The sequence below is a fragment of the Chlorocebus sabaeus genome, chromosome 22 (genome assembly GCF_047675955.1).
Source record: "Chlorocebus sabaeus isolate Y175 chromosome 22, mChlSab1.0.hap1, whole genome shotgun sequence".
Lineage (NCBI taxonomy): Eukaryota > Metazoa > Chordata > Mammalia > Primates > Cercopithecidae > Chlorocebus > Chlorocebus sabaeus.
The window spans coordinates 73,635,705-74,789,137 of NC_132925.1; the positions used below are offsets into that span (position 1 = coordinate 73,635,705).

The following is a 1,153,433-nucleotide window of genomic DNA, read 5'->3' on the forward strand; positions in this document are numbered from 1 at the left end:
AATGTGACCTTATTTGGAAATCGGTTCCTTGTAGATGTAATCAGTTAAGATGAGGTCCCTAGGGTGGGCCTCTCATCCATTATGACTGGTGTCCTCATAAAAAGGGGAAATTTGGACACAGAGCCAAGCATCCAGGAAGAGCACCATGTGAACATGAAGGCAGAACTTAGAGGATGCTACATCCGAGGGAACACCAAAAATTGCCAGCAAACTACCAGAACGAAAATTATCAGCAGACTACTAAAGCCAGGCCGAGAAGCAAAAACAGACTATCCCTTACAGCTTCGAAAGAAACCAACCCTGGTGACACTTGATCTCTGGACTCTAGAACTTTGAGACAATACATTTCTGTTGTTTAAGCCAGCCAGGCTGTGGCTATGGCACTTTGCTACGGCAGCCCCAGCACACTAATATACAGTCCCGACCAGTCTTGCCTGAAGGCTTACTCTAGAATTTTTAGTTTCCTGAACTGATAATTTAGTTTTTTTTCCTCTCTCTCTTTCTGCCTCTCTCTTTTCCTTTTTTTTTTTTTTTTTTTTTTTTTGTTGTTGTTGCTGTTGTTGTTCTTGACAGGTGTCACTCTGTGGCCCAGGCTGGAGTGCAATGGTGCAAACATGGCTCACTGCAGCCTCAACCTCCTGGACCCAAGCAAGCCTTCCACCTCAGCCTCTTGAATAGCTGGGACTATAGGTGCATGACATCACACCTGGCTAATTTTTGTGTTTTTTGTAGAGACGGGGTTTTGTCATGTTGCCCAGGCTGGTCTTGAACTTCTGGGCTCAAATGATCCTCCTGCCTCCACCTCCCAAAGTGATAAGATTACAGGTGTGAGCCACTGTGCCCAACATTTTTTTTAAACTTAATCCAATTTGATTGAGTTTCTAGCACTTGCTACATAAGATTCCTCACAAATGCTCCATTAACCTACAAGAATCAGAGTAGGGGAGCGCAGGATGTTGATGGAATAAGACTGTGTCACCTAGGAAAGGTTGGGGGAGCTGGGAATATTTAACCAACAAAAAAGACAACTTTACAGGAAAGGGGATAAGGAAGAGTAGCACTATCTTCACATAGGCTCCATAAGAGAAGGGATGTGTTCTGTGTGATTACTTGCTGTATTTCTGGTTCCTGGCACATAGTAAGCTGCTCTACAAACATTTAAAGAATAATGTAAATGAACATCTCAGGGCCGGGCGCAGTAGCTCACGCCTGTAATACCAGCACTTTGGGAGGCTGAGGCAGGCAGATCACTTGAGGCCAGGAGTTTGAGACCAGCCTGGGCAACATGGTGAAACCCCGTCTCTACTAAAAATACAGAAAGTAGCCAGGCATGGTGGTGTGTGCCTATAGTCCTAGCTACTCGGGAAGCTGAGGCATGAGAATTGCTTACGCCTGGGAGGCCGAGGTTGCAGTGAGCAAAGATCACACCACTGCACCAAAATTCTGGGCGACAGAGCAAGACTCTGTCTCAAAAACAGAAAAAAAAAGAAAAATCTCAGAGTCCTTCATTGCAAACAATAGAACATGTTTAAGAAAACAAAAAAAATGTAGGGGAAGGTTTATTAAAAGGTTATTGTCGAAGAGACCAAATAACTATTAGGGAAGGCTGGAGAACCTATTGTAGCCGCTTTATATATACTAACTCAATTTTAATATAATCCTCCTAAGAATCTATGAGGTACAACGAGCAGCCAGCATCATAACCAAAATCATGCCACAAAACCAGATGTGAGGACTCTAGTCACATTTGTCGCTGTCACCAAGGACTAAGAGAATTTTTTTACAAAAATGTTACATTCCAATCTCAGTTTACGCATGCTACATTCTGGTCCACAAAAGTAAAATATTCATAGTGTCTTTCAGGGATTAGACCATGTTGGGGACAGCTCTGCTGCCAACTATTCTAACACAAAGTAATGTTTTCAATGAAAAAATAATCACATCTATTAAATGCTTGCTGTGTTGTGAGCTTCAGGCACTACACGTGTCAGGTACTGTGGGATTATAGATGGATGGAATAGCAGAGTTCTGCAGGGATATATAAGAGCTGTGTGTCTTTAGTCAAGTGACTGAACTCCTCAGTACCTCAGTTTCTCAATTTATAAAATGGCAATGATTCTTAGATGACATACCTCATAGATTCTCAGGAGGATTATATTAAAATTGAGTTAGTATATAGAAAGTGGCTACAACAGTGCTTGGCGTATAGTACCATGTGCTCTTCATCACAATTCTCTAAGTGTGGTGTGACATTTTATGATGCTGAAACTAAGGTCCAGTGAGGATTAGTGGCCTGTGCATAGTAACACAAAGTGGTTGGTCCTAGATTCGAATAAATATCTATTTGATTCCAGACTCTGATATCTTAGGCGTCTACAGGATTGACATTAGAAGCAAATTATGTTGAAGTGCCTCAATCATACCTGAGATGTAAAACCATGGACAGTTTTGGACAACAGAGAAATTAGCACAGTTTTCAAAATATATTTCCTGCTCCATTTTTGCATATCTTACACAAACTGCTTAGGCACCTAAGTAGTTTCAAATATTTATTTAATAGATTAGTAAAACCACAAAGGCAATACAAGTGCTTAATTTGGAACTTGCTTGGAACCTGAATGCAGGGTGCCTGAGCTTGCAAGGCAAAAATACTGGTCGCCCAAGTGTGTGATTTTGTGCAGCAGAATCTCGGGTTAGAATCAGTCTAGATTAGCCTTAGCCAGTGCCACCCATCCCATTGGAAGTATGAGGAATATTATTGCTCTTCTCCCCAGAAAAATATACATATAATTTCAGAGGGTTCATGGACATCTAAAGATATCTATAAATTCCAAGTGAACAACCCCTCTTCTTGATTAGTGACTCTAAAATAGTTTTTTAAATCTGCAATCATTTTTTGGTTCAGCATCACACCATAGTTCCTCCTAACATTCAGTAAAAAAACTAATATCTGCATGCTAGTATGTGAAGTTGCATAGAAGCCAGATTTTTTCATCCAACAAAGATTTACTGAGTGCCTAGTATACATTTGACATTGTTTCTAGGCACTGGTGACATAGAAACAAACAAGAAAACTAGGCCCTTATCATGGAGCTGAAATTCTAAGGGCGAAACCAACAATAAACATGAAAAAGCAACATACGAAATAAAACAGGGTAAGGTAACCAAGAGTGGCTGGTGGCTATTTTAGATGGGGTGGGGCAAGGAAGGCATCCCTGGGGAGTCAGCTGAGCTGATATCTAAGTGAGGGGACGGAGCCAACTGTGTGAAGCACTCAGAAATGGCACTTCAAGGCAGAGGAAATGGCAAGTGCAAAGCCCTAACAGGTAAGGGATTGGTTTAACTGAGAAACTGAGACAGGACCAGTGTAGTAAATTAATACTGAATTTAAGGCTTCAGTAAATCTAATACTGCACTAAGTTTAGTTTCTGGATATTTAATTTGAGCAAGTACTAATTACTACTTAGTAAGTACTTAACGGATTTTTAAGAACACTCTGGTCATGCATAATAATGAAAATCTAGGAAGCCGAAAGTAAGATGTCAAGAAAGAACCAGGATTTTCTTTTCTTTTAGATACAGGGTCTTGCTCTGTCACCCAGACTGGATAGCAGTAATGCGATCATAGCTCACTGCAGCCTCGAACACCTGGGCTCCAGGGATTCTCCTGCCTCAGCCTCCCAAGTAGCTGGGACTACAGGCACACACCACCATGCCAAGCTAATTTTTAAAAAATGTTTTGTGTAGACCAGGTCTTGCTATGTTGCTCAAGTGGGTCTTGAACTCCTAGGCTCAAGCCATCCTCCCTCCTTGGCCTTCCAAAGGGCTGGGATTACAGGTGTAAGCCACTATATCTGGCCATTTTTTCCAATTATTAAATACCCTATCAGGAAAACCTGCATGGCTATCGATCAATTTTTAGGAATTGCTGAACTAAATGGTTCCTTGAGGGATAGCCCCAAACTACCTTCATGAGCTGGAAGCTTACATGCACCCAACTTTTAGATCATGCCTTAGCCCCTGCTTTTACTTAAAGCAGTAAATCTTCAACATCTCTACATTATATTCCAAACACAAGCTTACTTTTGGAAGAAAGACAAAGTCTCATGTTTCTAGTAGGCATATTTCAAGTTTGGGGAAAAAAATAAAAGTAATTACAGTTCTGACCATAAGTCAAACCTCCAAGACTTTCTGAAAATGCCTTACAAAGGCAAGACTTTCTAAAGAACCAAAAAAGAAGGAAAACATTAATTTAAAAACTGCAAAAGTTTTTATCCTGCCTCAGAATTTCAGGAATGTTGCTATAATGGATTCATCGTAGCACAGATGAAGTCGAGGACAGCAATAACCCACAACAACTGCAGCCATTTCACTGCCATTTAACAAAACATCACCAGAGTAGTGGTTCCCCGAAGGTTCTTCCTATAAAGTAATGCAAAAAGCTGGTGGCATTCAACTTTGAGTGTGTGTGTGTCCGTGTGTGTGTGTCTGTGTGTGTGTATATATATATATATATATATATAGAGAGAGAGAGAGAGAGAGAGAGAGACACTGAGTTTCACTCTTGTTGCCCAGGATGAAGTGCAATGGCATGATCTCGGCTCACTGCAACCTTCGCCTCCCGGGTTCAAGTGATTCTTCTGCCTCAGCCTCCTGAGTAGCTGGGATTACAGGCATGTGCCACCATGCCCGGCTAATTTTGTATTTTTAGTAGAGACAGGGTTTCTATATGTTGGTCAGGCTGGTCTCGAACTCCTGACCTCAGGTGATCTGCCTGCCTCAGCCTCCTAAAGTGCTGGGATTACAGGTGTGAGCCATTGCACCCAGCCAAAGTAGCTACATATTTTTAACCTATACTGAGATAACACAGAGATCTTTCAGTTTATTATTTAGTTTATTGAGAAATTTACTAGATGAAATGCATTAGTTTAATGTCAAAGGAAAGAAAATTGAAGGTTTTCCCCACCATCAGAGCATTAAGGCTGCAGGACAGAATTGAATGAAATAATATTTATTAAGCACTTAGAGACATGTGGAAAGATTAAAGTGTTAGCTCCCAGAGAACATTACTGCAGCTTTTGTATAGAGCTTTCAAAAATTTTATTTCAATTGGTCCTTATAGTAACTCTTATAGTTATCATATTAGTCTTTGTGGTTGTGAGTGAAAGAAGCATGTCTTAAACATGCATAAGCATAAAAGGGAATTTATTGGCTTATATAAAGTGTTCTGCATTCAGGTCTGTCTAGATCCAGAAGCCAAACTACTTCTCTCTTATTATTCTCTCTCATTCTCCCTTGTTCCTTTCCCTGTGTCTTGGCTTCACTTTTTCTGTTAAATTCAACATGTTAGTGTCATTTTCTCCTGTTGCAGAATACTTCCCACAGGCAGCTAAAGCTTACATCATCCTTGCAGACTGCAAGTCCAGATGAAGTGGACATCAGATCGTGTGGAAAGAGTCTAAGTGGCCCTGTTTTGGTCACGTGCCTTTTCGTCTAACCAATCTCTATGAACAGTGGAACCATTTACCATCTGTATTGCTCCATTTTCACACTGGTGATAAATAGACTAATACCTGAGCCTGAGTAATTTATAAGGAAAAAGAGATTTAATGGACTCACAGTTCCACATGGCTGGGGAGGCCTCACAATCATGGCAGAAGGTGAAAGGCACATCTCACATGGTGGCAGACAAGAGAAGAGAACTTGTGTAGGGAAACTCTCCTTTATAAAACCATCAGATCTCATAAGACTTATTCAGTATCATGAGAACAGCACAGGAAATACCTGCCCCCATTACTTAATTACCTCCGACCAAGTCCCTCTCATAACACATGGGAATTGTGGGAGCTACCATTCAAGATGAGATTTGGGTGGGGACACAGCCAAACCATATCATCATTGACCAGGCTCAGGTCTATGGCCATTCCAGTGACCAGGCACTGGATATGATTGACAGTCCAACCACAACCATATGGAATTAGGGTTGGGGGTACTCTTTCAGCAATGGAAAAGGGAGTGCTAAGCTGACAAAAGCTACAAATAGGCAGTGCCAATATTGTTAGCCCTATTTTGCAGATGAAGAAACTTTAATGGTGAACTTGACCAAATTAAAAAAAAAAATCTGTTAATGCCTCAAATCTCTATCAGAAGATTAAGACTTCCATTCCAAAAGACAGATAAGGTGTAAATTGTACACTAATACAATGACTTAAATTCACATCAAAGTAAAACTATCTGTTACAAGATCCTCTGAGAGTCTGTCTTATTTAGGGGACAAATACAGTGCCTAGCTAAAGGAGGAAAAAGAAAAGCAGCAAGGAGAGTTGTTTGAGTCTTTGTCATTCTTTCTGTAGACTGCAAACTTTCTGAAGGAAAAAGCTGCTACTTCCTCTCCTTTATCTCCTGCAGAGCTTGGCAAATGGTAGCACACAGCAGTAAAGGGAGCCAAATAAAAAGGAATAAATTAGCACCCTTTGCTTGTCTTCTTTCCCTAGTAAACTGATGTCAGATCAGTATATCACCTTCGATTCTATGTTCATCTGATAGACAGGACTGACCTTCCACATTGCAGAAACTGAAGGCGTTTGATAGGGATTTGAGAGCAGAGCAAATGACCCAGAATCATGAATTTACATAATATTAAAGCTGAGTTTTAAACACAATAAAATTCAACTCTTCTAATTTTATATATCAGAGAATATACTTCTAGATACCAGAAAGTGTATACCAAGCCCAAAATTGTCTATGGGGTGGGGATGGGGTTGGTGGGGAGAGGTGGAGTGGTTGGGGGAGGGAATTGGGTTGCTGTCCTTGGTCCTGAATTACCACTCCTTGCACGTTGTTTTTCCTAACGTTGGACACTTGGACTCCTGTCTAATCTCTCCAGGCACTATGGATTTTTCTGTATTTTGCCTTTCAAGATTGATGGGGTGAGGGAGGCAAATTATATATTACTTCAGAGAACACAGAATTGAGCCTTATATCACAGTATATAGGTTATTCCATATGCTTTTGATAGTTTTCATTTTTCTGACAGTTATTTATCCTCTTATTCCCAGGATTTGCTTATGATGTCCAAAGAAGTGAGTTAGTTTGTTTCATGTTCACGAATGAACTAGAAGTTCCAGGCTTCCTAAATCCTAGCCAGCTGTTTCCCTCATCACCCCCACCCCTACACCTCACCATCTCACTAGTATCTAAAGATGCCATTCTGAGAGCCTGGAGACTAAGGCACTCCCACCCTCTTAGAAACCTCTGTATTCATTATCTATGGCTGCATTAAAAATCACCCTTAAAACTAAGGAGCTTAACATAATAGATATGTATTATCTCATAGCTCCTGTGAGTCAATAATTAAAAAGCAGCTTAGCTGAGTAGTTCAGGCTCGAAGTTTCTCATGAGGTTGCAGTCAAGGTATCAGCCAGCATTGCAGTCAACTGAAAGCTTGCCTAGGGCTAGAGAATCTACTTCCAGGGTGGCTCACTCACACTACTGGCAAGTTGAAGCTAAGTGTTGGTGAAAAGCCTTAGTTTCTCACTGTGTGGCCTGTGGAGAGGCCACTTAAGTGTCATCACAATATGATGGCCACCTTCCCCTAGAATGGGCAATCCACAAGACTGAGGTGGAGGTAGCAACGTTTTTTAGGATATAGTCTCTGAGGTAACATACTGTCACTTCTATTGGTCCAAGAAACCAACCTGCTTCAAAGGCATGAATGCTAGAGGCATGGATCACTGGGGGCATCTTGAAGGCTGGCTACCACAACTTCTTCCATGCATCCTTGTCATCATACTTGTCTCACTGCGTTATAATTACCTTTCACTTGTGCACCCTTCTGTGGCAGATCCAGTTACCACCATGATAACTGGGTTGTGAAGAGAACCCTGATTTTGTGCAGGTGCTAGAAAGCCCTTTCTCCAGGGGTCAGTAAACCATGGCCCATGACCTGTTTTTATATAGCCCATTAGCTAAGAATAGTTTTTACATTTTTAAAGGTTGTAAAAATTGATAGAAGAAGAATGTGCAACACAGATCATATATTGCATACAAGGCCTAAAATATTTGCTATGTGGCCCTTTACAGAAAATGTTTGCTGATCCCTAGTCCAAGTCATTGATGGTAATCCTACTCTAAACTTGCCCTTAATGGTTTAAGAATGGGCAGGTATCCCAAGTCTGGCCTGTAGAATATAAGAGAAAGCCTACTGGGCATTGAGGGGCTTCTGGAAAGGATTTTTCTCCCTCATTAAAAAAAATCACTATATCAGAAGAGATCCCTTATGCCTTTCATCCATCCTGCTTTGGGAGTTATTTGTGAGAATGGAGCTATGGCAGCTATTTTGTAACCATGAGGGAAAAGCAAAATATATTCTGGGGAAGCTGAATACCTTCCCCAGATACCTGACCTTGTTGAGTTGTCCAATTAAACAATCCTAAAATAACTTCCAGATGTTTGTTACATGAGAAAATTTCAGGTATCTTTAGGAAATTCTTTGAGTTTCTTGTTAATTGCAGCTGGAAAACTTCTAAATGATATATGCTCCCTCTAGATAATAAAGTTTTAGAGAGCAAAGGTCCTGTTTATTACAAAATCTTCTATTTCTATGATAAGGACTGGAATATAATTAAGTTTTAAGTATTAGTTTTTTAAATCGGGGTTTCTCAACCCCAACATTATTGACATTTGGGGCCAGATAATTTTTTTTACTATGGGGGCCTCCCTGTGCATTAAAGGATGTTCAGCAGCATCCCTGGCCTCTACCCACTAGATGTTACCAACATCTCTTTCCCACAGATGTAACAAACAAAATGTTTCCAGGTATTTCCAAATATCCCCTGGGGCACAAAATCACCCCCAGGTGAGAATCACTGGTCTAAATGAATGATTATTAGGATATTAATTTCTACCATAAATTTTTATGCAAAATTTCAGATTCATCATGGGGCTCAATCAGACTTTGGTCAAGGCAGAGAGGACTTGGAGACAGTGGGTTGAGAAGTGAGATAGAATTATAAAAACAGTGAAGAGGATGCAGGCACTGTAGCAATCTGAGCTCTGTCTCAGGCTGGCCGGGCCTAGAGAGAATCACTACCATCTCCTCTTCTGGTCCTAGTTGACATGTAGAAGTCATGAGAGCATAATGACAATGATTTCTTGATCTGTCTTAGACAAAACAGTTCTGGGGACCACAAAGGTACAGACAACAGAGATGAAAGAAATGTGATCTTGCTAATGGTATCCAGAGTCCAGACAGCTCCTAGCCCTTTGGGGGAAAGGTTATGACAAAGGACCGGGGAAAAAAGATGAGAAGATAGCACATGAAAGTGGTTGGAAAAACAACCCAATAATGAGAAAAATATATCAGTGTTTCAGAGTGGTTCCCTGCAACATGTCTATCTCCTGAAATGACAACAGAAAAGTTTCCATCAAACTGTTTCCTGTCAAATGCTGACCCCTGACAGATTGTGGCATATGAAACGTGGTTTGTCTTTTAAGTCATTGGGGTTTTCTCATTCAACTTCACCAAATGATGGCTGTAATTATGGCAGTAAATGCCTCTCAAATAGCAGCTTTTTTCCTCTTTAAAAGAGTGGACATTTAAACAAGGATGTCGAGGACGCCACAAAGAAATATGCACTGCAGGACTTCTTGGAAGACAAGCTAGAGATGCGGTTCACTCCTCAGAAAGGGGGCTGATTTCCTAGAAAGAGCCAGGGTGAAAGGTGAAAAAAGGCCAGAGTTCCAATCCAGGCTGACCCTTTGCTGGCTCTGTGGCCTTAATGAAGCAAGTCCCTTTAGCTCTCTGAACCTAAGCTTTCTCAGCTGTGAACTGGGGTTAATTTGTGAGGATGAAATGGGAGCAACTATACGAAAGAGTTTTCACAACTTCACCTCCATGTGCAGTGAATCTTATTATCCTCACCACCTCCACAATTCATGTCCCTCTATGAGTAATGACAGCCAAGAGACTGCTTCTGCAGGGCTCGTGCTAGGCATTCATGCACCCAGCAGTGGTCTTTAGATATTATGTTAATTTAAGTATGATCCTGTTGCCTAAAATTCTTCCATGTGCCTGTTGTCCCATCTTTAACTCAGATGACAAGGACCTACATGATCCAGCTCTTCTCAGAGCTCTAGTCTCAAGTCTTCTTGCTTTCCGCATTACATCTAGACTCTAGCCATTTCAAAATACTTGCAGTTTGCTGCATGGACCACTTTTTCTCACTTCTAGGCCTTGATACATGGGTGCCTTTGGAACACTAAATTCTGCTTTTTTTCAATGCCCCAGCATAGAAGTCACTTCTCCTGTGTTTTTGGCTCAGTTGTGCACCCCCCTGCCCAACCACAAAAAAAAAGAAAAAAAAAATCGATGTTGAAGTCCTCTCCCCCAGGACCTCAGAATGTGACTCTATTTGGAGACAGGGACTTTAAAGAGGTAAGGAAGGTAAAATGAGGTCGTATGTGTGGTCCCTAATCCCATGTGATTGGTGTCCTGACAATAAGAGGAGATTTGGATGAACACAGACATTCACAGGGGGAAGACCATGTGAAGACACAGGGAGAAGATGGCCATCTGCAAGCCAAGGAGAGAGGCCTAAGGAGAAACCAGTCCTGCTGATGTCTTGATCTCAGACTTCTAGGCTCCAGAACTGTGAGAAAATCAATTCTGTTGTTGAAGCCACCCGGTCTGCAGTACTTTGTTATGGCAGCCCAAGCATACTAACATGCTCTGGAAGTGTTCCAGCATTCCCCAAGACCAGCCGTGACACTCTCACACCATCGTTCATTTTTCTTTTCAAAACAGCTATCATATGGAATCGTCTCATTTTTGGGTCTGTCTTCATCTTAGTGTGTGGGTTGGTGAGCTGGCTTGAGGGGTAAACAATGGAGGGTCCTGAAGTCAGGGATTGTGTGTCTCTCTGCACCATGAATATTTACCTGAATACCTGGGATATCAAAGGCAAATGTATGTTGCTCATAGATGAATGCATAGATATGAATGAAAAAATATTATGTCAGTCATCCAGATAATTCAGGCAAACAAAAACTCTCTCACTGAAGAAAAGACATGAATTTGGAGTCGCATTTTCCTAGTTGACCTGAACTCTCTAACTTCTAAAAAAAGTATCTACATCTCCCAAGACCTATGCAGTCACAGATTCAAACATTTCCCATACTTGACCCTAGATTTATTAGTAGTCAGAGAAACATTTCTTGTGGGTTTCCCATTATTTCTCTTGCTTCTGTGGCTCACCATTTCTAGATCACATTTCCCAGGGGACTCAGGGTCAAGGTTGGTGGGAGGGAAAGAAGGAAGAAAAAAAGGAAGAAGATTATTTATATAAGGTAGCAGTCTGCAATCACAAAAATTTCAGATATCTAACCTTGGCTCTCCCGCTATAGCTCAAATCCAATTTATGCTGATTCCATGGGGAAAAAGTTGGTCACCACTTTCCAGGCAACCATCAGTCATAGAGCAAATTGGCAGTTTTAAGAAACAAGTCCAAGATTAAAGAAGTTTTTTTTTTTTTTTAAAACAACAACCACCAAAAAATGGAATCCTTATCTATCCTTTTGGTAATTGCAACTGCCCAATAATACCTAGACTGAATCAGCTTATTTAATATATGGATGACAAACCATTAAAAGTTGTGACAGTCAGAGGGAACAATTAGGAGGGGAAAGAAAATGAAGAACTCTTGAATACATTCATTTTGTCAACTCTGTCAGCTAAGTGTTCCTTTTAATAACTTTTTTTTTTTTTTTGGAGACAGAGTCTTGCTCTGTTGCCCAGGCTGGAATGCAGTGGCATGATCTCAGTTGACTGCAACTTCCATCAACCGGGTTCTAGCAATTCTCCTGCCTCAGCCTCTTGAGTAGCTGAGATTGCAGGTATGCACCACCACACCCAGCTAATTTTTGTGTTTTTAATAGAGATGGGGTTTCATCATGTTGGCCAGGCTGGTCTCTATCTCCTGACATTCATTGATCCACCTGCCTCAGCCTCCAAAAGTGCTGAGATTACAGGCATGAGCCATCATCCCCAGACCCTTTAATTACTAGCAATTTTCATAATTGTGTATTAAGCCAATATGTCAATTAAAGTTTTGTCACAGATTATTGTGCACATAGAATAATACATTTTGCAATATTGTAGGAGAGGAAAGGCCAGGTGTATCGGGAATAGATGCCTCCCCTTCACACATTCACATCTGACTTTTAAAACTGCTTTCCTTGAGCAGAACTTTATTTTAACGGAATTGATCAGTCATCTTGACAGTGTTTTGGCTCTGAGCATCAGCTTCTGAAACAGTATTTTTACCCACTGGCTGTTTGGAGTGGTGGTGAAAGGGGGAGCAGAACTGATTTGACGAATCAAGTCAATAAAGCCATCTGACAAGATTCATTATTAGGCTGGGCGTGGTGGCTCACACCTAATCCCAGCACTTTGGCACGCTGAGGCAGGCAGATCACCTGAGGTCAGGTGCTTGAGACCAGCCTGGCCAATATGGTGAAACCCCGTAAAACAATTAACCAGGCATGGTGGCACGTGACTGTAATCCCAGCTACTTGGGAGGCTGAGGCACGAGAATCACTTGAGCCTGAGAGGCAGGGGTTGCAGTGAGCCCAGATTGCACCACTGCACTCCAGCCTGGATGACAAAGCAAGACTGTCTCAAAAAAGAAAAAAAAAAAAAGATTCATTATTAATATTTTATGAATGCAGCGCAGGTCTTGCTTAGAGTTGAGCGAATCAGGGCCGAGACCCATTTTTTCATCACTTACTGCCCTTCTCAAGTTTCAGCTTCCTCATGTAGTTACAGTGCGGTGTCATGAAAGATAGCTGCCTAGTCCTACTTTTCAGGGTTGCCATGGGACCTGAATGAGATAGTGGCAGGGCTTCTATATGAAACCAAAAAGTTACTATATGCTTTGCTGTTCACTGGAAGCTATCATTACCTTACAAACACTAAAAGACCTATCAGGCTTTTCGAGTACATGCCTGGAACCAGTATCTCCAAAGATTTACTAATCTGGCTAATAAAATAGAAATTAAACAGCAATCAGCATAGGAGGAAAGTCAGATGAATGTAGTGGTGCTTTATCTGAAAATTAATGATGAATTAGGAGGTTCCATTCCAAGACTGTGGCAGGGCACGCTTTATTGGTTCCTCAATAAGGAGCTCATGCAAATGGACTGGCATAAAACATCCTCTGAGGAATCAGCCCTGGCTTTCCCACCAGAAACCATAAACTCAACATAATTTACATGGCACAAAATCTATTTTCTTCCAGTCTGTAAAACAGTAATGAAAAACACCAGGCTTGGTGGAAAAATGAGGATTTAATAGGTCATGGATGAGTATATCACCCCTTTCTTCATCAGGGTCAAAGTTCCATGTAATTGTGAGGCCTAGCATCCCCTAGAAGGAAAAAATAAAATTAAAACATTGGTTTGCACGGGGCCTTTGAGATAAGGTTTAGGTACACTGTCCCAGTGTTTGCCAGCCTGTGAGTCAGAGGTTCACGCCCCTCGCCTACTGACCCAGCTCCTAAAGCGGGACACGGGCCCCACCGTGTCACCATATGTTCTTGTGTCCTGGCCTCTTCTTGGAAGCCACTGCCTGGTAGCTATTTGATTAGAGGTCACAGACTCTACATCCTCCCCATGCTTCTGTGGGCACGTGGCAATGCTGTCCCTGATGTGCTGATGTCCCTTAGCACCTCCCCCTGCATGCTGTCCCACAGTATGGGGGAAGGTCCCTTACGTTGTTGAACCTGGTCACTTGGATCCCAGTGCATCCTGCTGGTGTGCAGAGTCTTAGCAGGCTCCAGGAACTTCTTGGGCTTAACTATATCTCCTCTCTTCTCTGAGACTCAAGACCAATTCCTTAAACAAGGTTGGACGACAACACTCATGACTGTCCTCATGTCTCGCTTCTTCCCTCTGCCCCTCTACAAACAAATAGATTAATAAATCCTATTTTCCTTCAGCCAATAAAATGAAAGCCACTTTGCATAACAATCTATGAACTCAATGCCTGTGTGAATTACCAGCCCATAACCAAAAAGAGGGACAATACCAAGTGTTGGCGAGGCTATAGAGAAACTGGAACTCTCCTACACTGCTGCAAATGTAAAATGGTGCAGCCACTTTGGAAAACAAAGTGGCAGTTTCTCAAAATATTCAACATAGAGTTAATGTATGACCCAGTAATTCAATTCCTGCATACGTACCCAAGAAAATTCAAAACATAACATCCACACTAAAACTTGTACAACATGTTTATAGCAGCATTATTCATAATAGCCAAAAAATGAAAGAACCCAAATTTCCATCAATTGATGAACAGATAAATAAAATGGTGTATATGCATACAACGGAATATTATTAAGCTGTAAAAAAGAATGATACATGCTACAACATAGATGAAACTTAAACATATTATGCTAAGTTAAAGAAGCCAGGCATAAAGGCCACATATTGTGCATTAAACATTATTGAAGCCTCAGAAAGCCTGCGGTACTCTCAAATACTTCCCACCTACTTGCTGATGCCTGAAATTCCACTGTGGAGTTGGATTTTTGGCTAAGTAGTTTAATAGCTTTTACTCTCACCTTCCACATTCAAGGGGTACTCTCTGGGACTAATCTTGTCTCTAAATGAAGACTAGTATAACACAACACATACTCCCTTCAATAGGTGTCAGACTATAATGGTTTGATGGAAGAGTTGCAAAAATAAAACAAAAACAAATTTTGCATTTGACCTGAAATCAGAGGTTGTTCACTCTCCTTTTCTGAATTTGAATAGAAAGTTTGAAAGACAACAGACATGTTACACCACTGCACTCCAGCCTGGGCAAGAGAGCAAGACCCTGTCTCAAAAAAATTTTTTTTAAATAAATGTTTAAAATGAAAGATACCAGGTATGCATATGGCATGTAGTAGAAAATTCAATGGAACTTGTAAGTGTGATGTAGTCATTTAATTGTTCAATACTTACTTTTATGGAAGCCTCTATGTACAAGAGATAGGGCTCAGAGTCACCTAGGAAAAGGCATTATTGATAAGAAAAAAAAATGGATTTTGGAACTGAAATGCCTACATTTGAAGTCCACTTCTGCTACATGACTTTGAGCAAGTTATAAAAGTTTTATGTGTGATTTCTTCACTTGTAAAATGGGGATAACAATAGTACATACTTCGTAGTATAATTGTAGAAGTTCAGTGAATTAATGCATGCAAAGCTTTGTTTTTTTCTTTTTTAATAGAGATGGAGTCTCACTGTGTTGCCCAGACTGGTCTCGAACTCTCGAGCTCAAGGGATCCTCTCGCATTGGCCTCCCAAACTGCTAGGATTACAGACATGAGCCACTACCCCCAGTCTGCAAGCAAAGCTTTTAGAACATTGCCTAGCATATGTTAAGCATTAGTTGTTGTTGTCTTGTTTTTTCTTTTTTCTTTTCTTTTGAGACAGGGTCTCGCTCTGTCACCTAAAATGGAGTGCAGTGGCACCATCATGGCTCACTGCAGCCTCGACCTCCCAGGCCCAAGTGATCCTCCCACATCAGTTCCCAAGTAGCTGGGGCTGCAGTTGTATGCCACCACACTTGGCTAATTTTTCTTTATTTTTTGTGGAGATGGAGTTTCACTATGTTGCCCAAACTGGTCTTGAACTCCTGAGCTCAAGCAACCTTCCTGCCTCAGCATCCCAAAGTGCTGGGATTACAGATGTGAGCTACCATGCCTGGCCAGTTGTTGTTTCTGAGGATGGTGATGGAACTGCCCTGAAGTGAGTTGCACCCTTTCCATGGAAGCCTGTTGGGAAAAGTCTAAGAGGCCTAAAGTTGAAGTGAACAGGTGAGCTCTCTTCACCCACTACACTCCCTCTACTTTCCCCGAAGCCTGTGTTAGGCAGGCCCCAACCCAATCAGAGGCAGGTGGCTCTTGGAGTGTGGCATGTTCTGAGCCACTCAGAGCTTTTTTGACAGGTTCCAAAAAAAGAGTTAGAAAGGGTGGCCCCAGAGCCTGGTTGTCTCTTCTCCAGTCCCAAGATAGATACTTTGCCTCCAATTATCCCCCACATCATGACAAGCATAAGAAGAATTGGAGTCCCTGGAGACCTGGCTGTACTTCCAGACTTGGCTATTTCTTTCAGTTCAGTTTCAGGCAAGGAACATTCTGGACTCTACTCTTATGCCCTTCTTTGTAAACAGAAGAACCAAATCTTGGCACTGTTTTTAGTACTTTTGGCCAGTAGGACAGAACAGGACACTAAGTGGCAATCAAAATTACCCTTCCCACCCATGGCCCTATCACCCTATATCATATTGCTAATTTCCATGCATTGAAGAAAATCTTCATTGGAGAAATGAAGTTCTGTTGCTCATATACTTGTTTGTTGGAATGCGGAATTGTTTGCATCATAGAATAAGAGCTCCAGGAGGGCAGGATCCTTGTCATCTTCTATGTTACTGCTGTATCCCCAGCATCTGGAGCAGTGCCTGTTACACAGTAGGCATCCAGTGAACATTTCTGGAATAAATGAATGGTACCCCAGTGCTCAGCACTGTGCCCGTGCTGTTGATGGGCCTTTGCCAATAATCACCTCTCAGCCTCCAATCCTCCCTCTTGGAATATGTATCCAGACTTTACCTCTGAGCCCCTGCTTCTGGAGCCCCTGAACAGTGAGCGGCAGATCAGAGGACCTCCCTATCTCCCCAACATCATCTACTTGTACCTGGAATTGACTCTTCCCCTAAGCTAAGGCATTCATCATTTTTTAGAAATCTGGGTTTGGGACTCAGAGACTCTGGTTCCTAAATAGAAGTCAGTGCTTAAAATGAGAGACTGGAGTGGTCTGGTCTCATGTATGATCAAAGCAGAGGAACCTGTATGCAGCTGAAGAGAAGAATAAAACTAACTGCAGAGAGGATGTGAGGAGATGAGAGAAGAAGAGGGAAGTAGGGAGAGAGTGAGGGAGGCTGGGCAAGTGAACTTGTGGATTTGAGTGTGCTTTTTCAGTTTTTCACCTAGTCCCTGGAGACCTGTGTGTACTTCCAGACTTGGCTATTTCTTTCAGTCCACATTAGTTTGATTGGTTTCTATTTCTTGCAAACAAATAATTTCTAATCACAAAATCCTACCACATAGGAGCCATCCTCAAAATCTTTGTTGACTTGAATGCATTTTTCTTTTCTTTTTTTTTTTGGAGACAAGGTCTTGCTCAGTCATCCAGGCTGGAGTGCAGTGGCTAAATCACAGTGGTTCCCTGTAGCCTCAACCTCCTGGGCTCAAGTGATCCTCCCACCTCAGCCTCCTGAGTAGCTGGGACTACAGGCACACATCACCACATCTGGCTAATTTTTCATTTTTTAATGTAGAGACAGGGTCTCACTACAATGCCCAGGCTGGTTTCGAACTCCTGGCTCAAGTGATCCTCCTGCTTTGGCCTTCCAGAGTGTTGGGATTACAGGCATGAGCCACCACACCTGGCCACACATTTCATTCATTCATTTGTTCACTTAACAAGTATTTATTGAGCTTGTCTCTGGGCTAAAAGGTAAAGGCACACAGATATGCAAAAGGTAGACACTGTCCTGCCCTTGTGGAATTCTAACAGGAAAGACAGCTATTCATCAAAGACAAGAAGAGACATAATGAATCTAACTTTGTAGCACATGCTGCTTAATGTGTTCCAGGAATGGTACTGGGTTAAACAAAGACACCTAAGCCATAATTGAGATGAAGGACAGCATGAGGTCTGCTCAGAATAGGGAATACTCATAATATTGTTTACTGAAGAGCTGATACACACTTTATCTGATTTTACCTTCAAAATGGTTCCATGAGATTGGTCTTAGAATATGCCCATTTTATAGGCAAACTGGTAAAAGTAGTCCTCGCCAGTGTTAAGTGACTTGTCCAAAGTAAACAGGGCTGGGCACGGTGGCTCTTGCCTGTAATCCCAGCACTTTGGGAGGCTGTGGTGGGCGGATCGCTTGAGCCAGGAGTTTGAGACCAGCCTGGGCAACATGATGAAACCCCATCTCTACTAAAAATAACAAAAACTAGCCAGGCATGGTGGTGTGCACCTGTAGTCCCAGCTACTCTGGAAGCAGAGGTGAGAGGATCACGCTACAGCCTGGGAAGTTGAGGGTGCAGTGAGCTGTGATGGCGCCACTGCACTCAGTCTGGGTGACAGAGCAAGACTCTGCCACCAAAAAAAAAGAAAAACGAAAAAAAAAAAAAGAAAATGAGGTTGGACAGAGGCAGAGCCAGAATTGAAAGGCAGTCTTCTGTCTCCAAAGCCCAGGTTTTTTCATTTTCCTCCTCCACAAAATGTTGCCTCTTCCATAAGACAGTAAGTGTGGAAGAATGATACACATCGTACAACCCTGCAGAAATGAGGCAGAAGGCATCCAGGCAGGACTGGGCTGTGCTATTTTTAGGATAATCTCTGCCAAAACAATGCAAGCAGCAAAGGAAAGAGGCATTTAGTCAGCTCCCTGTGCTGAAGCCGCACAGTGTGGGTCTCAGCGGGTCTATCTGCAGTGCTGTATAAAGGCCCGGGGTCTCGCAGGGAGACAGGGTGGATGGCTGAAGTTTGTGAGGTCCGCAGTCCCATATCCAAATTGCCCAGACAGCCAGGGTCTGGTGCCCGAGTTTTATATTCATGCACTGCAGTGAAAAGATAAACAGCCTGGTCACAGAGCTTCCCAGAGGCTCAGACCAGACTCGACCAAGCTCATCACAGCTCACGATTACGTGAAAGGACTCGGCTAAACCATGCACTCCTGACGGAATCTCATTTTCCTCCCCTATCATCTCACATTATGGACAGAAAGGATAGAAATAACCTTCTCAGAGCTGTGAAAACAAATGTCAATAAAACCCCTAGAGCTCCCTTGGTGCTTTGGAAGCAGTAACACTGTCTTCAGACAGATCTTTCCTCGGAAGAAAACAAGATCTGGGGTTTTCATTTGGCTTTACAAGACCAAGCCCAGCAAGGAGCAAGGGGAAGAGCTGCCAGGGCTTTAGCAGCCCGAAATATCTCCACACCCACTGCTGGTGCCTGAAATTCCACCAGGAGACTTGCATTCCTGGCTCAAGATGTTGCCTTTCATGATGCTATTTCTGGACTTTGCCTGGGTTCACACCTGAAAGCACACATTGAAAGAAATTCTGCGCATTCTGCGGCTGTGTTTCTCAAAGCATGGTCTACGGAGCCACCTGCATCAGCAGCGACTTTATTAGAATAAACATCTAGATGACTGGACCCCACTCCACGCTGGAAGAATCTATACTTCAGGGAGTCAAGCTTCAGGAACCTTCGTTTCAAACAGGCACTCCTGTTAATTCTTAAGGACAATAAAGCTCGAAAACCACGGTTCTATACTATATGTTTTCCTATCAGTATGCCTGAATATATTGCAAATAAATAACTGGTTCTAACATCTTGTCCCTCTAGATCAAGTGTTCTCAATCTCAATGCTATCAACATTTTAAGCCAAGTAATTATCTGTGTAGGGGAAAAGAGATTTTTCTGTGCATTATAAGATGTTTAGCACCATCCCACTAGATATCAGTAGTAACACCAAAAGTTATCAGTAGTAATTTTTGGTGGTGACAACCAAAAATAGCTGCAAGCATTGATAAGCGTCCCTGGGGAACAGAAAATCCCCTCCCCTTATACACCCTGCCCAGTGAGAAGTACTGCTTTAGGTAAATGGCTCCTACCCTAACTACACATTAGAAACCCTCAACGGTCTTTTAAAAGCTTGGATTGTTGGGGTCCTGCCCCAGGAAACTTATTTTACAAATCTAGACATCTATATTTGTAAAAGTTTCCCAGGTAATTCTAATGTGCCAGAGTTGAGAACCACCACCCTAGGTAGATGCTTGAAGGCAACGGTCCATGTATGTATTTGTGATTTCATGGAATGTACAAACACCCAAGGCACAAGATGGGATTCCCTGAGCACCTTGAGTACCATCAGGACCCAGCTAGTACAATACAAGCTACCACTTCCGAAGCTAGCAAATAGACAACGTCAGCCAAATAAATTATAAATTCCCTCCCACCCCACCCCAGATATAACCTCAGATGGTCAAATTCTAGTTAAGACTAGACCTTTTCTTGATGGCTGGGGGAATAGGCAATTTTCTTTCTACTAGATGATACCATATGGAGATGCGACAGCTGAAAAAGTTGATATCATTTTGCCACCATCAAGGAAGTCAGCCAAAAAATGAAAAGGACACTCCAAGGAGGGCAGCACCAAGAGAAATACAGAGAAACAGAGCTGGAGCGTTGGTGAAATTGTGCCTGAATTCCAATCTGTCACAGGCCTCTTCAGTTGCAAAATAAATCACCTTTATTTTTTAAGTAAGTCATTTTGATCTGGGGTTTCTCTTACTTGCATCCAAAAGCATCCTCACTGATGTATCGCTCTAAGCTAATATCCTCTTGCAACTGTGTTACATTGCTAAGAGTCTTGCTACTCAAAGTGTAGTCCTTGAGCCAGCAACCTCAAAATCACCTGGTAGCAGTTTAAAATGAACAATCTCAGGCTCCTCTCCAGATCTACTGAATCAGAAGCTGCATTGTAACAAGATTTTCCAGGACTGGTACAAACATCAAAATTTTAGAAGTACCTGCTTAGATAATGGATCTCTCAAGCACTGGGCTAGGTGATAGGGAGACAATGATAAGCAAAAGCCAGACATGGTTACTGGCTTCCCTAATTCGATTAGATGCCCTGTTATATACTCAGTAACACCTCAATTTCATCCATCCATTCATTCTTCCACTCATTCTACAAAGATATATTTAGCACTACATTTATAAATTTAAAATATTTAAAAGTGAGCAAAAAAAGAGAGATGGGAATAGGCCCTACTCTTAAAAAGTATTTTTGAGGAGACAGTCATTACTCATTCACATAAACAAATGTTAAGTGCCAGTTATGTCAGTTCTGCACTGGAGAGGTACACGAGGCCATGTAGGAGATTTGGCCTGATCATGGTGGTCAGGCACAGTTGCCCCAGGAAGACCAGAAGGTTGTGTTGGAAGGATGGGAGTGGTAAAGAGGAAAGTACTCAAGTCAGAAGGAGAGGATGATGTGTAAGGCTCTCCATGGAGGAAGGAGCAGGGTGAACCCAGTGAGCCACAAGAACAGAGAGCATGGGGTGCAGAGAGTTGGGCATGGAACTTCATGATGAGCTTAAAGGGGTGGCTAAGTGTCAGGCTGTGTAACACATTACAACCCAAGTTAGAGTTATTTTTTCCCTTGAACCACAAGCTAATAGAAAGCAAGTGATGCATTTAAATACAATGCTTGCTAGCATGGCCCAGCTCGTTGCTTGATAGTGAGACACAACCTGAGCTGGGCTCCCAATGCCTTTTGTTTCTATTTCCCCCACTCCCTGTCCCCTGCTTCCCTCATAACCCAGCAGAGTAGACCAGCTTTGCTTAGCATGTCCACAGTCCACTTGTTATTGGAGGTGGTAGGCAGAATGGAGCAGTGCAGTAAGGCTGACTTGGCATGTACCTTCTTTGCTGTGAGTGCCACAATGGCAGGAATTATGTGTAACATCGTCATCACTCTGCACTCAGCACTCCACAGCATTCCCTGGCCCAGAGGAGGATGTGAAAAATGTGTGTTGGATGAATAGCCTAGCCTAGGTTCCTTAACTTTAGTGAGGCTCAGCTTCCTTGCCTGTAGAATAGTATAAGGACAGTACCAGCTTCCTGGGGTGGCATTAGCATGTGACTGTGTAAGTACACAGCACAGGGCTACGCACATGCCCCATGTGTCCCCCACTCCATACATGCACACACACCCAAAAGGGATCCCAAAGGAAAGACAGTAAGAGCAGCTTGGTTCCCACTACCAGCCTCTGCAATCTAAAACAGAGGGTCTATCAAATATCCCGTAAGTCCTGAAAAATCTAGATGGTTTTGTGAATGAATGAAGAGATGTCTTCATTCACTACTTCTCGTACTTCTAATGTCCAGCTGGTCCAGGGGACCAGCTACTTCATTTACTACTATCTCATAGTTTCTAACACAGTTCAAACTCATCCTGTTAATTACTGCTCCTCCAAGTGCCATGTTATATCTATATAGATATATAGATATAGATATAATGTTTTTTCAGATAAAGTCTTGCTCTGTTGCCCAGGCAGGAATGCATTGGGGTAATCTCGGCTTACTGCAACCTCAGCCTCCCAGGTTCAAACCATTCTCGTGCCTCAGCCTCCTGAGTACCTGGGATTACAGGCACCTGCTAGCACGCCCAGCTAATTTTTGTATTTTTAGCAGAGACAGGATTTCATCATGTTGGCCAGGCCGGTCTTGAACTCCTGACCTCAAGTGATCTGCCCTCCTTGGCCTCCCAAAGTGCTGGAATTTTTTTTTTTTTTTTTTTTTTGAGATGGAGTTTTGCTCTTGTTGCCCAGGCTGGAGTGCAATGGCATGACGTCTGCTCACCGCAACCTCCGCCTCCTAGGTTCAAGCAATTCTCCTGACTCAGCCTCCCGAGTAGCTGGGATTACAGGCATGTACCACTATGCCCGGCTAATTTTGTATTCTTAGTAGAGACAGGATTTCTCCATGTTTGTCAGGCTGGTCTTGAACTCCCGACCTCAAGTGATCTGCCCGCCTCGATCTCCCAAAGTCCTGGGATTACAGGCGTAAGCCACCGCACCCGGCTCCAAAGTGCTGGGATTAAAGGTGTGTGCCACCGTGCCTGGCCTATGTTATATATATTTTAAAGTTAATGCTTTTGTTATTCTAGTGGCTCAATCACTATCTTTTAATAAAGTCACATTTGTACCTCGAGATCTTCCGGTTTGGGAGCTTTGAGACAGGATTTTGAGAACTTCCATCTTCTGTGTCTTTGTATTGATCCATGCATTAGGAGCCAATGAACCTTGAAAAGCCCCATGTTTGGTCACAGAATAAACATAGGTCGGCCAAGCAGCACCTTCCCTAATCTTTCTCCTCCCCATCCATGGACAATGTCATATGACCTTGGATAAATTATTTAACCTGTCCATATCTCAGTTTCCTCAATAGGAAAACAGGGATCACAAGAGTCATGATGGAATGGTGAAGAGCTAAGTGACTTGCAGTGTGCCTGAGACAGTCCAAACTGTGCCTATTATCCCGGGGTCATTATCAGATTTTCCCAATCTAGAGGATAAATAGTTATCTTATTAGGAGTATACATTTTACAGTTGAGCAAAGGTTTGATTTGAATGACAATTTAGTCCCTTAGTGTCATTACTTGACCTCTCTGTAACTCAGTTTATTTACCTGGACAATGGCAATAATCATATGTTATTTTCTTCTAAGGGTTATGATAAGAATAAATGAAAACAATACAGGTAAGAGCACAATGAACCGTAGCTGCTATTACCCTCAGCCTCCACATGGGAGGCTCTATTAGTCAGGACTGTCAGTTTCAATTGTGAGAAATATACCTCAAAGTAACATATGCGGCAAAGAAAATTTGTTGGCACATAAAACAGATGTCCGGGGGTTTGGCTAGCTTCTGGCTGCTAGGGTCAAGTGCTTGAATTATGTCATCCCAAATCTGTGCTCTTCTTCCATCTTTCAGTTCTTTTTTCCTCCATGCTGGCAACATTCACCAAAAGGCTATCCAGGGTGAATAAGTTAGGCACTCCAAACCTGCCTAACTCCAGCTCCTGAGAGCTCCAGACTTACATAATCCGTACAGTTCCTGATACATAAAAAGACACTTTATTTTCCAGAGTCCATGTCACTCCTTGGAAAGAAAAACTCTGAGTGGCCCCAATGGGTCATGGACCCACCTATCCCCATGCCCACGGAGATGAGGCATGCTGATTGTCCAGTCTGAGTCACACTCTGCCCCAAAGCAAAGGAAGCAGGTGCCCTTGATTACATCTTACAGAGTTGGGGAGAGAAGGTTCCCCAGAAGGAAGAAAGGATAGATTTTTAAAAACTAGCAGATGACCACCATGTCTATCCTTAACAAATGATTGTTAAGCTGCATTCAAACCCTAATGCTCCTATATTGACAAAGTGGTCTCCGGTAGACATGTAAAGTTTATTTTGGCCAGGCACAGTGCTTCACACTTGTAATCCTAACACTTTGTGAGACTGACACAGGAGGATCACTTAAGCCCAGGAGTTCGAGACCAGCCTGGGCAACATCTCTACATTTTAAAAAATCAATTCTGTGAAGAACCAGGAAGAAGAAAATGAAGGATAATAAAAGGAAACTAATTCCTTTTTCAAAATGATAGAAAGGTATGAGAGGTAACCCACAGCTGAGAATGTATCTTCACAACGTGCTGCCAGCACAGCTTATTCTCCATCTATCCAACACATTCGTTGTCCTCTGCTCTTCACCACGCCTGGTGACTCAAGGCCAGCGTTTTAGGAGGGCCTAACTTGGCTTCCACTGGGTTGAGATTAGGAGGGAGAAAGCAAGGCTACGGCACTTCCCCTCCGTCCTCAGCCCTCCGTCTTCCCCACTGTCCTGTCGGCCCCAAGCTTTCTCCAGGCTCTGGAAACGTGTTCCCATCCCTTTTGCCTCTGTGTGTAAGGGTGGTAACAGCTTCACAGTTTGCTAGGCCTTGGGTACCTTATCGTGTCCTGATGCTTCCTTAACCCTGCTCACTTCTCTCCACAAATGTTAAACTCGATTTGACTCTCCTTTTTTAAAAATCTTGAGTGTTCCCATCAAAAAGTGGGCAAAGGACATGAATAGAAATTTCTCAAAAGAAGATATACAAACGGACAACAAGCATATGAAAAAATGCTCAACATCATTAATCATCAGAGAAATGGAAATTAAAACCACAGTAACATACCACCTCACTCCTGCAAGAATGGCCATAATTTAAAAGTCAAAAAACAGCCGGGCACGGTGGCTCATGTCTGTAATCCCAACACTTTGGGAGGCTGAGGTGGGCGGATCACAAGGTCAGGAGTTCCAGACCAGCCTGGCCAACATGGTGTAACCCCATCTCTACTAAAAATACAAAAATTAGCTGGGCATGGTGGTGCACACCTGTAATCCCAGCTACTGGGGAGGCTGAGGCAGGAGAATGGCTTGAACCCAGGAGACGGAGGTTGCAGTGAGCTGAGATTGTGTCACTGCATTCCAGCCTGGGTGACTGAGCAAAACTCCGTCTCAAAAAAAAAGTCAAAAAACAGTAGATGTTGGTGTGGATGTGGTGAAAGGGGAATGCTTTTACATTGCTGGTGGGAATGTAAATTAGTACAACCTCTATGGAAAACAGTATGGAGATTCCTCAAAGAACTAAAAGTAGATCTATCATTCAGTCCAGCAATCCCACTACTAGGTATCTACTCAAATGAAAAAGATATCATTATATAAAAAAGACACATGTACACACATGTTTATAGCAGCACAATCCACAAGTGCAAAGATATAAAACCAACCTAAGTGTCCACCAACCAACGCGTGAATAAAGAAAATGTGGGTTGAGCATGGTGCCTCACGCCCATAATCCCAGCACTTTGGGAGGCTGAGGTGAGTGGGTCACTCAAAGCCAGGAATTGGAGACCAGCCTGGCCAACATAGTAAAACCCCATCTCTACAAAAAATACAAAATTATCTGGACATGGTGGTGAGTGCCTGTAGTCCCAGCTACTTGGGAGGATGAGGCTGGAGGATCACTTGAACCTGGGAGGTGGAGGTTGCAATGAGCCGAGATCATGCCACTGTACTCTAGCCTGGGAGACAGAGTGAGACTTTGTCTCAAGAAAAAAGAAAAAAAGAAAAGAAAAAGAAAAGAGAAAATAAAAGAGGGGAGAGGAGGGAAGGGGAGAGGAGGGGAGGGAAGGGAAGGGAAGGGAAGGGAAGGGAAGGGAAGGGAAGGGAAGGGAATATACACTGTAGAATACTACTCAGCCATAAAAGGAATGAAACAGTGTCATTTACAGCAACTTGGATGGAGCTGGAAGCCATTATTCTAAGTGAAGTAACTCAAGAATGGAAAACCAAATACTGTGTGTTCTCACTTATAAGTGGGAGCTAAGCTACTAGGACACAAAGGCATAAGACTGATGTAATGGACTGTGGTGGGGAGAGTGGGAGGTGAGTGAGGGATAAAAGACTACATATTGAGTACAATGTACACTGCTTGGGTGATGAGTGCACTAAAATCTCAGAATTCGCCACTGTAGAATTCATCCATGTAACCAAAAACCATTATAACCCAAAGCTATCGAAATTTAAAAAAAATTTCTGAGCGTGCCATCGATTTATAGCCAAGACTTTGACCTATTAATCAGAACTAATGTAATTTATTAGAATGTGAAATAATGTAATTAGAGTTACATTAGAAAACTAATGCTTTGCTTATATTAGTTTTCTCTTTTCCCCCCATGTGTATAAATAATACATATTCATATAGAAAAAATATGAAAATACAAAATGCAGAATCTTACTACCTAGATTTTGGGATATAACCTTCCATATTATATTCTTTGTGTGTAAATACATATACACACAGGTGTCTTTTTTCTTTTTTTTTTTTTTAGCAAAAGTGGAATAATTATTAGATTTTTATCTTTTTTTTTTTTTTTTTTTTGAGACTTAATCTCACTCTGTCGCCTAGAGTGCAGTGGAGCGACCTTGGCACACTGCAGCCTCTGTCTCCAGGATTCAAGCAATTCTCCTGCCTCAGCCTCCTGAGTAGCTGAAGTTACAGTTGCCCGCTGCCACACCTGGCTAATTTCTGTATTTTTGGTAAAGGCGAGGTTTCACTATTTTGGCCAGGCTGGTCTCGAACTCCTCACCTCAGGTGATCCACCTGCCTCAGCCTCCCAAAGTGCTGGGATTACACAGGCATGAGCCACTGTGCCTGGCCAATTATTAGATTTTTAAATGGAAATTTATCAAAAATAAAAAAATGTGTAAAAATGGTCTACTTTCATGTTAAACAGGTAATAGAAAGTTAATGTTTTTAGATTAAACTTTAATCACACAAAAGTTAACTTTATGTTTGTAGAATGTTATTATTAGTTATTTGCTTTTTTTCAAAACAATTAAAAAATAATTATTTTTAAAGTTTCATTTGTAAACAAACAACTCAGAGATTTTCCTCAGGCCAGGAAAAATAAATGTGAGGAATATTTTTGGATTTGACTAGTTTTCAGTGATTCTCTTTAACTGTCATAATAGTGGGGGAAAAAAGAAAATTGAAATAAGATGGAACACATTCTAATTTATATTTCCATCTGTTTATTTAGCTTTAAACGAGAATACAACATTTTCCCTAAGCACTTCACTTTTAAAAAATTTAAAAATTTGCCAATACTGATTAGTATTTTAAAAAAACACAAAAGTTATATATTGTACAATCTGAATAAAGTTATATATTGTACAATCTGAATGAAATGCTGATTCAGCAATGCCTTTTAAACAAGGCAGAAGGATTTGGGACTCTGTCTCCTACCAAGAATTATCTCGTAACTAGACTCCCTTGCATGGCTGAAACCAATCACAAATGTTTTTCTCACCTGTTGGTAGTTCCACCAATGCAATAAATTTGAAGGCCACTTTAGAACCTGATATAGTGTCCTTTGAAATAAGTATGATTGCCTCTATGGGCCCAGGTTACTCAGAGTGATCTAGGATAACAAAGTGTTTATCCACCAAAACGACTGGGAACATTCACTCATGCAAACCTTATGAGCCGTTCAGATTCCAGGTAATCATTTATGTGATCTGGTGTCTTCACTTTCTCCTTTCACATGACATTCATTGCTCCTCTCTCATAGCTTCCAATATTGCTTAGAGAAGACAGGGGGAATATAGATTTTTTTTTCATTGTTAACAAACAGTCCCCAGCCCCATTAATTCAGTTTTCCAATCCATTGATTTTACAGTAATTCTTAAGGGATTTCTCCTGGCATGCATCATTTCTCTGACTCACCCACCACTCCCTCGTGGCTCTGAAAAAGTCTCGGCCTGGATGTAAACTTTACTTCTTTGGCATGACCTTCCTCAGTTGCAAAGAGAACTCCAGGGTCCGCCAGACATCTGACTCGTTCACCTATGCAGTTCTTGTAAATGTTGTCTAGAGACATGATCTCCACATTTTCCCAGAACTTTATGATTATTAGAGCTTTTGAAGGCATGCTTAAAAAGATGAAAAGACACTCAACGAGTCAGTGATGATTGCAATGCACTGTCTACTCCAGTCAGTCTAACGTCTGGTGGGGCCCATGAAAGTGTGCACTATCACCACTCTATTCTCTCAGCCTCAGTGCAACCTCCTTTTCTTCCAGGACTTGGCTCTCAGAAACCCCACATTCTGCATACATCTCAGTAGACAACCTTTGGCATTACGGTATGCTTCTTATCACTGGTTAGTACCAAATTGTACTCTACACTCACCACATGCAGCTAATCCTCAGCTCAGCATTCTGACAGGTACTCTGTGTTCTCAGTTGATGCAAAATAAATTGTACCCAGTGGGCAAAACCTAAGCCCTAACTGGGAAGTGCTTGGGGAACACCAGTGTGCTATGTCATGCTCACTGACAACCGCAGGTCTAGAGTTTCATGTTGCCTAGACTGATTTTCACTGTCTTTATTACAAAAAAGAGGCCGAAATCTTACTCCAGGATTGTGGTGTTAGAAACTGTCCTTACACCCAGGCTAAAGATAACCCGGTTCCAGCCACAGAACTTGTTTTGGTTCCTGAACTTGCAGGCTTGGTTCAATCTCTTCCCTCTGCTTGGATATGCTGCCCTGAGCTCTTAATACAGTTGGTTCCTTGTTATCATTCAGGTCTCAGCTTGAATGTAAGCTTCTCAGAGAGGCCTTTCCCAACTATTGAAAGTAGCTCACCCACTTCTATTTGTTCTCTATCATATTACCCCACTTAGTGTATTCGTGTGTGATTAACATCCGAAATTACTATATTTTATTGTCAGTGTTAGCTAGACAGGCCAATAATGTGTACAGTCTCTCAGGACACTGTGCCTACTTAGAAGGACTCCCCACTTGGTTTAAGGCTTTGCTGTTCTCATCTTAAAATTATTAATTTTGTTTTTGAGACAGGGTCTTACTCTGTTGCCCAGGCTGGAGTGCACTGGCGCGATCTCAGCTCACTGCAACCTCTGCCTCCCAAACTCAAGCAATCCTCCTACATCGGCCTGAATAGCTGGGACTACAGGTATGTACCACCACCCCCAGCCAATTTTTGTATTTTTTGTAGACATGAAGTTTTGCTATGTTGTCCAGACTGGTCTTGAACTCCTGGTCTCAAGCAATCTGCCCACCTTGGCCTCCCAAAGTCCTGGGATTACAGGTGTGAACCACTGTGCCCAGCCAATAATTTTTTTTTAAAAAAGGACCTCATTTGCATTTTGCATCACAAATTAGGTACCATTCCTGTTTATTGTTTATTGCCTTTCTTCTTTGCTATTAGAAATTAAGTTCCAGAAGAGCAGGGATCTGACCTTTTGGCTCAATATTGTGTTGCCAGCACGTACAGCACTACAGGGAACACTGTAGTTGCTCAGTAAGTATTTGTTAAATTCAACAGAATTGTCATATGACCCCGCAATTTCACTCGTATGTATACACCCAAAAGAATTGGAAACAGGTGGTCAAACCCATACCTGTACACAAATGTTACACCAGCACTATTCACAATAGCCAAAATTAGAAACAACTTAAATGTCCATCGACAAATGAATGGATAGAGAAATTGTGTTATATTCATACAATGGATATAATGGATAATGGCAATTTTTTTATTATTCAGCCATAAAAGAAAATTGTAGAAGAGGAGAGATTTATTTTCTAACCCATTGCTAGGTTCATAGCTGAGGCACTTGCAATAAAGGCAACTTAGGCTGGGCACCGTGGCTCACATCTTCATCCCAGCACTTTGGGAGGCTGAGGCAGGAGGATTGCCTGAGGCCAGGAGTTCATGACTGGCCTGGTCAACATAACAAGAGCCCATCTCTACAAAAAATAAAAAGAAAGATTGGCCAGACCTAGTGGTGCTGCCTGTAATCCCAGCTACTCAGGAGGCCGAGGTGGGAGGACTGCTAGAGCCCAGGAGTTTGAGGTTACAGTGACCTAAGATCTCACCACTGTACTCCAGCCTGGGTGACACAGGCAGACCCTGTCAAAAAAAAAAAAAAAAGAAAGAAAAAGAAAAAACAGCTTAACAAGAGAATAGCATACAAATTTTATGTGATATGGGAGCCTTTTTAAATGAAAAACCAAAAAAACAGAGAAACCTATGCATTTTTATGCTTAGGTTTGATGATAGTCAGGCAGCAGTACGATTGGACAAAAGGGGTGAAAACTGATGGTAATAAACCAGGGAGAATTTAGCAAGGCCTGTTTGTTCAGGTTCTTCTCTGAGTTTCTGTGTCCTTAGAGACAAGGGCATTTTTCTTTGAGTATAATGTGGCCATCTGTGGAATGAGGGCCTTATGCCCTACTTCAGGAGAAGATAAAAAAAAAAATTCTCTTATAGTCTACTTCAAAAGAGAAGGGTGGGAGGAAGGTCAGAGAGAACGTCCTGCTTCTCCAGTGTTCTCAAATGCCAAAGTGCCATATTTTAGGGTAGTGGGTCCTGAACACCATCAGAATGAAGTACTGATACTGATATATGTGATGGCCTGGATGAACCTCAAAAACATTAAGCTAAGTGAAAGAAGCCAGACACAAAAGATCATATCTTTCATGATTTTATTTACATGAAGTGTGCAGAATAGGTAAATCTAGAGAAACAGAAAGCAGCTTGGGAGTCACCCAGAGGCTGGAGTGGGATTAGGAGTAACTGCCAAATGGGTATGGGGTTTTATTTTGAAGTGATGAAAATGTTTCAGAACTGAAGACAGTGGTCGCACAATATTGTAAATGCACTAAATGCTACTGACTTGTTCACTTTTAAATGGTTAATTTATGTTATGCAAGTTTCATCCCGATTTAAACAAAGGAAAGTGAAAATAAATATTTGTTGAACTATATATTGATAGAACTTGTTTCAGAACTCTTTGCCATGACTAAATCTAGAGTATTCTTAACCCAGCCTAGGGCTTCAAAAACTTCCATCCAAAGCTTTGAGTGTGCAGAAAGATAAGAACACATTCAAACCCGGCGCAGTGGCTCACGCCTGTAATCCCAGGACTTTGGGGGGCCAAGGTGGGCAGATCGAGTTGAGATCAGGAGTTTGAGACCAGCCTGACCAACATGGTGAAACCCCATCTCTATTAAAAATACAAAAATTAGCTGGGTGTGGTGGCACATGCCTGTAATCCCAGCTACTCGGGTGGCTGAGGTAGGAGAATCACTTGAATCCGGGAAACAGAGTCTGCAGGGAGCCGAGACCATGCCACTGCATTCTAGCCTGGGCAACAGAGTGAGACTCTGTCTCCAAAAAAAAAAAAAAAAAAAATTCACACAATTTCAAAGATTTGCTTTCATCAAGATGACACAGGACACCATTATCATTCTCATGACAATCCTACTTCTATTAATTTTTTGTCTTATGCAATTTTTTGAAAACTTTATTTGGTAGGAGCTGAGTGTGATGGTACATGCTTGTAGTCTCAGCTACTCGGGAGGCTAAGGCAGACAGATCCCTTGAGCCCTCAAGGCCAGACCACATATGCAGCAAGACCCCAACTCAAGAAAATTAGAAAAAAAAGTATTTGGTGATTATTGAAGATGTACATGTAATTATAAAGAATTATACAGAGAGATCTTGAGTGTCCTTCACCCGGTTTCCCCCAATGCTAACAACTTGCAACACTATAGAATATAGTGAAATTGACATAAATACAATCTGTCTACCTCATTTGGATTTCACTGTTTTACATGTGCTCATTTGTGTGTGTGTGTGTATCCTGTTTCTATACTGAAGTGTAACAATAGCTCCTTTCAGTATTGTAGTCTGTTGACTAGTAAGAAATTTCAGAGAGCTGGTGGCCCCACCACAGTAACCACAAGTAAGTGACCCAGAGCAAAAGTTAAAAGAAAGAAACATTTCTAAAGTCTTGCAAGGGACTTGGCAGTCCGGATCCTGTTAGTTCAATCATGCCTTTGACATTCACTTGACCCTTTTACTGCTGCAATTCTTAAAAGGACTGGCATGCGTTTTGTTTAATTCAACAGATGGAGGGATGTGATACAGTAAGAATTTCTTCTGTCATTTGAGAAACTGGGAAACGTGAAAGTGTAAACTTAGAGTGGTAGCATTAAAAAGACAGGTGCCAATAAGGTAGTTTTACTTATGAAGAATACTTGCTAGTTCTGCCTGCTAATAGATTTAACTTGGAACGGAAACCTCAGGTGAATGAACAGATTTAAGGACATTTTCTAGTTTTTACCTCAGCGTGCATCCTGTATGTTAGAAGAATTCATTCGAAGGTTCTAGTGAATGATCCTTTCTAAAGTGCGCTGGTTGAAGGATTAGAAATCCCATTTTGCCTACTTGGCTTCCACGCCACCTTCCTGTGTTAGTAGCATGTGGATTTTCCTTTGAGGAGCCACTCTCTCCTAGTCAAGCTGTCTTGATGATGCTATCCACAAACCCCACCAACCCCTGCCCCACACTCAGGGCTCACAGGATGGGCACATGACTCAATGGAATACACATTCCACTCTTCCACATGTAATCATTGGTTCAGAAAATGCACATATCCAAAACTGGTCAAGAGATGTAATTCCTGATCTTTTGCTAGAATAACAAAGAACCTCCTTCCATCGGACTAGCAAGTGTTAATACATAGGCATGGAGCATCTGAACACCAGTAATGAGAGCATGCTGCAAATGAAGCCACCATGCAAGAGAACAGACCTGACAGCCATTCTGAGCACCTAGAACCAGCCATACCTGAAGCTCTGATCTTCTCAGTTCCATAAGCCAATAAGTTAGTAAGTTAATTACCTTTCTTCATGTGCTTAAACAAATGAGTTTTTTGTTTCTTTTTCTGTCACTTACAACACCATGAGAAGGATCAATAGCAAATAACATCTATTAGGTTAAGTTTGAGGCCATAAATCCTTAAGCTAATTTAGTGTTTATGCGCTTATCATTCAATAATTCCCTTATCTTTTCATCTGTCTGCATTACTGCCTGCAATAATTTGCCTGACTCATGGCTTTAGTGCTTAGTGTGAAAGAAGTAACTCAAGTAGAGTAAACAAACGGCACTGTGAGTACATTAATGCTTTTGGCCCTATAATGTCATCTTTTAAATAGGTTATGCATGTGTAACACTGCAGTGGACCATCTGTACTGCTTATTTAAGTTCTGTAATGAAATGGCCAGGGCCTTCATTGTTTATTTATGTGATACAGGCAGCCTCCCTCTAAATCTAATTCAATCTTCAGTCACTGTTTTGTAGGCTAGGAGCTCTAATGACTGCAAAAGAAATGTGTGCTGCTTCAGAAGATGCTATTAAAAGAAAATTGTTCCCAAAGAAATTTTTATCTCCTGATGGGGGGAGCTAAATCACTATAAATTATGGAAAAGGAAAGTGTAAATGTGTCTTCCTTTCTTTTTATTGGAGGCATTGTTTTATCACAACTGTCAAGTAGAGCATACACCTATTTTGAAAAGCTTTTTACAACTTCGAATTAAGCAAAAATGGAGAAATAAGAGGCTGCATAATTAGAGGAGCTTTGCAAAGCAGGGTTTCACCATTCCTTTTTTATTCACAAATGGCACCAGCAAGGAGGGGGGCGCGGTGGCACAGAAGGTGAAACAGAGAAAAACAACAGGAAAATACAGGAAAGAGAAGTGAGATCATCAGGAGAATCATAAGAATCTTGAAAGGAAAAGCTGAGAACTTCAGAATTTCATTCTCCTGGGGCAGAGGAAAAGAGGATCGGGAGGTGGGGAGGTCAGGAGGGCTGGGGCAGGAATTTGAAGTCTTTTCAACTGAATAAGTAATCAATCAATCTACTCCTATTGAGGTGAACTTGGATCTTATCAAAAAAATCTCAAAAAGAATGACTGTCTTCCCTGTCCATCATGGGGGATTTCAAAGGACTCAGGTCCATTGTAGTTACTATTCACGTTAATCACACAGCGGCTGTGCTCATCAAAGCCAGCAGAGGGAGCACAAGATTAATGGGTGGGTTCCAAGCTTTGCCAAGGAACCAATGCCCTTATCCAGGACTTCCCAGTATGGTTTGTGAAGGTAAACATTTGGCTTTCTCCCATGCCTCCTTCCTTACCTGCCTCCCTTCATCTCCCTCTTTCCCTACCCCAGTACATCCCTACCCACCCTCCCCCGGCATCAATCCTCCCACCCAAATTGTCTGATTTGTCATTTGGAAACATTTTACCAGAGTTCACAGGTTGACATTCTGTTGGCCAACCCCATGACAGATGGGAAAGAAAGGCCCCAATGTAGGTCAAACAACAAAAATCATGCTGGATGAATTTTGAGTGCCAAGCAAAATCTAACGTTAGGAGAAAATAACAGGTTGCAAAATTGCATATATACTAGGATCTCGAGTGTATAATATTTTTTAATGATAGAAAAAAGAGAAATTTATCAAATTAAGAGTGATTGCTCTGGAGTGTGATGTGTCTGAAGGGGGCTGAGAGTTGGTGGATGGTTTTTTCTTCCTTCATTGCATATTTCCATACTTCAGATGTATACATTGTATACGATGTATACATGGAACAGCTTTGATCACCATAAGAAAAATAAAACATTCTAAATGCTCATGTTTATTTTACATGTTCACATGCAATACTCTCTGTTTAATAATGCCATAGAAAATGTTCATGTGGGCCGAGCATGGTGGTTCATGCCTGTAATCCCAGCACTTTGGGAGGCCGAGGTGGGTGGATCACTCGAGATCAGGAGTTCAAGACCAGCCTGACCAACATAGTAGAATCTCCGTCTCTACTAAAAATACAAAAATGAGCTGGGTGTGGTAATGCATGCCTGTAATACCAGCTGCTCCAGAGGCTGAGGTGGGAGAATCGCTTGCACCCGGGAGGCAGAGGTGGCAGCGAGCCAAGATTGTGCTACTGTACTCCAGCCTGGGTGACAGAGCGACACTCTGTCTCAAAAAAAAAAAAAAAGAAAAAGAAAAAGAAAAAAGAAAATGTTCATGTGACCATACTAATTAGCTTTGCAAGGGAAAGAAGAAAACAAGCTCTTACGGAATCCCAGGTGCTAGGCACTGTATTAGCAGCTGGGGGATAACAAGACGAGTTAGACACAGTCTGACCTCAGGAAGCTCACAGTCACACAGAGTATCTTATTCCCTTCTCACAATGACTCTATGAGTGTCTTAGTCCATTCCTGCTGGTCTCACAAAATACCACCAACTGGGTAATTCATAAACTACAGAAATGTATTTCTCAGAGTTCTGCAGGTTGGGACGTTCAAGATCATAGTGTGAGGCTGGGTGTGCTGGTTCATGCCTGTACTCCCAGCACTTTCGGAGGCCGAGGAGGGAGGATCACCTGTGGTCAGGAGTTTGAGACCATCCTGGCCAACATGGTGAAACCCTGTCTCTACTAAAAATACAAAAAAAATTAGCCAGCGTGGTGGCAGGCCCCTGTAATCCCAGCTACTCGGGAGGCTGAGACAGAAGAATTGCTTGAACCTGGGATGCAGAGGTTGCAGTGAGCCGAGATCATGCCATTGCACTCCAGCCTGGGCGAAGAGAGCGAAACTCCATCTCGAAAAAAAAAAAGAAAATCACAGTGTAGGTTGACTTGGTGTTTTTGTGAAGGTCTGTTCCATAGATGGTGATTTCTCATGGCATCCTCACATGGTGGAAAAGGTGGCAAGGAAGAGCTCACATCTATTAGTCAAGCTATTTAATTAACGCTTTCCTTTATCTCAGCTGATTTTTAACTGAAATTTATTTTAAAGGAAGCTTTGTGCTACTATCATAAATGCAAATCAGAATTATTTTCCATAAATAAGAGATAACCATAAAATAAGCAAAATAAAAACAAAAATTTATATACTATTGTTGAGGAAGCTCAAGCTCTCTCTTTGTTATGAAAGGGAGACTAGCAAGTATGAGAGGGACATATCACCTCACTGAGGCTTTCTTCTGGAAATAAACAGAAGGTCTTAACAAGTCCTGAAAGGGAAAAGCTTTGTATACAATTTAATGCATACTGTAAATGACATGGAGGCTTTGAAAACACAGTACTACTTGATGCAAAGCCAAGAGAAATATCCCAGTCAAAGCAGAAGAGAGAAACCTAGCAGCTGAAAGCCAGGGCTTAGGTGAAAGAATATATAAATCAAATTTCACTACCATGATTGTTTTGGAAATATAAGCATCGACTGGAACATGAAACTGAAAGCCATCTTTTAAAATACAAAAATGTTATTTCTTGGCCGGGCGCGGTGGCTCAAGCCTGTAGTCCCAGCACTTTGGGAGGCCGAAACGGGCAGATCACGAGGTCAGGAGATCGTGACCATCCTGGCTAACACGGTGAAACCCCATCTCTACTAAAAAATACAAAAAACTAGCCGGGCGCGGTGGCGGGCGCCTGTAGTCCCAGCCACTCCTGAGGCTGAGGCAGGAGAATGGCGTGAACCCAGGAGGCGGAGCTTGCAGTGAGCTGAGATCTGGCCACTGCACTCCAGCCTGGGCGACAGAGCGAGACTCCGTCTCAAAAAAAAAAAAAAAAAAAGGACAGTGAGGAGGCAGTGCAATGAGTCAGATACCAGTTTATAAATGAAATAGACATGGATTCAAATCCAGCTAAGCTATTTATTACATGCTTACCCTGTTTTTCTCCAAGCTTCAATGTTTTCATCTATAGGCCAATGGAGAGCGATAAGTAGTTTTTAATTATAAAATGGTCATTTGTATATCTTAGCTTAAAGGTTAATTTTCCCAAAAAGTTAAAATCATGACTATCATATAGACATACAATGAACACCTGGAATACATTTTATTTAACTCATTACTAATGAGTGAACCAGTGAAATGTTATCATTCATTCAAAGGAGAAGTCCAACGGCAGATACATATGTAGATGGGAATACTGAAATAAATTTGCAAGTGGACACAAAACTGTTTATTTCCACAATAAGAGAGGAAAATCAATTGACCGTCCATAGGACAGAATTTCCTTGCATGACTATGAACAAGAAACGTTTGCATGACTATTATTTTTATCATCAATTTCTGAATTATTGTGATCAATACAGAAATCTATAGTAAAACACTTTTCAAGTTAACTTTTATCTCAACTGACTTGTAAAATAGCTTAGCCCAAGACCAAGATGTATATCCCTGTAGGATTACATGGTCTCTAAAGACAGATATTTCACTGAAAGAATATCCAGTTTGAATATTCCAAAACAAATCTCTTCTATTTATTCAAAAGTCTTAAATTTTGCCTTATACCCTTATACTTATGCTAAGATTGGATCTGTAAACGTTACCTTTTTTTTTTTTTTTTTTTTAATTGAGACAGGGTTTTGCTCTGTTACCCAGGCTGGAGTGCAGTGGTGCATCATGGCTCACTGCAGCCTTAACCTCCCAGGCTCAAGAGAGATCCTCCCACCTCAGCCTCCCAAGTAGGTGGGACTACAAGCACATGCCACCATGCCCGCCTAATTTTTTATTTTTTTATAGACAAGAGGTCTCACTTTGTCACCCAGGCTGGTCTCAAACTCCTGAGCTCAAGCAATCCACTTGGCTTGGCCTCCCAAAGTGCTTACAATACAGGCATAAGCCACTGTACCCGGCCTGTACCCAGCCAATTGTTCACAATTAACAATTGTTCACATTAAAATGTTGCCAACATTAATGATTCTGTAGTACTGTAATTAACTAGTTGGAGAGATGGAATACATGAACTTTAAGACCTCTTCAAATTCTACAATTGTAGGATTTGATCATGTAACATATTACAATGTTTATATTTTACTAAAGCTGTTTCAGAAAGATTACGAGGAAATTGAAAATCACCCTGAAATAAAGTTAAAAACATTTCTGAAATTCAAATGTAAGTTAATTAAAAATAAAAGTTGATAATAGAAAAACAATATTAAAAACAATTTTCAGTAAAATTTGAATTATATAAAGCCAGGCTTTTCCTTATTTAAGAAACATTGACAGGCTGGGCACGGTGGCTCACTCCTGTAATCCCAGCACTTTGGGAGGCCGAAGTGGGTGGATCGCCTGAGGTCAGGAGTTCGAGACCAGCCTGACCAATATGGTGAAACACCATCTCTACTAAAAATACAAAAATTACCCCAGCATTGTGGCAGGTGCCTATAATCCCAGCTACTCGGGAGGCTGAGGCAGGAGGCAGGAGAATCGCTTGAACCCGGGAGGCAGAAGTTGCAGTGAGTTGAGATCACGCCATTGCACTCCAGCCTGGGCAACAAGAGCGAAACTCCATCTCAAAAAAAAAAAAAAAAAAAAAAAAAAAGGAGGAAAGAAAATAAATATTGACAAAGGATGATAACTGTCAAAGAAGAAAAATGACAAAATCTCCAACTCTGTGTCCTGATCAACATGGAGATTGATGACAAATCATTTCTAAGACTTTTTCCAAAGACATGGACATGATTTTTAGTGATTTTTAAGTCATTCCGTTTCAAGTCCTTACACACTATTTCTATAACAAAAAGTACTGTTTTATAGTGAGAAAGGTAACTAAAGATACATTCTCTGAGCAATTAAGGTAACTTGAGGGTGTCTGGAAGTTGATTTCTTAATTTCATCGTGACTCAAACTCAGATTTCCAATGAAGTTCTGCAAGTCTGTTAACATTTTCCCACTGGCCCCAGATTGGCTGGTTCTTATTTTTGGTGCTGGGGCACTTCTCTGTGACAAACACGCAACTCAATGATTCTCTCTTCGCCGTTTAAACCACCCAAACCCTCACATAAACTTAGTGAACCCAGCAAAGGAATTCAAATAACATTTCCTTCTATTCACAAAAACTTCAACTTTTATGTTCAGTAATTAATGGCGCTGTGTAACCAGGGCTAACATTACAAAATAAGGGCAGTTATTATTTACTGCGGCCATAGTAATAAAGTGTCAAAGGTTATCACAACAGGATATCTGTGTTTAAATGGAAAGAGATAAAAAGACCGAGTCAAACTAGTTATCCCTGTTTTGTTTTTCCACTGGAGGGAAGTCTGCTAAAATAACTTCTAAATAGCTAAGGTGCAGTCTCAGCACAAATGGAAACTTTAATGTTCTAGCCCTTCTTTCCTTCCAATTGTGGGTGGTGGTGAGTATTAGAAATAAATCTAATTGAGTAACTGCAATGTGGAGATGCATTTTCTTTGCATCTTTTCATGATCTGTATGTAGTACGCATTGTCATTCCATCTTACAGAACGAGGGTAGCTAAGTTCTAGAAGCAATCTGGAAACAGGCGTGATGAGCCGTGTTGATGGCTGGGCAACCAAGAGCATGAACCTCATCAGGGCTCCACTCGAACCGCCTTCTCTCTGCTTTCATCTCATGGCCTTGCTTTCTCAGATGCCTCTACCATTTCTCAATACAATTCTAACAACTATCATCTCAGCCCTTCATCCTTATATTTATGGAAAAAGGTACAGCTTTTGGAGAACCGCTGATTCCTCTCCCTGGGCAATAGATGAAGACAGGGAAGCTCTGAGAGCTTTAGGTTACATATATAATCATGTGTTACTTAACCACCAGGATACTCTTCTGAGAAATGCATCATTAGGTGATTTCATCCTTGTGCAAGCAACATGGAGTGTAAGTTACACAAACGTAGCTGGTATAGCCTGCTACACGCCCAAGCTATATGGTGTAGCCTATTGCTCCTAGGTACCAAACCTGTACAGCACGTGACTGTCCCGAATACTGTAGGCAACTGCAACATAGTGGTAAATATTTATGGATCTAAACATGAAAACAGAAAAGCTACAGTAAAAATATGGCAAGGAAGGTCAAAATGGTCCACCTGTACAGGGTATTTACCATGAACAAAGCTTGCAGAACTGGAAGTTGTTTTGGGTGAGTCAGTGAGTGAGTGGTGAGTGAATGTGAAGGCCTAGAATGTGACTGTACACTACTGTAGACTTTATAAACATTGTACACTTAGGCTACACTAAATTCACTTTAAAAATTTTCAGGGTGGAGAATAAGAAGAGGGTGAGGATAAAAACCCACCTATCAGGTACTATGCTCATTATCTGAGCGACAAAATAAACTGTATACTGAACTCCTGAGACATGCAATTTACCCATGTAACAAACCTGTACATATACCTTCTGAATTTAGAAGTTGGAAAGAAAAAAAAAAGGAACTGAACAGATGTGAGTTTAAATCCAATTAACCATTTATTATACAGTCAGGCACCCCATAATGATGTTTTGGTCAATGATACCACATAAAACAGTGGTCCCATAAAGATGATAAAGGAGTATAAAGAAAACCTATTCTGTTTTCTTTCTTCGATAATAAATTAACCTTAGCTTACTGTAACTTTTTCGCTTTCGAAACTTTTTAATTTTTTAAACTTTTGACTCTTTTGTAAAAACACTTAGCTTAAAATACAAACACATTGTATAGCTATACAAATTTTTTTCTTTATAACTTTACTCTGTATTTTTTTCTACTTTTGAAAAGTTAAAATGTTTTATTTTTTTGAATTTTGTTTAAAACTAAGACAAACACACACATTAGCCTAGGTCTACACAGTCAGGATCATCAGTATCACTGCCTTCCACCTTCACATCTTGTCCCAGTGGCAGATCTTCAGCAGCAACAATAAGCATGGAACTGTCACCTCCTACAGGGACAATGCCTTCCTCTGGAATACTTCCTGAAGGACCTGCCTGAGACTGTTTTACAGTTGACATTTTTTTTTTTTTTTTTGAGATGGAGTCTTGCTCTGTTGCCCAGGCTGGAGTGCAGTAGCACAATCTCTAGGGTCACTGCAGCCTCTGCCTCCTGGGTTCAAGTGATTCTCCTGCCTCAGACTTCCAAGTTGCTGGGACTACAGGCATGCACCACAATACCCGACTAATTTTTTTGTGTTTTTAGTACAGACTGGGTTTCACCATGTTAGCCAGGCTGGTCTCAAACTCCTGACCTCAAGTGATCCAACTGCCTTGGCCTCTCAAAGTGCTGGGATAACAGGCGTGAGCCACCGCGCCAGGCCAACATTTTTTATATATAAGTAAAAGAATGAAGCGGGCACAGTGGTTCATGCCTGTAATCTCAGCACTTTGGGAGGCTGAGGTGGGCAGAGCACTCGAGGTCAGGAGTTTGAGACCAGCCTGGCCCACATGGTGAAACCTGTCTCTACTAAAAATACAAAAATTAGCCAGGAGTGCTGGTGCACGCTTACAATCCCAGCTACTTGGGAGGCTGAGGCAGAAGGATTGTCTGAACCCGGGAGGAGAAGGTTGCAGTGAACCGAGATCACACCACTGCATTCCTGCCTGGGTGACAGAGCAAGACTCCAAAAAATAAAAACTTATCCTATCCTGTAAATATCTAAACCAGGAATGTAGTCGTTTATTATCAAGTATTATGTACTTTACATAATTGTATGTACTGAACTTTTATACAACTAACAGTGCAGTAGGTTTGTTTACACCAGCATTACCATAAACTTGGGAGTAATGCATTGTGCCATGGATGTTAAAGGCTAGTCACTAGGCAATAGGAATTTTTCATCTCCTTTATAATCTTTACGGAACCACTGTTTTATATGCTATCTTTCGTTTATCAAAACATCATTATGAGGTTCATGACCGTATAATCAATGCTTAATTGGATTTAAACCCACATCTATTCAGTTTCTAAGCTGATGCCTTCTTCCTCACGCATTACCTCCTTATTGAAAAATAAGCTTGTATTTTTTTTTTAAATTGACTACGGTCAGGCGCAGTGGCTCACACCTGTAATCTCAGCACTTTGGGAGACTGAGACAGGCAGATCACCTGAGGTCAGGAGTTTGAGATCAGCCTGGCCAACATGGTGAAATCCTGTCTCTACTAAAAAATACAAAAATTAGCCGGGTGTGGTGGTGCACACCTGTAATCCCAGCTACTCAGGAGGCTGGGGGGGGCGGGGGGAATCGCTTGAACTCAGGAGGCGGAGGTTGCAGTGAGCCAAGATTGCACCACTGTACTCCAGCCTGAGTGACAGAGCGAGATTCTTTCTCAAAAAAACAAAACAAAACAAAACAAAACAAAAAAAAACGGCTTTACCTGTTCATTTTAAAAATAAAAATAATTCCAACTATGTAAGAAAATACACAATAAGAAAGTAAAAACTACTCCAATTCCCACTATGCAGTGGTTAATACTTGAATATATTATTTTCAAGGTTGTTTTGATTGCTGTTGTTTTTGTTTTTGAGATGAGTTCTCACTCTGTCACCCAGGCTGGAGTACAGTGGCGCAATCTTGGCTCACTGCAACCTCTGCTCATAGTTCACTGCACCCTCAAGCTGCTGGCTTCAAACAGTTCTCTCACCTCAGCCTCCCAAGTAGCTGGGACTACAGGCACATGCCACCACGCCTGGCTGTTTTCCAGTTTTTAAAATACATCTTACAAAACTGAAATCATCTAGTAATAACGTTCTATAGCCTCTTTATTTTCACTCAACAGGATATCAGTACATTTTTTTGTTAAATATTTTAAGAACATGGTTGCTAATCATTGTAAATAACACCTTCATATTAATGTACTAATTTATTTAAATGATTTCAGTAACATTTTAAAACAATTTTGGTTATCAAAATCTTTCATCTTAGATGTTTATTCTATAAGTGGAGTTATTGCCTGAATAACTCATAGAAATCAGAAATTAACACTATAGGATTTCCAGCCTGGGCAACATGGCAAAACCCCACCTCTACAAAAAACTTAGTTGGGCATGGTGGTGCACGCCTGTAGTCCTCACTATACAGGAGGCTGAGGTGGGAGGACTGCTTGAGCCTGGGAGGTCGAGGCTGCAGTGAGTAGAGATCGTACCACTCCACATCAGCCTGGACAACAGAGTAAGACCCTGTCTCAAAAAAAAAAAAAAAAAAAAAAAAAAGACTATATGGTTTTCTTATCAACAGTTGCCAGTAAATGGGCTAAAGAACAGGGACTTCCACAAAAAAGAAAAAAAGAGTTATGTATAATAAAGTATAATAAAGATAGTAACACATCTGAACCCTTTATAACACATATTTCTTAAAATTAAAAAGAAAAAACTTTCCATTTAGGCAGCACTTACACAATACCAAAAGATTCAGGTCAAGAATGAAAAATGATAAAGATGGAAAATTATCAGGCAGTTTTTGTCTAAGTGCTGAATCATCTGTATGATTTTGGTAATGTCTGGGATGAAAGCGTACTTAGTCTTTAAAGTACAAGGGGAAAAACAATGCAACCATGCCGCAATCTAAAAACGAAATGCAGTGGGATATGTTTTGAACATTTCTACATGAAGCATAGTCACTGGGAAATGTGAAGTAAGGTTCTATTACAACCACAATGTTCACTGACATTTTTCTGCCCTTCTCCCTGTTGAGTCTCTTGCAAGTAGACTTGAACACACCTGCTGAGTTGGGTCTAGCCAGAATTTTATAGGAGCTATAGTTCTCAACACACACAAAGGGGTTTGCTTGCATCTGTAACCTATATTAGGTAAAGGATAAAGGATAACTATAGCATAAAAATATTGGGAGAAAAGAGCTGGCAGCAAGAAACCATACAGCAACAGTCTCAAAAAGAAATAAGTGGCCGGGTGCGGTGGCTATGTGGATTAGAATGTGACATATCAAGAGTTTCACCCAATGCTACAGAGATCCTCTTCTTTGATGGACTGGCTGATGGGTTAAACAGAATTTTCCTAGAATTACTCCCTCTCTTATAAATTACCCATGTCTGGCTTATTTCCCTGAAAAAAATTTTTTTTTCTGGCATTTAGTTTTTGGTTTTTTTTTTTGAGATGGAGTCTCGCTTTGTCATCCAGGCTGGAATGCAGTGGCCTGCTCTTGGCTTGCTGCGGCCTCCACCTCCTGCCTCCCAGGTTCAAGACATTCTCCTGCCTCAGCCTCCTGAGTAACTGGAATTACAAGCGTGAGCCACCATGCCCGGCTAATTTTTCTAGTTTTAGTAGAGACAGGGTTTTACCATGTTGGCCAGGCTGGTCTCGAACTCCTGGCCACAAGTGATCTGCCCACCCCGGCCTCCCAAAGTGCTGGGATTACAGGCATGAGCCACCTCACCCCAGCCACATTAAGCTTTGTTAGGCTTTAAAAGCAAAAAGGCTGGGTGCAGTGGCTCATGCCTGTAATCCCAACACTTTGGGAGGCTGAGGCGGGTGGATCACCAGAGGTTGGGAGTTCAAGATCAGCCTGGCCAACAGGGAGAAACACTGTCTCTACTAAAAATACAAAATTAGCTGGGCGTGGTGGTGCATACCTATAATCCCAGCTACTCAGGAGGTTGAGGCAGAAGAATCTGGGAGGTGGAGGTTGTGATGAGCTGAGATCGTGCCATTGCACTCCAGCCTGGGCAGTAAGAGGGAAGAAACTCCATCTCAAAAACAAACAAACAAACAAACAAAAACAACAACAACAAACAAAAACTCCCTCTCATGCTCCATTCTGTGATCATTTACCATTATTGTCAAGGAACCACCCCAATTTTTGCTATCTGTGAGAGAGAAGAGGGAGGGAAGGGAAGGGGAGAGAGAAGCACCAGAAGGAGAAAAAAAACCTCATCACAGCTCTGAGAGAATGTTTAGGAAAAATAAGGATGATTTATCCCACATCTTGAAGGCTGGGTTTTAGAGAACTAGGCAGACATGATTATACTTCTTTCTTGTCTGGGATTAAATTAAAACCAACAAAGGATCGGTAAAACCACAGTTGATTTTGGCAAAGTCGCCTCTGCCTCATCATTCAGAATTCAGCTCCGATGTCACTTCCTTGGAGAGCTGTTCCTCTGTCTCCCAGGTATGATATAGAACCTGAGTCACCTTCTAACTCCCCCTTATTGTTAAGGACCCTGCACAGCACTTGTGGCTATTACATTTGGAATTTTTTACAAGTTGGTGTGTGTTTGTTTCCTTGTTGTTGGCTTGCCTGCACTATAGTGACAGCTTCAACAGAACATGATGATTAGTCTTATGGCAGGTATTGCTAGTCACCTACTCAAGATGTATTTAATTGTACCCTACTTCCCAAATGTGTTTACAGAAAACAAGGAGCCCATCAAGGAAAACAAAAGCTAACAAATGCTACATGTCTTAGCTCCCCTGCTGCTAGGGGTAGCCATGAGATGTGCAAAGAGATAGACCAGTAATTGTTGGGTAGAGCTTTTCAGGAAAGCATCCTGGAGGGAGGAATCCTCTGGAACACATATTCTCCCCTTCCGTTCCCCCTTCCTTATCGGAATGCAGACACTGCTGGAGGGAGAGCAGCAAGCTGGGACCACATAGAGAAGGTAGAGGCAGGCATGGTCCCCAGTGGCCCCTTGGAGCCACTGTGCAGGCACTGGACTGTCTGTGTCTAGACTTCTAATTACAGGAGAAAAATAAAACCCTTATTTGGTATAAGCCATTGCTGTCGGTGTTTCTGTCATTTCCTGCCAAAAGTCATTCCCAGTTGATATATCGCAGTATTCCTAGTACTTTGAACAGTGTCTGGCACATGGTAGATGTTCAAAATTTGTGGAGGGGGCTGAGATTGAAGGCTATTCACCATCAGGCCCTAATACAAAATAATAGATACATATTGGAGTTTGAAGACGTCAATTAACCATATTCCTCATTCCTAAGGATTCCAAGTCAATTGACAATAGACACAGGAGACAAATAGAGGTTTTTTAAAATGACCTTTCATTCATGCATTCATTCAAAATTTATTGAACTCCTATTATGTACCACACACCATACCAAGTATTGGGGATAAAGCAGCAGATGTAACAGACCAAAATGCCTGCCCAGTGGTGCCTCTATTTAGTGGTAGAAGAAAGACCATAAACAAGATACACGTGTGTGCTAGGAGTTGGGGGACAATTTGGAGAAGAAGATCACAAAAGGTCTCTCTAAAGAGTCATTTGAATATAGTTCTAAAGGAGCAATATGGTATTATCCGAGGGAAGAATATTCTAGGCAGACAGTACAGTAAATCTGTGGGCCTACCGTGGACATTTCCAAGGTCTTGACCGTATGCCTCAAACTTTCCCATTTTAGTGCCAGCCTGATGTCAAATTACCAGTATCAGCATCCCTTTTGCCTGAAGGAGGCCTTCTCTGGGCACTGGACCCTGCCTTACCCCAGGCCTGAGACAGGCCCCTCTGGAGGGCTAACGTTGTTCACCCCTGACGTGCAAGCTCTACACCGGCTCCCAAACCTTGCCAGTGGAATTGAGATCAGTTGCCCACAGGGGTAGCTGGCTGAGTGGCACACCCTTTCACTTCCATCTCCTTTCCCAATTTCCTTACTTTCCAAATAAACAATTTACACTCAAATCCTTGTCTCCAACTCTGTTCCTGGTGGATGACACAGTGAGACAGACCCTGAACTTAGTTATGTAAGGAGACTGGGATTCCTGTACCTGAGGGAGGGAATGGGGAGAGTGACATAGAGTCATGGCACAAGGTCTTGTAGGACCCCGCACACTCCAGCTTTTATGCCAAGATAAGAAGCCTTTGGAGGGTTTGGGGTAGGGCCGTGACTTACGTTTTAAATGTTTACGCCAGGCACAGTGGCTCACACCTGGAATCCTAGCACTTGGGGAGGCTGAGGTGGGCGGATTGCTTGAACCCAGGAGTTTGAGGCCAGCCTGGGAAATATGATGAAACCCTGTCTCTACTAAAAATACAGAAATTAGTGCAGTGTAGTGGCACACATCTGTTATCCCAGCTACTTAGGGGACTGAGGCAGGAGGATTGCTTGAACCTGGGAGGTCAAGGCTGCAGTGAGCCAAGATGGTGTCACTGCACTTCAGCCTGGGTGACAAAGTGCAACCCTGTCTCAATCAATCAGTCAATCAATCAATCAATCAATCAATAAATGCTCACTCTAGCTGTTGTGCTGAGAAGGGGTGATAGGAGACAATGTTGGAAGCAGGGAAACTTTTTTTTTTCAATAGAGATAGGGTCTCACTATGTTGCCCAGGCTGATCTTGAACTCCTGAGCTCAAGTGATCCTCCTGCCTCAGCCCTGCAAAGTGCTAGGATTAGAGGCAAGAGCCACCACACCCGGCCTGGAAGCAGGGAAACTTCTATTAAGGAACCTATTACAACTAGTGCAGGTGAATGATCAGAACTAGGGCCAGAGTGGTAGCTTCGTGGCTGTCAAAGCTGGAGTGAAGAACACTGCCTAGACACAATGCCAGCACGATCTTCCCATCCCTGGTCACCTCAGCTGAATTCATCCTCCAGTAGAGCAGCTGGAAAACCTCAGGCCTCCAGGTGCTGAGCAGATTCAGCATTCACGAAGCCACACACTCAGGTCTAAGTCCTGGCTTCATCACTTACTACCAATGTACCTTTGCACAAGGCGCCTAATGTCTCTAAGGCTAAAATATATTACCTACCGTATAGGACTGCTGTGAAGAATTAAATTAAATGAGAGAATGTTTGTAAATTGCTGAGCACAATGCCTGGATCAATAAATTACAGCTTTAATATGATCATTCTGATTATCATATTTCATCAGTTATAAGACATCATAGCTACTAAATGCCTTGTTATTTATCTACCTCCAAGGAAGAATAAAAATTGGGCCACTTAAATATGACGCAAGGTCTTAATAACAGTCCTGCATTACACATGAATGAGACACATCAGCTCTTCACTGCTTTGAAGTATCTTTTTTTCCTTTTTTTTTTTTTTTTTTTTTTTTTTTTGAGACGGAGTCTCGCTCTGTCGCCCAGGCTGGAGTGCAGTGGCGCGATCTCTCTCGGCTCACTGCAAGCTCCTCCTCCCGGGTTCCCGCCATTCTCCTGCCTCAGCCTCCCGAGTAGCTGGGACTACAGGCGCCCGCCACCGCGCCCGGCTAATTTTTTGTATTTTTAGTAGAGACGGGGTTTCACCGTGGTCTCGATCTCCTGACCTTGTGATCCGCCTGCCTCGGCCTCCCAAAGTGCTGCGATTACAGGCGTGAGCCACCGTGCCCGGCCCTTTTTTTTCCTTTTTTTTTTTTGAGACGGAGTCTTGCTCTGTCACCAAGGCTGGAGTGCAGTGCCATGATCTCAGTTCACTGCAACTTTGCCTCCTGGGTTCAAGCCATTCTACTGCCTCAGCCTCCCCAGTAGCTGGGATTACAGGTATGCACCACCATGCCCAGCTAATTTTTGTATCTTTAGTAGAGATGGGGTTTCACCATGTTGGCCAGGCTGATCTCAAAGTCCTGACCTCATGATCTGTCCATCGTGGCCTCCCAAAGTGCTGGCATTACAGGCATGAGCCACTGCGCCCGGCTGAAGTATCATCTATTCCAAGGAATTTGGCCATTTCTCCTGCCTTCAGTTGCATGATGTGTCATGGGAAATGCTTTTGCATATATCTGAGAAACAGCATGAACTCAGTATAACTGGCGGCTTCAGCTCCTTGAGGGTGTCTGTCTTCTTAGGTTCCTTCCACAAAACACTTGGAGGAATTGATGTCATTCCTCCTTTGACAAATATTTGTTTCAATAACATCATTTGCACCCTGCTACTTTACTTCTGTAGCCTCAAAAACTGTGAAAACCATGGATATAATAACTTTTCTTTTTAGTGCTGAATCACTGTGTATTCTTTCATAAAGTATATAAATGTCCATGAAACTGAACATGTGTAGTTCCAACCATGGGCAAAATGTCATCGAAGCAACAATTTTGATGTATATGACTAAGTTAACAGATTCATAAGCAAGAACAACTACATCACGACCCAACAGAAACGGATACACATGTGTGCTAACACTCACATACTATGATGTTCTTAGCAGCACTAGGGGAGAAAAAGTGAAACCTTTTCCTCACCCATCACAAGGTTCATGGCTGAGGCCCCTATAACAAAAGGCGAACTAACAAGAGAAAAGCATACAGATTTATTTCATGTAAGTTTTACATGACATGGGAGCCTTTAGAAAAGAGGACCCGAAGAATCATGTCAAAGTATGATTGGAGGACAAAGAGGTAGGATCTAATGGGAATAAGCTGGAGGGAACTTACAAAGTCTATTCAGATTCTTCTTGGCATCTCTGTGTCTTCGTTTCTTTCCTCTAGGTATAGGGAGGACCTCTCTGGAAGGAGAATCTAATCACCTGCTTTCAGGGGAAGGTCAGCTCGTTTTTATGGACTACATCAGGGGAGAAGGGTGAGACAGGTCAGAGAGACCTTCTTACTTCTGTGGTTTTCTCGAATGCCAAGGTTCCATATTTGCGATGTAGCATGTCCTGAACCCCATTCACAGCCCTATTCATAAAAGCCTCAAACTGGAAACTTCCCAAATATCCATCAATGGTGGAATAGAGAAATGTTGGTATATGCATATCATGAAATACACAGCAATGAGAATGAATAAAAAACTATTAGCAACAACATATGTAAACCTGACAGATACAATAGGGAGGAAAAGAAACCAGATAGCAAAATACAATTCCGTTTCGATGAAGTTCAAAAACAATCAAAATTCATCTATGCTGTTAGAAGTCAGGAGAGTTGTTACTTGGGGTGGGGGTGGAGTTGAGTAATGACTGCTTTTGTATAAGAGAGGAGCATCTAAGAGGCTGATAATGTTCTGTTTCCGGAGCTAGGTGCTGACTACCTGGGTGTGAATGACTTATGAAAATTACAATTCACTGAGTTGTGAACTCACAACTTTTTCTGAAGTTATTTTCATTTTTTTGAGACAGGGTCTCACTCTGTCACTGGCGCTGGAGTGCAGTGGTGTAATCATAGCTCACTGTAGCCTCAGATTCCTGCGCTCAAGCAATCCTCAACTCTCAGCTTTCTCAGTAGCTGGGACTACAGACACGTGACACCACACTTGGCTAATTTTTAAATATTTTGTAGAGATGGGGTCTTGCTATGCTGTCCAGTCTGGTCTTAAACTCTGTGCCCCAAGCAGTCCTCCTGCCTCAGCCTTCCAAAGTGCTAGTATTACAGGCATGAGCCACTGCACCTAGCCATTTTTCTCTAAGTATACTACAGATCAAAAAAGTTAAAAATATTGAAGACCTAGAGTGTGTTTACATATTTATGTGTGTATGTGTGTGTATAGATATATATACACACATATAAATATACACCCACATATATACACATACACATACATAGATATGTGTACATGAGTGTATATAAATACAAAACTGATCTTTATTAGGATGGAAAAGTGACACTTGAGTGAAGGATGACTTGTCACATCTTATAAAATTTTACTGATTGAAAAAAATGTATGTTTTATGTAAAACATACTCAGAAGGCTGAAGCAGGAAGATTGCTTGAGGCCAGGAGTTCAAGACCATCCTGGGCAACATAGCAAGATTGTGTATCTTAAAAATATATATGTATATATTTTTTTATTTAGATAGAGTCTCACTCTGTGGCCCAGACTGGAGTGCAGTGGCGTGATCTCAGCTCCACTTCCCAGGTTAAAGCAATTCTCCTGCCTCAGCCTCCCAAGCAGCTGGGACAACAGGGGCACACTACCACACTCAGTTTTTAAATTTTTTTGTAGAGAAAAGGTCTCACTATATTGAAAAACAACTTTTTTAAACTTCTATTCAAAACAAAACAATCAATACTTATTTCATTCTTTGCCTCTTGCATGTAGTTGCAATCAGAAACAACACTTTATTGAATAAGAAAAATAACTTTCTTTTTATAATTTTATTTTTGTTTCTTTTCAAGGAAAATTTCCATTGAATCTGTGTGCACCCTGAACACACACCTATGCTATGTACTGAAGTTTGCTCCTCGCTTAAAATGTTTTTATCTAGTGGTAGTTTTCCTCAGATAATTAGGACTTCCTGTGAGTGAAAATCGCTGCAGAAACAAATATTTCTTCCTTGGAAAAGCCTAGAAAGTATTCCTGGAGAAATGTGTAAAACTGTGGCTTCTGACACAAGAATCCTCAGCTCAGAAGGTCAAGGCTCAATTATTCGATGAGACTGATGAACTAGAGGAATGCCCAGGATTCAATGGCATTGTTTTCTCTGCACACTAGAAAATTGTCTCTTGTTATTTAGGCTGCAATTAACCAAACTTCCGGTCATTTCCCTCCACTTCTGTAATAACCATGGAGGAGAAGAAGACTGAAATCTCCCCAGGAATATCCAACCTTTTCTGCCTACACACTATAGTGTAATTACTTTTCATATGTTCTTACATGCTTGGCTGCATGATTCAGTTCACATTGCTCCTCCATGAGTAGATTAATTTATCAACCAGTTGAGTACTATCAACAGACTTCCAGCTACTCCAACTAGATTAGAAGAATCACCCAGCCCAGCTGAGCCCACTCTCTGCACCTGCAAAATCATGACATACAAGAAAACGGGGGCTAGGCATGGTGGCTAATGCCTGTAATCCTAGCACTTTGGGAGGCCAACATGGGTGGATCACCTGAGGTCAGGAGTTCAAGTCCAGCCTGGACAACATGGCAAAACCCTGTCTCTACTAAAAATACAAAAATTAACTGAGTGTGGTGGTGCCTGCATGTAGTCCCAGCTACTCCGGAGGCTGAGGCAGGAGAATTGATTGAACCCAGGATATAAAGGTTGCAGTGAGCCGAGATCAAGCCACTGCACTTGAGTCCAGATGATAAAGCGAGATTCTGTCTCAAAAAAATAAAATAAAAAATCAAAATTGGAGGGGAGATGCTAATGGCATCCAGGTAGAGGCCAAGGATACTGCTAAACATTCTACAATTCACAGGGCAGCCATCCAGACAATTATCTGGCCCCAAATGTCAACAGTGCTGAGATTTAAAAACCCTGGGCTGAGGACAAGTCCCTTCTCTTGCCTGTCCCCTCCACCCTCCCATTCCATCCTGCTTTGGAGCTCTCATCCCTTCAATGACATTCTAATTTAAATACTTAAGACTCTATCAGTTTAGACAACTACTTTTCACAGTCTGGGTCTCAGTTTCTATAGGAGCTAATCAGCAAAGATTGCCTCCCATAAAACATACCTCTTGTATTTATGCCCTCAGATAGTCCTCTGTCCTTAAATCTGACTCATTTTAACCAAAGGGACGTCACAGATGTTATACAAAGCTGGATCTGGGCCTAAGTCTTAGGAAGGCCTGGTGGCTTCTGCTTTTGGGGGTGTGAAGTTGCCATGTAGGAAGTCCACATGGAGAGGCCACATAGACAGGGAGAAGCTCTGAAACTGCATGAGGAGAGAGAAAGGACCTGTGTTCCAGCTGAGCCCAACCTTCTGACTATTCCTGTCAAGGCATTAGACAAATGAGCCCATTGAGCCTACTGGTAACTCTAGGCAATGCAGACATCACAAGGCGCAGAAGAACTGCCCAGCTGAACCCAGTCAGCTCACAGAATTCTAAGAGGTAACAAAACAGTTGTTGTTTTAAGCCAGGGAGTTTTGAGATAGTTTGTAATGCAGCAGCAGACAACTGAAACTGTTACCTTATCTCTCTACAATGAAAAGATGGGATGAGGTCATATTTCAAATTCTTTTTAGCCTCAGAATCCTAGATCTAAACAAAATCTTATCTGGAAGCACAATATACGTATATCTGTGAGGAATGCTTTTTGAGACTCAAGTGACAGAAAACCTTTACACTGGTTTAGACAATAATGGCTTCTTCCTCACATGGCAAGAAGTCTGGAGCCAGGTGGTTGCCGGAATTGGTTCAGTGACTCACGGAGGTCAGAGCCAATGTTTCTGAGATTCCAGGCGTTCCTGTGCTTACAGCCACATGGTCACAAGATTGCTGTTGTAGTGGCAGACATGATGTTAGCATGGAAGGGAGGAGGAATAAAGGAAAGGACCATATCAGCCACATATGTCCCTTTTTAGTAAGAAAATAAAAGCTTCCTAAACACTTTAGCAGCAGTTCTCACATTTCATGGGCTAAAACTGGGTCATACACCAATCCATAGCTTCCAGGGATACTGAGAAATTGAGGAACAGGATTGTCATGAATGACCTTGATCACACTCCATGGCTTGAAGTTGAGTCCATTTCTCTGCACACAAAATCACAGTCAGGAAGAATGAGTGAGGAATGGGATTCTGAACAATAAATAACTAGCTTCTGAAACAATGTGAAAAAAAAAAAAGCATTAAAATGCAATTAATCTGATTGACTTAGGGGAGATGGGGCATGTATTTCTATCAGCTCAGCTCCTCCTCTTTCCTGGCTATTTCCCACTACATCCTAGATCCTGGGGGGGCTCCAACAAAACTCCAGTACTCCAGAGAGCCAAGTCTAAAAATCACTCAACTGTATCTTAACAAATCTTCCTGCTCTAACATTCTAGAATCTGTAGAGTCAATTGATGTAATTTCTTGTGGGTATCAATTTCCATACTTTCTATTTGGGGGGCTAAGCATCTTAAATTTTACCACCTGTCTCAGATTGTGAGTTTCCCTTTCAGTATCATGAGATTTCATTGTCATTCTTTCATTTATCAAGGTCCGTTAGGAACCCCTCATATCTCTCCCAAGTGTAAAACCAGTAACAGAATAAAAAATATTTTATCAGCCAGGCGTGGTGGCTCACGCCTGCAATCCCAGCACTTTGGGAGGCTGAGGCAAGTGGATTGCTTAAGCCCAGGAGTTTGAGAACAGCAAGCCATGATCAAGCCATTGCACTCCAACCTGGGCTACAGAGGAAGACCCTGTCTCAAAAAATATATGTATATATTTTTTTCTTGATCATTGTTCCAATGATCTTCACAAGTACTCTGTGAGGTAGGTATTATTACTCCCATTCTACAGATGAGGAAATGAAACTTAGGAAGAGAGGAAACTGGACCACATTTACACAGTTCTGGAACTGCCACCCAAATCATCTGAGCCCATATCAAGAGCTCTTTGTACTTACTAAATTCTATAGTCTCAGACAAGTGTCACGCCTGTAATCTCAGCACTTTGGGAGGCTGAGGCAGGTGGATTGCTAGAGCTCAGGAGTTCGACACCAGCCTGGGCAACATCAGAAAAACCTGTCTCTACCAAAAATACAAAGCAATAGCCCAGCATGGTGGCACATGCCTGTAGTCCCAGCTATGTGGGAGACTGAGGTGGGAGGATCGCTTGAGCCTGGGAGGTGGAGGTTGCAGTGAGCTGAGATCGTGCCACTGCACTCCAGGCTGGGCGACGGGTGGGGGACCCTGTCTCAGAAAAAAGAAAGAAAGAAAGAAAGAGAAAGAAAGAAAGAAAGGAAGGAAGGAAGGAAGGAAGGAAGGAAGGAAGGAAGGAAGGAAGGAAGGAAGGAAGGAGAAAAGAAAAAAGAAAAGAAAGAAAGAAAGAAAGAAAGAAAGAAAGAAAGAAAGAAAGAAAGAGAGAGAGAGAAAGAAAGGAAGGAAGGAAGGAGGAATGGAAGGAAGGAAGGAAGGGAGAAAGAAAGAAAGAGGGCTTAAGTTAATATTTTAAAATTTAAAAATATATTAAAAACGGAGAAAAAAATAAATTCTAGAATTCCTTTCCAGTACCTTGGAGTAGAGAAAAAGTCAAATGAGGTTTTTGCTCTCATGGGATTTATGTTTTAGATGAGAAAAACACTAAAAAGCACAAACTGGGGCAAGTAAATAAAGCCATAACTCCAGCTAGTACATTAAGGAAAAGATACAACAGGGCAAAGTGTTAAAAGAGTACTGTCAGGATAGGGTGAGAGCTCCTCTCAGCCGGGTTACTGGGGAAGCTTCTCCAAGAAAGTGGTCATTTGTGCTGAGAAAGTGTCAGCTGTGAGATCGGGGCAACAGTTTCAGGTCATCATGAAGAACTTGCGTATTTGAGACATTTTAAGGAGTCCACTGAGGTTGGACTGGAGGAAGGTCGGGGGGGAATCAAGGCCAGAGAAGAGGTCAGAGAGGAAAGCAGGAGCCAGCTTGTTCATTTGTCCACAACTGGTTACTTCTCAAAGTCCACCTTCCCCAGGATGCTTTTCAGAAGATGCACTCTGCTTTCACTTTTATCTCCTTCGAGGATCAAGAACTAGAAAGTTCAGACCCCATGATGCAGATTCTGCAACCTAGTGGTTTTATAAAAGTAGGCTTGGTAGAGAAACGGAGAGAGAGAGTCAAAGGATGAATCTTCCTAATCATCTTTCTTTCTTTTTTTTCTCATTTAGAAGCTGGCACTGACCAGATGAATCATTGTCTTTGCGGCTAAGAATTGCTGCGTCAAGGAAATATGACACTTTATTTTATGGGGCACACACTCCATCTGTAATACATCTCTCCTGGGGGTAGGGAGCCAGTGCAATGATATATGCTCCAAAATAGGAAGGAAGAGTCCTAATGTTCCTAGTTCCACAGCTGCAGAATTTATGGGATAAGCCCTGACTTTCTATTAGAAATCAATGAACAGAATTGATAACTGTAAAATCACTCTAGGCTGAGGTTAAACAAATGGATCGATGTGTCTGCCAGCAATTAGCAATACCACAACATTATTGCCCTAATAAACTTAACAGAAGGTGTTTGGGTGTTGTTTTTTTTCAAATTAAGATAAAGACTGGAATTAGAAAGTTAGATGTGCTCCTTTTAAGCTACAGCACCAGAGAGCTTCCATGGACAAGAAGAATCTTTTAGTGTGTAGGTGAGACCTGGAACCTCCACAGGGATTTCAACAAACCCTGAACATGATTTACAAGTTTTCTTTTTTTTTTGAGGTGGAGTCTTGCTCTGTTGCCTGGAGTGGAGTGGTGCAATCTCAGCTCACTGCAACCCCGTCTCCTGTGTTCAAGCGATTCTCCCACCTCAGCCTCCCAAGTTGCTGGGATTACAGGTACCTGGCACCACACCTGGCTAAGTTTTGTATTTTCAGTAGAGATGGGGGTTTCACCGTGTTGGCCAGGCTGGTCTCGAACTTCTGACTTCAGGTGATCTGCCCGCCATGGCCTTCCAAAGTGCTGGGATTACAGGCATGAGCCACCGTGCCCAGCACAAGTTTTCATAAGAAGACACTGGGAAAGAAACTGGAGGTAATCACCCTTGCCCTTTGATGGAAGGGCTAAGATACTTTTTAAAAAAGTTCAACATGATGGTGGTATAACCTGTAACAAACCAACGACTGGGGGATTGATACTGTGCAAGCACCATCCTCACGTGCCTGCATGCTTGACCATAATTGCTAGTGTCCCTTTACTGAAATGAAGGGTCACTAAAGACCCTCAAATGTTAAATACCTTGAGCAGTGTCAATATTTTATTCTACAATCCTCAGTGGAACAATAGTAAGCCATACAATAAGATGATGATGATGATGACGACGACTACTACCATGAAAACAATAGCTTCTGCCATTCACTGAGCATGTATTATGTGCCAGGAACCTGACATGTTTTATCTCATTTAGCCCTTACAACACTCATGTAAGGTAGATAGTAGTATAACAGATATTATTATTATGATTTTTGAGATGAGGTTTCACTTTTGTTGCCCATACTGGAGTGCAATGGCATGATCTCAGCTCACTGCAACCTCTGCCTCCCGAGTTCAAGTGATTCTCCTGCCTTCTGCTTCAACCCCCCGAGTAGCTGGGATTATAGGCACACACCACCACGCCTGGCTAATTTTGTGTAACAGATACTATTATAATACTGCATGGTATTATAATCCCCATTATACTGAAAATAAAACTGAGTCCAAGTGTTCAGTAACATCCCTAAGTTCACTGAGATACTTAGACGAAGATTTAGAATTAGATGCTTTTGAATCTAGAGGACGTGAGCTTAATCACTAAGCATTCAGACTCTCAAACAGCAGTTGTGCCAATATGATCAATTTTCTGTTTTTAAAGATCACTGGAGAGCAGCCAGATGCTTCCACTGAAGCCACTTCTCATTTTGGGTGGAGGGTCTTTTGCTTATCTGTTGCCCAGTGGCATAATCACAACTCACTGCAGCCTCTACCTTCTACCTTCCTGGATTCAAACAGTCCTCCCATCTCAGCCTCTCAAATAGCTGGGGGCTACAGGCACATCCCACCAAGCCTCGCTTTTACATTTTTTTGTAGACATGTGCTCTCATTTTGTCTTCCAGGCTGATCTTGAACTGGCCTCGAGCTATCCTCTCACCCCGGTCTCCCAATGTGCTGGGATTGCAGGTGTGAGCACCACGCCCAACCTGATTCAGTTGCATTTCTAAGTTCACAGATTCACAGTAAAGAAATTTGTCACGCCCAGACAAAGGCAGCCTAAAGTATATTCTAACTTGGTTGGCTAGTAGTCCATATTCTATGCCATATGGAAAGGCCACTTTGCACATTGCTTGTTTTCTAGGACAAATGCCATAAGGAGTTCATGCTTCTTAACAAAACAAAGGTAATCACTGTCAAATTTCCCTTTTGGAAGGAAGGAAAGAAGGAAAGGGGAGAGGAGAGGAAGAGAGGAAAGGGAAGAGGAAGAAAAAATGAAGAAAGGAAGGGAGGGAGGGAACACTTTCTGCAGCATCCTAATGGACATCCATGGGTTGGGGAGGGCAGGGAGAAGAAACCCTCCTTTAGGTCTCTGCAATGTCTGACAAAAACATTCTTTGACTAGAAGAACTCTTGGTCAAAGATCAAGGGAGATGCCCTTCTCCCTATCAGTCTCTGATCAATTAGTTCTTTTTGCAAGGTACTGAGAAACCAATTCAGGACTCCAAAAGATGGACATCAATTAGAAAAGTTTTCATCAAAGCCCTTTTTATTTTCAACTCAAAATGCCATTAAGTAATATATTGGAACACAGACCTGGTAAACCTTCTCAGGTGCTTCCCCTCTCCTGGTCCGTGCCCCTCATTCATGTGGGTTACCCTTCCACTCCCAGGGCATGGGATCTCCTTCCTGAGCCGTTGCCAAGGGGATGGGTTACACAACAGGAAGAGAGGAGGTGTCGCTCCTTACGGGTGTAAGCCTCGGCCAGCAGGAACAAACCAACAGGAAATACGAGATAGGAACAGATGAATCTCCCCTCTTTTTCCTCTCCCAGGGACTATTTCCAGTCATAGTTCCCCTCTGCAACCCTTGCAGAAAGAACTGTGTGCAAACCAAGCGAGCCTGCTGAGCAGCCCACGTGTCTCCTCATGACTGGCTCCAGATACAAAGCATCACCTTGCTTCATATCTTTCCTTGCCTGGTTTGTCTTTTGCCCTCACCACCTCCCTGGGTTTGAAACTCCCAGATCAAAATTTTAGTGCCTTCCTCATGACTGCACAGATACAGAACAAACTCTTTGAACTGAGTGGCTATTTGACCAAGTTCTTGCTTGTCGGATGTGAGTGGAAGTGGTATATGCAAATTCCAGAAATTGCGCCTGAAAACAAGCAAGTTTACACCTCTCCCTCAACACCCCTTCTCTCTCTATCATCTTCCTCCTCCCTTTCCTCTCTCTTTCTCTCTCTTCATCTACCCCCACCCCACACAATGGCTGAGAATTGGCAACAGTTGAAACAACCTTGGATGCTACATATCAGTGACATAATGAACCAGTCAATACTGTGTTTTTAAGTGAAAGAGACACAAACTTTTATATTTAAAATAAAATTGGGCTGGGTGCAGTAGTTCATGCCTGTAATCCCAGCACTTTGGGAGGCTGAGACAGGAGAATTGCTTAAGCCTAGGAGTTCAAGACTAGCCTGGGCAACACAGCAAGACCCCATCTCTATAGAAAAACAAAACAAAATGAGGGGCCGGGCGTGGTGGCTCAAGCCTGTAGTCCCAGCACTTTGGGAGGCCGAAACGGGTGGATCACGAGGTCAGGAGATCAAGACCATCCTGGCTAACACGGTGAAACCCCATCTCTACTAAAAAATACAAAAAACTAGCCGGGTGAGGTGGCGGGCGCCTGTAGTCCCAGCTACTCGGGAGGCTGAGGCAGGAGAATGGCGTGAACCTGGGAGGCGGAGCTTGCAGTGAGCTGAGATTCGGCCACTGCACTCCAGCCTGGGCCACAGAGCAAGACTCTGTCTCAAAAAAACCAAAAAAAACAAAACAAAATGAATAATAATAATAATAATAAAATTCCATTAGGCACCTTAAGCTTTGCCCCAGGCTCTACTTTCTAAAGAAGTCAAGCCAAAGCCAGTCATAATTGGTATTTTGTTTGCCAGCTCTCTTCTGGTGAGGAAACTTTTTTGTTTTTTGGTTTTTGTTGAGATGGGGTCTCCCTCTGTTGCCCAGGTTGGAGTGCAGTGGCACAATCATGGCTCACTGCAGCCTCAACCTCATGGGCTCAAGTGATCCTCCCATCTCAGCCTCCAAGAGGCTGGGACTACAGGTGTGTACCGCCGCACCCAGCTAATTTTTGTTTTTATTTATTTTTTTGGTAAGGACAGGGTCTCACCATTTGCCCAGGCAGGTCTCAAACTCCTGGGCTCAAGCAATCCGCTCGCCTTGGTTTCTCAAAGTGCTGGGATTATAGGCATGAACCAACACACTCAACTGAGGACACTTTTCTGAATTCTACCAGAAGTCCCAGCTAAACTAGAAGTGTTGCTCTGATTTAGGAGGGCAAGTACATCTGAAAATAAATTATTCTATGGTCAAGCATGAAGACATAACTTGGACCCAGCATTTCTCTCTGCAGGGTGACTTTCTTTTATGTCTGAGATGATGGACAGATGACATCCGAATGCAACTTCTTTCTTTCTCTTTGGAGTATTGAGCAGTTGGTTGCCTCTATTCTCAAATAGAAATATGACAAAGACAGAAAGTACGCTCCAATTCTCATGATGTAGTGAAAGACAGAAGTCTTAAGAACTTCCCAGGCTTCCCTTCTCTCCCTGGTAAAAATTATTAAATTAACTGTTAGGAATGAGATAGCCCAGGCCTGGCAGTGCTATGGTCTTTAGTGTTCAACTCTTGCAACATGAAAGAAAGACCCCTACAGGGCAAATGGCCAAGGCCTTGGCCAGCTGAGGCAGGATCAACCAGAAGTCCCCTGGCAAAATATCTAAATCTAAGGGCAATATATCTGGAAGTAGAAATTAGGTGGATTATGAAGATGATATGAGAAAAAAAAAGCCCCAAACATTTCCCTTTGATCCAGCAATTCTACTTTTAGGATTTGCCTTAAGGAAATTATTAAACAGTTAATCAGGATTGATACAAAATGATACTTATGATAGAGTTGTTCATGTTAATGTAATAATACAAAAAAATCCCCACAAAATAACTGAATATGCTATTAGAAACAGTGATATAAATTCTAGTATATCCACATAATGCAATACTAGGTAGTTATTCAAAATGATGATAAAGATTTCTATTTTTTGGCCGGGCGCGGTGGCTCAGGCCTATAATCCTAGCACTTTGGGAGGCTGAGGTGGGTGGATCACCTGAGGTCAGGAGTTCAACATCAGCCTGGCCAAGATGGTGAAACCCCATCTCTACTAAAAATACAAAAATTAGCTGGGTTTGGTAGTGCGTGCTTGTAGTACCAGCTACTCAGAAGGCTGAGGTAGGAGAATTGCTTGAACTCGAGAGGCAGAGATTGCAGTGAGCCAAGATCGCACCACTGCAGTCCAGCCTGCACCACAGAGTGAGACTCTGTCTCAAAATAAATAAATAAATAAATAAATAAATAAATAAATAAATAAATATATATATATATATATCTCAACATGAAAAAGAAGCCCATGCCCATGATATATATTATCTGACTTTTTAAAAAAACATATTACTAAATGCAGTAAGATGGTGTCTGTATTCTAGAATAATCACTCTTGAAGTGTGGTCCCTGGACCAGCAGCCTCAGAGTCACTTAGGAACTTGCTAAAAATGCAAATTCTTGACCTCATCTCAAACCCACTGAATCAGAAACTCTGACAGCTAAGTCCACCAAGCTGTTTTAATCAACTCTCCAGGTAATTTTGAGGCACGCTAAAGATTGAAAACCACTGGTTTAGAACAAAGGAGAGGTTGCTAAAACATATTTGCAGGGGATAAGAAAGAGCCTTGTCTCCCCTTTGTTATTCTACGTTATTCTAACAAAGCCCAGTACTAGCGGTATTAGGTGGAATGGTCAGTAATAGAAAATCCCAGCTCAAATGGTTTTAAACAATCGGTGGATTTGTTACTTCACATAAACTTGGATAGGGTAGGTTCCAGATCCTGTATTTAAGGCTCCATCTCCATTTGTTCTGATTCTTTCATGGATTTGCTTCATTTTCGGCTGGCAGCCAGATGGCTGTTGTAGTTCCAGGCATCACATCCAGACATACCACATCCGGAGGCAAAAAGGGGCCGTCTCTGCTGGAGTTTCTTTAGCAGTAAAAAGCTGCCTTTCCCAGGAGCCCTCCTCTCCAGAGCTATGCCACTGTTCCTCATACCTCATATTTTATTAGCCAGGCTGGGTCACATGCTCATTCCTAAACTAACTGCTGGTGAGAGGAATAAGAAAGCCCTGATTAGGGCTGGGCACCACGGTTCACACCTGTAATCCCAGCACGTCGGGAGGTTGTGGCTGGAGGATCACTGGAGGTCAGGAGTTTGAGACTAGCCTGGCCAACATGGTGAAACCCCATCTCTACTCAAAAATACAAAAATTAGCCAGGTGTGGTGGCTCATGCCTGTAATCCCAGCTACTCAGGAGGCTGAGGCAGGAGAATTACTTGAGCTCAGGAGGTGGAGGCTGCAGTGAGCTGAGATCGCACCACTGCAGTCCAGCCTGAGTGACAGAGACTGTCTCAACAAAAAGAGAAAGCCTTGATTAGCTTAGGTGTATCAAGATTCGCTCCTAAGCTAGGGATAAGATCACCTTCCCTGCTGAACATGCTGAACAAAACTGCTAGAAAGACGAAAAGGAAGAAAATGGCCTTTTTTTTTTTTTTTTTTTTTTTGAGACAGAGTTTCGCTCTTGTTGCCCAGGCTGGAGTGCAGTGGCGCAATCTTGGCTTACTGCAACCTCTGCCTCCCAGGTTCAAGCGATTCTCCTGCCTCAGCCTCCCAAGTAGCAGGGACTACAGGCATGTGCTATCACGCCTGGCTGATTTTTCTATTTTTAGTGGAGACAGGGTTTCACCATGTTGGTCAGGCTAGTCTCGAGCTCCTGACCTCAGTTAATCCACCTGCCTTGGCCTCCCAAAGTGCTGAGATTACACTTGTGAGTCACTGTCCCAGCCTGAAAATGGCTTTGGGGTAAACAAACTGCCTGCTACATTTGATCTAGGCTCAAACAGCTTTTCTACATTTTTCTATAAAACCGATGACTGCCATAAGTAACTTGTTAGGTGTGTTTTTAAAAATGGGGCTTGCTGGGTTTGTTTTGTTTTGTTTCTAGCCATTTCCTGTTTAGGAAATGACTCTTGAGCTTCAAGAGGAAGAAGAATTATGTCATACAAGGTATTCTTTCTTTTCTTTTCTTTTAAGGCAGCTTCAAAGACTGACAATACTCCCGGCCTCCCCACCGTCTGGGCCGCTGTGAACCTCCCAAGTGTGAAGTGACAGCCTTGTGTGTGATCTTTCTGCCTTCCCCAAGTTTGCATCTTCGACATCAAAGTTTACTTTTTAGTTTAAAAAAAAAAAAAACAGACTGACAATACCGAGTGCTAGCAAGGCTATGCAACACCTGAAAACCTTATACATGGCTGGTGGGACTACAAAGTGGTACAGACACTTTGAACAACTGCTTGGTATTGTCTACCAAAGCTAAATATTCATTTATCCTATGACCAAGCAATTTCACTCCTAGGAATTCCAAGAGACATGTGTGCATGAGTGTGCCAAAAAAAAAAAAAAAAGTTCATAATAGCTCTCTTTACAACAGCACCCAACTGGAAACAATTTACATATGTATCAACAAAAGAACGGATTGATAAGTTGTGGTAGAGGCATACAAAGAAATACAACACAACACTGAAAATGAACAAGGTGTCACTACTTCCAACAGCATGAATGTATCTCACAGATACAAGATCAAATGAAAGAAGTCAGACATAAAATAACAGATACCATATGATTCTATTTACATGAAGTTCAAAAACAGGCAAATTCAATCTAAGGGGATAGAAGTCAGGATAGTTGTTACCCACACTGAAAAAGAAAAACTTCAAAGGTGGTCTTGCTTCACCAGACCAATAGACTTTATAATCAAAGCAGTGTAACAGGTGCAAAAAAAAAAAAAAAAAAAAAAAAAAAAAAAAAAAAAAAAAAAAAAAGACAGACTTGTGGAATAAAACACCCAAATATAGATTCAAGTTGAAATGAACACATTTAGCATAAGATAAAGATGGCACTTCAAATCACTGGGTCAAAGATAGATTTTTACTAAACAGGGCTGAGATAAATGAATAGCCACTTGTAAAAGATAAAATTAAACTCATATCTCCCATCACACACAAGAATGAACTCCAAATGGACCAGGAAGCTAAATGAAAAAGGAAAAAATAAATAAAACTGTACATATACTAAAAGAAAACATGGGTGAATTCCTCATTAACCTTAATGTAGGGAAAGACTTTATAATGACTCAAAAATCCTGAGGCAATAAAAGAGGGATAAATTTGACTGCATAATGTGTATTTTGTCATACACATTAACAATTGTGTATGACAAAAAGACAACTGGACAAACCTAAAGAAAATATTTGCAATACGTATATATATATAAAAAGACTAATACCTCTACCTGGGTGTGGTGGCTCACGCCTGTAATCCTAGCACTTTGGGAGGCTGAGGTCAACAGATTGCCTGAACTCAGGAGTTCAAGACCAGCCTGGGCAACATGGTGAAACACTGTGTCTATGAAAATAAAATAATAAAAAAAAAATTAGTCCGGCATGGTGGTGCACACCTGTAGTCCCACCTCCTCAGGAGGCTGAGACACGAGAATCACTTGAACCCAGGAGGCGGAGGTTGTAGTGAGCAGAGATCACACCACTGCACTCCAGCCTGGGCAACAGAGCAAGACTCTGTTTCCAAAAAAGAGAGAGAGAACATTTTAAAATGAGATTAAAACTAATAAAAGAAGGGGAAAGACACATGGACAGACAATTCAGCACAAAAAATACAGATGTACAGATGGTCCTTAAACTTATGACAAGACGTGCAAACTGCCCCCAATTAGATAAATGTAAATTAAAACAATATTGAAATACCATTCCCCACCTGCTAGATTTGTAAAAATCCAAAGGTATGATAGCCTGGGCATGGTGGCTTACTCTGGTAATCCTAGCACTTTGGGAGGCCAGGGTGAGCAGATCGCTTGAGCCCAGGAGTTCGAGAGCAGCCTGAGCAACATGGTGAAACCCCACTCTTTATAAACAATATAAAAATCAGCCAGGCATGGCGGCATTCACCTGTAGTCCCAGCTACTCAGGAAGCTGAGGTGGGAGGATCAGTTGGGCCTGGGTGGTCGAGGCTGCAGTGAGTCATGATCAAGTCACTGCACTGCAGCAGGGGTGACAGAGCGAGATCCTGTCTCAAAAACATAAAAAATAAAAAAATAAAGTATGGCAAATCATTCTGATAGCAAGATCACAGGGAAATAGGCGCTGTCACACACTGCTGATGGAAATACATGATGGTACAATCCCTACAGAGGGGAATTTGGAAGTACCTGACAAAATTACCCCCTAACCTGTTGAGCCAGCAATTCCCTTTCTAGGACTTCATAGTGGAGATACATTTCCAACATTACAAAAATACACACAAATAATTATAGCATTGTTTGTCATTGTAAAATACTGGAAACCACCTATATGCCCACAGATGGGATACTGGATGAATAAACTGAATCACACTCACACAATGGAGTATTGTGTTGCTGTAAAAAGAGAAAAAGAGAATGAGGAAGTTCTCAGTGAACTGGTATAAAGTAATTTCCAATAGCATGTTTCAAGTGAGAAAACAGAGTATCTGTAGTGGGCTACCTCTGTGTAAGAAAGAAGGAGATGAAAGGAGATACACAAAGGATGGACACCATGGAAACTAATGAGACTGATTAACAACAGAAAAGTGGAAATGGGGTGGAAAGAATGGGGAAATAGGAAAGGGGTGGAACATATGAAAGGAGAATGATATACTTCTGAGTATAGTTCTAGATTCCAGAATCATGGTAATGTTTTACATCCTAAAGAAATAAATACATAATTGAAACCAACCAGGATGTAGGGAGAAAAGAAACAGAATACAAACATTAACAAATAAAACTGAGATACTACTGACAATAATCACTGGGCGTAGGGGTTGAACAAACTAACCTAAGTAAATTTAGAACACAATATTTTTTTTTGCTATACATTACAAGACTAAAAACTGTACACAAATATTGTATTCTAGTTAAATTTTATCTTCAGAGGTGTATGGATTAGCAACTCTGAAGGTATGTTATGTGTGCTCATGTGCCACCACACCCAGCTAATTATTAAATTTTTTGTAGAGACAAGATCTCACCATGCTGCCCATGATGATCTTGAACTTCTGAGCTCAAGCGATCCTCCTGCCTCATCCTTCCAAAGTGCTAGGATCACAGTCATGAGCCACCACGCCCAGCCAGAACCACAGTTTTATAGACATAGCTACACAGCTATACAGACAGACGTAGAAATAGAAGTAGATGTGTGTGTATGTTAGTATATACATGTATGTGTCCAAGTGCTTTCTACTCAAAGGACCTAGAAGCAATGAAAGCAATGACACCTCAGAAGCAATGAGCCCAGATCTCTGTCTCTATGCCATTCCCCAGTGAAAATAATAAGGGTCTCTTGGCCGGGCACAGTGGCTCTGCCTGTAATCCCAGCTCTTTGGGAGGCTGAGATGGGAGGATTGCTTGAGGCCAGAAGTTTGAGACCAGCCTGATCAATGTAGCAAGATCCCATCTCTAGTCTTTTATTATTAAAATAAATAAATAAATAAATAAATAAATAAGAAAAGAATAAGAGCTTCTTAAAGAAATGATTGATTCCAGCACTGGGGCAGGAAAAGCATGAGATAAGCCTGGAACATCTTATGATTCCAGAAAGTAGACACAGGAGCAAGCATGAAGACAATCCCAATGACCAAAGCTGGGACAATGTGAGCAATAAACACTGACGGTGATGGGTTATAACACAAAAAATAAGAGAAAATAGCCATGAGTACAGGCTGACACTAAATGAATAGTGGGTAAATAAATATACAAGATATATAATTATAAAACAATTTTAAATGTACTTATTACAATATAGTATATAAAATTTAATTAATACATTTAAATAAGTAAATAACTGAATAAAAAAGTAAATGGGGGCTGGGCGCGGTAGGTCACGTCTGCAATCCCAGCACTCTAGGATGCCAAGGCGAGCAGATCATTTGAGGCCAGGAGCTGAAGACCAGCCTGGCCAACGTGGCAAAACCCCATCCTAAAAATACAAAAGATTAGCCAGGAGTGGTGGCTCATACCTGTAGTCCCAGCTACTCAGGAGGGTGAGGGATGAGAATCACTTGAACCTGAAAGGCAGAGGTTGCAGTGAGCTGAGATCGCACCACTGCACTCCAGTCTGGGTGACAGAACAAGACTGCCTCGGGGAAAAAAACAAAAAAAAGTAGGCCTGGTGCTCACACCTGTAATCCCAACACCTTGGGAGGCAGAGGTGGGTGGATCACTTGAGGTCAGGAGTTCAACATCAGCCTGGCCAACATGGTGAAACCCCGTCTTCACTAAAAATACAAAAATTACCCAGGGATGGTGGCAGGTGCCTGTAATCCCAGCTACTCGGGAGGCTGAGGCAGGAGAATCATTTGAACCTGGGAGGCAAAGGTTGCAGTGAGCCGAGATCACGTCACTGCACTCCAGCCTGGGCAATAGAGCAAGACTCAGTCTCCAAAAAAAAAGTAAATGGGGAGAAGGGATATCTCTTTCTTACAATAGAATTCCAATTCATAAATGTAGAAGGAATGGTCAAAGTAGAGAACCACTATTTGGCAAACAGCAATGGGTGCTAAAATTAGTAGGTAAATGTATGATGAGTAACAATACATTTGCATCATTTCAAAATGTCTCCCAACAAGATATTTATTAATTAGAAAAGCAGAAATAATAACTTTAAAGTTGAGAGATCTTGTAGATACCGCCTTTATCATGTGATCAAGGCTAATATCACTACCAGTGAGCCATTATCATGTACCTCCAGACAGTAAGCACTAAGAAGGGCATAAGATCTCTGTCACAGCATTGCCAAAAATGCAAAGCCTGAATTTAATCATGAGAAAACATCACACAAACTTAAATTGAGGGATATTATATAAAATAACTGACCAGCCTCTTTCAAACTATCATAAAAGACAGGAAGGACAGAGGAACTGTCCCAGATTGCAGTGGGCTAAAGAAACATAACAACAGGATACAATGTGTGAACCTGGCATCAATCCTGGACCAGAAAAAAAGACATTCGTGGAAAATTGGTGAAAGGTGAATAAGGTCTATGGAATTCTATTGATGTTAATTTCCTGGTTTTTATAAGTATTTCATGACTTGGGAAAGGTGAGTAAAGGGTAGGCGGGGATAATTTATACTACTTTGCAATTTTTTTGTAAGGCTGAAATTATTTCAAAATGAAAAGTTACAAAAAAATTAAATATGAGTTATCATTGGAGGAAGTACCAATTAGGAAGAGTATGAGGAAACCTGGGTGCTGGAAATATTCTCCATCTTGATCTGGGTTGGAGGTATGTGGTTGTTTAATTTACTTACTTACCGATATTTTTATTCTTATTTTTTGAGACAGTCTCAATCTGTCGTCCAGGCTAGAGTGCAATGGTGCCGTTATGGCTCCCTGCAGCGTCCACCTCCTAGGCTCAAGCGATCCTCCCACCTCAGCCTCCTACGAAGCTGGGGATACAGGTACATGTCACCATGCCCAACTAATTTTTTTTTTTTTTTTTTTTTTTTTTGAGAAACAAGGTCTCATTATGTTGTCCAGGCGCTGGTCTCAAACTCCTGAGCTCAAGCAATCCTCCCTCCTCAGCCTCCCAGAGTGTTGGGATTACAGGCATGACCACTGCATACTGCCTGTGTACATATTTAAATTACACAGAGCAGTGAACACTTAAGATTTATGCACTTTGCTATAGGTACGGTATTCCTGAAATTTTTTTAAGTGTTGGAAAAAACCTACACAGATTTACTTCAGCCAAGTAAAGTTAAAGAGTAAGACTGGGCGCAATGACTCACGCCTGTAATCCCAGCACTTTGAGGTGCCGAGGTGGGCAGATCACCTGAGGTCAAGAGTTTGAGACCAGCCTGGCCAACATGGCAAAACCCTATCTCAACTAATAATATAAAAATTAGCTGGGCATGGTGGCGGGCGCCTGTAATTCCAGCTACTCAGTAGGTTGAGGCAGGAGAATTTTTGAACCTAGGAGACAGAGGTTGCAGTGAGCTGAGATTGCGCCACTGTACTCCATCCAGCCTGGGTGACAGAGCGAGACTTCATCTCAAAAAAAAAAAAAAAAAAAAAGGTTGAGGAGTAAGCTCAGTGATTTACATTGAGCTAGGCTCCTAATAAAAGTCCAGAAAACTGGATGCAGCCGCTCATGCCTGTAATCCCAGCATGTTGGGAGGTCAAGGGAGGCAGATCACTTGAGGTCAGGAGTTCGAGACCAGCCTGGTCAACATGGTGAAACCTCGTTTCTACTAAACATACAAAATTAGACGGGTGTAGCGGCATTGATCCTTCATGACATAATAGCAGAGGAAATTACAGTATCATTCTAATTTTTTTAAAAGATGAGGAAACCAAGTCTCAGAGAAATGAGAAGACATTGGCCACCCAGCCAGAAACTGGCAAAGCAAGCATTGCCAAGCTGGCTGTGTCTGACTTCCAAGTCCGGAATGTTGCCTGCATCCCACACTGCCTCAAACAGGAAGATTTTGACTTTTTTTTTTTTAATGAATTCTGAGTTATTTTCTATAGCTATAATTGTTAAAACCTGAACTCTGGTCATATTTAGCTGCATGCTATTTTTAACAAGGCATACAAAGGAACGAGATCATGTCCTTTGCAGGAACATGGATAGAGCTGGATGCCATGATCCTCAGCAAACTAATGCAGGAACAGAAACTGAAATACTCCATGTTCTCACTTATAAGTGGGAGCTGAAAGATGAGAACACATGGACACATGAGGGGAAACAACACACACTGAGGCTTGAAGGGGGCCGTGGGGAGGGAGAGCATCAGGAAGAAGAACTAATGGATGCTGGGCTTAATACCTAGGTGATGGGATGATCTGTGCAGCAAACCACCATGGCACACGTTTACCTATGTAATAAACCTGCCCATGTACCTGGGAAATTAAAATAAAAGTTGAGAGAAAAAATGCCTAATTAAATAAAATTTTGGACATTTAGGTCTTTTTTATTAAAAAACAAAATGAGACTTCAAATATTGGAAGAAAAACTTCAAGTCCAGCTTTTAAGGATCAACTTGACTTTTTTTTCTCCTTTGGCTAACTTTTGGGTTTCACTTCATTAACTTTCCCTTGAATTTAAGTTGACCATCTATCACTAATCACAACAACACAATAGAACAAGTTCAGATAGACTCGTTGTCAAGTCAATGGACAATGACTAATTTCTTAGCAAAGTGCTTCTTTGTATTACTTTGCCACACATATTAGAGACTGGTCTATTGCACCTCAAACATCTTTTATTGCAATTAGTCCAGGAATCCTGAAATCATCTCAATGGATTCACATGGTTTAGCAGTCTCCTCTGTGGGCTGCCTATTGTTTAAGACCACTGGCCTTAAAATCTGATATACCTAGTGCAAGTCCTGGCTCTCTTTTTTTTTCCAATCGGATACCTTGGGCAAGTTATTTAACTTCCCTGAAATCTAATTTTCTTATCATTAAGGTGAGATAACTATTACTCCTTACTGTCCTTGGGTTACTGAAGGAGTCAATGAGATAAAGCATGTAAAACACTGCATATCCCTTGGCATGTAATCATTGTTAACTATTATTATCTGACACTAATCCAAGCTGACTGATACTATGTTCATTGTTCAATTGCTCACTCCAGGTGGTTTCACTGAGGACCTACTACGCACAAAGCACTTTGAAGGATATCCTTGTATTATGTCAAAGCAAAATAATTTTACTCTGGAATTCATTCTAAAGAAGGCGAACATCACAGAAACAGAAAACCAAATACTGCATGTTCTCACGGGTAAGTGGGAGCTAAACACTGGGTACTTACCAACATAAAGATGGCAACAATAGACACTGGGGACTACTGGATAGTGGAGGGAGGGAGTCGGGGCAAGGGCTGAAAAACTAACTGTTGGGTACTGTGCTTAGTACCTGAGTGACAGGATCATTCATAACCCAAACCTCAGGATCACATAATATACCCAAGTAACACACCTGCACATGTACTCCCTGAATCTAAAATAAAAGTAGAGAGAAGGGAAGGGGAGGGGAGAGGAGGAAGGAAATAAGGAAAGATGTTGAGTGTGTGTCTACAATGTACCAGCCATTGTATCAGATGTGGGGGAAACAGTGGTAAATAAGACAAAGTGCCCGAGCTCCTGATGCTTATATTCTATTGGGAAGAAACAGACAATAAACAAGTAAACAAAAACACAAGATGACTGCAGTCAATGGAGAAGGGAAAACAGGTTTATGTGATGGAGAGTGCCTGAGGGAGCCACTGGTTGTCTATAGAAGCCTCTCATTTTCTGCCCTTTCTGCCCTGACCTCTCTGATTGCTTAACTGCTTGAGGAGCTGGAGCAGACACATGGGAATGGAAGTAGGAAACACAGATGGAAGGGGCTTTGATCCAGCGCACCATTCTTTCTACACCAGCTTCTCTTGTCTAAGCCACTGTTATTATGTGGTTTTGGCTCCCATCATCTAGCTTAATAATAACCAAAACAGTTACTTTCTTCTGAGGACATTTCAGCTCCCAACATAAACAAATATGAAAGTCTGGAAGAAACTGAGAATTTGATTCACAAAAGTAGAATGTCGGAAATTACAAAGTATAGTAGTAACAATTTAGGTATATTTTGTGAGTATCTTTAATTAGCATTTATTGATTACTAACTTGTAAAGCATCATTCATATTCTTTTAGACACCACAGTAACTTTATGAATTATCTACCTTGAGCTTCATTTGAAAGACAGACAAACATAATCCCAGCAATCAAAAACTTCTTAAATAAGTGACTCAGCCAAGATTTGAACTCAGGTTTGAGTGAGCTTTGGGTTCAAATGCCTAACTCCTTCCTCCTACCGTCTCTAGAGTTAACAGGAAAGTAGAAGTGAATTGAAATGATAGAGGCACATGACAGGGATAAAGGAAGTATCAAATAAATGACATGCATAAAAGGAGGCGAGAGCAAGAAGGACGAGGAAAATAAAGAAATGGTGAAGGCCATGGTCCTCTCGCTGGTGACTTGTTCTAAAATTGTGTGGCTGGAGACAATCATACACATTACAAATGAAAGCATTGTCTTACAATCTAAGGGTACTACCCAGTGCAGGATTTCCTACCTAGGAAAGAAAGCACTCAAGCTTTGTTCTATGGCAAGGTATGGCTTCCAGGCCAAGATCTGCCTACAGTCTATTTTTATAAAGTTGTATTGACACAAAGCCATACCCATTCATTTATGTGTTGTCTTTGACTCTTTCACACTATAACGGCAGAGTTGAATAACTGCAACAAAGACCTTATGAACCTCAAAGCCTTAAATATTTACTATCTGGCCTGATACAGGAAAAGTTTGCCAACCCTTGATCGATGATATAGCTGGCAATCCAAAGATCTCCCTGGTTATACTATTGCAAGCTCTCCTAACACATCAGGCTGAAGCATTGGGATCTATTTCCTCTACTTTTCCCACTTTTGAACATATACTATTCAGGGGAAATGCTGAACTTCTATATCCTAATGAAAACTTTAATTAAATTCTCAGAAAAACCAAATCTATTCTGACTCCCCTCCTATGTGTGAGTGATCCGTTTAATTCCTAGTATCTCTGAGACTATACCAGGAGACACTTCCTGAATCTTGTTAGCATATGCCTTCATATATACCTGCTACCTTGCTTAAAAACATTACAGTAGCTTTAATTAAGCTTAAATCCACTGATTCAATTTTTATTAAATCATAATAAACTAAAGCAAAAGAAAATGGGAAAACTTGCTACAAGGAAGATGGCTTTTAGAATGTAATTGGTAAATACAGTGAAAAAGGGCATCTTGGCTATATTTTTGAACTGGCAGAAAACTGCAGTGATTACATTATTCAGGAGTAATATAATACTCTCACACATTCCCGGAGGGCAGAACCTGGGGTTTTAATCATTTAGTAATGTACTTGCATTGAATCTTGCAGATTTGTCAAATGCCATAAATGAACCATGATTTCATCTATTTTGCTCTTTTGGGGCCAGTTCAATTTTTTATCCACAGCATGAGCATAGAAAGTTGGGAAGAGAAAGCATCTTTCCCAAGAACTCCTAAATTTCCAGGTGCTGGCCAAACTGCTTGAGGAAGAAGTTGGTGATGGACTTCAGAAACCTCCTATAATCCAGGTTTCCCAGAAGCCTCTGAAACCGCCTTTGCAGAGATTATGACAGTGAGAAAGTCTACCATGGCTGACTCCTTGCTTCTAGCCTCACAGGCTGGCTGTCCTCGCTTATTCCCAGGCACAAGCCAAGCTAACCATGGGAGGAATTTAGTTTATGGTTTAACATTAAAGAAAGGATAATAATAGTCCTTCCCTAAAACTGACACCCTCCTTGTTCAGGGACTGAAACTGCCTTTGTAAGACTAATGAAAAGCCACAAGGCTGGGCAAAGTGGCTCATGCCTGTAATCCCAGTACTTTGAGAGGCCAAGGCGGGAGGATTGCTTGAGCTCAGGAGTTCAAGACCAGCCTGGACAACAAAACAAGACTCCATCTCTACAAAAAATTTAAAAACTAGCTGGGTATGGTAGTAAGCACCTGTAGTCCTGACTAGTCAGGAGATTGAGGCAGGAGGATCACTTGTGCCCAGGAGTTCGAGATTGCAGTGAGCTATGATCGCACCACTGCACTCCAGCCTGGGTGACAGAGCAAGACTCTGCCTCAAACAAAACAAAACGAAACAAAAGGCCTTGAGATTAGAATTGTAGGAGTGACTTGAATTTTGCTAAAAATGTAAGTGTAGCTTGCCCTTCTATAATTGGTTACTGTGCGGGAGGTCACACTTCCCCAAATGCTTCTACAGATAACATCACTATTCTAGAACCTACAGTAAGTCTTTTGAGATGTTTTTCAAACTTCTGCATTCTAGTGACCAACTGACTTCACTCGGACCCATGACTCATGATAGGGGTCCTGTGGTCCCCACCCAGAGGCCAATTCTGTGCAAGAGGATCATTTTCCACATTCCTATAATTTCATCCCCAATAAATCAGCAGCACGCATTCCCTATCCCCCGCCAGCCAAAGCATCCATAAAAACCCTAGCCTTTGAATTCTCAGAGACTAATTTGAGTAATAAACTTCCCATCCTTCTGTTTGGCTAGCTCTAAGTTAATTAAAATCTTTCTCTATTATAACACCACTGTGTCAGTGAATTGGTTTTTTCTGCACAGTGGGCAAGATGAGCTCATTCAGTGATTACACCTCCTTTAAGGCAGGAGAAGCAGAAATAACTGCAACATTTAAAATTTTTCTGGGCCCCTAATGGGAACTACTTTTGGTGATGTTTGATTGACATGCTTGGTTCACAGTGGCCATGTGCCTCTTATGACGTTTGCCTCGATGTGATCCTTTCCCTGTGTAATTTCAGCCATGTGTCATTTCTGTTTCTTCTTGGCTTTAGTCACACTATCATAGGCTTTCCGGGGTAGGGCGAGTGTACAATCAATCTCCCTGGGGATTATTCACTGGGTGGATTGTACAAGGCGTGTTTCTTATCCCAGCTGGAGTCTCACATACCACCCAACATGAGTTCAGCAACACACTCCTCCATCATCTTGTGTGTTTGGAAAACAAAAACCAGTTTGAATGAGTTAACTCCGGCCTCCATCTAAGAAAAACAGTAATGCTGGGCAATTAAGAGGATAGAATTTAGCAGTAAGACCAACTTGATTCCAGACATCAGTTTTGCCTCTGCCTGGCTGTATGGCCTGAAGTCACTTAACTATTCTGAACCTCTGTTTCCTCATTTTTAAAATAGTCTGGCAATACTCAGTTCCCAGGCTTGCTGAGGGTTAAGCAAGTACACACATAAGGAGAATTTAGCTTAGACTAGAGAGGTGAAGGAGAAGGATTGCTTGAGCGCAGGAGTGTGAGTTCAGCCTAGGCAACATAGCAAGACTCATCTCACAAAAAAAGAAAAAAGAGAAAAAGATCTTTAGAATAAATGTTCATGAAGAAGACCAATTTTCCTTTGAGAAATTATGAAAAAAAATCAACAAAGCAATAGCAATATGACCAAAGAACATTGATAACTCACAAAAAAAGAAATATAAGGGTCTCTTAACCATATAAAAAGACATTTAATCTCATTTTTGTTTTGTTTTGTTTTTGAGACAGGGTCTCACTTTGTTTCCCAGGCTGGAGTGCAGTGGTGCAATCATGGCTCACTGCAGTCTTGACCTCCCTGGACTCAGGTGATCCTCCCACCTTAGCCTCCTGAGTTTCTGGGACAACAGGCACATACCACCACACCTGGTTATTTTTTCTATTTTTTGCAGAGACAGGGTTTCACCACGTTGCCTAGGTTGGTCTCAAACTCCCCGGCTCAAGCAGTGCACCCATCCCAGCCTTTCAAAGTGCTGAGATTACAGGTGGGAGCCAACACACCTGGCCTAACCTCACTTTTAATTAGAAAAATCCATGTCAAAGCTATGCAGGGATATCATTTTTTCCCTATCAAATTGGCAAAAATCCAATCCAAAAGTTTTACAACATATTTTATAATCAATAGTAGAATTAAGCACTCTCATCCATTGCTGGTGAGAGTCCAAAATGGTACAACGCTTTGGGGAGCTAATTGGCAATCCCTATCAAAATTACAAATGCATTTACTTTTTTACTCAGCAATTTCACTCCTGGGAATTTGTTTTACAGCTAAACCTAAACCAGCACTACATGAAATTTCAGATACACCCTTGTATCGATTGTAGAGTTGTGCATGAGCCAGAGGCTGGGAATGCCCAAATGTTCATCTAGAGGTGAGTGGGTGAATAAGCCACAGTACTTCTATGCAATATTCACAGCTATGAAAAAGAGAATGACATTCTCTATGCCCCATGAAATGTCACAGGAAACAATTAAGTGAAAAAGGTAGCATGTAAAACAGTAATATAGGGCCCGAACTTCTATGTAAAAGGAGGGAAAATAAGAATATATTTATATCTGCACAAAAATAAATACCAGAAGGCTATGCAGAAAATTAATAAGAGTGGTTACATATAGGAGGCCAAAGGGTAGGGAATTAGGGAGGTTGGGTCAGGAATTAGAGTAAGACTTCTTTTGATTTCACTTTTATTTTTGAACCATGTAACTAAATTATCAACTCAAAAAATTAAATCAAACTAAAGAAAATGATTAATGTCTTCTAAAATGAAAAAAGACTTCCAAAATCAGTTAGAACTCATATTTGAATTATCTGTCACTTTAGATATACTGTATTTATGGCCCCTTGCTGGGTTGTAAACCTTGAAGATGGAGCATGTCTTATATAAACATCACTATAACCCGAGTGGCCAGCCACATGTCTTCCTCTCCGTCAGAGTTAAATGAATACTTTTCACTAAACCAATGAATACGTGAATGAACTTGGGGCTTTCAGGTGCAGAGAGAATGATCATTAGCTGACTATCAGAAAACTATCAAACAGTCAAGAAATGACATGAAAACAATGAAATTTTCTCTTTCTTTCTCTCTCTCTCTTTCTTTCCCTCTTTCTTTATCCCCTCCCCTTCCCCTTCCTTCCTTCCTTCCTTTTTTTTTTTTTTTTTGACAAAAGACAGAGTCTTGCTGTGTCACCCAGGCTGAAGTGCAGTGGCACAATCACTGCTCACTGCAGCCTCCACTCGCAAATCCAAGCAATCCTCCTACCTCAGCCTCCTGAGTAGCTGGGACCACAGGTGTGTACCACCACATCCAGCTAATTTTTAAATTTTTCATAAAGACAGTATCTCCCTATGATTCCCAGGCTGGTCTCAAACCCCTGGGCTCAAGCAATCCACCTACCTCAGCCTCCTGAGTAGCTGGGACTATAGGCTGTGCACCACCACACCTGGCACCTGGCTAATATTGTTTATTTTTTTGTAGAGACGGGGTCTTGCTATGTTGCCAGGGCTGGTCTCAATCTCCTAGTATCAAGTGATCCTCCCTCCTCAGCCTCCCAAAGTGCTGCAATTAGAGACATGAACCACCATGCCCAGCCAAAATATTCATTTTTATCATGGAAAGTAGGAAGTAGACCCACTGAAGAGCTCAATGACAGAAAAGGAAAAAACCCAACAACCATAAATGCGTTCCTTCTCTGAACTCTACAAACTACTCTAATCCAGTTTCCTTTGGGGGACTACATTTGAAACTGAAACCCAAATGCAACAGCAGTGCTTTCTCAACAAAGCTGGAAAAGTCCACAATTCTGCCCCTGTTCCTGTCAAACCTGAGGAGGGCCTTGTTAGGTCAGAGAACAAGTTTCTAGACAGAAGTTTCAACTCTTTCCTCATCACCAATCCCCTTAATAAGCATTGGGGGGAAGATTGTCCCAAACAGATGATTGATAAGATGATGCCTGTGCCCAGAAGACAATAAAAATTTGTTCATCCACACTTTTCCTTCCTGGATCCACAATAATTTATTTTAAAATGTCATCTCCCTTACTGCAGGGTGGCTGATTTATAGATTAGGCATCTGTTTCATATAAAGGTCCCCAAATGGAACAACAATCTTATGTTTTAACAAAACAGAGAACTCATTTCATAAATCACTTCCAGCCTATCCGGTATCTCACACTGAATTTCTTTTGAATCCAAGCAGATTTCCTTCTCTTCAGAGTTTGTCCTGTGTGTTGCTATCAAGAACGGAAAAACACACACACACTTCAAGCTGTTACAAGACTCCAAAGAAGCGTGGTGGCTCATACCTGTAATGCCAGCACTTTTGGAGGCCAAGGCAAGCAGCTTGCTTGAGCCCAGGAGTTCAAGACTAGCCTGGGCAACCTAGTGAAACTCCATCTCTACAAAAAATACAGAAATCAGCCGGAGATGGTGGTGTGCACCTATAGAGTTCAGCTACTTGGGAGGCTGAGGCGGGAGGATCCTTTGAGCCAGGGAGGTGGGAGTTGCAGTGAGCTGTGATCACGCCACTGCACAACAGCCTGGGTGAGAGTGAGACCCTGACTCAAAACAAAAACAGTGACAAAAACAAAGAAGCAATAGTAAATCTAGAAATCAGTCTATCTCTATTTTTATCCTATAATAAAACCCTTTTGAAATATTTTCAGGATGAAAACACTTAAAATAGTCAATGTCCTCAGAAAGCTCCTAACCCAGAAATTTGCAAACAGATGGAATTACTGGGTCACTCCCTACTGCCTCACCCATAGCAGACATGACTAATTCATTGATCCTTTCCCACTGAGCTTGCTGAGGCCCTGCTGTACTCCTCAACCCAAAGTTCCAGGCAACTTCTGTCATGAACAGCAATTAATATGCAGGATGGAATAATCCAATTCAATCGCTTTTATTGTAGCAGAACTGAAAAATAGAAGAGGTAAAGGACTTTGCCAACATCACACAGTGAGTCAGCGATGCACCTGAAATACACTCTTAAGTACTGGCTCTAGAATTCTTCTTTGTCTACACCACCACATGACTTGCATTCTGGAGGTCAAATTTGAGTTTGTTCTATGTCTGTGTGTGATTTTTATTTTACGACAAAGCAATTCTTCTTTCCCCCCCCCCCCCAAAAAAAACTCCTTACACATCAAAAAAACATATGCTGTTTTCCAAATAAAGAATTTACTTGGCTGAGCACAGTGGCTCACGCCTACAATTCCAGTACTTTCGGAGGCCAAGGTGGGTGGATCACCTGAGGTCAGAAGTTCGAGACCAGCCTGGCCAACATGGCAGAACCCTGTCTCTACTAAAAATACAAAAAAATTAGCTGGCCATGGTGGTAGGCGCCTGTAATCCCAGCTACTTGGGAGGCTGAGGCAGGAAAATTGCTTGAACCCGGGAGGTGGAGGTTGCAGTGAGCTGAGATCATACCATTGCACTCCAGCCTGGGCGAAAGAGCGAGACTCTGTCTCAAAAAAAAAAAAAAAGAATTTACTAATCATTCCAATACAAATGATTTGGAAGCTGCTGGCAGCCCGCCACTCTAAATATCATTTTGTTTGAGCAATAATCTTCTTTTCTTATCAAATATGCTTCTTCCTCAATACAGGAGAAATAATTGTTATTAAACAGGAAATGACTGTTCATTTGGGCTAACAAAGGACGACGTGATGAGCAGGGATGCATGGACAATACCTTCCATCCCAGTTGCACAGTGACAGGGTGAAACTGTAGCGGCTCTTTCATCAAATTGTTACCAGGTTTATTAAATTTTAGCTGGGCTTTATTTTTTCTTTTGCTTCAACCAAAATTTCTTAGAATTACACAATGTCACAGCCAGATGGGACCTTATAATTCATCTGATGAAACAACTACAAAAAAGTAGGAGGAGAGTCCAAGAAATGATTCAACCAGTGTAACACAGGTAGGGCCCAGATCTCATGATTCTGAGCTCCTTCCAATTCAGGGTCCCAAAATACTGAGATCAAAATGAGGATTTTCCTGTCTAGGGGATAATATAAAACGTACTGAGTTCTCGAATCAATGCTTTTCAAACTCTAATGTGCATATGGATCACCTGGGGGATCTTGTTAAGATACAGATGACGTAAGTCTGGGATAGGGCCTGGGATTCTGCATTTCTAGCAGCTCCCAGATGATACTGATGCTGCAGACCCATGGACCAGTGTTCTGTTTAGTCCCAAGAGAACCATCTGGTTCTAGCAAAGAATCTTCATTGGATTTCTAACTAATGAGTCACACACAATCACTGTCAATCAGGTTATCTCACGTTGCATATAACTGAAACACAGTTTACATGGTAATGGGGGTTTACTGGAAGAAACTGGCTAATTAAATGAGTTGGGTTTGATAAGGTACAGAAGGAAGCAAATTCGCCTCCCCCATTGCTATCTTCAAATTTTCTCTGTTGTGTTTTCCTTCCCTACCCCAAGTGAATGTCCAGGGCAGATTCCCTGGCGTCTCCAAAAACATTCAAGTAATAACAACCATTTTCAGGACTACAAATGTCCATTGTAGCGTAATAGCAAAACTTCAGTTTCTCATCCAAGTCAAGCTTTTCTCTCTAGCAACTCAGACCTAACCCCAGATGAGAAAGCAAGAGGGATTTGTTGTTTCTTTCCTTGTTCTGCCTTCTCTCTCTCTCTCTCTCTCTCTTTTTAGCCTGAGTCTCACTCTGTCGTCCAGGCTAGAGTTCATTGGCATGATCTCGGCTCACCACAACCTCTGCCTCCTAGGTTCAAGCAATTCTCCTGCCTCAGCCTTCCAAGTAGTTGGGATTACACGTGTGTGCCACCACTCCCAGCTAATTTTTGTGATTTTAGTAGAGATGGAATTTCACCCTGTTGGCCAGGCTGGTCTTGAACTCCTGACCTCAGGTGATCTGCCTGCCTCAGCCTCCCAAAGTGCTGGGATTACAGGTGTGACCCACTGTGCCTGGCCTTTTTGCCTTCTTTTTAAACCACTCTCTGCTACTCTTGAACCCCACAGGATTGGGATTGGGAGTGGGAGAGGAATTTATGAAGGGGAATAGTATGTTCTCACTGAACAGGTGATGTATCTCAAACATTGCTTCTTTTCCTACTGGGGCAGTTTTATCAGTTCTTTGGAGACTTACCACTCCCCACACCCCCAAACTAGGGATTTCTTTTTTTTTTTTTTTTGAGCCAGAATCTTGCTGTGTCACCCAGGCTGGAGTGCAGTGACACGATCTCGGCTCACTGCAACCTCTGCCTCCCGGGTTCAAGCAATCTCCTGCCTCAGCCTCCCAAGTAGCTGGAATTACAGGCATGCACCACTGTGCCCGACTAATTTTTGTATTTTTAGTAGAGTTGGTGTTTCACCATGTTGGCCAGACTGGTCTTGAACTCCTGTCTTCAAGTGATCAGCCTGTCTCAGCCTCCCAAAGTGCGGGGATTACAGGCATGAGCCACTGTGCCCAGCCCAAATTAAGGACTTCTTATGGTGCACAATTTCCTTAGTAAATGCATTATTTTGCTGACTGCTTATGTGGCCCTTCCTGGCCTGCTCTAGTGGTAAAGCCCATACTGCCACATTCTGCTACACTCTTCTGCAGAGTGGGGTTCTTTCAAGAGATTAAAACAAGGCTACCATGCCAACAGGGCATCCACACTCTTGGTTCAAAGCCCACCCTATAGGCTTTGCCACCACAATGGTCCCATCAGCCTCTCACTTTCAGGCTTTTCCGTATAAGTCAGGTTCTGGGCCCTCCAGAGTCCGGGAGAAACTATTCAAGCCCTTCTAAGAACATTTCCATTATGCTCTAGTGGATGCCATTTTGCCAGTTTAAAAAAAAAAAATCTCGACTGGGCACGGTGGCTTACGCCTGTAATCCCCGCATTTTGGGACACTGAGGCAGGCAGATCACTTAAGCTCAGGAGTTCAAGACCAGCCTGGCCAACATGGTGAAACCCCCGTCTCTACTAAAACAAAAAAATACAAAAATTAGCTGGGCATGGTGGTAGCCGCCTGTACTCTCAGCTACTTGGGAGGCTGAGGCAGGAGCATCACTTGAACCCAGGAGGCAGAGATTGCAGTGAGTGGAGATGGCACCACTGCACTCCAGCCTGGTGACAGAGCAAGACTGCCTCAAAAAAAAAAAAAAAAAAAAAAAAAAATCATGAAAATCTGTACAGAATGTTAACCTATGGGGTTTTAATTTCTAGAGATATATATCTGTCATCCAAGAAAAGGTTTCCAGAATGCAGAATAGTTTTATATTTTTAATAAACTGACACATTCTACTAGCATAATAATTGGGTACATGGCATTCATTTCAGTTAATTAGAGCAATTGAGCATGTACTAATTTCCAGGCACTCCTTGAAGCAGCAACACAGTAAGATTGCTATGAATTGATGATAAAAGTACTATTAGAACTCTGGTAGCTGACATTTTCATTTTTCCCCATGAAAAAAGTATATCATATAGACCATTAATCTTGTGGTTTTCAATCCTAGAATTGTTCAATGGTAGGACTGAAGCACATTTCTAGAATGTGATATGACTATCTATCCTACATGATGGTTCCTGATCCTACCAGCGCTAGGGCTAGTTGACCTTTTTTTTTTTTTTTTTGAGACAGGGTCTCACTGTGTCTCCCAGGCTGGAGTGCAGTGGCTCAATCTCTGCCCACTGTAACCTCTGCCTCCAGGGTTCAAACCATCCCCCAACCTCGGCCTCCTGAGTAGCTGGGACTGAAGGTGCGAGTAACCACCCCTGGCTAATTTTTTGTATTTTTTGTAGAGCCGGGGTTTCACCATGTTGGTCACCTGGTTTCACCAGGCTGGTCTCAACCTCCTGAGCTCAAAGGGATCCTCCCGCCTCAGCCTCCCAATGTGCTGGAATTATAGACATGAGCCACTGTGCCTGACTAGTTGATATTTATTATTTCTTCATAGTCAATTCAACATAGTAACATTTCTAGAGTAGACACCAAGCCCCAAGTACTTGGCAAGGAGGTTGAAACTATCTGTGTTGCAATGAGATATGTCTTGCACCAAACATTTATTAACATTCACAGATTCATCCACAGTGAAAATGATCATGGCACCCCATTAATAATTTGCTTTATATGGTCGTAATCAAAGGGACTTAACCAAACAAGCTAGTGTCAGTGCTTGCCTTGCCCGCAGCCCCCTTCTAAAGGTGTCCTTACACTTAGGTTGCACTCTTTTTTGTTTGAGATGAAGTCTTGCTCTGTTACCCAGGCTGGAGTGCAATGGCACAATCTCAGCTCACTGCAACCTCCACCTCCAGGATTCAAGCAATTCTTCTGCCTCAGTCTCCTGAGTAGCTTCGATTATAGGCACCCACCACCACGCCAGGCTAATTTTTATATTTTTAGTAGAAACAGGGTTTTACCATGTTGGCCAAGCTGGTCTCAAACTCTTGACCTCAGGTGATCTGTCCACCTCAGTCTCCCAAAGTACTGGGATTACAGGCATGAGCCACCACACCTGGCCATAGGTTGCACTCTTGAGCCATGTGGGACTCCACTACTCAGCTCAAAACTGATTGAAACTGACAGCAGCACTTGAGCCCTAGTGCCCTAGATGATGGTTGAGTACCAAGAATTAGAAAAGTTCGTGGTCATTTCAATTACATTCTTCCCTAAGGATACCAACCAACTTCTTTTCTAAAGAATCAAAACCTGGGCCAGGCATGGTGGCTCATGCCTGTAATCCCAGCATTTTGGGAGGCCGAGGCGGGTGGATCACCTGAGGTCGGGAGTTCGAGACCAGCTTGACCAACATGGAGAAACCCTATCTCTACTAAACATACAAAATTAGCCAGGCATAGTGGTGCATGCCTATAATCCTAGCCACTCGGGAGGCCGAGGCAAGAGAATTGCTTGAACCTGGGAGGCAGAAGTTACAGGTGAGCTGAGATTGTGCCATTGCACTCTAGCCTGGGAAAAAAGAGTGAAACTCTGCTCGAAAAAAAAAAAAGAGAGAGAATCAAAACCGGAACCATCTTTTAGCCTCAACTTGTTCAAAAGCTGAAAAGGGTATGGAAGCCAGGAGTGAGAGGGGAACCCATAAGAGATGATCCCTGCCCACAACCATGCAGGGCACAATACACCAAAAATAAATAGTCCCTAAGCCTGAGGGCTTATTGTTAAGAGTAAAACACAAACTCACAAACAAGGCACTGTAGGAATCTAAAATTTGCCATCTCGGTTTTTTGACCCAAGAATGCTACTTTTAGGAATGTATTCTAAGGAAATAACTGAACAAGTACCAAAAGATGTATGCATGGGATCATCAGTAGCAGTGGCAGTTTTCGTAAAAAAGAAAAAACTCAACCTAAATCAATAAGAGCTTGGGTAAATAAATACATTTATATAGTGAACTATCTACCTATGTATTATTCCTAGAAAGAACTCCATGATAGATTTAGCCAAAATAATGTTTATATAATGAATCATATACAGTATGTTGTTATATTTTTTTATAAGAATATAGGCTATAATGTTAATTAAAATGATTCAGCTTAAAGGAGAGATTTTGCTTTATAATTTATGCTTTTCTGTGTTTCCAATCTTTTTTTTACTATGTTATGATACATTTGTAATCAGAAAAAAGATAATTTAAAAAATAAGTAATGAGGCCGGCATGGCAGCTCATGCCTATAATCCCAGCATTTTGGGAGGCTGAGACAGGAGGACTGCTTGAGCTCAGGAGTTCGAGACCAGCTGGGCAACATGGTGAAACCCTGACTCTACAAAAAATACAAAAATTAGCCTGGTGTGGTGGCTTACACCTGTAGTTCCAGCTATACGGGTACCTAAGGTGGGAGGATTGCTTGAGCTTGGGGGCTTGAGGCTGCAGTGAGCCATGCTGGCACCACTGCACTCCTGCCTGGGTGACAAAGCAAGACCCTGCCTCAAAAACAAACAAATGAAAACATCAACAATAAACAAACAAATAATGGGCTAGGTCCAGGGGTTCACACCTGTAATCCTTTGGGAGGAGGAGAAGGGAGGATGGCTTGAGCCCTGGAGTTTGAAGTGGCAGTGAGCTATGACTGTGCCACTGTACTCCAGTCTGGGTGACATAGGGAGACTCTATCTCTTAAAACAACCATAAACAAAACCACACTAATAATGATGCCATAAAATTAAAGCCTTAGCCCGGGCACAGTGGCTCACACCTGTAATCCCGGCATTTTGGGAGGCCAAGGTGGGTGGATCACCTGAGGTCAAGAGCTCGAGATCAGCATGGCCAACATGGTGAAATTCCATCTCTACTAAAAACACAAAATTAGCTGGGCATGGTGGTGCATGCCTGTAATCCCAGCTACTCAGGAGACTGAGGCAGGAGAATTGCTTCAACTCAGGAGGCGGAAGTTGCAGTGAGGCGAGATCACATCATTGCACTCCAGCCTGGGCAAGAAAAGCAAAACTCCGTCTCAAAAAAAAAAAAAAAATTTAAGCCCTAGATTTTTTCCTTTGTATATGTCTTTTGTGAAGAACCTACAATATACTAGATTAATGCATTCAAAAGGAAATGTAATATGAGTCAGATGAAATTTTGTATAGTCTAGTTCCTAATATCTTATGTAGCCCAATGTCTAAAAATTATGATTTTAACATATAATCAATATAATGCCACTGAAATATTTACATTCTTTTTTTCCTAAGTATTTGAAATCCTCTGTGTATTTACATAGCACATTTCAATTTAGAACATCTTTCAAGTGGTCAATATCCACACTTGGTTATTGTATGGGATAGTGTAGTTTTCTGTTTTTGTGGGGTTTTTTGTTTGTTTGTTTGTTTTTTGAGATGGAGTTTCACTCTTGTTGCCCAGACTGGAGTGCAATGGTGTCATCTTGGCTCACTGCAACCTCTGCCTCCCGGGTTCAAGCAATTCTGCCTCAGCCTTCTGAGTAGCTGGGACTGCAGGCATGCACCACCACGCCTGGCTAATTTTGTACTTTTAGTAGAGACAGGGTTTCTCCATGTTGGTCGGGCTGATCTCGAACTCCCAACTTCAGCTGATCTGCCTGCCTCAGCCTCCCAAACTGCTGGGATTACAGGTGTGAGCCACTGTGCCCAGCAGTAGTTGTTATTTTTAAGGAGGATAATTTTTAAACTTTTAGGTTGTTAATTTCTGAAGTTGTTTGATTGTGCTTAAATGATTGTTTATGAATATTATTTTGGTAATCTTTGAAAGACGACTGTTGCTAGGTTTTTGGTTTGTTGCATTTTTTTAAAGAGAGTGCTGGTGTAATCAATACTTTTTCCTGAACAAACACACCTTGGGTGAACTCTTACCTCTCTATCTCTCCTTTCCTTCTTAGTTGTCGACAGGCAGGGTCAAAAGTCAGAATCTTTAGTAGATACATTTGTTGCCGGTCCCTGGAAGGAGGAGGGGCAATGGACAGCAATAAAAGGTCACATTTATCAGAGGTCCCTTACTGCACCACTAGAAAATGACTGCAATTATTATCAGGGCTCCCGGAATAATCAAAATGACATATATCAAAGGTCTGACTTATTCTAAAGAGTTACTCCCTCCCCTTTTTGTTTTTTTAGTGTTTTACCAAGAGGAGCACCACCGAGGGGATATTTATATTATCTGACCATCAACAAGAGGGATAGGCTACAATACAGACCACAGAGCACGGTGGGTTCAGGCAGGTCTGGGCTTGGGTGTCTCTGGGCTTCCATATCCTCAACTATAGAGCAGAGATTATAATACACAACCTAGTTCCAAAGATTCATTTTTTAACAACTTCGTATCAAGTGTATAATACATAGAGAAAAGTGTACACATCCTAAGTGTAAAATACAAACTTCACAAATTAAATATACTCGTGTGACCATCATCTAGATCAAGAAACAGAACACTCTGAATACCCAGTAGCCTCCTTCTCATCCCTACCCCTCTGTGTTACGTTTCTACTGCAATCTAACCTGCTACTACAAAGTGAGTAGCTTAAAACAACATAGATTTATTATCTCGGTTTCCATGGGTCAGGAGGGCAGGCACAGCTTAGATAGATCTCAGGTCTCACGAGTTAGTAATCAAGGTGTCGGCCAAGGCTTGGGTTCTCATTCAGGACTTGAGCTCGTTGCAGTTGCTGGCAGAATCACTTCCTGATGGCTGTGTAACAGAGGTCCAGCTCCCTTGCTAGCTGTTGGCAGGGGCCCACTCTTAGCTCCTACAGGCTGCCCAGTTCCTTGCCATGGGGTTCCTGCCCCCATAAACAGCTCACAACTGTGGCTCCCTTCCAGGCCAGAAGCAGCTTGTCACTCTGACTTCTGTCTCTGACCTCTAACTGCTCATTTTAAGAGCTTTCCTGATTAGGACAGGCCAACCCATGACAGTCTCCTCAGTGATTAGGGACCTTAATAACAGGAGTGATACCCCACCAAGTCACAGGTTGTACCTGTACTCAAGGGACAGGGATTATATGAGGGAACAACCTATGGGGCAGATATCATGTCCCCCACCTTAGAATTCTGCCTGCCTCACCATCCCCCAAGACTAACCACTATCCAATGTCTAACAGTATTTTTACCTGTCTTCAAACTTTATAAAAAAATGGAATGTTTGTGAAATCCACTCATCTTTTGTATGTAATTGCAGAGGATTCATTTGCATTGCTGCATAGTGTTCCACTGTGTGAATATACCACAATACCATAATTTACCCTTTTAAAGGCTGATAGTTAAACTAATAATTAAAACATAATGTATAGAATATTTTAATGAGTAGGAAAGACAAGGAAATAACTACCTCTCAATTAGGAGTTGCAGAATAAAAATCATTTAAGCATATGCAAAGAATTTGAAACATGAAAGAGTTTTACATATCATCTTAGAGAAAAAGGTGGTGTTTGGTAAGTTTTCAGTTTTTTTGTTTTTGTTTTTGTTTTGAGACAGAGTCTCGCTATGTCACCCAGGCTGGAGGACAATGGCATGATCTTGGCTCACTGCAATCACCACCTCCCAGGTTCAAGCAATTCTCCTCCCTCAACCTCCCAAATAGCTGGGATTATAGGCACCTGCCACTACGTCATAAAAAATGCCTGGCTTGGCTAAATTTTTCTTTTTTTTTGAGATGGGGTCTTACTCTGTCGCACAGGCTTGAGTGCAGTGGCATGATCTTGGCTTACTGTAACCTCTGCCTCCCAGGTTCAAGCAATTCTCCTGCCTCAGCCTCCTGAGTAGCTGGAATTAGAGGCACCCACCACTACGTCCAGCTAATTTTTGTATTTTTAGTAGAGACGGGTTTCACCATAATGGCTAGGCTGGTCTCAAACTCCTGACCACAGGTGATCTGCCCGCCTCGCCCTCCCAAAGTGCTGGGATTACAAGTGTGAGCCACCGTGCCTGGCCTAATTTTTTGTATTTTTTTAATTTTATTTTTTTGTAAAGACAGGGTTTTCCCATGTTGCTTAGGCTGGTCTTGAACTCTTGACCTTAGGTGATCCACCCACCTCAGCTTTCCAAAGTGTTGGGATTACAGGTGTGAACCACTGTACCCAGCCAACATTAATTGATCATCTCAGTTTTAGCAGGTCGAAGTCTGGGCCTGGCTTACCTGGATTCTTTGCTCAGGGTTCTCATAAGGCTGAATTCAAGGGGTCAGCCAGGCTGCATCCTCATGTGGAGTTTGGGGTCTTCTTCCAAGCTTGTACAGATGCTTGCAGAATTTGATTCCTTGTGTTCCTAAGTCTGAGGTTCCCACTTCTTTGCTGACTATCAGCTAACGTTTGTTCTCGGCTGCTAAAGGGCCCCACAGTTCCTTGCTGAGTGCTCCTCTCCATAGGCGGTTTGCATCACCACTTCAGAGGAGCAGGGAAATCCCTCTATGTGAAGTTACTGGCCCTTTTGAAAGGGCTCCTGCCTGATGAATTTAGGCCCACTCAGAATACTCAGAATAATGTGGCTTTTAATTAACTCACAATCAACTAAAATCAATCAATTGGCCAGGTGCAGTGGCTCATGCCTGTAATCCCAGCACTTTGGGAGGCCAAGGCAGGTGGGTCACAAGGTCAGGAGATCAAGACCATCCTAGCCAACATGGTGAAACCCAGTCTCTACTAAAAATACAAATATTAGCTGGGCGTGGTGGTGCGGGCTTGTAATCCCAGTTACTTGGGAGGCTATGGCAGGAGAATCCCTTGAACCCAGGAGGTGGAGTTGGCAGTGAACCAAGATCACACCACTGCACTCCAGCCTGGTGACAGAACGAGAATCCGTCGCAAAAAAAAAAAAAAAATATGTATATATATATATATATATATATATATATATAAATCAATCAATCAAGGTTGACGGGCATTTGGGTAGTTCCTATTTTGGGGCTATTACTAGCAGTGCTGCTATGAACATTCTAGAACATGTCTTTTGGTGAACACATGTATCATGTATTCATTTCTGCTCAGTACATACGGAAGAATAGAATTGCTGGGTCATAGGGTTTGCATACACCCAGCTTGGAAGGTACCGCCAAACAGTTTTCCAAAGTGGCATTACCAAGCTGCGTCCCCACCAGCAGTGTTAGAGCAGCCCACAAGACTGTTTGGACAGTTAAAAGATGAAATCGTTATAAAGAACTTAGGACAGAACCTGGAATATAGTAATGACTAAATAAAAGGATTTGCAATAGAAATTAATACTAACTGTTATTTTCTGCTACTCTGTTAAAGTCTATGGGGTGTGTATACCCCGCTTATTCATATATCTCTAGTGGGGCACCGAAATTTATTAAGTAGCCAAAGGAACATGTCAATTTTGGCCTCTCGTCCAAAAACAGTTTCTTCAGACTTGCATGTACTTTCCTTTTCCTTGGCCCTTGCACCAAGGCACACAATAAGGGGGTACTGAGGGATCTCCAATGTTAATATCTGAAATTAGTCTGCCTAGGCCTCACTGAGAAGCTGGTTTCTTTGAGCCTAGGAGCAACAGGCTATTAGGCTATACCACCCAGCCTATGTGTGTAGTAGACTATACAATCTAGGTTTGTATAAGTACTCCCTATGATGTTTGAACAATGAGGAAATACTCTAATGCATTTCTCAGAAGGTATCCCCATTATAAAGCAATGTTTGACTTATTTACATAGCATTTACATTGGATAGGTATTATAAATAATATAAAGATAATTTAAAGTACACAGGAGGATGTGGCTGAGTGTGGTGTCTCATGCAATCGCAACACTTTACAGGGGCTGAGGCAAGAGGATTGCTTGAGCCCAAGCGTTCATGCCCAGCTTGGACAACATAGTGAGACTCCATCTCAATAAAAAATAAAAAAATAAAAGAAAAAAGTGTACAGGAGGATGTGCATAAGTTATATGCAAATAATACTCTATTTAATTAAAGGGACTGAGCATCCTTGCATTTTACTCCCCACCAGGGTCCTAGAACCAATCCCCCATGAATACTGAATGACGACTGGCCCTTGCTTTGAAACCTCATCTAGGGAAATATTCTGTGTCTGTTTGCAGGGAATTAAGTGAAACTCAGGCCACATAGCAGCAATGAAATGTTAATCTTCTGTACTTAGTTATTTTTTTTAATCCAAGGGCTCAGACATGTTAATCAATTCTTCCTAATTGCTTATTAGCCATTATTTCTAATAGAGGCAATGAGTCACAAGCTTCAGCTGCTTGATTCAAACTCTTTGAAGGCCAACTCAAATCAAGAGAAGTAGTAATCAAGAACTAGGAACTCTGCAGACTAATTCTCAGATAAATCAGAGTTATTGCCTAGGCCCAAAGATCTTCGGCAGTTGGCCTGGTTTCAAAGAAGAAGGAGGAGAATGAAGAGGAGAAGGAGGGGAAGGAGAGGAAGGAGAAGAAGGAGAAGGAGAGGAAGGAGAGGAAGGAGAGGAAGGAGAGGAAGGAGAGGAGGAAGAGAAGGAAGAGGAAGCCTGATTTTAATCAGGTGGTCACTGAGCCTAACTTCTGATTCCTTGTTTGTGTAATAAGGCAACTGATAGTATCTACATTATAGGGTATCAATCATCCACTGATTTAACAAATATTTAATTTCTACTTTATACCGGGCTCTGTGCCAGGCAATTAATAAGTATTTCTTAAATGTTAATCGTGTATCAGCTATTATCACTGTCAACACTTACTTATTTGCATATCAACTATCAACCTTGTGGGAAAATATCTGAAAAATGTGGTCTTAAGCTGGCTTTACACTCCCCCTCAGACTCACCCTATTCACATACATAATTTTCTTTTTCATTTCGCATACATAATTATATGCCCACTGTCTACCACTGGTGTGGAGCCAACTCCTCAAGCCTAAATCCTCAATTACTGTGGTCAGAGAATGCAAACTAATTTTATTATCAGCCTAAGTGCTTCATAATTTAAAAGGCAAACATGCCACACTTCAAAGTCACAGGGGAAAGTTTTGGGGATTAACTGTCATTTTGATTATCTGCCCCACATTTCCCCTTCCATTAGCTAAGAAACATTAGGAGGCAGATCACTAGACACATCTGAAAGTGGACAGGTTCACTTTTACAGGAGAGATTCCATTTCCTCCTACGCCCCCAGGCCCCCACACCCCAGCTCCCAGGACTCTACATGAAACTATCAGTGGGAAAACATTTCCAAAATGCTTTTTATCCCCATCCCCATAGAGAAAACCTCAAATTTGCTTTCAGCCTTATTCATGGTTCAGGAGCAAATATTAAATTAACATCAGCAGAGGAACAAAAGAAGGTCGCAAAAGCAAAAGAACAGTACTGAATAGAATATTCATCTCTGGAGCTAAAATACTTGGGTTCAAATCCTGGCTGAGGATTGCCTGGCTTAGGGTTGCCAGATAAAATACAGGACACCCAGTTAAATTTGAATTTCAGATAAACAACAAATAGTTTTTTAGTATAAATATATCTCATATACAGATTTAAGACACATTTCTGCTAAAAATTTATTTGTTGTTTATCTGAAATTTGAATTTAACTGGGTGTCTTGTGTTTTGATTTGCTAAGCCTGGTAACCTGACTCTGTTTACTAGTTTTGTGATCTAGGATAAGTTACATAAACTCTCTGTGTTTGTTTTCTCATCTGTAAAATAGAAACAGTAAAAGCATATTCTTCATAAAATGGTTTCAGTAGTCATTCTTGCTATTCAACAGATATGTCTGGTTCTCTTCCTTCCAGAAACATGGTGGGATAGCACTTCCCCATCTTCGAAGTTAAAGGAAGACTGCGACTTGCTTTAGCCAGTGAAAAGTGAGCACAAAGGAAATGTCATTTCCAGGTAAAAGGGTCCCCTATCCTACCTTCCCCTACCAGATCCAAGGAAGAGACAAGTGTGAGGGAGAAATATACACATCTGGTTCTAAACATTGAAACCCGGGAGTTGTCACTGCAGCATAACTTAGCTTATCTTGGCTGAGAGTTGATGTGAAGATTGCATGAGTTAATAATTGTTAAGGATTTAGAACATGCCTGGCACATAGTAGGCACTATATATGTATTTATTAGGTTAATACGAAATCTGCAACCCTTTTCTGGTACTAAAAAAGGAGTGAGATAGGCCTTGCTTGCTAGCTGTCATTCAGCTCAGGCTGCCATAGTAAAACACTGTAGACCGGGTGGCTTAAACAACAGACCTGTATTTTCTCACAGTTCTAGAGGCTGGAAGATGAGGTTATAGTGAGGGCTGTCTCCCAGGCTTGCAGATGACCACCTCACTATGTGCTGGTCTTTCCTCAGGTGCGTGCATTGCACATGTGGAAAAGGAGCAAGATCTTTCTCTTTTCCTGTTCTTAGGAGGCCACCAATTTTATTGCATTAGGACCCCACCCTTATGACCTCCTATGACCTTAATTGCCTCTTCAAAGCCTTCCCTCCAAGTACAATCATATTAGGGGTTAGCGCTTCAATATATGCATTTGAGGAGGAAACAATTCAGCTGACAGCATCATACAAGCTTTGTAATAAACGCTTATTGTCCAATTTTCCTTCTTCAGGCTTAAGAAATCAAATCTACCCCTTTTCCATAGTGATTGGTAATAAACGCTCTAAAGAGCAGCATTTAGCTTAGGGAGTCCCTTTAATCATTAGACAGAATGTTTATGCCTAAAACACTTCTGATATGGGTCCACCCAAATTGCAGCATGGGTTATAACAGAGCAGTGGACTCGATTGCCGATGACCAGGGCTGAGCAATCTACGGAAGCCAGCCATGTGCACAGTAATTCAGAAAGGGCAGAGAAACCGGATCCAGGGGGAAAATCACAGGCAGTTAATGAGAATCAGATGCAATGTAATTCAGACCACAGTGCACATCCTGATCTCTGGGCACAGGGAATTACATCCATAAACAGACCAGACTTGATTTTATGCAGCACTTTCATCCCCCAAAGAATCCCAAAAGCCTTCCAAAAGCACACTCTAGTTACTGGTAGCTCAGTGATGTGGAAGACAAACAGAAAAATGTTGTGTTCATAACTCAGGCACAGAAACTTTGTTAGAATCCAGGCCATCCACGTGGGTTAGCCTGACTGGAATGCCAGGTGACCCTTTACTGGTACGAAAAATATACATTTTTTTTCTTCCTTTTAGATGAAAACATCCTCATAAAGGAAATCCAAGTATGCACTAAAGAAGCTTTCAAGCTTAGCCAGTGAACCACAGTTTAAAAGTATGGAATACATATCAGACTCATTCCATGGATATCTACATATATGTGCATATATATTTATTTTTATATACCATGGAAACAAATTTTATAAAATATTACTTATCCTTATTATTTGTGATGTATTCTGCACTAGATCAGCCAAAAGGCCAAGAAGCGATGCATGATGTGTTCTGATTCTATCGATCCTATTTTACTTTTTTTTAAGTTGATCATTATTTGGTAATTGACATGTTGATTTTACAACCCACTTCTGTGTAGAATATTAGATTTTGAAACCCATTTCACTAAAAGATAATGAAAGAGAGTAGAAGTCTCTGATACCATGACACTTCAATCATAATACAACATATGGCCCTGGGACAGTTACTTTGCCTTTTTAGATCACAAGTCACTGGGATTCTTTCACTTTTAACTTGCTAAATTTTTTAAAATTTATTTATTAGAGACAAGGTCTCCCTCTGTCAACCAAGCTGGAGTGCAGTGTCATCATCATAGCCCACTGCAGCCTTAAACTCCCGGGCTCAAGTGATCCTCCCACCTCAGCCTCCTGAGGAGCTAGGACTAGGAGGCACAACCCACCATGCCTGGCTAATTTTTTTTAATTTGATTGTAGAGATGCGGTCTTGCTGTGTTGCCCAGGCTAATCTCAAACTCCTGGGCTCAAGCGATCCTCTCGTCTTGGCCTCCCAAAGTGCTAGGATTATAGGTGTGAATAAAAATCCTGCTGAGATTTTTACATATGGTACCTGTATACAGGTAAAGCAAAAACATCCTGAAACCAACTTCATATGATGAGATTATTTTGGAATTCCTATGTTGATTAAAAGTTGGGGGTTATGGCCTGTGGAGGTTGCAGTGAGCGGAGATCACGTCACTGCACTCTGGACTGGGCAACAGAGTAAGACTCCATCCCGAAAAAACAAAAAACAAGCAAACAAACAAAAATAAAGTTGGGGGTTAAAAATAGGGAGAAAATCCATTTTCTTCTGGCACTAAACCGAGTTTTGGGTGGCCCCTAAATTGGTCAGAATTTTTTTGGTTGCATGTAACAGAACTTCCTCCTAACCAAACAACTCAGAAGAAATTACTGGCTTAAAGTCAAATGGTTCAAGGACTGTATAGGTGACAGCATAGTTGGCTCCTGATTCTGAGATGATGCTACTATTCTTCTCCATCTCTGCATCCTGCTTTCCTCTCTGTTGGCTCTATTCTCTCCCATTATAGACAGGGCACCCCCTTGCACCAGAGAAGATGTTTAGTAGCAGCCTGACAACCCACAGAAAAGAGGGTACCTCTCCTGACTCTTTCAGCAAAAGCTCAGGCTTCTCATGATCCCAGCTTGGGCCACATGCCCATTTCTGAGTCAATCACTGTGAACAGGGACATGCCTTTCTTCAATTATTCACATCTGTGTCATGTGCCTACCCATGGTGCATAGTAGTGGAGTCAGATCAACCAAATCAAACAAACTTGAGAATGTCATTATTACATAAAGGAAAACCAACAGGCCATTTCTAAAAGCCAGGGGCAAGAATTTTTAGTAGATGACGAAAACAATGGCCACTATTGTCCTCTAAGCAGATGTCTTTGTCCATTTTGTGTTGCTATAAAGGAATACCTGAGGTTGGGTAATTTATAAAGATGAGGTTTATTTAGCTCACAGTTCTGCAGGCTGCATAAGCAGCACAGGGCTGGTGTCTGCCTAGTTTCTAGTAAGGCCTTTTGTTTTGGTTTGTCTTTTGAGACAGAGTCTCTGCCGCCCAGGCTGGAGTGCAGTGGTGTGATCTCACTCACTGCAACCTCCGCCTCCCAGGTTCAAGTGATTCTTCCACCTCAACCTCTGGAGTAGCTGGGATTACAGGCACCCACCACCATGCCCGGCTAACTTTTTTGCATTTTTAGTAGAGCTGGGGTTTCACCATGTTGGCCAGGCTGTTCTCGAACTCCTGACCTTAGGTGATCCACCCACCTCAGCTCCCAAAGTGCTGGGATTCCAGGCATGAGCCACAGCTCCCGGCCTAGTAAGGGCTTTTGAGTTGCATCAAAACATGGTGGAGAAAGTCAGATGGGCATCGGACACGTGTGAAGATGGATCAAACCTGGAGGCATCCTGGCTTTATAACAACCACTCTGGTGAGAATGAATCCATTCCTGAGGACGCAAGAACTGTTATATCTGTCTCCATGATCTAAACACCTCCCACGAGGCCCCACCTCCCCACACTACCTCATTGGAGATCCAAATTCAACATGAAATTTGTTGGAGACAAACACACCACATCCAAACCATAACCCCAGATATACCACCAATCCCTCCCTCTCATTTATTTATTTATTTATTTAGTATCTTTTTTTGAGATGGAGTCTTGCTCTCTTGCCCAGGTTGGAGTGCAGTGGTGTGATCTCAGCTCACTGCAACCTCTGCTTCCCGGGTTCAAGGGATTCTTCTGCCTCAGACTCCTGAGTAGCTGGGATTACAGGCGCCCACCATCACCCCCAGCTAATTTTTGTATTTTTGTAGAGATGGGGTTTCACCATGTTGGCCACGCTGGTCTCCAACTCCTGACCTCAGGTGATTCACGTCAGCCTCCCAAAGTGCTGGGATTACAGGCATGAGCCACTGCACCTGGCCTCCCTCCCTCTTATTTGATCTTAAAAGTACAGAGAAGAAGCTGGAATTTTATCACTATACTTGGAGAATACTTTCCATCCAGAGAAATCCTGACATTTTCTCTCTGCAATCTCTTAGAAGTTAGAAGCTGTGACAAGGGATTCTCCTAGCTTTCAGATGGAAAACTTAATGTGCCATGAATTTCTGGTCATAAGCCTAAGAAGTAAAAACTCTCTTTGGAGCCTTTTAGAAATCATCTCTCTAACTTTACGCTCATGGCTTATAATGTGGTAATTGCCTGGTGGTTGTACTGCAGCTGCCTTTGCAAACGGAGTTTCAACCCGCAGGTCACCTTGGATTAACCAATGTATTGTGTACTCAACTGATGGGCTGAACTGCCGGAGTCATGAATACTCGCTCTGTCTCACACTGAAAAGCACATAGAAAGGGAAAACACATACATACATACAAAACCTTCACACAATTTGACAAAAAGGGGGAAAGGATATTGGAAAAACATGGCTTGAGCATGATTATTTTCCTCCATTTCACTGAACACCATTTGTCTTCTGGGAAGCAATGCAAATAGAGCTGAGGCTTTCAGATTGCAAAAATATTATTGCTCTGCATTGAGGTGATAAACTTGCTGAAACACAGAAGAAGACAGAACAGAAGGAATAGTCATGGACATTTTAGCATATAACCCTCTATGTAAGACTAACAGGGCCAGAGTTTGGGGTTTTGCTCATTTACTTGCTTTGTCTTGTTTTTAAAATTAGTTTGGATTTTGTTTTTGTAACAATTTCTCATAGAATATTTCAATTCACATTGGGGAAAGGCTACCTGGCTGTGATGTAGGCACATTTATCATCATAAGAAATGGACAGATTTCCTTTGATAACACTATTTTGCCTCGGGTTCTAGATACAATAATTATTTCCTTGTAGATACCACATATGAAACACGGAAACTAGTGCTTTTCTCACTGCTTGGAACATTTTCCCTCCCTTTACCCTCGTCTTTTCTCAGCCTTCAGATCTTGGCTTAAATGTCAGGCCATAGTTTCTTAAACATTAAACAGAAACAAAAGTAAACAAAATAACCATACCATCAAGCAATTCCATTTCTAAGAATCTATTCCAAGAGAAATAAAAACATACATCCACAAAAAATCTTGTACATGAATATTCATAGCAACATTATTCATGATAGCCAAAAAGTGGAAACCACCCAAATAATCATCAGTTGGTGAATGGGTAAACAAAATGTGGTAGAGCTGCGCAATGGAATATTATTCAGCCATAAAGAGGAAAGAAGGCAAGGCATACTGGCTCATGCCTGTAATCCCAGCACTTTGGGAGGCCAATATCGACAGATTACTTGAACTCAGGAGTTCAAGGCCAGCCTAGGTAACATGGCAAAACCCCATCTCCACAAAAAAAAAAAAAAAAAATTATCTAGGTATGGTGGTGTGCACCTGTAGTCCCACCTACTCAAGAGGCTGAGGTGGAAGGATCAATTGATCCCAGAAGGTGGAGGTTGCAGTGAGCTGTGATCATGCCACTGCACTCTAGCCTGGGAAATAGAGTGAGACCCTGTCCCAAAATAAAATAAAATAAAATAAAATAAAATAAAATAAAATAAAATAAAATAAAATAAAATAAAATAAGAATACATGCTACAACATGGATGAGTCTATAAAATATGCTAAATGAAAGAAGCTGACGCAAAAGAGCACATATTGTATGATTCCATTTACATGAAATGTATTGGAAAAGCACATCTATAGAGACAGAAGGTAGATTAGTGATGTCCTATGACTGGAGGTGGGAAGAGGGATTAACCTAATCAGGCATGTGGCTTCTTACTGGGGTAACGACAGTGTTCTCATTTGTTATGGTGATAGTTATACAACTCAGCATATTTACTTTCTCTTGTCACCTAATTTAGAACTAGGCTGCCCAGGTTTGAATCCACTCCCTAGCTTTGTGACCATGAGTAAATTATTTCACTACATTATTTCATCATTGGAAAATGGAATTTTCATGAGATATTAAGGTTCTTATAAAAATTAAGTGAGATGATACAGATACACGTTAATACATGTGCAGTGCTTATGTGCCTGGCACATAGTGTTTCTCAGGTGTTTGCTATTATCTGTATACCCCATATCTAGACAGATACAAAATAATGTACATCTGCTTGGCTTTTCACTGCCTAGAAGTGTTTGTGTTCACTTTAGGCTTGCATCATAGGTATTTGTACACTCTTCAACAGCAAACGCTCACAGGGTCTCACTCTGCCACTCAGGCTGGAGTGCAATGGTATAATCTTGGCTCACTGCAACCTCCACCTCCTGGGTTCAGACAATTCTCCTGCCTCAGCCTCTCAAGTAGCTGGGATTACAGGTACCTGCCACCATGCCCAGCTAATTTTTTTTATTTTAGTAGAGACAGGGTTTCACCATATTGGCCAGGTTGGTCTCGAACTTCTGACCTCAAGCAATCCACCCACCTTGGTCTCCAAAGTGCTGGGATTACAGGTGTAAGCCACTATACCCCGTCAACAAACTCTTTTGTACTAGCATTTATTCCATTTGTTCATCGATTAATTGAACATTTATTGAATATACATTAATTGAATGCCAATGATGTACCAAACAGTGTCCTAGGTGCTGGGGATTAAATATAGAATGAGATACAATCTCTGTCCTTAATAAGTTTACAGTCAGAATCAGAGGTCCCCAAAACTAACTGGGCATGAGAAAAACAATAGGATAATAAGGTGGGATGTGGAGCAGGAAGGTTTTAGCCTTCTCCCTCTCCTCTCACTAACCTGCATCGATCCCTGAAAGCTACTTCTAATTTAAAACACAATTGTTTTAAAACTATGTAATATATGAATAAAAACACCTTAGAAATAGAAAACTTTGCTATTTTTATTGATCTGTAAGAGGCAATGTAAAAGCAGTGTGCTTGTTATGCAGACAATTTTATCGTAATTCTCCTATGGGTCACTCTCTCAAATTCCCATCCTGAGTTTCTTCTCTATAGAAATTCTGTAGCTTTCAACGTACTATAAAGTTTTGCTTATTCATTTACTTTATTTTTTTGAGACGGCCTCTGACTCTGTTGCCCAGGATGGTCAATAGGTGATCCTCCCACCTCAGCCTCCTGGGTAGCTAGGACTACAGGTGTGCACCACCATGCCTGGCTGATTTTTTTGTAGAGACAGCGTTTTGCTGTGCTGCCCGGGGTGGTCTCAAACTCCTGGGCTTAAGCAATGCTCCCACCTTGGCCTCCCAAAGTGCTGGGATTACAGGCGTGAGCCACTGCGCCTGGCCAGATGGTAATTTATAAAGCATAGATCCACTAGACTTTCTGAATCAGAATCTATAGGGGTACAGCCCAGTCACCTGTTTTTTTTTTAACATAAAAATGTTTATATTGGTCACATATGCAGAAGCAAAACAGAAGATTATGCGGGGTATTAATGAACAGAAATCATGTGATTAGTTTTGTTTTTTCTGCTAGGTGATTTTTTTTTTTTTAATTTCAATAGCTTTAGGGGTACAAGTGGTTTTGGGTTACACGGATAAACTGTATAGTGGTGAAGTCCGAGCTTTCAGTATACCCCTCACCAGAGCAATGTACACTGTACCCAAGAGGTAATTTTTAATCCCTCACCCCTTCACACCCTCCCCTGGCACCTATATTATTAACAACCTTCCTATGAGTTCAGTTTCTGGACCTGCTTTTGGGAATCACTGCTGTAAATGATGGGTGGGGAAGGGAAGATGAATTAAACTAAAGGTAGAAAGGCTGGCTAGGAAGTGAGAGATCAGGACACAGTGAACCAGGCTAGGAGGTTGTAGAAGGGTGAAAAATAACCCCCATGGATGGCCATGTCTTAACCCTTGAACCTATGAATGTTACTTTACATGGCAAAAGGACTTTACAGATGTGATTAAGTTAAGGCTCTTGAGAGGGGGAAATTATCCTGAATTATCTAGGTGGGTCCCAGATATAATTACAATTGCCCTTATAATATAGACAGAAGTAGAGCAAGATTTAACTATAGGAGAGGAAGTAGGTCATGTGACTATGGAAGCAAGGATAGAAAAAGTGATGTGGTAGAAGGAAGGGGTCACAAGCCAAGGAATGTAGGTGACTTCCAGGAACTAGAAAAGACATGAGGGCCGGGTGCAGTGGCTCATGCCTGTAATCCCAGCGCTTTGGGAGGCTGAGGTGGGTGGATCTTTGGGAGGCTGAGGCGGTTGGATCACAAGGTCAGGAGTTTGACATCAGTCTGACCAACGTGGTGAAACCCCGTCTGTACTAAAAATACAAAAATTAGCTGGGCATGGTGGTATACACACCTGTAATCCCAGCTACCCAGGAGGCTGAGGCAGGAGAATTGCTTGGGCCAGGAGGCGGAAGTTGCAGTGGGCCGAAATCATGCCATTGTACTCTAGCCTGGCGACAGAGTGAGACTCGGTCTCAAAAAAAGAAAAAAAAAAGACACAGAAATGGATTCTCCCTTAGAGCCCCCAGAAGGAATCAGCTTTGCTGACACCTTGATGTTAGGCCTGTAAGACTCATTTCAGATTTTTGGTCACCCAAACTGTAGGAGGATACATTTGTGTTGTGTTAAACCACTAAGTTTGTGGTTATTTTTTATAGCAGCCATAGTAAACTAATTCAAAGGGAAAACCAAAAAACCTAAGACAGAGGTAGCAGGAGTAAAGCCATTAAAATTTAGTAATTGATAGGATCTATTTAGGTTAAGAGAGAGAGAAGGAATCAAGAATGAGTCTAGATTTCTAATCATAGATGGCTGCGGTCATATCAACAACAGGAGGAGGTAAAGAATATAATTAGTTGTTTAGCCAGGTGTGGTGGCTCACACCTGTAATCCCAGCACTTTGGGAGGCTGAGGTGGGCAGATCATTTGAGGCCCGGAGTTCAAGACCAGCCCGGCCAACATAGTGAAACCCTGTCTCTACTAAAAATACAAAAATTAGCCAGCGTAGTGGCGCATGCCTGTAATCCCAGCTACTCAGGAGGCTAAGGCAGGGGAATCACTTAAACTGGGAGGGGGAGGTTGCAGCGAGCTGAGATCGTGTCACTGCACTCCAGTCTGGGTGACAGAGTGAGACTCCATCTCAAAATATATATATATATATATATATATATATATATAATTAGTTGTTTGGTTGGTTGCTTGTATGACGTACAGGTAAAGAGGGCCAGCAGACAGTTGGATATGCAGGGCTGAAGTTTTGATTCTCTCATTTGCAAAATGGAAAATATAAAATATTCCTTGTCTAATGGTTGTGAAGACTAAAGGTAATATATTCAGAAGCCTAGCATGAATAGGTATTCAAGTGTTAGGGGAAATATCTCTACCACTATGTGGTTCCGTGATCTGGGATTTGTTGTCCATCCCAAGGCATGGGATGAGACTCTGCCCCTAATCCCCACCCTCTTCCCATCAGCCTATTTGGCAGAACGCAAAATAGTAGCTGGAGCAGTCATTGAAACGATCATGAACACCAGCTAAGACTTTGTGGATTGCAGATTCAGTGCCTGTGGGAAGTAATTCTATTGACCATAGATGAAGACACGGGCTAATGCAGCTGGTCAATGTTTTCTAATCAAGTAAAGCCTCATTGAGACAGAGGCTCAGCTGAAGTTTATCTTTTCCTCTTTTTAAAGAGAAAGAGTTTGGGAAGCAAATGAGTTTAACAAGGTTTCCAAAGGGAATATTTAAACGGCTTAGAAAACAAACTGCTTTTAATCACCTTCAAACACTTGAGAAGCACCATTTGCTGTCCAACTGATATTTGAATTGCACACCATTTCTAGCTCTTTATTGCGCAAGTGCTCAGGGCAGACCTGGAAATCATTTTATAGCCCGGTTCTTTTTCCTGAAAATCATGAAACTGTTTCCTTTAAAATGCGTCTTCATTCCTTACCTTCCACTAATTCTGACTGACTTTTCTCTGATAAGGAAATCAGGCTAAGTTTTGATGGATGTTTTTCTTCCACCATGTCAAACGAAAACCCAGTTCTCAATAACATCCTCTCCCTTATGTCTGTATCAAAGCCATCACTGAGACCTAACCATTTCCCTCCATTTCCTTATACTTTAACCTTCGAAATTCTAGTCCCAGTTTCCGTCATCTCTTAGCTAGACAACTGCAACAGGTCCTTCTCTGGTTTCCTGAATCCTTTCTAGTGCCTTTCCAATTCTCCATCCTGACAGCAGGGACTGATCCCAAACAAAGTGTAGCATCTGAAGTCAGACTGAATGGGATTGCTAGCTGTGGGGGCTTTAGCTCACAAGTAATCTTAATGAGGCTCATTGTCTTCATCTACAAAACCGGATAATCAATAGCAGTAACTGCCTCTGAGGTTTCAGGTAAGGATTACATGAGTGAAGTGCTTCTCATAGTGCCCACAGATAGCAACTGCTCAGCAAATATTCGCTGTGGTTACTGCCACCAGCCTATCAGGACAATCTCACTCATTATTATAAACATGCACATGTTTATTATAAAACACTCATTCATCTGTTTATATAGGTGAAGTGCAAAACAGCTCAGGACTTTTCTTTCCCGTAATTTTTGAGGCAAGCATAATTAGAAAATGCATATGATTTAAATGAAACCAATCATACTTCTGAACAGTAAATTATATATATTATATAAAAGGAATATATAATATATGGGTAGATGGACAGTTTTATGGTTTTCCCCTTAAATAAGTTAACAAAATTCCTTTCATGCTCTTCCCAGTCTCTTCTCCCTCCCGAAAAAAACGGACTTTTTTTTTTTTTTTTTGAGATGGAGTCTCGCCCTGTTGCCCAGGCTGGAGTGCAGTGGCGTGATCTTGGCCCAGTGCAACCTCTGCCTCCTGGGTTCAAGTGATTTTCCTGCCTCAGCTTCCTGAGTAGCTAGGATTACAGGCACCCACCACCATGCCCGGCTAATTTTTGTATTTTTGGTAGAGTTTGGGTTTTGCCATATTGGCCAGGCTGGTCTCAAACTCCTGACCTCAGGTGATCCAGCCATCTCAGCCTCCCAAAGGGCTGGGATTACAGGTGTGAGCCACCCCACTCAGCCAAAAAAATAAATAAATAAAAGGATTTTTAAAGAAATAAAAATCAAGTATCCACAGTGGGCTATTAAGTATTCAGAAGGGCACTTTATCTGAATATGAAGAAATAATTAAATCCTCAGCTGATCAAATATAAACCATGAAAAGTCAGAAAGTAACGCTGCCCCCAAATCTCCTCCATTCGCAACTCTTCCTAAGCACTAGAGTCTGTTTTCTATCAGGTGATTCCTTTTATCTTAGGAGCCCCTCTAATCACTCAGAATGTACTCTGCATTGGGTAATTCAAAAGCAAAATCTCTCACAACTGAATTTTTCAGGAAAAGCTCATTAACTCAATGTGAGGGAAGCGTTCTCTGAAGCAATGAAAAGAATATTTTTAAATGAAATGCCGTTTCCTTACTTTTAGAGGACCCAGAGCTGGAGTTAGAACTTCAAGAGGCTCTAAAGACCGAGGTTCTGATGGCCACACCCATACATTACTTTCTGTTTCAAAATAAAATCTCCCTCATGGCCGGGCTCCGTGGGATTATGAGTGGCTCACACCTGTAATTCCAGCACTTTGGGAGACCAAGAAGTGTGGATCACTTGAGGTCAGACCAGCCTGGCCAACATGGTGAAACCCTCGTCTCTACTAAAAATACAAATATTAGCTGGGCATGGTGGTGCATGCCAGTAGTCCCAGCTACTAGGGAGACTGAGGCAGGAGAATCACTTCAACCTGGTAGGTGGAGGTTGCAGTGAGCTGAGATGGCACCACTGCACTCCAGCCTGGCCGACTGAGTAAGGCTCCGTCTCAAAAAAAAAAAAAACAAAAAACTAAAGTAAAAGTAAAATAAAAACTGCTGAAAAGAAGCCCAAAGTTGTAGTTTTCCCACCAATACTACATCATTGATTTTCTTGAAACAGCATATATTTAATTCTTTTTTTTTTTTTTTTTTTTTTGCTGAGGTACCTTCAGGAAAGTGTGTGTGTCTGTGTGTGTGTGTGTGTGTCTGTGTGTGTGTGTGTGTGTGAAATTGCTTTGCTGGTAACTAAGCATGTTCAATGTGCCTACCAAGAAGGCAGAACTGTAAGGACAAGGACCTGCATATTCACATCAAACTAGTCTGGCACAGAGTGGTCTAGCCAAAGTGGAATTTAGAGGCTTGGGTTCAAATCCCAGTTGAGCCACTTACCAGCTGTCTGATCTTGGGTGAGTTACTCTCTGAGCATCAACTGCCTTGTTTGTTGTTGAAACATTGATGTGTGGAGATGACAGCAGGTACACAGAAACACAGTAAGTGTCCCCTAAATGGTAACTAAATAACAGTAGACAGTGATTTGCCATTAACCCACCGCTTATATGTAAATAAAGCCTAAGCAAAGCACTATGGATTTCCTTAAGTAGACTAGCCCGGCACCCTTACAAATGCTTAGTTTTTCAAAATTCTCTTAGCACGTTTAGAGGACAAAGAATTGTTCAAAAACTCCACAAATTTTAATTTAGCAGAATCGAAGTTAATGAGTTTTCGGTATCCTAAAATGTAGAGAGAAGGAATGAAAAGAGAAGGGAAGAAAATTATATTTAAAATGACCTAAGGAAAAAAGATAACAATACATATGATATCAGAGGATTTAAGCATTTGGGGAGTAAACAGAATGTTATTTCCTGGAGTTTGTTTATTTTATTTTATTTTATTTTGAGACGGAGTCTCGCTCTGTTGCCAGGCTGGAGTGCAATGGCGCCATCTCGGCTCACTGCAACCTCCACCTCTCGTGTTCAAGCGATTCTCCTGCCTCAGCTTCCCGAGAAGCTAGGATTACAGGTGTGCCACCACGCCCAGCTAATATTTTGTGTTTTTTTGTTTTTTTTTTTTTTGGTAGAGACAGGGTTTCACTGTGTTGGCCAGGCTGGTCTCAAACTCCTGGCCTCAAGTGCTCTGCCTGCCTCGGCCTCCCAAAGTGCTGGGATTACAGGCATGAGCTACCGTGCCCCGCCTGCAGGAGAATGTTTAATGTCTGCTGGGCAAACCTACTTTTCTGAGAATATGAAGGCTTTCAATACTTGCTCAATTATTTTATGTCTTGTCACAAGACACAAAGGATATCCTTGTTCTTAGGAAATACATAGTAAAAATAATAATATTTAATAATGAGGATGAATTTTTTTTTTAAAAAAGGAACCTGGGTGCAGTGGTTTATGCCTATAATCCCAACACTATGTGAGATCAAGCTTCCAGGAAGAATGATTGAGCCCAGGAGTTTGAGACCAGCCTGAGCAACATAGCAAGACCCCGGTGCTTCCAAAAAATTTAAAAATTAGGGAGGCGTGGTGGTGCATGTGCCTATAGTCCCAGTCACTCAGGAGGCTGAGGCAGGAGGGTCGCTTGAGCCCAGGAGTTACAGCAAGCTATGATGGTGCTACTGCACTCTAGCCTGGGAAAAAGTCTCTTTAAAACAAAAACAAAAACAAAAACAAAACCCTCCTATAAATCAGTAATCAAAGGACAAATAATCCAGTAAGAAAATGTCAAAGACTTAATGAATGCTAGAAAATACACAAAAAGTAAATAACCATTTCAAAAAGATTGGACCTTGTCTCTAAAAGAAAGGAAAAAGAGAGATGCTGTCATTTAACACATCTGGGGATACTTCCTCACCCCTGTGGTAGTCATTCATTCAACAATCTACTGTCAGCCTTTGTATTAGAAACTGAGGATAAAATGACCAAGATTCATGCGTGCCCCTCACTCACAGGGAACAGAGTTGCGGATAGGAGGGAGAAAAAGTATACCCTTGAGGACATTTATTGAGTAGTACCTATATGCCACGCACTGCTTTAAAACATTATATATGTGGCCTGGCATGGTGGTTCATGCCTGTAATCTCAGCACTTTGGGAGGCAGAGTCAGGTGGATCACTTGAACTCAGGAGTTCAAGACCAGCCTGGCCAACATGGTGAAACCCTGTCTCTACTAAAAATATAAAAATTAGCCAGGCGTGGTGGTGGCAGGTACCTGTAATCCCAGCTACACGGAAGACTGAGGCAAGAGAATCACTTGAACCCAGGAGGAGGAGGTTGTAGTTAGCCAAGATCGCACCATTGCACTCCAGCCCAGGCAACAAGATTGAAACTCCGCCTCAAAAAAAAAAAAAGAAAAAAATCATATATACAAACGGATTTATTATGGACTTCAGTGACAGTACTGAGTCAAAAGCTATGTAATTCTCATCTCTCCTTTTCTTACAAAGTTATCAATGAAAGCTGTTAACTGAAAAATGGCAACAACCATAAAATTTAGGTTTCTTGAAAAAAAGTCTATGTAAGCCGTTTTAAAATAGGCGTGTATTCTTCAGAAATGTCATTATCACGAAAGACAAAGGCTGAGGAACTGATCAAAATAAAAGGAGGCATAATTATTAAATGTAACATGCAAACTTGGTCTGGATTCTGTACTGGAGGAAAAAGTGCAACAAAAGTCCTTTTTGGTCAATTGACAAAATTGGATGATAGTACATTCAATAAAAATATTGATCAATATTTAATTACTTGCAGCCGGGCACGGTAGCTCACGCCTGTAATCCCAGCACTTTGGGAGGCCTAGGTAGGCGGATCACGAGGTCAAGAGATTGAGACCATCCTGACTAACACGGTGAAAAATGCAAAAATTAGTTGGGCGTGGTGGCACATGCCTATAGTCCCAGCTATTCGGGAGGCTGACGCAGGAGAATCGCTTGAACCCAGGAATCGGAGTTGCAGTGAGCCGAGATTACGCCACTGTTCTCCAGCCTGGCGACAGAACGAGATAATGGCAGTGTGGTTATGTAAGAGGGTATCCTTGTTCTTAGGAGATACATACTAAGGAATATAAGCATAAGGCAGAATGATGACTGCAACTTAATCACAAACTGTTTTTAAAAAATGTTTACAGGCAGGGCGCAGTGGTTCACGCCTGTAATCCCAGCACTTTGGGAGGCCAAGGCAGGCAGATCACCTGAGGTCAGGCATTCGAGACCAGCCTGGCCAACATGGCGAAACCCTGTCTCTACTAAAACTACAAAAATTAGGCAAGCATAGTGGCACGTGCCTGTAATCCCAGCTACTCGGGAGGCTGAGGCAGGAGAATTGCTTAAACCCAGGAGGCGGAGGTTGTGGTGAGACAAGATTATGCCATTGCACTCCAGCCTGGGTGACAAGAGTGAAACTCCATCTCAAAAAAAAAAGTTTGCATATGACAAATGACAAAGAAAATGGGCAAATGTTAACAGTTTGTGAATCTAGGAAGAAGGGATGTGAGAGTTTTTTAATACTAGTCTTATAATTTCTCTTGACACTTGTAATGATTTATGAATAAAAGTTTAAAAATTATGTACATATAAAAAACAGCATTCCTAATAGCACAAAGGTAGGAATGAAAATTCCAAGCACACACTCTCTGCAGCTGGGTATCATTAAGAATGATGTCCCGTTGTGACCAAATATTAAAAGTTTGATCCGCCATGGTGAATTTCCATGGATTTGGGCAATAAAATGAAACATTCTCCCAGTCTAGGATTTTATTATCATTCCCCTGGGAATGTATACTTAGTCAGATATTCTTTATTTTGGCACCAGGTCACCCGCCATTCCAGAATGTGTTTTGAAGTCAATTCATCTCTTAGGCCATCCAAATATTGAAAATGTCATTAAAATATAAGGTAAAACTGAACAGATTTTTATCTTGAAATTCCCCCAGTCCATTCCTATTTCTATTCATCATTGGGGAACTGTTACTTGTAATCTGAAGTCCCTAATGAGCTTAGACTCTTGATTGGCCAAACATAACTTTACCCCGATTTAAAGTTTTTTCCTCATTTAACAATGTGATTTATGTGCTAACTTACACATATCTCAGGAGGCGAAGGATTCAAATACCAGCCGTGACTTGGGACTTTAAGAGAAATAACTTTATGTAGGCTTAGTTATAAATGGAGAGAAAATTCTTACCTCATGGAGATGATGTAAGAGACAATTATCATTTGCAAAATGTCTCAAGGTCTTAAGATGGAAGGGGTCATTTGGGTGTATCAGACTGTCATTTGTATTATGGGTTCTCTCACATTCCTTTGATATTATATAGAGCACAATCATTTTAGTCTGTTTTCTCAGAAGTCTATGAAGGTGGTTGCCTCATTTTGCCCATTAAACAAATGAATTTATTTTCCCTTGGCTGCAGGAAATGTTCCTATCAATGGAATAAAAAATAAAGAAACTCATAGGCCTAGCCATGTTGCTTCTCCTTTATTTGACTGGTTGACTAAATTAGCTATTTTATTTTCAATTGTTGATTGGCTTTATTTTTTGTAAGAGATGTGGTCTCGCTGTGTTCCCAGGCTGGTGCACAGTGGCTATTCAGAGGCACAATCATGGCACACTACAGCCTTGAACTCTTGGGTTCTAATGATCCTCCTGCCTCAGCCTCCCAAGTAGCTGGGTCTACAGGGGTGCACCCCCATGCCTGGCTTGTTTTACTTAATTTTTTTCGTGTTATTGTTTTAGTTTAATTTCATTAAACAAACTACTTTTACCTTAGTATGTTTGAATCATAAGCATATGGCCAAATAAATTCCACCAAGTTATTTAGCACCTACTATGTGTTAGGCACAGAGAGAAAACAGATAGACAAACAGACTCAGTCACTGATCTTATGAAGCTCAGAGTCCAGTTGAAGAGAAACAAGAGAAACAATCACAGGATTAAGTATTTCATTTTATTTTTCTATTTTTATTTTTTAATTTTTTTAGATGGAGTCTTGCTCTCTTGCCCAAGCTGGAGTGCAGTGGCCCGATCTCAGTTCACTGCAACCTCCACCTCCTGAGTTCAAACTATTCTCCTGCCTCAGCCTCCCAAGTAACTGGGATTATAGGCGAGTGTCACCATCCCTGCCTAATTTTTTTGTATTTTTAGTAGAGATGGGGTTTCACCATGCCGGCCACACTGGTCTTGAACTCCTGACCTCAAGTGATTTGCCTGCCTTGGCCTCCCAAAATGCTGGGATTACAGGCATGAACCACTGCACCCAGCCAAATACTTCATTTTAAGTTTGGCAAAGGCATAAACAGAAAGTAAAGAATGAGACGTGGAATTATAAAGATGCACTTGATGTAAATCAATTTCTAATAGATCTTTCCAGTTCTGCTTGTAATGAATGTGATCACAGATTTTTCTCATAGGTCAGTTATTTTAATAACACATTAATTTGTCAGAAACCATGCATCTAGGCCACAGGAAGAGTTCAGCATTATTTTCTTAGCGACACATCTTATTTTCTCAGAGTTTTAATATTTTTGAGGATTACATGATGAAATGGAATATTGCAACTGTAGAAAAAAATGGCAAATACTGAGCCAAAATTGGTTCTTACATACTTGATGGTAAAAATCAAGAGGAAATTAAATATTTTTTAAAAGCACAAAATAAACAATATTGTAGCAATGAATTAAGGAACAAACTGTAGGACTCATTGCCATTCCTGAGATAACATCTAGTTAGTTATTAAATGCTTTCTATCTTTATAAAGGCTCAATAAATGATACATTCGTTGGACTCATACTGTAGCCTTTTTCACTTAAAAGTATTGAATAATCTTGCATAGAAATGACCCCCTTCTGGTACAGGTCCAAGATTGAGTTGGTTTGTACTGAAATAACTGTAAAGCTCTTATAGGCAGTCTCTTAAGTACAGTTACACATCGCTTAATGAGGGGATCACGTTCTGAGAAATGTGTAGGTACAGGTTTCCTCATTTTTTGCACATCATAGAGTACACGCACACAAACCTAAATGGGACAGCCTACTACACACCTAGGTTCCCAGGCTGCGAACCTGTGCACCGTGTTACCGTGCTGAACACTCTGGGCAATTGCAACAGAATGGTAAGTATCTGTGTATCCAAACATGTCTAAATATAGAAAAAGGGCCAGGCCCGGTAGCTCACGCCTGTAACCCCAGTACTTTGGGAGACCAAGAGAGGAAGATCCCTTGAGCCCAGGAGTTTGAGACCAGACTAAGCAACATAATGAAATTCTTGATGAATTTTTTTAAAAAACCAGCTGGGCATGGAGGTGCACACCTGTGGTTCCAACTACTTGGGAGGCTGAGGTAGGAGGATTGCTTGAGCCCGTGAAGTGGAGGCTGCAGTGAGCCATGATCAAACCACTGCACTCCAGTATAGGAAACAGTAAGACCCTGTCTCTAAATAAAGAAAGAAAATGTATAGTAAAAATCCAGTATTAAAATCGAATGGGACCAATGTTTTATATGCGATTTGTCACTGACTGAAACATTGTTATGTGTTGCATGGCTTGCATTCACATGTCTAAATAACCACAGAGGACTAGACATTCATTGGACCTATCACCTGCTTCTTTTTTTTTTTTTTGAGATGGAGTCTTGCTCTGTCACCCAGGCTGGAGTGCAGTGGTACGATCTCAGCTCACTACAAGCTATGCCTACAAGGTTCACGTCATTTTCCCACCTCAGCCTCCCAAGTAGCTGAGACTACAGGTACCCGCTGCCACGCCAGGCTAATTTTTTTGTATTTTTAATAGAGATGGGGCTTCACCATGTTGGCCAGGATGGTCTCGATCTCCTGACCTCGTGATCCGCCCGCCTCGGCCTCCCAAAGTGCTGGGATTACAGGCGTGAACCACCACGCCCAGCCTCATCTGCTTCTTAAATGAGCATGTGGTATTAGGCCCTGGAGGTAATGATCAGCACTTAAAATACTCCCTGGCACATACTGAGTGCCCCAAAATATTTGTTGATAAATGAATGGATGGATCAATGAATGAGAAAAAGAATTCTATTTGTAGGAGAAAAGAGGATTATATGCCAAAAACTAAGCAACCAAACCCAGTTTTTGAATTCTTTTACTCAGCATCTCAAATTTAAAACTTTTGGTTCAACAGCCTATATTTACATAGGCTATTGTTTAGAACAGTTGATACAGCTTTCAAACAAAGCAGCATGTACAACATTTGTTGCAGCTCTGTATATGGTCGCTAAAGGTTACAGCCTGTAATCCCAGCACTTTGTGAGGCCCAAATGGGAGGACTGTTTGAGGCTAGGAGTTCAAGACCAGCCTGGGCAACACAGCAAGACCCCGTCTCTATAAAAAGTTTTCAAAATTAGCTGGGTGTGCTGGTGCGTGTCTGTAGTCCTAGCTACTTGGTAGGCTGAGGCAGGAGGATCTCTTGAGCCCAGGAGTTCCTCTTGGTGAGCTGTGATTGCACCATTGCACTCCAGCCTGTATTATAGAGCAAGACCCTATCTCAAAAAAAATAAATAAATAAATAAATAAGTTAACAACCTAAATGACTCTCTGTAGGAGCTTGGTTAGATAAATTACAGAACCAAAAAATGAAATAGTTTGCAGCTGTTCAATAGTTTTAAATACGCTTCCTCAGACAACTGTGAAGGTATTTGTTGCTGTTGCTTCATTTCACTGATTAAACAAATTCTCCCCACCTCCCAATTACAGGTAGGGTTCATAGCAATAAGATGAAGAATGAAAAATTTCTAGTCATGTTGCCGTATTTAAGAAGCAGCTTAAATATTTTCTGATGTGGAACAACCTCTAAGGTATATTTCTGAGCAAAAACAGCAACGGTAATATGGTATCATTTGTGTAAATTAAAGGGAAGATCTATACACAGAATATCTTAGAAAGTACACACAAGGAAAAGTGCAACAACAGTTGCCTTTGGAGAGAGGAACTGAGATGAGTAGGATGGATACCCTCTTCTCACTGTATACCTCTTTGTATGGTTGGCATTTTTCTAAAAAAAAACATATTTTTACTTATTCAAAATTTCATTTTTATATTTAAGGGATGAACTCTTGGAAGATTTCACTTAAAAACAAAACAACTTAAAAGAAGATGGATCTTGGAGCAATTCCACCCTCGTTCTGATTTTCTATACATGCTGCTGTATTTTTAGAGTGTACAAAACTGTTTCTGGATTTCTATCACCCTTACCAGCTAGGACAATTTGGCTACCAATTACAGAAGTTCCAATTTAAACAATAAATAGAATCTAGGGCATTTAATAGCAGAAAAGTCTAGAAGCAGAGTATGCTTCACATGCGATTTGATTCCAGGTTCAACCACTGTTTCTCTTCTATTCTCTCAATTCTGGCCTCCTCTAAATTAACACTGTCCCCAGGCTTGGATCCCCTCTTGGTGGCAAAAAAAAAAAAAAAAAAAAAAAAAAGGTCACCCCCCCCGCCGACCATTTCCAGGCCCTGTATCTACACCATCACCACCAAACTGTGCAGAGTGAAGGATGCCTCTGTCCCTGCATTCCAAGTACAACCAACCATCGTATTTTATTTATTTTTCATTTTTTATTTTTATTTTGTGAGACAGTCTCACTCTGATGCCCAGGCTGGAGTGCAGTGGTGTGATCTCAGCTCACTGCAACCTCCAACTCCTGGATTAAAGTGATTCTCCTGCCTCAGCCTCCTGAGTAGCTGGGACTACAGGCGTGCACTACCACACCCAGCTTATTTTCATATTTTTGTAGAGATGGGATTTTATCATGTTGACCAAGCTGGTCTCAAACTTCTGGCCTCAAGGGGTCCACCAGCCTTGGCCCCCCAAAGTATTGGGACTACTTCCCTGTAGTCGCAGCTACTTGGGAGGCTGAGGCAGAAGAATCTCTTGAACCCGGAAGGCAGAGGTTGCAGTGAGCTGAGATCATGCCACTGTACTCCAGCCTGGGTGACAGTGAGACACCGTCTCAAAAAAAAAAAAAAAAAAAAAAAAAAAAGAATACTGTTTTTCTATGTGGTCATTTTACTTATTAATACAAAGTATTAAATGAGCAAAGGAGTGCCCATCTAAGGTATGCACAATCACCAAGTCAAGATAGAAACCCTGCCCCAACTCAATATCATGAATATCATTTGGATTCCTTTCCCCCATGGAAGGAGCTCCCCATGGTCATGGTCAGCTTCTATCTGTGGTTTTGAAATAGAAATCACAGCTTTGAATACTGCTGAATCTGCTGGCCTTTTCTAAACCTGGAATCTGGCAGAACCAACTACTCCCAAAACGCAAGCTGCATTTGCACTATTGAGGCTTTCAGATGGTTATGTCAGATTGCTTGAGTTGTTAGACAGCCAGTCAGTCAGTCAATAAATACAAACTGTGCCCTTTCTGTGTGCCACATTCTGGGTAGGTACTTAGCATGCAGTATTTAACAAGACAGGGTCCCAGCTGCCCCCCTACCCCGTGCCCAGCTTGGTCCAACAGGGAAGGCAGACGGCAAACATATTTATTTAAACAGCTACATACGAACTGCAAGAAACCCTGTGTGATTTGTCCCTTGCTCCTTTCAGCTCCTCAAGGATGCCTCCCCCCTCATTCTCTGCAAGCCAGACGCTGGATCTTTTATTTCCTAAAGCTAGAGCTGTTTCTTTTCACCCCTTTGAACACAGACTGTTCCCTCTATAAGGGAAACACCCTTCCAGTACCATATTCTTTTTTTTTTTTTGGAGACAATCTAGCTCTGTCAACCAGTTTGGAGTGCGGTGGTAGGATCTTGGCTGACTGCAACCTCTGCCTCCTGAGTTTAGGTGATTCTCGTGCCTCAGCCTCCCTGCTAGCTGGGATTACAGGTGCACACCCCATGCCCAGCTAATTTTTGTATTTTTAGTAGGGATGGGGTTCACCATGTTGGTCAGGCTGGTCCCGAAATCCTGGCCTCAAGTGCTCCTCCTACCTCAGCCTCCCAAAGTGCTGGGATTACAGGCTTGAGCCACTGCGCCTGGCCTGCAGAAGTATGTTTAATGTCTGCTGGGAAAACCTACTTTTCTGAGAATATGAAGCCTTTCAATGCCTGCTCAAATATTTTGTTCCTTGTCACAAGACACAAAGGATATCCTTGTTCTTACGAAATACATACTAAAAATAATATTTAATATTGAGGATGATTGGGAAAAAAAAGGAAGCTGGGTGCAGTGGCTTATGCCTGTAATCCCAACACTATGGGAGTCCTGGCCTCTTCCAATACCATATTAACCTCTTCTTCTTCTCTGGATTTCAGTTGAAATTACATTTCCTAAGGGAATCCTTCCCTCAGATTCGATTAGGTGTCTTTATAGCATCTTCCAGCCCTATCTGTGTTTTCCTCTTGGCACATAGTCCCTTTAGAATTAGACATTTATTAGACAGATATTTGATTACTATCTGTCTCCCCAACCAGACTCTATGCCCCATGAGGGTAAGAGTATTTGCATATTGTTTTCCACTTTGCTTTTCCATGCCACACTAAGCAGACTCCCATCTCAGGGCCTTGGTCCTTGCTGATCCCACTGCCCAGAACACTGTCTCCCAGATAGCTACTTGGTCCACACTCTCACTGTCTTCAAACCTCTGCTCAGATCTGAACTTAGCCACAAGGCTTCCCCTTGTCACCTTGTACATAACAACAATCCTAACCTTGGGCATCAAAAGTTCCCCCTTCCCCCTCCATAGCACCTATCTTCAGAGACTCTATTTTCTATTTTGTGTATTGCCACAGTAGAATGTAAGCTCCACGAGAAGAACGCCTTTGCCCAACTAGTTAAGGGCTTTTCCCCCACTAGTTCAAAAGTGCCTGATATGTCTTAGGTGCTCGATAAATATTTATTGAATTAAAGGACAAATCATAAGCACTTGTAAATATTTTGGGAATGCCTGCATGAGGAAGTACAGGTGCTACTAAAACAAATACAAGGCATTTAACCTAGTTGGATGAGTCACGTAAGGTAGAATGGAATAAGAAAGACGGGGCTGGGCACAGTGGCTCAAGCCTATAATCTCAGCACTTTGGGAGGCTGAGGGGGGTGGATCACTTGAGACCAAGAGTGCAAGACCAGCCTGACCAACATGGTGAAACCCCATCTCCACTAAAAATACAAAAATTAGCCAGGCGTGGTGGTGTGTGCCTGTAAACTCAGCTACTCCAGAGGCTGAAGTGGGAGTATCACTTGAGCCCAGGAGGTGGAGGTTGCAGTGAGCTGAGATCATGCCACTGCACTCCAACCTACAACAGAGTAAGATCCTGTTTCAAAAATGAAAAATATAAAAAGTAAAAAAATAAAAAGAAAGAGGGCTTCAGCCCTTTTGATGGTGTTAATTCAGTATGTCAAATGTCAGTCAAACTTTCTTACAGTTGGTGGTTAGACTAGAATGTACAAACAGGAATGGGAACAGTGTTAAACCCTTCACTCCCCAGATTTCCATCTCTCCCATCCCCCTTGCTCTTCAACATATTTTCATTCAGCTGGCAGTTTTTGTAGTTCTGCAGTTTCTTGCCAAGAACAGAGATTGAAAATGTCCCATAGAGAAATCAGCATCAGGGTTAACCAACTGGAAGCCAAACCCTGCAGCTATTTTCCAGCGTTCCTCAACTCCCAGGAGAATCAGAGCAAAAAAAAAAAAAAAGGAGCAGAGGTTAGAGGGCAGGGTTCTAGAAGTGTCATTCTTTTACGATGTCTGAGTTGTGTGGGCGGAGGGACTGTAGAGGGTATGGAACAGATAGCCTTGTGCCTGAATCTTTCGGGAGATGAATTTCCTCTCCCTCTTTAAATGTTCTGGTCTTTTAGTTACTAATGATACTAAAGGAGCTATATGGTTTCTCCTGGAGCTGTGTCAGGATTTGCTCCATAAATTACCTGGGAGGATGCCATATGCAAATACAAGAAGAAATAGCAGTCTTGGTATTCATGGTGATAGCTTAGTTATCCTCAAGGGGAAGGGAAGGAGAAGTAGGTATCTTTTTTCTTAATAAAGTTTTTCCTATCACCTCCGAATCCCATGGCTGTTCTTAGAAACAGGTTGGAATCAGCCTAGAAATTTTAGTAACAGCAATTTTGCCTAAATTTCAACATAATGCCATATAATAGTTATAGTGCATTGCTATACTCCTTTGGAAACTGCTTTAAAGATCTATTCACACAATACTTTTCTGGGATGTAGGAATCCTCTCAAGAAGATAAAAACCATTCAAAATACGATTGTTATTTCCCTAAACCCAGATCAGTTTGCTTTTAATGTAGTGATTACTAAGAAGATTAGCAACACTCAAGTCATACACAAAGAAAGAAAGAAAGGAACAAACTATATATCAACCATCAACATCATTATTGTTAGGCTAAATGACACCTCATGTAAAAAGTATTTCATAATAATAGCAATGATACACATTTTATGATTGAGGACAGTGGAGCTGATAGAGGTTATAAGACTTGTCTGAGGGCTGGGCTCATGCCTGTAATCCTAGCATTTTGGGAGGCTGCAGTGGGCAGATCACCTGAGGTCAGGAGTTCCTGGTTCAAGCGATTCTCCTGCTTCAGCCTCACAAGAAGCTGGGATTACAGGTGCCTGCCACCACGCCTAGCTATTTTTGTATTTTTAGTAGAGACAGGCTTTCACTGTGTTGCCCAGGCTGGTCTTAAACTCCTGACCTCAGGTGATCCACCTGCCTTGGCCTCCCAAAGTGCTGGGATTACAGGCGTGAGCCACTGTGCCTGGCTTTTATAACTGGCAGAATCAAAGCCCTGTGCTTTCACACAATGTCTAGACATCCTCAGGCAAGTCTTTTTTTTTTTTTTTTTGAGACATGGTTTCGCTCTCTCGCCCAGGCTAGAGTGCAATGGCGTGATCTCGGCTCACTGCAACCTCTGCCTTCCAGGTTCAAGAGATTCTCTGAGATCGCATCATTGCACCCCAGCCTGGGTGACAGAGAGAGACTCCGTCTCAAAAAAAAAAAAAAAGCCCATGTTTTAAATCAAGATGTTCTGAGCACTATAATATTTTTATTCTCTGTAAGTTATATGGTTATATTGTTTACCACATTATATATTATTTTAGCATGTCACAACTTTGTAATGTTGCCAGAGTGGTTTTTTAAAAATTATTTTAGGCCAGGCACAGTGAGCAGCACTTTGAGAGGCCGAGGCAGGTGGATCACTTGAGGTCAGGAGTTTGATACTAGCCTGGCCAACATGGTGAAACCCTGTCTCTACTAAAAACTACAAAAATTAGCCAGGCGTGGTGGCGGGCAACTTTAATCCCAGCTTCTTGGGAGGCTGAGGCAGGAGAATCACTTGAATCTGGGATGCAGAGGTAGCAGCGAACCAAGATTGTGCCACTATACTCCAGCCTGGGCAACAGAGGAAGACTCCATCTTAAAAAAAAAAAAATATATATATATATATATATATGTAATAAAATATATATATATAAAATATATATTTTTAAAAAGAAACACACAGGTCTCACTATATTGCCCAGGCTGGTCTTGAACTTCTGGACTCAAGCAATCCTCCTGCTTCAGCCTCCCAAAGTGCTGGGATTGCAGACGTGAGCCACTGTGACTGGCCATTTTTTAAAAAAATTAAGGTAAAATTCATATAAAATAAAGTTCCCCGTTTTAACCATTGTAAAGTATATGACTCAGTAGCATTTAGTAAATTCATAATGTTGTGCAATCATCACCACTGTCTAGTTCCAGAACCTTTTCATCCCCTCCCAAAATAAATCCATAACCCTTAAGCAGCACCGTCCTCACTCCTCCTGTCCTCAGCTCTTGACAACTACTAATGTATTTCCCGTTTCTATGGATTTGCCTATTCTGGACATTTCACATCATACAATATGTGGTCTTTTTTGTTTTCCTTCTTCACTCACCAATATTTTGAAGGTTGTTTTATGTTTGAGCATGTATCAGTACTTTCCTTCTTTTTATGGTGGAATAATATTTCATTGCATGGCTATACCACATATGTTTCTCCGTTAATCCATTGAGGGACATTTGGGTGTTTCTGAATTTGGCTGTTGTGAATGTTACTTCTATGAACATTTGTGTACAAGTGGTTTGTTCACACACCTGTTTTCAGTTCTGTTGGGTATATATATATACCTAGGAGTGGAATGGCTAGGTCATACAGTAATCCTGTTTGACTTATTGAGGAATTCCCCACTGTTTTCCACAGCAACTACACCATTCTACAGTCTCCCCAGCAATGTATGAGAGTTTCAATTTCTTTGCCTTCTCACCAACATTTGTTATTCTCATTTAAAAAAAAAATTACTCATCCTAGTGGATGTATAGTGGTATCTCCTTGTGGTTTTGATTTGCATATCTATAATGACTAATGATGTTGAACATATTTTTCATGGGCTTCAGAGTGTTTTAAGATAAATTTTAATTTTAGAAAAGTTTTAGATTTATGGAAAATCTGCAAAGATTATATAACAGTATGTTAGTAACACAATCCTCATATGAAATGTACTGGAAGGTATCTCTATGCTTCCTCCACTTCTTCTGTCTTAGGCTTTAAATTTTTTGATAGAGAAATATGTCATTGGAGCACACTATAGTTATTTATTTATTTAGAGATGGTGTCTTATTCTGTCACCTAGGCTGGAGTGCAGTGGTGTGATCATAGCTCAATACATTCTTCAACTCCTGGGCTCTAGGGATCTTCCAACTGCAGCCTCTTGAGTAACTAGTACTACAGGCACATGCCACCATGCTTGGTTAATTTTTATTTTTGTAGAGACAGAGTTTCCTTTTGTTGCCCAGGCTGGTCTCAAACTCCTGGCCTCAAGGGATCCTCCCACCTCGGCTTCCTGAGTAGCTGGGATTACAGGCATGAGCCATTGTACCTGGCTCACACTATAGTTACTAATGAAGGCTCTAGCACATTGCTTATTTTGCCTTTAAAACCATAGGGTAGATATTACAGGGATGTTAGAAAATAATAAATGGAACTGTATAGCACAGTGGTTAAGAACATGGTCTTGGTCCTAGTCTCAGTGACACCACATCTGAATACTGGTTATGTCATCTTTGGCAAGGTACTTAATCTCTCTGAACTTCAGTCTACATTTTCAAAACAGGGATAGCATCTACCGTATAGTGTCACGAGGATGAAGTGAGAAAACGCATTGAAAGCACTTACGTGTAATGTTGGGCACATGGTAAACACTCAACGAATGAGATGTTTACTTTGTTTGCTTGCATTTATTTCATTTTATTTTTGAGACAGACTTGCTCTGTTGCCCAGGCTGGAGTGCAGTGGCACAAACACGGCTCACTGCAGCCTCAACCTCCCGGGCTCAAGCAATCTGCCTCCCTCGGCCTCCCAAAGTGCTGGGATTACAGGTATGAGCCATCATGCTCAGCCTACATTTGAAAACACAGAACAATCACCTAATTTGTTTGTGTTCTCATAGTTGGTGAGGATCCATGGAAGACCATCATTCTGTCTCAAGGTCCTTCATTCATTCATGTCTATATTCATTCATCCTTCAAATATACATTGAGTCTGTGTTGTGGGTCAAGTTGGCAAGGAGCTACCGAGGTAAATAGTAGTCGAAATCATTGACCCAGAAGCAGAAAAACCTAGACTCAAACCCCAACTGCCATTTCCTACGTGTGTGTTGCTCTGCAAGTTACATAGCCTTATCAGGCCTCTGTTTCCTCACCTGTAAAATGGGAATGCTAATACTCCCTGCCTTGTATGGTGGAAAGGATTAAATACATGTATCACATAATGCATTTACCAAAATGCTCAGCACTATAAGCACTCCCTCAAAAAACGTTAGCCGTTATTGCTATTGTGGTCATGATTTTTATTAAGACAAAGACAAACTATTGTAAAGATTTAATATGACAGTAAATGCAAAGATTTGTAGCAGTGCATGCCATGTTGTAAATTTGTCTCTATATCAATGTTATTCTTCTTTTGATTTGTTTTTCATTAATTTAAAAATGTAAAGCCATTCTTAGCTCATGAGTCAGACAGACAGGTATAGGTTAAGGAATGGATTGACTGTGGGTTGTAACCCCTGGCATAGGGCACTGTAGGCAGAAAGGATACTTTTTTTTTTTTTTTTTTTTTTTGATACAGAGTCTCACTCTGTTGCCCAGGCTGGAGTGTAGTGGCACTATCTAGGTTCACTACAACCTCTGCCTTCCGAGTTCAAGTGATTCTCCTGCCTCAGCCTCCTGAGTAGACGGGATTACAGGTATGCATCATCATGCCTGGCTAATTTTTGTATTTTTAGTAGACATGGGGTTTCACCATGTTAGCCAGGCTGGTCTCCAACTCTTGGCCTCAAGTGATCCACCTGCCTCAGCCTTCCAAAGTGCTGGGATTACAGGTGTGAGCCACTGTGCCTGGCCCAGAAAGGATAATTATGGTTTCATGAAACGTTTGTTTCAACCATATTTGTATATGTGTATGTGTGTGTGCGCTACTGATAAAAATACATCTCCTATTGCAAACAGCAATCAGAAAAGTTTGAAAAACATGACTAGAGAAGGTTCTCAGCTATCTGGATAGCAGTATCAGGAAATGCCAGCTTGTCTTAGCAAGTAGATTGCATAGCTTTAGTAGTTTCAGGCTTTAGTGGTATCATTTCAAAAAGTGAAGTCATACTGAGATTATATAATAAAATTAATAACTTAAGGAAGGTGAGTCTAGTCTAAAACAGTCTAGTCTCAATCCAGGTGACTCTGTATTTTAAGTGAGTTAAAAAAGAAAAAAAGAAAAAAAAAGATTGTTATCTGTCTAGTTTTTGCTCCCATCACTCAGCTGTGAGTATTCCCAGCACTCTCAGAGTTCTAGAGGCAAGGTCACAAGATCAAGGTCAAACATCTGAAAAATGTAGATGCTGCGGGTTTGGAAGCAGAAGCATTCCCAAGCATATGCCCGCTTATGCATTCAGTAAAGCAGAGGGCTAACTTAATAATTAAAATTGCAGGATCTTCCAACACTTGGCTTAATTCAGCAGTTCTCAGCTGCATCTAAAATCCTTGGGGTACTCCAACTCGGGCAGGCTGAATTTCCAAGCCAGCAGTGTCAGAAATGTTCAGGACACAAGGACTCCAAATTTGGGCACTGACTCCCTCGGGGATGTTGCTCATAACCACTCTGGGTTTGTCTAAGCCTCCCCTCAGTCAGGCAACACTCCATAAAAATGAGTTTAAAATTCTAGGAACGTGCTAAATCTGGAAAGTGAGTAATACATTATCTTTTTGAGTCCTCATTCATCTGGCTATACAGTTTGGTGGAGGCCAATTTTCCAAAGATGGCACAGTTCAAGGAGCAAGGTTGCTCAGACTCCGGATTGCTTCATTATCCTGAGTCATTTTTCAAAACCCCACCTAGTGTTTGTTGGATCAGCTTTGTGGCAAGATAGCATTGTCCTTTATGGAATCATATATTCACACCGTGGGCAACTTTAACCACCTGAGAACTCTGTGAATGCCTCCATAAAACATATCTTTGAGTATCATAATGTAATCATAAAGCTGGACTTTGTATTTCACTTCTCAAAATACTTTTAAAATAAATTAGAGGGGAGGAGGCAAGAAATTCTTCTAACAATGACACTTGTAATTTCTAATTCCATGTTTATAAATTAAATTCCTCCCTAATGAGATGTCTTCCACAGTAACCTGGGTTTCCCTGTCATTGATCTTACCAAATACTGATCTTTTTTCTTGTTTCAATATTAAATTAGAAGGTAGGCTTCCTCCAGCAGGGGGAGTGGGGGGAGTGTCTTTTAGTGTGTGCCATGAGTCCCTACAAGGAATTGACAAAATAAGTGTTTAGTCAATAATTGTTAAAAACAAAACAAAACAAAACAAAACAAAAACCCAGCCATGGCCGGGCATGGTGGCTCACGCCTGTAATCTCAGCAGTTTGGGAGACTGAAGTGGGTGGATCACTTGAGGTCAGGAGTTCGAGACCAGCCTGGCCAACATGGTGAAACCCCGTCCCTACTAAAAATACAAAAAATCAGCTGGGCATGGTGGCAGGCGCCTATAATCCCAGCTACTCAGGAGGCAGGAGAACTGCTTGGAGGAAAAAAAAAGCCAGATACGGTGGCTCATACCTATAATCTCAGTACTTTGGGAGGATGAGGCGGGGGAATGGCTTGAAGCCAGGAGTTCAAGAACAGCCTGGGCAACATAGTGAGACTCAGTCTCTGCAAAAAATAAAAAAATTAGACAGGTTGGGTAGTGCCTGTGGTTGAGCTATGTGGGAGGCTGAGGCAGGAGGATCGTTTGAGCCCAGGAGTTGGAGGCTATAGTGAGCCACGATTGTGTCACTGCACTCCAATCTGGGTGATAGTGTGAGACACTATCTCAAAACAAACAAAAATTGCTGGGCTGGGCACGGTGGCTCATGCCTGTAATCCCAGGACTTTGAGAGGCAGAGATGGGCAGATTGCTGGAGCCCAGGAATTCAAGACCATTCAAGACCAGCCTGGGCAACATGGCAAAACCCTGTCTCTACAAAAAATATGAAAACTAGCCAGGCATGGTGGTGTGTACTTGTAGTCTCAGCTACTAGGGAGGCTGAGGTGGGAGGATGGCTTGAGCCTAAGAGGCAGAGGTTGCAGTGAGCTGAGATTGCGCCACTGCACTCCAGTCTGGATGACAGACAGAGCCAGACTCTGTCTCAAGAAAAAAAAAATTGTTAATGAATGAATGAATGAATACAAACAATCTACCAACTGTCATGTGCCATCATGGGATATTTAATTGTTATTTTCAGCTTAGCCTCAGAGAAACTCAAGACTCATTTTGGAACATTTGAAATCAATGTTATGTAGTTTAACGATCCATCTGTATCAAACAAGTATAATACTTGACTGGCTTCCATTGTAAGGGGTTCAATCCTGCAGTGTTGCCAGCTTTAGAATATCTTCAAAACATCTATAAAAATATGGGCCAACCACTGCAGCTTTGATTGAAATCAAACTCCCACTATACTTGAATTCTTGGAACCTTTAGGTAACTGCAGAAAAGGAGACCATGATAAGAGTCTGCAGAAGAACCCACCGCGATGAAGTTTCCCTAAGAAGCCCCGAGTCTACACACACTCTGCCAGGCTTGATTAGGCAGCCGATGAGGTGTTTGAATCACTTGTGTTATTGTGAAAGTCACTGCAAAGTAGGCAGACTCTACCCTCAACAACTGAAACTGCTTTATTAGAGACCGAAGTTTCTGTATTCCGTTTCCCTCCTGTTAGTGAAAATCTCCTTTTGGTTGGGATTGCTAAACCTGGATCATGTAGGCTGCTTGTAGCTAACTATCTTTCCTGGTTGGCTGGAGAAGACCCATCTGTATATAGTGGGAGAGGATGAGGGCAACAGACAGCAAAGGAGAATCAAGATACAGAGAGAGAGAGAAAGCTGAGGATGTCAGTTGAACCTCTTCATCCAGACATTGAAAACTAGTTTCACCCCTGGTCTTGCCAATTACATGGAGCAATATATTTCATTTTTTGCTTAAGGTAGTTCAACTGGGTTTCTGTCCCTGACAATCAAAAGCATCCTAATACAAATTGTTATTTTAGCTTTCTTCAGAATCCTGAATGATCATCAATGGACTATTCATTAAATAAATTTGGAAACATTCAGAGAATAAAATATTATTCGATTATTGAAAGTAATAAATGCAGGTTTATGTAGGTCCAGTACAAGATTCACCCAAATATACAAACTGGTTAATTATTGGTGGTAAGACCACAGATGATTTAACTTAATGTGCCTATTTACTTATCTGTTTTAAAAATTTCTTGCAAAAATTTATATTAGTATGGTATTTTTAAAAATATGGGCATTTTACCCTTAGTTTCAATGTATATTTTCCTTTTTCTCCCTCTCAGTTCTATTTGGGTACAGCAAATTGCTAAAGATATACAATAAAGAAGAGGAAGGTTGGGTGCCGTGGCTCACACTTGTAGTCCCAACTACTCAGGAGGCTGAGATGGGAGGATCACTTGAGCCTGGGAGGTGGAGGCTGCAGTCAGCTGTGATCTTGCATTCCAATCTGGGCAACAGAATGAGATCCTGTCTCAAAAAAAAAAAAAAAAAAAAAGGGGGAAGAAAAGAAATATTATAGAGTAAGCCATGTTCTAATTACCATATTTTGACAGAGTTGATGGGAGACAATATAAAAGAAGTATACACATCTGTTCTTGAGAAAATGAGAGCTTCCTGTTCTCAAGGAAATTAGTAAACCATGAGGTATAGTTTCAGTGGAATTATGGAGGACGATAGGCTACTTTGAGATACTTAGTATTTTACATAGCTGAACCATTTGGGAAATTTTAGGAGAGATACTCATGATATATTTTTTGATTTCCCTTGGTTCCTCAGACCAAAAGTCTAACCAAATATTCCAGTTCCCCTTATTCATTTTTTTTTTTTTTTTTGCACATAAGTGAAACAGAACATTAACCAGGATTAAAACCCTTCCTGGAGTTACTTCCTGTACTATTAAAATAATAGTTCATATATGATATATTGAATGGTCACACAATTGTCACACAATTTAATATTTTATTTACTTATTTATTTATTTATTTATTTATTTTTTGAAATGGAGTCTTGCGCTGTCACCCAGGCTGGAGTACAGTGGCATGATCTTTGCTCACTGTAACCTCTACCTCCTGGGCTCAAGCGATTCTCTTGCCTCAGCCTCCCTAGTAGCTGGGATTACAGGTGTGCGCCACCATGCCTGGCTAATTTTTGTAATTTTAGTAGAGATGGGGTTTCACCACATTGGCCAGGCTGGTCTTGAACTCCTGAGCTCAAGTGATCTGCCTGTCTTGGCCTCCCGAAGTGCTGGGATTACAGGTGTGAGCCATTGCGCCCAGCCTTATTTTATTTTTTATTTTTATTTTTTGAGACAGGGTCCTGCTCTGTTGCCCAGGCTGGAGTACAGTGGTGCAATGATAGCTCACGGCAGCCTTGATTTTCTGGGTTCAAGCAATCCTCCTTCCTTAGCCTCCTGAGTAGCTGGGACCACAGGTGGATCTCACCACACTTGGCACATTTTCTGTATGTGTTATAGAGATGGGGTTTCACCATGTTGCCTAGGCTGAGTTCAAGTGATCATGTACCTTGGTTTGCCAAAGGACAACATTTTATTTTTTCTTGCTCGGTTGAAAGTACTGAAGGGAGGAATACTATGGTCAGAGGAAACTACCCATCTGCCTCCCTGGCAAAGAAAAGAAGTTATCGAGTGAGCCATAAACACCCTCCATGAGATGACTAGGAACATGGCCCTCACTGCCCTTTGCCATCTATCTGTCCTAATGGCTTCAATCTCCCCTACTCTTCTTCTGCTCTAAGTTACCCGTTTGGAGTCAGTTACCCTACCATATACAATCTATTTATATTGACACCTCTAATGTATGCCTCCTGACAGCTTTCTTCAGAAATTAAAAAATAACCAATTTATATGTCCTCCTTTGCCCCTGCAACTGACCAACTTATTTCCCATCCTCATGTTTTCAGAAAAAGGAGGAAAATTACCACTTTAAACTGCAATGACACATTTCTTTAATCACAACTGGAAAACTTTAGAAAGAAATATATTTGGGAGAAGGAAAAGAAATGAACATTTCATATTCATGGTTTTTTTCTTCCCCCTAGTAGAACTAGCTACATACAAATAAGACCTTAATTTGTCTAGAGTTTATTGTGTTACAGTTTATTTCTCAGCTGAATCTACCCTCTGTATTAGGAGTTCATTGTTGAAATGCTTATGCAATAATATAAGGCTGTTTGGCATGTCACCTGTATTGCAGCCTGAACACTGTAGAAATGTTTGCAAATTCATTCTCTTTACATTCCTGAATTATTTGAATCTTCAGAGCCCACAGATGGAGAACGGGAGATTGAGTTCTGGAGTGAAACACTGTATCCTTTAGATTAAAGTGAAGAGACAGAAAGGAGGGGGACTTAATTACTGTGTACACACCATATAGCAGATTCAAGAGTCCAGAGCATGCTGTCACCCAAATATGCTAAATGGCCACATCCTATCCTCTTAGACTACAGTGGTTGGGAACATGGGTTTTGGGTCATGCCTCCAGGGTCACTTCCTGGTTTTGTTACTTTTAAGCTCTGGGGCAAGTTTCTTTACTTTCTTAGCTTCATTTTCCTCAGTTACAAAATCAAGGTCATTCCTGATAGTTCCTACCTTACACAGTTGTGGTGATTGTATAAAATAACTCACATCAGCTGGGCGCCATGGCTCATGCCTGTGATCCGAACACTTTGGGAGGCTGAGGTAGGCGGATCACCTAAGGTCAGGAGTTCGAGACCAGCCTGGCCAACATGACAAAACCCTGTCTCTACTAAAAAGACAAAAATTAGCTGGGCATGGTGGTGCGCTCCTGTAATCCCAGCTACTTGGGAGGTTGAGGCATGAGAATCGCTTAAACCCAGGAGGCGGAGGTTGCAGTGAGCCTAGATAGCACCACTGCATTCCAGCCTGGGAGAGACAGTGAGAGTTTGTCTCAAAAACACACACACACAAACAAAAACCAAACAAACCAAAAAAACCCAACTCACATCACTATGCTGACATACACGGTAAGCTTGAAAGGTATTTTATAGCAGTATTTCTCCCATCAGAATGTATTGCCAAATTCATAGCTAAAGTGAGATAAGCCAGAACACTAGGATCTTAGATCTACTCAGGAAAAATCTACTTCACAATGACATAACTACAAGCTCTTTCCATTGAAAGTAATGGCAAAAACTGCAATTACTCTTGCACCAACCTAATATAAATACCCCTGTTTTGGCCACCAAATCTAAATTGGCTTTTGATCAAAGGTCACATATTACACAATTTCATATCACACTTCATCCATTTATTCAACAACTGTGTATGGTACACACTCCACACAAGGCATGGTTCATGGTTTTTGGTACTGAGGTTTCAAAAGTTGGATAGGAGAGAGAGATGATCTCTGCGTTGAAGCTCTCCAGTCTGGGACACAGGAACTAGACCAGGTGAAACAGCAGCCAGGAAGATGCAGAGGGAGCATCCCGGAAACTGGCAGCCTTGGCTACTTTGAAGGTTCAAATTATTTTTCATTTTCCTGGATTAGAATAATATGTATTCTCTCCATATTGCTCTCTGTGCCCACAGGTACTACTTCTTCTCTTGGGGCTTTTCCACATCTAAAACCTGACGTATGCTAAATTCCAAGTTCTTTCCTTTCTCAGCTGCTGTGGGGACACCTGGAATCCTGGCAAGAGGGGGATGTTGTTGCATTGGGAAGAATCACAAAACACCTAGTCTTGTCCAGCCCTTGGACTCCCCCAGGCGGAGGTGAGAGTTGAGTGGAGAGGTAGGGGACTCCTAATTTAAGGTTGGTTGCAGGTATTCTTAGCAAACACTTACACTTTACTAGAATATGAAGTGGCACAGTGGGGAAACGCACAAAGTTAAGCTTACTAAACTTACTAATGATTTGCAGGGGAATCTGTGACTCCCCAATTACATGGAAAGCAAACATGTACATTTTTGTGGAAAGAGTCATTTGACAAATATTGGAGCATTTACTAGTACCAGGCATCACTGTAGGAACTGGGAATAATACATCAGTAAACCAAACTGTCAAAATGTCCTGCCCTCCTTGAGTTTTTATTTTGCACAGAGATGTGGATCACAGGTTTATTCGACAAAAAGGTCTGGGACCCAAACAATGCTTTGGAATCAAGATAATAAACCCATGGTGCTCAGCGTTGTGTACCAACACCACATAAGGGGAACCTTAAAAGTCCAAATGACTTAGCCCTTCCTTGAGATTCTGATTGGCTGGATCTGTGTTTGGATTTGAGAATTTATGTTTTGAAGTGCTGTTCATATTGACCTAGATTGCTTCTGAAAAAAAGCTGGAGACGAAGTTCCTCTCACCAAGCAAAGTCATGGAAAATTGGTCACCTCCTTTTTTCAGAAGCACAATAATGCAATGGGATTTTCAGTTCTGGATATCCCAGGAGAGAAGCATCAATATCACTCCTTATTTTTATTAGCTTAGAATGCACCCTACAAACAATGCTTTAAAAGGATGTTTAAACGTATGCCTAAACCGGGTGTGGTGGCTCACATCTATAACCCCAGCACTTTGGGAAGCAGAGGCAGGAGGTGGCTTGAGTCCAGGAGTTTGGGACCAGCCTGGGCAACTAACATAGGGAGACCCCCCCATGTCTACAAAAAATTAAAAAAACAAAAAACTACCTGGGCATGGTAGTATATGCCTGTAATTCCAGATACTCAGGAGACTGAGGTGGTAGGATTGCTTGAGTCCAGAAGTTTGAGGTTACAATCAGCTAGTCGAGCTACTGCACTCCAGCTTGGGGACAAAGCAAGACTATGTCTCTAACAACAATAACAACAAAACCAAAAAACAAACACACAAAGTATGCCCATATTTTTTAAGTTCTAGAAAGGAGAGGATAAATGATCATACTACCTAACTTGAATCCCCAAATGATTTCCTAATTCTCTTCCCAAATACTAATACTACTATTAATAATATAATGAGTTTTTATTATATGCCCCTTTATAAGTGTTTTCCCATTTAACACTTCCAACAACCCTGTGAGGTCTTGTTCTACTTATTTGATCAGCGAGAAACGGAGGCGCGGAGGTCACCAAGTTTGCTCAAGGTCACACAAGGGTGGACCCCTAAGCCTACGTCTTAATCTCGAACCACTGTGGCATTCCATCCTTTCTCCATCGTTTCAATGTACCCCCCTCATTTCTTGGACTCTCTCCTGCGACCAAAGATGAACAAAAGTTATATATCACTAAAAAGGAAAAAAAACTGCTGGGGAGACTACCAAGCAGGCCGATTTGAGAAGTATTTGGGAAGGGCAGCCTTTCTGCGGTACTGGAGTCTTTTCTGTACGCCACCTCGCCGGGACAGAAGTCACTCCACCCGCACCCCGGGCGACCTCCGGAGGCCGCAGCTACCCCCGGGCTGCGAATTCCGAGAGGTGGCGGCCGCGCCCACGCCCCCGCGGGCACCAGGACGCAGGGCACGTCCACGCCCGGCGGGGATCCTTATCTCCTGGCCCCGGAGTAGGTCCGCAGGCTTCCAGGCTCTGCGAGGAACTTGAGGCCGGGGCAGATGACTGGGTCGCTGGAAGGACAGTTGAAAAGCTAGAGGGATCGCTTTTTTGGTTGAAGACCTGAACCCACACTAGCCCCATGGCTTCTCTCTCGCCTGTAGTTTCCCGTGTCCTAAAAAGTTGGTCTCAAAGTTTAAGGATGCGGGAGTGTGTGCGGGCGCGTGTGACCCGCACAGGGATCCCAGTTGCGGGACCAGGGGACCGGGGGATCCCACCGTCCCTCTCCCCCGGGTCGCAGAGACCCTGGCAGACCCCGCGCCAGGACCCGAACCCGCGAGCGCAGGACAGGCGGGGAGGCGGCGAGCGCCCCGGGGAGGGTCTCAGGGGTTTCAGTGGGACCTGCGGCGGGGGACGGCGAACCAGCTGGGCTGGGTGACCGACAGCCTGGCCAGCCACTGGCCGAGGGCGGTTAGGAGGCTTAGGGCCGGCGCGAGTGCGTGCGCGTGTGCGTGAGTGTGAGCCCCAGGGTGAGTGTGGCAGCCTCCCCAACCCCCACCTGTTTGAAATGTTTTTCAAATGCCAAAGCCATATTGCCCGGGTTTCAAAAGTTGCAAACACTTGGAGTAAAACAAGTGCGCGGCCCCCCAGTCCCAAAGGAATCCGCGGAGTCCAGGGCACTGAAAGAAAAGGAGGCAGGAGAGGGGTTCAGGAACGTTGTGGGGGAGTTGGCCTCTCCCGGCAGGTCGGTTTTAGGACCCATCGGGAAGCACATTGGAATCTCTCCCTTTGGGGAGGAGGGGAGGGGTGGGCCGGCCGGCTGGCGGCCGCGGGGCGCATGCGCGCGCGTCTCCTGTCGCCGGCCGCTGCGCTCCGCGGCGCGGAATAGAATGAACTGTAACAAAACAAGCCGAGCCTTTGTATCTGCTTAAAGGGGCCGCGGGCACTTACCTCCCGTCCCGCTCCCACCCAGCCCCGCCACCGCGTCTTCAGGGCTCCCGGCAAGTGGCTGGAAGGGCTTCCTTCACCCTCAGGAACAGCCCGCCCGCGAGGAGAGGCGAGCCGGGCGGGAGGCAAAGAGGAGGCACCGCATTTGTAAAAGGCAAGAGAGAAAGGAAGGAAGGAAAAAAAAAATAACCCGAGCGGCGCACAGTGGACTCTGGTCCGGGAGAGCACGGGCGGGCGCTGGAACGTGGACCCAGAGGCACCGGAATGCAAACAAAGCTCGCGGGCGCCTGTGCGGGGCTCGCGGGGAAGCCCAGAAAGTTTGTTTTATGATGGCTTGAGTGCGCGAGCGTGTGCAGGGGAGCGAGGCTGCCAAGTTTCTCTCTCCTGTTTTGTGATTTGGGGAGAGATGTTTCTCCCATGAACCAGCGGAGGCTTGGGGGCTCGTGCTGTGGGGGGCACCTGTCTCTCGTTTTATTTTATTTTTTTCGGAGGAGGGGTGTAACTCATCATGTCCAAAGTGATCCAGAAGAAGAACCACTGGACTAGCAGGGTTCACGAATGCACCGTGAAGCGGGGACCCCAGGGCGAGCTGGGGGTGACGGTGCTGGGAGGCGCAGAGCACGGGGAGTTTCCGTACGTCGGAGCGGTGGCGGCGGCCGAGGCAGCGGGGCTTCTCCGCGGTGGCGAGGGCCCGAGGCTGGGCGAAGGGGAGCTGCTTCTGGAGGTGCAGGGGGTCCGGGTGTCCGGCTTGCCCCGCTATGACGTGCTGGGGGTCATCGACAGCTGCAAGGAGGCCGTCACCTTCAAAGCCGTCAGACAAGGTAAGGCGGGGCGCGCCTTTGGGGGGCGCCCCGAGAAAAGGAGGGCGGTCTGTGGGCTGCCCCTCATTCTCGATTTCCCGCTTCCCTCCTCGGAGCACAGTGAAGAGAAGTTGAGGCCGTGCGCCTTGTGGTGGCGGTGAAATACACAAAGTTGTTGCGAGGTTGTGGGGTTGTTTGGCCACCTGCGTTTTGAAGAGGGGGCTGGGTTTGCGCAAGGTAGCTCGGGGACGTTTCCCAGGCCTGGCTGGCCAACCTGTTATCTCCGCCACCAAGTGCAGTGCAGTCTCGCCTGCACCCGAGGGAGAGTTGGGGAACTGAGTCAGGGGCATGGTGGACGCTGTCCTGCCTCCTTGGGGGAGGGATGCAGCTGGCGTTCTTTGGCCACGAGTCAAAGTATACAGAAAGAGAGGGTCTGTAGTTTATTGGACCTCCCGCATCAGAAAATCTGCTTCACCTCGCGACCCCTCCAGGTGAGCTAGGACACGACTGCCTGGCCTTTCCTGAGCCCGCCGCCAGAAGAGCCTGCATTCACCCCTCAGCGAGATGACGCATGTGTCTCCACCGTGTGGCCCAGCCAGAGACTTGGGAGGGGGAGAGGGGGAGGGGGTGTTTGCTTTTAGCTCGAATCAGGTCCAAGTTTACCCTGCCACCACCACCATCATCGTCATTATTGATGATGAAAATGAAGGTAGTATTCATTGTTGGCTTACTACATGCCGGGCTCTGTGTAAAATACTTTTTATTTGCGCTATCTCACTCGGATACACAACAGTTCTATGAACGAGTTGTTCTTATATACCCCATATTAGAGATAAGGAAACTGGGATTGACATTGGTTAAGTGACTTGCGCAAGGTCACACAGTTGCCAAAACCGAGGGTTTGAGCTCTTGTTGCAGAGCCTTAAGTACGGAGGAGGAAGGAGTAGGGGGATGACCCTACAGGATAGGAGGGGCTGATTCCTGAGGAGGGAGTGGAAGCAAATTCCTCTCTCAAAAATCTGTAGAGGCCTTAAAGATGCATTTGGTGGCTGCTGGTGATGTAGGTCCGTTACATCTCACTTTGGTACCGACAAGGGACTGTCCCCATGTCAACCCAATGGAGAACAACTGAGGTTCTTAAAGGGCTCCCTTGTGCAGTCAGGTGCCATGACGCAGGTTCTCCCTAGTGAAAGCACCAAAGGAGGTGGTGAAGTTGAACGTGGTGAAAAGTTCCCATGTGTTTCCATAAGGACAGGCAGCAGCTGGAGGAATGTGTCAAAGGAAGGGCTGGGCTGAGCTGGTCCTCTCTTGGAAACAGGCGTGTTCCACATGAAATGGAGGAGGGGGCAGGGGGACTAACCTGGCCTTTTAGCAGCTTTGGATGCTGAGGAGCTGACACTTAGCTATGGAAAGCTCCTTGCATTTATGACTTCGTTCTCCACCGGAATACCTCCTGCAAGAAACCCTCCAGAATCCTGCTAGGATGAACAAATTCTTCCTCCTTTTGGTTCCTTTAATGTCTATCTTGTGGTTTTTTACTTACTGTGAACTGAGTTAGGTCCTCATTTCCATACAAGGTAGTGAGCTCATTAAAGGGAGAGATTGTGCCTCATTCCTGGCATATCTCTCCAGGTTTTGCTTGAGGTTCAAAACCTTTCCTGCCTGACAATGCGTCTTCCTCACACTGGCTTTCCTGTGGGTATTGCATAAGCTAACACATGGAAAGTGCACCCAACAGTGCCTGTACATAGTATGTGCTCCATAAAGATTAGCTATTTATGCTTGAATTGATTTTGAGCAGCTATTTATTTCTGAAACTAGTTTTTAGTGTCAGGAACCTGGATAATTATGACTTGACAGAGCTGTAGAGAAAATACTGTGTGAAGGCATATGATGGGAGCAGCTGCAGGTCTCAGTTGAGGACCATTTTGGAGAAAGGGTGGAGGAAGGACAGGCAAGGGTACCTGCCCAACTAGTGGGATGTCTCGGAGTGTCTAACGGGTCCTGAATAGGGGCTGGTTTGCAGTGTTTGCAGTGTGCAAGATGCTGCATGGGCTTGTGTCTCTTCCTTCCACTACTTGCCAAATTTCTGGGAGATGATGTCCCAGGGCTCCCTCATCATGGAGTTTAAGAAGGCTTGGTGAGATGAATCAAGTGGGTTTGGAATCAGACACCTCTGAGTTCAAAGGAAACTGTAGTGTCTCAAAGTGTTAGCTCTCTTCACCCTGTGTGCACAGATTGTTCATGGCAGGGGCGAGTGTGTGTTTATGTTTGTGTGTGTGTGTATGTATGTGTGTGTGTGTGTGTGTGTGTATGTATGTATGTGAATGTACTTGTAATGGGATAGAAATATACTGACTAGGAAACCTGAATGGCCTGGAATTCATTACAATCTGAAAGTGACTATTTCATGTAATAATTACACAGGCACAGTTGGATCTTCTGACGTCTTCATTACCAGTAAAGATGGCCCTAGAAACTGTTTCACCAGTTTTCTGCTCCCTCTTCCATGTTGAGAATATGATTTAGACTGTATGACAGAATTGCTCTTAATGTGTCTTCATGACTATGCCTTTTAAAATCATATCGAGTAGGCTCATACTTGGTATATGGTAAAGAAAAATACTACTTTTGTGTTGTTTGCATCCCAAGTTAGCCACTCCCAGGGACACAGGTCACTTTGGATACTGTCTACGTGGTGGGAGAAAATTCTGTTTCTACTTCATGGCAGTTCTCTGGAAAGATACATGGACCAAAACTGTCTGCGGCAGGACTAGATTGTGCAGGAATCAAGCTCAGTGGATCTGCCAGGTTGGAGTTAGTTCATTTTAAATGGAGAAGGCAGTCCTCTGTCATAAAATGCCTTTACCAAGTTATATATAATTATGTGTATTCAGGTATCATTTACCTATAGTAAAATGCATATCTTAGATACATAATTTGATGAGTTTTAAGAAATGTATGCCCTCAGGTTAATCACTCAAATCAAGATAAAGAACATTTTCATTACCCCAGAAATTTTTCTCATGTTCCTGTCCGTTTAATGTCCCCCTCCCCCTGCACCATAGATTTACCATAGAATAGTTTTGTCTTAAACTTCATAAAAATGAACTAACGCAGTATATACTCTTTTGTGTTTGGCTTTTGTTATTCAACAAAATATTTTGGAGGTTTCATGTTGTTGCATGTATACTTCATTTGGTTCTTTTTTTTTATTGTTTAGTAATATTCTGTTGTATACATATACCAGTTTGTCCTTTTGCTTGTTTATGGACATTTGGAGTATTTACCATTTTTTACTATTATGAGTAAAGCTGTTATTAATGTTTTAGTTGCTCTACATCTTTGCCAATCTTTGATTTTGTTTGTCTTTTGAATTTTAGTGGTTCTAGTATATGCTTGGGAAAAGTGATACAGAATATAGGATGTCACTAATATTTATTAGGGTCTTGCCTTAGAATATAACAGGCGCTTGGCTAAGCTGATGCTTCGTGGGCATTCTCTTTTTCAATCCTTACAACTGGACTCAGATGTTAGAAGCTGAGGTTCAGAGAATTTGGATAACTTTTCCAAGGGTCATACCACAGTGGCAGAAGTAGAGCTGCAATTCAGTTGTGTCTGATTCCAAAGCCTGTACTCCCAATTCCTGGGACAGTAGGTCTCCAGGTGAGGTCCTCAGACCAGTGGCATTAGTATTACCTGGGAACTGGTTAAAAATCCAGATTCCTGGGCCTCACCTTAGTTCTACCAATTCAGAACATTTGCGGGGGATGGGGTTGGGGTTGGGTGGGGTAACATCCATGGGGTGTTTTAATAAGCCATCAAGGGATTCTGATGTTCACTCAGTTTTAAGAACTACTGTACTAGGGTATAGACCAAAATTGAGAAGATGACATCAGATGAGGCACGTGACCTGGGTTCTAGAATAAGCTCTGCCAGTCACATTCTTAGAGCCTAAATTTCTCTATGCCGAAAATAAGTGGGTGCGCCTCTTCAGGTTATTTGTGCTCATGAAATCCTGTGTTTCCATGAATCACCCAGACTCTAAAGGTTTAAAATGGTATGATTGTAGTTTCCCAAAGTGGTGTATTACAGGTCATGCTTACATATTTTTGCAGGTGAATTTTGTGGGTTTTCAAATTACCCAGGAGCTATAATTATCCCTCTACTTTTTTTGTGTGTATGGCAGTATGGAGATAATAAAAGAGATACAATTTAAAAGCCAAATCAAACCACCACTAGACCCTTCCCCTCACTGTATTGAGGGAAATTGTGATCACATATTGTTGAATATAGTTCTTTGTGTGGCTTTTTGTTTTGGTGTTGTTTTGATTCATTGGAATTTATGACAATAACTCTCATTTTAAAACACAGGGCCTTGTCTTTCAGAGTTGTTTGGTTTCTCATGAGTCTCTGGGCTTTCTTCTTTCTCCTCAGTGACCTCCTTCTGGTGCGCTGCTAAATGCTTAACAACCAGTTCTGGTAGGGGGTAGACCCTGATTTATAGCATAGCTGGAGTTGGGAAGAGACGCATATACTTGCCATTCCCAAGCCAATGTGAGCTGGCCCCTGCACACCACTGACCACATATAAGGTAGTGCCCTTGCGGTGACTCACCTGTAATTCCAGCATCGTGGGAGGCCAAGGTGGGTGGATCACTTGAGCTCAGGAGTTTTAAGACCAGCCTGGGCAACATGGCGAAGTCTCTACCAAAAAATACATAAACTAGCTGGGCGTGGTGGCGAACTTCTGTAGTCCCAGCTACTCGGGAGGCAGAGTGGGAGAATCACTTGAGATCTGGAGGTAGAGGTTGCAGTGAGCCAAGATCGTACCACTGCGCTCCAGCCTGGGTGACAGAGTGAGACCTCCATCTCACATACACACATACAAAAGATAGCTCCCTGAGTAAAGTGCCATTCCCTCACCCTGTTTGGTACTTTCATAACCTCGACACCATCTCATATTATCTTCTTTTTTTTTTTTTGAGATGGAGTTTCCCTCTGTCGCCCTGGCTGGGGTGCAGTGTGATGCGATCTTGGCTAACTGCAACCTTCACCTCCCGGGTTCAAGCAATTCTGGTGCCTCAGCCTCCCGAGTAGCTGGGATTATAGGCACATACCACCATGCCTGGCTAATTTTTTTGTATTTTAGTACAGATGGGGTTTGGCCATGTTGCCCAGGCTGGTCTCTTGAGCTCAGGCAATCCGCCAACCTTGGCCTCCCAAAGTGTTAGGATTACAGGTGTGAGCCACCGCACTGGGCCCTGTTTCTTCTTTATTGTCTGTTTCTCCTCCCATGAGAATAGAAGTTCCATGAAAACAAGAAGCTTATCTCTCTTGTTCACCGCTGTATTTCTCAGTGCCTAAAAAAGACCCAGCAAATAATAGGTGCTCACTAAAATTGGTTGGATGTGTGAGTGATTATTCCATTGTTTTAGAAGGTAAGTGCAACTAGGCCACTTGCAACATCTTTCCTCCCTTTCTCTCGATTTGTCTTTTACTTCTCGTTTAGGATCCAGAGGTCTTCACTTTCTCATCACCAGATCTTCCAGTTAGCTGGCTTTCTGTGTCTGATAATTTATACTGGGCTATAAATGACTGACAAGGATTAATGAATCCTATTCAAGTCTTTCTGCCTGTTGAATCTAACTGAAGTTTAACAAGTGAGCCTCTAAATGTGGAATTTCAGATGTTCAGCAGGCAGGATGATGAGGATTTTTTTTGCTGTTGATGTGGGACCTGTGTCATCATCCCTAAAAATGACTCTTTCCCTCCGTTTTCTTGCAGCATTGTCCCTGTGTACTATTTTTTTTTTTTGGCTAATAGCAAATCAGATCTTTGTTGCAGAATACAATCCAATTTTAGCCCTCTCACTCTTAAATTGTACTTTGTGTTTATGTCTTTTTTTTTTTTTAACTTAAACTTTCAAAAATCAATCTGTTTTTGTTCTTGGTGCCAAAAGAGCACTCTTGGAGGGATATTTTTAGGTTACACTGTGGAACACTGCACAGCTTTTACAAAAAATGAAGCAAGGGCAGACAACCCAACTTGTCCATTGTTTCCAGTGGGCACCCCTTGCCATTGGCTGTGTTATTTAAAAATAGATTAACTTGACCTTCTGTGGCGATGGCATACAGTTGGCTCGCCGTGTTTCTTGGCATTCGTTACCCAGCTGGTTTTAGATGGCAGAACTGATGATATCCACCAAGGGTAATTAAGTGGTTTATAAGAGAAAACATTCTGACATCTCCTTACCGCAAGGGTTTATGTGAAGGATGTTGCTTTGTAAACGAGGGTTATTTAATGTAAAACACCACTCTCGGTGTTAGTGGCCCTTTCCTTGAGTTTGTATATACATGTAACAGGATATACTGATTTTGTGTACACTGAGAATAAAGGCTGTCAAATTCATTAAGGGCTGATATTCACATCCTAAAAAAGTAGGTTACTGCATGCCTGCCTGTGTTTTTGCAGCTCATATGTGAAATCTGTAACCTTGAAAAATCCCTAGTACACACTGGTACATTACTAGACTGCACCCCTGTGGGGGTCGGCATCGATATAGTATTTCTTTTTTTTTTTTTTTGAGACGGAGTCTCGCTCTGTCACCCAGCCTGGAGTGCAGTGGCACGATCTCGGCTCACTGCAAGCTCCGCCTCCCGGTTTTACGCCATTCTCCTGCCTCACCCTCCCGAGTAGCAGGGACTACAGGCGCCCGCCACCTCGCCCGGCTAGTTTTTCCATATTTTTTAGTAGAGACGGGGTTTCACCGTGTTAGCCAGGATGATTTCGATCTCCTGACCTCGTGATCCGCCCGTCTCGGCCTCCCAAAGTGCTGGGATTACAGGCTTGAGCCACCGCGCCCAGCCTCGATATAGTATTTCTTATGAACTCATTTTCTTGCTTCCACGGATGTCAAGGATTGGCCTATCATATTGACTCTGCTTTCTAGTAAAGTGTCCTATGGAGGGTCTAATGTGTTCTGGATGTCAACTTTTCTGAAGGCATGTAGCAAAATTAGAAAATGTAATTTGGACAGTGTCTTTTATGATTAAATAGTAATCTTCTCTTTTTATGGCTTAGTAATTACATAATGGAATAATCCATTATTTATCCTTTCTGTAGTCTCTGTATCTGAGTGAAAGCCAAAGTCCTTGTAGTGACTTCCAAGGCTGCCCGTGACCTGCCCTGTGGATTTTACTTCTTTCTTTCTGTCCTGCCTGCTAGTGCCCACCTAATCATCTTACAGGCTTGCTATCTCTTGAGCTTTAAGTCTTTCTCAAATGTCACCTGCCCAGTGAGGCCTCTTGTGAGCACATTATTGAAAACCATAACTCCACTGCCACGTGTCATTCCCTGTTCCCCTTCTTTCAGCTTTATTTTACTCCATAGTATGTAGATCACTTCACCATAAGTAAATTTCTTATTTTACCTTCTTCTCTAGAATGTAAGCTGTGAGACGGCAGGAATGTTGTCTTGTTCTCCCACGGTAGCCCCAGTAGCAAAAACAGTGCATGGTGCCTAGTACTTGCTTGGGTATTTGTTAAATGTTTATGGTCAAATTTAGAACTAGAATAAATCTCTCCTGAGGTCTATTACCTTTGAAAATGTAAATATATAGAAGTGTCGGAAAATTTAGGTGATTCATGATGGATCACATTAAAGTTGGTAAGAATTTAACATTTACAGTCAATGGCTGGGGCTAAAATAGAGCTTAGCTGATTGATCCAGGAATATTCTTAAAGACGGTGAACATTGCTGGCCTGCTTCAGTTGGCCTTAATATTATGGGTTTACAAGCAAGAACATGTGGGTCCTTGGTCTCTTGTCAAGAAGGGGAGGGAAGAGTCCAATTTTAGGTTTCCCTGCATGGAAGAGGTCCTTGACTTTAAAATTAGTTGAGTGACCTGATTTTCAGAGGTTACTTTGATTTGGGAAATGACGGTAACAAGAGTTACCAGGTGGTTGATGCAAACAGGAGAACTGAGGCTACTAGAGTCACCATGATGATCTTGTCGAGTTGGGGATAGGTCTGTGCACAGCATCCCTTACTTAGCCAAGTCACTGGCCCCAGTCCACTTTGAGTCCTGTGTGCCCCCCACCAACATGAATCCCTAGCAGCCGACTCATTGGCCCCAGTCTACTTTGAGTCCTGTGTGCCCCCCACCAACATGAATCCCTAGCAGCCCACTCTAGATCAGGATTTGAATGCACAGGGCTTACTGGGAGGTGCTCCCAGGAAGTTCCAGTAGGGGAAGGAAGAAGTGAGACCAGTGAGTCAAGGAGGCCAATGGGGGTGCTTTAAAGAGCAGGTCAGCACTGCGTGTCTAAGGCAGCCCCATGCTGAGTATGTCAGGGAACTTTGCAGACTCTCTCACCTCTAAACAGACTGAGAGGTTCTTCTGGCTGTGTGTATAGACTTTCTGTGTTACTATCTCCAGTGTCATGAGAATGAGTGAGAGGTTCTTCTGGCTGTGTGTATAGACTTTCTGTGTTACCATCTCCAGTGTCATGAGAATGAGTTACACATTCTCATGGCTAAGGTATCAACCCCATTACTGCGGACAGAGGCATTTGTGTGTCCCTTTAATGGGCCACAGTTATGCTTCTTACAATAAGGCTAATCTTTTAGTCCGTTATGAGACAAGACTCGAGGCTCTCTTTATGGACAGGGGCATGATGGTGCAATTAAAAGGCGATCATGCCCTGATTATAAGCCATGTTTCAAAATTACTGCTATATATAGTGTCAACAGGACCACAGTACCGCTCATAAAATGATCCACACATAGCAATTTACTGATGTGTCATGGAGTCAGATTTTGGACACAAGATTGGCTTGGGTGAAGAGGCAGACTTTACACTTTACTAGCTGGGTGTTCTGGGGTAAGATACTGAACCTCTTTGAGCCAGGTTTCCCCCTCTGAAAATGGGGATAATAATGATACCTACTTTCTAGGGTTGATGGAAAAGTAGAAAGTAAACCACATGACACAGGGCTTGGCACATAGTGAGTGCTCAATAAATGTTGGCTTCTGTAATTGTTTGAATGTTCCCCCATTTGAAAGCCCTTGGGAGAGAAGAAAGACTCTCTTGAGAGATGGAGATAGTAGTGCACAGTTCTCTGGAGAGCTTTTCAAGTCTAGAAAAAAAAAACAACACTCTTTTTTTCTGCTTGATTCAGATGCTGTCTTTTTGAAAGGCTGAGACTGGATTAGTTCAGACAAGTAGGAAGGAAGCCTCTGGACCTCACGGAGGTTTGAGCTGCCTGAGCTTCTCCCACATTGTCCCCATTGATGAATTGCTTTTAATGATTGTCCACAGGTTGCAGGTTGTGGTAGTATGGAGGGAGGGCGAGTTCTTGGGCATTCCAGGCAGGCTTTTACCATCAACGATGATTCTTGAGAATGGGACTCTGTGGTCCTCTCATCTTCCTGGTACCACGTCTGGGCTCCTACATCAGGAATGGCTGGGCAAGCAGTGGGGCTTAGTGGTCATAAGGGTTTGGAGTCAGACTGCCTGGGTTCAAATGCAGGCCCTCCCACTTCCCAGCTGAGAGACCAGGGACAGGTTAGCCTCCCAGAACATCAGTTCTCCCAGTTGAAAATGAGACTGTTATCTGTGTCATAAGGTGGTTGTAAGGATTAAATGAGATGATATATGTAAAACTTGTAGTATCCTGTGTGGCTCTTAAGTGGTGCTCATTGAAATGCCTACCCTACTAGCAGCTGTGATCTTTTCTTTTCTTGATCTCAGCTCCCTGCAATACCCCCCTCCTGGGCTCAAGTGATCCTCCTACCTCAGCCTCCTGAGTGGCTGGGACTACAGGCTTGCACTCACCACACCTGGCTGTTTGTTTGTTTGTTTGTTTGTTTGTATAGATGGGGTTTCACTACATTGCTCAGGCTGGTCTCGAGCTCCTGGGCTCAAGCGATCTGCCTGCGTTGGCCTCCCGAAGTGCTGGGATTACAGGCATGAGCCATCGTGCCTGGCCAGCTGTGATATTTTCAGCTGAGAAATGGAGGTATGTCAGTGAGTGCCTCTGAATCAGTGGTTCTCAGCTGGGGGCAAGTTTGCTCCCCAGGGGACATTTGGCGACGTCTGGAGCCATTTTTGGTTGTCACAATTAAGGAGAGGCTTGCTTCTGGCATCTAGAGAGGGATGCTCTCTAGGGACGCTGCTGAACACCCCACAGTGTACACAACAGCCCCACAAGGGAGAATTATCCAACTCAAAATGTCGGTAAGGCTGAGGTTGAGAAAGCCCCTCTACAGGCATGACTCCATGCTTGATTCTGGGAATCTGAGTTAGGAGGGATACGCTAGTAATTGTAACTATTATTTATTGTTCCTCTGATATATCACTTAAACCCAGGTTAAGGGTTTGCCTGGGTAGATGAGCTTATTCTCATTTCATCTGTAAGAAAATTAGCTTGAGAGGTCAGGTTCTCCTGGTTCCCTGACTGCTGACCTAGGTGAGATTGAAACTCAGGTCGACCTGATTCCAATAATCTTACTCTAGGTTTCCACGTTAGAAATGTCTTGACAGCAGGGGCATGGTGGTTCACGCCTGTAGTCCCAGCTACTAGGGAGGGAGGCTGCGGTGGGAGGATTGCTTAAGCCAAGGAGTTTGAGGCTGCAGTGAGCTATGATGGCACCACTGCACTCCACCCTGGGTGACAGAGAAAGACCCTCTCTTTTTTTAAAAAAAAGAAGATTAAAAAAAAAAAAAAGAAAAAAGAAAGCAATGTGTCTACCCCATAGCCTGGAGCCCCCATGTCAATGTAGAGACACCGGTCTTAGGCTGGCCCTTTTGCTGCCAGAGAGACAGTACAACATGCCTGGTGACCCCACAGAAAATAGTCTTACAAATGAAAAATGGGTTCCCAAAGTGTTTCCTGCCAAAAAACAGTGTGTTGCTATATATTTTCAAGCAATTCTGCTTAGTTGCTGCCATCTCCTGTTCTCTCTGATCCCCACCAACGCTGTCCATTCTTTCCTCCCGTGTGCCCTCTCTCTATCCTCCATGCACTTTGTTATTTCAAAGACTCACAATGGTGCCTTGTAACTATAGTTTTGCCCAACTGTCTCCCATACTAGATTATGTGTTTCTTGAAGACAACATCCTTGTTTTATGGATCTTTGTAATCTCTGCCCTCCGTGGGTACTCAGGAATATCTGTTGAATTGAATTCTTTTTGAGGGTAATGAGTAGGCAAAATTAAAAAAAAAATTGTCTAAGATCTTGTTGGCTTGAAAATCCGTGTCTTATTTTTAAGGCATATTAAATATACTTAGCCATATGTCTGACTTTTCCGTGATGATTTAAGATGGTTGTCTGCCAGTTGTTGTAGCATTTTGAACTATAGAGAAAAATATTGAATTAATTATATTGAAGGTCTTAGAGGGCCTTTATTCTGGCCAGATGTGTGCATCTGCTTGCGCCTATTGCTTATGTAATGTGGCCGTGGAAGGTACCACCCTGGCCTGGTTTACATAGTATTTTACCACCTGGATTCTTGGCCAAGTGTTCGAATTTACATCTGATAGGGAGAGCATGTTCATTTCCTCCTCCATCTATCAGCCTGTTTAAGTCTGTGTGAGTTGATTAAGAATTCAAAACTCAAGATCAAGTTGTTAAAAAAAAAACTTTCTCTGGTATTGCAGCATGTGTTTTTTTTTTTTTAAATTTTATTTTATAAAAAGCGTAGGCATCTAGATTTTGGTTTCTAATCTTTTAAAAACTTAAATAGTATCGTGACCTTATATGACTATCAATCACTATCTAAAATTGGTCTGTGATTCTACAGCTTATGTATTTTCCTGGTGAAATTTAAATTTTCTCTCATTTAAACAATGTATACAGTACAGAAATATGTTAATATGGCAGAAAAATATGTCTGCATTGTCCATAATCCCACCCCAGAGAAATACATGTGTTAACACTATTTTTATCCAGATGTACACACACACATACACACACACACACACACAAACACAAACATATACTTTTGAAGATAGGGGGCTTTTTCTTATGAAAATAAGACTGTACAGTACATGCTGTTTGGGTGGGGAGTTTTCTTCGTGCCTAACAGCGTATCATGGCTTTTTTTTTTTTTTTTTGGAGACAGAGCCTTATTTCTCTGTCTCCTAGGCTGGAGTGCAGTGGCATGGTGTTGGCTCACCTCTGTCTCCTGGGCTCAAGCGATCTTCCCATCCCAGCCTACTGACTAGCTGGGATCACAGGTGGGTGCCACCGTGCCCAGATAATTAATTTTTTTTTTTTTTTTATTTGGTTAGAGGCAGGGTTTTGCTCTCTTGCCCAGGCTGGTCTCAGAATCCTGGGCTCAAGCAGTCCACCCACCTTGGCTTCCCGAAGTGCTGAGATTACAGGCGTGGGCCACCGTGTCTGGCCAATCATGGACTTTAAAAAAATACTACATATAGATCAAGTTGACTATTTCAGTGACTGCAGCATTTATTTTTGGTTACTTTATAATATAATAAGCCATACTTTGAGGATGAACATTTAGAGTGTTTTCAGTTCTCTTTAACATATTGATGACTATCCTCATACATACATTATAGCGAACATCTTCAGATATTTTCTTTGGATAGTTATCTAGAAATAAAGCTGTTGGCTCACATGAATTATTTCTTTTTAAGGCTTTCGGTATCCATCATCATTTTACGGCCCCCCTTCGCCCCCCGAGAATATATTAACGTATATCCCTGCTGGCTGTATATTGAGAGTCCTGTAGTTTTTCACTTATCTCACTTGTAAAGATAATACCTTGTACTGGAATTGTTTATTTATGGTGGTCATCGCAAGTCAGATACTGAGTAGTAAGTTTTTTTTGTTTGTTTGAGATGGAGTCTCTCTCACTCTTGTTGCCCAGGCTGGAGTGCAGTGGTACAATCTCAGCTCACTGCAACCTCCACCTCCTGGTTTCAGCCTCCCAAGTAGCTGGGATTACAGGCATGCACCACCACACCCAGATAATTTTGTATTTTTAGTAGAGACGGGGTTTCACCATGTTGGCCAGGCTGGTCTCGATCTCCCAACCTCAGGTGATCCACCTGCCTTGGCCTCCCAAAGTGCTGGGATTACAGATGTGTAATCCCAATATCCAGCTGGATACTGAGTAGTATTTTGAAGGACAATTAGGGAGTGGTGGGGACTAGGATTACCTGGAAGGGCTTATCCTGTTCAATGGGAAAAACTGCCGTTCTGCTTTGGCCTGTTGCTGCCAGGTAGGAACATTGGCCCAGTGTTTGTAGTCTAGATTTTTCAGGTTTTCAAGAGAACCTAGAAGCCTGTTTTTTGTTTTTGTTTTTTTTTTTTAAATGAACTTTGTTAGTTTTAAAGTGCTGGTTCAAAGTTTTCTTTTTTTAAAAAAAGGGTGAACCAAACAAAACACATCTGGGAGCCATATTTGGTCCTCAGATGACAAGCTTGCAATGCCTTGTTTATATATTTGTCTCTCACTTGGTTTCTCTCATACTTCATCTCTTCAAAAACAGTAATTGCATTACTCCTCTCTGTGTTCTGAGGGCCCAGGATACTGACCAACTCACAAAAAGGGTCAAAAAATGTGTGTTGAAATGATTAGTACATTCTGGAAGTGGTCTGCTTTGGCACTATAGTCCATGTAGGTTTATTTGAGGCCCAGCTGGTGACAGCTTTCCAATTCAAGTTATTAAGAGCTGGGGAGAGAGTATATTTTGACAGCTGATCATAATTCTTGGAATATTTTGTCCCAGGACCCCGGTCTGCTGTGTCTTAGAACTGGGTGCAGTCACATCTTGAAATTGATGTTCACATGAATTTGAGTTCTTAGTACAGAAATAGAATCTATTCTCTGCCCTGAAGTGATTTTGTTGTGAAATGTGTAGCCTTACCAACAAGAATGAATGAAGTTTATGTATACCATCTAGAGAGGTTTTAAATTTGGCAGGAAAGTTCCTAATCATACAACTTGTTTGGACTTATTGGGACCCTAACCTTTACCCCAGGAGTAGACACTGTCGGAACACGATTAACCTCTAAGACGGGTAGGCATCTGTTTTTCAGTGCCAGCATTACATGGTAGAATTTGGTTTTTTTGTTTTTTGCAAACCAGTGCAGCCCTTCTTGCTTTCCTGCTTGCATAATAGATTGTTCTGCATTGCATATTCATGCCGGGCACCAGGTTTGCTGCACTAGGGTAAGGAAAGGGATTCAGGTGATTCAGATGAGAAATTTAGTCAGTGCATTTTTTTTTTTCTATCAAGGAGCCAAGAAAGGTCCTCTATTAAATTAAAACTATAAAATTGTCAGCAAAAGTCCAATGCAAGGTTAAAATCTTACTTTGTTTGGATTTATATTGTGTGTCTTTTCTCTCCTTCTCTAGTCCCCTTTCCCCCTCCATTCCCATATCAGAATGGAACATTCCAATAGACTGTCTAGGAATTCAAATTTTAGATAGGATATTCTATATGTAATACAGAACTTCTGACGTGAGATGCAACTTTGGAGAGTTTTCAAGTTTAGACTACTGTATGCCCCGATCCACTTCCTTCATTGTGGTCACTGCTTTTGGAGCACCCAGAAGCCCCCTCGCTTGGCGTGAAGTTTGACTTCTGTCTGCTACTATAAAATGCTCAAGGATAATGTGGCACAAAAAGCTTATATTCCATGGTGTTTCAGGCTGGGTGATCCCAGGTTCAATTTCTGTGCTTTGGTCTTTGTTAAAGAGTCTAGCCGTGTCACAGTGCACTTGCACAGTTAAGTACCTCCACAGTGTTTGTGAAACCTGTTTTATTTCAGTTAAGATTGGCAGAGCACTATAGCTGACCCTAAGTGAACTCTAGGTGCATATGTGATAAATGCATATTGCTGTATGCCACTGAGGTTTCATGATTGTTTATTATGTGGCATTATAATGGCAATAGGTAACAGAGACAATGAGATTTCATGTTCAAATGGCTGACACGTGTCCAAAAGCTATGGGTTAATTTGGGACATTGAATCTTGAGTTTAGGCAAAGATGGAAAAAACCCCCAGTAATTGTTCATTACAGTGTAAGGACAGCAGATGAGACTGTTGTTTTGGATACCTACATCCAAGGAAATGCCCTGGCTTCTGCCTATGTGAATCTACGAGCCACATTTATTAATCCCATAAATTTATTTTTCTTTTAAAATTAAAAATTGAAAACTTTTGAAGGCACAAAGTGTTACCTCAATATTGATGTATTATACACATATCATTATTTACAAGGGAAAAATTGGGAAAATAGGATGCCCAGCAAAGGAAAAATTCATGTAGCTGTTGCCTATTTATGTCTCTTCAACTCCGTGGGAAAATACTGCCATACGGAAGAAAGGCCCTGGCTTTCTTAAGCAATGTGAATTTGTTTCTGTGACATTTTAGCTAAAAATGTAAGCTCAAGATATTCTGTGTGAAATAAATTATCCCAAAGAAAGATAATTGTGAGAAGAAGCCATTAATGGGAATAAGATAGCTGGTTGTAATGATTGGAGGCTTTTTTTGGTGGAAGGAGCTTATCCATGGGGTTTAATAAAACATGGTGAGTCACCCTGTTGCCTGAATTCCAGAGGGGAAAGAGACATTCAGGAAAAGGCTGCAGGGGAAATTTGCGGTCCTGTGCACCTGTTACCAGGCACTTACATTCACCTGATGCCTGCTAACAGATTGCAGGCACAGCTTCTTGAAGCAAATCATCAACTTTGAACACAGTACCCCACACATTGAATTTGGGTGAACGGAAAGTATATCACAATTACCTGGGAGAATTTTCAAGTTATGGTCACCGGGGCGTGGCTTTATTAGTGATTCTGACTCATGTCTCCCTGCTCAGCACAGTCCTGATACTCCAACTCCAAAGAGTAGTCCACAGAACAGCCACTTACATAGAATCAGGCAGGGATGTTTGTTAAACATGGGGATTACTAGACCCCAGCCCAGACCTATGGGATTAGAATCCTGGGGGTGTGGGCTCTGTGAATCCACAGTGTTCAGAGGTGCTCTGGCTGAATGTGGCAAGTCCACCGTGTGATGCTCCAGGCTCTAAAATACTGGCCATTTCAATTCCAGTTATCTAATAAGTGATGGTAACAGACCCCACTGTACACTCGAATGAACTTTGATTGTGGGAGGCGGTCAAGAATAGAATGACAAATTGAGTTATCTGAGCTGCAAGTTATTCAAGGGAGCAAATGCTAGGTGTGTGCATGTGTGTTTGTGGAAGGTCATTTTCTTGTTTCAGGGTCTTAGCATCAGTCTTGCAATTTAGAGGGAACTTTTCCTCTGTACCACACTTGCCCTTTTAAGGCAAAAAGGGAACTCCGGTGGAAAGACAGCTTTGACCAATAGAACTTTCTGTGATGATGGAATATTCTGTATCTACACTGTGCAATATTTTATTCCCTAGCCACATATGGCAATTGTGTACCTGAAATGTGACTGAGGAACTGAATTTTACATTGTATTGACACACAATTTAAATTAAAATCTATCTGCTTGTGGCTAGTGTCTACCATATTGAATGGCACAGAAGACAGTGCCACCACAAATAGTGAGGACAGTTACACACCTTTGGTGTCACATCCAGCTGCTCCAAGACAAGGTTGGAGTGATACTTTGGGTTGATGCTTCTTAACTTTGAAAGCTTGGGGTAGATCATGTTTTAGTGTCCTTTGGCGTTTTTCTTTTTAATCAGTACATTTACCGATGACATTTTTCTTAAGGAAGCTCAGCATATGTAGTGTGCTAATTGTCCCAGGTGAAGTAGGTTAGGTGTGATGTTTTCTCCTGTTGACTGCTCTGTCTCCAGCACGTGTAATGAGGGAATATAATGGATGGCTGAAAAGTGATTTCAACTTGAGTATTTTATGCAGGGTGGGAGACTCTTACCCCGAGGTTACATAGTTAAACTGTTGTATCACTTGATGCTTTTGGTTATAATTAATTTAAAAAATGCAACTCAAATGGCTTAGGTAGCTAAGGAGGATGAACTGATGCATATAACTTAGAATTTCAGAAGGATGGAGCTTCAGGTATGGCTCAGTTGGGGTATGGGTCCAGTTTCTCCGTAATTTGCTTCAGAGTTGCCGATAGTCTGTATTCACTACCTGTGAAGATACAACCTACATGTCTATAATGGACAGCCTTGATTCTCTCAGAGTTGCTGTTTTCACTGTCCTCCTGTCTTGAGCCTCAAGATGGCTCTTCTTTTTGAGATACCCCACTCTGTCACCCAGGCTGGAATGTAATGATGTGATCTTGGCTCACTGCAACCTCCAGGTTCAAGCGATTCTCCTACCTCTGCCTCCCAAGTAGCTGGGATTATAGGCATGCACCACCATGCCCGGCTAATTTTTGTATTTTTAGTAGAGATGGAGTTTCACCATGTTGGCTAGGCTGGTCTCAAACTGAGCTCAAGTGCTCCGCCTGCCTCGGCCTCACAAAGTGCTGGAATTATAGGTGTGAGTCACTGTGCCTGGCCAAGATGGCTTTTATTTGCAGATGGATAACAGTGGCAGACAGGGGTGATATGCCTTGTTACTCACAGCCAGGGATAGAGAGACCCAGAGGAATGTCATGTACTGTGTGCTGAATGCCTTAGTTCTGTAATCCCTTATCATTGATGCTTATGCACATTGGTGCCCACTCGCAGTAACGGGTGGGGTCAGTCCTTATTTGGGCCTTTAGACTTGCACAGGGAGCAAAACGTGGTTCCCTAAGGAAGAGGGAGGTGCTGTTGAGAGAAGCCATGGAATAGATACCAGGTCAAGTAATCAACTGATCCCCACTTCTGACAGCTACCTCCAATGGGATGGTGGATTTAGAGAGAGGTCAAATTGGACAGGTGCCATGGGAAATTTAATTGCAATTGAGTATCGATGAGGCAAGAGTGGACTCCTTGGATATGAGTTTTAACTTGACCTGATGAGTTAAAAAATACAGCTCCCATTTATTGATCCGTTGTTACCTGAGCTCTTGTCAAACTCTCCACAGACACTATCTTGTTATTTTTTTTTGCAACAACTTTGCAAGTAGATAAAATTTAACCCATTTTAGTGATGAAGAAACCAAGTCTTAGAGAGGTGAAGTAATTTGCTTTAACTTCACAACTAGTAAACTGCCATTCTAATCTGGTTCTAATTCCAGAGCCTGTGCTGTTAAATAGTATTCAAGACCAGCAGTTTTCAACTGAGGTAATGTTTCCTTTCCAGGGAACATTTGGCAATGTCTGAAGACAGTTTTTATTGTTACATCTGGGAAGTGCCACTGGTATATGGAGGGGTAGGGTTCGGGGTACTATAAACATCCTGTAATGCACTGGACAGCCCACTGCCAACAAAGAGTTATCTGGCCCAAATGCTGGTAGCAGCAAGACTGGGAAACCCTGCCTTCTAGTTCTGACAGAACTCCCCATAGGTTCACTCACCATCTCCTGAGCTCACTTTATTTTATTCTTAGCTCTCATCACCATCTGAAGTCAGCCTGCCTATCATCTGTTCCAGTGGAGTGTAATCACTTGAGAGCAGGAAGCTGATCCATAATCCATATATTCTACTCTGCTTATGGCCAGGCAGTACCTGGCAGCTGAGCAGCATAAACATTTGTGGAATGAATGAGTGAGTGAATGAACCAATCAAGATGGCATCCTTCTTGGGGTGGGTAGGTGCCTTCCGATTGGATATGGCTCAGGGAAGATATGAGAATTAACCGGAAGCCTTGAACAGTGCTGGGGAACAATGGAGACACACTGTGGCTTCCCAAAGGGAAGAGCAAGAGGTGATCAGACAACCAGTTCTCAGTCTTGCAAAACTCGACAAGCAATGACTTGAAAGAGGAGAATGGGAGGTAAGTAATGAGACCAAGCCATACTGTGCTGAGTGAGGCAAGAGTCAGAACTCAAGTGACTGATTAAGACCCTGAGCACTCAGAATTCAGAAGGCTGCAAAGAGGGTCACCAGTCCATCAGTGACCACCAAAGGCTGTACCAGGTCCACCTGGAACCTCGCCACAAGGGGCCGTGATCATGATCCATTGTGAGGCAAGATAGCTTAGTGGTTACAGTGGTCATTGCTGTATTTTCTATTCCATCACCGCCCCTTACTGGCTGTGTGACCTTGATCACTTGCTTAGCCTCTCTGTGCCTCAGTTTCTGCATCTATCTATATATATATATATATATATATAAAAGTTGGCTCTTTGTGCCTGGCTGGAGGCCACTTAGCCTAGTACTTAAGAATTTTGGAATCTCAGGGTTTAACTCCTGGCCCTGAATACCCTGGTTGGAAGGTAGAGAATGGGATGTCACCTCTGGCGGACTGGAGCATGGCCAAATGCTGTTAACCAGGCCGTCAGTCTTTGGAAGAAAATAGTCTGCTTTTACATCCCCTGGTGGTAGCAGAAAGTTACATGTGTGAAAATATGCAGGGGCTGCTCGTGTGTGTGTTGGGGTGAGGGTGTAGTGGAGGTTAAAGATATCTTGTTCCAGCAAGGCTTGTAAAAGAAAACAACGTTAAATGGGCATGTGCAGACACAGACCCCCTCCCCACACCAAAGTGTCCTTCCTTATCTTTGTCTCCTGGTTGTGTGTGCGTGAAGCACAACCAGCAAAAATTGTGGACCCCATCTCTGACCAAGATCAAAGGAGGAAAAATAAATGAGTCTAAGACAAAGCAATTTACAGATATTAATTCCCAAAGAAGAGTAAAGATGTTTGCCTTTTCTCTCAGCGTGTTGGTTCTCGGCATTCTCATTGTTTGACTACTCTAATGTCAAACATTCCTCCTTTTTCCTCCTCCTTCCTTGTGTTTGCCTAAGAGTCCCTTCTTTTCAAAGTTGGGATGGCTTCCAGCTCTCACCTGCCCACTCTGTCCTGTCACCTGGCTGTTGGGCTTCATGTATGAGAGTGAAAACCGAGGAGAGTAGAGTCATACAGATGATGATTTGGTGCCTCTCTGCTCAGGCTTTGCACTGAGGGCCACACGTGCACCATCCTTCATCCCTCAGCACGTGCTGTGAAGTGTGGGCACCATCCTCCCCAGTTTAGCGGTCAGAACCCTGAGCCTTGGAAGTTGTTACTTGCCTGAGATTTCACAGCAGATTAAATGACAGTGGTGGGTTTCTTCCAGCTTGGTGTTTGCCAGGAGGCTGCATTTTTGCCTGGTGGCAAGTGGCGGGATCCCCTTCAGGCTGTGATGTACCATTGTGTGAATTAAGGGTAGGTGACCTCCTGGAGTTTATTCTGAAGAAAGCTGAGGCCAGGCACCCTTCCTTGCACCCTCCGTTGGAAGGGAGACGTCTGTGTCTTGCCGTGAGCCTGGCTCGTTGCAGCGCAGAGCTTCCCTGTTTCTCCATCTGCTGCCGCGCCCTGCGCGTGTCTAGACACAGGTGCTTGCGTCTTCCCGCACTGACTAACTCCTACTTTCTCCCTGGGGTTCCTGGCAGTGCAACTTGGCACTTCATGAACGTAGCAAGGTTCTGTGAGACTTAAACAAAATTGTGGTAAAATATACATAACATAAAATTAACTGTTTTAATTATACAATTAAGTGGCATTAAGTATATTCAGGTTATTATGCAATTATTACCACTATCCATTTCCAGAACTTTTTCATCTTCTCCTACTGTACCCATTAACAATCCCCCATTCCTCTTTCCCCTGGTGACCTCTAAATTTCTTTCTCTGTGAATTTGACTACTCTAGATACCTCATATAAGTGGAATCGTACAGTGTTTACCCTTTTGCAACTGGCTTATCTCACTTAGCATAATGTCCTCAAGGTTCATCCACGCTGCAGCGTGTCAGAATTTCCTTCCTTCTAAAGTCTGAATACTATTCCATTGTGTGTGTACCACATTTTGCTTACCCCTTCATCTGTTGATGGAGATTGAGTTGTTTCCATCTTTTCCTATTTGACTTTTATCTTCCCACTCCCCTTGGAAGCAGGTGGAGTCAGATTTTCTTGATGTCGTGGCCTCCTCCATTCTGCTTTTCTTTCTTGCTCAGCTTTGCCTGACTTTCCCTGGGTCTCTCCGGAGCACCACTTACCCAACGTCTCCAGCTCCGGTGCTGGGGCACATATTGCCAGGGGAGAGCCTTGCCAGCAACATGTCCTCATTGCTTCTTTTCAAAGGGTGTGTGTATTGGTCAGCTGTTCTTTAGTCCCACCATCAGCTTTGACCCAGTCAACCCTTCCACTTTTCTGGCTTGGAGGCTATATGCTTAGTAATTACGTGCACAGGATTTGAATTTCGTATAGTCTGGGTTCAAATCTGGTCCTACTGCTTCCTTGCTATGTGGCCTTGGGTACATGTTTTTACCTCTGTGAAGTAGCAGTAATAAGAGCACATATCTTATATGATTGCTACAAGGATTCAACGAAATGATGCAGTCAACCCTTGGCATGGAACACAGAGCAAAGGCAACGCTGAATAACTGATAGTTATTACCATATTAAGTTTGTCAGTTTTCCTCCTTTGAATCTGATCACTTGATTCTAGGCTTGTGGAGGCGCTGAATAGACTTCGTAATTGACTCAAAACACTTCTGTTTAACACTTTGGGTTTTTATCTTCTTTCCTGGCACTGCTACCTCCTTTGAGATTTTATAGAGCTGAATTTGTTGGACCAAATTATGTGGAGCATATTTGATAGAAACACATTCTAAGTATACTGTCTTTATGTCCTCATGTTATTTCCTTTCGATTTCTTGAAGTCTCAATTTAGTCACCACTCTGTAGGAAGCTACAAATGATGATAGAGCAATTAAATGATCCCTGAGTCTTTAGTGTTCTAGAATGATTGATGTACAGATAGAAAGAAAATGCGTATAAACATTTTCCAATAAACTTTATGTCAGGGTAGTTGCATGGTTTGGTCAATTTTTCTTTCTATTGATTATTCCATTGTGAATGAGATAAAAATTAAGCCACTAGACATTTATTGCTTATAAACTTTTTGGCATATTGTAAAAATCTCGTCTAATTAGTATTTTAAGGCAATAGCTATAGAATATCTAGCATATATGTAGCCCTTACTGTATGCCATCCTTTGCTAGAAGTGCTTTTTATCAACTCATTTACTTCTCAATCATCTCTATGAAATGTGTTATAATCATTCCCATTTTTGAGAGGAAGAAATTGAGGAACAGAGGAGTTAAGATTTTTTTTCCCACTGCTGTTAATGGTAGGCAAAATTGGGAAACAAACTAGGTTCTTAGGTCCAGGCTGGGAGGGGGTTGGCTGTGTCCACAGTTATCAATGAGGAAATGGACGCCTGCAGGACGTAAGGTCCTTTTCTGGGCTCAGCAGAGCCAGGGCTTTATATCCAGGTCTTTTATATATCCAAAGCTTACTTTGATTTACCATAGCTGTCTTAATTTATCAATTAGTACGTGTGTATTATGTCTTTGCATTTCTATTTTTTTTTGTAGAGACAGGGTCTCACTATATTGACTAGGCTGGTCTTGAACTCCTGGGCTCAAGCAATCCTTCTGCCTCAGTGTCCCAAAGTGCAGGGATTACAGGCATGAGCCACCGTGTCTGGTCTGGGAGAGGATGCAGGGTGAGGGGATGGTGGTGGCACAGGATTAAACAGTGCTGCGGGCATTCCCAGAAGGAAAAGATCACGTAAAGATGATTTGTTGTCAGTTAGAGTTAGAACTGGCCTTAAAGGGGAGGTAGTATTTGTCTGTAGGATATTTATAGAGATGGGGTGGAATGTTATTCTAAGTGGAGGAAACAGTGGGAGCAAAGGCCTGGAGCAGGAAAATTCCAAATGTACCATGGACCCAGAGTGTCTTGAGTTGAGTGAACATGTAAGAAAATGATGGAATGAGATAGCATGTGTCCTTTACCAGCCTGGCAGAATTTCAAAAGTGTTAACTCTTGGTTTTGAAATGATTTGATAAGGCCTCTTTGGAGAGTATGGAGAAGAACCTGTTAAAAATGGTAACATTTTGACCTAGGCTTTCTACTACTAGAAACCTATTCTCTGGAAATACTCAAACTCATAAAAGATATATGTGGGGCTGTGTTCTCTATATAGCATTGCTTGTAAAGACAAAAATTTAAAGTTGGCTTATATGTGTTGTGGGTGGTTGGAAAATTGTATGGTATCTCCCTACAGTGGCTTATTCTGTAGTCAGTTAAAAAAGTGAGGTGGATCTCTGTCCTGACGTGTAAACAGATGATGATATATTAAATGAAAAAAGTAAGAGACAGCAGCTATAGGATGATCCCATTCTCATATCACAGCTACAACTGACCTGGTTGGGTGTGCTTGTGTGTGCCTTAAAATAAAAAAAGGTCTGGAATAACAAGGACCTGTTACCTGTGGCTACCTCTCAGAAGGGTTTGTTTGGGAAATATCTGGTTTACACCTGTTCTGGTGTAATTATTAATAGTGCCCTCTTTCAGTGTTTGGTGAACTGCTTTGGATGGTGAACTATGTGGTTACCCTACCTTCCTCTGAGGATTAGAATTGGGGCAAGAGAAATGGGAAACGGGCTGTGACACAGATGACTCCTTGGTGTAGTTTACAGCAAGTAGGTATTATTTTTATGAGGGAAATTGAGGAAGATGGCCCTGATACATTATGTAGTGGTTCACTGTGGAGCCGCCATTGCATGGTCATTATCAGGGGAGAAATTACCTTTTTTCTTTTCATCAGGTGTATGAGTATCTCCTTCATTCTACTTAAATAAGTCTTCAGTCAAATCATTGAAGATTTTTTCATTGTCTGAGAAAAGTGGGTAATATTGGCCTTAACACGCTTTTTCAAATACCTAGTGGGGATTTTTGCAATGGTGCAATCTTTGCTCACTGCAACCTCTGCCGCCCGGGTTCAAGTGATTCTCCTGCCTCAACCTCCCGAGTAGTTGGGATTACAGGCATTTGCCACCACGCCCAGCTAATTTTGTGTTTTTAGTAGAGATGGGGTTTCTCCACGTTGGTCAGGCTAGTCTCAAACTCCCGACCTCAGGTGATCCACCCGCCTTGGCCTCCCAAATTGCTGGGATTACAGGCATGAGCCACCATGCCCGGCCAGAATGGAAGTTCTTCTTTGGGAAAACAACACACCTTTTTTAAAAATGTAAAACTGTGACCTTCCCCACCCCTGGGTTCCTCAAACATAAATTTAGACACAATAGGAGTTAAAATTATTAAATGAGTTACATGCAAACTATTGACCTAGAGTGGGCTTCAGAATTGGCTAGGTTCCTCTTTTCTTTGCTTCCCAGTAAAACCCTAGAGGAAATGGGGATGGGTGGGAAAGAGCTGCAGTTAAAAAATAGCAGTGATTCAGATTTACCGGACATTACAGGGGCACTTCTGATGTGCCAGGCACTGTGCTAGATGATTTCACATCTGTCCCCTTATTTATTCTTTCTTTCTTTCTTTTTTTTTTTGAGATGGAGTGTTGCCCTGTTGCCCAGGCTGGAGTGCAATGGCACAATCTTGGCTTATCGTAGCCTCTGCCTTCCAGGTTCAAGCTATTCTCCTGCCTCAGCCTCCCATGTAGCTGGGATTACAGATGTGTGCCACCATCTGTACACATGTTAGCCAGGCTGGTCTCAAACTCTTGGTCTCAAGTGATCTCGCCTCAACCTCCCAAATGGTTGTTTTTATCACTCATCCATTTCCACCTCTGCTTTTCTGAAATTAGCTACTTATTACTGAGCCTTAATATTTTTTTGTGTGTTTCAAGGTAAGACTGGTGATATGGAAATTTTAATGCTACCTCTTCTCATATTTGTATTGATAGGAAAATCTTGGAATGAATGTTTACTGCATAAAGTATAGTTTGTATTATTCAAGTTGAGTGGATCATGGTGTAATTCCTTTTTGTTTGCCCTCTGCTAAAAAAATAATTTCTAAGATGTTACTTGATAACTTGTCCAAGAAAAGTTTACTTAAAAGTTTGACAGATTAAAACCTGTATGCATTTGAAAGTTTGGTGTTTTGGGTTAACTGAGTATAGAATGTTTCAGTGGCTGTCATTCTTTTGAATTTGAAGGATGTAAACTTTGAAATACCATTTTGTTGCCCATCCTAACTAAAGCAAAAGCAAATCTGATATAGACAAGGTTGTGTGATGTAGGGGGAGTTACAGCTAAGGAAAAAGGAAATATTGGACATCTGTTGGGTATCCTATTGCCCTTTAAAAAAGTTAACTCATTTTTTCCCCCAGATTTGCATTTTACTTGACCTTGAAAAAAGGACAATCCAAATAATACTGTTACCTGGCCATACTTCACTATCTCTCATTCCAGTTTTTTTTTTGTTTTGTTTTTGTTCAGCATATTGTCTGGCTTCCTGGAAAGCAAACTCAAGAGATGATTACCGTATCGGACATTGGTTAGGGAATGCTTTTGGGATCAACTCCTGTTGGAGGAATTGGGCTGCAGGAGAAGTTAGGCTGTGAGGTTGTCTCAACCAAGGCCCAGCTGACCTGCAGGAAGCTCTGACATGGAGATGGTTCTTCAGTATTGTCCTGTGTTGGGATGACAGGGTGAGGCTTGTATTACCCTCAAGTCAACCAGGATGGGAGGCGGCTGTTCTGGGAAGGCTATGTGACCTCAGGGAAGGTGACTCTCTGCAGCCAACACAAGTCTTGGAGGGGGATCCTGGAGGCGGGTGGCATGGTACAGCATAGCGTTCACTGCATGTGGGCATGTGACATAGAGGTATATATTTGTGTGTGTGTAATTGGCTTAATAAGCACCACTTTCTTCAGTAACATGACCAAGAACACACATCTGGGACGTGGGTGTGCTTGGATTTGAGCTCATGTTTGACTAGTTCTCAAACCGATCTTTTTGTCTTTCTAGGACTGTTGCAGTGTTAGTTGCTGAGAAAAGAATACTTGGGCCATTCCCTTTCATTTTCCCTTTGGCGCATTTATGTGTGCTGCCATGTGGGGACACCCTTGAAGTTAGCTGAATTGGCTTCCTCCCGGTATCTCCAACCTTTTGTCACAGAGAGTTGAAAGGAAAGGTAAATTCTTTTGTCCTAAATGAATCATCAGCTGGAAGAAAAGTCTGAACTCTAGCCCTCTATTATGTTCCCCAGCGAGGGATGACTTTGGGCAAATTGGTGCCCCTCCAGTTCCCAGGGAAGGCACTTGACTCAACAGGCCTCTTTCCATTTAAATACCACAGGTAACACTTGGCTTCCTCTGAGAAAGCTTTCAAGTCCTGCCCCTTTGCTTACAGCCGGCTGGCATTCTGTGTACCCCCTACGGCACTAGGATGAGACCAGCTATAACATATTTGCTCTATGCTTTTATCACTGCCTGGAAATCCTGAGGGCAAAGGTGCTTTGTAAACACCAAGTTGGTAGTGAGTGGTATGCAGACAATTTGAAAATAAACACAGTTCAGTTCATGTAGGGGTTATGGGACTTCTCCAAATACTACAAACTGCAAATTCTGAAAAGAAAGTTAGATTTTATCAAAATTTAGGTGTTTGGGATTTTCGGAGAGCTGTCCTACTAATGACATCAGAGTCCCACCTAGCCAGAGAAAGCTTCTTTTCATTATAATGGTGTAAGTGAGGAACACGTAGAAGGGTACTTGTTTTCAGCCTCTTATCATCTGCCGGCCTGCACCCAGGTCAGAGGATCAGATTCTTTCAGGAGGCAGCTTCTTTCCTTCAGCCTTTTACTTGAGTGAAGCAGGCTTGTTGGGCATCAGTGAATATCATGCTAAGAGTTCCGTGGTTCCAGGAGACCTAGAATAAGGGGGAAAGCACTTTGTGAATTGCCCAAGTTGTTTCCTAGGGATATGCATATTGGGAGCCCTGAGGAGTGGCCAAGGTGAGTTCTACCATGGAATGTAGACTCACACTCAGTACCTGAGCAGGCTCCTTACTTTCTGTATACTTTTTGTTGTAAAATGGAGTTAATAGTAGCACCCATTTCATAGCGTTATTGTAATGACTTACTAATACATGTGATGCTTAGCATTGCTTAAAATTGTGGCTAAGCATTTTCTATATGTCAATTCTTATTATTTTTTAAAATAAACAATGATTTTTTTTTTTTTTTTTTTTTTTGAGATGGACTATTGGTTTGTCACCCAGGCTGGAATACACTGGGACAATCTCAGCTCACTGCAATTTCCCCCTCCCGGGTTCAAGCGATTCTCCTATCTCAGCCTGCTGAGTAGCTGGGATTATAGGCACACCAGCATACCTGTCTAATTTTTGTATTTTTAGTAGAGACAGTGTTTTACCATGTTAACCATGTTGGTCTGGAACTCCTGACCTCAAGCAATCCACCTACCTCACCTACCTTGGCCTCCCAAAGTGCTAGGATTATGGATGTGAGCCACTGCACCCGGCCAACAATGATTCTTTTAGCTTAAAGAGTATATGTGCTCATGAGGGCAGGTTGAAAACCACAGTGCTGTGTAAAGATATACATTTTTTATTGAACACCTGCTATGTGTTGAGTTTCATACTTAGGGCTTTGTAGACACTACTGTTTAATTCTCTCAGTACCATTATTATGTAGGCATTGTTGGGCATTCTTAATAGGTGGAGACTTGGAAAGTTTACCTTGTCCAGGTAGTCAGTGGTAGAACCAGGTCTTGAATTCAGATATTCCTTACTTTTTTTATTTTGAGGTGGAGTTTTGCTCTTGTCACCCAGGCTGGAGTGCAGTGGTGCGATCTTGGCTTACTGCAACCTCTGTCTCTGGGGTTTAAGTGATTCCCCTGCCTCAGCCTCCTGAGTAGCTGGGATTACAAGCGCCTGCCACAATGCCCGGCCAATTTTTGTATTTTTAGTAGAGACGGGGTTTCTCCATATTGGCCAGGCTTGTCTTGAACTCTTGACCTCAGGTGATCCGCCTGCCTCGGCCTCCCAAAGAGCTGGGATTACAGGTGTGAGCCACCGTGCCTGGCAGATACTCCTTACTTTTAAGAGTCTGAAGTACTATACATCACTCACTCCAATGTCCTGGGGCAGCCACCAGGCGTATTCATCTGTGTGTGTGTGTTTCTTTTGCTTTAGCATTGGGGCACTTCTTGCCTATTTCTTTGATAGGAAAGGGGCTCAGTTTGTCTTGTGGGGTTGGTGGCAGGCAGGCCATCTTACCCCTGATACGGCCCTGGGTTAGAAGGGAAGGGAAGATAAGCTTTTATACAAATAGGGCTAGCTGGGGTCTGAGTCCTGCTTCCTCAGTAAAATTCCTGGGATCTGCCTACACCTACTTTTCTCTAACCTGGCATACCCTGCTTAAAGCCTCTCAGGGGTTCCCTCTGTTCTTAGGATCAAAGTATTCAGAGCTACAAGAGCCTGCATAGTCTGGCCCCTGCCTCCCTGGGCAGCTTCATTGTACATGTGGTGTTCTCTTGTAGTTCCGGTAATGTGGTATGCCATGGGGTCTTCGCATATGCCTTTCCTCTTTGCTTAGACACTGTTCCCTCCCCTCCATACTCATCCTACTTAATGTCTAGTCATCCTGCAGATCTCAATTCTAACATCATTTTCTCCAGGGAGCCTGGCCTGACAGAGTCTCATCTTGTTTTATGCTCTCATAAGACCATGTGTTTCTCTTTTGCAGCGCTCGCCACTCAGTTGTATCTTTGTGTATATTTGTGGTTGTATGGGTTGTGTCTGTTCCCCAGAATGCCCAGCTCTGAGCTGCATGAGGGTCCAGGGCATCACTGTGCCTGCCGGGTATAGTGCCTACATGTGGTGGGTGCTCACGTTTTAGAGACTAAATGGAGGAGGAGATGAGGAAAAGATTGAAATCTCTGGGTTCACCAGATGGTGTAGGGCCCAGCATTGTAGATCCACAGGTTGACTGTGCTTGTGAATTATCTGGGGATGCAGGTCCTGATTCAGTAGGCCCAGGTTGGGCATCTCTAACAAACTCCCACGTGATACCAATGCTGATCCTGTGAACTATACTAAATAGTAAGAATCTATGGAGCCAGGCTGGGCACGGTGGCTCACACCTATAATCCCAGCACTTTGGGAGGCTGAGGCAGGCTGATCACCTAGAGTCGGGGTTTCAAGACCAGCCTGGCCAACATGGTGGAACCCCTTCTCTATTAAAAATACACAGATTAGCTGGGCATGGTGGCACATTCCTGTAGTCTCAGCTACTTGGGAGGCTGAAGCAGGAGAATCGTTTGAACCTGGGAGGCAGTGAGCCGAGATCAGGACACTGCACTCCAGCCAGGGTGACAGAGTGAGACTCTGTGTCCAAAAAAAAGAAAAAAGAAAAAATCTGTGGAGCCAGATAAGCTCCAGAGGATCCAGAGGACTAGTGTGTGAGGCACACATTCTCCCCTCCTCCAATTTAGTATCTTTCCTTCTCTTCTGCCCTAAGGAAAGTATAGCAAATACACTGAAATGGTTATTACTATACTAGGGCTCATCTCACTTACGAGCTATGTTCCTTTTTGTCTGCAGTATATTTTCTTGCTTGAGTCAAGCCCATCCATATTACTACTACCAGTTCCCTTGATAAATGGTCCTGAAATGTTTCCTCTGAAGCACCAGCAGCAGACCTACTGACAACAGCTGCTTAGGATGCAGTTAAGGAATTGCTCTTCAGCCTTGCACCATTTCCCTTATCCCGCACATTTATGCTCTTGAGTTTCCTCTTCCTCACTCTCCTCCTCCTCCTCACTAGAGTTGGACTGTGTTGGTGACATGCTGTGTCCGAGGGTTTAGAGTCAGTTCCTGATTTCTCAGGCACCGATTAGATTTTGAGCGTGTTGCTCAGCTTTCCTGCTTTTTGGCTTCCTAATTCTTCTGTTTGCAACTTGATTCTTACCTGTTAATGATATAGGAAAAGAGACAGTGTATCATTGGGAAGATAGGATCGCTGTGGTGATGTGGGGCTTAAAAGAGACAATGAGATAGAACTGATAAAGTTCTCCCAAGGCAGGGCCAGGGACTCCTTCCCTCTTGAGCGCCATGGGACCCATCATCTGCACTGCACCCTGAGTGTAGTCGAGCTTAATAGACTTTATGTGACATACATGATCTTCAGGCCAGGCGTGGTGGCTCACACCTGTAATCTCAGCACTTTGGGAGGTCGAGGTGGGAGAATTGCTTGAAGCCAGGAGTTTGAGAACAGTCTAGGCAACGAAGTGGGACTCTGTTTCTACATACATACATACATACATACATAAATAGCTGGGCATGGTGGCATGCACCTGTAGTTCTAGCTACTTGGGGGGCTGAGGTGGGAAGATCACTTGAGCCTAGAAATTTGAGGTTGCAGTGAGCTATAATTGACGTACTACATTCAAGCCTGGGTGACAGTGTGAGACTCCACCTCTAATAAACAAAACAAAACCACGTTCTTCAAAGAGAGGACCGCTAAACCAAGAACAAAGTGAAACAAAATTTTAAAACTCATAATCCCATTCTCCCGTTTTATGTATGTGTCTGTGTGTTCAGATATTTTTATGTCATACTTTCTTTAAACAACAGTAAATGTGACATCATTAGAAACCTTGAAGTTCTGGTACCATAGGATGGTCAGAGTCTAAACAAATGAAAAAGCTTTACTTCAGCATTGCCTAGGGTTTGACATATGCTGAAAATAAATCATTCTAGTTTGTCTTACTCATACGTATATGTATAGACACATATACATACACATATGCATATATATATAGCTACACATAAACACATATACATATATACCTATATGTGTGTATATATGTGTCACAAGTGAAAAACTACTTGTTTGACTTTATGAGAAGCTTTTAAGACTTTAACATTCCAAATAAAATCCTGGGCAACTTTCTGTCTTTAGAAGGTGGGATTTCATTTTGTGTCTTATCCATCACTGGCAGTAATAGTTTTTCAGCCTCTCATGAGTTAATTCTCATTCGCTGACATTATTCATGTAGCAGCCAGCCACACAAATGCTTCCATCCTGGTTGCTGGTTCCTGCCTGGTGAACAGCTAAATCCTCGTGAGAAATAGACGATAAGGGCTAAATGAATGTGATAGATTTCTGTTTACCTGGCTGTGTCTGGTAGTGGTAGTCACAAATTTCAGTGATGGGAAGAATTGAGTTGTCACTTAACAAATTACTGATCTCTCTAAATGTCATTTTTTATCAGCTCAACATAACCCAAGTAAATCCAGAGATTCAAAGTGACTGACTCTTGGCCCAGTGTGTCATTCAAAGAAATCCAGTCCAGGAACCAACCCTAGAAGTGATTGCAATCTTATGGGAAGTCAGGTGATCCCCTTTTGCAGCCCTTCCTAAGTGCCCTTTCCCTCTCTGCTTATTTGTCATCATTCCAATTCTAGATTCCTGGTAGATCCATGGGAGATGCGTGGAAGATCTCTTTGTGGTATGTTTCTTGTCCTCTACCAGATCTCTCCCTGGCATGATGCTGCCATTCCTCTTTGTGTCATCTTCTCTCCTTGTCTTTGTCCTTCAGCTATTTTCTTCTCTCCCTTTGATTTCCCCCCTTCCACTCACACACACCGATGGCCTCAATATGTATAGTAAGACACAAGGGGAAGGCGTGGGAGATTTAGGAATGGGGTTAGTGCTGAGTGGGAAGTGCTAAAGATTTTCTTAGTGGATGAGGAGAGGCGAAGAGGCTGTGAATATTGATTTTTGAACAGCTGAGGATGAGGCTGTTACTTATAAAATGAGGATATTATCCTGATGGGGAAGGCGTTCCTGCTTAGTGATGTAACCAGAAGTCTGAAAGGTGGGCCTATTCTGTCCTTAAAACAGAAGAAGAGCCTGGAGTATCACTTTTAGGTTGGGACAAAAGAAAATCAAGGTATGGGCCACTCACTGCAGATGATCTTCTCTGCCTCTCCGTCTCCTGCTTGCCCCAAAAGCAACCTGCTGGGAGATGCAGCATTATTTAAGGCTGTGGTCTCCCTTGTTGCAACACATTGAAAGATCTGTAGGTCACATTGGCTCTGAGTTAAACCTAACCCACAGCTTTGCATATGGGACTGCTTTAAAAACAGCTGCCTTCTGTGTTCCATTAAAAATAAAAAAGCAATTTAACATGGCAAATTCATAGTTTCATAGATTTTGTCTTGATTTCATCTGAACTTTGGAGTTATAATTCAGCAGATGTTTTAATACTCTTGTACATTTAAATCAGATGTCAGTGGGATACAGAAGGAACCAAGCTGCAATAAAACAGCAAAGCTATATGCAATAATATATGTTGAGGACCCTTCTAATTGTTGCCAGGAGTAGTGTTTGTAATCATGGCTTCAAAGGCACCTTGGTGGGCTTCTATGGCTAAAATCCCATTCTTCTAGCTCTCTCCTGTGATCTTGTGCCTGTCAAAGTGTTTGCTTTAAATCTGCAATAGGCAAAGATGCCTGAGACTCAGAATTTTTGGACTTATCTTATTCACGGGATTTCATCTGTCAGTGGTTTGTCTGCAATGGCAGATTGCATTTTTTTCCCAAAGATGGTGGCAAAAATACCTCCCATGCCAGATACAATGTGAACTTGACTGTCCTTCCATGGGGGTGGGGAAGGTGATGTCTATATACCATCCTTTTAAACCTGGACAGACTTTTGTGATTATCTGGACCGACAGAATATGACAAAGTCACACCATGTGACTCTTGAGGCAAGACCGTGAAAATGCCATGTGCTTCTGCCTTGCTATCTTGGGATGCTTGTTCCTGGATCCCAGCCACTATGCTGTGAGGAAGCCCAAACTAAGCCCACACAGAGAGACCACGCAGAGAGGCCACGTGTAGGTGTTTCGGCCGACAGCCAGTGTCAACCTCTAGACATGTTAGTGAAGATGCCTCCAGACACTCCAGCCTTTAGCCATCAAGTCACCCCCAACTGAAGCCCCAGACACTGTGGAGTCAGACTGTTCCCGTTTCTATCTGACTTCCTGAACCACAGAACCGTGAGCATAATGAAAGGGTTGTTTTAGGCCACAAAGTTGAGGTGGCTTATTTTGGAGCATTAGGAACCAGAGAGAGGAAAGTCCTTACCTTCTAATGAAATCTGAGCAGGATTGTTTTCCCCACATCTGTTTTGGCGAACAGGAGCGTCAGCTTCTTTGATAGTCTCACAGGTATAAAGGAAGTAGCATTGTTAGTTTACAAAGGGGGTGGGAGTAGATTATTGTGATGTCCCCCCCGTCCCGCATTACTGCTATTATAAACAAATAAACAGCTTGTCTGAGTGCAGTGATGTTTATAACTGGTTGATCACAACTGGTTACAGATTTCTTTGTTCTTTTTCTCCTCTCACTACTTTACTAACCATAAACCAAACAAACAAAACTGAGAATTTGCTCTACACAGTTACCAAGTTACCCTTAAAAACAGGTGAAGCTGGCTAGGGGCAGTGGCTCACACCTGTAATCCCAGCACTTTGGGAGGCCGAGGTAAGTGGATCACTTGAGGTCGGGAGTTCGACAGCAGCCTGGCCAACATGGTGAAACCCCATCTCTACTGAAAATACAAAAATTAGCTGGGCGTGGTGGCATGTGCCTGTAACCCCAGCTACTCAGGAGGCTGAGGCCAGAGAATCACTTGAACCTGGGAGGTGGAGGTTGCAGTGAACCGAGATCGCACCATTGCATTCCAGTCTAGGCAACAGAGTGAGACGAGGTTTCACCATGTTGGGCCAGGCTGGTCTCGAACTCCTGATCTCATGATCCACCCACCTCGGCTTCCCAAAGTGTTGGGATTACAGGCATAAGCCACCGTGCATGGCCTGCCTCTCCTCTTTAACCTTGAATCAACAAGCCAAATCTTCACTCTCCGTTACTCTGTGGCTGAATTGCAGTTGCTATGGTGTGTCCTTGTCTCCACATGGGAAGGTGGTGGCGAATGGCTGGTGAGAAGGAGAGGGAAGGAGGGAGGAGTTTGTGTTAGGGTTTATGGCTGCCCCTGTGACTCTGCTCTTCAAGGGGAAAGGGCTTTGTAGTTTTGCACCAACTGCCTTGTTCATCTTCACAGTTTTATAGGTAAGTTATCTCTTCTTTCATATGTTCAGGGCAGATGGATCAAAGCAGTTCAAAGGGAAGTTTTGCCTAAATATATGAATATAGACCTAATACTGCCTGGGGCTGTGTGTGTGTGTGTGTGTGTGTGTGTGTGTGTATTGTAGTGGTTGTTGTTAATTCCAGCTCTGTACTATTAATAATTCTCCGGTTAGTATCAATCAATAGGTGTAATTTACCTGTCTGGACAAATGGCCCTTCCTATGCTTGTTGTACCTGAAAATACCAGGAAGGCCATCTTTGAAGTACAGTGAATCAGAATCACTATTTTTGAAAAATAGGCCAGGCACAGTGGCTCATGCCTGTAATCCCAGCACTTTGGGAGGCTGAGGTGGGCAGATCACCTGAGGTCCGGAGCTCGAGACCAGCCTGACCAACATGGAGAAACCCTGTCTCTACCAAAAATACAAAAAATTAGCCAGGTGCAGTGGTGGGCGCCTGTGATCCCAGCTACTCAGGAGGCTGAGGCAGGAGAATTGCTCCACCCGGGAGGTGGAGGCTGCAGTGAGCCGAGATCACGCCACTGCACTCCAGCCTGGGAACAGAGTGAGAGTCTGTCTCCAAAAAACAAAAAAAGAAAAGAGAAATAGTCTATGTGGGACAGGTGAGTTTTAAGCAGCATCGAGTCATTTCAGAAAAGACAGAGATCTTCAACACCACCCTCTGCCCCACCAGATGTCCCTAATTCCTACCTGAGAGCTAGATCCTTACAAATGAAATTGGAGATGGTAGTATTGTCTTCTGTATATTTTCATTAAAAGGAAGCAAAATGTCAAGTGATTAAAATTGGTACCTCAGGGAATTATTTATTATAGAAACATTTAATGTAGTGAGATCTCCCCTCCCCATCCAGATGTATTTTTTTTCTTTTCTGCAAATTTGCCCAGTGTTTCTGAAAATGTGAATTTAAAATGCCTTATTTCTAAGCTAAATATTGAAGTTACTCCTTTATCTGAGGAGAACTAATGCAAGCCCTTTTATTGGCGAGAGGTTTTTGTGCTGGGCATTTGTTTTTGTTTGTGAGACTCAATCTAGAAATTGAGGCAGGAATCTTGTCAAGTGGCTTCAGAAGGTCTGGGCACACTGGGGCTTGTAAGACTTGAGGGCAGGAAGTGGTTGATCAAAGCTGAGCTTGCTTTGGGAACAAGTACTGAGGCAAGGGGAAGGTTTGGACCTTGCCAGTGATCATATAGGGTCGCTTTTGTTTTATATATGTGAGAGCTTTCAGCTTCCGTGTTTTTCTAAAGGCTTTAACAGCTTGGCCTGTGGACAAGCAATTATTTAATTAAAATTGGCACAGATGTCCAGAATTTTCCATTGTTCTTCAGACTACTTGCTTTTTGTTAGGTAGACACATTGTTATGAACTGGACAGGAAGCAAAATTGGAAGGGCAGGTAGGAGCAACTGTTAAGGCCATGGACGTGTAAGTGTCTGCATTATATAGGCTTGGGGTCTGTTTAATTGTCATGTGATTTTAAGCCACGTTATGTAGCCTCTCTGAGCCTCAGTTTCCCCCTGTATAAAACAGGGATAATTATAGGACCTGCCTCCTCCAGTTGTTGTGAGGATTCAGAGGGATCTTGTCTGTCAGGTGTTTATGTTTTAGATTTTTATTGAGTCCTGTGAGGCTGATATTCTTTTCTTTCTAGCATGACATTGCAATCGTTAAATAAATCTTGGCAAATCTGAACTTTGGTCTGTGGATAAGTTGGTGGAGGTTTTAGTGGTTTGGATCTAGCATAATCATAATAATTTTTAGATATTATATATCTTTTTTGAATATTCAAAGTTTATTTCAAAATTTTCTTTTCAAAAACCTCATGGAGGTGAGTTTTTTACTCCTGAAAGGTCTTCATCCCCCTTCACCTATTCCATCCTAATCAAACCAATTTCTACTTATTTTTCAAGACTGAGCTCAAATACCATGGCCTTGAGATCCTCCACCCCAAATACTTGGGAGCCTTCTCTGGGTACCCTGAATTTGTTTCTTCTAACTACATTCTGTTGTTTTCTAAAGACTTTTCTGTCTCCCCTATTTGATAGCAGGTCCCTTGAAGAGAATAATTTCATCTTTTCCATTTTGCTATCCATCTCCAGCACCAGAACAAGACATCTTCATAATATCTAATACATGCCGACTGCAACTCTTGGAGCCTCAATTTCCTAATTGTTCACTGGGCCATTGGGATGACTAAATGAAATAATGGCTGTGAAGCACTTTAGACAGGGCCTGGCCTGCCATGGTTTTTCATTAAAATTGGTGGGCTGAGAGGATAATAATTGCTGCCTTTCTGTAAAAGCCTGATATGAAAGGTTTAGCCCATGATGCAGGATGTTGCCCTGTCATGGACGGACATAAACACCCATTAAGCGCCCATGTTGGGCCAAGCTCCTTGTGCTGAGTCCTGCCCCACCATGGGGGCTAAGCAGAGCTCTCGGCCCACCTGCTTCTGGATTGAAATACTCCAGTGTGGAATACCTTTCATCATGTCTGGTGCCTTTGGACGGTTTTAGCTTTTATTTCCCCACAAGGCCCATCCTGTGCCATTATTTACCCTTGGTAAGTAATCAAGGTGGAAGCATCACAGTCTGTGTGTTGGGATTATTTTTGCCTTAGTCATATTAGGTTTTTAAAATTTTTTAAAAAAAACCCTGCATTTATTTCAATAAGAAAATTTAATTGGGGTAGGAAGATAGAGATGGAGAAATAGGGATTAAAACAAGAAACCCAGCCTGGTTTCTTGAGCCCATTTGGAGGCCTTAAAAGGCATCTGGGGAAGGAATTTCAAGCTATTTTATCATTGAAAGGGAACAAGGGCTGGGCACAGTGGCTCAGGCCTGTAATCCCAGCACTTTGGGAGGCCGAGGCAGGTGGATCATGAGGTCGGGAGATCGAGACCATCCTGAGTAACACGGTGAAACCCCGTCTCTACTAAAAATACAAAAAAAAAAAAAAAAAAAAAAAAAAAAAGGCCGGGTGTGGTGGAGGGTGCCTGTACTCCCAGCTACTCGGGAGGCTGAGGCAGGAGAATGGCGTGGACCCAGGAGGCGGAGCTTGCAGTGAGCCGGGATCGTGCCACTGCAATCCAACCAGAGCGACAGAGTGAGACTCTATTTCAAAAAAAAACAAAAAAAAAAAAACAAAAAAAGAGACCAAGACCTGATTAACAAGAGTATATTTTCTCAAGATATGGTTACCTAGTTTAACTAAAATGTCAAGTTTCTTTACTCTTAGGTGGAGTAAGGTTACACTGGCTATCTCGGGGGCAGATAGGTTACTTATTAGTTCGTAAGCACAGTTGGGGAACACAGACTTCTCAAACTGGGCTGTATTTGCAAAACATGATGCAATTAGTTCTTGATGGCAAAACGATTTTGGAGCATTGGTGTATCCTATTGTGGCTTAAAAGGGAACTTAGCAACCAGATAATAAAGAAAGGAATAAACCAACATTAATACCATGTGTGGAGAGTGATTTGAGATGGAGAAAACAATAAACTTCCCAAGGTGGGCTGGAGGTATGTGTTAAAATAGACTTGTTTTATTCACGGAGTATTTCACCATATATTTGCCATAAGGCCTGAAGACTCTGTTAGGTGCTTTTCCCATTTTTTTCCCCTCACTCTTGAGTTTTTATTGATTCTCTTAGATTTAAATAAAATTGCTCTTAGATTTTATTGATTCTTTCTCATTTCTGTCTGTCCTCTCCTTATCCCCGTAAATTGTAATTTCATTGAAAAGGGCTTCTTTTCAACACACACTGGTTCCTGTCAGGGGAGTACGGGAGTGCAGGGGTGTAGGGAGGAGAGCATCAGGAAAAACAGCTAATGCATGCTGGGCTTAATACCTAGGGGAAGGTTGATAGGTGCAGCAAACTACCATGGCACACGTTACTACCTACCTAACAAACCTGCACATCCTGCACATGTACCCTAGAACTTAAAGTAAATTTTTTTTTTGAAAAAAGGGATTCTTTTATAGCCCTTACCTTGAGTGATAAAGGGTCAGAATGAAAAGATACTTATAAAATGTAATGGGATTTTATCCCCATTTAGATGTGATTCTATTCTCTGTTAAGAAATGAAATAACTGTAAACACAATATGTAAGTGAACTGTAAAACTACTTCCATTAAATGTTTCAAGTAATGGAAATACATCAACACTAACCCTACAAGCTATGTGCCTTAAAAGTTTATAGCCTCATTTTTATGAGCTTCAAGGCCTTTTGCATTAGATGAAAGGAACAGTACCCTGTAAAAAAGTGGTATCTTATGGGCTTGAAGCTTTCACCAGAATTTTAGGAAAGGAAAGGGTAAAAAACAAAAGAAAGCACACATTCAAATGGTTTCAGAGTATAATCTACAAATGGGATAAGTGATCATTATCTTTTGGCTCTAGTCAAATAAGAAAGGCCTAACAGGTTAGTCTTGGTCTCTTAAATCTTAATCTCTAAATATGTAGTTTTTATTAAAGGAGTATATTCTAGAGCAAAAGCTAGGCTTAATACTTGATTTGTTGCACAATTGTCACAATTAATGGGTTTTTGCAAGTGCTAACAAGTTGAGTCTTTTCATTTGTTACTTCAGCAAGTTTGCGAGCTTGCTGTATCACTCATCTCTTGGCAGGAAAATGCCATGTAACAAACTGCCCAAAACTGTGTGGCATTCAGCATTAAGTATTCTCACACTCATGGGTCTGCAAGTTGACTGGGAAACTCTGCTGTATGTGTCTCATTCTGCAGCCTGGTCCTGGGACTGACATGACACACTGTCATTTCAGCACATACCCAAAGCAAGTCAGGGAAGTATAGTCTTCCCATGGAGGTTGGGGGAGGAGGAGGGAGAGAATATTTGTCAAAAAAATAATGGAATCCACCACAACTACTATTTTTTTTTTTCTTTCTGAGACAGAGTCTTGCTCTGTCACCCAGGCTGGAGTAAAATGGCGTGATCTTGGTTCACTGCAACCTCTGCCTCCTGGGTTCAAGCAATTTCTCCAGCCTCATCCTCCTGAGTAGCTTGGGTGTCGCCATGTTGATCAGGCTGGTCTCGAACTCCTGACCTCAAGTGATGTACCCACCTTGGCCTCTCAAACTGCTGGGATTACGGGCAGGAGCCACCACGCCTGGCCCACAACTACTATTTTGCCTAGTCTTGTGAGACTAGAGTTGACAAACAGCCCTTGCTCTTATGGTCTTAGGTTCCTGGTGTCTGGGGGGTCGGAGGTGTGTATGGAGGGAAAAGACAGGAAACACAAAAGCAAATAGTTGAACAAGAGACTTTTAGATGGTGGGTAGGATGACTTGGTACCGAACTCCATGAAATTTCATCATGTATATAATTTCTTATTTTTATTGAGTTCTATGAGGCTGATATTCTTTTCTTTCTAGCATGACATTGCAATCGTTTTATAAATCTTGGCAAATCTGAATTTTGGTCTGTGGATAAGTTGGTGGAGGTTTTAGTGGTTTGGATCTTACATAAGGTCTTGCCCAGTGCTGATGGTCAGTGTATGTGAGGAGGTGCTGCCAGACTACTTCCATTGAGGTAGGGTGTGTATATAGATGCATTTTTAAGTACTTCCTACAACAAAAACCATTCCCTGGGGAATGTAGCGTGCTGGAGGCAACATAATCTGCAGAAGAGAATCTAGAGAACCATATAGATACCAATTAAATTTCTGCCTCTGCTAAGCAAATTGAGAAAATCAGCAGTCTGGTTCCTTTTCAGCTGTGAGAAAATTGGGAATAGAATACCTGACAAGGTGTGTGTTGCAGATGATGTCATTCGTGTATGACAACCACAAGGGTTGCTTGTTAAGATGCAAGTATGCCAGTCATTTGATGACTTAAATCTTTTACCTTGGCCGCCCGGGGCCCTCAGTTCTGGGTGCTGATATCATCAGAACTAACCTAGAAAGAATGATATGAAGCTTCCTGAGTGTCCGGCCCTCCGATGGTCCCAGCTGTCCCAGCACAAGCTGGAGTGTCTATTGCTTTACCTGGCAGAGAGCTCCCGGCTCAGAACAGGAAATGTGGGAGTTCTCCACCCAACTTTGACAGACGGGACTGGAGAGGAGTGAAGCGAGCGGAAGTCTGACTTCATTTTTGGTTTTCAGACTGTCAGACTGGAAGGGTAACTTTAAGTGGGGGCTCGCTTTTTTTCCCCCCTTAGTTTTTCATTTATAGTTATCACTAAATATATTCCAATGATGGAAAATTACGGCTTTTTACTTGCCATTTGGCAGCTGTGCCTGTATCTCTTTTTTAGTTTTTGGTGTGTATTTTAAATTTAGTTAGGATTGAATGGGGTGGAATTGTGAGACTTAAAAAAAAATGAAGTGTTGCACTGTTAATTTGGGGTTAGGTGCAGTATAAAAAGACAAGTTATAATAGCTGGCAATTATTGAGAGCTTATTGTGTTCTGTGTTGTGGGTGAAGAACTCGACATACATGGTATCATTTTTTTTATCCTCCTTACCATTCTAGGAGTGGGTGCTATAATTCTTTCCATATTCTAGATGAGGAAACTGAGGCTCAGAGAAATTCAATAGTTGCCCAGTTGCGAAGTTCAGTAGTGTTACCTAACTGATGAATGGTGGGTCCTAGATTCCAATTTACATTTGTAGGTTCTGGGACCCAAATTCTTAGAACTCTGGCTATTTTTTAGAAAGCTGAAAAAGATCTCGCTTTTGTTTTGTTTTTAAAGAAAGGGCCTTTCTCTGTCACCTAGCCTAGAATGCAGTGACAGGATCATAGCTCACTACAACCTCAAACTCCTGGGCTCAAGAGATCTCCCGCCTCAGCCTCCTGAGTAGCTAGGACTACAGGTGCATGCTACCACACCCAGCTAGGATCCTTTTTAATTGCTGCACAATTTTTTGTCTGAAAGTATTCCCAGGATTCCCAGAGAACAGACTTAGGTAACTGTTGAGGAGGATAGAAATGAATACACCTGAATAATTACAAAAAGGAATAGAAGGGCCCGGTGGAGCAGCGCATGCTCAGCTGGAAGAGATTATGGGAGGTTGTTAAATTTGCTGCGTCAGGAATGTACTTGCTGGTCTGTCATTTCCTCTCCTTCCCTGACAATAGTTTGAATAGGATTTGAATTTACCATTTGGGGCCTAGTGATACATTTAGGATCTGACCTCTTTCTCAAAAAAAAAAAAAAAACTTTAAGGGAGCCATACATCCTTATGGGGAAATGGAAGAAAAGAATGTGTCCTCTTGTCTGTATCACCTCTACTCTGAAAAATATTTAAATCTCTTATTAACTTGAGCTTTCAGTGGGATTGAATTGACCTGTCTTATTATTTCTTGGCTCTCCTGCGTTGGGATGGTGTGAGCCGCTCACCTACTAATGACTCATTGTAATTATTGGCTATTGCTGAACCCCTCTGGACAGCACCATTGTGTAACAAGTCCATCTCTAGACCATACTGCATTTGTTATTTATGTTTTTGCTTATCTCAGCACCTTTATGGAAATGTGTTTCTTGTTGTCTGTCTTCACCAGGGAGAAGCCAAGGCTGAGTGACTCATCAGAGGATCACAGTTCCTTCCGGGTTTGTCTAGGGCCTGCAGTATGGGTGAGAGTTGAGGGTCAGTGGGGAACAGACAATGTTCTTGTCCCCGAGAAACTTATATGTGGATGGAGGAACTTTCTAAGAACTCCATGCCCCTCCGGTTTAGCACCTGGCCACTTAACCTTTGTTTCTTTCCCATGGTTAAGGGAAACGATGAGTTAATTTCCTCTCTGTGCAAATGACTCGTCTTTGTGGAGGACAGAGGAAAGAGGAATGGAGCCAGTGATTGAAGTTTGTTTATTCATTCATGTGTATAAGTTACAGTCCACTGTTGGCTAGATAGCACCAATGAAACCCACTTCATGTGCTTAGAGAGTCCCCTCCTATTGAAGGTAGGCAGGGCTTGTGCACCACTTTAAGAGTGTGGTAGAAGTGATGATACTGTGATTCCAGCTAAGCAATTTGAGCCAGCACCCAGCTGTCTGAGCCATTCTAACTGGGACCCCAGATGGTTCACCCCAGCAGATAGCTCAGGGAGCTGAGACAGAAGATACTGCATTCCCTGTTCACATTCTGAATGCACAGAGTTGTGAGAGAGATGAAATGGTGGTTAGTTGTTCTAAGCCACTAAGTTTTGGGTAGTCTAATATAAAACAGTAGATAATTGAAACAAATACATTCAAGAAGCCTTTAGTCAGCACCCAGGGTGGACCGACTGAGTTGGCCTGTCTCAGGGGTGCTTAGCATATGAGTAGGAGGGGAGATATTAATAAGCATTTCTAAGTTGAAAGTATTTTGAAAAGGGCACTGAGTTTCTCACTCTGTGCTGTGTTTTCAAGCATTGCGTCTTGGAACCACTCACTTTCATGCTTTAGTCATTTACCAGTGTTTGTTTTGTTTTGTTTTGTTTTTTGAGATGGAGTCTCTCTTTGTTGCCCAGGCTGGAGTGCAGTGGTGCGATCTCGGCTCACTGCAATCTCTGCTTCTCAGGTTCAAGTGATTCTCGTGCCTCAGTCTTCCAGGTAGCTAGGATTATAGGCACCCGCCACCACGCCTGGCTAATTTTTATATTTTTAGTAGAGACGGGGGGTTTCACCATGTTGGCCAGGCTGGTCTCCAACTCCTGACCTCTAGTGATCTGCCCATCTTGGCCTCCCAAAGTGCTGGGATTACAGGTGTGAGCCACTGCGCCTAGCCTACCATGTTTGTTTTAGTGCCTCCTGGCTGTGGGTTATCCTTTCTTTTTTACGAGATGGTAAACTTCTTGAGGGCAGGCAGGGAATTACTTTTCTTTGGGGAGGGAGCACAGACTAGAGGTTATGGGCATGAACCTTGCAATCAGATAGAATTTTGTTCCATTTCCAGGGTTAGCTAATTGTGTTACCTGGGAGAAGTTGACTTACTGACCCCAAGCTATGTGTGTGTGTGAGTGATTTATTAACTACAGGTAATGCTTACTTCACAGACTCTGAAAATGATGTAAGATGATGTCCCACAGTGGATGATGATGAGAGGTGACAATGTGCTAGCAACCCTCACTCTCAGCACCTCCTCAGCCTCGGCGTCCACTCTGGCGGCGCTTGAGGAGCCCTTCAGCCGGTCACGGCACCATGGGAGCCCCTCTCTGGGCTGGCTGAGGCGGGAGCCTCCTCCCTCTGCTTGTGGGGACGTGTGGAGGGAGAGGTGCAGGCGGGAACTGGGGCTGTGCTCGCGGGCCGGTGTGAGTTCCCGCGGGCACGGGCACGGGCAGGCCCTGCACACAGAGCGGCCGGCCGGCACCGCAGGCCCACAGCATCGAGGGACTTAGCACCCAGGCCAGCAACTGCGGAGGTTGCGCCAGGTCCCCCAGCAGTGCTGGCCCGCCGGCGCCGCGCTCAAATTCTTGCAGGGCCTTAGCTGTTTCCCGGCGGGGCAGGGTTTAGGACCTGAAACCCGCTATGTCTGAGCTCCCCACCTGCGGTGGGCTCCCACATGGCTGAGCCTCCCCGACGGGTGCCACCCCCACCCCCGCTCTGTGGAGCCTGGTCCCATAGACAGCCCTCAAGAGCTGAGGAGTGCAGGTGCGCCTCAGGACTGGTGGGCAGCTCAGCCTGCAGTCCTAGTGCAGGATCTACTGGGTGAAGCCAGCTGGGCTCCTGAACTGGATGGGGACTTGGAGAACTTTTATATCTAGCCAGAGGATTGTATGTGCACCAATCAGCACTCTGTGTCTAGCTCAGGGTTTGTGAATACACCAGTTGGAACTCTGTATCTAGCTAACCTAGTGGAGACTTGGAGGACTAGCACTCTGTGACTCTGTGTCTATCTCAAGGATTGTAAATGTACCAGTCAGCACTCAGTGTCTAGCTCAGGGGTTTGTAAATGCACCAATCGGCACTCTGTGTCAAGCTCAAGGTTTGTAAATACACCAATTGGTACTGTGTATCTAGCTAACTCTGTATCTAGCTAACTAGCACTCTGTGACTCTGTGTCTAGCTCAAGGATTGTAAATGCACCAATCAGCACTCTGTGTCTAGCTCAGGGTTTGTAAATACACCAATCAGCACGCTGTGTCTAGCTCAAGGTTTGTAAATACACCAATTGGTACTCTGTATCTAGCTAATTCTGTATCTAGCTAACTAGCACTCTGTGACTCTGTGTCTAGCTCATGGTGTGTAAACGCACCAATCAGCACTCTGTCAAAACAGACCAATCAGCTCTCTGTAAAATAGACCAATCAGCTCTGTAAAATGGACCAATCAGCAGGATGTGGGTGGGGCCAGATAAGGGAATAAAAGCAGGCTGCCCAAGCCAGCCAGTGGCAACCACTCGGGTCATCTTTCAAACGGTGGTAGCTTAGTTCTTTTGCTCTTTGCAATGAATCTTGCTGCTGCTTACTGTTTGGGTCCAGGCTGCCTTTATGAGCTGTTACACTCACTGTGAAGGTTTGTAGCTTCACTCCTGAAGCCAGCGAGACCACGAACCCACTGGTAAGAATGAACGTCTCCAGACATGCTGCGTTTAAGAGCTGTAACACTCACCACGAAGGTCTGCAGCTTCACTCCTGACAGCGAGACCATGAACCCACGAGAAGGAAGAAGTTCCAGACACATCTGAACGTCTGAAGGAACAAAGTCTGGACACACCATCTTTAAGAACTGTAACACTCACTGCGAGGGTCCGCGGCTTCGTTCTTGAAGTCAGTGAGACCCCAATTCCGGACACAATGAGATCACACTTGAACTGCCTAACTCACAGGCTTGCTGTGATCAAGTTTCATTCAATTTGATTAAAAGAAAATTAAGTATACCCAGGGTGTAAAGGCTACAATGGTGAACAAGTTTTTGGGTTCAGTCCATGGAGCCTAGAACAGTGCTGGGCACCCAATTAGTGCCCTATAACTATTTGTTGAATGAAAGATTAATGTGTGAAGTGTGTTTCTCTGTGAGTTATTCTTGTTTGGTAGGTGTTCAGTAAGGGCTTGCTGGTTCTTCTAATTGTCTGTGGGTTCGTAATGCAAATCACCCGCCTCTAGCTACATGGGTTCTTGTTCTGCCAACATAGGTCCACACCCTGTGGAATAAGTGAGGCAGAGGTGTCATTTTGAAGCCTGAGTGGGAAAACTGGCATCAGGTGGGTTGATGATAAAACCGTGTAAAGCAAAAAAAAGGAGTAATCTGTCCTTTATAACCAGCACCATGTGGCCTGCTGTGATGGCTCTCAGTTAAATGGGATTCTCAGACTTTTCATTTCTATATTATAAGCATCTGGAAATAAAAGCTGTAATGAAGCCAGGTGCATGTAGTCCCAGCACTTTGGGAGGCAGAGGTGAGAGGATTGCTTGAACCCAGGAGTTCTAGACCACCCTGGGCAATATAGTGAGCCCTGCCTCTGCGAAAAATAATTGAAAAACATAGCCAGGCATGATGGCATGTGCTTGTAGTCCCATCCACTCAGGAGGCTGAGGCAGGAGGATCTATCGACCCAGGAGGTTGAGTCTGCAGTGAGCCATGATCATGCCACTTCACTCCAGCCTAGATGAGAGAGTGAAACCATATCACAACAACAACAACAATAAAGCTGAAATGATGCCCAGACTCTTGGAAAGAGAAAGGAATTTCTGACAAAGTCTCTGCCCCTTGTCCCCTTGTTCTCTTTCCTGGATCTGGTGGTGTTGAGGGTTTTATTACTCAAAATGTGGTCCCTTTGCCAACTAGCAGCTTCCACATCTCCCGAGAGCTTGTTAAATACAGAATTTTGGTTGCCCTCCCAGATGTATTAGATGACAATCTGCATTTTAACAAGATCCCCTTGGAAGGATCCTTGGAAAGCTTTGGTTATTAGATAGTCCTGGTATTGATGGGAAGCAGAGTGATGGAAATCAAGGGAAAGGTACTACTTTCTGGCAGGCAAGACATAACTACCACAGTTGTTCACTGTTTTTTGCTCAGGTTTTCTTCAATGCAAACTGCACTCAATCCATATTATTTCACCACAGAGAATAAAGGCTAGTACTCAAGGATCTGGAGGAGTAGAGGAAATACTTGTACTAAATAATCTATGCAAAGACTGTCTTTGTCAAGATACAGGTGAGCCACTGTTTCCTTAGATGTGCAACTGTGTGGGTTTTTCAAGAAAGGGAGAGCTGACATTTATGAAGTGCCTATTACATGCCAGTATAATTTCAATTAGATAGAAAAAATGAGGTATGTTTTTTTTCTCTGATTCTCCTACAGCTTCTTGAGGATGTTATGGTTTTGTGAAGTTAACTTACCCATGACCAAACTCCTGCTTTCTCTGGCACCCAGACCCTTCCATGCCATCATCCTGCATGCCTATTTGTCATGGCATTTGGATTTATGTATTCTTCATTTTTATTTATTTATTTATTTATTTATTTATTTATTTATTTATTTATTTATTTTGAGATGGAGTTCTGCTTGTCACCCAGGCTGGAGTGCAGTGGTGTGATCTTGGCTCACTGAAACCTCTGCCTCCTGGGTTCAGGTAATTCTCCTGCCTCAGCCTCAGGAGTAGCTGGGATTACAGGCGCCTGCCGTCACACCCAGCTAACTTTCATATTTTTAGTAGAGATGGGGCTTTACCATGTTGGCCAGGCTGGTCTCAAACTCCTGATGTCAGGTGATCCACCTGCCTTGGCCTCTCAAAGTGCTGGGATTACAATCATGAGCCACTGCGCCTGGCCTGGATTTATTTTTTAAACTGATACCACCATGTGATTTAGGAAAGAGTCTAAGCAAGAAAGATGTCTAGACCAAAACTCCTATTTGGTCAGTCAGAGCAAAGTCTTAAAATGTTGTAGTGTTGTTAAGTATTAGAATTTCATTGCATCAGAAACAGGCCAGGAGATAGTCTGCTTGCATTAGCTCACCCACGCTATTTCCTCAGTTTCCTGGGAACAAGAACAAGCGACGTCTGGTTCTGTCACCGAGGTTTCATAAGTACACTGACACTGGAGAGGAACACTTTCATAATACCATTGAGGAAGGACACTCAGAAATGGTATCAGAGGCAGAAGTCTTCAAATGTAAGTCACTTGGAAACCACCTTCATGAGTTCTGCCATATTCACATGTTATTACAGTATCATTAACTTTCATTTACTTACTTTTTTTTTTAAGACAGAGTCTCTCGCTTTGTCACCCAGACTGGGGTGCAGTGGCGGATCTCAGCTCACTGCAGCCTCCACCTTCTGGGTTCAAGCAATTCTCCTGCCTCAGCTTCCTGAATAGTTGGGATTATAGGCATGTGCTACCACACCCGGCTGATTTTTGCATTTTTAGTAGAAATGTAGTTTCACCCCGTTGGCCAGGCTGGTCTCCAACTCCTGACCTCAAGTGATCCACCCGCCTTGGCCTCCCAAAGTGCTGAGATTACAGGTGTGAGCCACCGCACCCGGCCTCATTTACTTCTATTTTTTAGAGACAGGGTCTCACTCCATCACCCAGGCTAGAGTGCAATGATATAATCATAGGTCACTACCGACTCAAACTCCTATGTTCAAGTGATTCTTTTGTCTCAGCCTCTCAAATATCTAGGACTACAGGCATGCGCCACCACCTCCAGCTGAGATTTGAGATTCAAAATCAGAAGGTTCGAAAGAGAATTAGAAAGGAAATAATTTTCTCAAAATGCAATTTACCATTGTTTATTTTTGTATCTGTAGTTATACTACCTAAATTCTTCTGCACAATGGCATATATATTTGAAGATGACTAAGTTTTTATAGTCAGCATTCTCTTTCTGAGCAGGTCCAGTTTACAACACTTGGCTTTAGGAGTGTTACGTTATACTGGGTTCATGCTCATCATCGTTACTCTGTGTTAAGAGGCAAACCGGCTCAAAGGAACATCATGCCATAGCAGGAGCTGAAATCTGAAGAATGAATCTTGAAGCATGTGCTTGAAAATGGCCTGACAGCTATGCTTATCTGGTGTTAGAAGCTTCAGCTAAACAAGGAGAGTCTCCCTTACCAGACGGTCATTCTTTGGTAGACAGCCAAGGTAGGCAGTACCCATCCTAAGAGACTTGCAGATCTTTCCTTAGGGAACAAGCCTGAGCGGTTGATTTAGATGTTGGTCTTCCCTCAGCAACCTCCCTAATCTTTAACTTTTCTGTTTTTGCCAATGGTGGAATGCTGACTGAGAACCTGCCTGGTATTTGTAGTACTTGGAGCAAAATACTGAACTTGACTTCATGATCTCACGCCTTGCTGTGGTGACTTGTATTAACTCTTTCTTTCCCTCCCCTGCCTCAGGTTAGTCTCACTCAGGTCCTGCCAGCTCTTCTTCCTGTGTCTGCTACTTCCTGTTTATTTCCTCTCGAGATAATACTCTTCATCATCATCATCATCATCATCATCATCAGATCTCTAGACTTTAGTCATTCTTGAACCACTTTCTTAATTTCTTCATATCTATGTACCACCTGAACCAGTTTTTATTTATATTTTTCTTTCAATCAAATTACTTTTTAAACTTTAGTCTGTAAAAACTGTAAAATCATAGTTTTTATATGACAGCCAACTTTCCCCAAATATTCAGTAAAATGAACACAACAACTGTATAACATTAAAAAATTATGTCTAGGTCGGGTGCAGTGGCTCATGGCTGTTAATCCCAGCACTTTGGGAAGCTGAGGTGGGCGGATCACTTGAGGCCAGCAGTTCGAGGCCAGGAATTGGAGACCAGCAGCCAACATGGCGAAACCCTGTCTCTACCAAAAATACAAAAATTAGCCGGGCATGGTGGTAGATGCCTGTAATCCCAGCTACTTGGGAGGCTGAGGCAGGAGGATCACTTGAACCCAGGAGGTGGAGTTTGCAGTGAGCTGAGAACATGCCACTGCACTCCAGCCTGGGTGACAAAGCTAGACTCCATCTCAAAATAAATAAATAAAAATAAAAAATTTATGTTTGATACTACATATTCATCTCATGTACCACTCCTGGCTCATGTACTGTTTATACTAATCTTTGACTTATATGGCAGTGGTTCTCCACAGTAGCATTACATTAGATTCATGTGGGAAGATAAAAAAACCAATGCCTCATGTTTCGCTGATTAAATCAAAATTTATGGGAATGGGGTACAGAACTTCTAAAAAGTTCATTGGACAAGTCTAGTGTGCAGCCAGGATTGAAAAACACTGAGCTGAGAATGTGGTCAAATATCCTTCCCATCTTCACTCTCTACCTGTTTGAATCTATGTTTTACATTATTTCAATATAAATCCTCTTAAAATCTTCCATGTTTGAGGCTTACTGCTTATATAAAAGCAGTGACAGTGCTTTGAATAGTGTCTGCATAGGAAGCATTTTAAATGTGTAATTTTGTGATGGAGCATTGGAATAAAAGTGAGCAAACCTAGGTTCTAGGCTCTGTCCTTCGACTTATTAACTTGAGGATTACAGGCAGTTGTCTGCATCTTTCTGAGCCTTAGTTAAGTCAGCTGTCAGATGGGGAGACTAATCCTTACCAGGCATATCTCCCAGAATTGAGTGAGGGTCAAATGAGAAAATATATTTTTAAAATGCTCTGTTAACTGTCTTCAGGGAATCAGGGCATTAAAATATTATTAATTAACAAGTCGGTGGGTGGGGGTGGTGATAAAAAATAGAATAGGAAAAGTTTGAGGACAAAATGTGGCACATTAGGGGTGATAATTCTTAAAAATGAGTTCTTTCTAATTATAATGATAGAAGCTGTGCCATGTTTTTGCTCTTGGACGGTTGATTGTCCTCAGAATGAGACAGCTGGGCTCATCTTAATGCTTGAACTGAATAACAGCTGCTAATTACAACTCAAGCAAAAACTACAGGCTGATCTGATTATGGTGTCTAGAGGTTAGACTCCTTTTCACTGTATATCATTGTGTTCTTTATTGTGTTTCTGCTGTGGTAGGTTAACTCTGGTTTTGCCCTCATTTGTGGGTAGATTCCTGGAAGTGGCACATCTCTACGTTGTTAGTAAAATCTTTTCTTGCAGCCGCTGATGGCTCATCTGGAGTGATATGACTGAGGAGAGACCTCCACCCTCCCAGTCTGCCACTGTACTTAGGGGTACTATCTGCATAACCCCCTTCACTGGGGCCAGTTGCCAACATTGTCAACAACACAGTTATGCCTGCTTTAATCTTCAGCTCAAAAATAGCTGACCACTCTGGCTTCTGTGTTGAATGAAAAAAAAAAAAAAGGATGTCACCAACACAAATGGATATCCTGAATTTCGGGACAAGTGTAGATTTGAATAACTTGTTAGAGGTTCATGAATGTTTCCTGTTACTTACTGACTTTGTTTTCTTACTTGATTGGAATGTCATGAGCCCCAAATAGGCTGTGAAAAGCTGAGAGGTTTTTTGTTTTGTTTCATTTTTTAAGCTTTTAACAATGTGTCCAGATAATAACTTACACATGTCTTATATCTTCAACCCATTTTCAGATTCATGGTCTTATTTTATCCTTATAACACTAGGAGGCAGGGGCATGCAAGTGCAGGGGCAGTCCCTGAATTTATTTACAATTTTGATATGTAGTTCATACTGGACTTTACCACACTAATTTTTATTTTTAAAAGTACTGTGGTCGGGAGCAGTGGCTCATGACTGTAATCTCAATACATTGGGAGGCCAATGCAGACAGATTGCTTGAGCCCAAGAGTTTGAGACTAGCCTGGGCAACGTGGGGAAACTCCATCGCTACAAAAAATGCAAAATTAGCTGGCCATGGTAGTGCTCACCTGTAGTCCCAGCTACTGGGGAGGCTGAAGTGGGAGAATTGCTTGGGCCCAGGAGGCAGTGGTTGCAGTGTGTAGGGATCATGCCATTGCACTCCAGCCTGGGTGACAGAGTAAGACTCTGCCTTAAAAAAGAAAGAAGAAAGAAAAGCAGGCAGGCAGGAAGAAAGAAATGAAAGTATTGCATTAACTCTTAATTCTTGAGGGTTTAGGTTCCTCTTAAATTTTGCATCCAAGGTAAGTGGCTTGCCTGCCTTACCCTAGTTCCCACCCTGGCCTCCCATCTCTAATGAGCAATTACCTACATCTTAGGCTTCATATGCCAAGCACTCTGTCGGTTGACTAACAAATGTCTGTTATATCTTTGATTTAATCCTCATAACAACCCTAAGGGGTTAGTACTGATGCCATCTCCATTTCCTCTAGGATACTAGAGCACATGACAGGGTGCATGCCTTGCCCAAGGATGCACATTAGGAATTTAGGAATAGCAGAGTTCAAGCTCTTCCCTCCCAAAGTCACCTGAGTGAAATCTGTAGCTATACTGGTATCCTTTGAGAGGTAGGCTTAAAATCTCTTCTTTAGGCCAGGCGCGGTAGCTCACGCCTGTAATCCCAGCACTTTGGGAGGTTGAGGCAGGTGGATCACTTGAGGTCAGGAGTTCAAGACTAGCCTGGCCAACGTGGCAAAACCCCATCTCTACTAAAAATGTAAAAAGTTAGCCGAACATGGTGGTGCACACCTGTAGTCCCAGCTACTCTGGAAACAGGCAGGAGAATCGCTTGAACCCGGGAGGTGGAGGTTGCAGTGAGCTGAGATCGCGCCACGCACTCCAACCTGGGCATCAGACTCTGTCTCAAAATAAAATAAAATAAAAATCCCTTCCTTAACTGCACTATTTACCTTCATTGTGAAGAATGGACAGCTGATAAAAATTACATTGTTTTCAAAATACCAGTCCAGAAACAGCTTGTAAGAAGACCATTGGACTATCACAAGCTAAACATAAATAATGTGACACCTATCTTAAAGAATATTTATGCAAAAAGCTTCTAAGGTGCCAGATGACATTTCAAACACGAATAACATCCCACAGGAGAAAACAATCTCAGCTCCCCAACCTGAGACAGAACCAAGTATTTGGAAATCCTGGTAAGACCTGCACACATCTTGAAAAGGAAATCAAGTGCATCCAGAACGAAAGGACCAAAGACTGTGTGCACTTGCACCTGGGGAACATCAAGGCAAGAGCTAATTTTAGGATTGGCTGGCCTGCTCCCACCCTTTATCTTAATTACATACTTCTGTTAATAGAGCTTAGCAGTTGGCCCTGATTCAGAGGCAAGAGACAAATTCAGGTGCACATCTCAACTCATCTATGGATAAAATTAGCATATAGGTTGTAACAGTATTTATAGACTCTATTTCTTCAGCTGAGCTTAGAAATTTCTACTAAGATAAGACAATCTTTTTTTTTTTAAGTTAATATGGGTAAAATCTGGATTACATCAACAGAAAAATACAATGTCATTTATCAAGGATGGTGTACAAGTTTCATGTGCCAATTCCAATAGAGAATGATGTTGCAAACACATCTGTGTTTGGTGGGAAGAGGCACCATGATCAATCAGCTGTGTCTGGCTGGAAATGGAAGGAGATGACCACAAACGTCTAGCCCATTTGCTCCTTCTATCCTATACCCTTTTACCCTTGAGCTGATTCTCCAAAAGCCAATGAAGGGGCAGAGAATCTATCAACTAGGGAAGACATCTTTACAAATACAGCATTTAATACATTCTTCTTGACTAACAGTTCTAAGCCAAGTCACTGAGCATGTTCAAATGGGGCACTATTTTAATTGCTTTAGTTTCAACATTGCCATTTTCTACTTCCAGTTTTCTTGGGATTTCTGCAATGACACTCACTATCCTTTTCACCTAAACTCAGAGATGCAAAAAATATGAGCCAAACTGGGTCTATCCCAACTGACTACTTGAACACCACCCCCTCTCCTTGCTCTCTTGTGACCACAGCTCCCATTGTTCTGAGACAATATGACATTTCTTCCAAACAGGTAGTTAGTAAATAAACAATCAGATACTGGAAATGATGTTTATTTTAAGTTTTGGAAGTACCAGGGGAAAAAAGAGGAGAGATTTCCACTTAAGAAAGACTATTAGTCCTGTCCTTATTTCAAAAATGTTCAATTCCATGTAATCTTTTGGAATATGATACCCAAAATAATTTTCAATGAGACTTGAGACAAATGCATTTCCAACTTTTCTCAGTTGCTTGGCGTGTACATTTCCAAGGAGGAGCGCGTGTACCAACTAATTCCAACTCTCAAAGTCCATTGAGAACATTTCTGCGTATGACCAAAGTGATCAGGCTATCAGACTGGCCACTATGATCATTCTAGCTGTTCTTATAAAAGATTAAATTCATGAACAAGGTATCAGCGTGAATGCTTCTCTTGCAGGAAGCCTTACTTGACCTGCCACCTCCCATTCATACAATGTTAACAATAACTTGCCATGTGTTTCTGAAACACTTTGAACTTCTCCATCCAATATTCAGTATGTTTCCAGTCACATGGTCAGGGTAAAGTCATGGCTATCTTGCTCTTCACAGAAATCAAGAGACTAACAGAGCCTTTTGGAAGTCACACATGCTCAGTAAATGAGGAAACACTGGGGTTGACATCAGTACCAAAGGTGGGGTAGGAAGGGTTACTGCAGAGAACTGGATGGAGAGTTAGAAGTCCTAGGCCCTCTGCCCCACTTTAAATGAACCTGACAAGACCTCCAAATATCTGTTCTCAAGTTGCTTCATCTGCAAAGAAAAGGGAAAACTTCCCCTTGTCTCTATGGTACAAAATTAATTTGAGAGTAAAAGGGTACTTTATGCCAGGCATGGTGGTTCATACCTGTAAATCCCAACATGTTTGGGACACTGAGGCTGGAGAATCACTTGACCCAGAAGTTCAAGACCACCCTGGGCAACATAGAGACTCCTATCTCTAAAATTAAAAAAAAAAAAAAAAATTAGCAAGGCATGGTGGTGTATGCCTGTGGTCCCAGCTGCTCCGGAGACTAAGGCTGAGGTGGGAGGATCACTTGAGCTGGGGAGGCTGAAGCTGCAGTGAGTGATGATCACAGAACTGTACTCCAGCCTGGGCGACAGAGTCAGACCTTGTCTCTCTCTCACACACACACCAACACACACACACACACACACACACACAAAAGTATTTTATTTTGAAAATATTATTTTAAATGTTTTAAAAGAGGGGGAGGAGAAATATGAACACGCAGATTGGTCATCGCAGTTCCATGAAGCACTTACATCCCAGTATAAACAGAATTTTTAAACAATAAATAAATGCTGTGTTTGAGGATCCATGAATGCAAAACTACATCTGTTCTATTAACCACCAGATTCCTAGTACCCAGCACAGTATTTATTTTTTTAGACGGAGTCTCACTCTGTCACCCAGACTGGAGTGCAATGGCATGATCTCGGCTCACTGCAACCTCTGCCTCGCAGGTTCAAGCGATTTTCCGGTCTCAGCCTCCCAAGTAACTGGGATTACAGGTGCCCGCCACCACACTCAGCTAATTTTTGTGTTTTTAGTAGAGATGGGGTTTTGCCACCTTGGCAAAGCTGGTCTTGAACTCCTGACTTCAGGTGATCCACCCGCCTTAGCCTCCCGAAGTGTTGGGAATTACAGGCGTGAGCCATCGTGCCCGGCCTACACTATCTTTTAAGAAGGCACTCAATTACTATTTGATGAGTAAAATATGACAACATGAGTACTTCCTGGGTGCTAGGTATGACTTTAAGTACTTTAGATGCAAACTCATTCAAACCAACTTATAAACTGTACTATTATAATCACCTTACAGGATGAGTACCATCACTGTTCCCATTTTACAAATACAAAAAACTGAAACATAAAGAAGTTAAGTAATTTCGCAAAGTTACCCACCCTGGAAGTGGCCACTCTCAACTAATGTTCCCTTTGGGAGGAGTGCTGAGTGGCTGTGTTAGCCAGGGCATCAGTGAATAAGTGACAGAATAATTGGGAGGGAGAGAGAGATAAGGAGGGGTGGGGAAATGACTTATTTAAAAGACTGCTATCAAACTCTTAATTTCATTTTTAAAAAATTTTAAAACATGATATTCACCTAAAAAGAAACTGTATTTGGAGAAAAGCACCGAAACTTAGAATCAGGCTATCTAAATCTCATTGTCTTTTCAAATTCTTTTTGTCCAAACTATGTGAGTGAATTTTAAAAGACAGAAAAGTCCAGAGTTGAAATGCCCACCAGTGGTTTTAAAGTCATTTCACAAAGAGGCCTCGAAGAATCTCATTGTACTCCACATTATTCACATAAAAGAACTTCACTTAATTTTCCCTAGCTTCAAAGGAGAGCACTACTAAACAATGGTTCATAAATCAGTAACTACTGAAGCAGAAAGCAAGACCAGAGAAATAAATTATATGCCCACATAAAGAAAAGCAAATATTTATGTCAGAAGGCAAACAAGTTTTACTTTATGATGTGTATTGAACTTTTCCTCTCTTTTAAGAAACCCCGTGCATTAAAATATTCATTTTCCCAGCCTGGGCAACAAAGCAAGACCCCATTTCAACAAAAACAAAAATAACCTGGGCATGGTAGCATGAGCCTGTGCTCCCAGCTGCTCAGAAGGCTGAGGCAGGAAGATCCCTTGAGCCCAGGACTTGGAGGTTGCAGTGAGCCATGATTGTGCCACTGCAGTGTAGCCTAGGTGATGGAGGGAGAGCTTGTCTTTAAAAAAAAAAAAAAAAAAAATCATTTTCCTTACTGTTAAGAAACAATAAATAATACATATATATTTTTAAAAGTAAGCCAGAGCTTGTGCTCTCAGGACCTCTCATGAGAGTTTTTAGTACCTGGGATGCATCAGTCACAAAGGGCTTCAAATGTAGATTTCTGGCACTGGTGCCTACTGAGCTTAGATATACAGTCACTATAATGGTGACTGAAATGACAATACAATCATTACAATGTTACACATGAGCCCTATTACCAGACCACACACTCTATAAGACGCTGATAATATTTTTTATGAGACCATAATTGTCTCATAATGGCAGTCATTCCACATGGCATATTATGTAGGCATTAAAAACATTGATTTATTAGGTATTGATATTTAAAATATACCATCATTTTTATAGCTGTATTCTGGCATTTCTTCCCTTTTTAAATGCACCGTGGAAGTTGCCCAGGTGTCTCTGGACTTCTCAAGTGGATGGCATGAAGCATTTCCCTGGTGAGACGGAGAAAGGTCAAGAACAGGACTCTGCCTTTTTTTCTGCAAAATGCACCTTGCAGATGATAGACCTTGCACCAAAGAAGGGGCATGTGGCATGCCCAAATGTCGGCCAAGAAATAAGCAGAGGGTGGGAATTAAAACCCCAGGCCAGTCTCAAGGGATCATGGAAGCCTTCTTCCTAAGTCAAGGTCTCTTCCCAGAACCACTAGGAGAGGGCCGGATGCCCAGGGAACTTGGCTAAGAGGTGCAGGCACTTGTTAGAGTAAATCCAGCTCTGGTCAGAATGGCACTGTGGGAAAACTATTCCTTCCTTGTTTTATTTTAAGTTACATAATTGAAGTCTCCAACCCTGCAAGGGGAGAAAGTGTTTTAAGAGATTGGCCTCTGGAGGCAGACAGATACCTTGACTTACGAGACCTGATACAAGTGATAAACTCTATGTAAAATACATACATACTGTCTCTTGAGCATTTAATACTGTATTAGTCTGTTCTCACACTGCTGATAAGGACATACCTGAGACTGGGTAATTTATAAAGAAAAAGAGGTTTAATGGACTCACAGTTCCACGTGGCTGGGGAGGCTGCACACTCATGGTGGAAGGTAAAAAACGTGTCTTACATGGCAGCAGGCAAAAGGAAAAAATGAGAACCGAGCAAAAGGGGTTTCTCCTTATAAAACCATCAGATCTCGTGAGACTTATTCACTACCACCAGAACAATATGGGAGAAACCGCCCCCATGATTCATTTATCTCCCACTGAGTCCCTCCCACAACACATGGGAATTATGGGAGCTACAATTCAGGATGAGAAGAGTGAGGACACAGCCAAACCATATGAAGTACTAACCACATATATCTAATACAATATCTTACATAATATTTTATAAGTCTGTGAGGGGCTGTTATTATCTCAATTTTACAGATGATGAAACTGAAGGCAAGTTGTTTGTTCAATGTCAGGCAGGATTTGAGAAACCAGAATCAGAATCCGAAGTCAGCATAACTCCAAAAACCAACCTCTTAATGGTCATATTTTACGAACTCCTCAAAAAAGCCGAAGTGGGAGCCAAAAGGTTCACCTACTTGCAGTGATGTTTAAAACGTTCCACAGCAGAGCTATCCAATATAGAAGCCAAAAGCCACACATGGCTACTGAGCTCTTGAAATGTGACTAGTGTGACTAGGAAATTAAATTTCTTTTCTTTCTTTCTTTCTTTCTTTCTTTTTTTTTTTTTTGAGATGGAGTCTCACTCTGTCACCCAGGCTGGAGTGCAGTGGTGTGATCTGCAACCTCCACCTCCCAGGTTCAAGCGATTCTCCTACCTCTGCCTCCCAAGTAGCTGGGATTACAGGCACACGCCTTGACACCCAGCTAATTTTCTTTGTATTATTAGTAGAGACTGGGTTTCACCATGCTGGCCAGCCTGGTCTCGAACCCCTGACCTCAAGTGATCTGCCTGCCTTGGTCTCCCAAAGTGCTGGGATTACAGGCATGGGCCACTTTTGCCTGGCCAGGAAATTAAATTTCTAATTCTATTTTATTATAATTCATTTAATTGTAATTATTTAGATTGAAGTTGAATAAACATTGGACAGGGTAAGCTCTAGAGCACATATATAATCTGTGGCTGTGCTTGCACTAATAAGTGAGCATTCCAACTCTCAGGCCAGGGCCTGTTCCACAATACCAACCATTAGGGGACCTGTGTACTAACTAGCTCTCTTATACATACCCATCATTTAACCAGTCTGCACCTCAGCCACTCTTTAGCAACTCTGTGCTAAGTCACAATGACTTCTGTATCTTACCTTTTTGTTTTGTTTTGCTTTGTTTTTTTTTTTTTTTTTTTTTTTTTTTTTTTGAGACGGAGTCTCACTCTGTTGCCCAGTCTGGAGTACAGTAGCGTGATCTTGGCTCACTGCAACCTTTGCCTCCTGGGTTCAAGCGATTCTTCTGCCTCAGCCTCTCGAGTAGCTGGGATTATAGGTGTGCACCACCATGCCTCGCTAATTTTTGTATTTGTAATAGAGACGGTGTTTCACCATGTTGGCCAGGCTGGTCTTGAACTCCTGACCTCAGGTAATCTGCTCACCTCGGCCTCCCAAAGTGCTGGGATTATAGGCTTGAGCCACCACACCCAGCCATTACCCATTTATTTTTCGTATACCTGTGTGCTACATTCCAAATGATCTCCAAAAGTATGGCTTAGAGAGGCTAAGTAATTTGCCCAATGTCACACAGCTAATAAGGGGCATGACCCAGAATTTAAAAACACCTAACTTTTTGGCTCCGGCTTTTTAAAAGCTGGACCTTGAAGCCACTACTGTTCGCTTGTATCATTAATACACTGTACACTTGCCCCACCCTCATCCAGATGTGTTGGTTGCCCAGGGACAAGGCCATGTGCTGAAGGCCATGTGCTCAGCAGCTTTTCCAGGAATGGTGATCTGTTTGTAGTGACCCACTCTAGAGGCCAGTTCCTCTTGAATCACCCGCACATACTTTCAAGATGACTCTCTGGAGTCCAGGGTGCCGCTTAATACTGGAATATTGCTGAGCTCACAGTTTATTAAGAAGACTATTCTGTATTTTTGGTCTCATGGCCTGGTGCTGGAACCATCTGAGCTATGCAGCCCAACACTGGAGTAATTGGCATGTCCTATTAACACATAAGCTTTTTCCTTATGAGCACCCTTTGGATCGCAAACCATCAAGTTTATCGCCCTATCGGCTCTTTGCAGAGGTGTCAGGTAGTTCCCAGTTTCTGATCCTGACCTGCATTCTGAAAACAAAATTGAGGAACAAAGAAAGAGAAAGGATATTCATTTCTTTGGGTACTTCCAGGTTCTAATGAATGAAACAGAAGTGCTACCATTAAAATTCCCTGAAGCAAGAGAGCAGTGAGTTTTACTAGCACATCACCAAAGAAGTTAATCGGGTTTCCTTGGGGTTGCTGGGCTAGGTTGCTTTGAAGAAAAATAGCACTTCCCTGAAGAGTAAGAATAGCTGAAACCACATGTCCCAGTGAGCTTTCAGCCAACTGCTCCTGAAGGAAACGGAATTTAACTGCGAGAATGGTTTTTGTTGGATGACGTTTTGATTAAGCAACAGGCTACTTCTCCACCCCGGGAATGTGATCATTTGAAGATAGAAATAGTATGACCCAAATAGAAGCTGGAGTAGAAGGAAGGGCTTGTAGTCTGAGGTTGTGCTTTGTTTGATAAATTACTATAAGAAAATTGAACTGGGTGGGTTTAATATTCAGTCCTTATTTTTTGTTCCAGAGATCTTGATATCTTTGTGAGTAGCTGTGGGGGGGCGGGGGGGGGGGGCGGGGAAGAGAAAGAAAGAAAGGAAGAAAACAAAAAAACCTCGGCTGTTCTTTCTAACTTGACTCCTTTTTCTAGAATTTAAAAAAAGCATAAGTGAGATAGATAGTTGGGCTCACTGAATGAAGGAATGCTTTCTGAGTCCTCGAAATTATTGCTTTGTGAACAAAGAAATTAAGAGCTGAGCCAGGCGTGGTGGCTCACACCTGTATTCCTAGCGCTTTGGTAGACTGAGGAGGGCAGATCACTTGAGGTCAGGAGTTTGAGACCAGCCTGGCCAACATGGTGAGACCCCATCTATACTAAAAATACAAAATTAACTGGGTGTGGTGGCACATGTCTGTAATCCCAGCCACTCAGGAGGCAAGGCTGGAAAATTGCTTGAACCTGGGAGGTGGAGGTTGCAGTGAGCTGAGATTGCACCATTGCACTCCAGCCTGGGCAACAAGAGTGAAACTCCGTCTCAAAAAAAAAAAAAAAAAAAAAAAGAAGAAATTTGGAGCTGAGTCACCCCATTGTAGGATTTCAGATGACATTTGCAGTGATGGAACTAAGGATACTGCTAGGAGTGGGGGATAGGATCCCTGGATTGGAAGTATTTTGGGTATGATAGGAGAGAAGAAGGAAGTCCACCTAGGCTAGGAGACAGTCAGCTCCCTCTCCTAGCCTTCTCTTCCAAACATTCTAGGCTCCTGGAGATTCAGCAGTGAGCAAGACAGAGCAGGTCTCTGCTCTTGTGGGAAGGAGGCAGAATGTCCTACTTATCCGTGTGGATTCTAGAGCCACACACTTCCAGACTTGGATCCCAGCTTTACCATTTCGTGGGTGTGTGTCTTGGACAAGTTACTTAACCTCTCTGTGCTTTCGTTTTCTCATTTGTAAGATGAGGATAATGTTTTTACTTGCCTTATAGGCTTGCAGTGAGAAACTGAAGTGCTTAGAACTGAGCCTGGCACATAGTAAATCTTCCATACAGTGTAAGCTTTAGTTTTGATCAGCTACGATTATTATAAAGCTTACCATCGTATGTGCACACATATGGCACGTAATACGCATGCGAATGAATAAATGTGGAAAAAATAACAGCTAGTTTTGAGAGATAATGGGTAATGCAGTAGGTGTTAGATGGACTGGTCAGGGAAGGCCTCTCTGGGAATTAGAAACTTGAGACAGGACCTGGATTTTGAGTGGGAGCTGGTCTCCTGGTGATCTGGGGGCAGAGGACAGTGGGCAGAGGGAGCAGTGCCAACAATTCACTGAGGCGGCAAAGAATGTGGCAGGTTTGAGGAAGAACTAGAAGATGAATGTGGCTCAAGTCAGGCACAAACAGGAGATAAAGGCCTGCAGGGCCTTGCAGGTCATGGAGATGAGTTTGTTTGTTTGTTTGTTTGTTTGTTTTTTTGGTAGTAGCAGGAGGATGGAGTCTCTATCGCCCGGACTGGAGTGCAGTGGCGCAATCTCGGCTCACTGCAACCTCCGCCTCCCAGGTTCAAGTGATTCTTGTGCCTCAGCCTCCTGAGTGGCTGCGACTACAGATGCGCACCACCATGCCCAGCTCATTTTTGTATTTTTAGTAGAGACGGGGTTTCACTATGTTGGCCAGGTTGGTGGTGAACTCGTGACCTCAGGTGATCCACCCGCCTTGGCCTCCCAAAGTGCTGGAATTACAGGCATGAGCCACCGCGCCTGGCTGAGTTTGGATTTTAGCAGGTCCAGCTGAGCAGTGGCATTATCTGGTTTCGTATAGGCTGTTCTGGGACACTGAAAGCATACTTACCTGTACCTAAGTGTGCTTTCAGGATGAAGTCAGGTGGAGTCCTCATAGGTTGTGGGTGACAGTGACAACAAAATGATGATGTTGACAACCTTTCACATACGCTACTGCAGGATGGTGGTGGGGCCAAAGGATTAGACTCCGTGATGACCTATGGTCTCCTTTCCAATGCTGAGATGCCTAAAGCACAAATTAGATGGAAAGAAACCCTATAACATCACCATCATTTATAAATAGGTATTGAGCATCACTAAAAAGCCCAGGGTGCTTTAATTGGCACTTTGGTTTCCTGGAATTGGGATTTGAAAGATTACCTGCTGAAATGGTTTCCATTTCTTGTTAACTTATAATATGCACACAATTTCTGCTTGAAAATACCTGTAAGAGACACCACTGAGAATGAAGATGTCATTTGAGGATGCCTTCTACCTGTTGCACCTTTTGAATAAAGCAAGTGTGAAAGCATGTAATTTGAATTAGGGCAGGTAATAAAGCTTCTGGTAATTTACGATGACACAGCACAACTTCTAAGGCTTCTTCATGGTTTACTTGTGCTTTAAGCTAAGGGTGTTTTGATTAATTCGTGTATGTAATTGAGTTTGGTTCAAAGTCAAATGTGAGGGTAATTAACTCCAGAACATGATCAGAACATTTTTTAACCATCAATAAACTCATTAGTGAGAAAGGTCTTTTTTTTTTTTTTTTTTTAAGACAGAGTCCGTGTCTGTCACCCAGGCTGAAGTGCAGTGGTACCATCTTGCTTACTGCAGCCTCTGCCTCCCGGGTTCAAGTGATTCTTGTGCCGCAGCCTCCTGGGTAGCTGGGATTACAGGAGCGCGCCACCACACCTGGTTAATTTTTTGTATTTTTAGTAGAGACAGGGTTTCGCCATGTTGGCCAGGGTGGTCTCAAACTCTTGTCCTCAAGTGAGCCACCCTCCTCCGTCTCCCACAGTGCTGGGATTACAGGCGTGAGCCACCATGCCCGGCCCAAGAAAGATCTTTTAAATAAATTTTGTTGGCCTACATCTTAGCATCCTTCGTCCCACTCTGTTTAAAAAATGGCTGTATACAAGTAATTACATCATTTAAGGTGTTGGTGATGGTTTGCTTAATTTGTGAATATCTTATGACTTTTACAATATTATCTTATGTCACATACGGGTTGTCTAGGGAGGAGCAGCAAAAAGTTACCACCGGTGCGAAGAGACATAGCCGAGTTCACCAAATGTTCCTGGCTTCTTGGCATTCAGAGTAGAACTGGGATGAAACACTTGCAAAGGCAACTTTGAAGGCATCAAGCTAGGATGAAGCCATAAATAAAGACTGTCCTTTGGAATGGTGGTTCTCCATCATTCAGTGGCAACTGACTTCAGCCTGATGTTTGTTTCTCTTTAATTTCCAGCTCAAAAATATAATTTGAAGTATTTTGTATACATGTCAACCACTGCCACCATCCCTCAGAAGCATCTTACATAAGGAAGAATGTGCAAAATAAGGATACTCAGGCTTGATACGGTCAGAGAAGAGCTTGAGAGAGTCAACAGCTGTCAGTTATGACTTAATCTTAGTCCAAGTCTGAGTAACATTTCATTCCAAAGGAAAAACTAGAGAGAAATCAGTGCAAATATTTGGTGAGGCAAAAATCATCTTTCTTATTTTATTTTTAATTTTTATCTATTTATTATTTTGAGACTGGATTGTGAGATTGTCTAATTTTTGTATTTTTGGTAGAGAGGGGATTTTGCCATGTTGCCCAGGCTGGTCTCAAACTCCTGGGCTCAAACGATCCTCCCACCTCTGCTTTCCAGTGTGCTGGGATTACAGGCTTGAGCCACTGTGCCTGGCCTAAAAACCATCTTTCAGTTCAGACTTGGGTAATAAGGCATTCTAGAAAGTATTTTTTTATATTTTATGCCTTACATAAAATGTCGAAGACCCCACCATTTCAATATTCTGGTATGAGGGCTAGAAATGACAGATCATTTTGTGATTTAAACTCTTTTTCCTTTAAGATTGGCCTGTGCTCCATAAAGAGACAGACATAATTTTGGAAATTTGCTTTCTTGGCACTGATGTGTTTGCTGAGTCAAGTCCTGAATTTTTAGAATGAAACTCTTGCCATGAGTTGAAAGTTGGGCAGGAAGAACATTTCAATCATTTTTGGGTTAGGAAGAAAATCCAAGTTGACATTTCTCATGGATATTTACTTTTTTTTTTTTTTTTTTTTTTTTTTAAATAGCTATTTCCCTTTTAATCTTTGCAACATAATATGAATGATTTGAATACATTTTTGCAGCTGTACAAAAATAACCCTGCCTATGGTACTATGTTAATTTGTTACTGGCTTTGCGATTTAGAAGATTTGATTATTTCAAACTCCACAGCCTCTATGATGTCCTCCAATGATCCCTGCCTCCTGGTATTCACACCTTTGTGCAGTCCTTTCCCAGGTCTGTGTGACCAATAGCCTAATGCCGGCGTGTCACTTCCAGGATAAGGTTATAAAAGTCCACCTTCGGTCCTAGTCATCCTTTCTATCCTCTCTCTTGGATCTCTTGCTCTGGGCGAAGCTATGCTGCGAGCAGTACTGTGGAGAGGCACACACAGTGAGGAACTGAAGCCCCCTGCTGACAGGCATGTGAATGAGCTTGGAAGAGTATCCTCTGGACCACTCAAGCTGTAGATGACTGCAGACCCACTAACACTTTGCAGAGGTGTGAGAGATCGTGAGCCAGAACCACCCAGCTAGGCCACTCTTGGATTCCTGACCCACAGAAACTGTCAGATAATAAATGCTTATTGTTTGACGCCAATAAGACTGGGGTTACTTGTTACACAGCAATAAATAACTGATGCAAACTGGCATCATAAGGTTGGTTCATCCATCCATCCACCCACCCACCCACCCACACATCCACCCACCCATCCACCCACCCATCCACCCATCCACCCACCCATCCACCTACCCATCCACCCATCCACCCACCCATCCACAGATCCATTCCTCCCTCCCTCCCTTCATCCCTCCCGCTCTCCCATTTGCTCACTCTTTATGCTTCCAACAAATGTTTGAGGGCCTACTATATGCCAGGAACAGTACTTGATGATTAGGATGCTGAGGTGATTGCCACAATCCATGCTTTGAAGGAGCAAAATATCTAGTTGTCTTCAGCAAAACAATAGTTGAATTCTACTTTGTCACTTTCCTAGTATTAAATTTGAATTCTAGAAGTAAATATCTAAGAAAGATTTTATTTTTCTGTACCTTTCCTTTTTTATATTCCTCATGCTAATTCTAAAAAAGAAACAATCAACATCCGTTTAAACTATATTTGATCTATATTAGAAAACTGAATTTTAGATGAAATTAATGCAAAGCATATTTTATGGCATCAGCATTTATAAATTATGTAATACTTTAAGTGGATTATTTGTCTTCACTGTTTACATTTTTTTCCCTGATTATATGAATTTTTCTGACAACAAAAAGGTACTAAGGAATTTAAGAAAGAAAATGAGACTTGAGCCAAATAAATAATAATATTGATAGATTGCTTTCTCTATGCCATACTCTGTGCTAAGCAATTTATGTACATTTCTTTTATTAATCCTCACAAGGAATTGTAAGTATTATCCCTATTTTATGGATAATGAAACTAAGATTTAGAATAGTTAATTAGGAACGAAGTCCAAAAATCAGTAAGAATTGGAGGTGAATTTCAAATGCAGATCTCAAGCTCTTAGCTGCTCTGTTGTGCATATGTTTATATATGACTGTGTACTGACATGCAGTACCATGCTTCGGGAGTATATAGTTTGGCTAGGAGACATTTACTTACGTGTGTACACAGAGCCCTTAAGTGTGGTTTGGCCAAATTTGTATCAGAGTATCATGGGAGCTGCAATTGTCAGAACTTTAAATGGTGTATCTTATTAAATCTTATTAAATCCTGTACAACCCAAAGGAAATTTTTTCTACTTCCCTTACAAAGGTACTGAAGATGAAGAAAAAAGAATAGAAAATACCAGATTAGAGAACTTAACACAAATTTACTTTATCTCATAACATTTTGATTACTGTTAGGAAAGGGGGCTGAGATGAGTGAGAACAGGGGCACCTGTTCTGCTGAGAGGAGAACAAATTGCCTTTTATTTTGTTTTATTATTTTTTGAGACAGGGTCTCACTGTGTCACCCAGCTGGAGTGTAGTGGCATGATCATAGCTCACTGCAGCCTCCAACTCCTGGGCCCAAGTGATCATCCCATCTCAGTCTCCCAAGTAGCTGGGACTACAGGTGTGCGCCACCACACCTAGGCTGCCTTATTTTTAATCTTCATAAAAGTGTAGTTGGTACCCACTGGGGGTGGGGGGGGTAGTATACTAGTGAAGTGGGTTGGAGTACAAGACTTAATTGATTGGCTCTGGCTTTCGTAGGGGCACCGCTGTCTTTCATATGTTTAACTTTGGTCAAGTTGCCGGAACTCATTTGAGCTTATTTTCCCTATATAAAATAAGAATAAAATAAACATGTTTTTGTGTTTTTCTGAGGATTAAGTGTATGCGTATATGTGTCTAATAAATGTTGACGTTGAATAGCTGAGTATCTGACTGGGCTTCTCTTGATATTTTTCCCCTTGTTGTTCTTCATCATTATTCCTATTGTGAGCAGCTGATCTCACCCAGTCCTAACCCTTCAGGGGAATCATAATGATCATAATGATTCTGGCAAAAATACATGATATTTTGGACTGACTAGAAACTGCAAATAAAAGTTAGGAAGCGAAATGGGAAGATCATGCAGTGCCTACTGCCCAGAAGAAGTTTACGTAATAGAAACAAAGTTAAAAGGAATACCTAATTAATTAATTAATTATTATTTAAATAAAGGAAGAAGCATGTGTATGCCACAGGTGTATGTCTTAGACATAGGAACCTGACTGCATCAGAAAATATTTAAAATTACCAAGACGTAGTCAGTTAAGCAGCAAAATTTCTTCTGCTGAACGTTTTCTAAAACATATTCTCTGCTCCTTTCTCGCAATAGTTAACAATTTGAATTAACAATGGCTTTGCGTCATAAACCTCTTTCCATGGTCTTCTCTCCTTCACCTTCTTTTCTGCTGCTAGTGTGTGCGGACTTCCTGTCTGCTGTCCTCTGTCTCTGTCAGTTTTTCAAATGAGAGATAAGAACTGCTTTGCAATGTGAGGTGGCAGAATTAGGGACCAGTTAGGCTGCCAGGCTGGAGAAAGGTGGGCCTGAGCAAGCCTTGCCTGAGCACCTCCTTTCTTATTTCCTAGAGTAGTCTGTTCCCCTTTGCTAGCTCTCTCGTCCCTGGCTAAGAGCCTGTCCCATTTGCCTTTGGATGTTATCATCTGCTCCTTCTTGCTGAGGTACAACATCATTATTACATGTGCCCAAGAGGAAACTCTATTGAGTTCTTGGGGTGAAGCGGCGTAAGAAGTTTGCTCCTTAGGAAAAATAAAAATCTTAACTAGTTCTGGTCCTTGGCCACTGGTACAGAGGTGGAGGGAAGTAGAGCTGGTTAAAGTCCAGGGAAGTGTGTCAGGCAGGAAGCTGGGAGGGCTTCTCCCAGCGAGATGTAGGAAGGCTTCTGTGTCTTATGGAAGTGATGATGTGCCCGAGTCTGCTTCATGAGTCTTTGTAGATGGTAACAGGGCTCCTGTGAGCCCTCAGGTTGTTCATGGTTTGGTTTCTTTGAGTTGCATGAAAATATGTGCTTGACTTGGATGTAGATTTTATTTCCTTTCAGGGTGGAGGGTTGCAGACAGTAGAGTATGTTGGCTGCCAGCTTGGAGTGACTGCCAGGGACAGCTGAAAGGGGAAATTTAACGAGAATGCTGAGGCCTGAAGTGCTTCAGGGAGCATTTCAAATTGCATCTCTTTAGAATCAGATGGTCTCCAGAGATGATAATGAGTTATGAGAGGTGCCAGTGTTTGTTTTCTTCAGGCTCAACATCATTTAAGACCATAAGCCATAGACCCTTAAGGAATGAAGCACAGTTCTACATTGGACCCACCTTCTTTAAGATCTGAGGCTTAGTGGGCCTTTTAAATAGTGATTCATTGAATTTCGTAGTTCATGGTTTTATTTATTTATGTTTGAGACGGAGTCTCGCTCTGTTGCCAGGCCGGAGTGCAGTGGCGTGATTTTGGCTAACTGTAACCTCCGCCTCCTGGGTTCAAGTCATTCTCCTGCCTCAGCCTCCCGAGTAGCTGGGACTACAGGTGTGCACCACCACGCCTGGCTAATTTTTATGTTTTTAGTAGAGACGGGGTTTCACCATGTTGGCCAGGATGGTCTCAATCTCTTGACCCTGTGATCCACCCACCTCTGCCTCCCAAAGTGCTGGGATTACAGGCGTGAGCCACTGCACCGGGCCTATTTGTTTATTTATTTTAAACTGATCTATCTGTAGTTTTAGAATGCAGCTGATCCTTAACCACACTGTGGCAAGTATTCATTATTCTTTGAATGTTCTCTTGGTGGCAAACATGACCAATGAGACTTAAGGTATCTGACTCTTGCTATAAACATGCTGTGTAACAAATTTCCCTGGAACCCATAACCTACAACAATAAGGATCTCGTTCTCTCAGTCACAGCTTTGTAGGGTGGCTTTACTTAGGGTGTGGGTTGGCTGATGTCAGCTCCAGAGTGTAGGGTTGGATTCAGATTTGTTCCATTTATTTCTGGAGTATAGGGATGTTGTAAAGAATTGTGAGCAATGGTTCAGTCCACCATACCATATTAAGCTTTCCTGATTCTTTTTTTTTTTTTTTAAATAAAACTGTAAAGTATACCTCACACAAAATTTACCACTTTTGCCACTTTTGTGTGTATACTTCTGTGGCATTAGTTATGTTTACATTGTTGTGCAGCCATCACCACCATTCCTCTCCACAACTTTTTCATCTTCCCAAACTGAAAGTCTTTATCTATTACATATTAAGTCCCCTCTTGCTGGTACCCCCAACCCCTGGCAACCACCATTGTACTCTCTAGCTCTATGAATTTAATTATTCTTGGTACCTCATATAAGTGGACTCATACAATATTTGTCCATTTGTGATCGGCATAGTTCACTTAGAAAATGTCTTCAAGGTCATTCACATTGTAGCATATGTCAAAATAGTCTTCTTTTTTAGAGCTTAATAAATATTCTACCATGTGTGTGCACCTCGTTTTGTTCATTCATTCATCTGTTGATGGACAGTGAGTTGCTTCTGTTTCTGATCCTTTGTCACTGATTCCCATTTATCCTATGGGTGGAACCATCTGAGTTGGATTAATGATTTTCACCAACCAAGACCCTGAGCGCAATCACATTCATTCCTTTATTCAACAAATACTTATTAAGCCCCCACTGTATGCTGGAAACTGTTCTAAAGGAGCTCGAATGCTCTCAGCACTTAGAGCTGTGCTATTCTATTAGGTGGCTGAGGGTTACATGTGCCTATTTAAATTGAATTGATGAAAGTCAAATACAAATTTTTAAAATGCAGTTCTTCGATAATAGGAGCAGTATTTCAGGTGCTTAATTGCCACATATGGCTAGTGGCTGCTGTTTTGGACAGCACATGATGGATATATTCTTGCAGAAAGTTCTGTTGGACAGCACTGACTTCGAGGGTTTAGGGAAAGCCCTATAGCAGTAGTAAAGAGCAACAACTGTCTCCTTAAACCATAAGCTTATGAAAGTCACCTTGTGAGTGCAAGCGTGCTGTAGATATTCAGCTACATTTGAGCCAAAAGCTAGGCAGTTAGAGTCCTTCCTCAGCACTTAGGAAGGTGAATGAGCAAGCAGTTCAGTTTCTCCCAGGTCAGTGGCAATTTTATCCCCATAGGGAGCGCTTGGCAATATCTGGAGATATTTTTGGTTACTGCAACTAGGAGGAGGGAGAGTGGAGGAGAGGGATACTGATAAACATTCTACAATGCACAGGACAGCCACCTCCAGTCCCTAACACAGAACCATACCAGCCAAAATGCCAGTAATTCCAAGCTTGAGAAATACCTCCACTCCCGGTGAAATGGTTGTAGATAACAGCTAGGAACTGTGAGAGCAATGTTTTGTGGCATGTGGAAGAAGCTACTGTACAGTGAGAGGAGATGAAGCCATGAAGATGGAGAGAGACTCCCCACAGTGTTCAAGTCGTCTCTTCCCTTGTTCTCCAGGCCAGCCTCAGTTCTTCCCTTGGGTTCTGTGAAGGACCTCAGTGTGATAATAACTTTACTCTTTCTCTTGAATTACTTTGAGCTGGGTGTTAGTCTTTTGCTAAATGTTCCTGATATAGCAAATTATGTAGCAAGTCCTTCTTTTAATTGTATCCCATGTAAAACTTGGTCTACAAATATGCTCTCTGACTACCTTGGATTTAAGGTAGTCTCATCAAATGTTTAGCACAAGTTTAGCATTTAATTGCATCAAACTTACAGGGATGTTATGACTAAATTTCAAACAAACCATTATATTTCCTATGAATAAAAGGTTATTTTAAATGGTCTGATGTAGAATATTTGTATATATTTAATTTAAAGTGAGAAAATTGTAGAATTAAAAAATTCAATCAGTATAAAAAAGAGTATAGAGTGAAAAGTGTCTGATGTCCTCCAGGTTCTTGTTCTAGAATTGTTTATACATATACAAGTATACTTTTTCCCCTCCTTTCTCTCACTGTCCTTTAAAAAATATAGCCTGTATATATTATATAGCAAATGTGCATGCATACACACACACACTTTATTTTAAAAATGATATGTGTATATGACTTTCTTCTCCTTTTTTTCACTTCATGTTTACAGCTCCATTTTAGAGCTCTTTTTCCATCAGCACCAAGATGGATTCCATTCTTTTCAGTGACTTGGAGTTTACCTTTGAATCAGTGTTCCATATGTAATTCATTTAGCCAGTCCTCTGCTAATGAGCGTTAAGGTTCTTTCCAGCCTTTTGTTTTTGTAAATAATTCTGGAATGAGTAATATATCCTTGTATTTTGATCTTTATGCACATATAATTGTATTTGTAAAATAAAATCCCAGTAGTGGACTTTTCTAGTTCAAAAGGTGGACACATTTCATGTTTCTGTTAGATATTGCCAAATTGCCCTTTCAAAAAGATGCATCATTTTTCACTTTGCCAACTGTATATGAACATGCCTAAAATTTAATCCCCTTTCTTACCATATTTTTCTTTCCACTTCTCTCTCCAACTTACTTGCTTCCCTTAGACCTAGTCTAGAAACTGTCAGGCTTTCAGTTCAAGGGTTTATCTCATTACATTCCATACAGCACCAGTCATAGGAGCATTTGTGAAAGACACAACCTGTCTCCTTTGAGAGCACTGCGTCAGTTTCCTCCTTGACTCCTGGTGGTGGGGGCAGTGCCGCTGCAGACTTACCCCTTCTCCCCTTTAATCGCTGGCTCAGCTTCACCTGGATGAAATCCACTTCCTCACTCTTCCTTCCCTTCCATCCCCTGGGAGGCCTTTAAGAGCTGGTACTCATCTATAGAGCCTGAGAAGTTGAAATCTGTTAACTTGCCTTGGGTGCTTGCCAGTACTTAAAGACAGGCCTGGTTGGACCACTGCATTCTTTGTCTCTGTAGGAGAAGCCATATCTGTTTGCATGTACAGTGTCAAGAAATGTTTCCTGTCGACTGCTTTGGCCTGGCATTTCCATTAACACTTTCAATTGGGAGGTGGTTTCTGTAGCTTAACTGGCAGAAGACCCAGTTTTACAGCCCATCTGCTTCTCTCTCTTTCTCAGCCATTGGCCCCTGCTGGGGCAACCTATAACTTGAATCTGTGGCCTATAGAGTTTAACTGGGATACATTTTGGAGGGGAGGCAGGTGGGGGTGGGGAAATCCTTTCACTGTGACATTATTGGCCTAACCCTTTTTTTCAGTACACTTCCATTTTTGAGGAGAAAATGACATTCTGGGCTCTTCCTTGCTGTCTTCCCAATGTTTTCTTACAAAAAATTGTAAACACACAGCAACGTTGAAAGAATTTTGTAGCAAACAACTGTATGTCCGCTACTTAGATTCTGCCACTGACATTTTACTGTGCTGTTTTATCACATAGCTGTCCATCTGTCTGTCACTGTCTACCTTTTTGGGCTTTTTCGGTGATGTTTCTCCAGCATTTCAAAGGCACCATGGTATGGGTAGTTAGGAATATGTGCTATGGTGCCAGATTGCCTGGGTTTGAATCCTGGCTCTACTGTCCACTAACCCTGTGACTCTGGGCAATTTGCTGAGCCTCTTTGTGCCTCAGTGTTGTCATCTGTATAATGGAAATCGTGCCAACTTCATAGAGTTTTGTGAGATTAAATGTATTAATACATGTACGGCATTTAAAACAAAGGTTACTGTATATTAACCATTTGGTATATGAAAGAGAGTAACTGCTAAAGTAATGTTCATTTCATGGATTAAAAAAACTAATTTAATAGGTTTCATGGATTTTAGGGAGAAGCAACTGTGTGCCTGGTACTGTGCCAGACATTTTATGTACACTGCCTCATTTCATCTTCAAAACCACCTTAAGCAGATTATCCTCACTTGCAGATGAGCAAGCTGATGCCTTGTAATTAGCAGCAATGGGGTTTGATCACAAATCTATTTTATTTCAATGGCTATAATCTCTAGGCTTTGGCCGCGCCCCCCACTCTCCCTGCCTCCCACCACCGCCCACCTATCCTGGAGTGCAGTGTTGCCCTTGAACTTCTAGGCTCAAGCAACTCCTCCTGCCTCAGCCTCCCGATAGTTGTTCTTTCTCTTTTTGTCAGTCACAAGATGCAGAAATTTCAGGATTCTGTAAGGTGGCAGAGATTTCTGTGACTGAATAAAACAAATAGGTAGATACACCTAATTATTATTTATTATTATTATTGTGGTGCAACTTTTAGCTATTGAAAAGTCAATCCTGCAGAAGAGAGAACACCTTGCTGTTATATGGAGCTTGGTAAAATACTCTCTCTTCCATTAGTATTTCCAATTCAGAGAGCTTTTGCTGTATGGGCTCTAACTGACTTAGCTGAATAGGAATTACCATGGGGTGTTTTGGCAGTGCCATCATTGGTCACTGTTTAGCTTCTGAGATGCTGGCAAATTACTCTTAGTTTGCTGTCCAAAATATTTTGTGGGAAGAAGGTTAGAAAATAGAAATAAGTATACTACTGATGCTATCTTATACATGGAAGTTTTGAGGAGAAGCCACACTCCAGTTGGTCATTTACACTAGGTTATGACATTGATACCATCTTCTATCTCTGAGAAGCAGCCCATAGTAAGCAGTATAAAGAGGAGGATGAGTGGTGGAGCGTGGTGGCTCACGTCTGTAATCCCAGCACTTTGGGAGGCGGAGGCAGGCAGCTCACTTGAGGTCAGAGTTCAAGATCAGCCTGGCCAACCTGGCAAACCCTGTCTCTTAAAAATACAAAATATTAGCTGGGCATGGTGGCGCATTCCTGTAATCCCAGCTACTAGGCAGTCTGAAGCAGGAATATTGCTTGAACTTGGGAGACAGATATTGCAGGGAGCCACTGCACTCCAGGCTGGGCGACAGATTGAGACTCCATCTCAAAAACAAACAAACAAAACCAAAACCAAACCAAAACAAAACAACCAAAACCAGGGTGAAACAGCCCTCAGATTTTGTCTTCTCACTTGAATTCCTGCTTTAGTTCAAATTTATTCCTTTCCTCCTCTCCCATTTATCCTTTCTCAGTTCTTGAGATTACATCAAATAAGTCTCTATTAGGTGTTAATATGACTTCAGCACCCCTTAACATTTGCTAATTTTCCTTCCTAATTGAGAGACCATACCTTTTAATGGCAAGATTTTGCTTTCATTGTATTTTCTTTTAGTTACTTTATTTTTACGGCGGCTGGTTCTGCATGTCTATTCCTAGAGGTGATATAAAGGTTCCATTTAAAATATATTTAATTACATGAAAAGAAAGTGGTTTTAAAAGGGCTAAAGTGGAATAGTAGAAGTGGTACCCATATGTGGCAAAAGTCATGAGGCTGGGATGCAAATGATGGAAGTTCTTTTGAACACTGAATTAAATGATCCTCAGAGTTTGTATGTCTGGTCTCCATTGATAATGGATGCTCTGGGCAGATGGAACATTTAACAGATAGTTGCATCTGTTTTGAAGGCACTCAGTGGAAAGTCATTTATACTCTACATCCGTTTCTTGGCTAAGACAAATATATGCAGTAGATTCTGACCACTTAGGAAAGTTTTAGAGCAAGGCTAATTATGCCTTGGGGCTTTGGCCAATGTGCTTGTCTTTATGAAAGAGTCCTTGGTATCATCAGCACCTAGAAGTAGATATGCATATGCATATAGTTTCCAGAAGAGTTTCTTATTGAAATTCTTTCCGTTTCTTGTGTGGCCTGGTCGTCCACAAAAAGGGGACTGTGTATCTCTTGGACTTGAGGGTGGCTTCCTAAGGCTGATGAACATAAAAACGGGGCATCCTCAGGGAGTCCCCTGAAAGTGAACCCAGGATATGCTTGAGGATTTGCATTATTTTTAGGGATTCTGGTCAGGGAGACAAAGGTGTGCAGCTGCTCAAAAAGTCTGAGTGGAGTTAGTGCTAAACAACTTGAAGTTTGGAGAGGAGTGGAAGTTAAGGGCGAGAGCCCTGCCTTGAAAAGAGAATCACATACTCACCAGTGATAACTTGTGGACAATTCATGGAGCTATGAGAGTGGGAGCAAATGAAAGAGATGGTGGTCCCCCCCCACCACCCCCAAGATATATAAAAGGATATACCTTTCTTTCTGTCTCTGTAAGGAAGGAACCAGTGACTCACACCCTGTGCTATGAAGAGTTCTTCTCTCTCTGATTCATTCACTCTCTGACCCACAGATGTAAGTCCCTGTTTGGAGTGTCAAGGTGATCTCAGATGACCTTTCTTTCTCCTTTGTAGGGCCTGATTTTGATATTTAGGGCTGCCATACTTCAGCAGGTGAGTGGTTTGGCTTCTCTCAAGTCTTAATATTCTTTTTGTTTGTGGATCTCTGACGCTAAGGTAATTACTGGGGGCAGAGGTACACTGTGAATGAGACAGGGACAGGATATTGAAATACCGGGCAGGGCAGTTGCTATGCTTAATGGGTTAAAATTGTGTTGGTTTCTCAGTCTTCAGGATGGTGGCTCAAAGCTTCCTTGCAGAAATGTGATGCAGTAAAGATTAATGTTAACACCCTTAACAATTATATTAGATGGACTAGGCTCACAGAGTCTAGTCCTGGCAGGACTCAGGAATCTGACTCACTGCCCTTCATTGGAAGCTTGGCTTAGTCATTTCCCAGCCTTGTGGTCGCAGACAAATTTCTTAATCATTATGAGATATATTTGTCTAACATATGAAAAAGTTCAGTCCACAGATATCATTAAGTACCACTCTATCCCTGGTATTGTACCAAATCTTGAGATAAATAAGTGTATAAAACAAGCAAAGCTCTCTGCCTTTATGAAGTTTCTCTCCTGTTTTTGGAGCGTTGTGTGATTTCAAGCAAAATAGTGCATATTAAAGGAGTTGGCATAGGGCCCTTTTAGAATCATATAAGAATTACTATTGAAAAGTTACAAACTGCCCATACTACATTAGATTGTCATTTTATTTACTTATTTATTTAGAAACTGAGTCTTGCTTTGTCACCCAGGCTGGAGTACAGTGGCGTGATCTTGGCTCACTGCAATCTCTGCCTCCTGGGTTCAAGTGATTCTCCTGCCTCAGCCTCCTGAGTAGCTGGGACTATAGGCATGTGCCATCATGCCCAACTAATTTTTGTGTTTTTAGTAGAGACAGGGTTTCACCATGTTGGCCAGGATGGTCTGGATCTCTTGACCTTGTCATCCACCCACCTTGGTCTCCCAAAGTGATGGGATTACAGGCGTGAGCCACTGCACCTGGCTGAGCTACAATTTTTTTTTTTTTTTTTTTGAGACAGAGTCTCGCTCTGTTGACCAGGCTGGAGTGCAGTGGTGTAATCTCGACTCACTGCAACCTCCACCTCCTGGGTTCAAGCAATTCTCCTGCTTCAGCTTCCCGAGTAGCTGGGACTACAAACGCCACTCCCAGCTAATTTTTTTTTTTTTTTTTTGTATTTTATCAGAGAGGGATTTCACTGTGTTGGCCAGGCTGTTCTCAAACTCTTGAGCTCAGGCAATCCGTCTGCCTTGGCCTCCCAAGCTGCTAGGATTACAGACGTGAGCCACTACGCCTGGCCAGATTGTCATTATTTTAACAGCAGAACTCTCTGAACAAATTATTTCATTGTTTTATATGCAGTGTTTACAAAAAAAACTCATCTTGTTTTAACTTTTTTTTCCTGTTTTTTTTTTTTACCGACTCTTGAGATAAAACCTAATTTCTCTGCTCATTTTGCTATGACTTTCTTTTCCTTTTCTTTTCTTTTTTCTCTTCTTCTTCTTCTTCTTCTTTTTTTTTTTTTTTTTGAGACAGAGTCTTGCTCTGTTGCCCAGGCTGGAATGTAGTAGCATGATCTCTGCTCACTGTAACCTCCGCCTCCTGTGTTCAAGTGATTCTCGTGTCTCAACCTCCTGAGTAGCTGGGATTACAGACGTGCGCCACCACACCCAGCGTTTTTAGTAGATATGGAGTTTCACCATGTTGGCCAGGCTGGTATTGAACTCCTGACCTCAAGCAATCCACCCACCTCGGCCTCCCAAAGTGCTGGGATTACAGGAGTGAACCACCACACCTGGCCTGTGTCATGACTTTCTAATGGACGTTTTGATGTAACAAAGCTGATCTTCCTAAATAACCAAGTTGTAAAGTACGTTCATTGTGTGTGGAGGAACTGTAGTACACTTGAAAACTACAATTCAGAGTAATGTCCATGAGAACAAACAGTCCAAATATGCTTTCTTCTTGTCTTGAAACTACTGATATGACAAAGATAGGAGGAGACAAACCACCTCTTCATGAAGACTGTGCCCAGTCACTTCATGGAAACTGTCCCAATTTGGAAGTAGCTTTTTCCAAAGCACTTAGCTGATTTGCTCAGGTGGCTCCCAGACTTTTAGCTCTAACCAAGCAATTTGCTGTAAATTTCTTTCTTCTCAGCACAATGGAACATTCATGATGTTTATCTGGCAGAAATTTTATTAAGGGAAGCCTGACAGGAAGGTCGGGGGAAGAGGAATGGAATCTGTCTTTATTGGAAAGTTTGTGTCTTGAAACGTGTAAAATGACACGAATGGATGTGGTTCTGTGATACCAGTTCACCTCCTGACTGCGTTGAATGCAAGGAATCCTGTTTTCTGTGGAATGCCTTGGTAAGGCACTATCTAGGCACTCACTAGACCTTTAAAAATAAATCATTAGTTTCTCCAAGTGGGCTTCATTTTAGTATTATTTTCTAAGATACCCCGCATATCATGTACTTAAGGGTCTTCCTATGTTGAATGCACCAATGATTTTTCAGTGGATTTTTGGGGGGTTTTTACATATTTTCCTTAATTTACATGAGGACTCTTCATTATACTGATCATCTATCCAGTTAACAGTGTACAGTTCAGTTGTGCATGTTCAATGTTGCATAAAGAACTGGAGTTGAAAATAACAGTTGTAGTTACCACCTAGGAAGGGAGGGGATGAATAACTGAATGAATTCAAAGAGGTGAGGGGAAGTGCATTATGGGTAAGTAGTACCAAGCTCAAGGTGACTTACTTCTCTAGATTTGTGTTAACTAATTCTTTGACTGGACAACCTAGGAAGGGAGGGGATGAATAACTGAATGAATTCAAAGAGGTGAGGGGAAATGCATTATGGATTAGTAGTACCAAGCTCAAGGTGACTTATTTCTTAGGTTTGTGTTGACTAATTCTTTGACTGGACAGAGACCAGTTCGTTTCCTGGCTGTTTGTCCTATCTTTAATGCATTGCAGTAAGTAGGAATAGCCTGTTGCAGGGGTACACCAGATGGACACACGAATGTCCCCTTCTGCTTTCCCCTCTTACCCCTAGATGAATGGTGTCATGGAAATTCAAAGGTTATTCTGGGATTTCATGTTAGTTGAAAGCAAGTTTACTTATTTTTCATTTGGCATGTCAATATTTGCAGGCCTGCCATTTCAGGCTGGCTTGTGCTCTGTATTGCCTATAGCATAGAAAAGACAGATGAACTTATAGCTTAGAGCCAAGGTACAGAAAGTTATTAAGAGTGATGTCTTGTTAATAGACAAGGAAGGAATCTATTTAACTGGGGTATTTCAACTCATTTCTGAGGATTTCTTTTCTTTGTGGCCATATAGGAGCAAGGATGGTGAAATTATATGGAAACAAATGAGGGGAAATTACAGACAGAAATGGAAGAGTTGAAAGGAAGGAAGGGTAACAAGAGCCCACCTCCCTGCAGTCTGCTCAAGGGAAATCTTGTGCAATTTGTGTGGACAATGAGATTTATAATTTTGGCTTTCATTGTGTGTGAAGGAACTGGGTGACTTTCTCCTCTCTGATTATAGGAAAAAATATTATAATTAAATTAGGATTAGGCACTTTTTCACCTCTTCAGTGTCCTTCCATAGGACAGACATCCTTTTTGTTTGTTGACCACAGGTACTAGTGACATCCTAGTTTTCTTGGAATTGTTTGTACTTATTGCTTTATTAGAAATCACTCTATAGTCAGATGTCTGCCCACCCTTCTTCAGTTCTTTCCCCCTAAGATGTCAAAACCCTGGTGAGGAATCTGTGAAATGTGAACTATGACTTGGTTGTATGAGGTTCAGTGAAACAGCTGGAGGTTTTCCCAGCAGAAGGCTAAAGCAGAATTGTCTAGACATCACTTTTTTCTTATCTAGTCAAGCTTTTCTGGGAGCTTTTCCACATGAGGAATCCAGGCTCAAAGGAAAATCAGTTTGACTGGCTAAAAGCTCATCTGGCAAGTTTAAATCACTCCTGAAACGTACAGAGCTGCAGTCTTTGGTTTGACACGAACAGAAAGATGCTTGTCTCTGTTGTTGCTAGTATTAAGAGAGAATTTATTGGCTGGGTGCAGTGGCTCATGCCTGTAATCCCAGCACTTTGGGAGGCCGAGGTGGGCGCATCATGAGGTCAGGAGATTGAGACCATCCTGGCTAACACAGTGAAACCCCATCTCTACTAAAAAATACAAAAACATTAGTCGGGTGTGATAGCGGGCGGGGTGCCTGTAGTCCCAGCTACTCGGGAGGCTAAGGCAGGAGAATGGCGTGAACCCGGGAGGCAGAGCTTGCAGTAAGCCGAGTTCGTGCCACTGCACTCCAGCTGGGCGACACAGCAAAACTCTGTCTCAAAAAAAAAAAAAAAAAAAAAAAAAAGAGAATTTATTCATTTGTCCATTAAGACATTAGGATGGGCGTGGTGCCTTATACCTGAAATTCCAGCACTTTGGGAGGCTGAGATGGGAGGATTACTTGAGTCCAGGAGTTTGAGACCAGCCTAGGAAACATAGGGAGACCTTGTTTCAATAATAATAAATCTCCTCCTCCTCCTCCTCCTCCTCCTCCTCCTCCTCCTCCTCCTAATAGATTGCCGGGATGGTGGTCCATGTCTGTAGTCCCAGCTACTCAGTAGGCTAAGGTGGGAGGATCTTGAACCCAGGAGGCAGAGGCTACAATGAGCTAAGATCACGCCACTGCACTCCAGCCTGGGTGACAGAGCAAGACCCTGTCTCAAAAAAGGAAAAACCAAGATAACAAAAAAGAGCATCACTCACTTACTGTGCACAGACATAGTGCCTTGCCCTGGGGAATCAGTGATAGGTAGAAAAATGATGTTCTTTGTACTGAATTAAATCATTGTATAGCTAAGAGGATAAAGACAACTTGAGTAAAAGATAAGTAGGAAAGGAATAATGTCCTAAGGGTATAGAAGACAAAGGATGCAACAGAGAGGAAGTAGAAATCAGAGAACGTTTGAACGAAGTAACCTTGAGATGAGCCTGAGATATTTTTGAAATTTAACCAAATGAAGGGGCTGTCAAGCGAAGCTAGTTCAGAGTCCCAGGATTTGTATCTTTTGGAGTGACTATGCCCCTCAGAAACTTCCAGAGAGTTGTAGAGCTCATTCAGGCTTTGGCTTTGGCAGTTGTAAGAAGCACTAGAATTCTTTCTACCCTGGACAAGGGGCAAAATGTGCGTTTTTGTTTTTTTTTTTTTAAGATACAGTCTTGGTCTGTTGCCCAAGCTGGAGTGCAGTGGCATGATCTCAGCTCACTGCATCCTCTGCCTTCAAGGTTCAAACAATTCTTGTGCCTCAACCTCCCGAGCAGCTGGGACTACAGGCACACACCACTGTGCCCAGCTAATTTTTGTATTAATAGAGACAGGGTTTCATTATGTTGGTTAGACTAGTCGCAAACTCCTGGCCTCAAGTGATCCTCCTGCTTTGGCCTCCCAAAGTGCTGGGATTACAGGCCTGAGTTCCCCCGCCCGGCTAAACGTGTATTTTTGCTCACGAGCACCATGGGCATCAGCTTTTAACCTCTGATATATGGGCCATATTACCCGGAACTCTGTTATCTTCTGTACGACTGTTGGAAGTTAAGTCTACCCATGCGGATAAGGACATTTAATCACACAGTAACCCCGGTTTCTCTTAGGAACCACTGCAGAGAATGCCCAGTTTTTACCCAGTCTCAGGCTATTTTCGGTCAAGACATGAAGTGACTTTGTCACTGCAGTAAACCCTAGGCACTGTGCAGGTAAGCCTCTTCTTGAGATGGATTGCATGCATACCTTTTTGATGACACAATAAGCAGGTCTTTATTTTTGTGAACAGAGTTTAAAATGCTGCTGAGTTGAACATTGGAGGGTGAAGGGATTTCCCTGTAGAGTTGTTCCTGCATGTTAAGAATATTGAGCTAAATTTAGAATGTCTTATACTGTACCTATTTTTTCCTGTGTAAGTCTCAAAAACTTGATTTAGACTTTACAGCTTTATGAATGTTCCTACGGTTTTAAGAGGGAGGAAAAGGGAAGGAGAGGGAGGTCATTTGATTGAGAAGGGCATAAATCACAGTGGATGAGTTATCACAGCCCACTTGGATAACACCAGCTCAGTCAAGAACTAGGCCAGGCATGGTGGCTCACGCCTGTAATCCCAGCACTTTGGGAGGCTGAGGCGGGTGGATCACCTGAGGTCAGGAGTTCGAGACCAGCCTGAACAACATGGCGAAACCCTGCTTCTACAAAATTAGCTGCATGTGGTGCCGCGTGCCTGTCATCTCAGCTACCTGGGAGGCTGAGGCAGGAGAATCATTTGAATCTGGGAGGCAGAGGTTGCAATAAGCCAAGATCACACTACTGTACTCCAGCCTGGGCAATAAGAGCAAAACTCCATCTCAGGAAAAAAAAAAAGAAAAAGAAACTAAAACATAATAGCAACCAGGAAGCCCCCTGGTAGACTCACTCCCTGGTAATCATTGTCCTGACCTCTATTCCCATTTGCTCGTTTTGGAACTTCGTACAGATAGATTCACTCAGTATGGATTCCTTTAAGCCTGACTTCATTTCCTCAACATTGTATTGAGATTTGTCCATGTCGCATGATGTAGCTGTAGTTCATTCCTTTTTATTTTTTATTTTTATTTTTATTTTTAGTTTTTTTGAGATGAGGTCTTGCTCTGTTGCTGAGGCTAGAGGCTAGAGTGCATTGGTGCAATCACGGCTCATTGCAGCCTCCACTCCTAGGCTCAAGCGATCTTCCCATCTCAGCCCCCCGTGTAGCTGGGACTATAGGCGTGTGCCACCATTCTCGGCTAATTTTTGTGTGCTTTTTTTTTTTTTTTTTTTTTTTTTGTAGAGACATGGTTTTGCCATGTTATCCAGGCTGGTCTTGAACTCCTGGCCTCAAGTGATCTGCCCGTCGAGGCCTCCCAAAGTACTGTATTATAGATGTGAGCTAGTGTGCCCAGCCCATTTTGATTTCTGTGTAATATTATAGCATGCATATATCTACATTTACTCATGTGCCCTACTTTTGATGAGATTTGTGTTGCTTGTAGTTTGGACTATTACAAATTATGAGACTTTATGGTATATATTATGCCTTTTGGTATATATGTATTTTCATTTCTCTAGGGTATGCCTCAGAGTGGAATTGTAGGATTGGGTTAGACTATGCATTTTTCTAATCCCAATAACATAATTTTTTTTTTTTGAGAAGGATTCTCACTCTGTTGCCCAGGCTGGAGTGCAGTGGCGCGATCTCGACTCACTGCAGCTTCTCCCTCCAAGGTTCAAGCGATTCCCCTGCCTCAGCCACCCGAGTAGCTGGGATTACAGGTGTGTGCCACCATGCCCAGCTAATTTTTTGTGTATTTTTAAAATAGAGATGGGGTCTCATCATGTTGGCCAGGCTGTTCTTGAATTTCTGACCTCAAGTGATCCTCCCACCTTAGCCTCCCGAAGTGCTGGGATTGCAGGTGTGAGCCACCATGCCCTGCCTTCAATAGATAATTTTAAACAGTGTTCCAGCTCTTCCAGTTTATGTTACCATGAGTAGTCTATGGGTTTCCATTATTTAATGTCCTTGCCAGCACTTGGTATTGATGATCTTTTAATTTTAGCCACCTGAAAGTATGCCTACTTTGAGTTTTTAAAATTACTGTGTTTCATTGTAAAGAAATATGAGTGAGGTTTAGAGCCAGAAACCATGAATGAGTTTAGCTTAAACCCCGGTTGAAGTAAACCTAGGTGATCATTTGAATCCTCAACTGAAGGTGGGGCCATTTTGTTCGACCTCACCCTACAGAATCTCACACACCAGGGTCCAAATCCTGGTGGCAAGCTATGCAAACCTACACAGTTATTTACCTCTTTGAGACTCAGTCTCCTGATCTGCAAAGGGATGTCATTTTAAATTCCTCACCGAGTTGGTATGAAGAGTCCATCAGTCATTCCACCAAAAAGCACTTAGTTCCCGGCCCATAGTTATTATCAAAAAGAAGTTACGAGGTTGCTCTGAGTCACAGGAAGAAGTGGCTGGCTACATTGCTGTAGAATACTCGTATATTTATTTTAGTTTATCTATTTTTAGGGGAAACAAAGTTATTTCACCCAGAGCATTAGACGTCAAAAGTCGATATATCCTTTCTGGAACTGCCTTGTTTGTTTGATGTCCGGGCATCTCTGTATGTTTTGAAGGCTGGCATGTTAATGGCTGAGCAGAACCATAAACACTCCTTGGGCCCAGGGCTGCTCTGGATTTGTGTATATTTGATACACGGGCAGTGGAGAAGGAAATCGTCTTCAGCTTGTGTTTTGACACAGAGAAGTTTTGCTTTTCCTTTATCTGCTCTCTGCATCCTCCACCGAAAACAAACAGAACACCCCGGCATGGGTAAATATTGTTACTGGCAGCCTCGGTGGTGGTGTTTTCCCCTTTGCTACAATTGCAGAGAGACTGAAAGTGGCATCGTAGAAGATCCATGGTTGTCATTCTGATACTTCAACCAGAACTATAGCAGTTCTGGAAATGAAAAAGTGAAGTAAAGAAAAATAAGAATTACAAGATAATTTTTTTTTTCCCCAAGGGAAATTGTAAGGCATTTCAAGGACGAAAAGGCAAAAATGTTATATGGTTTTGCATTTCTTCTCCTAGCACCCATATTTATCATGCCACCACTCCTGAGCCTTAGAATAGATAGACTATTCAAAGACAACTGAGCTTCATTTCACGTGGGTTATTTGGCACCTTCCCTCTGAGCCTTCTCCTGCTTCATTTGCCCTGCTCAGTGAAACTCGTTAGAATCGAGGTACAACTGGTCTAGGAGGCTCGGAGAGGTGTAACCATTTATTATGTAGCCACTGAGACTTTGGCCTGGTGGAATTTCATTTGAAATTACTTACATTTATTTATTTATTCAGTTTTAAGAGGCGGTGTTGTCCAGGCTGGCCCTGAACTCCTGGGCTCAAGTGATCCTCCTGCTTTGGCCTCCCAAAGTGTTGGGATTGCAGGCCTGAGCCACTATACCTGGCCAAGGTTATTTTTTATTAGCTTAAAAAGTTATTTTCCTCTAATGTGTTTTCTTCACTTCCTGCCTCCTCCTTGTCTCTGTCTTTCTCCCCATCTCTCATTCTCTCCTTCTGTCTCTGTCTCTCTCTTTCTTTCGGGAGGTAAGTAAGGGAAGAAAGACCAGATGAGAGAGGTTAAAACTGCCGGGCTCTGATTTCACCAACAGGACTGGATTCCTCCGTGTAGTCTCTTACTAACTGCATGATTTTGAGCAAATTCCTTCATTTTTCTGAGTCTCAATTCTTTCATCTCTCAGTGGAGGTAACAATTGTATCTGATTTGTTATGAGGGTTATATCGAGAAGGACAAATGTCAGAATTTGCACAAATACCAACAGCTGCCCTTACCTGGCACTTACTTCCTCAGTGCCAGGCACTGTTCTGAGTACTTGCTTGGTATATATCCCAACAGCCCTGGGGGTTGGGGCCAGTGGTTTATAGGTGAAGAAGCTGAGCAAAGAGTGTTTAAGAAACTTGACTAAGATTCCTCCAGCAACAAGTGGCAGAGCTGAGACTGGAGTGCAAGGTGGTGTAGTCCCGAGTTGAGGTCCTCTGTCGCAGCACTGCCATTTCCCCACTGTGCCTCCTGATAACACACCCTGCCCCTCCTCCTCTTCTCTGTAGGTAACTGTTTCACAGTTTGGCATAACTTCCTATGTAATTTGAAGCAACAAACCTGGGGTCAGACACTCCACTGCCTGTGTATCTTGCCTGTTTCCGGATCCACCGTGTCACAGACATTTTCCATGTCAGTGCCTTCAGCTGTACCCAGGTAAAAAATTAACCACCTTGGTGAGCGCTGCCCATGCCGCTCTGGCTTGCCGGGGGCTGGCTTTCTTTCAGAACAACCCCGTTCTAGCTGGCCTGCTGCCTAGGCCCTGGCTTTCTTTCCCACAAAGTAGCTTCTGAGAAAAACTGTGGGAAACAAATGACTTCAGAGGTTTTTAGAGACAGAAGTGCAAACTCTAACAAATTTCATCTGGCCCAAAAATGTTATTACCCAAAATCTCGAAAATGTTTTCTTATAGGATTATTCCCCCAAGGTTGTTAATCTGAGAACGATCCAGGCCTAATAGGCCTGACTTTTTGCCCCCTGATGTTGGAGTCTTGAGTAGTTGAGTGCCAGAGTATGGGGGGTTGAGGTAAAAATATTTCTCTGGAGGAAATGAAGTCATTTGATTTCACATTATAGCTACCACTGGGACTCCATCATTTTAGAAAGGGAATGCCAGTTCACACAGCCAAAAAGAAGCTTTTAAATTGGTCCAAGAAACCGTTTAATAGGTAGCAGTAGGTTTTCAGATCCACAAACATTTATTGAGTCCTATCTGTCCTGAAGATTCTTGCTGTAGTTAAATTTTACCTAATGAGCATTGCCTTTCTAGATAAATGTTACTGTAACATTATCTGCCTCTCTTTTAGTGGTTGACGTTTTACTTTCGGTGCTACAGAGTGGCAGCAAGCCGCACTGTTTCTGTGCTGAGGTTGTTGTCTGAGAGAGGCTTATCTGGCCCTGTGAGCCCCGCACAGCAGGAAGACAAACCTTCATTTGTTCAGTGGAGGAAAGAATGTGGCCTTGTACACCTGCCTCCCTGGATACACCTGTAGGGCTGGTTTCCCTGCTGAAACCTCCCTGCGGAGCTCTTGACACTGGTGCAATTGGCTCAGCCCTGGCAACAGTGTCAACAGAGACTGGACTCAGAGGGACCCAGGTTTCTGTGTCCTCCTCTTGCTGGTTAAATCCCAAGTATGTGTGTAATCACTCTCAAGCTGGGGAGGTGAAGTTGAAACCTGGCTTATCACTGGGCCTAGATTCTCCTGCAGCATATTTTAGATAAAAGTGGAAAAAATGCCAGGCCCAGCATTAGCTGCCCTGAGACTGAGGAGCTTTGTTTTTCCTCATGAAGGCCTTTGGTTTTGTCTGGAAATCTGCCTGTGAATAGGCCAGAAGGTATAAAGGCAGCCGTCCTTATTTATCTCGTTTTAATTTTTCAGTGAGTGATTTGGAAGCAAGGATGAAGATTTGAACAGAACCTTAGCTCACTTGCAGTGAGTGGAGAGTCTCGTTGCTTGTTTTTGTTTGGCATTGCCCTCCCCTTGAGAACACCATAGGCAGCTGCTCTCTGTTGGAATTCCAGTTCTGTGACCTTGGGCAAATTACTTAACCTTTCCCTGAGCCTCAGTTGTCTCATCTGTAAAAGGGGGATAGTAATAGTACTCGACTCATAGGTTGTATTAGGGATTACAGAGTTAGTGTTTGTAGTCCTTAGAACGATATCTGCACATGGTAAGTGTTATGAAAGTGTCTGTCAAGACAAACAACGGCAAATACTTTGTACTCTTAATTATATGAAGTGCCACTGATATTTATGTGCATTTTTTGTTTTTTGTTTTTTGTTTTTTTTGAGATGGAGTCTTGTTGTGTCACCCAGGCTGGCGTGTAGTGCCGTGATCTCGACTCACTGCAAGCTCTGCCTCCTGGGTTTGCACCGTTCTCTTGCCTAAGCCTCCCAAGTAGCTGGGACTACAGGTGCCCACCACCGCGCTCAGCTAATTTTGTGCATTTTTAGTAGAGATGGGGTTTCACCATGTTAGCCAGGATGGTGTCTATGTCCTGACCTCGTGATCCGCCCGTCTCAGCCTCCCAAAGTGCTGGGATTACAGGCGTGAGCCACCGCGCCCGGCCTTATGTGGTCTTTCTGGTTAGTAAATATTCTAACACACACCAATTAATCATTAGATCAAAAGAATTGTGTTTTGGTACATAGTTAAGGTGCTCTTTTCTTTTACATATGCACTTCTTGCTGTTCTTCCTGTTCCCTTTGCAGAGCAAAAGTATCGGAAAAAAACAAGGGCAAGCACTTCCTTCTAATATTGGTTTAGTTGTGGTCAAAAACAGGAATTATGAGTCATGAAGACCAAATTAACAGGAATGAGCCAAGGCAAAATTACATCCTAAGGATCCTAAGGATGGGGGTCATCTTTGAGAAACAGATACACAGATTCATCAGGCATTAAAACAGCATTGTTAACCTTGGAATCAACAGGTCCCCAAAAAGTCTGTCAGAGAAATCAGGGGATCTGCAAATTTGGGTGGGCTAAAATTATCTATCTACACTTTCACTAACCCCTAACTTAACTTGAGCATTTCCTTGAATTATGAGTGTAGGCAACAAACCACAGTGACAGAAGCAATACTTACAACTTTGTCGTCAGTAGAAATCTCAGATATTTTAATATCACATTACAATCTCATTTACACTTATCACTGCGGTAGCTAATAGATTCACCATTATTTATTTATTGTCCTTCAGTGCCTTAAGAAAAATTATCATTATTTATTTTAAGAATATTTTGCTCACTATAATTCAGTATAATTAGTTTCCTTTGGACTCTTACACATTTTATTTTATTCATTTATAAACATTATTTTGAGGTAATAATAGTCATCACCAGACTGCCAAAGAACTCCATGCTTAAAAATGATTAAGGAGTTTTAAAGCTGAAGGCTTAAGCTGATTGGAATCTCTAGAGCTGTTCTGTCCAATAGAAATATAATGCAAACCCCCTGTAATTTAAAATTGGTAGCTACTTTAAAAAGAGTAAAAAAAAAGTGAAATTAATTTTAATAATACATTTTATTCAATTGGATATATTAAAAATATTTCAACAGGTAGTCAATAATAAAAGTTACTTGTGAGATATATTTGATGTGTTTTTCATACTAAGTCTTTGAATCAGATGTGTAATTTATACTTCAGAGTGTATCTCCATTTCGATGCAACAGTTTCTTTGGAAACATTTGATCTGTTTTTACATTTAACAAAATTTCACTGAAAAAGTAGATTCAGGTGGTTCCAAACACAATGAAATGTTTTCCACTAATAGCATTGAGTATTTTCAATTTAAATAATTGAAGATGAAATAAAACGAGAAATTCAGTTCTTCAGTCACGTGAGCTATATGACAAGTCCTCAGAGTCTGCCAGGGATTACCATTTTGGACTATGCAGCTCCAGAGCCTGACTCCACACAGAATTCTTTGGGAGGAGAAAACAGTGATTGAATGGATGCTTTGAATGCGGCCCAACATAAATTCATAAATTTGTAAACTTTCTTAAAACACTATGAGATTCTCTCTCTTTCCCTCTCTCTTTTCTTTTCTCTTGTTTTCTTTCTCTTTTTCTCATTCTCTCTTTCTGTCTCCCTCTGTCCCCTTCCTCCCTCCCTCCCTCCCTCCCTCCCTCCCTCCCTCCCTCCCTTCCTTCCTTCCTTCCTTCCTTCCTTCCTTCCTTCCTTCCTTCCTTCCTTCCTTCCTTCCTTCCTTCCTTTTCTTTCTTCCTTCCTTTTCTTTCTTTTTTCCTTTTCTTTCTTCCTTTTCTTACTTCTCACCAACTATCATTGTTGCTGATGTATTTTATGTGTGGTCCAAGACAATTTTTCTTTTAATGTGGCCCAGGGAAGCTAAAAGAGTGGACACCCCTGCCCTGAAGTATCCCCACAATCAGGGTCCTCATGTTGGTAGTGACAGTGCACAGTGCAGAGCTCTGTTTGGGACTTTGTGTGACTCAAGGGAAGCATTTCCATTTAAATGGTGGCTTTTGCAGACCAGTGGGGGGGGGGTAGCCTTTTGTAATTTCCATTCCAACCAGTTGAAGAGGGATTTACAAATTCTTGGAAAGGAAAGATGATAATTTTTTTTCTTTGAACAATCTTTGGTATAACAATAGAGTTTAATTTACATAGGGATTTTTAGTACTTTGCTTATATTCTTTGTTTGTTTTTCTCCTGTAGTGTCTTCCAGAGAGGGTGAGCTGCAGGACACGTTTTAATCTTTTAAATTGGTTTTTCATGGATTCGCAACATACTTTCTCTGACTGTCATTCAACAGCCAGGGCAGGGTATAAGCCTGGGCTTTTAGTCTTTTGGGGCCATGGGAGAATATGCAGATCTATGCAGAGTACCCTTACCAGGAGGGTTCTTTGAGGCTTCACGCTCCCAGACCTTTGGCTAAAGTTGTTAGAAATGTCTTTTCCTTTCCAGGAGTGGTCTCTGAACTAAAGCTAGGTAATTTCAGACAATGCTAAGTTATCCACTTGGGTGGTCTTATGTTCTGGTCTACTTTCATCTTCTAACTTGTTTGTTTAACTTTAATACTGAATGTGGCTTTTTCATTTCTTTTGATTAAAATTGATAAGCTATAAAAAAAAAAAAAAAAAAAAGGCCAGTAATATTACTAGTCCTGAGTTTTTTGTTTTGTTTTGTTTTTTGAGATGGTCTGGGTCTGTTGCCCAGGCTGGAGTGCAGTGGTGCCATCTCTGCTCACTGCAGCCTCCCCATCCTGGGTTCAAGCCATTCTCCCACCTCATCCTCCTGAGTAGCTGGGAATATAGGCACACGCCACTCTGCCTGGCTAATTTACGTATTTTTTGTGGAGGCAAGGTTTTGCCATGTTGCGCAGGCTGGTCTCAAACTCTTAAGTTGGGATTACAGGCATGTGCCACCGTGCCCAGCCCCAATCTAGTTTAAATATAAAACTGGAACCTAGATATAAAAGTAGAAGAAACTTTTTTCCCTAGATAGAAAAGTTTAAAAACTTGGGAATTTAGGTAGATGTGGGGGTTTAGGTTTAGATCCTGCCAGTAAGTGGACTCTCCTCATGTATCACTTGTGGTGTATCTTAGCGCTTTGGAGAGAAAGTTGGACTCTTTTGAGCCGTAGAAACTTGGAGGCATGTCTCATACTTCAGCTGAATGCTGGACATTGTTGAATATTATACTGTGCTAGGGCTTGTGACCGACAATAAAAAGCACATTTCCTTCTTCTGAGGGATTGTAGTCTTGGTAAAATGTAGCAGTAAACTTGGTCAGGTCTAAATGATGATTGAGACAGAAGATAACATTTGTCAGTGAATTCTGTTTTTTTTCTTGAGTCTGCACCTAACAGGAACTTAGCAATTTCCAGCCAGTTAGTAGTCACAACAACAGAAATAGCAATTGACCTTTAACACCTCATCCAACAATGTTTAGTGGGTACTTACTCTGTGTTAAGCATTATTCTAGAATATAGGGACACAAATGTTGGAAACAGAGCTTGCATAGGTTTATTAGGCAGGTGATGGGAAGGTATCTGACATGACACGTGCTGTGGACCAAGGGCCTTGCATTTTAATAAGTGGAGTGAATAAAAATTTATAGCCAAATGTCATGATGGCAGCAATGGAAGTGTGCTCCGGAGGTGGCAAATGCTTTGAGGAATATAGAATATCTGACAGCACAATGTGAAGAAATGACAGCTGCCATCTTTGCCTGTCTTTTCTCTGTGCTACATTCGCTTTGCTCTTGTCAACCTTCTTAGGCTGGTTACTGGGCAGTTGGAAGAGACTGTGGAGAATTCAATTCATTTATTTGGCTTTGGGACATAAAATTGAACTGCATAATTCATGGATAAGTATCTGTAGCATCATCTTTGTGCCCTGTAGAATGTGTTGACTGCCAAAGGATTTTACGATTCTAAAATCCTAACAGATTTTAACAGTTGCTTAAATATTATTTCTTGGCATATATAGCTTTTTAAATCTGTGGGTCAAAGATAGATGTCCTCATTTGAGACTTAGTGATTTGTTTTATAAGTGTATTGAATAAGTTGAGCCAGTTTGAATTGTGTCCTTCTCTTTTAAAGAAAAGATTTCCCACATTTAAACCGGGATTTAGATATTTTTTGGGTTAACCCTACTGAACTTTACAAAATTTTCAGGCTTCTGGGCCTAACTCAAATTGTAATTTTGTGAGGCTGGCCAAGTGATTTTTAATCTCATTTAAAAGTTGCTATAAGCTCTACTTTAACAATTTGGGTTTTAGTATAATAAAAGGGCACATGTAGTAGGCTTTTTATTTAGGCTATTACTATAAGGAGAACTTTCATTAACGAGGAAAGTCTCAAAGAAAAGGCAGAAAATTTGGGGCTTTGTAAAACAAGGGAGTCATTTAGGAAGGCTGGAGATATATCTTATAATATGCCAGGGCAGAGTGTCCGTTGCTGCTAGCAGCAATTATTTTTAAAAAGATATTGCTAGGCCGGGCGCAGTGGCTCATGCCTGTAATCCCAGCACTTTGGGAGGCTGAGGCGGGCTGCTCACTTGAGGTTAGGAGTTCAAGAGCAGCCTGGCCAACATGATGAAACCCCATCTCTACTAAAAACACAAAAAATTAGCCCAGTGTGGTGGCACGTGCCTGTAATCCCAGCTACTCAGGAGGCTGAGGCAGGAGAATTGCTTGAACCCGGGAGGCCGAGGTTGCAGCGAGCCAAGATCGCACCACTGTACTCCAGCCTGGGTGACAGAGTGAGACTCTGTCTCAAACAAAACAAAACAAAACAAAACAAAAAATAAGAAAAGACAAAGATATTGCTGATTGCTGGGCACAGCTGTTGCTCAATGCCTGTGATCTCAGCACTTTGGGAGGCTGAGGCAGGAAGATTGCTTGAGCTCAGGGTTTGGGACCAGCCTGGGTAACATAGTGAGATCTCATCAATACTAAAAATAAATTAGCTAGGCATGATGGTGCATGCCTGTGGTCCCAGGTACTCAGGAGGCTGAGGTGGGAGGCTCGCTTGAGCCTAGGAGATCCAAGCTGCAGTGAGCTGGGATTACACTTCTGTACTCCAGTCTGGGTAACAGAGTGAGACGCTGTCTCAAAAAAAAAGCCCCAAAAACTGATATTGCTGGTTAAAGTTTTCACTTGAAAGCCTCCATAGTTAATCAGAAACATGTAATTTATAATTAGTGTAAATCGAGCATAATAATTTCATTGTAGCTTATCTCAGTGTGTTCATTTGATGATTTAAAAATATAAATATAGAAGTTTTCATCCTTTAAATTTATGTCAGAATTTAGAGACATGTTATATTATTCTCTGTGTTCCTCCATTTTAGGTTGATTGTATAATTTTTCCAGGTTTTAAATATATTTAGGGGATATTTATACCTTACATATGCGGTTTGGGATATTATGCATTCTAATCCCAGAATTACTATAGATAAAACCATAAATACAAAACTGCAGAGGCCTATTATCTTAGCATTTTGTTGGTCTGCTTTTAGGAACTGTTTGCTATGGCTTACCAATACAATTTTCTTTCAACATTAGGATCCTCTTTCCTTTAAGAACTGCAGGAAACACAAACTGGGGAGTTATTTTACATAACAATAAGGATGAGATGTTATTTGTTTATAAGTTATTCAGTGTCTAAAGGCCTTAGGGTACCAAACATAACACAAGATAGAAAAGAAACGAATTCGCCTTGACATTCAGCTGTAAATTGAAATTAATTCATATAAAATACTGAGATGAAGCACTTTAGTTGTAGAGTTTTGCATACTGCTTAGCTTTCATGATTTTGTCACTTTAGATTTCAGTTCAAAAGTGTGCTTTTAAACTGTGTAAACTCATTAGCTGGATAAAATTCTCTAGCTATCCACTTTTTCCTGTATTTTCTTACTCTGCAGGTGAAAACAGCATTGTTAATATTTAACATTCTTAAGTAATCTGTTTCATGTGGATTATTTTCCGTTTTCTTGTCCCTGGCCCTGCCTCTTCTGGGGTTAGCGCAGGCTGGTGGGTGCACTGCCAGATCTGGGTGTGCGTGTGTGGTGTCAGGATACCATTATTGGGAAATGGATGACTGCAAAACAGCAAGGTCTACTTGTAGGCAGATGACATAACCAGCAGCTCACCGAATGCCGTTGCCAAGACAAATAGGTTTGAGCTCTCCCCTCTTGGTGGCTGTCCTTGTCCATACTGAAATTCATTGCCACCCTTGGCTCTGCTTTTCTCTAACCTGGAGGAGCTTGCTGAAATTTCTGCCCAAAGGAAAAAAAAAACAAAGGGACCAAAACAGGATGTAAGTGAAGTTTTAATATTCCAAACCAGGAAATAAATGATGAAATGCAGACAAGGCAGGGAGGAAATTTGAACTGGCACCAAGTTGGGAGGTCAGCGTCAATAGCCCATAAGACGCAGATGAGGTCTTGTAGTTCCCAAAAGTTCTTTAACTTGTGTTTCTTGTGAGTTGAAGTAACACATTTTTTGTTCCTTCTCTATCACCACCCTTTCTAATTCTCAGTCATCACCCTTAGTGCCCGGAGTGGGCATGCAGGAATGGCAGGAGGTGCCAGGACCTCACTTGGACAGACACCCTAGGTGCCACCCCCTTCCAGTGTCCATGCTGTAGGCGGACCCTAGTGCCAGGCCCAGAGAGCTTTCTAAGGTGCATTTCCTCTTAAGTAAAACCTAAATTAGAGAGCAGGAAAATGTTGGCTCTTGATTTTTTTTGAGATAATTTATTTAATAAATACTATTTTAATACTACAGAATTTTAAAATAATGATGACTACTTTATTGCTTGCCTCTCAAGTGTGACTTTCTCCAATGCTCTGTCTCTAGCACCTGGAACAGGGCTTGGCAGTGTTAAAAGAAAAACTTCAGCCGAATTAAATTTAAAGAAGTTTTATTGAGCAGTGAATGATTCACAAATTGGGCAGTCCCCAGAATCACAGCAGATTCACAGAGACTCCAGGGATGCCCTGTGGTTAGAATAAATTTATAGGCAAGAAAAGAGAAGTGACATACAGAATCGGAAGTGAGGTACAGAAATAGCTGGATTGATTACATGTTGGCATATGCCTTATTTGCACAAGGTTTGAACACTCAGCAGTGTATGACTGGTTGAAGCATGGCTACTGGGATTGGCCAAGACTCAGCTATTGTTACAGGCGCATACTCCTAAATTAGGTTTTCAGTCTTGTCTACCTATTAAGTTAGGTTATGGTTGGTCCACAAGGACTCAAATATAAAAGTACGGAGTTCTTCTCAGGCCATATTTAATTTGCTTTCACAGTAGATACTACATACCCATTACGTTTTCATGAAATGAATGTGTGGTCTATAGATCATCAGCCTTAGAATCTCCTAGGTGATCATTACACCATCTCCTAGGTGGTCATTACAAAATAACTATTGGGTACTAAGTTTAGTACCTGGGTGACAAAATAATCTGTACATCAAACCCTCATGACACAAGTTTATCCGTATAACAAACCTGCACATGTAGCCCTGAACCTAAAGTAAAAGTTAGAAACAATAACAAAAAAACCAAATGCAGATTCTTGAGCACACCCTAGGCCTTCAAAATCAGAATGTCTGGGAGAGAGCTCACAGACTCTGCATTTTAAAAAGGGCTTCCCTCGCAGATCCGTTGGTGCTCCCAGATTTGAGCACTCTTACCCTACGAACACACCACTTGTTTCCAATATCCTTGTTGCTTTTCATATATATTGTTGTAACATGATGGATGAATTTGGTTCCCATCCTCTATTTCAGTATGTAATGAATATCCTCAGTATAATGAATGAATGCTAATATTATATAATGAATATTTGCCTGGATGTTATATTTTAATGCTGTCGGACAAAATTGACACTCTCTTTATTACCTATTTCCCTATTGTTGGATTTCCTACCTCTCTACTGCAGCTATCTTCCCTTATTCTGTTATGCTGCAATGAATATGAAATTTAGACATATTCTTTGTTTTATTTTTGAGCTGTTTCCTTGGTGAGCTGGGCATTCTTCTAGAAGTTTCTTGCACACAGGAGATCTAATATCCAAAGGGCTCCATTCATGGTTCCCTCCCTCCATCTCTTCCTTTGCCTTCCTTCTGTTCTTTCTTTCTTTTGCTCTTCCTTTCCTTAGTTCTTTTTCTAAAAAAAGAAAGGCATTGGAAAGCTATTAGCATTTACATAGCACTTTATTTATTTTTTTCCCTTGAGATAGGGTCTTGCTCTGTTGCCCAGGCTGGAGTGTGGTGCTATGAGCATGTCTTATTGCATCTTCAACTTCCTGGGCTCAAGCTATCCTCCATCTATCTTGAGCAGCTGGGACTACAGGCACATACGCCACATGCATCTCATTTTTTTAATTTTTATTTTTTGTAGAGATAGGGTCTCGCCGTGTTGCCCAGGCTGGTCTTGAACTCCTGGGCTCAAGCTGTCCTCCTGCCTCTGCTTTCTGAAGTGCTGGGATTACAGGCCTGAGCCGTTGCACCTGGCTGAGCACTTTCAATCTCTGCTATCTTACCTGCTTAACAAGTAACATTCCCTTTTAAGGGAAAAATAATCCAGGGTCACTTTTTATTAAATTTTACTAAGAAATGGCAAAACCACTTAATGGAGTTGAACCGGGATTCTTAAACAGCTGCTTGAGTTTAAGCACAGAGTTAGGCACTTTTAGATTCAATCAGAAAGAATGTTTTTTTCCTGGAACTCAACTGTTTTCATTTGAGAAATATGAAAATTGGCCCACAAGCTATGTGATGCTGCCCTGTCACAGTGGAAGAAAACAGTGCCCAGTTCACAAATAAGTTTTGAGTTCTATAGAATGAATATATTTCTTAATTGCAGGATTTCTAATGACTTGTACTATTGTTAGGGTATACAAAGTAAGGCTTTCTCAAACTTTCTTGAACATGAAACGCTTTCTTTAATATGTTGTGTTACTGCTTCTCTACAGAATACTCTTTGTGGAATACTCATCTAAAGCAGTGTTTTTCAATTGTAGGACAAGATTAGTCACTGTAGTGAAATCTATACTGTGGATTACAAACCAGAATCTATATACATATATATATACACACACGCAATCACACACACAATTAGTGCAGCACATATAGTGGGGTATTGTTTCCTGATGTATTTTTCTTTCTTTTCTTTTTTCTTTTTTCTTGAGATGGAGTCTCGCACTGTCACCCAGGCTGGAGTGCAGTGATGATCTCGGCTCACTGCAACTCCGCCTCCCAGGTTCAAGTGAGTCTCCTGCCTCAGCCTCCCGAGTAGCCGAGATTACAGGTGCCCACCACCACGCCCAGCTAATTTTTTGTATTTTTAGTAGAGATGGGGTTTCACTATGTTGGCCAGGCTGGTCTCAAACTCCTGACCTCGTGATCTGCCCACCTTGGCCTCCCAAAGTGCTGGGATTACAGGCATGAGCCACCATGCCTGGCCCTGAGATGATTTTGTTTTTCCTAGGGCATGAGTGAAGGTTCAGAGAGAAAAAGAGACATTTTCAAAGAATGTTTCTCCATCTTCTCCCAGCAAAAGCAACACAGAACAAAACAAAAATGCAGCCAATCTGACATGAAGAATGCAACTGTAAACATTATAATTTCTCCATCAAATGACAGAGTTTTATAGATTGTATTTGTTTAACAAGCACTTACATACCACTTGCTATATGTCAACAGTATTGTGAGCATTTTACAAATTTGTTTTCTTTTGAGACAGAGTCTCCCTCTGCCACCCAGGCTGGAGTGCAGTGGCATGATCTCGGCTCACTGCAACCTCCACCTCCCGGATTCAAGGGATTCTCTTGCCTCAGCCTCCCAAGTAGCTGGGATTACTGGCGCATACCACCACGCCCAGCTCATTTTTGTATTTTTAGTAGAGATGGAGTTTCACCATGTTGGCCAGGCTGGTCTTGAACTCCCGACCTCTTGTTATCTGTCTGGCTTGGCCTCCTACTAAAGTGTTGGGATTATAGGCGTGAGCCACCGCACCTGGCTGCATTTTATAAATACTGATCCGCAAAACAAAATTTGATCTGCATAACAACCCTCTAGGGTGTAGGTGCCGTTATCTCCATTTATGGCTGAGGAGAGTGAGGCACTTGCTAGCATTCTGTATGATATACTTAACTGTAAAATCAGAAAGTGACAGTAATCATTACAACTTTGACCTCATATTCAACAGTGGTAGTTAGAAACCAAAAAGGGAGCCAACCCTTTGATGTTAGAGTCGGGATCATGCCAAATGTTTTTTCTGGCCCCAGGGTAATGGGGCTGGGAGACCAAGCAAATTATGTTCAAATCCCAGAATTATCAACTGTCTGTCTGAGGCTATTTAAAGATGGTAGTTCTCTAGAGCACAGATAAAACTTCTTCAGATATCTTTTGCTCATTTCTGGGCAAAGCTTGTGAAAGCCAATCACTCTCAGTAAGGAATTCTTTCAGTTTACAACTGAATATTTCACTAGATTTTTTTTTTTTTTTTTCCTGCAAATGGTATTATATTAGCCATTAGTTAAAGTAACACTTCTCATAGACTGTACTGTGCATATAGCAACATGCTGTGTGGTAAAGCTCCTGGTCACAAGTGAGGAAGGAAAGTGGCATTTTCTAAGAAACCTAAGGCTGGTTATGGTGGCTCATGCCTATAATCCCACCATTTTTGGAGGCCAAGGCGGTTGGATCACTTGAGCCCAGGAGTTCAAGACCAGCCTGGGCAACATGGTGAAACCCCGTCTCTAAAAAAAATAAAAATAGTTAGGCATGATGGCATATGCCTGTAGTCCCAGCTGCAGGAGGCTGAGGTGGCAGGATTACTGGAGCCCAGGAGGCAGAGGCTGCAGTGAGCCAAGATCACACCACTGCACTCCAGCCTGGTCAACAGAGTGAAACCCTGTCCTAAACAACAGCAACAACAACAACAACAACAACAAGTTAATACTTTTCCTTTAATGTCTGAAAGCCATTGGGAAACACTTCTTATTTCTGAGGATGCTATTTTATTCATTTATGAGAGAAACCAAACTCAAGAGCTTTAGACTTTAAAGTTGGGGTTCATATAGCAGTGGTTCTTAAGGGGAGGTGGAGGTGGGGGTAGGGGTGGGGATGTTGTCCCCCTAGGGGACAGTTTGCAATCTAGACTCATTTTTGATTGTCAAAACTGGGAGAGTGCTACTGCACCTAGAGGGTAGAGTCCAGGGATAATACTGCTTAAACATCCTACAATGCACAGAAGCAATAACTACCCCGAAATGTCATAGTACCAAGGCTGAGGAAACCTACTTTGGAGCAATCTGATGCCATTTTGTATTAGTGAACTGTCTTGGTTTTAACTAGGGGCAATATAATTCTTTTTTTTTTTTTTTGAGACGGAGTCTTGCACTGTCACCTAGGCTAGAGTGTAATGGTGCAATCTCGGCTCACTGCAACCTCCACCTCTGGGGTTCAAGCTATTCTCCTGCCTCAGCCTCCCAAGTAGCTGGAATTACAGGCACCTGCTACCACGCTCGGCTAATTTTTGTAGTTTTTAGAAGAGATGGGGTTTCACCATATTGACCAGGCTGGTCTCGAACTCCTGACCTCAGGTAATCTGCCCACCTCAGCCTCCCAAAGTGCTGAGATTACAGGCATGAGCCACCGTGCTGGGCGGGGGCAATATAATTCTAATTCTTTGTACCTTGATTCCATTTACAGTTTTTTTGTTGAATACTGTTTCACGTGAAATTATAAATTTTGAGGGTGGAAGCAGTGGAGGGAAGAGGTGACAGATGGTGTCAGTTGCCAGGAAAACTATAATACCTCTTAGAGTTTCCCTAATTGTTGAATACGAGGGGATGGTTTAAGGTTTGGGGTTTGTGAGGAGTTGAGAGATCTTCCATGGAAACTTGCTGTGAACAAAGTGAATCATGGTTCATACCTTGTGGGTTGCCTCTGAGTTGCGCAGTGTGATAGGCACTTTGCTTACGTTTATTTTGTTTACTCCTTGTAATAGTTCCATAAAATTCAGAATGTTACCAATATTAAAGTTGAGGAAACAGTCTCAGTAGAAAAGTCATGGGACCTGTGTAACAGACTGAATGTGAATCTCCCCAAAATTTATATGTTGAAATCATAACCCTCAATGTGATGGTGTTAGGAAGTGGGACTGTTGGAAGCTTTAGGAGGTATTTAGATCATAGGGGTGGAGCCCTCATGAATGGGATTAGTGCTCTTATAAAACAGGTCCCAGAGAGTTTTCTCACTTCCTTTTCTGCCACGTGAAGATACAATGAGAAGATGGCAGTCTACATCCCAGAAGCGGGTCCTCAGCAGATTCTGACTGTGCTGGAACCCTGATCTTGGACTTCAGCCTCCAGAGCTCTGAGAAATACATTTCTGTTATTTAAAAGTGACTCAGTCTGTGATATTTCATTATAGCAACCTGAATGGACTAAAACATCCCCTAATTTCTTTTGGGAGTGTGGCATACAGAGTAAATTCTTTGAGCAACCATTCCTAGTATTGCCTTCCCTAAGCGCTTTCTGCTTTGCTTGGAATAAGAAGTAGGAGGGTTTGGAGAACACTCCCCTGGGTGTTACTCTAGTGCTTCACTGCTTTCCCTTTTAAAGGGTGGCGTAGCCCAGCTCCTGGCACATGTTTGCCAGTGATGTAGAAATTCTGTTTCTAAGAGTTAAAGAGGTAGGGCTGACAATAATTAGGCAACTTGCAGCCTCTGCCATACTCATATTTCAAGATTCTTCTTTGATTTTTTTCATTTTAGTCACTTAATGATTTTTCCTTCTTGTTTTATTCTTCCTTGATCTCCAGGGACTGTAAAGCAATCCAGAAACTTAGTAATATTATGAACAAGCATTTATCAACTGGCCACAATGTGCTTATTAATGTTCAAACAATATGAGGAATGTCAGCTTTGCTCCCCATACCTTGTTAGACTCAAACCCTCATGAGACTTGATACCATGACTACTTATGTCCTTTTATTCCCCAAATCGATTTCCCTTTCCTTTCTTACTGGGTTTTAGATGCAGATGACACATTCCAGGGAAGATCAGAGGGCCTGTCTGAGTATGGAGAAGTACGAGTTGGTATTTTATATAGCCTATGACACTCCTACTTAATGGTTTAGGTGGGCTCATAATTTCACATTCACCACTGAAATATTTTCTCTGAAGTTAGAAAATGAACCATCGTTAGGACTATTTGACAATGTTTCTTTAGGATACTTTTTCTCATTCAGTTTGTTTATGAGTAATTTAAGATCCACTGTCGTCATCTACATTTAGCTGTTTGTAATTTGTGCGGAGTTCACATTGAGTTATTGATCTTACCCCCTACAGTGTAAACATGAAAGACTATGAAATAATGATCTTGCTCGTAAAATGTAGTTTGTATATTTTTAAATAATAAGGACTAAACATTTGGCTGTATTAGTCTTCCTGCCCATAGGAATAGAAATGTGGAAACCTGCAGGAGATACAAAAGGCATTTTTTTTAAAAAAGGGAAATAAAAAGAAAGACTCTTCATGTACAACTGTAGGGCCACAATAAATTCAAAAGAATATATTTCATTGATGACTTAGTAGCCCATTTAATGCATAATCCATGTTAGTTTAAAGTCAAAGTAAATTAGTTTATGTATTTTTCTTTAGCAATATAATTATAATAAATTGATATTGGGATGGGGGCACAAGATAATTACTAGTGCTAGTGTTTTACTCTAGTGGCTGAGGGTCTTCTAAATTAATGAGTTAAACAGGACAGGATGTAGCATCAGAAGAGAGTTCCTGCTGTTTACCTACAGTGGTTGCATCCTCACTAAAAAAATATGCACTGCCCTCTGCCACAAAGACACCCGCCAGAACCTTGTTCTTTTGTCTTTGAGGACTGTTTCCCCTTGTGCTCTGCCAGCCTGTCACAATAAAATGATTTCAGTGATGTGGTCTCATTGCAGGAAATGTTTAATGAGTCTCAGGAAAACTATAAATAAATCTTAGGTCATTGTTACACCAAAGAACATCTTCAGGCCTTAGATAATTAGGATGACCCACCTAGGTTTATTACGAGAAGTCTTCATTCAAAGAGGTGCATGCTTGATACTTTATTTTAATTTATTTTATTCTGGGCTTTAAATTGTCCTGTCTCAGTGCAGAAAAGGAAGAAGTGTCAAGTCTCTTGACGAGTAGGGAGGTTGTCATTTTTAACAATGTTCTCATAAGACGGAGGGGACATTCAGAGGTTGGTCATCTTGTCCATCTCCAGCCTGCAAATATTAATAGTACTCAAATCACCTTGAACAGATAAGTGAGAACAGAGCTTGTTGTTAACTGGGTTTTAGATGCAGATGACGATCTGTTTAACGATCTTTATTTATATTTAATATATTGATATTACTTTAATATATTTATATATTAATTTATTTAGTATACTTATATTAATATAATATTCATATTAATTTAATATAATATTTATATTAAAGCACATTTCAAAATTTTCCCCCCAAGTAACATATTAATTAACTTAAATGGAAAGAAATTGTTCCTATCCACTCACCTAATTCTTTATTTCTCATGGAAGCTCTATTTTTATTTGTAGCTTAGGTAATTGAAGAATGTTGTTAGTAGCTTGAAGTTTGTCTTCCTTGTATGCATTTGGATTTGATAGGAAGAATGATCATATTGACCTATAATATGGAATATACTTTTTAAGGTCAAGTTATCTCGTCAACCATTTATTTCCTAATAGAGTATTGCTTGGTCCGTATCTGCTGATTCTGATGACTTCTCTTGTTCTTTTTTATAAAAGTGCATTAAAAAATAAATGCCATGTTTTATTTTCCAACAAACGGAATGATAGCCTGATTTATACTTAATTTGGGCTGGAGTAATCATCTAGCACAACAATGTCCCTTAGGCAAAATCTTACTTAATTTGGGTGTAATTTCATTACTTATCTCTTTCCCCTTTTTTATTTTTTTATATATCAAACCTTACTGTCTGCAGTGGCTCTTCTGCTTGTCAGAAGTTAATTAAGTTGTATCTAAACAAACAAACAAACAAAAAACCCCACGAAATAAAATATGTGGCTTAAAAATTCTCTTTAGCAGGTTAGCCATAGCCGCTTGTGCTTGTGCTTATCCAAAGCAAGCCACCTAGCAAACACACATGCACCCTGATGGCTTCATACTGCAGAGGCTGCCGGTGGCCTGTGGTCAGACCATCATCTGCAAATTGGCTCACCAGGGGAGTGCTCTCAGCCCCTGACACAACCTCTTTCTTTCCCTGTGGGCCTGCGGGCCACCTCCAGGAAAAAGCTGACTTCTAAACAATTTCCTGGTGAGCCAGCTGGGGAAGGAGAGGATTTCCTTAGCTGAACACTGAGCACTGCCATTCAAAACAGACAAAGCTAGCAAGCGTTGGAAATCTCAGGCAAAAGGGCAAGGGAGAAGCATTGGGGAGGGGCTGGCCGAGGTCTGCAAATAGGTTGCAAGAGTTTTCAAGGTGTTTGTCAGGCTGCCATTCTTTTGACAGCTTCGAAATCTCAAACAGTAATAACTTGCTATTGGAATTCAGATTTCAGAATATAGGCCGCCTTGTCTATTGCTAGTTTACTTCCCTGATGAGATTCTCTCCCTGGTACAGTGGGTATGGTGTAGGCTTTGCTCTCAGTAAGCTGTACAAAATTGTTAATCATCAGGAGGAGATACTGTCTGTGGAGAAAATTAGGTAGAGATTAAAACCAACAACAACAACAACAACTTTGAAGCTGAGCTCAGTGGCGCACACCTGTAGCCCCAGCTACTCAGGAGGCTGAGGCAGGAGGATTGCTTGAGCCCAGGAATTTGCGATTGCAGTGAGCTGTGATTGTGCCACTGTACTCCAGCCTTGATGGCAGAGTGAGACCCTGTCTACCCACACACCACACACACACCACATAGACATACACACACACACACACACACACACACATGCACACACACGAGACTTTGAAAGTGCAAGGTATTTTGGAGATTGCGCTCCTCTATAACTAATATATTAAAATGTACCCACTTTCCTGGTGAAATGTAATATATATATCTACATAGGATTTTTTTTTTTTTTTTTTTTTTTGAGAGGGAGTCTCGCTCTGTCACCCAGGCTGGAGTGCACTGGTGCGATCTTGGCTCACTGCCTGAATAGCTGGGATTACAGGCATGTACCAACCACACCTGGCTAATTTTTGTATTTTTAGTAGAGACAGGGTTTCACTATGTTGGCCAGGCTGGTCTCAAACTCCTGCCCTCAGGTCATCTGTATGCCTCGGCATCCCAATGTGCTGGGATTACAGACGTGAGCCACTGCATCTGGTCACTACCTAGGAATTTTTGATTTGCAGTTGACTTGCTGTGGATTACACTTAGGAATTTTGATTCTGCTGTTTCTCTTTGTATTTTGCAGTCAGTTCCCTTCCTCCCACCATATTCCTGGTATTTCTAGAGCCTTGGGAGGTTTGTTGGCCTAGGTACTGTGTCTGTGGTACTAACAGATTATGTTACTCTGTTCTTAAAACCCGTCCATGGCTTTCCATTGATTTTAGGATGGTCAGTCGAAGTCCTTAACCTGGTCCTGTGTGTTCTGGCTTTTTTCTGTCTGCTGCCTAACAAAGCCCCCAGGCTTAGTAGCTTTAAAGAAAACCAACGATTTGTTATTGCTCATCATTTTGAATTGGCCAGATAGTTCTTAGGATGGTTTCCCCTGGGCTCACTCATCTGCTGAGTTCACCTGGGTGGTGGCTGAGCTGGAAGTTTTGATGTGACTTCTTTTACATGTCTCTGGCCTTGGTACTGGCTGTCCTCTGAGGCACCTTTGTGTCTCTTCCACAATGGTTTATTTTCCTCCCATAGGCTAGACTGGCTTCCTTGCTTGGCAGTTTTAGGGCAGCATTTCAAAAGTGGGAAGGTGGAAGTGTCACGGCGCCTTGAGGCCCTTTCTTCAGAGCTCAGACAGTGTCACTTTTACCACATTCTATTGGTCAAAGCAACTTCCAGGCCAGCCACAATTCAAAGAGTGAGATAGTAGACTCCACCCTTTTTTTTTTTTTTTTTTTTTTTGAGACAAAATCTCGCTCTATTGCCCAGTCTGGAGTGCAGTAGCATCCTCATGGCTCACTGCAGCCTCAACCTCCTGGGCTCAAGTGATCCTTCCATCTCAGCCTCCCGAGTAGCTAGGACCACAGGCACATACCACCATACTCAGCTAATGAAAACAATTTTTTGGCCAGGCGCGGTGGCTCACACCTGTAATCCCAGCACTTTGGGAGGCTGAGACAGGCGGATCACGAGGTCAGGAGATCGAGACCATCCTGGCTAACGCAGTGAAACCCCGTCTCTACTAAAAATACAAAAAATTAGCCGGGTGCGGTGGCGGGCGCCTGTAGTCCCAGCTACTCTGGGGGCTGAGGCAGAAGAATGGTGTGAACCCGGGAGGCGGAGCTTGCAGTGAGCTGAGATCGCGCCACCGCACTCCAGCCTGGGCGACAGAACGAGACAACGTCTCAAAAAAAAAAAAAAAATTATTTTTTTGGTAGAGATGGGTTCCCACTTTTTTACCCAGGCTGGTCATGAACTCCTACCCACCTCGGCCTCTCAAAGTGAACCACCATGCCTGACCTCTACCTCTTGATGGAGTTTGCTGCAGAGAATTCTGTCTATAAAACCATTCTTCTTACTCTTTCCACATGCCCGCTTTTGTTCAACGTTGTAATCACTAGACCTCTTTCAGTTCTTTAAACTCACCTTGTTCTCCAGCTTTTGGCCTGAAAACCTGTGCTTCTCTCCACCTGAAATATTCTTTCTTGCCTGTTTTTTCCAGCTGACTGCTATACGTAGTTTAGGTTTTAACTTCAATGTCATTTACTGAGAGTGTTCTTCCTTTCCAAACATCCTAGATTTGGGGAACTGTAACCTCTCTTCTGTGATCGAATAGTTCCCTATGCTTTCTTTGTCATAATAGCATTAATCATTCCTTTACTGAAATGTTTACTTTTTGTTTTTGTTTTGTCTTTCCTGATAAACTGCATACTGTAGAAAGGCAGGACTGGTATCTGTCTTGTTCTTTACTGTGTACCACCCACAGTGGCTTACTATAGATAGGACTAAATAAATACTTGTGGAATGCAGATTAAATTGGTGCAGATTACTTATTGATGTTTGCTCACAAGAAAATTTCAATGTCCCTTTTGGAATATCCTACCACAACCTCCCCTTTAAAAAAAAAAAAAAAACCTTTTTCTTCTCAGCCTACAATCTAGCATCAAGGAAATAGCCCAATATAAGAGGGACTCAGTTTTATAATTAGGTTGGGAGCCTTTTTCTTAGATGTACTGCACCATTAGTCCTGTTAAATTACTTGCCAACATCAAATCAATGTTTGGAAAAAGTCCTACCTGTAGTCTATAAAATAGATGGTTAAAGATGCCACCTTAAGCTAAGCCTTTATTTGTAAAGAACAGAGAAAGACTTTTCCCTGCTTCATCCAACCTATTGTTTCTTCTTTTTCTGAACCTCTGTTGTATTTAGAATCATGCTTATAATCCTGGCATTTTGGGAGGCTGAGACAGGAAGATCCCTGGACGTCAGGAGTTTGAGCCCAGCCTGGGCAACACAGCAAGATCCTGTCTCTATCTTAAAAAAAAAAAAAAGTGGTAAAATATATTAAAAAAAAAAAGAATCAGTTCATTACCCTAATTGCCCTCTAATTATTCTTATGTACATCTTGGTGTCTCACGTAGATTCAGCTCTTTGAAGGCATAGGGATTATTTTTTGTTTTTGTTATTTTTTTGAGACAGTCTTGCTCTGTTGTGCCCAGGCTGGAGTGCAGTGGCGTGATCTCAGCTCACTGCAACCTCTGCCTCCCAGGTTCGAGTGATTCTCCTGCTTTAGCCTCCCGAGTAGCTGGGATTACAGACGCCCCCCCACCACGCCCAGCTAATTGTTTGTATTTCTAGTAGAGATGGGGTTTCACCATGTTGGTCGGGCTGGTCTCGAAGTCTTGACCTCAGGTCATCTGCCCACCTTGGCCTCCCAGAGTGCTGGGATTACAGGTGTGAGCCACCGCACCTGGCCGGAATAGGGATATATTTATACTACATTTATTTTCTGCTGTGCATACATACTATGATAAACAATTAATAAAACAGGCTCATTTAAGATATCTTTCTTCTTTCTTCTTTTACTCCGAATACTATATTTAGTGTAACTTAGGAGTTTCAAGGAGTATCTATCCTAATCTAGCCAATTGTAACTAGCCTCCAAGACTCCTCCCCTTCTCCCAATAATTTTCACCTCCATATGTTCATGGCCTTGTACAGACTCCGCCTAAGCTGAGTAAGACTGACATTCAAGCCAACAGTATGTGGTAGAAATGACACAGTATTGTTCCCAAGGCTAGGTCATAACAGAATTGTGGCTTCTGCCTTGCTTTCTTGGATCTGTCACTCTGGGGTAGGCTAACTGCTATAGTATGAGGACAGACAAGCAACCAATGGGGAAGGTCCCCGTAGTGTGGAACCAGGGTCTCTCATCAGCAGCCATATTAGTGAACTATTTTAGAAGCAGAAGCACATCCCTCAGCCCAAGTTAAGCCTTCAGATGAGTGCAGCCCTGACCAATATTTTGACTGCAACCACATGAGATCATGAGCCACGAACTAAACTGTTCCTGACTTGTAGAAACTCTGTGAGATAATAAATGCTTATTGTTTTAGGCCACTACACTTCAGCCATTTTCATTCTCTCTGGACTCCAAGGATAAGATAAGGCTTTAGTTTTCAAGTGGATTAATATTGAGTTTAGTCCTGGAACAGATTCTTTCAGCCATACACACTTAAACAAAATACTTACTGAAACAAGTATAAGTATAAGCTTCCCTAAATGCTGAATTTTCAATGGAGCATTTGGTTAGGTGCTACCTAGAGGCAGATGGTATTGTTTTCTCTTTCATATCAAGATTTAAACTTTGAGAAGATAGAACTGTTAAGTAAATGTAGTCTGGTATAGGGTAATACAGCATCATACTTTATTTAAACATAATTATGAATCAGCTTTGGTTGCAAGTAATAGCCTAAGCAGGAAGGATAATTTATTACCTAGAGAAGGCAAAGTCTCATGGAACCCAAAGGGAAGGATGGAGAGGGCCTTATGAAGGATCTTTCCTCTGATTATATTTCTTTCTAGGTGGGCTTTCTCGGATTTTCCATCTACAAGGTGGAATTTGGAAGCCCCTTTGGTTCTCTTATTGTATGATAGCTTTAGTCACAGAGAGTTTCTGTGATTTAGCTTCCTCAGAAGAGAGAATTTCATAGGTAGAGCTTCAAGTAGGTGCCCATGCCTAAGGCAATCAGCCATTGCTGGGGTGGGTGGAACTATAGGGCTGCGAGGAGCGTTTTTCTGTTGATGGTATGTGTATGTTGGGGGTGGTGGGAATGCTGAAGGGGATTGTGTTCCAAAGAAGAAACCTGGGGGGCAGACACATACCTCAAAGTTACCTGCTATGGGAGAGAGCAGTTTTAGAAAACATAGTACCTAATCTTTCTTGTTTATTTTTGTTTCTTGCAACTGAGTTTCACTCTGTCGCTTAGGCTGGAGTGCAGTAGTGTGATCTCAGTTCACTGCAACCCCTGCCTCCCGGGTTCAAGCGATTCAAGTAATTTGAAAAGAACATAATCCACAGGTCTTCAAACAGACCTTCTTTGCCTTATTTTGTACTGATTGGGTGAGAAAATGAGCAAGAAAATCATCTATAAATCAGATCAGAAGAATGCAAGTTCAAGGCATTCTGTCTTAACAAATCAAATAGTTTAGTGAAATATTTTGAAATATTTGTAAGCATTTGTGTCCACGAAAGTTAGAAAACTTGATATGATTTTTTCCCCTATTTCCATGGGCTTGGATTTTCAATCTCTTGACTTCTCTGTGTGGTTGATTTTCTGGACTATTTGGTAACTCCCAAGTTTCAGTAAAGTATTTAAACATGTGATAGTATTATAATGGAGAGCAGGTATTTTTAAACACGTAGTTGAGTGCCATCAAGCTTTTCTACGAGTTCGCATATACACTTACCCTACTCTAGTCACGGTGCAATGAAAAATCATTTGTACAATATAGGTAGTGATTTTCATTGTGTTTCAAATGATGTGTTTCATTTGAACCCACAATTGGGTTCAAATCCACATGTAATGGCAGGGTTTTATATGCCATGGAGAAGAAAAATGGCAGAACTGTTTTTTACTCTATAATATAAGTTGAAGAGAGCACAAGAATGCAAGTGGACTTCTGTTTTTGTTGTTGTTGAGACCGGGTCTTGCTCTGTCACCTGGGCTAGAGTGCAGTGGCACAGTCTCGGCTCACTGCAACCTTGACTTGTGGGCTCAAACGATCCTCCCACTTCAGCCTCCCAAGTAGCTGGGACTACAGTGTGTGCCACCACACCTAGCTAATTTTTGTCTTTTTTATAGACACGGGGCTTTGCCATGTTGCCCTGGCTGGTCTGGAACTCCTGTGCTCAAGCTGTTACTGGAAAGGGGTCTCGATCCAGACCCCAAGAGAGGGTTCTTGGATCTCACATAAGAATTTGAGGCGAATCCATAAAGTGAAAGCATGTTTATTAAGAAAACAATGGAACCGGGCGTGGTGGCTCACACCTGTAATCCCAGCACTTTGGGAAGCCGAGACAGGCGGATCGCAGGTCAGGAGATCGAGACCATCCTGGCTAACACGGTGAAACCCCGTCTGCACTAAAAAAATACAAAAAAATGAGCTGGGTGTGGTGGCGGGTGCCTATAGTTCCAGCTACTCGGAAGGTTTTGAGGCAGGAGAATCGCTTGAACCCGGGTGGCGGAGGTTGCAGTGAGCCGAGATTGTGCCACTGCACTCCAGCCTAGTGACAGAGCGAGACTCCATCTCAAAAAACAAACAAACAAAAAACAAAAAACATCCTTGATATCTGCCTGCGTGATGACTGAGTTTTTGTCAATTTTAGCCTATGTATGAGATGAATTTGAGTTAGATTGAGGAGAAAGGGTGAAAGGATGAATGAGGTATATAGATAGGTTGTGGGACAGATGCTCTACAAACAGGTTCATTGTCACAGGTTTTTTTCTTTTTTTTTTTTGAGACAGTGTCTCCCTTTGTCACCCAGGCTAGGGTGCACCGGCAGGATCATGGCTCACTGCAGCCTCGACCTCCTGAGCTTGAGTGATCCTTTCCGCTTCGGCTTCCCCAACTGGTGGGATTACAGGTGTGAGTCACTGGGGTGCTGGGCCTGCTTTTTTCATTAAATACACTGAAAGCATCAGTGATAGCCTCTTATGTCCTGCCCAATTATTATCATTGTATCTCAGAAAACTCATGCTAATTGCATTTTTAATTAAAACTGTTTCAGTCATCTTCGGGGTCCTTTTGAAGTACAGAGAAGATTTCATTATTTTGCCTAGAGACTGAAATAATGGGCACCCTGCAAGGTGTGGTTTTCCTTGTGTAACAGCTCTCATTGTGGTTGCATTTTTAGTTGAAAAATAGGTTTTAAAAGGAAACTACACCTTTCATATTTAAAAGAAGGCATTGACCCATTTTCTCTAGTGATTAGAACCGTGGAAATTAGACTTAATGTAGTTTGACATGTACTATAGAATTTTAGTCTTTTGACTGAAAGGAAACAATTGAATATAGCAAGTAACACAAAGATACTTGCTTGCCACTGTGGCAGTGTTGAGAGATGCAGTTCAGATTCCTGCCCTCACAGAGCAGTTGAGGCCAGTGGAAAAGCAATACATTGATTTCATCTCATGTGCTCTTGACAAATGAGGTCATCCAGTTTCTATTGAAACAATGGTACTAGTTCAATATCTGAAAAACTCTCTTGCTTTTAAGTTCATTCTTATATTCTTGTTGCCCCAAGTTCTCAGAGCAAGTGTAATCAGTGCTAGCTAAGGGTTAAGAACCAGCTCTGGGCAGGGGGCACTGATTGTAGTGTTTGCCAGTTTCCTTTGTGTAAATGCTCCCACCACGGCCAGTATTAAGTGACCAGTGTAACCTCACTGAACATAGTATTGGGAGGAGTTGCACACAGTTGGCTCTCTGGTGTTAATACGTATCAGTCATTGCTCTACACACCAGGGGTGCATCCGTGGACACTGCTGTAAAAAAATCCTTGTCTTCATGGAGTGGGGCAGAAAATAAATTCATGTAAAAGCAACTTGTGTTGCATATTAGGAGGGGAAAATTCTAAGAAAATAAAGAACAGAGTAAGGGGGATTATGTATACTGAAGGGACTTGGGCTGCAATTTTAAGTAGGGTGATCGTATTCCTCAAGTGGCTTAATTTTCAGATACTCATCATTCTTGATTGCTTTTTCTGAAAAGGACATGCTGTGTTAAGTAGCTGAGTTTCCTGAGCGCCAGGTGTGGTCTACTTGGCTCACTGTGAGGGCAGGATCTCCCTTCCCTTGATTCAATCCCTAACAGGTTAGAAATGAGCCTAAGACTCCCTTCTCTCACCTCAGAACCCTGTCACACCCTTGGCTGATGTTGATCTTGTGGTCAGCCCAAACCGCAGTCCCTTTTCCACAGGAACTGCCAGCCTAGCCAGGTTTTCCTCATTATATCATTTTACCAATGATTGATTAAACCTAAAAGCAGTACTTTACATTGATCTCTGTGGTTTCTCATTATGTAAAAATACTACAGAAGCAGCCTGATTTATTGGCAAATAAATCTGCATTTGTGACATCCTGAGTTGTTAATGCTGCTTGAAGCAATGTGTTCCAAAGTGTGGGGCCACCTGTGATGGGTGAGGGCATTGGGAGCAGTTCACACTTGTGGCGTTAAATGGCTTTGGATCCTACAATGAGACAGATGCTTTGCAGGTCACATTCAGTGGGTGTGGTTATGTGAAGGAGAAAAGTGTTAGTTTGGTGCCAGTGAGTCTTTAATATCTTCTTGTACTAGCAAATCTACCTTTTCAGGAGATGAAAAGGCAGTGGTGTTACTGGAAAGGGGTCCCCATCCAGACCCCAAGAGAGGGTTCTTGGATCTTGCACAAGAAAGAATTTGAGGTGAATCCATAAAGTGAAAGCAAGTTTATTAAGAAAGTAAAGAAATAAAAGAATGGCTACTCCATAGGCAGAGCAGCCCTGAGGACTGCCGCTTGCCCATGTTTATGGTTATTTCTTGATTATATACTACATAAGGGGTGGATTAATCATGAGTTTTCCAGGGAAGGGGTGGGCAATTCTTGGAACTGAGGGTTCATCCCTATTTATTTATTTATTTATTTGAGACAGAGTTTTCACTCTCGATGCCCAGGCTGGTGTGCAATGGTGCAATCTCGGCTCACTGCAAACTCTGCCTCCTGGGTTCAGGTGATTCTCCTGCCTCAGCCTCCTGAGTAGCTGGGGTTACAGGTGTGCACCACCATGCCCAGCTAATTTTGTACTTTTAGTAGAGATGGGGTTTTACCATGTTGGCCAGGCTGGTCTTGAACTCCTGACCTCAGGTGATCCACCCACCTCAGCCTCCCAAAGTGTTGGGACTACAGGTGTAAGCCACCACACCCGACCCCCATTTTAGACTATATAGGCTTTCTGATGTTGCCATGGCATTTGTAAACTGTCATGTTACTGGTGGGAGTGTAGCAGTGAGGACAATCAGAGGTCACTCTCATCAACAGACTGGCTTCTTTACTGCAACCTGTTTTATCAGCAAGGTCTTTATGACCTGTATCTTGTGCTGACCTCCTGTCTCATCCTGTGACTAAGAATGCCTTAATTTACTGGTATTACAGCCCAGCAGGTCTTAGTCTTACTTTATCTAACCCCTTTTCAAGATGGAGTTGCTCTGGTTCAAATCCCTCTGACAAGAGGGAGGTGTAGGGAGGGAGAGAGAGAGAAAAGAAGACTTCAGTCTTGGATGTTCTGCAGATGACAGTTTTTAGGTAAAAATTAGTAACGTTCTTTTATTTACATTGTATTTATTTTTCAGACTACCTTTTATTTAGAGTAGGTGATAACACACAATAATGTAGTAAAATTTCCTTTCAGGTTAAATCTATTGAAGTTAAAAAATGAATTCATTGAAATAAATACTAAATAATATAAATGGTTTTGATTTGAATTTTTCTTTTACTAGTTGTGTGATCTTGAGTAAGGTACTTAGTACTTGCTACCTCAGTTTACTCATCTGCAAAATGGGGACAAAAGCATTTACCTCAAAGGGTAGTTGTGAGGATTGTATGAGTTAATATGACCAGGGATTACAGCTCACACCTGTAATCCCAGCACTTTGGGAGGCTGAGGCAGGTGGATCGCTTGAGCCCAGGAGTTCAAGACCAACCTGGGCAAGATGGTGAAACTGTCTCTACAAAAATACAAAAATGGGCAGAGTGTGGTGGCTTGTGCCTGTAGTCCTAGCTACTCAGGAGGCTGAGGTGAGAGGATGGCTTGAGCCCAGGAGATGGAGATTGCAGTGGGCCAACGTCGCCCCATTGCACTCCAGCCTGGGCAACAGAGGGAGATCCTGTCTAAAAAAAAAGTCCATTAAGGATGGCTAAGATTATATGAAAGAGCTTTTTTTGAGAGGTTGGGGTTATTTTTTATCAGTCTAACAAACATATTCTAATTGTTGAAGGAGTATTTAGTATTCTAGGTTATAGAAATAGAAAGAGGAATAACTAGTATTGTGTGAATATAGTGAACACAGTTCCCATTGTCTTTCTCCCAACTCTGCATCAGGGAATTATGTGGTCACTGGCCTTGGGTTGTTTACAGTTGTCCTTATTGGGTCAAGGTGAGCCTTTTTACATCAAATCTGGGCAAGGTGCCCTTTATTGTCATTCTGTTTGGCCTTTCAGAATACAAACAAAAACAAAAACACTACCTGCACTGAGGCCTTTTATTACCTTGGAATTTATTTCCAAAGGAAATATCAAGGACAATTCAGTGCAAGAAGAAGTGGAAATTTAAAGGTAACTTAAACAGGCATCTGGTTTTTTCTTCCTCTGCCATCTCATGGCTTAAATGATAAATAAAGTCTTCTCAATTCCTGGATGAGCAGTGGAAGTAGACGAGGCAGAGACACAGTCATGGAGCAGCCTATCCCATGGTGAACTCTACAGGACTTGTGCTCCCCCAGTGATATAAAATGTTTTATGGGGAGATCAAAGGATCTTGTGATCAAATTTGGCTAAGACTGGCATACGTAAAGCTCAACAGACCTACTTATTTTCATGACTTCTCTCAGAGGGTTTTTATGGACAGAAATTCATCAAGATGCACTACAAAAGAAAATAATAATAACAATTGCCTTTTATTTAGCACTTACTATGTGCCAGGCATGAGTATGAGTACTTTACATGCATTAACTTGTAAATTCCCACAACAGTCTTATGAGGTAGGCATGGCTGTTTATTCTCATTTGTTATATGAGAAAACTGAAGCATGGAACAGCAAGGGGCAGTGTGTGGGATGTGGGGTTTCCTTAACCGAATCTGACCAGAGACGGGTTTAAATGCTGGACCTTCGGTAATTAAGAGCCCACCAAACCAATCTGGGAAACCTGTTCTAATACTCTAAGCAAGCTGTGACTTACAGGTAGATAATTTGGGGACGTGGGATGGCCTCGCTCTTGCCTCATGTTGTTTGAGCATTCTGATTTCTGCCCCAGAAATGATGACTTCTCCTAGAATCCTTGTGTTATATCAGTTCATCTCCCAATGATATTCTTGCTTGGTTTGATGCTAGAAATTCTTGAAATGGGACTCATATATCTTAAAGTGACAGGCTTAATTTTCTTTCTTTTTTTTTTTTTTGAGATGGAGTCTCGCTCTGTCGCCCAGGCTAGAGTGCAGAATCTTGGTTCACTGCAAGCTCTGCCTCCTGGGTTCACTCTCTTTCTCCTGCCTCAGCCTCCTGAGTAGCTAGGACTACAGGCGCCTGTCACCACGCCCGGCTAATTTTTTGTGTTTTTTAGTAGAGACGGGGTTTCACCATGTTAGCCAGGATGGTCTCGATCTCCTGACCTCATGATCTGCCCGCCTCAGCCTCCCAAAGTGCTGGGATTACAGGTGTGAGCCACTGCACCCAGCCGACAGGCTTAATTTTCTAATTTTACAATCTTCTGGAGAGGGAGATGTATTCCCACTGCTGTAGACCAACCCTTCTTAATTTGGGCATTTTAGTAGCTTCTTTGGAAGGCAAGAATTTGATATGTGGAAAGGGAAGACAGGTTTGAATAGGGCTGTGATCCTACTTTAGTCCAGTGAAAGAGCACTTGATTAATAAATCATTTAAATCCTCCTAAAGTTAAAAGCATGGAAAATGCTACTTTTTAAATCAAGGTTTTAAATGCATGTCGTCAACTGGTAAAGAGCTGTAATGGCATTTTTTTACAGATAGTCTTAGCTTCAATTATTCATACATCTCCTTGAATTATTTTAGTATTACCCAAGTGATGAAATAATATTGGATAAATTACTGTTTTTGCTCTTGCGGACAGCTGAGTCTAATACTTAAAAAACACTTTAATTATTTTCTATTAATATTACTCTTAATGTAAAATTCAGGTTCATTGATGCTGCAAGATTAGGTGCTTATCGTCTATGGTTTCAGAGCTGATGCTACTTGTAATTGCTTCTTTGTAGTAATGAGGAAACAGTGCTCTTTTGTGCAAATGGAGAGAGCTTTATTTTAGACCCAGCATGTTACTTGGCCAAATATGCTTGTGCAGTGCACCCCCTGTGCAGCTGTATGTGATTGGCCAGCTTTATCTCATATCTCCCATAGCACCCTTAATGTCTCCTTGTTAATTCTCATCTCACTTAAAGTTACTTGTTGAATGTCTCTCATTCTTGCTAGAGGGTAGACTCCCTCAGGTATGGGCGTGTATTTGTCATATTTATTCTAAGGACAAACACAGTGCCAGGTACCTAGTAGGCTCTTTATGATGTTTATTATTTAAGATGTTTATTGAGACCAGGCACAGTGACTCATGCCTGTGATCCCAGCACTTTGGGAGGCCCAGGCGGGCGGATCATGAGGTCAAGAGGTCGAGACCATCCTGACCAACATGGTGAAACCCCATCTTTACTAAAAATACAAAAAAATTAGCTGGGCGTGGTGGTGTGCGCCTGTAGTCTCAGCTACTCAGGAGGCTAAGGCAGGAGAATTGTTTGGACTTGGGAGGCAGAGGTTGCGGTGAGCTAAGATAGCACCACTGTACTCAAGCCTGGATGACCCCCCCAAAAAAAAGATGTTTATTGAATGCAAGCTTAACATTTGCATGCATGGATGGGTGGATGGATACATATGGAATGGATAGAGCAAGTATAGGTCTTACATAGAAGAATTAGAAATCTTTTGCCTGGGGCATTTGATCCTGGGATCTTGGAGTCAAAATTGCAGGCCTGTATGGAATAATCAAATTTTATCTAAGCATTTCTAAGCCCTAAGGGAAGCTATAATTTGCAAATCTCCTCTGTTTTGAATCTCTTGTGTTCAGCATAGCCAGATGTTCCTGTTATCAAGAAAAAATGTTATGTTTTCCTATTATGTATAATCCTAACAGAGTTCCTCATAGACACAGTTGTAAATTGAGTCTTCTAATGGCTATGGGAAGGGGCTGGAAATACACCGGTGCTTATTATTTGACACAAACCTACTGATCTTCTGACTGGCTGGTTCTTATTACTGTCTCTCCTTTCGGTACACCAATTTTCTTTGGGGATGAAGTGCTGGCATTGCAATGCTGCATTGATTCATTGTGTTCTCTTCTCAGGTGTAATCATTTCCCTGGGCTGCTGTGATAAAATATCACAAACTGGGTGACTTAAAACATCAGAATTGTATTCTCTCGTAGTTTCAGAAGCTAGAAGTCTGAAGTCAAGCAGGGCCTTGCTTCCTTTGAAGGATCTATGGATCCTTTGCCTTGCTTGTTGCTTTCTAGCTTCTGGTGGTTTCCAGCAATCCTTGGCATCCTTGGTTTGCATCTATGTAACTCCAGTTTCTACCTCCTCTTTACATAGCTGTCTTCCTTCTGTGTGTATCTGTCTCTGAGTATCTGCTCACTTTTATAAAAGGACACCAGTCATGTTGGTTTTAGGGATTCCCCTGATTCATTATGACCTCACCTGATTATATCTGCAAAGGTCCTATTTCTAAATAGGGTCACATGTGGTTCCAGGTGGACATGAACTTTGAGGGGATGCTATTCCGCCGCGGTATACCAGGTTTTAACTCTTGCATTGGTTGCTAATGCATGAATCTAGGTCTAGTCTCTGCTGCTTTTTGTGTGTGACCTTGTCTCTCTTTCTGTAAAAGGGAACTCATAATAGTACCTGTATATGAGGAGATTTTGAAGGTTAAATGAGTGATGGAGATAAACCATGTTAATACAGAGCTAGCATATGGCAAGTACTTGATACACTCCTATTATTATTATTATTCCTTTCTTTCATATCTAACCACAATGTATTTCCTATATTCTTTCCTTTTGTGTGTGTGTGTGTCTGTGTGTGTGTGTGTGGCTGGAGACAGGGTCTCACTCTGTTGCCCAGGCTGGAGTGCGGTGGTGCCATCGTGGCTCACTGTGGCCTCAACCTCCTGGGCTCAGGCTAACTTTCTTTCTTGATTTTCTTCTGTGCTCCTTTAACTTTTACTGGCATGCTACAGACAACTGTCAATCATTTTGGTTGATTCTCCTTTGATTGATTTTGTGGAATGACCTTTTCTTGAGGAGGAACAGATTAAAAGAGAGGTAAGAGCTTCTGTGTTGATTGGAGGTTATTCCAATATGGTGGTAAAGATCTTAAGAAAATTATAAGTCAGCCAGGCGTGGTGGCTCATGCCTGTAATCCCAGCACTTTGGGAGGCTGAGGTGGGAGGATCACTTCAGGCCAGAAATTCGAGACCAGTCTGGCCGATATGGTGAAACCCCGTGTCTGCCAAAAAATATAAAAATTAGCTGGGCGTGGTGGCTCATGTCAGTAGTCCCCCCTACTTGGGAGGCTGAGGTAGGAGAATCACTTGAACCTGGGATGCAGACATTGCAGTGAGCTGAGATTGTGCCCCTGCACTCCAGCCTGGGCAGCAGAATGAGACCCTGTCTCAAAAAAAAAAAAAAAAAAAAAAAAAGAAAATTATAAGTCATTGCTAAAATACAGATTGATTTAATAATCTTATCTTCTCAAATCAATTTTTTTGACTACACATTGGCCTGAGCAAAATACCATGTAGTAGCTTTCTTCCAACGTGGCAAAACAGTGTTAAATAATTCTGCAGTGGGTTAAAATGATAGTAAAAGTCAAAATTATATGTTTCCTTTTTCTGTGCAATTATAATCTGAACTGAACTCAGTTTGGCAGTAGGGTCAATTATAACTAAAAACTGCAGCCCTATTCCATTTTGTTCATACCAAATGTAAATGTTGTCATATAAATTAAAACCCATGGGGGGAGGGTAATTCAATTAATCTTAATTTTCATTTTCTTCTGTAATGTGAAATTAAATAAAAGTTGTTAATGTTTTTGGGAAGAGGAAGAATGGGCTAAATTTAATTGTACTATATTGTTTTAAAAATATTTCTTAAGTCCCAGAAGAGAGTGAAGCTTATAAATATGGAATGCCTTGAGGTGATTGCATCTAGCAGAAGAGAGATTAGGTTTTCACCTGACACATGTATTATAACCTTAAAAAGAGATGGTTCAGGATTAGAAATTCATATGGTGTTTGTGTGTGACTGTCAGAATTTGATGGAAGATCCAATATGTTCTGTTCCCCACTGCTTAAAACTAAAAGGAAGATAATTTTAGAGCCCTTGTTTTTTAATAGCACTGTTTTTAATGACTATCACAGGGATCTTTGAGAAATTGAGGGCACAGGTCTAGGTGTTTAGCTGGAAGAAAAAAATACAGCAGGAAGCAGGTGGAAAACAGTTCTTTAAATAGATGGCTAATATGTGTAAATGAAATCTGCCTCATTTTGTGTGGGCCCTAAAGGATATGAACAGGACTGTTGTGGGTAATTTGTGATGTGCAAAAGCTCCCTAAAATAAGTGTGGCTGCCAAGAAGTGTGGTTTGTTCACTGATTCGGAGTTCTCTGAGACTAGTCTGGGTCACTGCGAGAAGTTTGTGTGAATTTAAACATCGGATCTGAAGTTAGACCAAGTGACCACTTAGATTTATTTCATTCCTGAGTTTCCAGGAATCTTAAGTTGGTGACCAACGGGATGAGATTGAAAAATGTTAAAAGGGGGCAAGATGATGGAAGGTCTGTGATATCTCGCTATAACTGAGAGTTCTAATGTTCAAAGCAGTAGTTAGATATTAGGAAGCAGGCTAACAGACTATATGAGGGAAAGTATTCCAGCCTTCTATAATGGTCACTGTTAACAAAGCGTCGAATGGGGAATTATGCCTTTTTCTAACTTGAAAAATGAGAGAGAGCGAGAGAAAGAGAGAGAATGAGAATGAAAATATATCCAAATTACCTCCTGATACCTTCTCTAGTGTGAACATTTTTTTTTTGTTTTTGTTTTGTTTTTTGTTTGTTTTTGTTTTTCTTTCTTTTTTTTTTTTTGAGACAGGGTCTTGCTCTGTCACCCGGGCTAGGGTACAGTGGCACATTTGTAGCTCACTACAACCTCAAACTGCTGGGCTCAAGAGATCCTCCCCCTCAGCCTCCCAAATAGCTGGGACCACAGGTGTGTGCCACCACTCCTGGCCAATTAGAAAATTTTTTTTGTAGAGATGGGGTCTCCCTATGTTGCCCAGGCTGGTCTGAAACTCCTGGGCTCAAATGATCCTCCTGCCTTAGCCTCCCAAAGTGCTGGGATTTACAGGCATGAGCTGTTACATCTGGTCCTTGTGTAAGCATTTTGGAGGTTAAGGAGTAGAAAATCAAGTTGTTTTTACATTTATAATTTCAGAATGAGAAGTTGGCGTTTTGTCTCCTGGGGGGAAAGCTCCCTCAAATTCAATGAAATTAATTTAGTGTTCTCCAAAGGAAAAGCCAGTGGAACTGTGCTGAGCAAGGATCATGAAAACTGATAGTCTTCAGTCTTCACAAATCAATGTTAACCATACTGTCTGGTTTCATGTATAGTGAGTGCCCCTGTGGGCACAGTATTGTTTGACAGAATAATTTGGGATTCTAATAATTTGGGATTCCATTTTGACTAGTTTGCATTTTGTTTTGTTTGCTTGTTTGTTTGAAAATGAGGTTTATTATCCTTCCTTAAGAAAAACAGATGATTCTGCAGTATAATTGAACTCCTCTTAACTTTTTGTAAGCATTCTACTTAACTTGCATTTATTTGGTGGTAGGGATAATTTGAAAAGAAGAGCATTTTAAATTCTCTGAATTTAAGCAAACAATAATTTTAAGCTGACCTGCATAGCCACCAAGCGATAGGATGAAAACAACTCATTTGTTGGCAAAATAAGTCAGTTTAAGAATGTTGTGGAGGCTGGGCACGGTGGCTCACGCCTGTAATCCCAGCACTTTGGGAGGCCAAGGCAGGTGGATCATGAGGTCACGAGATCGAGTCCAGCCTGACCAACATGGTGAAACCCTGTCTCTACTAAAAATACAAAAATTAGCTGGGCATGGTGGTGTGTGCCTGTAATCCCAGCTACTTGGCAGGCTGAGGCAGGAGAATTTCTTGAACCCGGGAAGCGGAGGTTGCAGTGACCTGAGATCGCACCATTGCACTTCAGTCTGGTGACAGACTGAGACTCCGTCTTAAAAAAAAAAAAAAAAAAAAAAAGAATGTTGTAGAGCAAGACACTACTATAGATCCTCAAAAGAGTATAGTGCACAGGTGAATGTTCCCAACCCCATATTTTTAACCAAGAGGAGCAAAATAAAGAGTGCAGAAAATTGACCTGAGAGAGTTATGTAAGTTCCTTCTTAAACTACAGATGCCCTTCTGGGAATTTAATAAAAATGCTTAATGATAGGAATTCACGTTTACTGATTCTGACCCTACCTCAGTGTGTAGATACTCTCTTTGTAACTGTAAAATTAGTTTCATTCTTTTGTTTTTCTGAGTAGCTGTTTAAAAACATTAGACTTTGTTAGAGCATTTTTTAGATTCACAATAAAATTGAGAGGAAGGTACAGAGATTTCCCATGTACCCTCTGCTTCCAGCCTGTGCACAGCCTCCCCCATTATCAACATCCCCCACCAACGTGGTACATTTGTTACAACTGATGAACCTACATTGACACATCATTATCATCCAAAGACTGTAGTTTACATTAGGGTTCATTCTTGGTGTTGTACATTTTATAGGGTTGGACAAATATATAATAACATGTGTCCACCATTGTAATAGACAGACTAGTTTCACTGCCTAAAAGTTCTTGGTGCTCTGCTTATTTATCTCCCTGCCCCCTAATTTCTGATCTTTTTACTCTCTGCATCGTTTTGCCTTTTCCAGAATGTCAGATAATTGGAATCATATAATATGTAGGCTTTTCACATTGGCTTCTTTCACTTAGCAATATGCATTTGTAAGTTTCCTCCATGTGTTTTCATGGCTTGATGGTGTGTTTCTTTTTAGTGTTGAGTAATATTCCCTTGTCTAGAAGTACCATAGTTCTTTTATCCATTCATTTACTGAAGGACGACTTGGTAATTGCACATAAAACTTTTATAAATTTTCATATGCAGGTTTTTGTGTGGACATAAGTTTTCAACTCCTTTGCTGAATACCAAGGAGCATGATTGCTAGCTAGATTGTGTGGTAAGATTATGTTTAGTTTTGTAAGAAACTGCCAAACTATCTTCCAAAGTGGCAATATAATTTTGCATTCCCACTAGCAATGAGTGAGACTTCCTGTTGCTCACATCGTTGTCAGCATTTGGTGGTGTCAGTGTTCAGGATTTTAACTATACTAATAGGTGTGTAGTGGTATCTCACTGTTGGTTTTATTTTTCAATTTCAAAAGTGCTACTAGTGATGCAGAAGGATAGAGGAGAAAGGAAACCCTGTAATCCCACGTAACTCCTCTTCCTTAAGACTTAATAGTATGATATGTATCTTTCTAGATGTTTTTCTCTTTATATGTAAGAAGGTGGAAATGTCTAAGGATAAGCTTAAGAAATAAAAACAGATTATTTCAGTTACCTTTGACATTATAAATTTAAAATATAAGAAACGCCTTAAATTTAAAATATAAGGAAACAAGAAAAATTTGTCCAGACAAATTTTTAAAGAAGTCAAAGGTAACTTTTTTGGACCATTAATATATTATGTGTACAATTATCCAAGATTTTAAAAAGTATACAGTGAGAACAGTAGGTTTTATCCCTGACAACTGTCTTCTCCTATCCTCATTATTTCATTATTTGGTTTCTCTGGACGTAGTGGCAGGATGTGTGTCTGTGTGTGTGTGTGTTTGTGTGTGTATGATATATATACTTAAGTAAGAAATTCATGTATATAGGCTGGGTGCAGTAGCTCACATCTGTAATCTCAGCACTTTGGGAGGTGATTGCGGTTTGGCCGTGTCCCCACCCAAATCTCATTTTTAATTGTAGCTCCCATAATTCCCATGTGTTGTGGGAGGGAACTGGTGGGAGATAATTGAATCGTGGAGTGGTTTTTCCCATTCTATTCTTGTGGTAGTGAAAAAGTCTCACGATATCTGATGATTTTATAAGGGGTTTCCTCTTTCGCTTGGCTCTCATTTTCTCTCTTGCCTGCCACCATGTAAGGCTTGCCTTTTGCCTTCTGCCATCACTGTAAGGCCTCCCCAGCAATGGAATTAAACCTCTTTTTCTTTATAAATTATCTAGTCTTGGGTATGTCTTTATCAAGCAGTGTGAGAACAGACTAATACAGTGGCTGACACGGGCAGATCACTTGAGGCCAGAAATTGGAGACCAGCCTGGCTATGATGGTGAAACCCCATCTCTACTAAAAATACAAAAAAAACTGGCTGGGTGTGATGGCATGTGCCTGCAATCCCAGCTTCTTGGGAGGCTGAAGCATGAGAATTATATCAACCCAGGAGGCAAAGGTTGCAGTGAGCTGAGAACGTGCCACTGCACTCCAGCCTGAGCAACAGAGCAAGACTCTGTCTCAAAGAAAAGAAAGAAATACATGAATATATATAATATACTGTATATAGAATATTATACATATGTATATAAACATATACATGTTATATAAATATATTCATATTTTATATGTGTATAATATAAATGTATATGTATTTCTTACAGAGAAATAATATATACACAAATTTGCATTTTGCTTTTTCAACATAAATTGAAACTTGATTTACTGAGTTCTGAGTCCTTTTTCCAGGGTTATTTATTTTTAGAAATAAGGAAACACAAATGAACTGGTTTGTCCATAGAGAGGAAAGCCAGGAAGTGTAAAATGCCATTAGTTACCTGATAGTCATCATTTTAGCAAGCAAAGAGAAGGCAGTTTTCGGGAAAGCATATGGAATATGGCTCTTAATGGAACTACGTGCCACTTGAAGGATACACGTGGATAACCCATAGGGGTGATTCACTACCAGTGCAGCTGTAAACTTTTCTTTTAATTAGGTAGGAAGCACCTGTGTGTTATTACTTCATCATTTTTCCTCTTCCCAGTCCCAGTCTCTTCAGGGATTAAAAAAAAAAAAAGGCCCAAACAAGTTGGAATTTAAATTTTCTGTAGGAGAAAGCAGCCAGTGTCTAAAAAGGGGCAAGTGTGCAGATCATCTGCTGGAAGACAGGGTGAGAAGAGTAACTTGAACGGGTGTGAATTTTAGAGGGCAAATGACTGTGCACATTGCAAGGTGTTTGGCATGGAGCAATGTGTTAGCATCCCGTTGGTGTTTGGATTTACGCTTCTGAATTGAGTGTTTAAAAATATTTAACAGAATTAATGCTAAATGTGTACAAGCTGCTGTTCAAATGTGAACAGTACTAGCATTTGTATCTCCTCCGGTCTCTGAGCATTACCATGAGGTGGCACCAGCATCCTTTCATGACCTCTGTCTGGCAGGAGGCTAAGTGAGACTGGTCATATGATTAGCAGTTTCTTGCAAGGGACTGATCAACATCATTTACCACACAGTTTTCCTAAGAGAGGCTTTGTCCTCACATGAATTGTTCTAAATGTGCATTATAATACTAACCTAAATATACTTTGTAAAAAAATTATCAACTATCATTTATTGAGTGCTTACTACATGCTGAGAGCTTTACAAATTTATTCCTGTGTAACTTTCACTACTACCCCAAGGGGGTGCTATTATCTTCATTTTATAGATGGGGAAGTCGATGCCCAGAAAGATAACATACCTCACCCCAGGTCATGCAGCAGGTTACCCTAAGGCATTGAACTCAGTTGTACAGTGCTGAAACCCTTTGTATATATACATATATCCTGCAAATATCCATCCACCGTAAGCAAATTTATTTGACACATTTGGGTTGACACTGTTCTCAACTTTATGATTTGTAAATTTAATATGCTCATTAGGCATTTATTGAACATTAGACCCAAATACTCTTAAGGATGGTGGCCCTCCCAGAGCTCTCAAACTGGTAGCCTGTGGGCTGAATTTGGACTGCACCTGTTTTGTTTTGTCTGAGGGGAGGTAGAGTCAGCACTATGTTTTAATTGAATTGAGCATGAATGCCTTGAGGTCTCTTCTCAGGTCCCCCCTTAGTCTCCATAATTCTCTACTTTCTCTGGCATTGTCTGCTTCACTAGTTGAGGTTATCTGCATGGGCCCTGATGGCATTTGAATTTGTGGTAGCAGAAACCACGAAGCCACGAAGTATCTCAGTTAGAATGTGTTCATTTGTGGGTTCAGATTAATTAGTTAACAAATCGATCTTTGCTCTCAAATAAATGTTGCTGGATTTACGGTGCTCAATGTGCAACAGAGTTGACTTTTTTCCCAGGCTTTTCATAGAAGGCCCTCTGTTGGTAGAAGTCCCCGCCGGTTTATGCTGGCTGAATATGTATGCTGACCTGTGGATGTCGTCATATGGTGCATCTCCTGAAGGCTGATGTTTGGTTGATTATAATATGCCCTGAGGTGATTTTGATCATGAAGCTAAATCTAATGGAGAAAATATGAAAGACAATTAGTTGTTAATAAGCATTAGGGGGAGAAAGGAGGGTCTAAGATCCTCTTTTCTTCCCTCTTTGCCTCCCTTTGTCTTTTCTAATGGACTCTCTGGCTTTGAAGCAATTGCTGTCTGGGTCCATGTGAGTGTTTTCTACATTACCAAGAATATTCAGGAGCGTTAGGGCCCCTTGAATTGAAGATAAAGACCTTGGGACACACAGTCGGTGGTAGAATTCCTCCATGGTACTCTATTCACATTGCCTTCAAAAAGTACAATATGTTTTGAAGGAATTTCTCCTCCATGTATTTCCTCCGTTAACCATTCTTCTGCTGTGTTTTCAGTTTGTTTTCCATGGAACACCTGCCTAAAGGATGCTCTTTGCAAATAAGTTTGCGAAATGCTTTTTATTCCAACACTTTGTTAGAGATTTGAAAGACGTCTCATGGTAAATGCTCCAAGCAGTACTTTATTTAAGGAACCTGTTTTGCCCAACGCAGCATCTTCCTAATTAGTGAACTAACAGAACCCTTTCTGGAATCTCTTCTTTCTGAACACCACCTCCCCATCTTCCAAAACAACCTATACCTTTTAGCTTTCTACAGGCCATACTTTGGGGTTGCCTTTCCCAAATTTAGGTCAGAATTTAGGGAGAAATTACCTGGAAGCATTGAACCATGTTTTGGATATTTTTGGGGGTTGGGGAGGAGGAATAATCCCAATTCCATCTAAATGCAAGTTTGTCAAATATGAAAATGGTTCTTAAAGATTTGAACTTCATGGCTTGGAAATGTTTATTTATTATTTTTTGTTTGTTTGTTTTTTTGAGACAGAGTCTTGCTCTGTTGCCCAGGCTGGAGTTCAGTGGCACAATTTCTGCTCACTGCAACCTCTGCCTCCTGGGTTCAACCTCTGCCTCCTGTGCCTCAGCCTCCTGAGTATCTGGGATTACAGGCGTGCACCACCATGCCTGGCTAATTTTTGTAGTAGAGACGGGGTTTCACCATTGGCCAGACTGGTCTTGAACTCCTAACCTCACGTGATCCACCTGCCTCGCCTCCCAAAGTGCTGGGATTGTAGGCGTGAGCCACCACGCCCAGCCCTTCATGGCTTGGTAGTATTTAAAGAGATCAGACTAGATAAAAGTTTACTTTATTCTTCATGATGTCTGATAGGTTGTTTGCTGGTATAGGTGCTGTGTCTGGTTTTCCTTTCGTGACTTGTCCCTAGTGTAGCCATTTATAGTGTATTTGACAAACTTGTCCACTTGTAGACTCAGGTAGGCCTGCTTGACCTCCTCTGGGGATATTTGCTAATGTCTTGTCAGAGTTGATACAATTTTCCACATTTATGCTTTCTTTTGATTCTCATAATAATCTTCTAAGGTAACTAGAAAAAAAAAAAAATCCTTATTTCCCTATTTGATTAAGGAAACTGGTCCTAAGAGATTAAGTCACTTGGTCAGGGTCTCTTGGTGAGGTACTTAAATTGGTTTTCCAGGTTCTGGTCTTCATTTTCCAAACTAATCCTGCTTTGTGTGTGACCTGAGAAACACTTTTTTGTTACCTATTTTTGTTTGTTTAAACTAAACATGTACTTGTTTATTAGACGAAGCAGGGAGCCCAAATAAAACCAGATGTGAGCTGCTTTTAACCATCCCCGAATCGTAATGATTTATATGTGAATTATCCCCTTGTAGCTAGTTTTTAATCCCAGACTGGGCTCTTCCAGTTTTTCAGCCTGCTGTTCAAGTCTCCCCAGTCCCTGACTTGGTTTTGTCAGAGCAGATTAGAGAGAAATTCTACAGTCTGAGAACACGATGTGTATGATTTAGGAAGCAGAACTCTTTTTTTTTTTTTTTTTTTTGAGATCAGAGTTTTGTTTGTTTTCCATTTACCTGAAGTAATGCATTGTTTCATTTAAACTTAAATAGCTTTCAAGATTGGGTTCATGAACATGTCAGTGGGCAGTTTCATATCTAGACTCGAGAGATGACAGAATAAATATGTCTAAGATAGAATTATTTTCACACCTACCTTTTCCCTTTCAAATTCTATCATCAGTGATTGAGAATTTAGGCTTTCAAGGGCACACTTGGATTTAAATCTCAGTTTGTCCATTTAGTAGCTGTAAATGCCCTTGGGCAAGTTAATCTCTTTGCCTTGGTGTGGTTATCCTCCAGATAAGATAACCCCGCCTATATTGAGGAATTAAATGCAGTAATGAATGGGAAGCCACTAAGCACAGTGCCTTACACAGAAACATTAATAATAGATAAAAAAATTTGTGTCACCTTCTAGGTGCCAAATTTGATGCTAGGAAATAATCCAATGGGCTATAAAATATGATTTGGTAATTTGTTTGGAGAATGGGGTAAATGAAAACATTAAGAATATATAATAGACTTACATAAAAGTTTTGAAGAGAGAGTGCTTATGCTGTTGGGGTGTGGCTTTGAAAGGGTTAAAAATAATCAGAGGTGTTGAGTTTTGATCCCAAGGTTTAAGAATGACTTTAATAAGCATGCAAGTTAGGATATACTTTGGTCCTAAGTGCAAAAAAAAAAAACTCTACCCTGAATCCACACTAAGCAGAAAATAAATTTGTTGTAAACAAACGATAGATATGTGGAGTAGTTTACAGGATCTGAGAAACATCTGAAAAATGGGATCAGAAAGGTGGACACTGGGCAGCTCTGGGGCTGCTGGTGGTAGAGCATCCCCTGGAGGATGAGCCAACTCCAACCCTTTTCAGTCTTTTTCTGCCTGAAATTCAAATTCCATGGACAAATGTTCAGATGTCCCAGTTTGAGTAAAATGTCTAAACCAGCCTATGGAGATAAGCTATTTTCGTCTGACAAAACTGGATTGCTTCTATCAGAAATGGGGAACATAGATGTTGGATAGCAAAAGTCCACCGTGTCCGAAAGAGGCCTGAAGGTAGACATCCATGTACTGTGTTGGATAGGTGATGAGCAGAGATTTAGCTACTAGGTCAGGACCTTTACGTCGGGAAGTAAAATGAAAGAGGTATTTTGGGATTATGACCTGACAGTGACGGGAAGCCACTGTAGAGTTTTGATGGAGGTTGAGGGGCACTCGTTTCTACTGCAGGATATTTTAAATAAGTAGTTCTTTAATAAGCAGTAGTGACTCTTTTCTCAGATTAGATGATCACTTTCCCAGCTATCTCATGCCTCCACGTCCTCCATCATATCAGTGTTTGCATTGGTGCTGCCCCGGCAACCACTTACTTAGTAGATTAGTATGTAAACAGGAAAGCCACTTGCAATGGTGGCATACTTTATTGGTTGGTTTTCAATGATTGATTTTCAAGGATGCTTGTTTTTCCTCTGGAATATGCATTTGAAAGACTTGTGTATTGTCAACAGTACGGCATTGTATTTATCCTCATTTTTAAATGTATTTTCATTGTGATAACTGGTATACTTTTTCATGGGGGGATAAAAGATCTTTTTCCAAATTTGAGTTCTCGGTTATATCTCTCTGTTAACAAAAGTACTCTGTAACTCTTCACTTTGGCAGCCCCAAATACCTAAACATGTTTATTGTTTTATATTCAGTTATTTAAGGTAATATTATCTAAATACAGACAGAAGGTTATGAGCTAGATCAGGGGTCCCCAACCCCCAGGTCATGGACCGATGCTGGTCTGTGGCCTGTTAGGAACTGGGCTGCACAGCAGAAGGTGAGCACTGGGCAAGTGAGCATTACTGCCTGAGCCCCGCCTCCTGTCAGATCAGTGGTGGCGTTAGATTCTCATTGGAGTGTGAACCCTGTTGTGAACTGCACATGTGAGGGATCTAGTTGTGCACTTCTTATGAGAATCTAACTAGTGCCTGATGATCTGAGATGGGACAGTTTAGTCTGAAAACCATCCCCCACCCCTGGCCCATGGAAATATTGTCTTCCACCAAACCGGTCCATGGTGCCAAAAAGGTTAGGGATCGCTGGTGTAGATACTATCTGGGTTTGATTATCTTGCTTGGAATCCCCACATCCCTGAAATAAAACGGGCAGCAGTTACTTTAAATTATTTTATTTTATTTTATTTTTAATTTTTGGGGATATAGGGTCTCACTCTGTCACTTAGGCTGGACTGTGGTGGTATGATCACAGCTCACTGCAGCCTTGATCTTTTGACCTCAAGTGATCCTCCTGCATCAGCCTCCTGAGTAGTTGGGATTATAGGCGCCCACCACCACAATGGGCTAATTATTATTTTTTTGAGACAGGGTCTTGCGTTGTTACCCAGATTGGAGTGCAGTGGTGTGATCACGGCTCACAGAAGCTTCAACCTCTCAGGCTCAAGCGAGTCCTCCCACTTTGGCCTCCCAAGTAACTGGGACTACAGGCATGTGCCACAACACCTAGCTAATTAAATAGTTTTTTTTTTTTTTTTTTTTTTTTTTTAATAGAGACGGGGTCTCAACTTTGTTGCCCAGGCTGATCTTGAACTCCTGGGCTCAAGTGATCCTCCTGTCACTGCCTTGCAAAGTGTTGAGATTACAGGCATGAGCCACCATGCCCAGACTACATTAACTCCTTAAAGGTGGGCTATGGAAATAATGTTGATACTAGCTCTTCAGTGATGGTGTCAGTACAGGAAGAGAGAATTTATATACTTGAATACATTTTGAGGGTAGCTTCATGAGGCACTGTGAGCAAAGCCTTTTCGTAATGAGAATACTCTGCTTGGTCATAGACACACCTTAATTTGATTCCCAATTGTGCATGGAATTGGCATTATGAAAGGCCGTCCCTAGAAAATGGGTTATTTGATCACAACTAGACGTCATCCTCTATATTTTATAACCATAAATTTACTACTTTTATTAAAAAATTGATTTGTGTCAGCATAACATGCTGAGAGTAAGCAGACTTCTGATTGTCTGCCCCACTGTGTTATAGATGGAAATGTAGACTGTGAATGGTCACTGTGGTTCATGACCAAGAGAGTCCTCTAATGATAAGGCAGGCTGGAGAGCTGCCCCAGGAGTCTGTTGGAAAGACTGATCCACGTTTTCCGGAGGGGAAGTCGGCCAGGGAGTCCTAATGTCCTTTACATTGGACAACTCAGATATTAGTTTTTCTGTAGCTGATTTTTGCAACCTTGCTTATTTCATAGAGAGAAAAATATAGAAGATAATATGCAGGAATTAAAAGTTGTTTCATTTAGAAATAATAAAGATTGGCCGGGCGTGGTGGCTCATGCCTCTAATTACAGCACTTTGGGAGGCCAAGGTGGGTGGATCATGAGGTCAGGAGTTCAAGACCAGCCTGGTCAAGATGGTGAAACCCCATCTCTACTAAAAATACAAAAAATTAGCCAGGCGTGATAGCGGGTGCCTGTAATCCCAGCAGAGCTTGAACCTGGGAGGCAGAGGTTGCAGTTAGCTGAGATCGCGCCACTGCACTCCAGCCTGGGCGACAGAGTAAGACTCTGTCTCAAAAAAAAAAAAAAAAAAAAAAATATTAAGGATTATTGTGGACAGTATTGGCAGAAAGAAGAGTGTTCAACACCAGGAAAAAGAGGTTAGTGTTTTGTTGTTTTGTGGACATTTTCTGCATATAATACTTTTGAGTGTTTCTTATTGTGTGGTGTATGTGAGCTAGCAAAATATTCAATATTTGATGTCTTCTGTTATTTTGAATTCATGTATAAGAACTTTTCCTTCAGGGCATGTTTGTTTATGAGTGGCATTTGGTGTATTTCTTGTGTTAACTTTGATTCTCTCTTTTTGAGTTGTGCTCGTGTGGTGTTTGCATGCCCCATGAATCATAAGAATTTCAGATAATCATAAGCACTAGAGAGAAAGTAAAACAGAGGGATTTGACAGAGAGGGTTGGAGCCGGGGTAACACGTGACAGGGTGTTCCTAGCTAGCTCCTTGGCAGAGGAGATATTTTGAGTTGAGACACAAATATGGGGCCAAGTCAGGCAAATGGATACTGGGGACAAGAATGTTTCCTAAAAAGCCAATGACAAGCACCAAGACTCTGAGGCAGGAACAAGCGTGAAAAGACCATCCAATGCTTGAGAAGGTAATTGAGGTGGAGAAGGAATAGCCTCAGGCTCACAGGAAGTTAGAGTGAAGTTGCCTAGAGGGAGCAATGGCAATTCTGAATGAGAATTCAGGACTGGGCATCCCATAACACCGGATCCACTGAAGACTTCAACCTGAAAAAGATCAAGTCTTCTGGTTTGTCATTTCCGGAGGGCAGTGGATTCCTAGATTTTTAACCAATCTCTGCATTTGCTTTTAATGTGCCCATTTTACTTCCAAAGTTGCTTATATTTCCATAGCCAAAGTTTGACTGACTGAGTTGTTATAAGTTCCAGGGAAGGCAGGTATGGAGGGATAAGTACTTTGCATGTGGTGACTTTCAAAGGATTTGGTAACAGAGACCTGGGTTTAAGTCTTGGTTTTGTCACTGACAAGCTGTAGAACTTTGAGCAAATAACTCAGCCTTACCAGGTCTCAGCCTGTGAAAAGGATAATCTCATCCACCCACTAGAGTTATCTGAAGGATCCATGAGAATAACATATATATTAATAAAATGTTTATTTTCAATAATATTATACATCCTGCTATTTTTTGAAACCAAAGGGAGTTAAGCAGTAATATTTTTAGCAATTTGAAAAATCTAATTAAGGGCTCTCCTTAGGCAGTAGAGTTGAATTCATGTTAATTTTATCATCAAGCCATTTCTTTTTTTTTTTTGAGATGGAGTCTCGCTCTGTTCCCCAGGCTGGAGTGCAGTGGCACGACCTCGGCTCACTGCAAGCTCCGCCTCCCAGGATCATGCCATTCTCCTGCCTCAGACTCCTGAGTAGCTGGGACTACAGGTGCCCGCCACCGCGCCCAGCTAATTTTTTTTTGTATTTTTAGTAGCGACGAGGTTTCACCATGGTCTCGATCTCCTGACCTTGTGATCCGCCCGCCTCGGCCTCCCAAAGTGTTGGGATTACAGGCGTGAGCCACTGTGCCCTGCAAGCCATTTCTTTTTACAAATCCTTAGTCTTCACCAAGTGGATTTTTTTTTTTTTTGTAAACAAGAGGCAAGATTTTTCTCACTGAATTTGTGGATCAGTGGTAGAGACAAAAGGGAAATCTCGTTTCTCCACCACTGTTCAGGTCCAGAAGTACATTGTCAAGTTCTTTTTTTGCTGAAACTTACTAGGATGGCTGTAGATTTTTTTTTTTTTTTTTAAAAGACAGTCTTGCTCTGTTGCCCAGGCTGTGGTGCGATGGCGTGATCTTGGCTCACTGCAACCTCTGCCTCCTAGGTTCAAGCTATTCTCTTATCTCAGCCTCCCTAGTAGCTGGGATTATAGGCGCCCACCACCACACCCACCTAATTTTTGTATTTTTAGTAGAGATGGGGTTTCACCATGTTGGTCAGGCTGGTCTCTAACTCCTGACCTCAAGTGATCTGCCCGCCTCAGCCTCTCAAAGTGCTGGGATTCCAGGCATGAGCCACCATGCCCAGCTAAGATGGCTATAGATTTTGTTTTTGATTATTGAAACTTTTCTTTGTCTTTGGCCTTTCCCTTGAGAGTTTAATGAAAACATTGACTTTTGTGGATACTTTTGTGGAGGGCAGGAATGGGCCTGGAAGAAGGGGAGGGTGATACCCCATGGGAAAAGAAGCCCACCCATTGCATCTTGCCTTTGCTATGGTTCAGCCCTGTGTTAAACTGACCAGTGGATGTGCTGCCCTTCAAACTGGGCTGAAATTCCTTCCCTGCTCCCATCTGCCTGCCTCATCCTAAACCTCTCTTTAAGCACCCAGCCATGGTGCTTCCTTCTTCATGGACCCTTTACATGCTATTCCAACCCACATTGATGTCTCCCATGCTTGAATTCACTTCAGACCATCAGTTTCCCTTTCCTAGTTTAGTGCTATTTTGAGTAATATATTCTTTTTATTGTTAGATGCTACCATTTTCAAGATGTGCCTTCATGGTAACAGTATATTTTCAGGGAGAAGAATGACACACTTCTGAATTATTAGCTAATGCAAAACACATGCTCAAATATAGTGATGTTAAAGAAACCAAGTGAGAAAAAGCAAGGTTATGTTTTTAATAAGAGAATGTCTTAATTGTGCATAAACCATCCCAGAAACTCTATTATTTCCGTATTTTAAAAACACTCGGAGAACGCTTTCTTATATCCGGAAAGCACCACAAAAATCTGTCAGATGACAAGTCTGTTCTGATCTGTGTGGTGCATTCCTGTCTAGATATGTAGTCATTTACTGCCGTGTAGTACAATTTGAGTAGTGTGCAGTCCTCAACTAAGTTGTTAGACTACATTTGGTCCTTTTTCTGTAACTTCTGAGTAGTGCTACTCTAAATTTGCTCTGTAGACCTGAGCTGAGGTGCAAAGTCTGTTTTTGTTAACCTGTGCACAATGGTGTAAATATAGAAATTGAGACTTAGAATTTAGAAATATAATAGTAATTGACTGAGTGTGTAATCCTAGCTGCTTGGGAGGCTGAGGTCGGAGAATCATTTGAGCCCAGGAGTTCAAGACTGACCTGGGCAACAGAATGAGACCCTGTCTCTAAAAAACGAAGAAGAAAAAGAATTATTTATCTATTTACTTATTTTTATTTTTAGGCAAGGTCTCACTGTGTCACCCAGGGTGGAGTGCAGTGGCATGATCATAGCTCCCTGCAGCCTTGACCTCCTGGGCTGAAGTGTTCCTCCTACTTCAGCCTCCCAAGTAGCTGGGACTAGAGGTGTACACCACCATGCCCAGCTAATTAGAAAAAAAAAATATTTCATAGAGATGAGGTCTCACTGTGTTGCCCAGGCTAAGATAAAGAAATGTAATTGCACAGGACAATTGTCTGTCTGTTGAGTTTAATAATTAAAAGTTGGATCTTGTATTTTGTAGTGTGTGCATGTGTTTTTTCTGGTCATTAATTTTTATTGTCTTTTGATACTTTGGGAAATAAGAAACCGCTGGTCCTTTCTCACAACTAGTTTGAGAAGCAGTGCTCTAAAACAGTAGTTTTCAACCCTAGCTGAATATATCATTTAAATCACATAAACCAGATTTAATGTCAATTAAATCAGAATCTTGGGGATATAGCATAGGCATTGGTGTTAGTGTTATTATTTTTAGTGTAATTTTTAAGCTCCCCTGTGTATTGTAATGTGGGGTTCTGGTTAAATCTCCTATATGGAGTACCTATTTTTGTTGAATATGTAGTGATTTCCATTGCAGAGAAAGTTCCAGGATGAGGCCTTTTCTTGTCCTGTTACCTGCTTAAGCTTTGTCTCCAAATGCTGCCCAAAGAGGAGATAGGCAGTCTCAAGAGGCAGTCACCATCTTATGTGCCTGGTCACCCTCCCCATATGGCAGGTGCTTGGTGACCAGCATATGACCCTGCCCTCCTGGAGCTTCCAGTCTAGTGAGGAAAGGGAGGCAGGCTGTAAACAATTAAACTCTTCACTATTTTGTCAATGACACTTGTGAACTGAATGGTGGGTAGGTGATCTGTCTTAGCCAGGGTGGTCTAAGACCTGGAGAATGAGAAAGCTAGAGATAGGAATGATAGAGAAAGGGCATTCTGGGCTGAGGGATGGTGGAAGCAACATCCTAGAAGTGGGCAGAGCTTGGAGTGTTGGATGAGGGTAGGTCTGGGGGAGAGCAGTGGGAGCTGGGTTAGGAAGGGCAGCAGAGGCCGGGCCACAGGGCCCTGAAAGCCATGGTCAGGGGTATGGATTTTGTTCTAAGGGCAGTGGCCATTCACTGGAAGGGTTTTAGCAGGAACTGAGCTTCCTGTCACCCCGTTTGATATGTCAGAGGGTAGATGTCTCTTTGGAGATGTGGTAGGTGAGAAGGGGCCTGAGATTGGGTGATTTTATCGCCCTTCTAATCCTGAGAGTCAAGCAGGCAAAACAGAAACTGAAATAGGGTTGGTCAGTCCAGGCCATTCTTGCCCTCATTGGCTCTCCTTGCTGCATATGTTGTGAAATATCAGCCATCAGGGTAGTGATGTCTCTTTACTGCCTGGAATTAGTTGGAAAGGTGAGAACTGAGTCAAAAAGTTAAGGCACAATCTTGACAGCTTCCTCAAAGATTAAGTAGTCTGTGCTCCTTTCGAATTTGCTAGATTTACATGGTTTTGAAGAATTTAGAATTATTTTCTTCTTTTCTATTTTTTTTTTTTTTTTTTTTTTTTAAAGAAGGAGTCTTGCTCTGTCACCCAGGCTGGAATGCAGTGGTGCACTATCAGCTCACTGCAACCTCCACCAGGCCTCCACCTCCTGGGTTCAAGCAATTCTCCTGCCTCAGCCTTCCGAGAAGCTGAGATTACAGGTGTGCACCACCACACCTGGCTAATGTTTGCATATTTAGTAGAGACAGGATTTCACCATGTTGGCCAGGCTGGTTTCGACCTCCGGACTTCAGGTGAGCCTCCCACCTTGGCCTCTCAAAGTGCTGGGATTACAGGCGTGAACCACTGCATCTGGCCTAGAATTATTTTCTGTGCCTGATTTTAGGCAGATTGAAAATAAGAAGCACTTAGGAAGTGTGAGTAAATCAAGCTGACTGGCAAGGATAAAAACGAAACCTTTCAGAAAGTACCTTCTTTTCCCTCTGTCTTAGGGAAACTGATCTCTGGAGAAGGTGTGTGTATGTGCAGGCATGTGGGTTTGTGCGTATGTGTGTGTTGCATTACATTTGATAAGAACATTTCAGGAGTGTGCTCTCTGTGTGCCAGCATTTTCATTCTCATGCTGCCCTAGGAAGTAGGCACTGCTGTTATCTCGGTTTTGTAAATGAGGGAACTGAGCTCTGGAGGGAAGTTACTTGCCCACAGTCACGTCTGAGTAGGAAACCGCAGATGGGATACATACCCAGGACTCCTAGTCCAAGCTTCCACTTGCCACTCTTGTATTATATTAAGACTTAAAGCTGTGGTGGCTTATGCCTGTAATCCCACCACTTTGGGAGGCCAAAGTGGGAGGATCATTTGATCCCAGGAGTTCAAAACCGGCCTAGGTAACATAGAGACCCTGTCTCTACAAAAAATAAACATTGGCTGGGAGCGTTGGTGTGCGCCAGTAGTCCTAGTCCCAGCTGCTTGGGAGGCTGAGGTGGGAGGATTGCTTTAGCCTGTGAGGTTGAGGCTGCAGTGAGCTGAGATTGTGCCTCTGCACTCTAGCTTGTGTGACAGTGATACCTGTCCCCACCACTCCCCCCCAAAAAGACTTTGATCTGAGAACCCCTGTTGATTTTTACTGGATTGACCTTGGTGGCCTCATTCTAGACATTTAGTGACACCTATGACCGCTTTCATTCTCTTCCTTTTGATCCTTAATTTCTGACTTTGTTAAAGCTCCTTAAGGCAATTTTTGTTTTCTCTCTGATTTCCTGAGGTTAATGGTAATGTTGGCAGGGTGATGCTGCTCATCTGGTCTGATTCCCAAGCTGGTGGTAATGGCGTGTGTCCTGCCCTGGTGCTGCTCCGTGATGGAGAGCATGCTCAGTTTCTTGCATTCAGGTGAGAGCAGAGACTTGGCAGGATCCGCCCCGTTCAGAGTTGCAGGAAGAGCCTTGGATGCCTGTCCCAAATTGGAATAAGTGGGAGGGAGCCACAGGCTGGTACAGGTAAGAGAGCTCAAGTCTGTCTTTTCACAGCTAAAACTCAGCCCTTCTGCTGTGATTCTTAGGAGGGCCAGGGGTGCTTCCTGCAGGAATGAATGTAGGAGCTTACTTTTGCATATGCGAGGGGCTGGGCTGTGGCTGCCTTCTCAAGTTCTCAAGTCAGTGTCTAGGGGCTGCTGTCTTCCTGAATTGCTGGGAATTTTATTGTTAAGGAGCCATCTTGGCTGAGTTTGTTTTTATTCTACTATTTGAGACTGGGCTTGCGTTCAGACTGGGAGCAGTCTGTGGCTTCTCTCCTTGTCAGATACCTTGGAGGTGGGCGCAGTGTTCAGGAATCTGATTCTCTGGGAAGACACAATTGCGATGTGAGAGTTTTCTCTCCTACAGCTTTGCTTGTTTGTCTCCCTCGTGTTTGTAAAGCAGTAAAATACCAACCCATAAGATATTGTTTAGTAAACAGAAGGAAATCCAGACATTTATTCCCTACTATTGCTGTATTTAGAAATGATTATTAATCCATATCAGAGAACTCTCACAAAGATGTGTTATTTTTGCGTTCTTTAGTGTTTAATAAATATCATGGGGCAACATTAAGAAGTATGTTATCCTTTTGAGAAGACCAGTCTTAGTAGTTCTTTTTGTGTAGTGAAAATGATGTATTAAAAAAATAATAATAATGAATTTTAAAACCTGGTAAGTATTTTCTGCAGCAGACTAAGGATGTACTAGTAAAAGTGCTAATGATTGGAACCCTGTGGGATAGCAGGCATTTGTGAGTTTTTAGGCATTCTGGGATGTATACATGCAAATTGTGGAGGGTGCTGAGGAAATGAGAACAGTAGAATTAATCTATACAAAATTTGCCTTTTTCGCAGAATCTGGGGATTGGACCAGAGCCCCGATATAAGGTGAACAGAAGTTATTTGTGTATGTAGATAAATGATTTTCACCGTTCTGAAACTTAACAGAAATATTTTCAATAGGGAAAAAACCTTGCCGTTGCAGTTCTTTATTTTCCCCGGCGGTAGCAAGCCGCAAGTGAGAGAATGTTTTTAATTGAAATCACATAACTTCATCTCAGCCAACTTCCAGTTGCTTCCCCTGTGCAGCGTTTTGCCAGAGTTTCAAACAAGACTGTACAAGAAAGGAAAAGAATGTGGCATTCACAGATACTAAAACATTGTAAAAACAACGCTGATATCGCCAGCCAATTCCGTCACCACGTGACTCTCACCCTTCTACCGAGGATGAACAGAAATGTCATCCATACACTTGCTCTGAGCTCCCAGTCTCCGGTCTGGGCCTACATGGTGGATTCCTCCTCGTTTCAAGGACCACCCTGGGCTATTTTGCCCTTCCTTTTGTGTGGCGTCATCTTTTATTTTTTCCTTGTCTCTTGGTTGTTTTGGTTAGAGAGGAGTAGTCTTTATGTTGGGCTCTGCGTTGCAAGTAGTATAAATGCTCTTGAGCGAAAATAAAAAGAGGATGTTTACTGTAAGGGTATCTGAAGCATACCCAAGGTAAGGGTTATCCAGTGTAGGCCAGTTTTGGAAACACCCGGGGACTAAGTTGAACCTTATCAGGTTTTTCTGTAGGTATTTATCATTTCCTGCCGAATGCGCTCTTGCTTCATTCTTCTGTTCTCTCAAAATAGACTGATCTGCTTCCCAGAGCCTGGCTGCCCACACTCCTAGCATTTATTTCTTCCACTCAAGGGTTCATCCGGACTGAAACTGGAATCTCTTAGTCCTGATTGTAAATTCCAGGGAGAAGGTTTCTCATTGGTTCATAATAGGTCAGATGTCTGCACCAGTGGCCAGCGTAATGGAGTTCTGTGCAAAAATGATGGCTGAAAGTATGTCTTTTGTAACCTATTGGGGTAAGAAAATGGCTAGAAAACTGGGGAGACATGGTATTCATCTGGTAACCCGGTGGTGTTCACCACAGTTGCCTTTTTATGTTTCTTTGTGGGGCCTCTTACTAACTCCCTCTTCACGCCAATTTCAAGTTCATCAAAACCTAGTCAAACGGTGAGTATTTATATGCATGGTGTTGGACAGACAGATATGGCTAAGTAATTCTGTACTGGTACATGATTAAGTGAACATTTATTGAGTGCCTATCATATACTAAGCCCTTTTTCAAGTCTAACACTAGACAAATAGTAGATGACTCTCTTAATTTTCACTCCCACCTTTATCACCTCTTCCCAATTGTCACACTGTGTTTTCTGTCTTCCTCTTACACATCGTGTTCATTGTAGTGAGTGAGAAGTTATCTTGAAGGTTGGTCAGTAATGTTGTGACTTTTACCTTTTATGTCCTGGGTGATGGATGGGATTTTTAAGAGTTAATGAGTCCAAGGATGCCTGACATATGAAAGACACGATATTGACTGTGTCGTTGCAGTAACTTCCAAAGCATGACGATGGGTGTATACTGCCTATCACTTGTCCCCAAGACAAATCCCAGTAGCATCGAAAACTCATTTTTAGGGGGTCCAGGTAATTGTAATCATGGGACACATGATGATGTAAAAGCTAATCTGAAATTCTTTTGGAACTTTGATTACTCCCTTTGATCTAAGTATGCAAGTGACCAACTGCAAGATATGTGGAAAATGTTCCTTTCCCTTCATCTTTGGAAGCAAGATCTGTATTTCTATGGGTGCAATGCCATTTTAGCACTCTCACTTTGGACTTGACCAAGACTTTTATGGGATCTGAAAAATTAGTGCATCAGGAAGGGTTTATTTTAATTCGTGTGCCTTAATCCCATTTTAACTTTCTCCCCCTTTGAAAGTCCCATTCAGGGTGTAAGCAAGTTAGCAGAAGTATATATGAAACTGTATTAGATATCTCTTTGAGGCTCCACATGTATGGAAAATTAACATTGACACCAAGGCCCTTGCTGTGAATTCATTTTTCCAGCATAAAACATGAGAACAGATCATAATTGTTCTTTCTGTTTCCAGCTCTCTTAATTTTATTCCCTTTGGTATTGTTGTCTGTAGGGATTTTTATCCCAGTTATGTCACAAAAGGATGGTAGTGTTTTGCCATGGTGACATTTCCATTATCTGTCAGCACCTCTGAAATGATCTCAGTTTTTTCTGAAGTTGACATTCTTCCCCTGCCTTCCTGTGATCTGTTTTTATTTCTTGATAAGTCTGATTTCTTCAGCGGAATGATCAGAATGGGACATGTTATTAGTAAGAATGGTAGAGAGAAAATGAACCTGAGTAGTTACGAACTTCCTTCCTCTGATGACTGTTTTCCTGGAGCTGAATCTTCACATTGTACTTTTTACACTGTGAATGTTTTTTTCTGTTTTGAAAGACATCCACTTCGAATATATTACCTAAAACATCTTTTAGGCCGGGCATGGTGGCTCACACCTGTAATCGTAGCACTGTGGGAGACTGAGGTAGGAGGGTTGCTTGAGCCCAGGAGATCCAGCCCAGCCTGGGCAACATGGCAAAACCCATCTCTACAAAAAATTAGCCGAGCATGGTGGTGGTGTGTGCCTGTAGTCCCAGCTGCCCAGGAGGCTGAGGTGGGAGGATCACCCAAGCCTGGGAAGTTGAGGCTTCAGTGAGCCGAGATTGTGCCACTGCACTTCAGCCTGGGCTGCAGAGTGAGACCCCAGTCTCAAAATAATTTTCTTTAGTTATTTAAAAATATGTTTACTTAAATTAACAAATAATAATTGTACATATTCATGGGTACATAATGATGTTTTGATACATATAATGTATAGTGATCAGATCAGGGTAATTAGCATATCCATCTTCTCAAACATTTATCATTTCTTTGTGTTGGGAATGTTCAATATTTTCCTTCTAGCTATTTGAAAGTATATAATAGATTATTCTTAACTGTTACTTTGCCATTGTTTTCATTTGTTTTTCTTTTTCCTTTCTTTTCTTTTTTTTTTTGAGACAAGAGTCTCGCTTTGTCACCCAGGCTGGAGCGCAGTGGCGCGATGTCAGCTAACTGCAACCTCCGCCCCAGGTTCAAGCAATTCTCCTGCCTCAGCCTCCTGAGTAGCTGGGATTACAGGCATCTGTCACCATGCCTGGCTAATTTTTGTATTTTTAATAGAGACGAGATTTCACCATGTTGGCCAGGCTGGTCTCGAGCTCCTGACCTCAAGTGATCCACCCACCTCAGCCTCCCAAAGGCTCATGCTGGGATTATAGGCATGAGCCACCACGCCCAGCCCTTCATTTGTTTTTCTATGTCAGTATACTTTGAAGGACTTTGTACGCTAAGTGTTTCAAAATAACAGGAGCTTTTGTGAAATGAGACATACAAATGAAGGAGACATGAACTTACCCCTATTTTCTGTACCTGTCAACGATTTGAATTTCAGGGTTTTTGTTTTGTTTTGTTTTGTTGTTTCTGTTTATGTGTGTGTATAATTTTTTTTTACACATACACATGTACACGTACAAATGAACAACCCTGTGTACATTTAATTTTTACAAATAAATGCCTACTTTTTCTGATGCCATATTAAACTCTTCCATATTACTGCCTTTTCCTAGGGTTTTATAAAATAGTACTTTATCTCCAAGCTACTATCCAGCCGCCTTTTATTTGAAGTGTTCAGTGGACCATTATTTGGGATGAATAAAAATTTGATGTTATGCCACAGAAAGGTAGGATTTTGGGGGAGAAACAAATACAGGAAACAGGTGGAAATAGATACATTGAGAAGAATCGTTTTGAGCAGGGATTTTTGTAGAAAACATTAAAACAAATTGTGTATCAAACTCTCTGGCTGGTGGTCACTCTAATCACAAGCATTTATTCTTAAGTGTCCTACAGAGAGAAAAAGTTGTTTCTGACTCTATCTTGAATTAAATATTTAGATTTGGACTGCAACTTAATTTTAGGGAGAAAACATCTGTCTTTTCTGAAAACAGTATGCCTTTAAAAGTGATCCCTGTGGTAGAATGTTGTTGAAATGCTTAAATATGTTCCACTACGTTTTTTTTCCCCCCTTTCCTTTCTTTATTTTTTTTTCGGACAGGATTTTACTCTGTTGCTCACTCTGGAGTGCAGTGGTGCGATCATAGCTCACTTTGGCCTCAACCTCCTGGGCTTAAGTGATCCTCCCACTTCAGCCTCCCTGGTAGCTGGGAGTGCAGGGGTACACCAGCATGCCTGGTTGATTTTTTAAAAAAATTTTTGTGGAGACAGGTTCATTGTTTTTTTTTTTTTTTTTTTTTTTTTTTCTTTTTTTTAAAATTATACTTGAAGTTCTAGGGTACATGTGCACAATGTGCAGGTTTGTTACATATGTATACATGTGCCATGTTGGTGCGCTGCACCCATTAACGCGTCATTTACATTAGGTATATCTCCTAATGCTATCCCTCCCCCCTCCCCCCAGCTCACGACAGGCCCCGGGGTGTGATGTTCCCTGCCCTGTGTCCAAGTGTTCTCATTGTTCAATTCCCACCTATGAGTGAGAACATGCCATGTTTTGTTTTCTGGGAGACAGGTTCTTGCCGTGTTTCTTTAGCTGGTCTGGAATTCCTGGGCTTAAGCTGTCCTCCTGCCTTAGCCCCTCAAAGTGTTGGGATTAAAGTCTGTTAATTTTCTAATGCAAAAGAGCGGTACATGTTTATTACAGAACTATTAGGAAGAGCTAACCCAAAAACTCACCTATTTTTACACCCATCAAATATAACCAGTTTTATTCTTTAGTGATGTATTAGTCCTCTGTATTCACGGGTTCCACAACCAGCTGCAGCTACAAATTATTTAAAAAAAAAAACCCAACAACCCCAAATAGTACTACAATATAGTACAAATAAAGCAATACAGTATATCAACTATTTACATAGCATTTATATTGCATTAGGTATTATAAGTAATCTATAGATTATTTAAATTACACAGGAGGATGTGCATAGGTTTTATGCAAGTACTGTGCTATTTTATATCAGAGATGTGAGCATCTGTGGATATCGGTATCCAAGGGGATCCTGGGAACCAATTGTCTTGGATATGGAGGGGCAATTGTATTATTCTAGGTGTATTATGTGTAGGTGTATAAAATCAAAATTTATATTGAAGAGTATACATTTTGTTACTTGAATATTCATTTCCTGTGAAATCATGAACATGTTGCCATGTCAAAGAAAAGCCCCACCTGGTTTTACACTATCATTTTGAAGTTTTACTTAGTATTTCATTGTATGGATGTATACTGTCCTTATTATTGTTGGGTATTTAGGTTGTTTCCAGTTTGTTTGTTTTTTTGAGACAGGGTCTCTGATGCCCTGCCTGGAGTGCAGTGGCACAGTCATAGCTCACTGTAACCTCAGACTTGCGGGCTCCAGCAGTCTTCCTGCCCCAGCCTCCTGTATAGCTGGGTCTACAAGTGTGAACCACTGTGACCAGCCAGTTTTTCACGTTTTAAACACCTCTGTGTTGAACATCCTTGTAGCTAAATCTTTGTTCACATGATTCGTAGTTTTCTTGGACAAGCTCCCCAGATGTGAAATTGCTGAGTCCAAGGTTTTGATAATTTCAAGTCTTTTTTTCTTCTTCCTAAACCACGTACAACCAAAGTGTCCTCTGTTGATAACCTTCCTGTTGGCCATGGGCATGGTTGTACTTTTTTTGTCGTGATTACTATTGTTAGTAGTAATAATAAAAATGCTTATTATATTTAGTGCCCTGGTGGTTTCAGTTTTGATTGGGACTTCAGTTTTCTTTCTTGTCTTAGTCCTGTATAACCTGAATTTAAAGTGAGCAGGAACATTGGCCTTTTGTCTATTGCCTATAGGGATAAAAATACTGCAGTGGGTAGAGATTTTGGTCTGGCTGGGGGCTTCCCCATGTCAGCCAGGCTGTTGAGTACTATTGAGCTGGTCCTTGCAGCCTCACTTCTTGAGGTTTGCAGAGATGCAGTGGCAGTGGGTCAGCCTGTATTCCTTTCCAAGCTGGGGGTGGGGGCGCTGAGCGAGTGTTTCCAACAAAGAGCAATCTGGGTATCTATCTGCTTCTAGGCAGCTAAGGAATGCTGAATAATTAATAGCTTTCCAGGGAAATATTACTTGCTATAGTTGAATATTCTTTTGGACTTAATGCCAACTATAGTTTGATGATTGAAAAGTCCCTTCAGAGGGAAAAGTGTTTAGAAGCAAATATATTGATGGTATTGATGGGTATTGTTTTTCAGTGTTAAGATGGAGGGTAATTGACGTAAGTTTGGATGGGACTTCACCATCTCAATGACTTTATTTTGATTTTAGCCATTTTTATGCACTTGGCACATGAAACTATAATGAATTTACGTTGTTATTCCCGTTGATAAAGAAAGCTGCCAGATAGATAGATGGTCATTAATCATATAAGGATTCTTCGTAGGGATTTGGAAAGAAAAAATTAGATTATTGTTTGAAGACAAAGGTGGTGTCTACCATGCCTTGCCTTCTCGAATGAATTGTAGTACTTTCGAGAATTCAGGTCTCTGATCCTGAGGGTGGCAGTTTAATTTCTGAAATCTGAAGGTGTCACACAAACTCAGACAAGCAAATTGCCTGTATATTTCACATGTTGTGTTCTTTAATGCCCATGGTTAAGACATTGAGTGAAGAGAACAGGGGCTGGAAAAGAGGTGCTGAAGTTTTGAATGAGGCACTCTGCCTGTTGTACTAGCTGTGAACCCATCTGGGGAACAAGTACTGACACTGCCCACTTAGAAGAAGACACGTTTGTTAAAGAGGTATAGTTGCCTTTATGGCTGGCATTTTAGTTAACCAGTAGCAAAATAAAGGACTGATGGATTTATTATCAGATTATGCACAACCATGCACATATTGCTAAATCCTCCATGAACATCACAGGTATCTAAAATAAAAGAGAAGTTTTGATTTGTTTTAATAAATAACATTAGCTAGCGCCTCCATTTCTGACCATTCAGTCCTGTTTGGAAATGCCACAATGATGGGCGTGTGTTATTTTGACCTCATGTGAAGGTTCCATGACAACAGTAAACATTCATATTGCAGATTTTCATAAGTCTATAAATCTGGATGAGGCAAGTGTCCTCAGCCTGCAATAAAGATGTGTTACGAAATTTCCCATGCCAGAAGAGACACTCAGAGCTGGGATTGGCCTTTTCAAAAGCTGTTGATGGTGATGAGTGATAACTCCCCTTTTAGTTTTGGCATCAGATGGAGTTTGTGGCTCATTGGTTTCATTGCGTTGCCTGGGTATGTCCTATTTAGACTTAATTGCATGGTTTGCACCACTGTCCTAGGTGGTTGCTGTTCTTTTCAAGGGCTGTCCTTACCGAATACCCTTGGTATTTTATTTCTGTTTTCTTACATGAATCCTCAATTACAACAACAAAGAAAATGCTAACATTTGACATCACTGGTAAACTAAGAATGCTTTAGATTAGGATTTCCATTTGCTGTCTTTCCAAATTTGATAATTTATATTTGGATATCCTTTTAGCATATTTTTGGTGGAATGGTTCACTTTATTATTATTTTTTAAAGATGGATGTTTCCTAGCTTTCACCAAGGAATAACTCAGTTTCAGTGGAATGTTTTGTAAGTATGATGTAATGGAAATTTCACAGGATTTGGAGTCACAAGGGCCTGCGTTGGCATCTTAGTGCCATTATTTATTAATTGTGTGACCTTGGGCGATCACACAGCCTCTCTGAACTTCCATTTTCTCACTAGTAGGTAGAGATGATATTATTGATTGTTATTTAGGGGTTGTGGCAGAAATTATGCTGTTCTTCTGACTCTGAGATTCTTTCCATAGGGAGGCGGGTAGTGATGTCTTGTTCCTCCTTTTTGTATGGAGGGGTGGCCATGTGATTAAGGTGGAGCAGTGCTGTGAAACTTCCAAGATAGGGTCATAAAAGGTGATATAGCTTCTGCCTGGTTCTTTTGGGACACTTGGTTTTGGAAGTCAGCTAGGAGGCTGCAAGGGAGCTCAAGGAGCCAAATGGTGAGGCCACATCTAAGTGTTCCAGGGGAGGTGAAACACACCTGAGGTTTCAGATGATTCTAGCCCTGGGCCATTGAGTTGCCTGCAGTCTTCCCAGTGTAAGATCCAGACATCAGGGAGCAGAGACAAGCATTTCAGCTGTGCTTTGTATAAATTCCTGACTCACAGAAATTGTGAAAGATAATAAAATGATTGTTGTCAGTTTAAGCCGTTATATTTTGGGATGATTTGTTACACAGCAGTAGATAATTGTAATAAAGATATCGTGAGATTCAAATAAATGGTAGTTCTCCTTCTAATTTTGCATACTGTCTCTATCACTTGGTAACTGTGTGACCTGGGGCAAAATATTTAACTTCTTTGTGTCTGTTTTCTTAATTGTAAATGGGGCTTACGATAATTCCCTCTGGACTTCTGATGAGAATTAGTGATATAATACTTGATACGCTCAATAAATGTAACTTGTCATTATTTTTTGTTAAACTATATCGATGGATTTTGGGAATGCATGAAAAAACTTACGTTAATTGTATTTTGATTTTTAAAGGACTTATGTAAATTTTGCTTTGTACCTTTCTCTAGGCAAGAAACCAGTTTGAATGTAATTTTCATGAAATGAAAAAAATAAAAGAAAAATTAATAGTAAATCTGATGCTAGTATCTGCCATTTATTTCACATATTTTTTCTAAGGTTGTATATGTCTGGGAACCTTTGGCTTTGCTTGGTAGAAAGAGGACTTATGACTCCAATTAGAGGACATCAATAGAGAAGAAGGGATGAAGGATGGGAGGTAGGAAAGAAATCTTATTTTCAGTAACTTATGTGCCAGAAACTGCACTGTAGTCTTTTACCAGTGTAGTCTTCTTAGATACTCTGAGACATAATAAGAAAAGAATGGATTGCTACTTAATTTTTATCGTCCCTGAAATTGAGGTTGTTAGTGTCCTTCTCTGGTGTGTTACGTGGAGAAAGGAACAATGATTGCAGTTTTACTTTCAGGCTAAAAGCTACAAATCTGAGCTCACATTTCTGTTTGTTTCTGCCTCTGACCTTGGGTGGCTTTGTGACCTCTCTAAGCCTCAGTTTCTTTAGTTGTCAAATGGGTCTACTAGTGTTTCCTATTTCCTTGCATTGTTAAAGAAGAGCCCATGAGAATCTGTTTCCTAACCTAGCTTGGTCATAAGAATGATTGTAGTGCATTTTTTAAAATAATGGGACCCATCCCAGAGCTACAGAATTAGAATTTCCAGGGATTCTGTGATTCAGTGCCCCACGTAAGTCTTACGTTAGGCTGATTTGGGAGACGTTAAAACAACATGTAAAATTGAACAGTGAAGACCTAATAAATAAATGTTAGCTGCTGTTATAATTATACTTAACATTAATTTAATGTTTTAGGTAAGTTCTTTTATATACGTTCTTTAGATTTGCTTTGGTAGATTTTGATAATTTCTGAAAAATAAACACAAGAATGCCTGCAAATGTTGGTATGCCACTTAAATAAAATCTGATTCTGCTATTATTTTATGTCCATCAAGAAGGTATGAAAAGTTTTCTCTTTTTCTTTCCTCTCTGAAATATAGATTATCATAACTAAGTTAATGAGTTTCTTCCCAGCCAACCAAACCTTTTGAAGTTTAGGAAGACCATGGATTGAGACATCTTTTTCTGTAACATAATTAAAGAAAAATAGATTCATAGTTAGGGTCATTGAACCTTGAGGGAATTTGCCCATTGGCTGCCCATCAGGCTGTGATCAGAAGTTTTCATGTTATATGTTACATGATAATTAAGGATGGGGAATAGCTATTTTAGAGACTTTAATTAAAGACTGTTTTCTATATAATGAGTATCTATAATGAGTTTTCCGTATAAAGTATCTATTTAGAACAATATGCGAGGGGGTGTATCTCATTGTCCAGCAAATTCCTATTATAACTGGTTACTTGTCACGAATTTGAATTGGAGCAACATAGATTTGTATCCCAGTCTTCCAACACCTTAGGGCTGTTGTCATGCATGTTGCTTGTCAAATATTTTGCTGAATACTTTGGAGTGTGGTTGCTTTTGTCACCCTTGGTTACATTGTGTATCATGTTGACTCCTGCAAAATAGTGGGGAAAAGTAATCCTTGTAATATATAATTAACTTATGAGGTAGAAAATACTTCTATCCTTTAATCTAATATTTTAGTTTGTTGGGGCTTATTGTGCTAGCAGCCCAGGCTTCTCTTCCAGTTGTACTTTAAGGGTTTTGTTGATTGTGCTTACCTAAGTCCTGGTTCAATGATTGGTCAGTGATGGGTGGTAGGGCCTGGCATATTGCCAGATTTGTAATAGGTGCTCAATAAATGACTTCTTACCATTATAGTTATCTGTCTCATTCTTTAAAGAGCAAGTAGTTGTCCGAATTACAAACCCATTAGAATAGTTTTTTGTTTTTTTCTTGTTGTTGTTGGTTTCTTTCTTTCCTTTTTTTTTTTTTTTTTTTTTTTTTTGGTTTTTTGAGATAGGGGCTCACTGTGTCGCCCAGGCGCACTGCATCCTCCTCCTCCTGAGCTCAGGCTATCCTCCACTTCAGCCTCCCAAGTAGCTAGAACTACAGGTGCATGCTACCGTGCCTGGCTAATTTTTGTAATTTTTGTAGTGATGGGGTTTTGCCATGTTGCCCAGGCTGGTCTTGAACTCCTGGCCTCAAGCAATCCTCCTGCCTCTCAGCCTTCCAAAGTGCTAGGATTACAGATGTGAACCACTGCCCAGGCTAGAATAGGTTTTGTTGTCTAAACAAACAAGGCGATAAATTTTATTCTTGTTTTTCTTTCCAAGTTAATGTCCTGTGCTGTTCCAGCTGGCTATTGACAAATACAATAGGAGTTCAATCAATGTAGCTTATTGGGATAGTTCTAAAATTGGAATCTGGGTTGCAGTTCCAGCTGTATAACTGGCCTGGGGCAAGATCCTTCAACCACAGTGGTTCTCAACTTGTACCTCTTATAAATGGATGGGCTGATATTTTGTGACTTGTTTAACTCCTGAGTTTTTGGCTATGTGAATCTGCTTGTTCTTTTAAAGAAGTGTTTGCGTTGGATGTGGTGTTAAAGTTGGAATGTTCTTGCAAGTCCTTTGGGAAATTTTGGTCCTTGGATCTGTGCTGGGCCTTGTTCAGACATGAAATGAGAAAAATATTGTTGAATTTTATAAAGCTTAATATAAAGCTTGAAGTTGGATGCACAAGAACGTATTTCTGACCCTCCTTGGCGTGTGTGTGTGCCTGTGTGTGAGTTGGGAAGGCATATGATGAGTTTTAAATGTCATCTGGAACTGAGAACTGGTTGCCCACTTTTATTTTTTTCTGTGAACAGCATGAGGTAGACATTAAGATAACAACCTGTTGAAAGACACAAAGCTGGCTTGTGTGTTTTGGCTTTTGTAGGAACACTGCAGTGACCGTCTTCATACATGTGGTGGCATCCTCATGCTTCTCTGTTGTGAACACAAACCAGTACATTTCTGTACATACTAGTACATTCTGCTTATCTTTTTGGTGTCGGCTCAGGTGGCACCCCCTCCAGGAAGCCTTACCTGACAACCCCCCATACCCCCAGACTAGGAGTGTAAATGTTTTCAATATAGTAGCATTCAATAGATGGTAACTGGCATTATTATTTTCCTTATTAGTACAGATTCTTTCATTGTTGTGTTACTTATTGTTATGTTAAGGCCTCCCAAGTTAAACTCCTGTGTTGTGCTGACTTTGGAAGGCAGACTACTGTTTCTGGCGGCAGCTCTTAGGCGAGTATTTCTCCCCTGCCTCACAGATGTTCAAAAGTTGGTTGGCATGAGCTTAGAATTTTTTGAACGTCACCAGTGGTATTCAAGAATAGTCATTACTATGACTCATGATGTAGCTGAATAGAGGAGAGAACAGAGACTCATGACTCTGGACTGAAAATGTTGAGTGTCTCGCTAAGCCCAGAAGAGAAAAGTCTGTGTGGATACAAAATATGCATCAGCAAATGGGCTTCTAAAAAGACTCAGAAACAGAAGGGGTTCTCGTCTTTTTAAAGTGATGGATCTTTCCCATCTCCTTGCCCACATTCTCTCCTACATATCAGATGATTACTTTCTTTGCTTACTTAATTCGGCCATCTCACTCTGACCCATGGATATTATATCATCCAGGTCAACTGAAGGATCACTCTGGATTAGTGTGGTGGTTTCAGTCTTTTAGAGGCTATGCTTCAAAAAGTTTCACAGATGCTTACTTAATATTAGTTGTACTTTTAGGACCTCTTGGTTTTGGAAAACTGCTGTGAATCTGATAATGAACAGTACTAGCCTACAGAGGTCATTATACATTTTATCTATGTAATATTACATTTGTTGCATATGTATACGTACACACATATATAAATATATAAACATATATACATATATGGCATCTGTATATTATAGAAAATACTTTTACTCACATTTTTTTAGTGCACAGATAATTTCTGGTGTACCTGTAGAATCTCAAACCCCTTGGAATAACCATTTTCCATCTGTCAGGTTTTGTGGTTCGTAGTTTTTGAGAGCATTGAATTGGAAGGTCTTGGGCATCCTCGCCAGTCTTCTGGCTTTTTTCTTTTTTTTAGAAAGGAGAAATTAAAGCTTTTAGTTCTTTAACATCAGCATTTCATTTTTGAGTGTTTGAAAAAATCTTAAAGATTGTTTTAATGTGTATGTACTTGTGTATATGTGTGTATTTAAGACTTGTGAATCCAGTTGCTAGTTTTAATTCTAAATCTCCTTTCATTTCTAATTTCATTAAAAATTGTATCCCATTTACTACTTGTATAATTTTATTTTCTTAACATCTACCAGTGGTAACTTGCAATGTATTCCAACATTTTTTTCTTCTTAACGTAGCCTCATAGGAATTCTTTTGGACATAAAGATTTATAATGGACCTCTTGAATGCCAGTGCTAGACATATACTAATTCCCTGCTCAGTACTTTTCTTGGCTCTGACTCTGAAGATGAAAGTCTTCTTTTCTCAACCTCTCCTTGACTATTCTTGTGCTTTTGTAAAGTTATTGAGATGGGTTCTGATGCTTCATATGGCTTCTTAGATTTTAAGTCCTGTCACTATTAGGAACAGTCTGTTCTAGGAATGTTTGAAGTTCAGGGCCTTCACACACAATTATGTGGTGTCTTTCTTTCTTTCTTTCTTTCTTTCTTTCTTTCTTTCTTTCTTTCTTTCTTTCTTTCTTTCTTTCTTTCTTTCTTTTTTTATTATACTTTAAGTTCTAGAGTACATGTGCACAACGTGCAGGTTTGTTACACATGTATACATGTGCCATGTTGGTGTGCTGCACCCATTAACTCGTCATTTACATTAGGTATATCTCCTAATGCTATCCCTCCCCCTTACCCCCTCCCCACAATAGGACCCGGTGTATGATGTTCCCCTTCCTGTGTCCAAGTGATCTCATTGTTCAGTTCCCACCTATACACCATGGGATATTATGCAGCCATAAAAAAGGATGAGTTCGTGTCCTTTGTAGGGACATGGATGCAGCTGGAATGCAGCTGGAAACCATCATTCTCAGCAAACTATCACAAGAACAGAGAACCAAATACCATATGTGGCATCTTTCTTACCATCAGGTTGGGTAGTGGGAATTGTTTTCACTGTAGAGAGAAGGTAATTTCACTAATCAACTGGGCACCTTTTATAAAGATTGGGTTTTGCTGATCTCAAAAAATCTTAGTTTGGTGATAGGTTCTTTAGGAAACACTCAATATACCATATTGAACTAATAGCAACCTGAATGATACAGTTATTGATACTGTCATATATAGGTTCTAATAGTTGCTAACAATGAATATGATGTTAATGTGTGTTTTTTGTGCATCATCATTTAGGATAGTGTATCTATGCTGTTCTCTTGTGTGGAAATAAGTTCAATGAATAATAGGTCACTCGGTAAGTGAAATAATGGGCAACCTACCATATCCTCATGTGGTCTTGATAGCCTTAAGACCTTGATCGAAGCTCAAAGATGAACTGACTTACCATCCAAATTGAAAACACTGTGCCTTAGATAATAGTGGTGTCCTATGATTGTGAGCTTATTAACATCCTAACCAGACATAGAGTTTTTATTTTTCTCTCTCTTTAGTTTTTCATGAGTTTTCTGTTTACTCTCTCTAAGAGAAATTCTCTAAGAGAATTTGTTAAAGGTAAGGAAGTTAAAGAAATAGATTCAGGTTTTATAGTATGTTATAGTTTTTTTTAAATGCACAATGGAAGTTACAGGTTTATGAATTTACATCCCAGAATTCAGAAGTTTTATTTGTAGATAGATAGAAATTTTATTCCCCTCTCCTGCCCCTGCCTTTTTTTTTTGGGTATCAGTCTGCTGTACAGAGTTCTAATATGTGCTTTATTTTTGTAGTTTTTGCATATTACTAAAGTAAAACATGTTTATGGCAAAAATTCAAATAAAACACAGGAATATAAAGTAGAAAACTAAATTTTTCCTGTTACCTCCTTCTGTTCTCAACCTAAAATTCTAATCCTCCAGAGGCAACCCATTTGGGATATATTTTTTTCAATTTTTCTATACAGATAAAAATATGCATATGATCTTTGGAATCTTTTTTCGAGATGGCATGCATACTTATTTTACTCATGTCTGAGAATCTTGGTTTCAACTTAGACTATTCTTAATCAGTATTTTATTTTTATTTTAAGTGCACCTTGTATTTTATGAGTTTCCACAGAAGCTTTTGACATTAACTAGCTACTTTATTTTCTTAAATTATTAAGAAATGACAGTGGTATACACCCATTCTGAAATGTTTTTTGAAGAAGAGATGTATAGGATCAGATTGGAGAAATTAAATAGCTTACTGTTTCAATACTGGTTGTTTTATTCAAGGTTTCTGTGTATCAGCCAACATACAGGTTTGGCTGCATTAGCAGATACCTGAAATCGTAGTGGCTTCAATATGGTAGAAGTTCATCTCTACCTTCTGTAACGGTCTAGCCATGTAACAGTCCTACACTACTGTGATTCTGCAAGGTTGGGAACTGAGATTCTATTTCATATTTTGGTCTGTCATTGTAGAGATATTGTCCTCCTGTGCCTTCTGGCTAGTGGAACAGAGACAAGAGGAGAGCAGGTCTCTTCTCTTCACAGACACGGCTTGGAAATGACACATTGTGCTTCTGCTCACATCTCATAAGCCAGACCTTGCTCATGTGGCCGTAACTAGCTGCAACAAAAGCCTTTAATCAGGGCAGCCATATGCTCAACTGAGAGTTTGGAGGAAGGGGAGAATGTATTTTTGGAGGTAACTCAGTCTTTGCTGAAGAGCATGCCTTTATTATTTTTTAAAAACGGAATCTTGAGACACACTTATTTGAGATTAAATCAAAAATCTCTTTGATGTGCCAAATGAAAAAAAAATTGCTATTTAGAATATTTTCTTGTCCTCATCCATTTATGCAGTTTGACTGTCAAAAAATACAACGTATAATCTTGCTAATAATAGGACATTTACATATGAACTTTCTATGCAGAAATGGTGTGAAACAATATCTTATTAGGTAATAAAACTATGTAAAATAGGGAGATATGGAATATAAGAGCCTATTTCTCAATGGAATGAAAAGTTGGCCCATTCTCAACTTAAGTATATAGCACATTATTCCTTCTAAGGTGATTTTTGCTTTAAGTTATACTTGTTTGCTATAGTTAGAAAATACAGATAAATAAAACTGTAACGTCTGTGCTCAGAGATAACCACCATTCAACATTTGATTTTTAAATAATATTATGTAGTGTGAGTGTATATGTGTGTATACATATATACACATGCAGACAGACACCACCTATAAGCACATGAGCATTTATTGTATAAGTTATAACCATTTCATAGTGTATTAGTTCGCTCTCACGCTGCTAATAAAGATATACCTGAGACTGGGTAATTTATAAAGGAAAAAGGTTTAATGGACTTACAGTTCCACGTGGCTGGGGAGGCCTCACAATCATGGTGGAAGGTCAAGGAGAAGCAAAGTCATGTCTTACTTGGTGGCAGGCAAGAGAGCATGTACAGGGGAACTGCCCTTTATAAAACCATCAGATCTCATGAGACTTACTCACTATCATGAGAACAGCATGGGTAAAACCCACCCCCATGATTCAGTTACCTCCCATTGGGTCCCTCCCACTACATGTGAGGATTAGAGAAGCTACAGTTCAAGATGTGATTTGAGTGGGGACACCATATCACATACTCTTGAGTTTGGTTTTCTCCCCTCATTATACTTGGTAGGGAATAAGGTTCACAATATATGTGAAAACTTTTTTTGAGATGGAGTTTTGCTCTTTTTGCTCAAGCTGGAATGCAATGGCACAATCTCAGCTCACTGCAACCTCTGCCTCCTGGGTTCAAGTGATTCTCCTGGCTCAGCCTCCCAAGTAGCTGAAATTACAGATGCGCACCACCACACTGGGCTAATTTTTTATATTTTTAGTAGAAATGGGGTTTCACCATGTTAGCCAGGCTGGTCTTGAACTTCTGACCTCAGGTGATCTGCCCACCTCGGCCTCCCAAAGTGTTGGGATTACAGGTGTGAGCTACTGTGCCCGACCTGAAAACATTTTTTTATCCAGGTATCTATTTTATGGATATTTTCTAATGTATTTTATATGTGATGTTTTGTTGAATATTTAGGTTGTTTCTGAACTGCTTTCATAAACAATGATGTGATGAACAGTTTTTGTGCATATGGTCTTATGTACCTCTCTGAATATTTCCTTGAGACAAATATTACGTGTGGAATTACTTGGTTATAGAATCTATAGGTTTTGGTACACATCATGCTAATACAAATTTTCTTATACTCTCCCCAATCCTTAAATCTCTGTTCCTCTAACAGAAAACCAAATACAATGTATTCTCATTTATAAGTGGAAACTAACATTGAACAGTAGACACTGGGGCTCCCAAAGTGGTGATGGAGAGATGGGGGAAGGGGTTGAAAAATGCCCGACGGGATTGTGTTCACTACCTGGGTGACAGGATTATTGGAAGCCCAAACCGCAGCATCATGCAATATACCCGTGTGACAAACCTGCACACATACCCCCTGAGTCTTAACAAAAAAAAAAAAAAGAAAAAAGAAAAGAAAATATTTGTTCATTTGATAGCAAACTTAGTTGTTTAATAGCTCAGTATTTTAATAGTTAGAAAATGGATTCAAGTTGTCTTAAATGTACTTTTCCTTAACTTTATCTCACATTTTGATGCCATGCTTTTTGTATTTAAGGGAAGTACTTTTTGGCCATTGGTCACCTATCTTGTGTGTTTCCAAATGGGAGCTTGGTCAAGTTCTCCCTTCGTTCTGCCACCCCATGCAGTACAATTTTTCTTTTTGTATCGGTAATGAGTCTGCACTTGGATACCTCATGCACAGTGGGTACTGTCACTAGTTCCTTGTTGTATCTAAGAAGCGGCAGCACATAGCAGGGCGGAGGGAGTTGGTAGGCTTTATTCGGACATGTTTTTCTTTCTGTTATATTGTGAATTCAGGAATCTAATTAGTTGACCATCACCTTGAAATCCCTTTAATAAAACCTGTGGTTGGTTTCTTCTACTCTCTGTTTATCTTGCTCTTTTCATTCTTGTTCTTTTCCCTTTAAGATAAGTGTATTCTGTCTTGCTTTTCTACTGGAGTCTCATTTCATTTTTCTTCTTTCTGATTTTTTTTTTTAAGTCTTTTAGGGAATGATTCAGAAAGAATTCTTTTCTTTTTTCTTTTTGGTAGACTGGGGAATTAAGACTGAAAAGCTTATTTCTTTCTGATGAACAGGAAATGTACTGGCCCCAGTAGTTTACTGGGGGAGTCACATTTTGGGAAACGCCCACAGGCAATTCATGTGTATGCAAAACCTAAGATAAACAGTTGTTACTGCAGCAGCCATTGTTTCTCCCTCTGTCTGAGGGTAAGAGACAGGGAAAATCAGACTGAGGAGAGGGTTAGAACAGTGGGAAACCCAGTGGCAATTCAGCAATGTGTCATTTGTCTCATAACTGGATAGTCTGATGCCAGTGCTTAAAGCAACAGTTCTTTTTCACAGAATATCTTTTGAAAATTGTGAATATTAATAATTCAGTAAAGGACACATTCCATTTAAGCTGGGTGGTCTTCCAGAAGTAGAATCTCATAGCAAATTGCCAGTTTCTGTAGAATTCCAGAGATAAGTCTTTGTTATAATTGTTGTGAAGAATTATTTGTTTAGCAAGTATTAAATTCTTCCTTACTGTGACTCATCCTGTTTATAAAATATATATTCTTGTTTATTCTTGAGGGTCACATTTCAGAATTATTTGATTTTACTTCTTTTAGACTAGCATTTGCTAGTGCAACTTCTGTGTAGGAGGGTTTTGTGAAATATTTTTTCCAACTTGTTTAGGTAACACAAAATCCAACTTCAATAACTGTTGTGTAGTAAAATGCCTGAATCCTTTTTTATGCCATTTGCTAATATTTTGAGCTCATTTCAAACATATGCTTTTAAAACTGTGCTCTTCACTTGAGTGGCCATGGTATTTCCAGACCTGTGACTTTTTACTGTAGCTTGAGCCACGAAATAACTGGAATGTTAAAAGAAACTGGGGAGATAAATGGTTGGATAAGTTGCTGATGTAGGCCACAGGTTAGGGGCAGCTAAGATACCTGACTGCTTGTGAGGTCAACTTGTCCCTTCCCTTCCCTTTTCCTTTTTCCCTTTTCGTTTCGTTTCTTTTCTTTTTTTTTTTTGAGACAGGATCTTGCTCTGTTGCCCAGGCTGAAATGCAGTTGTGTGATCATGGCTTACTGCGGCCTCAACCTCCTGGGCTCAAGTGATCCTCCCACCTCAGCCTCCCAAGTAGCTGAGACTACAGGTGCACACCACCATGCCTGGCTAATTTTTTCTGATATTTTGTAGAGATAGGGTTTCACCATGTTGCCCAGGCTGATTTTAATCACCTGAGCTCAAGCCATCTGCCTGCCTCAGCTTCCCAAACTGCTGGGATTACAGATGTGAGCCACTGTGCCTGAACAACTTGTGCATTTTTGGCATGCACATTTTCTTTTCTGATTTATTCTCTTCGTTTTCCTTTCTTTCTCTCTCTCCCCTCCTCCTTTTTTCCCCCCAGCTGAGGAATGTATCCCTTAGTCTTAATGGGATGGTCAGCTGAGGTTCCCTGCCATCCTGTAGATGGGAAAACATGTAACTTAAGCTCTGTCAATCAGACATACTCTTCCTGACTTTGAGTATGGAACTGAGTGATGTAAAAACTATTCACCCAGAGGTGAACAGAAGAGATTGCTAGTTCCTGCTGCCTAGGTCTTAGAGTTATTTTGATTTCCTACCTTCCTAAGACTGTTGCTTCAGCTTTGTCTTTTGTGTCCATGTAGTAAACTGCTTTTTCTTCTTTAAATTAGCCAGAGTTGGTTTCTGTTACTAACTGAAGAAGTGTGTCTGAAAGCTACATCTTAGAGTGATCCCAAGGAGCCTCACAAAGGGTGTTTCCCAAGAAACTCACATCAACCCACCTCACAGAGAATGATACAGAGATCAAAATGATTGCTTATGAATTTACAGAAAGAAAACCAACTTTCTTTGGATAGAATGTTTATTGTTGCATTTTAATGCATTTGCTCCCTGTTGGCAAGCCTCAGAGGGGAAGTCAGGAGTTTACTAAACTGAAGGTTGCTTGGGGAATAGGAAGTGTTAGTCATTTGATCCGTGATAGAACTTGATCTCCTCTTGACAGGCCTTGGATGGGCACTGCCTAGCTAGAACCCCTTCCTCTGCTGGCTTTCCAGAGGATCTTATGCCTTTTTGACCACAGCCTACTTAGATGAAGAAAGGAATTTAAGGACTTCCCCTCCTATTCAGCCCAGCTGCTAAAAAACGTGCTTGGATGAACACTAGGAGCTGAATCCCCCTCCCATAGACCTGAGAACACATTCCTGTATACCTAGACGTTCTTAAAACAAAATAAAAATCATTTGATGAGCTTATAAAACTCATATGGAAGTCCTTTTGTTTTTTTTGTTTTTGTTTCTGTTTTTTTTTTTGAGAAAGAGTCTGACTCTGTCACCCAAGCTGGAGTGGAGTGGTAAGATCGCAGCTCATTATAGCCTCCAACTCCTGGGCACAAGTGCGCTGCCTCAACCTCCTGAGTAGCTGGGACTATAAGCACATACCACCAAGCCCAGATAATTACAAAAAAGGTTTTAGAGATAGGGTCTTGCCAGCCTGCCCAGGCTAGTCTTGAACTCCTGGCCTCAAGCGATCCCAAAGTGCTGGGATTACAGGTGTGAGCCACTGCACTTGGCTTTGTTAAGAGATTTAGATCCATCATTTATGCACTGATCAGTTATTTATTATCTATTTCCTAATACCAGGTACTCTCTTATCTAAGAGTATTGGGTGTATAGCAGTGAACAAGTCCCAGTGCTTGCCTTTCTTAATCTCAGGGTGCAGAAGAGGGGTTAAAATCAGAAGCCAGAGTGACTCATTCCTGTAATCCCAGCGCTTGGGGAGGCTGAGGCAGGTGGATCGCTTGAACTCAGGAGTTCGAGACCAGCCTAGGCAACATGGCGAAACCCTGTATTTACAAAAAATACCAAAAGTATGTTGGCTCACGCCTGTAGCCCCAGCTAGTTGGGAGGCTGTGGTGGGAGGATCACTTGAGCCCGGGAGGCAGAGGTGGCAAAGTGCCATGCCCTCCAGCCTGGATGACAGAGGGAGACCCTGTTTCACACACACACACGCGTGCGTGCGCGCATGCTCTAGAGATATTTTATTTCCCATGAAAATGCGGAAGAGGACGAACGTGATGAGATATTGCTGAGATGTGTCCCAGGCCAACAGTAGTATCTTTATCTTTTCTTTAATTCAAGAGGTTACACTAGTTCTTTGGATTTTACTCTTAGCACAGTGGAAGTAAGTGAATAAAAATTAAAAGTGTTTCTTCCCTGCCTTTGCCGCTGTGATCCGTTAGTGAGGATCTTCTCCCGGTGGTCTCTAGTTGTCAGCTGTTTATCATCTCCTCAAGTTTGAAGCATGGAATGCTACTTTTATGACACGGCCATTTCATATGCTGATTCTCCCACCTCATCTGTCATAAAGATACTTGTTTTGGGACCAGTCAGCGATATTTCTTGTTCATAATTGTCCTGCCAACATATAGCTCTGCTTTGCTGATACCACTTCCAAATCCCTGATGTGTTGGCTGAATTCTGACACATGGACTCCTTCCTGACACGGGAGATGAGATGTTGTATATATACCATTTAGCCCACAATGACATGCACTAAGGGTCACTGATTTCGGCTACTACTGTGATGATGACAGCAGCCATCACTGCCGCCACTACTGTTACCACTGTTATCATTACTGCTGTATGGGTTTTTACAGGAATTTTCTTCTAAGACTATTTTTTTTTTCTTCTTGAGACAGGGTCTTGCTCTGTCACCCAGGTTGGAGTGCAGTGGCACAATCTCAGCTCACTGCAACTACCTCCCAGGCTCAAGCAATCCTCCTGCCTCAGCCTTCCAAGTAGCTGGGACAACAGGTGTGTGCCACCATACCCAGCTAATTCTTATATTTTTAGTAGAAACTGGATTTCATCATGTTGCCCGGGCTGGTCTTTAACTCCTGCTTCGGCCTCCCAAAGTGCTGGGATTACAGGTGTGAGCCACCGCGCCCAATGTTTTAATCACACAGATTTTAGTAGCTGATGCCCTGTGTCTGTTAGGGATGACAGGGCAGAAACTACAAGGGGAGAGGAGAGACTGTAATAAGTAAATAGAGAAAGAGCTTCGGAGTTCATCAGACAGACCCAGTTCAGCCCACTTATCAGCTGTGTGACTTGAGGCAAATTTGTGAATCCTTCTAAGGTTGGTTTCCTAGTCTGTAAAGTGGGAATAATAATAATAACCATCATGAAATGATAATGCTACCATTTGACTCCTTTCTATGTACCAGGTATTGTACTTAGACTATCAACTTCAAACCTTATAACTCTAATTTGAGTTGTGGAACTCATGATTATTCCCAGTTTACAGATGATTCTGAGCACAGAGAGGTTAAGAACTTTGCCTGAGAACACACAGCCAGCACTTAGAGGAACTGGGATTATGTCATAGGTGGTCAGGTTGCCCAACGTTGTTATAATATGTGAAGCTTTAAGCATGATGTCTCCTAGCGCGTTGTAACGTTTATTCCAAGTGTAATAACATGATCATAAGGTAGGCTTTAATTGTCAAAGAGACCTGTTTCTTCCCTTGTGGAAATCGCCTGACTTCTCTCTGCATGGAACCTTTACTCCCATATTCAGATTCTGCCTACTGTGGTGGATGGGGGCCAGGTCTTTCACTGTCCTTAGCAATGCAAAATGATTGCTGAAAACAGGGGGCTTAATGGTGGACCCTGGGACTCCCAGAGAACTTAAATGCTTCTCTTTGCTCTCTGCTTCCACCTTAATGTCTGACTTTGTATCAACAAGTTGAGAAATTTTCAGCTGAGTCTCTGGTGCATTGATGAACTGACTCACTCCCAATTAGGCTGTGGACCTGCCTGGTGGGGATACTCTTGTTTACCAATGAGCAAGAGTCTTTTTGGTGGTTGTTTTTCAAGCGTGGATTGATGGTATGGAAGCCATTCTAAAGTAGGCTTGTATTGACTTTGATCACTGCAACCCCTAGCTGGAGCTCAGGCAGCAGGGGCAGGTGAAAGGAGGTCGGGCGGACTGAATGATGTGGAGGAGGGCCTTGGAGAAGGAAACTGCCCACTGCAAAAACCATACTCACCTCTGCTCCTTCCCCTACCTATACCTGTTTCGTAGATAAATTGGAGGCAGCTTCTGGTCGGAGCTGGTCGTTAAATCAGTACAGGCAGCCTTCCTTTGAGCTGTGATCAGGAGCAGGGCCCTGGGCTATTTGTAACCAGCAGACAGCATTGAAGCAAAGTGTAATATTTAAACTGCCACAAACGAAATATGCACTCATGGTGGGAAACCTATCCATTTTGTCGCTGGTGTGCTTTATCTTTTACTTTTATTTCTTCCTTCTAATCTTGGGGTATAATAAACACTTATTTGAGGATGGTACAGAATAATAATTTATTTTTTCTTTATTTTGGCAAATAAAAAAGTAAGTCTACATTCTTTTTTTTTTTTTTTTTTTTTTTTTTGAGACTGAGTCTTGCTCTGTTGTCCAGGCTGGAGGGCAATAGTGCGATCTTGGCTCACTGCAACCTCTGCTTCCCAGGTTCAAGCAATTCTCCTGCTTCGGCCTCCCAAGTAGCTGGGATTACAGGCACCTGCCACCATGCCTGGCTAATTTTTGTATTTTTTAGAGACAAGGTTTCACCATGTTGGCCAGGCTGGTCTTGAACACCTGACGTCAGGTGATCTGCCCGCCTTGGCCTCCCAAAGTGATGGAATTACAGGTGTGAGCCACCATGCCCAGCCAAGTCTGCATTCTTATATCCAACTTTTGACTTGAAGCCTGGAAACTGTGTTAGGTGAGGTTTTCATCCAAAGCCCAATGTGGTTTTGTGATGTATCATGTTCCTGTGTTTTTTTCCTTTTTTTTTTTTTTTTTTTTGAGACAGGACCCTGTCACGTAACCTGGAGTGCAGGGGTGTGATCATGATTTACTGCAGTTTCCAACTCCTTGGCACAGGTGATCCTCCTGCCTAAGCCTCCTGAGAAACCGGTGCCACAGGTGTGCACCACTGTGCCTGACTAATTTTTTCAAACACTTTTTGTAGAGACAGTGTCTCACCATGTTGCCCAGGCTGGTCTCAAACTCCTGGGCTCAAGCAGTCCTCCTACCTCGACTTCCCAAAGTGCTGGGATTAGAGACATGAGCCACATGCCCGGCCCCGTGTTCCTGTTTTGTTATGGGGTGTTCTGTTCTCATAGATGATCAGGTTCTTTTCCAATGATCAGAAAGCCATGCATGATGGTGGGTGCCTGTAATCCCAGCTACTTGGGAGGCTGAGGCAGGAGAATTGCTTGAACCTGGGAATTAGTTAAACTACAACACAGGTGGCTGTTTTGGTAGGAAAATCTTTCCCCACCTTCTTCTTACCTTACTGATTTCATGTCTGAGAGCTAAGACACTTTCTCCAAGTGTCTTAGAAGCATGCTGTATGCTTCTGGATTCAAATTGAGATCATCTCTGGGGAACTTGTCCGCATGGATACAAGTGGAGAAAAACACATTAAAATATCCGTGGGCATTTGAGAGCTGCTCACATTTTCAGGGAGGCTGCCAGCATTTATGTTTGTACCCTAAGTATTGTATAAGTCCATGCCCTGAGATGTTATTCATCCCAGTTTCATGTTTGTTGGTAAAGAGGGAGTTGTACCTTGCAGCGTTTCATTTCTTCTCTGCCGTATGTTGACTCATGTTGGTGATTATGTCAAAAACTACTTAATTTGTATAAAGGCATCTCAAGAGCATTTTATATAAATCCCATATGGGAAAAGGTCCCATAAGTTGGACCACAGAGTATGTTGATCACAGCCTGGAATTTGGACTCACACTTGAATTTGAGTCCCAGCTTAAACTTGGATAAGGCTTTTGTTTTGTGTTAATTTAACTTTTACTTACAAATTAAAGCATAGGCTGGGCGTGGTTGCTCACGCCTGTAATCCCAGCACTTTGGGAAGCCGAGACAGTCGAATCACGAGGTCAGGAGATCGAGACCATCTTGGCTAACACGGTGAAACCCCATCTCTATTAAAATACAAAAAATTAGCCGGGCGTGGTGGTGGGCGCCTGTAGTCCTAGCTAATCAGGAGGCTGAGGCAGGAGAATGGTGTGAACCTGGGAAGCGGAGCTTGCAGTGAGCCAAGATTGGGCCACTGCACTCCAGCCTGGGTGATGGAGCAAGACTCTGTCTCAAAAATAAATAAATAAATAAATAAAATACAATTAAAGCATAATACATGTAGATAATCTCAAGAAATTCAAAAGTACTTTAAGATTTATCACAAAAATATTAATCTTTAATATCACTGCTCCCCATTCTTCTGTGTGACATCACAGAGGGTACCACCTTTAACTCTGTAAGCTGTTCCTTCTGGCATTTCTCTCTATATTTAGAAACCATATGTTCATATTTATATTTACTGTGATTTCAATTTTAGGTATTATCTATTGTTATTATCTATTATCCCTGGTAAAGAAGTTGAGGATTTAATTTTTTTTTACTCCCTAAAACCCACACTTTTTTCCATCTACCTTCTTCCTAACTACATAGTAGTATCAGTATATCAGCATTTCTCAGCTGAGCCACATAGGGCACTATAATTATATTGCCTTTTTTGGGAGCGGGGGTGAGTGGATAAAGAGATGGGTTCTTACTGTATTGCCCAGGCTGGAGTGCAGTGGCTGTTCACAGAGGTGATCGTAGAACACTGTAGCCTTGAACTCCTGGGCCCAAGTGATCTTCTTGCATCAGCCTCCTGAGTAGCTGGGACCACAGGCATGGGCCACTGTACCCAGTTGTATTGCTTTTTTATGACGTAATAAAATGCTTTGCTTTTATTTTGCTTAATTTTCTACATCCCCATCTCTAATTCTTCCCTAAACTCTCCAGCAAAACTGAAAAACTCTCACAGCAGAACTGAAAAACCCTCGTAGCATAGCTAAACCTGTTAAAGAATCCATCAGTCCTTTAAAAAAAAAAATCTTGGTTTCCTCTCTCTTGTTGTTTTCTGTCCACCTGCTTTAATGTGGACTGGTTGCTTTCTATGTTGATTCCACAACTCTCATCCACTCTCAGCCACAGTTCCTCATCTGTGCAATGAGGATAATAGCAGTCTCAGGGAGGTGCTGTGAAGATTTAATGAGCTGAGACAGGAACAGCAGTGGCGTGAAGTAAGAGCTCAGTCAGTGTTATTATTCCTTTTTCTTCTTCATTATTATGTTAGGCTGTGGTCACTAATCTGTAATGTATCTTTAAGAATGAGGATATAGTAGGGCTGGAAGGAAACTACAGTATGACCTATTGTAGTCCTTCATTTTCAGAGAGGCCTGGAGGAGATAAGTGTCTTTACCAAGGTCATGGGACTGATCGATAGAGAGAGGAAGAGCTACAAACAGATCTGTGCACCTCTGACATTGGTCATAGTCATGTGTTTTTTCCATTTCCTCATGTAACCTCTGTAGACTTAAGGGTTTTGTAAAAAACATTTTCTAAATTTCATAGTCATTTGTTCTCCTTTTTCCCGGTTCCTTTCTTTTCTGAAATACATAACAGCTTTATAATTCAAATACCATATAAATCACTCGTTTAAAGTTTGCAACTAAATACTTTAGATATATTCAGAAAATTGTGCAGCCATCTCTGAAGTCTAACTTAACATTTTCATCATCTCAACAATTAACCCTTTACCTTTTCTGTATCACTCCCCTACCCCCAAGTTCTAGGCAGCTACTAATCTGTTTTCTGTATTTTTGGATTTGCCTGTTTATATTTCATATAAATGTAACCTGCAGTGTGAGGTCTTTTGTGACTGGTTTCTTAGCATAGTATTTTCAATATTATTTATATAGTAGCATGTATCATTACTTTATTCCATTGTTTGTTTATTTGTTTTTTGTAGAGACAAGGTATTGCTATGTTGCCCAGGCTGGTCAGACTCCTGGCTGCAAGCGATCCTCCTGCCTTAGCCTCCTAGAGTGCTGGGATTACAGACGTGAGCTACCACACCTGGCTTTTCATTCCTTTGAATGGCTAAATAATGTTCCATTCTATATATATGTATATTTTTTCCCCATTCATCAGTTGAAGGACATTTGGGTTGTTTCTAGTTTTTGGCTATTATGAGTAATACTGCTGTGGATATTCATGTACAGCTTTTTGTGTGGACGTATGTTTTCATTTCTCTTGGGTACATACCTGGGAATGGAATTGCTGGTTCAAATGGAAACTTTTTAAGTTTTTGGTAACTGCCAGACTGCTTCCTAAAGCAGCTGCACCATTTTACATTCACACCAGCAGTGTATGAAGGATCGATCCAGTTTCTTCACGTCATCACCAGCACTTGCCTGTCTTCGTACACCAATCAAAGATATGTGAAGTCGATCTCATTGTGTTTTTCACTTATATTTCCCTGATGGCTAATGATGTTGCCCATCTCTTAATGTGTTTATTTGGTCTTTTGTACATCATCTTGTGGAAAAATGTCTGTTAAGATGGTTTGCCCATTTAAAAATAGTGTTATATGTCTTTTATTACCGAGTAACAGTTCTTTATACGTTGTGGATGCAAGTCCTATATCAGATGTGTGATTTTAAGTATGTTCTCTCATTCTATGGGTCATTTTCACTTTTTAAAAAAAATTCTTTTTTTTTTCTTTCTTTTTCTGAGACAGAGTCTCGCTCTGTTGCCCAGGCTGGAGTGCAGTGGCGCTATCTTGGCTCACTGCAAGCTCCGCCTCCCGGGTTCATGCCATTCTCTTGCCTCAGCCCGAGTAGCTGGGACTATAGGTGCCAGCCACCTCGCCTGGCTAGTTTTTTTGTATTTTGGTAGAGACGGGGTTTCACTGTGTTAGCCGGGATGATCTTGATCTCCTGATCTCGTGATCCACCCGTCTCGGTCTCCCAAAGTGCTGGGATTACAGGCGTGAGCCACCGTGCCCGGCCAAAAAAAATTCTTGAGACAGAGGCTTTTAAAAAAACTTTTTGAGACAGAGTCTGCCTCCTAAGCTGGAGTGCAGTGGTGAGATCTCGGCTCACTGCAACCACCACCTCCTGGGTCCAAGTGATCTTCCACCCCAGCCTTCTGAGTAGCTTGGACTACAGGTGCATGCCACCACACCTGGCTAATTTTTGTATTTTTTATAGAGATGGGGTCTTGCTATGTTGCCCAGGCTAATATCGAACTCTTGGGCTCAAGCTATTTGCCCGCCTTGGGGGTTCCCAAACTACTGGGACTGCAGGCATGAGCCACTGCACCTAGCTTGCATCTTCACTTTCTTGATGGTATCATTTGCAGCACAAAACCTTTATCTATTTTTTCTTTTGTTTGTGCTTTTGGTTTATATTTCAATAGGCTTCACCTGACCCAGGGTTTTGAAGATTTACTTTTATATCTTCTAAGAGTTTCATAGTTTTAGGTTTTATATTTAGGTATATGTTCCATTTGAGTTAATTTTTGTGTATTGCATAGGAAATGGTCCCAACTTCATTCTTTTGCATGTGGATGTGAAATTGTCCCAGCACCATTTGTTGAAAAGATGATTCTTTTTCTATTGAATTTTCTTGGCACCTGTGTTGAAATCAAATATGCAGAGGTCTTGACACACTGTTATTGTCCAGTCTCTACACATGCTGTCCTTCTCTCCCACAAAGTGTGATAATGCAATAATGCAATAACGTGCCTGATAATCAAATGAGTGGATTTCAGCAATCCCCCTTTGTCTGAAACTTTTGTGATCAGAGGGCATAAACATCGTAGAGGCATGAAGCCTTGCTCAGAGAAGGAGAAGATAGAGAACAAAAGTGCCACAATGTACCAAATAAAAACCATCATATGTGCCAGAAAACATGCAGTAGGAATTAACTTTGAGGATTATCACAGGAACGCTATGTAGAGCAAGCCCAAGCAGTTCAGCTGTGGACGAGCTGTGCTGTAGATTTTGCTGCAAACCTCTGCAGGCCTGAGAGCTTGCTGTGGGTCCAGAGAGCAGCAGATGTACTTGGCTATGACGTCACTGGATGTGTCCTGATCTACTCCTTCTCCTTCTCACACACAAGGTTATCTGAGGTCTCAGCCAAGAGACAAATCAGCACTTTACCCACGGACAGCACCAAAGCTCGCCATCTTGGCCGCTGCCCCAGAACTTTGGAAACTTCTGCAGTGAAATGGATTCTGATTATTTTTCTTACCTTTGTTCTTATTTTAGAATAGAAGTCTAGAATACATAAAGTGCATTGATACTAAGTGCAGCTTCGTGACCTTTTAATTGAGGTATTCTTGTGTAACCATCACCAGATTAAGATGTGGAACATCATAAGTACCCTGGGAGGCTCCTTGTGCTCTTTCCCACTCAGTGCTCTCTTCTTAAAGAGGTCAGCACTGTTCTGGTTCTTCTATTACCATATATTTGCTTTGCCTGCTTATGAACTTCAAATAAATAAAAACTACCTTAGGTACTCTTTGATGTTTGGCTTAATTTGTCCAGTATGTTTGGGAGACACAACCCTTGTGTTGTGTGTATCAGTTCATTTTTATTGGTTGTATAGTATTCACTTGCATGCACATACAGTAAAATATTTATTTTTCTATTCATTGACACCTGGATAGCTTGTACTTTGGGGCTATTTTCAATAAAGCTGCTCTATTTATTGTTGTCTGAATGTTTTGTTAGACATAAACACTCCTTTCTTTCATTTGTTTGGCTTTAGAAGACACTGCCAATAAGTTCTAATTTTGTATCCTCTTCTGTTTTCATCTCACACTCAGCTTTGTGCTTAGAGTATGTGTTTGTGGCCTCAAGTGTGTGCAGGTTGGGGTCAGGAAAGAGAAAGAGAAATTGATGAAGGTAGAATGGGGAAGGGGACAGGCTAACATGTATTAAAGAAAGTTAGAGAAGACAGTGGAGAGGAAGAACTGGAGACAAAATATTAGTTGGGTACATAAATTATTAATATGGATTCAAATTCTAACTCTGCCATTTACTAGCTACTTAATGTTAGAAAACTTAAGTCAACTCTGAGCCACATTTTCATCACCTGGAAAACAGGGTTGATAAGAAGCACCTATATTATAGGGACCGTGAGCAGTATATGAAGCATCACCTAAAAGTAACAGCTCACATTTACCGAGGGCTTTCCATTGCTAGTCATTGTGCTAATGTAATTATTTAATTTGATCTTTACAACAACATCATGAGCTGTGTTCTGTTAATTTTCCCAGTTAGGAATGTGAAAGTCTGAGAGGGTCAGTAACATGTCCCCAGGTCACACAACTGGTTAGTTAGTAGAGCAAGAATTCTGATAAGTTGACATCAATGTATTGATTGCAGAAGACTGGGAGGCAGACAGACATGAAAGAGAATGTCTTTGCTTATAGACAGGAACAGGTGGAGAACTGTTACACACTCTGGCAGAATAGAATACCAGCCAGTGATTCATCCAGGGCTTTCTGGGCTGGTCCAATTAGGGACAATGACTGTGTGGGGTTAAGGAGAAAGGAAAGCTGAAAATTTTCTTTTTATAATATTTAGCCTTATCTGAAGAGCAAGGTTTTGAGTTTCTGTCCCAGCATTCAGTAGAAAACTTTGCACAGAGGTAAACCTGAGTAGTTATGATTCCTTCTCACCTTAAGTCCCCCTGCCTGATCTTTCCTAAGCCGGATCCCTGAGCCTGCATGTTCTTCCTTACACCTCACTCCACCTGCTGTGTTTCCAGCTGTATTGGCCTCACGCCAGCTCTTGACTGCTGACTGCTTTGGCCTGTAAGCTGTAATACTGGCCTCCTGGGAAGCACCCAGAATTCCACAGTTATTTTTCTCTCTTTCCCCTTCAGCAGTTCCCAAATTTGCTTTTCTCAGTGTTGTGCTTTCAGCTGGCTGGCTGTGCTGCAGTCACGCCGTCCCAATCCTGGAGCAAGTGAAACATTAATTACACAGGTGCATGAAGAAAGAGTGCATGCATTCTTCTCTTCCACACCCCGCAACCCCAATTTCAACTCTCCCTCCCTCCAACCTTGAGGCATTCAGTGTTACCTGGTTGAATATATATATATATTTTGTTTTAAAAATACAACTATTAGGCTGGGTGTGGGGGCTCATGCTTGTAATCCCAGCACTTTGGGAGGTGGAAGAGGGCAGTTTGCTTGAGTCCAGGGTTCAAGATCAGTCTGGGCAACATAGCAAGACACCATCTCTACAAAAAATACAAAATTAGCTGGGCATGGTGTTGTGTGCCTGTAGTTCCAGCTTCTCAGGAGGCTGAGGTGGAAGGATTGATTGAATCTAGGAGGCAGAGGTTGCAGTGAGCTATGATCGCGCTACTGCACTCCACCCTGGATGACGGAGTGTCTAAAACAAAAAATTATATATATACACATATATATAAACGTGTATATATATATATGAGATGGAACCTCGTCTCAATTTATTGCCCAGGGTGGTCTTGAACTCCTGGGCTCAAGGGATCCTCCCACCTTGGCCTCCCAAAGTGCTGGGATTATAGGTGTGAGCCACCATCCCCAGCCTGAATATCTTTTCACACTTATAGGAACATATAAAAGTCTTTGTCTTTCTTCGTTTCCTTTTCTTTCTTTATTTTTTTTCAATAAAATGGTAAAATCCCACTATGAACAGTCCTAGTTTTCCTTCTCCGCTACCCTTCTTCCTACCCCTCCCCACCCTGCCTCTCTCCTCTCTTTCTCTGTTTGTCTTCCTTTCCTCCTTTCTCCCTCCCTCCTTCTCTACTTGATTTGACTCTCTTACTGTCTTCCTTTCTGCCTCCCTGTCTTCTTCCCCTGCTTCCCTCCTCTCTTTCTCATTTCAGTGAGTCACTGCCTTGTTCAGTTCATGGAGCTGGGGCCAGGAGATAGATAGAAAAATGCATTAAGACACACCCTTACCCTCTAGGTCCTAGAGAAGAGACCAGGGTGCCGTGAGGAGATCAGAATGTGAATAGCTCATTGCTACACAGGCTTTCTCTATCATTTGGACAGTCCTCCTTTTTCAATTAATAAATGAAACTGAAGGGTTTTTGGAGGCCCAGGCTTCCAGTATTGAATTGACCTTGGATCCTGGGAATTAAAAATTAAAAAAAAGTATCTCAGTGCTCAGGCAGCCTATTAAATTAAGTTCAGTCCCTGCTCTTCCCATGTTTGTTTACTGATCATTATGCACATTTGTCAACATTATAGGCTCCTGTCTATGATAGAAATAAATGCTCAGCATCCATGTAGAACAAATCACTCTTTCTAAGAGGAATTGCGTTTAATGAAGAATGGCTCTTCCAGATTCAGAAACAACTTGAGGGTAGTGATCAATGGCCTAAGCTATGAAGCCAGGTACAGAATGCAATGCAGATTTCATTTCCTAGGGTAAAGAATAGGGGAGATGCACTGAACGCTTACTGCGTGCCAGCACTGGGTCACATGCTGCACATGTATCTCTTGCCCTCTCATTCTCATGAAATAAGCATGAAATAAGTAGCACTACAACTTCTTAATTGCAGGTGAGGAATGTGAGACACCAAGCGGCCAGGATTCTCATTTCATTTCAGTTGGGTTAGAAATATTTATGGAGTACCTACTATGTGCCAGGCTCTGTTGTAGGCCCTTGGAATACATCAGTTAAAAAACAGTCTTGCCTTTGGGATCTGTACATTCTAGTGGAGGTGGCAGGTAGGGTAGGATAGATGACACATTATAAACATAATCAATTAGTAATTATAAAGTATGTTAGAAGTTGATACAGGCTATGGGCAAAGAAGAAAGTAGGACAGGGTCAGAGGGTCGACAATGTCCAGGCAGGTAGCAGGTGGTAGTATTACATGGGGTGATTCAGGTGGACTTCGTCGAGAAGTCAAGAATTCAGAAAAATATGCAAAGTATTCAAAAAGGCTACTTTGTCTTAGAATCTAGCTACAATTATTTAAGAACTCATTTAACAAGTCTTTGCTGAGCTGGGTAATGTAGGAATGGTTCTTGTCACCCTTGCCCTCTAATGGCCTATGGTTTTTTTGAGGGGCATTAGTGAGCTCCCAACATATAATTTGGTGCTCAAGGGAATAATGCTGACAGATTCCCATTGGCATTAAGAGCAGGAGAGACTGGATGTGGGTAAGCATTCTCCCAAAGATATATGCTGAGTGCCTTTATGATACCCCATAACTGATACAATGAGATACTGAGGCATTTTTCCAGGGCGGAGGGCATCTGTCTAGGAGGTTATGTGGTGAATTCATGACAGGCCCTCTGTTCACAGTCAGACAACATTTTGAATCTGAGCTCTACCCATCAGCATTGGGTGTGTGGTGTCACCTCTTTGAGATTTGTTTTCCTCCTCTGTGAAATGGGAATATTCATACGTAGCCCAAAGGTTGATGTAAGGATTGCTGCCAGCATTTAGTCTGGGATCTCACACATGTTGAGTATTTACTGTGCAGTGGTGATCACTGTCATCCGTCCTTAGTCTGCAGGATCATTTGAGGTTTTGCCTCAAGGTAAACCTCGCTGGCAAGATGGCTATGATAACAGTTAGTCTCTTAAAGGTATCTGGAACCTAGGCCAGAGGAGAGACCGTGGTAGGAAAGCACTGGAGCATCTTTCTTTCTCTACCCGAAACAGGGCCAACTTTCCAGAACAGCATATGGACCCTAAGAACTCATGGGGATTTTTCTCAGCAGGCTGACTTGTAAGCAAATGACAGGGCAGGGAGGAGTGGCTTACAGATTCCTGATAGATCAGTGGTTACAAGGAGGCACTTTTGGGACCGCCATCTGTTCCCATCCTCCTCAGACCTGACGCCTCCTCAGACTCCTGGACCCTGAGTCTCCAATGCAGACTGAAATTGAGAAAGCTCAGTAAATGGCACAGGGTGTGGAGCCGTCTTATCATGCTTGTTGCACAGCCCACTCATACCCCCACTCCCACCCCTTTTTTGATTCAGGGTCTCGCTCTGTTGCTAAGGCTGGAGTGCAGTGGTGAGATCATGGTTCACTGCAGCCTTGCACTTCTAGGCTCATGTAATCCTCCTGCCTCAGCACCATCACCTCCTCCTCTCACCCCCACAGTAGCTAGGACTATAGGCGTGGGCCACTATACCTGGCTAATTTTTAGTCATTTGGTAGAATCAGGGTCTCCGTATGTTGCGCAGGCTAGTCTTGAACTCCTAGGTTCAAGCAATTCTTTCACTTCGGCCGCCCACAGTGCTGGGATTACAGGCGTGAGCCACCATGCCTGGCCTCCCACTCACACCCTTTGAAGTTAGGGGGAACTGGGCTGATGATGCCAGAAAAGCTTTGTGGAGCTTAACTTTTTAGGAGTTGTTCTACAGTTGATTGATGTATTAAGAAGATGCTGCTGCCAACAGGGTGCCAGCAGCTGTGCCAGGGATTGAACAAATGAAGGTAGCATATCTTCACCCTAGGGACACCTTGGCCCTCAGGTAGTAGCAGCCCAGGGGTTGCAAACTGGTGGCCTGTGGATGCTGGTGGTGGGATGATGATGAGTGCCAAATGCTTACTGTGCGCCTGGTAACTTTCTAGGTATTCTGGATAGACTAACTCATTTGAACTTCACAACAACCTTGTGAGACACATATTCTTATTGTCTCCAATTTCCAGATCAGGAAACTAAGCAACTCACCCCAAGGGTATGCTTATGGACACTTGAAAAATAGAGAGATTTCCCAGACATCTGGGTCTTCACCTTCTGTTTAAAAAGTTCTGAAGCCAGGTGGATGCTGCTGAGTTCACATCCTGTCCGGGACAGCCAGCAGTAGTTGAGCTGCTTGACCACAGTCTCCACCATCCACTCTTCCGTGATGCCTCCCTTCTTCCCTGTTTACACTGAATAGCTGCCACCTTTTGCTTTCGGTAAGGGACCCCAAGTTATGTTCCCCCCCTCCCCCCCAGCTCATTTGATGAACATTGCAGTGCCTTAGGAAACAATCAACCTTAGAAGACAGAAATTTAGACCTCTGGGACGAGGGGAGGTGACAGAGAATGTAAGAAATGTTTAGTAGGCAGTACCCACAGTGGAATTTGTATGTCAGCCCTGTGTATATATATAAATGAGGTACTGTATCTCTTTAGCTCTTTTGTTCCAAAGTTCAGGTTATACAGGTTAGTCTGTCATTGCCTAGTCTTTCTGTATTGGTGGGAGCAGGTAGCGGTTGGGTGGGAGGGGATTATGAATAGTCATTCAAGGCCTACTGAGATCTTAGATCAACCTGCTTTTCTGAATCCCAGCCTAGGATCTTCTCTTCCTTTTTCTTTTAGTGTTTCCTTTTTCTGTTACTGCTTTTTTTCCCCCTCTTAAATGCACATCGCATTAAAAAAAAAAAAAAAAAAAAAGTAGGCACTCAGGAGGTTGAGGTGGGAGGCTCACTCGAGCCCAGGAAGTTGAGGTTGCAGTGAGCCATGATCACACCACTGTACTTCAACTGGGGCAACAAAACAAGACCCTGTCTGTTAAAAAAAAAAAAAAAAAAGTAGAAAAAAATTGAAAACAGCAAATATCAACAATTCCCCCAGCCACAGTTATTCTCCATACATAGTATATATTTTATATCATTTACATGTTTTATATTTATATATTTAATGTATTTATATATTACATGTTTACTTAATAATTGTAAATTATATGTTTACATTATAAAAATTAAAACAGTGCCTAGTGTTTTGAAATCTATTTTTCTCTCAATCATATGTCATGAACATCATTCCATGTCAGCTACTGGCACTGTGGTTTTAAAAGTTTTCAAAGTATGGCCCAGCGTGGTGGCTCATGCCTGTATTCCCAGCACTTTGGGAGGCTGAAGTGGGTGGATTGTCCTGAGGTCAGGAGTTCGAGACCAGCCTGACCAACATGGTGAAACCCTGTCTCTACTAAAAATACAGAATTAGCTGGGTGTAGTCGCACATGCCTGTGATCCCAGCTACTCTGGAGACTGAGGCAGGAGATTCATTGGAACCTGGGAGGTGGAGATTGCAGTGAGCCGAGATTGCACCATTGCACTCCAGCCTGGGCAACAAGAGCGAAACTCCGTCTCAAACAAAACAAAACAAACCAAAACAAAACAAAAAACTTGCAAAGTGTTTATTTTTTATTTTTATTTTTTGAGACAGGATCTCACTGTCTCACCCTGGCTGGAGTGCAGTGGCACGATCTTGGCTCAGTGCAACCTCTGCCTCCAGGTTCAAGTGATCCTCCCATCTCAGTCTCCCAAGTAGCTGGGAGTACAGGTGTGTGCCACCATGCCTGGATAATTTTGGTATTGCTTGTAGAGATGGGATCTTACCATGTTGCCTAGGCGGGTCTCGGTCTCTTGAACTCAAGTGATCTGCCTGCCTTGTTCTCCGAAAGTGCTGGGATTATAGGTGTGAGCCACTGCACATGGTCAGCACTTTTTTTTTTTTTTTTTTTTTTTAAGTTTAACAGGTGCCATTTAGGATTTTTCTGATTTTTTATATTGGCGCACATCCTAGACTATTTATTTGGTAAAAATCTAGGAGAAAATTATACCATCAAAAGGCAGAGAATATGAGTTTATGCTGACTTGGTTTCCTTCTGATTTTTCAGTAAACATTACTGTATGTTATATAGACCCTCTCTGTAGGTGTGTCTATGTAGGTGTGTGTATGGCAAAGTTGCAGATGTACATATCTACAGTATTGAAGAGGAATGCTGCTTAGTGTCTATCCATATGTTATATAGACTCTGTATGTATGTAGGTATGTGGATGGCATAATTACAGATGTGCGTATCTACAGTATCGAAGAGGAGTGCTGCTTAGTGTCTATCATTTTGATAATGGTGACCATTTGCATATCTTTCTTTGTCTCTGCCAGCCTTTAAAAATCTTGATTTTCCCAATATTTGTAGCCTCAGTAGAATCTTCATTTTGTGACTGTAGTTTGGATTTGAACAGTGGCAGAGTGAGTAGGCAGAACTTCCATATTAGTCTAATATTTCTGGTGAAGGGCCATGAGGAGCCACCTGGTGTTCCTCCCACAGCCTGGAGGCAAGTGGCAGAGTTACGGAGGCAGAGTCTTGTTCCCCACTCCATTCTTCACCTTCTCCTCTCTGTAGTGAGCTGGTTCAAGCTGGAAAGCCGGAATGAAAAGTGTTGTTTTTCCTGATTCTGCTATTTAGCTGTGCAGGACTGGATGTGGCTGGCGTAGCTGTGTGGCACGTGCCATGGAGTCTGCCATCTTGCTGTGGCTGATGGATGGCCTCGAGAGTCCAGGCTTCCCCATCACAGCTGCCGTTTTTGTAGTTGTTGGGCAAAGCAAGAAATCAGGCCACCTCCTCCAAATGTTCAGGAAAGCTGTCTGCTTCATCCATCACTTAGTAGGAAACTAACCCTGGCCTGTACCAGGGGGAAAGAAGAGCCTGAATGAGGTCATGATCACTCCACATAGATCCTTTCAACCTTGGCTAGAAAAATCCAGTGTTGAGCTTTTGGTGAAGAATCTTCCAAAGTTTAGGTTATACAGGTTATTTATTTGTACATTCCCCTGTGTCTCTGTGTGTATATAGGTTGACAGATGGGTATAACATTCTTCCTTTACGAAATAGTATCATGCTATACATGCTATTATATAACCTAATTTTATTTTGGTTTACCTTTTTTTCCATTTTGTTTCATATTCTGTTGAATGTTTATCCATTCATTCACTCACCCTATTTACAGATAACAAAGAGAAATATTCTTTCCACTGTCATTTATTTAGTAGTAGTTAGAGAGAAAGACAATAATCGAATAATTATACCAATCAATGTGAAGGAGCGCTGAGGGAAGGTTACTCTGGGAGTGCCTAACAAGAGGGGACCAGTCTCTAAGGAAATGACACTTCAGCTACGATCTGAAGACTAAAACGTGGAGGTAGAATTGGGATAGGAAACGAGGGGACTGTATCCATTTTTATAGATGTATAATATTTAATTTATGGATATGCCATAATTTATGTATCAAGTCATTTTGGGTGGCATTTAGATTATTGCTGATTTTTCATCTATTTATCCATTTTGATGGATGGATTCGAGGCTTCGAACTCTTAGTCTAGCAGTAGAATGGATCTGTCTGAATTTGCCAGCACTCTCATTTGTCTTTCTTGTGTCCAGTGATCCCAATTTGTTTATCTCAACCAGGGCTGTCGACAAAGGTAATTGACCTGCAAAGAAATTACATCAAGGAAGTGGTCTCACTTTTGTGATATTTGAGGCCAAGTAGTCTTGCCTGGGCATACTACCTAGTGATACATGGAATGTGCCCTTATTTCTTTATGATTTTAAATTTATCCTATGTAACATTTACCAAGTCCCTACTCATTCCAGCTAGTGTGTTAAGGATTAAGAATATGAAATTGAAAGGCTGTCTCTCCAGAAGTCCTCAGTAGTGTGAAAATATGGAGAGACACTTGGCTACATATCATAAGTATACTCTGGTAGTAAAGGAGTGAGCACGGTCTGTTCTGTCTATTCTGGTAGCCGGAAGACATGGTGACTAGTATCACATGAGCTCCTCAGAGGAGATGGTGTTGAAACTGTTCCTTGAAGATTGATCTGAATTTTGTCAGCTATTAAGGAATTTGGTACTTTCTGATAGAAGGAACTGTGAGGGCAAAGATTTCAAGGATTGGGAAGGTTTATTAATGCCTGGTACTTATGGAAAGTACTGGGTACATTACTGGCTTCATGGTGAGAAATGGGCTTGGAGAGTAGCTGGGGCTGGACTGGGGGAGACCTTGAATGCTGTGCTCGGGAGGTCAGGTTTCATTCTGTAGATAGTGCGGATATATCAAACGTTTAAGAATGGAGAAAGTAAGGTAATGTTAGCTGCCATAACAGAGAAACTTCAGAACCTCTGTGGCTTAATCTGTGAGAATTTATATTTTCTTCACTAAATGTCCAAAACAGGTGTTTCTAATTAGCAGGTGACTGTCTTCCAAGTGGTGATTCAGGGCTCTAGGCTCTGCCATTTTGTGGCTCTGCCATCTGCAGCATGTGGTTTCCATGCCACTATGCACACTTGTAATGAGCTGGTGGAAGAGGAGAGAACATGTCATGAAGTTTTTTATAAGCCAAGCCTGAAATGGTCTCACGTCACTTTAGTTCACATTTCTGTTCACTATAGAACCCAGTTACACGGTCCCACCACATTACACGTGAGGCTGTGGAATAGAAACTAGGTGTGTGGTGCAGGGTGAAGAGGAACAGAGTGGTAGATCCTGCTGTGCTGCTGTTTATGACAAATTAATTGTGATGATGCTGCTGTTGAGAATGATCTAGAGGAGAGAAACACAGAGACAGAAAAGGAAGAGGGCTCATGGTGAAGGCCCTAGTAATTAGATTAATGAAATCTAACATTCATTGAGTATGAACTCTGTGGCAGGTGCTGTTAAATACTTAATACACATCAACCATATGGGAATAGGTACTGCTGTTTCCCCATTTTACAGAAGAAAAACTGAGCTTATGGGGTAGCTTACTGAAAGAAGCACCAGGATTTTCAGACCCAGGATGGTCTTACTCCAGCACCTGAGCTCTTAACCACTAATGAATGCCTCTTGCTAGGCACTGTTACCTTTCTGGGTATTCATAAAGAAGAGAAGGTAAACAAAAGAACTGTGTCTTACATGAGGTGGACAGAGCCTCATTAGACATAGTGCAAAGAGAAGAATTGAAGATAAATAAGATGTCAGTCCTGGGAGCCTGGTGGTGCCAATTAGAGAGACAGGGCATGGTCTGTGTGACCTTTTGTGCAAGAGGTCTTACCAGTTGTTCCAGATCTGCCAGCTTTTGATGCCTGACGTGATTTAGCACTGTGGACTGCACATGCCTGCTAATAGCTCAACAAGTTGCTTTATAAGGGTTTTTGTTGGCTGTTCTGTGTTGGTTGTTCAAGAAAAGTTAGATTCACATTTTAGATGGGACAGTGAAGGCCCAGTCCCTGTGATTCAGCCATTGAGCCACTCTGCTCTTCATTGTATGAATGTCTTTTTCTCATGGTGCCCCTTCCCTCTGCAAGCTCCCACTCACCGTTGTGACTGAGGTCAAATGGCCCCTCACTCTGAAACTTTTCATCCTCCTTAGACCAAGATGGATTTCCCTCTTCTCTGTTCATGCTGCACTGTTACCTGTCTTTATTTATAATAATCTCTTCTGGAGTCTTATTTTCCCTATTACAATATTAACATACCCAGTTTTAGCAGTTTATATACAAGAGGTGTTAGTAAGAGGGGTAATACTTTTTGTGTAGATAAGGGGTTTTGTTCTTTTCTCCCCATGACTATTATAAAACAGAGATTGCAAACTCCAAGTCTTTAGAGTCAAGCGGGTAACTCAAGAGTGACACTGTCCTGGCTGAGAGGGTCAGAACCTCTGGGTGGGGTGGTGGGTGGACCAGAGAGTACACACCTGGTATAAGAAATTCAAAACTTAATTAAAAATCAAACAAACATTTTGTTGGCACACCAAATATTTGAAGAAGGCAACAGCCTTCTTCAGCCTCCACGTTTCCACTTTGTAACTTCTGATAAGGAATATATCTCCTTGCCTCCCTGCAGCTGGAAAACTATTGCTTTCTGTCACTCGTACATTTGAGTGTGACCCTGGCCCCATGGTCAAAGGCTGCATTGTGGCTGTGCTGTGGCTGTCCTTCTCACATCCACAGAGATGCTGCTGAAAATAACAACCTTCATTAAAGAACAACCTATGACCTTCTTATTTGAATTCTCTATGTTACCCTAGAAGTAATGGGTAAAATAATGATTATTGTTTGTTACTATGAAATGACTTGACAAATGTATTTGTTGGTCAGACCTGGCTTAAATCTCTGAAGGACAACCTCCCTTCTCAAATAATTTGGGGAAATGGAAGAAGAGGGAAAATTCCTCACCATGAACCTACTGCACGCATCCTGCCTTTCTCCCCCATGGATTCTGTTCAGCAGCACTGGCTGCCCTGGGGAGGACAGACTCTTGACACCATCCTAGGGGACCTTTCTCTGGCACCTGGCTGAGCATGCCATTACCATGGCAAATCCCCATGGCTCCTGTTAGAGAGGTACCCAGAGATCCCTGCAGCGCCCTCCGAGGACCTGTCCCTCTTTTCAGTCAGTGCTGAGGGAGGGGAACGCGCGGGCTTCCCAGATCGGTGGCTTCTGACATGCCCCTGATCAACTCTGCCTCCGTGTCTCTATCTGTAAAGATGGCTCTGTCAGTACCCTTGTCTGCAGTTCTGATATAAGGATTAAGTACAATCACATATTTGTCCAAAGATGAAATTACAGTAAACTTAGTTATAGATCTAATTGGCTTTTATTTGCGATCCATGAATCTGAGCAGCCTCCTTCAAAATAGAATAAGGGCTCCCTCTGGGCAGTAGTAGAACAGTGGGTTTTGTTAGGTGGGCATGGGGAAATAGAACAATAGAAAAAACACCTGATTAGGCTGGATGCGGTGGCTGACGCCTGTAATCCCAACACTTTGGGAGGCCTAGGCAGGCAGATCACCTGAGGTCAGGAGTTCGACAACGAGCCTGACCAACATGGGGAAACCCTGTGTCAACTAAAAAATATAAAATCAGCCAGGTGTGGTGGCACATGCCTATAATCCCAGCTACTCAGAAGGCTGAGATAGGAGAATTGCTTGAACCCGGGAGGTGGAGGTTGCAGTGAGCCGAGATCGCACCATTGCACTCCAGCCTGGGCAACAAGAGCAAAGCTCCATCTCAAAAAAAAAAAAAAAAAAAGAAAGAAAGAAAAAACACCTGATTGGTTAGCATAGGTTACTTTTTGGTAGGGGTTAAAGCAGAGGGGACCTACGTATTTTGCTGACTCAGGTAGACTGGAATCTCCTGTTTTCAAGAAAACCTGGTCTGTTTGGGGGATCTATCTACTTCCTTAAAGTGTTTTTTTTTTTTTTTTTTTTTTCCCCCCCCCGAGATGGAGTCTTAGTCTGTCACCCAGGCTGGAGTGCAGTGGCATGATCTCAGCTCACTGCAACCTCTGCCTCCCAGGTTCGAGCGATTTTCCTGCCTCAGCCTCCTGAGTAGTGCCACCTCACCCTGCTAATTTTTGTTATTTTTTTGTATTTTTAGTAGAGGTGAGGTTTCACCATGTTGGCCAGGCTGGTCTCAAACTCCTGGCCTCAGGTGATCCCTCCACCTCGGCTTCCTAAAGTGGTGGGATTACAGGCATGAGCCACCATGCCCAGCCCTGCTTCGTTAAAGTTTTAATTTGATTATGTGGCATTTAGCATTAGTGACTCCATGCTAAATGGAGTTTCGGTTTTGTCTGGTGGTGTGTAGGGGCCTAGTGCAGGTTCTCAGCTAAAACAATGGCCTTCCATAAAGTTTAGCTTTTTTTTTTTTTTTTTTTTTTTAGATGGAGTCTCACTTTGTCGCCCAGGTACCTCCTGGGTTCAAGTGATTCTTCCACCTCAGCCTCCCGAGTAGCTGGGATTACAGGCATGCACCACCATGCCCAGCTAATTTTTGTATTTTTAGTAGAGACAGAGTTTCACTATGTTGGCCAAGTGGGTCTTGAACTCCTGACCTCAGGTGATCTGCACGCCTCAGCCTCCCACAGTGCTGGAATTATAGGCACGAGCCACCATGCCTGGCCAATTGTAGCGTTTTTAAAGCACATAGCACAATATCTGGTACACAGCAGACCGACGTGTACGTGATCCCTTCTTCTCATCCCTCCCTTTCTTGCTCTTTGAGTTTGACGGCTCCAATTATACTTGTGGTGGATGCAGAGAAACTTGGTGTTAGCTCATTCAGAAAGGAAGAGGAATTAACCGAAATAATAATACAAGCCAATCAGAAAATAGAATTTGATTTATTACTATTTTTATATGCAGTGGGAGCATATATATTTGCATAAAATATTTCTTGAAAATTGCACTGTGGTTTCACCCCATGTCATCACAGATGAGGAGTTTTTTTTTTGCAGAGCTGATAAGACCAGGTCCTTTGTGGTTTTAAAAAGCAAAGATTTCTGGTCACAAGGCTATCTTCCTCCTCCTTTCCTCTTCTCCAAAGACAAGTATTCATAATTAGATCCTGTGATGAGATAAAGAATACAACAGATTTAAAAGGAAAAGAATCTTCAATTCCTTCTGGGAAGAAGCAATTATTTAGTTATTCTTTATTTGAACTTTGAAAATCTTGGTTCTTATCTTTTACCAATTTATTAATAGCATTACCCAGCCAATCAGAGTCACAGATCTACAAGATGAAAAAATTAGTTGAATGCAGCAGAGACCCATTGATGTGTTTGTTGTCTCCGCAACTGGCTTGTGTCATAGGTGGTAGGCTGAGCTCCTTTTCCTAATCATTCTGTTTAACTCTGTAAATCACAGCATCACTTCGTATTATGTCAACATGGAGTATTGAGTTCTTTCTGAAGTCTTCTGGAAACTTCTGCTGGTCATGAGTTTTGTTTGATGGTAATAAGGATGGCATTTATGCTTAGGCCATTATTAAAACATTATATTTGTTAACATAATTTTAGAATTAATATTATTTTTGTTGTTTGTTTTTGAGACAGTGTATCTCTCTGTCACCCAGGCTGGAGTGCAGTGGTACAATGCTGGCTCACTGCAGCCTCAACCTCCTGGGCTCAAGCAATCCACCCACCTCAGCCTCCCGAATAGCTGGGACTATAGGCACAAGCACCATACCAGACTAAAATGAATACTATTTAAAACACTAGGTTTTAATGAGTCCCTGCCTAATCACCTAAATGTTGTATGATTAGACCCATTTGTTCCCTCCCTTCTTGCCTTCCTACCTCTTTTGATTTTTCACCATGTCCCCGAGAAATGAATGTCACACAGTTGTAAAGCAGGCCCTTCTGTTTCTGTCCCATCTTTGTGGGTGACCTGACTACCTTCCTACTACATAGCAGTTTTAAAAATTTCACCAAAGACAGCATCTGAAGTTTATAAACCTTTATAAGGTTTTCCAAGAGGCAGTATGCTTGGCAAAAGAGCTAAAAATCACAGCTTTGCCGACTAGCTTTCTACGATATGATATGGCACATATCTCTACCAGGGCAGCCTGAGCTATTAGCTCTGGACCCTGAACTGTGTGACTCAGCAGGACCCTCGCTCTTGTTTTCTCCTGTGTGAATTGGGGCCGATGATATCTGCTTTGGCTGGAGTAATGCAAGGATTAGCAGGTGTGAATTAGAGAATAGCTAAGAAAGTCTTCTGATTTGCAAACAATCATAGGGTGATAATGAACAAAAGTTTATCAAATTTTAACTTCTTTGAATGTGAAGAATAGGATGTCTCTGCAGCGTTATTTGGTAGCATTTCTGTGTTTTGATGGTTCATGAAATCTGAACCAGTCCTAGATTTTTGTGCTACTCTCTCATGTTTCGTTTCTCCAGGAAACTGCTTGCCAGTCCTCATAAAGACTAGCTCTGTTTCCTGTTCTAAATGCTTCTGACCATGACTCTGGCAACTGACCTTAAGAACAAAGGCCAACTCCTATTGAGAAAGACGGGCTGCCTTTCTGCCAGGTGTAGCCTGTGCGTTTGCAGTGGCCGTAAGCCCCAGTAAGCCCCATTACCGCTGTTGGAGCTGGCCAACTCCTGTCAAGTAAGCAAGGTCGTCAGGGTGTATTGTTTTTCATGTGATTCCTGTGTTTCTGGTAGGTTAGTTGACAGTTTCTATGTCACTGGATTAACAGAAAAGGAAGTCTGGATCCATGGGCGATTTGAGTCCCCCTTCCATTAGGCGTCTCATGAATTTGAGCATGCCCAGAAACTCCCATGGAGAGGCAAGGTCCTGTTAGTTCGTGCTGCTGGCTGGTGCCAAGAGACCATTGTAGTTTTGCAGAGAGAGTGTAGATCATCCGCTCCCAACTTTGGTGTCCCAGGCATCAGTATGGAGGGGACACACTGACCTCTTGGAAAAAGTGCCATTGACATTGAGGTGTAGCACGTGATGATGTCCTTACTTGTTCATCTGAGATGAGTCAGAATGGAGGGGAGGAAAGCCCGGCGTGTTGTCTTAGAATCCTTGTTTTCTATAGTGATGCAGTGTCTGTGTCACCAGATTACCTTCTCCAGGCAGGGATGTGAGGGAAGGACACAGCATTGGGCCGCGTTGCTGTTTGGGTCAAATTGGATCAGACACCTGAGTTCATTGAGTCTTGCTCTGGTCACACTTTATCGAGTAGGACATTGAGTGTTTGTCACCATCTGCCATTCATTTTTAACTTCCGTCATCTAGGATGGTATGTTATGGGGTTGTGGGAAGCAGGAATGGAAAAGCCGTGCATTTGATTGGTATAGAAAGTTACGAGTATACAGGGAGGTAAAACCTGTATTCTAGTCTTCTGGAGTCTTCTATTCCCTGTTACTTTTTCTTCTCCCCAACCCAAGGGCAATGCCTGGACACCCTACCTAGACCTTTACTATCCACTATGGTAGCCATTAGCCATATGTGACTACTTAAATTGAGATATAAATTAATTAAAATTAAACATAATAAAATACTACTCCTCCCCCCACCCCAGTCCCTCAGTTGCAATAGTTTTATCTCAAATGCTCAGTAGACACATGTAGCAATCATATAGGGCAAACCAGATCTAAAATACATCCATCATCAAGAAAATTCTGCTGGTCAGTGCTGGACACAGTAAGCTCTGGAAGAGTCCTGTGTTGGTCTAACATCATGTCCTCAGGCCAGAGCCAGGGGTGCCTGGCATGTGAGAAGCTTCCAGTGACTATCTGTTGCATAAGTGAGGGAAAGAATGAGTGAATGGATACACATGAGTGAAAGGCTTCTTTTCACATTTGCTTGGATTGGCATGGTGCTTTTCCCCACCCAAACCAGTGTATGCATGGGGTTTAATGAGCTATCCAGGCTTGGTTCTTATAAATCTACATGTACCATCTGCCACTTTCTGATTTTATTTAATTATGTTTTCTTTTCCTTTCTTTTCTCTTTTTTCTCTCTTCCCTCCCCTCTTCTTTTCTTTTCTTTCCTTTTCTTTTCTCCTCGACAGTTGTACTCTGTTGCCCAGGCAGGGATGCTGTGGTCTCATCATTGCTTACTGCAGCCTGTAACTCTGGGACTTAAGTGAGCCTCCTGCCTCAGCCTCTGAGTAGTTCGGACTGCTGGTGCATGCCACTGTGCTGGGCCATTTTATTTTATTTTTAAAATTATTTTACTTTATTTTCAGAGATGGGGTCTTAGTTTGCCCAGGCTTGTCTCAAACTCCTGGCTTCAATCAATTCTCCTGTCTTGTCTCCCAAAGTGTTGGGATTACAGGTGTGAGCAATGGCACCAAGCCCTTTCCTCCCATTTCTTTGGTACTGCTTATCTCTTTATGCAGATCTCTAAGCAAACATTTCACAGGCCTTTTTTTCTCTTGTGGACTCACAAGGCTTCCTGCTTATAATGGCATCTTTTACTGAGCACATCCTGTATGCTGGTTAGGGTGCTAAGTGCTTCAGGCTGTAAACTCACCCCCCTATGGATTTGGGTAGGTTTTATCAACCCAGAGTTTAAATATTAATTTTTATCCTTCCGGTGTGGCACACCCTCTGCAGCTGCAGCCAGCACCATCCATTCCCTCTTGCGTAACACCCAGCAGATGTTGTGTGTACTTATTTATGTTACCTTCCTTGTCCCTCTAGACATTTGAGTTTGCAACCCTCCATTAGAGGATGCTGTTTACATTTCCGAGGTGTCATACTTCTCCCTTTGGTTGTGGACTTCTGTGGACTTCTCCCTTTGGTTGCGGTTGTAGGCATTCCCCCTTTTAGTAGTGTGACCGTCTGTCATGGCTTTGCACCCTGGGAGGTTTGCGGGAACTGTGAGTCATGGTGCTACCAGATGAGCCAGGCCATAGCAGCTCGTTTAGATGACAGAGACTAGCCGTGTTTTTAGGTGTGTGCCTCATTTGCAAAACCCACTGGCTGAGCACTCTCTGGTGGGACATTTTATCCAAATTCTTCCAAACAAAACTTCCTTGAGTGGTATTTGTAAGAACAGCATTGAGATTTTCCATGAACGTATTGCAAAGTTACCCATTTTGCAGAAAAGGTGGCTGTTTATTTTAATCACATGGAAATGGTGGTTATGAAGTTGCCAGCATGGGAATTTCTGAGCTTTTAAGGAGAATTCAGGATTTTCGTGGAGAGATGGAGGCACATTATTGCCTCATTCACTTATTCTTTCAAAGATGTGTGTACATATTTACTGGGACAGCAGAATCCTTGAGTGAAAAGGAGAAAGCCGTATTGCATGTACTCATGTCTCTTTGTTTCTTTCTGCTACTTCTTTGTTTTGTTTTGTTTTAAATTTGAAACAGTGTCTCACTTTGTTGCCCAGGCTCCTCTGGAACGCCTGGCCTCAAGGGATCCTCCCATCTCAGCCTCCTGAGTAGCTGATGCTTTTTTTTTTTTTTTTTTTTTTTTTAACCTTTAAATAACAGATTAGAATTTTCACACAGCTGAGCTTTTTTTGTCAGGGCCACTTTGTTTTTTGAGACAGAGTCTCGCTCTGTTGCCCAGGCTGGAGTGCAATGGCATGATCTCAGCTCACTGCAACCTCCACCTCCCCGCTTCAAGCGATTTTTCTGCCTCAGCCTGCTGAGTAGCTAGGACTACAGGTGTGTGCCACAACACCCAGCTAATTTTCTTGTGTTTTTAGTAGAGACAAAGTTCTACTGTGTTGGCCAGGCTGGTCTCCAACTCCCAACCTCAGGTGATCCGCCAGCCTCGGCCTCCCAAAGAGCTGAGATTACAGATGTGAGCCACCACACCCAGCCTGTCGGGGCACTTCTTGATTGAGATAACCACTTTCTCCCAGGAAGGTTTCCATATTGAGTGTCAGCAGCAAAATGCATCAAGCAGAAGCATTTTGAAATCATTTAATAAAATATGGTCTTGTGAGGATAGAGACTGCTTTTTTTGCTTGCATTCAGCTGCATTTTTTTGGGATACGTCTTAGGTTTTGCTTACTGATCCAGAAATTCATTGCTTGCCTCCCTAATATTAAGTTGATGGGGAGGTTAGTGTGGGCAGAACTGAGAAATGAGTATGTTTTGATATGTTTGAACTTCCTAGCAGCTGGGAAAAGCATGGTGTGCATTTTAGACTTTTGATATTGAAACATTTGAGGGATGGAACTCGTGTTAAAAATTTCGTCAGCACAAAGTATGCGTAGGTGAATGAATTAAGATCTTATCTTTGCCCTACTAGGAATTCACCTATCAATGCATTAAACATGTACTTGTAGAACTATTTATATCACACAAGCAAGGTGATGTTTACAGTTTCAGTTGAGCTGTTTACCGTATCTTGTTGGGTTGGGCTATCATTAATCTGAAGACTTATTTTTAAATCTGGAGTTATGAATTAACAAAGATGCCACTGATGTTTCCCCAAGTAGAAACCACGAATATTTTCTAATACGTTGCCAATTACTTAAAATTTGGTGTCGGCCAGGTGCAGCGGCTCACGCCTGTAATCCTAGTATTTTGGGAGGCCGAGGCAGGCAGATCACCTCAGGTCGGGAGTTCGAGACCAGCCTGACCAACATGGAGAAACCCCGTCTCTACTAAAAATACTAAATTAGCCGGACATGGTGGTGCATGACTGTAATCCCAGCTACTTGGGAGGTTGAGGCAGGAGAATTGCTTGAACCTGGGAGGCAGAGGTTGCGATGAGCCGAGATTGTGCCATTGTGCTCCAGCCTGGGCAACAAGAGTGAAACTCTGTCGCCAAAAAAAAAACCAAAAAACAAAAAACTGTCAAGTGTGTCTTTGAACATTTTTATGGTAATGGAGGTGTGTGTATACACACATGTCTGTCTAGTGTTTACCTACTGGGTAGAGTTTCACATGTTGTTCCACCATCTGAAACACAATGTGAGAACAATGGTAACAAGTACGATATGTTTGCTCACTACCCTCCTCTTCCTTTCTGGGGAGGCTCAAAACTGATGCTGGCCAGGTGCAGAGAGCCCATCCTAGATAGCAGTGCTACTTCCATCACCAGCTACCTTGTTACCTTGTGGAAGCCACCAGCAGGATAATCTTAGGAAGGATTTCTTCTTATGATAGGGCCAACAAGGAGGGCAGATATAGGTAGTGATGATGCATGAACTCGCTTAGTATTTAGACTTTCCACAGCCCTACCAGATATCTTCCTGGTTTGACAAGTTTGCCTTGGGCCCACAATTCCTTGAGCCTTCCCACCTCCAGCTCAATGTATTTGCTTTTATTCCTACTTAAAAACCTTCCCCGTATGATTCAGCTTTTGGCCTTTATCCACATTCCTCTCAAATTCTTCCCCCGTCCTTGCCTCTTTTGCAGATCAAAACTATGTGGTCTCTTCCTCCTTATGATGTATATGTTCTAAAACTTCTTTGATTAAACTTTTTTATATTAGTGAACATAAACATTCGACTTCTGCCTGTATATTTTTGAAATATTTCCAAACCTATGTGGCCATCTTGTATGTGTGTGTACATGTTAACCTAACAGATTTTTTTTGAGACAGTCTTGCTCTGTTGCCCAGGCTGGAGTGCAGCAGTACCATCTTGGCTCACTGCAACCTCTGCCTCCCGGGTTCCAGCAATTCTCCTACCTCAGCCTCCTGACTAGCTGGGATGACAGGTATGCACCACCACGCCTGGCTAATTTTTGTATTTTTAATAGAGATGAGGTTTCACCATTTTAGTTGGGCTTGTCAAGAACTCCTGACCTCAAGTGATCTGCCCACCTTGGTCTCCCAAAGTGCTGGGATTAGAGGCATGAGCCACTGTGCCTGGCAACCTAACAGATTTTCTTTGATTTAGTTTGCAAGCTTACAGTCTATCACCAGTGCTCATCAAAATCCAAATAAGGCAACAACATAATATTCATAAGTCACTGTGTGAGAGAAAATAAGGTAATCAAGAGATCTGAAAGATAATAGTCAGTTTTGTACAGTTCTTGTTAATATGCAGAGCACTTTTACGTATATGATCTTCTTTGATAGCGTCAACAGTCCTGATGTGAATATTAGTTTTATGCCTGGCTGAGAGATTTAGTTGCTCATTTAGTCAAACTCCAGGCATAGTTCTAGGTACCAGGCATACATCAGTGAACAAAGCTAGGTCCCTGCTTTCTAATGAGGCATTTTTTTTTTTCCCCAGACGAAGTCTCACTCTTGTCCCCTGGGCTGAAGTAAAGTGGTGCGATTTCAGCTCACTGCAACTTCCGCCTCCCGGGTTCAAGTAATTCTCCTGCTTCAGCCTCCTAAGTAGCTGGGATTACAGGCACCTGCCACCACGCTGGGCTAATTTTTGTATTTTAAGTAGAGAAGGGGTTTCACCATGTTGACCAGGCTGGTCTCGAACTCCTGACCTCAGGTGATCTGCCCATCTCGGCCTCCTGAAGTGCTGGGATTACAGGTGTGAGCCACTGTGCCATTCCTGAGGCATGTTTTTAAAATAAAGATAGCCTGATTGGGACCTAGAGCAAGGTTAATGACTGTTCTCAGCCCATGGAGAAAGTAAGGGAGGGAGTGAACGTTGCATCCTGGTTGTTTGATAGTGGGTGGCTTTTCTTCTAAAGCACTGCTTATTAGTCTTTTTCTCCAGTGTGCCCCTGTAAAAACAGAGGACAAAAAGCCCAGCATTACTTTGATAGCTTGAGTTCTATTCTAAAAGTTCATCCAGAGTTTATATTGTATTCTGTTAAGTATCTTTGTTTTAATGGAAAACTCTTTTAGATGATGTAATGTTCCTCCCTTGTATCTTTACATTCCAGGAAGAGGTGTCTTGCTTATCTTGACACTTCAAGGATATCTTTGCATTAGGATGACTAGCCATCCTGGTTTACCCTGGATTGAGAGTGTTCCTGGGGTGCAAGACTTTCAGTTTTAAAACCCAGACAGCGCTGGGCAAACTGGGATTAAGTTTGCATGTGGTTTCCAGGTTTTTCCATGCTAAAACTGGTCAAGACTTAGGCAAATTGTGACTAGTTGGTCATCCTAGTTTGTATACTGCAAAAGAAGGGGACTGCATTTACTATCATTTAGAGCATGACACAAACACATGGGTTCAGCCTCTTAGTATGTTCCCTGACATACATTTAAATTAGCACTATTTTATATATATATATGTAAAGAAACAGGGTATTCAAACAAGTTTGGCTGGTAATGTTTTATTTCACTTCTAGTATCAGTGATTTGGAAAAAAATATGGGATATGATCCTAGATCATAATAGTATATAAATGATATAGTACATAATTGATAAATTAATTTCAGGTACATATTCTTGCTTTGAATCAAATTAGTAAAGTGACTTATTTATCTGCATTTCAGGGAAATTCTGTAGTTTAAAGTTGAATCTAGAGAGGGAGAGCTGGTTTCTTTGGGGTTAAATTTCTGTAGATTCCCAAACACTGACATCAAATCTTTAGTGGAACCTGGAAGAAAGGGAAGGAGAAAGTATTTTAGCTCAGTTACCTTCTTTCTCTGTTAGACGTGATGAAAAATACATAGTCTAACCACTGTGTAGAAGAAATGCGTCTTAACAGCAGCAACAAAATGTCATTTATTAAGCACTTACAGTCATCTTACCAGGCTTTATTCTTTTTTTCATTTAGTCCTTACAACCAGCTTATAAAGTAGTCAGTCAGTATTAGACATCTACTGATAACAGACCAGCAACCCCCAAATCCCAGTGAGATACATATATATACATATATATGTATATTTGATGATATATATATGAAAGTTTACTTTTAGCTTAGGATACTTGTGCAGCGAATGGGTCAGTGGTAGGGAGAGGGACTGTGCTTATCACTGTCACTCAGATTGACAGAGAGGCTACCCAACATTGCTGGTGTTTGTGCAGAAGGGAAAAGAATGCTCTGGGTCAGGTGCGGTGACTCACGCTTGTAATCCTAGCACTTTGGGAGACTGAGGCGGGTGGATCACCTGATGTCAGGAGTTCAAAACTAGCCTGGCCAACATGACGAAACCCTGTCTCTACTAAAAAATACAAAAAATTAGTCAGGCATGGTGGCGGGCACCTGTAATCCCAGCTACTCTGGAGGCTGAGGCAGGAGAGTCGCTTGAACCTTGGGGGTGGAGGTTGCAGTGAACCGAGATTGCGCCACCTCACTCCAGCCTGGGCAAAAACAGTGAAACTCTGTCTCAAAAAAAAAAAAAAAAAGAAAGAAAGAATGCTCTGAATAGCCTTGAGCTGCCAGTTAAGTGTTTGGACTGCAAGTGATTTGCTTCACTTTTGCATACAACTCACTGGCTAGAACCTATCACATGTCCCCACTCACTCACAAATCAGCAGGCCAGGAAGTGTCCACAGAAGCAGAGAGCTGGACACATTTGGTGATCTGCTCTGGTGTGTACTATGGCAGGAAGTCTTCTCCACTTGAAGATGGGGGACCTGTGGCTAAGAGAGTTTAACGATCAAGAGCATTCAGCTTGCAGGTGATAGGGCTCAAACTCAGGACTATCTGGGTCTAGCACCCAAGTGTTTAACTGCTAAGCTATAGGTTTTTCATCTCTTAATTCATTGTAAAATCTGTTTCTTCCCTTCAATGAAAACTCTCAGCTTTGAAAGAAAATATACACAAAAAAAATTGTATACAACTTATGTTGGGTAACTTAACTAAGAGAACAGTTGTTTTCTTTGTGCAAACTGTGCCTCAAGTTATCTTCAATGTATTTTAATTAAAGATTGCCTGTCATTTCTTTGAAAGTGTCGTATTATTGCAAGTTTAATGATAATAGGTCTTTGGGACCAGGAGTAAATGTACTTCAGAACTGAAGTAGATTTCCAGGCCATCGGATATCGATCTCAGCTTCTTATTAAGTCTGTCCAGAACCAACGTAGGATACAAAACATTCTAAGTTGCTTTGCTTTGCTTTGCTTTGCTTCGCTTCGCTTAGCCCACCACTGTAATTCTTCCATATGTTTCCCATTTGGTTTTCTTTTATATGAAGTTTCATTTAGGATAACATGCAGTTCCCATGTTCACCATTCTTACAGTAAGCCAAACAGAGACACGTGGTCTCACAAAGTGGAATGCTTCTGACTTCTTTCTTCTTTTTGATTCTGGCAATAAATTGGGCAGATGAATTTCCTGTCCTTTGGGTAATTCTTATTCTCTGGCTATCTCCTTTGTTCTTCTGTGGGGGAAGGGTACTGATCACTTCTGAGCTATGCAAGATCAACCAAACTGTTGAAGTCTCACTGTGTTGCCCAAACTGGACTCAAACTCCTGGACTCAAGGTATACCCCAACCCCAGTCTCTCAAGTCGCTGGGACTACAGGTGTGAGCCACCATGCTTGGCTCCAAAATCCCAGCTGTGCTATTTCTGTGACCTGAGACAAGTTCCTTAATTAGACTGAGCTTCAGCGTCCTCGCTTATAAAATAGTGAAGAGCTTAGTACCCAGTGGAATTTCATCATCAAAAGCACATTTAACTTATACAAAATCATCTCTGCATCCTTAGCATAAAAGATAAATAAACGAATGAGGGAATGAATGAATAATAGTTGAATGATGTGTTGGTTGTTCCCCATGCAAGAGTACTCTCGGGATTTTAAATTCATATATTTTGATATTTATCATACACATTGATAAATATATTTAAGAGAATGCACTAGAGATGAGACTACGTCCATACGGATAAAAATGAAATTTGTTCAACACGTTAGTTAGAATTATATGAGTATGAAATTAAAGATTTCTTACATGGATCACTTTGACAGCAAGAATGCTGTCCAGATCTTAATTTTACGGCCTGTGGGGACTTACATTTTAGAGGAAAAAGAACCACCAGGTGGTGCCAGCCATTTTCTGATCCAGAAGAGAAATAGAAACCTAGCTAGGGTATTTCCATCCAGGATACCCTTAACAATTTGGGAATTCTAAATCATTGAGCCATCTGCCTCAGATTTTATGTTATTAAGTACATTGAAATTCTTGAGCTTTAAATCCTTATGTAGAAGACTCCGTCTCTGATTTGTGATTTGTCATGCTACATTCTTTTAGCTGATGGGATTTTTGTATTTACAAGAAAGAAAATTGCCTCTGGTGATCAGCTGTTGCTTTTTGCACAGTCATTTCATTATGTTAGCAGTGTTTTCATAAGTACCCCAACTCAGGGTAGTAAAAACTTAGTTTAGGAAATAATTGTCTTAAAATTGATATAAACAAATGTGCTTAGTTTTTTTTTTTTTTTTTTAAGACACTGCTATTCTTTGTAATCTGAAAGAACCAGTCAATGTTTCTTTCCTTTGTTTGGGGAAGTAGGACCCCAAAGGATGAAACCCCCAGATAATTATATTTGTCAACCCATCCATCCTTTCAAATATGTGTTTAGTGCTTCCTCAGAGAGGCAATGTGGTATAATGGCTAAGACCATAGGCCCTGGAATTAGACTGCCTGCATTTGAGTTCTAGCTGTACCATTTCCTAGCTGCCTTGGGTGAGTTACTTAACCTCTCAGACCTTCAGTTAATGCCATCTGTGGTGGCAATAGTAACAGGACCTATTTCAGAATTGTTGCAAGGCTAAAGTACATATTTTTACAGAGTGTGTGCTCAAAACATATTGGTGATCATGACTGCTGGTACTTTGAGGCTGTTGCTACTCAGCCTTACTATAAGGACCTTTATGGGGCCCTATTATGAATCTGGTGGCAGAGCATCATTTAACCATAACGCCGTGGAAGATCTAGATCATGACCCCCATTTTACAAATGAAGTGTGGGTAGAGTAGCTAAGTAACTTATTAAGGTCACTCAAAGGCCAAACCTGCATCCTGTGTCTCAACCCTGCCCTAGATTTGCAATGTAGCAGAGTTTGGGGTGAAGTTTCCCTTTCCAGCTGCTATTCACTTGAGACCACACTACATACGGGCTTGCATCCTAGAATGAGACTGGTTTTCAGGCAGACTCTAGCCAGCTTTACGAGTCATTTTCATAGATTCTAGTGATGATCTTGAAAATAATACTTTTACATAACCACTGCCTTCTGTTGGAGGGGCTGGCAGATGCTGGATTTATAAGCTGCCTGGTCCCTGTTCCTTTGCTCTGTGTATGTCTACCCCTGCACAAAGGCAGTTTCGATGGCTTCTGGCCTTGGCAAATGAAGTGTTGAATGTGGCATTGTTACTACTGCTTTGAAGCTTTGATTCCCAAATTTTATCAAAGAAAGATTTAAGCTTTTTTAGCCCGGCTGTCTACCTGCTTTTTATCTTTGAACCAGAAAAGGACAAAATAATCTGATAGGCTTTGCAGGTTAACCTGTCTATCAGATCACAAGGCCAGCAAAATATTGGCTGGCATCCTGAATGATACTGGAAGCAAAACAGCAAAACTTACCTTTTGTAAAAGACTGTGAAACTTATAAAATTCAAGTTGTCATTTGGAACCAGAGAAGGTTGAGACAGGTGTCGCTGGAACAAATGGAGAAGAAGAGCTAAGAGCTGCCACATGGGAGTGAACTCAAGTTCTTCAGTCTGGCAGTGCAAAGGCATAGCAAAGACACGAAATTGGTGCAGTTGTGAGTGATGTGGTAGAAACATGTTGAGATGTTTGGACCCAGCTGGAAACTAAAATTGCTTAGTTTAAGATCTGATGCATTGGATGATGAAAAGTGTAGCAGTAGGTGGCCTTTTTTGAGTGCCTGCTCTGTTCCAGACACTGTGCCAAAGCTAAACAAGAATTATCTCATGCATTCCAGTGTGGTAGATATTATTATTATGCTCATTTTCAGATAAAGATGGTGAAACTTAGTGAGATTAGTTGACATGTATAGTAAGTGATGGTCAGATAGCAAGTGCAACGTTACTCCAGGGGCCCATCATCTTAACCACAGCACTGTGCGCGCAAGGATGGGTGGGTGGTTGGGTGGATTGATTTCTCTCTTTTTCTTTTTTTCTCTCTCTCTTTCTCTCTTTCTTTTTTCTTTCTTTTTCTTTCTTTCTTTCTTTCTTTCTTTCTTTCTTTCTTTCTTTCTCTTTCTTTCTCTCTCTCTCTCTCTCTCTCTCTCTCTCTCTCTCTCTCTTTCTTTCTTTCTTTCTTTCTTTCTTTCTTTCTTTCTTTCTTTCTTTCTTTCTTTCTTTCTTTCTTTCTTTCTTCTTTCCCTCTCCTCTCCTCTCCTCTCCTCTCCTCTCCTCTCCTTTCTTTCCTTCCTTCTTTCCCTCCTTTCCTCCTTTCTTCTCTCCCTCCCTGCCTCCCTCTGTTGCCCAGGCTGGAGTGCGGTGGCATGACCTCAGCTCACTGCAACCTCTGCCTCCTGGGTTCAAGCGATTCTCCTCCCTCACCTTACTGAGTAGCTGGGACTACAGGTGTGAACCACCACACCCTGCTAATTTTTGTATTTTTAGTAGAGATGGAGTTTCACCATATTGACCAGGCTTGTCTCGAACTCCTGACCTGTTGATCCACCCACCTCAGCCTCCCAAAGTGCTGGGATTACAGGTGTGAACCACCGTGCCCCACCTGTGCCCAAGGATTTCAATGGGTAGAAGAAATACTCAGATGAAGGAAAGGGTTGAGCAAATTAATGCATGGCCACAAAGAGTGCTGATGTCTTCCTAAACTTTAAGAGTGGAGTTAGGGATCCCTGGAGTATCCTTTAGTGGGTGATTGGTAAGTAATAGTCTGTATCATTTTTCATAATTTTATTTTATGTGTTTAGATTGGATCCAGTCTGCACTGGAAAACACTTTAGAATAAGCCCTAGGTCTTCTATGAATTGGGTTTTCACTTTCTTTTTAAGCTGCATTTTGAGAACTGCTTCTCTGGACCCCTGTTCCCAAAGTATGCCATTCAGGATGCTGGTTCGGTAAGATCTCAGTTGATCCTGATGTGTGTGGAGGTTGTGTTTTGAAGTTAAGTGGAGTTCCTTGGCAAGATCAGAGCTTTCAATATGTTAAGAAACTTCAGGGTTCTCTGAGAAGAGGACATAGCTTGTAGTGTTCTCCAGACATTTAAAATTGTTTTACTTGGATTTATTTTATGCTGAATTTATTCTTGTGCCATATGTTTTTGTTTCTTCAGTTTCTTCTGGGATATCCTTTTCTTCTGTGTAACCTTCTGTTCTGATTTAGGAACCATTTGTATCTTTTCAGTCAAGATCATCTAGATGTGGCAGGGAGAGCTCATGTATCAGTTAATCTGACCATGAGCTCTGCAAATCCTGCAGCACATCTTAGGTGCTTTGTTCACCCGGATCTGCTCAATGACCAATCTATATCCAAACTCTTAAGTTCATAATGACTCTCTGCATTTTTACACATGTACAGCAGAAATTTAGCACTCTTCTTGGGCCACCGAACCTGGTCCAGCCCCACTGTTTGGCCCAGACACACCTACCAACTCCACTGTTGTAGCTTTGGAATGGCACCCATTGCTTCCGTCAAGTGACATCTTTTAGATACTTGGTGGCTTTCATATATGCATACCCTCGATGGCCTGAGTGGTTCCACAGGTGTTCTTATAGTGAAAATGAAAATTTTAACCTCTCAATTTTCCTGCTTTTTGTGGGGGTTTCTGGGTCAAGAGAATGGTGAACCATTTTCACCTCAGGCCATTTAGGTGAAACATTTTTGACCATAAAACCCTCTTCTCTCAGAGCTTTTCTGAGACTGGAGTTGAAAATGGACTAAAGTTTAAACCTTGCTTTCTTTTAGTTCTATTCTGTTTTGGTTGCTTTGATGTGAAAACAAAACAAAACAGTCCACACAGTTTCAGTCATGGTGATGACTTATTTCCCTATACCAGGAACCTGATGAGAAGAGTAAAACAAAGAAGGGGTCCTCTGGAATCAGAGGGTCTTTGGAAATGAGTGAGTTCACTGATAGGTAAATAAGTCTTAATCTTGGCTGTGGAAGTCTCTAGCTGGGAAGGTACATTAGTTATCTAGTGCTGTGTAACAAAGTACTCCACAAGTTGTTAGCTTAAAACAACAAACATGTAATATTTCGTTGTTTCTGTGGGTCAGTAACTGAGCACAGCTTAACTTGGGATCCAGAGCTTCAGGTTTTTAATGAAGATACAGTCAGACTGTTAAGGTGGGCTGCAGTCTCATCTGAAAACTTGGCTGGGATGGTGGGGGAATCTCCTCCTGGAATCATTCTCCCTGTTGGCAGGCCTTGGTCCCTCATTCCGTGAACCTCATGATATGGCATCTGGATCCTTCCAGGAAAAAGGATCCAAGAGATAGCGGGAGATGACCTAAGACAGAAGAGAGTCTTTTTATAACCTTACCTTATAAGTGACATCCATAACTTTTGATCAGTTCTTTTTGTTAGAATTGACTCAATAAGTCTATACTACACTTATGGGGAGAAAATTATTCAGGGTTATGAATACCAGAAGGTGGTGATCATTGAAGACTATTGTAGGGGCTACATATTATGGATGCGTAAGAAGGGACAGAGATTTTTTTGGTAGGGGAGACATGTTTCAATTTTCATTTTATTTATGGTGAGGAGACAGGGAAAAGTGTAAGAGAAAAGCCACTGTCTCCCATTGGAAGGATCATATTGCACGGTCTAAGAGTAAGCAGAGAGGATTAACATACATGTCAGACTGAGTAAAGAGCAGCTGGCCACCTTGACTTCACCTTCCAGGAGAAGAGCCCTGTTGGTTCTGATGGTTACTAGAAAAAAGAAAGGCAGGAATGAATTACAGAGAAGCATTTTGCTGTGGTCCAAATATTTCTTTCGGCAGGATTTAATTTTATGTTAGATGTACACATTTATGGCCGGTCACGGTGGCTCATGCCTGTAATCCCAGCACTTTGGGAGTCTGAGGTGGGTGGATCACCGAGGTTGGGAGTTCGAGATCAGCCTGACCAACATGGAGAAACCCTGTCTCTACTAAGAATACAAAATTAGTCGGGTGTGGTGGTGCATGCCTGTAATCCCAGCTACTCGGGAAGGCTGAGGCAGGAGAATTGCTTGAACCTGGGAGGCGGAGGTTGTGGTGAGTCGATATCACGCCATTTCACTCCAGCCTAGGCAGCAAGAGCGAAACTCAAAAAAAAAAAAAACAGTACACATCTATAAAATTTCAGGGGACATGAACATTAAAAAAAAGAGAGAAAACAGGTGTGAATTCCTTTACTTGATTAAATAATCTTTTACACCTCCTCCCTTACTAGATTGTAAATTGTAGTGTTACAAAAAGATGGTGTTGTTTACTTATTATCTCTTAGACACCCAGGAGAGAAGTTCAGTTACTTCTTGCTCTCTAGGAAAGGGCTCCATAACTCAGGGCATTGACATCTGTTTTGATGTTTGAGAAATGGCAGTAAAAATTTGAGTCAATGCTTTTCATATAGTGGAGGTCTAGAGCAGGAACTGGAAAGGTGGACTGATAGAAATGTTCAAACCGATATTTATTTACTTATTTAAATATTTTATTACTAAGATTGAGTTTCTTCTTATCTATAGTACCAAATTAGATAAGGATCCTGTTTTTTGAAATGAACCCCAGATGCCCCTTAGTCACTGTGAGTTGACTCATTTCAAACCAGTTGTAATGTGGGTCTTTTATTCTCTAAAATTCAGGACCTGATGCTAAGGGATGTGACTATACAGTTAGGTTCCTGTGAACCCCGTGTTGGTTTACAAAGGCTGGTGGAGGGAAATTTATGACACTAAATGCTTATATTAGAAAAGAGGAGAATTGGTTACTTATTTACAGGCATGGTGGCTCATGCCTGTAATCCCAGCACTTTGGGAGTCTGAGCCCAGGTGGATCACGAGGTCAGGAGTTCAGGATCAGCCTGCAAACATGGTGAAACCTTGTCTCTACTCAAAATACAAAAATTAGCCGGATGTGGTGGCACGCACCTGTAATCCCAGCTACTTGGGAGGCTGAGGCAGGAAAATGGCTTGAACCCTGAAGGCGGAGGTTGTGGTGAACTGAGATCACACCACTGTGCTCCATCCTGGGCAATAGAGGGAGACTGCATCTCAAAAAAAAAAAAAAAAAAAAAAAAAGAGAGAAAAAAAAGAAAAGAAACATAAAACAAAACAAAACAAAGAAAGAAAAGAGGAAAAATTCAAGTAAAAGTTTGGAGCCCCTACATCAAGAAACTGGAAGAGGAGGAGCAAAATAAATCCAAGGCAAACAGAAGAAAGGAAATAAAGATAACAGAAATAAATGAAATTAAAAACAGAAAACAATAGAGAAAATCAGTGAAACAAAAAGCTAGTTATTTGAAAAGTTCAATAAAATAGATATCTGGCAAGACTAAGAAATAAAAAAGGCACATTATTAATATAAAAAATAAAATGGAGGCTGTCCCTGTTGATGTCACCATGCAGATACCAAAAACGTCTACGGGAATAATACTCTGAACAACTCTGCACACATCAATTTTATGACTGAGATGAGATGGGCCAATTTTTTGAAAAGTACAAACTACCACAACTTACTATCAAATGGATAATTTGAATAGCTCTGTTATTTTTAAGGAGATTGAATTTGTAATTTGGCTCTCCCCCATCTCTAGGCCCAAATGATTTCAACGGAGAATTGTAGCAAATGTCTAAAAAAGAATTAATACCAACTCTATATAATTTCTTCCAGAAAATAGAAGAAGAGGAAATAATTCTAAATCACTTTATGAAGCTAGTTTTATCCTGATATCAAAACTAGACCAAGATAATACTAAAAACAAAAACAAAACAAATGGCTACAGAACAATATCCCTCATGAATCTAGGCCACCCCCTGCCCACACCAAAATCCTTAACAGTGTCTTCCAAATAGAAGCCAGCAATATATGAAAGAATTGTACTACAACATGACCAAGAAGGGTGTATTCTAGGGATATAAGGCTGGTTCGGTACTTAGAAATCAATCAAGGTAATTCACCTTATTGATAGGCTAAGAAAGAAAAATCACATGATTGTATCAATTGATGCAGAAAACTTATTTGATAAAATGTAATACCTATCCATGATAAAATCTCTCAGGAAAGTATGAATACAAGGAAACTTCTTTAACTCAATACGGAGTATCTACCTAAAACCTAGAGCTATCATTATACTTAATGGTGCAAGACTGAATGCCTTCTGCCTGAGGCAGTGAACAAGGCATAGATGTTCATTTTCTCCACTGCTATTCAATACAGTACGGGAATTTCTAGCTAGGGTAGTAAGGCAAGACAAGGAAATAAAAATCATATACTCTGGAAATGAAGAAATAAACTACATCTTTGTGGATGATATCTTTGTCTACAGAGAAAAGCCTAAGAAATCGACCAAAAAAAAAAAAATTCCTAGAACTAATAAATGAGTTCAGCAAGGTCACAGGATACAAGATAAGCTTACAAAAATCAATCCTATTTCTATATACTGGCAATGACCACATGGATACTGAATTTAAAATGTATACCACTTACAATTCCACAAAAACGTATACTTAGGTATAACTCTAACAAAATATATACCAGATTTAATATGCTGACAACTATAAAGTGCTAATTAAAGACATTAAATGAGATCTAAATGAATGGAGACATACCTCATTGCATATATTGAAGACTCAACATCATAAAGATGCTTTACAACATGACTATATTTGGTTTGCAAGTAATGTCTTTCAGTTCGTAACTTACTTTTTCATCTTCACAGGTCTTCTGTGTAGCGAAAGTTTTGAATTTTGATAAAGTCCAGTTTGTCAGTCTTCTCCTTTTATGGATCATGCTTTCAATGTCGTGTCTAAGAATTCTTCTCCAAGCCCTGTGTCCTGAAGGTATTCTCCTGTGTTTTAGCTGAACAGTTTTATAGTTTATATTTTACATTTACATCTCTGATCCATTTTAAGTTAATTTTTGTTTAAAGATGAGTTTAGGCTCAGCTTATTTTGCCACTATTTGTTGAAGACTATCCTTCCTCCATCGAATTGTTTACGCCTTTGTCACTCATGGAGCTGTCATTTCCTGTAACAATATTCTCTTCTGGAATGCTTCCTAAAGGACCTGCTTGAGGCTGTTTTACAGCCAATTAAAAAAAAAAAAGTCAGAATACATTATAAAATAGTGATAAAAAGTGTAATATGAGTAATATATTAACCTTAACATTTATCGTAATTATCAAGTATGATGCACTGTACATAATCCTGTGTGCTGTACTTTTCTATGTCTGGTAGCACAGTAGGTTTGTTTACATCACTATCACCACAAACACATGAACAGCTAGAATCTTATGATGGCTACAGTTATCACTAGGCAATAGGAATTTTTCAGCTCCATTGTAATTTTATGGAACCACCATTGTAGATGCGGTCTTTTGTTGACTGAAATGTTATGCAGTGCATGACTTAATAAAGGACTCATCTAGAATTTATAAAGATGTCTCAGAACTGAACATTAAAAACCAAGCAATTCAATTATAAAATGGGCAAAAGACAACACAGATGGCAACTAAACACTTAAAAAGATGTTCAACATTACTAACCATTAGGGAAATGCAAATTAAAACCATGGTGTGTTATTATTACACAGAGAACAGCCAAAATAAAAGATAGTGGCAACACCAAATCCTGGTGAGGATGCAGAGAAGCTGAGTCTCTCATACATTGTTGGTGGGAATGTAAAATGGTACAAACACGCTGGAAAATGATATGTCAGTTTCTTAATTAATTAAACATACATTTACAGCAGGACCCCAGTCATACTCCTAGGCATTCACCCTAGAGAAATGGAAACTTATGTCCACACAAAAACCTGTACACGATTGTTCATAGCAGCTTTGTTTATAATGATCAACAACTAAAATGTGCTACAATAGCTGAATGGTGAAGCAAACTGTGGTACATCTGTGCCGTGGAATACTATTCAACAATAAAAAGGAACAAACTATTGATATACACAATAACTCTGATGGATCTCAAAGGCATTATGCTGAATGAAGAAAAAACAATCTCTAAAGGTCATATGTTGTATGATTCTATTTATGTAATATTCTTGAAATGATCAAATTATAGAGATGAAAACATAATGTTGCCAGGCATGTTGTGGAGAGGTGTATATACACTAAAGGAGTAGCACAAGGGAGATCTTTGTGGTGATGAAATATTTGTGTATCTTTTTTGTTTTTGTTTTGTTTTGTTTTGAGTTTCACTCTGTCACCCAGGCTGGACTGCAGTGGTGGAATCTCGGCTCACTGCAACCTCCATCTCCTAGGTTCAAGCTATTCTCCTGCCTCAGCCTCCCTAGTAGTTGGGATTGCAGGCGTGCGCCACCACACCCGGCTAATTTTTTAGTATTTTTAGTAAAGCTGGGGTTTCACCATGTTGGCCAGGCTGATCTCGAATTCCTGACCTCAAATGATCCATCCTCCTTGGCCTCCCAAAGTGCTGGGATTACAGGTGTGAGCCACTGTGCCCAGCCAGTTGTGTATCTTGGAGTGGTGGTTACACAAACCTATATGTGATAAAATAACATAGAACTCATACACAAATATTCCAATGCCAGTATTCTTACTTTGAGGTTATACTGTGGCTATGTAAGATGTAACCTATGGGGGAATCTGGGTAAAGGTATGCACAACTTCTCTGTTCTATCTTTACTACTTTCTGTAAACCTAAAATCTTTTCAAAATAAAAAGTTTAAAAATAAGACTTTCATGGGTTGGTCAAACTGAGTTTGAGAAACCCTATATTAGACCCTTTAAAGACGAATAAGGAAGTGTGAAATTTGAGGTTATGCCTTTTAGGAACTACCTAAAAATATCAAGCAGGACAGCAGAGATGAGCAAAACAGACCAACATAGATTTAAATGCTGACCGAAACCACTCCTGTGATTTTAAAAAGAAAAACATAAAAAAGAAAATGGCAAATTTGAGTTACTTCATGCTTTGCATTCATATTTAGTGTTTATACCTTAGAGAAGATGCTTTCTGTTACCAAGCATCAGGAGGTTGGCCTCCGTCGTTGGGTAAGCAGCTGGGTGGAGTCATGGCATATCTTATAGAAGCAGAGGACAAGGGCATATTTTATAGAAGCAGAGGACAAAGGCATCTGCTGGCTGTGGTTCCCTTGTGTGAGCTGGAGAGATACAATGGTCATCTGACTTTCCAGGTGGGTGGGCACTGGACAATGTTGCTGGAAGAATTCCAGGAGCTCTGTCCTATCTCTGGGAGGTCGTGGCATCAACCAACCCTATTTTCATATTGTACTTTATCTTCCTTCAGCAGGTGTGGCAGCTGCAGTTGATGGTCATCTGTGGGGTTGTTCAGCAGCTGCTGCAGAAATGACAGCCCAGATGGAGATGGGCAGGGCCAGGAAGGCACACATCTGCCTTTTTGCCTGGAGTTATTTCTAGCAGGAGGTGACTGCCATATCTTACCTGGGTCTTCTTGGAGCTGAGATACCATAATGCTTCGTGGAGAAGCAAGAGCAAGTTCTCTGTTTTTGATTTTTTTTTTTTTTTTTGAATTGAAGAAAACCTTTATTTTTTTCTGTCTTGATAGTGTCAGTAATTACTTCTTAGGAACCTTTTCCAAAAGGTGTCACATTTAGGACCTATCTGTGAGGAAAGGTCAAAGGTATGTAAGATGGTTATTATAACACCTCCCATTTATATTACAATTTAATAGTTTCAAAGACAGTGAACCAGGGCAGATGATTGCGGGTGTGGTGTTTGTGGCACCAGATATTTACAAAAGTGATGGCTCCACGGAAAGCACAGCTCTTTCCCTTTACTTATTTATTTATTTATTTTTGAGGTGGAGTCTCACTCTGTTGCCGAGGCTGCAGCCTCTGCCTCCTGGGTTCAAGCAATTCTCTGCCTTAGCCACCTGAGTAGCTGGGATTACAGGTGCCTGCCACCACACCTGGCCAATTTTTGTAGTTTTAGTGGAGATGAGGTTTCACCATCTTGGCCAGGGTGGTCTTGAACTCCTGATCTTGTGATCCACCCACCTCAGCCTCCCAAAGTGCTGGGATTACAGGCATGAGGCCTGGCCTCTTTCCCTTTCTTTACACGACCGTCATCTTTCCTGTTGAAAAGGACCTATCTGGTCCTGTCTTTGTCCTGTGCGTCCTTATTTTTGTCCTTTATTCGTAATCCTTACCACTAAGCCACTAGTCCTCAGCTGCTTTATATTTTAGAGATCCTTTAAGAAACTAGAAAGGTGAACGAACATTATACTGTGCCTGCAGAGTTAGATTTATTTCTTTGTTACCATCCAACATATCACTGAGTAGAGTGTTTTATTCTTCTGACTCAGATTTTGTATTCATGGAGCAAAATATTCACATTTGCAATGAGAACATCATTTTTTCTTTGGCTTTGTGATGTTATGCACTGTACCTTTTACCCCTTACTTGGGAATGGTTGTACCTGCCTTCCATCTTTGGTCTGACAACCTGCTTAATGCAATGTCTGGCTGGTAAATGACAGCACAGCAGTGTGCCCCTTGGGAAATGTGGATGGCATGCCACAAACTACCAAACTTGTGCCTTGACACTGGGTCCTCAGTTGAGCAGGTAACACAACTTGCTTTCCTGCAGTGATGTGGACTTCAGTTCTGCTCTCATCTCTTATCCACCATACCAACTTTTATAATTAAAACAGGAATAAACAAGATGCTTAATGTAATCTGCAAGGGAGAAACAGGGCGATTGAACAGAAGGGCTGCATTCTGGTTTCAAGCACAGGGTGGGAGAGTCTATATATGGTGCAGAGGGTGCTAAAATTGTAAATATAAATTCTTAAATCTGCCAAATAATGGTCTGTAAATAGTGTAAAATAAGAATTTTCTCCTTTACATTTAAATAGTTTAGATTTCTTGTTTTTCACTATAAAAATGTAATATTAATGCAAATATTATCTGGCAATGAAAGTAAATACAGCAGACAGAGTCGTTAATTTCTTGTATACAGTCATCTGTTTTCAAACACTGGCTTATCATGAATGGCCTTTATCATACTTGTGAGTTCTATTTGTTAAAGTAACAAGAATCAGAAACTCAGGTAATGCAAATGCATGGGATTAGGAAATTCATTGGCTTTGGGTTGAAGGTGAATATTTTCTCTACTTGCTTGACACAAGTTTACTTGCTGGTACATTTGTCATTGATGTTAAGCAGCCCCTTTAACACTATTTTCTCTTCCTGCCAGACAAGTCTGAACCAATGAATTTTTTAATGTCCTTATCATGTAACTGTAGTTTCTTGTTTCCTTGATGTGAATAAGGTAGTTACATAGTGCTTAGTCCCCGGATACAATAAAATAAATATTGTACCAGAGAGGCACTCAAAAATACTATAGACAAACCAAAATGGAGTTTTTAAAAAAGTTTAGGTCACCCAGAAGAAGGTAGAAAAAGTAAATTGGAGAAAAGAAAAACAGAGAAGAAACAGAAAACAAAAAATAGAATAAAAACCTTAAGACCTAACACATTAACAATTTTATTAAAAGCAAATGCTCTAAGAACATCAATCGAAAGACAAGAGATTGGCAGAGTGGACAAAAACATGACCCAGCTATATGCTGTCTTCAAGAAACTCACTTCAAATAAAACAATATAGGCAGGTTCAAAGTGAAAGGATGGAAGAAGGTATGTAATGAAAACACCAATCAAAAGAAAGCAGTAATGACTGTATTAACATCAGATAAAGTAGACTTCATAGCAAATAAAATTACCAGAGACAGAGAGGGACGTTTTATAATGATAAATAAAAGGGTCATTCCACCATGTCTACATAGCAATTCTAAATGCCTGTGCAACAAACAAAAGACGTGCAAAATATATGAAGCTAAAACTGCTAGAGATGAAAGGAGAAATAGAAACATCCACAATTACAGTTGTAGATATCAAAACCCCTCTCTCAATAATTGACAGAACAACTAGAGAGAAAAATCTGCAAAAATGTGGAAGAACTCAACACCATCAGCTGACTGAATCTAATTGACATTTGTAGACCTTCCACCCAACATATACCAAGAAAAACCACATCATGAGCCATAACACAAAGCATAAAATTTAAAAGAACTGAAATCATATAAAGCATATTCTCCAACCACAGTGGAATCAAAGTAGAAATCAATAAGAGAAAGATAGCTCCAACTACTTGGATTTCCTGAGCTGTTTCCTGAACATGTTAAGCTCATTCACACCATTTGAGGTTTCTATGTGGAGTGCTCTTCCCTCCGATTTTTCTCTTGGATGATTCATTCAGAGCTTTAAATTCAATGCCATTTCAGAAACTTCTGTAATTACCCAATCTAAAGTAGCCTTTATAGAACCTCCTCTGGCCAATATCTTCATGTTCCTACCTCCTCTTACTTTCATACCATCCTGTTATTTTCTTCTTAGCACTTATTATTATCTGAAGTTATCTTTGTTGTTTATCTATCAGCTGGTGTTTGGCATAAGAATTTCAGCTGCAGAAAAGTAGGAATTACACTTGCTGTGTTCACCACAGCATCCCCAGTGCCTAGGGAAGCAGGTGCTGAGTAAGAATTTGCAAATGGACTGTAGATTTCTGTTACATAGCTAGTCATGTGTACTAGTAATCTAAAGATATTTTCACTGCCACAGAAAGCTACTGGGGAGCTTGTGAAAGTTCATAAACTTTTTCCTGCATGCAAATGAAACAAAGAGATCTAGCCCCTCTCTTTTGAACAAACCTTTGGCTTCATATAATTGTTTACTCAATTAAGGAAACTTTTCTGGGAGCTCAGATTATAATAGATTGAATATGCTCAAAAGCATGCTGAAGCCTGCCACCTAACTTGTGGAAAAAAGCTGGTAGTTGCTTCAAGTTGTTTGTAATAATACAACAAAAATCTAATAAAGCCTGGAATTTAAAAATGAATATTGTTTATTTTATATAACATAGTAAAGACTTACAAATAGGTAAATCATCAAGGATTACACTAGTAAATAGATATTTGAACATATACTTGCACATTCGGTGAAAGTTGATCTTCAGTCTTTCTGTTTTGAATTGGAGTTGTACCTAGGCTGTTGGTCTCTGATGCTATTGGGGAAGCCAGAGAGGTTGTATTGTATGGGTGTTAGAAGTTCAGTAGACCTACATTCCAGTCCTCGCCCTCTGTTACTGATTTACCTGTTTGGAGATGTTGGAAAAGTCATTTATTTACCTTCCCAAGCCCCATTCATTCACCTCATCCATACAAATGGGAATATAATTGCACCACTGTAGAGTTCTTGTGAGAATTTTAGTGAAATATAGTAAGAATGCATATTTAATCTGTTTCCTTGATACAGTCATATACTAGGTGAAAGCGGTGAGTAGGATTCAGGCTCCCCCACATTCAGTAATAATAACCAGACTTGAAAACCAAATAGTATCCATAATAGTTTGCCATTTTCATCAAAGTGAATAGAGACCATGATGGTTAGATTGAAGGCAGATGTTTGCCTGATGGGTAGTCATTTCAGTAAACATTAAATATCTCTTGTATGCCTAGAGCTACCCTAGGATGTGGAGGTATAGAAATAAACAAGAGGCGCCGGGCGCGGTGGCTCAAGCCTGTAATCCCAGCACTTTGGGAGGCTGAGACGGGCGGATCACGAGGTCAGGAGATCGAGACCATCCTGGCTAACACGGTGAAACCCCGTCTCTACTAAAAAATACAAAAAACTAGCCGGGTGAGGTGGCGTGCGCCTGTAGTCCCAGCTACTTGGGAGGCTGAGGCAGGAGAATGGCATAAACCCGGGAGGGGGAGCTTGCAGTGAGCTGAGATCCGGCCACTGCACTCCAGCCCGGGCGACAGAGCGAGACTCCGTCTCAAAAAAAAAAAAAAAAAAAAAAGAAATAAACAAGAGGCTCAGGTCTTCTGAGAGAGGTGGTCAGAAAAATGAATGGCTCCAAAACACATGGTAATTGTTGGAAGAGAAGCTTTGGGCTGAGTGCTTTTGTGGCACAGAGAAGGGAGCATCTAGCTTCATCCAGGAGTCTTGAAAGATGAATGAACAGAAGTTACTTGCCAAGCGAATAGGCATGGAAGAGCATGTCATATTCAGAGACATGCTAGCAGTTTGGTTATGAGGAATTGCTGTAAGCCTTTTATTCTTTTGTGATTCTCCATTCCTAAGAGTTTTCTTTTCAGTGTGTTCAGTTTCATTACATGTGCTAGAACCGCACTGGAAGTCTTTAACTATTGAAGAATCTCTCTTAGCCCCTCCCTTGGCATCATTTGTAAAGGGCTTAACCAAATTATAAGGCACAAAGACTGCACAGAACCAGCTGCATTTGCAGGCACTGATTTGGGAGACATCAATTCTGCCAATTAAATGTGGTGCCTAGTGAATCCACAGTGTGATTTATGCTGATAGCTGTGCAGTTGTTGCCTTTCCAGTTGCGATTAAACGTTCATCTATGAGCATTCAAGAGAAAGGTGCTCTGAGAAAGAGGGCTGGTTGGAAACATCAGAGACCAAAAGGCACTCTTGAATGATGACAGCAAAACGTTAAAGACCTCCTGATAAATTGTAATGGAAGGTCTCTTGAGATTATTGGCACAATATGAAAGGCAAGGCCCCTACAATTATTACTCAACATTCAGTAAGTCCAGGAATGGGTAAAATAGGTGAATTACAACTTTGGCACGCTGTAACCTTGTGGCTCACATATGTGGTGGCACATTTCAGATTTGCCTTTTTCAATTTCAAATCTGTACAAACACTGCCACCTTTTATTTTCTCTTTAATGCAAATGTATTTCAGAGAGGCATTTTATCTAAAACTTCCATTCACACAAGTAAATTCTCTCCGGTAGATGCTTTTTAAATATTTGCAAAAATTTACGTGGAATTTTTTTGTTTTGGCCCTGTGAGTTTCCTGCCTGAATCTTAAGACCAGGAGTCATTTAGTTCTTTGCTTTTTACTTCAAAAACTTGGCATTTTTATAGTGATAGCATGCCAACTTTCAAGAGTTAGAGGCCAGTCTTCAAATCTACTTTATGGATTAAGTGTTCTATTTTGCATACTTTGGAAGAGTGGTTAAGTTCTACCGTGTACGTGGTTATACAATAAGATGCTTTATCTCTACACTTCTGCTCTTCACATGCTCCATCCTTAAAAGCATGGAGGAATTTGAACTCACTAGCTTTGGGTTTCAGCCTGTACTTATTTTAGTTTTTGAGACCAAGTAATGCTACTTGGAATCTATAAAAATTTTTTTGCCAGTTAGCCCGGTTCATCTTCCTCAGAATTAGCAGAGGAGACTCTTAGCGAAGGAGAAACTGAAGCTTGTTGGGGAAGTGATACTTGCTTGAAGTTGTCCATTAAGTCAGGGGCAGGTTGCAGAGTAATGTGCTGGCTTCTAGCTTGAAGTTAGAAGTGAGGAACAGGACAAAAAGGTCGTTGTTAGGGACACTGGCACTTCACTTAGCATTCATGAATTTAGAATGCAGAATCAAATGTAGAGCAGTCACCTCATTTCACAAATAAAGGGGAATATCATTTAGCAGTTGGAGCTCAGAGAGGTCCAATTGCTAAAAGTGCATATAGCTGATTACTGGCAGAGTCTAAATGTGTTTACATTTTAAAGATATTGTATAATATTTCTAAAACCACCCAATGTCACCCTGTCCATAGTTTTGCATGCTTGTTTGCTTAAGTTTAATACTATAAATCTTTTCTTTTGTTTTACCAGATGTCACAAGTGGTGGGACTCCTGATAAACAATGGAGGTCCCATTGTCTCCTTCTATTTACCTTACTAAAAACATGGGGGGTTTTATAACCTTGGTAGGGTTTGGGCAAGCAGTCCCATGTTTCATCACTTGGACACATCTGATTATTAAAATCTGTCTAACAGATTGCATAACATAATACTGTGAATCATAAATCAATGGAAAGTCGATAGCAAATATAAATCAGTCTTATTTAAGGCACCTCTATTGATAAGGAGTCTGATACAGAATCTGGCTATGGAAATCTGTTGTGAAATAATGTCCACTGAGAGAAGTTGTGTGGTGGCAGCCCATTCACTTAGCATTGATTTAAAACATATTTTATGTTTTGCATGAGAGCTCTTATTGGAACCATGGTTGAACCAATCGTTGGTTGGTTGGTAGTAAACTAAATTATGCCAGCTATAGCTACCCCATGTCTTTATTTGGAAGTGAACTTTATATGTTTTCTTTCTCTCTCTCTCTCTGTTTTCTTTCTCTATGTTTTCCTTCTCTCTCTCTCTCTCTCTCTCTCTCTCTCTCTCTCTCTCCCTCATGAGATTTTTCCCAGGTGTGGTTTTAGCATTACACAAAAAGCCTCAGGAAGATTTGATTCCAAAATCAGACTTATCCTTAAGGTGGAAATTAGAAAAACTGTGATGCCTCAAACAGATGTTCCCGCGGACACAGTATGTGCCAAAATCTTAATGGTAGCATTCAATCCATGACGCTGGCTTTCATATTAAAAATCTGGGCAGTGCTGGTGGTCAGAACTCAGAAAGGGCTTTGCTTCTGTATGTGTACCAGGCTTCATCTGCATAAATAAGGATCTCACATGTGTCTGGAATGTCATTTTTCACCTGTATGTAGATACCATTGTGACTAATAAGACAATTTATTTATAAGCATTGCTGAATCCAAAGTATAATTGGAGGGAGAGTCAGTCAACACCTACTGAAAGCACAACTGTTTGTGTAGGGATCCATGCCATAGTTTTGCCATTATGAAAACACATTACACTGGAAAAAAAACTTGAGATTCCTGATCAAGCTTAATTATCTTTGCCTTTCAGAATAGTCCGGAATGATTTAATATCTTTGAGAGTAATGGCTCAGAGACTTTCCCCAACATCAACACCTGTCTTTGGCATTGCAGACATTGCAAATGGGGTTTTGTGCAACTCTCATGCTTATTAAAAAACATTTGTAAGCAATATACCATGTGTCTCAGTGTATTAGGGCTGCTATAACAAAATACCTTAGCCTGGGTAATTTACAAGCATCAGAAATTTATTGCTCACACTTCTGGGAGCTGGGAAGTCCAAGATCAAGCACCAGCAGATTTGATGTCTGGGGAGGTCTTCTTTGTCATAGACGGTGCCTTACTATCTCTTGACATGCCAGGAGGGGTGGAAGAAAACACCCTAGAGCCTCTTTATAAGAGCACTAATCATATTCATGAGAGTGGGGCCCTCATGACCTCATCTCTTCCCAAAGGCCCCACTTCTTGATACTATCACACTGGGTATTAGGTTCCAACATAGGAATTTTGGGAGGACACTGACATTCAGACCATATGAAACTTGAACTATGCAATTGGTTCCTTTTGATTTTAAAGACCAAGAGACTAAGAAGATGTTCAGAAATGCTCTTCATTTTGCCTGAACCTATATATTAGTTTTCTGTTGCTGCTGTAATGAATTACCACAAACAGAATGGCTAAAGCAACACAAATTTATTATTTTATATTTGTGAAGGTCAGAAGCTTGATGTGGATGTCAATGAGCTAAAATCAAGGTGGTGGAAGGGCTGTGTTCCTTTTTAAAAGTTCTGGGGTAAAGATCCTTTTCCTTGCTTTTTGGGGTTGTTGGCAAAATCAATTCATTGTGGTTGTGGTACCAAGATCCCCTTTTTCTTGCTGGCTGTCAGCCGAGGGCCATTCCCAGCCTCTAGTGGCCACCCACATTCCATGACTCATGACCCTCTTCCTCTACTTCTTTTATTTATTTATTTATTTTTTTGAGACGGAGTCTCGCTCTGTTTCCCAGGCTGGAGTGCAGTGGTGTGATCTCGGCTCACTGCAAGCTCTGCCTCCCGGGTTCATGCCATTCTCCTGCCTCAGCCTCCCGAGTAGCTGGGACTACAGGCGCCCACAACCACGCCCGGCTAAGTATTTTTAGTGGAGACGAGGTTTCAATGTGTTAGCCAGGATGGTCTCGATCTCTTGACCTCATGATCCGCCCACCTCGGCCTCCCAAAGTGCTGGGATTACAGGTGTGAGCCACTGCGCTCGGCCTCTTCCTCTACTTTTAGAGCCAGCAACAGCAGGGTTGAGCTCCTTTTCCTTTTGGAATCTTCCCTCCTTCTATCCCATCTCTCTGACCAGGAAGAGTTCTCAGTTTTTAATAACTCATGTGATTAGATCTGCCTGACTGGTTAATCCAGAGTAATCCCCCTATCTCAAGGTCCATACCCTTTATCATAAATTGTAAAATCCTTTTGTAATGTTAGGTAAGACATTTGCAGTTGTGCAGAGGAGAACGTGGACATCATTAGGGGGCCATTATTCAGCCTGTTACTTGACTTTAAAACTTGAAACTTTTTAATTTGCTTAGATTTCTGCCCTTGGGATTTGGAAAGTGCAGCATTGTCATTAACCACTTAGTGACATCCATAGGGCTCATTCCTTTTCTTTCAGCCTCCCATCTTACTGCTCACTGGAAAAAGGGGCTGTTTAAAGAATACAGAGATGTGAGATGTACTACCCTGGAGAACTACAACAGTGCAGAGACTGGATGTAGCCATAGGGAAGTGTTTGAGTTTGGATGGTGAGAAATCTTATTGTGGGTTAGACCTTCTCCTTCCTCCTATAGAAGTTCAGCTCCACAGTTAGCCTGTGATGTTGGCGCTTTGATGTTCACCAGGCTTGGACAGAACCTGATGGTCCTCCTCTGGCCAGCTGAAGAAGTCTGATAGGATATGCTGAGTTAACAGTGAAAAGTAGAACCAGATGAGAACTAGTTGCAGATGGAAATCATTCCAAACTCAAGCCTCCCTTAAGCTGATTTGAAGTCCATCACTTCTCCAATGCCAAGAAAGCAGATGGACTCTTGTCACTGCAGAATGAAGCTATGTTAATTAATATCTTATAAAATCAACTCTAGTTGAACATGGATTTTGTGTGAGTGAGTAGTTCTTGGTTTATCTGGAAGGAAGTGTTCAGGGAATCTTTTTGGATGGATTTCAGCCTGACTGTTGTCATGATAGACATAAAGATGCTATTAATTTTACACATAACATTAAAAAAATGTTGCTGCAGGCAGTTAAAATAATACAATGGGAAAATAACTTAAATGTTATATAAATGTGAATATAAGTATACTTCTGAGTGGTGAAAAGAGACAAGAGAAAAAATATCCCTCTCTGTAATAATTATCTCAACAACGTTATGCAGCTTCTTCCATGCCAAAAGCGTGTAGCTTGGGACTTTAGTGTGAGAGAATGTAGATGAGTAGAGCTTGAAGTAAGGGTGCGTCTGACCCATCTGTGTTTGACTCTTTTGATTCAGCCATCCTAGGTCAAAGGCGTTTCAAAGTTTAGACCCTGGACTGCGTGAGGGAGCAGAGTATAGAGCTTAAGGAAATGGGCTTCGGAGCAAGGGCTGTTTGGCTCTGTTGTTAACTAGCTGTGTGTGACTTTGGCATTATGTCATTTTGCTAAGTTCCAAGTGATGATATTGCCTCTGGAAGAGGCTTATGAACATAAAGAGACTTTAAAATGTTTTTAAAGTTTTAAAGTTCGTAGTATTCTTTGTGCTGTGCCTAGCATAGTGTAAAGTGAGCAATACGTGGAAGTAGTTGTTTTTCTCTCCTACGTCTTCCCCACTTACTGTCTTACTTCCCAATTTGGCATCAACTTTCTACATTCTGAAAGTCTCTTAGGCTCTTGGTCATGAATCTTGCTGTTTTGTTCCTGTATTGGGGAGAAGCAGGGGATATAGGAAAGAAAAAAAGAGAGCTACCCAGATAGTCGTGAAAGTTTAGATTTATAACTAGTCCCTGGTTCTTTGGGACTGGATAAAGCAAATCCTTACTTTAAAAACCTTTAATCAGGTGATTACTTTGGATTATAGAAAGTGAACTCCAAGGTTGATGCTGAATTTCTTTGAGAAATAAGGAAACATTGTTATGGAAGCAGCAAACCGGGGGGTGGTGGCACAAATTCATATTAGAGCAAGTCAGGTAATATGAGGAGAAACTGAAGTATGTTGCTGAGAGCAGTGCTAACAGAATGGATGAATTTCCTTTTATTCATTTTTAAAGGCTTCTTTATTCCTCTCAGTAATGTTATTGATAATGTGTTTACAAATTGTTAGAAAGAGAACTATTTGAAATCTAAAGTTAGTCGTGTTTTCCATCTTTAAAACCCACTACAAAGGATTTTTGGAGGATCTGAGATGGTTAGCATATCGTAATTGCAAAAGCATTGATGTCTCAATACAATGCCCTTAATGTAATTAGAGACAATTTTTAAAAATCCATGCTGATAAATGTCAGGCTGGTCTGGTCTTCTGAGTTGGGCACAAAATGTACCAATTGTTGAATGATGAAGGCCAGCATATGTAATAAGAAGTAAGGTCTGTAAGAAAAATATTCTTCTCAATTGTATATCTGTTTTTTTTTCAAAGTTTCATTAGACTGAGCAGCCATACTTAATTAGCCCAGAAGCAGATGAAGGCTCATTTAGGCAAAAGTAACAGGTAAGAATTTGCACAGAATACTGATATACAGTCTATTTCAGCACATGTTTAAAAATAATATTCCCTTCTACTTCTTATCCCACATATAAGTAGCTCATAATACTGGGATTGAAATGCATATGCTTATGCCAGTATAGTAATATTGATTCTTTTGATTTAAGTTTTAGTATGATCTCCTACCTGTTATGAAATAATAGCTGTTCATTCTAAAAACTTTGTGAAATTCAGAAAAGTAAAATTAAGCAAACAGAATTCAGTCATAATCCTTGCATTCATTGATAATGCATTTTTACCATTTGTTGTATTTTTTCCATGCATGTATATGTGTATATCATACATGTATATATGCGTACATGTGTGTGTATACACATACACATATTAACTATTAACGTGGTATACCTATAAAATGCATATGCATATATATACAAAAATTCAAGAATTTTATTATTTTTTTTTTGAGACAGAATCTCACTCTGTTGCCCAGGCTGGAGTGCAGTGGCGTGATCTTGGCTCACTGCAAGCTCTGCCTCCCAGGTTCAAGCAATTCTCCTGCCTCAGCCTCCCAAGTAGCTGGGATTACAGGCACGCACCACCATGCCTGGCTAATTTTTATATTTTTAGTAGAGACGGGGTTGGCCAGGATGGTCCCAAACTCCTGACCTCGTGGTCTGCCTGCCTCGGCCTCCCAAAGTGCTGGGATTACAGGCATGAGCCACCGTGCCCAGCTGAAAATTATCTATATTTTTAACTTAAAAATACTGTTGACACCTTTCCTCATTGATAAATATATAGTTAAATATATAGTTTTATGTTACCTTTTAAGGTGTTTTAGAAGTCCATTGCATGACCGTGCCATAATTTATTTAACATTTCCCTTTTGCTGGGTGTTTTAGCCTGGCTAGTAGCTAGGAAGTATTTAACAACTGGCTGTCTAGGGAAGAAAGAGCCCTGATTTGTTGCACTTGCTGATTTCCATGGTGTGAATGTATCCACCGTAGTTGATTTCAGACTACCAATATGAAGCCACTGAATGCGAAGTTGGGGAGAGTGCTACCTTTGTGAGCCAAAACAAGCCAGCTTCAGCACAAGCACTGCTTAGGTTAAAGTATTTAAGTACTTGATTTTAAGGATAGTTCTTTAAAAGAAGTATTGTTCAAATGGGAGACAGATTCTAAAGATGAGAGGAGACCCTGTCTGTTAGTGGAAAAAAAGAATGTGCCATGGGCCAAAATGTTTAATTGATAAGCTATAAGCTCTTTTCTTTTCATGCTTAGTTTTCCCAAAAGTAACGTCAGGCTTAGATTTTCAAAGATAAACTTTTAAAACATCTCAGACCAATATGCTTTCTAAAAGAGCTTAATACATTTTCTGTGTCTGTGCTTTTGAAGATAAGTTACTCTTCCCTCTTCTTTACTTCATGGATATTTTACCTTAAGCCATTTGTGTGTGTGTTTGCTCATTGGGGGCAGGGAGTACAGACATGCTTCTTTCAGGGAATAATTTGGAAATATTTAGTATCCATGTAATCTTAAAACGTTTTAAAATATTCCCACAGATGCTTTGGCGTCTGGTAGCAAAAGAGGTTAAGACAGAAAAAAATAATAGCGTTTTTCAGAAAAGAGACGTTTCTTATAACTTACTAAGAGTTTAAATTATTGACAGGCAAGATAATAGCCATGGCTTGTAGTAACATGGCCTTTCTGGATAAAACCCTCAAGCTCTGAATGCTACATTAGATGTAGAAGGTATTTAGGCAGACAACTTAAGGAGGCAAGGGAGGGCTACTGTGTCTGTTTCTTTGTTCATGAATTCATTAATGTTGGAAAGAGATCGGGTCAGCTGATGGCAGAGGATGGATTTAATTTTGAAGATAAAGACACTTACACAAATCCTTTCTACAACTTAGTTGGCTTGTATATACAGCTTTCTTAAGGTCTCCAGCACTGTTCACATGTTTTCTAACAGCTGTAGTTTGGGAATTAACCTGGGGCCTCTATACCTGCTGGGCCCCTCGTTTTCTCCCCCTCATGTAATGGTAATATGTTCATTGAAGACATGTTACTTTGGACTTGTGAATCACTCTTGGCCACCTAGGAATTGGAAAGCAGGCCAGATGTGATGTGAAAACAAGTCCTATTATTTGCACATCTGCAGCTCTGGCCATTATTTACATCTGTCCTCCAAGATCCCACATGAGCTTAGGGAAAAGGTAGAGCAGGGATTCTTGAAATTATGTCAAGTTCCAAATTCACAGGGACAGGGGCTAGGCATGGGTGACTTGGCAACATAACTTTTAATCCTTTTTTAATTAAAACAATTCTTAAAATTTTCCTAGGGAAAAAAATTTTATGGTAAAAATAATCAGTAACCTGATTGATTATTTTATACTTGGCATTGTGGTAAGCATTCTGTGTTTATTTCTAACAACTCTAGGAAACAAGTAGATTTTAAAAGGTTTTATCAGTGAGGACACAAAAGTGCAGTTTAAATAACTCATCTAATGTCCTACCATCTGGTAAGTGGCAGAATTGGGATTCATACCCAGTTTCTTAAATTCTGGAGCCCAGTGTGCACTATGACCTCTCACATGGTGAAATTGGGGAAGGAGGCATGTGTCCATGATTAAAAGTGCAAGGTTCATGAAGCATCCTCAGTGCTTACAGGTCAGCTCTGGCACATTGTACAGGCTCAATAAATAATTTTTATTTTTTAAAAGTAGATTGCTTTGGGTAGGATTTTTCTCAGTTTTATTGCATTCTCATAAAAATAAAAATTACGTATAAAAGCTGTCAGGTTTTATGTAGCTTTATATGGCAGACCACATTGCTCCCACAAGCCTTGGACTAGTGGAATGAATAAGAAATGTTCTGTCCTTCATTTAACAAATATTTATTGGGCTCCACTATGTATTAGGAGCTGTGCTGGGTGATGGAAATAGAACAGAACAAGATAGCTGACATCCCTGCTTTTGAGGAACTTCTTTTCCTTTTCCTCTAGAAAATATAATGGAACATAGAACGAGTAGACAGAATAACATAAGACACCCCATTGTACTGTCATCCACTTCTCCAAACTCTGGTTAATTCTGTCCAGGCCCACTAGCTTCATCCTTCCTATTTTATTATGAAATAATTATTAGATGTCAAATCACTTTATATTATATATATTTCAATATGTACATCTAAGAGGGGTATTTTAAACATATGTGATTAAAACAGTTAAAATTAAAAAATTTAGCTGTAATACCTTAGTTGTCAAATGTCTAGTATTCAAATTACTAATCGCCAAATATTTTTTCTCTTTGTTTGAATAAGGATCTAAATGAAGTGCACACATTGTGTTTGGTTGGTGATATGGTTTGGATCTGTGTCCCCACCAAATCTCATGTCGAATTGTAATCTCTAGTGTTGGAGGTAGGGCCTTGTAGGGTTGTTTGGATCATGGAGGCAGATTTCTCACAAATGGTACAGCACCATCCCACTAGGTACTGTCCTCACGATAGTGAGTGAGTTCTCGCAAACTCTGATTGTTTAAAAGTGTGTAGCACCTCTCTCCTCACACTCTGTCTCTTCCTCATACTCCTGCCATTGTAAGATGTACCTGCTCTCCCTTCACCTTCTACCATGATTGTAAACATCCTGAGGCCTCCCCAGAAGCCCAGCAGATGCCGGCATCATGCTTCCTGTACACCCTGTGGAACTGTGAGCCAATTAAACCCCTTTTCTTTTCTTTTTTTTTTTTTTTTTTTTTTGAGACGGAGTCTCGCTTTGTAGCCCAGGCTGGAGTGCAGTGGCCAGATTTCAGCTCACTGCAAGCTCCGCCTCCCGGGTTCACGCCATTCTCCGGCCTCAGCCTCCCGAGTAGCTGGGACTACAGGCGCCTGCCACCTCGCCCGGCTAGTTTTTTTTGTATTTCTTAGTAGAGACGGGGTTTCACCATGTTAGCCAGGATGGTCTCCATCTCCTGACCTCGTGATCCACCCGTCTCGGCCTCCCAAAGTGCTGGGATTACAGGCTTGAGCCACTGCGCCCGGCCAAACCCCTTTTCTTTATCAATTACCCAGACTCAGGTATTTCTTTTTATTTATTTATTTTTTATTTTTTACTTTTTTGAGACAGAGTCTCACTCTGTTGCCCAGGCTAGAGTGCAGTGGTGCCATCTCAGCTCACTGCAACCTCCACCTCCCAGGTTCAAGCGATTTTTCTGGCTCAGCCTCCCGAGTAGCTGGGATTACAGGCATGTGCCACTTACACCGGGCTAATTTTTGTATTTTTAGAGACGAGTTTCACCATGTTGGCCAGGCTGGTCTCGAACTCCTGACCTCAAGTCATCTGCCTGCCTCGGACTCGGGTATTTCTTTATAGCAATATACAAAACTGTATATACAGTCTAATACAATTGATCTTTTATGTTTTTTCTTATCTATTAAATTCCTTTCTCATTTCTCCCCTCTTTCCTTACCTTCCCCATCTCTCTTTCTTCCTGGAATTTATGTTTGTTTGCCCTATAGTTTCCCACAGTGTGGATTACCTGATCCCATCCCTGTGGTGTTAGTTTACATGTTCCTCTGCTCTCTGTATTTCCTTTCGGTTGGTAGGTGGCATAGGTACTTGATGCCTTCCATCTTTGTATGAATGAATAAAAGGAGTGATCTGGTCAGGTTGAAATGGTCACCTTGAAATGTAGAAAAGAACTTCTAAAAAATCATATTTGTCTCAGGGTTTATTAGCTGTCTAAGCCATCATGCCTTGTTAGGGTTTGAGTTGCCTTATCATCACTGACATCTCACTCTCTGCCCTCTGGTATCTTAGCTGCTTGTCTTACATTTTGCCCACATCTGAATATGTGAAGTCCTAGGGGAACCAAGAATCCCCGTTGCCCAGGTAAATTGATGACTGTATTGTGATGATGATGTTGCTTCTTTTGGTTTAGCGTTGGCTGTAGGTTGGGAGGGGTTTCCATCCTTTGTCATGATGGCTGCTAGAGCCATGCTGGTGGATAAGAAACCAGTGTCTTTACTTTTGTAACATTTTAGACCTCTGAGAAGATTGGATTGACAAAGCCTTTAGTGGTTCAGTTGGTAAGAAAGCATTTGCAGATAAAGATCCAGGGAAATATCCAGGTGTTATAGCTGTATTTTAATGTATTCAGTTTCTCATCCAGGAAACACTGTTGACTTCCAGGAAGCATGCCAGGTGTGGAGCAGACACGGCAGACGTGGACGTTAGTTACATGGAGCTTATAGTGGTGGGTAGGATACCAGTCACATAAACATGTATGCTATGACCAAACTCTGGGAGCCCTCGGGGCCTGAAACAGGTCAGGGGAATGATTCAATCTTGGGGAGTCCAGAGAAGGTCTCAGGACCTCCAGGACCCCAGGTTCATGCTTTGAGAATTGCTGGTTAAGATCACTTTGTTCCTTGAGTTCTACACTCCTGTGATACTAAGATTCCAATGTAAAGGTTTAGTCTACTTAAATTCATTGTGTAGATTAGGAGTTTGTAACTAGCACCCATGCTCCTGTCTTCCTCCAAGAGCCTCCTAGATTTACTTTAACTACCACCACCCTTTCCTTTGCAGATTTGACCCCCAGCTCCTGGGGTCGGCACATGGCCCAAGATTGGGCAAATAGAGAATAACATCATTTTGCCTACAATGATTGATTCAGGGAGAAGCATGTGACCCAGTCAGAAAAATTAGAATTATTACTGTGAGTTTTGTTGGTGTGTCAGGAGAAGGGTACCACCTTCTTTCCTGTGGCCTTGAATCTGGGATGATACTGACCTGGAACAGTTAGTTGCTATGGTACTAACACAGGGATCCTAAAAATAAAGCCCAAAGTGAAGAGAACCTTGATGATGCAGACTACTCAAAATGTGCCTGAAGCAGATTGTTTACTTAAGACAACAGAGTCCTGGGGATTGGGGGACTTGAGTTAGTTTGATTTAGATTTCCTGTTTCTTGTGACCTGAAGAATCCTAGCTAATCCACCTACATTGAGGGGGGCATGAATAGACTTCAGAAATTGCTTTCAAGATTTTGTGATTCTAGAGAGTTGTGACACCATAGACTCATGACCCCGAAAGATTAAGGATGCTTAATGTCTCTGTTTCTAAAGTAGAGTGGAAGCAGTACTCCTCGACTTAAAAGAGATCCCTATGCCGTAACTACCCCTTGTATCCATCAGCCCCTCAACATGGAGGATCACACTGCTGATGTGACTGGAGATGAGATGTGATCACCACAGATTGGCTGTAAACAGCAAGAAATCCTGGATAAATTTCAGATGATAATGAATGAACAAGCTTCTAAAACTGTAGCAGAAAAGCACCAGGGACTCATCTCTGAGGATCTCCCAGATAATGGTAAATTTTATGCAGTGCAAGCTGGAAGGCTGGAAAAAAAATTGCCACAGTAAATAACACTGCCTTCAAGTGTGGCGGTTTTTTTTTCTCACTTTGAAACACTTACTTGTGTGGCAGTGAAGATTTGTTTCTGTTTGGGCGCTAATTGTCAGGTATTTTAGTAAGTCTGTTTAAAAGTCAATCAACTGATTAATAAAATGCGGGGATATCCCAGTTGTCCAGTGGGATGATTCTTGAGTTACATAAACATGCCAGTGCAGTATATTTGCTTAATATAAAGATACATAATTCTGCTCAGCAATTTCTGAATCGATAGGTTCTGTTGACCTAAGCAGCCTTTATTCCTCAACCTTCCTTTTTTTTTTTTTTTTTTTTTTTTGAGACAGAGTCTGGCTCTGTCACCAATGCAGTGGTGCGATCTTGGCTCTCTACAACTCTGCCTCCTGGGTTCAAGCGATTCTCCTACCTTGGCCTCCCGAGCAGCTGGGACTACAGACATGCACCACCACGCCCAGCTCATTTTTGTATTTTTAGTAGAGACTAGGTGTCACTATGTTGGCCAGGATGGTCTTGATTTCTTGACCTCGTGATCCACCCGCCTTGGCCACCCAAAGTGCTGGGAGTACGGGTGTGAGCCACTGTGCCCAGCCTCAACCTTACTTTTTATTGCCTTAATGCTGGGGTGGATTTCAGCATTTAAGTTGATGCAATCAACTTTGTGAATAAATGAGTTAACTTGGTTTGAAGGAAGGTCTCTCTAGCCCTGACTGTCCTGCTGTTACTCACTTGTATACATTGGTCACTAGGATGACCAGTGTGAGGGTGGAGGGAAGGGGTACAGTGCATAAAATTTAGGGCAAGTGAATTAAACAATGATAAAACAGTTAAAATCCCGTATTCTGTTGCTGGGAGATCATACGCCTTGTGTTTTTTTTTTGTTTTGTTTTGTTTTTTGTTGTTGTTGTTGTTCTTGTTTGTTTGTTTGTTTTGAGATGGAGTTTCACTCTTTTTGCCCAGGCTGGAGAGCAGTGGCATGATTTCGGCTCACTGCGACCTCCACCTTCCAGGTTCAAGTGATTCTCCTGCCTCAGCCTCCTAAGTAGCTGGGATTACAGGCGTGTTCCAGCACACCTGGCTAATTTTGTATTTTTAGTAGAGATGGGGTTTCACCATGTTGGCCAAGCTGGTCTCGAACTCCTGACCTCATGATCCGCCCTCCCCAGTCTCCCAGAGTGTTGGGATTACAGGCATAAACCGCTGTTCCCGGCCCATATGCCTTGTTAATAAAGCATGATAGAATTACAAATTTTTGAGGGAACAGTTAAATAGATATATTTTCCAGTACAAATGGAGTTCAAACAACATTACTGATAAACTTTTGATGAGCCATGATAAACTACTTTCTGAGAGCTAGTGTTCTAGGAGTCTTCTGCATTCTGGCTTCCTGCGTGCTCCAGTCTCCTTTGTGCAAGGCTGCTGTAACAATTGTCCTATAAAACTCAAATCTGGTGCCCCCGTGCTCTTAGAATAAAAGTTGAACCTCCTCAATAAGATTATTCTCTGGCCTCATGTTGAACTCCCTGCCTTCCCCTTGAGTTATTAAACATTGGGTTCCTCCTTCATGCAGTGTTTTGTCCATTGCTGCCCTGTTGTACATGTCATTTCTTAGGCCAGCAGCGCTCTCAACTCCTTACCCTCTGCCCCTCTGCAGCTTCTGTGGGTAACTTGGATTCACTGTTTGGGCTGCATCTTCTGGGAAGTCTTTCCTCTCTCCTCCATCTGGGTTGGACCCCCTCTGTTTGTTCTGACTGCATGCTGTGCTTCCTCTCTTTAGCACTCAGCCCTTTATTCAGCTGTAAATCTAGATGCTGTTCCATCAGACCAGGAAAGTTACTATGTTTATTATGAGGTCTCCAGCACCTGGTATGGTGCTTGGCAAATGGAACCTCAGTAAATATTTGTTGAATTAAATTGAGATAGACATAGAAACTAACCAAAATAGCACAGTGAATGCTTGGTAGAAAAATGTTTGTGATAACTCATGGAGGACTAATTAATCAGTGTTTTCTAGACTGGGACAATGTTTGAATAACAAAGAATATTGTGTGTATGTGTTTTAAGGACTGCGATTTTTAAAAAATTCTGTTTAACAAAGGAAAGTCAAAGAGAGAGACACACACATACAGACTCATAATTTTACTTAGTTGTTTTTAACTGCAGTTAATGCATTGTGTCTTGTGGCTTTCGCTGTGTAGCTAGAATGAAACAATTAGTTACCATGGTCTCTTGCTTTGGAATTGACTGTTTTAAGCCATTATCATAGTCCAAATTTCTTTTAGGATTAGCTTTTCTTTTTTATTAGACCATTGTGTCTTGTTCTATTACATTTGCAATGTCATTAGCTTAAAAACACAGGCAAAGTGTCCTTTTTTGTTACTGTTATAAAAATGGTGTTTACTGAGGCCAGAGCAATAGTTGTTACTTCGATGACATACAGCAGAATAGGAATGGTCCAAAAAAGTTGTGTCCTCAAAGCAACTGATGAATTGAGCACATTTTACACATTTTCAGTGTCATTAATCACTCTCCGTCTTTCTTTTCTGACACTACTCAGTTGTTAACCTGGCTTCATCTTAGAAAAATGGGAGGAAGTGCGAGTATATTATTGGACCAAGAAGTATATCAGTATGTTTTTAGCTTTTCCTCTCCAGACAATTTAATTTTCGAAGCTAAGCTCTTGTTTTCATGTAGATTGTTACCTTGCCTGGGTTTTAGTGTTACTGCATATAAAGGCAAATGTAGAGCTATAGATGATGTTTTCTTTTTTGCAAGCTCCATTCGGAATATAATAAAATTATTTTTAGCTATGGAGGGATTTATACATATAATTAGCTAAGTGTAATTTACTGCAAAGCATTTCTAAATTAAATTAAGTTCAGATATAAAATATGTCAACATCTGATATGCAAAATTCAAATAATCTGAGGCCTTTAAAAAAGCATTTAATTTTATATCAAAATTCAGGGGAATATGCACATCTTCAGAATTAGTCCACTGACATATGTAGTCATGTAGTTCAAATTAATGAATGTATAATAGCTTGGCACACAGGCATTTTATGCACCTAAGTAGTAAACAAATTTTTATTGAAGTAAAAGTGCAACCTGTTGGTAATTTTTATGAATTGCAATTTATATCCAAACCCTTTTATTCTGCATGTATGATTGACTATAATATGCAAGGTAATGAATACATGCTCCATTATTGCTCTATCATTAAATTATTTTTTAGTCCATTGAATATATATTTAAAATACTGCAGTAGGTGCCAAAGATATGAAGATGAAAGAAAAGATTCTTTTGACCCACAGTAACAGCAGAAGTTGACAAAACATTTTACATCCCTAAATTCTCTTCTTTCCTCTGCATTATTGTGATGATATGACATTTATAATGGCCATGGCTAGCAACTGGTTCCTGCATTATAGGGAGCAAATTAACACTGACCTGAAGAATTATGTCCTTAAAGAGTATTTAGCTAAACATATTTGACATATTTTCCATGGCATTGATCTTTTTTTTTTTTTTTCCTGTTAGCTACTCAGAGCATCTGCCTTGTTAACAAAGCTCCATTTTGGACAATTGGTCATGTCAAATAATTGATATGGACAGTAAGAGCTCATGTACTTGCTACTTTATTTACGGTCAGTATTTCAGTTGACACATTCCATCAATAAAGCAGAGGCACATTGACAGATCTCTACAGCTGTGCTGTCCAGTATAGTTCCCACTACCCCTATGTGGCTATTTAAATATAAATGCATTGAAATGGAATGTAAAAATTCATCTCCTTAGTCACAGCCATTGTTGCCATTGGCAACCACATTGGACAGTGCAGATTACGGAACTTTTTCATCACCGAAAGTATTTTTTTTGTATAGTCCTGTTCTAGAGATTTCCAAAACCTTGTTTGTTCACTTAGCCTCTTCTATGAACATTTAAATTCTACTCCAAATCCTTCTAAATGGTGATTTCCAACCTTGACTCTACATTAAAATCACCTGGGGAGTGTGTGAAAATGCCAGTTAGAATCAGAATTGGGAGGGGGAGGGGGTTCGGACCCAGGCACCACTATTTGAAAAAATGCCCTCAGTGATTCCAGTCAGCTGCTACGTTTTATAACTAGCATCATAGACGATAATACTTTATTTTTTAATATACAAATCAGTGTCTCCTGAACTTGGTACCTTTCTTTTCCTTTATCCTTCTTTGAATTCTGCTTAGAGACAGGCAGTGGAGTTATATCTCTGCATTGGGGAGTCAATTCTGCCTCATACTAGCTGGGTAGCTTTTGGTCAATTATTTAGCCAGCCCAAGCTTTTGTTACTTCATGTGTAAAATATGGATAATGGTACCTGCCTGAAACAAGTGAGGATTAATTAATTAAGATAAGTTATGTGAATTACTGGTGACAGTCTCTAGCACGTAAGCCCTTAATAAAAATATATTTTATGATATAATTTTAATATTCCAAATGTATATGACAATAAGTAATAAAATATATTTTAAAATATATTACATGTTTAATAGTATAGGATATACTATTTTAAAATGACATTCTTGCTACTATATGATTTGACTTCATGGATTTTGCTCTTTCTGTCAGGGAACTTTTAAATATTTTCAATGGTGAATTAAGGTGGGTATTTAGGCACTCTTGTCAAGTGAGCCGGGGTTGGGGGGTAGGTATTTTGGAGCTCTTAACCAGAAGTTGCTTGCTCTGGTTTCTTGGTTAGCGCCTTGAAACTGCTCCATTGGAATGAATTAAAATACCCTTAGCAGGTGTTTTCTCTTGAGAAACGGCTAAGGCTGGTAGTGCTTCCTTCTTTAAAGCAATCAACAATCATGTGTTGGCCCCAGGCTGGATTAGGACAGACCATTTCATTCCCAGATCATGGGTCCCAGAATTGTCAGACTTTTTGATGAGAGGAACTTCTATTCAGTCCCTTGAATCACTGAGATTTCCTGTAGCTTGGCAGCACAGGTTATGGGGAGAGAGCAGATAGGAATGCTGCTGCCTCCCTCTAGAGAAGGGGGGCTCTCATGGCTGCAACTGGCTGGGAGCTGTGACTGGCTGGGAGGCAGGACTTAGAAATACAGCTGTGGATCTATGGACTGTGTTTCCCAAGTGGATGATCTTGCAGCTTTCCCAAATCAAAACTAAAATGCAGTTAAATTTTATGAGCTTCATTTATCGTTTTCCTCTCTGTAGACATTAGTATTTTCTTTCAAAAAGTGTGTTTTCATAAGCTGCCTATTAAAATGCCAACACTCTTAGCAACTGGTTATATAGAAATGAACCATTTTATGTCTTTGTTTTAAAATGATCAAATCACTATAGAATTGACATCTGAATTATTGTCATTTCTTAGAGACATAAAAAGATGACAGTCATATTTTTCTCTATAAAAGACTTCTGTAAGATTCTGTGATGTTCTGAGCATTGTATGAGTAGTTCTGTGATTTTGAGGGAAAGATAGTCTGCTGGGGTTGTTAGGCTGAGATGCGGTTGCTTAAGAAATGAAGTGCTTGCTTCCTTAGCTGAAAAACAAAACAAAACAAAAAATCCAAATTGTGTAGTTCAAAGACTGGAATCCTGGGCGAAAGAAATCATTTTTGACTTTATAAAATACTTGATTTCATGGATGTCTTCTATGAAAGTCAGGAGGTCTGAGCTGATGATTATTTCAAATGCTATGTGAATGAGACGTGAGGAATAAATACTGGTAAATGTGAAATTCTAAGCCGTAGATTGATATACATCAAAAGAACTTCTATGATGGAGTAGTGGGTACCAGTCATTGAGGTAAACACCATCACATGCATCATCTCAACTAATTTTTACTACCACCTTAGAGAATGAGTTTTATCATGACTACTTTATGCAGATGAAATACCCATTATTAAGAGTTTATTAGTGATGAGACACCCTGTGTCTGGCAGGGTAATCTGTATCTTTAGCAGCTACTAAAGACCCGCCCTTCTCTGAAGGCTGCTAGATACTGAGGTGCCACTTGTTCTTTTTAGTTTGTGTATATTTTTATATAGCATGGTTTATAACGACTGCATAATAGCCCTTAACATCTAACCATTTTTTGTTTGTTGCTTAAGCAGTAGCATCATTTTCATACCCATAATTTTAGGAGGATGGCTAAGTCTGGGATGAATGGGAGCAAAACCCATCTATTGGGATTCATTGGTTATTCCTGAAGAGTACCTTTAGATATATCCGAGCAAGTCATTGAGCTTTTCAGAATAAAGTTTGAAGAACCCTGGACTTAATTATGTGTGTTATATTTCAGGGAACCACTCCATTAATATGGAACCTTTAGCTTGGCACCATTATCTCCCTATTATAAATACCATTTTATGACTTTAATTGTTCTAAACATCTATGTACCCTAAGCATTCTGCATATTTCTGATTATTTCTCGAGGATACATTTCTAGAAGTGGAATGGCTGGGTCAAAGATGATGCATATTTTAAAGAGGTGTGCATTGCTAAAATTCCTCCCAGAAAGATTGAAACAAGTTACCTACCCACAGTCAACTCTGAGACTGCTCTTTTTCTATATCCGCACTGTTACTATGTAGTATATATTTTTTTTCTGAGTAGTTGCTAATTTCATAGGCCCCAAATAGAAGCTTATTTTGTCCATTTGGTTTGTTTGTTAATGGTCATTTTTTCATAATTCACATCTCCTTCCTATTTCCTTGTTTTCTTCCTTTTCCCCCAAATTGCCTTCCATCAGCTTTTGCTTGAGGAGGATTTTGCCATGCTGTAGGATTTCTTGGAACAGCCAGTTGAGGAGTGAACAATAAAAGGAGCCTCAGTTGTTACAGGCCTCACCTAGTCCATGCTAGATTCATGAACAAGCTGGGAGAAATGGGGGTGTGGCGCTTGGTGAGACAAAGAGGATAGCTTGGAAGGCAGTTCAGGTATATGTGCAAATGCCATGCTCACCTCTCACTCCTTTTGGATTCTTTCAGAAGAATGAAATAATTCGTTCTTTCATTTCGTTTCTTTGAATGCTATTGTGACTGTGTATTTTTATATTGCTTCTCTTTAATAAAATAGAAATTGACTTTTTTTTTCCTTTTAAAAAATGTAAACCAGGCCGGGTGCGGTGGCTCACGCCTGTAATTCCAGCACTTTGCGAGGCTGAGGTGGTCAGATCACCTGAGGTTGGGAGTTTGAGACCAGCCTCATCAACATGGAGAAACCCCATCTCTACTGAAAAACACAAAAATTAGCCGGTCATGGTGGCACACGCCTGTAATCCCAGCTACTCAGAGGCTGAGGCAGAATTGCTTGAACCTAGGAGGTGGAGGTTGTGGTGAGCTGAGATCCCACCTTTGTACTTCAACCTGGGCAACAGAGCAAAACTCTGTCTCAAATAAAAACAAACTAACTTTAACCAGTCAGTTTATATCATTGATTTAATGTAGTCTATATAATGTCAGGTATCATTGCTAACTCTTACAATGATCCTATAATTTTATTCAGTCCTTACTCAGTACTGGCTCATAGTTCTGCCATACTTGCATCTATACTGAGTCAGGAATGTGATAAGATTAATCAGCTTGGTGGTGTATTATTCTTTTCTTCCTACACTTAAAAAAATTATTTATTATGTGTCTAGTGTCTGGGAAAAAGTATTTCCTGAGAGCTATTTAAATAGCTTGGCTTTGAGTTACAGAGAGACACAGATCAGTTTCAGGGTGGATTAATGCAGAGATCATGAGATTACCTCCTCTCCCCCAGAGTTTTTGTGGAGTTTGCACAAAAAGAAATAGTTTTGTGTTTGTAGCCATGAGTGCACGCTCTCACACACACACATATATAAATATACAAAAGATTTTAAAATTCTCAGGAAATTAGATTATACATGTTATTTATAATCAACTGGCTGGCGATGACTAGCTTAAGTAAAAGAACAAGGGGGGATTCTTTATAATAAAGCTACAGGGTTAGCTCATGCCACTTGGGCAAGAATGGGCTGGTACTTAGGAATGGACCTGAAAGATTATCCGTTTACCTCTCTGTCTTGGCTCTGCTTTTCTTGTTTTTGCTACATTATCTCTTTCTCTGCCGCCCAGCTTTCATGTGAAAGAAAACATGAATAACCCTTAGCTCATTCTACAGTTTCAGGAACCCATAGAGACTGACTAGCTGGCTCTCAGTCATAGCTCCACATTCCTTAGAAAGAGTCTGCTTTGCCAAGCATGAGTCAGGTCTGCTCTTGGTCAATGATTGGAGCTTGGATTCCTAGTCCAAATATGGCTGCCTGGGGGGCCCCCCCCATGGAGATCTGGCAGGAAGCTTCTTCCCAAGAAGAGGGTTGACTTCTGGGCTTGGCTGACAATCTAAAAATGTCTAATAGAATAAGAAAAAAGCAACCCAATATTTAGACACTAGTCTCCTAGCCTCTTACCAGGGAATGTTAGTGAATATAGTCTTTCATTGTTTGTCCATGTCAGTAGGGCCTGGGTGATAAGACATTACTATCATAATAGGTGCTCTTCAAATATTGAAGAGCCAAGATGCAAGGATTATCCTATGAAATTGCCTGGAGGAAAATAATGAAGGCTGTATGGCAGTTTTTGGCTTTTCTGTATATGTACTTTGATACTGTACTTCCTATGGTTTTCAGAACCTAACATTCAATACTTGATTGAGAAGCATGCTTTCCTTTGTCCACGCGTGACTATTCATTCAGTTGTTTATCAATCTTTTGTTTAGAAAGTAGTGGATTAATTATCCCAAAAATATGTGTTAAGTACCTACATATGCCATGTACTTGCAAGGTAATGAAGGTACTGCCTGGAGCCCTCCTGAAACATGTAATCTCGTGGAAGAGAAAGAGGAAAGAGCTAAACATGTACACAAAACAAAGTCAATTACGAGGTGTATGTGCACCATGAAGGACCTAAATAGGTTGCTGGAGTTGAAAGTCAGTAGACCTGGGGAGGGATTCTACTCCTTGCGTTTTGTGGAGTGTGGGCTTTCTCTCCCTGGCTGATTGCAGAAATGCAAGAGCTCTGAGGGAGAGCTGCCTTCCTCTTCCCCAGCAATAGACTCCCACCATTACTGACAGAGATGAAACCTTTATTAGATCCTTGGAAATTAGAGAAGGAAAATACCCATCGGTTCATTCGATTCTCTCCAGGGAGCCACGTTGGAGTTCGTTTTCCATTTGTTGTTGTGGTTACGAGTTTCTTGTCTGGAGCAGTTTCTGACTTGTGTTCCTAATCAACACTGTAATGGAATTACTCATGTTTCATTTAACAGTCTGTCTTGAAATAACCTTCTGGAAGTACTGAATTACTTTTCTGGGTAGAGGCATTACTGCCACATTCATGAGCCGTTTGGGTGTATGGGGTAGAGATTGGATAAAAGAGAGAGGCCTTCTGCTAGCTAGACTTCATAGGCAGCCTCTCTCTGTGGCATGAATTGAATGTCTTTGGGAGAAGGGTCCTCTTGGTCTTGCCCAGCGTGCCAAAGTATCTAAAATTCCACCATTAGCATACGTTTCTTTGAGTTACAGTGGCTTTACCTAATATGTGAAATTATAGGTAAAGATGTTGGTAGCCCTTTTTGATGGATAAATTCATGTACTGGCTCACAGTTCTGCCATACTTGAAACCATACTTTGGTAAATAAGTCCTGAAATAAAAGAAAATGATAGAGAAGAGTGTGTGTGTGTCTGTGTGTGTGTGTGTCTGTGTGTGTGTGTTTGAGGGGGGGGATATATGTGAAGATGTGTGTGCAGGAGCAGCAGTGGGAGAAGAGTTGGGGGTGGGGCATTCAGAATGGGGGTATTTAGTAGGGCACTAGACAGGAAAGGAGCCTAGGTGAGTTTTGAAGACAGATTGTGAGCTCTTGTAGAAAGAGGAACTGGACAGGAGTCACTGATTTCTGTGCAAGACAAAATGGAATGGAATGTCCAGTGTATCTGTTTTGCCTGCATAATACCCATTTCCCCTTACTTTGGTAACTGGGCATCACTTTTTATCTGGGCACCTGACCCTCTCCCTGGCCTCAGGGCTCCAGGGCTGGGCATGTCACTAGGCCAGGAAATGAGAGCATCTCATCCTTAGTTTGAGTTGAGTTTTCCATCACAGCTGAAGGTGTTTTGATTGTTCAGGATTTCTGCTGGATGGTGGGACTGGGCGGAAGGTATTTCTGAAAGACCTGTAATTTAAATTGTTCTTTCCCACCTCATTCATGTCTCTTCTCTGTCACCTTTCTTGGCTCCAGTCCTCTGACTTGGATAAGCAGTATTATTTCCATACTGCAAGGGAACTTGAAATGGATGACGTTGGAGAACTGAATTTCTGTCATCTTGGTAAAGTTTTACATGAAGTTTTCTCACCTTCTTATTTAGCTTCCCCTTGGAAATGGTGACAACGGTTACCATGTCCTAATGGTCTTAAATTTATCTTCTACACTTGGCCTGCTGAAGTGTCCGGAAACAAGTTTAGGGTCCCAGCGTGGGCAATTATCCCGGTTATTAGAGCACATCATCGCTGTCTGTGCTGGGAGTGCTGTGTGAAACCTTTTTACGCTGCTCTGCTGTGTGTGTGTAGTATAGTATTTCAATGTAAATGCATTTCTTAATAACCTACCCATGGGCCCTGTGGACCATAATCATTGGCTGAGTTCTCCTTTGGAATTCCCAATATCCAAATATTTCTCTCAGATTAAATATCTGTACTTTAGATTATTCGCACTCTGAGTATTACTCTCATTTTCCCAGCATAAATCTCCCCTTATTTCCTTTCCCTTTTAGATTACCCATGGAGACACATCATTGCTGTACCTCACATTTCCCAGCAGAGTTTTAGCTGGGAAGTTAATTAATGTTCTTGTAAGAGGAGAATGCACTTAAAAAAAAATCTGCTTCTACTTAAAATGAGATATAAAAAGCTGAGACCCATGTAGGTCCTGAGTGAGTGCAGCACAAGTCCTCTTGAGTGACAGAAGAGCAGAATGGTCCCCAGTTTGTGAGGTGGATAGAGAATGAGGCTGGAGTTCTGTTGGTGTCATGAAGGTCTCGTCATGCAGCGGGTCCCACAGGTGTGTAACTTGTGTCAGTTCCTGCTGAGAGCGTATTGGCTGCTTACGTTAATATTGTCCCTTGACCCATAAAATCATTGTGCTGGAAGTAAATGAGGCTCAGCAGTCAGACCAGTCTCATTTTATTTATTTACTTTTATTTTATTTTATTTATTTTTTTGAGATGGAGTCTTGCTCTGTCATCCGGGTTGGTTTGCAATGGCACGATTTGGGTCACTGTAACCTCTCCCTCCAGCTTCAAGCTATTCTCCTGCCTCAGCCTCCTGAGTAGCTGGGATTATAGGAGTGTGCCACCATGCTCGGCTAACTTTTTGTATTTTTTGATAGAGACGGTTTCACCATGTTGGCCAGGGTGGTCAAGAAGACCTGACCTTGCCTTGGTGCCATGTCTCACGCCTGTAATCCCAGCACTTTGGGAGGCTGAGGCAGGTGGATCACCTGAGGTTGGGAGTTCAAGACCAGCCTGACTAACATGGAGACACCCCGTCTCTACTAAAAATACAAAATTAGCTGGGCGTGGTGGCGCATATCTGTAATCCCAGCTAATCCTAGCTACTGAAGCTGGAGAATTGCTTGAATCCAGAAGGCAGAGGTTGAGGTGAGCTGAGATCACACCATTGCACTCCAGCCTGGGCAACAAGAGCGAAACTCTGCCTAAAAAAAAAAAAAGAAAGAAAGAAAGAAAGAAAGAAAGAAAGAAAGAAAGAAAGAAAGAAAGGAAAGAAAGAAAGAAAGAAAGAAAGAAAGAAAGAAAGAAAGAAAGAAAGAAAGAAAGAAAGAAGGAAAGAAAGAAAGGAAAGAAAGAAAGAAAAGAAGGAAGGAAGGAAGGAAGGAAGGAAGGAAGGAAGGAAGGAAGGAAGGAGGAAGGAAGGAAGGAAGGAAGGAAGGAAGGAAGGAAGGAAGGAAGGAAGGAAGGAAGGAAGGAAGGAAGGGAGGGAGGGAAGGAAGGAAGGAAGAAAAGGAAAGGAAAGAAAAAGAAGTCCTGACCTCAAGTGATCCGCCCAGCTCAGCCTTCCAAAGTGCTGGGATTATAGGCGTGAGCCACTGCACCTGTCCGGGTCTCGTTTTAAATCTTGGCTCCATCAGAAAAAACAGCCCTGTGATCTTGGATAATTTACTCAATCGCTCTGTACTCAGTTTTCTTATCTGTAACATGGGGATACTGGTTATCTATCTTGAGAGGTTGCTCTGAGGATTATCATGTTGTGTTTAAAGCACATGTTATTAATAGGGAACATGAACATTTGCAGTCTGGTGGCGGCCTACTTCACTCACTACCAGACGTTATCTGTTGTATCCTGTGGGTACTGTATTCTCCATTTACTTCTGTTTGGAATAGCCTGATGCTGGGTTCACAGAGCACTCTCATAATTCTCTGTGTGGTGGAGATGGCAATATGTAGCATGGCTATATATAGCAATATATAGCATGTTGGTTAAAATTATGAACTTGTAAGTTAGGCTTGTTTGTGAACCCCTGGTCAGCGTCTGCTGTGGTGTGAAGGTGTCCCTCTCCTGCCCCGGAATTGTGTTGAAACTTAATTGCCAATGTGATAGTATTAAGAGGTGTGGCCTTTAGGCTGTGATTAAGTCATGAGAGTGGAGCTCTCATGAGTAGAATTAGTGTCCTTGTAAACAGGTTGAAGAGAAAGCCCTGGTCCCTTTTTGTCCTTCCTATATGTCAGTGTACAGTAAGAAAGCTCTGTTTTGAAAGCAGAGATGAAGGCCTTGCCAGACACCACATCTGCTGGAATGTTGATCTTGATCTTCCCAGCCTCCAGAACTGTGAGAAATGAGTATCTATTATTTACAAATTACCCAGTGTAAGGCATTCTGTTATAGCAACAGGAACAGATTAGGACAGCATCTTACTGTGTGACCTTAAATAGGGCATTTAACTTTCCTGAGCCTCAGTTTCTTTATCTACAAAATGTGGAAAATTAGAATACCTATCTCATAGGGTGGTCTTACAGAAGAAAGTGTATATAAAGTACTTGGCACAGCATCTGAGTAGAATAATGAATAGGAAATTGTTTTTATTATTTTATTACTATGACGATGTTTCCATTATTATCATCATCAACTATAAAATGATGGATGGCTATTGTACTGTCTCCTCCCTCCCCTCTTCCAGGGGGACATTTGGAATGTCTGCAACAGTTTTTATAGTGACAAACTATGGGGTGTGCTACTGGCATCTAGTGGACAGGGGCCAGGAATGGTATATTTAGATCAGTTTGATATAAACTAATTTTCTTTCTTTCTTTTTTTTTTTTTTTTGAGATGAAGTCTCGCTCTGGCACCCAGGCTGCAGTACAGTGGCCGGATCTCAGCTCATTGCAAGCTCCACCTCCCAGGTTTACGCCATTCTCCTGCCTCAGCCTCCAGAGTAGCTGGGACTACAGGCACTCGCCACCTCGCCCGGCTAGCTTTTTGTATTTTTTAGTAGAGACGGGATTTCACCGTGTTAGCCAAGATGGGTCTTGATCTCCTGACCTCGTGATCCACCCGTCTCGGCCTCCCAAAGTGCTGGGATTACAGGCTTGAGCCACCGCGCCTGGCCGTGTTATAGACTAATTTTCAGATGACATCACTGGTGTGGAGAATTCATTTGTATCAGTAAATTGATATTGATAAAAACTCCAGCAGAATTAAATTTAAAGGAGTTTAATTGAGCAATGAATGATTGGTGAACTGGACAACCATCTGAGCCAGAGACGGCTCAGAGATTCCAGCGCAGTTATGTGGAGGAAGACTTATGGACAAAAAAAAAGGAAAGTGACTACAGAAAACGGAAGTGAGGTACAGAAACAGTTGAATTGGTTACAGCTAAGTGTTTGCCCTATTAAAACACAGTTCGAACAGTTGGTTACATTTTTTTTTTTTTGACATGGAGTCTGCCTCTGTTGTCAGGCTGGAGTGCAGGGGCGCGATCTTGGCTCACTGCAATCTCCACCTCCTGGGTTCAAGCAGTTCTCCTGCCTCAGCCCCTGAGTAGCTGGGACCACAGGCGCACACCACCACGCCTGGCTAATTTTTGTATTTTTGGTAGAGATGGAGTTTCATCATGTTGGCCAGGATGTTTGGTCTCCCAACCTCAGGTGATCCACCTGCCTCAGCCTCCCAAAGTGCTGGGATTACAGGCGTGAGCCACCGCGCCCAGCTGGCTACATTTTTCTAAAAAAGTTTTAATTTTTAAAAAATTTCTTTAAATTTTATTTTAAGTTCCAAGATACATGTGTAGGATGTGCAGATTTGTTACACAGGTAAACATTTGCCATGGTGGTTTGCTACACCTATGAACCCATCACCTAGGTATTAAGCCACACATGCATTAGCTATTTATCCTGATGCTCTCCTTTCCCCTGTCTCCCGCCTGACAGGCCCCAGTGTGTGTTGTTCCCCTCCCTGTGTCCATGTGTTCTCATTGTTCGTCTCCCACTTATGAGTGAGAACATGCGGTGTTTAGTTTTCTGTTCCTGTGTTAGTTTACTGAGGATGATGGCTTCCAGCTCCATCCATGTCCCTGCAAAGGACATGATCTTGTTATCTTGTTCCTTTTTATGACTGCATAGTATTCCATGGTGCATATGTACCACATTTTCTTTATCCAGCCTATTGTTGATGGGCATTTAGGTTGATTCCATGTCTTTGCTATTGTGAATGTGCTTCAGTGATCATACACGTGCATGTATCTTTGTAATAGAATGATTTATATTCCTTTGGGTTTATACCCAGTAATGGGATTGCTGGGTCAAATGGTATTTCTGGTTCTAGATCCTTGAGGAATCGCCACACTGTCTTCCACAATGGTTGAACTAATTTACATTCCCACCAACAATGTTAAAGCATTCCTGTTTCTCCACAGCCTCACCAGCGTCTGTTGTTTCTTGACTTTTTAATAATTGCCATTCCGACTGGCATAAGATGGTATCTCATTGTGGTTTTGATTTGCATTTCTCTAATGATCAGTGATGTTGAGCTTTTTTTCATATGTTTGTTGGCTGCATACATGCTTCTTTTGAGAAGTGTCTGTTCTTGTCTTTTGCCCACTTTTTAATGGGGTTGTTTTTTTCTTGTAAATTTGTTTAAGTTCCTTATAGATTCTGGATATTAGACCTTTGTCAGATAGACTGCAAAAATTTTCTCCCATTCCACAGGTTGTCTGTTCACTCTGATGATAGTTTCTTTTGTTGAACAGAAACTCTTTAGTTTAATTAGGTCCCATTTGTCAATTTTTGGTTTTGTTACAATTGTTTTTGATGTTTTTGTCATGAAGTCTTTTCCCATGCCTGCATCCTGAATCATATTGCCTAGATTTTCTTCTAGGGTTTTTATAGTTTTGAGTTTTACATTGAAGTCTTGAATCCATCTTGAGTTAATTTTTGTATAAGGTGTAAGGAAGGGTTCCAGTTTCAATTTCTGCATATGGCTAGCCAGTTCTACCAGCACCATTTATTAAATAGGGAATCCATTCTCTATTGCTTGTTTTTGTCAGGTTTGTCAAAGATCAGATGGTTGTAGATGCGTGGTTTTATTTCTGAGATCTCGATTCTGTTCCATTGCTCTGTGTGCCTGTTTTGGTACCTGTACCATGCTGTTTTGGTTACTGTACAGTTGGCTACATTTGATTGGCCCAAACTTGGTGATTGGCACAAGTGTAGGCCACGGTTTGTTTACATCTCCACTTGCTATAGTTCATGATGTACAGAAAAACCTTTAGACCAAATTTAAAATATGTAAAGAGGCAGCTTTAGGCTAAACTTGTTTAATAATGTAACTATCAATTTATATCAGTATATAACTTATACTGACATAAATATCAGTACATTTCAGTATATATCAGTATATATATGTCAGTATAAGTTATATACTGATATAAATATCAATGTAATTTATATCAGTATAACTTGATGTAAATATCAATGTAATTTATATCAATTCATATCAATATTAATATATATCACTCTATATCAATAAGTTTATATCAATTTATTGACTTAAATACATTGCCTATACCAGTCAGTGATGTTATCTGAAAATCTCTCCCTGCTCTTAATGTTCTGGTGTCACTGTGTATGTGTGTGTGGTTTTTTTACTAAGCCATCTGAGAAATGTTCTATTTTGCAAAATGATAAATTCTTTAGAACGTTCTTATTTGTGGCTTGTGCCAAGCAGGGTGTATGCCAGGCCATTGGAGGAGCTAATAGTGTGATGCTTTTCTGGACTTCTACGTCAGTAAGATAAATGTTTGTTTTTCGAATTTCTTCAGTGTTATAAAGGGGACTTGAATGTTCTTGGAGTTTTCCCTGGGAGAGATGCAGAGTGGAATTTAGGGATGCCTCAGTCTGTGCTAGGTTCTTGTTAATGTATCATAATTATCTTAAAGGTTTAAGGAGTCTTCCTGAGTCTTGGTTACAATTTTTATTGAAGCACTCATGTTATTGTTTCTCAGTAAAAGGAGGTGTGAGATCTTTTGTCATATGCAAAGTTCATTTAAGAAATTATTTTTCAGTATTTGGTTTTCTCTTCCTGTATGAGTTTGCTAAGCATAATGGCCTCCAGCACCAATACCGCATGTTCTCACTTGTAAGTGGGAGCTAAATGATGAGAACACGTGGACTCAAAGAGGCGAACAACAGACACTGGGGCCTATCGGAAGGTAGAGGGTGACAGGAGGGAGAGAATCAGGAAAAATAGCTATTGGATACTAGGCTTAGTATCTGGGTGAAGAAATAATCTGTTCAACAAACTCCCATGACACGAGTTTACCTATATAACAAACCTGCACATGTACCCCTGAACCTAAAATAAAATTTAAAAAGGAAATTATTTTTCCTGCTGCCATTCTCAAATGATGGATTGAACAAGATTTCACAGGGAATAATTTAAAGATGAGAATGTAGAGAGGTCATATCATGTCACATTTAAAATTTCCTTAGTCTATCTTTTATTTATAGTCAGTAAGCGTGTAAAGGAAAATTATTTAAGCATTGAGCATTCTTTGATATTTTTTCATATGTACAATGTCTATTACAGTAAATTTCACCTACATTATTTTAGTCCAAACAGTGTTAAATTGTCACCTGCTGCTATAATATTGCAGGATTCCTAATACTGCAATTAATTGACATCACTTTACTGGATTAGAGATGTTTGCTAACTCTAGTTAAAAAAAATCAGCTTATTTAGCTGTTATCTTATTCAAAGTGAACTACTTTCACTTTGCAAGTAGCAGAAAACAAAGAAACAAAACGTGGGCAAAGATGTTATTAAAAGGAGGCCATATTGAAGGAGTGCGGTGGGAGTGCTGGTAATGTCCTCTCTCTATCTTAATCCGCATGTTGGTTACATGGGTGTCTGTATCAGTAGAAAATGTTGAGTTTGTAGAGATGAAATTTGTGTTTTTCACCATAGATGAGTTAGAGGCCAACAAAACACACACACACACAGACACGCAGACACACACACCCAAACGCGGTGATCTTTTGAGTGGAGTTTTGGAGAGTGTGTTGAAGTCACTATGGAAGGAAAATAGTTAGGCATTCGGTCCTTGAGGCAAGAAACTAGGTATTCTTCAGTCATCCATTCAGTCAACCATTTAATACTTACCTAATTCAGTGTTTGTTATATGCCAGGCATTGTGTACTTGATGGATGTTACAGGAATGAACAAAAGAAAGATGGTCCTTGCCTGAGTGTTGCTACCAGATAATTAAACTGAATTGATATGAACAATTTTGCAAGAGCCACTGCTTTCTGAACCCCAGGGTGCAATGTGGATTTGGGCACATCTTTAGAGGGCCTTGAAATAATTCTAAAGGACTTTTTATTTTTCTAGACATTTCTTACACAGGTGCTCTGTTTACGGTCTTTTATTTTTAATTACACGAGTAACTCATGAATGCATTCACATGGTGAAAAATTACATCCCCAAGGAGGAAGTGGGAGTTGCCTCCGTCTTCCTTGCCACCCCCATCCCTCCCACCAAATAGAATTTGGAATTCTCCTATCAGAATAACCATTTTGTTCAGACATTTTCTGATAGGAGATGGAAAGGAGGGAGGGAAGGAGGAGAATTTAAGGGCAGAATTGTATCTCAAGCGCTAAGAACAATGCTGAGCACATAGCAGGTTCTCAGATAAATTTTAACTGAATGAATTTTTAAATGAATGAAGATGCTTTAGGGCAGTGGTCCCTAACCTTTTTGGCACCAGGGACTGGTTTCATGGAAGACAGATTTTCCAGGGGCTGAGGGGAGCAGGGAGGTTGGTTTCAGGATGAAACTGTTCCACCTCAGACCATCAGGTGTGTGTTAGATTCTCATAAGGAGTGCCCAACCTAGATCCCCCACATGTGCAGTTCCAAATAGGTTTCACTCTCCTCTGAGAATTGAATGCCACTGCTGATCTCACAGGAGGCGAGCTCAGGAGGTAATGCCAGTCTACTGCTCACCTCCTGCTGTGTGGCTGCGTTCCTAGCAGGCCATGGACTGGTAGCAATCTGTGACCCGGGGGTTGGGGACCCCTGCTTTAGGGATTAATAAAATAGAAACTCTTATAGTGAATTGAAAAGTTTTTGTTTCTATGCATTTTCCTACCCAACATATATTTAAAATATAATTACTGTCATGTTAGGTTCCACTAAACTTTAAAACCTATCTGCATTTTTGAAAGAGTTGGGAGCCACTGGGTTGGAGTGTAGGATAGGTGATTGGTGGGGGAGCTGTTAGAAAGTGAGGGAGGCTGTCAGGGAGATGGAGACCTGGATTTGCAAAGATCTTCCTCATATCTTGATAGTGGAGAGCTTTTTCCAGCCAAGTTTGCCTATAATGCTATTTCTGCTAAGTGATCCAACTAGAGCTGTTCTTCTCTAAATTTGGTCATCACCTTGATGGAATCTAAGACTTAAGCAACCAAAAATTTTTCTAGAATGTTATAACTTTGCATCTGATTTCAAGACCTAGCTACTTTGACCATTTCAAAGCTTTGGATTTTCTTTCCCTCATCAGACCTTCCCTTTGGATGTTCTGTGTTAGATCTCAAAACACTCAAATGATTGGTATTGTCTGCATCAGTGTTTCTGTTTAACTTGAAGCTAAACCCCTGCTGTTCTTGAAATCTGTATTTTTTCTTGACTTCCTGTGTTTTTTTTTTTCCGTTTCAAGAAGTGATATTTCATTGGAAACATTAGATCTGTGTTGGCCAAGGAGAGTTTTACCTGAAATTATTCTTTATCTCTCATTTTCATCAGTATCTCAAATATAAACCAGTGGTGCTTGACAATTTGCAAATAAATGTAAAGTGACAGAGGAGAAGAACTAAGTAGGAACTTCCAGGGAGATTTGCCAGTGAGCACCTGATTCATCCAACCCTCTTTTATCCCAGGGGAAATATTACATTGATGCAGAAGTTATTGCAGTTTTTACTATTACTTTTAGTGGCAAAACCCACAATTATTTTTGCACCAACCTAACAGGAACGATAAACTGTGTGACAAATAGAGTCACTCTAAGATAAAGGAAGAAAATATATGAGAAAAATGCCAGGCAGTTCCTGGTAGAAGCGAACATCAAAATACTTGGAAACCATAGGAATGGATACATATTTTAAAATTTTATTTTATTTTATTTTTAGTTTTAGTTTTTTGCTATCACTCCTTTTCAGAAGCAACAATTTTGCCAATTTATTATATGAGTTTTTAAAAAATCTAATTAAAAAGCATATTTCCCATGGTGGGAGTTCATGTCTTAATAGATGCATTTCTGGTTGTTTGAAGCAGTCCATATTTTGCCCTTCCAAGCACCTGTTCACTGGGCCTGTTTGCTGGGTTATGAAGACCGAGAGACAGGAGAATTGGACTCACTGACACACAATGTCCGGTTTTGCTAAGGTTTCCCTCTAACTCTTTGTGCGGATAAAAAAGAAATTAACAATTACTAAAGGATACTCTTCAGTGTACAGAAAATACTCCAAGGGGAGGGAAGGATTGATTATATTTAATATTTAACATGCTACCCCTAAAACTTTGCCTGCTCCTACACTGAACTACTCTGACACCTTTAAATGTAAGAAACACAAATTAATGATGAAGAAGAAAAAGAAGATGATGATCAGGATTAGCACTTACTAAAGGCTTGCCACGTGCCAGGCATTATTCTGAATGCTTTACATGTGTTAAGTCACCTGTTCGCCACTAGAACCCCATATGGAGCAGGTATTATTAGGATCTCCATTTATGGATGAGGAAGCTGAAACTTGGGAGGAAAGACATGCCCAATGTCATTCAGCTAAATAAGTGGTAGACTTGGAATTAGGCAGTCGGAACCTTCAGGAAGTCTGAATAATTGGAAACATAGTATTAACTTATTTTTAAATGGTACATTATTTGTGTGTTTCAATAATATGCTTGCTTGCTTTATTTATTGTTTTCAACTACCAGACATCTTCTCAGCTGAAGAACATTTAAATGTAAAGCATTGGGTACAATCATTAATGCGAAGGGAAAATGTGCAATACGCTACAGAGTTTTCAAAAGTTCTGGAAACATCAGCCCAAATAAATATTTTTTAAAAAACACATAAATATGAGTTTTGTTTTCATACTCCTTTAAAACTAAATTAACTGACATGTCGGCTGCTCTTTTAGTATTTGTAGTCCTCCTTTATCTGCAGGAGATATGTTCCAGGACCCCCAGTGGATGCCTGAAACCATGGAATAGTACCAAATTCTATAGTATACTTAGCTTTTCCCCATACACACATATGCATGATAAAGTTTAATTTATAAATTAGGCACAGTAACGAGATCAACAACTTCTTCAACTCTGCTGGAAATGTGACAGCAGCTTCTTCTTCAGCAGATAGAGACTCTCCAGTAATTTTTGTATTTTTCAGTACAAGCTTATCCTCAATCTGCGCAACCATTCGTTACTTGCAGCAAATAACTTGGTGTCACTCATTTTAGGGAATCCCTTGCTGAAGTCTTTGCATAGGTTCAGTGCTTCCTGGTGCAACATGTTTCAGTCAGTTGGAACCCATTTCTGTTGATGTCTTCCACCCAAACATTTTTAATGTCTTTCCATCTTAACCAAGTACTTGTCGTGCACTGTGGCCGTAACTTCTGTAGTTTGAAGTTCGACAGAAAAGTAGCATGAATTTCTTTTTCCTTCATTACAATTTTATGGATTGAATATTCGTTCTTACCATAGAGCTCAGCAACCTCAGCATATGATTTTTTTCTTTGCTTATTAAATCGAGAATTTTCACCTTTTTCACTAATGGAAGCACATTACAGCTTCCCTTTGGCTTGTCTGACTTGCTAGCCTCACTACTCTTGCACTCTAGAGTCATCATTAGGTAAAATAAGCGTTTCTTGAACACAAGCATTGTGATACTTTGATGGTCAATCTGCTCACTGAGATGGCTGCTCTGTGACTAATGGGTGGTGAGGGTGTACGGGACAGAAATGCTGTCCTAAGGGCCGGTTCCCGTTTGGGCTGGACACAGTGGGATGGTGAGAGATTTCATCACATCACTCAGGACGGTGCGTGGTTTAAAAATTATGAATTGTTTAGTTCTGAAATTTTTCATTTAATATTTTTGGACTGTGGTTGACCATAGGTAACTGAAACTGCAGAAAGCAAAACTGTGGATAATGGGGGGACTGCTGTAGCTGTAGTATTTCTAGAAATTCTTTTCTTGAAAGGAAATTTCAGTTCACAAAGAAGGTTGCCTTAGATCCTGGGAATATTTATTTTGACTGCAATCAGCATGAATCTGCGAAGTTTAAAGAAACCCAGGGCATCCTTCCTAAGCCATGGTAAAGAGGCAAGAGCCATGGTGAAGGGCAGCACCCCTGCACCACCCCCCATCTTGGCCCAAGTCCTACAGTTGGGGGCTTCCTTTGGAACTTCAGAGTGTCTTTGATGTGCCTTTCAGAATGATGTCTGTTCCATGGGTCCTGATGACTTATGTTTCCTGGGAGGAAGAAAGGCAGGGCATGGAATGGGCGAGGGGGTGTCATTTTTCAATGCTTCTGAGGCTATGTGTGTTTTTTTTTTTTTTTGAGACGGAGTCTCACACTATTGCCCAGGCTCGAGTGCAATGGCGTGATCTCAGCTCACTGTAAGCTCCGCCTCCCAGGTTCAAGTGATTCTCTTACCTCAGCCTCCCAAGTAGCTGGGACTATAGGTGCCCGCCACCATGCCCAGCTAAGTTTTGTATTTTTCGTACAGATAGGGTTTCACTGTGTTGGCCAGGATGGTCTTGAACTCCTGACCTCAGGTGATCCACCTGCCTCGGCCTCCCAAAGTGCTAGGATTACAGGTGTGAGCCACTGTACCCAGCCGAGGCTGTGTTTTTAAGGTGAAGAATTGAAGATGCATTTTAGAAATGAGGCAAGCTGTATTCCTTTCAAGGGCTGTCACTCCATAGCTATAATGCCCATAAGTAGTACAGCACAGTCAAATCCAAGGATACGCTTAGATTTGAGTGTATCCCTAGATGACAAAACTTCCCAACATATATTGAATAATCTCCACTAGAAATCTGTGTTATTTTTCCTGTCCGTGCTCTGGATTCTTGAAAGTTCCTAAATGTTAGTATTGGTTAAATGATTCGTATTTATAGAAACTAGGTTTTCTGGTTTCTTTTTCTTTTCTTTTTTTTGTTGTTGTTTTTGAGACTGGGTCTTACTGTGTTGCTCAAGCTGGAGTGCAGTGGTGTGATCATGGCCTACTGCAGCTTCGACCTCCAAGGCTCAGGTGATCCTCTGACCTCACTCTCCCAGGTAGCTGGGATTACAGGCTTGTGCCACCAAACCAGGCTCATTTTTTGTTGAGATGGGTTTTGCCATGTTGCCCATGCTGGTCTCGAACTCTGGGGCTCAAGCAATCTGCCTGCCTTCGCCTCTCAAAGTACTGGGATTACAGGCATGAATGAGCCAATGTGCCTGGCCGGTTTCTGTTTTTTTTCTTTTCATTTTAAATCTGTTTAATCAGAAGCAGGAGTTACCATACATAGATCAGAGTAATTAAAAAACTATTCTAAAATAATGTAGTGAGTTGTAGACTCTTTACAGGTATCCTGTCCCTATTAAAGCTTCCTTAGATGCATCCTTAATGTTTAGTGGGCTAGTGGTTACCTGCCTCCACTCTTTCTTTTGAAAATGTAAGAGACCATTGCAGCTGGATAATGGCTTACATTGTCTGCACTAATTGGGCTTGGCTTGTATCTCAGAGACTGAGGGCTTTAATATTTTTTCCAAATGTTTAAAAGTGACCAGCAAATAACCACTTGAGCTTCATGTATAATAAATAATCAGAACTCACGAGGCATAGCTAAGGTTTTCTGGATAAATAGTAAACAATGTTGGGAAAAAAAAAAAGAAAATACAGATGATTCATTTCAATCCAAGATCACACCCTTGGAAGACGAAAGAAAGAATGAAAAATACCTGAAATTTTGTTGATAACAGAGGAGGCATCCTCAAACTATGACCCTTAGGCCACATCTTACCCACAGCCTGTTTCTGTAAATAAAGTTTAATAGTCACAGCCATTCCCATTTGTCATGTATAGTACAAGGCTGCTTTCCCACCACAGCAGCAGAATTGCAAGGTTAGGGTAGAGAGCATATGGTCTGCAATGCCAGCAGTATTTACTGTTGGCACCTTATTATAGATGAAATATGCTGACCCCTTGGTTAGAGCATTAGAAATAGCATATTATTGTTCAGAAGGTTTAGACACTTAAAAATATTTAAAGTAAATGAATGAAAATACTCTTAATTTTATTTCATGGCAAAACTTACTAATAGCTAACTTGCCCCACATAGATATAGCTGATGTCGGAGACCAACTGCTGTGGGAGCCCGTGTGCCCCTTTCCCCTCATATTTTCTGCTTAGTGAACAAAAGCCCAGCAGAAGAGAGACGAAACAGCAGCTGTAATGGTTAGTTTTATTTGTACCTGGCTAGGCCACGGTACCCAGGTATTCGGTGAAACACCAGTCTGGATGTTTCCGGGAAGGTATTCTTTAGATAAGGATAACCTTTACATTGGTAGTAATAGATTCAGAGCAAAGCAGATTACCCTTTCCAGTGGGGTGGGCCTCATCAATCAAATCAGTCAAAAGCCTTAAAAGAAAATAGCCTTAAAAGACAAAGAAAATAGAGCTCCCGGGAGGAAGAAGGAATTCTGCCTGGAGAGTGTCTTTGCGTCATTTCTTCCCTGGGACCCCAGCCTGTGCCAGCTCTGCAATTTCGAACTTGCCATCCTCCACAGTTCTGTAAGCCAATTTTCTTTTCTTTTCTCTTTTTCTTTTTTGAGACAGAGTCTCACTCTGTCACCCACGCTGGAGTGCAGTAGCCCAATCTCTGCTTACTGCAACCTCCGCCGCCTGGGGTCAAGCAATTCTTGTGCCTCAGCCTCCTAAGTAGCTGGGATTACAGGTGTGTGCTACCACGCCTGGCTAATTTTTCTATTTTTAGTAGAGACGGGGTTTCACCATTTTGGCCAGGCTTTTCTTGAACTCCTGACCTCAGGTGATCCACCTGCCTTGGCTTCCCAAAGTGCTGGGATACAGACATGAGCCATTGCACCCCTCGGCCTCACCAGTTTCTTAAATCTGTCTCTCTCTCTCCATGTAGGTGTGTGTGTATGTGTCTCTGTATGTGCACGTGTGTGTATGTATTTTATCATCTTATGGTTCTGTTTCTTTGGAGACCCAAATACAGCAGGCTTCATTTTAAGTTCAACTTCTTATTCTGAGATAATTGGAGACTTACAGGCAATTGTGAGAAATACTACAGGGCCCTCCAGTGTATCCTTTGCATAATTTCTTCCAATGGTAATGTTTTACAAAACCTCTGTCAGTCACTAGTATGTTCCCCATCTCTATAATTTTGTCATTTCAAGAATGTTATATAAATGGAATGACACAGTATGTACCCCAGGATTGATGGTTTTCATGCAGCGTAACCACCTAGAGGGCATCATCCAGGTTACTGTGTATATCAGCAGTTCATTTTTTAAAATTGCTGAGTAGTGTTCCATGGTATGAATCAGCCATATTTTTTTTTAGCCACTTAGCTATTGAAGAAGATCTGTGTTGATTGTAGTTTTGGCTATTACCGATAAAGTTGCTATGAACATCTGCGTATTTCATACACAGATGTTCATAGTATATGAAATCCGCAAATGTTTTTGTGTGTTTGAACATAAATGTCCTTTTCTCATTTAAAAGCACCAGAGAGCAATTGCTGGTCACATGGTAGTCACCTGTCTAGTTTTATAAGAAAGTGTCAGACTGTCTTCCGTGACCTCACTAGTGTTTGCTGTCGTCACTGTTTTTGATTTTACCTGTTTTGATAGGTATGTGGTGGTATCTCATTAGCATTAGTCATTTGCGTCATTGGATAATGGTGTTGCACATCACTTCATGTGCTTATTTTCTGTCTGTATATCCTTTGTGGTGAAATGTCTGTTCACATACTTTGCCCATCTTATAACTGGATAGTTTGTGTGTGTGTGTGTTTTTTCTGATGAGGTTTTGTTTGTTTTGTTTTGTTCAGCTTTTTATTGAACATATTACATAAAAGATTGAATCAAAAAGACCAAGGCCCATGTCATCATGGGAATCCTCAAATTCTCTTTTCTTTGTCCCCTCCTTTCTTCTGAGTGAGGACAGCAGGGTGGAGGGATAGGGTCTCCTGCTGGGGCATCGCTGCTTGCGGGGCATGTCCCCTAGGCTCTACGCAGCAGAGGGGGCTCCTGAGGCCGACATTGGCTAGGCCAGAAAGGTTCACCATTGACACCAGCTGCTTTAATGAGGGTTTTGATTCTCATTCTATGACCGTCACCTCACTGTCCTGCAGGGTGAGTGGATGCAGGTGAGCTCAGAGATTGAGGCTGCGTTATGGGTGGGGGCTGGGGAAGTGGCTGCTGGGTGCCGTCTTAGTCACTGGAGAAAGAGAGGGCCACACCCCAACAGGTCCTAAGCTTCCTCGGAAGGACCAAATGCCTTAGCAGCAGCTGAGGAAAAGGTGCTGTTGAGTTTTGAGAGTTCCTTATATATTCTACATCCCAGTCTTTTGTTGAGTCAGCGGCTTGCAAATGTTCCCTCCTTGCCTGTGGGTTGTCTTTTTAGCCTCTTTCCGCAGAGCACAAGTTTTTAGTTTTGATTAGGTCCAGTTTATGAGTTTTTCCTTTCACGGAAAGAAAAATGGCCATTCCAGATCTTCTGGCTATGGCTTGTGTCTCATCCTTTTAGTGTTACTGCCGTCTTTTAGCCTTAGGGTGTGGTCCAGGTCAAGTCGTGTTCTGCATTGTGGTAGCACAATAAATCACAGATACGGTGGCTGTCTTGCTCCGAGGAGAAAGGAAGGCAGTGGGTTTGACATAAAGACAGTAGGTTTACTGTGGTTAGTCATCCATTGAGAAGGTTGTATAACTTCTTAGACAACAGAAACTTTATGTAGCACCTGTATCTACAAAGAACCAGCATCAAATAGCAGAAAATTGAGTTGTTTTTGTCTATATGATGCTGGTGCAGAGATATATCTGTGTAATATATTTTCCGATCTTTTCCTTAACTGGATTCTCCTTCAGAGTTTAGAGAAGGTAAACTGAAAGGAGAGACTAGCGGACAGACTGTTCTGGAAATGCAGTCCTCCCAGACAGATACAGACCTGCAGCCGCTTCACCCAGGCAGGTGGTTGCAGGCATTTTCTCAGCTGCTTTCATCATTATCTCAACTCAGATTCTTAGGCTCAACCCTTGAAGTGAGCTCAGTGGTTATTCTAATTCTTTAATTTATCCAGAGTGTCTTTCAAGTGCTTATAAATACTTTGAAGATTAAAGCTCTCAGCTCCATGCCTCAGTTACATTGCTTTTCTTCTCAGTAAAAGGTAAGGGTTTGGATAATTTCTAAGTTCCTGTTCTCCTTTGGCATTTCAGAGATTCTGGCATTCATAGTGGAAAGTTATTGGTTTAATTGCCCCAGCCTCTGTGAATGAGAGTTCATTTGACTAGCTACCATTGTTTACAATTGACCAATATGTAGATCTCTTGCCAGGGTCTGAATAATCTCATGAAAAGTTGTCACAGATAGATTCATTCTGTATTCCATCTATCCTGGCTAAACTGGCTAAGCCCTGGGAGCGCCGGCATGGTGCACACCTGATAATGTGATGAAGCCCTGCCAGCAGTTTCCACTTTGATTCCTTGTCCCTGCCTTCCAGCATCCCTGTCTTCCTAAGCATGACTTCTCCAGAAACAGTCCTCAAACAGTTTCTTAGCAATAAAAGAAATGCATTCAACTTAGCTAGTGGATGAGTCTTATCTCTAGGGTCAGAATTCAGCCTTATGAGTAACCAGTTTTCCAAACTCAAATGCCCTATTTCTCCTACTTTGGTGTGCATGAGACTCACTGAGAGAGACTTAAAATGCAAAAACCAGGCTCTCACTTTGGAGGTTATGAATTATAGTAGCGACAACCCTCCCCCTCCACCACCAATCCATGGTTTTGCTTTCTGTGGTGTCAGTTACACACGGTCAGCTGTGGTCTGAAAATATCCAATGGAAAATTTCAGAAATAAACAATTCGTAAGTTTTAAACTGCATGTGGTTCTGAGCAGTGTAATGAACCTTGAGTCATCTTACTAGATTCTCCCCGGAATGTGAATCCTCCCTTTGTCCATCGGACCCACGCTGTACGCCACCTCCCTGTTAGCCATTTAGTAGTTGATCAGATCAGTTGGGACAGTATCTCAGTGCTTGTGTTCAAGAAATCCTTATTTTACTTTTATTATATTGTTATGGCTAGCTATAACATCGTTTGAGAGAGTCTCACTCTGTCACCCAGGGTAGAGTGCAGTGGCATGATCTTGGCTCACTGCAACCTCCTCCTCCTTGGTTCAAGTGATTCTCCTGCCTAAGCCTCCCGAGTAGCTGGGATTACAGGTGTGCACCGCCACACCCGGCTAATTTTTGTGTTTTTAGTAGAGACAAGGTTTTGCCATGTTGGCCAGGCTGGTTTTGAACTCCTGACCTCAAATGATCCTTCCGCCTCAGCTTCCCAAAATGCTGGGATGACAGGCATGAGCCACCGCTCCTGGCTTGCTATTAATAATGATTTTATTTATTAGTTTTTTATTAATAGCTATTTTATTAATAGCTATCTTATTATTAGCTATTGTTATTAATCTCTTGTGCCTAATTTATAAATTGATTTTTTATCAGAAGTGTGTATGTATGTATAAAAACAAACATACGTAGACTTTGGTATTATTCATGGTTTCAGGCATTCACTGGGGTTCTTGGAATGTTTCCTGGGCAGATAAGGAAGAACTAGTGTAAAAGGATTTAGATGGGGCTAAGATCTGTGTTTTGAAAAGGCACCTGAAGGCAATTGCATTTCCTGTGGTCCCAGCTCAGACTGTCCTTTTGAAAAAGCCTTAAAGAAACACCCAGAACATTTATCTATATCTTTGAATGTTTTTCTACTGTGAAGATAATATATATTCAATGTAGAAAATTTGGCAAATGGAAAAACACACACACACAGAACAGAGTAAACACTACCCATAAGCTACCAATAAGAACGTTTACCTCATCATTAATTTAATTTGGGGTGGAGGATAGCATGTGGTATTGATTTTATTTCTGTGACCATCCTCCACCTCTTCCTCTCTTCTCTTCCATTCTTTTATTCATCTTCTGTGTCTCCTCCCTCTCTCTTTTCTGTGTTTAAAATATGTAACTGTATACCCTCCAGTATAATAAATATTCTCATTTGTAGCCTTCTTCCATGTAATGTCCCTTAAATATTTTCTAATATTAGTATTTTTTCAGCAGCGTGCTTTTGAATGTCTGTCATGGTATCAGCAGGCTGTAGGCTTAAGAATATTCTTAACTGGGCCGGGCGCGGTGGCTCAAGCTTGTAATCCCAGCACTTTGGGAGGCCGAGACAGGCGGATCACGAGGTCAGGAGATCAAGACCATCCTGGCTAACACGGTGAAACCCCATCTCTACTAAAAAAAAAATACAAAAAACTAGCCGGGCGAGGTGGCGGGCGCCTGTAGTCCCAGCTACTCGGGAGGCTGAGGCAAGAAAATGACATAAACCCGGGAGGCGGAGCTTGCAGTGAGCTGAGATCCGGCCACTGCACTCCAGCCTGGGCGACAGAGCAAGACTCCGTCTCAAAAAAAAAAAAAAAAAAAAGAATATTCTTAACTGAAGTTGATTGAATTCACACATGTGGAACTCATGGATACGAAGGGCTGACTGTACCTAGAATTTGTGTCTTCATTGTCTGATACGCCCCTCTTGGGTTTTTCAGCTTTGAAGGAGGAGAGCGTGTGTTCTTCCCATGCAGGCTGGGTCTGCACCAGTCATTGGCTTGGAGTGAGGAGAGGTTGGCAGTAATGGAGGCATGGACAGCATGCGCTGTGTGGGGTGTCTGTTTTAAAAGAATTGCATGTGTAAAGCATGTTGATTTGCACATTCTTTATTTTTATTTTAATTTTTTTTGAGGAGTCTCACTCTGTTGCCGAGGCTGGAGTGCAGTGATGCGACCTTGGCTCACTGCAACCTCCACCTCCTAGGTTCAAGTGATTCTCCTGCCTCAGCCTTTCAAGTAGCTGGGATTACAGGCGCATGCCTCCACACTCAGGTAATTTTTGTATTTGTAGTAGAAACGGGGTTTCACCATGTTGGCCAGGCTGGTTTCAAACTCCTGACCTCAAGTGATCTGCCTGCCTCGGCCTCCCAAAGTGCTGGGATTACGGGCATGAGCCACCATGCTGGCCCACACAATCTTAATTGTACCAGCCTTGTACCACTATAGAACTGAAAGGCACATGCGTGTTCCCCCAGGAGGCTGAGGTTGTTAGCTGAAACGTCATGATGCTTTGGGTCTAGGCTATCCCTTTCCCGCTTTATTAGCTTGAGCTTAACACTTTTTTCTTCTACAGCTGACTCCAGAGGACTTACGAAATGCTATCTTATCAAGATCTAACTCTGTGTTGTAGGAAAAATAGGCTGTCTTTTGTCTTCTGCCTAACCATTCAAGAGCATTAACCCTTAAAATGACCATCTAATTTGGCTTTTAGTAAAAGGAGAAGGACCATTACTGGACTTCAAAGGGGTTGGATTGAAAACTTGTGGAGTCTGGGTTAATAAAAGATTTATTTAGGCAGAACTTTGCTGGACAAATATTTTACAAGGAGGCCTCAGTGGACTTCCATGTCTTTTTTGTTCTTTCCTTCCCAATTATGTGAACTGCTGTAATTAAGAAGACAATAAGATCAGAAGGTCAAACAAATGGTTTTATCTTTTGTTTTCCTTTTTTCTTCCTATGGGCCAGTGGTCTTATAGTTCTTTTTAATGTTAAGTATTGCATCTTGACTTTTAAATGTTGGGTTTATTTAGTGAAATCAGGGTAAGCATAAACTTGCCTAGGCTCTTAAGCAAATATAGAACTAGTTGTCTTCCCAAGTAGTTGTTGGCTTTTTAAAAAGAAAATCTTTCTTAGTCATCTTTAGTCAGGTCTGCACGTTTTGAAGTAAAAGACATGCAATACATTTAATATGTTAATAATCATGACCTGATTCTGCTTATAATGTTTCTGATCCTGAGCACTCTGGCCAAGAACTTTATCTCATGGACTTTGAGATTTTTGTTTGTGTACAGGATGCTTCCTTTTTGTGAAAAACAGAACAAAGACAGGAAAATTTGTCCAAATTATTGAGATTGCATATTGCTCAAGGACTTTTGAAAAGGAAACTCCGTTTTTGTTTTGTTTTTATCTGGGGAGTACTCCATAAATCCCACCTAGGGCTCTTCAGTTTTGTCTCCCTAATTGCAGCCATAGGATCATGGGCGAGGGAGATCCCGGCTAAATCAGCCTCTTTATGTGCTTCGGTTCTATCCTTTAATGCTTAAAGTGGCTCAGTAAGTTTGGGCTCAGAGACTTGCATTTTATTTCTGAATTTTCCCTAGACTGGCGAATTAACGTTAACTTACCTAACTTCTCTGGTGATCATCTGCCTCAAGTGTAAAATGGGAATTGGCTGAAGGATTAAATGATACTCAAAAATGTTTGAAACTGAGGGGCCTCATAGCCAAGCAAAATGTTCCTTGTCCTGGAGCTATAGAATGTAGTGGGAGATTTCAGGATCTGTGCCAATCTCTTGGGCACACCAGTATGATTTTCAGGGGCTTTCGTTACAGCCTGGAGGAGCTCTCAACTGGGGAGTGTTAAGCATCCTTTGGGGGTGGTGGGGGAGGGAAGAATACTACAGGACTGGTGGTGCCATCTTACTACTTTATGTACTTGCTTTCCTTTCTTCCCCACTGACTAGACATTTTGGTGTTTATTATTTATTATCATTTGTTATTTGTTTTTTTTTTTTTTGTTTTTTGTTTTTTGGTGTTTTTTTTGAGACGGAGTCTCGCTCTGTCGCCCAGGCTGGAGTGCAGTGGCCGGATCTCAGCTCACTGCAAGCCCCGCCTCCCGGGTTTACGCCATTCTCCTGCCTCAGCCTCCCGAGTAGCTGGGACTACAGGCGCCCGCCACCTGGCCCAGCTAGTTTTTTGTATTTTTTAGTAGAGACGGGGTTTCACCGTGTTAGCCAGGATGGTCTCGATCTCCTGACCTTGTGATCCACCCGTCTCGGCCTCCCAAAGTGCTGGGATTACAGGCTTGAGCCACCGAGCCCGGCCCATTTGTTATTTGTTTAATTAATTTTTTTTTTATTTTTTTATTTTTTTGAGATGGAGTCTCCCTCTGTCACCCAGGCTGGAGTGCAGTGGCACGATCTCTGCTCACTGCAGGCTCCACCTCCTGGTTCACGCCATTCTCCTGCCTCGGCCTCCGGAGTAGCTGGGACTACAGGCGTCTGCCACCATGCCCGGCTAATTTTTTGTATTTTTAGTAGAGACGGGGTTTCACCGTGTTAGCCAGGATGGTCTCGATCTCCTGACCTCGTGATCCGCCTGCCTCAGCATCCGAAAGTGCTGGGATTACAGGCGTGAGCCACCGCACCTGGCCTATTTTTTTTAGAGATAGAGTTTTACTCCCACCCAGGCTGGAGTGAAGTGGTGCGATCATAGCTCACTATAGCCTCCACTTCTAGGTCCCAGCAATCCTCCCACCTCAGCCTCCTCAGTAACTGGGACTACAGGTGGGTGCCGCCAAGCCTGGCTAATGTTTTACATTTTTTTGTAGAGATGGGGTCTCAGTATGTTGCTCAGGCTGGTCCTGAACTCCTGGCTGCAACTGATTCTCCTGGATTGGCCTCCTGAAAAACTGGGATTGTACGCACAAGTCACCATACCTGGCCTCATAATTTATTTTTAATTTTTTGTTTGTTGTATGAGCTTGGGGCTTTGGGAATAAATAAATTTCTCTAAATTTTCCTTGTATTTTCACTGAGCAACTCCAATACATAATTGTTGATTTATGGCTAATATTGAGCTAATATTATTTTCCTTTGAGGCTGCCTCATTTCTCCGAATACTGATTTGTTTAATACTTTCTGAGACACTTCAGTTTGGTGTGGGCCACAATACACAGAATGCAAACTGGAAGTAACTTAGAGTGAGCTACCGTAGAGTTGATTTTATTGCCACAGAGGGTCTTGAGTGCAAGCCAAACTTAGAACTCTAAGCAGACCTCTGCATCGCAGCTGGTGATGGGGCTTGTTAGGACTGAACTTGGGCATAGAACTGCAAGAGCATTTCCCTAGAATAGCTTGAAATGAATAATCTAAAATGCATAGGGGAAAGTGGTCATAATATAGGTATGTACTAGCCACTGGCTTCCAGAAGGAAGCAGCTGTTATGGTGGCAAGTAAATGATATTTGGAATTAGACCAGAGTTCTTTTCCTAAGTTCAAGACCTTGGCTAGTCCATTCTCCTTTAAATAAAAATTAATATTTGTAAGATGGGGATGAGAAAGCCTGTGGGATCATTGTGTGATTCCCAGGACAAACTGCATTTGAAAAACATTCCAAAAAAAACCCTCAAGCACTTGTAACATACATGTGATTTGCTGATCCTGCCCACATGGGCTTTTGGAGATTTTTTTCATCATTGTTTTATGTGAGTTTACTTGGGCACAGTTGAGTGTCAACTCATGTTAATTACTTCTGAGGCTTCTGGTTTGACCTCAAGGAAACCTAGAAAGGTCTAGAAAAAGTGGGGGGCAAGGAAAAATGCAACCTGTAACTTTGCAGGCCGTTGCAGGGATGACTCCCTAAGGATCAAGACTAAATAAACTTTTTTCTTGATTGGCTCTGCTTACTTTCTTAACCCCTGTCACTTTCCATGCTTGGTTTCAACCATCCTGAGCTCTCTCTTCTCGAACTTGCTAAGCTACCATGCCGTCAGTCCTTGGCACAGGCTATTGTTTTCTGAACCATATGCCTTTCTCCCCATATTTTAATGGCTCCTAACTTTCAGCTGTGTTATCACATCCGTTTATAGTTATTTTTAACCACCCAAGGCTAATTAGGTGTTCAACCCCTGTGTTCCCATAACACCATGAACTTGTCCCTGACAGTCAGCTCTGTTTTATTATTCCTCATTTATTTGTCCATCTGGCCTACCAGGCAGTGCAGTCCCAGAGGGCAGGGAATGTGTCCTGCTTGCTGTCATATTTCCAGCATCTAGTATAGCCCTTAGTTACATGGAATAATTTTTAGGAATATGAGTGAATGATGTGTGAGAGTTCCCTTGTCACTCAAACACAATGTGTTTTGGCATTCTATTTAAAGTTTCTAGGCTGCCTAGAACCGACTAAACATAACATCTTTGTTTTGACAGTAGACTGTTCACTAAAAAAACGGCAGAGGAAGACTTTTCAAGTTGAGTTTATCATTTGGTGATCCGGTTTCTTTTATAGTGTGTTGCTATGAAAATACTCCAGTGGCTTATAAACTTGAGGTATCTTAAAGATGACCGGGCCCTGTGTCTGTAAATGCTCATCCTTCACCCATTCATCACATCCCAAATGAAAAACCTTTCAGAGATTGCCTTTCCATGCCTAACTTTTGTTGTGACTGAGCTTAGAGTAAAAGTTTTTGCAACTGAACGTGGCTTCTGGGGAGGAAATAGGGGCAGTTTTATTGTTGTTCCAGAAATTAGTCTGATGTCAGACCCCTTGAAATATGAGATAGGAGAAGAATCTGGTTTCCTCTAATGATATGTTCTGTGCTTGTGGCTTAGTAAGAGGTGCATTGATGGAAAAACATTAAGTAGGAATACAATGAGAGAGATGTGTTGGTCAGCATTAAGAGATTCTTGGGGCCGGGTGTGGTGGCTCACGCCTGTAATCCCAGTGCTTTGGGAGGCTGAGGCGGGTGGATCACGCCCGCCTTTGAGACTATCCTGGCTATTGAGACCATCCTGGCTAACACAGTGAAACCCCGCCTCTACTGAAAATACAAAAACAAAATTAGCCGGGTGTGGTGGTGGGCGCCTGTAGTCCTAGCTACTCAGGAAGCTGAGGCTGGAGAATGGCGTGAACCTGTGAGGCAGAGCTTGCAGTGAGCCGAGATTGTGCCACTGCACTCCAGCCTGGGGACAGAGGGAGACTCCATCTAAAAAAAAAAAAGATTCTTGGGCCAGGCATGGTGTCTCATGCTTGTAATCCCAGCACTTTTGGAGGCTGAGGTGGTAGGATTGCTTAAGCCCAGGAGTTCCAGACCAGGCAACATGGCGAAACCCTCTCTCTACAAAAAATACAGTAAGTTAGCCGGGTGTGGTGGTGCGTGCCTGTAGACCCAGCTGTTTGGGAAGCCAAGGTGGGAGGATCACTTGAGACCAGGAGGTTGAGGCTGTAGTGAGCCGTGATCATGTCACTGCATGCCAGCCTGGGTGACACTTCAGTTTGGTGTGGGTCACAATACACAGAATGCAAAGTGGAAGTAATTCAGAGTTGATTTTGAGGCCAAAAAAAAAAAAAAAAAAAAAAGTTATGATTGACTGGGCGTGGTGGCTTACGCCTGTAATCCCAACACTTTGGGAGGACAAGGTAGGCAGATCACCTGAGGGTAGAAGTTCAAGACCAGCCTGGCCAATAAGGCGAAATCCCATCTCTACTAAAAATATAAAAATTAGCTGGGTTTGGTGGGAGGCATCTATAATCCCAGCTGCATGGGAGGCTGAGGCGGGAGAATCACTTGAACCCAGGAGGCAGAGGTTGCAGCAGTGAGCAGAGGTTGCAGTGAGCCGTGATTGCACCACTGCACTCCAGCCTGAGTGACAGAGGGAAACTCAGTTTCAAAAAACAAAACAAAACAAAACAAAACAAAACGTTAACAGCAGGAATAAGGGGAAGGTCAGGAAGGATTCATGGCCAAAAAAATTACACTTGGTATCACAGAGTGTCTCTGTGAACTTGTTTCAAAGATACTACTCAGTGAAATGATTGTGATGTTTGGTATGGATGAAAAGAAATATTCTGATGTAGTGTCTCCAAGGTAGGTGAAATTTTTTCTGAAATTTAAGAAGTTTTGATTTCACTCATTCATTCATTTATCTGATTCATTTAATAAATATTTATTGAGTGCCAGTTATTGAGTTTCAGGGGCTAGAGATAGGACAGAGAACCAGAGACCACGTATTTATAACATGTTTCATTTCCTGTGATAATTTATATTATCTGACTGAATTTTATCCTAAACAAATAATTTTGTATAACTTCTTGTATGACAAGAAGTGAAGGAAATGAATACAATGCAACATTATCCATAGTTTCTGTTACTGAAGTTTAATTTTAAACATTTACTTTTTATCTGTGTATAAGTCATGATTTTTCAACCTGTCACCACCCTTGGTGACACTGTTGTCTTTAATGTGTTGTATGAAACATAGTAATACCTCATTCTGTCCAAAAAAAGGGGGAGGAATGAAATCAAATTGGTAAATAGGACCCAAGTACGTTAGACACTCCTTTTTCTGTAGCTGTGAGGAAAGCGCCCTCTTGTGGTTGTCTGTGGTTCTCCTGCAAATATTTCTTAAACACCTACTTCCTTAAATAAAAATTAGGTAGTAAGTAATTCATGAATACATATGGGGTACAGAAGTTAAATCACATTTTAAATAGCGTTATTGAGATATAAGTAATGTGTCATACAATTTATTCATATAACATGTACAGTTCAGTATCTTTAATAGATATACATTGTGTACGAATATCAGTATAATCTAATTTTAGAACGTTTCTGCCCTCTCCAAAAGGAATCCTATATCCATTAGCAGTCATTTCCTTCTCTGCCCTCCACCGCCACCCTCTCAAGCCCTAGGTAGCCACAAATCTCTTACCGATTTGTCTGTTCTGGACATTTCATCTAAAGGGCATTGTAAAGTACGTGGTCTTTTGTGATATGCTACTCCACCTTACCTTGCTTCAGCATTCATCCATATTGTAGCATGCATCAGTGCTTCATTTCTTTTTCCCAAATACTATTCCGTGATCTGACTATACCACATGTTTTTTATCCAGTCATCAGTTGATAGGCATCTGGGTTGTTTCCACTTTTTGACCTCTTGTGAATAATACTGCTATGAATATCCATGTACTACTTTCTGTGTGGACGTATGTTTTCACTTCTCTTGTATACATACCTAGAGTGGAGTTGCTCCTAGGAATGTGGTAACTCCATGTTTAACTTTTTGAAGAACTCCCAGACTGTTTTCCAAAGTGGCTGCACCATTTTGCATTCCTACCAGCAATGATGAAGGTTCCAATTTCTCTGTGTGCTCATTACTCCTTGTTATTGCACTTTTTTTTTTTTTTTTTTTTTTGAGACTGAGTCTCACTCTGTTGCCCAGGCTGGAGTGCAATGGCACGATCTCAGCTCACTGCACCCTCCACCTCTCAGGTTCAAGTGATTCTCCTGCCTCAGCCTCCTGAGTAGCTGAGATTACAGGTGCCAGCCACCATGCCCAGCTAATTTTTGTATTTTTAGTAGAGATGAGTTTCACTGTGTTGGTCAGGCTGGTCTTGAACTCCTGACCTCAGGTGGTCCATCCGCCTCAGCCTCCCAAAGTGCTGGGATTACAGGCGAGGTCCACCACACCTGGCCTGCACTTTTTAAAAATTATTATTATTTTTGGTACAGGCTGGGTGTGGCGGCTCACACCTGTAATCTCAGCACTTTGAGAGGCCAAGGTGGGCAGACTGCTTGAGCCCTGGATTTTGAGACCAGCCTGGGCAACATGGCAAAATGCCATTACTACTGAAAATACACAAAAAAATTAACTGGGTGCAGTGATGCACGCCTGAAGTCCCAGCCACTCGGAACTTCTTATAGTGTTGGGATTACAGGCATGAGCCGCTGTGCCTCACCTTATTTTGCCTTTTTGATTGTAGTCATCCTAGTGGGTGTAAAGCGGTGTCTTATTGTGGTTTTGATTTGCACTTCCCTGTTGTGTAATGATGCTGAGCATGTGCTCCTGAGCTCATCGGTCCCTTGGGTATCTTCTTTAAAGAAATGTCTATTAAGATATTTGCCCTATTCTTTCTTTTTGTTGTTGAATTGTAAGAATTTATTTTTTTAATACATTCTGGACACTGGATGCTTATTAGATATGTGATTTGTAAATGTTTCCCTCATTCTGTAGTTGACTTTTCACTTTCTTGATGGTATTGTTTGCAACACAAAAGTTTTTCATTTTGATGTCATCCAACTTTTCTGTTTTGTTGTTGTTGTTGTTGTTGTTTGTTTTGTTTTGTTTTTAAAGGTGCTAGTCCTTTGAGATTATATCTAAGAAACCATTGCTTAACTCGAGGTCATGAGATTAATTTTTCCCTTTTTTTTCCAACAGTTTAATAGTTTAGCTCTTACATTTAGGCTTCTGATCCGTGAAATCACTTTTCACAGATGGCCCAGTAATAATAGTGTCTGGCTCAAAGGTTGTGAGGACGTAATAAGAAAACACTTATATTGCAGACATATTAAAAGCTCAGTAGATGTTAATTGTTGTGGTTGTTATACCTGAAAACAAATCAACTTGACTAAACAGAGTCCTTCAACATATTATGATTATACCCTAAGCTACAGTGTTGAAAAATGAACCTTTCATCTAACTTTTTTTTTTTTTTTTTGGCTTAAGATATCCATATACTTAAAAAAATAGTTTTTATTCTCCTTTGATCCAAAAGGGTTAGGAAAAATAACTCAGTAGTTACTTCCTGTTTTAGTTTTTTATTTGCTGCTGTAACACCTTTTCAGAAAGTTAGTGCCTTAACCACACATGCACTTATTATCTTACAGTTCTGACGGGTGATGCTGGGCTAAAACCAGGTTGTCATAGGGCTGCGTTCCCCTCCTAAGGGTTTATGGGAGCATCCGTTTCCTTGACTTTTCCAGCCTAAGGACATTCCTTTCCTCCATCTTCAAAGCCTGGAAGCAACCTTGTATCCTTCTGTGCCATTCATCTACAGTCTTACCTTTTACAGACCCTTATGATTATATTGGGCCCGCCCAGATAATCCTATTTTAATGTCATCATAATTAGCGACCTTAATTCCCCTTTGTCATGTGACATAGTCACAGGTTCTGGGAATTAGGATGGGGATATCTTTGGTGGCGATTATTCTGCCTATTATGCTTCCTAATGATAATTTCTGCAATCTGTGATTGACAAGTGTCTCCCTTTGATAATTACGGGCTGTAGACTTGGGGCATGTGATAAAGGGACATGAAATGCATGCCATCCCCGAGAATATATGGGAAAGTGAAATCTACCAATCTGCCCAGGAGACCCCTCTCTTTACCAGCGATTCTGTTTTTACAGAACAATCTTGGGTTTATAGTGATGGGGTTCTCCAGTCAGATGGTTCAGCTTCCCACTGACCGTGACTTTAGGAAAGGTACCTGCACTCTCTGTGTTTGTGCAGTTTCAGAGAGTCAGGGTGATGGAGATTAATGAGAGAATCAGTAGAAACCTTTAGCAAATCTCTTCTGTGGTAGCTGTTATTATTACAGATGTTGCCATTATTGGCCAGAAGCTATTTAGGATCTTGTAATGGCTTCTGAGTCATGAGATGAAAACTGAATTATCTATAATATGAGTTTAATGTCAAGTCAATTTCATTATATCTTTGGTCTTTGAAAGGCGGCAGTTGCTATATAATTTGTATAATAATTTTTTAAATGAACCTACTTCTGGGAAACAAACCACTACTGTATTTAGTTTTAAAAAACCTATTCCATGCAGCATACCACCGTGCACATGTTTACTTAGGTAACAAACCTGCACATCCTGCACATGTACTCTGGAACTTAAAAAAAATCTACTCCATTTCCTGATCATGGTAGACAGGCAGTTGTGAAGATGAAACAGTCAAATGTTCAGATGATCAAATGGAGCCCTTAGCAACTACTGCCTGTCACATGTAAGTATAATCAATGAATGCTGTCAGATATCTTGTATTGTGTCAATATCTGTTTTGGAGGGCTCTGTGTGCAGGTACTATTCTGTTTTCCATCCAAACTTTTAACTTTTAAATTTTATTCTATTTTATTTTTTTTGAGACGGAATCTCAATCTGTTGCCCAGGCTGGAGTGCAGTGGCACGATCTTGGCTCTCTGCAGCCTCCGCCTCCCAGGTTGCAGCAATTCTCCTGCCTCAGTCTCCCGAATAGCTGGAATTACAAACATGAGCCACCACTCCTGGCTAAGTTTTATATTTTTAGTAGAGATGGGGTTTCACCATGTTGGCCAGACTGGTTGCGAATGCCTGACCTCAGGCGATCTGCCCGCCTCGGCCTCCCAAAGTGCTGGGATTACAGGCATGAGCCACTGTGCCCAGCCCATCCAAACTTTTTAAAAATAAAATAGGGAAAATGGTGAAACATAAAGTAGAAAAATCACCTTTAGTCATGGCCGTTACGTAGTATACAATAAGCAGTGCAAATCCCTTCTTCTGTCCCATGTGGGCTAGATTCTTTTCCTCTCTCATCTGCCCCCTTCTGTGAACCAGGGTTGATAATGTGGTGGCCGTCTTTTCTTAATTTTTCTACGTTTTTTACAATCAAGTCTGCAAATGAGCATAAACTGTACAAGGGGCTTATTCATTTGTTGGATCAAAGTAATGATTTATTTTTAATGTTAAAATCTTTTTTCAAAAATGGATTATTCACTCAAAGAGGAAACTTTGAGTCAGCTGTTAACCCTTTCTGACCCTGTGTAATCTTGAGTTTGAGGATTGAGACTTTCTGTGAATACATATTCAAGTTAGCTCTCCAAGGCTCTTCTCTCAATAGTTTTCCACCTCGTTGTTAGTCATTGGAATCTCCTTAGTAATGTGGTTATAGAACTTTTGCTTTAAATCATCTTCAGTGCTTTTGCAAGTATTTAGGCCAACTTGGTAATTTTAGAATTAAGCATTGACTTAAATGAATCAGTGTATCTTAAGATGACAGTATAGGCTGGGCATGGTGGCTCACTTCTGTAATCCCAGCACTTTGGGAGTTTGAGACCAGCCTGGGCAACATGGCAAAACACTGTCACTACAAAAGTACAAAAATTAGCCAGGGCTGGTGGTGCATACTTGTAGTCCCCAGCTACTCAGAAGGCTGAGGTGGGAGGATCACCTGATCCTATGATGTCCAGGCTGCAGTGAGCCATGATTGCACCAGTGCACTCCAGCCTGGGCCACAGAGTGAGATGATGTCCCCCCCGCCTCGCCTCCCCCCCCCAAAAAATTGACAGCATGGTCTCAAATCTCAGGACCACCCTGTTTTCAAGTTTGTCAAATGTGCTAAGGAAGTAAGGACCATGTTACAAGTGTCATTTTTTCTTTTCTTTTTTAGTGCTGTTACTTGTATGATAATAAATGTTCCCATCACATGTAATCGATAGCAGGAACTAACTGGTAAGGAAAAGGTTAGAGTTACTCGCTACTGCTTTTGCTTAACAACATACTTGTCACTTTCCAAAGATTGATCTTTTTTGGAGACCTTAAGGAATCAAGATCTTTCTCTCCATGGTGTGAATAAAATTCATTAGACTATTAGACTGTGACTTTAAAAGAAGCCTTGTGTTCCCACGGGAGAACTTTTCATCCAAGTAGACCTATAAATCTTTAGGTGAGTTTTTCTGGGAAGGGGCAGGGGCTATCAAATTAGGAGATAAATCTATCAAGCGATTGTGCAATTCTTGGTCTTAGAAAGTTCTGAGATTCAACTTTACCTTTCTAAAGTTTACTTTTAAATCATCTCACAGTTCCTTATGCAAGAACCCACAGGCAAAGAAAACTGCATTGCTGGGTTGGAGATGAATTATTTTTGGAAAAATGTTGAGTGCTTTAGTGTATGGCGTCTGATATAGTCCCCTCCTGGCTCTTCTTACCTTGGGCTGAGTCCTTCCAGAAGCAAATTGGGGACCTGCTTGTGTTCTCTTGAGACCAGAATTTGTGCACATTTACATGGAGAAGAGGACCACTCACATTAATACTGCCAGAGCCCCAGGTGTGATGCAAGAGGTCATATTGGCAGTAATGTGTACTGAAGCATAAACTTAATAGTAAAGAAAAAAAATGAGTGAGGCTAAGTGGTTATTCCTGTGGAATTCTAGAGCATGATTAAGCAAAGTACAACTTTTGGAAAGTCAAAACATTTTCATTTTGTGGGTTGATACAGGGTTTCTTTATCTATGCACTGGTGACATTTTGGACTGGACAATTCATTGTCTGGGGTTTGGGAGCAGGCAGCTGTTCTGTGTGTTGTAGGTTATTTAGCAGTATCCCTGGTCTTGACCCCTAGATGACACTAGCACCTTCCTAATTGTGATAACCATTACTGCCTCTGGACATTGCCACATGTCCCCTGGGGGGCGTAACTGTCCCTGGTTGAGGACCTCTGGAGTATATTGGAATCTTTGGAAAATTATTAATAGGAACTTGATCCGAGATGAGAGTTGTCTTTTTAAAAGTCATTAAAAGTGAAGACATATTTTGACTGGCTTCAATTATCTTAGTATTTTTCTGTTTGGCAAATATTAAGAAGTTGGGCAGAAATCTAGAGTCATAAAGCCAGGTGGATCTGAGTTTAAATTCTGGCTCTTTGACCCGAGTGGTCCTGGCAAGTTGCTTAACTGCTATGTTTCCTCACCTGTGCAATTGAAACTGTAGTCCCCATCTTCTGGGTGTGGAGTGAGGACACAGATTGCATATGTATTATTATTATTATTTTTTTTGAGATGGAGTCTGGCTCTGTCGCCCAGGCTGGAGTGCAGTGGCCGGATCTCAGCTCACTGCAAGCTCCGCCTCCCGGGTTTACGCCATTCTCCTGTCTCAGCCTCCCGAGTAGCTGGGACTACAGGCGCCCGCCACCTCGCCCGGCTAGTTTTTTTGTATTTTTTAGTAGAGACGGGGTTTCACCGTGTTTGTCAGGATGGTCTCGATCTCCTGACCTCGTGATCCGCCCGTCTCGGCCTCCCAAAGTGCTGGGATTACAGGCTTGAGCCACCGCGCCCGGCCTCAGATTGCATATGTAAAGGGCCCTATATGGGGTTTGGAATGTGCTGGATATTCAACAAGTGTTATCTTGCCTTTGATCCCTCCCTACATTTCTCAAAAGACTTTTCTTTTCTTTTCTTTTTTTTTGACAAAGTTTACTCTTGTTGCCCAAGTTGGAATGCAATGGCGTGATCTTGGCCCACTGCAATCTCTGCCTCCTGAGTTCAAGCGATTTTCCTGCCTCAGCCTCCCAAGTAGCTGGGATTACAGGCACCCGCCACCATGCCAAGCTAATTTTTGTATTTTTAGAAGAGACAGGATTTCACCATGTTGGCCGGGCTGGTCTCGAACTCCTGACCTCAGGTGATCTGCCAGCCTTGGCCTCCCAAAGTGCTGGGATTACAGGCGTGAGTCACCACGCCTGGCCGAACTTTTCTTTTTAAATTAATATTTTCTTCATTAAGTTAGTGCTGTAAACTACATATCACATGGCTGTTGTGGGGCTTTAAAGAATACAGTATCTAAAATGACCTAATATGATGTACATGCTCATTAAGTATTTGAAGTCTGAATAAATGATGCCCAACATATAAATTATTATGCATACCTATTTAATCATGATTTAGCACACTCTCTAATAGCACCATAGTACTGTTAGTTAGGATTATTGATTGTTTATTGCATGCCAGTTTTCTTGCTAAATTTTTTATATATATTATTTAATTTAATCTTTCACAGAGAACATATGTGATGGGAACTATGATAATTCCATTTACAAATTGTTTACACGGAGGTCCAGAAATTATGCAGCACTGCAGTCAAATAGGTGGGATTTAAACCCAGCTGTGTCCATTTGTTTTTCATCTTGTAGGAGACTGAACATATTTTTCTTTTCCCTGTTCTTTTCTTTTCTCTTTTCTTTTTTCTTTCTTTCTTTTTTTTTTTTTTTTTTTTAGATAAGACTCTCACTCTGTTGCCCAGGCTGGAGTGCAGTGGCACCACAGTCACGGCTCCCTGCAGCCTCAACCTCCCAGGCTCAAGTGATCCTCCCACCTTGGCCTCCCAAAGTGCTGGAATTATAGGTGTAAGCAACCGCACTTGGCCATGAGCATAGTTTTCAAGTCCATTTGGTATTTATGGCAAATATAGTCCCTTTATTTTAGTAAAATGGTGATAATGAACCTGATGTTTATTTGACAGTACTTACTTTTTTTTCTTGGCACGTAGTATTTTTTTTGTTCCAGTCATTATTCTAGGTACATCACAAATGGTGACTAATTTAACCCTCACAGCAACCACCTGATTTGTTTAGGCACTGTTAGGGTCTCAGTTTTATAGATGAGAAAACTGAAGCCCAGAAAGGCTAAGGAACTTCTCTAAGGTCACACAGCTAGTGAGCACATTATTGATATGTTTGCTTCTCAGAAGCCAAATATTTCCCTTAATAAATATAATTTCAGAATCCAGAAAGTCTTTGAGTTGCCACCGTTTGCGTTTTGTTCATACATTCTTTATTCATGCATATGCTTACTTACCCTACAGTCCATCTACCCACAGCCTTGGTGGAGTATCTACTATATTCCAGATGCTGTGCTAGGCCCCGATGCCCTTCAGGAACTCGAGCAAGACGAAAGCAAGGAAAGGGTAGAAGAAGGCTCCTTGTTGGAACCTGTAGTATAATAGAAATTGGGAGCACTGTTCAGCGCAGACATAACCAGGGTATGAATGAAGCAGCCAGCGATGGATAGAAACAAAAGTGGCTGAGATGCAGAAAAGTCTGATGAAAGAGATCGAATGACTCTTTGTTCATGAATCACACAAATGTCTTTCAGCTGCTCCAGGCTGGAGGCCTGTGGATTCATGTTTTACATTAAATTCATGGTTATTGTGTGTGTGTGTTGCGGGGGGAGTGCCATTTTTTGTTGCTGTCATGGATTCTTTTTCACTAGGATGCCTGAAAGCTGGCATTAATTATTGTAGTGCTGTGTCTGCCCAGAGATTTCCTGCAGCTGCCTGGAAAACCAAATATTCAAGAGAGCCAGAAAATCACCCCAGATGTGTTCTATTACCGTTTAGAAATCAGCCTGTACAAAACTGATGTCCAATTTATAATTTAATATATTTGACAAGATCTCTTTTTATTATGTGTTTAAATAAGGGTTATCATTTTTTAAAAATTGTGTTTCCTGGGACTCAGAGACTATGAAAAAGTTTTGGAAATATATCTTCCATTCTCTCACCTAATCACTTTTTTTGGACATTAATGTTTGTGTGGCCTTTTTTTTTTTTTTTTTAAAATGAGAGTAGGATTTAATTAATGGAAGGTAAAACATTCAGAATCTATAAAAAAAAAAAAAAAAAAAGAAACCCAACTGTCTGCCAGTAGTGTTTCATGCAGCAAGTAGTAAAGAATGCTACATTGATTTTTAAAATACTTTCTGCGCCACCTATGTAGAAGACAGGAGAATGAGCTATTTCAAGAGGAGGGGCAAAAATTGCAAACTATATAGGAAGGGCAACAAAAAAGTCTTATTTGACTAGATTTGGGGCACACTAAGTACGTACGGGATTTATGACAAAAATTTTTGTTTAATGTTTTTGTTTTGCAAATAACTTAAGTTCATCAAAGAATAATTAGAAAACTTTTTTTTTTTTTTTTTTTTTTTTTTTTAAGACAGGGTCTCACTCTGTGACTGAGGCTGAAGTGCAGTGATGTGATCATGGCTCACTGCAGCCTCAACTTCCCAGGTTCAGGTGATCCTTCCACTTCAGCCATTAGGTAGCTGGGACTACAGGCATGCACCATCATGCCCGCCTAAATTTTTATATTTTTGGTGGAGACATAGTGTTGCTGTGTTTCCCAGGCTGGTCTTGAACTCCTGGGGCTCAGGCAGTCCACCCACCTCCACCTCTGAAAGCGCTGGGATTACAGGTGTGAGCTACTGCACTTGACCAGAAAACACTGTTAAAAAGAACTATATAGTATTACCTTTCGTAACCATAGTTAATACTTTAAGATTTTTTTTTTTTTTTTTGGCAGAGTGGGTGAGAAGAGAAAAAAAGCACCTGTTTTTTTTTTTTTTAAACCCAGACGGGGTCTTGCTCTGTTGCCCAGGCTGGAGTGCAATGGCACAATCTAGGCTTACTGGAACCTCCACGCCCTAGGCTCAAATGATATTCCTGCCTCAGCCTGACAAGCAGCTGGTACTCCAGGCATGTATGACCCTGCCTGGCAAAGTTTTTGTATTTTTTTGTTGAGATGGGGTTTCGCCATGTTGCTCAGGCTAGTCTGAAACTCCTGGACTCAAGGAATCTATCTGTCTTGACCTCAGAAAGTACTGGGATTGCAGGTGTGAGTCACCACACCCAGCCTGGAAATACTTTGTTATATCACAAGATTTCGGGAATTTTAGAATTAAAAAAATGCATTTGAGATCAATCAATCTGTAGGTTACATTCATGTGGCACTTTGGGTTAAGAATGATGATGATGATGATAAAAATAGCCAATATTTACTGAGCTCTTATTATATGCTGGGTACTGTGAACTTCATATCCATTGCCTCGTTTCCCTATCCTGTGATGTTGACAATATTTTTATCCTGATTTTATAACTGAAGCTTAGAAAAGCTTATTGACTCATGTAGCCATCAATAGTGAAGACAGAAATCAAAATCTCCTCCCTACTGCCCAAGGTGAGTTAGTGTATCTTAGAACCCCTTGCTAGGCACACAGCCTATGCCCAGTACCAACTGACTCTTTGGTTGAATTTCTTGTTTTCCTCTTACTTAAAAATCACTTGTGATCTCTATGTTCCATGTACTCGTTTATCACCAAATGGGAAAACATTTTGTGTATGCTGTTTCTCTTAGGCAAGCAGATGTGAAATGTCAGGGTTAAGAATGGGTGCACAGTATATCCATAAACTATGTGAAAAGCTTGGTAGACTCTGAGTTTTTAGGGGACACAAGCTAATGGGATTATGAGGAAAGTATGCAAGCATTTATTATGAATTCTTTTCCACCAAAACTTGGACATTCAGAATAAGGAGGATTTTGCCCCAGGAAGATTTTGAATATATAACAAAGATGGACTTCAGAAACTCATTATCCAAGAGGGATACAGGACACAATTTTTGCTCATTTCAAATACATTTTCAATAAATTCATGGGCAAAAAACATCACAGGGAGATGGTAGAGACAACAGTGGTATGAAGACAAATATCTTCCATGCCTTTGATAGTAACATTAAAGATGATAACTACCTTTTCACCCTGCTCAGGACTTCTTTGCTTGTGTAAAACAGAATTTTGATTTAGCTGGAATTATATGTCAGATATAGAAATTCATAACAAGGAAAAGTTTCACCCAATGTTAGAACAAAATCTATTGTTAGCAATTATTATTATTATTATTATTTTTAACTAGCTAGAGGATCTGGGGCTATGAAAACAAATGCCCATGTGCCACTTAGTTACTGGGATGGTTAGCATTATGGGAATCTATAGTGTGTAATTTCTGTAATAAACCTGTTTATCCTTTGGAATTTTTTCTCTTCTTGTGAATTCTCCTTCATATCGTTCCCAGGAAGAAATTATTCTAATTTGTACCTTGTTCAGCAACCACAAGTAATTTGTATTAAAAGGAAAACGTAATGAGATATGAAACTGTTAATCTTTATATCGAATTTTAAAAAGTCATTAAAATGAAAGACTGAAGTATAATTAAGGCATAAACACCCGAATCAAGGCAGTCTGAGACCCAAGGAAAGCAAATTAGAGTACAGTTACATTTTCCTTCTGAATTCACCATGTTCTGCAGAAGGTAGGCTTGTGAACTTCTAGATCATAAACAAGGAGACTGTAACTTAGAATTCCAAGGTCTATATATTAGCATCATAGCCAGACAATCAGAGTGATATGGATAGACCTTATGCCAGTATATTCTGAGTTTACCTACTAGTGATCCCACCCCTACTCTTTTTTCTTTTCTTTTCTTTTCTTTTTTTCGAGACAGTGTCTTGCTGTGTTGCCCAGACTGGAGTACAGTGGCACCATCATGGCTCACTGCAGCCTCCACCTCCCAGGCTCAAGTGATCTTTCTGCCTCAGCCACCTGGGTAGCTGGGACTACAGGCATGCACTACCATGCCTGACTAATTTTTAATTTTTTTTTTTTTTTTTTTGAGACGGAGTCTCGCTTTGTCGCCCAGGCTGGAGTGCAGTGGCCAGATCTCAGCTCACTGCAAGCTCCGCCTCCCGGGTTTACGCCATTCTCCTGCCTCAGCCTCTCGAGTAGCTGGGACTACAGGCGCCCGCCACCTCGCCCGGCTAGTTTTTTATATTTTTTAGTAGAGATGGGGTTTCACCGTGTTAGCCAGGATGGTCTCGATCTCCTGACCTCGCGATCCGCCCGTCTCGGCCTCCCAAAGTGCTGGGATTATAGGCTTGAGCCACCGCGCCCGGCCACTTATTTGCTTTCTAATGCTAGCAGAACATAAAACAATATGAGCTAAATAGCAAATAACTATTATTCACATTTGGAGAAGGCTGGTTATACCTTATTTTGATAGCTAGTTTTAAACAAATTGCAGACATGTAAACTGTGGTTGTGCTTTTATATTACACAGTTGTAAAATTTTCTGTATTTATGATGAAATAAAATATCTCTCTGTTTCCCTATGTTCTGTAAAAAGATATTCACTTCCCCATGGTTTTATATACTACCTGAAATGATTAAGGAACACCTTTAGGACCTCCCCCCTCACATTCACCTACTATCTAAGCTCATGTTTGCTGAGTAATCTTCTCCTTTTTTTAAATTTTTTTTTTTGAGACATTGAGACCGAATCACTGTCTGTCACCCGGGCTGGAGTGCAGTGGTGCAGTCTCGGCTCACTGCAACCTCCACCTCCTGGGTTCAAGTGATTCTCCTGCCTCAGCCTCCCGAGTAGCTGGGACTACAGGTGCATGCCACCACACCTGGCTAATTTTTGTGTTTTTAGTAGAGACAGGGTTTCACTATGTTGGCCAGGCTGGTCTCGAACTCCTGACCTCAGGTGATCTGCCCACCTTGGCCTCTCAAAGCGCTGGGATTACAGGTGTAATCTGTAATACCGTGCTCTGCCCAGTAATCTTCTTTAAAGATAAAATAATTTGCTGGGCATGGTGCCTTACGCCTGTAATCCTAGCACTTCAGGAGGCCAAGGTGGGTGGATCACAAGGTCGGGAGATTGAGACCATCCTGGCCAACATGGTGAAACCCCGTCTCTACTAAAAATACGAAAAAAAAAAAAATTAGCTAGGTGTTGTGGCGTGTGCCTGTTATCCCAGATACTCGGGAGGCTGAGGTTGGAGATTAGCTTGAACCAGGGAGTCAGAGGTTGCAGTGAGCCGAGATTGTGCCACCGCACTCCAGCCTGGTGACAGAGTGAGACTCCATCTCAAAATGAATAAGTAAATAAATAAAAAATAATTTACTAAAAAAGGATACACCTGTATACAAACATGCAATATTTTTCTAATGCTCACATTACCTATTATATTAAGAGCATCTTTCATACCTGTCCCTCAGCTCCCATGGTATGTGAGTCACACTTTGAGAAACACTTGAGGCACACAGGTATCATTTACACAAGAGTAAACTGAGACATGTAGAGTACCTTGCTCCTATTAAGGGTTGCTGGACATTATCAGAACAAGAGCGGGCCAGTAGGTTTCCTTGTGTCAGTTTCTTTCTGCACCTGGCAGGATGGATGGGAGCTTAAATTACCAATGCCCTACGGCACCTAGAAGGCAATGAAAAGATGAACACGTGGTAGTATCTTTCATACTTTTAATAATTAGTGTGCTTGACCAATTTGAATGAAAAAAACTGGGAATTCTGATGTTAGTTTTCTATGAGACAGTCTTTGGAACTGGGAGAAGGCACAGAGTTTCTGAGAAATGCTGAATGACCACATAGGCCTTGACACACTGGTTGCATTTCTACAGGCAGGAGTCTAGAGTAAACTCATGGTAAGCAGACAGAGCAGTTTCTGCCAGTGATGTGTCTTCTTCTGCCTCTCTCACCTTTCTTGTCCTCTCAGTAATAAGGTTCATGAGAGCAGTAATAGTGTCCTGGGCCCAAGATAGCAATCCTCCCAGGTGGCACGTAAATCTCCGACTTGCAACTTTCGTGGTGAATTTTAGAAGTGAACATCTTTGCCCAAGGGCCCTGCTGGATACAGTGACGTTAGTTGGAGGTTTTGACAAGAGAGGATATCTCGTTGGTGATATTCAAGCTACTTTACTGGGGAAGTGATGCAACAAAGGAAAACTCTTTCCAGCCGCTCTCTATCCCAAAACCTGAACTTGAAGATGCCTTCTCACCTTGCCTGCTTTTAACAGTCACTGTTACATAGAGATAGTAGGCACATGTTTAAACCCAGGTAGACACTTACTTCCCTGGTGCCCAGAGACTTGTGTTACCAACATCTACATCTTCTCATCAAAGTCAAATAGGGAATGGTGCTCCTTAAAGTATCTTATCAGCTAGGGCTTCTTCATTTTTCAATTGCATGCCCATCACCTTGAAATGCTGTGAAATTGCAGCTTGTACATGGATGGGACCTGGGATTGTTTATTTCTAAGAAGCTTCCTGTGATATTGATGAACTTTATTTTTATTTATTTTATGTTTTTTTCTTAGAGTTATTTACTTTCTCTTATTTTATATTTTTTTCCAGTCTGTTACCCAGACTGGAGTGCAGTGGCACGATCATAGCTTACTGTAGCCTAAAACTCCTGGGCTCAAATGATCTTCCTGCCTTAGCCTCCCGAATAGCTGGGACTACAGGTACACAACATTATGCCCTGCTGTGCTTATGAACTTTCAGTAGGAAGTACAAAGTGCATGTGCAATGTGAGCTCATTTTTATAAAAAGAGCAAAAGAAAACCAAGTAAAAACCCCATTATATGCATATATGAGGATTATATACCTAAGTAATCATTTGGTTTTGTCTACTCATTATTTTTGTCATCAGAAAAAAACAGATTGACAACTTTTAAAGAATATTTTCTTATTATTTTCTTCAGTAAGAAAGCCAATACTGAGTTCAAGTTTTGCAGTGTTTTTTTTTAAAAGGCATTTCTTTTTGTTCAGGCACAGTGGCTTTAAAATTGAAATTCATCTATTTAAGTTACCAAGAGGTTCTTTGCTGGTTTCAAGTTTCAAGGAGTTCTTAGCACTGGGTTTGCTTGTCAAAATCCTGGTGGGCTACAGTAAGATGACGCTGGGAAATTTGCTTTGTCCCTGGAGTTTAAAGGGGAAAATATTATTCTCTATATGGAGCAGTTTTTATCTTCTTAAACACATTTCTCACATTTGCTAAAAGATAATGATTTCTTTAAAGTAATGCCAATGTAGTATTTTCTAAAGCAGAGATATTAAAAATTAAATTGTAGGAAGGTTCAAACCGGGACTTTGTGTGTTCTACCACAACTGGAAAAATCTGGACCTCCACTACTGCATTTCATCTTTGCCATTTATTAATAGATGTGGATAAAGTCATTCTACCCATAGCTGGCTGTTATTATGTGAGCCTTGCAGGAGTGATTAGTTTTTTAGAAAGCATTCTAACTTTCTGCTCTTTGATTTCAATAGTTTTTTTTTGGTACTTTAGTGAAGCCAAACAATGAAGAAAAAAGTTGACAAGCAACCTTTGCTTTACCGCTTCTTGAATTTAATATGGTGGCACCAATATCCTTAAGTAATTTTTTTTTTTCCTTTTTGAGATTGAATCTTGCTCTGTCATGTAGGTTGGAGTCCAGTGGTGTGATCTTGGCTCACTGCAACCTCTGCCTCCCAGGTTCAAGTAATTCTCCTGCCTCAGCCCCCTGAATATTTGGGACTACAGGCGGGCACCACCATACCTGGCTTATTTTTGTATTTTTAGTAGAGATGGGGTTTCGTCATGTTGGCCAGGCTGGTCTAGAACTCCTAACGTCAAGTGATCCTCTTGCCTCAGCCTCCCAAAATGCTGGGATTACAGGTGTGAGCCACCACGTCCAGACTTCTTAAGTAATTTTTTAAGCAACTTGTGTAAAGGGTTGCCAGGAGTAATAGAATGCTTGCCTATTTTGGTTGTGTTAAAACACAAAATTTCAACAAATTAAGTTTAAAGATCTTATTTGCTTTTAGTAGCAATTCATGAATTGGAGAGTGTGTCATCCAAAGATTTAGAAAAGGCACTCCATTGGGCTTGGCAGAATGGTCAGTTTTTATAGGATAGCTTAAGCCAGGAACAAGGAAATGGCATAATACAAAAAGTGGCTTGGTTTATATTAAGCTACATCAGATTGCTTTTCTTATAAGGGTTAAAGCAGAGGTGATTTCCCTTCATGCCAGCTAGAACTGCCTGGGGATTTGGCTATCATGTCTTTTGTCATTTCTTCTAAACTTAGACACCTTAGTTTTGTTTTGGTGAATGGAACCTTAGCATGAGTACCCCATTTTGGTTTGGTCTGTTCTGTTGGGGCCTAGTGCCGGAGATCAGTCCAAAACAATGGCCTCCTAACATAAATAACAATTGTCAGAGCTTCATTTGGGGGAGTTCTTTCTTGGTGGAAGGATGAATGTCTTTGAGCTTTCTAAATACTATAAAACTATTCTCCAATTTAGGATGGCAAGAATTTTGAAAATGCTTTGAGTAAAGTCTTTATTTATTTATTTATTTATATTTTTTGTTTTTTGTGTTTTTAGTAGAAACGAGGTTTCACCATGTTGGTCAGACTGGTCTCGAACTCCTGACCTCCAGTGATCCACCTATTGCTGCCTCTCAAAGTGCTGGGATTACAGGCATGAGCCAATGCCCTGGCCTAAAGTCTTTATTAAAAAAACAAAACTAAACTATGGCTGAGTCAGAAAGAGATACTGTATATATTTTTGGATCTGTAAGAAGATATTATAGAACTTGGGGGATAACACTCTTGCCCGTGTCAGACAGGCAAGTTAAATATGTGAATAGGTGATTATTGATACATAGAGAGGTAGACTTGATGATCTGGAGAGTTCATGCTAGCCAAGCAGAATATGTGTGCAGATTGATTTTGCGTGTCATGATTCTGTCATTCCTGCCACATAATCTAGACCATGCACTTATACAAGAAAAAAGAGAGAGAAATGGAAACTAAGAGAGGGCGATATGACCTGCCCAAGACGGTAGATTGTTACCAACCAAATTTGGACTAGAACCCAAGCATCTTTTATCCCCAGGCTGTGTGCTGTCTCTTATTCTTTTATTATTATTACTATTTGAGATGGAGTCTCACTCTGTCACCCAGGCTGGAGTGCAGTGGTGTGATCTCGGTTTACTGCAACCTCTGCCTCCCAGGTTCAAGCGATTCTCCTACCTCAGCCTCCTGAGAGCTGAGATTACAGGTACCCGCCACCACGCCTGGCTAATTTTTGTGTTTTTAGTAGAGATGGGGCTTCACCAGGTTGGCCAGGCTAGTCTCAAACTCCTGACCTCAAGTGATCCACTTGCCTCGACCTCCCAAAGTGCTGGGATTACAGGCGTGAGCCACTGCACCTGGCCTTTTATTCTGTTATAATAATGACTGTGATTAAGATAATTCTTGCAGCCGAGGGCCATGGCTCATGCCTCTAATCCCAGCACTTTCGGAGGCATAAGGGGGCGGATCACCTGAGATTGGGAGTTTGAGACCAGCCTGACCAACATTGAGAAACCCTGTCTCTACTAAAAATACAAAATTAGCCAGGCTTGCTGGCTGAGACGGAGTCTTGCTCTGTTGCCAGGCTGGAGTACAGTGGCGCGATCTCAGCTCACTGCAACCTCCAACTCCCAGGTTCAAGTCCTGAGTAGCTGGGACTACAGGAGAGTCCCACCAAACCCAGATAATTTTTTTTCTTTTTTTTTTTTTGTATTTTAGTAGAGATGGGGTTTCACCATGTTGGCCAGGATTGTCTCTTCTCCTGACTTTGTGATCTGCCCACTTCGGCCTTCCGAAGTGTTGGGATTACAGGTGTGAGTCACTGCACCCAGCCCCACATATCATTTCACACTATTGGACTATGAGATTCTCCTCCTTCTTTCTTCTCCTCCCCTCCCCTCCCCTCCCCTCCCCTCCCCGTCCTCGCCCTTGTGTATCCCATTCAACTCATCTAAGGAACACTGCTTTAGATATACACCTAACATGATACTACTTGAGATAGCTGTAGAATCCCTTGAAACATAGTTTCGAATTTCTATTATCCCCATCCTCTTTGGATACTCTCTAGTTTATGTTCCTCTTAAAATATGGTACCCAGAAAGAATCACAATAGCTTGGGCATATTCTAGCTGTTGTCCACCAGGCCAGGAATTGGGACTCCTCCCTTGTTCTACATAATATACTACATTGAATGCAACCTTAGCTTATTAAACTCCCAAATTCTGAGTTGAAGAAGGTATCCCCCACTTTACCCAAATGAAGTTTTTTTGAAGATTAGTTTGTTGACTTGTCCCATGCCTTATATATAGAAAGAGCTGTGCTAAATCTGTGAGGTTTAATTAGAACCAGATATGTTAGGAAGGCAAATGTAAATATCCTTAGCTGTTAAATAAACAAGCAGGAAAATGTTAGGGATACTCCAGTCCTGCCTACGCATCTCAGTTTAATAAGCAGAGAGAAGAAAGCCACAGATGAGACCAAGGTTGGGATAATCAGATGAAATTATTTAGTTAGGGCAGCAGATGTTTTGGTGATATTACCAGGATTCAAAAATGTTTTAAAAATTTAGGCAGATATTGCAGAAAGTGACTATTGTATAGGAAGAATCATTGCCTTGCTTAGAAGCAAGATTGAGAAGGACAGAGAAATCTGAAAATGGCAGCCCGTGTTGAAGACTGTCCTTTGACTCATGTAATGGAAAAATCAATAGATTTCGTGGGGGAGGGAATCACTAGCATTCCCCAGCCAGTGATTGCATTCTCTGCAAAATTAATTCCAAAAGGCCATGTAGCCTCTAGTTGAATATTTCTAAAGAGCAGGAGCTCAAAACTTCTCAAAGCAACTTAAGGCTAGAGGAAAGGCACCACAGCCTCATGGATATGGTATTAGATTGTGCTGGGCCGGAATCCTAAGTCTTCCAACTCTGTAGCTAAATGACTTTGGATACATTACTTAAATGTTTTAATATTCAACTGTCTTTATTGTGTAAGGTGGAGTAGTACACCCCTCCTAAGTTTGTAAAGGGCATTTGTAAAGGGCATTAATGGGACTCTGGAGCTTCATGAGCCATGGAACATTGGTTTCTTTGTAGTTGTCCCTGCCAGTGCCACAACCAAATGCTTGGCCTTACCTCAAATAAAAATCAAAGTGCTTAATGGCAATCCTGTTATAGGATCATGGGATCAGTAGCCTTTCCCCTCCTTTGGTAAAGGTTCATTCCGAAAACCAGACCTATAAGTAGGATTCATTGTCTCTGCCAAATGTTTTTATTCTGCAACAGTGAATCACATTTGTTATACTGTCAATGGGAACAGGCAAGTCAGATAATATTAGATAAATTCTGTAGCACTGAGGACATCACATTAGGGACCATCCACTGACTTCCATGATGGGAAAGATGCATTTCTTACCTTGGGGACACAGGCCCTTTATAAAAATCAGCCTCACTGTTAGGTTGACTTCATTTAGTTCCTATAATTTCTTTAATGATTGTTTCCATTTTTCTGCCATCTTTTTGGTTTAGTGCTGAAACCCCAGAAAATTAGTACGTAGTCTGTTGCCATGTCACTTTGTGAGCCAAGTAAAAAAGGACAAAACAAGAGGTTCTGTTTTTAAATATCTAGGAGAAATCAACAAGCTTCAGGCATATACTGAATCTGTGTGTTTACGCCTATGCTTATTCCAGAAACTAAAATAATTTCTGAAATTCCTTTCAAAAAGTCAACTTAAATGACACGACTTTCTCACTGTATTCTAAAGAGGATGCTAAAAAAAAAAAAAAAAAAAAAAGAAGGGAAGCTGATTTATGGTGGATGGCGGATGGTGATGTCTGCTGTCTGCTTTTGATGAATTTTTCCCCTAAGCATTCTGTAGAGTGAGGTGATCTTTCCAAAAGGCCTGAGTTGTCAGCCTTCTTTAAAACTTTAAGGTAAATTGAACTTTGATTTAGAGTAAAAAGTGAAGAACCAAATTAAATAAACTGATGTTCCTTTTCTTCTAAAATGTTGGTTCTTTTGAAAACACAGCAAACATAGTAAAATGGAATATCAGCAACCCTTGCAATGTCAAAGCTAGACATTCAACTTTTCCTTTCCTTTTTAATAGTGGGGGAGAGGGGAGTGGACAGAAGAGGGAGAAGCATAGAGAATGAATCACAACCATAAGTAATATCATGCTAACTTGCATTACATTTTTACCTGAGAATCTCTTGATCATTAAGTATCATGCCATTTTTACATCTACATTCTTTTTTATGGTAGGTAGGTGGGTGCGGAACTAGAAATTTTGATTACTGTATTTAAGGGTTTCATGTTGATCATAAAAGGAAAAGGAAGACCGTAGACCATATTAATACCCAAACTATAATTTTTTTGAACAATGAGGTTTTTTTTGTTTGTTTTATTTTGTTTTTCTTTTGAGACAGGGTCTTGCTCTGTCACCCATGCTGGAGTGCAGAGATGTGATTTCAGCTGACTGCAACCTCCACCTCTGAGGGTAAAGTGATCCTCTCACCTCAGCCTCCCCAGTAGCTGGCACTACAGGTGCCCACCACCACACCTGGCTAATTTTTGTATTTATTTGTAGAGATGGGGTTTTTTCCATGTTGCCCAGGTTGGGCTTGAACTCCTGGGCTCAAGTGATCCTCCCGCCTCAGCTTCTTAAAGTGCTGGGATTACAGATGTGAGCCACTGTGCCTGGTCTCAGGATTTTCCTTCCTTCCTTCCTTCCTTCCTTCCTTCCTTCCTTCCTTCCTTCCTTCCTTCCTTCCTTCCTTCCTTCCTTCCTTTCCTTCCTTCCTTTCTTTCCTTCTCTTTCTTTCCTTCTTTCTTTCCTTCTTTCTTTCTCTCCCTCCCTTCCTCCCTCCCTCCCTCCCTCCCTCCCTCCCTCCCTCCCTCCCTCCCTCCCTCCCTCCCTCCCTTCCTTCCTTCCTTCCTTCCTTCCTTCCTTCCTTCCTTCCTTCCTTCCTTCCTTCCTCACATGTGCCATATAAAATATGCCTATGCCTCCACCTAGGAGACTGTGTTGTTTTGTTACGATTAGTGTAGGGAAATGCTTATGGGCACAGATACCCCATTCAGACAGTCTGGGTTGGAATCTAGCCCTTGTGCTTAGCAGCTTTGTGACTTGGGAACGTTACTTTATTTCTTTATGCCTCAGTTTTCTGGGGTTGTTTTGAGGATTAAATGAGTTGCTATATAAAAAGTGCTGGACGAGTGATGTGTGCTATGTAAATGTTGTTATTTTAGGATATGCAAACTTTTACCTTCACCTTCCTAGTTTTTTTCAGCCAGGCCTGAGAATTAAAGCACCATGAGAAAGAGTCACAGGAGAAAAGCTTACAGATTTATGTAATATAAGTCTTATGTGACATGGGAACCCTTATATGGAAATGTAGATCTAAGGAAGTGGCAAAATCTAGATACTTTTATATTTGGTTGAACATAGACAGACAATTCTGAAAAAGTAACTGAATTATGTAGGGAGAATGAAGGAAGATAGAATTATTTTAACAAGGTCTGTTTGTACAGAACTCTCTTGGTCTCAACTTCCCATCCTTGATGATGTGAATGTGACTTTCCTACTAGCATAGGGAGGATAATTCCACTTGGGGGTTTTATCACTGCTTTCAGGAGGGAAAAGAGTAGGGTCAGAGAGCCTCTTGCACTGCAGATATCCCCTTGAATGGCTATTCCCAAAAGTAGTAGGGATGGTTCAAAAAATGTACCATCCCTAGTTTGGGAAACAGATGTTGTTTCCATTATTGGTTTCAGATTATGCTACAGTGAGTATCCTTGTACATAAAGTTGGGCCTGCATTTAGACCACATTCTGGAAGTGGTAGAGTGATGCTTGTATGAATTACTGTGCAGACCAGAGTTTCAGTCCCATCTGAGCCACTTACTAGCTGTGTGACCCTATGAGATATTCAGTTTCATAGGACCTCAGTTTCCTCATCTATAGAACAGGAAAAACAATAGTACCTATGTCAGTGGGTGGTTGTAAGAATTCAATGAGAAAATCATATAAAGGACTTAGCAGAGTGCCTAACCTGTAATAACACACCCATGTTATATGACTAAAGAAACAAATAGAAACAAAGTAATTATTGTTACTGATAGCATTTTTGTCTCCCTGGGCCCTGCTTATGATTCTCCAGTGAATGACCAAATGAACAATGAGTAGTTCACCCTTTTCTTGGGATCATTATAAAGTAAAATAATGATGGCATCCTTTGGAGATCTGTGCATTTTTTCTTCCTGTTTATTTTTTTTTCTTTCCCCCTTCCCATTTTTTGTACTTCACTTGTCCACCTGCTGTGCAGTAATGAGATTCCTAGGAGAGGCTGGTGTTCGGAGAATGAATTAGTGCCTTGCAAGTCGCCTCTGCTGCAGGTATCTCCTGTATCATCAGCAGTCTCTAACCAACTGTTTAGACTTTCAGAATCTGAGAAGGAAGAAATGAGTGTTCAAGGAGCTGAACTGTTAGTGGGACCCACTTCCAGGAGGCATTTGTGATTCTCGTTGGAGGGGGAAAGGAACTGCTTGAGGTGTGATTGTTCGTAGACTGCCTTCCTGGCAGGCCCTGGGTGATGGAAGTGGCTGATCCCTGGTGAAATGCAGCCGTTCCGGGGGATTGTGAGCCCTGGATAGTGAGTTACTGTGAAATAAAAATGAGGCAGTTCCCACCACCACCCTGCTGACCTCCTGAAAACTTTTTAGGCTTTTACTCCAGTCTGCTCTATTGAGGTGTGGATATGGAAGGGTTAAGCAGTCCCCATTTTGTGTCTATTTAAGCCCATTTAAGAACAAGATGGAAAATGCAGTTTTTTTTCTTGTCAAGACCATTTTTCATTTCTCACAGTACCATCCCCACACCTGACTTGTTTTCACAAGCACTTGGGAGCTCAGCAATCCTTGAAGGGATGGTGGAGATGAAACAGATCACATTCCCTAGTGAGTGGTACTGAGAGGCAAAAACAATCAGTTTTACCTGCAGCCATCATGGGCATCTGTTTTCTGTGATTAACACGAAATTGTGCATTCTAGGTTCATTCTCGTCTGGTTAATGAGGAACCCGCTGGCTGATGGAATAAAGACTTCTTTTGTGGAATTGTGCGTTTGGTTTGTGGCTGGCTTGAAACAAAATGGCTTGCTCCTCTTAACCTCCCTGCGTTTGCCACTAGAAAAGAGACAGACATAAAAGCATTTGGAGAGGTTAGAAATGAAACCTCGTGTAATTACTATAGGCAATGGCTTCACATTGTTGGAATTTAACATTTTGCTGCAGTTCTGAAGAGTCCTTACTTGACAAGACTGGTACTAGGTCTGTTGGAAATATAATTTATTCTTTATAAAAATGTCTAACAGTATTCTTCATTTGACTCCATTTGTCCTCTTTAGTTGTACAGGACAAGAATCTTCCATTTTTATCTCATATCTGATAATTATTGCCCTGTAATTTACTTCACAATCAGGTGGCAAAGGTGTATGGATGTTAAGTTGTGATGTCTGAGAGCTGTTTTCCCTAAACATACCATCTTTTGCCTAGTACATCTCAGGGTGCTCTGGAAATTGAACGTGCCTGGTGAAAGTCAAGAGGACTTGAAGATTCCAGATCACATAGGTTGTTTAGCTGCATCTATCCTGTGGAAAGGCCCGCTTCTTTCATCCTCAGATATCTGTGTAATTTCAGTATTTGGGATCTCTGAGTCTGTCTTCAGGGCGCCTATCCATCTATGGGCGCTACATATGTTTAAAATAGCAAACAAGCTCACTGCATGCAAAGACTGTTTCCTGCCTACCTCTACCCCTTGTTTCAAAGAATTTTCTTGGAAGCCTCCCTCTGACTGGCTATCTCAGGAGTGTGGTTTCTTTCCCTCCTTCTCAGATGGGTCTCATCTGTTTTAGATTTTATGTTGCTGAGAACTTCCTTAAACCCTGTCTTTCACTCTGCTTCTATCGTAAGGCAGTGTCGTGTGGTAGCTAGGGACAGAGGCTTTGCAGCGTGATGGCCTGGGCTCAAATTATAACTCTAGGCTGGCTCATGCCTGTAACCCTATCTCTTTGAGGGCCAAAGGAAGAGGATCACTTGAGGCTAGGAGTTTGAGACCAGCCTGGGCAACATAGTGAGACCCCATCTTTGCAACAAATAAAACAATTAGCTGGGCATAGTGGTGTATACCTGTATTCCTGTCTTGTATTCCTGTGTATTCCTATCTTTTATATTCCTGTATTCCTGTCGCTTGAGCCTAGGAGTTTGAGGATGCCGTGAGCTATAATTGTGCCACTGCACTCCAGCCTGGGTGACAGAACAAGACCCCATCTCTTAAAAAAAAAAAAAAAAAAAAGCCAGGCGCGGTGGCTCATGCCTATAATTCCAGCACTTTGGGAGAGCGAGGCAGGTGGATCACGAGGTCAGGAGATCAAGACCATCCTGGCTAACACAGTGAAACGCTGTCTCTACTGAAAACACAAAAAAATTAGCAGGGCGTGGTGGTGGGCGCCTGTAGTCCCAGCTACTCGGGAGGCTGAGGCAGGAGAATGGCGTGAACCCAGGAGGCAGAGCTTGTAATGAGCTGAGAGTGCACCACTGCACTCCAGCCTGGGTGACAGAGCGAGACTCCCTCTCAAAAAAAAAAAAAAAAAAAAAAAAAATACCTCTCTGTTACTTCCTAGCTATGTGACCTTGGGCAAGTTTCTTACCCTTTCTGGTCCCCAGTTTCTTCCTTTTAAAAAGAGAATAATAGTAGTAACTACCTTTTAGAACAGTGTCTAGTATGTTCTAAACAATTATTAATCAGCAGACATTTATTGTGAACCTCCTGTGAGCCTGACATAGAGCTGGACATTATAAAGGAGGAGGGGGAAGAGGAGGAGGAGGAGGTCGAAGACAATGATGACAACAATCATAGTAACAATGGTTAGCATTTATTCTCCATGTGCAGTATGCCAGATCTGTGTTGAGAGTTTGACGTGCATTGTACCATTTGACTCCCAACACAATTCTGTTATATGAAGGAAATACTTTTGTGCTCTTCCATTTTTGCCGAGGAAACTGAAGGTTAGAAAGGTTGTGTAGCTTTCTATTAGTCAGGGCTAGTTACATGCTAGAGCCAAAATTTGAATCCAGGCTAATTCTAGAGCCCCAAATCTTAATTTGAGTGCTATTATCACTCAAATAAAAATGGGCTCCCTTTTGAGTCTTTCTCATCTCTTCACTACCTCTTTAAATAAGGAGGTACAGAGTCTATCAGTTTTACTGTAACACATTTCACATTCGAGCACACATTTGTTAGCCTCAGCTTTGCCCCATTACTTTGAAATCAAGACCTTTCTCATATGCCTTTAATAACACAAAAGGAAATAAATGCAAATACATGTCGAAGACTTCTGTTTGTTCGGTCTTGTGTGCCATATAACTTGAAATCAGCCTCTTCTACACCCACCCGCTGCTGCTGGCTGAGATAGATAGTATTTTGCAGTAGATGCTTTTTTGTGTGCGTTGGGTTTTCTGTCCCAACCTTTTGGTTGCTTGCTCAAATACTGTTCTGGTATAATGACACACATTGTCCTGAGATCCCACTAATAAGAATAACAAGAGCAGCTGCCTGTTCTAGCTGAGTGCTGCTTTTGTGCTAAGCACAGATGTAGGGAACATTATCTCCTCTTTTCCTCACAACACACCCCCATTTTGTAGATAAGGAGACTGACACTTAGGCGGGTTAAAGGACATCCATGAATATGTGGCTTTGCATGAGATGGTTACAATTTTAGCAGCTCAGTTCCATATTTTAAAAACTGTCCTGGAGGAGGGCATCATGTATTGAGAGGAAGAACACTAAAATTAGGGACTTGATTCGATTCCTTGCTCTCCTGCTCACCCATCGCGAGACTTGAGACGAGCTGCTTTTGACTTCCTTCAGTTTCAGTTTCTTTCTTTTTCTTTTTTTTTTTTTTTTTCCACTGGGCCTAACAGTTCTCCCTTCTCGGGCCGTGGTAAAGAAAATATGTATGAGATCATACATGAGAAAGCTCACAAGGATTAGATGGATTTAACATTTGAATTCTAACATTCACCAGCATATATGTTCCTTGAGTATCTTATTTTTAAAATGTGGGGACTAAGTAAATATTTGCCTGTTTTTCAGAATTCTTGGAGGTGTGTGTTGGAGTCAGTAAAGAGTTTGGAGTCAGAAAGTTTATCTTTTTGAGAAACACTGCCCTCATTGAATGAAGGCAACAAAAATATTATTAATTGATTTCTCACAGTTTCTCAACCTTGCCATATTTCAGGCCATACACTTCTTGCTGTAGGGGCTGTCCTGTGCATTGTAGGTAGGGTATTTAGCAGTATGCCTGGTCTCTACCCACTAGATGCCAGTAGCATCCCCCATTTGTGACAACCAATAATGTCTTCAGACGTTGCCAGGTGTCCCCTGGGGTGTGATATTCCCCACCAAGTTGAGAACTGCTGCTTTGGGAATATATATTGGATATTAATTTACTTAAAATATTATAAATATGCTGCAGGCTGGGTGAAATGTGATAATGGGAACGTGTGGGCAGTTTGCAAAATCTGGCTCACTGAGGACCAAAGAGGACATTTTTTTCAGGTATTTCAGGAGTGCCATTTTCAGAAATGAGTTCCAAGTGATTAAAATAAAAGAGCAGTCAGACTGCATGTCTAATATTTGGGTGATTTTGGATATAATAAAATCAACAGTGTAAGTAAGCATCTTTGAAAAGGATGAATGACCTTTCTCTCTCTCCTTTCCCCTAGTTTTGTTTGTAAGCTTTATTTCCCTCCCCAGATGCTCCACTTTGTGTCTTGTTGTGGAAGGGTGATTGGCTCAACAGCTCCATTCTCTGGGGTGTTGTCTGCACCTCTCTGAAAAGACCCACCTAAGACTGGGAGATTTATCTCCTCGAGTCAAGAGACCTTTGAAGTCAGCGAGTGTTGTTGTTGTTTTGGTTAGAACCCACTTAATTTGACCCTAGGATTTGAGGTGCCTTAGGGGTCTGTGTATGTAAGATGCTGTGACATCAAAGAAATGGGTCTCTCAAGCCAGTTTTTCCTGAAGGAAGTTTCTAGAAAGAGAAGAAATGCTCTGAAAGTAGCTCCCTAAAGAAGATTATGTGTCTCTATTGTTTAAGGGAAATTAGGTGATACATTTAGTTAAAATTGAAGTTTGTCTTGCTTTCTAAACCAATGAATGTCTCAACTTTATAAACCAGAGAAGGCAGAAATGAGTACTTAATTTCTCAAGTAATTTATTTTAGGATTTCTTTCTTTAAATCATGTGGCTGAGGAACCTAAAAGTTGAAGCAGTTAGTAGTTCCTGCACAAACTGAAACACTTCTGAGAAGATGGTTTAAGTCACTAGGAGGGTATGGTTCTATTTATAGAAATTAATAATTTATTGAGCTGTGTTGCCCAGGCTGGAGTGCAATGGTGTGATCTTGGCTCACTGCAACCTCTGCCTCCCAGGTTCATGTGATTCTCCTGCCTTAGCCTCCTGAGTAGCTGGGATTACAGGCATGCACCACCGTGCCCAGCTAATTTTTGTGTTTTTAGTAGAGACAGGGTTTCACTATGTTGGCCAGGCTGATCTTGAGCATCTGACCTCCGGCGATCTGCTCGCCTCGGCCTTCCAATGTGTTGGGATTACAGGCGTGAGCCACCGTACCCGGCCAGAAATGTAATTTGTGGTACATTTTTGAAAAAACGAGCCACTGGTTATATAGCTACAATGGAATTTCTTTCTTTTAAAATTTCAGAAAACCTCTTCTCTATAGAAGCTCTCTCCCTGGCCTCCAGCTTTGGTCTCTGGAATGGTTATAAGTCAGTGCTTGTTGTGCTCTCAAACTCAGTGAAAATTAAAAGACTTAACGTAGACAATCAAATATGTTTTTCTCTCCAAGTTACGGTTGAAAATGAGCAAATGGAAAGCTACATAATTTGAGAAGGGCCCTTAAGTGGTTTTATAAACCTCCCGGCAAGGAGGTAGCACCCCAAAGCTGTGATAGATTATGAGATTCTGAAGTATGTTTTCTTAAGTGTCTGAAAAGAATTATTTCAGTATGGTATTTGAGTTATTTTCTTTAACTAAAATGCTTTCAAATTTGGCGTTTCATATATGGGTTCAGATATAAGTTCATTACCAGAGGAATTCTGGTTTTCATCAAGGATAGGTAATAAAGTATCCTCCTTGTGTGATAGTGTGTTTATGTATGTGGGTATTATGTTGTTTTAGTTGAGACTGTATAGCTTTCATTTTGACTATATTCTCTGAACACTCTATATTGAAGATAAGACTGTCTCCTGATGACTTCAGAATATGTCATCTGGAAATAGGACTGTAATTTTTCATAAAGGTAGTTTACAGGAAGAGACTGTGGCATCATAAATCACTTCAGAGTGTGTACAGTTGGCAAAGGACATATCTCAGGATGTATAGAGATGCTTATGAAAGACTTGTTATGGTAGAGACCTCCGCTGACACCAGGAGCCGGAGTCTGGGATGAATATGTGTCGTTTATAAAGCCATGCTCCTGTTGTTCTGTCTCAGGGCAGGGTTGTATTTAAATAAGCAGGGTCCCCATGAGAAGTATGACCTTTACTCATGTTTTTATGAGATATTTAAAGTGTTCTAAATTTACTAGTACATGCAACTTACTGAAATCTTCCAGCTTCTCTTTTCTTTAGCTCCCCATCACTTGAGAATATTGTTCTCATCCACACCAACATGCACCACCATTTAACTTATTTGTGCTGTGTAAAAATGTGCACAGTTTTTTCCCCACTGGCCATCTTTAGAAGAGGTTAGTCTCTAACTCCTTATTTTTTTCTCAAGGATCCACTAGTGGAAAACTACATCAGATTGTCCCTTTTCTTCTCTGTAAGAGGGGATCAATTACAGAGCGAACTAAGTTGGAAAAGAGAGAAGTCTATAAACCCCGACACGATAATTTTTAACTTCATGAACGTTGTGTAGTTGTTCCCAGATATAGAAAATCTTTGGAATCTTTCATTGTGAAAGTTGAAATTATTTTAAAGACTTAAGGGGAGAGCTTATTCAGAAGTAAGAAATGATAAGACTATGAATTCGAAATGTAAGTGATCAGAAATGACAGATTTTGAATTATCTACGTTTAGATTATTCAGTGTTTATATTACAGCATGATAATGCATAAGGTTGCCTCCAGGGTAACAGTTTTCTCAAATTAGAACTATCTGAAATGAGTTGGCATGAGGTTAATAAGATTTTATTTTAATAATAGTGGTAACTTTGCAGAATAGCTGTTGCCTGAATTTTTTTTAGGCTTACTCAGTTGTGTGTAAGTTAGTTTCATTATTCACATGAGAAAATATTAAAGAATTACGCTAATCTTCCTGAAGGCCATAAATGTATATAGTTGTATCCTTGGGTCTCATTTACATTTTCTTAGAAGACTTATTCATTTTATATGCCTATATGTAAATTCCTATCACTTGATGCTAAATCCTATCACAGACTGTCTAGAAGAAATGAATTCTAATTACCACCACCACTGTTTCCTTGCCCCTGAACTACTCTATACAAAATAGTGATTTTTAATTCAAATACACTTTTGCATGCTTGAGCGAATATTCTGATATCAGAGACCAAAGGTATAGAGCAAAGAGTATGGGTTGGATCAGGTCAGATACAACCCTGAACATGTCTGAATTAAACTTTCTAAACTTTTTCTCTTTGATTGTCACAAATAACTACCTCCTTGGGTGAACTGTAAGCATTAACTTATGTAATGTAAATACACTATTTGTGGCCAGGCACAGTGGCTCACACCTGTAATCCCAGCACTTTGGGAGGCTGAGGTGGGCAGATCACCTGAGGTCAGCAGTTGGAGACCAGCCTGGCCAACATGGTAAAACCCCATCTCTACTAAAAGTATAAAAAAATTAGCTCGGCCTGGTGGCATGCGCCTGTAATCCCAACTACTAGGGAGGCTCAGGCAGGAGAATCGCTTGAACGCGGGACATGGAGGTTGCAGTGAGCCAAGATCACACCACTGCACACCAGCCTGGGTGGGACAAAAAAAATTAAAATCAAAAATAATAAATAAATAAATAAATAAACTACTTGTGGTGTAACAGTTATTTAATTGGCCAGGCCCTTTCTCACCTCTTTATATGAAAGATAACTTCCTTTTAAACATAGAAAACTGCTGATACTTACTCCAAATAAGTTTAACCTCCAAGATTTAGTCTCCAATTTGGACAGTAATCCAAACTGGTTGGCTGAGATGTTGCCATATGTTCATTTGTAACTTGGCATATTTGGTTTGAAATAGTGAGAATAAACTCTTTGAAAATCCAGTGGGCCTTCTCCAAAGCTTTGGTTCTTTTAGCTGCCTAGAACTAGCACTGCTTTTAAGGGGAAAACCCGGTTTACACCAAACTATTTTCCATAAGACACTACCTTTGAAAGTGGCAGTGGTAAAAAGGCAGGCTCAACATCAAAAAAGTGAATCATGAAATACATCTAATAAGATACTTGTTTCAAAAGCTTGTGGAATAACTTTCTTGCTTTTGAAAAGTGATGTTATACACAGAAATCTGGGGACCAAAAACAAGTGAGTGAGCATAAAATTGGGTGAATGAGTTTTCCTGTGCCCTGTAAGTGCTTGTTAGATGTTTTCAATAGTTTTTTTTTTTTTCTTTCTTCAGTAATTAGCTCATTATTTTTTTCCTACATCACTTGAATGAGGATGGAAATTAACCGTAAACGTGCCATTGTTTTTACATCAGAGCCTGGCATATTTGCTTGGGGTTCACTCTTTGTAGTGGTGATCAAAATTCTGTCTCTCAGTGATAAGGAATTGTGGATTTTGCTTTTATCCTTTAAAATCATTGGTAAAAAGTCAATATATTATAGCAATATCTATCATGTGATAGATTTCAAGCAAACAGAAAATGAGGATGGGGAATTGAAGACAGTTCTTTGGGAATCCCTAAGATCAATGAGAAAGATTTTGTATAATTATAACTAATGCAGAGGGTACAATACGTTATTCATTCTGTTAGACATTGTGTTCAGTCACACATTCTCTACAGCCTGTACCTGCAGCTGTGTGGTCCTTTCCCATGCCTATGATCCTGAAGTTAGGTGGTTCGCTCCTTCTGGGCCCTTCTGCTTTTCCTAGAATTTCAAGTTTACTTTTTCTTTCTCTTGGATATTGCTCCCTGGGAGGCAGTTTTGTGTGGTGATTGAAAGAATGGGCTTTGGAATCAACTTGCCTGGGGTTGAGTGTAGACTCTTTCACTTGCCAGCTACGTAACAGGGGTACAGATTACTTTTTTTTTTTTTTTTTGAGATAGAGTTTCACTCTTATTGCCCAGGCTAGAGTGCAATGGTGTGATCTTGACTCACTGCAACCTCTGCCTCCCAAGTTCAAGCGATTCTCCTGCCCCAGCCTCCCAAATAGCTAGGATTACAGGCATGTACCACCATGCCTGGCTAATTTTGTATTTTTAGTAGATATGGGGTTTCACCATGTTGGTCAGGCTGGTCTCGATCTCCCGACCTCAGGTGATCTTCCCGCCTTGGCCTCCCAAAGTGCTGGGATTATAGGCATGACAGATTACTTTTTAAACTCTTAGTTACTTTACCAATAAAATGGGGATAACCATACCCAGTTCATAGATGTTTTTGGTGAAGATTTAGTGAGATAATATGCAGGAGAATGCTTCGTATTAGTATTTTTCTCAGCTTTCTCATTGGGTTGATGATGGCAGAGTGTCTATAATACCACAAATTCTGATGTGTCTGGACAGTTTACATCTCACAAAGTAAGCTGAGTGTGTGTATTTGCAGTGCATCCCTGTGGTTCTTGGGCAGTTTCAGTTCAGAATATACACATCTTTCCAGATTTTCTTATCTCGGTCTCTGTCATCTTTGGTGTTGCACTATGACGTAAGTCCCTCCTTCTTTCCCTATTTCTCTTTTAGACATTGTTGAAGAAAAAAATTATTCTGACACTTGTTAAAATGGTCAGGAAGACTTTACTGAGGACTGCTGTAATAGGGGTGTTACAATAGTGAGAGAGATCAGGCTCAACTTTGAATACAACCAGGACAAGTGGGATTTAGAGCTAATGAGCAAGGGCGGGGGTGAGAGGAGGTCGGTGGGTGGAAAATGACTAAGAGGAGTTATCAGAGGTAGGGGGATTTTGGCTACACTGGCCTAACAGGATTCTTGCTGAAGGCAGGCCAAGATGATAAGATGTCAAGGATTGGAGTCCGGGTGGGATATGATTGAGTAGAATTCTTTGCTAAGACTGGGCTCTCTGGCCGAAGACAGGACAGGGGTTAAGGTTGAGGCCTGGTCAAAAAAGAGGGCTCATAGGAACCAGACTAAAGTTTGATCAAGAAGAGAGTCTTTGTGAACACACATCAAGGCCTTGTCCTCAACCAAAAATACATGCCTGCATGACACCACAACCTTAGTAGCTTGCTTCTGTATGTTTAGGAATTGTACCTCTGAAATTATAGATGTAATTTTACAAGATTATTTTTAACATTTTGTGGAGAACAACTATTTTGGATTAATTATGTTATTACTTTTGACATTAAATTACGTTGATTTGATTGATTATCCATTATAAAGCACTTTCCCATACATTATTTTATTTATTCCTCACACCAAACCTAAGTAGGCATTTCCTTACCTTACAGAAGAAAATTAAACCTTAAAGAGGCTAAGTTACTTACCTAACACCATATTAAAGTAAACAACAGAAGTTGAGTTTTGAATCTGATCTTAAAGCTGCTTCTAAGTATCTTTAGAGATATATTTGCCTGGTTGCATGGGTCACGCTTGTAATCCCAGCACTTTGGGAGGCCAAGGCGGGCACTTTGCTTGAGTGCAGGAGTTTGTGACCAGCCTGGGCAACATGGTGAAACCCTGTTTGTACAAAAAACACACAAAAAAATTTAGCCGGGCCTTGTGAGTTGCACCTGTAGTCCCAGCTACTTGGAGGGGCTGAGGCGGGAGGATGGCTTGAGCCTGGGAAGTTGAGGCTGCAGTGAGCTGTGATCGCGCCACTGTACTCCAGCGTGGGTGACATAGCAAGACCCCGTTTCCAAAAAAAAAAACCAAAAAAAGCTCAGAAGATATCTTTAAGGATAAACAGCTTTTTAAAAAGTTCTTCCGTAAGAAATTCTGTGTTTGTGAAATAACGGAATAAAGAAGGAAATTTTTGTTTGTTTGTTTGTTTTTTGAGACGGAGTCTCCTCTGTCACCCAGGCTGGAGTGCAGTGGCGCGATCTCGGCTCACTGCAAGCTCCGCCTCCCGGGTTCACGCCACTCTCCTGCCTCAGCCTCCCGAGTAGCTGGGACTACGGGCGCCCGCCACCACGCCCAGCTAATATTTTGTATTTTTAGTAGAGAAGGGGTTTCATTGTGTTAACCAGGATGATCTCTATCTCCTGACCTCGTGATCCGCCCTCCTAGGCCTCCCAAAGTGCTGGGATTACAGGCGTGAGCCACCGCGCCCAGCCAGAAGGAGGATTTTTTAAAACTAGATGGAGATCAAGTCTTTTGACTCTAATTATTGTATATCTTTTAAACTATAAAATTGAGTGTAGAGTTTTAATATATTTTCTTTAGAGAGAGAACATATATGTGGAATGCACATGCATATGTAAATCTGCATACATACATCCTTATATACACACACACCACACACATTTGACTCCGTGATGCTTGCAAAGACCATTCTTCAGTGACATTTGGAAACTGCCTTTGTCATCTCTCTCTTTCCTAAGGCCACTATTAAAGGACAAGATTATCGTCTTGTGCTCTTGGTAAGAAGTACATACTGCCAGCATCCAGGAAGTGTTTTTTAGAAAGCGGCTTATCAGAACCGTGTAGAACAGTGCCCTTTTCTCCGAAGGTCAGTGCAACATCATAATGTTAGATTGAAAAGAGACATCAAAAGCAGACCAAGGGAGTGACACCGTGTGCTCTTTGAAGCTGACCCTGCCACACAATGGGAATGCTGCGGGCTGGCTGTGATGCCCAGAACCTTTCTCTAGGCTCTTTCTGTCAGTGCACCATTGCCCAGCAGGGGGCAGCACAATTTCTTTCTTCATGAGAAGCCTCCAGCTGAAGGATCTTTATATTTATTTCAGGTCTCTGAGCTAGAATAAGGGCAGAAATGGGATTGATACCCTTCTCATCTTTTGAATGCAGGACTAGTTTTACCGCTTTAATCAGATGTTTCCTCCAAATAATTATAGCTTATACTCACCAAGCTCTTTCCCAGTGTGCACACAATAAACACATTAGCTGGGTCGACCCTCATCACAAATTGCTGAAACTGTTTTTAATCCCTGTTTGAAAGATGAGGAAGCAGGTTCAGAGAGGCTGAATCACTTGCCTGGTGCATCTTATATAAAGGAAGTTTTCAAGCCACTTTGGTAACTTATTTTAATGTCTCATGACACCTCCCACTGTAATATTCTTTCTTTTCCTGCAAAAATTTCAAATAGTGCTGTATTTCGTATGTTGATTGAGAAGAGTTAATATGTAAGAGCCCTTCCTTCAGGGTCTACTTGCTTTCCCTTGATGGCTTTCAACTTTCGGTGTATGTAAAATATCTTGCGGGGAACTTGTAAAAAATACACATTCTTGAAGATTCTAATGTTGTAGATCTGGGACTGGACTCCAAAGTAAGCATTTTACCTCAAGTGAGGGACATACAGGCTATTCATTGACTACTTTGGAGAACTTCTGATTTACACAGCAAAAATTTGACTTCTCCTAGTTTTGATTCCCATAGTCGCTAATTACATTGCATATGTTTCCAAAATGTGTATGAACCAGTATTTGCTAAACAAATCAAATCACTGTTTAATGGAAGTATATTGTCAGGTCTTTTATAAACTTTATGAACTCATTCTACAGTTCATCTAGCTTGTTAATTTGATTGTAATGGTAGATTTTGTCTTAGAGGGAGATGCATTTCTACTTGAGAAGCATCGTTAAAGATCCCTTTCTCACCTCTGTATTTATAAATCCCTGGTACTTGTTCCCTTTTCAAAAAGCCCATTTTCCCAACCTCCTAATCACATATGTAACTCGTTTTAGGTTCTCCAGATTTCTGTTCCTGCTCTCCATCAGCACAGTGACCAGAATTACAGGATGGCTGCTTTGGGGTCCCCAACTGTTATTTTGCCAATTTTGGGACCATCTTGTTTTGGTGTTTGCCAGTGGATTTCTGCCTTTTGGTTTTAATTTGCAGCATGTGTCCCAGCCTCAGCACCCGCAGGAACCCCTTTCTGCTCTGCCTGCCCTTAACCAGAGCCTTGGCCACCAGGAGTTTGGGTTTTCCTCGTTTGTTGTGCTGCAGCCTCCCTGACCCCATCTCTCATTGCACCATCATTTTGAGTTTAAATGCTCCCTGCTGCTTTATGGAGTAGGTGGAAAAAGTATGCTCTGTATCATCTGCATCTTGCTTGAGAAGGCCAAACAAAGCCTCTTTTTAAAAATAAGAATTCCAGAACATATCTTGAGGCCTCCCCTTTTGTTTGCTTGGTCAGCATTTCATTCAGTGTATCATTTCTACTGGCTATAACCCTAAACCTCACTTGCATAATGAGCGTTGGCCCACAGCATTTTTTGTTTGTTTGTTTTTTTAAACTCAGACTGGATCTGGTTTTATCTATTTTATTTCCATAGGTTTTTGGGGAACAAATAGTATTTGGTTACATAAGTAAGTTTTTTAGTGGTGATTTGTGAGATTTTGGTGCACCCATCACGCAAGCAGTGTACACTGGACCCAATTTGTAGTCTTTTATACCTCAACCTCTTCCCACCCTTTCCCCTCAAGTCCCCAAAGTCCATTGTGTCATTCTTATGCCTTTTCATCCTCATAGCTTAGCTCCCACTTAGGAGTGAAAACATACGATGATTGGTTTTCCATTCCTGGGTGACTTCACTTAGATTAATAGTCTCCCATCCCATCCAGGCTGCCACAGAACACTTTTGCAACTGATTTTGGTCATGTTTACATAGAATCACGTCTCCTTCATCTTATTTGATGGATACTCAGTTATAAAGATAGCTGTGGTAACAGTAACAACAACTCTTATGAATTGCATCACGCACTTACAAACATTGGGCATTCTCTCATTTAATCTTCACTAGCATGATCTCTGAGGTTTGCTGGCTACCACTGAGTGCCTTGCATCTTAGCATTATGAGGTCTTGGAAGCCCATCAGCTCTCCTGCTGTAGAGAACTGGATGGCTGTGCTGTGTTCCTCTTATTCCTCCCATACCTTCGTTTACAGTAGTGCGTGAGCTCTTTCAGTGTTAACACATCTACTGTCCATCCCCACTGCCGCTGGCCTGCTCGAGGATGCCATCTGGACCACTATTGCCACCCTGTTACTCTCCTGCCTCCAGTTTTATCCCCCTCCCCAGGGCTGCTTTGGGATCCTGTGTTGTTTCTGCCCTTTTATCTGTGTCATCTCTCCAGTCTTAAGTGTTGTGTACCCCACTGTTTACTAACCTGGCCAAATATTTTGACAGTAACTCCCCCAGGAGGTCATGCCCCTCGTGTCCTCCTTTTTGGGGGCCCATAGCATCCTTTCTTTATCTCTCTTATTACATGTGTCAAGCTGTATAATTGTGGCCTGTTTTTTAAATCTCTCCCTACAACTTGGTCACCAGGTCCGTGACATCAAGTGTGGCACACAGTATGTGTTTAATAAGTAGCAGTTGAAACAATGGAAGGACAGGTGAACCTAGCCTGCCCCTCACTGTGTTGCAGTACAAAGTGGCAGCTACAAATTCTTATCCTTTGAATAGATACATGACTTTCCTTCTATTCTGGACTCTCTGAGGGTGCCTGCTCAGTTTTAGAAAATCTTAGAGCAGACCCAGAACGTCTAAAGGCCCATGTCCTACCCTGGGCTTTGCATTGATCATCCCCAAAAGACTTGAATTTGAGAATCAGAATATTCCTGTGGCTCACAGTTTTAGTGCTCTACTTGACACACAAGAAAGTGGGCATGGGGCCGGCTTAATGCCACTGTTCTCAGCAACTCTTTGAGGGCAATTTTTGAGTTACCTAATAGATATTAAAACAACAGCAACTACACCTTAATTCCTTTAGGAATAAGATAAGAGCAAACCTGAAAAATCTTCTTGTCTAAATTTGGCTACTGAGGAGCACCAGGCGCATGCTTGGAGCCTGACTGCCTCTGAGACTCTTAGGTTTTCCTTGTGCCTCTTAGCTGTCATCAGTTAAGGAGAGAGGAGTCCTATTTCTGGCAGGAATGCTGCGAAGCAATATCTTTTTAAAAACGGCCTTTAGAGCCCTATTCTGGTCCTAATCACTGGCACCCTGAGTCTTGATTTCCCAGTATTTGGCTCACTGGCTTCTCTGCCCACCATCCCTGCCTCACCCACTGGCTTCGCTTCTGCCTTTCTGTAGCCAGTGGTTCTCAGACTTTTTGGTCTTGACATTCTTTTAGACTCTTTTTCCCCCCCTTAAATAGACTTTATTTTTTAGAGCTTTTTAGACTTTATTTTTTAGGTTTAGCAGGAAGATGGCACAGAAAGTAGAGTTTCCATGGATGCTTTCTCCTCCCCCCCCCCCCCCCCCCCGCAGTTTCTCTTTTTCACATCTTGCATTATTGTGGGACATTTGTTACTGTTGGTGAATCTGTATCAACACATCACTTAACTCAAGTCCACAGTTCACCCCTCTGGACTCTTTTTTTTTTTTTTTTGAGACGGAGTCTCTGTCGCCCAGGTTGGAGTGCAGTGGCGTCATCTCGGCTCACTGCAAGCTCCGCCTCTCGGCTTCACGCCATTCTCCTGCCTCAGCCTCCCAAGTAGCTGGGACTACAGGCGCCTGCCACCACGCCTGGCTAATTTTTTGTATTTTTGGTAGGAATGGGGTTTCACCATGTTAGCCAGGATGGTCTCGATCTCCTGACCTCGTGATCCGCACCCCCCCTCCCCTTGGCCTCCCAAAGTGCTGAGATTACAGGTGTGAGCCACCGTGCCCGGTCTGGACTCTTAAATATACTTGAGGACACAAAGAGCTTTTATTCCCTACATATTTACCTTTTTAGAAATGGTAATTGAGAAATTACAAATGTATATTAGTTCATTTAAAAAAATCACAATAATATCCCGATTATGTATTAACATAAGTAACATTTTTTAAAGAAATAGTTTCTAGAACTAAATATTTAGTGAGAAGAGTAGAATTTTGTTAGATGTTTGGCCATCTCTGGGCAGTCTGGTTTAATGTAGGGCAGCTGGGTTCTCATCACTGCTTCTGCCTTCAGGCCTGTAGCCTCTGGAAAACACAACTGGAAGAAGATGAGAGTGAAAAGGGCGTGTACATCTTTGCATTATTAAGAAATGATTTTGAGCTTATGTATCCCCTGAAAAAGTGTTAAGACTCCTCAGAGGGTCCCCTGAACACAGTTTAAGAACCACTTTCATACATCTAAATGACGCTTTCCTTTAACTCCTCTTCATCCTTTAGGTGATTGAGACAGGGTCTCACTTCGTTGCTCTGGCTGGCTTTGACCTCCTAGCGTTCACACATTCCTCCTGCCTCAGCCTCCTGAGTAGCTGGGATGTCAGGCATTAGCCACCACACCTGGCTTAGATCTTAGTCTAAATGTGCCTCATCAAGGCGTCTTTCATTAGCCCAGAGTAGATCACCCTGTTTGACCCTCCCATTACATGTGCTTATACTAAAATATCTATATTTGCTACTAGACTGTAAGTTCCCCAAGGCCAGAGATGGGGCTCTGTTTGCTACTGTATTATGTATTCCTAGCACAGAGAAATGTTTTGAATATACTTACTGAGTCAGTGATTGACTAGGCAGAGGAAGTACAGAGTAATATAATTATTTTCCAGGTATTCACCAGTGAAGAGGGAAGAGGCTTGAATATAGTTTATTTCTACATTATATTATGATGCCCTTGATGGCTAGAATCATGCTTTTCCCCTCCATGTCATCAGCAAGGATAGTTTGTGTTCACTAGATGTGCTGAGTGAATGGATAGATACCCAAGAAGAGGATGGGTGAATTCCGGGGCTGGATGAGATTTCAAGTGGGACTTTAGGGTCCATTTGATTATGTGATTGTTATGTCCCAGAAATGATTAATTATACTGTCAGTAATATAGTTATTTCTGAGTTATGTTTGATATAGGGATTCCATATACTTGCATCAGGAGCATTTATCATCCTATATAGAAACATTTACATCAAAATAGTCTTGAATCAGGGAAAAATATGCATTCAATTAAGAATTCAGGGCCGGACGTGGTGGTTCATGCCTGTAATCCCAGCATTTTGGAAGGTCGAGGCAGGCAGATCACAAGGTCAGGAGTTTGAGACCAGCCTGGCCAACATAGTGAAACCCCGTCTCTACTAAAAATACAAAAATTAGCCAGGCGAGGTGGCAGGTGCCTGTAGTCCCAGCTACTTGGGAGGCAGAAACAGGAGAATCGCTTGAACCTGGGAGGCAGAGGTTGCAGTGGGCCAAGATTGTGCCACTGCACTGCAGCCTGGGTGACAGAGCTAGACTCCATCAAAAAAAAAAAAAAAAAAAAAAAAAATGGAATTCAGTATCTGGCCACATGTAGTGGCTCATGCCTGTAATCCCAGCACTTTGGGAAGCTGAGGTGAGTGGATCACTTTAGACCAAGAGTTTGAGACCAGCCTGGGCAACATGGCAAATCCCTGTCTCTACAAAAAGTACAAAAAATTATCTGGGCATGGTAGTGTACGCATGTAATCCCAGCTACTGGAAGGCTGAAGTGGGAGGATTGCATGAGCCTGGGAGGCTGAGGTTGCAGTGAGCAAAGATTGTGCCTTTGCTCTCCAGCCTGGGCCACAGAGCGAGACTCTACCTCAAGGTTGAATATCCACTTGCCATAGGCAGCTTGCAATGAGAAAAAGAATTGATTAAACATGTGGCTTAAACTACTAAGAAAGACATAAAATTTGCCTATTGAATTTTAATATGTGCTATGTGTTTATGTTTTTCAGGTAAGGAATTACATTTGGTTCTGCCTGGTTTCCCTAAGGGACTTGACAGATGCTGTCTTCTTATGTTCATTTGTAACCTGCCAACTCATGCAAAATATGCTTGCCTGCGAAGTTAGGGCTTCCAATTGTAAGTAATATGCTTTGTATTTTTGTCAGTGGATTGGATCATGTGGTAAGAACTGTGCAAGATGATCTTTGTTATATCTCACGTGTTGTCTGCTAGGCTGATTTCAGAGGTACAGTCTGACTTATCGACCACTCATCCTTGACACCGCTCTCTGTACCATTCTGGGGGCACTGTCTGTCCTCTGCCCTGTGCCCCTTTGCATGTCTCATTCCTCCTGCTTGAGATACCTTCTTTTTCCTGCTCCCGTTTCTCTGTATCTTACTCATTATTTTAGACATAAAACCTTCTTTTCCCTCTATGTAACATTTCCATTGTAAAAAATAATATGTGAAAATAGTTTTCCAAAAACATCACTTGTGGATAAACCTTGAAAACACTGTGCTAAGTGAAATATGCCAAATGCAAAAGGACCAACATTGTATGATTCTACTTGTATGAAAGATCTAGAATGGGCAAATTCAGAGAGACAGAATGGAGATACTAGAGGTTGCCAAAGGGCTGGAGGGAGGGACGGAATGGGGAATTTATTGCCTAATAGTTAAAGAATTTCTCTTCCAGGTGATGAAAAAGATAGATAGTAGCGATAATTGTACAACGTTGTAAATGTAATTAATGCCACTGAATACACACTTAAGAATGGTTAAGATGGCAAATTTTGTTTTGTATATGTTAATGTAATTTTTGAAAAGGAAAAACAAAATCAGTTGTCCATAATCCCCCCCCCCCAGAGATTTCACTGTAAATACTTTGGTATCTTTTTCTTACCTTTTTTTTTTTTTAAAAAAAAAAAAAGGAAACAAAAACATTTCTTGAGAGTCTTTCTTATCACTTAAGTTAGGATCCTGTAGTATAATACAGTCTGTATCTCACTTTCTTTAATTCAATCTTCTTTCTTAAGCTTGTTTCCATACGATTGGAATCTTTGCTTCAGTCTGGTCAGCTGCTTAAGATTTCATTCTAACCAGACTTATTCATTTAAAACAGTGCCACCATCATCTTTCTCAGCCTATTCTTGTTATGCTGACTTCCCCATTTCATTTATTCAGCAGACATTTCCTGAGCATTTACTATGTGCCAGTTATACTTTTGGGCCCTTGGAGGGAGGTATAAGCCAGTAATGGGGTTCAAATTCTGGAGTCACATCGTCTGACCTATACAAACCAGTTCTCTGGGATGTATTTTGAGAGACATTGGGTGATCTATAGATTCTATACCATTCCTCTGGTCCTAAAATTCTCTGATATGGGGCATTTAGTTCTGAAACGTGAAAACTAGTTAGAAGAAACCTGGCCACGAACAACCTGTTAGAAGCACTTTTTAAAAGTTAGCTCTCACTCTTTTTCTCTATTAGAGAGATACCCATGAAGCTTTTGGCCTTTCCTAAAGCTCAAATCATTATATGATTTGACATATAATGAACAATTTGAAATTGTCATTACCAAGAACAAAACAAAACACCTAAGTGCATCCCCTTATTAGAAGTCTAACGAAGGAATGTCAAGTCTCACTTTTTTTTTAAGTAGTAGAATAACAAAGTCCACACATAATCATGGTGTCTTGGTGAATATGTATTATCTTTATGTGTAAATTAATTTTCCCCAGACTTTATTTTATTATATTAAAATGTGTTCCACTGAAGACTTGAGAACCAACACAAAAAATGAATATGTATTACATATACCCTAGAGACAGAAAAAAATAATTACTTTAACAAAAGCCTTAGTGACATGAATAAACTTTTCTTTTAGACTTTTTTTTTTTTTTTTGGAGATGGAGTTTTGCTCTGTCGCCCAGCCTGGAGTGCAGTGGCGCAATCTCGGCTCACTGCAACCTCCGCCTCCCGGGTTCAGGCAATTCTCCTGCCTCAGCCTCCTGAGTAAGCTGGGATTACAGGCCTGCAACACCACGCCTGGCTAATTTTTGTTTTTTTTTTTTTTTTTTTTTTTTTTTTGAGACGGAGTCTCGCTCTGTCGCCCAGGCTGGAGTGCAGTGGCCGGATCTCAGCTCACTGCAAGCTCCGCCTCCCGGGTTCACGCCATTCTCCTGCCTCAGCCTCCCGAGTAGCTGGGACTACAGGCGCCCGCCACCTCGCCCGGCACCTCGCCCGGCTAGTTTTTTTTGTATTTCTTAATAGAGACGGGGTTTCACCGTGTTAGCCAGGATAGTCTCGATCTCCTGACCTCGTGATCCGCCCGTCTCGGCCTCCCAAAATGCTGGGATTACAGGCTTGAGCCACCGTGCCCGGCCTAATTTTTGTATTTTTATTAGAGAGGAGATTTCACCATGTTGGCCAGGCTGGTCTCGAACTCCTCACCTCAGGTGATCTGCCCGCCTTGGCCTCCCAGAGTTCTGGGATTACAGGTGTGAGCCACCGTGTGTGGCCTAGATATTTTAAATACTGACAGAGATTAAGACTGCTTCAGAGATATTTTTCTTGGATGATTTAGAAGGAAGATGGTGGAATATAAAGAACTTGGTGGACAAACACGTAGGAATCTTCTAGACTGTATCCTCACTTTATAGTACCAGGCACATAGTAAAAGCTTGATATAAAGTTGAGCAAATGAATGGATTTTGAAAGGGCTGAACTTTTAACATTAGGATATGAATATTATCACCACGGGAAAAAAGATACATTATTTATTTTAACAAGTGATCTCAATTATTTAACGTGTGATCTCAAGAGTGGTAATAATGAGATGATGTGGTGTGAATCATGTTTGTATGCCTAGACGTATCTAGCATCCAGGAAAAGATGCAGATATCTTTGCAGAGAGAAGGCATGTAGGGTCGCTTTCTTTTTTTAAGCAATTGATAGAATGAAGTTTATTTAACCCTGCCTCCCATTTACTCCTTTCTTCAAAAGCTAATTTTCATATCTGTTTTCAGACTTTTATGTGGACAGATGTTTCGGAGTTTGTTTACAAACATTTCCCAGACATATTGTTGATCAGCAGGTTTCTTCAATTAACAGCATCTTCTTAAGCCTGTTTCCTACATTCTGATTGACTGTATGACAAATGCTGTAGGTTTTCACAGATGCAGGGAAAGAGAAGGTTACCAGCTCAGCAGAATCCTGTGGAAATCAGATATGAGTCTTAGGACAATTCATATGAATGGAATTCAGCCAAAGGTTGAGAGTGCATGAAGTAGTGTGGCTATGGGTCGCATCTTGAATAAAGTCAGCTGTTGTCCGTGCACCACACCAGATACTGGGCCACGCCCAGACACATTCTCTCACACACAGTATCTCCTTTAATCCTCTGAAGAATTCTGGGAAAAGCGACTGGAGTCTTTATTCCAGGGATGCGGACAGAGAGGCTCAGACACCACAGAGCGTGCCCCAGAGCCCATGTGACACATTCATGCTGGAGCCCCAAGTCACATTCTAATGTGTCTGGTTCTGAAGCCCTTCCTTGCTCTACATAATAAAGTGTTCATTAAAATGAGAAGCAGGCTCTGGGTATATTGAATTTTCATAATGGGGAAAAAGATGTATACATTGTCTCAAAACATGGGCACAGGAATTCTAAGAATTTTTTTCTTAAAATTAATGAAATAATGATGTAAAATATTTGGCAGCGTACCTGATGTGTTGAAAGTGCTCCAGAGTAAGGCCTGCTGTGGCTATTGTTTTTGTTATTGATATGCAACAACAGGAACCTTTAAAGAACAGCCTTTGTTCTTCTTGGACTTGATACAGTGTTTAATATTGTAGAATTCTAAGCATTTTGATATAAATATATTTAAATATCACATCCCCGTGTGAGTGAGCAAGGGCGATGAAAGCCATGTGGTATTCATTTTCTAGACTGCATTCCAGTGGATTCCGAACATCCTACTCTGTCAAGGTGGCACCTCCTCTGTGCTGTCCTCATTAGGCTATACCTAGTTCAGGGCATGACACTTATTAGTTATTCGTTGAATGAATGGGTGATTAAAATTGGTCGTGGGGATTAACTGTCTGCAGCCTGGATTGGATCTCCATGTCTGTAGATTTTCTAGAGTGTGAATCTCCTTGTTGAAAGCTATCTGCTGATGTGCAATAAATTTTATTCACAAATGACACACGTCCTTTGATGTCTATGACATGGTGTGATCCTAGGGTATTTACCTCAGCATTAAAGCCATTAACTTAGCCCAGTACAGAAGCATGGTTTAAAATGAGTCTTCTCAATGTGACTTCTTTAAAACTTCTGCAAATTGTAGCTCAAGGAAGATAGAATTACTCCATATTAGGTTTTTAAGTTCTTTCATAAACTTTAAAGATTGACACAACTGAAGGAGCCAACAACAGGAACTTCTTGTTTCATCAGATGTGCTCATCTAATGTTGTAGCTTAATAAATAAAGCAAATAGGCCAGGTGTGGTGGCTCACGCCTGTAATCCCAGCACTTTGGGAGGCCGAGGTGGGCAGATCACAAGGTCAGGAGATAGAGACCATCCTGGCTAACACGGTGAAATCCCATCTCTACGAAAAATACAAAAAATTAGCTGGGCATGGTAGCAGGTGCCTGTCATCCCATCTATTCAGGAAGCTGAGGCGGGAGAATGGTGTGAACCCGGGAAGCGGAGCTTGCAGTGAGCCAAGATCATGCCACTGCACTCCAGCCTAGGGGACAGAGTGAGACTCCTCAAAAAAAAAAAAAAAAAAAAAAAAAAAAAAAATCAATAATAGCAACCTCTTTTATTTTCATTGAATTACAAGTTCCACAGTTGATCAAGTTCTCTGTGGTCGTCATAACCATAGTCTTTGATGTTGTTTGCATGATTGTAGAAGGAGCTTCAAAACGTACATTTCAGAAGCAGCCCAAATGGCATTAAACTCTTCTCACTATTCCCCCAAAGCTGCCGTTGAATCATATTTCCCCCATTACAAAAACAGTAAATCTGAAACACTTAGGAAAGGTAGAAAAGCATAAAGAAGGAAAAATAGTGATCTCAACGATAATGACTGAACAGTTTTGTTTATATTTTCTAGTGTTTATAGGTGTGTGCATACAAAAATGGAGTCACATATTTATAATTGGATTTTTATTTACTTAGCACTATGTGCCTAAAATTTTTAAATCTTAGTACATATTTTTTTCATGACCTGACTTTAGTGGCTGAAAGCAGTAGTTTTACAGAGATAGAGATTTTCTGAAGTTTTCAGAATGTCTATTGGTAACAGTTGAGAGAGTAGATTATTTCTTAACTGATGCAAAATAATGAACAGTAATTAAGTTTTCCATCCTTTCTCCCCACTATCACTGGAGCTTTCCTGATACCTCAACAGTAAAATGTGAAAATAATGTGTGGTCCTACAGCCAGACACCCTTATCACTGACCTGTCCACCTTCCCTGGAAGAGGCAGTAGGCATGGCTGTTAGAAACCAAGGGTTCAGATTCAGGCTTTCCAAGTTCAGATCCCAGTATCTCAATTTACTGGGTGTGTGACCCTTGGCAAGCTCATTAACAATTCCAAGCATTGGTTTTTGCGGTGCTACAATGGGGATAGTAATTCTACTATCGATGAGCAGCAGTAACAATACATTGAAAGGAATCTTTTTTGTTCTGAGGAAGTGGGTCTCAACAAGGGCTTAAAATATTCAGTAAACCATGCTGTAAGCAGTTGTGCTATCATTCAGGCTTTGTTGTTCCATATATAGAGCACATATATGTTGTTCCATATATAGGCAGAGAGATTTAGCACCTTCTTTAAAGCCCTAGGATTTTCAGAATAGTCAATGAGCATTGGCTTCAACTTAAAGTCACCAGCTACATTATTACCCCCTAACAAGACTGAGTCTGTCCTTTGAAGTTTTGAAGCCAGGCATTGACTTCTCTCTAGCTAGGAAAGTCCTGGACAACGTGTTCTTCCAATAGAAGGCTGTTTCATCTACACTGAAAATCTGTTGTTTAGTATAGCCACATTCATCAATTATCTTAGCTTGATCTCCTAGATACCTTGCTGTAGCTTCTACAATAGCTAGATTCCTTTCAATGTATTGTTACTGCTACTCGTTGACAAGGCACCTGGTCACCCAAGAGCTCTGATGGAGATGTACAAGGAGATGAATGTTGTTTTCATGCTTGTTAACACAGCATCCCTTCTGCAGCCCATGGATCAAGGAGTCACTTAAACTTTCAAGTCTTATTATTTAAGAAATACATTTTGTAAAGCTATAGCTGCCATAGATAGTGATTCTTCTGTGGATCTGGTAAAAGTAAGTTGAAAACCTTCTGGAAACAATTTACCATTCTAGAGGCCATTAAGAACTTTTGCGGCTGGGTGTGATGGCTCAAGCTTATAATCCTAGTGCTTTGGGAGGCTAAGGTTGGAGGATCACTTGAGGCCAAGAGTTTGAGTGCAGCCTTGGCAATACAGTGAGACCTCATCTCCACAAATTTTTTTTCTTTTTTAAATTGGCTTGGGGTGGTGGCCCATGCCTATAGTCCTAGCAACTCAGGAGGCTGAGGCAGGAGGATGACAAAAGTTTAAATATAACTTTTATATGTGCTGGAAAACCAAAAAAGTTGTGTGACCTGCTTTATTGCAATATTCACTTTATGGCGGCCATCAGGAACCGAACCCACAATATCTGTGAGCTGTGCCTGTATAAGTCTTCTCTAAGGATATTGATGGGACGAGTGCCACTGTCAGTGCAAACCTGTGATTTAAACACTTTGCTGCGGTAGTGAGATGTGGCCTAAAGCCATTAGCACAAAGAGGAAGGAAAACTGGAGGACTTTGACAGCACTAGGTGCCTACAGTGAGTTTTTATTTTCAAGTTAGAATATTGTAAGGGAATGTGGAATCTGATTTTAGGAGTCCTAATGAGGCAGGTTTAATGGGCTAATGGTATGTGTGTGTGTGTAGAGAGGTGTGTGTGTGTAGAGAGGTGTGTGTGTGTTGTTTTCAGTAATTGGTTAAGTGAAACTTCAGGCTTCCATCTTCACCCTTGCCAACCCATTTGCCATATGTGGGTAGAGTAATGTTGATAAAGTAGAATTTAATGATCTCACTTCTTCATTTAAAATCTTTCATTTGATGTGATTAGCCTGGGCCTTTGTGATTTGACTCCAGCCACCTACCCATGTAAGATCTTTATTTTCTGCTTCTTGGAAGTATTGGAAAACCTGGTACCATATGGCAGCCAGTGATTGTGAGTGAGCTACCACCTGCCATGCTCCCACAGTGCTCTCTGCTTCCCTGTATTGGAACAGTGTTACATCATTGTCTTACTCCCTGTTGTATCCCCAGTATTTAGCACATTGCTGGATTCTAACTTAGGGCATACCTGGTGAATAAATTAATTAGTTCCAAGCATTGATTTGTTCCTTACTGGAAGAAGTTGCTTTTATTCACTAATTTTAGAGTGGATTTTTTCATCCATCCATCCATCCGTCCGTCCGTCCGTCCGTCCGTCTGTCCATCCATCCATCCGTCCATCCATATCCATTCATTTTAAAAGTCTTGATGCAAGTGTGACAATATTAACAATCATTTCTGGCTGGTGGGCACAAAGGTGTTTGTGATATTCTAGGAATGAAGTTGTCTTTGAAATTAATAGTGAGATAGTTAATTTTCTGTGTCATCTTGACTGGGTTAAGAGATTCCCAGGTAGCTGGTAAAACATTATTTCTGGGTGTATCTGTAAGAGTTTTTCTGGAAGAGGTTAGCATTTGAATCAATAAACCGAGTAAAGAAGATCTGCCCTCACCAATGTGGATGGGCAGCATCTAGTCCTTTGCTGGCCTACATAGAACACAAATATGGAGGAAGGGTGAACTTGTTCCCTCTTCTTGAGCTGGGACATCCATCTTCTCCTGCCCTTGGACATTGGAGCTCTTGGTTTCTGGGCCTGGAGAATTTACACCAGTGCAACCCTCACCCACCCCAGGTTCTCAAGCCTTCTGCCTTGGATTGGAAGTTTATACCATTATGAATTGAAATATACCAGCAATTTACTTGGTTCTTTAGCTTGCAGACAGCATTTTGTGGGACTCCTTGGCAAATTCATGTGAGCCAGTCATGTGAGCCAATTCCTATAAATAAACTTCTTCTTATATATCTATATATATGTTCTATTGGTTCGGTTTCTCTGGAGAGCCCTGACTCATACAAATGGTGTTCTTTTAAAAGGAGTCTCTGTTCTTGTCACCTGGAGCTCCATTGATCTAAAAGTTACCACTGGAAGATCCCAGATAGGTGAAGCTTCTACCTTTGCTGGGAACTTTTCTTACAGGTTGGAAATAGAATGATAGAAAGATAGAAATGAAAGTGCCCTTGTGGCAAGACCCATAGAAAACCATAAGAGATCTGAATGATGGTAACAGAGAATGAACCTTCTGCTCTCTGAATTCACTTTCAAAAATATCAGTGTTATTCCTGAAAATTCTGTGTCTAGGTGATTTAATTGTTGGAGTGTCTTTAATTGTTGGAGGTAAGAGCATTGGCTTTAGAGATGAAGACGTGTGTTCAGATTGCAGCTCAGGCAGTCACTGAGAGTAGAACTTTGATCAGGGTGTCTCATCTCTATGGACCTCTCTGAAATCTGACTGTGGAGATGAGAATGTTCCTCACAGAGGCTTCAGTTATTGACATGGTGCCTGTAAATTGCTTGATACAGTACCTGGCACATTCTAAGCATTTAATGAGTGGCAGCAGACATCAATGTTAATATATGTGTATTGGCATGTCAAATTTCTTTTGTTGTAAGTGAAAATTAGCAGAGAGAGAATCTTTAATTGTGGAGTCTTCTTGGTCAGCACATGTTGCTTTTCTTTTTGTCTTCAGCAGGTTGTTGATAATAATGGTAACTGAGGTGCTGCTCTGGGGCCTGGGGGTTGCATTTTTATACTAGCTCAAGGATCATTCACTGGGTTGGACAGATCCCTAGCAAGAGCCGTGAATACCAAATTCGCTGCTGTCTGACCAATTGTGGGGGCTTCAGATTGCCTTGATCTGTTGACAACATTACATGATAGATCAACTTAATGGAATCTTGTTGATCTCACTCATCTTATTGGTTCGGGTCTCACCTGCATAACCTTAGGAATCACCTCCAATATTTACATTTTCTGTGGGTACCCTGTACACACACACACACACACAGACACACACAGACACACACACACACAGACACAGACACACACACACAGACACACACACACACACACACACACACACAGACACACACAGACACACACACACACACAGACACACACACACACAGACACACACACACAGACACACACACACACAGACACACACACAGACACACACACACACACAGACACACACACACACACACAGACACACACACACACACAGACACACACACACACACACAGACATACTTTTAAAAGCAGGCTTTATCCACTTTTAAAATGAGAACCCCCCCAAATACGTAACTTCTGCTTCCATTTGTCTATTATTAGAACACTTGCAGACAGCAATCTATAAAGTGAAATTTTAAACAAAGCAGTCTACATGGCTCTTATTCATTCATTTTCAAGGAAAAAATTAAATGCTAAGAATACAGCGTGATTGCAATATGTATTTGATGAAACATCTTCAGAGGTTAAATGACATTCATAGATATTTAAATTTAGCTTTGTGTTTCAGGAGTAATTTATTATTAAATAATCAATAAGGGTCTTTTGCCAGATTCTCAAGTAACTCAATTGTATGCATAGGTATGTACTTTCTTTTTTAATAGAGAGAAGCTTTTATGTGAATTGTAATGATCTATAGGATAATTTTAGGATTTATCTTCCCCCTCCCTTCCCCTCCCCTCCTCTTCCTTCCACTCCCCTCCCCTTGCCTTCCTTCCCCTCCCCTTGCCTTCCTTCCCCTCCCTTCCCCTCCCCTTCCTTTCCCTCTCCTCCCCTTCCTTTCCCTCTCCTCCCCTTCCTTTCCCTCTCCTTCCCTCCCCTTCCCTTCCTTCCCTCCTCTCCCTTCCCCTCTCTCCTCTCCTCCCCTCCCCTCCCCTCCTCTCTCCTCCCCTCTTCTCCCCTCCCCTTCTGCTGTTTATCTAGATATGATACTGGATTTAGCTTCTCTGGAAATTTATAATAAATCCATGCACACATTCAAGAGGACTGGCCCATTTATTAGATTTTAAGAACTCTGCTTCCTTCAGGAATCTTCAGCAGTCATATATTTGAGTTGAAAACAGTCACTAAAGAGTTTTCAATGCTGTTGAAATAGAGATTTGACTAATGATAATGAAGATTATGTAGATAAGGCAGTTCCCTCCCCTCCCCTCCCCTCCCCTCCCCTCCCCTCCCTGTCCTGTCCCTTCCCGTCCTGTCCCTTTCCTTTCATTTCCTTTCCGTTCCTGTCCTTTCCTTCTTTCGAGACAGGGTCTCACTCTCTTGCCCAGGCTGAAGTGCTGTGGTGTGATCATAGCTCACTGCTGCCTCGACCTCCTGCCTCAGTCTCCAAAGTAGCGAGGGCTACAGACAAGTGCCACCATACCTGGCCAAGTCTTTAAATTTTTGTAGAGGTAGGGTCTTCCTGTGTTGCTCAGGGTGCTTGAATTCCTGGGATCCAGCCTTCCTCCCACCTCCTGCCTCAGCCTCCCAAAGTGCTGAGATTATAGGTGTGAGCCACTGCACCCAGCCAAGACAATGTTTTTAACCTGCAAATGAAAAATGAGTTGGTATCCTCATCTGCTAAATCTGTTCTGCAACCCCTAGTCTGTCAGCTATGGGAAAAATGGATTGAGACGACGTCCTTCTTTTTGAGAAAGATAAATGAACCTCAGAAAGGGACATTATACTGATAGGAGGAGTAGATTGGAGCTTAAATCAGGCTCAAGATGGAGAAAAGTAACACTTGGAATTAGAGCAGGAATTTAGGTGTTAAACAGCAAACCTGCATTGCCCTTCCCTAGGAGAGGATTAACAACAGCTGTAGTGACATGGCCACCTACGAACATGTGAAGATGGTTTCATTGCTTCCATCCCCACTTGGAAGTGTCCATCTGACTATCTTCTGTGCTTCTGGACTGAGCAGGCGAGGAAGAAATAGCCTGGATGGTTGCAGTGATTTATTTATTCCTTAATATGCCATATAATATAGTCACTTTGTTTCAAGATTAAGATAAAACATCCAAGGAAGGGACTGGCTGAAGATTTAAACAGTCTTCAAATTACCACATCTGCTACATCTGTCCCTATAAACCAGATGGTTTTTTGATAGGATGTCTCTCATTGTGCAAGAGATGGATGAGGTTTCCTTCTCTGGTTTTTCTCTTGGATCGCATTTGCCACTGACAGATAAATCTTAGTGCAGAAATGTCTGCTCTGATGGGCTAAATCCTCCAGATATTGTCATTATTTGTTTTTCTCAGTACAGTGTTTTGAGGTCATTCAAACATTCTAAAATACAGAAATTTTTACATACAATTAATTTTCTGGCTTTTCATTTAAAAACTCAAAACACGGCTGGGCGTGGTGGCTCACGCCTGTAATCCCAGCACTTTGGGAGGCTGAGGCAGGCAGATCACCTGAGGTCAGGAGTTCGAGACCAGCCTGGCTAACATGGTGAAATCCCATTTCTACTAAAAATACAAAAAAATTAGCAGGGTGTGGTGGCGGGTGCCTGTGATCCCAGCTACTCGGGAGGCTGAGGCAGGAGAATTGCTTGAACCCAGGAGGCAGAGGTTGCAGTGAGCCAAGGTTACGCCATTGCACTCCAGCTTGGACAACAAGAGCAAAACTCCATCTGAAAAAACAAACAGGAACAAAAATCCCACAAACAATGACAGAAAAAACAAGTGATCTTGGAACCTTGAGTCCAGACAGTGAGCAAGAACTTAATAGATTCTTACCCCATTAACGGGGCAGGAGATTCCCCAGTTTGCCACAGTCCTCATCATTCCCTGATATTTTACAGCTAGTTCATTTATCTCATTTGAGTTTGTCCTCAGTGAACTCAAAAATCAGAGTCATAGTTTTTTTTCCCAGACCTCAAAGATACTTCTTAGCATATAGTTTAATGCTTTGAGTTAGTACGAACTCCAGGAAGTGGATCAGACTTGGGGAATGAGGGAAGATATGCATAACTTTTACTAATTGTGATGTATAATCTGTAGCAGGATTTTTGCATAATTTTTTATGATAGTTCATACTAAAAATAGAAGTCGCAAAGGAGTTTTGTATATTATAGTGAAGGAATCCTCATTCTATTCAACTTCACATTCTTGTTTTCTAGGTAAGTGCCGTGCAGTCTTTCTTCGTCTTTACTGTTGTAATGCTGATATCCTCTAGAGGGTAGTAGAGAGCAGCTTGATGTTAGAGACTCTGGGGCAGGATGCTGGTGTGAAATGATTCAGAAACCATTTATTTCCTTTTCTCACATAGCTAATCCTGAGAGTACATGGAGCTCTTGGAAAGTGTGGCAGGAAGGATGAGGTTGTACTCTTTACTAGTTACTGCTTGTCAGTATCCCCAAGAATCAGTCTAATGAGAAGTGGGTTTGTGTACAAAGTATTTGCAAGTCTTCATGTCTTGTAAAGGAGAGTAGTCAAATCTGGCTTGTCTGTGTGTTTTGCCTAAGTGCAGAACACCTGGACTGCAGTCTTAGCACAGAGACATTGAAAAGAGGCAGGAGCTTTTTTTCTCTAGAGTCTGTTGTCTCTCTAAGGTTGATGCCCTTTCTTTATGCTGAGATTGAATTCGTTTTGTTTCTGAACAGTTCAGCAGGGGCTAATTTGCTAAATTGATACGTGAATGTTTTCTACCAAGAAGCTATATAATTTAAAGGGGAAAAATGTTCATAATACTTAAAATAGAATTAATTGCGACATTTCAGTATCCCAATATTATATCTGAACCACAAATAATCACCTCTGACAATATTCTACGTGACAGTTTCTAAAATTTAGACCCTCATTCTGTCCTGTGCTTGTAAACTTAGCAAGAATGGAGATTATACCTTATATTCCAGTTCTGGCTACTATCCACATTTAACGTTTTTCTTAGTATCTGTCTTCGAATCCTGGGGATAAATAAGCACAGCTTGCTTATAAGCTGAATTTTAAGAGCACCATTTATTATTTAAAGCACTAAAAATGGCTAATTTATGCATGATCATGTAAATTCCTTCCCTCCCTCCCTCCCTCCCTCCCTCCTTCCCTCCCTCCCTCCCTCCCTCCCTCCCTCCCTCCTTCCCTTCCTCCTTTCCTCCCTCCCTCCCTTCCTCCCTCTTTCCCTCCCTCCCTCCCTCCCTCCCTCCCTCCCTCCCTTCCTCCCTCCTTCCCTCCCTCCCTCCCTCCCTCCCTCCCTTCCTTCCTTCCTCTCTCCCTCCCTCCCTCCCTCCCTCCCTCCCTTCCTTCCTTCCTTTTTTAATTTTTTGAGACAGAGTCTCCCTCTGTCGCCCAGGCTGGAGTGCAGTGGTACAATCACAGCTTACTGCAGCCTCGACTTCTCAGGCCCATGTGAATCTCCCACCTCAGCCTCCCCAGTAGCTGGGACTACAGGCATGCACCACCATGCTCAGCTAATTTTTTGTATTTTTTATTATTATTATTATTATTATTATTATTATTAGAGATAGGGCTTCACTGTGTTGCCCAGGCTTGTTTTGAACTCCTGGACTCAAGTGATCCACCCACCTCAGCCTTCCAGAGTGCTAGAATTACAGACGTGAACCACCATGCCTGCCGTAGATTTCCTTAAATGCTGTTAGAATTCTGTTTTAACCCGACTGGAGCCAAGTTTTAAGGTGGACTGTGTGATGGTGTTTTTAGCCATAACACGAAAATTCCCTTTATGTATGTCTGACATGGCAAACAGCATTCCCATATTTGTTCCAAAGCTTTTATACTCTGAAGACAGGGTTTCTCTCTTGAGAGTATTTGTAAGTTCAGCCTTTTACTTATATACCACTCATTAAATCATGGGGTATAAGTTATATGTTTTAAAAGGACATTTTGATCACCCTTCAGGGAAACTAGAAGAAATGCCCTGTTGCACCATGGTTACCTTGTGAGTTATCCAGTCACTAAATTTGGGGGCTAGAAGATGCCTCCAGAGGTAACTTGATTCATTGTGATTCTTTTCATTGAATTTGGCAAGACTTGCCATGGAGGTAACCATTTCGCTTATTAAAAAGGAGAAAAAAAAAAAAACCTGGTGGGTGGGGAGAGTTAGACAGTAATAGATTCTGTTCTACAGCTCTGACAACACTTCAGCCTCTCACAATGTTTTGCCTGTAGAGAAAACAAAAATGAACTATTACCTTTCTCTTTTAGTGACCATTTGTTCATTTGTTTATCTGTAGATCTTTCCATTCTAGGAAACACTTGTGGGATACAATGCTGTCTTTATCTCCTCAGCAGCATGTCCTGTTCCCACTAACAGACCCCTGATTTTGTGTCTAGTCAGCACAATTACTTGGTCTCAGGCAAAGCAGACCTGTCCCAGGTCATACGTCGTGAATCACGGTTGGTCTAAGCCAATCTGGTCAGTCTATTCTGCCACAACAGTGACTGGTCTAGAGTTGTATATGTGACCCAGCTTTGGCCAATGAGACATGAGGGGAAGTAGGAGACGTTCCCTTTCTCAGTAAAAATGACAGATACTCATGAAGATAGTCATTTTGACCCTATCTCCTGCTTCCTGCTTTGAATGATGCTATGTTGCTTAGAAAGGCAGTAGCATCTTGTGAAAATGAGGTGACAGACTTGGGGAAGAAAATTCACGTGCTGAGAATGGTGGAAGCCATTTTTTTTTTTTGACAGCATTGTTGAAGAGCTGAAGCAACCCCAGGGATCACCTCCCTCCAGATTTTGTGAGATAAATAAGCCACTAACTGTTTAAGCTACTGTTTTGCAAAGATTCTCTTATTTGCAGCCAAAAGCATTCCTAACTGATAAACTACCTAAAAGGCAAATGATGTAATGGAGATATTCACCAGTTCCACAGAAGTATATTTTGTCTCAATCTGCTTTTCATAAATATTATTTTCTTTTGGCCTGGAAAGAAAGACAGATGCTGAGAAATGTAATTAGACTCTTGGTATGTGTGGCCAAATTTTAATTTTTAATTGAACAATAAAAATGTTCAATTTTTAATTTTACACACCAAAGTGTTTAGTGACAGAAAGAAAGTAATACAGCATCTTTTATTCAATCAAGTCATTCTGAACTTCTTATATAACCAAAGATCAGTGGTAGCAGGATTGTATTACATGGTGATTTTAATGTTCTGCCTTTTGTTGCTACCTGCTTGTTTTAAAACCTAGTCCAGTTTGCTGCTTAGTCTGCAGTGCTGTGCGGTAGACAGATTCAGAGATTCTCTTGGGAGACTCTGGTTATGGCTGGATTCCCAGAACAGCTGAAAAGGTCAGGAAGTAGAGTTCACTTTCATTAGCGATGGGGAGCCTCAAAGATCGGTTCCAGGGTCAGCAAACACACATTTGCTCAAGGAATTTGGCCTTGCTGGGTAGTGGTTGTAATGTTTAGTAAAGCAGGATTGACATTGGCTCTTCCCTGAGTTAGATTCAGTGTTGTTTCTAAACCTTTGGCTGGAAGTTAGTCCACTTAGACATTCAGTTCTATAAATGACTGTATAAAATATATATGTTTTATGTTTTATATTGTCTGTTGTGCATAGTATTATACCCAAAATGTTCATACATAGTGATTTCATGTGATTTTAGTCAACCTCAAATTTTGATTCTAACTGTATTGTTAGCTGGAGTCATTGAGAACTTTCAACGAGGAAATATTTTTAAATGAATATAGTTTGTTTACTAATGTAGGTGCAGGCAACATCAATGTATGCTTACATAATGTAATAGAGATTTTGGGGTGACCTGCTGTCATGAATAGATAAGGAGTTTATAATTAGTGTGTTGATCCTGTATGAATATACTTCTAGATAGCTTGTTTTCTTCAGAGTGAATATCATCCCCCCCCCGTTCCATTTTTTGTTAACTGCTAATTTGTAGGACAGATTTGTTTTTATTGGGTAATGCAGAACACAGATTCAGACCATGCCAGGTCCAAATTTTTGCAAAACTTGATTTAATCGGGTCAGAATTAATCAGGTTTCACTGCATGTCATTTCTACTTAATCTCAAGAGTTATTAAACACAGTAAATGATCATTTTGTGAGGAGATGTCATGTGGGTATTGATTAGGAATCAAAGTAAAGCCTTACTATTTTAAAAAATAATTGGCTTCATTACACACTCAAGTTCTACTAGAGGAATAGTGCTTAGGCAGTTAAAAAAGTTTCATCCCCAAGTTCCTTTAAGAGTTAAAAAAAAAAAAGTTAAGAGTAGTGGTGCCCTAGACAAAATGATATTTTAAAAAATGTGTGTTTTTTTTTTTTTTTTTGCATCATTTCTTTGGTACGATTGTATCTCTTCTGACAATACTGTTTGAAGGGTAAAAGTTCAACTGTGCCACAGAACACCTGCTCTTTGCTTAGCTGAATGACTATCTAGTTTGCAAGTTTGACTTATTTCTCCAGGATTTGGAATTTTAGGCCCTGGGATTTGAGGAAGTAACTTACCATGTTTAGGGGTGAATTACTTCTCTTCATCTGTTCAGCTTTTCTTCTTGCTGTTTCCCACACAGCAGCAGCTGTTTTTAACAACAGAAATCATGTCATAGCATTTTCCTACTGAAAACTGCTGAGCAGCTTCCTGCAGACAAAGATCCAAATTCCATACCATGGGCTCTATGATCCCACGTGGTCTGTCCCTCTTTGCATCTCCAGCTCATCTTAGGCCACCTTCTGTGTCTCACAGGGTGCTCCAGCTCCAATCGCCCTGTTCTGAGTTTTCCCTGAGCTTATTTCCATCTCAAAGCATTTGCTCCTGTCGTTTGCCTCATATGGGAATCTCCTATCCCAGCTCTTTCTTGACTGATTCCTTCTCATGTTCCCAGACTCAGTTCCTATGCCACCTCCTTAGAGCAGACTTCCAGACTTCCAGACCCTTCCTGAGTCTGGAAAATGCTATTCTGACAATGCAGTATGTTAACTTACATTGAGGTTGCCTGCACCTCCGAGGCAGGTGGATCACGAGGTCAGGAGATCGAGACCATCCTGGCTAACACGGTGAAACCCCATCTCTAATACAAAAAATTAGCTGGACATGGTGGCGGGCGCCTGTAGTCCCAGCTACTCGGGAGGCTGACAGGAGGCGGAGCTTGCAGTGAGCCAAGATGGTGCCACTGCCCTTCAGCCTGGGCGACAGAGTGAGACTCCGTCTCAAAAAAAAAAAGGATAACATAATTTTCACTTCTGAATAATATATATCTGCTTTCCTGTTGTCTGTCTGCCTCCGTGAAAATAGAAGCTGCATCTTGCCTGCCTTGTTGATCCGTCTTGTCTGTCTCTCTGAGGGAGACTGGGTGCTGCAGTGCCTAGAGCATATAGGAGGCACTCATAATTACTCATTGATTGAAACAAAAGGAAAGGAAACAAGCAATGTACGAATGCATCAGGAATATTTTAGAAATAAAATGACAGAATTAATTTATGCCATTCACATATATTCCTCACGTCTCCCAGGTTACATTCAGTTTATCATAAAATATCTTCCTCATTGGAAGCTTCATTTGGAGTAACTCCCTTAGAGCCAGGGCAGTGGCACACACCTGTAGTCCCAGCTACTCAGAAGGCTGAGGCTGGAGGATTGCTCGAACCCAGAAGTTCAAGGCCGGCCTGGGCAACATAGCAAGACCCTACCTCAAAAACAAATAAATAAATGGAATAACTCCCTGTTTATATATATAACAAATCGATTGTAACTCAAATGTTTATTGAAGTCCTTTTATCAGGTAACACAAATTAAATGTGTAAAGCAGTGGTTCTCAAACTGTGTTCTGTGAATTCCGAACTCTGGTAAAACTCCATTTAAGTAAGTGTGCTGTCAAAGAAGCTGTTGAATTACAGCAGTATCATATTCTTTTAACATATTCTATCAGCATGTTACAGAATTTTTATAAATGCTACAGTGAAGAAATTTCTATTACTTTGTCTCACTACTTCCTACACATATTTGGCCACAGAATTTTCTCCATCCCATATATTTTGTTTTCTTCCAAATTCCTGTTAACATTGTGTGGAATTACAGGTTGAATATTCCTTATCTGGAATGCTTGGGACCAGAAGTGTTTTAGATTTTGGAATTTTTTGGATTTTGGAGCATATTGGATTTCAGATTTTTGGATTAGGGATACTCAACCTGTTTATCCATCTCCCTTTATCTGTTCCATTCTGCCTCTCGTCTTTTGCATGCCATGGCCGTAACAGATAATGGTGATACTTGCCTGGGGATTTGAAGCCCTATCAAGATGCTTGTAGGATAAGAGACTATTCTGAGGTCCCCAGGTGCCTGAAACCCTGTCCAGGCCCCCAAGAGCTGAGGGCATCAGTGTTTCTGGGAACCCTGGTGGAGAAGTTGTGCTTTATAGCACACTTGTGGATGGTGTTCTAGAGAAATTACAGCTTTCTTTTGGATCCGTTTGTATAAAAGAAAATAATTCTCTCTAGCCATTTTTGAGATATCACCAGTGAACTGAGGATGGCATTATTTAGGGATTTCTGGGCTTTGTGAATGCTACAGAGACTTGATACCTCAACAATAACCACAAAAATAGGGCAATATATGTCTGCCTTGCTGTGTGATCTTCAAAGATTTGGTAGAGTTTCTGAATCTGCTTCTTATCTGTAGGAAAATATACTTTTGCAATAGTTATCCACTGTCAGAGACTCAATATCTTTACCAGATTGAATGGTTAGCATCCCGTACACTGAATATTCTATTCTCCTAGACTTCCATTTTGTCGTAATTTAATTCAAAATCAGAGTTTCTCATTGTGAAATATTAAGCCAAGGTATTTTATATAAAAAAGCATTGAATTATCTTATTCTCCAGGTGGCATAGTTTAAGTAAGATGGAAATGTAAATCTAATCAATGACAAGACTATGTCTATTTTATACTATATAGCTTCTTTTAAAAAGACTGATTCATATGCAGCAGTAATTCATTTAATCTCAACAAGTCTTTGCATAATTTTATATTTCTTTACTATACTCACTTTGCCAAGAATATGTTCATGTATATTACTTTTCCCTGCTAAGCTGGCTTCAGAAAATACTTGAGAAGCAACTAGACTATTAACCCGTTAAATAATAGTTTCTCTTTTCCCTTTCTTTCCTCTATTTTTATGATGAATTAACTTACCTGGAATCAAGTTTTTTGAGAATTTGAATTTCCACCTTTTTCCTGTTATGCATAGACTTTTCTAACATTGGAGCAACCAGCTTGGAGAGTCTTGAAATTCTAACTTCCAGATCTTTTGTCTTTGATCATCGGCTAAGGCTGTGCTGCTCCCATTTTAAGTAGGCTGGAGTGGAATGTGCTGCTACTTATTCCAGGATCTGGCAAAGTGAAGAAGGAGATGCACTAATTCCTTTCTTTAGGCATTGTTAGCCTGGTGACCCTCAAGTCCCTTGCATTTCTTCTTTTCCATGCTATGCCAGGGAATGTTGAAAGGCGAGTCTACATGTCTACTTGCCAGCCTTAGTTTCTCAATGACCAAGTTGTCGAGCCCCAGCCACCAGGGTTTGGCAGAGTTGAGATAATGGAAGACTGTCTGATAATTGTTCCTCTGTTCCCCTGCTGTCTTGTTAGACATGGAACAAGATATATAATACCATGTGGGTGGTGCTGTAATAAGAACTCAAGGATGTTTTATTCATCTTTGTGGCTATAGTGTGTGCTCAAATGATAATAGCTGATGTTTGAGATAGGTCCCATTACTCTCCCTGTTTTTCAGATAGAGACACGGGTACACAGAAGTCAGGTGGTCCCTTCAAGGCTACAAGGAGATAGAGCCTGGTTTCACACCCCGACATTATGATTCCAGAGTCCATGCACTTAACCATTGTATTCTCCTGCTTCAGTTGAATGACTTAATTATAACTGGAATGGATAAAGAATCAAACTGTGTTGCAAAGGAATCTCATTTGGAGTTGTTTCCTTTTGAGCATATTGAAAAATTGGTTTTTTTTGACTGAAATCCTGGCTGTTGTGATTTAAAAATGAAATAGAGAGATTTCAGCTGGGATTTTAATTTATGCTGTGTTTTTCATAGTGATTGATATGGTTAGGCTTTGTATCCCCACCCAGATTTCATCTTGAATTGTAGTGCCCATAATCCCCATGTGTTGTGGGAGGGACCCAGTGAGAGGTAATTGAATCATGAAGGCAACTTTGGCCATGTTGTTCTCATGATAGTGAGTGAGTTCTCAGAGATATGATGGTTTTATGAGGGGCTTTTCCCCCCGTTGATCTGCACTTCTCTCTCCTGTCACCATGTGAAGTAGGACATGTTTGCTTCCCCTGCTGCCATTATTGTAAGTTTCCCAAGGCCTCCCCAGTCATGCTTAACTGTGAGCCAATTAAGCCTCTTTCCTTTATAAATTACCCAGTCTCAGGTATGCCCTTAGAGCAGCATGAGAACAGACTAATACAGTGATCATTCATATATTTAACAAATGTTGAGCACATACTAGGTGTTATAATCCTAGATAACATATTATCCTACATAACAGAGGCTCACTAATGAACAAAACAGGGGAAAAGCCCTCTTTTCAGGTAGCATCCATTCTAATGGGCAGTATAGATTTATCTGATACAGGTATCCAGTAAAATTTCCTACCCAAAGACTTTGTAGTTATGGCTATACTCAGGTGAAGTTATGGCTATGCTCAGGTGATTGAGAATAATGGTAGTCCCATGCTGAAAGGGCTGTCTTCTTAGACGGCTGAAGGATAACTTGAGCAAGCCATTCTGACAAGAACCTGAGAGACGAAACAGAATCAGACATCTTTAGTGTGGTGGTGATTTTTGTTGCTGTGGTAACCACTTCTGTTAGCATTCCTCTCCATGACTACATGGTAATTTTCACAGGACAGTGTGAGTTTATATACAAACACATGTGCTTTTATAAATCCTTGTTGAGGTGGAAGAAAGCTCTAGGACATGTGTTGTCTTTTTTAAGACACGCAGTGTTTGGGCTAATTAAACCTGTCTGTTCAGGCATATCATTGTCAATGCTTTGCTTGGAGTATTAAGTTGGTTTCTTTGAAATGATGATGTATGTGTATGCAATTGATGGGATTTTTGAAATGTGTATGTTCACAGGTGCACCTAGTAGATTTTTACTTTTTCCAATCCCAAAACATGCTAATTTCCACACAAAGTTCTCTTGCACTCGTGTTGAATCTCACTAAAGATTAAATACTTGAGGCTGTAATGAGACCCTCCTATATGATTAAGATCATCACTCTCACTTTAGCATAAGTTCTCCACCAAAACTGTGATTATGAGGTACATTTTTACATGTCAAAATTACTAATTTTGCCATTTGTTGTTGTTAACTTTCTGAAATTAATGAGAATGTACTGTTTAAGAGGAGCACATGTGTAGAGGAAACACAGATCCCAGTTTATTATCTATGTTGACTGATGCTGCTAGATACGTTACACATACAACGTCTATAGAACCCCGTCCCCTTCGTGACAAACACCATGAGCAGGGAAAGGACTGGAAAGGAATAATTCTGAGGAGTATAAATGAGTCCTGAAACTTTGAAAACTGCTGCTTGAGGAGATTCTGTAGGCAGAGGTGTCTAGAGATGCCTCTTGCTATTATTTCTGCCTCTGGAGATTCTCACCTTTCTTTTGGAGCTACCTTGGGGTGGGGGAACTCTTAACACCTTCCAGATACTGGATGTTCTGCATGAAATGTCCAGGACTGGAGCGTCTTGGTGATGTAGCTCTTTTCATCAATATGGTTATAGACACAAGATGCTCTTATAGACACAAGATGTTATAAACACACACACTTCCTCCGAGGTGTACCCACAGTGCCACAAGGGGTTTCACTCCTAGCCACACTCTGACCTGAACTGTGTCTCTTCTTAGTTCATCTGGATTTTGTTGAGCACTGGCCACCGGTTCAGACTCTAAGGCAGGTTCTCCATTGCGCCTTCCTGACATCCTTTTCTGACCTGTATGATGACAGTCCAGGCAACCTAAGTCCCTGGGAGATGTCCTAATATCATTGCTCCTTCTCAGTGATCTTTGAGCTCCAAATTCTCATTTGTGACTTTTTTTTTTTAGAACAATGGATACCTACATCTCATATCTATAAAAATCAAAGGTAGCATTCAAGTTCCCTCCAGCCCCAAGTATTCACTGCTAGAAACAGAAGTGGCTGGAAACTCACATGGTGATTCTTTTGTTCCTTTACAGAAATGTGGGCCTATGGAGAGCTAAATTTGCTCATGTGAAACTTCTGCTAACATTGTTCCTAATTTCTTGAGGCTTTCATGTCACACTAATATTTTATGGTTTAGATAGAATTTAGTCTGTGATCACAGAGTTTAACAACCAGGTAGAAAGAAGATGAGTCCAAAGTAATTTTTTTGGTTTTGAGACAGGGTCTTGCTCTATGGCCCAGGCTGGAGTACAGTGCTGTGATCATGGCTCGCTGCAGCCTCCACTTCTTGGGCTCAAGCAATCCTCCCCCTTCAGCCTCCTGAGTAGCTGGGACTACAGGTGCGTGCCACCGTGCCTAGCTAATTTTTTTTTTTTTTTTTTCCAGAGACAGGGTTTTGCCATATTGCCCAGGCTGATCTCAAACTCCTGGACTTAAGTGATGTGTCCACCTCCGCCTCCGTCTCCACCTCCCGAAGTATTGGGATTATAGATGTGAGACACTGTGCCTGGTCCCCAAAGTAATTTTTTTTATTGTCCAGCTTCTCATCTGTTTCCCGGAGTTTTCTTAAACAAATCCAGGTGAGGTGGACAGTGACAAATCACCGGTGGTTGGAGTACTTGTATCATGACATACTAAGTTTAGTTTCCTGATATTCAAAGTAGAAATATTCCACCTACCTCTCAAGATTGCTGCACGAATAGATTGGCTCAGTTTTTAAGCCATGGAAGTTGCTCTCCTGTGAGAACACTGTGGAAAGAGCAACTGACCCCGAGTAGTAGGATTGGAGGAGGGAAGGAGGTCGGCGGCAGATACTTCACAGTGGAGAGCAAGAGTTTTAAGGGCAGAGTGAGAATGTGGGAGGACATTCCAGGAAGAAGCAACTGGATAGCCGAGAGCCCAGAGTTGAGACACACTCTGGAAAGTAGAGAATTATAAATTCCTTAGTTGGCCTCCAGAATTAGAAATCAAGTCTGTGTAAGCCTACTTGAAAAAACAAAACAAAACAAAACATACAAACAAACAACCATTTTAAGGAAACCAACTGAGGCAGTGTACAATGATTTAATTCCATAAATGTTCATTGTCACATTGTTTGGAGTAGCATAAAGAAGAGGAGTAGTACTTTCAAGTATATTAATATGTTTTTCTCTTTTACGTTTCTGTGTAAATGACCTTCTTTCCCAACATGCAGAGGCATCCATTTGCCTCAAGGGATTATGATTCTTAAAGCAGGAAGGCAGGAAGGAGTAAAAAAATCTACCAAAATAAGATTTTCTAAATCCCTTAAGCCTGCGTTAGCATATCAAGAACGAGGCCCAGTGAACTTGCATGTCAAGTTTAATGTAACTAGGGTGACCACACTTAACTAGCTTGCTTAGGACAGCTCTAATTCATGTACCTTGTCCTGACCTAATTATCAGTAGCACCCCTTTTACTCTCAAATGCATCCTGGTTTGGATGATAAATTATAAATAAGGGAAGTCCCTGCCCCAGAAGAGGTGGAGTGACATGGAGCCCAGCCCTTCAGGCCCAGTGGAGTTGGGGGAAGAAGGAAGATGGAAAGGGAGGGAAGTAACTAAATATATATGTGTATGTGTTATCTTATACTTTTGAGTCAGAATTCCAGTGTATGTTGGGAGTGGTGGCAGATGTATTAGTTAAAAGCAGTAGGGTGTTGGTCTCACTGCCTCTGGAACTCTAGGAAGGCTACACTGCAGGGCCATCCCATACCAAGACAGGTTAACAGCAGCTCAGTAAGTTTAGGAACATGGCCAGACTCAGTGGTCACACCTGAAATCCCAACACTTTGGGAGACTGAGGTGAGCAGATTGCTTGAGCCCAGGAGTTTTTGAGACCAGCCTGGGCAACATGGCGACACCCATTCTCTACAAAAAAGTAGCCAGGCATGGTGTTGTGCACCTGTAGTCCCAGCTACTGGAGAGGCTGAGGTGGGAGGCTCTCTTGAACCTGGGAGGTAGAGGTTGCAGTGAGCTGAGATTGTACCACTGCACTCCAGCCTGGGCAACAGAGGGAGACCCTGTCTCTAAAAACAAAAAACAAAACAAAACGAAACAAACAAAAAAATAATAAAAGCATATCAGGCTCAGGCAGAGAGAAGGCCTGAGAGATCTATCAATCCTGAACTTCCTTGGCTCCCACCTGGTGTGAAAGGGAAGCTTTATGCGTTTCTTGGGGAGATATATAAGGTCCTGAGGAGAGAGCCTGTGAACTTACCACGGGGGATGCTTTAGTGATCATGTTATGACATTCTAGAAGTACAGGCTAGATGGGCCAAGTCAAAGGTTGGTTGGGGGATGGGACTGAGGCCCAGAGGTTCACCAGAATTTGAGGGCGTTAAATTAGGATGGTATTGGTAAGGAAGAACGTAGCACTGAGTCCAAGCCTGGAGAACAGAGCCGAGTTGTCCAGAGTAGGCTTCAGTGTAAGATGCCCATGGAACATACCCTGGGTAACCTGGCAGGTAAGGTACTTCACAGCAGAGAGAGCAGAGGACTCGGTGACCAGCACAGGTCCCCTCTTCCTACTGCCACAAGATGGTCTGAGCCTCCCAGATACCTGGATGTTATTGTAGGGAGGACTTCCATTCACATTTAAAAAAGAGATGAATTTGTTCATTTAAAATATATTCATCAAACACTTACTCTATGCCTGGCACTACTGTGGATACTGGGAATACAGTAGGAAATGAAACTGACAAAAATCCTTGCCTTCATGGAACTTATATTCCAGTGACTTCACCTAAAGACTCCATGTAAACCACAAGAAATGGAGATACTGTCAACAATAACTTAGCACTACTATGCTACTTGTCACGGTAAGAGCTCTTAAGGAAGGTTAAATAAACTGTAGACAGTTAAGAAGTTGCATTTAGTTTTATGCATCTGAATAATAACATTGTAAAATTCGACATTGCCATCATAACTGTACAAGATAGGAGATTGAGTAGATGGGTTAGGTGCAGTGGCTCATGCCTGTAATCCCAGCACTTTGGGAGACCAAGGCAGGTGGATCCCTTGAGCCCAGGAGTTTGAGACCAGCCTCGCCGCATGGCAAAATCCCTTCTCTACAAAAAAATACAAAAATTAGCCTGGCATAGTGGTGCGTACCTGTGGTCCCAGGTACTTGGGAGGCTGAGGTGGGAGGACCACTTGATCCTGGGAGGTTGAGGCTGCAGTGAGCTGTGATTATGCCACTGCACTCCAGTCTGGGCTACAGAGTGAGACCCTGTTTCAGGGGGAAAAAAAAAAAAGAGGTTTAGTAGTTAAATTATGGTACTTCTCTAATAAAATACTATGCATTAACAATGTTATAGGTGGATATTTATTTATATATATCAGTGTTCACCATCTTTGGTGTAAATTGTAGAAAGCAAGTTACAAAACCATACATAATATTTTTAATTTAAAAAATATATATACATTAAACAATGTATGATATCCACATTCTACAAAAATGTAATTATATATGGTAAGCCCATATATACACACACACACACACACACACACACACATATATATGCACACACACACAGAGAGAGAGAGAGAGAGTGTAATATATATCCATATAAGCCCAATTTGGATAAATCTATAGCAGTGTCTTGGTTACATTTATGTAGCTAGACTGCTGTTTGTGGATCTCTTTGTATTTATCTGTGTCTTCTGATGCTTTTGTTATTAATACATAATGTTTTGGTTTAAAAAGTTATTTTTCAAATAACTTTTTTCTTATTTTTAGTATTCAACAATTAGGGCATTTGCTTTGTGTCTTTTTTTTTTTTGGTAGAGTTATGTGCTACTGGGTAGAAGTTCTGAAAAACAACATATAGGCTGTGGTGAGGGGCAGACAGAGGGCAGGGAAAGGGAATTGACCTTTTCTCTTAGGGCTTTTTGAAAGAAAGGGAGGAAGGAAACAAAAGAGGGAAAAATACTGCAGCCCAATTGGAAAGACCAGATGGAAATCTGTAAAGGATGCCTCCTCGTGATACCTGACTTGGGAAATTTGAATACAAATATGACAAATATGTTATTTCTGGAAGATTCATATGAAAAAAAAAAGATTTTTTTTCACCTCAGTTTTTATGTTGTCTTCAGTGTTACATCAGTTTCTAGGCTCATATATTTGTATGTGAATCCTGTAATAATTTGATCTGAGGACATGCTCTGAAATCTTTGTCACCTTTCATCACAGGCTACTTTGATTATTTATACTAGAGTCATGAAATGTGAAATAACTTAAAGGCAAGATGCATTACTAGTATGTAACTAAAGTGAACTGCCTGTGATTTGCAGAGAAAGTAAGTATGATAGAAATAGATTAGAAAAGATAGAGCAAAGGTACAACATTGTAGGATTTGCACTGGGGCATGAGGTCATTTCTGTTTCTCAAATGTCTATTGATATGGCTGTTCAAAGATTGGTTCATCTCCATCTCGTGCTGGAAACATGTTCTGTGAAGGGAATTGTTGCAACAAGTTCTCACAGTTACCCTTTTTTTCCATCATCTTAGGAAGCCATCTCTCAGGTCCAGCCAAAATGTTTCCAGCAATATTGTATAACTTACTTCTGCTGTTAGAATGCCCAGTCCTGGCTTTCTCTAAAAAAAAAAGTTTGTTTTGACCAGTGTGATGTCACATTAACCACAGATGACATAGCCTATCAGTTGTATGTCACTGTCACTGTGACCTTGTAGAACACCTTATCAGGAGCTAGATTCACAGACCAATCAATTCAAGGTCCTGAGTGTAGGTACAGGGATTTGTGCATGGAAGATGTTATAGAATGTTCATAACAACTTTCCACAGTAACTCTGCCCACTTGGTTAGACAGAATCTACCATGGTAGTAGAAACTTGGGGGAAAGAAAATCTTCCTTATGTTGTTTGCTTTTGGTGGCCACCCTCTGCTATTACAGTAGGGTTATGTGGAGCTGGAGCTGATTCAGCCCTTTTGGCCCTAGGGGAGGGCAGATGACCAAGCTTGGGCACTTAGGGTAGTGCTCCATCCTCATGGCCACTGTGATTAGTTCAGGAATCAGAGGGTGATCTAAGCTGGACCAATCAGAATCAACTCAAGGCTTTTGCCAGACCTGTCTAAGAAGGATTCCTGGAATGGAAAGTTTTGAGCTTGAAGCTATAGGGGAATGTCTAGGTATTGCAAGATGTTGAGTAGCATCTCTGGCCTCTACCTACTGGGCGCCAGTGACACATTCCCCCAACCCTAGTTGTGATCATCAGACATGTTTTCTGGTATTGCCACATGTTTCCTAAGGGACAAAAGTGTTCTCAGTTGAGAACCACTGATTGAATCTAACTGGGTTTGAAGACAACTCGTTGACTTTTCAGTTATTTGTCCTGTATTAACTTCTTTCACTGTCATTTAGATGAACCTGCTTCTGTTATCATACGTATTTCTCTGATTAAAGCCAGGAAAGGGCCTCCTCTTTAAAAAGATTCATGTGATTTGGCCCTTCCAGAAAATCCAGGATTGTCTCTCCATCTCAAGGTCCTTTACTTAATCATATCGGCAAAGTCCCTTTTGCCATGTAAGGGAACATATTCACAGATTCTGCAGAGCAGGATGAGGACATATCTGGGGAGCCATTATTCTGCCTACAACATTTACCAATATTTTTCTTTTTGTCTTGAGCAACTTGATTTGACTTCTAGTTGCTGTAACCAAGATTTCATGATAAACTGTGACATAGTTTGGAAAAACGCTTTTTAAATCATGCTGCAGTTCATAGACTGATTTTTTAAAACCCCTAGCACCTAACACAAAACCTGGTCTGTGATGGGCCCTCCATGTGTACTCATTGAATGCAGGGTTTATTCTTTCCTTTTATCTTGGGTCCCATGAAGAAGAGTTATTGGAAACTCTACCATGAGAATTGTTAGGCAGAGCTTTGGGAGAGAGAACACTGAGAAAGGAAGTAAACATTCCCTGCAAAGATAAGCAATTAAGTGATTTTAAAGAGCTGGGAATTTCAGAGTCAGGTAGCCAGAAAGGAATTGCTGTTCCCCACTGTTCCTACCACTCTGTGAAATAAGATAGTCTGCCTTTGTGTCGGCCTAATGGCTGCTCTTCCCTTCCCCTCATTTTTGTGCACTGCACATTGAGGTAAGTGACTGATAAATCTGTCCTAGATGGAGAAGAATTTACTATTTTTATTTTCCTTCTCAGAGCAGTTTCTCAGGATGAAATATATTTATGTTCACAGCCTTGTGTATTCTGAGGTCTGTGCATTTTCTAACAGAGATTACACAAATCCCTTTGGGATTACAGTCAGCTGGCCTGTAGCATACACAGCAGTCCCTGTACCATTCTCTGTGCGAAACTATCCCAGATCCTGAGGCTAGTCCTGCATCTGATACAGCGTCTCAGTCCTAGGAAGATGGTGTCTGATACATCAGTTCCTAAGTTGAGGACAAGAGGATGCCTTTAAAACAATTCGAGGGGGCCTGAATGGTTTAGTTTTGTAAATGCTTTTTTTTTTTTGGAATCTAATTTTTTGTTTTCAGAGGCCTTAGAAAACAGAGAGAACTGAGTCTCATATACCTTCGATTGTAACACAAACTTTTTGAAAGCTCTACTTTAACAAACCACTTCCAACACCTCTGTTGCTCCAAGGGACATCTCAGCTGAGATGCGCAGCTGCCTTGGCTTTGGTTTACTAAATTTACAGATTTACAAATCCAAAACGGAAGGAATTCTACAACCTGAACTCTTCCTGCTTTTTTACTTAAGCAGCACAAATTTTTGGTTATAAAATGAAGTGTTTTCATATAATGAGTGCACATAAATATTTCATTGATGCAATTATCTTTGACATGAAATAATTCCACAGCATGGTGAGTGCCTGAGAGAAGTGATAAATCTGCTTCCTTTCCCCAAGTGATTTCTTTTTTAAACAAACAAAATGTGTGTCTGAAACGGTGGTGCTTGTGTGTACGTGTCTTTTTGTACCTGCCATTTCCTTCCCTGGAATGTGCACGTGACCCCTAGGAGTAAGTGGTAATCAGAGAGGAAAGCAGGGTTGATTTCTGCAGTCAAGATGAAATAGACAAATGCTGGTCCAACTGGAATATCCAAACTCCCAGCAGTATGTGAAATTAAAAATGCATTTCAAATTCTGAGCTTTTGGCATATATCGCAAGAAATAGCAAATTGAACTTACACCTGTACTATTAAAACCAAAACAAACCAAAATCCCGGCCTGGAGAGAAGGATGAAAATGCTATAAGGGGACCAAGAAAATGTTTATGACCTGCAAAAACTATAATTGTTGTTTGTACTTTTTTACTTTAATGTGGGATGCAGAAAATTGTTACACCAATTTACCATCTGATGAAAGTGATATGCCCTTGACAAAATGCCTTTTTGCAAAGCATTGCTGATTAAAATGTCTGAGGTCGTTTTTCTTCCTAGGTAAGTGTTCACTTTGAGAGCAAATCTATATACTTACACCACATTTACAGATTTCCCACCTTCTTCCTTTGTATGATTCTTTGGCCATCCCAACCCCCCACCATCTCTCCCCCTCTCCCCATCCCACCCATCTTATATGTTTGTCATCATCCTTTGTCCAGATTCTAAACCTGGGTCTGTGGTCCCTGCCTCTGAGTTTCTGAGAGAGCAAATCACCATCATTGGTATCTATACTGTTTTTCCTGTAGTGAGGAACAGAAGAAACTGCCAGGCTTGGTGACAATGGTAAGCAGAAATTTCAGATGATTTAAGTTGGTGTCGTGGGGTGTGTGTGTGTGTGTGTGTGTGTGTATGTGTGTTCATTTTATGATAATGCCACTTAAGAGTTGTCCTTAAAAGAGACTGTGATGTCTGGGAAGAAATGATTGAGGACTTCGTTTGTCTGTAAAAAGCTAAACTAAGGCTCACTGATGATTCTTAAGAGATACTATCAGGGTTCGGGTTTTTTTTTAACCCTACTTACAAGCTAATAATTTAGTCTATTATACAGTTTCATGCATGCAGGCAGCCAACATGAGACTCTTGGGTCAGAGATAAAGGCTGTTATTGCTCACAGCATAGCAGGTGGCATGCGCATCATGTTTATGTAGGCTCCCATGCTCCCCAAATCCTGAGGAGGGTGATTCAAAGGGGCCCAAGTGGAGATTGTACACACTGAGTTTGCTTTGCCGCAGAGAAACCCTGAGCCGGGGGGATCTGCCTCTTGTATTGCAAACCTGCTCTTTCCTGGATGGAGATATTACCTCATCTCTCAAAATTGTTCACTGTGAACATAACCCCAAGCAGTGGTCCAGGCAGAGGGCATTCAGGCCTTAGTATTCTTTGCAGGAACATTCAGGGGTCAGGGCCCGTGGAGGAATGCCTTGAGTCCCTCAAGGCACTTTCGTGTGTCATTTTGATAATAACAATAACTGCCAGTTACTGAATATCTGTGTATGCAAGCACTGTGAACATGGTTCACATGGGTTAATTTTAACCCTTACCCCAACCCAGTGCGGTGGCATGCCTGTTTTACAGATAGAGCAGCCAGAACTTAAGAGTTCAAACAATATTGCCTGCTCTGACCGCAGTTCTAAAGTCAGGTGCTTTTTATTATTTGTTGTTTGAGCTTTTTGTACGTCCACTTCATGGTTCTTATAATAATGTTATTTTATTTTGACTTTTCTTCCTCTTTTTCCAGCATTGGAGTGAAAGCTCTTTAAATTCAAGGACTTTATTTTGTTCACCTTTGTTTTCCCAGCAGCTAAATTTGTGCCTGGTGGTATGAGGCAGGTGTGCGGTAAATGTTTAGGAACCATGTCTATTTTGTACCCCAGGGTTTTCTCCGTGTTTAACAAAAGTACCTGTGACCTAGTAGGTGCACACAAAATACTTATTGAATGAATACAGAAATGAATGAATGTACTTACCAGGTCCTAGTAATGGAGCCAGGACTTGAACTGAGGTTTCTCTGGCTCCTAAGCCTTGTGCTTAGCTATTATGTATCTCTGCCCTTCTCGATTAGTGGTAGAATCATCCCAGTGCTCAAAAACTGTTGGGGCTTAGGCTTCTGTCTGACTGGTTTTAGTAGTTCCCACAGGGTAGACAGCCAGTATTATACTGGAAGGCACTTTGTAATAAAAGAGTTTCTTTCTTTCTTTCTTTCTTTTTTTTAAATCTCGCTTGCAGCTTGATAGGGGGAAAACAATGGTTACCTCCCAGAATCTGAAAGAACCATTTTTACTCAAATACAAGGCTCTCTTTCCAGAGCTCCCTGTGGGTGACAGCACAGAGGGTTTGACCAAGAATGTTGAGTTTCTTCCCGGGCTAGTTTCCATGGTGATGGCTGCAGCTTTGCTAAGGCTGGTATGGCAGGGAGAGGAAGCAGAAGACAGGGTGATGTTGCATCACTCAAGCAACCAGAATGTTTTATGCCCACAAACAGCAGGGTCTGCTGCAAATGACAATGAACAGAAACTGGCTCATGAGTAGAAGGAATGGGGCCTGGAAAGCTATTCTTTCTGTAGGACTTTCTGTCTTTATTGCGTTTTGAAAGCTTAGCCTGTATTTAAGGTCAAAACTGAACAGTAAGATTCCTTTCCTAGCTATGAGTTTCCTGAATGAATATTTAATTGGAGAGCCTACCAGTGAGAGAATAAAGGTAGAGTGATGGTCACTTGCTAAGATTTGCAGAGACATCCCAAAGCCTTTAGGGGCAACATTTGTAGAAATATCCTAGAAAGTGTTGTATTGAGCAAATATTTATAGAGTGCTATTTAGGTGGTTTGTTGCTGCATAACAAATCACCCCAAAACATAGTGGCTTAAAACAATTTATTTAGGAGGCCCAGGTGGGCGGATTACTTGAGGCCAGGAGTTTGAGACCAGCCTGGCCAACATGGTGAAACCTTGTCTCTACTAAAAATACAAAAACTAGCTAGGTGTTGTGGTGGGTGCCTGTAGTCCCAGCCACTCAGGAGGCTGAGGCATGAGACTGGTTTCAACATGGGGGCAGAGGTTGTAGTGAGCCGAGATCACGCCACTGCACTTCAGCCTGAGTGACGGAGTGAGACTCTGTCTCAACAACAACAACAACAGCAACAACAACAAAACACAATTTTATTATCACTCATGGCTTTTTTTTTTTTTTTCTTACTCGGGGTCTCTCATGTGGTTGCAGCCAGATGGTAGCTGCAGCTGGATTCATCTGGAAGGATTCCTGACTCACATGTCTGGCAGTTGTTGCTTGCATTGTTTGGGACTGACAGTGAGGACCGTCAGCCAGAACCTACACATGGCCTCCCTGTGTGGCCCAGTTTCCTCAGAGTGTGGTGGGTGGGCGCCAAGACTAAGTATCTAAGAGAGAGGAACTGGAAGTCTCTTAACCCTTTGACCTGGAAACTGGCAGAAATCACTTCTGTCATATTCTGTGGGTCGAGTCTGAGAGCCCAAATTAAAGAGGAGGGCACATGGACCCTACCTTTCAGTGGGAGGGGTGTCACAGAATTTTTAGGCTGTGTTTTTAAACCATCACAAGAGTCAACCATTTGCTAGGCACTTTGGAGAAACACCCTCTCTTTCTGTCCTCGTGGAGTTTGTAGCCTGGCAGATAGATGTCAATCCAAAATCACACAAATGAAAGATAAATTGCAATATGATAAGGGTTCTGAAGGAGACATGATCAGAGAGTCTACAATATGGGGATTGTATTAATTTGCTGAGGCTGCCATAACAAGGTATCATAGACCAGGTGGCTTAAACGATGGACTTTGTTTTCTCTCAGTTCTGGAGGCTGGAATTCCCAGATCAAGGTGTTAGTAGGTTTGGTTTCTTCTGAGACCTCCGCCTTGTCTGCCAGACTCCTGCCGTCATCCCTTTGTGTCCTCACGTGGTCTTTCTGCTGGACACGTGCTCATTCTTGCCCTAACCTCCTCTTTTTCTCAGGACACCAGTCGTATTGGATTAGGCACACCCATATGACCTCATGTGCCTCAATAACCTCTTTAAAGACCCTATGTAAATACTTTCACATTCTGAGGTACTGCGGGTTAGGATTTCAGTGTATGAATTTTGGGGGACAAAACTAAGCTCATAGCAGGGAATTGCCTATAGTTTTTTTTTTGCAGGTTTTTTTTTTTGTCTGTAGATATGTCTTGTTATAGATATAAACTCAAATTTTGGAGTTTGGAATTATCTGTTTTTAAGGATTGTTTATTTATCTAAAACCTTTTTACATTTGAATAAAATGTTTATGTGGTTCCAAAGTAAAATCTGAAGTCTATTCAAAGAAATCTAGTTTCCAAATTTCAACCTCATTTCCTCTGGATGTCCTTCTCTGTTTGACCTTGGCGTAATAGAGTTTATAGTAATTGTTTCTTACTAGTAATTATTTCAACCCTTCTAGACTGCAAGCTTCATGAAGGCAGAAACTTACTCTCCTGTTCATAGCATCATCTGCAAAAACCTAACACTGTACCTAGAACACACTTAGTGTTTAGTGACCAGTTGTTGAATGGACCTGTGGCACTGGAGTTTAAGGTGTAGACTGGAACCAGTAGATTTGTGAATTGTCTTCATGGAGGCTATGAAAATGGATGAGACCCATCTAGTGGGATGAGTATAAAAAGAAAAGGCAAACAGTTGAAGGTCTATATTTAGAGGACAGAACAAGGAGAGTAAGCAGAGAGAAAAAAGGAACAGTTGGAGAAATGGTAGGAATTTGGGATAAAGTCTGTATCAATGGGCATTGGGAAAGCATATATTCAAGACAGACAGAGCCCTTAGTCAAGAAGGGGTTGAAAAGTGCTGAACTGGACACTGGAAGACATTGGTTCAAGTTTTGCTTCTACCTTGATTTGTTGTGTGACTTTGGGCAAATTAGTCTCTGAAAATCAGTTTCTTCATGTGTGAAATGAGAATCACTGTATCTATCTGCATTGTCTACCTCATAGGGTGTATGAGTTTCAAAAGAGGGAATAGTGTTAACTCAAATCTAGAAACTTCTTAGTGCTTTATAAATGTAAGGTTAATAAGTGATTCACCAAATAAAGAATCTTCTAAACTTACCTAGTTTAAGCTTGCCTTTTCACTGATAGCTTGTCTCCCTTCTATTTTGCCTTATTATAGTATTTTGCTTTTTAAAACCATTCCTTTACAAAAAGGCTTGTGAAATCTTGGGGAGTAACCTCTTAACATATTTTCTTTAACAACAAGGTAGTCTACAAAAGACAACTTTCAGAAGTCAAAAGCTTGGACTTTATGTGCCACATTTCACTATTTGCTCACCAAGTCAGCTTTTTGGGGGAGCTTTGATTGTAAGGTTACTGGTTTGGGATGCAGTATTTCTCATAGCTTAATTCATACCAGACACTTCTAGGCGAGGAAGTATCAATCATGATTTGATTTACACAAGTTATAGTTTATGTTTCAATTAATGTAGAGGCTAGTTCTGTACATCAATTAGAGCTACTAAAATTCTTTTCAAATTGCTTGACAAAAGTATACCTTCAAGTTTTAATCTGTCAAATGCAACATGAAAATGTGAAACGAGCACTCTTCTCATATTCTGATGAAGGGGGCAAAATTGGGTGTCAGTGTGCTTACAGACATGTCTAATGGATAAGGTATGGAAAGGCTGATATGAAGTGCATCTGGTATTGCTAGAAGCTCATGTTGGCCAAGAAATGCCATAAGACTACTGACATTTCCTGTAGTCTCTAATTTGGTATCTTTGCTTTCCCAAAACTCACCCATGATGTTCCTAAAAGAGGTTTAAATATTTTATCCTCCAATCTTGCTCTTTCAGTGGCTCTTAAAGATGAAGAGAGACCTCAGATGTATTAATAGAGGTGGGTGAGTCAACTCACTTTTGATGACAGAGACTTGACAAAAGGCAGCTTCAAAGATACGTTTTCTTAAAACTTTTGAAGGCTCTGTAATCCAGTGTGCTAAGCATTGGACTGGAAAAAAAAGAGATAGCAGGTTTTCATTTCTGGCTTGCCACTGACTGCCCTTGCTTTAGAGATTGGTGTAAGAAATGTGTTGAGCTGCACATTTTCTCGTTGCCCCTTTTCATTACTTGGAAAAAACCAAGAGAGTGATGTGAATACTGAGCACATTTCTGTCACCAAAGAGAATGGCGATATAGTGTATATACATATTCATGTTTACTTGAAAATCACTGGCTAGCTTTAAGCATTTCTGTTATGCCAAAGCCCAGGTGTGCAGGCTTGTCCCTCTTCTGAGGTCCAGGTAAATTAGAACCCTTATAAAACCTCTGTTAACCTTTATAAAACCTCAGGTTTGCCCCTCTAAGGTCACAGAGTTTGTCGGGCATTGGGAGATAGGTGATAGAGTTGGAAATTACTCCTTCCTGCTTGGGCGGATTTACCATTTCTCCTTTCTCCTCATGCCCATCACCTACCCAGATATCCTGGAATTCGGTGAAGAAGAAAAAGAAGAAAGAAGGGAAGGGTTGATTGAGAAGAATGGCAAGGTCTGTCTGGAAGCCACCAGAAGAAATATAATGCTAGCTCTTGTCTGTTCTTTCTCTGTCCTTCCCCCTGTTTTCTTTCTCTCTTCTTTCTTCTTTTGCTTTTTACTCTCTTCCCATCATTCTCCTCTTCTTCCCTCCCATCCTCTTTTCTCACTTTTTCATCCTCCATTTTTTCTTTCCTCCCCACCACCAATGGCCCACTTGCTCACCTGGCTGCCCACAAGCCTTAACTAGAAGAAATAATTGGACACTTTCTCCCCAAATTCAAGTTTCAAAAGAAAAAGATGTTCTGAGTTAAGTGAGGCAGTGGCATCTCCCAGCCCATCTCTGCTTCTTCATCTCTGAGGGGTCTCTCACCTCTGTCAGTGAAGCAAGCACCTGGCTGCTCCTCTGAACCTGTTCTGTCTCTTTTTCTCAGGCAGAGAAGAGCTTCTCACTGGTAATTATAAGAGGACAGAGGATACTTATCCCAATGAAAGCTGACCTTCCTCTTCGCTTGACCTTTACTACCATCTCTTTATTCTATTAACAATTCATTTCCATATTTAAATGCCATCGATTTCTTTTAAAGTGGGGAAAAGCCAGGTTGGGTCCTGTCTGTAAATCATTGTGCTGTCTTGAACCTCAGGTAAGAGAGGCGCTGGCTTTGTCAGGTTGATTCTAAAGATTATTTTTCAACTCCAGGAGGTGGGTTACATTTATAGGGGTGATTATTTTGGTAAATAGGACATATGTAGAACTATGTCCAATTCCATACTCTTTGATGATGAGATGCCTTTAAAATGTGTAGACATTGATACTTTATCCAATATTGCCTCATTCTTTCTATCTGCCACTTTTATATTCTTCGCATAGTTATAGCTGCAGGTTGGACTGACATGGCCATGACTTTGGATTTTTAGTGACCTCCTAATTTTATTGGCTTGCTTTCCTTTGGTTTAGCTATGAATATAGTTTAAAGGTTTTACTGAGAAAGAAACTTGATAGGGTGTGTGAAATCCATGGTTGGTGAAATATCTTTTTCACCAAAGATAAAAAATATCTTTTTATCTTTGTGGCTTAATAATTATCTTTTCTCCAGGGATTCTTTTGCCACCTTTTTTTTTTTTTTTTTTTTTTTTTTGAGATCGGTGTCATTCTGTCACCCAGTTTGGCATGCAGTGACCCTGTCATGGTTCACTGTAGCCTCAACCTCTCTGGCTTAGGCTATCCTTCCACCTCAGCCTCCCAAGTAGCTGGGCCTACAGGCATGCACAACCATCCCTGACTATTTTTAATTTTTTTTTTTTAATAGAGACAGTGTCTCACTGTGTTGCCCAGGATGGTCTCAAACTCCTGGGCTCAAACAGTCACCTGACTTGGCCTCCCAAAGTGCTGGGATTACAGATGTGAGCCCCTGTGCTCTTTTGCCATCTCGATTGCATAGTTTGATTCTTGACGAAGTGCTTCTACGTGGCATAGCATCAACCTTGAAACATATGAGTCATTAAATATTTCATTTGGAAGTGTGAAATGGCAGGTTCACTTTTTAGATTACACCTTAGAGCCCTGCCAATCAGCATTGAAGAACAGTTGCCACATCTAAGGTTTGGTCAGACTTTGGGAATAGAAGTTTATGCAACATCTGCAGTAACTACAGCAAACACATTTGTGTTTGATCAATGAGCTGTCATTCCCCAAAATCTTTTGCCAAGTCCTTAGTTTATCCGACTGCCATGCCAAGACGGTGGTTCACTTGAAATGATAAATGAAACCCACAGGTGGTTTTGGTATGGACATTTTTTGTTCATGTCCTACAAGATGGAATTATAGGACTAGGATTTAAAGCAAATTGAGCATCCTGAATAAAGGGTTTCAGTGTCTTCCTGTTGCAATTAAAATAACATGCTGAAACTTATTACCATGACTGAGAGTCCTGTGGTCTCTGGCTCCTGCTTGCCTTTTCACTTCCATCCCATACTGTTCCCCCCCCTCACCATCCATTACACTGTAGTCAACAGGAAGGCGGTGATGCTGTCAGACTTGCTTTGTCTCAGGACCTTTGCATTTCCGTTTCCCCTCCACATCTCTTTCCCTTCCCCTCCCCTGTCCGGATCCTCCTTATCTTTCACTCCTCTCCAGGATATTCTGGACTCCTAACACTTCAAGCCTTCCTCTGTCCTTATTTGGCACAGTCTGTTGTGATGCTGTTTGCCAGCTCATTGAGAGAGAGGACTTTGGCTGATTTTTGACAGTTTCCAATTCAGAGCACTGTGCTTGGCACCCAGGAGGTGCTCGACACACATTTGTTAAGTCAGTGAATGGAGCCTGAGTAATTTCAGGGAAGGCAGAGGCTATGGTATAGTGCCTTAGTCTTTCTGGAATAGTTGCTAAATATTCCAGTGAGGCTTTTAAGAGTTCTGCTCAGATTTAGCTCATTCATGTCAACAGTTGCCATGGTTTGCTATTTCAGAGCATTTTTTAAAACATAAATTTTGGTCCTTTCAGACATAAGCATCAATTTGATAAATATTATTTTGTTTTAAATCCCATTTGCAAAGCAAAGTGAAATTTAAACTAGCCTGTGTACCCTCTACTAGTGGTTTTCCTGACAAAATGTAGCAAACGTGCTAATGTTTTTATTACATTGATTAGAAAAAAAATTAATTGGAGAACTTAGTTTGCTGAGCTGTTGAATAGAAAGTGCTGAAAGGCATATCCTCACAAATACAGTCAGTTTATACTTTACAGAAGGATTTGTTACTCATGGACTGAGAACTGGGTTTATATGATACCACATTTCATCTACAGAAATATACTGCAGATAAGGAAATATATCTTCACCATAAGAATTTCTTTTGCCAATCAATAAGAACATTAATGCTAACACTCCATCAGATTCTCTGTTGAGAGGAAGGATGAGCCCCAAACCTATACATTAGCCCTGTCTGAACAAGAGACTTAGAAGTTGCATGCACTCATATTAGTGAGCTCAAACTTTTGTAGTCATTTGATTTTGAAATTCCTTTTCCCAACTCAAGTGATCTTTGGAATGGGACACATTAATGTCTAATTATCTAGGGGTATGTGAAGATGTCCAAGATCTATTATGACTTAGCTTTTGAGAATTATTCAAAGCCATAAATTAGGGATTCTGCAATTGAATGTGATAGTCGTGGCTGCTCCCCATGTGAATAAAGAAGCGTTACCATCAGAGGTGGTTTAGACTGACTTGCACCTTGTACAATTTCTTTTTGTACAAATCAAGGTAAAATTCACATAACACAAACTTAACCATTTTAAAGTATACAATTCAGTGAACACTCACAGTTGCTTTTTAAGGGATAATGTATTGTTGGTATTGCTCCTCTTGAGGGCTTACTAAGATACTCTGTATTTAATTAGAATTTCATTGAATTCAAAAACACATCATAGCGGGCCGTGGTGTGCCACTGAATGCTAACCGCTTTGTGAAATTTTCTAGGGCAGAGAAAATACTCAGTTAAGCTAACACACTCTAAAAACATTAAAGTACTTAAAATAGCCTTTATTATCCAAATATAAGCTTAGAAATTGTATTTTTCTTCAAATAGACCTTGGTAAGAATATAGCTTGACTTAAAACCATGACAATGAGAGTTTTTGCAAAATCTTCTGAAATTCTCTGCATCTCTGTCCTATCTTGTATTTGTGTGAAAGTAATATAAGATGAATTGTGACTGATCCTTAACCTCAGCAAAGGTCTCTAGAAATTCAGCCAGGCAGAGCCATTTTTAATTGATTGGGGATTTGGGGAAACCACGGAGGATTCTGTGCAGTAGTAGAAAGCTGTGTCTTGAGTCTAGAAGGAAAGTAGGGATTATTGGGAAGGGTAGGTAAATATGAGAAGTGCACATCTACCGCAGAATGGGATGAGATGGGGTCTAGAGGATGACTGAAAAGGAGGAGAGAGTTTTAGCTCGCCATAGAGGCACATTTCTACAAAGTGTTAGCTACTTGTGCCTTTTTTTTTTTTTAATGAATTTTTATGTCGTCATGCACTTGAATGCACAGAAATTTTCAGGAACTGATTAAAATGATTGTTGAAAAAGAAAACTGAAGTGACTACCATAGCAATCCTAAATTTAAAAAACCACATAAGCCCCATTGACTTTTGAAAAATGTGCAAGTTCTTGGTGCCAAGTCAGATGAGGAAGAAAACTTTCAATTCAAAATAATCTCCCTGGACAGACATAATAAAGAACAGAGAAGATCGAGGGCAGGGGAAACCTGGCAAGTGGTAATGTCTAGAAACGCCCTAGGAAGCATGGGAAAGGAGGCAATCTAGGACAGCCAGCCCGATTTAAGCTTCCCACTGGAAAGGGTAGATGCTCCTTCCTGGCATGGCCATTGAGTTGACCCCTGGGGCTGGTGCTCATTTGGTAACAACTGTGTCTAAGAACATTGGAATGAGTTGAAGCTTGGAAACGAACTGCAAATGAGGTATCTCCTAAGGAGGACAGAGCTCTGTTCAGGGCTGGGGAAAACTAAGCCTGTTGGTGTTGGTGAACTAAAACATAGAAGAAATGAGGCAGAACAGATAACCAGCTGGACTTGGAGTATGTTGTAGGATAGTCTTTTCCTATGAGGATTAGTAAAAGGGAATAGAGGATTGGTGATGCCCCGTCTTCTTTCCCCTCTTCTCACCCACTGTGCTAGGAGATACTTCCATTAACTGAGACCCTTAAAATGCAAAGTAAGCAATAAAAAGGGTTGTTCAGATTGTACCAGCTTCCCAAAAACCTCACTGAATTCCAAGCAAGTGAATTTCTTGAAATAACTTTAAGCCCATCCATGTCTAAGAAATCCCTAGCTAACACTGAAGTTAACAGTTCCCAGGGTTAATGGGAGATTAGGTAGCATTTTATTGACATCCTCATTGCTATTACTAACCTAGAACTCATTTTCCTGCAGTTCATTTACCCAAGCAGGATGGTAAAATGGCACCCTCCCTCCTACTCTCCCACAGGCATCCCCGTCAATGAGGTGGAGGCATCTGGGCACACTGGGAAGCCTGTGTATATTCTTTGGTGTCATCTAAATTATAAATTAGCCTACCGCTTTCTATCAGTGTGAACTTAGGCAAGTTTTGCACATTTTGAGTCTGCGATGACTGCAAGATATCCAAGCAGCAGTGTCTAAGAGGCAATTGGATTTCTGTGAGGAGCTCAGGAAGAAAGGTCCTGGCTGGAAGATGCATCAGCAGATAAAGAGCAATTGAAGCCTTGGGCTTGTGTAGAATTGCCTAACGGTAGTGCATCTAATGAAATGAGAAAGGGCACCTGGAGTATATTTAAATATTTTTAGACAAGTTTTTTATTGGGTCTTCTAATCAGGGAGAAAAGTTGTCCAGGGCAATCTTGCTAGCATTTGAATAGATAATTGACTGGCCAGTCACGGGTCCTCACTTACACCCTACTCCTGCGTCCAGCAGATGCCCTCGTGGTGTTCATTACTCTAGTTAAACTTACTCGGCATTGGAGCAGTTGTCAGATTTGCTCATCTTCTGGTTCAGTAGTCAAGAAGCACGTATAGCAGCGAAGACCAAAAGCCAGCCACCCCCTGCCAAAACAGTAGGGAGATGCGCATCGTGCCTTGAAGGCCAAATGAGGCAGATTGTCAAGTGCAGCATGGTGCTCCTGAACGTGGAGGGTGGGCTGCCTTTCCCAGCCCGTTCTCTCAGTGTCTCTGCTCCAGATTCTGCTTGCAAGTATTCTATGAAGGCGGGTACCTTCCATCATTCTCAGCAGAGGGTATTCCTGCATCTCAGAGATCTAAGGAAGACGGTTTCTCACCACCATATGCTGAGCCCAAGCTTTTGGGAGTGGAAATAAAAAGGAGGAGCTGCTTATTTATTTATTTATTTGGTAAGTGTGCATTAAGGCTTTAGGAATATCCTGGTTGCCAAGATGGACAGGGTCCCTGCTTTCAAGGAGTTCACATCCTGAAGGAGATAAGTAAGTAAAACAAATAAAATAAGTACCAGTGGTTGTAGTACATATACAGGTGGCCTGACAGAAAATAATCGGGTTCTCTTCTTTAGCTAAGGAAGGCCTCTCAGAGAAGGGGACTTTAAGACTGTGCCCTGAAGGATGCAAAGGCGTGTAGAAGAGTCAAGAACATTTAAAGAACAAGCAAAAAGGCCAAGGTAGGAGAGGGCTTGGTAATGAATTCTAAGAAGTGAGAGGAGGCTAGCAAGGGTAGTTAATAGCTTCTGGCCCGGATTCTACATATATGTTATAAAATTGACACCTTACTGCCGTGTGTGTCACCTCTGCCATGTGAGAGATGTCTCTGGGGTAGCCTGCACATGGTCCCAGGATAAATTACAACATTGTCCCTAAAGGTTATGGCAGTATTGGGTTCCACTGTGGAAACTCTTTCTGCCTAATGACTACATCCAGGAGGTGGTTTGTTGTGTTTGTGTGTTGATTTTAAAAGAAGCAGGGTGGCTAAAGATTGCCTCTAACTAGGGTGAGGCCTTATATGCTGACACTTAAAAAATATATGTATATAAATTCCTCTTGACATTTGGATTTAATGCTACTATTATAGGGGATCAGTGGGCTCGCTTGTAAACATAGGTACCGAATACTGATCAGAAACCTTCTTCAGATTTGTCATCTTCAGTATAGCAAATGTTCCATCCAGAGTGCTGAGCCAAGGGAGTAGATTTCCTAAGGGCCACATCCTAGGGAGAGCAAAAAAAAAAAAAAAAACAAGCGTTGGGGAATATATGCAGGCATTGTGTGGGATTTGCATATAATTTGCATAGCGCTTGATAAGCTAAAATCTGTTCTCAGAAAATGTTCAAATTAAAATTTTATCACGGCTACCAGTGCAGCCATTTCTTACTATTTTCCCCTCTATTTTATTCTTTTGCTCATATTGGCTGTCTCTGATTCATATATCTTTTTGTTAGAAATGTACAGCTGTGATTCTGAGCATCAAGGAAGAAAAAAGGGAAAAATCTGAGTCCACCAGAGACCATTTCTTGGCAAATGAAGTTCTTATTCAAGCCCTTCCTAGTCACATCTTTCTCAGTCCTGTAGTAAAAGTGCCTTTATTTGGGGTCTGTCTTGGAAGCTCAAGGGAGCCATATGTGTGACAGGAAAAAAAAAAAAAGAGAAAAGAAAAGTGAGCCTTGCATTAAAAGCTACTTGGGACTGGGCAGTGACTCACGGCTGTAATCCCAGCATTTTGGGAGGTTGAGGCGGGCGGATCACTTGAGGTCAGGAGTTTGAGACCAGCCTGGCCAACATGGTGAAACCCCGTCTCTACTAAAAATACACAAATTAGCTAGGTGTGGTGGTGCGTGCTTGTAATCCTACCTACTCGGGAGACTGAAGCAGGAGAGTCACTTGACCCCGGGAGGTGGAGGTTACAGTGAGCCAAGATTGTGCCATTGCATTCCAGCCTGGGCGACAAGAGCGAGACTATGTCTCAAGAAAAACGCTACTTGGAATCAAGTTTGAGCTTTTCTCTTGTGAGAATTTTAGATAATATATTGATGCATCAGTTTTTTCATTTGTAAACTGGGGATGCATGAAAACCTTACAAAGCTATTGTGAAAATTAAATAATATGTGAATAACAGTGCAAGGCCAGCAATTAATATTGGTAATCCTGTTTTTAGAAACTGCCCTTAAGCCATATTGTGGATGTAGTCTTTGTGTCTCCAAGTTGGTAATGAGCCCCCTGATGGTGGCCCCAGTGTGTTAAAAAGGGGTGGTTGAATAAGTGATTTGGGGGTCCCAGCCCTCATGTTCTAAAGAATTGGTGGGTGTAAGGAGTATATTGGTGACCTGAAGAGCTGTACTTCCTCTTAGAAGTACTCACATTTGCACTTAATATTTGATTAACACATGCATCGATTTCGTTAGAAGCAATTAAAGAAACAGCTCCAGGTAAAGATATTTGGTGAAATTTTTGGATGTGAGGCTGTTAGAAATTCACGTTCTCTGTCCTTCGAGGGTTGCTTATAGGACATGTTACAGTCATTTTTTAATTTGTTGATCCCTACTAATTATCAGAACTGCTACCCGAAAAATGTCACAACATTAGGATGAAATCAGATGTGGTTGTTTAGTGTCATTTATAAGTAGATCCAGGGCAGCCATGGAATACGAAGCTTGATTTTACGAAAATATTTAAAACATTAGATCAATTCATGTATGGTTACTATTAAAAATTATAATTTGGTCAAATGATAGAATGAAATTTGCTATTTATTATTACTATTTTTATTTATTTATTTTTTTGAGATGGAGTCTCTTCTATAGCCCAGACTGGAGTGCTCAGTGGCGTGATCTTCACTCACTGTGACCTCCGCCTCCTGGGTTCCAGTTCAAACAATTCTCCTGCCTCAGCCTCCTGAGTAGCTGGGATTACAGGAATGCACCACCATGCCCAGCTAATTTTTGTATTTTTAGTAGAGGCCGGATTTCACTATGTTGGCCAGGCTGGTCTTGAACTCCTGACCTTGTGATCCACCCGCCTTGGCCTCCCAAAATGTTGGGATTATAGACATGAGCCACCGCACCCAGGCTGCTATTGATTATTCAGAGGCTATCTCAACCATCTTATAAGGAATGTTGTATTTTTAATGTACAAACCAAAATATCAAAATTGTACATAGCTAAAAATCGGTTTCTAAAATCTCACATTTTTCTTTAGGGGAGTAGTTTTCAAACTTGAGCGTGCTTTGGAGGGTTTGTTAAAACACAGATTTCTGGGGCCCTACCTTCAGAGTTTTTGATTCAGTAGGTCTGGGTCTAGGCCTAAGAATTTGCATTTCTAGCACGTGCTTGGAGCTTCGGATGCTGAGTCCAGGGATCACATTATGAGAACCACTGCTTTAGGGAAAATTTATAAGGATTAGGCTTTTCCCCTATTCTTGTTTCTCTATTATATGTATGTTATGGCGAGATACATTAATTTTTTTTGAGAATCCAAATGTGTATTTTTTATTTTTATTTTTTTATTTTTGCCACAAATGTTAGGAAATTCTGTTTTTGGTATCTGGCAGGAGGGAAACAGAACATGAAGCTCATGGACATGTATTTTCATGGGCAGTTAAGCTATTCTTTAGATGAAAATGGCCTTAATCATTTTAATTATAAGTGGGGAATACATTTATTTATTCATTCAACAAATATTTAATGGGGACTCCTTATGTATCAATTACTGTTTAAGTGTTAGAGATGCCCCATGAATATAAAGGATAAAATTCTTCTCCTAATGGGGTTTAGGTATTGGATGGGGGCTACAAAGGGTGAACGAAGAAAACAGATAATTTAAAAAAAATGTGTCTCAAGTGGAAGTTGTTATAAAGAAGACTAAAGCTGAATGAAATGGCAGAAAGTGATGGAGACAGAGGGTTTCTTTACATAGGGTGAGCGGGGAAGGCTCCTTGATAAGGTGACTTGAATAGGTACCTGCAGAAAGGGGAGGGGGATGTTTCTGATGGAGGAAAATGCTTCTAAGATAGGGAGGCAGGAGTGAGCTCACTGTATTTGTAGAATAGCAAAGACACCAGTGAAGCTGGAACCCATTTGGTAGGGAGAGAGATGGATGGTGACTGGCCATTGGATTTTATCTTGAGTAAGAAGAGAGCTGTTGGAGGGTTTTGAGAAGTGCTGTGATAGTGTCTGCCTTACCTTTGGGAGGATCATTCTGGCTGCTTGTGGAGGGTAGCAACAAGGAAAGTATCCTAGGTGATGCAGGATGAGTAAAGAGTGAGTAAAGCACTATACTAGTGGCTACACTCATGGCAGACATCACAAATCAACCACAGAGGCCTTTCCCAGTGTCCTGGATGTTGACTGGGATGACTTCCCAACACGGCCTGCAACTGGAACTGAGAGCCCTTGGAATCTACACAGCAAATGAAGTCTTTTTATTTCTTTTCCAACAATTCAAATATCAAATGGCTTTCCAGTGCCTTATCTCTCCTTAAAAGAGGTCTAGGCATCTACTGTAGATTCATTCATCCCCCAGCAATACCTATTGAGAATAAAAAAAGAAAGTCTGTAAATGAATGAACTTGATAATTTCAAATCATATGTCCTGGGAAGTAACAGGATGTGAATGAGACCTGGAAAATAAGTAATTGGCTCTTTCAAGAACAGGGAACAGGCAGTCTAAGCAGAGGGAGCAAGTGCAGGTTCCAGGGTCCTGCAGCTAGGAGGACTGAAGGGGAGGATATCCAGGACCTCCTTCTGTTTTCCCTTGGTTCACATGTATCCTTATGATATGCTTCCATAAGGTGAACTCTGCAAGTCTTACCTCCCTGGGACAAGATTGGATCTGTATTATTTAATGAGGATGATGCCTGAATCAGGCCTGAACTTTCTTCCAACAATCTCCCACCTAAAATACATCTTTCTCCTCTACTCATTTTCTCATTTTTGTCTTTCTTCCTTGAATTCAGTTCTCTCTGACCCTCCTTTTTGCACCTCATCAGTTATCTCTGTTGAAGAGAATTGTTCAGGGGAATAGAAGAGAATGGATTTCACATGGCATTTGTATATTAATAAGATTATTAATTTGGGGACCTTCTTCCCTTTCCTTCCTGCATAGTTTTTGGAAATAAATGCCCTTCTAATTTACTAAATATTCCCTTGAGCATGAGCAGCCTTATATACAAAAGAAATTTCACATTTTGTACCTGAATGTAGTAGCGGCTAATACATATACACAAAAAAAGTAATTCAGTAGGAAAAATAAAATACAAAGAAAACCAATTATCTCAGCCTGTTCAAAGAGACAGCCAGCCAGGTAGTGAGTAGTAATTGCAGTATTTTGTTATGGAAGTCTTTGGTTGTAATTAATAGATTTCTGCCTTTTAGTACATTTGTTTTATTATGCATTAGAGGACCTTGCTTTGAGTAGCGCAGCTCAGGGGTTAGTCACAGGAGTATAAGTCAGGAGGAAATATCTGGGCACCTGCTATTTGTAGCACACTGTCGCTGTTTCCATGTATGACTGGGGATGAGCTGAAGGCTTAGCCATAATCAACTCTTGGTGTTGCCAGAACTGTTGTGATTAAGTCTTTTTTGTTCTCTGACCCCTGAGGATGACTTATTAAGGTTCAGTTTGCTCATCTGAAAAATGGAATGGATGAAATCCTCCTTAGAATGTTGAACCCCGGGTGGTGGTGATGAGAACAGTTCCTATTTTTTTTAGCACTTACTACCTGCCAGGCATATTCCAAAGCACATTATATACACCATTTCAGTTAATCCCCACAACTGACAGTTGGGGTAGATGCTGGTCCTATAGATTAAACCATGGCATGGAAACATTAAGTAATTTGCTCAAGGCACACTGCTGAGTGCAATGTATGACACTTATTAAGTGTTTATATAAAAGTAATAACCCCAGCTGCTATGGCTTAGATACAACTTTGTGTGTGTGTGTGTGTGTGTGTGTGTGTGTGTGTTTTTAAGGAGTTTGAGTATATTACAGAATGTAGGAAGTCTGATTCTCAATGCCTCTTGTTTTCTGTTTGTTTAGTTAGTTATCTGGCTCCATTTTACAGCACCAATTTTCATCTTTATTGATTTTCTGCTGATTAAAAAAAAACTGTCTGTATCTTTCACTCATTTTTTTGGTCTTCCTTTAAGAAAGTGTTCTGGGCCGGGCACGGTGTCTCACGCCTGTAATCCCAGCACTTCGGGAGGTCAAGGTGGGCGGATCATCTGAGGTCAGAAATTTGAGACCAGCTTGGCCAACATGGTGAAATCCCCATCTCTACTACAATACAAAAATTAGCCAGGCATGATGGTCCGCACCTATAATCCCAGCTGCTTGGGGGCTGAGGCAGAGAATCATTTGAATCCGGGAGGCAGAGGTTGCAGTGAGCTGAGATTGCACCACTGCACTCCAGCCTGGGTGACAGAGCAAGACTCCATCTCCACCAAAAAAAAAAAAAAAAAAAAGTTCTGAATATGGATACTCTGTCAAAATTCAACATGTGCTGGTCTTGGATCAGGCTGCCTTTGGTCTCTCTAAAGAGGCTAACCTGGATTCCTCTTTGGTGAGAGGACAGTGTACATTTCAAATAAGGCATTAGAGGTCCTCCAGGAAAGTATGATTGTGGGCATTTCCCTCTCTTTTTCAAGTTTCCAGTGTCTTTAGAATCTCACTGTGCCTTCTTAGAAACATGGCCAATTCTTGTGCTATATTTTATGCTCCAGGTGCCTTGGAACCCAGTTGTGTGGAGGCACTGTGGACAAGGGTGCAAGTCCTAGCTCTGCATTTAAAGGTTACATGATCTTAGGAAAGTTTTTCAACCTTTCTGACTTAGTCTGTTTTCCGTTGCTATAACTGAATCCCTGAGACTGGATAATTTATAAAGAAAGAAATGTATTATGTGGCCAGGCACAGTGATTCACACCTGTAATCCCAGAACTTTGGGAGGCTGAGGCAGGAGGATTGCTTGAACATGGTTGTTCCAGACAAGCCTGGGCAACATAGGGAGACCCCATCTGTAGAAAAATTTTTTTAAAAATAAAAAATAGTCAGGCATGGTATCTCATGCCTATGATAGGTCCCAGCTACTCAAGAGGCTGAGGTGGGAGGATCACTTGAGCCCAGGAGGTCAAGACTGCAGTGAGCCATGATTGTGCCATTGTAATCCAGTCTGGGCAACAGAGTGATACCCTGCCTCAAAAAAACAGTATTTCTTACAATTCTGGAGGTTGGGAAGGCCAAAGTCTAGGACCACATTTGATGAATACCTTCTTGTTTGTGAGGACTTTGCAGTCCCAAGGTGGCACAGGATATAACATGGCAAGGGGGCTCACCAGAGACAGCCAAACTGGCTTTTGCAACAGTCTCAGTCTCCTGACAACTCACCCACCCCTTTGATAACTCATTCATTCATTCATTCATTCATTCATTTGGACAGAGCCTTTATGACCCAGTCATTTGCCAAGGGTCTTACCTTTCAACACAGCTGCACTGTGGGACAAGATTCCAATATGTGAACTTTTGGGATACATTCAAACTGTAGCAGCCTCCTTATCTACGAAATGGGGATGGTGATGATGATGATGTTGATGATGGCAATAGCTATCTCACAGGGATACATGAATTGTATAAGACTATGTAGGGTAAGTCAAGGTCACTGTAGGCTTTTTGTGAGGGACTCAGGGCTAGGACTTCAATATATGAGTTTGGTTGGTGGGGAGGCACAGTTCCACCTATAACATGACAGGAGGCTCTGTCCTCATCACCTAGTATAGTTCTTAACCCAGAGTATGCCATCAGCACCTCTCTGCTAAATGAATTCATATGTGCTAACGAGCAAGAATGAACAAATGATAAACAATATCTGTCTTTGTTGACCATCGAAGCATTTAAAATATGGATTTGTATCGCATGTTCTAACATTGAGAGTTCTCAATGATACTTATTCCTTGAGTTCTGTGTCTCACTGTTCTAAGTTAGAACATCTGATCTAGGAATGTCCAGATCACTTTTTTTTTTTTTTTTTAAAAAGGTCTCATATACCTATACTTGTCTACTTGATTTAGCTCAAGTAGCATTAGAGTCAATCATAAATTCAGTCACAAATACAGAATATTTAAATTCTGACTTTGGAGTAATTAACTACAACTTGAATTTTAGTCTGTTCTGAAATGTAGCACTTTGGATTTTGATTTAATAATGGCTATTTGGTTGCATAAAGCAGGATTTTAGCTTTTGTGAGAAGCTACTTAGGTTGGAACTGGTTTAAGCACTTATTTTCCTGGAATGATTTCAGTTCAGTTAGCCATACCTTTTTCTTCTTGCTCAGATGTAAACACAAGTACCCACAGCAGTCTCAAATACAAAATTGATAAATGTACTATGCTGCTGACAGTATAACTTCTGGAACTATATTATTTTGGGATATGCTGAGGTAATGAGATTTAAATTCTGTTAGATTTGGAAATTCAAGGTTTTTACAGTTTTATCAATACAGCAGTAGACTAGAGAGAACAATAACAGGAATTTGTTTAAGATGGAGCTGGTGGCCTTTGAGTTCAGTGTTTTCCTGAACATAATGCTCTGCTAAGTTTACTCTTGCTAAAAATAAATAAAAATAATAATTATAAAAGGAAGTGAAGTGGTCAGAGAAGGAAAACAGGTTTCTCAGTGTAGACCATTACAGAGCCCTTAATGTGTTAATATATTTAGGTTGGTGCAAAAGTAATTGCGGTTTTTGCTATTTCATACATTTTGACTTTCCAAGAGGGGGCTGTGTTATGCAGACTTTGCCACATATATTTGCTCTGAAACCCCTTTTTTCTTAAGGCACCAGTGTCCTAAGAAATACTCTCAGGATGGTCACTCTGGACAGTCTAAAATAAGGTGCACATTTTTCTAGTTTGGTAAGTGGGGCATATTGGTCAGAATTTCTTTTACTGCTCAGAATATCGTAGTATTATATCATGGTATTTCATAGGCATCACTCAAAATATCAATTTTTAACTTAGACTATTATAGTGGTTAAAATGTTGTAGATCTAGTCTGGGCGTGGTGGCTAACGCCTGTAATCCCAGCACTTTGGGAGGCTGAGGCAGGTGGATCACTTGAGGTCAGGAGTTCATGACCAGCCTGGCTAAGAGGGTGAAACCCTGTCTCTACTAAAAACAAAAATAAATAAATAAAATAAAAATACAAAAATGAGCTGGGCGTGGTGGCAACTACTTGGGAGGCTGAGGCATGAGAATCACTTGAACCCAGGAGGTGGAGGTTGTAGTGAATCAAGATTGTGACACTGCACTCCAACCTGAGTGACAGAGCAAGACTCTGTCTCAAAAAAAAAAAAAAAAAAAAAAGTTGTGTATCTAGCGCTGTTTTTCAAACTTCAGCCTTTTTTTTTTTTACATATGTAACAAACCTGCACGTTATGCACATGTACCCTAGAACTCAAAGTATAATAATAATAAAAAAATAAATAAATTAAAAAAAAAGCATTTAAAAACATTTCTGTTAAGACTTTCTTTGAAAGTGTCAGAAAGCCAACTCCAACTGGCTACAGCAATAACAGTGTGACAGTGTATCAGGAGAGGGGTTTTTAAACTTCAGAGTGTGTCACCAGGACTCAGCCCTTCTCTATCCCTTGGTTTTTCTCTTCCTCTAAATTCATTTGATTCTCAAGGAAGATATTTGCCTGTGTAAGCAAATAGACTTCATGTAGTCGTAGTCTACTCTGCATTTGCGGTGGAAATTAAACCTTTATTTCCTATCCTTCCAACATAGTCCCTGGTTTAAATCTCGTTGGCTGGTTTGGGCCCAGTGAGTCCTTTCCTTCCTGCCCCTCCTATTGCTGTGGTAGGCAAAGCTGGATTGTGTGCAACTCTTGTGCCAAGGAGTAGGGTCAACCTCAGTGAAACAACATGTGCTGAGCCGCGGAAGGGGCACGGGATACAGATCCCCAGAAGAAAATAGAGGTGCTGTAGCCAGAAGCAGCAGAAATGTATGCCTGGCAGGTAAAAATGACAGGTATCCCATATACTTGCCCTTAGCTTGCTGACTTGTGAAAAACTTCTTTTCTTGTGAATTGAATTAAAAAAGATTTCAGTTAATTGACCTTCTAGTTAGTTAAGCTGCAGCTAATTAGGTTAGTTAGATGACTAGGTGCTGATGGAGTAAATAGATGGACACTTGGCACAAAAATAAAGTTAACAGGTCCTGACATTTCACTATGGGAAGCAATTGAGAGGGAGGATTCCAAGAGGACTTTAAATATTCCAGACGATGTAACTGTAACCAGACCAGGAGTTTTCCTTGTCTGTGGGCCTCTCCACCAGGGGGACAATGTGTCTTTTGCCTGGCACATAGTTAATTCTGAAGGATATTTTATTATTGCAGAACTAGCAGATTGGGGTGGTTTTTTGTTTTTACTTACTTTGGATTGTTAACTAAAATAGGGGACAAAGGACAAAATGTAGGTTTAGGAAAGAAGATGCTGAGTGCGAATTTGAAGGTGAAATGTATTTGAGCTGCTGGTGGGACAGTTTGGGAGAATCGGGCGGTTAGGAACAAGGAACCCAGGTCTGTTTTATTGTATCCTGGGAAAATCCAAACTTGTCTTTATTTTGGTTTAAAATAAAACTTTCTTTGATAAAAGCAAAGGCATATTTCCTTGTGAGAGGCAGTAAGATGGAATGCTTTATCAAATAAAAAGACTGTTCAAGGGAAGTGCTCCTGGAGCATTTGTTTTCCCTTAAAGACACTGATATCTGGGTCTCAGAGGGATTATATATTTCCAGATGTTTCCATTTGTGAGTGTCAAGTTGCATTATATGCCACATTTTAGTGACATAACATCACTTTGCCTCATTGAGGACAATTTGGGGCACAAAAATCATAGTTGAGGAAAATTTACATTTGCTTCTCTTGCAGTCTGTTTTTCCAGAGTAGGGATAGTGTAGAAAAATAAAGGTACAAACAGAGCTGGCAGCATCCACATAGTTTCTTACTCAGTAGTTCTCAAGTTGGTGCCTCTCTGATTTGTAATAAATATTTTTAATGTGTTCCCTTTATTATCCTAATATGAGATAAATAGATAATGCATCCTGTTAGTATACCTAATTTTAAAAATTATATAGTGACTCAGCTAGTATCTATAGAAAGTAAAAATAAAAGGAAAGTAACTTACAATAAATGATGCATATTGCAGTATGTGTAATACATTCTTGGATACAAGTTTACTAGAGCCAAGCTTCTCCTGGGGATCTTGTTAAAATGCAGATTCTGATTCAGCAGCTCCAGTGCGGGGGGCCTGAGATTCTGCCTTTCTTCCTTCTTTCCTTCCTTCTTTCCTTCCTTCCTTCCTTCCTTTTCCTTCCTTCCTTCCTTCCTTCCTTCCTTCCTTCCTTCCTTCCTTCCTTCCTCCCTCCCTCCCTCCCTCCCTCCCTCCCTTCCTCCCTTCCTCCCTCCCTCCCTCCCTCCCTCCCTTCCTCCCTTCCCCCCTCTCTTTCCTTCCTTCCTTCCTTCCTTCCTTCCTTCCTTCCTTCCTTCCTTCCTTCCTTCCTTCCTTCCTTTCTTCCTTTTCTTCCTTTTCTTCCTTTTCTTTCTCTCTCTCTTTCTCTCTTTCTTTCTTTTTTCCTACTGGAAGTACTTTTTAAGAAAAAAATTCTAGACACTTAACAGTACATAACATTTCAGCAGTGAAGTATTAGTTAAGAGAGGGGTTTTCAGGAGGTGGGGATTCTAGAATATTAGGAAAATATGTTGGTCCTCCTTCATTATAGATGGATGGCATAGGTTATAATGCCATTCATCTATAATGAAGAAGGGTACCAACATTTGATATTGGCTACTAAGCCAATGTCAAAACCCAGTGGAATGACACTTCTATAGAGTTTATTTCCCTTTCTGCTATCTTCCCTACTCCACGGAAATGTCTGCCACCATATAAAGCGTGGTAGCACCCAGCTTAAGCTTCAGTGTTCCCCCTTGGGTAGGAAAGAGAGTGAAGGGAAGGTCACTCTTGAGTTTCCATGCTTTCTTCTTCCTCTTCTTGAGGTGGTTCTTCTGTCTCCTCTTCTTCCTCTCTTTCCTTTTTCTCTAATGGCTCCTCTAAGCCTTTTCTGAAGGTGTTACTCTCACTCCATCCCAGGTAGATATTTCAGAAGTAAGATGGCTGGCATCACCCTCCTGGCCAAGGATCTTCCTAAAGCCACCATGTGAGAGGATTCGGACCGAGTCTGAGCTGTGTAGCAGACTGTGTCCTGCTGTTCTAGGGTCATGACTGTGTACTCTGAAGTTGCTACTCTCACAGGGGTCAGTGATACCCATGGACCCTGGCAGGAACAGTCCTGCCCCCAAAATCTGCAAGCAACACCTGTGTGCAATGTTTAGGGCCAAAGGCTGTCTGTCGATGTTATCACAGCATAATGACCTAGTAAGCCTAGGATCCAGGGTGTGAGGGGCTCAAAGCCAGGAAAACGAACCTTAAGTCCTTCAGTAGTCTGATGAGAACTTTAACTGTGGACTGAGAACCATTTTCCTTGAACCAGCGGGCATGCTGGATGGCTGCTAAGGCACTCTACGATACCTTGATATCCAACGGAATTCTGGGTCCTGTTTTGGAAGATTGGGTGGCACTGTTGTAATGACAGTCTTCACCGTAGCATCAGAAGAACTGATTTCAAAGCCAGTTTCATTGGTTGGCATGGTCAAAACTTCAGAAGGATCCTGTGCTCTCAGGCTTCCCACGACTTTGTTTCCCAGGGGAGCAACAGCTTCCAGTGTTGGCACAATCTTGCGTATTACCAGCGGGGCAGCTGCATTGTGGCCTGTAGTGATGGTTCTCTTTTTATAGGATCCCACCTATCCAGCTTCTTCAATTTGCACTTCAGACGTCCCTGGAGCCACAATCAGACTGTCAATCCCATGGTTGATTTTTGTCACCAGGGAAAGGTAAGAGGCCTGCTCAGCAGAATCAGGAGCTGGGGTCATGATTGCTCTTCAGCAAGGCCTCATTGAAGGAAGTTGTATCAGGTGTGGGCTTGACCCAGGGAAAGGCCATTTCACACAAATAGAAATCAAACAGGATATGTGGTACAAAGGACCTGAACTCTCCTCCTGAGCCTCTTCTGAAGCCAAAGTATCCAACACAACCATGACCTTTGTCACTCCTCATGATGCCTTAAATTCCAAATGGAAGCTGCACCAATCGCCCCTTCCTCCCCTGCCCCCCTCTCTTTTAAAATCTTGAGACAGGGTCTTGCTATGTTATTCGGGCTGGTCTTAAACTCCTGGGCTCATGTGATCCTCCTGCCTCAGCCTCTCAAGGTAGCTTGGATTTCAGGTGCATGCCACCATGCCTAGAGATTCTTCATTTCTAATTAACTCCCAAGTGCTGTCAGTACTGCTGTTCCGTGACCACTTTTTGAATAGCAAGACTTTTTAGGACTTAATGAAGTAGTCAGATGCTTGCACCTATACATAGAATCACTGTGAATGTTTCAGCTATAAAAGTGACTGCCACAGATGCTTCGAATGGGCAACAGTAAACCAGAAACGACCTTGCTGTTGGAGATTCAATATTCCAAAATGATAACTTAGTAAAGTTACAAAGAAAAAGTAGCAGTTTCCTCTAAATTTGCATGGTTTAGCGTGTGGTATGTATTAAAACTATAAAAAACATACTGTGCATTTATTTTTATGTGAAATGAAGGAAGGTTCTTGGCTCAGATGCTTGGCATTTCACTTCCTGTCCACTGAGACAGTCCTAAGTCATGCATGCCATAGCACAATTCATTGAGAGATTCTGCCTCTTAAATCCCAGTTGTGGCTTCCAGTTGCTTCAGCAATCCCCTTCCTCTCTGCATTTAGAAAACATCCCTACAGGGCCAGGCACAGTGGCTCATGCCTATAATCCCAGCACTTTGGGAGGCTGAGGCGGGTGGATCACGAGGTCAGGGGATCGAGACCATCCTGGCTAACACAGTGAAACCCTGCCTCTACTAAAAATACAAAAAATTAGCTGGGTGTGGTGGTGGGCACCTGTAGTCCCAGCTATTCGGGCAGGAGAATCACTTGAACCTGGGAGGTGGAGGTTGCAGTGAGCCAAGATTGTGCTACAGCCTGGTGACAGCGAGACTCTGTCTCAAAAAACAAAACAAACAAACAAAAAACAAAAGCACACCCCCTACAGATTTCCAAAATGCCCAGAAGAGAGATACCATCTATGGAGAACCCCTGAACCCAAAGGCCAATGAATGGGAACAGGCCATAAGATGATTCGTAGGTGTGATATGACTGCTCCTAGTTTGTTCAAGCAAATTGTCCCCTGAGCCAGGGGCCAAAGAAAATCAAGTAGAGAGTCACAGTTATTGCACAGAACATGACAGCAGAGCTGTACAGTCTTGCCGGAGGTGTTTTCTCTGCTGTTCACTTTGTTTCCCTAGTAATTGGGGAAAAAAGTTTCTATGGCCATATTTGCAGCTGACAGATTTGTTTTGCACCGTGCTGCGAGAGGGTGTTAAGTGGAGGCCTGTGAAGAATCTGAAGCAAATGGAGATAATTTTCGGGGAAAAAAAAGTGTCTAACTTCCTAGTAACCACAGACTGAATTGTGTTTTTCCAGCTTAGTTTCTGTCTCTCTCAGTAGCCCTTGAGTGTCAGAGACCACTGGCATTCTTCCAGGACTGGAAAGGCAAGAGAGCAGTTGTTCAGAGCAGCATCATCCTCTGAGGTTCATTTGTACTTGGTAGTTTTCCTGAAAGCCTTATTTTTACTAAAATAGAAACTGATGGAAATGATGAAATGAAAATAGCAATATGTAGGGTGAGTTTTATTAGTTGAATCAAAAGATGTATTTATTTGCTACTTCTAAATTAACACGACCACCTCAGATAGTTTCTTAACTGAAAATATTTTAGTCCCCAGACAAGCTAGTTCTTTGTGTGTAATACAAAATATATATGAGACGGATTTTTCTGCTTTTGATATCAAGCAGCTTTTCTAACACTGGAATGTGAAAATGATATATTCATTAGAGGCTGTCTGAAAAAGAAGTTTAAAATTTGAGGAAAAAGTTAAAATGCAAATAAAGGCATGTGTAATTGTACCACCCAGAAATAACAACTATTAACCGGAAATTTCTCCTACTCTTTTTTTTTTTTTTTTTTTTTTTTTAAATGAGAAAATACACAAGCATGTGCTCACATTTTAACAAAATTAGAATAGTTTCACTACTTTTACATGCTGGTATTTTCACTTCTATTATGAAGTATGCATCTTAATGATACTCATCTTCAGCACTTTTTTATTAATGGAAAATTTTGAAATAATTGTGGATTCATATGCAGTTTTACGAAATAATGCAGTGAGAGCCCTTCTATACTTAGTTTGGTTTCCTCCAGTGGTGTAATTTTCCAAAGCTATAGTATAATATTGCAATCAGGATATTGACATTAATACATTCTACCAGGCCAAACGTGATGGCTCATTCCTGTAATCCTAGCACTTTGGAAGGCTGAGGCTGGTGGATCACTTGAGCCCAGGAGTTCGAGACCAGCCTGAGCAACATAGCAAAACCCCATCTCTACCAAAAAATAAAAAACATTAGCCAGGTGTGGTGGCGTGCACCTGTGGTCCCAAATGCTTGAGAAGCTGAGATTAGTGGATTGCTTGAGCCTGGGAGGTTGAGGCTACGGTGACCTGAGATTGTGGTACTGCACTCTTGCCTAGGCGACAGAGGACTCTGTCTCAAAAAACAAAAACAAAAAATCCTAACAAGTGTAGTCAAATTTCCCCAGTTTTACTTATACTTATTTGTGCGTATGTGTGTATTTAGATTTATACACAATTTTATCACCTATGTAGGTTCATGTGTCTACAGCCACAGTCAAGATACTGAACAGTGCTGATACCACCAAGATCCCTTTTATAGCCACACCCATCTCTCCCCTGGCCCCCTTCAAACTCCTGACAACCACTAATCTATCTTCAGTTTGTGAAACTTGGGTCATATCAGAAATTTTATATTAACGGAATATATAATGTTTGTTGCCAAGTAGTATTTCATGATATGTGTATACCACAGTTTAGCCACTTACCTATTGAAGGACATCTTGGCATCTTGGCTGATTCTAGTTTTTAGCTATTATACATAGGCTGTTGTGAACACTGGCATACAGGTGGTGGTTGTAGTTGTTTTTTTAATTTAAAATTTTCCTTTTTCCGGGATAAATGTCCAACAGTACAATTGTTGGTTGAATATTTATGTTTTTTTTTTTTTTTTTTTTTTTTTGAGACAGAGTCTCTGTTGCTCAGCCTGGAATCCAGCGGCATGATCATAGCTCACTGTAGCCTCAGATTTCTGGGCTCAAAAAACCCTCCTGCCCCAGCCTCCTGAGTAGCTGGGACTACAGGTGTACGCCATCCATCCTGGATTTTTTTTTTTTTTTTTTTTTTTGAGATGGAGTCTCACTCTGTCACCCAGGCTGGAGTACAGTGGCGCTGTCTCCGCTCACTGCAAACTCCGCCTCCCAGGTTCACGCCATTCTCCTGCCTCAGCCTCCCGAGTAGCTGGGACTATAGGTGCCCACCACCACGCCTGGCTAATTTTTTGTATTTTTAGTAGAGACGGGGTTTCACCATGTTAGCCAGGACGGTCTCAATCTCCTGAGCTTGTGATCCACCCGCCTCGGACTCGTAAAGTGTTGGGATTACAGGCGTGAGCCACTGCACCCAGCCAGTCCTAGATAATAAAAATTTTTTTTTTTCGTAGAGATGAGCTGTCTTTAGGTTGCCTAGGCTGGTATCAAACTCCTGGGCTCAAGCAAACCGCCTTCCTTGGCCTCCCAAAGTGCTGCAGTTACATGAGTGTGAGTTTTCTTATAAAACTACTTGCCAGAGTGGCTATACTATTTTACATCTCACCAGCAGTATGAGTGTAATCCAGATTTTTCACATCCTTGCCAGCATTTGGTGGCGTCACTGTTTTCATTTCATCCATTCTGATAAGTGTGAAGTGCTCTCATTGTGGTTTAAATTTGCACTTTCCTAATGTCAAATGATGTTAAGCATCTTTGCATGTGCTTGCCATATATATATATATATATATATATATATATATATATATATCTCCTGTTCAGTCAGATGTCTTTTCAGGTCTTTGGCCCATTTTCTAATTGGATTGTCTGTTTTTTCAATATTGACGTTGGAGAATTCTTTATATGTTCTAGATACTTGTTCTTTGTCACCTATGTGATTTGCATGTATTTTCTCTCTCAACCTATAGCTTGTCTTTTTTTTTTTTTTTTTTTTTTTTTTTAAATAAGACTTTATTTTTTTAGAGCAGTTTTAGGTTCACAGCAAAATTGAGAGACATGTCTGGCAGTATCCCATATACTCCCTGCCCCAATACATGCATAGTCTCCCCCATTATCAATATCCTGCATGAGAGTGATGCTTTCATTACAGCTGGAGAACCTACACTGACACATCATTGTCACCCAAAATCCATTGTGTACATTAGGGTTACCTCCTGGTGACATAAATGACATAGCTCTGTGGGTTTAGATAAATTTATAATGACATGTATCCACCATTGTATACCAGGGGTCCCCATCCCCCAGGCCACACACTGGTACTGGTCTGTACTGGTCTGTGGCCTATTAGGAACCGGGCTGCACAGCTGGAGGTGAGTAGCAGCAAGCAAGCATTACTGCCTGAGCTCTGCCTTCTGTCAGATCAGCACTGCCATTAGATTCTCATAGAAGCATGAACCTTATTGTGAACTGTGCATGTGGGGGATCTAGGATGTGTACTCTTTATGAGAATCTAATGCCTAATTATCTGAGATGTAACAGTTTCATCTCAAAACCATCCCCTCCCCCATCCCCATCCGTGGAAAAATTATCTTCCATGAAACCAGTCCCTGGTGCCAACAAGTTTGGGGACTGCTGTCATACACCGTTTTATTCACGGCCCTGAAAATCCTCTGTGCTCTGCCTGTTAGCGTTCTTTTTCATTCTCTTCACATGGGCTTTCACAGAGTGAAAGTTTTACGTTTTGATTAGATTCAATTTTCCTTGAGTGGATCATGCTTTTGGTGTCATGCCTAGTCACTTTTTCTCTGGCCCTATATCCTCGAGATTTTTTTTCTTAAGTTTCTTCCTAAAAGTTGTATAGTTTTATGTTTTACAGTTAAGTTCCTGATCCATGCCAAGTAAATTTGGTGTGAGAGAGAAAGGTCACAATTGACTTGGTGTAAAGTGTGAGAGGCAGGTCAATGCTCCTTTCTTGACCTGTGGATGGCCACTTGCTCTGGTTCCATTTGTTGAAAGACTATATCCTTCCTTCACTGAATGCTTTTTGAACTTTTATCAGTAATCAGTTGGGCATATTTTAGGTCTATTTCTGGGTTCTGTGTTTCTTCCCTTGATCTAGGTCTCTTTCCCTTTGCCAGTACCACAGTCTTGATTACTATGGTTATGTGACGAGCCTTAAAATTGGGCAGAGTGATTCCTCCCACTTCCTTCTTTGTAAGGAGTATTTTAGCTAGTCTAGGGCTGGGCTGCTTGTTGTCACTGGGTCTCCTTTTCTGGCTTTGCATGCCCACCCGTGATGCTACTTTTGAATCTTGGATTCATTTTCTAGGTTTCTCTTCAGAGGGTTTTTTGTTTTACTAAAGGAAATAAATTCCCTTTTTCCAGGGAATTTTTTCTTTTTTCCTCTGAGTACCCTAAAAGCTAACCCTAGAAGTTAAAATTGTGGATGTGAATCATGTTATTTATGCTCCCTTAAACCTGCCAAACTCAGCCGGACGAAGTAGCACATGTGTGTAATCCTAGCTATTCAGGAAGCTGAGGTGGGAGGATAGCTTGAAGTCACAAGTTCAAGACCAGCCTGGGCAACCTAGTGAGACCTCATCTTTCCATTAAAAAAAAAACACACACAAAAAAACAAAAAACCCTCCAAAACTCTTATTAAACATCTTACTATGAATTTGTTCTGCTTTTGTATCATCTACTCACTTGGGCATCTAATTCTTAAGTTCTTTTCATTTTGTTCAAATTTAGCTGTATAATTGAGAATGGGGATGAAGATATGGAAAGTACTTTTTGTCTATGAGTGCTTTGTTCAAAAGCAAGATGGCTTTGCGCCGAGTCTCAGTAAACTTGAACATAAATAGATGTGCAAAGGGTCTGCTAGTATTTATTTAAACAGAAAGTTTTCAGGGGTTATCTTCTATGGAAAATGTTTCCAAACAATGTGACAGCAAAATGATAGTGTAAATTGTAATGTCTGTCCCAGTTGGATATATAAACATATGAAGTGCTTTTTTCTTAAAAATGTTTGGGTGGTTCATTTAGAGTGAAAAGTGATATAACTCACATTCTAAAATAATGATAGAATAAAATAAGGATTTTATCTTTCAGTGTCATATAGGTGCTTTGTTACTTTCCAGGGACTATAGTGAGTAATGGAATTGTGGGCATAGCTTATTTGGGGCAGATGTTTCTAGATTGTGGTCTATAAATGAGACCCAGGTCTTTGGAAGAGAGAGGGAATAAATTCAGGGAGAAAGGATTTAGAATTATTCTTGGTGTTATAAATAATGAAGTGGTTGCTCTTAAGTAACTATAATGGCATTTTAGCTAGTAGACAAAATAGTACCTAAGCCCTGTTTTCAAAGTCCCTGAGACACTAATGCACAGATAATAAATCAAAATACAAGAATGTAGGTGCTTTGTCCCTAAGCCCCACTACAGATCTTGATTAAGTAGGTCTGGATCTGTGGACCTATGGAGAAATCCTTTGCCAGAACAGCTTAAGAACTAAAGTAGGCCAAAATCAATTCTTCATCTTCCCAATGCCCAAGCTAAAATACTGACTCTTTCCATCCCATTATGAGAAAAAACTTATACTATATTTTTTTTGACTTGCCTGGGAGGATAATTCTAGTATGTATGCCTTTTGTCCCATAATTGCTATCATTATTATGATTCTAATAACTATTAAAATATCATATTATATCATTATTACATTATTTCAAGTGGTGGCTGGGCGTAGTGGCTCAGGCCAGGTGTTGAGGCTCACCCCTGCAATCCTAACACTTTGGAAGGCTGAGGCTGGAGGATCACTTGAGCCCAGGAGTTCAAGACCAGCCTGGACAACATAGCAAGACCTTGTCTCTACTAAAAATTAAAAAATAAAAATTAACCAGGTGTGGTGGTGTGTGCTTGTAGTCCAGCTCCTCAGGAAACTGAGGCAGGAGGATCACTTGAGCCAGGGGGTTGAAGATTCTATGAGCTATGATGCACCACTGCTCTCTAGCCTGGACAACAGAGCAAGAGACTGTCTCTAAATAAATACATCAATCGATTGATCAATCAATAAGCTGTCCATCACAAGAGCTCCCTTGTTTGAATGATAAATGGTGTGATCACCATAGTCTTATCATATTCAAATCAGAGACAGATCAAAAGGAAGGAATGAATGACCTGCAAGAGATGGTGCCTTATAGCTTGGTGAAGACCCACTCAGGGCTGCTGTCCCTTGGTGGGTCTAGGCTGAGGTGAGAATAGGGTAGGGAATTGGAATCCAAGGGAGGTGCTAGATCCATACTGCCCAATGCCATGGAAGAATAGAAAGTGTACAAAGAAAAAAGTGAGAGACGTAAGGCCTTTGTCTATATGATGCTGTCCCAACTTTCTTATCTCCATACTTAGAAGGGAACAAGCTTTGGGATCAAAGAGAGAGAGAACTAATCTTTTTACCTTCTAAGTAAGGACTCTGTACGCCTTCATCCCACTTAAGAAGTAAGCCTGAAATATGAGTTATTTGGCCATACCCTGGTCCTACAGTAGTCCTAGTCTTTGCTACCACTCAAGCCAGCTTCATGGAAACTAGGCCATATTGGCATGCAAGACCAAGAGTACTGTTTTAAATAAACGTGTCCCAGATTTGTTCTAGTTTATAGGAAAAATAAAAAATAATTTGCAAATCAGCAACAGTTATTAACACAATTTTTGGTGACTTTTCCCCCCCACCCCTGTTGGAAAACAGTGGGTTTGAAAACCACCAACCAAGAGTTGTGGGCCTTGAGTCACAGGCAGCATGCAGTCCCTCCTGAGGGTGCTCCCTGTATCTGGTTCTGTGCCTTGGACTGTCATTCTCTTTTCTTCTTGATGGCCTTTCTTTCCGAGGGCTTTTTTTTTCTTTCTTTCTTTTTTTTTTTATTTGAGAGAGAGTCTTGCTCTGTCACCTAGGCTGGAGTACAGTGGCATGATCTTGGCTCACTGCAACTTCTGCCTTCTGGGTTCAAGGAATTCTTGTGCCTTAGCCTCCCAAAGTGCTGGGATTACAGGTGTGAGCCACTGTGCCTGGCCCCAGGGGCATCTTAATTAAGCAATAGGAATGCAGTTAAGGAAGTGATAAAATTTATCAAAGAATCCTTAGGAAATGTCAGCTATAGCTCTTATCACCATGGCTGTCTGTAAAAGGGTGGTCCTGAGATGAAGTAGTCGCTGAGTGCTGGATTTTAAGACCCGTCTCACTGTATGGAAATCATATCAAACACAATGAAAATGAAGCGTATTTGTGACAGTTGAGTATAAGACTTTTATTTTATTTTGTTTTTTTCTGAGCTAAGGAAGTAGGCAGGTAAACAGAAAACTTTCACTGCAGAATTGACACACTAGAGGAAAATTGCTTTGTCCAAAGATATGCTTAACTGACGAGAAATTAAACAACATGATTGAGGAGGAAAACCTGAATAAGTGGAACACGGAAGTAAAAAAGGATTCTGTCACTTTTTACGCCCATTATTCAAGCTGGAAGATGGGATGATTCTTAATTATTCATTTAGGTGTCAGTGTGGATAGAAAATCACCATCCTAGAAGTATACATTAAAATGAGTAAGAGATTTTCAAAATTCACAGAATAAATATGTGTGGAATTTTGCAGGTTTTCAGGAGCCTGTTGAGTTCCAGGGTAGGAGAGAGATGTCATGCCAAATGACAGATTTCTTGTTCAAGGAGTATGAACACAACAGGCTGACAAAATTTGAAAAGAGCAGTGCTGATAAGCAAAAGGAAAGAGAAGAAAGGATGGCTCTGGACTTCCTGCTCTCAGTGAGGCAAGCTGTGGGTTAGTGTGTGTGGCATGGACTTAAGGAAGTGCCGGTTACCTATTCCCTGACATGATCTATTCCTTCCACTCAGGGCCAGTGGACATATGTATGTATGTTTCCCTCAATCCCATTATGTTTTTACTTGATACCAAGTAGCTCTTTTATTTTGTTAGCAACAAAGCTTGATTTAATTTCTTGGTTTGCAGAGTAGATACTTAAGAAAAATGCAAAACTACTCTCACCTTGCTGTATAAGCAGCTAATTTTTTTTAACTTTTTATTTTATTTTTTAAAGGTTTTCTTTCTTGTTTTTTATTATTATACTTTAAGTTATGGGATACATGTGCAGAATATACAGGTTTGCTACATAGGTATACACATGCCAGGGTGGTTTGCTGCACCCATCAACCCGTCATCCACATTACGTATTTCTCCTAATGCTATCCCTCCCCTAGTTCCCCATCCTCTGCTGGGCCCTGGTGCGTGATGTTCCCCACTTGTGTCCATGTGTTACCATTGTTCAGTTCCCACTTATGAGTGAGAACATGTGGTGTTTGCTTTTCTGTTCCTGTGTTTGCTGAGAATGATGGTTTCCAGCTTCATCCATGTCCCTGCAAAGGACATGAACTTGATCCATTTTTATGGCTGCATAGTATTCCATGGTGTATATGTGCCACATTGTCTTTATCCAGTCTATCATTGATGGACATTTGGGTTGGTTCCAAGTCGTTGCTGTTGTGAAGAGTGAAGTGGCTAACTTTTTAAGGGAATGGAAATACAGCCTGCCAATGATTCATATGGTGTTGGATTTTTGTCTTCATGTGCAGCATATCCAGTGCTTTAGAGCATTCCTTCGTGGATTGGGGTTTGGCCCAGGTGCCGCTTTTGGCATATGAAGAGTTTGACCTTTGACATGGATATGAAAGAGTGGGAGAAAGTGTGCAAGTTGCCACCAAACTCCCGTGCTCACTGCAGAAAGCTGCGAGGTGTGGAGAGTGAAGGAACACAGAGTGATGATTCTCTTACGTCATACGTCTGGGTCCAATGTTGACTTTTAAAACTACCTTCCTGTTTCCACATGCTGAGATTCTTCTCTGATACCTTAAGTACCCTGCTCAGATTCAACGTTTTTCTTCATTACATCTGTCAGTTACATGAAAATCCCCTTTGGTCACTGAAACCCATACCTTACCGGTCTGTCATTGAGCCAGGTCATCTTCAATATGACTGTGCTCCTACCCTCAGCCTTTGTCATTGGTGCCTTAGTGACTGCAGAAGCCTCTTAGTCTTCCCATCTCCACCTTGCTCTATACCCCTGCCTTGACCCTTGCTGGCCAATAGTAAAAATCCTCTCCCAAAATATTTTTAAGTAAACAAACAAAACAAACAAAAATACAAAATGACGTTTAAAAATAGAAAATGAAAAGTTAAAAAAAATCCTAAATGTTTGTCTCCTCACCTTATTTAGCTAGTTTCAACTCTAAAGATTTTCCTAGTGCTTCAAAAACTGTAATGTCTACAAATTCTCCTAATCTTAAACTACCCTGAATTGCTGATCTCTCTCTCGTCATGTATCTCCCTCTCCACCACAAAATTTTAAATTTCCGAAGGGTCCTGCACAACTTGTAATAAAATACCAAGGGCACGGGAGTCATTGAATTAATAATTGTTGAATTAAATTAAGTACATCTGGTAAAATCCCTTTGAATAGCTCATTAGTAATGGAGTCTGGTATGTTTGTATGTGGGGAGCAAACTGGAATATGTCATTCTGTATTGTTGAACACAATAGTGTCCCTCCAGAAAAACACTGTTGATTTTGTGTGATTCATTGACAGATTCAAAGGATGGTGTAACCATCTGTTTTCTGTAGTTCCTGAGAAAAGAACAAAAGGATTGGGCTTGGAGTGGAGAATGAGAAGAAGTGGGTAGATAAAAGGTAGAATTTTTTGCACTGCTTAGGTTGTATAATCGACCGGATTACCCGGGAACTCTGCCACCTCCTCCCCGAGTCTGAATAAAAAGGAGTATCTTGTCCTTTGATAGAGATGGTGGACACAGCTTTTCCTAGATGACCTCTCTGGCCTGGTCCAATTCTGCATTTTTAATTGGAGTGTTTTTCTTCCTTATTCTCCAGATTTATATTTTAAATTACAAAAGAAGTATGTTTGTTTAAAAAAATCTGAAAATTCAGAAATTTATAAACCAAAAGCCCCTGCTCCAATTACTTTTCTTGGACCTTGCCATGATTATTGCAATCATGATTATTTGCTGTATGTGTTTTCATGCTGTTTAAATAGAGACACATGTGTGTATGTGTCTTGGCTTTTATAAAAATGTGATTAAAGTTTTCATCCTGTCCTTCAGTTTGCATGTATCCTCATCATTATCATGTGTGAGTGCATAAGTCTCATTTCTTTTTAATGGTTATGTAGAGTTTCTCTGTACAGATACATCATAATTTTGTAATTGTTCTCATATAGATGGTATATTTGGGTTTTTCCAAAATTCTCTGTCAAACATAATGCTACAAATAGCCTTTATGCTTTTACTACAAGCTTTTCAAAAGTATGCCCTCAATTTATCAAATGCTTTCTTTACATTCTTTGCTGAAGTAACCATGTGGTTTTTTCTCCTCTAAACTATTGACATATATAGTGTAGTTTAAAGTCATCAAACAAGGTGAAAATTGAGTCCTGCCATAATTATCTTTGAAAATCCATTAAATCATCCCTGTTTGTGCTCTCGCATTTCTCAGTAAGAGCAGCTCAGCCCAATTTTTTTTTCCAGTATTGGAACAGAATGTTGTTTCTTTGGTTGAACCCATCTGAAGTGGTTGGCTTGTGTTCTAGAGCCATCTTTTATCAAAGACAATTGTTGTCAGTTTTGTTATTGTTGTTTGATTTTGTCTTGTTTTTAGCTTACATCGTTAAAATTCATAAACTAGAGGTACATGTGTCACTGTAACGCTGTAATGAGCCAGCTCATTCGATGGCTCCTTGAATGTTTGAATTAAGCCCTACTTGGTCTGTGATGGGTTTGTTTTTTGGTTCTGCTTTTAATACACTGGTGAATTCATTGTACTGACCTGTTTTGTGAATTCATCTTGAGTTTTTCTCTGTGTATTCTTCACAAGTTCTCTAATAAATATTTTTTTTCTGTGTTCTATACTGTACTATTAATAAAGCTTTCAAGTAGTATTTTTCTGGCATTTTCCCTCTGTTTTTAAATCGCCGTTTATACTTTGGCAGAAATTACTTTGAGATTGATGACTGCAGCTTTCCAAATTGATTTATTCTAGGCAAGCATCTTCTACTATTCTTGATATTTAGAGGCCATGGGGGTTCTGTTTTTAAGGCTGATATGTTGTTGTTTCAAATTATACTTGAAACTCCGAACATATGGAGCTTTTCATCCACCCTTCCATCACCCACGTAAATGAATATCATAGTTTTATTTTCATCTGGCCTCGTGAATCTCAGTGCCCACACACTGTGATTGAGACTGACAGTGTGGTTGAAGTTTTGTTGGGGAGATCAGAGAGCGTCTGGTCAGAATGTTTCTCTTCCTCTAATTTCAGATTCTTTTATCTTACGAGATACAGCAGAGCTGGCCGCATGAATACTTGGGAAGTGCAGCTCTGGAATATCAATGGAGCCCTCTCTCCTGTCTGTTGGGAACCAGGAGCAAAGGCAAATTGGGAATGCATTTTTCAGTGTCTGCAGGAAGTTTGAAGTTTATTTATTAGCACTAAATGCATCTATTGGGCTGCAGTGATGAGATGAATCCTTGTTTTTAAATATTTGATCTGCAACTGACTAAGCCCTTGAAGCTTTTGCTGTAGTACAAATTTAGACTACTGATGTGCCTGGGAAGTGTACCAGGTTCTGAATTATACAGCGGGTTGCATGGTGGGCAACCTTAAAACCAGAGAACACCTGGGGCCAGCAGGAGTGGGAATACTGAAAAAGTGAAGGACGCGCTGGAATTTTTTAAAATTTATTTTGGTGATGACTCTGAGGGGAAAGGCAGTGTTGAAACTGTCTGAGAACGTAAAGCCTTGGAAATAACTGCTGCTAGAAACTAGGGAAAGCCAAAATGTGTTAGTAAAAGAGAAAGAAGGGGTTGTTCTTGTGATGCATAGCCTCTGACACCTTGGCCCCTTTCCTAAAAATATAGTTCCCATATGTGGAGTTTCACAGGCACCTCATGGGCTTGGGAAGGTCTGTGGTCTTAGGGGAGAAATAAAATGACTGGTTCTTGAAAATACATTTGAGGGCTTGAATTCTTCAACTTTGGCAAGAATCTTAACTAAAGGCCTCATGCTGATAGGGCTGAGATTGGCTTCTCTGTGCTTGTGTATTATCTTGTTGGGCTTGTCCAACATCCAAAATCCACAGGCCATAGCAGAAATCTTAGCTACTTAACATGGTTTTTAAGAGCTCTTTTGTTATGGTCATTGCTTATATCTTTAATGTCATCTCCCGTTGCATTCTTGAACACTAGACCTAAGCTTATTGAACTATTGTATGAACTTAAATTATTAGTATTTTTTGAGATGGAGTCTTGCTGTGTTCCCCAGGCTGGTCCCGAACTTCCCCTTGGCCCAAGAGAGCCTCCAACCTCAGCCTCCCAAGTGGCTGGGACTACAGGCACATGCCACGTGCCAAGCTCTGTATGCTTAAATACGAGGTGACCCTAATAGAAGGCATTCCTCTATTTAGCTAATGAGAAGAATGAGGGAGAAAATGCTTTTATTTTGCCGACTTGAATATATAAGCTTTTAGGACTACAGGTGAAATAGGAAATGTCTGTTTATAATCATTGAACTAGATATACAATAATATAATTTACATATTTCTGTGCCCACATGTTATAGGAATGTGCATGCAGGGCTCACCAGTAGTGAGATGAATGAGGTGTTTGTGTCTGAAGATCCAAATGACTGTTGTTTCAGAGAATGTCAGAGCTGGAAGCACCCTTAGAGAGAGATCCTGTCCACGGTCCTTATCTCACTGATCAGGAAACTGAGGCTCAGTGTGGGCACACAGCAGGTTGTGGCAGAGCTGAGTTCCTACTTGTTCTCAAATTAGGATAGGAGTATCTCTGGAGGATGTAGGTATCCAAGGTAATATGCCCCAGGGGTTAAATATGGTACACCTCAACAAATTATCTCTTTAACCTGAATATTTGGTCATAAAAGTTAAGTAGTTGAACTACAAATATTTTATACATGTTTTTATGTAAAAAACAGACACAGGTTACTCTGGTATACAGCACAAGATTCATATAAAAGTTTAAGATAAACTAAGAGAGCAAATTTGAGGCAGTTATTTTAGGCTTCACCTTCAGATCATTAGAAGAAAGTCATTCAGTGTCTGGCCATGTAAAAGGGTATAAACGTTAGGAGAAATGTTTAAGAGCTTCTGCACTACACCACTTAGAGTAGTATATGGATGCTCTCCCGCATGTAAAACTTCAGTCATTGGATCTTAATTCAGGTGAACAAAAACTCGCAAGCCCAGGCACAAGTGCAACAGCTCTGTGTATCACCAACAGATGGCGCTGGCGGTCATTTATGTGATGCTCTTTTGAGTTGGGAACAAATATTTTTTAACACTCACCTTCGCAGAACCTGTCATAAAACATACATTGAGAAACTAGGATAGAAGAGAGCAATTTATCATACTTGATCATGGCCTGGTGGCATATCACTTAAGGTTAATTGATTCCCTTCTACTATAATTTTATACTCATAAAGAAATTGAAATAATTTCTTTTACCATTTTAATAGTGGCTAGGGCCCACCCTTGATAGAGTGTACTGGTAGCACCTGCTTTAAAGGAATGAATTTGAATTATAGTTACAAGTCTGTTTCCTCTGAAATCAGTTTCTAGTAAATGGATTTATTGGTGTCTGATCAGCTGAATTGATAACATGCAGTTTCTGAGCAGAACTGTATTATGGTCTCATAATCCAGGACATTTTCTCCTTCTTCTCCATGCCTTACAGACACCCTTCTATTCAGTATCCTTTTAAGGATGTTTTTCCCCCTCCTCATTGAAGATTGTTCCTATTTTTACTTTAACAACCCCAGGCACTTTCAAATGTTATCATTTTCATCCTATTTTTACACATGGGTATATAAAGTAAATGTGACCTAAACTGATATAATCTGATATATCTATAAATTGGTATTTTTTTTTTAAATGGCTTCTTTGTAAGTGATTTTTCATCAGCAATTTCTCATTTGGAGCTTAATTAGCATATACAAATACAGCAAAGCCTAATTCTCTAAAGTACTTTCTTGCCATGAAACAGATTTGTTTTGGGTTGGAGATAGGATCTGGGATTGTCAGACTAAAGCCTCCATGTCTAAAGTGTAGGCAATCCCCACTTTTTTCTTTTGCATTTGGCTTCTTAAATGACATGAAAGCATTTCATGGATCTGAAAAGAGGAGCGCATTCCCCAGTGTCATTTGGAGTCAAGGTTTCTAGTAAATTCGGTTTATGGCAATACTGGTTTGGGGATTTTTTTTTTTTTCCTACCCAGGGATGCAGCAACCACTTTGCATAATGGGAAAATTGCTTCTCCAATTTGGGATTCAGTTTTTACCTACCTCAGATGTGAAGTAGAAACTAACCTTTCTGGAGTGATAATTGTGCTCAATTTTGTATCTATTGTGAACCGATTGTAAGTTTATCTACGAGTCGGCCTTCGGCCAGGTTTCCTTACAGTTATATGAGGATTGGAGTTGTATAAACTTTTTTTTGGGGGGGTCATTACACCCTCTCTGTGCAGTGTGAATGGAATCCTGTCAAGGAGGGAAGTAATGGGTATCTGAGTGATTTCACAGATTGGATTGTTAGCCACGGAAAAGTTTGATACATAGTCGAGCTTTGCCCACTGAGTAGCTAGATGAAAATATTGAGGCACAGAGGGGGCAAGTAGCTTTCTCAAGATGACATAATTAATTGGTGACAAACGATGGACTATTCTGCTGGACCCCTTGACACTCTGATTCTCTGAATCAGTGATAGGACTTGCTATCTGCATTTTTAACCCATTTAAAATATACCGTAGGCATTTCTAATATGTAGCCAGGTTTAGGAATTCCTTTACTTTGTTTCTTTTAATTTATAGCAGTGGTTTTCAACTGGTGGCAATTTTGAATTGCAGGGGACATTTGGCCAGTTCATTTGGGTGAGTTGGTTCTTATGGGAGATATTTTTAATTGTCACAAATGTGGATTGCTTCCGGTATCTAGTCAGTAAAACTCAAGGATACTGCTGCACATCCTACAATGCATAGCAATGCAGAGCAAAGAATTATCCAGCCGCAAATGCCAGTAGTGCCAAGATTGAGAAACACCTGCTTTACAGTGATTAATAGTATTGCCTCTAGAGTGCCAAATCCCGGTTCAAATTTTAGCTCTTACCAGCTCTGTAGAACTAGGCAACATAACCAGTCTCTTGAAGCTCTGTTGTCTCATCTGTAAAATGGTGATATTAACAGTTACTTCACAGGGTTGTGGTGAGGAGTAATGTAAAGTGCTTAGAAGAATTGCATGGCTGATTTCTACATTCTCAATAAGCATTAGGTATTATGATAACTATTAATATCATTACAGGGCATACGTTTCAGTTATTTTACATCATAAAACTGCTAAAAACAGTGAATGAATAGCTCCCAACAGGAGAAAGTTACATAAAGCACTTTGGTACATTCTAGAGGCTTAATACATTATTGTTCATTTTTACTTAATTGAAGAATATGCATGTGGTTGTCTATGTGCCTGTTTACCTTGGCTGTTTTTCTGTATATATCTAGTAAGAGTGATAAGTAGCAAATTTGCACAGTTTCAGGGCAAGGGCTATGTTTATCTACATTAATTATGGAGATCACTGAGGTTCCTGAGGAAAAGATTTAACAGTGGATAAGCTACATGGGTACCAAATATGATTCCAGAAAAAGAAACACGTACCAACTATATGGTTCATTAGCTTTGCAAAAAATCTCAGCAAGACTGTAAACTCATTCCAGGTAAAGACCTTTGTTATAATTCTTCTGTAGTCCATAATGTCCGTGGCTATGTCAGACATATTGATGGTACTCCGTAAATAATTGTTTTGGGGTTGAGGATTTGAGAGCAACATCTATATTTTCATGAAACCTACATAAAAGCCAGGAATTCAAATAACTCAGATTCTGCTTGAGTCATATTTAAAAAAAACTTTAATGTTGGCAGTAATGAAGCCAAGCCCTTACGTATATATGTATACACACGGCATATGTGTTATACAGATGTGTATATAGCCACATACATGCATATATATGGATATGGATATATATGAGGAGTCTTCAAAAGGTTCATGGAAAATATGGAATAGGATAAAACTAGACATAGATTTCAACTTTTTCCCCCACAAGAAACTCATACTAACTTGTTATAAACTAGCTGAACAGGATCTAGTTTCAGATACTAAGAATGATGAGACATCAGTTTGAAAAGAACTTCTAATAGAGCAATGTGAATTCTACTAAAATCGAATCAAGAACAAATATCAAATTTGGGGTGAAATCATTGATGCTTTACCAAAAGTTTATGGGGGCAATGGCTCAGAGAAATCCACAGTTTACAAATGGATAATTCATTTTAAGAAAAGAGGAGATGATGGTGAAGATGAAGCCCACAGTGGCAGACCATCCACATCAATTTGCAAGGAAAAGAAAATGATCTTGTCTGTGCCCTAATTGAAAGGGACCAACAATTAACAGCGCACATGATAACCAACACCACGGGCATCTCAGTTGGTTCAGCTTACACAATTCTGGCTGAAAAGCGGAAGTTGAGTAAACTTTCCACTGGATAGATGCCAAAACCATTGCACCTAGATCAGCTGCAGATAAGAGCAGAGCTTTCAACTGCAATTTTAAAGTGGGATCAGGATCCTGAAGCATTTCTTTGAAGAATTGTAACAGGAAATGAAACATGGCTTTATCAGTAGAATCCCGAAGGCAAAACACAATCAAAGCAATGGCTACCAAGTGGTGGAAGTGGTTTAGTCAAAGCAAAAGCAGACTGGTCGAAAGCAAAGGTCTTGACAACAGTTATTTGGGCTCTTCAAGACGTTCTGCTTGTTGACTTTCTGGAGGACCAAAGGATGATAACATCTGCTTATTGTGAGAGTGCTTTGAGAAAGTTAACCAAAGCTTTAACAGAAAAATGCCTGGAAAAACTAGACCAAAGAGTCCTTCTCCTCCATGACAGTGTTCCTTCCTGCTCATTCCTCTCATCAAACAAGAGCAATTTTGCAAGAGTTTCAATGGGAAATCATGAAAAGTTGTTCAATGGGAAATCATGAAAAGACAGTAAAGTTGACTGTATCAACTTTACAGTCCTGATTTGGCTCCTTGTGACTTCTTTTTGTTTTCTAATCTTTAAAAGTCTGTAAGGGACACCCATTTTTTTCTTCAGTTAAAAATTAAAAAAGGCCAGGTGCAGTGGCTCACGGGGTCAGGATTTCAAGTCCAGCCTGGCCAGAATAGTGAAACCTTGTCTCTACTAAAAATAAAAAAATTAGCCGGGCTTGGTGGCAGTCGCCTCTAATCCCAGCTACTCAGGAGGCTGAGGTAGAGAATTGCTTGAACCTGGGAAGTAGAGGTTGTAGTGAGCCGAGATTGCGCCACTGCACTGCACTCCAGCCTGGGCAACAGAGCAAGGCTCCATCTCAAAAAAATAAACAAATAAATAAAGATAATGTAAAAAAGACAACATTGACATGGTTAAATTCCCAGGACCTTCAGTTCTTTAAGAATGGACTAAATGGCAGCTGGGCACGGTGGCTTACGCCTGTAATCCCAGCACTTTGGGAGGCTGAGGCGGGTGGATCACAAGGTCAGGAGTTCAAGAACAACCTGGCCAACATGGTGAAACCCCATCTCTACTAAAAGTACAAAAATTACAGCGCACCTGTAATCCTAGCTACTAGGGAGGCTGAGGCAGGAGAATCACTTGAACCTAGGGGTGCGGAGGTTGCAGTGAGCTGAGATCGCACCACTGCACACTGCACTCCGTGACAGAGCGAGACTCTGTGTCAAAAAAAAAAAAAAGAATGGACTAAATAGCTATTCATCACTCACAAGAGAGTTTTGAACTGGATGGAGCTTATGTTGAGAAATAAAGTTTATATTTTTAATTTTTATCTTTTAATTCCATTTGTACACAAACTTTTTGAAAACACGATGTTTGTGTGGTGTGCTGGTAAATGTTTAACACCTGGCTCTGGCAGGAGATGACTGATGTCTCTGAGTACAAGGGTGGGAAGAGGTGCTAACATTTGACTCTCATGAGCCAGTACAAGCTTACTCCAGTGCACAACTATTTAATAGCACTTGTGTGCCAGGTACTATGCTAAATGCCTTATTAAGTGTATTCATTCATTCATTTAAATCTCACGTCAACCCTTCTGGTGTAGTTGTATTATTATCATCCCCATCTTGCAGATACAAAAACTGAGCCCCAGAGAGTTTAAACGCCTAGCCCAGGGTCACACAACTTGTTAGTGACAGAGTTAGGATAAGAACCCAAGCAGCCTGGGTTTGGAGTTCATGGTCTGAACCTCAACATTATACTGTTGTCTCTCAGAAAAACCTGATGTTACTAATTTACATTTTCATTAAATTAACAAAAACATTACACAGGGAGCAAACGCTTAGTACATAGCTAAACTTGATGAAAATCCCTTGCACTGTGCCATACACATGTGCAGCTGCAAGTGAGAGTGTTAAAAAAAATTGGTTTCTTCTTGGCTGAGTGCGGTGACTCATGCCTGTAATCCCAGCACTTTGGGAGGCCAAGGCGGGTGGGTCACTTGAGCCCAGGAGTTCGACACCAGCCTGGGCAACATGGCAAAATACTGTCTCTACAAAAAAATGCAAATATTAGCTGAATGTGGTGGTGCGCTGCTCAGGAGGCTGAGGAGGGAGGATCACTTGAGCCCAGGAGGTTGAGGCTGCAGTGAGCCATGATTGTACCACTGCACACCAGCCCAGGTGAAAGAATGAAATCTTGTCTCATGAAATAAAATAATAAAATAAAATTGAATTGGTTTCTTCTTTAAGAGTGCAGAATTCATCCTGAGAACACACTCGTTCCTCCTGGTGCTCTCACTTGTCCCACACATGCAGCCCTTCCTTCCCCAGTCTGTGCGAAGCACACATCTCGCTTCTCATGTGGTAGCATATCTGATGGCCTCAGAAAGTATAATTAAGTTTTACCTTCTGGCTGCTTTTCTTCCAGGAATCGACCACCGTGGAATTCTGATGAACCAAACTCTGTTCTGTACTATATTCCTTCATTCTATTTAAATAACTTTGAAACCTCCCCTCCCATCCTGGCCCACCCACCTCTGATACCCACTTACTCTAGTCCCACTTTCCCATTTTTGAATTGTCCCTCAAGGCCTAGCCCATTGCCCCTTCTTTATGGGAGCCCTGCTAATGGCATCAAATACTTTAGATAAATGATTTTTGAAAATGAAAATGTCTTTAATTTGAACAGTTGTTTTCCTCTGTTCTCATTCTGGGCAGAAGGAATGCCATTTTCACTCACTGTGAACAAATAGGACACTGCTGTTTATCTTGTGGGAGAACATTGTTTTTCTCATGCTTATCTCTCCCAATGGGATAATTGTAGGTGTGTGTGAAGGCTTCATCTAGTTTGGGATGGATATTCTCATGGAGGAAAGGGTAGTGAAGCGCAGTGCTCATCTACCCCTAGTGGTGGACCTTGCCTGTGGTCATGAGCAAAGGGTGCAGGTGTTGAATTTCTGAAGGAGTCCAAAGCTGTCTCCGTGATTGATTTGTGATAAATCCTTGCACTGGAGAAATGAGAGTAAGGAATTTTCATCAGAATGTGGAAGTGGCCATGAGGGGGAGGTTGTTTCATCTTTTCCTATGACCTCCACCACCAAGATATTAAAATAACACTTTGCAGCATTGTTTCCTGGAATTGATAGGTGTGTAAAGGAAATCCATGGTCAAATCAGTCTGGGAATTGCTCACCGAAGCGTATTTTAGACATGTGTCATTCCTATCTTCTCTTCAGGGCTTCTCAGAGCTTTTACTATGCTAATGTGTGATTGAATGTCTGTAAGGTTTTATAATAAGCAGCATTTTCCAAACTCACCTGCCCTGGAATTTTTTCATCTCAAAGCATTCTCTTTGACTTGTGTTCAGTGGAATAGCCTTTGGGGAATTCTATACTGGAGAGAAAGATTGTTGGGCATCTGGAGATGGCCATAAAAATCTATCCTGAGCAGGAGTCTTGTCATCATTGTCTTATGGAAGTATATTTCCAAATCACTATAGTATCTCTGATCATCTTTTCATGCTGTTTGTACAGTGCTCTCGTTACTAAGATAATAGTACATTGTGAACGCACACACACACGTGGAAAGCTTTAAAGAGGTAGGAAATTTGCTGAGAGTGACAGGGAGTCGATGGCGAATCCCTGCTCTGGATGGATCTATGTGAGTCAATGTATCTGTGATTAGTACTGAAAGGCTCCTAACTCAGCAGGTAGACTTCTGGCTAGAATTCTGGGTAGAGTTACTTTTTCAGTGACCATATGGAAAGTGTTTGAATTTTTTTTTCCTTAATGGTTTAAAAAAGTTGTTGCCTGGAAGCAAGGATATAGGCCAAACAATATCACAGCATGAGCCCTGTGTAACTGTAAGGCACTCTATGGTATACAAATCAAATTTATCAAAAGTAGGAAGATGGTTTTTTTAAAGATTTTTGTTGGTTTTGTTAGCATGGTGTATCACAGTGGTTCATAAACATGGGTCTGTGGATGAGGAGCTTTTAAAACATCCAAATTTCTGGGACCCACTGTTGAAATTTAGGAACTTTGAGGGGAAAGCCCAGGAAATGTTCCGAGTGATCCACATACTGTCGTTCTCGTTTTTTTGTTGTGTGTGTGTGTGTGTGTGTGTGTGTGTGTGGTTATGTTCTATAAAGTCACCACGAACACTTAATTAGCAAATACTGATCTGCTAAGGGAAATACAGGATTGGGTTCCTGTGAACTTCTGGTCACATTTTCATCAACTGATCAATACATAGTTGTATTTTACTTGTATTTCTGTTTAATGACACTTTAATGTTCATTTCTTTCAAATCACATATGCAGTATTTCCTTATAATAAGATGTCACTGAGAAGGGTTGAACACTTTCCTGATCCTTTATAGCAATGCTATGTTCTTTCAAATTTTTCATCCCACAAATCCACAAATTTAGCCTGTTTTCCGTCTTTTCTATAGCCTCATGATGCACTGTAGATGTTACCTTAGCAATCTGTGGCTTGGCCTCAGATCAGCCAATTCCCTCTTTCTTTTTCTGGACATACATTATTGTGGATCCATTAACACCGAACTCACAGCTAGGAACACTGTAACTCATGCCTGAATGAAGCATATCCAGCACACCGTTTTCTCTGCAAGGCTGGAAAGTTTGAAAGAGGTAGGAAATTTGCTGAGTGTGACAGGGAGTCAAGAGTGGATACTTGCTCTAGGTTGATAGCATGAGTCAGTGTATCTATGATGGAAGATGTTTGAATGGTTTAGGGAAGTTGTTACTTGGAAGCAAAAAGATAGGCCATACACAGCCTTCTTGCACTTAGAAACACTATATAGACTTTAGCTCTACAATTGGAGGTCATTTTAAATGGAGAAATTAGCATCAAAAAGCACAAAATATGAAAGAATGGCACTAAATAGACTGAAAAGCACATTTGTTCACAGTGTGAGAGCTGACACAGGAGGACAGGCCATGGTCTTGTTTGATCTCCACTGGAAACATACTCATTGGGCAACTACAATTTTTCACTGCTCTGTACATGCCCATAAATGACCATGAAAGTGCCATGAGTATTGATTTTGAGGTTTCAAATAAAATTCAGTGAGTAGGCAAATATGCAAATATGGAATCTATTAATAGTGAGTATTGACTGTTTTCTCCACAGAAACTGGATGAGAAACCATTGGTGTAGTAGAGTTCAAATTCCTCCCTTTGCCACTTGGATAAGTTATTTAATTTCTCTTGACCTGGGTTTTTTTGGTCTGTAAAATGTGGCAGTATCAGAAGCCACCTTGTAGGGTTGTGATGAGCATTAAATGAGATTATGATCTGAGAACAATAGCTTATACATATACATGTTCTCTGAATAAGCGCCATTAGCCTTTGTTGTTATTGGTGGTAGTAATGATGTTATTAGACTCAGAGACAGTAAACCTGAGTATAGTGTCTCCCTGGGCCACATTAAGCAACTGGCTTATTTTTTCTGGATCTGTTGTTCTCTTTTTCATGAAATACATACTGTAATAATTTCTTGGCGAAGCTGTTATGGACATTCCATGAAATATCCTAGATGACAATTTGTTCAGCACTGAAGCTCCTTGCAATAGTAGTTGGGAACTGTTGCAATGGCATGGAGCAGTATGAATGTAGCCTACCATTTTCTAATGATCATAAGTATCACTTAGTTGAGGTATATGTTTTATAATGATTATTTCTTGATGAGGATTTAACATTTTTGGGTTAAAGCCCTGTCTGTCAACATGACTTGACATATTATAGTTGTTATTAACTGTAACTATCATTCTTTTGCTATAGGTCAGTGGTTCACAATGGGGTTGCTTTTCATCCCTAGTGGACATCTGGCAATGTCTGGAGGCATTTTTGGTCATTGCAACTTGGGGAGGTACTACTACCGACTACTGACCTAGTGGGTTTAGGTCAAAGATACTGCTGAACATCCTACAGTGCACAAGGAACCCTGACGGGGAAGAACAGTGCAGCCCCAAATGTCAGTAGTGTCAAGGCTGAAAAGTTCCCCTCTAACTGAAGGCTCCCCAAGGACTGGCACTGTGGCTTGCTCACTGTCCTGAACACTGGCACAGGAATGGATATGCAGTGGGCCCTCAATAGATACTTCTTGAAGGAAGTAATCTGTTAAGACCCAAAGCCCTATAGTTTGGTGTTTCTGCAGCTGGTTTCATGACCTCTGAATTTTAGGATTCCTTATTTGACTCCTCTCCTCCGTTCTGATTTTATTTTTAAGATGTTAATTGTACTATATATCAAACATAAGGAAAAAATAGTATAAGCGGTGTCCAAAGTGTGGTCTGTGGACTGGTGCCACAGTAAAACCATTATCAGTCCAGAGGAAGGCAAGAACAGAAATGAGAGTAAAAGTTTGACATTTTTGTACCAATTGACCAACGCTGTGATGTTTCTGCTAAATATACGTAAGTATCCTTCTGCAGCAATATGGAAATTAAAAACCCTGATAGTCTCAGAAGCACAGATAACCAACATTTGCATTTCCATTTCCCAGACTTCACACATGTTGACATTTTACTATGTTAAATTTATATTTGTATATTATTTTCAATCTCACTTTGTTACCCTTTAGTTCTCTTTTCAAGAAATAAAACATCGTGGACACATGTATTGAGCTCCCAGTATGTGCTAGGCACGGGTAGGTGCACCTCCTTTGAAACAGGATCTTCTTGGCTCCTCCAGCACCCGTCTCTGGTCTGCCATCCATCCCCTGCCTCACAACTGAAGGCGGAACTTCAGGAGTGGACAGAACCATTGGTTAGAAAAAGAATGAGCAAAACCTGTCTACCAGTAGAATAGTGATTACCAGGGGCAGAGAGTTGGGGCAGAATGGAGAGATGTAGGTCACAATGTATAAAGTTGTGGTTATGTGTGGTAAATAAGTCTAGAAATCTAATGTATAGCATGAGGACTATAGTTAATAATACCGTATGCCAGAAATCTGCTAAGAGGAGATTTTAGGTACTGTAGACGTAAAAAAAGAGAAAGGTAACTATGTGAGATGTTGGCTATGTTAATTTGTTTGTAATAATCAGTACTTACATGCATATCAAAATATCACATTGCAGAACTTAAATCGATACAATAAAAAAGAGAAACATCATTAGGACATACAAACAAACAAACATATCTACCATACTGACCTCTGAAACTTCTGTTTAGATCAGTGATTGGCAAACCACACCTGTTCCACTAAAGTTTTACTGCAGTGCAGCCATGGCCATTTGGCTGCGTATTGTCCATAGCTGCATTCACACAAAGTGGCAGAATCAAGTAGTTGCTACAGAGACCGTATGGTCTGCAAAGCCTAAAATAATTACTGTCTGGCATTTTATAGAAAAAGTTTGCTGCTCCCTAATTTAGACGAGTACATTTTCATTTAAACTCAGGCCAGGCTGCTCATTTGAATGTCATATGTAAACAATTTGGCTTCTCCGTGGACTGAGTAGGTCTTACTTGTTAATTGCGGGAGAGAGAGGGCACAGAGTGTACCCAGTGTTCTGATTATTTTTATTTTTTTCTCCTTTCGTTCATCTTGTGGTTTATTCCACTTCAGCCTCCATCCTGAACTTGTCAAAGTTCTTGGTAATTCCTCTGTTTTTTTCTTGGCAGCAATGATAAAGAAATACAAAGATGATTTTAAGAATACTAAAGACAGGTAACACTAGTGCCAGGTGTCATGCTGTGAATTTTATATGCTTCCCATCACAGTAAGTTTATCCTCTGTTTTCAAATGAGGAAACTGGGCTTAGAAACAAGAAGCGGCTTGCTCAAGGTGTCTGGCTTGGAAGAAGCAAAGCCAGGATTCCAATGCAAACATCTTGACTGAAGGCTCAGACTTTAACCATGCAGCAGGGCTTGATGGTTATTCATATGTTGCTGTGGTTTATTTGGACCCACTTTTTTTCCCTCTGAAAACCAAGCTACCATTTTAAGTGGCTTCTTTCCTCTGCATTTGCCGTTGTTTAATTATGAAAATGACTTGCGTGTTTAATAAGGTGCTACTTCCAAAACAACATATGGAATTCATTTTGTTGACAGGAAATCACTCATTCTGTAATTTACATATGATAATGGGGGTATTGCTTGACATTTGCTTTTCTCCCCACTCATTCTAGATTTTAGACTAGGGATTCTAAAAGGCTAATTCTATCCCTAGGGGACATATACTCACAATTAATCTAGTTATAAACCATCCTGTGAGCAAATATGTGTAAGAATATACATTGGGGGCTTTTCAATTTGTTTTTTATTTTTTAGAGCTCTAAACTGATGTCAGGAAAGATGATTCTGTGTCCTGAAGGGTACCTAATTTACTTTAGAAAATTAGTATTCATCTTGGAATCCTGGGGTGTAGTTTAGTGTTTTGTTTGATGTGCCTGTGAGGTGTCAGTTTGATAAGAGTATTTTTGCCTGAACTTGATACATTTTTCCCTACCCATCTTGGTCCCAGAATTGAGATTCTAGTAATAATTGGTCCTTTGGCATTATGGATATGGGTCCAAAGTATCGTAATAGCTTATTATGGAAGGCGAGACATGGTGGCCTCCCATGGAGATGATGGTCCCTGTTCATCTTATTTCGTTATAGCAGAATTTGTTTAATCTGAAAGTGAAAAGCATCATTAGAAGACAGATGTCAGAAAACTTTCTGACTTTCCACCTTTCTGTGAGTTTAACCATAGTTTGAAGTAATTATATGTTAAGAACAAAAATCGGGTTCATTTTCCCTAATGAGATCTGGAAACTTTTCCAGAAGACAATAATAATCTTTGTTTGCATTGAATGCGTTGATTGCAGAGTTGTCAGAGGACCGTCAGTTTGTGTAACTAGACCTCCCTGCAGAAGATTAATAAATGTCCGTGTTTGTTTATCTTAAACGTGTCTGAGTTTCCTAGGATGTATTGTCTGTGCCCCTAGACAAGGTCAAGTTTCGCAGAACATCTTGTACTTCACCCTTGTAGCATTCACCACTATTGTGATTATTTGTATAATTGTGCTTTTAATGTCTATCTGTTCTTTTTGACTATAAACTCAGAGGGTGATGCCTGTTTACCATGTTCACCTTCATGGCATTAGTGCCTTAGAGAATGCATGACATGAGGCAGTCACTTAGTGAATATTTGTGGAATGAATGAATTAACAAGTCAATGAACTTTTACCTCACCATGGTAAAAGTTCACCACAATGAGCTTTACTTTTACCTCTAAGAAAGCTGGACTTTCTTAGAGGCTGAAATTATGCCTTCTCTTTTTTTGTATTTGCCCCACAACATGTAACAATTGGCATAATGAAATCATTTTGTAAATACCAGGTAGATCAAATGGTTGAGTGCTTTCTGTGTGGCCAACTTGTAATTTGTGTCTTGTCAGTATGGTTCTGGGTGGATCATAAACTATGATCTTGATTTAGCACATGGAGAGATTGTAACCAAACTCTGGAAACCTTCACCACCCACTCATTTGGAGATTGGGGGATGAGAAATGTAGAACCCAGGCCAACATCACTGTGACACAGAGAGTGGTTTTGATACCGGTCGGCTGGGGGAGGTCCCCAAAAGCCGGTGGGACTTCAGTGCCAGCCAATATCCAGGCTCTTGGCCCCATTGCAAGAAGGAATTCAAGGGTGAGGCAGAAAATAGTGAAAGTAGCAAGACTTATTACGAAGTAAAAAATACATAAGAAAGGGGAGTGCGGGTGTACTCAGGAGAAAGTCACGCAGTGGGGTTTGTGGTTTCCATCTTTATGGGTTTCTTTAACCAAGGGGTAGAATATTCATGAAAATTCCTGGAAAAAGGTGGAGATTTCTCTGAACTATGTTACCACCCATTTTTATACCAAATATGGGTGTTTCTGGAACCATCCTGGCATTGGTGAATGTGTGGTTTAGTATGTTAATGAGCATATAATGAGGTTCTAGGTGAAACCTAGGTCAAACGCAGCACCATGTTGGGTCCGGTTGGTCTTAGCCCGCTTGGTCCATAGCCTGTTTTTCAGGGTCTTATCAACTCATAGCTTTTGTAGCTATTTCAATAGTCTCTTTTTTGCTAGTTATATGAAATTACTGCCTGGAATTTTCCATTCTCCTGTGATCACCCTGTATTATTCCTGCCTCATTTTCGTGTCCTTTTTTTTCTTTTTTCCTCCAGAAACAGAACGGGAAGTTCTGGGCTAACTGTACTTCATAACACAGTGGTTAAGAACCTGGACTTGGGAGTCAGACTGACTCTGTACTCCCTATCTGAGTGACCTTGGTGAAATTATTTAGTCTGACTGAAGCTCCCCTTTTCTTCTATAAAATAGGAATAAAAATAGGACTTACCTAGCTGTTGTTGGCATTAATTGTACAAAAGGAGCTGGCAAGAAGTGTATAAAAAGGAAGCAACTATCATTAATCCACAAGGAAGGAAGGTGTGGATATAAGTTCTAGTTGATTTCTAGTATTTATTTTGCATTACTTCATGCTTATGTGGATATGTCAAAATACAGGGCAAGAAAACCCTCAGATTTAGACTGGACACAATATTGTGCTTTGCACTTTTTTCACTTGGTTTTGACATTGGACAGAAACTTCCTCTGAGATGGGGGGCAAAAGATGGCTTGTGAATGGATGCAGAAGTCAAATCTGGATTAAAAAGAGAGAGAGAGGGAGAGAACTTGTGTTCCATAGGCTTGCTCCTTCCAGCTGTGGTTCAGGGACCAACGGCATTAGCATCACCTGGGAGCTTTTTAGACGTGCAGAATGTAAGGACTCATCCCAGTCCTACTGAATCAGAATAAGCATTTTAACCAAATCCCTAGGTAATTGAGATGCATGTTAACATTTCAGAAGAACTGGTCTAAAGAATTCATTTGTTCAGTCAGTGTTACAATTTGGTTACTAGTAACTGGAATCTCAGTGCTTATATATTGTGTTGGAGAACAGAGCAACTAAAAAATTTTAAACAGTCAAACTGGACTGTTAAAATAGCAACATTTTCCCAGGTCATTAGGTTTTCTCTGAATAGCAAATGCAGGAAGTTTTGTTCCTGTACTGATGTATTGCTATTTGGTCCATCTTGTCCTTAATAAAAGTCAACAGTGATATTTATAAAGAGAACTGTAACATTCTCTAGAACCCAAAAGGAAGGGTTTTAAAGTGATTTTGAGCCCAAATCAGTTAATTATAGTCATCACCTCATTCTACCTTCCTAATACAAATTGTTCTTTTCAGCATTAAGGCTCGTTCCCCCAGGGAACACATGATAAAGTTTGTGATTTTCCTTCGTGTGACTTCCACATCATTTTATAGTCCTAGCGTATTAAATTAACATTAAACCCCAAATTATTTTCTGTGTGCATACTTAATGATTCATTGGTAATTATACCAGACATTGTGCAAACCATTTCACATACATTATTTCAATTAACAATGACCCTCTAAAGAAGATATTGTGATGCTAGTTTGACAGATGAGAAAATCTCAGCCCTAGAATATAAGTGACCTTCCCAGTATCATCTGGCTCTTCAGTAGCAGACTCAAGATTTAAACCAAAGTTTTCATGCTAGCACTTCACTAGGGGTCATGATGCAAAGTGGTTTGATTTTTATTGGACTTGGCTCCAAACTTGGGAGCAAATGTCATTGCTACCAGACAAAGCTCGGCTTAGAATTCAGCCAAGTAAAGATTTTAAAGGAAACAAACAAAACAAATTATTTTAAACTTTCATGATGTTGTCATTCCCCAGTTGCTGTGGATTCAACTTACTGACTCCTTTAACAGAGAGTGGTGTTCATTTGGGCAATAAGTACAACTGGCTCCCTAAATAAGTAGCTTCCTGTGGCTTTCCATGTTGCTCCCTGTTGTGTTTGCAGAAGAGAGGACACTTTCCCTGACTCCTCTTAAATCAGACAAATTTACATGTTTTTTTTTTTTTTTTTGGGTGGAGATGGGAGTTTCACTGTTTTGCCCTGGCTGGTCTCGAACTCCTGGGCTCAAGTGATCCTCCCACCTCAGCCTCCCAATGTGCTGGGATTACAGGTGTGAGCCACCACGCCTGGCCTCAAAGGCAATTTTCTATTTGCCTACCTGGGAGACAGCATTACCACTGGCTCTGAGTTTGAATCCCAGTGCCATACTTATTGTATCTCCTTGGGTAAGACACTTAGCCTGCCTCTTACCTCCATTTCCTTATCTTTAAGTTGGGGATAAGAATAGTATCTACTTCCTAGGGATATTGCAGGGATTCCAGGTGGGGGATGTATGTAAAGTTCTTCACCCAATACTTGGCACGTAGTAGACATTCCATAAATATTAGCCAATGATATTGTTTTCCTTATCCTCATTATCATCTTTTTTGTTATCGTGTCTTTTTTTCTTTTTTCTTTTTTTTTTTAAGATGGTGTCTTCCCGTGTCACCCAGGCTGGAGTGCTGTGGAGCAATCTTGGCTCACTGTTTAAGTAATTCTCCTGCCTCAGCCTCCTGAGTAGCTGGAATTACAAATGCATGCCACCATGCCTGGCTAATTTTTGTATTTTTAGTAGAGACAGGGTTTCACTATGTTGGCCAAGCTGGTCTTGAACTCCTGACCTCAAGTGATCTGCCCACCTTACCTCTCAAAGTGCTGGGATTACAGGCATGAACCACTAGGTCTGGCCCTGTCTCTTTCTTGATGCCTCCTGATATAGTCTATGTTTGATGTGGAGTACAATAAATATCCTTTATTCCCGTCTTTGTTAGGTGGCCCTTCTTCAATTCCCCCCACTCCCCCACCCCGAATAAGTTTGCACTAAAAGATTTTTCAAGTGTTCTTTTCCTTTGAGTTTGTCTTATTCCATGAACCTCTTATATTCCATAACATTTTACTTGCATAAGGTTTAGAATTGAAAAGCACCTAAAACATGTGTATTCTTCTGTGTTTAATGATGGTTTAGCATATAAAATTTGGTTCCCTTGTAATCTGAGACACTTTGAAAACTGACACCAGACTTCATCTCATTTCCAATATTAAGCCCTTTGGTAGGCCAAATGGAACAGACACTTGCCAGTTCAGTGTCATAGGTAGTTTGAGAGACAGTAAACTGTATCAGAGGCAAAGGGACTTTGAGATGGATGCAAGTTTTCTAACTTCTGATTAAGAAGAACAAAATTTTCTCAATATGTGGTCCAGAATTTCCTTGGTGATATTGAGGGAATTTTTTCCCCCCAAATTTAGCACTTCTGAAACTTAATTTCTCTTTCCCTGTTGCAGACTTGATATTAGGAGATTATAATTTTATTAGGAAACTGAAATCCAGAATGGTTAGTGAGGAGGCCCATACCTTCATGCATACATAGGCAGCACTAATGTCTGACACAAGAGCTTTCTGGGTTATCAGTGAACTCAAGATGTAGCCAAGATTTGGAGAGAGACGAAATAAAACCTGAAAAGATTATTTCTTTGTTAAAGAACTTGACTTCACACAAAGTATGGAAGAGCTTGGACATGGGAACTGAACTGGAGTTGGAATTTACCTGGACATTAGAATTGGAATTCAACTGGACATTGGAATTCAATATTGGAATTCAACTGGAATTCAATTGGATTCAAGTTCAAATCCATTTTCTACCTCTTACTAAGCTGTGTGAACTTGGGCAACTTTCTCAGCTCATCTGTGCTTCCATTTCCATTCTCTCTGACAGAAGCAGTGATAGTTCCCATTTCAAAGAGTGGTGAGGACTGAATTAAATAATGTATGTGAGCACTTAGCACTGTCCTGCAATAATTGTAGTCATCATGGTGATGGATGATGACAACTCAAAAATTCTCCTCTGCATGTCAAGTTGAGCAAAATGGAAAAGCTCTTTGAATTAATAAATCTGTATGAATTCCATTGTACCATCAGTGGAAGGAGAAACAGAAGAGCTCTTTATTTTGTCATCTGTGTTTTACTGGAGTTTGACTAAGTTATGTTTCAGAAGTCACAGTTGACTGTGTATGTAATAATCTGTACCATAACTATGTATGGTTGGATGTAGATTTTTTTCCTTTTAATTAGTGCATTGCTTTATGTGTTTTTTAAGCCTTTATGGGTTTACAGTGAAGTATCTTCCAATGCCATCTGGGACTACAGGTGGTGAGACACTGTTTTTTCTCCCCTCTACGTCTCTGTCTGTCCTCCCAGTCATCATATTGTCATAATGCTAGAAGGCCGGGGAGTTGAATGAGACATCCCCGTCCTACCCTACCCTGCTTTACACTGGTAGGAAGACACACTGTGTGTAATAAAGGGAGCTTATAAAGGCTCCTATAATGATTGCAACTGAGCTTGCTATTCCAAGGCAAGAGCCAGTATTCACCTTTTGAAATTGATATAAAATAAATTGGGTAATGACAAGAAGCATTTTCATTTGAATTTAAATGATTTGACAATTGTAAAACACATATAATCACTCCATAGGCAATCTGTGCTTGAACTTTTACATTTTTATAACAACTGGGCAATAAAGTCAATGTAGCTTATATTCTTACATTTGAGTCCAGCACTCAGAAATTTAGGAAAAGAAATGCAGTGGGCAGGTGACAGAGCAGTTGGTGGGCCCCATACAGATGTTTACTTCATGCCCTAACCAAGACTCCTACTGCAGCTTTTAAGTGAGGAGAGGAGAGAGTATGTAACATTTAGCAAATGGGTATCTAATCACACTCATCATGTTATACCCATAATGAAAAGGATATTCTTCAATGTAAAAAAAAAAAAAAAAGTCATTACTCATATGTCACTAGCACAGAGAAAGAGACTCAATGGTGTGTGTTGAATGGAGATTTGAATTTGAAGCTTTTAATATTCATGGAATCTTCTGTTTGAAAATGCTGGCAGAGAAAGCTTTTCACAGATTATTAGAAGGCTGCCATGCTTCGTAACTGTTTTTCTCTCTTTGTTTACAGTCGTGATAGGTCACCCTTCCACAAAATAGCACACAGGCACTAATATTCAACTGCAAACACTTAACAGATTCACTGGACATTTTTACGCCCTCAGTTTTGTATATCTCCATGTGCATGCGTTAAAAACCTTGGAGATGTTTGATTTTGGGGATGACGTGTGAAAGCATCACATGACACCAATTTCCATTCTGGGGCTGTTATCTGGGCATAAAGATCTGCAAACTGAGAAGAATCAGGGCAGGTGATAAATCTTTCCATTCTAAAACAATTTACCTTTGCCATGCATTCTATCTCTAGGTCCATATATCAATATAAAGACTTAAAGTCACCATTTAGAGTTTTTTAAAAATTCCATTATTGATAGTGGAACATACATGAAAGTATAGAGTATCAAATTAATCATCTCTAATCTCACCATCCAGAGAGATTCCTATTCACATATGGCTGTATTTCTTTCTAGTTCATTTGTCTTGCATATTTCACTGTGTGTAGCAATCCCCTCCTCTTCACCATGGAAATATAACGCCTATGTGTTTGCATATTTTGAGCATAGTTGGAGTTGTGTTTTATATACTGGAGTCACATGGTAAGTTAAGTGAGACTCCACCAGTGTAACAAAAACTCTTTACAAAAAGAAAGAGAAAGTGAAATTTTGTTAATTATACCTATTCTTCCCCAACTTACAACCCTGCTAGATTTAAAATAACCTTGGCTTAACTCCCTTTCACTGTCTTAGGAAAAGGAAGGGCACAATAGAAATGCAAAGAGAAACTTAGAGGGGTTGATTCTTGGCTTTTGAGCTCCCAAAAGTCCAGATTCTGGAAGTTTAGGGAATTGTTAAATGCAATTTGTGCTATCAATGATTCAGGTTTTGTAAACTCCTATAGTGCTAAACCCTGCATAAGTGTGATTTCATTGCATATGACACTGTGTTCTGTGCCCTATATCCATGACTCCTTATATTAAGTCATGGTCCTGATAACACAGAAGCTTGCGGGTGTCTGTAATTTATTCTAAGCACATTGGGAAGCCCATGAAGGAATGCAAGCTGGAGAACGGCAATCAGATTCGTCTTTTAGAAAGATTGCTTTATGTCTGGTGGAAGGGGCCAAAGTGGTAGGTAAGCGACTAATTAGGAGGCTTCTGTAATAGTCTAGTAGTGAAGGGTGTTTTGGAAAAGAGTGCGCTCATTCAAGAGCTGTACGGGGGGTGGAATTAGAAGAAGGGCAGTTGGACCGGGCGCGGTGGCTCAAGCCTGTAATCCCAGCACTTTGGGAGGCCGAGACAGGCGGATCGTGAGGTCAGGAGATCGAGACCATCCTGGCTAACACGGTGAAACCCCGTCTCTACTGAAAAATACAAAAAACTAGCCGGGCGAGGTGGCGGGCGCCTGTAGTCCCAGCTACTCAGGAGGCTGAGGTAGGAGAATGGCATAAACCTGGGAGGCGGAGCTTGCAGTGAGCTCCGGCCTCTGCACTCCAGCCCGGGCGACAGAGTGAGACTCCGGCTCAAAAAAAAAAAAAAGAAGAAGGGCAGTTGATGTCATGTGAGGGATATGGAAGATGGAGGGAGTCAAAGGTGACTTTGGCTCCAAGAAGGTGCTCTTTATTCGTACTCACGTTGTGATGTTAATGCATATTTCCACTGGGGAAGAAATAAAAAAAAAACATACAATGTTTCTCATCTCATTGAGATTACTCTGCAACTCTGAAACTACAAGTGACTTTCGGATTCTGGCTGGATAAGCTCTCCTGGTAGACTTCTGATGACTGAGATGTCCTGGACTCCAGCAATTTAGGCTAATAGGTGGTCATATTTTTGATAGTAACTTAGACCAGGACTACAGCTTGCTTCTCCACAGTTTCGGGCATCACGGCTTTCTCAGGTGTGCCGCATAATAATTCTGGTCATTGGCGTCAGCCTTCTGAATTACATCTTCAGTCTGTTGAAAACCAGTGGCCAGTTAATACTGCCATTATTTCAGTCCCTGTAAATCCTCACCATGGCCTTGCATTACATGAAAACCTACTAATACTCAGGTGATTCCTAAAATGTGGTCATAAGGAAGCTAAATGGTGACAGTCATTCTATTGGGTTTGCAAACCATGAAATCCCTAGAGGGCTAAAGGAGAGTTGAGTTACACTGAGAATTCAACTAGTTTGCCCTGGTCCCTAAGTTAAAGCAGTAGTTCTCAACTGAGGGTGATTTTATTTTCCAGGAGACATTTGACAATGTCTGGAGATGGTTTTGGTTGTCACCAGCTGGTAGGGAATAAGTACTGGCATGTGATGTCTTGTGGACAGAGACCAGGGGTGCTGCTAAATATCCTACATGCAGAGCAAGACCCCCTTCTCCCAACAAGAAAGAATTATTTGGCCCCATGTGTCAATAGTACTAAGATTGAGAGCCCTGATTTAAAGTGATAATTTATTTTTGTAGGTTATTTCTCCCCATTAGTCACTTTGAATGACTATGAATCCTATTTTCTTCTTGAAACATTTAAATAATGGTAATGGCAACATACTTAGAAGTGAAAGGAAAACATTTTTAGAGTGTTGAATTATTTAACTACCCTTTGATAATCAGAGTTTAAAAATATTTAAATAATGACTTCACTGCACAGGCGTGACTAGTCTAGACACGATAATAAAACTCATTTTAACCGTTTCTCACTTAGTTTTCATTTTGAATTGCATGTATATAAATAATTGTTGAAGTTTCGAAGTAGATACTGTTTTGTTCATCCAACTTAGCATTATCGCTTTAATTAGAGTGGGTTTTTTTCCTTCGGCATAATAGCTAGAGAAGATAGGTTTTTAGATGTTTACATATAAATATTCCTAGAACATGTTTGAACTGGAGAGATACATTCTCCAAAGATGAGCTGAAAAGTTTGTCTGAAATGTAGTCACTTTGAGATGAGTGGGGAGAAGGTGGACTTATAGGTCAAATCATTTGAAAAATTAACTTTAGAGTTGAATGAGGCACATTGTTGCTTTCAAATATGCAAAAAAGGATTCTCTGTTGGATCCTCTGGATATCTGGTGGTGGTTTCTTGGTGTCACGTGCAAGGATGGCATGCCCGGGATGTCTGTCTGCAGTGAGAAAAAAGAGACAATTTAACAGTCGACTTACTGATGAACAGTAGTTAATCGACTTACTGGTCTGGTGGATGCTGATTCCACATGGCTGGCAAAGTGGACTTAATGTGCAGGTCCGCATGCCACAATGTACAGGGAAAGGTCTCGATGTGCACAGCTAACCACCATCACCTCAAGGCACTGCCTGTTTCCTGGGGCTCTCGCTGCCAGATCTGCATCCTGGAATCAATGTAGACCCAAAGATTTGGACTTGCATGGAGTATGGCTATACTGGCTACTTTGCCTTAGCTCCAGGGTGTGTTTGAACTGCTTTGGGTGTTTCTTCAAAAGATAATTATCTGGACCAATGTTTTGTTTTGTTCTTCTTATATGAGTTTGAATTGCCTAAAACCAGGCAGGTTCCTTGTACACCTGGTTGTTAATGAGCCTGGATAAGTCCATGATGTGGGATTTCATTCTACTGTGTGACTCGTGATCCTAGAGGAGCGGAGAGCAAAAAGGCAAATGCCGATCTTCATGTAAGTCAGCTGGCCTTACAAAAGTTATCATAAAATAAATGAGCAGAATTATAGAGAATAAAATGAGGACTAGGTGGGCTTGGGGGAGTTACAGTCCCTTCACCTTAAAGCAACATTTTTTTTGTCTTGCTTGTTTTCATTCAGACTTAGACTATATACACACCAAGAAAAACTAAAAATACGCATTTTTCAGATATGCACCCTACTTATTTTACACATGTTGATAACTGTAAATGCTTTCTACATTGGTACAAAAGTCACTGCTGTAAATTGTAAGAATCGTGTAGTAGTTTATGTCAATGCCTCTCATACTTCAAGTGCATTCTCATCACCTGGGAGTATTGCTTAAATCCCAGTTCTGATTCACAAAGTCTGGATCAGGATCTGAAAATCTGGATTCCTAACAGGTTCCCAGGCCACTGATGTGGCCAGTATCCTCATTTCCTGTGGTTGCTGTAAGAAATTACCGCAAACTTGTTGACTTAAAAACACAGATATTTATTCTCTCACAGTTCTGGAGGCCAGACATTGGAAATCAAGGTGTTAACACAGGGATGTGCTCCCTCCACAGGAGCCTCTGTCCCTTGCCTACACAGAAGGCCCCCATTTGGCATTTCTCATTCAGTATAATTCCCTGGAGATTCCTCTAGGCTACTGCATATATTAATACTTCCTTCTTTTTTATTGCTGAGTAGTATTCCGTGTTACAGATGTGCCACAGTTTGTTTAACCATCTATCCTAAAAACATGTGTGCACAGGTTTTTGTGTGGGCATGATTTTTCATTGTTCTGGATTAAATGTCAAGGAGTACCATTGCTGGGTGTCTAGGTCCATTTTGCTTTGATATAACAGAATGTCACAGACTAGTAATTTATAAAGACAAGAATTTTATTTCTTATAGTTCCAGAGGCTGAGAAGTTTAAGGTCAAGAGGCCTTCATCTGGCACAGGGTGGAAGAGCACCAGAGCATTTATGCAAGAGCATGCAGTGCAATGCAGACTCATCCTTTTATCAGGAACCAACCTGTTCTTGAAATAATAACATTAATCCAATCATCATCACTTCTTAAAGGTCACACCTCTCAACATTGTTGCATTGGGGATTAAGTTTCCAAAACACGATTTTTGGTGGGATACACTTAAACTATAGCACTGGGTCAAATGGTAGTTGTGTTTAGGTATTTAAGGAACCACCAATCTGTTTTCCAGAGTGGCTGTATCATTTTAACATTCCCACAAGTAGCATATGAGTGATCCAGCTTTTCTGTATCCTTGCCAGCATTAGGTGTTGTCATTATTTTTGCCATTCTGATAGGTGTGTAATAATAGCTAATTGTGGTTTTAGTTTGCATTTCTCTAATCACTAATGATGTTAGACATCTTTTCATATGCTTATTTGCCATCAGTATCTTCTTTAGTGAAAAGTTCATATTTGGTGTTTGTTCATATCTTTTATCTATTTTCTTCTTGGGTTATTTGTTATTATTGTTGTTTTACTATTGAATATTCAGAGTTCTTTACATGTTCTAGATAGACACTAATCCTTTGTTAGATATATAGTTTGCAAATACTTTCTCCCAGTCTTTTCATCCTCCTAACAAAGACTACTGCAGGAAAAAAAGTTGTTAATTTTCATAATGCCCAATTCATTATTTTTTCCTTTTATGGATCATGGTTTTGATGTCATGACATGAGAAAACTTTGCCTAGATCCATATACCAAAGACTTCACACATTTTCTTCTATTTTATTTGTTTAATTTTTAGAGATAGAGTCTCTGTCACTCAGGCTAGAGTGCAGTGATGCAATCAGCTTACTGTAACCTTGTGATCCTGGGCCCAGGCAACCCTTCTGCCTCAGCCTCCCAAGGAGCTGGAACTACAGGTGCACACCACCCCACCTGGCTAATTTTTTATATTTTTTTGGAGATTGAGTTCGGGGGTGTCTCACTGTGTTGCCCAGGCTGGTCTTGTACTCCTGGCCTCAAGTGATCCTCTTGCCTCAGCATCCCAAGTTGCTGGGATTACAGGTGTGTGTCATTTTTCACACATTTTATAGTTTTATATTTAAGTCCACCATGCATTTTGGGTTAATTTTTGTGTAAGATGTGAGGTTTAAGTCAACATTCGTCCTCTTTTGGCCACGAATGTCCAATTGTTTCAGTATCATTTGTTGAAAAGGTTATCCTTTCTCCACTCAGTTGCTTTTGTATCTTCGTGAAAAATCAGTTGGGCATATTTGAATGAATCTATTTCTGAGTTCTGGATTCTGACCCATTAATCTGTGTGTCTGCATCCCCATCAATACCATGTACTCTTAAATACTGTAGCTATATATTAAGTTGTAAAATCAAGTAAGCTGATCTCGCCTTTATTCTTGATTTTCAAAATTTTTTTTACTATGCCAGTTTGTTTGCCTTTCATATGAATTTTAGAGTAATTTTGTTTATATCGACAAAAAACATTAATAGGATTTTGACAGGACTTACGTTCAACCTAGCAGTTTGAAGAGAAGTAAACTGTATTTACTGTGGCAACTCTTTCAATCCTTGATTATGGTATATCGTCACCATTTATTTAGGGGATCTTAATTTCATCACTGTTTTCTAGTTTTCGGTAAACAAGTCCTAAATTTGTTAGATTTATACCTGAATGTTCTAACTTTTTTGAGCAACTGTAAATGACACTATATTTTTATTTTGATTTCATTGTGTTCATTGCTAATATACAGGCATACATTCATTAAGGCCAGGTGCAGTGACTCACACCTGTAATTCCAGCACTTTGGGAGGCTGAGGCAGGAAGATCCCTTGAGTCCAGGAGTTAGTGAATAGCTTGGGCAACATAATGAGACCCTTTCTGTGTACACACACACACACAAACACACACACACACAGCCTGTAGTACTAGTTACTTGGGAAGCTGAGGTGGGAGGATTGCTTGAGCCCAAAAGGTCAAGGCTGCAGTGAGCCATGATAGTGCCACTGCACTTCAGCCTGGGTGATAGAGTGTTTCAAAAAAGAAAAAAGAAAAAAAAAATAGAGAGAGATATGTTCATTTTCAGATGTATATCTGGTATCCTGTGACTTTTCTAAATTCACTTATTGGTACTAGGAGATTTTTGTTTTTAAAACAGATTCCTTGGGATTTTCTATGTAGATAATCATGATATTTGCAAGAATAACAAGACAGTTTTATTTCCGCCTTTCTGATTTGTATGCCTTTTATTTACTTTTCTGGCTTTTTTGCCAGCACTTTGGCCAGAACTTCTAGCTCTTGTTGAACAACAGTGGTGAGAGCCTTGTGCTGTCCCAATCTGAGGGGGAAAAGTATTCCATTTTTCACCATTAATTGTTATGTCAGATGTAGGGTTTTGAGTATTCTTTACCAGCAAGCTATCTCTATTTGTAGTTTTCTTTCTTTTCTTTTTAAATTTCACATAAAGAATGGAACTTGCATGTTCATAGTTTTCTTAAAGTTTTTGCCATAAAAGAGTGTTGAATTCAGAAGTATCAAATACTTCTGAATCAGTTGATATGATCATGTGGTTTCTCTTCTTTAACATATTAATATTATAGGTTATAGTAATTGATTTTCAGATATTGAACCAACCTTGCATCCCTGGAATAAACCCACTTGGTCATAGTGTATATTCTTTTTATATATTGCTGGATTCAGTTTTTGAGATGTTTTGTGTTAGTTTGTTTGTTTTTTTAGAATGCTTACATGTAGGTTTGTGGGAGATACTGGTCCACAGTTTGTTGTTGTTGTTGGTACTGTCTTTGATTTTAGTATCAGAGTAATACTAGGTTCATAAAATAAGTTGGGAAATCTTGTTTTCCCTTCAATTTGCCTAACAGCTTTCAGAGTGTCCAAATTATGTATTTTACATGGGATGAGTAGTGGTAGTTTGTGTTTTTCAAACTCCATTTCATCTCAGTTGTCAAATGTATGTTTATAGATTTGTTCATAATATTCCTTTATCTTTTGATGTATGCAAGGTCTTTAGTGATATCCCTTATTTGCTTCATATTATTGGCAGTTTGTGTCTTAGGTCGATTTTTCCCTGTTGTCAGTCTTACTAGAAGTTTATCAGTTGTTTGATCTTTTCAAAGAATCATCTCTTTGTTTCACTGATTTTTCTTTACTGTTTTTCTGTTTTTACTTTCATTGATTTGTTCTCTTTTTCTTATTATTTCCTCTTTTCTCCTTGTTTGGGTTAATTTTGCCCTTGTTTTTGTGGGTTCTTGAGGTGATATCAGAGATTATTGATTTGAATCTTCTTTTCTAATGTGATCCCTGTAAATTTTCCCCTTAGCACTGCTTTACCTGTAATTGTACAATTTTGACATGTTGTATTTTTATTTCAGTGTGTTTTTAAAATTTCTCTTGAGATTTTCTCTTTGATCCATGAGTTTTGTTTTAACAAGTGTTTGTTTCTAAGCATTTGGAGGTTTTCCTCCTATTTTTCTTTTATTGCTTTCTGGTTTGGTTCTCTCGTATTTAGAGAACACATTCTGTATATTTTTGACACTTAACATTTGTTGAGATTTGTTTTATCACACACAACATGACCAATCTTAGTATATGATCTGTGGGCACTTGGAAAAAATGTGCATTTTGCCATTGCTCGGTAGATTGTCCTGTAAATGGCTCTTAGATCCTCTTGTTTGAAGATGTTAATTTTTTCTTCGTCTTGGAAATTTTCTATCTAATTTTACCATTTATTGAGAGAGAGAAAGACAGAGAAAGATGTTAAAGTCTCTTAACAACAATTGTTGATTTGTTCCTTTCTCCTTTCTGTTCTATCAGTTATTGCATTATGTATTTTGCAGCTCTCTTGTTTAGTGCACATGCATTTAGGATTGCTATGTTTTCTTGGTGGTTTGACCCTTTTGTCATTACATAATGTCTCTCCCTGTCTGTGTTGTTCCTTGTTGTGAAGTCCACCTTGTCTGATATTAACATAGCATTTATATTTTATTTTCATTAATGTTTGCATATTTTTTCTATCCTTTCACTTTTACCATGCCTATAGTGTTATATTTGAAGCAAGTTTCTTGTTAGCATAATATAGTTGGGTTATGTTTTTAAATTTACTCTGCTAACCTCTGTCTTTTAATTGGTGTGTTTAGGTGATTTACACTTCATGTACTTATGGACATGTTAAGGCTTAAAAAGTCTGTCTTTTTATTTTTTATTTTTCATGTATTCTGTCTTGTTCATTTATTTTTTTTCTTATTCCTGTGGGTTGAGCATTTATTAGCATTCTATTTTGATCTATCTATAATGTTTTTGAGTATATCTCTTTTTAGCCTTTTTAGTATTGCTGTACGTGTTACATTATATGTAATACTAAAAGGTCTATAAAAATAGATATACTCGTGGCTCAAGCCTGTAATCCCAGCACTTTGGGAGGCCGAGACGGGCAGATCACGAGGTCAGGAGATTGAGACCATCCTGGCTAACACGGTGAAACCCTGTCTCTACTAAAAATTACAAAACACTAGCCGGGTGAGGTGGCAGGCACCTGTAGTCCCAGCTACTCAGGAAGCTGAGGCAGGAGAATGGCATAAACCCGGGAGGCAGAGCTTGCAGTGAGCTGAGATCCGGCCACGGCACTCCAGCCTGGGCGACAGAGCGAGACTCTGTCTCAAAAAAACAAAACAAACAAAAAAAACAAACACATAGATATACTCGAAAGTATATAAAATATCTATATGTAGAATGGTCATTTTACCAGTTTGGCTGAATTGCTGAAACCTTACCTTTCTTTACATCCTTGTGTATAATATCACCATCTGAAATATTTCCTCCATGTACTACTCTTCGAGCTACATCAGATAGTTGAGCTTCAAACCTAATTTAGAAAACTCAGTGGGGGAAGAGAAATGTATTTGCCCATACTTTTACTCTTTTCGTTGTTTTTTTTCCCCCTCTTTTTGTCCTAAAATTCTTACTTTTATAACCTCATTTCAGAGGACTTCTTTAGTCATCTTTTTAGGATAGGTCCACTGTCAACAAAGTCTATTAATTTTTTGTTATCTGAGAATCTCTTGATTTCCCCTACATTCCTGAAGAATATTTTTACTGGATATAGAATTCTGGGCTGACAGTTCTTTTCTTCTAGGACTTGAAAAATGTTGTACCCTTTTCCATTAGGTTTCTGTGGTTTCTGATGAAAAATTCACTGTCACTCTATTTTTTCTATGTGAGGTATTATTGCACTGCTTTCAATATTTTTTTTCTTTCCTTCAGTTCTCAAAAATTTGTATATTTTGGTGTGGATTTTTTTCTTTTTTCCTATTTATTTATTTATTTATTTATTTATTTTGGAGATGGAGTCTTATTTACTTTGTCACCCAGGCTGAAGTGTACTGTTGCAATCTCGGCTCACTGCAACGTCTGCTTCCCGAATTCAAGTGGTTCTCCTGCCTCGGCCTCCCAAATAGCTGGAATTATAGGTGTGTACCACCATGCCTGCCTAATTTTTCTATTTTTGGTAGAGATGGAGTTTCACCAAGTTGGCCACGCTGGTCTTGAACTCCTGGCCTGAAGTGTTCCATCTGCCTCAGCCTCCCAAAGTGCTGGGATTACAGGCATGAGCCACTGTGCACAGCCTTTGATTTTTAATATCCTACCTGAAAATTGACTACTTTTTTTCTACTGTCTCCTCCATTTTCTTGTCGAGCCTATCAACTGAACTTTTTATTTCGTTGGTTATAATTTATAGTTCTAAAATTTCTATTTATCTTTATTTCTTCTTATTTTCTTTGGAACGGGGCTTAGTCTGTCACTCAGGCGGAGTGCAGTGGCGCGATCACTGCTCACTCTAGCCTCAACCTCCTGAGCTCAAGAAATCTGCTTGTCTTAGCTTCCTGCTCTGCTATGTCTTCTGGGTTTTTTTTAATTTTTATTTTTTTGCAGAGATTTTATACTTTTTTGTTTCGAGTGTATTCATAATTGATCCTTGAATCATTTTTAGGATGACTGTTTTAAAATCCTTGTCAGATAATTCTAACATCTTTGTCATCTTGCCTTTTTCATTCAGGTTCAGATTTTTTTTGATTCTTCGTATGATGAGTGATTTTCAATTAAAATCTGGACATTTTGGATATTATGTTATGAGACTCTGAATCTTACTTAAACCTTCTGTTTTAGATTGTTTTGTTTGAAACCACTTTTTTAGGGGAAGCAGGTATGAGACCTTGTTACAGTCCAGTGTGGGTAGAAGCCTAGGTTTCCCACTCCTCTTCTTCCTTTGACACTCAATGGGAGGAGTGACTTCGTATTACTGCTATGTGAGGCAGAAGTGCTGAATTCCTTTGGGGTCTCCAAAGATGACTAAGAGGGGATGAGGAAGAGGGGATGTGGGGAGAAGAGATTCCACCCATGGGGTCGAAGATTCTATCTTGACTCAGTCTTCTTTGACAGTACTCCAGAATGAGGAGCAGAGATTGGGTGACCCCAGTACAGAAAAGGGTAGAACTCTAAGCTCCCTCTTCAGTCTTTGCTGCTTGGGTGGTGGTGGAACTACAGTCTTTTTCTGTGGTATTTGGCTGAAGTAGAGCAGTTATTGTCTAACAGTTTTTTTTATTGCCAGTTTCCCTTGTTCTTCCCTAATTCTTTAGCTAGGGAGAGCGGGCTTTGTTGTTGTTGTTGTTGTTATTGTTGTTTTCCTTCATCCCAATTGGGTTTTACCCATTCCTGGGTTCTTCAGCTCTGATTCTGGGATATATGAGACATAAAGAAAACCCATGAAACTCATCACCATGTTGAGGTTTGTCCCCAGGTTCCTAGTTGGTCTGCCTTTTTCTCTTTACATTTCAGACATCTTCTTAATTTCCTAGATCCAAAGCCTATAGTTGTACTTAGTGGGAGGAATAGGGAAATGTATGTCTGCCCTATCTTTACAGAAGGGGAAGTGTCACCTTCTTTATATTTTTCATAGATAGCAGGTGAGACATTGACTTGACTGTATAATCCAGAACACTTACTAACAAGAGCTGTTGAGTTGGCATGAGATGTTTGCTAGTAACATGGTTTTAAAGTAGAATAATAAGTACTAAGAAAACTAGTTCTGGGTATTTATCCAGTTCTTTTATTTCCAGCTCTTCTAAGGGACCCTGAACTGTGAAGTCACTAATGGAAGGGCAAAGTGGGTGAGGAGCTGAGAAATGAATAACTCACCCCACCATCTGGTCTGCTGCAGTTCAGAAAGTCACATGATGCTACCAAGTTAGATCTTCTCCTCTGTGTTTATTGGAGGTGCCAAATGCTATATTTAAGCCAAGAACTGATTTTGAAAATATTTTTCTACTTCTGTTTTGTCAAACGTGTTCTCTGGCATATTATGTTAGGGCTTGTTCTGCTAAAGCTTAGCAGAGCCTTCTGTTTCTTCAAGCTGATTTGGCTTGCACCACTCAAAACATTAGACCCTCATTTTGGAACAGAAGTCTTCTCTAGAGAAAACACTAAGTATGATTTAATTTCCAGGCAGGTAATACCTATCAAATGGGAGATGGAGCTTTATTCTTGAATTGTTATTCTTTTATATAAGGCACTTTTTTAAAAAGCTGTTTTCTGCTTAAGCCTGTTTGACTACATTTTCTCTTTCCAGAATCTTTCTAATTATGGGGAGAAAAGCAAATGTTAAGCTAGCCTTCTTTTTATCAAGAAAAAGGATAGAAAATGTAACCGATTTACTTTCATGATTTGATTTTGCTTGAACTTTTGAGATACCAGTATGACTTAGTATGTATAAATAGAGCTTACATATCAAGGTTATAGATAGGGCGGATGTCTAGCTAAGTCATTATAAAAACACTTTATTCAAAATTTTGGTATCTGGTTGAAGAAGATGGTTTTCCGCTAGGCTTAAGTATTTTTGGTTTGCCGATGTAAAATTCTCAAAGGCTTTTCATTCCCTTAGACTCTTTTGGATAGAAGGGTTGATGGTCATAGCATCTTTGACCAGTGGCAGAATAATGTCTTGTTAAAGAAAATTGATTGTTCTTATGAGCACTGAAGGGCTTGATCAAGATATGGGAGTGGCTGCAAGCATTCATTGGTGCTGGTGCTTGAAGAAACCTTTTGAGGTAGCACATGGTTCAGTATTAGCTGGAGTGTAGAATCCATCAACGAGATAATTACCCAGCTCACAGCAGTCATGTTGAGTTGTGTTTAATTTTGGGGAGCCTTCTATTTGTTCTTTCATCTTTTCCAGCACTTTCTGAATGTGTTGGTGCTTTGTGCAGCTTCAGAAGTCAGCCTGTGCAACTTTTAAAACATCATTATTATGATTTCAGTGTGGGAAAGCCCTGCATTTGTGATCCCAGCAGGCCCTTTCTCACCTTGCTCTTTGTCATCGATCACAGCCTGGCAGAAACCTTGGGCCCCTAACCCATCCTTTGTATTTGATGTCTGTTCTTCAAACTACATATCAGTTACTGATGACTTTTCTCAGGAATTGGTGTGAAAGAGAAAAGTGTGACTGAGCCACAGTGAGAGACATCAAAGTACAGGTCACTTGGAGTCTCCTGATTCTTTTAGATGAAATTTCTACCCAGCTAATTTGAGTTTTCTTCCCTAGTCAGGGCAGGCAGAAACACAATTTAAATTCCCAGCGCTGTGAGTCTAAGAGGGTGTTAGAATTTTTCCACTTCCTTATATCTCATTGATGTTCTTCACTCCCATCCCACTCTGTGCACCTGGTTCAGAGTCTTATATTTCTTCTTTGAAGCTAAGGGCACTTCATCTTAGGAGATTATACAGGATGCTGTATCAACAGAAGATTCTGTGTGTATATTTTGACAATTAGTGAATCTACTGTGAATTCACAATCCGAGAAGTAGGGTAGGCTTAGAACCCTGGCCACACAGTGGAATTACTAGTGAAGATTAGAGAAAAAATAACGATGCCTAGTCCTTCCCTATAGATTCTGAATTGGTCTGAAGTGGGGGCCTAGGCACTGGTGCCATTTTAGACATGCCCCAGGTGATTTCAGTGTTCATTGAAGTTTACATCCCTGTCTTAGAGGTAACAACATTCGGTTGCCACTTCCATTCTGAGTAAGCCTGGCTGATGCCTTGTCATTAGAACATTGCAGGACACCAGGAGGGAGCAGCTCTGTGCTTTTGCTGTTAGAGCAATGTGGGGAAGCTTAGTGAACTGAATTCCTTCAGGTTCTTAGTATAGCTCTCAGTCACCATCACCTACTTTTTATTTTTTAATATAGGCTTATTAGAAAGCAAAAATTCTCAGTTGTAGTTTGGTATCTCCAAGGGTGTGGGTTGCTCTCAAAGGGCATTGCAAAATTTATTTAAAGTCATGTGAATGTGTAAAGATAATTTTCTTTCTCATAAGGACTGGGGAATCGAGCCACAAAAAAGAAGGTGTCACAGTTCCCAAAGGCTGAAGTGTGGACCTGTTTCAGTTTGTTCCACTGACAAACGTTTGATCTCCTTCTGTGTTTTGGGAACTATAACGTGTCAGGGACTTGCTTCCCTAATAGGAACACTCATTAGTTGGATTTATTGGTGCATTTGGCATCTTCCTTGCAGTTTTAAAATGTTATTTTAGGATTCGGGTAAATATGTCAGTATATAAGCAATATATTTAGAGAGGAAGCTAAGAGAATTTGACTGCTTCGACCCTTGTTGTGAGAAAACATACAACAATGTTGAATTTCTGTGAACTCTTTAGCTTCCTTCCTGTCCTCATGACAGCCCTGTCAGGTAGATGCTATTCTTTTGTTTCTTTTTTGAGATGGAGTCTCGCTCTGTCGCCCAGGCTGGAGTGCAGTGGCACAATCTTGGCTCACTGCAAGCTCTGCCTCCCGGGTTCACTCCATTCTCCTGCCTCAGCCTCCCGTGTAGCTGGGACTACAGGCGCCCGCCACCGTACCCGGCTAATTTTTTGTATTTTTAGTAGACACGGGGTTTCACTGTTTAGCCAGGATGGTCTCGATCTCCTGACCTCGTGATCCGCCCGTCTCGGCCTCCCAAAGTGCTAGGATTACAGGCGTGAGCCACCGCGCCTGGCCGGTAGATGCTATTCTTGTCCCCATTTTTCTGATGAGGAAATGGAGACCCAGAGTGGTTAAATAACTTGACCAAGAACACACAGAGGCAGCAGATGGTAAAGTCAGGATGGGAACCTACGCCTGCCTAGTTCTGCTTTAGCCACTGCTTGTGTCATTTTAATTAGTAGTATCATCCTTCATTCACTCGATCAGTCACATAGTCTATGCCAGCTCCTCCTGTAGGCCAAGAGACTCTATTCTAGGCTAGGAGGATCTCAGTCCTCATAGGAAACTCTCAGGGTTTGGGGGTGAGGGGATGACAGGCAATAAACAAGGTAAATATATGAATAAGAATTTCAAAGAATGATAACTGCTATGAATGCAATAAACCAGAGCAATAGAGCAGACACTGATGGAGCAGTGTTTTTTAGATACAGTTTTCAGAGAAGGCCTCTCAAACCTGTGTTCCTAGCACTAAACCCTGCTGCCTCTCGCATAGCAGCCCTGTGCTAGAAGAAATGTATGGAAATACATGCATGTACATATCAAATCTTAACAACTTGGAATCATCCCCAATATAAGCCCTTTTGCAATTATCTTTCTCTTTCTTTCTCTTTCTCTTTCTCTCTCTCTCTCTCTTTCTTTCTTTCTTTCTTTCTTTCTTTCTTTCTTTCTTTCTTTCTTTCTTTCTTTCTTTCTTTCTTTCTTTCTTTCTTTCTTTCCTTTCCTTCCTTTCTCTTTCTTTCTTTCCTTCCTTCCTTCCCTTTTTTCTTTCTCTCTCTCTTTCTTTCTTTCTTTCTTTCTTTCTCTCTCTCTCTCTCTCTCTCTCTCTCTCTCTCTCTTTCTTTCTCTCTCTCTCTCTTCTTTTCTTTTCTTTTCTTTCTTGAGTCAGGTTCTCTCTGTCACCTAGGCTGGAATGCAGTGATGCCATCATGCATCACTGCAGCCTTGACTCCCCAGGCTCAGGTGATCCTCCCAACTCAGCCTCCCAAGTAGCTGGGACTACAGCCGTGCACCACCATACCTGGCTAACTTTTTGGTTTTTTTTTTTTTTTTTGTAGAGACAGGGTTGTGCCATGTTGCCCAGGCTGGTCTTGAACTCCTGCAGTCAAGTGATCTGTCTGCCTTGGCCTCCCGAAGTGCTGGGATTACAGGCATGAACCACCATGCCCATCTTGCAATATATTTTTTTCTAATATGCTCTTTGTTCTAAAAGAAAAATAAGAAAGAAGATTCCACGTATGTATAAAGGGGCACTTAAGTATAACTATCCCCAATTACTGTATGTTTCCCCATCCCCAGGGTGGAACTGTCACACTAGGTTGGTCACAGTAACTAGAGAATACACCATACATTTAGTTTGGAGCTGCCAAGAATGGAGATGCTGAATGTCCAGAGTTTCATGGAACAAATCTGCAGACAAAGAATTGTCCTGCTCAAGATGACAGTGGTACTCCTTTTGAGAAACTCTAGGCAAAACCTGCAATGGGCTTAAACTTGTGTATATTGAAGCCTTTGTGTTGAGGGGATAAGATTTGGTTGGCTAGGTCTGAAGTTTTTGTTTTTGTGCTTGGAATTAGTTGAGGTCTTTCCTATTTGATGGCAAATAGGATCTTGACCTGATCCAGTTTACTTCATTCTGTGCCTTCTCTCCTTTCTCTGGATATGTTAAATGACAAGACAGAAAATAGCTTATTGTGTGTGTGTGTGTGTGTGTGTGTGTGTGTGTGTGTGTGTGTGTGTATGTTTTCCCTTATAAACATAGTTAAAAAAAAAAGCTGTAGCACTTTGGGTTGCCAGTTTGTTCTCTAGTCAAGACAAAAATGATCATTAAGGGCAATGTTAATATGTGACCAGTGAGCCTGTCAGAGGGGAAACCAGGATGGCAGATGTGATAGGGTTATCTTACATAAATCACCTTCCATTGTCGAGGTTGGCATATGGCCAGTGAGTGTCCTAATTACTGAATGACTTTTATAGCCCCATTATTTATAATCACTTTTGAATAGCAGCTGGAAGACTACAGTGAGACGGAATGAAAATAGTGGAGTGTGAAAATTATAATCGTTTATGGAATTATGGAGATTAGAAATACCTGATGATCAGCCTAGAACTCTCCCCCCTAAATATTTTTTAAACAAGCGCACTATACACAACACTATTGAAAAATGAGAGCTGTGGTCAATCAGAGAGATGAGTCTTAATGATTTAAGAATATTTAACTTAGTGGGTTGGCAACATATGAAATAAGTCTAGAACTTGTACACAACCACATTTACATAAAATAGGTGTCCCCTCTCCTCCCTTACCCCAATCCCTCCCTCTGCCCCAGGACCATAGCGATTACTTGTGACTCTTTCTTTTGTTTCTGATTTTGATACTATTTAAAGAAAGGTGCTGTGCAAATAATAGACTCAAAGATGCTCTGTTGATGGGAAATTGTGTCACTTTTCTCAGACCCATCAAATGATGTGTGTTTCACGGTGGTCTTTGCTCTCTACAGTCCAGTAGAAATTGAAGTGACGTACTATACTGTAACAGTCTGAATGAGATTTCCCAATGTAGGTCAGAGTGCCTAGAACTCTGGCCCCAGCCAACTGTTGCATGAATGACGTCAGATCATATTAGAATACGGTTTGCAATCCAGATTATCTATTTCTGTCTGTTTATAAATTGGGGTAAGGCTGGGAAGGTAGGAGAACATTTGTGTTAATTACTATGAATGGTCGAGGCTATGGAATACCAATGGGATCTCAGTTGTATTTGCATAAAAACATTTAAAACATGCTTACCTGTTAGCAGATTCCTAAAGCCCTGGAGTACAAGGCTTTACCCGTGGGTGCTGGTTCATGGAAACTAACCTGCTTATATGCCTTGGCTGAGTGTTCTCTGGAAGCCTGTGCCATTCAGATGTCACTCGCTTGGTTTCTTCGTATGGTAGGCATTGAGAGGGCCATTTGGACAACTTTATGATGTGGCAGTTTAGAAGGAAAGTCAGTCTTTGGTTTTTATATTGGATTCACATAGATGTTTTACAGTGTCCTTATGACTGTAACTGCTTTTTAAAATAATTATTGGCTGGGTACAGTGGCTCACACCTGTAATCCCAGCACTTTGGAAGGCTGAGGCGGGAGGATCATGAGGTTAGGAGTTTGAGACCATCCTGGCCAACATGGTGAAACCTCATCTCTACTAAAAATACAAAAATTAGCTGGGTGTGGTGGCACACGCCTGTAGTCCCAGCTACTTGGGAGGCTGAGGTGGGAGAATCGCCTGGACCTGGGAGATGGAGGTTGTAGAGAGCCGAGACCACACCTTTATACTCCAGCCTGTCTCAAAAATATATATATTTTTTTATTTTACTTTTTTATTTTGAAAGTTTCCAAACCCACACTTGTGTTGAAAAAACAACAAAATATATACTCCCATCACTAGGATTCACCAGCTGATAACATCTCTTGCTACACCAGTCCCATCTGTCCATATTTACACCTGTTTCCACTTTGCTAAGTTACCTGAGTTAAGGGGTAGATATCATGATACCTCATCCCCAAATAAGCAAAAATTACCACAAAATGATGACATTTTCCTACAAGCCATGATGCAGTTGTCACTTATCAACATTCATTCAGTAACATCATCAAACTTTGAGTTCATAGTCAACATTCCCTTAGCTGAGCCATAAACATCTTTGTTGTTTTTATTTTTCTTAATTCCAGATCTAGTCAAGCTTACACACTGCATTGTTATGAGCCTTGGTAAAAGTAACAATTTACTGCATACTTACTATGTATTATACTAGATATTGGATTAGTGCATGATCTCATGAAACTGCACAGCCCTTTTGAGCAGATACTATTATTATCCCTACCTGATCGATTAGGGAACTGAGGCTTAGAGAAGTTCAGCAACATGCCCCAGGCAAGCTGGTGAATTTGGGGCCTGGATCTGAACTAATCAAGCCTCGCTTGAAGTTCAGCTCTCTTAACCATGTACTACTGAAAGAAACACACTCTGTGGGGACATTGATCATATCAACAAATTTCCACAACACCAACTATGCTTTTGGGAGACTTTCCAGAAGCAGAAATTGTCTTAAAAACCTTTGCAAGTTCAAGAACTTAAATATAGAAAGAATATGTGTTGGTTTTTTGCTTTTATTTTCTATGCTGGTGCTTCCTGGTTTGTCTTTATCATCATTCTGATTGTGAACCTTTCCTAGACCTCTCTGGTCAAGAACACAGACAGTCATACTCCCCCGGATCTGAGTTGCATCTCCTCCATTGGTTGCTACCTGGGTCATGGGGCAGCTTCTGAGCCTCAGTTTATGCTTCTGTAAAATGAGACTAGCAATCTCAGTGGGTGGGAGTAAGGATTATACAGTTATTGCTTAGTACTGCTATCTGGCTCATTGAAAGTGCTTAATAAATGTTCACTGTCATCTCGAGTCCAGTTGGTCCAGTTAGAATTCTAATAGAGTATCTTTTCAAGAATTTGGAGTATTCTTGAAGGGCACAGACACCTGTGTCTTTAGAGTCCACTCAGCATTCTGAATGTAGAGACACTTGATTTCAGCTTTTGGTGAGGCCATGCAGCTGTTTATGAGAGCATGCCGTAAGCTCACATCAGCTATATTACTTTACCAATAGGGGAACATTGTCTTTCTGCTTTTTGTATATAAATCCTTTGTTTATTTTTTTCTGAACAGATGTTATTCCACTATCTTAGTTTAACTGGAATAAATACAAGAACCACCAAAGGCTGTAAATAATGAAAAAATCAAGATGATGGAATTTAAACTTAAGCTTGCTTTTCTTTCCATGCTTAATTCAAATTTTTTCTCACTGTGGGATGAAATTTATAATAAAAAGATTCACCAAGAGAAAAGAACAGAGAAGGCAGGCAGAAAATGATAATAAAGCGAATTTCCTGAAGTGCTAGCAAAATGTTTCATGCTTGCTCATGCGGGGAGTTAAATGTAAATAGTAGCTTCTTGAGCTTCATCAGCATACATAAATCTGTCTCGCAGCCTCTCTCTCACATCACACTCACCACACGTTTCTTTTTTATTTATATTTTTTAACTTTTATAGAAACATGACTAAAAGAACAATAGTCTTTGTACCACTCGGGGAATAGCTTCCATCTCTGCATGTGTGATGAGGTACCCACAGTCTGTAGTCATGTGTGGTGTGTGCCTGTTATTGGCAGCCCCATAGTGGGGGGTGGCAGCACTTGAGAGTAGCGAGAGATGAGGACCTGCTGTGAGAAATAAAGCCTAGCTCCCCATATTCCATTAGGGGGCTTTTGGTGTGGCTCAGACCATTGGTCTACAAATCTTAGCAGATATTAGAATCATCTGGAAGGCTTGTTAAAACACAGATTGCTGACCCTCCACCCCTAGAATTTCTAATTCTATCAAGTCCTGGGGTAGAGACCAGTCATTTTTATTTCATGTAAGTTTCTGGGTATTGCTACTGCTGCCAGTCTCACGGGACCATACTTAGAGAACCACTGGCTTAGACTAACCTGGGAGACAATGAACACCCTCCACCTCCACACCAAGTATTGCTTGAACTCTACCCCAACAATTACTTAAGGAGAATTCCTTACCTGGAGAGGCAGAACCAACATCTAGACCAGGATTTAGCAAACTGTGTCCCAAGGGGCAAATCTACTACCTCTTTCTGTAAATAAACTTTCATTGAAAAACAACTTCATGTACATGTTGTCACTGGCTGCTTTCACACTACAGAAGCAGAATTGAGCAGTTGGATAGAGTTCATATGCACTATGAAGGCTGGAAAATAGTTGTTATCTTCGTTTTTTATGGAAATATTTTGCTGACCCCTGACCTAGACCAATTGAATGTTTAGAGAAGGGAGGTTAGAAGTAATTGTATAAAGACAGGCCCGCTGAATGTTCTTTGTTTGTGTATTTTTTTAGATGTGAGAGGTTTTGGTTTTTTAGTTGAATAAATATGATCATGACAGTCATTCATTATTTCTCACTAAGCCATTCTCCAAATTAATTTTCTTACTGGAACAAGTAGTTTCTCAAAATGAAGGGAACAGTTTTACCATTGTGTAGTCTCTTTAATACATTGTTGACATCTGTTCAAATTATTGGTAGAAAAATTTTTAAAAACCGTAAGTAAAATGTGAAAAATTATTCTCATTTTGACACTGTAATTGTCAGGTGAGTTATGTTGAATGTCTTCCAGATTTGGTAGAAACTGCCATAACCTTTATATAAAGCATTTTGTGAGTATTTATCAAGAACCTTTAAAATAATATACTCATCAATCTAGTAATTCTCTTTCTAGGAAATTTTAGCAAATTTTATGTTTAAAGTTTTTTATTACAGCATTATGGCATAATATTGGCTCACTGCAACCTCTGCCTCCCGGGTTCAAGCGATTCTCCTGCCTTAGTCTCCCAAGTCTGCCAAGTCTCTGGGATTAGAGGAGCCTGCCACTAAGCCTGTCTAATATTTTTGTATTTTTGGTAGAGGTAGGGTTTCACCATAGTGGCCAGGCTGGTCTCAAACTGCTGACCTCATGTGACCTTCTGTGATCCACCCACCTCAGCCTCCCAAAGTGCTGGGGTTACAGGCATGGCCACCGCATCCAGCCACAAATGTCTATTAACATGAAGCTCATAATATTGCCGTGAGTTTATGTACGTATTTTGGAGCCATTTAAGATAAAACTGGATAAAGGAAAGCTAATAACGATGTTTCTGGAGGGAATTTGTATCAAGGACCTTAAACATTTTTGTGCTTTTTGTTCCAATATCTCCACTTCAAAGATCTCAAGAAAATAATCAGAAGTACGCAGATCGATTTTGTGCAAGGAGGATAATCAAAGTAGAAACAATTTTTATGCCTACTAATTGATAATAGGTTAAATACGTTGTGATGAATTGATGAGATAAAATACTACATAGCCCTTAAAAGTATATTTTTGAGCAGTAATATTGCAAATGCTTATGAATTATTTGTTAGAAAATGTAGATATAAATCCACATATGTGGCATGATCCCACACATCCTATACTTAATAGATACCTAATAGATCTCTGTATTCCACTCAAAGCTGTTCATTACTAGTTAAGCACAAACATTGGTTTCCTTTTTGACTCCATTGCATGTGGTGTCTTCCTCCATCATGTCGCCAAACCATATCAGTTCCAGGTTTAAATTACATCTCTTCTCTGCCCCTTCCTGCCCTTCTTCCCAGACACTCTCTTAGTCCAGGCCACTTTAAGATTGTGTGATCAGCTCTACTGGCTTCTTCTGACTCTCGCCTCTACACATGACCCTGTGTGGGCATACACACTACACAACTGCAAAAGAAACCTCGATATTTAGATCATGTCCTCTACCTCCATGACTCAAATCCTGTCAGTGCATTCTTACACATGTAGAATAAAATGCAAGCTCTTTATCATGGCCTGCAAGGCACACAATTGTCTGGCCACTGCTTCTCTCTCTCTCTTTTCAAAAATTTCAATAGTATTTGGGGTACAGGTGGCTTTTGGTTATATGGATGAGTTCTTTAGTGGTGAATTCTGAGATTTTAGTGCATCTGTCACCGAGCAGTGCACATGGCACCCAGTGTGTAGTCTTTTATCCCTCACCCCCCTCTCGATCTCCCTTCCTACATCCCCAAAGTCCATTATATCACTCTGTATGTCTTTTTGTCCTCATAGCTTAGCTCCTGCTTATAAGTGAGAACATATGGTATTTGGCTTTCCATTGCTTCACTTAGAATAATGGCCTCCAGCTTCATCAAAGTTGCTGCAAAAGACATTATTTTGTTCCTTTTTATGGCTGAGTAGTATTCCCTGGTGTATAGATATCACATTTTTCATTATCCACTAGTGCTTCTCTTTTTAACCTCAACCTGAGACACCCTCTGTTGGAGCTTCATGCTGTTTCTCTAGCATACCAACCTCTTGCTTGTTACTTCTAAAACTTTTGCACATGCTCTTCACTCTGCCTGGAATATTCTTTCTCCAACACTTTGCAGACCTAGCTAGCCTCTCATCCTTCTTTAGTTCTCACCTTAACAATGGCCTCTGCCTGGAGGTCATCTCTGTTCATCCTTCCTAAAGCAGGCATGTACCCTGCTGCTCAGGGGCTCTGTGTTGTCTTTATTGCATCCTCAGGGGTCACAGGGTGTTTAGCTCTAGGCACTTAATAAATACATGTTGAATTAGTGAATGAAACTCCCCAAATGTATAAGTGTATTATAAATGCGCGTGTATGTTTATAGGTACGTAGGCATACAGAGGAGACCATACCAAAATATTAATTGTGCTGTAAATGAAGTCACAGGTTATTTTAACTTCCTTTGTTGTACTTTTGTGTATTTTTAAAATCTTGTGATTAATTCATATTGCTTTTTTATTGTGGTTAAATATATACAACATAAAGCTGACTGTTTTTTCCTTTTTTAAGTGTGTGATTTTGTAGCGTTAAGTACATTTACATTGTTGTGCATCCGTCACCAACTTCCATTTCTAAAACTTTTTCAGCATCCACAACTGTAACTCCACACCCATTAAAGGGTAACTCTCCAGTGATTTATATTGCTTTTACAATAAGAAAAAATTGTAGAAAATATATTAGAAAAAACAAGTAGCAAACATCCTTTTCAGACAAGGTCACTTAATTGAATTTTGGGTTGTGAGTTCGAGTGACTATAAAACAAGTTAATTTGTTTTTCAATTTGTAATTTTGTGTTTAAAAAATCCTATTCTTTATAAAACTGAAGTGCTGAACTGATGGATTTTTTTTTTTTTTTTTTTTTTTTTTGCTGTAATAGCTCCACTGCAGTATAAACCATTTGTTGTTGCCCTAATAAATGGACTTTTCCTACAACTATAATCATTTTTTGAAGAAATTGTGTGCTAAAGCAGAATCACCTGAAAGCGTGATCAGTTCAGAATCCTTATGCAAGTTCTCCTCAGCATTGACAATTTGAAATGTATTTCAGTGTCAATTCTAATTGTAATGAAATACCATTCTTCGACCTTCTGGATGTGGATGTAGCTGTGGAGCTCATGTAATACAGACAGGGAATTGTATTCTGCCCTCTCGGTCACAGATGGGTACATTAAGAAGACTGCAAAGTGTTCCCTCAGGAAACCTGGTTTCTTGACCACAAAGATTCTTTCTACTGAGCAACATTCCTTTTCGGATCTCTATCCTAGGAGGTAGAGATCAGTCCAAGCAGGGTCCCCTCATCATCCATCACCTTGAAAAGATGCTTCTGATAAGAGTTGGCCGAAAACTCTCTAGCAGGTGAGAGAAAAATTTGGAGAAGCGACACATCTCAGTTATATTAGGGGATCATTTTATGTTTAAATAATGACAGGAAAAATTTATACCATAAGTAAGTGCTAACGGAACCCTATCCAGAATATGTAAGAATATCTCTTTATCAAGAATAACTAGATAACCTAATAGGAAAACGTACAAGAAATGTGAACAGGCAAGTCACAGAAAGGAAAACATAAAAGACAATTTAAAAACTATAATAGAATGTTCAGTCTCAGTTGTAATCAGTAATTATAAATTAATATAACACCAAGATATCATTTTATATTTAGTAGATTAGGAAACATTTATAAAGTTGGAATGTGCAGAAAAGAGTTAGTGGCAGCTGGATGGAATGCTAAGGTGGCCCTTGGCTGGCATCTGGGAACTTGCATTTCAGAGAATTTCTTCTATTCTAATAACCGATAAGAGTGACTCACTATGTCTAGACTGTATGCCCAAATGCTATCATTTATACTTTTTTTTCCCGAGAGTCTGGAGATTTATTTTGTGCCAGGCAAAGGCTGCTTACCTGACCAACTCCCAGTAAAAGCCCTGGGCCCTGGGTGTCTAAGGAGCTTCTCTCGTGGGCAGCTTTTCACATGGTTTCTTTGGGGGATGTACATGTGTCCTATGTGATGCCATTTGGAGAGGACACTTAGAAACTTAACACAGATTTTCTCTGAACTTTGTTCTGTGAGGCTTTTTCCTTTGCTGATTTCACTTTGTATCTTTTTGCTAGAATAAACCATAGCCATGAGTACAACTATATAACGAGTCCTCTGAATCTTCTTAGTGAATCATCCGGTCGGGAGTGGTTTTGGGGACCTGAAAGATAGTGACAATAGCAAGTGTTGGCCTAAGTGTGGGAAAACAGGACTGCCAAAACTATTTATGGAAAGGCAAATTGGTACCACCATTTTGGGGATGAATTCAAAAATATTAAAGTAAATCGAAGATATCTATGTCCACTTTTAGGTTTAGATAATCTAAAGAGAAAAACCCCACACATTTGCTAAAAAAAAAAAGTTGGGGGAGGGAGGCATTACAGAGACTTTTATAGCAGCATTGTTTATATTGGAAATAGCTTAATTTTCTATGAAGGATAAATATATTTCGGTTTATTTTAATATTAAATTTTATACAACATTTAAAATAACAAAAATTACATCCATCAAACGTGATTAACATTCTGTAAACTCATATGGGTGAAAAAAAGCAGAGTTATATTGCTGTAAATGTAAAAGACACAGAATTCCAGATGTATAGAGATAAGATACAGAAATATAAAATAATGGCAGATCAAGAGAGCATCTAAGCCCCATTTTCCCCAGTTAAGATATAAAATTGTCTTACATTAAGCTCTGAACCCCTTTCTTGGAAAAAGCTCTACATATAGTCGTATGTTGCATAATGACTGGAATACGTTCTGAGAAATGTGGTCTTAGGTGATTTAGTCGTGCACACATCACAGAGTGCACTTACATAAACCCAGTTGGTATAGCCTACTACACACACCTATGCTATATAGTATAGCCCATTGCTCCTAAGCTACAATCTGCACAGCGTGTTACTTTCCTGAATACTGTAGGCATTTGTAACACAGTGGTAAGTATTTGTGAATCTAAACATATACAAACAGAGAGAAGGTACAGAAAAAATACAGTGTTGTAATTTTGGACCCATGGTACATATGGCTTTGACTGGAACTTTGCTATATGGTGTATGACTGTATTTCTGACCTATATTCTCTTTTCTATTTACAAAACAAATCTTGAATTTCAGAGAAAGTGAAGATGCTATGACAAACTGTCTTCCAACTTATTTTATTGGCTCACTGCCCTTGAAATTAGGAGACGATTTATAGATATGTCCCTTGAATAACTGGCAATTAATTTGATATTAGATGCCAAAATGTACAGTATTTTTAATAAAATGTGAAGGTTGAGGCTTTTCATGTCCAAATGTGATGGAACTCAAAGTAAATGTTAACTGGCAGCATAGTAAACCCTGTCCTTTTGCACATCTGCAGTAGAGGGGGGTTTTAGTTTGTTGACCATAAACCCTAGCTACCTTGGTTAGTTTGAGTATAAGCTTAGGTGTAAACCAAGAGCTTATACTTAAGAATGCCTTCTAGGTGGGGCACGGTGGCTCACACTTGTAATCCCAGCACTTTGGGAGGCTAAGACAGGAGGATTGCTTGAGCCCAGGAGTTCAAGACCAGCCTGGGCAACATAGCAAGAACCTGTATCTACAAAAATTTAAAAATAGCTGGACATAATGGTGCATGCCTGTAGTCCCAGCTACTTGGGAAGCTGAGGCTGGAGGATTGCTTGAGCCTGAAAGGTCAAGGCTACTGTGAGCCATGATAACACCAATGCACTCCAGCCTGGGTGATAGGGTGAGACTCTGTCTCCAGAAAAATAAAAAAAATAGAATGCTTTCCAATCTATATGCCCCTGGTTTATCTTGATAGTTACCACATATGATCCATAAGGATGTACAAATCTTTGTTATATATGTGATAAAAAGATATTATATCTGAAAACTCCTTTGGAATGTTGCTTTTGATTTAAGCATTTTGGATATCATAGACATCTTTGCCGTGGCTCAAATGATAACTGTTAGTGTCTTTTTAATGTCAAGAACTCTTGTCACCTAAGAGAAATTTAAAACCCTACATTGCAGGCAATGGGAATTTTGCTGGTAAACGTTATTTTTTAACTCAATTTCTAGAGCGCCTTATACCTCAAGCTAGAGTTAGCAGGTTGAGATATCACATATCAGTGACTTACTAGTTTATTTCATTTCCTGAACTTCAGCTCCAGCACAATGCCTGGAATATATTAAGCACACACTAAATGTTTGTTAATGAGTTTACATAGGTCTACACTATTTTAGCACAAATAGATTTTTATTCACTTCTAAAAACACTAGAAATATCCTTTCATCCAAATCTCCATAAGTCTTTATTTTGTTTCTAGCTATTTCTAAGCCAATAGAATAAATTTTGTTTGCATGGATTTTTTTTTTCTTAAAAGAGTAAGAGTTCATGTTTGGACTGATTTTCTTTCTTTGGCCCCTCACCTCAACAATCATCCATTCAACAACATAACAATTATAATTTCCATCTTTCACTGAGTGCTTTCTTTTTGCCAGGCACTGTCTGAATGTATCGTCCCATTTAATCCTCACAACAATCTTGTGACAGAGCTAATATTACATCAGTGTTCTATTTTTACAGTTGAGGAAAGCAAGGTTCAGAGATTAAACCCTGTGCTCAGACTCACCAGCTGATAAACAGTTGAACCAGGATTCAGAAGTAGGCACGTCTGGCTTAACTACCTAGATTTACTTTCTTTTTCCTTCGTTTCAACTCTCTAAAGAGAGAACTATGCAACCTGAACATTGACTCACACCTAGCACTCATCCAATCATCCAATCATTATATGTATTTTAAACTTTTGAAATCGATTTTATTGGTATAGCTTACATATAATAAAACATACTTGTTTGTGTATATAGTTCTGTGAATTTTGACAAATATATAAACCCATGTTATTAATCTTGATCAAGAATATTATATTGGGGCCAGGAGTGGTGGCTCACACCTGTAATCCCAGCACTTTGGGACGCCGAGGTGGGCAGATCACTTGAAGGTGGAGTTCAAGACCAGCCTGGCCAACATGGTAAAACCCCATCTCTACTATAAATATGAAAACTCGCCACGCATGGTGGAAGATGCCTGTAATCCCTGCTACTCGGAAGGCTGAGGCATGAAAATCGCTTGAGCCTGGGAGGCAGAGGTTGCGGTGAGCTGAGATTGTGCCACTGCACACGAGCCTGGGCAACAAGATGAGGCTCCATCTCAAAAAAAGAAAATATTATATTGGCATCTCCTCCAGAATCTTCCCTTGTGCTCCCCATTTTAAAAAACTGGTGTTGAAAATATTATATATTCACATAATATTACAAAAAATAATATAGAGGCCCCATGTATGGAATCCTGCATGTATAGAAATCATATAGAAGTCCTTCACCCTGTTTTCCCCAATGGGAAAGACCCATAGATCCATAGATCTTATTCCCTTATGCCCTTTGCAATTAGTTTTTACTTACCTTCAGCTCTCTGTAACAACAAAACTGTTTTCTCTCACTATAAATTAGTTCGTTCCAAATTTTTTAGTGCATCCCCAAACTTTGTATATGAATGAAATCATGCAATATTTTATCTTTTGTATCTGACTTCTTTTGCTTAACATTCTGTGTTTGAGATTCATCAGTATTAATGCATGCATTAGTAGTTTCTTTTAATTGCTGTATAGCACCCCAGTGCTTGATTATACCACAGTTTGCTTATTCATTCACCTTCCGATGGACATTTGGATTGTTTCCAATTTTTGGCTATTTGTAAGTAAAGTTGCTGTGAAGATTCATCTGCAAGATTTTTTTTATGGACTTGTTTTCATTTCTCTTATGTAAGTAACGGTGGAATTGTTGGATCACTTGGCTATTTCTAAGATATTGACAAATTGTTTCCCTAAGAGGATGAACCATTTTGTATGCCTCCTAAACAATATATTTGAGTTCCCGTTTCTCTACAACCTTGCCAACACTTGATATTTTCAGTCTTTTTAATTTTTGTTATTCAAGTAGTTATTTAATAGGATCTCATTGTGATTTTATTTTTCCTCTAGTGACTAAGGATGTCTAACATCTTTTTATATGCTTAATAGTCACATATATTCCATTGTGAACTGTCTGTTCAAACCTTGTGCTGATTTTTTTGGGGGGTAGGTTCATGTGGCATGGCATGGGGGTATCTTCGTTCAGTAAATACTTGATGAAAGATCGAATGACTTAAGATTGGTTTGAATATGTGTATTTTCCTTTTGAGCACTTGAAACAGTACATATAATACCAAATAAAATAGCTCAAACTGGGTTTTATTATCTATTTCAAAATGAGCAGGTGTAGCCAGAATCTTATATTGAACGTGATGTTAAAGATCAGTAGTTTCCTGCCCTAGGTAGGAAATACCATCATCTTAACCATCACTGTCATCCTCATGATTTACTCTTTTTGACCATAGGGAAGTTATTGTTTGAAGACATGAGTTTTATAGCTCACGTGACTCCTGGGTTGCTGCATTGTTTCTCTAAGGCTAAAAATGCTCTTACCTAATTTGTATCTTGTCTAAAAACGGAAAGACAGTCTCAGCCTAGTTAGTTTTAGCTGTCATTGAAGCATCTTTCTCCATTAAGAGTGAATGCTAGTTAGGTTGATCTACAAGCCTTCTGTTGATCCTGTAGACTGTAATTTGTGATTATGAGTTTTTAAAATGTGTCTCTTTTCGATGACACATTTTTGTGATAATATCATATTTTTAGCTTTTCTTTTGTTCTGTTAAGTGTAGACAATTGCAAAGAAATAAATACAGACTAACTTAGATAACTATGCTTTAACAACAACAACAACAACGCAACATACATTTAGTGTTTGAAAAGCAACACAGGGTAGGGAGATGTCTGTGTCTATGTCTATGTCTGTCTGTCTGTCTGTGTGATGAAGAGTGAAGTCTACATATTTATCCCCAGCTCAAGTCCTTTGTCCTAAATGAAATTGCTTTTAAAACTTTCTTATGATTCCTCCTATTAATACCCAGTCTCTCCTCCAAATTCATTTTTACAGAAAAGGAATCAGGCATTATGCACAGTTCCACACATTTTCTCCCAATATCAACCCATGAAAATCTAGCTTATGCAAAAGTAGTTGTTATATGGATGAATTGTGCTTTAATTGCTCCCTTTTGGTTGTTACCAGGTTTTTGTTTTTATTTATTTACTGTCATTAAAAAAAGCTATATTAGGGCCAGGTGCAGTGACTCACACCTGTCATCCCAACACTTTGGGAGGCTGAGGCGGGCAGATCACTTGAGGCCGGGAGTTTGAGACCAACCTGTTCTACATGGTGAAGCCCTGTCTCTACTAATAATAGCTGGGTGTGGTGGTGGGTGCCTGTAACCCCAGCTAGTCAGGAGGCTGAGGCAGGAGAATCGCTTGAATCTGGGAAGCAGAGGTTCCCGTGAGCTGAGATCGCGCCACTGCACTCCAGCCTAGGTGACAGAGTGAGACTCCATTTCAAAAAATAAAAATTAAAAAAAGTTAAAAAACTATAGTAAATGCTCATGGAAATTTGAGGAGATTACAAGTATACCTGTAGAGTAAATTCCTACCAATCAAATCCCTGGTCAAAGAACATTTTATAATTTGATAGTTATTGCTGGATTGTCTTCTTTAAGGTTTCAGTAATTTACGCTTCTAGTAATAGGGTCTACAAGTGTCGATGGCACATATTTAAATGTAATAGCCTATGTTAAACACTTTTGATATTTTGGCCTTCTAGTATGATGTGAGATAGGAGCTCCAAATTAATGCATTGCCAGTGCTGTTTTATCTTTATGACATTCTTGCTTGACTTTACCCTAGCAGAGGAAAATCTAAAGTACATCCTCCTAATGACTAGCGGTGGCAGGCTAGAATTGCATCCTGTGACTTTCTCGCACTCAGTTCTTGGCTACTCCTTTTCTAGGAGGCCCTGTTGTTGATGTGGTATGTCTATTTTATGTATTTCCTGCAGGAGGAAGGCTGAACAAGGACCTGCGACATTTTCTCAATCAGCGGTTCCAGAAGGGGTCTCCTGATCATGAGCTCCAGCAGACCATAAGGGATAACCTTTACCGCCATGCTGTGCCTTGTAAGTAGCCAGACTTTGGCATCTCACTGCTGGGTGCGTGTGTGTGTGTGTGTGTGTGTGTGTGAAAGGTCCAGGGGAGAAAAAAGATCTCAACAACTGATTGTGGAACACCTGGTGGCTTGCCTACTGAGTGACTCCTTGACTCAAGTAAATCATAATTGATTTATAATTGATGATCACAATTGAATAATACAGTGTCGTGGTGTGCCTGGGTTTCAGTCATTTCTCTGTAATGTGGGGCAAATTGTCTACCCTTTGTAAGGCCCACTTTTCGCATTAGTGGAAAGGACGTGTCAGTAATACCAGCTTCATGGAACTGCTATGAGGAGTCAATGAGATCAGGCACAGAAGGCGTTTTGTAAGATAATGATGTGCTGTAAGCCTCCATAAATGTTAACCATTGCTCTTATTAATGGAGTAGACAGGGCCAGCGGCCTTCAGACTGACCTTTGTGGAGACCCCCAGTGAAGAGAATACTCCAGTGGGCTCTTTCTTCCTTCCCAGGGTTCTCCTTTTGGTCAGCTTCATCAGATTCATAAGTCAGGATTTTATATAATTTTGTATGAAGAAATGATTTCCACAGATAAAAAAATCCCAAACCCCCAAACCATTAGATTACATCAAATCTGAAAAAACAAGACACAGAACACAGGATCGCTGAAAGCAGAGTGTCTGTGTAAAGAAAAGCAGCCTGTCTGTCTGTCTGTCTGTCTGTGTATGGGTGGACAAATTGGCAGCTCCATTGTAGTGAAGTTTCACTGTGCTGTGGCACACTGTGTTCCTGGTGGTTTAATTTCTTTTAAAATACGAGGAAAGAATGATTCTGGTTTCATTACTTAGAATTTTTCTTTCTCCTATTACCCAGTCCTTCAAAGTTTGGAATTTATTTTTCTAGAAATATCATTTTTTAAAACAGCAAAAGAAAGGAGGAATAATTTTATATTCAAGGTACCCTGTTTATTTCTATGTTTTGTTTGCTATAAATGGTTTGCTTTAAAAAAAAAAAAAAGCCTTGCAAATGATATGCTAGAGTGCTAACGTTTTCTGATACTACTGTGAAAGAACAAGCAGAACTAATCTAAGGCATTCTGTAGATTTGAAAAGACTTAGACTGTAGTTCTAGATGATAACCTCCATAGATCAGGTTCTAGAATAGCCCCTGGCTCTCTATTTTACTCATAAATAAAACAGAAGCTCTGAGAGGAAAAGAAGTTTGCTACAAGTAACTTGGGACAGGGCCCCAAGATTGCCTCTGTCCATGGAGTGGCTAAGCTGCATTTGACGGAGAGGAGTGTGATGATGTGTTAATGTGAACTTGTGGTCCTCAGTTCTTTTAGTCTTTTAGCTTTGAAGTTGTAAACTGTAATCCTGGTAATACCTTCACAATAATGTATTATATTTTGGCTTAATAATAATTAATTCCTAATGCTAATCACATAGATGGGGCAGGGATTAGGGCATTCTATTTTTGTAAATCAAGAAACTGAGGCAATGAGGAAGCCAATAAAATGAAAGCCAAAGGTGATCCGGACTTTGAGTCGCCTGAGTTCATCATTGCCCTGCCTCTTCTGCACTGTCAGGCATTCCTCCTGTAGTAATGAAGTTTGAAGTTGGGAGTCTTTGGCACCCATTTTACAGATGAAGAAACAAAGTCACAGGGAGGGTCAGTAAGTGGCAGATCTGGTCTTTTTAACTCTTATGTCATCTAGGGCTGTTTTCATAGCTGCCCTGTAGCTGCCTCTGAAGTTACAGCACAGTAGGTTGAATACAATTTTGCAGAAATCAGTAATTGCAGAATCATGATTGTTCTCTGTGTGATTTTTCCCCTACTTAGATTCCAATTTAAGAAATGGGGATGAAGCAAATGAGCGCACTATTTCTTGATGCATCTGTGGTGTTACCATGGTTACATTTTGGCATGCTCTCCCGTTTATTTTTTCCACTGATTTATTGGACCTGACTGTGAGCTAAATGGCTTGATTTTAAGCTTACCACTATGTAGGAATTGGGGCAAAAACGACCTCTGTCTTTTAAAAACAGTGGAAAAATCATGTTTGTTTTTGCTTGTATAAAGCCCTTGGCATTGATGTTTTATGGCTGTGAAACCAGTAAATCAGGAATTTGGAAAGCAGAAATGGTGTTCCTACTAAAAGAGAAAACAGGTAACCATTTTACACTTCCTTCATAAAATGGGAAGGAAATTCAGAAGAGGTCTGTTTTGGAGTCTGGTGGAGCGTGTGTGCCTTTGAACATGAGTAGACTGGGGCTGACTTGGGATTCTTTCGACTTGTGTTCCTCTGGCCACATTTGTGTTTATTTTGATTCTTTGGCCCATGTGACTGGGAAAGCCAAGCTCTCCACCAGCCTGTTGTGCTAATGGATTAGGAAGCCGTGGATCTGGGGAATGGATTCTCTTGATGATGATGTAACTGTGCTGCAGGGAAATAGGCTCGTGTAATCTGTACGTTCCAGAACTTCCTGCCACTGACATTTCAGTGACTTCAGTATTTCGAGAAGAGATGACCTCATGAACAGGTGCTTGCAGTGGGGGTAGACTTCTTTCCCTGTACATTTTAGGAGGCTCATGGGTCATTGGCAATGAAGAAATAAAGCTCCTTCACTCTCAGGTTATTTTTAGTGTTGTCTTAATGTATTGGAGCTGTATGTGCATCATAACACACTTTACCACTTAGGGCTCAGTTTATCTTAATTCTCTGGCAGAGGAAATGCAGATAATAGCACCCCTGTTTTATTGGCCAGAGATGAAGCAACAAAATTGAACTTTCTCAAAATTGTACCATTTGAAATGCTGCATTACTAATTTCTCATCTGCTGCTATTTTACTTTTCAAAATTTGTAACGGTGTTGTTGAGATATAATTCACATACCATACAATTTACCCATTTAAAGTGTTCATCCAGTGCTATTTTTGTTACGATTATTATTATTCTCGACTCCCCTTTTATTTTCCCTTTATTCAAGAACTTTTATTATTTCTACAGTAAGAAGAAAGGGTATGTTAGTTGAAATTTAATTATATTTGCCATTGAAAATACCCCTAGAAAAACCTCAACAGAAAAGAGATGCAGTTGCAGAATGAGTTCAGGAGCCTGCTGTGAAGTCTGAGGGCTGCTCTGCTGGCTGTGTGGCCTGGTACAAGTCACATAACCTCTCTGAATCTCGCTGACTCTTCAGTAAAATGGAAATAGTAGTACTGACTCAACCGTTGTCTTATCAGATACACATAGCAATCCTATAAGGTGAGTTTTATTAAAGGAAACAGGTTCTGAGAGGTTACTAGTTTGCTTAAGGTCACACAGCAAGTAGCATGGTCAGGGTTAAACCAGTTCTTTGTAACTCCCAAGTTGGGTATTATTAGTAATAGCCTGATTAGAGTAATATACAGACTATTGAGAGTAAAAGGAAAAAATATTTCTGATGGCTGAATTTAGAGCTCTAGTTGTTTAAAATAATGACATTTTCTGTCTTGGGGTTGGGAGCAATGGCAGGCATAATACCTTAAAAATAAGTATATTCTCTCTGATGTTCAAGTAATTCACTGGTATGTACAATATAATTTTAATTAATGATTTAGATTCAGAAAAATCATTACATGATTTTCTTAGCATATCTAGGTTTATCTTATTTTCCATTAGATCTTTTCTTTGTGTGCCTATAGAAAACCATAATAAATGGGTTTGCAATGCTTGTAAACATACCTACTTCTCTCATTCCTCAGAACCATCTAGCTAATATTTCTGTCTTTCTCCCCCTCTAGTTTTGTTCACATTCCCAACCCCTCCCAGTCTGCGCTTCAACCCTACAAACTTCATCTTCCAAACACACTGTGTCTTCTTATAAATGGGTACATATTATTTTCTCCTATTCCGCCACTTATCTATCTGACCAGTTCACAGTCTTCTTTTTAAGTTTTAGCCAGATGCCACTTCCTCCACGAAGTCCTCCGTTGCTTCTGCAGATTGGGCCTGTTGCCGTCCTCCCCACTCCCCAAGCCACACTCTGTGACTTCCTTCATGCCTTTTTTGTGCCTGATTGTAGTGCCTGCTGCGTGCCTGCCTGTTCTAATTAGATTCCAACTTTCAGGAGTCAGGCAGCATATCTAACTGAGTGACCAGGCCACTCCTAGGTTTGTGCCTGGACTATAGGATAAATATTTGTTGAACAAATGAACAAATGAAGAAATGGAGAAAGATGTTCTTTGTTTTTCTTCTTTTATTTTTTTCTTCCTTACTTAGCATTTGAGAAAAACAGCAGAATTGCTTTGACCCTAAGACTTTCAGCATAAAAAGAAGGTCAGAGTCTTGAGCCCCAAAAAAGGTCATAGATGACTGATAAGGATTTCACTAATTATGTGGCTGGTAATCGAGGCACACAAGAAGAATGTCAGAGCTCCCATGAGCTTGGAGCTGGAGTGCCCGTTCACAGCTCCTCCTAATTGTAGTCTAGATATCACCGTACCTCCTGCAATGATAGCCTTCCTGTTTTATGACTTCTTATCCTAGCTGATGTGACAACATCTGAGATTCTTGCTTTGGAATGGCCGCTTTTCCCATGAAGATAAATGCATTACCTGACAGGGCTTGTCATTTACTATACTGCTGCTGTCAAAACGAGATACAGCTCATCCAGTAGTGCCGGTTCTCTGGAATGCTGAACAATGCCCCTCCCATTCCTCTTCACTTTTCTAGGCTCAACTGTCATCTTTCTTTTCAAGCAAAGGTTGCCTAAAAGAGGAAAGGATAAGTCAGTTTTGTTCTCCAGCTTAACACTTTGTTCATCAAGGCTCTTCCCAATACTGAGACCATTGTAACCAGTCTAAGAGGTATTGATCATTGACTTAAAGGACTTCACAGAGGGATTACGTGTGTTTGATCTACAAGGCAATTTAAATTTGATGTGGTAAACATAGGTGATACTGATCTTTATACGATAGCTATATTCAAACGGGCATTTTAGCATCTGCTAACATTGTCTATTATTTTAAATGGGGCCACAAATTACCATTAGTTCTATTTGAACTTACAGTTTTCTCTTAAGCATAGTTGTTTCCAGTATGGCTTGCCTAAAATCAACCCCTTTTCCTGTGATCTTTGACAATTAGAGCTGATGACATAAACTAGACCTATTTGTCAGCAAGCGTCCAGGATAAAGAACTGGATGCTGAAAAATAGTTTGTCTCCTGGAATGTGCATACGTGTTCAGGTTGTATTGGACACTGGTAGAATGCTTCTGGTCATAATTCGTGAGCTAGAGAGTTCTGCAAACATCATAGGACTGATCAGATAAAGAGATAAAGGTCACTGGAAACTTTCTCTCTATTGCTATTTCTCTGCCGTTGTCCTCTATGTAAAGTAAGGGCTGTCTGAAAGGATTGCTTTAGCCTTTGCAAAGTCTAGCCTGTGGCAAAACTATGACTACTAACAATAGCAATAGTTCTCCAGCTTTTGGACACCTACTGTGTACCAGATTCTCTGTCATGATATCTCTCTCTTTCCCTTTCTTTCTCTCTATCATGTCATCTCTAACTTTAACTTCATCTAAAGTACACAAACTCTTAAGGATCTGAACTCTTCGACTCTACCCCTTTTGTATTTAACCACAGATGTTTGTTGCTTATAATGTAAAACATTTATCTTGATCAGCTTTCTACTCTTTTTCTCCCATTCTCTTCTACCCATCATGACTGTATTTTCCCATGTGCCCTTGGCTTGTCTATGATACGGGGACTCCTCCCACCTCCTGACCCACCCCTTGACTGCTTACACCTGTCCTTCTCCATTGAAACTTATTTGCTATGCATTGGTTTGCTATTGGGCTTCCTTTAAGAAGACAAGCATTGGAACAAAGAAGTTCTTGCTGTGGTATGAGGTTCCCTTGTCCATCATATATTTGTGACTTTAAATGTGGTTCTGTCCAAAATATCCTGTGTAAGAGGATGTTCCAACAGAGGACATTCATGGATAGCAATGACTTCTTATACTTTTGATTTGTTTTTATACTCCTCATGATGTTTAGCACAAACTGTGTACATAGAAATCACTTTAAACACCAGATTGCCCACGTCAAGGGTGTTACTGTGTCAAGGGCATCACTGCACTGCTTATACATAGTTTCCTATTTCACCATGTATAAGGTGAGCTATGATTTATGTTTCACAAAGTAAGGTAATAGTCCAGGCAAGGAGTTTTGTGCCAAATGAAAAAATCATGAGACTAGATAACAATACTTTTTGTTTAGGTGTGATTTGGAGCCAGAGTATGGGCTCAGTTAACTGTAAACACATTTTTATCCATGGGACTCTCCGATGGAGCACTGGAAGGTGCTGAGGGAAGCAGGAAGCTTCTTTGTTATTCTGGAGTTTTATTCATTGAGGAACTTGGAGCATCCCTGGAACCCTCCTCATAAATGCCAGCAGCATCCCCCATATTTGTGACAACTCAGAGCAGAAAACCACTTGGCATTTCTGCAGTGTGCCCTTTCAGGAGCATTGAAGTGTGGAATCTCTATTTCCCTCTTGCCAGGGGAGAAGTGAGCTTTCCTGTCAGTGAGCTTATGAGAGGGACCTGGAAATTCCTGACCATGACAATTCCTGTTCTCTTGGGGGCTCTATCTGATCCCAGGGAAGCGTGCATTCACTGTCCATCCTTGCTGGAAATCTTCTTTGGGTGGACCTCACAGGGAAGACAGTGGTTTTGAGATTTGCTGTGGAATGGGTTTGGTAGTGTAATTTTGGGGGTGATTTATTAACAATCCCCTTGTTAACAAAGATCTAAAGCCATTTTCTCCATTGTGCTTTTGTCAGTAATAAAAGTGACATTGTGATCGGTGGATTGTGCCATTTATTACAAGGTGTTGTTTATTCTAGTCCATGTCAGATACTTCTGTTGATACGCTACCTTACTTTCCTTTTTCTGTGTTGCTTTTTCTTTTTCTTATTTATTTATTTATTTATTTATTTGTTTGTTTGTTTGTTTATTTTTTGAGACACAGTCTCACTCTGTCTCCCAGGCTGGAGTATAGTGGCATGATCATAGCTCAGTGCAGCCTCCAACTCCTGGGCTCAAGTGATCCTCCCACCTCAGCCTCCAGAGTAGCTGGAACTACAGACACATGCCACCATGCCTGACTCATTTTTATTTCTGTTTTTCATCTTATGTATTTTATGTATCCTTCTCCTTAGAGCTTATCTAGAGCCATTTTTTAAAGCTTTAAGATCGGTTCTGAAATTCTTAATTCTGCACTAGACAGGGCAGCTGGCATTCATCACTCTTTGTCAGTAGAGAGCCTATGTACTTTACAAATATTGTTTGACTAGTTGTACTATGATGCTAGTGGTAGTTATTACTGTCATTACATATGAGGTAAAGCGGGAGTAGAGAGACTGAATAACTCATCTGACACCATGCTTTCTAATTTAAAAATTAATAACTTTTTTTAAAAAAATCAAGTCCTGTTTATCAAGTATGCCCAGTGTGTCAGGAACTCTGTTAAACACATTACTTAACATTATTGCCTTTAATCCTCTTAATGTTTTGAAGTGTAAGCTATTATTATATCCATTTTCCAATGAAGAAAATGAGATTTAGAGAGGCTCAAGTACATACACTTACAGAGCTGAGTTTGATTTCAGTCTGATGGATCCCAAAGTTATTATCTTAAACCACTGCATTTTACAGCCATTTGTACTATTAGTTTTCTTTGGCACAATGGTGTATGTAATGGAAAAGAGAACCACTGGAAAGGCCCTTCAGCATCTTCAGGCCACCTTTCAGAGCCCATTCAGCATAGTACACTTGGACTCATGCCCTGCCCCTGTGTGTCATTAGCGCTTGTCTTGTTGAGTCTAGAACATTCAGATGTGATGGGCTTTCACGTGTGGTGGACCTGAGAGGCTGGCAGGCTCTACCACTTACCAGTTTTGTTGGCTTGGGCAGGTTACTCATGCTTCCTGTGACTCAGTTTCCTCTTTATCTTTACTGATGTTTACAAGAAGTATGGATGCACCCAGCCATGAGCTTGACACTTCATAGGCCCTCTGTTAAGACTGATTGTTCTTCCTTACCCCTTTCCCTTCCCTTTCTAGCATGACTTCCCAAACACTCTTTTCAATTTCTCTTTAGGCTTTGAGGCCTTATTTATACGAAGATTCTTTTTTTTTCTTTAAACAAGCTAAGTTTTAAAAAACTGACTTTCCAGCATTTGTTGAGTGTAACACTAGATGCCAGGCAAGAATATAGTGAAGATTAATAATTGGATGATTTAGCCAATAATAGGCATGCTTGAAACAGCACATTTTTTGCCTTTTCCCAGCATCAGCTAATTCCCCAATGTTCTGTGTCTTTGTATTTCTTATTATACATTGTTAACCCTAATTGCCATTGTATAGTTGCTGAGTGGATAGAGTCCTATTGGAGAAAAAATGGGGAAAAAAATTACAAATGTAAAAGCTTGTAACACTGGACTTCATTTATGTGTGTCTGCTAATAGATTCAAATAAACATGGTTTGGCTGGTGTTCTTTATTCTAAGGTTCTCAGGGGTGTAGAAAAAGGGAAAGCCAAAGGAGTTTTAGATTAAATTTAATTAGAGTTGTGGTAATTTATAATCTTCTTATGAAAACATGTTAGACCAGACCTCACCACTTAATAATAACGTCTGTCATTAATTGAGCACTTACTGTATGCACCAAGCAGTGTGCTAAGTGATTTACAAGCTTTGTCTCTGTTAACCTTCTCTGAACCCTGCAGGGTGTAGTGTTATCAGACCTGTATTCTGTATTCTGCAGTATGAGTGCAGCAATTGAGGTGTGGAGAGCTTAGGTAGTGGCATCTCCAAGGAGGCACAGTTTGATAATGATGGAACTCAAGATTCAAACCTAGTTCTAACCACCTCCAGAGTCCAAGCTCTTGGTTTATTTTTCTGCCTGCCATCACCTTAAAGACCATTTTTAAAAATTAACATATTAAATTGTAAAAAAGAGTCTCCTCCTAATAACATATGGATTAGTCTTTGGCTGAGTGTAGGATACTAATATATCTATTTGGCAGTCATGTTAATTTATTTAATTGCTTTATAATTTTAGCTGACATTTTTCATCAAGATTTGTTGCAATTATAAAGCAATTTCCATGACAATTTATGAAGGTACATGAAAGTTTTCACAGTATCCTTACCATGTATTATTTATTTTAAGGAAAGGATGTTTTAGTTTCCCAAGAATCATTTGAGTCAAGAGAATGAGGAATAATATATTTTTAAAAATTTCCTTGTATCAAATGTGTTCAATAAACATAAGTAAAATTTCTGGCTTCTGTAGTGGATTGTGTGTATTTCTTCTGTGGTCCAAGTAAGGAAATTTCACCAGTTGTGTTCTGATTCCCCTACCTAGTTTGTGTTGGGGAAGGAACTGCCCAAAATTTAAACAAGAAAATGTCAATCGTGTTATTTTCACTACAATATGAATTAAGTAGACTTTTAAAAGGATCAATGACATATTTTTCTATTGCATTTAAAATTAACCAATAACACATCACTATTTTTAGGAAATATATGCAAATGTATTTAGGGGTAAATACATTTCAGTCTGATAAATGTGTGATGCAACTTATGCTCAAATGACTACAAAGCATTAAAAATGGTTAAAAATATATTATTTATGGGAAGAGGCAGAGAGAGAACAAATGACAAGCTGGTATGTTAATAACCAGCAAGTCTGAGTAAAATGTGTATGGTATTATTTGTTCTATTCTTGTTCTTGCACTGTTCTGTAAATTTGATATTTTCTATAAAAGGAAAATTAACCTATACCAAAAAAAAAAAAATAGTCAACCGATTATAGTTTGGGAGAAAGGGGATTATATGTGAATGTTATGTTTTTGTCTCTCTTCCCCCTCATTTATATCAGTGTTTTTAGCCTAAAATTGAGATTTTGTTACTACCTTGTTAGACTATGTTCATTAAAGTGCAGAGTGACTAGCCTGAAAGATGTTGTGCACATATTAAAACAAGAATCTAGCACTTGCAGAATACCAAGTTTATGCTAAGTGTTTTCGTTATAGTTTTCCATTGAATACTTGTAGAAATCTTATGAAGGAAGTAATTACTACTAGTATCTTCACTGATGAGGAAACTGAGGCTAATAAAGTTAAGTGACTTGGCTTACAATTATCAAATAGGACTGCACACTCAGTCAGGTTGGTAACTAGAACCCCCACTAATAACCACCACTGTTTCTTTCCTCAGACTATATATGTGTGTATAGTATAGTATATAAACATATACTATACTATATACACATATATAGTATACTGTATAGTGTCATATATGTGTATATAGTATATATACTATTCTATCTGCTGTATATACATATATAGTATATATGTGTGTATACAGTATATATGCACTATATACATGTAAATACTATATATAGTATATAGTATATATACTATATATGCATCATATATATGCATATGTAGTATATAAATACATAGTACATATACACATATATAGTCTGAGGAAAGAAACAATAGTGGTTATTAGTGGGGGTTCTAGTAACCAACCTGACTGTATACTGTATATGGTATACTCTATATAGTATATGTATAGTATATATAGCATATGTATACAGTATATAGTGTACATATATTATATGTACATATAGTATATACATATAGAATACTATACTATATACTATATAGCATATTGTATACAATATACTATATACTATATTGTATATTATATATTGTATACAATATGCTATATAGTATATAGTACATATGTGTATGCACAGTATAATATACAAATATATATGCATAGTCTGAGGGAAGAAACAATGGTCATTATTAGTACATCTATATAGTTACATATACATATACATGAATATATCAAGACAGTAAGTTAGGAAAAATGATTTTAAGTGCATCCTGAGTATCTGCTAGTTGGATTCTAGGTGAGCATAAAATTATGTTAATAATTATTTTTGTCATTAACATATATTGAATACTTGCCCTGTGCTAGATTTGCTAGATTTTATTCTTTTTTTTTTTTTGAGACAGAGTCTCGTTCTGTTGCTCAGGCTGGAGTGCAGAGGCGCGATCTCGGCCCACTGCAAGCTCCGCCTCCCGGGTTCACACCATTCTCCTGCTTCAGCCTCCCAAGTAGGTGGGACTACAGGCGCCCGCCACTACGCCTGGCTCATTTTTTGTATTTTTTATTAGAGACAGGGTTTCACTGTGTTAACCAGGATGGTCTCGATCTCCTGACCTCATGATCTGCCCACCTCGGCCTCCCAAAGTGCTGGGATTACAGTTATTAGCCACTGCGCCCGGCCTAGATTTTATTCTGTAATAGTGTTATAACTCATTTAACTCTCACAGTGATCCTATGATATAGGTGCTTTTATTCTCCATATTCAAGGAAACTGAAGCATGGAAGGTTAAACAACTTGCTATAGATACCACAACAAAGGTAGAGCTGTGTTGTGCCATTCTGGAAGTTTCATTCTTAATCAGTGGCTTATACTGCCTATTATTTAACTTCCAAAAAATATAAAAACAAAAAAATAGGAAAAAGAATAAGTAATTAAACAATCTTTTTCTTGGGGAAAGGGTGTCACTTTTTAATTCTCTCTTCTGTAGTGTAATTATATCCTAGTCTTAGATCCCATCAAAGCCACCACAGTACACAACTCTGGGGGGAACTATTCCGTTTCTAATCTGTGTGAATAGTGCCCTCGCTGACTGATTGCATGGCCTTATGCAGAGGTCATGTTTCAGTAGCAGATACTCAGCTAGATATAAAACCTCAAAAATAGGAAGAATCAAATTGCCATTCATCTTGGAGGCAAATGGCTCAACCATGCTTTCTAAATGTGGTGAGATGGTGCCTTACTTATTGTGGGTAATATCCATGAATACTTGATCATCAGAAACCTAATCCAATCTGGTTACAAGATCTCTCCATTCTTAGTTCAGCTTATTACAGGAAGGAGATAGTATTAGAATTGGATCTTATGGGGTAGTGACTTGTTTTTTTTTTTTTTCTATCTGTCAGTCAATTGATGCATCTGTTCATTCAGTCATTCTCCATTAATCTACTTCTCTGCCCATTGACCAAATGTATATTGAAAACAACTGTGAGCAGGTGACCCCATGTTGGGTGGTCAGCATTTAGAGGTAAACTGGATAAATTTCCTGCTCTCAGGGAGTTTCCGGCATAGTGGGAAGATGAGAGGTATTTACAATAGAATTTGATGAACTCTGTGATAGGATGCGGCCAGGACTATATGATGTACAAGGAGGGGTACTGAGCTAGGTCTTGAGACCAGTGAATCAGTGTGATACAAAAAGTGAAATAAATACCAAAGAAGAGGCCAAATAAATTAAAAAAAAAAAATTAAAAAAGGGCATGGGACCTCTTTCCCAGGAAGAATCAGGAAACATGTACCTGTGTGATCTGGGCATGGGACTTAACATATCTAAGCCTATTTTTTATTTAAAAAGTAATCTGTGTATTAGGGGAACAATAGACACATTAAGCATCCTAAACTCCCAGGCCCAATCTCAAGATAATGTAGTCCTGTGGGTGGGGCTTGCTCCTTAAGACCTTGACCTCTTAAGTGTTGAGAGATCACTTCTGGTTTTGAATCTCCAGAAATATTTAAAAACTGAAAACCGGTGCTACAACAAATGTTAGGACTTGGTTTTAATGGTTACAACTTAATTAATGCTTTTAAATATACTCAGCAATGTAGTATCATTGTGCTATTCACTAATTGCCATATGTAGAATACATTGACTCAAATATGCCAAAGATGGTATAGTCTGGCAATTGTCCTTAGGTTTAAATATCTTTTATTCCTTCTAATGTGTCTTTGTACTGTAGACATAACTCTATTTGAAGAGAACAACAGAATTCTAAATTGGAGGCCCTTCATGAATAGAGGACCTGGGGCAAATGACCTCCTTGCCCTGCCCCTCCTTGCCACCCTTGATACGTGTGGGATGCAATGGGATGATTCCTTTGGACCAAGGTGTGACTGCTTCAGACCCAGATTCAGTTGCTTCAGTTAAAGGGAGAAGCTTAAGGAGGGTAAGGAACAAGTCTTCAGGGACCATCTAAGGAAGCAACAGGGGCTCTGCCAGAACCCTAGTCTTTTAGCAGGGCCCTTCCTTTTTACTATATTTCTAATTACTCCCATCACTAGAAGGAAAACTCTTTATTCCTTGGACCATTCCTTCTGAGGTTGCCATCTTTGAAGTTGGGACTTCTCTAGTCTTGTGACCTGCTTTTAAAAGTGGGGCCAAGGCCAGGTACAGTGGCTCATGCATGTAATCCCAGCATTTTAGGAGGCCTAGGTGGGTGGATCACTTGAGGCCAGGAGTTCCAGATCAGCCTAGTCAACATGTGAAACCCCATCTCTACAAAAATACAAAAATCCAACCAGGCATGGTGGTGGACACCTGTAATCCCAGCTATTCAGGAGGCTGAGGCGGGAGAATTGCTTGAACCTGGTAAGCGGAGGTTGCAATGAGCCGAGATTGACTCACTGTACTCCAGTCTGGATGACAGAGTGAGACCCTGTCTCAAAACAAAAACAAACAAAAACCAACCCAACAAAAAACAAGTAGGGCCATTCTATGGTTGTCTTAAGTGCTTTGCTTTGAAAAGTGAGACAAAAATTGGTTATACTGGAAATGAAATCATTTCCAAGGTCACCAAGCTGCTGACCTATAAAAGATTTATGACTTTGACTTTCTAATCATTGTTCCTGTACCTAAATGAACGTGATATTTTTCTCTTTTCCCATCTCATAGGATAAGATTACAAACAGACCTTATAGAATTATTGGAGTTGCAGTCTCTGTATTCTTAGATTTCATCAATTGACTTGAGGGATGCATATTCCTTATTTCCATCTTGAAATGACTTTACACAGTCTCAAGTTCACTTAATGAGTGACTTGGGGAAAAAAAAGATAAATCTGTTTCAGTGGAATTTTGAAAAAAATGTTGCCTGAGTTGTAGGCAAAGTGTTCTTTAAATATATAATATGACTGGAAATAAGACATCATGTGAAATCATCTGGTGGACTGAAATTCTGTTCGAATTCTGTCAGTGTTGCCTGCCTGACCCTAGCTAATTCTGGGAATCTAGATGGCTTTTTCCCCAGTGGATAGAAGTTTGTGGCTAATACAGGTTTCATTAACTTTTTTGTTTGCTGTTCAATTCTAGTTCTCCCAGAGGTGAGCTATTGAAAGGTGGGCATTCAGTCTCATGCATTGCTTGAGAATTAGATACACCATATTAACCCACTTGAGTCAAGGATGCTGTAGGGAAATTTTGTAACTTCTTAGCTCACTGTTGAGTGGATCATTTACAAATCAAGAAATGGTTAGATATCTAAGGAACATGGAGTAGGTAAAAAAAAAAAAAAAAAAAAAAAACCTTGTTGATATAATAATTGCTGTTTTGTTCTGAATTTGTATTATATACTTAAGGGTCTGACCTGTCCAGGCACATCAAAGTCTCTTTCCCTTCCTCTGTTCTTTTCTTCTCTCCCTCTCTCCTTCTCTTCTTCCAGTTCCTTCCCCTTCTCTTTTTCCTTCCTTTCCTGCTATCTCAGACTGGTCAATTTCTTTCCCTTATTTCAGATTCTGGCAGTAGAACGCAACGATTCTAAACAATTACTTGTGCTAGTTATATCCGGGTTCTAACAGAGACTCTTTTAAAAAAATGAAGGAAGCAGGGCATGATGGCTCATGCCTGTAATCCCAGCACTTTGGGAAGCCAAGGTGGGCAGATCATTTGAGCCCAGGAGTTTGAGACCAACCTAGGCAACATGGTGAAACCCCATCTCTACAAAAAATACAAAAATTAGCCGGGCCAGGTGCAGCGGCTCATGCCTATCATCCCAGTACTTTGGGAGGCTGTGGCAGGTGGATCACTTAAGGTCAGGAGTTCAAGACCTGCCTGGCCAACGTGATGAAACCCCATCTCTACTGAAAATATGAAATTTAGCTGGGCATGGTGGTGGGCGCCTGTAATTCCAGCTACTCAGGAGTCTGAGGCAAGAGAATCTCTTGAGCCTGGGAGATGGAGGTTACGGTAAGCAAAGATCATGCCACTGTACTCCAGTCTGGGTGACAGAGCAAGATTCTATCTCAAAACTAAACAAACAAATAAATAAATAAATATCCAGGTGTGGTGGCACACACCTGTAGTCACAGCTATTCTGGGGGCTAAGGTGGGAGGATCTTGCTCTGTCACCCAGGCAGGAGTACAGTGGCACAATCTTGGCTCACTGCAACCTACCAGTTTGGTTGCTTTAAGAACCCATATCAGTGTTGCCTAGGCTGATCTCAAACTCCTGAGCTCAATTGATCCACTCACCTCAGCCTCCCCCAGAGTGCTGGGATTATGGGTGTGAGCCACCACTCCTGGCCTAAGACTGCTTTTCCTAACAATTCTCTTGAAACCCAGATTCTGGTCGACCAAGAGAGGCTCTGGCACATAGTAGGTGCTCAAACTGCAAAAATACGTCCATGTATCTGATGAGTAGAAATGTACATTTCTGTGCATTTCTGTGCTAATTGAAATAATCATTTAGGAGGCAGAGTTGAATGGATGCAAAGGAAGAGGGAAAAGGTGTTTTACATGTAACTACCCTGCACACAGTAGGACTTGCTGGATCTCCTCTCTGGGTTGTGGGTAGAAGTGGACTTTCATTTCGGAGTTTGGTTCTGTAATTCTTTCATCAAAATATTTGTTGTTTCCTAGAGCAGTTGCAATTGAGATGTGTCTCCTATATAAGTAATCCACCACTGAACCCGAGTTGGATAATGTATACTTTACTAATATGAGGCACACTTCTGGGCACACTAAAATAGTAAGTGTGATTGTAGACTTATTTTTTCTCTCTCCTTCATTAACTCTGATCTGCTGAAAGCCCTTCAGCATGCTTTAAAAGTAGGTCAGACACTCTAGAAGGGTCTGGTTGGCCTATAAGGACTGGTTTTTCTTTTATTGCCAACTCCTGGCTCTCCATCATTGAGTTTGTCTGTCTGCAGGAAGATGAGCACTTCCTACAGTTGTGCATGGCCTACAGGAAGCACAATTACTTTCACATCATACTTCCCAGCAAGTATCAAATCTATAATTTCTGCCACCTTTATTTATTCATCGTGGCAGAGTTTTTCAGGAGCTCATTTGGCTGGTATGTGAGTGTAGTATAAAGTTTCACCGGTGAAAATTTTCAGAGATGTACATGGTGAGCATGCTGTCAAGAGCCCTAATTTGTGTTCTGAAGCCAGCAAGAGTCACAACACAAAATACAAAAGGATGATACCAGCACAGGTTCATTGTAAATTGCACAGTTTTAAGGATAAAGGGATGTGTTCCTGTAAAACAGGTCATTTATAGTGAAGTCTGGTCAAACAAATTTAAAGGGTCGTTATGACATCCCTTGTACAATCAATGTTTGAAGTTTCTGGAACTTTATCTTTGATAGAGCTGTTGCAGAATGGTTCTTCTCTCATTAGCCATCTTAAGTTGCATATTTTCATGGCATGAGTCATTTTCAGGCGTAACAACTGGAAGCTTGCTGCTTTTGTGTTTTCTTGGAAAGCCTGTAAAAGAGCCCATTTGAGTACATTCCAAAAAGATGGTCATCTTTTGCACCTTGGAGGGAAGTCATGCTAGATAGTAACACATTCGGGAAAATGTTCCACGTCTGTTCTATTTTCACTTCTTGTTGAAATTTACAGTCATAGGAATTCTGTTTATTCCTCATTTGCTGTTTGATTCTCCAGTTGACTAATAAAAGCCGGAGAGTTGTCAATGGAGTTTTTTTTTTTTTTTTTTTTTTTTTAAATAAGCAGTTCACTCCTTCACACATTTGTGCAATTCAAGTTAAAATCCAGTAGGAAAATAGCATTTCAAGTTGGTGGTTTTGGTTTCTTTTTTCTTGTATGGTGAAAATCAAAGGTTCTTTTAAGGAAAACACCCATCTCTATGAATAGATAAATAACAAGTGATTTATTGTTTGTCTTTGACATTATATGAAAGTCATCGTATTCCACAAGCCAGGAAAAACATCCACAGTAGCAACTGTGATATCATTTCTCTGTTATTAGTTTTAGGCCCTTGGCCAATTTAAAAAGCATCAGATAAATTGAGTCACTTTTGTTTTGCTTGCCTTTCCCCAGCAGTGTTTGCTATTTCTTAAATAATCTTTATACATTAATGTCAATATCTAACTAAACATCATTATCCAGGCACAACTTTGCTGTAGAATCCAACATAGCTTAACATGTTATCATTGGAAGAGTGTTTTTCATTTTTATCAGTGTCTTCTTTCTCATATAACACCAATATTTCTTGATCCTCAGATACTTTTTTTTTGCATTTGGGTGTTTTTAAACATAGATGTAGATATTTAATGCCGTAGTTTTCTTTTTCCTGAAAAGCCATAAATTGAAAGTTGTGTCTTATAATTAATTACATCTTAGAACTAAGGAAATTTTGGTATTGTGAAAATTACAAAGTGCTATAATGTGAATGTATCACCCAAAATTCATGTGTTGAATCCTAATGTCCGGTATGTATTAAGAGATGGGGCCTTTCTGAGGTGATTCAGTCATGAAGGTGGAACCTTATAAACAGACTTGAGAGAGTGGGTTTCCTTTCTTCCAGTGTTCTGCCATGTGAGGACCCAGCGTTATCCCCTCTGGGGATGCTGTAACAGGGCGCCATCTTGGAACGAGAGACCAGGCCCTCAACTGACAAACTTGCCAGCGCCTGGATCTTGGAATTCCCTGCCTCCAGAACTACGATAAATAAATTTCTGTTCTTTATAAACTACTGTCTCAGGTATTTTCTTATAGCAGCACAAAGAAAGACAAGGCTATTCCTTTTTGTTAGTTCTGCTTTAATTTTATATTCAGGCTTACAAGACCAGCATGTAGGAGGCTTTTCAGTTTCTTAGGGATTTTACCTACAGTTAGAGTAACTTTCTGTTCAATGGCAATAGTGCCTCCCTTTTATCTGCGCTCTGTGGTTCAACCTGCTAGACAGAAAATTTAATGCATGTTTCCAAATAATGCCTTAATTTTTTATTCCAAATAATTGTCGAAATTTTATTATGTAAATTGTCATATAAATTATTTTATTCAAAATAGAAGCAGCACCATGAATTTCAGTGTCCCCTTTGACCGTCTCAACACTGTGCTATATCTATTTTTTGGTCTGGTAAGCATAGATTATCATTTTTTAAATATTCACCTGAGATCTTTTTCTGGTTATTCATAATATACATGAACCTGTAGAAAATATATAATAAATAGTACAGAAAGTATGTGTGTTTGGATTTGCATGAAGGGTATCACACTCTTCTTTGAAAGCTTGGTAAAATCTATCCGTAACATATCTTGGCCTGATACGTATTTTTTTCTTTGCAGTAGCTAGGAAAAGGGAAGGAGGAGATAGTTCTTTAACTTCATTTTAGTTATAGTCATTGCTCTATGCACATTTTCTATTGCTTTTTAAGATAGTTTCATTAATTTGTTATTCTAGAAAATGATCCATTCTGTCTAGATTTTCAAATTAATTGGTATAAAGTTGTACATGGTATTCTCTTATACATGAAAATAAAGCTTTTTAATATTTGTATTGCCTCTTTTTTTGCTCCTAAGGTTGATTATATATGATTTCTCCTTTCCCCACTCATGGCCTTATTTGCCAAAGGTTTTTCTATTTTAATAGTGCTTCCCTAGAAACAGTTTTTCTCTCGATTTTTTTCTTTATTGCCAACAGTGTCCAGTATAAATGTCTACCTTAATTTCATTATTTCTTCTTTCTACCTTTTAAAAATAGCTTTATTGAAATATAGTTCCCATACTACATAATTGACCTATTTTTAAAAACTCATTTTTTTAAGATTATTCTCAAGGTGTACAACTGTCACCACAAAATTATAGAATGTTTTTATCACCCCGAGAAAGAAACCCTATACCCATTAATAGTCACATCCCATTTCCTTCTAACTCCCACAGCTATAGGTAACTTCTGATTTACCTTCTGTCTCTATATATTCACCTATAGTATAGATTGCATATAAATAGAATAACACAATATGTGACATGTTGTGTCTTCTTTTACTCAGCGTAATGTTTTCAGGTTTATCCATGTTGTATCAGTATTTCATTCCTTTTTATTGCCCAGTAGTATCCTCTCATATGGCTGTGCCACATTTTATTCATTCATCAGTTGGTGATCATTTGAATTATTTCTACTTTTTGGCTATTATGAGTAATAATGCTGCTATAACGTTCATGTATATGTTTTTATGTGGATATATGTTTTTATTTCTCTTGGGTGTATACCGAGGGAATCATTTGGTCATATCATAAATTTAACTTTTTGAGGAACTGCCAGACTGTTTTCCAAAGTGGCTAAACCGTTTTATATTAGCATACAGGACACTTCCAATTATCAACATCTTTACTCACTTGTCCTTTTGATTAGAGCCATTTTAGTGGGTATGAATGGGATCTCATTGTAGTTTTGATTTGTTGAGCATCTTCCCGTATGCTTGTTGGCCATCTGTGTATTGTCTTTGGAGAAATGCCTATTGAATTCCTTTGCCTATTTGTATTGGATTATTTGTCTTTTTATTGTTTAGTTGAAGTTTTTCATATATTATAGATACAAGTACCTTATCGGATAAATGCTTCACCAGTATTTTCTTTAATTCCATGGGTTTCTTTTCACTAACTTGGTAATACTGTTTTCAGCACAAAAGTTTAAAATTTTAATATAGTCTAATCTAATTTTTGTGTTTTTTTTTTAATTTGTGCTTTTGGTGTTACCCAGGATAAAAAAGATTTACTCCTTTGTTATCTTTTAAGATTTTTTTTAATTTTAGATATCACATTTAGGTCCATGATGTATTTTGAATTAATCTTTGTGTTTGGTGTGGAGGTAGGGGTCCAGCTTCATTCTTTTGCATGTGGATATCCAGTTGTCCCAACACTGATGAATTTTCTACTTTTGTTTTTGAATCTATTTCATTTTAATTTTTATAGCATCATGCATAGAAAGCATAATTAATTTCTGCCTTTCTTATTCTCTAATAAATGCATTTAAGGCTATAATTTCCTTCTGTGTGGGCATATGGGTATATCCCGCAGATTTTATTATGAATTTTTGCTTTCCCTTTGACTGTTAATGGCTGTTCTTATTGCATTTTAGTCAGTGAATGTGGCCTGTGTTATGTGAGTTATATTTTATCCAAAGGATATTTCTGTTAAAAACCAAACAAACAAACAAACAAACAATAAAACCCCTTTCTAACCCCATGGATGTATTCTACCTCTTTATTATATCCAACAGAGCTATATGCTTGGTATGTGCTCAGTAAATATTTGTGGAAAGACATATGCAGAGCAAGAATTTAGAGGGAATTCACACCTAAGAGTTAGCAGTGTTGATGTGCCAGTAATAATACTTAGCACTTTCTCTGTGCCGGGAACTCATCTAAGTACGATGCCCTCTATTCACCCAGTTAGTCTTCATCACAGTTCCATGAGGCAGGAACTCTTTTTACTCCCATTTTCCAGGTGAAAAAGTAGAGTCATTGTAAGGTCAAGTTTGCCCAGTGGTTCACACTGAGAAAGCCAGAGGTGGGGTTTTGAACTGGTCTGACCCCAGATCCCACTCTCATAACCCGTATGTTCTACTGCCTTGCAAGTGGTCACTTTTCCACAACATTTAATCTGATTCCTAAACATTTCTCTAATTACTTTGAATGTGTTCAGTGAGAGAAACTCTCGACCTTTTTCTCACAGTTATTTTTCAAAAATTGCTAGTAAAGAAGTGTCTATATTTCACTGCCTCTCTAAAGCGCGCTCTCAAGGCACTGCAGCCATAGCTTGCCCTTGGACTCTATAAGCTCGGCACCCATGAAGCTGGCTAGCCCAGGACCTACTGGTTTTAATTTTGTGTGTGAGACAAAAGAGACTTTCAAAGAAATGCAACTAAGCATCTCTCCTGGCTCATGCTGGAGACCATACAAGCTGGGAGAGCCTTGGTTTTTGAGATCGAGTGTGTCGAGATACTACACCTCTGAGAAAAACCAAGTAGATTTTCATGGACTCTTTTCCTTGTGCTTCTCTTGCACATAGAGAAACCTGGTCTTTGGAGCTCTGATTGAAAATAATTTGTTATTATTAGGGATATTTCCTAACCAAAATGACAGCTATTTTTCTCTCCCTATTGAAGATTGGAAAGCTACATCCTTGAATACTTATTGAATAAAAGTTCCCTTCTTTCTCTCATAAAAAGAATGCCTTTTGTATTTTTGTTCCCTTCAGGGAAGTTTCTATGCAGCTTCCTTGCAAAAGAGCAATTTAATTTGTACTGCACAATCATTTTCTTGTGGAAAACTAATAAAATACAAATTCCATTTTTCAGCATTAGGTTGTGGCTAAAGGCTTTTGAAAGTTTTATGTAGTATCTGCTTTTCTTTTTCCATTTTTAAAAATAATGATTGAGAGGAAAAATGATGTAAATGCTCATATGTATTATGTACATGGTTGATAAAGTATTCCCTTAAGTTTATTGTTTTTCTCAAACAAAACATGTAAGCGAATACTTTGCGTGTAACTCTCAAGGCCTTTCACCTTCCTGCAAGTAGATGTGAATCAAGAATGAAGCCGGCGAATCTGTGTTTCTTCTGAGACATCTTGCTCACTTTTTTCTGGCAGGTCCAGGATGTCTAGGGTTCTGGTCTTTGCATTTCACTAATTAAAGCCCTGGGAGCTGTTCCATTTTGCAGGTCCCCTCAGAAGTAGAAGATGAGCGCTTGCATTTGGCTGAGATGTTTTACACAGAAACAATCATAATAGTAGCAGTAGTGATAGGTGACATTTAGGGAGCACCTGTTGTGTATGGTGAACTGCACCAAGCACTTTGTATGTATGATCTGCGTAATAAGTAGAGAGTTATTGTTCCATTTTATATGCCAGGGGAAACAAACAAGTAATTTATCTGCAGTCGCACAGCTGGAAAATGGAAAGATGGGGTTGGAACCTACTGAGTCTGACTCCAGTATTGAGTCTTTTCACCACAGTGAGTGACTAGAAGGAAAAGGAGCCTTCAACATGCTGTCCTTCCACACCCTGAATTTTTCAGATGGACATGACTAGGTTTACTGAGTAGCAAATATGAAGGAACAAAATTTATTTTCTCATCTGCTGTGAAATCCAGCCAATACTGCCTTCGAAGGAAAGATCTATGCTGCCTTTTATCTGAATGGCTCACTGCCCTCTCAGCTTTCTCCTGCACCCATAAGTCTGCATTGCCATCCTATGATCCTCCCATTTGTAATCTAGCTTATGCATTGCCTCCCCTGACACACCCCAGAAAGAAGCATGCCCTTGCTTCCTTTCCCCTCTTGCCTCATTTTCTTGGCATTCTTCATCTCAGAACATCTTCCAGCCCCTTTATCTCCTCCTGTCCAAGTCGTAGTAATGAATTCTTGGAGGATGCTTGCACGCGACTCTGTAGCACCTGGATTATGAGAAGGAAGGCAGTGGATAGAGTCCTTTCTTTGACAGTCTGGAGGCATTCACTCTCTTGCTACAAGGTATAGCTTCAGCAGTGACTGACCGTTTGAAAATAGAGAAAACTTACCTTTCCAAAGCTAGAGGCCTCTCAATAAAGTTTTCTCACTAAGGTGGATGAAGAGGAAGGATCCCTCAAAAGAAACAGGATGGAGATGATACCACGGGCTCTTACAGAATCTTTTAAAGAGGCAGCTTTGCCAGGCATCTGCTCCAGAGCCCAGCCTCTCCCTATCCACTATCCTATTGCTCCTTAAAAACAGTGAGTTTTATTGACACAGAGGTGAGCAGTAAAGAAGCAGCTTGATTCTGAGTCAGATTGTACCCTTGATTCTTGAAGTGTCAATTCCTTGAAAATGGATTCTTCAAATTCATTTTCTAAGCCACTCCATAGTCCTTAGTTTAACTCCAAAGGAAGACAATTATTTCAAACATAAGAGTTATTATCTATTGGAATTTCTTACAAAGTTAGGGAAGAGGCAGAAGGGCAGAAGGCAGTTTCATCAGAAGGGACTTCTGTCCCTTGCTCTTGGGAAGTGAAGGTTGCATCCCTAACCAAGAAAGGGAGTCACGCCCCTTCCCTCAGCCTCATCCACCCACTCATGCACTCAGCCTCCAGCATGTCGCAAATGGGGCAACCCTATTTCCCGCCTTTCCATGCCCAGGGGCTCCCACAGGGCCACGCGGGTGATAGGGACCTGACACGCCCCAGCAGGGAGAGGCTCGCTCGGTCCCCGCCCCCTCCGCAGGTGCGGCCCTAATCCCCCCGGCCTAGATATCCGGCAGCCTCTAGGAGCCCGGGCTCTGTGATGTAATGCTCTTTTTTCACACTCCGGGCTTAAATACAGATGGAAATTGTTGTCATGTGTTAGAAATGTCGCCAGTAATATAAAAGGCGCAAGCCTGGGCATCTTCTTTCCCTTCTCGCACCATCAGCTGTTCCTGCTGCCAGCACCTCTTCCCTCGAAAAACCGCTCTGTGGTCAGGTGGCCCAGGCGCCCCCAGCTCTCCTAGGAAGGGGTTCGGATCCCACCCCCCTACCCCCGCCTCTCTTTACAACCGCTGCAGAGCCGAGGACCAGCGTGGTGGGAGGCGGTTTCAGGCTCACAAAGGGAAGGATTAATCTTGGCGATTGGGCTGGGGTTTGCAGGCAAGTACAAGTGGTCCATGATCTCCTCTCGCCACCCCTCCGCCGCCCCCTGCCCACCTCTGGATTCGAACGCTCTGCCGCTGGAGGAAGCCTGGGGACAGGCAGGCGGCGGCAGAGGCGCCCTGCCACCGGAGGTTTGAGCTTGGGTTGTGGGAACATCCATGGAGGTGAAGATGCCGTGTGTGGTGTGTGGACCAGGGAGGAGGGGCGGGGAGAAACCCGGCCAGCTTGGGAGGGCCAGATGGCTGCGGCTGCGTTTTAATTCACCAGGCAGGCCCGTTTGGCCAGGATGGGAGGAAGGGGGAGGGGGAAAAAGAAAAAAAAAACAGAGGTCAGTGGATAGGGAGAGGCCGGGCTCTGGAGCAGATGCCTGGCGAACAATGGGGCTTTTGAAGGGGATGCTGGAGGAAGTGTGGCGCGCGCTTTGTATTGCCTCCTCCGCATTGCAGGTTGGAATCGGGCAGCTAAATTTTAATGAAGTGCATTCCAAAGTGTGCTCGTCAGCCCGGGCTTTTGGAGCGAGGGGCTCGGCTGAATGGGGACTGGGGGTGGGAGGGTGAGGGGGCCGGCGAAATGAGTTCCTGATGGATGGTAAAGGAGGAGATGAAAGCCTGCTCAGTGTGGAGGGCAAGGGAAGGGAGGGGGGAAAAATCAATACGTCCCCGTGCATATTAATAGGCTCCAGCAGGTGTTGGTAAATGTATGTTGCTGCATTGTTCCGGCGCCCAGGCTGGGGAAGGCGGGGGAGAGGGAGAGCTGCTTCCCCGGGCAGCTCGGTGGGCAAATGCCTTTGCACTTTGGAGGGCTTTGTAAGCTCTGGGGGAAAATAAGAAACGGAAGGACTGCGATTCTCCTCTGTCCTTTTTCCTATTTCTAAAAGGAAGAATGTACGTGCAGAAGGCTTTTTAAGTTTGCTTCCTGGAAATTAACATGTGTATGTTAGAGCACTGTCTTATCTAGGTAAGAGATGTATGTCTGTGGGTATCAGAAAACAGAATCCAGAGTCTGGCTTGCTGAGTGCTTGGGAGCTAAAAGGCTTTTCTCCCTGTCTGATTCCCTAAGTGAATGGGCCAAACCAGGAAGGCTGGAGGATTTTTGAAGATTCAGGAGGGCTATCCCTCCCTTCCTCTTCCTAAGTCCTAAGTCTGACTGACCTGGGTACCAGGGGGCAGTGGAGTGCACAAGGAAGCTGTCTTGTCCACAGTGTTGGTATATAGACTTTGTCTCACACACAAAGGGAGTGGATTTGTGCCTGAACTAAATTATTTGAGGGTATGTATAGCTTATTTGAAGGATTAGGTATGTTGGACCCTTTTCTCTTTCCCAGAGTTTACCATGCTCAACACCCTGTCAATTGAGAATCAATTAGGAGACTACTTATGAGTGTGTGCTAGCCAAATAACCCTTGCTGATTTATAGTGTTGTTTGTTTTACTGCTCCTCTTGGATGAGTATTCAGTGCTTTCAAAAGGTTCAGACATATTTGTTGGGGTTTTCAGTAAAATGGGAAGCTTTTGCATGAGGGCATTGTGACTTTTATATTGAAAACATAAAAACTCCATATGCACATGGTAACCCACGGAATGACATACTGTCTTTGGGGTTCTGGGAAAATAAATGCATTTCTTAGTTGAGAAAATCTTGTCTTTTATCATCTATAAGGCTCATACTTTCTGAAAAACTGGTGTTTTTTTGATCACTTGGAAGCCTGTATTAATTAGATGTGAAGTTGGATTCTTTTTGTGATTTAACTTGCACTGAAACTCGTCAACAAGGCGCAGCTCATCACTTGCCAATGAATTTTAGTGCTGTTGAAAGCTTTAGCAGATTAATGGTATCAACAGAGACTTGATTCCTCCATTTCTCAACTGAGCAAACTGAAGCAGTCTGCCCCTGTCTCTCAATGCCTTTCCTCTTTTGGCTTTGGGAAAGGGGATGAGGCAGAGAGAAAGGATTCCTGGTGAGGGCACTTCTAACTCCTCACCCCCATCACACCCACCCCAGGGAGTTAAAAACTGAAGCTTACCCATTTGCTTCCCTGTGTAGTTTATTTCTTAGGCTGTATATTTCAAGTTGTATTTCTGTATTTAAAAAGATGCTTGAGGTCTGGTGTTTGGATTTGTTGTGTTTGTGCTAGAGAGATGTGGAATCGGTCCGTTATTCTTTTCACTCAATTATGGCTCTTAAATTGGTCTGTTCTTATGATTAGACTTGAGGCTCTTCTCTTGATCCTTGCTGAGCAAAAGCATGGGCATGTGTGTTTGATATGAAACCACCCCCAGGGGAGACTAGAGCCTCACTGCCTCTTCAGTTAACTGTGGCCACAAGAGGCAATTTGTGAGGTGGCCCCTGGTGTGTCCACTGGAACTGCCAACCCTGAGTCTAGATTCTCTAAAAGCTTGTGGCAAAATAGTTTCATTCACATGGGCTTTATTAACAGAAAGGAGCTCTTTGAACCTTTATGTTTGATACCCAAGACTGTTTTTGTGATAAACAGTTGTATAGATCTTTGACATTCTTGTGTATAAGAACAGAAACTATGCCCATGAATTAATGGTGCCATAGAAGTAATGACTATAGCTGATTTTACCAAGACACATCTAGCAAAGACTTTGGATGAGACAAGCTCTCCTTTCCCCTTGTTTTCTATTCATTCTTGGCATATGGATGGGGGTAGAGGAGTGGAAAGAGAAAACAGAAAGAATGAGATCTCCATATTTACAAAGGAGCTAAACACCGTGCTTAATTGACACCAGTTATTGAAATATTTAATTGTAATTTCTCTTTGACCCTGCGTTGTGTAATATAAAGCAGGTGATGTGATACCAACTGAAACTGCCCATTTAATGATTCCAATAAATAAATACACAGACCCATGCATTATTCTGATGTTGGCTTATTAGACTTGTATGGAATAGAATTTGGGAGACACTGAGCACTGAAAGTAAAAGGATTTCTAAAGCTGAAAGTAAATATAGAGATGATAGTACTAGAAAAAGCTAAATCAAAAGGCCCCCCCCCACCAGAATACCGCAAATATTTCTTTTTCTTTGCAACTGTATTTGCATAATAAAATTCTGTTCATTTAGTAATCACCATTTTCTCAGCATGTTTGTTTCTTCCTTTGAAAAAAAAACATTTCTTATGTTGATAATCAGACCCCAAATATTTGAATGTAAGCACATCCCTCGCAGTCATACTGACACCCTCTGGCACCAGAAAAACTGTCAGCATTTTTTGAGATGTCTGGTGGGAAGAAAAGGCAACAATGCCAGCCATTAATTCAGTAACTCTGCTGATCTCTGTGTCTGATAGTAGGCCAGCTCTTCATGACTTTTAGGCTTTTGAAGTGTTATAAACACTAAAAATGTAAAGATGCTGCCTTCCTTTGCTTCCTGGGTCTTGTTGACAAGTTTCTGCTACTGTTGGCCTTCAGTAAATTTACATGACTAATTTGGGATGTCAACAGCCAGGAAAATTATGACTAAACAATGTTTCTGAATAGTGGGATCTGCTGTTTTTTATTGGTAAACCTGTTTGACAGGTGGTTCCATTTGATAAAGATGGCACTCAATCAATTTGCTTTTCAAGAATCTAGTGAGTTGATGACTGATGCCATCTAGATATCTGGTTTTGTTTTGTTTTTTCAAATACAATCCTTGTGCTGCTGTTGCTGATTATTATTTCTTCATCCATGGAGGGTGACATCCTTAAAGTTTTGATAGGTGGCCAGATGCAAGAATAAAAACAGGATGGAGAAAATGTTACCTGATGTTTACCAAGATGTTTGAGAAGATCTTAGGCATGAGAGTAAAAAGGGGAGATCTTGGGCTTGAAAGTGACTTACCAGGCTGAATGTTCTTGGATGAAAAGATTTTTAAATGGTTATCTGACCTGAAAGGGCGGGGAAAAAAAACATATTTCTTTTAATTCCATTCTGTGAGGCTCACCCTTTTGTTTGTGGAGATTTTTAAATTATTTCTCTTTCAATATCCCAATATATCTATATCTATAGAATGAGATATCAGTATGTATTCCAATATTTCTGTATCTAGTCCTAAGCACAATGCTTAGCATGTAATACACGTTCAATAAATACTTGAATGGGCCCAGTAAGAACTTTGACCTTATGAAGTCATTATGAAGTTCAAACTGTTTCCTAGAGTGCTATTGTAATTATCAAAGCAACCCAAAAAAGTACAACTCCTTGAAAAATCATTTTGAAAATAGAAAATGAAACATAGGTTTGTTTGTATTTAATGATACATATTATTTTCCACCAACCAGATAGTTTATCCTATATTCTTTTGGAAGTAAAAAAGCATTTAGATTTCTGCTCACCGTTTAATTGTTCTGAAAAGTTGATACTGCTCTCCTGATGAAAGAATCTCCTTTTCCCCCGTCCTTCACAATCTACTAGTCCTTGCATCTGAATTACTGCACTGGGTATATTTCTTTGCCACAATAAAGATTAGATCAGTGGGAATCTACAAATTTAACAACAACTGTTTGAAATAACTTGGCTATAAGACAGCAAGTGCTATAATTTTCTCATTAATTGTGGAGTCATGCCAAAGAGAGTTGCTTTAAAAATATATGATTATAGATAGTGACCTGAAAGGGAAGCAAAAGGTCTGTAAACATTTAAACTCCTTTTTATGAGGCTTCACACTCCAGTTTATGGACGCTTTTGCTATATCCCTTTCTAGCTTGGGACTTTTTAATTTACTGCTTATAATTTTACATGAAGGTTATGTCATATTGAGAATAACTTATCATATTTGAGTGCCTACTGTGTGCTAGGCGCTTTTTAGGCACTGGAGATCATAGCCCCACGAGCAAAATATAAAAGCCCCCTGCCCTCCTGTAGTTTGTATTAGAATCCATCTTAATTTACTTCTAATAAGATCAGGGAATAGGGATTAAGGTAGAAATGATTAGTTAAAATGAGATGTTTCCACTATGGGAAGTTTTCCCAAAAGTTACTGTGGTTGGCAAAACAGAAGTTGTGTTGATTGCTTGCAAAAATGTCAAGCACAATGGAAAAATGCAACATAAAATTACACGCTAGCCCTCATTCTTTCTGAAGTTCAACTCCCCAAAAGTAGCTGCATGTGCATGTGTGCCTTTGTTTCCCTCCCAACTTTTCTCCACTAATACATATATGCACACAGCTTTTTGCTTTTTTCTTTCAAAGAAAATACTATCATACTCTACCTCCTGTTCAGTCAGTTAGTCAATTTCTTTTTCCCATCTGAAATTGACATCTTAACATATAACACAAATATCCTACCTAATTCTTGGTAACAACCACCTAATGTCCCCAAGTATGGTGGGAGGATGGTATAGTATGTTTAACCCTAGCCCTGATGGTGAGATGTGAGCATGTTTCTATTTTTTCAGTATTACTGATACTGCTGTATTAACTCTCCTTTGCATGCTAGTTCAGTTGCACACTTTGCATTCAGTTACAACTTGGCTTTTCTTATTGTCATTACATCTGGGTAACTTTCCATGTCAGTAGATGCATGCCTACTTTATTCTTTCTAATAATAACTGGAACCTACTTTTGTTAGGTTGCTATGTGCTAGGGCTGGCTGATTTAGTCCTCACAAAAACACTAAGATATATTTATTTGTTCAACAAGTATTTATTTAACAACCTTTATGTGCTAGGAACTGTGTTATGCCTGCCTAGTATATATGATCAACCAAAACAGATGAAGATCCCTAATAGGGTTTATGTTCTAGTCAGGTGAAATCAAAGCAGTACATATAATAGTTGAGTAAATCATTTTGTATATTAGAAGGCGGGACATTATATGAAGGTGGGGGAGAAGCAGAGCAGAGTGAGGGGGTTGAGTGTGGAGACTGGGCATGTTGCAGTTTTTAAATAGAGTTGTCAAGGTGTCAAGGGTAGACCTCACTGGGAAAGTAACATATAAGCACAAACTTGAATGCGTCAGGGAAGGAGCCATGTGCATAACCGGGTAAAAGCCAATCCAGTGCAAAGGCCCTGTTGCAGAACTGGTACTTGCATTTTCAGAGGAACAGCAAGGGGGCCAGAGTGACAGAAATAGAGTGAACAAGGGTTAGAACTATGGGAGGAGAGGTCAGAGTATAAGGAAGAATGACACATTATGCTAGACATTTTAGACCCTAACAAACCACACCACCCAGAATGAAATAGGAGCCATTGCAGAGTCTTGATCCAGGCAGTAACATGCTCTCCATGAACATTTGCAGAGTCTCACTGAAGGTAGTAGGATGAGGTTTTCTGAAGGAGCGGAAGCAGAGAGCACTGACAGGAAGTTTTTATAATCCTGGTGTGAGATTATGGTGGCCAGACCAGAGGAATAGTAGTGGAGGTGTACTAAGTGGTTATATGTATTTTGAGAGTAGACTTATGCCTGATGGATGGCCTGAGGGGTGTGAGAAAAAGAGAGGAGTTGAGAATGACAAGGGTTTTGGTTTTTTATTTTTTAACGTGAACAACTGGAAGGACAGGGTTGCCATTTGCTAGATGGGGGACACCGGGGGCGGGTCATCTCTTAGTTTAAGATCAGGAGTTTCATTTTGGACATAGTGAGCTTGACTGTCAGGACCCTCAAGAAGGCAGTGGTTGTAGATTGTGGAGTTCATGGAAAATTTTGCTGTACCATGATTTAGCCCATCATTCCCCAGTTTTTGAATGATGGAAATAGTGATGAAAGGAACATCCTTGCGCACATAGCTTTTGTGTATTGTGAATTCTTCTGTAGGTTAAACTCCTGAGAGTGACATCACTGAGTTAAAGAGAATGCACGTTTTAGGATTTGAAATACTCCCAAATTGTTCCACTAAAAGAATTACATACTTTACATTCCCACCAGCATGTGTAAGCGTGTTTGTTTTCTTGTTTCTTAAAGTTTTGCTGGTTTGATAGATGAAAAAACATGAACTTGTTATAGTCTTTACTATAAGTTCATGTTTCCTTTGGCTTTAGAGACTCTGTCCAGGTTCTGGAAGATGTAGGAATTTATTCTGTCCTATGAAGATTTGCCTATCCTGGTCACAGTAGTGACGTAAGTCACATTTGGTAGGATAGACTAATTGCTTGAGGACTTAGCTCTCCTCAAGAGGATGTAACATATTCAGCATTATTCAAGCAGCTAATTAAAGAATAATGGGGGGGACAGCTAAGTAGCAGTTTTAAAGTACATCTCCTTTAAAAGGGGAAATTTTGAATTATATCATCCTCAGAAAGAACAGTTTATTCTGACATTTGGACAAGTTTTAATAGCAAGTGTTGAATTAAAATAGTTGGCACAACCAAGATAGTTAAGAGCACCAAGTGAATTCAGATTTCTTTACAGTTATACGAGGTCAAAGGAGTACCAAGTTGAAATCTTTATGATTATTTTTTACCGATTAATCAAACAAATAGTTGTTATGACCCAAATATGTTTATAAGCCCGATATTATGCTGGGTGTTAAAGATACAAAGTTGTACAAAACAGCTTTACCCTTACTGGTGAATTGGTGGTGGTGAGAGACACAAACATGGCCAATGACACCCCGCTGTCACATTGGTTGTAAGAGAAGTATGTCAAGGTGCTGGGGGAGCACAGAGACTGACCTGACTTTGTCTAGAATTCAGGTCAGGGAAGATTTCATGGTAGAGGTGATACTGGTGATGGGTTTTAAAGGCTGGATGGGAGTTTTTCAGAGGAAATGGAGACATTCCTGGAAGAGGACCCAACCATGTGTATTTCAAGTCTTAAGAGGCTAGTGTTTCTGGGAAGGGATTAAGTCATGGATCATTGAATGTACAATTTTAAGAGTTATGAGAGACAAGCAGGGGGATGGACACAGAGATGCCAAGGAGCCTGGAACTTATCCTGAGGGTGATGGCTGTCTTGGAAGAGTTTAGAGGCAGGAGAGTCACATGGTTCTATTTGTGCTTTTTTGAAAACCACCCTGGCAACCATCTAAGGCAAAGATCATTCAAGTAGGGTCCTGAGGTCAGATTTGGCCCATTGCATGTTGTGGTAAATAAAGTTTTATTGGAACCTGGTCATCTGGTTATTGCATTTTTTTTTTTTTTATGACTGCTTTTGTGCCACAGTGGGAGTGTTGAGTAATTGTGACAGAGACTACACAGCCTCCAAAGCCTACTTTCTATTTACTCTCTGACCCTTGACAGAAAAGATCTCCCAACCCTTGATTTAGGGAATGAAGTTCACGCAGGGGGATCAACAAGGAATCTATGGTCAAAGTGAAAGCCCAAGTTAAGGCAGGGAAGATAGGGGAGATACCCAATAAATAAATATTCAGGGAGAGAAAGGACTTGGTGAGTACTGGAACAGGAAGTACAAGGGAGACGAAGAGGTCCAAGATGACATGCATGGTCCTAGGAAGAGTGACTTAGTAGACGGGAAAGTCACAAGGGTCATGCAAGTGGGCTGTGCAGCAGAGTGTGGGATCTATAAGCCTGGGAGTGGCCTAAGTGGTTGTCGAAAATGGCGTGTTTAAGTTTGGACCTGTTTTCGTAGTATCTTGTTAATATATAAAAATATAGAAGCACCTTGTTTCACTGCCCCATCATAAGGAAATGAATCCTCATTGCCATCATTTTAAATCATTTTTAACTATTCAAGTTTCCTGTCTCCCCAGTTTTCTGTCCACATACTGCAGGAAGCCGTCCATGCATACTGTAAACTGTTTACTCTGACCTATCCCTGCTGTGAACCTAGCAACATTAGAAAACTCTTTACTTCCTGGATGGTTCTCTTCTTAAGCTAACATTTCTTGTTTCGCTATCTAGAATATAGGTTTAAGGATAACTTCAGTGTCTCATACATTTTTGTGTTCCTAGGGTCTATCATGAAATCACAATTTAGGTGTATAACTATTTATTTCTTAATTACAGAACCCGATAGTCGAATGCTGGAGCCAGGCAAACTTATCCTGACTCTACCATCATTCGTCATTTGCTCAATAAAAATTTATTGAGCATGTTGTATATGCCAAGCACTCTGCAAGGTACCAAGGGTACAACATTAACGCTTCTTTCCCTTAGGGAACTTGTATTTTAGTAGAGAATGACAGACAGTACATTGACCTTCGTACTTTCTTAAGTCCTAGAACTACAGAACATAATATTGCAAGATAACTCTGAGGTGTTATTTCTGTTCAGTCCTCTCATTTTACAGATGCTTAACTGCACAGAGAGAGAATTTCAACTGCCCATCTCACCAGTAGAGTGGTGAGACTTTCGTCTGTGTTGCCTAGATTGAAAAATGTGATTTCATTCACACTGAAGGGCATAGTCACCTATTGTTTTAATGTGCCTTTTACCTATGGGGAGTAGTTTGTCATCTTTGGTCAATGTTGATTCTGAAGGTAGCATTTTTTATTTTTTGTTATTGATACACCCCTACCAGACTTGCCTTTGAATGCATGTGCTCCATCTTAATGGGGTCAAATTTAGGGAGGAATGCTTCACCCTTAAAGCAAGTTCTTATCTCATGTAACATGCTGCTATCTCTATTCTTGAAAACTGATGTGGAAAATAAAGGAGCACAGAGTTTCCGGCAGCTTCCCGTTTTCATCGTTACAGGAGTTGAAAGCATCAATTTTCATTTCATGCTTTGAATTGCTTGTAATATGGGTTTTTACCGAGCCTTTGGTAGGCAGATGAGCCAGCACTTTGGGGCTGTTCAGAAAAGGAGCCTCTAAGGAAAGCCAGAGAATAGGCTCTAGAGTCTTGGGGAAAGAACCAAATGTGTGCTGGAGAATTGAGATCCAGATGTATTGCTCCCCCAACACTGGGAAGGTGAGCTTCTCTCAGACTTGCCATACATTTTGTAGAATTACTCCCTGATTGAGAGCTTCTATTAGTTTCATTGTGTTATAATGCAAAGAAGGGAGGGAGGGTGTGGTTAATACAGCTGGTCGAGTTACAACTCAATTTCTCGACTTTAAAATGGTAAAGTAGGCTGGGCACTGTGGTTCACGTCTGTAATTCTAGCACTTTGGGAGGCCGAGGCGGGTGGATTGCTTCAGCTCAGGAGTTCGAGACCGGCCTGGGCAACATGGCGAAACCCCGTCTCTACAGAAAAATAGAACAATTAGCTGGGCGTGGTGGCGTGTGCCTGTAGTCCCAGCTACTTGAGAGGTGGAAGCTGGAAGCTGAGATCACACTAGTGCACTCCAGCCTGGGCGACAGAGTGAAACCCTGTCTCAAAAAAAAGAAAAAAAAAAAGTAATAATAAAATAAAATGGCAAAGAAATGCCATATGCATTCAGTAGAAACCATACTTCGAGTATCCATACAACTCTTCTTTTTTTAACTTTCAGTACAGTATTCAATAAATTACATGTGATATTCACCACTTTGTTATAAAATAGACTTTGTGTTAGATGATTTTGCCCAGCTGTAGGCTAACGTAAGTGTTTTGAGCACGTTTGAGATAGGCCAGCCTAAGCTATGATGTTCAGTAGGTTAGGTGCGTTCCCAGTAAATCAGTGGTTTATTGGAACATAACCCCATCGTGAGTCGAGGAGCATCTGTATCCTAATGACATTAAGAAAAAAGCAGCAAGGTCTTGGGCCCAGCAATATCTTATTGGGGAATGTCAAAGATTTCAAAAGAGCTTCAATCCCAACCCCAAAAGCAAAGCCCTTACACACCAATAGATAGGGATCCCAGGGCAATTCACCAGGTTGTTCTTACGGTGCCTCTTCCATAATGGGAAAGCAGCAGGCCTTTGGGAAATTTTAGCTTCTCCTGTGAAGAAAAATGTTCTCTGCACCAGCTTTTGTGACCTGTTACAGACTAAGGGGAAACCTTCATTCTCCTATACCAGAAGCTTCCCTGTGCCCTGTTTGCATTTTCCAGAATGCAGAATGAAGGTGTTGGAGTGAACGGTTCTGCTTGCCAACCAGTGAGAAGGTGTTAAAAAAAAAATTGGTTACTTGCCAATTTGAAATTGTTCATGTTCCAACATTTTGTCATTAAGAATACGTCTTGTAGTCTCGGACAGCTTTAGGCAAAATTTTAGTATTTTTGTGTATCTTTAAGAGGTGTTTAATTTCTGTTATTCAAATCACAATTTGTTGAAGCAAATTTTATTCACTTTTAAAATTAACTTGCAATAAAAGTTACTCTTTTTGGTGTGCAGTGCTCTGAGTTTCGGCAGTTGCATACAATCATGTCACTACCACTTCATTCAAGCTATAGAATAATAGTACTATCACCCCTAAAAATTAGCATTCCGAAAATTATTTCCTACTGACCCTTTGTAGTCAATCCTTTCTCCCTCCTCCAAGCAATTATATCTATTTTCTATTCCTAATAATTTTGCCTTTTTTCTGAATATCATGTAAATGGGATAATCTAGTGTAACGGTTTAGATTTAGCTTTTCTCACTTAATAAAATGGACTTAAGCTTCATCCATGTTGTTGCTCGCTGCCGCCTGCCTTTTTTTTTTTTTTTTTTTTTTTTAAGACACAGTCTCTTTCTGTTGCTCAGGTTAGAGTGCACTGGCATGACCATGGCTCACTCTAACCTTGACCTCCTGGGCTCAAGAAATACCCTCACCACAATCATCCAAGTAGCTGGGAGTACAGGCATGCATCACCACACCCTGCTGATTTTTAAAATTTTTTGTACAGACAGGGTCTCACTATATTGCCATGGCTGGTCTCAATTCCTGGGCTCAACTGATCCTCCTGCTTCAGTCTCCCAAAGTACTGGGATTACAGGTGTGAGCCACTGCACCTGGCCTATGTTTTTGCTTGTGTCATTATTTTGTTCCTTTGTATTGCTGCATATTATTTCATTGTATGAATATACTGTAGTATGTGTAGCAGTTCACCAGTTAAAGAACAGTAGAATTGTTCTCATTTTGGGGAATTAAGAATGAAGTTGCCAAAGGAGCCTTCAAAGATAGCAAGAGAATAGGTTCAGAGGGCCAGAGAGAGAACTAAATATGTATTAGATAGGTTTTTCTGTCAACAGTGGTTTTCATTTTGCTTGGTAAATACCTAGAAGTGAGATCTCTGTATAGTATGGCACATATATGTCCAACTTTATAAAAAACTGTCAAGGTTTTTCCAAAGTGGCTGTACCATTTTTCATTTTCACCAGTAACATCTAAGAGTTCCAGAAGCTCTGCATCTTCACCTGCCCTTGGTATTAAAATTAAAAACATTTTTTCTGTGCCTTTCTAGCAGTGTGGTGGTATTTCATTGTGATTTTAACTTGCATTTTGCAAATGATTAAGGATGTTGAACATGTTTTCATCTGCTTATTTGCCATCTGTATATTTTCTTTTGTGAAGTGTCTGTTCAGATCCTTTATCCACATTTAAAATTGAGTTGTTTATAATCATACATTTTAATGCATTGCACAAGCTGTCAGTCAATCCTGCTCACCATTGATTTGCCTGATTTTTTTAGTACCAAGATGATATTTTATTTTCAGACATTAAGCTTATGATAGGAGTTGGACAGATCTGGGCTTATATCTTCGTTCTGTCCTTGACTGTTCTGAATGACCTTGGCAAATCATTTGACCTCTGTAAGGCTCAGTTACCTCATCTGTAAATGGTCTTAGGGCCTAATTGCTGATGTTGTTAGGATTAAATGAGTCCCTCACATAGAACCTGAAACATGATAGGCGTTCACTGAATGATAGTTCTTATTACACGTCAGTAAGTGTTACTGACTTAGGTGAATCTATTTGGTCCATCTCCCTTCCTCATAATGGATACGAAGGTCCCTGAATGCGGGTCCTTGTGGGGTTCAGTTTCCCATTGTAGCACCAGCGTCTAGCACAGTGCCTGGTACAAGAAAGACTTAAATGAACTGGTGGAATGGACAAATGAATGAAATAAAGAATGAGTACTGTTATACTTGACTTGACAAGAATATCACAAATATAGTTTTGTGAGGCACTATCCTGAATCTAGAAATGTTTGTTGAACTATATATTTATTACAATTTCCATTTATTTTAGTGCTATAGTCATTGATAATCTTTGTACCACACACTTCAAATTTATTTTTAGGTAGGCTGAGGGCATAAAGATGTGGGGATGTGATGTACTTGCTTCCTTCCTTCTGCTTTTATATGCTTTTTCAAAGGCCGAAAGAGCTGTGACCTGTGTCTTGTTCCTAGGTTGCTCGTCCACTTGAATGTGAAATCTATGAGTAACTGCAAAGTAAATCAATGGCTTCCCAGCTTTGTGCCAAACACTGCTTATCACTCAGGTCTACTGAGGTTGTTGCCAGTTGTGTCTTGGCTCTTTTTAGGATAGTGGGTATGTTGTAGTCTGGTTTTTTTCTCTCTCCAAGAAACCAGGCCAGTAGATAAAGCATCTGGGTTCCTATAAGCTGACCCCATTTTAAGGAAATTGCTGACTTTGGCAGGGTGCTGTCAGAGCCTCACCAATTCCAGCATTGGCCTCCTGAAAACCATTGTTCCAACTGGTCTCTGCTGAGTCAGCTGTTAGAACTAGGCCAGAGTAGCTCATTCTGTAGACTGAGCAATGCTTGATAACAACCTCCCACGGAAAGGAAAAAAATTAGCTTTAAGCCGGTTTGCCTTTTTTTTTTTTTTTTTTTTTTTTCAAGGGGAGATTATTGAGGCCCTGGCTAATGGAAATAGGGGTAGAGAATGTCAAAGTCTGGATGCGCTATGATGTGTTAATTATTATTTTATTGCTATGAACTTCACACCACTGTCACTGTGGAAAGTTCTCCAGATTGAACTGCCTTTCATATTCTTGTGATCCATTTCACCTTTGAAAGACTAGTAGAAGCCACAGTCTCATCTTCAGGGAGAAAATGGCAGAGCTTTTCTTAGTATAGATTTTCAAAACAACTTTCACCTGGTGAATTAGCACTTAACCTGAAGGTGTTCTTTAGTTCTTCTTCATTTAAAACTTGGTTAGAACATTCCTTTGAGTCCTAAAAGAGCCCCATTTTTCTTCAGCCTCATTTTGGTTATACCTGTTCAAAACTAAGAGCTGGTCCACGGGAGTGTAGTTTATAATGAGAAGGTGATGTACTTGAACTTTTTCCTGCTTCCAGCCTCCTTTCTGTTGCTGTTCAGTTTATCTTTTGGTGATGGTGTTGGCAGAGCTGTTTCCAAAAAAAAAAAAAAAAACCCTGTAGTCAGCACACATTTCCCTGCTGTCAGTAAGAAACACCATTCTTAGAATCTTAGGAATGTCATTGGAGTTCAACAAAATGGGGTTCTAGTTAGAGATTAGAGAAACAAATGTATTATTTGTGACTCTCAGAGACAGGGTAACTCTATCCTAGTTAGCAGCCCTCTCCCACTGTAACATTGCTTCATTCAGCTGTCTTGCAAGATGCATGTTTTGGTGCTGAGAGTAATGAAAGTAGTGTCATCATAGGTTAGAAGACTTTCAAAATCAGTTCTAAGATCCTTAAGTAGTGTAAATCTAAGAGCAACAATAACATCTTGGGAGAGAAGGTGCTTGACATCTGGACTCACACTGTCCAGGTCAGTAGTCACTAGCCACGTGTGACTGTTAGAGCTTTTGAGATATGTGGTCAGTGTAAAGTGGACCCCAATTTTGAAGACTTAGTATGAGAGATAAAGGCAAAATATCTCATTAATAATTTTATATTGATTTCATGTTGAAATTAGAGTAGTTTGGATATATTGGGTTAGAGAAAATACGCTATTAAGTGCATTTCACTTGTTTGGTTTGACTTATTTTTAACATTATGGAACTTAAAATCATATATGTGGTTTACATTATGTCTGTGTTGTACAGTGCTGATGGACTGGTGTGACAATGATACTTGTAATTCTAGAAGTTGTAGAGGGAGAAGTCATGTCTCATGTCAGAGTTCATTTGCTGATGAGGTGTGTGTATCTTTGGAAAACACACATTCATGGAAGTAAAACCTTTAACAGTCACGGTCGGTCAGAGGTGATTGGGGTAGGTGACTGCTCAGGTGACTTCCATGAGGCTTTGGGCTTGTAGTGGCCTTGGTGTAAAGTTCAAGACAGAGAATTGAGGTAACCAGGGTGCAAAGGGAAATCCCTGCAATTTCTCTGGAAAAGCTTGTTTTCAACAGAAGTCTTATTTGACCTAGATTTTGTACTCAGAATCATCAGGCGTGTCAACATCAGAGAGCCTCTCTTTGATGTGATGCACCTAATAGGAATTCCAAAGGGCTGCCACCTGAAGTAAAGCGCTTATGTAGCAAGTTTAAAATCATCCTCTCCGTTAATACCCCTGAGAATATTGAGGAAGGCCTGTGCATATTGTTGGTAACTGTGATTTTTTGAACCAACCATGAGGAGACTAGGTAGAGTACATAAACAGGGCTGAGCCTCTCCCACATGCCTGGTGCTCTTCCTACCTGCCAGATAGAATCAGAAATGTAACACATACAAGACTGTTATTCCTTGTTCACAGGGAGCTTACTCATTCACTAAATATTGCATGCTTCTTTATGTCATGCACTGTTCTAGAGCAGGGAATGCAGTAGCAGGAAAGCAGCCTAAAATCCTTGCCTTCAGGGTGCTTACACTCGAGTACAGCCTATAATCAAGTTTAAAACACTCACTTGGAATGCATTTATGAGCTGAAGAGGGACTTGGGGATTATGTAGGCCAACCCGTTTATTTAACAAAGTAACAGTTATTTTACATGTTGAGTCTACCATAGGGGCTAGCGCGATGCTTGACATACACTAGGTTCCAGTTGTGTACACTTTTTTTCAAAAGATATTTATCAAACATCTACTATGTTCCTGGCACTTTTCTAAGTGTCAGGGATATAGTCAGGATTGGAAGGAAGATTGTTATTCTCAAGGAGTTTAAGATTGTAACTGGAGGTGAGTAAGGGAGAGATAGATAAAGACTACAGAATATTAGTGAGTGAGTTATATGGTATGTCTGAAAATGATAATGCCTATGAGTGGAAAAGGAAAAGTAGAGCAAGGTAAGAGGTATTGGGAATGCTGATGGGAGATGAATGGCAGGTTTCAGTAGGGCTTAATTAGGAATGTGATGTTTGTGCAAGAGATATAGTGGAGAGTGTTAACTTTACAAATGGCAGGGGAGGAGGGATTCCAGGTAAAGGGAACAGCCAGTGCCAGGTCACTAAGGGAGCACCATGCCTAAATTGTATGAATAGCAGCAGGGGGGTGGGGGCAGTGTGGCTGGGACAAAGTGAGCAGAGGAAGAGAAAGTACTAGAAGATGAAGTTAAAGCAGTAGTAGGGAATTGGGTCATGTGGCAACTTCAGCACGTACAATATAGGTTTTTGAGAGAGAACTTCTGTGGCCTGATTTGCTTCTTTTTTTTTTTTTTAACTAATTTTTCTTTTCCTTTTTACTAGACAGTAAAATTCTCTTATTCGTGTACATTTCTGTGAACTTTAGCAAAGGCTCACATTCAAGTCATATAGTCACTCCATCATTTCAGAAAAGTCCCTTGTGCTGCCTCCTTTTTGACTCAACATTTCAAAGAATGATTCTGGATGCTCTTAGGACATAGAGTGTGCCTCTCAGACTGTTGGGAGTCAAGCTTGGATGCAGAAGACTGGTTATGAGGCTTGTGCAGCTATCAAGGTGAGCAGTGATGGGAGCTGGCACAGGGTGTGTAGATATTTTTGATGGGAGGTGTGAGAGGAAGGCAGGAGAAAAGGATGATATTAATATCATGACTCTCGCCCCAAGCCCAGAGGAAGGCTGGAATCATCATTTACTCAGATGGGGCAGATTGCAGGTGGAGCCAATTTGAAGGGGAAGATTATTGTTTAACTCTGGATATTTTTAATCTAAATATCTATTAGATATGCAGGCAGAAATACCACCAGGAAAGTCAGCTGAGTTGAAATGCACACATTAATGCGTGGAAACTGGTGTGCACACTGTAAGAGAAACAACCGACCAAAAAAATTGTGATTCTTATAGAAGCCACTTGTCAATCTTTAGCATTCAGAGGTGCTTGAGCAATCTGATAGCCCAAGATTGGTATCTGCCACATATTTTTTTTTTAATTGTCCTTTACTTCTTTATTCATGCTTTGGTAGAAAGATATATTTACTTTCTGTGCAGAAAATACCACAAAGTTCAATACAATTGTAATTGTCCTGGTGTTTGCGTGACTTGTTAATTGAAAAAATAACCTTTGTTAGGAGTAAGGAAGAACTGGTTCACAGGATTCTTTTTATTCTACAAAAGTTGTTTGACTCCGGGAAGAACTTTTGGTGTTTGACTTTGGGTCACTGTGTATCGATTTGCTCATTTCTGATGTCTGTAGCTATCAGTGCACTTGAATTGAAGAAGAGAGAACTGAGAGAAGGTAAAATTAAAAGCAAGATGTGAGATTACTTGGCCAAAAAGAAAAGGAGAAAAAAGAAAAGACAAACCAAATGGGATACAAAATTCTTTATATAGTCTAATGTCAAATTATGAAAACTTGTATGTACATGTACGGAATACATTCTGGAAAGTGCTAACAGTTGCTATCTCTGTGTTGCTAATTGATGGGAGAGTTTCCTTCATTTTAAATGTTTTTTCTATGCTTTCAGGACTTTCTCAATGAACAGATATATTTTTCTTTTTAAAACTTATTCAGGAACTGTTTATTTTATATTGAGTTAGGACCTGGACTAGGGATAGACCAGTGAATGAAGCAGAAAAAGTCTTTGCCCTCAGGGAGCTAATAGTCTTATAAGATCATGTGAAGTTTTTAGACTTTTTTAATCAGAAAAAAGGATACATTAATTAATGAAAAATGAGTGCCAGCGAGCTTGTCTAGTTTCATTGGCTTTTTTAATGTCCCGATGATACTGAGCGAGTTCTTTTTCTTTTTTTTTTTTGAGATGGAGTTTCGCTCTTGTTGCCCAGGCTAGAGTGCAATGGCGCGATCTTGGCCCACTGCAACCACCACCTCCCAGTTTCAGGTGATTCTGCTGCCTCAGCCTGTCGAGTAGCTGGGATTATAGGTGCCCGCCACCATGCTCAGCTACTTTTTCGTATTTTTAGTAGAGATGGGGTTTCACTATGTTGGCCAGACTGGTCTTGAACTGCCGACCTCAGGTGATCTACCTGCCTTGGCCTCCCAAAGTGCTGAGATTACAGGCATGAACCACTGTGCCCGGCCAGTGAGCAAGTTCTTTATGGATCATTCTCCATTCATGTTTATCCCTGTTACAGTTGTCTCAGAGGTTCTAAGAACAGACATTTGTAACTGTGGGGACTCCTGGCTGCATTTTGGAAGTCACTTGTGTACTGTGGTGTATCTGGTAGTAATAGGGCATGGGGAGTCACTTGACTTAACCACAGAAAGGAACTGTATAAGGCCCAAGTATGTGGCAGTCCTGCAATCAAATGGTCCCACCACAGAGCAGCAGAAAATATCCTAGATTTTTGGCAGAAGCTCGGGTAGGTGGTCACACCTGCTGCCATCATGACCTAGGTAAGACAAGTCACCTGGTCTTGCTAAGCCTCTGTTACCTTATTTGGAAAATACTTGGGATGAGCTAGTAGAATCTGAGATGTTCTGACTCCAGGATTTGCACAGTGGTGAGACTGGACAATGTGATTCTGACTTCAAGGACGTTTGCCTGATGGATATGTGTATGAACGTAATTATCCAATCTTCTTTCTGCTTTGAGAGGCTCAGTGCCAAGGCAATATTTTGTATTAGTGACTCTCCCACCCCCCCAAAAAAATGCCTCTGATTTAGGAGAGCTTGCAGGGAATCTTCTCTTCTCTTCTCTTCTCTTCTCTTCTCTTCTCTTCTCTTCTCTTCTCTTCTCTTCTCTTCTCTCTCAGAGACAGAGTGTTACTCTGTCACCCAGGCTGGATTGCAGTGGCACGATCACGAGTGATTCTTGTGCCTCAGCCTCCCAAGTAGCTGGGGGTACAGGGATGTGCCACCAAGTCCCGCTAATTTCTTGTGTTTTTAGTAGAGATGGGGTTTCACCATATTGGCCAGGCTGGTCTTGAACTCCTGACCTTGAGTGATCCACACACTTTGGCATCCCAAAGTGTTAGGATTATAGGCGTGAGCCACAGCACCTGGCCTGAATATCTGTTCTCATTAGATTTGGACCCATGAAGATTTCATTTTCCCCCATAACTGTCTCTCCTTGTAGGGTTAAATATGTTTACTGGAGTTGGCATCCAGCTCTTATATTTGTTGGTGATTGGCTAGATGCCACAAGTGGGAACAAAGAAGAACAGGAGAGGACAGTTTATACTTCAAGATTTGGAACCTGCAAAAAATGTTTTTCTGATATCTTCTCTCTACTGGATCTCATAACTGGTTGATTTTTCACCCTCCTCTTTTATTTCCCTTTCTTCTTGTGTGCAAATGTTGGTAGGGTGATTTCTTTCTAATTTTATCAAATACAGTATGTCCAGAAACAAAACAGAACCATGTTTCTGTGTGTGATTCCTGGCAGAAATGGTGCGATTTCATCTCAGGATAAAACTGTGAATTTATGGGAAGCAACATGGTATGGGTGCTTAGGGAAAGCAAAAGGAATACATAGCCTGGCTGCCAGAGTCGCCTTTGTCTTGGCGACTGGAGGAAATCACTAGTGATTTGTGGGAGCTGAGGCTCCTGAGGATGGAGGCAGAACCCGTCAGTCGCTCAACAAGCAGGCATGCTGGGTAGAAAGCCAAGGGGCGGGCAGCGTTGCATTTCCAGTAGAATCACATTATTTATTCATTCAAGTTACACAAGTCATGTGTGTGAGAGTGTGTGAGAGAGAGAAAGAGAGACAGAGACAGAGAGAGCACAAACAGGAGTGAATAAAGACAAATAAAATAATGTGGTTGATTCCGCCTGCCTTGGAGTCTGTGCCTGAGCCAGGGTGAGATGAGAGACGTGGTTCCACTGTTCTCGGGTCCCAGGAGCCTCCCATAGCATCAGCACCCCGCCGAACCAAGTGTGAGTCTGCTGTGTAAAGACACGTTTTGTATACAGCCTGGCTCCTTACGTGTAAGCCATCTCCTTCATCTAGGGCTCACTTGGAGAAAAGTAGCACTGTTCCAATACTAAAGGCAAACCGGTGCTGTTGAATTTAGTGAGAGTAGAGTATTATATTTTGTAGATAGTTAAGTAAGGGATTCTTCAAGGACTATTTTGACAGCTGTGCAGGGCCAGGTTTGGGGTGACACGAGAGAGGCACTCACTTCTGGCACAGAATTGAAGGGAGTGCTAGAAACCTCAGTAATCAGGATAAATAATATTTTAGTGCAATATGTTTTAATCAAAATTATTTTACGTGAAGACAGGAGCCGTGTTTGATTTTTCATTTTGCCTCAGGCTTTGATATGGCTCAGTCCTGCACTGTTACTAATTTTGCCTTTATTTAAAACTGATGTTTTGTTCATCATGGATTCTTTGCATTATTTTTATTTTAAAAAACATTGCATGAAATATTATTTCTCTCATATGTGGAGTTTTTTTTGGTGTATCCTTTAAATTTACATTCCAGGATTATGATTCATTTGTTTCACTCTAGTCCAGCTTTGCCTGTGATATTTGCCTTGACTTCTAACTATAGAAACCCTGAGTAAAATATAGCTCCAAGGGACAAAAAGAGCATCTAGGGTGACTGTCTTCAAGTAGCTGAGTCATTATAGAGTATTAATTGTGTATGTGGATCGAATTTAATGTGCCGTGATATGTGAAAGACTACTTACATATTTACTTACAGCTATTTATTGAACACTTACTCTGTGTCTGGCACTATTGTAGGTACTAGGGTTATACAAACTAGACAAAATGTCTGAATTTGTGGAGTTTACATTCCAGGGGTAACCATACGTCATCTCTAGTCCTGAAGACAACTCTGCAATATAAGTATCAATTTACAGGTAAGAAAAGTGAAGCTCAGAGAATAATCCTGGCGGCAGATACCTAAATGTGGTATTGTTTAGCACGGAATCTAGTATTGAAAGGATTCAGAAAGAGTCAAGTTTATTATGACCTGAGCTTGGTCAATAGGAGGCTTCCTGGAATGTACGAGTTCTGAATTGGCTCTTATAGGAAACCATTACTTAAATGCAAGACAAAATGCAGGTAGCAATACAACGCTCATTTTTCTTGATTTAAGCAAAGCAACAAGATAGCACAGAGATAGCCTGGCAGAAAGATGAAGATAAAAACGTATTTGCCTACTTCAGTCAGGCATCATCAGCATCATCAACAGACCCCTGGATGGCAGAGTGGGTTCACCTTTTGTATTAGCTCCAGCCTGTTAGAGCTGGAGTCTTTTATTCAGGCTCAGAGAGGAAGAGTGTGGGGTTTGATTAACATTGTCTGTATAGGATTGACAAGGATCACCACTAATTTCATGCTAATGTGTCACACACGTCATGATATTGGTGTCACTATATTGATTGTTCTAGCACCTCGAGCTGAATTTTGAGAGGGCCACTGTTAGAATTATTATTGAACAGATTATTAATACATGTTACTTGATTAATGAGAGATTTAGAAACAAGAAGCAAACAGAAAACTGCTAAAAATGCTAATTATGCATGCTTTACATTTTATAAAATCTATGTGTATATAGACATAAAGGAATTAGAAAACAAAATTAGACAAATATCTAATGACTCTTTAAAAACATCTTTATCAAAGTAGAATTAATATACAATATCCTGTCCATGCTTAGAATGTATTATTTGATAAGTCTTGACTTGTGCATACACCCATAAAACCAGCACCACAATTAAGGAAACGAACATACATTACGTCCCCCAAAAATGTCCTTGTGCCCCTTTATAATCACTCTCCTCTACCCTGTATCTCCCCATTTCAAGACAACCAGTAACATGTTATCTGGCACTAAGTTTGTTTTATCTGTAATTATATGTGAATGTAATCATGTGGTATGTATTCTTTTTGTGGCATGAGGAATCTGACTTCATTCGTAGCATAATAGTGAATTATACATCATTTACTAGCACAGTTTTTTGAGAACCATTCATGTTGCAGCATATAGCAACAGCTCACTATTTTTGTTGCTGAGTAGTATCTCATGGTATGGATGTATCATCTTTTGTTTGTTTATTCACCCATTGATAGGTATTTGATTTGTTTCCAGTTTGTCTACTACAGATTAAGCTGCTGTGAACGTTTGTGTGTAGGTCTTTATATGGATGTATGCTTTCATTTCTCTTGGGTAAATATCTATGGGTGGAATTACTGGGTCACATGATCATCTCTCTTTTTAAGAAATCTCAACTTTCCCAGAGTGATTGCATCACTTTATATTCCTGCCCAGCAGTGTAGGAGAGTTTCAGTTCCACATTTTTGTCAGTACTTGGTTTGGTCAGTCTTTTTAATTTTAACCTTTCTAATAGTATATCATGGTACCCCATTATGGTTTTAATTTTTATTTCTATAATGACGAATAATGTTGCATCTTTTCATGTGCTCATTTGCCATCCATATGCCTTTTTTGTTAAAGTGTTTATTCAAATATTTTACTCTGTTTTTAGTTGGTGTTTTGTTGTCTTATTAAGTTTTTGGAACTCTTTATAGATTCTGAATATAAGACCTTTTTTCAGATATATGATTTGTACATACTTTTTCCCAATCTGTGCCTTATGTTTTCATCCTCTTAACAGCGTCTTTTGGAGAACAGAGATTTTTAACTTTGAAGCAATACAAATTACCAATTGGTTCCTTAATAGATTGTGTTTTTGGTGTGATATCTAAGTTTATTTTACTTAACCTAAAGTCACAAAAGTTTTCTTCTATAAGTTTTATAGTTTTGGTTTTAGTTTTATATCTGTGATCCATTCCTAATTGAAGTTGATTTTTTCAAATGTGAAAGTCCTATTGTTTCAGTGTCATTTGTTGAAAAGATTTCCTTTCTCCACTTAATTATCTTTGCATCTTTGTCAGTAATTAGTTGTCCATATATGTGAGAGTTTATTTCTTGATTCTCTATTCTGTTTCACTGATCTACTCACCTGTCTTTACACCAGTGCAGCACTGTCTTGATTACTGGAGATGTATAATGTATTGAAGTTAGGTACTATTAGTTTTCCAACTTTATTCTTCATTTTCAAATTTGTTTTGGCTATTCTAGGTCCTTCAGTATTCCGTGTAAGTTTTAGAATCACCTTGTCCATTTTGACAAAATGTATGGTGGGATTTTGGTTGGGATTGCATTGAATATCTAGATATAGATCAATATGGGGAAAATGGACATTTTTAAAGTATTGCCCATGAATAGGGTAGATTTTAAAATTTCTCTCAGTACATTTTTTTTTTTTAGTTTCTATGCAAGTCATTTACATCTCCAGTCAGATTTACTCCTGGGTATTTTATATATTTTGTTGCTGTCATAAATGCTGTGTTAAAATTTTTGTTCCTGAAAATACCTATTGGGTACTATACTTATTACCCAGGTGATGAAATTATCTGTACAACAAACCCCCATGACATGCAGTTTACATATATATATGTAAACTGCATATATATGTATATATGTGTATATATATGTATGTATATATGTGTAAGCTGCATGTGTATATATACCTATATACACAAGTATATACATATACAAGTATATACGTATATACATATATACACACGTATATATGTATATATACTGGTTTTTACATATATATGTACATATGTACGTGTGTGTGTGTATATATGTAAAAACCTTCACATGTATCCCTGAACCTAAAATAATAGTTAAAAAATAAAAAATAAAATTTCTATTTGTGATTACAAGTTATAAGCAGAAAGAAATATAATAGATTTTAATATATTAATCTTGTATTCTGTAGTGTATCTGAACTTGCTTATTACTCCTAGTAGTTTTATTGTGGATTTTATCAGATTTTCTGCGTAGATCAGGGGTCAGCAAACTTTCTTAAAAGGCCACATAATAAATAATTTAAGCTTATGTGTCTCTGTGGCAATTACTCAACTGCCCATAGTAGTTGAGTAATTAGTAGGGTGAAAGCAGCTGTAGATAATACACAAGTGAATGGGTGTGACTGTATTCTTACAAAAGTTAATAACAAAACTGCCACATTTTGCCAAACCCTGACACAGACAACCATGCCATCTGAGAAGTAATAAAAATTTTACATCTTCCTTTTCTATTCTAAATGCCTTTTATTTTCTTTCCTTGCCTTACTGCACTGGCTATAGCCTCTAGTGAAGTGTTAGAAAAGGGGAATGAAGATATTCTTGTTCTCAGTCTTGGGGGAAAAAGCATTCACTCTTTCACCATTAACTATTATGTTAGCTATAGGTTTCTCATAAATTATTTTTATCAGGTTGAAGATGTTCTTTGCCATTTATAGATTATCAGAATTTTTTAAAATCAGGAATCAATGTTGGAATTTCTGAAATACTTTTTCTGTGTCTACTGAGAGGACTAGTTTGTTTTTATGTAGTTTATTAGTATGATATATAATTTATTAGTGTGATAAATTATAGCAATAGATTTTCCGATGTTAAAATTATCTTACATTACTGGGATGAACCCTATTTCCCTATTTGCTCATGATGTATTCTGCTTTTTATTTATTGTTGGATATGATTGGTTGAATTTTTACTTTGAATTTTTGCATCTTTGTTCATGTGAAATATTGGTTTGCAATTTTTTTGTTCTAATGATTTTAAATGTCTATAATATTAAGTAGAAAAAATGAGTGGTATAATATATGCAGTTTGTTTCTATTTGAATTAAAATAAATTAACTCCTTATATATGTATCTATATGTTTATAGTTTTGTCAAAGGAATGAATATCAAACACCAAAATATTAACACTAGTTGTTTGGGGCATGTAATTGGCAGATCGGGATAAGATGATTAACTTTGTCTTCATATGTATGTAACATTTTTTTCACTTGTCAAAATATGTGCAAGTCTAAATTAAAATTCTTGAATAGACTATACCTCTGAGAATTGTGAATGTTGGAGAGAAACAATCTGCTCTTTGGCCAGAGTTTGACCCTTCTGAAAACAAATCAAATGTTCCTACGATCTAGTTGCTCCTTTGGGGAAAAAAGGTGGTGTAGTGGGCATGGGTTTTTGTATCTAGACAGGTCTGACCTTGAATCCTGGACCTGCTATAGACCTTTGATTTCTCTGTGTTTAAGATGAACATAATAATACTTATGGGACAGTATTGTTATAAGGATAAAGAATAATAAAGATAATAAAGGAAAACAGCATATCATAAATAGTAACTTCTACTACCACATATATGGCTGCTGCTTCTACTTATAGAATCAGAGAAAGTCAAGGTCTTTAGTTCAACTTTGCACTCAATGCCTGAGTCCCGTCTCCATGTTTGACAGCCAGCCTCTTGCCTCTGCTTAACTACTTTGAAGGATAGATGTCTGTGACCCTGTGATGCAGTCTTCTTTCTTCCCCTGGAGTGGACAGTAGTAACTCCTCAGCAGATTATTCAGTTTCCCCTCATTTTGTGAAATGCAATAGAATGCACTCTGGAAACGGTGGCTGGCTTTCTTTCCCTTTAACACCATTCACTCGTTGCTAGTTGCTGGTGTTTACATTAACTGCCCTCATAGCCTTGGCAAATTCAGCTCTCCTCTAAGGTCATTTGACCTTAGATCATCCTCTAACCTCTTTGAGTCTTAATTTAATTGTTGATAAAAATGAGATAATAATAGTTCCTTTCTATAGGGTGATATTGATGAGACATTATTCTTAAAGTATTGAGGATGGTACCTGGCACATAATAAATGCCCAGTGTTATAAACTTGTCTACTCTGCCTCATTTTTGTTAGAATTAAATAGGATGAATACCTTCCTCGTTTTTCACATTACTGTTCTGTTAAAGGATAATCTCTTTCTGTCCCTTTCTCCTATAAACTTTTTTCTAATTTGTGCATATATGCTTATTTTTTATCTCCACCCAAAGAGTAGAACTTTTGTTTTTTAAGGTTGGGTATACTTGCCAAAACTGAAGAAATGAGGTAAAGCCCTCATTTGGTGCATAATTTTATGCATCAAATGATCAGTACTGTCTTACAGCTATTTTTGGTCAGCATGCCATGTATGTTTTTGTTTAATACATGTACACATTATTAACGGGACCAAATCAAACACAAAGGCCAGTGACATCTCTCAAAATGTGTTCATCGACTACACCTGTGGGTGTAGTTGTCCTGTTACTCATGGCTCCTCCTTTATAGAAAAACCCTACCAAGTGTCTTTTTGAAATCTAATTGCCCTTTGCTACGTTCTTTGACCTATTGTCTAAAATAAAGTGTAATAAATTACTTCAAGAACTTGGTTGCTTATAGCTTTTTCTGAATAAACCTATGGTATATTCCAGTAATCGTATCTTGCTTTTGAAGGATACATTTAGTGAACTCATTAAGTAGTAAGATTTGTTAGTCTTCTGAAATTTTAGCTAGGGATTCAATTTAAGATCATTTGGATCCTCTTACAAATAACACTACACCATTTTCTTTGAGTGGTAAGCCCTCATTACATGTATTCATCATTTAAAATACCATTTAAAGAGCATTTATTTCTTCCACATATTCTGAAACACAAAATTTGTGGAAAAATTTATATCATATATTTGTATTGCCTTGATGAAAAGTTATATAAAATAATTTGCATACAGTTGAGTAAAGGGAGGAAAATGACCCTCAGTTTCATTCACTGCAACTTTTAAAATAGAATTTTTCAAGCAGTTAATCAGTCCCTAATGTGGACAGGTGCATTTGGGTTTTTCATTTTCTGGAAGTATTTCCTGTTCAAAATTGTAATGAAAAACAATAAAAAGCAAACTGCTTTATAGGTTTTTGGAAAAAGAGATGCTTTTCTGTTTGTTCTCTTCAAGTTAACAAAATTATTAAGTGCATCTGATTTTGAGGTTTTTCAAAAAAATGTAAGCCTCCTTTTCTACAGATACTACTGGCAAAATTGAGTGTTATTTGGTAATTGAGTTTGGTTTGCTTGTTTTGTCCTAGCAGTTCTTTTGAACCATTGCGTTTGAAAGAGCCCCCCAAACAACCAGGCAGCCTGAAATGGGGTAGGAGAGTGAGAAAAAGAGTTTAGTCTCTATTTCTTGCTTATTCTGTTTTCTATAGGTAACATGATCTGGATTTTTTTCTACGTAAGTCAAAAGAATGGTGTAATGAATCTAGATGCCCAGATGCCCATCACATAGCTTTAACAATAGTCAACTTTTAGCCAATCTTATTTCTTTTTTTTTTTTTTTTTTTTTTGGAGACGGAGTCTCGCTCTGTCTCCTGGGCTGGAGTGCAGTGACCAGATCTCAGCTCACTGCAAGCTCCGCCTCCCGGGTTTACGCCATTCTCCTGCCTCAGCCTCCCGAGTAGCTGGGACCACAGGCGCCCACCACCTCGCCCTGCTTGTTTTTTGTATATTTTTAGTAGAGACGGAGTTTCACTGGGTTAGCTAGGATGGTCTCGATCTCCTGACTTCGTGATCCGCCCGTCTCGGCCTCCCAAAGTGCTGGGATTACAGGCTTGAGCCACCGCGCCCGGCCGAGCCAATCTTATTTCATCTGTATCACCATTCTGGTTTATTTTCCTGCCACTGAATTATTTTGTAGCGAACCCTGGATATCATATAATTTCATTTTTAAATATTTCCCTGTGTTTGATCTGGTTTATAAGCCTTAAATATAAATGGCATTCCTAATATTTGATATTCTTTATACTTTACTGCACCTTTTAATTTCTAAGCTATATATAATTTTTCTTCATTGTTGTATTTTTAATCTGAGCTGATTAAACTTTTTTTCTTCTTTTTTTTACGAAGTGTTGTAGAAAGGCCAGGTGTAGTGGCTCATGCCTGTAATCCCAGCACTTTAGGAGGCTGAGGCTGGTGGATCACTTGAAGTCAGGAGTTTGAGACCAGCCTGGCCAACATGATGAAACCCCGTCTCTACTAAAAACATAAAAATTAGCTGGGCGTAGTGTTGCACGTCTATAGTCCCAGCCACTCAGAGGCTGAGGCAGGAGAATCATTTGAACCTAGGAGGCTGAGGTTACAGTAAGCCAAGATCGCAACACTGTACTCCAGTCTTGGCAACAGAGTGAGACTCTGTCTCAAAAAATAAGAAGAAGAAGAAAGAAAGAAAGAAAGAAAGAAGCATTGTAGGAATGGAAAGAGCTCACCTAGTGGTTGAGACAGTATACTACCTCTCATGTTTCTAATGTTGCAAAGTCCCCCTTGCCTTGTCCCATCTAAGTATTTCAGTAAAAATAATTCAAGAGCCAACATTCACCAGATAAATATTCCTGAAACTTTTTTTTTTTTTCTAAGACAGGGTCTTGCTGTATTGCCCAGACTGGAATGCAGTGGTACAATCATGGCTCACTGCAGCCTTGACGTCTCAGGCTCAAGAGATCTTCCCACATCAGCCCCCCAAGTAGCAGGGACTACAGGCGCATGCCATCATGCATGGCTAATTTATTTTTTTGTTTTTAGAGACAGGGTCTCATTATGTTGCCCAGGCTGGTCTCCAACTCCTGGGCTCAAGCAGTCCTCCCACATTGGCCTCTCAAAGTGCTGGGATTACAGGCACGAGCCACCGTGCCTGGCCTCTTAAACATTTAAATCTTAAAGGATCCTTTAAAAGTTGTGGAAGGATTTGTATACTTTAAACTTACCTACAGTTTTGATTTCCACAGTGCACACGTATTCATTTGTATAAGTGGAGAAGGTTTTTTCAACCTTTTTTATAGTGGTAAAATATACATAACAAGAATTTACCATTTTAACAATTTTAAGTGCATATTTCAGTCACATTAAGTACATTATGCTATTGTGCAACCGTCGTCAACATCCAACTCAAGAACTTTTTCATCATCCTACACTCAAACTATGTACTCATTAAATGACAGTTCTCCATTCTCCTCCCTCTCGCCCCTGGTAACCGCAATTCTCCTTTCTGTGTCTATACATTTGGCTATTCTAGGTACTTCTTATAAGAGGAATCATGCAATATTTTTCCTTTTGTGTCTGGATTATTTCATTTAGCATAATCATAATGTCTTCAGAGTTCATCCATGTTGTAGCATGTGTCACAACCTCATTCTTATTTAGGGCTGAATTGTATGTATGTACCACATTCTGTTTATCTGTTCGTCTATCTATAGACACTTGGGTTGCTTGGCAAGTTATTTTAAAAAAGAATTTAAAGTACTGTGTGAGCCAAATAAAACATTTATCAGCTGGCAGGATTTAGCACATGGGCTGCTATTTGATGTCAGCTGCTCTATATGGAAAATAATATTACACATGGATATTATTATGAACTCGTTGCTATAGGTCATAGAAACCTTGGAAATGCAGAGGATAAAGTAACCCTGGAAATCACAATAAAATGACAGACTTCTTTCTATTCAAAGGCTTGACTAATTAGAAATGTATGGAGCATTATCAGACTTTTCTGAACACCCTGAACTGGCATTTAATAGTCAACATGGCTCAAGCCCTAAAGCAAACTTGGCAGCAATCCTCCTCCTTTGGGAGCCAACATACAGCACCCTGCACAAGATTTTGCCCAGAGTAGGCGCTAAACAGGTATAGAATGAATGAATACATTTTAGACTTGAGTGTGCAGTCCCTATTATCCAGTACACTGCTATAGAAATTAAATCTATTGGCAAAGCAGCCAACCTGAGCAGAGCTTGAGTATAATCAAGTGAGAGCTCCTTGCTCATACACAGTGACCCCCCAACTCAGCGTTTCACCAAGTTGACTCTATTGTGTGCCTTGATTTGATGATGGTTAAGGTTTTACCTGACCAACCATAACAAGGAATCACCTAGATTGCTTGCATGGATATAACAAGGGCTTTCTAGCTCCTGTGCACAACCAAAAAGCAAAAAACATGTGTTCAGTCAAAAAATACTTTATTTTTATTGCCACGAAGCTTGGAATATGAACTGGGGAAACGAGAGGGAAATGAGATGGGGAAACAATTCCAGCTTCAATATCAACAAGCGCCTTGCCTGCTGCTTACCCAGATATGTGAAGAATGAATGATGAGTTGGTCTTTGGGCAGGAGTTTGGCCCTTCACCAGTCTTCCACGTTAAGTGCCTCTGGTTGTGTCCTTTACCTAATAAATAGATTCACTTGGGATTGTGCTTTGAAAGGTTTCTGTGTTGGTGTTGACATGGATGCTGACCTCAGGATTTATATCCTGACATCCCTTTGAAGGAAACACTTAACTACCAAAAAGATTTGCTTAGAGTCAGATTCAGCCTAAATTAAATGTAAATATCACATAACATGCCAGTGGGATGTTACAGCAATGTATGAAGATAGAATGAGCTTCTCTCTCTTTCTTTTTTTTTTTTTCTTTTGATTTTGGAGACAGAGTCTCCACGTGTCTCCCAGGCTGGAGTGCAGTGGCATGATCATGGCTCACTGCAACCTCTACCTCCCAGATTCAAGCGATTCTCCTGCCTCAGCCTCCCAAGTAGCTGGAATTGCAGGTGTGCACTGCCACACCTGGTTAATTTTTGTATTTTTAGTAAAGATGGGGTTTCCCATGTTGGCCAGGCTGGTCTTGAACTCCTGACCTCAAGTGATCCACCAGCCTTGACCTCCCAAAATGCTGGGATTACTGGTGTGAGCCACTGTGCCCAGCCATTCTTTTCCTCTTTCTTCTTTAGTTAGATGTGAAGAAATGATTCGGGATACAATTATAGGGCTTTCCATCAATGCTTTCTGTAGTAGGACTTTTTTTATTTTTAAATTTTAGTAGTTGTCCTTCTATTAGAGGTATTTTCTGGTCTTCATCCATCAGCCTTGCCTGTGTAATTTTTTTTTAATGGTCAGTGGGGGTCATTCCTTTTCATACTTTTTACAGGGTCAGCATGAGTGTGGAGGGAGCAGGGAGCAGGAATGGCCTCAAATACAGACTTTTGTCATTATCTCCGAACAAAATTTGATGTACAGCCATGTAGATACATTCACAAGATTTTAATTAATATATCTAAAAATAATAGCTCAACTTTTAAAACCATATTTAGCTATTTCATACTAGAGGTCTTAAAAACTGTGAGTGTCCTGGGCCTCTTCTGACATCTCAGAGGTCCTGCCAGTTTTGTCTGCTTTCAGAAGCAATCCCACTTAAAAGTGTCTGTCTGTCATTTCTTTTCATACTTTTTACAGGGTCAGCATGAGTATGAAGGGAGCAGGGAGCAGGAATGGCCTCAGATGTAGACTTTTATCATCATCTCCAAACAATGTTGATGTACAGCCATGTAGATACCTTCACAAGATTTTAATTAATATATCTAAAAATGGCTGGGCGTGGTGGCTCACGCCTGTAATCCCAGCACTTTGGGAGGCCGAGGCAGGTGGATCACCAGGTCAGGAGATATCTCAAAAATTATGAGTGTCCTGGGCCTCTTCTGACATCTCAGAGGTCCTGCCAGTTTTTCCTGCTTTAAGAAGCAATGCCGTTTAAAAATACATTTAAGCCGGGCGCGGTGGCTCAAGCCTGTAATCCCAGCACTTTGGGAGGCCGAGACGGGCGGATCACGAGGTCAGGAGATCGAGACCATCCTGGTTCACACGGTGAAACCCCGTCTCTACTAAAAAATACAAAAAACCAGCCGGGCGAGGTGGCGGGCGCCTGTAGTCCCAGCTACTTGGGAGGCTGAGGCCGGAGAATGGCGTGAACCCGGGAGGCGGAGCTTGCAGTGAGCTGAGATCCGGCCACTGCACTCCAGCCTGGGCGACAGAGCTACACTCCGCCTCAAAAAAAAAAAAAAAAAAAAAAAAAAATTTAAAAATGTGTTGTCTTTTGGGTTATTTATTGCTAAATGACTAAACTCTTGGACACAAGTATATGATCCACATTCCAAAGCAAACAAACAGAAACCCAGTAATACGGACTTGGGAAAACGGACCTCTGAGTATGTATGCCACCTTAGACAAAGCCTTAACTCTGGAACCAAATTTCCCTGGGTTATTAGTGTGAGGTATATGCTTTTTGCTTTTGCTGCCATTTACATGTAACTATCACAGAGATCATTTGTATTAACTATGAAAAAAAAACAAAGGTGAGCAAAACAGCAGACATAGAAATCACCCTGAATCTTTACTACTTAGTCCCTGTTAATGTTCTGATGTTAATAACCTTCATGCCTTTCTGAGTATATAGATAATACATGTAGATAAGTAATGTGTGCCTATATTAACCAAACTTGCTTTATGTCTTTTTTTCTTTTTTTGAGATGGAGTCTCACTCTGTTGCCCAGGCTGGAGTGCAGTGGCGTGCGTCATCTTGGCTCACTGCAACCTCCACCTCTTGGGTTCAAGCGATTCTTCTGCCTCCTCTCCCGAATAGCTGGGACTACAGGCGCCTGCCACCATGCCTGGCTAATTTTCCTATTTTTAGTAGAAACCCCATCTGGTTTCACCATGTTGGCCAGGCTGGTCTCGAACTCCTGACCTCGTGATCTGCCTGCCTTGGCCTCCCAAAGTGCTGGTATTATAGGCATGAGCCACCACAAACTTAAAATATTATGACATTTTTCTCTGCCTGTTAGTATTACTGTTGCATCCTATAGTAAGGACTCCCTCCAAATCCACTGTCCATTGTGTCATAGCAATGTTTCTTTCTTTTCTTTTTTTTTTTTTTTGAGACTGAGTCTTGCCCTGTCTCCTAGTCTGGAGTGCAGTGATATGATCTTGGCTCACTGCAGTGTCTGCTTCCTGGGTTCAAGCGACTCTCCTGCCTCAGCCTCCTGAGTAGCTGGGATTACAGGTGTGCACCACCACACCTGGCTAATTTTTGTATTTTTAATAGAGACAGGGTTTCTCCATATTGGCCAGGCTGGTCTTGAACTCCTAACCTCGAGTGATCTGCCTGCCTCAGCCTCCCAAAGTGCTGGGATTACAGGCATGAGGCACCACGCCCGGCCATAAGCAATGTTTCTTAATGAGAGTATTGTTGTCTAAACTGAGCCACACTGTCATACTGGAGAAGTTGAGGAGCTGAGAAGTGAAGTGACTCAAAACACTGACTTTAACAACCGTGAACACAAATGACCACTGAGTTTTGTTTTTTGTTTTGTTTTTGATTTTCTTAAGTACTACTGTCGAAATATTTGCTGGCCATGAATGGTCCTCTGTATTTTCTAATTAGTATTTACATACTGGGTTTGGCTATATATTGTGGATTAACAGTAAGGAATATGATAGACTATTGATAAAAATATTTTTTATTGGAGTTAGCCTGCACCTGACATAAGCTACAGCATCTGATACTGAAGAAAAGGGAATGGAAAAAGATATCTTAGATCATGCACCTTTTTCCTCTTGCTCGGCTGTCACTAGAGATGTGTTTCACCTTTTAATGAACTGTTTGTGCACGTATATGTGTGTGTGCACCCGTGTGTACGCAGAAGTGCTTGCAGGCTTGTTTTGGAGCCTATTGGTGGTATCCAGGTTTGGAAAGAATGAAATAATTGTCACGGTATCTCAGCAGTTCAGCTGACCTTGACTGAAGGTCAATTGTTTTAATGTCCTCTGGGTAGCAGTATTCAGGAGATGCAGCCCCTACTGGTTCATCTCTTAAGTCATCACCTCACTTGGTCTACAGCCTTTGGAGGCATATTGTGTTTCTGCCATTGATGAGCTGGTTGGCAGTATGGGGCCAGTAAACTTACTCTCACACAGGCATTTAATGATGAGAAAAAAATTAGTAATGTCATTTAAGAGCACTTTTGACAACTAGTCCCTCTGCTAGAGACCCTAGCTGCAGGTTAGAGTACTGTTAGGACATCGAAATGCACACAAATAAATCTTTCGGTTGCTATTGAACATGAGATGAGGCTGTGCCTATGTTTAATTTCCCAGGGGATTCAGGAATAGCCACTGCATGGCCTACTATTTTTACTTATTTATTTATTTATTTTTGGTCTTCATGTTGTTACTATTGTAAATTGGATGACAATTCTTTGTCCACAGTTATTTCAAGATTTCTGCAGGGAGTTATTTATAAGCTATCTCTTTTAAAAATCTCATTCATTCTTATGCCATCTAATTGTCTCTTTGCCTTGGCTAGATCTATTCAGCAAACAAGAAAAATCAGAATTAGATGTGGAAGAAGGCCAAAAACAGGGGCAGAAGATGGCAGTGGAAATATTCAAATCAGGGCATTCGTGAAGCACATTGTAATTGTAAAAGGAAGGAAAGAATCTTTAAAATAGATTTGTTCTGCTGTTTGTTTTTTTCTTAGAAGATTTGTTATCCATTTTTGAAGCCTTGTCTAAGGCAGGGGAGCTGGTCCCGGCTTCATGAGGTCACTTGCCAGCCCTGCACTCTGTTCCAGTTGGTTTTTCCCGACCTAGTCAGGAGGGCGGCTTTGGATAGAGTGAAACAATGGGAAAGCATAAATGCAGGAGCTCCGGTGGCCCTTTTAGCTACTAGAAATCTGCATCTTGTTCCCTAGGAGCCCAGTTTCCAGTTGCATGAAAGCCTAAATGTCGTTACATGTGCTGTTGCTGGAAGCCACATTTATTAAGTATTTCCCATGTGCCAGGCACCATTATCTACTTTAGTAAATGAGAAGAGAAGGGCTTATGACCATGATAATAATGAATATGAATATAAAGGCTTGACCTAGTGGTCTCATACAAGTAAGCACTCAGTAACTATCAATTGCCAGCAATATTTGTCTTGAATTTGTAACAACTCCTGGTAACTACCCTAATGAATCAGCACCATCGTTATCAACCCATTTTACTGACGAGAACATTGAATCTTAGAGAGCAGAGTGACCTTGGGTAAGGTTACTCTGCTACTAAGTGGCTGAGTCGGGGTTCATATCCAGGTTGGTCTGATTTGACTGTTTGATCCACTCTCAAGGTGTCTCACTGGAATATCTGGTCAGTTCACACTGGGATTTGGCAGGAAGCTATGTGGACTTCTCCCTAGGGTTGTTTAAGAGATCTCATGGCATGGCAGGCAGCATCCCTAGAACAAAAGACCAAAGACAGAGCAAGTTGGAAGTTTTCATGTCTTTTATGACCTCACTTCAGGAATCACATTCCATCATTTCTGCAACATCAGGCCAGCTCTCTTCATGTGGGAGGGGGACTAACTACATTGGAGCTTGAACACCTGGAGGCAAGAATCATTGAGTGTCACCTTGAAAGCTGGTGTTCAGTCGCATACTGATGTTCCCACTGTGAGTTGCAAGCTGTCCAATAGTCTGTTGTTTGTTCTCAAACCTGCTTATATCATGTTGCTCTAACAATATAATTTAATTAAATATTATGTAAACCAATGAAATGTAAGTGGGGAGGGAAAGCTGATATTTCCCTGAAAATTTGTTGGAATGCATTAGGATGGCTTCATAAAGGTCTGTTGCTTAAAAATTGCTGTTAAATTAGGTGTACGTAAAGACTGTAAAATATAAAGGGAAGTCATAAAAAATCTAAAGCACTCAAATTGGTTTGCAAGTATCTTTACATTATCACTCTGTTTCAAATAAGCCCAAATTAGAAATCATAGACACTGAATTATAAGTATGGTTTATATCATGAAAGATACTACAGAATCCCAAACAGGGAACTTAGGTTCAAAAAAAGTTCTCAGTCTACTTTAAAAGATGGATGCAAGAATGAACACTGTGTGTGTTAAAATAAAATGCTTTAAATATGTATGAATAATTTTATGTGATTTCTTGCTTTGTGCAAGAATTAACTCATCGTTTACTGGTTTCAAATGTGTTGGAAAAAGGGCTTTTAATTTATGAGATGTTCCACAGGTACTTTCTTACCTGTTAATTATTACAAAAAGAAGTTTACCATATTGTGTTCTTTCAAGAGTCATAAATCAGTCTGGCAAATTGGCTTGCACTTGTAATCCCACCTGCCCAGAAGGCTGAGATGAAAGGATTGCTTGAACCCAAAAGTTCAAGACTGCAGTGAGCTATATAGCCTGGGAAACAGAGAAAGACCCTGTCTCTAAAAAACAAAAACAAAAAACACAGCAAAGAGCAAAGCATAACAAAACAAACCAAGAGTCCTGTAAGTCATTACTTTTTTACAATACCATATTTATCAATTCTAAGATGCATAGTGTTCTACATTTTAACATTTCAGAAATAAAAATGCATTCTATAATGAGTGACATTCTGTAACTTAATTGCCAGTATGTTTTCTGCCTTGTTGCTTCATAAGCTATAATTGTTGCCTCAGATTTGATAAAACATGGTAAGTTTTATTATTTTGTTATCTAGAAAATACAGTAGTCCCCTTCTTATCCTCAGGGGATACATTCCAGGACTCCCAGTGGATGCCTGAAACTGCGGATAGTACATAAACCTATATATACTCTGTTTATTCCTATACATACATACCTATGACACAGTTAAATTTATAAATTAGGGACAGTAAGAGATTAGCAACTATTAATAAAATAGAGCAATTATAATGATATACTGTAATTAAATTTATTGTGAATAAATACATGTAGTGAATATGGTCTCTCTCAAAAAATATCTTACTGTACCATAAGCATCTATTTTCAAACTTTGGTTGAACGAGAGTATCTGAAACCACAGAAAGTGAAACTGGATTGGGGGGACTACTGTATGTTAAATTCATGTGAATTACTGGTTTGTTAGAGTTGAGTTGCGTATTTCTGCCCAGTTGTAGTTTGACTCTGTCTCAACTTGCGAATAAAGTTTTATAAAGTGATGGATTAATTTAGGAAGTGAGAAACTCATTTGATTTTCTTTCAGTGAAGTGGTAAATATCACATCTGTATGTCTTAGTTTTCTCATGTATAAAATGAGAGTTGATGTAAATTATTTCTAAAACTCCTTTTCAGCTTGTGCATCTCAAGATTCTGAGCCTTTTCTAGAAGAAACCAGAACTTCATACTTAATCTGTCTCATGTATTTTCAGGGGGTTCGTAGACCCCGTAAGCTTGTTTCTGAATACTTCAGGATCATTTGAGTTCAAGTTAAGCACCTCCTTGAATTTTGCTTCTTATGTTTAGATTTTTCTGGGTGGTGGGTTTCATTCCTTAAGGCTCAAGCCTTTGCAAATAATCCCTTCCTTAGTCCTGCTAGAGTTCTTAGTACCATTTGCCCCAGCCATAGATTGAGTGTCCTGTTGCTAAGGGTGAGGGAGAAAATACAACAAAAGTGGGGAAACAAAAGCTCTCAAAATACTTTAATCAAATGATCTTTCTTCTATAAATAACTCATAGCTCTGCCAAATAGGGAAGATTTATTGATAGAAAAAGATTGCTGTCATATTTCCAAGTTTTCCTAGCAGTGTTTAAAGATCTATAAAAGCTTTTTCTACCTGAAGGTACAAAGTCTTGACAAAAACCTCAGGTACAGAGTCCATTAGAGAAACAGGGAAAGTACCAGGTGTAACACTGTCTAAGTGCCTTGGACAGCTTGTTTTTATTTATTCCCTATATATCTGCCATACATATTGTTTTGTGTCCCTAAGAATTACTGAAGGAAGGATCTACCGGCACAACCATTTTCAAAAAGTGGGCTTCATTTGTGCTCATGCAAAAATTTATGGATCACTTTCTCTGATGCTCAAATTAGCCAATGTCGTAGTTCCCATCTGGACTAATCACTGAGCAGTCTTCTTCCCAGACTTCCCAGTGTTTGGAGATTTTGCCACCTATCTTTTGTTGTTTGTGGTGGGTACCATAGTAGAAAACTCACCCACATTGGCCTGCCTCATCACTGTGACTGTACCAGATGGGTTTCATTTGGTGACTTTTCTTTGTCCTTTGCAGAGCTGTTTCTTTCCTATGTCCCTCTTTTCCTATCTGGAGGGGGAGGGGGTGGGAGGAGCAGGAAACAGTTTACATTTCTTCCAGTGTCATTAAATTAATTGCAGATGACCAGTTCCTTTAGAATCTAGAACTATCTTTAGAATTTGTTCTAGTAGTTATAGTTTCTCCTTATTAAAGGATAGAAAAGGTGATGAGTACATTTTCAAAAATTCCTTAAAAATTTTATCTTAAATTTTTGTGGGTCCGTAGTTGGTATACATATTTATGGGGTACATGGACATGCAATGCATCATAATCACATTACGAAAAATCGGGTATCCATCCCCTCAAGCATTTATCCTTTGTATTACAAACGATCCAGTTATAAGGAGTACATTTTTCAGTGCACCATCATAATGGATGCTTTTAATTCAAAACAGGCTAATTTAGTAGCAATAATGTGATACTTTCACTAAAGTGATAGAAAAATCAACACTGATATGTGCCAGGGAGTCCCCTATATAGTTCTCTTAAAATAGTATTTTTAATGTCACAGTGGGAAGATGTTAAATATTTTATCCTATATATATGGAGTTTTGTATTTTGCTGAACAAACAAGCTTTGAAGTCAGATGTGTGGGGTTTTTTTTGTTTTGTTTTATTGAGGCAAGATCTCACTCTTTTGCCCAGGCTGGAGTGTAGTGGTACAATCTTGGCTCACTGTAGCCACGACCTCCCGGGCTCAGATGATCCTCCCACCTCATCCTCCCGAATAGCTGGGACTACAGTTGCGTGCCACAGTACCTGGCTAGCTTTTTGTATATTTTATACAAAATAGAGTCTTACTATGTTGCTCAGGCTTGTGTCAAACTCTTCAGCTCAAGGATCTTCCTGCTGGCCTCCCATAGTGCTAGAATTACAGGCGTGAGCCACCATGCCAGGCCCAGACGTGTTTTAAATCCTGGTTTGTCACCCGTGAGCCAAGAGAACTTAGACAAGTTTTGTAGGCTCTCTGGGCTTCCACTTTCTGATCTATAATAAGGGAATAACGATCCCTACTTTGTAGGAGTGTTGGCTGATGAAAAGAAGTAGGGGATGAAATCACATAGTGTAGTCCCTGGCACACAGTAAGCACTGTATGAATGTTAGAATATTAGAGATAAATCTATTTCAACAAAGAGCAAAGAAAAACAAGTAAAAGTAAATTTAAACATTTAAAAATATGTAGATAAATATTTTCAAGTTATGATTAGTATTTTGGAAACTGAACATATTATGGACTTCATTCAGTCCTGTGGCAGTGTCCCTCAAATTTTCAGACAGATTGATTTAAAAGTAGTTTGAGAGTTGCGGTCAAAACCTTCTTCTTCTTCATGACCCGTGAAGGATAAGAAAGACTGGCTAAGAAAACTGTTAGGATTATTTAATCCTCTAATTTGGAACATACTGTTTTTTAATATAATGAGATTAAATGAGAAAATAACCTTTCTGGTAATTTTCCTTAAATGCTCAGCTTCTGAAAGAGATATTCTTAAAGAGATACTAAAGTCAGTTTTTTATTTGTGAGTTCACGGAGGAAAATGGACTCCAAGAAGAATTCTGTTGTCTTCTTTGTTGTTGTAAGACCTTTTTTTTTTTAACTTCACCTATTGTGAAAAGGACTTGAGCTGTCACGGGTGCAGTATGTATAATTTGGCCCTTTGGTTCCTTTGTGAGAAGCCTAATCTAGCAGAGGAGTAGTACTTGAGAATGAAATTACTTAAGTTTTTTGCTTTAGAAGATTTGTGGTTTTCCTCAGTTTTCTGTCATTTGACTTACAACAAATATTTGGATTTGTAGCTCGCTATAATGGAAATGGTTTTAGGTGATGTATGAACTTTTATGTCTGGTAATATAATCTAGTTTTTGAGTTAGTGGTTAAAACTGTAGATTGCCAGGCTCCTCCTCCGAAAATTCTGACTCAGTAGATCAGGATGGGATCCCAAATCTGCAGGGTATTTTTGTGTGTGTTTGTTTTTAGCGTGCACCGCATTTGAAAATCAACCAACCCATTGGAAGTGTTGGCTGAAACTCATAGGTTTCTTGGAAGTTAAACTTAGCTTTTCTCTACCATAATACCTGAATTTGAGGAAATGAATGAGAGAGAATGATGTAAAAAGATAATAGGATCTACTGTCAGCTGTTTTTTTGTTTTTGTTTTTTTTCTAATAAAGAGACAGGGTTGTGCTATGTTGCCCAGGCTGGTCTCAAGTTCGTAGTCTCAAGTGATCCTCTTGCCTCAGCTATCATCAGCTTTGAATAAACATTGTGTGCTGATGGCCTTCTGCTCTCTTCGTGGTACTACTGGCTGTATTTTGCTTAGTAATTCTTTCCACTTGCAACCAATAGTCATAATGTTCCAGAGAGGAGGCCAGTAGAGTGTCTGTCATCCATGAGAAATAAAAATCAAGCAATCAAAAAATGGAAACATTTAGACACAGATGGGGACACTTGGACTCCTCATTGGGTATTGATAGCATCTATGTCTATTAATAAAGCAGGACATTGTACTTAACATGAGAATGATGATAATTATCCTTCAAGGGTGAGAAAGCCTATTGGTGCTCTGGACTCATAGATCTGTAAGACAGTGACCGTAGAGAGACTGCAGTCTGGACAGACCTGGATCAGATCCTATTTTATTGTTATTAATTGACTCGTGGGTGGAAGGCAGTTTATCTCCCTACTGAAGGCATACTGCAGAGTGAAACTCATGGTGGATGAGGCCGTGGTTGGGGGACCTCTCTACATGGTTATCTTCTATTAATTACTGACTGATTTTAGGGCTCACATTACATGTTAACTCCCTACCAAAAGCAAATTTAGCAGAGCAATTAAGTTATTGAAGGGAAGTCTTCCAGTTGTATTGCTACGACAATTAATTCACCCACCTAATGTTTTTGAGGGTCTACTTTTTGCCTGTCACAAAGTTCTGGAAATACTGTGGTGAAATTAGGAGACAAAACTGATGAGGAGACTGCCACTGATCGATTTAGTTCAACAAGTATGTAATTACCAAGTGAGATATGCAAAAGGAACAAGATTCCATGAGAGGATATGACAGAGACATCTAACCAAGCATGTTCATTATCTATTGCTAAGTTTTAGGGTAATTTCTTACTGAGAAAGCTAAAATGATATACTGTAATGATCTCATACAGTTTCTGAGGGTCAGGAATCCAGGAGTGGTATAGCTGGGTGGTCTTGGCTCAAGAACTCTCATGAGGATACAGTTATCTGTTGGGCAGGGATACAGTCATCTGAAAACACAGCTGGGGCTGAAGGATGGACTTTGACTATCACTTACATGGCTGTTGACAGGAGGCTTTAGTTCCTCACTATGTGTGACTCTTACCACGTGGTAGCTGGCTTCCCCCAAAGCAGATACTCCAAGAAGAAGACAGAGAGCATGCACAGAACCAAGGTGGAAGGAATAGTGTCTTATAACCTAATTCTAAGGGTAACATACTGTCCCTTCTCCTATATTCTATTAGTCATCCAGACTAGGTTTGTTCACTGTGGAAAGACAATACACAAGAGTCTGAATACCAGGAAATGGGGCTCATTAATGTCCACCTTGGAGGTCAACAACACACTGAGTATGGGGATTTGTTGGAAAGTTCTTCTGATAAGTTGCTGTTCAAGTTGACACACAAAGAATAAATAGGGGGAAGGAAGGGTACTTTGGTAGAGAGCCTTTCCCAGGTGGTCAGAGCATGGAATGTTTTGAAGCGGTGAACAAAGTCCAGTGCGGATTGAGCAGAAAGAGTCTGGAATCTGAGAGATGATGCTGCAGAGGTTGGCAGAGACCAGACCATAAAAGGACATGTCCTTTTAGGTCATATTAAGGATCTTGTTCTTTGGAGACTCAAGCTGGGGAATGACATAATCAGATTTACTTCGTGTTGGTTTTTACTTTTTAAAAAGATCTGTCTGCCTTCTGTGAATAGTGTGGATTATAGGTAGGGAAGCCAGCTTGAAAGCTATTATAGTAGTCTAGGCAAAAGATCATGGTGGATGAGAACATTGGCAGGAGAAATTGTAGTGAACTCATGAAATATATTTAGGAGGAAAATTGTCAGAATTTAGAGACAAAGTAAAGAGAGTTGTCCAGGATGATTTCTCAGGCTTTGGCTTTTATAATGAGATGGATGCAGATGGCATTCACTGATAATGAGAACTCTGAAAGTGGACCAGACTTATGAAATACATTACAGAACTGATCTTGAAATTAGTGACATCACTATATGTAGTGAGTAAATGTCTCAGGTGGTTCAGGGCAGGGGGACCAGCAGGGAGGTATTTCTAAGAAAAATGTAATTCTAGTCTAAGTGACAAAAGCATGTTGCATTTTTAAAGCCATATGACAAATTTGGTTTTTAATTTTAATTTGTGTAAGTAGCTAATGTGTGGAAAAGTACATCAAAGATTTCTTGGTATTTCTCTTTTGATGATCATTCTTGTCTTTCAAAGTGAGAAGATGCAGTCTTTTAAGTACCACCTTATGTCTTGAAGTGTTAAGGTCCTTTGGGATGTACTAGTTCAGGCCTCTATTTCTCCGTTCCACTACTTCCAAACTAATTCACTAACTCTCTCTCATACAATCTCTCTCTATCACACACACACAAACACACATACATTCTTGTTTGTCAAAGAATCAAGCATGACATATAAAATTATAACATTTGAGTGTCTGCAGAGACCAACAGCTGATCATTCTTATATTCTAGGCAAGAAACATGTTAAGTTAATGCCTATTTTCACCGGGCTGTGTATCAAGGGTGTTTGGTTTTTTGTTTGTTTGTTTGTTTTGTTTTGAGACAGGGTCTTGCTCTGTCACCCAGGCTAGAGTGCACTGGCATGAATATGGCTTACTGTAGCCTCAACCTGTGGGCTCAAATGATTTTCCTGCCTCAGCCTCCCAAGTAGCTGGGACTACAAGCACGCATCACTATGCCTGGCAATTTTTTAAATTTTTTTGTAGAGAGGTGGTCTCACTTTGTTGCCCAGCCTGGTCTTGACTTGGCTCAAGCGTTCCTGCAGCCTTGGCCTTGCAAAGTGCTGGGATTACAGGTGTGAGCCACCGCACCAGGCTGGGTGTTCATATTTTTTTAAATTTTTTAAATTTAACCTCCTCTCACCTATCAAAGATCTACTATGTTCAAGCAGTGTTCTAGGCATGTGCTACATACCAGGCAGTGGACATAGGAGCTCACCTCCCCATCCACTCCCATGAGTGAAAGGCAGAGAACAGGAGCCATTCCCTGTCCCTAATGTGAGGAGATATGACAAGAGCAGATGAATTTGACATGGCAGTAGTAGACAGGATAAGACTTTTAAGGCATGGCCTCATAGCTATTCTGAGGCAGAAAGGAATTCCTAGAATACTATGTTAACCATGATATTAGCGATGATTGTCTTGTTTTGTTCATAGCTGATTCCCAAGCCCCTCTGGAAGGGCCTAGCATGGGTAGGCCTTTAAAATACATTTGTTGAAAAACTTGAATGAGTAAATCACCATTTTAAAAAAAAACTTTTAATTTTGAAATAATTTAGACTTGGAGAAAAGTTGCAAAAATTGTATGGAGCATTCCCATTTATTCTCTTCTCAGCTTTCCCTAATGTTGACATCTTATATAACCATGGTATTGTGATCAAAATCAGGAAATTAACATTGGCTATTAACTAAACCATGTACTGTTAACACGTACAGTACTGTTACCTAAACCATGACTATTTGGAGTTCACCATTTTCCCCTCCACTCATGTCCTTTTTGTGTTGCAGGATCCAATCCAGTGTCTCACCTTGCATATCTTTGTCATGTCTCCAGTGGAGACAGTTCCTTAGCCTTGCCTTTTCTTTCATGATGTTGACACTTTTGAAGAAATGTTCTGGTTATTCTGTAGAATGCCCTTCAGTTTAATTCAGGGTTGTCTGATGACTGAGGGTTCTTTGTGCTAGAAAGATTTCATGAAGGAAGGGGGACCTTTAGTGTGTTTGATGTAGGGATGAGACTTGGATGGACAGAGGGGTAGAAAGGAGATTTTTCAGGCAAAATGAACTGTGCCTAGAAGTATCTATTCTGGAGCACTTTGATGTTGTGTTGCTGCTTCTTTGCATGTGTAAACGATGGGTAATCTTAGCTGACTTGTTAAGAGATGTGATCACCCTTATCCAGCGCCCTAATGCTTGGCGTCTTGTCTTTTCCCCATTGGTAAGAAAATAAGAATGTCTTCTTGGTTCATGCACAACCCCAGCCTCCAACAGACTCTTTGTTGTTGAATTCAGGCTTTGGTTTCCTGGGTGTCAGAGCTGATGTGCCTCTTGTCATCTTTTACCAGACTTTACTCAGACCTTCTCTAGTCTAGGGGTATAGAATCGTATAATTTATTTTGGAGATTATTACTGTTATATTTGCTAAGATTCAGCAAGCACTGCATGACTCTATATCACATAGTGTCCAAAGTGACTCTTGATCATGCCTTCTCAAAGGGAAATGATGTCTCCCCTAAGGGAGGTGAACACTGGTTCTTAGGGGGTGAAACAAAGCTTACCCTTTTTATGTAGAAAGTAGAGATGTACCTACAATACCTAAACAGATATACAGTATATCTGTGGTATTACAATATCATTGGAAAGCAGGGGTTGATTAGGAGAAAAAAAAAATCTGAAAAAGGTCATTGGTTAGAGCAATAATGAAGAAAAGGGTGAGCAACACTACTGTAGTCCAAATGGTTTGCCTATATTGTCTCATTTAAATTTTACAACATTATCTCGAGGAAAGTATTCTCAGTTTCTTCATTTGTATTTTCTAATGGAGATGATGAGAATTAGTGAAACTGAGAATTAGCTCAAGGTCACAGAGCAAGTGAGTATGGATCATGGGGATACCCAATCAGGACAGACAGACTCCAGAGTCCAAGGTCTAAACATAGTTCATTGCTGTCAATTTGTAACCTTACTCACATTTAAAAAAAATTAGTAAGTCCGTGGAAAAGATATATAGCATATCCTAAAACCAGGGAAAAACTTTGTGAGGCTTATTCATTCATTTGTATTAATATGTCACATTGCACTACTGTTACTAGGGCTGATAATTATAGTGCACTCTATATATACTTGCAACATTGATGTCAGGATTCTGGTCAGGCACAAGTATATCATCACCGTGTCTATTCATTGTTAAATCTCCATCGTCTAAAACAATGCAGCACATATGAAGCTTTAAAAAAATGTGTTGAGTGAATGAAGGAGAAAGGATGTTATATTCAATAAAATTTTTTCAAGACCAAACTGAATTCATTCTGTTTGATGTTAGGGCAATACTGTTTACACTTAAAAAATAAATAAACATGACCAAAATGTAGGACAAGACTCATACCTACCACAGAGAATATAAGTTCTGGGTGGCCAAGTGAGTTTGATGTAGAAACTGCCTCTGGCTACTTACACTCCAAATATATGACTTAATATTGTTATACCATGCATAGCTGATAGATTAAATCAGACTTAATTTTTCCATCCATCTTCAGGGGCTCAAAAAAAAAATCCAACAACTCAGTATTGTTATTTTAAATAGAATGGTATTAATGCAGTTGAGTGAAGTTATAATTAAGGCATCTTTTTTTCTTTTTCATCTGAGTATCAAGAATAGCTATTTATGTTTGAAGTGGGGACTAAACATCCCTTAGATGTATTACCACACTGAACAGATCAGCAAAAACCTCAAGTTGCAGGAGGATGTAATTCCCTCTCCTGGAGAAATGTTACGTTTACCATCTGTGAACAGGAGACATAAGTTAATCAGTATATTACACAAAACCTATGAATTCATCTCATAATTAAACCAAGGCATAACACATGCATCTGGTTGAGGTATGTTGAAGGTTCATATGTCATGTCAAGAGTGGCTATGGAATGAATTAAGTTAGATTTCCTAAACATCCCTCTATAGGCAGATGCAAATTTCAGTTTTCACAGGCCCTTCCCAAAGTAATTCATAGGATCAAGGCCCCAAGAAAAGCTAGATTTGCTCAAAGGACGCCCATTTTCATCTCTATGAGTGGAGATAGACAAAAGAATGGTGACATCACCACCAAGCCCTCATTTTCTTGTCCCCAATGGCATTTACCCATAGTCTTGAGAGGGCTTCTAAGAGAATCTGTCATGAGTGCAAATGAAACCAGAAAGTTGTGTAGCTCAGAATCTGAGAGTAGTTAGGAATTTTGCTGGCTGCTTCAAAGGATAAGCCACTCTTTTACCCCTGTATTAAATGCAAGCTTCTTTTGGAAATGGGTTCAAATATCTTTTTTCTCTAAATCATTGTTTGCTTTTAATTCTCATTTTCCCACTCCCCTGAAGCTTATCAGATTTGGCATAATTAGATGTTCATGTTGGGAAATTGGAACGGGCACACACACACACACACACGCACACACTCCTGAGCTGAGCCTTATTACCTGGACAGGCTGTACTCCAATCCTCTTCATCAGAGAGGGTGGGTGCTTCAGGGCTTCTAATTACAGGCTTTCTGCCTCCTAACACTCAGCCTTCGAGAACCCTCTCAGCAGGAATGCTGTGTACTAGACACTCCATTCCACACAATGAATGACCTAATATAATTATTTGAAATTGAAAATCACTTTCACTCTGACAGGAATATCTCAACGCCTCCCCCACTTTGGAGTTAACAACTTACACATTCCTTTTCTGCCTCGTATCAGCATCGGGCTTATCTAGTCCTCTGATGAGCCCCACATAGGGAAATTGTACCAGCTTTGCTTTGGGGAACCTCTCATGTCAAATTACTCCTCTGTGTCTGCTTTAAAAAAAAAGAGAAGTAAATGTGATGTTACTCACTCTCTTAGCTAATGCATTTATGCATTTCCACACGTTGGAAGGAAGGTCTGTTTCAGAGGCTTAGTGTGGATTGTATAGTCTTCTGCTTCTGTAAGTCGAATGGAAAAATCATTCTAATATTATGTGAAGTGTAACAAATAATTGCTTTTGGCTTTCTTCTTGGGTGTGTTAGTCCATTTTCACACTGCTATAAACTTCCCTGAGACTGGGTAATTTATAAAGGAAAGTGGTTTAATTGACTCACAGTTCCTCATGGCTGGGGAGTCCTCAGGAAACTTAGAATCATGGCAGAAGGGGAAGCAGGCACCTTAACAAGTCAGCAGGAAAGAGAAGCAAGCAAAGGGAGAAGAGCTCCTTACAAAACTGTTAGATCTGAGAACTCACCATCTTGAGAACAGCATGGCAGAAACCACCCCCATGATCCAGTTACCTCTCTCCCTCCACACATGGGGGTTACAGGTCCCTCCCTGGACACATGGGGATTACAATTCCAGATGAGATTTGGGTGGGGACACAGAGCCAAACCTATCATTGGGGATTCCATTACCTTTTTTTTTTTTTTTTTTTTTTTTTTTTAAAGACAGGGTCTGTATTGCCCAGGTTGGAGTGTAGTGGCACAATCACAGCTCAGCGCAGCCTCAGACTCCTAGGCCCGTGCAATCCTCTCACTTCAGCCTCCCAAGTTGCTGGGACTACAGGTGCATGCCAACATGCCCAGCTAGGTTTTTTTTTGTTTGTTTTTGTTTTTTGTAGACACAGGGTCTCCCTCTGTTGTCAAAGCTGGTCACGGCCGGGCGCGGTGGCTCACGCCTGTAATCCCAACACTTTGGGAGGTTGAGGCAGGCCGATCACAAGGTCAGGAGATCGAGACCACGGTGAAACCCCGTCTCTACTAAAAATACAACAAATTAGCCAGACGAGGTAGTGGGCGCCCATAGTCCCAGCTACTCGGGAGGCTGAGGCAGGAGAATGGCGTGAACCCGGGAGGCGAAGCTTGCAGTGAGCCGAGATCGCGCCACTGCACTCCAGCCTGGGGGACACAGCGAGACTCCGTCTCAAAAAAAAAAAAAAAAAAAAAAAAAAGCTGGTCACAAACTTGTGGGCTCAAGTATCCTCCTGTCTTGGCCTCCCAGATTGCTGGGATTGTAAGCATCAGCTATGGTGCTTAGCTTTGGAAATTCCATTTCTTCTTGCCATTCTAGGTAGTGATGTGAGCATGCTGGGGGCCAATCCCAATTTAGTCAAATTGATTATTTCCCATCACTATTGCTGTGGTCCACCTGAAACTAAAACTAAAATTGTATATGAATAAAAGGAAGAGCTGCCCAGAGGTGACAGGTTCAAACAGGGCTCTCTGGGATTTTCTTCTTGGCCTAAGGAGTCCAATTTCTTTCAAGTTTTATTCTTGCCAATGAAGAGGTGAGATATCATCCAGAACTCAAAAGGGTGTGATGCCCTCTTGGCCTTAGAAGTTTACTAAAAGCAGTGGCATGGAGAGACCAAGATCCAGGACTTTGAACTTGGACTGACCTGGGGCATTGCTCCAGCATTTCTTAGCTGAGTGACCTTTGGCAATTACTTAACCTCTCCAAGCTTTGTCTTTCTGATCTTTAATAAAAAGACAAATACTTACCGCCCTCCTGGGGTTTCTTGAGGATGAGATGCATCAGATTTGAGGCTAGAGAGTAGGGCCAGGATAGAAACTTAAGGGCCCTTGAATGCAGAGCTAATGTGGGTAGCTTTTCTTCTATGGAATGGGGCCAGCAGAGGTTTCCACTGAGAAGAGGGGAGATGTGATCCTGTCTGTATTAACCGAAGTGCCAGGTGGTGGACCCAGAACACACAGGCTTTTAAAATGTTCTGTACCAGAAAAGAATTTTTTGGCTCATAGTTATCACTTAATAAAATGGCAGATGCTATTTAATAATAATCATAAGTAAAGTAGTGATGATGATGATGATAATGAAAGGTTTGGCTTTCTTCCTGCCCTATTTCGAAGTCAACCCCACACTCCAGTGTTTGATCGGCACCTCCATATTCATTTCAAGATGGTAGCAGTTCTTGGTGGGCCCCTCTTACCCTGGCTACCCAGGGCCAGAACCATGTGACTCCCTTCCCCTAGTGGGTGCCCTGAAAGCCATGTTTGTCCCCCACCCCCACCCCTGTCCAAGGCCCTGTGGATGGGGGCGGGCAGGCAGTCGCGCACTCCTGGGGGGTGTGTAGGGGGGTACCAGCCGCAGCCCAGAGTGTGAATAGCGCACATTGACGCTGCTGCCGCCCGAGCGGGCTGGGGACACCCTGGCCGAGCCTCCTGCCTGCGAGCCCCATAAAAGGAGCAGCTGCCGCCGGGCCGCTCAGACGCGCGGGGATGAGGCGGGCGGCCACTGAGCGCGCGCCTGGGCTCCGGCAGTGACCGAGGCGGACCTCGGGGCCGCTCCGGGGCCCTCAGGTAACGGTTTTGTCCTTGGGTTTGGAAGTGACAGCAGGAAGAGGGGAGGGGAGGGGGTTAGGAAGGGAGGAAGGAGGCTGGGCGGGAATGAGGAAGAGGGAAGACAGAAAGAGGGAGGAAAGGGAAGGAAGGAGAAGGCGAGGAAGTGGCGGCGCCGGGGAGCTGCTGGAACGCGCTGCACTTGCCACCCAACCGGGCGTTCAAGTTCCCCCCTCCCGCCTTCCCGGGCTGGCGGTCGCGTCCCTCCCGCGCCCGGCGCTCGCAGCTCGGAGGCTCCAGCCAGCCATGTTTCTTGGGCGAGCATCTCTGCCCGCGCCGCGGAGCGCAGGGCCCGCGCGGGGACTGCCTTGGCTGCGGCGCCAGGGCAGGTGCAAGCAGACGCGAGCGGCCCATCAGCTGCAGGCTCGCTCCACCTGGGGCGGGGGTCCCTTGGAGTACAGTTTACTTTGGCTCCAGTGGGTTTAGAGCCAGGTTCCCTTCCCCCTTGCTGCCTCCCGTTCCCGCCGTACCCGCTTCCCTGAACTGCTGCCACTTAATGAACTGTTGGCTCACCCCACCCTTCCAGTAGCCTGCATTTTGAGCTTAAGAATGTTGTTTGCAGCCAGGCGTGGTGGCTCACACCTGTAATCCCAGTACTTTGGGAGACCGAGTTGGGCGGATCACTTGAGGTCAGGAGTTTGAGACCAGCCTGCCCAACATGGTGAAACCCCGTCTCTACGCAAAATACAAAAATTAGCCGGGCGTGGTGGCGCATTCTTGTCGTCCCAGCTACTAGGGAGGCTGAGGCAGGAGAATAGCTTGAACCTGGGAGGCAGAGGTTGCAGTGAGCCGAGATCGTGCCACTGCACTCCAGCCTGGGCGAGAGGAAGAGACTCCATCTCAAAAAAAAAAAAAAAAAGAGTGTTGTTTGCATAAAGCTGGGCTCAGCTGGAGAAAATGGAGATGAATTGAAATGGGAAGCCCTTTAATGCGGAGCCTTATTGTAGAGCCGCTTTTCTCCACTGGCCCTGAGCCTCTCGTGGTCCCCAGTGCAGGGAGAGGGGATAGTAGGGTGCCCAGGCCTTCTTGCGAGCTGTGTACCAGCTGCCCCTTTTCTCCCTCATTGGAATGCTTCATCTGTGGGCAGAAGGCTCCTCTGAGGTGGTGAGAGCCTCATTTCACCTGGGATGCCCCCAATACCCCATGGCTCCAGTTTCCATGGCTTCCTGCTCACTCACAGGAAATGTAACTTCTGGCAGTCAGGCCTATCTGCCATGAGCAGAGCTTCTTCCTCCAGAGCAAAGTGTATTCACATCAGGCTGAATGGGTTCCAGTCTGCAGGACTGGTTATTGCTCCATGGCTGCAGGAGGTTATTGGAGACCTTTGCTTGAGGAGCTCTGGGATGGTAGTTTTGGAGTTCCTCAATTACTTCATTTGTTCCTTATTTGAACATTGTTCTTAATTTTTCTTCATTGTTCTAAGCTCCTAATGAAGGTTCATAGTTGGCCTTTTTTCTCACCATGTGGTATGTTTGAACTCCAGGCTCTGCTCTGAGCCTGGAATAGAACATACCTGATTGTAATTCTGTTATGGAGTGAATATGGGCAGATAACCATAGTTGCAAGCTATATGGAGTATCTAAACATAGGCCAGACACTGTTATTCCTCTTCAATACACTCAGACACCAAGAATATCATTCCCACTAAACAGATAAACAGAAGTGGGATTTGTCCAGTGCACACAGCTACCGTGTGGCTGTGCTCGGATTTGAATCTAGGCAGTAGCCCTCCAGAGCTCCTACTTTTAACCCTGCCTCTTTGCAGAAAGTGGGCAGTAGAGCTTCTCCATGGTTTCGTTCTGGGGTACCTTGAGGTGACCAAAAAGAATACCCAGCTGTGGAGTAGATAGATGTGGGTTGAATCATGGATCCCACATTTACAAAAAGCATCAGTTAATCTATATAAATCCTACATGATATTTTATACTATGGTAATAGATATAAAATGCCATCTCATAATTATGGGCAGGCATTATCAGATGTATTTAGAAGTTACAGTAGTGTCATACCCTTTATAGAGATTTTAAAGCAGAGGCTGTCTACGCTGACGTTCAGCTCTATCGCTTAGAGGTTGAATAAATGTGGCAAAGTATCTAAGCCGCTCTAAGAGTCAGCTTTCCTATCCTTCATTGAGTTATTTTGCATAAGAGATGCACATAAAACAGCACGGAACCTGGCATACATTTTAGGTGCTCAAGAAATGTTGGGGTTATTGTTTTGTAAATCAGCATGGACTCTTGTATTGGGTATGTATTTATTATGTAAGATGGATTGATGTAACAGTGGTTCAGCATTACTCCTTCAGCTGCAGTGCATCATAGACCTTCTATGAACGTTAGCTTACATACATGTACATGCACCCTCACATGTATGCATACACACAAATACACACATATATACACATACATAGTGCCCAGAAGGTTTACATTTGAAATTATAAGAACTTAGTGAATTCTGACTTGTTCAGTAAGGGCCCTGTTTTTCTTGGCAAAGCAATCATTGACCTTTTTTTTAAGGGTTAGAGAAACTTCAAAGTTAATTTTAAAGCTGTCTGAAAACCAGCTGGGAGAATTAACACCACACCTAACAGTTGCAAGGAAAAAAAAAATGGATTGACTACGACATTTACTTTCTTCATAGGCTGTTAAAAACTGTAATGTAATTTGCTAAACTGTTACAGATAATCAACTGGAAACTTAACTTAGTTAAACAATTCTAGAATGAATATCTTCCCTGATGTGATTGTATAGATGTTGATAAGTGAAAAATAAGTCATTGAATGAGGCATTTTCAAAATACAACCTTGACGTAGATGAACATGTTTTAAACAGCTGTTCAGGGTTTGGCCAAAATATTTGCTTATAAAAGAAGAGGATGCTGTAAGCCCAGTGTTTATAAAAAAGAATGTGCAAAGTGGAAAGCAAACTGAATGTCAATCCATAAAGGACTGTAAATTGTAGCATATACTTACAACAGCGTGAATATGCAGTTATTGAAATAATGAGGTATTGTTTATATGCTGTATGGAATGGCCTATTGAGATACCACCTCCATGGGGGCAAGAGTTTTGTCTGTTTTGACTGCTTTTTTAGTGGTTCCTAGAATAATTGTTAAATAACAAGTAAATGAACGTATGAATATTGTTCAACGAGACAAAGCAAAGTATTTAACAGGGCCCATAGTTAGTGGCCATTTATGATTTTAAATGTATGTATATATGCAAGTGTGCGTGTGCATAGAAAACATTAGTTGTTTCTGGGGAGGGACTGGAAGGCTATGGTTGAGAGGGAAGGAGATTTGCTTTTATAGTTTGTATAGTGTGTGTGTGTGTGTGTGTGTTATTTATTTATTTATTTTTAATCATACCCCATTATGCCCATGTACTAATTAAAAATAAAAGTTTAGAGGACCTGGTTCCCCTGAGTTTGGTGTTATTTTTTATTCTGCATAACACAACCTTTCTGTGATCCCTTTACTACATACAGGCTGTTTAATTTTCTCGCCACGGTTAAGTGCTTGCAAGCTTTTGGTGGGATAATCACATTTTTTTTGAGGGGATAGGTGTCTACTAGATGGAATTCCTGTATAATAAATGGTGCATCATCCTGCCTGTGGAGATTGCTCATGAGGGAGTCCTTTGGAGAAGTCTTCATGGACCTCTGACACCTTAGACCAAGCTTGGTCCTTCTTAGGAACCCTGTAGATACTTAAGAATGAATAGATGGCTAGGATATGAGTCACCTAAGAATTTATAATTTCATCGCAATAAAGGCCTGTCTGAAAGTAAGCAAGTTTTGCTTCACTGTGGGTACTTCCTGGCCTTTGACACACATCTTATGTACAATTCCACTATTCTGACCTCTTGTCATTAGGTCTTTTAAGGAAGTAGTCTCCAAAGTGCGAGATGACCCATGAGAATACAGGAAGAAACCCTCAGGAGTTCCAGGTACATACATTTTTTAAATGTTACCTTTTCAATATCACATGTACACCACATGTTACTGGTTTGCCATATTTTCCTCTCTCTCTCTCTCGCTCTCTCTTTATTTGACTGAACCATTGAAAGTAAGTTGCTGACATTATGCCACTTTGCCTTTGGCCACATTTTCCATTTCTTAAATTTCTTTTAAATTACTATGTTTTGCGATAGGTGTTAAATTTTTTTCTTACGGATTTGTCAGAAGTGACACATTATGAGGGGATGCCTATTGTAAGAGTTGTGTCTGAAGTTTTCATATGTGTCCATTTCTAAGATTTAGGTCTTAATTTCTGTCATCTCTGACCATTTTGGTCAATTGAAACTAACGTACAGGTTTCTGTTGCAGCCCGCCCCTTTCCAAAGATACAGATCCTCCTGCACTAGATGGTATTGATATAAATGACAGTGATGGTGAAGATATTAGCAACATGGTATCATGCATGTGGCTGTTTATATTTATAAATCACACTCACATGTATTACATAATCTACAAAATAACCCCATCAGGTTTGCATTATGTTTGTTTTCAGAAATAACCCTAATCATATTTCTTGCTTCTGAATATTTCTGACAGCTTATATATTCTTTGATATTTGGGAACTGGCCTGGTACTATCAGGCATTGGGGTTGCTCGTGGCTTGGTGATGGACCAAAACAAAAACGAGACCCCTTATAATCACGCCTTAACACAGACAAAACATGAAAAGTGTCCAAACCACAAAAATGACCACACATCCTCCCATTCTGGCTAATATGAGTGACGGCTGCTTCTTTAAATATTATAGTTGTAGCATAGCTTCCTTCTTTCTGCATGGTAGGTAAGATTTATTAGGAAACACAATCATAGAATTACCTCCATGTCTTCACAGCATCTAGTCCAGAACAAAGCCCTACTTCCTTGAACCCTCCCCCAAATCACGTAAAGTTACCCAACACGTGTGCACCTCCTATAAAAGTTCTTTGCAATCTCCTCTTTCTGAGATCCCACAGTTCCTCACAGTGTGCATTATCCCTGCTGCATTGAGTGATAAATTGACTAGTACGACTACAGGTATGTTCCTAATGGTCTCGGAAGCATTTGCTATTTAGTTGTTTACAAACAGAAGAACTTTCCAGAAGTCATTGGGTAATATTTTATGGTAAAATACAGCATTTTAAAATAAAGTAGTCATTATTTATTATAATTTGTAAAATATAAAAATATAAAAGGCACCAAGAATGAAAGAAAAATGTACATTAATTTCATAATCCAGGAATAATCTTGTTGAATATCTGGATATATCTTCTTTATATATCAGCTTCTATGTCTACTACACCTCTCTCTCTCCCCATATATACCCACACACATACACACACTCATACACATGAGACATAGATAATTGGTATCATCCTGTGTATGTGGTTTTTTATCCTGCTTTTTTCATTTAACATGATTATCATGACTATTTCTTATACAATCTGATTTTCCTCCAAACATATTTTTAATCGTTAGTATCTTGTCATATGAGAACAGAAAGGTGTTCATTCGTTTTTCTGTCTAAAATGATTGGGTTTTCCTTTTTAAATAGCTGTGATAAACATCTTCATGTTTTTTATTATTATTATACTTGTAACTTCTGGGATACATGTACAGAATGTGCAGATTTCTTACATAGGTATACACGTGCTGTGGTGGTTTGCTGCACCCATCAACCCGTCATCTACATTAGGTATTTCTCTTAATGCTGTCTGTCTTGTAGCCCCCCAACCCCAACAGGCCCCACAGTGTGTGATGTTCCCCTCCCTGTGCCCATGTGTTCTCATTGTTCAACTCCCACTTATGAGTGAGAACATGTGGTGTTTGGTTTTCTGTTCCTGTGTTAGTTTGCTGAGAATGATGGTTTCCAGTTTCATCCATGTCCCTGCAAAGGACATGAACTCATCCTTTTTTATGGCTGCATTGTATTCCATGGTATATACGTGCCACATTTTCTTTATCCAGTCTATCACTGATGGGCATTTGGGTTGGTTACAAGTCTTTGCTATTGTGAATAGTGCTGCAGTAAAAATATGTGAGCTTGTATCTTTGTAGTAGAATGATTTATAATCCTTTGGGTATAGACCCAGTAATGAGATTGCTGGGTCAAATGGTATTTCTGGTTCTAGATCCTTGAGGAATTGCCACACTGTCTTCCACAATGGTTGAACTAATTTACACTCCCACCAATAGTGTAAAAGTGTTCCTATTTCTCTACATCCTCTCCAGCATCTGCTGTTTCCTGACTTTTTAATGATAGCCATTCTAACTGATGTGAGATGGTATCTCATTGTGGTTATGATTTGCATTTCTCTAATGACCAGTGATGATGAGCTTTTTTTCATGTTTGTTGGCCACATAAATGTCTTATTTTGAGAAGTGTGTGTTCATATCCTTTGCCCACTTTTTGATGGGGTTGTTTGGTTTTTTTCCTTGAAAATTTGTTTAAGTTCCATGTAGATTCTAGGTATTAGCCCTTTGTCAGATGGATAGATTGCAAACAAGTTCTCCCATTCTGTAGGTTGCCTGTTCACTCTGATGATAGTTTCTTTTGCTGTGCAGAAGCTCTTTAGTTTAATTAGATCCCATTTGTCAATTTTGGCTTTTGTTGCCATTGCTTTTGGTGTTTTATTCATGAAGTCTTTGCCCAAGCTTATATCCTGAATAGTATTGCCTAGGTTTTCTTCTAGGGTTTTATGGTTTTAGGTGTTATGTTTAAGTCTTTCATCCATCTCCAGTTAATTTTTTTATACAGTGTGAGGAAGGGGTCCAGTTTCAGTTTCTGCATATGGCTAGCCAGTTTTCCCAACACCATTTATTAAATAGGGAGTACTTTCCCCATTGCTTGTTTTTGTCAGGTTTGTCAAGTCATATGGTTGTAGATGTGTGGTGTTATTTCTGAGGCCTCTGTTCTGCTCCATTTGTTTATGTAACTGTTTTGGTACCAGTACCATGCTGTTTTGGTTACTGTAGCCTTGTAGTATAGTTTGAAGTCAGGTAGTGTGATGCCTCTAGCTTTGTTCTTTTTGCTTAGGATTGCTCTTTTTTGGTTCCATATGAAATTTAAAGTAGTTTTTTCTAATTCTGTGAAGAAAGTCAATGGTAGCTTGATGGGGCTAGCATTGAATTAAAACTTACTTTGGACAGTATGGCCATTTTCGTAATGTTGACTCTTCCTGTTCATGAGCATGGAATGTTTTTCTGTTTGTTTGTGTCCTGTCTTATTTCCTTGAGCAGTGGTTTCTAGTTCTCCTTGAAGAGTTCCTTCACATCCCTTGTAAGTTGTATTACTAGATATTTAATTTTCTTTGAAGTAATTGTGAATGGGAGTTCACTCATTATTTGGCTCTCTGTTTGTCTATTATTGGTGTATAGGAATGCTTGTGATTTTTGCACATTGATTTGGTGTCCTGAGACTTTACTAATGTTGCTTATCAGCTTAAGGAGATTTGGGGTTGAGATGATGGGGTTTTCTAAATATACAATCATGTCATTTGCAAACAGGGACAATTTGACTTCCTCTTTTCCTAATTGAATACCCTTTATTTCCTTCTCTTGCCTGATTGCCCTGGCCAGAACTTCCAACACTATGTTGAATAGGAGTGGTGAGAGAGGGCATCCCTGTCTTGTGCCCATTTTCAAAGGGAATGCTTCCAGTTTTTGCCCATTCAACATGATATTTGCTGTGGGTTTGTCATAAATAGCTCTTATTATTTTGATATGTTCCATCAGTACCTAGTTTATTGAAAGTTTTTAGTATGAAGCAGTGTGGAATTTTATCAAAGGCCTTTTCTGCATCTATTGAGATAATCATGGGATTTTTGTCATTGGTTCTGTTTATGTAATATATTACATTTATTGATTTGCGTTATGTTGAACCAGACTTGCATCCCAGGGATGAAGCTGACTTGATCGTGGTGGATAAGCTTTTTGATGTGCTGCTGGATTCAGTTTGCCAGTATTTTATTGAGAATTTTGTATCAATGTTCATCAGGGATGTTGGCCTGAAATTTTCTTTTTTTGTTGTGTCTCTGCCAGGTTTTGGTATCAGGATGATGCTGGCCTCATAAAGTGAGTTAGGGAGGAGTCCCTCTTTTTCTGTTGTTTGGAATAGTTTCAGAAGGAATGGTACCAGCTCCTCTTTGTACCTCTGGTAGAATTCGACTGTGAATCTATCTGGTCCTGGGCTTTTTTTGGTTAGTAGGTTATTAATTATTGCCTCAATTTCGGAACTTGTTATTGGTCTATTCAGGGATTCGACTTCTTCCTGGTTTAGTCTTGGGAGGGTGTTTGTTTCCAGGAATTTGTCCATTTCTTCTAGATTTTCTAGTTTATTTTCATAGAGGTGTTTATAGTATTCTCTGATGGTAGTTTATATTTCTGTGCGATCAGTGTTTTAATATATGTTCAGATTTCAGTTTTTTTCTTTAGGATAGTTGTCCCTTGGAAAGAATATATCGTTTCAAACTTTTTTATGTATTGCCTGATTATTTTTAAAACATTGTTTTTGATACATACACCATCCAGATTTAGTAACAGTTGGGCCCTGGGGCTTGCTGCAACACAGGGAGCCCTGAATCCCTTTCTCAGCCTCACTGCTCTTCCCAGCACATCTGCTTCCTTCCTCTGTCACAGCAGACTGGTTATTACATTTTAGCAACATGGCTGCATTTGCAGTCTCCATGTGGAAGAAGGGAGAGGGGCACCTACCAGTGAAGGAAGAATGATTGTGCATTGAGGATGCAATCCAGTGTGTATGAACTAAAACCTCTTTAAGGGCAGACTCTGATGAATCATTACCTCTTTCTCAGCACCTGGCAAGCAGCTTTGTGAAATGCTCTGTCCAATAGATATTTTTTTGAATAAATAGATAATAAATCCATTTTAGATATAAAGCAACCTGCAGTATCAAAAATCCTTTTAATAAAACACAACCCCCTCTCAAAAAAAAATGTAAAAATTGATAGCCCCCTATATTTTTAAAATGTATATTCATTCTACCATCTTGCAGGTATTTATTGAGGGTGTCTGTTTGCCAGGCACTTTTTTAGGCACTGGGAATGTAGTAATGAGTTCAACCAAGCTTACATTATGGAGCATGAATATAGAAGAAACACCCAAAATAAATATAAAATGCCAGGAAGTTATATACGCTGTTATGTAAAATAACGAAGAAGGGTGAGGGGGGTAGAAAATAAAGGGGGTTTGATGTAATTTTAGATAGAGTAATCCAGGAAGACATGTATAAACTAAGAAGTCTCTCTCTTATTGGTTGTGATTACTGATCTCAAATATTCCTTTTAGCTTAGAAGTTACTGAGTATAACATATAGCATAAGTTGTTATAGCATAAGTTGCTATTGTATGTGGTTTATGACTTTCCTTTTGAGCCCATCTTGGTGTTAAGCACTTCCCATATGTTGTTTAATATTCCCGTTGATCTTACGAGAAAGCTCTTAAGAGCTTTTCTGTGGAAGTGAGTGTAGGGAAAGTGAGAGAGGTTACCTTACTTGCCTGAGTTCAGGTAGTAAGTGGCAGAGCTGATCCTGAAATCCAAACTTTGTTTAAAACCCCTGGAAACCTATCGTTAGCAAGGACTTTATATAAGCCTAGGGTTAGTCCTCTCCCAGGTTCCTGAGGCTAAGATGGGAAACGCACTTGTGGTCAAAACTACTGTGGTGAAAGGTTAATTAGAAAGCATTGGTATGTAAACTGTATTTATATAGACGACAGACTGCTTTTGTTTCCAGAAAGTGGGTACAGGCACCGGCCTCTCTTCATATGCTAAATAGTTGCCACAGTCTGCTAGAGTGCCCAGGAAGCCAGCTCCCTTTATATCTAGGAATAGTGTGGAAAGCCTGGCCAGGCTTTTGATCCAAATATATTTCCTTGCACCCTCCTCATTGAGCACTTCTGCTTTGGCCATGATCACAAATGAGGATACAGGTTAAAAGGACACAGGCATCTTTTTTGTTTGTTGTTGGTCCGAGAGAACACAGTATCCATTTCAGATGGTTGCTTGGCAATCTTGTGCAGAAGAGGTTTTCTCTTTGACAGTGGTTGGTATGTGTTTCTAGTTGACAGTAGTTGGTTTGTGTCTGTTTGATGGTAGTTGGTGTGTGTCTGTTTGACAGTAGTTGGTATGTGTATTTGTTTGATAGTAGTTGGTACGTGTTTCCAGTTGACAGTAGCTGGTATGTGTTTCTGTTTGATGGTAGTTGGTATTTGTTTCTGTTTCACAGTAGTTGGTGTGTATGTCTGTTTGTTGGTAGTTGTTACATGTTTCTGGTTGACAGTAGTTGGTATATGTTTCCAGTTGATGGTAGTTGGTACATGTGCCTGTTTGACGGTAGTTGGTATATATGTCTGTTTGACGGTAGTTGGCATGTGTATCTGTTTGATGGTAGTTGATATGTGTTTCTGGTTGATGGTAGTTGGTATGTGTGTCTGTCTGACGGTAGTTAGTATGTGTTTCTGGTTGATGATAGTTGATATGTGTGTCTGTTTGACAGTAGTTGGTACCTGTTTCTGTTTGCTGGTGTTGGTGTGTGTTTCTGGTTGACAGTAGGCAGTTGTTACATGTGTCTATTTGATGGTAGTTGGTATGTGTGACTGCTTGATGGTAGCTGGTACGTGTTTCTGTTTGATGGTAGTTGATACGTTTGTCTTATTTAATAGGAGAAAAATATTGAGGATCGAGCAGAGAAACGAGTCTGCTCTGGGTCTGACTGCTGCCCTTCCTGTCCGTCTGGCATGGATATTAATGTTGCTCTGAGGGTTAGATGAGAGCACGGCATCTAGCGGACCTTCCTGATTGAAGAGAATCACACTGAGGCTATAATTAATTTTTCAGCTCAATTACAGGCTTCTTTTGATAGCCTTAATGTTGTATTTGCCAGATTTCTAAGAGCTTTGGTAACATTGCAGTTCAATGCCAGCCTAACTTGGTATAAATTTAACTACAGGGAATTGATTTCTGGATAGTTACTTCTTTTAGAAAATGCTTAACACACGAGAAAAAGTGTTTTTGGATGAGAGAGAAGGAGGTAGATAGAGATCAGTGTTTTTTATCACCACGTGAAAGGATGATGTGTATCTTTTAATCTGGCCAGAGAATATCCCCTGAGTCCATGCCACTTAAAGCATTATTCTTAGCTGTGGTATTTTGTTGTTTCTATTGAGAATTTAGAAGTCTTGAAGCCATTGGTTTTCTGGTTCCCAATAATGGTATGTTCTGGTTTTATCCTATACTCCAATGTGTAGGTTAGTGGAAAACGCAGAGGGTGTTGTAAACATAACTGTTTACATTTATTTATATATTTATTTTTTATTGAGATGGAGCTTTGCTCTTGTTGCCCAGGCTGGAGTGCAGTGGTGTGATCTTAGCTCACTGCAACCTCTGCTTCGTGGGTTCAAGCGATTTTCCTGCCTCAGCCTCCGAAGTAGCTGAGATTAAAGGCAGCCACCACCACACCCACTGTTTTTTATTTTTTTATTTTTATTTTTTATTTTTTAGTAGAGACGAGGTTTCACCATGTTGGCCATGCTGGTCTTGAACTCCTATCCTCAGGTGATCTAACCGCCTTGGCCTCCCAAAGAGCTGAGATTACAGGTGTGAGCCACCGCATTTGATACGTTTCAAAGATAATTCTCTTCATAATCTGTCTTTTTAAATGTGTAATTTTCAGGGTGTTGGGGAACAGCATGAGGTCCTAATTTGACTATTAAATAACGATTGTTTCCTTTGCATTTACTAGATTTTTTTCAGTGGAAGGTGAAAAGTTGGGAGGTCATTTTGAATCCAGGAATGATTTCCTGATATCGTTTTCATTACAAGGTATGCCCAAGTTCTGAAGACTCTTAATTAGAGTTCATCCTTCTTCTCTGCCCTGCACAACCATAACATTCCTGCACTGCCTTTCTTTCCTCCTTCTCACTTATTGAACATTAAACTATGAGGAGATAAAGGTGAATAAGTTACAGTTTGGGGAGAAACACATGAATAAATAACAGTGAACCAATGTGGCAAATGCCACAAGATGCCATAAATTATGGGGAAAATGCAAAAGGGAACACAGAGAAAGGAGTGAAAGGGACCATGGAGAAGGGAGTGCTTGTTCCTGCTTATGAATATATAGCTTTCAGAGAAAAATGGGCTTTGTAATATCAATAGGAGTTTCCTGGGCAGAGAAAGAAGGAAAGATCTCAAAGGGAGAGGTAATAGCTTGAGCAAAGTCATGTTGGCATAAATGTGTTTGATCTATTCATGGACAGTGTGTAGTGGAGTGCATTTAGAACTTAAATTCACAGAATGGATGAGGGGTGATGGCAGAGGAGCTTAGACTACATAGGTCGGGATATATATTGTAAAGGACTTGAGTTTTATAAGCCTGTAGAATCCCCCGTAACACTTCTGTTTCACTTAAAATTCATTCCATTGTCATAGCCTGAAGAATTCAAACTCAAACAGAAAAGAGAATTTATGTGCTTACCTAATGAAAAAGTCCAAAGATAAACTACCTACAGGCATGGCTGGCTTTAGGTACCCAAAACATGTTAGCAATCTGCCCTTGTATCTCTCTTCTGCCCACTGCTGTATTGGTGCCATTCTCAGTCTTATCTCTGGTGGGAAGCAAATTGTTCCTAGCAGTGTTAGAGTCCCATCCTTGAAGCTTAGCATCCTTCATGAAAAATGAATTTCTTTTTCTCCTTTTTCTCCATGGTTATAACCCGTGTCCCAAGATTGAATCCAGTTAGATTAGCCAGGGTCATATGGCCATCCCTGAACATTTTGACCAGAGAATGGATCATGCTGATTTGCTTGGTCAGGGTCATATGCACCTCAGGAGCTGGGAGCTGGTGGGCAGAAAATGGGTAATAGTGACTAGATAGACTGAAACAGTGCATTTCCAATCTAAATCCCACCCTACCCTATTGGCTCCTTTGAAAAGATCCTGAAATCCTTTTTTTATTCCTTTTGCCTTTATAACTGTTGCAAGGAAGCCAGCCAGAAGGCTCATTATCATTTTTGTACAAATGCCCAGGAAGGGTAAGCTGTAGCAGTATTTCAGGGAGACAAATATGTATGTATCCAGGTCACTTTTTATTTTCATTCGTATTATCCCATACAGGTTTCCTGAGACCTTCCGATATGGGAAATTCTAGAAGCTAGGAATCTATAGTATGCTAGGAGCTATTATACAAAGATGAATCTAGGCTTCACAGAACTTGTAGCTTAGTAGGGGTGATAAGATTAGAACAACAACAGAAATATACAGTGAAACATCAGTACATATGTATATAACAGATGCAAAATCAACAGTGTGTACCTTTATAATCAATAAATGTAAATAACACAGTCCATGTCAGCTACCTTTGCACATGGTGTATGAAGGTCCCGAAGTGAACAGGAGTTTAGGCTTGAGTTGGATGTTTCCATTTGTTTTCAGGTCCCACGTGCCCCTCATGGGGTGAGCACCTCACCAAGTGGGTGTGATTCTAGTATCTTACTATGTATTTTTAAAAATCCAACATGGTCCTTAAAGTTAAGCGGCTTCCTTAGCTGCTGTTTAACCAAAGAAGCTTTAAGCTGTCAAGAAAAAATATTGAAGTGTCATAATTAAGATAGAGGTTACCTAACTGATCTCTATTTTAAGAAATACTAATTTTCATTTTGCCAAATAAAACCTTACCTTTTTTCCTTTGAATCATCCCCTTGTAGTTACATGCATAAAATAGCTTTCAGTTGAATGAGTGATGGTATTTGAATGCCATTGATAGTTTCATTCCATTAGAAGAGAAAGAAACGGAACATTTGGATTGCTTTTCAGATGTGAAGGAGTCCGGTGTTCATTGTTTTCCTGGTGTGAAGCATGCCTGAATCCTTACAGAAATTCACTGAGTCCTTGTTCCCTGTTCTTTTTCTTGAACACAAACTTTACTTATAGAAAATGGGTAGGGTTGAATCTATACAGCTTCCTTCTTCCTATTCCTGTTGCTATCTCTGGCTTATTGGCTGGAATCAGCAGCTTATTTTAGAGCTGCAAGAGACAAGGCATCTCATTTAGTTCACCTGCCTTCTTTTGGAGACAAGGAGAGTGAGGCTGTTAAGCTTCTTCAAAGTTAACAATAGTCTTCTCTTGAAGCACATCTTCCCTTTGAAGAGCTATTCATGCACCAGGCTTTTAGGAAAAAGGAAAATTGTTTTAATGAGCTGGTATTAGAACTCTCCACTATCATCAGACTTCCTTTTCCTCTTTCATATCTTTTTCAAATTCATGGTAAGGAGTGTCAGTAAAGTCCCTTGGGGAACAAGAACACCACCACCAAGAAGGAGCTGACCTGGGCTGACTTCTTCTACCAGCCGTGTTAGATTCTGCCAGAGTTATTTTTGTCCTTGGCAGTCTTCTTCCTTCCTAATTGCTGGGCCATATGGTGCCTTGTCCCCCACATGGAGAGTTGGCACTTCCCCTCCGTTCAATCTCTATCATTTCTGTTGCACAAATTACCTGCCATGGTGATGGGGTTGAACAACCTCACCCCCTAGAGGCTCTGCAGCATCCATGCCTTAGAAATCAGAGCTGAAACCTCCTACTGATGCCCTGGATTGGTGACCAGGAATGAATAAACTGAACAAGAAATAGTGAAATGGGATTGAGTTTGGAAGCAGCCAGACCTGGGTTCAAATCTTTCTGCTCTCTTGCCATCATCGTCAGTGATCTTACTGACATCACAGTCAATGTGAATTGAGTGCTTACTGTATGTGTATGCCAGGCACCGTGGTCTCATTTCCTGATCTCATTTGTTTGTCACGTTAGCTCTTAGGGAACTGTAACATGGAATAGTTACTAAGACACTTGCCCAAGTCACATGACTTGGGCTAGTTTCAGACGCTGATCTCTCTCTCTTTCCAAATCCCACACTCTTTTTTTTCTTTTTTAGAGACAGGATCTCACTCTCTCACCGAGGCTGGAGTGCAGCAGTACATTCACAGCTCACTACAGCCTTGAACTCCTAGGCTCAGGTAATCCTCCACCTCAGCCTCCTGAGTATCTGGGACTACAGGTGCACACCACTACGCCTGGCTAATTTTCATTTATTTATTTATTTTTGTAGAGATGAGATCCTGCCATCTTGCCCAGGCTGGTCTCAAATTCCTGGACTCAAACGATCCTCCCACCTTGGCCTCCTAAAGTGCTGGGATTGTAGGCATGAGCCCCGCACCTGGCTCCAAATACCACACTCTTAACCAGTGATGACTTCTAACTCTGAAATATTATCTGAAATGGATATTAAATTGTGCTTTTAAACTGTATTCCATGCCATTACATAATTTGGAAATAGGACTGCCAGTGATCATGCTTTAGAAAAACACACACACAAACATACAACCAACATTTATTCTCTCACCAGGTTTCTAAGTATCGGGAATCTAGGAACACCTTAGCTGGGTAGTTCTGACTTAGATAGTTCTGGGTAGTTCTCTCTCTCAGAAGCTTGCAATCAAACTGTCAAGCTTCAGTCATCTCCAGCCTTGAGTGTGGCCAGAGAATCCACTTCTAAGCTAGTCCTTGTGCTTTTTGTAAAACATTCTGAGTCTAGAATTTACATAAGCCATATAAGCGCTCATGAATGATCTTATCTAGTAGTGGAGAATTTTGGATTGGATGGACGTAATATTTGGGATGATTTCATGAGACTTTGAAGGTTGAATTTTTAAAGCCTCCACCAAGAAATGGCCTTAACCACATGGATTCAAATGCTCAGAGAATGTTTTGATAGAGGAGATCTTTTAGAAGCTGCTGCATTGGGGGAATATTTGGTCTTGTTAAAAGAAATGTGTGTATAGCTTTCTATATGGTTTCGGTAGAATCCTACATGTCACTTTCCTCAGAGGGTAGTGAAAGTCTTTGAATTCTAGAAAGTGATTTTGGGGCGATCATGGTACAATGACAGAATTTTTCAATAATTACGTATTTAATGACATTTTGAAACTGTATTTTGGAAGTTCTCTGTATTTTGTGATAGTCACAACACTAAAGTAATGATTACAGTGTGTTTAAAAATGAATCTAAAAATGACAATTATGGGTACAGTCTGAGTTTCTTCCTAAGTAAACACAACACAAAAGTTACTGTCAACTTGTCTTTTCCTTCAGTGTTTGATTCTGTGATGAGAAGAGCAGACTGCAGTGTTACCATGAAGCCCCTGGGGTCAGTGACCACACCTTCTTTTGTCTTTATTTCTCCAGTGTCTACCACAGTGTCTCCACCCAATAAGTGCTTCATAAATGTTGGACTGAGTTAAATCTACTAATTTGAGATGATAAGGAAAACCATCCAGTATTTGGAGGAAACACAGAACCAGGTCATTCACATCTACCATAAGGAAGCCAGTCAAAAAATAGGGATTGCCTTCTTTTTGCAATACAGGAGCTGTTTTAAGTGTGTGGGGCTACAAAAGATGTCCCCCAAAAGTTTATCTTTAGGTGGAAGGAGACAGACGTTTACAAAGTAGATAAAGAATTCCTGTGCTATCACATGCTGCAAACAAGAAAGCATAGAGTCACATGATGTAGGCCAGGAGAGAGGGAAGGGTCCTGCTAAACCAGTGACACCCCTAATGTTGTACCATTTGAGGGGAGGCTTGATCAGTGAGAAGGAGGCAGCCACACATGGATCCATGGGGAAAATTGCTCTGCAAAGAACGGGGGAATGATCATAAATTAAAGCAGCTTACAGGATGGGAGTGCATTGTCTGTTTCTTCTTCTCAGAGGTAAGTAACCTAGAGCTGATGATGCAGCTTGATGATCACCTGGACCCAGACTCTTTCTGTATGTTTGCCTTTCCCTCCACAGATTTTTGGCTCCTTCTCTCTTGTTAATTGCATTTTTCCAAACACATGCTCCAAGCTTGGGCTGCTGTTTTTGCACTGCAGCCAGTCTGACCCAGAAAGAGCAAAAGAGAGATGTGCCTTCTCTATTTAAGGTCTTTTCCCGAAAGTTACACATACTTCTGCTTAGATCCCATTGGTAGAATGTCATTGTTTGGCTATGTCTAGCTGCAAGGTAGGCTACATATGTAGTCTCTATTTCAGGGCACCATGTGGCCCTGACAAACTGAGTGTTTGAAAGCATGGGAGAATGAACATTTGAGATTAAGTCGCAGTCCATGCCACAAACAGCAAGTGCAAAAGCTTTGGCATGCTCAAAGCCATTGTGTCTTAGTGAAGAGAACAGAGGCAGATGAGGTCAGAAAAGAAAGCAGGAGTGAGATCATATAGAATTTTTTAGCCCATTATTAAGAGTTTTTCAAAAAATTGCTCCCAATAGGAAATGATTGGAACATTGAATAGAAACCATTGGAGTAAAAGATAAGATGATTTGTTTTAGAATTTAGAAAGTTTTCTCTAACTATTATGGAAAATGAATCCTAGGAGGAGAAGGTTGGGAACAGAGATATGATAGGAACATGTACAGATTTATAGGAATTGATGATGGTGGTGGGGTTATACTAGAGTTGTTAGCAGCTGAGAGAATGAGAAGTGGTCAGGTTTAGAATACATGTTGGATGTAAGTGTAGGGCTAAGGGAAAATAATAATAATGATGGCTAATTCTTTATTGAAAATCTGCAACGAGAAGTGTACCATTTGAAGCACCATTAAAAGAGTGAAGCAACTCACTCTTTTAATCGGTATAATAACTGTGTGCTATAGATTCTATTTATTCTCATTTTATGGATGGGGAAACTGAAATTTAGAAAAGTCAAGGAACTGGCCTGAGGTCACTTAGCTGGAAACTGGAAGAGCCATGACTCAAACCCAGCAGTCTGGCCCCAAGGCATGTATGTTCTTAATGCTGCTATATTCCACTTGAGGGTGATGCCTAAGTGCTTCATCTGAGCAATTGGTTGGATGGTGGTTCATTTACAAAGATGGATAGGGAAATTGGAACTGGAGAGCAAACCTATAGTAGTTCAGTTTGAGAATGTCAATCTTATTATTAGAAATAAGTATTATAACTATAATAATTGTGTGTTACAACTATTATTATAAATATTATAACTTTAAATTTTGAAATAGTTTGACTCATAAAGTTGCAAGCATAGTAGAGTTCCTGTGTACCCTTCACCTGAGTTCCCCTGATGATAATGTATTAGGCATGCATTTTATTAATTCTAAGCTGTCTCTTAACAGGTCTAGGTGGAAATTTCATGTAGGCAGTTGGATGATCAGCAAGTCTGTTGCTCAGATGGCAACCCTAGCTATAAATTTGAGATATAATTTGAGATCCATTAGTGTATTGATATAAAGCCATGGGTCTGGATTGGAACATTTGGGGTTGTTTTTTTCAGATTTTTTTTGTGTCCTGAGAGAATTTAATGTAAGAAAAGAGATTTTGCTTATGCTAGGAACCTACTTAATTAATGATAAGCAGTACCATTAATCTGTGGGCCAAGCACTTTGTTAAGCATTACACGTGACTTATGTCATTTAATTCTCACAGCAACCTGAAAGCATGGGGATTATTGTCCTTATTTTTAGAGAAGCAAAGAGAAATTTTTGAGAACTACAAATAATATATATATACACACACACACACACAGACACACATCATACACATACCACACACACGTATGTGTGTGTCTTGCTCTGTTGCCCAGGCTGGAGTAGTGTGCAATCTTGGCTCACTGCAACCTCTGCCTCCTGGGCTCAAGCGATCCTCCCACCTCAGTCTCTCCAGTAGCAGCTGGAACTACAGGCACACACCACCACACCCAGCTAATTTTGGTATTTTTTGTAGAGACGGGGTCTCACTACATTTCCTAGGCTGGTCTAACTCCTGGGCTCAAGCAGTACACCTACCTCAGCCTCTCCAAACCTGTATTTTTAGCCACTGTGCTATATGGTTCTGGAGGAGTTTGTGATGGAGAAAAGGAGCGAAAGACTCACCTAATTCAATGACGTGGATGAATTAGCACTCATCTAATTCAGTGACATGGATGACATTAATGACAGGTATCCAGAAAGTGACATTCAAAGGAGCACTCTGAACACTAGGGATCACCTTCTCTATGTTAACCTTGGATATGATTATGGAGTTGATCTTGCTACAGGTGTGCGCTGTATTTGTGCTATATGCAAGGTATTGCTTCATTCATTCATTCATTTAGTCATTTTTTTTTTCAACAAATACCTACTGATCCCCTAACTAGGCACTCTCACAGATATATGGGTAATGTGTGAACAGGTGGAATATGGAGAGGACTTAAAGTCATTTAAGACATTCCAAATGTGAAGATGGAAGAGGGTCAAGATCAGCTAATGATAGAGAAAGAGAGGGAAAGGCCTTAACCAAGCAAGTACAGCAAAGGCTTACTACTGTAGAAACGAACTAGTGTGTTTATATTATATTTATGTATGTATATAGATTATATGTGTATATATTATATGTGTATATACATTTTTATGTGTGTTATATCTGTATCTATATATTATCTATGTGTGTGTATACATATGTAAAATCTATTTCACTCCTAGGTATATACTCAAAAGAATTGAAAAAGATTTTTAAATAATAACTCATACATAATGTTCATAGCAGCACATAATTCATGGTAGCCAAAAGTTGGAAACGACTTAAATGTTCATCAACTGATGAATAGATAAACAAAATGTGGCATGTCCATGTGAGAGCATACCACTGCTCAGCCATGAAAAGGAATTAAGTACTGATACATGCCACATTACGTGCCTTGAAAACATTTCACAACAGGAAACATTACACTACAGGAAGACAGACACAAATGGGTACATATTGTATCATTCCATTTTTATGAGAATAAGCAAATTCATCGTAGTTGCCAGGAACTTGGGGGAGAGGAGAACAGGGAATTAATGCTTAATGGGTATGGCGTTTCTGTTTGAGTTGATGAAATGTTCCAGAACTAGATAGTGATGATGGTTGGACAACATTATGAATGTACTGTCACTGAATTGTACAATTTAAAATTGCTCAAATGATGACTTTTATGCTAAGTGTATTTTGCCAAAATGTGAAAAGTATCTACTCAAAACCTCTTTCTTTTAACCTGGGAGCAGAAAGTCCAAGAGTTTTTTTTTATTTTAAAAAGAGAATATTTGCCAATTAGGCATTACTTAATAGCAGTATTTTGTTTTCATTTTTTGTTGGTTGGTTTGTTTGTTTTGAAACAGGGCCTCCATCTGTTGCCCAGGCTGGAGTGCAGTGGTGCTGTCTCAGCTCACTATAACCTCTGCTTTCAGGGTTCAAGTGATCCTCTCACCTCAGCTTCTTAGTAACCGAGACTAGAGATGTGTGCCATGATGCTTGGCTAATTTTTAATTTTTTTTTTTGTAGAGACAAGGTCTCACTCTGTTGTCCAGGCTGGTCTCAAACTCCTGGGCTCAAGTGATCCTCCTGCCTTGGCCTCCCAAAGTGCTAGGATTACAGGTGTGAGTCGCCACGCCTGACTCCATAGTATTTTGAATGATAAAATAATGTTTTGGTACAGGGGCCAATTTTTACCTTGAGAAAAGGGGAAATATTGGGAGTTGACATTTGCTGAGCATTTGTTCTCTGCTACATATCATGCAAAGCACTTAACTCTTATAGATTACCAAATTGAAATGATCACAATAGCCACAAAGGGTAGGTGATATTTTCTTCACATTACAGATTCAGAAATTGAGATGCAGATGGTTCAGTGACCTGCCTTGTGTCTTACCAAAGAGAGGTACAATCTCTGGAGTGCTAAGCTCATAGGATTTTCCACTCCAAGGGGACAGACACTACATCTCCTTATATATCCATGGTGACTTTAGGCCCTAGTCCCTATCCTGCCATGGCGTATCTATTGAATCTCTTCCATGAATGAATGAAAGACTTTGGCTGTGTAGAGTAGCACCGTGTTTGACAGCAATTGCACTGTGTTGAAAATCTTAGTTTTGAGAAATGCTTAGATAAATTTTGCAATACTGGATGAATTTTGCAGTGTTATATCAATTTGTATCAGTTGACATGGAGTGAAAGAAAAGGGAGGTAAAAATAAAGTGCTTCTGTTAGTTTTGCAGTCTAAATTTCAGAACACCTTTTTCAAGGTGTTTCACTTTTTTCTTGATGTAAATGAGCAGTGGAGCAAAGAGAAATTAATAAGCCATTTTTGGTTAACTTATGATACTCTTAAAATCCTTGTAGTCTTTCACCCAACCACAAAAAAAAAAAAAAAAAAAAAAAAGCAGTCTGTAAAAATATCATTGTTCTATGTGAAGATCAATACTCCCTACCCCACTTTTTAAAAAATTTCCAGTTGGTACTTCTTATAATCTCTCTGATATATAAATAACTTTTTTCTTTTTTTTTTTTTTTGAGATGGAGTCTCGCCCTGTTGCCCAGGCTGGAGTGCAGTGACATGATCTCATAACCTCTGCCTCCCGGGTTCAAGCAATTCTCCCACCTCAGCCTCCTGAGTAACTGGGATGACAGGCATGCACCACCACTCCTGGCTAATTTTTATATTTTTAGTAGAGATGGGGTTTCACCATATTGGCCAGGTTGGTCTCAAACTCCTAACCTCAAGTGATCCACCTGCCTCAGCCTCCCAGAGTGCTGGGATTACAGGAGTGAGCCACCGCTCCCAGCCCTGACATATAATTAACTCTGAACAATATAAGTTAGGTGTGAGACTCAGTGCTCTTATGGTAGCATCCCAAGTTCGCCAAGCTGCGGAAACGCCAGTGTTGAGGGCTGGGCCTTTGCTTCCTAAAAGGAGCCACTGGTGTGACAAAGGAGCTGTTGTTCGTCCTCTGCAATCTCAGCCTAAAAGCAGTGATTTAGGTTGACTGTTTGAGAAATCAAGACAATCACCAGTGGAAGAAGAGAAGGTATGTGAATCTTAGCCTTCCTAAAATACCATAACCATTCTAGATTTTTTTAAAGCCTGCATTCTTTGCTTTATATGTATCTTTCAGGCCTGAAATTAAGGACTTAATATTCTTTTCTCCTTTCTCACTCCTGCCTGCTGGTGGCCTTTGAAGGTCCCAGGACTTAATGTTAATGATTGATGGCAAAGCTGGGAGCTAACAGCTGTGGGCTGGATGACCGTTTACTTTTTTAACTATTAGAGGATTGTAGGAACGTTTAATCTCGCTGTTACCCCTGCTGTCAGTTGAAGGAATGCTCCCATCATAGCACTGAAAGAGTCAGGCCTGTAAAAGGTAGCCTAGAAATTCCCCTCCTGGTTGTTCTTGTATTTAAAGTGATGAGAAGGTGGGTTAAATACAGTGGTCTGGGCATGTGAGGAGAGAATTCGGCTTTTCACTTTGTAAGCAATTGCAAGTATGTCCAATGTGTTATTAAGGTAATTGAACTGCATTTCCATAAAGAGGATCGTTTCATTCCCAAATTCTTTCTTTAATACTGTCATAATGGCAGCTGTAGCACATATGAACTAATTTGCATGCAGATAAAGAATTCTGAGCAGCTTGGTAGCATCATTGCTGCATAACATACGTTGCAAGTAAGAGCTGGAGCTTTTACTAGAGGTATGCTCGTGGGACCCATCTCCCTGACTTTGTTAAATTTCAAATGAAATCCAAGCAAGGAATAGCAGTTTCAGTGACACCCCATTTGTTTTACAGGCAATAACTTCCCAAGTTACCTTAATTTGAGCAGTCATTTTGGCAAAAAATGGCAAAGATGTCAACAACACCTTCACAGTGAACTGAACATCAAGGAGGGCAGGAAAAAAGAAAAATGAAACAAGCATATATCCCACCCTGCCACTGGAGTGGAAAAGCACAATAAATATTTCTCACTTGCAAATCACATTAATTAGGTGATGTAGATTATGATGAAAGTGGAGAATGTACAGTGAGTTATGTAAAAACTAATCACACATAACAAAAGATTCTTTGTTTTTGCAAAGATTAGGAAGCCTTTTTCCATAGACATTTTCTATGAACTGTGATTTTCCCGTAACTGTGACGTCGTGACGTTACCGAAGTCCCCAGCAAAGTAAGCAACTAAAACAGGGGACAATGTGTGCCTTCCTTGTGTGGGGCACATGTAGGTATATTGAACACGCAGGTATTCAGGAAATAATACCTACTAATTGTCTACCTGTACAATTGTGATACCTAATTGTATAATTAATAAGTGACTTCCCACCATCAAACCCCAGATGTTGAGTTAGGCACATTCTACTGCTATATTATTGACAAGATAATTGTTTTGTTCTTTTGTTTTTTCATACATTTTTACAACTCAGAGGCTCTCTGTGACTGTAATTGAATGACCATGTGATTATAATCTCAGATGGTCATACAGTGCTTATTCCAGACCACAGCATTCATTGAAAGTAAAGATGTCCTTTTTTTTTTTTTTTTTTTTTTTTTAACCATTTTAGAAGCCATATTAGTGGACTTAAAAACTCAACATTCCAAACAGAACATTTCGCAGATTACTGTTGATTCCTTAGTGAGGATGAGATCTTTGGGTAGCATGTGTGTATCTTAGTTCTACAGATTTTAAAAGCATTCCAAAGGTTAGTCAATTGTTTTTCTGCCGATTATCTCAGTACAGCAGACAATGTGTTTGGCTACAAATACTGTAAAGGAGAAGAGAAAAAAAGAAAAACCTACAGAGGGTTGCGGTTGTTTGTGAGGGTCGTTTTGAAGCAGAGTTGCAGATTTGAGGAAGATACTCCTGTGCTCAGCATATGTCTGTCCATAGAGAGGTGGTGTGGAATTCTTCTGGGAAGGTTATCCACAACAGGGTGGCTTTGACATCGGTGCAGTGGGATAGTAGCATCTGGCAGTCTTGCTGATTGATGGCAGTGAGCCGGAAATGGGTGTATTATAGGGAGATGAAAATGTGTAAATTTGAGTCTAGGGATGCAATTCCAAGTAGGTGTTTAAAATTATGACTGAGGGTGGTAGAGCTGAGGGGAGAGGAGAATGATTTCTAGCAAGCAGCGCAAGTGGACCTCGATGGTGAAATAATTGTTTCTGGAAGCCATACGTGAGGCTGCACCTCCAAGGCCTGTGGCTTGAGTATTTGATCTAAAGGGTACCATTTGCAGATCATTAATGGGCCGGGTTGGGACCTTTGCCAGTTTTCCTATTACATGTTTCTGGATTCTGGCCAAAACCTTGTGAATGAGTTCCAACATCTAGACAGAGCCCCTTGGAGCTGAGAGAGAGTTAGAATGCGAGTGACCACTAGGAGTTCTGCATGGCCTGATGTATCAGATATCTACCTGTTGCCATCTATCGTTCAGCTTATCTTGGATCTACAGTAGAGTCTACATAACTTTAATGCACTTCACTGTTTTCAGACTCACACACCAGGGCAGCAGAGTAGGATGTGTTGACACTTTGTTGACTGGGCTGCCTTTATTTGTTGGTTCTACATCCTCGTTTCTGTTTGAGCATGGTCCACTGTGGAATTGAATGATGCACTGAAACCCTTCCATATTTGCTTTGGGAATTTGACAAAAGACAGTCCAATTCACCCTACATGTCTCATTTTTCTATAAGCAAAAACAGAGTAATGAAACATGACTAACATATATTAAGTCCTGTAAGTTCCAAGTCCTGTATAAGAGAAACTTTCTATTCATTATTGCTTAGAAATTCTTACAGCAATTTTATGAGCTACTGATTAGGAATGAGTACTTCTGTTTTACCTGTGGCAATTGTTTTTCTTCTCATGAAACCTGGGAGAGACTCCATCATTTCCAGATAGAGTGCATCAGATATTTTCCATTGCCTGTTGCCATTGTACACCAACTTTGTGATTTGAGAGTATACAGTAAAATGTTCATTGTGAAAGATTGCTGTCAAAACTTTCCCAAAGACCAAAATCAACTTTTCATTCTTCCTTCCTACCTTTCTTCCTTTTTTCCTTTTCTTCTCCCCTTTTTCCTTCCTTTTCTTCTTGCTTTCCTTCCCTTTCTTCTTTCCTCTCTTCCTTTTTCAAAGTTTCATTGAGCATTTGCTTTGTAACAAACACTCTAGTAACTTGAGGTCTGTGTTTCATGTGATATTTGCGTTTAAATTTCTGTTGGTGACAGCAGTAATAGGACATCATAAGCTCTTCTGTAGCTTGCACTCCCAGACTTCCTACTCTGGAAGTATTTGTGCTTGTGATTTTAAATGATACAAAATTATAGAAGGGATATTTTTACCCCTATGGCTAATTTCTATTTGTGTTTCACTTCTAACCACTATTTCCAGTTATTTCCAGGACTGAGAGAAAAATTCTTTCTTAAAATACTTGTGCAGTTGAGTTCTAACTGACATATGAGTTCCTTTTCAAGCATATGAGGCAAACAAAATTGCTTGAGGTCAAGATTTCCCTTGAAATTCTCTTGATCTGTGCAATATCTAACACTCCATGGGACAGTATGCATGTGAAACAGAGACTAGTGGGAGAACAGCCTCCAGTCACCTGGTCACTCCAGGACAGAAGTTCATTTACAAGGAGAAACAACACTACTCTTTAACTTGCTTTTTTTTTTTTTTCCTTACATTCTTTGCTTTTTTTTCCCTCCCCCACTCCTTGCCTCCCTCTCTTCCTTTTTAAAATTTCTGACCTTATATTATTAAGGTTGCCACATTAGATGGTGTTTATAGTGACTCCACTAACCCTCTGTTGTACCTTCACAGTTGTGTAGACTAGAGCATGGCCTCATGAAACGTTCCTATTATCTGAATTAGAGTTTTCTACTCTTGAGATAAATGGTGGGCATGCATTAGTTCAATAATAACTGGCTAATATGGTAATAGTATCATACACGGTAAGATTATGTGTACTTTATTGGTTGACTGTGGTGTAAAAGACTCTTTGGCAAATGTAGTATGTGTGCGTAGATTCCATCTTTAGCATGCAGGAAATACACATTCTGGTTGAGGAGATCAGTTAGGGTGTCATTTCAGTGGAGAGTGGGATATTCTACAGCGTGGGAAAGGAATGAATACTATGAGAACCCATAGTAATAATACCAAGCCCAACCTCTTTGTATCAGACAAGGTTCCTGGAAGAAGTGATGTGTAAGCTCAGCCTGAAGCCAAAAGAACACATGGAAGTCTTCCCACCCCTACTCCAGCAGGAATTGGTGGCATAAATATTTTTTTGGTAGAGGAATTATAGATATAGAATCTCCAAGTGCAGACAATCATAGTAACTGCCAGAAGTACCACATTCAGCTAAATTAGCCAGGACTTGTCTGCCTTTGAAGCATTTACTTTTGGGAGAGGTTTGGGGGGAGCTAAAAGTACCCAAATGGAAGTCTTGAGTACTGACACCTATGACTGGTGAAGAAAAGATGAGCAGGTCATACAGAAATTTTCAAAAGCTTGATTGACAGAATTTGGTTTTACCATGTAGACTTTGGGAAGCTACTGGAGGGACTTTAAACAAGTAAGTGATGTAATTATATTTGTATTTGTTGTTGTACCCTGAGTCTAGGAAGTGTGCCCTTTCTCATACATTATTGTGAGATTTCATCCTAAACTTAACTTTATGTAGAGGAGAAAATAAGAACAGGAATCCTTTCTTGATTTAGAGATCCTTTAAAAACACGAGTAAGTTACCTTCGAGATTATGGAGAGTGATACTTAAACTCCACCAGCCTATGCTTGTACTTATAGAACACTAGTCCTGTGAAATGCTCTGTAAAGAAAGAGTTGAGTAAACACAGCATAGTTTATTCTTTTTGGAAACTCTCAATTAATATCAGGATATTCAACACCTTTGAGAAGTCTTGCAGTGAAGAATTCTGTTTAATTGGGTTGAATCCAGTGCTTTTCGACATTATTTGACTCATATCTCATTATTGCTGGATATATATTAACATTTTTAGGCCACATTGTGGCAGAAAATATTGCTCTTGATGAAGGCCATTGTAAGAGTGAAGGAGGGTATGAAGTTCCGTTTGGATTTTTTTTTCCTCTGTGATAGTATTCCCTCTTTATTGATACTTTTCTGTTATAATAGAGATTTGGGAACCCATCATTACCTTAGGCTTGTGTAGCTATAATGAAGAATAGAAATGTCAGAGGAACACATCCCAGATACATTAAGTCCCATTGAAGTAAACAATCAGATTAATCACCATTATAAATTTTTTAAAATAGCAGAACTATGGTTTATGCATCAGCAGAGGCATGGTGGCTTCTTGGTAAAAATTGAGTTTTCTGATGGTTATCTTATAATGACTTTCTAATGCCTTACAACATAACATTCAACTTTTCATAAAGCTCTTGGGCCTGAAATGAATCATTAACGTATGGTAAAGAGTATAACATTTATTACGATGTAACAGCCACCCAAGAGGAAGATAAATCACTCAGGAACTCAGGTATGCATATTTACATTAAAATAGTGAATTTTCATTGTCCATGAATATTCATTGTATTGTATATTAATAGTAAGTAATACAGGCCTCAAGTCAATATTCCCTGAAATCTATATTTCATAAACTAATGGCATGTTGGCATATGTATTTAAATATTTATTAAACCAATTCTAAACATCTGTTGTACTTGCTCCTAAATTGTGGGCTATTGATATTTTTAAAGCAGCATTTCTTTCCAACATCCTTCCAGTGATGTATCTTGAAGGCTGGTTGTTTAATATAGAGATATATGCTAGGAGGTTTCTCTGTTTTGCTATCGCTGTGAGGTCAGAATTTTATTGCTTCTTGCTAAAGGCCACAGAAAGACTTTTATTGTTAAAAATCTCTATTCAGTGTAATCTCTGCAATAAAGTGGAAATGGGATGTGAGTAGTATCTCTAACAGTGATCTGTTATCAAGCTTAGGTTAATAAAGTGGTAAATTGATCCTTCTGTTTGAAGTCCCTTCTACTGTCTGAAGTAGGTATTACATCTCACATCTAGGCTTTTATAATGGGGTTTGCACTAATTATCAGCATCAAGATTTGGGATGGATTGATAAAATCATGCCCTTTTTCCTCTCCTTGAATTTGCAGAATCTCTTAAATTGGTGTCATAATAGTTTGCCCTCCACTGAATTGGCTAATATGTTTGCCAAAATAGATGTGATAGTGTTAAAATTTTGGAAAGCTATTTTGCTGCAGGTTGGTAATATAGAGTTAGCTCCCATGACTACCATGGTTCATAAGTCACAAAAGGCTTCTGAAAGGCAGTCTGGCAGTTAATCCTATGACATCTTAATAAACACTGTTGATGCATAGAAGATGGCTAGTCAACTGTAGCTCTTGTTTCTCCTGGGACTAACTCTTTTTGCATCTGGCCTCTTAATATAATGGAAATCCGGGAGTCATGCCACAAAAGCTTCCATTTTTGAGAATGTTGAATGATATGGTGCTATTTTTAAAAAGGTAAAAAATCAATCCTATTAATAGCTCACTTTTTTTCTTTTTTTGAATACTCATTAAGTGTCAGGCACGGGGCAAAGCATTTTACGTACATCTCCTTGTAACCTCACAACATCTCAAGAAACTAGGCCCTATTACTATTTCCATTTGCAGATGAGGGAACTGATTGAGGTTCAGGAAAACTAATTAATTTGCCAAGGGTCACCTGTTAAGTGATACAGCTGTGTTCATATATAAGTTTTTCTGGCTCCAAAACCCAAGTTCTTAACCATATTATTCAAGGATCTTCCACATAATTGCCTTAGGAACTATCTTTTCCCTTCTGGCTGGTTTGAGCTACTATGAATTCTTTTTTTGGTTATCTGTTGCTGTGTCACAAATCACTCTAAAACTTAGTGGCTTAAAAAGAATAAGCATTTATTTTGCACATGAATCTGTAATTTGAGTAGGGCTCAGCGGGGTGGCTTGTAGTCTGTTCCAGGAAGAGGAGGTGGGGTGGTTCAGCCGGAGCTAGCCAGTCCACTTCCAAGATGGCCGACTCATTTTGCCGCAAAGCTGTGCTGGTTGTTGGCTGGGATCCTTTTTTGTTTTCCTTGTGGGTCTCTCCAGCTTTCTCCGAGTGAGGCAGTTACGGTCGAAGAGCTGCTGTGCCAAAGGAGCAGAGCTGCAAGTATTCTTCTTATCTAGCCGTGGAAGTAACACAGCACCGTTCCTGCCTTACTCCTTCGATCAAGCAAGCCACTAAGGCCAACACAAATACACAGGGAATGGAATTGTTCTCCATATCTTAATGGGAAGAATAACCTATCACAATCTGTAACTTCAGTTACTGTAATAACCAAATTGTTGTTTCTCTTTCCACTCTAGAGTTTATTCTATTCAGTAGATGGAGTGATCTCTTTAAAATCTAAGTCAGGGCCAGACAAAGTGGCTCATGCCTGTAATTCCAGGCCGAGGTGGGTGGATCATGAGGTCAGGAGATCGAGGCCATCCTGGCCAACATGGTGAAACCCCGTCTCTACTAAAAATACAAAAATTAGCCAGGCATAGTAGCACACGCCTGTAATCCGAGCTACTCGGGAGGCTAATCCAGGAGAATCACTGGAACCCAGGAGGCGGAGGTTGCAGTGAGCTGAGATTGCACCACTGCACTCTAGCCTGGGCGACAGAGTGAAACTCCATCTCAAAAAAAAAAAAAAATATATACACACACACACACACACACACACACACACACACACACACACATATATATCAGATCATGACACTCCTGTGATGAAAATTCTCCAATGGCTTCCCATCTTCTTCATAAGATACAAAGTCCTTATGGTGGCCTCTATCTCTTTGTGTTGTCAAGTCCCCATTATCTCTCTGATCTATTAGGTTGGTGCAAAAAAGAAAGTAATGGCAAAAACCACAATGATGTTTGCACAAACCTAATAACGTCTTTCTCTTACCCCACCCACTCTGCTTCTGACTGTAATTCAAACACATAGCTTGCTTCTGCCTCAGGACATTTGCGTTTGGTGTTCCCTGTTGTGCCTAGAACACTCCTAGGCTTGCCAGGTGGCTCCTGCTCTCATTTCCTTTAGTCCTCTGTGCATATTTTACCTTCTCCGTGAGGAATTCCCTCATCATGTAAAATTGTAATTCTACTTCTACCATTGAAAATTTCCTACCACTCTTATTCTGCTTTTTCTCCCTCACGTTAAGTGACATATTGCCTATTTACTAGTTTATTTAATGTGTATCTCTACTGACTAGAATATCAACTCCATGAAGGCATAAACTCGGTTTATTTATCTATTTGTTTATTTTTTGCTGCATCCACCATCTTAAACATTACTTGGCACATCGTATGTGTTTAGTAGATACTTGCTGAAACCATAGCGGATTTCAACACAGGTTTTAACTTTCCATGGTGTTGATGTTTGTGAAGTATTTTAATTTGTGACTCTAACAATGTTTCATAATACCATCAAACCAAATTTGACTTAACAGCTCTTTGGGATTCCAAGTCACATTGAGGAGTTTAGGGTACAGGTTCCCACTGAGATCACTACTAATTCCCATCTCCTACCTTTTCTTTTGGGAAGAACAATAAAATGTCCAAAGGATTATTTTCTTATGAAGTTAAGCCCCAGTATACCTTTATTTCCACAAATAATCACGCAATTACTGCGTGCCTAGCCTGCGCTAGTCGCCGAAGATATAGTGGGACAGACACAACTCTATGGTGTTATGGTGTTAGTATTATGGTGTTAATATTATGGTGAATAAGGAAGATAAATAAATAAATATACAGATACAGAAAGTCATTTTACAGATTGTAAAATGTGCCATGATAGACTTATACAGTGGTCTGTGAAGGAGAACTAGAGGGGATCTACTTTAGTTAGGGTCAGAGAAGCCTTTGAGGATAAGACAGTCTTCAGGCCGAAACCTAGACAATGTCTTCTGGTTAGTTTTAACTACTAACTAGAGGGATACATTCATTCAGCTAATGTTTATGCAGCACCTAATATGGACCAGATACTATTCCACGTGCTTAGGATTCAACAGTAACGAGACAGATAAAACCCTCTGTTCTAATGCAGTTTACATGCTACTGTGGAAAGATTATTTTCTAAATGTTGTTTATAAATCTAAAATTATTACATATTAAGTATATCATTTGCAGTCCAGTCAAGACAGCAAAAATCATACTAGGTTTTTCAACAGAGGGACTCTATTATAGGGATTGGTATTGGAGATCTGAAAAAGCAGAAAGAGAGCTCTGAGGTCATACAAAGGAAATGACTTCAGAAAGCAGCCTATATGGTTGGATGGTGGGAGGATCAAAATAAAGAGTTTAGAGTTGTCATGGCTCAGAGGAGAGATCCCTGTGGCAGAGAGCTCAGATGTCTGAGGAGATGGCACTGGTACCTCTTGGGATGCTATGAGACTGACTCTGAGGAGCTGGAGACTGGAACCAACTTATGCTGCCAGGGCGAAGGGCCTCTGCTGGGTACATACTGACAGGAACAGCAACCATACAGGAAGTAGCTAGTCCACTCTGACCTCCCACCTTCTTTAGTTTCCCCCTATTGCAGAATAATCCTAGGAAATAGAGTTTGTAGACTCCTCACTTGAGTGTTGCAGAAGAGCGTTTGGAAGGGTAGATTTGGAGCCAAGCCACTAGATTAATAATCAGCACAAATGGTGATATGTGCTGTGGAGAAAGATAAAGCAGGATAGGTAGTTTAAGGGTGGGAAGAAGAGCTTACAATTTACAGTAAGCTACTAGGAAGCTCTTTAACAAGAAGGTGACTTTGGAGCAAATTCTTGAAGGAAGTTTAGGAGCAACCATGGGGGCTGCCTTGAGAAAGAGTGGCCAACTGAGACAAGAGTGTTGTAGGGATGAGTAATAGCAAGTGCAAAGGCCCTGAGGCAGGATTCTTTCTCGAGTATTCTAAGAACAGAGGCCAACATGTTTGATGCAGAATGAGACATGAAGCCATGTAGTGTAAAACTTTAGAGCTTAGCTTCCAGAGTAGGAAATCCTGGGTTTTAATCCCAGTTCAGCTCCCTTAAATAGATGGGATGTACTATATTTCTTTCCAAATCCTCATTTGAAAAGTGGTCTTATTTTAGTATTTTGCTCGTGATTGTGATAAGGTTTTAGGGGAAAAGAGAATACAAAGTACTTGCAGTACTTGACATGTGGTAAGTGCTTTATAACTCTTCTGTGGTGATAGTGATATTAACAGACCTCTGTTATTAGGTGAGTACATGCTACTATTTATTATTATTATGCTTTTAAAAAGAGACTGGGTCAGCCAGGCCAGGAGGCTGAGGCGGACGGATCACAAGATCAAGAGATCGAGACCATCCTGGCCAACATTGTGAAACCCCGTCTCTACTAAAAATACAAAAATTAGCTGGGTGTGGTGGTGCCTGTAGTCCTAGTTACTCAGGAGGCTGAGGCAGGAGAATTGCTTGAACCTAGGTTGAACCTAGCTGGAGGTTGCAGTGAGCCAAGATTGTGCCACTGCACTCTAGCCTGCCAACAGAGTGAAACTCCATCTCAAAAAAAAAAAAAAAAAAAAAAAAAAGAGAGAGAGAGAGAGAAAGGGTCTTGGTATGTTGTCCAGTCTGAACTTGAACTTCTGTGCTCAGGCGATCCTGTCACTCTCAGCCTCTTGAGTAGCTGGGACTATCGGTGTGTGCCACTGCACCCAGCTTATTATCACACTTTGTAAAGGACCTAGAGCTTGAAAACTAGGGCAAGAAACTGTTTTTGATAATTTCTGCTGTTTCAATCCCCTCTACCCCTGTAAAGATTTTTGAATTGTGCATCAGTCCAGTACTACCTTCTCCAATAAACTTTATGATGTGTTCTCACCCTCATTTTCAGTATTTGTGTAACCCGAAGCATGTAAGTGACAGGTTTGCTATTATGGTTGTAAAAAAATGGCAATACTTTTTCTCTGTAACATATTGGACCATATGATTCGGTGTTGATTACAATGAAGCCTGAAGTGGCAAGTGACAATTCTGATGGCTGAGAGTTTGGCTGAAGATTCCCGGAATTCATCCCCGGCCATGAGTTGGTGCCATGGACTTCGGATACTTAGCTGTTGATAGGGTTTATTTCTGGATGGTGGGGGTACTTGTTGTCTTTGGTTCTTTCATAGATTCTACATTGTTTACAGCATTAACTTTTTATATCTGAAAAGAGAAATAAGGGACAACTACCAAAAATTTGATCAGGCCCTATTTTGTGAATTTTATATTTTCCGTGGCTTGCTTTTAGTATAAGTATCATTCATTGACATTGGTTGGTATTCATTTAAGCATTTAGAAGGCCACTTGTTTTTTCTTAGATGTCTCATTTTCTGTTTTGCTTATGTAAACAAAACAAAAAATTATTATACAACATTTTACGAAGTGGTTAATTTAAAAAATTATTCTCTTCAAATGTAACATATGTTACATGTTGAGATTAGGAGCTCTCTGCATTTCCCAACTGGTTCATTTAAATACTTTCGGGGTTTTAAAAATTATTATTATTGTTTTGTCTTGAAACAACAAACCCACTGGAGACCAAGGCAGTAGCTTCAGAATTTATTAAACACTTTGACTCTTTGCTTCCCTCTGGGCAAAAATGTGGGTTTCCCAGAAGATGAGAGCCTAACTGCTAGGTAAATAGGTTAAGAGGCAAGTATCTGGTGAAAACTTCTTATAAGAGCTCCAGGATCATCTATCATATCACCAGGTCTTCCCTGGCTGACAGGAAGCTAATGTCAGTCTCACCCTGCTGCCAAATGGAGGAAATAAAGATTGCCTCTGCCCTCTTTTTGCCCTTGATCAGCAGTTGCTGTGACAGGGATGACAAATCAGATGGAACCCAAGAGTGAGAACCAGTAAGCATTGTGTGATAATGACATTCACTTAATACACATGAAACAAAACACAACAAAAACAAAGCTCCCCAGATTTTCTTTTGCTATTTATATGTCACAACAAAGGTGTCCATTTCCTTTTCATGAAAATTATATCTAATAAATATCCATTGATTGGATTTTATCTGGACTCACATTGGGTCCAGTTTGAATAGATGACAAAGGCGTAATTTGCATTCTTGGATTAATGAGCATCCTATAGGCTTAAAGTAATGTGACTGTCTTAGAAGGCAAAGCACTCACCTGACATCTCTGAAATAAGGCCCAATTTCTATTAGATTCTATTTAAACATTATTGTCTTTATGTAACTTAAAATAATTCAAAGTAACTTATAATAATAAAAACTGCTTGATTTTATTTTTTAAAAATTGGCCACTACTTTTCTGATAATACCTTTGATACCTCATATAGTATTCTAATGATATAGTTATTTTTAAAGTCAGTGTGGGTAAAGACCAGAACTTGAGTTTATCGCATCAGCACAGGCTTCTGTTCCTCACTGTCTGCATTTTCCAAGCAAATGTTTAGAAGCATTAGTAATTGGGTTTTTTATGTTGCTGTTGTTTAAAAAAAAAAAAAATCACCTCTAAAAGCTACCTAATTTGGCTTAACAATGAGACTGAAAAAAATAATTTCTATGACTCATCTATCTAGAAACTATAGTCCATAACATAAAATGAGCTACAGTTGTAGCCAGAGAAGTACCACATAATGTGAGAATGTAATTGCTCATTGAGCCATGAACTAATTGAAATGAGGGCAATAACAGTTAATCAGCTGGGTCTACATGATTTTGTAGTTGCTCCAAGTCCATATATTTTTGGATTGTGATTTATAGTTACAGAGATCATTGGCAAACATTGAATAAGGTAATGGACGGGGGTGGGGAGTCAAAGCTATAGTTTAGTTTTCTGGGAATCTGCTGATGTCATTATTTATGGGGAAAAACATAAGCATGTTATGAACAACACCAGAGTCCCAAGAGTGAATTCAGCTGCCTGAGAACCCATATGACCAGGCTAAGCATTTCACATGTGTTGTCTCATGTAATCCTCATATACTTTTATGTGATATTTAAATTCTCATGTTTCTCAGCCTTTGCTCATGAGACACTTTTTGAATGTTTGAGTTTTTGATGCCAAATCTAAAACCCCTTCAAGGTAAATACCGCTATAAATATGAAGGAAAAAAGCACATGTTAAAAAATGGAAAGATATGTTCAGTTTTATGCTACTTACTCTGTAGGCCTTCTTCAACACGATACTGCTGTGTGGCTAGAAATTTTACTGTTCCCAGTAAGTTTTCTTCAACACTATGAAGACCATGCGCGGGTAGTACTATAGTGTACCTTTCTTTGGTGTCGGCTTATTAGTATTGTACCCAGTTCTTCTTTATTTTTTCAACAAGTTGTATGTTGTACTCTATGATATTTCCTCTTGTTTACTTTGATGTAGCCATATGTATACTTGATGGTAGCCAAAATAAAATTTACATGTTCAAGGCTGTACACTTGAGAAGGCTTCAGAACTCTCATGCCTATGTCAACTGAGAACGAATGTATTTATTAAATGAACATGAACTCCTTTTTTCTTGTATCTGTTTTGAATTGCTGTTGTAATTGCTTTGTTTTAGTACCAGATACAAATTTATTTCTTTATATCCAGTTATATAATATTTACTCAATAAATATCACATTCATTTAATTATAGAAGGCTTTGATTATGTGAAGAATAACATGGTTAACATGGAATTAGGGCAATTGAGATCCTCAAATTTAGACATTGTATTTCAATAAGTAGGCATTGTCTTATGGATCCTTGCTAGTGGCTAATGCCTAGAATGATGGTATTTATAGAATGTGTTGACTTTGTGATTTCTTATTGAAAGATAATCCAAAAAGTTGTGGTTAGGAGCTATATAGATTCTTGTGTGACTTTGAAAAATGGTGATTAGGGATGGAAAATTTCGTCAAGGTTGGAAAAATATACCCCTCTTGGAAGAATTAAAGTAGGCATTACGTATAGAAAACCTGTGTTCCTTGTTAGAGATACAGTAAGTGATCCATAGTCTCTTCTTTCTTCCATAACCATTTCCCTTTAGAAGCACAGAGTATGTTGTGGTCGGGGGGCAGATACTGTTGCTGTCATGGCTAATGCTTACCGAATGCATATTATGACCAGGTTAAGCAATTTACGTGTGTTGTCTCATGTAATCCTCACACAGTCTTTTCAGGCATGCATTATTATTATTCCCATTTTAGAGATGAGAAAACCAAGGCCCAAAATGTTTACCTGGTCTATGGTTGCACAGTTTGCAAATACCAGAGCTGAGATTTGGACTCACCAAATCTGGTTGTAGAGTTTGTAACAATTTCTCTAGATCGCCATTCTGAAAGAGTTTTAGATCCCTGCAGTTTTTAGGAAAATGACATAACGTGGTCAGTGATTGCTGATCTCACTCTTTCTCTGAGTTCCCATATTGAGAGGACTAATGAAAGCAGCTGTTAAATTGATGAAGAGTAAATTATACTATGTATTAATATTTATGAAAATGTAACAACACCTCAACTAAATTATAATATTCATGAGAACAGCAATCAGGTTTTACCCATCTTTACATCTCTGCAGTGTAATAGTTTTTTTAACAACTTTATTGATACACAATTTATACACAATAAAATTCATTCCTTTAAAGTATACAATTCTTTAGTTTTTATTCTATGCACAGAACTGTGCAACCATTGAAACGATCTAATTTTGAATAATGTTCATTATTCCCCAAGGAAACCATGTAGCTATTAGCAGTCATTCCCGATTATTATTATTGTTATTATTATTTTAGACAGGGTCTCACTTTGTCACTCAGGCTGGAGTGCAGTGGCATGATCATGGCTCACTGCCGTCTCAACCTCTGCTGGTCGTAAGTGATCCTCCCACCTCAACCTCCCAAGTTTCTAGGACTACAGGCACGTGCCACTATATCTGGCTAATTTAAAAAATTATTTTAGAGACAAGCTTTCACTATTTGCATAGGCTGGTCTTGAACTCGTGGGCTATCATGCCTGGCCCCAGTTTTTTTTTTTTTTTTTTTTTTAACTAAGCAAGAAAGTTGCCAAATATTGGAAACATTCAGTATTTAGCATTGAGCATGCAAAATCACCTAATTTGTAGAAACTTGATATTCTTAATCACAGCTTTTTACCAAAATAATTATTTTCTTTTAATATGCTTTTGAAAATTATCTGATTGAAATCGTTGGAAGTAGTTCGTTCCATTTTACACAAACAATTGCTATAATTAATCAGAGAAAGCAAAAGTATTACTACCTGCCATAATAGAGTCTATCTGCTCTAATCCCCTTTTCTTACAGACAACTTTTAGTGCTAGGGTATAGCATTACTGGTTTCCTGAATCCCTCTTGGAACAAAAATGCCTCAAGGATAATCCTCAAAAGTTGATTTCTGATAAGTATGTATCTAATGTTGAAGATTCTAATCCTTTATTTCCTGGATGCTTTTTAATACTGTTTGAAATGAATCAATTACAGCTTGAGAATTCTCACATTCCTGACTTTAATGAATGTGAGGTTCCATGAGTTTGTATGTGTCAAAAGTTCCTTCCCTGAAAAATGAGAAAAAATGGTTAATGTTCAGGTTCAAGTTGAATTTCCTGTGGAATGTTTTCTGGTCCACCTCAGTATTCTGTTTAAGAGGCAGTAAGACATAGTTCCTGACGGTTTAGGTTTGGGATCAAAGAGGTTGTGGGCAAGGGTTTTATCAGCTTTCTTCTCCCAGACCCTCAACTCCATCAGCTCCCCGCTATGTTTCCTGGATGAAGACAGTGTTGATTTATTCAACCCTGGGTGAAGAGCTGTGGAAATTCAGCTGCACCTCGCTCCTCCACTAGTTTATCCTCCCACCTCTCCCCAATGTCTTCTCTGTGTACAGAAGTTCCCACCACTCTATAGTAACAAAAACCTGGTTTCAGGTCCTGGTCCTGCCACTTACTAGCTGTGTAATTCTTGGCAAGTCACATAATGTTCTCATCTGTGACATAGGATAATAATATTGCCGACTTTATAGTGTTGTTGCAAGGATTAAATGAGATAATGCATATAAAGAATAAATGTTGACCTAAATACAGATTTTTTAAATGAACATAATTTTCTAACGCCTTAAATTTGCTGAGGGGTTTGTATCCTTGCACATAAATTTATTTGGTCTCACAATCATTCTGTGATATAGTCAGAGCAGTGGTTACCCTTTTTGTTTCACAGATAAGGACATTGAGTGCATAAAAGGGAATTTTCCAAGGTAGTCACGTAATTAATTTAGTGGCAGAGCTGGATCAAGACTGGTTCTTCTTACATCAGCTCCTTGAGCTGCTGTTTTTGTTTATTACTGGGAACCATTTGCTTGCCCTAGACAAATATATACTCTCTTTTTGTTTTATATGATTCATTCAATAATATGGAAGGTCCACATTTTGCTTTGACATAATGTAGATCTCCTTGAAAGGTAACATGTTTACACTTAAGTGAGAGCACCTGGCTTCCAGGAAAAGAATGCATGGTCAGTTTGCATAGTTCCTGTGGAGCTACTTGGATTTGGCACTCAATCCTTCATCCCATGTCATAGCTATGGAGAAAAGAGCTAGAAGTAGGATCATGAAAACAAGATCGGATGCTTCTTATCTGTCATGTCTAGGCCAATTTTGCAAATCATCAGCACAATGGAATAAATGCCAAGTCCTTATTTATTTCAAGTATTTTAGGTGTGGTTTTTAAAATGAGATTCCAGTACCTTCATCACACAGTGTTCCTCCATGCAAGATGGAATCTGAAAGGGTTTGCTGATCCCAAACATGCAAGTTATAACTGGAATAAAATAATTGTCTTTACACACCTGCTGTTGAGTGGCTTGGCATTATTCCATTTATGAGACACAATTACTGACACTTCTGTGTTGAGATCTGGGATAGAAAAAATGAGGTTCCTGTTTCTGACCTTTGTTATCATAGTTGAGAGATTTGGACAGAGAATGCCCCATTATTCAAAATGGTGCTTCTAGAAAGGATCCATTCATGTTGCCCTGAGTGGCCTTGCTTCCTTGTGAAGTGATTTGTAGATCACCACATATAAAGTGTTAAATAACTCAGGAACTTCCCCTGACCCCCGAGGAGGAGGCAGGCCTTCTTTATTTCTGTTTATTTTATAATGTGTTATAGGGACGACAATCAGTCAAATCTCTTTTAGCTGCTTTCTCATTTACAATGAGGCATCAATTCTGATTGGATACAGACCCAAACTGATTCCAAGTTCTTTGAAGACAAGGATCTTGCCTTTTCAGCTTTGTTCTGCTGAAGGGACAGCACCACTGGGGGTGGGTGGAGGGGTGTGTGTGTGTGTGTGTGTGTGTGTTGCTTAGTGACACTAACAGTTTGAGTCATATTTATTCATGTGACCCTTCTGAGTCTGCATAGCTATCTCATCTGGAATTACATGTATCATGGATTTTTACCCCCTCTCTCCACTGTTTGTTTTCTAACCACTCCCACCCTCCAAAGTAGTATGAGCTGTAGATTGTTTTCAGCCCTTTCCATGGCACCGTGACCACCTTGCCCACACACCTTTTCTTTTCATATTGGAATTGTTTCTGCTTCGACAAACCCTTCTGTCTCTATCTCTCACCTTTGAGTCCCTAATTCCTACTGTGATGGTATTTGGAGGCAGGGCCTTTAGGAGGTAATTAACCGAAGGTCAGATTCTCATGATGGATTTGATGTCCCATGTAAAAAAGAGGATGGGCTCTCATTTCCTGCCATATAAAGATACAGCAAAAAGGCAGCTGTCTGAAAATCAAGAAGAAGGCCCTCTCACCAGACAATTCTTGTTATGTTCCCCAGGCTGGATTTGAACTGCTGGGTTCAAGCAATCCTCCCACTTCAGCTTCCCTTGTAGCTGGGACTCCAGGTGTGTGTCAAAATGCCTGTCTCAACAAATGCTTGTTGTTTAAGCCACCCAGTTTATGGTATTCTGTTATAACAGTACAAACTAACGAAGACAAGTCCTTATACTTATGTTAAGGAGAAAGTCTCAAATTGACATTCATGGGTGTCTAAGATAGTTCTAATGTTTGTCACTCCCGTTTTGTGATAATAGGATAATTCAGACCTCAGGCTCAAAGCCTTAGGCTGCAGATAAAACAAAATGGCTTTATTTTTGTTGCATTTATTTTTAGTTACTTACTCTTTATGGCAGGATGAAACTGATTCTCCATTTGAGGTAAAGCTAAATGTTTCCTTTTTAAAAAAATTTTACACAGTAAAATTCACCATTGTGGCATGTGCTGTGGGTTTTGACAAAAGCACAGTCATGCAGCCACCACAATAGGCAGGAAACAAAACAGTGTCCTCCTCCTTTCCCTAATGACCTGTGCTGCTCCCACCCTACATACCTGGTAACCACTGCTTGATTCTCCATCTCTGTAGAATATGTGGAATACAAACGGAGTGGTCATACAGTGAGTAATCTTTGAGTCTGGATTCTCTTTCCCTGAGCATAATGTATGTGAGACTCGTCCATGCTGTGTGTATCTGTAGTTTTGCTGAGCAGTTGTTCTTTGTAGGGATGTGCCACAGTGAATTCATTCACCAAATGAACCACATTTGGTTGTTTTCTAGTTTTGGTTGATTATGCACAAAGCTCTTCTAAACATTTGTGTACAGGGTTTTGTGTGAATATGTTTTCATTTCTCTGGAATAAACATTTAGGAGTGGGATTGTTAGGTCATATGAGAAATTTATGTTTAACTTTTTAACCAACTGCCAAACTCTTTCCCCAAATGGTTGTACCATTTTGTATTCTTCCCAACAAGGCATAAGAGTTCTAGTTGCTCCATATTTTTGCCAGCATTTGGTATTACAGAAACATTTTTAAACCATTCTAATAGGTATGTGGTGGCTAAGTATTTCCTTTTTACCTAAATATGTTTATTTATTTATTTTTTTTTTTGAGACAGAGTCTCACTCTGTTGCCCAGGCTGGAGTGCAGTGATGCGATCTTGGCTGACTGCAACCTCTGTTTCCTGGGTTCAAGCAGTTCTCTGCCTCCGCCTCTTGAGTAGCTGGGAATACAGGCGCCTGCCACCGTACCTGGCTAATTTTTGTATTTTTATTAGAGACGGGGTTTCACCATCTTGGCCAGACTGGTCTTGAACTCCTGACCTCGTGATCCACCCACTTCGGCCTCCCAATGTGCTGGGATTACAGGCGTGAGCCACTGCACCCGGCCTGTTTAATTTTTTTTTAATTAAATAAAATGTCTGTTTCACCACAAAAGGCAGTTTGATTTGAGGGGTAGATATTGAGTAAATCGTAGTGCTGATCATCATATATGGCAAAAATTGTGCCAGAGGTAGGGTAACTGAGTGAATTTGGAGGACTAATACATTCTACTGGCCTCTAGCTCTGTCAACTAAAGAATGAACTGCATGAGGCTGTCCTGGATATCTAACTGATACTCTGGATATTTACCAGATGCAAATGATTGTGTTAGAATAGGAAAATGATGATCTGTTCTTAATACGGAAGCAGTTGCAGTGACTGTCATTTTTTGAAGTCTTGTTAGGTTTTGACAAGCAAGACTCAGATTAATTTAACAGCAGGTGATATCGTGGAATATTGACAGTTTAATCTTTGTGGGCTGATTAGTTTTCTTTAATAATCTGGCCATAAGACCATTTGGACAGTTGCTGAGTGAGATCTCAACATCTTGAAACCGGATGGCTTTGGGAACGTGAAGCAGTAGGAAATGGCTTATCAGAATTTCACCAGTAAGATTTTTCTTTTTCTACCTCAACTGGATTTTTCAAGAGAATTTCTAGAATAAAAAGATGGAGTGAACAAGTTCCTAGTACAGTTTCCTTTTTGTAGTCATGGTTTGTGGATTTTAGTGATAAGGAAGGTCACTTTCTCGTTTCCTCAGCGGGAGTCTCTGAAGCCAGATACACTGCAAGTTTATGAACCATAAAATGTGCGTAAGAAGCAGGTAGCCACTCAAGCTTTACTGGGTGAACTTTGGGGGCACTGCTAATTCATTCTGAGACACTCACTAGGACATAGCTCAAATTAATTACTTAAGTTATGATCCGGTGGTGGGAAGGGTTGATATTATTCACTATTCTAGTACAAATCTTGGAGGTACTTAAATACTTGAAAAGGACCCTATTTAAGTGATGAGCAGTTTGAGGTTTAAAAATAAAATCAGGTGGAAAAATAGTACCACTTTCTCAAATCTACTTGTAGTATATTCCTATTCATCGGTAAGGCAAGTAAAGTATTGTTGACCTTGAGGCTGGCTTTCTAAGAGATGCGAAACCTTGGGACATTGTTTGTGTGATTCAGCTGGAGTCTATAAGTCTTTTGCATGTTTTTTGTGAGGACTATCTTACTATTGAAGATACTTGAGTAAAATACCCAAGAATCAGGTCTTAAAATATTTCTTAATGATTTCATTCAGTTTATAAAATGCCAAGACAATTACCTGCCTACTGATACCATTCAGAGCATGAGAAGTGTGTAAAGAAGGAAACCATCATTTCATCTCTTCCCATTTCTGAAGTCACCTTCCTGAGGTGACTAACCACTGTTAAGGGTATAGTATTATTATACCCATTTAACTATGTGAACTCATAAAACTCATAAACTTGTAAAACATGCCATATTCTGTTTTTCAATGAAATGCAGTGATAGTTTACATCTTATTCTGTAACTTGTGTGTATCACTTCAATGCACATTAAAGGTATTCTTTCAGGTAACTGCATGTAGATATAACCATTCTTTTTTTTTTTTTTTTTTTGAGATGGAGTCTTGCCTCTGTTGCCCAGGCTAGAGTGCAGTGGCGCGATCTCAGCTCACTGCAACCTCCGCCTCCCTGGTTCAAGTGATTCTCCTGCCTCAGCCTCCCGAGTAGCTGGAACTACAGGCGCCTGCCACCATGCCCAGATAATTTTTTGTATTTTTAGTAGACATGGGGTTTCACTGTGTCAGCCAGGGTGATTTTGATCTCCTGACCTCGAGATCCAGGCGCCTCGGCCTCCCAAAGCGTTGGGATTACAGGCGTGAGCCACTGCACCTGGCCAATTTAACCATTCTTTACCATTTACCATTACATAGCTAAAACATTTTCCCAAGGGTGGATCAACCATATTTCATTCGATCATTTCCATATTCTTGGACACTCATTTTTTTCAAAGCATATGAGAGTTTTTTTGTTTGTTTGTTTGTTTTTAAGAGAGGTTTTCTTTTATCTGTTTGAGATGTCATGCTGTTTCGGGTAAGTATGTTTCTTGTTCTTGAGTGCTAGAAGTTGTTTGGGACATGGTACTGGATGTAGTGTAATGAAGGCAACTCAGACATTCTCATGGTTGAGAGCTGTACTGACCAGTCCAGTAGCCAGTAGCCACATGTGGCTATTTAAACTTAAAGTCATTAAGATTAAATAAAAGTTCATATTCAGTTTCTCAGTCACACTGGCCAGCCACTTTTTAACAGCTACATGTGGCTAGGGGCTACCATGTTAGACAGCACAGATATGGAACATTTCCATGAAGACAGGTTCCATCAGACAATGATGGTTAAGGATGAGGGATGCTGCCATCAGATTACCTGCATCCAGACAGACCACGGCTCTGCCCAACTTGTTATGTAACCTTGGACAGGTTACTTCTCTGAGTCTGAGCTTCCTCATCAATAAAATGAGGGTAATAACAATCCTTACTTCTGGGTTTTTTGTGAAGATTATTTACAATAATAGTACTGATTAAGTGCTTAACACCTTGCTTGGGACTAAGTGAACATCTGAGAAATGGAAGCTATTATTTTTTTCCCAGTGTTACATATGTTTTTCTTTTTTGGAGGGTTGGACACTGTGTTTATTATTAGCTTAAAGCTAATAACTGCAAGATATTGTTGGCCCAATTTCTAGCTAGAGAAACAGAAGGCAGTATTGTGGGCTAAGGAAAATCCCAGTTTGTCAGCCTGGTGGCTTTTTTTTTTTTATTTTTATTAATACGCTGTCCCTGAGAAACATGGTTGAATTTGTTTTACTCGTCTTCTGTCAGGAAGTAACCCTTCTGGCTTTGTTAGAAGCATGGTTTGTAATAATTGTACCCAACCCAGATGGCTCCTGAAAACCCTTTGAAATGCCATCTGCCAGGCGTGTGTCCAGCCAGCAGCCTGTCATTCTGCTACAAGAAAAGAGAAGGCGGGGTCCCCTCCCTGGGTCCTTTTCTCCAAAGCATCGCTGAATGGAGCCTGGTCAGGCTGGCCCAGACCCAGGGCAGGCTGCTCAGAGGATAGCTGGGAAACCTCCTGCTAGCCTGAGCATGGAAAGATTTTGTCTGGGTAATAAACCCTGAACGGTTTATGGGTGGAGACTTGCCCGCCCACCCACTCCCTTCCCCTGCTGCTCTAAGGCATCCTAAGCATATTTATTTACATGGAAAAATGGGATCTTAGTTTCATGTTTCCTCTGAAATCTAGCATTTTTGACATTCTTGATTATTTTGAATCCTCTCGGGAAATTAAGACCCCAGGGTGATTGTTGTCTTTAAGGTAAACCTGATAAATTGGATCTGAAAACATCATTGAAAGAATGGCAAAGATGGCTGCAGAAGGAGAAAAAAATCAACGTTGTCTGGTTTGGCAAGACTATAAAACTCAACACATTTTTTGTTTTGTTTTATTTTGTCCTCATTTTTTTTTTTTTTGAGATGGATTAAGTTAATGGAACTTTGGTATGGAGGCTGAATATGAGAGTTGCCATATAGAACATATTTAGGACAGATCCTTTCACAGCAACTTTCAAAGAGCTTCTATTCTTGCACTGCACTGGAATTCCCAGTGTGATGTAGACTGTTTGTGTTTTACAAGTAGCTGGCTGAACAGCTTTTTCACTTGGCTCCAAGGCATCACACCCTCCTTCTTTGCTCCTATCTTGCTGGCTACTGCTGCTTAGTGTCCTTTGACGATCTTTCTCTTACTCCCATCTTCTAAAAGTTAAAAGTTCTCAGTGTTCACTCCAAACTTCTTGGCTTTTTTTCCCTAAACTCTCTCTGTAGATTTTATCTTTGTCTCTTACCTTCAGATGCCTTTGGTTTACTAATCAACTGATCACCCTTATTAAGTTTACATTCCACCCTCTACTCTGACCTTCAGACTTTTAAGATCAACTGTGGGCCGGGCGCGGTGGCTCAAGCCTGTAATCCCAGCACTTAGGGAGGCCGAGACGGGTGGATCACGAGGTCAGGAGATCGAGACCATCCTGGCTAACACGGTGAAACCCCGTCTCTACTAAAAATACAAAAAAAAAACTAGCCGGGCGAGGTGGCGGGCGCCTGTAGTCCCAGCTACTCCGGAGGCTGAGGCAGGAGAATGGCGGGAACCCGGGAGGCGGAGCTTGCAGTGAGCTGAGATCCGGCCACTGCACTCCAGCCCGGGCTACAGAGCAAGACTCCGTCTCAAAAAAAAAAAAAAAAAAAAAAAAAGATCAACTGTGCTCCAGCTCTCTGCACCTAGCTGTCTGTTAGGCATTTCAAACCTAACACGTCCAAAAGTGAACTTTTGATTTTCCCTTTTCCCAAAACCGTTCCCCTCAGCCTTCTCAATCTCTGCAAATGGCACAGCCCATTTGCCCAGGTCACAACATAAGTATTTCTGTCTTTATTCTTCTGTCTTTCTTACGTACAACATCCAATCCATCAGCAAGTTCTATTAGTTCTGTCTTCAAAATATAGACCTAACATGGTGTGATGAGCTGACATACTTTGTTTTTAAATTTAATTTAATTTTAAGTGCTGGGATACTTATGTAGGACGTGCGAGTTCGTTACATAGGTAAACATGTGCCGTGGTGGTTTGCTGCACCTGATAGTCCATCATCTAAGTAGTAAGCCTCACATGCATTAGCTATTTATCCTGGTGCATCTCCAACCCCCTGATGCTCTCTGTCCTCCATCGGTGGGTGGCATGGAGAGCATCAGGATAAATAGCTAATGTATGTGGTGCTTAATACCTTGATGATGGGTTTTACTTTTAATATGTCTGTTCTATGGACTATACTGTAGCTCTTTAAAATACTCTGTTTGTAATAGAAATCTCACTGCTTCTAATCAGTTCTGTCCTACTATTCTAGTCCATATCTTGATTACCATTCACCTGGACACTATGGTAAACACCTAACTGGTCCCCCTGCTTCTATTCCTGTCCAACCCACCTTACTCTGCCAAAACATGTTCTCCTTGAAGTCAAAGAGCTTTAAAAAGGAAAACCAAGCCGAGTGTGGCGGCTCATGCCTGTAATCCCAGTAATTTGGAGGCCAAGGTAGGAGGACTGCTTGAGGCCAGGAGTTGGAGACCAGCCTGGGCAATATAGTGAGACCCCCCCCCCCATCTGTAAAAAAAAAAAAAAAAAATTAGCTGAGTGTGGTGGCACATGCCTGTAGTCCTAACTACTCAGGAGGCTGAGGTGAGAGGATCTCTTGAGCCCAGGAGCTGTGATTCCTGCACTGCACTCCAGCCTGAGCGATAGAGCAAGACTCTGTCTCTAAAAAGAAAAATAAAAGAAAAGCCAAATCAAGGCACCCCCTTGCTCAAAACCATTCTAAGAATGGCATTCCATTATCCTTAGAATAAAATATGAAGTGTTTTCTGTGGCCTACGTAATCTTGCCCCTTGCTTTCGTTTCCAGCCCTTTTTTCATCACTGTACTGCAACCATGCTGGCCTTTTTGCCCTTTCCTCGACACACCAGATCACACCTGTATCAAAGCCTTTGCCCTTCCCTCTGCCTGGATGCATTCCCCATCACCCTTGCATTCGCCAGACTCTTCCTCATCACCTAGCTAAAATAGCTTCCCTACTTCTCCCTTGCTTCCTCCCTCCATGACACTGTCTAAACCTGTAACCTATGTTGCTCCGAGATACCTTCTGATCCTTCAGTCTATGGAAGAATGATTTCCTCCTGATACTATATGCTGTATTTATTTATATGCATATTTGTTTTCTGTGTCTCACAGTAACATATAAATTCCATGAAGGCATGAGCTTTGTCTTGTTCACAAGTGTTTCCCCAGTGCCTGAACTAGTGCCTGGCATATGTTGGGGCCTCAGTAAATATTTGTTGAATAATGCCATGGCATTATTCATGGCAATATATAATGCCATGAATGCACACACACATACATATACAGATATATATATATATAAAAATATATATAATAACAGATTATTATAGTGGGATTTGAACAGTAAGATTCCATCAATTAATTCTAACAAAAACATAAACTATAATGTCTACTAAAAATTTTTGAGCAAAGCCTTCAGAAAGGATTATCTCATTCAATACACACAACAAACTTATGGATTAGGTGCCATTGTTATCCCTCTTTTGCAAACAAGGACACTGAGAAATAGTAGACACTAAGGAACCTGTCCAAGACCACAAGTTGGAGAGGTAGACCATGAACCTAGCATTCCCACTCCAGACCACTGCTCTTTAACAGTATGTGATACTGTCTCTCTGTTTCCTGTGCCTGACACTTGATATGTAAATTTAAAAGTTGTGAACTACCTCAAGGGATTTGTCATCACCTGCCAGGGGAGGCACGAAATGGGAACAAATTAGGAAACAGTGTAAGAGTATCTGACTTCTTTAACCCCAAGGCTCTAGCATGCTGATTATGAGAAGCAAACATCTATAATATAACCATTCTATGCCCAATTTGCAGCTATTTAAAATATTCAGATTTCAGATAGAAGAATTGTGTACACTAAAAATACATTTTGCCTGAGTAACGTGTGTAGTAAGTGTTGAGTGTTTTTGACTTATGAAAATTATGAATATCCATTGTAGGTGTAGATGCGGTCATTCACATGGGCAAATGATCAGAGACTGCACAGCGCTAAGAACTTTAGGGCCACTAGGCACATACAGTTGGTTATTTAATTCCTAGGCATAGGGATATATCCTTGCTTATTATATAGGAAAACATTGATGTTAAATCACCACCACAGGTAATAATGCCTTGCAAAATGAGCTCTGTTGAATGTAACAGCAGAAATCACATTTTTTGCGCTCTCTCTCTCTCTTTTTTTTTTTTTTTTTTTTGGTCTCATAATATTTAACATAGGCTCCTAGTACACGGTACCTAGTTGCTGCTTGGCTTATTTTCCTTTCTTGACTTATGTGTAAACCACATTCTGCTCATTGCTTCTACTTTGTTGACTGAGATTGGGCTAAAATGTTAGATCCACAGCCCAGCACCTGAGCTAGGTGACTTTTGTTCTCTGGGTGCTCTGCATGATTTCATAAGAGGAAGTGTTACATTTGTCAGCCACGGAGAAGATGACCAGATTAATTCAGGGGGAGAATTTTCTAGCAAATGCAGTGTCCTTTCTTCCTAGTCAGAATTCATGGATGGTCTCTTTTTGCCAAACATATTAATTACATGAGGAGCAGCAGCATTTTAATCGCTGGGAGATGTCCAACTACAGCTCTTGGGCAGTCAGATTTCTCTAGTGATGTGTTTATGCAGCAGGTGTCATTTTCTTTAAAGGGCTTTGGAACTTGCCAGTTGTATTGAGGAACACAAGAATTTCAAGACCTGTGATAAAAACACAGACCCCTTAGGATCTGAGCTTAAGGTGGATACGTTTTTAGTATTTACTAGAGTCCTAAAAGCTGCTGACTGTGAATGTTGTCTGTATAAAATCCAGTTCAACTTTTCTATTCAGTGCATTGTCAAAAATGGTATGAAACTCTCTCTAGGTGACCCAGCTGTGCTTGTTTTTCTCTCTCTCCCATTTGGGTTTCCCAGGCACTAGAGTGTGGAAGTGAGAATGCTATTGTGTTGTGTTAAAGAAGTTGTGTTAGAAAGAAGTTGCCTTTACTATGTCCCTGTCTGGACAGATGAGGCGGCAGAGTCTTAGGTACGCCAGCTTACTAAACAGGTTATTTTAATTACACCTGGATGTGGAACTTCCTGTTTTAGTTGACTGATGGTTTGTTGTGCCTTTGTATTTTCTGCTACAGGCACAACCCGATCTCCCAGAGAAGGAGAGGTGCCTGGCGTGGACTATAACTTTCTGACTGTGAAGGAGTTCTTGGACCTCGAGCAGAGCGGGACTCTTCTGGAAGTCGGCACCTATGAAGGTGAGTTACTTGTACGGCAGCATAAAAAGCTTCTCTCCTGGGTACTTCAGAGGAGCCCAGAGCCATGCGGGCAAAAAGGTTTTGTGGAATCAGGAGGTCTAAACAAATAACAGGAGATTGCAGTTCACTTTAATATGACGAATAATAGATAAAGTCTGTGGAATAAGGCTTTGTGGAGCTCTTTAAAAATAGTTTTTGTTTTTCTCTAGGAGTTTTCTTTTTTAATTTACCTATTCAAGTGTGCGGGTGTGTTTTGTTTTTTAATATGGACATGTGTGGTATTAGAAAAGAAGGAAGAATCATGGTTAATCACAAAATGTGACCCTATAAGTAGTGTTGTTTTAATCTTGAAGAAATAAAATGTCACTTTCCTACTGATTGTGATTTAATGTATTTTTATGTGATTCATAAAGCAAACTATTTTTGTTTGTTTGTTTGTTTGTTTGTTTTGAGACGGAGTCTCACTCTGTCGCCCAGGTTGGAGTGCAGTGGCATGATCTCGGCTCACTGCAAGCTCCGCCTCCCAGGTTCACGCCATTTCCCTGCCTCAGCCTCCCGAATAGCTGGAACTACAGGCGTCCGTCACCTCGCCCAGCTGATTTTTGTATTTTTAGTAGAAACGTGATTTCATTGTGTTAGCCAGGATGATCTCAATCTCCTGACCTCGTGATCCGCCCTCCTCGGCCTCCCAAAGTGCTGGGATTACAGGAAAGCAAATTATTTTTAAAATATTTACTTAAGTAATCTGCATATACCTGTCTCCCACCTGCCTAATTTAGGATTCAATATTATAAATAATCTGATTACTCTTCTGAAGTTGATGTCAATACAGACATGCATGTGCATGTGCATATATCCATGTGTGCATGCATGTTGTATGGATATTCCCATTTCTTCCCTGTTTTCTCCAAAAGGTAGTATACAGTACATGCTGTTTGGTACCTTGTTCTTTTTGTTTAACAGTATGTCTTAATAGGTCATTGCAATTCGGTAATAAAGCACTTCTGGTTTTCTTCTTTTTGAAATATAATTATAAAAATTATGTTTCCTTTGTATGGGCATACCATAATTTATTTAACCACTTCCCTCTGAACAAATATTTGAGTCAATTTCAATGTTTCATATTTCTAAACACTGCTGAGTTGAATGACATGAATGTATCATTTCACATAGGTGCAAACATATCCATAGGATCAGATCCCATTGCTGGGTCAAAGCCGAATGTGGTGGAAAAAAGTCATGTTTTTCTGAAAACAGTATTATAGCTTGATTACTTCTTGGAGTGTTATTATTGTTTGAGGCAGAAATGGCGCAATCATACTGTTAACTAGGACAGATTATTAACTTGGTCAAGTTATTATGTGTATGTCTTTACTAACTCTTTAAAATTTGGATTTATTAGGCATTCACAGGAACATTTTAAAGATTAGGCATAAACATAAAGGGTAAATACAAAGTAGATTATTATTTTATTAGGGACATTCTAGCTTTAATGTGATAATTGCTCCTGTTATGGTGACTAACAGTCATATCATGATCATGAATCTTAAAGATGCTGTTTCTGGTTTGATATTCTTTGGAGAAGGGGAGGAGCATTGTCTTTGTACATACTGCTCGTTTCCAAATTGTGAATATACAGTAGACAGGGTATATTAATCAAACTCCTGCTCATGAAGTCAGGAATTTTTATTTGTTTGTTTTTGAGTATTGCTAACTATCAGTTGGCTTAGTTTCCTGAAACTACATGTTGGGATGTGACTGGGTGGCTGGTGGGCTGGGCAGGAGTCCGAGAATAATCGAGGTCTAGGAGTGTATAGAGGGAAGGGAGGGGGACTGCGGGAAGGTACAAGGAGCTTCTTCAACTTGTTTTCAGCATGCTGTCCTCACATGTTGTACATGTGAATTGAGCTAAAACTTCAGTGGCCATGGATAGAGCATGTGTGACTCCTCTTTGGTTAGCAGAGAGAGAATTGTCCTCCTCTGAAATCAGTTATGCCCATCTGGGGGGCTTCAGTCATCAAATATACAAAACATCTATTTGCATTTTTGGAGAGGCTGGGGTAGGAGTGTTTGTACAAAGCAAAAGGGGATTGGGTCGGACAGGAAAAACTTGTGATTTAGGCTCCAATTTAACTTGAAAGATGGCAAGTAAACTCGCTTTATTCAATGTTAATGAAACAAATGATATATAGGTAGAGTCAGTTCTTTTTCTCATTTAATTTTATCATTGCAACAGAGGCAGCTATTATCTTCACTGAATTTTTAGATGGAGACACTGAAGCCAAGTGGCATTAAATAACTTTTTCAGAGTTGCACAGCCAGTTCTAGAATGCTAGAACAGGAACCAAACCCAGCTCAATGTGACTCTCAGATCCTACACTCTTTCCTAAAAACCCCAAGAATATCCTAGATGTAACTAAAAAGCTAAGGAAAGTAGCCATTAGTACGTGAAGCTAACTTCCTTGTGTATAGCAACAGAGAAATGTTTTTCAGAAAATGTCTGATTGTCTTATAGAAAATGGTGCCTTTGTGAGTGTTGCATCGTTATTTCGGAACTGGAATTTTCTTAGGTGCAGGATTAATCTTTTCCACTTCTAACCCATTTGACTGTGCAGTGTTCTTCAACCTTTGGCCTATTAGCAATGAAATTTCCCTACCACATGAGATGGCTCATAAGTTTTTTATTTGAAACAGAGTCTCACTCTGTCGCCCAGGCTGGAGTACAGTGGCACAATCTCGGCTCACTGCAACCTCCGTCTCCCGTGTTCAAGGGATTCTCCTACCTCAGCCTCCTAATTAGCTGGAACTACAGGTGCATGCCACTGTGCCCGGCTAAGGTTTTATATTTTTAGTAGAGATGGGGTTTCACTGGGTTGGCCAGGATGGTCTCAGTCTCATGACTTCGTGATCTGCCTGCCTCGACCTCCCATGGTGCTGGGATTACAGGCATGAGCCACCGTGCCTACAATTTTTTGGAACTGACCCGAGTATACTATATTGACTCTTAAAAACTGAGAGCCAAATGGAATGTTTATTAAATGCCATATGCCCTCAGAGGAGTAGGGCTGGAAAGACATTTAGAGAACTTTCTCTGTCTTTGCCTCTCCTGGATAAGTCCCTTGATGGTGGCTGCTGTCTATTGGTGGACACTAACAAGCTTGCAAGCCCTACTGTCACACTGCCTGAGTTTGATTCTCAGCCCTTTTGCATTGAGCTGTGTGCCCTCCGGCAAGTTACTTAATGCTCCGTGTCTCCGTTTTCCCATTGGTAAAATTAGGATAATAATAGTGCTTCCTCAGAGGTAGGGCTAAATGAGACAATAATTGGAAAGGGCTTAGCAGAATATCTGACACATGTAAGCTCTCCATCAGCGTTAGCTCTTGTATTTACACGCACCTAGTTCTAAATTGCTCCCGTAGTGGATCCCTTTCCTCTCTACTAGTCAGTAAACCAGCAGATTTGCCAGTGAAATGTCTTTATTTACTTCCCAGGTACTCACCTTATTTTTTACCCTCCTGAAATTGCTTTCTCCACACCTCTACTGGTTCCAGAGAGGAAAAGTCTACCACAACAACACAAAGCACTCTTTAAAGCACGACATGTATGAATGTTTAAGTAACAGTAATAAGCGTACATGATGGAATAGTTCCTACAGTAAAAGACTTAAAACTAGCTAAGTCCTAGTTGCTCCCCCTCTTCCATATAGGTAACCATTATTAAAGATGCTAGTGCAAATGTCCGGAAAACTTATATGTACGCAGCATATATGTATATCTTGTTTATTTCACTCTGTTATTGCCCTTTGCCCTTAACACAGCTTGGAGATCTTTCCACATTACCCCATACAGTTTCACCTCATTCTTTATAAATGCTGCATAGTATCCCAGTGAATAAGTGTGTGTGTGTATGTGTGTGTGTATATACACACACACACACAATGAGTATCCCAGTGAATGAGTGTGTGTGTATGTATGTGTGTGTGTGTATGTATGTGTGTGTGTGTGTGTGTGTGTGTGTATAAAACTTTTTTAACCAGCCCTCTGCAGATGGACATTTTAAATGTCCCCTGCCTTACCTCCCCCTTCTGTTTTTGGTGGTGGTGTTATAAACAATGCTTCAGGTATCTTGTTATACAATTATGAGCATAACTGTAGGGTAAATTTCTGGTAGCCCAGTTTTAAAGCAAGCCTTTTAATGCATATATAATTTATTTCAACAAGTATTTATTGAGCATTTATTTCAGGCCAATAATCTCTTCTTAGTTCACATGGTAAACCAAGGATAGAGCTGGGATTCAAATTCAGGTACTCTGGCTGCAGAGTCTATACTCTTCCCCCGCTCAGTCTTGTGAGGCGGATTAAACATAAACAATTTTGTTGGGCATGGTGGCTGACACCTATAATCCCAGCACTTTGGGAGGCTGAGGTGGGAGGATTGCTTGAGCTCAGGAGCTCACAGCCAGCGTGGGCAACATGGCAAAGCCCATCTCTACAAAAAAAAAAAAAAAATACAAAAAATGAGCCAGGCATGGTGGCATGTACCTGTAGTCCCAGCTACTTGGGAGGCTGAGGTGGGAGAATCACCTGATCCTGGGAAGTTCGAGGTTGCAGTGAGCCACGATCACACCACTGCACTCCAGCCTGGGCAACAGGAGTGAGACTGTATAATATATGAACGAATGAATGTAAACAATTTTAAGAAAAGTGATGAGTGGGCCGGGTGTGGTGGCTCACACCTGTAATCCTAGCACTTTGGGAGGCCGAGGCGGGCGGATCATTTTAGGTCAGGAATTCGAGACAAGCCTGGCCAACATGGTGAAACCCCCTCTCTACCAAAAAAAAAATACAAAAATTAGCTGGGCTTGGTGGTGCATGCCTATAGTCCCAGCTACTTGGGAGGCTGAGGTGGGAGAATCACTTGAACCCAAGAGGCAGATGTTGCAGTGAGCTGAGATTGTGCCACTGCACTCCAGCCTGAGTGACAAAGTGAGACCCTGTCTCAAAAAACAAAAAAAAAAGAAAAAAGAAAAGTGATGAGTGTTCTGAGAGAAACTACACAGCGCTCCAGAAGCTTATAGGAAGGGCACACCATTTCATCTAGTTTTGGCAGACACCCTGGAGGAGGCGAAACTATGTGAGGACTATGTTTCTGCCACTCTGGGTCAGGTGAGAGGCTGGGAGATGGTGTTTGAGTTTAGTAGTAGGCATGGGTGGTGGGACCTGAATCCACAGAGAGTGATGTAATGATGAACCAAGAGAGGGTTAGAAGGGTGGCTTCTAGAAAGGGAGGCGGGGAAGCAAGCACACCCTGTTTCCCTTAGAACCACTGCTGTCCCATAGGAACTTCTTTCCTTGCTGGTAATGTTCAATATTCTGTACTGTCCAGTACGGCAGCCAGTAGCCACCTGTGGCTCTTGTGATTGAGAAACCGAGTTTTAAATTAACTTTAATTCAATATAAACTCATTTAAATGTAAGTAGCCACACATGGCTGGTGGCTCCAGTTTTAGAGTCAAAGCTTCTGAAAGGAAGGTTAAGGACCTGCTCAGCAAGATCTTCTCTGTCCTCACAACTGACTTCACAAAGCAAAGCATGTCTTAAGAGTTAAGCTCCTTTCAAAAAGAACCATCATTTTGATCCTCCCAAAGAGGATGTTATGCAAAGGAATGATGATCTTCTTTTGTGGATACATTCTTTGACAGGCAAGATGCAGACAAATAGAGTGAACCAGTGAAGCCTCAAGGCCCCGTAACCTTCAGAATTCTCTTTCAAGCCCAATATTTGCTTGATTGAGATTGGTAGGGATGTAGGACTTTACAGCTGGAACTGCAGTAAAGTTAGTTTCTTCAGATAATAGAACTGAGATCCAGAGAGAGCTTGGTTTAAGATACTGCAAGGAATTAGGAACATAGCCTGGCCAAATGTTACAGGACTGGGATGCTTTTATTTCCCTGTTGCCTGAAAAGTAATGCTTCTTTTGTAGCCTCAGTTACTAGTTTGTGAGTTCATTCATTTATTTATTAAAGATAAAATGCTGAACAAAAGCAGATATGGTTGTGGTCACTGTCTTTATGGGTCTTAACTGTCTAGTGGACAAGACACATTATTTAAATAAAGAAATAAATATCAAATTTTAAGTGTACAAAGGTCTTTAAAGGAGACCGTAAGATGGGGAGAGTGGATGTCTATGGAATTGAGAAAAGGTACCCCTGTAGAAGTAGTAATTGAAGTGAGGTCTGATGGGTGAGCTGGAGTTAGGTTGCTGGATTTAGCAAATAAAAACACAGAACACCCTGTTTTGCATATCATCTGGCAACACCAGTTGGAGTTGGCTTTGGACCACATTGGTGATGGTGGTGGTAAATAGTCAGCTGAATCTAGAGATATTTGTGTGAAAAGCTGAATTTGTTAATGTATTGATTATTGTGAGAAGGAGGTAGAAAAGACAGATGATGGTAATCCTGCTAAGATGACTCCTAGTTTCTGTCTTCTATAACTAGATAGATAGTGGTACCATTTGTGAAAATTAAAAAATACTAGAATTGGGGTAGGTTTGACGGGCAGAGGCTCCATCCTGAAACTTTCTATCCCCCACCCAGCAACTGTAACGCTGAGAGTTGCATATACTCCCAGCAGAGTAGAGCCCCTTCCTAGCTATGTAAGGAATCTGATTATCACCCCTCACAAGGCATAGAAGTTATTAGTAGAGTTTGTCATTGATTTCCACTTTATAATTTGAACCAGCTCCTCATTCTGCCACTGAACAGAATTGGCATCAAAGCAAGGCAAAGAAGACAAGAATAAGCACATCTTTCCAACTTGGGCCAACTTCCTAATTGTGGCATCAAGCTAATTTATTTGATATGGTGCTTAAAATAAGTCAGCGGAACCATTTCCCTTTTCCCTTGCTTTTCTTGTTTGTCTGTTGACATTTTTGCTCTGCAACACAGGTCACTGCCTCAGCCAGCCCTTGGGACTTCTCTAGGAGAGAGTTTACAAGGAATGAACTGTTCAGTGGAGGGTGAGGGTCCAGACATGGCTGTTTTGCAAATGCCTCTGTGTAGAAGAGGCTGATTACACACTTTGGGCATTGCAAAGGTTTTCCTTCCGCGTAGAAGTGCCGTGCCAGGGTGACATTTCAAACTGGAGTTATGGGTTGCATATTAATTAGGAAGAGGATGTCAGCATTCAGTAATGTTGTTGTTTCGCTTCCTAGAAGGTCTGCAAAAAGGCAGCTGCCAATGGTTTAATTTTTGGGGACACAGAGGTAAAACGGGGTGAAGAGAGTTCTTGTTTCTGGTTAAAGAAAACGAGACTGTCTGGAGTCCTGTTCTTTGGCAGGCCCTAGAAGCAGTCTGTTGTGATGAGCTCTGTTGGCAAACTCTGCCGTGGAATGTTCTCTGTTGGTAATGAAAGTGACCAGATGAAATCTGTGCTATAATTGACTGTTCTTCTGCTTATGAAGATGGGGAGGCTGGAGAAGCTTTCTTTAATTCCCTGCTTAGAGATCCCCAAAGATTCTTGGAGTTAAAAGCATAGATGTCAGAGACAGACTAATCTGTGTTTAAATGCCAGTCATCATTTTTGACTTGTGTGAATATCAGTTTCTTTATGTGAAAATGGGAATATTGATGCTTTTTTTTTTCTGTAAGATTGTTTATGAAGATTAGAATAAGTGAATATATGGGCAGTGACAATCGGTGCACAATAAATGTAACTTTAAAAAATGTTGTTATTTGAATATATGTTTTGATAATACACTCTTCTACACGTTAACCCTATTATCTGTCTACAACATCAGGCCTGACTGGAGACTGCCAGAGTTTATTATAGGCTAACATTGTGCCAGGCACAGTGCTGGGTGCTTTATACACATTGTCTAATTTAATCTTGACAAAAACCCTATTAGGTTGCCATGATTTTTGTCTTTATCCTATGTGAACTGAGGCTGAAGACAGAGAGGTCCCTTATGTCACTCAGGGTCATAAAGCTCTTATATTGTCCTCTTTGATCTGGTATTAGAAGCCAAATGGCACTGGCAAGGACAAACTGCTAATTATAGGACAGTGGTGTATTGTCCTTCTGTGCGTGAACATCGTATTTTTGTAGGGTGGGGCAGGTAGGAAAAGGAAGAGTAAAAAGAAAGGATTGCAGTTTTGTGAAGGAACTATCGTGTGCTGAGCAAGCAAGTAGCAAAGTGAAGTGAGGCAGATCTTGGTAATTCAGATGTAATTGATGGACTGGAAAGAAAGTGTTGTGAGTCATGCTATTAAAAACTGGATCCACAATACAGGTTTTTAGGAGGATCCCAGGCTGGAATTCATGTGCACGCTCTGCACTTATTCATTTACTCATTCTGCAGTGAATTACTGGGTAATAGTATGTGCCTGGCACGGTGTCAGGCCTGAGAACACAGTGGTACTCAAAATCGGATGTGGCCCCTGGCCTCTTGGAGCTTATAGTCTAGAGGTGAAGACTGGTACTAAATAATTAAACAGTCTGCTATGTACAATAAAGGGCATTAGGAAGGGGAGGTACATGGTTCCTTGAGAACATATAAGAACTGATAAGGACAGCTTTGATCTAGTCTTTGGGGTCAGAGATACTGTTGCTGAGGATAAGCAGGCAGTAACAGGGTGAGGAGCAGAGGGAGGAGTGAGTGCAAGAGCTATGAAGTGGGGAAGGGGGCACAGTTTACATGCTGGGGGGCCGAAAGGCAACCAGTGAGGTCAAAGCAAAAAGAACAAGGTGAAGGCAATCAGGACAAGTGCTTGGAGAGTGGGCCTGGGGCAGACCACTCAGGACCTTGAGGCCAAGGCAAAATCAGATATGCTGGATGTCCATGTATTCATGTACTCTATACATATTTGCAATATACATAAAGAAAGTAAGGTTTTTGTACCCCTCCCCCCCCAAAAAAAACCATTTTTGCCCCCTTAGGGGTCATATTGCCCCGGTTAAAAATGCATGCTGTAGATTCCCAGCCATGGGTGGTCACTACCATCCTGTTCTCGGGCTTATTTTCAAAAGCTTGTGTCGTAGGAAGAAGACAGGCAAGTACCCCCAATTCCCACCCCCATCTACCCTGGACCAGCCATGTAACTCCATGGCAGGCGTTTCTGCCACTTTGGGCCTCTATGTTTGTCGTCTGCAAAAGAGGAATGATTTTCTCTCTCCCAAATGGCTTTGCTACACAAACAGTGATCCATGGATCTCAGGCTCACCCTGATCATTATTTAATGTAATTTAATTGTTTGCACATTGAAGCTTGACAAAACTGATGTATGCCATATAGAATGATTGCGAAGATGATGTTTCAGTCCAATTTTTACTTTGTATTTCCCATGCTTGGCATTAAAAAGGTTCTCTGTAAGGAAATGAATGAATAAATGAATGAATAGTAAATTTGTATAATTTGAAAGCCACACAGATTTGGTTCATCCTAGCTTAAATTCCAGGGTTACAATCCTCCTTAAATATTTTATAAAGCTCTAAAAATTGATTTGCAGTACCTATTACTTTTTAAATGTGTGTCAGAAAAATATTTTTTTTGGCTTTTGTCCTGGCCAGAGATTGTGCTCCTTAATTAAGGGCAACAATGGCTTCCTCTTAAGTCCTCCTTTGCCCTCCGCTTTCCTCCCTGGCCGCCCTCCCTGTTGAGTTTTGTTGTAGAACCAGTTCTGAAAATAGCAGCAGAGAGAACAAGTTTCCACTTGGGAGGGAGCCCAGCCACTGCAGGAAACGTGTGTTGGATAACGCAGAGCCTGTGGGACAATCAGGCACACGGCTCCTAGACACTGTGCAGCCTACCAAGTGATAGCCCCAATTAAGTTTTTAATCACTTATAATTTTTCAGATGATTTTTATTTAATACCATTAAGTAGCGCATATTGTCTGTGAGGTTTGTGTTTCTACATGGCTAGACATTGTAAGGTTTGTGTTTCTGCTATGGCTAGACTTTGCTTGATTGTGACAAGAGTGCAAACCTTTGCAGAAGGTGGAGTGTTTCTGGAAGGTTAGAGTCATGAACTCAAATGCCTGAGGGGCCAGACAGTTCAGGTAAGAGGGGGAATAGTCTGCGTAGAGGCAGAGAAGATCAGTGGTGACTGTGGCAAACTGGAGCATACGTGACCCATCCTGCCCATTGCTGCACGGTAAGGACAGTTCGCAGCAGAATAAGACAGAGTTGAAATAAGACAGCCAGAGTTTTTGTCCAAAAGCCCAGGGCCAAAAGCAAGTCCTCCAAAAATCAATTCACTCAAAGGCTAATCTGTGAATTAGTGAGGACTCTTTGAAGCTTGAGGTTTTCTTACATCTACTCATGCCTCTGCTCATGCCCCTGTATCTGCCCATGCCCGTGCATTGCCGCAGCCTTAGGGCACTGTTCTAGATGGGGTCCAAGATCTTAGTCTGCCAAGGGTCAGGCAAAACCAAGAGGGGGAGCAAAAATGTCTCTGCAGAAATCCTTGATTTAGTATGTTCATGTGAATTGGCTTTAGACACATACTTGCTTTTCAACGTCCCCTATAAGAGATGGAGTCCCTAGAACCAGACTTTACACTTTGTCAAGCAGGGAATCCAGACTTCAACTAGAAGCTTTCTAATTTAAAATGTTGGTCACTAATCCAAATTATTTTAGAACAGTGGTGTATAAAGTTTGAACACTCTGCAGTTAGAAAACCACTAGACAGAAACTTTTCTATAAAGGTTGTAGGTTTCAGTGTGGGAAATAAGAAATAGTGGAGAGATTTGGATAATACCAACACCGTCTCATATTTAACACCTTATAGTTTACAGAGTACCTTTGAAAACTCTGCGTTAGTTAACTGTCACAATCCTATGAGGTTGCTACAGCTGGTGCTACCATTCCCATTTCACAGAGAAAGTACTAGAGAGACTGAGTGTAGAAGACTTGGTTATTTGGTTATTGACAGGTTTGCTTGCTTAGTGCTCAGTTACCATGTGTGGCACTTTGGATACGTGATCTCTTTGATCCTCAAAACAATGTAGTATGGGTGTCATTTTAAAGATAGGAAACGTGCAATAGCAACTTTAGGTAGCATTTATCTACCCTCATCATAGTGGCAGACTTCAGCATAGGTTAAAGGCAGACCATCTCATTTTGTCCTCCTAACAGCTATTCTAGGTGTAAACTAGGTTCTCTTAGAATCCCAAGTTAAAGGAGGACAAAGACTTGCCCAGAGTCCCACAGCTAGTTAGTTAGTAGTGGGCTTTCAACTCTGAGCTGTCTCTTCCAAGCCTTTTACCCCATGATATGGTGTGCCAAGGCTCTGCAGTGTTGCTCATGGGCCACTCATTAGATTAAAGCCAGTGAAATTGCTTATGTTTGACAGTTTATATCTTCTACAACAGCAATTTCATATGGTTCAACCTAATATTATCTACTTTATCTGCCTCCACTCAATGTTAAACTAATTTTCAGAAACGGGAAACCATTGCAAACAAGTGGATTTTTCTGGGTTGTATGTAGTTGCATTGACAAATCTGCTAATCATTTATTAACTTAAGAAAGATTTTGAACTTGAAAAGTGAGGATGGGTACCTAATGGAAAATCCACACGTATATGTCAAATTTAAGTGGAACTTTTATTTTCCAAGCACTTATTATTTCTGCCATAAATGCAGATGTTAAAGTTTTAATTGACTTTAAATGATTAATAATTTTATGAATGCTACTTCAGTTTAATGGCACTGAAACTGAGTGATATGGTTAGGAAATTATACATATAAAAATTATGAGGGAGGGGTTCCACGTCTTTCAGTAGAAGTTTCTTATTTATAGACATTAGCCTGAGTTTAACATCTGACTCGAAAATGTACATGATGTCTTGATATAATAATGATTATAAGGAATGAAAATTAAATTCACTAGAGCCTAGTCTCTCTCCTTTTTTTCCTCACTGTGCAGATTATTTTTAAAATAGTTAACGATCGTACTTTCCTAAACTTCACTAGATAGTCTTCAGTTAATGAGAAAGTTAACAGTTTGGCCTAGTTACTTACACCTTCAGTGAAGGCATGAGACATCCTTTGATACAGCCTCCATAGAAATGCAAGATTAAGTGCATTTCTTGGTTGACACATGTGCTAATTTCTTCTTTGCTCGAGTGTTAGCCCCTAAAGACACGTGTGAGATGCCTTTCTTCAAGCTGATTCTACTCAATTCCAGCGCCTTTAAGTTGAAAACCTGAAAGAAGATTTTTGAAGATATGGATAGATTACTTCCTATGAAAACACTTGAGTGATTGAGTTGAATATAAGCCACCAGAATGTTCATATCAGGTTTCTACCTGGCACCCTTTAAATTTGAACATGGTGCTCTTTCATGTACTGCATTTAAAAAATGTGTATGTTGAGTTTTCCTGCTGATACAGACTATTACACTCCTCTCAAAGAAAATGGGTGTGTGTCTCTATACATTTTGATGATTCAAAAAACGTTTTTAAAAACTATTAAACCTTTTTCTCTTAAAAAAGAAACCTTATTGCCAGGTGTGGTGGCTCATGCCTGTAATCCCAGCATTTTGGAAGGCTGAGGCAGGTGGATCACCTTAGGTCAGGAGTTCCAAACCAGCCTGGCAACATGGTGAAATCCTGTCTCTACTAAAAATACAAAAAAGTTAGCCAGGCATGGTGGTGCATGCCTGTAGCTCCAGCTGCTTGGGAGGCTGAGACTGTAGAATCGCTTGAACCTGGGAGGTGGAGGTTGCAGTGAGCCAAGATAGTGCCATTGCACTCCAGCCTGGGTGATGGAGCAAGACTCCATCTCAAAAAAAAAAAAAAAAAAAGAAATCTTATTGATAAGAATAAAGCCCAATAGAAGCAATTTTTTTTTTTTTTTTTTTTTTTTTTTTGAGACAGGATCTAGTTCTGTCACCCAGGCTGGAGTGCAGTGGCACAATCTCTGCTCACTGCATCCTCGACTTCCCAGGCTCAAGAAATCCTTCCCTCTTCAGCACCCCTGAAGTACCTGGGACTACGAGAGAGTACCACCAAGCCCAGCTAATTTTTGTATATTTTTTAGAGACGGGTTTTACCATATTGCCCAGGCTGGTCTTGAACCCCTGAACTCAGGTGGTTAGCCTGCCTCAGCCTCCCAGTGTGCTGGGATTACAAGCATGATCTGCTGTACCCTGCTGAGAAATGAATTCTTTATCTCTATATCTCATGAAGACCAGGCTATTACTGTCTCCTTTTGCGTGTTTTTTTTTTTTTTTCTTTTGGTGCTTGTGTAATAAAATGTGTTTCTTATGTAGCTATGTACTGAGGTTAGACAATGGGGTTGGATCCTTGGGAAGAAAGAGTGTGTATAGGATTTATTGTTATTTACAAATTCTGCTTTACTAAGCAGAGAATTACAAACATTAGTTAGGATTTATTCAGTATCTCAAAATCATTTCCTATCTTCCTGGCCTTGTTCTGAAAGATGCGAAGTGGTAAATGGAGCGATGACATTCTAAGGTTGATGTCTTTTATCATGTAGCCACTGAATATTATTGTTATCAACTGTGTTTTTCAAACTTTGATCTTGATGAACCACCCTTTATGATTTTGTTCATATGGAGAACACGTATTATTTATTTAATGTTATCTTTAAAATAACTTTTAAAAAATAGCTTACTTTTTAACTTTTCGAAAGGAAACTCTTATTACTACCATCACTGTTATGTATTCAGCTGATTAATTTATTATTATATAAAACTGTCTTTTTAAACTTCAAGTGAAAAATAAGTCAATTTTTTAAAATATTGCTTTTTTTCTTAAATTCTAAAGGCAAACTTTGTATTGCTATCATAACTTACCAGTGAGATTTCTCTATGGCAAATTAAAAATATATGTTATCTATTAAAATAAAATTAAAATGTAAAAATCTATTTATGTACAAGTGAGAATCACATAGCACACTATAGAGGGACCTAAATCAAACTGGGAAAGAGTGGCTGAAAGTGAAGATGGGCCACTACTGGAAGAGTGACCCATACTGGGTGCCACCATTGACACAGGGTTTTCTGTTAAAACTTGGCAAGGGTTTGTTCCTACCCCTCACGACTCTGAGAGTCAAGCCTGCCATTCAGCTAAAGAGGCGCCACGTGGGGTTTACTGTCTTCCTTTTTAAATATTGCCCTGGTTCCCTCTTGACGAGTCCCCTTATTAACGGAAGGTGACCTCAACTTTTTAGGCCTGTAAGGATGCCGGCAGTAATGAATTTTTTATCTTCTGTGAGTCTTGCTCTAAATTGGATTCAGCATTATGCTGGTGCATATATGTAAAAAGATGACCAACTGATATTCAAATGTAATGAGGAGGAAGGTTTACTATTCAGCATAGCCTCCTTTGTTTTTAGCCCTAGTAGGTTCTTTGCACTAAAACAATACAGCTTTCCTCTTCCCATCTGAAATCACTGTGTCTAGCTGGATAGGAAAGACATCTTTTCTAACCCACTCCAGAAATAAAATACAGTTTGTTCTGGTTTTCTAGTTTAATTTTTTTTAATGTGACTAGAGATTTGGATGTGAAGTCTTAAAAAAAAAACAAAGTATTCCTTTTGAAACATGCAAATGTGTCTCTCCATCACCTAGGAAACTATTATGGGACACCCAAGCCTCCTAGCCAGCCAGTCAGTGGGAAAGTGATCACGACGGATGCCTTGCAAAGCCTTCAGTCTGGCTCTAAGCAGTCGACCCCGAAGCGAACCAAGTCCTACAATGATATGCAAAATGCTGGCATAGTCCATGCGGAGAATGAGGAGGAGGATGACATTCCTGAAATGAACAGCAGCTTTACAGGTAAAGGTCAGACCATGTTGCCCTCAGTGGACCTGGGGAAGGGATGACAAGGAGGCTTTTGCATACAGTTTTGAAAAGGATGCTGTTCTCAAGAGGGATTTTGTAGGGTCGCCAAAATTCAAACTTGGACCACACAGTGCTTGCAGAAGAGATGGTCCTTTCCCTGGTCTTCTTTTCATGCCCCTTTACGGGAATATTTTAACTTCACCAGAATACCTTAAAGGAGCTGGGGGTGAATGTATGAAGAAGGAAAATGAGAAATCAGCATGGTTTCTTTCTCTTCAAAATCATATATGTGTATAAATAGCTGTATTTTGTTCATTGATTTTTTTTTGAGGGGGGAACTTGCAGCATCTCTATCATTATGGCTGATTGCTATGAAGCAAAATATGAGAATGTGTTTTATCAGTGTAATGTCAGTTGATGCTGTACAGAAGGCCAGCAGGACCCTCTTATATCTTTGAAAGCAGAGATATAATGGAAGGATATTATGTGCTCCGTTAACTTATGCAAAATTGCTATATCCCTTAAAAGGGGGAAAGATGGAAAAGTAAAATTCTAATATTATATCCTATATATGCATTCTATATTATATAGCCTATGTATTACTGGCTATATATATATTTTATCTATATTCAGGGCTGTCTACCTCTGAGCTTAAGTATGTTGTATTTTATGAAGGATTTATTATTATTATTATTATTATTATACTTTAAGTTCTAGGGTACATGTGCACAACGTAATTGTGAAGGGATTTTCAAGGACAAGGCCTTTGGGTAAGGCCATACAGGCTGATTACTGCACAACTCCAGGGGGCACCATTCACAGGGTATAATGTGTGTTCCCTGGAGGGCAGAGGTTGCAGTGAGCCGAGATTGCACCACTGCACTCTGGCCCAGGTGACAGAACAAGATTCTGTCTCAAAAAATATAAATAAATGAAATAATAATAATAATAATAATAATAATAATAATAATAATAATGTTGTGTGTTCCTTGGGTTAGTGCAGTGACCCAGAAGAGCTCAAGAATATTTTTTACTATATGAGGATTTGACCTTACACAGTAGCTCCAAATGTAACAACTGAATAAGATAGGAGTAACTTCAGTCTATAGTGTTGTGCATTAGAAGAACACCTTGTTTCTTTTGTTGTTCCTGTACTTAAATATTGTATTTAATATTTTAGAGTTATAGCTATGAATAAGTTATCCATTTTCAACATATGAGATTATCCTCTCCCATAGTGGCCTTTTCTCACATTACCATACTTTGGTTATTGATTAGCATCAGCCCTGGGGAAGGGAGAGATTACTAGACTGTTTTCCCCTGTGCTGCCAACTCTTAACAGTATATTTAGGAAAAGTTTGTTATTTATGAATGCTGTCTGCAACCTGTATGGGCCTCACTGAGGTTTTTAAAATTTATTAACTAAGCTCAGAAGCCTACATTTTATCAAATGGCAATACAATTTTTTGGATGAGTTTATTGTTATAGCAACTGGATAGCCCAACATTTGTGCAAGAAGTGTCAGGTAAAGACAGAAGAGATTTGTTTGTTATCCTGGCTTGGCTCTTGGTAGTTGTCTTCTTAGGAACATTATGCCTAACTCGCCCATGTATAAAATGACTTGCTAGGATTAGGTCGTAATTTCTGAGTTTCCCCTTCTAGCTGTATGAATTTGACTCCATGGAAATTTCTTATTTTCTCAATTAGAATGGGTTAGGCCAGTGCCTGCCCTATAGTTGTATTATCTAGAAGAAATTTGCCACCTTGTACCTATGTTTTAATTGAAATCAGCTGATTTCATTCATTTAGGAATCTTCCATATGTTTATAGTAGCCCTTACCAAAATGAAAACAGATCATGAAAACATGTTAACATTTCTTTCAAATAATCTCATACTTTAATGCCTTGATATTTTGATAAATAAGAATAGCAAATGATGGTATAACCTAAACCATAATTGTGGTCACAGAAACAGAAGACCTTGGGGGTAGTGTGCAGCAAAACAGTACTGCCAAGCAGATTGGGTGGTCCCCAAGAAGCTTGTGTGCCTGTATTTGTCCTTCATTTATTAAATAGATTTTTTGGTAGAAATAAGGAACAAAGTAGAGGTGGTTGACTGTAAGTCTAGATGCAGTTTCCTATTTCTAACTACTATCAATCTCTCTCTAGAAGCCATGCCTCAGAAAATCTGACCCCATAAAATCCCCACTTGAAATCCTGGCATCTTAGAACAACTTGTGGGCCCAGATCATCATTGCCAAAGTCAGTCTGATGATTAGTTTCCACACAAAACAGAAAGCTAAGTGACACCTGATTGTGTTCCTCACGTTCTTGTCTGATACCAAGAAGGCCAGTAGGATGCACTGAGGAAAAAGTGGCCTTGAGATATGCACGTGATGGGACCTCTTCACAACGTATGGAGCATGTTGACTGTCCCCTCACTTATAACACTACACCTGCGACAGCTGACAATCTGTCATACGCTAACTCATGCTAGATGTTTCACATAATTAACACTACCCAGTCCATACGTATGTGAAACTATTGGTGTCAAAGCATTTCATATTCTGAACCACCTTAAAAAGGAATCCATCAGCCACTTTGCACGTAGAGTGACAGTGGCATAATGAGGTGTTGGCTCCTGCTTGGGCCAGCTATGATAAAGGCATGAGCATCATATCAAAATGTAGAAATACTATGGAGCCATTAAAATGATATTTACCAGGATATTTTTAATAACTTGCTGCTATTTCTCTCTTAGCTGCCTTTTGCTTGAGTCTTTTGAAGAAGGTTTGTCTCAATAACATGCCTAAGTACGCTGGGACTGTTTGCAGACAAAAGATCAGGGAGCCTACTGGCCAGAAGCATCCTGAGAAGGCAGCCCACCCCTCCTTTCTGCAGTCATTGATTAAGGCAGAAGCTGAGCAGTGGGCAGTCATCCCAGATGCTCACCGTGGAACTGACTATGAACACAAAGCAATGGGAGAGTCTTCTACAAATTATGCCCAAATTATGGGCCTAAAAAGAGTCCTTGAGAAAGAACACTTCCTATGTGGGCCTAATGAAGGTAGAGTTACACTGTTGGCCAAAGCACAGTTACATACACAAAGACTTTTGCAAAAATATTGTGTTTTTTAGAGACACCTTAGGAAGTGTGTAACAAGGGCGGGGCACAGTGGCTTATGCCTGTAATCCCAGCACTTTGGGAGACTGAGGCGGGCGGATCACCAGAGGTCAGGAGTTCAAGACCAGCCTGGCCAACATGGTGAAACTCTGTCTCTCCTAAAAATACAAAAATTAGCTGAGTATGGTAGCCGGTGCCTGTGATCCAAGTTACTCAGGAGGCCAAGGCAGGAGAATCACTTGAACCCCGGAGGCAGAGGTTGCAGTGAGCTGAGACTGTGCCGTTGCACTGCAGCCTGGGTGACAGAGTGAAACTCCCATCTCAAAAAAATAATAAAAATAAAAATAAATTTAAAAAACAAGAAAGAGAATGTGCAACAAATCACTACAACTAAAAAAACTAAAAAGTAACAGATTCATTCATGAACACCTCTGAGAGACATCAAAACATTACTTAATCATGTTTCTAGGCTTTTTTCTTCCACTAATCCCTGATATTCTTAAACATTAGGTTGCTGACACTTTTTTTTTTTTTTTTTTTTTTTTTTTTTGAGATGGAGTCTTGCTCAGTCTCCCAGGCTGAAGTGCAGTGGCCGGATCTCAGCTCACTGCAAGCTCTGCCTCCCGGGTTTACGCCATTCTCCTACATTAGCCTCCCAAGTAGCTGGGACTACAGGCGCGCACCACCTCGCCTGGCTGGTTTTTTGTTTTTTTTGTTTTTTTGTATTTTTTGGTAGAGATGAGGTTTCACCGTGTTAGCCGAGATGGTCTCAATCTCCCGACCTCGTGATCTGCCCGTCTACACTTTTTTTTTTTGAGACGGAGTCTCGCTCTGTCACTCAGGCGGGAGTGCGGTGGCGCTATCTTGGCTCACTGAGAGCTCCGCCTTCCGGGTTTACGCCATTCTCCTGCCTCAGCCTCCTGAGTAGCTGGGACTACAGGTGCCTGCCACCACGCCCAGCTAATATGTTTAGTAGAGACGGGGTTTCACCGTGTTAGCCAGGATGTTCTCGATACTCTGACCTCGTGATCCAACCGCCTCGGCCTTCCAAAGTGCTGGGATTACAGGCGTGAGCCACCTTGCCCAGCCTGACACTTCTTTTTTTGTTGGTAGACAGTGATAAAGCATTGCTTTGGAACGTTAAGAGATAATCATTCTATAAGATCTAATGTTTCTCAAATACGGACTATATGGCAAGCTCTTTGCTGAGTTCTTTATGCTTATACCAGGGAGGTCAAATACCTCGTCCAGTATCACAGAAGCAGTGAGGGAGGGTCAAAGCTGCCACTGCAACCCAGAAAGTCTGACTCCACACCTACTATGCTATTTGTGTTTTAAATCAAGTTCATCAGCTTTATGGAACCCCAAAGATTATGACTGGTTGTACACAGTGGGAGATACATATAAACCTGAAAGCATGTATAATTTAAAACGAACTTCAGAAATTTTCTTTGACTTGGCTTATGTTCTTGAAGTCACCTTTAAAAGTTCCCGCATGTGTCGGGGTGTGTGTGTGTGTATGTGTGTAAATACTTAGAAGCTTCTGATTTACTGTGAGTAAAACTGTCATTCATGTTCGTTTATGTTTTACAAACCATTTTTACATGTATCCCATAAGCCTCCTGAAAATCTTGAGAGAGAAGCAATCCAGATATTACCTTTCCGGTTTTGCAGATGAGAACCCTGAAGGACTGTGTACCTGTTACACCACTGAACAATGGGAAAACCAGGTTCCCTGTCTCCCCATTCCATCTTGTTCCAGTATTCCATTCTACCTGTCCTCTTTGGTTTCAGTGGTAACCTTTAGGAAGAAAGTGGTGGCAGTGCTTCTAAATCTTTGGTAAATTAAATGAAAGGCTTTGTTTGTTTGTTTGAGACAGGGTCTTGTTCTGTCACTCAGGCTGGAGTGCAGTGGCACAATCACAGCTCACTGCAGCTTCAACCTCCCAGGTTAAAGTGATTCTCCCACCTCAGCCTCCTTAGTAACTGGGGCTGTGGACACGTGCCACTACACCCAGCTAATTTTAAATTTTTTGTAGAGATGTGGTCTTGCTATGTTGCCTAAGCTAGTCTCAAATTCCTGGGCTCAAGCAGTCCTCCCTCCTCAGCCTCCTGAATAGCTGGGATTACAGGCACATGCCACCATGCCCAACAAAAGATTTTTTTGAAATCACAGCATGTGTCAAAGTCAAAGCCATGACTAAGGCTGTGAATTCTTGAGTCTGCCATATGTCTGTGCCAGCAACTCATTTTTGGACTTTCCATTTTCTTTCAGAGAATGAGATTCAGATTCTGTTGAGCTGAGAAGAAGATATAGAAAGCATATAAAATAAAAACAAATACTTGGATAATTTAAAGTAAGATCTAGTTATGGAGGGATTTTTTTTCCTCCAGGAAATTAAAATTACTGAGAAATTTTCCCAGAGATATTCCCTTCATGCAGTGTCTGAGAGGGAAGGACTTTTTTTTTTTTTTGTAAACATGTATACACTCAGTGTTAAATTGAGTGCATCTCGTTTCATATGTAGTGGCTCACCCATTGGCACTACCCTTTTCCTGTTATATCCAGTTTCTATTAAAATAGGTTAATTAAAATTTTTAAATGAAATTATTCTTTCTCCTTACCATTCTGACAGTTTGCTGTCTCCTAAGTGAAAAGTCAGTCACTGAGTTTGGACAGTTGTAGTTCCAGTAAGAGGTCTCAGTCCCAAGCACCCACTGAGTACGCCACAGGTACCAGGCACTTTGCATGTGTTAATTCTGTTCTCATGCCATGTACATTATGCCCATTTTACAGATCGAGAAATATGTGCTCAGAAAGGCAAAGCCGCACAGCTAGAAACAGACAAGACTATGATCTGTGGTCTGCTGTTATAACCTATCCTTTTTCTACCTATTTGTAACATATTTGCAGGCTGTGGGCCAGGTCTGGCCTGAAGACAAAATTAATCATAATTTTGATGAAGGTAGAGGTACTTTTGCTGCTGGCAGCTGCTTACTGTGGCTCACTATGTGCTAGACACTATTCTGAGTGCCTTATCCACTTAATCCTCCCCACAACTCCGTGAGATAGGGATTGTTTTTGTCCCCATTTTCCAGATGAACAAGTGAAGGCACACAAGGTTAAGTACTTTGCCCACATTAGTAAGTGGTAAAGCCAGGATTCAAACTCGGGTAGTGAGGCTCTCCGGGGTCAGTGCTCATAATCATGACCTTTCATTTTTCACTGGTGTCATACTGCATTATTTTTTAAAGAAATTATGATTGAAAACTTGGGAGATTTTACATAACAATACAGATTTCCAGCTTGTCTTGAAAAGTCAGAAGTTTGGCAACCCCAAGTCCACTCTCCTCCAGGGCACAAACTGTCTGGCACTGAGTGCCCAGCTCCCTTCAGCCCAGACCCACTCTCTACACATCTCATTTGCATCTCTGGCCTGGCACTGGTGCACGGAGGAGTGTGTAGCTGGAGACTGCCCCACTCTCTGCTCATTGGCTGCCGGCCACACCTGTCCTAGGAGCCAGAGGTTCTGGTGATTCTGGAACATGGCAGGTTCAAACCAAGAAAAGGGTAGGGTAATTCCCAACTGAAATTAGAACTTTTTAAACAATTGATTTTCTACATCATTTTTTCTTTTAGTTGGTAAGAGAACTCTTAGTGTCTTTGTCTTTAAAGTGTAGTTATTATACCACTGGAATCTTCATCACCTGGGTACTTTAAAAGTGTGCATTTTGGAACCTTACCCCAAACCTGTTTTCTGGAGGACAGAGCCAGAAATACGCATTTTAACAATCTCTCCAGGTGATTCTTTTATGCACTTAAGTGTGAAAAGTCTACTTTCCAAGATATGCCAGAAATGAATATTTGTTAGCTTCTAGAGAATTAAAGGTGACTCTCTTAATTCTTGCCAGGTTTTGAATTTATTTTGTTATTGATTGGTCATTTCAAAATTTTTGTTCTGTGTTGGCCTAGTTCCTTTCTGTTCCCTTACTTCTAGTTGATCTATTCATCTGCACTCTTGGATATAAGTTGCAAAATTAACTCAAATTATTTAAGCAGGAAAGTGAATTTGGGGGTTCAAGCAATCAAAACGATGGGCATCCTTGATTTCAGGTATGAAATCAGAGATCAGAGGCTCAGTCTGGGATATTAGATGACTTTCTCCATCTTTCGCCTCTCCTTTCCTCTGTGTGCACTTAATTCTCTGGCAAGTCATGTCAAGCTGTGTCAAGATGGCTGCCAACACCTGCAGCATGAGAACCTATTAGCAAAAAGGCTCCAGCCTCAAGCAACCACCTCTGGCTTCATGATTCCAGTAAATCTTCCATGTCTGACATTCAAATTTGTTTGCCTTAGATCACATACCTATTCCTGACCTAATAACAAAGACAAAAATGATAGAATACTCCAGATTGGCAAGGAGTACGATGTGGAGCCAGGAGTAGGTCCCCTCCTGGACCATGTGGGACCTGGAGTGGAGGGAAGCACCACAAGGATACCTGAGTGGTGCTGGCAGGAGAAGAGCAGATAGATGCAGGGCTGAGAATACCTACAGGCAGCCTCCTCAAGGGTAGTACATCTTTGGTGGTAGTGGTGGTTTAGTAGGCTTAGCATGTCCTCCATCCAGCTTTTAGATTACCTTTACTCTCATGTGTGTCACTGGGAGTTCTCATCAGAGAAAACTTTGAAAATAGCCTTTTGTCATTCTTCAGTCTGTTTTCACTAAATCAGAAATGTCTACAGAATTACTGTGGGAGATAGAAATTCACTACATACGCTGATTATTCAGTTTTAAAGCCCTGTAGAGATTGACATTTAATATCATCGGCCTCTATAAAAATTCAACCAGAATGTCAACAATGCCATTTGGGGATACTTTGATGACATCACCCCGATGTTTCTAGTTAATAAGAAGGCAAGGAGACTCAAGTATTTCGAGCCTTCTTTTAAGACTCAAGTCGTATCAGTCCGCCCACATGATACTGTTCTCGGGGTAACTGTCTGGGTTTTCACAGGAACGTAACTTTTTCAAAAGAGGTTCCAATCTGATTCACTGGTATAGCTCTCTCCATATTCTAAACTTTTGTATATGTTTCAGCTTGATTTACCATTCTTTGATCTTTGCCAGTGTCTACCAAAGATATTTATACAAATATAAAAATAACGTAAAATAATTTCTATAAGAATGGGTAATAATGCCACTGTGTCTGTGTTTTCACCCTGGATACTTTTTTGTGCCCAAACATCTTCTGAATAATGAAATCAAGTGATACCTATGGAATGAGGGTGCAGATCCATCTGTGTTTTGATGGCCTTCTTAGTTTAAGAGTTTGAGTCATGAATTTGTTTCTTCTTTGACATTTCCAAGATTGTGAGCAATACATTACTTGGGATTTTCTCCCCTTCTTCTTAAGTAAAATAAGTTTCATTGATCATTTCGATGCTTTCCAATTAAGGGACAGACATCTAAATAAAATAGGAGTAATAGTTAATGGCCAGGAATTAGGAAAGGATAAGAGCGTTTAAGAATATGGATGTGTATAGTTGCATACTTCCCAGGTATGGGTTATGATTGCTGAATACCTTTTTTTTCCCCCCTCTCTTTCTCTCTCTCTCTCACCTCTTCACATGATTAAGCAACCGATTCTGGTGAACAAGACGAGCACACTCTCCAAGAAACAGCATTACCACCTGTGAATAATAGCATCATCGCTGCTCCCATCACGGACCCTTCTCAGAAGTTCCCTCAATACCTACCTCTTTCTGCAGAGGATAATTTAGGTCCTCTACCTGAAAACTGGGAGATGGCCTATACCGAAAATGGAGAAGTCTATTTTATAGAGTAAAGTATACCATTATTTCTACCTAAATCTCTCTTTCTTTTCCCTTCCTTCCCTCTGTCTAGCAACTGCCAATGTAAACTACATTTAAGGGATTGATCACCCACTGATGGTATTATTTAATAAGGTTTAATAAGTTTTGCATAAAAAGGTAATTAATTTACTACTTATTGATTCTGAACAGTTTGAGGAAGCATAAAGTTAATCATTTCCCTAAAGGTTTAGACAACTACATTATGGTATATAGAAATTATGACATAATATTTAAAGAGCGTATTTAACCATTAAAAATAGTAAATATGTTGCTTTTTTTTTCTTAATTGAACTGCAATGTCCTTATTGTTTTAAGACTTCTTCATATATTCTGGATACAATTCCTTTATCATATATGTGATTTGTATGCATTTTCTCCAAGTCCAGCTTTTCTTTTCATTGTCTCAACTATGTCTTTCAAAGAGCAAAAACTCTTAATTTTGATGAAGTCTGATTTATCAGTTTTCTTTTTAGTCAATTGTGCTTTTTCTGTAGTAGCTAGGAAATCTTTGCCTAATATAGTCAAAAATATTTTCATTTTTTACATTTTATGTTTAGGTCTGCAATACACAAGTTAATATTTTTACATGGTGCAAGGTGTATGAATTAAGATTTGAGAACAGACAGACAGGAAAGTCTCTCAGATTTATAAAACGTAAATGCTATATAGTTAAACATTTAATAATCTTTTCTGAAAAGGAAAAAAAATGGCTACATTTTAAACCATTCTGGAAAATCTAAGATAATGTGGTTTTCCTAACCAACAGTAGTCAGTTTTTAAGTGCAGTATTTTGACTGTATTATCCTATCATTGAGATTCACCATGTTTTAATGGACCACTAAGAAAAAGAAAATGATTAAATTATTTTAAAAATAAAACCACAGATTCATCTATTATACTCACATAGATTGAAATTGATCTACTGTTAAGTCAACAATAACAAAGGGGAGGATGTTGCAGAAAACTATGAGAAGGATCTCAATTTTGCAAAATATGCATGTATACATACATATCCTACATCTATTCTGTGTGTACATTTGTTTCTGTTAATATGTAGATCAAGTTCTAGACGCAGAAAGTTCTAGAAGTATCTATTAACAATTGGGTTTGAGTTAAGTAAATAACTTACTTTCTAACCAGATGTTTCATTGATGTGGATTGTGAATTTTTTATACTTTGCGTGTGTGCGTATACACACACTTTATTTATTTATTTATTTATTTATTTATTTATTTATTTATTTCCCTCCCTGAGATGGGGCCTCACTGTATTGCCTGGGCTGGAGTGCCGTGGCATGATCATAGCTCACTGCAGCCTCTATCTCCTGGGCTTAAGTGATCCTCCCATCTCAGCCTCCCAAAGTGCTGGAATTACAGGTGTGAGTCACTAAGCCTGGCATACTTAAGCATATGTTTTATAATTAGAAAAAAACAATGAAAATTAGGTAGTATGATTTTTCTAAACATATGGGAGTTAGAGAAAAGGCTTGGATCTCAGAACACCCTCTTGGACAGCCGGGTGCAGTGGCTCACGCCTGTAATCCCAGCATTTTGGAAAGCCAAGGCAGGCAGATCATCTGAAGTCATGAATTCTAGACCAGCCTGGCGAACATGGTGAAACTCCATAAAAAATTAGCCAGGTATGGTGGTACATGCCTATAGTTCTAGCCACTTGAGAGGCTGAGGCAGGAGAATCACTTGAACCTCGGAGATGGAGGTTGCAGTGAGCCGAGATCGCACCACTGCATAGCTTGGGTAACAGAGCAAGGCTCTGTCTCAAAAAAAAAAAAAAAAAAAAAAAAAAAAAAAAAAAAAAGAATACCGTCTTTGAGAACCTACCCAGGAAGAATTCTGAGATAAATGAATTAGAGCTTCTGTGCTATTTTCCAGCTAGAGGGAGGGGACAACTCATGTTTCTGTCTTCATGTTAATGACAAATGCTTTTTAAAAATAAGGATAAAAGAAGTAGTCTTTTCTTGAGAGTCAAGAAGTGTATTAATTAAGATCTCAACTAAAGGGTCATGTTGTTTCCAGCATTTACAAGTTATTTGACGTTAGGAACTTTAGTTTACCTCTTGCATCTCAGTTTTCTATATATATATAAAAGGAGAACATGAATACTATGAATTGTACCTACCTTGTCAAACTGTTAGCAAGAATTAGAGGAGATAGATGAACTAAAGTTCTTGGGCTAGTACTAATTAGTGATCACTATTGTTACTGTTACCATTTTCGTCATCATTAGCTGTGGTTATTCTGAGGAGTTTAAACATTGTTATAAAAATGGATGCCAACCATAAAATCAAAAATTTACTTAGCTTTTGCAATAAATTGCCTTTGAAATTATGTCACATTAGTAAAGCAGAATTATGCTGAGAAAAGGGAAGGATATTAGGTTTTTCTGTAGTAGCTAGGAAATCTTTGCCTAACACAGTCAAAAATATTTTCATTTTTTACATTTTATGTTTAGGTCTGCAATACACAGAATAATCTGTGAAACTCAGATTCTTAGAAAAGAATGTACTAGTAATTTTGTTCAAAACTAACTTGATACATTGGAAAAAGGGAGGTTGGATATCTTGATGGTTAGCGGGATGCTGGCCTTCTAAACTATGGCTGGCTTTCAAGAGAATGTAGTGATTTGCCTAGTTTTTATAACTTAGCTTTTAGGTGATGTAAAGCCAGTGTTTCACTTGCCTAAGGTTTAGTAGAAAAATTATACAAAAATGTGGCTTATGATAATTATGAGATTTGTTTGCGACTATCAAATTTCACATATATTAAATGATTAGATACATATCATTTATATTTTTAGCCTAAATTGTATATACCGGTTACTTTGTTTTCATGTGTTTTTCATTCTAAAAAACTTCTTTTTAGGATATCTTACATTGAATAGCAAATTAAACCGCATTAGAACCAGATCTACCTTGTTTATGCATGTGCGTGTGTGTACACTTACATGCAAATATATATACATTTGTTTTATAGTTTTTGGAAAATTGAAGAAATAGTAGAAATTTAATAGAACTTTAAAAAATCAAGCATGGATTTGTAAACCTTTGGCATTGTATAGAAAACAAAACATAAGAAGTCTTTGAAAGGAAGAGCAAATAAGACAGACTAGCTAGGGAACCTGGGATCAAAGGAATACTAGGTGATGAGTTCCCTTTCTGTTTTACTTCATTTATCCAGACTTAGAGCTAAAGAGCCAGCAACCCAGAAATACCAACAGATGGAGGCAAATAAAGCCCTAATAAAAGCCTGCTCTCTCTAGCCAAAGGATCAGGAAAGGGGCATCCTACAAGACAGAAAACTTTTATTCAACAACCATTCTACTCTAGCAACAGCACAGAAAAACGTGTGATCCTATGCCCCAAGGGTAGAAGCTTAGACTTCTATCCTTGACAGGCTGTGTGACTAGAAGCTGAAACCTCCCTGCTGGGTAGTGTCAGAAAAGGCCAAGTGCAGAGCTGGCACTTTGCATCCAGGCAGTAAGGAGATTCCCCTTATTTCCACATAGATTTAGTGGAGACCACTTGAGGGAACTCAGGACTTCCACCCCACCTGGCAGTAATGAAACACCCTCTTCCTCCCCACTGGTGTGGTGTCAGAGGAGGTTTAGAGGAGAATCAGGATTTTTACCACCATCCAGTGGTAAAGAGCCCACCCTCTCTGTATGGAGTCAGAGAGGCCAGCTTGTGAGCAATAGTGAGATAGTCCTACCCCTCCCAGCCTAGCTGTATCAACAAAGGCCTAGTGGGGAGCTCAAGCCACCATCCCCACCCAGCAGTAAGAAGGAGCCCATTCCCCTCTCAGGTGTCAACAAAAGCCAAGTGGGGACCCCACCTAAAAGTAACAGATAACCCCCTTTCCTCTTTTCAGCCATATTAGGAAAAGCCAATAGAAGGTATAAGATCCAGACCCCTATAATGTAATACCGAAAATATCCACGTTAATAATAAAAAAAATCACTTGTTATCCTAAGAATCAGGAAGATGTCAAAATGAGTGAAAAAAGGCGATGAGTGAATACCAACACAGGGATAATAGCACTGTTAGAATTACCTAACAGATTTTAATGCAGCCATTATAAAGTTACTTCATCAAGCAGTTATACCATGCTTAAGCCAAATAGAAAATTAGAATGTTTCAGCCAAAAATAGAAAGTCTCAGCAAAGCCATAGAAGATTTAAAAAAAAAATAGTAATTTTTCAACTGAAAAATACAATAGCCAAAACAAAAAGCTTAGTAGATGGATTCAACAGCAGAAGAGAGTGGGGAGAGGAAAGAATCTGTGGACCTGAAAATAGAAATTACCCAATAAGAACAATAGAGAGAAAATCAACTGGGGGAAAAACAAACAAAAAAACAAACAAACAGAGCTTCAGGGGCATTTGGAACAATAACAAAAGATCTAACATTTATTTCATTGGAGTCCCAGGGGAAGAGAAAGTAGGTGGTACTGAAAAGAAAAGTACTTGAAGAACTAATGGTTGAAAATTTTCTAAATTTGGCAAAAGAAATAAACCTACAGGTTCAATAACCTGGCTGAACCCAAAGAAAACTACAGCAAGACACATTCATAGTCAAATTTTTGAAAACTAAAACCAGAAAAACGTTGAAAGCAACAAGAAATGACACCCTATGTATGTTAGTGAAACAAGTAAAATGACAGCATATTTGTCATCAGAAGCAACAAAGGCTGAAAGGAAGTGGCATAGCATTTTTATAGTGCTGAAAGAAAAAAGAATTAACCCAGAATTCTACATCCAGTGAGAATATCCTTTAGGAATCAAGGAGAATGAAAATATTCTTAAATGAAAGAAAATTTGCTGCCTGCAGGCCTGCCCTCAATAAATGGCCAAAAGATGTTCTCTAAACAAAAAGAAAATTCTAAAACAAAACCAAAATTCTAAAAAAACAAACAAAAACAATCAGGAAAATAGAAGAATGGAGAAAGTAAAACTATAGATAAATAAAACACTTTTCTTCACCTTTTGAGTTTTCTTTTTTCCCATTTTTATTGAGATATAATTGACTTCTCTTTAAATTTTCCAAATTATGTTTAAGTGTTGAAGCAACAATAATACTGTTTAATGGTTCTAAATGTGTGTAGAGAGAATATTTAAGATAATTTATTATAAGTGAGGGAGGGTAAAAGAATATCAATGGAGATAAGGTTTATCTACTTCAGTCAAAGTGGTAAAGTGATGATGCCAGTAGACTATAAGATATATTAAATATATTTATAAATAATATATATATATAATGTGTGCATATATATGTAATGTAGTATCTAAAGCAGCCACTTACAAGCTATACAAAGGAGATATACTCAACAGTACTGTAGATATATAAAAATGGAATTCTAAAATATTCATGTAACCCACAGAAAGGCCAGAAAAATAAAACAGAGGAAAGAAAAACAGAACAAAAAGAAAATTACGAACAAAATGGAAGACTTAAGCCCTAACATATCAATAACTACATTTAATAAAGTGAACTAAATACAACAATTTAAAGTTGGGGAATGGCAAAGTGAATTAAAAAGCATGACCTAATTGTGTGCTATCTGTGACGCATTATTTCAAATGTAACAATATAGGTATGTTGAAAGTAAAGGATGGGAAAATATATCTTGCAAATGTTAATCGAAAGAGCAAGAGTTGACATATTAATGTCAGATACAGTAGGAAAATCTCCAATGAATTAGAAGTAAACTAAACAACATACTTTTAAATAATCTATGGGTCAAAGAGGAAGTCTCAAGGGAAATTAAAGATAAGTAAATAAATTGAACTGAATGAAAATGTAAATACAGCACATTAAAATAGGTGGGACACAGCCAAGGCAGTGATGAGCGGTAAATTTATAGCACTAAACATATATATGAGAAAAGAGGAGAAGTCTCAAATTAACAGTCTAAACTTGCAATGCAAGAACCTGGAAAGATAAGAATAACTGAAACGCAAAAAGATGGAAGGAAATAATAAAGATAAGAGGAGAAATCAATGCTATCAAGAGCAGAAAAACAATAGACAAAAATCAATGAAAGAAATAGCCAATTCTTCAAAAGGATTTAAAAAATTGAAGAACCTCTAATAAGATTGAGAAAGAAAAAATGAGAGAAGACCAAATTGTCAATATTAGGATTTAAATAAGGAATCAATATGGACCCTAAAGTCATTCAAGATAACAGGGCATCCCTGAAAGAGAGAAGAATCAAATAAACACAATTAAAAAATGATAAAGGGGATATCTCCACTGATCTTACAGAAATACAAACTAGCATCAGAGAATAGTATAAATACCTCTACGCAAATAAACTAGAAAATCTAGAAGAAATGGATGAATTCCTGGACATATACACCCACCCAAGACTAAACCAGAAAGAAGTTGCATTCCTGAATAGACCAATAGCAACTTCTGAAATCGAGACAGTAATGAATAATCTACTAACCAACAAAAGCCCAGAACCAGACAGATTTACAGCCAGATACTACCAGAGGTACAAAGAGGAGCTGGTATAATTCCTTCTGAAACTATTCCAAGCAATAGAAAAAGAGGGTCTCTACCCTAACTCTTTTTGTGAGGCCAGCATCATCCTGATAGCAAAACCTGGCAGACACACACACACACACACACACACACACACAAATTTCAGGCCAATATCCTTGATGAACATTGATGTGAAAATCCTTAATAAAATACTGACAAACCAAATCCAGCAGCACAGTAAAAAGCTTATCCACCACAATCAAGTCATCTTCAACATATGCAAGTCAATAAACATAATCCATCACATAAATGGAACCAATGACCAAAACCACATGATTATCTCTATAGTTGCAGAAAAGGCCTTCGATAAAATTCAACACCCTTTCATGCTAAAAACACTCAATAAACTAGTTATTGATGGAACATATCTCAAAATAATAAGAGCTATTTATTACAAACCCTCAGCCGATATTGTACTGAATGAGCAAAAGTTGGAAGCATTCCCTTGGAAACTGTCATGAGACAAGGATACCCTCTCTCACCACCTGGAAGTTCTGGCTAGGGCAATCAGGCAAGAGAAAGAAATAAAGGGTATTCAAATAGGAAGAGAGGAAGTCAAATTATCTCTATTTGCAGATGAAGTGATTGCATATTTAGAAAACCCCGTCGTCTCAGCCTAAAAAGTCCTTAAGCTTGTAAACAACTTCAGCAAAGTCTCAGGATACAAAATCAATGTGCAAAAATCACAAGTATTCCTATACACCAATAGTAGACAAAGAGCCAAATCATGAGTGAACTCCCATTCACAACTGCTACAAAGAGAATAAAATACCTAGTAATACAACTTACAAGGGATGTGAAGGGCCTCTTCATGGAGAACTACAAACCACTGCTCAAGGAAATAAGAGAGGACACAAACATATGGAAAAACTCTCCATGTTCATGGATAGGAAGAATCAATATTGTGAAAATGGCCATACTGCCCAAAGTAATTTATAGATTCAGTGCTATCCCCATCAAGCTACCACTGACTTTCTTCACAGAATTAGAAAAAACTACTTTAAATTTCATATAGAACCAAAAAAGAACCTGTGTAGCCAAGACAATCCTAAGCAAAAAGAACAAAGTTGAAAGCATCATGCTATCTGACTTTAAACTCTTCTATAAGGCTACAGTAACCAAAGCAGCATGGTACTGGTACCAAAACAGAGATATAGACCAATGGAACAGAACAGAGCCCTCAGAAATAACACCACACATCTACAACCATATGACCTTTGACAAACCTGACAAAAACAAGCAATGGGGAAAGGATTCCCTATTTAATAAATGGTGTTGGGAAAACTGGCTAACCATATGCAGAAATCTGAAACTGGATCCCTTACTTACACCTTATACAAAGATTAACTCAAGATGGATTAAAGACTTAAACTTAAGACCTAAAACCATAAAAACTCTGGAAGAAAACCTAGACAGTACCTTTCAGGACATAGGCATAGGCGAAGACTTCATGGCTAAAACACCAAAAGCAATGGCAACAAAAGCCAAAATTGACAAATGGGATCTAATTAAGCTAAAGAGCTTCTGCACAGCAAAAGAAACTGTCATCATAGTGAACGGGCAACCTATGGAATGGAAGAACATGTTTGGACTCTATTCATTTGACAAAGGGCTAATATCCAGCATCTACAAGGAACTTAAACAAATATACAAGAGCAAAACAACCCTATCCAAAAGTAGGCGAAGGATATGAACAGACAGTTTTCAAAAGAAGACATGTATGTGGCCAACAAATATATGAAAAAAAGCTCATCATCACTGGTCATTAGAGAAATGCAAATCAAAACCACAATGAGATACCATCTCATGCCAGTTAGAATGGCGATCAATAAAAAGTCAAGAAACAGGCCTGGCGTGGTGGCTCATGCCTGTAATCCCAGCATTTTGGGAGGCCGAGGCGGGCAGATCACAAAGTCAGGAGATCAAGACCATCCTGGCTAACATGGTGAAACCCCATCTACTAAAAATACAGAAAATTTATCAGGCGTGGTGGCGGGCACCTGTAGTCCCAGCTACTAGGGAGGCTGAGGCAGGAGAATGGTGTCAACCTGGGAGGTAGAGCTCGCGGTGAGCCGAGATTGCGCCACTACACTCCAGCCTGGGTGACAGAGTGAGACTCCTTCTTAAAAAAAAAAAAAAAAAAAAAAAAAGTCAAGAAACATTGGGAGGCCCAGGTGGGCGGATCACCAGGTCAGGAGATTGAGACCATCCTGACTAAAATGGTGAAACGCCGTCTCTACTAATAATGAAAAAAACTAGCCAGGCATATTAGCATGAGCCTATAGTCCCAGCTACTCAGGAGACTGAGGCAGGAGAATCACTTGAACCTGGGAGGCAGAGGTTGCAGTGAGCCGAGATTATATCACTGCACACCAGCCAGGGCGACAGAGCAAGACTCCATCTCAAAAAATAAATAAATAAAAAGTCAAGAAACAACAGATGCTGGAGAGATGCTTTTACACTGTTAGTGGGAGTGTAAATTAGTTGAACTATTGTGGAAGACAGTGTGTCAATTCCTCCAGGATATAGAGCTAGAAATACCATTTGGCCCAGCAATCCCATTACTGGGTTTATACCCAAAGGATTATAAGTCATTCTACTATAAAGATACGGATTATAAATCATTCTGCTATAAAGATACGTGCAGACATATGTTTATTGCAGCCTTATTCACAATAGCAAAGACTTGGAACCAACCCAAATGCCCATCAATGATAGACTGGATAAAGAAAATGTGGCACATATATATCATGAAGTACTATGCAGCCATAAGAAAGAATGAGTTCATGTCCTTTGCAAGGACATGGATGAAGTTGGAAACCATCATTCTCAGCAAACTAATATAGGAACAGAAAACCAAACACCACGTGTTCTCACTTATAAGTGGGAGTTAAACAATGAGGACATATGGGCACAGGGAGGGAAACATCACACACTGGGGGGCCTGTCAGGAGGTGGTGGGTAAGGGGAGGGATAGCATTAGGAGAAATACCTAATGTAGATGACATGTTGATGAGTGCAGCAAACCACCATGGCATGTGTATACCTATATAACAAACCTGCATGTTCTGCACGTGTGTCCCCGAACTTAAGTAAAATTTTTTTTAAAAAGAAGAAGAAATAAGTAATGCAAGTAGTATTCCCAGGCTTAAATGAGGAGTGACTCATCACACACAAAAAAAGATAATGAGGAATGAATTTGTATATTTAAGAACTCCTGAAAAAGAAATATTGAACTATTAACACTATTTCTACATAATCTCTTCCAGAAAATAAAAAAGGAAGTTATTTTTGTGAAGCTAATATTACCTTGATAACAAAACTAAACACAGTACAAAAAAGGCATAGATGCAAACACCTTTAACAAAATATTAGTAAGTAGTAATCAGCAATTTCCCATGACCAAGTGGGAATTGTTCTAGTGCTGCAAGGCTGTCTCCGTATTCAAATAAATCAATCAATGTAACCCACCATTTTAACAGGCTAAAGAATTAATGCTTATATTAAGTGATGCGGAAAAAGCATTTAACAAAATTTAGCACTCTTCACATTAAGACTTCTTAGAAAAATGGGAATTAAAGGAAATTTCTTTGACTTGATAAAGAACATCTACAGAAAACCTATGGCCAACATTATACTTAATAGTGAAAAGATGAAATGTTCCTTGCAAGTGTGAAAACAAGTCAAGGATGTCAGCTGTCCCCACTCTTTTTTCTTTTTTTTCTTGAGGCAGGGTCTCACTCCTGTTGCCCATGTTGGAGTGCAGTGGTGTGAACACAGCTCACTGCAGTCTTAACTTTCCTGAACTCAGGTAATCCTCCCACCTCAGCCTCCCGAGTAGCTGGGACTACAGGTACATGCCACTATACCCAGCCAATTTTTTGTAGTTTTTGTAGAGACAGGGTTTCTCTCTGTTGCTCAGGCTGATCTCCAACTCCTGGGCTCAAGAAATCTACCTGCCTCAGCCACCCCAAGTGCTGAGCTGTTCCTACGCTTATTCAACATCATGCTGGAAGTTCTAGCCTGGGTTATGATTCAAGATAAAGAAGTAAAAGCCATACAGATTGAAAAGGAAGAAATGAAACTACTCCTGTTTGCAGATTATATGGTTACCTTAGTAGAAAATCAGGAGAAATGTACCAAGAAAATTTTATAATAAATGAGTTCAGCAAGGTTGCAAGATAAAAGATAAGCATATAAATAGCAGTTGTATTCCACATTCATGGATTGAAAGAATCGATATTGTTAAAATGTCCATGCTACCCAAAGCAGTCTACACATTCAATGCAATCCCTATCAATATACCAAAGACATTCCTTACAGAAAAATGAAAAACAATTCTAAAATTTGTATGGAACCACAAAAGTCCCAGAACAGCCAAACATAACCTGAGTAGAAGAATAAAACTGGAGGAATCACATTACCTGACTTCAAATTATACAAATTATAGTACAGAGATATAGTAACCAAAACCACACAGTACTGGCATAAAAGCAGATACATAGACCAATGGAACAGAATAGAGAACCCAAAAACAAATCCGTACATCTACAGTGAACTCATTTTAGACAAAGGTGCCAAGCACACACATTGGGGAGAGGACAGTCTCTTCAATAAATGGCACTGGGAAAACTGGATATCCATATGCAGTTGCATGAAACTATCCCATATCTCTCTCCATATACTAAAGTCAAATCAAAATGGATTAAAGGCTTTAATCTAAGACCTCCAACTATGAAACTACTAAAAGAAAACATTGGAGAAACTATCTAGGACATGGGAGCGAGCGAAGATTTCTTGAATAATACCTCATAAGCACAGGCAACCAAAGCAAAATGGACAAATGGGATCACATCAAGTTAAAAAGCTGCTGCACAGAAAAGGAAACAAAGTGAGGAAACAACCCATATAATGGGAGAAAATATTTGCAAACTGTCCATCTGACAAAGGATTAATAACGAGACTATATAGGGAGCTCAAACAACTCTGTGGAAAAATCTAGTACTCTGAAAAATGGGGGAAAGATCTGAGTAGACGTTTCTCAAAAGAAGACTCCAGATGGCAGATAGATATGTGAAAAGGTGCTCAACATCACTGATCATCAGAGAAATGCAAATCAAAACTACAGTGAGTTATCTTACCCCAGTTAAAATGGGTTTTATCCAAAAGACAGGCAATAACCAATGCTGGCGAGCATGTGGAGAAAAGGAAACCTTCTCACACTGTTAGTGGGAATGTAAATTAGTATAACCACTATGGGAAACAGTTTGGGGGTTCCTCAAAAAGAAAGAGAAAACAAACAAGCCGTAAAAATAGAGCTATCACGTGATCCAGCAATCCATTGCTAGGTATATACCTAAAAGAAAGGAAATCAGTACATTGAAGGGATATCTGCACTCCCATGTTTATTGCAGGACTGTTCATCATAGTCATGATTTGGAAGCAACCTAAATGTTCATCAACAGATAAATGGATAAAGAAAATGGAGTCCATATACCCGGTGGAGTACTGTTCTGCCATAAAAAAGAATGAGAACCAGTCATTTGCAACAACCTATGTGGAATTGGAGGTCATTATGTTAAGTAAAATAAGCCGGGCACAGAAAGGCAAGCTTCACATGTTCTCACTTATTTGTGGGAGCTAAAAATTAAAACAATTGAACTCATGGAGATAGAGTAGAATGATGTTTACCAGAGGCTGGGATGGGTGGTGGGGTGGTGGTAAGGGGGAAGTGAAGATGGTTAATGGCTACAAAAAAAATAGAAAGAATGAATAAGATCTAGTATTTGATAGCACAGCAGGGTGACTGTAATCAATAATAATGTAATTGTACATTTAAAAATAATGAAATGTATATGATTGAATTGTTTGTGACACAGAGAATAAATGCTTGAGGGAGGTGGTCACTTCATTTACCCTGATGTGATCATTATACATTATATGCCTGTATCAAAATATCTTCTATACCTCATGAATATATGCACCTACCATATACCCACAAAAATTTAAAATTTAATAAATAGCAAGTGTGTGTCTATATACTAGCAATGAATACCTGGTCACCAAAATCAAAAATAAAATATAAAGTTGCTCAAAAAAATAATACAGATGTCAATCTAACAAATTGTGTATTGGATCTTATATGCTGTAAACTCTAAAATGCCAATGAAAGAAGTCAAAGAAGTTCCTTATAAATGGAGAGACGTACTTAAACATGTACATGAATTTTTATAGTAAATTTGTCCACATAGCCAAAAACTAGAAATGATCCAGATGTCTTTGAGTGGTTAGACAGGCTGTGATACATTCATTCCATGGAATGCTACTCAGCAATAAAAAGAATTGATTATTGATATATACAGCAATCTTGATGAAAATTATGCTGAGTGAAAGGGCCAATCAGAAAGTATTACATACAATTCCATTTATATAACATTCTTTTTAAAATTGTTTTTATTTTTATTTTATTTTGAGACAATGTCTCATGGACAGACAGGAAGACTCAGAATTTATAGAGATATCACTACTCCCCAAATGGATATACAGGTTTTATGTAATTTCTGTTAAAATCTCAGTCTTTTTATAGATACAGACAAGTTTATTCTAAAATATAAATAGAAAGGCAAAGGAAATAGAATAGTTAAAACAATTATGAAAAGGAAGAATGAAGTCATAGTAATTCATCTGCTTGATATCAAATGTACTAATTTACATTATTGTGGCTTTATTATATAGTCACAATAATAAAGACTGTGTGGTGTTGGTGAAGGAATAGACTCATAACTTAATGGAACAGAAGGTAGAACCCAGAAATAGATCCACAAGTGTGCCCAACTGATTTTTGACAAAAGCAATTCAATTTGAAAGCAATCCAGTGCAGGGCAGATAGCCTTTTCAGTAAATGGTCCAGGAGCAAGTGGATGACCAGAGGCATGTAACCTAACCTCCACCTAAACCCCACACTTCATACAAAAAAATTAACCCCGAATAAATCAGAGACTGAAATGTGAAACATAAGGCAATAAAACATTTAGGGAAACAGAAAACCAGAAAATTTTTGAAATACAGGACTAGGCAAAGAGACATCAAAAGCAAGATCCCTGAGAAAGAAAAAATGATAAATTCGACATCATTAAAATGAATATTTTTTGATTTGTGAAAGAGCCTGATAGAGGATGGAAGGACAAACTACAGAGAAAATATTTACAGACTCCACATCTAAAAAAGGACTGGTATGTAGAATATACAAAGGACTCTCAAAAGTCCGGAGTGAAAAAAAAATCAAACCATTCGGTTAGAATGTGAACTGAAGATAGGAAGAGAGGGACAGACATTTCACTGAAAAGAGTATGTAGAAGGAAGAGACGCACATGAAAAAATTAGTTCAGCCCCATTAGCTCTGGGGAAATGGAAATGGAAACCACAATGAGATATCATTTGCTTATTAAGATGGCTAAAGTAAAAAATAGTGACAACACTAAGTGATAGTAAAAATTCAGTGAAACTGGATCTCACATCCATTGCTGGTGGGATCGTCTGGCATTCTAGAAAACAGTTCATAACAAACTAAGTGTGCAGCTCATACCATTCGGCAATGGCGCGCATGATCATTTATCCCAGAGAAGTGAACAACATAAATTCACACAAAAGCATGTACATGAATGTTTATAGTACATTTGTCCAAATAGCCAAAAACTAGAAATGATCCAGATGTCTCTGAGTGGTTAGACAGACTGTGATACATTCATTCCATGGAGTTTTACTCAGCAATAAAAAATAATTGATTATTGACATATATAGCAATCTTGATGAGAATTATGCTGAGTGAAAAAGCCAATCATAAAATACGACATATAATGATTCCATTTATAAAACATTCTTTTTGAAATTATTTTTATTTTTATTTTATTTTGAGACAGCGTCTCACTCTGTCACCCAGGCTAGAGTGCAGTGGCACAATCTCTTCTCACTGCTACCTCTGCCTCCTGGGCTCAGGTGATCCTCCTACCTCAGCCTCTCCAGTAGCTAGGACCACAGGTGCGCACCACCACACCTGGCTAGTGTGTGCCGCCACACTAAATTTTTTTTGTATTTTTTTGTAGAGATGGCATTTAATCACATTGCCCAGGCTGGTTTTGAACTCCTGAGCTCAAGCAAGCTGCCTGGCTTGACATTCCAAAGTGCTGGGGTTACAGGCGCTTACCACCAGGCCCAGTGCTATATAACCTTCTTGAAATGACAAAATTATAGAAATAGAGGACAGATTCATAGTTACCAGGGATTAAGAAGAGAGTTGGAGGGAATGGTTGGAAGGGAACCAGATGTGACTATAAAAGGGCAACATGAGGGACCCCGGTGATGATGAAAATGTTTTGTATCTTGACTGTGTCAGTATCAGTATCCTAGTTGTCACAGTATACTATAGTTTTGAAAGATGTTGTTATTGATGGGTTCTAAGTAAAGGGCGTGTGGGATCTCTCTATTCTTTCTTTTAACTGAATGTGAATCTACAAATATTTTTGTTTCAAACACAGTTTTTTTTCTTAATCCTGCGTAATCTACTCTCCTAACAATGATTCTTGTTACTATCTTACTGCATAGAAATAGTGCAGACTATGGATTCTAGTGCAAAACTCTCTGGGTTTAATTCCCAGTTCTATGATGTCTCAGCGGGGTGTCCTTAGGCAAATTGCTTTACCTTTCTGTTATCAATTTTCTCATTTGTAATATGGGAAGCAATAATTTTAATGCCAATAATACTTCTCTCATAGGGTTATTGTAAGGATTAAATAAATTTTAACGTGTAAAAGAATAGATTCTGGCAGTCATATGTGGTCACATTAAGTAGGATTGGTGGTGGTGATGGTGGTGGTTGCTATATTACCTTTTGTTATTTTTATTTTAACGCAGTTGATATGACGTGTTTACATTTGTAGATTCTATTTTTCTCTTAAGCCATGTTTTTTTTTTGACAATTAATAAGATTTGAATCAAAAATAAAGAACTTTGGCAACCCCTCTGCCCTGCCAACTCCCAAATTTACAACCGAAATGTCACAATTCAAACAAAGTTTTAAGTTACTGCCTAAACTTAATTTTTAAAAAATTTCTTGTTTTCATGTCTAGTTTGTAGCCAGAACTACTGGACTGGAGTTGTTTGCCGCACCCCGTTAGCTGCATAGTGCCCTGGGGGCTCAAGCAGAACTTTGTCCCAGCCACTACTTTGGGAAGCACAAAGGCTGAATGCTTCCAGCCATTCTGGTGACATTTCTAACATGATTGAATGACGGTATCTTTGAGAATGTGTCTGTACGCTTTCAGATCTGCAGGGCCCCAGTCACCATCTGTTGAAATACTTCATCTAGAATTGAACTATACCCCTTAGAAGGCAGTTGAGTGACATGTTTAGCCTCTCCAAGCTTATCCTCGGCCCAGACTCTATTGATGACGAGTAATTGGGGGCTGCCATCATTATGTCCAAAGCATAATTTAGGACACTGTGATTTAATGATGTGTATTGGCAGTTTTGAGTCATTTATGTGAATTGAGGTAGTTTCATGCTGTCAGGAGAATTCTTATGTAATATAATGAATGAAATAGCAGCCCTCTTTGTGAGTTTCAGCATCCAAGATTCAAATCATAGTTAAATTTAAAATAAATTGAAGTTTTCTCTGTGACAAATGCGAAGTCTAAAATAATCTAGACAAGGGTAGATGGTATAGGCAAGGGATATCATTTGCAACTCATTTTTCAAAAATGAAACTGGTATTACTTTTTAAGCTTTCAGTAATTGAATAATCATATGTTAGGTAAGTAAAAAGCCTACCTAAGACCCTCCCCAAGCCATTTTATAATTCTAAACTCAGGCCGTCTTCTGGTTTAGATTTGCTGTTAGAAAGTATCTTTGTTGTGGTTAAGGAAGAAATATTCAAGACTGTGTAATTCCGTCATGGGCTTCTTGCTTTTTTTTTGTTTGTTTTGTCAAACAAATTCCTTATTTTTGTTTCTGGATTGCAGCCATAATACGAAAACAACATCTTGGTTAGACCCTCGGTGCCTGAACAAGCAGCAGAAGCCTCTGGAAGAGTGTGAAGATGATGGTAAGGGGCCAGGCAGGTCTTGGGTTAAGTGAATTGGGGGCACTATTCACATGTGCAAATTTTAAAGAGTCGTAGCCAGGTCAGTCGGGTCTTAGGTTGAGTTTTTAAAAGGTAATCCAATTTCTGCTAAATGGACTGTGGTTTACAAAAGCAGGAGGAAAGTCAGAGTTGTTTCAAGAGAAGAATTTGTTTACACATGAAGACAGATGCATACTAATATCTCCATTAGGAGCAGAACAGTCAAACTGTTCAAATGAAGATACATCTTCTGTCTTCAGGAACTTAGAGAAAATTCTAGAAAGTGTCTAGGAATAAAGAAATCAGAGATGCTCTGGTCACTCACACATTCTCAGCTTTAACCCTACCTTTTAAAAGTCTTAGGGGAAAAAGTTGGGAGTTTTTCTTGAACTCTACTTATTTCACATACTTCCCTAGTCTTGGAGGTAGGGGAAACAGATCTAGATATGTTTGAGAATCTCTGTGTAACTTACAGTATACCCACAATACGTAGTAAGTGTATTCTTTTGAGACAGAGGTTGAGGTGTTACCTAGAGCACCACTCTCCCTGTTAATCTTGGAAATGAACTAACGGGCTGTAAGAGCTTTAGTTGAAAAAGTTCATTTCAAGGCTTTGGGTTTTTTAATTACTTCTCCCAAATGAAAAAAAAAAAAAATTAAAACAGAGCTACTGTGTCCCTTTTCAGTACACCAACGTCTATCCCAAGTTTTACCAAAATTATTTTTTGATGTGGAAAAATGAAAAGGGAAATGGTTTGCTTTGCTCTGCTTTGCTACTCATTATTCAAGTCTGGCATGTGAATTAGTATATAAATATTAAATATGTATTTTACTGTAAGATAACAACATTATTAATTTGTCCTATAGTGCAGAATTCTTGTATATATAAACTTGAAGATTTTTTGAAAATGCAAGGCAGTAAAGTATAATACTGTCAAAACCTTGTACTCCACGATCCTTCTGTTATACATGGTTTACAGATTACATTAAATGACATAGACTATTGTGTCGGTATTTATCTGAGTTATTTAAAATGGAAACAAAAGTCCTTCTAACTTAGGAGGCATGACCAAGATGCTTGTTTTATTTTGATTGCTTTGTTTCATTCCTGAAGAAGGAATATAACAGGTTCATTCAGCTGCGGTATTTTGCATGCTTGGGAGATAATGGACTCTACTGATTATTTCAGTATTCTGTTTAACATATAATACCAGTTGAGTATCCCTGATCCCAAAATTTGAAGTCCAAAATGCTCCAAAATTGGCCAGGCATGGTGTGGCTCACACCTGTAATCCCAGCACTTTGGGAGGCTGAGGCAGGAGGATCACTTGAGCCAAGGAGTTTGAGACCAGCCTGGGCAACAAGGTGAGATCTTGACTCTACAAATAATAAAACAAAAATTAGCTGGGCGTGTTGGCATGTGCCTGTGGTCCCAGCTACTTGGGAGGCTAAGACAAAAGGATCACCTGAGCCCAAGAGTAGGAGGCTGCAGAGAGCTGTGATTGTGCCACTACACTCCAGCCTGAGTGACAGAGAGAGACCCCGTCTTAAAGAAACAAACAAAACAACAACATGCTCCAAAATACAAAACGTTTTGAGTGTCACCATGATGCTCAAAGGAAATGTTCACTGGAGCATTTTCGATCTTGGATTTTCGGATTAGGGATGCTGAACCAGTAAGTATATTACGCAAGTATCTCCCAATCTGAAAATATGCAAAATCTGAAACCCTTTTGATTCCAACCATTTTGGATAATACTCAACCTGCACATAAATAACCAATTTTCAAAGATCAGAGCATAAAACACATTCAACCCTAAAACTTCGTGGAACAATAATTTAATCATTATTTGATGCCTTATGATTTTGAAAGTAATTTAGGCACTCATTACCATAGGGTCTTCAATGTCAATATCCTTTTTGTAATTATTCTGGGAATGTATGAAAATGCCTGTTAATACAATATTATAAATGATAGAATATTGCAATAGCTTTTACTGAGAAAAACTGTACATAGATTAAAAGTATTGAATAGAATTGACATTTTTGTTACCAAATCTAGTAATTTTTAATTCTTAAAATTATCTTTTTGTATGAATGTTATTTCCTTTGGAACAAGAATATATTCATACCAAATGCAATTAGTTTAGTAATTATCTCTTTAATATTAGAATTCATATATTCTGTATCTAGTAGAAATTCTATGTGTACCTGTGTGCCTGTACACACAAACAGTATAAATATATAATCAGATTATGATAAGTATAAGTTTGCGTTTTCTGTTGCCAGTTAACGCAAAGCTGCCTTGTTATTATATTATAACACAAAGCAGAAAAACATATTGGTTGCAAATATTGTCCCTGTATTTCTTTCTGTTCTCTGTAGGTCATACATATGGGGTGTAACAGTATAGCATCATACTTAATTATTGTAAAGATTTAATATGTTCTATTTCCTATCTCAGAAAATCGAGAAACTAGTTTGAGATTTTGATATTAGTGAATGACTCCTTCTGTCGTTGTTGTGTCCAGTTCAGTTAGAAGCCCTCAACCTTGCCTTTGAACTCCAGGCCAATATTTTAATCCACCTGATTGGTAATGTCAACGGTTGTCTCAAAGAGACTTCTGACTCAGTCATATTAAAACCATTAAAACTGATTATCTTTCCCCCCAAATTTGGTCCTCTCTAAGTGTTTCCTGTCTCCGTTCCTGGTAAATTTATGCATACTCAAAATTCCCCCTTGAACTGTCACTTTTTTTCACTCCTATTTCTAACCTGTGAACCAGCTAAATTCACTTGGCATCCTAAATATCTCTTGGATCCATTCACTATTTTTTTCACCGCGTCTACCATTCTCCTCTGGGGTCATGCTCATCTCCCATACAGACTCTTTTCACTCTCCTTTTTATGTTGCACTGGGAGCAGTCTTTTAAAATGTAAATGTGATGATGTTATCACTGACAACCTCCACAGGGTCTGCTTAGGAAATGCCAAGTCCATAGCTTGCTTCTCTGAGCCCTGTGTGGTCAACCTCTCTAGGTTTTCTCACACTATTTCTCTGCTCTCTGCTCTCTGCTCTCTGCTCTCTGCTCTTCATCCCCACTAGTCCTCATTGAGTTCCTGCCTCATGTCAGTTAAATGTGCATTTCTGTCTTAGAATACCCTTACATTTCACTATACTCTTACATTTCACAATAGTTATTGAATACTTTCTATATGTCACGTGCATCCTAGGTATGCATATCCTTCAGGTTATATTTCAGGGAATTTTTCCATGACTTTGCCCCCAAAGATATGATTAGATCACTCATGTATCTTACTCTATTGAGAACTTATCATGATTTTAATTTTAGTTTTATTCGTGTGAGCTTTGGATTTGTCTCCTATTCTGGAAAAGCAGAGATGTCTGATTGTGTTTTTGAGACAGAGTCTCGCTCTGTTACCCAGGCTGGAGTGCAGTGGCACGATCTCTGCTCACTGCAACCTCTGCCTCCCTGTTCAAGCGATTATCCTGCCTCAGCCTCCCGAGTAGCTGGGATTACAGGTGAGCGCCACATGCCTAATTTTTTTGTATTTTTAACAGAGTCGGGTTTTCACCATGTTGGCCAGGCTGGTCTTGAACTCCCAACCTCAGGTGATCCACCCGGCTTGACCTCCCAAAGTGCTGGGATTACAGGCGTGAGACACCATGGCTGGCCCCTGATTGTGTTCATTTTGATATGTCACCTAGCATAGTGACTGGCAAGACCTGTTTATCATAGGTCTTGATAAATAACTACTGAAGAAGTGAACAAATGCTCCCAAAGACATTAGATAATATACAAGTGGGCATTTTCACAGGTAACTGTGTGTAAATGAGATTCTCCTTTTAAGAAACAGTGCCAATCAAAACTTACCATTGGCATTGGGATCATTTTTAAATTAAGAGTTTACAAGGTGTCTAGGCCCATGTTGGTTATTTAAGTCAATCATTGATTGATTAGTTCATTCATTCATCAACAAATATTTAGTACCTAACATGTGCAGAAAGCTACACTGGGCACTGATCCTATTGTGGTGGTGAAAACAGGCTCGATCCCTGTGTTTGTGAAGCTTATAGGAGCCACTTGCCCTATAGCTGGGGAAACATTATGTATGAAATGATTTTTGTGTGTTCTCCTGTGTTTCCTTCTCAGTAATAAAATGTTTTACTGACAGCAAGAGGAGGAGGTCAAGAATGGAAAGGATTTGGACTTGTTTTGCTCACTGAAATTTTTGAGGACATTTTAATTCTAATATTTCTGAGCTGCTTGACTTAGAAAGCGTGTGTGTGTGTGTGCGCGCGCGCGTGTGTTGTGTGTGTTCTCACAAAATCAATAAAATGCCTCCCAACACTCCTTCAGGGCAGTTTTCAAGGCTTTCTTCCTTGATATATTTTATCTTGACATAATTCATCTTTCCAGCTCCTTTTTGAAAGACATCAAAGTTAGCTCATTATATAGTCCACACTCAATTTGACCTCACCTTCCATTTTTCAAGCAGCACTGTTACTTGTAAGTTAAATAATGCTTTAATTGTGAGTATAATTGCCTCACTGATTAGAGGATTATTGAAGGATTAAAAGGACTGATATTGAAAGTCTGACAGCTTTGTTTACTCCCAATAAGGTCTGTAATAAGTGACTTCCCACTTAAGAACATTGAAACCGCAAAGGTATTTGTCATCTTTTACAACCAATCAAATCCTATTTTGACATGCAAGGAAATGAGCCATATAATTATTTTGCCAATATCAGCTCTTCCTGTTTTGTGATTTACACTGAGGTCGCAAGTTTACTATCCAAGCCAATGAAATAAGCCACAATGCAGGTAAGGACGAACTAGAGTGATGTGTTTGCTGCTGTTTTCCTGAGGAGATTTCCTTTCTTGGTGCTGGTGTCTGAATTTTGCTTTCTCTCTTTTCTGTCTCATTCCTGCTATTCCTTTGGAGAAGAAGGGGTACACACCGAGGAGCTGGACAGTGAACTAGGTAAACCCTTCCTGCCTGCTGCTGCTGCATGACACGTGCATGACATGGCCTGCATGGTTTTTTCCCCAGTGAATTGCTTAATCCCTCTGTTTCTTTAGTTTGCACTCCTCCAGTTATGATTTTTGTTCTAGCTTATCCAGGAAAGGTCAGTCTCACAACCTGCGTGTCTGACTGCAGGCATCACGCAGAGTTGTAATATATTATGTTTACAAAGAAAATGTCTGACTGAACAGAGACTAGAACGAGAGTTAGCAAATTGGTAATAGGTAGTCTTGTAAAGTGAGGATTGGGAAAGAACCGAAGAGATGCTTGCTGTGTCCCTTGAACTTTTGCATAACCTGTCTCAGTCTTATTTCTTTATTTGTTTAGTGTGGATGGTTATTTGGGTAATACAAAAAAGCCAAGCAGAACAAACAAAAATCTATTAAGACTAGTTTAAGGAGCATTATAGGAGCACTTGCAATAAAAGAAGGTCACTGAGGAATTGAATAGTTAAGACTTAGGATCATGTTGTTATTACATCACAGACCACATGTTGTTGACCTTGCCGTTATAGTGAGTGGTTGTTTATATAGTGATGCAGCACCTATATGTACTGTTTGCCTTAGAGTTGTGTCAATACAAATCAAGTCTTGACTACTCTAGTTATTGTTTAGGAATAATTCATGCTAGCATATGATGCCAAATTCTTGTTTCTTTACTATTGGAATATATTGAATTATGTTCGCTATTAAGTTCAGTCCTTTTATGTTCAACCTTGAACAACATTAAAATTAGTTTGCATTCCATCAGATACATTTACTGATGGATAGATAGGAAAGCATAAATTTCAGCTAAATTGCAGATGAAAGCCTCGGCTGATGGGAAGATTCTTTAGCAATTGAATATTGTTTAAGTAGAAGATTGTTTAACATCAGTATGAGTGGAACTGTAGTAAGATTATTGAATCTGCCTGGCATTTTTGAGATTGCCTGAAGACCTGAAAATATAAATCTATTTAAAACAGATTATTGTATTCATTTGGTTTTCTTTATTTTTGTTACATGAGATAAAGATAATCTGTCTTGGTTGGCTAGAATTATGATAGAATAGAACCAAGCTCTGTTTTTTGTAACATTTGAAACGTACCTGTTGTAATTGATGCACATGCCAACAATGGTCAATAACTATTGATTGATCTATTTTTAAAGGTGTTTAATAAGTTGTCTTTGTGGTCATTGTAGGAGGAATGACTTAAGGTTCACCCTGAATGATAGAACAATTTGAAACTAATTTGATCGAAAAAAGAAATTGTCAATCCAATGATATTAGTTAAAGTAATTGAAAGAGACAGAAATAGGTTTTCCAGACACAAAATGAGTGTCTTAATCATTTGTTCAGCCAATTTCAACTACTCTTGCTACCTGAGTAATATGTGTGAGAGATCGCTCTGCTGTCTGCTGGCAGCCAGTGGAGATAGCACAGCTGTGTACAGGGGCACAACCTTATTTGCTTCTCTGGAAATTTGAATTTGAAATTTTCAGGAAAGATGTTTCTGCATTTTACCCATATGTAACTGTGATATCGTGGAGACTTACTTATGCTGTTAAAGACTCTAAACATGAGTTGTCTTGGCTTTCTCTGGGTTCAGATCAAGCGGTCTGACTCCCCTGCTTACTGGCTATGCAAACTTTGAGAAGCTATTCACCTTCTTTTAGCTTCCCTTTCCTTATCCATAAAGGGGCTGAAAGAGGAGCTCCCATGGTCCTTATGAGGTGATTTAATGAAAGTGTGTTTTATTATTTGTCCCTGTGATCAACACATGCTATTAGCTATTTGCAGCTTTATTATTTATTACCTAATTCCCTCTTCTTGGATTTTTCCATACTTCCTTATGGTACTTTTTTCCATTAACACAGCGCAAGGGAGGAATGTGTTCTATACTATAGAAATGACCCAAATGTGTTCTTGTAGGAAGGGTAGAGATAAAAAAAAAAAAAAAAAAAAAAACCTTTGATTTTTGCTTGCACATGTCCACTGTGTAAAGAGTAGCACACGTGCACACACACTGTTTTCTGTTGCATTCACTTCAGATTCTGTTGACAAGCTCACTGCTCATTTTCTTAATAAGAGGGTCCTAATTTCAAACAATAGCAACTGTCAGGTTTTCAGTGAACAATGCAATTCCAGATGTGACAAGGAAACCCTCTTTGTAATCGGCCTCTGAGAGGCGTGGGCAGTTGGCTTGGGTGTTGGACACAGATCATTTGATTATAGAGTTGTCATTTCTGAACTCTGTTGTTTGAGCTGGGTCAGTTGCTCCATTATGTACTTTGGTTTGCAGAATTTATCACGTCCTCTGCAGACATCTCCCCAGAATTAAAAAGCACCTGCAGAACCTTCTTTTGGAATTATAGGGTGTTCATATGGTGAAACCAACTAGGGGGGATAGAGCCAAGAAAATAAGTTCTTCTCCCAACCAAAACTAAGTCACAGTTTTGAAATGTATTTCTGGTTTTGAACATGATTTTCAATCTATACACAGACAAATCTCTTTGAAAAGAACTTAGAACCTTTGCTCAATATTTGCTCTGTGGAGACAAAATAGTGCAGCATGAGATTTTCAGAGGCAGGAGTAGCAAGTACACAGGCCACAGACATCTGTCTTACTCCTTTTGTGCTTTCCTGGAGCAGCTGCGACTTGTGGGCACTTTCTAAGTACCAGGAACTGTGCTAAGGGTTTAGAAGTATCCTTGTTTAATCCACCACTGACTTTTGAGGTAAACCCAGGAGAAAGATATGGTTCAGAGATGTTAAGTAAGTAGCCCAAAGCCACAGAGTAGTAGGCCTAAATGAAAGAACTAAAGCTCAATCTTATATCTGGGCAATGCCAAAAGGATCTTAGCCACCTGAAATCTCTGTGATAGGTTGTGCAGTCTCATCTGCTCCCTGACTGTGGTTAGTCATATGAGGATTCCTTTTTAAGAGTCTTTAGAGTGTTTGCTTAAAAAATTATAGTGTCATTATTTTCTGGACTTAAGTATTTTCTACCTTTTTCAGTTTTTTAGAACCAAATGGCAAATTCTAGGACAAACATCTTCCTATTTAAAATCGATGACCCATTTCTATTTTAAGCATTAGGAGACTAATTTCTATGATTAAGTTAATCACCACATTGGAAGTGAGAAACTGTCTTTTCAGTTTCTGGAGTTTGCTCATCTGTTCCAAAAGATGTGTTTAAACTGACGAGTGTCCAGAGATGCTAGTTGACTGGCCCCATTTTTCAACTCTAGAATATTAAGTTGTTGACTAGGCACTAGGAAAGAAGTCACGGGTACCTTCTTTTCTAGTACTCTCCTCGGATCTCTATCAAAGCACATACCACGTGGCTGAATTTTCTGCTTAATACCCTCAGGCAAACAGTAGGCATTCAACAAATGTTTGTCAAATTAATAATTGAGTAACTTGAAAGCTTAATATTTCCCCTGTTTTATCTAAAGATAATCAGGCCACATACTTCAGGTTGCAGATTTTGAAAAGAGATGGTGTTTCTGTGGAACTTAATGCAGTCTCCTCACGCCCACCCACCCTTCTGCCCTGTACAAATGTATGACTGTGCACCAATTTGCATTTTTTTAATCTTCGATTTCCCAACTCTTTGGAAATATTTTCCTGGTTCATTTTCATTTAAATGGTAATTTCCAGCTTTGTAAGGGGAAAGCATTTCCCAGGCATTTAATTTGCATCGGTCCGCAAGACTCAGTATATAAAAATGCCGAGTTGTATCAACATCTGCAAATTGGACCTGTCTTGCATTTTAGTAGCTTGTGTGTCCTATAAGTCAAAGACTTCTTTAAAACCTGCTAAATGTTTTTTCTTTTTAATTTAGAAGAAAAGAGGGGAAAACCTGTCTCTTTGTTTGCAAACAAGTAACATGTGGAGCAAAAACCATGAAATTAATGTCTCTTGATGTGCAGCCAAATCTGAACAAAACATAAACTTTAAGTAATTAGTCTGTATAAGTTTGTATGCATGTGCATGGCTCCACCTCAGTCTGGAACTGTTTGTAGCATATGTAAGCCTTCTGCCCTGATGACATGATCATTATTTAAATTAGTGACCACATGATTCCTTGAATTAAACAAAAATCTATTTCAAATATTTCAAGTCTGTAGTATTCTATCAAAGTTGGTCTTAATACCTACTTCTAGGACTAATTATTCACTTTAGAGTGTGGTATTACGTAAGTTTGCCTTGACTACATATCAGGGAAGCTTTAAAATTAAGTTGAATAACTGTTGTTCTGCCTGAAAGCGTTGTTTAATGACAAAAAAACACAACCTAGTCCCTTCTTTCACCAAGTAAAATAATATGGTGCAGTGGGCCTTTCCACAACAGATTCCTGTTCAGACAGAACTATTACCTGTTTAATAAAGTTTTGGTCTTTGATATGAAACCTTAGGAAGTTCTGTAGAGCGTGGTTGAGTTTTCAGAAAGGCACATACATCCCCTAGTGTGATGGTACCACCACATTTAAAGAAATAAAATCGTCCACCTTAGATAATGAGCTTTCCGGGATCAGGAGCTATGTTATTGCTTTCACAGGTTAAGTGCTGGAAATGATGGGCCAGCCCAGAGATAGCAAGAGTGATAGATGTGTGCAGTTAAAAAACCCAACTACATTTTCATTAGGAACAAGGAGAAAATAAGATGCAGATTTTATTTTATTTCAAGGAGAGCAAAGCAACACTACTGTACTGAAAATGAAACATTAATTTTCATCCATTTTTGCTTGTGTAATAAGATGGCCTAGAAACAAAATGAGAAAACTGTGAACATTTAAGATAGGAACTATGCATTCAAGGCAAGTTTAACCTATATTTTCATTAAAATCTAATATAATAGTGATTTAGAATAAAGGCATCCGGAGCTGCATTTTATTAAATTTTATTTTCTTGCATTAAATACCAGTCAGTAGATGAAGAATTGCTCTTCATGTAGAAAAATACACTGATAAAAAAATAGATACTTTTTTGGGGGGGTTAGGATATACAGTTTTAATTGGATTTAAAGCATTTTTATGAGTCTTTCTCTTTTTGCCTAACTCAGTTGTTGAAAATACCCAGGCTCTTCAGTAATATGCTCTTCTTGCCCTAAATGTTCTTTTATTTTTCAGAACTGCCTGCTGGTTGGGAAAAGATTGAAGACCCTGTCTATGGTATCTACTATGTAGAGTAAGTGCCCATTCACAATCCACACATTAGTTTATACTTCTCTATAATTATGTACATTTGTGTTAAGTACAGCCTGACATCATTAAAAGGCACAAACCAATTAACAATGTTAATTTTATGATAAAAATATGTATGCATATTTTAATGAATGAGAAAATATTCAATAAATCTGAAAATAGCAAATCATATTATTAAATTCACATGGGCAGGATCCATGTCTTTTATTCACCACTGCATCACAAAGGCCCAACATGGTCCTGGCATATGGCAGGTACTTAATGAGTGTTAGTTGAATGAATGAATGAGAAAAGCCAGGATTCAGTAGACCAGATGAAGAGAGATTGTTTATCTTTACAAGGAGTATCTGATTTGTCTACTTTTTGCTCTGACTAGATCTGAACTCCTTAGCGATTACTTCTTTATTCATTCACACATTCCAAAAGGTTCAGCCAGGTAATTTATGAAATGTTGCCAGGATTGAGGAGAAAATGGAGAACTAGCCTAGGATGCAGACCTTGTGTGTTTCTTTGTTTCTCTCTTGCCTGAGGTTCTTGTTTCCCATTTTTAAAAGTCTAAAACCCTCGTGACTTCTTTATTGTGTGTCTTGTTCTAGCATTGGGCTCCCACTTTTTCCTTTCATCAAAACTATTGATTGATAGGATGATACTAAAAGAAACAAACCAAAGGTTAGGCCATTGAAAAGAAAAAAAAAAAAAAAAAGCTTTGTATTATATAACTTCCTCTGAGAAAAATGAGAGGTAACAAATAAAAGTTCCTTCAAAAGAAGCGAATGCCATATAAATGTTGTAGAAACATAATCCTGCCTGCCACACTCAAGATGTAACTATCATATTTTCTTTCCTTTTTGCTGCTGGTGATGAAAAGTCATTTGTATAATACCCTGGTGATAAGAACATAAGACAAAAAACGTGCCAGGCCATAAAATAGATGCCCAGCATCTTATTGTAAAAATTATGAGTTCAGTATAGCAAGTGTCCTTGGCCAATACTAACTTTCACCTCCACTTTGCCTGACAAGAGGGATTGGTAATATGGGGCATCAGAGAGGCAAACTTGGCTGTCCCTCTGACCCTCAGAAAATAAATTTCTGTTGCGTGCCCCAAAGATCATCTTTCTCATAGATGTACTGTGGGGTTTTTACTATATGAAGCTCATTTTGAATTGTCCCTCAACTAATTTATGCATTAAGAGAGAGCAGGAACAGATGACAAAAGCTTTGATGGGTGAAGACAAAATTTGTTATCTTACCATAGAGTTCTCCCTGTGTCTTTTCAGACTTATGTGCCTGTTAATGGTAGACCATTTCTTAGAATGAAATTGCTGCAAGAATTAGGAAATAAACATGTAGGCCTTTAATAGAAATTAAGAGCAATCAGTCTATCCATTCTATTGATAAGCCTGCTTAAAAAAATAAAGCCTAGCTTTAAAAAAAACTTAGAGTTCTAAATAATCATAATAGTATGCTTCTAAACTTCTAATAAACTATTATTTTGAATTAATAAAAATAAGTCCGGGCATGGTGGCTCATGCCTGTAATCCCAGCATTTTGGGAGGCCAGAGGAGGTGGATCACTTGAGGTCAGGAGTTCAAGACCAGCCTGGCCTGCATAGTGAAACCCCATTTCTACTGAAAATACAAAAATTAGCCAGGTATGGTGATGCACACTTGTAGTCTCAGCTACTCGGGAGGCTGAGGCAGGAGAATCGCTTGAACCTGGGAGGCAGAAGTTGCAGTGAGCCAAGATCACACCACTGCACTCTAGCCTGGGTGACAGAGACTCTGTCTCAAAAAAAAAAAACAAAAAACAGAAAAACATATATGTATATGCTTACGTTGTGTGTGTATATGTATGGTGTATATATGTGTGTGTGTATATATATGGTGTGTGTGTATATATACACACATATACATATATATGGTGTGTGTGTATATATGTGTGTGTGTGTATATACATATATGGCATGTGCCACCATACCCGGCTAATTTTTGTATTTTTAATAGAAATCGGGTTTCACCATGTAGGCCAGGCTGGCCTCAAACTCCTGACCTCATACATGTGTGTGTGTATACATATATATACACATATATGTGTGTGTATATACATATATACATGTACCTACACTAAATAAGGCCATAGCAAAAAAAAATTTGTATATGTGTGCATATATAGAGGTGTGTGTATGCGTGTGTGTATTTTGCATTTTGCCATGCAGGGCCTAATTAGTTTTGTAGCCATCTAAGTGTTTGGATCTTTGTCATTTTGAGCACATCACGTCTACTTAGTTAACTTTATTTGGAGTCTCTCTGCCTAAGGCCTGTACTTTTAATTGTCCCTCCATGTTTAGTGATCAAAATAGTTAACAGATGTGAGTCGAGTTCTTTGTTTAACTTCATTGTTTGGATGAATGCTTATGCTTCTGTGAACCCTACTGTAGACAGTTACACAGCAGTTCTGGCATTGTATGTTATAGACAGTGCCACACAGCCACTTTAATCTCATTTTTCAATAATTCCTTAATCTACTTCTTGTTGAATTAAAGCAGCTTCCCCTGTCAGGTGGTATCTTGGACATTTGGAAGGAGGTCAGTGGTTAAAATCCTGGGATTTGAAAGCAGAAAACCCTGAGCTTGCATGCCTGTTTACTGCTTACTAGCTATATTATGCTAGATGAATTATTTAACTGCCCAGACACTTATTTTCCTTATTCATAAGATATGAATAAAAATAGGACTTACCTCCTGGCATTTACTGAGGAGTTTTAAATAAAATGCATATAAAACTAGTAGCCAGTGCTTAGTGCATATAAGCAGTCAGTAATGGAAACTTTTCGTTTTTATTTCCTCTTTCTTTTTTTTTTTTTTTTTTTTTTTTTGAGACGGAGTCTTGCTCTGTATCCCGGGTTGGACTGCAGTGGCCGGATCTCAGCTCACTGCAAGCTCCGCCTCCCGGGTTTACGCCATTCTCCTGCCTCAGCCTCCGGAGTAGCTGGGACTACAGGCGCCCGCCACCTCGCCCGGCTAGTTTTTTGTATTTTTAGTAGAGACGGGGTTTCACCGTGTTAGCCAGGATGGTCTCGATCTCCTGACCTCGTGATCCGCCTGTCTCGGCCTCCCAAAGTGCTGGGATTACAGGCTTGAGCCACCGCGCCCGGCGAACTGAGCATTTTAACACACAAGGGTTAGCATCTCAGACCACCTGCTTTGCTCAGTTTGAATCCAGGGACTTGGTCTGATTGGCATTTTGCTGGTGGGATGAAGTGTTTCAAGCTGAATACTATTTGCTGTCTTCCCCAGCCACATCAACAGGAAGACACAATATGAGAACCCAGTTCTCGAAGCCAAACGGAAGAAGCAGCTTGAGCAGCAGCAACAGCAACAGCAACAGCAGCAGCAACAGCAGCAGCAGCAGCAGCAGCAGCAGCAGCAACAGCAGACAGAAGGTTGGCCTCTTTCCTCGAGGCTTTTTCTTGAGCAGGGGAGCATGGGGCGAAATCTGAGCGCTGACACCCTCGTGTGGTCAGAACTGGCCTTGATGATTGAGTCCTCTCTTGCCACACTGAAGAGTTAATGTCCTGTGGGGAGGAAGAGAACCCCATCTCCATGTTCCTCTGGATGGCCAAAGTGGAGATCCTAATTCAAAGGCACCCAAATCTCCCCTTTAATTTAGAAAGGAGCATCGTTAGATCAGAGAACTTTGGGGAAGTTGTTCTCTCGCCCCCGCAGTATTTGCATTGCAACTGGTAGCTAAATCCAAACCACTTTTAGCATTTTTTACTTTAAGTGGAGTTACTGGGCATGAAACTAACTTTTAATTTTAGGAACATTACATGCAAAGAATCAGAAAGAGCTGGTAGTTTGGGGTGCTTTTTAAAAATTACAGACTAATTCATGCTGTTTGTAAAAATATGGGCAGTTCAGGAGTATAGAACATTAAATTCTCCCCTGCTTGCCCCCTTCCCATTTTTGGAGATAAGCCCTGTACAGAAATTTTCTAGGGATATACATATATGCATATTTTAACAAAAATCTTATAATAATTTATACATATATAGTATGTATGTGAGACCTTTCTCACTTTTTATTTCTTGCACATATTTCAAAGTTAGCTAATATAGATTTAGCTTATACTTTTTAATGGTTACATAATGTTCCATTTTATGAATGCCTCTGTTTTATTTAGCCATTCGTTTATTATTAGATCCTCTGGCTTTCCCCACTTTTTCATTCTGATCTTTTGGAATCATAGGCTTAATACTCTCCTCAGTATAATATGTGAATATGAAACAGAATATCAAGTGTAGTGCTTCTGTTACTATAATATTGAATATAATAAATATAAACCATAGCCTACAGGTTGGCAAACTTTTTCTGTAAATAGCCAGTTAGTAAATATTTTAGGCTTCATGATTCATACAGTCAGTCTCTGTTAGAACTACTCACCTCAGCCATTGTAGTATACAAATAGCTGTAGACAATACGTAAATGAATAGATGTAGCTGTGCTCAAATAAAGCTTTATGGGCACTGTAATTTGAACTTCACGTCATTTTTGTATGTCACAAAGTATTCTCTTTTTTATTACTTTTCAACCATTTGAAAATGTAAGTTATTCTTGGCTCACAGGCTATATCTAAACAGGAATTGGCCCCAGATTGGCTAGTGGGCCACAGTTTGCCAACCACTGCCCTGGGCTGTACAGTTTAGAGAGAGTAGGTATGTATGTCTATGTATATTCACCCATTGAAATGTTATCTACCTTAGTCTCTTTTCTAGCTAAAAAGAACTCTTCTCATATACATTTAGTGGGTACAAATGCAGCTTTTGACACATGGGTATATTAAGTGGTGGTGAAGTGTGGAGTTTTAGTGTAGCCATTACCCAAATAGTATACATTGTACCCATTAAGTAGTTTATCATCCTTCATCCCCCTCCAACCCTTCCAAGTTGCCATGGTCTCTTATTCTACACTCCATGTCCATGAGTACACATTATTTAGCTCCCACTCATAAGTGAGGACATGTGATATTTGACTTTCTGTTTCTGAGTTGTTTCACTTAAGATAATGGCCTCTAGTTCCATTCATGTTGCTGGAAAATACATATAATTTTATTCTCTTTTTTATGGTTGAGTAGTGTTCCATGGCATACATACCACATTTTCTTTATCCAGTCATCCACTGATGGACACTTAGGTTGATTCTGTATCTTTGCTATTGTGAACAGTGCTGCAGTAAACATACAAGTGTAGGTATCATTTTGATAGAATGATTTCTTTTTCTTCAGGTAGATACCCAGTAGTGGGACTGCTGGATAGTATGGTGGTTCTGTAGAGGGTGCAGTCATTTACATTCTCACTGATGGTGTATAAGCATTCCCTTTTCTTCACATCCTTATCAACATCTGTTATTTTTTGTCTAAAAAGAATTTTTTAAATGTATCTTTCCTGAGCTGATAAAACTTGGTAGTGTTAGATACCTATTTGAAATAGGTATCATCATGCCGTTTGCAAATGAGAATGTACAATTGAAAGTGTCAGCTGAGCTGGAAGTGATTGTGGGGTGCCATCTCAAGGGTCACTCACTGTGAGTTATGTCTGGCCTTCCAAGGGGAATAAGATCACAATTAGGACCCGGGAGTATTTGTAATAGGTCTCATTTGGATGTCAGAGATAGCAGAAGAGAGCACTATTAGCAATCTGCTGAAATCTACCTTTATCTTCCTCCCTACCTAAGCCAAGCTGGCCTCAGCAGCCCAGCTCATGGGTCTCAATCACATTAGAGAAATTTCTCCCATATACACCTGCCATTAGTTGACTGTATATCTTTCCTGACAGTTTTTAACTGACGTTACCTTGGACTTTCCAGCCAGAGAGAACTGGAGTTTTTATTCATTATCTCATAATATTTCTTTCCCAAAATGTCTTAGACAAGAAAAAAAGAGCTTCATACAGTGAGGTCAGATAACAACTTCTTTTTAATCTAAGCTATCTGCCCTTGGTTTATTGCTTTGGATATTATTAATAATAAGGGGAATCATAAGGAAGTCAATGAGCCATTTGAAGGAAAAATAGGAAACTTTCTTTTCTTTTTCATAGAATGGACAGAAGATCACTCAGCCCTTGTGCCTCCTGTTATTCCAAACCACCCCCCAAGCAATCCAGAGCCAGCCAGAGAAGCTCCACTTCAGGGTAAAGTACTTGTTTTTCTAATTGTGTTATGGTTTTAGATCAAAATCTAATTTTTTTAAAGGTTTTTTAAAAAGTGCGATCTTGTAACCCCCAAGTCATTCCTTTGATAGTGAAAACCATAAATAATAAAAGCAATGATAAATGTATTGTTAGACTTGTCAAGAAAAGTTAGGAATCTTCCTGAATAATTTTTTCCAACTATTTGTAATATTTTAAAAATAAAGACTACTTATTAAATGATCATTCAAACCAACGTTTCTCAATGTCAGCACCACTGCCATTTTGGGGTAAGTAAATCTTTGTTGTGTGGGGCTGTCCTGGGCATTGTGAGATGTCCCCTGGCCACTAGATGCCAGTAGCACACAGCCCACCTCTCATTGTGACAAGGAAATTGTCCCCAGACATTGTCAGATGTCTCTGGGGAGCAAACCCATCCCAAAGATAGGAATCACTGATTTAGAGATCACAGATATTTAATAGTATGTTAAAAAAGGTAAATCTGAAACTCAGCATTAGATATTTCAAGATTCTAGCCAACATACTAGGTTTTGTCTAAGACTTTCCTGTAAATGCAAATGGTTTGATATTGTGTTTTCAGTTCTCATTCCCTATTCTTGCTGCAGTTTTGGTATTTATGCGTGTTTACAACATTTCAATGGATCTTGTTTGTTTACATTCACACATAGGATGAGGCCTTTATAGAGGATTATTCTTGAAAATTGGAAGTTCCAGAACCTTGCAACTTTCAGGCCTCATTCCTCTTAAATTATAGAAAATATTTGTGTTTAGTTTCCTTTTTCTTTTTCTTTTAAACAAGCATCATGTTTGACAGAGTTGGGGAATGTTTGTGGTACAGAAGCAATTTAAAAATACTATAAAATTTTCCTTCCTTTCTACATTTTAAAAGAGATTTAATTGTGTTAGATATAAAATGATAAGTAGAATAATTCATTTTTAAAATTTTAATTCCTTCATTATAATTTTCATAAGAAAGAAATTGTTTCTCTGCTAGCTGACATTGTCATGAGATTAGAATTAATATCAAGTTATGTAAAATAATTTCAGGCATGAATATACTTTTTAATGGTGATAATGGCTTTAATAAAGATAGGATATAGTAGATAATAATATGTTGATTAATATCAGTATGACTGTGGATTCCTCAGTTTTGTGGGTTTTTTTGTAAATATAAAATTCCTTCTGTCAGCTCATGCCTTGTTACCTTCCCCTCTCTCATAGTAAGTTAGCCTCCTTTCAGTTCTTTTAACTAACAAAACTGTGGACCGCTTCTGAGCCTTTGCAGAGGCTGTTCCTTCTATTTGCAGTTTTCTTTTCCTCCTACTTCTTAGTCTGCTAACTCCTGTTCACCTCAGGTCTTTGCTAGATTCCCCTACCACGTTTACTCTTAACCATCCAGTACTTCACATTTATGAAATTTAACCATTGTAATTAGTGTTCATTTATGTGCTATTATTTAACAATAGTTTCCTCATTAGACTTTAAATCCCATGGAGGCAAGAGAATGTGATTGTCTGTTTTTTGTTTTTTCACTGTGAGATAATCCCAAACAAGGCATAATCCGTTGATATCTATTTCTGATGACATTATTGAGTGAAACAGTATCCATCCATCTATCTATCCATCCATCCACATATACATATAGAATAGCCAACCAGACTTTCTTACATAACTATCTTAGAAATTAAGTAAATTAAAGCTGTAAAGGTTCAGGTTCTGGGTGCCAAATGCTTAGTGCACCAACTAAGAATTGAGATGGTATTTATCTGTATTAGACACTTCATCTCAGATTCTTACTTTTCTTTCACTCAACCTTTTGTTTTTTTTCTTTTTTTCTCTTCTTCCTTATTTCCTTATATGTCTTCCTTATTTCCTTAGTTATCTAATGATTGACTAAGACATCCACTGTTGCCTTTGTTCAGGCTGCTATAACAAGTTGCCATAGACTAGGTGGCTTAAACAATGAACATTTATCTATCAGTTCTGGAGAGTCGGAAGTCGAAGATCAAAGTGCTGGCAGATCCAATGTCCAATGAGGGTCCACTTCCTGGTTTACAGATGGCCATTTTCTCACTGTATCCTCGTGTGATGCAGAGTAGAGAGAGAAAGGACTAGTTCTCTTCCTCTTCTTATAAGAATAAGCCCATCATGTGGGCTCCACTCTCATGGTATAATCACCTCCCAAAGGCCCCACTTCTAAATACCATTCCACAGTGTCTGGGAAGGTTCAGGCTCATTGAACTTTCCTTGGGATTGACTCATTTATTCTTACAACCCTTCTACTGTGTAGTCTCTCTGTTGATCCACAGCTTTCAAGCACCTTTATAATCTTTGGAATATAACTGATACCAAAGAAACCAGTTAAAATCCATACGATTTGACTCCAAGTTGTGATTTCAATAAACATTAACCTAGACTTTAGCCTCATTGGTTCTAACTCTGGGTTACCTGCCTACTGGTTAATGTCTTGATTAGCCATCTAGTGTTTAATCTTGGGCAGTATCTAGAATTGACAGACTGTCAGGAAGAAGCCGTATAGCTAATTTGGTTAGATTGTTTGGTAGTAATTTTGCCAAGTTCACAGGCCAACTAAATTCTCCCCTGATCAAGGGTGTACTTCTAATCCCAGCAAGTGATAATTTGGAGATTTGCTCTTATGAAAACTCTCTAGCTTCAAGCTTATGCTTGGAGAGAGATTTTTGCAGCTACCCCTCTACCACACTCACTCTACCACCACCACCATCAAAACAATAACTCATTTATTGAGCTCTTAATTATTTGCCAAGTACCTTCCTAGGCACTTTACCTACATTATCTGCCATGGTTGTTTCTCACAACTATCGTATGAAATAGGTATCATCATTACCTCCATTTATATCTGTGATACTCTGGCAGAGAGGTTTAGTAACTTTCCCAAGGCCATATAGCCACTAAGTAGCAGAGCACAGATTTGAACACTATTCATGAGGAATAGTTTAACTTCTGGTTGAAAGGTTTTTGGCTGTTTTCGTTTTTGTGTGATACCTCATTTGTGTAGTCTAAATCTATGTTGTTCAGTATGGAAGCCACTGGTTACATGTTGCCATTTAAATTTAAATAAATTACAGTTAAAAAATAAAATCAGTTTTTCAGTCTCACTAGCCATATTTCAAGGGCTCAGTGGCCACATGTGACTAGTGGCTGCCGTATTGGACAGTGCAGACACAGAACATTTCCATCATCACAGAAAGTGCCATTAGACAGTACTGGTCTAGGGTATTTAAACAGTAGTGTCAAGAAGTGACATTTCTTCCCCCCGCCTCAGCCTGGCAGGGAAACATGCACCTAAGGTTCATTCAGGTGCAGAGTTTTGGGGCAAGACCCAGAACATCCTGATCAGTGAGTCTAAGGAAGGAGCTGAAAATAGGTACATTTTAAAAAGCTACCCAGGTGATTTTCCCTAGGTAAGACACAACCAAGTCTTACCACTGGTGACTGGTAAACAGAGGTTAGGATATTAGAAAATTACATGTACCACAGGGCTGCAGCTGAGAGCTCCAAATTCCACTGCTTGTGGGGTGAAAAGCATTTCTTTCCAAAAGCTGCATTAACTAATGATCCACCCATATGTAAAAAGGAATAAAATGTGCATAAATGTGAAACCCTCTGATCTTCCCTCCCTTGTTAAACATTGGAAAAGGAAGTCAGTCGTATAATTTCAAAGCTCTGCTCTTGTCTTTATTAAGTTAACATTCTTAGCACAAAATATGTTAATGTATTTTTTTAATTAGATAAACTGCCAGGCACATTTTCACATTTTCTAACTTAGCCTATAATAAGAGTGAAAAGCTCCAACACCCAAACACCTCTTTTCAGCCTTCTCAAAGACATGTTAAGTATCATTTCTATGTGCTTTTATTTGTTCATTCATTCACTCACTCAACAAACATTTTTGGAGCACGTAAAATGTACCAGACAATATTCTAGATATTGGATATACATACAAAAATCCTCATGGAGCTAACATTCTAGTGGTTTTATGTACTTGCGTATCAGTGCCCCTCATGCATGGGAGTGGGGGACAGTAAGAAAACCAAAACAGTAAGATGTATATTCTATTGGAAGGTGGTAAATGCTAAGGACAAAACTGAAGCAGGGAAAAAGGATTGGGAATGTTGGAGGTGCTGCAATTTTTAGCAAGGTGGTTAGGGAAGGTCTTGCTGCGAAAGTAATGGCTGTTGATGATGTCTCTGCGTAACTGAAATGTGTTTCCCTTCAGGGCGCCTGGAATGCCCTAGCAGCACCTGCTGCAGGGGTGTAGGCCACTCACCCTCCTCCCCCTAAAGTAAACTTTGGGGGTTATCTTACCTCACCTCGATTTCCGTCTGATAATTATCTTGGCAGCTGTCTCCCCAAAGCTCTTGGTACAAGTGACACCACCCTCCCGATGCCTTAGCGGATGAGCTTGCCTGGTGAATCCTTCTAAGTCCTGCCTTTCTTTAGCCACTGTGACAGGGCTGTAGTTTGTCAGGCTTCCAGTAAGCTTTAGGACTGTACTAGAGAGCAGGTTAACGAAAGGACCTCCGATTGCCGGCCATTTAAAAGAGCCTTCTTTGCGAGAGCCAGAAACTTTTAAAATATGCAATTAAAAATTGTATGCATGCCCAGAGACCTTTTAAGCCCTTTTAGATATAACTAACCAAAAATAACTTTCTTTCCTAGGTGCCAGGTTCCTAGTGCAGGGGCGTAGGGAACTAATTTCTCCCTCTTTCTCTCTCTCTCTCTGTTTTGGATAACATTTTTGATAGAAAAGAAACAGGGCAGATGGAGAAGCTGTGTGTGGCAAGAACAGGGTATAAGAAGTAAGTAAAGTTAGAAGAGGTGAAAGAAGCTGCTCATGAAATTAGGTCTACTACTTGGGATAATCAGAGAAGTTCCAATAAGTTTCTCAATTACAGAGAAGTGCCTAGTAAAACCCAAAAGAAAACGTTTTGGTTTATGTTCAAAATGTTATTTGTGAATGTATCAAGAAAACTCAATAAAACCTTAGGTAGCATGTTTGGGAGTAATTTAGCTATATCTCTATCTGTACATTTATTTTATTTTTATTTTTATTATTTTTTTGAGACAGAGTTTCACTTTTGTTGCCCAGGCTGGAGTGCAATGGCATGATCTCAGCTCACTGCAACCTCTACCTCCTGGGTTCAAGTGATTCTCCTGCCTCAGCCTCCCAAGTAGCTGGAATTACAGGCATCCGCCACCTCATCTGGCTAATATATATATTCTTTTTTTTTTTTTTTTTTTTTTTTTTTTTTTTTTTTTTTTTAAGTAGAAACGGGATTTCACCATGTTGGCCAGCTGGGTCTCGAACTCCTGACCTCAGTGGTCCACCTGACTCAGCCTCCCAAAGTACTAGGATTACAGGCATGAGCAACCATGCCCAGCCTAATTTATTTTAAATAAGACAGCTGAATTCGGAGCTGTATGGCTACTGTTAGTAACTACTTAGTTTAGGGAATTTTTTTTTTTTTTTTTTTTGGTGGGGTTTCTTTGTTTTTTGGTTTGTGTTTTTTAAACAAATATCCTAAACTTGTTTTAAACAGTAAATCTTAGCCATAGACATGTGTTGGCTATTTCATAAATTTAATAAAAAGTGCAAATAAATAGGAAAAATAGTTGAATTTGGAGTTCAATTCAAAGTGAATTGACCCTTAATTTTGAAAATAGTCATTCTACATTTTTGTCAAATTATTATTTGTGACTCTAATATGTTTTCTGATATTATCTGTGCATTTTCAGCCTGGATTTTCTGTTTGATTAAAACTAAAGTTTTTGTTCAGTTGGTTTTTCGAGTGGAAGCCAGGCCCAAAGCAGCACATCAGAAGCCATATAGCAAAATAAAATTAAAACAAAAGACATAAAAACAGACCAGTTCCATTTGCTGTGAAGGGGTTTGTGGCAGCTCAATTCCTGTCAAACTGCATGAATAGAAACCAAGAAATATGTCACCTGACAGGGACTAGTTTCATCCTTCTCTTGTAGCTGCTTTTGGACCCTGGAGTTGACATACTCTGTGCTTTACCTCCTTCCATCAACACTGGGGCCTAGGAAAATCCTTATTCCTCAGATTAAGAGAGGACTTTCTTAAGATGCTATGTGCCCAAAGGCTCTAGGGCATAAGCTTGAAGAATTATCTATATGTTGTCTCAAATCTTGTTAAATTCTCCTTTTCACCAATGGTGACATTCCTTATGCTTTTCTTATTTTAATCCAGGCAAACCCTTTTTTACACGAAACCCTTCTGAGTTGAAAGGCAAGTTCATTCACACAAAGCTGCGAAAAAGCAGTCGTGGCTTTGGCTTCACGGTGGTTGGAGGAGATGAACCTGATGAGTTTCTGCAGATCAAGAGTTTGGTCCTAGATGGTCCTGCTGCATTGGACGGCAAGATGGAAACAGGTAGCGTCCACATGGCCTTAGTGTGTTCTGTGTGGTGAGACTCCAACCCAGAACATAAAGATGTGCAATCATGACATTGTTTGGTTTGAGCAAGACCAGACAGCGTCATGATTGCACATGTTTATACTTTAAACACCTTGAGAATGAGCCCGGTCTCCACATTATATAAATTCATCCCTTGGGGCAGATTGAAACCTGTGAAGTCATTTTAACTTTGGGAAACTGTGTGACTACAGTAAAGCAATAAGTTACTAAAAATGTAGATCCCCATTTAAATAAATGAATTCTAAACTTGGATTTCTGCAGTGAGATTTTTTTTTAGGAGAAAGCTCCAATGTTCTTTCAGTGATTATTATATTCTCATTAGCAGGGAAGACACTAGGTGCTGAAAGAACACTTTATTAGCTGTTAAAATCAGTAATAGAAGCAGTTTATGCCCTATAGTATCACACCCATGTGCAGTTTCAGTTCAGTTTCATTTTAGTGGAATATATTATAATACTGATGGCAATTTTATGGGTGCTGTTTTCTTAACCCCCACACTCTTGCCTTCTACAGGGGATGTGATTGTCAGTGTGAATGACACTTGTGTTTTGGGACACACACATGCTCAAGTTGTGAAGATCTTCCAGTCCATCCCCATTGGTGCCAGCGTGGACCTTGAACTCTGCCGAGGTTATCCATTGCCTTTTGATCCAGATGACCCCAATACAAGTTTAGTGACCTCGGTAGCTATTTTGGATAAAGAACCAATTATTGTGAATGGGCAAGAGACCTATGATTCACCAGCTAGCCACAGTAGTAAAACAGGCAAAGTCAATGGCATGAAGGATGCCCGGCCAAGCAGCCCAGCGGATGTGACTTCAAATAGTTCTCATGGTTATCCTAATGACACTGTTTCTTTGGCTTCTTCCATAGCCACTCAGCCAGAACTCATAACTGTTCATATTGTCAAAGGGCCAATGGGCTTTGGTTTTACTATCGCAGACAGTCCTGGTGGGGGTGGCCAAAGAGTGAAACAGATTGTTGACAGCCCAAGGTGCCGAGGCCTGAAAGAAGGGGATCTCATAGTGGAAGTTAATAAGAAGAACGTGCAGGCCCTAACTCACAACCAAGTGGTGGATATGCTGGTTGAGTGTCCTAAGGGAAGTGAGGTCACATTGTTGGTGCAACGAGGAGGTAAGTAGGTTTGTTTTGTTCTTTGAATTTTTTTTTTTAGTCCCAAATTCATTGCTTAACTTACTCATCTTCAGATGACCACTGGGGGCTTTTTAAATGTGTATTCCTTTAAGTTCGTTTTTATTTAAATGCTTCAAAATGCCTACTGATTTCTCCAAATACTAACCTCTTTAGCATAAAAATTATGGTTTATACATTATGACAGACATACGCAGTTAGAGTGGTACTTTAAAACAGAAATCAGATTATGCCTTTTTAAAACGTTAAGATTTAAAAAACCTAACTTGGGTGTGGTGGTACCTACCTGTAGTCCTGGCTGCTTGAGAGGCTGAGATGGGAAGATCACTTGAGCCCAGGCATGTGAGTCCAGACTGGGCAACATAGTGAGACCCCATTCTCTAAAAAGTTTTTTATTAATAAAAAAAAGTAATAATAGCCTGTATCCTTTAAGCCTCCTGAACTTGGCCTGCATAGCCTGCAAAATGTGGCTGTGATCACTCCTCGAAACTTGTCTCATGTTCCTCTCCTCCATCTGATGGTGCTTTATCCACACTGGCTACTTATATGGAACTCCTTTAATGCTTCAAGCCTTTTCTTGCCTCAGGCCCTTTGTACTTACTGTCCCCTCTACCTGGAATGGTCCTTTCCCAGCTCTTCCCAGCTGGCTCAGTCTTGTTTAGGTCTCCTTCTGAGAGAGGGCTTCTCCCATCACTTTTTCTAAAGTAGCTCCCAATACTTCCATATAATCTTGATCACATTTCTTCGTAACCTTGATCATCATCACCTTTTTAGCACAAGGCATTATTTCATGCTTTTATTTATTTTTCAGTATTTGTCTTTCATGAGAATATAAATTTCCATAAAGCTAGGGCCCGTGTATGCATGTGGACAGCTGTTGTCCCCAGCATTTAACACAACACCTGACTCCTTTTAGGTATTTATGAATGAATAGGTATTAAGTGAATAGGTGTGTGATTATTTCTATTTGGCAGAAACAAGAGGTCTGCTAATCATATTAAACACTTCCCTCAACATGCTCACATTTTAATGAAGTAGTTGAGGATCTCAGAGATCTGGGTTATTCTAAATCTTGAGGCATTAAACTTCCTCCTTTCTCCTTGAGTCCACACCCCACCCTCTGCTTCACCAGAAAACACAGGACCTCACACTGAGCAATATTTTCCACCATATTGAAATGCCTTGCTCTTGGAATATGTACATATATGTGATTAGTTGTGACTGATAGTTTCACACAGTAGGCCTGAGAATGGCTGTTTCCCTGATCCTTGTCACCATGATTTGTTTCATGAACAACATATTCAGGCCTTTTGAAAAGAGATCAAGAACCATACTTTTATTTCCTTTTGGTTTGTTGCAACTGAGGAGTTCATTTGTGTCACAGCAGCCCGATTCTCATGTTTTGGTGAATCTGTGTGTTCTGCGATCAGAATGGCTGGGGTCGTTTGAAGGAAACCCAAAATACAGAGCACCTATCTATGTGAATTGAAATGCTCAGTGAGCCTGGCTTAGGCAGTTACAAAAGGCACTGTGCAAATTTTATTTTTCTAAATGTCGTTTCCACTAACTAATTTTCAAGTCTCTTCTTGTACCTAGATCACTTGACTGCCCAGAGAACTGGTTTTAAACAGTAGCCAAGATGTATGTAGTGGGAAATGACTTGGGTATAAGAACGATTATGACAATAATGATGATGGTGATGGTGAAACCTGGCACTTATAGAAGAATCAGTGATAGACAAAGCACTTTCATACCTGCACCTACCTCTCCTCTGATATTTGTCACTTTGCTGTGAAGTAGGAAGGTGCCACCCCACAGTAGTTCTGAGCTGTTCACCCTGGCTCTGTGGTTTCCAGTCCAATGTTCTGTCCCACTTAACTGAGTGACACTGATTTTTGTATAGTTGCTTAATACTGTGACTGACAACCTGGAAACTTTCAAATGGTTCTTGGTACATCAGGTGCACCTCTGTTTCAGCCACTGCTCATTTGACAGACACAAACCACATTGTTCTCCAAACTCATCTATCTGCTTTCTCATTTCTGTTATTGATGTGTTGTTTATTATCTCTTTAGATTCACTTCTAAGGACACCAAACATAAAGTTTCATTATAGCCAACTAACTTACACACTTAATGAACCATATTGTAATGAATTTGCCTAAACCAGCAAACAACTGATTATAGAAACATACTCCTTGATTTTATTTTTTATTTTTTTTGAGGCAGGGTCTCACTTTGTCACCCAGGCTGGAGTGCAGTGGTGCCATCTCAGCTCACTGCAGTCTCAACCTCCTAGGTTAAAGTGATCTTCCTGCCTCAGCCCCCCAAGTAGCTGAGACTATAGGTGCATGCCACCGCTCCCGGCTGATTTTTGTATTTTCAGTAGAAACTATTTCTCCATGTTACCCGTGCTGGTCTTGAACTCCTGTGCTCAAGGGATCCACCTGCCTCGGCCTCCCGAAGTGCTAGAATTACAGGCATAAGCTGCCATGTCTGACTATACTCCTTGATTTTAAATATGTTTGCATTCTCTCTTCTTAATTCCCAATGCCGTCTTCTTATTAATGCTGTTACATTTTATAACATTTATATGAAAAATCCAGAATATATCGCCATATTCATCAACATCTACATAGTTTATTTCAGAACATGAGTAATTTAAAATCACTGTGACATCAGCAGTCTTTAAAATACACCATATGTCTTGTGTTTGATTTATGTATAGGATAGAAAGTTTGTACATCTGCACTTGGCAGGCTAGCACCAGATACTATTAATCTTTCTGGAAGGCATATAAATATATTTGTTTCTGCCATACATTAGTTGCTTGAATCAGAGCTGACGTTTAATCATCTCTTCTGTATAGCGGGGGTGTAATGAGAAGGCTTGATGAAGGTACAAGACAACAGCTAGGTTGAATAAGAAAGTAAATGACCACTTCACCGATTCTTTCTAATGAGTCTAATTTATTTTGTAACTGCTAGTAAGATGACTGATAAACTCATCTACACTGTTCCACGAGTCTCAGCAATTCCTGTCATGAGATTGTGGCTTTCTGTGCTTTAAAGAACGGGCCATTTTTACTTTGGGACAGAACTGGCTTTTATGTTTGTAGCATCCATTTTAATTCCTAGTCTCTAGAGCTTGTTTTTGACATTTGTTCTTGTCAAGATCTAATACATTTCATTTTTAGTATTTTTAGTCCGTCCCCCTTCCCTCATCTGGAAATCGAGCTGAAGGTTGAAATATCATTTGTAAATGTCCAGGGTCAGTTTCCTCAGTCAGGCTTAGAGCTGCTGTGCGGTGTTCATCTATACTCCCAAGTAGCCAGGACCAGTCCTGATTTGCTTACAAATCTCCTCTTCGTCAACATCTCCCTGCTTGCCAGTCGATCACTCGGGTTTTTAAAGGGCAGCTCCTTTCTGTGTCTGGTTCCCCTCTTCCAATTGTGTGTCCTTACTCCTCCCCCTCTGCTGTGCAGTCAGGAAAGTGCTTTTTATCCTTTTATTTTGCACACAGCATCTGCATTCAGAAATTCTGTCACCTGACACCAGTATGCATGTAGAGGCTTCTTTGAAGTGTTTGGAAAATCAAGTTAGTTTGTGGATTTTTATTTTTAATTTGTAAAAGCTATCGAACTTGTCCCATAAAGATTTTTTACTTTTTTAAAAGAAGGCTCATGTAGATAGCATAACTACCTGTGCCCCTCTGTGTCAAATATTTTGGATATTCAGCAAATTCACACCTATCAGTAGGTGTGACACTCTTTAAGACGTAATTTCATGTTGAGTCACAACACTGTGTTTCAAGAAAAGATTTGGCAACACTGTATGCAAGTGAAGATCCTATGTTTTACTTTTGAAAGAAATCATGTATTAAAAAGAAAACTGAACCCGGGATGCCAGGAGCTGACCTTGAGTACAAACTCTGCCCGTAAGCTGCTATATAAGCTGCTGTATGTGCTTGAGAAGGGTACTACTTCTACCCTGACACTTATTTTTTTAATCTAAAAGATGAATGTTTTGAGCTAGAGAATCTTTCAGGCACTCCTTTCTGGCTCAAATTTTATGCATGGGATGACCTTATTGCTGTATAGAGGAGAGACCACAGGACTCTGGAGCCAGAGGATGCAAGTTTAAATCCTGCTCCTGCGTTACTTGCATTGTGACTTTAGGCAAGTCACTTGGCTTCTCTGAGCTTAGACTTCTGAAAAAAATGGGCATGATGTACATAGATTAAATAAATAAGGTAGCATTTGTGCCAGTTCCTGACATAGTAGTCATCACATGATAAAGCAATAGTAGCAATTGGGTGGGGAAGGATTGTTTGTATTTTATTTTTTATAAAAAGTTCTAGCTGGGCCATACAGATTGTATGATACTCAGGCATCTTCTTTTTTTTTTTTTTTTTTTTTTAAAGAAGTTCTACTGGTAGGTTTTTTTTCTTCTTCTTCTTCTCTTGATACAGGGTCCTGCTCTTTTGCCCAGGCTGGAGTGCATGATCATGGCCCGTCACAACCTCAAACTGCTGGGCTCAAGTGATCCTCCTGCCTTAGCCTCCTGAATAGCTAGGACTACAGGCATGCGCCATCATGTGTGACTAATCTCTTTTAAAAAATTATTTTGTAGAGACAGGGTCTCACTGTGTTGCTCAGTTACCACTGGTGATTCTGATGTACAACCAGAGTTGCAAAAATTATTAGGCTTCTGCCTCCACGGTCCCTTCTAGTTTTGATTCTTTGACCTTTAAGTTGGATGAAAATAAGTTTATAAAGCTTATTTAATATTTTCATTTCTGAGTAATGTTCATCTTTTTAAGGCTGTTTTGTAAGTGACAGATTTCTCAGTCTTTCCTAAGGTCCATTTCAGCTCCCACATTCTACATTTTTATACTTCCAAGGAGAATAGAAGGGGGACTTGCTGTTGGAGATGCTCGTTTAGAGTGCCATCTCCCACTGGCTTTTGCTGATCACAACAGTAATGGAAGTGATATTTTCCTTTCTAGTTTGCACAAACCATATATACTGAATACTTTGGTCAGGCCACTAAGTAATTTCAGGGTCTGTATTTTTTTTTTTTTTTTTAGTGGAGACGGGGTTTCACTGTATTAGCCAGGATGGTCTCGATCTCCTGACCTTGTGATCCGCCCACCTCGGCCTACCAAAGTGCTGGGATTACAGGCGTGAGCCACCGCGCCCGGCCTCAGCGTCTGATTATAAATTCATGGAATGTTAAAATTACTAGAGGGCAGTAGTGTGTCTGACTCTTACTCTTGTGTCCCTGGCACTTCCTGGGGAACCTGGCAAACAATAAGGTCTCAGTAAATCATAGCTGAATAAATTAAACTTGATCCACCAGTCACAATAGAAGATTAATCCTCTAGCTTTATAAGCACACTTCATAACTCTAGAAAAATGATAATGAGTTAAAAGGCAAAACTTAGATAAGAAAATGGTGGTGGTGATGGTAATGATAATGTTACTACTGTCATTTCCTGAGTACTTACTATGTTCCAGCTATGTTACCATGATACATGCAGTACACATACATACATTCATGCGCACACAGATGCCCAAGAAGGTAAATAAAACCTTTCAAGACTTCATTGTTGCTACCACATTGAAACTGCCGCCAATTTGCAACGTGATGATGGATTGGATCCTTGTGAAATGAAGACAGTGATTGTTAACTTCTATGCTAGGACAAAATACAAGAAGGAATTGTTTTTATTTTAGTTGCTGAAACCCTACAGCTTAATTTGGTATGAATTAGTATAAAACAAAGGAGAAAAATTCTGTTTTAGTTGGGAAAACTTGCATAAAATTTGTAATGAAAACAGTAAATGCTTCTACAATGTGCCAGGCATGCTTCTAGACATTTTACATATCATAATTCATAAGAGTCCCCTGAAGTAAATACAATCTTAGCTCCATTTTAGAGAAGAGGAAGCTGAGGCCCAGGGAGTTTCTGTGGTTTACCCAAATTAGCTGGTTAGTGGCAAAGCTAGGATTGGAACCTAGAAATTCTGGCTCCAGACAGTGCTTAACCACTCTGCCCAACAGCCTCCTGCCTTACAGGCAAGAAATTGCTCCAGTACCATAATTGTTGAGGACTGTATCTTATGCATAAAGAAATGAGTAAAGCCTGAAGTCTATGGGCAAAGTGATGCTTCTTAATTCTCATCAAAATTTACTGATGATATTTAGTTCATTAAATCGTCATCCATCCAGAGAAAGCAGTATCTAATCTCGTTACCTAAGGTTACCTAAGTGCATCATTAGCATTAGCTCTTGTGTGTGTGTGTGTGTGTGTGTGTGTGCGCGCGCGCGTGCGCGTACACATGTGTGTTTCTGAAATGATACAAAACCATCATAATTAGAACCACAGTGAGCCATGCACAGAGAGTTAAACCCAGGTGATCAGGCACTTCTCCTCTTTGCCCTCTGGTCTTGGACCAGAGAATGAATTGTGCATTGTGCTGCTTAAGTGCTTGACTGCCACAATGTCTCAGATTGAGCCGTAGGTCCCCAGAGAGGGGAATTCAGGTTGTGTATAGAGTGATATCTTAATAATGTTGGAGCCCATATGTTCCCATCAGCAAATACCCTATATGTTCCCATCAGCCAGTTCTCCCTTCTCAGTGTGCTCAGACTTGGTTTACATCTCACCCCTTCCCTGGCCTCTACCACCCATTGTAGGGCACCTGGCCTTGCAGTGACCTGGCAACAGGTCTCAGTGCTTCCTCCAGTCTGCCCTCCAGCTACAGTGCTTTAAAGTACATCAGATCAAGGCAGTCCTCATGTCAGAATAGCTTCCCATCATTAAGCGTGAACTCCAAAGTCTTGTGTCAGGGCCCTAGCACTTACATCTCCCTCTGTCTGTATTTTTTTCCCCCAGGTAGCCACAGGACCTCCTCACTCACATCCTTCAGGCCTTGGCTCAGAGGTTACTTCATCCCCTTTCATCTGAGAAGTCTGTTCTGACCATTCCTTGTAAATCAAGCAGCATCTCTCATGATCGCTGTCTGCTCTCGTGATCTTTCTTAGGCACTATACCTACCTGTGATCTCCCTGAGAGAAGGAACTTCGTTGCAATCACTACATTATCCCTGCTACCTAAAACGGTGCCTAGCCCATTATAGGTATTCAGAAAATCGTCTGCATTGAATGAAAAGATGAGTTAATGCAGGACCCTTGGTTTTCGTAAGTGCTAATCCTGAGAGAACTTTCTGAGGTGTGAGCATTATAATAGCTGAGGAAATGGGCAGCGGGAGACTGACCACCCCCCAGTCACACAGCTAAAAGGTAACAGATCCTGGCTCTGAACCCAGGTCTGTTTGCTTGCAATAGCTGTGTGCTCAGTTCACAGGCCGCCCTGAACAACTAGTAGATGCATTGTTCATTCTGTCCGTAGGCCAAGATATGGGAGCTTCATGTCAGGGAATCATGTTGGTTCCAAAGCCTGTTCTCCAGCATCTTGTAACGTAGCCACTATCTCGTGATTAAAATTAATTACGTAAGATTTAAATTTCAGTTTCACAGTCCATCTGGCCACACTTCAGGAGCTCAGTAGCCACATGTGGTGAGTGGCTACAGTATTGGACAGTGTAGATAGAGAACATTTCCACCATCACTGGAAGTGCTGTTACATAGCACAGTTCTAGAGATTTTAATTATTTCACCCTCAGAAGTGAGAGACTGAGATCCTTTATTTTACCTTTTCTTTTGTTTTTATACATTTGAATAGAAGAAAAATATGGAATTGAAGGCACCTTCATGGTTAATGGATTTCTTTTTATGCAGAGAGTAATAAACATAGGTCCTGTTTATTACATCATTTCCATGTTTAGTCACTGCTCTGAGTTCTTTATATGTGTTAACTGGATGTTAGGGGATGCAAGGAATTGACACTCAGAGGATTTAAGACTTGTAAAGTATAAGTGCTTGGGGGCAATCTCGACTTTCTCTATCCTGGCATGGTGTCATTAAGTTTATAAGCGGATTACAGGACCTCTACCTGGCCGGGAAGCATCTCAGCTTTTATACTAGACTGATGTTATGTAAGGAGCTTAAATTAAATTATTTCATTAAAGTAGCTTTAATCCAAAAAATGGAAGAAACTTCAAAACACAAGAAAAACACACCTAAAATTTTTATATATCAAATATGTATAATCTGCCATATGAGCTATCAGCAAGTTACACTTTGTCAGAAGTCTATTTTAAAGGGGAGACTTTGAAGTCTCCTTGGTGTGTTTATCTGATTCATTGATTAAGTATCTCAAACTAATTGACCTCACCATTTATCTATGGCGCTTGTATTTTCTAATAATGTTATAAGTTGAGTCCTCTTGTCACATCCAACGTGCTGCCTAACATCTTCTAGCTGTTAAAAGTTGTTCAAGTTAAAATTAGCAAATTTCCTAGCACTTCCACCATGCTAAACAGGATGGCATTCCAATTTGGTATTAAAGGAGCCTTCTGGCCTTTATTCATAATGCAGTTTTAAGTTGCTATTTTGATTTATTGCCGTGGTTTAAAGTTATCAGGGATTTTATTTGAGAATTCTTTGTAGACTGATAGGTCACATTTATATTTGAGATGACTTACAGCAAGAGATGAGATAAATATAAAAATGTTTCTATTTTGATTCTGTCTTTCATTACATAATGCATAAAAATTATTCCTCACTTTCACATCTTAAGGAACTCTGGTTTCTTTATGGTTTTTTGATCTCATGGTTTTTAAACTTAAGCAAGCTTTGGTAAATTTAACATTTGTATGCAACTCAGACTTTACTGGATGATTTGAGTTTTATTTCTGTTATATTCATAATGCAAAGTGGTTGGCACGCCTAAAACTTTTACTTTTGTTCTACAAGACAATGTCTCATTCTCCTTGAAGGTAAACTTAATGCATTGAGTTACTTACTTATATGCATTATTTATTACAAATGTGTTCATGTGTGATTTATAATTCTCATTAAGGTGTGGTGGCATCCCTTCCCCTTTCTGGAAGAGTGGTAGAATTTCCTTCCCTTGGCTGGCAGGCTGTAGAATTATTGTGCTGTGCTTTTATTTAAGTGCGGAATTTGAATATAAAGAAGTTGCTTTTTTGTCCCTTTTGGGGGGACAAAGTCATTAACATCACGTGCCTGTCATCGTCTAGGCACTGGGAATAGAGCAACGTCATCTGCAGATGAAACAAACAGGCTCCTGAGTTCACGAGGCTTTTATTCTAGGGGAAGCGGGGGGAAGCACAGAAATAAACAAATGAACAAAATCAGGTCAGCTAAAGAAAAGTGCTGTGAAGCAAATCAGAGCAGGTAAAGTGAACAGGTGTGGCAGGCCTGGCGGTGAGGGGGCTCTTCTAGATTAGAGGTGAAACTTGAGTGGCCACAGAGAAGGGAACGGTATTCCAGCAGGAAGGGACAGTTAGTGCAAAGACCCCAAGAAAGAATTGGAACAGAGTCCTGTGTGCCTGGAGAAAGGAGAGCAGGGAATGGGGATGGCCGAAGTCAGAGACTGGAGGCCAGACCTGCAGTTCGAATTCCATTTGCAGTGGGAGGTCCAGATTCACACGGTAAAGGGACAGGCTCTCAGTAACATGTTCAGATAGTCCCTGTGGCATATATGTGAAGAATGTATTTTAGGGGAGCAGGAGTGGAAGGGGAGACCTGTGAGGGCTTTTGCAGTAGTTCAAGCAAGAGTGTTAGCAGCTTGGACTATAGGGCAGACAGAGGATCACGGCAGTGGGGGACTTGGGACACCTAAAGAATAGTCAGCAGGACTCCATAGGTTGACTGTAGAATGGGGGGACATACTTTTTCCATAAAGAGTCAAAGGGTAGACATGTTAGGCTTTGTGGGCCCTACAGTCTCTGTCCCCACTACTCTACTCTGCCCTTGTAGTGGGTGATATATAAAGGAATGGGTTGGTTGTGTTCCAAGAAAACCGTATGTGCCCCATGGGCCATATTTGCTGACCACAACTGAAGGAAAGGAAAAGGGAGGGAGCCAAAATGACCCCAGAATTTTTGACCTGGGAGGAATCTTTGTTGAGATGTGGATCCTAGGATAGAAGTAGGTAGGACTTGAGCTGTAAAATCAAGGGTTTCTTGTCACACTTGTTAATTATGAAAGCCCATTTGACAACTGAATGAAACAGAAATGTAGGCGAGTTGTCTGGGATCTGGGGTTTGGTGGTTGTGAGGTTAGGTCAGGAGAAATACACATTTATGGGGCATTATCGTCTCACTGAGTATTCTACAAACTGTGGGCTGTGACCTGTTACTAGGCTGTGAAATCAATGTATTGGGCTACACCCAGTGTGTTTCTTGGAAGTGAAATAGAAAACATCAGAGTATATCACACTCACTGAAGATAAGTCCTTTTTTTATGAAACATTTACAGTGTGTGTATACCCACACATGCATACATGCACACACACACACAAATGTTTCATAAAATGGGAAATACATTTTGTAACACATTCATACACATGTGTGTGTATGTAGGAATGTGTTACAAAATGTATTTCCCATTGTGGACCATAGTCACTTAAGTTTGTAAAAGTCAGAATCAGAGGGTATTTAGAGCCATGGGGCTGAATGAGATTACTGAGGGAAAGAGCGGGAAGGAGGGAGAAAAAGTGCAAGACAGAACCCTGAGGCACATCACCATTCAAGGGTCAGACTGAGCAGGAGACCGCAGTAAAGATGGAACCGCCAGTGCAGATAGGAGAAAGAACAGGAAAGCGTCGTATCACAGAACCCAGGAGAAGACAGTGTCACAAGGAGATTCTAGCAGCACTCATGGGCCAGGAGTGGAGGCCTGCAAGGGTGAAAACGCTGCCTGTGGCTGGCATCCCCTGAGAGCAGGACCCATGAAATGTGGCCGCGAATGCAGTTGGGCTGGAGAGGCTGGAGAGGGAAGGAGGTGGGATAGGGATTGGGGTAAGCTGTTCCAGAAGATCTGCTGCAAAGTGGAACAAGTCCTGGAGAGGGGTGTGGAGTCAAAGGAGAGGGCTTTGTTTTGTTTTGAAGATGGGAGATACTACAGCATTCTTGTGTATGGATAAGGATGACTCAAAAGACAGGGAGAAAGTAATGATTGGAAGAGAAAGGAGGATTCATTGCACTCCCTCTTTGCAGGAGTGAAGTCTTTAAGAAGCAGAAGAAGATGGGATGCAACATAGGCGAGAAGGGGTAGGCCTTGGAGTTAGTCTGTGTAAACTGCAGAAGATGGAACTAGATTTGATGATTGTTTTTCCCTCTAAAAGCAAACTATTGAAATTTCTATTTATTTGAGGCTTTCCTATTTAATTTCATAGTCCTAGTGATAATAGCGACAAGCCTCTTTCCATTTGACCCATACTTGTTCATGGAGGACTGAGGATATTGTTTGTGCACAGTTCTGAAATAAGGAGAAAATAATACTCACACTCTAGTTAGGGAGGCAAGACTAACAAGTGAGCTTTACCAGCAGTAACATGTAGTCTGAGTCAGTGTCGAACATACTTGGATAAGAGGTGAATGGTGGGGGATGGGGGACGGATAACAGAGTCTCCTTGAACTGGAGCAGAGTGCCCCAGCCTCCACAGTTTGTGATTTTGGACCAGACAGTTGTTTGTTGTGGGAACCCCTCCTGTGCATTGCAGGATGTTTAACAGCATCCCTGGTCTCTACTGAGTAGGTACCTGTCACATACCTGCCCCCTTTCTCCAATGGTGACAGTCAAAAACATCTCTGGACATTGACAGATGTTCCCTGAGGGGCAAAATCGCCCTCTGCTAAGAACACCTGGACTAAAGCAGTGCTTCAAAATGTAGGAAGGATTTAAAGTTACCAACTGGTCCTTGGGCAGTATTTGACTTGACCCACTCATGTATTTTTTAATCGGTCTTTTAAAAAAATATTTTCAGATCTGAATGCATTTAGCTGGAGCCAACAATCCCAGTTTCACCCTGGCCTGCTATTTCCTGCATCTGTCCTTACTCTTGCCCACTGTGTACCTTTGGCCCACAAGGCAACTGAGTTTGAGACTGAAAGACAGCATACACAAAGACACCAATAAAGGCAAGGATATCATGCATGAATGTGCAGGCTTGTTGTGGAACCATTTCCTAGGAATTTCTTTTCACCGTCATCTCAAAATCACAGTAACTGGTAACTGGTAACTTCTCCTTTCTTTTTTGTTTAATTTATGCTTAAAAAAAAAAAAAGAGAAACCATATATCATCAGACATTTCTGCCCTTAACTTTGGAGTTTGTTTCCTACCCTTACTTTGGTTCCATGTGAAAATTAATTTATTAGTTGTCAGCAACTTTGGATGGCGTTTCCCATTTGAAAAGTCTTTGCTATGAGGAATATTATTATGATAGCATCCTCCCTTATATCAGTTTTTATTCCAACTTTAAGTTCAGGGGTACATGTGCAGGATGTGCAGGTTTGTTACATAGGTAAACGTGTGCCATGGTGGTTTGCTACAGATCATCCCATCACCTAAGTATTAAGCCCAGCATTCATTAGCTATTCTTCCTGATGCTCTCACTACACCTCTGACAAGCCCCAGTGTATGCTGTCCATCCCCCACCCCTCACCCCCCGTCCTTATATCAGTTTTGCAGCCTCACTTTGTTGAGCTTCTCTTTATTGCAAGAGATATCATCCTACTTCTATTAGAAGCATTTTTTAGTTCTGAGCATTTTCAAAACCATTATCTGAGACAGAGTTTACCTTGTGTAAAATGTTCCCACCTTCTTTCATTTTCCTCAAATGAAATCACATGTTCTTTACTACCATCTGGAGGGAAGTATTTGCCATGGTGCTTGCTGAGTCTGTCTTTGCTGTGTCACCTGTAAAGTTAAAACTTCTACCTTACCTGGTATTTCCTCTGTTTGTATTTCTGCTTAAATATTAATCATGTCACCTATTTGTGAACATAATCCTTTTTGGTTCAAACATCTTGCTGGTAGAATCTTAATGTCTTCAAAAATAGCCTGGAGCCCTTAGGAGTAATATGTTGCCACTGGCAACATGGAGAATGCCCTTTATTGTGTGTCAAGTTGTTACCTGGGCTTATTTCAGACTCTTGTTAATAGTGTTCATTTTTGCATTTTGTTGTTCTCAACGTGTTTGGTTTCTCACCATATGCAATAAGTGTCATTCATTCATTCATTCATTCAACAAACTTTAGCACTGTGCTCTTCTCTCATTATAGAGGAGTGCCATGAAGGAAACATCAGAAATACAGTGTAGTTAGTCACAGCTTCCCCATTGTCTCAGGCCTCATTCTTTTTCTGGAAATCTCATTTGATGTATTAACTTTGCCATGAAAAATTCTAATATACCATTTTTGTGAACTTTGTATTTGATGCAAGGTTGTTTAAAGTTCCTTTTCCACTGTGTCATAGAATAGCAGTCATCATAACTAGGAAGCTGCAAGATGGACCAGTTAGGCCGGGCGCAGTGGCTCAAGCCTGTAATCCCAGCACTTTGGGAGGCCGAGACAGGCGGATCACGAGGTCAGGAGATCGAGACCATCCTGGCTAATATGGTGAAACCCCGTCTCTACTAAAAAATACAAAAAACTAGCCGGGCGAGGTGGCGGGCACCTGTAGTCCCAGCTATATGGGAGGCTGACGCAGGAGAATGGCATAAACCTGGGAGGCGGAGCTTGCAGTGAGCTGAGATCCGGCCACTGCACTCCAGCCCAGGCGACAGCAAGACTCCGTCTCAAAAAAAAAAAAAAAAAAAAAAAGGACCAGTTATGACTTTGTGATGGAGGGAATCCCTTTCTTTCCCTAGCATTGGCTGTCGACTCCACTCATTCAGCAACCTGAGTTTTTAATTAGGCTTTTATTTTTGCAATCGGTACGCAAAGGGGGTCTTGGCATGATGAACCTGTGTAAAAGCAGTGTTTTAAAAACTTTCTTATAGTTACATAAACACGAATTTGTTTTCAAAAATCACTTGGAGATAGTTGGAATTAGGTCTGCATGCTCTGAGGTATTTTTGTTGTTTCTAAATTTAAAAATGGCTTACATTCTCTGTAGTTACTTTTGCCATAGATACCACTTACCAAAATGGCAGATGATTGCATTGAAAAAAATAACAGCACTGCCCATGAATTAATGGGATTCTATGTTTATGTAGTTTGTCTGCATCTGCAAAGCAACTTCACTTAGACTTTGGCAACTGAAGGAGGAAGAGAAGGCTGTTTTATAACCTAGCACTGCCAGTAGGACCCCCTTCTCCCCAGTTTTAACAACCAATAATGTCTTCAGACAGGGCCAAATGTCCTGTAAAGAGCAAAACCAGATGTGCTGGAGAACCACTGCTTTAACCCCTTCAACACCCATTTGGTTTGGCTTGTTAGAAACGCTGTGTTCTGTTTTTTTAGGTACAAATGAAATCCACTTTTGGGTTATTTTTTGTTGAATATGGATTGAAGAAATTTTATTGGAGAATTCCCCACTTCTTCTTAGTGTCGCATCTGTATCTCCTCAGTAATGGAGTGGCGGTGTAGTCAGCTGTGAGGATCCCCAGCATGATCTCTGCTATCAGCCAGCAGTGTAGCCTGAGCCAGCCCTGGGCTATGTCCATGAGCCTCCAGATTATCATCTGAAGTATGAGTAGGACTGCACCCTTCTCAGCGCTGTCAAGAGGATGGAATGAGATGAGGGCCTGTCACACCTTCAGCACTGCCCTGCTCTGAAGGAGAGTTTCTTATTTTCTGGCCCCTTGCTCTGTCACATTGAATGGGGCTTACGAGAAAAGAGGTGGAGGAGAGGCTGAAGCAGACCTACTGTTTTCAGTACCTTTGACTTAGTTGTCTAGAGTAGAGAAAAGATTAGGGAAGGTGAAAAGGAAGAGCCTGGAGGGAAAGGTAGTAGGAGATGTGTTCCTTTTGGTCTGTGACAGCATGTTCCTTCAGCAAACAATGATGAGAAGAACCAGGATGGAGTAGTAGGTTTTCACGAAGTGAAGATTTTCCAATATGAAAGATTCTCCTGTTTAGGTAATGATCTTCTTCTTCTTCTTCTGTTTTTTTTTTTTCTTTTTCTTCTTTTTCTTTCTTTCTTTTTTTTTTTTTAATTTGAGATGGAGTTTTGCCCTTGTTGCTCAGGCTGGAGTACAGTGGCGCAATCTCGGCTCACCACAACCTCTGCCTCCTGGGTTCAAGGGATTCTCTTGCTTCAGCCTCCCGAGTAGCTGGGATTGCAGGCATGCACCACCACACCCGGCTAACTTTGTATTTTTTTTTAGTTGAGACGGAGTTTCTCCATGTTGGTCCAGCTGGTCTCGAACTCCGGACCTCAGGTGAACTGCCTGCCTCGGCCTCCCAAAGTATTGGGATTACAGGCATGAGCCACCACGCCCTGTGGCTCTTTTTTTTCTTATGAAAAGATTGTTGTCATTTATCTCCTCCTTTTCAATGTTCTTAGTTCACAAAAGAAAGAATTGGCAACTTAGGATCAATTGCTCAGTTCTATGTTGTCAAAATCTGCTGTCTTATGAAATGTAAAATCCAGGAATCACTGCTATAGGGAAAGGCCCAGAGGAGGTTGAGAATAGAACAGGATACGAAAGCAGAGCCTCCAAAGTAATGTGTGAGTGGGGCTCTGGCATCCAAACCTCAGGCAGAGCAGATGGGAGCTCCCCTCTTTCTTTTATCATTGCTTCCCCCAGCTCTTCATTCAAGAAGAAAGAGTTTAGATTCAAGGCCAGGGTTACATTCGTCACTCTTATGTAATACAACATTTATTAGTCGCACCCTTTTATGAAACTCTTTTGTCCTATATAAGTTATCAGGGTAACCCAGAGAAGTGAAATCCAAGAGCAAGACAAAAATTGGGTGAATCGAGCATATTTAGTGTGCTTGGGGGCACCCCAAAATAACCTTGGCTGGTTTCTTGTATGTAAAAAGCAGTCTCAGAAACTTTATGACAGCTTTAAAAACTTCATTTCAAGTTGTGTTTGCTTGCATTAAGATCATCATCTGCATTGACTCTAAGCCTGATTAGAGCTTCATTTACCAAAAAATAAATAAACGATAGCAAACAGCAAGAATCAGACAAGAGAGAAAGCAAAAAGATCTTGGCATTTATTTTCCACAGTGAGAAACTTGTTGACTTGAGTGCTTACTGAGTCAACATGTATTTCATTTCCATTGTACTTACTCTTCCCTGCTATAAATGCAATTCTCTGTTATACTTCTTGTTCCCAGCTGAAATATTTCATTCAAGGGCCTCGCAGTTCTTGCATTTCCTTGCATCTCCAATGTACTTGACCTATAAAAGTTACTTCTAATTGAGACTTGTCCTAACTGGGATAGTGTGTGGGTTGGGGTGTATGTGGGTGAAACTGATTCCTGTATTCAGCCTTTAAGCAAATCCAGTCGGTACAGTGAGCATTGCCTCACCGAAACCTGAAATCTAATAGCTGAACAAAGCCCGAGTGTCTCTTGCCCCTCATAACTATATGGGGCAGCAATTCATTAGAAGTTGACTTCGTCAAGGAAACAACTTTTTCCCCTCTAAGTCACATAATCACTTAGACCAGTTCAGATACTGTTTCAGCAAGAGGATTTTGAAGACATTTAATATCTCCATGGGAGATGATTGGGGCTGCTCACTCTATGTCCTTGCTCTGTGGAAAAGCCTGACCCCTCAGTAAATGGCTTCTTTAGGTCTGACTTGCAGACACTTTGAATAATGTAGTGCTGCAGGACTTGAAGCCTGATCGCCTTGCTATTGTTCACCGTGACCTGTGTTTTCCAAGGCTCATATGATTTCTTAAATGTAAGATATTGGAGTAAAGCTTGATATAGTACCAGGCATGGCCTCCCTTGCAATTAAGCAGTTTGGTTACAAAGCTAATTGAAATTGCCAAATAATATATACCCTTCCAGAGCAAGTTGGAAAATTTCCCTATTTTGCAGAAGTATCTTGTGACAAAACAGTGACCATCACATCAATCAGTCTGTTGAAACTGCTCAAGACATTCATGGATTTGCCCTAAGAAAAGGACCTGATATATATATTTTTTTCATCAGCATGTGTTTGGTTTTTGTAGGGAAGGGTGAGGCATTGAGAGGCATTGAACCCAGTGCTGTAATAAAAGTTTGCTTTAGTAAGTAAGGCTATGAAGCTATTCTTACCTGAAGATTTAGTCTCAAAGAATCCTTGAGAACATACCCATTTGCTGGGGTGGGGAGCTTATAGGGTTTGGTGTTTCCCTCTGAGCTTTCAGTTTGTTCTGAGACCAAAGCTCATCTGTTGTGATGGGAAGTCAGGACACAAGGTGGCACAGCGGAACCTTGTTCTCTGTGCTGAGTGAGGCAGCTGTGAGTTGAGCCGAACCTGGCAGCTCACCAGTAAATCAAGGAACAGACCAAGGATCAAGAGCTGTTAAACAGTCACTGCAACGATGATGGCAATAAAAAGAAAGGCCAAGCAGCTCCTCCCCTTTGCCTCATCAGCTCTTCCTGCAGCTTTCAAGGTATAAACTCATTTCATGAGCTCTGCACATTCATACATGCATTTGAGACATACAGGTATTTATTGAACTGGTGACCAGATACTGTACTAGGGATAGACTGATAAAATAGAACAGGTCCCTGAAATAGAGACAATAAATAAGTAAACAATAAACAACATAAATAATAGATAAGTAAACAAGGTCATTTTAGAGAGTGATAGGCTCAATGAAAACAAAGAAACTGGATTCTGTGAATAAAGTGGGTCAGAAAAGGGCCACTTCAGATCTGCTGGTAGCCTGCCTGGATCTCTGGTTGGCCTTTGAGGAGGGTCCTGAGTGACAGGCAGGAGGCACCCACACATAGATCTGCAGGCATAGAGTTCCAGGCCGAGGGAGCAGCCAGAGAAGATGCCTGGATAATTGCAAGGAAGTAGTTCCGCAGTGGAGGGTGCCGACCTGGCTGGAGTGTGTGTCCAGGAGGAGGACATAAATGAAAGAGATAGGAAGGGTCACATCCAGGAGGGCTTAGTGGGACACTGAACAAAGAGTTTGTCTTTAATTGAAATGGTGTTGGGAAGCCACAGGGACATGGAGCCAGGAGACGGTACAGTCTGATTTCTGCTGTATAGTCTCTGGCCTCTGTGCGGATAATAAAGAGGATAAACAACAAAGCAGAGACCAGTTTCTGAACTCAAGTGGTTATGTAGGCAAGAGAAGGCAGTGGCAGTAGAGATGAACTCGGATGGATTGAGAATGTATTTGAAGACGGATGTGGTGGGAGAGAGAAAAAGAAGCCTCAGGCAGAGTCTTAGGTTTTAGGGGTTTGGTGTCCTATAAGGTTAAAAGCCTGGTTAGTATTCTGGGTTTCTGTCTTGGTCCTGAGCCCAATTTACATTGCTAAAAATAAGCAGTTGGGATAAGAAACAACCTAAAAGTCAGTAATGCAAAAGAAAAGGGCCTCAGCATGTATTTTTTAACCTATAAGCTTCTCAGCACCAATTACAGTGATAGGTTTCCCTTTGGGGCCGGTGACCTTAAAAGAAAGGCCCACATAGCATCCTGTTTTCCCAACCCAGAAAAGGAATCCTTATCAGTTTTTTCTTTCAGTGAGCTATTTTGAGCTATTGTTTCATAATCCCCCCCGTACATCCTATGTAGTTAAAAATCACACTTTCAAATTTGTAGGAACTACATGGGGCTATCAGGCCACCATAGTTTCACCTGTCTTAGGAAGACCTCTGTGAATGAGCTGTTGATAAGAGGAGTGGGTTACATGGTCAATCCTTAAGTAGTTGCATAAAAAGCAATTCAAATTTGAAATATAGGTAGTAGAAGCATCAGGTTGTCGGTATAGTAGTTAAGAAATCTTCTTTAGAGGTAGAAGCATTTTCAGATGAAGACAAGACCCAACTTCTAAATGCCACACTTACAAATGTTTTTAACTTACACAAAGTTAGAGAGCTTTCCTAGAACCATATGAGAAACTAGCTTAATTCTACCCTTAAAAAGTAGATCTTGGTAGGCATATTCCCTAGGGTAGAAAGATTGACCTCGTGATAGGTACATCTTGACAAATTTGTGGTTAAGTTGACGATTCTTTTTCTTTCCCTTCTGGAGAGAAGATGCCATAATTCACTCTACTTCTGACTCATTCCATATCTTTTCTCTAAGCCCATTAAAAAAAAAGAAATCTTATTATTAGGTAGTGTCAGGAAACATTTGCAAGCTAGAAAAGCTCCTGCCCACTTTGAAACTGAATCTCATAAAGTCTGGTGGCCAGCCAACCTGTTAGTTGTGTAGCTTTAAAGACGTCCTTCATTGTCCCAAATCAGAGACTAATCTTGTTATATTTTTAGCATGTATAGCCTTGAATGACCAGTGATTTAGGTACTGAGACTTGGAGTAAAATATCAGGGATGTGTTAGGAAATTGATTGACTGTGAATAGACTCCTCTGCTATCTGTAGAAAAGAACTGTCTTCCGAAATGCATGTCGCAGTTACGAGTTCTAGATACCTTGACCTATTGACCTAGCTGTTGTCAGTGGTAGGTCCGTGTACTTCATAAAGCTGTATTAAAAATTTTCTGTAAATGCATTTGGTATGTATGAATGGCTGTAGGATTCATCTTATCGTAGCAGGCTCTAAACCAAAACAATTAAGGAACCTTTGAATGAGAGCATATAGTTTAATATTTAAAAGCACAGGCTTGGTTTTAGACCAAGTATCCCCAGCTAGTCAACTGACTGTGTGACACTGGCCATGTTACTTGACCATCAGTGTCTTGGTTTTCTCATCTGCAAAATGAGAAGATATTAGTACTTAGAGAACAGGCATGAAGAATATATTTATGTCAAAGACAGGCTGTCAATACTTTTTAGTTATTTTTGCACTCAGTTTTCAACCCTTCAGGTATACTTCACATGTTTTCGAGAGTAGCAACAATAGGATCCTCCATGTCATTTCAATGACACCTTCTCTGGAGTGACCATTTATTTCTCAGGAATTGCATGAAGACAACTCATCTATCTTACCTAGGTCTTTGAGGAGCCCAAGGTATTAATGACTTTAGGTCTCTCTTACCTGTGCCAGTTCAAGGCTTGTGACTTTGAGGTGAAAGGCTCTGTAAGCCATCAGCAATCACCAGGTTTGCAAGCCATTTATTTCTCCTGGGACATATTTATTAGACTATGTGTACTGTGTAATTGAAGCAGACTTCTCTGTAGCTGTAAAACCAATACAACTATGTTCTTAATCTTCTTCACAAAGTGCCAGCTGACACTACCTTGGGAGCTACTTATTTCAGACATCTGAAGTCCAACCATCTCTCTAAATTATGATGGTCAAAATACTTCATAATGACCATTATTAAGTCCCCAAAGGAAAGAATGTCTTCATCTTTTTGGAGACATTGGATCTGATACTTATGTTGTTGGCAGCTGGTATCATATTTGTATTGAAAAATAACGCTACGGGGTTATGATGGTATTTAGCCAGAAGAAGGAGAAAAAAAAAAAAATCAAACATGTCCAGACTAGGATCATTTTTTCATTCCTTTTTATGGATTCAATTTTGTGATATATAGTGTTTATAAAGTCCTTCAGTGAAAATGTACTCTGGTTTCAGCTTGGCCTTGAGTTTATCCTGGTACACCCATTTAGCTAAAACAAAACAACAACAAGAAAAGCTTATCATCATTATTCACTCAAGCATCAATCATTGCATGTGTTTCCCACCCACTGCCCCACCCCATGATTAAATGCTAGCCATTCTTCACTTCAGCTCCTCCCTCTGCCCCCTTCTTCATATTGGATTAGATTTCTTTTCTCTGTATTCCTAAAAGCAACAGTGCTCCCTTCTCTCCTAGCATATAGCACTTACCACTGTGAATTATAAAACTGTTGCTTTGCTTTTTCTCTTTTAAAATAGACTATGAGCTCCTCCAGGGCAGGGGCCCTGTCTAATTTACTTTCATCTCTTAGTGATGCTTTGCTAGGCACATGGCAGAGCTCAGTAGATCTTGTATGAATAAATGATGTCATGACTGGTTCCTTCTCATACTTCAGGTCTTAGCTCAAATACGGTCTCTTCAAGAAAGACTTGCATGATCACCCAACATAAAGTAGTTGTGCGTCCCTGGCACAGCCTGTTCCATTGTCCTGCTTCATTTTCATCACAGAAGTTATCACTCTCTGAAATTATTTGCTAAGTTGTTTATTCTGTCTCCCCACAGAGTATGAGTGCTGTGAAAGCACTCATTGGAGGTCTTGCTCATTGCTTTATTTCATGCCAGTTCCTAGGCTGTCAGCACAGTTTGGTTACATGAGTGAGTGAATTTTGCCTGTTTTCCTTCCTGCCCTCAGTGGAAACTGTGAAGGCTGAATGTACCTTTTCCTGTTTTCTGGACTGTCCTTAGCATTTTATTGGTACAGAGAGAGCAGTTTAAATTTATTTCATGGCTTATATATTCTCTATTAAACAAAGAAAGCAAAACTCTGGTTGGCAGGAAATGATGCAGATGGCTTTTTTTTAGAAGGGTTGCTGGCCATTGATGTTCATTGTTTAGAACCACTGGATTGCAGTCAAATAATCCTCAATTCTGATTGGCTGGGGAAGTCTCAGATTGTTCTCAGTTTGTCTTTCCTGCACCCCATTGCGACTTTGCCTCGATGATCTCTTACTGTTTTGACTCATCATCATAATACCCCCAACAAATAAAAGCATGGCCTAGGAGGCACATTCCTTTTTTCAGAGAGCAGCACTTTTGCTGAAAATTACCTGTGTTCTTTAATACAGTTCCTCTCCTCATAATTTTTTCAGATGTGTCTTTTAGATCTTTCCAAGAAAGAAGGCGAAGTAAGCAATGCAAGTTTTACCTTTCTGTTTGATCCTTCTTATTGTCCCCTCTACTTATATGCTGCTCTTCCTGAAAATAAAAACGTAGCTAAAGTAAATCTCACCCTAGGAATTGCTTCTAATGGTATAGCCATATACTTGGACAAGGATGATTTAACTGAAGGACTATATATAGGCCCCAATAGAGTGGGTTTCTGAGGGTCATTAGTGAAGGTTTCAAAGACTCCCTGAAATTATATGCAAAATATGTGCTTCTGTGCAGCTTTGCTTGAGAGGGGCTGTAACAGCTTTGTATCACATTTTTCAATCAAGGCCATGACCCAGTAATTTAGGAGCATAAACACTTGAGTAGGAATGGCAGTGAGTCATTGAGTCAAAGGAGAGAGAGAACAAACTCCAGTTATTCTTTAACCTTGCACTGTACTAAGGCCAGTGTGTGCTGTTGTCCAGGCATGCTAAATATTGGCTGCAATACCGCTCCTGTTGATGATTATTGCCACATTATATGTAAAATCCAGCAATCTTTGAAAATACTGAAAACAAGAATGTGAATTACCTATTAGTCCTGATGTTTAGAAAAATATTTTAATACATTTCCTTTAGTCTTTGGGTATATGATGTGTGTGAATATGTATGTATATCCACTTTTTAACAATGAGTTTATATATTTGATGCACAGTTTTTACCCTGCTGTTCATGTCTTATATCATTACTATTTCCCCCAATCACTGAATGTTCTTTGTTGTGGTCATTTTTAATGGTTTCTAAATTTTTCATCTTATTGATATAACACATCTGTCTACTCAGTCCTCTGCTCTTGGAAGTTCAGATTGTTTCCCTTTTTTTTTTTTTTTTTTTTTTTTGAGACAGAGTCTTGCTCTGCCTTGCTCAGGCTGGAGTGCAGTGGTGCAATCTCGGCTCACTGCAGCCTCTGCCTCCCGGGTTCAAGTGATTCTCATGTCTCAGCCTCCCGAGTAGCTGGGATTACAGGCATGCGCCACCACACCCAGCTAATTTTTGTATTTTTAGTAGAGATGGTGTTTCACCATGTTGGCCAGGATGGTCTCAAACTCCTGACCTCAAGTGATCCACTCGCTTCAGCCTCCCAAAGTGCTGGGATTACAGGCATGAGCCACTGCGCCCAACCTGTTTCTATTTTTTATCTTCTTAAAATAATGCTGTGTTGACCATCTTTTTTATAGGAATTTTTGCAAGACTGATTATTTCCTTAATACAAACTCCTAATAATGAGTTTACTGAGTTAAAATTCGTTGTAAATTTAAACTCCTACATTTAGAATTATGCATTGATAGGTTTTCGAATAACAGAGAAGGCTTGTGGGGTCTGAGATTGTGTTCAGAAGTACTTTTATCTTCTTTGGTATCTAAGAGCAGCCCCTGACCAAGACCTCACCATCATTTTCTTTCAGTGGCTTTCAGTGGTCGCTGATGACTCCGTCTATAGCTCCTACTCGCTCTCTGTCTCCATATATATATATACACACACACATATATATATTCTGAAATATATATATATTTCAGAACACACACATATATGGAGAGAGAGAGATCTATAACTGTGTTTTTTTTAAAAACACACACACACACACACACACACACACAGTTCCCTACCCCTTGCACACTATATCACCTAATCCAGCTCCAGGACAGTTTTTATTGCAACATTTGCCTTGCAAAAGTGTAAAGAATCCCATGTGTTCAGTGACATGTGGATTAGTGACACAGCATTTGTTGGAATGCTTAGGAGGAAAGCAAAATGTTTCCACTAAATGCTGAAGTCTGGAGACCCAAGTACAAAGGGGAATGAATATCAAAATGAAAAAAGGTAAATTGATGACACAAATAGTACATTTTTCTTATGCATAGATCTATTTTGTATGTGACAGACACTTTAGGATTCACCCTTTCAAAGCCCCTTTGTGCAGTTTTTCTTGATTCATTCAGTTAGTGAGGTTGGTTGGCATTCTCCCTTCCTTTAAACCTGGAGAAAAATAGGTCCAGAGAGGTCCACTCTTTTTCCCAGCAGCTCAGGTTTTGTTTGTCTCAGTGCCGAAAAGGCAATGCTCGGCTTCTGCTTGGTTTCCCTGACAGCCCAGCTGAGCTCTCCTACTTCTTCCATATTTCTGTTTAATCAGTAGGACAAGCACAGGTCCTAATCTATGAGGGTTCTTTAATAAAGCTATATGTATGCATTCATTTTGGGGAAAAGTAAGCAACTCTTGGAGGATATAGAGGTCAGTGATGCTCAAGATATTTTAAAATGCAACAAAATGTTCTGAAATGTGCTGCATTTATCTTAAAAAGCAGTACAGAGGCTGGGCCTGGTGGCTCACGCCTGTAATCCCAGCACTTTGGGAGGCCAAGGTGGGCAGATCACGAGGCCAGGAGTTCAAGACTAGCCTCACCAACATGGTGAAACCCCGTCTCTACTAAAAATACAAAAATTAGCTGTGTGGTGGTGTGCACCTGTAATCCCAGCTACTCAGGAGGCTGAGGCAGGAGAATGACTTGAACCTGGGAGGTGGAGGTTGCAATGAGCCAAAATCATGCCATTGCACTCCAGCCTGGGTGACAGAACGAGACTCTGTCTCAAAAACTAAACAAAACAAAGAGCAGTATAGAGTTTTGTTTATTGTGGTATCTGTGGATATGTATGTGTGTATTTATAAATAAATAAAGGTTTTCTTGATGTAGAGATACTAAAAATAGGTAATAAGGCCACGCATAATCCCATGAACCAAAGAAAATACTGTTTTCACGCATAACCTTCTAGCCTTTCTTTGCAAAATGGTATGTATTCTGTTATAGCTTTACTTTTTTCATATAAATTATTTGTATACAAGCATTCTAAAATTTCACCAACTGTGACATTCTGCCATTTAATTATAGTTTATGGTCTTGATATTTAGAGGAAAACAGATTTCTCCTCCTTACATTAGTTGCTCAGGTCCCAGTCACCAGCAAAGAATTTGCTGTTTGTTTTTTCCAAAATGACACTATTTTAATAGGGTACTTTAGATATTCAAGTCCCAAGCTTTTCTTGCTCCTGCAGATCACACTTTGAACGTACACTTCCCTGGAAAATTTTCTAGGATCCCTTAGAAGTAACATTTGCTGCCCTCTAAGGCCCTAAGAGTGGATGCTGCCATCCATAAACTCTTCTACCTCTTCTGAAAGTTCTCCTTCCTTACCCTGAATGGAAGACAAACCCATTAAGACAGGTGCCGTTTCTGCCCATATGCCTTATATGTAATATGTGATATGATTTATAGAACACAAACTTCCCGTTGCCACAAGGCATACAAAGTGTTTGCTTGTCTAAGGAAAACCACGAATATGCCATGAAGTATGGGATGATGTTGCTTCCTGCAGCCTGGCTGATAGGGACATGTCTGCAGTTAACCAGTTACATACGTGCTATCTCCTTTGATGGGTCTTGGAGCATTCTGTCGTGTCAAGCAGTGACCTTTTGAGTCTTTTCTGTTAGGTCTCCCAGCTGTTTTCAATCCATCGAATAGTTTGGGCTAAAATAAATTATAAATTGTAATAAGGTTTTTCCAGCATTCATATGTATTAGATTTTAAGATTTAATGACCATGTGGGCCTAAAACAAATCTTTGAGTTCTTCTTTTTAAAAAAGCAATCAAGTGGAGTCTCTTGATTTTGACTATTTAAAATATTAATTTGTGGTCGTAACCTGCTTTTGGGCTGCTGTGAAAGGTATGGCTTTTTAAAACGAAGGTTTTCAGCAACTAGCCAGCAAAGAGGAACAAATGCTTCTCTAAACAAAGATGTTCTTTTTTTTTTTTTTTTTTTTTTTTTTTTTTTGAGACAGTGTCTCACTCTGTCACCAGGCTGGAGTGCAGTGGTGTGATCTCGGCTCAATGCAGCCTCCACCTCCCAGGTTCAAGCGATTCCCCTGCCTCAGCCTCCCGAGTAACTGGGACTACAGGCACCCACCACCACACCCAGCTAATTTTTGTATTTTTAGTAGAGACGGGGATTCACCATGTTGGCCAGGATGGTCTCGATCTCTTGACCTCATGATCTGCCCGCCTCGGCCTCCCAAAGTCCTGGGATTACAGGCGTGAGCCACCACGCCCAGCAAAACAAAGATTTTCTTATTTGTTGTAATATACAGTTTGTTGTGGCAATTGGACTGGGATTTCTGGAATATTCCATGGACTATTTCCTCAGAGGAAACAGACCTTAATTAGTTACCCCCATATCCTTCAGACTGGTTGACTTTGTGCCGTTAACAATGAAAGGGCCATTAATTAATGAATATTTATTTTTGAATTAGTATTTTATTGTCTCAGTAATATGTGAAAATGCTGGTCTTAAAAAAAGAATTCTAAATAAGGCTAACGTCTCCTTAAATGAGTCCCTCTGATCCTTGCCCCTCCTTGCACTATTGAACATATCCCCATTATCCATTTGATGTGGACGTTCATGGAAGGCAAAAGCCACGCGTGTGTTTGAGTGTGTGGAACACCTGTCTCCTGCTGTGCCTGCCATTCTGCAGCGTGCCATTTTACTGAACATTATGTTTTAAAGATTATGTTGTTACCTGTAGAGACAGCTCATTCCTTTTAACCTAGCTTTGTAGGTTGGCTGCCTCACAGTTTTTCAGAACTTCCAGTTGTTTCCAGTTTTCCTTTCTACCAACAATAGTGCACTGAACATCATTGTGAATGTACATTTGAATGTGCATCAGTAGAGAATGTAAAATGCCCCTTATTTTGTATATGAAGCTCCTAAGAGAAGGGATTTGAAGATCGGCCACAGTCTTACAAATAATTAGCAGAGTGTAGATTGAAACCATTTTCCCTGACTCTGCTTACGTAATGGGGGATTCTTTCCAAATTTTCTTGTCGGTCATTAGGATCCTGGGGAGAGTCAAGTGCAGTAAAAGATAACTATGGTGAAACCTTGCTGATTCCAGTTAACTAAGAAGGTCTCTCTGAATTAGGAGAAAATATGAATTTAAAGATGTCATCTTATATAATTTTGAAGTTTACACAGTGACCCACACTAATACAACCTAATAATGTTTCTTAAGGGAATCATATGAATAAGTCAAGAAAAGCACCTGATCATTATTTTTAAAAAGAAGACATATCAAAATTGTTCAACACAGTTATTTGTATCCATAGGTAAAATATTTTCTCCTATAACCTTTTTTATATTTTAATATGCTTACCAGATGATTTTTCTCTAGTTAGTGCAAGATAACCATACCACTTCCTTTCTGAATGACGTAAATTAGCCAAGGAAGGTAAAAAGGTGTAGACATTTGAGTAACTCCTCTGTGCCAGGTAGGAGGCTCTTAAACATTTTCTCTTGTTTCATTATCTTAATAATCTTATGAAGTGAGTCTTACTATTTTCACTTCATAAATGGAGAAACTGAGACAGAGGGCCCCAAAGCATTTTGTTAATGGATGCCTATCTGAGTTTGCCTGACTTGAAAGAGTAATACTCGACTGTATACTCGACTGTATCAGAGTTTCCTTAAATACAGTCCTTGGATTCTCTGTATCAGAATCTCCTGGAATTTTTGCTAATACTGCAGGTTCCACGGCCCCCAAGGGTGGGACCTGGGCTGCTGCATTTGTAACAAGCTACCAAGTGTGCTTTATGCCCTCTAAGGTCTGGGAGCCAGACTTCTATGGTGACCTCATTTTGGTGACGCGAGGAACCTTGCCAGAGAGTGCCCCCATGCCTCCCAGCACGAGTAATCCTCATCATGCCTCACTCCCAGTGGGCATTTTGCAGGCTCATCTGGACTGCTTCCTCCTTACTCACCGACTTGCCTTGCCTCACCTCATATTGCTTGTGCTGAACTTAGCATCGCTTATGGTTTGACAAGTCACTTCCAAAAGAGTTGACATCATCACACTCCCTAGGAATCACTTTCAAAAACATGTTGAAATCTCCAGTGCAGCATCACCAGATCCCAGGCTTCTCTTGTGTGCTTTACAAGAGATAGATACACAGATAGAATCTGCATTTTGCCCAAAGGAAAAAAATCAAAAGAGGCAACAGCTTGCAGAAATGATTACTTTTGAAACACCAGTATACGCTTTATTTTCCTTTCTCGCCTGTCTTTCGCACCCTTCCCTGGTAGTAGATTTCCCGTAAGTCTGCCCCTAATTGCTCCTGACTTCCCTAGAATTGGGGAGATCACTTGTCCCTTCCAGCTCCAGCCCTCCCACTAAGGGGACAGGGTTTTGGAAGAGCCAACTAGATTCAATGACCACCTTTGCCTTTCTTTCTCCATTACTATCTTTTTCTTTCAGCTTTGTGCAATTTTTCTTTTTCACTCCCAAATGACATGCTTTCCCTCTTGAAGGGCTAGTCCTGCTCCAGTCCTTTCAAACAAGCTGTGAGTAGGAGGTTGCTTGGATAACTGGCAGACATGGAGACAGACGTGTGCTGATGATCCAGAGGGGACCCTAGACCAACTTGGATTTGTGTTCATTTGTTAGCATTCTGTGTTGGCAAAAGAGCATCCGTCTTTGTTTTGGTATTGAGCTCATCCAAATAAAGCAGCATTTCCTCTTCTGAAAGGCAGAGGAACAAAAAAGAAAAGACCAAAAAAAAAATTTTAATTTTAACCATGTACTCCTTTGAAACTAAATATATACCCTTTCCTCTGTCCTGATTGGTCCGTTTCAATTGACAAGTGGATCGTGTGGAAAGGAAATATCCTGGACTTAATTGTAAGTTAAGTCTCTCTTAATCCAGAAGAGCATTTGAGATTCTGTCCAAGTGTTCAATTTCCCAGGCCGCTGAGGTCTGTGAATTTCTTTTCCCAGCCTCCAGGCTGCTGCAGTACAAGTCAGCATAGCTAATGCAGATAGATCTCCTGCCTCTCGCTCTCCTCCTCCCTCTGCTTTGATTCGATATGAACAGCCTGGTAACTCCGATGCTGGGGAGAAATCTGACATAACTCTGCAGATGGCTAGGTTGCCATGGAACACCTGGGGATTGTTCTTTAAGGAAAAGGTAACATTTATATGCTAATGATTTCTTCCCCCCTCCCCTCCTTGTTGCATTTTTTCCAGGGCTGCCAGTTCCCAAGAAGAGCCCAAAGTCGGTAAGGACTTGTCAGTTACTTGGTGCTTGTTGGGGCTGGGGTGGATGGTCGGGGGCTGGAGGTGGGAGGGTACTCTGTGGGGCTTCACTTCACTAAATGTGTTTTACAGTGGATGGGGGAGACAGGAGTCGGGGCTCATTTTCTTAAGTTCTGGGGATCCGTTTGTTATAGAAGGTATTTGGGCTTGTCTTTAACTGTATAGTGATTTGTGGGCAGGCTGCAGGAGCAGGATAAAGAATGCATGTTTGAAATCTTCTCTATATAAATGCGTCCAAACTCTCCTTCAAAGGGATGAGTTTCTTAGCTGTTTTAACTTGATACAAATGCTATTGTTTCCTTTGGAAGGAGAGAAAAAAAGAAAGCTCCACCTGCTCCGTGAGTAGCATTGCTCTCAACTGGTGTTCCCAGCCGTCCACTTGTCTACCCATTCTCTCCCTTAGCTTTCTTAGGCGCCAGAGGATGAATTATTTACAAAATAAAAAGCCTGTAGGTTTAAGGAAGAATTGCTCTGCCCCATATATGTGACCATGCTCAGATGGAACAATGTTCACTGCCCCAGCACTGAGAATAAGACATTTCCTTGCTGTGGAAATGTCCTTTGTTGTTTTGCCAGCTTTAGCAGCATTATGCTGCAGGTATAGGATTCTTTAAAAAAAAAAAAAAAAAATCAATGTTTTGCTGTCTTTTCTAATCTGGTTTCCCTGAAGATGCATTACCTAGTTGACATGTTAGCTAATAGCTTAGAGGCTATAGTGTTTTGCTTGGTGGTATGGGTTTATGCTCCCGGGGCACTAATGACAAATTAAAATGCTGCTTAACTCAAAATCTGGAACTCCAATGCCTGTGAAATTGATCTGGGTGGAAGGGGCTTCCCAATTCATTAATATTAGGATAAAGAGGGATGTTTCCATGTGCTTTAGAAGATTTGGGGGAGGGAAAATGTACAGCCTCATGCCATCCAGGGAGGGAGAACCTTGAAAACTTTGCAGCTTAGGGTGCTGCAGCTGAATTCTTTCCACCTGTCTCCCAGCCTGGCAGCACGAGGCAGAAGTTTGTTAAGATGAGACAGGGAGCTTCCTGCGTTTTTAAACCTCACTCCTAAGTTCTCCAAAGAGAAAAACCTGCAATAGTTGATGTGATTCTGATGGCATAGTGCCGTGGTGATTGGAATATTGACTTCAGGGCTGGTTTCCTTGTCAGTGTATGTTAATGTCCAGGCAGAAAAGTGCTGGTTGGTGCCCACATTGGAGCCACAAAGACGCCAAAGTGTGTGCATGTGCACATGTGTGTCTCCCTGTCCTTTGGTCATAGCCAGTAACCCATCTGCCTTCAGAAAAATGGAAGGAAATCCAGAAGATGTGTCTCATAAGCTTGAGTTAACGTGAACCATTCTTTTTTCTCCCCCACCCCAGCCATGCTATATTGATACATGGGCTTATTTTACACACCCCATATGGAATGGAGTCTTAACAAGGAGTGTGCTGAGGGAGACATAGTAGTTTTGCACAGGTAGCATGACGTCAAGTAGCAAGGTGTTCTTTTCCATTTTGCATTCCATTTAAATTTAGTGTGCAAAAGGATTTTTGTAATTCATTTGCATTTCTTCTTCCCCCGAGTGTTTTGGAATTACCTGGTGAACTCAAAGGCTATCAAATAGGTATTGAACCTGCATTCACCAAGTCAGTTAAGAGAATTCCCTATGACAGTTAATTTTTGCAGAAGCCATGTCATTAGCAAGCAGCAAGCCAATTACTCGGTCTGCATTCCTAAGAAAGAAGCTCTCAACTGCTTTGCCTATAGTCTGCTGGCTGTTAATTACCACAAGCTAAGAGAGTGATGTGGTGCTGGGTTAGAAAAGAATAAGCCCCCGGCTTGGGACTTGTCCTTACCTGATTTCTGCGCCAGGACAAGGATGAGGGTTTTCACAGCATTGCTGGCATGCACTGGCAGCTGCTGTACAAAATTTGGGAGCTGTTGGCCAAGGTCTGCTGTTGGATGTAAAGTGCTGTTAACATCTGTGATCAGTGAGAGTCCTGTACAGGTGGGTTGAAAGCGGTTTCCCTTTCCCAGTTTGAATTTTGATGATGTCCTGCCAGGGAGACAGATGATTATGGGATTTTTCTGGTGGGGTCAGAGGGAATTCACAGGGAAGCTGGATGTCCTGGTACCAGAAAGCCATTCAAATCTTGACAGATAAGGTCCATTATGCAGGATGCATAATGAAAAGCACACTGATTGTACCTGGGTTGTGACTCACTTAGATTTGGCAATAGCTCTGAGCATATGTGCACAGTGGTCTTAGCCCAGGACTGTTGTGTTGTGGTTGTTTTGTTTATTTGATTAGAGGCTCCTGACAATGTTGGTTTGCTCATGTGACTGGCAGCTTCCTTTTGCCCTCATACTTTTTTTTTTTTTTTAAGGTTTTCAATAATTAAGTAGTTGGGTTTTTATTAGAACAGAAGGGCTTATCTTTTTTTATCTCGTTTCTTCTCCTGGATAGTCCCCGTAGCTTACTCTTCATAAGCAATTTCACCTGCAAGATTTAGTTTAAATGTTGAAATTGTGGTTTATATACTCATTGGGGACAATGGCAGTATCTTAATAAAATTTTATTAATTTAATACCTGGACTTTTCATAACATCAGGGATTTTTCTGCCAAATAGCAGAGACAAAAATAAGACATATTTTCTGTCAGGCTTTAGACCTCTCTGGGAAACTGATTCTGTGGCCCAACTTAATCATCCTTACTGAAAACTGATTTAACTGAGACTCTCAGTCTAAATCACCCACAAGAATCTTGTGTATGAGAATTTAAAACTAAGTATCACACCAAACCCTGAATTTTAAGTCAGTATCCACCTGTTTTCTTATGAATTCATTTCCCAATTATTCTCCCTTAATCTGTCCCCTCTTTTTTTTGAGATGGAGTCTCACTTTGTCATCAAGGCTGGAGTGCAGTGGCACAGTCATAGCTAACTGCAGCCTCGAACTCCTGGGCCCAAGCAATCTCTTGCCTTAGCCTTCCAAGTAGCTGGGACTATAGGTATGCACCACCATGCCTGGCTAATTTTTATATTTTTTGTAGAGACAGGAGTCTCTCACCATTTTGCCCAAGCTGGTCTCAAGCACTCCTCCTATCTTGGCCTCCCAATGTGCTGGGATTAGAGTCATGTGCCACCGCACTTAGCTATCATCTTCTATTTATCCATCTGTTCCTCCACCTACACATTCATCTTTCGTCCATTGTTCAGAAAACTAGTATTTAGAACCCATTAAATATCAGGTTTGGTGTGAAGCGCTGGAAATACTATAATAAATAAGATGGTCATGGCACCTCTTTTCTTGCAGTTTGTAAACAAACCATTTATTGATTGCTCCTTACAAAAAAAAAAGATTCATTGTCACAAATTTCCAAAATGTTTGTGCAGTCATTTCATCAACCAGTATTTATTATTTTATGTGTGCCAGGCCCGGTGCCAATATTTGATAAGAATTAAGCAGAAAACATCCCTGCCCTCATGGAAATGGGGAGGGAGAAACAATAACCACATCAATAGGCAGATCTTCAGAGATCCTCCCCTCATAGGGATTAAAGTGTGATGAGCATTAATAAAGCAGAAATATAACATGGAACCAAGTACACACATAATGTAATCATTCCACTCTTAATTATAAGAACCTATAAGTCATCATAAAGTGCCAACACCCACGATTGAGTAAGTGCTGTAATCGAGCTGTAGAGTACTTTGGAGTTCCCCAGCAGCCTAGGCAACATAGGAAACCACATTCTTTACTCAGCTCTTACTGTCAGATGAAAGAAAGTGTACCATATTCACTAAAGAGACAAGATTTTCCTATTTACTAAAAAAAAAAAAAAAGAAAAAAATAATATCCTACAAGAAGTTTTCATATAGAGGACCCTGGATGGTGGGGAAAGCATCCAGTGCCCATCCACATTGAAGAGGCGGTCTCTTCAACAGCCTCTTTACAGCAGACATAGCAAGCTGTCTGCAGGGTAGCCACAGTGATAGGTTTTTGTTCCACTATCCTCTCTGTCCCTTTCCCCTGCAAGAGATGCTAAAGGAAATTGCTGAAAACTAGTCATTAGGAGATGTGAGGGAGATACTCCTTTTACACACACATACACTGAGTAACTCTGGCCTAGATCATTCCATTTTATGTACCCTGCCTCTTTCTCAGACTCACCCAGTTGTGTGGCACCTGTCTTCCTTTTCCCTAATGCCCCCTGGGTGACAACCAGCATGATGATTGATCCCATCAAAGCTTCTACAGCCTACAAGAAGAAGCAGTGAGAGTAGCAGATGGGTGAAGGCATAGGATCACTTAAGTCAGTCTCCTTGCCTCTCACTTCCCATGGCAACTCCCCTTCTCTGCCTTTTGGAACCCTGGAAGATGGACTTTGCCATTGTATTACATTCCTTTAAAACATGCAATGTGAACCAGAATCCATTTTCATATCCAGTCAGTGTCTGCCTTTTCTTCTCCATTAACTCCTCTCGCCCACCTTTTTGGAAGAAACCATTTGACTTAGACCCATAAATGATAAAAGAAACAAACAAAAAGAAGGACCATCCTCTGCATTGGCTTGGATTCGAGCCTCTGATTTTCACACAGCCTTTAATGACATTGGCCTAATACCTCATCAGCACTTGGAGTTTTTCCTGTTGTCCATGTAAATCGCCGCAGTAGCCTTCGCTCTTGGCAGATAAGTGAACTGTAAATAATTTTGCTTTAAAATGGATCGATTTGTCATTTTTAAGCCACATGAATTCTTTTCATCATTTAAGCTCCTAAGTGCTGTCTGTATTCATTTGCTCTTCCAAGCAAATATTTTCAGTTCACTTTATAAGTACCTACATTTTGAAATCATTCTGGGAAATACTGATGAGTTGATTTTTTCTTCCCGTTTCCATTTATAAAAACCATTATGTCTTCCCAATTTCCCTGGCCTGACAGTAAGTAAGGGAATCATTCATTTCAGAGAGGTTGGTACAGTTTTAGTTTAAAAGGTCTTGTAATACAGGTTCATGGTCAACATGTGGCCAAAGACCTTTATGGAATTTTTAAAATTGAGCCCATTTCCATATTCCTAGCTGGCTATGAATTGAGACTCAGCAATAAGACTCTTGCTTCAAAAATATCAGCATAGTGACAACAGTTAGCGTTGGAAATTCCTTTCTTAATATATGGGACCCCTTCTCAACCAGTTAGTCACACTAGAGATGTGGTGGGTGGATATCCTTGTTTCTAAGCTCTCCTCCTTTTGGTGATCCTCTTCACCTCTCTTCTCTCCTGTCCCCTCCATTCTCCTGCTCCTCAGCCTCCTCCATTCAGTCTGTCAGCAATCCCTGTTGAATTTGGCACCAAAGTGTCTTCTGACCTCACTTGTTCTTTTCCTGGGTAACTCCAGCTACCCTGGTGTTGCCCATCTTAGGTCCCCACATTGACTGCAGCCGGGACTTCCTGACTGGCCTCTCCGCATTCACTCTTATTCCCCACCAATCCATTCACCACCCAGTAGTGACACCAAACTCTGTGGAAACATGTTGGCTCTTGGAACATCCCCACTTGAACTTCATTAATGGATTCCCCCTCTTGAAACTAAGAATGAAACCCAAACTCCTTACGTAGCCCACAGGGCTCATGCATTATGTGGCCTCCCAGTTCCTCTCAGGCCACCCTTCCTTGCTGTGCCACACTAGCTTTTTTGTTCAGAAAGTCCACTTAGCACACCCTATTTTTTTTTTTTTTTTTTTTTTTTTTTTTGAGATGGAGTCTCGCTGTGTCACCCAGGCTGGAGTGCAGTTGTGTGATCTCGTCTCACTGCAGGCTCCACCTTTCCAAGTGATTCTCGTGCATCAGCCTCCCAAGTAGCTGGGATTACAGGTGCATGCCACCACGCCTGGGTAATTTTTGTATTTTTAGCAGAGACGGAGTTTCACCATGTTGGTCAGGCTGGATTCGAACTCCTGACCTCAAGGGATCTGTGTTACTCGGTCTCCCAAAGTGCTGGGATTACAGGTGTGAGCCACCATGCCCAGCCTTCTCTTTCTATTAATAGATTTTTTCCAGAGTCCTCTCTTTACCACCTTTCTAAAGGACGTTGCAGTGTGTTGCTATCAATATATTATATTTGATTAATACTCATCTACACACACTACGTATACACACACTTAGATACATGCCCAGGGATAAATTTCAAGAGCTCAGGTACTATCTTTTCCTTGTTTACACGTTGTTTCCCTCGGTATCTGGCACACAGCAGGTGATCCTATGTATTTATTGGGTTAAGTGAATAAATCTATTGCAGGTAGGGCAGCCCACTTAGGAGGGCCTGGGCTGGATGTTATATCATTGGTGTACTATTTTTCCATGTTCTTAGTGTGCACAGGGTTTCGTTAACAGACTTAAAAGTATACCTTTAACTACAGCTGCTTGTCTTTGGACTAGTGTCTCACCTAGGAAAATGAGGTGAAATAAAATCGCATTAAATGCAAATCTGATCCTGTGTCATAAATAGTTCAGAAGTGAACATATTCTCACGTCCCTAGTCTTCTAGGAGGTGATCCAGACTACTGAAAATGCATACACGTTTTCTTTAATTTGGGAGATATATAAATGTGGTTTTTTTCCTGGACAATTCTGGGCTCTAACCAGATAAAGGACAACCTCATAGCTGATCAGCATGCTCACAGAAAATTAAAAAAAAAAAAAACAACTTCAAACTCCCCCGACACCCACAGCATAGTTTTAAAAAATCCAGAGTGCCAACAAGATACTAAATTACAGAATGTATCTTCAAATTAATGAGTTTTCATAATTGAACTTGAGAAGGAACATAGAGTGAGGTTAAGTCTTAGCAGGGAGAACATCCAGAAAGCTTCCAGATTATTGTGTATTTAGCCCATTAGTGTGCCATTTATATATGTCAGTTAGAGATAGTTGAGTGGTGGCACAGTTTTTCGAGCACATTCTCAGGATGCTCCTTTACTTTTATTTTCTAATTTGAGATATAAAGTTTAGATGGCGTTTAAAAAAGACTCAGAGGTGCAGTTTGACCAAGAGGCAGTTTTGCAAACTCATTCCAGATTGTGTCTGTCATTTGGTGTTAAATTGGACCTAAATGAGTCATTTATTGGGGAGGTGAGAAAGGGTGTTATAATTTGAAAAATGGCCCAAGTGTTTCCAGTAGACTTCATTTGCACTCTCTGTTTCTGGTGGAACCATCTCTTCAGTTAGACGTAAGAGATCTAGGTCTTCCATGTCAGGGATTTGTTATACTGGGACAGACATGAGAGGGTTTCAAAAACCCATGATGTAACATGCTGAATCTCTGCACACATGTGTACAGGTATGTATGTAAAAGCACATATGCATTTTCTCTGGGATACAGATCCAGTACTTTTATCAGACTTTCTCAGTGGGTCAGGGATGCCAGAAGGATATTTCTCTCCAGTTCAGGAAGAGGGATCAAATGGAAAAGGTTTGAGTTAGTCTTCAGGGGGTAATGGCCCAAGAAGACAATGGAACTGAAACTGCAAATAACCCAACAAAAGAAGCAGCAGCACAGGCTGTTTCCTGCAGGTAATCCTGCAGTGTGCACACCTTTGTGAAGAGTAGTTTCGACACGAGGAGGAGACCAGAGCTTCCAGGGTCAGAATTTAGTGCTCATAGGCCAGCCCTGCAATCAATCTGGCATCTACTAATCTGAGGAACCAAAAGAGAGTGGTCCTTTGAAGGGAGGCATGCCACTCTCAGGTAAATGCAGAAGTCTTTTATTGAGTTTTTTGCTTTTACATTTAAAATATCTTCCCCCTTCAGAGGTGAACAAAAGTAAAACATTACTAAAATGTAAAAAAATAGGAAGTAGCAGTTCCCATTAATTCTATTTACCAAGGTTCATTTTGAAATGAAAATGACTTTAAATTTTGTCTTGATTATAAAAAGTATTCTCTGTGCACTATAAAAATAAAAAACGTAGGTAATATGGGAAAGTATAATGATAAGGGGAAAACTCCACCCGTAATCCCATTTTCTCTATGCATTGTTATGTATGTTCACACAAAAAATGGGCTGATGCTATACATGGTTGTTTATAATCAAGACCCTTGTAAAGACCATATTGAAGAGGGGAAAACAAAAACAAAAAAAAAAACAACATTCCCATGTGCATGCAGAAGAAAATGGATATGGTATCCATCATTTACATTTTTTGACTCTGGCCCTGGGAGCTGAATTCACTGTTGGAGGAGAAACTGTTGAAGTTGGCAGAGCCGGCTTCTATCAACTCTTTGGAGTGGCAACCAAATCTGAGCTGAGCACTTGATCCTCAGAAGAGAAAAACAGTGACATGGGGTTATGACGGTGTTTGTTCCCACCCAAACATCAGCGTGTTTTCCTGGCATCTGCACCAGTGTGTTTTTCCCCTTGAATTGAAGTGAATTAAGCCTCTCATACAGTTTTCCCAAGACCTTCAGGGTAGCTTAGAATATGGTCCTCAAATTTTTCCCACAAGCATATCAAGTGTAATTTTAAATGGTCTATCTTGCCTTCATTAAATACATGTCCGATTGTTCTCCATTTTGAATCCTTGCCAATATCTGCATTCAAATCTGTAATAGTCAAGAGCAAATGAAGTTTTTGTCCTCCTTGGGCTTTCTTCAGATACGTGTTTCAAAGCAAGGACTGGAAGTAGAGGAAATACAGGGACCTGAGAATTAAGTGAAAGGACCTTGCAAATTTCCAGCAGAATTCCAGGGGAATGAAAGATGAAGGATCCCTGGGGAGACAGCAAGGAAAAATGGTCTTGATAGGATTGATCGGAACACCCGGTGGAAGATATGGGCTCTGTAAAGAACTTCAGGGATCTAGAATGCTCAAGGTCAAAGCTCTTACAAAGTACTTTAAAACCATGAGCTCTACAGGAGCTATAAGAGTGAAGGGAGAGCCCCTTCCTGCCCTCAACCCCATACAGTGCTTTAAATCAGATAAGTATAGTGACATGGTGTCTATGGTGTATGAGGCATGACTGCAGGATTTTTTTGTTTTGAATAGGAATGCTAAACACCTGAGGTTACCGCAGTCTTTTATTGGAGAAAATAAGAACTACAGTTATTTCCTGTTCTACCTACTATTTTCCTTTCCATTAGGTCTTACTCTCCATTCATTAGCCATTCTAACAGAGCATTTCGTAAAATGAGAAGGGTCTTTGCTGAGCAGATTTTAATAAACAAGGACTTGGTTATTCAACTGAAATTTAAATGGAACTCTTCCCCTTTGAATATTATAATACTTGAACTTTGGAGAAGTTGCAAATCTAAGAAGGCTGACCCCCGGAGGTCAACTCGTATACAAAGTTTGATCATGGTTTTCAACCAACAGTACTATCGGCAGTTTAAGAGGTGAAGTGTAATGCTTGCAAAATTGATTAGCTAAGAATTATGGAAGTTCTTCATATATTAGTAATTTATTTATACACATAGAAATACCAGTAAACATATAATGCTAGGCATGATTTTTGAAAGATCTGACCTCTGTTTTTTTGTTTTTTTGTTTAACAGTCGAAAAGAATGGATAGCAAACTCTTAGAGAGGAATTGGGTATTTCATTATTAAAAGATACAAGACATGGAGTCCTGAGGAGCATCTTTAGTCCTGATTGTATTTCTTCTGGATATTATAGCCTTATCGTAAACCACTCATGGTATTTGGTGTCACATACTTTTGTGAAAATGAGGATGTTAAAACTGATCCATCTTGCAATAAACGAGCATAGCATCTTAGCTGAGAACCTGTGATGAATATTGGATTTGTTTTCTGCTATAACCCAGAGAACAGTATGGGTTATGATTATGTATTTCTATCTGGCCCACCCCTCTGTTTGTCTGCCAGTCACCTAGGGATTTATCTGCATTCAGCATTAGCTGGAGAAAGGTGGGAGCCAAAATACTGTTGATATACTTATGTATGTGTATGCAAAAGTGCTAAACAAAGACAAGCTGGTGGAAAACACCCACTCAGAGAACCAATAATGATCTTTTCTTCTTGCCCCTCTCACTTGCTTACTTTCAGCAACCACTGGAAAGGAAAGACAGCCAGAATAGTTCTCAGCACAGTGTTTCCAGCCACCGGAGCCTGCACACAGCATCCCCAAGCCACAGCACACAGGTGCTCCCCGAGTTCCCACCTGCAGAGGCCCAAGCTCCAGATCAAACTGACAGCTCTGGCCAGAAAAAACCAGATCCTTTTAAAATCTGGGCCCAGTCCAGGAGCATGTATGAAAACCGACGTGAGTAGCATCCTGGCCTCTGTCTTACCCTGACCCCTCCACAGGGCTCTACCTTTCTTTTGAAGGTTATTGAAAATAGAGGAGTTGCAGTATGTAAACCGGATAAAGTGAAATCCACAAGAGGCAAAAGTATGGCCAAGGGAGTGGACTCTGCTGGCTATCCATGGAGGCCTCACTATGCCGTCAGTCTGGGGAGATGGTAGAAGTGGATGGTTATCAAATAAATGCCCTGGGTGAAAATGGGTTTTTTTTCCTCCCTTCAATTAAAAGGCATGGTAGATAAGAGCTGCTGTCTCATTAATTCTCTGAGTGGAGATTGTGATGTGCTCTGAGCACAAATCCGATATGCAGTAGAACCTAAATATGATTGACTGGGATTGTAGGGCTAATGAGAAGAAATTAAATGCTTTTTAAGTGGTCTCTTGATTTTCAAAAATACTGGTAATTTTTTTTAACCATTATAATCTCTCTAAACATTTCCCACAAAAAGGAAAAAACAATAGCAGTGAGTGGTTGTGCTTTAATTACTTATCCAGTGCTTTACCTTTTCTGTAAATACGAGCTAGTGATAGTATACTTTGTAACTTCTTGGCTCATATAAACATAATATCACTCTCATGTTTAATGTCTTACTTTTTATTATGAAATGATTTCCAAAAGCTATTCGCCATAAATAATCATTTATCTTACCAATGGAAGTTCCTAAAATGCCTTAATTTTAGGCGATGCAAACTGCTTGTTGTTGTTGTTGTTGTTGTTGTTGTTCTTGGGTTGCTGTTTTCTGATGTTTTCTTATGAGTATAATTGGTCAGGGTGAGGCAGCTATGAAGGACAGATGCCTCATTTTCTCTTTTTGGTATGGGGTAGGGGAGAGGTGTTGTGACGGTGGAGTTTTGGTTTGTTGAAGGGTCTGAGAGAAGCTGGAAGAGTGAAGAGTGAAGAGTGCTCATCCTCCCTTCAGCACAGGTTTCATTTCTAGCTGCAACTGTGGTCACTGCTCAGCAGGGACATCGAGAGTCGTGGCAGAGAGGTTGTGTGAGGTGTGGGGCCCTGGCCTCCTGTCCACCACACAGACTTGGCTGTGCTGTGCTTCCTTTGCCCGCCGAAGTGCATGCTGAAAGTCTACTTCTCTGTGACCAAGCAAAATGGGGCAGTGAGGCCAGCATCCTTGCCTGAGGAGGAAAGTTGGTCAGTCCACTGAGTGATACTCAGCAGTTTGGGGGCAGAGGTGAGCCTGGAGTCTTGCTGGTTATCAAATGTTAGGAGTTGCTCAGGGCTCTATCCTTTTCCTCTTCAAGGGAGAAATATTACTGCCTTCTTACTACCACAATGCATGGAATTAAATAGGCTGTTTTGGCTACAAGTTCACTCTGCTGACAAAAAGCCCACTGATTTGAGCAGGGACTTATTTTAGTCGCTGGACTAGAAAGACACCCCTAAAGTACCCCCGAGGCCTGACTAAAGGAAATGAAGTTCCATTTGGAATGACCTCATATGCAGTGGATGCTAACCAGGAACCAGATTCTGTCCTCATTGTGTCTCCTCACTCATTGTAGTGATTTCACTGAAGTAAACCGTTTAAGAGATGTTTGTAAAGAGGAGCGTTTTCACATTCCCTCCACATTTCTCTCTAAGCATGTGGCTCGTCCAATCAATGGCCCGACTTCAGTTAATGTTGAGATATTGCTTTATTGACCAAGCTCCTGCTTTCCTCAATACAGTACACATTTATGATTGAGTTTTCCTGTATGAATCTTTTCATGATAAAATGAATTGCATTCTGAAGGGCTGGCAGGGGCATCATGGGTTGACAGGAAAATTCTAAAACATCCATTTAATAGAAGGCTCTTGCTCAAATGCCATTTTTACCCTGGTGGTGGCAAATTTTCTTAAGAATTTGACCTAATCAAATGTTCCTAAAAAAGTTTTCACCAGGAAAAAAAAAATAAGAAAAAATATGTAATGTGGCCATAGCCAGCTGCTGTAAGTACTGAAATTGCTCAGGTGGCAGCCGGACTGAAATATTTGGGGCCAGGCGTCGTGACTTACTCATGTAATCCCAGCACTTTGGGAGGCCTAGGCGGGAGGATCATGAAGTCAGGAGTTGGAGACCAGCCTGGCCAATATGGTGAAACCCCGTCTCTACTGAAAAATACAAAAATTAGCCAGGTGTGGTGGCATGTGCCTGTAGTCCCAGCTACTCAAGAGGCTGAGGCAGGAGAATCACTGGAACCTGGGAGGTGGAGCTTGCAGTGAGCCAGGATCATGCCACTGCACTCCAGCCTGGGTGACAGTGTGAGACTCTGTCTCAAAAAAGAAAAGAAAAGAAATATTCAGAATGGTGCCAGTTTTGTTCCTTCACTTTCTTTAACATCTGAGGAATCGGATAGAGCAGCACAAATGGGAATCTATTCCTTTTTGGTAATTGGAGGCTCTGTAGTTGACTGATAGATAGTAGCAACCTAATTGATGTTAAGATTCACATTGATTTCTTCCTCACTACTAAATGAGGATAATGATGAGACCTCCACCTGGCCCCGATGGTGATTATTCAGTATCTGTCACAGATTTTATTTTCACAGCACCTAGGAATGAACCTGCATCAATCTTGTGTTTGAATCAGTATTTTTCTTTATCTCAGATCAGTTTCTGCCATTCCCTTAGGTTGTTTCATATCTTGTCTTTCAAAGGGAAAAAAGTGTATAGCCTTGTTAGATGTGATTCCCTGCCCCTTCTCCCCAAGACAGTAAAATGAGCAGAGTACTCCAGGAAAAACAGGAAAATTGAAGTCAGCAGCAGCAGCTTAACTGTGCCATATTACCCTCTTTTTGTTGGAAATACATTGTTCTTTTTCTTTTCTTTTATTATTAGGGGCAATGTGGAGATTAACACAATCTGTGATCGCATTCCTTCACATGGTCTAAATTTGTTGCGATGTACCATATTTTTGATATGGCCATCTCTCAAGGCAGCAGCATTAGAATGAATCAGTCTGAATTACACATGTGTTCATGAATCCCTTTGAAGGGTTTCAATGTTTAATTAAAAACAAAGACGAGCACTGAAGTCCTTTAAAAGCCATGTTGCCTGTTTTATAGTTTCTCTAGAATTGTGCACATCTTAAAAACGACAGTGATGCAGTCTTATTAGTAAATGTTTAGGAGAATCAGATCACATCCAGTAGCATTTACTACAAAAGAAATTATAAGGCTTGTAGTTGAGACTTTGCCTGTTCACTATATAGTTTGGAAGAAAAAGCTCAAAACTGTCCTATTAACCAACATTGTAAATCTGTCCTGCCTTGGAGAGACATGTTTACAAGTTTGGAAGTGGCGATTGAGCTTCTTTATCATAGTAAGCTTAAGAAGCTTGGATGTACCTCCAGATTTTAAGAGCTATTATGACAGTATTTGTGTGTTTGTTCGTTCTCTGATAGATCCATTGATTTGCATCTCTAAATATAAGACTGTTCTGGCTTGAAATGCTTAGAATTCACCTGAACAGATATTAGTACAAGAATGAATTTCATCCTGAACTTGATACACTTTTGAATAAATGCTGTAGTTTAATGGTAGCACAAATATACTTAAATTTTTCCAAAAGCAATAAGGGTTTAGACAAACCATGATTGAAGTAAGGCCAATCAAGAATGTGTACTTTAGAGCGTCATTAAATAAGGAGAGTTTAAGATGGTAATAGGAGTTATAGGAAACTCTCAATGGTGCAATTGTAAATTCTAGTTTTTTGACAGGTAAAGCACTGTGAGAAAAAAAAGAAAGAAAAAAATGGAATCAAACTATGGTCTTTTTAAATAACAGCCATGACCTTTATTGTGAACGCTGAACTGCCTGTTCCTTATCAGTCAAAACTAAATTAAAGTGAACTAAGAGAAAGAATGTATATTAAGCTTTGCAAAATTGTGAAATTAATATTCCAGCCATGTCACCTTCACCTGCATCGGGATTGAGCAAGGGTGAGAGAGAGAGAGAAATCAATTCCACGAATTTTGGAGAATGTCCGAGTAAGGATCTGCTGAAAACTTTTGTCTCTCCATTTTCATTCATCTTGTTTGATGTTCTCATTGGTCTGGGGGCCTGGGGAGAAGTTCAGAAAAGAGAGGGAAGAAAAGAGGGGCATGAAGGGAAGTGCCTTGGAGCTCTTGTTGACCAAATGCAAACCAAAGACAAGATGGAATAAAAAGGGTTTTGCATGCCCTTGTCAAGTCTGGAAATGTGTTAGTATGTCTGTAGTAATAGAGACACCAGGAGGTTTCTCTGCAAACCTGGTGGTTCCATTCTCTCTAATTATCAAAGGAAGTCTTTTGACTGCTTTATTGAATTGTCACTGGCATTGCCAAAAGGAGACTAACTGCAGAAATTGTTCATATGCAAGGGCTTACAAATGAAAACTGGACAAGGTTTTCTTAGCTCTATTTGATTTAGCCTCACTCAAAAAAAAGGGATATTAATATCGGAAAAATGGTTCTACCTTACTGCCGCCTAAAAACTTAATTGTAATAAAACCTGCCTGAAGTAAGGAAGGAAACCATTTTGGGGGAAGTAGTTTAGAAACTTCAATGCCTCTAAGAAGAGGTGGCCTCAGAGGACACAGAAGAGAGAAATTTCATAATCCCATAATGTGTTTCAGTACTGATTTATTGCCCAAGTTATATATTGGGGTAAATGATTTAGTTGGTAGAAGAGTAGAATTGTTAAAATGCCAAAATTGAAGTAGCAGAAGACTTTCTTTGTAACATGTCTGTGTGTTGATGTTTTTATCTGTGTTTTCTGGCTCGCTGTTGTGTCTTTAACATCCCTAGTGTCAGTGGGCATCTTCCTTTTCAACAGAAAACCTTTAAATAAATTTGCCATTTTCCCACTGATTCTCAGAAGGAAATGAAGTTTTTTTGTTTTTTTTGTTTTTTTTTTTTCCATGTGGACTAAACGGTGTGATAAGCCTAAATCTGTTGGCCACAACCTCCCATACCATGCTAGCTCACACCTAAATGAGCAACAGTAGGCAGAAACTTGTTACATTTGGTGTCACTGTAGGATGGCCAAATGTTCCTGTGTTAAATGATGCTGAGAAAAATAGGTCTGGGCTGGAAGTCTCTGCAGAGGCCCTTTCGTTGTTCCCAGAAAGGCCACACACTCAGCAGACCTAAAACAGACTGCCAGGAACCCAGTGCTGGCTGGACAGCACCAGTGGTCTATTTCGGTAATAATCCTCCTGCTTGAGTGAACCAAAGACGGAGACACAACTTGATTTAATTTGTTGTTTCATTGAGGCTATTACAGCAAATATCCTTTAGCCAGCTACTCGAACAGAAAGAAAATATTGTTACCTTAGCGTGCTCAAGAAAATATTACTCTCAAATTATGTTTATGGGAGTCCTGTGCTGTAGCTTAGCTCCATGTTCCCAGTGTTTTGCAGCTTAGCCTCAGCAATTATAATAAAAGCAGTGGATAGAAAGTACCCATTTACAGCCCTGGCACTGAGATAGCTCAAGTAAAAAGATCAGATTCGAACTCCTCTGACTTGTACTTACTGGTCATTTGGTTTCTTGTCTGTTGGTGCATTCATTCACTATACATTTTAAGTTGGTGGGTGAATCACTAAAAAGGGACATCTCTTCACCAACCTAAAATCTAAACATCCACCTTCTTCTTCCCTATTCCGTTGTACAAAACTGGAGAATAAAAGAATTAAATTCTCAGGTCTGCACTTTCTTTCAGCCCCAAATCCAGTTAATTAAATAAGAAGGTATGCACTACAGCGTTTGAAAATCTCCTTTAGGATTCATTGCAACTGAATCATATTTTTTTCTCTTTAAATAAAAGATATGTCATTTTATAGGTCATAAAACACCCTATGTATATATTAAAATATTAAGTAAGAATTAAATAGAAATAACCCTCTTTTACCTTAGTGAAGTAACAGAGTGGTGTATAGAACGATTTCATGTATAGTAAGTATTTTCTTATGGAAATTACATTTCTTTTAAAAAACAAGATATTCATTTTAAAGCCCTGGACCATTACTGGGCGTTGAAAGTAAAATACCAAGTTATTGGAAAATGAATTAATACTTTCAATGCTGAAATATCATAGGCAAATTCTAGAGTAAATCGCGATTTTGGCAATGAGATATATGATTCATTAATATAGACTTTTTGTCATCACCATTGATCTTAAGGATTTGGAGGCCTGGCTGATTTTGGTAATAGTATTGAAATCCTAATAAACTTTGTACAGTCACCCCTCAGTATCTGCCGGGAATTGATTTCAGGACACCTGCATCCCCCACCAAGGTTATAAAAATCCATGGATGCTTAAATCCCTAGAAAATAGCATAATATTTGTGTGGAACACACACATACACACACACACACTCTCCTTCCTGTATTATTTGTTTGTTTTTTGTTTGTGTATTTATTTATCTATTTGAGACAGCGTCTCACTCTGTCACCCAGGCTGGAGTGCACTGGAGCAGTCATGGCTCACTGCAGTTTTAACCTCCCTGGCTCAAGCGATTCTCCCACCTCAGCTTCCTGAGTAGCTAGGACTATAGACACACACCACCACACCTGACCCATTTTTTATTTTTTGTAGAGACAAGGTCTCACTATGTTGCCCAGACTCAAATGCCTGGGCTCAAGTGATTCGCTGGCTTTGGCCTCCCAAAGTGCTGGGATTGCCACTGTAAGCTACCGCACCCACCTCCTCCTATATACTTTAAATCATCTCTACATTGCTTATGACATCTAATACAATGCAAATGCCATGTAAATAATTGTGATACTGTATTACTTAGGAATAATGACAAGAAAAAAAATCTCTACGTATTCATCACAGCTAAAACCATTGTAGGTCTAACAAATTTTCTATCTGTGATTGGTTGAATCTAAGGATGCAGAACCCACAGATATGGAGGGCTGACTGTATGCAGAAATACTAGAATGTTTGAGAGTAATTTTTGGCAAAAATGATCTAACAAATTATTAGCATTGCTAGTCTTAATTATTTTAAGGAAGAAGAAAGTGACTTAAAGATAAATCAGAAAGTCTGTTTAAACCAAGCTGTTCTCTTTCATCTTCTAGTAGAGGAAACATCTGGTGACTTAACATGACTTCAGAATCCTTAGAGCTGGCTTCAGAGGTGGCTCTGACTTAGCCTGAGTTCTGTTCTTGGACATGGACACCTGCTTTGCGGTGTGGCACATCATACTTTTAATTTACTTAATTCCCTTTGCAAGAATACTGAGGAAAGCAGTTAATGCTGACTATTTGTAGTTAAGGATCATGGCTTGGGCTTGATTCGGAATTATCAAACAGTGATGAGAGTCCTTTGAAGAACTTTAGGGTTCAGTGACTATTCCCACTATTTACGTTATCCCATGTCTTCTGTTATTTCACCTGTTCAGAGTATTTTGTTTCTTTGCCTATATTGAAAAGCTTCCATCTGATCAAGCACCACCATTCTTGTCCTGCAACTGTGTTCATCTTGGGGGTATCACTGCTTTTATCAGAAAAATAATCCATGTCTTTTTTCTTCCCTCTCTGCAGTTCCAGATTACCAGGAACAGGACATCTTCCTCTGGAGAAAAGAGACTGGATTTGGATTTAGGATTCTGGGTGGAAATGAACCAGGGGAACCTGTGAGTCTTTTGCTCATCTCTCTCCCCAGCATATTTTTCTAAGGCTTCAAAGCAAATTGGCAACAGTGACAAATCACCAAGATTTGTCCAGCTAGATGCAACACTGACTCTTTCATCTTGAGTGGTATGGGTTTTTCATTGGGTTTTGTGGAGCACTGTTTGTCTTGAGGAAGAAGAGACTAGATTCTTTCTAAAAAGTTTGTATGAGTGTTTGTGAAAAGTGGCAGCTGCAGCCTCTGTAGACCACCCCTTTCCCCCAAGGGAGACAAAAACAGAAAGCAAAACAGGATAATCATCACCTGATATAACAGTAGCCTGGTCCTTCTGGCCAGGTCCCTTCACTCTGCCAGCAGGTACTGGGCTTTGTGTGTTGAGTTGCTGGTGTGCAGAGAGTATTTCACAAAGCCTTATGAGACAGTGATTGGAGAATGTCAGACCCCTGCCTTTACAAAACTTGAGAAAGAACCCTGAGTAAGGGTCAAGAAACATTGAACTTCCTTGGATCTCAGTGACCTCCATTTTGGAATAAATTTAGAATAACATAACAGGGTTCTTTTGAAGGAAGAAAAGAAAACTAAAATAGGTATTGTTAATTTCCTTGTGATAATAACAGCCATTATTCATCGAGCGCTTACTATGTGCCAGGTTCTGTGCTAAAGGCTCTTAACATATATTCTCTCATTTATCCATCAAACCCACCAGTTTATCCCGTTTTCACATTAAGAAAAAGAAAGGCTAATTAACTTGCCCAAGATCACGGAGCTACCAAATGGAGGGACTGACAAATAAGGTCTGACTCGAATCCATGTCCTTAACAACTATTTTGTCAAAGTTCTTTGCAAACTATAAATGCCACGTCAAGGTAACTATAGCGTTATTGTCTGCTGGAAAGGCGAGGCAGGCACAAGTATTCTAGCTAAGGTTTAGTGAATGGCAAATATAACAGCAAGACACTAACTATAAAGAATGCTCTAATTTCAGGTGCTAAAAGACTTCGAAAATGGAGATGTCCAACCAACTTTTGCTTCATTCATTCATTTAAGAGTATTTATTACATATTCCCTATTCCTAGGCATGATGCTAGACTCTTAAATAAAAGTAATATTAAAATTTTATTAGCAGAGTTGTATGGAAAGAGAGTTTTTAGGTAGCTAGGAAAGAAAAATAGGTTGTACAATGAAGGGAGAAAAGTGATTTATATCTGCAGAGGAGAAAAAGAAAGAGTGAGTTGTCAATAGGCCACAGATAAACATCTGGAAACTAAGCAAGAAATATTCTTTCCACCATTTAATAATTGTGGCAATACTTAGCACAATGTCTTGTACACAGTGGGTGCTCAGTAAATGTTTGTGGCATGCCTGCAGACATGAATGAATGAATAGTTCCCAGAGATGTGAAGGCCATTTGATGTCACAGTAAATGTAGGAGAGAAGTGTTTCATCCATCGTTCAATTATTCAACAGATTTATATTGGTCACATTGTACCACTGGGTGCTGCTGATACCGACGGCCGCCTGAGGTCTGGAGATGAATTAATCTGTGTGGATGGGACGCCAGTAATTGGAAAATCACACCAGCTTGTGGTCCAGCTTATGCAACAAGCTGCCAAACAAGGCCACGTCAATCTCACAGTGCGGCGTAAAGTGGTTTTTGCGGGTATGTATTTCATTCATTCCTTCAGACAGTGCGTTGTCACTTGATTCACAGAAAAGGCCTCCTTCCTGTGTCTGCCTCCTTGAGCATCTATTTTAGCAAATGTTTGCAAATGTGATCAAGCTCAGAATTTCCAGATGGCTTGCTTCTCTCAAACCCTGCAAAAATTACTGTCATTCTAAAGTACTTTAATGTGCCGTTTGCATATGTTCAACAAAGTCTTCCAGAGGAAGGCTTGTTGAATATATATTACTTCCCTTCTATCTCCTTGCAAATCAGAACTTAGCCATCCTCTTCATTTGATGATAAATCCTCAACAAATGAGGTCATTATGAAAGTCAGAAGAGTTGTAGCTTCATATCACGAGAACAAAAATTGGGTTTGTGCTACAAAATAAGCTCATAAAAAAGTTACTGATTTCTTACTGTCCTATGTATTAAACCAAGGTTTTTTTTTTTCTTTCTACAAGAAAGTTGTAGAGCCAGCCAGTTCTAGGTCAGCTTTGATTCCTTCTTCCTGCCCATAAGCTTTGAACTTTAATTCTCAAAATACTACATATCCTTTCAGGCTCAGCACAAATATAACCTTCTTCCCTCGGAAATTCCTCCTTCCTCCAACTACCTTCAGATTTTAGCATTCCCTCCTTGCCATTCTAGTGACTCATGGTTTACTTCCACATCAGAATCTGCCATTTTGAGACAGTGAATTGTGTGAGTGTCTGTCCTTTCCCTTGACCTACCAGCTTCCTGAAAGCTCACGTTGAATACACCTTGATTGTTCACCTTTGGATGCAGCTCCCACTTTGAAACCTTTGAGACAGAACCCAGAATACAGCAGAAGTGATTGTCTTCTATCAGTTGAATTACTGGAGAAATATGACCTGAAATATTATGAATTCTCGTGGCATTAATATTAGTGAAACAGATACCTGCCAGATCAAATTAATTGGTACCTTGTTTTTTTTTTAAAAAAAGTATAACCCATTTTAAATGGTATATGATTAATTATAGAATTAAGATGTTAAATTCCAATGTGAGAGTCCTACCTCCTGCATCCATGGAAAACAGTGTTAATCTGCTGTAGGTTATGTCCCTAGAGCTTGTTTGTGGCCTCACCATCCTTCTTAACATAGTATTCCATGCAGCTAAAAGCAGTCAGTTAGAACTGGTTTTTGAGATGAGATGAAAACTATCTGACTTCCCTGGCTCAAATAGAAATAGTAAGGCAATGTGATTTTTTTGTTTCAGGTTTATTTTTTAAAATATTAAATATTTTGGATTTTTAGCTCTGTGTAAAAGGCGTGTCAAAACTATGAAGAGACATTATGCAAAGCGAACTAGTCACAAAAGGAGAAATATTGATTCCCTTTATATGAGGTACCTAGGGTAGTCAAATTTATAGAGACAGAAAGCAGGATGATGGTTGGTGGGGGATGGAGGAAATGGGAAGGGGAATTAGTTTTTAATGAGTACAGAGTTTCAATTTGGGGAAAACGACAAAATTCTGGAGATGGATGATGATGATGGTTGCACAAAAATGTGAATGCAGTTAATACCACTCAACTATATGCTTAAAAATGGTTTAAAATTTTGTTACGCTTATTTTTCCACAATTAATCTATGAAAAGAGAAGCTTTTGAAAATAAATACAGTCTGATCCAAAACTTGGACACAACACACATTTTGTTTTTGGCATAGTTGGTTCCACCTACTATGTTGGCTGTTTAGGAGCGCTTTAGTAACACTAGCATGGTGACTAAATTCAGAAGGAGGCCAGTGTATCTGCTTCTGTGATCAGAGTAGATGTTGACACCTGGAAGCTAAGAAGAGAAGCATGTGTGTCTCACAGGTGTTGTCATGAACCCCACATAGGGCAGGTAGCCTCAACGTTACCATCACCTTATTGTTTGTTGCCTGATGGAAAAAGCTGAGTGGAAATGTGATTGGAAAGTGATGACAATATGAACGTGCATCCAAGGTTGTATCTATGAAGCCAAAATGGTGGTCTTCGCGGATGTAGCCCTCACCTACCCTTAGGCCCTTCCCTTTGTGCAATGGGGAAATATTTCACAGCAGGTTGATCTTGCTGCACACTTGATTCTGAGTGTGGATGTCGACATATAGCATGCTATAAAATAACGAACGCTATTTGCAAGTCCCATTTGATGTTAAGTAGGATCAATGTTCGTAGATACTGAATGGTTAATATTTGTCAAGAGAAGCTGCTTTCAATCCATATATCCAGGTTTTGTGAAACCAGGTACTGTCTCCTCCCCTCGGTTCATGTTTTGATTTCTTGCGGGAGTTGCGGGAAGGAGGGATGGGCAGCAGGATGGAGGGGCTGCCGGACACGGTGATGTACGCGTGCATCTCTATTACAGTACCCAAAACCGAGAACGAGGTGCCCTCGCCAGCCTCCTCTCATCACAGTAGCAACCAGCCAGCCTCGCTGACAGAAGAGAAGCGCACCCCGCAGGGCAGCCAGAATTCGCTGAACACGGTGAGCTCGGGCAGCGGCAGCACCAGCGGCATCGGCAGCGGCGGCGGCGGGGGCAGCGGCGTGGTCAGCACTGTGGTGCAGCCCTACGACGTGGAGATCCGGCGTGGGGAGAACGAGGGCTTCGGCTTCGTCATCGTGTCCTCGGTGAGCAGGCCCGAAGCAGGCACGACCTTTGGTGAGTGCTGAATGTGAAATCGCCCAGGATTTCCTACCATGCCTGGGAGTTTTTGTTCTCCTGTGAGTGAAAGCTGACCCAGACCTCATGAGCAGAAATGCTTTATGGCTTCTTGCTCTGGGTAATTAAAGACTTAATTGGGGATGGAGTTGATTTGGTAGCTTTTTCCCTTTTGAAGATTGGAAATATTTGTTTGGCCCTTTCAACTTCCACCCTGAGAATGTGATCACGCACAGACGACTTAAAGCATACATCAGATTTGCGTGAAATTTGAATAGCAGCCGGGTGCGGTGGCTCACGCCTGTAATCCCCGCACTTTGGGAGGCCGAGGCGGGTGGATCACTTGAGGTCAGGAGTTTGAGACCATGGCCAACATGGTGAAACCCCATCTCTACTAAAAGTACAAAAATTAGCTGTGCGTGGTGGTGCATGCCTGTAATCCCAGGTACTTGGGAAGCTGAGGCAAGAGAATCGCTTGAACCTGGGAGGTGGACCTTGCAGTGAGCCCAGATCGTGCCACTGTATTCCAGCCTGGGTGACACAGCGAGACTCCGTCTGAAAAAAAAAGGAAAAAGAAAAAGAGATTTGAATAGCAACCCCTGGACAGCATACAGAGTCTAAAGTTTTTGCCAAAGCAAAACTTTTGAAAGGTATTGAATAGGATAGCACTAATTGCAAGGGCCTCAGAATGGTCTTAAGAATATCTTAAGAGTTTTTACACGGAGCATACAGCTGTAGAAATGCTCTAGGAAAAATAGAGATATAAGGAATAAAAATACTACAGGAGATGCTAGTCCACCTCATCTGTGTTCTTTCTCTACTGTATTCCCATAGGATTTTTTTTTAATTTTAAATAATATTTTTACTGTTGCTTGATTTAAAGTCTAGTTAAAATCTGAGTTAAGAGTCATTTGATTTTCCTGTCTCATCCAGACATTGAGGGTTTCAGCAAAGTATGTAGAAACACAGTTGTCACTTTCTCAGAAGGTTCACTCTCTGCTGGGTACACTAGCAAAGACCAATAGAAACCCAGATGATTGCAGAAACTAGTGATATATGAATGTTTCCCATTGCAATGGATTGATTATAGATGTATACTCCAAAAATGATCCACCTTCCTGATTGAGTAAAAAGTCATTTGTTATCTCCCGAGCACATTTGTTACTTACTATGGAATACAATGGGAGAAGGGGAAGGGCTGTGTAGGCTGTGCAGGCTTTTCATGTACCTCAGCTCTATCCCTGAATGACTTACCCACGTGGAAACTGGCTAGGATCAGCAAGGTGCTACACCCCTTTAGCATTCTCATCCAGTAGAACTCACTTGGCCTCCATTTAGTCTTGGTGTGTTGCTTCCTGCTAGAGCTGTCTCCCCATAAGTTTTATGTTTAACAGGGGACAGTGACTCAGCCAGGTCTATGCATGTGTGGCTGCAGTAACAAACGCCCATTACTAACAGTGCTTTTTGAGCTACATTAATAAAGTCATCATAGCATGTCATGGATGGATGACCTGAAATCAAAGCAAGGTTTTTTGGTTTTGTTTTAAAATTTATTTAAGAGACTTTCCTGCTTAATATAAAAATGAAGAGAAGGAAGAGGGGAGAAAGAAATCCCAAATTATTTTCTTCAGATTTACAATTTGACTGTCTCCATGCATCCTGTGATGTTCCTATTTCAGAATTGTCAGTTTCACCTTCGAGAAAGAAATAGCATATATGTCAAGTGGCAGGTTATGTGTTATATAATGAATATTGTATTCACACTCACAATTTGGTCTTTGATTGTTTTCCTTTGGCTCTTACAACGAACAAATTAAACTTTCCCTAATACCTTGCATGAGACTTCTGAGCTTTGCTGAACTTTCCTCAGACCTGCTGTTCAATACCTTTGTGATACCAGTTGTCCTTGGAGATCAACTAAACTTAGTCAAGACCTTGAATTTGAGTATGGGAGCATTCCAGCATGCCTACCTGTTGTATTCTAATAGACTGTTAACTTTTAAAAATTATCTTACCTTGATGTTCCATCCTGTGATACAAGCTCAGGCAAATCTGCTGAAATTCAAAGGAATTAAAGCTCATTTTCCCACACGCGTTACCCTTAAGGTCCAAATTATGACAGAAGAGCCTACTCAGTTCGTTGTAATGTCCCTCATGTTAATTTTGTCACCCTTTCCAAAAGGTAACTCAACTGCATAACTACCTTCATAGTCCCCAGAAAGACAAATTCTCAAAGTAGGTGAATATGCATAAGAACTTTGAAACTCAATACATGATTAACTAGATTAACTAGAAATCTATATCAGGCCTCAAAACCAGCCACCTCTCTCTAGAAGTTAGCAATGACATGCAGTGCCTCAAAGTGCACGATAAACCTTTCTCTCCAAATGCACTTTTCCCGGTCTTTGATATTGTGGATGTGCAGTAACTGATGATGAGAAAGGAAATGATTAAAGGAAAAAGGGTGAGGAAAGATTTGAACCTAGCTTTGGATCAATGTCCTCAGCCTAAATAGGTACTAGATTTTCATAGTCCTTTGAGGAGATTTTTGTGAGGCAGGAGGATGATTTCAGAGCTAATGAACCAGTCGGGCCACACTTTGAAAGCACATAAGACTAGCTGCTTGAGCAAAGGTCCTAAAAGGAAAAATAAGCTTCAAGGTTGGGTGCTTTCTTGGCTCATCTCTTATAATTACGCTCATTTTCTAAAGCTTTCATCATTCTGGGGAGAAGGCAGAAAATCTGAGTGTTTGTTCATTAGGTGTTTTCAGATTGAATTTTTGGTGCTAGCAGACTTATGCCTCACCAGATGCCCAGTGATTATTTTTCTAAACGGAGAAGGAACAAAACATTGGCAGAAGCTTAAACAACAGCTGGCAAAAATGAAGTGACACGAACACAGAATGAGTAAAAGCATCCATCCCAGCCTTGGGTTTCACATTTGCAGTCCCAAAATAAGCCAACAGCGAGTTATTTTCGGGCTCTTAAAAATCTTTGAAGTTGCCAGCTATCCCAAATTTTGTAATTGGTTTAAGGAGGAAACCTGGGGGTTCCCCTGATTTTGAATCTGGAAAGGATGGCAGCAATCGATTCTAGTTTCAGGGCAGTAGTTCCTTATACAGACACCCTGAGTATTGCCAATGTTTTGACCATCAGTGCAGAGCTCTCCTTTAATAACATTTGCTTAATGCTTTAATTAATTAACACTTAACCTTCTCTTTCCCTTTTCAACCCTTTTTCTCTTCCCTTTGCTATATTCCCACGTAACTTTAAAAAAATTAAAACTCAATATCAAAGCAGGCAATGCATGTGTGGCTATGCCTCACAAAATAGGTCGGATTATTGAGGGGAGCCCTGCTGACCGCTGTGGCAAGCTGAAAGTAGGAGACCGGATCTTGGCAGTAAATGGATGTTCCATCACCAACAAATCCCATTCAGACATTGTGAACCTAATCAAGGAAGCAGGAAACACAGTTACCCTCCGCATCATTCCTGGGGATGGTAAAGTATACCTATTATCTCTCTCTCTCTCTCTCTCTCTCTCTCTGTCTTTTCCTTTTCTCTCTCTCTCTTTCATTAGTGTTCATGTAACTGAATAGTGTTAATTTAGTGGCAGCTTCATTCATCCTTAACTAAATATACCCATTAAGTAAACATGAGCCATTGTTACTAACCCATTATCTCACCCTCTTATGTAATTAATCCTTTAGCCCTGTGACCCTGTCTTGCTGCAGATATAAAAGTTTCAGAAAAATCTTCACCCTTTCCTCAACTTATTTAGCTTTTAGTGTCCTCGTCTTCAACACTATAAAATAGTTTTAATACAGGTAGTACAGATCCTCTGATATGTGTAATATGAACTGTATAATCTGGTGACATGACAAAACCTGCATGGTAGCAATTCAGAGTCAATACTGTGTTTTTTTAGAATAAGTGAATGTATCAAAGTTTTTTATTTAATGGGAGAATCTAAGAGTTTGTGTCTACTGGATTTGTCCCTAATTTTTGTATGTGAATGAAGAAAGAATGAAATCTCTATATTTTTGATAGATTGTATCTGCATTAAACTAGGCCTATCCTTATTTGTTTGTTTGATTAGTTAAATTCAAATCTTTGGTTCTTTTATATAACTTCTGCCCTCCAGGGAACATTGGCATTGTATGCAGTGGGTGCAAGTAGCATCTAGTGAGGTCAGACATGCTTCAAAACATCCTACAGAACACAGAATAGCCCTCACAATAAGAAGTTACCCAGCACAAAATACCAATACTCATTGTATTATTCATGTTTAATAAAAATTAAGTTGAGACTGAGTGCGGTGTCTCACACCTGTAATCCCAGCACTTTGGGAGTTCAAGGCGGGTGGATCACCTGAGGTCAGGAGTTTGAGACCAGCCTGGCCAACATGGTGAAACCCTGTCTCTACTAAAAATACAAAAATTAGCCTAGCATGGTGGCACATGCCTGTAGTCCCAGCTACTTGGGAGGCTGAGGCAGGAGAATCGCTTGAGCCCAGGAGGCAGAGGTTGCAGTGAGCCGAGACTACGCCACTGCACTCCAGCCTGGGCAATAGGTCGAGACTCATCTCAAAAAAAAAAAAAAAAAAAATTTAGGTTGATACACTAATGTCAGGAAGTATAGATCCTTTAGAGAATTAGATCCTGAATATTCACTTTATTCTAAGCTGACTCTGCCCTGGAGAGGAAAGTGACACTTGTCCCAAAATGTTTAAATGTCTTTTTTTCAGTCTTGCTATACATGTTATAAAATATATATTCTAAAAGTCAGTGAGTATTTCTCAAAAAAAAATCTGGTTTATAAAGATAGTGTGATAAAAACTCTATGCCATGTATCTATAAAATAAGAAAATTAGACATTTTATCTGAAAGTTATTTACCAAATGAGTATTTTTATATACTAACTGCTAGAAAGTGAACTTTATAGTTCAAGATTTGAAAGGTATAGCCGGTGCCTTAAGGAAAAGGTAAATGCAAAACCAAACAGTAAATGTTTGAGAATTGTTGGTTCCAAGAACAGAAAACTTTCTCTGCACCAAAAATATCCCACACTAAATATGGAGCAAAAAAATGGCTTCTTGAATGATGGTCTACTTCACCCTCCTTCAAATGCATGGTTAGTCATTTACCAACTGGTCTGGAGTTCATTCCACCAATTCACCACTCTGGAAAGCTATTACAATTTAGGAAAGGGGTCCCAAGATGATAGAACGTAGGTTCCTAATGGGAAGGATGAAGGAAGCCAGAAAATACAGTGAGAAGTGATTGAGAGAGCCAAATGTGGTCCAGACATCCCTCCTTTCATTGCACTTCATTTTATTGCACTTTGCAGGTACTTCATTTTGTACAAATTGAAGGTTTGTGGCCACTCTGCTTTGAGCAAGTCTGTCAGTGTCATTTTTCCAGCAGCAGTTGCTCACTTTGTGCCTCTGTGTCACATTTTGGTAATTCTAACAGTATTTCAAGCTTTATTAGTTTTAGTTATTATTATACCTGCTGTGATGACCTGTGACCAATGATCTTTGATGTTACTATTATAATTGTTTGGGGGTGCCACAAACCATACCCACATACGAAGACAAACAATTAATAAATGTCATGTGTGTTCTGACTGCTCCACTGACTAGCCATTCCCCATCTCTGTTCCTTTCCTCAGACCTTTTCCAAGATAAAGCAATATTGAAATTAGGACAATAAATAACCTTACAATGGCCTCTAACTCTTCGTATGAAAGGAAGAGTCACATCTCTCACTTTAAATCAAAAGCTAGAAATGATTAAGCTTAGTGAGGAAGGCATATCAAAAGCTGAGATAGGGCAAAAGCTAGATCCTTCATGCTAAACATTTATCCAAGTTGTGAATGCAAAGGAAAATTTCTTAAAGGAAATTAAAAGTGCCACTCCAGAGAACACACGGATTTTAAGAAAGTGAAACAGCCTTATTGCTGATATGGAGAAAGTGTGAGTGGTCTGGATAGAAAATCAAACCAATCACAGCATTCCCTTAAGCCGGAGTCCAATCCAGAGCAAGTTCCTAAGTCCTCAATTCAGTAAAGGCTGAGAGAGGGGAGAAAGCTGGAGAAGATAGTTTGAAGCTAGCAGAGGTGGGTTCCTGAGATTTAAAGAAATAAACCATCACCATAACGTGAAAGTATAAGGGTAAGCAGCAAGTACAAATGTAAAAGCTGCAGCAAGTTTTCCAGATGATTTAATTATTAAGATCATAGATGAAGGTGGCTGCACAAAATGACAGATTTTCAGTGTAGACAAAACAGTATTCTATTAGAAGAAGATGTCATTTAAGACTTCCCTAGCTAGAGAGGAGACATCAATTCCTAGTTTCAAAGCTTCAAAGGACTGGCTGACTCTCTTGTGAGGGACTAATGCAGCTGATGACTTTAAGTTGAAGCCAGTGCTCATTTGACTATTCTAAAAATGCTAGAACCTTTCAGAATGATGCTAAATATACTCTGCCTGTGCTCTAGAAATGGAATAACAAAGCCTGAATGACAGCACATCTGTTGTGCTGTGGTTTATTGAGTATTTTAAGCCCACTATTGAGACCTACTGCTTAGGGGAAAAAAAATTTCTTTCAATATATTACTGCTCTTTGACAATACACCTGGTCACCCAAGAGTTCTAATGGAAATGCACAAGGAAATGAATGTTGTTCTCATGCCTGCTAACACAACATCTATTCTGTAGTTCATGGATCAAGGAGTCATTTTGACTTTTAAGTCTTACTGTTTAAGAAATGTATTTTGTAAGGCTATACCTGCTGTAGATAGTGGTGGCTCTAATGGATTTGGAAAATCCATTTGGAAAGATTTGGAAAATCTTCTGGAAAAGATTCACCCTTCTAGATGCCATTAAGAACATTTATGATTCATCGGAGAAGGTTAAAATTTGACATTAACAAGATTTTAGAAGAGGTTGACTCCAACCTTCATTGGTGACTTTGAGGGGTTTGAGACTTCAGTGGAGGAAGGAACTGCAGGAGTTCTTTTGTGGTGGAAATAGCAAGAGAAGTAGAATTGGAAGTGGAGCCTGAAGATATGACTGAATTGCAATAGTCTCATGATAAAACTTGAACAGACGAGGAGTTGCTTCTTATGGATGAACAAAGAAAATGGTTTCTTGAGATGGAATCTACTGGTAAAGGTGTTGTGAACTTTGGTGAAATGACAACAAAGGGTTTCGATTATTACATCAACTTAGTTAATAAAGCAGTGGCAGAGTCTGAGAGGATTGACTCCAATTTTTTTAAAAAAAAGTTCTACTGAGGGTAAAATGCTATCAAACAGCAACACACTGCAGAGAAATCTTTCGTTAAAGGAAGAGCCCTGTGATGTGGCAAACTTCATTGTTGTCTTATTTTAAGAGGTTGCCACAGCTACCCAGCCTTCAGCAACCACCACCCTGATCAATCAGCAGGCATCAACATCAAGGCAAGACCCTCCATCAGCAAAAAAAGATTACAACTCTCTGAAGGCTCAGATAATCATTAGCATTTTTTAGCAATAAAGTATTTTAAAATTAAGGTAATTTTTTTAAACATAATGCTATTGCACACCTAATAGACTATAGTAGAGTGTAAACATAAATTTTATATGCACTGGGAAACCAAAGAATTTGCATGACTCACTTTACTGGAATACCTGCTTTTTTATTGCCATGATCTGGAACTGAACCCATGGTATCTCCAAGGTATGCTTTGTGTATGAATTTAGACACACTTATCTACATGCCATGGAAAGATATCAAACAGACTAACCCAAAAGAACAGGACCCAGGGATTGACTTTCTGGGTTTATAACTGGTCAGTCTTATTGTGGGAATAAGAATGTCTGAAAAAGGAAGGAAAGAAAGTACTCCGCAAGTGAAGAGCGTAGAAGAAGAGTTTGAAGTCAGTAAAGACATAAATACTCAGAAGCGACTTATTCTACAGTGTAGATAGTAGATGTTGACTTAATAAAATACACAGGTGGGTGCAGTGGCACACGCCTGTAATCCCAGCACTTTGGGAGGCTGACGCAAGAGGATCACTTGAGCTCAGGAGTTCCAGACCAGCCTTGGCAACATTTTTAGAGTAGTAGAGACATTGTCTCTACTAAAAATTCAAAACAATTAGCTAGGAGAGGTGGCTTGCACCCATAGTCCAACTGTTTGGGGCAGGGGACAGGAGGCACTGAGGCAGGTGGGTGGCTGGAGCCCAGGAGGTGGAGGTCGAGCTTCGGTGAGCCCTGATCATGCCACTGCACTCCAGCCTGGATGACAGAGTGAGACCCTGTCTCAGAACAAACAAAATAAAACAAAATATCCTGGAAAAAAAACTTTTAAGCCTGAACACCAAAAATTATCATGCAGGGTGGATTATCCAATAACATTGGCATTATAAAGGCAATTTTAAAATTTAAATACATAGGAAATATAAAATTCACATAGATATCTTGTGCTACCTTGGTTAGAAACAAGTAAACATAAAACTGGTACAAGATAGTTGAGGATTGTTATTTTTCATGGCAGTACATGTTCTGCTGAGCATCCAAGATGTTTCAGAAATTTGGTTGATATAATAAACCTCTTCTCTAGTTACTTTGTAAGTGCCAGAAGCCAGGTAAAGGGAATCAAGTCTGGCAAAGGATGAATATGTGATACTCTTTTTTTTTTGAGACGGAGTCTCGCTCTGTCGCCCAGGCTGGAGTGCAGTGGCACGATCTCGGCTCACTGCAAGCTCTGCCTGCCGGATTCACGGTGATGCTCATATTTTAAGTGGGTCTGAGAAACAGCATCTTGGAAATTAGAGTTGAAGCAGAGGAGTTAGATTTCTCAAAAGATGTGGGAGATCTAGGAGGATTTTGCAAACCTCTAGAAGACAAAGGTGACCATTGCAGTTCAGTGAAGTGATAATCACGTGGGATCCACTTCCTTTCTGTGAAAGTGTGTTGGACATAGTTGATTCCAAGGTACAATGGAGGTGCCGATGCCTCAGGTCTCCTTCAGATCTTTTACTCTAATATTTACTTCATCAAGTGGCCCAAAGGCCATTTGTTTCATGATATCTACAAGGAGACTGAAGGCCTTAACTCAGAGTAGTTTCTGAGCTCTTAGAAATCTATCACGTCTGCAGCCAGGCATGGTAGCTCCTGCCTGTAATCCCAGCACATTGGGAGGCCAAGGTGGGCACATTGCCTGAGCTCAGGAGTTCAAGACCAGCCCAGGCAACATGGTGAAACCCTGTCTCTACTAAAATTCAAAAAATTAGCCAGGCATGTTGGCACATGCCTGTAGTCCCAGCTACTCAGGAGGCTGAGACACAAGAATTGCTTGAAACCAGGAGGCGGAGGTTGCAGTGAGTCAAGATCGTACCACTGCCCACTCCAGACTGGGCAACAGTGAGACTGTCTTCAGGAAAAAAAAAAAAAGAATCCATCATATCTGGGATACTATTCTTGAAACCCCAGGAGGCCCTTTGAAAAGATGCTGTGTCATTTGTGCAGTGCTTGAGTCTACTCTGAGTCTATTTCCATGTCTACTTCATGCTACCTAATTCTTTGTTCTTGTCATCTGTCACCTCATTCTTTCTCCAGTTTCACTTATCTCAGTCTTTAGTTTCCCTGACTCTGCTTCCCACATTTCTCTCTAACTTTTCCAACAAAACCTCCAAAACGTGATTCCTCTTTCCTTGGCATTATTGTATGTTAGAAGGTCTGGCAGGAGTGTTTTCACAGCCTTGGTCAGGCCAAGGTTTGGGGAGCCTCACCTTTGCTAATTTGATTCTCTTTGGGACCAGGGCGGACAATGGGGGAGGGCAGAAACTTTTCTCCTGTGAGATTGGGCAAGGAATGAATGAATAAGTACACAATGGCAGCACAGAAGGGCCCAGAGAATGGCTGAACATACTGAATCTGAACTTGAAATCTAAGAAGTCAAATATTTGCATTGTATAGAGATGCCCCATGGAGTAGGAGAGAGACTTTAATCAGACAAGGACAGACACTTACTGAGCCAGGTAACATAGAATCATCAGATTGAGTCAAGTTCAACATGAAAATCTTTAGGAGCTTAAAAATGCTTTATTTGAATAATGGTCCTAAATTGGCACTTCAGATCACTCTGATTCAAAGTATTTGCTTGTGTAGGAGGTAGAACTTGGCAACATACAGATATTGCTGTTTCCTTGGCAAAGGCATTAGAATAGTAAAAAGTCTCCCAAAACTTTTCAAATATTTATGGGATTCAAATTTTCCCGTGCTGCCCGTAGATATTTATTACATACGTGTTTATCCAGTAAAATATTTATGACAGGAATGATTGTATCCGTTGTTGATTTGCTTGGCTTTCGATGTGGATTCCACAAGGGGAGGCTAAGGATATTAACATGGGAACAAGGTTAGAATTGTAATCGCTTGTCACAGATAGATAGGTTGAAACCCAAGATGGAAGCTGCTGTCGGAAGAGTAAGTGCTGAGATTTGGAATAGTCCCTGGACAGGGCTGTGAGAGCTAGGATTTGCTTCTCTTGATACATGACTGCTATGGAAAGTGTAGTAATCTCCATTTTCACTCCTCTGAGAGAGCTAAAGTAGGTATAAACACTGTTTAATAAAGGGTGTTGGGTACTTTCTGGAATTTGTCATAAAAGTACCTAATCTGTCCACGTGCCTTGCAGTTTTAAAAGTCGAATACATTGACACCTCTTTCTAATACTGTTGCTGGAGGGCAGGGAGACTCATACTCTTGTTACAGGCCCTTCTTTTATATTTTTTTCTACCATAAGTGGCCACTTTTGCTTTGGGATAAAGCTCTTTTATAATGGACTCATCTCTGTATTTTAAATAGCTAGAGAGAATTTCAGCACATATAATCCTGGCTTAATTCCAAATGAAGAATTAAAAGTTCACTAAAACAAGTATAACTTTATCGATAGTATAAAAACATCCTGGAAATCTAGGGTATACCTAATATTATTTTGGTGCTGCTCTGAAGATGGTTTATAAAATCTAGCCGTCAAAGCAGGATATTTCATGTTTTAATTCATCTATGATACTGCTTGGTGAAGTTGATAGTATTTATACAGTAAAATAAAATTATTTCTTATTTGAAAGGAATGTTCCAGTTGGATGTGGTTTCCTTGATACCAGCACATAATTCCTGTATAAACCAAAAACTAAAAGTTCACTGTCAGGCAGGTCCTGGGTTTCATTCCCAGTATCTCCACCTGCTGCCTGAGTGACCTTAGACATATTACCTACATTTTCTATACCCCAGTGTCTTCATTTGTAAACTGGGGCCATAATTATACCTATTTTATTGAGTGGTGAGAGTTAAATGAAGTAATATATGTGGTAATGGACTTAGCACAGTGCTTGGCACATTTAAATGATCATTGAATGGTGGTGGTTCATAGATTAAGATAAATAACAAATGAGGAAAATTCAGCAAGCTCAATTCGACATTTGCATGTTAAATGTTAATTTTACCATGCTTAAAATTATACTTCAACCCAAAAAAGAGTTTCACAGACATACAGATGAGGAAAAACATAGCAAATAAAGGATAGGAATAAAAATAATAAAGGAATTCTGTGTATTGGGTTATCTCATGAAATCATGAAAGCAGCAGAAAAATAAAAATAGTTTGAGAATGGAATCTGATCTGCTTAGAAAACTCTGGCTACCAACAACACACAAGAACTCTAAAGAGGAACCTCTGTACAATTCAATAATTATAATCACTTTGATTACAAGGAGACATTGTTTTTAGTATCCTGATTATGATTTCCCCATGGCCTGAACAACCTGGTGATTTCTGAGAGTCTCCATAAAATTAATTGCAATGAGCAATATGAAGTTTGCTAAAAGACCAATACAGGAGTTAATGAAAGTTCTGGAGAGTCACAGTGATGGCTATACAGCTTGTTTGTCCTATTTAGTGACACAGTGAGCCTACTTATGAAAAATAATCACTGATTCATCACCTTGGTTCTGCTGGTTAACTGTCCTCAAATGGGAGTCATATGAAGGAGCTAGCGTTCCTCCAAAAGCTATGAAAATAATTTTCTGTTATAATAGCAGTCATTAAAATATACCAACAATATGCTTTTAACATTATGACAATAATAAATACATGGTACCAAAAATATGCTTATCACTTCTGAGCAGTTTTTGTGTACCAGGGACTATTCCAAACAATCTTCTTGGATCATCTTTACCCCAATTTCCTTAGATAATTCTCTTATTCCCAACGTGCAGACGAGAAAACTGAGGCACTGAGAATTTGAGTAACTTTGCTTAAGTCCCATCCAGGAAATCGAAGAGCCTAGAATGCAAAGTCAGATAAGACAGTCTGATTCCAAAATCTGACCTAGTCACCATTGTGCTAAACTGTCTCCCAGCAAGCCTGAGAAACACCACCTCCCCAGCTTGGACGGTCATAGGCTTATTGGTGTAGTAAAGACTCAGAGGAGTGCATAGGAAATGATTGGTAAAACAGATTGTGGGAAACATTGTCCAAAACATGAATGGGATTCACCTAACAATTCACTTGACTGAGTTACTTTCTTCTTCTTCTTGTGCCTTTGCATAATGGGCTTTTATGGCTGCAGTATAGTAACTGTTGAAATCGTATTTCAACTTTCTCATTTTGCAGAGAGTTTAACTTATACAAGGTCTCATAGTAATAAAATTAGTAGCTGTAATAAATGTGTACTGAGTGCTTATTGTATGTCAGGCACAGAGCTTAAACATTGCATATACTTTTATCCATGAGAAGGGAATTATGGTCATCACCCCCTTTTAACAGATAAGAAAAATAAGGCACACAGCTAATGAGTAGAAAAAAAAAAGTTGATTTGATCCCAGGTTTGAATCTCAAGCCCATGCTTTTAACCACTATGTATCATGAAAATAAAATAACAGGAAGCCAGACCAAAGCTGAGTAAGATCCTTGGGAAATGTAAATGGAAGACAGACCACAGATAGTTGGGATTTGTGGGATGTCTTTTGTTCCAGAACTGCAGTGGAAAGATATATATTCCAGATATCTCAGTTTGGAATAGTTAACATATTTTCCCATATAATAGTTAAATCTGATGGGAAGATACATGTATTCAGCAAACATGAAAGTGCCTACTATAAGCCATGGGTCTCCTGGTAACTTCTAGGCTTAATGGTTCACTGAATTAAATGGGCATGCTCAGGTGAATCTTATAATGGAACCTAACACCACATTTAGCATTTTCTGTATCAGAAAATGTATGGCAAGTTTCAGTCAACCTACAATTAAATATTAAAAATACAACTTGCTCATAGTTGGTTGCTACTTGCCTTGATCTTAATGAAGAAATTATTAGTAAAGAATATATAGCTATCACTATAGGAATGATTATATTTTAGTAGTGCATGTTCGTGTGCAGTCTGTAGTTGCACTTAAGAGAGTTTTTGGATTCAAAATCTCCAAACTTCTGGAGATAATGAAGTTGCTTGTGAATGTGATTAGTGGAGAAGAAGGTCAACTTATATAGGGATATAATCATATTCATTTCATAGAGGTGGCTTCATGATTTGTATAACTTATATTTACAAACTCTGGCTCTGACTAATGCAAATTTTAAAATTGACTTTTCATGAGTGATACCAAACAAGATCTGTCAAGAGTTCCATTATTTTCAGTTGTGCTTTATTAAAAGCAATGGGAAAGAAAGTAGATATTATGTGTGTGTTTAACAAGATGTTAGTACACTTCTGATTTTAATATTCACTTGAGGAAATCAAGCAGACCCACTAAATATTGCTGATAAATTGCAGGAAACGTTGGCAGAGACATTTATTATCAGCCTTTAAAGTTCTGGGAGAGAATTGTGCTGTGGTGCAGCACTTTGATGGGATTGCCTTTTTGCAGTGGCAGGGGAGGAGTGAGAAACACCTACCTTGGCTAGAATTTTAGAGCAGTGTTTTGTTTGGCAAACTGCATTTTATTTGTGGAGGTGTCTGTTTGGGAGGAGGGTCATGGGGACATGCATGACCCACATCAGAGAAGATCTTAAAATGGTTTATAAACTCCTAATTATCTAGAAATTCACGTCAGACTGTTTGAAATGGGGACAGAGAAGTCACACTTGTTACTCAGATACAGGGCTTCTGCACACCTCCTGACTGGAGGATGTCTTCTCTGGAGCCTTCATTTCTTTATGCTCTGTCCCTCTTTGCAGAGTCCTCGAATGCCACCTTGCTGACCAATGCAGAGAAGATCGCCACCATCACCACCACACACACCCCTTCTCAGCAGGGGACCCAGGAGACAAGGTCAGACATGGCTTTGGTTTCCTTTGTTAAAGGGGAAAAAAGTAACTCCCAGTATGACAATATATGTCCTTGATTCTTTCTCAGTTTCCTAATGGGTTGCTCTTGTATTTATTTCTCTCACTTCGGCAGGAATACCACCAAACCAAAGCAGGAATCTCAGTTTGAGTTCAAAGCACCCCAGGCAACACAGGTGAGCTCCATTTCTCTTTTTTCTCTATACTTTGCACATTTCCTTCCAACTTTCTCAAGCTATTTTTATGGGATATTTTTTGAAGCACCTTTAATTTAAAAGAAATAACCTTTTGTGAGGTGATTTACCAAATATATCCTTACATTTGATTTTCTAGGAAATAACATTTTATTTTGCTACCTTGAAATATCCCTAGGTAGCCTTTTCTAGGGGAAAAAAAATGAAAAGCAGTAATTGTCACGAGGATCGGCAGTTAGAGAAAGCAAAGCAGCCAATATCTACTCATAGTTTTCATAAACATGCTTCTGCCCAGAAAATGTCTTTTTGATAAGGTGTTTTTCAGGCTTGGGGATTTAAGGTGAGATCCGTAGAGCAAAATACCTGTCCTCAGGATGGCAAGGGAGAGTGTGAAAATAATAGCAGGTAAAACAAATTTGAGGAACTTTGGGTGATGCAAAATTAAACAGATTCCCTTTTTTTGTTTTGTTTTGTTTTTTAATTAAGAGACAGGGGTCTCACTATGCTGCTCAGGCTGGACTGAAACTCCTGGGCTCAAGCAGTCCTCCTGTCTCAGCCTCCTGAGTAGCTGGTATTACAAGTGCCCAACTGGGTTCCTTCTTTACTGGTTGCCTGGGGGCTTTCGGTTGTCCCTTTGTAATTTTCCTTGACTGGGATTTGGAGAGGTTTTGTTGGTATCCTCATGATGGGCACAGTCAGCATTTATTGGACACAGGTCAGGGAGGCTGGGCATCCAGCAGCCAGGTGACTGGTATCATGTAATGAGGAATTATCCTTCCCCAAATGCAAATCATGGCCTCACTGATTAAATTTTAATCCACATATGTTACATTAAATACACACATGCATTTAGACACGCTCATAAATGTTTTCAAATTCTGGATCTCTGAGTTCTGAGATTAATGAGGATGAATCAAGATGATTAATAAACAAGAGTCACCAAGATGGGGATAGAGGTTGTGCCTTTTTGCCAAGAATGTTTAGGAAGACTCCTATGGATATTAATTCTCCTAGAATGATTGCATTTAATTTCTTTAAATAGGAGCAAGATTTTTACACTGTGGAACTGGAAAGAGGAGCCAAGGGATTTGGCTTTAGCCTTCGAGGAGGCCGAGAGTATAACATGGACCTCTATGTTCTGCGCTTAGCAGAGGATGGTCCTGCAGAGAGGTGTGGAAAGATGAGGGTAAGTGGAGAGAGGAGTCTGGGGTAGGTGCAAATAAACCATCTGCAGTGAATTCTTGTCATATATTGTTAGAATGTTAATGTTCATAAGAATTACATTTTCTATGGCTTTCATGATTCTCTTAAATGCATGACTCCTACCCTACCAAATATTTCTCCCTAAAGCACAATTATAGCTGCTAAAGTTAGGCGAACACTTCCAACTCTTTGGGGTTAATATAAGGAATAAGGGATTTAAATTACTTATAAACATATTAAAGTAGGTATTTTTCAGAGCCTATTTCTATAGTTCTTGTGCTTAATGTCATGGGGCAGGCACATCACTTGACAGGAATTCTGGGGTACCCTGGGATGCTTAGAGAGCAGGAAAGTCATGTGGCCCTGTAGATTCTGGGCAGTGAGGTCTACTCATCCTCTAGCTGGCTACCAGTGGTCTTACCTTAGGCTCAGAGAGAGCAAGTCTACTCTCTGTCTTAGCAAAGAGCCAGGGCTCTGTGGCATGAATATTCAGAGTTGCTCTGTAGTAAGAGCTACAAATTTTAAATACATAAATGCCAAAAGTCCACTCTGCTCTGTTTCGCTAATATCTGTTACTGTAGATGGATGTGCTGTTCTCCTGGGCAGATTAGATAATTAAGAAAACATAAATCATCTACTCATAGATAGGTCACATAGATTGGGACTTGCCCATGGAGAGCCATTTACAACAAATTAAAAGAAATCAAGACAGTCAGGCCAGGAAAGGAAAAAAAGTGAATGCAGTTGAGCCTCAGCAGAAAAAGGGAAAAACTGATTAAGGATGAGGATCATAACACTTGAACTGAAGCCACAATCTTGATGTTTAAGTTTCTTCAGAGTGAATTTTTTAACATTTAAAATTGAGAAGGTAGAGCATGAATGTATTTTACGAAAATGGTATGTAGTAAAAATATAGTGTCCAGGGTCAAACAGTATACCAGTTTCTCTCATATCCTTTTTTTTTGCATGTACATATACAAGGGAAGATACATGGTGGTATATATTTCTTTTGTTTGAATTTCAGACATAAGGAATTTACTTTCCCTTGCCTTTTAATCACTTAAAAATGTTTTTGATCAAGTGAAATATTATTATGCTATTTTGTATAATGGCGTATAGTTTACAAGACAGGTTTACATGTATTACCTGATTTGATGCCAGCAGCTTAGTGGACATGGGTGGTGTTACCAGCCTTTTCTACAAGTAAGAAAGTAAACTCCAGAAAGTTAAGTACTGGGAGCAAATCAGTTACCAAATGATAGGATTCAAATTAAAGACTGTAAACTTGAAAGCCAGTGCTATTTCTCTTCTTTTTAGAACATAAGCTCTATTTGAGTGGGGATCTGCCCTGTCTTATTTATTCTTTAATTCCAGTGCTTAGAACAGTGACTGACACAAAGTGAATGCTGCATTCAATGTATCAGTTGGGATTGTGGTCTCATCTGAAGTCTCACCTGGGGAAGGGTTTGCTTTTTAAACTCACTCACATGGTTGTTACTAGGATTCAGTGCCTTATAAGGCAGTCCCTCATTTCATTATCATGGAACTCCAGAGGATGGCTCATAACATGCATCAGGCCAAACAAGTGAGAGAAGAAAAGAGAGCAAGTAAGACAGATGACAAAATCATTTTATGACCTAATCTTTGAACTGATACCATGTTTGCCATATTCTGTTTATTAGAAGCAAGTCACTTGATCCAGCTTACATTCAAAGGCAGGGGGATATTACGCAGATTGTGAATGCACGGAGGCAGAAATCATGGGAGCCTTCCTAAAAGCTCCCTCCCCAACCACTAACATGCCCTTACTGCTTTTTTTTTCCCCTTTATCATGTAATTCGGCATACATGTAGTTTTCTAACTTTCTTAATTGTCTTTCCCTCTTTAGAATATAATCTCCATGAGGGCAGGGATTTCTGTTTTTGTCACTGCCACATCCAAAGCAATAGATGTTCTGCCACATGCTCAATAAATATTTGGTGAATCCATACATGAATTTTAAATCTCACCTAGTTTTCTTTTGCTCTGACAGATTGGTGATGAAATTTTAGAGATCAATGGTGAGACCACCAAAAACATGAAGCATTCTCGAGCTATAGAACTGATTAAGAATGGTGGCCGCAGAGTTCGTCTGTTTCTGAAGCGGGGAGACGGCTCAGTACCAGAATATGGTGGGTCAAACTATGAAAACATTCCTTCCTTCCCTGGCATGACTCCATGAATTTGTCTCCAGAACGGCAGCAGGAAAGTCTTTTTTGTTTCCCCTATTCACCAGTGTCTTACCAGCCTCTCGCACCATGTGATTATTTGCCTCGCTTGTTCTGAAATCTCTACACATTTCATCCTTTTGCTTGCTTATGTGGACTGGGGCATGGCCTAAGACAAGATCTTTATAGCCCCCTTTCTGATAATCAGAGAGAACATTTTGTCTAGTCCGACCGAGAGCGAAGGAATGTTTGTTTGAACTGTGCCAAACTGTTCCTCAGATCCAATTGTTAGCACAAAATGACTATATACTCCTTTTAAGAAGCAGGAAAGCAGGTTTCCTGAGTGATATGTTGAGGCACAATTATTTTTTCCTTTTTGGTTACTTGGTGTCTTTATTTAAGAGGCATGAAATTTTGAGAGATTCGGGGGCTTTGCTCACCTCCTTTATGCTCTGTATACAACACTTCTCCATCCCCCAACTGGTCTCTTACCCCAAATCAGACCATCTGAGCCCACTACTATCAAACAAACAAAAACTGTTAATATATTAGCCATAATGTTTTTAAATGATAAAGGATGAAATAAATTCCCAGTGCTCATCATGAGGGAAACATGTGATTATACCTTTCCTATGAGGAAAGCCAGGTTATACATAGAGTTCCTTTGTCATATCTTTAGACTTGATTTGAGTAGACAGTAATGATCTTTACATAGCTTAGTGTTCTGATGGCAAAATATTGTATATGATAATAATTATGTCCTATTTATTTGAGATTTGTGTTTAAAATTTAAAAAAAAAAAAGAAGCTATGCCCTAGATGTAGGGCTATTTTTCCCAACCAAAGGTCTACAAAAGTTTCTATAGAAACTGTGATTGAATGGTCCCCATATACGTTGGTCCCCTTTATTAGGGATTTATCTATTATCACCCTCTTTTCTGAAAGTCATTCTGCACAATTCTCAGTTGCATTTTGGACTTGATGATATGTTTAATTCAGATGCAGCTCAAGGAGAAGGATAGCTCTTTGGAGGGCCAGCCTTCCCAGGTGTTGGACATTTGTACAGGTGCAAAATACAAGGGGTCCGAGGTACAGGGGGAGGGTGAGTATTAGACAAGGCCCCTATAGACATGGCCAACCACAGGGGAAGTATTTTGACAACATTAAGATGCCATGGCTGTGCACTGTACTAAACTTCTGACCATTAAGTGTGTTGATACCACTGAAACTGTGTAACATTGTCTCCCTTTTCTGTCTTCCCTATGCTTCTGTTGGATGTGATATTTCATTTGAGAGTCATCGTCAGTAACCTGTGTACCTTCTCAAAACCTATGTCTGTTGCACTGAGGATGAAAATCCAACACTAACAAATGTTCTTTGGGCTAAAAATAAAGATCATTGAAATACATGGTTTTCCAAGAAGGGTTGAACCTGCCAGGGTTGTGCTACTGTAATGTCTCCATGCGTCACTTGGACTAAATCTCTCTAATTCCAATGATTAGAGTCACAAATGGGTTATAATATGTTAAGTTCCAATATTTTTCTGACCTGATTGGAACCTGCTTCTCTGTGAGGCTATTTTTGTAATGAGTTTTTTGTACTTAATTTAACTGCCGCGGTCTTCGGTGGGGGTGGGAAGGGATTTTGTTCTTTTGTTGTTTATTGTTAATGCTCTCCTATGCCAGTCTGTCATTGTTCCAGTTGTTTGAAAAAAACAAAACAAAAAAGGATGCATTCATTGTCTGGGTTCTCGAGTCACCTTATGGCTGTCTAAAAATGTCACTGTTCCGATTGCGGTCTCTGCAGCCTTATTTGAGTGTTGCCTTAGACTGTCTGACTGGACAAATAAACTCTCTTTGCCCTATGTTAACAAATGCAGATTTTTTTTTTTTCTTTCCTCTGTGTTATAGGGAATCTAAATGTTCAACTTTTTCTCTTTCTCTCTTTCTCTTTCTCTCTGACTGTTTTGGTGCTGGGCCCTCCCTTCCACAGCGATGATACCTCCTAATATCGCTGCATGTATGAGAAATGAAAAGCTCGGGGAGGCTTGCTTCTACCTTATGGGCCATAATCAAACTACGGTTTGTAGCTCAATCAATACTAGGTGTTTCTGTGCTGTGGCCTAATTTCCTCATTGCTTCTGCTTAGCTCTGTTTTGATATGTTTGGCAATTCATTCTGAGCACCCTGCGTTCTTTGAATTGTAAGTACAATGCTGACCCTGTTGAAGTGTTGCCCTCCCCTTGTCTTAAAAGTAGGCATAAGAACCCAGTGGTGATCCAGGTACCTTCATGTATCCAAGTCTTCAAATGACCTTTGTTAAGAACCTGTTTTTTGTTCATTCTTGTAGCCAACCCAGCATTTAGAAAGAATGAACTTTGTATCATGGAGCCCTGTATCATAGGGCTTTGCTAGATGGGAAGATGAGATTTCCTGCTTGATCAGGTATCTCTTAGCAAACTACAGTCCCTGGGCCCCATCCTGTCCATAGCCTGTTTTTGTAAGTAAAGTTTTATTGACACATAGCCACACCCATTACTTTTGTGTTGCCTGTGTTTTTATACTACAGTGGCAGAGCTGAATAGTTGTAACAGAGATGGTGCGGCCCAAAACACCCAAATTATTTACTATTGCCCTTTAGAAAAAGTTGGCTGACCCCTGCTTTTGGCTTTTCACTTGCTTTTGTTAAAAACCCACTCTAGGTTTTGGGAAGTTGTCATAAAACAGGTTAATTGCTAAATATTGACCTTGTTGGCTCATGAAAGATCCTTAAAGAGCCCCAGTGACCCCTTAGTCTCTGACTGTCATACGAGTCTGCCCTCCAGACTGCAGCACCTTGTTTCAGGTGCTTTGCTTGGAATGGTGTCATGTGGATGACTTGTTGGGTTTAGTTGCAACAAAGCATCCCAGCTTTGAAAAGAGCTCTCCTCAATTCAGGACACTGCCTAAAACATTTGCACTGTCATTTCAAATATTGAATAATGATAAATAGGGGCCATTATGAGCTGCCCTGCTTTTAAACATATAGAAACCCTGATGTTATAGGAAGCATCCCAGTGACTCCAAGCTCTTAGATGTCATTATGACTACCTCCCATATCATAAAGAAAAAGTGCCTCTAAACTGAAAATTTTATCTGACCTCCATCCAATCTCAAATGTGTACCTAGCAGCTTCTCTTCCCCTCCCTTTTATTCTCTTCCCCTCCCTTTTATCTATCAGAAAACACCTTTTAAAAACAATTCCTTATTTTTTAATGTATGCAAAAGTAGAGAAAGTAGTTGAATAATACACATAGAACAGTTTAATGGGCCTTTGTGTACATATCCCATTTGCCAGTCATCAACATCTGACCAGCATGTTGCCTCTGTAATCCCCTTTGCCTGCTAGGTAGCCTGGATTTTTTTTAAATAGAAGTATACTTTTGCATATGGTAAAATGCATAAATCCTGAGTATACAGTGCAGTAGATTTTTTCACTTCTGTATGCACCCATTTAATCACCACCCAGATAAGCTGTAGATGATTCCTGCCCTACTCCAGAAAGCTTCCCAGGTGCCCCTTCAGATCAATACCCTAAATTATTTTTAAGTAAATCAAAACAAGTATTCTTTAAAGCAAAGAATATTTTCTTGGGGGTGGGAAAGGGGTGGGCGCAGGGGAGAAGGGTTGGGGGGTGGGAAAGGAAGAACAAGGGATAGCTACAGAGGAAATTTTGATGCCTCTAGACAGACTATTTGGATTGTGCCTTTAAAGACTCAAATCATGACTGATTTTTGTCAGTTCTTTAATGATCTATGTCTCGGGTATGGAGAACATTCAGTCAGCTAGACGTTGAAAGCTACAAGTACTAGTTTTTAACCCTAACTACGTGCAGTTATCCTTAAATTAACAAGATTCAGTTGGCTTTGAGTCTGACTGCTTTAACAGTTGTTTGCTTGTTGTGACTAATGAGGTCTCGAGTGTGGGTGGGAGCGGGGACAGGAGCCGAGGGACCCTCGTACCCAACTGTTGCTCTCGTTTATTTTCCTGGCAGACCCCAGCAGCGACCGCCACGGCCCCCCAACCGGTCCACAAGGTGTTCCGGAAGTGAGGGCCGGGCCCGACCGCCGGCAGCATCCGTCATTGGAGTCCAGTTACCCACCCGATCTTCACAAATCATCACTACATGGGGAAAAGCGGGCACACGCAAGGGATCCGAAAGGCAGCAGAGAGTATAGCAGACAACCCAATGAACACCACACCTGGAATGGGACTTCGAGGAAACCCGACAGCGGGGCATGCCGACCCAAGGACCGGGCGCCGGAGGGACGGAGGGACGCGCAGGCCGAGCGCGCGGCAGCCGCCAACGGCCCCAAGAGGCGGTCCCCAGAGAAGCGGAGGGAGGGCACCCGCAGCGCCGACAACACTTTGGAGAGGAGGGAGAAGCACGAGAAGAGACGAGACGTCTCTCCCGAGCGGAGGCGAGAGCGGTCACCCACCCGCAGGAGAGACGGCTCCCCCAGCCGGCGGAGACGGTCTCTGGAGAGACTCCTGGAGCAAAGGAGGTCCCCCGAGCGCAGGAGAGGGGGCTCGCCCGAGCGCAGGGCCAAGTCCACCGACCGGAGGCGCGCGCGCTCCCCCGAGCGCAGGAGAGAGCGGTCCCTGGACAGAAGGAACAGAGAGGACAGAGCCAGCCACCGAGAAAGGGAAGAGGGGAATCTGAAACAGGATGCCGGCAGAAGTTCCAGACATCCTACGGAGCAGAGAAGGCGAGCTTACAAAGAATGTAGCACCGACCTCAGTATCTGAGACGCTGAGTCACATTCCAACCTTTACCGTGTCAAAGGTTCTAAGAGGAAAGTCACAAACGTGAAATTATATTTAGTTTCTTACCTAATGAAGCATCTGACACCTGATGATCCTATGAATAACAACAAACATTTTATGCATTTGAAATCTTATAAGAAAAATATATATGAAAAGTATTGTGCCTGATGTATCATATTAAAGAAAGTATTTTTAAATGCATACTTTTTTGGAAATTATTTGCCAAATGCTGGCCCAAAGGGATATAAATTTTGTTTCTACGTAACCTGTAGAATCGTCAAGAATTGTTCCCGTTTTTGAGCAATCTTTTTCTCTCCTGGTTAAATGGGGCTGTTGATCATGTTCTCTAAGTAAGGGAATTTATTGATTAAGTTTAATTAATTTGATATAGACTGTTATGTAGTGATATAGTGCTATACTGTAGTCGGCAGTTTTTCGTAAAAGCAAAGAACAAAAAGGCAAAGTTTTCTTTGTAAAAGCTGAGGACCCTTTGGGATGGATTATGTTTGCCGATCCTAAAAGTAAGCAAACTGTATGACAAGACTACTATTGCAAATGAAGGATATTTATAGCTAAACTGCGTAGCACAAAGACGTTTTATATTGTGAGTTATAGTTGGTTCAGAAAACAGTTTGTAATCTCCCTGGCCCAGGAAGGCACAGAGACAAAAATGTCGGCCATCTTTACCCAAATACAACCCAAGCACAGATAGTCAGGTTCGTGAGCATCTCCAGCATCTAATTAAATCTCATTGAAGGCAATGCCATCACAGCTTTGCTCAATTACTACAAGGAACAGACAACAAGCATCTTTCATGTTGTCTTGTCTGATCGGAGGCTGAATAGTAGATGGAACGGGGGACAGTGTGCCTGGTGTGAGGAAGACGTAAGATCCCCAATTTGGAAAGCATGCCCCTCCCCCTTTTAGTATAAGCCCATAGTTGCCCTTAGCCAAACTGGGGAGGAGGGAATGAGCCTTGGTGGAAGGAACCTCTCTGCTGATATTTAAAGAAGTGAGGGCTGTGGGTATTCATAGAAATGCCAATTTCACTTTGAAACCATAGTCCAAGTCTCTAGGTTGGTAGAAGAGAAAGGAAGGAAGTGGTCCCAGTGGTTCTAGATCTGGTTGGGAAACTTCTGCCTCATGACTCTGTCCTTTGAGTCCTTTGGACAGCAGCACAAAACATAACAATTTTTATTTTTAGACAGACCCATTCTTTTTGACCCCACAGGAGCTGTGGTTGGGTCGGCCGTAGCCCCGGGATGTGGTTTAAGTGGATTACTGCCTAGCTGAGCCAAAATGTTTGCTTGTACCTGTTGGACCACTACAGCAAACCGCTGCTTACAGTGCATTGTGTATTTCCGTAGTACTGTTTTGCATTTTCCATACAGACAGAAAACTTTGCAAGTCAATCACTGTTGTTCCCATGGTACTGTAAGGAAAAAAAAAAAAGGAAAAAGAAAAAAAAAAAAGAAAACCAGCCAATCATTGCGTGTACAGAGCTAAAAATTGTAATTAATAGAGCCTGTTGGGAAAAAAAAGAAAACAGCTGTTGCCTTTTTTTCTTGTATAAAAGAGAATTTATGACAAAATTTAGCTGTGAGGAATGTGATATGTGTTTATATTTCTGAATATGGAACAAATTGATTCATGGGGATATATTTTAATGTAAACTAAATCAGGTATGTAAAGTTGTTTTAAAATGGGAGACTATATAAGTAATTCTCTAGAGCTTTAGTTGGTTTGAATATCATCATTTCCTCCATGGTGAGCCTGCTTGTGAATTATTAAGCACTTGTTTGCATTCTCTGTTCTTCACTCATTTATTTCTTGCAGTGTGCTATGGACTTAATGCTCTTTCTGTATTGATGAAAAGCAGTATGTGGGCCAATCTTTTTATAAAACACTATGCATATATAAATATTACATTGTTCATAGCTTTATTTGACTTATGGGTTTATACAAAACATTAGAATGAGTAGCTATAGTTGTGTGGACATTTATAAAACAAGTTCCTTTCCTGGAACAGACACAATATACATTCTGTAGCTAAAAAGGAGGGAAAAGTCTGTGAATGCTATTTTTATTATTAAAGTTTTCCATACAAAGCATACATCGAGCTGTAGTAAGGCTGAGGAAGAGTACAACTGAATAATGATATTCTTTTTCATCAAGTTCCTAAGAGCCGACTTGGAGATTTTATTCCCAAGGCTCCACTGCTAGGATTCTTCTCACTAGTTCTAACAAAATCTGTGATGTTAAATGACTGATGCTCTCAATTGTGGTCCAGAGTTTTAAGTAAATGAAATCAAGGTGGATTTTGGGAATATATCCTGAAGTTAACATCTTGATGTCCTTCTTGTTGTAAGATGATTTTTGACATTTTAAAATCTATGTGCTACCCACCTGGGCTTGTCTCAATCCGTGGACTTTTTGGTGTGGCAGTTTCACCTGAATTCCACACATCAGATTTGTTTGGAAATATTGTACTGTACAGGGACTATGCATTAAGCAGAAAGATATAGTTTTCTTTGAACTACTGTAACCTTAAATTGGAAACTGATTCTTGTGAGCCTACTTTCCTTAATCCCGCCCTCCCTCACTTAATGTAAATGTCTTGATGAGAGTTGATGGATGAGTATTTTGTATGATGAAATCAAATGATTTAGGAATTTGTCTCCCTCCATTACACAGTTGATGCCTGAAAGAATGGTGGGGGGGGGGAGGACTCAACACCCTAATTGTATTTTTTAAGTTTCTTTTGTGAAAGATTTTTTAATGCATTTTTACTGTAAAAATACATGGAAATGTATGCATTCCACAACCACTATTGCTTCTGGATTGATATCTTCCTTGTCTCTATGTTGTCTCAAATGTATTGGGGTCAAGTAATCAATTGAGGGCCCCTGACTCCAACTTGATGAAATGCCATTGTGTTGAAAGAGCAGGACCTACGCCGTTGCAATAGCATAGTGCCTTGCTACTGGAAGTGTGGTCTGTGGGCCAGCTGCCTCATCATCACTGAGGAGCTTGTTAGAAATGCAGATTCTCAGCCCTACTCCAGACCTACTGAGTCAGAATGTGCATTTAATAAAATCCTCAGCTATGCTGTATGCACATGAAAGTTTAAACAGCACAGCACAGTATAGCATAGAACCCTGGTAATAAAACAAACCCTGCCAAGCTAAAAGCTTCATCACTTCTGGTGTGATTCTTGGGCACATTCCTTAACCTCCTCTGAAGACTCCGTTTCCTCATCTATAAAGGGACATACTTCACAGAGCTAAGAATAGATGCACATCTTTGGCAATCAGAAGAGTCCTCAGTAAATGACACAAATTTTTTTTTTTTTAATTGAGGAATATTTCTGCATACAATGAGTACTCCTTTTCTTGTCCTGGCTTATTTTTCAAAGAAAAAAAATTTTTTTTTTTTTTTGAGACAGGGTCTCACTCTGTTGCCCAGGCTGGAGTGCAGTGGCACAATCGCAGCTCACTGCAGCCTCAGCCTCCCAGGTTCAAGTGATCCTCCCTGCTCAACCTCCCGAGTAACTGGGACTAGAGGGGCATCTACCATGCCCAAATGATTTTGGTATTTTTATAGAGATGGGATTTTGCCCTTTTGCCCAGGCTGGTCACAAACACCTGGGCTCAAGCAGTCTACCCAACTCAGCCTCCCAAAGTGCTGGAATTATGGGCATGAGCCACTGTACCCATAAGAAAAAAAAAAATTTCTCCCTCTATTAAAATGGGGAGGAAGGCCTTTTAATTATTAATAGTATGATACATACTATTCAGCAAAATACTATACTTACCATTGCTGAGGAATATGAAACCAAAATGCTGTGCTGTGAAAACTGAGACAAAGTCATCTCTAAGTCCAACTTCAGGAGGTAGAGATGTGTGTGGAATTAGACATACTCCCAAGTCACACTAGATACAAAAGTTAACCATTCTCAAGTGACCTAACATGCATGTGGGTGGATCGGGTAGTTTTGAATAACTTTGCAGTTTCCTTCACACAGTTTTTGGGTTGTTCCTTTCTTAGTGACTTAGTGTTTGGGGTTTTCCTCCAGAACCTAAGCTCCTGGGCATTCGAAAAGCATTTTGTTGAATAGTCGGCCTTCCTCCAATCCATCTCCTTTGCTGTATTTTGTTTTGTCACCAAGATGGTAATTATGAACTCTGCTCACTTCCCTAGTATCTCCTTTGTTAAAGATGGCATCTCAAAGTGGTCCCTGGCTTAACCAACAGTTGAAGCTGTTTGTAAAGCCCTTATATCATGCAAGTTCTTGGCCTGCCATAAATAGCCACACCAAATGTACAGAGACTCAATTATGCCGTCAGGATTTTTCCAGTTGGTGGGCAGTCTGAGACCACCTGTGGTGGCCTGCATTAATCGTAAAAGGAAAAGCCCTTTCAAGTTCCTCCAGGTGATTTCTCCTATGAGGCAACACCATCAGCATCGTGGATGTTTAGCACAGTAAGATCCAAGTACTTTGGCAATAGACATCATTAGAAGCTAATGTGAAGGGAAATGCCCTCTCCAACATAATTATTTGGGGTGCTTTTTGCAGGAGTGGATCTTCTGTGAAAAATTTTTGACTACTTCCTCCCACCCCCAAGTGATGTTTTTATGCATTGTGGTCATTGTTATTGTCAGGGACAAGAGGCGTGTGGCTTTACTTCTATTAGTGTAGATATTAGGTGTCCAATGGATCCAAAGCACAAGATCTCTTTGCAAGTACATGTATTTAAGCAAAGTAGTGATAACTGTTGAATTATACAGTAAATACTCAAGTATTACACGCAACTGCTACCCCTGACTGCATCACCTTTCCACCTAACTGAAAAGTCTTTATTGTCATGTCCCTGGAGGGAATAAAGGCATGGTCTTCACAGCTGAGAGCTCTAAACACCACTCCGTTAAGTACTGTACTTTATATTTATCCTCAATTCTCTTTGGTCTCATAAGATTGTAGAATTGAAGGGAAAATAGCTCAGAAAGACTGCTCATTCCTACATGTGTAATAGGCAAGGCTTGCAACTCTATTTCTCATTTTCTCAACACATTTATTGACGATCAGCTCTGTGCCAGGTACATGGTGGGGGCTAGAAATGCCTGGTTCCTGGTCTCAAGAGCTCGTAGTTGGTGGGGAGAAGACAAATGCTTGCAAACTGCATACCAAGCAGAAGCTTAGGGTCCTCTGATAGCAACTAGTAGGAGATTTAGCCAGATTGAAGAGGTTATAATTCAACTGAGGCCAGAAGGAAGAGGAAACTAATCAGTGAAAGAAGGAACAAAGTGCAGGCTGAGCAAAAAGGCCCCGGTGCGAGGGAGTGTGGCCTAGAAGCGAAAGGTTGCATTGTGAAGGGAATAAGGGTTGTGCCAGGCTGGCCTTGTTCCGGATTTTAGACTTCAGAGTAACAGAAGACCATTGAAGAGTTCTAACAGAGCCTCTGGTGAGCTGTGTTGTGTTCAGGGAGGGAATGGTGACCAGCTCAGGTTTAAGTTTGAGAAAGATGCCTCACAGCACCATGGGAGAGCAGACTTGGAGAGAGGTGGAAAGAATCCAGTTAGGCACCGGGGCTGTCCAGGGCAGCAACTGTTACCATGAAAACTCTCCTGTACCATGCAGTTCTCATAGTTCAGAAGTTCCCAAGCCCATGTTTACCTTCCTCTTACTAAAAGAGTTCATTTTATTTCCAACCGAAATCCTTCAGCTTCTCTTTCCTATACCTTAATTAATACATGCAGAATACTTTGTACCCAATTTCTTCTGTTAGATAAGGTCCATCATTTACTATTCTACTGGGTTTTCTACAGGTTTACAAATTCCCACCTCACTAGCCTTTTTTTTTCCAGATCCTTGTTTCAAACCTAATCTTATTTTCATTTTTTTTTTGAAGTTGACCACATCTTTCTCAAGTTACAGAAGCCTGTCTATGTATTATCCATTCTTTGCTAGCCATTCCCCACTTTTCAGTGTGAAGAAAGGAACCACTCACTCCTGCGATACCCATTTTTAAAAGCAGTGTTTTTATTTACAAAACAAACGCATATTTACAATAAAAGATTCAAGCATTTCAGGAAAGTATAAAAAGTGACATTCTTCCCTATACCTGTCAATCCCAATCCACAGAAATAACTGTTATTAGCAGCTTGATTTGTGACATTTCTAGTCTTTTTCTACGTGTGTGTGTGTGTGTGTGTGTGTGTGTGTGTGTGTGTATATATATAACTGTATGGGTATGTGTATGTATATATAGTTTTTATGGAAAACTGGGCCATTAGCCCTTACTATGTTATGAACTATTCCTTTATCTTACATATTGTGGGTATTTCTTCAAGTTAGGAGTATGTATGTATATATAGATATACACACACACATTAAAATAAAGCCTCTTATACCTCACTCATTCCCATTCTCTGTCCTTCTCTCTCCCCCACTCTTGGATTAGCTTCCTCACCGTTCTCTGCATTTTCCCTATGCCACCTACAGATTCCTCTCCCTGTAGCAGGCAGAGCTCCTCTTTTAAAATGTCAAGTGAAAGGTCAAAGTCCTTAGAGTAGGCTCTGAGGTCCTCTGGGATGGGGGACCTCTTTTCCTCTCTGGCATACTCCCAGCCTTAGGGGCTTTGCTCTAGCTGGTCCACCGCCTGGGACTGCTTTTTCCCGAGCTATCCATGGCTGACTCCCTCTCTTTTTTCAAATCCTTGCTCAATTGTCATTCTTCACATGCATCCTACCCTGATCACCCTATTTAAAATTGGAAGTTGGTTCCCGCGTTCTACTCTTTTCCCCACTGCGGCACTCAACACCTTCTAACATGCTGTGTAATCTACGTGATTACTCATGGTTTTTTTTTTTTTTTTTTTTTTTTTTTTTTTTTTTTGAGATGGAGTTTCACTCTTGTCGCCTAGGCTGGAGTGCAGTGGCACTATCTCAGCTCACCGCAACCTCCGCCTCCTGGGTTTAAATGATTTTCCTGCCTCAGCCTCCCGAGTAGCTGGGATTACAGGCACGCGCCACCACACCCTGCTAATTTTGTATTTGTAGTAGAGTCGGGGTTTCTCCATGTTGGTCAGGCTGGTCTCGAACTCCCGACCTTATGTGATCTGCCTGCTCAGCCTCCCAAGGTCTCTATTGTTTGTCACCTGTCTCCTATATAATCAGGACCAGCTTTGTGGACATGCAACCTGTGCAGTCACACAGGGCCTTGCACTTAGAAGGGCCCTTTGCTTGATTTAATGCTCTGCTCTCGTGGTCTTGAATTTTCAGTAATTTTTGAATAAAGACCCCCTACATTTTCAATTTGCACTAAGTCTTGCCAGTTATGTAGCTGGCCTTTTCTAGAATAAGTTTCTTCATTAAGTTTCACGAGGGCAAGAATCTTTGTTCTGAATCTGATGAATTCCAAGGTCCTGGAGTAGCGCCCAGTACATAGTTTGTACACTCAGTAAACAAAAGTATTGTGCTGTCTCTAAATAGCTGCATATTCTAAAGTTGACCACAATTTACTTAACCAATCCCCTATGGACATGCAGTTGTTATTATAAAAACACACTGCAGTGAACAACTTTATACTTTAAAACCTGGTACCGTTAAGTGGTTTGTTTAAATAGTTTTGAAGGGATAAATTGTGACTCCTAATCCTTCTTTGTTTCTGGTGACACCAATGTTACTGAGAATTTGCATTCTTTTATTGGGAGCAGCTGTTTTTAGCAAAGTGCTTGCAGTCTGTGGGACCTTTTCCCATCAGATGAGAGTTACCAGGCTCAGCAGAGCCACTAAACCAATGGTTTGTACCTTGGGTGCACATTGGAATCACCTGGGGAGCTTGAAAAGCGCTAATGCCTAGGCCCACTTCCAGAGATTCTGATGTCGTTGGTCTGGGTGTAGCCAGGGTTGATAAAAGGCCCCAGGTGATTTTAATAGACAGCCATGCCCTTGTCCATCAGCTTTAACCCCATAGCCTGAGGGGGATTGAATGCATCTGCATTGCTTTCTCTTTTCTTCATAAGGTGTCTATGCTTGCCTTTTTAAGGTTGCAGTGATGCAGCAGCTCAAAGAAAAGATGGCGTGAGATTATTTTCCCAAAGTAAACTGAAAAACCTTCCTACTTGCATGAAGTTATTAGCCAAATATAAACATAATGGACATGTATATATCAATTGTGAATTCTGTTTTACATTCCTGTCACCACTGAATTTATTCACTAATAAGGATAGGTGTTTTCAAGAACAGGTCAGAAACACCATCATTTAACCAAGATTAAGCTATAGTATTTTTTCACTTAAATTTTTTTGAGAAATATTTTACGTTCTTATTTAAATAGAACGTGTGGTATGTTAAAACTTAACAAGAGAATATTGAATAGTTAACAATCAGCAGGCATGAAGAAGGAAAATTATTTCTAGTAAGTTCTTAGTTTCCAAAGTATGTATGATGTCTCTGCCCCCATCTCTACCCACAACTAATTTTAGCAGGCAACTTTGGGGCTGAAAAATAATTGTGTTATGAGTGAATAAGTGGAATGTGACATTCCTATGACCAAAATAACATACAAACCTTAACATTTAGGGGAAAAATATTCTTGGGAAAATGCTAGCGACAAACAGTATCATTTACCTAGAAGCTCTAGTGTTAATGTAAGCAACTCTAACATTGGTCCAGTCCAGTGACCCAGAAGGTACCATTGATATAACCAGCCCTAATTTGGGACCAAAGGAGAAATCAGGAGTACATTTGAAATAGTCATGAAATCTAGAACTAGATAGTATCCCTTTTTTTATTGGCTGCAGAATGTGTCAAGGCTAGTGAAAATGTCATCTGTCTCTCCAACCCATCTATTTGACAGTCCTCCCTATAGCCACCCCTTCCAGGAGGAATTTTATGAGGCAGATTTTCCACTTATCCCTTGGAAATTATACCTTAGATGACCTTAACTCACTCCATTGTCTTCTAAAAATATAAATCAGGTCAAAGCAGTTTGTTAACAAATATGTACTGAGTATTATTTTCCAGGCTTGATGCTGGGCACTCAGTGTCAATAAAACTGCAGCCTTCCTGAAGTTCAGAGTCCACCAGGAAAGACAGACATTGGATAATTGAGTTAAATTGTGGTGAGAACTATGGAGTGTATGTGGTGCCCTTGAGTGTCTATAATTGGAGGACTTTATCTGGATAGAAGAAAAAAAGGAGGCAAGAAGGAAGAGCTCTCTCCAAGGAGAAAGCAAGACCTGGGCAAAGGCCTCATGGCTAAGGGTGTGTGTTTTATTCTGGGAGTGGAGGGAAGGCCCATGAGACTAAAGATCTACCATAGCCACAGGGGAGAAATAGAAGCAAGAACTGAAATGTGTCTGTGAACCTTAGGGAGAAAGACTGCCTATTCCCACAGAGGGAGAAAGGAGAGACCAAAAAAGCTATTTAGAGGGGACCAAGTGACCCTCCCCATTGCTAAAATAAAAAGCAGTGAGAACAACCCACATTCGACATCTGGATCATCCTAAAACCTCTTAGAATTTCCACAAACTATGTGAAAGGAAAATGATGGGCTGGTCTCCTTTTTACAAAGAAGCAAAGATTTTATTTATTCTTCCTACAAGAGCCAACAAGTGGGTTCCAGAGAACACATTTGGGCTAGGAGTGCCTTTGTTTCCAGTTGCTTTCTTTTAACTGGTCTTATTGGAAACTTGTAACAGGGGAACCATTTCCTGTAGATAGATGGGCAAAATTATTGCGCACTGTCACGGGCCCTGTGAAATCACCCCAGGAGTCTGGCTGATGATGTTTTCTCCCCTCAACCTATTTCAGTTTTATTTTTGAAATCTATTTCATGGGGGTTATTTTTATCACTTTGGTATATTTTGTCTGGGTTGGTTTTGTTTCACTCTTTATTTTTATTAAAAATGTATTCCCTCTCTCTTCCTGGATTCCATTAAAATGGATGAGAAATTCCACAGGCGCATGCCTGGATAATTAAAATGTCTCAATCTTTGTTCCTATTAATGAGCTTTACTTTGGATTTTGAGGAAACTGTTCTTTCTTCATGCCCCTCCCCCACTATGTCATTGATGGTTACACTGGAACAGTGGGAAATGGTCTGGTCCATTTATAGACTTTAGACCAGAAAGAAGTCCATATTCTCTACGATTTTATGCTACTTTCAGTAGGGGCCAGATGTGGGTGTCACCAAGAACATGATTCAGGCTTTGAGAAGACTAAGAAGAGGAGTTGAGACCAAAAAAAAAGAAAAAACAAAACAAAAAAACCCTTAATATTTTGTTTTACGATGCAAGTAATGCATACTACATTAGTTTGGTTTTTTAAAAAGTCCAAATAGTGTGAGATAAAAACTCTTAACCACTCTCTTCCTCAATTCCAGTCTCTTCCTAGAGCTAACCACTGTTGCCATATTGGGACTCTCCTTCCAGACATGTCAGGATATCTGCTAATGCACAAAAGCATATGTGTATGTGTGTATGTTTTTTGTCTGTGGGGTTCTAAAATACAAGTGCATAATAATGTACCTCTTGTTCAGTGGTGTTTTCTCCCACTTAATTCATCTTTTGAATCTATGCTTTTTTTTTTTTAACTGCTGAATAATACGGTCATCCCTTGGTCTCCATGGGGGACTGGTTCCGGGACCCTCTGCAGATACTAAAATCTAAAGATGCTCAAGTCCCTGATACAAAATGGTGTAGTATTTGCATATAACCTACATCCTCCCATTTACTTTAAATCATCTCTAAATTACTTGTAATACCTAATACAGTATAAATGCTATGTAAATAGTTATACTGTATTATTTAGGGAATAATGACAATAAAAAGGTCTGTACATGTTCAGTAGACAATTTTTTTCTCAAGCATTTTTGATCCACAATTGGTCGAATCCACAGATATGGAGGGCCACCTGTATTCTATAGTGTATTGGTCAGCTGGGGCTTCCATATCAGAATACCACAAAATGTGTGGCTTCAACAACAGAAATGGATTTTCTCACAGTTCTGGAGGCTAGAAGTCCAAGATCAAGGTGTTGGCAGGGTTGGTTTCTGGTGAGGGCCCACTTGCGACTTTCAGATGGCCACCTTCTAGTTCACTATGTCCTTATGTGGCCTTTTCTCTTTGTGCATACCTCTGGGGTCTCATCCTCTTCTTGTAAAGATACCAGTCTTATCATATTATGGCCCCACCCGTATGACCTCACTTAACCTTAACTGCCTCCTTTAAAGGTCCTATTTCCAAATACAGTCACATTGGGGGTTACAGTTGCAACACATGAATTTGGGGGGTAATTCAGTATATAGCAGATAGTATACATCTCCTATACTTTAATACTTTGAACTTTGTCTGCCATGGAATAAATTCCTTTACATTTTTTCTTAGAAAGCTTAATATAGTATGATTTTGCCTCCTTGGTCTAAAAGTGATTAAGATTTCCTTTACCTCTGAGGGTAGGGGGCGGCAAGAGAGAGGAAATGGAGATGAGAAGGGATGCGGGGAGGGGGGCGAAGAGATTGATTATTTTTGAGGCTGATATCCAATTACGCATTCTCAATAGCCCACAGGGTTTTCAGCTGCTTCTCTGCCTGCTAAACTACAAAGTGGGAGAATTTGGCATTTGAGGATGCAAAGTTGGAGGAGGCAGGCAAGGCCAGAAATGTCCTGTGTGGGATGCAAGCCTTCCTTGAAAATTAGCATTGCCAGTGGGAAGCCTGGGAAGATTTAAAAAGCTCTGGTCCCCAGGCAGACACCCCCAGCTCTCTTTCCAGTCGCTATGCAGACTGAGTTGTCTGGGTGAGTAGAGTAGCATCCAGTTACCAAAATTCAGCATTCACCATTTTGTGCATCTTTAAAGGACCGTCTGTGCTGGCTCACCCAAGTCCCCTTATGTCATGGGAAAATCTGAAATTCTTTTGGATGAGAGTAATGACTCAGGTGGGAAAATCTGAAAATATTTGTTCATTTGGATTAGAGTAATGGCTCAGGGAAGACAAAAACAACTTTTTTTTTTTTAATATAAATCTACAGGGGCTCTCTGGATATGTGCAATACTAGACAGAAATACTCTGACCTCTTGTCTAAGCTAGTGGTTCTCAGGGGCAGTTTTGCTCCCAGGGTACAGTTAGTAATATCTGCAGACATTTTCATTGTCACAACTTGGGGAAGAGGTTGGTGGGCTACTGGCATACAGTGGGTAGAGGCCAGGGATGCTGTTGAACACCCTACAATGCACAGGAAAGCCTCCCACAATGAGGAATGATCCAGCCCTGTATTAGTCTGTTTTCACACTGCTATGAAGAAATACCTGAGACTGGGTAATTTATAAAGAAAAGTGGTTTAATTGACTCACAGTTCCACATGGTTGGGGAGGCCTCAGGAAACTTGTAATCATGGTGGAAGGCACCTCCTCACGGGGTGGCAGGAGAGAAAGAATGAGAGCTGAGCAAAGGAGGAAGCCCCTTATAAAATCATCAGATCTCACGAGAAAAGCATGGGAAAAAGCATCCCCATGATTCAGTTATCTCCACCCGGTCCCACCCTTGCAACATGGGGATTATTACAATTCAAGGTGAGATTTGGGTGGGTTCACAGAGCCAAACCATATGAAGCCCCAAGTGTCAACAGTGCCCAGGTTGAGAAACTCTGCTCTAAGCCAAATGATAGATTTGCTGGGGCCTTGCCATTGGGAGAATAATTTCAAAGAATGTTGACATCTTAATTTTGCAGAAGATGTAATTTTAGGTAAGTCTGCATCCCTCCAAAATTGCTGATTCGAATGCTTCTTTGAAACAGCGAGTGTCTCAGTAAACGATTTCCTTTTCTATGTTTCCGATGGCTGCTGAGGCAGTCTTCAATTTCTTAGTCATAACATACAGGATTCTTGGAGAGCAGTTTGTGAAATCCAAAGCCATTCTATGTTTGGTTACATTTTCAGTTACTTCTCACTATCAAGTGGCCTTATTTAAATTTCAGCCACCAACTAAAGCTTCACCTTGAATTTAATAATAATGCACACCTCACAAGGTGTTATGATGATTAATTAGTTAACTTTTATAAGGTTCTTTGAAGGTAGGAAGTCCACTCTGAGTTCTATTATAATTAGGCAAATTAGGCAATTTTTAACCCTGAGTAGTGTCTTTGATCCTGCCTGCCCTCTCACATACTTGAGCAGTTCGGTGGGAGGAAGGATATTGGAATAAGTAGTCATGATTAGCAGTGGAAAAATGCAAACCTAATTTTGATAGCTATTTTCAGGTTCTTTTAATGGTGAGATGAAGAGGAAAACATCCGAAGGGAAATTAATATCCCTTCGTAGTGATGGAAGACTTCAAGTTATTACCCCTGAAACCCCAACAGGTAAATTAGAGAAATGGTGTATTCTCTCACTCATAGTTGTTAATTCATTTATTCTGTCTCTTCCCCCTCTTTCCCTTCTTACTGCCCCTGCCCTTTTGCCAAGAGGAAAGCATGATTACGAGACTCTGCTGAAACTCTATCAAGTAAACCACAGGTTATATCCAGGAAACCTTCTTTTTCTGTATGACTTCTGTCTTTGAACTCCTCTAGGGTTTGCCTCCTTCTTCCTTTATAACCATCACCACTGTTACTGTCATCATCATCTTGTATTTGCAGTCCTTTGCAGTTTGCAAAAAAAAAAAAAAAAAAAAAGAAGCCAAAAAGCACCTCCAATGTGCCAGGCACTTTCCTGGGACTCCATGTAATCTTCAGAACACCTATTAAGATGGGTACGATTACCTCCTGTTTACAGTTGCGATAACTGAGGTTCAGAGACTGCTATCAAGACCGTGATGGAAATGGTCACTGAGCTGGGAGGTGATGATGCTGGGAGTGCTTGTTCTAAAGTCGGCGTTGTATTCTTTCCGGAACCTCAAGCTAGAAGAAATTTCACAGCACCTTGTTTTTCATCTGACTTTCGTCCTCTTGGGAGTCTAGTAGGGAAGGTGGTATCTTCTCTGCTTTTCAGATAAGGAAAAAGAGGAGTAAAAGGGTTTGCTTAAGAATACCAAGTTAGCTGGTGCATCACTCATACACGCCTCACCTCCTGCAATTTGGCTTCCACATCGCCCCCTGGTGGCCCTCAGCCATCAAGGCCACCTGTCCTAATAGACAAGTCCTCTCTTTCCTTTCTGCAGCCCTGGACACAGGGGACCACTGCCTCCTGGATTCTCTCCCCTTGGCTTTGACGTTTCCTTCCTCCCCCTGTGATGGGTACTCTCCCTTTGTTTTCTCCTGGTCCCTCTGCCCGCTTTATGCACTGATGGCTCCGCAGGAATCCCCCTTGGGCATTCTTTTCCACTTTGGTGATTTCATCTATTTCCATTGCTTAGATCAGTGGTTCTAAACTTTGCTGCATATTAGAATCACATGGGGGAGCTTTCAGATTTCCAGACTGCACCATAGACTAATTAACCGAAAATATCTGATCATCAGTATTTTTGTTTTTTCCCCATATCTTTCTTGGTGATTTCAAAGTGCAATCAGGTGTGCAAACTAACTGCTGAATAATCTTCTATATGCGACTCTCACGTGTGCACTTCTAGTCCGGACCTCTTCCCTCAATACAAGACCTGTATCTCCATCTGCTTACTCTGTCCCACGGACACTTTTAAACTCAGCACATCCAAAGAGTAGGGTTGTCAGATTTAGTGATTAAAAATACAGAGGGCTCTGTTACATTTGAATTTCAGATAAACAACAAATCATTTTTGAGAGTATGTCCCAAGTATTGCATGGTGCAGTCTGGAAGCTTAAAATCTCCCCCAGGTGATTCTAATCTGCAGCAAAGTTTAGGAACACTGATCTAATACATGGAAATAGGTGAAATGCTTTTAAGATAAGTATATCCCAAGTATTTCATGGGGGTATACTTACCCTAAAAAATGATTTGTTGTTTATCTGAAACTCAAATGCAACTGGGCATCCTGTGTTGTATCTGGCAGCCCTTCCAAAGAGAAAATGACTTCTCTTGGAATTACCTGTCTGCCTCTGCCCGGTAGCTCAGGGAAAAGCTTCACCATCCTCCCTATCAACCCAGTGGTGAACCTCAGAGCCTCCTTTAACCCATTTCTTTCTCACCCTTGCATACAATCAATCACCCACTCTTTTGACCATCCCTCTGCAATCCTGAAATGCTTTGCAAATCTTTCCCTGTCACTTCCTTTGCCAATGCCAATGTCATTGCTGTAAGTCTGCCCTTCTCTCCCATCTCATTCTTTTGGGATTATGTTAAGTTTGTACCTGCATCCCTTTGCCTCTACACTTTCCTCTAACAATCCAATTTTCATGATTGGCCAAAATAACCTTTTAAAACATATCTGATCATGGCACCCTTCCCCCAAAAAGCCTCCGATGGCCATTGATTGCTGAAAGACAAGGCAGCATGCTTTCTTTTTCCTCCTGGTCCCTCTGCCCACTTTATGCACTGATGGTTCCCCAGGAATCCCTCTTGGGCATTCTTTTCCACTTTGGTGATTTCCACTTTGGTGATTTCATCTATTTCCATTGCTTAGATCAGTGGTTCTAAACTTTGCTGCATATTAGAATCAGATGGGGGAGCAAAGAAAATGCGCCTCGCACAATCAAACCCCAACTCACCCTAGATCCAGGCCTGCAGTCCTAGAGCATGGTCTGGCCCTTTCCTGCACCTTGGTTTCTGATTGGCCCGGATTACCTCACAAAATTCTGCCCATTCAAGGCCAGACAGGACAAAATAGAAACCAACAAAACCAAATCCACCTTGGAGTCACCCTTTTCACTTTCTGATCTATTAGTAATTCCTGTGAACCCTTCCTTCCTTATAACTCTTTGCAGCTGCCCACCAGCTCGCTCCTTTCTCTCCACTAATGCTCTTTCAAGACCTCGGCATCTTGCGCCTGGACTCATGACATAGCTTTCTGGTCGGTCTCACTGCTTCTACACTTGCCTCTTCCTCGTGTGGACCTTTTTAAGCAGGTAAGATCTCATCACCTATGTGCCTACGTATGACTTCCCTATTTTGTTACACCCACTCCCCTTGTTGGTATGACCAGCAACTGTTTCAGAATACACCGACTAGACCTCCATCCAATGGCCAGCATCTGAGCTTCACTGCCTGTGAGCTTTCTCTGGCTGGTGGAGCCAGCTCTCCTCATGCAGGCAGCAGGCTGGCAGTGCCCAGAAGCCCTCAACCCATGATCGACAAACCTTGGGTGGATAATCCGCACTGTTTCTCAGAGTTCTCCAGCAGTATTAAGTGCAGTTGCCCACAGGGATGATTTGCTTGTTAACACCGTTCATTGGCTCCTTCTGTTCTTTCCATGTTGGTATTTACTGGGTTCATCTCCCAAATAAGCAATTTGCCCTTGAATCCTTGACTCAGAGTGTGCTGCTCGGGGCCCCCAAACTAAGACACTGGTAAACTGTTAGTAATCTTCTCAGTGTGTTAGATCATTCTCACAAACACGCCTGATGAGTGGGAGAACATACAAAATTGAAGGACTGTGCAGAATCAAGAGAGTTTGAATACATGACTTTTGATGATATCACAAGGTTGACCTTCTCTTTTCCTCCTTCTTATTGAAAGCTGTTCCTAAAACTGGAGAGAATTCCTATTATAAGCTCTTTTGAGGTATACTTATGTGACTTCCAACAAACCCTTAAGTGCCTGCTTCACCCACGAAGGAGGGGTCCTGGGAACCTTGTTTATAGTCTCTGACCCTGGTTATAGATGATTGAACCAGAGTGGACTTTATTTGCTAAACTGGGCAAATAAGGTCTGATCTCCCAGGGATATGGAGTGAGTTAGGACTTAAGACAGTTTAGCTCAATCCCAGCTGAGAAAAATAAAACCTAGGAACAATGAGACAGCTATTTTCCATCACATAGTTATCACTACATGGGCTAAAGCTAGTTTGCTGAGAGAGAAATAAAGGAGGCAGAGATGAGAGGAGGAAAGTATGCCCTTGGTCCCTGGCTGCTTTCCAGCCCCTTCCTAAAGCTCTGCCGCATCTCTGTCCATGGCTTCTGAGAGACAACCTGTATCCTTGTGATGTGTTTTTATTTCCTTCCTCCTTTAAGAGCCCTAGCTAGCTCAAGTTGGTTTCTGTTACTTGCAGCCAAGGGGTTCTAATAAATACTGTTTCCATGGAGCTTGCTACAAAAGAAATGAGACATCTTTGATGTGATTTCCTGGTGGAAGACTTTGTCCAGACTACTCAGGTGGCCAACATTAAGCATCCAATGCCCAAGGGGGGCTGTCTGGAGGAAGGTGGGGAGCACAGTGCATTGTGTTTTTGTTTCCCGACAGGCTTTTGTTTTTAGTTTTTTCTTCCTTTAATTTGACTATACAACTGTAGTATTTTGGTGCCATTTGGCTTCTTAAGATATCTCTGTTAAGACCCAACATTGTGACGTATGGCAATCATCCTTAAAATTATAAAGCACTTCTCTTAAGCATGGCTAAATATGGGAAAATGAGCAATGCCATCTTTCAGCTATCCAAAAAATTTAGTGTATTAAAACATGGGTTTTCAAAGAACCCACGTCAATCCGTTAATTCTCCCACCCTCCCTCTGCTTAAGTGGTATTCCTATCCTGAAAGCATGCCAGTAATGAGCTGGTGTTGGAGTGGTCATGGTGGTAGATTGGCTCCACCAATGACCCTAGTTAAGGGCTTCTCTGTATTCAATTCTTTTTGTCCTGAACCTTTATAGTCTTGTTTCAATACAATTCTGGGCTAACCTTGTGACTTAACTGTAATCAAATGCGTGGAAAATGAGATCATGACTGTTCTGGGTCTAAGTCTCAAAAGGTCTTATACACTTCACTTGCTGTCTGACGCAGTTGGTCTTGCTCACTCTTGGACTCCAACCATGCCATGAGAACGATCCCTGGATAGTGTGCTGGGGCATGAGGGACCATGTGGAGCAGGACCAAGTCATTCTAGTCAAGGCTGTCTGAAACAAGCAAGCCCTACCCAACCTACCAGTTTGCTGCAGACAGTTGGGCAAGCCCAGTCAAGATTAGCAAACCAGGCCAGATTAATCCAGGTGATCCATAGACTTTGGATAAATGGTTGTTGTTTTGGGCTACAAAGTTTTGGGGTGATTTATTATATAGCCCTATTGTAATAACAAGCATAACCGATATACCACCAAATACTTACTCTATTGGAATTTCAAATGCCTAAATCCCTAACATGAAACTTGAAAGGAAAAGATATTATAGTTCTATCTATAGGTATTACGATAGATTTTCAACAGATCTATTGGAAGATTTATTTTTGTTTTGTTTGGTTTTGTTTTGTGTTTTTGAGATGGAGTCTCACTCTGTCACCCAGGCTAGAGTGCACTGGCATGATCTTGGCTCACTGCAACCTCTGCCTGCCCGGTTCAAGTAATTCTCCTGCCTCAGCCTCCCAAGTAGCTGTGATTGCAGGCGAGCACTGCCACGCCTGGTTAACGTTTATATTTTTGGTAGAGACGGGGTTTCACCATGTTGGCCAGGTTGTCTCGAACTCCTGGCCTCAGGTGGTCCACCCACCTCAGCCTCCCAGAGTGTTGGGATTATAGGCGTGAGCCATGGCGACTGGCTGGAAGCTGTGTTCTAAATGATTGACTTAATATGGGCTATACTGTGTACCTGGAAGTCACTCTACAGACACTGGGGTATCATCTAAAAGATTAATCCTCCAGAGCAGAGGCGAGTGGTCATTTACAGTCCATGGGCCAAATCCTAGCCATGGCTAGTTTTTGTAAATAAAGTTTTGTTGGAACACAGTCACACTCGATGATTTACATATTGTCTGTGGTTGGTTTTGTGCTGCAACATTAGAGTTGCATAATTGGGATAGACTGTACAGCCTGCGAAGTCTAAAATATTTACTTCCTGGCCCTTCATTTAAAAAGTTTGCCAACTCCTGTCCCAGAGAATCTGAAATTAAGGTTCCTTGTGCTAATAATTGGAAGAGATGTGTTGTATGGATTAAGATGGCCAGGGAAGAGAAAACCATGATTTCAAATAAAAAGCAAAAGCCTGAAGTTGCAGTGGTAGGTGCTCTTAATGGCAGCCACCCACTTGGGATGGAGCTGCTTTGCACAGAGACACGTGCATGCAGCATGCTCCATGGAGAATCTGCAGGAGGTTAGTTAATTAATGACCAACAGCAATTTCTCGACTCAACAACAGGGAGCCCAGTTTGCCCTAAATATAAACATCACCCTCAAACTCCTTAAAAAACACTTTTTTCTGTAGTTAACAGCTCAGAGTGTGTAATCTTTCTCCCTAGAGTGTAACTTTTTTTGGAATGTGAGAAACCATAGAGAAAAATATTATAAAGATATTTGTTTCAATTAACTCTGCCACTGATTTACTCCTTAATAAATAACCAGAGGGAGACTCATGAAGATTAACCAAGATTCTCATGGATGAAGGATTCCAGATACCCAAATAATTTCTCTTATCAACTCTCATATTTAAGGAAACAATTGGGAGCAAAAATGTATAGGTAAATAACATAGATAAAATTTTGTGGCCGGGTGTGGTGGCTCATGCCTGTAATCCCAGCACTTTGGGAGGCTGAGGTGGGTGGATCACTTGAGGCCAGGAGTTTGAGACCAGCCTTGGCAACATGGTGAAACCCTGTATCTTCTAAAATTACAAAAATTAGCCAGGCATGGTGGCGCATGCCTGTAATCCCAGCTACTCGGGAGGCTGAGGCGTGAGAATCACTTGAACTTGAGAGGTGGAGGTTGCAGTGAGCCAAGATCGTGCCACTGCACTCCAGAATGTCTGACAGCATGAGACTCTATTTAAAACAAAACAAAACCAACAAACAAAAAATTCTACCTAAATTTGTCTTAATTGAAACATATGAGAGAGATGCGTACTTTAAATGAGGAGTTCAAAGGCCTTGGTAAAGTAAATAATGTAAATCATTTTATGCTGTTATTGTCCAGGCATGTGTGCTTTTCCTCTCTTCTTGCCCCCTTGACTGATCCCTTGCCATGTGTCAAGCATTGTGCAAATCCCCCACCTGAATGCTGAAGAAGCATATCAAAGTAGACTTGCCCAAGAAGACAGCCTACTGATTCCTCCACCCAAACCTGCTTTTGCTCAGTTCTCCCCAGTCCCATTTGATGGCAGCAGACCCACCCGGTTGTTCATGCCCAGTCCTAGGCAATTCCTTGGCTTCCGTTCCATTTATTTCCCATCCAATATATCATCAGATTCTGTCACTCCTTCCATTGAAGTAGAACTCAAATCTGGCAGCATTTCCAAATCCCCATTGCCATCACCATAGTCTATAGTACGAGTGTCTCGCTTTGATGCCTGGACAAGCCTCCTATGTGGTCCTGTTGCTTCTGTTCTACCCTATGTTCAGTTCTCTGCAAGCAGCCAGAGTGAGCTTTTCAATGTGTAAATCAGGTCAAATCCTTTTTCTGCCCAAACTTTCCAGTAGTTTCTTTTGCCACTCAAAGTCCAAACTTCCCACTGCTGTTTACAAAGCCCTATGTGACCTGGTTTCTCACTACTTCTCTGACTCTCCCTTTGACCATTTCCCTCTCCTCTGACTTTGGCAGTCTAGGTGCTCTAAACTTCTTCCTGTTCTTCCGAATCACCCGGCTTATTCCCACCTACATGCCTTTCATTGGCCCTTCCTTCTACCTGGAAGACTGACTCTTTCATTCTCTCTCTTACTCCACTTCCAGTGGTTCTCAGCTGGAGTGCTCCCATAGGGGACACTGGGTAATGTCTGGAGACATTTTTGGTTGTCACTTCTGGGATAGGGGAGTGCTACTAGCTTCTAGTGGGTAGAGTCCAGGGATGCTGCCAAGCCTCCTACGTTGCACAGAACAGCTCCCATAATAAAGAATTTTCTGGCCTTATATCAGTAGTGTGGAGGTTGAGAAGCCCTGCCCTGTTGAGTTCTCTGCTCAAATATTTTCTCTTCCAAGAAACCTTTTTCCACCCACTCTTTCCAAAAGGGCTTTTCCCCTCTTCCTCCATCACTACATAGTTCTTCATCCAGTTCGACACTACCTGGAAATTGAGCATGTATTTCTGTTTTTTGTGTCTCATCCCTACTCAAATGTAAGCTTCCTGAGGGCAGGAGCTCTGCCTGGTTTGCCACTGGTTCTTCAGCATCCACACCAGTAGTGGGCACATAGTGGGTTTTCAAAATATGCTGACAGCTCTCTGAGGCTTGGAGAGGTTAGGTAACCTGCTCAAGATCACACAAGGCTAGGGAGAAGATAGGCCACCGGGTTGTCTGTCAGCTCTTTTAAGCCACTGCATATATGCATGCAATCCAAGGAAAAGTTTATGTTGATTATGAGAATGCAAATTTAAGACAGTTTTCCTAGCTTTCTTTTTCCAATTTTCCACGCTTTCTCCATGCCCTGTTGCCAGTCCCTCCTATGTAGAAATTCTATTTTCATTAAAAGCCAGAAACTCTCACCACTCCCACTTCCCCACCAAATACTTATTTCTTGAACATCTCTGATTTCTCTTTCTAAGTCAAATATGGCTACAAGTGAGGTGGAAATGCTAGGCAGCCTGGAGCCCGATCACACATGAGTTGTCCGTCTATCAGCAAACCCCACTGTCAATATTGGATTAATTGCTTGCATAACCTCACATTCTCTGTAGCTTTCCCCTCTGAGACAAAATTACCAGTCTCCTTCAGCACCAACTTGGCAATAACAGAGGAAGCCTTGAAATGATTATCCTAATTTAAAGACAGCTTGAATTCCTGGCTCTTTTTTAGGAATGTAAAATTGTGAGTGTCCTTTGTTCTTGCAAAAGTGATGCACTTAAAAAAAAAAAGTCATTTAGTTTGCCTTCTTGACTTTTCTGAACTTAAAGATTACTTCCAATTTTATTTTTCAAAGACTTGGCATTTCAGTATTTTAACATTGGACATTTTAACTTTGGTCTTTGAATGTTTCTTTTTTTTTTTTTTTTTTTTTTTTTTTGAGATGGAGTCTTGCTCTGTCGCCCAGGCTGGAGTGCAGTGGCCGGATCTCAGCTCACTGCAAGCTCTGCCTCCCGGGTTCACGCCATTCTCCTGCCTCAGCCTCCCGAGTAGCTGGGACTACAGGTGCCCGCCACCTCGCCCGGCTAGTTTTTTGTATTTTTTTAGTAGAGATGGGGTTTCACCGTATTAGCCAGGATGGTCTCGATCTCCTGACCTCGTGATCCGCCCGTCTCGGCCTCCCAAAGTGCTGGGATTATAGGCTTGAGCCACCGCGGTTTTTTTTCTATTCCATTTCATCCCTGCTTCTCCAGCTCCCTCCTCCCCACATTCACCAATTGACTGCTCATTTCTCATGCTGAATAAATAGCCATCATTACCATGGAAATTGATGGAGGATGGCTGGTTGTCAGAGGGAGCCCCCAGCTGGACATCCCCAGGGTTGCAAAATGAAGGATGCCACTCTCTCCTTGGAAGAAGGTCCCAGACTTTTGCTGTGGGCTTGCCTTTTTGCCCTTATCAAAAGTGGTGTACTTTTCACTGCTCTAAAGCCTGTTCCTCAATGAATTAATTTCTTGGCAACCCTCACGGTGTGCAGCTGAGCACTTCAGTTTCTCATTTGGGATTTCCTGTCAACCTTGACCTCCCTTGGCTCTTGCTGGGAAAGTAGCCTGCAGACTAGCCTGATTCTAGCCTCACTTAGGCTGAATTACTTCTTTCTTAGGAGACAAGCTGCATTTGTTCCCTCTCCACAATCCCTCTGAGGTCTTCACTTGAGACAAGCCCCGAAGCTCTTTGAATCACATTTGAACAGCAGTTGTGTTGGCTGCAAAATTTAAATTAGCCAAGCCCAGGAGAAAGTGACTAGGACAATCAATGTTTCAAGGAAGTAGTATATATGGAACATGAGGTAGGAGGTCACAGAGTGGAAAGGATTCAAGCTTTTGTAAGGTGCTGGGTCAAATTCGATTCAAATGCATATACACTGTGTGACCCACTGTCAGCCACTGAGCTTCTCTGGGCTTCGATTTCCCCCACAACATGGGGTTTATGCTACCATTTTAGAGTTCGTGGAAGGATTCAGAATAGAGTTTTAATAGTGCCTACTAAAGTGATGGACTCATATTAGGAGCTATTTATTTTTTTACTGAAAATCTTTTTTTTTTTTTTTTTTTTGAGACTGTATTTCTCACCCAGGCTGGACAGCGGTGCCATCATCACTTACTGAAGACTTGAACTCCGGGCTCAAGCAATCCTCCCACCTCAGCCTCCCAAGTAGCTGGGACTATAGGCACATGCCACCATGCCTGGCTAATTTTTACATCTTTTGTAGAGACGGGGTATCACCATCTTGTCTAGGCTCCTGGGCTCTGGTGATCCTCCTACCTCAGCTTCCCGAAGTGCTGGGATTCCAGTGAAAATCTTAAATATGGCTTGTTACTCTCTGTGAAAACCCCAGCCTAGTGCTCATGTTTCCATATAGATTCAGTCACAAGTGGGTTCTAATCAGGCTTCTTTCAATACCTATCTCTGTGACCTGGGCTCATATCCTTGCCTTCCCTGGGCCTCTGAAATGCCACTCATTAAGGAATCTGAGATGTCTTTTTAGTGGGTGTGCTAATGTGGATCCCCTCAACCTCATGGCTTTGTTCATGGTAAATTGTTTGGGTGATTGACTGAGTTTCTAGCCTCATTCTCTGAGCACTCTGGGCCTGGCTAAGGTTGAGTTGCCTCAGCCCAGTCTATTCTTCTGGGCATCTGCTGAAGAACAATTACAACCGGCTTTGAAAAACAACAGCCCTTATGTTTGTATTGAGTTTTAAAGCTTTGTAAAGTGCATGACAATAAATTTTTTCATTTATAATCACATATAACCCTGGGAAGTGTATATGATCATTTTGTGCCCATTTTGTAGGTGAGGAAAGTGAGGCCTTGGAGTATAATGATTTGCCCAAGTTTGGACAGTTAAGGGAGTAAAGCCAGATTTCCCACCCCACTGGCCTCTTCAATACAGTGCTGGTCTTCACTTTCAGATTGATGGATGCCTTGGCTCCGGGGACTCAGAACAGTCTGACATTGTGCTGATGTTTAGCCTCTATTAAAGCATCGCCTCTTCAAACCTGGGTATTTTCTCCTTGTTTCCAATTTGTAGTCAGTAATGGCTTTTTTATTTTTTAAAATATTTTAAGTTCTAGGGTACATGTGTACAACGTGCAGGTTTATTACATATGTATACATGTGCCATGTTGGTGTGCTGCACCCATCAACTCGTCAGCACCCATCAACTCGTCATTTACATCAGTTATAACCCCCAGTGCCCTCCCTCCCCACTCCCCATAATAGGCCCTGGTGTGTGACGTTCCCCTTCCCATGTCCAAGTGATCTCATTGTTCAGTTCCCACCTATGAGTGAGAACATGCAGTGTTTAGTTTTCTGTTCTTGTGAAAGTTTGCTGAGAATGATGGTTTCCAGCTGCACCCATGTCCCTACAAAGGACGCAAACTCATCCTTTTTTGTGGCTGCATAGTATTCCATGGTGTATATGTGCCACATTTTCTTAATCCAGTCTGTCACTGATGGACATTTGGGTTGATTCCAAGTCTTTGCTATTGTGAATAGTGCTGCAATAAACATACGTGTGCATGTGTTATAGCAGCATGATTTATAATCCTTTGGGTATATACCCAGTAATGGGATGGCTGGGTCACATGGTATTTCTAGTTCTAGATCCTTCAGGAATCACCATACTGTTTTCCACAATGGTTGAACTAGTTTACAGTCCCACCAACAGTGTAAAAGTGTTCCTATTTCTCCACATCCTCCCCAGCACCTGTTGTTTCCTGACTTTTTAATGATTGCCATTCTAACTGGTGCGAGATGGTATCTCATTGTGGTTTTGATTTGCATTTCTCTGATGGCCAGGGATGACAAGCATTTTTTCATGTGTCTGTTGGCTGTATGAATGTCTTCTTTTGAGAAATGTCTGTTCATATCCTTTGCCCACTTTTTGATGGGGTTGTTTGTTTTTTTCTTGTAACATCGATGTAAAAATCCTCAATAAAATACTGGCAAACCGAATCCAGCAGCACATCAAAAAGCTTATCCACCATGATCAAGTGGGCTTCATCCCTGGGATGCAAGGCTGGTTCAACATATGCAAATCAATAGACGTAATCCAGCATATAAACAGAACCAAAGACAAAAACCATATGATTATCTCAATAGATGCAGAAAAGGCCTTTGACAAAATTCAACAGCCCTTCATGCTAAAAACTCTCAATAAATTCGGTATTGATGGAACGTATCTCAAAATAATAAGCTGTTTATGACAAACCCACAGCCAATATCATACTGAATGGGTAAACACTGGAAGCATTCCCTTTGAAAACTGGCACAAGACAGGGATGCCCTCTCTAACCACTCCTATTCAACATAGTGTTGGAAGTTCTGGCCAGGGCAATCAGGCAAGAGAAAGAAATAAAGCATATTCAGTTAGGAAAAGAAGAAGTCAAATTGTCCCTGTTTGCAGATGACATGATTGTATATCTAGAAAACCCCATCATCTCAGCCCAAAATCTCCTTAAGCTGATAAGCAACTTCAAGCAAAGTCTCAGGATACAAAATTAATGTGCAAAAAATCACAAGTAATGGCTTTTTAACAGAGGGCGTGGATGCCTTTTGAGAGAGCATGAATGGGCAATAATGATGGTGATGGTGAGAGTAATAACAGCTAATGTTTTTTCTGGGACTTTCAAAGGCACTGTGGTAAGTGTTCAACAAAAGTGACCTTATTTAACTCATTTAACAAGCTTCATAATGCAGAAGAGCTTCCATGCAGAAACTTGTGTATCTATCCCCTTGTGATGGAAGAGAAAACTAAGACTTAAGAGAGGCAGGGTCAGTTGTCCAGTATCACATGGCGGGTATGTGGAAAAACCAGGAGTAGATGTCGGATTCTAAAGCCCGTATGCTTCACAATTCTATGCTGTTCTGCAGTAATAGTTCAAACTTTTTTTTTTTTTTTTTTTTTTTTTTTTTTTAACAGAGTCTATCTCTGTCACTCAGGCTGGAGTGCAGTGGTGCAATTTTGATTCACTGCAACCTCTGCTTCCCAGGTTCAAGCAATTATCATGCCTAAGCCTCCTGAGTAGCTGGGACTACAGGTGCGCACCACCATGCCTGGCTAATTTTTAATATTTTTTGTACAGAAGGGTTTTGCCATGTTGCCCAGGGTGGTCTTGAACTCCTGAGCTCAGGCAATTTGCCTTTCTTGGCCTCCCAGAGTGCTAGGATTACAGGTGTGAGCCACCATGCCTGGCCAATAGTTTAAACATTCAATGGACAAACTCACTTAGAAAAACTTTCCTGTGTGCCTGCTAGATGCCCAACACTGCATTAGGTTCTGGGCAGATGTCACTGTATTAGGTGCTGGAGAAGCTGTGAATTTATGGGGAAGATAGCCAGAGAAGCAAGTCATTCCAGTTCTACAAGCCAAATGTTATAGTAGAGGGATTCACAAAGCAGTGTGAGGACATAGAAGGGGGAACAGATAACTCTTTCTGGGAGTGTCAAGGCCAGTGTCTCAGCAGAACTTGAGGATGAGAAGGGTTTATTGGAAGAAGAATTCAAAGTGCACTCTGAGGAATAGAGTAGTATGTGAATAGAGTAGCACTGTGAATAGAGTAGTAATGGCCCCTAGGCATAGTGTGAAGCTTTGAATTAGCTTGTTGTTTTCTATTAAAGGGTAGGAAAACCCTGGCTACAACTATAGGGCTGGAGTGGAGTAGGGCTGAAACTGGGGTTGGGCCTTCTATAGCAGAGGCAAGTCAGGGATGGAGGCCGAGTTGAGCTGATTTTCCTGTTGCTGCTAAAAGGAGGCCTATTAGTGGGAGGAAATTTGAATTGGAGTCTAGGATGAGTATTTGTTGAAAGTCTCATGAGTTGTAATGTAAGAGGAATCATGCCAGGGTTAGGATGAAGCCAATATCACCAATATGGTTGTGTAAAATTGCTTGGATGGCTGCGGTGTTAGTGTCTGTTCGGGCATGTCATCAGCTGATTAGTAGGAAGGATATAATTCTTCCTATGTGTGAGCCCACCACATATTAACAGTAGGTATGGACATAGACACACGAGCATACTTCACCTCTGCCACTATAATTATTGCTATTCCTACTGGTGTTAAAGTCTTTAGCTGGCTTGCTACACTCCACAGAAGCAACATCAAATGATCCCCTGCAATGCTTTGAGCCCTAGGCTTTATTTTCCTCTTCACAGTAGGAGGCCTAACCGGCATTGTATTAGCAAACTCATCATTAGACATCGTATTACACGACACATACTATTTTGTAGCCCACTTTCACTACGTCCTATCAATAGGAGCTGTATTCGCTATCATAGGAGGCTTCATTCATTTATTCCCCTTATTTTCAAGTTATACACTTGATCAAACCTATGCCAAAGCCCAGTTTGAGTATTTGTTGCCATCAGCCACATTGGAATCTAGGATCTCAAGTAATACCAGCAGGAATCTATCTCCCTCTCTCCTTACCTAGGTTCTGCTTACAAGCAGTGCAACTTGAGATCTTTGTGTTCTGTAACTAGGAGACACAAGAACATGCTTGACAAGCACAGATGACAGCTTCTACCCTCTGCTACAGAAACTGATATCTTCTAATGCATTGTTTGTATATGCACGAGTTTTCATTGTGGAAAGTTAGAGCTGGGAATAACCTTAGAAATCTGCTATTGCCAGTCCGGGTGTGGTGGCTCACGCCTGAAATTCTAGCACTTTGGGAGGCTGATGCAGGCAGATCACTTGAGGTCAGGAATTTGAGACCAGCCTGGCCAACACGGCGAAACTCCATCTCTACTAAAAATATAAAAATTAGCCGGCTGTGATAGTGCACACCTGTAATCTCAGCTACTTGGGAGGCCGAGGCAGAAGAATCACTTGAACCTGCGAGACAGAGGTTGCAGTGAACTGATATTATGTCACTGCACTCAGCCTGGGCAACAGAGTGAGACTCCATCAAAAAAAAAAATCTGCTATTGCCAGATAATTTCCACCTCAGCCACCTAAGATGCTACATGGTGCCACCCAGGCCAGGAGCCCAACTCTGGTGATTCCCAGTCAGTAACACATATCTGTGAAGTCACCCTGGGATCTCACTGTGGAGTTTGATCAGTTCATCCAGGGGACTTTCATATACTCCCCATCCACATTGTCAAGCAGCCCAAGCCTTTACTTTTGACTCAGATGTTGAGTTGCTTTTTCATAGTTACTTAGTAGGTAAGTCTAGAAGTCCTGGCTATTGAATAAAGCTCTGGACTTCTGTGGAAGAGACTGTTGACTGGACACCAATAGTCATATCTTCTTCTTCCCCTCAATTCTGTGAGACCCTGAGATAGTCAATATACTGTCCATGGAAGCCGTGAGCTCCACTTCAGCACTGGCCCATGAGCCTCCCCCACTTCTTCTGGGCTGTTTTTTCTTCCTGCTGGTTCAAATGGGGACAACTCCCAAGCAACCATGGAATTTATATCTTGAAGAAAGTAGCTGTTCTGCCAGCTTGGCTCCTCCAAATGACTGCATGGGAAGTACCCCTGGCACCCTATTTACCTATCCCAAACTGTTATACAAGCAAGAAATAAACCTCTAATGTTTGGGGTCTATTGGTTTTGTCAGTTAGCCCACCCTAACAATCAGAGGTTGTTTGCCTGTTAGTTTGTTTCACTATGCCAAGCTCATTCTGTTAGATGGGCTTATGTAGGATTACAAATAATATTTCATTTTCTTAATGCAAAATAGGTGAATTCAGACGCCATGGCGATCATATTTTGAAACAGATATCTTGCTGTTCATCTCCCTGTTGGATTTCCTCTGTGAGTTTGCTTTGCCCTGATTACAAAAACTGGAGAAATGACATCATTTCTTCAAGATCTTTAGCAACACTACAGTGAAATTGAAACTAGAAGCAGAGAGCCATGCATCATTTTTTTGCAAGGAGCTTTCAGCTTCATCACAATAGCTTTTTTCTTGAGTTTTCCATGACCCTTGGTCCAGTTCCCAAGGCCTTTACCCTCAAGGTTAGTGTGCCATCTGTGTTCTCAGAGGACTCTGTATTTCCCTTCTCCCTCAGTGGTTCAGAGAAAGACTCCAAATGAGTACTTTTTTTGATGAAAGGGGAGGAAGGCTTGCTTGTACAGTCTTTAGCTGAGAGAGCCTGGCACCCAGGAAAGAGTTGCAGGAGGCCATGACAATGGAAGGGAGGCCTTTATAGAACAGCAACAACAGTACAGCCACAGCTGCTATTACTGCTCCTCCTTGTTAAACTCTTCCCTTATGCCAGTATGTATATTACAGGCATTGCATTATTAAATCATCACGGCATTATTAGGGCAAACATTATTACTGCATTTTACAGGTGAGGAAACTGACGTTTGCAGAGGCCAGATAACTTACCCTAGTTAGTAGTGACACTGAAACCTGGAGCTGAAGCAACTTGCCTGGCTTCTAAAGCTAGAGCTCAGACTCAGTCTGATAGATTTCTCTCCCCACTGGTGTGTTGGGGAAGGCAAATGGTTGACTGAGTTCCCTGAAGGTAGGAATTTCTATTTGAAGAATATGTAGCAGGAGGAAGATTTTTAGGAGAGAAGCAAAATAGAGAATATTTTATGGATGGTGGAGTTGTGGGTATAGTTGTTGATAAAGAGAGGTGTGTGTTGTGTTGTTTTGTGGTGTGGTGTTGTGCTGTGTTGCAGGGTTGTCCACAGGAGGAGTACAGTGACTTTGCCATTGACTGAATATCTGACCCACAGACGTGAAGATATCTGAGCTTGAGTTGATCTCGTCTGAGTAGCCCCCAATGACCCACATGTAGCTTCTGATTCACCTCTTTGTGACACACAGATTGCATCTGTATACTCTCCCAAAGTCTTTTATTTTGTACTATTTCATGTCATTTTATTCCTCTATTTTTCTCTCTTAAAAATATTTCTTCAATTTGTGGGTGTCTTAGGTTGTACTCCCCCAGAAGCAGGCTGTGAGGCAAGGAATTACATGCAAGTAGTGTATTTGGAAGGTGATCCTAGGAGGCACTGGAAAGGGGACGAAGAATTGAGATAGAGAAAAGAAGGAAGCCATTACAATGAATGTTAGGGAGCAGGCTACGGCTGGGGGAAACAGGCTTAGTCCCTAGGGAAGAATCTCAGGGAGAGAGCACATCTCTGAAATGTCCTGCCAGTAGTAGAAGCCATCAGCTGAGAGGTGAACGCTGAGTGATAATGGTTCAGGAACACTAGAAGCATCTATCACATTGGACAAGGTGAAGAAAATAGAGTCTGGGAATGAAGAGGGCTGAATTCTATCAGGGAGTCAGTGCAGTCTTGGTAAAAGATTCCCAGGCCAGGAAATCAGGATTGCTTTCTAATCCCAGTTTACCTCTCTTCAGCTGGGTAAGCTTGGGTAAGCGACTTCCCTTCTTCAGAGAAGGGAAGTTTTCTCAACCATAAAGGAAAGAACCTGGGGTAAATGATTCTGAAGACCCCTTCTGACTCAGAGGGTCCATGGTTCCTTGAATCAAAGTCTTATGATGGACTCAAAGAAACAGATTGATGTTCTCCCTCTGCATTTTAATCTAAAGGATAGATTGTGGTAGCTATTTTCTATTGAACAAGTACTTGCAGCAAACTTAAAAGTATAATAGAGTATTTTATTTCATCTTCACAGCAGCGCTATGAAAACAGGCACTACTTTTATCTCAATTTTGTAAAAGAGCAAACAAAGCAAGGTTGATTAATTTGTCCACACTGCATAGACAATATATGATATAGCTGGGGTTTGAGCTCATGCCAGTCTGAGTCATAAGCACTATATTCTGCTGCCTCCTACTTTCGTGGTGACAGCCCAGAACATCTGTGATATAGAATCTTCGCACATGTGAATGTTTATGTGAAAATACAGTGGAACCGGTTGCTCTATAATGTGTCATGGGACATATGGATTATGAACACACTCTAGGTCTGTTCAGTAGACATCTATATTATGAGCTGTGTCCCAGAATGGGAATCAATAACTGAGGTACGGTTTTTTCCCAAGATCATCCTCATCATCATCACTATCATTGTAGTGTCAGTCACTTTTTGATGGCTTACTATATGCCTGGGACTGTTCTTAGTGCTTGACATTACAATACTGAACATATCAACTTGTTCAGTCTGTACACTAACCCTATGAGGTAGTTACAATTATTACCCCCATTTTGCATATGAGAAAACCCAAGCACAGAGGAGTTGAGTAGTTTGGATGGGCCATATGGCTAGTACGTGGCACAGCCAGGAGTCTGGCACCAGAAACCATAGTTCTTCCCCTACCACAAGTCTACCTTTCCAAAGGCTCAGATACGTAGCCACTGTGGCATTTGTATTTGCATGGTGGCCTGCTAAGTTAGAACTTGGACTTCATTTCGCCGTGCCACCTAGAAAGTGACGGGAAGGAGTGACTGAGAGTCATTTTAGTCAAGGTTATCAGGTGTCAATATGTGACTAAAAGGGAGCATTCCCAGGTCATCTTTGTTTCCTGGTATGTTCTACTTATTGCAAATGCTCTTTGTCTGAAAGTTGGGTAAAGTCCAAAGAGACTTTTTGTTTTTTAACCAGTTCAGGGACATGGCATCTGCCTTGGTCCTTAGGATTGTTTGAATGCTGTGTTGCATTCCAGTGTTCTCATAGTACCCATCCTTCATCTGCTGCCAGTTACTCCCGAACCAGGGCAAGCAGGGTTTTTCTGCACGATAATGAAGCCCCACTGGTAAATGTGCTGCTGACTGTAGGATCTGAGTGAGGACACCCATGCTGAGACTGGCCATCTGTAGGCACTTGTGATGATTTCTTCACCTAGTTAATCTGACATCCATTCATCGACTCATTTCTTTGTTCATTAATTCAACAATTACACCCCAATTCATTGTCAGATTCTGTATGAAGTACCACAGGGAACACAGAAAGATGAAGAAGATTTATTCAGAATCCTTAAAAATTCACTGGCCAGCCTATTAAAATAGAAAATTGGGGCATAGATAAGGGAAGAACCAATTAGTCATAGAACAAAATTAGGAAACAATCATGTTATTCATGAAACAAACATTAAATCGTGAAGTCACCATGTTAAGACTATGTAAGACTATGACCTTCAGAAAACAATAGGAATATTTGACTGCGACATGAGAAAAGAATGTCTTGTACTGGAAAAAAGGAGGAGGGTAAAACATGGCATGTTTTTAAATAAATAACAATTTAGTTTCAAATTAAAGTTCATCTTGAGATTTTATTTTTTGAGAAGTATACTTAATTTTTTCCTTTGGTTATTTAACAGGTTTAAAATCAGATCAAATTCCATTGGTAGCTCATTTGAACTCAACCTCTGATGTTAGCCTTGCACAATCTCAAGGCTTGTTGTCAATCAGGACATATTTACAGTTCCTTCATGGATCTGAAAGCAGTTTGTAATTAAGCAAGAAGAGGGAGAAAGACTTAGTTTGTTCCTGAAGATGACAGTTACAAGTGTTGCAGTGCAGACTTCTCTCAGCAGTGATAGATTCATTTGTCCTCTGGAGGGCAGAGAGTGGAACACAGGCAAGGGAAAATATCTCCTTGTATTAGTCCATTCTCACGCTGCTCTTAAAGACATAGTTGAGATTGGATAATTTACAAAGGAAAGAGGTTTAGTGGACTAACAGTTCCACGTGGCTGGGGAGGTCTCACAATCAGGGCAGTAGATGATGGAAGAGCAAAGGGACTTCTTACATGGTGGTATGCAGGAGAGAATTTGTGCAGGGAAACACCACCTTTTAAAACCATCAGATCTTATGAGACTTATTCATTATCACAAGAACAGCACAGGAAAGACCCATCCCCATGATTCAATCACCTCCCACCGGGTCCCTCCCGTGACAAGTGGGAATTGTGCGAGCTACAATTCAAGATGAGATTTGGGTGGGGACACAGCCAAACCATATTACTCCTTTTCAGGGAGCATTGCCCACCCTGACCTCTGCAAATGGCTTGGCTGAATTATTTAAAGAGCATTAGAGATAACATGTATGGGAGATGTCTGTGATGAACCAGGATGTGGGCCCCATGATCTATTGAAATGAAAACTGATGATGATCATTCAAATTCTTTTGCCTTTTCTTCCTGAGTCTTCCAGAATCCTTGAGCTGTAAATAGTAAGTGTACCCTACATTCCTCTTCCTTGTTTATCTCACAACATGAATGTCAACCACTGAAGTTATAATGTTCTGTCCACCTATCTTCATAATCGGTCCGCTTCCTATTTTCCAATCCACTTACCCATTTTCTGATCCCTAGCCACAAAGAGGATTTTATTCCAGTCCTGTCTTTACTTCTGACAGTTGTGCCATGTGTCCTTTGTCTCCAAAGACTGACAAAACGGATTTCTGAGTCAAGGAGGCATGTTTTACATGGAAGATGTGCTACGGTAGCAGCTTGCTATTTGCAGGTCATCTACCTAATATCTCATCAGGAACATCAATGAAAAATCAAAGCCAAGAAATAAAAGATCCTGAGGGATGAAGCATAGGTCAGAAAGCCCAGGCACAGAATCTTGTAGGAAAATTCATCAGACCTTGACTGATATTCAGGTTGCTCTTACTATGAATGGTTTTAACAAGTTTGGTTGGTTGGTCCCTCAAATTAGAAAATTAATTACTTTGAGGGTAGTCAGAAGTGGATGTTTTAGACCAGTGCTGGCCAATAGAACTTTCTGCAGTGATGGAAATGTCCAATATAGCAGTGGCCAGCCACATGAGTCTATTGAGCATTTGAAATGTGGCTAGTGCAACTGAGGGACTGAATTTTTATTTTACTTAATTTTAACTGATTAAATTTAAATCCAAATAGCTGTATATGGCTGGTGGCTCTCATGTTGGACAGTGCATCTCTAGACAGACTCATTGACTGTAAGGAAATGACCAAAGCACTATGCTATGAGGTTATTTAGTATACAGACAAAGAGGCTTCTAAAACTCCAAGAACTCCTAAATCTCATTGAGTTATAGCTCTGATCATTCACTTATTTATCCATTGTTTTATTTGGTAAGTATTTATTAAGCAATTACCATGAGCCTGCACTGTTCTAGATGCTGGAGACGTAGCAGTGAACAGAATGGATAGAAATCCTTGCTTTCATGAAGCTTCCTGAAGGGATGTCTCCACTAAACAAATAAATAATAAAAATATATAGGATGTCAGTTGATCACAAGTGATATGTACAAGTCAGCAAGAAGGGATAGGGAGAAGGGGAGGATGTGGGAATTACAATTTTAAATAGGAAGGCCAGGGAAGTCCTCAGTGAGAAAATGCAAAAGGGAAGGATCAACTCTGAGGTTACCTGGTAAAGAAAGAGCATACAAGTTAGAGGGAACAGTGAGTTGAAATGTCCTGAGTTGGGAGGGCTCCTGGCAGGTTCAAGGAATAGCAACTGGAGGAGTATGGCAGTAAAAAGAATAGGAGGAGATGACACATGGTGTTAACTCATGCCAGGGTGGCAGCAGTGGGGGTATTTGTTGATAGTAGAGCCATTAGCACTTGCTGACAATTTGGTTGTGATGTATAAGAACAAAAGATGAGTTCAGGATGATTCCAATGATTTGGATCCATGCAAGTAGAATGATGATGTCATTTCCTGAAACGATGGACCATAATTATAATGTAATCTTGACTTATCAAGAAGAGGTTAAATCAGGTATGATAGATACTTGGAAGCGAAGTTATTTCTTCATGCTGCATCCATGGCAGATATTAAGAATGGGCTTGAATGTGGCCTCAGAATCCTTAACATAGTTCTCCTGGAAACCAATATATGTCTAAGTTGGCACTCAAGATAAAACCATCACTAGATTTCGTTATGTGTGTAATCGAGTTAGAAAGGTGAGAAAAGATGTGATACATTTCATGAAGCATTCAAACAGAATGACTTCATTTATATATAATATAACTGCTTGTATTAATGGGAGTGGATTCTCCAAAGTACATTTTTCCTGAGAACCAATGCGAGTAAAAGATTTACAGAAACTTGGAATGCTCTGTCACCTGACTGTAACATCTTTCATTGTTGAGTGGAGTCTCCTGTCATGCGGGACTGACCTGTACCACTGTATCATGATTCTCTAAAGGGCAAGAGCCATTTTCATTCATATCCATCTCTCTAGTGCTTGGATCATTGTAAATGATTGGTAAATCCTGGTTAACTTGAACATTTCTGAATTTAAAAAGGGCCTGATTTTAAGGTGACCTCACCATATTTAATAACACTTAAAATTTTATTAAATACCTACTATGTGCTGGATATGGGACATCTAGTAGTGCCAAGTGTGAGAAGACCCATATAGGTGGTATTTAATCATAATTAAACCAATATTTGTTGAGAACCTACTGTATGTTACAAACTAGATGAGACATTAATACACAGAGCTGCGTAAGATTCAATTTGTGCCCTCATATTGCTCAAACAAGGATGCTCTCAATGTAATGTAATTGTTTCACTGAGTATCACAGATTCACATAAGCATGGGTTGTGGACAGAGATCTCAGACTTCCTGTCCTTAGGCATGTAGGGTAACATTTTCTCTATTTTCTAGGCAAACAACTGAGGGCCAAACAGGATTAGTAACTTGCCCAAGAGCATGTACCTGAGCCTTTACGGAAATTGTTCTCAACTAGGTCAATTTTGCCCTGCAAGGGATATTCAGCAATGTCTGGAGACATGTTTGGCTGTCACAGCTGGAAAGATGCTACAGGCATCTAGTGAGTAAAGGCCAGGATTGCTGCTAAACTTCCTACAGTGCACAGGACAGCCCCTACAACAGAGAATTATCTAGCACCCAGTGTCAATTGCTCCAAGGTTGAGAAATCCAGCTTCATGTCTACACTATAGTGCATCAGAGTTGTGGATTTACTTTTTCTGCATCTGAAGGAGGGGATGAAGCAAGAAGAATAGTTTTGGAAACTTATATATTGACACCTTGCATCTTTAAAATATGAGGACACCCTGTATGTCCACTCTGAAGAGTGTGGAAGTATTTGCTGACCCAGGTGCTATGGATGGCTCAACTTTGTTTTCATCTTACTAGGGTTTGGACTTTGTTTTGGCTGTGTTTTTGTATTCTTCGTCAAACTAGATGGTGTTTGTTCAGAGAAAAATCAGGAGGTGTACTTAGAAAAAGAAAAAGGAGGTCAAGTACGGTGGCCCACGCCTGTAATCCCAGCACTTTGGGAGGCCGAGGTGGCCAGATCACTTGAGGCCAGGAGTTTGAGACCAGCTTGGCTAATGTGGTGAAACCTTATCTTTACTAAAAATACAAAAATTAGCTGGGTATGGTGGCACACTTCTGAAATTCCAGCTACTCGGGAGGCTGAGGCAGGAGAATTTCTTTAACCCAGGAGACAGAGGTTGCAATTAGCCAAGATCGCGCCACTGCAGTCCAACCTGGGTGCCAGAGCGAGATCCTCTCTCAAAAGAAAAAAGAGAAAACAAAACCCAGAAACAAGGTTTTTGCTGTCATGTTGGAAACTTACTATTGACCTCACAAATGAATCCAAGAGGAGAAAAGGGACAAAGGCTTTGGTGCAAGGAGACAAGGAGATTAGGTTCATGATGGTGAGCCTTGCCCTGTGGGAATGCCACGGGTTGACGATTTGTAAATCCTCCATCCTCTGAAACAGATAGAAGAGAAACTGTCAGTACAAAGTCAGGACAACAGTAAGAGTCAGAAAGAGCTCCCGAAATACAATACGTTGGTCTCTCACTACATGACTGGATCTTGAAAAGAAATTCCTTACCCTCTGGCAACTTCCTGACACACTTAAAACACCAGAATCCTTCCTATGTGCTTCAAGGCCTTGCCAATCTCTCTGACCTTCTCTTTTGCTTGTTCACATCCCTCATGCCTCACTGGCTTCCTTGCAGTTCCCGGAACACACCAGGCATGGTCGTACCACAGGGCCTTTGCCTTTGCTGTTCCTTCTGCTTGACCCTCTTTCCCTACATTTCCTCCTGGCTTGCTCCCTCTTTTCCTTCATGTCTCTACTCAGAGAGGCCTTCTTTGACCATTATCCCCCCAAACGTCTTTTAAAATTCTTACTCTGTTTACCACCTGATGTAATTTAATTTTTTGGTTTGTCTGTTTGTTGTCTGCTTCCTCCAACTAGTATGTAAGTTCATGATAATGGGACTACTTCTGCTTCATTATTACTGTCCCTCAGCACCCAGAACAGTACCTGGCACATTGTAACCATCCAAGACATATTTATTTAAAGAATGCATATGGCTAGCTGGGACTGGTGGCTCACACCTGTAATCCCAGCACTTTGGGAGGCTGAGGCAGCTGGATCACTTGAGGCAAGAAATTCGAGACCTGTCTGGGCAATATGGTGAAGCTCCATCTCTTCGAAAAATACAAAAATTAGCCAGGCATGGTGGTGCTTGCATGTAATCCCAGCTACTTGGGAGGTTGAGGCACAAGAATCAGTTGAACCCGGTAGGCGGAGGTTGCAGCCAAGTGACAGTCAAGTAACAGCCAAGATCACATCACGTCACTCCAGCCTGAATGACAGAGCCAGACTCTGTCTCAAAAAACAAAACAAAACAAAATGCATATGGCAAATAGAGAATTTTAGGTCATGCACACAGGCAGATGTTGTGGAGCAGTGTAGAAATATTGGAAGTGTTATGCATATCTGTGTTCTGCCCCTCAGCAGCTGTGGAGCCTTGTGGAGTCGGCAGCTTCTAAAACGAATCCCAATGACCCTTGCCTCCTGATGTCCATGCCCTCATGTACTCCCCTCCCCTTGACAGAGGGTTGGACGTAATGATTTACTCTAATGAATACAATGTGGCAAAAGTGATGGAATAGCACTTTCTTTTTTTTTTATTTTTTATTTATTTTTATTTTTATTTTTATTTATTATTATTATACTTTGAGTTCTAGGGTACATGTGCATAACGTGCAGGTTTGTTACATATGTATACTTGTGCCATGTTGGTGTGCTGCAGCCATCAATTCATCAGCACTCATCAACTCATCATTTACATCAGGTATAACTCCCAATGCAATCCCTCCCCCCTTCCCCCTCCCCATGATAGGCCCCGGTGTGTGATGTTCCCCTTCCCGAGTCCAAGTGATCTCATTGTTCAGTTCCCACCTATGAGTGAGAACATGCGGTGTTTGGTTTTCTTGTTCTTGTGATAGTTTGCTAAGAATGATGGTTTCCAGCTGCATCCATGTCCCTACAAAGGACACAAACTCATCCTTTTTGATGGCTGCATAGTATTCCATGGTGTATATGTGCCACATTTTCTTAATCCAATCTGTCACTGATGGACATTTGGGTTGATTCCAAGTCTTTGCTATTCCATTATGTAATGGTCTTCTTTGTCTCTTTTGATCTTTGATGGTTTAAAGTCTGTTTTATCAGAGACTAGTATTGCAACCCCTGTTGTTTTTTGTTCTCCATTTATAGCAGCATGATTTATAATCCTTTGGGTATATACCCAGTAATGGGATGGCCGGGTCATATGGTACATCTAGTTCTAGATCCTTGAGGAATCGCCATACTGTTTTCCATAATGGTTGAACTAGTTTACAATCCCACCAACAGTGTAAAAGTGTTCCTATTTCTCCACATCCTCTCCAGCACCTGTTGTTTCCTGACTTTTGAATGATCGCCATTCTAACTGGTGTGAGATGGTATCTCATTGTGGTTTTGATTTGCATTTCTCTGATGGCCAGTGATGATGAGCATTTTTTCATGTGTCCGTTGGCTGTATGAATGTCTTCTTTTGAGAAATGTCTGTTCATATCCTTTGCCCACTTTTGGATGGGGTTGTTTGTTTTTTTCTTGTAAATTTGTTTGAGTTCTTTGTAGGTTCTGGATATTAGCCCTTTGTCAGATGAGTAGATTGCAAAAATTTTCTCCCATTCTGTAGGTTGCCTGTTCACTCTGATGGTAGTTTCTTTTGCTGTGCAGAAGCTCTTTAGTTTAATGAAATCCCATTTGTCAATTTTGGCTTTTGCTGCCGTTGCTTTTGGTGTTTTAGACATGAAGTCTTTGTCTATGCCTATGTCCTGAATGGTACTACCTAGGTTTTCCTCTAGGATTTTTATGGTATTAGGTCTAACATTTGAGTCTCTAATCCATCTTGAATTAATTTTCATATAAGGAGTAAGGAAAGGATCCAGTTTCAGCTTTCTGCTTATGGCTAGCCAATTTTCCCAGCACCATTTATTAAATAGGGAATCCTTTCCCCATTTCTTGTTTCTCTCAGGTTTGTCAAAGATCAGATGGCTGTAGATGTGTGGTATTATTTCTGAGGACTCTGTTCTGTTCCATTGGTCTATATCTCTGTTTTGGTACCAGTACCGTGCTGTTTTGGTTACTGTAGCCTTGTAGTATAATTTGAAGTCAGGTAGCGTGATGCCTCCAGCTTTGTTCTTTTGACTTAGGATTGTCTTGGAGATGCAGGCTCTTTTTTGGTTCCATATGAACTTTAAAGCAGTTTTTTCCAATTCTGTGAAGAAACTCATTGGTAGCTTGATGGGGATGGCATTGAATCTATAAATAACCTTGGGCAGTATGGCCATTTTCACGATATTGATTCTTCCTATCCATGAGCATGGTATGTTCTTCCATTTGTTTGTATCCTCTTTTATTTCACTGAGCAGTGGTTTGTAGTTCTCCTTGAAGAGGTCCTTTACATCCCTTGTAAGTTGGATTCCTAGGTATTTTATTCTCTTTGAAGCAATTGTGAATGGAAGTTCATTCATGATTTGGCTCTCTGTCTGTTACTGGTGTATAAGAATGCTTGTGATTTTTGCACATTAATTTTGTATCCTGAGACTTTGCTGAAGTTGCTTATCAGCTTAAGGAGATTTTGGGCTGAGACTATGGGGTTTTCTAAATATACAATCATGTCATCTGCAAAGAGGGACAATTTGACTTCTTCTTTTCCTAACTGAATACCCTTGATTTCTTTCTCTTGCCTGATTGCCCTAGCCAGAACTTCCAACACTATGTTGAATAGGAGCTGTGAGAGAGGGCATCCCTGTCTTGTGCCAGTTTTCAAAGGGAATTTTTCCAGTTTTTGCCCATTCAGTATGATATTGACTGTGGGTTTGTCATAAATAGCTCTTATTATTTTGAGGTACGTTCCATCAATACCGAATTTATTGAGCGTTTTTAGCATAAAGGGCTGTTGAATTTTGTCAAACGCCTTTTCTGCATCTATTGAGATAATGATGTGGTTCTTGTCTTTGGTTCTGTTTATATGCTGGATTATGTTTATTGATTTGCGAATGTTGAACCAGCCTTGCATCCCAGGGATGAAGCCCACTTGATCATGGTGGATAAGCTTTTTGATGTGTTGCTGAATCTGGTTTGCCAGTATTTTATTGAGGATTTTTGCATCGATGTTCATCAGGGATATTGGTCTAAAATTCTCTTTTTTTATTGTGTCTCTGCCAGGCTTTGGTATCAGGATGATGTTGGCCTCATAAAATGAGTTAGGGAGGATTCCCTCTTTTTCTATTGTTTGGAATAATTTCAGAAGGAATGGTACCAGCTCCTCCTTGTACCTCTGGTAGAATTTGGCTGTCAATCCATCTGGTCCTGGACTTTTTTTGGTTGGTAGGCTATTAATTATTGCCTCAATTTCAGAGCCTGCTATTGGTCTATTCAGGGATTCAACTTCTTCCTGGTTTAGTCTTGGAAGAGTATAAGTGTCCAGGAAGTTATCAATTTCTTCTAGATTTTCCAGTTTATTTGCATAGAGGTGTTTATAGTATTCTCTGATGGTAGTTTGTATTTCTGTGGGGTCAGTGGTGATATCCGCTTTATCATTTTTTATTGTGTCAATTTGATTCTTCTCTCTTTTCTTCTTTATTAGTCTTGCTAGCGGTCTGTCAGTTTTGTTGATCTTTTCAAAAAAAACCAACTCCTGGATTCATTGACTTTTTGGAGGGTTTTTTGTGTTTCTATCTCCTTCAGTTCTGCTCTGATCTTAGTTATTTCTTGCCTTCTGCTAGCTTTCGAATGTGTTTGCTCTTGCTTCTCTAGTTCTTTTAACTGCGATGTTAGAGTGTCAATTTTAGATCTTTCCTGCTTTCTCTTGTGGGCATTTAGTGCTATAAATTTCCCTCTACACACTGCTTTAAATGTGTCCCAGAGATTCTGGTATGTTGTATCTTTGTTCTCATTGGTTTCAAAGAACATCTTTATTTCTGCCTTCATTTCGTTATGTACCCAGTAGTCATTCAGGAGCAGGTTATTCAGTTTCCATGTAGTTGAGCGGTTTTGATTGAGTTTCTTAATCCTGAGTTCTAGTTTGATTGCACTGTGGTCTGAGAGACAGTTTGTTATAATTTCTGTTCTTGTACATTTGCTGAGGAGCGCTTTACTTCCAATTATGTGGTCAATTTTGGAGTAAGTGCGATGTGGTGCTGAGAGAATGTATATTCTGTTGATTTGGGGTGGAGAGTTCTATAGATGTCTATTAGGTCTGCTTGCTGCAGAGATGAGTTCAATTCCTGGATATCCTTGTTAACTTTCTGTCTCGTTGATCTGTCTAATGTTGACAGTGGAGTGTTGAAGTCTCCCATTATTATTGTATGGGAGTCTAAGTCTCTTTGTAAGTCTCTAAGGACTTGCTTTATGAATCTGGGTGCTCCTGTATTGGTTGCATATATATTTAGGATAGTTATCTGTTCCTGTTGAACTGATCCCTTTACCATTATGTGATGGCCTTCTTTGTCTCTTTTGATCTTTGATGGTTTAAAGTCTGTGTTATCAGAGACTAGTATTGCAACCCCTGCTTTTTTTGGTTCTCCATTTGCTTTGTAAATCTTCCTCCATCCCTTTATTTTGAGCCTATGTATGTCTCTGCATGTGAGATGGGTCTCCTGAATACAGCAGACTGATGGGTCTTGACTCTTTATCCAGTTTGCCAGTCTGTGTCTTTTAATTGGAGCATTTAGTCCATTTACATTTAAGGTTAAGATTGTTATGTGTGAACTTGATCCTGCCATTATGATATTAACTGGTTATTTTGCTCGTTAGTTGATGCAGTTTCTTCCTAGCCTCGATGGTCTTTACATTTTGGCATGTTTTTGCAATGGCTGGTACTGGTTGTTCCTTTCCATGTTTAGTGCTTCCTTCAGAGTCTCTTGTAAGGCAGGCCTAGTGATGACAAAATCTCTAAGCATTTGCTTATCTGTAAAGGATTTTATTTCTCCTTCACTTATGAAACTTAGTTTGGCTGGATATAAAATTCTGGGTTTAAAATTCTTTTCTTTAAGAATGTTGAATATTGGCCCCCACTCTCCTCTGGCTTGAAGAGTTTCTGCCGAGAGATCTGCTGTTAGTCTGATGGGCTTCCCTTTGTGGGTAACCCGACCTTTCTCTCTGGATGCCCTTAAGATTTTTTCCTTCATTTCAACTTTGGTGAATCTGGCAATTATGTGTCTTGGAGTTGCTCTTCTCGAGGAGTATCTTTGTGGCGTTCTCTGTATTTCCTGGATTTGAATGTTGGCCTGCCCTACTAGGTTGGGGAAGTTCTCCTGGATGATATCCTGAAGAGTGTTTTCCAACTTGGTTCCATTTTCCCCCTCACTTTCAGGCACCCCAATCAGACATAGATTTGGTCTTTTTACATAATCCCATACTTCTTGCAGGCTTTGTTCATTTCTTTTTCTTCTTTTTTCTTTTGGTTTCATTCTCCGTCCAGCTTTGATCCGTTGCTGGCGATGAGCTGCGCTTCTTTGCCGGGGGAGATGTGCTCTTATTTTTTGAATTTCCAGCTTTTCTGCCCTGCTTTTTCCCCATCTTTGTGGTTTTATCTGCCTCTGGTCTTTGATGATGGTGATGTACTGATGGGGTTTTGGTGTAGGTGTCTGCTGTTTGATAGTTTTCCTTCTAACAGTCAGGACCCTCAGCTGTAGGTCTGTTGGAGATTGCTTGAGGTCCACTCCAGACCCTGTTTGCCTGGGTATCAGCAGCAAAGGCTGCAGAAGATAGAATATTGCTGAACAGCAAGTGTACCTGTCTGATTCTTGCTTTGGAAGCTTCCTCTCAGGGGTGTACTCCACCCTGTGAGGTGTGGGGTGTCAGACTGCCCCTAGTGGGAGATGTCTCTCAGTTAGGCTACACAGGTCAGGGACGCACTTGAGCAGGCAGTCTGTCCCTTCTCAGATCTCAACCTCCGTGTTGGGAGATCCACTGCTCTCTTCAAAGCTGTCAGACAGAGTCGTTTGTGTCTGCAGAGGTTTCTGCTGTGTTTGTTATTGTTTACTGTGCCCTGTCCCCAGAGGTGGAGTCTACAGAGACAGGAAGGTTTCCTTGAGCTGCTGTGAGCTCCACCCAGTTCGAGCTTCCCAGTGGCTTTGTTTACCTACTTAAGCCTCAGCAATGGCGGGCGCCCCTCCCCCAGCCTCACTGCTGCCTTGCCGGTAGATCACAGACTGCTGTGCTAGCAATGAGGGAGGCTCCGTGGGTGTGGGACCCTCCCGACCAGGTGTGGGATATAATCTCCTGGTATGCCCATTTCCTTAAAGCGCAGTATTGGGGTGGGAGTTACCCGATTTTCCAGGTGTTGTGTGTCTCAGTTCCCCTGGCTAGGAAAAGGGATTCCCTTCCCCCTTGCGCTTCCCAGGTGAGGCGATGCCTGGCCCTGCTTCAGCTCTTGCTGGTCGGGCTGCAGCAGCTGACCAGCACCGATTGTCCGGCACTCCCTAGTGAGCTGAACCCAGTACCTCAGTTGAAAATGCAGAAATCACCGGTCTTCTGTGTCGCTCGCGCTGGGAGTTGGAGACTGGAGCTGTTCCTATTTGGCCATCTTGCTCCGCCCCTTCTCTAAGAATTTTAGCACTTTCAAGGGTAGGTCTTTTTGGGAGGCTGAGGCAGGAGGATCTCTTGAGCCCAGGATTGGTTGCAGTGAGCTGAGGTTGTGCCACTACACTCTAGCCTGGATGACAGAGCAAGATCCTTTCTCTAAAACAAACAAACAAACAAACAAACAAACAAACAAACAAACAGAATAGCTTTTTAAAAACTGTGGCTTCTGCATTGCTTGCACTTTTTCTCTCTGACTCTTCTTGCTTTCCTCTTTTAAGGAATCCAGCTGCCATGTGATGGGCTGCCCTATGGAGAGGTCCACATGGCAAGGAAATGAGAGTGGCTTCCAGCCAATAGAAGAACTGAGGACTTCAGGCCAACAGCCTACAAGGAATCTAGTCCTGCTAAGAACTACATGGGTGAGCTTGGAAGTGGATTCTTCCCCAGTCAAGCTTTCAGATGAGACTACAGTCCCAGTGACCCTGTCTTGTAGCTTTGTGAGACAATGTAAAGCAGAGATTCATTTGCACCCAGATTTCTAACCCATAGAAACATAAACAATAAATATCATTAAGCTGCTAACTTTGGAAGTAATTTGTTAGGCAGCGATAGATAACAAATAAATCTCAGGTAGGGGTTTGGTGAGGATTAAATGAGAAAAAGATGAATACGAAATGACCCTTCCCATCAAGCAGGGTATAGCCTAGTGGGAGGTTGTATATCAGCTGTGGACCATTAAGTATTAGAGTGAGATGAAAAGACATTCCAAGAACAGAAAATGGCATGACCAAAGGAATGGTAATGTGACAATGCATGGCAGGTCATCTGATGAATAAATGTTTATGGAAGGGGTTGAGGCGGGGATCAGGCCAACAACAAACCCTTGAGAGGCTTTGTGTGTCCTGAGAAGGGGCCTGAGAGATTTTCTGGCAGGTAATGGGTACACTGAAGTATTTTGAGCACTGGAATATGTTGGGAGGGGCTGTGCCATAAAGAATTTTAAGGTCAAAGTCAGTAGGATACACCCTTAAATATTTACTTCTTTTTGTATTTTTAAAATGTATGAGTAATGCATATATTTTCATTGTAAACAAATAATTAATACAAAGTAAAAAAAACACACTTAAAGTCTTAATTCCTCATTTTCCCCTTCTGAGGACACCATAATTTTAATTTGTTGTGTCACACACAGTGACACAATGTACAGTGGTGTGCTGAAGCTGGCTTATAGCAACCCTTGTGTTTAGTGACAGCATGTTAATAGCTTGAAATTGAGCATATTTGCATCATAGACATTGGCAAAGACTACAGGCCACTTCCCCTCCAAAAAAATAAGCTTGCTTACAGGGACAGCACTGGTTGTGTATATCCTTTAAGATCCTTTTCTACCAAAGTACATGTAAAAATTCATTTCAGACAGATAGTAGAAATATGCAGTTAGTGGCTGAGAGCACAAACCCTGGAATCAGACTGCCTGAGTTCAAGTCTTGTCTCTGTCATATGCTAAGTGACCTTGACTGAGTTATTGACTCTCAGATCCTCAGTTTCCTTCTCTGTAGAATGCAGATAATAATAGTGTCTGCCACAGACATATAATGAGGATTAAATGAATGAATGTGTGTGCAGGGCTTGGAATAGTGCCTGCCACACTATAAGTATCTATAAAGGTTAGTTAATATTGACATAAAAGGGGCCATACTGTAAATAATGCTCTACAACTTAATTTTCTTTAAACAATACATCTTGGAGAGCTTAGAGATAGCATTCCTTTTTTAAGAAAAAATTAAACTTTTAATTTTTAGATAACTGTAGATTCACCAGCAGTTGCAAAAAAAAAAAAAAGAGAGAGAGATCCCTTGTACTCTTTCACAAGTGTTGCAGAATGGTAACATCTTGCAAAACTAAATTAATATCACAACCAAAATATTAATATCATACAGTAAATATATAGGATGCCTCTTGTTGCCTTTTCTTTGGCACACCTACTTCCCTCCCGCCCCACAATTCCTCCTCAAACCCTGGCAACTGCTAAAATGTCCTCTATGTCCTCTATTTGTATAACTTTGTGATTTCAAAGATTTTACATAAATGGCATATTACAGTAGTTAACCTTTTGGTATAGACCTTTTTCAATCAGTGTAATTTTCTGGGGATTCATTTAGGTAGTTTCATGTATCAGTAGTTCCTTTTTATTGCTGAGTAGTATTCCATAGCACAGATGTGCTATGGTTTGTTTAACCTTTTTATGCATTGAAGAATATCTTGGTTGTTTCCAGGTTTTGACCTCTAGGACTGTTACAAACATTAATGTGGAGATTGGGTTGTCAGCATCTATAGCTCCAAATCTGGGGTTATATAAGACCAAAAAGAAAACCCAGGGCATTTCCCACCATGTCATTCCTTTGATCACAGATCTCTAGCTGGTTTGCTTTCTTCATTCCTCCTTTCAGAATTTACTTACATTTGGGTTATATACAATGTCCAGAGCTTTTAGTTATTCTAAACAGGAAGAATAGGAAGAAGTGTGTCTAATCTCTCTTCCTGCAAGCAGAAGTCCTAGCATTCTTTTGAACTGCTGAGTATCACCCTATACAAACTCCTATATTTTGATAGGTACTCCAAATTGCCCTCCAAAAAGGCTTTCCCAGTTTAAATTCATACCCATCCTAATACATACCTGATAATATTTTGTGGGCATTGCGCTCATCTGATGTGTATGGGTTCGTGTGGAGTGAAATGAGGTAGACTTGTCACGATCTGGATGTGGACTCAGACTTGAGCTTGTTTTTTGTGCCTCTGAGCATGAAATATTTTAAGTGGCAGCCAGGTAGCTGGTGAGAGACCAGTCTCACAGCTGTTTGCTGTGAGCCAATAGCAAGGGCCTTGTTGAGCTGACTGGAGAGGCTGCTGACTAACAGGAAGATTCCTAATTAAACCCTCATGCCTCCGTTTAAGCATGTGAGAGAGGGTTTGGTTGGCTGGGGAAAATTAGCATGGGTTCAAAGCCATGAAGAAACTGGGTCACAAGTCTAAATCTGGGGGTGTGACTAAAATCTGGAGTGTTGCTAGAGATTACTTTTGTTGTAGAGTGAGGAGAGGGGTTGAATGGTGGAAAAGGAGGTGTGATAGGCCCAGGGAAGCACCATCAAAAGGTCATGAGGAAACAATCAGGCAGAGAGAGTAGAGTACTGAGCATATATGTGAATTCATGATGATCCCTATGGAATATGTAGGACCGTGTGAGACATTAAGGCCCAGAGTCATCCATGCGGGAAAAGGGTGTTGAAAAGAGGCTGAAAATCAAACTACTTGGGAGGTCCTTGGAAAAACTGTCAGCTTTTAGGTGAGAAAAAGGTGAAGGAGAGATTTGAGATCTGATTCTTGACAAAGGGGCAGGATTTCCAAAGAAGAAGAGCATTCTAGAAGGACAGCACAGCACTAGCTGAATTGGTTTCCTTGTCTGTGTAATAAACTTAGCGGCTTAAAGCAATACACATTAATTATCTCACAATTTCTGTGGGGCAGGAAGCTGCATTCTCTACTCAGGCTCTTACAAGGCTGCAGTCAAGGCGTTGGCTATGGCTGGGTTCTCACAAGAGATGTGACTGGAAAAGGATCCACTTCCAAGTTCCCTTAAATTATTGGCAGTATTCATTCCCATGTGACTGCAGGGTTTGTGGTAGCTTGTTAAAGTGGACAGAAAAATGAATGAGAGAGAGAAACTCCAAAATGGATCTGCTAACCATACAGACTTTATAGCATAACATAATCACAGGAGTAACATCTCATGACCTTTACCACGTTCTATTTGTTAGGAGCACACATGCAAAGGGATAGGACGAGAGAAAGGTGAGCACCAGGTGTTGGTTATGGTGGCCACCTTGAAGTTTGTCTGCCACATAGCAGAGGCATGAAGGGTTATTAGAATATTGGGCTCAAGGAGGAAGAGAAGAGATAAATTGGCTGTTGAGGAACATTAGACATAAGGATGGATCTAAAGATTGGGACTCCATCCTGCAGAAGAACCTCGAAGGCCAGTCTGAGAGCTTTATTTACCCTTTGGCATTGTGGAACCTATGAATGGACTCTTCCAACCTTGGCCTCCTGTTGCTTCCTGAAGCCAACATGCTTGCTAAGAAACACAGTTTTCCTTTCCATTCTCTGCTCATTCATTTCCTAAGCAATAATTTCTTTTAAAAAGCATTTTAGAAACGAAATGATAATTGTATTTAAAGTGAAGTATCTGCATGGAATTAACCTTGACCATTTTCTATAGTTTCATTATTTGGGGAGTTGTTGAAGCAGTACACACAAATGAAAGCATTGAGAAGCAAGATAATAGGTAACCTTCCCAACCTTTTCTCTAACTCAACTCCTCGGTGGGACTAATTGTAGAGAATAGAATGAGCTACTTGCTAAATGCATCACGTCTTTATCCTCTCCTATGTGTGTCTGTTTAAAGAGCTATGTTAGAAAATTAGATTCTTATGGAAATATTCAGGAAGGTAAAAATGCATGGAGATGGAGTGCATTTGAATTATGTCAGAAATAGTTCTCAAATATAAAAAAGATTAAAAAATAACTGCAGTGCCAAATAAACAGTTCCCTATAGATGGAATTTATAAGCCTTTAATATAGTGATTTGCACTGTTTTAATTGTCAAATGTTTTGTGAACTTCCATATGATGGTGGTGGTGTGTGACTATTAGCATCCCTTGGTCAATAAGGTATATATTGACCAAAAGTAAACTCTTTACAATGAATTCATAATTTTTTGAAGATGACAATCACATGGCTGATTATTATTAGTAGTATTTTGGTGAATCTTATTATTAGTACTTTGTGAATCTTGGTGGGAGCTATGGACTTTTCTCTTGAAAAATGCTTATACACAGAAAATTACATACAGTTTTAAGAGGTTCATAAGCCCCCTGAAATCATCCATTGTGGACATCTGCAAATCTGACATTGAGAAACCTTGAATAACATATCTTTGAAAATTATAGTAAATCCACATATAAGATATATAACTGACTCAGTCTGTATCCAGTGATAGATGTCCTATGGATTTGAGAATCTTTCCAGGGCTATTTTGGACCAATGGTCTAAGTGACAGATTTTATTATATGTTTGAAGTTCTCATGTCAAATCCTGGATGTAGAGGACTATAAAGAACAGCTTTGTGCTGGTATTGGAATTTTGTTTTCTAATAATGTTCAAAATTTCTCTGCATAGAAACTTGTTCTTCAGACAGAAGTTTTATTGTAATAGTGTGGGAGACATGTAACAGTCTATTTGGGGTTGATGATAAAGATAAAACAACAATGCCCTTATGTGTTTGTGTGCATATGCATGTGTGTGTGTGTGTGTGAGACAGAGAGTCAGTGAGAGCGACTGGTGAGAAGAGAAAGGGAGATAGAAACAGAGAAGAGCAGGGAGAGATACATACAGAAAGGACCACAGAGAGAGAGACATGCAAACATAAAGGCAGAGGGAAACGTACATAGTGACAGAGAAGTATAGTTAAAGGGAAAGGAAGAAACAGACATAGAAATAGACAAAGAGACAGAGATTCAATCAGTCAGTGCTATGATCTGAATGTTTATGTTCCCCTAAAGTTCATAAGTTAATACCTTAATCCCTAATGCAGTAGTATTAAGAGATGGTGCCTTTGGGAGGTGATTAGGTCATGAGGGTGGAGCCCTCATGGATGAGATTAGTGCCCTTATAAAAGAGGCCCGAGGGAGCTTGTTTGCCCCCTCCACAATATGAAGATGCAGCTAGAAGGCACCATCTATGAGGAACGGGGCCCTCACCACACACAGAATCTGCTGTCATCTTGATCTTGGAATTTCTAGCCTCCAGAATTGTGAGCAATACATTTCTATTGTTTATAAATGATCCAGCCTAAGGCATTTTGTTACAGCAGTCTGAATGAACTAAGACAGTCAGATTGTTGGGAATATGGACAGACAAATATAAGAGACAGGCAGAATGAGCGGCAGAGAGTTTTCAAACCAGTGAGCACCCAGGGGTGCTCCTATCTGTTGGCTGATAGTAGGATGTCAGCAATACATTTTTTCATCATGATAGGGCCAGGAAGGGGTTGGTGGGTGATTAAAGAGGCAAGGGCTTGCTAGATGAATTACTTCCTGGGTAAAAATTAAATGATTCAGAAAGGACATTACTATTGGCCTTGTGACACCATGTGTTAAACATTGTGTGGGACAGTGCTGCTGGGCTGGAAGGAACTGACACTTCTTAGCTTTCCAGGAATTTTTGTTGAATTTCTGAAAAGTTTTGCTGAACTTTTGAAAATGTGTTTATCTTATCCCTCTATGAAGGATTAGATGAATATTTAAAACAGAACATGCTTTCATCTCTTCCCAAGAACTTGCTATGGTTTTTTTTTTCTTTTTTTTTTTTTCCTGAATACCTAGTTTGTGAATGTTACATAAGTCAGAAAAAAAAAAAAAAAGTCATTTAAAAAGACATTATACTGGTCTTTCATGAGGGATCAGCCAAGGCCAACATTAACACTGAGAGGGAGGCAGTACATTTAGAGACAACATCTTTTGATGTGCAAAGAATTACCCACTGGTTTCCCACACGGCACACGGCCATAATTCATATGGTGAATGATCAGTGCCTTTAATGTCTTGTAACATAAAAATACTTAGAGTTTAAAATCTTGCTTGAAAAAATGATAACTCACGTGTTAGTGCATATGTCCCTGATAAACATATGCTTTGAGCAGATATTCAATCTCGCCTGTAGGCTGAGCTGATGGAAACTCTAAGGAATTTATTGGAAAGGCTTCTTTTAATGTGTCCATCACATTACATTAGAAATGTAATTTGTGTCAGAGGAAAGACTTATTTTTAAATCATACCTTGACATGAACAGTTTTTCAACTACCAAAATTAAAACATCAATTGTGGTTTACACTGTAGAGGGTTTGTTATGGGACCCACTAACTTGAGAAACCATGAAGTAGAGAATAGAAGTGAAATAAAAGAATCTTAATGAACCATACTCCATAAATAAAGACAGAAATTTTATAGGTAAAGATGATATGAACCATCTTTAGGGGATGAAATGTTACAATAATTGACCGGAAAGTACATGATCTGAAAGGATCTGGAAGGACATTTAGGACCGTTGGTGGAACATAGGCTTGACTAAGATACTTGGGATCAGGAACCTGTCTACCTTGTTGATATTATTTAACAATGTTAAACTCAGAACAGTTCCTGGTTCTTAGTAAGTGCTGAAAAATACTTTTAATGAATGAATGAATAAATAAATAGTGTTAAACGGAAATATAAGTACATTAAAAGAAGGATCTAGAAAATACACTTCAGCACTATAGAATTGCTCATTTAAAGAGAAACGAGATGACAGGAATTTTAGAAGACCACAGTAGATAACATGAAACAGATGTAGCTAACTCCATAATGGCAAAAGCATTCAAACAATCACTTAATTTGGTTTCTTTTTATACCTCCAGTCCCCCTACTTATTTACTTAAACAAAACACTTTGTCTTGATGAGAACTGAGTCATTAGGGACAGTTTTGGGACCCTGACTTTTTGGTAGGAGAAGGATAAACCTGATCAATTAAGAATACCAGTCAACCATGGTGGAAAGCAGTATGGTGATTCCTCAAAGAGCTAAAAGCAGAATAGCCATTCGACCCAGCAATGCCATTACTGGGTATATACCCAGAGGAATAAATCATTCTACCATAATGACACATACACATGAATGTTCATTGTAGCACTATTCACATTAGCAAAGACATGGAATCAACCTAAGTGCCCATCAGTGACAGATTGGATAAAGAAAATGTGGTACATAAACACCATGGAATACTATGCAGCCCTAAAAAAGAACGAGATCATCTCTTTTGCGGGAACATGGATGGAGCTGGAGGCTATTATCCTCAGCAAACAAATGCAGGAACAGAAAACCAAGTACAGCATGTTCTCACTTATAAGTGGGAGCTAAATGGTAAGAAGTTGTGAACACAAAGAAGGAAACAACAGACACTGGAGCCTACTTGATGGTAGAGGGTGGGAGGAGGGAGACGAGCAGAAAAGATAACTATTGGGTACTGGGCTTAATTCCTGGGTAATGAAATAATCGGTACAATAAACCCCCATGACATGAGCTTACCTGTGTAACAAACCTTCACATGTACCCCTGAATCTAAAATAAAAGTTAAAAAAATACCTGTAATGTGCAAACCCTTTATTAGTGGGATTAATAATGTGTGAACAATCATCATCACTGATCACTGCAGAAGTAGCTGTAAAGAGTGCTTTCCACTTGCTCTGTGATGGGCACTGTACTATATGCTTTACTAGCTTTTTAATTATTAAAGACTCCTTCAGTGTTGGATATTATTACCCTTGTTTTCTTCATGAGGAGAATGGGGCTCACGGAGGCTTTGTAACTTACTCAAGGCTGCTCAGCTAGACTGGAAATGGAAGTATGCATACACATACATTTCATTCCATTTCCAATTATTCTTATTTGTGAACATTCACTTCCATGTGATACTAATTTGTATGTGATATAAGTACTTCATGGTTCAAGAATGTCCAGGATTCATTCTTTTATTCTGTGCCAGGATGTATTTGCATGTGTGTCAGTGTCAATATTAGATGATCAACTCTTAGAGGATAGAGTTGGCTCTTTAAACCTCTTTACAAAGTGCCTGGCTTTGTGTCCCTAGAGCCTGACACTTACAAAGCACTCAATTATTTATCCAACAAGTAAACGAATGAGTGAGCAAGCGTCACATGTAAATTAGGACCTTTCCTTTGGGCTCATAAAACTACTTTTAGTGTATTAATAAGGTTGTGCTTTACATGCTCATTATACACAAATTCAAAAGTATCAGAGAAAATGATCAAAAATAATGTTGAATTTTATATCGTAAAAGCTTTTGTAATGCTGATGAGACACCTCATTTTGTTTCTCTTGGGGCCAGCAGGGGAACCTGTGGCTCATGTCTTACTCTCTGGATTGAACACTGGAGATTTCAAAGTTCCTTTGGGAACAATTATAAAGGGACTCGTTGGGGAAGGGGCTGGCAGTGCTTTCTCTACCTATTCTCAAGATTTTTGCAATAGCTGTTCTTTGGGGGTTAGACACATTTTAAGCTACCATAGCCCCCTTTATGATTATGTTCACGTTCCACTTCCTATGGGCTTTCTTAACGTAAAATGGGAAGAGGAGAGAACGCATAACTAAAAAGTGTGTTCTTAAAAAAACCCTTGGATTTTCTTTTGCAGGTGCCCATGAGGTGATCCTGACTGGTACATCATAGCATTGCTTCTGGCTGCAAGTATGATGGTTCATTTTATGTCTCAACTTGACTAAGCCATGGAGTGCCTAGGTATTTGGTTGAATATTCTTCCCAGCGAGTCTGTGAGGGTGTTTTTGGATGAGATTGACATTTGATTGCTAGACTGTGTAAAGCAGATTGCCTCCCTAATGTAAGTGGGCCTCATCCAATCAGTTGAAGGACTAAATACGCCAAAATGGCTGACCCACCCATGAGTCAGTGGAGACTCCTCCACCCCACTGTTGGAGCTTGGAACACTGGTCTTTTCCTGCCTTTGGACTCCAACTAAGACCTCAACACTTCTTGGGTCTGAGCCTACCAACTTCCAGACTAGAACATATAACATTGGCTATTTTGGTTCTCAGGCCTTTGGACTTGGACTTAACTTATACTATTGGTTCCTTGGATCTCCACTTTGCTGAATGCAGATGTTGGAACATCTCAGCCTCTGTAATCATGTAAGTACATTCCTTATAATAAATCTCTTTGTATATATCTGTATCTGTATTTATCCCCATCTCTATCTCTTTTGGTTCTGCTTTTCTGGAGAATCCCAACTTGTAACAAAATCCTAACTTGTAACAAAAAAAAAAATCAAGTAAACTTAAATGAATAAGATGGCTATTTGTCACATGAGAAGTAACCCAGGACTAGGCAGGACAGGGCTGGACATGGCAGTACAGTGATAGCATCAAGGACTCCGACTCCCTCTATCTTCCTTCCATAACTTTTTGGGTGGCTTTGTTCTCATGCTCTCAGGATGGTTGTTGTACATCCAGGAGTTGTGTTCACATTCCAGGCAGGAAGGAGATGGAAGGTCAAAAGGCCAAAGGAGCTTGCAGGGAGCCTCATTTGAGGGTGCTACTTACATATGTCATTGGCCAGGTTCATGCCACATGGACACCTCTAGCTTCTGAGGGTCTGGAAGCTAAAGCATTAGCTCAATACATTACTACCACAAATAAATTTGGGATTCTTTTGGAAGAGTTGGGGATGGATGTTGGTAGGGCAATGCTCTCCATGGATTGTTAGATAACCATGTCAAAAAAAAATGTTAGTACTTCACTGGTTTGGGAGGTTATATAAATTCAAAATAAGTGTGAATTAAATATTATTTATAAGTTTCTGTAGCACAGTGCATCAAAAATTATTTCATGGAATGAGGCAAGAATATTTACATTTACAGAGCTTCTATGATATGCCACACACATAGCCACTGCTTTACAGGCGTTGTCACTTTTGATTCTCACAGGCCTATGAGGTCATTTCTATTGTTCTCATTTCACAAATAGGGAAAATGAGTCAGGGAGAGAGTTCACTTAAGTTATCTAAATTTGCACAGCAAGGAAGTAGAAGAATAAAGTTAGAACTCAGGCCCATCTTGACCTTACAAAGTCCTTATAAAACTTTTTTCTTACAAGAAAATCCCGAATATGTATTTCATACATGATAACATATTTTTTTAAAACTCTGATGCTTAGCACAGTAAGCTCCCAGGAAATGTCTGCTGATTATATCTGCTTTTCTCATTGTAGCCACTGAATTTGATGCTCCTTTTACAGGTATCTCTTTAAGTCCCAATCCAGAACAGGCAGCTCACACCTGAAGTCAGAAAATAATGTCAGTAATATGAGAACATCTTCAATTTTAAGGATATTCAACAAATATTTGTTGCACACTTATGTTGAGTCAGGCACAGTGCTAGGACTTAAAGGTATAATGCCACACAACTCAGGAAAGTTCCTTTGTTCGTGAAGCTGAACGTATTTTCTATGGGAAAGAGACAGGCAAGACTCTAGTAGACAAATAAAGATGACAATTGGAGAGAATGATGAGTGTGCCAAGGAAATGAGGAGCACAGTGGTATAACGACCTGAGAGTGAGGCTGCTTTAGAGAGGATAGTCAGGAAAGACCTTCTGAGGAGATGCCATTAAAATGAGGACTGAAACATGAGGAAAAGCCAACTATAGAAAGAACCAGAAGAGCATTCCTGGCTGTGAAAACAAAAACAAAAACTGTGCAAAGGTCCTCAAGCGTTTACAGGCTTAGAATATTTGAGCAACAGGCCATAGATCTGGACAGTGAGGAAGAGGGAGGGTTGTTGGGAGACAGCGTACCCAAAGGCAGGAACCAGATATATCCTTCTAGGACATGGTAAGGGCTATGCACTTAATTTGGGGCAATTTTAAGCTAGAACTTGATTTATGTTTATAAAAGTTCAGGCTTGGAATCTAAACAATTAATCTTCAAGGGAGCATGACGTATTGCAGAAAATAGTCTGTGCATCTTTCTTTCTTTGTAACTTTTCTGTTAAACAATGAATGCAACATATTCCAATGGATGCAACATATTCCAGTGGAAGGCTAATGTTATCAGTAAAGGAAAATACACCCATTAAGAAAATTTAAGAAAACACAAATGTCAAGGAGACAGCTAATTCTCAAAAATTATGTATTTTGGTCCTGCCTTTCTTTCCCTGCAAACCTTTAAAAACACATTTTAAAAATTATTTCACCCATATTTGGAAGCCCCAAATTGACTACTGAAGTCTTTCCGCTTGAAGTTAAAGTTTTACTGTTGCTTTTAGTTTATTTCAAGATTCTTAAATGTGAGTGTTTACAAACTTTCCAAGAAAAGATGCTTCAGTCTTCTGCTTGTTTGTTACACGTTCTTTGCTCTCCATTGCTTCTTGCTAATACATCTTCCATCTGAAGTCACTTTTCTTTTGCCTGAAGTTTATCTTTTAGAATTAGATTTTTGTAGACAGTCTTAGTTTTTGTCTAAAAATGTCTTCACTTTTGCTCTTGAATAATTTGGTGGAGGTGGATATAGGATTCTTGGTTGGTTGTTATTTGTCTTCAGTAAATTGACAATACAATTCCACCGTTTATTGTCTTCTGTTAAGAAGTCAGTTGTCAGTCTAACTGCTGTGTTTTTTTTCCTCCAAAAAAGATCTTTTTGCTTTTAAACTTTTCTTAACTTTAGATTCCTGCTTTTACTCCAATATATTTAGGTTAAGATTTTTTTTTTTAATGCCCTGTTTAGAAATCATTTAGCTTCTTGTATCTGTGGACTGATATCTTTCACCACTTTTAGAAAATTCTCTCTTCATTAATGCTTCAAATATTGTCTCCTTCCTTCTCTCTTTCTTTTTTCTCTCTTTCTCTCTCTCTCTTTCTCTCTTTCTCTCTCTCTCTTCCTTCTTTCTTTCTTTCTTTCTTTCTTTCTTTCTTTCTTTCTTTCTTTCTTTCTTTCTTTCTTTCTTTCTTTCTTGTCTCTCTTTGTCACACAGGCTGGAGTGCAGTGGCATGATCACAACTTACTGCAGCCTCCACCTCCCCTGGGCTCAGATGATCCTCCCACCTTAGCCTCCCGAGTAGCTGGGACTACAGGCATGCACCATCATGCCTGGCTAATTTTTGTATTTCTTTATAGTGACAGGGTTTCATCATGTTGCCCAGGCCGGTCTCAAACTCCTGAGCTCAAGCAATCTGCCTGCTTCAGCCTCCCAAAGTGCTAGGATTATGGGTGTGAGCCGCCACCACATTTTCTTTTATATCACTTAAAAAAAGGTTTTTAAAAATGTATATTAGGTTTTCTCTTCCCTCCTTTTCTTACTTCCCCTCCTTATATTCTTGTTCCTGAGCCTTTTTTTCTTTTCAATGATGTGCTCTGTGTGCTACATTCTGGATAAATGTCTTCTGTTCTCTCTTTCAGTTTACTTAGGTCTTTTTCATCTGATCCGCGGCCCAATACAATGCATTAAGTTTTAAATTTTGGTTATTGTACGTTTTATTTGTGAAAGTTCAATCATGTTCTTCTTCAAATCTGCTATGACATTTTGTTTAGTTTCCTATACCCTGCATTTATTTCTAAGTTTGTCTTTTATTTCTTTAAACATAGAACATAATTTTTAATAATTTATGTCTAATAATTGCAATATCTGAAATAGTTTAGGTGTCCATTATTTCTGCTGGTTTTCACCCATGGTGTATTATTTCCTTAAGTACTGTGTTGTCTTAGTGAAATATTTATTTCCCTGAAACAGCTCTATATGGGGTCTTTCCCAATGACTGAAGAACTATTTTAAATTAAAATCATAGTTTATACTGTTTGGATCACTTAGGTGCTTCAAAATTGGTGATGTAAATCCTTGAGAGAAAATGCCCACGCTTTGCCTCCTCTCAGGGACGATTTGTCTATGTTTTCTCTTTCTTTCCTTCCTTCCTCTTTATTTCTCTTCTCCAGCCCTTCTTAGTCCAAGGTATGTCTCCCTGCAAACTCCCCGGGTGAAGGAGATAGGTGGATATACTGATTTATCTGTTCCCCAATACTGTATACCTTTGAGAGCTCGGTGCATTATATATGGAGGTGATTTACTAGACACACGACATTGAATGGGCCTCATCCTTTAATTGTTGCTTCCTCGATACCACAAGGCCATTGAAAGGACAGCTTAGTTCTTTCCAGGTTGGCAAATGGCTTCAGACCTAAAGCCGAAGTTTTCCATTTACATCTTTTATTTTGGTACTTAGTATTTCCTTTTTCATTTTGCCAGCTCTTTGATGCTATTAAAAGGACTAAAAATGTTTATTACATCAGTTTTAGTTGTTTTTAGTGGAAGAGTTAGTGCAAATATCCTGATCTGTCATTGTTGACTCATCAACTTTTAAAAGCTTAAACACTTTAATAACTTTTTCCTGTTAAAATAACTTTTTCTGACTGGATAGTAAGAAAAAAGCTAAGACATTAGGGAATTCTTCCATCCTTTATGTGATTTGTAGCTCAGTCTTTTTTTTTTTTTTTTTTTTTTTTTTTTAACTTGGAGATGATTTTCTACTTCTTGGGACCTGTACTATTTTCCAGTGGTGCCATCCATTTCAGAACACTAACAGGAGATGAGGTGAGCATATGGGAAGTATGGCAGAGAGATCTGGGCTTCACTCACATCTACATCGGATGTGGAATTGCATATATAGCCCCATTTATTTTTGTAAATTTTGCCAAATTGGCTAATTAAACATGTTATCGGAAAGAAAGTGGTTAGAAATATCCAAGAAGAGGTACATTGGGAGGGGAAGTGTGAGCCACCCACTTCCTTAATAGGAATGCAATGCCAGGTTGCACAGATTTTGCAGGTCTTAAAACTAACTTCCTTCACGCAGGCTTTTCATTAGCCTGGAGCTGTATTTTCTTCATGCTCCAGGAAGTACACCTAGAACCTCAGTTTTGTTGTTATGGGAATGTTACATAAGCTGTGTTATCTTCTGTTTAGTGAGTTTTTTTAAGATTGTGATTTCTTCCTTCACTCTCTACTATAAATGTCTTTTTTCTTTCCCTTTTAAATTATCTGTGGTTCTACTTCGATGTTTTATGTTCACTACTCATCTCACATATATTCGATTTGCCTTTTTTTCCTAAATGGAAATAGTTTTGCTTTTATTTTCTCGTTATTTGAGTGATGTATTTCTGTGAAAAGGACATCCTCTCTAACAGCCCTTTCCAGAGATAATTACTATGAGCCTTTATTAAGAGTTTTGGTGGATACCATTCCGAACTCCACTTTCTCATTTCTATATAGCTGTGTAAATTTATGATACACATGTGCACACACACAGATGCATACAGTCATGCACTGCATAAAGCTGTTTCAGTCAGTGATGAACCACATGTATGAGAGTGATCCCACAAGATTATAATGGAGCTGAAAAAATCGCGACATCTAGTGAAGTTGTAGCTGTCTTAATGTCACAGCACAATGAATTACTGATGTGTTTGTAGTGATGCTGGTATAAACAAACCTACTGTGCTGCCAGTAGTATAAAAGACTGGCACATACAATTATTTACAGTACATAAATGACTATGTTACTAGTTTATGGATTTACTATACTTTTTATCATTAGTTTAGAGCAACTTCTACTTACTAAAAAAAAGGTTAACTGTAAAACAGCCTCAAGTGGGTCCTTCAGGCAGTATTCAGAAAAAGGCATTGTCATCATAGGAGTCAACAGCTCCATGCATCTGACTGCCCCCGAAGACCTTCCAGTGGGACAAGATGTGGAGGTGGAAGAGAGTGATATTGATGATCCTGACCCTGTGTAGGCCTAGGCTGATGTGCGTGTGTATGTCTTTGTTTTTAACAACAACAACAAAAAAGGATAGAAAGTAAAAAGAATAAAAAAGTTTTTTTTTTTTTTTTTTTTGAGACGGAGTCTCGCTCTGTCGCCCAGGCTGGAGTGCAGTGGCCGGATCTCAGCTCACTGCAAGCTCCACCTCCCGGCCCGCCACCTCGCCTGGCTAGTTTTTTGTATTTTTTTTTTAGTAGAGATGGGGTTTCACCGTGTTAGCCAGGATAGTCTCGATCTCCTGAGCTCGTGATCCGCCCGTCTCGGCCTCCCAAAGTGCTGGGATTACAGGCTTGAGCCACCGCGCCCGGCCAAAAGTTTTAAGAATAGAAAAAAGCTTATAGAATAAGGATATAAAGAAAGAATATATTTTTGTACAATTGTACAAAAAGTTTGTGTTTTAAGCTAAGTGTTATTACAAAAGAGTCAAACAGTTAAAAAAATGTTTATGAAGTTAAAAAGTTACTGTAAGCTAAGGTTAATTTATTAAAGAAAGAATTTTTTTATACATTTAATGTAGCCTAAGTGTATAGTGCTAATGAAGCCTATAATAGTGTACAGTCATGTCCCAGGCCTTCACATTCGCTCACGGCTCACTCACTGACTCACCCAGAACAACTTCCAGTCCTGCAAGCTTCATTCATGGTAGGTGCCCTGTACAGGTGGACCGTTTCAAATCTTTTATACAGTATGTATTGTACCTTTTAGATATACATAATGCATCATTGTGTTACTTATTGTGTTACAGTTGCCTACAGTGTGCAGTACCGTAACATGCTGTAGAGATTAATAGCCTAGGAGCCACAGACTATACAATTCAGCCTAGGTGTGTAGTAGGCTAGCCTCTCTGGGTTTGTGTAAGTACAATATGACGTTCACACAAGGACGAAATTGCCTAACTATGCATTTCTTAGAATGAATCCCCATTGTTAAGTAATGCATGACTGTAAATGTAATATATATATCTATACATACATAATATATATAGCACATCATATATAAATACATATATGAAGTATGTGCATGTGTATGTGCATACATACATATATGTTCATAAAAATGTGTCAAACTATGTAGATGTGAGAAAAACAAACTGTTCTTTACTAAAAAAATGCACAGTCACATCTGTCTTTTTAAGGGGTGGCAACATTTGTTTCTGGATTTGTTTAGCTATTTGTTTAGCAAAATATATTTATCAGTAAAATGATGGTCTCTGTACAATTCTTAAGGTAGAAAATGGGAACAAAGATAACTGAATTTTGGCCAGGTGCAGTGACTCATACCTGTAATCCCAGCACTTTGGGAGGCCGAGGTGGGTGGATCACCTGAGGTTGGGAGTTTGAGACCAACCTTACCAACATGGCGAAACCCTGTCTCTACTTAAAAAATACCAAAATAATATAATAATAATAATAATAATAAATTAGCTGGTTGTGGTGGCTATATATAATAAATTAGCTGGTTGTGGTGGGTATCCAGGAGGCTGAGGCAGGAGAATCACTTGAACCTGGGAGGCGGAGGTTGCAGTGAGCCCAGATCACGCCACTGCACTCCAGCCTGGGTGACGCAGTGAGACCCTGTCTCAAAACCAAACCAAACCAAAATGAAACAGAAAAACTCAATAGGACAACAACTAAAAAACCATAGACAGCCAAAATTCAATCTTCAGCCAATCTCTATGCAGTGCTGCGGGTACCCTTCCCCTTCTCTGCCCTCTGCCTGGTCACTCTTTTCTAAGCCATCTGGAGAGGAATGCATATATTGTCCTTTGTCTGGGTTGCGTTGTGGAGTGAAGGCATTGGGGTGGTATCCACTGTGGCCTGACACTCTCCAGAAAAGCACAAGCAGGAGGATGATTCAGAGCAGCGATGGAGAATTCAGAATGGATAGAAATAGGAGCTTGAGTTGGTAAGAAGACATGGAGTCACACCTAGACTCCTGGCAAATCAAATCCCATGTACTTAACCACAAGTGTTCTGAGCATGGTGACTCCATCCTTCTCACTCCATGCATTGCCTTTAGCTGTAGTTCAGGACCAATATTGTTTACCAACTGGCATTGCATGCCACACCATGTTGGGATTTATCAACTCCACTTACTACTGCAGCCTCATGCCACACCTGTTCCACAATTCTCCAACACAGCTTTGACAAATTACCAACAAATGCCATCTCTTCCTTTCCACATCATGTATAAGGTAATACACTTTTAAAATCGTTCTTACTCGCTCAAATGGCAATATTTGAGGAGAAGATTTGGTTGATTGCAGCTCTCAGATATAAGAAATAGAACTTTTAAAAGTCAACGAAAGTGCCTGGTATACATTAAGCCCTAAAAAATACTAACTTTCCTTTTTTACTCTGCATTCATCTAACACATAAGTACTTAGGGCAGGGGTAATGAATGGGGTTGAAGACACAGAGAAACTATTTGGGAAAAAAAATGGAGCAATAAAAGCCGAGATTCCCTGTCCATTCTGCTTCACCAGTAGACTCTCCTCTCTATGCACCTTGACAAGAGACTAACTGTTTCTTTTATTTTTTTATTTTAGAGACAGGGTCTTATTCTGTTGCTCAGGCTAGAATACAGTGGCATATTGACTTCCTAGGCTCAAGAAATTCTCCCACCTAAGCCTCTTGAGAAGATGGGACTACAGGTGTGCACCACCATACCCTGCACACCTCAGATAGTGAGATGGAGTCTCACTATGTTGCCCAGGCTGGTTTTGAACTCCTGGCCTCAAGTGATCCTCCCTCCTTGACCTCTTAAAGGGCTGGGATTACAGGTGTGAGCCATTCTGACTGGCTGAGACCAGGTGTTCCTTTTTTGGAGAAACTTAATGTAAGAATTAGCTTATTGTATCAGCACCCTGAAGTTAAACTCCCCCATTCATACAGAGCTTCTAATGTGATTTTTTTAGTATTGCACTTTTCGGTAAGGACATCAAACGATCCACACGTTTGAGGAAAGCCTTCAACTTGAAAGATGGAGACATTTCTACCTTCCTGGAAGAAACAGAAACAAAGCAAGAACCCAAGAAAACTTTGAAAAGAAAAACATAACAGCAGTAGCAGCAGCAATAACAAACAGTAATTAATTTCCTCAGAGATATTACAAGATATTGCATCCGTGACATGAGAACAAGAGGCTATAAAAAAGGGAGAAATCTGAGAAAAAGAAAGGACTTTTGGAAATTAAAAAGCTGAAATGAAATGGAAACTAAAGCTGAAATGTAAAGTTCCATAGATGGGCATAACGAAAAGAAATGGACAAGAGAGCAAGGATAGGAAAATTAAATGATAATTCCAGGAGGTTCGGGATGCAAGTTACAGAAATTTCAGGGAGCAAAACTAGAGGAAAGAGAGGAAAAGAAAGCATCAATTAATCAAGAAAAATGTCTGAAAGTAAAGGAGGTGAGTTCCAGAATGAAATGAACTCATGAACACTATAGTGACTTTGATATGGTCCCAAATGCCAGTGGGACTTTGACCCCAGCCAGTGTCCTGGCTCTTGACAACATCACCAGAAGGAATTCAAGGATGAGTGAAAAAATATTGAAAGTACAGACATTTATTACAAAGTGAAAAATACACACTCAAGCCGTGTTTGTGCCACTGCACTCCAGTCTGGGCACAGAGCAAGACCCTGTATCAAACAAAACAAAACAAAACAAAAACGGGGAGTGTGGGCATACTCAAGAGGGAATCATACAAGAGGGTATGGGATTTCACCTTTATGAACTTTTTTTAACCAAAGGGTGGAATATTTACGAGGATTCCTGGAAAAAAAATGGAGATTTCTCAGAACTGTGATGCCACCCATTTTTACACCAAATATGGGTATTCCTAGAACTGTCATGGTGCTGGTGGGTATATGTTTAGTATGTTAATGAGCGTACAGTGAGGTCCTAGGTGAAACCTAGGACAAATCCAGTGCCATGTTGAGTCCAGTTGGTCTTAGTTAGCTTGGTCCACATCTGTATTTTAAGGTCTTAGCCCCTAGCTTCTACAGCTCTTTCAACAGTTTCCTTTTGCTAGTTATGTGAAACTGCACCTGGAATTTTCTATTCTTCTGTGAACATACTTTATTATTCCTGTCTCGGGTTGAATAGTGTCCCCCCAAAATTTATGTTGACCTGTAACTTCAGAATGTGATTGCGATATTGTGAAATATATATTTGGTCTTCAAACCCCTTTCCTGGCATAAAACTCCTAAAATTCTTAGAATTACCAAAATGATGTCTTTTTATATGCTACTGATTGACTGGTGGCTGGCTACCCCAGGGTAGCTTCAGGATAGGACAGGTCACAAGAAAGATCAAGGCAGGATTACAGGGCTGGGACTTTCAGCCCCACCCCTAACCTTCAGGGAGGGGAGAGGGGCAGAAGGGTAAGTTGATTACCAATGGCCGTTGGTTTAATTAATCATGCATATATAATGAAGCCTCCATAAAACCCCAAAAGGACAGGGTTTGAAGAGTTTCCCGATAGCTGGACACATGGAGGTTCCTGGACGATGGCTCACCAAGGGAGGGCATGGAAGGTCCATACCCCTTCCCATACCTCACCTTATGCATCTCTTCATCTGTATCATTTGTAATTTCCTTTCTAATAAACCAATAAACGTGTTTCCCTGCATTCTGTGAATCACTCTAGCAAATTAATCAAACCCGAAGAAGGAGTCATGGGAACCCCAACTTGGAGCAACTGGTGAAAAGTTCCAGAAGCCTAGACTTGTCACTGGGGTCTGGGGGAGGAGGGAGGCAGTCTTGAGGGACAAGCCTCAGCCTATGGGATCTGACTCTATCTCCAGGTAGAGGGTGTCAGAATTAAATTAGGGGACACTCAGGTGGTGCCTGCTGCTTGGTGAGTGAGGAAAAACTCCCGTCCATTTGGTCACAGAGGTATTCTGTGTTGGTGGTGGTTGGTGGTGTGAGAGAAAAGGATAAGTCAGTTTGAGTTTTCCCACACCTTGATCTTATTTGGAAATATGGTCTTTCCAAATAAGTAGCAGATGTAATCAGTTATGCTAAAATGAGATCACACTGGATTGGAGTGGGGCCCATATCCAGTGACTGGTGTCCTTATAAGAAGGCCATACAGAGAAATAGAGGAGACATACAGAGCAGAAGGCCTCATACAAATAGAAACTGGAGTGATAATGCGACTTGAAGCCAAGGAATGGCAAGGATTGCTAGCAACCATCAACCCTTAGAAAGAGACATGGAACAGATATTCCCTCAGAGCCTCCAGAAGGAGCCAGGCCTGTTGACAACTTGATTTTGGACATCCAGCTTCCAGAACTTTAATAGAATACATTTCTGTTGCTTTAAGCCACTCAGCTGGTGGTTCTTTGTAACAGCAGCCCTAGGAAATGAATACAAGCATCCAGTGTGATGGATGAGATCAGACCTGCATGAAAGCACATCATCATGATGTTTCAGAACCCCAAAATTGAAAAGCCACTTCTGCAAGCTTTAAGAGAAAAAAAAAGTCATGTACAGGATATTGGGAGTCATGTATGGGGTATCAGGAGTCATATCTCATCAGCAGGAATCGAAAAAACTGGAAGCAATGGAGCAACATAATTTTGAGCGAGAAGAATCTTCAAGCTAAAATTCTACTCAGCCTATCCACTTAGAATAGACAAATAGTGTTGTCATACTTGTGAGGATTCAAAATATTTGCTTTTAGGGCAGCCTTCCTTAGGAAGATTCTGGAGGGTGTGGTTTAATAACGCGGTCAACAAAGACAACAAAAGCAAACATGGAATTCGGAAACAGACACTGCAAGACAGGAGAATTGGAAAGGACAGGACCCAGAATGTGACCTGGACAGCAGGCATGGAAAGGCAGGTCCAGAGTAGAGCAAAGTGGATGTGAAGTTCTGGGAGGGAGGTCTTTGGGAAAGAAAATAATGGAACTGATGTGTCTGAGTCAATGGAAAACATTATTCATAGGTGTGAAGGCAGAGGTGTTGGAGCATTTGGAAAATATTAGCAATTTGAGCTTAGAAAATCAAACAAATTAAACAAACAACAACAAAAAAGACAATTCTGAGACAATGATTGCCTCCAGGAAAATGAAGGATTGCTCAAGGAAGAAGTTATGGTCACAGTATACAGATTGACTCAAAAGTAATATAAAATGTGTAGATAATGTGTAAAATTGCTAAGTTAAGAAACACTAGTATTTGGATTTGTTAATGGGTACAGAAGTGCAGGTAGACAGGAGAAATAAGTTCTAGTGTTCTATAGTCCTGGAGGGTGACTATGATAAACAATAACTTATTGCATATTTTCAAATAGCTAGAAGAGTAGACTTTGAATGTTCTCAACACAAAGAAATTATCAATGTTTGACATGTTGGATATGCTGATTACTCTGATTTGATCATTGTACATTGCATACATGTATTGAAATATCACACTGTACTCCATAGAAAAAAAGAATTGGCTGGTCATGGTGGCTCACACCTGTAATCCCAGCCCTTTAGGATGCCGAGTTGGGTGGATTGTTTGAGCCCAGGAATTCGAGACCAACCTGGGCAACATAGTGAAACCCGTCTCTACAAAAAATAAATTAGGTGGGTGTGGTAGTGCATGCTTGAAGTCCCAGCTAGTTGGGGGGCTGAGGTGGGAGGATCGCTTGAATCCAGGAGGTTAAGGCTGTAATGGGTCATGATAGCACTCAAGCCTGGGCAACACAGTGAGACTGTGAGACCATCTCAAAAACAAAACAAAACAAAACAAAACAAAACAAAAACGACATAAGTGTAATTTAACTTCATAGAGCAATTTAAAATTTCCCATTTAGTGTTAGGAAAATGTTGAAGTGTTTCATTTAATCAGTTATCCAAATAGAAACAATAAAATTTTCATTATACCAGAAAAAAAGCAAAAGGGCATAGTTTTTAAAAAATAAATATGAAAGTAAATATTAAGGGAAAAAGAAGGATTGAGGGCTTGTTGCCTATGGAGAATTGGACTGAAGTATCCAGAGAGTTTGGGTAGAGGAATGCTATTTTTCATTATAAGTCATTAAGTATACTATTTAGTATTTGAAACGATGCACTACATTAGTTTGATAAACATTAATTAATCTAAGAAACAGACTATCTATCTATCTATATATATATATATATATATATATATATTTTTTTTTTTTTTTTGAGATGGAGTCTCAGTCTGTCACCCAGGCTGGAGTGCAATGGCACCATCTCTGTTCACTGCAGTCTCTGCCTCCCAGGTTCAAGCAATTCTCCTGCCGCAGCCTTCCAAGTAGCTGAGATTACAGGTGCCCTCCACCACACCTGGCTAATTTTGTGTTTTTAGTAGAGATGGGGTTTCACCATGTCGGCCAGGCTGGTCGCTTGTCCAGGCTGGTCTTGAACTCCTGACCTTGTGATCCGCCCATCTTGGCCTCCCAAACTGCTGGGATTACAGGCGTGAGCCACTGAGCCTGGCCAATGTATGTTTTTAATACAGCATTTGATAGAGCATATTTTAATATACAATTTAAAAACTTTATTTGGTGTTCAGTTGAGAAGTTTTTCAACACTCAAGTAAGATAATTTGTTTTGGAATTGCTGGGAGATATAAGAGCACAATGATATAAAATCAAGTAGACTGTATTTTGAGTGATTTAAAAGATTTCCTGTGTTAATTTTTAAGATAGGCAATTTTTGCCTTACTTGCCAATTAAGAAACTAACCCTGTGTGAGATAGGATTTTATACCAGCAGAGACTGGAGTTGCAAGATATGGCAAAAACAGACAAGCAAGCAAGCCAGTTACCAGTTAGATTCAAGTTTCAGACAGACAATACCTTTCCTTAGTATAAGTATGCCCCATATACTGACTGGGACCTTATTATACTAAGACCTTATTACACTGGGACTTTATTATACTAAATATTATCCATTGTTTACCTGAAACTCAAATTTAATAGGATGTCTTGTGTCTTATGTGACAACCCTAATAGAGGTTCAATAAGCAATCACTGAACTTTCTTTTTTTCTTGATAACCCATTAAGATCTGTTATCCAAGAATTGTTAAAATCTGCTTGCAATCTACCTCTATTTTCAGACTGTATCCAATTCTGGTGTTAATGAGTTTCATAAGGTAACCAACCACCCACAACTTCAGAAGAGTGGTTCCATCGATGCCGCTCCATCATAAATTTGTCTGACACTAGACAATGGCCAAAATAATGACTTGAATGCAAAACTTAAGGACAAAGCCAGGAAAATGTCATGGTAAACAAATATGGTAGCCTTTTTTTTTTTTTTTTTCCTCTGGTGGGTAAGGAAAGGACAGGGTGTATGAAATGGAATGCTATATCTGAATAAGTTGGCATGTACTTGGTAGAGGGTTGTAACCTTGTCTAAAGGTGGTCAAACATAAAGTTTCTCTTATATTCTCTTTGAACTTGGTCTCAATATCATAATAGTCTGGGCTGTCACCAGTCAAGCTTTTATCCCATGTCAGTACAATTTTTGTTAGAATTGTTCCCTGGGACCTCTTTCACCTTTAATAGAATTGCAGAGTAATTCATTCTTCTTCATTGGCAATTAGATGGTTAGGGTTGGTATGCCCAGTTTTCAAATCCTTTCCAGAATTCAGCTCTTCAAACAGCCTGGAGAAATCAAAGAAACCAGAAAGTGGTCAATTGCCTGCTTCTGTTTTTCAATTATTTCCAGCATTGGTAAAGATTTTATCTCTAATTGCCTTATGAGTATTAAATCTCTAACTTTATAATGTGTTGTTTTCTGGTTATCAAAGAACTGTCTGAGACTAAATGTGTCCTGCTGTAATTACTCCCCCCGCTTGTGCTGGTCTTCCCTCCTCCTGCCCCTCATTTCTAAAAGTCACAGTCATTTTCTCCTCCTAATTCCCATGTCTTTGATTTTCCATATCTATCCAAAAATGTCATATGCTTCTCTGTCTCAAGAATGTTGGCTTCGGAAAGTCTTGTAACTTCAATTGTGTAATTTCTTTATTTTTTTCAACCTATGTCTGTTTCAGTTACTTTATTCCCCTCCTAAAAGTTCACCCCAAACTGTGAAACCCCAAATGGCCTGTGTTAGTAAGACTTTTTTTTTTCTTAGAGACAGAGTCTTACTCTGTCGCCCAGACTGGAGTGTAGTGGTGTGATCATAGCTCAACATAGCCTCCACCTCCGGGACTCAAGCGATCTTCCTGCCTCATCCTCCCAAGTAGCTGGGATTACAGGCATGTGCCACTCTGCCTGGTGAGATTCTGAATTGAAAATAATAAGCCACTGGTGGAAAGCGTCATACAAGTCCAAATTGGAATCCTGGCTCTATAATTTTCTGTGTATTTATTCTGATTACCCATTGTCCCGAGCTGTAAAATAGTGACAACAGTACCTGCCACAGAGTTTGGGCTTAAATAAGGTGAGAGTAAAGGGTGCGTTGTAGTATCTCTCACATACAGGTCACACAATAAAATGTAGCTATTTAGGAAGCACTTCCACACAAAATACCATGGTTTTTAGTCAATCCCGTGCTCACCACCCAAACCCATAGTGTTGACAGGAAATATCTCAACCCCACATAGATGAATTGCTTCATGCCTAAGGGCTTATACCTGAAAACGTGGGGCTTAGGATTCAAGGATTCAGATGCTCTCTGCTTTTCTGACACACCATAGCACCTCATGACTTCATTGGTAAGAAGGTTTCTTAAAAAGCATCTACTTTTCCTGAATTAACTTAAAAAGCTCTCTGTCTTGCACTTTTGTTAGATTTTTAAATGTTTTTCATTGTAGAATGTATCTCTAGAGTCTCTCTGGCCCAACAAGGAATGAGAAATAGTAACTCAAAAAAATCAAATTTGAAAAATAATGAAAAAAGGGATTCATTCTATGTTAAATGCTAAGGTGCATGATATCTGTGATTTTGAAATGTGAGAACATTTGGTGCTACCTCCCCAGACTAAGAAGTGGTCTCCTGAATTATGATGGTGAGTGAAGCAAGATCAGAAGTATGTAGGGACAGTGACAGTATGCTTTAGTCGAATTGTCAAATGGTTTTATTGGTTGATGCCCATGAATAGCCTTCAGCAAGAAGAAGCTGGATTTCACTTATCTATCTGCCTCCGAGAAATGATGTAAATAAGGTTAGATTCTTTCGATGGGTGAATGGGCATTTGCCCCATGGCTCACCTGCAAGTTTTGTCTCTCTGACATAGAAGCTTTTCAATTATGGTAACTCTTTTCAGTTATCATGCAAGTATTTCACTTTAGATGAATGTGGCCTGGCAGGAGTGGAATAAACCATAGTAATTTATGGGTCCTTTTCTGAACAGTTTTTTTTCCCAGAAAAAACCATTGGGGCAGCAATGTGCTAAAGCCTGAGGAGTGAATTGTGATTGGCCTAAACAATACCCTTGCCACTTACCCTTGTGCTAGGATAACCATTGACAAAGCTCTAGCTTATCAAGTAAAGGGAAGTCTGCTGAAGCATCTTGGAAAAAAGCAGGGCTTGTTGGTATCACCCTCATCCCTTCCTTTACTGTGGATGTGTCACCTTTTCCGGGAGCCTTTCTCTGCTCTACTTAAAACAGATTCCCCTCCCCTGCTATCACAAAACTACTTACAACATCTTCTCCTTAGCCCTTAGCTCCAACTAAGGTCCCTGAGAGCAGTATTGTTTTACTCTGTTTTGTTTAATGCCATAGCCTCAATGCCCAGAGCAGTTCAGGCTAGAGGCAATATTTGGGGAATGAATGAATGGTTTTTTTGTTCTACAACCTGCACTTAACAGCCTGGCTCCATCTCCCACCTGTCTCACATGCAAAATAATACATAAAAATATCTACCGGGGTGTCAGGCTTTTGTTTTAGAATCTGAATAACCCTTTGCAATAGGAGAATACTAATTTTAAGCCACATGGCTGTCAGTACTTGCTCCTCCTCTTATATCTTCTTAGTCTAGACATTAATAAAATGGAAAGAATTTTAGGTGAGATGTCTATCAAAACAAGCAGATCTGAATTCTAACTCCAACTGTACCTCTAGTTCATTTGTGACTGTAAAGAACACAGTCTCTTTCATCTAATTTTTGTCATCTGTTAAATTTGCATTTTCTCAAACATGTTGTCTCAGTCTTGAGTTATGTAATAGTAAAAACGAACTCTTTTCCTAGTTTTCTAAAAACGGTGCCTATTTCATCTGCATTTATACTGTAAAATTTGCTTAATAAATTCCTGATGATGATCTTAGGGAAAAATAAAGTCCAGAAGGGTTGTAATTGCTTGGTCTTGTCCTCAGGGCTAAGAGTTGAAGGAGCCTTAGACTAAATACTTGGAAGATTACAAAGCTAGTTTTCAAGGCCTCACATTGACCACCACAATATAATTTGTCAAAGAATCAAGGCCAGGGGCATCTACCCAAGGCTTTGATCTAGAATAATTGCTAATCGAATAAGGCTTTTATATTAAGGGTATTATTTCACCCAACAAACTCTTCTCCATGGAAGGAAGTAGAGAAGAGGGTGATGTGATAATAGAGTTCAATTCATATGAGCAGCTTTGGAAAGAATTATTTAAAACATTATACTTCTTGGCTGCTCAATACTGGCTATTCTTTGTCATCTATTCTCTGTTCTAAGGAGTTTTGCTAATATTTGGATCATTCTGTGTTTTTGTTAATGTTTAGCTCATCTGTTTTAAGTAGTTTACACCCTTCCTGTGTCTGAAAGTGGCTTTTGTTAAAATTTTGGGTTAGTGGCCATCTGGTGTCTTCCTTTATTTCTCTTGCAATCTCTCTCCCCATCTCTTTCTCTGTCCCTTTTTCTCTATATATCTTAGGATATTTCAATTGAAAGTAAGAAAATTCTAGTTTAAGCTGCTTTTGAAAATAAGGAGAATTTACTGGCTGGCATACGTGAAAAGTCTAGAGATAGAGCTTCCGATGTGGTTTGATATAGAAGTTTATAATATCACCTGATAACCAGATCCTTTCATCTAAGATTCACTTGCTTCTACCCTCTTCTTCATCCTAAGATTATTTTCCTTGTGATTGCAAAAATGGCCAAATTCCCACTTCAGTAAACTGTACATCCTGGGGGAGAATGTGCACCTGTTTTTCTGGATACCAAACCAAAACATGAGGATCTAAAATAGTCTAGGCCACATGCCTGGAAGAGGCTACTGGGTTGACCTCTCATATCTTCTATCCCCTTCTTTTCTAGTAATAGAATTTTATCCAGGCACATAAATATCTGAAAAAAAAAAAAGCCTATATTTTCCATCTTCCCTTGCTGCTAGCATGGCCATGTGCCTAAGTTTTAGCCAATAAGATAAAAGTGAAAGGTATTGTGTGCAATTCTGGTGTTTTGCCCCTAAACTAAAGAAGAGGAAACGTGGGAGCTTTCCTAGTTGTAAGCAATCCTGAGACCACACAGACGACAGCAGCACTTCAAGAATGGAAGAGCAACATGATAGAAGGTGCTCGGGCCCCCTGGTGACTCCACAGAGCATAGCCATTGTACCAGCTTGAGTTTTATGTGACAGAGAAATAAGCTTTGATCTTGTTTAAGCCATTGGTAACTTTGGCTCTCTGTCCCATTCATAGCAAAACCAACATTCTTTCTTAAATACCTACCTACTCCTGAATTATGACCAAGTGGATGGAATGTGTGACTTGGGGTGGGTGGCTCAGCTTCCCAGAGCCATGTGGGTCTCTAAATGAAAATGGAAGCCTGTTGAGAAAGAAGTGGGAGGAAGCATGGGAGATGACCATCAACTGTCTACTCATTTCTTTTCCTTTCTCTATCTCTGTTATTCTGGTTTTAATACCCATGACCATCTTTGCCTGCAACCCACAGATTATTGTTGGCTTAAGCAGCTCAGACAGACAAGCAAACAACACAAAAACCAGGAGGTTGCCCCAATATCTTCGAAAATGGCAATACTCAAATGATAATTTGAAGACTGCTGCTTCTTTAGCGGAACGAGGGAAGATTGAGATGCGTGCTTTACCTTGATTTTAGGTTTTTATGAGTAGGAGCTATGTCTTCTTCACAAAGGATAGGCTCGGTACATGTTTGTCACTTGAATGTGCTTGAAATAGAGACAAGGAATAGATTGTAAAAATATGGAAATAACTTACTAAAAGAGAACAAATTTCCCCAATGGCACAAAAGTACAAGTTTAGGATACATAGTTATATTTAGCACATTTATGGAGAGAAAACAGAAATAGGGATAGAAAAATCTTATAGTAGCTATCCCCAAGTTTGCCTGCTTATATTTACTTTCATGGTTTTTGCTTGTTCATCTGAAATTCAGGGATGGGGTATTTAGCATGCTGGTGGCTTGTTTTAAATACATATTCCAGGCAGGAGTGGAGGGAATAGAGCTGAAAGGCAGTTTGCTTTTCTGCCTGTTCACATCCTGAAGAGATCCATCTCATAGATTGAAGTAAATTGCCACCAAATAGCGTTGCTTACCCTCAAAGCTTCCCTTGTGCAGAAAAATAAGGCATTTGAGCCTTCAAAGGGCATTGCCCGTATGCTTCTTGAACAGAGTTAAACATCTGTATGAGAAATCCATGAATGTCAGTGGAGGAAGTCTCAAAATGTACTCTGTCAAGAAGGGTGAAGCAAAAGTAATAGTATAGAAAAACCACCAGCAGATAATGAGGAAATTGCCACGAAGATGCTAGTGTTTATATTTGCACAAGGGCTCCAGCTATATGCATTGTTTCAACTAAATATTTTATAATATGTCACCTTGGGCTGTTTCACACATCAGTCAAAGCTGGGAGCTTTTTCTCAGTGTCTCTCTTTCTGTTGTTGTGTGAACAATGTGCTTCAAACACTTGTCTAAACAAGGTTTATTGCTGCAGCAGGCAGCAGCAATGACTGCTGGGATGTTATACTAGAAAAGGGGGAAAGAATTTAGCAGCTGAGAGGTGTCACTGCATAGACAGTCCAGCTTGGATTAACCTGGTGCCCATTCACTTTGGATGCTGTTGGATGTATTTTCCTGAGTTGTTAATCTATGAGTAATAATCTATAGGTACCACACACCTTTAATGACTTGCTGGGATAATATGGTGAAAATTGTAGCTTCGTTTGGACTGAGCTGACAGCCACATGTATACAGCCCTCAGCTCTGGTGGTTTTTACAGATTATAGAGAACAACTTCTAGTCTTAGTTAGCTGCCTGCTGAGAGCAAAGTTCATTTTAAGTGTTTCCAGAAAATCCACAGAGCTTTTACTTGTTGCAGTGAGTTTGTGCCAAGCATACAACAAGACCACTTATACCATTAACTCCTCTGCTCTGAGCCTGCATGGAGAATCACAATGGGACCTTTTGGCTCTGAGTTACATGGAGAAGATTGGTTATCTCCTTGGTCTGACCATGATTTGGGCGACCAGGGATGGTTTTTAATAGACAGCCTAACATTCTATGAGGGAGTGGGATGAATGGAGGAAGAGCTAGGTCACAGACTTCATCTATCTCTGAAGCTCAAGATATTTTAAAGGACTGTGATCACAAGTCACAACTCACGATTTATAATGGGAGTGAAATTAATACTTGAGTGGCCCTTATGTCTGGGCAAAGAAAACTCTTGCCTTTGATGTGGAGAATTGGCACCTGGAGTGAGTCCCTGCCTGCTGAGTTATACCTGGTCCCAAGTGAGTTTGTACTGCAGGAAAACAATTCTTTGATATTGATGGGAGACAAGGCTCTGTCTATTCTGAAGGCCATGGTGAAGGAGGGGGGCTACAGTTAACTCTCTTCCAGGGACTTGGTTTTCTACAGCTGGGGTTTCTGAATTCTTTTTATCTCTAGGATCACCTGGAGAGCTTTAAAATGCTGATTCTTGGACTTCCCAGCAAACTTACTGAGTGGGAGGCTCTAGGTCTGGGCCTTGAGATAAAGTCTTTGAAAAAGTTTCCAGGGGGATTCCTAGGTTTGGACAGACCTGAGGAAGTGTGGGGACTTTGAGTTAGGTGTACAGGGTCAATCTCTGCTTTGCTGCTTCTCAGCTGTATGAGCCTAAACTAGTAACCTAACTTCTTTATACTTCATTGATGGCATCTGTACATGGGGGTTATACCAGAACATCCTCACTGCACAAAGACTGAGGACGAATGTAGGAAGGAGCTCAGCATAATATCTGGCACTCAATCAATTCTCTGTAGAAGGTAACTATTATTTGGCTATTAAGTCGATGTTAGTCCTTAAGAGCCTAATCTATCCATACCTTCCCTACCCATCAAAGTCCAGAACAATGATAACAATGGCAATAGCTAAGAGTCCTTGTTTACTGTGTAGCAGTAAACACAAAGTTCTTTCCAACTATTTTCTCTTCATCAAAACTATTCATTGAAGTAGGCAGTATTAATATTGCTGTTGTTTAAAAGTGGTGTGTGTCTGATGCTCAGAAAAGTGAAGTAGTATCTCCGGAGTCCTGTCTCTTACAGCTCTTGAGTGGCAGTGTTGGCCTTCAGACATTGGTCTATTGGACTGACCAGAAAGACCTTGTCCCCAACAAGGTTACATTCCATCACTACCCTGGGCCTCTTCTCTAGATGAAGCATTTCTAGGCCTTTTTAAAACCCAAGTTTCCTCTATATTTTTTACTTTCTTATGTGTTTCTGCACCAGTCAAATAGTTGTCATTTTTTTGGTTTGTGTTATGGAATCCTTTTTCAAATCTCACATGTCTCCTTTCTCTCTGCTGAGAGTCACTGTCCTTGAACATGATTTGTCTGTTTCACAACTACGCTTTTGGATAAATGCTTTACTCCTATTGTTCATTGCTGTGAGCCTGTTCAGGACAATGATAGTGCTCTATGGTTCTTCAGCCTCCCACAGGAGGCACTGGGGCCCTGCCGCATGCTGGGGACACAAGAGAAAATGGGCAGATGCTCATGGAGTTCTTCCTTGAGAGCAAACTTACCATGTTTGGGGTCACTAAGGATTGCTGTCAGAGAAGTCTTTACGGTGTTCCTTGCTCTGGAAGACTTAAATTTTCTTATTCTCAGCTACATCCGAGGCCTATATGGGGAACCTTAAAAAGGAGGATTCACAAATGAAACTTACCTAGCTGGTTTGGCTTGCCTCTCACTTCCCTTGGTCTGTCCTAGAGCTGACTCTCTGCTGCTCTCTAACATCAACATTCTCTTTTTAACCTCAGACATTTCATAATTTTCTTTTGTGTCCGGGGATGGTTAGAGGGGCCTTCTTTGCAGTTTCATAGCACTCTACATTCTCCTTCTCATTCATCATAATCATTTCAAGCATATTATCTGTATGTTTGCCTGACTAATGTCTCCCTGCAGCCCCAGTCTCTATGTCTGTTTTGTACATCACAGCATCCTGGTACCTACCAGAGGGCCTGGGGTGTGATAGGTGCTCAGTGAATATTGGCTGAATGAGTGAATGAATTCATCATTCTTCTATTTGTGGATAACAAGCATGGACAGAAATACAACTCGAATTGGCTCAATTATGAAAAAGGAATTATTGACTCACACTACTGAAAATTCAGGTGTAGACTCAGGAATGGATGCACTAATGAATGTGTCCTAATGCTCAAGTAGGGAGGTTCAAAATCTGCTTTTCTCCATCTCTCAGCTCTGCCTCTCTTTGTTATCTTTATTCTGAGGCAGTCTGTTACTGTATGGTGAATAGATTGCCACTAGCTAAGACAGCATCCTCAGACTTTAGTCATCTGAATGTAAAAAAGCAACTGTTTTTCAAATCTTCCATCAGGAATCCCAGCCTTAAATATCACTGGCCCAGCTTGGACAATATGCCCATTTCCTGAACGAATCATTTTTACGGGGGGGAAGGATGATGACAGTTGTCTGGTTTTGCTCATGCCCATGCCACGATTAAGAGAGGGTGTGGTCAGACCCACTAGGACCATGTGGTCTGAGAGTAGAGGAGGTGTGTTTCTCTCCTGCCAGACTCAGATGCTATTTCTGGAAGGAAGACCAGAGGGAGCTGGATAGGCAAAACTAATACATCTCCACTGTGGTGCCAAAATGCCTCCATGTCGGATAAATATCCCTGAAGCCAAGAAGTGGACCTGCCATTAGCAAGAAGAGCTGATAGGCTGGTGCAATCCAGGCCTCACTAGATCACCGGGTGAGGCCCACGGTGACAAACTCCAAATTAGAGGCAAAAATGACCTGTGCAGGTTTAGTCTTCACTTCTTTCCTGTTAAGAACCCCACTATAGTTACGAGCTGTGGCTTCTTATGGTGGAGTGAAGTGGACTGAACTAGCAGAGCATTGTGATAGATGTTGCAGTGCAAAGCAGCGCTTAACCAACACAAGCCTTTGTAGAAGCTTATTTCTTTAAGGAGCACTGGAAATGTCTTCTTCTCTGACTCCAGCACATCTCACAAGGCTAGGAAGGTGTTGTGGGGTTTCATGTGTCCTACTAGCTTCTGTTTTCACTACTTTAACTAATGGACCCCAAGAAGGATCCATGTAATGGCAGGTGGCTCAGCTCTCTGCTTCTAGACTTTAATTTCCTGTAAAATTATCTTGGAGAATAGATTTATGTATAACCTAGAATAGCAAGCACTTGACTTTGATTGGCTCAATAATCATTCATCTTCCTAAAGCTTAGTGCTAACAGCTTTTTTTTTTTTTTCTTGTAGAGAATTACTCCTTCTCCATGGGGTGTGGACTTCTGTCTTATTATAGAAGCTGGGACACAGAGGTGGGAAAGAGAGAACCAATTCTGCCTCTACCTACTCCTGAAAGGCCAAGAGCTGGATCTCTAACTTGAGCTCAGCCAGTCAGGCACTTTCTTCTGAGACATTAAATCTTGAACTTGTGATAAAAACATAAAGAAAATGTTTGGAGGAACTTTCATGACAATTGGGGATAATGGCAGTAACAAGTGTTGTTAGCTGCAATATTCTGATCAAACTATTTCTGAAAGGAGACAGTTGCTGTGCTTCTTGCTCCCATAAAATTGGCCCCCAGAATCCCAACTCCTAAACCACTCCTTCCAGCCATCTGTTGATATGGAGCCCTTTATATTTATAATCTTCCAATAAACCCTTCCCTCTAAAGGTGGTTACAATTGGTTTCTCTTGGGAAATCCAAAGTGATGCACTTAGGTTTTTTTTTTTTTTTTTTTTTTTTTTTTGAGATGGAATTTTGCTCTTGTTGCCCAGGCAGGAGTGCCATGGCGCGATCTCGGTTCACTGCAACTCTGCCTCCTGCGTTCAAGCGATTCTACTGTTTCAGCCTCCTGAGTAGCTGGGATTACAGGTATGCGCCACCACACCTGGTTAATTTTGTATTTTTAGTAGAAACGGGGTTTCTTCATGTTGGTCAGGCTGATGTCGAACTCCCGACCTCAGGTGATCTGCCCGCCTCGGCCTCCCAAAGTGCTGGGATTACAGGTGTGAGCCACTGTGCCCAGCCGCACTTAGTTAAAAAAAATTACTTAACTGTATTTTGTAGACAAACTTCCACCTTAAGAAAAAGTCACAGCTTTGGGAAACAGAAGAACTGAATTTAAACCATAATTTGGTAGGTCTTTAGCAATACATTTTCCAGTACATTATGTAATGTCCATCTCAGTTTCTTCACTTATAAAATGAGAGTTGGAAAATTTTCTGCTTGTGGGGCTGTTATGAGTGGCAGTGAGACAGTGTGGCGGAGCCATGAGAAACGTAAATGCCATATCAATTATAAATGTGCAATGCAATTATATGGGTCATCCATAAGTGGATGGATTTGATTTAATCCTTTAGTGTTGCAATTGTACTCTACCTCTACCCACTGCATGCTAATTACTGACTTTGGGATTCATGAATTCGTTCTAGAGAAATTTATTAAATACCCACTATGTGCAAGATATCAGCTTTTAGTTAGAATTTTTATGAAATATTGATCATTTGCTGTCTGTCTGTCATCTTCTTCCAATTCTATGGAACACATTACTCAGATCTCTATGCCTACAGGAGGAAATGCTGACTACTTTGCAGGTGTCTTGCCTCCTTTGCCAAGAGTCATTTTTTCCTGCAGAGAAAACACTGATGAAATAAATAAAGGCAACCAGGAGGCAGCCTTTCTTTCTTACAGTATCCTTCCTTTCCCCAGGAAAAAACTTTCAAGACGTAAGTGGCTTTCTTGGTGCCATATTCCCCTTGGGTAGCTTCTGTAGGTGTGCTTGTTGCCCAGGGGAGAAGGCCATGATTAGCAAGCATTATGACTCTGTTGTGAGTAAGGATTGGCAGAGCCAGCGAGGGGCAGATGATAATTTCAAACACCAACTGCAGCTGACACTGCTTTTTGGAAACAAAAGAAAAACCATATAACAATGTCATAAACACATTGGCAAATCAAAAAAAAAAAAACCCAGCCTCTTAAGCACAATACCAGAAGAACTATTCTTAACTAACGAATTTTTTTTTTTAAACTTTATTGCTTAATTAACAGTCGACAAAAAGTGAGAAAAAAAAGGCGAGGTCTTCAATTCAATTGAGTACAATGCACATGCCCTAAAATCAAATGTCTTTAATACACATTGAGAGCTACATTATGTGAGCAAGCATGCAGAATTTCGGAAGAAAGTTGTGGTTAACAATGATGGCTGGGAAAGCTCAGTAAGTAGGATTTATTTGGAATGTGCTAAGCATCTCTTACTCCTGTGAGAGCCTAAGTGGTCTCTTCTTTCCTAGTCAAAAGTAGAGATAATTTAGCTGGGAGATTTATTCGTCTGCTTTAATAGAGCTATGAAATTACACTATCTTCAAATGTTAATATCTAGCTAATTCCCCTGAATGTTGGCTGATAGCTGGGGTGAAGAACCATGCTTAATGTCGACTATTTATAATTCTGAAGAGAAGACAGAAGAGAAAGTTTCCTTGCTGCATAATTATTTGAGGTGATTCAATGTTTCTGGAGAGCCAGCTCTACCATGGGCATGCAGGAATGAGCACAAAAGCCCCCATCAAGAGGGGTCATTAGCTTTTGTTCCATGAAGCTGATTGTTTTCGGTGAGGTGGACAAGCTTATGCTAGGACTACTTTTGGTTTATCATCTAAAAAGCAAGCCCTTGCAAAATCTGATGTGTTAAATATTGCTTCACAGAATGTGAGAACTGAAAGGGACATTGGAGACCATCAAATTCAGCCTCCCTGTTTTCCCAGAAACTGTAAGCTAGACAACCTGGATACTAAGAATCATGACAAATGTCATACTGGAATCCAAGACTTTGAGAATTTCAAAATCCTGCCCCCTGCTATATTGTCTTTTCATTCTTTTAAAACAGACCCATTTGAAGATGTAGCACAGTTTAAATGAGTGACTGCAGTGGCTATTTCAATCTACCAGGGGAGGTCTTTGCATTTATTTTATTATGGATTATCTTGTGTCTTTAAATAGATTGCTTTCTAAAGTAACATGGAGTGGAGAAAGGGAGGAGCAAATGCCATTTTCTATAAAACATCTCCTGTGGGAGCAAACAGAAGAGAAGCCTGGAAAGTGTGAGAGACTCGGCTTCCTGAAAGAGGCTCTGTGGGCTTGATGACCTTGATGTTCATGCTATAGTTGTTATGGCAACAGGAAAGTGAAATTATGGTTGCTAAGGGACACTGAACTGAAGAAATCTCCATCACTTGCTGGTCACTCCACTCTGCAACTCAGAAATCCACCCAGAGCAGGGATGAGTCAGCAATACAAATTTTAAAGATTGAGCTAAAATCAAGCTTTATTTAGTAGTATTTGTTCTTGAAGAAAGTCCCAAGGTTTTGAAAAAGTGTGGCAATGGCTTTTAAAGTCTTAAATGACTTAAATGTGATGATCTTCCAAACAGAAGGAATGCTCCCAGGCACCACAACACCATTTCATGTACAAACAGATGATTTTTGAAACAGGAAATATATTCACAGTGTAAATCTTTGCCTCCAGAAAGGTCAACATAATTAGTGAAGAGAAAGCTCAGGCTATACCTGAAAATGATTAATGAGTCACTAAGTGGAATGTTTCCCAGTACTATCCTGGGAGGACAGTCAGTGACATCAATGTCCATTTTCCTGAGTGATAATCCTCACCCTTCCACACATTTGTCAAATTGTGCTGTGCACACGGGATATTTTGTTGACCAAATTGTGCGGGGGAAAACACGGATATCCATTACATACAGTAAAATCAAATGCCTCTGTGTTTCCGTGCCCAGGATGGAGACCACATATGTAAGTCACATGTTGTCTCTCCATCTGGCACACAGAAAATGCTCAATATATATTTGTTAACTGTTGGGTGGATTACAGAAAAGGGCAGGCTACTGTATACATGCAGACTGTGGATGAGCATTTTTAAACATCAGCTGTGAGCTGAGTCATGCCAAAAATGGTTCCTATCCTTTAACTCTTCCTCCTTCACTTTGTTCTTCCTGCCTTTTCCTTCCTTCAATATTTGCTATTTGTGTCTTATCTACCAGGTACTCTGACAAGTGTTGGGGGATACAGAAATAAATATGGGTGTGCCCTTAGTCTTGGAGGAGCATGTTCACAGTGGAATCATGGACTTGTGAACAATGATGACATGGTGCACTAAGTGTTAACACGGAGATACGAAAGGTGCAAAGGGACTAGAGAAGAGCTAAAGCTGCCTGGGGTGTGGGTTTAGCTTGCAGAGGGGCTGCTTCATGCAGCATACTTAGCCACAAGTGTGCATGTACACAAATACCATTTTCTCTCATGGGTGTATAGGAGAACGTGTAGGTCTGTTGAGTGACTTGTGACAGGTTCTTTGAGAAGCAGATACCAAGATAGAGGTAGAAATGTGAGAATTACTGGGGATAATGCCTATGAATGGTAAAGAAGAAGGTGGCAGGAGCAGGCAGGAAAACGCTTCAGACCTTGAAGTAGGTCTGTCATCTATGAAAGGTAAAGGGAAAGGAAGGAGGAAGAGCCATAGACTGCAGAACAGCCCACAGGGAGCAGTGGCACGAAGATCGGCTATAGCGGCATCTAAAGTTAGTGAACCCTTGACTGGAATGTGCCCAGGAACTGGGTGATCTTTGCTAAAATCTGGTGCAGATTCTGAAGCAACCACAGCTTAATAGTACTCCTTGAGTCCGCATCTCTCTCTCTCTCTCTCATATTATGGTCAAAAACATATAACATAAAATGTACCATCTTAACTATTTGTAAGTTTACACACAATAGGGTTAACTATATGCATATTGCTGTCTAACAGATCAGATCTCTAGAACTTTTTCATCTTGCAAAACTGGAACTCTACATCCACTGAACACAACTGCTCCTTTTCCACTCTCCCTAGTCCCTGGCAACCACCATTGCACTTTCTGTTTCTGAGTTTACTATTTTAGGTACCTCATATGGGTGGAATCATGTAGTGTTTGTCTTTCTGTGACTGGTCTATTTCACTTAGCATAACATCCTCAAATTTCCTTCATGTAGTAATGTATGACAGGAGTTTCTTTTCTTTAAGGTAAAATGATATTCTATTGTTTGTGTATACCACATTTTCTTTATCCATTTATCTGTTGATGGGCCTTTACATTGCTTCCATCTCTTGGCTGTTTGTGCCATGTTTACTGCACAGTGAATATGAATATGCGAGTATCTCTTTGAGATGCCGGCATCTCTCTTGAAGGGACATCTCTGTAGTGTAACCCTATGGCTGCAGTGCTGCTAGAGTCCACACTTCTTTTTTGGATGGATTGTCATAATGTACAAGTGAAGATGCCCATCATTGAGCTGTTTAAGAGAAGCCAGATGATTGAGACAAAACATTCATTTTCACATCTAAGGGTATTCTTGGGGCTACTTTTGGGCTGCCCTGTTTCTGAGAAATTGTCACACTCCTCACACAAAGAAATATGACCTTGTAGACATGATTCCATTACCTAATTATACCTCCCCCTGATGCCAACAGATTGGATTATGATAGACAGCTGAATAAGGTGAGTCCATCTATTGGCTGGTGTCAACCAATCAGATGTTCTCACCTGGGAATTTGGAACTGGGATGCAGGGATGGTAGTTAGCTAATTGGAGGCATTAGAATTGGAAAGCAGTGGAAGGCATCCAGGCAGCCACGTTTTAATCATGTTTTTGAAGAGGCAGAGAAAGCTGAGTTTGAGGAAATGTGCACACGTAGAGAGAGAGAAAAGTGAGAGACCAGGAGACGATGTGGCAGCCAAGAAGGGAAGAAAGCAAGATGGAGAAAATAGCTTCTTCAGTCTGAGTTAGCCTTTGGTTTTCAGTTTCTCCAAAGCCTTGAGATTACATAAAATATTCCTGATTCTTTAAAATGAATCTCCTCTTATTTAAGGCAGCCTGAGTGGGTTTCCATTTCTGGAAACCAAGTGACTTTGAATCTTTGCCAAAATGAAATTAGCATTTATCTCATCTCTTCTGACGTGCAATCTAAAGTTTTCACCATGAGTCTGAGAGAAAGGTAAACTGGCTATGCAATGATAATGGCCCATTTGTGGGATGGAGGAAAGGATTTGGGTTCTAGACTCGTATAATCTGAATTTTAGCTACCACTGTGCTACTTTTTGTGTGACTTTGGAGAATCACTTATTCTGTGGGCTGACATTACCACAACCTTAAAATAAAAGCTGCTTCCTGTCTTAGTCCATTTTCTGCTGCTATAACAGAATATCTGTGACTGGGAAAGTTATAAAGAAGAGAAATTTGTTTCGTTCGTGGTTCCAGAGGTAAAGTCCAGGAGCATCTGGTGAGGGCCATCATGCTGCATCCTCCCATGGTGGAAGGCTGAAGCTCAAGAGAGTATGGTTGAGAGAGCAAGAAGGTACCAAACTCACTTTTATAACAATCTACTCTCACGGTAACTAATCTACACCCAAGATAACAACATTAATCCATTCATGAGAGCAGAGCCCTCATGACCTACTCATCTCTAATTAGGCCCCACCTCATAATACTGTTGCATTGGGGATTAAGTTTCCAACACAGGAACTTTGAGAAACACATTCAAACCATATCCCTCCCAGTTTGTAAAATACTGTGTTTCAGTAACACTTACAGTGCAAAATGTATTAATGAACCTTGACAGTCTGTAACAATAGCCAGCATACAAATGGGGGCCATTTTTTGGCTACATGGTTGGGTGAAAGGCAAACCGGTTAGCTGGTGCTTTGTAAAAGGTGACGTGATAGAAATATATATTTAGGCTTGCATATAGTAAATACTAAACATTTTTAGCAGCTGCTTTCAAGTCCATTTCTCATCTCTTTACATACCTTTTCTTCCTAACATGATCATGACTATCATTTCCCTTAATAGTTAATTAATAAATATTCATTAAAATGACTTGGTATGCCTAGCACTGTGAAAGTGAAAATGATGGAAAAAAGATCCCCTATTAAGTGACCTCTGTGTGACAGATCATGTAAGTTTTTCCAAATGTCTTATTTCATGTAATTTTCACAATGATTTTGCAAAGTAGGCATTTGTTCTTTTACAGATGAGGGACCTAAGACTCAGCAAGGTTAAGCGACTTGCAAGATCACCCAGCTGGGAAATACTAATACCAGGACTGGACCCTGGGTTTCTAACTTCTACTTTTCTGTACTCTGTGGTAGGAGTAAAGATGCAGCCCTGGCCCTCAAGAAGCATGTGTCTAGCCTAGGGCAGAGTCAGGTGGGTTGGTGGATGGGAGTGCTAGGCAGAAACAAAACACAACCACCCAAGGAATATCAGGAGAACAAAACCTGACTCTGAATCCAGTTAGTGTATTCAAAGGACAGCATGGAGGAGGAGGTCTAAGGGAACCTGGTCGAGTTATCTAACCTCTCTAAGACAGGGATCCCCATAGGTAAAATAGGAATAACAATGTTTGTTCTTCTTTGTTCATGGTCATTTTGTGAGATCAAATCGCTTAAGTGTGTTACAGCACTTTGAACTATCCAAGTGCTTTCTAAATGTGAGGGAATGGTTTTATAAGTAAGGATAGGTAGGATTTTGTACTGCCAGAGAGAGGGAAAAAGAGAAGGAATTCTACAAAGGGAGAAGAGCATAAGGACAGACAGAAATAGAATGACTTCAGACATCTCTCTCTTTCTTAATCTCTGAATCTCTTAACCTCCATATCTATCTAATTTCTATTTCCATTATGATTGCTATTTCTATCATCTCTAAAGAAACAGCTAATAGAGAGAAATTTATAAATCTAAATATAGGAAAGAGCGAGCCAGGGAGAATGGGGGAAGGGAATGGATGAATGGGGGTAAGGAAATTGACTTGACTCCATAGAAAATTTCTAAATGAAACTCTAAATTGTCAACTATTTGTTAATGGCAGCATCTTACTTAATACAGAAAAGTATTTGAGCATGCAATGGACATATGCCATTTTACTTGATTGCCCAGTATCTATGCCCTGTCTTATTTATGCAAAAAATCCTATTATGTGTAGTTCTTTTTGGAAAACTGAAGGAGGCTCTCAAAACAGATCCTGAGACATATGTTTGCCTGCACGTGGTTCGCTGGGGAGTACTCTTAGGAACAACACAGGTAGGGGAATGAGGAAAGCTGGATGGGGCAGAGGGTGAAGTTGAACTGTAATGTAGTTTGCATAAAGACCTCAGTCAACTCCACAAGGAGCTCTGAGACTAAGATGGCTCTTCGGAGATGTCCCAAATTGAGGCATAGTTTGTAGGCTTTTGTATTCCTTTATCAACTGTCAGAGGCATTAGAACCAGAGTGACTCCATCTTGAGTGAGGGCTAGGAAAAAATGAGGCTGGGGCTTGCTGGGCTACGTTCCCAGAAAGTTAGGTATTCCTCACCTCTAGATGTTTATGACTAAGGGAACAGATTGATAACGTTTACTAAACAGACCCAGATTCAGGAATGTCCTGATATTGCAATATCTTGAGAACAGAAACATTCCTAATTTTGCTTTAAAGATAATAGTATCAATTCTTGCAAAATATAGCAATTAAGAAAATAAATTCTTTATCACAAACCCTTGTAGCAGAGCACTTATCCCCATGACTTCTTCTTGTTGTTATCATGTATATAAATAGCATTGTACCTAGACTGGGCACGTTCTTCCTGTTACTATTGGGAACACCCTACTCTGTCTATGGAGCAGCTATTCTTCCATCACTGTGATTTCTTAATAAATTTGCTTTTGTTTTGCACTGTGGACTAGCCCTGAATTCTTTCTTGCATGAGATCCAAGAACCTTATCTTGGGGTCTGGATCAGGACCCCCTTCCAGTAACATACCCAGGCATTGAAGGCAGGCTGCCCCCAGTAGAGAGTGTACCCTTGGGTGAGGCAGCTCCTCCCGGTGGAGGACAATTCCTGGGGAGGGATTTATCTGTGAGCCATCAGCAGGCAATATCCCCAGCAGCTGGAGGAATTGAGAGCCTGGGTCTTGAGAAATCTGTCAGTGCACCACAGCATCCCCGCCAAGGGTCAGCTTCCCCTTCTCCATGTTGCCTGCCTTCTCGGTCAAGTGCACATGAGCTAGGTTTAGCCCATCAGATTCTCTCACCAACAACTTTATCTTGAGCAGTTGAGCAGATGACACAAAGATGAAGGATCCAGTAACATTCACTTATGTTAGCAGTGGATGTTAGTGAATGAATTCACTTAGGCAGCAGTAGTAGGCACGGTTATCTTTTGAGTTTTGTGGGGGTAGTAGCTGGCCAAATTATTCCTGAAACACAACTTTTGCCAGTGTCCTGTGGTTCCTTAATATTTTCTAATCCATGGTCTTAAATCTCTGGTTGATGCTGTGAGTCTTTTCTTTCTTTCTAGTAAACTCCATTTTATCTTTAGATATTGAAGCTTGGTTTTGGTTTCTTAAAACTAAGGAACTCTGATAAAGGGAATAAATGACAAAACAGAAAAGGAAAGCATGTTAAATTCTGGAATAATGCTTATTATCTATACTAGTATGAGTATAAAGAAGGTATCGTACCTTTTAATAGAATATGACGGTGGCAATATTAATTTGATTATTATTTTCCTTCAAGAGTTTCATTTCTTTAACCCCAGAGAAGGATATATGTATATATCCTATATATATGTGTATATATCCTATATATATGTATATATATTTTCATTCTTCATTCCAAGAAGTGGAACAGGAGGGTGAGGAGTAGGAAGGTAATTCAAGTATTAATGACAACATGTTTAGGGTATTGAAATCTTTGACTAATGGCTTAATAAATCATTGATTAATGTGAGATTTCCAGCGGGAAAATCAAAGTTCTCTCTCTCTGTATGTGTGTGTGTGTGCGCGCGTATATATATATATATATACAGAATCTTACCTCTTTTGACAGACTGTTTGGCAAAGAGATACTCTCCATTATATATACTTCTTTTGTATCATATTCTCAAGCGTGTTTGTAAAAATGAATGAGTTTGCAGAAGACAGATCTCACGAAATAGGTTAATTAGTTGAGAAAAATGAGAAGCCACTACTGGGCATTTTAAAATCACTTACAGGGTCAAGGTGAGCGAAGTCGGATTAAGAAGTACAAAAATTCACTACGACTATGGTGGCAATTCTGTTAAGGCCCCTTTGGATAATGCAGAGTTCAAGACTAAAGAGTGTGTGTGCAGAACATAAGGTGAGATGGAGATGCCAGTGGGGTGTGCAGCAGATACCCAGAGGCAACAGCCTCCAGAAATCATTCCAAGAAGTGGAACAGGAGGGTGAGGAGTAGGAAGGTAGTTTAACTATTAATGACAGCATGTTTAGGGTGTTGAAATCTTTGATTAATGGCTTAATAAATCATGGATTAATGGTGAGATTTCCAGTGGGAAAATCAAAGTTCTCAACCAATTTACTTACATGTAGATACAGTGCTCCCTGGGTTAGGTCATTAAAACTTCGTTAGAATATACTTAGTAAAGCAAGTGGTACTAAATATGAGGCTAAATTGCCTCGCCTTGTTGACCGGATTGAAAGCAAATCAGCTCAAGTGGATTCCTGCCATCCCTTTTGGAGTGTGCCTGCTGACAGAGGAAATGGATCCCAGCGGGAGCAGATTTCCGAGTATTTAATCTCCCATTGCTGCTGTAGCAGCATCGACAGGTTTGAGATGGCTAGGGTAAAAACTGGGATTTCTGTTTGTTGGTCTCTTTGAAACAAGGGAATAAGGAGGAAACCCTAGAAGAAGGTATTAAGCTTTCTCTTTTGGGGAGGTGGCGTTGCATGATGTTGGGTTTTGGAGGAGGAAACACATGTTCTTTGGGATGGGTGGTCAGAGAAAGGCTCATTGACGAGGTCATATGTGGGTTGTGACCAGTAAGATCAGAAGAAGGCAGCCATAGAAGGACGCTAAGAGTGAGGCTGGGAGAAGTAAGGAAGGATGTTCCAGGGAGAAGGAACAGAGCATTGCAAATACTCTGGGAGAGGAAAGAGCTTGGAATCTTTGAGGAAGTGAAGGGTGACCAGGGTGGTTGGAATTAGTGAGAGGGTGAGGATTATGGTGGGGAGGGGGATATTTGGTACCAAGACCCAGGTAGAGAGGCAGGAAGTGACCCATTATTTTGGCCAGCTGGTTCATTATATTATACAAAGCTGGGATTTTGTTTGAGGTGCAATAGGAAGCCATGGAGGGGTTTTAAGGCAAGGAGTGTCATGAACAAATTTCTATTTATAAGATGCCACTGTGGCTTCTACAAGGATAGTATATTGGAGGAAAACAAAAATGAAATCAGGCAAATTAGTAAAGAGGCAATTATTAAAGTGTAGGGAAGACGTGGTAAGCGCTTGATCTAGGGAGGTAGCCAATGGTGGTCAATAGAAGCGGACGGATTAAGGGTATAATTAGGAGGCAGAAAAAGAGGATTTAGTGATGAATTGGCTGGTGGAGAGGGATAACTAGAATGAGATAAATCTAGGATAACACCCAAATTTCTGTCTTGAGCTACTACTGGTATGTAGCAGTCATTTTCTGGCATGCCTTCTAGCCATTGGCCCCGTTTTAAAATTCTGCAATTTTATTCCCTTCACCTCTTGCTAAGTCAAGGTCTCAGGCACTGCTCTTCTTGTCACCCTCATGCCTGCTTGGTGTTCAGAGAAAAAAACCAGCTCCTCTTCTGAGTGAGTTGTGTCTCTTGTCAATAGAATTAAAAAACAGAGCTCCTTCTTGGGTATCAGCACCACACGACCAGCCTCTTTCCCATGCAGTGCTGGATCCTTGAGTGATTTAGAATCAGCGTTTCCTACTCAGCCTTAATATGAATGCATTGCCTGTTGATTATCTCGACACAACTTATTACCCTGAATTTAAGACTCCTTCAGCGCTGTTTCAATTAATGTGGTGGTGAGTGTGAGCATTAGAATGGCCAAGCACAGCCAGGATTTAATTGATTTAATTTGCATATCTCATTCTGAAAGAATTATATGTTGTAAATTCACCCACTGGCAGGACCTGACCACTGCTACCTTCTTTGTGAATACAAAATTAGCTTCCCTGAAGTTTTCCCTAACCCTGATTGTCTTTGGATCACTTCAGACTTTTAATGTTTGTTCCATCTTTTTAGAGAAGAATATAGAACCCTCTTGGGAAATAAATGCCAGTTTGGGGGAAGGCTGTGAGTATGACTACATTGCTTGTAAGAGGAGCATGTGCACTGAGAATAGTGTCATTTTTGAGCCATCTGCAAGGGATCTTTTGGGGACTCTGATTTTGGGAGCTGAAGTCAGAGCAGATGCTTCTGTGATGGAGACTAGCATGGGAAAAGGAGTTATTGTGTCTTTCTAGGCCAAGACACATTTTCCAGAAATCTTTCTGTGTACTGTTAGAAGTTTTATTATAAAAAATGTGTAAAAGACAAGCTAATGAAAATCTTATATTGCATACATACCTGTGTATGCAACAATTTAAATATATTATACACATGAACACCCACACAAATAGATATACATCTGGTAATCACCAGGTATTCTTCAGTACACCTGTACCAGTTGATGACTTATTGAAATATTTTCATTGCACTTGGTAAATAGATGCTGACCCTGAGTACCCCTCTGGCTACCTGCTGTACCCTCTGAGGCTCCCCTTGATCTACTTGATGTGTCCAAGTGGAAACACTTGGCTCTTGAAGGATGCCTCCAGGCCTCTGTCCTGGTTCTACAGCCAGAGTCCTTTCTGATGAGTCTGTGAATTTACAGGTTGTTAGCCATTTTGAATACCACCTGTGTGCATGTGTGTAAATGTTTGGGATTTGACCTCATGTTGAAATTTCTTTCATTAATTCATTTGCATAGTGAGGCTGACTACCTACTATACGCAAGATACTATGCTAATTTCAGGGGATATGAAGTTGAGTTAAATAGTCCCCTGTGCTTGAGGAGTTTAGTCCAGGAGTGGAGACTGGCACATCAATGTGAAAGTGTCATGATAGAGATAAGCAAACAGAATCACAGGATTGTTGGGAGCTCCTAATCCAGCATGGGGTTATGGTGATATAAGTAGTCAGGGAAAACTCCTTGGAGGGAGGATAACTGAGCTGAGTCTTACAGGATGAGTAGGGATTACCCTTATGAAGGGGTGGAGGTGAGGAAGGGATGGAGGTGAGGAAGGGTGTCCACTGGAATTCACTGGCAGGAAGTGTCCAGAGGGGTGGGAGAAGAGGGTGAGGCCAGAATAGGGAAGATCTGGCATATGCAATAATTATTCTTTTGTCTGCACAGCATTCTTTCTGCTAATAGAATGTATCTCTTTCTTTTGGGTTACTCTGCCTCTCCACTCTGACTGGTAGTTTGGAGGCAATGACTCCCACTTCCTGTTACGGGACTGGGTATGTAACCGAGGTCTGGGTAAATGTATCCTCTGTTGCTCTGACACAGGGATTGGTTCTAAGATACGCATGGACCCAAGTCAGTCCAGTAAGAATCAGCTCCAAGATATATGATGGATGCATTGGAAAAAGGAACCCTCTGTTTTTCTGCTGATAAGACTAAGCCCCTGTTGGCCAACTTACTATTGTGAGAAGAACCGACCAACCAACCACCATTTTGGAAGGCAGAGTTGAGACATAACAAAAACAGATTCCTGATAGATACATCTGAGCAGTTGGATCCCACTATTCCAAAGAAAGCCCATATACCCTGGGGTTTTTAAAGTTATATGAACAATAAACTTTTCAGTTTAGGCCAAATCAAGGGCAGGGCCTACAGTGTGCAAGTGAAGGAAACCCAGTGAGCCCATGTCATTCAGCAGAGTGAGCCACGAGGACTCTTGGGAACTGTGCAAACTAAGAGGTGAGTAGATGCAGAGGACTTCACCAAGGATGCAAAGATGGAAATGTCAGAGAAATGGGAGGAGAACCTAGACAGTTGCTTGTACAGAGAGAGTTTGCTGACAGCTTGAATATAGTTTTTCCTCTTAAGTATGTCTGAGCAGAATCACGTTTGCATTCTGGCTTCTTGTTTCTGTTTAGATTGGTCATATTCAACCTATATAATCTGCATTTCAGCATTTTATTTGTTTAAAAAACATTTTTTCTTTTTTTAAATCAGCAGTTCAGAGGGAAGTGTCAGTGAGGCATTTTCCTTAACATCCCTGAATTTGAAGTAGTGGATTTTGATTTAAGAATATTTATCAAAATGCCCCCAAATCTGTCTTAAAACACCGTACTCCCTCCCTCCTTAACTACTACAAGTTTGTCTGGGGACCACTTTATTTTATCATTTGTACTTTGGATTTCATGGCAAGTTAACTTAATAATGTAGTAATATAAACAATAACATTATTAATCACTTATTCCATGCCCGAGAGTGTTCTAAACTCTTTGTATGCAACTGGCCTGTGAGATGGCCACCATTATAAACCCCATTCCATTTTATTTTATTTTTTTGCTTTTTAAATTAACCAACTTTGTATTTTTAGAGCAGTTTTATGTTTACAGAAAAAGTGAGCAGAAGATACAAAGGGTTTCTATTTATTGCCCCTAACCACAGTTTCCTATATTATTAACATCTTGCATTAGTGTAGTAAATTTGTTATAGTTGATGAACTAATATTAATGCAATATTATTAACTAAAGCACATAGCTTATATTAAGATTCATTCTTTGTTGTACAGTTCTGTGAGTTTTTATAAAAGTATGATTCATATATCTACCATCATGGTATGGTACAAAATAGTTTCACTGCCCCCAAATTCTCCTGTTCTCCAACTATTCATTCCTCTGCCCCTCAACATGAATGCCTGGAAACCACTGGTTTTTTAAATTGTCTTCTCAGTTGTTCCTTTTCCAGAATGTCATATACTTGGCATTATCCATTGTGTAGCCTTTTCAGACTGGTTTCTTTTACTTAGTAATATGCATTTCATGTTCCTCTGTGTCTTTTCATGACTCTGTGGCTCATTTTTTTAATCACTAGAAAATAGTCCATTGCATGGCTGTACAACAATTTGCTTATGCATTCACGTATTGAAGGACATCTTGGTTGCCTCTCAGTTTTGACAATTATAAATAGAGCTGCTATAAACGTTCATTAACAAGTTTTTGTTTGGACATAAATATTTATCTCATTTGGGCAAATACCAAAGAGTGTGACTGTTGAATTGTAAGGTAAGTGCATGGTTAGCTTTGTAAGAAACTACCAAACTCTTCCAAAGCAGTTGTGCCATTTTGCATTCTCACCAGCCATGAATGAGGGTTCCTGTTGTTCCACATTCTTGCCAGCATTTGGTGTCAATATCGTGGATTTTAGCCATTCTATAGGTGGCAGTGGTACCTCAATATTGTTTTAATTTGCAGTTCCCTGATAACATATAATGTCAAGCACCTATTCAGATGCTTATTTGCCTTCTGTATATCTTCTTTGGTGATGTATCTGCTCAGACCTCTTGCCCATTTTTTAATTGGGTTGTGTATTTTCTCATTGTTGAATCTTAAGAGTTACAATTTTAAGAGGTATCTAAGTTATCAACTTTGTCAGCATAGAGTTCTTCCTCATATTTATTATCCTTTTAATATCCATTAAATCAGTAGTGATGGCCTGTCTCATTTCTGATATTAGTAGTTTGTATCTTCTCTCATTTATCCTTAGTTAGCCTGGCTGGAGGTTTAACAACCTATTGATCTTTTCAAAGAACAAGCTTTTGATTGCATCATTTTTCTCTATTGGTTTCTTATTTTAAATTCCATTGATTTCTGTTCTGATGTTTATTATTTCTTTTCTTCTGCTTACTTTGGATTTAAATTGTTCTTCTTTTGCTACTTTCCTAAGGTGAAGCTTAGATTATTGATTTTAGGTCTTTCTTCTTTTCTAATATTTGCATTCAATGCTACAAATTTCCCTTTGAGCACTTCCTTTACTGCGTTCACCAAATTTTTATGTTTTAAAACATTTTTTTAGGTTTGGGGGTGCATGTGAATGTTTGTTACAGAAGTAAACACTTGTCACTGGAGTTTGTTATACATATTATTTCATCAACCAGATATTAAGCTCAGTACCCAATGGTTATCTTTTCTGCTCCTCTCCCTCCTCCCACCCTCCACCCTCAAGTAGACCCCAGTGTCTGTTGTTTCCTTCTTTGCGTTCATAAGTTCTTATAATTTAGCTCTCACTTATAAGTGAGAACATGCAGTATGTCGTTTTCGGTTCCTGCATTAGTTTACTAAGGATAATAACCTCCAGCTCCATCTATGTTTCCTCAAAAGATATGATCTTGTTCTTTTTTATGGATGCATAGCATTCCGTGGGATATATGTACCATGTTTTCTATATCCAATCTGATATTGATGGACATTTACGTTAATTCCATGTCTTTGCTATTGTGGGTAGTGCTGCAATGAACATTTGTGTGCATGTGTCTTTATGGTAGAATGATTTATATTCCTCTGGGTACATACCCAGTAATGGGATTGCTGGGTTGAATGGTAGTTCTTCCTTTAGCTCTTTGAGGAATTGCCATACTGCTTTCCACAATGGTTGAACTAATTTACCCTCCCGCCAACAGTGTATAAATGTCCCCTTTTCTCTGCAACCACGCCAGTCTCTGTCATTTTTTGAATTTTCCATGATAGCCATTTTGACTGGTGTGAGATGGTGTCTCATTGTGATAAACTCCATTTTAAAGATGAGCAAACTGAGGTTTAGAGAGACTGAAACATTCCCAACTCATACAACTAGTGAGTGACAAAGCTGGGCATAAAGCTTACCTTTATTCCATTTTTGTGAGGAAAACATTTTTTCTATTACACACATTCATAAGAAAACAACTAACCTTAAAGGCCTAGATTTTTAAGTTTTCTGAAATTTCTGTTATATTACTTTTAACTTGCTAGTCCTTTGACTGTATCTCATTGCTCTGTGTATCATCTCCTTGTCAATAATTTACAGGACCTCTCAATAACAACAAATAGTAATGCTCTTTTATCTATGCAAATGTGATGATCTGCCTGTCTAGCTGTTCCTCCACCTGTTAAAAGTTACTGCCTCCCATGAATCCCATTTCATGTGATTTCCAAAACATTGCAACTGATATTTTATCTTTGGTTGCTTAATAAATATAATCAACACCACAGCCTTTTGCATTTTGTGGAAACTGCTCTAATTTCTCAGCAATAATGAATACATCGACCAGAGGAACAGCCTTGGGGGACTCTATTTATTGTAGAACAGAAGGAAAAATTTTGCCCATAAAGCAAAACCAGAAAATCTGGGATTTCCCTTGGTGCTATTTCATGATTTTTCACCACTCAGATGACTTTAAGCTCTGTGATTGCCATCCCTCAGTGTCATAGCAGAAGCAAATAATTTCTCAAGTGACTGTTCAGAGATCTAGGCTTAGTCCAGGTCTGATCTTTGATGAATACTAAAAGTAGTCATGGCTTTCTCTGGAGGAGCATTTTTCTGCAAAATACCAAACCAAAACATATACAAGATAGTGAAATTTCCTATATTTTAAAACTTTAAGTTCTTTATAAAACATGTTTGAATGAAGTCTCCCCCTTACTTTTATTGTTTTATTTTTGCTCACTGAGCAGAAATTGTTTTTATCCAAATCATCTTTTCTGTTCTGCCAAATAAAAATGAAATATGATCATATACACACACACAAAGCTTCCTGAGAGAATCATTCCAGAATATCTCAGCTTATTAGCAGTGAGGAGGGAACAGAGCAGTAGTCAGAAAAGAAGTCATTCCTAGCAGCTGCCTCATGTGTGAAAATTGCCTATCTCACCATGAAAAGGCTGCTCCTTGACAACAGTGTTTTAGTCACTGTTTTGTTTGAGGGAAAACCAAAGTTTTGGTTATTATGTGTGTTAGTCTACTTTCATGCTGCTAATAAAGACATACCCGAGACTGGGTAATTTATAAAGGAAAGAGGTTTAATGGACTTACAATTCCATATGGCTGGAGAGGCCTCATAATCATGGTGGAAGGCAAAAGAGAAGTAAAGGCACATCTTACATGGTGGCAGGCAAGAGAGCGTGTGCAGGGGAACTGCCCTTTATAAAACCATCAGATCTCATGAGACTTATTCACTATCACAAGAACAGCATGGGAAAACCCGCCCCCATGATTCAATTACCTCCCACTGGGTCCCTCCCACAACCCATGGGAATTATGGGAGCTACAATTCAAGATGAGATTTGGGTAGGGATGCAGCCAAACCATATCATTAAGTTTTTCAAAATCGTTCATCCCTTGAGTGTATCTAGACTGATTTTCTACCACTTTGGATAAAATTATTGGATCATTCTATACAACTTTCTAATGTTTTGTTGTTTGTCTATATAATCTGAGTTGGAGTGGGTTTGAAAAGCTATCTCTGGATCCCAGAAAAGTAAAATTCCCCTGGATTATGGCAGATTTTGTAATTTGGACCAACCCTCCCACTGATGACAAACCAGAAAGCTGGACAAAATATTATCTATTTAAAAATCTGTTTTAAGGCTTTAGGGAACTAACCAGGTTATGAGGAATTATTGAACCCAGATGTAAGAAATAGAAGTAATCGAGAGAGGTGCAATAACATTTTTGGCTGCTGTAACCCTAGGTGTGCTTGCAGATTCCAGGAGAGGCAGCTGAGACTGGAGCAGCACTTTCAACAGCCTAATAGAGTTGGGAGTGGGGGTCAAAAGTTGGAGTTCAGGACCTGCTTATGGTAGAAACCTAGTAAGAGCCCTATACATTGAGTTGGGAATGTAAAAGGCAGATCCTAAATTAGAAAGTGTGAAGTTTTTATCTTTTCTTGACTTTTTCTCCTGAACACTTACGTCTTAGCAAGTAGTCAGCATGGGGATTTGAACGCCTAATTGTTGGTAAATGGTTGAGGCATAACAAAAATATTAATATCCATTGTTCACTGTCATTTTATTTGAAACAAAAGTGACCATGTGTACTATCTTGCTTGAAGAAGTCTTTGACAGGAAAAGCAATATCATGCCATTTATAAATTTTCTTGTTCTAAAGAAAGCAGTTATATATATACATATATATATATAAATTATGTAAATAAAAGTTAGATTTTATACAAAAGAAAAAAAAAAGAAAGTGTGAACCAGAAGCAAAACTGTTCTCAGAGTCCACATCTTTGGATTATCTGGGTGGTTCCTGAAATCAGATAGATACTATTCTAGATTTTTAATGCCTCTAGTTGCCTGACAAAAATAAATAAAAAATCCTCCTTAGAAGAAAATAGCATGATTTGAGTTCACATTATTTCTACAAACATTTTTTTCAAATGCAGTTATAGGCACACAACTTACAGATAGTCAGGCATGTGAGACTACACATTGAGTGAGTACAGACAGAAAAGCTGGCACGAGATAGGCCCCACCCAGATGTTGGAAAGTTCAAAAACATTTAAAAATAACCGTGCTTAGAAAATTAAAACAATTTGTGAGAAAATTGGAAAAATGACACAATATATTTTAAAACAAAATAGAAACACAGAAATCGAAAATAGCAATAATCAAAATTAACATCTTAAGAGATGAGTTAAACAGTTGATGATAAAGATGAAGAGAGAATTATAGAGCTGTAAGATGTTAAAAATAAAAAGAAAAGGGCATCTCAAAACTGCTGGGAGCCACAAATGATAGGATGAACTCATGGAAGGTATAGCCTGATTCTGCTAAGATGGATTCCATGAATCTATCATTTGTAAAAAGGATTCAGAACAAAGTTTTATTTGTAGAGCATTGTTCAGAAATTGTAGTGGATAACTGTGTTAGGATCCATACTCTACCTGATTTAAATAGAAAGGGATTAAATATACAGAGATTTAGGGGCTTACACAATCATTGGAAAGACTAAGCAAACAGACTGCAGGCTGGGCTTCCAAACTGTCACAGAGGTGGTTTACCAAAAGAGTTCATCTTCTGTAATGATTAGGAAGCCACCACCACAGCTGGTGGCTGCGAGAGAGACTACATTGCCTTAGCCATGACCCTTAGCAGCAAATTAGGTTCCTGAGCTCTATTTCTTGCTACACATGAAGCTGGCACCATCTGTAAGGATCTGACAAGTGTGTCCATGAATGCTCTTGCTAGAACAAATGGTGTAAGCAGCTAGATTTTGCATGATTGTATCTGTTGGCAGAGGCTGCCCGGTGTGAGCCTGAGTTGGAGGGAGCCTTAAATGAGTAGTTTTTAGCTTCTCAACCTCTAGCATCTGTAAGGCATATTACAAAGGGAGGAAATAAAGAGGCATGAATCCGTCTGCCACATCTACCACATCTGTTGTTTGTGTTTGCCTGGCACCATATCATCCTGTTTCTTATGGAAACAGAACTTTTTTTTTTCCTGTAAGGGAATAATGCAGTCAATGGTACACACTGACTCAGATCTACCAGTTGGACTAATCTGTCCCCTAGACACTGTAATTGGTTTATAGATGTGCCCTTGATCCATTTCGGTTCTGTAAGACTTATCCCCAAGGCTCCTCTGCCAAAGTTATGAAAAGAGACTTGTTCTTATTACCAAGAATCCTAAACATGCAGGATATGAATGTGGGCTGCTGTTGGTGGTTTCCCACCATGAATCGAGGGCATATTTGAAAGTGAAATGAAGTAGATTCCAGAAGAGAAAATAAATGGGAATGGGGAGTGTTCCTTTGATTTTGCTTGAACCCGTGGGTCAAACTGTGCCTAAGCCTGTTCCCCCTTTTGATTCCTCAGTTATATGATCCTATAGATTTTCTTTCACTTTTTCTGTATGAGTTGGGTTTTTGTCACCTGCAATATATAGTTCTGATTAGGAATTATGTGAACTAATGTATTTTGATATGCACCATCTTTACAGCTGGAAAACATCTGTCTTCGTAAAAATGACATAAAGATTGTGGCATCTTATTTCCCATAGAAATCTACATTGTACTGGTCAGAGGTCTGTGGGAGGGATTCTGAGAGGTTCCCTTCAGGCCTATCCTGGACCTCCCTGTGGGTGGGAGTCTGAACAATCCAGCGCTTTGTGATAGTAGAGTATTTGGCAAGTGAGGTTGTGCCATTTAAGACTGGGGTGACTGTACCAGCAATAAGCCTTACATTATATCTTGTATTTTTCTCAGGAATCTTCTCAAGAATTCAGCTATTTTGATACAAGGCTTGTTTCTGCATTCGTTCATTTATTCATTCAACATTTTGGAGTCTCCACTTTGTAGCTTAGGGCAACTAATTTTCAAAGAAATGGCTATCCAACTCCACTGTTTACAAACTTTTAGCAGCTCCATGCTGCCTGGGGAAAATGGCCAGCATCTAGATCCTTCTGCATCCAAACCTGACCTGCCTTTGCAGTGGTAGCTTGGCCTGCTTCTTTCCAGAGGGTCCATGTGGCAGGTGCTTTGTGATATTCACCTCTATGTGGCAGGAGCTTTGTGATATTCACCTCTATGTGGCAGGTGCTCTGTGATATTCACCTCTATGTGGCAGGCACTTGGATATTCACCTCTATGTGGCAGGCACTATAATATTCACCTCTGTGTGGCAGGTTCTGTGATATTCACCTCTATGTGGCAGGCACTCTGTGATGTTCACCTCTATGTGGCAGGTGCTGTGATATTCACTTCTATGTGGCAGGCACTCTGTGATGTTCACCTCTATGTGGCAGGTGCTGTGATATTCACCTCTACATGGCAGGCTCTGTGATATTTGCCTGTATGTGGCAGGTGCTCTGTGATGTTCACCTCTATGTAGCAGGTGCTGTGATATTCACACATGGCATACATGGCAGGTGCTATAATATTCACCTCCATGTGGCAGGCACTCTGTGATATTCACCTCTACGTGGCAGGCGCTGTGATATTCACTGCTATGTGGCAGGCGCTCTGTGATATTCACCTCTGTGTGGCAGGCATTGTGATATTCACCTCTACATGGCAGGTGCTGTGATATTCACCTGTACGTGGCAGGTGCTCTGATATTCACCTCTATGTGGCAGCTCCTGTAATATTCACTGTGGCAGGCACCGTGATATTCACCTCTATGAGGCAGGCACTGTGATATTCACCTCTACATGGCAGGCACTATAATATTCACCTCTATGTGGCAGGCATTGTGATATTCACCTCTACGTGGCAAGTGCTGTGATATTCACCTGTATGTGGCAGGTGCTGTGATATTCACCTCTACGTGGCAGGCACTGTGATATTCACCTCTACGTGGCAGGCGCTGTGATATTCACCTCTACGTGGCAGGCTCTGTGATATTCACCTCTGTGTGGCAGGCATTGTGATATTCACCTCTACATGGCAGGTGCTGTGATATTCACCTGTATGTGGCAGGTGCTCTGATATTCACCTCTACGTGGCAGGTGCTGTGATATTCACTGCTATGTGATGGGCTCATGATATTCGCCTCTATGTGGCAGGCGCTCTGTGATATTCACCTCTACGTGGCAGGCACTGTGATATTCACCTCTGTGTGGCAGGCACTCTGTGATATTCACCTCTATGTGGCAGGTGCTGTGATATTCACCTCTATGTGGCAGGTGCTGTGATATTCACCTCTATGTGGCAAGCACTATGATATTCACCTCTACATGACAGGCACTGTGATATTCACCTCTACATGGCAGGTGCTGTTCTATTCACCTCTATGTGGTAGGTGCTGTGCTATTCACCTCTATGTGGCAGGCGCTCTGTGATATTCACCTTTGTGTGGCAGGCACTCTGTGATATTCATCTTTATGTGGCAGGTGCTCTGTGATAGTCACCTTCTCTAAGGAGCCATGCTTCCCACCCATGCCCCCACTCTCTTGCTTACATCACCCTCTTGGATATGGATGCATTTCCTTGCCTATTCATTTTTCATAACTTGGATCAGGTGGCACTGATTTCAGGCCCTGATCTTTACAGTAAGATCAGCCTTTCCTTTGTGCTCCCAATGTATTTTTTTTTCATGTCACTCTTGTTAGATTTATCACGTCCCAATGATGTTATTTTATTCTTGTTTTTTTCCTTTATTATGCTGTAAACTACTAAAAACTAGATGTAGTACCTCTTTCACCCTTTTATCTTCAGTGCTCAAAACAAATTAACTAGGTCAATTCCTCACTCCTCAATTACACACTTTTATGGCATCACGTATTTCTTTGTAATATTTGTCAAGATTGGAATTTTATAGTTGTTTTTGTGAGTTTTGGATTAATTTGTGTCTTCTTTACTAGATCAAAAGCCTAAAAGGGGTAGGGTCATGACGCATTTTGCTTGCCAACATATTCCTCCTGCCTAGTGCAGTCCCTGACACACAGTAGGTGCTAGACACATTTATTGAATAGATGAGTGAAATCTTTGTTGAATAAATGGATGGATGATAGATAACAGACTGTGTTAATCCCCTTCAGGAATACTAGTAGTTTAAAAAGAGAAGCCTAGAGGAGTTTTCTTCTAATGGAAAGGACCAGTAATGTCACTATTAGTGGAATTTCAGGCACCATAAGACCCTGGGTGATTTAAAAACAATGTTTAAATTTCTTTCTTACAGAAAAGTTGAAGAAAGAGTACAAAGATTTTTTTCCCCCTGTAAGTTGCGAACAGTCCCCAATCATTCTCCCATACTTGAGTATATCTGATCTAAAGGAGAATATTCCCCTATATAATTATAATTATAATACAACCATCAGTATCAGGAAATTGACATTAATAAATGACTACCATTTAATCCATGGGCCCCATTCAGCTTTTGTCAATTGTTCCAATAATGTCTTTTTTTCCCAGTCATCAGGCTACAATTTTATTTTTGTTTTCTTTTTTAAATTTTAAATTCAAGGGTATATGTGTGGTTTTGTTGCATATTGTATGATGCTGTGATTTGAGCTTCTAAAGCTCTTGTTGCCCAAGTAGTAAACATGGTACCCAATAGGTAGGTTTTCAAGCTTTGCCTTCCTTTCTTCCTTCCCGCTTTTGGAATCCTCAGTGTTTGTTGGTCACATCTTTGTTTTGGTTTGCACCCAATGTTTAGTTCCCAGTGGTGAGAACATGTGGTATTTGGTTTTCTGTTTTTGCATTAATTCACTTAGGGTAACAGCCTCCAGCTGCATCCATTTTGCTGCAAAGGACAAGATTTCATTCTTTTTTTGGCTATGTAGTATTCCATGGTGTATATGTACGACATTTTCTTTATCCAGTCCACCATTGATGGGCACCTGGGTTGATTCCATGTTTTGGCTATTGTGAATAGTGCTGCAATAAATATATAAATAAGGTCACGTGTATTTTTGGTAGAATGATTTCTTTCCCTTTGGGTATATATACTCAGTAATGGGATGCTGGGTCTAGTGGTAATTCTATTTTTAGTTCTTTGAGAAATCTCCAAACTGCTTTCCACAGGGGCTGAGCTAATTTGCGTTCCCACCAGCAGCATGTAAAGTGTTCCATTTTCTCTGCAACCTTGCCAACATCTATTTTTGACTTTTTAAAAATAACTATTCCGACTGGTGTGAGATGGTATCTCATTGTCGTTTTGATTTGCATCTTTCTGGTGATTAGTGGTGTTGAGGATTTTTTTTTTTTTTTTTTTTTGGTATATTTGTTGACTTCTTGTATGTCTTTTGAGAAGTGTCTTTTATGTCTTTTGTCCACTTTTTGATGGGGTTTTTTTCTTGCTGATTTGTTTATGTTCCTTATAGATTATAGATATTAGTCTTTTGTTGGATGGAGAATTTGCAAATTTTTCTCATTCTGTAGTTTGTTTACTCTGTTGATAGTTTATGTGGCTGTACAGAGCTCCTTAATTAGGTCCCAGTTAACAGTTTTTATTTTTGTTGCATTTGCTTTTCAGGACTTAGTCATAAATTATTTGCCTAGGCCAATGTCTACAAGAGTATTTCCCAGGTTTTCTTCTGGAATTTGTGTAGTTTGAGGTCTTACATTTAAGTCTTTAATCCATCCTGAGTTAACTTTTGTGTATAGTGAGGGATAGGGGTCCAGTTTCATTCATCTGCATATGGTTAGCCAATTTTCCCAGCACTGTTTATTAAATAGAGTGTCGTTTCCTGTGTTGACAAAAATATACAATGCAGAAAGAGCATCCTATTCAAGAAGTAGGGTATCCTTTATTTCAGTGGTTTCTATTCTGTTCCTTTGGTCTATGTATCTATTTTTGTACCAGTACCATGTTGTTTTGTTTACTGTAGTCTTATAGTATATTTTGAAGCTGTATATAGAATATTTTGACATTTAATATCATGCCTCTGGTTTTTTTCTTTTTGCTTGGATCACCTTGCTATTCAGTTTCTTTTTTGGTTCCATACGAATTTTAGAATAGTTTTTTTTCTAATTCTGTGAAAAATAACATTAGTAATTTGATAGGAATAGCATTGAATCTGTAGATTGCTTTGGGCAGTACAGACATTTTAACAATATTGTTTCTCTGAATCCAGGAGCATGAAATGCTTTTTCATTTGTTTGTATCATCTATGATTTCTTTTAGCAGTGTTTTGTAGTTCTCCTTGTAGAGATCATTCACCTCCTTGGTTAGATGTATTCCAAGGTATTTTTTTTGTGTGTGCCTCCAGTAATGTCTTTGTAACAAAAGGATTATCGAAGAAAGGATATTATTGAAAAAATTGATGAAACTTGATCTAATCCTGGATCACACGGTACATTGGTTGTCATGTCTGTCTTAAGTCTTCAATCTGGAAAAGTTCCTTAGTATTTCCTTGGCTTTAATAAGCTTGAGACATTTTTGAATATTAAAGTTCATTTACTTTGTAAAGTTTCCCTTGATTTATGTTTGCCTGATGTTTTCTTATGATTAGATTCAGTTCATGCCTCATTGGCAGGACTATCACAGAAAGCAGTGCTGTGTTCTTTTCATTGCTTCCTATTACAAGGGAAGTTTACTTTGATCAGTGGATTCAGTTGGTGTCTTCTAGGTTTCTTTACTGTAAAGTTTTTCTTTTTTTTCCGTTTATAATTAAGTATTTTTTTAAGGAAAGAGACTCTGAGGTTATGTAAATATTTCGCTTCTCACCAAACTTTCAGTGAAGGAGATATATTTGAGCAAAAAATCCTTTCTGGCATTCGTCAGATGCCGTTTTACCCTTAGACAAGAGGGACTCCTTGCTATGGGTGAGCCCTTAATTTAAAGGAACCTCATCTCCTTTCCTTCCTTTCCCTTCTCTTCCCTTCCTTTCCCTTCCTCACTCTTCCTTTCCCTCCCTCTCTCTCTCTCACACACACACAGAACTTCTTAATTTAGGTCCCAGTTATCAATTTTTATTTTTGTTGTACACACACACACACACACACACACACACATACACACACACTTAAAGAATATATATGAGTACATCTGTCATTTATGACCCAGTGCTCAGCTCTGCTACAGGGAGAGTTGTAACCCTAAACATCAACTGCCATGACTAGCACCTCTCAGGTCTCAGAGAACCACTTCACAACTTCTCTTGTCCAAGGTTCCTGAAGCAAAAGATGACTCAGTCTGAACGTCACTGAACCTGGAGCTTTGTGGATTGTGCTGCTGCTATCAGGGACACTGTTCCACAGTACAGGAGGGCTTAAGTGACAGAAGGTAAAACAGAAGTAAGAAAACATATATATTACTTAACATGCAAAATTCTTCCTTTTGGATAACATAAATGCAAGAATAGATTTTTGCATAACAAGAGTCTTGTTTTAAGGCTACTTATGAGTCGGCTGTGGATTTGTAACTGTCTCATAAGGTAGCTAAGGGATAATGTACAGTATTAAACAATTTTCATTTATTTAGTTCTAGATGAAATGTGAATGAAGCATAATACCAATTATTTGCACATTTCAATAGTAAGCATTAGAATTGTGAGTCGTTTTATTTCTACACAAATACTTAATGAGGTTTAATAGAAATATTAAATATTTAATAAGAATTTAAAAAAATTAAATATTTCATTTAGTGTTGATTTAAAATTTGAATACTCTATTAATTATTTTAAATTTTGTCTTTTAATTTTAGTAGATAATTTAAAACATGTTAGAAGACAAAATGTGAATGCAATACTTTAAGTAATATAAGTTTATTAATGTATAATAGACATAAAATGATATAACACTAAGTAATAATTTAAATAATTCTTTTTACCTTGTTACATTTACTTTAATATAACTTTTGAATAAAAATATTCTCAAATTTTGTGTATTGTGAATATAATTTACATTTTATCTGGAATCCTTTAAATTATTACTGTTATTGGAACAGATTATGTGAAAATCTTGATTGTAATATTAATAAAATGATTATAATGATTGTGTAGAAATAAGGGCAAGAAAAGTAAAGCTTATGGGATAGCTAGGTAACAATTTGTTACTATGTATGGCTTTATTTTATTACTCATTCAAATGCTGCTGGCCCATTTACAGAATACCCAGAGCTGTACAGTAATCTTTTCATTCAGTCATCTTTGGTATGTCATTGATTTTTGGTCACTTAAAAGCCATGGTTTTACATATTTTCCATTTCATCTTTGTGGAAAAAATAGTCATTAAGGTAGGGAGATAGAACACATTTTATTTAACAGTTTTTATGCCTGATTTACAGCTTATGGGCTTCCATTTGAGTTCTTACCCTAGGCTCTGCAAATGTTATGGGTGGGCTTTCTCAGACCCACTGCCTGCTCCACCACTTACATAACTACCTAGATTTATGATGATCCTGAACTCTGGGGACAACTTATATTATTTTCAAATTCTGTGCATAAGATAGGATTGGATAATGTTGTCTGTAGAGTAGCCATTGGCATCTACCTCATCATCAGATAGCTTTGTGCACTATTAGGGGACTTCTGTGCACATTGCATCTTCTTTTGGGGAAGCTCTAATGGCCATTGACAGTTGAAGCTGAGCTTTAACAAGAAAGTTAATAAACTTCAAAAGTGAGTCCAGTGTTTTAGGGCTGGCTAGTATATCCTTTAATGCCCTCTCCATTGGTTGGCATGGATCTGCAGGATGGTTGATATGGTTCGGATGTTTGTCCCTGCCCAAATCTCATGTTTAATTGTAATCCTCAATGCTGGAGGTGGGGTGTAGGGGGAGATGTTTGAGTCATGAGAGTGGATCCCTCGTGGGTTGATGCTGTCTTAGAGACAGTGAATGAGTTCACATGAGATCTGGTCATTTAAAACTGTGTGGCATCTCCCCATCCCCCACTCTCTCTCTCCCTTGCTCCTGCTTTCACTCTGTCCTGTGCCTGCTCCCTCGTCACCCTCCTTCATGATTATAAGTCTCCTGAGGCCTCCCCAGACACAGATGCTGCTAGGCTTCCTGTACAGCCTGCAGAACCGTGAGCCAATTAAAATACCTGAGACTGGTCAGGCATGGTGGCTCATGCCTGTAATCCCAGAACTTTGGGAGGCTGAGATGGGTGGATCACTTGAGGCCAGGAGTTCAAGACCAGCCTGGCCAACATGTTGAAATGCCATCTTTACAAAAAAGTACAAAAATTAGCCATGTGTGGTGGTACATGACTGTGGTCCCAGCTACTCAGGAGGCTGAGGCACAAGAATCGCTTGAACCTAGGAAGGAGTTGGAGGTTGCAGTGAGCCCATATCACGCTACTACACTCCAGCTTGGGTGACAGAGCTAAACTCTGTCTCCAAAAAACAAACAAACAAATAAACAAAAAACCAACAACAATAAAAACCCCGAGACTGGGTAATTAAATTACCCCACCTTCTCCTAGGAGGCCCTGTGGGATTGCAATTTGAGCAGTGCAGCAGGAAGATTCAATGTTTTCTCCCTTCTAGTAAGGGACTAGTGGATGTTGAAAAGTATCTACATTCTACCCTTGTCTCTACTTGTACTTTGATGGTATGTGAGGATTTTTTCTTTTCTTATCACAAAAGCAATACATGTTTATAGGAGGCAAAAAAAAAAAGATAATCAAAGAGAAGAAAATAAAAACACCAACAATTCCACGAGGCAGAGACAGCCTCTGATAACTATCAGTTTGTATGTTTAGAATCACTTGGGGAGCTTTTAAGGAATATGAGTGTCTGTTGCCCATTCCCAGAGATTCTGATTCAAACGATCTGGAGTGTGCAGGACTAGTTTTTTAAGGTCTAATTTGTAGCTATAGGTGAAAAACCACGAGTCTAGACATTTAGTGTATAAAATATATATTTTTTACTAAAATGAGCATTCTGTAATACAGTTTTATTACATAATCTTTATCATTTAAGTTTATTACAAACATCTTTCTATAGAAAGATGTGAGAGCAAACCCATCTTTTTTAATGGCCTCACAGTATAATTTAATTTGCTTACTCATTTCTTTGAGGTTGGAAAGGCAGAATGTTTTCACCTGGGCTGGGGAAGCGGGTGGGGTGGGGAGGGTGTAGGCAAAAAAGGATTGAAATATCCACACTGGCATCAGAAAGCTCACAGATGCAGAGAAAACTAAGACAAGCTCTTCTTGGGTTATGACAGATGACACAAAGACTGGAATTGTTTGCTATAAAGCTATGGTTGTCAGTGAGAAAGTCTCCAAATAATTGCTTGTTAGTTCTAGATACATCTGGAAGTTTATTCCGTTACATATTTCTCATTCATTCATTCAATACATACTGAGCATTACTGAGGGCCTAAAACTGGGAATACAAAGACGGATAAGATTTTGTCCTTTACTTCAAGGAATTTATAATCTAAGAGAAAGCAGAGACAGCTATACAAATAGCTACATGTATATTTATTGAGCACTTAACTCTGTTCCAATCACTCTTCAAACCATGTTCAGTGAATTTCCTCAATATTCACCATTACCTGAATGAAATCAGTAGTAGTATTTTTATCCCTTCATGCAGATGAGGAGACTGAGGCACAGAGAGATTAGTTTGTCCATGGTTACATAAGCAGTAAGTGGTTGAACTAGGAATCAAGACAAGGTAGTCTGGCTCCAGAGTCCAAGCTCCTAATCTCTATTTTCTGCTGCATCAAAGAGCACATCAAAGAACAGTAGGTTCCAGGACAGGATTCATAAAGGAAGAAGTGGTAAGCTCTAATGTGGGAAGGGAGTAGAAAAGAGTAGTTTCAGGAAAGACTTTGGAACTCAAAAAATAATTTAATTTTAAGAGAAGGTCCAATAAGGAGGGAGAATATGTAGATGCTTGGCATATGGGTATGTATGCTTCAACTCTGGTTTGTCAGAAATATTTTATTTTCTATTTGTCCTGTATCTGCCTACTGTGTCCCAATATTCCATGGGAGCTGCAAGAGGACCAACTGAGGTAGTCTGGTAGCCCTTCAAGTGTGGGTGGGCCCACAGATGTATCAGTTTCAAGTGGGACAATGGAGCCACTGGGCTGAGGAGAAGGATGGAACACTTGCATGGGGAGTAAGGCCAACTCTGTGGCCTTCATCCAGGGGCAGATAAAAGTGCATCACTGTATTAGTTAGTCTGTTCTCATGCTACTAATAAAGACATACCTGAGACTGGGTAATTTATAAAGAAAAAGAGGTTTAATGGGTTCACAGTTTCATATGGCTAGGGAGGCCTCGTAATCATGGCAGAAGGTGAAGAAAGAGCAAAGGCACATCCCACATGGTGGCAGGCAAGAGAGAATGAGTGCCAGCAGGGGAAATGCCAAGTGCTTATAAAACCATCACATCTCGTGAGACTCATTAATTATTGCGAGAACAGCATAGGGAAAACCACCCACTGTGATTCAATTACCTCCACCTGGTCCCTCCCATGACACATGGGGATTATAAGAACTACAGTTCCAGATGAGATTTGGGTGGAGACACTGCCAAACCATATCAACCACCAAGGAAGGAAGGTAGCATCATTCAAAGACCCTCCTCACAAGGGGAAGCTATTGAACCAAGTGCAGAGAAGATAAGACTCAGGAGAAAATTTAACTTATTGCTAGCTCTGAGATGAGTGCTCAAGGAGCTCTCATCAGTGAGTTTATCTAGAGGGATATCTCAGAATGCCTACTGCTAAAATTCACATTGCTATAGGTTCCCTGGCTAGCTGGAAGAGGATGCTTCTTAGGAAAATTCACTGTACCCATCAAAGCAGAAATAAGCACAGAAATAGATCTTCCCAAAGGAGAAGAAAATCCCATTAGAAAACAGCCAATATCATACTGAATGGGCAAAAACTGGAAGCATTCCCTTTGAAAACTGGCACAAGACAAAGATGCCCTCTCTCACCACTCCTATTCAATATAGTATTGGAAGTTTTGGCCAGGGCAATCAGGCAAGAGAAAGAAATAAAGAGTATTCAAATAGGAAGAGAGGAAGTCAAATCGTCTCTGTTTGCAGATGACATGATTATATATTTAGAAAACCCCATCGTCTCAGCTTAAAATCTACTTAAGCTGATAAGCAACTTCAGCAAAGTTTCAGGATACAAAATCAATGTGCAAAAATCATAAGCATTCCTATACACCAAGAACAAATAAACAGCTAAATCATGAGTGAACTCCCATTCACAATTGCTCAATTGCTACAAAGAGAATAAAATACCTAGGAATACAACTTACAAGGGATGTGAAGGGCCTCGTCAAGGAGAACTACAAACCACTGCTCAAGGAAATAAGAGAGGACATAAACAAATGGAAACAAAGAACTCAAACAAATTTACAAGAAAAAAACAAACAACCCCATCAAAAAGTGGGCAAAGGATATGAACAGACATTTCTCAAAAGAAGACATTCATACAGCCAACAGACACATGAAAAAATGCTCATCATCACTGGCCATCAGAGAAATGCAAATCAAAACCACAATGAGATACCATCTCACACCAGTTAGAATGGCGATCATTCAAAAGTCAGGAAACAACAGGTGCTGGAGAGGATGTGGAGAAATAGGAACACTTTTACACTGTTGGTGGGATTGTAAACTAGTTCAACCATTATGGAAAACAGTATGGCGATTCCTCAAGGATCTGGAACTAGATGTACCATATGACCCAGCCATCCCATTACTGGGTATATACCCAAAGGATTATAAATTATGCTGCTATAACGACACATGCACACGTATGTTTATTGCAGCACTATTCACAATAGCAAAGACTTGGAATCAACCCAAATGTCCATCAGTGACAGATTGGATTAAGAAAATGTGGCACATATACACCATGGAATACTATGCAGCCATAAAAAAGGATGAGTTTGTGTCCTTTGTGGGGACATGGATGCAGCTGGAAACCATCATTCTTAGCAAACTATCACAAGAACAGAAAACCAAACACCGCATGTTCTCACTCATAGGTGGGAACTGAACAATGAGATCACTTGGACTCGGGAAGGGGAACATCACACACCGGGGCCTATCATGGGGAGGGGGGAGGGGGGAGGGATTGCATTGGGAGTTATACCTGATGTAAATGACGAGTTGATGGGTGCAGCACACCAACATGGCACAAGTATACATATGTAACAAACCTGCACGTTATGCACATGTACCCTACAACTTAAAGTATAATAATAATAAATAAATTAAAAAAAAAAAAACATTCCATGCTCATGGATAGCAAGAATCAATGTCATGAAAATGGCCATAATGTGCAAAGTAATTTATAGATTCAATGTTATCCCCATCAAGCTACCATTGACTTTCTTCACAGAATTGGAAAAAACTACTTTGAACTTCATATGGAACCAAAAAAGAGCCTGCATAGCCAAGACAATCCTAAGCAAAGAGAACAATGCTGGAGGCATCATGCTACCTGACTTCAAACGATACTATAAGGCTACAGTAACCAAAACAGCATGGTTCTGGTACTAAAACAGATATACAGATCAATGGAACAAAACAGAGGACTCAGAAATAACACCACACGTCTACAACCATCTGATCTTTGACAAACCTGACAAAAACAAGCAATGGGGAAAGGATTCCCTTTTTAATAAAAGGTGTTGGGAAAACTGGCTAGCCACATGCAGAAAACTGCAACTGGACCCTTTCCTTACATCTTATACAAAAATCAGCTCAAGATGGATTAAAGACTTAAACATAAGACCTAAAACCATAAAAATCCTAGAAGAAAACCTGGGCAATACCATTCAGGACATAGGCATGGGCAAAGACTTCATGTCTAAAACACCAAAAGCAATGGCAACAAAAGTCAAAATTGACAAATGGGATCTAATTAAACTAAAGAGCTTCTGCACAGCAATAGTAACTATCATCTGAGTGAACAGGCAACCTGAAGAATGGGAGAAATTTTTTGCAATCTCTCCATCTGACAAAGGGCTAATATCCAGAATCTATAAGAACTTGAACAAATTTATAAGAAATAAAACCCCATTGAAAAGTGGGCAAAGGATATGAACAGATACTTCTCAAAAGAAAACATTTATGCAGCCAACAAACATATGAAAAAAATGTTGATCATCACTAGTCATTAGAGAAATGCAAATCACAGCCACAATGAGATACCATCTCACACCAGTTAGAATGGTGATCATTAAAAAGTCAGGAAACAACATGCTGGAGAGGATGTGGAGAAATAGGAATGCTTTTACACTGTTGGGAGTGTAAATTAGTTCAACCATTGTGGAAGATGATGTGGAGATTCCTCAAGGATCTAGAATTAGACATACCATTTGACCCAGCAATACCATTACTGGGTATATACCCAAAGGATTATAAATCATTCTACTTTAAAGACACAGACACATGTATATTTACTGTGGCACTATTCACAATAGCAAAGACTTGGAACCAACCCAAATGCCCATCAATGATAGACTGAATAAAGAAAATGTGACACATATACACTATGGAATACAATGCAGCCATAAAAAGGATGGGTTCATATCCTTTGCAGGGACAGGGACGAAGCTGGAAACCATCATTCTCAGCAAACTATCACAATAACAGAAAACCAAGCACCGCATGTTCTCACTCATAAGTAGGAGTTGAACAATGAGAACACGTGGCCACAGGGAGGGGAACATCACACACCGGCCCTTTCGGGGGGCAGGGGCCTAAGGGAGGGATAGCATTAAAAGAAATACCTAATGTAGGTGAAGGGCTGATGGGTGCAGCAAACTACCATGGCACTTGTATACCTATGTAACAAAACTGCATGTTCTGCACATGTATCCCAGAACTTAAAGTATAATTAAAAAGAAGAAAAGAAAAAGAAACCAGACCACCCCTGGAGAGTGTTAAAAATATCTTACATTCATTGATAATCTTTTTTAACAAAGTGGATCCTGGCCTTGGTTCTATGAACATCTTGATGGGTTTGTTTATACAAGTATGAAGGTCAGAACTGTAGAGATGTGAATTACTGTTAAGATGTTTTAGGCTGAAAAAAGGAAAACAATGCCCCAAATGAGCTTAAGGATTAAGTAAACTATTATCTCCTAAGAGGAAGGTGGAAAGACTTCAGAGTTTGTTGATTCAGGAGTTAAGGAATGTGGTTGTATTAATCAGGTTGAGTAATGGTATGTGCTATAACAACAAATTAGTCGTAAGATCTCAGTGATTTAACACACAAAAGGACACTACTCATTCATTTAATCATTTAATGGAAATAGAGGCCTCTACTACATTCAAGAACTTTGACTTCTTCTATGTGATAGCTCTGTCGTCTTCAATATGGCTTCACAATCACCCTATCATCATTCAGCCTGCTGATGGAGAAGGAGCAATGATGGGGAGGATGAAGCAGGCCGTTTTAAAGGCCAGGCCTAGAAGCTGAAAACATTACTTCATACACAATCCGTTGGTCAGGACTCAATGAGTCAGGACGCCTGACTTCAGGGGAGGGGGCGGGGCAGCTGTTAACTGTCATTTATTCTGTGCTCAGGAGAAAAATAAAATGGGTTTGGTAAATTCATTGTCTCTGTCTCCTGAGCTCTTTCTCCTTTTCTGCTCTGTCGTTTTCAAAGTCACTCCTTCTCTTCTGGTAGCAAGATGGCTGCAGCAGTTCCAGGCGTCCTGTCTAACTACCACAGCTGAGAGAAGAAAAGAAACCATTTCTTATTTGTGTATCTCCCATGAATGAGGAAACTTTTCTCAGAAGCCCCCAGCAAATCTTCCCTTATGTTTCGTTGGCCAGATTTGGTTCACGTGCTTTTTTTCTGTGGCAATCCCTGAAAGGGAAATGGGATTGCTGTTTGACTAGTCAAACCTGTCCCTGAGGCTGGTAAGGGGCAATGTCCTCTGAAACACAGAATTGTTTGTACATGTGAATCTCTAAAAAATTTCAGGGTTCTGTTAGAATGCAAGAGGAAGATGTTGTCTGGTATCATGCAGCATGTTCTGGTGTAATTATTCTGTGTACTCAGGAGGAACTAAGTTGGTTTCTCTGGGCACTGAGTGAGGAGGGCTGTGAGAAGGATGGGTGATGTGGCAGGAGTTCTGAGGTGACTGCTCTCTCAGTTTCGTGTCCTTCAATATATTCTTTCTCTCAGACTGCTTTTATACAAACTGGCAAGGGGCTGAATTTCTCATCTAGGTTGACAAGGAGGGAAAAGGAACATATGCAGAAGCTAGGGATAGAGGATATCTAGGGAAGTGGCAGAAGCCATTGGGAGGACAGTGTAGTTGGGTTTTAGCCAAGTTAATCTACGTCACAGGTTGCAGACATCGCAGGTGGTCGTGGACAGGGTCTCAGCAACACCTGGGTAACAAGATGGCAGTCATGGACTGTATGGATTTTAACCTGATAGCATCATTCTTCCAGAAATTGTAAGTAACACTGGGAATAAAACCTTGGGACTGGGTGAATTCTTTGGTTAGTTTAATTAATGTATCATTTGCTAACCACAAAACACATGCTGATTTTGACTTCTTCCCTTTGCGTTGACAAAAGAAGACATGGAAGTCAAGAAATAGAAGACCGTCTGGGAGAGTGAGATCCTAGAATTATGGATGGGAGCTGGGCTAGGTGGAGTGTGATTTACTTCCTAGGAAGTGATGCAAAGATTTCTCATGCTGAATTTTTTTCCATGATCAAAATTCCCCATAGTCATCCAGTGAAAGGGTGACAATCCAAAGGTATACCCAATGAATGTCCCAAAGGCTTTGAATGCTGTGCTCATGGGTGACCAGAGCATATTCCCTGAGAAGTGACACAGAGGTTCAGAGCATTGTCTCTGGGGTCAGACGGTCCTGGGTCTCAATTTTCATCCTCTTTCCTAGCTCCTTGATCTGGAGTAGCTGACTTAACCTCTTTACACTTAGTTTCCCTTTGGCAATATACGTCAGGGTCGTTGTGCGGCTTGTAAGAGATATTTAACATAAAAGTGATTGGTAGAGTCCCTAGATGGCAGAAAATGCTGTTCTTTCTTCTGAAATTTTAGTCTGTAACATAGCAGCTATGGTGGCAGAAACTGAAATGCACTTTGTGGATTACATAAAGGTGAATAAAAGTGCATGCATGGGATTTTGGAAGAAGGTAGTCTCAAATGCCTTTTTAAGAGATTACATTGTTACCTCTCTGGCAGGGTTGAAGATAAAACAGAGGGTACAGCACTCTTCTTGGGAGGAAGAGCCCTGCTTTGAGCCTGACATCTGTTGGTGCATTTAGCAAAACTTATTTTAAGCAACTCCTAAGAATTTTATAAATGTAAAGCTTCTGTATGTATCTAGATGGAAACACTGATCTGCCCTTGATTCATTTGACCCACAACCCACCGTATCTTATCTTATAATCTTATCTTATCTGTCTTGTCTTGTCTTTCTGTCTATCTCATACATCATCCATCCATCTAGTTATGTCCATCGGGTATAAATGATAAAGAACTTTGCCCTCAAGTTGTTCCTCAGTTTGGAGGGAGACATTCCAATAGATAGAACAAGAGGACAAAAGTATTCATGGGATGCTTTAACCCAGAACAGAGGGTATCCACTCCAGATTGGCAGTGGACCAAGAAGGCTTCTGAAGCGTTAGTAAGAAGAATCCAGGTAAAGTGTATAGACAAAATGTGGAGAAGGATGCTGGTAAGGACATTGGCAGTAGAATCCCCAGTTGATGCAAAGGCCTGGGGGCAGGCAGCTGAAAAACACCTTAGGAACACATTGAATAGTTAATCATGGGTAAAGTGATGGCAATGGATCCTAAATCTACTTAGCATAGAAGTCACCAAGAGAGCTTGTTAAAATGCAGACACACACACAAAATATATTTGGAAAAAAAAAAAAAACAACAACAACACAGACACCATAACCCACCACAGAGATTCTGAACCAGTGGTGTGGGATGAGGTCCAGAAAAACCAGCATTCGACACAAAAGGCCCTAGATAATTCTGAGGCAGGTGGTTCTCCTATAGTCCACTAAGAAACAGTTGTGTGATGTTGCAGAGAGTTTTATTTGTGGTATCTCTGAAGCGAAAGCTGTAGTCCCTTGCTACTCAAAGTGTGGTCCTTGAAGGAGTAGACTTCACATCCCCTGGAGCTTGCAATAGAAAGGTAGAATCCCAGGCCCCATTCCAGACTTTCTGAATCAGAATCTGCATTTTAAGAAGATTCCCAGGTGATTTGATGCACATTAAAGTTTATAAAGCACTTTATCAGGTAGGGATAGCACCTTAAATGGTCTTATCAATAATAGTGAGATACTTTATATAATAGGTGATGGCAAATCAGTGAAAAGCTGTAGTTGAGGGAGTGGTATGTTCAGTTTGCTCTTTAAATTAAATATATTATTAAAAACATTTTTTTGAGGAGTCTGTATTCTCCCTGCCTTTTCCTTTCTTTCTGTTCCAAGAAGGAGTCACGCCCTTGATATTTCCTTAACTAAGCCTTTTTTATTTTCATTTTTGTTTTCCTAGATTGACAGCCAAATTTGCCTAAACTAAATACTGTTCTTGCCTCTCCGAGCCTCTCCGAAAAGCCTAAGTTTGTAGAAGAGATTGGACAAAGGATCTAAGCATGTAGAGCAGAGGGAGGGTGTTTGAGGTCAAGGGTTGAATGTAAGGATGTGTTTCTAGGAACTGGAAGTGCCTAAAGATGGTGAAGCTCTGCCGGAACTGAGGTTAGCAGATCCATCTAAGGTTTTTTCCCTAGACTGGGGAGGGGTGATGCCTACCCAAGGCACCCAGAGATGGGATCATAAACTCAGGACTCAGGACTAGCCCAAGATTCTCAAGGCACTAGCTTGGCACAGCCGCCACGGAACCTCTCCTTGGAGACAGTGTGCCACAGATGTCCTAGTGGGTAGACGAAGTGTCACTTCCCACTCTCTTGCTTGGGATTGGGTAAGACCCTGGGATGTTGGTGCATCCCTGTGAGGGCAGCAACAGCAGTAAGCACTGAGAGGTATTTGAGCCCACGGTCAGATGGGTACTGGGAATCAGACAATTTGATTTAAATTAAAGAAACATTCCTTTTTTTTTTTTTTTTTTTTTTTTTTTTTTTGAGACGGAGTCTTGCTCTGTCACCCAGGCTGGAGTGCAGTGGCCAGATCTCAGCTCACTGCAAGCTCCGCCTCCCGGGTTTACGCCATTCTCCTGCCTCAGCCTCCCGAGTAGCTGGGACTACAGGCGCCTGCCATCTCACCCGGCTAGTTTTTTTTGTATTTTTTAGTAGAGACGGGGTTTCACCGTGTTAGCCAGGATGGTCTCGATCTCCTGACCTCGTGATCCGCCCGTCTCGGCCTCCCAAAGTGCTGGGATTACAGGCTTGAGCCACCGCGCCCGGCCAAGAAACATTTCTTGCTCATCTAAGATTAGGAACTAGATTCGTCTTCCAACATTTAGAAGGTTCACCTTGATGCTTTTGCGAATTTCAAGAAGGGTTAAAAAACTGTGGTGATGTAAGCACAGTTGTCTTTGATGGCAGAGTCTGGGCTGCCTTCTCCTGTATTTCCTCACCCTCTTAGCAATGCAGAAGGGTAGAGAAGTAATCAGAGCTCCCTCACTCACTTTAGGATATTTAAGGAGGACAATGCACATGTCAGTCCTGCTGTCACGGTCACATCACCCATCTGCCCCCTTTTGTCAGCTGAAAGGCTGAATGCAACATTTCTTTTAACAACAGGATCTACTTTTTTGTTTTACCATTTTATAATTCTAAACTACAGAGCTGTACTAATTCCAAACTTCCAACAGTTTTAAGTCCTTTCTGTTTTCCATCAAGCTGTGCTTTACCCTTGGTGGATGGAATATCAAATGCTTCCTTGCACATCTGAGTTTGATAATTGTCTTTAAGTATTTCTAATATCTTATACCTTATGATTACTGTGCCTATTTAGTTCTCTAACAGTGACTAGTAAGTATTTGCTTATCTGGGCCTGGGCATTTGGATGATATCACATATATGTTCTACCAGCATATTAAATGTTATATACATATTAAAATGTCATCTTTTCAATGAAGCCACCCTCTCGTTCTTTCCTAGAGCAAACAACTTCATGTTTTTCTGAATCTCCATATCTGTCTAGCTATACCAATACTTCTCAAACATGGTCACACATCAGAATTACCTGAGGATACTTTAAAATAAATATTCAGAGCCTTGCCCTAGACAGATGGAATCAGGATTTCCAGGGGAGGGACAGAGGCATCTGCATATATATATTTTAAAACTCTCAAAGTGATTCTGATGCACGCTGAAGGCCAGGATCCACCAATCTCCACCTCTCTGATGGTACTGATGCTTTTCTACTTGGTGATGTAGTTATCAGTGGATATGACTCTTCTGCTTTTCTGGATTTAAAACTCTGAATCTCATCATTCGCTGTCATTTCTCCTATTCCCAGTACATGTACACTGACTACCTCAGTGCTATATACATAATAGGTAATGATTTATTGGGTGAGTAAGATTATCACCCTACATCTAATAGTAATCGCTACTGCTGCAAAAGAAAAATGTCTATAATATATGATAAAGGGAAGGGTATGATTTTAACATCCAAAATTTGGTACAAAGTTCTTAAATAAAAAATTGCAAGTATCCAAATCCATAAAAAGTCTTCGAAAAATTGAAAGTTTGAAAAAAGTTTTCAAAACATGCTTGTTTTTCTTATTGCAAAAACATTTTATGTTCATTTCTGAAGGATTAGTAAATACAAGCCAGTCAAAACAAAACAAAACAAGACAAACAAACAAAAAAAGAAATGCTTTTTTTAGTGGCTCCCTCCTAGATAAATACTATCATTTTTATCCAAAGAGGCTTTCTGGTAGTTCAAGACATTGACAATTTTCAGAGCCTTAAGCAAAGCTGAAAGTTCTGGACATAGTAAAAAGAACTGAACATAAAGCAAACTATGACCTAAAAGGGAGGGGGGAAAAAAACTCATGGGCCACCTTTTTCTAAGTACATAATCTTCAGACATCCATCACTGACCAAAGCATACATTTTCAAAGATAATCATGGAGATGGAGGCTAGATAAAGAGAATCGAACGGAAATAGAACAGTCGTCAGAAGCTGTGCTTCTGGAAGAGCGAGCAGCACACCTCCAGAGACATGGCTTATGTAATTCCTGCCTTTATCTCCTTATCTTAGAGGTCAGCTTGGCTGCATTTTTTCTGCCTCAATGATTTATAGAACGTTCAGCATTTTCTGAATCATTTTCCCACCCCTCATTTCTGCCCATAGTGCTGAGGAGTGGTTAATCAAGAGAAAAACACTAAGACCCAATTTTTGAGCTAGGAATAAGGCTCAAAAAGTGGCAATTTGTGCGTTATTTGATGTTGGGTTATGCCCTTAAATTACTTATTCCTTACAAATACTTTACTTTTTTGCAAACCAGAATCACTGACTGTCAATTTTATGAGACACATTGCTCTGAAGTCTCCAGAGCATGCCCCCATTTAAAAAAAGAATTCTTGATCTGTTTGACTGAGTTTAGTTTTAGGTTGTGATTAGAACTCCTAATTAATCTCTGCAAATATGGAGATGTGGAAAGGAACTCAGCAGAAAAGCAATTAAGGGGCTCTCTATGATTGTTTTTCCCATTAACCAAGTCTATTGCAATCCTTAAGCCAGCTGTGGCAAGTCTATTTAATAACTTTCTTTTCATTTCCTGATTTTTTACTCAGTTTCTCCTGCACTCCTCATTCCTGGGCAGCCTGGATTCATTGTTTGCTATTTCCGTCCATATGCTACTTTAAAATAATCACAGGTGGATTTATGTTGAAGTCTGTCCTTAGCAATGGTTTCCTTGGCCAGCAGTTGTCAATGATGGAAATCAATGTAACAAAAGACTTGGGTAAACCATGAAGGGAGAAAAACAGGAAATACATCCACTCCTCCAGCAAGATGTTCCATAAGGTGCTGAAATGATACGTTTTATTTTTAATTGAAAATAAATTTTTCCACACAAAGGCCCCTTGTGTGGTGAGGCACAAGAGGGCAGTGTTACGTTAAATTACGTTAAATTAAACTTTATGAAGATGTGATTAATTGTGGAAACCTGGAGGGATTCAATTAATCATAGTGTTGGAAATGCAGCTTCTGTGCTAGTGGCAGTGAGAACATGCATAGTGCACAAGGAGAGATCAGAACCCAAGTCCCAGGGCTCAGATCTGTTGACCGTGCTTTGTGACCTTGGCAAGTGGACAGAGATCTGAGAAGAGATAGGAGATAAGCCCTCTGCACCTGAGCCATATCAGGGATTTTGCAGGCCATGACCTCTAGAATACCTTTCTCATGACCCTTGGATTTCAGAAGTCTTGCTTTTCTTGATAATTTGATATTGCTCTAGAAGGCTCCAGAGAGCTGGCACAAGGCCAAGGAGAAGGGAGAGGATGAATGGTTGAGATTACTATGCAGCCATAAAAAAGGATGAGTTCATGTCCTTTGTAGGGACATGGATGCAGCTGGAAGCCATCATTCTCAGCAAACTATCACAAGGACAAAAAACCAAACACCGCATGTTCTCACACACAGGTGGGAATTGAACAATGAGAGCACTTGGACACAGGAAGGGGAACATCACACACCGGGGCCTGTCGTGGGGTGGAGGGAGCGGGGAGGGATAGCATTAGGAGATATACCTAATGTAAATGACAAGTTAATGGGTGCAACACACCAACATGGCACATGTATACATATGTAACAAACCTGCATGTTGTGCACATGTACCCTAGAACTTAAAGTATAATTTAAAAAAAGAAAATATCACAGAAGATGAATAGATAATGCTTCACTTCTGTTTGATATAATTTCAAAGAAGTGAATTTTATTAAAGACATCAGATGAGAGAAAAAAAAAAAAAGAAAGTGTTTGCTCTCAGTGTTTTAGGGTCAGAGGGTTCCAGGGCTTCACTTAAGCTTCTAGGCAGCTGAAGGTTTCACTCAAGCTCCAAAGCCAGGAAGCATTGGTGTTCCCACGTCTGCAAGGTGCTAGCCAAGGAGTAAGATGGGCCTTGAACCAAGCAAACTTCCTTGTCTTTGCTTTGTCTCTCTTGCCCTGCCTCTTCTGCTGTCTTCCTCATTTCCTCCTGGATGCCTTATCTTTCCTCCACAGTATCCCGTCTGCTCCCTGAAGATTCCACAAGTCACTTCTTTGTGTTTCATTTCCACATTTGTGGAAAGTGGCCCCAAATGAAGCTATAATATTTGCACATGAAATAAACCAAGGAAAGCACCTGTCAGAATGACTAGGATATACTTCCTTTTTGATAAATGGTAAACAATTTTGTTATTACTGTGACTGTCAATATATAATATAGATGATGTTGAAAATGAGTTTAACTTCTCTTATATTTTAAAGTATTTTTGTGAACCTGGGAGGCAGAGCTTGCGGTGAGCAGAGATCGTGCCACTGCACTCCAGCCTGGGTGACAGAGCAAGGCTCCATCTCAAATATATATATATTTAGCATCTAAACACTCATAAGCTATAACAAATTTTAAGGAGATTTACTAAAATTAGGTTGATTCTATAGGTGTAATTTATCATTTAAGCTGGGACAACTTTGAAAGTGAAAAGTAATGCTAGTAATAATTACACTAGGACAACAGGTATAAACCAGGACTATCCTAGCCCAATCAGGATATATAACCATGCTAATATAATGTGCAGGATTTACTGAAGCAATAAATTCAGATTTGAAATGCTAGGGGACTGATAAGTGCACAAGCACGCAATGGGAAATGTCTGTTGGGATAGAAGCCCTATCCTTAGGACTTTTGGTATGAGTATCTCTTATATCCAAGGAAAAAAATCCATGGACACATCCCTATCTTGATCCCCCGGTCCCAATGCCTTAAAGAATAGGAGTTTCTTCTCCTCCTGGTGATATTTTCTTCACTCCAGTTTTCATAGCACTTAAATCTGGGTAGGGAGTTGTCCTTTTGTTTCCTGACACCTGTGGAGTGGTATTTGCAGATCCTCTTGGGGAGACAGCTAGGCCTAGGGAGAGGAGGCCTTTTAAATATCACCCATTCAGGGGAAGACTAACTGAACCCAAGCCCACTCCAGTGTCCCTCCTCTGTGGCCCATGGGTTCCTTCCTTCCTTCCTTCCTTCCTTCCTTCCTTCCTTCCTTCCTTCCTTCCTTCCTTCCTTCCTTCCCTCCTCCCTCCCTCCCTCCCTCCCTCCCTCCCTCCCTCCTTTCTTTCTTTCTTTCTTTCTTTCTTTCTTTCTTTCTTTCTTTCTTTCTTTCTTCTTTCTTTCTTTCTTTCTTTCTTTCTTTCTTTCTTTCTTTCTTTCTTTCTTTCTTTCTTTCTTTCTCTTTCTTTCTTTCTTTCTCTTTCTTTCTCTTTTCTTTCTTTCTTTCTTTCCTTTCTTTCTCTCTCTTTCTTTTTCTTTCTCTTTCTTTCTTTCTTTCTTTCTTTCTTTCTTTCTTTCTTTCTTTCTCTCTCTCTCTCTCTCATTCGTTTTCTTTTTTGCACTGATCACATTACATTGTGTGTGTTGTCTATGGAGGACAAGAACTGTCTCATTTATCATCGTCACCAACCAGGAGGACAGTAGCTGGCACACAGTTTAATATCCCTGACTTAAAGGAGGAAGAAAATAATGACTGGAGCCCTTGAAGAGTTAGAAAGGAAAAGGCCAGCCAACTCACATAGAGACCCACAGGACTCTTCCAAGCAAGACATACAATTTATAATGATAACAACTAAATATTTATTGAGCTCTTGCTATGTGCCAGACATTGCTAAGCACTTTACCTTTTTATTTCATTTAATATCACAACAGTCTTATTTCTGTTTTAGAGATGGGGAAACTGAGGCTTACAGATTTGGGGCAACTTGCCTTTGATTCTACCTCTGCTAAGTTAATTTAGATCAATGCTGACTGTTTCAGACAGAGCTACAGAAGGAACTTCTGAGAGGTAACAGAGACAATGAGGCCCAAAGTAGATGAGAGCCACTCAGATACTGCAGCTAACATGGGACCATCACTGTAAAAACTTTTATGAGCTTTTCCTTCCAAAAAAATGCAGACCTATCTACCAAATCATCTGCCTATTCTTCCTCTGTTCTCAGAGAATCCTTTTTTCCGGGTTGAGTTTGGACTCCAAGTGACTTCTCCACTTTTTAATGATTTCTCTTCAGAGAGATCACTTGTGCTACTTTTAAGAAATCCAATACTGGCCTATCAAGGGCCTCTTGCCACAGTGGATAATGCTTCTGGACTTGTGCAAAGAGTTTCGAGTGGTTAAGAAAGATGCTTTCTAAGTAGTTAAGAGAAGTCATTTACTTCTCTGGTTGGTACTGCTGATGAGTTCACTCCAATCCCACTAGCCTATTATAATTCTTCCTTAGAAACTTCCTAAGGACTGGGTACATTTTCCCTTCTTCTTTGTCTCACAGTTTCACAGATTTAATGGACAGTGGTTTACTTTACAATGTGCCCACTGCCCTTCTCTGCTGACTCACAGGCAATGGGGCTAAGAGGACAGATTCTAGAGTTTTGCAAATGTTCTTGTCATTGCTCTGACACCACTCTAGAATGTATTTTCGGTGGTTAGGAAAGAAGGAAACAGCAATTGGAATCATTTTCCTAGTATTATTTAACAACACAGTTATCTTAAAAGAGTGATCACATGGTGTTTGGTATTGGGCCACAATTTAATTGCAACTTTGAAACAGCAACAACAACAACAGCAAAAAAAATCAGTATTTTAGCCTGCTCTGAGTGTGTGCTTGAAAGCTCCTATTTGAGCTAAGGGTCTAAGAGTTAAAACTTCATGGTTAAATCTTCCAGTTATTTAGAGGTTGGAGTATTGTTTTTTCTGCACAGTATCTATTCTATATCAGGATAATTTAGGTTTTGCTGCTGTAACCAACAACCCCCAAATCTTGGTGGTGCATAACCAGAAGGACTTATTTCTTTCTTAGGTGCATGACCATAGGGGTTTGTCTGAGGGCTGTTCTCATATGGTCTCTCAGAGGCTGAGTTTGAGGGAGATTTCATCTTGATATATGCTTCCTTGATCTCTGCAACAGTGAGAGGGAACATAGAGAATCACAAATTGGCCTACAAAGCTTCTTCTAGAAATGATACTAGTTCACATCTCATAAGCCAAAGCAAGTCACTTGTCTACATCTAAATTCAAAGAAGCTGGGAAGTATAAACTCACCATGTGCTTTGATGGCAGAGAGCTGAAAATTTTGATGAATGGTGCTCATGGCCTCTGTGACTTTTTTCCCCGTAACACAAAAGTTACAGATGTTCAACATTCGTTGAAAATGAATACATGGAACATCCATATACCATTTATGTTTAGATGCAACAATTGTTAATTTTTGCCATATTTATGCTCCTTTCTATCTTGCGCTCTGTGTGTGTGTGTGTGTATGTGTGTGTGTGTGTATGTGTGTGTCTCTTGCTTCCTCTTCACATTAAAATACATGAATTTTGCCTTGAGGGAAATGGATTTCCCATTCTTAGTCATGTGCCTGTGGGGGACTGACAGTCTCAATTCTTGCAAGCTCTTTTGCAGGAACTACCAGAGGAGACTTTGCTTCCTTCTCTGGAAGGTGCAGTACAAGGAAGTGATGCTCAAACTGCTGCAGTCATTTTACATCCATGAACAGAGAGCTCAGAGCTGCCAGGGGCCCACTATGAGACAGGCAGCACTGGAGGAATCAGACTGTATAGACAGGCATGACCTGGGTATTTGATGGCATTGTTTGTGTCTCCCCTGAAATCATCTTTAGACTTTTCATTTAAGTAAGAAAATAATTTGCTTTTTTTTTTTTTGGAAAATACTTAAGAGTATCAGTAAAAGACCAGTGAAGAGGACCCACGTGAGTGCCATGAATGACATCTGAGGTGTGTTAAATGGCATTTGGTCTGTGAATGATGACAGAGTGAATGAAGCTCATATATCATACCTGTCTTCTTCATGTGCCATCATCAGTTTTTTAATAATACAGAGGGTGATGATTTATAAGAAGAACAGTATCCTTATCTAGGCCCTTGTTTTCTGGTGTTTGTCAGGCAACTTGAAGTTGGAAGTCATCAATGCCAAAATGACTATAAGTCAAATGTGGCTCACTTAACTGGTAGGTTTTGTGTTGAGGGGCCAAGTTCAGGCATTCAAATTATATTTCCCTCATCCTACATGCAGGATATGCAGAATATCTCTTCTCGAGATGAAAGGAAAGAACTCTGACCATTCCAGAGTCACATTGCCCCAGTTAAGTCATCTCAGCAATAAGAGGTGCTTCTCTCTACCTGTGTCCATTTATGACTATAGAGAAGGCATCTCCTTGAACCATCCACCCTTGTGGATCAATTGCTGTTGTAGGGAAATCAGGAAACAATTTTGCCCAGGTGATCAGGGAGGGGAGTGGACACCATGCTTGACCACTCTTGGAGTAGGTGGTAATGGTGGTGATCACTTCCAGAAATAAGGATGCTTGGCAGATGAAAACAGCAAGGCCCTCTGCCAACTCATCCATCTTGCCAGCCAAGACAAACAAGCAAAAATAATAGACATGTTCTAAAAGCTTATTATAGGTAAGGCAGTGTGCTAAGTTCTGTGTGAGACTCCCAAGGAGTGTTGGGCACAAATCTTGCCATTTAGGAGCAAATACATCTCACAAATAAATATAATGCAAAATCAGAAGCGTCAAGAAGGGGAATCTGGGTATAGTTGAAAGGTTACACATTTTTAGAGAAAAGAGCTATTTCCTATTGTTGGGGAAATTAGAGATGACTTCTCAGAGGTAATGCTGACGTAATGGTTAAACACATACATTAATGACCCCTAAAAGACAAGGGTTTGAATCCTGGCTCCACTGGTTATTAGCTGTGTGACATTGGACAAGTTATCATCTCCATATCTCCTAAGTGGGAGTATGATAGTATCTGCCTCATAGGGATGTGGCATGGAGGTGAGACACGTGCGATCCCTCAGCAAAAGGCCTGGCAGGAAGGCTCAATGGATGACAGATGTCGTGGTTTTGTTGTAATTGTTTTTAGAGCTTTATTTGAAAACTTCCACCTGGAAAGAAATACAGTATCCTTAATGACAGCTGTGAATGTGCTGAGGCTATTGAAAGTTGGTGTGATTGTAAGAACAACAGGGGCTAGTCTGTGGGAATGAGGGTGGAAGGGGGTCCTTGTTTTCACATGATGGACAGTAGCCACGTCGTGGGTGGTAGCTAGATTGTGTCATACCCATTTGTGTGCCCAAAGCTTTGTGTTTGCTATTGGAGAGGACAAAGAGACAACCAAAGAAAAATAGACATGAATTATGGGCAAAAGGATGCTGGGTCTGTTTTGGATTAGTGGAAATAAAATGGGTGGAAAACATTTGGTTGTTTGATCATAAGGAGAGCTATTTTAAAAAGCCCCAGGTTTGTATGTTCTCCAGAATATTTATTCTTAGTAATAATGCCAGGAAGTCATGGTGATGTAGGAAAAAAGATGTAACTTGGAAGATGTGACCTGAGTCTTGAATCCACCAGGCTCTGTTATGTGAATATGGGAAGGCCCACTTAGAGTCATCAGCATCAGTTTCCTCTTCTGCACTTTAGGGTGATGCTCTACTTTCCTTGCAGGATTTCTTTGATGGGGGTGATCAAGTGATATAATGAGATATAAACTGTTGGAAGAGTCATTAGCACTGTGGAATGAGCTGTGGAATAGAAGAAAGAGTATCGGATGCAGGGGACAGGGGAAGTGTGTGATCAAGTGAAGATAGCACAGGTCAAATCATAGAGTGGAGCTTTTCTAACTAGGGGATTTGCTAAGGTTTGGAAATGTAGCCCTGTCTTTGGAGGATGACTTGTTTGTTATGAGGGTATTTCTGTATTTTTCATTTTGATGAAAATCTGACAAAAACAATATAAGCCTGTTTTGGATCATATGGTTCTCCTTACAACCAAGTACTGCCATGCAATGCCAGTGCCTACATTTGCACTGGTGTTTATAACAGTGTTGGAGCCAAGACAAGAAAGACCACTTTGATTATCACAGGCTAAAACAAACGCAGATCTTACACATAAATGATGAATTCTAGCTAAGCGAAGGCCATATATTATTGTGGGGTATTGTATAAGCAACTCATGTAAATTTACAAGTGGTGATTTAGGGTCAGCAAAATCATCTTTCATATTATTACTTCTAGTAGTGGGAATTTTTAGTTTTGTTTGGATTCAATTTTTAATTTTTTATAGTTATATAAATAAAAGTATAATGCATAAATAAAAATGCCTTGTTTTATGTTGCTATGTATTTTGTTCATATTATAATAAATTAAATATCATTATAAAAGTTATTCAAAGGAACTTTGGATACTGGTATGGTTTAATTTTTTTCATTTAAGAAGAATCATACTGTATGTTTGAGAAACAGTGATGTTGAGTGTAAAAGCTTGCACTTGAAATAAGCACATGAAAAAATGCTCAAGATCATTATTTAATGGGGAAATATAAATTAAAGCCACAATGAGATATCACAACATATCTATTAGAATTGCTAAAATTAAAAGACCTGGATCTTACCAAATGTTGGCAAGGCTGTGGAGCAACTGGAATTCCCTAAGCTGATGATGGGCATGGAAAATTGTACAGCCACTTTGGAAAACAGTCTAGCCATTCCTTGAAAAGTTAGATACATAGTTACTGTAGGACCCAGTCATTCCACTCCTAGGTGTTTACTCAAAAGAAATGAAAGCATAAGTTCATGTAGAGATATTACATGAATGCTCACAGCAGGTTTATTTCTAATAGTCCCAAACTGCAAACAATCTGAGTGTCCATCAACTGTAAACTGACAAACCAATTGTGGTATATCCATACGATGGACCACTGCTCAGCAATGAAAAAGAATAAACCATTGATAAATCCAAGAGCATGAATAAATCTCAAAATCAATATGCTCAGTAAACTAAGCCAAATAATGTGCATAGTGTATGATTCCATTTACATAAATCTCTAGAAAATGCAAACTAATGTATCATGTCAGAAAGATTAGTGGTTGCCTGGGGATGGGGTGAAGACAGGGAGGGAGGGATGGCAAAGGGCGTAGGAAAACTTTTAGAAGGGATGGATATAGTCATTCTTTTGATTGTGATTATGATTTCCTAGGTACATACATATTTCAAAACTCATAAAATAATACCCTTTAAATATGTGCAATGGATTTGCCAACTATACTTCAATAAAATTATTAAACAAGCAGTGGGGAGAGGACATGAACAAACACTTCTCAAAAGAAGACAGTCATGTGGCCAAAAAACTAGAAAAAAACCTCAACATCACTGATCATTAGAAAAATGCAAATCAAAACCATAGTGAGATACCATCTCATGTCAGTCAGAATGGCGATTATTAAGAAGTCAAGAAACGACAGATGCTGGAGAGGTTTTTGGGAAATAGGAATGCCTTTATATGGTTGGTGGGAATGTAAATTAGTTCCACCATTGTGGAAGACAGTGTGACTATTCCTCAAAGATCCAGAACCAGAAATATCATCTGACCCAGCAACCCCATTACTGGGTATATGCCCAAAGGAATATAAATCATTCTATTATAAAAACACATGCACACATATGTTCATCGCAGCACTATTCACAATAGCCAAGACATGGAATTAACCCAAATACCCATCAATAATAGACTAGATAAAGAAAACATTTAGTAGAGATGTGCACGGTGGCTCACACCTGTAATCCCAGCACTTTGGGAGGCTGAGGCAGGGGATCACCTGAGGTTGGGAGTTTGAGACCAGCCTGACCAATATGGAGAAAACCTGTCTCTACTAGAAATACAAAATTAGCCAGGCATGGTGGCACATGCCTGTAATCCCAGCTACTCGGGAGCCTGAGGCAGAATTGCTTAAACCTGGGAGGTGGAGGTTGTGATGAGCTGAGATCATGCCATTGCGCTCCAGCCTGGGCAACAAGAGTGAAACTCCATTTCAAAAAAAGAAAAAAGAAAATGTGGTACCTATATACCATGGAATACTATGCAGCCATAAAAGGAACAAGATCATGTCCTTTGCAGGGACATGAATGCAGCTGGAAGCCATTATCCTCAGCAAAGTAACACAGGAACAGATAACCAAACACTGCATGTTCTCACTTATAAGTGGGAGCTGAATAATGAGAACACATGGACACAGGGAGGGAAGTAACACACACTGAGGCTTGTTGGAGGGTGGGATGGAGGAGGGAGAGCATCAGGAAAAATAGCTAATGCATGCTGGGCTTAATACCTAGGTGATGTGTTGATAGGTGCAGCAAATCACCATAGCACATGTTTATCTATGTAACAAAGCTGCACATCCTGTACATACACCCTGGAACTTAAAACAAAACAAAACAAAAACTTCACCAAACTTTGCCATCAGAAAGACTTGGTTTTGAATCCCAGCTTTGACTCTATGGTTCACTTGGGCAATCGCTTAACATTTTGAGTGTCACATATGAAATGAGTCTAATGATACCTACTCCAGAGGGTTGCTGTAGAGCCAAGTGAAATCTATGTGTCTTCTAGCAAAGTATTAATAGTTAGTACACAGTAAGTAACCAATAAGTGGCATTTGTGAGTTGGAGATTTCACCTGGCAGAAAGCAATCTGGACCTTATTTCCATGCTGACATCTATTTTCTTGTTTTGGAGGATCATGCTGTGCACTTATGATCTGTGAATACTCCAATAAAAAAGTGCTGCCCTCTCACCTGAAAGCCTATGTGCAGCCACGAACAACAAAAACGCCCACTGCTCATGCTGGCCTCTGAGTGAAATCAGATTCTTGAGGGTGAGGGAGTGAGAATCAGACATCAGTATTTTAAAAGCATCTGCATTATTCAAATGTATAGCGACATTTGAGAACTAGGGCTCTCTTGCTGTGCTACTCAAAGTGTGGTCCTTAGACCAGCAGTATCACATTATGGGGATCTTCTTAGAAATGCAGCATCTCAGGCTAATACTCATATCTGCTGAATCAGAAGCTGCAGTTTAGCAAGAACTCCAGGTGATTTATATGCACATTAAAGACTGAGAAGCAACAGATGGGATGATCTTGGAGGGTCCTTTTATTTTTTTTTCAAATACTGTGCCAAAGTTTTGAATGTGATGTGATAACATAATCTCCCATGTTAAATCTTATTGGGAGGAATCAAGGAGACCAGAAGATTATACTTCAGAGAGTAAAGCAGGTCAGAAAAAAATTTACCAGAGAAGAGGCTTACTTCCTGGAACAGAAGGCCCTCAATTAGTCCCTTGTAAAATGATAATTGGGGAAGATTTGGGAAAAACTGACCTCAATAGAAACTCTGTATTTACGTACTTACCATTTATGTGGGTTGTTTTCAAACTCTTTCCAAGTATTGCAATTAAAGTAATTTTTTTTTTCTCAGAAACCTGATTTCATGGCCAACATTGCAGTTTGCTTATAGTTAACTTCTACGTATTAAATATGTCTATCTGCTAGCCTCTGTGAAGAGCTCTTGCTACCCTGTCTTGTTTAATTTAACCCTCATATTAACCCTATGAAATAGTTACCATCAGTAAACCCATTTTTACAAATAAGGGCAGTGTGGCTTAGGGAGCTAAGTGACTCCGTAAAGGTCCCATCCAGCTAGAAATTGGCAGCACAGGGATTTGAACACATGTTTGATTTGTGTAAATCAAAGCTTGGGTGTGTACCAAAGCTAGCAGAGCAGAGAGATGAAGACCATGATGCTGGAGCTGGCCTGCCTGGGTTTGAGTCTTAACTCCATGTCCAGTGGAAGAATGAATGAATGGTTTTGTTGTGAGTCAGGGGACAAGGTCCAGACCGGCAGATGCTTTAGACTAGCAGAGATGAGGCAGTGATTTCAGGGAAAGAAAGAGGAGAACAGTGGCTCTCAATATCCAATCTGGAGGGTTTTCTTTTTCTTTGTTTTTTGAGATGAAGTCTCTCTCTTGTCCGCCAGGCTAGAGTGCGAAGGTGCAATCTCGGCTCACTGCAACCTCCGCCTCTTGGGTTCAAGCAATTCTCCTGCCTCAGCCTCTTGAGTAGCTGGGATTATAGGCGCCTGCCACCATGCATGGCTAATTTTTGTATTTTTAGTAGAGACAGGGTTTCGCCATGTTGGCCAGGCTGGTCTCAAACTCCTGACCTCAGGTGATCTGCCCGCCTCAGCCTCCCAAAGTCCTGGGATTAAAGGCGTGGGCCACTACGCCTGGCCCAGTCTGGAGGTTTCAGAGTAGGGCATGGAGTAGGAGGTGGAGGATGGAGAAGGGGAGGGGGATAATGTAGTTAGGAAGGATAGAGTTTCAGGGAGATGGAGGTATTGATCACAAACATGCCTGCATCATATCTTTGCCCAATTTAAGTGACAATGTGTAACAATTGTGTTTGGCACATAGCCCGACACCTAGTGAGACTTAGTAAATGGTAACCCATCACTAGATCCAAGGACAAATCTACTGTTACTATTTTCTATCAAATAAGAGCCTCTGCAGGAACCAGCTGCTTCATCTCTTGTCATTCCATTATCTTCCGTTTCTAAAGAAAGTTACTGCAAACTGAAAGCCCACTTCCACCCAGTGCCATTTAGTCCCATACTAAGACTCTACTTCAAAGATTATGAAATACCTCTTTGCAATTGTTTTCCTGTATTCTTTTCTTTATTTATTTAACTTGATTTTCATATCACCTTATTTTAAATATATATATTAATCAAACAAGAAATACAATTTTGTGAAAAAATAGAAAAAAAATGTAAGCAAAAATAAAGAAAGCATAATATGTAACTCCAGTCTTTCACCGTGTAATATTTAGGTAATCAGCAATATGTTACCATTTATAAATAACGCTGGTGTGAACATCCTTATCTGCAAACCTTTGCACATATCCTTTATTATTTCATTAGGACATATTTTTGAAGCAGAGCTAACAAAGCCTTTTGTCACTGGTTTTCACTGTGTCCTCTAGCACTAGGTTCAGGGTGTAAACCCCCAGGTAGAAATTTTGGGGAAAATGACTTAATAAATGGTAAAAATTTGCTCTTCCTGATTTACATCTATAGCTTCCCCTGAGACTGAGTCTGCTTTGGGGTATCTCAGAGGTAACATTTCAAAATGGTATTTGGGAAACTCACCTATTAAAAATGCCCAAGAGCTGCATTTAATTCTGGAATTCCTGGCCCCTCACGGCCCCCTACCTTGGGTTTTCCTGTGTAGCTGCCTCTAGCTCCAAGGTCTGAAATGCCAATAGGAGTCATGATCTCTCTTTTGAGTATACAAGTTTCTCCACTCTTTGAGAGAACTCAAGCTACTATTTTACTTTTATACAGCCTGAATCCTGGAAAATTGTATCGTTTTACCATAAATGAAGACAAACTAGTTCAAATTGGTTATTCCAGTGATCACAGAGAGAACATCTGTATGAATAGGAACCCGATTTAAGTCAACCAATTATATTTGTTATAAAACAAACTTTCTCTAAAAACAAAGTGAAAATTAGAAAGAAAATCAATACTCTTCATTAGGAAAAGAAAGAACATAAAAGAACATTGCAAGTCTTGATGTTGGAGAAAGCTCACCTGGGCCTACCAAGAAAACACGAGCGCTGATGAATGATTTCCCCAGAAGCTGACAAAAAGATTATTTTTGAGGTCCAGTTTGGTTTATAAGTGCCCTGAGTCATTTGTGCTGTGTTCAAATTTCTTATGAGAAAGGAGAGAGATGTTGCTGACTTGAAAGTTAGGGAGTAAAATCCTCTCCAGCTGGCTCCTAGGGGAAATACCACAGCATGACGGTGGCAGTATCTCCAGTTTTGTGGCCTTGAGTGGACCTCTAACCTCAAGACTCGGCTGCCATGTGTTTTTTCAAGGCTTTTGTCTGTCCAATAAACAAAGGGAGGTAACCTAACCCCATAGCAAAACAGAATTCGTGTTATCATCCTCTCATTTATAGTACTCGAACGGCTAAAATGTTTGTCACTTGATTTTTATAAAATACTCATGTGGAAAACCTGAAACTAAAAACATGTTAGAGATGGCAGTGAAACTGTTTTTTAAGTGGCCAGAAAACTTGTACCAACACTTTACAAAAGACGATAACCAGATGAACAAGAAATATTTGAAAGATGACCTACATCATTTATTACCATGGAAATGCAAATTAAAAACACAATGAAACACACTACAAATCCACCAAAATGGCTAAAATTGACTGTATGTCATCAAGGTGAATGCATGTATATTCAGTGACATGGTAATTCAGCACTGACTTACACATCCAAAAGGAATGTGTGCACCAGAAAGCATGTACAAAAATGGTCAAAGAAACGGTCTTTTTAATAGCCATAAAATTGGAATCCATCAAAATTTTATCAACCATGGAATAGATAAATTGTGTTGCACTTCTGCAAGGGAATACCATACAGCAATATAAAAGAACAAAGTATCGTGACACACAACAACATGGATGATTCTCAGAGATGCAATGTTGGACAATTTAAGCAGATATACAGTAAATACCATGAGATTCCATTATATTAGGTTGGTGCAAAAGTAATTGCGGTTTCTGCCATTGCTTTCAATAGTAAAAACTACAATTACTTTTGCACCAACCTAATGTAATATTTAAAACAGACCAGTCTGGTCGGTGATGTTAGAGATCAAGACTGGTTACCTCTTGTGGGGAGCGGCAGTTACTGGGAGGGTGGATGATAGAGGCTGGTCACATACTGTTTATAGTGTCTGATTACCTTAGTGGGAACAATTTGTAAAAATTAATTGGAGCTGGCCGGGCGCGGTGGCTGACGCCTGTAATCCCAGTAATCCCAGTAATCCCAGCACTTTGGGAGGCTGAGGCAGGCAGATTACGAGATCAGGAGATTGACACCATCCTGGCCAACATAGTGAAACCCCGTCTCTACTAAAATACAAAAAAAATGAGCCAGGTGCGGTGGTGCATGCCTGTAGTCCCAGCTACTTGGGAGGCTGAGGCAGGAGAATCACTTGAACCTGGGAGGCAGAAATTGCAGTGAGCCGAGATCCTGCCATTGCACTCCAGCCTGGCAACAGAACGAGACCCCATCTAAAAAAAAAGTAAATAAAAATAAAAAATTAATTGGAGTCATACATTTTTATGTAGGGCACTTTTCTGTAGTATGTTACAGGTCAACAAAATAGTTTCTTTTTAAAAAGAGATTGCAAAGGAAGATGTCTGATAAATAAACAGACCATCCCATTTTATCAGGTGAAGAAAATGACTGTGATTGATTCAAGGACAATGATTTTTTATTTTATTTTATTTTTTTTTTTGAGACGGAGTCTCGCTCTGTGGCCCAGGCTGGAGTGCAGTGGCCGGATCTCAGCTCACTGCAAGCACCGCCTCCCAGGTTTACGCCATTCTCTTGCCTCAGCCTCCTGAGTAGCTGGGACTACAGGCGCCCAACTAGTTTTTTTGTATTTTTTTAGTAGAGACAGGGTTTCACCGTGTTAGCCAGGATGGTCTCGATCTCCTGACCTCGTGATCTGCCCGTCTCGGCCTCCCAAAGTGCTGGGATTACAGGCTTGAGCCACTGCGCCCGGCTGATTTTTATAATTATATCTTATTTTGCTCAGTGAAGAAAATTTGTGGGCAAATATATTTTGCTAAATTGAATCTATTCTTTTTAAGGAGATCCTGTTATAGATCATTTTGAGAAGATCCTTGCTCCCTAATTCATCTCATCCATGAATTAAGACTTTTATTCATTAGGCTTGCTTTAAGCAAGGTGCCCCTGAAATGCTTCAAATATAGGTCGTTTGCTGTTCTGTTTTTATTTAAGTTAAGCTCTATACTCCAGTAGCACCTACATTCACCGTAGCACTTATTACTGCAAACTAGGTAGGTGAAACAACAGAAATGTACTCTATCATGGTGGTTCTGGAGGCCAGAAGTCTAAAATCAAGGCATTGATGGGGCCTTGATTTTATCATTTAATCTTCTCGACAATCCTGCCACTTTGCAGATGTCACAACTGCAGTGGCACAGAGAATTTACGTAACTTTCTCAAAGTCACATGACTAATGAGTGATTGAGGTCAGCTCCATCTGCTCCAAAAAGCAGATGCCTGCTCTTAAAATTGTACCACATGGCAAAGAGCATTAATTGCATGTGCATTACACACCAGGCCACAAATTAGACCATAGGAGATAGAATTAGACCATGGGCCCTGGCTCTGAGAAGCTCATGACCTATGTACCTAATTCTTGAGAGTATAAATGGCAAACCATTCAGGGAACAAATCTGCAATGAAAACCTTGAACACGCTAGGCATGGTTTTAAGCACTTATGTGACTTTAGCAAACATGACCCACATGACCCTGCTCTCTTGGGGTTTATAAGTCTATTGGGGAAAATAGAACACTAATAAGTAAGCAAAGAGGAAATCAGATGTGTCCAGATTGTGATAAATGTTCTGAAGGAAATGAGCTGGGAAATTAATAATAACTTGGTTTCACCCCTTCTGGGCAAGTAATAATTTAGCAGTGACCTTTGAGAGCAGAACCATGTGTAGGCACTGGAGGTGCTAGAGGCTAGTAGTTAGGTTATAAAGCTCTGCATAAAGACTTGGGTAACCCCTGGCAAGTTACTTGAAACCTCATCTGCAAAATAGGGATAATAATAGTCCTCACCTTGGAAGGTTGCTTCACCAATTAAATTAGTTAATAGACTAAAAGGATTTTGCATTGTGCCTAGCATGGAGCAAGGGTTCAACAAAGGCTGTGACTCATAACTACCATGGTCATTATTATGTAGGCAATAAGGTTAGAGAAGGGGATGGGCTGGTAAGGATTGCTAAAGCACTCCTGTCTCTCCCTGCGCATGAATGCCACTGTGCATTTGATCTGTCTCCAAAGCATGGGAGGCTGGGTTTCATAGCAAGCACATACTCAGTTTAGGGAGAAAATGACCAACCATGAGAGAGGATGAATGAAGTGTTCTCTTTCTTAGCATCCTGCTTTTGTTACTCCTGATGGCATACAGCCTTTAAACCAAGCCCTTTCTCACCCTCTGTTCATTAATACTGTTTCCTACCTCCTCAAAGCTGCCCATGGAGCCTCCCCTGCCCACTGGCTAGTACTGTGTTGCACTGCTATTGCTGATAGCACCTCATGATGCATGCAGGGCAAGTTTGAATATTGACAGCAGTGACTGGCCGCTAGACACACCCGACTATTGCAGAGCTGATTTCTCTCCCTGCCCCTACAGTGATGTGATGGATTTCGTTCCCAGAGAGCTCTGCAGGCAAGATTTAAGTATGTTTTTCCCTGCTGTGAGCCTGGAATAAAGTCTTCACAGATTGCCAAAGCAGGCTCAGTGAATCACTCTGGCTTTCCGGTGCTCCTCGTTCCTCTGCATGGAGGACACAACCTGATTTAGTAAGTGTCACTCTCACCTTCCATTCATCACCAGCCTTAGACACACTGCCGGGTGGTGAAATTCAGTTGCAGATGTTCCTTTCAGCTCATTACATGAGCAAAGAGCCTTTTCCCAACGTAGCCTTTCAAATAGGAGATTGACCTTCTTCAAGAGACAGGATTGCAATGTGCCAGGGTCACTGTGTGGCCTAACAAGCCAGTGATTCCTGGGTCCAATTCTGAAGCATCAGCTCTGGAAAAAGTCTATGTTAAAGCTTATGGCTTTTGACAGGATACAGAATTTTGTTTACAGAAGTTAAATATACTGGCTTAGGAGTGATCTGGCACAGGTTTGACTCTATGAATTACTGTTTCTAGCTTTGGACAAGTTGTTTAACCTCTCTGATCCTCAGTTTGTTCATCTGTAGAACAGCACTTAATTTAGGGGGTTGTTAAGTGGTACAATGCATGTCGAATACTTAGCTCAGTGCCTGGCACCTAGTGCTCAATAGAAGTTAGTAGTTTTTAACGCTGTGGTTATTCCTGCTATTAGTGTTATCACTGATGTTATTTACAACTAGGCTAACAGTTATCCCAATCCTGCCTTTTCTCTTAGCCTTGCTTTCGTGGAGGAACTGGAGGGACAGTCTTTCAGAAAGTGTCATTTTGCCCCCTCTGGGCTGACTGTAAGTGAAAAAGTTAGGGTGCTATGGTTTGAATTTGTCCCTTCCAAAATCCAGGTGTTGTCAATGTGGTAGTACTAAGAGGTGGAGCCTTTAAGAGTGATTAGGTCATGAGAGCTGCTTTCTCATGAATTCGATTAAGGCCCTTCTAAAAGAGGCTTCATGCAGCGTTCAGCAAGCTTGCCCTTCTGCCATGTGAGGACACAGCCAGAAGGCCCTCTCTAGATCAAATGCTGGCACCTTGATTTGGACTTCCCAGCCTCCAGAACAGTAAGAAAACAATTTTCATTTCTTATAAATTACCCAGTCTTAGGTATTTTGTTATAGAAGCACAAAACACACTAAAACATGGAAGCAACACTTTATGATGTTAAGAAAAGAGACAGCATTGGACTTAAAGTCCCAAAATGTGATGTTAAGTTCGTGCTTCTGCACAAACTACTTACTGGAGTTAGGTCAAGTCCCTAAAGCCCTTTTGAGCTTTCGTTTCCTCTCATGCCTCCTTCAAATGGTTGCTGTGAGGATTAACAATGATTTCTCACTCTTATTAGTGCAATATCTACTATCTATTGAGTGCAGAGTATAGCTCAGACATTGTGAGCTATACAGCTGTACATACAGACATAAACCTAATTATCTCAACAATCCTGTGACTCCACAGCCCTGATATTTAACCTTTACTGTCTCATAAAATAAGATCATGTGTTTGAAGATAAAAATTCTCAAAATCTTTTTGGTGTCCTGCAGTATTAAATCCAGACTTCTTAATGTGCCATTTAGAGGCCATTCAGGTCTCACCCAGACCACAGTTTCATCTTCAGGTCCTGTCTATAGCTGGGATCTGTGCTACCTCTACTGCAGCCATAATTCACTTGCCATTTCCCAGAATTTGTAATTCTCAAAGAGACTTCTGAACCTTTGCATATCTGTTCCCTTTGCTGTAATATCCTTCTGTCTGCTTGTTTACCTGGGAAACTTCTACTACTGTTCTTAGGCTCAGAATAGGTGACCTTTACTATGATTTGTGACTTTGACCTCTCAGGTATTGCCTTGTCCCTTGTGTTTTCAGTGCACCCTGCATATGATTTTCACACAGCACGTATCACACCCTGCGATGATTATCTATGAGAATCTGTGGTTATCTCTATTCAAAATGCTAAACAGGAATCAAATTGCCAGCACCAAATGCAGTACCTGGCACACAGTGCATGCTTGATACATCCTTATGGAATGAATGAATGGAACGTGCCCAGTTGCCTGGTGGGATTTGCTCCCTGCTACACTTCTTTGACCTTCTCCAACCTCACCTGTGATGGGGAGGTTTTTTTGGCTTAGTATTGAGTTAAACACTGTAACATATGCTAGGACTGGAGACCCATATTATTATTATTATTATTTTAAAATTTTACTTTAAGTTCCGGGATACATATGCAGAATGTGCAGGTTGTTACATATGTATACCCATATTATTTAGAGAAGTCTGGTTTGCTTTATAGGAGAGCTCAGGTAAATGGCTCTTGGCCATTGCTGGAGCTGGAAAGCCCATTTGGCCTTATATGTATCACAAACACTTACTTGGCCCTAAAATTCCACATCAAGAAATTTATCCTGAGATTGTAATCAGTACTGGTGAGAATATTTTATCTCTTTGATATTCATCATTGTGTTGTATATAATAGCAAACAATTTATGAAAAAATCTAAACGTCATACAGTGAGGGATTGGTTGAATAAAAGATGGCAGTTCTATATAAAAGAATTAAAGTGGTTCATTAAAAATAATACTGTAGATCAACATTTTTGATATGGGAAAAAATGTTCCCATGCAGAGTAAGAAAAGGTCACAAAAGGTTATATACAGCATGATTCCTTATTTATAATGATTTACTGTAATTTTATAATTTTAATTTTTAGTATATAGATAATATAAATGTATCTGTGTGTGTGTGTGTGTGTGTGTGTGTGTGTGCATTTGACACAGTTGGGAAAAGGTTTGAAAGGTTATGCCCCAAGGTTTTGACAGAGCTTTCTGTCTGGCTGGTGGAATTACAGGCATACCAATTTTTTAGGGGGTACAAAAATATATTTTAATATTATATTTAATATTATTATATTATATTTAATATTAAAATATATTTATATTCACAGCAGTGTTCAGTAGAATTTGTTTTCTAAACACTAATGTTTCCATTACATTAAAACAAAAATTTTCTTCTTCAATGACATAGCGAAATGATGCTGGCTGCAACTGATCAAAGTCTCCTCTCCATTATATGTGACAAACTATTCTGAAAGGGACGTCTTTTGGACAATTCACGATTGGATTCCTGAGTTGAAAAATTATCTTGGTACAGGCAGGAGGAAAGAGTAAATTATAATTTCTTCTTTAAATGGATTTTATGTTGAGACTTCTAACTGATGGATTTACGGTTTAAATCAGGCTTTCAAAAAACTCTCCCAAATAAATCAGCCAACAAAAATGGTTAACCAGTTGAGGATCCAGAGATAGTATTATAATGAGACATTTAAAATAGAGATCATGAGAAAGTACTCAATTGCAGGCAAGTTGCCATCTGCAAAGCTAATGTAATTATATAGACCATATCTCATATAGTTTTTCTTTTCACCGAGTTCCTCTGGTACTTACATCCTTCCTTCACAATCTAGCCCTTGATTATGCAGTGTCTTATATTCTTCCCTTCTCATTTTTTGGAATAAATTATGTTCCCACATCACATTGTGAATTTCTGAAGGTAAGCATGTGCCGTGTACTTTTTTTCTTTAGCAAATCGACACCCAGTTAGGGATTTGTGAGCAGAGAATAGTGGGTGAGGATCCTTCACCTATTTTTAGTATTTCAAAATATCAGCCAGACATGGTAGATTTTCCCATCCTAAAGCCATTTAGGCTAAAATGTCAATTTTCTTTGCTCTTGGCTGGAAGTATATCAACAGAATGGTACCTTGGTTATTTTTTGCTGGCTAAATGTGCCAATTGGTTGCTGAAGACATTATAGAAATGTCTAGGATGTGTGTGAAGGACCAGTTATCAGAGCCCCATGGTTTGACAGTGAAGAATTGCAAACCCATTGACTGAGCTGAACACAACATTACTGTTTAATATGTGTTAGTTGACTCAGGGGGAAAAATACCTCTACTTCATCAAGATAATTTATTCAATTTGCTTGACCTCAAATCAAGCAGACCCAATAGTTGGCTATTGACTGAAATTTTCAATTCCAACTGTTTTGAGATAGTGGTTTCCCATATGTTGCATCAGAATTACCTGGGCAACTTTTTAGAATACAGATTCTCTGACTTCCCCTTTTCCTCCCCTCCAAGATTCTGATTTAGTAGGTCTGGGGTAAGGTCTGGGGATCTGAATTTTATGAGCACCCCCAGGTAATTATTATGCACAGTTAAATTAGCAACTGCTAACACAGATCAACATTAAATAAATTAAATCTAATAATAGATTCAATTTTTTTAAGCCTATGAAACAAATTATTTTTCCCGCTATCAAAAACCAAAAGAGATTCCTAGAGCTCTACTCCTCTGCTTTCAAGTGTCCTGCCTTGGAGGATTGCTAGAATGTCCCAGATCTTGTTGGCTGTTCTTTCTCCCCCGTCTTATTCCCGGTAAGCATCTTCTGTGGGACGTTCCCTTGATGAAATGTGAAGACTGCATTACTTGCCATGATGTCAGTGGGGAATTCTCTGCTGGGAACAGAGTCTCTTTTTCCTCCTTATTTCAAGGATATGGAGGCTCTAAAGGCAATGAAAGAAACACAAGAAATAAGCAGATGACTTTAGTATAAATTATTAATTCAGAAAGGAAAAAAGGGCATAATTTGCTTCCAGATCATATTCCAAGAGATGCACCTGACCTAACTTTTATTCTCCTCTCCTTAAAAGATCACTTGTGTTTCCAACAGTATAGATAAGGCAGACTGTGATCCTGAATGAGTTTGAATTCAGAGTGTTTTTCCAGTTTGGAAGCAGAACCCCTGGAAATGTGAATGTTTTATTTAATGTAACAATACAGTGAGAAGTCCCACTGCTGTTAGGAAGGTTGTAAATAGTTATCTAAGTAATTAAACCCAATATATTTTAATACAAATAATGCCTTGAGTTAAAAATAAACCCATGGAAATCCACATAGAGAAATTTTATTTGTAGTAAACACATTTTGGGGAAAGAATAATAACATTTAAAATGTTCAAAACACATTGCTAAGTGATAAAAACAAAAAGCATATACTAGCATGAACCAAATTTTGGCAGAAAAACCCAAATAGAAAAAAAATTGGCTAGCAGGAACACTGCAAAAATATTATCAGTGGTTATTTCTGGATGATATAATTAATTACAGTAATTTTTATTTATCTTATATCATAATATTCCCTTTATTTTCTAAATTTACTACAAAAAACATAACTTTCTAATCAGAAGACACATCAATTTATTTTGTAAAGAATATCTGCATATATAATACCTTAGGTATTAGTCCATTTTCATACTGCTATGAAGAAATACTTGAGACTAGGTAATTTATAAAGAAAAAAGTTTAATGGACTCACAGTTCCACATGGGTGGGGAGGCCTCACAATCATGGCAGAAGGTGAAGGAGGAGCAAAGGCACGTTTTACGTGGTGGCAGGTAAGAGAGAGTTTGTACACGGGGACTTCCCTTTATTAAACTGTCAGATCTCGTAAGACTTATTAACTATCATGAGAACAGCATGGGAAAAACCTGCCCCCATGATTCAATTACCTCCCACCAGGTCCCTTCCATTACACATGGGGATTATGGGAGCTACAATTCAGGATGAGATTTGGCTGGGGACACAGCCAAACCATCTCACCTTAGATGCTCACCTAACTTTTATTTATCTATATCCATACAAAGGTTTGAATCCTGGGTAAAGAATGCAGATAGAAGTTTCTTTAAAGACATGAGGCTGTAAGGTCAAATAAGAAGGAAACTGAGGCCTGGGATTGCAAGGATGGCAAATGCCTGGCAAGCTTAGGGTCAACTATCACCTGCCATATGAAACCCCTGGCAGATATTATAATTGGCATTGACCCTCTTTCCCATAGAACCTTGGTATCAAATTTCCCCAAATCCCACCAATTACCAGCAGTTGTCTGGGGAAGGCACACAGGGAGCAGCTTACTGTCTTTGCAGGCTTAATATAGGGACCTGCCCCCAAGGCCCTATATATACTGAGGAGACACAGCAAATATAAAAAAAGAAAAGCATAGTATTAAATTCCCAAGTCGAAATCACAAGAGAAAGAAGAAATGCCACAAGGCTGTCCATGATTAATTACCAAATGTATGGTGGGAGAAGATCATTTTATTTTGGGATGGTGAGAACATAAAATATTTTCCGATCTGTACCAGCTGTGTCAATATGATGTCAAAATTTCCAAAAGAAAAATGTCTGTCTTGGGGCAGCCTCCTTTCCACTCCTGATCAAAGCTGACATGCATCTAGTCAAACAGTGAACTTGTTGCACTTGAGCATGTTGGTTTATCTCTCTGTTTTTTTTTTTTTTTCTTTAAAGTGAGTTGGCAGGCTTTGCTATGAGAGGTTGTGGCAAATATGATAATATGTAAATATTTTGCAACTGTAGGAGAAAGGCATGAAGGTTATTTAAGTATAGTAAAAGTCCACTTTAAAACTGTCTTTTATTTTCATAGACTCAGTTTATTCCAAGTTTCAAATGATAACCTCCCTTCTGCTGTGATAAAGCATTCTTTTCACTGTGTTTGGGATGGTTCCCAAAACAGATGAATTGTGGCATAATAATTAAACTCTAACCCCCCCTCCCCTACTTGAAGGGTGTCTGTATTGCTTTTCATTCATATGTTGATATAGTTACAGAATATACTAAAGCATATTGCAGAAGCCACAAGATAGTTACTGAACGAATGAATGCAAGTTTTATTGCTTTCCAGTAATGGACTATGACAACTTCACTTTAATTTGTGAAAGCACAGTATTTTCTCATGAGGTTTCATAGGAGCAGAACATTTCATATACATTTTGGGCTGCTTGCCAAATGATGAAGAACATGAGGGCAGAGATGAATATACCATGTAAAGTCAAAAGTGGGCATTTTCACATATATATTTCACAATACTTTTTCAGTGTTGTGCTAGTAGTCAGAAAACCTAGGCGTTAGTCCCAACTTGGCCATTTACTAGTTATAAGTCCTTGGGTATTGTGAACCTCTGTTTTATTTTGTTTTTTTCTACACCCCAACTCCCACTTCTCCTTCATTAGGATAACAGTAGCCCAATATTCATTTGAATAACTGTGCTTTTGCATTCATTGCCCATCTCTGAGGGACTGGCATACAAATGGACCTGGTCAACCAGAACAACAGTGACTGAGAGATGAGTATGAAATCCAAACTTGGACAATTAGAGTGACTCCTGAGATATTACTTGAACTTTTAGGAGGAATTATCATTTACACTGGATCCTAAACCTGTAGATATAAAGAAATATATGAAGTTGGCTAATTTATAAAGAAAAGAGGTTGATTTAGCTCATAGTTCTGCAGGGTACAAGCATGGCACCAGCATCTGCTCAGCCTCTGGTGAGGCCTTAGGAAACTTACAGTCATGGCAGAAGATGAAGAGGGAGCAGGTGTGTCACATGATGGGGGGACGGTGAGAGACAGGAAGAAGGAAGAGGAAGAGGAGGAGAGAGGAGGGGGAGGAGGAAGAAGAGGAGGAAGTTCCAGGCTTTTTTAGACAATCAAATCTTGCATGAACTCATAGAGTGAGAACACACTCATTGCCATGAGGATGACACCAAGACATTCATGAGGTATCAGCCCCCATGACCAAAACACGTCCCCAAGCCTCACCTCCAACATTGGAGATCACATTTCAATGTGAGATTTGGAGCAGACAAAACATCCAAATTATAGCAATGGCCATCTCATCACTCCTGGGAATATCTGCCTAAGAATGAAGCCAAACTAAAAGAAGAGATATAAAAGAAGAGAAAGACATATTCTAGACAAATATGACTTGATTACTAAGACTCAGCCACTACTAAAACTAGAAATATCTCACTGGGCCTCAGTCCTGCGAGTCAGTAAGTTAGTTGATTTGCTTAAACTTTGAATTAGGATTTTGTGATTTGCAGCCAGAGTTTTAACCAATTGGGCAATATTCCCCTTGTGTGATTCGGGTTTCTTTTCTTTCAAGGGTTAGACATTTTAAAAAATTATTATTTTGCTTTCTAATTAAAAAGTCAATATATGTTCATTGTAAAATGATAACATTATAGAAAAGGATTATTAGGTTGTATCCGCACTTATCCGTTATTTATTGCTGTGTAACAAATCTCACCCAAATCCAGTGGCTTGAAATAATAAGTGTTTATTATTGCCCATGACTCTAAATGTTAGTTAGGTGGTTCTGCTGTTCTGGTCTAGGCTTAGCAGATCTAACTGAGGTTGCTTATGTGCCTGTGGTCAGCTGGTATATTAGCTAAGTGCTGACTGCCAGGGACAAGGGGGAATGGGGTGTCCAGACTGTATTTCTCTTATCATCCAGCAGACTAGCTTGAGGCTTGTTCTCATTGAGGCTGAATAGGGCCTTAAAAGAGCAAGTGAAAGCCTTTTGAAGCCTAGGTTTGTGACTGACATGTCTTTACTCCTGCTGCTTTTATTGGCCAAAGCAAGTCACCGTACCAGCCCACATTCAAGGAGAGAAGAAACGGACTCCACATCTCTGTAGGAGGAGTTGAAAAATCACATTGCAAGCAGCAGAGATATGGGAAAGGAAATAACTGAGGCTAGTTTTGTAATTTCTATGTTACTTCATTCTCTTGGAAATAATCGCTGTTAATAAATTAATGTATAGTCTTCTAAATTTCTCCACAATACATATCGTCTACTCTCTTTTCTAGAATATATAATATATACTTCCAAAAAACATATTTTCTACTTAGTTTTATTTTTGTGGTTATGTTGACAGACAATTGATATGTGTATTATCCTGCAATTTACTGTTTTCAACTTGACGATACGTCTTGGAACATATTTCCATGTTTATGCACATTAAGCTCTTCTAAGAGATTGAATGTAGATAATTTCACTGGCTCCAACCTTCTGAGACTCTGGGATTCTATCACTCATTATGAACTAAATTTCCAAAATCCTCAAGCTCATATCCTCAGAGTGACAGGAGAACTGCTAGATACCCAAGTAGCTAAAAAGTGGAGCCTATAATCCTGACTGAGCATATGTGTCAATTTCAAGTGTTGAGTGATTTCACCCTGGCTGGTGGGAAAATTACTTAGCATTATTACTATTAATTATAATGATAATTAAAAAACTGTTTCTGTTGAAATCCCAGTAATTGACTCTCATTAGCCCATGGGAGAATGTGCTGATTGTTCCAGATATAGTGCTTGTCTTCTGGTTTGCACCAATTCAGCAAATAAGCTAAAATTGGAAGACAGAACAAGCTACTAAGAATAGGTAACCCAGTTGTAGTAAGTCAAGTGCTCACCAAACAGATTCCACAGCAATCTAGTTAATGAAGGACTGGGTTCTGGCTTCTTTCTGGCTACTTGGTTTTGATAAATCAGTGAAGTCTCTAGGGCTATTCACATTTCTTCAAAGCAAGCCCTCATAGTTCTTAAGCATCTTCAGCCTGAAGACAGCTTATACTGTAGAAACTGGCTTTGGGAATCTGAAGGACTCTTTTATGTTATGATTAAGATCTTTTTGGAAATTTCAGTTAATAAATGTTAGCTAAAAAATAAGGCAGTTATGGATCCTACGGTAAGTAATTAATTACTAAAATAATATCCTTTCAATCCCTTTCCTTTAGCATTACCAAAGTAAACTTTGGTAATGTCATCAGTGACACTGACTGACAATTGATCAGATCAATGTGATGTGAGCTTGGCTTCCGTTTCAAGATAGCCCAGTAGCAACAGCTCCAGTCTGCAACTCCCAGCATGACCAACACAGAAGATGGGTGATTTCTGCATTTCCAAACTGAGGTACCTGGTTTATCTCATTGGGACTGGTCAGAAAGTGGGCGCAGCCCATGGAGGGTGAGCCAAAGCAGGGCGGGGCATCGCCTCACCTGGGAAGTACAAGGCGTTGGGAATTTCCCTTTCCTAGCTAAGGGAAGCTGTGACAGACTTTACTGGGAAAATCGGGACACTGCCACCTGAACACCAAGCTTTTCCAACGGTCTTAGCATATGGCACACCAGGAGATTATATCCCGTGCCTGGTTCAGCAGGTTCCATACCCACGTTGCCTTGCTTACTGCTAGTCTGAGATTGAACTGCTTGGTGGCAGGCCTGGATGGGGGAGGGGCTTCTGCTATTGCTGAGGCTTGAGTAGGTAAACAAAGCAGCCAGAAAGCTCAAACTGGGTGGAGCCCACTGCAGCTCAACGAGGCCTGCCTGCCTCTGTAGACTCCACGTCTGTGGACAGGGCATAGCTGAACAAAAGGCAGCAGAAACTTCTGTAGACTTAAACGTCCCTGTTTGACAGCTCTGAAGAGAGCAGTGGTTCTCCCAGCACTGTGTTTGAGCTCTGAGAATGGACAGACTGCCTCCTCAAGTGGTTCCCTGACCCCCATGTAGCCTAACTGGGAGACACCTCCCAGTAGGGGCCAACTGACACCTCATACAGCTGGGTACCCCTCTGAGATGAACCTTCCAGAGGAAGGATCAGGCAGCAATATATGCTGTTCTGCAATATTTGCTGTTCTGCAGCTTCCACTGGTGATACCAAGGCAAACAGAGTCTGAAGTGGACCTCCAGCAAACTCCAATAGACCTGCAGCTGAGGGACCTGACTGTTAGAAGGAAAACTAACAAACAGAAAGGATTAGCATCAACATCAACGAAAATGACATCCACACCAAAACCCCATATGTAGGTCACCATCATCAAAGTCCAAAGGTAGATAAAACCACAAAGATGGGGAGAAACCAGAGCAGAAAAGCTGAAAACTCTAAAAACCAGAGCACCCCTTCTCCTCCAAAGGATCGCAGCTACTTGCCAGCAATGGAACAAAGCAGAATGGAGAATGAATTTGATGAGTTGACAGAAGTAGGCTTCAGAAAGTCGGTAATAACAAATTTCTCTAAACTAAAGGAAGACATTCGAACCCATCACAAGGAAACTAAAAACCTTGAAAAGGATTAGACGAATGACTAACTAGAATAAACAGTGTAGAGAAGACTTTAAATGACCTGATGGACCTGAAAACCATGGCATGAGAACTATGTGATGCATGCACAAGCTTCAGTAGCCGATTTGATCAAGTAGAAGAGTATCACTGATTGAAGATCAAATTAATGAAATGAAGTGAGAAGAGAAGTTTAGAAAAAAAGAGTAAAAAGAAACAAACAAAACCTCCAGGAAATATGGGACTACGTGAAAAGACCAAATCTACTTTTGATTAGTGTACCTGAAAGTGACTGGAAAAATGGAATCAAGCTGGAAAACACTCTTCAGGATATTATCCAGGAGAAATTCCCCAACCTAGCAAGGCTGGCCAACATTCAAATTCAGGAAATGCAGAGACCACCACAAAGATACTCCTCAAGAAGAGCAACCCCAAGACACAGATTGTCAGGTTCACCAAAGTTGAAATGAAGGTAAAAATGCTAAGGCAGCCAGAGAGAAATGTTGGGTTACCCATAAAGGGAAGCCCATTAGACTAACAGCAGATCTCTTGGCAGAAACTCTACAAGCCAGAAGAGAGTGGGGGCCGATATTCAACATTTTTAAAGAAAAGAATTTTCAACCCAGAATTTCATATCTAGCCAAACTAAGCTTCTTAAGTGAAGGAGAAATAAAATCCTTTACAGACAAGCAAATGCTGAGAGATTTCGTCGCCACCAGGCCTGCCTTACAAGAGCTCCTGAAGGAAGCACTAAACAGGGAAAGGAACAACTGGTACCAGCCACTGCAAAAACATGCCAAATTGTAAAGACCATTGATGCTAGGAAGAAACTGCATCAACTAAAAAGCAAAATAACTAGCTAACATTGTAATGACAGGATCAAATTCACACATAACAATATTAACCTTAAATGTAAATGGGCTAAATGCCCCAATTAAAAGACACAGACTGGCAATTTGGATAGAGTCAAGACCCATCAGTGTGCTGTATTCAGGAGACCCATCTCACATGCAAAGACACATTTAGGCTCAAAATAAAGAAATGGAGGAAGATCTACCAAGCAAATGGAAAGAAAAAAAAAAAAAAAAGCAGGGGTTGCAATCCTAGTCTCTGATAAAACAGACTTTAAACCAACAGAGATCAAAAGAGACAAAGAAGGCCATTACATAATGGTAAAGGAATCAATTCAACAAGAAGAGCTAACTATCCTAAATATATATGCACCCAATACAGGAGAACCTAGATTCATAAAGCAAGTCCTGAGAGACCTAAAAAGACACTTAGACTCCCACACAATAATAATGGGAGACTTTAACACCCCACTGTCAATATTAGACAGATCAATGAGACAACGGGTTAACAAGGATATCCAGGACTTGAACTTAGCTCTGCACCAAGCAGACCTAATAGACATCTACAGAACTCTCCACACCAAATCAACAGAATATACATTCTTCTCAGCACCACATTGCACTTATTCCAAAGCTGACCACATAGTTGGAAGTAAAGCACTCCTCAGCAAATGTAAAAGAGAAATCATAACAAACTGTCTCTCAGACCACAGTGCAATCAAATTAGAACTCAGGATTAAGAAACTCATTCAAAACTGCACAACGACATGGAAACTGAACAACCTGCTCCTGAATAACTACTGGGTAAATAATGAAATGAAGGCAGAAATAAAGATGTTCTTTGAAACCAAGGAGAACGAAGACACAATGTACCAGAATCTCTGGGACATATTTAAAGCAGTGTGTAGAGGGAAATTTATAGAACTAAATGCCCACGAGAGAAAGCAGGAAAGATCTAAAATTGACACCCTAACATCACAATTAAAAGAACTAGAGAAGCAAGAGCAAACACATTCAAAAGTTAGCAGAAGCCAAGAAATAACTAAGATCAGAGCAGAACTGAAGGAGATGGAGACACAAAAATCCCTTCAAAAAATCAATGAATCCAGGAGCTGGTTTCTTGAAAAGATCAACAAAATTGATAGACTGCTAGCAAGACTAATAAAGAAGAAAAGAGAGAAGAATCAAATAGATACAATAAAAAATGATAAAGGGGATATCACCACTGATCCCACAGAAATACAAACTACCATCAGAGAATACTATAAACACCTCTATGCAAATAAACTAGAAAATCTAGAAGAAATGGACAAATTCCTGGACACATACACCCTCCCAAGACTAAACCAGAAAGCAGTTGAATTGCTGAATAGACCAATAACAGGCTCTGAAATTGAGGCAATAATTAATAGCCTACCAACCAAAAAAAGTCCAGGACCAGACGGATTCACAGCCAAATTCTACCAGAGGTTCTAAGAGGAACTGGTTCCATTGAAACTATTCCAATCAATAGAAAACGAAGGAATCCTCCCTAACTCATTTTATGAGGCCATCATCATCCTGATACCAAAGCCTGGCAGAGATACAACAAAAAAAGGGAATTTTAGCCCAATATCCCCGATGAACACTGATGCAAAAATCCTGAATAAAATACTGGCAAACCGAATCCAGCAGTACATCAAAAAGCTTATCCACCACGATCAAGTTGACTTCATCCCTGGGGTGCAAGGCTGGTTCAACATATGCAAATCAATAAACGTAATCCATCACATAAACAGAACCAAAGACAAAAACCACATGATTATCTCAATAGATGCAGAAAAGGCATTTGACAACATTCAACAATACTTCCTGCTAAAAACTCTCAATAAACTAGGTGTTGACGGGACGTATCTCAAAATAATAAGAGCTATTTATGACAAACCCATAGCCAATATCATACCAAATGGGCAAAAACTGGAAGCATTCCCTTTGAAAACTGTCATAAGACAGGGATGCCCTCTCTCACCACTCCTATTCAATATAGTGTTGGAATTTCTGGCCAGGGCAATCAGACAAGAGAAAGAAATAAAGGGTATTCAATTAGGAAAAGAGGAAGTCAAATTGTCCCTGTTTGAAGATGACATGATTGTATATTTATAAAACCCCATCGTCTCAGCCTAAAATCTCCTTAAGCTGATAAGCAACTTCAGCAAAGTCTCAGGATACAAAATCAATGTGCAAAAATCACCAGCATTCTTATACACCAAGAACAGACAAACAGAGAGCCAAATCATGAGTGAACTCCCATTCACAATTGCTACAAAGAGAATAAAATACCTAGGAATCCAACTTACAAGGGATGTGAAAGACCTCTTCAAGGAGAACTACAAACCACTGCTCAATGAAATAAAAGAGGACACAAACAAATGGAAGAACATTCCATGCTCATGGATAGGAAGAATCAATATCATGAAAATGGCCATACTGCCCAAGGTAATTTATAGATTCAATGCCATCCCCATCAAGCTACCAATGAGTTTCTTCACAGAATTGGAAAAAACTAGTTTAAAGTTCATATGGAACCGAAAAAGAGCGTGCATTGCCAAGACAATCCTAAGCCAAAAGAACAAAGCTGGAGGTATCATGCTACCTGACTTCAAACTATACTACAAGACTATAGTAACCAAAACAGAATGGTACTGGTACCAAAACAGAGAGATACACCAATGGAACAGACAAAGGCCTCAGAAATAACACCACACATCTACAAACATCTGACCTTTGACAAACCTGACAAAAACAAGCAATGGGGAAGGAGTCCCTATTTAATAAATGGTGCTGGGAAAACTGGCTAGCCATATATAGAAAGCTGAAACTGGATCCCTTCCTTACACCTTATACAAAAATCAATTCAAGATGGATTAAAGACTCAAATGTTAGACCTAAAACCATAAAAACCCTAGAAGAAAACCTAGGCAATTCCATTCAGGCCATAGGCGTGGGCAAGGACTTCATGATTAAAACACTAAAAGCAATGGCAACACAAACCAAAATTGACAAATGGGATCTAATTAAACCAAAGAGCTTCTGCAGAGCAAAAGAAACTCCCATCAGAGTGAACAGGCAACCTATAGAATAGGAGAAAGTTTTTGCAATCTACCCATCTGACAAAGAGCTAATATCCAGAATCTACAAAGAACTTAAACAAATTTACAAGAAAAAAATCAAACAGCCCCATCAAAAAGTGGGCAAAGGATATGAACAGACACTTCTCAAAAGAAGAAATTTATGCAGCCAACAGACACATGACAAAATGCTCATCATTACTGGCCATCAGAGAAATGCAAATCAAAACCACAATGAGATACCATCTCACACCATTCAGAATGATGATCATTAAAAAGTCAGGAAAAAACAGGTGCTGGAGAGGATGTGGAGAAATAGGAACACTTTTACACTGTTCATGAGACTGTAAAGTAGTTCAACCATTGTGGAAGACAGTGTGACGATTCCTCAAGGATCTAGAACTAGAAATACCATTTGACCCAGCCATCCCATTACTGAGTATATACCCAAAGGATTATAAATCATGCTGCTATAAAGACACCTGCACACGTATGTTTATTGCAGCACTATTCACAATAGCAAAGACTTGGAACCACCCCAAATGTCCATCAATGATAGACTGGATAGAGAAAATGTGGCACATATACACCATGGAATACTATGCAGCCATAAAAAAAGATGAGTTCCTGTCCTTTGTAGGGACATGGATGAAGCTGGAAACCATCATTCTGAGCAAACTATCGCAAGGATAGAGGACCAAATACCGCATGTTCTCATTTATAGGTGGGAATTGAACAATGAGAACACTTGGACACAGGGTGGGGGACAACACACACCAGGACCTGTTGTGGGGTGGGGGAAGTGGGAGGGATAACATTACGAGAAATACCCAATGTAAATGGCGAGTTAATGGGTGCAGCACACCAACATGGCACATGTATACATATGTAACAAACCTGAGTGTTGTGCACATGTACCCTAGAACTTAAAGTATAATAATAAAAAAAATGTGGCACATATACACCTTGGAATACTATGCAGCCATAAAAAAGGATGAGTTCATGTCCTTTGTAGCGACATGGATGAGGCTGGAAACCATCATTCTCAGCAAACTATCGCAAGGACAGAAAACCAGACACCGCATGTTGTCACTCATAGGTGGTTATTGAGCAATGAGAATGCTTGGACACAGGGTGGGGAACATCACACACCAGGGCCTGTTGTGGGGTCAGGGGTTGGGGAGGGATAGCATTAGGAGAAATACCTAACGTAAATGACAAGTTAATGGGTGCAGCAAACCAACATGGCACATTAATACATATGTAACAAACCTGCATGTTGTGCACCTGTATCCTAGATCTTAAAGTATTAAAAAAAAAAAAGTGACATGAGCTCAGGGCAGGTGGACTTCTATATCTTCCATAAAGCAATTTTTTCATTCATTCATTTGTTCGTTCAAAAAATGTTGAGCATGTACTGTTTGCTAAGCCTGCACTATGATCTGGGAATATAAAGATGAATAAAACACACTTTTTGTCCTTAAGGTCTTACATTTTTGTAGAGGGAGATTGATACTTACAATGTGATATGAGAGTTCCATGAACAGAAATTGATTTAGTAGTCTAAAAGAAAATTGAGATAGCTTATAAAGATACATAAAATATGGCCTGAATTACATTATAATAATATAACAGCACATGTTTATGTAATATTTCTATCCTTCCTAAGCACTTTGTATAAATTAACTTATTTAATTCCCTTAAAGGCCTACAAGTGCCATTATTTTCTTCATTTTACAGAAAATACATATGAGGCATAGAAAGGTTAAGTACTATGTTAGTCTGGGTTCTCCAAGGAAACAGAATCAACTGTGTGTGTGTGTGTGTGTGTGTGTGTGTGTATGTGTGTATAGGAGCCAATTTCCTAAACTGTGCAGTGAAGGCCCGCAGGCTAGAGACCCAGGGAAGAGATGTGCTTGAGTGTGAAGGCAGTCTGGAGGCAGGATTCATTCTTCCTCAAGGGACTTCAATCTTTTTCTCTTAAAGCCTTCAACTGATTGGATAAGGGCCACCTCTATTATGGAGAGTAATCTGTTTTTCCTAAAGTCCATAGATTTCTGTGTTAATCGCATCTAAAAAATAACCTTCACAACAAAACCGAGACTGGTGTTTGACCAAAAACTGGATACTATGACCTAGCCAACTTGATGCATAAAATTAACCATCACAGTTCACCCTTTGCCGACTTTGTACCCACACACATCTTCTCAAACCAGACTTACTCCCCAAATAAAGACAACAACAAGGTCATACTTCTGCTTAACATGATACAAATGTCCTGTATACAACTGAAAATCCACTAACCATTTCCCCTTGGGGAAGAGGATGCAATGTCCTTGAGTAATATTCACTCTTCTCCTTGATATCCTGTAACTTAAATACTATGGTATAAAGTTAACAGCACTTAAATACTATGGTATAAAGTTAACAGTACTTAAATACTGTAATACAAAGTCAATATAGCTTATGTTGTATGACAAGGGTTTAAAAGGAAGAAAACAAAGATACTTGAATATGTGTATATATTATGTATATATGTGTGTGTGTGTGTACATCCTCTTATTCTCCAGGGTCTCTCCAGGAGGGCTGTCTTTCACCAAGCTTGCCTGCACATGTTTCTATATATACACATACACACACACACACACACACACTATATATATATATTCACACACACACACACACACACACACCTAGGTACATACACACACATTCGTAATAAAATGAGGAAATATTTATAACAATTACAGACCTCCTTTCTGCAATAAGTTAAATAGTCATAGCTGGTCTTTACCTTCTTTCACTACCCCTTCCGTATTCCCTTTGCTCTCAGCAAGCACCTCAGCTGGTCATGATTCTATTCTTAAAGATTAGAATAAATTTACAATTCCATTACTGAAGGATCTGGGACATTACTAGTCCTGCCTGAATTGGCCTGGTATAGTTTTCCATAGACTTTAATCACAGGGCATGGTAGTGTTAGGAGACACCCTAAGAGAGCTCCTGTACTCCAGCAATACCCTTTCTTACCTTCAATGTGGAGTAGCAGTCCAATTTCTCCCTGGTAATCAGGATCAATCACCCCAGCCATCGCAGCCACTCTCTTCTTTGCTCATTGATTCAGAGCCATGAGGAGCCCAAAGTGTCAGAGCAGCGGTCTTAAATTCCAGGTCAATTGATTAATTTTTGTTTCTCCTGGTGGAACTGTTCCTCCTTTTAGAATAAGGCCTCTAGACTGGCAAAGAATAAGGTCTCAGGGACAGAAAATAAAACTTTTGGTAGTGGATCACTAGGGTTGTATGCCAGTAGACCACCCCTTGATTCCTGGACCCATGAATGCTAGCTATGGGAGAAGTAACACCATATATTGGATACTGATTCAGAGCATATACTGCCTCCTGGAGCACTTTGCCCCAGACCTTCACTGTAGCTGGCACTGTAATTGAGTCTTCAAAAGGCTATTCCATCATTCTATCAAGCCAGCTACTTCAGGATGGTCAGAAATATGGTAAGATTAGTGAATCCCATGAGCCACACTTCATTTGCTGTGAAGTGAGTTGCTTGATCAGAAGCAATTGTAGAATACCATGAGGTTGGATAGGCATTCTGCTAGTCTACAGATGGTAGTTCTGGCAGAAGCATTACATTTAGGGAAGGCAAATGTGTATCCAGAATAAGTGTCTATCCCAGTAAGGACAAAATGCTGCTGTTTCCATGGTGGAAGGGGTCCACTGTAATCAACCTGCCACCAGGTAGCTGGCTGATCATGCTGGGAAAAGTGCCGTCATCTTGGGGACTTAGTGGTGATCTCTGTTGCTGGCAGAGGTTACAATCACACAGGTAGTAAGGTAATGTGGTTCCAAAGTCATGTATTAACTGTTATGCCTTAGCTGACCTGTTACAGTGAGAAGTGGACCAAAAAGCAGGCACAAAAAATAAAGTCCCCCATCCAAAGTTTCATGTGTTCAAGATAAAGTACTGAATAAGATTGAGGAAACCTGACTTTGATTACAAGTAAGTCAGAAACTTCTTATACTTCTTGGGAAGCTTCCTTTCTCCTTCTGTGCCTCATCTGTAAAAATCATGGTCTTGATTTAAATCATGGATCTTGAACAAGAAATACTATTTGACCCAGCAATCCCATTACTGGGTATATACCCAAAGGATTATAAATCATTCTACTATAAAGACACATACACACATATGTTTACTGCAGCACTGTTCACAATAGCAAAGATTTGGAACCAACTCAAGTGCCCAACAATGATAGACTGGATAAAGAAAATGTGGCACATATACACCATGGAATACTATGCAGCCATAAAAAAGGATGAGTTCATGTCCTTTGCAGGGACATGGATGAAGCTGAAAACCATCATTCTCAGCAAACTAACACAGGAACAGAAAACTAAACACAGCATGTTCTCACTCATAAGTGGGAGTTGAACAATGAGAACACATGGACATAGGGAGGGGAACATCACATACCAGGGCCTGTCAAGGGCTGGGGGGCTAGGGGAGGGATAGCGTTAAGAGAAATACCTAATGTAGATGACGTGTTGGTGGGTGTAGCAAACCACCATGTCACATGCAGACCTTGTAACAAACCTGCACGTTCTGCACATGTATCCCAGAACTTAAAGGAAAAAAAAAAAAAAGCTAACTTAAAAAAAAAAGAGAATGATCTGGCACTGGGATTCAAAGGCCTCTGAGGGGGTAATTAAAGAGACCAAAGAGGTGAATTTCTGAGTGTCTTCCCCTGGCCATCCTACCAAGAGAAACTTAACTTTCATCTAGTTTCATCTATTAGAGTTTGAAGACCTCTAGACTAGAAGATTGAGACCTTTTTTTTTTTTAACATTATAGAGAAATGAGACTGAGATTTGATCAACATGACTATATTACAAGTTCCTCTCCTTATAAGTGTTCAACCTAGACACTGTTTTCAGTTACTTATGGCTTAGTGGCTTAACATAACCATGTATTTTCTTACAATTCTGTCAGTTGACTAGGGGGTCTTTTCCGCAACATGGTGTTGACTGGAATACCTCATTAAGTTTCAGTCAACTGGTGGCTAGGCTTGGCTGTGATCCTTAAGCCTTTCCCTCACATATCTGAGGTCTCGGTGCTTGCTGATTAGGAAGGCTTTGTTCTTCACCTCCTGTTCTCTCATCTTCTAGGGTCTCTCCATGAGGCCCCTCTTTCACCAGGCTAGCCTGTACTTGGGTAGCAAGGTGACCTCTTTAGGTAGCATTTCTGCCATATTGGATTGGTCAATGAAAATCACAACAATCCAGATTCAAAGAGAAAAGAGGCAGACCCCCACCTCTTGGTGGAAGAAGCTGCGTGTGTATACAGGGAGGAGAGGAATTATTGGTGGCTTCACTTTGTTTCCATTTATTTTTCTCTATTGTTTCTGTCTTCTCTATTTCATTAATTTCTGCTCAAATCTTTGCTATTAATATTTCCTTTCTTCTATTCGCTTGGAAATAGCTTACCCTTCTTTTTCTAGTACCTTAAGTTTGAAGGTTATGTTATCGAGATCAAGACTTTCTTCTCTTCTAATGTAGGCATTTATAGCTATAAATTTCCCTCCAAGCACTATTTTACCTGCATCCTATGAGTTTTGATGTGTTGTGTTTTCATTGTTATTCATCACAAAGTATTTTCTAATTTCCCTTGTGATTTCTTCCTTCATCTATTGGTTATTTAGGTATGTGTTGTCTAATTTTCACATATTTGTGAATTTCCCAAATTTCTTTTCATTAATTATTTCTCATTTTATTTTCTTGTGGTTACAGAATATTGTTAGTATGATTTCAGTCATTTTACATTCATTGAGAATTGTTTTATGGCCTAGATATGGCCTATCCGGGAGACTGTTCCATGTGTAATTGAGGGGAATGTGTATTCTGCTGTTGTTGGTGGAATGTTTTATGGATTTCTGTTATGTCTAATTGGTTGATAGTATTGTTAAAGTTTTCTTTTTCCTTGTTGATCTCCTGTCTAGTTGTTCTGTACATTATTGAAAGTGGAGCATTAAAGTTCTATTATTGTTGAATTGTCTATTTCTTCCTTCACTTCTGTTAGTTTTACTTCTTATACTTTGAGGCTCAATTTTAGATTAAAAAATGTTTATCTTTCTTTTGCCATCATAAAATATCACTTTTTATCTCAGAACTTTTTATTATCATTTTTTTGAGATGGAGACTTGCTTTGTCGCTCAAGCTGGAGTGCAGGGGCGCGATCTTGGCTCACTGCAACCTCCACCTCCTGGGTTCAAGTGATTCTCCTGCCTCAGCCTCCTGAGTAGCTGGGATTACAGGTGCCCAACACTACACCTGGCTAATTTTTATGTGTGTGTATTTTTAGTAGAGACGGGGTTTCACCATGTTGGTCAGGCTGGTCTCAAACTCCTGACCTCAAGTGATTCACCTGCCTTGGCCTCCCGAAGTGCTGGGATTACAGATGTGAGCCACCGCGCCTGGCCTCTCAAAACTTTTTATTCTAAAGTTTATCTTAACACTTTTTGTTCCAAAGTGTGTTTGTCTAATATTAATGCAGTTTTTAAAATGGTTGCTCTTTAAATAATACATCTTTTTCTATCCTTTTACTTTCTCTGCATTGTGTCTTTGAATTTAAAGCGTGTCTCTTGTAGAGGTATATAGTTGGATCTTGTTTTTTATCCATGTCTGCCTTTCAACTGAATTGCTTAATGCATTCACATTTACTGTTACTACTGTCTAGTTGGCTTTGTGTCCGCCATTTTGCTTTTTATTTTCTATATGGCTCATGTCTTTTTTGACCTCTGTTCCTCCTTTACCACTTTCTTTTGCATTAAGTATTTTCTTATAAAACATTTTAATTCCTTTAATGATATTTTCACTTTTTATTTTTAAGTTGTTTTCTTAGTAGTTGCTCTAGGGCTTACTACACACATTTTAAATAATCAGAATTGACTTAGATTTATACAAACTTAATTCCAGTGAGATACATAAACACTACTTTGATATAGTTCTATTCTGTTTTGCCCCTTTTAAGTCATTATTGTTATATGTATTATATTCATATATGTTGCAAACTCTATATTTTTGTAATTATTGCTTTATATAATTTTATGTCTATTAAGGAAACTGAGCCTGGGAAACACAGCAAGTCCTCATCTCTACAAAAACAAACAAACAAACAACCATCAAAAAAATTAGCCAGGCATGGTGGCACGTGCTTGTGGTCACAACTACTTGGGAAACTGAGGTGTGAGGATCACTTGAGCCCAGGAGGTCAAGGCTGTAGTGAGCCGTGTTCATGCCACTGTACTTCAACCTAAGCTGAACAGAGCAAGATCCTGTCTCCTAAAAAAAAAAAAAAAAAAAAAAAAAAAAAAAAAAAAAAAAAAAGAAAAAGAAAAAGAAAGAAAAGAAAAAGAAAACAGAGAAGACAAGAGAGTACATACTTATTTGTAGAGTTTTTTTTTTTAATATTAATCATCCTATCTGCCATTTCTGGTTCTTTTCATTTATTTCTGTGGATTCAAGTTACTGTTTGGTGTCATTCCTTTTCTTCAATACAGCTTTGCTCTTACCCGCCATCTTTGTGCTCTTCTTGTCAAATATTCTACACTTCTATGTTATAAGCCTGTAGCAATACAATTATATACATATGTTTTATGCAAGTGCTTTGTAAATCAGTTATAAGAGGAGAAAGGAGAAGAAATTCATACTATCTTTTATAATAACATATTTACTTTTACCAGTGTACTTGTTTTTTATGTTATTTTTCATGTGGATTTGAAGTAGCATCTGGGATTACTTTGTTTCAGCCTAAAGAACTTCCATTAGTATTTCCTGTAAGAGGAATTTGTGACAATCTTTGGAGAAAATCTATCTCAAATTGTTACAGAATTCAATAAAGCCACACACTGGACTAGAAGCATATCAACTCTACCCACCACCAACAGATGGCATTAGAGGGTCCATCAATAGTATCATCAGTACACTTATGATGACCTTGCTTGCAGCCATAACAGTTAAGTAGAGGGAATTTCAATGATGCTGAGGTGAGTGCAAAGCAAGCCTTCTGGGGAGAGATCCTAGGGTCAGAGGAAGGGAAACTCTCAAGCATGGGCCAAGGCTGCAGAGCTGTCAAAGTGGTTCCCTTGGTTGATATGACCCACAAAGCAGAGGAAAGGAGGCTTACAGCTCTGGCTCCTTCCCAAGACAAAGAAAATATTCCCAATTATACTGTGGCAGCTTGAAAATAGGTCATATCTACTGTCTCAGTTATTTTGCAGTGACCCTGTAATCTAAACCAGCTTCCTTGCTCTCTATTTAATTTTGAAAAATCATTAAAACAAAACAGAACAAAAGCCCAATTAGGAAGGACCTGCTACGTAACAGATAATTATTGCTTTTTCAGAAAATGAGTATCTTTGGCTATACCTGGATTGGGAGAGGCAGTGCCAAACACCCTGGGTCTGGTACTATGCTGGACATCATCAACAGTTTCTCACTAATGTCTCATGAAAACAATGCTGTGAGTCAGATGTTATTATCTTCTGTTTATAGAAGCAGAATCTGGAGCCCTGAGAATTTAAGTAACTGGCCCAGGTCCCAAAGCTAGTAAGTGGAAGAGAGTTGGAATGTGGGTCTTTGTGTCCCAGATCTCGTGACAGTTGTAAGGGTCAAAACAGTAAATTTTAGATTGTGAGAGCTCCTTTTAGCCCCTGGTTCAGCTAGGACCATTTTTCTTAACATCCCAACTTTCTGCCTGTACCCAGTTTATGTTCTGTAGTTAACTCTTGTGTGTGTAGACTGATGCCCTAATGTAAGTACATTCTATTGATTCAATGGTTTGCAAATTTTAGCAAAATAATGATTGCTTTCTAATCTTCTCACTGGTTCAAAGGAACACATGGTGCCACATTTTTCTTCTCAGTAGTAAAAGCTTAAACTAGGATTTGTTTGTGTGTAAAGTTGTCTTGCAGGTCATGATACACTGAATGCTTTCATGAGAGCATTACAATAGAAGCTAATTAGATACCTGGTTGCTGGGTTAAAAAATGCCAGTCTGGCTGCCAGGAGATCTTTGTTGCATTTCTATTTCTACCATGAACCATTGCATGACCTAGAGCAAGTCATTTCTCCATCTGGAAAAAGAGAGGGTTTTATTTGATACTGCTAAGTTTCCATTGCCTCAGTACTAAGACTTTGTTGTGGCTTCATCAGATCCCTAGAGGTTGAGAGAAGAGCAACTTGACAGACCTGGGAGCTTGTTACTTGTCCCACCATCTCTCCAGCTACACTACACTACAGGACACACTAGCCAATTGCCCAGACACTTGCCTATCTAACTTCTTCTTTCCCACCCAATTTGTCCATTCCCATTTGAAGCCTCATACATTGTTACTCTCTGAGTCTTTTGGTTTCTGAATTCACGAAGTCACTTTTTTGGTACCACTTTTTCCCCGAAACATTAATATAATGGTCACACTTGCTGCCTTATGTTGAGCCCCACTATATCCCTGTTATGTTCTGAATGCCTACTATATGCACTGCTAAAACAATTTTGCATGGACAGTCTCATTTAACCCTCACAACGTACCCTTAAGGAGGGGTACCATTGTAATCCCCATTGTAGAAATGAAGAAAATGAAGGCTAGAGAAGGTAAGAGGCAAAACTAACATTGGAACTTAGGATCTAACACCAGCTCCTGTGCTGTTACCCTTCAGGGCACCCTGCCCCCCATGATAAATGAAAGACTGGAAAGCATCAGCACCATTCACCTGGAGTGGGAGTCTCGAGGGTAAGGCTCATCTTCCCAAACTGTGTGTCCACTTTCCAATGGGGAAGGAATGAAGTGAATATTAGAAAATCACAACAATGTCCAGTCTAAAGGTTTTAGGTAAAATTGCTAAATATAATTTGTGTCCATATAGGACGTTATCAGTAGTTCGTAACTAAGCTATTTATGAAGGTAGGGGGCCAGAACATAAAAAAGGTGACTATGGTGTTCCCAAAGGCAGGTAGGAAAGATAGGACCTTCCTACTGAGTTAGAGGATCTGAGAATTAAGACCAACAGTTCAAGCTTTTGGCTATTATGTCTCCTGTCACAATTACACCCAGCTGAGTTATATATTCAAGCAAGTTCCTTCAAAATGGCTTCAAGGACTATTCCATCTTGGAAGTTCCTGGTGTCGTGGGCCTCTGGCGTCATCCCTTTGGCCACAAGACCTGAGAGTTGTTCCAGCGAGCTCAGACCCTCCCACCCCCTCAACATGAGATGCTTCTCATGGAAAATACTGAGTGAGGCAACAGAGGGGAGACACTTGTCCCTTCCTACATTGCCTCCATTCTTTTGGTTGAAGGGATTTTAGGAAGAGGGAGGAGCATTACTCACAGAAAACTCCAAGCATTAGACTTTGTGCTCAGGTTGTTCATAATTAGCTTGGGAATTAACATTAAGGAAGGTTTGTTACAATTTTGAAGATGAGGACCACTGGTCTACAATAGAAAAAGCATCAATTTTTCTATTGTTATTTTGGAGATGGAAAGCAGTTTTGTAGTAGAGCTCTCTGTTGACATATAATATTTCTCTGTAGATCACATATCCTGGCTTAATATCTAGATGGCAGGTTATGTGTTATGTTCTTGAGTGAACTTGGCACATATACAACTTGAGTCAAGCTGAGCAAATTCTTATGTTGCCAAAACCAATCCCCTATTGGGGATTTACCCTCCACTTCTGCATTGGCCTTCCACCTGGGAAACATGCACACGAAGAAGATCTTCAGGCTACTTGCCAGTGCCTATTGTTCTCCAGGGACAATCTGACATTGTCTTTTATATGGATAGGAAAATAGAGGCACTTGTTCGAGAATAAATAGCAAACATGAAAAATCTAGATTGTTCCCCTCTATGTAGTAGAAAAAAGCCCTAAAACATAATAAATAATAGTTCCTTCTATAGGTACTTCTCGAAAAAAAGTGAAACTATTTTTTAGAATAAAACACCTTGGGGAATAAACCTTCTTTTAAGATTCTACTTTCAATAATATTTATGCAAATGATTTCATTTTTATTCCTTTTGCCAAATACAAATAACGATAGTCCATTCCTAAAGCTTAACAAAGAGCTATTCTAATGGTGTTGTTTTGGTTTTATGGATTCATTTAGCTAGAGGCACATGTTTACAATAGCCAAACAGGATTTTATGGAGTAATTAGTGGTTAGAAAGAAGCAAACATAAACATTTTTCAAAACAGAGGGGACCCAAGTGCTTCTGATAAGCAGATAGCTTGCAATGTTTTTACCATTCCACCACAGTTGTATACTCTGAACACTAGCTGTAATTCCTACAGTCTCAAAGGCACTATGTTCCTAAGCAGTGGTGTCAGAGAAGAGTGCCCTCAATGGCTTGGATAGGAAGACCTGGGTCTAAGATCAATCTTCCTTTAGACAAAGAAAAGTGTGGCTTTTGTGTTATGATTCAAAAAGTTCTGATGCTGGCACACTTGGGGCTTGGAAAAGGTCTAATAACATCATAATATCCTTTTACTATACCTGCCCCTCAATGGCTCACCAACAAGCTAAGTAAAAAGAATGTGCTTCCTAAGTAAATGCAACTTTAAGGCAAATCAAGTTTTCACCCTCTAACAAGACTGTTGACCACAATCTCCTAATATATGAAAATTCTGGGGCTAACTAGGTTTTGGAAAACCCTTCCCTTCCTAGAGGGATTTATCTGCATCATCAGTTTCTGTACCTATAACACTGTCATAGACACTCTGGCTTTAACTTTCGTCTCTGAGCACATAGAAGCCTCTGTGAAGTGAGGATACTCCTGGAAGGATACCTGGCTTTTGATGATCCCTGCATCTTGCCTTCATGGTCTTGTATAATCCTCCTCTGTTAGGAATGATGGACCTAGTAACTTGCTTCTAAGGGATAGAATAGGGCAAAGTGATGGGATGTCACTTCTGGAACTGGGTTATCAAAGTCTGTGATTCCTGTTTTGCTTTCAATCCCTCACTCTTTCTCATTTGCTTTTCCTGATGGTAGCCAGTTGCCATGTTCTTAGCTGCCCTTCAGAGAAGTCCATGTAGCAAGAAATGGAGGAAATCCTTTGCCAACACCCAGTGAGAAACTGAGACTCTCATCCTATAGCCTATGGGGATATGAAACCTGCCAACAATCATGTCAGTGAGCTTGGAAGTGGATCCTTCCCCAGTTGAGCTTTCAGATGAGACCCCAGCCCCAGAGAGACACCTTGATTACAGCTTAAAGGATGCTGAGACAGAGGTGCCTGTACACTGCTCCTGCATACCTAACCCAAAGAAACTCTGAGATAAAAAATGTTTTAAACCATTGAGTTTTAGGTCTCAAAGTAAAATGTCCAGCCTAAAGTAATATAGTTACTAAAGCTGATTTCAATCTTTATCCTGAACCTTCAATTTTGTACTTTTTATTTCTTTATCTTCCTTTATAAAAATAAATTACATATTTTGTTTTTTCACACTGGCATGTAGCATTTGCTTGAATAATTACAATAATAATTTATTTCTGGCTAAAATTGTATACACCTCTTTGGATCTTTCCTGGACCTTTTTTTCTAAAACCATATTGAATTCTTAAATATGAAAGAGACCTCTTTGCAATTAAAAGAAACCAAACTTAAGTTAAGAGAAAAAGAGACTTTATTAGCTCATGTGTCTGAAAAGTCCAAGGCAGCGAATCCTGACTTCAGCATGACTAGATGCAGGAGTTCAAATGCTGCCATCATGATTTAATCACTCTCTCTGTTTCTCCACTATCCTCAATCCCTGCTTTCCATACCTCTATCTCTGTATTTTGCCTTCTATTATCCTGTCTTTATTCCCAGGGCAACTTTCTCTTTCCTGTTAGCCAAGATACCACCCCAAAGCTAGAAAATCTAGAGAAAAAGACATCATCTCTTTTCTCCAGAGTGGGCATTGATCTCCCTGGAGGTCTCTAATTGGCTCTGCTGGATCATGTGTCGTGTTCCTTGAACCAATCACTGTATCCAGGATATTCTGATGGGCCAGGTTGGACCACATATCTGTACACAAGGCAAAAGACTCCAAGTTGTTTAGTAGATAGCCCAGAAAAATCATATGGCATTGGGATAGGAAGAGTTCCTAAAAGGGAAAAAGAGTCGCAAGCAGTCAAAAGGTACCATAAGCACACTAAGTAGAAAGATAATTTATTAGAATGAAATTGTTATTTATTGCCACATAAAAATCACCCCAAACATAATGGCACAAAGCAACAATAATCATTTATTATTATTGCTGTTAGTCTTCAGGGGTGAATAGGCTTAGCTAGATGATTCTCACATGGGGTCATTAAAACAGTTGCAGTGAAATGGTGGCTGAGCTGGTGTCACCTCGAAGGCATCCTCACTCATGTATTTGGTGCCTGGACTAGGATCACTCAAACAACTCTAATTCCTTTCTCTCACTCTTGCTGTCTCTGTGGTCTCTCTACATGGTCTCTCCAGTATGGTGGTTATAGGTGACCAGACTTCTCACATGGTGGCTCAGGGCTCCAGAGGCCTATGTCCCAAGAGGAGAGACAGCCTGGTACCTTTTATGGATCTAGCCTCAGTAGTCATACAACACCACTTCCGCTGCCTTCTCTTTGTCAGGAGTGAGCCACGTTCAATGGGAGTGAAATGAGATTCCATTCCTGATGAAATACGCATCCAAGAATTTGGGGACACATTTTAAAACTAGCACATTCAGATTTTAAAAACTGTTTTCTTTCTTTCTAGACCAGCAAATAATTACGAATTATTCCCTGGTGTGGTCAAGATTTGACTGAGACCCAAGTGTGGTCGATAGAGGAAAGTGATAAAGTCATCAAATCCAAGGATTGAGGTTTTTAATTTCTGAACTAGAAAAAATTGAAATTTATCTTCTTAATCAGTACTTCTAATCCTAATGAAACATGATTTAATACTCAGAACGTATACACATGCAGATATGTATGTGTTCATTTGTTTATTGTCTTCAGCAATCCTCATGGCGAAGGACGGCCAGTGCATGTGCTCATTTATAAGCCATTGTATTTCTCCTGCATATGGAGGATTCTGGATATGTTCAGGGGTTTGTTTTCTTGTACAGATAATCATTTTTATTGAGGAAAGATATTCCAAACAGTAGAATTGCTTTCTGCTCTGTAAATTTGTCTGCTGTCTGCATTCCACTATTTGTAATATATTTCCCAAGGGTTTCTAAACTTACAATTCTGTGTGTGTGTGTAAATAAATGATTTAAAATGCTTTATTAGCAAAACCAAGGGAAGTGATCCTTCTTTTCTCTGTGAAAGAAATGTTAACGATTGGTCTTATCAACTGTATTTGCAAGAAACTGGGATTGTGATGTTGGGTAAGTCACATCATCTTTATGTGCCTCAGTTTGTTGGTTTACATTGGACATGGAGTTTAATGCATTCAGCTTATTGCACATATCTAAACCCACAAACTTTACAACCTGAGGTTCGGCATGAAACAAACACAAAAAAAGCCCTCCTGTCTGTGTACATCACCAAATTCCTCCTAGATGTGCCTAAACCCCACAAATTTTAAAGTGGACATGCTCAGTCTCCCAGTAATTCTCTGCTGCCTCTGGGCCACTACCATTTACTTTGATTCCTCCCCTGCTGATGAGATACAGGAAGAGATGAAGTGGCAAAATGGATTTTCTAATACTATTATTTCCCTACTGGTAAGATACAGGGAAAAGAGGAAAAACAAGATGCATTTCACAGTATCATTTGGGGTTACTTGCTATGGTGGCAGTTGTGAATACAGCTGAGTCTCCTGGCATTACAGTAATTGAGCTCATTAATGCAGGCAGAGTAACAAACCAGGCTGACTCTTAGGAAGGGAATCCTCTTAATGTCTTTTATCTGTAAACAAGGTCCAAACTAGGGGAACATTGAAGGTCCTGGTCAGCAGTAAGCCCTTGCTTTCAGAACCATATTTACCCATTGCCTAGTACATAGTGCGAGTTCAATAAATATTCATTAAGTTAATTTATCCAAGTAGCAAAATGTTGTGGAAAGAGTATAGCTGTTGAATGCAGACAGACTTGAGTTCCATTCTCAGTTCTTTTAACTATGACCTTGGAAGTGTTATGTGTAGCCTCTGTATCAATCCACATGCAACTGAAAAAAACAGAAATCACTCAATGTATTTGAAATTGCAGGGATATAGTGCAGAGAATTCATTATACAGATGATAGAAGCAAGGCTGAGAAGCCAACAGGAGTCATTGAGGCAACTCAAACAGAAGCAATGGAAGGAAACTCATCCCATGCTTGGGTTGGGGGTCAAAGAGAAGAGGTAAAATTACTGATGCTCTGGGCCTGGGATCAACTGACATGAGGCCACCAGCCAAGAAAATTTTGGTTAAAGTCTCTCTTTTTTTTTTTTTTTTTTTTTTTTTTCTGAGATAAGGTCTCACTCTGTCACCCAGGCCGGAGTGCAGTGGCACAATTTCAGCTCACTGAAGCCTCTGGCTCCTGGGTTCAAATGATTCTCCTACCTCAGCCTCCCAAGCAGCTGGGATTACAGGCATGTGCCACCAGACCTGACTAATATTTGTATTTTTAGTAGAGATAGGGTTTTGCCATGTTGGTCAGGCTGGTCTTGAACTCCCACCTGCCTTGGCCTCTGAAAGTTCAGGGACTACAGGTGTGAGCCACTGCGCCCGGCCTGAGCTCTCATTTTTATAGTTTGTATCATGGAACAGAAAATAGAGTAATTAAAATTATGTGTTTTTTTTCAAAGTACCTATGACTCCATCCCAAACCTAAACCTAATAGTCTCACTTTGTTATGAATTACTGAATAAGACAAATGTAATCAGTGAACAGAAAGACTGGTTCATGGAAGATGCTTAATAAGTTTTTCAGCAAAATAAAATTGTAACGGAAACATCTGTGGAGAAGGTAGCATATTAAGTTGCTCTCACCTTGGGGAAAAATAGTTTATAATATGTTTTACTGTACATTGGGTGATAGATGGGCCTGGTATCTGCTGTGGCTCCTTACGGAGAGGCACATAGAGAAGTCAAAGCTACTTAAAAATGTGAACAACCCAGATCTTTTGGCATAATTGAATTACAAATGTCTGGTCTAAAATCTCCCATCAACCCCAAAGATATTACCTGGTAGGTAATTCCTTGCTTTAAGCTAAGCTTTGATATGGGTATCTCATGTACATTTTAAGAATTCAAAACAACTCTAATCCCATCTATCCTAATAAAAGAAAGTGCATCCAGTAATACAGAGACTCAGAGTAACCATGAATTAGCAATTCGTCTTTCCCTTTTTTCACCTCCTTGAGAGAATTAAGCCTTATCCTGTTTTCTCTATAGGACAGTCTTTTTGATAATAGTTGAGATGACACTTCATTTGCTTAATCCTGATTTTCTAACAGGGATAGAGATAGACTTAAACTGAAAGAAGGCATTTAAAAAAGTCCAGATAATCTTCCTGTGAGCTAGAGGAGGGGTGAATTATTAATAACAGTCTGGGAATTCCTTTTCCCAGAAGTACTGTCTTTCACAATATTTCTACTGGCCCCACATATCCTCCCATGTCCACGATCAGAGGACATTCTTTTGAATGCAAATCTATAAGAATGCAAAGTCTTCATCTAACTATGAAAAATAATAAACTGCATCTGAAAGAGAAGCTTATTTATTTTCTGGGAAGAAAAGAAGCCAACATTTCAGAATTACTAGAAAATTATTGGAAAACCTTTCCCTTGTTGTTATACAGAATTGCCAAGCTGGGCCCTATCTCATGGTCTTTGTGCTTCTGTCCTGGCAGGACCGCTCTTCCTCCAGCTTAATCCTTCATGTCTTTCAGGGATCACTAAGGTCCCTGCTCAAATGTCACCTCTTCAGAGAGGCCTTCCTTGACCACCTGAATGATGAAGTTCCTGCTTTCCAGACAGTTGACCTTTCAGAGGGGGAATTACAAGCAGATTAATGACAAGAAACAAATTAAGGGTAAGGGACATCCAGAATAACGGGGTAGGAGGCTGGGAGAGGGCTCTATTGGCTGGTCAGCTAAGCCCACCCTCACGAGTTGACATTTGAACAAAGGGCAGGAGCTTGCTCTGTGCATTCAAAGAAAAGGAATCCAGAGGCTGAATTGGAGTTACCAAGAGGACAAAAGTGGGAGATGTGATCAGCGAGGTAGCTGATCACAGTCCAGGCCATGGAAGCTATGATAAAACTTTAGATTTTGCTGAAGGAGATGGAATGTTCTAAGTAAAAAAGGTAACATAGGCTAATTTCCTTGTGATCATTCTGTTGCCTTTTGGAAAATGGACTGTAAGAGATTAACAAAGGAAGCAGAGAGACAGGGGTTCCTCCTTTGTCATTTCCTTGGGTAAAGAGATCACATACTGTGAACTCCCTTTTGGTTTCTGAACTGTGATCCACTGACTGCCGCTCTCTGAACTCCATCAAGGCTGTCATCCTGGACCCCGGGATTTATCTTCTTTCCTTGTGCATCTGGTGTTCGTGGTATGCCAGCTGCAGTGCCAAGAGTAGGGACAAAAACCTGGCAACCCACAGTTATTGATAAAACCAAGGGATGGCATAACCTGGAATAAGGAAAAGTTACACGTTTTCAGATGTGCCTATTTCAGCCAGTGATTTTTGTAGGTCTGTGAGGCTTATTTAACAGAAGAATGTTTCAAGGGATGGAGTGGGAGAATTAGCTGTTTTGTTTTTCCTTTTCCTCGCTCTTCTACTTGTAAAAATGTTTGTGAGACACGCACATGGCCTGAACATCAGAAGGAAGATTAGCAAGGAAGAGGAAAAATCAGATTCGTGCTTTGAATCATCTGGCAAGGGCAGAGAGGTCCCGAGCTCAAAGGAGGCTCTTCTGCCTGAAATAACTCATTTTGTCGGCTCAGCTCTGTGGCAGGGAGAGGTTTCAAAGCCAAGCTTGTGTCCCTGCTCTAGCTTACTTGAAGGAAACCCCTGGAGTGGATTCTAGCAGGGACACAATGCCATTGGTTCAGTTTGGGACCCCAAAGTGCCAGGGGGTGAAGTGTCCATGTGGTGTGAATATTATTTCCAGGCTCCCAGTGGCTGGCAGCCAACCCAGTAGCATCCTGTTACCATGACAACAAAGGGACCACATCTCCTGTGACATCCAGTGATGGCTGCAGGCGAAAGGACCATGAAAAACCATGCTATAAAGCTTTCTGCCTTTGTGTGTGATTTTGAAGAGCCCACTGTCTTGAGCCTGTTTGAAACAGATAATGAATTGCAGACGGACTTGTATAAGAGCTGCTCTGGAGAAAATGCCTTTGGAATCTTAGAACATTCCTGTTCCCCCTCCCTCTTTGCTTGGTATCAACTGGTAATGAAATGGCTTTTATTTATCCTAGGTATTGCCTTGAACCGGAGTTGAAAATGTCTGCAATTCCACCAGGACCAAAACTTGGGGAGATAAGAAGATTGGTACGCCAAGACCAACAAATAAATTACATCTGTGTCATAGTTACTCGGTTTTCCTAACATGGCCTGGGCTCAGGTTAACATTCATTACATGGAGCCTCTCTGGGTCTTAATTCTAACTTGAACCTTAACATTCCAAGATTTAAATAACTGCCTTTTGTGGCTTATTTTGCCTTGTTTCCTTAGGGGTACCAGGAATTTGCATAATGCTAGATCAAAAGTCCTTGAAATATGTGATACAGGAACGTTTTGCAGAACAAGAATGATCTTTGTGCTGTGAAGGAAACCAGGTAGTGGCAAGACTTTACACACTGACCTAAAAACTTAACCTCTGCCAATCAATTATCTCCATGTCTGTTCTCTTTTTGAGAGATAGGAAATGTAGACTACAACACCAGGCAGACAATAGATCTATCAGGGTGCCTCATAAGGCAGACATTGCAAGGGACATCAACTGGATGGCTCCTCAGAAGAATGTGAACAGGGGCTATCTGGAATTAGGATTTACTGACTTCTGGAGTGGTATGCACTCCAATCTGGTCAATCTGATGGGGGCATAAATACTCTGCAGGAATCTCAAGCTCCTTTGTTCTCCTAGTAACATCCATTTGCCTTTGATTTGACTCACCCTGTGTCTCTGTTTTCACTGGGAGTCTTTTGGTAATGGATGGGATGGAGCAGGGCTGCTGCCTTTGCACAGTTCCAGGGCTCCCTATTCTCATTTTAGTCTGTGTCACTGAGTTTTAAATGGGGATGATTTTACCCCCAAGAAAACATTTGACAATATCTGGAGTCATTTTTTGGTTGGTATCACTGGGAGGGGGGTTGCTAGCACATGTAGTAAGTGGAGGCCAGGGATGCTAAACATGTTGCAATCCATAGGACAGACCAGCCCCTCTCCATCTCCCTGGCCATCAGTGATTATGCTGCCCCAAACGTCTATAGTAAGAGGCAGAGAAACCCTGCTTTACATAAAAGAGCTGATCTTCTATACAAATGGCCAAAAAACATATGAAAAAAAAAATGCTGAACATCACTAACGATAGGGAAATGCAAACCAAAACCACAGTGTGATACCACTTTATTCCCAGAAGAATGGCCATAATCAAAAAATTTTTAAAAAAATAGCTGTTGGCGTGGATGCAGTGAAAAGGGAACACTTCTACACTGCTGGTGGGAATGTAAACTAGTACAACCACAGTGGAAAACAGTGTGGGGATTCCTTAAAGAACTAAAAGTGTAACTACCATTTGATCCAGTAATCCCACTACTGAGTATCTACCCAGAGGAAAAGAAGTAATCATACGAAAAAGGTACTTGCACACGTATGTTTACAGCAGCACAATTCACAATTGCAAAAATACGGAACCTGTTCAAATGCTTATCAATCAAGTGGACAAAGAAACTGTGAGATATATATATATATATATATATATATATGCACACACACATACACACACACACATACACACACACACATACATATGTATACATACACACACACACACAATGGAATACTACTCAGTCATAAAAAGGAATGAATTAATGGTATTTGCAGCAACCTGGATGGGATCAGAGACTATTATTCCAAGAGAAGTAACTCAGGAATGGAAAACCAAACATTGTATGTTCTCACTCATAAATGGGAGCTAAGCTATGAGGATGCAAAGGCATAAGAATGATACAATGGACTTTGGGGACTCAAAGGGAAAGGATGGGAAAGGGGTGAGGGATAAAAGGCTACAAATTGGGTTCAGTGTACGCTGCTCTGGTGATGGGTGCAGCAAAATCTTACAAATAACCACTAAAGAACTTAGTCATGTAACCAAATACCACCAATTCCTCAAAAACCTATGGAAATTAAAAAAAAAAAAAAAGAGTTGATCTTCAACATAACCCCACACTATTCTCCCTCACCCCAGTATCCTTCAAGGTGGCCTTGCAAGGATTCAGGACAGAAAATATGCATGCATTTTATTTTACTTCCAGATTTTAATAGTCTCTGTCCCACTAGGGAATATCACGTTGTTATTGAGAGCAAATGGGCTGTGGACTGAACTAAACTAGGATTGCTTTCTTCAGGTCCGCCTAATACTAGCTGCAAGGCCTTGAATTAGTGACATAACTGCTGCTATGAACTCAGTTTCTTTATTTGTAAATGAGGAGAGTATTATCTGTGGTGAGGAATAGACAAGAAAATGGATTTAAAACACAGAACACCCTATCTGCCCCATAGTAACACCGAATAAGTGATAGTTACACAAAAAAACTAGGGCTAGACTTCTTAAGCGGATCCTTTTAACAGGCACCATCAGCAAGCAACTGTACTAAGCAGGATGAGTGATTGCTGCATTTATTATTTTTATTGCAGGTAGTTGGGAAAATATATAGCAGTCTCTGTGTCAAATAAAAATCCCCTTGACCACCAGCCACTCTGTGGGAAACTGGTACTGTATGTATGGTGTATGATCTTTGGTACGGAGGTATAAGAAATCAAGATAGAAAATATTTGCAACTACAAACAAAAGCAACTGAGAGAAGAAGAAATGCCAAAGTCATAAAAAATTAAACAATCTCTTGGATTTTGTTGTAACATCATTTTGGAAAAACTCTTAGTTAGGAAAAAAAAATGCTCTTTGGGGGAGATACTGCTCTAATCTGGAGCCATTTAGCCTAATGATATTTGCCTGTACCTCCGCCCCCAACCTGCCTCCCCAGAAATGTTTTGGAGATGTCAGAATTTCCAAGCAAGTTTCCCTGTGTTCTAATAGGATTCTGAGAATGCCTTCAACATGGCTTATGATGGATGTTTGTGATGGAAGGCCCCTGTGGTTTTCATTTTGGACTTGACATAATAAAAAACAATCATGCTAACAAAAGAGGGGGGAAGGGAGTTTGCTTCTCCCAATTTTTCTATTGTGTGGCCAATTTAATGTCAGGATTTCTCCAGGGGCTTTAAAATACAAGACAGCAGGAAAACAATTTAATATAAAAATGCCAGTGTGGACTAAATCTAAGTAGAGTAAATCAAGCATGAAGAGATAGAGCATCTTAAGGGTATAGATTTTTTTGTGTGTGTTTTAAATTTTAGTGTTCAATAGCCCAGTGCCGTGGTGTTTGAAGTTCCATGCACGAACATAACTGCTCAGAAGAAGCTTTCAATAGCCACACACCAGCAGGTACAAGAGCACCTCTCGCAAGAATCTTCAGCCAGCCTGATTTCCCTGTTGGTTAAATGTGATGAGAATTTATGACACAATGCTGGCATCCCGTGCCTAGATGGAAGAAGAAACAGATTGCATCATGTGACATCCAAACCGACTGAAAATATTTCTGCCAGTCAACGAGCATACCTGAAATTACTCTGTAAAATTTTCCTTTGGGTCAAAGCATTGTAGACCCCTAAGTACAGACATGGTATTCTAACTGGCAATAGCAATGCAGTGGCTATCAACCTTGGCTGCACATTAGAATCCCATGGCGAGTCTTTCACAAAATATTGATACCAGGCAACATCCACCAGGATGTATAGTTTAATTAGTGTCAGCATGAAAATATTCTCCCACGTAGTTTTCTAATCTATAACCAGGGTTGAAAACTACTGCAATAACAATTTCAGCTCTGGTCTTTGGATACATTTTTTTCTGCTTCAAAACACCTGTGGATTCCCACAAAACTACTGCTGTCACAGTGACTCACTTTGACATTGATTCACGAGATAGAATCTTGGACTGGAATAGGGAAATAGAGAAACTGGAGAGAAGTGCAGGAATGACATACGTAGCTGGAACAAGCTCCATGAGCAGAGTAATGTTAAGGTATTTAATGACCATTATAGCATGGGCCCTGAGCTATCAGAATAGAGGCTACTTAATACCGGGTCTGTTTGTTGATATGCCCCTAACTTTGAGAATCTCAGTATGAAGACGTTGGCACCTGCTGATTCTTTTACACTGTGAATTGGTACTACTGCTAGCAGTCTCCTAGCAAAAACTGAAGTCGGAGGAGGAAAGGAGGCAGTTAAGAGAATTTGGGGACCAAGGGTGCAGCATGTGTGACTGACTATCTAGTTGGGGAGAGAAGGGTTAAAAATAGAGCTGTACTAGAGAGAAGGCTAATAGATTTGGGATAAAACACCAGATGTTACCTACTTCCCAGGGTTGCCTTGCTTCAGCCATATTCTTGGGTGTTCAGATGTTTTATAAACATAGTGCCCTTTGTAAGAATTCTAGAGATGAACTATAAAAAACTTGGAGTTTTTTTAAGGCCTTCTAATGAGAACCAATGGTTCTCAATGAATTCCCACAGGTCACATAACAACCAAACCATAAATTGTAGAGCTTGAGACTGAAGCAAGGGGTCACCATGATATTGTGCATCATTAAACTGGTGACCTTCTACTTATCTCTTGGTGCCCAGGGAGTCAGGGTGGGGGGAGCTTTCTCCTGCAGATTCAATCATTTCTGTTCCCTGAGAGCACAAGAATTTCCAGGGAAAAGAGGAGATGTTTTTTTTCCGACTGTTCCCTGTTCCTCCAACCCCATCTTGGCTTCAATCAGCACTTTTTTTTTTTTTTTTTATTCTTCTGCAACCTTCCCTCTGGCAATCCTGGTCTGTTTGTATAAGGTAAAAGTTGAAAATGTAAGTTGGTGTATAATTGAAAGTTCATCCTTAAAAATTGGCATGTAATTGTCCTCTGACATGGGAAATTTGCCCTGTTCCACATTAGTCAAAGATGTTCTTTGACGTTAGTCCACCTTTGACTAATTTCAAGTTGATCTGGAAAAGTGATGAGAATTGAAATAGGCATGTTCTTGCAGATATTGAGCATGTTCAAGACCTTAAGACAAGAAATCTAAAAATCAATTTATGCCATGTGCCTTTAGATGCATTTCTAAGTTATAGTGATTTATGAAAACATTTGCCAGATACCTTCTCCCCACTTTCTCTACAAATGCTTAACTGCTGGTGGACAAGATTTTCTTTGACAACAATGAAGCATTACATTGTCAAGCTGTTACTTATGTGATATTTGAGGTCAAGAGGATATTTGATCCCACCATCACTACCACCTTCAAAGACAAGACGAGTTAATCTTATTTCCTAGCAGTTCACTAGTAAGTGAAAAATGTCCCAGTGGCGAAGATGGACTGTTAGTTAAAGGTTATTCCAGCTTTATTGTGGAACACCCTTCATTCCTGGTTCAGAATCAGTGTTGAATGTTTGTACAAATGATTAATGATAGGTTTTCATAGACAGCCTTGAGACTGTATTCCCAGCCCTGCTGAAACTGCATCCGTATTCATCTTTTTTTCATTTTTAAAAATGTGTTTGTTGTTGTAGATCTGTGGCAGAATGGTTTCAGGTTAATTATACTTTCTGTCACATTACATCGTTGTCCAGTGAAAAGATCTTCTTTTGTTCTATTTGGTCACCATTCACCCATTTCATTTTCACGTGTCTCACCCCCATTTATGCAGATGATATTCTTTATTACTTTATAGATTTTTTCTGTTTTTTTACCCTTTCCCCCACTGAGCACTGTACATTTAAGATTTGCAATGCCCAATAGGACATCAACTGCATGATGCAGTATTCTCTTCCAAATAAGTGAAAATGAGCTGGCTGGGATTGGGAGCTCTTCCCCTCTCCCAGTTGGATGGGCTGTATCCAGCCTCAGGTCCCCCGAATTCTCTTGATGCTATGAGCATGAGCATGCAGCTCCTCTAAATAGCCAGCACCCAAGCACAGGCTATTTTGTCCCTGCTTGCAAAGGCTCTCACTAGTCCTATAAAAACGGATAGGTTTCTCTCCTGGAGCATAGCTCAGGAGACATCTAGCTACCCTCTGGCCTAAGAACACCTTTCCATAGAATGCTGTGATAAAAGGCAACTGGGTATCTAATATCCTCCTGCAGTGCTTCTCCCTAGACCTTCTATTCTGACCATGGTAAGTTTCTATAGTGCACGACAAAGCCTTGCACTTAACAAAGAACTCCTGTGGGGCTGTGTGTAGCCCTTTGCTTCTGCCTGCTGCATAATGCTCTGTGATGTACATCTAATGCTTACCTAATCTCTCCCAGCAATGGACATCCAATTTCTTGTCCCCACAAACTGTGTACAAAGACCATACCCCTGCCTTTTCATGAATCTTTGTGAAATTTCCCCTGGAGTAGAAGTGCTAGGTCACAGGAAATATATATATATATATATATATATATATATATATATATATATATATATACACACACACACACATATATATATACACATACATATATATATATATATATATATATGTAATTTGCCTGAGTAGTTCCAGATTGCTCTACTATGAAAACTTGCCTCTCTGCACAAAGCTGATTGGCCTCAGGTGGACACCTGATCCGGGCTGAGTCAGTGGGATTCCCTCTGGAAATTTAGAGTCAGGAAAGGGTGTCTGCCTAATCATTTGACTTGGGGATCTACAGTCTTCAGAGATGGGGGGTGGCCTGTTTCTACACACGCGTAGAGTGGCAAAGAAAGCCTTTCTACAAAGAGAAGAGTGAAGTGGGCTGCGATGAGGTGAAGAGAGGAGAGACCACCAACCACAGAGTTGGGGAGATCCGGGACTGGTTGTCTTGATTCATTCTGGCTATCTAGTGCTGGGGTCCCATCCGTACTGAACTGAACTGTTTCCTCCCTTCTGAGTTCCATAGTATGTTCTCGCACATTCCCCATTCCAAAGCAAGACCCAATGAATTTCCATTACTTGTGACCAAATGAGCTTTTAATATAAAAGAGATTAATCCTCCTGAAAATCAATAAGAAACCCGAATTTGATCTGAATGTTTTACGAATTTTGCTGAAACTTGTGTTCTACAGGTTTTGATAAAGGAAGTTTTGGTTTTGAAGAAATGCTGAGTTTTATCCATTGATTTTTCTCATGAGAAATGGGATTCTTCTATCAGATATAGGCAGTAAATACTCATTCTTGAATTTCTATTAAAAGATTTTTAAAAAACCAATAACGTATATTAGAAAAATAACATATTTAAAAAAAAATAACGTATATTAAAAAAAAATTTGCAGGACCAAGACCCTATAGAAATTAGATAGCAACTAGCAAATGTGAAGACAGCTGTTTTAATGTGTGACTTTCAAGTAACCTGGTTGGCATCATGTACAGAGATGTACATGATGAACTGAAAAGTGAACTGAACTTTTCCTATTTAAATCTTTTGTATCATAGTATATACATTGCCCTTCTGCCTTTGGCTGTAAATGTTAGCATAACCTTTAACATTGTAGGCTTTTCTTTTCTTTCTTTTTTTTTTTTGAGATGGAGTCTCACTCCTGTCACACAGACTGGAGTGCAGTGGTACAATCTTGGCTCACTGCAACCTCCGACTCCTGGGTTCATGGGATTCTCCTGCCTCAGCCTCCCACGTAGCTGAGATTACAGGTGTGTAACACCATGCCTGGCTAATTTTTGTATTTTTAGTAGAGACGGGGTTTTGCCGTGTTGGTCAGGCTGGTGTTGAATTCCTGACCTCAGGTGATCCACCTGCCTCGTCCTCCCAACGTGCTAGGATTACAGGCGTGAGCCACTGGCCCAGCCCATTGTAAGCATTTCTTTAGTCAAGTGATTCTTCTCTAACCTGTCCTTTCACTAAAATGTTTGGATGGCTATACTCAGGTTTGGTTGGTCATTAGCTTTTCAAAACATCTTTTCATAGGGCTGGTTTAAAAAAATGTCTGATTGAGTTGTGTTGGGCCAGATATATGGGAGTAGATGGATTTAGTATCATTGAAAATGGTTGCCTGACTAAGAAATATATGGAGGCAGTGGAAAGAAATTCTTGATGGCAGTACATAAAAATATGGTTGATAAAATGCCAAGATACCTTCTCTTCTTCTGGGTAGCAACAACACTAAAGGTAAACACTGCTGTTTCTATAGTTTTATGAAGAAAATGGTTTTCCTCATTCTACTTCACTGGGACTACCCCCTTCACCCTCCTTTATATCCTGTCTCAGGGTTGGTCCATCTTCTGTGTAGTCATTGCCCAATAATTTTATCTTTTCTTTCCTCCCATTGTATTTTTCTTGGTTCATAGCCCATCTGTTGTGAATCTCAGATAAAATGTAGTAAAAATTCAGATTTATGGCTAGGGAAAATCAGAATCAGGTGGTTTGCAGTTAAAGTGAAACAGATTTGTAATGGCAAAAATCTAGCAAAATCACTTGTGAAACTAGAATATATCAAGGCCTCTTTCTAGAAAAAATAAGAAAGATAAGTAAAAATGACCAGGTGCTTTCATTTGAACATTTCTACATGGTCAATGCATAGATCAGAAGAAAATAATTGAGGTGGAAGGGAAGCAGTGGCCAAAGGCCTATGAGTTTACCAAAAAGAAACCTTCCCCCCTGCCCCAGTTTGTAAGCTCTTGCTTTTCCCAGGAAGATAAAAGGCAGAATTTCAAAGCCACATTTTTTTTTTTTTTTGCTCCCAGGAAATGTTTTTGTGTTCATATTATTGTTACAAAGTTAAACTTTTTTCTCTTATTTGAACAAATGAATCGCTGGATTATGCCACATGTTGAAGTTGTTAACCTCTTTTAGTAATTTAAACTTTATGAATCAGAATAAGTGAATGAGGGCATTCCAGTCCTTGGCTTCCAGGTTACAGGACAGTCCCTCTCACTGAACTTGGACTTGTATGGATACTCTCCTTCCTGTGAACAGAACTTGCCTTTTGAAATCAGACGACTTGTGGGAGAGAATGTGGTGGTCATCTGTTGGCTGCCAAGCCTTTCTTTCTCTGGGAGTTGCTTTTAAAATAGGTGGGATCTGGGGGAGTAACTTGCTGGAACAGAAAGCTGCAAAAAAGTGAAGCTTGGTCCACAACCTAGGGTTTAAAAGAAATTTGAAAATTTCATTGCATGCTCTACAACTCCTTTTTAATAACGCCTAGCATAATTCACACATTTTTCTACCTGCTTGGCCCCTGTGGGGATTTTGTAATTCCTAGTTTAGAGGATAGACAAATGGCAGTCCAGACTATTCATTCATTCATCCATTCATCCATTCATCCATCCATCCATCCATCCATCCATCCATCCATCCATCCATCCATTAACAAAAGTTTACTCCGTGCCTTTTCTATGCCAGGCACTGTGTTACATGTTGAAGATGAAACTGCAAGCATTATCAAGTCTCTGTTATCCAGGAATTTAGAGTTTGGTTCAAAAGATAAGCATTACTCTTAGCAATTCTACTGAGTGAGTGCATAATAAGAAACAATTAGAAATATATTTAAGTCCTGTAAAGGAATGAAACTGGCTCTAGACTGGGAGAAGGCATGTGATAAAAAGATTCTTCCCAGCTGAACAACTGAGCTAGGATCTTTAGAAGGAGCAGGGGTTAATGGATGAGAGAAGGGTGTGAGAGGACACTGTAGACTATGGAGGCAGTGATCACAAGGCCATGTGACACCAAGGGCTTGGCAGGGCCCACAGGACAGTCAGAGGGCCAGAGCAGCTGAGCACATGGGGAACTGGCTCCATTCGAGGCAGATGAGCTATATGCACAGTAGGCATCTCTGCGAGGGCCTCACAGACTGATTAGGGCTTTTGCTCATTATACTAAGAGCCATGGGAAGTCATTGAAGGAACATCAACAGAAGGCAGTGCTGTGACATGGTAGGTGTTTCACAAGGGACACTCTGGCTGTTAAGTGGAGAATGGAGGGAAATAGAGCAAGAAGGAAGCAGTGAGCAGGAGTAGGCTGTCTCTAGGAGAGAATGGTGGCTTTGTCTAGTATGGTGACAGGGAGCTAGTACAGTGGTTGGTAATCAATTGATGGGACATAACAATAGACAGTCCTAGGTGATGGTTAGGTGTAAGGTGAGGGAAAGATGAGCGCAGGCATCAAGAATGCAAGAATGATTCCAAGATTTTTGACTATGGAGTAGGAGGGAAGGTAGTACATATTGGTGCGGTAGGCTATTATGGAGGTTGAAGAGCCCTGCTGTATCTTAGTCACTACTGTCTGGCAGCCTCCCTCTGTTTGTGTTTCATTTCCAAGTCAGTCTTCCCTGAGCTGCAATTTGAGAGATGATGTAATCAGAGATTTTGGAAGGTGACCAGTAGCAAAAGGAACAACAAACTTTTACCAAACACTCACGTGCCAGGCAGTGAGTTAAGCACTGGGATTCCTGGAGTGAGGAAAATGAGATCACGTTACTGCCCTCTAGGAGTGTCCAGTCTAACAGTGTAAACAAACAATAAATAATTATGATGACTTTGTTAACGATTTTTGTTTCTGTGATAGGTTCCATGAGAGTATGGCTAAGTGAGCTGATCTGCTCTGGTGGGAGGGGGCAGGATCAAGGTAGGTGGAGAATTGCAGCTTAAGTGAAGACCCGAATGATTAGCTGGCAATGAGAAGAAAAACAAAACCTTCCAGAAAGAGGAAATAAACAGTTTTTAAGGTCTAAATGAATCAAAAAGATGAAATGTTTAAAGAACTGGCAGAGATGTCCTTCTATCTGGTGAAAGTGGGGGATACAAGAGACAGTGACTTATGTCAGGAGTGGTCTATAGACAGGTTCTGGCAGATTGGCGCTCCTGGTTTCCACTTACTTGGCATCTGAAAGCTGTTTTTTGCCTCCTCTTCCCATTCCTTAGAACTCAAAGGAGACACGAGGAACTGAATTGGGAGGGGCTTGGCACTAACAAAGCAGAAATTGTCAAGGGAAGGGGGAAGAGGAGCTATCTACCAGTGAGAGCAAGGAGGGTGGTCTCTGGGAAGAGCTTTTGACTCCCTATTTCTGACTCAAGCCCTGATTCATCCCTTTTATTTTTTGCAATTAGCTTCTTGGTCTGGGATAATTTTATTTGATTACCCTTTAGTTCCCATTAGTTCCTGAGCTTATTTTGACCAGGGTTATAGAAAATGTACCATATGGTGACCAGCTTCTTCAAGTCACCCACAGAAGTGTTTTCTCTTGAGTACTTCCCTGGCTGCCTTCTCCAGATGATGTGGCTGTCATTCTTGTCCTGGATGAGAAAGGAGATTAAGATGGTTTATAAGAAATAAGATGTCACAGTGAAATAGTCTCAAGGCACCATGTACTTTGCCAGTTTTCTGTTCTAACATATATTATGTGGTATAAGATGCCCTATAATTCTTAATTTTTTATTTAAAAAATGTTCTCCAGTCTCTTTTCTCGGCTTTAACCTCTTCGACCCATCCAACAGAGTGCTCTTTTATTGTGTTTTAAGTTCCTTCTGTGGGCTACAAGAAAAATAGGCCTTATGAAGAGCTCTGTCTCATAGAATAATTTTCTTGAAAGGAAGAAAAGTGTCAGGGAGCATTTTAATCTTTCTCATTTTCTAGATACACTCAGCTGAACATTAATTTGAGGTACCTCTTTAGGAAGGAGATCATGCATGTCTTATCTCAGCGACTTTTCTGATAATTCGAGCCGTGTGCCTGTTCTCAGATTGGGAGTTTCTTCTCGGGTGGTTCTGGGGACAGCATGATTGGTTATATCTTGGAAATGAAATAATCTCCCACTTGTACAGTTTTGCTATCACAGGTTTTCAAGCAATTGCTCCTCTGTATTAATACAGAAAAACATAAATAGCTTTTAGGTTTGTTTTGCAACATATTAGGCACCTTCAATCTTTTTCCTTGGTGTGTGCACATGCACATGCCTCTGTGTGTGTGTGTGTGTGTGTGTGTGTGTGTATGTATGAGGAGGGGCAGCAGAGAAAACACATTGCCATGGGAAGAGTGCACAGGACAGGGAATTCAAAATTCCAAATTAGAATCTTGGCTCTGTTTGTCTTCCAGCTATCCATGTAACCCTGAGCTAATCATCCCAATGCCCCAGATTCAATTTCTCCATGTGTAAAATAAAAAAAATTTACACAATAAAATAATGTAAAAATTATGGGAATAACAATAATAATAATAATTCCCACCTATCCTCATCAAAACGCGGTTTTGAAAATATGAACAAATGCTTTATGCATGAGAAGACAATTATTAGAACTACTACTTCTCTCTCTCTGGGTAGTTGATAATTCATTAGTCCCTTCATTACCAAAGATGGGGAGTGGCATGATCTGACTTGCTGGTGCAGCATGGCCTGGAGGAGAGCTCAAGTGGAGGTGGGGGCGCAGGACTATGGTGGCTGCAGTTGTCCAGGAAAGAAAGAGCACAGTGGCAATAGAAAGGCTGGAAAGAAGTGGAGGAATGGAAGATAAGATAGAGTGGACTGATTAGAATTTTTATGGGGGAGATAAAACTTGAGTTTAAATCATTCAAGAATATGGTGAGTTCTTGGGGACAAATATGTAGAAAAGTGTGCTCTGGGAAGGAATAGGTCAGCGAGGATTGGGTGGAAACTACTCCTTATTTTGTTTTTAATGTCCAAAGTCATGTATTTAGAAATGCAAAGGAAGAAAGTTGTTTTCCATGTAAAAGATCACAAGCCATCAAATTGATGATTTTTCATTTTAAGTAACACATGGCATGAATAATTTCTTTATTAATTTCCAATGACTTTAAACTAATTTCTTACAGTATGGCAATGGCAACCTCATAACCCCAAAGAAACCTAAACCTTATAGCATAGTTGAAAATGACTTTTACGTTTTATTGAACAAAAGGATCACTTAAAGCAGAATCACAATGTCCATGGAATACATCAAAACACAGGCTCACACTGGCTGGTACATGCTCATTGTTAATAGAATCAGAATAAACACATATCAATACCAAACTATGCAATAAAACCTGCATTATTTATCTACAGAATGGTAATAGAGCTATTACCCGATTTACTTATTCTTTTTTAAAAAAAATATTGCTGAGGCCAGGGGCAGTGGCTCATGCTTGTAATCCCAGCATTTTGGGAGGCTGAGGCAGGCGGATCATGAAGTCAAGAGATCGAGACCATTCTTGCTAACACAGTGAAACCCCGCCTCTACTAAAAATACAAAAAATTAGCCGAGAGTGGTGGCAGGCACCTGTAGTCCCAGCTACTCGGGAGGCTGAGGCAGGAGAATGGCGTGAGCCCAGGAGGCAGAACTTGCAGTGAGCTGAGATTGCGCCACTGCAGTCTAGCCTGGGCAACAGAGTGAGACTCCATCTCAAAAAAAAAAAAAAAAGTATATATGTGTATATATATATATAGCTGAGCAGCAAATGTACAGCATGCGGATATGAGTTAGGTGTGTTGAAATATCGCAGCAGCAGACAGTACATTTTGGAGACTGTGATTGAATTAAATGAACTACAATAAGTATGTCTACTTTCATTACATTCTCTACTTCTAGATCTGCTAGTACACACTTTTTTATGAGAGGAGTTATTATTCCATTGAAATAAATGAAGGACACATGTGTATGTCACTTTTCATTAACAAATTATTGTATATTATCTAGCTATATTTGGGAGAAAACATTTTTAAAATTTCCTAATTTTTCTTGTGTTTGATAAGCATTTGTTTTACCATATGGGAGACATTGTTCTAGGCATGGAAATTCATGGAGGACAGACAGATATTATTTCTGACCTTCTGAATGGGAAGACTGACACATACCCCAAAATGAAGACATGCCAATTAGTAAAATAACTGTAAATTGTAACATTATGCAGGGCCTAGTATATGTGAGAGGGATTTGGGCTTTAGTCTGAATATGATGGGTAGGTTTTGTAAAGTTCTGGGCAAGGGGGTATTGAGTCCAGCTACAGATTAAAGACTGTAATTTTGCTATCTGGTAAAGAATAGATTGGGCAGAATAGAATAGCCAGTAAGTGCAATACAAGAGGCTCAACATCATTAGTCATTAGAGAATGCACATCGAAACTATAATGAGATACCACAGTGAGATATCACTTCACACCCATAGGAAGACTGTAATCAAAATGACACATATAGTAAGTGTCAGCAAGGGCATGGAGGAATTGCTAGTGAGAATGTAAAACAGTGCAGCCGCTTTGGAAAACAGGCAATTCATCAAAACGGTAAACCTAGAGTTAACAATATGACCTACCAATTCTACTCCTATGTATATAAACAGGACAATTAAACACTTGCACATGAATGCTAATAGCAGCATTATTCAAAGTAGCTTAAAAGTAGAAGTAAACTAAATGTTTATCAGCTGATAAATGGATAGATAAAATGTGGTATATCTACACAATGGAATATTATTCAGTCATAAAAAGGAATGAAGTTCTGATATATATCACAACTTAGATGAACCTTAAAGACATTATGCTAACTAAAATAAGCCAATCAGAAAAGACCACATAGTACAGGACTCCTTTTATATGAAATGTCCAGAATACGCAAATCCATAGAAACAAAAGGTTGATTAGAATTTGTCAGGGGTTTGGAGGTGGGGATGCGGGATGACTGATAATGGTTATGGGTTTTTTGGGGGGAGCAATGACAGTTCTCTGGAATTAGTGTTGATGGTTGCAAAACTCTACAAATATACTAAAATGAATCATATATTCAAGTGGATGAATTCTATGGTATGTGAATTGTATCTCATTACAGATGTTGAGAAAAAGAGAAAGATAAATGAAAGGGGAGACCAATGAGAACATGCGTTACGTGATTACCCTCTCTTCTTGCTACCAGTCAGAACGGGCCAGGCCATGGAACTGCTCTTGGGCAATAGCACAAATATATAAGTTCTAGCAGTGAGAATTTCTTCCATGTCTGCTTCTGTACCTCACGTACCAGTCCTACAAAATGACCTGCCATTTCTCTGAGTGAGCCATGCACTTTCTTTCTACTTACCTTTGCTGAGGTGTGACTATGCTTTCTTTTCTTTCTCTCTCTACTAGGAAAAAAAATTCACCTGTTCTACAAGCTTAGTTCATATTCCTCCTTGAAACTCTCCTTGGTTGCCTGGCCCTATAATACATCATTCTCATTTTCTGTAAGCCCTTGACATGTGGCTTGTGCCTCTGCAAGATCTCAGCCACATAACATTTCAAAGACTCGCTTTGAATTCTCTTTCTCTATCTCCTTCTCTCCCTTCCTCCCTTTTATCTTTCTTGCTTTCTTTTCTCTCTTTTTCTCCAACTCCTATCTCTGTCTCCATCCACTCATTTTTCACAACCAAAAGGAGTTTCTTTGCCACTTTAAAGTCCCTACACTTTTCTCCTGTTATCCAGTATCCATAGTTCTGTTCACCATTGGTTTCCTAAGTAAGGGTATATGTATAACAGACATTCATTCTTCTTACAGAGGTTCACCTTATTCTCATTACAACAATTCTCTTCCTCCTTACAGAACTTAAGTTCTGTTGGAGATTTTCAGCAGGATATAATGAGTAAATTTTTCATAATCCATTCAACAAAAGTTTTCAGTAAGTATTTATGGAGCACTTACAACATGCCAGGCACTAGTTCTCAGGAATACAGCTGGGAAGAAAACAGTCCAAGGACTCTGATAATATATAAGATCAGAGCATGACAAATGCACTGCAAAGACTTATATTGGGTAATGTGAGATAGGATGAGTGAGAGGCAGCTTAAGTCTGGGTAGGCAGGCAAGGATGGTGAGGAGGTGGCATTCGAATGTGATCTGAATGACAAGGAGGAGCACAAAAACATTTTTGGTAGAGGGAACAGCTCAGGAATAGCCTAGTGTCAGAAGGCACTTGGAATGTTCAATGAACTGCGTAATGTTTAGCATAACTGTAATTTGGTACGCAAAGGAGAGAAAGAGGCATAGGCACAGTTGAAGAGTTAGGCAGGGGCTAGATCTTATGTTTGAATGTTGGGGTAAGGCATTGAGATTGCTTTTAACCACAAGTGGACAACATAGGAAATTTGACACGTGCACCAGTCTTTAAGTGGGTTGGAGTTTAGAGATTTCATGTGTTTATTTTTGTTTTTTGCCTATAAAGAAAGTAACACACCAGTCCAGAATGTGAAAAAAAAAAGTGGAGAAATGGGCAAGAGGAGAAATGAAGCTGTTTACTCTACTTGAGCATCCCAAATGAAATACACAAAATATTGATCTCCAAGTAAACAAAAGATAACCCCTAGGGATGCTATTGCCAGAGGTGGCACAATAAGTATTGTGGATTTCATGTATTTGCATAGTTCGATTCCAGTTCAAAGACAACAGGAAAGGATTCTTTTTTAAATCAGGGAGAGTTTTTAAAGCCTTTCCATTGCCACACAGAAGAGAATGTACATCTTTAAAAAAAATTTTTTTTATATGGTATCTCACTCTGTCTGCAGGCTGGAGTGCAGTGGCATGATCTTTGCTCACTGCAACTTCCACCTCCTGGGTTCAAGCGATTCTCCTGTCTCAGCCTCCCAAGTAGCTGGGACTACAGGTGTGCACCACCATGCCCAGCTAATTTTTGTATTTTTAGTAGAGACAAGGTCTCACCATGTTGGCCGGGATGGTCTCAATGTCCTGACCTTGTGATCCACCTGCCTCGGCCTTCCAAAGAGCTGGGATTACAGGCGTGAGTCACCACGCCCAGCCGAGATTGTACATCTTATAGGGGAACTGATGAGAGATCCTATTGCTTAGAGAAACAAAGAACTGTAGCATCACATATTTCCAATCAGAATTTGAAAGAGCATTTTGGGGGAAGCAGTGCATCCCAATAGAAACCCATTAAATAGATCAAAAGCTTCAATAATGTTTATTCCTTTTGGGTATCACAAATTCCACTCCCAGGAATTTATCTTAAAGTAAAGATCATAGACCTGCACAAGCATTAAAGTTTCAGGGATGTTCCACCATTTTTTTTAAAAAATAGTAAAATTCAGAAACCTAAATAGCCAGTAATAGAGGAATAGTTAAAGAAATACTCCTATGCAATGTAGTATTCTGCATAAGGCACAATAATGTTTAGAAGAATATATAATGACAAAGATTTTTCCCATAAAGTATGATTAAGTGAAAAATATGACATCCCTCCTTACCCCATAATTGCTGGCTAGATGGGGAAAAATTAGGTTATAAAATACCATATATACTTTGGTATTAATTGTGAAATTGTATATTTTAGAAGAAAACTTTTCCAAAATGTTTAAAGTGGCCATTTTCAAGATGTTCCATAGCAGAAGGTTTAAAACTTTCTCCCCTCCACTTTTTTTCTGAAATTTCTGAAATGAATATAAGTAAAAAGTTAATAGAAATAATCCAATGATTAAAAATTTGTAAAAATAGCTAAATATTTGCCTGCTGTGTGCCAGGCACTAAATGGTTTACCTTATCATCAATGAACTTATTTATGATAAAGGATTACAACCATTTTCTGACACAGATACTATTATCAATACCATTTACTTTTGATAAGATTGAAACAAAATTAAGATACTAACAATGGGCCCGGCGCGGTGGCTCACGCCTATAATCCCAGCACTTTGGAAGGCTGCGGTGGGCGGATCATGAGCTCAGGAGATCAAGACCATCCTGGGCAACATGGTGAAACTCCATCTCTATTAAAAATACAAAAATTAGCTGGGCATGGTGGCGCCTACCTGTAATCCCAGCTACTCAGGAGGCTGAGGCATAAGAATCACTTGAACCAGGGAGTTGGAGGTTGCAGTGAGCCAAGGTCGCACCACTGTACTCAGGCCTGGCAACAGAGTGAGACTCCATCTCAAAAAAAAAAAAAAGATGCTAACAATGTACCCAAGTTGCACACCTATCAAATATTGGCACTGGGTTCAGCACCGCAGACAGTCTGACATCACAGTCCACCCCTTCAATGGTGACATTATACTTTTATTAATAGCAAATGCTTAAGCAGAAAGTAAAAAGTCTGTCTGTGACCAGAGAGTATGAGAGCTGTTTGCTCAAAAAGTCATTGTTTAGAGATTATCACCAATTCCTCAGTAAGGAATGGCTAGAGACTATGTGTCATTTATTACAAATTTTATAGAATGTAGATTTCCTTATAGAATTCAGATTCCATTGTTTTCCATGAGCCTCTCAGGTTTTATGATTAAAGAACACATCAGGGTATTCTCCTATGTAGGTCCTTGGACAAGTGAATCATACCAGACTTTATGAGTCAAGATTCTGATGTCTCCACAGTGGGAAAAATCAGACAAGCTGACTTTACATAATTCTGACTTAGCTGGGCTTCATTCTATCTGGGTTTGCAATGTACTATACCACCTTCACTTATGGTGGCCTTATTGTGCCTGTTGGCTTGGGTTAGATCTTGTTATATACACTTTTTATAGAGATAGACACTATCCTTGAAATAAGAGCATGCAATACGAGGCATGAAAAGAAGACTTTGTAGCTGGTGTGAGACTGGAATGAAATTTAGAAAGAGGCTGTAGTGAGAATTGTCCGTAACTGTGACAACAGCATGGATCATGTGACATATATTACTGAGTGCTTGGTACTTGCCAGGATTTGCACTAAGTGCACATAATATATGTTATTTGCATTTACTTCTCACAATAGTCTATGAGATGGGTATTTTTCTCCCCACTTTAGACATGAAGAAGCTGATGTATAGAGAGGTAAATTGTCCCTGGGCATGCAGCCAGTACTAGTGTTTCTGATCACAAAGCTATCTTTGCTTCCACAGTGGCAAAATGTATCTTTCACAGCCACTAGCATGTCTCTGTTCCTTCCTCAAAAATAAATCCTTAAATTATTGTTTTAATTCTTAGTTTACTTCTACTAGGTGATAAAGAAATTAAACATTTTTCTTTTCATGAGCTTTCAGCATCCTTTGGAGAGAAAGAATCTTTTCCCTCGTATTATAAACACACTTCATTGAAATGTCTGTATTCCTTCAGCTGCCCCTGGGGATTCATGTTCCTGAGTTGGACTGGCAGAGAATGTGATGTTTCTCCACGAGGGACTCTGGGAGTAATCTGATCATTGTGAAATGATTTCAGTAGTCACTGAGTCAGAGTGGCTGGAAGATTTTGAAATCTGACAAATTCACACCCTTTTTTATTTACCTGCCACTGTGACGTACTCTGGATATTCCCAGGCGACATGGTTGATGTCCCGTTACTCTGGCATCTGTAAGGAACTGAGAGGCTTTCTTGCTTTACATCTCTCTAGCCTGTCCTTCATGCAGCATCGGTGGCTACCACTACAGGAAGAGCTAGTCTTTGTCAGAGGATTGGGCTCTTTTTTGGCCTTGAAAGAAATCAGAGCCATGTTACTGGAACAGCTCCTCTGTCTTTACCTGTGTCTTGCCAGAAATTCCTAACTGTTAGCAGTTATGCTGTGTTCCTTCCCAACTGGACATTCCCATTTAAATGTATCGTCACTGCGGCCAGGGTCATTTGCAGCTTGTTTTTAACATGGCACCTTTCCCCCATGGGTCTTCTATACCCCTGTCCAATCTCATGTTGGTTCTGAAAAAGATACCCTTTTTCACTCTGATGTTTAACACACACTCTCAGGGATTACGGTGTTTACAACCTCACTTTCAGCACTGCATTTTTCTTTTAGTTTGTTCCTCAATGAATGATAATGCATTTAAAAAGTAATCACTCTTTTTCTTATACAAATAATAATCAATGTTAATTTTAGAAAATCAAATAGAAAAAAATTAAAGTTGCCTACAATTAAAGTGGCCAGAGATTGCTAGCGTCAACATGCAGGTGCCTTCTCTTCCTATTGGCGTGTGTTCTATATTTTATGAGTAGAGGTACACATACAGCTATGTAGTTGTGAACATTTATTTTGAAAATTTGGGAAGAAACACAGCATTTTTAAAAATTTTGGCCTGGCATGGTGGCTCACATCTGTAATCCCAACACTTTGGGAGGCCTAGATGGGAAGATTGCTTGAGGCCAGGAGCTTGAGACCAGCTTAGGCAACATAGGAAGACTCTGTGTCTACAAAATATTTAAAAATTAGCTGGATGTGGTGGTGTGCACCTGTAGTCCCAGCTAATCAGGAGGCTGAGGAGGGAGGATTGCTTAAACCTGGGAGGTTCAAGCTACTGTGAGCCATCATTGTACCACTGCACTCCAGCCTGGGTGAGAGAGCAAGACCCTGTCTCTCTCAAAACACATAAACAAACAAACAAAAAATATAAAATAAAATCTCCCAAACTTACTGTGGTTTTAGCTGGTCTTCCAAGGAAGATGAATACATTTCTGTTTGAGATAATTGTTGTTTTGTTCAGGCCAACACTTATGTTTCCCTTAGTAAAAAGTTATAATGTGTATATATTATAGTATACAAATATTTAGTGTAGAATTTGAGAAATTCTTACATATATATACATGCCTATATAACCACAGCAAAGATCAAGATATAGAATATATTCAGACCCCATTCCTAGAAGATTCCCTCATGACCCTTCCCAGTCAATAACCCCTTTTCCTTAAGAGGAAACTACTATTATAACTTCTATCACCATAGATTAGTTTTGTTAGCTCTTGGACTTCAGGTACATGGAATCATACAGTAATTGTTCTTTTGTGTCTGGTGCTTTTGCTTAATATTGCATCTGTGAAAGTCACCCATGTTGTTGAGCTTAATGGTAGTCCTTTTTTGTTATTACTGCATAGTGTTCCTTGTCTCAGTATACTACAGTTTATTTTGTTGATGCAGCTTTGTATTGTTTTCCATTTTAGGCTCTTATGAACAAGAACTGTGTTCTAAGGCTGAGGCATTTGCTGTGATTGCATCTTCTCCAACTTCTTCCTCTGGCCTTCCCTTTCCCGACCACTGTCAATCTTGAAGAACCCCCTAATAACCTTTTCTCATGCTAATAATCTCCATCTCGCTGTCTACTTCTTGACCCGACCTGCAACAACCCTGATGGATTTATTATATCAAATTGGCTATCGTGTTTTACTTTGCTGTAAGACTTGGAAATTCTGAACCTTATGAGTCAAGTTTTCATAAGGCCCTGAACACAAAAGAGATGAAAACTGGCATGCTAGGTGCAATGTCAGAGTGAATGTAATAATCAAAGGTGATTTTCCAAACATGAATGAACATTCTCTAGGTTTTTAGGCAAAAATTTCATGTAAAATGAGAAAAGTGGTGTGTTAGGAGGTATAATCTGGCTTTGTATGTACAAAATGAATTGGAGAAGAAACCTTTAGACAAATACAATCGTTCCAACATAAGGAAACAATAAGAAGGAAGGGATGTGAGAGCCTTTGTGGAGAGAGGAGGAACAGGTTGAGGGCACTGTGGCTGTGTGTAGGATTGTCAGTGTGGAAAGTGGAGAAGTTAATGATGCCACCAGTGCTCTGAATCCAGATGGCCAATGTAGCATTTTTCATTCCATTCATTTGAGCTTTGGAGAAGAAGAAAAGAGTGTAAAGGAGCATGCTTTTGAATAATATAGATGTCAGGAGGAAATACTGGTGTGTGGGTAAGAAGATGCAGAGTTCAGTTTTAGAGCTGGTGGAATGATAAGAAAAGTATATATCAAAGAATAGGAGAGGTGAGTCTTTTGTGTAAGGAAGGAATTAACAAAAGAGATAAAGATTGGTGTAGCAGAGTTATGTCTTGTATTAGTTATCTATTGCTGCACAACCAATTACCCCAAAATGTAGCAACTTAAAATGACTACATATTTACGATTTCACAGATTCTGTGGGTCAGGAAATCAGGTGCCACGTATAGCCGGGTCCTCTAGCTTTGGGTTTCTCACAGGGCTGTGGTCATCTCAAGGCTTGCCTGGGGAGGATTCGCTTCTAAGAACACTCATGTGTTTGTTAGCAGGCTTCCAATCCTTGTGGGTTGTTGGAGTGAGTTTCAGCTCCTCATAAGCTGTGAACCACCCTTGGTTTCTTGCCATGTGGGCATCTCCATCGGGCAGCTCACAACACAGCAGCAAGCTAGCAAGAGGGTAAGAGAGAATGCCAGCAACAGAGACAGAAAGTCAGCGAGATACAGGTAAGACTGCAACGACATCATGGAAATGACATCTCATCACCTGTGTTATGTTCCGTTTGTTAAAACTGAGTCAGTAGGTTCTGTGCACAAAGGAAGGGGATTCCACAGATGCCTGCATACCAGGAGGCAGAGGTCACTGGGAGCCCTGTCAGAGCTGCCGACCACATCTACATAAAGCAACATTCGAGGATATGGTGCTAATTCACTACAGAAAAACTCTCTAAGCATTTTTTGCCTCCTACAACCTTGCTGTTAGAAACTTCCATAAAATATTGGAAATGTTTTCCTTCGATAGAAGACCATATGCCACTGGAGGTGTTTTTGTCATTTACTAATGCACCCAGTAACTTGATTTTAAAAGTGAACTGTGCAATACTGTATAATTTCAAATGCTTTTCTAGCAAAAATGTATTACCTTTAATTAGACTGATTTAAAGCTGTTAAGATTCTTGTCAGAAATAATTTTTAAGTGGATGTGTCAAGATAAAAACAGCAGTTGTCAAGTGAAGAAAATGGTAATTTGTGCATGTGCTGTCTGGCTTATGAGCAGTTGGGTCTTTAAATACTAGCTGAGCATTTGTGCTTACAATCCCTTGTATAACAGCCACTCTGGCAGTTAAGGATTCAAACTGTTGAAATGCTATTGTTTGTGGTAAATATTTGTCCTATGACTAGGGAATTAAATTTGTTTCCTACTCTGTAATATAGACAAAAGCACCACTAAGAAGAGAATGCATTTAAACGATTCAATTTACCAATTGGTCCAGCACAGAACATGAGCAAAGCATTCTGGGTGATTACAGTGGAATAAAGATAATAATAAAGACCGTTCTTTGATGAAAGCAAACCAGGTGACTTGAAGCATTTGAAAAAGCTTGAATTCTATTTTGCAATCTTTTTAGGCTATTCATTTCTTTAGCAAGCTTTTGTTACTGGGCAGTGGAAAGGTGGACTTTTTCTTGACTCTGTGGTGGGGTTTCTTAGTAGTGGCACTATTGACTTTGGAGACATATAATTCTTTTTTGGGGGCAGGGTGTCTGTCCTGTGCACTGTAAGCTGTTGAGCAGCATTTCTGGCTTCAACCCTCTGGATGCCAGTAGCTCTGTTCTTCCTCACCCCCACCCCAGTTTTGATAACTAAATATATTTCCAGACAATGCCAGACGTAGTCAAAGGTAGGGGGAAGAAGGGAAAATCACCATGCTCTGGGAATCAACATAGCTTTTGGATATAGTTTGGCTTTGTGCCCCTACCCAAATCTTGTCCTGAATTTGTAATCTCCAGGTGTTGAGGGAGAGACCTGGTGGGAAGTGATTGGATTATGGGGGCTGTTGCTCCCATGCTGTTCTTGTGACTGTGGGTAGATTCTCATGAGATCTGATGGTTTTATAAATGGTAATTTTTCCTGAGAAAAGCTCTCACAGGCTGTTATCTCTCCTGCAGCCATGTGAAGAAGGTCCTTGCTTCCCCTCCCATCACGATTTAAGTTTCTTGGGGCTTCCTCAGCCATGTGGGAGTGTGAGTCAGTAAAACTTCTTTTCTTTGTAAATTACTCAGTCTTGACCAGTTCTTTATAGCAGTGTCAGAAAGACTAATACACTTTTGGATTAGGGAATTCTAAATTAACAAGATTTAATAGATTAAGTTTATAAATATTTTGTCTTTTCTGTTAGTCCCCCAAAGCATCCACATGCTATGTAAGATTATTTATTCTCTTATTGATTCAGTTAATAGGCATTTGTTAAGTGCTTACTACCTGCAAAAGACATTACCCAGGTATTAGGGAGATATGGAGAAAAATAGATATAGATTTTTTTGTCCTGAAGAAGCTTGAGATGTGAGGCAGTGGGGTGGGGATTTAGGTCAGTCATATGCATATATTGTGCACACTATAATGCAAGTAGAAAGCACCAAGTTTGACCAAAGAGCTACAATTTTCTGAAATGTTGTAGATATCAGAAATAATCTAAATAGAAGGAAATAATTTACATTATTTTCTTATTTCCATAATTTACATTATTTCCTTCTATTTCAGAAATTTCAGAAATAATGTAAACAGAAGGAAACTAACTTCTATTTTTCTCTTGCAGACAAGTGGTGGGTTAAAAGCTCAACCCTGAGCTGAATTTAATAGGGTGAGGTTGACCTGTAGTTTAGGCATATGAGAGTAGGTTTTGGGTTGGGACTGAAACTCTGGAATATAACATCAAGTCTAATGGCGCAAGGCAGAGAGATGGAAACCCAGCCTGAAGCCCATGGTTCTCAATCAGAAGTAGCAAAATGGAGGCAGCACATTCAAGGGGACTAACAGACACAGGTACTGGAGAAGGTCCCAGAAACACAGACAGCACCTGGTGCCTTTGATAGGAAAACTGCTCATAGCCCCATGGAGCAATGAGAGCTGTAAAAGCACCACACTGGTTTGATGAAAGAGAGGCCTTTCAATGGAACCAAAATGATTCTTCTCCAATGTATAGTGCTCAGAAACTCAGCAGTGGTGTATGGAGAGCAAGTCCAAACCAAATAGAGGCCGCAGAAGATGAGATATCAAAAGGTTCTCTTTCCAAGTACCTACCACAGGCTGGCTGCTTGCCCAACATCTCCATCAGTAGAGCTTTGATGTCTGAGCCAGGCTTCTGAAAAAAGCAAAAATTATCCCAGAGATGGCATTAGTAGCCACAAATCTCTTGGTGGTACAATTCTCAAAGTATATTCCTAAGACTTTTAATGGGTATTGTCATGAAGACTTCTATTAACAAGTGTGTTTTTGGAATGACAGGTAAAACAAGAGAAACATACGCCTTCACTGTAAAAATTGTCAGTCTTTCAGGTACACTGTAAACCTCAAATCGAGGGATATGATGGGAAGCCTTTCCCAGATTTATTTGACTACAAATAAATTGACTATTTCATTGTGTAGCATCTGTGCTTTGGTAACCCTGCCTTGTTATGAATGAGTTTGTGAAATAAGTGGCTTTTGCCAACTGTCTGAACTTTAAGTGATAGGGAGATTGCAGGGAAAATACATTAGCATGTGAGTATTCACAGACCCCTCCCTCCCTCACCTGCTATGAAAAAACTGATTTTGCCTGCTTGGCCCACCATTTCTCCTGCTCCACCTAACAGGTTGCTGGCTTGATCACCAACTTCTTGGTTGTTATTATTACAATCACTATAAGTGGTGATATCAGGAGATTGTAGCTCATTACTCTAGAGAGGTCAAAGAGTAAATGGTAGGGTAAAAGAAATAGAACTATTAAAGGGGAAATTAAAAGTGGGACCATTTGAAGGGGATGGTTGTCAGTATTTGAGCAGGCAGGTGAGTGGCCTTGAGAGCAGCCTTCATGCATCTTGGAACTTTCAAAAGGAGGAATGGTTGGTAATTGAATGTTTTTTGAGTTCTACAAAAGTAATTCTGAAGTTTTTTTTTTCAAACCAAACTGTAGTAAACACAAAGTGTTTTTTATTTACTTATAACTTCTAGGATGGATTTCTTTAAATGTGAAAATGAGATCAAGTGGGATTTTAAGGCAGTATTTAAAAGGTCTGTGTTTATAAGAATTATTCCAGAAAATATTTAATGGGAAGCAGAGGTCATGCGTTAAAGTGAAAGAGGGTCAGAGGATGTGCATATCCTGGTAACAAAGACAGGATGGGATGATATGGTAAATAACTGTAATTTTTTTGTCTTTTCTACTTACCTCTCAGAACACCAAGCACCCTATTTCTAGGGACAGCTCTTCCACTCCATGTGGTTCTGAGGGGCTGCCAATCGCAGGACATGGCCCTGTAGCCATAGGAATGAACATAAAAAGTAGACCTGGCCAGTCATAGTAACTGGTTTCCATGGCCACAGGGATGAGCACATGACCCAATTCAGGCCAATCAGAGTCCTTCCCTGCAGTTTCATAGAGAGAGACAATGGAATAGAGAAGCTCTGGTGTTACTAAGCAGGAAATGAACGCCTAGAGTTGTCTGCATCCACACCTCTTTTACCATTTTCTCATTCAACCTGGCCATGAGGAAGAAGCCAATCTATAGAAAAGGAAGAGGACAACAGGTAGAACCCGAGCTTGGAGATAGAGGGAGATGGTAAAATGTAATCACATTGTCTAAGTCACTGGGCTTCCTCGGCCAGCTTACTCCTGGACTTCTCTGCTGTTTGAACCCATTGTTCCAGTTTGGCTTAACTCAGTAAGTTTAGTTTCTGACACTTGTAACCAAAGGAGTCCGGGTGAATCAATGTTCTGAGTGCCTTGAGGACAGAAATCTGTCAGTGACTGCAATGAGGGAGAAAGACCATACTGATGGGGCGAGAAGGTGTTGCTGTCAACTTCCCATGAGCCCCATTTGCTTAGAGCAAGTCCCGATGGTCTAAAGAGGGAGTGGGAATCATATAGGAGTGAAAAGTGAGAAATTAATGTACTCTTTTGCCTTGAGTTGGCTGCCTTCCTGGGGTGACGTGGCAAGAAGAGCTGGGTTCCTTGGATGGTAATTTGATTTTGCATTACCAAAATTTATGCTCTAAATATTGATCTGTTTTCCCTCTTACCTGTTTCATGGCTGTAGTTGCTACACTGCATTTCAGTTAAAAAATACATGTCCACAATTTTTATTGGTTGCTTGTTTTAATTATTTCTTTATGGTTAGATGAGTCTGTATATGCAAAGAAACATGTGACGCTTCTTTATGGTCATCTGGCATGGTGTGCAGACATGATGAAATGTGGCACAGTCTACCCACATTGGCTGAGTGTGATGATGCATAACACCAATGCAGGGAGACGTGTTTTACTACGTTGGCCTCTATAGTTTCTCCTCAAATACACTCCCCATGTATTTCCTTCAGAAATTCAATTCATGCTGCACAAATTAATGTCTCTTTTTCGTGTCTTTTTGAAAGGCAATAACTTAGATGATACACTTTGAAGTAGGAAGCATTCGAGTTCTTGAAAGAAAAGACAGAGACCATGTTGACTTTTCACTGTGAACCAAAAACGCACGTAAGAGCGCTATATGTTTTCTTTTTCTTGTTATTTGTGCATTTTTTCTTTTTCGTTAAACAGAAAATCCTTTTGCAACTGTCCTGGGTCTTAGACTGTCATCCCCCTCCTCTTCTATTCCTATTGTGTTGATGTAGTATAGACTCAAGCTGGATTAGAAGTCCAATTCTAAAGTTAATTGAATTGGGAAATTCACTTATTCTTTGGTGTGTGTACATGGGCATTAGTTGTGGGCCTGGCTTGGTGGGAGGAGATGTGGCAGTCAACTTGTGGTCTTAGTCAGTAACCCCCCATAACTTGGCAGCAGAGCTAGGGTACTTATGATAATCTAAGACTTCTCCCTAGATAAACGGGCATTAGGCTATATGTCCTGGGGGGACTATTAAATGTTAGCTGATTTTTAAATAGTTAATGCTATTCTGCATTGGTTGAAGAAACTCAAGATGTGTAGCCAAGTGAATGGAAAGGTATCTGGTGAAAGTGATGATGATGATGATGTCTAATACTTACTGAACACTTACTACGTGGAGGGCACTGTTAGGAATATTCTACACCTGTTCTCACTTAATTGCTGCAACTTCATCAGGTTACCCATCTCTGATGAGGAAACTGAGGCTTTGACATTGACTCACACAGCTACTGTGCAATGGAATAAGACATGGACCCAAATCTCCACGACTTCTGAGCCCAAGTTACAAAGGAACTGATTGGGACTCAACTAGGGAATGATGATTTGATGTGTCTGTCAAGAGAATGGCTGTTCTGCCAGGCTATTCCTGGGCACATTCAAGCCTAGGTTGGAGGACTATTGTCAGGGGAGTTGTGAAGGGAATTCTCATACACTGAGTAAAGAGATTAGGGTGCAGACTGAGAGGGGAAATGCGGCATGTTGGGGAGTGACTCGAGCAGAGGTTGGACAAGTAAGCTGGGGTCATATGTTATTATAAGGATTTGTTGTTATAATCCTAAAGGCCTTGGGAAGCATTTTAAAGGCTTAAAGCCAAGAGGAACTTGCATTTTTTGTAAGATTAAACTGGCTTCACTTTAAAAAACGGAACCAAATGGGTTGGCCGGGTGCAGCAGGACCTTTTAGGAGGTCATTCCACTTATACCATTGACATGGGAGAGCTAATGATGGCTTGAACTAAGCCACTTGATTAAAACAAATTAACCAATTTAGACAATATCATCCCCAAATGTCTGGTCTGCCAAACTCCCACTCATTCCTCCTGCCTTGTAAATTCTCTCCATTGCTCATCACTTTCAGCTGGTCAGGAAAACTTGGGGCAGTTTCTAAAGAAGCCATTCATCAAATATTGACAGACATGGAGGATTAGGGCAAATAAGTGACTTATTTAACCCTGTCCTTGGATGCACAGAGATTTGTGGGTGAGAGGATGGTTATCTCTTTAAAGAAGATGGAGAAAGGCAGATACCAAGGGCTAGGTTTGCTGTAGGGAAGAGGTGGAAGAATGGAAGTTAGCATTTGTTTCCAAGTCAGGCATCGCAGGGAAGCAGAAAATGCTATTAACTGAGAATCAGGACACTCTTCTTTTTAAATTATGGGACTTTGGCCATGTCACTTAACTTCCTCAGTTGCTTTATCTAGAAAGTGGAGATTCCTGCCCCATGTCTCTTATAGGATTACTGGGAGGATTCAATACAATGGCACATATGGAAATGCTTAAAAAGGCACAAATCATTCCATACACACTGATTGTCATGTCCAGTAATTGAGGTAAGAGGCACTTTACAGGTGCAAAGGGCAACTTTACTGAGAATGCATGCTCATGTTTTAAAATCTAAGTTTTCTCAGGATCATTCCTAGTATCTGATTATACTTTCCACTATCAATTGCTACTTAATTTGTACTTCTGTTTTGGGGAAGCAGTACTATCCAGTGTTAAGAAGATGTGCTTTAGAGTCATACAGATATAGATTTAATTTTCTGCTCTGAAATTTGACATCTTTTTAATATTTAACTCCTCCAACTCAGTTTTCTCTTCTGCAAAGTGGGTCTATTAATAGAATGAACCTTATAAGCCTGGTTTGAGGATTAAAAGAAACATTACATGTAAAGTTGTTAACACAGTCGTTAGCCCATGTTAAGAGCTCATCACATGTTAATTATTATTATTTCTATATCCTTTAAAATTTTCAGCGTACTTTCTAGCTCCATTTTCTAATTTAATTATTCTTAACATTATCAATAGGTGTCTGATTATTATCTGTCTTCCTTCATTTGTCCACTTAGGTAGGTTTTGCATGGACTACACGAAGGGTTTTCCACCTCCCTCCACCTAAAAATTCCTTGGGAAATGATTTAGGAGAAAGAACCAAATCGAAAAGAGGCAGAGACAGCTGATTGTTGTAAGGGATAGTGAGAGCAAATGACGTTAGGCCAGTTCAAATTATTGACGTCCCCAGGGCCACTGAGCACCCAGAACTATAGTGAAGTTCCCAGCAGCCCTTGCATCATCAGTGGTGTTCCCTCGTTGCAGACCCATGGGAGAGCACGTAGGTGCCATGATCCTAACGTGATGCTGACGCACAGCTTTGCAAGTTTCCAACCAGTTACCGGGAGGCAATGGGCGCTGGGCCAAGCTGGGACTAATGACATCACAGAGGAATCTCAGCACTTGAATGGCTGACAGTGTCTGTCTTTGCCAGCTATGCGCTGGAAGTTGGAAGGGAATTTGGCCTCCAGAAAGCACATTTTTACTCCAGCTTGGAGCTTGTCAAAATCAACACGAGACTCTTAGCAGCTACAGAGTTATTCTGCTAATTGTTGCCGACACTGAAGAAAGTGAGGAAATGTTAAAGGGCTGTCTCCTTGTCCTGAGTAGCAACCCTGATCCTCTCTAAGCAGATGGACCAATAATTACTCCCATCAGTAAGGGGCAAATGCACAGCTCTGCCTTCTAGTATCTGACCTAGGGGTTCTCTGTGTTGTTTGCCAAAGCCAAGGATGAGAATAGAACAAAAACTGTAGGGGGAGCTATTTTGTTTTGAATGCAGAATGTAATCTGCCTTTCTTGAGTAAGCAAAATATTAAAATTCTCTGAGTCTCTTTTAGAGAAAAATTTTACTTTCTGGGGTGCTATGAAAATGCTACAGAAATAAGCCTTGTTCACAAGATAGGAAATGTCATATAATATGCATCAATATGAATCTCAATTAGAAAATGAGTTCCCCCAGTTATTTAAAGTGATATTTGGGCATTTGGTTGTGGTGGTGGGGGAGAGGGGGTAAGAAAAAAATGCATAGGCTTTGAAGACAAACAGACCTGGGTTCGGATCCCAGCTCAACTGCTTACTAGCTAAGTGGCCTTGAGCAAGTTGCTTCATAGCCCTGTAACATGGAAATAGGAAAGACTGCCCTGCCACACCCAGGGTTCTTATTTGGATTTAATTTTGCAGTGCATTTAAAGCTTGACTAGTAGCAAGTGTTCAAAGAATAATTTTTCCCACCTCCCTTATTTCTCTAGAGTGTGAGATATCATACCCATTCATAGCTATCTATGAATTTTGGCTAGGTGTGACGGCTCATGCCTGTAATCCCAGTACTTTGGGAGGCCGAGGAGAGAGGATCATGTGAGAGGTGAGAGGCCAGGAGTTCAAGGCTGCAGTGAGCTATGATTGCAGAACTGCACTGCAGCCTGGGCAATAGAACAAGACCCTATCTCACACAGAACAAAAGAAATAATTTTGCTTCTCTGATTGGCTTCATACTTTTGTTTGTTGTTGTTGTTGTTGCTTGTTTGTTTGTTTTTTTCCAAGACAGAGTCTTGCTCTCTCACCCAGGCTAGAGTGCAGTCGCATGATCTTGGCTCACTGCAACCTCCACTTCATGGGTTCAAGCAATTCTCCTGCCTCAGCCTCCCGAGTAACTGCGATTAGAGGCGCCCGCCACCATGCCCATCTAATTTTTGTACTTTTAGTAGAGACAGGGTTTCACAATGTTGGCCAGGCTGGTCTTGAACACCTGACGTCGTCATCTGCCCGCCTCAGCCTCCCAAAGTGCCGGGATTATAGGTATGAACCACCTTGCCTGGCTGGCTTCCTGCTGTTTATATGGACAATGTGATTAGGTTTATAAAACAGGGCTTGTAGTCACAATGAGTTCTACTGTGAGGCTGAGTGTCCTGCAGTTATTTCTTTGATAGGATAGTTTGAGGATGAAGCCTCTGCAGAACAGTGTTTGATGCTGCTGGACAATGTATTTGTGCCCAAGCCCACGTTAGGATGAAAAACAAGACAGAATGGCATTTGCTTCTTTGGAGAGGCCTGGGTAGTGACTTGAAAATGATCCTGGAACAAAAGTATATTTCCTGGCATACCACAGATCTATAGCTGTGGCAGTTCAGGGACTGCTCTGTTCCTTACCCAGACATAATATTCTTCTCAGGTTAAGCCTCCGTCCAAATCCAGAAGGCCATGAGATACAGCAAGTCAAAATCTCAGCTTCCAATGAAACAAGGATTGCCTTTGGAATCTGTTTTCTAAATCAAAAATGGGGGTTACAACCAGGTTAAGAAAACTATTAATATTAGTAGTTAACCAATAAATGGAAACAAGGTAGGAAAAAAAATTACAGATCTGTGAAAGACCAGCAACATATAACAAGGGAAAACCTGTTGCTGCTTCTTCCTCCTTCTGCTGTGCTGGGCCAGGGTCTCTTAATGAGGAGCCATATCCTCTCAGGATATTACCTCAGACACTATCAGAAGCCTTGCTCAGAGGTTGCTCTCTTACATTTTTTTTCTCCAGTCACATTTATACAAGAGAATTCCATATTTGACAGCACACTGGTACTTCCCTTGTTTAACAAAGGCATCTTAATTTTCCATGACGGTAACATTTAAGTTACCATAAGTTCAGTCTTAAAATAATTGTTACACTGAACGGGTATTCTTAGAATAAAGCCGGAAGGAAACAGAAACAATCACTCCAATTTCCTCATTTTATAGGTGGCAATCTGGGGGCCCAAGTTTAGTGCCTTTTCAAAGCAACACTATGTCTAGGCTCAGGGCTGGGTTGAGAAGTCACATTTGTATTCCCACACTGATGCTCTCTGATTTTGCCATCTCATCATTTAGGGGTAGGTGGGTAATAGAAACTTAGAGTGTTAACAGGGGTTTCAGTATAAGAGAATACCACCAAATAGTCCCACTGTGGAAAATCATGATACACAGAATTTTATGAAGGAAGGATATCATGAGGTTTACACAAAAATCATAAGGGTTACATTTCACAGTTAAAGAAAATGTGGCAAAGAGAAGTTTAGTGACTTGCCCAAGGTAACATAGCTAATAATTAATGGAGCCAGGAATTGAACTCATTGTATCTGGCACATCTGGTACAAGTTAGAAATTTAGCTGGAGTTGCTTATAGGCATTTGTGTTATTCCTTGAGGTTTACTGATCCTACTTCACTGGTCTGGGGTGAAGCCTACACTTTGGGGGCACATAGGGAAGACTGGGATTGGGAATTCTGCCTCGCCTGAATGTAGAGAGTTATCCAATTTTGTCTCCATTCCCGTATCACATGAGTGAATGGGTTGGCGTAACAGAAAGACCCTAAAGAGTTTTGGAATATATGTGTATTATGGTAGGGACTGTGTTATGCTGGGACTGTTTCCTCTTCTGTCTGTCTGCTTCCTTAGAGACTCTGCCTTAATGCCCTGAAGAGGAAATATTCACAGGTCCTCTGATTAGAGTAGGGATAGACACAAAATGACTTCTATCAGAATCTCTCTCCATGGTTTTTGAAATTAGCAGTGTGTTTGAATTAGTTTCCTTTGGAGAGATGAGTTGGAAAGTCATATAGACTTGTGATCGGAAGTCACCATCTCAGGGATGCTGTGGTCATTGATGTGTTTGTAATCAGAAAGCAACTGCATAGAGAGAAACGGGAGTAGATGAATGAATGAATGAATGAATGAATGAATGAATGAGTTCAGTCAAATTCAGTGAGGTACAGTGAAAATCTTGCATATACTTCCTCTTCCCCCAGCTATAAAAAGTAGTTGAGCCTTGATTTTTCAGGTGTCACTACAAGCTTTGATTTTTCCGGTCCTGACCATAAAACCAACAGAGGAAGACAGAGTGGAGATAAGGAATGAAAATGAATTCAATGACATCATTTGGATCCTGAATTCATTTGTGCCCTAAGCCAACCTCTACCCTGAACATTTCTGATAGAGGGGAAAATATCTTCCCTCTCTCTCTCTCTCAAGTCAATTCAAGTTAAGTTTTCAGCCCCACGCAAGATAAAGAGTTCTGACATATGAACCTCACATTGCCACTACATTTCTTTGTTTTGCAGGCTGCCCAGCCAAACTTCAAGAAAAAAGGAAAAGAAGTGCTGGGCCAGCTGCCTTTTGATGGTAGTTGTTTCATTTATTATTTTCTGTTTTGTTGTTTTTGTAAAGAACATGTAAGAAACTCTTCAACTTCAACTGAATTCCACATGGTGCCTAGATCCTAATCCTTCTGAAGCAAAAAATGTTTTTCTGTTCTCTGGGTGGTTCCTGGGATACTGTTGTTCTAAAAGAATAAGACATGGAAAGAGTTGGCCAAAGTTAAAGCAAAACAAAACAAAACAAACAAACAAACAAAAAACCTGAAGAGAGGGAGTAGAAATGATTAAGCAAAACAAAACAAAAACTGAAAGTGAGTGAAAAGGATGAAATATCCATGAATTAAAAGCAATATGCATGGAAACAGAGCATCTCTCTTTCAAGTTAGAGTCCTGGCATTGAAACTCATTGGCTACAATCAGCCTTGACTGAGCTCCTTTGTTCATCTCTAAACTAATCACTATGGTTCCAGGGATGTGATGCTGTAATTGATCAGACTTGGATCACCTGACCACCTAAATGATAAACACCATCCTACTGAGATTATGGAAGGGGCAGTTCCACGTGGAAATCAGGATGCAAAAGACAAGTGAATGAAAGTCAGGCAGATAACAACAGAAAATATCCAGACTAGAGTTCCCTCTAAAGTGGCCACTATGTAGAATCCAAAATCCTTTAATGACATATTTCTAAGTGAAATGTTTTTGCCTAAGATAAGCATTTCTGTAAGATTTATAAAAATTATGGCATTTCTCTATGTTGGAAATTTCACACTAACAGGAATGGTTCTGAAACACTGAAAATCTTAGAAACCTATAGAATATCTGTAATAATACTGAGAAAGTAAAGATTGAATATTATGAGATTGTGAAAATTTCATTTTCAGTTTTTTTGTTATATGGCCTTATAGACCCAGGATTTCCTTTGGAGTTCATTAATGTAAATAATTTCAAAATTATTGTAATGTAATGTAAAAAATTATCTGATAAGTAGGCCAAACCTAATGCAGGGAAGAAATATCTTAATTAATTTCAAAATTATTTACATTAATAATTTTTATAAAACTGTAATTTTTCTGAAACTCAGCCCTGGTCTCTTTGAATGTGTCATATTCTACAACTCTCTCAAAGCTGTAGCTGTAAAGAAAGAAGAAACTGCTTGGGGTGACTAGTTGACCATCCCAGAATGGTTTCTTGAATCATTTTGGCCCCTTCCAAGAGGTTTCTTTAAAAAAACAAAAGTATATATTGTGTTGTTTCAGACTAGGGTTGAAAGTGTGATTTTTCTCATCATACTCTTCATAATCTTTTCAGATAATTTTGATGCAGAAATAACTTATTAATTTGGAAATCTTCCCCCACACCTAGAAAATACATCTCACTCTGAGATGAAGATGGATGGTTACAATAAAAATTAAATGCATGTATGGTAAATGGGCATTGTTGGATAAATGCAGTGATGGAAGAAAATAATATGGTGGTCATGCCATTTCTGCCTGACTTCCTTTTCTTCAACTTGATGATATCTACCTTCAGAAACAGGTGAACAGGTCATCCATCATATTCTTTATTTTCTTTGTAGTAACTTTTATTGGTTTGAATTACCATATGTTGTTCACTTGTAATGTGCAGTGTTTGAGTTGAAAGAGGCATCAATAACTAAAATTATATCTTCTTTTCTTTTTAAGGAACCTTTGTTCTTTAACACAGGAAGTTGTAAATTCTCCAATAGCAAATTTTATTAACTCATAGGCAATACTATAAATGATGGTACTCTATTGAGTCAATGCCTTCAACATGAATCAGGAGATTAACTTTTGCAGCAAACTGTCAATCTTTACTCCTAAATTATGGTAAGCAGTTAATTTTTTTGTTGTGGCTTTGAAGTTGAATGATTCTCTTTGCTCAGTTGTGTCAGTCAGAAAAGGGGATTTTTCTTCTTAGCTGAGCTCTGCATGTTTTTCTTTAACAAATTAACATCTCCCTACCACCCCTAACTTTGTCATTACATTGTTGTTATTAACATTCATCAATTTCTAAATATTTCTCTAAAGTTCTGAGGGATTTGACAGTTTAAACTGCATCCCATTATTGACAATATTAAATAAAACTTTCTGAAGACCCTTCTGCAGGCTTTCATGGGGTTTCTGTCAGATTTGCAGTAAAATGTCATATTTGCATCTTTTTTGGAGAGAGAGAAAGAGAGGACAAGAGAGATGGTGTTCAGAGTCACTTGCTGAAGCTTTTTATACACATTTTTAGAGCAAAAATATGGTCTAGGAAAGAAGAAAAAGTCAATTTCTTAGCAGCATTCTATGATATCCAGTCAACTGGCATGTCAGCCTAAGTGCACATGATAGTTGCACAAGAAAATTCATTGCTGCCTTATTTGTATCAGCTAAAAAACAAAACCAGAAATAACCTAAATTCATAAATCAATGAAAAGTTAAATAAACTATGACATAATGTAATGTTATGTAATATTTAAAGTAGATTTACCTGAACTCACTTAAAATGAAACTCAGGAAAATATTAGTAGGAATAAAAAAGCAATTGCACAACATTTGATATAGTAGAATCATTTTTTTCTATAAAATATATGTCTTCATGTCTTTACATATATGAATGTATACAAACAGTTAACTACAGTTACATCTGAGCAGTGAGACTGTTGGGTAATGAGTAGGGAGGACTTTGCTGTTATCTTGACATACCCATGCATTAAAAAAAAATGATAAGCATGTGTAAAGATTGTAAAATGTACATGCACAAAAGAAAATAGGTTATCAAGCACTTTCATTTTACAAGTGAGAGAATGGAGCATAGAGCAATTAAATGACTTCTTCATGGCAATACAGCTCTTTAGAGTCAGAATTTGAATTCAGAACTTTAGACTTCAACTTCTGTATGATTATTCCTCTACCAGATCAGTCCTCTTTATATTAATGCATCAGAAAAAAAATTTAATCATGAATGCCTGCGTCTTTGAAATACAGTAGAAATAACCCCTCCTGCCCCCAAACCTTGGAATTTAAATTTTAGAAGTTCAGATCTTGCTTTTCCTCATGATATCTATCTGCAAATGTGCTTTTGTATACGACTTGGAATTAAATGTTTCTCTTTAGTTTTCAAATGAGTTTTATTATCATCTGATAAGTAGGCCAAACCTAATGCAGGGAAGAAATATCTTAATTAACTGATGAGTGGTTAAATCAATCTACAAAATTAAGAGGAGGAGGGCAAAGGGGCAGGAGGGAAGGCTGCCCTCTATGCTGCTTTGTGTAATAATCTAATCACCCAACATTAGCAAAAGTCTCCATGGCTCAGCTATTCCAACAAAGGTGTTCATTGTAGTGATATCTGGGAATCAACCTCACAAAACCATCTATCCAGGTGGGCTTTGAATTGAGCTCTGTTTCTTCTACTTTAACTTGGTCTGATTCATTTCTTCCTCCCTGGCTACCCATAAAAAGTTGCTCTGGAGAAATGCTCCAGCACCTAAACTCACCCTGTGGAGTACTTTATTCATTGTTTTCTTGTAGTCCTCTTTAAATTGCAGACATTTAAACTTATTAAGCTGTGATATTCTATTTCCATCTGGGGGTGGGATCTGAGTTCACTGAGTGCTGAGGAACAAACATTGTTAGGGATGTAGAATGGGCATGATCAGAAGAATAGGGAGATTCTGAGCTAAATTTCAATATCAGCTAGTATTCAGTATCAGCTTATCAACATCAGTCACCACCATCATCAATCTAGACCTTGTTAACTTCAGAGATACCATTTACTGGGCATTGACTAGGAGCCAGGCAGTAGGGTAGGCATTTTACAGGAAATTATGCCTCATTACAATCTGTTGGGGGCAGATACTGTTATTATCCCCATTTGTATATAAGGAGATTAAAGCCAATAAAGCTTGGATTGGTTCAAGGTCACATTGACTAAGGACTGCCTTGCTTGTTTTACAGGAAAATTGTCTTCTCTCAGGATTCAATCTTTGTGTAGGAAAACAAACCAGGGGACTATAACAAGACACTCATCACAGAACTGGGATTTTCCTACACTTCTTACCCCCAGTGGATTCAGCTTGCTAGTATAGAGGGAAACTGACTTTTTGAAAATATCTATTGATTTCTTTGTGTGGGAAAATTTACAATTTATATGCTTCAGATGCCATTGAACCATTCACTGCTTTGTTTCTTTGTCATGGGTAGGAAAGATATTTGTGAAAGGAAGGCCAGGTGGCATCCTCATTTGGCCTCATTCGTGCAATAGATAACTGTGATCCTGGTACTGAGAAGGATGCCCCAAAGCCACTTGAAAGATGAAAGGGCCTATCTTGAAATAAGATTTGCTGAAAGATCACAACCCAAGCTTCTAAAATGTTAATTCAGAAAAAGGATGGCAAAGAACTACCAGAGTCTTCGAATAGGAATTTCTAATTAGAATTTTAACAGCATGAAATTGTCCTGGCTCCACCCTTGGAAACTGCCTTTTCTTATAGGAAGTAGATAAAATTTTCCTATTGCTTGGTTACAGACTTCAAAGATATGCAAGGATCAGTTTTTTTGTTTTGTTTGTTTTGTTTTGTCATTTTGCCCAGCTTTGGTATCTGGGTATTCCTGCTGAATTCTATAGTCCAAATTCTTGTCTACAGTTCAAGACTGATCTTAATATAAATGGCAGATTTGTCCTACCTCAGATGCTTATTAAAATGCCATTCAGCAATTAGCTGAATCAAGGAAAGGAACATAGTATGCCTTTATTCTGTCTCAAAACTTGCCCATATCTAAGCTGAGAATCTCAGTTTGCTCCCATCACATTGAAACAGCTGTTGGTTAGGGTGCCTAGGTTATAAATATAGAAGGAGCAAGTGCTGTGCTTTGGAGATATCTGAAGGAAAATAACTTCTGCTACCTTCTACTAACAGCACCAATCAATTTTGGAAGTGATAAGGACAGATTCCCTTGGGCCATCAGCTGCTCTGTAACACATCCTGAAATATAAGAATTATATTGAAACGTTGCTATTTCATATAGCACTTTACAAAAATTTTTAGATTTAACCTTGAAAGTTGAATAGAAAGGGCTTCAAAAAAAAAAAAAAAAAAAAAGAAAGAAAGAAAGAAAGAAAGAAAAGAAAAGAAAAGAAAAGCTTAGCCCCTACAAAATCCATACTGCATAATGTATATATATCAATATTATTGGTGGGACTTTTTCTTCCTCGAGTGGATTAGAGGGAATCCCTGAGATACTGCCATCACACTAAAGGGTTAAGTTTTTAGGGCAAGTCTGAAAGAGTTTAATTTTTCTCAGCACTTCGCTTCATCTCTGGAAGTTGCCACAACATGCCTCACTTTGGTAGCACAGCTATGAAGACATCCTTTGGGCGTAGAAAAAGTAATAAAAACAGGGAATCTCCCCTTCTCACTCTCACTAGTGAGTACCATGAAGAAACATAATAATGGATTTGCATGCTTAGTATACTAAGGACATTATTTTCAATACTGTTTGGATCTTAACTGATAGAAAACAAATAAAAAAGAAACTTATAAAGAATGTGCTGCATCACTTAAAAAATATTTCAAATACTTTAAATTGGCAAAGAAATTTTTCTTTGTTTTTTAAAACTGACAACTACTTCATCAATGCCCAATTCTTATTAAGTGCATTTTCTACTGGCTCAAGTCCTATCTTTGATTGCTCTTTTCCGAATTCTGCAGTAATAATCTAAATAAATAAATAAATAAACAAATAAATGCATTGGGCTGACTTCTAGAATGGTTGAGTAAGGATCTCTGAAAATTCATTTCTTCATAAAAGAAATGAAGAAATAAGAACATTTGCAAAAACACAAATAAACAAAACCAACCGACCAAACAGAAAACCCATCAAAATCAACTTTTGAATAACTCTAGAAATAACTAAAGGCTTACAATAATCTGAGGAGTGTTTATTTAAGAAAAATAATTGAAACTCGGCAAGAACAATTAGATTTATAGCGTTTTAAAATTTATAATTCTTTCCTCTTCCCCAGCCATAGTAGCCTTGAAAACCATCAGGATTATAGTTATGATTGCTCTGAAAACCAGTAGCCTACTAGCCACTAGGACAAAATAGATTTGGAGTTTTCCTAAAGCCTGATCTCCAGAGAATTTCTACTATTTGGCTTGTCTGAAAGCTTGCTGAAAAGCTCCATTCTCAGGGCTTGTTTTTATTTGACTTGATTCAGAACTTACTCTGTATGAATACTATTATCTTTAAGATACTTGTTGAAAACAATTGGCAGCAAATGTTTAATATTATAGCTGTCTGAGATGCCATTACCAGTTAGGGCTAACAAGAGGTTGACCAAAAAACTTAATTGGAAAAACTGAGGAATGAGACATTTGCAGTGGTCTTTGAAGGGCTCTGACATATTCCTGGGACTCTAAAAAGACACAGAAAATCTATATAAAAAATCATAGTGAATCCCCAAAGAATTATTGGAGTTAATAAACAAGTTCAGTAAGGTTGCAGGACACAAGATCAATACACAAAACTCAGTTGTATATACCAGCAATGGACAAATTGAAAATGAAATCAAGAAAGAAATTCTGTCCACAATAGCATAAAAAGGAATAAAATACTTAGGAGGAATAAATTTCACAAAAGAATTGCAAGATTTGGCACTGAAAACTAAAAACCATTTCACTGAAGTTAAGAAATACCTAAATAAGTGGGAAGGCATTCCACGTTTATAGATTGGAAAAATTAATACTGTTAAAATGTCAGTACTCCTCAAATTGGTCTACATATTCAATGCAATCTCTTTCGAATCCAAGCTGCCCTTCTTTGCATAAATGGAAAAGCAAATCTTGAAGTTCACGTGAAATGCAAGGGGCCCAGAATAACCAAAGCAATCTTGAAAAAGCAGAATAAAGTTGTAGGCTTTGCACTTTCTGATTTCGAATCTTCCTATGCATTTATATTAATCAAGATGATATAGTAGTGGCATAAAGATAGACAAACAAGACAAGTACATATGTAATGTAGAATCAAAAGTCTCGGGAAAAACCCCTAGCATTTATAATTAATTGATTTTTGCCAAGAGTGCCAAGACAATTTAATAAGAAAAACAGTCTTTTCATCAAATGATGCTGGGACAACTGGATACCCCCATGCAATAGAATGAAGTTGTACTCCCTACCTCATATGATATACAAAAATCAACTTGCAGCAGATCATAAATTTAAATGTAAGAACCAAAATTAATTTTTTGTGACATTGGATTAGATATGGTTTCTTAGAAATAACACCAATGGCATAAGCAACAGAAAAAGAAATTGGATGCCATCAAAATTAAAAACTTTTGTGCTTCAAAGGACACCATCAATAAAATTAAAAAACAACCCAGATAATGGGAGAATATATTTTCAAATCACATATTTGATAAGGGTCTACTATCTAGAATATTTAAAGAACTTTTTACAACTCAACAATAAAAAAAAACCTAATTTAAAAATGGAAAAATGATTTGAATAGATCTTCCTCCAAAGAAGATATATAAATAGCCAATAAGCACATGAAAGATGTTAACATCATTATTCATTAGAGAAATGTAAGTCAGTGCCACATGAGATATCATTTCACATTTATTAGGATGGCTATATCAAAAAGACAAAAATAACAAGTGTTGTGAGGATGTGGAGAAGTTGGAACCCTCATACGTTGCTGGTGGGAATGCAAAATGGTGCAACCATTTTGAAGACAGTTTGGAAGTTCCTCAAAAATTCAAGATAGAGATACCATATGACCCAGAAATTCCAACTTTAGGTATATACCCTAAAGAATTAAAAACACATGTCCACATAAAAACTTTTGCATGAATGTTCATAGAATTAATAACAGCCAAAAGGTGGAAACAACACAAATGTCCATCAATTGATGAATGGCTACACAAAATATGGTATGAATACACAATAGTATTATTTAGCCAAACAAAGTAGTAAATACTTCTACAACATGGATGAACCTTGAATAAGGGAAAGGAGTCCTTCATAAAAGGCTGCATATTGGAGCATTCCATTTATGTGAATTGTCCAGAACTGGCAAATTTATAGAGACAGAGATGGGTTAGTTGTTGCTAGGGGTTGGATGAAGGAGGAGGTGGGGAATGACTGCTAACAGGCATGGGGATTCTTTTTGGTATAATGACAATGTTCTGGAATTAGATAGTGGTGATGGTTGCACACCTTTGTGAATATGCTGAAAACAGAATTGTATACTTTAACAAGATGAATTTTATGGTATGTGCATTATATCTCAACAAAGCTGTTATTAAATGGAAAAAAAAAAAAAAAATGAAGTCATTCCCCCAGCTGTTCTCAATTACTGTTCTCAGGACTTTGTGGATGAATGACTCAGCAGAACTCAGTACTTTATTTTGTTTTGTTTTACTTTATTTATTTATTTTGAGGCAGAATCTCGCTCTGTCGCCCAGGCTGTAGTGCAGTGGCACGATCTCAGCTCCCTGCAAACTTGACCTCCCAGGTTCAAGCTATTCTCCCACCTCAGCCTCCTGAGTAGCTGAGATTACAGGCACCCGCCACCATACCTGGCTAATTTTTGTATTTTTAGTAGAGACGGGGTTTTGCCATGTTGGCCAGGCTGGTCTGGAATTTTTGACCTCAGGTTATCTTCCTGCCTTGGTCTTCCAAAGTGCTGGGATTACAGGCGTGAGCCACTGCACCCGGCCATTTCTTTTATTTTTTAAAAAGCAAGACTATTTTGCAACACAGAAAACATATATTAAACAAAATATATTAATCACATATCACTGTTATAAACTGGATAAACAAATAGACTTCTTCACAGACACCATATGGAGATGGGATTCACCTACAAATATAGTCAAAATACTGTGGTCATTTCACATTGAGCTTGGGTTGGCAGAGATAAAAAGAGGGAGAAGTTAGGCAGAATAATTCAGGCCTGATGATTCTCCTCTTGATCAACAATAAAAAGCCTTATTTTAGATTCTTAACCGTCTAGCCTGGTTCTCTCTACTGATTATCTTCAACAGATAATAGTTTGTCTGCCAAGTACTGGTAATTATTTTAGATTGTGAGATTTCACTGTGATTAAGTGAGTTAAAATCTGTCTCCCTGGCATCCTAAATAAAGCCTATACCTCTCAGAGTTTAAGCAATTTTTTTTCTTAAGATGGAGAATGGTTAAAAGGAGATTGATCTCTGCTTGTAAAAAACAACTGCCCCCCCACCGCCACCCCCAAACACACACACACAAACCCCTCCGACTCTTCTAGCTAGTGTCACAATAAAAGATGACAATCAACAAAAGACTGAGCCTTTTGGCAACGGAGATGGCTTTAAACCTGAACAATTCTTTTGAGGTTTTGGTTGGTCTAGTCTGTTCCTTTCCAGGTAAACATCTTTGTTTATTTAATGCACACATTTTGTTCTAACATTCTAATGCTAATGTTTTATTTCTATCCCCCTGGACCTAAGAATACATTATGAAAAGAGAGTATCTGGCCAAGATTTTTTTTTTTTTTTTTTTTTTTTGAGACGGAGTCTTGCTCTGTCACCAGGCTGGAGTGCAGTGGTGTGATCTTGGCTTACTACAACCTCCATTGCCTCAGCCTCCCGAGTAGCTGGGACTACAGGTGCGTGCCACCATGCCCAGCTAATTTTTGTATTTTCATCACTGAAAAGGAGGCACATAAGAAATTTCAAGTTTGAGTTTCATGGTTTTCATTTTTAATGTGTTCATAGGCATACATATTTATGTTTTGCTCTGCATTTACTAACTTAAATCTTGCATGCTTATATAATCTTGATATAACCAAAGTGATACACCTGAGGAAATGTAATTGTAAAATTGGATCATAATTTAAATGTTCCATGGAAGCAAACTAAGGATATTATTCATCTTATGGATTGACAAGTTATTTTGGGGAGAGGTTGAAACATAGATCAAGCAAAACTCTTCACCTTGGTGAACCTGTTTTGACCATTTGACAGTTTTTCTACTTTGGACATATTTATCGTAGGTTTGTCACAAGAGGGCAAAGAGGAAGGCTTTGAACTGTCATCTGCAAACTGAATTATCTGATGTCATTTATACATCTTATGCAATCTGGGGGCAGAACTTATTTATTTAGATCTGATTTATACTGTGGAATTCCCATGTGGATATGAATATGGTAATATTGAAAAGTAATTTAGATTTTCTGTTGCTATTTCCTAGTGACTAGTTTTGCAAAAGAATGCATATAAATTACAAATTAGAAGGAACCATGTCTTTAGAATTTTGTACTTATATTAGTGATGGAAGCAGACTGGCATTGTTAAAAAAACAATTGAAGGATCTGAAAATGTTTCCAAATAAAGTGGAAAGGTATTGTCCCAGTCCTTCTCAGTGACAGGACTCCTAAAAGGAAGAATAAATTAGTAGGAAATTGGGACTGGCTTAATTTTGGAAGAGTTACATCCAAAATGGAAGTGAGTTTTTAGGTCTTGGTCAGAATCTACTTAATTTCTGAAAGTTTTGGGAATTAAATCCAGACATTTCAGGGAAAAAGACCCTCAGAATGCTAGCATGCATGGCAGCACCCTCATGCCCCATGCAAGGTGGACATCATGAATGAAACAGGACAAACTTTCCTCCTAAACCCTAAGACAAAGTATGATAGCCAGCCTCCAAGATGTCTCCTAATGATCCTAGCCTCTCTCGTGTATCCATACCCTTGTATAGTTCCATCCCATATTGCATGAGGCTGGCCTGTTTGACCAATAGAGTGCTGCAGAAATGACTGCGTTTGACTTCTAAGGCTAAGTCATAAAAGATATCATGAGTACTGATCTGCTCTGGTGGATCGTGTTCTCTGGCGGAAGACAGCTGCTGTGTCAGGAAGACCCTTAAGCAACCCTGTGGAGAAACTCACATGGTAAAGCCAACTGCTAACAGACAATACCAACTTACCAGTCACCTGAGTGAACCATCTTGGAAGTAGATCCGTCAGCCCTAATCATACCTTCAATTGATGGCAACCTCATGAGGGTCCTAGAGCCAGAGCCTCTCAGCCAAGCTTCTCCTAATTTCCTGACCTATAGAAACTACAAGAGGTTATAAATGCACATTGTTTTAAGCTGTTAAATTTGAAGATAATTTGTTACATTGCAATAGATATCTGATGTGTAGTGTTTGAAAGGTGATTCCCGGAAGTTTAAATGAGTGAGGAAAATGAGACAGGGAAGACAGAAGTCAATATGTTGATGAGTGAGTTACTGCTATAGACAAATGGGTTCAATCCCACTGGTGATCCTGCGACGGTTGTATAGGATGCACCTGAGAACAATGTCCACGAGGGAAGGGGATTCTTGCTTATTTTCCCAATGATTCCCATTTCTTCACTGGATAAAGTTTTCCTCTGGAAGCATTAAATTCTTAGTACTTGCAGGCTGCCTTGCCCTTGGGTTTCCAAGGAATCAGAAAATCCTCAGCCAGAAGAGCAGAAAGCTGCAGGTAGTGGAAGCGGGAAGCTACCCTATTGCAAAAGAACTGTCCACAGAGCCCAGAATTGAGCTCAGGGGTGAAGTTGGACTGAGTGAAGGATGGGTTGGATGATGGGTGGGACTTGGGCAATGCCTGCCACATAGCTTCGTAGACTTTGTCATCGCCACACTTTGAGAATGCACTCCCAATCAATTAGAGTTGGGATCTGAGATAATGTTCACTTATCTTCTTCAGTTGATAATGTACTCCCCACTCTTTGTTCCAGCCCCTCCACTCAACACCACTTTCCACCTGGTGAATTCTCGTTTAACTCACAAAGGTCAAAGGGTACCCACTCCATGAACCTTCCCTAATCATGCCTCCTTAGCCTGGCTAAGTTAGCTTCCCTTTCTTCTGATTCCCTGTTTCCAATAGTTACATGGATTGTCACTGTTTCTTGATGTATTTGTCTCCCACCTGTGTGTGAGCTTTTGCTTATCTTTGTATTCTCAATGTCTGGTATGTATTAGGCACTCAAAAAATGTCAGCTGCTGCTCATAAGTGGAAGCTAAGAAAAGTTGATCTCATAGAAGTAAAAAGTAGAACAGAGAATACTGGAGGCTGGGAAGGGTAGGGGGAAGGAAGGGATAGGGAGCCGTTTGCTAAAGTGGCAAAATGACAGTTAGCTAGGAAGAATTAGTTCTAGTGTTCTATAGTGCTGTAGGATGTCTAGAGTTAAAAATAATATATAGTTTCAAATAGTTGGAAGGAGGATATTGAATGTTCCTAACACAAATAAATGATAAATATTGGAGATGATGGATATGCTAATTACCCTGATATGATCACTACACATTATATGAATTGAAACATCACTATGTATCCCATAAATTTGTATAATTATTTTATGTCAATTAAACAGAGGAAAAAAATTTAAGAAAGAAAAAAATGTGAGCTGAAAGCAAAACTAGAGGAGTTGGGGAAATGTCTAAACCACAGTGTTCTACAATATTCTCTCAGTTTATTTTCCCTACAGAGGTACCCACAGATGTTTTATTATGGCTAAAACTATTTACATACTTCAGGATTACCTGGATTTCTCTGTATAGCAGTAAGCCAATTGCGAATAAAGATTTGCCAAACTGACCAGGTTTGAGAAGATGTAATGTTAAGCCTCAGGCCATCCAATACCTGAGTTAACTTACCATATGTACTTTTCAATCTGTTTTATCTTGGTAGAGAAACTTTTGCACTTTAAAAAAAAAGATTCTCCAAGGCAAAGGCATGAAATGGATATGTTGCCATGTTAACTGTGGTGCATGAGATTTGGTTCCTATTATTAAAGTTTGAAGAATAAGGTTTACATCTGAAGGGAAAAAGTGACCAGCAGCATTTCAGAGCATTGTTTCTAAAAGTGCCCAGGGAACAATCCCATCCCCAAACATTAACAGATGTCGTTCTCTTGTCCTGGATTGACCCGGGGCCCTTACCCATGGTTCACTTGTGATTTAGCCAGCGTGGATTAAATCATCTTTCCCTTCAGGGCAGGACAAGCAGAGAGAAGTTTCATTTTGGCTCATTCTGTTTTGTTTTTACCCCCTCTGAGCCATTCCATGGCTTATGTTGAAGGCATGGAACAGTTGCCGGACCTGGAGAATCCCTTGTTCTCAGATGCCAAGAGTTAAATGGATTTAGTACGTTGTCCATGGGGCGTTATGAAAGGTGCTAACAGATGTGGATTTCAGCTTTGTCATTAAAATGCTTCTCAAATGCCACCTGATGTCCCTGGGTTAGAGGTTTTCTTTCAGCCTTTTCTCATTACATTTTAGCTCTGTTTTGTGAACTAAACCTTTGAAGAAACTTGAGAGCTGTTTTGGAAACCCAAGAATTAGAAAACATGAAATGTCTATAGCTCTGAAATATGCATGTGACCTTATTCCCATGCCTGTGGGGCAGGCAAGGCAAAAGCAGATGCTGTTCTTCTGTGCTCTGAAAATATCATATTCCTTAAAAGTTTTACCATTAATTCTATTATAATGATCTATACGCAATAGTTTCCACTGCGGTCTTTGTGGAAAATCCTTAAAATTGGGTGCTAAAAAGATTCACACCATGTTTGGATCATAATAATGTCTGGAACTTTTGAATGCTTTTATTTTTCCTAAAGGTGTACATAATAAATCTAATAATATGCACCCAAATGCTCCTTCTTCTTATAGCTTTGTATTCTTCTGTAGTAAAGACAAAGACTAAATGCCAGTATCAGGCTCAGGATTTACATTAGAAGTGGTTTGGGATCCATCTAACTGCAAGTTAAATAGAAATTTTTTAATTCAGCTGATTTCATTTCACATCAGCTCTAGTGGCACAATCGAGTTTTGCTGGGGTCTGATTCAATTAGGATTGTAAGCAATTTCTGGCTATTTACAGCAGAAAAGCAGTGTCGTGTATATCTCTGAAGATGCCCTTTACACAAATAATCCCACTTTCACCAATTAGCAAATGACCTATTATAGGCCTGAAATGTCAAGGATATGTCTAGTATTTGTTGGCCAAGCATCCCATCTCCTTTCCTTGGAGAACCACCCGTTTCCAACTCCCACCCTCCCCACTACCCTAAGCCCCAGATGGGGATGATTCTATTTTGAGGGTCAAGGGGTGCGCTCAAGACTCAGGCCAAGCCAGTTCAGGATCAATTTTCCCTGATTGCAGTGATTGGTTCAGGGATGGCACCTGTATTAAATTAGGCCAATCAAGAGCTTTCTGAGGACTTTTGCTGGAATTATCAGACTCTGAGATTTTAAGAAACTTTTTTATTCAGAATTGTTAGTGGCTGCTTTTGGCACCAGATGGAGAGAACCCACCATCAAAATTAAGAAATCCAGAGGAGAAAGAAGCTAAGGAAAGGTGAGAGAGTTATTCTGAGGAACAACTGACTTTAGCCTTCCCTGTTATATGAGCCAATAAGTCCTCCTTTTGTTGTTGTTTTGGCTCTAGAAGTTGGAACCCAAACTAATACACAGAACTACCTTTGAGATCCTTGGCAGGGTGAATGGAGTGTGACCTCCTGTAGATGTGACACGGTCCTGGGAGGTGAGGCAGGGGTTTCCACAAAGACATGACCTGCTCTGGCTATCACTTCAATTTTTTGACTTGAATACCCTAATTTTAGGCAATTTTTTGGGCCCATTTTTGGGGGGTGGAGGAAGCCAGAATGAATGCAAGACAGGTACCTGGGTTCTCATCCTTGCTCTGCACTAACCCGTGACCTTGTGCAAATCCCTTCCAGTGCTACAGCCACTGGCTTCCCCTCTGTGGATAGAAGTTTCTTTGATGTTGAACCTAGGTTGGTAAAGTTTAAACTCTTCTGAGGCACCCTCGCATTTGTGGGAGGAATTCACCTTAGGAAACAGAGATCAAGTCATCCCAATTCCGGCTCTTTACCACATTTTCCTCCCTGTTCAACCTGCAAGTAATCTTTTACCTATTTTATGTTTAAGATTGCACTTGAAAAAGAAAAAAAAGTCCCTTTTAAAAAATGTTTGAAAACCACTGAAGAGGTCTCTAACCTTCCTTTCAGCTTGTTTCTCTGACGTCGTCAAGATCCTAATCCCTGAGAACATCATGTTGAAGGAGTTAGAGTCTGGTCTGCACCTGAGCTGGGCTAAGCCTCTTTACATATCCTCAGGCCCTATTGATGCAATGAGCCAAAGGCATTATGTTGCCCTTTGTCATTTTTAAATGGTGGGTTTGCTTTCTTGGTAATTCTAAGGATATTTAAATCCCTGACCTTCTTTCCCAAAAAGACCTATTTGATGAACAGTGTATTGTATTTGCTTCTTATTAAGGTGAATGGTTTACACAATTTAAAAATTATATAACTAGTACTTGCTCATTATAGAGATTTTTAAAAATCAGAAATTAAGCAAAAAAAAAAAAAAAAAAAATTCCATAGTCTCATTATCCAAAGACAAGCCAGTCTTCTGCTGAAGTCTCCCTGATAGCTTTCCACTGCCTTTGGGAGCAAATTTCCTTGCCTGGGTCTGACCCAGCATAGTTACAACCCTTGTCCTTTCCCCTTTTGCATTTAATGTCTTCTCTGACTTCTTTCAGTTCATTGAAAGGGCTCACTTGCTTTCACCACTAGACCTTTGTGCCTCCTCTTACCACCTTCTCCATCTTGCTGGTTCCTCCTTGAGTTGCAGATCTCAGCTGAGATGGCTCTACCTCTGGGAAAACTTCTTTTCCCAACAGGGGTTCTGATAGACCCTTGCTCTCAAAATCTCTTCTCCTTTCCTGAGCATTTACCACAAGTTGGCATTGTTACTGGTTTATTTACCGATGTCTCCTCTGTAGCTCCATGATAAGAAAAACTAGTTGAATTATTTTCCCCATTATTACTGCCAGTGCTTAGCCCTCATCTGATACAGTGACTCAGTGTGGATTGGCTCGATGAATCAGTGTTGTTTAGCCACTGAATTTTTCAATATATTTCGTTTGTCTTATTTTCCTTATTATTTTTAAACATAGTTTGTGCCAACTGTTGAAGTGTTGGTTGTGCTCTGGAGGTTCTGTTCAACAATTCGTGCAGCATGTGAGAACCTTCTCTCCTTCTCAATCGTTGTCTCTTCCATGCCATATTATTTATGTGCCCCCTTCTCTGTGCCAGGCACTGTGCTGGGTGCTCGTCCATACACCAGCTCTGGTATATTGTCTAGGGCTATGCAGAACAGGGAGGCTTTATTGTTCTCATTCTCTACATTAGAAATTGGAGCCTCTTAGAAGTTAAGTAACTTACCCAAGGACACCCAACTGTCAAGCATCTAAATTGAGATCTGAACTGGGATTCAGATGTTTCTGAATTAAAAGTATCACTTTACCTCTTGTTGTTTTGTTTTTTTTCCCATTCAGGTTGCTATAACAACATACCATAAACTGGGTGGCTTATAACCAATGGAAATTTATTTTTCATATTTCTGGAGACTAGAAAGTCCAAGATCAAGACATCTGCAGATTTGGTGTCTGATGAGGGCTTTCTGATTTCTAGATGGTTCCTTCTTGCTGCGTCCTCGCATGTTGGAAGGGGCAACGTAACTCTCTGGAGTTTCTTTTATAAGAACACTAATCCCATTCATAAGAGTAGAACCCTTTTAACATATGAATTTTGGGAAAACATAACATTTAAAATGTAGCACTCCTTTGTTTCCTGGCCTGTGAACTCAGGCCAATCTACAAGGAAGTTTTGTTGGTCTTTATTGAAACTTTCACTGGGCTGCAAAGTAAAGAACTTCAAAAAAGTAACATCTTCTCTTAATTCAATCTGCTAACCAGAGGGTAAAGTGACATAGTACAAATGCAATCATAGGTAAAAGATTAACCTATTTTAATATGGAAGGTCTTTTGTTGTTGCTGCTTTGGAGGAGTTGACTTAGCCCATCTGGGAATGAGGTACCTTCCTGATATGCCAAATAAATACTTCCTCTCACTGGCAAGAGGTAGAAATGAAAGAATTCTATTTTAAAGATCAAGCCTTCCCTGTCCTCAAGGAAGTGACAACCAAATTTTTCCTTGACACATTTGGATTCTGTTTTAAATAAGGCACTGAAGGTTTCTAGTAGGCCAAACAAAGAAAACAGGATTAGGGGGTGGTGGATAGTTGATCGGTAGTCTCTCTCTCTGTGTGTGTGTGTATGTGTGTGTGTGTGTTGGGGGAGGTGGCAGGGAAGCACAAAGAAAGGAAACTAAAGTCTGTGGCTCTGGGAAGAAGGGATTCGAGGTGTCTCGGCTCTGCTTAGAAGGTGCCTGGGAAAGTGGCCCTGAGAAGAAGCACTGGGTCGAGAATTTATCAATACACTTATACAAATTTAGAAAATAAACATGACCTCTGCAAGAGCTCCACCCAATTGGCAATCCAATTTTCACACCAGGGTCCTCTAACTACTCTTAACAGTGACTAGCATGAACAGCAACTGGGCCCAAGCCACAGCCCTTTTTCTACCTTCAGCTGAGGATATGGAGGAAAGTACGTGTATAGGTAGAGAGGTAGGGAGACAGGTAAAGAGGTAGACAGATAAGTAGGTAGAGAGGTAGGGAGATAGGTGGGAGAAAAAAATACATAGATGAGTGTGAATGTATTAGGGGAATTGGCTCATGCAATTATAGAGGCTGAGACATTCCATGACAGGTCATCTGCAAGCTGGAGACTCTGGGATGGTAGTAGATTGGCTCAGCCCAAGTCCAAAGGCCTTAGAACTAGGGAAGAGGATGGTGTAACTCTCAGCTAAGGCCAGAGGCTTGAGAACCCAGTGGGCTGCTGGTATAAGTCCTGGAGTCCAAAGGCTGGGGAGTCTGAAGTTGTTACCCAGCGACAGGAGAGGAGGACTATATCCTTGGCCAGCAGACAGATCGACACATTTGCCTTTTCTCTGCTTTTGTTCTCTCCAGGTACCCAGTAGATTGGATGGTGCCTGCCCACACTGCAAGCTATCTGGGATTGTATGCATTAGTTCCCCACTAACCTGCTCTTTCAACCTGCAGATTTATATCACAGTGACTGGCACAGTGCCTAGAGCTTCATTCAATTTATTGAATGGATTAATACAGTTGTGCGTGTACGCATGCATAAAAAGTAAAAAGTTATTCATCTATGAATACCATGATGAAACTGAGAAGCTTAGAATACTGTAGCATGAAGAGTTACTATCTCTTATCTGAGAAGTACACTAAATATTAATACAACACTGAGAACCAACATAGGGAACTGCCTCCCAATCCCCAGCAGTGAGTAGGTGTTCCACGTAACTGAGCCAAGCCAGCTCTCTTGGTCAGACAATGCACAGGGAGAGCCTGTCCTAGGTGGCCTCTGCAAGAGTGACAAACTCACTTCTCACTGTTGGGACATTACTGGTACTGCTTCAATCCCCTGTTTGAGTTATTAAACTTAGGCAACCTTAGAGAGTATCTAACCTGGCCTCCCATTTAAAGAATGAGTATATGGGGAGTGAGGTGATGTTACCAGTCTCCTAGCTAGAACCAAAATCCCTTTATCTTTTCCTTTCAGAATCCTTTCTCTATGACTTCTCCTTTCCTCTAAATCAGGACCCACATGTTTCAGTGCTTTATGGGAACCTAGTAGGAAACATAAATGAGAGAAGCTGTCATATGTATGACAATAGGGAGTAGTGGTGAATATGACAAACCAGAGCACACATGCCCCATCTAAAGGACAGACCTACATTTCAGCTCTAAGTGTTGTATAAGGGAGGATGTGTCCAGCATGGACAAACCTGTTCCTTTTAGAAAAGCCTAAAATCTGAATATTTATGTGAAAAAATTCAACTTTTACATTTTGGCAGCAAAGTTTTAGAAGATTTGAAAATACCATATGGGCAGAACAGGACATGTATTCAAGACCTGCCCGTGGGCTTTCACTGGTGACTTCTGTTCTATACCTTCCACTGAACTTGACCACAGGGCGAGGATATACAGGTGTAAGTGGTGTGTCAAGCCATTAGATAGTAGCGACCCTCTCTATACCAATGTCTGAAGGTAACCTTCTTTTAAAACATATATCTTTGTGTGAATTTAAAGTTCTCACTCTTGTGCTGCTGTCAGTCTCTTTGCATTTTGTTGAGTTGTATTTAGGGTATGTAGGCTACTCTTAAATTTAAGGTATTTAGGGTATTCCTCAGAAAAAGATGCGGTTAAATTTATGTCCCTTAGCGAGCTGCAGAGTTAGTGGTCAGAAACACAGTCTCTGGAAACGTGCTGCCTGCGTATGCGAACTTAGGCAAGTTACTCGATCTCTCCATACCTTTGTTTATGTGTCAAATGAAGATAATAACAGTAGTACCTACTTCAGAGTGTTGTCACAAGGAGAAGCTAAGCCATACATAAATCGCATTAGAATAGTGCCAGGTAGTGCCTACGAAGCACACAGTGATGTTTGCTGTTACTTGGATTAGTTTGTTAGTATTGCTAGTGAATTGTGCTTTCCCTTGAATCTATCCAAGGATTGTGTCCTTCATGTGGATAATAGCTGAACAGATGTATGCACTGCTTTTTACAACATGTATGCAGATAGGGGCTGATAGTAGTTAAACATAATCCCCCGGTCTTTTCATTTGGATATCCTCTTGTGGGAATCAGGAAACTATCAGGCTGTGGAGACCTTGGCAAAATAGAAGGAATAGAATTGGGGTGGGGTGGGGTTGAGACCCTACTGAGGTGGTTTCTGAAGTTTTGAGATAGGGCTCAGGATGATTTAAAACTGGTATCTCTTTTAAGCTAGACTACTTCTGACCTTATGCTAATATGCCATTAAGACCATCTACCTCTGTTGCTCTGATTGGCTATTGGGCTATTCAGTCTTTTTAGAATTTCTACTAAGTTTTAATATTCTTGGTGTCTTTTTCTAATACTTCAGCTTTTTATTAACTTAAACTACGTTATTGAATTTAGTAATTATCTGTGTCATTATCTTGCAATACACATACATCATCTTAAAGCATATGTTTTCTAGCTGATGGAACAGGCTGGAACATCTCGTGCAGGTGGAAGAACAAACCCTTTCAATATAGACAGGGAAGTATCCAGAAACAAATCATGCAGTTTCTTGTTTGTTTCTCAGCAATGCAAATTGCAGGCATATGATAGCTGTCATGCAACATAATGGTGGGAGGACAAGTTCAGGATCTGATTTCATAAACATTTCAAAGAGTTGTACTGTGTGTCTCCTGACCTGCATCATTCCTTTAACTTGAGGCCACCTTGCTATGTGCAGAAACCCTCTCAGGAAATGAGATGAGTACATCTCTGCAGGTGGCAGGCAGGTGTAATAGGAAAGGAATGTGGAGACTTAACGTTGAGTTTCTGTGATGTGGAAATCACTGCAGTTTCTCTTTGAGCTGTCGGACAGGCAGTGGTGGTTTGCGTTGAGAGAGCTCCTCCTCTTTAAGAAGGGTTCTCTTTCATTAGTCTTTTGTCTTGTTCTTATTTTCCTTTTTAGGGAGATAACTCTATAGAGGGTGGTGTCAGAAATTTGCTGGGGCCTGTTCTCCAGACCCGCCCACCTCCCAGACAGACATTTATGAGACAGAAAGAAGATGATCTAGAGAGTCTAGTTGATGTACAAATGATGGAAGGAATGTGATCATTTCCTAGGGTAGAGGAAATCTTGATAGGAGGACTGTAACAGATAGCCACAGCTGATCTCCACTGCCTGTTCTTAGAAACCCGTTTAGTGGTGGACTGTGTAAGATAAGACTGTCCATGCTGACCCTTTTGGGTTTACTTCCAACATCATCTATGTCTTATCACTCTAGTTTCTTGGTCAGGCCTTTCTCTTGCCATGAAATGCTTAGGAGGACCTAAACTCCATTTATCTACACTTCTGCTTATTAGCATCATGACTTCATTGCCCTCTTATGCTTGGAGTTAAATGGGTTTTTTGAACTCTCTTCTAAAAGTCCAATCATCCTTCTGAATTTCATCTCTGATTAGTAGAACATAAAGTTTATTTCTCTATTTTGATTTTTTTTTCTTGAACCATGGTATCCCCCTTTTGATTGGAAGAGAAGTGACTTGATTATATTCTTCCCCCTTCCAGAAATTGTATCAAAATGAGAGACATCACGGGCTGTCTCTTGAGCTGTTCCTTGCATAATGTCTTCTTGAGAGGCCAATTACAGTGAACAAGACATTTTAGGTGACATCTAACTGGAAACTTAAAAACTACATTGTCACTTTGATTTCTGTTCTGTCACTTATTATTGTATTTTTCCCTATTTTGGCTATAATCTTCCATGTGGATTTTAATTCAGCCTAGGTTCTGAAACTTAAAAATATGTTTGTGTGGTCAACATGTTACACCAGAATGGTCTCTTTTTATTCACAGTAAATCTGGGACTTGGTTTACATGTGTTTGTACCAGTTCTTGTTCCTAAAACTGAAAGCCCTTTGCATTTTTGTGGATATTACTAAAGAAGTTATTCATACACTGGTATTGCCATGATTAATACACACTCCATTTTGTGGCTTATAGCATCTCTGGCTGTAGATGAAAAATTCTTGGTAGCTATGCATTCTATTTGAAGTTGTGATAAAAACTGAGTTTTATGTTTACTGCTGATAAAGGGATTTTTTAAGATGTCTATTTACTGATGCAGCATTGGAAATCCTTTATAAGCTGAAAGGAAAACACCCCCTTGGCATCTGGGCTTCTGTGTCTGGAAAGTCTCTACCTAAGGCCTTCAAGCAGCAAAGGTGGCAACATTGCTGTCCAGTAGAACTTTCTGCAATCCTGGAAATATTCTACTCACAGCTAGTAGCCACATGTGGCTATTAAAATTTGGCTAGTGTGCCTGAAAAACTTAAGTTTTCATTTCATTTTATTTCATTAATTTGAATTTAAATACTCACATGTATCTAATAGCTATCTTATTGGACTAGGTATAATCATGAACAGGAGAAAGTTGATTATTGAGGCTTCCATTAAGTTTGTAAGCTTTTCCCTTGTTCTCTCTTGTGTTTGTTTGCCCTGAAAAATTAATAATAGTTATAAAATTTTTGAGTCTTTATTATGTACTATCTGTGCTATATGTTTTAACAGGCATTATTTCATGTAATCTTCATTTCAGACTACAAAGGAGCTACTTCATTATTGTTAAAAATGGAGACAAAAAGAAAGGAAGTAACTTGCCCAAGGTTACACAGGGAGTTGGAGTTATAGCCTGAGGCCAAGAGACCTTATATAGGTGCTTTTAGCTCTCTTCCAGTGCCTCAGTCTATCTGGGCTGGCATCACAAAATACAACCAGCTAGGTCATTTATAAACAATAGAAATTTATTCTCACAGTTGTGGAGCCTGGGAGGTCCAAGATCAAGGTGCCACCAGATTTAGTGTGTGGTGAAGATTTGCACTTTCCTTTCAAGATGGCGCCATGTTGTGTCCTCACTCACTGGAAGGGACAAACAGACTCTTAAGCTTCTTTTGTAAGGGTGCCAATCCCATTCCATGAGGGTTAGGACGTCATTTTGGGGGGAGTGGGATATGAAATTCAACTCACAATAGGAGCCTGTTTTGTTCTGTTAGGATTGGAATTTCCTGCATTTTGAGAATGCAGAAATCTCAGGTAATTTTACATTGAGATCTTCCCAAAACACAGGTGTTCAATTCCACAAAAGTTTTTTTCTCATCAACACAAAATCTGCTGTGAGCCAGCTGACTCCCCAGGGCAATTACTACCCATTCATTGACTGATCACTGATCTAGGCCACCTCAAACTTGTGATTTTGCCACTTCAATGCAGTGCTTTAAGAAAAGCAAGAGAGAGCTTGGGGGAAGGGGGATCATTATTCCCCCCCAGCTCTTAAGTGCTTCAGATAGGAAGGGACAGCTATCACAGCCCGCTGGTCAGAACTAGTCACATGGCCTTACCTAACTGCAAGAGGGTAAGACCATGTGGGAGAGCACACATAGGTAGGAAATGAATCAGACATGGTGTAGCTGTCACGATTCAATATTTAACGATGATGATGACATTCTGAGAGATGTTTCCTTGAGAACACAAGTTTTATTTCTCCTTATTCCTCACCCCTTCCTCCCCCTCCACAAGCAGGTAGTAATCAGTACGTGTTTAATACCCTCTAAATGTCTGCTGAATAATGGAACACAAGGGGGAAAAACAGCCACATTCAATAAATGATAGCTTCAGTGATGAGGATGATGGGATTCCAATGAAGGAGCAATAAATTGCAGCTAAATACACCAAGAAGTCTTCATGGAGATACTGAATGTATCTGAACTGGCTATGCAGGTCAAATAGGATTTCAAGGGGGATGTGGGGAATCAAAAAAGAGACTAATACGAGCAATGTTCCCAAAGCATCAAATATCATGTGTGAAGGGATGTGATTGCATGTGGCCAGGCCAGGAGAAAGGGATAGAGGCAGACATGAGCATTCTCATGAGGGAAGCATCTCAAGTATCAATCTGCCTTTAATAAAAGCATTGACTTCAACTAGACGGATGGTGCAGCCCATTTCTCACCAGGTTCCTGTCCCTATCTCCGTCTTTGCTCCTCCTACTTTCAATGTGCCAGATCCCCAAGAAAGGAAGGAGCTCACATTTTTGATAGACTCTGATATTTAGTGAACAAAGAAAGCCTTTCCCAGTCCCCTGACCTACTCTATAATTTTTATATACTTTGTGATAAAAATATGGAAAATTGGCTTTGAAACAAAAATATCATCTTTGTATTTTCTTCCTGACACTTTCATCTAATCTCCCTGTTACTCTCCAATAGCTGTCAGGGTTGGGTTAGCTCGATGTGGGCCTCCATCTCTCTCATCTATTTAAGAAAGAGAGGCTGGTGAGGAGACCTTTGATTTGTCTTTTCATCTGTTGTTTTTCACGTTTTCAGAGAGTGAACACATGTCATTGGCCTTTATTCCCCTTTTCTGAGTAAAATATCCTTTCTATTTCTATGGAAACCCTCTGGAAGCGCTACCATTATTTTTGGTAGAAGCCACTGATTCTTTATGCTGTAGGAATTGTTTCTCCCTGCTGTAAAAGTGAGACATTTTCACTGGATGGGGCCAGATTCTCTTAAAGTGTGTTCTATATTTCTTCTAAATGTATGTTTTTCATGATATCCCAAGAAGGGGGCAAAGATACAAAATTTATTGTGGAACTTAAGGTGAAGGATGGTTTTCAAGACATCCCAGCTCAGAGGGTGAAGCTCCAAGTTGAGTCTGAGGGAACTTAGGGAAAGAATAGCATTCCTAGGTGGAATGTGGTAGCTAACAAGATCACACATTTCTGAGAGTGATTAGGAACTAAAAATGAAGGCTCTTGTGGAGTGGAATGGTACATTAATCAAGGAAATTGGAATCCTCATGCTTTCTTTATGTATGCTGGAATAAATTAAGGTAAAAACTAATTCATCATGGCCATTCCACGATGCAGGCACCTTGCCTGGAAAATGAAAATTGAGGGAACGGAATTGCATCGGGGGGAAGGCATGTTACACTTGACCCAACTGAATTAATGAGTGCTTGGAAGGGGTCTGGCAGGCAAGTGAGTTGTCAGCTTGTTGGTATCACTCTAGTAGTCTGGGAATTTAAGATAATGGGAAAAGAGAGGGAGGACTGGGGCATAACAGGCTAAGAGAACGCAGACTGTATCAGATGCCCATGGGAGCAGAGAGCTTAGAAGTTGTTAAAAAAATGACCTGACTAGCAACAAAGATTGATGTGAAGAGAAGAAAGAAAAGGGAAGGGCCTTTTGAAAGTGCTTTTGGCTTGTTCAGGAGGTAATTTATTTACTGTTTAACATGGCAAGAAATGCAAAATGAGATTCCTGGGTTGGAAAGGGGGTTTCATATTTGGCAATCAGTCAGGGGCTTAAAATAGAGTTTCCTGAACCTGTAGGCCAAACAGGTATGGCAGTTTAGCAGTCTGTGCCTCAGGATTAGCCTGCAGCAATGTTGGAGGATGGCAGACATCTGGTGACTGTCATGGCACATGGATTTAGAGATGCAATATAGAAGTTGTGAAACCAAGTCAAAATATAATGCCAAAAATGCAAGGAGGAAGGTTTCTGGGCCAGAGCAAGTTTCCATCAAAGTAATAGTTTCCATTATTGAGATGAAACCATGAGTATATTGTTAGATTTAATCCTTATAACAATTTATAAGTTAGATCACAGTGTTGTACCCACTTTACAGATGGATGGACTGAGGTTCAGAGATGTTAAGTGATATGAGGAGAGCACCCAGCTAAGATGAGGTGGCTTGAGATTTGCAATACCTAATGCCAGCTAGGTATTAGGTATCTCAAATCTTAAGCCCCATCAGGCAGAGTTCAAACTCTGAACTGCTGCCTTTCCTAAGAGACACCTAAAGGACAGAATATGTGCATGAAGATCAAGGTAGGCATGTATCCTGACTTAGGCAGCACTTAAAGGGCAAAAATACATGTTGGAAATCATGATGGTTCCTATGCACTTTTCTTGACACCATTACCTCAGATCTCTGGACTGATCTTTTTTTGTTTTGTTTACTGTTCTTTTCCCTTGCTTTATTTGTACCCACCATTTAGACTGTGGTTTTGATCTGCCTTCTCATTCCGTGCTGTTCTTTGTTTATATCTAACCAATCAACATAGGATGGTGGTTAAAGGTGTGGTTTCTGCTTCTGGGTTGCCTGGGTTCAAATCCTAGCTTTGCTACTTGGCTAGCTAAGCCAGTGGCCTTTTGTGATCCAGTTTCTTCATCTGTTTTAGTTACCCATGGCTATATAACAAACCACCCCACAACTTAGAGGCTTAAAAAAATCACAATCACTTGACCAGGTGCAGTGGCTCACACCTGTAATCCCAGCACTTCGGGAGGCCAAGGCAGGCAGATCACGAGGTTGGGAGATCCAGACCATTCTGTCTAACACAGTGAAACCCTATCTCTACTAAAAATACAAAAATACAAAAAAAAAAAAAAAAAAAAAAAAATTAGCCGGGCGTGGTGGCGGGCACCTGTGACTCCAGCTACTCGGAAGGCTGAGGCAGGAAAATCGCTTGAACCCATGAGGCAGAGGTTGCAGTAAGTCAAGACCGTGCCAGTGCACTCCTGCCTGGGCAACGGAGCGAAACTCCATCTCAAAAAATAATACAACCCCTTAGTTGTTCACAATTCTGCAAGTTGGCCAGGGCTTGGGATGGGTGGCTTGGCATGGGAGGCTCATCTCTGCCCCATGTGCTGTTGGCAGGAGAGGTGGGGTGGAGGTGGAAAAGAGCAGTGGGGAGAGCTTGATTAGAGCTGGAGGTTGCAAGATGGCTTTGCTCACATGCCTGGGGCTTCGGCTGGGGTAGATGGAACTGCCAGGGCCTCGGTGACCCTCTCTGTCTCTCCATGTGTTCTTTAATCATTGAATAATCTAGCCCAAGCTTCTTCACATGAAGACTGGATCCCAGGAGGCCAAATGCAGACCCTGTCACGTCTCTTAAGGTATAGGCCCAAAAATATTAATAGATGTCATATAACATCCCTTCTGTTCCATTTTATTGATCAAAGAGAGTCATGAGGCCAGCCTAGGCTTAAGGGCTGGAGAAATGGACTACACCTCTTGGTGGGAAAGATGGCATGTGTGTTAGACAGATGGAATTGTGGGAGGCCATTTTTGCAGGTAATCTACAGGGAGGATAAATGATCTTTCCTAACTGGGTTATTGATACAGGTAGTTAACATTACCAACTTACTTAATTCTCACCACAACTTTAAGAGTTATCAAGAGAAAAGTATAATGATTTATAGACTGTCGGGTTCTATTTTAAGATGAAACATGCACCAGAGCAGATTTGAAGCAGGACGTGAATTTACTGGCAGTAACCCTCATTATAAGCACGTGGATGTGCTAAAGTGAGAAATTAAAACATCTATCAGTTAGGTGACGTTTTGTTTCCTTCAAAGGCAAGGATGTGCTAAGTTTTTCCAAACAGCTCATTCTCTCATAATTATCTAAATTATAATTCAATTTCCATGAGGGTTTAACAAAATTGTTATTACAGAAATGAATTTGTTATTTGCAATAAAGTCTACTTGCTTGACAAACCAGAAACTTATAAAGGTTTTTCTTGTAAGAGGTTATTATAGGCAACATGCAATAGTTCCTGTCCAGTGCTTTTGACAACACCCATGCCACAGCATGTTACACATCATAAATACATGGACCCTTTTAGTGCCAGTGCTCCCATAACCTTAGTTACTGAAATTTATCATGACTTCTGAAAAGGATCCCATGAGTGATGGCATATACAAGGTCATCCACGGTGGGATCACATAGGAGCCTTAGTAAATCTAGTAAGCTAAAAATCTTCAATCTCATGTCATGTTATAGATATGAACAACTCATTTTCCTTTTTCATGTGAAATCCTGCAAAGCTCTTTTATTAAACTTTCCATGTCCTACTCCTCACACATAGAGTGAAGCATTCAGTCTTCTAGGCCACTTCTGTAGGAGGACCATCATATGCCCATCTGTCTTAACTGACTTCAAGCATACTCAGTTGACACCCCTAATGCTTTACCCATAAAGAGGCAGTGAATGAAATTTAGCCAGGTGGGAAGGTAAAACACAGAGGAAGAATGAGTGAATAATTTCAGGGATTTTGCCCACACAGAAACATAACTGCTTAGGAGGCAGTTATGACTTCCTCAACCTTCTGCAGGAATAAATGGAAGGATAATTTAAGGGTCATGAGAAACATTGACTATCACTGTGCTTTCTGGATGACTTAGAGGAAATTTAGATTGTGCCCAATTTTCATCTTTAAACACTACTGTCTTGGTAAGATTAGGCTTCCCCTCTATGATTCCATTGTTACTGTACTTAACATACTCTATTGTGTTTGCTTGCCTCCTCTCTTTATTTATTTATTTATTTATTTTTTGAGATGGAGTCTCGCTCTGTTGCCCAGGCTGGAGTGCAGTGGCTGGATCTCAGCTCACTGCAAGCTCTGCCTCCTGGGTTTACACCATTCTCCTGCCTCAGCCTCTGGAGTAGCTGGGACTACAGGTGCCTGCCACCACGCCCGGCTAGTTTTTTGTATTTTTTTTTTTTTTTTAGCAGAGATGGGGTTTCACCATGTTAGCCAGGATGGTCTCGATCTCCTGACCTAGTGATCTGCCCGTCTCGGCCTCCCAAAGTGCTGGGATTACAGGCTTGAGCCACTGCGCCCAGTCCTCTATTTTTTTGTTTTTATTTTTCTTAGTGGCAGGATCTCTCTCTGTTGCCCAACCTGGAGTACAGCAGCACAATCATATCTCACTGTAGCCTCAAACTCCTGGGATCAAGTGATCCTCCCACTTCAGCCTCCTGAATTACTAGGACTACAGGCTTGTGTCACCATGCCCTAAAATTTTATTGTTTTTATTTTTTGTAGAGACAAAGTCTTGCTGTGTTACCCAGGCTGATCTCAAACTTCTGGCCTCAAGCCATCCTCCTGCCTCAGCCTCCCAAAGCACTGTAATTGCAGGTGTAAGCCATCATATGTGGCTACCCCCTCTATTTGGGTATAAGTTAGGTTACAATAACAGAAACCCCAAAATATAGTGGCTTAAAGAAGATGGAAGTTTTGTTTCTCCCTCACAGAACAGTCCAAGGATGAATAGTCCAGAGTAGTTGTGCCATCCTAAATGTGTGGCTTCCATCTCTGGGCACAAGAAAATAGCTAGAGTTACTGTCATCTCCCAGCCACTGTGAAGGGAGGAAAGGATAAGTGGGGGAATGCAAGCAGCTTCCTTCATAAGATCATAATCTAGAAGTTGCATGTATCATCTCTGCTCACATCCCATTGGCCAGATTTGGTCATGTGTTTATACTTGATTAAAAGGGAGGTTGGAAACACTAGACCTCAGCAAGGCAGCCATGTTCTTCACTAACACTTGAGTTGGCAGTGGAGATTCTATTAAAGAGAAAAACGGGAAACAGTTATTGCAGGGTGATTAGCAATTTATAGTCCTCATTACACTGTGAGCTTCCTGAGGGTCAATACTTTTAATCATTTGGCACAAAGCAGGTCCTCATTAAATGCCTATTTAATTCAATTAAATGTAATTGTATAGACTTTTCCTGAATGTGTATTTATGTTCATGTGTCTATCTTATAAACTCCATGAGAACAAGGAATACTTGTTTGAATCAACTCACCAAGATGTCATATAGCAGTTTTACACAAGGTAGGCATTCATTCATAGACAACAAGTATTTATGAAGCACCTACTGTGTGCCATACACTTTGCTAGGCTCTGGGGATCTAGCAGAGAATGGCAGTTACATAATCCTTCCCCTCCATGATCTTCATCTAGTGAGGGTGGCTGACATCTCCCAAAAATACTTCTAAATAACTAAGTAAATAATTTTAAGAGTACAGAGTCTCACAAAGGAAAAGTCCAGGAGGCTATGGGGTTATACAATATGGAACTCAACTCAGTCTAGAGAGTTAGGAAACCCTCCCTGAGGAAGTACGTGTTGAGGTTCAGTCAGTCAAGAGGTAATTATTGAGCATCTCGTATACCCTAGATACTTTTCTAGGTGTTCAGGATAGAAAAGGAAAAAGCAAAGAGTAGAAAATGCCTAGAATAAGAGAGTAGGGAAGGACATCTCAGACAGAGGAAATGCCATGTGCATGGAGACAGCCAGGAATATTCCAGGAATTGAAGGAAGTCAACATAGCTAGAGCCAACAGAGGGTAGGAGGAGTGGAAGAATGGAACAGGGCTGGAGAGAGGGGCAAGATTCAGATCACACAGGGCTTTGTAGTCTGCGTTAAGGATTTGGGTCTTAATTCTACCACCACTGGGAAGGGTTAGAGAATATAAACCAACGAATGGCATTCATTCACTTATTTTCATTTAACAGATATTTTGGGGACCTTTATGTCAGAGATTGGTCAGATAGTGGGTATAGAGCAGCAAATACGACATAAGTTTCTGAGATTAACTGCTTTCAGGTATCAGTTTTCTTCTTCTTCTGCAATAATAAAACCCCTGCTTTTTGTCTGGCCCTGTGCAGAAATATAGGCTACATTTCCCAGCCTCCCTTGCAGAAGGCATGACCATGTGACTAGGTTAGACCAATAAGATGTAAGCAGAAGAATATTTAAAGGACAGAGGATCTTGCCTCTTTTTACCCAGTCTTCCTTTCACCTGGTTGGAAAACAGATGCCATGACTGGGCCTGAAGATAAAAGACTTGTAGGAAAGAGAATAAAAAAGAGAGAGAGAGTGCCTGAACCCCTTAGAGATCTTGGAGCCACCTTAGCAGCCCTGGACTGCTTACCTCTGGATGCAAGAGAGAAGTAAGTTTTGATCTTGAGTCACTGTTAGTTTAGATTTTCCATGACCAGCAGAGGAAGCTCATCTTAACTGGTGTAACAGGTCAGGTTCCAGTTCTCAAATAATTTATGTTCTATTTGGGGGAAACTGGTAATAAACAATGGAAGGGAAAGTTCACTTGGAGATCAGCATTGGGAAGAATATAATGCTGGATGGCTCCTTCAGATTAATGTTCAAGGATGTGTCTTTGAAGAAGTGACAATTCAGCTGCTGCATGTGTGAAAGATCACTGGCAGAGGTGTAGTAAATGTGTTATAAGAGGGTGCATTCTCCCCCTGTGTAGACAGGGAGAAGGGATAGAAGGTAACAGTCTGATTTATGTTGATTTTCTTTTCTTTTCTTTTTCTTTTTCTTTTTTTTTTTTTTTTTGAGATGGAGTGTTGCTCTGTCAGCCAGGCTGGAGTGCTGGAGTACAGTGGCGTGATCTTGGCTCACTATAACCTCTACCTCCTGAGTTCAAGAGATTCTCCTGCCTCAGTTACCTGAGCAGCTGGGACTACAGGTGCCCGCCACCAAACCCAGATAATTTTTGTATTTTTGGTAGAGACAGGGTTTCATCATATTGGCCAGGCTGGTCTCGAACTCCCAACCTTGAGTTATCCACCCGCCTCAGCCTCCCAAAGTGCTGGAATTACAAGCGTGAGCCACCGTGCCTGGACTTATGTTGGTTTTCTAAGATCAGTCCCCACATATTCTCATTCAACTGCCCAAAACCTGTACCATACAAATACCAGAGGAGAAATATCAAATAGAAGTCCAAGGGGACATCAACTTAGTCAGCTTGCACTGCCACACTCACAACAGTTACCAAAGTGTTCTTCTACCTCCAGCCAAAGGGGCAGGCTGCCCCGAATCTGAACCAGTGACCAGAGGTGAACACACTGTGTTTTGTTTGATGACAGACTTTGTGGTTGATCCCACCAATCTCCATCTGCAAATCATAGATTTTAGACTAGCACAGTGGCATCACCCCATGTTAAAGCTGATTAACCCTTTGGAAAGTATCTAGTAGATACTTAGAAAGGAAAAACAATGATTTGCATGGGTCCTCCTCCTGAAGAGAAGCTGAACTTCACCCACCAGTGAGGACACTGTTTCCTTAGCACTCTGAAATTAGGACAATTGTTACTGGATTAGAGGTCGTGTTCAGAACAGTTGTTATATATGTTTCTCTCTCCTGACTTTGCTCTCTCCTTTCTGCAGCATCACTTTGATTCAGTAGGGCTGACAGGCTGACAAAGACGCTGTTTTGAATGATTGGAGAAAGCATGTGGCATCAGCAATCTTGCCCTGTGGACAGAGCATAACCAGATACTTTACTGATCTCTTCAAGCAAGCGAGAATTCCAAGAAAGGCTTCTATAATCAGGGTGTGGAGGGGGCATTTGGATACCTTTTATGGCTATGGTACCATAACTTGTCTTGTTGGCATGAAAAAACCACCACACTTCTCCCTTATCAAGTTTGCTTCTTTCTTTGTTTTGAGACAAGGTGTCACTCTGTCACCCAGGCTGGAGAATAGTGGTGCAATCTTGGCTCACTGCAACCTCTGCCTCTCAGGTTCAAGGGATCCTCCCACCTCAGTGTTGCAAGTAACTGGGCCTGCAGGCATGTACCACCACGCCAGGCTATTTTTTTGTGTGTTTTTTGTTGAGGCAGGGTTTAACATGCTGCCCAGGCTGGTCTCAGGCAATTCCTGGACTCAGGCAATATGCCTGCCTCAGCCTCCCAAAGTGCTGGGATTACAGGCATGAGCCACCGTGACCCACCAGGTTTGCTTCTTTCTATCAAAGTTAACATCATTACCTAATATTTACCAGGGAGGTGTGAAGAGGTTCTGAGATGATGATGGTAAGAACCCTGGAACTTGATGGGAGAGTGATTCATGTCCTGGGTAAGGCATTTCATGATCTACAGGTGAGCGCACTGGCTAGGAGTCTGAAGACTCTTGTTTTATTAATAGTTCTAGGCTCTTCCTTTGATTGACTCACCTGGTGACTTACAGCTGTGGTGCTGATGACCCAGCCCACTTTCAGTACTCAGGAACTCTGTGAGGGTAAAATATCATAATGTTCATACTCACTGAGCTATTAGGAAGGCCAGAGCTATCAGTAATTCTGAACATGGAAGCTGATTAATCATCGCATCGACTCATTCACTAGGCTTCTGAACATCTGGAAGAAAACATAAAATAGCGGTTAAGAGTATTGTGGAGTCAGAGAAGCATGGGTTCAAGGACCTGTTCTGCCACTTTTAGCTGTAAGACCTTGAGAAGGTAAGTCTCTTCACTTCTCTGAGGCTCAGTTTCTTCATAAGTCAAGCAAGGATGAGGAAAATATTACCTTCCTGTGAGGGAAATGTGACAGTGACGTAAGTCATGCATGCAGAGCACTTAGCACAACACCGGGCACCTGGTAAACAGTAAAAAATGCCTTTAAAATGTATTATCAATAATGATTCACAACTGAGTGAACATTTTAAACACACTATATATTGATATTGTCTCTTGGCTTGATTCATTATTGGACTGGCTAGCAATGTCATAGCCATTGATGAAACCTTGAGACCACATAGTTTAAGATTTCTCATCTCTGTTTTTAAGTATGATTTTCTAAAAATCCAATTCTAAGGGGCCAAACTTAGAAACTTGCTCAATCCCATGGCTTGGCAGCCTCAGAGAAGAGGCAATCAGACAGATAGTTCTGTATCAACAACAAAACTAGAAGAGAATGCAGCTTAGGAAAGAAGCAAAAAAACCCAGCACTATCTGGAAGATACGAAGTGTGAAAGAAGTGCTCGAAGGATCCTCAGAAGAAGGAAATTTAGAAAATGGAAATTTCTTCATAGCTTGTACAAACTTATGTGGTAGACAACATTGCATTCTCCCTCCACACACAGAGAGAGAGGTGTGTGTGTGTCATTTTCCTTTTCTTTTTCTTTTTTTTGGAGACAGAGTCTGGCTCTGTCACCCGGGCTGGAGTGCAGTGGTGCGAGCTTGGTTCACTGCAACCTTCACCTCCCGGGTTCAAGTGATTCTTCTGCCTTAGCCTCCCAAGTAGCTGGGACTACAGGCACCCATCACCACGCCCGGCTAATTTTTGTATTTTTAATAGAGACGGGGTGTCACCATATTGGCCAGGCTGGTCTTGAACTCCTGACCTCATGATCCGCCCGCCTCAGCCTCCCAAAGTGCTGGGATTACAGGCATGAGTCACGATACCTGGCCTTTTCTTTTCAATAAAACCCCATTTTTTCCCCCCAGATATCTTACTATCTCCCTTCAGGGAAGAGGACCCTCCCTCCAGCCAAAGGGTCAGTTTGATGTGTTTCAGTCAATTGAGTAATTCCTCTTGCCAATAAATTATTTTAAGGGTGGGCATAAGGCCTAGCTCTGGCTGATGAAAATAGTGTGACTGGCTAGGGGACTTCCCACAATTTTTCCAGAAGAAAATTCTATTTCACTCTTAAACTCAGGAATAGATCGTCTCTTTCTTGCCAGATCTTGTTTCATCCCCGTAGGAAGCCTGGAGCTGTTTGGCAGCCATTTTGTGACCATGAGAAGAGTTATCCTGAAGTAAAACTCCTACATTGAAGATGGTGGAGTCTAAAAACTAGAGACAATAATTTTCTAACGCAGGCAACACTTTGAGACAGTGACTAATTCTCTTGAAATATACTTTGTGTGAATTTGGGTCTTGACATTACCCACGTGTGCCCTTGTCCTGTTTTCCCAACGTCGAAAGTATAGAACTTGGTTTGCGATATTATTTTTAGCTATTGCCTACTTGAGGGTCAATCACGGAAATGATCCATTCTCTTCAGGGGGCAAATTATCCAAGGGGCAAAGGGGTGTCTTCTGGTAAATCAGTGGTGGAATAGAAAGAGCAAAGTATTCTTAGCCCAATACATGAATCCTTCTCTTTGAATGGCCACTTGGTAACCATGGGGCTTTAGACAAATTACTTTTCTCTCAGTCTCAGTGTCATCATCTTTAAAATGATGTTAATAACACTGACTTTTTTTATATCCCTTGCAGTAAAGGATCAAGTAGGATCGTGTGTATAGAGTGTACAATGACACTTCTACAATAGTACAGGAATGCAAAACATCAATGATACCAATAGCAATTATGATATCTCATCACAGGTCTACAGCTAGGGGGGAAGCATACCGTTGACGTTTTGAAGTGCTTTCACTGTTTTCGTTTTATCTCTGTGATTCACCAGAAAAGAAATGCAAACTGACTTTTGTTCCAGGGTAACTTAAGAAGGACAACCCAGAGGGAATAATGCGTGCCTCTTTCTCTTAGAAGCATTAAGCAGTAAAAAAGAGAACTTACTCATCCCCTTTCACAACAGGTGAGGGCATTCCCCCACCTCGGGTTCCCATTTCACAGTCAGATAAGGAGAAGTTTACTTTTCTCCGTGGTGAGAAACAGAATCCAGTGTGGAAGCTCAAGAATGATACTGATCATTTGTGGACACAAGCAAGCCGCTCTCCTGATTCAGATATCACAAGGTAAATGTCTTTTGGAGTTTCAGTGCCCCATCTCAAGGGGAGTAGAGAAAACCTTACAACTTCTGCCTAAAAGACAAATCTCAGTATGTCTGTGGAGTGGGCTGTTTTTTTTTCCTTAAATTTTTGCCATTTTTCTCTACAGGTACAGTCCTGTGGCAGGCCATGGAACTGACAGGTTTCTATGTTTATTTCATTAGAATTGGACTTTTGGAGAACCATACTTAGAAACAGAGGTGAGGCTGTGCACAGTGGCTCATATCTGTAATCACAGCACTTTGGGAGGCTGAGGTGGGAGGATTGCTTGAGGCTGGGAGTTTGAGACCAACCTGGGCAACAAAGCGAGACTCCATTTCCATAAAAATTTAAAAAATTAGGTAAGCATGGTAGCACATGCCTGTAGTCCTAGCTACTTGGGAGGCTGAGTTAGGAGAATTGCTTGAACCCAGGAGTTTGAAGCTGCAGTGAGCCATATCACACCGCTGAACTCCAGCCTGGGTGACAGAGCAAGACACTAGTCCTAAAAAATAAAAATAAAAACAGAGATGTAAAGACTTAGAGGGTGTGTGGTCTCAAGGTCTCATCAATGGCCATGATACCACTAGCCAGACCAACAACGAATTCAGCCTGAAAAAAATATATATCGAAAAGAGGCTATCAAACCAACCATTTAGTGTTGTGGAAATTGTGGGTGTCAGTGAAATCACCTCTCTCTAGGAGTTGTATAGCAAATACATGGATGCAATTTTGATTGCTCCAAGGATTGGGGAGTATCGGTAGCTCTTGTGCTTCTATGTACAGATGAAATCATCTGACTGCTTTATTATGATTTCCAGGTTAGAGCCCAAACATGCAAATATTAAATGCATATTATAATACATGACTTTCTTTTTTCTTTCCTTTATATTAGTTAATACCTGTTTGTTTATTTAAATTACATGTCAGTAGGTTATATTATCTGTGAATTTTATTTCAGAATGGTAAAGAAGATGTGGCAAAAATAAATGGCCGATAACCACAAGAGAAAACTTCCTTGTGGTTCAGCAGAATTCTTTGATTTTTATAACCAGTTGATTCAGGGTTGTGGGGATATAACCTCACCCCTGGCAGAAAGCATTTTGTCTATGCCAACTTCTCTAAGCTCAAAAAGCATTTGAAGAAAAGAAAATTCATTCACTAGCAAATAATTTAGCAATGAGTCAGTGGAGAGCTAGTACATTAGGAGAACAATTTAGAGGATGATTTTGTATGTTTCCAGATAATCTGTTTCGTGATTAATTTATAGTACTGATTACAAATGTTTATTTGCCACATGTGACTCTCTCTTTCCTCCTAGATTATTTTTGTATAGGTAGTTTATTTCTTAAGCTGTGTATCTTTGTTACCAATTTTCAAAAGAACTGAAATGTGCATGAGTAATTAATGGGGAATGTTGAGCTAGTTTTAATGGGTAAATTGTGCTATGGTAAAAATTGCAACCCAGACCTCTTTTGTATGCTCACAAGATGCTGGCCCATTCTGTGCACAGGTTGATAGCTGATTTTTTTGTAGCACCTTAATCTTGAGGTGACCAGAATTTTTGATCATTGTTTTCATGAGCACAGAAAGTTAGCATGCCATTCCTGAGCTGATATCATAAAGTGGGCCTGGCCGTTTGCGTATGATGCAATAAGCCACGAAAGTCTGTGAGTGCAGATGTGTGTGAGAAAGTTTATTCATCATGCCTCTTAAAGCCCACAATTGAGTTAAAATGTAAACATATTATTCCAAAAGCATAATTCATTATGACATTCTCACGTAGTCTTACTCTAAAACAAAGTACTTACAGAATTAGCCTGGAAACTGGAACATAACGAATGAACCATATCATGAGCCATATCACAGGTCAATTGAGGTTGAAGGGACACTCCAGGGTCTAGCCCCTCATGTAGAGGTAAGCTGAAAAAATGGGAGCAAAATATTTGGTTAAGAGAGGCTAGCAAGTGATGGGGTGAAGTATGTGTCTAAGATGAAGCCTGTCAGTAGAAAACACACAAAGGAACAGATTGGAGAAAGGTAACTGGCGTCCTTGTTTAAGTTCCCGTTCCTGTAGAAATAAGACCTGATGATTTTGGCACTCTTTCCTGTTAAGGAAGGAGATAGCCTCAGAGTTCTTCTAAACACAGCTCTAAGAATCCACTACCAACTCAATCTGTGTTTATTTTTCTTCTTCAACTTTTAAGTTCTGGGGTACATGTGCAGGATGTGCAGGTTTGTTGCATAGGTAAATGGGTGCCTTGGTGGTTTGCTACACAGATGAACCCATGACCTAGGTATTAACCCCAGCATCCATTAGCTATTCTTCTTGATGCTCTCCATCCCCCCACACCACACTGACAGGCCCCAGTGTGTGCTGTTCCCTCTATGTGTCCATGTGTTCTCATCATTCAGCTCCCACTTATAGGAAAGAACATTCAGTGTTTGGTTTTCTGTTCCTGTACTAGTTTGCTTGCTAAGGATAACTGCTTCCAGTTCTATCCATGTCTCTGCAAAGGACATGATCTCATCCCTTTTTATGGCTACAAAGTATTCCATAGTGTATATGTACCGCATTTTCTTTATCCAGTCTATCTCGTTGTTGGCACATGAAATGAAGTTCATCTTTCTGTACACACTGGGGTGTCTTTTTAAAGTGATGTCAGCATATGAATGATCCCAGGAGTATAATGGAGCCAAAGCTCAATCTGGAGATGTGCATGAAAACATTTCTTTAATTGATATAGGGAATTGCCTAATAATTATGGAGTTCTTAGACTAGAAGATATCTCAAGTAGTCGGCTTATCCATAGGATGAGTACCCTAAAATAGGTGTTCTCTTGAGCCAGAACAAGTAGAAGGGTTATGGGATGCAACTTATTTAATAGGGCTATGGTGTTTTTTTAGGGAGAGAGAGACAGATAGACAGATGGACACAAACAGGGCGGGAGGGAGAGAGAGAAAGGGAGGTGGAAGAAAGTGGAGACATGATAACAGAGACACACAGAGGGAGGCACATGCACATGCATGCACACACAGAGATGCGTACACCCACACACATTGATGGTCCAGTTAATCTCAGGGGAAACAAAAGTCAAAACAAAAATTCAAAATAACTTTTAATGGGAAATAATTTATCAGTTGTGCATGCAGACAAGATATAATGATGCCTTTGATTTTGCAGACACAATTGCCTATCTATCATTAGGCACACTTTTCAGATTTGCTTTTTAATATTTGGATTTCATGAAAATGTACAGCAAATATCCAGCTTACTGGTAGTATTCTCTTGTGAACACCTTATAGTTTTGGTCTTAATTGGAAACTTTCACTCTAACCCAGATAAGAAAAAGTAGATATGGCAATTAGAAAAATCTCAGTGATGTTCACTAGGAAACATGACTATATAATGAGAAATATCTCCTTTACCTTATTCTATTGGGAAACAAAATGTCTCACAACAACTAAATATATTGTATCTTTCCAATGTCTCCCCTTGGATTTTCTAACTTGATTCCTGAAGTAAATGGATGGCGCCTTATTCTTCTCAGCTTTGCTGAGTGTGAGATGCTCCGGAGGAAGTGAATTTTGATATTGTGAGTAATTCAATCTCTCAGGGCAGAGGCAATGGAGGACCAAACAGAGCCTAGAGTCTTCTTAGGAGCAAATAGAAAATGCCACAAGTCTATCTACCCCCAGGCAGATTTATGGCTTGTTGTCTGGTGAATCTTTAGATTAACGCTCTCCAACCCCTATTGTCTAGACCTGGCAGAGGCAGAAGATTAATGTCAAGAGGGAGGCAGCCCGCACTAGATGTTGGAAATACAGATCCTACCTTTGTCTGGGCTATAGATCAAAAAAACCCCTTACTGTTTAGACAGACTCTGGAAAGAGATTTGCAAATCAGAGAGAGGTATTCATGTTGAGAGTGAAAAAGCAAGGTGCCTGAAAGAAAAAGAAGGTGTATAATAACTTACGTGGAAAAGACCACAGCCATCTCATGTCTTAACCTAGGCAACTTCTGGCTCCTGTTATTTGGAAGTCAGGGCAAGGATGAGGGTAGAAATATTGACTATGGTTACAAACTTCATTCTGTGATGACAGACATGGGGTCACCTCAAAGATCCCACATGTAGAAGTTGGGTATTTATTTACCACCATTCAGTTCCCACTCAAATGTGTGGGTTTAAAAATTTGCTTTCATTGAAAAAAGTTTAAAGGTTATATTTCGAGAGATCATTTACCTTCTCTGCTCCCCTGAGGAAAGCATTTAGATGATTTACTTCTACGGGAGGTAGGAGGATTAAGATTAATCATAAAATGCATTCCGTCTGAAATATGAGCAGAGGACTGGCTGGCACCCAGAACAGGAGTGGTCAGTGGTCCTGACTTCCAACTGGAAGGGTCACCAATGGATATGGGGTGAGTTTCTAGGACTATAATTCACTCCTGGCTTTGACTCATTCTTTGGTTCCACTATTTATTAATTCTTCATTGTTGATTAGTTCACTCAACAGCCAGATGCTACTCTTTCTTTAGTTCCGAGCTTGGCCTTAGGTTTGAAAGTCTTTTTGAGACAGAGTCTCGCTCTGTCACCCAGTCTAGAGTGCAGTGGTGCAATCTCAACTCACTGTAAGCTCTGCCTCCCGCGTTCACGCCATTCTCCTGCCTCAGCCTCCCCAGTAGCTGGGACTACAGGAGCCTGCCACCACCTCTGGCTAATTTTTTTGTATTTTTAGTAGAGATGGGGTTTCGCCGTGTTAGCCAGGATGGTCTCGATCTCCTGACCTCGTGATCCGCCCGCCTTGGCCTCCCAAAATGCTGGGATTACAGGTGTGAGCCATTGCACCTGGCCAGGTTTGAAAGTCTTGACTGTCACAGTGGGTCTCACCTGATGTCCTTCCAGCCTCCTTATATTCCATTCCCCACACAGAGCCAGTGTGCGTCTTTAAAAATATAAATCAAATCAGATGGTACCTTTACCAAGAACCTTCAACGGTTCCCTATCTCACTTTAAAGAACATCTGAACTCCCTCCCCTGCCTTCCAAAACTGACGGGAGTAGGGCCTCACCTCGCCTTGCATCTTATCCTTGTCCTCAATGCTTGCTGTATGATCTTTTCCTTTTCCTCAAATTTTACAAATTTGTTGCCACCTAGGGACTTTGCACTGATGTTCCCTTTGGTCCCATATTTTGGCATGACTGGCTTCTTCTTGTCATTCAACTCTCAGCCTAAACATTATCTCCACAAGAGTCCTTCCTGACACCTGTATGACTTTCTTTTTTATTCTTGAGAGGCAATGTCTCACTCTGTTGCCCAGACTGGAGTGCAGCAGCACAATCATGACTCACTGAAGCCTCGACCTCCTGGGCTCAAGTGATCCTCCCACCTCAACCTCCCAAGTAGCTGGGACTACAGGTGCGCTCCACCATACCGATTAATTTTAATTCTTTTGTAGTGACAGGGTCTTCCTATGTTGCACAGGCTGGCCTCGAACTCCTGGGCTCAAGCGGTCCTTCTCCCTTGGCCTCCCAAAGTGCTAGGATTACAGGCATGAGCCATTGCATCCAGCTCCTGACTTTCTATATTAATACCCCATTTTATTTACTTTGTATCATGTATTGATGTCAAGTATCCTCTTGTTTATTTACTTGTCTTTGTCTCACTTTAAAATGTAAGCACCAGGAGAGCAGTAGCCTTGTCTAAATTGTTCACTGCTGTCCCCTCAGCATCTCAAAGGGTCTGGTACACAGGAGGATTTATTCAGTATGCATGGAATTAATGAATCCTGGGAACACTTCAAGATCTCTAAAGGATCTGTTTAAAAATGCAGATTCCTGCATCCCATCCTTGGAGACCCTGAGGTGAATTGCAGGCGTCATTGCTTTTAGCAGTTTCACAAATGATTCTGATACATATGAGTCTAGTTGTCTCTAAGCTTTTTGACCACCCCAGCAATAGAAACATTTTGAGAAAGGAATACAAAAATATATGTATTTACTTATTTACAAATTATGTTTGCACTATGTTACAAACAATATTTTAAAAGATAAGATAAAAATATTTAAGTCATTTTTATTAACATAAAAACTTTTATATTCTTAAGTAGATTAATAATCTGTATGCTTAGCTTTGAAATGTTCTTGCTAATTATATTTTCATATCATCAATACGTCAAGGTTCAGTATATATGAAAGTTAAGGATCATTATTAACAATAGTAAACATGAAAATAAGTTCAAATGCTTTTTTTGATAATCACTTTCTTCCTGGCATCGTGGCAAATCTGATTCTGTCATCGTTTTTAACATGAAAGAAGTATGGATTTGGAGTATGAGAAGTATCTGTTCTGCTTTTTTCTTGTGGTTGCTTGTGTTTCCGTTTTTGGTATTATCTTCTAACTGGAGTTTCTTAGTAGGCATTAGCTTTCATAGTCCACTGTTCATTTTGGCAATTTAGTTATCATTAGATAATGTGACTTTAGTTTGACTATAAAAGGCACACATCACCTGCAATATGTAGACTGATGAAAAGATGTGAGGGCACCACTGTGCACGTCTCCACGGTCCAGAACTCCTGAATGGTGCCCAGCTTACCTGGTGAGTGAGCCAGGATGCCGCGGGTCACCAGGGTAAAAGTGTGTGTTGGTGTTACTGCACCTTAACTTTTAAGATAATAAATACAAAGGAAAGTAATACAGGATGGAAAGTAATACAGGATGAGTCTGGAGAGGATGGCAAGGCATTTTAAATAGGAGTAAAGACTTTTACTTTATCCTAAGTGCAAGGAAAATCATTGAAGGGTTCATGCAGATCGGTGATATGATCATATTTTTGGGTTTTGTTTTGTTTTATTTTTGGAGAGTGCTTCTTTTTACTTTTATTCTTTTAAAACTGAGGCACAGTTGACAAAAATGCATATATTGATGGCATATGAGGTGATATATTCATATAGGTATATGTTGTAAAATGATACAATCAAGCTAATTAACATATCCATCACCTCACATACTTATTTTTTGTTTTGAGAAGAGTTAAGATCTAATCTCTTAACAATTTCCAAGTATTCAATACATTATTATCAATTATAGTTACTACCCTACAACAGATATCCAAGCTTATCCAATTTCTGTTTATCAGATCACTTGGGTCTCCATGTAGAGAATGCATTGAAGAGGCCAAGGATGTAAGCCTGAAGCCCAGGGAGGAGAGCACTGGAGTAGCTCAGGTAGTGTGGGGAAGATTGGAAGCAAAATTAATGGGGTTGTCAGACTGGACATGGGGTGAAATGAGGGACAAAGGAACCTTGGTTGATTTATGGTTACCAGCTTCTGTGTGAGGTATCCTTTCTTATTATCCAGGATTCAAAAGTGGCTACTTTGAGAACCATTTCCAAAGCCAGCTTGTTGGCCTCATCTGCTGCTAACATGCAGAGTTTAGCTTTTGCCTGTTTTGGCAAAAGTCCGGCTCACCATGTCAGGAACATATTGGGCTTGGCTTAAGAGACTCTGTCAAACAAAGATGTTCCAACAGCTTTTCTTGAAAGTGAATGAATCACAACATTTTCAATAAAAGTTTATGGCTTTGGAATAAAAAAACAAACATATGAGTTGTGACATGTTAATGATACTTACCTTTTTTTAGAAGAGGATGGTGAGCAAATACATTGTCTTGAATAATGGAAATATAAGTAAAAAGTCTAAAATACAAGATGACTAAAGACTTTCTGATGTGGACCATCAGAATATCATAGAACCAAATGCATTTTGACCAGATCTTACAAAAATACAGAATACCAACAGTAACATATCTGTAATATACAGTTGAAAGCCTGGCACCATGGGGATTCTCTGAATGAGATTCTTTTGCTAAAAATCATGGCTGTCCTGAGTACCGTCTTGCAAAGTGTAATGTCTTTTTACATTTTCAATTAAAATAAGCTAATAATTTGGCCTAATAGTCTGGTGCTGCCTAAGAAGTCCTCTCCCACAGTCTGAGTTTTGCATGTGAACAGTTAGTCATTAGTCTTCATTCTATACCACTTACAGCTGGTCCTCATATTGTTCAAAGCAGTGACATCATGAATTTTCCCAAAGATTGTTAATGTCAGTGGCAATACACCAGCTTCTAGTGATTCTCAATGCCCTCTGAAGTCCTCTATTCTTCCCCCAAAAATGTATTAACCTGAAATCAAAATTATTAATGGTTTGAGTATTGCCAACAGGAAATGTAGTGTTCTGTTTGTCTTTATAAAAACAATTTTAAAATCAGTATTATTTATAATATGCTGTCGGTGTGCCACATTTGTTTGGCATATCCTTCAGAAAGGTTACATAAGCCTTTTCTTCTTCCAGAGGAAGGTTTTAATCAGGGATTTTTCTCTTGTACTTCATCTGACATGTTTAAGGACTTACTAACCCTTCCTCTGTCTTCTTTTTCTCTCTCTGCCACCTTTTCTTCTTCCTTCTTATCATTCATCTTCTGTCTCCGTGTCTTCCTCCCATTCTTCTGCAAGCAGCTGATCTTTGAGCTCTTTCATACGTGGCAGACCCTGACAAGGACCCTCTACCTGAAGATCAGATAATTAAATGGGGGAGACCAATTCAGAAATAAGAAATTTCAATATTAGTAAAAGGGACTCTGAAAGATGTAAATGATTAAGGTGACTTACGGGACTAGCTGACTCCTGTCTCTTCTCTGTTTTATTCATTCATTCAGTTAACAAATATTTATGGAGTCTCTATGTGCCAGACAGATAGTACTTAGAAATATGGAGCTTAAAGCCTGGGAGAAAAGGCAGTAAAAAATAATTGCATATATAACAGTAAAACTGCAATTGTGGTAGATGTTCTCATGGAAAAGTTGCGGGTCCTGTGGGATTGCATAACAGAGGGAACAAACTACCTAGTTTGAATGCCGAAGTTGTGCTTCTCCTGATGCCTTGACATTTGCACTGTGACTTGATGGATGAAGGGAAGAGAGAGGTTAGAAATGCAGTGGGCAAGGGGCAGGGATGTGGGTAAAGGTCCCGTGATGGGGGAAAAAGAACCAGCATGGCTGAAGAATAGTCGGCTAAGGGAAAAACGCTAAGCAGGAGCTAGGGAGCTGCCAGACTGCGCAGGACTGTGTAATTCATCCTGCAGATCTTGACCCTAATTTTGAGAGCCATGAGAAAACATTTAAGCAAGAGATAGACAGCATCTTGTTCATTTCAGCATTTTGCTTTCCCTTAAACCTCCCTGGCCTTGACTTTCGGCCAATTTCTCCAATGGATCTGGCAGCTGTGGGATTGGAGATCAGTACCTAGGAATAGTGTATTAACTGTAATTAGAGTTAATATACTGATGCCCGAAGCCAGAAAAACACACTGACCCTGGAGCATGGCCCAAGGACTTGCATGTCTACTAGTAGATATGGTGCTTGTGTTATGGAGGTTTACATAGTGAGCATTGAGGACAGCAATCAACTCAACACAATTTCTTGCCATCATGTTTGTATTAGAGCCTGTGAAACACTTGAAATGTTTCAGCTTTGATAAAGCGTTCGTAAAGCACATTTAGATCAGCAACCTTCCTTTCTCTCTCTCTCTTTTTAAATGTGGAAGACTTTATGATATTCCCACCATCAATTAGAAGTAAATCCTATACAAATTGATTACAGGTACCCTATTTTGATAAAGTTTAGCACTTTTCTCACCATCTCTCTCTGTTGTGTGTATGTGTGTGTTTTAAAGGTCTCTTACCATGGATTAATTAGATACTACCTCAGAGAGAAAGGGCACCTAGTTTCTTGAAAGTCTTTGAAGTTGTGGTGCAGTTGAATGCATGGTAATATATCTAAGTCAAGTAGGGTTGCATGTTACCACATGTAGGTAATGCAGCATCAAAGACTATGCTTATGTTAAAACAAAATTCTTTATTTTTCTTGTCGTAAGAATCCCTGATCGGGTACGGTGGTTCATGCCTATAATCCCAGCACTTTGGGAGGCTGAGGTGGCTGGATCACGAGGTCAGGAGTTCGAGAACAGCCTGGCCAACATAGTGAAATCTCATCTCTACTGAAAATACAAAAATTAGCCAGGCATTGTGGCAGGTGCCGCAGTCCCGGCTACTCGGGAGGCTGTGGTAGGACAATCGCTTGAACCCGGAGGTGGAGGTTACAGTGAGCCAAGATTGCACCACTGCACTCCAGCCTAGGCGACAGAGTGAGACTCCATCTAAAAGAGAGGAAAAAAAAAAAAAAAGAATCCCCCAACCTTGAGTTTAAATCAAACACCAAAAAGAGCAAAAGAGTCAGAGTTTCTTTCTGATGTTTTCTCCTGGTCTAAAAACTATTTTTAAAATAAATGTTTATGAGAGTTGTTTTCCAAGGAGAACCATCACTTCATCTCTCATACCATTCAAGATTTTTCACAACATGTTATTTTTTGCTTTGTGATTTTTGTTTGATATGGAGATTATACAGAGCAGCCATAGGTGCTGAGGTTATTATATTCTACCAAGTTTGCTTTATGAATTCCGTTTTTTACTATCACTATCATTCATTTGGGCTTCAAAATTGATCCTCTTTGTTATGTACATAGAAAGGATAATGATCGTTTATGTTCAAGCAATTCATTTAGCGAAAAACCAAAGCTGGAATATTCTTACTGCTAATTTAATTCCACAAGTTGGAGATTATTTTCAATTTGTTTTCCATTCATACTAGACATAGAAATACAGAGCTAAAATCAGTTTGAAGGATCTATCTGGTCCATCTCTTTCTGGTGTAACTGGTAAATGACAGCTATTTGGGGATTTAGCTCTAATTTAGCATCATTAAATAATTGAGTGCAGAGATCTATGAAAGTCAACAGAAACACTGTGAAACAATGAAAAACAAAATCCTTCCTTTTTGGAAATAGTATGGAATGGGAACTGCATATTCCTAGATTATAGGACTTGTCTTAGATTTTTATTGCCTTTTCCACCCTTCTACCTTAGGAATGACAACTAATATATAACTAATATAAAGCTAGGGTTTGTAGTAGTAGCCCCTTCTCATCTGGTTTCACATAAAAAATATTAGTAGTGACACCCAAAGATAGTTAAAAAGAAATTTAAATCTCTTATGAAGTCTTTCAAAGAATGGCTGATGGAGACATTGTATAGCAGAACTTCTTCAAATTTGCTTTCCCTCATCTCTTTCTCTATTTATTTGCAATTTCCCTCCATTTCTCTCTCCTCTTGTCTCTACATTTCCCTGAACTTTCCCATAATCTCCCCCGCCTAAATATTTCTCTTTGCATTTCCCCCCTCTATTCTTCTCTTCATTATGTATGTCTGCTTAGCCTCTCCTATCTCTTTCAATTCTCTTGCCTATCCATATGTAGATAAAAATCAAAGACAAGGCAATTGCAAAGTAAGTAAGGAGGCTTTCTCCTTAATAGGGTGGGTAAGTTGGAGGAGGCAGATATAACCTAGACCTGTGCTTTCCACAAATAAATGTGCACATGAACCACCTGAGGGACCTTGTTAGAAAGCAGATTCTGATTCGTTAGGTCTGGGATTGAGCTCATATTCTGCATTTCTAATAAGTTCTCAAGAGTCTCTTGCTGCTGGTCTCTGGACAAGTCAACCTAGAGACCAAGAAAGAGAAGTGTTGGATGTAAAGAGAGCAGCTAGACATGATCTCCTTAAAGATGATGACAGTGTCTGCATTATTTACCACTGTAGTACATGGTCTGATACACAGTCCACCCTGTTCAGTAATTTATTTATTTTTTTGCCTGATGATCTTGAATACAACAAGCTCTGAAGATATGTTCCTTTCTTTCCTTTTCTGTCTTCTCTTAAAGCTTGAAATGCCTGAGCAGTGCTACATTTCTTAAAGCAACCCCATTTATTCCAGACATCCATCTGGCATGTGATTTACACTGAATCCAGAGGCACTCAAGGATTTTTGTCTGACCCTTGCAGTCTTCAGAGATTCATTCCTCACTCCCAAGTATACTCACACCCCACACTTGGCCATAGCTCACTTCTGACAGGCCAGTTTGGATCTTAATCACAGCTCCCGAAGTTTTAGTTAACATAGCTTTATCCATGAACTTAATCAGCAGGCTCTCCACTCTATCATTTCAGCCGTTGATCAAACAACAGCCACTAAATCATAGAGAGCCCTGGCTGATCCCTGAAAACTATGCCCATGCTTGATGCTGGGCCATTGATGGAAACTATTTTGTATTGCCTTTTAACCAGTTATTTACCAGTTTTATTTCAACTGGATTATCTCAGAATAACTCATAATTAACAGTTTAAAAAATATTTTTATTTAATAACAAATGTAAGACCTGATTTTATTTTAAAAATGCAAAAATGTGGAAGCATATAATATAAAAGAGTAGAATTTTTCTTCATTCTTTCCCTAATTTCACTTCTCTCCTCAAAGGTACTCACTAGATAGACTTTTTTTTTTCTTTCTGGAGCTTTTAAATTTGCGTTTTGCATCTCTCTCTCTCTCTCTCTCTCTCTCTTCCCCCCCCCCCGTGTGTGTGTGTGTTTGTGTGTGTGTGTGTGTGTGCTGTTAGAAATATATACTGTTAACTGGATATCCATGTGCTCTTCCCAATTCCAGTTTCCTTGTAGCTCATATTGGCCTTGAGACTAGCTTAGGCCCATATACTATAAACAGAATTGAGGCCAAGCCCAGTGGCTCATGCTAGTAATCCCATCACTTTGGGAAGCTGAGGCAGGAGGATTGCTTGAGGCCAGGAGGTCAAAATCAGCCTGGGTAACATAGTAAGACCCTCTCTCTACCAAAAATATTTTTAAATTAGTTGAGTGTGGTGGCATGTACCTGTAGTCATAGCTACCTGGGAGGCTGAGGTGGGAGGATTGTTTGAGCCCAGGAGTTCAAGGTTACAACGAGCAATGATTACACAATTGTACTCCAGCCTAGGCAACAGAGTGAGACCCTGTTTCAAAGAAGAAGTAATATTTGTCATTGCTGGGCTGATGCATAATGGTAATAATGAGTTTTCTTCCTTTCTTGCAAAGACTGAGGAGGCTCCATCTTCTAAATGTTACATATACAATATGATGGAAGCCTGGGTCCCTGAATGACTATATGGATTAGCATTCTTCTCTCATCATGCATATGTGTGTTATATATGTACGATGAGCAAACTATATCTTCATGGTGTTTAATCACTAAGATTTCAGGATAAGCTAGTTAACACAGCAAAACCGATTATAACCTAATATATGAATCTGTACTTACGATGTTTTTTAAAAATTCAAAGGATTATAGTATGTGTATTGATCTGCAGCTTATTTTTTCACTTAACATTTCTAGACATCAGTCCTTGTCAGTACATATCAACTATCCTGATGTTATAAAATCATACTCTCAGAACCATATTTTGACATGTTAATAACCATCCACTTAACATAGAGTCAGACTGAATTTGTGTATAAAGTAAATATTTAATATATACATGTCTGTAAGTATGCATCTGTAAGCATTTGCCATTTAGTCACTTGTAAATGCATTTACAATAATTATATATAATTTTGTATGTAAAGTAGTATAACATGACAGGTTCTGAGAGACTTGAAGAGCATTCTCATGAAGAAAAAAAGTTGAAAAACATTTTCACAAGATTAAAAAAAAATTAAGAATGCAGCACAAAGTATGCCAAAAGGAAAAAAAAAAAAGCCACTTGTCTTTTAGGAAATGTCATAGAAAAGCATCAATTTGTTTCTAGAGGACAAAATTTAATATACCTAAATCATAAAAGTCAGGGGGCATAATAAAAGATGAAAACATAAATATGACAACTACAAAAATGACTGAAAGTATAGCTCATTTTAGTTTTCAAGAGATGATCAAACAATATTTTTACATTTTTAATGAAAATGTTAAGAGGTCAGAGTTCAATTAACCTAGCGATTTTATTCTTGAAGCAGACTCACAGGATAGGAAAGTTACATCAAGCTTTTATTTCCATTTCTGATCTGTGAGGTTAGGGAAAGCTTCATCTCTTATGAAACATTGCATATATATACTTTTTGTTGTTGTTGTTGTTGTTGTTTAGCATCTTTGCTTTTTCAGCTCCCCTTCATTACGTTGTGAATGGTTGGAGCTCAATGTAAGATAAGACTAGCTCACAGAATCATTCCTGTGTGGATATTGTGTTTTGGTTGCTCAACCTCATGGTCCTTTCCTAACAGTACCCCGATTTCCTTTTGGGGAACCCCACTTTATGCTGTCTTAGCAGGAGAGAAAATCCAAGTTGTGCATGGCAGCAAAGGGGAGCCGGGAAGCATCTCTGGCAGTTCCTTTCTTTCCCAATTCTGAAGTAAGAAAAAGTGAGAAAGAAGAGAAAGTGGAAGTAATGATGAAGCAGATGTACAAAGACTGACCCTTACTGATGTGCACCAATGAAAGGGGGACAAAGCAGGCTTCTACCTCCTCTTCTTTTTCTTTCCTCTCTTCTCATTTTTTTTCCTATTTCCATTTTTCTTTCTCCTCATAAGCTTTCTTCTCACTTTTTACACTCTCCCATTACATTTCATCTTCGTCTTTCTTTTTCTTCCAATCCTGTACTTTCTTTGGTATCCAGGGGATATATCTCAGGAAATTTGTTACCCTATGTCTCTTTGCTGTCTAGTTATCTGATAATGTTTCCTTCTCTAATAAAGTTTTCTCCTTCTCTATGTTCCCTCTCATATGTTATCCCTTCATTATATTAAGATACTTAAAGAAAGGAAAATGCCTTGGCTGTCTTTTTGACCAACCAAGCTGGATGTAATTCCATTGTTTGCTGAGAAAAGAAGTGCATGTGACTCACAGGGTTTATCTTTGTCTGGACACTCTGTTCATCACAGGTTATGTTGTTTGACTGTGAAAGATGTATACTATGCCCAAATTATGTCATCTGCCCAAAGATTTGCAACAAAAGCTGGTCCTTGTTCTCCAACTTCTGCACATACCGATTGCTTTGCTTAGTTCTCTGCATCTAATTTTTATATTTTTAAATCCTCTCTGCTGAATTTTAGCTGGAGCAGCATAACCCACCACAATTTAAATGGTTTTGTCAATTGTGCACAAAAGGCCAAACAGTTTCAAGCACCTTACTGCTCCTTCAACTGCAACCTCTATTCCTGTCTCTTATTCTTCCCCTACCACTGCCCTTCTCCCCAGTACACTCTTCTTTTATATTTTATAGTAACAGTACTGTTAGAAAAATAACACATAAAGGCAAATTCTACTAGAAACCGTAAACCACTGGCTGGTCATCAGACCAGTATCACTGGTATTATACAGACATCTATTATTTTTCAGCAGAGAAAAAGATGTTGTCAGAAATTCTTATTCTGTGCACTCTATAAAGACAATGAGGTTATACAAATGCATAGACTCAAGAAATATGATCAACGCCCTTGTGGTTTGTGTGATCAGTTTCTGTGATGAATGGCAAGCCACTAAGAAGGATCAGTTAAAGTGGAGGGAGGAAACCTCAAGGTTATATTAGATGGTGCTTTTTAAAGTCAGCTTTGAGTATTTCCTTGTGCATTTCATCATGAATCTGATTATTAGCACTGCTCATGAGGATATAGTGTGGCTATCTCAGAGAAATATTGGGGCACATTATTATGTGATTGAAATAAATGGGAAGAAAGAAAACTATACTCAAAATATCATTCTTTTTATACCAGAAAGAAGTTCAAGATGACCAGGTCCAACTCCCTTATTCTTCAACATAGAAGCTGAGGCTTAGAGAAATTAAAAGGCTTGCTCATGTCACATAGGCATTTCTAGGTAAAATCTAATGCAGGATCAAGGTCTCTGGTCTCTAAGATTGGTGCCCTTGCCACCTTTTTGAAATTCATGACTATGTAAGTTTCTCTCATGCTCATTCTCATGATAATTTTTGTGTTTCTCTGCATCACTAGGTCATTTTTGATAGTTGTAACAAATTCAACAAATATATATTCATTAACAATTTTCCTTTTTTTTCTTTTTTCTTTTTTTTTCTGAGACAGAGTCTTGCTCTGTCACCCAGGCTGGAGTGCAGTGGCACGATCTTGGCTCACTGCAACTTTTGCCTCCCAGGTTCAAGCGATTCTCGTGCCTCAATCTCTCCAGTAGCTAGGATTATGGTGCCTGCTACCACATCCAGCTAATTTTTGTATTTTTAGTAGAGATGAGGTTTCACCATGTTGGCCAGGCTGGTCTCAAACTCCTGGCCTCAAGTGATCCGCCTGCTTCAGCCTCCCAAAGTGCTGGGATTACAGGCATAAGCAACTGCGCCTGGCCAACACCTTTAGTTTTTAAAGCTTATATGCAAAGAATTATGCCTGTGGCTTGAATGGGAGTGGGGATAGCACAGTTATATTAGTTTCCTGTTGCTGCTATTACAAATAGTGAGAAACCAGGTGACTTAAAATAGTAAAAAAATAATAATAATAATTATCTTACAGTTCTGCAGGTTAGAAATCTCACAAGAGTGGTAAAGAGTTTAGGGGTTTAGAGCTCACCTGGCTCAGTTTGAATGATATTTGTGTGACTTTAGACAACTCACTTAACTATTCTGATTCAGTTTCCTTTTCTGTAAAAATATAAGTATTGATGGTACCTGCCCCTTAGAGTTGCTGTGAAAATTATAGGAGTTGATTTGCGTTAAACATATAGAACAGTGCCTGGTACATTGTAAGTGTGTGTGTGTGTGTGTGTGTGAGACAGAGAGAGAGAGAGAGATTGAGTCTTACTATTATAATATCTCTTACTCTAAAACTTGCACAACAGAATTCGTATTTGGGAGCTTACAGTTGAATTGTCAAGAAACAATATGAATCGTCTGAGTATGTGAATGGTTTCAATAGGATAAGTGGGCTTGGTGTACAAGAGAAGCAGGACATTTTGAGAGGGGGCGGCACAAGAAAGGCTTAAATCCAAAAAGAAAGTTGAATCCAAGTATGGTTTATCCAGCAAGCAAGCTGGACAAGTGTTGCAAATAGACCTAAACTCGTGTGTTTGTTCACATTCGTCAAGGTCTTTCAGTAAATATTGTTAGCCCCTGATAATAAGAGTTGGGTGCAAGCTAAATGTTCCTTTCCCTGTGTGTAAACTTTTCTGCCAAGTGGTACGTTCATGAGAGCAAGGCTCAAACTTTTTTCTGCCACACTTCCAAAGGTTATTCACAAGTCTCCTCTGTAACCCAATGGCTGACTCTGCTGTCTGTTGTTTTAGGTTCTCCAGCCAATGTCATATATGAAAGGGTCACTTGGACACAGATGTGACTATGATCTGAAGTGGCAGTAACTAACTGAATTGCATCAGGCAGCAGGAATATCCACAATGTGCGCCTACACAAGACTGAATGACATCACTGTGGCAGCATCATTAGGCTCCTGACTCACCAGATTCTTATGCCCTGTCTTGGTAAGGGTGACAGCTCCTCTATAGCTTTTTAAATCTAATCCATCCACTTCACCAATGTACAAATTATTTCCAATATCTGTTATGCTGATTCATGAATCCTCTGGTGTAACTTTAGATAGCGATATAGCCATGCACTGCATATAGACATTTCAGTCACGATCATACATTTCAGTATCATGGTGGACCCATATGATTATAATAGATCTGAAAAATTCCTATTACCTAGTGATGTTATAGCCATCATAATGTTGTAGGACAATTATTGTATTTTTAAAATAAATGTAAGTAAACAGTGTTCATAAAGTCTACAGTAGTGTACAGTAATGTCGTAGACCTCTACATTCACTCGCCACTTACTGACTCACCCAGAGCAACTTCCAGTCCTGTAAGCTGCATTCATGGTAAGTGCCTTATACAGGTCAACCATTTTTTATCTTTTATACTGTATGTTTACAGTATCTGTTCTATGTTTAGATGTGTTTAGATACACACATACTTTCCATTGTGTTATAGTTGCCTGCAGTGTTCAGCAAAGTAACATGATGTACAGGTTTGTAGCCTAGGAGCAATAGCCTATATACTATATAGCCTAGGTATGTAGTAGGGCTATATCACTTAGGTTTGATTGAACCACACTCAGTCATAGTGTTCTCTGGTTCTTTGTGCTTGTATATTGATTCTCTCATCCTAGATCACCAATCTACTCATCATAGCCTTAAGAAAATACCTGTGTTGGTTCCTCTCAAATTTTCATCAAAAATCTCTCCTCTGAGTTTTAGTCTTATGTATTCATTACTTATTTTTCTCATGGCATATTCATAGTCTGATATATTCGATTATTTATTTTTCTCACAGCATACATGATATGATGTTTGCACAATGATGGAATCACCTACTGACAGAACGTAGTCCTCTCATTGAGACACGTGACTGTATTTTAATGATCTCCATCTTCTATGTAAGAGACTTTCCTCCCGATGTCTTGGTAGTGTGCTCCTGATTAAAAGAGGGAAAATGCCCTGATTGGATGAACTGAGTGTATAGGTAGGGCTTGTCAATTTTGAGGTTTACTTCGGGGCATCTGGGTAGATCATTTTTGGATGAACCCTCAATGTAAGGATCTTTAGCTTCTTTTCCCTTGACTTGGTCAGGTTCCCAGGTATATTAGGGTTCTCTAGAGGGACAGAACTAATAGGATATATACATATGTGTGTATATGTGTATATATATGTATATAAATGTATATATGTATATAAATACATGTATATATGTGTATATATAAATATATATAGAGAGATATATAGGAGCTTATTAAGTATTAACTCACACAATCACAAGGTTCCACAACGGAGACTCTAGTTATATGTGTCTTATATTTATTCTTTCATCCTAGATCACCAGTCTACTCATCACAGCCTTAATAAAATACCTGTGTTGGTTCCTCCCACATTTTCATCAAAAATCTCTCCTCTGAGTCTTAGTCTTGAATATTGGATTAGTTAATTTTCTCATAGCATATTCTATTTAATATAGTTATTTGCATATCTAATTGTATCCTCATTTTCTTCTTAGACTCTGAAGCCTATTAAGAAGAAACTGTGTCTATCTTCCTTAGGAGTATTTACCAAATATAGTACCTGTCACATGGCAATAATGTTAACGTTAGTTCATGTTCACACTGCTATAAAGATACCACCTGAGACTGGGTAATTTATAAACAAAAGAGGTTTAATTGACTCACAGTTCCGCACCTTGTCTGCAGGCTAAGGAGCAAGGAGAGCCAGTCCGAGTCCAAAAAGTAAAGAACTTGGAGTCTGATGTTCGAGACCAGGAAGTATTCAGCACGGAAGAAAGATGTAGGCTAAGAGGCTAAGCCATTCTAGCCTTTTCACATTTTTCTGCTTGCTTTATATTCTCTGGCAGCTGATTAGATGGTGCCCACCCAGATGAAGGGTGGGTCCGCTTTCCTCAGTCCACTGACTCAAATGTTAATCTCATTTGACAACACTGTCACAGACACACCCAGGATCAATACTTTGCATCCTTCAGTCCAATCAAGTTGATACTCAGTATTAACCATCACACCAGGGAAATATCTTCCCGTGGAGAAGGGTCTGAATCTCTGTGATCTTGGAGCCAAGCAGGAAAAGAGGGATAGCCTCTCTGCGTTCAGCATTCAATATGCATGTGGTCATTTGATCTACCTTTTTTTCAACACAGCATTCACTTTATCACCCAGAGAATAGACCTGTGTACTTCAGTGTGGTAGAGAAGGGAGAGTTAACCAACAGGATAAAAGAGGGGAAGGAATCTAGGAATCTAACTGCATTTCAAACAGATTTTACCCAGTACTTTTCATTTTGGTGAAAAGAACTCCTTAGACCTCCCCACTCTCAGTTCTAGCAGTACCTGTGGATAATGCTAATTCCTGTGTCTTTTGAGAAGTCCGTGGTGTAAATTGGTTTGTGCTCAGGTTTCCTTATGATTAGCTTGGAATTCAGCTTTTCTGACTCTGCTAAGCCAGGTACCACTCATTCATCTGCCTTCAAGCTTCCAAAATTTTGTTGTGTCTTTTCTCCTGCTCTCCCTATTCTTGTAGGCATATGGCTTTAGAGAATAATAAAAACTCTTTATTGTAGTCTTACTGAAGTTTTGGAAGGAAGTGAATTAGATGTGTGTTTGGTCCATCAGCTTACCCCAAACAGTCCCTATTATTCTTCAAGTTGCTTTGCTCTGGTTTCTATTTCTATTGCACTAATAAAAGTGATCTTATTTAGATCACTAGTGACCTCCAAGAATCTAATTCAACATCTGTTTTAGGTATGCACTTCATTGGGCCTCTTGACACATTTGACACTGAAATCCACACATTGAAACCACTGTCTTGGCTTCTATGATATGACCCTTTCCTGGTTTTCTTCCTACCTCTTAATTAGCCTCATTTGCTGGTTTCTCCATTTCTGAGCCACATACAATCAGTGTTCTCTAGTTCTTTGTGTCTTGTATTTATTCTCTCATCCTAGATCATCAATCTACTCATCATAGCCTTAATAAAATACCTGTGTTGGTTCCTCCCACATTTTCATCAAAAATCTCTGCTCTGAGTCTTAGTCTTATATATTCAATTATTTATTTTTCTCATAGCATATTCTATTTAATATAGTTATTTGCATCTAATTGTATTCTCATTTTTTTCTTAGACTCTGAGGCCTATTAAGAAGAAATTATGTCTATCTTCCTTACCATTGTTTACCTAGTATAGTTCCTATCACATGGTAGGAGTTTAATAATGTTAATGTTAGTTCATGTTCACACTGCTATGAAGATACTACCTGAGACTGGGTAATTTGTAAACAAAAGAGGTTTAATTGACTCACAGTTCTGCATGGCTGGGGAAGCCTCAGGAAACTTACAATCATCTTGGAAGGCGAAGGAGAAGCAGGCATCTTCTTCACAAGGTGGCAGGAGAGAGAGAGCACTTTAAAAACCATCAGCTCTCATGAGAACTCCCTCACTATCATGAGAACAGCATGGGGGGAACTGCCCCCACCAACCAATCACCTCCCATCAGGTCCCTTCCTTGACACCTGGGGATTACAATTCGAGATGAGATTTGGGTGGGGACACAGAGCCAAACTACATCAAATGTATACTGGATTAATGAATACACATCCACACCCATAGGAATAGGACTTAGATTTTGGCCCTATATTCTTCATTCTCCACCATATTATGCCCTTTTTCTAGGACTGAGTTAAGGACTTTTCAGATCATTGATGACTTGCTTAGATGACTGCCCTTATTTTATTCCCCACCCCCGATATGTATCCTTAATAAGGCTTTGGAGAAAAGATTCATCTAGATGGTAACACACATTTAAAATCAGACAGCTGAGGAAAAAAGTCATCCATTATATTAGCAGAGTTGAGTGTCAAGTAAGAGTTTTTTCTAAAACCCATCCGTTCAATTTGTGAAAAACTCCAAACTACCAGCACTTAATTTATTGCCACAAATCCCAAATTAAAAAAGAACCATAGTTCTTCTTTTTTCATGTTCTATAGTCTTCCATAAGGGAAAAAGCGCATCGTGAGGTTGATCAGGCACCACCTGGTTATGGGTTCTTGCCTAGTTCTGGAGTCTGCATTAACTCCTGACATCTTTATTTGTGGAAATATTACTTTGGGGAACCAAGTAGAGCAGACATGAAAACCAGGGGATTTCTGACAGCTTCCTGGCTTGAAGTTTCCTTTTTAGTTTTTCACATTGCCTAAGGAAGATAAGCTAAAGATTACTGAAAAGAAAACAAAGCTTTGCCAGGTACTGTGATATGGAAAGCCAGGGCTCACTGTTCAAAGAAGTCCACCTCCCATGCTGCTGACACAGCCTTGCTTTATCATGTGTTGAAATCATATTTTAGACTCTTGGCTATTCTTCCATGTCTCTTGTGGCTGAGCCTGTCTCTTATATGAGTTCAACTGGGCCTAGATTAAAAACCAATTCAGTTCAAAGAGCATTTGAATCTAGATACTAACTATTCTTTGCCAGTGAAACAATCCCATAGGAGACTTTTTTTTTTTTTAATTTAAGTGATGTAAAAGTCACAATTAGCTTGATAATGATTGGTACAATTTAGTCATTAAAATAGTCTAAGCCATTTTATTCACATACATTTTGAGGAGCTACTATAAAGCAGATGCTGTTCTAGGTACTGTAGATATTGTAGGAGACAGAAAAGTTGGAGGAAGACAGAAAAGAAGCAAATATATTGACAATAATTTTGATTAAAAAATAACTCAATTGTGTCAATCATTAATAAGCTAATTGTGGTTTTTAAAAATCATTTAAAAAGAAGGCTCCCATGGGGTTGTTTCACTGACCCAAGTATAGTTCATATCGAGGTTCAAATGCTCTTTGAACTGAATTGGTTTTCTATCTAGGCCCAGTCAAACTCACACCAAGGATAGGCATAGCCACAAGAGACATGAAAGCATGGCTGAAAGTATAAATACAATTTCAAATGAAGAGTGTGATGTGATAGAAAACATCTTAGAGTAGGTGTATGTGTATAGGTTCTTTAGACCAAGGTGATCATGGAAGACCTGTTTGAGTAGGTACATCCACATTGAAATTTGGAGAATAACAAGGAACTAGTCATTTGAAGATGTAGGAAACAGCATTCTTTGTGGGAGAAGTGAGGCCAAAAACTTAGGTCATTAGAGAGCTTGGTGTGCAGGCAGAACTATAGGACCAGTGTGGCTCAGTATAGTGTGGAAGGCGGAATAGCATTTGGTGGTAATGTTAGAAAGGTGAGTGGAGCTTGAATCATGGAGGACAAAGGGTCTCGAAGACTCTACTGGAAGTCACCAAAACATTTTGGAGAGTTCACAAAGCTAAAATAATTTTCATAATAATACTAAATATTTTCCTTTTTCACGTTTGTTCTCTGATGAGCATACAGTAGAGTTTTTCAGAGGCTACATACAATCATTCCTAAATCTCTCAGATTGCTGATGTCTCAGGGAAATCAACTCATCTTAAATTTAAGCACAGACAAGTACATATAAACAGAGATGGCCTGCTAGCCATACAAGCTGATAAAAGTTTTAGCTAAAAATTTAATGAATGAGCTAAAACAGAAGGTGGCTAATATGAGAGTATAGAATCCTTGGGAGCTGCAGACACAAGGGGACTTGACACTCACTCTCAGGCTTTTTTTTGTGGACTTTATTGGATATTCATGAGAAAGATGAGAGGCAGGTCAGAGTCCAGAGGAAACCTCCCTTGTGGTGCAAGGCATGGAGGAGGGGAACAGCAACATCCCTGGGAAAGGCATGAAGCCCCGGAAATACCAGACAAATAATTTAAATGTAATTATTAAGTTAATGGATCTAGTAGAAAAATGAGTAACATGCAATGTCAGATGATGAACTTTAGCAGAGAGATGACAACTATAAGAAACAATTAAAATGCTAGAAGTGAAAAACAGATTAAATGCCTTTGACAAATTTATCAGTAAACTCAATACAGCTGAGGAAAGAATCAGTGCAATTGAAAATAAGCCAATAGAAATTACCCAACTTGAGACACAAATTAAAAAATGGAACTGAGTATCCTAGAGTTGTGGAACAATATCAAATGGTCAAATGGTCTAATATACCGTATGACTGAAATCCTAGAAAGAGAAAAAAAACTTGAAAGAATCAATATTTGAAATATATGTCTGAGAATTTTCTAAAATTAATGATTGATGACAAACTACAGCTCTAAGAAGCTTAGAGAACAACAACGAAGATGTTAAAAACCCTAGACACATCATATTCAAACTTCTGAAAACAAAAGATAAGGAGAAAATCTTGAAGGCCATGAAAAAAGAACATTGCATAAAGAGAAGCAAAAATAAAAATTATTAGCCCCTTCCCCTTAAATCTCTCCAGGCTAGAGGACAAAAGTGACATCTTTAAAGTGCTGAAAGAAACAAATTATACAAAATTATCACATGTACCCTAGAAATACATACATCTATTATGTATTAATAAACACATTTTAAAAACCAAACTCTACATCCAGAATTCTATATCCAGAAAAAATTGTCTTTCAAAAATACTTTTTCAGGCAAAAACTTGGTGAACTCATTACCCGCAGACCTGTTCTGTGGAAAAAATGTTAAAGGAAGTTCTTCAGACAGAATGTAATACCAAATTAAAGAAACTTAGACCTACATGAAGAAATGAAGAGTACTGGAAATAGCATTAATGAAGGTAAGTATAAAATTATTTTTTCTTCATTTTAAATTGCTCTAAAAGATAACTTTCTATCTAAAGTATATACTAATGTACATTTATAGCATATGTATGAGTAAAATGTATAAAACAATAGTAAAAAGAGGGGAGAGAGGAACCAAAAGAATACTGTTTTAAAGTTTCTTGCCTGCCATGTGAAACTGTATATTTGAAAGTAAACTGATTAAAGATATATTATGTGTGTATACATACATATATATACACACACACATATAGACATATATACACACACGTATGCATGTATAAAACCCTGGAAGAGCAACCACTAAAAATTTATTTTAAAGAGATATAAAAATAATCCAGCTTTAGTTTTTAATCTGGTAAATATCAATAGATATAACCAAGCTCTTTGCTTTCCTCACTAATTTTAAAAGTGTGAGGGAGTCCTGAGGCCAAAAGTTTTAAAAGTTTTAAGGTAGCACCTTGAAGGCCCTGGTAAGGAATTTCAGTTTCATTATAAGTGCAACTGGAAGCCTTTTGAGTTTTAAGCAAGGGTATAATATACCACATTTGCATTATAAACAGATGTGGAGAATGGACTGTAGAGAGCAGGAATGGAGGGAAGACCAGTCAGGAGGCTACCATAGTCATCCTAGCCACATGTGGTTGGGGCTTGTACAAAAGTGATGACAATGGCGATGGAGAGCAGTGGATGGATTAGGATGATTTTTACATGTTGAAGGGATTGCATTTATAAATGACTTGAGGGTGATGGGAAAAGATCAGTCAAGGATAATGCCTAGACTTCTCATCAACCTTATTGATGAAATTTCATCCATTTAAAACATACACCAAGATGAGTATGGAAAGATATATATGCCTACAGAACCATACCACTGTAATACAGAAATATCTTTTTTTTTTTTTTTTTTTTTACCAATTCTAAACAGTTCTTGCTGCTCCTTTGCAGGACCTCCTAGATTTTTTTACTTTAGCAATTGAAAAAAAAAAAAATGGTACACATTTCCAAGGTACATCCATTAAGGAAGGAATATAGTTAGAAGAGGGAAGTGGATGGGAATTGAGAATTCTGGCACTAGATTGATAGGCTGTTTCCAATGGTTATGCTTCATATCCTCCAAGAAGACTTCCATACCCAGTGCTCCTTGCTATTCTTCAGCTGGTGGAGAGCCCAACTCTGCCCCACGATGCCATACTGCAGTACTATACTATATATACTATACTATACTATACTATACTATACTATACTATACTATAGTTACTGTGCAGCTGCACTGTAATTACCATTATATCCCCCAATACAATGAGTGCCTAAAAACAATAACTGCGTATTTCTGCATAGGGTCTTGTACATATGGACATGCAATAAATGATTGCATGATTAATCATTCATGAATTCTTGATGAATAAATGAATATGAACAATTCTTAACTTGCTAGAGTTTGCTGTCATTAATGATGATGACATTCTTCATACCTCACTGGCATACATACAAAAAAATCCACCTTCACCACCAGTTGCATGTGGGCTGTTTTATTGGTTGAGAATCATCTTCCTTGATGTGACTCTGGCTTTTCTAGACAGGAGATAGTGTCTGAAAGATGACTGGTTAGGATGAAAGGGCATTCTAGGATTAGAGTGATGATAACTGATCAGTAGAGATTCCAGCTTCTTGAGCTCTGAATGCTCACATAAGGCATCCAGACAGCCTTCAAAATATGCCCTACCCATATTTTCTGTAACATACTCAATGTCATTACAGAAATATCTCCTGTGTGAACGAGGAAGGCTTAACTTGTGCATCATCTTGAAAAAAAATCTAAGTATAATACATATACAATTAAGTACCTGATAAATTTTTACACATGTATCCACCCACATAACTATCACCCAACTCAAGATATAGAACATTGTCAGTACCCCAGAATATAAGAGTAAACTAAGAGTAAAGAGAAGAAAATTGACTGGTCAGTCTGAATTAGTGAAAATAGACTAAAATATAGAGAATTATATCTTAAAGTATATTTTAATTTCCATCTATTAAATAAGGAATGTGATTCAAATGCCAACTTGCATGCCATGGGAAGCAGTCTAACATTACTTGAAAGTAGATTGGTTAATTAAAGATGTAACCCTAGGGCAACCACTAAAGATTCTTTTAAAGAGGTATAAAATTTAGGTAATACATGAGTACCTACATTTATTCATCACATTTCTTGTTCTTTTACATGAAGATGTATTCAAAACTTTTAAAATATTTTTAACATTCTCCTCCAGACTCATTATATTTATACTTTCATTTGCTTCACAACTAGTTTTATCAAAGAGAGCAGAAAGAAAAAAATTCAGCATAAATACAAAGAAAAAGAAAAAATTCAGCACAGGCTCAGTTGAATAATTGAAATGTCCAAATTAGTGGGATCTGAGCTAAAATGGTTGTACAAGTAATAATAAAGAGTTATTTTCTGCATTTCTTGTCCTGGTCAGCTGCATTACAGGTAATTAGTGATGGTGTTCTGGGGTGAGAAGACCACACTACCTCTTTGAGTACCTTATGGATTCACTCACCGATTTGCAATATGTCAACACTCAGAGAATGAAAACAAGGGATATGAAAATAATGTCTGCCTGCATAATATCTAAAGTCAGATTTACTGGAATAGTTTTAAAGGAATAATGCATTTATCCAGGAGAATACTGTAGAAGAGACTGACAGGCATTGCATGACTAATGTTCTTCCAATAATAACAATAACTTGCATTTATAAGCCGCTTTTAACTTTTCACTGGCTTTTACATATCTCATTTAAGAGCATTTTCAGTGTCTCCTAAGGCACACGTAAAAGCTGGATTTCAAACATAGATGAAACTTGCAACTGATTTTGAAGTAGTCATAAGTTGCTGTGGATGTACCCACAAGAACGTGTCCTCTGTAACAAGAACAGTGTGTGTCTTTAAACCTCTAGTGTTAAGAGGCTGACAGTTGATAGATTACTGTAAGCACCAAGCTCTTTTCCAAGTCCCTCCCAGGAAAACATCTGCACTTTTTTCAGATATGGAATATTCAGGATTGCTTTTAATTTGCAGCCAAGAACTTTGTCTTCTCAGCTGATTCCTTTTCTTGTTTTTACCTGTATCCCCTTAAGCTGGGATTCTAAGGAGAGTGATTAAAATCAAACAGATACCTTCTTCTGTGGCCAGGGAGAGAACATTCTTTAAGGCAGGAGGAATTGCTGGTAGAAGAAACAGCAGATTTTAAGTAAAATCTTCCAAAATGACATTAAACTAGACATTTCTTGGGGAGTGGGTATTGCTTGAGGGCATTATAAAGTCGGGAACAGATATATATTGTGGTTCCAAAAATACTGGCAAAGGAGGAAAACAGTTAGAAACCTGCTGAGATCTATTCAGTGCTGTTCATAGTGAATAATCTGAGAACACAAAGGCTGCCACTGACTGTATGTGCAGTTACTGTGGTAGAGCTTCAGAACATGAATCTGGTTTAAGACTGGATTATGTTTGATTCCTAACTTCATGACCTAGGGTGACTTACTAAACCTCTCTAGGGCCTGAGAGTTTTCCCTGTACAATGGGAATATGCAGGAAAACTCAGCACAGAGAAGTTGAATTATCCACCCAAGATCACACAGTCAACAAGCTGCAATGTTTGTGTCTGAACCACGGCAAATGACTCCAGAGCCCTAACTTTTACCATCAATGGCTTGATCAAGGCCAACATTAAGCCAAAGCATTATTTGCTTTTAATACAGGGTCCATATGTCCCAAGTTGCCTGAGACAGTCCAGTATATGCCTGGTATAGCTATTAACAGCACCCCCTTTCACTTTCCAAATTGTCCTGGCTTTGTTTGGACCATAAATGCTATGATCTTCCTCATCCTTGGTTAGTCTTTATTCTCGTCTCTCATTGGGCCTTATACCTCCATTTATGACTTTTCTCTCAGGCTCCCAGGGCCTTATGATGCCCTGAGCTGCTTCCACTCCTCTGTGTTGCCACCTTTTAAGGCCAGATGGCTACAAATGCCAGCAGAACTGCTTTAGCTCCTGCAGATGCCGTAGCTATCCCTCTTCTCACCATGATACCCTTCACTCATCTTTGGGCTTCTCTGCCCACTCTGACGCTATGTCTTGATTCCCCCTATTCACCCGGTGGTCTTTGCTTGGGAATGATCTCAGCATCCACTTTGGATCTGGCATTTGTTCCTCAGTTCCATGCACCCATATGCCCCTGATTCCAGAACATTCTCTACTGTGGTTTTGAAACAGCCTGCCTTGGCTTTGTGACTATGTTTCTTTTCATAAGAGGCTGATGATTGCAAATTATGACAAATGTTCTCCAGCTGGGTGCCCTTCCCTAGAAAGAGGCTGTTTACCCTCTAGGAGGAAGGAGAACATTGAATATCTACATATTTTCTGTGGAAAGTGTCACTTGTTTAAAAATTATTCTTTTGCAAAATATTTGTTTCACATAAATGTGTGTCTACGAATAGGTTATGAAAGACTTGCCTCTGATGTTACAAACAAAAGAATGTGAGATTAAAACAATGAGCCTGTAATTTTTACCCTTTTAAAGGCGTAAAACAGTGAGTTCTTTGCTTCTGGTCAGCACCCTGTTGTGTCTCCCTGGGGACTTGGCTGCAAGGCAACAGCAGCCTCTCTATCGACCCCGCCCCTTTGCTGAGTGAACCCATTCCACATGCGCCCAGTGGCCTGAAGCTAAAGATTTGGAGGCAGGAAGCATCTTTTCTCGAGATCAGTTCCAGATCTTGATGGTCCAGCACCTTCTGCCATTTTCAATTCAAAAGACCCAAACTGAAAGTCCTATTGCAGAGCTGGGGAGATCATTTCAAGAGAAAGCATGTGCCAGATACACAGTGGCACACACAGTAAGTACCCAAATGTGTTCCTTCAACTAAAATAGAGTTTAGAGTGGGTCTTCCTAAAAACAACTCATAATAATCATTCAATGAATTCTGTAAATATGTAAAAACTCCTGATAATCTTCTCTATCTCTATTCCAGTTACAATCTTATTATGACCTTATTTATCCTGTGACATAAATAATATGGTTTCAATGTCATCAGGTGAATGCCTAGCTCAAGGTCACACAGCTAGCCAATGCCTAGCCCAGGCCCAAATTCAATATTCTGAAAAATTCCTTCATATATCTCTTCACTTCTTTCCAACATAAAACCAAAATAGCCAAAGAAAAGATGTGAAAATCTGTCATGTGAAAGAATATTTCTTTGGATAGCTTGTTCAAAAAAAAAGACCTAGTATTGCATGTAAATGAACATTGTGGCCTTCATTTATATTCAGGTGATTTAATGTGTAGAAGTGAAGCGTAGAGCAGGGTGTGACCATTATCATCCTGTGTTCATCTAATGCATCTGGACAGTTTTAAAGATATACATGCAAAGAATTTGGCAAATGTAAATGTCCTCTGACATTTACTTGGTAGTAAACATAAGCATCCAACTTCCTCAGCTTTGTTTGCTTCATTACTCAAAGTATACTCTTTCCTCTGCCTTTCTCTTACTCAGTTTAAAAATTTCCATTAAATTACTTTATATTTTTTTAAAAATTTCAGAACAGTGGGGAGAATGACAGGACACTAATAACTTCAGCAAGAAGTGAGTTTTATATCAGTAATTTGCCTAAGTAAAAACCAGAAAGGAGGAAAGTAAAGTGGGGGACAATCATTTAAAGTTGAATCCTTATACCCAAAGGAAATGGAGTTTGAAGCTACAGAATTGCCTCCATGTCACAACTTAAGTGCTTAGCGAGGATCCCCTCCTTGCCAGCATCTTGAACTTTTCCATTTCTGTCTTCATCGGGGATAGCTGATGTTTATAGAAAGAAATTCTCAAGCTTGCTCAAATAAAGAGGAAGGTAATTTCAGGGTACAAGAAATACTTGGTTTAAGAAGAACATGAACTTTGGAATAAGACAGAATTGAATTTGAATCCTATTGCTACCAGTCACTAACCATGGGACTTGTGCAAGCACATAACTTAAACTCTCCAGGTCTCAGTTTTCTCAGCCGTAAAATGGGAATAGTAATAGTTCTTTGTAGGGTTGAGGATGAAATGAAACAATGTATGCACAATGCCATGTGGTTATGTGTTCAGAAATATTGACCATTATTTGTTTATTGGATACTGAGTTTGGATACTGAGTCTTCATGAAGATGGAAATGAAAAGTTGATAGGAATAGAAAATACTTCCGTGTCCGGAATTGGTTCCTTCCTGTGGGTTCTTGGTCTCACTGACTTCAAGAATGAAGCCGCCGACACTTGCGGTGAGTGTTACAGTTCTTAAAGATGGTGCATCTGCATTTTGTTCCTTCAGATGTTCAGGTGTGTCCGGAGTTTATTCCTTCTGGTGGGTTCGTCGTCTCCCAGACTTCAGGAGTGAAGCCACAGACCTCCTCAGTGAGTGTTACAGCTCTTAAAGGTGGTGTGTCTGGAGTAGTTTGTTTCTCCCGGTGGGTTCGTAGTCCTGCTGACTTCAGGAGTGCGGCCTCAGACCTCTGCATTGTTACAGCTCATAAAGGTAGTGCAGACCCAAAATGTGAGCAGCAGCAAGATTTATTGCTAAGAGCAAAACAACAAGGATCCCACAGTAAAGATGCGGGGAGTGGGCGACTGGGTTGCCGCTTCTGGCTTGGGTGACCAGCTTTTATTCCCTTATTTGACCAAGCCCACATCCTGCTGATTGGTCCATTTTACAGAGTGCTGATTGGTGCATTTACAAACCTTTAGCTAGATACAGAGCGCTGATTGGTGTGTTTACAATCCTTTAGCTAGACAGAAAAATTATCCAAGTCCCCACTGGACCCAGAAGCCTAGCTGGCTTCCCTTCTCACTTCCAGCTCTGTGGGGTCGCACATTCATTCATTTTTGTCTCCTCTGTAGTCTTCCACTGTTTTCTTTTAGTATTTTCTCTCTCTTGATGGAACTACTCAGTTTTCTATTTGTATCTCTTGACTGACATGGCCCAATGGAACTGCTAATCCTAAATCTACTTGACTACGTTCTGGTGCCCATCAATAGTTGACTATAGATTATCAATATCTTAGTTCAAACTAAGTTCAATAGAAACAATCTGATTAGCTCGTGGTCAGCCTATGGATGAATATTCTGGGTCAATTTTTCACTCATAATGTAATCAAGCTAATGATCAAGTTGTTGACTTTTAAGGTCAAATAAGTATTGCCATTCATCCTGACTTTGAGACACACCATGGTTCCTTCCACCAGCCTAGGTCCTCTGGCCGGTGGACTCAAGGCCTTGAGTAAAATGCTTTCCTTGTCTAAAATCCAAAAGATCTGTTACTTAATATGATTAGGCTTCTTGTAAGGTCTGCAAATCTTTCAAAGGGACATTTCAAAAGCTTCTGGACTTAGATAATTGTGTCAAAAGGGAAACAGCTGTTTCTGTATTTGCAGAGAAGAATGAAATTAAACAAATGCAGAGAAGAGGCTCGTGAATAATTAGAACTAGATTTTAGCAGTGTTTGGACTCACCACCCGGCAGCTTGATTCTCCTTCTCTATCCAGCCTCTTACCATTTCTTGATTCTGTCTCACGCTGTATACCCATCTTTCATTTAGCATTTCCCTTACATTTCACTGGAATCCTTCGCTTCTTGCTTCATAGTACATTTCCCCGTCCTTAGATTTTATCACCACTTCTTTCCTTTCAAGATTCTTTTGTTCATTTGCTTTTTGTTTGCATTGTCTGTTGTGTTTTGATTTTGCCTAAGAGAAAGATAAAGAAAAAATATAAATTCCTACATTGTTTTTGTTTATTTCTGGGAACAATCATTTTCTCATTTTCTGTGGTGAAATCTCACAGGCCTCATTCAAGCCAGTTTCAAAAACTTAGTATTAATCTCTTGCTGTTTACATGTAAGATATTTCAGTGAGTTTTCCAAATGTTTAAATACATGGTCAGAAGCTGTGGTTTACCCCCCAACTTTGTTTGGAGAAAACAGCAAGGCTTTTTCTCTTTAGCCTTGGTTCATGACCACAGAGTTTCTCCTTTGAATCAGATTTTCATCGTTCTGTTGTATCTTGAATGTTGTAAAGTCACAAGTAACTCACTCTGAAAATCTCTTAAGTTCACATCACTCAGAAAAGATTTATGTATGGTTATAAAGGTGTCAACACTTTTACTTTTATTAAAATATCAGCAACTGCTGATCAGCAGTAATTTTAATTAGTTTGTCCCATAAATATTTGTGGAGCACCTACTAAGAACTAGAATCCAAAGGAGGAAAAAAATGTAGAGGGTAGATACATACTGACAGTTGTTTAATGGAAGAATAAAATAATAAATGGGTAAATTGCACAATTGTATGAATTTCCATATGATTGTGGAATAATTATGCTAAAGATTATTAGAAACTTTTTACACATTGATTTTATCCTTAGAAGAGGAAAGATCACTGAATACAAGAGTTTTGAATGTTCTTTATTCATTTAAAAAACTGACTACATTTCAATCTTAATGTGAAATTTTAATTTATGTCCACTTTGTATTCACACATTGGACAGCGATTTTCTGCATCTCTCTTATGAATTATGTTTTGGCTCTGCTTTGCAAATACAGTGATATTAAAAAAATTGTTGATTGCAGAGTCAAGAATTAGGCAAGTAATCTTGTACATATATTTTTAAAAATCAAGTTCAATGTTATGAAGAAAAAGTAAAAGAAGCTGTGAGAGCATCATAGGAGAACTAATTTGGTTTGTGGTGTTATGATACCGAGCAGCATTTAAGCTTGATTCAGACAGGCCTAGGGGGCAGATCTGACTGCGCTACTTACTGATTTTATGACAAGACCTCATCTGTGAAATGGGCACACAAATAAATATTTCCTATTTCGATGGCTTATTGCAAAGATGAAACAAGCACTTAACCATAATATAAGTGCTTTTAAAACAATATTCTTTACTGATAATTCTAATAAGGCGAGCAGAGCTAGGAATCACAGAACAAGAGGTAGAAAAATAGACATTATCTGAAAGGATCTATGCATTCAAAATCCCAGTGCAGACAATGATGGCCTGAATATCAGGCACTGTCAAGCCATCCTTTATTCTGAAAGCCAGTGCCTCTATTTTTGAATGTTATGGCTCCATTTCATCTTGATCCTGAAGCGGGGTGGGGGGGCAGTGTGGGCATCTGTGTGGGCCTGGTTGTTATGTTTTACATCCGTTTCCACTGTTATCTGCACATCATCCATCTTGGTTCCTGACATGCCTTGAAATACGAGCTTGCCTCCACCAGGCCTCTCTTCACATTCTCCTTTCCAAAGCTATAAGGAAAACGATTGCTTTTCAAATGTATTTAGGGCTTCAGGAAGGTAATAGCATGGACAGCCTGAGATCCAAATGCCCTACTGATTTCTGAAGCATGCAACTCGGAGGCAGGCAGGCCATCTGCTGCACATGGTCCTTTGTGGGGTCAGGTTTAGGAGGCCCTTTCCAGTCTCCAAGCCCAAGAAATGGTTTTTCAAAACTCAGCAAGAGTGGGGCAGCTTCTTCACCCATCAGTTTCTTCCTAGTCCTGTGTCAGAGCTCTTAGAACAGATGAATGATGAAATACGTAGGTACAGAATTCTGTTACATTCATGGGAGTATTATTCTGCATTCGTTAATGGTTTTGAAATAAAGACAAAAGCAGTGATAATAGCCAACATTCTTGAAGCACCTACAACATGCCAAGAAATATGCCAAACAGTGTCATGGCATGTTCCTTTTTCGTTGTTACAACCTCATGGAGAAGGAACTATCATTTGCTTTTCAGGCATGAGGAAAACTGACACTCAGAGAGACTGTCCCTCATCTAAGGCCTTCCAGTTCATAAGTGGCAGAGCTAGGTTCCAGCCAGGTCTTCCTGTTGTGTCCATTAGAACACAAGATAATGAGATGATATCCATGGTTGTTTATACTCAGTCATTCACTCAGTCACTCCACAATGATTTATTTATCGACTTCGTCCAGACAGAATTCTTGGCAGTGGAGACTGAGCAATAAGAAACAGGTAAAATCCTTACCCTCATGAAGCTTATATTTTGGTGGAAGGAGATAGAAAATAGACAAAATAAGTAAATTTTATAGTGTAAAATGATAAATGCTAAGGAGAGAAATTAAGTAGGAGGGGGCATAGCCTAATTTTACATAGGGACATCATTTAATATATTTCATACATAAAGCTTATTCGGGGACCGATGCTGAGAGTGCACTTGATATAAGATCTTTTCCTTCCTCCTCAGGGAATCTCAGGCAGTTTCATCTAGCAAATATACAAGCCATTTGTACCTTGGCCCCCAAATGCATAGACATTCACAAACATCCTGGAATTAGTGTGTTCTTTCATAGGCTCCTGTCTGTTGAAAGTCACTAAGTATGGAAATAAGCAAGTGCTTTAGCCTTGGAAATTCTATAAAGACCTCTTTTGGTTAAGAGCTGATGTTGAAATGGATTTGGACATAAATGCTGTTTTTCCATCCAGAATAGGTTTGAAGATATACACGTGATGGGAAAACAGAGCTGCCAGATGAATTTTCTATTTGTTTAAAATCCACTAGCAAAATTTACTAGTGAAGAAAAGCCCTGGTCATCATTCCTATATCTTCCCAATACCCTGAAAAAGAAAAACCACAAAATGAATTGTTTGAGGCTCAAGTTTGCATACTTGCCACTTAGAATTCAATCATTAAAAAAAAAAAAAAAAAAAAAGAGCAACACAGAAGATGGCAAATATGGGCCTTATACACATGTGCATATGCACCCACATGTGCATACATACATACATATGTTCCAATTTTCAGTCTTTCCCCAACTGTAACAGTAAGAATTTCTAAGATCAATGGGACCATTTCAATATGACATATACTACCAACGTGAATTTGTCACTTGGGAAAGCACTTGGACTAAAGTAAACTTTTCTACCATTTTTGGAAAAGATGGTCAAATGAACAGCATAGATAAGGTAGCAGGAGTTATGCATAGCTTTTTAAAATCGAACTGTTTTAAAGTGATTGGTACAACCCAAGCACCAGCCCCTGGTCTATAAAGAATGTGCTAAGTGCAAATGATTTTTATCTCTTAGCAGCTCCAGTGGGACCTTGCAGTCCTTTGAAAGTCATTTGTTGTTAGTCTCTGCCTTGAAAGCAATATCACTACATGTCCTTAAAAAGTGTCCACACTTCAGGTTTTCCAGTGATTTCAAGTGGCCATCACCCGTTATTCCTAATTAGTGAGATTTGCTACTTGTGGGCTTTCCCGTAGCTGTATGTGAATGTCCTACAAATGACTGGTCACAGATATTTAACATCCACATCCCACTTCCTTTCAGGTGCTGGCTTTCAGCCTGCCTTGCCCTTTCGCCAGTTTTAAGAGTTAGGTAAGTAGGATTAATTTCTGTTTCAATATCTCCAGCTGTTTTTGAATCATTAATTCTGCTTTTACTGCAGTAGATTTCCTATTCATTACAGAATAAAAATGAACATGCCTCAGATATTTCACATTCTCCCAGCCTTATTTTGTCCCAAAAAAAAAAAAAAAAAAAAGCCCCTTCTGTACCTCCTAAAATTTAATGTATTCTCTGAGCTAATTTGTGTCTGGTGGTAATATGCTTTTATTGCTAAAAATCAAGTTATTTCACAGATTGGACCCATTTTATTTATTCAGCTCAAAGTTTTCAAGCCCCTCCCAATTAGGTCAATAATATAGACCATGCCATGAACCATGCCAGAAAGTAATTCTGTACTTTCATTGAGAAACATTTCCTAAGTTTCCCCAAGTTTCACATACTATGATATCACCCACTCAGGAACAATTAAATTCTTATGGAAAAAACTGGCCTTTCACTAGTGAGATGAGGAAAAAATAAGAGGCAGTTAGATTAATAGGAAAATAATGCTGTTGTGGAAGAGAAACTTTCTAAACTATATAGCAACGGTCAAAAACTCAAGTCTTTCCAAGGGATTGGCCAGTGACTTAAAGGTTTCACCCAGTCCAGGCAAAAGATATCAGAGACCACTGGGCAAGGTTGCACACAGGAGACTGAGTGCTCCATTTAACTCATTCAAGTTCAACATTTAAAGGCACATCAACAAGCAGCAAGAGATGCGGGTTGAACAAATCACACTTGTGGGCCATTAGCTTAGAAAACCAACTAACCTTTAATTATTTGGGCCAGGTTAAGGAATAGCCATTTACATAGCTGATATTGTAGATAACCAACTCCTAAATGACTTTCCAAATCACTTGCATTTGTCTTTAAGGCTAGATATTTACTTATGCAACTTATTATGCTCTTACTTGGTGTTAGTGTAAGGCTATTTCCAGAGCAGAGCAAAATGACCTCTTGATGTCAGAATTTCATTCTACTTGATCTGGGAGGAAAGCTATCCAAATGCCAACCCATGTATTACTCCTTTCTGTGTCTCACAGTTTTATAACCTAGGTCCACAAGCCCTCTTGTTCTGTAGCATTCAGCTTGACAACTCAAACCTTTGAAAAAAAAAATCACATATATGTGGACCTATGTACACATATCATTGTTCTCACAGATAATGTTGCACTTTCTCTCCACATATGTATTTCATAGAAATTGTCTCTTTCCCAGTACTTCATTTCACTCTTGCCATGTATGTCTCTAGTAGACAAAAAGGTCATGAATCTGGAAAAACGCCCTTTCATGGACAAGAAATATATTCAGGCCTTTTTTTTTTTTTTTTTTTTTTTAAACATGTGTTGAAACCAGACCCAGGAAACTGGAGGCAACTTTAATCATCATGTCAATTAAATGGGAGGGTGTTATTGTCTGTATGAATGAGATGTGCTTCTTGAATTGATGAGTAAAAAATTCCTCTGTAGTGGTTCTCATCTTGCCATTAGCACCTCCATCCCTTAGAGTGTCAATATTTTGTATATTACCTCTGATTCCTCAATAATATACTCCAGATAGCACACCCTGGCTTCATGTTTTGCTTTTCCTTTCAAGTCTGTGTTTCTAAACTTACCTGTCTGGTGGCATTATTAAGCTTTGATATGTGCCACGCACTATGCTTTGTATATATTAGCTCATTTAAAAATGTCTCAATTCAGTTACATGGAAATAAGTTCAAGAGATCTATTGTACAACATGGTCACTACAGTTAATAACAATATATTATATTCTTGAAAATTGCTAAGAGGGTGAATGTTGTGTTCTCTCCACAAAAATAGCTGTGAGAGCCAATAAAATGTGTTAATTAGCTAAAATTGGTCATTTCACAATGTATGTATACTTCAAAACATCATGATGTACATGATAATTACATATCATTTTACCAACTTAAAAAAACAAAAAAAGTTTAGTTAATAAAACAAAAAATTAAAAATTAAAATATAATATAAAGATGTTTCATTGTGAAATACACACAAATACAAGTTATAGGCACGTTTTTGCCAAATGGTTAAAAGGTAAATATCTGTATCCACACAAAAACCTGCTCATAAATGTTTATGGCAGCTTTATTCATGATTGCCAAAACTTGGAAACAACTAAGATGTCCTTCAGTAATTGATAAATAAACAATGGTACATCCAGGGAACAGAATATTATTCAGCAACAAAGAGAAATGAGCAATCAAGCCACAAAAAACCATGAAGGAATCTTAAATGCATACTGATAAATGAAAGAAGCCAATCTGAAAACGATACACACTGTAGAATTCCAACTATATGACATTCTGGAAAAGGCAAAACTATGGGTTGGGGGAAGGGAGGGATGAATCCACAGAGCACAGAGGATTTTAGGGAGTGAAACTATTCTGTGTGATACTATAATGGTGGATACATGTTGTTACACATTTGTCCAAACCCATAGAATGTACAACATGAGTGAACACTAACATATACTATGGACTTTGGGTGATAATGATAATGGAGGTTCATCAGTTGCAACAAATGTACCAGTCTGGTGGGGGATGTTGATAGTGAGAGCTGTTGGAGTGAGGTGGGGGTAGGAGGTATACAGGAGCTCTGTATTTGTGCTCAATATTTCTGTGAACCTAAATCTTCTGTAAAAAATAAAGGCTATTAAAACAACAACAACAACTTACCTGTCCTCTGTCCCATTCCATCAGATCCCACATGTGAATGGCTGTGGGTGGCTGAATGTTACCCATCCTAGAGAACATGTTGATATTTTAAGGCAGGATGAGAGAGTCTTTCTGGCAGGCCACGTATTGTATCTATATAAGTTAGTAACTAGTTTTCTTAAGCAGAGGATTATCTCCAAGAGATGTAAAATACAACACGAGGAACTCTTTCTCCTTCAACCAAATACCCCTTAGAGCAACAATGCTCATACTCTCCAGCCCAGTGGTATGAGCGCCATCTGGAAACTGGTTAGAAATGCCAACTCTTAAGCCCAAACACAGACCTACTAAGTCAGAAACTACAGGTATAGCAGTGGTGGGGGAGGAAGGTGGGGTGGAATGGGAGTGCACAATCTATGTTTTCATAAACCCTCTAGGCAATTCTGAGGCATATTAACCTTCCAGAACTACTTGCGAGTATTTCCCTCCATAGCTCTGCAGGTAACCTGTTTTTCACCACCAATCTCCCCAGCCAGATTGTAAATTCAAAAGAAGAGGGCTCATCTACTTGTTTATGTTTAAACCCCCAGCTCTAGCATTAATGCCTGGCACATAGTAGGTGCTCAGTGTATATATGTTAAATATATAAACAAATACATGAGTGATTGGCTAAATGCCTAATCCTCTAGCGAGACATGGCAAATACACACTGTAACTTTCCTAGCCCATTATGCAGGCACAATACCGTGGGGTTAAGCAGGGATTCATATGAGCTCTACTGCTTGGGTTTATCTCTTTGCTCTGTCTATCAACTCTGTAACCTTTGGTAAACGCCACCTCTCTTTGGATATTGATTTTCTCATCTGCAACATGGGGATGATAATAGTGTCTTAACCTCATAGGGTTGGCTTTTTTTCTTTTTATAAGATTAAAGAAGTTGTGGTAGTGATGTTTGTTATGATTTTAGCACCATGGTTCTTTCTTTCCCAAGTGGTAGCCAGGACATTCTCCACCCAAACCTGCAGATTCTGACAAAGGTCTCAATAGAGATTTCCCTGCCCCTTTATTAGCATAATATTGAGAGAACTAGAGTCCTGCAGACCTTAATCCAACTGCTATTTTGTAATTATTCACATCACAATTTATTCTGTCATTTATTGCTGCCGTTACTATTTACACTGCAAATAGTGCATTGTGGAAATATTTAAGTGGAATCTTTTAATCTGGTTGCATAAACAATATTAATGATCTGATATGACTTCTATGGTAAAGCCTTTCCTATGTTTTCTCACTTCTTGATAGAAATGAGAAACCTACATTCCTCTTACCTTTACTAAGACCTCAAACTGTTGTCATGGTTAAACCATTAAAAAACAAACAAGTTGGGCTTTTTTTTTTTTTTTTTTGGGCTTTTGTCACATGTAGTAATGTGCTATTTATTATCTCTTTCTGACTAATCCTCATTTTGTTTTTGATGCTCAGCATATTCCTTTCTGTGGAGAGCCATAGATTTGGCAGAAACTCAAGGAAAGGCTGAAAATACTTCTTAGAAACTATTTTAATCCCAAACAGTTAACGTATGGAGAACAGGTTGAAACATATGTAATATAGGCACCAAAGTGTAGGCAATTATCTCCAAAGGGCAATAGGGGACAGAGAATAAAGGCTGTAGTGCCCTGAGATCGAGGGTAAAGAACCAGACAAATGCCTTCTTTGGCTTCCCAAGGGTCACAGTGTCAACTGAAGAATGAAATGATAAGACAAATGGAAAAGCTCGATAACCCCCAAATGGGTGTATTTATTCACACAGCTCAAACCTGACTACTGGAGCTCTTTTCCTGTCTGCTGACAGCCATTCTGAGCATTATAACAAGATCCAGAACAGGCTGTCTAGAAACCCTAATGATGCTCTGGACAAAGTGGATGAAAGGTGACAAGGCAAAGGGGAATGTGCGCAGAAGTTTTGGCTCAAAAGTCATGTGACTTTCAGAGGTTCTTTGTGTTGGCTTGAACCTTTGCACAACACAAAGACAATACAGTTCCTGTTTAATGTTTCTGAAGATAGAAGTGGATGTCCCAGAGTTAGGATTGCCTTCTAATTAAATGATGCCATTTGTGATGTCCTTGCAACAGTTCATGGGTCAAGATGAGCTGCCTCTGCTCTTCCTTCCCGTAGTTTCATCCTGCCATTTAACCACATGTATTTGCGCGTGCGCACAAACATACACACACACACACACACACACACACACACACACACTCAGTAAAGCACTACCCATTACAGTATTGCTGTAAGGCAGTATTAGTTATTATTCAATGTCTGCAGTGCAGCTATTATACAACATGGATTTCAGGAAGGACATACACTATCACAAACATAACACCACCTTGCAGGATCAATTAAGAAAAATATGGGCTAAGGAGGCAGAAATCCTTGCTTAGTATTACAGAGAAATTATGACAAACTGTGAAAAGTTCCATAGGTTTTTGTTGCACTCAAATCTTTCCTTTAGGACCAACTTCTATGAAAATATGCTATGCCTGGAATTTGCCCTGTCAAAGCCAGACATATTTTTTTAATTGAATCTTGCTTTGAGAGTAGTGAACTTTTTTTTCATCTGTAATTTGCTTTTTATGTGAAGGGAGAGACGTTCTGTTTCTCTTCTTTGGGGGGGTTGTCATATTCCTGTAAAAACAATCAATGTTAGATCATTTATCTCCTGCTCCATCAAGCTGTGATGTGGGATGTAAGTATGTGTATGTTCGCAATATAGATTTTTCGTTGCTATATTTTATAGTCATATTATTGGCGAGTGGCCCTCATTTATTTTCCAGACCATTTTGAACCCGATGACAACTCTTTAGGCTTTGTTTGTTAACTGTGTCCTGCCTGTCTACCTTTTCATGTAGTAATTGCTTTCAGGGAATAAAACAGAAATGGAGTATTGCTTTGTTTAATATTTCTCAAATCAAATACATCATAGCACAACCATCTGTAAAAATACCTTTCAGCTTTCATCAACTTCTGCTACAGTTTTTTTTGAGGATTAATAATTCCTTCATATGAGTGTGTTTCTATGGCTAATGTAATATTTTTGAGCAAAGACTCAGTTATATTTACATTCTGGCTTAGGTAAAAAAGAAAATGACTTGTTGAAGAAAAAATAATAGAATATTTTCACTCCTAAAATTTTGTTACTTGCAGAACAAGTGCTTTTGGAATGAAAAGCATAGTTGGGAAGCTTTTTTGGTGAAAAATGTGGAAGTAAAATCATATTCGCTTTTTCTGCATGTAGAGTGCAATTCTCTAGCAGTGGGAATATGGCCTCTAGTCACATACTAACACAGTGTGAACTGCCTGGTTTCCTTCCAAGGTCCCTCTCCTTGATTGATTCCGGGGAAGGAGGTTTGTGTCTCAATTATTTTTTGTTGGCAACTGTGGTCCCTGTCTTTTCTGCCTCTTTGTCTCTCATATGCCATTCTCCTCTCCTTTCCTTTCCCAAATCTTCACAAAGGCACAGTTGTTGCAGGTACCCAGGCTGGGAGGTGGGGCAGGCTGTGGTGGAGATTGCAAGATCATGTAGAACATGAAGCAACTAGAATTTTATAAAGAGACATCACCATTTTTCAAAGTTCCTTGGCAATTGCTTTGTCTTAATTTGGGCTGCTATAACAGAGACTATTGACTTATGGTGGCTTATAAAAAACAAAAATTTATTTCTTACTGTTTTAGAGGCTGGAAATCCTAGAGTAGGTTGCCAGCATGGTTGAATTCTGATGAGGTTCCTGTTTCAGGTTGCAGACTGACGATTTCTGGTTGTATCCTCACTGGGGGAAGGTGCAAGGGAGTTCTAAGGAGTCTCTCTGATAAGGGCACTAATCCCATTCATGGAGACTCCACCCTCATGACCTAATCAATTTCCAAAACCTTACCTCCAAATGCCATCATTTTGTGGGTTAGGATTTCAACATATGTTTTTTGTGTGGGACACATTCATTCATTCCATTGCATTCCATCCTTAACCCCCCACCCCAAATTCATGCTCTTCTACATGCAAAATACATTCATTCCATCCCAACAGCCCCAAAAGTTGTAATTCATTCCAGCATCAACTCTAAAATTCAGGGAAAATTTGAGCATAATTTTGTATTTGCTTATGTGTGATTTCATCTATGAGAAACATTAAGTGAACATAGAAAACTACAACCAGGTGAGCCAAGCAGTGTAGGGATACACAAAATGCAAGGGCTTTGAGCATCCACCACCATCTGCCCTCAGTTCATCGCATTCTTGCGAGCCACACCCACCTACATCCTACGTGACAACTTTCCCTGGGATTCCAGATAACCCATTCCCACCACTTCACAATGGCTCACAAGGTGCACCTCTCCCCACACCCATGACATAAGCAAATGCAAGGCTGAGTGCCATATTTCTTCTAGTATTTATGTCTTTCTTATTCAACCAGTGTAACACTGTACCATTTTTATTAGGTTCCAATCTTCTTAAAACATGTCACAGGTGTTATTTTTGTGTATTTGCCTCTAGCCCCATTTTGCCCTAAGCCCTGTGGTTTTTATTGCACAGTTTTACATAGTATGATGATTTTCAAGAATGCCTGTATCACATTATAGCAGGGCTGACTTTATGTTGAAGCACCCTGTGGCTGGCAACAGCAGGGAGCTGTTACCACTCTTACGTCTGAAGGAGGAGAGCAGAGAAGATGTCATGGTAATCCTGAGGGGGAGACAGACCCTGCAGGAGAAGGATGCCTTGCTTCCACAAATGCCAAGTGCTGCTAGCCCATGAAGCAGCAGATGGAGAGCCTGGGGAATAAACACCCCGACCTCACTTTCCAGTCATTGGCAGTTATCACATGTTGGCAGAACCCCGCTGGAAGCTGGTGGGCTTGGGAGTCTGCTGAATGCAGTCCCCTACGGTCAGATGATACTCAGGGCAGAGCAGGGTGGGGAAATGGATATGGAAGATTCCCTTGCCCAACGCCACTGGGGAAATTTTAATTATTTATTACGTAGATGAGCTTTATTTTTCTTTTTCTAGATCTCTCTTATGTGGTCTGGAGAGTTGAGGGGTATTTTCAATTCTTTTATGTGATGTTCAGTAAGATGCAACCACAAGAGGAGACTCAGGAGCGGCCCGGGAAAGCAAAGTGTGTTATATTCACAGGTCCTAAAGGTGGGGCATACCACTCAGGGACACAGGGGCAAGATAGCATGGTGGTCAGGAGGCAGGAAACAGAAACACAAACAGGGGGTGGATTGGGGCCATGGTCCATGGGGATTTCTATGGGAAAGGCAAGGCAGGGCAAAGTGAACAATTTAGGACTAGCTGGTTTGAGTGATATGTGGTGCGTTCTAAATTATGGAGGTGGTCCCTTTTTGCCTGGAATCTGGCTTTGGGATGTTTAGGGAAGAGGAATATAGTCTCCTGGGGTGTCTGGACCAAATAGAGAAGCCCGGGCTCTGGGCTGCAGATTGGTTAATTTGCATATCAAAGGCATGCCTGGCTGAGCTCTCCCTATCTCTAAGAGCTGGCTGTTCCTGGGAGGGGCAGTCCCTCCCCAGCTAGAACGGTTTTTTTGAGATGTCAAAACATCAGAATATATAGAAAATAAAAAACATATACAATACAGGGAAACTCATTGATGTGTTTTTCTAAACAAAGGAGAATTTTCTGCCAAAGAAGAGAAACTGCACTCTTCTCAAGTCAACCAGCTCAAAGTAGCCAACTTAAAAAAGAATACATTTTCCCCATTTCTTGTTATATATTCACACTTATCTTTATTTATGGTCATTTCCATAGGAACCGCTTTCTAAAGGCAAATATGTTTTCATCTTTAATGCTGGAATAGTGATGAAACAGCAGAATTTTGCCCAGATTGATTGGTTAATGTTAAATAATTTGTTACCTTTTGTGCTTGGTTAATATAGTGAGAAGATATTTCTGAAACCTCAACTGTGTTTACAGCCATGAAAATAATGTTTCAGGGGGAGCGTTTTTGGTATCTTGTTGTTGTGGTAATGTATGTCTCTTCTTCAGTCATGCTGAGGTGTAAGATAAAAATACTGAAGAATTGGGATAATTCACTTGCCTGCATACCTCCCCTTGAATAAGGAGATTAATTTTTTAATAGTCATATTACAAGACAACTGTCACTTTCATCTAATCTTCAAGTACTGGGGAGGGAGGAAAGTGGCTTAAAATGAGCCCCTGTAGGGGCTGCCAATTTATCAGTTGCCCCAGCTTGATCTGAAATTCAGAAGAGACCATGAGCTCAATCTCAAAGGCAATTATACCAAAGGATGTGAAAACTTAAAGAAACCAATTTGTCATTGATTAGGATTTGTCTTCCCTGTCCTGCAACAAGCCTGTCAACAAAAGGAGAGAGATTTTGTATGGTCACATAGAGCTGAGATGTTTATGGGGAAAAAAAAATACAAAAACTTCAATCTTCAAAAGATAAGTAAAATATATATTTAAAAAATTTCCCCCAGTTTCCTTTTTTTTTTTTAAACAAGAGGCTCATGTCTTATTTTTTCACAAGTAAAATTGATTTCAACATTAGCCTTAATTCACTATGTTATATGCTAAGGTGAAGCGGGAAGCTCATATTGGTTAACTGTTGACTGGGGAAAATGATTTAAGGATATGGGCAATGTTAATAGGGATAATGGAGATGAAGGTTTACAAGCTATTGGAGGCTCATAGACTTTTACAAGTTGAGATATAGCTCATATATCATAAAATCCACCTTTTTAGTGTACAGTTCAATGTTTTTTAGCATTTTCACAAAGTTGTACAACCATCACCACTATCTAATTTCACAACATAGTCTTCACCCCCAAAAGAAACCCAATACCTTTAAGCAGTCACTCTTCATTCTCCCTACCCCCATCCCCCGGCAACCATCAATCTACTTTCTGTCTCTGTGAATTTGCCTGTTCTGGACATTTCATATAAATTGAATCTTGCCGTATATGGCCTTTTATGTCTGACTTCTTTCATGTAGCATGCTATTCTAAGAGTTCATCCATTTTGTGTTATGTTTCAGTATTTCATTCTGTTTTAATTGCCAAATAATATTCCATTGGATAGATACACCACATTTTGTGTATCTATTATTCAATTGATGAAAACTTGGTTCTAGTTATAAGCTATTACGAATAATGCTGAACATTATGTACTTGAACATTTATGTACTTGAACTTGAACATTTATGTACAAGTTTTTGTGCAGACATACATTTTTATTTCTCCTGGATGAATATATCTAGTAGTGGAATTTGGGGCCCATATGATAATTTTATGTTTACCCTTTTGATGAACTACCAGCCTATTTTCCAAAGTGGATGCAAAATCTTATGTTCCCAATAGTGTATGAGGATTCCAGTTTCACATATCATTGCCAATATTTGTCAGTGTCTCTTTTTGATTATAACCATTCTAGTGAGTTTGAAGTCATATTTCACTGTGGTTTTTATTTGCATTTCCATAATGGCTAATAACGTTCAGAATCGTTTCAAGTGCTTTTTGGCCAATTGTATATCCTCATTTGTGTATTTCTCTTTGGAGAATGTCTGTTCAGATCCTTTACATATTTTAAAATTTGGGTTGTCATTTTATTGTTGTATTATAATAGTTTTTAATGTAATACAGATACAAGTTCTTTATCAGCTATATGATTTGAAAATATTTGCTATCATTTTGTGGGTTGTCTTTTTACTTCTTCAGTGGTGCTCTTTGAAGCACAAAAGTTTTTAATTTTGAAGTCCCACTTATCTATTTTCTTTTGTCACTTGTATTTTCATGTTATATATAAGACAATACTGCCTAACCTAAGATCTTGAAGGTTCTCCTAATAGTTTTACAGTGTCATCTCTTATATTTAAGTCTGTGATCAATTTTAATTTATGTGTATAGTGTGAGAAAAATATCCAACTTTATCCTATCGCATGTGGATATCAGGTTGTCCATTTGATATCCAAGTTGTCCATTTAAAGTACTATTTATTGAAAATACTGTTTTTTTTTCTCCATTGAGTTTTTGGGCCCTCTTGTTGAAAATCAATTGATTATACATATAAGTTTCTAGACTCTCAATTGTATGTCAGGTCATGGAGTGTAGGAATCACACACTGAAATGATTGTCAAGGGCATTGAGGCAGATGACATAAATGACTTAAATGTAAGACTTAAAACCATAAAAGCCCTAGAAGAAAACCTAGGCAATACCATTCAGGACATAGGCCTGGGCAAAGACTTCATGACTAAAACACCAAAAGCAATGACAACAAAAACCAAAATAGACAAATGGGATCTAATTAAACTAAAGAACTTCTGCACAGCCAAAGAAACTATCATCAGAGTGAACAGGCAACCTACAGAATGAGAAAATTTTTGCAATCTATCGATCTGACAAAAAGCTAATATCCAGAATCTACAAAGAGCTCAAACAAATTCACAAGAAAAAAAAACATCAAAAAGTGGGCAAAGGATATGAACAGACACTTCTCAAAAGAAGACATTTATGCGGCCAACAAACATGAAAAGAAGCTCATCATCACTGGTCATTAGAGAAATGCAAATCAAAACCACAATGAGATACCATCTCACACCAGTTAGAATGGCAATCACTAAGAAATCAGGAAACTACAGATGCTGGAGAGGATGTGGAGAAATAGGAATGCTTTTACACTCTTGGTGGGAGTGTAAATTAGCTCAACCATTGTGGAAGACAGTGTGACAATTCCTCAAGGATCTAGCACCAGAAATAACATTTGACCCAACAATCCCATTACTGGGTATATACCCAAAGGACTATAAATCATTCTGCCATAAAGACACATGCACACGTATGTTTATTGCAGCACTGTTCACAATAACAAAGACTTGGAACCAACCTAAACACCCATCAATGTTAGACTGGATAAAGAAAATGTGGCACATATACACCATGGAATACTATGCAGCCTTTAAGGATGAGTTCATGTCCTTTGCAAGGACATGGATGAAGCTGGAAACCATCATTCTCAGCAAACTAACACAAGAACAAAAAACCAAACACTGCATGTTCTCACTTATAAGTGGGAGTTGAACAATGAGAACATGTGGCCACAGGGAGGGAAACATCACACACCGGGGCCTGTCAGGAGGTGGGGGGCTAGGGGAGGCATAGCATTAGGAGAATGTATACCTAATGTATACCTAATGTAGATGACGGTTGATGGGTGCAGCAAACCACCATGGCACATGTATACCTATGTAATAAACCTGCACGTTCTGCACATGTATCCCAGAACTTAAAGAATATATATATATTAGATGGAGTCTTGCTTTTTTACCCAGGCTGGAGTATAGTGGCACGATCTCGGCTTACTGCAAACTCCTCCTCCCAGGTTCATGCCGTTCTCCTGCCTTAGCCTCCCGAGTAGCTGGGACTACAGGTGTCCACCACCACGTCCAGCTAATTTTTTGTGTTTTTAGTGAAGACCGGGTTTCACCATGTTAGCCAGGATGGTCTCGATCTCCTGACCTCATGGTCCGCCTGCCTCAGCCTCCCAAAGTGCTGGGATTACAGGCATGAGCCACCATGCCTGGCCTTAGTGTGTGTGTGTGTGTGTGTGTGTGTATGAAATAAGTTATGATTAATGGTGTAAATAGTAGACTATAGTGGAATAGAGCAGTAACTTCTAATGAGGAGAGTTAAGCAAGTCTTCACATTGTGTGGACATCTGCACATCCAGGATGACAGATTAGCACCCACCAAGATGAAAACATGCAAACACGTGGGGACGCAGAGCTAATGGACTCCATCTACACTATGTTAAATCAGGTCAAAGATTAATGAAAAAACTAGATTATTCTGAGTGTTTACCTGTTTATCATCAACCAACTACATGTTTGATGTTTAAATAAGCAACTGGGTAATTCATGGGATTGTACTTTTCATTCAGTTGTTCAGAATAACCAATAACATACAATTTGTTAAATGTTGAAAGAAAACTTTATTGCCCTCGTAATTTATTTCTAAGTGGCAGAGGGGAATTTGGAAATAACCAAGAGGTTGTTTGGGGAAAGTGAAGTTGTATGAGGTGGTCAAAACTTCTTTCTTGGTTTCACAGAGAGGTACCTTGGGTATTTACAAAATATGTTTATAGCAGGTTATTTTTACTGCATGATAAAATTTTTGTATTTTCTTACTTTTGCAGATGACCTATTTTTCTTGAATTTCTTAGAAAGGGTGGTATGCTAATCTGAGAAGAGATGCCAAGATGAAATTAAATGAGCAAGGATTTAATTAGCAGATTCATCTGTGAGGGAAAATGGGGCAGGAGCTGGTAAGGTTGGGAGAACCATCAGAGGGTAAAACAAGTCTGCCCTGAGTGACCACAGAGGGAAGGAAGGTTGGGTCTAAGTTTCTTAGACTGCCATGCTGTCTAAGGAAGTTTTGGCAAGGACATTGGGGAAATCTTTGAGCCAAAGATGCCTGTTATAGGAGTACCATGTCTCCCAGGAATAGGACTGCTTTAGTATCTCTACCATGCCCAGTCACTATGCAGGAGCAGCTTGTGAAAGCATGGGCTGGGTACAAACGTGGTGGGGGATTTCAGATTGTGGCCACTGACTATTGGTGAATTGTACTCCTTGTAGTTGAAGTCTGCAAGGAGCATCTCATGGCAGTCAAAAATGGTGATTTCATTAGGATACAGATTAGCTGTCATAAGAGACCCCAAAATACTGTGGCTTAAGCAAGAGAGAATTTTATTTATTTCTCAAACTGGAAACTCAGGCTGAATATTAGGGATCTGGGTTCCTTCTATCTTCCTGCTCTGCCATTGTAGGGTTGTTACCTTTATTCACATAATGGATGGTGGTCCAAGATAGCTCACCACCATGTCTGCCTTCTAGCCCACTGAATAAAAGAGAGAGAAAGAGGAAGGAAGGCTATTGCCTTTCCCTTGAAGGGCATGAGCTGGTAGTTGGGCACCTCCTTTCTCCTCATATTTTATTTGCTAAAACTCATACTAATTTGTCTTAGTTTCCTATGGCTGCTGTAACAAACTACCATAAATTCAGTGGCTTAAAGCAACAGAAGTTTATTTGTTCACAGTTCTCTTTTTTAGTGACTGAACTCAAGGTGTCAGCAAGGCTGTGCTCCCTCTGGTGACTATGGAAGGGAACCCCCTCTTTGCCTCTTCCAGCTTCTGGTATCTATTGCATTCTGCATCACTCCAGTCTCTACACTGGTGGTCACATTGCCTTCTCCTCTGCTGTATGTAATTTTCCTCTGCTTCCTTCTTATAAGGGCATTTGCGGTTGCAGTTAATGCCTCCCTGGATAATCCAGAATAATTTTCCCATCTCAAGATCCTTAACTCAATCACACCTGCAAAGCCCCTGTTACCTTATAAGGTGACAATCTCAGTTTCTAAGGATTAAGACCTGGCTATCTTTGGAGGCTGATACATCTTGGCTGTATTTCATCTTGAATTATAGTTCCCATAATCCCCACGTATCATGGGAGGGACACAGTGGGAGGTAATTTAATCATGGGGGTAGTTACTCTTATGCTGTTCTCATGATAATGAGTGAGTTCTCATGAGATTTGACAGTTTAGTTTTATAAGGGACTTTTCCTCCTTTTGCTCAGCACTTCTCCTTCCTGCCACCATATGAAGAAGGACATGTTTGCCTCCCCTTCTGCCATGATCGCAAGTTTCCTGAGGCCTCCACAGGCATGCAGAACTGTGAGTCAGTTAAACCTTTTTCCTTTATCAATTACCCAGGCTCGGGTACGTCTTTATTAGCAGCATGAGAGCAGACTAATACAGAGGTCATAATTCCGCCTACCACATCAGTCATTTGGCCACACTTAGCTACATGGGAGCTTGGGAATAATAGTCTTTTGCTGGGCAGCTATGCATCTATCACACGTTAGGGGATTATTTCACTAAAGATAGAGGAGGAGAATAAATATTGGGTTTCAATTTTCTTTCTCAGAAGTTTCTTAAAGGTATTGTCGTTTGAATCTTAGAGTAAAAAGCTTCACATCATCAACTCCAAGTTCTGCATTTCATTGAGTACTTTGAGATCCAAGAGATGTTGGAGTGAAAGTAAATTGCTTTTGCCTGCCCATCATTTATTATTAATTCCCCACTTTTTCTTGTAACATTACTCTGATTTTCCTTCAGGCAAACACCCCCTCCCAAATTGTAGTTCATATAATATGTGGTGCATGTACCTGAAACCTGGCCAATTTGCATTTTGCATTGGTTCAAATTTGAGTCTGAGATCTAAAGGGGTTTTCCAAAGACTATGGATCTTTTATGGGAACTATTGGGAATGGGGTGCTCTCTTTCCACTGGGATAGCTAAACTGATAGACATAAACTGGAAGTGCTAGTAACTGTCTTCCCATGGGATCTGAAAAGGCTGCCTGAAAGTGAAGCCAATCTACAGAAAAAGAGGAGCTGAGGAATAGGGGTAAAGGGGAACACGTTCTTCATTTAGGCCTAGATCTAGCCACACCTGAACCAAATATACCCCCATGTTTGTATGTGAGCCAGTAAATGGCTCTGCCCTACCATTGCTTTCACTTGTTCTTTTGGCAATTGGATTGGATTCTGAAACTTGTAACCAAGTGGCCCATCTACTGAAAAGTGAAATGATGTGCTAATGGAAATATGTCAAGTTTTAAGCAAAGTCAAGGCTAGAATTCATGTCTTCTTTTAAACTACTCTCTTTTGCCTTTCCTTCATTTCACATAATGGCTGTTGACCAGTTTCTTTTTATTGCACTTTTGATTTTTAAAGATGGCTTGAGTTTTTATGTGGTTTCCTCTCATCTAGCCTCCAAGTTTCAATAGTTTACGGAAAAAAAAAATTGTTGACAAATAGAAGTTGTGACAACATGGAATACCCTAGTTTAGTTTGGGAAACAAGAAAGGCAAAGAGAGTAATTTTTGAAAACCAACAAGAAGTGAGGAAGAGATCGATGACCTTCTTTTGTTGTTGTTTCCAGCAGATTTATAATGCAATAAAAAATTTGTTCTGCAATCATTTAGCCCATGTGGTCGACATTAAACTTTTTAGTCAAAACCGTTCATGTCTTCAAGAGGCTCTGAAACTTTTTTATTTAAGTTAAGGATGCTGCTAAAATGTTGAACTCAACATTCCCCCTGAAGTTCTTTCAAGACTGTTATTATGAATGTTCAGTTTTAAGAAATTCCAGATGAATTGTACAAACCAAGATGAAAGATGAAGTATAGCAGCAGCTGCGCACAAGAATTATGCAGAAGTATGCAAATTGTAACCCCAGTGATGATGGAAATGTTAACCTTATGTTTCAGTAATAATAACTACTCTGATCTAATAGTGAGCCAAGAGGCACAAAGGGCATTCGGAGCTAAGAATTAGTAAGTAAAGAAGGCTTTTCCCTCCTGCATGACATCAGGTTATTTGTCTGAAATACCTTATTGTTCAGTGCAATTTGCCACAGAAATATTCACAATGACATGTTCATGGCATAGGTCCTTGTCATTAAATGTAAACCTGTGTTATAGAATTTTGAGCACTGAGCTCTCATAAAACAGGGTACTGATTTATTTTTATAGATGCTGAATCCTTAAACTTAATAAGCCTTCTGACAGTGTTAGCATTCAGTGGCACTTATAGGTCAATCCTTTCTATGTTGAGAGGGGAAAAAGGAAAAGCTAAGGAGTTCAAGAAAATGGCAAAGAGAAGGTTCTAGAGTTGGGAAAGTGCTAAAACATACTGGAAATAATAATTGCTGTCACTAATTGAGTATGCACTGTGTGCCAGGCACAGTAAAGTTCTTTATAGTTATAATATCATTAAGACCTCAGAATAGCCTTATGGATTGGAGAAAAATGGAGGCCTCCCTAAGGTTTCAAGGCTGGAAAGAGATGGGACAAGATCTGTTCAGGTTAATATCATAGCTCTTAAATGTTCTGATACAGTGTTGGTACCCTCAGATGTCATCGTGTAACACTCATTATGCCAGAAGCAGGATATTTAGTGTTCCTCTTGTGTAACTCAAGTTTGTCAGGTGGACTTTGGAGTACCTTCCTGTTTTCAAGGCTTTCTGTTTTGATTTCTTTTAGGTATTGAAAATCAATGTTTATTTTGTAAACAATTAAATACATTATTTTATGAAAATAAAATAGAACACTGCAAGTATGTCTTGAGTTTGCTTTGTCTACCATCTCTACCTTGTTCCCTCACTTCCTTTTTGCTGGAGCTCTATCCTCACCAGCCCCCAAGATTCATCTTGGTCATGCTTGACACCTATTTCTCAGGCTGGGAAAGTCTAGAGAAGTTCTCCAGGAGGACTCTAACTAGATCCTGTCTTTCTCAGAGCCCCTTAGCTGTGTGTTCTACAATCTTCACTATGCTGCTTTCATGTCATGATCTGACAATTTCCAGCTCCTGCCATCATGCTGACTTCCAGCCAGTAGAGAATGAGAACAAGGGAAGAAGAGGGTGCGTTCATTTTCTTTGAAGATGCAAACTAAAGGATACATGTATGACTTCTGGTCACATCTCTACTACCCAAATCAAAATTACTTGATTGTATCCCTTGTGTGTTAGTGTAGAGTTATGATGGATAGTGCTAATAGTTTCCCAGTATCCATTCTTCCTTTACCTTTTCAATAATGGATTCTCCAAATTTTAGCTAGACAGATAAATGGCTTCCAGGTGACAGTCTCCATTCTCCAGTCTTCCTTGCTGCAGTAGTAGAATCTAGCCAGTACCTTTTTCTGGCCTGACAAGTAGGTTTCAAAGCTGACTAGGCAGACTGTGTGGCTGACCACCTTGGAGTTTCTGTAACACATTACTGATTGCAAATTAGATCTCATTCTCAGAAATTTCTGGAACAAACACCTGTGTGGCCCTGGCCTCTATGTACGCTCAACGTATGGCCACCCTAGCTGCAAGAGAGGCTGAGAAATATTATCCTTAGTTGGAAAGCATATGTTCATCTAACATTTTGGGTGGGTTTTTTTTTTTTAATAGAAAAAAAGATCAGGATGGAAATTGGAGGACAATTTATAATCTCTATTATATTTAATCAAAACATATGCAATGCAGCTAGATCAATACTCCAGGTTGAACTTTGTAGCCATAAATATATCTATTGAAAAAGAAAACAGAAAAGTAGTAAGCCCAGAACTCAACTCAATTTAGAAAAAGAAGTTTATTCCCTAAGAAAGTTGAAAGAAGAAACTACTAAAGAGCAAACATTTAACAGAAAACAAACAATAAATATGGTAAACAAAAACAAAGTCCACTTCTTTGAAAAGGTGAAAAGAATGAAGTGGAGAAGGAGAACAAACATCTGGCAAGACTTAGAAACAAAGACAGAAGGCACAGAAAAAACAGGGGGCATAATTAAATATAAAATAGTGACTTAAAATATTGGAAGGGTGATTATAATTTGATGCTAACAAATCTGAAAACTTATGTAAAGTTGACTCTTTTTCTAGAAAAAAAATTAGGTTACCAATATGACATGAGTGAAGAAAAAGGATTTATGAAGCTGTCAAATAACTTGATTTAGGAGTCAAACATCTATCCAGCCTCACTTCTAACTACACCCAGACCCCTGCAACTCATGGCCCAGACCATTTTTAAGTTGAGTTTTATCACACAATCAAAAGAATAGGTAACATCTAGCTTCTACAGATTGTTTGACTCTACAAAAGAAAAACCTCCCCAATTCTGGTTTTGAGAAAACAATATTCTTGGTTACTATAGTTGATGCGGTGGCAAATTGCCTAGATCTACCCTTTACAAACAGGGCATACATTCCCCCAGCTGCTGGGAATGGTGGCTGCTGGCCATGCATGGCTGAGTCTCTTTCCAGGAACTACCTTTTGCTGGAAGGACCTGCCTTGTCCAAAATTATATTCTTTCCCCGGGGAGAACCAACTTCCAATTATTGGTAGATGCAATGGCATAAGGGCCTGGCCACCTGGAATCAATTTAAGATAACTTTGAAAGACCATCCTGGTTCTATCACTGAAGCTTCCGCTGCACCTACATCACAGTTTATAACTCTACCCACTGCCCTTGCCCTGATAGGGATTGATACTAGCTTAACTTCCCGAATAAACTTCCTGAACTTACATGTCTGCCCCAGGGTCTGCTTCCTGGGAAACATGACTGAAGATAATAACAAAACTGGGCAAGGATAACAGAAGAAAGGATAGTTATGGGCTGGTTTAACAAATACATTGTGATGAAGTTGGTTTTTTTTCAGGACTCTAGACAATGTAACATTTGAAATCTGGTTATAGACTTCAACAGCAAAAACAAAGAGAAAGACTGGGTGTTTGTCTCACTAGCAGAAAAAAAATTATTATAATTCAGCTTTAGTTAATCAGAATTTTAAAAAATTCTTACCCGCATCTTATGAGAAAAGCCTTGCAAATTCTAATCTAGGGGCATCCTTCACTAAACCTCACCAGCACTCCTCTAAACTGTAAAGGTTATGAATAACAAGGAAAGTCTGAAAAACCCATGGCTGAGAAGAGCCTAAGGAGACATGATGAGAAATCTAATGTGGGATCCTGAAGAGGATCCTGGAACAGAAAAAGGACTTTGGCAAAAACTAAGGAAGTCTAAGTGAACTGTGGATCATAGTTAATCACAATGTATCAGCACTGATTCACTAATGGTAACAAATATTTCATGCTAGTGTAACATGGTAATAATAGGGGACTTTGGCTGTAGGGTATGAGAGAACTCTCTGTACAAGCTTTTCAATTTTTTTTTTTTTTGGTAAATTTGAAATGTCCTAACAAAATCTATTTTAAAAAAAGACTGAAGGGAATTATATCAATATTAGTGGCTGTTTTTTTCTGGCTTGTTATGAAGATAAGATAATGCTTATAGGGCCGTGCACAGTCGCTCATGCCTGTAATCTCAGCACTTTGGGAGGTTGAGATGGGTGCATCACCTGAGGTCATGAGATCGAGACCAGCCTGGCCAACATGGTGAAACCCCCATCTCTACTCAAAATACAAAAATTAGCCGGGCATGGTGGCAGGCACCTATAATCCCAGCAACTCGGGAGGCTGAGGCAGGAGAATTGCTTGAACCTGGGAGGCGGAGGTTGCAGTGAGCTGAGATCCCACCACTGCACTCCAGCATGGGTGACAGAGTGAGACTCCCCTTCAAAAAAAAAAAAAGAAAGAAAAAAAATAGGATAATGCTTATGAAGTGCTTAGCACAGAACCTGGCATATAGTGAGCATTCAATAAACCTATTAATATGACCTGTTATTGATTACATCTTCTTTATACTTTTCTATGTTAAAATTTTTATCATAAACAAATATTGCATCAGAAATTTCTTTTTCAAAGAAGAGCGACTCCTAGGTCACTACCTGATATGCTCTGAAGCGAGAGTGAGGGAACTCAATGGCACGTGGAACTGCTCATTGAAATCTCACTTTGCCCCTCAATTCTAGAAGCCAGTCTCTTCGCAAATGATAATGGGAGGATTTCCTGTTATGTTAAGTGATCCCAGAAGGTCTAGCCTTTCTTGAAATAATTCTCTATTTGAAGGATATTGGAGGAATTCATTCTTCCTATGGGTCCGTGTGGAGGTTGATTTTACCCCTAAGGCTAGTACCAAGAAGGACCACTCCTACAAGTGTTGACCTGTGGACAAGGCTGGTTGCCACCATCTTCATGACATCATGCACTAAGTCCTCTGAGGCTGGAGGGTACGGGGTGCTGGGGGCTTCAGAAGAAAAGAATGCCTGGAATGGCAACGATGAAAGTATGCTAGGAAATGATAAAGTGATAAATAAAGGAAATTCCAGGAAGCCCTATGGATCCATTTGAGGCTGAATGTGAGAAGGGAACTAAAGTTGCAACATATAAGTCAGTCTGCAGCACTCTGGGGCTTGGTAGACAGGACTGGTGAAAGCAGGTGTGAGCACGGCCCACACTTAAGAAAAATACATGGCAGTTAGGGCCAAATGGGAAGGAAAGAATCATGGGAGATCACTTATTAAATATATTTTTTGTATCTTTTGATAAGCAGACTTATTTACCAATGTCTAGTGGATAATGCCATGCGGCAAGTGGAAACAAAGCCAAGAAAACAGTCAACCCAAGCCGGAAATCCATTGTATACTGCCACATGTTAGGACCACTACAGTCTCACAGCACTGAAAATAGCAAAACGGTACCACAGGCCCAGCTCCCAATTCCTGGAGAACTTCTACTCATCACCCTGGAATGACTTAGTGAGGAGCATAGGTCCAAGCTAACCTTTAAAAAAGCAACATAAACAAAATATTCTTTTTTCAATTAAGGTAGTCATCTCTATCTCTTCTACTTTCTCTTCTATCATTTTATCATTTTTTTCTGCTATTAAACTGTAACTGTCATTTAAAAGTTTGTGTACAAGTCCTCAGATGTCTGTACTTTATTAATATTTTTTAAATTTTTAATAAAGGAACTGAATGATGTGATGGAACTTGCACTAGAAAAAATAAACTTTCTTAATCAATAAAAAATGTATCGCTAACATTATAGTTAATGGTTAAACATTAGAAGCATTCCTTTTAAGGAAAATATAAACAAATATTGCCCTTGGATATTATCCGCATTTAATATTAACTGGACATTCTAGTCAACTGAATAAGACAAGAAAAATAAAATATATCAAAAGTAAAATGGAAGATACAAAGATATTTATTCTCATATGATTTTTAACTTTGCAAATCCAGGAGAATCTGCAAACTAGCAGTAGTTAGAGAGTTCAGTAAATTTTTTGGATAGAGGATCAATATACAAAAACAATAGTGTTCTTGCTTTAACCAATTAGAACACTTAGTAATATCCCATTAAAAAATCTATACAGTCCTTTGAAGCAAACCCAAGAAAAGATATGAACAATCTTTTAAAAAAGAATTCTAAAAGTATTGAAAGATATAAGACAATCCTAAGTGAGAAATCACATTATGAAATAACAAGACTCAATATCATACCCGTATCAATCCTCCTCAAATTGATCTATAAATTCAATGTAATACAAATTCAAGATCTGTTTAATAAAAGGGATTGTTAAGTTCCTGTACTTAATAAGGCTGTACCACTTTTACCTCACCTCTTCTTAAAAATCAGCATGGGATGCTCTTTTTTTTTTTTTTTAAAAAAAGGGTACAGATAGATTGATACTAAAAAGTAGCCTCTTGTTCTCTTGCTGCTATTGTAATTGTTTCCAAATAACATACAAATATTTAGAAACGATTGTTTCTCAGATCCCCAAATTCATTGTAATTCTCTAGCTGTGTTGAGAAGATTGACTTCAAAGAGAAGAAAAGTAATAGTTTAAAAAATGCGACTATAATTTTTTAAAAATAAAAACGTCTTTTTGGATCTATGAGAGAATTCTGCCATAAAAATAATAAGTAGCATTTAGAAAACACTTTCTATGTGTCAGGGAGTGTGCTAAAAGCCTCGTGTAGATTTTCTCATTTAGACTTCAAACTAATGTGTCATTATTAATTAGTCTCAATTTATTGGTGAGAAAAGGGAAACTTGGAAAAATTAGGGAACTAGCAAGGTCACCTAGCACATAACCAACTTGAAGAACAAAGAGTCTAAAAAACAGAGCTGGGTTTTTAAATAGAAAGTGCCACAACCTCTTAAGCATAATTCCCCATATATTGCTTGTGTTAGGAAACAAGATAAGTTGGGGATTAAGAGACTTACATCCTCATCCAAGCTGGATAGCAGTAGCAGTATACTCAGAGGGTTAGTTCTGAGTCCATCTGTTGATGCACAAAAAATGTATTAAGTGCCTAATATTCATAGGACACTAATGGAAGTACTGGAAGAACATATAGTCCCTACCCTTTAGGAATGGACAGCCTTTTAAGGGAGGGAAGGGAGCGTAGTAGTGACTATCGTTTCTCCGGAGCAACATCTATTTAAGTCTTACAGCCTCACTTGTGGCTTTCTTCATGCACAAAATCTCATGTGAGTATCTTATTCTGAACGGTTAATACTTCCTCCTCTTGGCAGTGACAGAACTGAAAATCCCCCAGACATTTTCCATTAAATATATTAAGCATTCAAGACAAATGCATTGGTAATTCTGCTCAAGGTACATAATTATTACATGGGAATTATTTATGAAGCATGATGTCAGCAGATACAGTTTTTAGTTAGAACTGAGTATGAAAATATTCAGGTTAGAACACAGTGTTGTATTATTTAGTGCCTTTCATTTTTAGAGGAGAGTGAAAAATGTAGTTATTTAGACTTTTGAAAATGTTGATGTTTTTAAAAATGACTGTGACTATGAATTTTATTCTAGAATTACCCTTTGATATCCAAAAAAGAAACACACATTTTGGTTACTTACTTATCTGTAGACACAGCAAATTATATGATTTCTTCACCCTAGTTAAGTCAATCCTAGTCATGGTACATATCATGCATTTGTGGGGTGGCTTCTCTCAAGTACCTATTATGAGGTTAGCTCATCCTCTGGGCCAAAACTGTTTTATGAACTTCCTCTGAACAAAGTGTTGTTTTGCCAAGTCAGTCACAGGCCACTGCTTGGTTGTGTCTCAGGTCAGGAGGTGGCACATTCTTTTATGACCAGGCATAAGGTCATATTCTCATATCACAGATGCCATATATCATATTCTAGATCAGTGGCCCTCACCCTGGAGTGATTTTTCCCTCAAGCATACACTGGGTAATGTCTGGCAACATTTTTAGTTGTTACAATGGGGGTGGAGGTGGGGAGTGCTCCCAGCATCTAGTGGGTGGAGGCCAGGGGTGCTGCTAAACATCCTGCAGTGCATGGGACAGGCCCCCACAGCAAACGCTTATCTGGCCCAAAATGTCAGTAGTGCTGAAGTCAAGAAACACTGCTCTGGAAGGACAGCATGGCATAGTCAGTTAACATTTTTTTTTTCTTTGTTAGTATGTACATGGAATACTAAGAATATTTAATACATCTGAATTTAGGATTCAAGCTACATTGTCCAATGTACTACATAACTTGAACCTCTGGCAGGGCAGGTTAGATATGTGAGAAGGGCTTTCCTAATCTGTTTAACCTGTCCATGATCTTTGGTCATGGCATGGAGGCCAACCATAGAATGAGCCCTTCATTTTTTAGAGGGCAGGATTTTCCTAGAGCCTCACTCTTCTCCTTTCCCACTGCAGCTCTGTCCATTCAACACAGATCCTAAGGATTGTGTTCAACTTAGGATTGAACACAGTCCTAAGCATGTTGTTCAACACAGATTCGTTTGACAGAATTTTATGTGATGATGAAAACATTTTCTGTGTGTCCTTTCCAGTATAGTAGCTATTAGCTACAAGCAGCTATGACATACTTGAAATGTGGCTGGTATGCCCGTGAAATGGATTTTTAAATTTTATTTAATTGTAGTCCATTTAAATGTCAATGTAAAGAGCCACACATGCTACTGGCTACCATATTGGACAGTGCAGGTTTGACCTCTTCACACCTCTCTAGGTCAAACTTTCCTTGAAGATGAAGTCAGGCATAGATTGTCATCATTGTCAACTTCCTCCCATTTTGTTTCTGAATCTTTGGAGAGGGATATTTGGGCCCTGAGAGGGAAGGTGGACAAAGAGGTTCCCATGTGACCCGGCCTCCAAAGAAATACCTGTGGAAAAAAAAAATCAGATATTTTGAACTCCCAAAGTTAGATTCTTTGAATTTACAAATCTGTATGATATATAACCTGTCTTCTATAAGTAATTTTGCTAAAAGTTTCTCCCTCTGTCTTAGACTTAAGTGATTATATAAGTACCCTTCCATTACAGTGATGGAACCTGGTTCTTAAAGAAAACACTGGATCTTCCAAGAATAAGAGATTGTTATTCCAATAGAATTAGTGAAGCCATTATATTTTTCCTTCCCCCTCTTCCAGGAACATTCTTTTAAGTTTGCCTCCCCAACGCCAGCCTCCCTCTCATTTCGCCCCATCACTTTCACCTTTTTTCTTCCTTTCTCTCTCTTTCTCTCTTGCTCTTTCTTTGATCACAAATCCTCTACCACTCAGCCCATGATTATTTCTTCTACTTTAAGAAAACCTTCATTAAATACTCTTTGGGATTGCATGTCTATGCCTAACTAACAGAAAAAAATTATTTGTAACTGTGCCATCTCCCCATACAGGGTAAGATACATGGTTGTCTGGAATTGTTAGTTTGGGTCCTCTGAGAAGCAGACACTATGGCAGGATTAGATGTGCAAGCATTTTACTGGGGGAAATGCCTGTGAAGAAAAATGGGGAGGAGCTGGAGGACGCAGAAGGAACCATGGAACTGCACACAGGTCTGACCTTGTGAGAAGAGAGGGAAGGAAGGAAGGCTGTGTAGGAAAAGTCTAGACTACAGTGCTCTTCTGCAAGGCTGAAGAGGGATCCTCCAGTGAAAGCTGCCCATTAGAGGAGCTCTTATGTCCCCAAATGAGTCTGTCTGAGTGTCTGCTGTGCCCAGTCACTGGCTAAGAGCCACTGGGAAGAATGGCCTCAGGCAAATATGCGGTAGGTGGCTTAGAAGTTATGGCTGGTGATCAGTGACATCTGTCTTCCATGAAGTACGGGGTCTAAGAGGTACGTGGCCAGCACATCTGGGTTAGTCCTAAGCTGTCCTGGACTTGGAAAAAACAGACAGGGCTGCTTATGCCATGAGCTGCATCCAAGAAGTGTTTCATGACTGATAGGGTAAAATACTTGTCAGTTTAGAGGAAACTTATAGAATATTTTTGGCCATTCTCTTTCCTACATTGTACATTATGAGGTATTTTCAGTTTTTCCCAGTCTCCAGGCTCTTGTTCATGTGTTCCTAAACATACACATTCTTTCTACCTGAAGTGAGTCTTCTGCAACCATTTCCCCAGACTAGTTAGTGGCTTGAAATTTCCACTAAACTTCTCTCCACAGGAGAGTACTTCTGACTCCCCGACTAAAGTAGATGCCCTCACATCTCTCTGGAATTCTTGTAGCCTAAGTTTTTTTTCTGTATTTAATATTGTCCTTTTGTCTACTAAATATATCACTCATGAAGCCATAAGCTGTAGCCGTCTCATTTACCATTGTATTCCCAGGGCCAGGCATAGAGCTGATTAATATTTCTTGAATGAATGAATATGTTGTGCAAGATGTGCTAAAGTAAAAAAAAAAATGATGTATAAGACAGTACTCACTTTCAAAGTTTTTACAATCTAGGATAGATTTCTCAGCAGATGATGGTGCAAAACTACCAAAATTACTGAATAAAAGGACTTTTCAGAAGACTTAAGGCTTTAATTTCCTAAGTCAAGAATTGTATAGCCAGTAGTTAAAAGTCTACCAAGTTAAAATCTTATCAAGCCCACTTTCTTTAAAAAAAATTTTGTTTTTTATTATACTTTAGTTCTAGGGTATATGTGCACAATGTGCAGGTTTGTTGCATATGTATACATGTGCCATGTTGGTGTGCTGCACTCATTAACTTGTCATTTACATTAGGTATTTCTCCTAATGCTGTCCCTGCCCCCTACCCCCATCTGACAGGCCCTGGTATGTGATGTTCCCCACCCTGTGTCCAAGTGTTCTCATTGTTCAATTCCCACCTATGAGTGACAACATGCAGTGTTTTATTTTCTGTCCTTGAGATAGTTTGCTGAGAATGATGGTTTCCAGCTTCATCCATGTCCCTACAAAGGACATAAACTCATCCTTTTTCATGGCTGCACGGTGTTCCATGGTGTATATGTGCCATGTTTTCTTAATCCAGTCTATCACTGATGGACATTTGGGTTGATTCCAAGTCTTTGCTATTGAGAATAGTGCCACAATAAACATATGTGTGCATATGTCTTTACAGTAGCATGATTTATAATCCTTTGGATATATACCCAGTAATGGGATGGCTGGGTCAAATGGTATTTGTAGTTCTAGATCCTTGAGGAATCGCCACACTGTCTTCTGCAATGGTTGAACTAGTTTACAGTCCCACCAACAGTGTAAAAGCGTTCCTATTTCTCCACATCCTCTCCAGCACCTGTTGTTTCCTGACTTTTTAATGATTGCCAGAATGGCTTTAACTTTCTAAAATCACCTAGGCATGTTCTCCAAGTCTGTTCTTGGATAGCCAAGGTTTCCTGACCTCAGGGGCATCTCAGTGAGGGCTGCTAGAAAATTATTTCCTGCACACAACTCACCCGAGTTCCTGATTGCCCTGGCCAGAACTTCCAACACTGTGTTGAATAGGAATGGTGAGAGAGGGCATCCCTGTCTTGTGACAGTTTTCAAAGGGAATGCTTCCAGTTTTTGCCCATTCAGTATGATATTGGCTATGGGTTTGTCATAAATAGCTCTTACTATTTTGAGATACGTCCCGTCAACACCTAGTTTATTGAGAGTTTTCAGCATGAAGCATTGTTGAATGTTGTCAAATGCCTTTTCTGCATCTATTGAGATAATCACGTGGTTTTTGTCTTTGGTTCTGTTTATATGATGGATTACATTTATTGATTTGTGTATGTTGAACCAGCCTTGCATCCCAGGGATGAAGTGAACCTGATCGTGGTGGATAAGCTTTTTGATGTGCTGCTGGATTCGGTTTGCCAGTATTTTATGGAGGATTTTTCATCAATTTTCATCAGGGATATTGGTCTAAAATTCCCTTTTTTTTGTTGTGTCTCTGCCAGGCTTTGGTATCAGGATGATGATGGCCTCATAAAATCAGTTAGGGAAGATTCCCTCTTTTTCTATTGATTAGAATAGTTTTAGAAGATATAGTACCATCTCCTTTTTGTACCTCTGGTAGAATTTGGCTGTGAATCTATCTGGTCCTGGACTTTCCTTGGTTGGTAGGCTATTAATTACTGCCTCAGTTTTAGAGCCTGTTATTGGTCTATTCAGGGATTCAACTTCTTCCTGGTTTAGTCTTGGGAGGGTGTATGTGTCCAGGAATTTATCCATTTCTTCTAGATTTTCTAGGTTTATTTGCGTAGAGGTGTTTATAGTATTCTCTGATGGTAGTTTGTATTTCTGTGGGATTGGTGGTGATATCCCCTTTATCATTTTTATTGTGTCTGTATGATTCTTCTCTCTTTTCTTTTTTATTAGTCTTGCTGGCAGTCTATCTATTTTGTTGATCTTTTCAAAAAAACCAGCTCTTGGATTCATTGATTTTTTGAAGGGTTTTTTGTGTCTCCATCTCCTTCAGTTTTGCTCTGATCTTAGACATTTCTTGCCTTCTGCTAGCTTTTGAATGTGTTTGCTCTTGCTTCTCTAGTTCTTTTAATTGTTATGTTAGGGTGTCAATTTTAGATCTTTCTTACTTTCCCTTGTGGGCGTTTAGTGCTATAAATTTCCCTGTACACACTGCTGTAAATATGTCTCAGAGATTCTGGTATGTTGTGTCTTTTTTCTCATTTGTTTCAAAGAACATATTTATTTCTGCCTTCATTTTGTTATTTACCCAATAGTTATTCAGGAGCGGGTTGTTCAGTTTCCATGTAATTGTGTGGTTTTGAGTGAGTTTCTTAATCCTGAGTTCTAATTTGATTGCACTGTGGTCTGAGAGACAGTTTGTTATGATTTCTGTTCTTTTACAAATGCTGAGGAGTGTTTTACTTCCAACTATGTGGTCAGTTTTGGAATAAGTGCGATGTGGTGCTGAGAAGAATGTATATTCTGTTGATTTGGTGTGGAGTGTTCTGTAGACGTCTATTAGGTCCTCTCAGTGCAGAGCTGAGTTCAAGTCCTGGATATCCTTGTTAAGTTTCTGTCTCATTGGTCTGTCTAATGTTGACAGTGGGGTGTTAAAATCTCCCATTATTATAGGATGGGTATCTAAGTCTCTTTGTAGGTCTCTAAGGACTTCCTTTATGAATCTGGGTGTTCCTGTATTGGGTGCGTATGTATTTAGGATAGTTAGCTCTTCTTGTTGAATTGATCCCTTTACCATTATGTAATGGCCTTCTTTGTCTCTTTTGATCTTTGTTGGTTTGAAGTCTGTTTTATCAGAGACTAGGATTGCAACCCCTACTTTTTTTTGTTTCCCATTTGCTTGGTAGATCTTCCTCCATCCCTTTATTTGAGCCTATGTATGTCTTTGCATGTGAGATGGGTCTCCTGAATACAGCACAGTGATGAGTCTTGACTCTTCATCCAATTTGCCAGTCTGTGTCTCTTAATTGGGGCATTTAGCCCATTTACATTTAAAGTTAATATTGTTATGTGTGAATTTGATCTTGTCATGATGATGTTAGCTGGTTATTTTGCTTTTTAGTTGATGCAATTTCTTCCTAGCATCAATGGTCTTTACAATTTGGCATGTTTTTGCAGTGGCTGGCACTGGTTGTTCATTTCCAGGTTTAGTGCTTCCTTCAGGAGCTCTTGTAAGGCAGGCCTGGTGGCAACAAAATCTCTCAGCATTTGCTTGTCTGTAATGGATTTTATTTCTCCTTCACTTATGAAGCTTAGTTTGGCTAGATATGAAATTCTGGGTTGAAAATTCTTTTCTCTAAGAATGGTGAATATTGGCCCCCACTCTCTTCTGGCTTATAGAGTTTCTGCGGAGACATCCACTGTTAGTCTGATGGACTTCCCTTTGTGGGTAACCTGACCCGTCTCTCTGGCTGCCCTCAACAGTTTTTCCTTCATTTCAACCTTGGTGAATCTGATAATTATGTTTCTTGGGGCTGCTCTTCTCGAGGAGTATCTTTGTGACGTTCTCTGTGTTTCCTGAATTTGAAAGTTGGCATGTCTTGCTAGGTTGGGGAAGTTCTGGATAATATCCTGAAGAGTGTTTTCCAACTTGGTTCTGTTCTCCCCATCATTTTCAGGTACACCAACCAAACGTAGATTTGGTCTTTTCACATAGTCCCATATTTCTTGGAGGTTTTGTTTGTTTCTTTTTGCTCTTTTTTCTCTAAACTTCTCTTCTGACTTCATTTCATTAATTTGATCTTCAGTCACTGATACCCTTTCTTCCACTTGATCAAATCAGCTACTGAAGCTTGTGTATGAGTCATGTAGTTCTTGTGCCATGGTTTTCAGCTCCATCAGGTCCTTTAAGGTCTTCTCTACACTGTTCATTCTAGTTAGCCATTTATCTAGTCTTTTTTCAAGGATTTTAGCTTCCTTGTGATCGGCTCAAACATCCTCCTTTAGCTCGGAGAAGTTTTTTATTACCAATCTTCTGAAGCCGCCTTCTGTCAGCTCATCAAGGTCATTCTCTGTCCAGCTTTGTTCCATTGCTGGCGAGGAGCTGTGATCCTTTGAAGGAGAAGAGATGCTCTGGTTTTTAGAATTTTCAGCTTTTCTGCTCTGGTTTCTCCCCATCTTTGTAGTTTTATCTACCTTTGGTCTTGATGATGGTGACCTACAGATGGGGTTTTGGTGTGGATGCCCTTTTCGTTGATGTTGATGTTATTCCTTTCTGTTGTTTGTTAGTTTTCCTTCTAACAGTCAGGCCCCTCAGCTGCAGGTCTGTTGGAGTTTGCTGGAGGTCCACTCCAGACCCTGTTTGCCTGGGTATCACCAGCGAAGGCTGCAGAACAGCAAATATTGCAGAACAGCAAATGTTGCTGCTTGATCCTGTCTCTGGAAGCTTCATCTCAGAGGGGCACCCAACTGTATGAGGTGTCAGTCAGCCCCTACTAGAAGGTATCTCCCAGTTAGGCTACTCGGGGGTCAGGGACCCACTTGAGTTGGCAGTCTGTCTGTTCTCAGAGCTCAAACACCATTCAAGCCCATTTTCATAATAGATAAAACTGATATTAATAAATGCTTTATCTGCATATAAATGAATATTCCTAGGAGGAGAGTTTTATTTATTTTAAATTTTCATTTTTTCAATAATTTAAGCTTATTTTAGATTTGTGGGTACATGTATAGGTTTGTCACATGGGTCTGTTGCATGATGCTGAAGTTTGGGATATGAATGATCTCATCACACAGGTAATGAGCATAGTACTATATTCATAGTACTATGCCAAATTGTTAGTTTTTCCACTGTTACCTGCCTCTAGTAGTCTGCAGTGTCTACTGTTGACATCTTTATGTCCATGAGTACCCAGTGTTCAGCTCCCACTTATAAATGAGAACATGTAGTATTTGGTTTTTGTTCCTGCATTAACTCACTTAAGATAATTATCTCCAGTTGCATCCATGTTCTGCAAAGGATACTACTCCATGGTATATATGTGGCACATTTTCTTTATCCGGTCAACTGTTAAAGGGTACCTGGGTTGATTCCCTATCTTTGCTATTGTGAATAGTGCTGCGATGAACATAAGTGTATGTGTCTTTTTGGTAGACTGATTTATTTCCTTTTGAATATATACCTAGTAATGGGATTGCTGGGGCAAATGGTAGTTCTCTTTTAAGTTCTTTGAGAAATCTAGAAAGATAATTTTAGATGGCATTAAGGAAAGTGACAGTGATAATTGCATTATGTCAATGATACCTTCTTGACCACTGAATCTGGCCCTGTCCCAAGCCAACCAATCCTCTTTTTCTTTTTAAGATGGTTTAAGATATTCTGTTACAACCAAGTAGTGTGCTGAATGAAACACAATAGAAAGAGTTTGAATTATTTAGGAGTATACATTTTTTTTAGTATAACATTGACAGCAGATATTAAAATGTAAGTAATGAATGTACTAAGAATCATGGCATAAATAATAATCCTTTATAGCTTCATAACTCTCCATAGTTTATAGAATGCTTTCACATAGTCTGTTCACAGTTGCTATATAAGATGGGCAGTGATTGTCAGTCTCAACTGAAGACACAGCTTCATCCAGAAACTTCTTCAAAGTCAATGAAAGTAATGTGAACAGTCATTATCAAAACCCAGCTCATCTTCCTCCTAACAGTTCCATTAGTTCCTGATGACCTTTTGCTAGAGACTTCATGAATCAACGGTTCTAGGTTGCTATGACCATCTAACAAAGATACAAGTAAATAATATATATTAAGAATAATTAAATTGTGTATGTCTATGTTTCAGTGTAAGGTGAACAATACAAAAAAACTTATCTGATAATCTAGACAACATTCATGTACAGCTGCCATTTTTTAAAAACCTGGCAAAAACTTCCAAAAGAAAATATTATTAGTCCTTTTAAAGAAGTGCTTAACTAGCAGTATTTAGCTTTGATCTCATGATCCAAAGTAAACTCAACAACTTTTCTCAAAGAACCAAGACTTTTAAATTAAATCACTGGCTTCCAAAATCTTGGCTGAGAAATCTGACATGGTAAACTATCTTCTGCTCCATTTATCTAATGTGAAGAGATGAAGGTCCAGGATGAAACCTGGCAGGATTTGAACCCAAAGTTCCGGGAAGTCTAAATGAGCCCAAGATTATGTTTGGCGGAGAATCGTTCCCCCTGGCAGGGAAAACACACAGCTTTAAGCCTGTTGATACTGACAAAGCTTTTTAAGATAAGGGATTAAAATGCTCCCTAAAAGCAGAAACTCTTGGTGTCTGCCTTAATGCAACAGGTAGATAATTCCAAAACACTTCTGAAAAAGGTCTTTGTTTGGGATACTCTCCCTGGAAAAGAACAAGGAGCTTATTTATCTGTGACCAAAAAAGAAAAGAAAAGGGCAAGCAAGCAACTTCTTTCCTTCTTTAATAAGAGTGAGGTCCAGGGAGAGAGACAATCTCACACTACTCTGAGAAACAGTTAAAAGCAGGCAATTTTCTCCTCCCTCAGGCTCTGTGGTTAGGTGGTTAGAGTCTGAACCAAGGAGAAAGACTAGCAGCTTCTGTTCACAGCTTAGATAATCACTTCCTGTTTGTCCTTAGGCAGATTGCCTCATCAGTTTCAGGAGCCTTGATTAAGAGTGTCTCAATTTACCCATCTAAAATAATAGCTGTTTCATCAGGGATATTGTGGGGTTTAATTAAAGCCTGTGAAGGGTACTGAGATCCTCAGATAAGACTCTGTGTGAACACTAAATAATGTATGTCTGCCTATACACAGGTATAAGCTAGGCCTGCAAAATTGAATTTATCTGACAAAATATTTTTTCATCCCATCAACATGCCTCACACTAGTTTTGTTGCCCCAGACTTAGAACAAAAATTCCTTCAGGCCAGTATTCTCCAAGAATTGCCAAATGCTTAGATAAGGTGCCTTGGTAAAGCTTAAGTGTCCTGGCCAACTTTAGGTTACCTGCCTTCTTACAATGTTTTTCAAACCTCAGGTATTTGTTTCACAATTTCATAGATTTTACTATTTCTGCTTACCACCTGTACCATTGTTTAATATTTTCCAAATGGGATACTTATTTGCCTTAAAATGCCTTAAAAAGTTTATTTAGGGCAAAAATTTCACATGACTATTGTTCACAGAAAACGAGTGTTTTCCAATAGCAAAGACACAGAATCAACCAAATGTCCATCAGTGGTAGACTGTATAAAGAAATTGTGGTACATGTACAACACGGATTACTATGCAACCATATAAAAAGAACAAAATCATGTCCTTTGCAGGAACATAAATGGAGCTGGAGGTCATTATTATTAGCAAACTAATGCATGAACAGAAAACCAAATACCACATGTTCTCACTTATAAGTGGGAGCTAAATGATTAGAACGCATGGACACAAAGAGAGGAACAACAGACATTGGGGCCAACTTGAGGGTAGAGAGTGGGAGGAAGGAGAAGATCAGAAAAAATAACTGTTAAGTACTAGGCTTAGTACCCAGGTGACAAAATAATCTGTAAAACAAACCCCTGTGACAGAAGTTTACCTTTTAACAAACCTACACATGTACCCCTGAATCTAAAATAAAAGTTAACGAAAAGAAAACAAGTGTTTTCTAATACACATTAAGTACATATCTATTCAAAATTTTAAAAGTTTATTCATGTTACTTAAAAATTATCTTGCATATCAATAGTTTATGCATATCATATTTTGATGAAGTAAAAAGTAAAAATCATTCAAAATTGTGTATAATCTCCAGATGATTTATATTTTATATATATAATACATTTTGATGTTATTCTTTTTGGCAGCTTTATCAATGAGCTATTGTAGTTTAACGAACTACAGAGGCTTAGAATAATAATCGTTTATTATTCTTTAAGGGTCTGTGGGTTGGCTGGGCAATTCTGCTGTTCTGAGCCAGGTTTGACTGATCTTGGCTGGCCTTGGTCATGTGTCTGTGATCAGCTGGCAGACTGGCTGAGGCTGGCTGGTTTAGGATGGCCTCAGTCACATACCTGGTGATTGTCCAGCTCTTGTCTTAGGGCAATGCAGTGACTGGATCACATGTCATTCGTCTTTCAATAGACTATGCTAGATGTCCCCAGATAGGGTTTAGGGTTCTAAAAGAAAGCAGAAGTTGCAAGGCCTCTGGAGGACTAGGTCTGGAAGGAGAACCACCTAGCCTCTCCTACATTTTACTGGCTAAACAAAATTACAGTGCCAATTCAGAGTGGTTATGGTGGGGTCCAAAACTCATTAGGGTTCCATATTCCTCCTAGTTTTCCACCAAGCCATCCCTAGGCTGTGGTCCTCATCCTCGTGGTCCTCAACCTCATGGTCCAAGTAGCTGCTGGAGTTCAAGCCATTACATGCTGAGTTTGACCTGCAGGAGGCTGAGGGAGGCTGGATAATGGTCCTTCAAGGCCTCCATGTCCTAAGTTTTACAACCTGTGAATGTTATCTTACATGGTAAAAGGGGTTTTGCAGATGTGATTAAATTAAGGATCTTCAAATTGAGAGTTTATCCTCAATTACACAGGCAAGCATAATGCAACTACAAGTGTCCTTGTAAGAGGGAGGGAGAGGGAGAATTGATTGTAGCAGAGACAGTAGGCAACATGATGAGCAAAGTAAGATACGACACTGTTGGCTTTGACAATGGAGAAAGGAGACAAGTAATGCAGCTCTAGAAACTGGAAAATGCAAGGAAATGAATTCCTCTCTAGAGTCTCCAAAGGGAGAATGTCCTGCTGACACTTTGATTTCAGCCCAGCGAAACTAATTTTGGACTTCTGAACTCTAGAACTATAAAATAATAAATCTATGTTGTTTTAAACCACCAAGTTTGTGGTGATTTGTTGTAGCAGCCACAGAAGACTAAAGCAGAGGCTCACTAGATGTTCCATATAATACTTCCACTTTAACTCATTGGTCAAAATTTGGTTACATGGCTACATATAGCTATATAGCTGCAAGGGTGCCTGGGAAAGGCTTTTTTTTTTTTTTTTTTTTTTTTTTTTCTGGATGCCATTAGTGCCTACTAAAGAAGAAGTGAATGGTGTTGGAAAACAACCCATCATGTCTGCCACAGATGGAGAGATAGTACTCAAAGTAAATTCAATATATACTGAACATTTAACAAATGTCAGGTATGTTCTGGGTTCTGGTTATATACCGGTGAACAATACAGGCAAAATTCCTGCTCTCATGTAGTTCATATTCTAGAGAGGGAAGACAGAAAATGAACAAAGCTATGAATATATAATGTAAAATGGTGATGTATGCTATTAAAGAAATAAAACAGGGGCTGAGTATAGAGTTGGGAGATTCATGACTACTTTGGAAAGGAATTTACAAAAGAATATGAGAAGCATCCTGTCATAAGATAATAGGGTGTAGCAGGCCAGGTGGTCAACTGGATAGAAACTGCTGTGCCTAAAGGTATTTGAAATCAAACTTAGAATCTGCTTCCAAAATGACAATGTGAGGAGCTCTGTGACTCTCGGCCCAGTGGAACAACCATAATTGATAAAAATTATTTTTTAAAGAAGCTAAAGTCTCTGAAAATTATTATAATGGCATACAACAGATGATGAAATAGTTATTTTTAAAAATCAACTAAATCTTATTAAGAACAGTGAGCATCTGTAGCATTTGAGTCATGACACACTCTCTCCCTATCCTCCCTCCCCTGCCCCACAGTTCAATGTGGCAGAAACTCCATTCCAAACAGATGTGGCCAAGAAGATAGGGTGCCCTCCTCTCTAAGCTCGAAGTCAAGGGGTGTAGAATCTTCCCTGGAGGGGCAGGTTTTAGCATTTCTGATTCTCCTATGCTCTGTCTTACAGAAGCCAAATTCCAGGCAAATGTGAATGACAGGTTGGGGGATTCCCTTTCTCTACTCAGACCCCAATCACAGGGCAGAGGCTCTACTCAGTTACAGCAAGCTGCGAATACTATAGCTCAGATGACACTCACCCCAGATCTCTCATAGGTAGACGTTTTATGCCAGCTGCCAGCAGAGGCTAGTCCAGAAGACCAGAGGCTACTTCCCTCACTCAGTGTCCTACTCATAAAGCAGGAGTGTCTTTTCAAGAGAAATGAGCCACTGTTCCCAACCCCAGCTCCACAGAATAGGTACAGATGTTTTGCCACAGGGGATAGGCATAAGAACAGAGTTCTGAAGTCTTCCTCGTAGGAACTGACTTTATTTGGAAGAAAGTGTGGGAAAGAAAGTTCAAGCCTAAGGGTGATCTCAAAACCTTGGAGATTTTTAGTGGTAAGGAGGCTGGTTGCAACATGAGAGCAACAAACTAAACCACAGACCAACTAGTTTATTGAAGAGAACCAGGGAAAAAGCTAAGAAGAGACTTACTTGGGTCAGAACAAACCTCAAAGACTGGATTTAAAGCCTACCCTTGCAAAGGGGCCTGAATTTATTTGCATCAGACTATGGGGCACTTTATGCTCTAGGACATTGCCAAAAAATAATAGAGCAATAAATCAGCAATTAGTGGAGCCTAACAGCTGGGTGTGATACCAACAGAAGCAGACAGCTTAACAGAAAGTTCAGAAAAAGAGACAGTGAAAGAGAGCCCTACTAAAAACACTGTCATCCCAGTTTAACTGTGGGCATGCCCAAGCGTCTTAGTAAAGAGCAACAAAGTTGACAAGCCTCTGGCAAGTCTGATGAAGAAAAAAAAGAGACAGACAGAAGACACTGATGGCTAAATTAAAGATCGGAGGAGCGGTTATTACCACTAACTTCACAGAATAAAAATGATTACAGACGTATATTATGAACAATGGTATGTCAGCAATTTAGGTAACCCAGATGAAATAGACAAATTCCTAGAAATATACAAAGTACCAAAACTACTCAAGAAGAGATAGGAGAGCTGATTAGATCCATAAAACACAAAGAGATTGAGTTCAGGAGTAACAAAGTTCCCACAAAAAAAAGTCCAGAACCAGATGAATTCACTGGTGAATTTTTTTTTTTTTTATTTTTTTTATTTTTTTTATTTTTTATTTTTTTTTTATTTTTTTTTAAATTTATTTATTATTATTAAACTTCAAGTTGTAGGGTACATGTGCACAACGTGCAGGTTTGCTACATATGTATACTTGTGCCATGTTGGTGTGCTGCACCCATCAACTCGTCATTTACATCAGGTATAACTCCCAATGCAATCCCTCCCCCCTCCCCCCTCCCCATGATAGGCCCCGGTGTGTGATGTTCCCCTTCTCGAGTCCAAGTGATCTCATTGTTCAGTTCCCACCTACGAGTGAGAACATGCGGTGTTTGGTTTTCTGTTCTTGTGATAGTTTGCTAAGAATGATGGTTTCCAGCTGCATCCATGTCCCTACAAAGGACACAAACTCATCCTTTTTGATGGCTGCATAGTATTCCATGGTGTATATGTGCCACATTTTCTTAATCCAATCTGTCACTGATGGACATTTGGGTTGATTCCAAGTCTTTGCTATTGTGAATAGTGCAGCAATAAACATACGTGTGCATGTGTCCTTATAGCAGCATAATTTATAATCCTTTGGGTATATACCCAGTAATGGGATGGCTGGGTCATATGGTACATCTAGTTCTAGATCCTTGAGGAATCGCCATACTGTTTTCCATAATGGTTGAACTAGTTTACAATCCCACCAACAGTGTAAAAGTGTTCCTATTTCTCCACATCCTCTCCAGCACCTGTTGTTTCCTGACTTTTGAATGATCGCCATTCTAACTGGTGTGAGATGGTATCTCATTGTGGTTTTGATTTGCATTTCTCTGATGGCCAGTGATGATGAGCATTTTTTCATGTGTCTGTTGGCTGTATGAATGTCTTCTTTTGAGAAATGTCTGTTCATATCCTTTGCCCACTTTTGGATGGGGTTGTTTGTTTTTTTCTTGTAAATTTGTTTGAGTTCTTTGTAGGTTCTGGATATTAGCCCTTTGTCAGATGAGTAGATTGCAAAAATTTTCTCCCACTCTGTAGGTTGCCTGCTCACTCTGATGGTAGTTTCTTTTGCTGTGCAGAAGCTCCTTAGTTTGATGAGATCCCATTTGTCAATTTTGGCTTTTGCTGCCGTTGCTTTTGGTGTTTTAGACATGAAGTCTTTGCCCATGCCTATGTCCTGAATGGTACTACCTAGGTTTTCCTCTAGGATTTTTATGGTATTAGGTCTAACATTTAAGTCTCTAATCCATCTTGAATTAATTTTCGTATAAGGAGTAAGGAAAGGATCCAGTTTCAGCTTTCTACTTATGGCTAGCCAGTTTTCCCAGCACCATTTATTAAATAGGGAATCCTTTCCCCATTTCTTGTTTCTCTCAGGTTTGTCAAAGATCAGATGGCTGTAGATGTGTGGTATTATTTCTGAGGACTCTGTTCTGTTCCATTGGTCTATATCTCTGTTTTGGTACCAGTACCATGCTGTTTTGGTTACTGTAGCCTTGTAGTATAGTTTGAAGTCAGGTAGCGTGATGCCTCCAGCTTTGTTCTTTTGACTTAGGATTGTCTTGGAGATGCGGGCTCTTTTTTGGTTCCATATGAACTTTAAAGCAGTTTTTTCCAATTCTGTGAAGAAGCTCATTGGTAGCTTGATGGGGATGGCATTGAATCTATAAATTACCTTGGGCAGTATGGCCATTTTCACGATATTGATTCTTCCTATCCATGAGCATGGTATGTTCTTCCATTTGTTTGTGTCCTCTTTGATTTCACTGAGCAGTGGTTTGTAGTTCTCCTTGAAGAGGTCCTTTACATCCCTTGTAAGTTGGATTCCTAGGTATTTTATTCTCTTTGAAGCAATTGTGAATGGAAGTTCATTCCTGATTTGGCTCTCTGTTTGACTGTCACTGGTGTATAAGAATGCTTGCGATTTTTGCACATTAATTTTGTATCCTGAGACTTTGCTGAAGTTGCTGATCAGCTTAAGGAGATTTTGGGCTGAGACAATGGGGTTTTCTAAATATACAATCATGTCGTCTGCAAACAGGGACAATTTGACTTCTTCTTTTCCTAACTGAATCCCCTTGATTTCTTTCTCTTGCCTGATTGCCCTAGCCAGAACTTCCAACACTATGTTGAATAGGAGTGGTGAGAGAGGGCATCCCTGTCTTGTGCCAGTTTTCAAAGGTAATTTTTCCAGTTTTTGCCCATTCAGTATGATATTGGCTGTGGGTTTGTCATAAATAGCTCTTATTATTTTGAGGTACGTTCCATCAATACCGAATTTATTGAGCGTTTTTAGCATGAAGGGCTGTTGAATTTTGTCAAAAGCCTTTTCTGCATCTATTGAGATAATGATGTGGTTCTTGTCTTTGGTTCTGTTTATATGCTGGATTATGTTTATTGATTTGCGAATGTTGAACCAGCCTTGCATCCCAGGGATGAAGCCCACTTGATCATGGTGGATAAGCTTTTTGATGTGCTGCTGAATCCGGTTTGCCAGTATTTTATTGAGGATTTTTGCATCGATGTTCATCAGGGATATTGGTCTAAAATTCTCTTTTTTTGTTGTGTCTCTGCCAGGCTTTGGTATCAGGATGATGTTGGCCTCATAAAATGAGTTAGGGAGGATTCCCTCTTTTTCTATTGATTGGAATAGTTTCAGAAGGAATGGTACCAGCTCCTCCTTGTACCTCTGGTAGAATTCAGCTGTGAATCCATCTGGTCCTGGACTTTTTTTGGTTGGTAGGCTATTAATTATTGCCTCAATTTCAGAGCCTACTATTGGTCTATTCAGGGATTCAACTTCTTCCTGGTTTAGTCTTGGAAGAGTGTAAGTGTCCAGGAAATTATCCATTTCTTCTAGATTTTCCAGTTTATTTGCGTAGAGGTGTTTATAGTATTCTCTGATGGTAGTTTGTATTTCTGTGGGGTCAGTGGTGATATCCCCTTTATCATTTTTAATTGCGTCGATTTGATTCTTCTCTCTTTTCTTCTTTATTAGTCTTGCTAGTGGTCTGTCAATTTTGTTGATCTTTTCAAAAAACCAACTCCTGGATTCATTGATTTTTTGGAGGGTTTTTTGTGTCTCTATCTCCTTCAGTTCTGCTCTGATCTTAGTTATTTCTTGCCTTCTGCTAGCTTTCGAATGTGTTTGCTCTTGCTTCTCTAGTTCTTTTAATTGCGATGTTAGAGTGTCAATTTTAGATCTTTCCTGCTTTCTCTTGTGGGCATTTAGTGCTATAAATTTCCCTCTACACACTGCTTTAAATGTGTCCCAGAGATTCTGGTATGTTGTATCTTTGTTCTCATTGGTTTCAAAGAACATCTTTATTTCTGCCTTCATTTCGTTATGTACCCAGTAGTCATTCAGGAGCAGGTTGTTCAGTTTCCATGTAGTTGAGCGGTTTTGATTGAGTTTCTTAGTCCTGAGTTCTAATTTGATTGCACTGTGGTCTGAGAGACAGTTTGTTATAATTTCTGTTCTTGTACATTTGCTGAGGAGTGCTTTACTTCCGATTACGTGGTCAATTTTGGAGTAAGTACGATGTGGTGCTGAGAAGAATGTATATTCTGTTGATTTGGGGTGGAGAGTTCTATAGATGTCTATTAGGTCTGCTTGCTGCAGAGATGAGTTCAATTCCTGGATATCCTTGTTAACTTTCTGTCTCGTTGATCTGTCTAATGTTGACAGTGGAGTGTTGAAGTCTCCCATTATTATTGTATGGGAGTCTAAGTCTCTTTGTAAGTCTCTAAGGACTTGCTTTATGAATCTGGGTGCTCCTGTATTGGGTGCATATATATTTAGGATAGTTAGCTCTTCCTGTTGAATTGCTCCCTTTACCATTATGTAATGGCCTTCTTTGTCTCTTTTGATCTTTGATGGTTTAAAGTCTGTTTTATCAGAGACTAGTATTGCAACCCCCGCTTTTTTTTGTTCTCCATTTGCTTGGTAAATCTTCCTCCATCCCTTTATTTTGAGCCTATGTATGTCTCTGCGTGTGAGATGGGTCTCCTGAATACAGCAGACTGATGGGTCTTGACTCTTTATCCAGTTTGCCAGTCTGTGTCTTTTAATTGGAGCATTTAGTCCATTTACATTTAAGGTTAAGATTGTTATGTGTGAACTTGATCCTGCCATTATGATATTAACTGGTTATTTTGCTCGTTAGTTGATGCAGTTTCTTCCTAGCCTTGATGGTCTTTACATTTTGGCATGTTTTTGCAATGGCTGGTACCGGTTGTTCCTTTCCATGTTTAGTGCTTCCTTCAGGGTCTCTTGTAAGGCAGGCCTAGTGGTGACAAAATCTCTAAGCATTTGCTTATCTGTAAAGGATTTTATTTCTCCTTCACTTATGAAACTTAGTTTGGCTGGATATAAAATTCTGGGTTTAAAATTCTTTTCTTTAAGAATGTTGAATATTGGCCCCCACTCTCTTCTGGCTTGAAGAGTTTCTGCCGAGAGATCTGCTGTTAGTCTGATGGGCTTCCCTTTGTGGGTAACCCGACCTTTCTCTCTGGCTGCCCTTAAGATTTTTTCCTTCATTTCAACTTTGGTGAATCTGGCAATTATGTGTCTTGGAGTTGCTCTTCTCGAGGAGTATCTTTGTGGCGTTCTCTGTATTTCCTGGATTTGAATGTTGGCCTGCCCTACTAGGTTGGGGAAGTTCTCCTGGATGATATCCTGAAGAGTGTTTTCCAACTTGGTTCCATTTTCCCCCTCACTTTCAGGCACCCCAATCAGACGTAGATTTGGTCTTTTTACATAATCCCATACTTCTTGCAGGCTTTGTTCATTTCTTTTTCTTCTTTTTTCTTTTGGTTTCTCTTCTCGCTTCATTTCATTCATTTGATCCTCCATCGCTGACATTCTTTCTTCCAGTTGATCGAGACGGTTACTGAAGCTTGTGCATTTGTCACGTATTTCTCGTGCCATGGTTTTCGTCTCTTTCATTTCGTTTGTGAGCTTCTCTGCATTAATTACTCTAGCCATCAATTCTTCCACTTTTTTTTCAAGATTTTTAGTTTCTTTGCGCTGGGTACGTAATTCCTCCTTTAGCTCTGAGAAATTTGATGGACTGAAGCCTTCTTCTCTCATCTCGTCGAAGTCATTCTGCGTCTAGCTTTGATCCGTTGCTGGCGATGAGCTGCGCTCCTTTGCCGGGGGAGATGCGCTCTTATTTTTTGAATTTCCAGCTTTTCTGCCCTGCTTTTTCCCCATCTTTGTGGTTTTATCTGCCTCTGGTCTTTGATGATGGTGATGTACTGATGGGGTTTTGGTGTAGGTGTCCTTCCTGTTTGATAGCTTTCCTTCTAACAGTCAGGATCCTCAGCTGTAGGTTGTAGCTGTAGGAGATTGCTTGAGGTCCACTCCAGACCCTGTTTGCCTGGGTATCAGCAGCAGAGGCTGCAGAAGATAGAATATTTCTGAACAGCGAGTGTACCTGTCTGATTCTTGCTTTGGAATCTTCCTCTCAGGGGTGTACTCCACCCTGTGAGGTGTGGGGTGTCAGACTGCCCCTAGTGGGGGATGTCTCCCAGTTAGGCTACTCAGGGGTCAGGGACCCACTTGAGCAGGGAGTCTGTCCCTTCTCAGATCTCAACCTCCGTGTTGGGAGATCCACTGCTCTCTTCAAAGCTGTCAGACAGAGTCGTTTGCGTCTGCAGAGCTGCTGCGTTTGTTATTATTTACTGTGCCCTGTCCCCAGAGGTGGAGTCTACAGAGACAGGCAGGTTTCCTTGAGCTGCTGTGAGCTCCACCCAGTTCGAGCTTCCCAGCAGCTTTGTTTACCTACTTAAGCCTCAGCAATGGCGGGCGCCCCTCCCCCAGCCTCGCTGCTGCCTTGCCGGTAGATCACAGACTGCTGTGCTAGCAATGAGGGAGGCTCCGTGGGTGTGGGACACTCCCGGCCAGGTGTGGGATATGATCTCCTGGTGTGCCTGTCTGCTTAAAGCGCAGTATTGGGGTGGGAGTTACCCGATTTTCCAGGTGTTGTGTGTCTCAGTTCCCCTGGCTAGGAAAAGGGATTCCCTTCCCCCTTCCGCTTTCCAGGTGAGGCAATGCCTCGCCCTGCTTCAGCTCTCGCTGGTCGGGCTGCAGCAGCTGACCAGCACCGATCGTCTGGCACTCCCCAGTGAGATGAACCCAGTACCTCAGTTGAAAATGCAGAAATCGCCGGTCTTCTGTGTGGCTCGCGCTGGGAGTTGGAGACTGGACTCACTGGTGAATTTTACCAAAACTTAAAACATTGATATCAATTATTCACCAAATTCTCCCAAAATATAGATGAGAAAGGAACATTTCCCAGATCAGTCTATGAGGGTAGTATTACTCTGATACTAAAATCTGACAAAGACATCACAAGAAAACTACAGACCAATACTTCTTATGAATTTAGACACAAAATATTCAACCAAATACTAGCAAACTGAATTCAGTAATATATAAAAGGGGTTATATTCCATAACAATGTGAGATTTATCCCAGGAATGCAAGTTTGGATCGACATCTAAAAATCAATTAATATAATATACTATATCAGTAGAATCAAGAACAAAAACCATATAAGCAATTTGATAGATTTAGAAAAAGTATTTGACAAAATTCCAAATCCCTTCATGACAAAAGCAATAAGAATAGAAGGATATTTCCTCAACCTGACTAAGGGCATGTACAAAAACTCCACAACAATTTATTTATTTATTTATTTATTTATTTATTTATTTATTTGTTTATTTATTTAGACAGAGAATCTTACTCTGTTGCCCATGCTGGAGTGCAATGGTGTGATCTCAGCTCACTGCAACCTCTGCCCCTCAGGTTCAAGCAATTCTCCTGTGTCAGCCACCCAAGTAGCTGGGATTACAGGCATGCACCACCGTGCCTGGCTATTTTTTCTATTTTTAGTAGAGATGGGGTTTCATCATGTTGGCCAGGCTGGTCTCAAACTCCTGACCTCAAGTGATCTGCCCGCCTTGGCCTCCAAAAGTGCTGGGATTATAGGCGTGAGCCATCGTGCCCAGCTGCTAACAATATATTTAAAAGTAAAACATGGGAATCTTGCCCCGTAAGATCAGAAACAAGACAAGAATATCCACTTATGCTATCTCAACCTTATACTTGAGGTTCTAGTCAGGAACATTAGGCAAGAAAAAGAAATAAAAGACATTCAAATTAAAAAGAAAAAGTGAAACTACTTGTATTAGCAGATGACATGATCTTGTATATAGAGGGGGGAGGGATTGCATTGGGAGTTATACCTGATGTAAATGACGAGTTGATGGGTGCAGCACAGCAACATGGCACAAGTATACATATGTAGCAAACCTGCACGTTGTGCACATGTACCCTACAACTTGAAGTTTAACAATAATAAATAAATTAAAAAAAAAAAAAAAAGAAAACTCGAAAGAAACTATTAAGACTAATAAATGAGTTCAGCAAGCTTGCAAGACACAGATCAATATGCAAAAATCAACTGTATCTGCACACTGTAGCAGTGAATAAGCTGAAAATGACATTAACAGATTAAGTCCATTTACAATAGCATCAAAAGAGTAAAATATTAAGAAATAAATTTGTGAAAGAAGGACAAAACTTATACTCTGAAAAGCTATAAAACACTGTTGAAAGAAATTACAGATAACCTAAATAAATGGAAAGTGATCCCATGTTCATGGATTGAATTACTTAATATTGTTAAGATGTCATTCCTCCCCAAAATGACTCATAGATTCAATGCAATGCTTTTCAAGATCCAAAGTAGATTTTTTTTTGCAGACATTGACAAGGTGATCCTAATGTTTATATAAAAATTCATGGGATTCAGAATAGCTAAAACAAGCTAGAAAAAAATGAGAAAAGTGTTTGTGTACTCACATCAATTTTAAAACTTGTTACAATACCAGTAATCAAGACAGTCTGGTACTGGCATAGGGATAAACATATAGATGAGTGGAGTTGAAATGAGAGTCTGGCAATAACCCCCGACATTTATAGTCAACCGATTTTCTACAAAGGCATCAGAAGAATTAAATGGTAGTAAGAATGATCTTTTCAACAAACGATATTGGGAAACTTGATGTCTGCCTGCAAAAGAATTAAGTTAGCCCTTTCCCTCACATCTGACACAAAAAATAACTCAAATAAAATAATCTTTGTAACTTTGCTAAGCAATGGATTCTTAGGTGTGACACCAAAAGCACAAGCAACAACAACAAAATAAATAACTTGGACTTAATCATGATTAAAAGCTGTTTCACTTAAAGGACACCATTAAGCAAGTAAAAAGACAACCCACAAAATGGGAGAAAATATTTGCAAGTCATATCTCTGATAAGTGACCTGTGCCTAGATCATATACAGAGCTCTTACAACTCAACAATAAAATGACAACCCAATTAAACAATGGGTAAAGATGTGAATAGACATTTCTCTAAAAAAGATGTACAAATTGTCAATAAGCACATGCAAGGATGCTCAACATTATTAGTTATCAGAAAATGCAAATGAAAATTATAAAGAGCTATCAGTTAACACCCATTAAGATGGGTATAATAAAAATTACAAATAATAACGTGTTGATGATGATGTGGAGAAATCAGGATTCGCATACACTACTAAAGGGACTTTAATATTTTGAAGCTGCTTTGAAAAGTAGTCTGGCTGTATCTCAAAAGTTTAAACTTAGAGTTACTATAAGATCTAACAATTCCACTCCGAGATGTATACCCAAGAGTAATGCAAACATATTCACACAAAAAGTTGTATACATATAAATGTGTATGGCAGCATCATTCATAATGGCCAAAAAGTGGGGGAGAAACATCCAACAATTGAAGAAAGGGCAAATAAAATGTGGTATATCCATATGATGGAATATTATTAGGCCATTAAAAATGATAACATGTTACAGCATAGATAAACCTTGAAAACATGCTGTTAAATGAAAGAAACCAGTCAAAAATGCCCACACATTATAAGATTTCATTTATGGAAAATATCCAGATAGGCAAATATATAGAGACAGAAATTAGATTAGTCATTTCCTAGGCCTGTGGGATTTACTTAAGGTAGATGAGGAGTGACTATTCACTGGCACAGAGTTTCTTTTGGGGGTGATTAAAAGGTTCTAAAAGGGACTGTAGTGATGGTTACACAACCTTGTACATATACTAAAAACCATTGAGTTTTACACTTTGTAAAAGGGTGAATTGTATCATATGTGAATTACATGTAAGTTTATATATATAAGAGAATATGCTAGCCAAAATAAAACTAAATGAACTACAATAACAAAAAACACATCTGGGGTTATATTCAGCCCATGCATAACCAAATTGTGGTACCTAAGATAGAGTCTTTATAGGATCCCCTTCAACTCCAGGATGTTCATTTTATGGTAGAAAATCATGACCTAGGAATAAGAGGAATTAATATTTGGTACACAAGATGAAGAAGAGATTATATTTATTCAGCTGACTAGCCTTAAAGGAAAACAAGGAATAAAAGCTATGCATAATTGACCAAGCAGAGGAAAAGAAAGTTGGCTTCTAATCCCAAACTTAAAACAACATGGTCTGAAGACTAAAATTTTCTACATGGCTGAGAACACCTGATCTTATGAACCGAGAGGCAGGAAGGGGTTTCTCGGGAAGAGCAAGCAGTTCTGTGTTGATCAGGTGTTCTCGACGATGGAGAAAATTTTAGTCTTCAGACCATGTTGTGTTAAGTTTGGGATTAGAAGCCAACTCGATTTAGAAATAGGAGTCCTGGCTAGGCGCAGTGGCTCACACCTGTAATCCCAGCACTTTGGGAGGCCAAGGTGGGTGGATCATGAGGTCAGGAGTTCAAGACCAACCTGGCCAACATGGTGAAACCCCGTTTCTACTAAAAATACAAAAATACAAAAAAATCAGCTGGGCGTGGTGGTGGGTGCTTGTAATCCCAGCTACTCAGGAGGCTGAGACAGAGAATTGCTTGAACCCGGGAGGCAGAGGTTGCAGTGAGCCGAGATCATGCCGCTGCACTCCAGCCTGGGTGACAGAGTGAGACCCCATCTCAAAAAAAAAAAAAAAAAAAAAAAAGAAAAGAAATAGAAGCCATTGGTTCAAATTCAGGTACTGCCAACCATTATTATAAACTTGGACTTACCATCCCCAGGCCTCAGTTTCCTTGTCTATAAAAGAAGGCAATCATTGCTATTCTGAAAACTTGTTGGGACGATTAAATAAATATGGTTATTAAGTGTCTGACATATTAATTTCCACCTAATTCACTAGCATGGATCCAAATCTACCATCCTGTTCTATATTGTCATTTCTCTCTTTTAAAAAATTCACTATGTATGGTCTTTCCATATTCTAGGGGAAGCCTAATTAGTTATCAGCATAAGAGTATGTGACTTAGAAAATATTGTCATTTCATCTAAGGGAGAAAGAAGAATTCTCTATCACCACCACTACTACTACCAAATAGCACCAACCTGCTGCCTCTGGATTTCTTTCTTTTCTTTTTTCTTTTTTTTTTTTTTTTTTTTTTTGAGATGGAGTTTTACTCTGTCATCCAGGCTGGAATGCAGCAGTGCAATCTTGGCTCACTGCAACCTCTGCCTCCCAGGTTCAAGTGATTCTCCTACCTCAGCCTCCTGAGTAGCTGGGATTACAGGTGCCCGCCATCACGCTTGGCTAATTTTTGTAGTTTTAGTAGAGATGGGGTTTCAACCTGTTGGCAAGACTGGTCTCAAACTCCTGACCTCAGGTGATCCACCTGCCTCAGTCTCCCAAAGTGCTGGGATTACAGGCGTGAGCCACTGCACCTCTGGATTTCAAAATAAATTGGGATAAAGGACAGAAAATGATTTCCCTGAGCAAAATAAAACTCAGCTTTGAACCTGTAAATTTCCTAAAGAAAAATCTGTTATAAAATCCTGTGCATGCAACCAAATGCTGCAAAGGAGAAGTACAAGGTGTTGCTGGAGAATATAGAACAGGATGACCTAACTTTGTCCACTGGGGTCTTAAAGGAGCTGTATCACCATTTCTGCTTCCCCACCGCTCCCCACTGAATGGTTTGAAACTGGCCTTTTTGAAGCTGGTCTTTTAAACAATCATTTGCTGTCTTTAAAAAGTTTTAAATGGCTGTCTCAGTAAAAGTGAAATCAATATTCTTTCAGCCCTGGCTTTTAGCAGATAATGTCTCCCCATAAATCATGAGCATAATGACACTGGAATAATTCATCATCTCATTACATTTACAGATGATGCGCCACATTGTTCTGAGGCGAAGGTTATCTTCCCTGCCTGGGACTCCATCCAGAAACAAATAAAAGACCAAGGAACCTGATTATTTCATGGTCCGTTTATAGAAGTTGTTGTGGATCAGTTTTCCGTCTGTCAGCTACTTTTTCTTTACAGTCCTTCTGTGAACTCACTGCAGGGATATATCCTTCTAGCTCAAGACTTTCAATAACCTTTAAAGCTTTATTGTTGAAGAGGCACTTGTCTAGGATGAAGATGTTCTGTGGGCTTCTTTTTATATCAGTGCCAGATCTAAGGTCATTAGTGAAACAGTCAAGGATTTATTGAGCAGCTACTATTTGTCAGGTTATGGCACTGGATGCTGACATGTTCTGTTCTCATTGAATGTACCATCACGGGGGAAGATGATCAAGAACTCTTTACAAATAATCATACCATCATTGCTAGTGGTAAGTACTGGGGAAGGGAGACAAAGGGTGCTATTAATAAAAGAACCTCCTAATTGAACTGGTGGGGCATGAATTATAGAAGGCAGCTCTAAAGTGATACTTAAGGTAAGAACTAAACATCAGGTATATCATATCTGTGGACTCAATACTTGATGAAGGACTGGATGAATGAACAAAAGCAACAATAGAGAAGCAAGGGAATGGAAAAATAGTTCAGATAATGGCTCTTCATGTCAAGGACTGATTCTTTACCCAGTCAAAAAGAGCTGAATTGGTAACTGTCAATGAAGATTTGTGTAGACCTGTGGCATTATCCCTTTAGTACAAAACCTTACTATTTATACAGACTGCTGAAGTCCTGGTTTGGGTAAGTGCTTCAGAAGTAAACAGACTTGAGTGTAAATTTCAGTTACCATATTTGGTTAATTCCATTGAAGCTTTTAGTGATAATTTCTGAATCTCAACTTCTTCAACTGTATAATAGGGATAATAAGACCTCTTAAGGTTGCTGTGAAGATTAAAAGAGAATATATGTACCAATGCAGGAAGATACAGGGATTAAGAAGCTACGCTGGGTTTTTTAGCAAGTTTTGTTTGAATCCCTGTTGGGCCACTACCTAGCCATGTAACCTCGGCAAAGAGCTATTGTTTAACATAACATATATGTTCCATAAACTCACTGCATTATGCTAAATTGGGCAGTACAAAGCACAAGGCTTATGAGGAAAATGGGGCTCAGGGCACAGCACAAAACAACTTTTTCAGTGACATGTTAAAAAAAAAAGATAGAAACCTAATGTTAAAAGAAAAACTTTAGATAATTAAATTTAGTAGAGTTTATTTCAGCAAAGAATGATTCATGAATTGGGAAGCCCCCCAAATTTGACTTAAATAATTTTACTAGAGAATGAGTGTTACTTCTTGGTGAACGAGGGATTTGACTTGTTGCACAGGAGAGCTTGAGAGAGCTTCATGCAGCAATGTGGGCAGTCAGTATTTATAGACAGAGTAAGGAAGTGGGGTATAACAATAGCTTGATTGGTTACAGTTCAGTAGTCTGCCTTATTTGTCATGTTCTAATCATTTGGCAGCCTGTGATTGACTGAAGCTCAGCTGCTATGATTGGCTGAGACTCAGCCATTAGTTACAAGAATATACTTGTAAGTTAGGTTGCATTTTGATACATACAGACTCAAGATATGGAGATAGCTTTAGGCCAAATTTAATTTAACACTAAAGAAACAGTAGACAACTTTACACTTGATAAATAGCTAAAAAAACAATAACAAATACAACAATATATAAATATGGCACTCCACCTGGAAAAAGACCTAGGGTTTGCCTATGGAAGTGGGGTGGAAAGGGTTGCAACTTGCAAGCTACTGTGAAGTGGCAGGAGCTGGTTATCTGGAATCCTAGGGAAAGTTGTAGCACCAGATGAGGATGGTGTGGCTCACAGCACGCATCAACCGTGTTGGAGCAAACATGCGTTGTAGCAGAACCAGATGTGCTTATCGTTGCTCTGCCTCAGTTCTCTCATCTGTAAATAAAAATGATCATGGCACCTGCCTTGTAGGGTTGTTATAATCGTGATTACACTAGATAGTTCCAGGTAAAGTGTTTAGCACTGGGCCTGGCATATAGGTTTGGTGTATTTCCCCTGGGCATTTGTGATTTCATATTATGTTAAATTTGACTTGAATAATTTTCATAGAGGGCTGCGTGTGATGGCTCATACCTGTAATCCCAGCACTTCAGGAGGCTGAGGCAGGTGAATTACTTGAGGTCAGGAGTTTGAGACCAGCCTGGCCAACATGGTGAAACCTGTCTCTGCTAAAAATACAAAATTTAGTTGGATGTGGTGGCAGGTGCCTGTAGTCGCAGCTACTCAGAAGGCTGAAGCAGGAGAGAATCTCTTGAACCCAGGAGGTGGAGGTTGCAGTGAGCTGAGATAGCGCCACTGTACTCCAGCCTGAGTGACAGGCGAGACTCTGTCTCAAAAAAATTTTTTTCTTTTTACTAGAGGATAAGTGTTACTTCTTGGTGAGCAAGGAATTCAACTTGTTGCGCAGAGCCTGACAAAGGCTCACAAACCTACACAGTCATGATACCTATGCAGGGTCTCCTACTCCTTTTTCTCAAACGGGCCTGACAGGGGAGGCTGAAGACCATTTCTTCCTGAGGAGGAGGCAGGGAGAAGAAATGGCAGCCATGGCTCCCTAGACTCAAGGAGGAGATGAGGACCATAGGTAAGTGTTTCCAGTCCACCAAGAGAGTAATCCTGTATTAGCCATTGCCTCTGTTCTAGCTGTTCCTATGCATGGTGCTGGAGTTAAGTCATATAACCTCCCATTAGCTGTAATCCACTTCTTGGTGACTCTCCAAACTGAACCTGAATTCCAGAGGTTTCCCTATCAGTTATCACAGTTGGCCCAGCCTGCCCTGAAACCCAGAGAGCTAATTTCATCTTTCATCTGTCCTCCTTCCTGAGTGTCTGCAGACAACTGGCTAAGAACAGATATGAGGGGGCCAGGGCATGACTCACATGGTTTGTTTGGCTGAGTTAGAGAACAAAGGAGACTGGCTTGCATGAGGAACATGAGAGTTGTTTGCAGGACACTCCTGAGGCATCAGTGCAGGCAGCTGTGTGAGCTTCCCTGGTGTGGTTTGCTTCCAGCTAAATCTCCTACAAGCTCCTGAGTCATATACTCCTGAGTCTGTATGTTTCTTCTACATGGGTGTCTACTCCCACCTGTGTGCTTGGAGGGTACAGTGCTGCCTCCTCCTTAGCCTCCATCCCTGGAATGCCTTCTGTTATAGGAGAGACCCCACTCTCCTTCTAAGAGTGACCTTAACCCCTGCACCTCCATTGCCACCTTCTATTGTCACTCCTGGCTCTGAATTCATCTCTTATGCCCTTACCAATATCCCCTTGACACTTCATCCTATATGTCTCTGGGAGCCCAAGTTCTTTGATCATTGTCTTTTATTGTACCCCCACCTCCTATCACTCAACTAAGAGTAGAAGGGTGGTGCGGTTAAGAGCATAGGCTTTGGAGGCAGACAAATCTAGGCAGGAATTCTGCCTCTTCTGCTTATAAGGGGAAAGATAGTTCACTTCTCTAAGAATTAGCTTTCTTATCTGCAAAATGGGAATAGTAGTGCCTGTCTCCTTGGGGTTTCTGAGGATTAAATAAGTAATGTCTGTGAAATTCACAGAAAGCACCTGACAGATTAAATACTCTATTAATGTAGCTGTTGTTATTATTAAGATGCTTAACTTCTTATGAACAGTGGCAGTGGCATTGCAGAGCTAAATCCACACAGTAGGAAATTTACAACTATTTATCCAATGAATGAATTATCACTCATCATTAATGTTGAGTGTTCAGTTCATATATTTTTATATGAATGATGCATTCATTCCATACATTTTTAACAGACCATACCTACATTTGTCTTTTATTTTTTAATTTCAATAAATTTATGGGGTACAAGTACAATTTTGTTACTTGCACAGATTGCGTAGTCGTGAAATCAACACTTTTATAAAGGGTATCCATCACTCAAATAACTTACATTGTATTCATTAAATGATTTTTCATCATCCACTCCCTCACCCTTCTGAGTCTACATTGCCTATCATTCCACATTCTACATCTATGTGTACACATTATATATGTATGTACACACATATGCATACATATACATGCGTATATATTGGTGTGAGCAATAGGCACTCTGAATGAGAATGGGTGTAAATTTGTACTGTGAGAATTACATCTAGGTGGAGAAATGACTTCGAAGCTTGAGTTACAGTCTGGATTGCTCCACATTTACATTTTCATATATCCTAGAAGTATGAAACCCATTTCCTCAAACTTTAAGCTTTATTAACTCAACCTTGGTCCACAAGTGCCTCCATAGAACTGTGTAGATAGAAAATACTAAAAAGACTTCTTTCAAGGACTTTTCTGTTGATTTGGGAGAATAAGGCATGTTCATACGGCTTTTAAATATCAGTATGGGTTAGCAGATAATTAGTTGTTGATATGAACCCTAGAAATAATCAATGTAACGGGAATTCAGAAGTAGGAGAGTTCTGGTCCAGCTAGCAGGCGAAAGGCAGGCCATGTTGAAGGTGAGAGACTATATGAGCTCTATAAAGGATAAAGGGTGTATCTGGGAAGAAAGTGAGACTGGGGCATCCCTTGTGGGGACCACAGCACAAATTCTGTGGGAAAGCATTAGAGAGTGTTGACTTGATATTTCCATCAGACATTGGTTCTCAAAGGGAATATGACTATCGGAAGGCTTTTCAGAAATCTTTGGGAATGATTTAGGTTGTCACAACTGGGGAGACACTACTGTCATTTAATGAGTCGAGTCTGGAAGTTGCAGACATCCTACAATATGTGAAGTAGACATAGAAATGGTAAATTTTCCTGAGTCCTGGATAACTTTCAGATGTCCTGCTGGACATTTATGTGGTTGAAAACCTGCATATATTTATTTTATGTATAACTGAGGCTACATGATTGATAGAGATAGATATAGATAGATAATGCTTTAGTATTATTACATTTTCCAGGACTGCAACTACAGAGGATAGGTTATAGTTGACTACCTTCAGAGTTTTACCAAGCATTGTTCACCATTTCAGAATATCATATCACCAATCAACAATGATGGCACCACTCATGGAAATTTCACTGTAACAGTTGGTTTGAGTTTGTAGCTGTCAGATTCACGGTAATTCTATGCAAGTATATATGATGGTCCTTAGTTCTTATTTCAAACTGTCAAATGGAAAGTGAAAGAATGAACAATATTCTGTGAGTATTCTAACTTTTTAAAAATCCACAATGATTTTATATAAATGGATGCACAGATCAGTATGTCTTCTAGTGTAATCATGCCTGAGCACTTATATTTTAAAATGTTATTTTATTATAAGTTAATTTTCTCTATTTCTCCTCTATCTCGTAGTGAAGTCTTCATGTTAATATTTTTGAAACTGTTGGTTGTGTTGTCAAATATTCATAATAGAAAGGAGATGTAGGGCTTGATAAGCAATAAAAACTCCTGGATTAAGAAATCAAATCTGAGAATTACAAGGACATATTTGCTTAAATTCACTGTAGTGGGGGCTGGGATGGGCATGGAGTGCGGTCAACCTTTGTTTAGCTTTACATCTTTCTCCATAGTGCCAAGGTAACTGGTTTGCTCAAATACATCAATTTTTAGTGATTTATTTTAGCAAGAGGTAGATACGCCTTTATACTTTTTTCATATTTAAATTATTTATATCTGATATGGATGTTTATGGAATAATGGATATGGCCAAGGAAATGGCTGTTGTATGGCTTCCTTATCAGCGTCTTCAATGCATCAAAATGCTTTCCTTCTGTTTAAATACCATAGCTGCAGAAGGGTCTCCACTGAGAAGGATTATCTGAGTAAGCCATTTTTGTGATAAGAACACACCCCAACAGCCTTTCCCCCTGTTCAGCTTATGTAGTTAAGCTCTACAGAGAAGTTTCTCTTTTTTCTTTTTACAAACTAAGCAATGCTTTTCCCCTGACAGATGGCTGAGGCTTTCCAGGACTCCATGCTTCTCCAGAAACTATCCCTCAGGCAAGTCTTAGGTCCACTTAAACCAAACTTTGGCAAGAGGGAGAAATCTCACGTTTCCTCAAAGAGAAAATCAAATGGCAAGGCATGGGAATAAAGTCTCCAGCAGCTGGAGCTAGAAATTGTTCATAATTATGGCGAGAGATTTGGTGTCAGGATAAATCCTAAGCCTGGTTTCCCAATATTTGAGGATGGCAGGATGTATGACAGGGTCTTGTAAGAGTCTACCAGGAGAAAATAAACGTGTTGCTTTCACTTATGAAACAAGTATATTTTATATGTCACTTTAATAAACCAGAGAATGAAGTCATAAAATCAATAGTGATCGGTTACAGAAACACGAGCTGCATAGTGCTGGTTAGGTGTTTAACAAAAAGATCATGTAGACCCAGGCTCAAAGGTCCCCCAGTCATTGTTTAAGATGGGTTTCCATGTTGAGGGCTAAATAACCAGGAAACAGCAAATGTAGTGCTCATTTCATGTTGAGATTGCAGCCAGATGCCATCTTTACTGTTCTTGGGCCTGACATACCCGTTAAGGAGAGGTTGTTTAGACCCCAAATGGTATGCTAAATAAATAAAGCTTATTGGTGGTGAGGATGCAGTTTTGATTGCTCTGAAAATTAGACATTTTCACTGAGAAGATGCTTTTTGTAATGTGATACACTCAATAATTTTGATCTAAGAATCATTTCAGGATGGTTGCCTGCTGCTGAGTACACCAAATATGCTGACATTAGTTTGGGTTTTGGTTTTCTAGGAAGTTGTTTTGGCATCAGGTAGACATTGGCTAAAACTGTCAACTGGGCAATATTCAACAGCATGGTCACGTTTAAGAGCTTGGGCTTTGCAGGCTAATAGATTTGGGTTTAAAACCCCAGACTCTACTCATGAGCTAAGGGTCTTCTGGGAAGTTACTATAAAAGCAACAACAATAACAACATTGTATTATGAACAATTTTAAACATAGACAAAATTAGAGAAAACAACTCAGTGATCCCCTGTGTACCCATCACTAGCTTCAAAACTTGTCAATATTTGGAGCAAGTTATCTAACCATGTTCTCATCAGTAAAATGGAATTCATAATAATTCTCACATTCAAGAGTTCATGTAGTGATTATAAAAGCAATAGTATGTATATATGACCTTTAAGCATAGAGGCTGGAATATAATAAGTGCTCTCAAAAGTTTATTCCATTTTGAACTAGGAATACCTTTGGTTTAAAGACACAGCAACCTATGCTGAATGAAAAGTAGGATCTTTGTGGTTTTACTGGCCTTTAGAATTTCACAAAGAATATAGCCCCTTAGCATAAAATGATCAGATCTTATATTTAAAAAATAACCCCCCACATAGTACAGGGATCTGATGCTGAGCTAGCCAAGGCTGTGTCTCAGCAAAAATTCCAAATGACCCATGAAAGGCAAAAATTTCCTTAAAGAAGATGATACTGTCCTCGAAAAAAAAAAAAAAAAAATCATTGCAATAAAACAAAAAGTTTGTGGCTAGAAAATCTTACCCCAATGAAGGAATATCCTTTCTGCTCAGGTCTGCAGGCTACCAGTGCTATAGATGACCTAAAAGTGAATAGCAGTTCTGCCATCTGCCATTCCCTTTTGGCTGTTCTCAGAGGCCTTTATGGCAGTGAGGGAGAGCATTCTTTTGGTGCGAGAAATAGTTACTGCTCTTGGATTAGACTGAGAAAGTTTTGCTGAGCTTCAGGATCCAGAGTGAGTAATTTACAGAAAGCGCTCAAGGGTCTATTAGATGGGGTTTCCATGCCAGGAGAGGTATTGGGGAAGACTAGTTTTCTAGGACGAAAACTGAGCTGCTTTGCCAAGCACATCAAAAAAGGGGGTGCTGGGGGGAGAAATGTGGTTTTAACCTTGATTTGTAGCAATTATTATGACCTTCAAAGAGTCATTTGTTAGGGCAAATAAGGATATAGAATTTTAAAAATCCACAAATTGGGTTACTTATTTTGGAGCCAAAGCAAGTTAATTTTAAAATGGGATCAGCACCATAGAATAAATACTTTTAGGTCTTATCCTGCCATTTATACTGGTGTGACCTTAACCTATACTATCTTCAGTTTCCTTGTCTCAAAAATGGAGATTATAATAGTCTCCCTACTCTGAGGTTTTTGCCAGGGAGAAAGAGATAACATAGGTAAATACATGTGCATTGCTTTTAAATACTAGGTAAAGACTCATATCATCATCATCACAATCATCATCATGGTCATCATTAGTATTACTATTTTGGTGAGTTGATCAACGATGCTACTGGATGGAGAACTTTTTCTGAATGGCATTTCTCTTGCTGTTGGCTTGGACATAGGCAGGTAAACTCAGTGTGGAAATTTTGATGCAGTAATTATTTGTTTTTCTTGTACCAAATTGCAGAGAATCCATACATGTAAGTACTGTCCGCTAACTGATTCCACCACTGGAGCTCCATGGAATCCACACAAAGCACACCTCTTCTCTTCTCCTTGGCATCCAATTTGCTGGCTCTACATCTGCTTTCAACAATGAGTCAAGGCTGTATCTGGCAAGATGGAAGTTCAAAATCAACAACAAAATCTATTTATTTTGGTTTTGATGCTAGCCCTGGGCCTTTTACTAAGTATTCAGAACTGATTTAATGAATGAAAAAATGAATGAATGGTATACATTTCCATTGTCTATTCTGCTTCTTTTGCCTAGGGAATTGGGTTAGGCCATGATTTCCTTGTTGTTTTTTTCATGTTTGTTTTATCTGCACAACCCTAAATTAAACCGACTAGTTCCATTCATGTATTTCTCTCTTGTTTTATGAGCACCTAATTTCTTATTTTTATTTAAACAGAAGTTAAATAGTAAAAACTTTGCAGTATTTAATTTTACTTAATTAATTTTTTTTTAAAATAAACATTTACCTGAAAGGAGTATTGAATTTTGAAAAGCAACTTCAACAAATCCCTTTTTGGATGAGTACAGTAATGGTTGAAGAGGGCACAATTCATGATGAATTAATTTGAAAGTATGATAGATTTAAAAGTTTTTTAAAGGGGCTAGTATAGAAAAGCCCAAACAAATTATTCAGGATTTTTGGATATTATTTAGAGAACACACTTTCTTGTATGATTGTTTCTTATTTTTCTCCTTTGTGGTTGCTTGAGTACCACTATAGTGACTCTGTTACAATGGAATTGTTTAACACAAAATATGCTAAGCAGTTAATACTTTAAAATTATATTTTAAGGTATGTATTGTTATGCTTTTTAAACCATAAATTTAAAAATAAGGCTCAGAGATGTTGAATATCTTATCCAACGTTGCACCAGTGGAAAGTTACAAGTCCAAGGTTTGTGTCCTGATTTAACAGGCTCTGAATTCCAGATTCTAAATTTGCTGTTGAGCAGAAAGTGATTTGCACTAGAAAAGTAAATTGATTTCCTATGTAGGCAGACTTCTCACATAAGTAAAGGACTTGTGAGATCTTTAACTTTACATTGCCTTTACATTACACTGGTCTAGTCAGTAAATAGTCCCATGATTGCCCATTCTCCAAAGTTAAGTAGCTAGTTAGAGAAATAAGATCAGGACCTGCAGCCTCATATTCTTGAGATCTCCTTTAGTGACAAATCAGAGATGATATCTTTCTTGTTAAGAGAAGGTAAATTTTTGCAACTATTCTGTGTGTTGAAACAAATAAAAATAGATAAATTATAATATTTAGTAAAAATATTCATAGGCCATAATTCAAATTAGAGTTGCAGGAAGAGTAAGTGGGAGGTAAAAAAAAAAAAAGGAGAGTGAACTTCTGATTCATTTGGCAGTGAATAAGGAGGGAAAATAACGTGTTTGGGCTATAACTGGGAAGGAAGGATATTGAAAATAATACTAAGTGAGGGTTGGAGATTAAACACTTTCTTTCCCCAATGTTAATGGTGGCCTACTCCCAACTTCTCCTCTCCCCCTTCACCAAATTACCTCTCACCATGGTTACCTCCACATTCCTAAATCCAACAGACATTCTTTAGTCTTCATCTTAGTTGGCATCCGAGCATCACTGGTACTATTGCCTACTGTATCTTCCCTTTCTCTGATTTCTGGGCACAATTCTCTCTGTTTTTTTTCCTGGTGTTCCTTGTCCTTCTTTGTAGGTTCTTCTTCTTTTGCCCAGCCATTAGTTGTTGGAGGTCCTAGGCCCTCTCTTCTTATTCTGATTTCTCTACCCAGTGATCTCATCCACCCCTGTGGTTTCAAGTTGCATATATACTCAGATGACTCATGGTTTTATCTCCAGTCTTGATCTTGCCCTTAACTCCAGACCCATATATCAACTGTCTACTTACCATCTTTTGAATGCCTTGAAGGTACCTCACATTCAGCATGTCCAAGACTGAGCTCATGATCTTCTCTCCCAGGCCTGGTCCTCTTCCAGGGTCTCTCTCGCTGAACAATGCTACTGTTCTGTTTACTTGTTCATGCAGAAGCCAAACAGCTAATCTCTCCCTTAAACCCCTTATTCATCACCAAGTTCTACTGACTTCACCGACTAAATCTCTCTTGAATCCCATCTACCTCTGTCTACCTCCTTGGCCATCACCTTAGGCCATGCCACAATGATGTCTTTTCTGAACACTGCAGCTTACCCTCGGACTGATCTATCTGCATCCACCCTGGCCTCTCTACCATCTTGTCTCTACCCTGCATTTTCAAAATGTAAATTGCATCATGTCACTCCCAAGCTTAGAATCCTTTCATTATTTTTCATTGTTCTTAGGACATAGTCAGAAATCTGCCCCATAACTCACCAGGTGCTACCTAGTCTAGGGGAGTGGTTCTCAAAGTGTAGTCTTAGAATACATCAGCATCACCCAGTAGTGTGCTTTGAAATTCAACATCTTACGTCTCACTTTAGATCTGCTCAGTCAGAAACTCTGGGGAAGGAGTCCAACAGATTGTGTTTTCACAAGCCCTCCAAGTGATTCTGATGTATATACTCAAGTCTGAAAACCACTGCTCTAGGGCCCAGCTAACTTTCTGGCTATATACAGCCTCTTGCTTTCACCGTTCCAGCCTCTCATAGCTTGCTTTTATTCCCTCATCAAGCATATGTTTCCTCTTACCACAGGGCCTTTGCACAACTCTTCCTTTTTCCTTGAGCACTTCTCCCTTTTCTCCTTCCCTAGTTAATGTCTACTCCTCCCTCTGGTCTCAGCTCAATACAGCTGCCTAGGACCAATTTCTCCTAATGATATATATTGCTCCTTTATAACACTTAAAATAGCTGTATATTTGTCATTTTTGTGTGGTTATTGATTAACATCTATCTCCCCTACTATACTATAAACACTAAAAGAATTGAGATGGTATGTATTTTTGCTTATTATCTGCACTATTTAGTTCTAGGATAGTAATAGTACATACTCAGATATTTGTTGAACAAATGAATGAATGAACTTTCCCTTATAGTCTCTGCATACTGTTTGAGAGCACAGGCATATTGGAATCCTCATGGGCAGCTCCCAGTCCCCTCATTTTATAAAATGGAGATACCTACCTCATAGACTGGTTGAGGCAATTATATGAGGTAATACATAAACAAAACCTAGCACAGGACTGGGCACACAAGTCCTTCATAAATCTTAACTCTGATCATTATTATTATTATACTCTATTATTATTATTTCAGTTTCCATACTCTCCCTCAATCATAATGGTTGAGTGTGGTTGGAACCAAACAGTATAATTCTTGGTAAATATGTACATATTAAAATTATGAGATGAAAATAAATGGTTGTGCATTTTCTCCATTTAAAAAAAAAATTATGTATCACCCAATGTATTTGTCCCAGAAAGTTCTTGTTAGCCCTGTCACTGGTTTCTAATGCCATTCATTTATTAATTCAGCAAATAATTAGGGAATACCGTGATGTATTGTGCTGGATTCTAGGGATGCAGTTATGACCAAGATAGGCATGGATCCACATGGAGTTCACAGTCAAGTGGAGAATAAGATATTAATAGTGCAGTGGGGAAATACTTCACCACAGTGCCACTGAAAATGATAAAGACAAGTACAAGGTCCTATGTGTTTGTGAAACTGGAGGACCAATAGGCAAAGTGGGGATTTTCCACCTTGAGGCCACCTTTGGCTTTCAGATAGAAGCCGCCTGACATAAACCAAACTAACGGGTGTTCATGGCAGCATGTTATGCAAACCAAATAGGTGAAATTGATGCATTTCTCCCAATCTGAATCAAACTGGTCTCAATATGTGTTAATTCAGTGTGTTCCTATGAGCAAGTTTTCCATGAAAACCAGCTAAAAGGGGAACACAGCTGGGAGCAGTGGCTCACACCTTTTATTAGTCCATTTTCATGCTACTGATAAAGACATACCTGAGATTGGGTAATTTATAAAGAAAAATAGGTTTAATGGACTCACAATTACACGTGGCTGGGGAGGCCTCAATCACGGCAGAAGGTGAAAGGCACATCTTACATGGTGGCAGGCAAGAGAGAAGTGAGGCAAAAGGGGTTTCCCCTTATAAAGCTTTCAGATCTTGTGAGACTCACTACCACGTGAACACTATGGGGGAAACTGCCCCCATGAATCAAGTATCTCCCATGGAGTCCCTCCCACAACACATGGGAATTATGGGAGCTACAATTCAAGAAGAGATTTGGGTGGGGACACAGCCAAACCATATCATGCCTGTAATCCGAGCACTTTGAGAAGCCAAGGCAAGTGGATTACTTGAGCTCAGGAGTTTAGGCCTGGGAAAGGAGAAACCCTGTCTCTACAAAAAAAATTACAAAAATTAGCTAGGCATGGTGGCACACACCTGCAGTCCCAGCTATTTGGAAGGTTGAGGTGGGAGGATTGTTTGAGCCCAAGAGGTTGAGACTGCAGTGAGCTATGGTTGTGTTACTGCACTCCAGCCTGGGTGACCAAACGAGACCCTGTCTCAAAAAAAAAGAAAAAAAAAAAAAAAAAGGGAAGTGGGGAGCAATATAAGGGAAAAGCCAGGTGGGAAGCCTGCATTATTAAGATGCCTCCCAGTTGCTTTCTATGCACGCTTAGCATTTGAAAACTATTCCTTTCTAGGCCCTCTGCCTGATTTCCCTTTGGCTGGCTCTGATTTCTTTACCACTCTGAACACCTGGGGCCGAGACTCTTTTTCACAGCAGTTTGAAAGCAATCCTTTCTCTTTCTTTTTACTCAGTTTGATCCAGGCCTTAATCTTTGAACAGCATCAAATATTCTTTGCCATTTGATAAAGCTGGGGTTGGAGGAATCCAGAGTTTTCAAAAGCAGGTCTTGCGTTACCGTTGGAGATCCAGTGAGTCTTTCAGCAAGACTAACTCTAAATCATCCAGGCTCAATTAGTTTATTTCAAAGAAATACCCAGGTGTTGTTTGACCTTCAAACATATGGGCTACTGAAGTAAATGAAAGTCTTGCCTGTTCCCATAATGCCGAGGGAACTAGATGAGGCAATTCTTTTTCATATTCTCTGAGTTTTGAGGAGGGATTATTAGGTTTGGGCTAAATGAATTATTTGCTTTAGTAATATGCTCAGCAGTGGGCTGCAGTTGCCTTGCTGAGGGAACAACCAGATGTGAGCTGTCACTAAGCACCACTAAAATAGGGCGAGATATGTAGAAAAACTGGGCCACTGTAGGCGGAGCTTGCACTCCAAGATGTGGGGGGATAATTCAACCTAGACTACAGCGAGAATCGGAATCAAAAAGGTAGGTAGTGTGGTTGAGTGCTGTGTGAAGGGCTCAGTTGATCGACAGTAGGCAAGTATTAGTACTACGGAACCAGGGTGGCTTTTTTTTGGGGGGTGGTGGGGGCCTTTTTCCAGTACTACGAGTGGGTGCTGTCCTTTAAGACTAAGACTCCTGACTTGGTATGCAAAGATATTTTTTGGTTTTTGTTCAGACTGTTCTACCCAGAGTTGTTGGCGTTTTGGTATAGTGGCCTATGTTTTTGTACCTTATATGTTTTTTAAGAATTAGAGCTGCATTAAAATAATTGTCCAGTGGCCAAATGTATGTTTTTGGAGCTAGAAAGACCTGGTTTCAAATCACAATCCCTCCCGCTTATTAGCTGTTTGACAACAGGAAAAGTTGCTTAACTTCTCTGAGGCCCAGTTTTCTCAGGTATAAAATAGCACTGATAATATTTAAGCATTTCACAAAGTACATTTCAATGAAATTTAATTTGCATCCAATCAAAATGAGATTTAATGACCAAATACATCTGGAAAACCCTTTAGACTGTTTTCCTCTATTTTAGATTTGATAATGCATATTTTCAGATTAAAGTCCCTGGGAACTTGTGCAGGAAATGAAACTGTTTAACCCCAAATGTGAAAATGTAGTTAAGATCAGGAGGCTTTTTCTTTTGTAGAAATACAAATGATCTCATAGCATGATTGTAAGGGTTAAATAAAAATTTAAATGCTTTTCAGAGCATCTGGGTCATAGTAATCAAAAGTAGTGAGAATTATCAGTGTATAAATATTATTGAGGATTTTTGTCTTCAAAAAACAAAATTAAATTTGATACACCTGGGTTTTGACCACAGACATTAACCGTATCAGCATTTGCCAGTTGGAAGTTTACAGAATTCAGCTCTCACTGGTGGCTACTGGAATGGTTGCGATTTATTGAGTGGCTACTATGTGTCAGGGAATCCATTAGGTACCTCAGTAGAGAGTCATCAATATATTTAATGGTCCCAACTACTCGACAAGCTAGATATTATTCTTTCGTTCATAGATGTGGAAATTGAGGCTTAAAGAGAATAAGCCCACTGCCCAAGGCAGTGTAGACACTCAACTGTGGAGGTTGGAAATTAGCTTGATTTTTTCCGACCAAAGCCCTTGACTATTCTCAGCTGGCATTTTACAAACCCTGGAAGATATTCGCAATAAGCCTAATTGAAATCAACCACCTGACCAACGTGAGGCAGCACAGGACTAAATGTGTTGGGAAGGTCACACTTCAGCCATACCAAAAAATGTTTCCTTTATGGAATTCAGCTTGTTCACTCATCCCAAAGACTTGCACACATCGTTCCCTTTGCCCAAAGCATTCTCCCTGTGTTGTCTTTCTTGGCTGTCTCTCACTCATTCTTCAGGTCCTGGGACTGATGTACTTCCTCCAGAAAGTCATTCCTAACTCTCCAAGTCACAGGCAATGCTTCTTCCATAGACTCCCTTAACACTCTGCACTTGCCTTGTCACGGCTCTTTCTCACTGTCATGCCTTTCACTTGTCCATCTTCCCAACAAACTGTGAGCAGGAACCAGGTCTCTGTCAGCATTGTGTCCCCAGCACATCACACATAGTACTGCATAGACATTTACTGATGAATGAATGGTGTTCATTCAAAACCTCTATGGGAAAATTATTTATACCTTAGATTAATAAGAAGTGGGACAATAATTTGTTGAATAAGTATCACCTATTTGGTATGCAAGAGCTTCAAAAACATGATTTAATGGAATTTTTGGCAATAGAATGTTGAAAATCCCTGCATTAAACAATACCTGCTACTAAACTATAAGGAAACCTTTGTACTACGGTGGAGATTGTTGAGAGATGGGGCATATTTTGGCTGAGTCTATAGAACAGTGCACAGTTTTCCAGGTTCAGAAACTCATTTTCTAACAGGCCTCTGAGTTGGAAGTGGTAGAGGTGTGCAGTGGTGCGATCTCGGCTAACTGCAACCTCTACCCCCCAGGTTCAAGTGATTCTCATGTCTCAACCGCCCAAGTAGCTGGGATTACAGGTGTGTGCCACCACCTTGGCTTCCCAAAGTGCTGGGATTATGGGCATGAGCCACTGTGCCCGGCCTCTCTCTCATTCTTAGAATACATTTTTTAAAGTCCTGGTTGTTATTCCCATTACAGTTGAGAAAGCATAGGCTTTGAGAAGTTTTGCAACTTGACAAAGACACACAGCTAGAGTGGTGGAGCAAGCATTCAAATCCAGGTCTGTCTGCCTCCAAAGTCCATTTTGCCCCACTTATGCTTCCCTATCTTCTAAGATATGAGCTTTCTTCTCCATGGGAGTTACACTGACAAAGTAATTAGTACTGGATCTTGGTGAATAAGTTCCTTCTGGAAATTAATCTTTGCAGCAGAAGGGTCCAGTGAGCTTAAAAATCAAGGCAAATATGCTTAAACGTTCTGTATTCTCCTCCTATTTAGGCTATTGTGTCATCTTTCTCAATGCCAAAAATATTCTGATGGTGGCCACAAGAAATATTTATTAATGTCAGAACACCTATTTCCTTTGTTAATTCTGAATCTGCACTTAGCCTTTGAAATCTAATTGTCCTTAGGTTCCATTTTTTTCCTTGTTGATCGAGAGTACCCAATGTTAGGTTTACTCTAATTTGACATTAGTTATGGTTTTGTATGCAGGGAATCACCCTGGTTTTAAGGGCCTGCCTATCTCAAAGGTTGATGGATTATCTCCTGCAAAGATTTCTATAGTTGAATTCTTAGAAGCATTTGATTTTGATCTTACCTACTTCATGGCATAACTGGAAGGCAAGGGGAATGTGGGAGATTGATTCCTTTGAGCACGTTCTCAAAAAGTGGCATATTTTCAATCATATATTATGGTAATATCTTGACATGTTAGTTGTTGCGGTTAAAATGAAAAGATGTTAGGGAAGCAACACGAAAGCAAAGGGCAAGCCTGTTCGCTACATGGTGGAAACATCAATGCCAAATAATGGGAAGTTAGAAAAGCTAACCAAAGCTTGCCATCATTTGTGATGCATGCTCCTCACCACAAAAGTCAAAGGCGTCCTTGCTCCCTGCTTGCGCCCCCTAGCTTCAGAGCCTGACCATGCAGCCCATCTGCCCGTGCAGCTGACTCTGACTGACAGGCACTAATGAGTATCAAGTGCTTGGCACAGGGCAGGGCACAGCACTACAGCACTAAGGGAGGATTTTTATTCTGTCCATTTCACTTCTTGAGATGATCTATTCTTATTTGGTTTCTACGTTCTAAAGGTTTAATTGGGGGTTTGAGTCTCTTTTCGATGATTCACAGGCCAATGCCTAAAGGAGTGGGCCCTTCCCAGGCTTCATTCCCATTTAAATGAAGAGATTCATTTTTCTCAGAGTTTCTCAAAGCTGTGTCTGAGGAATCCCTGCCTGAGATTCACCTGGGGTACCTTTTTTTTTTTTTTTTTTTTTTTTTTTTTTTAAAATAATGTCCACATTTACAATACCTGCATTTTGGAGAGTGAGTTTAGAACTTTAACGAGCTCCTCAAGGGTGACTTCTTAGCAGTTCTTCAGCCTTATGACCACTGGCCAGGATTCAGAGAAGGGAGGAGCTGGGAGAGGCCTGGGAGGTCATATAGTCAGTTAATCCCTGTTATTTGACAGATGAGGTAAACCGGGGCACAGAGTAGAACCAAAGTTGTTGACAGAGCTCAGGCAAGACCCGAGTATGGGCTCTTCGGATCTCTCCCAGGCTCCAAGGCCAAAATCACCTTTCTACCCTGTAGTTGACAATTCCTTTACAGCTCTGGAAGCAGAGTATGAATTTGTTCTATAAGCCTATATTTTATAAGGACGAAATGGTAACTTATTGAAGTGCCCATTGCAGTACCATCCGCTTTTGATCTCAAGCAGTAACATCTCAATTAACCTATTCAAAATTGCTTTGTGATCTCTCATTGTCTTCAGAGTAGGGTTCAAGTGGGTAACAGCCCCTCTCTGTGATTGGCACTCCCTTCTCCAAAGCATCTGCCATTCCTCTCCTCTCCTCCACCTACTTCACACTCTACTCTCCAGATAATAACTTTTTTCAGTTTGATAGAGCCATATTCATTCCTCTCAAGGGTTCACACATGTATTCGCTCTGCACTGTTTTTCTAGCAAAGCTATTTTGGATGTCAGGTGATATCTTTTCTCCTCTGGAAAGCTTTCTCTGACCTCCCAAGTGCAGGTTACAGACATTCCCAGGAACCTACCTTGCACGCTATGCAGCTCCTTTCAAATGGATTGATACCATGTTGCAATTGTTTTTATGTTTTTCTCCCCAAATATATTTTATGTTCTACAGGACAGGAAGCATGTTTAATTGAAGTGTATCTAGGACACAGTACCTGGCACTTAGAGGCACCTAATAAACTATACACCAAATAAATGGTGGGATTGGTAAATGGTAGAAGGTGATGTGGGTTAGGGCAAGCTGGGGTCCATCATGAAAGGTTTTGGTTCTGAGTAGAAGATGCTTGTCTGGACCTGGTCTATGACAATGATCCATCCGAGGCTTCTTGATGAGGGTGTAGGGGGAATATTACCCTGGCAGCATTGAGGAGCTTGGCTGGGAGTGCAAAGAAGCTAGAAACCACATGAGAATTATGATGTGGCTGCCACAGTCCAGACTCAAGGCCATGACAGTAAGGAGCAGGCCTATGGCTGTAGGAATGATAAAGAAATGAATTCATCCCAGAAATGCTGCTTGTGAAATAAGAGCACTTGATAGAAGAGAGTCAAAGATCATTCCTAGAGGGATCATCCTTTCTTTCACAGGTTTATTAATTTATTAATTCAGCAAACATTGATTGAGGTACAAGGCACTGGTGTATAGCAGAAAATAAAACAGACACAGTCCTTGCCCTCCTGAAAGTAATATATATAATAGATAAGTAAACCAAAAGAAGGAGTGCTTAATATAACCAGCAAGGAATCAACTTCATGAATGAAATTCAATAATTCATGTAAAGCATTTGGTACAGTGCTTGCTTGGCATGTAGTAAAAACTCAGTAAATATTATCAGGTTCCTCTCCTCCACCAATCATCTCATGAAAATAAATGGATCTTCTGTTGTGTCTCATAGCCATTAAATGAATCACAATAATGGCTGCCATATATCAAGTGCCTATTACATACCAAGTTCTATATCATGGGCTTTGCATGTACTATCTTCTTACAACAACCTTGTAAGATAGCTACAATTATCCTTTTTCGGATAAGGAATCAGAAGCTAAAATAAGTTAATTTTCAAAAATTTCCAGGGCTAGTAAAGAGAAATCCTTAGGCGTGCTCATCTCACAAATTCTATTCCCTTTCCATTGTCAAATATGGTTGCTGTCAGCTAGTGTTTTGACCATCTGCTTTATGATGGATCTGATGGGTTCTTTCGACTTAGCTATCCACTCAGGTAACTGAAAGAACATGCAAGTAATAAGGAGCAAATGGAAGCAATTACATATGGCTCAGCTACCCACATTCAGGCATGAACAACTGTGTGCTCCTTCCTGACTTCCAATGTACATCTTTGAACCGAGAAGACATTTGAATAAAGTCATTCTGTGACTCTTTGAAGAAAGTGTTTATTTCTGTATGTTTGGAACTCTTAGATCATAGAGCATCTACAGTATTGTTTAATTCAAATTCTGAGTGCCTACAGTGTTAGGACAAAGAGTGTAGGCTCTGTTGACGTCCTGTCTTTAGTAAACTGAAATTGAACAGGTCACTTAATACATTCTAAGCCACATTTAGTTATTTATAAAGTTGGAACAAATAGGATCATAACAGAAACACTATCTCATTGGATGTATTTGGGATTTAATGAGTAAAAATAAAGTATATTCTTAACTTGTGGCAATTTTTCATTTAGCAATGTCTGGAGACATTTTTGGTTGCCACAACTTGGGGAATGCTGCTGGTGTCTAGTGAGTAGAAACTAAAAATGCTGCTAAATATCCCACTTTGCAGGAGACAAACCCCTCAACAAAGAATTATCTGGTCTAAAGCATTACTAGTGCTACTAGTGCCAGGGTTGAGACACCCTGATGTATATCCTAGGAACACTTGGAAAATCCCTTGGAAACACTCAGATGCATGATACCCAGATGAAAATACATCTAGGGTATTGACTAAATATTTCACTTTTCATCCAAATATTTTGAAGTCATGAAAAGAATATTTCCATTTGGGATGTGGTGTGGGGCGGTAAAGTTCTTTGTCGTTGTTTAAGAGTTTCACAAAACTGAATTCACATCAGACTCTAAGTTCTGTTTCTTTCATTTCAGGAGTGGCTCACATATAACATCACTTTGGGAATGGAGGTTTATTTGTTTTTATGTAGTTTTGTGTAACTTAAAAGCATCTTGAATTATTAAACCAGTTATTTTCCAGGCCTGCAAATGTTTTCAGCATGTCGCCCTGTTTCCCTGAGTCAGCACATAGTATTGTGTCTTGGAAGACCTCACTCAAAACCATTTCCTTAAGATGTTGCTATTTTTCTTTTGGATTGTTATATTTGGGGTGCTTATTCTAACCAAAGACGGCATGTTTCTCCCAGATCTCCTCATTTAAGGACCTGTTGGGAATTCTACTCAGGGTGAAAAGGGTACGGACCATAATTTCAGGCTAAAGAGGATCTTAAGGGGTCATTTAATATTTTCCCCTGATGCACTGGACTCTTGCTTACTTCCAGCCAGCAGTCAAACCATAAGGTAAATCTTCCAGCTCACATTTTATGAGACAATAAGAGTACTTTGAATTACAACTAAAAAATTCTTTTTCTGCTTCAGAGCCAAATGCTTTTACAAGAGGCAGGAAAAAAAAAAAAAAAAAAAAAAAAAGAAGAAGAAGAAAAAGAAAAAAACCCACTTAAGTCAAACTGATGAAAACCAGTCAAAATATGTCCTTGCTGTGGCTGATACAGCGCTCCTGGCTGGTCCCAAAACACAGAAGGCGTCTTCAGGCACCTCCACTCTCCACACTGACTAAACTAGATTTGTGTCAACTGCTTGAAAGCTGCAGTCCTGCACCACACATTTCCTGAGATTATTATTGAGAATTATCAGACCTGTTTTGTTCATTACTAGGAAGCTGAAAAATGACTTGCAAAAAGAGGCTGAAAGCTTTCTACAAGCCAGTACAGGCTGACTTTTAAATAAAGCTCTTGAATCCATCATGCAGGGGCTAAAACCTCAGGGAAGTTATCCTTCATAATAACTCCATGGAAATTTCTATTGAAATCCATGGGCCCCCTAGGGATGGTTAGTCCCCCCTCCCATCTAAGTTTGTTCACTTAATATGCACTCATCTCATATGATTTGCTTTTAAGGAGCAAATGTGTTCTTTCTTAATTTTTATTTTAAACAATATTAACTCATGCAGAAGCAAGAGAAGGAGATTTTCCCCTCTTAATGTCAAGAAATCTGAATTCTGCTTAAAGAAATCATGCAATTATATCCTGTGAGAATTGAAGACCTAGCTCATCATCAACTCAGTTTCGTAGACCCAGAGAGGCTCCTAAGATACCCAAACTAATTATGCCTGAATGGGGAATAATGGAGCCCAGCCAAAGATCTTTGTGCCGTAATACACATGGCACCTGAGGTCTTACTGATGTTAATTGTTCTCTTTGTTGTTTTCATCTGAAACTAGACTGTCCAGATCTTATTTCTCCTGATATTCCTAACAGTTCATTAATAATCCCTGTCCCCTTCATCCCCATCTGACTTTGAAGAACCTGAATTCATCTAGGCTTTGATTAGTGGTAATTATTTACCTGTCAGACTCCAGCTGGAGTGCATCACCGAAGCTGAGTCACATAGCTTTGCTTCCAGTGACTGCTTTCAAACAATTAAATCAGAGAACCACCTGTGTAAATATGTAATATTTGGTGATAAGACAATGTGATTAGGCAACGCAGCCTGAGCTGAACTCGTGAAAAATACTGAATATTTCTCCCTCGGGCTTTTTACACATGCCTTTAAGCATTTCTGATCTCAAGAACAAGGTCAGGTTATTTTCCCACCCTTCCTACACCTTGTTTGTTTGGAAAATGTAGCTAATCTAATATCTCTAGATTTGGTTTGTTTGAAAGCATTAAAATTTTAAGGGAATCATCTCATGTGTAAGCTGAAAGAGAGGTTGAAATAGGGTGAAACACTAACCAGTAATTTTCTTTTTCAAAGCCAAAAAGTCGACCTCAACAGAAAAACTGACAATTGAAACTCATTTTGGACAATGGTATCTGTCGTTATTTGTATTTAGTACTACTTTGGTGGGATTGCAAGGGTAGGATCATGGCAGGAGCAAGAGCTTTGTAGTCAGATAAACCAGGGATTTGAATTATCATTTTAGCACCTAGTAGCTATGTGACCTTTAGCACATTTTGAGCCTAGGTTCCAAATCTGTTAAAAAAAAAAAAAAAAAAAAAAAAAAAAAAGACATAATTCCTGACCTTATCTACCATGTCATGCCACATGTAAATTACTGAGCTCTCTTCCTGCTAAGCAAACATCCACTCTGCCCCCACTCCAGAATAATAGACCAGAAAATCTATCTTCTTTAGCAAGCCACAGTCTTAAATTGTTGGTGATTTTTAAAAGTTGCTTTTTGGTGGAGAACAATAAGCAATAAGTGATACTGCCAGAAAACAATTCTGAAATTTCCTTCTTTTCTGTCAAACAGTACACTGTCCTATGTTTGGCATTTGTTCCTTCTTTAATAGAAATTCGTGTAGACTAACCATAGAAAAGATCTTTTCAATTCTATAGTTGGACATTGAAAAATACTGACCCTACCTATCAGTTGCTTAGGTTTTTGCTGTTTCAATCTGAAATTTTTTGGCAGAAGGGCATTCTCTGGGTGGGACTTCATGGACCCACTCCTATTGTATTACCTTTGCATCTATGGGGTATCACTTTATGCAAAACTCAAAGCCCTGCTTCATTACTTCCTAAACTCTGTGATCTTGGACAAGTTATTCTTTGTGCTTTGGTTTCTTCAATTGCAAAATAGAAATAACCAATGAGTAAGATTATTCAGAGAATTCAGTGGGTTACACGTAAAGGACTTAGAACAGTGATTTAAACAGAGACAACAGTAGATTTTTTTTTTCACATTTTGGATGCAGAGGGTACATGTGCTTGTTACACGAGTATATTACATATTGTTGGGGATTGGGCTTCTGGTGTATCCATTACCCAAATAGTGAATATTGTACCTGGTAGGTAATTTTTCAACCCTCACCCCTAACTCTTCTCACTTTTGGAGTCTCCAGTGTTTATTATTTCCATCTTTATGTCCATATGTACCCATTGTTTAGCTCCTGTTTATAAGTGAGAACATGTGGTATTTGGTTTTCTGTTTCTGAGTTAGTTCAGTTAGGATAATGGCCTCCAGCACCATCTATGATGCTGCAAAGAGCATGATTTCATTCTTTTTTATGGTTGAATAGTATTCTCTCTCTCTCTCTCCCCCTCCCCTCCTTTCTCTCTCTCTCTATATATATATGTATATATATAAAATATAAAATAGGATGTGTGTGTGTATATATATATACACACATACATACACATACACCCTATTTAGTCAACCATTGATGAGCACATAGGTTGTTTGCTATTATGAATAATGCTGTGATGAACATACCAGTACAGGTGTCTTTTTGATATAATTTATTTACCTTTGGGTAGATACTCAGCAGTGGGATTGCTGCATCAGATGGTAGTTCTATTTTTAGTTCTTTGAGAAATCTCCATACTGTTTTCCATAGAGGTTGAACTAATTTACATTCCCACCAGCAATGTATATGTGTGACTTTTTCTCCATATCCATGTCATCATTGACAACAGCAAATAAATGTTAGTTGTAGTTGTGGTTGCTATTATTATTGAGACAAATGTAGGCAGTTAACAAGAGTTGGTGTCATGGAAAGAGCTAATGTGCACAGCACAGTATTCAAACTCCTAGTCTTCCCAAGTCAAAAGTCACTGCTAAAAATGTTATCCTCTTTCATAAAAGTCATTTTTAGTTTCATTTAGTTTTAATACAAGGTTCTATTTGCAGTTTCTGAATATGACAGTGAAAAGTGAGAAAGACTTCTGTGAAATACTACTGTTACTTTTACAGGCAGGTCCAATTGCATTTAGACCAAAATTAATCACTGACTTCAAGTTGATACACTCTTGAGGGAATAAACAGCAGAAAGTTATAAAAAGTTGGATTTATTTACTATCACTTTTTAAATGAATATTTTGAACAGCAGTATGCAAGGTTTCAGGATATAAATCTGTCTCCTGCTGACTTGAGCATCTAAGTTGCCCACAATTACCTGATTGTTTTGTCACTTTGATGGTACCTTCTATTTTTGGTGAGCCCTTTGCTTGTTTTTAGATAGGTTTTACTAGTGTAAAACATAGACATCCTAAACACCCCCAAATTTTCTGAAGCCAAAAGATATACATTAAATTGTGACAGGAGAGCTAATACAGATTTGTAGGAGGCTGTGAAAGGAGTTTTAAATGCAAAATGTTAAGAAGGATCACTCTTCTTGGAGTGCATCCTTTCACCTCCTAATCTTTTAAGCAAACTGATCAGTACTAAATGAAAAGATGTGGTGGGATGAATTGCTTCGGAATAGAAAAAGCACTTTAAATGATTCAGCTTCCTACACACCTTAAAATACATTTACTCTGAAATTCCCATTAGATCCCATTGAATTCACAGGGCAATATGGTCTCCTTGTTTTGTTCAACAGCTATACATTCCCAAGGGTGTTAACAACTCATTGTGCTGGAGTTGAGCTCTAATATTATTCTTCTCTGAGGCCTTATCACTTACCTAGTCTGTTGATTAACTATGTATAACAATATACCATTGTCCAATTGAGTAGGCTGTATTATAAGCATCTCAATAATACCATAAAATCTAAGCAGAGAAAGAGAGGGTGCACTGATAAGTGTAAGTGCATGCACTGAATTTCTGAAAAGTATCTTCTCATTCTGCACTTTCAGTGCCACAGTTTAAAACACCCAAATGTTCTTTCTGTGCATTTATGAATGTATAATTCTTTACATTCGAGATGCTTTTCATAAACTTTGGTCCATTTTTGTAGAAAATTGAAGAAATCATTCTAATTCCACATTTTGGACACTTTATAATTAACCTGAAATTTTTTCATCTGGTTTAAATATTCTGCCAACTCCTCTTGCACCTTGCTTCCTGGTCAGTTCCCACATAAATTTCTGCAGCTGCAAAATGTCAGGCTGCTATTGATTCTATGTCTCCTTGCTAAAGGTTACTAACTTCATCCACAGTAATGCTATAAATTACATCTGTTAAGATTCTCTTATTCCTTGCTACTAGCTCACAACATACCTTCAGTTTCTGGCTGCTTAATGTTGCTGACATTCATTTTGCCCATCATTCTACAAAGACTATAGAACTGAATTATTCTTGGATACTATTACCAAGTTGACACACTTTCAGCTTCTGGATCATGAGCTGAAACCAAAAATCTGACGTTTTTGGCAACAAAACCCACAGTGTATTATCTTTGGTCCAAAAAGGCTTTCAAATAATGAAAGCATGACTACAGCTGTTGAATCTTATTCCAAGTTTCTTTCTGCCCTCCTTCATCCATGCACCCATAACATTTGGATGCATACACTTGGAATAACATTCTCAGTTTTTATTCAGAAGAAAAAAATAGAGTTGTTAGAGATCTGTGTAAGCAAAAATTAATGGAGCATCATGGCATTAATGCGAGCTAGAAGATTATAGATTCATAGATCTCAATTCATATGCTACAAACTTTTCACAGGTTTGCCACCTAATTGGGAACAGTCTGTGCAGTTTTCGTTTTGTACCACTGAAGTTATTCTCTATCATGACAACTGTAACATTATGTTTGTCTGAGCTGGTCATGAAGCATGGTGGTGGTGGTGGGGCTGAAACTAGGAGTAGGAAAGGAAAGACAGCACAACACAAATCTGACAAGAAAAGTTGAAAAGATGCGTGACATGAAAGATGTGTGGGTGGAAGCCTGTAGTATCTTTTCCCTAGGAGAGTATAAATATGCACACATTATTGACTTTATTGAAGTATAATTTACATGGGAAAAAATCAGTGTACCTATTTCAAGTGTCCAGTTTAAGTTTTGATATGTGCATACATATGTGTAATGATCACAAATATCAAGACACATAAAATTCCCAATTCACTAAAATAATATCTTCTGTTTCTGCCCAGGCAACCTCCCACCCTAACCCCAACTGCCATTATACTTTCTATCAATAAAGACTAGACTTACCTGTTTTAGATCTTCAAGCAAATTGAGTCATGTAATGTGTACTTTTTGGGGATTAGGCACTTCCCAGCAAAATATTTTTGAGATTCATTCATATTGTGTTCAACAAGTGTTCATACATAAGTAGACAAGCAGTCTGTGTAGCATACATATGTTTTTATTTTTCTTGGACTAATACCTAGAAAGGGGGTTGATTAGTTATATGATAAGCATATCTGTAACTTTATAAGAAACTACCAAATTGTGTTCTAAGATGTTTATACCATTTTACACTCTCCCTACCCATGTATGACATTTCCAGTACTCCTAAATCCTCTCCAAATCTTGTTAATATCTGTCTTTTTCATTTTAGCTATTTTAGTGGGTGTGTAGTGGTATCTCATTGTGGTTTAAAATTGTGTTTCTATGGTGACTATGATGTTGAGTATCTTTCAGTGTTTACTGACCCTTATATTCTTCTGTGAAGTATATGTTCAAATCTCAAATCTTTTGCTCCTCTTAAAAATTTGGTTGTCTTTTTATTGAGTTATAAAAATTATTCTTATAGTCCAGATACAACTCTATGATGTGCATTGTGAATATTTTCTTTCAATCTTTGACTTGACATCTTATTTTTTAATGATGGTTTGTCAGTAGCAAAAGTTTTTGCTTTTGAGGAAGTCTTATCAATTTGGTCTTTTTTGGTTAGTAGTTTTATGGTCTAAGAAATCCATTATGGCCAGGTCATAAAATTTTATTATTTTAGGTTTTACATTTAGTTCCATGATCTGTGTCTAGTTTACTTTTTGCCTGTGGTAAGGGGTAGGAACAAAAGTTAATCTTTTTCAATACAGTCTGATTGTTACAGCACTAATGGTTGAAAAGACTACACTTTCCTCTCTGTTCTATTCAGGCTTACTGACCTTTATCTTCTGCAATATCAAACGGTTATTGCAACTATCTCGTGAATTTTTTCACTTCAGATATTATATTTTTCTGCTTTAGAAGTTTCACTAGGTTCTTTTGACAGTACCCATTTCTCTCATTGCATTCATGTTTTTATACACATACTTGGAACTGCTGATAGCTGTTTTAAAGTCCTTGTCCACTAATTTCATCATCTCTCTCACTTCTGGGTCTCTTTCTGTTGATTCATTTTTCTCCCGGTTATGGAAAGGAGGATTTTTCTTAATTTCTTGTGTGTCTAGTAATTTTTTTATTGGATGTTGCTGAACATTGTGTTACAGTATTGTCTGGATTTAGTTTTGCTCCTTTAAAGAGCATTGTGTGCTTTGTTCTAGTAGGCATTTAAATTTCATGTAGATTAGCTTAATCTTTTTGAGATTTCTAAAAAGTTTTATTAGAACGAGTATGGAGTACAGTAGCCCCCCCGCCCCCTTATCTGTGGGGAATACTTTCCAAGACCCCCTATGGATGCCTGAAACTGAGGACAGTACCTCCCCACACCTGATTACTATTGATTGGAATGCCTCTCTGTTCATGTCTTGCACCCACAAATATAACTCCTTTTCCGTCTTAACTAAGCACTTTGCATGAACCGTGGTGGTAACTTTTGTAGTTTGAGGTGGAACAGCAAAACTAGCAAATATGTTTTTCCTTCTTCAAAATTCCACGGATAGAAGATGTGTTCTTACTGTAGATCTCAGCCACCTCAGCATATGACTTTTTTTTCCCTTAAGTCAAGAACTTTCACATTTTTACTTAAAGGAAGTACTTTGTGGCTTCTCTTTGGCTTATCCAAATTTCCAGCATTGGTATTCTTGCATGTGGGGGTTGTTATTAAACGAAAAAAGGGTTACTTGTGTATAAGCACTGCAATACTGCCTCAGTCATTCTGATAACCTAAGTGACCAATGGGAGGGTAGCATATACTGGACAGAGAGATGATTCATGTTCTGGGTGGGACAGAGTGGGATGGCTTGAAATTTCATTATGCTACTCAGAACAGTGTACAATTTAAAATTTATGAATTGCTTGTTTCTGAGATTTTCCATTGAAAATTTTTGGACTGCAGTTGACTGTGGGTAACTGAAGCTGCAGGAAGTTAAGACTGTGGATAAGGGGGAGCTACTCTAGGTTTTATTGTAGGGACAATTTTGCATTACTACTGAGGCATGAATATTTTGGGGTCTCTACTAAATGACGCATAAATTCAATGATGTGTCTCGACTTTGGCTGGAACTTGAATACATTTCAGTTCAGGAGGAGCTCTGGTAGTTTTTCAGTTTATAGTTCGTCAATAATTGTCTTTCCAAGTAGCTTCTTTCACTTGTGGTGTCTTACACTATATAGTTTCATAATCAGCCAAAAACTCAAGAACATCCTTGTGCATATTTTGTTTTTATTTTTATTTTTGAGACAGAGTCTCACTTTGTCGCTCAGGCTGGAAATGCAGTGGTACAATCTTCGCTCACTGTGACTTCAGCCTCCTGGGTTCAAGCGATTCTTGTGCCTCAGCCTCTGAGTAGCTGGGACTATAGGCGCCTGCCACCATGCCTGGCTAATTTATTTATTTATTTATTTTTGAGATGGAGTTTCACTCTCTCAGGTTGGAGTGTAGTGGTACAGTCTTGGCTCACTGCAACCTCCGCCTCCTGGGTTCAAGCGATTCTCCTGCCTCAGCCTCCTGCGTAGCTAGGATTATAGGCATGCATCACCATGCCCAGCTAATTTTTGTATTGTTAATGGAAAAAGGGTTTCACCATGTTGGTCTCGAGCTCCTGATTTGTGATCTGCCCACTTCGGCCTCCCAAAGTGCTGGGATTACGGGCATAAGCCACCACATCTGGCCATGCCTGGTTAATTTTTGTATTTTTAGTAGAGAGAGGGTTTCATCAGGTTGGCCAGGCTGGTCTTGAACTCCTAGCTTCAAGTAATCTGCCCACTTCAGCCTCCCAAAGTGCTGGGATTACAGATGTGAGCCACTGCACCCGCCCTTTGTGTGTATTTCTTGAGCTCTTTCCCTACATAGCTCCTTCCTTCCTCATGCTCTGCCCTACAAATTCCAGTCATTTCAGCTTTCCCAGTGTTGATCCCTGTCTCCTCTACTCGGTGAGGCCCCATGTTTCACCTGGGTTTTCCTTTCCAGAGTAGCAGTTGGGACAGTATCTCTAGGCAAAAAATCAGGGCAATTGTAGGCATCACCTCACTTCCTTCCTTTTTCTCAGGGATCATAGTTTTGTGCTGCCTATTGTCCAAAAACAGTGACTTCGTATATTCCATCCAGTTTTCTAATTGTTTCTGATAGATGGTCTCTTTAATGGCAGTTAGCCCATTATGGTCAGAAGCAGAAAAAGTATATTTTTTAAAAGTTCAGGTAAGGCAATTATTTTACCATAAACAGGAATAAAGGGCCCTCAGCTAAATGGTATGGCCACTTGAATTGTGACTTAGTCCCTTTGAGAGCACTAGTGAAAGTTAGGTTTTAAGATACATGCCATAAGTACTGATGAAGAGGCCTGTTTCTCAAATAGCAATTGTTTGTGTCCTACCATTGTGGTTTGTGCTACATCTGTGTAGAACTTGCATTGTAATTTACTTAAAATATTTTCTTTAAGTTGACTTCCTTGTACCTTAAATTTATGTGAAAAATAAACTATAATATGACTATAAATGGAATTGAGAAACTAATTCTGTTTTTATAATATACATTAAACTAAGCAAATGACTCTTTACGGGGTCGGGGGAGGGAGAGTCTCTGGACTACTGAAGTCATCTCATATCAGTTAGTACTTTCCTACACCTGGTTGGTTGTACTCAAACAGACAACATAGGCACTGAAAGAATATGTGAGATGGGTGATGGAGATGAAAAAGGAATGGACATTTTCATTTATCATTTCTGATAGAAACATACAATTTTTAAAACTAGAATAAGCTTAGAAAACATCTAATCTAACCAACTCATCTCACAGATGAGAAAGCAGTCTTACAGATGGACTAGCTGCTTTCCAAAGTCTCACCACTGGTTGATTAATTCAACAGTCACTTATCAACAGATACTAAGTGCTGGACACTCTTCTAGGAGCTGGGAATACAGTAGTAAATGAAGAGACAAAATCCTTATCTTCTTAGAGTTTACATTCTAGCAATGAGTAGAACCCCTTTTCTTGGGTCTGTGTTCAGTTGTGTATTAATAGGCTACAGACTACAAAGGACCACACCTGGACACCTTAATACTGTCCCCATCTTGTTCTTCAACACCTTTAGGAATCAGGTTCTTCTCCATGTAAAATCAGCCCAATTTTGTAATGATCTCAGTCTAACCTACCTGGAATATACCAGCTCACTTTATATTTCCTAATGGAGCTACATCCCATGCTTTCAAGCTTTATCCCTGTAAGAAAAAAAATATCGATCGTTTTTATGAGAAAGTGCCCATGACCAATTACATCATTTAGAATTTTCTTGAGTGTAGTTGCAAGACAAGCCTCTGGTTGCAACACAGATCAGCCTGTAGACAGGGTCTCTTGGCTTCTTATCTCATGTAGCTTTAGGATTGTGTTCCTGCCCTGTTTTGGCCTCTCTTGGTGTATCACTTACCCAAGGTGTTTGTGCTGTTCATGTGTACAACCTCCTATATCCCAATCCTGTCTTTGTTTAGATCTGGAAACTCGTCTGAGGAAAAGAAGACTCTACTTTGACATTCCAGTCTTGAAAGCCGACTGTGTTCCTGACAGCTTCGATGTTTTTCACAGGCATAACCACCCCCAGAGAGGCAGAAAAGGTAGGATGGAAGAAATCATCAGAAATGAGTTTGGGCATGCAGTTGACCCTCCTTTTTGTCTTTAGATCAGTGGAATTAGTGAATACTGCTATGAACTCATGGAATTTTCAGCCTTCAGAATTCCCAGACGTCCTCAAGTTGTCTTTGAAGGATTCTTATTTTACAATGTGTGTTTTTCCTGAGAAAAGGAGAAAAACAGAGTGTGTCTTGTTAGTGGGATAGCTAAGATTTGAGGATAACTCCGTTTTATTACGGGATTGCTATGTCTCAGGCATGATGCTATGTACTTTATCATTTTCACCTTCACAACAATCCAGTGATACATGAATTGTATGTGACCTCATGCTACAAATAAGGAAGTAGAATCTTGGAGAGGCCACTTAGTTTCACTAACATCAAATAACCAGTATGTGATTGGGGCAAGATCCAGTTCCATTTGTTACCAATGAAAGCCTTCTACGCTATAACTCATTAATATCAGTGTTGGGGTAAAAGTTATAAATACACAAATATGTGTAAAACATTAAATGTAGGTTTTTTCCTCATACAATCATCTATAACTGAACAAACTGAGTCAGAATCGGAAATTGTCTCAAAATCACTAAGTAAAGTGGTGATCTGAATGAGAATGCTAGTCTTTCGAATTTTGTCCAAGCTTCTTTTTAACACAGCATTTTAATTCCAGGAAAAAAACAATTCAAATTGAATTGGCTGGAATTTTTCGGTTAAAACTCAGTGTTTTTACAGTTGAAACCTAGAAGTTTTTTTTTAAGTGCCAGTATTATAACTCTGCTCTTAAATCCTCTAAACTCAACAGATATTTACTTAATTATTGAGTGACATTCAAATATTTGAATGTCTCTTATTGATCATATTATGTTTTTTATTGCTACCTGTATATCCCAAATAAACTATTCTATTGCCAGACCAAAATAAAAGATAAAATATATTTTTTTCAAATTCAAAGAAGTTGTCTTTGGTCTATCTAGAATATCCATTATCCTGAAAGATTTGTAGATGCTTAATAGGTGAGAATACAATAGAAAATGCCTTTTTCCTCAAAGTTTTCTGTTGGGATGTGCCATTTGAAAGAAAAAAAATCAGTTTAAGGAGACACATAATCATTAAACAATCTTGTTTCAGTCACTATCACTGCAAATGCAATTAGGGCCAATTCTCCTGAGTCTGTGCTAATGGAAAGAG

General features: G+C 40.3%; 2 protein-coding genes, 1 long non-coding RNA gene and 1 pseudogene across 21 annotated transcripts; 1 reads left to right on the forward strand and 3 right to left on the reverse strand.

Moving 5' to 3' along the window:
- Window positions 1–129,045: 129,045 nt before the first annotated feature.
- MAGI1 (membrane associated guanylate kinase, WW and PDZ domain containing 1) lies at window positions 129,046–804,392 on the forward strand. 19 transcript variants are annotated; one of them, XM_007984906.3, is made up of 25 exons: window positions 129,047–129,978; window positions 540,931–541,047; window positions 662,896–663,015; window positions 677,613–677,819; window positions 686,588–686,792; window positions 703,400–703,482; window positions 708,472–708,507; window positions 713,663–713,720; window positions 717,034–717,179; window positions 719,832–719,924; window positions 726,196–726,378; window positions 726,937–727,557; window positions 756,499–756,530; window positions 766,623–766,839; window positions 770,777–770,860; window positions 774,404–774,495; window positions 775,959–776,151; window positions 778,529–778,822; window positions 782,119–782,322; window positions 793,049–793,142; window positions 793,272–793,332; window positions 794,393–794,536; window positions 796,586–796,724; window positions 798,752–798,840; window positions 800,792–800,950. In XM_007984906.3, exons 1-25 carry the CDS (start codon window positions 129,666–129,668, stop codon window positions 800,846–800,848), a joined length of 3,882 nt encoding a protein of 1,293 aa, XP_007983097.3. In that variant the 5' UTR covers window positions 129,047–129,665; the 3' UTR covers window positions 800,849–800,950. The 19 variants fall into 19 exon arrangements, with proteins under 19 accessions (XP_072866057.1, XP_007983097.3, XP_007983098.3 ...); XM_007984907.3 differs by having other exon boundaries at window positions 782,122–782,322; XM_073009956.1 differs by lacking the exon at window positions 800,792–800,950 and having other exon boundaries at window positions 129,046–129,978; window positions 708,469–708,507; window positions 798,752–800,326.
- Window positions 476,305–477,678, reverse strand: LOC103227851 (interleukin enhancer-binding factor 2 pseudogene; annotated as a pseudogene).
- A 171,717-nt stretch (window positions 804,393–976,109) lies between the features above and the next one.
- Window positions 976,110–995,091, reverse strand: LOC140709782 (uncharacterized). Its single transcript, XM_073009624.1, has 5 exons — window positions 994,954–995,091; window positions 980,775–980,965; window positions 980,306–980,403; window positions 978,096–978,251; window positions 976,110–976,343 (listed from the first exon to the last, which is right to left on the reverse strand). The coding sequence occupies exons 2-5, from the start codon at window positions 980,796–980,798 to the stop codon at window positions 976,286–976,288; spliced, it is 336 nt and encodes a 111-aa protein (XP_072865725.1). The 5' UTR covers window positions 980,799–980,965; window positions 994,954–995,091; the 3' UTR covers window positions 976,110–976,285.
- A 38,375-nt stretch (window positions 995,092–1,033,466) lies between these two features.
- On the reverse strand, window positions 1,033,467–1,039,625 carry LOC140709783 (uncharacterized). The gene is made up of 3 exons (XR_012090506.1): window positions 1,039,335–1,039,625; window positions 1,035,077–1,035,167; window positions 1,033,467–1,034,284 (listed from the first exon to the last, which is right to left on the reverse strand). It is a non-coding gene; the product is annotated as an uncharacterized lncRNA (long non-coding RNA).
- Between the last annotated feature and the right edge of the window lie 113,808 nt (window positions 1,039,626–1,153,433).

What these genes read in the sequence shown, in the direction of transcription:
- MAGI1 (XM_038002515.2), top strand. Translation starts at nt 129,666, where the DNA reads ATGTCCAAAGTGATCCAGAAGAAGAACCACTGGACTAGCAGGGTTCAC. An exon ending in GGACGGCAAGATGGAAACAG is followed by an intron (nt 726,379 to 726,936) that starts GTAGCGTCCACA and finishes TGCCTTCTACAG; the next exon opens with GGGATGTGATTGTCAGTGTG. An exon ending in CCAAGAAGAGCCCAAAGTCG is followed by an intron (nt 756,531 to 766,622) that starts GTAAGGACTTGT and finishes GCTTACTTTCAG; the next exon opens with CAACCACTGGAAAGGAAAGA.
- LOC140709782 (XM_073009624.1), bottom strand. Translation starts at nt 980,798, where the DNA reads ATGCATGATCTCCTTCCTAAAGAG. An exon ending in AAGAAGCTGGTCACCATATG is followed by an intron (nt 978,252 to 980,305) that starts GTACATTTTCTA and finishes TTTAAACCCTAG; the next exon opens with GTTGTGGACCAAGCTTCACT. An exon ending in AAGTCGTCTGATTTCAAAAG is followed by an intron (nt 976,344 to 978,095) that starts GCAAGTTCTGTT and finishes ATCTTTTAATAG; the next exon opens with AAATTCAAGAATGAGTATTT.